Source organism: Bos indicus x Bos taurus, chromosome 12, assembly GCF_003369695.1.
Source record: "Bos indicus x Bos taurus breed Angus x Brahman F1 hybrid chromosome 12, Bos_hybrid_MaternalHap_v2.0, whole genome shotgun sequence".
Lineage (NCBI taxonomy): Eukaryota > Metazoa > Chordata > Mammalia > Artiodactyla > Bovidae > Bos > Bos indicus x Bos taurus.
This window is the reverse complement of record NC_040087.1, coordinates 47,967,717-49,121,149: the sequence shown is the minus strand read 5'-3', so window position 1 is coordinate 49,121,149 and position 1,153,433 is coordinate 47,967,717. Positions and strand designations below refer to the sequence as shown.

Genomic DNA, 1,153,433 nt, shown 5'->3' with positions numbered 1-1,153,433 from the left:
TTTGAAACAAGCAACTCGAGTTGAACAGGTTTGGTAATCCCACATAATGAGCTAACAATAGCCACAGAACTAAAGAGATTTTTCTCTTCAAAAGCAAATCTTGATTTGAGGAATTTTCTCAGAATATTCCTCAATATTCTGTGGAACATAAAATTTGTGCATTTCTTTTCACTGTATATTTTTCATACTTAAGCAGTATAAATGCTGCTTTTCTGTCCTTCACTGAGGAGGTACACAACTTGAAAAATGAGATTGAGTGCCTGAGACAGCAAGAAGGGAAAGAACCACACCTCAAAATACTGTTCTTCCACTGTTTTTTAAAAGAAGTTTCCATCTAACCAAATTTCACAGTCATTTTTTTGTCTTCACTTTTTTCAAAGTATGACTTGGCTACTGACATCTGAATTTCAGCAGATCTTACTCATTAAAGATTGGCTGTATAAAGCAGATAGAATAAACTGGAGATGATTATTGTTCTATTGCTGGTCACTCAGTCATGCCTGACTCTTTGAGACCCCATGGACCAGGGGTCCCCCAGGCATCTCTGTCCATGGAATTCTCCAGGCAAGAATATTGGAGTGGGTAGCCATTCCCTTCTCCAGAGGATCTTCCTGACCCAAGAATCAAACCTGAATCTCCTTCATTGAAGGCAGATTCTTTACCATCTGAGCTACTAGGGGAGCTGTTCTTACTTATCAATATAATTATCAGATAATCCAAATAAATCAATAAAATAAGTCAATTGGAAATTTTGGCTAATTCACAGGTTGGCGGGGATATTTAGTTTGGTTTTCGTTCAAGGATTTTCTAAAATTTCTCCCTTTATAATGACCTCTGGACATTAGCATAGAAAAAAGAAAAGGTAGAACTCTTGAAATCTATTAGAATAATGAAAATACTCTCATTGCAAAGTCTTTGATGACATGTACAGAATAAACATGTAACCTTACTCCTGAGCAACTATTTTACAGAACCTCTCAACTCATTGGAATTTCTCAGGTGGCCTGAAGACCTACTAAGGAGCTCATTGTTGCCTCAGATCCTTCAAATATGATTTTTACAGGGATAGAATTAAGAGAGAATTTCAAAGCTCTCAGTTCAGTTCAGTCACTCAGTCATGTCCGACTCTTTAGGACCCCATGAATCGCAGCACCCCAGGCCTCCCTGTCTATCACCAACTCCTGGAGTTTACGCAAACTCATGTGCATCAAGTCGGTGATGCCATCCAGCCATCTCATCCTCTGTCGTCCCCTTCTCCTCCTGCCCCCAATCCCTCCCAGCATCAGGGTCTTTTCCAGTGAGTCAACCCTCTGCATGAGGTGGCCAAAGTACTGGAGTTTCAGCTGTAGCATCATTCCTTCCAAAGAAATCCCAGGGCTGATCTCCTTTAGAATGGACTGGTTGGATCTCCTTGCAGTCCAAGGGACTCTCAAGAGTCTTCTCCAACACCACAGTTCAAAAGCATCAATTCTTCAGCACTCAGCTTTCTTCACAGTCCAACTCTCACATCCATACATGACCACTGGAAAAACCATAGCCTTGACTAGACGGACCTTTGTTGGCAAATCAATGTCTCTGCTTTTTAATATGCTATCTAGGTTGGTCATAACTTTCCTTCCAAGGAGTAAGCGTCTTTTAATTTCATGGCTGCAGTCACCATCTGCAGTGATTTTGGAGCCCAGAAAAATAAAGTCTGACACTGTTTCCACTGTTTCCCCATCTATTTGCCATGAAGTGATGGGACCAGATGCCATGATCTTCGTTTTCTGAATGTTGAGCTTTAAGTCAACTTTTTCACTCTCCTCTTTCACTTTCATCAAGAGGCTTTTTGGTTCCTCTTCACTTTCTGCCATAAGGGTGGTATCATCTGCAAATCTGAGGTTATTGATATTTCTCCCAAAATCTTGATTCCAGCTTGTGCTTCTTCCAGCCCAGCATTTCTCATATGCAGGTGCTTCTTTTAGATCCTCCCAAGAGAGACTCGATTTCTGTTTTGAGAATAGATCTCATAAAAGTCCATGATGCAAACTGTCTTAGAGTATATCATACAAGTTATAGTGGAGTCTACATTTTGTAACCCTAATTTTACTATACAGTTAACATGTCAGGTCACTCAGAAGAGCTATAATTTGTTGTTGAATAAGGTGATGCTATTTGCATTTTGTGATCATTTCTTTCTAGGTTTCTGTTGAAGCCATGGCAGTTGTAATAATTGATCTGTATTTGGGATTGCAAAATATTTCTTTCAATTCCACATATACATGTCTACTTGAGCAGGCACAGGGGAAAAAAAGGATGAAAAATTAGTAGACTGGAAAAAGTCATTAGTAGACTACTAAAAAATTAGTAGACTGGAAGGACAAATTTTATCCTTGCATAGGAGATCAATGGCTACATAAGTGTTATGAAATCATGGTCTTTTTCTTTCTTCTTCACAAACTTTCACTTGATAGGGAGATCTTTTTAAACTTTGTTATTGTCTGGTCATTGAAAATGCTTCAGAATTTCCTATAGCCTGTTTTATCTCCTTGGAATCTTTCATTATAAGTTTTCATTTGCATAAATCACATTTTTTATAAAACTAAAAGATATATGCATTTTAAAAATATAACATTGCATGTCTTTTCCTAACACTGTAGCCAAACTAAATCAAAATTGAAGAAAAGGCTTATCTTTGCAATTCTTTTATTCCTGTTTGCTTTTCTTTAGATTTAGCCTCCTCATTTAATTGTGGCATATTATTTTTGTAATTCTTTCTTCTATGTCCCTTGAATCATATTACAGCATGAATTTCATTTTCCTTATTTGAACTTATGAAGTTCCTTAAGAGCTAAAATTGCACCCTGTAATTATTTTGTATGATATGTAACCATAATATAATTGATGTTTTTAATTGTATTGAAGTATAACTTAAATGTAGAAGTATACAAAAATCCTAAGTGCACAGTTCACTGAATTATAAAAATTAAATATGTCCATGTAACCAGCTATCAAATCAAGAAACAGAACATTGTCAATATCCCCAGAAGTTCTCTTCATATTTCTCTTCATCACTTGACCTCAACTAAGGGTAAACACTGTCCTGACTTCCTAACATCACAGATTATTTTTGCCTGATTTTCAACACTAAAAAATAAAATCATCTATGCACTCTTTGTGTCTGGCCTTTTTTGTGTTTCTTACCATGTTTGTGAGATCCATCCACCTTGTCACAAATAGTGTCTGTTCACTAATTCTCATCTCTGTATACGATTCTATTGACAGAATATACCACAGTTAATTAACTCATCTTTCTACTCTTGACATTCTGGCATTTGACAAAGTCCAGCTCTTGACTAGTATAAGTATTGCTGCCAAGAGAATCTTTATACATGTCTTTTGGTGAAAATATGTACCCTTTTCAGTAGAATATATATTTAGGAGTAGAACTTTTGAGTCATGGGTTATGTATATTTTCAGCTTAATAGATACTGTAATTGTTGTTCGGTCACTAAGTCATCTCCGACTATTTTTGACCTCATGAAATACACCATGTCAGGCTCCCCGTCCTTCACCGTCTTCCAAAGTTTGCTCAAATTCATGTCCACTCAGTTGGTAATCTTTCTAACCATCTCATCCTCTGTTGTCCCCTTCTCCTCTGCCCTCAGTCTTTCCCAGCATCAAGGTCTTTTCCAATGAGGCATCTTTTCACATCAGGTGGCCAAAGTATTGGAGCTTCAGCTTCAACATCAGTCCTTCCAATGAAGATTCATGGTTGATTTCCTTTAGGATTGACTGGTTTGATCTCCTTGAGTCCAGGGGAGTCTCGAGAGTCTTCTTCAGCACCACAATTCAAAAGCATCAATTCTTCAGTGCTGAGCCTTCTTTATGGTCTCTCTCATATCTGTGCATGACTGCTAGAAAAACTGTAGATGCTACTAAGGAATTTCCAAATGGTTTTACCAATTTCTACCCCCACATCAGTACTGGAAAGTTCAGATTATTTCAAATCCTTTTCAACACTTGAATTTGTCTGACTTTTCCTTCTTAATCACTCATATGAGTATGGATTATAATAATACGTAATGCTATAGCATTATGCTTTTAATTTACATTTCCCTTATGAGTTTCCCTCAAAGTTTGGTACTTTTTCATATGTTTGTTGCTACTTCATGTGTGCTACTTCATTAGTATTTTGTATGTTTATTGGCCATTTTGATATGTTCTTTGTGATATGCCCTCAAGGCTTTTGTCCAGTTTTCTTTTGAGGTGATTAGCTCTTACTGGTTAGTAGGCATTCTTTGTGAATTCTAGATACAGTCTTTTTTAGATATGTGGAAATATTATATCCCCAGATGAGGCTTTTCTTCTCAGTTCAGTAAAGTGTCTTTTTAAAAAATGAAGTTCATAATGTAAATATAGTTCAATTTATCCACTTTTTTCTTTTCTGTAAAGTTCTTTGCCAATTTCAAGGTAACATACTCAAGGTAACAAAGATACTCTCCCATATTTCTTTCTAAAAATCATTTTATCTTTTACCTTTTGAATTTAGATCTGCCATATACCTGGATTTAGTTTTTGTGTATAGTGTGAGATCAAGCTTACATTTTTCCAAGTGAATGTTAGTTAAACCAGCATCACTTAATGAAAAGACATTCCACTGTACTACAGTATCACCTTTGACATCAATCTGGCATCTGTGTGTGTGGTTAATTTCTTGGAAGAAGATGGTAATTTTTCTCTTTATTACTTGGTCTGTCTAGTTATCTATCCTTGAACTAATACCAACTGTCATTTTTAGTTTTCAATAAGTCTTGAAATCTGGTAGAGTAAATCCTCTTGCTTTCTTTTACTAATTGAAATTGACTTAACTCTTCTTGGTCTTCCCATATCAATATAAATGTTATTAAAGAATGTCATTCCCATGAACAACTTCCAGCTTTTAATTGACATTGTGATAAGTCTATAGAATAGTTCGAAGAGGTTTGACATTTGACATTTTGTCTTCCAATCAATGAGCAAGCTGCATTTATTTCAATACTTCTTAAAAACTTTAATAATGTTATTTTCAGTGTGGAAGTGCTAAATATTTTTCATAGATTTCTTGCTGGATACTTCATGTTTTTTGAATATATTGTAAGTGCTATCTTTTAAAATTTTACTTTCATTTTGTTACTGGTATATAAAAATAAAATTGATTTTATATTCCCATTTTATTCAGCAATTCAGCTGCTAAGTGCTAGTAGTTTCCTTATAAACTTTTTTTGCATTTTCTTGCCTGATTGTGTTGGCAACAGCCTACAATATATTGTAATAGTAATTATCTTTGGCTGTTCTCAAGCTGAGGGAAAACTTTGGATGTTTCACCATTAAGCGTTATATTTGTAATCAGTTCAGTTCAGTCACTCGGTTGTCTCCAAATCTTTGTGACTCCATGGACTGAAGCACACCAAGCTTCCCTGTCCATCACCAAGTCCCAGAGATTGCTCAACTCATGTCTATCCAGTCAGTGATGCCATACAACCATCTCATCCTCTATAGGCCCCTGATCTTTTCCAGCATCAGGGTCCTTTCTAATGAGTCATTATTAGAGTTTCAGGTAGCCAAAGGAGTTTGAACTTCAGAATCAATCTTTCCAATAAATGTTCAGGACTGATTTTCTTTAGGATTGACTGGCTTGAACTCCCTGCATTCCAAGGGACTCTCAAGAGTCTTCTCTAACACTAAGGTTTAAAAGCATCAGTTCTTCAACACTCAGCTTTCTTTATGGTCCAACTCTCACATCCATACATGACTACTGGAGAAACCATAGCCTTGACTAAATAAGTGAACCTTTGTCCACAAAGTAATGTCTCTGCTTTTCAATGCTGTCTAAGTTGGTCATAGCCTTTCTTCCAAGGAGCAAGTGTCTTTTAATTTCATGGCTGCAGTCACCATCTGCAGTGATTTTGGAGCCCCCCAAAATAAAGTCTGTCACTGTTACCACTATTTCCCCATCTATTTGCCATGAAGTGATGGGACTGGATGCCATGATCTTCATTTTCTGAATGTTGAGTTTTAAGCCAGCTTTTACACTCTTCTCTTTCATTTTCATCAAGAGGCTCTTTAGTTCATCTTCACTCTCTGACATAAGGGTGGTGTCATCTGCATATCTGAGGTTATTGGTATTTCTCCCGGCAATCTTGATTCCAGCTGTGCTTCATCCAGCCCAGCATTTCACATGATATACTCTGCATATAAGTTAAATAAGCAGGGTGACAATATACAGTCTTGACATACTCCTTTCCCCATTTAGAACCAGTTCATTGTTCCTTGTCCAGTTCTAACTGTTGCTTCTTGACCTCCATACAGGTTTCTCAGAAGACAGGTAAGGTGGTCTGATATTCCCATTTCTTGAAGAATTTTACATAGTTTGTTGTGATCCACACAGTCAAAACCTTTAGTGTAATCAATGAAGCAGAAATAGATGCTTTTCTGGAATTCTTTTGCCAACAGATGTTGGCAATTTGATTTCTGGTTCTTCTGACTTTTCTAGGTCCAACTTGAACGTCTGGGAGTTCTTGGTTCAAGTACTGTTGAAGCCTGGCTTGGAGAATTTTGAGCATTACTTTGCTAGCATGTGAGATGAGTGCAATTGTGCAGTACTCAGAACATTCTTTAACATTGCCCTTCTTTGGGATTGGAATGAAAACTGACCTTTTCCAGTCCGGTGATCACTGCTGAGTTTTCAAAATTTGCTGGCATATTGAGTGCGGCACTTTCAGAGCTTCATCTTTTAGTATTTGAAATAGCTCAACTGGAATTCTATCTCCTCCACTAGTTTTGTTCATAGTGATGCTTCCTAAGGCCCACTTGACTTCAGATTCCAGGACGTCTGGCTCTAGGTGAGTGATCACACCATCGTGGTTATCTGGGTCATGAAGATCTTTTTTGTATAGATCTTCAGTGTATTCTTGCCACCTCTTCTTAATACCTTCTGCTTCTGTTAGGTCTGTACCATTTCTGTCCTTTATTGAGCCCATCTTTGCATGAAATGTTCCCTTGGTGTCTCTAATTTTCTTGAAGAGATCTCTGGTATTTCCCATTGTTTTGTTTTCCTCTAGTTCTTTGCATTGATCACTTAGGAAGGCTTTTATCTCTCCTTGATATTCTTTGGAACTCTGAGTTCAGATGGATGTTATCTTCCTTTTCTCTTTTGCTTGTCTTCTTTTCTCAGCTATTTGTAAGACCTCCTCAGACAACCATTTTGCCTTTTTGCATTTCTTTCTTTTTGGGATGGTTCTCTTGGGGATCACTGCCTCCTGTACAATGTTACAAACCTCCATCCTTGGTTCTTCAGGCACTCTATCAGAGCTAATCCCTTGAATTTATTTGTCACTTCCACTGTATAATCATAAGGGATTTGATTTAAGTCATACCTGAATTGTCTAGTGGCTTTCCCTACTTTCTTCAATTCAAGTCTAAATTTGGCAATAAGGAATTCATAATCTGAACCACAGTCATCTCCTGGTCTTGTTTTTGTTGACTGTATGGAACTTCTCCATCTTCGACTGCAAAGAATATAATCAATCTATTACAGTATTGACCATCTGGTTATGTCCATGTTTAAATTTGTCTCTTATGTTGTTGGAAGAGGGTGTTTGCTATGACCAGTGTGTTCTCTTCACAAAACTCTGTTAGCCTTTGCCCTGCTTCATTTTGTACTCCAAGGTCAAACATGCTTGCTACTCCAGGTATCTCTCAACTTCCTACTTTTGCATTCCAACCTCCAATGTTGAAAAGGACATTTTTGTGTGTGTGTGCTAGTTCTGGTAGTTTTTCTTAAACTGTTTTTTAAGCAAATGTTAGATTATTTATATATCCAAATGAATGTCTATTTCAAAGTGGTTTAGGAGACAATATGTTAAGTTCATTACTCAGAATTTTCATCTTCTTCTTGGGTCTTGTTACTAGAACTTTATAAGATACATATAATACTATAGGATGTATACATATATATAAATATACATATCATATATATATATAAATAAACATATTATATATATATATAAATAAATCAACATTATTGTTAGAAATTTAATGCCTTGCTGTAAATCTCAAGATAAAGATGATTTCATTTGCTTTTTTCCTATCCTTTGTATTTCTCTATAACTTCTCACTAAAATTCTTTTGTTGCTTGTTTTTCAATAAATATGTGTTAATTGATTACAAATCAACTTTGATGACTCTTCTCCTTTAGTAAAGCCAAATTTATTACATTGCTTTACTGTAGTTTACTGTAGCTGCCTCTTTTTCACTTTTCTAGTGCTGATTCCAACATAAAGCTCCCTCTTTCACTATATGAAATCTAGTTACCAGCTATAGTCACTACATGCTTTCAAAATTAAAAAAAAAAAAAGAAAAAAACATTAATTAGGTCCTTGCCAAATGCTACACTTAGCTCCCCAATGTACACTTTCGACTGTTATGCTGTCTTTTGAAAGTGCTGGGGTTTATGAGAATTCCTGGGGTTTACCTTGGTTGCTATGCTAAGTCACGTCAGTCGTATCGGACTCTGTGCGACACCATAGACGGAAGCCCACCAGGCTCCTCCGTCCCTGGGATTCTCCAGGCAAGAACACTGGAGTGGGTTGCCGTTTCCTTCTCCAGTGCATGAAGGTGAAACGTGAAAGTGAAGTCGCTCAGTCGCGTCTGACTCCCAGCGGCCCATGGACTATAGCCCACCAGGCTCCCCCGTCCATGGGACTTCCCAGGCAAGAGTACTAGAGTGGGGCGGCATTGCCTTCTACGTCTAACAATTTCTTATTCTCAGTAAACTCCTGGTCTCACTCACGTTATTGTTATCCTTGGCAAAGATAGCTAACTGCCCACTCATCATTTGACTTAGAATTCCCCTCCTACCAGGCTTCAGGAAGGCACAGCATTGGTCAGATAGAGACTACATTTCCCAGTTTCTTTTGCACCCAGATGGGACTATCTGATCTTGTTTTGGCCAGTGATATTTAAGAGGAGACAATGTTTGCAACTTCTGCATCATTGCCTTCTAAAAAGGAGCTGTTTGCCTTTTGTTCTATTTTTCATTTTATGCTAGTTAGAAGTTCGTAAACAATAACTTAGTCAACTTGGACCTATAAATGCTCACTAACATGGGTCCCTTGATGATCTGGTGGAGAGTTGCCTGCCGGACTTGGACCGATGACTGACCCTTGGACTGTGAGATGAGAGAGAATAGAACTTCTGTTTTAGGTAAACCGCTATGTTTGTGCATTCTTTGTTACAGAAACTTAGCCTGTATTCTATATTACTCAGCACTCAATTCTTCTCTCTTCTGTCCCACACTATCTATTTCTTCTCTCTGTCCCATACTGGTTAAGGTTTGGAACAAAGATCTTTTACCTTGATTTTGTGAACATGCTACTCAATCAGGAAGTGATAGAAGTTTATTGAAGATTTGGGGATAACAGCACTAGTCACATTAGACAGAGAACAGCTCTGCTGATAACACAATACAGAATATTACATCTCACTCTCTGTAGAAAAGTATCTGAGTCCTACCTGCTGTTATGGGCTGAATTGTGTCCCCAAAGTAGTATTGAACTCTTAACCCTTGGTACCTGTGAACATGATCTTATTTGAAAATAAGATCTTTGCTGATTAATCAATTTGAGTTGAGGTCTTTGGAGTGGGCCCTAATTCAACATGACTGGTGTTTATGTAGAAGAGGAGAGAGCCATGTGGAGCTCCAGACACACAAGGAGAACATCACGTAACCATCAAGACTGAGTTTACAGTGATACAGCAAAAAGCCAAGAAACACCAAGGATGGCCAAGGATCCCAGAAGTTGGAAAGAGGCAAAGAAAGATTCTTCCCTACAGGTTTCAGAGCAAGCATAACCTTACTAATGCCTTCATTTTGGATTTCTAGCAATGCTTTTGAACTGTGGTGCTGGAGAAGATTCTTGAGAGTCCCTTGTATGGTGAGGAGATCAAACCAATCAATCCCAAAGGAAATCAACCCCGATTAGTCACTGGAAGAACTGATGCTGAAACTGAAGCTCCAATACTTTGGCCACCTGATGCGAAGAGCTGACTCTCTGAAAAAGACCCTGATGCTGGCAAAGACTGAAGGCAGGAAAAGAGGGCAACAGAGGATGAGATGGCTGGATGGCATCACTGATTCAATGGACATGAATTTGGACAAACTCCAAGAGATGGTGAGGGACAGGATGGCCTGACATTCTGCAGTCCATGGGGTAGCAAAGAATTGGATGTGACTTCACGACTAAACAGCAACAACAGGCCTCCAGAACTGTAAGACGACAAACCTGTTGTTTTAAGTCACTCAGTTTGTGATACTTAGCTACGGCAAGCCTGGAAAAGTGATACACAGCCATGAGGTGTTTCCCCTAGACCACCAGTTTCTTCCTAATGTCCTTAAGCCTCTAGTTAAGGTACCAATCCTATCTTTCCCCAAAGTATTCTGTCATCCCAACTCCCCAGTGTTCTTCTAGAGCAACAGAGAAAGCAGAGATTCCAGAATGCCATTTCAACTTGCATAGTTTCAAAACAAAATTTCTAAAGTTTCATCTATATGAAGTTGCCAACAACAATAAAAGGTATCAATTATATGGTATCTGTAATTAAGAAAAATATCAATTTCTCCAGAATATCCCCAAACATACATCTGGCACATGTTTTTCTTTTTACTGGTGCCATTCCTATAATGAGATCTCCTGCTAAAATTACCAAGTTCCAAGAATATGTTTTCATACCCTGGTAATGTACCCTCAGTTCAGTTCAGTCGCTCAGTCGTGTCCGACTCTTTGCAACCCCATGAACCACAGCACACCAGGCCTCCCTGTCCATCACCAACTCCTGGGGTTTACCCAAACTCATGTCCATTGAGTCGGTGATGCCATCTAACCAGCTCATCCTCTGTCATCCCTTTCTCCTCCTGTCCCCAATCTTTCCCAGCATCAGGGTCTTTTCAAATAAGTCAGCACTTTGCATAAAGTGGCCAAAGTATTGGAGTTTCAGCTTCAACATCAGACCTTCCAATGAACACCCAGGACTGGTCTCCTTTAGTACAGACTGATTGAATCTCCTTGCAGTCCAAGAGTCTTCTCCAACACCACAGTTCAAAAGCATCAATTCTTCAGCACTCAGCTTTATTTATAGTCCAACCTCACATCCATACATGACTACTAGAAAAACCATAGCCTTGACTACATGGACCTTTGTTTGCAAAGTAATGTCTCTGCTTTTTAATATGCTATCTAGGTTGGTCATAACTTTCCTTCCAAGGAATAAGTGTCTTTTAATTTCATGGCTGCAATCACCATCTGCAGTGATTTTGGAGCCCCCAAAAATAAAGTCAGCCACTGTTTCCACTGTTTCCCCATCTATTTGCCATGAAGTGATGGGACCGGATGCCATGATCTTCCTTTTCTGAATGTTGAACTTTAAGCCAACTTTTTCACTCTCTTCTTTCACCTTCATCAGGAGGCTCTTTAGTTCATCTTCACTCTGACATAAGGGTGGTGTCATCTGCATATCTGAGGTTATTGATATTTCTCCTGGCAATCTTGATTCCAACTTGTGCTTCTTCTAGCCCAGCATTTCTCATGATGTACTCTGCATATAAGTTAAATAAGCAGGGTGACAATATACAGCCTTGATGTACTCCTTTTCCTATTTGGAACCGATATGTTGTTCCATGTCCAGTTCTAACTGTTGCTTCCTGACCTGCATACAGGTTTCTCCAGAGGCAGGTCAGGTGGTCTGGTATTCCCATCTCTTTCAGAATTTTCCACAGTTTATTGTGATCCACACAGTCAAAGGCTTTGGCATAGTCAATAAAGCAGAAGTAGATGTTTTTCTGGAACTCTCTTGCTTTTTTGATGATCCAGCGAATGCTGGCAATTTGATCTCTGGTTCCTCTGCCTTTTCTAAAACGAGCTTGAACATCTGGAGGTTCACAGTTCATGTATTACTAAAGCCTGGCTTGGAGAATTTTTTTTTTTTTTGGCTTGGAGAATTTTGAGCATTATACACGTGTGTGTATATATATATATGTACAATATTTTATATATGCTATGTACAGCATTGTGCTCAGTCGCTAATTTATGTCTGACTCTTTGTAACCCCATGGACTCTAGCCCAGCAAGCTCCTCTGTCCACAGAATTTTCCAGGCAAGAATACTGGATTGGACTGCCATTTCTCCTTCTTTGATATATAACATTATATTTATATAATCTTTTTATATAATTGTGAAAGTTTTATTATTTTTTATTTTATTTTACTATTATTTATATTATTGCATATATAGATTATACATTATGTAATATTATGATGTAATAATATTAGTATTAATATTATATTATATAATTATGTAATAATTTATATTATTACATGATATAGTATTTATATTATACATTTAATATAATAATATATTAAATAAATATATTTAATATATTATTAAATATCATAAATAAATTTAATAAAATAAATTTAAATAAAGAAATGTAATAATATATTTAATAAACATAATATGATATATTATATCCTTAATATATTATTAAATATCATAAATAAATTTAATAAAATAAATTTAAATAAAATAAATAAATGTAATAATATATTTAATAACATAATATAGTATATTATATCCTTGGAAGGAAAGCTATGACCAACCTAGACAGCATATTAAAAAGCAGAGTCATTACTTTGCCAACAAAGGTCCATCTAGTGAAACTATGGTTTTTCCAGTATTCATGTATGGATGTGAGAGTTGGACTGTGATGAAACCTGAGCACCGAAGAATTGATGCTTTTGAACTGTGGTGTTGGAGAAGACTCTTGAGAGTCCCTTGGACTGCAAAGAGATCCAACCAGTCCATTCTGAAGGAGATCAGCCCTGGGATTTCTTTGGAAGGAATGATGCTAAAGCTGAAACTCTAGTACTTTGGCCACCTCATGTGAAGAGTTGACTCATTGGAAAAGACCCTGATGCTGGGAGAGATTGGGGTCAGGAGGAGAAGGGGATGACAGAGAATGAGATGGCTGCATAGCATCACTGACTCGATGGAGATGAGTTTGAGTAAACTCCAGGAGTTGGTGATGGACAGGAAGGCTTGGCATGCTGTGGTCTATGGGGTCATGAAGAGTCGGACACAATGAGTGACTGAACTGAACTGAACTGAAAATAAATAATGTGTTATTTATATTATTATTTTATTATTTATAAGTGTGAGAAAATCAATTATTTTAAAGATCCAAGATTTGGTATGACTTTGGCTTCCTAGATAAATGTATATTTTTGAGTTGACTAGGAGCTAAATTGGATTGAATTGAATCAAATTAAGTTGTGTGACTTGGATACGACATAGTGACTGAACAACAACATTTCACTTCTTTAGCTGTAGAATAGAATAAAAATGTAAGTTTTAATAAATATTCCGCTTTTATCATAGACACACTTATTATTAAATGATTTGTTCACTGCTGTCCTATTACTTCAATATTAGAATCATTGCAGCTAAAGATAAATTTATTTTATTCCCTGATGATTCCACTTTTTGAGGTACAGACATCAGAGTGATGCATATTATACAGTCTGCTTGTCAGAATGAAAGTCAATGTCTTTCCTGAATATTTTCTGATTCCATTTTTGTGTAATTGAGCTAAAGTTACATAGCATTCCTGTGCTGTAAAGTACTGATTTTGTCAATGTCTTATAATTGTTAACAAGTAAGACCAGAACATCATTGAGAATCGTGGTACTAGAAATGGAATGCTCAGTTATGCAAAGAACAAGCGAATGATATTGTTTTCACCTCATTCTATATTCTGACAAAGCTGGAGACCCACTTATATTTTCAGCATTTCAGTTCCACTTCAATAGGCTTTTAACAGTGAATCTCTCTACCGTGTAAATAAATATATGTAAACACGTGTATATATAAATTTAAATGTTGCTACAATTCTCATCTCCTTCTTTCTCTCTCTGATCACTCAAAATAATGTTTTCTTATTTATGAGACTATGACTTTCTTAGAGGAAAAATTGCCACCAGGCTCATTTATAGGCATAATTATTTAGTAGAAAAATTTGCTGCTAGCCCTCTTGATTTTTATTTTCTATTTCTCCCTTCGTTTTCATGTGTCTACTCTTTTGATCAGGACCGTCTATTACCGGTAGCCATACATCGCCCTCAACCTGAGTCTGTAAGTCTGCATATACATGCCTTGACAACCATTTCCTTCATCAGTTCCACTTTTCCATGAAGGCATTTATATTTTTGGTCTGTTTCTTTAGGTCTCTAATTTTCTTATCTTTCACAAAATACTCAAGTGAGTTTTCTATACATAATTTCTTTTTTCTGCATCTCCCACTAACTCTTTAATGTATTTGCAGGATAACATCTTTCTGATCACTTCATCCAAATTGTTCTCGTGGAGGCCGCTGATGACCTGCATTGCCAAAGTGGAGAGACATTTCTTCTGGGTCCTGACATCTCAGCCACACCCAAGATAATCAACTCTTCTCCTTTTCATTAAACAATCCCTTCCTTTGGCTTTTATGACTCAACACTGCGCTGGCTGATATGTCTTAGGATTCTTTTCTTCTTGTTCTGCACTCTTTATATGATCTTCCTACCCTTGTGCCTTCTGTTACACCTAAAATTATATATTCATATGATGAAATTGCTCATGATGGAGGGAATAAGGTATAACCAGAGACTGGTTAAGCAGAGGGAGTTAAGGTTATAACCAACAGCAGTAATGAGGCTCTAGCATCGTGACAAATAAGAATAAAATTTTTATGAAGTGATGACATAAAGGAATAGCATCCAAGGAAGATAAGAGTAAGGAGAGAAAGGGATAGATAGAGGAATGATTGGTAGAGTGGGCAGGAACAGGAGTAGTGAGGTAGAGGTTTCTGTTGCCTTTGCCCTCTCTCTTGCTGTCTCACACACCTGGCCATCAGTGAGCTCTAAAACAAGACGATAGAGACAAGGACCAGAACCAAGTAATGAGAACAATGAAGTGGTAAGGAGCTAAAAGAGGGTGATATGGTCTAGGATCTGTATTTTAAAAAAAAAAAAAAAAAAGGAGGGAAAGGAACCAAAATCAACTTGTGAAAGCAGCATCTGCAATAGTAAATGGGCATCTCTAGTGGAGTATCCAATTATATGTGAGAAATACATTGCATGTTAATTAAAGTAATGCCAGCAATTGGAACAGATGAATTCCAAAACGTGTAATGGCTCATGCACAAGAGAAAATTGTTTCTCATGTATGTAAAGACCAAAGCAAGTGTTCCTAACTAGAGTACAGCTTCCTTTGAATAGGGACCCAGACTTCTTTATATTTTGGCTTCTCCATCTTCAAAACATGCCTTCCAAATTCACTGTGCCAAACTGCCTCAAGATGTGAGAGCGTGGAAGCTCGTGCCTGGGAAGATGTCATGGGCCAAGTGTGGAGGTAGAACACATTTCAGTAACCAAAATTCAGCTACATGGCCAGACCTAACTTAAAGGAAGACTAGGAAATATAATCTGACTACTTGCCCAGGAGGGAAAGGAAGGAAGCTAATTGAACAGCTAGTAAGTTTCTGACGCACATTGTAAAATAAGAATGCATATGCTTCTAGAAAGAGTGCACTTAAGTATAATGTGTTCATCAGTGGCCAATGACTTATTGGCAACCCAAGCACAATTTAACTTGAAGGCCAATTGCCGGGGACCAGCCCCGGCTGATCCAGGGTACTCGAAGGAGAGACGGCGTCGGCGAGGGTCAGGATACGATAGTTTCAATTAGATATTAATTAGAGATATAAAGAGTAATAGAATAAGGATAGCTCAGTAGGAAAATTCAGTGGAGAAAAGAGGCTGAGTAGCTTGGTTTACGCGGGGGACCAATAAAACTTCAAGACAAGAAGCTTGCACCACTTACGTAGGCCGCAGGCGTCCTTCCGTTCTCCCGAAGGAGAGGAGACACTGAGGCCTCCCCGGTCGGATCTTAGAAGCCCAGGCAAAATTAGTAAGCTTGGTGGGTTCCGCGCTCCAGATGGAGACTCAGCCAGAGGGAGAGAGAGACATGGGGAGACCAGTATTTTGAGAAACTGATCCCAATTCTTTATTTTCCAGAGTCTGTTTTTATACACTAAGATGTTATACAAAAGTCACGTGGGGACAGCAGTCCTGACTTATTAAAGTCAGGTGCTTCACACAAATGTATACAGAGGTCTTAGGGGTGTTACATCATCTTCTGGCCAGGGGGGCCTGCTGACAATTTACGACCCTCTCCTTGTGACAGCGGTCAGTCAATCAGGACACTTATTTCTCCAGGGCTGATTATTCTCAAAACAGACGCCACCCAAATAAAGTTACATTCCTACAGGGTGAGGATGTAGTGGGTTTTAGTTAAGGAAAGAATTTACTTAGCCTAAGGTCTAACGTGATTAATATCAAAGGTTAATTCTATATATTCATTAATGTGTGTAAGGGCAGGGGATATGGAGACTTAGCAACAAACATTGGCTCAACAAATGAAAAACCCTTCACCAACACAATTTCTAATTAGCCCACTATACTTATACTTATAGTTTTCTAACTTCTCTAAAGAACCTGTTTTTAGAGGGTTTAAAGCATCTTGTGCCTCTCACGGTTGGGAGGCTGTGAGCAATCACATGTGGCCGGAGGAGCCTGTCAGGCAGGCTAGAGAACCTTCAGAGGAGTTTGTAGGTTAAAACACTCTTGTCACACCCAAGAGTTTTTATTGACTGGAGCTCTAGGTTAACTCCTTCTCCGAAAGAGGTGGTGGGGGACAGCCCCCCGTAAAGTCAGAGGTGTAGGTAAGAGCACAAAGTAGTAAAGTAGGCAGGCTCTGGTTATGGGGGTAGACGCTCGGGGATTTCCAGGGGGACTCCTGAGGCTCCATCCCGCCTTTGCGTATGTCGAGCCTCCTTCCTCATGACCTTTGCCATGGGCGGAGTACCTCACTCTGGCCCCCAACAGCCAATGGCATGTTGAGATGCTATGATGAAAATGTGTCCATTGAGCGCATTTATATATTCTTGAAATTGAGACATTCAGTGTAGTTCTGTCTTTAGTCTTGGTACAAAATAGCATGTCGGGTTTGATATGTTACTTATTATCCATCACACAATATCATTGTGCATGCAGGAATATTTAGTAGTGTGCCTTTCCTTGTGGGTTTTCCAATTTCAAGTCCTCTCAAGAATCCTTTAACTTCTGAAACTATGGCTCCATCCCCAAGATTTCAGACTTCTCTGCATCTCAGAGCCATGCCTGTCAGTGGATTAACTGAGAAACAAAGAAAGCACCAGGAATTCATTAGCTCTAGAAGGAAACTACTTTGCCACTTCTGCAATTGCAAATGTCATCATTCTCGCCTAGGCATAGACGATCATTTGAAATCAGTTTCTCACTAACTGAGATGACAATAAAAACAAGTTAGGCCTGCTGGCTAATTTTCTCTTTTATGTGGATTTTTTTGGCCATGAGGCATTAACCTTTCCCAGTAAACATGACATTTTGGAATTATATATAATGAAAGTAAACAGCTGTAGGTATGCATTTATTGCAAACAGTATTCATATATTTTTAGATGAGCAGTTGACCAGCATGCTCTACATAGAGAAAGTGTTATTACAGATATTAGTTGAGTGCATTAGAATTTAGAATAGCATGATATATCTTTCACTGGCTGGGAAACAGGTTTGGAGAATTTACTTGTGTGTATCTCTGAATGTAGTATAAAGTGAAAGTGTCAGTCTCTCAGTCATGTCCAATTCTTTGCAACCCCATGGACTGTAGCACACCAGACTCTTCTGTCGATGAAATTCTCCAGGCAAGAATACTGGAGTGGGTTGCCATTACTTCTCCAGGGCATCTTCCTAACCCAGGAATCAAATCTGAGTCTCCCGCATTATAGGTAATTCTTTACCATACGAGCCACCAGGGAAGCCTAAATGTAGCATAATTCATATGCAAAGGTCTTTGGTGTTTTTTTATATATAAGCTTCATTTACTAAAATGAAGTTGATCTTTCTCAATATTTAAACATAGAAATAATGAAAGTGATAAAGGTCCAGAAAGGAGGAGTAGAAGGACAAAAAGAGTCAATGCTTAAAAAATAGATATCCTTTCTGAAAGGATATATTCTAAAGGATACATTCTAAAATATATATATCTTTGTCTTTTAATTATTTATTTCTTTATTCAATAAATCTTTCAAGGGACTGTAGAACGTTGTTAATCAAAGCGCAGTTTTCAGAGCAGCAACAGGGGCAAAACTTAGAGCTTATTAAAAATGTACCACCTTAGGATCCAACTCAAATTTCCTGAATCTGACATCTAGTGGACAGAAGCCAAGGAAACTGTGAAGCAACCTACAAGGCACAGAACAGCCCCCCACAACAAAGAACTATTCTGCCCAAAATGTCCATGGAGCCTTGGTGGGAAGCCAGAACTTAAGCATGTGTTAGAATGACCTAGACGGCTTGTTAGAATGCAGGTTGCTGGGCTCATCCCCAATCTTTCTGATTAGGTCTAGGGTGAAGCCTGTGAATCTGTGTTTCTAGTAAGTCCCTAGATGATTCCAATCCTAAAATTCCAGAGACAAGCAGTTCAGTGACAAAGCAAATCAATGCTGAATTCCACTGCTGCCAGTCCTGAAGCCATACTCTAAGAAGCACTGGTAGAGAGTGACAGGAGAGGCTACTTGTCCCATGGGGGCCTTTTGCCTTAACCTCTTGAAGAATCTGGAAACTCCTGGCAAGTTAACTAGAGCCTGGGGTGCCTTGATAGTTATAGGTTGACAAGAGAAGCTGAGGATTGCTGGGGGTGGAGTGGGGGGGAGGTGGTGCAGACAGGGCTGAGTCAACAGAGAAGATACAGTGCCATTGTCATTTACAGATGACACCAGATGGCAGCTAAATTCAGAGTCCAGACTGCCTGAAGGGCTTGCTAATTACAAGAGACTTCAGCTGCAGGAAACACCCTAATCACCCCAATGGCAGCTGGGCAGCCCCAGGGAAGGCCGGATTGCCAGTAAAAATTTTTGTTTAGTATAAAGTAGGACTGGAAGGGTAAAAATGACAAGTTCAATTTGGACCATATTTAACAGAGACGAGAGGGAAAGAGAAATATATTTATGATGGAGGTGGTAGGGAGGGAACAAGGGGGATAGTTCTATTTGATAGGAATCAGCACAAAAGATGATGAGCAGCTGGAGCCCAGGGTGGGCCTCTGAGAGAGGCCCTGACCCCAGCCGACCCCAGCCCCCCACCTCACCCCCCTCACACACACAAATGTCCCAGGCATCCTTGCCCACCACACCCAAAAGGAAGGCCATGGCAAGTTCTACAACAAAGACTCAAAGGTGGACTTTCCGGTTCCAACTACCCCTGCTGTATGCCCTCCCCTTCTTGTTATTCCTTTCCAAAAAAAGGCTATTGGTGTTAACACCTTTAGGGAAGAAGGAAGACATCTTCTGCTTTGTTTTAATCAGCTAACTGCCTTTCTTTGGTTGGCACCAAGCACTGAGATAATTTTGTTCTACCCGCGGCATTTAGCAAAACCCCGGGACTGTGAATGAGGAAGAAGCAGCAGGGAAGGAACTACCCAAGCAGCTGCTTCTGGGCTGCACCCCAAGTCGTGGGGTTTGCGCCAACTTCACAGTAGTCTCCTCTCCTGAAAATTTTAACAAAAGGTCCTTAAAAGGGGGAGTAAATTGGAGAAATGCACCTAAAATAAAATTGCTTACAATTTAATATGGTGGGACATAAGATTTTTTACAAGACTTTTTTTTTAATTCGATGTTACACCAACCAAAAAAATTAAGAGGAATAGAATTTCAAGTGTGTTCATATTTGAACACCACTTAGGACTTTATTTTGGAGAAGGCAATGGCCCCCCACTCCAGTACTCTTGCCGGGAAAATCCCATGGATGGAGGAGCCTGGTAGGCTGCAGTCCATGGGGTCGCTAAGAGTCGGACACGACTGAGCGACTTCACTTTCACTTCAGTAGGACTTTATCTGGCCACCTGATGCAAAGAACTGACTCATTTGAAAAGACCCTGATGCTGTGAAAGATTGAAAGCAGGAGGAGAAGGGGATGACAGAGGGTGAGATGGTTGGATGGCATCACGACTCAATGGACATGTTTGAGTAAGCTCCGGGAGTTGGTGATGGACAGGGAAGGCTGGTGTGATGCAGTCCATGGGGTTGCAAAGAGTCAGACAGGACTGAGCAACTGAATTGAACTGAACTGAACCAGGACTTTATTTTGTGTCTCTCTGTTGTATCCTGTAATTTTGCAAAATGTGTAGAGAGAGGTACATTACATTTCTGGAGAGAAAATATTAATTAATAGTCCTTCCCAGTCTTCTTTTCCTTTATTTTTCCTCTCTGGGCCCCTTTTTGTGCACACACAATATCAGATCAGATCAGATGAGTCGCTCAGTTGTGTCCAACTCTTTGCGACCCCATGAATCGCAGCACGCCAGGCCTCCCTGTCCATCACCAACTCCCGGAGTTCACTCAGACTCACGTCCATCGAGTCAGTGTCAGTGATGCCATCCAGCCATCTCATCCTCTGTCGTCCCCTTCTACTCCTGCCCCCAATCCCTCCCAGCATCAGAGTCTTTTCCAATGAGTCAACTCTTCGCATGAGGTGGCCAAAGTACTGGAGTTTCAGCTTTAGCATCATTCCTTCCAAAGAAATCCCAGGGCTGATCTCCTTCAGAATGGACTGGTTGGATCTCCTTGCAGTCCAAGGGATTCTCAAGAGTCTTCTCCAACACCACAGTTCAAAAGCATCAATTCTTCGGCGCTCAGCCTTCTTCACAGTCCAACTCTCACATCCATACATGACTATTGGCAAAACCATAGCCTTGACTAGATGGACCTTTGTTGGCAATATAGCACAGCCCCAACAGTATAGCTGAGGGCCCCTTTCCTGTCTCTGCTCTATTTTTCCCTCTCTCTGCAATACTGCCAAGATTCTGGTCACACCCTTTAAACAACAGTGGGGCTAAGATTCCTATGCAGCCATCTTGCTCTCAGGCTACCATCTTTCAAATTCTTCATAAACGTGATTCTACCACCAAATTAAGCTTTCTCTTTTTATCATGGGGGCTTCACAGGTATCTCAGTGGTAAAGAATTCGCCTGCCAGTGCAGGAGACATAGGAGACACATGTTGGATCCCTGGGTTAGGAAGATACCCTGGTTCCAGTCTTCTTGCCTGGAGAATCCCATGGACAGAGGAGCCTGGCAGGCTACAGTCCATGGTGTAGCAAAGAGTCAGACAGTACTGAGTGACTAAGCACGCATGCACGCACTTGTTAATATGGCGTAGTGAACTCACAGCTCCTAGTTATGCTAGAACTCTCCTTTCCTATTAGTTGAAGAGCAGTTACTGGTCCAGAATGTGAAAGTTGCAACTTTGCCCTAATAAAAAGTAAAAAAGCTTTACAGACTGAAAAAATGAACTCCTCTTAGATCCATAAAAGAAGTGAGGTCACAGGGCAAACAGCTGGCCCCCAAATTGAAGAGACCAATAGGAGATGACAGAATCACAGTTACAGAAACACAAGCGCAGACACTTCCCTGGGAACCAAATCAGGGGTATCAGCATGAAGAGATGAGTAAAGGAGCAGGGAGAGATCCCCATCTACCAGCCTTTGTCTCAGCCACACACACCCTTTTCTTCTTCCTGCCCATTTCCTCACCCCTACTGCCGAACACTGAGTGTTTCACTTTGGTTACTAAAATTCTGCATTTATAATTTTTGGCCTGATATTAAAGGGCATTCTTTATATGAAAATAGTACTTTGACTAGTACCTTTTTTCCCCCTATGGAAGTCATTCCTAAAAATATAATCATTTCTTTTGTGGGAACAAACAAACTTAGAGGCAAAAACCTGGTTCTTGTTTTGTTTAGTCACTAAACTGTGTCTGACTCTTTTGCAACCCCCGGGACTAGAGCCCATCAGGCTCCTCTGTCCATGGGATTTTCCAGGCAAGAATACTGGAGTGGGTTGCCACTGCCTTCTCCCATCTGGTCCTTGACTGATGGACAAAACAAATTCTCCCATTAAGTCCTTACTGTAAAACTCCAGGAAAGGCTCTATTCAGTGCACAACCAAATCCTGTGTTCATACATTCTTTACCATGAAAATCACACCATAGGTTCAAAAACAGCTTCTGCCTCCTTTGTAGGCATGTGCTCATTGTGAGGATGTTCAGACAATTGGAAAAAGAGCAAGTATTGAATTGTAGCAGCTACCAAACTCAAGTTACCTTGCAGTTTTAGTATTTTGTTAAGGATAACATAGCGCTCAGAGTTATTCATAGGATTTTAATTATAAACACATCATACACATACCTGGAGAAGGCAATAGCAACCCACTCCAGTACTCTTGCCTGGAGAATTCCATGGGCGTTAGAGCCTGGTAGGCTGCAGTCCATGGGGTCTCGAAGAGTCGAACACGACTGAGCGACTTCACTTTCACTTTTCACTTTCATGCACTAGAGAAGGAAATGGCAACCCACTCCAGTGTTCTTGCCTGGAGAATCCCAGGGACAGGGGAGCCTGCTGGGCTGCCGTGCATGGGGTCGCACAGAGTCGGACATGACTGAATCGACTTAGCAGCAGCAGCAGCATACGCATATCAGTATAACAAACTTGAACCTAATTTTTAATAGACACACTACAATTTTTATGATAATTATAAAAAGAATGTGTTGTTGCATATCTACTGCCACTGAGCAAAAGTACTGGGCTAAGATGCAACCAGTAAAGCTTTAAATTTTAGGCTATGTTTATTTTTCAATTAACAGATATAGAAGTGAGATCTTGCTTTATCCAAAAGGTATGGATACACTTTAAATTCTCCATTCTCTTTATTTTTTTAAGATATTTTTAATGTGGACCATTTTTAAAGTCTATATTGAACTTGCTACAATATTGTTTCTGTTTTATGCTTTGGTTTTTTGGCCCCACGGGATGTAAGATCTTAGCTCTCTGACCAGGGATCAGACTCACACCCCCTGCATTGAAAGGCGAGTCTTCACCCCTGGACCACTGGGAAGTCCCTCCATTCTCATTATTAAAGATGTTCACTTACCTGCAGTAGGTTTAATGAGTCCTGGCTCTGGAACTTACATATTTAAATTTTGTGTTATTAATTTATTTCCTTTGTCTCCCTAACTAACTCCTTCGTACACTTTCCCTCTAGTTAGGGATGTAACTAAACACATAAAGTTATGCTTAGTTTGAGAAACACATGGAAGGCAGAATAGTGACTCAGAAGAAGCAAGGGTGGAGGGTAGCCATAGTTACGGAGTTTGGGATCGACATATAGTTTGAGATACTATATTTAAAACAGATAACCAACAAGGACCTGCTGTATAGCACAGGGAATCCTGCTCAATGTTGTGTGCCAGCCTGGATGGGAGGAGAGTTTGGGGGAGAATGGATGTATGTATGTGTATGACTGAGTCATACACTTGAGATTATCAGAACATTGTTAATCGGCTACACTCCATTACAAAATAAAATGTTTAAGCGAAAAAAGAAGAAAAAGCAAAAGGAAGTCATTCAGTTTAGTTCAGTCGCTCAGTCATGTCTGATTCTTTGCGACCCCATAAATTGCAGCACGCCAGGCCTCTCTGTCCATCACCAACTCCCGGAGTTCACACAGACTCACATCCATCGAGTCAGTGATGCCATCCAGCCATCTCATTCTCTGTCGTCCCCTTCTCCTCCTGCCCCCAATCCCTCCCAGCATCAGAGTCTTTTCCAGTGAGTCAACTCTTCGCATGAGGTGGCCAAAGTACTGGAGTTTCAGCTTTAGCATCATTTCTTCCAAAGAACACCCAAGACCCATCTCCTTCAGAATGGACTGGTTGGATCTCCTTGCAGTCCAAGGGACTCTCAAGAGTCTTCTCCAACACCACAGTTCAAAAGCATCAATTCTTCGGTGCTCAGCTTTCTTCACAGTCCAACTCTCACACCCATACATAACTATTGGAAAAACCATAGCTTTGACTAGACGGACCTTTGTTGGCAAAGTAATGTCTCTGCTTTTGAACATGCTATCTAGGTTGGTCATAACTTTCCTTCCAAGGAGTAAGCGTCTTTTAATTTCATGGCTGCAATCACCATCTGCAGTGATCTGGGAACCCCCCCAAAATAAAGTTTTTTAATGGTGCCCAACTGACTTTGGAGTTCTGAGAACTTACAGTATTTAAATAATGTTCAAGCACATGGGAACTTTTCTTTAGAATAAAATGCATAAATCATTTTGTAGTGGGTCAGAAAGTTTTCTTTTAGTCATCCTCTTGAAATAGAAAATTTTTACCAAAATAACATCACTAAGTATTTCTGTGAAGGGAAACTTGCTTTAGAAACAAAGAAGGAAGAAGGAGGCTTTACTGGAAGCCCCAGTGTCTCAATATTAACCACTAAGCATTTGAAAGTATTTAAGAATTCTTAACAGTAGGTTGGGACATAACAGAGATGAAAAATACTTTCACAAGGCAAAGCGGGATAAAGCAGAGGCTGGGTATGCTAATTTTCCCCAGAGGCTTAATTTTCTTACTCTTGTGAATCCAAAGCTTTGTTGTAGTCCATATCTCTGGGTGTATTGGATGTTTGAATCTTTATGGCCAAGGATAATTGACCTTAAAAAAATGGAATAATTTTGACCTCACACTGACATATGCACATGCACAATTTTGTAGCAAAAATGAGAACTTTTACCAGAGGTCCAAATAGTACCCATTAAAATGTTAAGGGGAAAAGTTAAGAAAAGAAAATTTGTTTTAAATTCAAATCATCCGATAGCGATTCTACTTGGTTTTTTCCTGATTTCCCTGTAGTCCTGCCAAGGTCTTCTCTGACCTTCCTCCCCTTCCACCAGGGAGGTGTGGCAGCTTCCTTCCTTCTTCTTTTGGTTTCTCTTAAACTACTTTTTCTCCCATTTAATGGCACTTTATTTTTCAATTGAATTATAGTTGCCGTACAATACTATGTAAATTATAGGTGTACAATATAGTGACTCACAATTTTTAAGGTTATATTCCATTTGTAGTTATAAAATAGCAGCTGTACTCTCCCAAGTTTTACAATGTATCTTTGTACCATATCTTATACCTAATAGCGCGTATCTTTTACTCCCCGACCCCTATCTTACCCCTCCTCCCTCCCTCACCCCACTGGTAAGCACTATTTTATTCTCTATATCTGTGAGTCTGCTTCATTTTTTACTATACTTACTAGTTTTCTGTGTCTTTTTTACAGTCCACATATAAGTGATAGCATACAGCATTTGTCTTTCTCTGACTTACTTCACTTTAGCATAATACCCTCCAAGTATGTCCATGCAGTAGAAAATGTCAAAAATTCATTATTTTTATGGCTGAGTAATATTCCTTTGTGTATATGTATGTGTGTGTGTGTGTGTGTGTGTGTGTGTGTCACATCTTCATCCATTCATCTGTTGATGCACACTTAGATTGTTCTCAGATCTTGACCATTGTAAATAATGCTGCTATGAATATCCGGATGTATGTATCTTTTCAAGTTAGTGGGTATTTTTTTCTGCTCTAAGCCCAGGAATGGAATTGCTGGGCCATATGGTAATTCTATTTGTAGTTTTTTGAAGGACCTCCATACTGTGTCTATACCAATTTACATTCCCACCAACAGTGTACAAGAGTTCCTTTTCTCCACATCCTCGCCAACATTTGTTATTTGAGCTCTTTTTGATGTCAGCCATTCTGACAGGTGTAAGGTAATACCTTACCATGGTTTGCATTTACATTTCTCTGATTATTAGCAATTCTTTCTTCTTTGATGTTTTGCTTCAAGCACTGGGTAATGTGTAATTTTCATTGACATAGGCAGGGAGCACCAAAATGGGAGAAGATAGAAAAGGAAGGACTGCTTAAGTACATTCCTGCCCCTGGTGCCTCTCTGAAGAGTTCTGACCTTGAAGGTCAAGCCAACACTGTCTGAGCACTCAGTATGTGCTAAACACTCTTTCAGGTGCTTTTTATTGATTCATTTAGCACTCATGAGCCTCAAGGAGGTGGATACTGCTGTTATTCCCATTTTACATATGAGCAAACTGAGGCACAGAGAGCGTAAATGATGCTTTTAACTAAGGTGATATGCCTAGGGATATCTAGAAGCCAGTGAGTCCTGAAGCTGAGAAGCACAGTTTCATTTTACATTTTTCTTTAACTGAGGGAAAAAAGAATGAGAATTCAATTATAGAAACAATTAAAAAATTTTAAAAGAGATATAACAAACAAACCTCACACCCCTAAACCTGGACAAGAGGGTTTCATGCACTGTAAGAAGCTCTACCAAATAAAAACAAAACTTGTGACTTTTTTTCAGCATTCATTTTTCTTCAGGATATAGTTCAAACAAACTAGTTACCTGGATCCTGAAGAGCTATGGAGTCAATTAAACTTGGTCTGTTTCCACATTTATAGAATTAGTATACTAATAAATAATTCCTGCCTGATCTACCTCTTGGAGTTGCTAGAATCACATGAGATACGGTGTGTAGAGCTCTGTGATCACCGACAATGTGGTGTAAGTTCCTCTTCCACATTATGAAACATTTTCCCATAGGAGGTGCCAGATTCTGTACTCAGTGCACTGCTTAGATAAGATTTCTTAAGTGTAATTATGACAGCAAACAGTTGTGGAGTAATTCCATGTGCCAGATCATATCAATGTACATTTAAGTTCCCCAGTAATACTATGATGGCGAAGGAAATAGCAACCCACTCCCGTACTCCTGACTAGAGTATTCGGTGGACAGAGGAGCCTGGTGGGCTGCTGTCCATGGGGTCACACAGCGTCGGACATGACTGAAGCAAGTTAGCATGCATGCATGCATTGGAGAAGGACATGGCAACCCACTCCAGTATTCTTGCCTGGAGAATCCCAGGGACAGAGGAGCCTGGTGGGCTGCCGTTTATGGGGTCGCACAGAGTCAGACATGATTGAAGCGACTTAGCAGCAGCAGCAGCAGCAATAATACTATGAGGAAGGTACTATTATCATCCCCACTTTACACATGGGAAAATGAAGGTATACCAAGGTTGCCTAAGGTCACATTGCAAAGGAGAGTAAGAACTGGTATTGAACACAGGAAGTTAAAAATATATATTATCTCTAAGGATATAATCAATTGAAGGCAAAAGGAGAAGGGGGTGGGAGAGGATGAGATGGTAAGATAGCATCAGCAACTCAATGAACATGAATTTGAGCAAAGTCTGGGAGATAGTGGAGGACAGAGGAGCCTGGGGGTTTCAGTCCACAGGATCACAAAGAGTCAGACACAGCTTAGTGACTGAACAACAAGGATATAATCATAAAAATATGATCAAAAATATGCACATCTCTTTTTCGCTAAGAAGGGATTTTATTACAAATAAATCATCTACATTCAAACTAATAGTCAAGATTTTGCCAGTGTGTTTAACTACCATGATTCTATTACTGGAGTGTTTCCATCAGCTTTGAAAATCCACAAATGTTGATTGAACACATTCTACATATCCTATGAGGAGATAGAGAAATAGGGCACAGTTCCTCCCCTAAGCATTTAGATTCTACCTAATAGAAAAGAAGTCTTTAGCACTTGGGAAATTTTTAAAATGTTAAAAACACTTATAACCTTGATTATATGTATGTGTGTGCTATGCTCAGTCATGTCTGATCTTCTGTGACTCTACAGAGTGTAATCCTATAGACTGTAGGCTCTTCTGTCCATGGAATTTTCCAGGCTAGAATACTGGAGTGGGTTGCCATATAAATGAAAATAAAATCGGAATCTAAGAAGGGAGTAACTAAGACTTTTAAGACTCTAGTGCCATATTATAGGCATTTGTTGTTAAGTGAAATTGTTATTCACTCAGTTACTATACCCGCCCAGGCCCCTCTCTCCATGGAATTCTCCAGGCAAGAATACTGAAGTGATAGCCATTCCCTTCTCCAGGGGATCTTAGTATGGATTAACTGTCAGGACTATAATAATGTGTCCCTGACCTTGAGAAGTTTGAAGTCTAGTGAGAATAATAGACTATTAAATAAATCATATTGATAATATGTGATAATATTGTATGTAAGTAAAAAGAACTATGGGCTTCCCTGGTGGCTCAGACCATAAAGAATCTGCTTGCAATATAGAAGACCCAGGTTCAATACCTGGGTCAGGAAGATTCCCTGGAGAAGGAAATGGCAACCCACTCCAGTATTCTTGCCTGGAGAATCCCATGGACAGAAGAGCCTGGTGGGCTACAGTCCATGGGCCGGACACTACTGAGTGATTAACACTTTCACCTAGAACTATACACAAGATGCTTATGGAACACATACAAAGTGAGAGCTTATAAATTCATTCTTAAAGGAATTAGGAATTGGTTTGATTAACTATGAAAAGGTTTTAGATCAAAGTCTGTAAATTCAATCAACTCCAGTATTCTTGCCTGGAGAATCCCATGGACAGACGAGCCTGGCAGGCTACAGTCCATAGGGTCACAAAGAATCAGACATAACTGAAGTGACCACATGTACACTATGTAAATTAATTTGCTGTATAGTTTTGAGTTTGATATATTGGAGGGAGAGAGGGGAAAGGAAGGGGGAGAGAGAGGAAAAAAAGGAGGAGTAGGAGGTGAAACAGGAGGAAATGAGAGGAGGAGGAGTCTTTCAACATTAAATATATTAACTGTTGAGTTTTTAGTAAATGCCTTTTATTGTGTTAGGTTTTGTTTCATTGCTAGTTTTTAAGTGCTTTTAGCATTACAATGGGAGAAGGCAATGGCACCCCGCTCCAGTACTCTTGCCTGGAAAATCCCATGGATGGAAGAGCCTGGTGGACTGCAGTCCATGGGATCACTAAGAGTCAGACATGACTGAGCGACTTCCCTTTCACTTTTCACTTTCATGCATTGGGGAAGAAAATGGCAACCCACTCCAGTGTTCTTGCCTGGAGAATCTCAGGGACAGGGTAGCCTGGTGGGCTGCCGTCTATGGGGTCTCACAGAGTTGGACATGACTGAAGCAACTTAGCAGTGGCGGCAGCAGCATTATAAGGTGATGGACCTTTTCACATGCATATTTGCAAATGTATACAGGTCTGGAGTTTACTCTTGATATAATTGTCTGGTCTGTGTATTAATTAATAGTATTATTTTCAGGCTAATGCTGACATTGCAAAGTGTTTAGGAAGTGTTATCTTCTTGTCCTTGGAAGAATTTTTATGTATGCAGCTATTTCTTCTTTGAACATTTTGTAGAATTCACTAGTGAAATCAGCTTTTCTTTCTTTGAGTATTAACTCAATCACTTGTTTTAAGTCTGCTCAGATTTTCTATTTCTTTTTGAATCAGTTTCAGCAGTTGTCTTTCTAAGAATTTGCCTATTTCACTGTGGTCACATAATTTGTGACATATAGCTGTTCACAGTATTCCCTTATAGTTCATTTTTTCTGTAGCATTAATAATAATGTCTCCCCTTTTATTCATGAAGTTAGTCATTTGAGTCATCTGTATTTTTTTCTTTTTTCTTGATTTGTCACATGTTATTAAATAGCTAAATTTTTGTTTTATTGATTTTTCTACTCTCTACTTCAATTATGTCCTTCCTTCTGCTTGTCTGAGTTCTGTTTTTTCTTATTTTTCTGGTTTCATAATATGGAAGGTCAGGTTATTAATTTATTATTACATAGTTCTTCTTTTCTAATACAGATACTTACATCTCTAGGCATTGTTTTTGCTACATTATATAAGTTCTTGGTGTGTTGCATTTTTGTTTTCATTCATGTTTTCTAATTTTCCCCATGATTTATTCACTGACCCATTGATTATTTAAGAGTGTGATGTTTAATTTCCACATATCAGTGATCTTCCAAGATTTATTTCTGTTATTGATTTCTAATTTTATTCCCTTCAGGTTGGATAACATACTTTATGTGATTTTAATAATATTTTTATTTATTGCATAAATGTTCCATGTGCATGAGGTATTTTCTTCGTGTTTGTGCTGAGAATTACAATTGACATTTTAATTTATAACAATCTTTTTTGGATTAAAAACAACTAATTCCAGTGATATATGAATAAGTTATAAAACCGGATGTTCATTGCTGGTATATAAGAAAGCCATTGATTTTTTTGGCTGCACTGGGTCTTTGTTGCTGCACACTGGCTTTCTCTAGTTGTGGCAAGCAGGGGTACTCTTTGTTAAGGTATTCAGGCTTCTCATGCAGTGGCTTCTCTTGTGGAGCGTGGGATCTAGGTGAGTGGGCAGCAGAAGCTGCAGAATAGGGGCTCAGCAGCTGTGGTGCCTGTGGCCTTAGATGCTCTGTTACATGTGGAATCTTCCCAGACCAGTGATCAAACCTGTGTCCCCTGTGATAGCAGGTGGATTCTTATAACTAGGCCACCAGGGGTTGATTTATATATATATTAACATTCTATCCTACAACCTTGCTGTAATTTATTAGTTCCAGGAAGTTTTTTTGTTAATCATGTGACATTTTCTATATAGACAATTATGTCATCTGCAAACAAAGACAGTTATATTTCTTCTTTCCCACTCTATATACCTTTCATTTCCTTTCTTGCCGGAACCGCCAGTACAATGTTGAATAGGACCAGTGAGAGGGGACATATAACCTTTTTCTCAGTCTTAGAGATAAAGCATTTACTTTGTCACCAATAAGTTTGGAGCTAGCTGTAAATTTTTTTTGTAGATGTTCTTTATCAAGCTGTTTATTTTTTCATTGTCCTTTTTTATTTCTATTTCTTAAACCAAGTAATCTCAATTGACCAGACAATCTTCAAGTTCACTGATTCCTTTTTATGCCAACTCAATTCTGCTGTTGAACCTCTTTAGTAAATTGTACTTTTCAACTCTAGAATTTCTTCTCTATAGTTTATATCTCTTTATTGATAGTCTCTACTTGGTTATAACATCCTGCTCATAATTTCTTTTAATTCCTTAGACATTGTTTTAATTCATTCTTTGAACATATTTATAATAGCTGATTTAAATTGTCTAGTGAGTTTGATTTCCAGTAATCATGTATGGATGTGAGATCTGGACCATAAAGAAAGCTGAGCACTGAAGAATTGATGCTTTTGAACTGTGGTGTTGGAGAAGACTCTTTGAGAGTCCCCTGGACTGCAAGGAGATCAAACCAGTCAATCCTAAAGGAAATCAGTCCTAAATATTCATTGGAAGGAATGATGCTGAAGCTGAAACTCCAATACTTTGGCCACCTGATGTGAAGAACTGACTCATTGGAAAAGACCCTGATGCTGGGAAAGACTGATGGCAGGAGGAGAAGGGGACGACAGAGGATGAGATGGTTGGATGGCATCACCAACTCGATGGACATGAATTTGAGCAAGCTCTAGGAATTGATGGACTGGGGAGACTGGCGTGCTGCAATCCATGGGGTGTCAAAGAGTTGGACACAACTGAGCAACTGAACTGAACTGAACTGAGTTTGAACATCCAGCCTTTTTTAGGATGGTTGGTTCATTTCTCTGTGTATGGCTCAGACCTTCCTGTTTCTTGAGATGTCTCATAATTTTCTCTTGAAAATTGGACATTTTAATTAATATAATGTGGCAACTCCAGAAACTGGAGAAACTCTTTTTTCCCAGGGTTTGTTGTTATTGTTGCTGCTGCTGATTGATTGTTTAGTGACTTTCCCAAGATAATTCTGTTAAATTTCTGTTCTTTGACATCTGTAGCCACTGGAAACTCTGGTCAGTTAGCTTAGTGGTCAGCAAATATTTAGACAAAGATTTTCTTAAATGCCTTGATCCATATGTTTCATAGCCTTTGTCAGTGTGTTATGAATGAGTATTAGAGCACATGTTCAACATGTATTAAACTTTCACCTCTATGTATGCTAAGCTTCAAGGTCAGCCTTTATTTGTAGATGATCTTCTAGCTTCCCAGGATTATATTAGAGCATTTCAAAGCTCTCTTTGGATAGTTCATGCCCAGATTCTCCTTTAAAGTGTTTTGGTCTGCCTCTTGTTCGCCCAAAATACCATTTCTGCCTCAGGCACTACACTAAATGATTGCCATTGACTGTTTTCATCAATTGCCTCACAGTGAGTGAGTTCTGAGTCAAATCCAATAAGGATGACCATTGCAGGTAGGAAATTCCAGGGAAATGCCAGACAAGTCAAATGACAATTATCTGCTGCTGCTGCTACTAAGTCGCTTCAGTCGTGTCCGACTCTGTGCGACCCCATAGACGGCAGCCAACCAGGCTCCCCCGTCCCTGGGATTCTCCAGGCAAGAACACTGGAGTGGGTTGCCATTTCCTTCTCCAATGCAAGAAAGTGAAAGTGAAAATGAAGTCACTCAGTCGTGTCCGACTCTTCGAGATCCCATGGACTGCAGCCTACCAGGCTCCTGCTTGGGATTTTCCAGGCAAGAGTACTGGAGTGGGGTGCCATCGCCTTCTCCGACAATTATCTAGGAATGAGGCTTTGAATGAAGCTCCAAACCTAGTCCATATCTTCCAGTGATTCCCAATCTGTTGTTTTTCACAGAGAGATTAGTTGTGAGGATGCTGGTTTTCACAAATACTGCAGAGCTGGGTAGAGGGTGTGGGAATATAACACATAAAATACCAAAAGCTTCACTGCTCTTACAGATACTTTGTCATTTTTCTTGAATAAATACTTCTCATTGTTGGAAATTTTTGGTTAATTTTCAGAGTTCTGAAAAAGCTGATTGTGACAATTTTTCCAGAGTCCTCATTGCTTTTACAGAGGAATGGTTTCCAAAGGTTCTCTGTCATCATTTTGAAAAGTGCTTTTGCTACCACTGATTCTAACAGTCCAGTAGCATAGCTTTATTTCCCCAGGAGTGTGAGATAAAAGAGTATGTCCCTGGGTAAGATGGGATAGAAGCTCCAGAAGTATAGAAAATGTATGGAATTGGGTGTAGGTATCCAGTGATCCAGAATTACTTAATCCATGAAAAAGCAACGTCTAGAAGCTACTTTTCACGTATTTTCTTATCTGTGTTTTGTTCATTTACTCTTAGTTTCTAATATAAGTTTATTGTTAAGTATTGGGTCTCTATTCCTGCCCTGCAAATAGGTTTATCTGTACCATTTTTCTAGATTCCACATATATGCATTAACATACAATATTTGTTTTTCTCTTTCAGACTTACTCCACTCTCTATGACAGACTCTAGGTTCATCCACATGACTACAAATGACTTAATTTTGTTCCTTTTAATGGCTGTGTGTACCACATCCTCTTTATCTATTCATCTGGATGGACATTTAGGTTGCTTCCATGTCCTGGGTATTGTAAATTGTGCTGTAATGAACATTGGGGTGCATGTGGTTTTTTTAATTATGAGATTGACATATGTCCACCATCAAGTATAAAACAGATAGCTAGTGGGAACCTGCTGTATAGCACAGGGAGCTCAGGTCGGTGCTCTGTGGTGACCTAGAGGGATGGGATGGGGGTTGGCGATTCAAAAGGGAGGGGATATATGTGTACATATAGCTAAGTCATTTCATTGTTCAGGAGAAACAAGCACAACATTGTGAAACAACTATACTCCTACTTTCTTAAGTGATCTTTTCTCTGCTGAATTAAGCAGAAAAGATATTTTCCCCTTTCCAGTTGGGTGATCATCAGCCCACAGTTGACTGCGGGGATAGAAAATTCCAGAAGCAAGGATGGACAGATGTGCTATGAACACCCAGGAAGGGCAGACAGACAGGGCAATTTTGGGAAGTTACTTCCTTCCTTTGCTGGCTAGTCCTTCATGGTCTAATGAGAGAAATAGTAGCATTCCTAGAAATAAACATTGAATCTTTTTTCACAGTGTATATAAATTTCTATTCTACAATAGTAATTTTTCTTTTTTCTTTTCTTTTTACAAATTTCAAATAAAAACACTATGAGAGAAGTTCTGCTTTCAAATTTCCTTTAGCATTACCTATTATATGTGAAATTTAAAATTTTCACAATGAACACAGAACTTTGAAGAATTTACACATGAGAAAATTAAAATAATGGTATAAGACAGTACAGAAAAGCAAGGGTAATATGAGACCAGAGGTCAGAAGGTTGTTTTTAATCTGTTTCTTAATCGTCTTGTATAGGAGCCAGTCTCAGCTAGGTGCTTTGGCTAGAATGTCAAAAATGCCGCAGTTTGTGTCTCAGGAATTCACAGCTTAGCAGGGAAGAAAAATGTATAAACAAACAGTCATAATACAACATGAACAGTGCTGATAACAGTGAAGTAAGTCTCTAGGGAATGCAGAGGAGGAGGTAGGTGGTGCTCAGCTTGTGGGTTTAAGGAAGAGAATATCTCACAGAGACAAGCTTCCTGTCTCTGTCTGGGGAGTAGCTTTTCCATGTGAATCTGCCCCTGGCACACAGGCAGGATTTCAGTCAACTTAAGCACAATGTCTTGTTGGACTGCGAAAGCCCTCCTCAAAGTCTCTATGGTACTTTTTGTTCAAGGAGGAAGTTGGTATTATATGAGTTCAAATAAAGGTAGGATGTCCATTTAGTATATTAACACCATCTTATTTGCCCTACTTCTGAGCAATCCTGGCTATAGCCACCCTAGAAATGTTTGGATAACTGGCCATACACATTCTTTTGAGAGGAAGAGCAGGCATCTCACTCCTGAAAGAAGGTATACAATGGAGCTTGCCTCCACCCCTTTCATTTCTCATCCTCTAGACCAGCTCTCAGAGTTTTCCAAAGTAATATTCATTTGGGAACATGAATATTACGGTAACTATTTCTTTACTTTGACCCCATCTTGACACGGTTTTCTCTCTTGGCCTTTGGAAAATATTTTGAAAATGATGTGAGCATAACATGTTTTTTCAATATTGAATCATAAGATTATTTCATTTATTTTGATATCTTTGTTTGGAGAACTCTAGTTTATGCATACTGCAGGAATCTGCAGAGTTCCAACCCACATATGCTTGCCTGTGTAAAGTTTGCCTTTTACTCTTGAACCTCATAATCCCCTCAAGATAATAACAAGACTTACACACTGTCTTTATCTCATGGTCATGCTACCACACTCTTGTTTGGTTTGCATGAGTAACATGTTATAAAGCATTGTAAATTAGCCTAAACTTACCTAAAAAAGAGGTCCATTCTAGCCCAGAGAGCGAGTGGCTCAGTGTCAGAAACGAGAACAGATGCTCAGTTTACAGCATAAACCTCTTTCTCAGGGACGCACAGACAATTACTAAAGGAATCATGATTTTCTCCTGTCACTGCAGCATTTGTTAGGGATATCCCCTTTCTTCCATAGGTAGTAAAGATGGGAGAAAGTACTAGACTGGAGACTTGTATTTTCCCTTCCATTCTCAGTGGAGAGTTTAAGGTTACACTTTGACGAACTGGGATAATTTGAAAGTGGTATGGAGTTCCCAGGTGGGGAACTGGATTGAGAGAAGCAGCAGAAAATGGCCTTAGCCAGAGCATGGGAGCTGAGAGGGGCAGAAGCAAGCCAAGCCCATAGGGCACACAGAAGGGTTGGGAGCAGTGTGAGCGAAACCAGAAAAGGAGACCCAGGAGCGATGCACGTAGATCTCTCGATGGCTGACGCATTGAAGCCTTCACTCGCTGTTTTCCCAAGTTTGCCACGTGTAATGGCCCAGGACAATCCTGCGAGGAAAGGTCAGCCTCCTGACCTTGCTGCCAACACAGTTTCCATCAACAGAACACCTAGTATTTTCTTCTCTTGAAGTCTTTAACACCAGAAAGGTAGTCATCTTTTCTCTATTTCTCTTAGAAAAAGAATTAGTGCGTTTTACCCTCAAACCTACAGAAAATGATTCTAGCTAAGGTATATGAAACGTATTTATTGAGAAAATCCATAAAACTCACAAAGTCAAAAGGAGCTTGGACAACAAGGCTTTAAAAATACCAGGAGAGATTCAGATGCCTTGTTAGCATGAATTAAGTGACAGTATCTTTAGGTCTCTACCATGGGGATCAACGTGTCCCAACTGCTTTTGTTCTCTGTCTCTGCTTCACCCTACTCAGAGTTTGGAGTCTTGGCAGAGAGAGTGTGGGCATCAGCAGTTGAATGATGATGCCCCATCCCTTAGGGAAGGCAGGTGACTTTTTCAGGGAACCCCACCTCACCAACAAACAGTAGGAAAAAGTCACCCCTAATTGAATTCATTACTAAAACAAGAAAGGATAGAAACCAACAGATAAAATATTCACACTGAGAGTCATGGCAACATACTCTCCAGTTTCCTAAATTAAATAAGATTACTTTTCTAATAGTAGGAGGACTTTTTTGGTAAAAGTCAGGCTTAAATAAGAACAATGGGTAGTCAAGAATGTAATGCTGAAAACCAGAACCAACACCAACAGAGTTAGTGAAAGTTAAGAACTCAGTGTCAGGTTAAGTGAATTAGCCTGAAACCCAAGGCAATTACTCATGTCAATCCGTGAAGACACTACCCATGACAAAATAAAGTGGGAGAATGGAGTAACAATCTATGTTCATGACCAACGCTAGAGACCCCAGTGAAGAAAAGATGACATTGTCTAATGAAAGTAATCATTTGGATGGGGAGAACTTCTGAGCTGAAATGAAAGAAAATTCATATGAATAAATAAATGAGAAAAAAGGATAGCTCTTCTCTACAATAGTATCCTAATTAATAAAAATAAATAAAAAATGGAGATAGAAAATCACAATTTGTCCAAAACCATGGACAAATCACTGTTGCAGGTAAGAATCATCTATCAGATCAGATCAGATCAGTCGCTCAGTCATATCCGACTCTTTGCGACCCCATGAATTGCAGCACGCCAGGCCTCCCTGTCCATGATAAAATTAGATGGCAAAAATACGATAATGTAACATCTCAAATGATCTTCCCATGAGATGCTTATCAATTACAAAGGGAAAATTGTAATTTACAATGGAGAACCCTGGCAGGTACCACTTTAACCAAGTGATTGAAATCAACATCACCAATAATAAGACATATAAAAATCATGTATCTTCTGGTGTGATATATTGGAAAGGGCACAGCATCTCTATTGTGACATTCTTGCCAATAATGCAAAACTTCTTTTTGGTAAAATTCTACAAAATAACTAGCTAGTACTCTTCAAATTTGTTGGGTTGATTAGACAGAAAGAAAGATCATTGAAGTCAACATGCTGAAGAGAAAGGAGATGTGCCCTCTAAATGCAACAATGAGATCCTAGGTTGGATGGTAAAACATAAAAAGATACATGAGACGGTTGGCAAATTTCAAAAAGTGTATGCAAATTAGCTAATAGTATTGGATCAATATTCCCCTTCATGGATCACAGCCTTGTCTTGGTAAAGGCTCTTGCACAACCCAGTGAAGCTATGCGCCATGTTGTACAGGGCCAGCTAAGATGGACGGGTCATAGTGAAGAAGTTCTGACAAAATGTCGTCTCTTGGAGGAGAGAATGGCAAACCACTCCAGTATTATTGCTACCAGAACCCCATGAACAGTATGAGAAGATAAAAATATATGATACCAGAAGATAAGCCCCCCAAGTTGGAAAGTATCCAATATGCTACTGTGGAAGAGTAGAGGGAAATTACTAATAGCTCCAGAAAGAATTGGAGAAGGAAATGGCAACCCACTCCAGTACTCTTGCCTGGAAAATCCCACGGATAAAGGAGCCTGGTAGGCTACAGTCCATGGGGTCAGAGAGTCGGACATGACTGAGTGACTTCACTTCCTTCCAGAAAGAATGAAGCAACTAGGCCAAAGCAGAAATGACACTCAGCTGTGATGTGTCTGGTGGTGAAAGTAAAGTCCAGTGCTGTTAAGAACAATATTGTAGAAGAACCTGGAATGTTAGGTCCATGAATCAAGGTAAACTGGACACTCAAGCAAGACATGGCAAGAGGGAACATTGATATTTTAGGAATGAGTGAACTAAAATGGATGGGAATGGAAAATTTAATCCAGATGACCAACTATATCTGCTATAGGAGGCAAGAATCCCTTAGAAGAAACGGAGTAGGGTTCACAGTCAACAAAAGAGTCCAAAATGCAGTACTTGGGTAAAACTTCAGCTCATTTTCAAGGCAAACCATTCATCATCACAGTAATCCAGGTGTATGCACCAACCACTGATGCCAAAGAAACTGGAGTTGTCTGGTTCTATGAAGACCTACAATACATCCTTTTCATCATAGGGGATCAGAATGCAGAATTAGGAAGTCAAGAGATAGTCAGAATAACAGGCAAGTTTGGATTTGGAGTGCAAAATGAATCAGCAGCTAACAGAGTTTTGTCAAGAGAACACACTAGTCACAGAAAACACCATTTTCCAACAACACAAGAGATAACTCTTCACATGGACATCGAAAGATGGTCAACACCAAAATCATATTGATTATACTCTCTGCAGCCAAAGAAGGAGAGGTTTTCACAGTCAGCAAAAAGAAGATCTGAAGCTGGCTGTGGCTCAGATCATGAGCTCCTTATTTCAGATTTCAGGCTTAAATTGAAGAAAATAGGGAAAATCACTAGCCCATTCAGGTATGACCTAAATCAAATTCCTTATGATTACACAGTAGAGGTGATGAATAGATTCAAGGGATTAGATCCAGTAGAGAGAGTGCCTGAAGAACTATGGATGAAAGTTCGTAACATTGTACAGGAAGCAGTGACCAAAACCATCCCCAAGGAAAAGGAATGCAAGAAAACAAAGTGGTTATCTGAGGAGACTTTATAAATAGCTGAGGAGAGAAGAGAAGAGAAAGACAGAGAGAAAGGGAAAGATACCACACTGAATGCAGAGTTCCTGAGAATACCAAGGAGAAATAAGAAACCATTATTAAATGAGCAGTGAAAAGTAATAGAGGAAAACAATAGAATGGAAAGACTAAAGATCTCTTCAAGAAAATTGGAGATATAAAAGGAACAATTCATGCAAGGATGGGCATAATAAAGGACAGAAACGGTATGGACCTAACAGAAGCAGAAGAGATTAAGAAGAGGTGGCAAGAACACACAGAAGAACTATACAAGAAAGTCTTAATGACCCAGATAACCATGATGGTTATCTAGGTCACTCACCTAGAGCCAGACATCTTGGAGTGTGAAGTTAAGTGGGCCTTAGGGAACAATACTATGAACAAAGCTGGTGGAGTTGACAGAATTCCAGCTGAGCTATTTAAAATCTTAAAAAATTATGCTGTTAAAGTGCTTCACTCAGTATGTCAGAAAATTTGAAAAATTCAGCAATGGCTACAGGACTGGAAAATGTCAGTTTTCACTCCAATCCCAAAGAAGGGCAATGCCAAGGAAGATTCAAACTACCATATTATTGCTCATTTCACATGTTAGCCAGGTAATGCTCAAAACTCTTCAAGCTATGCTTCAACAGTATGTGACCTGAGAACTTCCAAAGTACAAGCTAGATTTAGAAAAGACAGAGGAACCAGAGATCAAATTGTCAACATTCATTGGATCATAGAGAAAGCAAGAGATTCCAGAAAAACATCTACTTCTGCTTCACTTACTATACTAAATCTTTTGACTGGACCACAGCAAACTGTGGACAATTCTTAAACAAATGGGAATACCAAACCACTTTACCTGTCTCCTGAGAAACTTATATTCAGCTTAAGAAGCAACAGTTAGAACCAGACATTGAAAAGCTGGCAGCCTCCAAATTTGGAAATGAGTTTGTCCAGGCTGTCTATTGTCACCCTGCTTATTTAAGTTACATGCAGAGTACATTGTGTGAAATGCCGGGCTGGATGAAGCACAAGCTGAAATCAAGATTGCCTGGAGAAATATCAATAACCTCAGATATGCAGGTGACACCACCCTATGGCAGAAAGCAAAGAAAAAATAAAGAGCCTCTTGATGAAAGTGAAAGAGGAGAGTGAAAAGTTGGCTTAAAACTCAATGTTCAAAACACTAAGATCATGGCACTGGTCCCACCACTTCATGGCAAGTAGAAGGGGAAAAAGTGAAAGCAGTGACATAATTTATTTTCATGAGCTCCAAAATCACTGCAGATAGTGACTGCAGCCATGAAATTAAAAGATGCTTGCTCTTTGGAAGAAAAGCTATGGCAAACCTAGACAGCATATTTAAAAAGCAGAGACATCACTTTGCTGACAAAGGTCCATACAGTCAAAGCTCTGTTTTCTCCAATAGTCATGTATGGATGTGAGAATTGGATCATAAAGAAGGCCGAACACCGAAGAACTGATACTTCAAATTGTGGTGCTGAAGAAGACTCTTGAGAGTTCCTAGGACAGCAAGATCAAATCAGTCAACCCTAAAGGAAATAAACCCCGAATATTCATTGGAAGGACTGATGCTGACATTGAAGCCCCAATACTTCGGCCACCTGATGCCAAGATCTGGTTCACTGGAGAAGACCTGGATGCTGGGAAAGATTGAGGGCAAAAGAAGAGAGTGGCAGAGGATGAGATTGTTAGGTAGTTTCACTGACTCAATGGATATGAATTTCAGCAAACTACCAGAGATAATGAAGGACAGAGGAGCATAGTGTACTATAGTCCATGGAATTGCAAAAGTTGGACATGACTTAGTGACTGAACAACAATCATTATTAACTTACTGGTTTGGATAGCTGTGCTCTAATTATTGAAGATGTTGACATTTTGGAAAAATATATGAAAACTCCAAGTATTATTTTTACAACTCTTTGTGAAAGTCTAAAATATTTCAAAATAAAAAGTTTAAAAATATTCAGAATAGAAAAAAGGGAGAGAGAGAAGAGAGGGCTCTTGCTTCTCTAAGTGATACTGCCAACATAATTACTCTCCATTTCTAAGTACCTTCATTGACCCTACTGAGATGGACAGGGAGACCTGGTGTGCTGCGATTCATGGGGTTGCAAAGAGTCAGACACGACTGAGTGACTGAACTGAACTGAACTGAACTGAGCTCCATTCACAGCTAAGCTTGCTGTTATGGACTGAATGTTTATTTCTCCCAAAACTTACGAGCTGAAATTCTTTCCTCTATAGTGAGGGTATTAATAGGTGGGAGCTTTGGGGGTGCTTATGTTATGAGGGTGGAGCCCTCATGAATGAGATTAGTGCATTATAAAAAAGACCCCAGAGAACTCTCACCTCTTCCACATGTGAGTACACAGAAGATAGCTGTCTATGAACCAGGAGGCAGGTCCTCACAGACACCAATTCTGCAGGCACCTTAATCTTGGACTTCTCAGCCTCCAGAACTATGAGAAATGTATCATTGTTTAAGCCACTCCATCTATGGTATTTTTGACACAGTAGCACTGAACAAACTGAAATCTGCTAAGACAGACATTAATTCTATGCCTCAGTTTCTAGTTGAAACAGCAATTAGCCAAATAAATGATATTTTCAAATACATGACTATTTGTTAATTTTATATTTATCTTGTAAAAAGAAATTCGTTTCATTTTTTTTAAGTTAGGAAATTATTTTTCATTCTTTCTTCATCTTATGATTAAGAGTAATGTGATTTTCTTTCTACACTGTTCTCTTGTGTATCTCTATTCTTTCCTGAATAAATGCTCAATTCTAATCTTCCTACATATACAGAATCAAAGTATGTAAATATGTGCCGTGAAAAATGAATTTCTGCATATGAGATCATCTGTTTTAATTGATTTTCATTGTATATATTGTGTCTGTGTTCCTATAGAATAAAATTTAGCCTTCAAATGATATGCACAATTAGAGAAAGATTTGACCAACCATATGACCATGGATCAACACAATAACTTGATTTGGTTTCTGATACCTTTCCAGTGGAGAGATAGAATCATAATCAATAACCTACATAGCAATCTATATCTCAAAAACTTCTGCTTAGGGATTGTCCCCACACAGTTTGAATGTGTTCTGTATTTCCTTATGAAATCTTTCCAAATACCACCTTCAGAGCCTTTGTCAACATATTATTGGTTATATAATACTCCAAAGTCAAGAGAAATGGTTTCTAAGAGCCCAAGAATACAATGAGTCTTTACTTAATATTTGTGGCAGATGTGGATGGAATCTTTTCAATAATATTTTGAATTTATTTTAGGACTTTATGAATGTGTTGTTTCTCAGTGATTTAATGTAAAACCATTGACTTGCAGGCCAAATGGGAGTAGAGGCTAGTGACAACTGTAGACTGGTTAAACTTGATGATAATCTGAGATTTTAAAACTAATTCCCAAAGCAATAAAATATCTTTGTTAAGATAAGTAATGTTTGCACGTTAGGACCTTTCAAGCAGCAAGTGCAAAGCCACCTTCAGATACCTCACATAATAGTTTTATTTTAAAGGATGTACAAGGAAGTAAGACAGACAAGAAACAGCTGTATAGCCAGGTTTTCAAGAGACTAGGATAACTTTCAGAATCCTTCCACAATAACAGAGCTGGGGCTCATGGAGAAAAGAAATGCTGTTCAGAATACAACGTGGCTGGAAAGACCTTGCTGTCATTTTATGCCACTGGTAGCAGGCTCCCTTTATGCACTGCTCAGCGTGGTTATTCCGCTCCTCTCTGCCACTGCTTCCTGTGCTGCAACTGCTCCTGATGAAATATCCTCTGCTCTGCAATCTGCTGCACAATTCTTTCTTGTTCACAACATCTGCTACCTTGTAATTTCTACTGGATTATCACATCTTCTTACTACCTTCTCTCTCATCAAGCTCCATTTCTGCATCACTTATGTGTTTGTGTCCCTCTCTGTGCCTTTTATTCTAAAACCCCCTAAAAAAGAAGATTTTAGCAGTTTTATTACTTAATTTTGGGGTCTAGCTCTCATGGCAGGCCCCCTCATTAAGGCCACTGACTGGTCTACAAATGGTTGGGTTTTAGTTGACATTTGTTTCAAGTCTAGTTCAAGAATGCTAGTATTTCCAGGTCAAATGAACCAATGTATAGTTACTACATATACTTTGTGTAGAAATCGCTAGGAAGACAATGTGGGCATGAAAAGTTATATGCAGATTCTCAAAAACAGGCTATAAGCGCTTTGCCTGGCTTACCCATTCAACTTTTCGCACCTCTCTGAATCCAGAAAGAAAATACAGCTTTAAGTTTTTATCTATAAAGTTGGTTCTATTATTGGGATCATCAGCCGGATATGAGACTGCCATGTAGGATCTGAATCACCATCAATCATCACTAAACAAAGCAGAGTTAACTGTCTTATGGAGCTGTAGTGCTTTTTCCTGCTGTGCCCATTAGCACAGCTAACCAGCTCAGATAACCAGCCCACTGGTTATAACACATAAACACACCCTCACACCTAAACACAGCCATCACTAGCAAAGTGCCATCAGTGATGAATGAGATTCAATCAGCCTTCTGGCCTTCCAGGCTAAAGATAACATTCCTGCTATTGATAGTATCAATTTATAATTTAATTTCAGGTCCTAGCTCTTAAGAGATAAGACTGTTTGCAGAGCTAAAATCTAATCCAGTGGAGGATTTTGGACAGAGTTCCACAAATTCTGATGACCACAAGATAGCCTGATTTCCTTAAACCTCTGCTAGAATACATTTTATAAACTTAATTTCTAAACAAGGAATAATGAAAACGATGATGCCAAATGTAATCTTTGCTTATCCATTTACCCAAATGCATGAACTGGATGATCAGCCTCAATGTACTTTTATAAAGAAAAAGGAAAAAAAGGAAGAAGTCTGCTTGTGATCTTCACAAAAGTGCAGGCAAATTACAGCTTCCTCTGAGTAGTCAGTGACAATTGAGTCCATATTTTTATTAATTTACTATTGACTTTTCTTTAAGAAAACAACACTTGCTTATGGTGAAAGTCGCGAACCATACAGAATGATAAACAGAGGTCATTACTAATCATTCCATATCTGGCTTCTTCGCTGAGGGTCTGCCTTCTGTGTATTTATTTCAGGAGATCTGCCACTGTAAACCCTGCCACCTTCAACTCTCCTTGAGGGCGGATGCTCCTTTCTGCTCTGGGACTGATGTAGGCGTAGACTAAGTTATCAGGCAGCTCCTGACCCCATCCAAGGAGGATAATTTTATTGTGTATCTGTTTAGCCTCTGTCTTGTGCTCTCTTGAAGGCATCAATTCTCTCAGGTGAAGAACACAAATAAAATTTAGAACTGCTCCCTCAGGCTAAAGGTTAGGAATCATGCCAAGATTTCACTGAATGAAGTCACTGTCTGCATAATCTCGCCTGCTCTGGCCAGCTCTCTCTACCGCGTGCTGCCCTTTGATTAGAGAAGTATTAAAGGCAATGAAAAGTCACTCAGGGGTTTGATTGCCAGTCATTTTCTTCTTTTATCCAGTTTCTGTTTCATAGGATAATCCCAAGATGATCACTTGTTCTGCCCTCTATTTTGCCATTTTTCTTACACACACATATGTGTGGCAAGTGAGTGCCTGAAACCTATGAAATAACCAGCAACAATAAGCATCTCCTCTGTCATTTTCTTTGCCTGCACCACACCCTCCTCCTCTCCTAACAAAGAACTTTGGAGAAATCGCCTTTCTCCTAGTGTGGAGCAAAGTCATTAAATAAAAATTATAGGGTGGTTTAGCCAATTTCTCCACTCTACTGTGAATTCTTCAAAGCTGTTATCCCAGGATGCTGTCTGCATATTTCTCTCTATTCTAAGCATCTTCCACTAAAGTATAAACAATAATGAGTCAGTTCATCAAAACGGTCATAGACGTAGAGTTTAGCTCTTGATTATCAACCTCCATTCTTCCTCCTTGGGCCAAGTTTCATCTTTACTCATCCTAGGGCATTGGATTCTGAAATAATGCAAATGTAAGTTCCTTGTATAATAAACTTATTCTTTGAAAATCTGAATAAGGATGAAACACATTCTTCACACTTTATATGTAAATACTTTAAATCTAAATTGTGAAAAATATTCATTATTAACAACAGCAAAACAACCACCTGAGTAGTTGGGAAATTGAAAAAATCAAAAATTTCGCTAAGCCTGAATGTTGACTAATTTTTTAAAATGCAGACTCATTTTTTCCCCTGATTGACAAATGTGTTCTGGAATATCATTGTACTGACATCCATGGAAATTGGCATCTAATCCTAGTTTTATCTCTTCTTCATTGTGAGTTCTGGACAATTTATTCTCCCTGATTTTCTACATCATTAAATGGTTTCATAGAACTCTAGCATCATCCCTTGCTTTCTTATCCCTTGGACATCAGGTAGAACACTAAATTCCCCCCTCTCACCTATACATAGGGAAAGACTTCCAAAAATGATAATTCCAGGTCTCACCCTCACATCTCTCCTAATTAATGAATTTGGAAGTCCATTCCTGTGGAGGCATCAGCCTGACCCCACAAAGCATACTTCCCCCATTCTTCTAAGGCTCAAGTTTTCCAGTTCAGACCTCTGGTCGAAAAGCCTGGTGTTTTCTAACTCAGAATATGACTGGATGAGTAAATTTAATTCTGAGGTGAAGTGTAAGTGTATCTTCACATTCTGTAGAGAATAGGTAATAAAGCGGGTACCTTGATATTCATTTTTTGCCTGAGTCCTATGGTTATCTCTCCATTGGCTCTAAACTTGAGAGAATAGGAAAGAACTATTATGTATTAAGTTCTCTGTAAAATCTCAGTCAAAGAAACAAAGTCCTGGTGAGAAAAATGAGAATCAAGGGAGAGAGAGAGAAAGGAGGAAGCAAGGAAAGAAGGATTGAATAAATATTTGTTGGATGGGTAAACTGATAGGCAAATAAACAAATGCCTCTTATTACTTGTTAGCGGAACAATTTTACATAGATGCTTATTTAAATGAAGCCGTCTGACATTTGCTAGATTGTTGCAAATGAGTGTACATGTTTTATGTACATATGAGTATACATCTTTTGTCTGTGAGGTCCATCCTAAAGGAGATCAATCCTGGATGTTCATTGGAAAGACTGACGCTAAAGCTGTAACTTCAATACTTTGGCCACCTCATGCGAAGAGTTGACTCCTTGGAAAAGACCCTGATACTGGGAGGGATCGGGGGCAGGAAGAGAAGGGGACGACAGAGGGTGAGATGGCTGGATGGCATCATGGACTCGATGGACGTGAGTTTGAGTGAACTCCGGGGGTTGGTGATGGACAGGGAGGCCTGGCCTGCTGTGATTCAGGGGGTCGCAAAGAGTCGGACACGATTGAGCGACTGAACTGAACTGAAATGAACTGAACTGAAATGTACTTTATTCTGAGCAAATTCCATACTCCAAACTATATTGTCAGATTACGCAGTGTAGTACCACACCAAGGTTTATTTGAAGCTTCTTTGATGCCCAATAAACCCTAGATTGCAAGCTCTTATAGAGTAGGAAGGGCTTCCTCAGTGGCTCAGTGGTAAAAAAAAATGCGCTTGCAATGCAGAAAACACAGGTTCAGTCCTTGAGTTGGGAAAATCCTCTGGAGGAGGGCGTGGCAACCCACTCTAGTATTCTTGCCTGGAGAATCCCATGGACAGAGGAGCTTGGCCAGCTATAGTCCACAGGGTCAAAAAGAGTGGGACATGACTGAAGCAACTGAGCACGCATGCAAAGAGTAGGAAACCTATTCCTTTTGGTTTTCTTGTGCTTACGATCTAGCTTAGCATTTACATTTATTTGCTATAATAAACAGGATGATCATTTGGAGGTGCTTCCCAGCCCTCTCTTAACTGAGTGCTTGCTGGATGCAGATGCCAATAATCAATGATCCTGAATTCTGAACCATTGAAAGGGAACCTTGACAGGATGCTTTGAAAAGGAAGGAAGCTAGTATTCAATTCCCTTGTGACTCAGCTGTAAAGAATCCGCCTGCAATACAGGAGACCTGGGTTTGATCCCCAGGTTGGGAAGATTCCCTGGAGAAAGGAAATGCTACCCACTCCAGTATTCTGGTCTGGAGAATTCAGACACAGTCCATGGGGTCGCAAAGAGTCAGACACAATTGAGTGACTTTCACTTTCATGAATATGTATAATTTATTTAATGATGGAAATCACAACTACTACTTGAATATTAGTTTTAGTTTTCAAATTAAAATGTCTTCTTAAAAATAGAAATCCAAAAAAAAAAAATAGAAATCCCTTTATACACTGTTGGTGGGAGTGTAAATTGATACATACTTTTTGTAGAATAATTTGGCAAGATTTATCAAAAGCTTCAAAAATAACCACTAACTTTCACCCAGAAACATCTCTTTTGGAATTTACACTAGGAAAACCATTATGCCTGTGCACAAAATTTTTTCAGTAGATAATTCTTATAATAGTAAAACTTTAGAAACATTGAAAATGTCCCAAATTAGGAATCTTTTTTGAACAGTAAATCTATATTTAGGAACACAGCATCTTATAAAATTATTGAGCAAAAAGCACAAAATATTCTCAAGTTAAGTTTATGACATAGTATTACTGAAGGGTCTAACTTTTTAAAGTAAATATATGTTTGTTTATACATATCTGCCCTCCCCCCAAGATTCCATGTTGTTCTTTTTACTACATATTTTAGTTGTAATTCGTTTATATATTTGGGGATCTCTTTTTATGGGTCTCTTGCATTTCTGTTTATTTCACAAGTAGAGGTATTGACTACTCTTTTTTTAGACTGTCTTTCTAGGAATGCTTGTATTGTGAACAGCCTTGGAAGATACAGGTAGTACTATTCAGTTTAATACAGATAGTGTCTCCTCTGACACCAAGTCCTGACAGGCTATTGCCCATAAGAAATGATTCAGTTTCCCTAAGCTCAGTGTCCATCTTCTGTAGTACAGTCCACTGTGCATAGGGGTGTTCTTGGGCCCTCTTTGTATGACCCCGTGGCAACTAAGGCTCAGGAACTAGATCAGGACATGCTAAAACTCTATTGTTGTAATAAACTGTCCTTTATCTCTAACATAGAAGACTCATGTCTTCTACCAGCATCCATAAAACTATGACAGGCTAAGTTTGCAGTTTGCAGTTGTTAATAATGCAGGTTGTGAAATTTATGATTCTTTATATGCTGCAATCTTACTATAACAAATACAGATAGAACCAGATGTTTAATGCTGCTTTTTAAAAGAATCATAAAGCCAGGTGCAATGTCTCAATAATGCGCCATTAATAGCATCAGAGGATCTACACGGCAGGACTCGGGGTGAGGCAGCTAAAGAGACTTCGTCTGTTGATAAACTTGGATCTTCTGGTGATGATTTTCACATGTCAAAATCCTTGAGGGCTCTGTTTTCAACTTAGAGCCTATTGAAGTCTCAGGCAATCCACTGATTATTCTTTATGCAGTTCATAAGGCAAGGAACTGTCCCAACAAAATAATTTGGTCTCTTGGAAAAAATGTCAGCTGCAACATCTGACAGGGAACAGGTGTTTAGTGCATAGGATTCAGAGTCAAGAACCTTCTGCCTCTAAGTGTAACTGTCAAGTGATAAGTGTCCACCGGCAAATGGCACTGGGAACAGTGCCTTTCTTTACAGAACAGATGAGACTTTATAGTTGCTGGAGGTTATAAATGTTTGTGAATATGGCTGTGCATACATATGTTCTCTCATCAGCATCCTTTGGAACACAGAAGCAAAATGGTTATGAAAATGTCTTTATCCGGTGGTAGTTTCATTTCTATAATTTGAAGTAAGATGAAATGCATAGACTGTAATTATCTACAGATTTCTTTGGCATATATTTCCACTGTACCTTGGAACTCAGCAATGGTTGTTTGAGGCAGATAAAATAAAGAAAAGGAAGAGAGGTTCTTTACTTGCCTCTTAAGCCATTGTGTTATATTCTCAGGAACAGAAAGGGGAGGGCTGAGTCCATGTCTGATTGATTTCAGGGAATGCAGGCTTAGAATAATTAAATTGGGGCTTTCTTTCATTCCTAAAAGAATTTTAAAGTGTTAAAGTAACTATTGTTACATTAATCCAACCTATAAGAAGCCCCTTTAGGTGGAAGTTGACTCTCAACAATTAAAATTGTAATCCATTATAAATGAGTGGGAATAGACCTCATCCAGTTTCCCAGCACACAGTTGCCCCCCATTTACTCTTTGAGGTTTAACGTGGATTTCTGAATTGGGCTTTGATTCCCAGTCCCCTTTCTCATAGACCTCTAGAGTCACATCAGTTTCTTTACTCTGCAACACATTGCTATTTCTTTCACCAACATCTATCATCACTGTCCACCTTAGTAACAGAACTCAAGTTTTATTCAGGATGACAGTGTGCTCAGGTCAAAGACTACAGTTCCCAGGTTTTTTGTTTTGTATTGTTTTCTATGATTAGATGTAGCCAATGACTAATTTTTTGATCAAATACAAGTACGCTGCTGATTTTCTAGGAAGTTTCTTTAGAAGGGAAATAATGCTTTCTCCTCTTCTTTCTTATTTTTTAAATTATGAAAGTATGATAACACATGTACAGAGACTTGGAAAATGTGGAACAAAGTTATTAATACATATAGTTACACTTATGTATTACATACTTATTAGTATGTATACTAATAAATGTATTACAATTATTTTTTTGATAAAGTAAGATTTTTAGTTGAAGTTTCAATATCAAAATCTCAAAAATTAGCAGAATGAATATATAGAAAAGTAGAAAGATATAGCAGACCTGAGAGAAAGATAGCATTAAGTCATGTCCAACTCTTGTGATCCCATGAATTGTAGCCTGCCAGGCTCCTCTGTCCATGGGTTTCTCCAGGCGAGAATACTGGAGTGGCTTACCATTTCCTTCTCCAGGGAAACTTCCTGACCCAGGAATTGAACCCAGATCTCTCCCGCATTGCAGCAGATGCTTTACCAACGGAGCTACCAGAAGTGCCTTGGTATATCTGAAAAGCACCATAAACCAATTCAACATAATTAAGATTTATACAATTTTCAGACAACAGTAGGATACAAATTCTATTGAAGTTCCCATAGACTATAAGTTAGGAGACACTGGAACATATCCAGGGAATTTCTCCTCTTCTTCTTCCACTTCTCTCTCTCTCTCCTTTTCGCTATCTCAGTGTTGCAGATGAAATCGCTGCAATTATCTTGCTGATGCAAATCAAGGAGCACAGAAAGATGGCAGTATCTTGGGCTCTAGGAATTTTGTGCTTTCTCCAGACAGTCTCTTCTGAACTTTATTGTTATTGTGGTTGTTCACATAAAAGAATACACCCTGGGAGTATGGCTAATTCAATAATTCTAACTGAATCAAGTGATTCTTTCTTACACAGATTGGCAGCCCTCAGATTAGATATTTATCACAAACTCATTGGTCAATGTTTTAAATGGATTAGAAAATTTATCTCTCTTAAAAGAGATAAAGAAATGGTGTAAAGTAGAAGAAAAAAATCTAGGCACTGAATTGGCAGGGAGGATTATGTTGTTGGTGATAGAATTCCAGTGGAGCTATTTCAAATCCTAAAAGATGATGCTGTAAAAGTGCTGCAATCAAGATGCCAACAAATTTGGAAAACTCAGCAGTGGCCACAGAACTGGAAAAGGCATTTCGATCTGAAAGAAAGGCAATGCCAAAGAGTGCTCAAACTACCACACAATTGCACTCATCTCACATGCTAGTAAAGTAACGCTCAAAATTCTTCAAGGCAGGCTTCAGCAATACGTGAACCATGAACTTCCAGATGTTCAAGCTGGTTTTAGAAAAGGCAGAGGGACCAGAGATCAAATTGCCAACATCTGCTAGTTCATGGAAAAAGCAAGAGAGTTCCAGAAAAACATCTATTTCTGCTTTATTGACTATGCCAAAGCCTTTGACTGTGGATCACAATAAATTGTGGAAAATTCTGAAAGAGATGGGAATACCAGACCACCTGACCTGCCTCTTGAGAAACCTGTATGCAGGTCAGGAAGCAACAGTTAGAACTGGACATGGAACAACAGACTGGTTCCAAATAGGAAAAGGAGTACGTCAAGGCTGTATATTGTCACCCTGTTTATTTAATTTATATGCAGAGTACATCATGAGAAATGCTGGGCTGGATGAAGCACAAGCTAGAATGAAGATTGCTGGGAGAAATATCAATATCCTCAGATATGCAGATGACACCACCCTTATGGCAGAAAGTGAAGAACTAAAGAGCCTCTTGATGAAAGTGAAAGAGGAGAGTGAAAACATTGGCTTAAAGCTCCACATTCAGAAAACAAAGATCATGGCATCTGGTCCCATCACTTCATGGGAAATAGATGGGGAAACAGTGGAAACAGTGTCAGACTATTTTTCTGGGCTCCAAAATCACTGCAGATGGTGATTGCAGCTATGAAATTAAAAGACTTCTTGGAAGGAAAGTTATGACCAACCTAGACAGCATATTAAAAAGCAGAGACATTACTCTATCAACAAAGGTCCATCTAGTCAAGGCTATGGTTTTTCCTGTGGTCATGTATGGATGTGAGAGTTGGACTATAAAGAAAGCTGAGCACTGAAGAATTGATGTTTTTGAACTGTGGTTTTGGAGAAGGCTCTTGAGAGTCCCTTGGACTGCAAGGAGATCCAACCAGTCCATCCTAAAGGAGACCAGTCCTGGGTGTTCATTGGAAGGACTGATGTTAAAGCTGAAACTCCAGTACTTTGGCCAGCTCATGCAAAGAGCTGACTCATTTGAAAAGACCCTGATGCTGAGAAAGATTGAGAGCAGGAGGAGAAGGGAACGACAGAGGATGAGCTGGTTGGATGGCATCACCGACTCAATGGACATGAGTTTGGGTAAACTCTGGAAGTTGATGATGAACAGGGAGGTCTGGCATGCTGTGGTTCATGGGGTCACAAAGAGTCAGACACGAATGAGCAACAGCACTGACTGAACTACATTGTTCTGTATTTGAAACTGTTACTGAGTCAAAACTTGCTCTGCTCACCATATGACAGGCCAATGAATCCAAGAGACAAGATGTTTATTTATTTATTTTTTTTCCTTTGTACATGTGTTCCCCATCCTGAACCCCCCTCCCACCTCCATCCCCATCCCATCCCTCAGTGCACCAGCCCTGAGCACCCTGTCTCACTCATCGATCCTGGACTGGCGATCTGTTTCATATATGATAATACACATGTTTCAATGCTATTCTCTCAAATCATCCCACACTCGCCTTCTCCCACAGAGTCCAAAAGACTTCTATACATCTGTGTTTCTTTTGCTGTCTCGCATATAGTGTCATCGTTACCATCTTTCTGAATTCCATATATATGCATTAGTATACTGTAATGGGGAGAAGGCAATGGCACCCCACTCCAGTACTCTTGCCTGGAAAATCCCATGGATGGAGGAGCCTGGTAGGCTGCAGTCCATGGGGTCGCTAAGAGTCGGACACAACTGAGCGACTTCACTTTCCCTTTTCCCTTTCATGCATTGGAGAAGGCAATGGCAACCCACTCCAGTGTTCTGGCCTGGAGAATCCAGGGACGGGGGAGCCTGGTGGGCTGCCATCTATGGGGTCGCACAGAGTGGGACACAACTGAAGCGACTTAGCAGCAGCAGCAGCATACTGTATTGGTGTTTTTCTTTCTGATTTACTTCACTCTGTATAATAGGCTAAGTTTCATCCACCTCATTAGAACTGATTCAAATGTTTTGTTTTTAATGGCTGAGTAGTATTCCATTGTGTATATGTACCACAGCTTTCTTATCCAAACATCTAAACAAGATGTTTAGGCAAGGAATACGACCTTATTTGGAAAGCTAGCTGACCAAGAAGATGGCAGGCTAATGTCTCAGAGTAACCGTCTTGCTGGGGCCTGGACGCCAGGTTCTTTTATAGAGTCAGAGACAGACAATGAGGAACTAAAGTCAAAAGGAAGAATAAAGAGGGAGAGGCAGTGAGGAAGTAAAGTTAAAATGGCCTTCAGTCTTACAAAACCTCTCCAAGAAGGGTCAGCCTTTGGAGAGGGTGTGTTAATCTCTTCTATTCATAGGTGAGCAGGGTCAGATTATCTTTCTATTAGCTGAACAAAAGCACTTTAGTTTACAGTCAGGCAGAGGGGCATGGAGGAGAAGGCAAGGGCATCCCACTCCAGTACTCTTGCCTGGACAATCCCATGGATGGAGGAACCTGGTAGGCTGCAGTCCAAGGTGTCGCTGAGGGTCAGACACGACTGAGTGACTTCACTTTCACTTTTCACTTTCATGCATTGAAGAAGGAAATGGCAACCCACTCCAGTTCTTGCCTGGAGAATCCCAGGGACAGCGGAGCCTGGTGGGCTGCAGTCTATGGGGTCACACAGAGTTGGACACTACTGAAGCGACTTAGCAGCAGGAGAAGTAGCAGAGGGGCAGGGTCTTTTAAAAGGCAGGCAATTATGTTAAAAGCAACAGAAAGCAAGTCAAAGATACAGTTTCCAACATGGAGTCAGAAGTGGCTTCTTTTCTGAAACAAAAGTAATGGATAAATACATGTAAAAAGATTTTCAATAGTTCATTCTATTTTTACTCACATCAGAGAGGCATTATAGTGACATGATCGGAAATAAGATAGCTTGGATTTGTACCTGGTCCCATGTCGGGCCAGCATGTGATAGTAGAAGTTTCTCTCCCTTCTCTCTTTCTCTCTCTGTTACAAAATGAAAATGAAGTATATAACTTGTATGTGTTTATGGGTATTGGAGAAGGGTCAACATCAGAGGTGATCAGACTGTCAACAACATGGAAAACATGCTTCTCTCTTTCCCTCTGAACTCCTTCCCCATCCATCGCCAACAATGCCACAAAGTAAATGGTAAAGTTGTTTAAGTATGTAAGAAGTATGCTTCCTAAACAGACAACTAAATTTTATTTCTTATGTCTGCATTCCCAGCTCAAAATAATAGGATTTGAGGGTATGTGAAAAATTCAATCTCACTTATTTTCTGCTATCTTGCTTTGGTTTATGATCAATTCAAGGATTAAATCTGCAGCCTAAATCTTTGCATGTATATAAACAATTTACATCAATTTTTAAATTTTTATTTAGGGCAAGTCTTACTTATTGCTAGTCATCTGTAGTTACATCAATTGACACTCTTTTTAATGCATAATACGTTCATTATATTTTTGAATAACTGGCTGTGTACAGGGCATAAAATATTCTCCAATATCTCCCGGTGTTCACGTTGTCTTTATTGCTGACTTTATTCATTTCTATTGTACATGATGGGAGCATAAGACAGATCTGAGTGCCCTTATTTGCCTTTACTTAGATTTACTTATCCCTCCCTTTCTTCCCTTTATGATGCTGCATTTCTAATTCCTTTATTTTTTTTATTTATTTTTTTGGCTGCATCAGTTGTGGCTTGCAGGATCCTCACTGTGGCACACAGACGCTCTAGTTTCGGTATGTGGAATCTTAGTTCCCAGACTAGGGATTGAACTCACATCCCCTGCATTGCAAGGCAGATTCTTAACCACTGGATCATAAGAGAAGTTCCAAATTCTTTTCTGTTTTTATTCTCAATTACTTTGTGGTATTTCTTAATCATCTACATTAAGGTTGTCCATTGTTAAAATTTATTATTCTGTGAAATTCATCCATGGAAAGGAATTATCTGTTCATCACTGAATTATGCCCTTATAACCATGGACAGACATGACTGAGTGACTTTCACTTTCACCTGAGTACTACACAGTAATTCCCTTCTGGTTCTCATTCTTGCAATTGAAGATAATTTCAATTATTTACCTTTTTATTATTTCTTAACCTGCTGGAAAGATATTTTATGTACTATCTGTAGGAACAGTGAACCAGTCTAGTGTATTATTCAAAATCACATTTTAATAAAATAATTTCTTATAAACATGCTTTCTACCACCCCTGTCTAACCTTCCTGCAAGGCACTTCTTTTTTATTTCTGAATCCATACCTATCAACCATCTTTGCCTTATCATGTCACTGTTGGCCATTGGTCATATTATAGATATTTCCAAATATTCCACTCAAGATGCTTCATTTCAGTATATAATATTTTCTGAATGGAAAATGTTTTATGAGCTCTCAAACCAAGCTATTTAGAATCCAGCTTAGAATTCATTATGTCTCAAAGCAAAGAAACCAGAGTCACACTTGCAAAGTGAAGAATCTCTCAGAGAAGACGTTTCAAATGAGTTCAAAAAGTTGCCATCTCCCTGTTATCCTCAGTTAGGATGGACAAAAAATTTTGTCTGGCAACCCCTCCAGTACTCTTGCCTGGAGAATCCCATGGATGGAGGAGCCTGGTGGGCTGCAGTCCATGGGGTCGTTAAGGGTCGGACACGACTGAGCGACTTCACTTTCCCTTTTCCCTTTCATGCATTGGAGAAGGCAATGGCAACCCACTCCAGTGTTCTGGCCTGGAGAATCCAGGGACGGGGAAGTCTGGTGGGCTGCCGCCTATGGGGTCGCACAGAGTCAGACACGACTGAAGCGACTTAGCAGCAGCAGCAGCAGACTTCAAAAATGATCCTTAAGCCTTTGGTTTCACTTGTGTCCCCCTATAAACACTTTTAACAGCATTGCTTATTTACAGCAGATCTGACTGTACCAAGTTTTCTAAATTTTGTTTTCCTTTCCTCTCTAACATTCTAGTTCTGCTGACCTAATTCTTTTAATAATTTGCTATGATCACGTCTGTTCTCTCTCTAAGCTATGCTTATATCATGTAGACTGTAATAAAATTTCAGTAAATAGCTGTATGAGGTAAGGAAGGACTGGATGATATGGAAACTAATGAAAAGACCATTAAATCTTTAAGTAGGTAAGTAGAAGGAAGAAAAGGAGGGGTGATGATCATGGTCATGAACAACCATCTGCATATGTCAGGCTGTTATATAGACACCCAATGCATTCATTTAAAATTGAAATCAGGCACTGGCATTTGACTCCTGATAACTTTTATAAGCCACTCTACCATTCCCCATGTTGAGTTCTTCCCATCTCTCTCTTTTTTTTTTTTTTTGGATTAACATGTTAATTTTCCTTTCTGCCAAAGCAGTCATTTGAGATAGGAACATTAGTTCATTGGAGCAGAAGTATGTCAATAACACTCGAGAAGAAAAAGAAAAAAAAATAATAAGCTGTAGCCGATACAGAGCTGAAAAAACAGGCACAGTTTTCATCTTTTTTAAAACCTGTGTCACATGGAGCATTTATTAGAATAAGAGCAAGGCTGCCAGGTTTTTCTAGGACTGATAGAAGTTCAGGCCCATTTTTAATATATATTATTGTACTTAATCCTCACAATGGTTGGAACTGTGGAGAAAGGTTAAGAGTGACGTCAATGTGAGCACAACAGTATCTCTAATAGAAAATATGCTTAATTAGGAATAAGTAGATTTGAGCTCTGGTTCCAATTCTGCTACTAACTACCTTGAGGAATTAACTTGAGTTACTTGGTTCCTCTGGGATTTAATTTTCTCATCTATAAAATGAAGGGCTTAGACAGCAAGCTCTAGATCTAAAATTCAGTGTGCATTTTCAGCAAAGAAAATGCATTTCAGCCACTCATTTCAAAGCAAGAATTCTTATTACTAAAGATAGAAATAACACAGGTGGCTTAAGCATCATTGCAGAGGATAAACTACCTTCTTTTTATGCATCAGAAGGTCACTCCCTTTTGCCCAGAAAAGCCCATGGAGTTCTCTGATCATATTTTACATGGGAAATTGTTTCCTGCTACCTCCCTATCTTCTCTTTCCTGTTGCTAATGGTCAGTATTTGGCTTACAGATAAGACATTGCAAAGGTAATTTCATGGGACCAACCTACCAGATGTAAATTTCACAGGAAGGTGGTAGAAATGTACAATAGTACATAATACTAGGAAGAATGCTATCTGTATACCAGAAATTTTGAGGTGCTTGGAATGACTGGACAGAGTAATCATTAGCTAACTAACACACCTTGAAAGTTAACGGAGGAGACAAAGCAGAATATCCTTACATCCTCTAAACCCAAGGGAGAGAGGAGGCTGCTTCAGGTACAAATAATATAGAAGCAGTAGAACTCCTCTATGAGCTAGTGGCCAGGCATGCTGACACTGGGGAGAGGCCTACTCCAGAAAGGAGTGCTACCTAGTAGCAGGTACACAGAGCACATTTAAATCTTGGAGCAGAGCACTTTTTTACACCTTTTCTTCTATGCAATAAAATTATTTTCAGTAATAATCATGAAAAGAAGCAAATTACAATAATGACCAACAAAAAAGCCATGGGTATAGAAAATTCCTTTTCAGTAACTTTGTCATAATTATCCCCATAAAATAAACTTATTAATTAAAGAAAAATCAGTATTGGAGTAATAATGTAACTAGAAATAAAACATAAATCTACATACAGGTCTGTTGCAGTAAGTAATAAAAACAATAACAGGACTTAAACAGATTAGAAAATGATGTTTAAAAAACTATTTTTCCTTCACATATTCACATTCATAGACAGTGCAGCCTTATTGCTATACTTGTTCTTAATTGAGCAAAAACTATTTGTATTAATTTTCTTTTAAAAATATTTTTGAATAAAGTGATGATATACATACAAGAAAAGCTTCAAATATAAAGATAATTTTTGCAAATAGTTATAAAAATTTCATTTAACAATAAATTCCATAACCTGCAAACTGCCTGTGTCATTGCTTCTTCAAAATTGATTAAAGCAGACTTCAAATTTCTCTACAGTCAAAAAATTTCCACCAACATTCCTTCACCAGAAAATTCATTATGTCCTGTTTCTTCTCATTTAAAACCACTATGCTCTTTTGAGGGGCTTACCTGGTGGCTCAGAAGGTAAAGAATCTGCCTGCAATACAGGAGACCTGGCTTCAGTCCCTGGGTTGGAAAGATACCCTGGAGGGGGAAATGGTAACCCACTTCAGTATTCTTGCTTGGGAAGTCTCATGGAGAGAGGAGCCTGACGGGCTACAGCCCATGGGATCAGAAAGAGTTGGACACGATTGAGCAACTAACACACACACATGCTCCTTTGTTCATTTTGTATCTACTATTTAAATGCTGGAATATCCACTTCCTCAGGAGCTGGGAAACGACTCCCCAAGCAAGCTTAAATTATCATGAAGTTTTAAAATTTACTCTTCAAACAAGCATTTGTAGCTAATCTCTGTGTTAGGAGCTAACTATATAATTTGGAGTTCTCTGAATTACCTTCCATAGAGAATACGATGTTTATCCAGTGATAAGTAATTTTAAAATGTACTAATTTGTAGCCCAGTATATGTTATTAAATCTCAACCATAACTGTGTCAGTTGCTTAGAACTTAAATCAACAAAAGATTTTTTAGGAGAGGAGTATTTTATCACTGCAGTGGTTTAGTTGCAAAGTCATGCCTGACTCTTGCAACCCCATGGACTATAGCCCATCAGGCTCCTTTGTCCATGGGATTTCCCAGGCAAGATTAGTGGAGTGAGTTACCATTTCCTCCTCCAGGAAAGTTTCTTCCCAATCTAGAGATTAAACCCACTTCTCTTGCATTGCAAGCAGAGTCTTTACTGCTGAGCCACTAGGGAAGTCCTATTTTATCATTAACTTTGTTTAAATTTGCTGGTACATAGGAATAATAAAAAGCAGATTAACATTCGTCAGTTATTTTGTTGTTTGTGTGGATTCTCTGCAGTCAATGCACACCCTTATTGTCTACACGCAAGCTGACCACTCCCATTACCTCAACTTTGGTCCACCTCCAACTTCCAAAAGCTAAAAAGCAGCCAGTCCTAAGGCTGTCCTAGGAAAAAGGGCACACTAGAGAACTGAGTCTAAGTTACCACAGTACCGAAGACTAGTTTTTGACTATTTTTTGTATTTATAGACATAAATACTTGAACTACTTCTTCAAGTATTTATGTCTATACTAAGATATAAAAATAAAATACAAAATAGGAGACCTTGAAGATCACTCCATGGAATAGAATGCAAAACCCATCTCTAGTCAATTAAGAATTTGGTCTACGACAAAAATCGCATTTCAAGTTGGGAAAAGGAGAACTATGTGTTGGGGTAGCTGTATGCATAGGTGCATGTGAGTTCAGTCGCTTAGTAGTGTCCAAATCTTTTGGGGCCCACTGGACTGTAGCCAGCGAGGCTCCTCTGTCTATGGGATTATCCCAGAGAGAATACTAGAGGTTGGTGCCATTTTCTCCTCTAAGGGATGTTCCTGACCCAGGGATTGAACCAGCATCTCCTACATTGGCAGCTGGGTTCTTTACCATTGTACCACCTACAAAGCCCAGACAAATGTGTAAAACATGTAAAAGATATAAATGTGCTTCATTTCTCATTTCACACACACAAAATGATTTCCAGATAGTCCAAAGAATCAAATGTAGTAAAAAAAAAAAAAAAAGCAACAAAATCCACAAAACACAAAACAGGAATGAAATATATATGAGTTTTTATATGCTATTGGGTTGAGAAAGCAATCTCAAGGCATAAAATCAAAGATATACACCATAGGGAAAAGACTGATATCATCAGTGGCATAAAAATTAAATTTTTATACTTCAAAACAAACCATAAACATAATGAAATGGCAAGTGGCATCCTGGGGAAAAAATACACTGTGTCACGTATGACAGAAAAAGAGCTTTCACAAATCAGTTAAAAAAAAATTGTTAATAATCATGGCTATTATTATTATAGTAATAATAATCTTGAATGAAAAATGAACAAAGAATACTGAAAAGCAATTCACAAAATAGGTAATGTGGATAAAAGAAAAAAGTTCAACAGCATTATAAAAAGGAAAATACGCAAACAAAGCAACAATGATGTAAGCAAACTCAAGTTCAGCAACTTGCTGCTCGAAAGTCAATACTTCAGAGTTGGAAGTGATCAAACAGGAGATGGCAAGAGTGAACGTCGACATTCTAGGAATCAGTGAACTGAAATGGACTGGAATGGGTGAATTTAACTCAGATGACCATTATACCTACTATTGTGGGCAGGAATCCCTTAGAAGAAATGCAATAGCCATCATGGTCAACAAAAGAGTCTGAAATGCAGTACTTGGATGCAGTCTCAAAAATGACAGAATGATCTCTGTTTGTTTCCAAGGCAAACCATTGAATATCACAGTAATCCAAGCCTATGCCCCAACCAGTAATGCTGAAGAAGCTGAGTTGAATGGTTCTATGAAGCCTACAAGACCTTTTAGAACTAACACCCAAAAAAGATGTCTTTTTCATTATAGGGGACTGGAATGCAAAAGTAGGAAGTCAAGAAACACCTGGGGTAATAGGCAAATTTGGCCTTGGAATACAGAATGAAGCAGGGCAAAGTCTAATAGAGTTTTGCCAAGAGAAAGCACTGGTCATAGCAAACACCCTCTTTTAACAACACAAGAGAAGACTCTACACATGGACCGAAATCAGATTGATAATGTTCTTTGCAGCCAAAGATGGAGAAAGCTCTATACACTCAGCAAAAACAAGACCAGGAGTTGACTGTGGCTCAGATCATGAACCCCTTATTGCCAAATTCAGACTTAAATTGAAGAAAGTAGTGATAACCACTAGACCATTCAGGTATGACCTAAATCAAATCCCTTATGATTATGCAGTAGAAGTGAGAACTAGATTTAAGGGACTAGATCTGATAGAGTGCCTGATGAACTATGGATGGAGGTCTGTGACACTGTACAAGAGACAGGGATCAAGACCATCCCCATGGAAAAGAAAGGCAAAAAAGCAAAATGGCTGTCTGGGGAGGCTTTACAAATAGCTGTGAAAAGAAGAGAAGTGAAAAGCAAAGGAGAAAAGGAAAGATATAAGCATCTGAATGCAGAGTTCCAAAGAATAGCAAGGAGAGATAAGAAAGCCTTCCTCAGCCATCAATGCAAAGAAATAGAGGAAAACAACAGAATGGGAAAGACTAGAAATCTCTTCAAGAAAATTAGAACTACCAAGGGAACATTTCATGCAAAGATGGGCTCAATAAAGGACAGAAATGGTATGGACCTAACAGAAGCAGAAGATATTAAGAAGAGGTGGCAAGAATACACAGAAGAACTGTACAAGAAAGATCTTCACGACCCAGATAATCATGATGGTGTGATCACTGACCTAGAGCCAGACATCATGGAATGTGAAGTCCAGTGGTCCTTAGAGAGCATCACTATGAACAAAGCTAGTGGAGGTGATGGAATTCCAGTTGAGCTATTTCAAATCCTGAAAGATGATGCTGTGAAAGTGCTCCACTCAATATGCCAGCAAATTTGGAAAACTCAGCAGTGGCCACAGGACTGGAAAAGGTCAGTTTTCATCCCAATCCCAAAGAAAGGCAATGCCAAAGAATGCTCAAACTACCGCACAATTGCACTCATCTCACATGCTAGCAAAGTAATGCTCAAAATTCTCCAAGCCAGGCTTCAGCAATATGTGAATCGTGAACTTCCAGATGTTAAAACTGGTTTTAGAAAAGGCAGAGAAACCAGAGACCAAATTGCCAATATCCGCTGGATCATCGAAAAAGTAAGAGAGTTCCAGGAAAAATCTATTTCTTCTTTATTGACTATGCCAAAACCTTTGACTGTGTGGATCACAATAAACTGTGGAAAATTCTGAACGAGATGGGAATACCAGACCACCTGACCTGCCTCTGGAGAAACCTGTATGCAGGTCAAGAAGCAACAGTTAGAACTGGACATGGAACAACAGACTGGTTCCAAATAGGAAAAGGAGTACGTCAAGGCTGTATATTGTCACCCTGCTTATTTAATTTATTTGCAGAGTACATCATGAGAAACACTGGACTTGAAGAAGCACAAGCTGGAATCAAGATTGCCAGGAGAAATATCAATAACCTCAGATATGCAGATGACACCACCCTTATGGCAGAAAGTGAAGAGGAACTCAAAAGCCTCTTGATGAAGGTGAAAGTGGAGGGTGAAAAAGTTGGCTTAAAGCTCAACATTCAGAAAACGAAGATCATGGCATCTGGTCCCATCACTTCATGGCAAATAGATGCGGAAACAGTAGAAACAGTGTCAGACTTTATTTTGGGGGGCTCCAAAATCACTGCAGGTGGTGACTGCAGCCATGAAATCAAAAGACGCTTACTCCTTGGGAGGAAAGTTATGACCAACCTAGATAGTATATTGAAAAGCAGAGGTATTACTTTGTCAACAAAGGTCCGTAGAGTCAAGGCTATGGTTTTTCCAGTGGTCATGTATTGATGTGAGAGTCGGACTGTGAAGAAAGCTGAGTGCGGAAGAATTGATGCTTTTAAACTGTGGTGTTGGAGAAGACTCTTGAGAGTCCCTTGGACTGCAAGGAGATCCAACCAGTCCATTCTGAAGGAGATCAGCCCTGGGATTTCTTTGGAAGGAATGATGCTAAAGCTGAAACTCCAGTACTTTGGCCACCTCATGAGAAGAGTTGACTCATTGGAAAAGACTCTGATGCTGGGAGGGATTGGGGGCAGGAGGAAAATGGGACGACAGAGGATGAGATGGCTGGATGGACATGAGTCTGAGTGAACTTTGGGAGTTGGTGATGGACAGGGAGGCCTGGCGTGCTGCAATTCGTGGGGTCGCTAACAGTCGGACACGACTGAGCAACTGAACTGAACTGAACTGAAAAAGGAAATGTTGCTCCATTCAGGAGGCTGGGAACCTGGGGGAAGGAAGACTCATGTCCAAAATCCAACTGTGAAAATTGTGTTCAACCGTGAAAGTTTTTAAAGGGAGACACATTTGGAGGATCTTCACTATTTTCCAATGTTGGGAACATTCTTCTGATTGATTGGTGGTGAAGTACCAGGATGGTGTTCTGCAAAATCTGTGCTCAACCAGTAGTTATGATCCTCCACCTGGGGTAGTTCAGTCATTCAGTTGTGTCCTACTCTTTGCTACCCATGGACTGCTGCATGCCAGGCTTCTCTCTGTTGTTCACTATCTCCCAGAGTTGGCTTAAACTCGTGTCCACTGAGTTAATGATGTCATCCCACCATCTCATCCTCTGTCACCCTCTTAGCTCCTGCCTTCAGTCTTTCCCTGCATCAGGGTCTTTTCTATTGAGTCAACTCTTCTCATCAGGAGACCAAAGTTTTGGAGCTTCAGCATCAGTCCTTCCAATAAATATTCAGGGTAGATTTCCTTTAGAATTAACTGGTCTGATCTCCTTGCAGTCCAAGGGACTCTCAAAAGTCTTCTCCAGCACCACAGTCCAAAAGCATTGATTCTTCAGCACTTCTTTATGGTCCAACTTTTACACGACTATGGTCCATCTGCACATGGCTACAGGAAAGACGATAACTTTGTACGAACTTTTGTTGGAAAAGTGATGTCTCTGCTTTTCAATACGCTATCCAGTTTTGTCATAGCTTTTCTTCCGAGGAGCAAGTGTCTTTTAAGTTCATGATTGCAGTCACCATCAGCAGTGATTTTGAAGCCCAAGAAAATAAAGGCTGTCACGGTTTTCATTTTTTCCACATCTATTTGCCATTAAGTGATAGGACCCAATGTCATGATGTTAATTTTCTGAATGTTGAGTTTCAAACCAGCTTTTTCACTCTCCTCTTTCACCTTCATCAAGAGGCTCTTTATTTCCTCTTCACTTTCTGCCATTAGGGTGGTATCACCTGCATATCTGAGGTTATTGATATTTCTGCCTGCAATCTTGATTCCAGCTTGTGCTTCATCTAGCCCATATTTCACATGATGTACTCTGCATATAGTTAAACAAGTAGGGTGACAATATACAGCCTTAATGTACTCATTTCCCAACTTGGAAACAGTCCATTTTTCCATGTCTGTTGCTTCTTGTTGCATACAAGTTTCTCAGGAGGAAGGTAAGATGGCTTGGTATTCCTGTGTCTTTAAGAATTTCCCACAGCTTGTTGTGATCCATACTGTTAAAGGCTTTAGCATAGTCAATGAAATAGAATTAGATGTTTTTTCTGGAATTCCCTTTCTTTTTCTATGATCCAACAGATATTGGCAATTCAATCTCTGGTTCCTCTGTTTTTTCTAAGTCCAGCTTGAATATCTGTAATTTCTTGGTTCACGTACTCTTGAAGCCTAACTTGAAGGATTTTTAGTATTACATTGCTAGCATGTGAAATGAGCATAATTGTGTGTTAGTTTGAATATTTTTGCCATTGGGCTTCTTTGGGATTGGAATGAGAACTGACTCTTTTTCAGTACTGTAGCCACTGCTGAGTTTTCCAAATTTGCTGACATATTGAGTGCAGCACTTTAACAGTATCATCTTTTAGGATTTGAAATGGCTCAGCTAGAATTCCATTACCTCCACTAGCTTTGTTTGTAGTGATGTTTCCTAAGGCCCACTTGGCTTCACACTCCAGGATGTCTGGCTCTAGATGAGTGACCACACCATCATGGTTATCTGGGTCACTAAGTCTTTTGGTTTGTTTGTTTGTTTTGAGAAGGGAATGGCAATCCACTCCAGTATTCTTACCTGGAGAATCCCATGGAAAGAGGAGCCTGGCAGGCCACCGTCCATGTGGTTCTAAAGAGTCAGACACAATTGAGTGACTAACACTATCCTAAGTCCTGTTTTGTAAAGTTCTTCTGTGTATTCTTTCCATCTCTTCTTAATATCTCTGCTTCTGTTAGGTTCATACCATTTCTGTCCTTTATTGTGCCCATCTTCGCATGAAATGTTCCTATCTCTAATTTTCTTAAAGAGATCTCTAGTCTTTCCCGTTCTATTGTTTTCCTCTGTTTCTTTGCACTGTTCACTTAAGGCTTTCTTACCTCTCCTTGCTATCCTTTGGAAGTCTGCATTCAGATGGGTATATCTTACCTTTTCAAAGTTATTGTTATGCCTATTCCTTGAGAAGGAACCAGGACTTTGCTTTATCTCTTCACTACTATATCTTGACTGCTCCTCTTTTGTTTCTGCATTCCTTCCCTTTTCTGATTAGCAACTATTTGAATCTGCCCTTTTGGACTTCCCTGGCGGCTCAGCCGGGTCTGTCTACAATGCGGGAGACCTGGGTTCGATCCCTAGGTCGGGAAGATGCCCTGGAGAAGGAAATGGCAATCCACTCCAGTACTATTGCCTGGAAAATCCCTACTTCACTTTCACTTTCTTTTGTACTCAGGGAAGGCCAAGGAAGCTGAAGGAAGCCTATTTCCTACAAACAAGAAATGGGGAACATGGAAAGGTTTTGCACCCTGGCCCCAGAGGTTTTGCTCCATTTCTATGAGGTTATTTTACTTTTCAGTTTGGGATTTGTGTTACTCTTGTCCAATGTTGACAAAAGATCAGTAAAATAAGTATTATTTGATATAATGCAACATATAAATCACTCTTTGGGGTGTTATATCGCAGTGCAAAACAAAAGCTTTAAAAATGTGACCTGAGACTCCACTCCTAGGAATGTACACAGACAAATAATCAGAGATGCACCCAAGATTTATGTACAAAAATTTTTATGGCCCTGCTACATTTAATATGAATCCAGAAAACATCTAAATAACCAACTGGAGAAGAATGATTAAATAAATTACACTGTATCCAGTAACAAAATACCATGACTCATTTTATTTAAAGAATCATACTATTGAAGCATATTACTGTATTTTTCAATGTCCATGATATAATGTTAAGTGGAAAAGGCAGGATGTAGAACTGTTTATACAAGGCAATTTCAATTTTTAATAAACAAGATTCCATTTTTAAATAATGGCTATTGGAATTATTCATCTTGTATAATTATCTATTATTTTTCTTCTCTAAAATTACCTTTGGATTTCCCAGGTGGTGCTGTGGTAAATGCAGGAGACTCAGTTCATTACCTGGGTCAGGAAGATCCCCTGGAGAAGGAAATGGCAATACCCTCCAGTATTCTTGCCTGGAGAATCCCATGGACAGAGGAGCCTGGTGGGCTGCAGTCCATGGGGTCACAAAGAGTCAGACACAACTTAGCAATTAAACAAGAACAACAAAATCACCTATATTTTCTACATGTTCTACAATGATCATGAAACCAAACAGGATTCTGAAGAGCCCTCCCAGGTTCACAAGTTTTTCTGTATCCCCTATTTCTTGTTTGCAGGAAAAAGGTTTTATCCTCCATCCCTGGGTTCCAAAGAGCAGCTTCAAACTGCTACTAAATAGGGAAGTGAGAGAACTGTTATTGTTCAGTCACTAAGTTGTGTCTGGTTCTTTGCAATCTCATGAACTGCAGCAAGCCAGGCTTCCCTGTCCTTCATCATCTCCTGGAGTTCACTCAAGCTCATGTCATTGAGTCAATGATGCCATCCAACCATCTCATCCTCTGTCATCCCCTTCTCCTCCTGCCCTCAATCTTTCCCAGCATCAGGGTCTTTCCCAATGAGTCAGGTCTTCACATCAGGTGGCCAGAGTATTGGACCTTTAGCATCAGTGAGAGAATACCAAAAGGAAAAAAAAGTACAGCAATTGGGCAGGTCCTGGTTACCCTGCATAACAACCTGATAGAAATCTCTGAGCTCTTCTGTCGGAGCTGGGGCCCCCACCAAAGGGCTGATGATTGAGATTCCTAGAACACCACCCTGTTACCTCCCCACCAATCAATCAGAGGAAGGTCACACACCCTGTAGCCCTCCCCCACAAGCTTTGCCTATAAAAACTCCTCCTTAAAAACCGTCAGGGAGTTCATGTCTTTTTTTGAGCATGAGCCATCCTGTTCTCTTTGCTGAGTCCCGCAATAAACCTTTCTCCAGTCCAAACTCCAACGTTTCAGGTTATTTGGCCTCACGGTGCATCAGACACGTGAACTTGGGTTTGGTAACAGTCATATAATGCTTTCATAATCTAAAAGAAAACAATGAGATTATAAGAAGGGGAAAAATGAAATAAACTTGGTATAACTCCATTGACTCTGGTGGCCATCACAGTCTCTGTGCTCAAAGGATTCCTTGCTGATTTCTTTCATAGGAAGAGGAAGGCAGTTTTCTCCAGGGTTCCCCCTTTTCTCCAGGCCAAAGATTTGTTCAGCAAATCATTGTGTAAAGTGATGTGATTTGTAATATCTCCTCACCAAAGTCCTCCAAATAGTTCCTCACCAGATATAAGAATTTGTTATGAGTCGAGTCGTGTCCCCCCCAAAAAATTCTATTTTGAAGTCTTAACTCTAGTTAGTACCTCAGAATGTGACTTTGTTTGAAAATAGGACGGTCACAGATGTATTTGGCTAACTTGCATGAGGCTATACTGGATTAGGATAGTTGGAATGGGGTGCCTCTAACCCACTATGGGCTTCCCAGGTGGTTCAGTGGTTAAAAATCCACCTACCAATTCAGGAGCCTCAAGAGATGTGGGTTCAATCCCTGGGTCAAGAAGATCCCCTGAAATAGGAAATGGCAACCCATTTCAGTATTCTTGCCAGGATAATCCCATGGACAGGAGTCTGGCAGGGTTGCAAAGAGTCAGACACAACTGAGTGACTGAGCACATATATACACACACACACACACACACGCACACAATCCATTATGACTGGTATCCTTATAAAAAGAAAGATTTGGATGCAGAGATATGCAGAGAAGGAAGATGAATGGAAGACCTGGGAAGAACATCACATGAAGATGAAGGCAGAGACTGAGGTGATGCCTCTACCAGGCAAGGAAAGCCAGAGAAGGGAGGGCAGAGCATCTTGCTTACCACTTCACCAACACTTCAATGGTGGACTTCTAGAATTTTTATTTATTGTCTCAGAATTGTAAGCAATAATGTTGTGGTTTAAGCTACCCAATTTGTGGTACTTTGTTTTGGTAGCCCTAGGAATCTAATATAGACTCAAATATTTTTGGCACTTGATCAGGTGTCTATTTTTCTAAAGGTTGAATCCAAACTGAAGGGAAATTGTGATTTTTGTCCAGAGGGTAATCATTTTACAATTTTTCTGCCTTGGCAAATGTAAAACATAAATCTCACCCTGCAGTGGTGAGACCCAAAGTGGCACCAATGGTAAAGAACGCACCTGCAAATGCAGAAGATGTAACAGACACAGGTTCCATCCCTGTGGAAAGATTCCCTGGGAAAGATTCCCTGGAGGAGGGCGTGGCAACCCACTCCAGTATTCTTGCCTGTGGAATCCCATGGACAGAGGAGATGGGCGGGCTCTCTGGATCCATAGGGTCCCAAAGAGTTGGACACGACTTAAGTGACTTAGCATAACACAAGATTAACAGGTTTAACTGCTCTGCAAAATAACATTGAGATGCCCTTCACCGGGGGTGGAATTGTACACTTGCTGATACTTTTTACTGAGAAATATGCATTTCTGTCTGGTTGTGGTAGTCAAGGGGAGGGGATAGACCTACCGTGGGGGAGGAATAAGTGGAAGACAGTCACTTTGGAAGCAAGAAGTACCTGCAGGTACTCAGGCTACAGACTACAGGGTGGGGAGAAAAAAAAGGTCCTGCTGGGAGAGCCTGGGTTATGAACTGGGAAAGGTTATTTATAGTTTTCAGCTTTGTTCCCTCTGAATTGCAAATCTTGTCTGCTATCACCAAACCTTCAGAAAATCTTCTCAAGGATTATGGACTCACTTATCACTGTGGGGAATCAGAGGCCAGGGAATGCAACCCGTGGCGGGTAGATGGAAAAGGACTGATAGCCTGTTGAGAGAATCCAGCCTCAGGGCCACAGGTGGTGACTCATACAAAAGTCAGGCTGGGTCTAGAGACCCTTGGTTTGCTCAAGTGGCAGATGGCTGCCAGGACAGATTTGGGAAACAAGTTCATTTTCCCTGACGAATAAAACTGGTAAAAGACTAAACCTCCTGAACACTGCCAGGGTGGTACTTACACTACTGGTTTTTTAGGTACTTAGTTTTTGTGAGATCTCAAAACTGAGCAAATCTGGGACATCTTTTTATTTTTTTGTAATTAAAGTAGTAGTTGACTTACAAAATTATAGGATGACGCAAATCTCTATAACACTATGCCAGATACGCAGTTTTTCAAAAAGTTCAGGCATTCAGCATTTTCTTTTCAACTGCTCTCCATATATAGGACATCAGATCCACAAAGTTATAGGGACAATACTATCCCATTAATATTTCAGACTATAGATTTCATTCAAAAGTGTTGCTACATATTCAGTTCAGTCGCTCAGTCATGTCCGACTCTGCGACCCCATGAATCGCAGCACGCCAGACCTCCCTGTCCATCACCAACTCCCGGAGTTCACCCAAACTCATGTCCATCGAGTTGGTGATGCCACCCAGCCATCTCATCCTCTGTTGTCCCCTTCTCCTCCTGCCCCCAATCCCTCCCAGCATCAGGGTCTTTTCCAATGAGTCAACTCTTCGCATGAGGTGGCCAAACTATTGGAGTTTCAGCCTCAGCCTCAGTCCAGAAAAGATATAAGTTTAACCAAATTATAATAATCAGTATCACGCTTCCCCAGTGGCTCAGTGGTAATGAATCCACCTGCCTCTGCAGGAGATGCAGGAGACACAGGTTCAATCCCTGGGTCAGGAAGATCCCCTGGATGAGGGCATGGTTGCCCACTCCAGTGTTCTTGCCTGGAGAATTATATGAACAGAGGAGCCTGGCGGGCTGCAATCTATGGTGTCACAAAGAGTCAGACACGTCTGAGAGACTGAAGACACACACACACACATTTGTCCATGCAGTGCTCTCTTTTTTTCTTTTTTGATGAAATAGATAAATCACAAATAGGTTAATGTCTCTATCTTCCCATGACTCTAGTCCAACCCACCAAAACTTCTGATTTAGGCCTCCTGTATCTTCATTTTCCTTCAATCCATTTTCTCTCCAGGAGTTAAATTAACTAAAAATGCTAGTTTAACTCTGTAATCTTCAGTTTAAAAACCTACAATACTTCACCAAAGAAAAAGAATTAAATTTGTCAGGGACATGGAGCAGGCTTTATCTCCACCCTCATCCTCTGCTCTATCTGGAGATTCTTTCTCCTCACTTACCCTAATTCCTAATTTTCCATCAGGTTTTAAATTTAATAGCACTTTCTCAGGGGAGTCTTTACAATCTTGGATCTAAGTCACCTGCCTGAATCACCCTACTCTTTAAATGTCTTCAATTAAAACTATATCTTCTAATTAAGTATTTGTTAATGTATTTGTATACTATTCATCTTCCCCATTTTTAAATTCTTTTAAGGCATAGATTGTTTTCCCATTGAGTTGTGCTCCATCCCAAGATTCTAACAGAATTTCTCATCTATCACAGGTGTATTATAGATGCTTAATAAATACTTGATGAATAAGTAAGTATATACCCTTGAAATAGTACTTAAATTGTGTCTTAAAGAAAACACTCAAATATACTAAATTTTTTTTTTTCAAGGCCAAGATTTTTTTTGTTTTAAGCAAGGGGTGAAATCTTCACACATGCTTAAAGATGAAAATTTTCATCTTCTTGAGAAGATTCTTGAGTCTTGAATTTTTCAGTTTCTCAGAAGCAAATCTGGTAAACCTTCTCAGTCCATCCACCATTTTGATGAAGTAAGAGTATCTGGGAATCAATTTTAATGATATATTCGACTGAAGGTCCCTTAGAATAATTTTTCTCTTTCACCCCAAGACCTTGCTTGGACATGGTTTGGTATTTTGTTCTTCAGTTTTAAGCAAGCATTAGTCTGTCCCCTCAATTTCTTTTCTTTCTTTTTTTTAGTTTTTTTTTTTTTTTTTTTTTTACTTTGCAATATTGTATTGGTTTTGCCATATATTGACATGAATCTGCCATAGGTGTACATGTGTTCCCCATCCTGAACCCCTCTCCCACCTCCCCCACCATCCCATCCCTCTGGGTCATCCCAGTCCACCAGCCCCAAGCACCCTGTGCTGCTGCTGCTGCTAAGTCGCTTCAGTCGTGTCCGACTCTGTGCGACCCCACAGACAGCAGCACACCAGGCTCCCCCGTCCCTGGGATTCTCCAGGCAAGAACACTGGAGAGGGTTGCCATTTCCTTCTCCAGTGCATGAAAGTGAAAAGTGAAAGTGAAGTCGCTCAGTCGTGTCTGACTCTTAGCGACCCCATGGACTGCAGCCTACCAGGCTCCTCCATCCATGGGACTTGCTAGGCAAGAGTACTGGAGTGGGTTGCCAATGCAAGCACCCTGTATCATGCATCAAACCTGAACTGGCAATTCATTTCACGTGTGATAATTTAAGTGTTTCAATGCCATTCTCCCAAATCATCCCACCCTCTCCCTCTCCCACAGAGTCCAAAAGACTGTTCTATACATCTGTGTCTTTTTTGCTGTCTCGCATACAGGGTTATCATTACCATCTTTCTAAATTCCATATATATGCATTAGTATACTGTATTGGTGTTTTTCTTTCTGGCTTACTTCACTCTGTATAATAGGCTCCAGTTTCATGCACCTCATTAGAACTGATTCAAATGTATTCTTTTTAATGGCTGAGTAATATTCCATTGGCTGCTAAGTCACTTCAGTCGTGTCCGACTCTGTGCGACCCCAAAGACGGCAGCACACCAGGCTCCCCCGTCCCTGGGATTCTCCAGGCAAGAACACTGGAGTGGGTTGCCATTTCCTTCTCCAATGCAGCAAAGTGAAAAGTGAAAGTGAAGTCGCTCAGTCGTGTCTGACTCTTAGTAACTCCATGGACTGCAGCCTACCAGGCTCCTCCGTCCATGGGACTTTCCATTGTGTATATGTACCACAGCTTTCTTATCCATTCATCTGCTGATGGACATCTAGGTTGCTTCCATGTCCTGGCTATTATAAACAGTGTATAAAAGATACACATGTCTCTTTCAATTCTGGTTTCCTCAGTGTGTATGCCCAGCAGTGGGATTGCTGGGTCATAAGGCAGTTCTATTTCCAGTTTTTTAAGGAATCTCCACACTGTTCTCCATAGTGGAAGTACTAGTTTGCATTCCCACCAACAGTGTAAGAGGGTTCCCTTTTCTCCACACCCTCTCCAGCATTTACTGCTTGTAGACTTTTGGATCGCAGCCATTCTGACTGGTGTGAAATGGTACCTCATTGTGGTTTTGATTTGCATTTCTCTGATCAATTTCTTTTCTCCATGAAAGAAAATATAATCCCTTGCCTTAAGTATATAACTCTGACCTCAATTTTTTCATCTATCAAATGGGAACAACAACCAAGTCCTTAACTAACAGAGCTATTTTAAGGATCAAGTGATTAATGACTGACAATGTAAAATTCCTTATTTTTTAATAGCAAAGTATTATACACAGAACTGTTTCATAAGTACTATTGATGCTAGCATGCTAAATCACTTCAATTGTGTCAAACTCTTTGCAACCCTATGGACTGTAACCCACCAGGCTTCTCTGTTCATGGGATTTTCCAGGCAAGAATACTGGAGTGAGTTGCCATGCCCTCCTCCAGGGGATCTTCCAGACCTAGGGATCCAACCCACAACTCTTATGTCTCCTGCATTGGCGTCCAGGTTCTTTACCACTATCCCCATTGGGGAAGCCCAAATACTACTGATTTGCATAACTAATTGTTGCATTTCCAAAGAGTTTATCTAATGGGGTGTCACTGGTGTTTTTATTTGTAAGAATACACCTATCAGTAAGCTTCAACATATATATATATATATATATATATATATATATATATATATATATATATACACACACATATATATATCTAATCAAATAAAAAGTCTAGGAATATATGGAAAAAGAAAAGAAAAAAATACAAACCAAGTTTGATTAATAAAATAGAAGCAATGAATTTAAGGTAGAAATAAATTATCCACTCCAGTTTTATGCATTTTATTTCTAAAGTTTATGCAAGTTCCCTTATATATGGTCTTAGTTTTCAATTTTGACAATTTTATCAGCAATACTGAAAGATTTTAAACTGTCATTACATTTAATCTTCTTCCTAAAGCTCCTTGTTTCTTTGGCAGTAGAGACATAAATTGTCATTGCCTATTCCTATTCAACTTTAAAGTATAATATTCTTTTTGTTTAGGTAACCTAAATCAGCCATGTAATGTCACCCCTTTGGGTAATAATTATACCTGAAATATGCACCTGAGTAGAAGAAAGGAAAACATCTCAATTCCAGCTTCTTTTCATTTTGTTTTATGATTACTGATTTATGTATTTCTTGGGTCTCCTATTATTCAACAGAAATAAACCTCTCCACCTCCCAGGATATTTGCAAATATATGTCAATGAATTACGTAGTCCCCTCTCCCCGCCACCACCACCCCTACACACCAACACAGACACATAATTTTAAGTTTTTGTAAATTAGCATCAAGCACATGTTGCATGTCATTATTTGACACTAAATCATTTTAACAACTGTATTTTAAATCAACTTAAAAATAGCAAAATGAAATTTTAGTAAACTGCACTCAGTGGTGCCAAAAAAACTTATGTCCTCAAAATATTTCTATATTGTAATAATAAATTTTTCCCATTTCATCAACAACCTGTAAAATTAATGTTGATAAAGACATTATATGCTTCTTGGGAAAAAACGTTCCCTACTGAGTCACAAAAAAGAAACTCTAGGTCAGTTTCAAGGTTGTTCTCATTTTATAGTAAGGATATTAAAGGTATGAGTCTTCTGCAAAAATGCTAAAGCGAGATTTTGCTTTTGTTTATAATTGTTTTTGACACTAAAAAGACAAACAATGTGAAGATTGGTCAGGGCAATGTATTTGGCGTTTAAGGTATCCTCTGGTGACCGTAGCAGCAGCACTGAGCAGGGTGTCATTTACTATCAGGTTGATTGTCACTGAGTCACCCTCCCCTACCTGTCTCTCTCTGTCTCCCCCTACCTTCTCTCTCTCTTTCTCATTAACCAATTTGCATGACCAAATAAATAGTCATCACAAGGAACACCCTTTTATCATATCATCCCCATTCCTTCAGGTTGCCAGATTGCAAATTGTGCATACTTGCCCAATATTTGCCTTGATTGAAAGAGACCTTCATAAGTGTTCCTTCAGAGAATGAGAGGCTGAGTTCCTTTTCCAGATTATAGCCATTAGCTGAATCATGGTCTCTGTGAAGAGATAGTGAGAGAGTCAATTCCTAGCAAGTTGATAAGAAGTCTGGGTACCCAAGGAGGAGACAGGGGTCTGGAATTCTCAAGGAGGAGCAAAGGACAAACAACTTTTTTTCTTTACATTCCTTAGTCTTAGTCACATAAAAAAATTTTTTTTCTTTAAGTCTGAAACTGATGGTTACACAACAAATAACTCAGTTTAAACACTCTTGAGTTCAGTTCAGTTGCTCAGTCCTCTCCGACTCTGCAACCCCATGGACTGCAGCACCTCAGGCCTCCCTATCCATCACCAAGTCCCAGAGTTTACTCAAACTCATGTCCATTGAGTCGCTGATACCATCCAACCATCTCATCCTCTGTTGCCCTCTTCTCCTGCCTTCAATCTTTCCCAGTATCAGTGTCTTTTCTAGTGAGTCAATTCTTCACAATCAGGTGGCCAAAGTACTGGAGTTTCAGCTTCAGCATCAGTCCTTACAATGAATATTCAGGACTGATCTCCTTCAGGATGGACTGATTGGATGTCCTTGCAGTCCAAGGGACTCTCAAGAGTCTTCTCCAACATCACAGTTCAAAAGCATCAATTCTTCAGCACTCAGCTTTCTTTATAGTCCAACTCTCTCATCCATACATGACTCCTGGAAAAGCCATAGCCTTGACTAGACAGATCTTTCTTGGCAAAACAATAACTCTGCTTTTTAATATGCTGTCTAGGTTGGTCGTAACTTTTCTTCCAAGGAGTAAGTGTCTTTTAATTTCACGACTGCAGTCACCATCTGCAGTGACTTTGGAGCCCCCCAAAAAAAGTCTGCCACTGTTTCCCCATCTATTTGCCATGAAGTGATGGGACCAGATGCCATGATCTTAGTTTTCTGAATGTTGAGCTTTAAGCTAACTTTTTCACTCTCCTCTTTCACTTTCATCAAGAGGCTCTTTAGTTCTTCTTCACTTTCTGCCATAAGGGTGGTGTCATCTGCATATCTGAGGTTATTGATATTTCTCCTGGCAATCTTGATTCCAGCTTGTGCTTCATCCAGCCCAGCATTTCTCATGATATACTCTGCATATAAGTTAAATAAGCAGGGTGACAATATACAGCCTTGACATACTCCTTTCATCATTTGGGACCAGTCTGTTGTTCCATGTACACTTCTAACTGTTACTTCTTGACCTGTACACAGATTTCTCAAGAGGCAGTTCAGATGGCCTGGTATTCCCATCTCTTAAAGAATTTTCCACAGTGTGTGGTGATCCACACAGCCAAAGGCTTTGGCATAGTCACTAAAGCAGAAATAGATGTTTTTCTGGAACTCTCTTGCTTTTTAAATGATCCAGTGGATGTTGGCAATTTGATCTCTGGTTCTTCTGCCTTTTCTAAATCCAGCTTGAACATCTGGAAGTTCACAGTTCACGTATTGCTGAAGCCTGGCTTGGAGAATTTTGAACATTACTTAACTAGAGTGTGAGATGAGTGCAATTGTACAGTAGTTTGAGAATTCTTTGGCATTGCCTTTCTTTGGGGTTGGAATGAAATCTGACCTTTTCCAGTCCTGTGGCCACTGCTGAGTTTTCCAAATTTGCTGGCATATTGAGTGCAGCACTTTCACAGCATCATCTTTCAGGATTTGAAATAGCTCAACTGGAATTCCATCACCTCCACTAGCTTTGTTTGTAGTGATTCTTCCTAAGACCCACTTGACTTTGCATTGCAAAATGTCTGGCTCTAATGAGTGATCACACCATCATGATTATCTGGGTCGTAAAGATCTTTTTTGTATAGTTCTTCTGTGTATTCTTGCCACCTCTTCTTAATATCTTCTGCTCCTGTTAGGTTCATACCATTTCTGTCCTTTATTGAGCCCATCTTTTCATGAAATGTTCCCTTGGTATCTTTAATTTTCTTGAAGAGATCTCTAGTCTTTCCCATTCTGTTGTTTTCCTCTATTTCTTTGCACTGATCACTGAGGCTTTCTTATCTCCTCTCCTTGCTATTCTTTGGAACTCTGCATTCAAATGGGCATATCTTTCCTTTTCTCCTTTTCTTTTCACAGCTATTTGTAAGGCCTCCTCAGACAGCCATTTTGCTTTTTTGCATTTCTTTTTCTTGGGCATGGGCTTGCTCCTTGTCTCCTGTACAATGTCACAAACCTCCATCCATAGTTCATCAGGCACTCTATCTATCAGATCTAATCTCTTGAATCTATTTCTCACTTTCTCTGTGTAATCATAAGGGATTTTATTTAGGTCATACCTGAATGGTCTAGTGGTTTTCCCTACTTTCTTCAATTTAAGGCTGAATTTAAGTCTGAATTCTGCATTTTAAACTCTGTACTAAGGATTATACAAGGACAATGTATCCAGCTTAAGGACAGTTTCTCCCTCCTGAAAACCTTCTGTCTAGTCCTGATATTTTAGAATGGGAGTGGGTCTGGTAAAATCTTTCTATTGTTAAATTCTAATCCTGTTATCTTAAAATGTAAACTGGGAGTGGGTCTAGTAAGATCTTTACAACCTTGAAACATTCTTTTGATTTACTGTAATAACCAATTTAAAAAGTATATATCTCCCTTGCTAAGACTAGCGAGGGGGGCACTCTCCATCTCCCTTCTGATGTGTGTCAGAAGCTTTCTCTATCCCTTTTTCACTTCAATAAAACTCTGCTACAAACAAAAGCTCTTGAGTGATCAAGCCTGGTCCTTGGTCCCTAGTCACAATACTAAATCTTCTTCAGAGAACATGAATCCAACATCGTTCACCATAAGCTATCAATAGGACCAAAATTCTCTTTGTACAATCCCTGTACACTTGAAAAAAAAAAAAAAAAAAAACTTTAAAGCCAACACAGTATTTCTGGAACAGATCAGTGTTCATATTTACTAAAATAATACATACCCATGGTAAAATTTTAAGCACAATACAAAACATTCAAAATAGTCATAATCTTAAGCATATTACAAAACATGCCCCCAAAATGGTCATTATCTTACTTCCTAAAGGCAAACAATTTGGAAAATTCTGTTGATAAACCGTGAGTGCAAACATTCAGAATATAAAATCCCTACTATATGTTTTTAAAATAGTAGTTCTCACCTTCAGGTAAACACTCCATCTACTAGCCAAAACCTTATCTTATTTAATTTACTGTTAATTCATTCCCATCAGAGTTTGAGAAGTCAGTGAAGTATTTTCACAGAAAAAATAGAATTTTTTCAGTCAGGTTTTCCCGCTATTCTTATCTCTAGAATTGTATCCAGTATTTTATTTAGTTCGAAATACCACATAGGGGTGGAGGAGTAGAGGCTGATCCTCTCGCATGTCATCTGTTCACACATTTGTTTGTTCACATTTACTCTTGTTGGTGTTGAGATCTCCTACATACCGTCTAGTCTTCCTTCCCAAGGTCAAGCCTTCTTTATCCTCTTTCCACAACAAACCCTTTTGATTCTCAGTTCTCAGCTACATCCAGACCCTGTTTGAGGGATACAGAAGCAAGTATTAGTAATTGACTATGTTCCTCAAACTCTGGAGCTGCCTGAAACCCATCAGCCTGGGAACTTCTGCAGCCATTGCTACTGCATAGCTTAGGGATTATGCAGGACACAGGGCATGCCAACCTACAAGGTTTGCCCACTCTCCAGTCACCCTCTGAAATACAAGTCACAGGCACTCTCTGTATCCCATACCGCCCTGCCCCAAGCTCAGTAACAGGTGATAGAGCACTCTACCCACTAGCAGTTCACTTCTAGGTCATCTTAGGGAAGTCACAGTTCTCGATACAAGCTTCTAAAGCAGAGTGGTGGCTTCCTCTTCAGTTCTCCTCCCTCCCACAGTTTCGACAATATTTAACCTAAGGTCCAAGGATAGGCTTTTGTTATTTTTCCACACTATTAGAGAAGCAACAGTAGGTCTTCTGGCTTAGCCTTTTAGAAATATAATATGCTGACCCTTACAGGTCAAAAGCTCTAGCTTTCGAGACTATGTCTCTACTATGAGTCTCAAGAGTGTATTTTGGAACCCAGAAGCCAAGGTATTGACATTTTGTCCACTATATTCAATGTAATTTATCCCCTGAGACATTGTGTGTTAATGAATTGATAGGGGAAAGGTCACTGGAAAAAAAGGGAAATAGATCACATCACATAGAGAAGAATTTCAGTTAACATAATAGGATTCTATGCATCTGTCTAGCCAACTGCATATTCATATATTTATCTTTCTAGAGAACTATTTTTTTTTCTCTAGAGAATTCAGACATGTCCATTGCTTATTTCTCAGAGTTTTACCATTTTCCCATTTTGTCTGAAGCTGTGCCTTAGCAAAGCCACCATGCATTTCTTCTGCCTTCACTATCATTCCATTTTATTTATGATTGAGTTCATTGGTTACCTTGTTTATACCCCAAATCATAGGATTCCAGAGGAAAACAGGCATTGTTTCACAGGTAATACATTACTATTTTCTGACAAGCTAGAATATCAGAATAGATTCTTCTTTTTCTTTTTGTCCACTCTTTTCCTTTTTCCTTTTTTTTTTTTTTTTTTGTGGGGGGGTGTATTTTGGGGAGTGGGGAGTAAGTGAAGTGCCTATAATTCACACTGAGAAAACTACCCAAAAAGTTGAAATGTAATATCTGAAGTAGACTTTTTGCAAAAAAGCAAAATAGCTGTCTGGGGAGACCTTACAAATAACTGTGAAAAGAAGAGAAGCGAAAAGCAAAGGAGAAAAGGAAAGATATAAGCATCTGAATGCAGAGTTCCAAAGAATAGAAAGAAGAGATAAGAAAGCCTTCCTCAGCAATCAATGCAAAGAAATAGAGGAAAGCAACAGAATGGGAAAGACTAGAGATCTCTTCAAGAAAATCTGAGATACCAAGAGAACATTTCATGCAAAGATGGGCTCGATAAAGGACAGAAATGGTATGGACCTAACAGAAGCAGAAGATATTAAGAAGAGGTGGCAAGAATACACAGAAGAACTGTACAAAAAAGATCATCACGACCCAGATCATCACGATGGTGTGATCACTGACCTAGAGCCAGACATCCTGGAATGTGAAGTCAAGCCGGCCTTAGAAAGCATCACTACAAACAAAGCTAGTGGAGGTGATGGAATTCCAGTTGAGCTATTCCAAATCCTGAAAGATGATGCTTTGAAAGTGCTGCCCTCAATATGCCAGCAAATTTGGAAAACTCAGCAGTGACCACAGGACTGGAAAAGGTCACTTTTATTCCAATCCCAAAGAAAGGCAATGCCAAAGAATGCTCACACTACCGCACAATTGCACTCATCTCACATGCTAGTAAAGTAATGCTCACAATTCTCCAAGCCAGGCTTCAGCAATACGGGAACCATGAACTACCAGTTGTTTAAGCTGGTTTTAGAAAAGGCAGAGGAACCAGAGACCAAATTGCCAACATCTGCTGGATCATGGAAAAAGCAAGAGAGTTCCAGAAAAACACCTATTTCTGCTTTATTGACTATGCCAAAGCCTTTGACTGTGTGGATCACAATAAACTGTGGAAAATTCTGAAAGAGATGGGAATACCAGACCACCTGACCTGCCTCTTGAGAAATTTGCATGCAGGTCAGGAAGCAACAGTTAGAACTGGACATGGAACAACATATCGGTTCCAAATAGGAAAAGGAGTACATCAAGGCTGTATATTGTCACCCTGCTTATTTAACTTATATGAAGAGTACATCATGAGAAATGCTGGGCTGGATGAAGCACAAGCTGGAATCAAGATTGCCGGGAGAAATATCAATAACCTCAGATATGCAGATGACACCACCCTTATGGCAGAAAGTGAAGAGGAACTAAAAAGCCTCTTGATGAAGGTGAAAGAGGAGAGTGAAAAAGTTGGCTTAAAACTCAACATTCAGAAAATGAAGATCATGGCATCTGGTCCCATCACTTCATGGCAAATAGATGGGGAAACAGTGGAAACAGTGTCAGACTTTATTTTTTTGGGCTTGAAGATCACTGCAGATGGTGACAGCAGCCATGAAATTAAAAGACGCTTACTCCTTGGAAGAAAAGTTATGACCAACCTAGATAGCATATTCAAAAGCAGAAACATTACTTTGCCAACAAAGGTCCATCTAGTCAAGGCTACGGTTTTTCCTGTGGTCATGTATGGATGTGAGAGTTGGACTGTGAAGAAAGCTGAGCGCCAAAGAATTGATGCTTTTGAACTGTGGTGTTGGAGAAGACTCTTGAGAGTCCCTTGGACTTCAAGGAGATCCAACCAATCCATTCTGAAGATCAGCCCTGGGATTTCTTTGGAAGGACTGATGCTAAAGCTGAAACTCCAGTACTTTGGCCACCTCATGCGAAGAGTTGACTCATTGGAAAAGAGTCTGATGCTGGGAGGGATTGGGGGCAGTAGGCGAAGGGGACAACAGAGGATGAGATGGCTGGATGGCATCACTGACTCGATGGACATGAGTCTGAGTGAACTCCGGGAGTTGGTGATGGACAGGGAGGCCTGGCATGCTGTGATTCATGGGGTTGCAAAGAGTCAGACATGACTGAGTGACTGGACTGAACTGAACTGAACTGAAGTAGACTTAAATATAAAAAACTCTTAGGCATTTCAATAAAATTGCAATAAAAATTCTTCAATGTTCTTCATAACTATTTCTTTCATTCTTACTGCTAACCCTGTAATTAGTCTAGGTCTCCATGATTGTCATGTAGACCAAGAGTCTGAAAACTTTTTTCTGTTAATGACCAGATAGCAAATATTTTGGTCTTTGCATAGGTCTCTGTCACAACTACTCAACTCTTCTGCTGCTGCTAACTCGCTTCAGTCGTGTCCGACTCTTAGTGACCCCATGGACTGGAGCCTACCAGGCTCCTCAGTCCATGGGATTTTCCAGGCAAGAGTACTGGAGTGGGTTGCCATTGCCTTCTCCAACTCAACTCTTCTGGAGCAGAGCAAAAGCTACCATAGAAAATACACACGTGAATGCGTATGAAAGAAAGTGAAAATGAAGTCGCTCAGTCATGTCCAACTCTTTGCAACCCTGTGGACTGTAGCCCTCAAGGCTTCTCCTCTGTCCATGGGATTTTACAGGCAAAGATAAAGGAGTGGGTTGCCATTTTCTTCTCCAGGGAATCTTCCCGATCCAGGAATTGAACTCAGGTCTCCCACATTGCAGGAAGATCTTTACCCTCTGAGCCACCAGGGAATCCCAAATGAAGATGGCTGCATTCTATTAAACATTATTTACACACACACACACACACACACACACACACACACAGCAGATGTCAGACCCCTATTTAGGCTATCTAGATGCTATCTAAAAGTGTCCTCCCTTTTTAATCCATTCTTCATTTTCTGTCCTATGAGTCTGTGGAGGGTACAACTTCCCCTGATGAGATGACATGACTTATGTATGGATCTATTAATATCTCTCATACTGTTATTTAAGATCCTCTATAAGATGACCGTTAGTGAGGGAAAGAAAACTGGAACCAAGCAGAAGAAAGTGTTGGGAAAACTGATCTGCCCATAGGTTCTGGTTTTGGTAAGGACAGTTCAAGGAGACTTTTCAAAAGACATAGAAACTTCAGACATAAATCAGGTCACTATGCCTGCTCACCTCTCTTGGAATATTGGACACCAGAGGGGAGGATCCAGATGGTCATCAAACATTCAGTGGCCAAGAGGCATCATTTGCAGTTTTTTCTCTATATGAAAGGCCCTCAGCCAGGAATCCATAGAGACAGGGACGAGCTATAGCACAGTTCTTGAGCCAGGCACTCGGCAAGTTTATCATCAATTCACAGTCAAGCCAAATCTTTGTCTCTAGGCCTCTGGATACCATCCAAATGGCTAGAGTTCATGGCAAAGCCAGGGGCTGGATACATAATAAGCCAAAGAATTAGATTGACCAAAGAGTTGGGAGCAACGATAGACATGATCCTAACTTAGAGCAAACACTGTGAAAACCTATTCAGAAGGATAAAATTGGTTGTGGTACCATAAAGGGAAGGCTACATGGTTCTGGATGGGGTCTCCCTAGGAACTGCCTCAATAAGTTAAATCACTTAAGGGATCTGCCTTCTGCAATGAATGTACAACCTCCCCTTCTTGATGGTGGTCAGAAAAATAGGTGATAAGAGACTGAAAGATTGTAACTCAAATGCATCTAAGACTATAGAAGGCACATAAATCCTGACTTGCAAATACTCAATGAGAAATCTAACTGACACACTGAGCAGATTTCTGGCCTCAGCAAGTGTTCAGCTGCAGTCTGGTCTTAAGAGAAATCAAATAATATTCAAAGACAACTTTATTAAGTCATCTTGAAAAATCATTGTCATAGATAACAACGATATTTATCATCTGTATGAGCAATTAATGTTTGCCTGCAGAAAAAACTAATTGAAAAATCAAATCATAATTAGATAGTAACTGAGCAGGGGTGATATGATGTATAAATTGCTTAATGCCATTAGGCTAAGATAACATAAAACACATCTACTTTATTATAAAATTTTCTTGTTGTGAATGGATACAGAACCTGCTGCATCCATAACCTTCAGTTTCTTGCTTCTCTCTTCATAAGAGGGATGTCTTTCTTGGGAAGGAAGTTTTTGAGTCTCAAAGTGGGTATTTAGAAGGCAACCATTCTCTTGACTATTCTTGCATTAGTACTGCCAAGATCTACCTCCTGTAACTCTTCATATTCTATATATCTATGACTGGCAAAGCTTGATTTTATAAGATATAGTCTTTATTTAAATAAATCTATTTTGCTAACCACATCACAATCGGATCCTGTTAGCATGAAAACTGTCCTTTGCTTTTCCCATAACTTACCTGTGCTTTGGTGTCTTACCTAACATTTTAACTCTCAAGGGATATTCTTTTATTTAATTTGCAAGAGAGTAAAAGTCTTCACAGGCTGTCAAAGGAAATACCTTGAACTGGAAACTACAGAGGCACATAAAGCATAAACAAAACACATTGGATTCCTATCTGGTTGGCAGACATGGACACTTGGGGGCCCAGCTGTTGGAGTTTAGATCAATGGATCTTGTTAAAGTAATTTAATTCCAAGACTCACTACGCCAAGATCTACTTCCTGCCTCAATTAGCATTGGCTTAGGAACAGATGTGGAAATAAACCTGTAGGGGTTTTTGGTGGGGGGAGGGTACATGAGGGTATGGGGCTTATATACCAGAAGATTTAGATGCTGGGCAGCTGGTGAAATTAGAGACAGTGTGACACAGAAGGCCAGCCATAAAGCAGAGTAGGAGCTTGCAGTGGGGAAATGAGTAAATACTGGCCTGGGTGAATGCAAGGGGAAACAAAGTGATATTCTAGGGATCTGAGAACCAGGAATCTGTCCTGAACACAATTTGGAATATTAGCTACACAGGATAGAAAACAGAGAAAAGAGGGTGGGAAAATTTAGCAGTAAGTACCAATGAAGAGACTATTTAGTATTCTGAAGTCCTCAATGATGGGTTGCTTAACTACAAACAAGTCTCTGATACTCATCAGCTTATTTAAAAAATGGGGATGATAAAACTAACTCATTGGGTTACTGAAAGATAGTCCATATAAAGTGCTTATTATAATATAATTTATAGCTTATTATTACTATTAAAAAGTCAACATTCAGAAAACTAAGATCATGGCATCTGGTCCCATCACTTCATGGCAAATAGATGGGGAAACAATGGAAACAGTGACAGACTTTATTTTCTTGGGCTCCAAAATCACTGCAGACAGTTACTGCAGCCATGAAATTAGAAGACACTTGCTCCTTGGAAGGAAAGCTATGACAAACCTAGACAGCATATTACAAAGCAGAAACATCATTTTGCCAACAAAGGTCTGTATTGTTAAAGCTATGGTTTTTCCAGTAGTCATGTACAGATGTGAGAGTTGGACCATAAAGAAGACTGAGTGTAGAAGAATTGATGCTTTCGAACTGTGGTGTTGGAGTCCCTTGGATAGGAAGATCATACCAGGCAGTCTTAAAGGAAATCAACCTTGAGTATTCATTAGAAGGACTGATACTGAAGCTAGAGGTCCAATACTCTGGCCACCTGATGCAAAGAGCCAACTCATTGGAAAAGACCCTGATGCTGGGAAAGATTGAGGGCAGGAGGAGAAGGGGGTGACAGAGGATGAGATGGTTGGGTGGAATCACCAACTCTATGGATCTGAGTTTGAGCAAACTCCAGGAGATAGTGAAGGACAGAGAAGCCTGGCATGCTGTAGTCCATGGGGTTGCAAAGAGTCATACATAGCAAATGAACAACAACAAAAAATTATTATTATTATATCTGATACATGGAATACTGATAAAAACTACTTCCCTCGTCTCTAATATAGAAGATCCTTAACCTGAAATCTATAGCCCAAGGGAGAATCATAATTGGGTATTTGGAAACAAGTGAATCACTTCAAATTGTTTACAGAAATTTGTGCATGTGTGTGCACTTTTCTGAGAAGAGGGTTTATATCTTTTATCTGTTTTTATCTCAAGAATGCCCATGACCAGAACCAAGGTTAAGAAGCACTGAGCTGGTACACAGTAGTAAAGATTTTCATATCTCACTCACTAGTAGGTAAAAATGTGATCCTACTATATCAACAGGCCAGTTTCCCATGGATTCAGCCTGGATAGGACAATACATTAGGAAATAGTCCTTTCATTCTGACAGCTGGACGTGGCAACTGTGCTTGGGAGTGAAGAGTAATTGTACAGCAAACAACACTTTGGTTGGTGACTCAATTCCCCACTTAGATCTGTTCACACATTGGAACTTTTCTCTCCTTTCTGCTTTTTCTTCCATCATTAACTGAATCATCCTCATGATTGGTGCCTGACCTTCTATCGCTGCTAAGTCACTTCAGTCATGTCCGACTCTATGCAACCCCACAGACGGCAGCACACCAGGCTCCCCCGTCCCTGGGATTCTCCAGCCAAGAACACTGGAGTGGGTTGCCATTTCCTTCTCCAATGCAGGAAAGTGAAAAGTGAAAGTGAAGTCACTCAGTCGTGTCCGACTCTTAGCGACCCCATGGACTGCAGCCTACCAGGCTCCTCTGCCCATGGGATTTTCCAGGCAAAAATACTGGAGTGGGGTGCCATTGCCTTCTCCGTGACCTTCTATTGCAGGATGACAAATGCTTCCGTACTTCCTCTGGTTCTTCCTGGTCTGAAAGCAAAAAGATAGTCATTGTAACAGAAATAAAAAGATTTCAGAAGCATTCTCCTCCTTTTATTCAGATGATCTCTTTTGCCAATATTTATCAACTAGAACATATTTAGCACCAGAGTGTTGATAGAGGATTATGCTAATAAAATTGATGCTTTCATTTATAATGAAAACAATGATGACAGATAATATTCTGTATAAGGACAATTACAACATCTGGATCTACTTGACAAAGTAGAAGTAACATTTAGAAGTATTGAAGAGGAGATTTTGCATTAATATAAAATAAAGGTCAGGTCTGAATATAATCCATATACCATGTTTTGGAATGATAAAATCATTAATTATTCTGTATACACTGTGAAGATATTAAATTGAGACATAAAATACAGTTTTTCATAAATTAAAAATAAATCAAGTCAATATAAGTTCTTTGTCAAAGTTCACTTACTAGATAAATAGGAAAACATAGGATTAATAAATATGCAGAGTCATAACTCTAGCCCTTTAACATATTCATGAGCCAGTTAAGAAAATACAGGTGGCATTCCATTATTGGTGGTGGTAGCTTTGTTTCAAAGAATAACTGGCCTTCTAGTGCATGAGATCATATGCTGAATTCTTTCTTATATATAACCTGCAGAAAATTAAGGTTTTAAATTATTAAAAAATAATTTTGGTGACTATCAATAAAGCAACAACAAAATATTTCTAAGGACAAAATGATATTTTTTGCAGGTGATTCTCAATATATGAGTAAGTACTTAGTGAGTATTGTATTTACAGAGGCATCAGTTCCCTTCTAAAGGGGTTGCCCTATTACAGATTGAGGCATTTGCATTTACATTGCTTTACTTGTCAATCAGTTTTACTCACTGAGCTTTAATGAAGCAAGCTTAAGGAAATGGCAACCCACTCCAGTATTCTTGCCTGGAGAATCCCATGGACAGAGGAGCCTGGTAGGCCACAGTCCATGGGGTCACAAAGAGTCGGACACGACTGAACGACTTCACTTTCACTTTCACGTAGGAATGTGAACCAGAGGAGAGAAAATGGTAAAACTTTCAGTGAAGTGAAGTCGAACCGGGGTCTCCCGCATTCCAGGCAGACGCTTTAACCACTGAGCCACCAGGGAAGCCTTTCAGTACACCTGTTTTAACACCTCAGAATCATGCAGGTTTTAGCTGAAATGTTTTACAGGTAAATTATACCACTGCTAACTCAAATTTTCACCTTCAAAATGCCTTAAAAATCAGATTTCATGTAAAGATCAGTGTATAGATCAGTAAACAAAAGAAGGCCTAGTTAAGTTTTCAGATGAGAGGAGCAAAAGGTAGATATGATGAAAACTGATAACAAAAGATAGAAGCAGAGATATAAGATTTGACATAATGAAAAAACAGAAAAAAGTAGTCTATATATTCCACACAGACAGGGATTGTGTTTGCTTCAATGGACTGTTTGTGTCATATAGTAGGCACTCAAAAATCTGAGTGGATTTGTGACTGATACAACTTTAAAGCTCAGTCAGACAACATGTTGCTGGAACACTCCAGTAAAGACAGAATAACAAGGGGCTAGAGATGTTGAATGGAGGGCTCAAGTTTCACTAAACCGTTTAGACTTAAGAGCCATTATTTATGGTTCTACTTGATTATGAACTTCCATGTCTTAGCATAAGAGAAACATGGTGAGTACAGTGAGTCCTCTACATATGAACCTTCACGTTTTGAACTTTCAAAGATGTAAACATGGAGCTTACTGATGAAGTACTGTTGGAAATGAGTCCCAGAGAAAGAACCAAGACAGTCAAGAGAAAGTAGAAGAGACTGAAGAACCAAAGAGACTCATGATGCAGGAAACGGCAAGGGGGTTTTCTTCATCTGAGAGGCACTGTTCATTTTTGAGGCAAAGCACCCCAATATAGACTGGTACACAAAGGTTGCAGCAGCCACTCAGAATGCAGTCCAGTGTTATCCTGTCATCTGTGATGAGAAAAGCTTCCCTGGTAGCTCAGTTGGTAAAGAATCCACATGCAATGCAGAAGATCCCAATTTGATTCCTGGGTCGGAAAGATCCACTGGAGAAGGGATAGCATACCCACTCCAGTATTCTTGGGCTTCCCTTGTGGATCAGCTTGTAAAGAATTTGCATGCAATGCAGGAGATATGGGTTCAATCCCTGCGTTGGGAAGATCCCCTGGAGAAGGGAAAAGCTACCCACTTCAGTATTCTACGCTGGAGAATCCCACAGACTGTATAGTCCATGGAGTCACAAAGAGTTGGACACAACTGAGCGACTTTCATTTTCATAATAAAAAAAAGAGCTACTACCCAGACATCACTGGACCATTTTGTCAAGTGGGTTCAGTTCAGTTCAGTCGCTCAGTCGTGTCCGACTCTTTGCAACCCCATGAATCGCAGCACGCCAGGCCTCCCTGTCCATCACAAACTCCCGGAATTCACTCAGACTCAAGTCCATCGAGTCAGTGATGCCATCCAGCCGTCTCATCCTCTGTCGTCCTCTTCTCCTCCTGCCCTCAATCCCTCCCAGCATCAGAGTCTTTTCCAATGAGTCAGCTGTTCGCATGAGGTGGCTAAAGTACTGGAGTTTCAGCTTCAGCATCATTCCCTCCAAAGAAATCCCAGGGCTGATCTCCTTTAGAATGGACTGGTTGGATCTCCTTGCAGTCCAAGGGACTCTCAAGAGTCTTCTCCAACACCACAGTTCAAAAGCATCAATTCTTCCCCACTCCGCCTTCTTCACAGTCCAACTCTCACATTCATACATGACCACAGGAAAAACCATAGCCTTGACTAGACGGACCTTTGTTGGCAAAGTGATGTCTCTGCTTTTGAATATGCTATCCAGGTTGGTCATAACTTTCCTTCCAAGGAGTAAGTGTCTTTTAATTTCATGGCTGCAGTCACCATCTGCAGTGATTTTGGAGCCCAAAAAAATGAAGTCTGACACTGTTTCCACTGTTTCCCCATCTATTTGCCATGAAGTGATGGGACCAGATGCCATGATCTTAGTTTTCTGAATGTTGAGCTTTAAGCCAGCTTTTTCACTCTCCACTTTCACCTTCATCAAGAGGCTTTTGTGTTCCTCTTCACTTTCTGCCATAAGGGTGGTGTCATCTGCATATCTGAGGTTATTGATATTTCTCCCGGCAATCTTGATTCCAGCTTGTGTTTCTTCCAGCCCAGCGTTTCTCATGATATACTCTGCATATAAGTTAAATAAGCAGGGTGACAATATACAACCTTGACTTACTCCTTTTCCTATTTGGAACCAGTCTGTTTTTCCATGTCCAGTTCTAACTGTTGCTTCCTGACCTGCATACAGATTTCCCAAGAGGCAGGTCAGGTGGTCTGATATTCCCATCTCTTTCAGAATTTTCCACAGTTTGTTGTGATCCACACAGTCAAAGGCTTTGGCATAGTCAATAAAGCAGAAATAGATGTTTTTCTGGAATTCTCTTGCTGTTTCCACGATCCAGAGGATGTTGGCATTTGATCTCTGGTTCCTCTGCCCTTTCTAAAACCAGCTTGAATATCAGGAAGTTCACGGTTCACGTATTGCTGAAGCCTGGCTTGGAGAATTTTGAGCATTACTTTACTAGCATGTGAGATGAGCGCAATTGTGCAGTAGTGTGAACATTCTTTGGCATTGCCTTTCTTTGGGATTGGAATGAAAACTGACCTTTTCCAGTCCTGTGGCCACTGCTGAGTTTTCCAAATTTGCTGGCATATTGAGTGCAGCACTTTCACAGCATCATCTTTTAGGATTTGAAATAGCTCAACTGGAATTCCATCACCTCCACTAGCTTTGTTCATAGTGATGCTTTCTAAGGCCCACTGGACTTCACATTCCATGATGTCTGGCTCTAGGTCAGTGATCACACCATTGTGATTATCTGGGTCATGAAGATCTTTCTTGTACAGTTCTTCTGTGTATTCTTGCCACCTCTTCTTAATATCTTCTGCTTCTGTTAGGTCCATACCATTTCTGTCCTTTATCGAGCCCATCTTTGCATGAAGTGTTCCCTTGGTATCTCTAATTTTCTTGAAGAGATCCCTAGTCTTTCCCATTCTGTTGTTTTCCTCTATATCTTTGTATTGATCACTGAGGAAGGCTTTCCTATCTCTTCTTGCCATTCTTTGGAATTCTGCATTCAGATGCTTATATTTTTCCCTTTCTCCTTTGCTTTTCACTTCTCTTCTTTTCACAGCTATTTGTAAAGCCTCCCCAGACAGCCATTTTGCTTTTCTGCATTTCTTTTCCATGGGGATGGTCTTGATCCCTGTCTCCTGTACAATGTCACAAACCTCCATCCATAGTTCATCAGGCACTGTATCTATCAGATCTAGGCCCTTAAATCTATTTCTCACTTCCACTGTATAATCATAAGGGATTTGATTTAGGTCATACCTGAAAGGTCTAATGATTTTCCCTACTTTCTTCAATTTAAGTCTGAATTTGGTAATAAGGTTACCAAAGTGTCAAGTGGGTAGATAGAATTAAATCCAGCAAGGAGCCAGAACCTGTTCCATCAGTGTCAGGCATGAGTAAAATTTCAGCTTGCCCTCCATCTCCTATTGCTGATGATCTTTCAGCTCTGCAATCTCCCACCTCCTCTCCCTCCTGCAGTCAGTAACTCTTCTTGCCTGTTCACTTGATGCCAGCCCTGGTATGACAGCTGTGGTACTATACTATTGTACTTTTCAAGATACTGTAAGGTATGATTCAAAATATTTTATTTTTGTGTGTTTGCTTTTTATGTATTATTTGTGTGAAAAGTACCATAAACCTATTAAAGTACAGCACTATATAACTGATGCTGAAAAAGATTGAAGGCAGGAAGAGAAGAGGATGACAGAGGATGAGATGATTGGCTGGCTCATCAATTCGATGGACATGAGTTTGAGCGAGCTCTGGGAGTTGGTGATGGACAGGTAAGCCTAGCATGTTGCAGTCCATGAGGTCGCAAAGAGCTGAACACAACAAAGAGACTGAACTGAACTATGTAACCAAATGTGTTTGTTGGGTACTGAGGCTAACTTTGTTGGACTTATGAACAAATTGGGCTTATGAACAAATTAGACTTTACGAATATGCTCTCAGAATGGAACTTGTTCCTATATAGGAGACTTACTGTAATTGTGTGTGCATGCTAAGTCGCTTCAGTCGTTTCTGACTCTTTGCAACCCTATGGACTGCAGCCCACTAGGCTCCTCTGTCCATGGGATTCTCCAGGCAAGAACACTGGAGTGGGTACTGTAATTGTATCCCTCATCTAAAATAAAAAGGAAAAATGATGTGTTTGTCTGCAAAAAATAGATTCTCCAGTTTCTTTCTGAGCCCTTCTCTAAAGAGCCAGAATAAACTGGAAACACTTCCAAGACCAACAAATAAATAAGATGTTCATCAAACATTTTTTATATCAAATTTAATCACTAAAGTTAATTTGATTGAGCATTTAATTAGCAGAAACCAAATTGAGAGTAATTTTTTCAACTTTCAGGTAAATTGGAGTGTTTAGCACAATCTAAGGGATATCTGAGCTAGTTGTTATGGGTCACTTGTTACTACTAATCAGAAACTCTTGAATGTATTTGTAGACTTTTTCTACCTCAGTCTTGTATTGAATTTCTTTCCTTTCCATAAGATTAAAAATCTGAGTTTTTTTTTTTTAATTGGTTTGTCTGAAAAGCAAACTTTTAAACATCTTTCTAATGAAATTGCTTCTTTGGACAGGCAAATAATTTGTGACAAATTGTCAGTTTCAGTGATTGGCTTGAAACAAGACCATAAATATTCAGCTTGACATCACAAAACATCTGCTCTTTGATTGCGATATGCTACTTTTATGTTTTGGTTTCAAGAACCCTGAGTTTTATTTACATGTACCAGATTACATCCTATAAAACTTGAAGTGATGGTTAGCATTAAGACTTGCAAATAATAACAAGATATATGCAGACACATATAAGCAGACACATTGGCCTTCATATTCTTCCCTCATGGTACAGTACTTCATAGTCCGCCAGTAATTCTATGGAAGAGAGGCAAGGATCCAGAGATCTGGAGTTCATTTCATTCCTGACTAATTTCACACATATGTAAAAGACATTAATTATAGTAGAGTTCACTGCGAAGGCTAAAAAGCAAGATATATTGTGAGGGCGCAGAGGAGGGTGGGGGAGGGGTGGAAATCTACCTCTTATGAATATTGAGTTACTCAACTCAAGAAAAAAATCATATTCTGGACTGATTTGAGTCCTCTTTATAGAACGAGAATTCTCTTGCTTTCCATTTTCTGTCTCTTCCGGGAGCCGGCACATTGCATATTGAGTGCATATTGCATATTGCATATTGAGTGCAGCACTTTCCACAGCATCATCTTTCAGGATCTGGAATAGCTCAACTGGAATTCTATCACTACCGGGAGCCAGCGTGAGGAACTCTGCCCGTGGCAAAGGTCATGAGGAAGGAGGCTTGGCATACGCAAAGGGATTGAGCCTCAGGAGTCCCCCTGGAAATTCTCGAGCATCTACCCCCCAAACCAGAGTCTGCCTACTTTCTGCTTTGTGCTTTCACCTACACCTCTGACTTTATGGGGGGCTGTCCCCCACTACCTCGCTCTGAAAAAAGAGTTAGCTTACAGCTCCAGTTAGTAATTCCTGGGTGTGACAGTGTTTCAACCTACAAACTCCTGTGGAAATCCTCTAGCCTGCCTGAATAGGTTTTCCAGCCACATATGATTGTTCAGAGCCTCCCAACTGTGAGACGCAGGAGATGTTCTAAACTGTCTAAACACAGATTCCTTTGAGTAGTTAAAAGATTGATTAGAAATTGTATTGGTGAAGGGTTTTTCACTTATTGGGCCAATGTTTGCTGCTAAGTCTCCATACCCCTTACCTACTGTGTCCTTGGCAGTGTATTGATTGATATAATGGGTGTATAGGAATGTAAGTAGCAGCCTCAATGTTTGTAACCTTGGACCCTTGAGTTAATTCTTTTCTTGATTGAGCCCACCTCACCTTTGCCCTATAGGAATGCAGCTTTGTCCAATGCTTTTTTGGAGGCTGGCGCCTGACTTTAGAATAATCACCTTTAGAGAAAAATAAGTTACTTAAAATGTTAACAGGCCTCCTGGCCAGAAGATGATGTAAATCACCTAAATTTTTGCATTCGATAAGTTTGAAAGCCTTGCTTCAATTAGGACCAGGAACTGCTGTCCTTGCATGACTCCATCCCTTCCCCCATTATCCTCTATGCACAACTTAAGGTATAAAACTACTTTGGAAAATAAAGTACGCCCTTCTTTGTTCACCGAAATTTGGTCTCCCCATGTCGTTCTTTCTTTCACCTTCTGGCTGAATTTTTCCTCTGAGGTGGGGAAGCTCGTCAAGCCTACTAATTTTGCCTGGGCTTCTAAGATCTGACCGGGGAGGCCTTAGTGTCTCCTCTCCTTCGGGAGAACGGGAGGACGCCTGCGGCCTTCGTAGGTGACGTAAATTCCCTGCTTTGGAACTTTATTCAGCCTCTTTTCTTCACTGAATTTTCCTACTGAGCTATCCTTATTTCAGCCACTTTTCTCCACTGAATTTCCTCACTGAGCTATCCTCATTCTATTACTCTTTATATCTTTGATAAATATTTAAATAAATAGGTTGCCTGCACCGTCTCTCCTTCGAATACCCTGTATCAGCTGGGGCTGGACCCTGGCATGTCTCTTTACCAAAAAGCTTATAGTTCCCTCACTACAAACTGATTCTGAGGTTTGACTTCTAAAGTGCTCTTTTCAAAGCTCTCAATTACTTGAAAATCCCTGAATTTTCTAAAATCCTCCAGGTGCTGTATTTATTTTAAAGGAATTGTGTGCACATGCTTTGTTCATTAATCACAAATTGGGAGGTGTATTAGCAGTTGAAAAGATGTTTCAGGAACTTTACAACTGAGAATACTGAATAATTATTTGGAAATATTGGTCAAATAATGATAAGAGAAAAGCTTGGCTACCATTTTGCTTAATCCATCACTGAAATTGGCTGTTCTGTTTAGAAAATATTTCTTGGAAATCTTGTTTTTTATTTAGCCTGTTTGGTGACGTTTTCATTGGCAAGCATAGAAAACAGAACAGTGATGTTTGAAAGCCTTTGCTTGTGTGTATGTGCTCAGTCAGGTCTGACTCTTTGCAAACCCATGGACTGTGGCCCACCAGGGTTCTCTCTCCATGGAATTTTCCAGCCAAGAATACTGGAGTGGATTGCCATTTTCTACTCCAAGGGATCTTCCCTACCCAGGGATTGAACACATGTCTCTCAGTAGGAGTATTCTTTATCACTGTGTCACCTGGGAAGTCCACCTTTTATTGAGGGTTGGGCTAAAATCAGGAAGCGATGCCCAGCATCAGAGTCAAGATTCATTCAGTCACTGAGATGCACCAGCACTTTTCAAGAGGCTAACTGGACAGCTTAGCAGATTTACGTTCAGTTAGGAATATTTTTCCGAAGATCTTGAAGTTGGCTTTTGCAAGAGTTTTTCTTAATCTCTTTGAATACCTGAAAAATAGATTTGCATACAGGTCTATATAGGAACTGTTTAAATAATGCAGGGCTATTTCTCTAATTAAGGTCTTCAAAGCTGTACTCATGGCCAAGCTTAAACCTTTAGGAAGGATTTCCCCCAAATGATTTGATTCATATTAGGATATATATTACTTGTACCTTAACAAGAAAGAGACTCTCCTAGGAATTAATGAAACGTTCAAAACTTCTTTCATAATACGTAGTTTAAATGAGCAGAATTTTGAGTGGATATCCAGAAGCTAACCACTTTAACTGGCAAAACATCCCATTCTCCAGTTACTCAAGTATAGAATACCTTATTTGTTATTAATCTGTGTCTTATGTTTGTGATGCTAAAAATGAATTGAAGTGATTAGCTTCTCAATACCACTCAAAATTCTGCTCATTTAGACTACATATTATAAAAGAAGTTTTGAATGTTTCATTAATTGGTTTCATAATGTTAAAGAGAACGAAGACTAGCCCACTCATTTATATCACCTAACACTGTTTGCCTGGTAGCTCAGCTGGTAAAGAATCCACCTGCAATGCAGGACACCCGGGTTCTATTCCTACGTAGAGAATAGCCCCTGGAAAAGGGATATGCTACCCACTCCAGTATATGGGCTTCTCTGGTGGTTCAGAGGGTAAAGCATCTGCCTGCAATGCAGGAGACCCAGGTTCTATTCCTAGGTCGGGAAGATCCCCTGGAGGAGGAAATGGCAACCCACTCTGGTACTCTTGCCTGGAAAATCCCATGGATGGAGAAGCCTGTAGGCTACAGTTTATGGTAGGCTACAGTCTATGGGGTTGCAAAGAGTTGGACACGACTAAGGGACTTCACTTTTCACTGGTGGTTCAGACAGTAGAGAATCCACCTTCAATGTGGGAGACCTAGGTTCCATCCCTGGGTTGGGAAGATCCCCTGGAGGAGGGTATGGAGAATCCCCCTGGACAGAGAAGCCTGGTGGGGTCGCACATGGGGTCGTCCATGGGGTCACAGAGTCAGACATGACTGAGCGACTAAGCACAGCACAACACTGTTTCACCAAGTAAAAATTTTTTGCTTCAGTAGTGTGCGACCACATGCGACTATAGCCCACCAGGCTCCTCTATCAGGTTTCTCCAGGCAAGAATACTGGATTGGGTTACCATACCTTCTTTCCGGGGATCTTCCCAACCCAGGGATTGAACCTGCATTTCTTATGTCCCCTGCATTGGCAGGCAACGTCTTTACCTCTAGGGCAACCTGGAAAGCCCCTACTTAGAATCTAATAACTGCAAAATGTTTAAGGAATTAAACCTGCAATAATGCTGTAGTGATTGTCATAGTTTATCTGCTTTGAAAAAGAATGCCTAGAAATTTTTCTAGCAATCTTAGGTAATGTGTAACCCCTATGCTTATTGGATAACTTGGTTCAGAAGCTCTGGATGGATTATTCCTGTTTAATCATGACAAAGGCCCTGGGGGATAAGTAGAACTTCTGTTTACTGTTCTCCTTGTGATCAAATGAGTACACTGATATATGTTTATTTTCTAAATTGTCTCCAAAAATGCAGTTGTAGAAATAGCATTCCACATGATGTATTTCAACTTAAAGTTCTTAGGTGCTGAAAATATACCCGCACTATTATAATGGCACTGTGAGCTCTTCCATTTTTCACTCCTTTGATATAAATTTAAATTTTAAAAAAAGAATGTGGTTATTTTCCCATTCTTGATTCTCCTCTATTTTTAATGCACTGGTAATCAGTCCAAATTTATTCATTTCTTTGCCCATTCAATAAATTTCCATTAAGACCCACAATTTCCATGGGTTAAATCATTCACCAAAATATTTTTGCAAGTACTCTAGGCTTGTAAGAACTAAGGATGAAGAATATTCATTGATGAAGAATATTTAATACACACAATACATTAATTTTGTGTGGACACATGGGTATGAAATGTAACACCTCAAAAATCAAGGTTTGTTGTCAGATTTATTATGAGAGAAAATGAGTGACCTTGGAAATACCAAAATATTGAATAGTATAAGTTTCAAAATGGGGCATATTGAGAAAGAAATTAAAGATAGCATCTAACACAGTGATTTCAAAATAGTAAGCACTTGAGAAAAAGTCTTTGTTAAACATTACTTGAGTGTTCTATGCTGCTGCTGCTGCTGCTGCTAAGTCCCTTTAGTCGTGTTCGACTCTGTGCGACCCCATAGACGGCAGCCCACTAGGCCCCGCCATCCCCAGGATTCTCCAGGCAAGAACACTGGAGTGGGTTGCCATTTCCTCCTCCATGAGTGTTCTATAAAATAAGTCAAAACATAAGCATTACATAAACTTTTCCTTAAGGACAGTATATTACTAAAATGTTTCAGGAAAAAAATTAATGAAGTTCACTATGAACTAACTTATGAAAAAACAGCATTACAATATTTTTAGGCCAAAATTATGATCTTATGACTATTCCCCCAAGGCTTTAAAGTATCTGGGCCAGATTCAGCTTAACCAATGGCTTAATTTCTGGAGTCTTCCCACTGATCCAACAAAATCTTGGTTCTGAATCTTGGTTCCCATTTAAACTTGAGGAAGCCAACTGCAGCAAATGCTAGAAATACCCTCCTCAAAACCTACAAATAGGTTAAAATAAGCAGTAGCTTTCCCTGTAGTCAACATAAACAGTTAACCACTCTTCCTGACCTCCAGAAAACATTAAGCAAAGAGAGTCAATCAAAGACTGATATTTAAAATCTGAAGTTGTATAAACTTTTAGGATATTTAAAGTGAGATATATCTTTTGTTGTCTTGAAAGTGCTACTCAACCAAACTTGGATCCCCTGTCCCACATGCAGTAAAGTCAACATAATGACATGAGTTTGTGGTGAAGGAAAATACAGTGTTTATTGCAGGGAGTCAAACAGAGTCCAGAGCAGCTAGTACACAGGACACCTGAGCTCCCCAATGGGTTTCAGCGAGGCATTTGTTTAAAATTTTTATGAATCAGTTATATAGATACATATATCCCCTCTTTCTTTTTTAGATTTCCTTCCCATTTTGATTATCACAAAGCACTGAGTAGAGTTCCATGTGCTATCCAGTAGGCTCTCATTTGTTATCTGTTATACATAGCAGTGTATATATGTCAGTCTCAATCTCCCAATTCATTCCACCCCCCCACTTCACACCTTGGTGTCCATCAGTTTGTTCTCTGTATCTGTTCTCTACAGCTTATGGACACCAAGCTTTATAAATAAAGTTTACCTGTACCATTTTTTAGATTCCATATGTAAGCCATATTGTGCAATATTTGTTTTTCTGTTTATGATTTCACTCTACATGACAGTCTTTAGATCTATCCTCATTTCTGCAAATTGCACTGTTTTGTATCAACAGAGGAATGGATAAAGATGTGGTACATGTATACCATGGGATATCACTCAACCATAAAAAGGGATGAAATAGTGCCATTTTCAGCAGAGCATTTTTAGAGACAAGGTGAGGGAGGGTCATTTCAGGGTATGTAATATGTGATCATGGTCATCAAGTAGTTAATTTCTTGCATTTGATGGGGGTTTTAGCATCTGTAAAACAGCTCAGGGAATGTGCACCAGATACTATTACCTAGGTACTTCAGAGAGGAGCTGAAGCAGAGGAAATGAGTGGGTGTCTGCCCCACCAAGGCCCCATAAGGTCCTGCTTCCTTACGTAAGTAGAGACACTGCATTGGCTATAATCATGGGGACAAAGGCAGCTCACCTCATCAAGTGACAAGATAGATTAAATCAAACTCTAGCCACATGCCAAATTAAAATATCTTCAGTACCAGTTGAACTTCATGTTGGAAAACCCTCATTAGAGAATTTGAACGTGTCCTTGGCATCTCAAGTATGAATGCTTCACCACCCACTCAGTCCCTGGAAAGCCTTTCATACCATCTTCACTTCCTCTTCCCTTCAGACGAAATCATCCCCTAATGCCACTGCCAGGAACTGGATCACGAAAAGTCTTGAGCTGCTTTACTTCAGTTTTTATCTCAGTCACTTTCCAGTCTTCCTGTTCCTCCCTTCTGCTTGTGACCCATGAGATTCTTAGCTGGGCTCCTCTCTTCCACTCCCTCGAGAAAACACTTTTCCCTCTGACTTCCTGAGGGCATTTCCCCTTGTGTTCATTCAAGAGACTCAGGTTCCTTCTCTTGTTTCTTCTCCGTGCATTCAATGCCTTCAAATTCCAAGCTACCAGGCATTCACTCCACCCAAAGGTTTTTTTCCTTCTTGTTGTTTCATTTGTTTGTTTGAGAAGGAGGTGAAGGGGGGTTTGCTTTCCAGTTAGTTTTTGACAGGTTAGAAACCAGCCTTTTTAAAATTATTTGTATGTGAACAGGAGATTGGAAAGTAAAGGGACCACACTATAGTGTGGCAGTGTGCACAAAGGCACGCACCCCACCAGACTCCACAGTCCTAGACTGTCTGCAGGCAGCAGTTTGGAACTTGGTGTGACTGGAGCCTCCAAACAGGTCTCCTGAAATCCAGCTCTTCCAGTTAGCCTTCTGTCAACCAGAGCTACCCATGTCCTTCACTCCACTGGAGGTTGGAGAGGGCCACCGGTTTAGTTGAATGGGGAGGTTTTCTTTGATATTCACAGAAGTCTTTTAACAAAGAATTCAGTTCTTGCACAACCTCATGTCTTCCTGATGATTGTCTAAGCAGTTAGGAGGCAGTGGTCTACCGGAAACTGAGTTCTACCAGTCCTCCACTGAGTTTTGTCCCTCAAATCAGAAGCCTTTTCCTGGAACAGCCAAATTCACAGGGGAAAAAATCACATTTCAGGTCCATACTGGCTCATGCAACACATGAATGGATGGATGGGTGGACCACACACAGACATACACATTCACACACATACATTGATGCACACACACACATATACACACACCTCTGCCATGCAGATATGGGGAAAGGAGGTAGGGTCCCAGTAAGTAGGAACATGCTTTCCATGACACTCAATTAGATGCAGTGGTCTTCATGCCACCCCTCACACAGCAACAAGTCTACCATCCAGACCACCCCCAGAGCACAGGGATGATTCTTGAAGCCAGTGCTCCTCATGTTGCCAGAGCCTTCCAGTAGCCTCTGTATGTGGGACTCTTGGGAAAAAGTGTTGAGTTCTGCAGAGAGGACGATGGGCTGGACACAGGTGCTGGTGTGGGTCTTGTCTAGGAGGTTGCTTCAGAGTAGCAATGTCAGCATTGAGCAGGATGAGGTTGTAGTTGGGCTGTAGAATGACAGCAGAAATCTGCAGTTTCTGGAAAATTTTTTCATCCCAGTTGTCATCCTGGTCATATTTCCCCAAGAGGACTTTGAGGACTGCTGTCTTAATCACAGTGACCTTCCCCAGGTGGATTAGCACTAGCTAGTCACCACCACAGTGCTCTGGTTCACCCGTGCGCCACTGCAGACTTAAACCGCGCATCCTTGTGCAGGTTGCCACCATGCACTCCTCTGGCCCTCCAGCAGAGGGCCACCTGCAGCAGTCAGCACACTCCAGGGGTTTGGGGAACTACTGTCTCAATTTTCCTAGCCCATGGAAAAAGCCCCAGCTTAGTAAGATACACTCAGATCTCCCCTTCCAAAAGGTAATGTATCAATCCCTCAACCAGGAAAGTACAAATCTGGAAAGGCGGTCTCCACGATTGTGATGACCGCTAAGCCACCTGGCCTCTTTTTCTTTTCAATAGTAATCAACCACCTTGACATGGCTAGCAACATAGACCAAGGTTAAACTTAAAGGTTTTGAAAGCAAATGAAATCTGGGTTCCAGCCCCAGGCACTTAATGGCAATAAAGTGAAAGTTGCTCAGTACTGTCCAACTCTTTGCAACCCCATAGACTACACAGTTCATGAAGTTATCCAGGTCAGAATACTGGAGTGGGTAGCCCTTCCCTTCTCCAGGGGATCTTCCCAACCCAGGGATCGAACCCAGGTTTCCCACACTGCAGGCAGATTCTTTACCATCTGAGCCACCAGGGAAGCCCTAATGACAATAAAATCTTGGACAAATCACCAAATCTCTAAGAGTCTTCTCTTGCCTGTAAGATGAATATAGTAGTGCTGTGCTTAGTCACTCAGTCTGTCCTTTGCGAACCCATGGACTGAAGCCTGCCAGGCTCCTCTGTCCATGGGGATTCACCAGGCAAGAATACTGGAGTGGGTTGCAATGCCATTGTTTCATTCTTCAGGAGATGGGATGATATGATGCAGGTAAATAGACTCAAAATATCATTATAAACATGACCACCATGAACTAAGTCATACTATTCTCCTCTGACAAAAATAATGGAGAAGGCAGCTTTAGTGTGTGTAAGACTCCTCTCAAGGGTTTTTTAAGCTTTCTTCTTCTTACTATAAAGAGAAAAAAGGAAAACAAATATCATCTGAAGTTTGATTTGAAATATATAAAATGTATGAAGCAGAGGGGAAAACTGAAAGAAAATACTGGAAATGTCGATAGTTGCTCTGGTGGGCTTTTTTCCTACTTTCCTGCCTCCTTATATTTTCTATTAGTGGGCCTGTCTGATTTTCACAATGAAATATTACCATCATTTTAAGATATAAAGAATTTCTTTTAAAAGTTCCATCTTCTTGTTTTCTTTTTGATACATACATAATGTTTTTAAATTTAAAAAATCAAGCAGATGATTACAAAACATTGTATGATATATGACTTATTACATATTTTGGTTAAGATACAAATTGGAATCTACAATAAACCAAACAGCAAAAAAAGAGACTTATGATAGACATTTTTCTTTTAAAATCATAAGTTTAAATAGTATCATAAATCAATATACTTCCAAAGGAAAGCAAAAGTGTTCCTAATTCTTTTTTAAAAACATAGATCTAGAAACACAGATTATAATTCTGATATATACACATTTGTTACTTTGAGGAAAATGAACAATAAGATTGTATTTTCTACATGTATAGATGTGAGAGATAGACTATAAAGAAAGCTGAGTGCAGAAGAATTGATGCTTTTGAACTGTGGTGTTGGAGAAGACTCATGAGAGTCCCTTGGAAACAGCAAGGAGATCCAACCAGTCCGTCCTAAAGGAAATCAGTGAATATTCATTGGAAGGACTGATGCTGAAGCTGAAACCCCAATACTTCGGCCACCTGATTGAAAGAACTGACTCATTGGAAAGGACCCTGATGCTGGGAAAGATTGAAGGCCAGAGCAGAGGAGAGTGACGGAGGATGAGATGGTTGGATGACATCACCAACTCAATGGACATGAGTTTGAGTAAACTCCAGGAGTTGGTGATGGACAGGGAGGCCTGGCGTGCTGCAGTCCATGGGTCACAAAAAGTCAGACACAACTGTGCAACTGAACTGACTGACTGACTGACATATTCAGTTACCTTCCTAAAGTTTTATTTATCAAATTTTTTCTTTCTACTTTTAATATAAAATGCATATTGATTTGCTTCTTATTTAATAATGAGCATCCTCCATAAGCAATAGCTATGCAAAGAAACAGGATGTTCTGCTATTTTGGAAGAGTATTCATCAGTTCAGTCTATCTCAGCATGAATGTTATGTCTCTCTGTCCAAGAAAACAGGGCTCCAGAAATGCTTAAAAGGTGGAATTCAGTAAGCTTGCGAGTTTCTATACTTAAGCATATACTTGAACTTGTTATCTTTATCTAAGTATCCATTCTGTGAGTGCTTTGTATTCTGAGGTTGCATACAGAAGCAAATGTCATCCTAATCTGAAAGTTTCCTTAATAAACCGGCACCATTCCATAGGCAACTCTAGTGTCTGCTGGGAGCACAGGTCTCTCGATGACTTTGGGATATCTGATAATGCTATACATTTCCTTTGCAAATGGAAATTGAAGTTGAAAGATTACTTAAAACATACACAAAGTTACTGATAAATTAATGTCCAGCAAAATTAGACTGGTCAACAATCAGTCTAGAGAAAAAGGAAAGAATGATAGGAAGAGACAAGAATGATGACTAAAAAAGGATTAAAAGAGACATTTAAGACAACTGATCTTCAGGACAAATGACTCTTCATGATTATAATGCATAAGGGTGAAGTGAAGATTATCTGTTTTCATACTATTTTGTCTGAAAAATTATACCCATTAAAATCAAACCTTGAATTATTCTTGGTAATACAAATATAACATACATAACATTGTTTACTATATAATTTCATTTTAAGATGACATTATAATCAAACCTTTTTTTCTTTCTTGGCTATTTACCATGATATTTTGGTCTCTTTTAAGTGGTCTTTGTACTTAAAATGTCAATTTTTCTCATGTTAAGGAGACCATGAGTATATTATTTTACAACATAAATCTTAACAAAAATTAAATTTCTTTCAAGCAAGGGAGAGAGATGGTTGTTGTTCAGTCACTAAATCGTGTCCAAGTCTTTGAGACCCCATGGACTGCAGCAAGCTATGCTTCCCGATCCATCACCAACTCCAGGAGCTTGCTCAAATTCATGTCCATCAAATTGGTGATGCCATCCAACCATCTCATCCTCTGTCATCCACTTCTCCTTCCTTCAATCTTTCCCAGCATCAAGGTCTCCAATGAATGAGTCAGTTCTTCACATCAGGTGGCTAAAGTACTGGAGCTTCAGCTTCAGCATCAGTCCTTCAAAAGAATATTCAGGATAATTTCCTTTAGGAGGGACTGGAGATTGAGTTAAACATCAATGACCGATAATTTAATCAGTGTAACCTACATAATAAAACCTCCATAAAAATCCCAAATGAAAGTGTTCAGAATACATCTGAATCAGTGAACACACTGAGGAGCTGGAGAGAGTGGCTTACTCAGCGAGGGCATGGGAGCCCCGTATAATAAACTGTTCCTGAATTCTGTCAGGTCTTCTGGAAAATTATCCACCTGAGGAGAGGATCAGGGAATCCCCAATTTGTAGCTGTCTGTTGAATAAGTATGTGAGGCCTGGGGCTTGTGATAGTGTCTGAAGTGGAGGCAGTCTTGTGGCAATGAGCTCTTAACATGTGGGATCTCAGCCTAGGTAGTTAATGTCAGCATTGAACTGAATCACTGAACACCAATTGTTGTCCAGGGAGTCAGAGAATTAGTCATCAGCGTGGAAAAAAACCCATGTTTGGTGTCAGAAGTCTTGTGAATAGAGAATGCTGCTGCTACTGCTGCTAAGTCGCTTCAGTCGTGTTCGACTCTGCGCAACCCCACAGACAGCAGCCCACCAGGATTCCCCATCCCTGGGATTCTCCAGGCAAGAACACTGGAGTGGGTTGCCATTTCCTTCTCCAATGCATGAAAGTGAAAAGTGAAAGTGAAGACATTCAATAGTGTCTGACTGTAGCGACCCCATGGACTGCAGCCCACCAGGCTCCTCCATCCATGGGATTTTCCAGGCAAAAGTACTGGAGTGGGGTGCCATTGCCTTCTCCTGAATAGAGAATGTTTTCCTTTAATTATAAAAATAGTTTTGACTTTCTAGATTTCTAAATGGGTTCTAGGGACCCCCAGGCTTCCATGAACCACACTTTGAGAGCCTCCACTCTATCATAATAGCAAAATGTGTCATTCTACAAAATGTTGGGTTGGCCAAAGAGTTCTTGTAAGATCTTACGGAAAAACCCAAATTTTTTGGTCAACCCAATAATACTAGACAGTGTTTACACAGAGAAAGATATGGAATTTTTAAAATTTGTTTATTGAAATGCAGTTGATTTACAATGCTGTGTTAATTTTGACTGTATAGCAAAGTGATTCTGTTATATATATATGTATATATATACACATTCTTTTTCATAATGGTTTATCACAGGATATTGAATATAGTTCCATGTGCCATAAGTAAGTAGGTCCTTGTTTAGAATCTTTTCTAAGAGGATAAACAGTGTTTGTAGAAGTTCTCTGACTGAAAGTCATACTCTTTCTGGGTTTATAAAATAAGTAAATAGAACCATGTGCCTTTGCAAAGCCCGTTCAGAATGAATAGGCTCTAAAAGAGCATTTTCTAAAAGACCATTTACTCAAGAAAACAGAATTCTTAGGTTAAGCAGCAATGGGAAAGGACAATGGCAGAGGGAGGGAAAAATTAATTTTTTTTTTTACATTTGCATGTGATCATTATTTGTAATCAATAGAAGGACTATGTTCTCTGCTAAATTTTGTGTCCTGCTTACTATGCTGTTACACATACTTCTTGCATGCAGGAAATACTTATAAATTATTTTTTAATTCCTAGGCCAAATACAGTGGTTAGTATACAGTTGGGATTCAATAGATGCTGAATGACTGAATTTACAAACAACAAGGTAATTATATGTGTGACTTCAGGATATGGAAAACAAGAACTGATAGTAAAACTGCCAAACAGAGTTGAGATCTTAAAAGAGACCAAAGAAAAAGGTACAAGTAGAAAAATTAAAAGCACTTGGGAATTCTTTTCTCCCTTGATTTTTCTTTGTATTTCTTCTCAATCCATCCAATACAGCTTTTATTCTTCTTCTAAAACTCTCTGCTTTTAGTCATTTTGCTAATATACACACACACACATATATACATATGTATATATATATATGCATACATGTATACATATATGTACATATGTGTATACACACATGTATATATAAGAGCAGAATATATAGATGTCAGTACTAGGCTCCCCTAGAAGTTCAAACCTGCAGTTACCCAGGTAAGTGAATTGCTGGTTGCAAAGTGGAAAAGCAGCTGTATCTATTAATAATAGAAGAATCCAAAGTCTGCACCCTTGGTTTTACATGTGCTTGGTTTTACATTTGCACACTGTGTGAACTTGCTTAATAATCCTTTCAGCTCAGTTACCTCATAGGTAAAGTTGAACTAACAGTCTGGGTTCTGCTTACTTTATAAATTTATTAAGAGTAAATTGTAAAAATAATAAAATAAATGATAAAGTCCTAAGCAAACTGAAAGCATTTTTATCATCCACTCTACCTATTTGTCAATGGGAAGTTAAGTGCACTTCTAGAGCCACTCAACCTATGATGGTGATGGAAGATGGAAGTCACAGACTACATCTCCCTTTCCAGCTAGTCCAAGTAGAATAAAGCTTTAAAAACTCAAGGCTCAGGACAGATTTTGCTGGTTTAACCTTGTACCCTCTCTCTATTTCATTGGCTTCCATCCAGTAATTCTGTAATAGAAAGGGTGATAGAGAATGCAGGTAAATCCCCACACATGAGGGAAGGGTTCAGGAAAAGAAGAGAAAAGGAAGATAATTTCTCAGTCTGCATACCTCATCCTACCTCTGCCAACCACACCTTCCTCAAAGGCCAAAGTGTTGGTAGTTCTGACTATTCTTTCTATTGGCATAGGTAGGAATGGGGAAAGGAAGCAACTTTCTCCTTATGTACCTCATTCCACTTCATTTCAAGCAATGGGTAAGAAATAAACATGGGGAAAGTATGCCTTGGAAAGAAGACACGTCTCATACAAACACTGCCCAAACATAAAAATATTCAACATGATTTATAAACACCAGGAGAGTGGAATACTCAGATGCTTTTCTAAGTTAGTTATGAATGTGCTGAATTCCTCAGTCATGTCCAACTCTTTGCAACCCCTTGAACTGCAGCCCACCAGGCACTTCTGTCCATGGAATTTTCCAGGCAAGAATACTGAAGTGGGTTATAAATAGACTTATACTATCAAATAATTGATCCCTAAATAAAAACTAATAAATTTAGAGTATTCACCTTGGAAAGAATAATAAAAAGATATTAATTTCATAGCACACTAATATTTTTGGAAACAATAAAAATATGTAGTTATTCCAAAATCAGCTGTGATGCAATTAAATGTAAAGGCATTTCATCGCACCTCCTACTATCTGACATTTATTTGAATGAAAAGTAACATAACCCTCTTCAATTGCTACTCTTTCAGAAAGCAAAAGAAGTGTTAGAGACTTTGTTCACTCCTAGAAATGAAGTACTTAACCTATTTGTGCAAATAATTGCATCTAAATGTAATAACATAACATATACTATCTAATACAAGTTGAAAGTATGGCCTAAACTTTTCTTAGCCATTGAAATTTTTGTGGAGGTTACATAATCTCGGTGGTGAAACTGAGGAAACCTCATGCATATAATGTAAGAGAAAAGCGAAATTGAGACAAACTGGAAATCTGTACCTATTCCCCAAAATTCCACTTTCTAGTAGAGACCTGCATTTGAGTTTGCTAGACATCTGTGCAAGAGGAGTGTCAGCTCAACAGAAATGCAAAAGAAAAACAGAACTTTAAATCCTTTGAAGATACAAAGTTTTGAACACAAAAGTCAATCACTCTTCAGTTAACAGTGGAAGAATATATATTAATTATTTCCAGGTTTAATAATTATACTTTACATCATTTTGCTAAAATCCACATTTCCTATAATAAAAGATGATCACATCTCAACAGAATGCCTTAATGAAAAGTAAGCAAACATTATGCGCAAGTGAGCTAAATTGACTAACAGCAAACACTGCCATTGGAATCCATGAACTTCTGCTCTATTAGATCCAGATCACATGACCAAGACATTATTGCTCCCACACTAACAAGCTGGAGAAAGTACAAAGTCATAACCTCTTTTTTATTTTTTTAAACTCGTCACAAAGTTGAGTACACAAGGAGACTTCAATGAACAAAATCCCAGAAAGGGATAAACTTTTCCTATGAAAGACCTGAGTCTACTCTCCTCCTTAGAAAACTAGAATAAGGTAACCAGCCAAACCATTAATAGGTGTTTAATGGTAAAGTGTGAGCAAGCATGACAGATAAAAATTCTAAGGCAGTACAGACACAATAGAAGACTGAACAAACCTGAAGACTCTTTCCCAGAGATGCTCACTAAGTGCTCAGGGCTTGTGCACTACCGCCTAGAGGCAGGCAGGGCAACAAGAACAGAGGGCAGCAGACTTCTTGTCAGAGAAGGGGTCAGCCAAAAGACAACAGAACAACATAGAGGCCTGGAAGAAAATAGCTGGCAACCTAAATTTCTATATCTAGCAAAAATATCTGTCAAAACATGAAGGTAAAGAGAAGACCTTTTTTAGAAAAGCAAAAGATGAAAAAGTGTGTTACCAGCAGACCTATAATAAGAAACATGATAAGGATAGTTTTTCAAACTGATAGAAAATGCTGCCAAATGAAAACTTGGATCCATAGAAAGTAAATGGTGCTAGAAATGCTAAGTATGTAATAAATAGGAAAGGCATTTTTGTCATTCATTACCTCTTTAAAATTTAATTAAGGGATGAACAGAAAACTCACTAAAAAGACTTGAAAATGAAGATTTAAAAAATAGAGATTTAAAAACAAAGATTTAAAATTGAAATGTTTTCAACCTCACTCAAATTAGAGAAATTAAAATATAAATAATGTGTGTGTTTGTGTGTGTTGGTTACTCAGTCATGTCTGACTCTTTGCAACGCTGTAGACTATAGCCCTCTAGGCTCCTCTGTCCGTGAAATTCTCCAGGCAAGAATACTGATGTAGGTTGCCATTCCCTTCTCCAGAGGATCTTCCTGGGATGGAACCCAGGTCTACTGCATTGCAGGCAGATTCTTTACCATCTGAGCCACCAGGGAAGCCCAATATAAACAATACTAAAGTATTATTTTCATATATCAGACTGGAAAAAGTTTTAAAAAAACAAGAAAATGCATTCTTTTGGCAAGATATGGGGGAAATGGACACTCTCATATGTTGTCCTTGGGAAATTATTGTATCCCTTGTAAAGGAAAATGTGTCAATCTTCAACAAAACTACTTATGCACTTACCTTCTGACTCAGCAATCGCACTTCTAGGAATCTCCCCTGAAGATACTCTTCTAGCAATATAAAAATACATATGCATGAAGCTATTCATTGCAGTGTTGTTTGTACAGACAACCCTCAAACAGTATACAAGTACATATGTATGAGGTTATGTATTGCAGTATTGTTTGCACAGTTGGCCCTTGGATAAGGGTCCCAGGGGTCCTCTGTGCACTTGAAAATTTGAAGGACTTACAGTTAGCCCTCCACATCCACAGTTCTGCTTCTGTAGGTTCAGCCAATCACAGATTATGTAGTACTACAGTGTTTATACAAAAAAAAAAAAAAATCCACATAGAAGTAGACCCAGGCAATTCAAATCCATGTTGTTCAGGAGTCAACTGTATTTGAAAATTTTAGAAAGAAACCAGATATCCATAAATAGGATAATTATTGAATAAATTAGATACATTTATATAACACAATACTCTGCAGGTATAAAAGAATAAGGAAGATTCCTCTATACTGATTTGGGTATTTTCTAGGACATATTGTTAAATGAGGAAGTAAAATGCAAAGGAGTAGCTACAGTATTCTACACTTCATGTAAGAAAGAAGGGACTACTAACTTGACATTAATAAAAAGATGGATAATAACAAGTTGACAAATGTATAAAAGTTAGAACTCTCACAGCACTGCTAAGGAGAATATAAAATGCAGTGGTGCAGCCACTTTGGAAAAATAGTCTGGCAAGTCTCCAAAAGGGTAAACATAAAGTCACCAAATAACCCAGCAATTTCACTCCTAGTCATGTATTCAAGAGAAATGAAAACATATATCCATACAAAATGTTTATGCAAATGTTCAGAGCAACAAGATTTATGATAGCCCAAAAGTGGAAACAATCTAAATGTCCATCACCTGATGAATGGATAAATAAAATGGGGTATATCCATACAACAGAATATTATTCAACCATAAAAATTAAAGTACTGATCCAAGCATGGGTGAACTTTGAAAATATTAATATTATGCTAACTACAATTCTGAAAGAGATGGGAATACCAGACCACCTGACCTGCCTCTTGAGAAACCTGTATGCAGGTCAGGAAGCAACAGTTAGAACTGGACATGGAACAACAGACTGGTTCCAAATAGGAAAAGGAGTACGTCAAGGCTGTATATTGTCACCCTGCTTATTTAACTTATATGCAGAGTACATCATGAGAAACGCTGGGCTGGAAGAAGCACAAGCTGGAATCAAGATTGCCAGGAGAAATATCAATAACCTCAGATATGCAGATGACACCACCCTTATGGCAGAAAGTGAAGAGGAACTAAAAACCTCTTGATGAAAGTGAAAGAGGAGAGTGAAAAAGTTGACTTAAAGCTCAACATTCAGAAAACAAAGATCACGGCATCTGGTCCCATCACTTCATGGCAAACAGATGGGGAAACAGTGTCAGACTTTATTTTGGGAGGCTCCAAAATCACTGGAGATGGTGACTGCAGCCATGAAATTAAAAGATGCTTACTCCTTGGAAAGAACGTTATGACCAACCTAGATAGCATATTCAAAAGCAGAAACATTACTTTGCCAACAAAGGTTCGTCTAGTCAAGGCTATGGTTTTTCCTGTGGTCATGTATGGATGTGAGAGTTGGACTGTGAAGAAAGTTGAGTGCCGAAGAATTGATGCTTTTGAACTGTGGTGTTGGAGAAGACTCTTGAGAGTCCCTTGGACTGCAAGAAGATCCAACCAGTCCATCCTAAAGGAGATCAGTCCTGGGTGTTCTTTGGAAGGACTGATGCTAAAGCTGAAACTCCAGTACTTTGGCCACCTCATGTGTAGAGTTGACTCATTGGAAAAGACCCTGGGAGGTCTGATGCTGGGAGGGATTGGGGGCAGGAGGAGAAGGGGACAACAGAGGATGAGATGGCTGGATGGCATCACTGACTCAATGCACATGAGTTTGAGTAAACTCCGGGAGTTGGTGATGGACAGGGAGGCCTGGCATGCTGCAATTCATGGGTTCACACAGAGGTGGACACGACTGAGCAACTGAACTGAACTGAAGTACAAGAAATTGGTTATCAAAGATCACATAGATTAGTGGTTATCTAGGACTGGGAGTGGGAGAGAATGATGAATGGGTGCAGGATTTCTTTGGGAGATGAAAATGTTCTAAAATAAATGATTGAACAACCATGTGAATACACTAAAAACCAAGGGCATGTATACTTGAAATGAGTAAATTTTATGGCATGAGAACTATGTCAACAAAGTTGTTATATTAAAAGGGGATATTAGAAACTATGCATTACACTCATATGCAAAATAAATGCAGGAAGTATAAATCAGGAACTAAATAGATTTGCTATCTACAGAGGTGGTAAGTACAAAAGAGTAGAAAGAAGAGGGAAATGAGAACATAGTAATGACAATTAAGAAGGAGCAATATTTCCTAATGATTGATCGATTGATATTATCCTGGATACAAGCATGAGGTTTCTTGACCAAGGCAGCTTACTATTATTGACAGTAATACCATATCAATTCTAGAGCAACCGTGAACACACACTCACAGAGATGTAACTTTAGAAAAGCATTTCTTAAGAAAAAGTGAAATACGAAGAAGTGTGTAGTTCATTCAAAAGAAGGTAAGATGAGGGGAACTGAGACAAAGAACAAATGGGATATATAAAACCAAAAGCCAAGATGGGAGACTTAAATCCAATCATTTCAATGTTACATTAAATGTAAGTGAACTCAATTTCTAACAGACAGAAATTGAGTTAGAGGCAGATATTATCAATGGATACTTTTAATAAAAGCTACAAAATTACTGTCTTTAAAAACTCATTTTGTGTATACATACAGTGAGCATTGTTCAAACTGGGACTCTTGAGAGTGAAAGGGTGCTACTCATAATTATACCAGAAGAGTAGATAAAAAACCAGGACTGATGGTTACTCCACTTATCAACAGTTGGTGGTGTGGGTTTCTCCAGTCTACAGGGTTTAGATCATAAATACAGAAGGCCAGAATTTGCAAGTTTCTTGTCTGCTACCTCTGTTAACTTTTAAAATTTCCATATTTCTTATGTGGTTTCACTACTAGTGAAGGAGGCAGATGCGTAGCTGGATAAAACCATATATAAATGTGCTGATTCGGTGATATTAAAATGAACATGAACAGCACCAAGCTGAATTTTTCCAGGGAAGTGGTAGAATGTTTCTGAAATGAAGAGACAGTTGAGTCTGCATCTTAAAGAATAAATTAAAAATAAATAAAACAGAGTCAGAGAAGGCTATTCCAAAGGAGAGAATAGCAGTTAGAAGAACAGTTATAAGTGGGTCTGGTGTTTGGTTAATTGTAAAAATTTAAGCAAAGCATCTTAATGAATTGATTAATGTTTTCAATTCATTAAGACACATATCTTAATGAATTGAAGATTAGAGGAAGAATGGTGAGAGAGAAATCTGGACAGATGTGGGGAGGTGAGCAGATTGTTAAGGATATAACAGTATAATGAGTTGGAATTTGGTCCTATCGTTTGAGCAAAGAAAACTAACAGAGCTTTCTAAAGAAAGTGATGTGATCAGGTTAGTAAGAGTCCAGTGCCATGGACAGTATGAATTAGATCAAAAAAAAGACTAAAATAAGATAGTGAAGAGGAGAATAAGTTGCTTCAGTTGTTTGAACTCTTTGTGACCCTATGGCCTGTAGTCTCCCTAGACTACATAGACAGTCTCCAAACTGTCTATGGAGTTTTCCAGGCAACAATATTGGAGTAGGTTGCCGTTTCCTCCTCCAGGGGATCTTCCAACCCAGGGATCAAACCCGCGTCCTCTCCTGCATTGACAGGAGGGTTCTTTACCACTAAAGCCACCTGGGAAGCCATAATAAGGTAATGATAATGAGGAGGAAAATAAGAGCCAGATTTAATAGAGAGATTGAGGGATGAGGAGAATCATGGCAGTCAGGCGTATAGCATGGCATATAGCTTGAGTGAATTTTGTTACAATAAAATGGGTTCTAAAACCAAAGACAGAATTGATTTTGAAGAGAAAAATGATGAAATCCCTTCTATAAATGCTGGTAAACCTACAATAGCTGTTAATAAGGGTAATATTTTTAGAACAGGAGGTAACCTAATCTGAGATAAGTTTCTGAGTGTGTTCACTCAAAAACCCAGCCAGGAACTGGATGGGTCATATTCCATCGAAACTGCCCAAGAAAATAGGGCATATATGCATCATTCTGAATGAGCCTGAGAAGGTTCTCTTAATTTTCCCATAATTCTATTTCTCTTCATTTTCCTTCACATTTCTAATGTTTTTCTTGCTTCAAGTATTATAATGCTACACTATTTTTTATAATGATCACAACTCGAAGAGCTACAGGGAGAATTGCTCCATTTAACAATTTTAAACGTTGCCTTTTGTCTTATTTAATGTTTGCATCCTGAAACAAAGAATGTTATGCTTATCTTTTCTGTTTGCATTTGTGTAAAAATTCTTTCTGGCCATTTTATATTAAACTTTTCTATATCATGTAGATTTAAATGCATCCCTTGTAAAACAGCATACAGTTACATTTTAAATCTTTCTAAAAGTCTTTGCTTTTTAAGAACATATAAAGAGTAAAAACTGTATTTCTTGAAATAATGAATCCATGTCAGTTTATGAATACATAACAGCTTTTTCCATTTCCTAGCTATTTGCTTTATTTTTTACTTAGATTTTCCCCTTTTCCCAGTTTTATTTAGATTTAATTGACATGTAGCATTATATAAATTTAAGTTGTACATAATGATACATGTAAATATCGTGGAATGATTACCACAATAAATTCAGTTTAACACATCTATCACCTCACATTTACAATTTTTTTCTTATGATGAAATGTCTGATTTACTCTTTTAGCAACTTTCAAATACACAATAGAGTATTGTCACCACATGTAATTAGCATTTTTTTATGTTGAAAACTTTAAAACTTAGTCTCTTAGCAACTTTTAAACATGCAATAAAGTATTATTAACTAGTCACCATGCTGTGCAACACACCATCAGAGTTTATTTCTCCTGTAGTAACTGGAAGTTCGTTCCTCTTGACCACTTTTACCCATTTTCCTGATCGCCAGCCTCGGTCTCTGGCAACAACCTGTCTGTTCTGTTTCTATGAATTTGGATTTTTTTAGGTTCCACATGTAAGTGAGAACATATATTATTTATCTTTCTCTGTCTGACATTTCATGTAGCGTAATATCTTCCAGGTTCATCCATGTACTTGCAAGTGATGGGATTTCTTTCTTTTTTATGGCTGATTAATATTCTATTTGTGTATATTTACCATGTTTCTTTATCTGTGAATATATACTTAGGATATTTTCATGTCTTGGCTATTGTAAATAATGCTACCATAAACGCAGAAGTGCAGATACCTCTTTGAGACAGTAATTTTATTTCCCTCATATATATACACTCAGAAGTGGAATTGCTGGATCATATGGTAGCTCTATTTTTTAACTTTTTGAGGAAGCACCATAGTTTGCTTTTTTTAAATTTTACTTGTTTATTTATTTTTGGCTATGCTGTATCTTCATTGCTGTTTGGGATTTTCTCTAGTTGGGACAAACAGAGGCTACTCTATACTTCTGCTGCACAGACTTCTCATTGAGGTAGTTTCTGTTGTTGCAGAGCACAGGCTCTAGGGAGTGCAGGTTTCAATATTTGCAGCACATGAGCTCAGTAATTGTGGCTGTAAGGCAAAGTTCAGTTCAGTTCAGTCTCTCAGTCGTGTCCAACTCTTTGCAACCCCATGGACTGCAGCAAGCCAGGCTTCCCTGTCCATCACCAACTCCCAGAGCTTGCTCAAACTCATGTCCATCCAGTCGGTGGTGCCATCCAACCATCTCATCTGTCCTTCTCCTCCTCCTCCCAACTTCAATATTTCCCAGCATCAGGGTTTTTTCCAATGAGTCAGTTCTTCACATCAGGTGGCCAAAGTATTGGAGTTTCAGCTTCAGCATCAGTCCTTCCAATGAATATTCAGGACTGATTTCCTTTAGGATGGACTGGTTGGATCTCCTTGCTGTTTCCAAGGGACTTTCAAAAATCTTCTCCAACACCACAGTTCAAAAGCATCAATTCTTCAGCACTGAATGTTCTTTTAGTCCAACTCACATCCATACATGACTACTAGAAAAACTATAGCTTTGACTAGATGGACCTTTGTTGGCAAAGTAATGTCTCTGCTTTTTAATATGCTGTCTAGGTTGGTCATAACTTTCCATCCATGGAGTAAGCATCTTTTAATTTCATGGCTATATCACCATCTGCAGTGATTTTGGAGCCCCCAAAAATAAAGTCTGACACTGTTTCCATTGTTTCCCCATCTGTTTGCCATGAAGTGATGGGACCAGATGCCATGATCTTCGTTTTCTGAATGTTTGAGTTTTAAGCCTACATTTTCACTGTCCTCTTTCACTTAATCAAGAGGCTCTTAAGTTCTTCACTTTCTGCCATAAGGATGGTGTCATCTGCATATCTGAGGTTATTGATATTTCTCCTGGCAATCTTGATACCAGCTTGTGCTTCATCCAGCCCAGCATTTTGCATGATGTACTCTGCATATAAGTTAAATAAACAGGGTGACAATATACAGCCTTGATGTACTCCTTTCCCAATTTGGAACCAGTCTGTCCCATGTCCAGTTCTAACTTTTGTTTCTTGACCTGTATACAGATATCTCAGAAGGCAGGTCAGGTGGCCTGGTGTTCCCATCTCTTTAAGAATTTTCCAGAGTTTGTTGTGATCCATACAGTCAAAGGCTTTGGTGTAGTCAATAAAGTAGAAGTAGATATTTTTTTCTGGAACTCTCTTGCTTTTTCGATGATTCAATGGATATTGGCAATTTGATCTCTGGTGCCTCTGCCTTTTCTAAATACAGCTTGAACATTTGGCATTTCATAGTTTAAAAACCGATGAAGCCTGGCTTGGAGAATTTTGAGCATTACTTTGTTAGCATATGAGATGAGTACATTATGCAGTAGTTTGAACATTCTTTGGCATTGCCTTTCTTTGGGATTGGAATGAAGACTGACGTTTTCCAGCCCTGGGGTCACTGCTGAGTCATCCAAATTTGCTGGAATATGGAGTGCAGCACTTTCACAGCATCATCTTTCAGGATTTGAAATAGCTCAACTGGAATTCCATCACCTCCAATAGCTTTGTTCATAGTGATGCTTCCTAAGACCCATTTGACTTCACATGCCAGGATGTCTGGTTCTAGGTGAATGATCACACCATTATGGTTATCTGGGTCATGAAGTTCTTTTTTGTATAGTCCAACTCTCACATCCATACATGACTACTCTAGAGCACAGGCTCAATTGTTGTGGCACTCAGGCTTAGCTGCTCCATGGCATGTGGGATCTTCCCAGATCAAGGATCAAGCCCATGTCTTCTGCATTGGCAGGTGGATTCTTTACCACTGACCCACCACCAGGAAAGCCCCACAGAATTCCCCATGATATGGTGGTCATAATTTATATCTCCATCAATAGTGCACAAGGATTCCCTTTTCACAACATCCTCACTAGCACCTGTTATCTAATGTCTTTTTGATGATAGCCATTCTAACAAGTATGAAGTGATATCTCATTGTGGTTTTGATTTGCATTTCTTGATGATTAGTGACACTGAACTCCTTTTAATATATTTGCTTACCAATTGAATGTCTTTTGGGGAAAAATAACTATTCAAGTCCTTTGTCCATTTTTAAATTGGATTATTTGGAGTATTTTTTTTTTTTTTTACTGTTGGGTTGTATGAGTCCCTTATATAATTTTAATATTAACCTCTTATTAGATATATGATATGAAAAAAGATTTTCCCATTCTATAGGTTGCTTTTCATTTTGTAAATTATTTCTTTTACTGTGCAGAAGCTTTTTAGTTTGACGTGGTCCCACTTGTTTATTTACTTGTGCTTTAAGTGTCACATCCAGAAAAATCACTGCCAAGACCAATAAAAAGGAATTTTCCCAATGTTTTCTTCTAGGAATTTTATGGTCTTATATTTACATCTTTGGAGAAGGCAATGGCAACCCACTCCAGTACTCGTGTCTGGAAAATCCCATGGACTGAGGAGCATGGTAGGCTGCAGTCCATGGGGTCACTAAGAGTTGGACACGACTGAGAGATTTCGCTTTCCCTTTTCACTTTCATGCATTGGAGAAGGCAATGGCAACCCACTCCACTGTTCTTGCCTGGAGAATCCCAGGGACAAGGGAGCCTGGTGGGCTGCCGTCTATGGGGTTGCACAGAGTTGGACACAACCGAAGCAACTTAGCAGCAGCAGCAGTATTTACATCTTTAATCTTTATCAAGTTAATTTTGGAGCATGTAAAATAAGGGTCTGGCTTGATTCTTTTGCATGTGAATATCCTGTTTTCCCTGCACTATTTAGGAAGATCTAAACAGAAACTCCAGTACCTTGGCCACCTCATGCAAAGATTGACTCACTGGAAAAGACTATGATGCTGGGAGGGATTGGGGGCAGGAGGAAAAAGGGACGACAGAGGATGAGATGGCTGGATGGCATCACTGACTCTACGGACCTGAGTTTGAGTGAACTCCGGGAGTTGGTGATGGACAGGGAGGCCTGGCATGCTGCGATTCATGGGGTCGCAAAGAGTCAGACACGACTGAGCGACTGAACTGAACTGAACTGAAACAGTGAAGTTGCTCAGTCGTGTCCGACTCTTTGTGATCCCATGGACTATAGCTTACTAGGCTCCTCCATCCATGAAATTTTCCAGGCAAGAGTACTGGAGTGGGTTGCCATTTCCTTCTCCAGGGGATCTTCCCGACCCGGGGATCGAACCCAGGTTTCCCACAGATGCCTTATCGTCTGAGCTACCAGGGAAGCCCCATTTAGGAAAGAGACTATCTTTTCTTCAATGATTATTCTTGACCCCCTTGTCAAATGTTAGTTAAAGGTATATAAACAGGTTGATTCCCGGACTCTTGATTTGTTTTGTTGGTCTGTGTGTCTGTTTTGAATGCCAGTGCCATACTGTTTTGGTTACTATAGTTTTGTAATATAGTTTGAAATTGGGACATGTGAGCTTCCAGTTTTGTTCTTCTTTCTCAGTAATGCCTTGGCTCAGTCCATGCCTTGGCTATTTAGGGTCTTTTGTGGTGCTATGCACATTTTAGGATTGATTTTTCTATTTCTATGAAAAATGCCATTATAATCTTGTTAAAGGTTGCATTGAATCTATAGAGTGCATTGGGTAATACGGACATTTTAACAATATTAGTTCTTTCAACTCATAAAAATGGGATATCTTTCCATTTATTTGCATATTCTTCAATTTTGCTCATCAATATATTATAGCTTTAAGTATAAATACATATATATATATTTAACAGTTGAATTTATTCCAGTTTATTTTATTTTTTATACTATTGCAAGTGGGATTGCTTTCTTTATTTCATTTTTAGGTAATTTTCAATGCATAGAAATTCAACCAATTTTTGTATATTGCTTTTATACCCACCAAGTTTACTAAATTTGTTTACTGGTTCTAAAAGTCTTTTGGTGTTGCCTTTAGGATTGCCTATATATAATATTATGCAATCTAAAAATAATGATAGTTTTACTTCTTCCTTTATGATTTGAATGCCATTTAATTTTTCTTTTCTTGCCCGATTTCTCTAGCTAGGTCTTCCACTACTATTCTGAGTAGGAGTGGTAAGAGTAGACATTTTTGTCTTGTTCCTGATCTCAGAGGAAAAGCTTTCATGCTTTCCCAAGGAACATGGTGTTGACTGTGGGCTTTATATGTTCTTTATATGTCTTTATAAGACATATGTTTATATGTCTTATATGTTCTTTATTATGTTAAGTTATATTCCTTCCATCGGAGAAGGCAATGGCAACCCACTCCAGTACTCTTGCCTGGAAACTCCCATGGATGGAGGAGCCTGGTAGGCTGCGGTCCATGGGGTTGCAAAGAGTTGGACACAACTGAGCGACTTCACTTTCACTTTTCACTTTCATGCATTGGAGAAGGAAATGGCAACCCACTCCAGTGTTCTTGCCTGGAGAATCCCAGGGATGGGGGAGCCTGGTGGCCTGCCATCTATGGGTTGCACAGAGTCAGACACGACTGAAGCAACTTAGCAGCAGCAGCAGCAGCAGCATATTCCTTCCATACCCATTTTGTTGAGAGTTTTTATCATGAATAGGGTTGAATTTTAGCAATTTTTCCACATCTATTGAAATGACCATATGATTTTTTCAATTATTCTTTTATTTATTAATGTGATATATCACACTGATTGACTTGCTTGCACGAATCATCCTACTTGATCATAGTTTATGATCCTTTTAATGAGCACTGAAGTGACTTAGCAGCAGCAGCAGCAGCAAGGTTCAGTTTTCCAGTATTTTGTTGAGTATTTTTTGCATTTATATTAATGAGGGTTATAATTCTCTAGTTTTCTTGTGTTGTCCTTATTGACTTTGGTATCAGGATAATTCTGTCCTCATAAAATGAGTTTCAAAGTGTTCCCATCTCTTCAGTATTTTGGAAGAGTTTTAAATAACAGTCATTAATTCTTCTTTGAATGTTCAGTAAAATTCAACAGTGAAACTATCTAGTTCTGGACTTTAGTTTGTTGGGAGGTTTTTGAATACTGGCCCAATCTCCTTACTTGTTATTGGTCTGTCAAGATTTCCTATTTCTTCATAATTCAGTGTTTCCAGGAATTTAACTATTTTTCTAGATTGTCCTATTTATTAGCATATAGTTAATTCAGAGTAATCTCTTACAATCCTTTATACTCTGTAATATGACTTGTAATGTCTCCCTTTTCTTTCATAATTTTATGTATTTGGGTCCTCTCTATTCTTGGTTAGTATAGCTAAAGGTTTTGTGAATTTTGTTTATCTTTTTAAGGATCATAATCTTAGTTTTTATAACTTTTCTACTGTTTTCCTGTTCTGTATTTCATTTCCACTCTAATCTGTATTATTTCTGTTCTTCTGCTAACTTTGGACTTAGTTTGTTCCTTCTTTCTAGCTCCTTGAGGTGTAAAGTTAAGTTGTCTATTTGAGACATTTCTCCTTTTTTGACATGTGTATTTAATGCCATAAACATGGCTCTCAGAACTGCTTTTGCTACATCCCATATGCCGTCATTCCATTTTTGTTTGTCTCAAGAAATTTTTTATTTCCCTTTGATTTCTTCTTTGATCTATTGATTGAACAATGTGTTCTTTAATTTCCATGTACTTGTGAATTTTTCATTTTTCCTCCAACTATTGATTTTTAATTTTATACCAATATGGTTGGAAAAAACAATTGGTTTTATTTCAATCTTATTAAATTTGTTAGGACTTATTTTGTGGTGTAACATTTGATTAATCTTAGAAAAGGTCCTATATTCTAGGCTATATTGAGCTGTAGGCAGGCTTCACATTTGCTTCATAGCCCCACCAGGGCTGTGGAACAGGCTCTATGACTAGTGTGGCTTGTTGGCTGAATCAGACAATACTGTTCACTGAGCTCTCTGGCCAGCCTGGGCTACAAGCTTCACTCTGTTAATGGCCAGGGCTGATGGCTGAACTGTCTGCTCAAGGGCCACTGCAAGCAGGGATGTAAGGTGGGCCCCACAGCTTCCCAGATGCTCTGCTTAAACTTCATGGTCAGGTAAAAGTGATGGCTATATTCAACAGTAGGCACAGCCACAGACCTTCCTACTTGTGTGTGGTGGCAGAATAGGCTCAGCATGACTTGTGGTTGGGGACATGAATTAGCCAGAACTTTCCACCAAGTTCCATAGCTGGACAAGGCCACTGACTGGGATCTGAAACTGGACAGAGCCATTGGCTGGGTTCTCTGCTCAGATGCTGTTATAAGTGTCATTACAGGCTGAGCTACATAGCTTCTCAGATGCTCTATTTAAGCTTCCTGTTCAGATGGAGTTAGAAGCTACATTCAGTAGCAGATGTGGTTTCAAATTTGTTTTCCTGCCCTGACAGAGCTGTTGAACATTCTAAGGCAGAAAATTTCAACTGGGGACTCAAATCAGGCAGCTCCTGCCTACCACTGGCCAGACAGTGTCACCAGTTCAGCTCTGCAGATGAACAAAGCCACTGTCTGGGCTCTCTGCTAGGTATTTCCTGTGAGGTGTCATGTAAGTTGGTCTTCTGGTAGCATCCCACAAAGTTGGGGAAGCTGGCTGTCAATCTTGAGCTCTGTTTTCCACACTGGAGAAGCCACAGGCCTAGAGGAACCATCTCAGTGTATCCCTGTACCAGCCTGGAGGAGGGGCAATGTGGCTAGTGTGCAGCCGTTCTCTCACCCTTCTAATGAGGTCCTTCTTTGCCTCTGTGCTCCAGAGGTGTGCTTCAGCCTCAACTCCATGTTCTGGGGTTTTCCCAATGGTGTCTCATCTATGGTTGCTAGTTCGTTTCCTTGTGATGGGAATTGAAGCCAGAAATGACCTCCTATGTCACCACCTTGATGATGTCACTCCTCTTTTGATTTAGATGAATGGATATTGTATTTATTTTCTTCCGATGCAATGATTTGAAACAAATATGTTTTATTTTAATTACCCTAGTGATAACCTTTAAGTTTTTCTAAAACATTATTAATTTAAATTCCTCTAATTATCAGACTAACTAATGAATGAATCTTCCTAATATTTCCGTTCGTAAGATCAGAGCACATGCAGGTTACGTAAGCCAGGTTTTACTGTCTCTATTGGGTCAGCAGTGCTTTTATATCAGTACTTAGTAAAACTTAATGGATATATTATTACTCACTGGCAAATAAATTGGCATGAATACTGTAAATGTTAATTTGATGTAAGGGTAACATATGTTAAAGAAATGAAAACTTATTGCCTAAAATAAAATCCATTTAAGAGGTACTCAGTATTGGATTTTTGTTTGTTGTTGTTCCCTTTAACTAAGGGTATAGGGAAAGAGCACGTTAGTTTCATTCTAACCTAAATTGAGGGCACCAGCAGAGTGACTGCAATTCAATATCCAAATAGCTGGCTTTTTCTGGAGGAAAAAAAAAGACTCAAGTTGACTTAACAAATTCCATTTATTGAAGGCACATCCTAAGCTTCATTTTCAGCTCAGACTCCAGAAACTGACTTAGTTAATTGGGACAATTAAGAATCACCAAGGGTATAATTGCCCCTTTCATTTTGCTTTGGGAGGAAAGAGAGTGATTTATTTCAGAAAACAAGAGCCGAGGGGCCTGCAAAGAAAGAGAATGAGAACACTTTGGTTACAGAGAAATATCAGGAAAGCTCTTTTGCAATCAACTCAAGAGATGATAAGCCCTCGCTTTCTCTCTATGACAATAGAAATGAAGGAAAGTCTACAATTGATGTTCTAAAACTCCTACAGTCTATGATTTCTCAAAGGGAAAGAGCCTGTTAGCCATCTGTATCAGCTGCTACCCTTGGTCAATGCTTAACACACACACACAGACATGTTTACAAACACTCACCAGAATAAATGTAAAAACCAGTGCTGATTTTACTGGGATGATAAGAATATTAGTACTCAAATCAAAAGTATATTTTAAAAAAACTTTCAGATTCTAGAACTTGGGTAAATTTTAAGCCACTCTTACAACTAGTTAACTGAGTATCAAACATATGCATAGATTACATCAATAAAATTGCAGAGGTCTCATTTATTGTAAATATTAAAATTGGATACTGTTGAGTTTAATAATTTTAAGACTCATATATCACAGCAAAAACCCATGCAGATGTTTGAAAATATAAACTTTCAATCTTTTATTTATGATTCTACTATTTGAGCATATCATATTTTGGTTATTGTCATTTTTTGAATATAGTCCCTTAACTTCCTAAATGGGTTGACCCTAAGTGGGTTGACCATATGAATCTGGAAAAGATAAAGAACCCATTGTGAAATTAGCTGTCTTTTATATTTGTTGTGTCTACCCAAAACCGAAGTACAAAATTTAGTCAGATATTCCACTATTTTGTCTATACAAGGACACCCATCGGGCTGTGAAGTCTGCCTGTATCACATTGTTCTTCTCAAAAGGAATATTTTGCTTGATAAGAATAAAAGATTATCTTTATCTTCCATTTTGAAAACACTGGAATGCCATCTAGTCTTTTCTTTGGGCATTAATTTCAACTTTGTCCTGGAAAATTATGATAACATTTGATTCTCAGTTTATTAGACCAAATTAAAATAAGTAAGAAACAAAACGGTTTTTCCTTTGACCACTTTGAGTGCTCCATGCAACCTGTAAATCTGAAAAACTGGCATAAGTATTCTGCTGAGGCTTGCTCTGCCTTGATCTGCCTAGCTCTGCCCTTGATATGAGAAAAAATATGGAAGATGCCCTGTGTCAAGTTACAAAAATTGACATGAGAAAGGAGAGGAAATTAGATGTATGTTAGCTATGAAGACTGAGGAAAGCAAAGTGTGAAATTGGAAAAGGCAAATTTTCTACAGCCCATCTCTCTTGCCAAGTCATCTGTCTGAGTGAAAGAAGACCTTTAAGTGAACTCTTCGAAGGCCTACGGGCATATTTCTTAGTCTGTTCCTGAGAACTGCTCATCTCCAAAGAAAGCCAAGTGCATGCTCAGTCGCTTCAGTCATGTCCAACTCTTTGTGACCCTATGGACCATAGCCTGCCAGGCTCCTCTGTCCATGGGATTTTCCAGGCAAGAATACTGGAGTGGTTGTCATTTCCTACTCCAGGGGATCTTCCCAACCCAGGGATCAAAACTGCATCTCTTATATCTCTTGTACTAGCAGGTGGATTTTTTAAATTAATTTATTCATCTTAATTAGAAGATCATTAATTTACTATATTGTGATGGTTTCTGCCATACATCAACAAGAACAAGCACAGGTATACATGTGTCCCCCACACCCCGAATCCCTCTCCCACCTCCCTCCCCATCCTCTAGTTGTCCTAGAGCACCGACTTTGGGGTGCCTTGCTACATTCATTGAATTTGCACTGGTCAACTATTTTACATATGATAATGTACATATTTCAATGCTATTCTCTCAAATCATCCCACCCTCACTTTCTCGCACTGAGTCCAAAAGTCTGTTCTTTATGTGTGTGTCTCCTTTGCTGCCCTGCAGATAGGATCATTGGTACCGTATTTCTAAATTCCATATATATGCATTAATATACAGTATTTATCTTTCTCTTTCTGACTTACTTCTCTGTATAATAGGCTCCAGGTTCATCCATCCCATTAGAACTGATTCAAATGCATTCCTTTTTATGGCTGACTAATATTCCACTGTGTATATGTATCACAACTTCTTTATCCATTCATCTGCCAATGGACATCTAGGTGGCTTCCATGTCCTAGCTATTGTAAATAGTCCTGAAATGAACATTGATATACATGAGTCTTTTAATTTGAATTCTCCAGCACTGGGATTGCTGGGTCATATGGCAGTTCTATTTCCAGTTTTTGAAGGACTCTCCACAGTTCACCATTGTAACTGTACCAGTTTGCATTCCCACCAACAGTGTAAGAGGGTTCCCTTTCTCCACACCCTCTCCAGCATTTATTGTTTGTAGACTTTACAATGATGGCCATTCTGACCAGTGTGAGATGATATCTCATTGCAGTTTTGATTTGCATTTCTCTAAAAATGAATGATGTTGAGCATCTTTTCATGTGTTTGTTAGTCATCCGTATATCTTCTTTGGAGAAATATCTGTTAGTTCTTTTGCCCATTTTTTGGTGGATTCTTTACCATTGGGCCACCTGGAAGCCCAAAAATGTATGTCCTTGCTTTTAGGCAAATAGTGGGAGAGGTCTTATTAATATTTGTGTGTTCATTTGTTTTAAATCAGTTTCTTTGCAATTGCCTTAAGCACTTTATGCCAAAGTGATGTATTTTTGGCATTTTCTGCTACCCTTCACCATGAAGACTGCTTTTCTGCACTCACACAACATGTCTGAAATCTTTTGAACAATGAACTCACTGTGTTGCATCATCTATACAAAATTAGGACTGTGTAGAGAACTAAAATTTGTTGCATTGAATTATATTTTTCCTTTTATTTGAAGGAGAGTGACTTTTGCCAACACTTTGGCAGCTACAATTTCTGTACTCCAGGGATTTTAAATTATTTATTTCCAGTTGAAGCATTTTATTAATTAGAGTAAGTGAACAGTTGTCTGGAATAGCAATTAATGAAGTATATCCAACAGACGTTAAATACTCTAAGAGATGGGGATTGGCGTTATGAAGCATCTCTCGTGGGTCAACATTAAGCTTGGCATGTTAAGCCTTTGTCTTAATAAAGGGTTATCACAACCATCCTGTGAGATAGGTGTGCCTGCCTTTTATATGACAGGAAAAGAAAGGTTAAAGAGCTTACCCAGGGTTTTTGTTCTAGTAAACAGTAATCAGTATTGTGACTCAGGTCTTTCAAATCCTGAAGCCTATGCTCTTTATATGATAAAAAGCTGTTTAAATAAACTGGGTATAGGCACATGAGTTCTAATAAAAAAAATAATAATACAGAATGGAATTTTTGAAGACTGGAATCCAATAGGAAATGAAGTTTGCCCAACATGCTTTAATTGACTCTCTTTCAGGAGTCATTTAGTAAAGTAAGAATATCAGAATGTTCATGAGATAAAATATAATATTAATCTATAGTTTTATTTCTCTTTTTCTTATAGCTGTATTTCTCTTGGTCCAAAAAAGTTTAGCTTATTTCTATAATGATGTTAGTATTTTTTAAAATACTCTATTTTTGTCTGTGGAAATATCCTGACTGGCTGTTGGTGAACCATTTCTCCTTTCCTCTGAGTACTTAACAGGACTACAATTCGAAGCTCCCACTGTATTTAGATGTGGCCAAAAGACTGAGTCTCTGCCAATGGAATGTGGGCAAACACAATTGCATCATTTCCAGGCAAGGTCCATAAATCTTCCTGGATGGTAACACCCAGGGTACCCATAGAAGCCACATGTTGATGATAAAAATGTCTCTATGAACCTGGACCCACAAATAATTGTATAGGCTGAACTTCAAATTTCCACCACTGCACCAGCTCCTCTTTATTTAAGTGATAAATAGACATCTATTGTCTGAATTAAAGTGACTCTGTGTCCCACGATGCCCAGAACCATCCCAGTTTATACTTGTCATCCCAGTACATTTGATAAAAGTTCTCCCTTTCATTCTCAAAACAATCCAGTTTGAATAAAAAATGTAATCTTTGCAAAGTGTTAGCCACAGAGACTTACATGTAAAATATGTGTTAGTCGCTCAATCTTGTCTGACTTTTTGCAACCACATGAACTATAGCTTTCTAGGCTTCTCTGTCCATGGGGATTCTCCAGCCAAGAATATTGGAGTCGGTAGTCATTCCCTTCTCCATGAGATCTTCCCAACCCAGGGATCAAACCGGGTGTCCTGTATTGTAGGCAGATTCTTTACTGTCTGAGCCACCACAGAAGTTCCACAAATAACATTACTTTCATTTAAATCATTGGTTATATTTGTTTTATGCTGTTTATTTTCTTTAGCATATAATAGCTAAGCAGGCTGTTTTCATTTTAAAAGTTTAACAAAAGCAAACACAATAAATTGCATTTTGTTTGATTTATTATATACATTTAAGACTCTGGACCCATTTGGCTAGGTCCATTTCAGTGAGTATGCGTGTGGATGGAAAGGGAATAATATCTTCTTGGTAGATTTAAACCTAGGTTTAATGACTGGCATGTAGCAATAACCAATTAAATATTTATTGCTAATGCTATCATTTCTGTTCTTTTTCTATTTTTATTCTATTATTTCTAATGACATGATTAAAAAATATTAATTAATGCAATCTTTTTGAAAAGTAATCTGGTAAAATTATTAGTCAGTGTTACCTATGTCTAAATAATCTCATTTCTAAGAAACCGCCCCCTTAGGTTGAAAATGAGAGATCTACAATTCAAGATTATTTATGCATGAGGGGACATAATAGTCTGAGTAACTGAGAATTCAAGAATAAACTTGCTATTGACAATCCTGCATATGGAATCAATAAAGTTTGGAAGAGGTCCATCTTTTGCTGCATCTCAATCCTTCTTCACTCTGTATATTGACCTTATTCTATGAAAATGTTCTACCTACAGGCCAGAGACATGGCCACCAAGAATCCAGATCACATCTTCACAGTTCAACCAGCCTAACATAGCAAACCTACCCCCCTGATAGTTCTAGCAACAGAATCTGTGGGAGTACTCCCAACCCTGTGCCCATCTCTGAATTATCCCTGAGCCATGAGAACAGATCATTCTGATTGACCAGCTTGATCTGGTTCATTAAACCAGGGGGTATGTTGATTTCCATTATTGAAGTGGTGCTAGTTAGGGGAGAGGAGATGATAGGTTAAATAGCCCCACCAACATAATATGGTGGTGAGTACTTACTCAAATGAGACAAAGATGGATAGACAGACAAGTTAACAATATATCGCTACAAAATGATAGATACATAACCAAAGGCATTGTCCATTACATTATTATATTTTGTATTATAATGTTGTAATGATATGCCTATTGTATTATTACTTACATTTGCAAAAATTCATACCAATTTCACATCCAGCAAGGGGAATATTTAATAATAGTTACTGATATATCCCATAAGCTTTAAAATTATGTCATCATAAAATCATGGCTTTGATAAATAATGATATGAGAAATGTACATGATATACCATTCCTGATGGTTACTCTGATTGTCAACTTGACTGGGCCATAGGATATCCAGATATTTGATTAAATATTATTCTAGGTGTTTCTCCGAGGATCTTTCTGGTTGGAATTTGTAGACCAAGTAAAGAAAATTGCCCTCCCCATTGCGGGTAAGCCTCAACCATTTGGAAACCTGACTAGAACAAAGAGGTAGAGTAAAACAGAATTCATTCACTCTCTCTGCAGGACAGTCTTCAAGGGGGACAGCAATCCTTTCTTTTCTTCAAGACAGATTCAGACTTGGACTAGAACTCCTAGCCTCAGCTCACCTGGACCTCGAGCTTGCTGACTACATCAGTCAGTGCTCAGTCTGGTCCAACTCTTTGCCACCCCATGGACTGCAGCCCCCCAGGCTCCTCTGTCCATGGGATTTCCCAGGCAAGAATATTAGAGTGGGTTGCCTTTCTCTTTTCCAGGGGAATTTTCCCTACCCAGGGATCCTGTGTCTCCTACATAAGCAGACGAATTCTTTACCACTGAGCTAACTGGGAAGACTTAACGGCAGATCATGCCGTCTCTATAACTGTGTCAGTCAGTTCCTTACAATAAATCAAGCTCTGATTCTGTTTCTCTAATACAGACTAACACAACTACACTCATCTCACACTCTAGCAAAGTAATGTTCAGAATTCTCCAAGCCAGGCTTCAACAGTACATGAACCGTGAACTTCCAGATGTTCCAGCTGGATTTAGAAAAGGTAGAGGAACCAGAAATCAAATTGCCAACATCCGTTGGATCAGCAAAAAAGTAAGAGTTCCAGAAAAATATCTACTTCTACTTTATTGACTATGCCAAAGCCTTTGACTGTGTGGATCACAACAAACTGTGGAAAATTTTTAAAGAGATGGGAATATCAGACCAGCTGATCCGCATCCTGAGATATGTGTATGCATGTCAAGAAGGGACAGTTAGAACTGGACATGGAACAACAGACTGGTTCCAAATTGGAGTATGTCAAGGCTGTATATTGTCACCCTGCTTATTTAACTTATATGCATCATGAGAAATGCTGGGCTGGATGAAGCACAAGCTGGAATCAAGATTGCCAGGAGAAATATCAATAACCTCAGATATGCAAATGACACCACCCTTATGGCAAAAAGTGAAGAGGAACTAAAAGAGCCTCTTGATAAAAGTGAAGGAGAGTGAAAAAGTTGGCTTAAAGCTCAACATTCAGAAAACGAAGATGATGGCATCCAGTCCCATCACTTCATGGCAAATAGATAGAGAAGCAATGGAAACAATGGCTGACTTTATATTTTTGGGCTTCAAAATCACTGCAGATGGTGAGTGCAGCCATGAAACTAAAAGACGCTTGCCCCTTGGCAGAAAAGTTATGACCATCCTAGACACCATACTAAAAAGCAGAGACATTACTTTGCCAACAAAGGTCCATCTAGTCAAAGCTATAGTTTTTCCAGTAGTCATTTATGGATGTGATAATTGGGCTATAAAGAAAGCTGAGCACTAAAGAACTGATGCTTTAGAACTGTGGTGTTGGAGAAGACTCTTGAGAGTCCCTTGGACTGCAAGAAGATCCAACCAGTCCATCCTAAAGGAGATCAGTCCTTAATATTCATTGGAAGGACTGATGCTGAAGTTGAAGCTCCAATACTTTGGCCACCTGATGCGAAGGACTGACTCATTTGAAAAGACCCTGATGCTGGGAAAGATTGAAGGCAGAAGGAGAAGGGGATGACAGAGGATGAAATGGTTGGACGGCATCACCAACTCAATGGACATGAGTTTGAGTAAGTTCCAGCAATTGGCAATGGACAGGGAAGCCTGACATGCTGCAATCCGTGGGGTCACAAAGAGTCAGACATGAATGATTGACTGAGCTGATCTGAATACAAGTATTTTAGTGGGAAACTCAGGATTTAGTAGCAATCCTACAAAGTATTTCACAAACTTTTTACTTCCTTCATTGTTTTGATAAGGTTAACTCATTTTATATGAATAAAATGATTATATATTCCTCTTTATGGTGCAAAGGCAGATATGCACGCAATTTTGTTTAAGATCATTGTAAAAGGCAGAATATTAGATGGAGTTTGAAAATTAAATGATCAGATAGATGAAAAATTATCTATCTCTACCAAATAGGAAATTAGAGAGTTGCTGTCCTTCTTCTTTCTGCAAGAAAGTTGAGTACAAAAAATTTTTTTGAGCTGAAATGATTGAAATATAATGGAGCAATGCTCAGTTTCAGTTTGATAACATCTACTGTGTACCTATCTGTGGGCAGCACTGTGCTGGGCCATGAGTGTATAAGGTTGAAAATAGTTTTGAAGAACATACTATGTCGACATGGAAAATAAATACATTGTTGAAATGTATCATGGTAAAGCTAATCATAATGATGTTTAGGGATCCTAAGGAAGTAAAGAGGGACTCATGATGGTTAAAAAAAAGTTTGGATAATCCTTCCTGGAGGATGTAGTACCTGAAATAAGTCTTCATTACTTGACGAGGAAAGGGAAACAGGAATAGAGTATATTTCACATAATAGAAAGAGCATAAACAAGACCACTGGTTTATATACTAATGTATACTGTTTGAGGAGCTAATTTAGTGTTTTTGGACTTCTGATGTGAACATCAGTGAACAAAAAGAGGAAAGTAGGGACCAGCAAATTGCCGACTTTGTATAATTCATCAAAGAAATTGAATGCTATCTGATAAGTGATGGAGAATGACTGATACATTTTAGTGGAGTAAGGGGTTTAGTTTATATTCATTTTAGATGAATATTAGATAGGTCATGCTACTATTAGTGTGGCTGGTAAATTTGAGAAGGGCAAATTTGGAGATTGGAACATAGTTAGGATGCCATTATAACATTCTGGGGCTTTGGAATGGGCATCAAGAGTATATTACTAGGTAGTGACAGCAGGATTAGAGAAGAGGTGAGAGAATCAAAATACTGTTGGTATATCATTAACATTTAGGGCTTCACTTTTAATGGGGTGGGGGAGGAAAGCAGGAAGTGAGAGAATGGTGAGAAACAGGAAGTACTTTAAGGTGACTCCCAGGAGTCTCTATTGGTTGACTAGATATAAGGCGATGTTATAGACTGGCCAATGAAGAAGCAGGATTCCATCTGAGGATTCGAATGAGGGAAGAAGGTAAGTTTAGTTTCAGATGTAGCAAGTTTAAGGAGAGAATTGGTGTTTCAGTGTCCAGGATTTATTTACTATGTACTTGGAAGTTCAAAGGCAAGGTTGGGCAGAGATACATATTGTTAAACTTTCAGAATGTGGATTTTTAATTGAACCACTAAGTGTTCATGTGGAGAGGACAGTGTAGAGTGGAAACAGTGAGGAGCATTGCACACAGTGAAGAGAGAGGAGGAAATAAAAAGAGAGTGCCATAGAGGAAACCAGAAAAAGTTGTCAGAGATGTGGAAGAAGCAGGAAGAAGTACTAAGAAAATACATAAAAGAGCAGACAATTTTAAGAAATACGTACTGGCAAAAATCCCTGGGTCAAACAGGTGACTCTCCATTGAAATATGTGTGTTTCCCTTTCCTTAGTAGAAATTGAACTGGCCAACCATCCAGGACTCTACGTATCCTCCTCAACTTATCACAGGGTTTACATCATAAACCCATTGTGAATTGAAAATATCAAGTCCAAAATGTATTTAATACATCTAACCTGCCAAACATCACAGCTTAGCCTAACCCACTTTGAATGTGCTCAGAACACTTACATTAGCCTCCAGTTGGGCAAAATCATTTAACACAAGCCTGTTTGATAATGAAGTGTTGAATATCTTACACAATTTATGGAATACCGTGCAGCTGTGAGGCGTTGGAGAGGCAGTGAGGAGATACCCCACGTCCAAGGTTAGGAGCAGCAGCTGCACTTCGCTGGAGTGGCCATGAGGAGATACACCCTGTCCAAGGTCAGAGAAACCCCAGCAAGAAGGTAGGCACTGAAGAGGCGACTGCACAGTGCTGAAGCAGCTGTGAGGAGATACCCCACACCCAAGGGCAAAAGAGAAGCCCCAGAAAGACGGTATGAGGGGCAAATTCACCTTTAGAATCAAACCCCATTCCTGCCAGAGACACTCAGAGGGCTCAAACAAGTCTGTGTGCACCAGGACCCAGGAACCCCACAGAGACTGAGGCAGAACTGTGCTTGAGCGTCTCCTGTAGAGGTACAGGTCAGCAGGGGACTCCCACAGGGACAGCGGCTCTGGGTGCAGTAGACTTAGGTATGGCATAAGCCCTCTTGGAGGAGGTCGCCATTAACCCCACCATAGAGCTGCCAGAACTTACACAGGACTGGCAAATAGACTCTTGGAGGGCACAAACAGAAACTTGTGCACCAGGACCCAGGAAAAGGGAGCAGTGACCCCACAAAAGACTGACCCAGACTTGCCTGTCAGTGTCCAGGAGTCTCCAGCAGAGGCTTGGGTTGGTGGTGGCCTGCTGCAGGGTTGAGGGCAGTGAGTATAGCAGTACATGCATGGGATCTTTTGAAGGAGGTTGCCATTATCTTCATTACCTCCACCATAGTTTACATACGTACATACGTTCGTGAAGTCGCTCAGTCGTGTCCTACTCTTTGCGACCCCATGGACTATAGCCTACCAGGCTCCTCTGTCCATGGGATTTTTCAGGCAATAGTACTGGAGTGGATTTCCATTTCCTTCTCCAAAGGATCTTCCCAACCTAGGGATCGAACCCAAGGTCTCCAGTATTGTAGACAGACGCTTTACCCTCTGAGCCACCAGGGAAGTCCACCATAGTTTGGTCCCAGGTAAATAGCAGGGAGGGAACACAGCTCCACCCATCAACAGAAAGTTGGATTAAAGACTTACTGAGCATGGCCCCGCCCATCAGAACAAGACCCAGTTTCCCCTCTGTCAGTCTCTCCCATCAGGAAGCTTCCATAAGCCTCTTATCCTTCTCCATCAGAGGGCAGACAGACTGAAAACCACAGTCACAGAAAACTTACCAATATGACCACATGGACCACAGCCTTGTCTAACTCAATGAAACTATGAGCCATGCCATGTAAGGTCACCCAAGATGGATGGTCTTGGTAGAGAGTTCTGACAAAATGTGGTCCACTGGAGAAGGCAATGGCAAACCACTTCAGTATTCTTTCCTTGAGAATCCCATGAACAGAATGAAAAGGCAAAAAGATGAAAGATGAACTCCCCAGGTTGGTAGGTGCCCAATATGCTACTGGAGATTAGTGGAGAAATAACTCCAGAAAGAATGAAGAGACAGAGCCAAAGCAAAAACAAAACCCACTTGTGGATGTGACTGGTGATAGAAGCAAAGTCCAGTGCTATAAAGAATAATATTGCATAGGAACCTGGAATGTTAGGTGCATGAATCAAGGCAAATTGGAAGTGGTTAAACAAGAGATGACAATAGTAAACATTGACATTTTAGGAATCAGCAAACTAAAATGGACTGGAATGGGTGAATTTAACTCAGATGACCATTATATCTACTACTGTGGGCAAAAATCCCTTAGAAGAAATGGAGTAGCCATCATAGTCAACAAAAGAGTCTGAAATGCAGTACTTGGATGCAATCTCAAAAACGACAGAATGATCTCTGTTCATTTCCAAGGCAAACCATTCAATATCACAGTAATCCAAGTCTATGCCCCAACCAGTAATGCTGAAGAAGCTGAAGTTGAATGGTTCTTTAAAGGCCTACAAGACCTTCTAGAACTAACACCCAAAAAAGATGTCCTTTTCATTATAGGGGACTGGAATGCAAAAGTAGGAAGTCAAGAAACACCTGGAGTAATAGGCAAATTTGGCGTTGGAGTACAGAATAAAGCAGGGCAAAGGCTAACAGAGTTTTGTCAAGAGAACACACTGATAACACCCTCTTCTGACAACAAAAGAGAAGACTCTACACATGGACATCACCAGATGGCCAACACCAAAATCAGACTGATTATATTCTTTGCAGCCAAAGTTGGAGAAGCTCTATACAGTCAGCATAAACAAGACCAGGAGCTGATTGTGGCTCAGATCATGAACCCCTTATTGCCAAATTCAGACGTAAATTGAAGAAAGTAGGGAAAACCTATAGACCATTCAGGTATGATGTAAATAAAATCCCTTATGATTATACAGTGGAAGTGAGAAATAGATTTAAGGGACTAGATCTGATAGATAGAGTGCCTGATGAACTATGGACAGAGGTTCATGACATTGTATAGGAGACAGGGATCAAGACCATCCCCAAGAAAAAGAAACGCAAAAAAGCAAAATGGCCATCTGAGGAGGCCTTACAAATAGCTGTGAAAAGAAGAGAAGAGAAAGGCAAAGGAGAAAAGGAAAGATATAAACATCTGAATGCAGAGTTCCAAAGAATAGCAAGGAGAGATAAGAAAGCCTTCCTTGTTGATCAATGCAAAGAAATAGAGGAAAACAATAGAATGGGAAAGACTAGAGATCTCTTCAAGAAAATTAGAGATATCCAGGGAACATTTCATGCAAAAATGGGCTCGATAAAGGACAGAAATGATATGGACCTAACAGAAGCAGAAGATATTAAGAAGAGGTAGCAAGAATACACAGAAGAACTGTACAAAAAAGATTTTCATGATCTAGATAATCACGATAGTATGATCACTCACCTAGAGCCAGACATCCTGGAATGTGAAGTTAAATGGGTCTTAGGAAGCCTCACTATGAACAAAGCTGGTGGAGGTGATGGAATTACACTTGAGCTATTTCAAATCCTAAAAGATGATGCTGTGAAAGTGCTGCACTCAATATGCCAGCAAATGTGGAACACTCAGCAGTGGCCACAGGACTGGAACAGGTCAGTTTTCATTCCAATCCCAAAGAAAAGCAATGCCAAATAATGCTTAAACTTCTGCACAATTGTACTCATCTCACACATTAGTAAAGTAATGCTCAAAATTCTCCAAGCCAGGCTTCAACAGTATGGGAATCGTGAACTTCCAGATGTTCAAGCTGGATTTAGAAAAGGCAGAAGAACCAGAGATCAAATTGCCAACATCTGTTGGATCATCGAAAAAGCAAGAGAGTTTGACTGTGTGGATCACAACAAACTCTGGAAAATTCTTAAAAAGATGAAAATACCAGACCACGTGACCTGCCTCTTGAGAAATCTGTATGGAGGTCAGGAAGCAACAGTTAGAACTGAACGTGGAACAATAGACTGTTTCCAAATAGGGAAAGGAGTCTATCAAGGCTGTATATTGTCACTCTGCTTATTTAACTTATATGCAGAGTACATCATGAGAAACGCTGGGCTAGATGAAGGATGAGTTAGAATCAAGATTGCCAGGAGAAATATCAATAACCTCAGATATGCAGATGACACCACTCTTACAGCAGAAAGTGAAGACGAACTAGAAAGCCTGTTGATGAAAATGAAAGAGGAGAGTGAAAAAGTTGGCTTAAAGCTCAACATTCAGAAAACGAAGATCATGGCATCTGGTCCCATCACTTCATGGCAAATAGATGGAGAAACAGTGGAAATGGTGTCAGACTTTATTTTTCTGGGATCCTAAATCACTGCAGATGGTGACAGCAGCCATGAAATTAAAGGACGCTTACTCCTTGGAAGGAAAGTTATGACCAACCTAGATAGCATATTCAAAAGCAGAGACATTACTTTGCCAACAAAGGTCCATCTAGTCAAGGCTATGGTTTTCCCAGTGGTCATGTATGGATGTGAGAGTTGGACTGTGAAGAAAGCTGAGGGCCGAAGAATTGATGCTTTTGAACTGTGGTGTTGGAGAAGACTCTTGAGAGTCCCTTGGACTGGAAGGAGATCCAACCAGTCCATTCTAAAGGAGATCAGTCCTGGCTGTTCATTGGAAGGACTGATGCTAAAGCTGAAACTCCAGTACTTTGGCCACCTCATGCAAAGAATTGACTCATTGGAAAAGATCCTGTTGCTGGGAGGGATTGAGGGCAGGAGGAGAAGGGGACGACAGAGGATGAGATGGCTGGATGGCATCTCGACTCAGTGGACATGAGTTTGAGCAAACTCCAGGAGTTGGTGATGGACAGGAGGCTTGGCGTGCTGCAATTCATGGGGTCACAAAGAGTCGGACACGACTGAGCGACTAAACTGCAACTGGAACTGATTCTGGGAAAGTTGAAGGTGGGAGGAGAAGGGCCGAGAGTATGAGATGGTTGAATGGCATCACCGACCCGATGGACATGAGTTTTTGTAATCTCTGGGAGTTGGTGATGGACAGGGAGGCCTGGCATGCTGCAGTCCATGGGGTTGGAAAGAGTCGGACATGACTGAGCAACTGAACTGAACTGAACTGTCCCAAAAGTGTAAAATAGAAAGGCTGCATGAGCACAGAGTTGTCATTAGTTTATCAGCTGTTTACCCTCATGATGGGGTGGTTGGCTGGGAGCTGCGGCCCTCTGCCCTGTATGGCATCATGAGAGAGTACCCTACTACATATCACCAGCCCAGGAGATCAAAATTCAAAATGTGAAGTATGATTTCTTTTGAATGCGTATAGCTTTCACAGCATTGTGAATTCACAAAGTCATAAGTCATCTTAAGTCAGGGATAGTCTGTAGCATCATCATAAATACAATAAAAACTGAAAATTGTCCATTGAACTTAACCAGGGATTGGTTGAAAACACAGGAATAATTGAACAGTGGCTAAATAGACATGGAACATCAAAGAAGGTTTTTGTTCTGATATTAGGAGCAGAGGAGATTTAATCACATTTTACAGGCTGAGCAGGAGAAGCCATTATAGACAGAATGGGTCCAGAATAGAGTAGGAATCAGAATAGAGTAGGAATCAGTAGGAACAGAGGTCATGGAGGCGATCCTATGGTGGGGGCGGTGGGTAACCTTGATTACAAGGATCAACACCTCTTCCTATGACTGTAAGAGGATGAAGGGCTGTAAAATAATGAACATATATAGAAGTAGGTAAGTCTGAGGAACACCAAGATTTCAGTTAAATTACGGATATGCAGATGAAGTTGTACAGCTTTTGGCAATTAAATATTGATTGTAATACTTTAAAATGTGCAAAGATCCATATGAAAACCCCTAGTATCCTGTCATTTCCTATCTACCATTACTGAAAAGAAGACATTTTACATTTCCTTTTCTTCAACTTGCTCATTCTCATTTAATTCTATCAATGCTTTAAAGGTGATATATAAGATAAAGATCCCTTGTCACCAAACAACATCACCATAGATCTAACATCAAATTCTGTCCCTAGAAGAGAATTGCCGATTAAGAATGATTCTATCTTCAACACACTTCTTCCCAACTGAGAGCAACATGACTAGGCAATCTGATGATTCGCCTTGGTAGTTTGTAATGTTTCTGGCTTATGGATATATTTATACAGCCCCGTTGTGGGACTGAATCTGAAATAACAAACACTAAGCTAAAAATGTGCCTAAGTTCTGGAAATGATGGAAATGAATGAGGAGATGGAGGAGAGGAAGTGATGGGTGGAGGAAAGAGAAAGAAAAGCAGAGCTCACTGTCTGTTTTATTCAGTTTCTGAAAGAAACGGTCAGTGCCTCCCAGTCTAAACCCCCATTTTCATGTATTATTACATTTTCATGATAATACTATTCAGTAACTTCTTATAATCAGTATGTTTGTGTAATGTTAAACCTTTTTGTTAAATGTACCTGATTTATGATCATGAAGCAACTTTATTCTTTCTTAGATGGTCCCTTTAAACCCTCTCTCTGAATTTGTGGGGTTTTTTTTTCCCCTCACTTGAAGAAATCTCAGGCAGGTTCTAAAGCTTTTCAAGACACTCTGAGTCATTAGAAAAGTCCCATGTCAGCTAGGAAAATAAGCATATTGATGAAATGAGGACAAATTTTAACACCCGTACTCAAAGCTTTTTCTCTGCTGTTGAAGAAACTTTGCTCCATCTCTCCTAACTCCAGCTCCTCGATCCTCACCAGCCAACATCATACCAAGCAGGAGAGAGTCTCTGTGGAAATAACATGCTCTTGGGGTGCAGAGGTATTTGTACTTAACCATTGTTTCCTTCTAGACAGGGACCACTCTTCAGTCTCCCCTTACCCCCTCACTTTCATGGAGTGCCCTTGTGGGGTATATTTTAGCAGAGGGAAGGTAGGGTAATCCTGCATCATCTCTCTAGGGTAGATTATAACACTCCTCAACAGACTTTAGAATCCCTTCCCTTATCATACATGAAACGAATCACCAGTCCAGGTTTGACGCATGATACAGGATGCTCAGGGCTGGTACACTGGGATGACCCAGCCGGATGATACAGGGAGGGAGGTGAGGGGGGTTCAGGATAGGGAACAAGTGTACACCTGTGGTGGATTCATGTCAATGTATGGCAAAACCAATACAATATTGTAAAGTAATTAGCCTACAATTAAAATAAATAAATTTATATTAAACAAATAAAATAAAAAATAAAGACATTAAAAAAAAAAATCCCCTCCTTTAGCCCTCGGGGGCATTGGTTGATCCACCTCCCACCTTTCTTTTGGAGGTCAGTCTCTTCCTCCAGGCAGCGTGCTGGAGCTCTCCTGTGTAGCCACTGAGCCCACAAAGAGAACTTCTCGTCCTTACCCAGCACTTTGGTAGAAGAGAAGCTTCTCCCAGAGCAGTATTTTTCTCTTTGCTACCAGATAGGCACACCCATCTCTAGTCTCTTGGAAGGAGCAGCAGTGCCTTCCACATCTTCCGGGCACGTATGTCAATCAAGCCCTTGCAGGTCAATCAAGCCCTCTCTTAAAGCCCTAACAATGGTCTCTGAGGAATTCTCTCTCATTCTCTCTCTTTCTCTCTTGTTCTCACCCTCGTTCTTGATCTCAGTTTCTCCTCCACTGTTTTCTGGGTGGGAGGTGAGAGGCAGTGACAAAGACTCTTTGCTTAATCCAACTTCAGTCAAATTCCTGAGACCACTTTTAAGTCCACCTGTGCATTTCCTTGTAAAATCTAGTTGTAGAAAGATTTCTTGGTAACTGATCACCCTCAATATCTAAGCAGGTTCCTCTCCACCATCTCCCAGATGGTGTCTGATCACCCTGACCTAACTTCGCCAAGAATCTTGTTAGATTGATTTAACCATAACCCCCTTACCCCTGATGTTTCCTCTTAGTAACTTTTCATCCACTGACCCCCAACCCTGGTCTCTGGCTACAAATTCCTACTGCCTGTGCTGTATTTGGGGTTTACCCCAATCTCTCTCTCTTTCTCACCATAAAATTGCATTGCTGTGGTCCCTATAGCTATTGTGATGGTCTTCAATAAACTCTGTTTTAGCGTCTGTAACAAGTATCATGAAATATTTTTTTTTTAACCATAGTTGATACTTCCCCTGCAGAAAGGGTTTGACTACTGGCGTCTGCTACATGAGTAATCTCTCCCTTCCCTTAAGGATATTGAGTAGCTTGGAAGTCTTTGTGTCCTTCTCATTTTTGAGAGAGGATGCAAGAACAAAAAGAGCCCCTCGACTGCATCTTGTACATTATTTTTACCCCACCCCCACCCCCAACACCACCCTCCAGACTGAAAGCTCCATGAGGGCAGAGACAATTGTGCACTATTGCATTTCTCAGTACCCAACAGTGTCTGGAACATAGTATGTGCTCAACAAATACTTGTTGGATGAATTAATTATGTTCTATTTATTCATTTCTGAGGGGAAAAAAATCTCCTTTTTTAACATGACTTCCCAAAGCCCAAATTAGCAGCAGCAAAGTATGTCCCAACTTTAAGAATGGGAACATTTTGTTTCTTTTTGCCATACAATGATAAATCTGCATATAGGTTTGCAATAGTTAAAGAACGTCTCCATTATTAGCAGGTGTTTAAATGAGATGATCATGGCATCTGGTCCCATCACTTCATGGGAAATAGATGGGGAAAGAGTATCAGACTTTATTTTGGGGGGCTCCAAAATCACTGCAGATGGTGACTGCAGTCATGAAATTAAAAGACACTTACTCCTTGGAAGAAAAGTTATGACCAACCTAGATACCATATTCAAAAGCAGAGACATTACTTTGCCAACAAAGGTCCATCTAGTCAAGGCTATGGTTTTTCCTGTGGTCCTGTATGGATGTGAGAGTTGAACTGTGAAGAAAGTTGAGCACCGAAGAATTGATGCTTTTGAACTGTGGTGTTGGAGAAGACTCTTGAGAGTCCCTTGGACTGCAAGGAGATCCAACCAGTCCATTCTGAAGGAGATCAGCCCTGGGATTTCTTTGGAAGGAATGATGCTAAAGCTGAAACTCCAGTACTTTGGCCACCTCATGCGAAGAGTTGACTCATTGGAAAAGACTCTGATGCTGGGAGGGATTGGGGGCAGGAGGAGAAGGGGACGACAGAGGATGAGATGGCTGGATGGCATCACTGACTCAATGGACGTGAGTCTGAGTGAACTCCGGGAGTTGGTGATGGACAGGGAGGCCTGGCGTGCTACGATTCATGGGGTCGAAAAGAGTCAGACATGACTGAGTGACTGAAGTGAACTGAAATGAGATGATATCAACTCACATAATGTAACTGACAGAGGAGATGTTAGAAATAACTTAACTACTCAGTTTAAATAACAGAGATTGAGTGACTTGTGCAAAATCTCAAGATCAGCTAGTTCTTGGCAAGACATAAGGCAGAACCAGACAGCTTTCAGTCTGCCGTGATGGCATGTTCCTTTCATTAAACATGAGGCAGTCTCCATGCTACATCATGGAATGCCTGCCAACGTGATCAGGCTAAAGTTTGTACTTTGAATACAACTGACAGACTCCGTCATTTGTAATTTTTTTGGAATAGTGGAGATATTTTTTAAATGTGTGACTTTCTTATACAATTCTAACCAAACTGGACATATTGATTACTTAACTAACTGAGCCTGAAATACTTAAAAGGGACTTTTTTTTTTTTTTTTGGCGAGTCCTTTAAAGTAATTATTTAAGATAGAAATCTGATCATAGGAAAATTGTTTCTATTTTTTTAACTTTGCCATAAACTGTTTTCTTCAGCAAAAAACCCATTTTCTATACTTCTAATGGTGTGGAGGGTTTTCTCTCCTTCCATAGAATTCCCATAGAAGTTATGGCTGGAATGGAAACCCTGCTGTAGCAGTGGTGGGTTATTGCTAACTCTTGTCCATGGCCAAGCACATTTCTTATTTTCTCTGTTATATTATAAGTAACTTGTCAACAATTGTCAACTTGTATACAGTTTTGTGCCTTCTCACAGCACCTAGCACAGTATAAATATTCTTTAATGTATATGCAGAGTACATCATGAGAAATGCTGGGCTGGAAGAAGCACAAGCTAGAATCAAGATTGTCAGGAGAAATATCAATAACCTCAGATATGCAGATGACACCACCCTTATGGCAGAAAGTGAAGAGGAACTAAAAAGCCTCTTGATGGAAGTGAAAGAGGAGAGTGAAAAAGTTGACTTAAAGCTCAACATTCAGAAAACGAAGATCATGGCATCTGGTCCCACCACTTCATGGCAGATAGATGGGGAAACAGTGGAAACAGTGTCTGACTTTATTTTTGGGGGCTCCAAAATCACTGCAGATGGTGATTGCAGCCATGAAATTAAAAGACACTCCTTGGAAGGAAAGTTATGACCAACCTAGATAGTATATTGAAAAGAAGAGATATTACTTTGCCAACAAAGGTCCTATGTTGTTGAATTGTTGTTATTGCTCAGTTCCTAAGTCTTGTCTGACTCTTTGTGACCCCATTAACTGAAGCACGCCAGGCTTCCCTGTCCTTCACTATCTCCCTGAGTTGCTCAAACCCAAGTCCACTGAGTCAGTGATGCCATCCAACCATCTCATCCTCTGTTGCCCAATTCTCTTCCTGCCCTCAATCTTTCTGAGCATCAGGGTGTTTTCCAGTGAGTTGACTCCCTTCTCATCAGGTGGCCAAACTATTGAAGCTTCAGTTTCAGCCTCAGTCCTTCCAATGAAATTCAGGGTTGATTTCATTTAGGATTGACTGGCTTGATCTCCTTGCTGCATAAGGGACCCTCAAGAGTCTTCTCCAGTACCACAATTTGAAACCATAGAATATATGCATCAAAATTTAAAGTTTGTATAGTTTCTCTCTTGGAACTACTGCTACATCTTCTTTAAGTGGTATATTGAAAATATCTTAGCAAATATAAATTTTAAAAGTGATGAAAAATTACTAATAAATTCAGAATATTTTCTTATAAGTAAATTATCTTTTTTTCCCAAATTTTACTACTTTACCATTTTATTCTGATAAGTCTGGTGTTCCCAGACTTATCACTAATGTGCTTATGATAGCAATTATTGTCCTTAGTAAGACTGCAAATGCACACAATTTTATTTTGAACTTACAGAGCTCATACCAAGTTATTGTCAGGTAACAACTTTCTGAGCTCACACCTCACACCAGTTCATTCAACAGTCTTGGAGGAGCAAAGCATCTAAATGATGTTAAAGACAAAGACTTTTTTCAGAAATAGCGGGATGTAAATCTTTCTTTTACTGCTTTACGCTGTTGACAATTTAAGTAATTTCTTATATCTTAGTTTCCTCTTTGCTAAATGGAGATAATAGCAAAACTTATCTCATAGGGTTCTTATGATAATAAGTAAGGGAAGGGCTGTAAAACATTGGGCATATTGCCTGATGCTTAGGTACTCAGTACATTTTGTTAAAATGTTTAGCCAATATTATTAGAATTTAACTATATTTCATTATACTAACTACATTCTTGATACAAAGGCAACAAATCACAAGAGATCATGTCCAAATAATTCCATGACGGTAGTCTGAACATTACAGAATATAAGTGGTGGTGACAGGGGTATGCAGGTTACACAAATGAAGCTTCGTAAGAATACATGATCTCTTAAGTAAGATTCGCATGTGCGACCAGGTACAGGAAGGACAGTTACAGCAATATTTTTCAAAATCAAGGTTCTTAGAAATACTATGGCAGTTCAGAGGAGAAAGTGATCACTATATGTTGAGAGGTGAGAGGAGACTGGTGGAAATTGGTCTTCTCTGGAGAAGTGGCATAGGAGTGGGTCTTAAAGGATCAGTAGGATTTAGAGAGAAAAAATATAGGGAGAATGGCACAGCCATCTGAGGGAATTATGCAGGGAACCTGAAGGAAAACACAGGAAGTGTTTGTTGAGCTCCCTTGTGTTCTCAGGATCTTCCCAGGCGGCGCAGTGGTAAAGAACCTCCATGCTAATGCAGGAGACGTTAGAGATGCTGGTTTGATCCCTGGGTCAGGAAGATCCCCTGCCCACTCCAGTATTCTTGCCTGGAGAATCCTATGGACAGAGGAGCCTGATGGGCTACAGTCCATGGGGTCTCAAATAATCGGACATGACCGAAGCAACTGAGCACACACGTACCACGTGTTCTCAGAATGTGGTGACTGTTGAAAGTGGAAAGGTAGGGGGATCTCCCTGGTGGTTCAGTGGTTAAACATCCGCCTAACAGTGCAAGACATGTGAGTTCAATCCCCTGGTCAGGGAGTTAAAATCCCACATGCCATGGGACAAGTAAGCCTCCAGACCACAACTAAGACTCAGTGCAGCCAAATAAATAAATATTTTTTAGAAAAAGAAAGGGCTTCCCTGATAGCTCAGTTGGTAAAGAATCCACCTGCAATGCAGGAGACCATGGTTCAGTTCCTGAGTTGGGAAGGTCTACTAGAGAAGGGATAGGCTACCCACTCCAGTATTCTTGGGCTTCCCTTGTGGCTCAACTGGTAAAGAAACCTGCTGCAATGTGAGAGACCTGGCTTCAGTCCTTGGGTTGGGAAGATCCCCTGGAGAAGGGAAAGGCTACCCCACTCTAGTATTCTGGCCTGGGTCACAAAGAGTCGGACACGACTGTGCAACTTTCACTTCAGTACACAAAAAGAAAGAAAGTAGAAAGGCAGGTCCATGAGCAATCATTGGAGTTCCAAAAGTCTTAGCAAAGGACTGTGATCTTTCTTCTGAACATAAGGTTCAGGCTTCTTTTGAATCTATTGCAAATTTTAGAAGCACCATTTGGGTAGTTTAAAAAAAAAATGGAGAGTGAAAGAACAATTTAGAGAAAGAAACTCCTATTGACGTTATGGCAATAGTGCAACTGGGCTTTGTCAATGGAACTGGAGGGAAAAGTTAAGACTAACAGTGGATTTAGCAGCACTTGTTACTATTCAGAAAACTAGCAATTAGGTGATAAAGAAATAGTTATTTGTCTTGTTTTTCTGCATAAACTGTATTTCAGGGTAACCAAATAGTCCTAAATGATGTGAGAAAGTTATTTTTCAAGTTGAACTACAGCTAAAATATATGGTAAGAAGATATTAATAGAAACTACATTTTGCAACCCTTAAGAAAATAATTGATCCAAGCAACAATTATCAGTGGATGAAACCATTAGATGAAACTTCAATTGGAAATTTCCAGTGGAGGGTTCTGGCTACCCAATTGAAAACAGAAAACGAGAAACATTAGTCCTTCTGATAAGATATAACACATAGCCCACAGTTTCCCTAAGTACTTCAGCCAAAACACTGTGTACCTAAATCTATTCAAGTTTCCAGAGCTAATCTCCATTTATAAAAATTATGGAAGATAGAGGGGCAAATAAAATGATACCACAACAAAGCAAACAGACAAATCCAAAATATGAGAAATTCTGCAAGGCAACAATAAATTCAATATTACTCAATTCAGTTTCAGTATTAAATCAACTGCAGTGGATAAAAGGAGGCAGGGGTAGGAAGATGGGGACTGAGATATTTAAAGAGCTAAAACAACCAAATATGATTTGTGGGCATTGTTTGTTTTCTTATTCAAACTAATCAATTGCAAAAAACATTTCTGAGAAAGTTTGAGAAATTTTGTATGGATTGGTTACTAAAGGAGTCCAAGAAATATTATTTTTAAGCTAATTACATGCAATATAATGGCATCATGGTTACATAAGAAAAGGTTCATATTTTGTAGAGGTATAGATGTGAAATGGCATGATACTCCAAATTGGCTTTTAAAAAGAAGAGAAGGGGAGGTATGTAGGAAAGAAGGAAAGGACAGAAGGACAGAGAAAGCCCAAATGAGAAAATCTTGATAATGTTAGAATGTGGATAATTGTTATATTGAGGTTCTTCTTATTTCCTTAATTTGTGTATACTTGAAATTGTGCATATAAAAAATCACTTTTTTGTTTGTTATATAACTTGATGCTTTAAGTTTCATATCTAAAAAAGCAGATGCTGATACTTTTGTGGATCTTATTTTTCAGAATTTTTTTTTATCATTTCAGTAGTATATGACATTCTGTACCAAAATAATCTTTTGTTAAAATTTATTTTATTGAAATATACTTGATTTACAATATTGTCTTAATTTCTATACAGCAAAGTGATTCATTTACATATATTCTTTTAATATCCCTTTCCATTATGGTTTATCACACGATATCAAATACAGTTAGCTGTGCTATACAGCAGGACCTTGTTGTTTATCCATTCTGTATATACTAGCTTCATCTGCTAACCCCAAACTCCATCCATCCTTCACCCACCCCCCTCCCCCTTGGCATTTGTGAGTCTGTTTTTGTTTTGTAGATAGGTTTATTTGTGTCATATTTTAAATTCCACATATAGGTGATATCACATGGTATTTGTCTTTTTCTGACTTACTTCACTTAGTATGCTAATCTTTAGGTCCATCTGTATTGCTGCAAGTGGCATTATCTTCTTCCTTTTTATGTCTGAGTAGTAGTCCATCGTGGAGAAGGCAATGGCAACCCACTCCAGTACTCTTGCCTGGAGAATCCCAGGGACAGAGGGGCCCGGTGGGCTGCCTTCTATGGGGTCGCACAGAGTCGGACACGACTGAAACGACTTAGCAGCAGCAGCAGCAGCATTCCATCGTATGTATGTACCACCTCTTCTGTATCCATTCATCCATTCGTCAAAGGACGTGAAATACCATTTGAAGAAATCTTGTTCTCAGCATGTATTGATCTTAACTAAGGACAGAGAACTATAGTAGAAATTATTAAAGTTAAGACAAAGGATGCAAAAATATGTGGACCTTAAAAATGTATCAACATAATTACTCCTACACTCACTAAGTCAACATTGTCCTGATTCTCATTTTGTTATAGCAAAGGATTTAGTCATTACATTAGTAATGGACTTAGATAGAAGGAAAAATGATTACTTTTACTACCTACATGATGATTTTTAAAAACTATAGATTGCAAGATATTTAATTACTTCTGATTCCTCTACTGCTGTTGCTCAGTCTATGATAACAGTCTAGCATCTTTGAAGTAATTAATTATATGCTTAAAGCAAAAGTGCTCCTACATTTATCTTTGTTGATCTTGGCTATTTTGTGTTCTTGATACAGGAACAAAATGCATTTTTTGTATATTTTAACCATCTGAGAAGTAAATATGTTCTTACAATTCTCAAGTATGAGATATAGCTAAATTACACACTAGTCATTTTTCCTTAATATTACTATGAAATAAGCAGAAATTCCAAAGATAATGAATAACCAAAACTAAAATCTAAGTATGAGACTTAACATAAGAGAATATAAGATATCTTTGAAATAGTTTTCCCAAGTTAATCATTTTTTCATGCCTATAGCTCATGGAATTGTGAAAAATACTGCAAAAATATAACTTACAAAATGCCTTAAGCAATAATAAAATTATTCACTCTGGAATCGGTCAATAAATCATGGTTGATTTATTAGTCTTGTATTTCCTGTAGTCATGTACAGATGTGAGAGTTGGATCATAAAGAAGGCTGAGAGCCAAAGAATTGATGCTTTCAAACTGTGGTGCTGGAGAAGACTTTTGAGAATCCCTTGGACTGCAAGGAAAACAAACCAGTCAATCCTAAAGGAAATCAACCCCAAATATTCATTGGAAGGACTGATGCTGAAGCTCCAATACTTTGACCTCCTTATGCAAAGAGCTGACACATTAGAAAAGACCCTGATACTAGGAAGATTGAGCGCAGGAGGAGAAAGGGATGATAGAGGATGAGATGGTTGGATGACATCACCGACTCAATGGACATGAGTTTGAGCAAACTCGGGGAGATAATGAAGGACAGGCAAGCCTGGCATGCTGCAGCTCATGGGGTCAAGAAGTCAGACATGACTTAGTGACTAAACAACAACAAGCCATTTTCTCACAATAGGCCTTTGAAAGCACTGAGATGATTATGTTCATTTTATAGAAGGAAGTGGCTTTATAGACAGCTTAGGGATTTATCTGTGGGTCTACTGCTGGGTGGGTGTGGGCACTGAGACCCAGATTCAGAACCTGCAGCCTAAAGTTCACTCATTCACACTTGACAGCACCGGAATGCCCAGTATTAGGAACAGTCTCTGACACAGATGAAACTCTAACATGATCAGAGACACAGTCTTCCCACAAACTCCTAACCTAATTTGTGGATTACAGGCCAGACAAGAGCAATTCTTCATAATAACACAAGACAAGAATTCAGGAGTAATCCCAAAATAGACCATGATGCATTTCCAAATGAATGAAGGAGAAATACTTACTGACAGAAGCTGTTTTATTGTCAGTGTTCCTAACTCCACAAGATAGAGGAGGAAGGACGTGGTATGTTATATGTTAAGGTTGTTAAATTTCTTTCCTTCTTATAAGATATAACTGTGGATTCCTGAGTGATTATAATCAGTTATAATTGGCAAAATAAGATGCAAATAAAATATCAATACTATGATTCTGGCACTACATTGCCTCATTTAGTCAGCAAGACAATCCTGAGAGGTATGTTAGTGTTACACATTTTACTGAGAGAGAAGCAAAGTCTAAGTAATTTTTCCATGAAAACATAGTTAGTAAGTGAGACCGAAGCCCAACACTGTTCAATTCTCAAGCCTACATTCCTCACCACAAAACTATGCCTCCCTTGTCCATTCCTCCCTGCAAATAGCAATTACAGCAACATTCCAAAGGTTATGCAGAGAGAAAACATTTTCAAATAAAATGATTTATTTATTATTCCAATATATTTGTACTGAGCCTCATCTTTACACATAAACATGTGTTACACGGTTCTGCTATACAGGAGTTACTCCCTATGTGAGAAAGTAACACACACCACACACACACACACCATGGCACACCACTACTAACACTAGTACTAATTGCTTCTTATCACCAAGATGTTACTATGTCCAGTTGTTTGAATGCATTCCGTGTGGTAGTACAGTTAATTCTCAGAGTCCTGTGATAGAGCATTCCATTTATCTGATTGCATGTTATGTTGGCTGATGTTTCAGATTATGACTTTCTTATTTCCAAAGTGAAACAATTATAGTTCATTTTATAATAATCTGCACCCAAAGTGTCATTTTAAGAAAGTCATTTTACGGATGTTCTTCCTTCAAATAACTGTCAACTATGTAGCTCTGTAATTTTAACTTCAAATCATTCATTCATTCAATAAGTGTTATTGAGTACTATATATGTACTGCCTTTAGCCAGTTGCTATTAAGAATACTTAAGTATGAATAAGTATCTCCGAGGAGCTTATTATGTCGGAACATAATGATCAAACCAACTTGTGTACCATCAGAAAGGATGTAGCATGTCCTTGCCTTGTTTCTCCTGCATCTGTCTATGACAGCTACTATTGGTGTGCCCACTAACAACCCCACAGACCAGACTCAGCCCTATTAAGTTTCCTAAAGCACATAAGATAATGGATACCATGGCCCCACCATTTGGTTGGTCTTGGTAATCACTGACATCCTACATCTAAATTTTAACGGTCAGGTACATATTTATCTGGTATTTATTGAGCATCTACTATGTGCCAAGCACAGTAGTAGGCCCTGAGAACACAGCAATAGACAAAGCCTTGGCCTCACAGAGTTTGCATTCTGGTGTTGGGAAACAGAAAATCAACAAAGAAATACATAGTATTAAAACAGCTGTGGAGAAAAGCAAAGAGAACTGGGGAAAGAGAGTGTAATCTTCGCCAATAAGATGAAACGTGAGCAGAGTCTTGAACTAAGTAAAAGAATAAACCGTGTGGGCATTTGCAGAAAGAACCTTCCAGGCAAGGATCGTTGTGTGTGCAAAGGTCTTGATGACAACATATCCAGCCTGTTTGAGACTGCAGTTGGATGAGCAAGAAGGAAAGTGTTCAGAGATGAGGATGCAGCTGAGCAGAAGCAAGAAAATGCATGTTCACTTCACATTGCCCTCAAGAGCCCTCTAAAAACCAAATAGAGCCTGAAATACATACTCCAGGAAGGAAAATTTGATGTGCACAGAGTCCCCAAATAACATGGTCAGGATTCAGCTTTGCCTTAATATTAATTCTGTAGTCTGTCTGCTTCCCCCATTCAGAATCTAGTCTCAAAATAGTGAAGTGGGCCTGAGAAAGTAGATAGGTGCATTCTAAATACAAGCAAATCACCATTATCATCTATTATTGTTCTTTAAAGTCAGGAACCCATCCTTCAAGTCTGCAGAGTTTGGATGGATTCTGTATACACTGCCTAGCTCTTATCATTTCCTTTTTCCTGTATCAAAATGTACAGCATATTGTCTATTAACACATATATTCAGAATCTGGAAAAAAAAAATGGTAGAGATGAAAAACCTATTTGCAAAGAAGAAATAGAGACACAGATGTAAAGAGCAAATGTAAATGCAAATACCAAGAGGGTAAAGGGTTCAGGGATGAAGTGGGAGATTGGGATTGACATATATACACCACTATATATATAATAGACAACTAATGAGAACCTACTGTATAGCACAGGGAACTCTACTCAGTGCTCTGTGGTGACCTAATTGGGAAGGAAATCCAAAAAAGAGAGGATATATATATATATACATATAACTGATTCACTCTGCTTTACAGTGAAACTAAAACACATTGTAAAGCAACTATCAGATCAGATCAGATCAGATCAGTCGCTCAGTTGTGTCTGACTCTTTGCGACCCCATGAATCACAGCACGCCAGGCCTCCCTGTCCATCACCAACTCCCGGAGTTCACTAAGACTCACGTTCATCGAGTCAGTGATGCCATCCAGCCATCTCATCCTCTGTCTTCCCCTTCTCCTCCTGCCCCCAATCCCTCCCAGCATCAGAGTCTTTTCCAATGAGTCAACTCTTCACATGAGGTGGCCAAAGTACTGTAGTTTCAGCTTTAGCAACATTCCTTCCAGAGAAATCCCAGGGCTGATCTCCTTCAGAATGGACTCGTTGGATCTCCTTGCAGTTCAAGGGACTCTCAAGAGTCTTCTCCAACACCACAATTCAAAAGCATCAATTCTTCGGCGCTCAGCCTTCTTCACAGTCCAACTCTCACATCTATACATGACCACAGGAAAAACCATAGCCTTGACTAGATGAACCTTTCTTGGCAAAGTAATGTCTCTGCTTTTGAATATGGTATCTAGGTTGGTCATAACTTTTCTTCCAAGAAGTAAGCATCTTTAAATTTCATGGCTGCAGTCACCATCTGTAGTGATTTTGGAGCCCAGAAAAATAAAGTCTGACACTGTTTCCGCTGTTTCCCTATCTATTTCCCATGAAGTGGTGGGACCGGATGCCATGATCTTCGTTTTCTGAATTTTTTTTTTTTAATATCCAACTAAGGGCTCTGCCATGATGAATAAATCTCCTAGGAAAGTAAAGCCACCACCTTGCCTAGCACCTGATACACACCTTCCATCCTTTACTTTTTTAGAGAACTCATATCAGCAACAGCTGAATTCAACTGTGAAACTTTTGTTTCCCTTGAGAGCTGAGCCCAGACTACCTGATACTCTCCAGGTAGTATCAGGACTAACATTTTAAGTTCATTGTGTTTCCCCTAAACCCTTCTGGCCTGAGAACCAGGCAGTCCTGAGTCTTCCCAGGTCATAGTAGGATAAGGCAAGTAGCAAATGGATGGAAACAGTGTAATAAGCCATCACGCCAGTCCAGGTGATGATAAGGGCTTTATGGAGGAAGTGACAGCAGAACGGTCCTTGTCTCACTGATACTCTAGCTCCCTCACAGTTGAGACCACTTGTACTCACACTTACCACCGACTTGTTTGATAGTCCTATTCACTTCTTGACCCACAATCAATCAAGGCAGGACATGTGTCGAAAGCCTTCTACAGATGACTTTGGTTGATGAAATTAAGGGTCATTCTCAGAGCTGGAATTGGATGACTTCCATTTTAATCCCTTCATCCCTCCCCTTCATCTCCAACCATTCAAATGATGTTGACAAACCATCCCTTTGATTCAACATGGATGTCACACAGAAAAATTACCAAGACAAGTGACTCAGTGCCAGCTGCTCTCCATTAGGGAACTGTAACTCAGTAGGCTGAAACCAGGCAGATGTGGTTTCTCTGTTGTTGTCATTGTTGTTACTGTTGTTCATTCACTAAGTTGTGTCCAACTTTTTGCAACCTCATGGACTGCAGCATGCCAGGCTCTTCTGTCACCCACTATCTCCCAGAGATTGCTCAGATTCACATCCATATTTCTGTGTGACATCCATGTTGAATCAAAGGATGGTTTGTCAAAATCATTTGAATGGTTGGAGATGAAGGGGAGGGATGAAGGGGTTAAAATAGAAGTCATCCAATTCCAGTTCTGAGAATGACATTTAATTTCATCAACCAACGTCATTTGTAGAAGGCTTCTGACACTTGTCCTGCCTTGATGCTATCTAATCATCTCATCCTCTGCAGTCCCCTTCTCCTTTTGCCTTCAATATTTCCCAGCATCAGGGTCTTTCCCAATGAGTTAGCTCTTCACATCAAGTGGCCAAAATATTGGAGCTTCAGCTTCCTCATCAGTCCTTCCAGTGAATATTCAGGGTTGATTAGGATTGACTGGTTTGACCTCCTTGCTGTCCAAGGGACTGTCAAGGGTCTTCTGCAACATCATGATTTGAAAGCATCAATTCTTTGACATTCAGCCTTCTTTATGGTCCAACTCTCACATTTGTATGGTTTCTTTGGTTCTTCATAAAGCCTTAGTGCACGTGATGTGAGTCAATGACAGATGGAACCACCAGTAATGTCTATTCAATGTCCATTCATTGAACAATATTATTCAACTTAAACCCATAATATTTCTCTTTCTTCCCCACTCTAAGGAACTATGCTTTATTCATTTTAGTCTTAGTTCTTGATACATGAATGATACTTAATAAATACCTTGTGGATTACTGACATAATTATTTAGTTAATTAATAATTCACTGCAAGCCAGATACAAGCAATGAGGTGCAGAGTTGGAGTGATCTCTCAGCTATACCACTCCCTAATCATCTCTTTCTCATCCCTGTGCCTGGGAATAGATTTCAACCTTGTTTATTCACTGTATCATGAGCCTACTTACCCTACCTGGTAGTTCAGTTCCTATATAGGACTTTAATTTTACCCTGAAGCCCAGCTGATGACTAGGATTTGAAGGCAAATCAATTTTCAGCAACCATTATTTCAGAGAGTTAAGTCATATTCTTTGTATTCCCATCCCTGTAGCAAGCAGACTTGCTCTGTTTCAAATATTAATACCTTCCAAATCCACTGCAATCCCACAAAACTTCAAAGTTAGAAGTCTCCTGAAATTTGGGCAGGACTTCCTGTACTTTTGTCTAAGCCATATTTTGTTTTTCTGTGCCTTTTAGACACTAGGCTTTAGATAATTTCTGCTGCCTCTTTGGTCAGTATCTCTTTGCATCCTAGGCTCTACAAAGTGGATCACAATTAAAACCCAGCATCTTTTCCTCCCCACACTTAGTGCAGAGGAATGAGCACATTCTAGTTAATCCTTAAAAGATGGACAGTATTTTATTACACATATATTTAAAGGTGTTTCAGGAAAAGAGGTGAGCAAGTGTATAGAGTTTAAAATATCCATTTGATTTCTTTGGGGAATGGAAAGTAATCTTGTTTGGAACATAAGGTTTATTTCAGAGATTATATTGAAATGATTAATGTGATATGAGTATAGATGACTGTATATAATCTAAATCTTCTGATATATGGAAATCTTGCATATTAATTCAAATAGCTGTCAAGCTGGAACATTGGAACCTAAATATATTAACAATGGTTTTAGTTTAGTCACTACATCATGTCTGACTCTTTGCAACCCCATGAACTATAGCCCACCAAGCTCCCCTGTCCATGGGGTTCTCCAGGCAAGAATACTGGACTGGGTTGCCATTTCCTTCTCCAGGGGATCTTCCTGGATCAGGAGTTGAACCCATATCTCCTGCATTGGCAGGCGGATTCTTTACCCCTGAGCCACCAGGGATACATTTCATAAAAATAAAGCTTCAATCTTCTGAGAGTAGGAATAGAGCATCTTCAGATATGGGAGACATTCACGGGCCCAGATTTAGGGATGACAGTGGAATACAGCATGGTGGCTGGTGTGAACATGTGTGAGTGTATGAAGTTGCTTCAGTCGTGTCTGACTCTTTGCAACACTATGGACTATAGCCCACCAGGTTCCTCTGTCCATGGGATTCCCCAGGCAAAAAATACTGGAGTGGGTTGCCAAGCCCTTCTCCAGGTGATCTTCTCAACCCAGGGACTGAACCCAGGTCTCTCAGGTTCTTTACCACTAGCGCCACCTGGGAAGCCCTGCTATGAACATGAGAAGGTGCTAAAACATTCAAAGCATGCAAAGCAGAATAGATGAGTTAGGCAAGACCTTCCCCACAGCAGGTGCTTCCTCTCGGATATGTTAAGATGCACAGGTGTTACTGCATCATTGTAATTCTTGCAAATAAATTTAGTTCGGGTTACAAGTCACCAGAATTTGTTAGGCTAGATCTGCATTCAAATTTTGGCTCATTTATTTGCCAACTGTGAGTCCTTGGGCTATAACTATAACCTTTCTAATATTGTTTTCTTCTTTGTGAAATATAATACCTACTTCACAGATTGCTAGAAGGATTACATGAAATAATCTAAGTACAAGTGTACAACACAGTGCCTGGAATATAATAAATGCTTAGCAAATGTCAGTTTTTCATACTCTGTTAAAATAATTTATTCTTTCATATATCCATGTTCATACTTGGAGAGAGATAACATCTACTTTTACTATTGAATAAAAAACTAAAGAGGAGAATTATAATTGTGATTATATTCTAAATGATTCTATTAATATTAATAAAGTATTAATAACCATATCACAGTTTTAAAACCTTAAACACCAACATGGTAGAATGAGAAATAAATGAGAGTAAGGGTAAAAATAAGTGAGAAATAAAAAGAGCCTCAGGCAACAAACTCTAAACAAGTAAGTTCAAAAAAGTTATCAAAAGAAAGACAAAAGACAAAGGGAAAAGCCCATAAAAAAGGAACAAAAGAAAAATCCACAGACATGAGTGAGAACCTCAGGTGAAACAAACATGCCCCCTTCCTGGCTAGCCCTAATTTGCATAGGGCAGGCTCAGCGGGGAGGAGACAAAATGTATAAAAAGAGAGATCCAAGCCGAGCTGAGATCTCTCCTCTGGGGTTGGCCTACCCTCGTGCCTTGACAGTATACTAGTGTTTGTTTAATGAATAAAATTCTGAGCTGCAACCTGTTAAAAACAAAAAAGTTATCAAATCAAGAGTTTGGGATTAATAGCTACACACTATTATTAATACACATAAAATAGATAAAAAGTAAGGTCCTACTGTATAGCACAGGGAACTATATTCAATATCTTATAATATCCTGTATTGGGAAAGAATCTGAAAAAGAATGTGTGTGTGTGTGTGTGTAACTGAATCATTTTTGCTGTATATATGAAACTAATACAACATTGTAAATCAGCTCTAATTCAATTTTTTAAAGACTAATATTATCCAGTAGGTCCTTTCTTCTTCTTTACACACATATCTTTCTATTTTCACCATTTTCTGGCACTTTTCAAGTCCAGTTTCCTTCATGTGTTGAGAATCCGCTCCATACCAGATTCTATACCAGGGATTCAGGATACCAAAGGCAGACAGGGTGAAATCCCTTTCAGGGGTGAAGGAGAGCTGTAAAATACCACCATGTATATGTAGGAGGGTTATTTACAGGGTGCCATGAGAGCAGATGGAGAAGGCAATGGCAGCCCACTTCAGTACTCTTGCCTGGAAAATCCCATGGACAGAGGAGCCTGGTGGGCTGCAGTCCATGGGGTCGCTAAGAGTCAGACACGACTGAGTGACTTCACTTTTACTTTTTCACTTTCATGCATTGGAGAAGGAAATGGCAACCCACTCCAGTGTTCTTGCCTGGAGAATCCCAGGGACGGGGGAGCCTGGTGGGCTGCCATCTATGGGGTCGCACAGAGTCAGACACGACTGAAGTGACTTAGCAGCAGCAGCAGCAGCATGAGAGCAGAGATAAAGCGGAGCCTAGTTTTGCCCAAGGAATCAAAGATACCTCATAGAGGAGGTGATAACTAAACTGAGCCTTGAAGATTGAGCACAAGTTAGACAGCTAGGCAAGGAGATTTCAGTTACAGTGTGTAACTATTTTTTCTTCCATTATCACCCACCCAACCATCAATGCTTATATAAACACACACCTCACTCACACACACACACACACACACACACTCTTGTATAATCCTCTCTTCCCATTCCCTTACTTCTGCTATTTCTAGAAATTTAAATTTGTTGATGGAGGAAAAGATCTACAAATCAATGACATAATTTATATCAATTATTGAAATTTCTTGAAACTTGAAGCAACAAATTTCATTTTAAAGATGGTGACAGGTAAGTGGTTCTACTGATGTGATTACAGTATCATCAGCAGAAGCTGAGTAAATGAGTGGAACTCAAATGTAGGAGTGTATCAGTGTCTTCAGGGAGCCGTAATAAATACTCAGACACACAAGCATTCCTCTTCCTCCCTCCCCATTTCTGACACCATGTCTTTGGCCAGACCTATTGAGTCAGAATTTCTGGTGATAGAAATTTAGAAACTAAGAAGTAAAGTTCTCCATATAAGTTAAGAGTTTTCTTGTTAAGAAATTTGCACCCATGTATATTTCCATTTGCATTTTCTGATGCTATGTAGATGTGCCCTGCATAATAGAGAAATTTTTTATTCTTTTCTTAGAGAATATTTTTTGAGATTTTTACTAAGAGAAACAATTTTTTCTCAATATTAATAAATTAATAATGTTCTAAATCATCTGAACCACAAGTTGTTAATTTAATGGAATATTGTTTAAAAAAAAACCTACCTGATTTTAAAAAATAAAATCCACTTAACACAAAAATAAACCAGGTAGGTTTCCCTTCCTCAAGTACCTTCTCTCCTACAAACTGCTAAGTTTTAGAGCTAGTTGGTGCTTCCCTGGTGGCTCAGACATAAAGAATCTGCCTACAATGCAGGATACCCAGGTTCAATCCCTGGCTTGGGAAGATCCCCTGGAGAAGGAAATGACAACGAACTCCAGTATTCTTGTCTGGAGAATCCCATGGACAGAGGAGCCTGACAGACTACAGACCATAGGGTTGAAAAGAGTCAACTAAGCGCACACACACACAATAATTAGGATAAAAGCTAAGATGTAGCAAAGAAGCCAATAATACAACAAGTACGGAAGGCAGAAGTTCATTTCTCACACAGCAGATCGGCCAGTATAAACTGTCGGGGTATCTCAGCTCCACAAAGTTGTTCATGGATCAAGGTTCTTTCTGTCTTCCAACTATGTCATCCCTCCAGTATTATCCTTATCTCCTTGGAACAAAAAAGGCCAGGGACATGTTTATTTTCCAGAAAACAGGAAGGAGGAGAGAGTCAAAGTCCAGGGCAAATAACTTTTGATCATATCCCATTGGCTCAAACACAGTCACAAGACAACATAGCAGGAAGAAATCGACGAAGTCTAAACTCTAGCTTTAAAGCCATAAGCTCAGGACAAAGGGAGAAACAGATTATAGGGAACAAATAGTGACCATTAATAATAGTAGAACAGTTATAGAGTTGCTCATTAAGACAACAGATCAACTTCAAATTACAACAGCTCTCTGATAACCTCGATTATTGCATCACACCCAGAATGAAAGAGGGAGTCGCCTCTGAAATGCATGTATTTACAACAACAACAACTCATCTACAAAATAGAACTAATATAAGTTTTCCAGTGTTTACTTTGCAAGTTGTGATGAATAATCAGAGACTTGTGTGTTTCAATATTTCTCTCTTGAGTTTAATATGCTGCATCTAATAATTGCACAAGGTCATTATACAAGTATCACAATTTTCCTTTTTGACCAATACAAGATTCTTTTTCTCTAGAAAGTAAAATTAAAATGTTAACACTGTATTTATATAAAAGTACAAGAAACTCTCTTTTTTAATATTCATGGCTTTTAATTTTCAAATTCTTAATTTCCCAAATCGTACCTAATTGTGATTTACTAGAGTCGGACACTACTGAGCGACTGAACTGAACTGAACTGAACTGAAACTATTATACTCTGGGTTTTACAAGTCCCATTTGGCTTGTTTTAGACAGTACAAGCAGAATTATTTTTCTATATGCAAAATGTCATGTTGAACAAATTGTCCCTTTATAACACAAGTTTCTGGAAGAACTAAGCAGAGGTATTTTTTTCCCCTGACACAGCAAGTTATTATTTTTTTTTCAAGCTGAATATTAAACCTCCCTAAGTCATCTCTACATGTCTTAAGTGATAATTGTAACTGCAAAATATTGTCTTCTTGCGAAGTGACTATATACTCTAAAGAGTCCTGATCCCACAGAAAGAGTATGTACAAGAAAGTGCAAAGACACCATTTATCTATGTAAATGAAACTTAGTACCTATATGTCACTGTAACTTTACATTAGCCACAAGAAAAAAGAGCAAGGGAGATTTAAAAAAAACTAGGCATCCAGGCATATAACACTTAAAAATCTAAAAGTATTATCTAATCCCAACACTCCCCACTCACCAAACACACACACACACAAACATATCATGCTATTTGCATTTTCACCTGGTTCTTTGCTCAAACTAGCTTCCATATGGCTTTATCTTTATATTTTATTTTCCTCAACGGTAGCTCATTGGTTCAGTTCAGTCCTTCAGTCACATCCGACTCCTTGCGACCCCATGGACTATAGCACACCAGGCTTCCCTGTCTATCACCAACTCCCGGAGCCCACTCAAACTCATATCCATCATGTCAGTGATGCCATCCAACCATCTAATCCTCTGTCATCCCCTTCTACTCCTGCCTTTAATCCTTCCCAGCATCAGAGTCTTTTTCAATGAGTCAGTTCTTCACATCAGGTGGCCAAAGTATTGGAGTTTCAGCTTCAGCGTGAGCCCTTTCAATGAATATTCAGGACTGATTTCCTTTAGGAAGGACTAGTTGGATCTTCTTGCAGTCCAAGGGACTCTCAAGACTCTTCTCCAACACCATAGTTCAAAAGCACCAATTCTTCCACGTTCAGCTTTCTTTATAGACCAGTTCTTACATCCATACATGACTACTGGAAAACCATAGCTTTGATTAGTCGGACCTTTGTTAGTAAAGTAATGTCTCTGGTTTTTAACATGCTGTCTAGGTTGCTCATAGCTTTTCTTCCAAGGAGCAAGTGTCTTTTAATTTCATGGCTGTACTCACCATCTGCAGTGATTTTGGAGCCCCCCAAAATTAAGTCTCTCAGTGTTTCCATTGTTTCCCCATCTATTTGCCATGAAGTGATGGGACTGGATGCCATGATCTTCGTTTTCTGAATGTTGAGTTTTAAGCCAACTTTTTCTATCTCCTCTTTCACTTTCATCAAGAGGCTCTTTAGTTTCTCTGCGCTTTCTGCCATAAAGGTGGTATCATCTGCATATCTAAGGTTATTGGTATTTCTCCTGGCAATCTTGATTCCAGCTTGTGCTTCATCCAGCCCAGCATTTCTCATGATGTACTCTGCATATAAGTTAAATAAGCAGGGTGACTATATACAGCCTTGATGTACTCCTTTCCCGATTTGGAACTAGGCTGTTGTTCCATGTCCTTTTAACTGTTGCTTCTTGACCTGTATACAGATTTCTCAGGAGGCAGGTCAGGTGGTCCGACATTCCCATCTCTTTCAGAATTTTCCGGAGTTTGTTGTGATCCACACAGTCAAAGGCTTTGGCATAGTCAATAAAGCAGAAATAGATGTTTTTCTGGAACTCTCTTGCTTTTTCGATGATCCAGCAGATGTTGGCAATTTGATCTCTGGTTCTTCTGTGTTTTCTAAATCCAGCTTGAACATCTGGAAGTTCACAGTTCACATACTGTTGAAGCCTGGCTTGGAGAATTTTGAGTATTACTTTACTAGTGTGTGAGATGAGGGCAATTGTGCCGTAGTTTGAGCATTCTTTGGCATTGCCTTTCTTTGGGATTGGAATGAAAACTGACCTTTTCCAGTCCTGTGGCCACTTCTGAGTTCTCCAAATTTGCTGGCATATTGAGTGCAGCACTTAAACAGCCTCATCTTTTAGGATTTGAAATAGCTCAACTGGAATTCCATCACCTCCACTAGCTTTGTTTGTAGTGATGCTTCCTAAGGCCCACTTGACTTCATATTCCAGGATGTCTGGCTCTAGGTGAGTGAGCACACCATCACGGTTATCTGGGTCATGAAGATCTTTTTTGTATAGTTCGTCTGTGTATTCCTGCCACTTAATATCTTCTGCTTCTGTTAGGTCCATACCATTTCTGTCCTTTATTGTGCTCATCCTTGCATGAAATGTTTCCTTGGTATCTCTAATTTTCTTGAAGAGATCTCCAGTCTTTCCTATTCTATTGTTCTCCTCTATTTCTTTGCATTGATGGCTGAGGAACTCTCATTTTTAAAAATTTTTATTGCAATATAGTTGATTTACAATGTTGTGTTAGTTTCTGCTGTACTGCTAAATCAATCAATCAGTTACATATGTCCCCTCTTTTTAAGATTCTTTTCCCATATAGGTCACAAAAGCATACTAACTAGAGTTCCTTGTGCTATATGCTGCTAAATCGCTTCAGTTGTGTCCGACTCTGGGAGACCCCATAGATGGCAGCCCACCAGGCTCCCCCGTCCCTGGGATTCTCCAGGCAAGAACACTGGAGTGGGTTGCCATTTCCTTCTCCAATGCATGAAAGTGAAAAGTGAAAGTGAAGTCGCTCAGTCGTGTCCGACTCTTCGTGACCCCATGGCCTGCAGCCTATCAGGCTCCTCCACCCTAGTAGGTTGTTATTAATTAACTATTTTATGACTGAGTGGCTTCCCTTTCACTTTTCACTTTCATGCATTGGAGAAGGAAATGGCAACCCATTCCAGTGTTCTTGCCTGGAGAATCCCAGGGATGGGGGAGCCTGGTGGGCTTCTGTCTGTGGGGTTGCACAGAGTCAGACTCGACTGAAGCAACTTAGCAGCAGCAGCAGCAGCAGTGTGTATGTACTAATCCCAATCTCCCAATTTATCCCTCCATTCTTTCCCCTCCATGGTAACAATAAGTTTGTTTTCTGTATCTGTGACTCAATTCTGTTTTGTAAATAAGTTTATTTGTACCATTTTTTTTAGATTCCACATATAAGCAATATCATATGATATGTCTTTCTCAGCCTGACTTACTTCACTCAGTATGACAATCTCTGCTGCTGCCGCTAGGTCGCTTCAGTTGTGTCCGACTCTGGGAGACCCCATAGATGGCAGCCCACCAGGCTCCCCCGTCTCTGGGATTCTCCAGGCAAGAACACTGGAGTGGGTTGCCATTTCCTTCTCCAATGCATGAAAGTGAAAAGTGAAAGTGAAGTCGCTCAGTCATGTCTGACTCTTCTCGACTCCATGGACTGCAGCCCACCAGGCTCCTCCGCCCATGGGATTTTCCAGGCAAGAGTACTGGAGTGGGGTGCCATTGCCTTCTCTGATGACAATCTCTAGGTCCATCCATTTTGCTGAAAATGGCATTTTCCATTCTTTTTTATGACTGAGTAATATTGCATCGTATATACATACCAAATCTTCTTTATTTCCTCTTTTAATGGAAATTTAGGTTCTTTCCATGTCTTGGCTATTGTAAATAACACTTCGATGAACATTGGGAGTTCATGTATCTCTTTAAGTTATGGTTTTCCACAGATACATGCACAGAAATGGGATTGGCGAATTATATGGTAATTCTATTGTTAGTTTCTGAGGAAATTTATACTTTTTTCCATAGTGGTTGTGCCAATTTACATTCCCACCAGTGGCGCAGGAGGCCTGTCTCTTCTCCACATCCTCTCCAGCATTTATTGTTTGTAGATTTTTTGATGATGGCCTCACTCAGGCCAGGTCTTATCTGCACTAGGAGCTCTTTCTGAGCCTTCAAGATGGGTTGAGTGCTCCTTCTCTGTTTATTTCTCTGATTACATTTACTATAATGTGATGATCTCTTTTTATATCTGCTTCCTCACTTGGCTGGAAACTCCTGTGCGTGCATGCATGCTAAGTCGCTTCAGTTGTGTCTGACTCCTTGTGACACTATGGACTGTAAGCCACCAGGTTCCTCGGTCCAGGGGATTCTCCAGGCAAGAATACTGGAGTGGGTTGCCATGTCCTTCTCCAGGGGAATCTTCCCAACCCAGGGATTGAACCCGCATCTCTTATATCTCCTGCATTGTCAGGTGGGTTCTTTACCACTAGCACCACCTGGGAATCCATAGCAATGCATTTCATTCTTCTGTGTATATAAATGCCTAACTGAATACCTGATACATGATGTGTACTCAATATTTGTGTTGAAATCAGCTAATGAACTCAAAATATCGTAATATCTGTAACAATATATAACGCCACATCATTGAATTGCAAGGATTTTAGCTTAGAGACATGACTTAACCAAAATTATTGTCAACATTAATTAAAATAATTATTTTAATGTACTTTTTTTAAAAAGAGAAATGAGTAAGTTACTTTTGGTTTAGCATCTATTATAAACAGAACTTTTTGGCACAAATATATTGTCTCATCTATTCATTCATTTAACAAATATGTATAAGTTGCATACTGTGTGCCAGTCACTATTTTAGGCAATAGAGATGCACAATAAAGAAAGGAATGGAGGGAGAGAAAGAAAGAAAGAAGGAGGGATGGAGGAAGGAAGAGAAAGGAAGAAAACCTCTGCCTGCCTGGGGCCATGTGGGGAAAGGGCCGGATGATGAAGGGCAAGCAGGGAGGGGATGAAACAAAATAAATGAGAAAATTACCTGAAATACATTAAACAGCACTAACTTCTAAGAAGACTGGCAGGAAATATGAGATAGACAGCAATTTTCACAAGAATGGTATGTTATACAGGTACAGTAGGAGAATGTTTTGAAATTTTTTATTGTTCACAATAAAAACATAAAATCTACATAGAATTCTATAACAAAGGCTATGTGCCCACCATTGAGCATCAGCAGTTACCAACTCACGGCCAATTTTGTCCCATCTCTGTCCTCGCCTACTTTCCTCTCCCACAGTCAAATTATTTGGAAGTAAATAAGCATCATATCATTTTGAAAGTGAAGTCACTCAGTCGTGTCTGACTCTTTGTGACCCTATGGACTGTAGCCTACTAGGATCCTCCATCCATGGGATTTCCCAGGCAAGAACACTGGAGTGGGTTGCCATTTCCTTCTCCAGAGGATCTTCCCAACCCAGGGATCGAACTCATGTCTCCCACGTTGTAGGCAGATGCTTTACAATCTGAGCCACCAGGGAAGTCCTTCATATCATTTTATCAGTATATATTTCAGTTCAAGGGAAAGAGTTAAAAATAAGTAATTTTCATGGCTCACTTATGTAAGAACAAAGGTGGAAAAACCATTCAATTTCATCATCTTTGGCAGTACCCAAGTTCAAGTTCTATAGGAAAAGTTGTATTTTAGATGGCCATATGGGCTTGGAACACGCCTTGCCTCTTAACTGCTTTTCAACTTGCACATCAACGTCCTCAATATTCTGGTCCCACCTTTTTTTTTTTTCAGCTCTTAAACTCTTTTTCACACATTTTATATATTTTAAATAATTTTTTAATTGGAGTATAATTGATTTACAATGTTTTTAGTTTCTGCTCTACAGCAAAGTGAGTCAATTATACCCACATATATATCCATTCTTTTTAGATTCTGTTCCCACGTAGATCATTTCCAAGTATTGAGTAGACTTCCCTGTGCTATTCAGCAGTTCTTATTAGTTATCTATTTTATATACAGTAGTGTATATATGTCAATTCTATCTTACAAATGCAAACTGTTTCCTACTGTGTCCTCTGCTGTTGTCATCCTCATTCATTGATGCCACGTTCAAACCCCTGCTTGCCTCTCTCAGTTTTGGAATACCGCTTCTCCTCATTCAAACGCAAAACTTCTTTTGCAGCTTAAGTGCAACCTCCTTGAAGCTGCCCGCCTGAAGTAGTATGAGTCACAGTGGCCTCTCATTTCTAAACCCTATTGCTCTTAGAGTTGGACCTCCACTGTGCAAAATTTTGTTACATATACTCTTCTGTGTTTATTTCCCAACTTGATTAAAAGTTCCTGTACAGCAGTCACTATAATTTATAACTGACTTATATCTTAACTTCATAGCATCTGTCACAGAACTGGTTACATAGCCAGTGCTCAGTAAATATGTATTGGACTTCCCTGGTAGTCCAGTGGTTGGGAGTCCACCTGCCAATGAAGGGGACACAGGTTCGATCCCAGATCAGGGAGAACTCCACATGCCGAGAAGCAGCTAAGCCTATGTGCCACAATTACTGAATCAGTGCTCCAGAGCCTGTGCTCTGCAAAACAAGAAGCCACCACAATGAGAAGCCTGTGCATCTCAACTAGAGAGTAGCCTCTGATGACTGCAAGTAGAGAAAGCCCAGAAGCAGCAACAAAGACCCAGCACAGCCAAAAATAAATAAATAACTAAATAAAATGTATTTAAAAATAAATATGCATTCATTTAGGGCTTCTCCGGTGGCTCAGCAGTAAAGAATCCACTGGCAATGCAGGAGTCACAGGAGATGCATGTTCGATGCCTGGGTCAGGAAGATCCCCTGGAGGAGGGCATGGCAACCTACTCCATTACTCTCACCTGGAGAATCCCATGGATGGAGGAGCCTGACAGGCTACAGTTCATAGGGTCGCAAACATTCGGACACACTGAAGCAACTTAGCACGCAGGCGTGTTTTGATTTACAAATTGATTTCAGTTCAGTTCAGTCGCTCAGTCGTGTCCGACTCTTTGCAACCCCATGAATTGCAGCACGCCTGGCCTCCCTGTCCATCACCAACTCTCAGAGTTCACCCAAACTTATGTCCATTGAGTCAGTGATGCCATCCAGCCATCTTATCCTCTGTCATCCCCTTCTCCTCCTGCCCCCAATCCCTCCTAGCATCAGGGTCTTTTCCAATGAGTCAACTCTTCGCATGAGGTGGCCAAAGTATTGGAGTTTCAGCTTTAACATCAGTCCTTTCAAAGAACATCTAGGACTGATCTTTAGAATGGACTGGTTGGATCTCCTTGCAGTCCAAGGGACTCTCAAGAGTCTTCTCCAACACCACAGTTCAAAAGCATCAATTCTTCGGTGCTCAGTTTTCTTCAGAGTCCAACTCTCACATCCATACATGACCACTGGAAAAACCATAGCCTTGACTAGATGGACCTTTGTTGGCAAAGTAATGTCTCTGCTTTTGAATATGCTATCTAGGTTGGTCATAACTTTTCTTCCAAGGAGTAAGTGTCTTTTAATTTCATGGCTGTAGTCACCATCTGCAATGATTTTGGAGCCCCCCAAAATAAAGTCTGACACTGTTTCCACTGTTTCCCCATCTATTTCCCATGAAGTGATGGGACCAGATGCCATGGTTTTAGAAAAGGCAGAGGAACCAGAGATCAAATTGCCCACAAATGGATTTAGAGGGGCCCAATAACTACATGGGACTGGATATGCCAGATTGATTTTCTTAGCATGAAGGATATGTATTTAAATGTTCAAATTGCTGAACTTCTCCCAAAGGGAAATTTACTAACTGCCTACAGCCTGTTAGCACATTTTAAAAAATCAAGACTCTAATTTAAACTTCTCAAGATTTGATATTTACTTAATCATGATAATAGTCCTGACATAGATTTCCAGGGTATTTATTTCTTATAAAGTCACTGAAAGTCATATCCTTAAGAAGTACCAGGAACACTTCAGTGGAGACTGAATGTTCTTTCTTATTTCAAGAGATTTCATCATAAATGCTGAGTAGGGGACAGCCTTGAAAATAGCACTACTCAATCTATTTCATTTATATCGCAAAGCATTTGAAAATGGAATATTTTTATGTGCTGAGCCAATTTGATTTCTCTGTATGATTTGCCATTCATATTTTTTCTTTTTCGTCTCAAACCTATGATTTCAGTAGTGATTATGTACAGTGACAAATGTGTGAATGAAAGTGATATGGAATTTATTATTCTTGATAGAAACAGTATTCTACTATATGGAAATTTGATATTATAATGCATTCCATGATAATCTTAGAAAGAAAATAACCTAGCTATCTTGATAATATTCATTAAAATATCGGGAGTAGCTATTGACAATCTTTAGGGGCTTTTATTTCTTATATTAATTATCTCTAAACTGCAAACTCTATTATGTCAACTTTTGTTTACCGTTTCTGCTGTCACCAGTGCCTGATATGTACCCACATGCATGCTAAGTCACTTCAGCAGGTCCGACTCTTTGTGACTGTATGAGCTGTAGCCTACCAGGACTCCTCTTCCGTGGGATTCTCCAGGCAAGAATACTGGAGTGGGTTGCCATCCCTTCTCCAGGGGATCTTCTCGACGCAGGGATGGAACTCACATCTCTTATATCTCCTGCATTGGCAGGCAGGTTCTTTACTATGAGTGCCACCTGGGAAGCCCACCTGATATGTATGTGCCCCATAAGTACTTGATGGGAGGAGTTATTTGAGTTACGATGTTAATGTTCTAAAGAAGCAAGAAAGAAGATGCCTCTCACTGATAATATTTGGAAGAAAATACTTTCCAGGTAAACTGATAATTTGTTGTTTGTTGTTTAGTCACTCAATCATGTCCAACTCTTTGTGACCCCATGAACTATATCCTGCCAGGCTCCTCTGTCCATGGGATACTCCAGGCAAGAATACTGGAGTTGGTTTCCTCCTCCAGGGCATTGTCCCAATCTAGGGATGGAACCTGCATCTCCTGCATTGGCAGGCAGATACTTTTCCACTGAGTCATCAGGGAAGCCCATGAACTGATAATATTCCATCTTAAATTTTAATCCCCAATAGGAGAAAGTCAATGGGAAGGAAAGGATTGTAAACTCTTTTCCATATTCCCCCCTTATGCTGGAAGGTCTAACTACCAACAGTCAGAAATCCCAGGTCTCGGCCCCTAGAGGAAGTAGAGAAATAGCTCTGTGGCTTCAACACCAAGATAAATGATAAAAACTTAAAATGAATTGAGTGCTTACCCTGTGTCAGTCACTGCACTAAGTGCTCTGCAGGCATTATCTCCTTTTAACTTCATCACAAAACTTTAAGGTGGATATTATTTTATGTCCGTATTGCAGCCAAGGAACTGAGAGCTCTGAGGTCTTGGGCCATTGACCTAGAGCCCTCACACTTAGCTCCCGTTCATACAGCCTCTTCCCCAAGAAAATTCCTCTCCACTGGCCCTTAGCACTTATTCCTCAACATATGTCACAGTCTGTATCCCAACCCCCAGTGGTAAATTTCCAAAACCTGCTACTGTGACTAGTTAGCGTAACCTCCTTCATTTGCCCACAATCTTAACGTAACCTGTAGTCTTTTGTGTTACACTTGCTCACCATCTTCCCTTGTGAGAGGTTTATCTTCTGATAATATAAGAACTACTATCAAACATGACCCCAATCTTAGACATTTAACTCAGCCTTCTCTTCCTTAATTGAATGAAACTCCAATGTCTGATTTAAGTTTGTCCTTTGTTACGATACAAGCAACCTGCCTGCCCAGCTTCAGAACTGAGCTCCAGGTCTTAAAGCAATCTCCAGGACCCACATCCTCATCTTAGTCTTCCATAATGAACTCTTGAGGCATCGCCTGGTTCCTAGTGAACTCTCTCCCTGGAACCCAGGCAGCTTGCTTCTGCTCCTCTGCTCACTCAGCTTCCATCCTCACAAAGAGAGAAGTCATTGCCTCCATCTAGCAGGGTTTCCTTCTCCACCAAGAAGTAAACCTTCAGAAATCTGTCTGGCTCTAAACCCTATGTGGATGACACATTCAAACTCAATATTCACTTATAGTAGAAGTAATATTCTTGAATGGAAATATGAGTTTGTGCCCAAAATTGTAACTTATGTTACAATTTTAATTATTTAAATAATTTTAAGTTTAAAAATTTAAAATTATTTTTCAGCATTCTTTGATATCCCCGAATAGATGATGCCTAAAAGGCCATCCCTAGATACACAGAGCCATGGGGAGACATGAACTCAAATTCCTCTGGTGTTCTCATTTGTACTTTTTTCCTCAATTATGTACCCTCTGCACAAAAAAGGGGGGCTCAAGTGCAGCCAACTTTGGCACCTGAACTGGATCTGTTCTCCTTGGAAGATGTACTATCACTTAACACTATTTTCACTTTGTTATTTCACTCAAAGCAAATTTTGAAAAATGACCCCAACTTTTTTCTCAAACAGACTCCTTTGACAAACAAATTCATATCACAGTGGCAATTACTTATAACAGCTCATGCTCCATCTTTCTTGATAACGGCTATATATTTAACGAGCACGCTTGGAAAGCAACCCACATAAACCAAAATAATATGTTTCTAGTTACAAAGTTTCAGGAAACGTGATAGAAGATAAATTAGAGTTAGAGAGATTTTCTTTATGTTTCTAAATTGACACCAACTAAAAACAGCTCTGTTGTTTGACCTTGTAGTTATGTTTCCAAATGTATTTAAAGATGTACTATCTTTAGAGAAGAGAAATGATATTTCTTGAGCACTCACTCTCTTCCTAAGTATTGTGAGTTTTGCATATGCAATGTCATTTAATTCCTAATTATTATCCCCCATTTCACAGTTGCAGAAATTGGGGCCTGATCAGATTGGGTAAGATTCCAAATTGTTCTCAGTTAAGTAATAAGTCTAGATTTTGAACCCAGGTGTGCCTGTCTCTCAACCATATCTTTTACTCATACTGTTCAATGTGACCCTGTCCATTGATGGTATGTTACCTAAATGACTGCCCTGCAAACCTCACTGATGGATCATTTTGTACTGTGGTAACTTACATGATGAAACAGACTTTCCAGATGTGACTAGGTGTATGGACACTGAGATGAGGAGAGCATTCTGGATTATCCAGGTGGACCCAATGTAATCACATGAATCTTAAGAGTGAAGAAAATTTCCAGGAGGTGGCCAGGGAAACAGATGTGAAAACAAAACAAAACAAAAAAAGGGTTTAAAGGAGATGCCTCTTTGATTCTGAAGGAAGGAAAGGGTCAAAAGCCAAGGAATAGAATAGCCTGGAATATCTGGAAAAAGCTGGAGTCTGCAGAAAGGAACATATTCTTGCTGACCCCTTGCTTTTAGCTCAGAATGACCAGTGTCAGACTTCAGTGTTATTGAGCTGCAAGATCACATATTTGTGTTGTTTTAAGCCTCTACATTTCTGGCAACTTCTTGCAGCAGCAGTTCATGAAGTTAAGTCACCCAGTCATATCCAATTCTTTGCAACCCCATGGACTGCAGCACACCAGGCTTCCCTGGCCATTGCCACCTCCCGGAGCTTGCTCAAACTCATGTCCAGCAAGTCGGTGATGCCATCCAACCATCTCATCCTCTGTCATCCCCTTCTCCTCCTGTTTTCAATCTTTCCCAGCATCAGGGTCTTTTCTAGTGAGTCAGTTCTTCACATCAGGTGGGCAAAGTATTGGAGTTTCAGCTTCAGCATCAGTCCTTCCAATGAATATTCAGGATTGATTTCCATTAAGATGGGCTGGTTGGAGCTTCTTGCAGTCAAAGGGATCCTCAAGAGTCTTCTCCAACACCACAGTTCAAAAGCATCAATTCTCTGGTGCTCAGCTTTCTTTATAGTCCAACTCTCACATTCATACATGACTACTGGAAAAACCATAGCTTTGACTAGATGGATTTTTGTTGGTAAAGTAATGTCTCTGCTTTTTAATATGCTATCTAGGTTGGTCATAGCTTTTCTTTCAAAGATAAAATGTCTTTTAATTTTATGGTTGCACTCACCATCTGCAGTGATTTTGAAGCCCCCCAAAAAATAAAGTCTCTCACTGTTTCCATTGTTTCCCCATCTATTTGCCATGAAGTGATGGGACCGAATGCCATGATCTTAGTTTTCTGAATGTTAACGTCTTAAGCCAACTTTTTCTCTCTCCTCTTTCACTTTCATCAAGAGGCTTTTTAGTTCCTCTTCACTTTCTGCCATAAGGGTGGTGTCATCTGCATATCTGAGGTCATTGATATTTTTCCAGGCAATCTTAATTCCAGCTTGTGCTTCATTCAGCCCGGCATTATGCATATACTCTGCATGTAAGTTAAATAAGCAGGGTGACAATACACAGCCTTGACGTACTCTTTTGGAACCAGTCTGTTGTTCCATGTCCAGTTCTAACTGTTGCTTCTTGACATGTATACAGATTTCTCAGGAGGCAGGTCAGGTGGTCTGGTATTCCCATCTCTTTAAGAATTTTCCAGAGTTTGTTGTGATCTGCACAGTCAAAGGCTTTGGCATAGTCAATTGAGCAGAAGTAGATGTTTTTCTGGAACTCTCTTGCTTTTTTGCTGATCCAACAGATGTTGGCAATTTGACCTCTAGTTCCTCTGCCTTTTCTAAAACCAGCTTGAACATCTGGAAGTTCACAGTTCACATACTGCTAAAGCCTGGCTTGGAGAATTTTGAGCATTACTTTACTAGCAGGTGAGATGAGGGCAATTGTGTGGTAGTTTGAACATTCTTTGGCATTGCCTTTCTTTGGGATTGGAATGAAAACTGACCTTTTCCAGTCTTGTGACCACTGCTGAGTTTTCCAAATTTGTTGGCATGTTTAATGCAGCACTTTCACAGCATCATCTTTTAGGATTTGAAATAGCTCAACTGGAATTCCATTACCTCCACTAGCTTTGTTTGTAGTGATGCTTCCTAAGGCCCACCTGACTTCACATTCCAGGATGTCTGGCTCTAGGTGAGTGATCACACCATTGTGGTTATCTGGGTCATGAATATTTTTTTGTATAGTTCTTCTGTGTATTCAGATGACCATTATATCTACTACTGCAACAGCAATACAAAACTAATATAGTGGCTTAATATTTGTAGAACAGATAAATGAATTAATCCACACATTGACCTTGTTTTTATAAACTGGACACACATATCAAGGATAAAAATTGCAAAGATTTAATACTTCCCAGGTGGCACTAAATTTAAAGCACCTGCCTGCCAATGCAGTAAATGTAAGAGATGCAGGTTTGATCCTTGGGTTGGGAAGATCCACTGGAGAAGGAAATGGCAAGCCACTCCAGTATTCTTGCCTGGAGAATCCAATGGACAGAGAAGCCTGGTAGACTATACAGTCCGTAGGATCACATAGAGTCAGACATGACTGAATCGACTTAGCACTGAACTCTCAGGTGATCTTCTGTGAGGAGCCAGTTTTCCATGGAGTTTGCTAAATCAGGAGGTTATGACTCAATGAGATTTACATCTATTTAATTCAGTTCTACATTGTATATTTCAACAAAATATGTTTACCTTTGGATCGATCTAATCAAAGAATCACAAAGACCCATGTACTGAGAGCTATGAGCTTTATTACACTTGATGACCATGAGATCTACTTGATGGTCATGTAAAATCAAGCTTCAGATCAGCTTGATTGCCTTTGTCCTAAAAGAGGAAACATGTTTGTTCTTTAATGATGTCTAAATGAGTCTAAACACAAAAATAAGCTAGAAAGATGGGAGTACTGAAGATTCTCAACAACATACTCCAGTGGACACAGTAATCCTCAGATACAATAGGCTAGTATCTTACATGCTGGAGAAATGAGAGCACTTTCCTTGCTGTAAAAAAATAATCTTTGCTACAGTTGAAAGAGTGTGTTGTTTCTTTATATATATATTTCTTTCTATTTAGCCAGAACTTTTTAAGTAAAATAACTATTAAAATATATTCTGGAGTTTCTAAATATCATTTTAAAAAGTTTTAAAATGCACCATTTTTTAAAATCAAAGAAACATTTATCTGGCAAGTGCAAAACGGCTAAAAATGTAAGAGATCATTAATGAATTCTCAAAATCAAAGATCAACAGAGAATAAGAAGGACTAGAACAGAAGCATTTAAAGGAAAAAGTAAAAATTATCAAAGAAACAAAGGAGTATTTTAAAATATTGTACGAGCTTTTTTTTTTTTTTTTTTAATTCCAAGAAAGTTTATCTCCTGAAATTCCAGTGTCAGAAGTTTAGAATGAAAGGAAGAAAACAAGGAAGGTACAGAGAAAGAAGGAAGAAAAGGAAAAGGAGGGGCATTGGGGGAGAATGAAGGCAGTTGTATCAAGTAAAGTAAGAGGTGTTTTACATACTACTTTTTAAAATATGCCTGGGATGATTTTCTTCACAAAAATTGTTACAAAGACTTTTCAAGCTACTGCATTTTAGTGACTAGAACAAAAGCTTAGTTCAATTCTTAACACCCAAATTTTTTAATACTTTGAAAGTTACTCTGTATCTATATCACCTATTATCAAGCTGTCTGGATAATATCAGCCCCATTTAGAGAAAATTTCCATCTTTAGTATCCAAAGTATCAATACCATGCATACATTTCCCCAAATCGACTGAACAGAATGATTGAGGTCATTGAGAGTTATCCTGTGGGTATTAGAAGTTTACGCTGAATGAAAATAAAGCTGATGTCTTTAAGTACAAAGTGGGTATGTAGGGAATGATTCAGATGGAAAGGTGACTCTGCTTTTCTGTAACTAGGAAAATAATAAGATCCAGTGGGTTGCTGAGAGAATACAAATGAATCAGTTGAAGACAGTGAGCGTAGTAGTACCTTGTAAGGAGGTTTGCTGAAGAAGGGAGCTGAAAAAACTTTGGATGAAACTGTTTGTCCCCCTGTATAGCTTTCCCTAATGTGCTGATTTACATACTGGATTTGCTTTATCAGTTTTTACTATTTCAAGGGACTGAGATTATGGTGATCATTAGTGCAATTCACTAAATATTTCTGGTTCTCCTTCAGAGCGCATGGTAGGATTGAGCTTGCTCTCTCCCCACGTGACCTGCTGTGGGAGTGATGTGTGTCACCTTCAGGTGGAAGCTTGAAGAATTAGTGCAGAATTTTCCCTCCTGCACTAGCAAACAACCACCTTCAAAACAGGGTCTGCCCCATCAGCCTGGGTCCCGGCGTGAGGATGCATGAACCAGGGTCTTCAGTCAAGTCCTGATCACGTACCTGAGAAATAAATCTCTGTGGCTAAAAGCCAATAGGTCTCAGGATTTTGTGTTACCACAGCATAATCTAGTCTAACTCAGCTGACACAAAAACATATCAAATTTACTTATACTTTTAACAATATATCACACACAAAAAATGTAAAGTCCCAATATATATTCAAGTTATCTAAATGTCACCTAAAATGAAGCTAACACCATATTTATCCTACCCATTGTAATAAATTACAAGAATTACATTCAAAAGTCATCTCCTGAAGCTATTAATAGGAGAAGTCTTATAGATGTTGAATTTCATTAACCTGATTGAATCTAACCCCCATTTAAGTGACAGTTTTAGGGGAAAAAAAAATCTATCAGTTTGAAAGTAAGGATATTCTTAAGTAAGGATAATAATAAAATATCATAGTTGGGAATTCCCTGGACGTCCAGTAGTTAGGATTCTACACTGTCACTGCTGTGGCCCAGGTTTAATCTTTGGTAAGGGAACTAAGATTCCACAAGTGGTGTGACCTGGCCAAAAATATATACACATCAGAGACTCTGTGTGTTTTTTTAGCTCCTTTAGGAACACTTGAAGGCCTCTTCTACCTAAAAAAGGAAAAGTAATGTGTCATGTTTATAAACAGTCACTGAATCTATTACACCAGGGTAATTTTGGATTCTTCATATTTCAATCAGAACAAATTCAGATTAGGACAATATAAAACTTCCCTAAACCCAGGTTAAAAAAAGAAAGAAAAAAAAGTATTGAACATTTTAGGTTATCTTTTAAACAGATATAACCATAATCATTCACACTAACTATGAGAAAAATTTTGTCTCTCATCATGTTATACATGGACTAGTCCTTAATTGGAGAAGGAAATGGCAACCCACTCCAGTGTTCTTGCCTGGAGAATCCCAGGGACGGCAGAGCCTGGTGGGCTGCCTTCTATGGGAGTCGGACACGACTGAAGCGACTTAGCAGCAGTCCTTAATTATGTCAAAGATATAGACACAGAGACACACATATTCTTACTAAGTTTCAATGGATTTTTCATTCTCAGCAATGAGATGACGCTGTTCACTTTATGTGGTGCCCTTTGAAGTGGCATCGAGCTTTTCAAAATCATTCCTTGGCTGGTTTGGAATCATTTCCTTTTACCATTTTTATATGAAGGATAAAGACAAACAGTATTGGTGCTCAGTCATCACAACTCCTTTAGGTTCTAAAAACAATTTCCATTTATGGTATGAAGCTAGCAGTTTCACACCACAGGGGTCTGCTGCTTTGTATAATCTGAGGGCCTTAGACACGGAATGGTGTCCATTTGCAAATTGTCCCCTTTGTGCTAACTTTCTCTCTGCTTAGTCCGTAAAATTTTCCACTAGAAGAACCAAAAGGCCACAAAGCCCTCATATTCTCTATGGGCGGGCAGCAATGTGGAGAGCAGACAGAGTAGGGAGCTGAGTGTGTTTTGGCAGAGAGCCACGTGAAGAGACAATTCTTGGCTACATCGAGCTGCTCTGTATTTATCTGTGATTGAAAGATGTGTAAATCATAGGTCCAGCAGAAGTGCTTATACACCAGTAGTCACCTTGTAAAAATGAGTGATTCTATAGTTTTATTTGACATTGTTCTTATATAGACATATGAACAACTGTAGTGAAAATACCAATTTAAAACACAGCTGTGACACTTGCTTTATGCTCCTGGAAAAATCATTTCATTGCTTATCTGACAACTAACTTCCAACACAGGTCTCTTTATTTTTCTTTCAAATTCTTTCTTTCTTTATTTTTATCTTCCACCTTTAAAACCGAAGACCTGGTGGTGCTGGTTTAGTCACTAAGTTATGTCGGACTCTTGGGGCATCACGGACTGTAGCCACCAGGCTCCTCTGTCCAAGGGATTCTCCAGGCAAGAATACTGGAGTGGGTTGCCATTTCCTTCTCCAGGGGATCTTCCTGACCCAGAGATAAAACCCAAGTCTCCTATATTGCAGGCCGTTTCTTTTTCGCTGAATCACCAGGGAAGCCCAAAACTGGAGATCTAGTAGAGAGTCATAATCTTCATTTCTCCCAGGCAAGAGATTGTGTTTCTAAGTGTCTGAATGGTGTCTCTTGTTATTCAGTTCAGTTCAGTCGCTCAGTCATGTCCGACTCTTTGCAATCCCATGAATCGAAGCACGCCAGGCCTCCCTGTCCATCACCAACTCCCGGAGTTTACCCAAACTCATGTCCGTCGAGACGGTGATGCCATCCAGCCATCTCATCCTCTGTCATCCCCTTCTCCTCCTGCCCCCAATCCCTCCCAACATCAGGGTATTTTCCAGTGAGTCAACTCTTCACATGAGGTGGCCAAAGTATTGGAGTTTCAGCTTCAACATCAGTCCTTCCAATGAACACCCAGGACTGATCTCCTTTAGGATGGACTGGTTGGATCTCCTTGCAGTCCAAGGGACTCTCAAAAGTTTTCTCCAACACCACAGTTCAAAAGCATCAATTCTTTGGTGCTCAGCTTTCTTCACAGTTAAACTCTCACATCCATACATGACCACTGGAAAAACCATAGCCTTGACTAGATGGACCTTTGTTGGCAAAGTAATGTCTCTGCTTTTGAATATGGTATCTAGGTTGGTCATAACTTTCCTTCCATGGAGTAAGCGTCTTTTAATTTCATGGCTGCAATCACCATCTGCAGTGATTTTGGAGCCCAAAAAAATAAAGTCTGACACTGTTTCCACTGAAGTGATGGGACCAGATGCCATGATCTTAGTTTTCTTAATGTTGAGCCTTAAGCCAATTTTTTCACTCTCCTCTTTCACTTTCATCAAGAGGCTTTTTAGTTCCTCTTCACTTTCTGCCATAAGGGTGGTGTCATCTGCATATCTGAGGTGATTGATATTTCTCCCGGCAGTCTTGATTCCAGCTTGTGCTTCTTCCAGTCCAGCATTTTTCATGATGTACTCTGCATATAAGTCAAATAACCAGGGTGACAATATACAGCCTTGACGTACTCCTTTTCCTATTTGGAACCAGTCTGTTGTTCCATGCCCAGTTCTAACTGTTGCTACCTGGCCTGCGTATAGGTTTCTCAAGAGGCAGGTCAGGTTAGGATTATGCTATTATAATAGAACAGATAGAGCTTGGACTCTATATCAAGACTGTCTGGGATCTCCTATTCTCTGTAACTCTCTGGTTGTGCAATTTTATCACTTATCTTTATCTCATCTCCTTATATGTTCCTATGAAGATAAAACTGTTTAATAAATGTAAAGATTTTAGAAAAGATTCTGGCACATAGTAACTGTTATTTATATGTTCTCCATTGTTACTCACGGAAAAAAGAACAACTCACTGCAGACCATTGGTTCCAAGAAAAAGTAATTATAGTGGTAAGTTTATACTGCTGGAGAAGGGCATGGCAACCCACTCCAATATTCTTTCCTGGAGAATCCCGTGGACAGAGGACCCTGGAAGGCTGCAGTCTTCAGGGTTGCACAGAGTCAGACATGACTGAATCAACTCAGCACGCACACAATCAAGGTTATTCTGAAGATTCTCAAATTTCCCAGAACAAAAGATTCAATTACAAACCAATTGAGAGAGCCACTACTTGAACAGGGAAGTTAAATAGCATTCTATCCTTATAAACCTTTCTTTATCTACCTAATAAAAACTCTAATGGTTAATGTCCTGATTACCTTTCACCACAGTCCTCTGGACTTGAGGCCATGGAAACTCACTGAAATAAAGCCTTTATCTGCATGCTGCTAAGTCGCTTCAGTGGTATCCAATTCTGTGCGACCCCATAGACGGCAGCCCACCAGGTCCCTCCGTCCCTGGGATTCTCCAGGCAAGAACACTGCCATTTATCTGCATAGCCCATCTAATCACAATTCTCACAAGATATGTGAAAGAAGCACCATCAGTTCAGTTCAGTTCAGTTGCTCAATTGTGTCAGACTCCTTGTGACCCCATGGACTACAGCATGCCAGGCCTCCCTGTCCATCACCAACTCCCGGAGTTTACTCACACTCATGTCCATTGAGTCGACGATGCCATCCAACCATCTCAACTGTCATCCATCTCCTTCTCCTCCTGCCTTCAATCTTTCCCATCATTTCTTTTTGGATTGACTGGTTTGATCATCTTGCAGCCCAAGGAACTCTCAAGAGTCTTCTCCAACACCACAGTTCAAAAGCATCAATTCTTCGGCACTCAGCTTTCTTCACAGTCCAACTCTCACATCCATACATGAATACTGGAAAAACCATAGCTTTGACTAGACAGACCTTTGTTGGCAAAGTAACATCTCTGCTTTTTAATATGCTGTCTAGGTTGGTCATAACTTTTCTTCCAAGAAGCAAGTGTCTTTTAAGGAGCACCACAGCCACCTTTAAAGACCTATACATACTTGGCAATGCAACAACTCACAGAGCAGAATCAGCAATTTCCATGAAGTAAAAATGACATATCAAGTTATTATTGCTGAACCCTTCAGAAGCCACAGTTAGAAGCAGAATACAGCTAATTCTGTTTAGCAATATTGCTTAGCAGAATATTGGTAATTAAGATTGTTAATGTTATAAGCATTAACTGATTTTATTCATTCAGTTACTCAACTTAAAAATGAACTCATCAAAGACAAATGTTGAGACCTCATTTTAAACAGGGAAGAACTCAGTAATTAGTATCATCTCTCTCAATGAGGAAACCAATGGTTCTTTAATTTATTCAAAACAACAAAAAACTAACAAGAGAGTGAACAATTTTCTGATAAAAACCTAGGGAATTGAGAAACAGAAAGATCAGCCGGGCACTCCAAGTTTCTTTATCCTGAGGTCATTTGTTAATTGCTGAGCATGGGGGAGATCATCATAATAGAACAGCATTTCTGCAGACTATTCGAGCTGTCAAAGCCCAGAACCCAAAATTTGAAACTCTGATAAACCAGGCCCCAATTTCAACCCCCTCCAAAAATTGAACTTAACTGATTGAATAGGTTTTGCATAAGATTAGACATAGCTAAAGAGAGAATTCATGACAATAAATAGACAATAAAAAATTACCAAGAAAGTAAGGAAACAGACAAAGAAATGAAAGTGCAGCATCGAGAGACAGAAAATATAGTGAACAGAAGGATAGGTCAGAGAAAATGAAATAAAGGCATTAATAAAAGGTATACTTAATCCCTAGAACTAAGGAGAAACATCAATTCATAGAACCAAGAATCCCAAGAAATCATCTACAGTATAAATGAAAAGATATCCGTATCTATACACATCATAGTAAAACTGCAGAAAAACAGATAATTAACATATTCTCATCCCACAAGGCACTTACAACCTAAGAAGTTAGGCATCAAGGTAGGGCATGTATCAGCTATGTGCCAGCCTTATTTTAAGGTTTGGTCTTGTTCTTGATGTTGCACCATTAAACTTTACACACAAACCACTTTTCCCCGTTTTACTTAGATGCAAAAGAACAGTTTCACTTTTACTTAGTCCAGGATACAATAGTGAATCCACAGGAAAGGTCCAGCTCCCCTGGCCTCCCTCAGTTCCACAGGGACACTCGGAGCAGAGAATGGGACTCTGAGAAATCTAAGAGCCCTCATCAGTTCTCAACAATGTAAAAGTATCTCACAGCCTATTTTCATGTGAACAGTCTGAAGGGGGAGTTTACAAACAGACACTCCCACACACATATAATCATTTCTGAGGGAAACACGTGAGCTTCCTCGGTGTCTCAGTGGTAAAGAATCTGCCTGCCATACAGGAGACACATGAGACGCTGATTTGATCCCTGGGTTGAGAATATCCCCTGAAGAGGGCATGGCAACCCATTCCAGTATTCTTGCCTGGAGAATCCCCATAAACAGAAAAGCCTGGAAGGCTACAGTCCACAGGTTCGTGAAGAGTGGGATGTGACTGAAGCAACTGAGCACATACAAGGGAGACATACAGATGGGATTTCTACTTAACAAGTAATAACACTCTCTGACATACATCACAGCAGGATCCTTTATGACCCACCTCCCAGAATATTGGAAATAAAAGCAAAAATAAACAAATGGGATCTAATTAAAATTAAAAGCTTCTGCACAACAAAAGAAACTATAAGCAAGGTGAAAAGACAGCCTTCAGAATGGGAGAAAATAATAGCAAGTGAAGCAACTGACAAACAACTAATTTCAAAAATCTTACAAGCAACTCCTGCAGCTCAATTCCAGAAAAGTAAACGACCCAATCAAAAAATGGGCCAAAGAACTAAATAGATATTTCTCCAAAGAAGACATACAGATGGATAACAAACACATGAAAAGATGCTCAACATCACTCATTATCAGAGAAATGCAAATCAAAACCACAATGAGGTACCATTTCACACCAGTCAGAATGGCTGCAATCCCAAAGTCTACAAACAATAAATGCTGGAGAGGATGTGGAGAAAAGGGAACCCTCTTACACTGTTGGTGGGAATGCAAACTAGTACAGCCACTATGGAGAACAGTGTGGAGATTCCTTAAAAAACTGGAAATAGAACTGCCATATGATTCAGCAATCCCACTGCTGGGCATACACACCGAGGAAACCAGAATTGAAAGAGACACGTGTACCCCAATGTTCATCACAGCACTGTTTATAATAGCCAGGACATGGAAGCAACCTAGATGTCCATCAGCAGACGAATGGATAAGAAAGCTGTGGTACATATACACAATGGAGTATTACTCAGCCATTAAAAAGAATACATTTGAATCAGTTCTAATGAGGTGGATGAAACTGGAGATGATTATACAGAGTGAAGTAAGCCAGAAAAAAAAACACCAATACGGTATGCTGCTGCTGCTGCTAAGTTGCTTCAGTCGTGTCCAACTCTGTGCAACCCCATGGACTGCAGCCTACTAGGCTCCTCCGTCCCTGGAATTCTCCAGGCAAGAACACTGGAGTGGGTTGCCATTTCCTTCTCCAGTGCATGAAAGTGAAAAGTGAAAGTGAAGTCACTCAGTCATGTCTGACTCTTAGCGACCCCATGGACCGCAGCCTACCAGGCTCCTTCGCCCTTGGGATTTTCCAGGCAGGAGTACTGGAGTGGGGTGCCATTGCCTTCTCCACCAATACAGTATACTAATGCATATATATGGAATTTAGAAAGATGGTAACGACAACCTTGTATGCGAGACAGCAAAAGAGACACAGATGTATAGAACAGTCTTTTGGACTCTGACGGGGGTGGGGATGATTTGGGAGAATGGCATTAAAACATGTATAATATCATATAAGAAACGAATCGCCAGTCCAGGTTCGATGCAGGATACAGGAAGCTTGGGGCTGGTGCACTGGGAGGACCCAGAGGGATGGTATGGGGACGGAGGTGGGAGGGGGGTTCAGGATGGGGAACATGTGTACACCCGTGGCGGATGCATGTTGATGTATAGAAAAACCAATACAATATTGTAAAATAAACATAATAATAATAATAAAAATTTTTTAATAAAATAAAATAAGGAAAAAAAAAGCAAGTAATATCCAGTGTATTTCTCTAAACAGAATGCTTAACAGTGTATACATTCAAAATGCATATAATATTTTTACTTCCAAATAGAAAACAAAAACCAAGTCTTGTAATTCCATAGTTATTAGTACCTAGAAGAATGCTCTACACACAAGAAGTGGTATTTATTGTAGTATAATATGAACTTTATCATTCTTCCCCAAACCAATTGATTTAATAGGGAGCATGATGTAATGGACAAAGACGAAGTTGAGTTCCAGTCTCAGTCCTGTCGTTTACTGGCTGTGTGGTCATATATGGGTTTCTTATCCTCCTCTCTGGGCCTCCATTTCCTTGCCAACATATTGAAGCAGTAACAACAGTGGGACTGAGTGTGTGGCATATACTCCTGACCTACCACTTCAAGTATCTTTCCCCCAATTGTCTATAATGCTCTCCATTACTATATGTTGTAATAGACCCTGGAGGAATACTTGGATCAAAATCCTGGTACTTACACTTATTATATGATCATGGGCAAGTTAGTTAAATTCCTCATGCTTTACTTTCCTAAACTATAAAATGATGATTATAGCATTTAATTTTTAAGGCTGTTACAAATGTAAATGAGTAAACATCTGTAAAGTGCTTAGAACAATGCTTGGCACATAGTAGGCACTCAATTACATTATTATTACTATTAGCTATAATTATTAGATTGAATGATGAAATTGCTATTCTTAAGAAGATAGTGCTGATTTCATATAGTTCACATAATACTGTATGTTTCTGCCATATGTCACCTGTGAGTACCTGGACAAAACTGAGCTAATGAATCTCTTCCCAGGCATTTTTTCCTTTTTTTTTTTTTTGAGTAACAGCAGTTAGGCTGAAAGATATAAAGCTCAGGAGTCATTAGCAACAGTGTTTCCATTATGGAGAGAAAACCAGAAATAAATAGGAGAAAGAAACAGAGGGGGAGGAAAACTAAGTCCACAAACAGAACAGTGATGATAGACAGTATCCTGATGGCCTTGAGATCTAAGTCTATCCAGCTGTCTGCAAAGCCCAGCTGCAGTCTCACAGATGGTTTATTCTGAGATAACCTAGCATAGGTGTGTGCATGCATGCTGTCACTTCAGTGATGTCCAGCTCTTGGTGACCCCATGGACTGTAGCCTGCCAGGCTCCTCTGTCCTCCGTGGGATTCTCCAGGCAAGAATACTGCAGTAGGTTGCCATGCCCTTCTCCAACCTGGCATACTTCTCCCTACAAATTAAGCTTTCTGCTTAAACTTTTTCAAACAAGTTTTCTCTTTCTTAGAACAAGAGAGCTCCAACAAATATACTATGTTTATAAGCTTAAAATAATCACATCTATCATGGAGGATTTTGAGCTTATTAAAGGAATGGATATAATGTATGTGATGATTCATTCAAAGTATCTGGCATGAGAGAAAACATGGTGGCTTATATTAATTGTTTCACTGTAATCTAAATTATCTGGTATGCATGTTGTGAAAGACAGACAAATACAGAGGCTTAGATTATACAAGATGAGATGCAGATGTGATTCAAGACAATTGGAATAAAACCTTTTGCCTGGCCATTTGTTAATAAAACTTCCAAGAAAGCACATCTCCAAGTTCTAGCTCTGTTAAAGTTTTCCAACTTCAAGCTTTCCCAAATAGATTAATCAGGTCTTTATTATGAAATGAAATTCATCCAACTCCAAATTGTGCTTATGTTAAGGCTTTGTTCCAATTCATCTAATTTCTTTCCTTCTTTAAAAGCCTTCCTAAGACTCCTTGGCTTCCCTGGTGGCTCAGTGGTAAAGAATCCTCCTGCCAATGCAAGAAACGTGAGTTCGATCCCTAGGCCAAGAAGATCCCCTGGAGAAGGAAATGGCAACCCACTGTATTATTCTTGCCTGGGAAATCCCATGGACAGAGAAGCCTGGTAGGCTACAGTCCATGGGGTCGCAAAAGAGTAGGACAGGACTTAGTGACTAAACCACAACAACAAACAAAACTGCTTACCTGTTACTTACTTCAGTCTTTGCCTTTGTGTTCCACGTTTTTTATCCCAAGAACCTTCAGAAAAACTCATCCTGATATGTATTTTGCCTTCTTCATTGGCCTGACTCCTAATCAGGAGTTTAGGAGTTAATGCAGTTAACATGGCATTCCTTTGGAATTAATAATTGCATTTAGCAAAGTCACTAGATACAAGGCCAGTGTTATATTTCAAAGCAACTTTATGTGTATATAATAGCAACAAATTTATATAAAATAAATTTAAGAAGTCACATTTACAATGACAATGTTAAACATGAAACATCTAACAATAAATGTAATTTCAAAAACTAGCACAAACTCTATACAAAGATGATATAATATTTTAAGGAAAAATTAATCGAGACTTTTTCATAATTTGAAACACTGAATTCTCTTCAACTTGATCACCGCAACCCCCTTCAATAAAAGGTCCTCAGATTATATTTTATGGAAATGTGTACACTTAATCTAAATGACCAAGAATAACTGAGATAATTTTAAATAAGAATAAAAGTGGAAGATTTTTAGTTCTATAATGTTGCTATTGTAGTTGCTAAGTCTTGTCCAACTCTTTGGGACCCAATGGACTACCCTTCTAGGCTCCTTGGTCCATGGAATTTTCAAGACAAGAATACTGTAGTGGGTTGCCATTTCCTTCTGCAGGGGATCGTCCTGATCCAGGGATCAAACTTGAGTCTCCTGCACTCCTGCTTTGCAGGCAGATCCTTTACTCCTGAACCACCAGGGAAGCCCCAAAGTTTTATAATAAAGCTATGATAATTAAGACAATGTAGTGTTCTTGCCTGGAGAATCCCAAGGACGGGGGAGCCTGGTGGGCTCCCAGAGTCGGACATGACTGAAGTGACTTAGCAGCAGCAGCAGCAGTATTAGCAAAAGGGTAGAGAAGGTCCAGAACAGAAATTGCAGAACTAGAGCAAGAGAGAAAATCCAGAAAAACACCCAGGCATTTAAGGACACTTGCTTACTCCTTGGAAGGAAAGTTATGACCAACCTAGATAGCATATTCAAAAGCAGAGACATTACTTTGCCAACAAAGGTCCATCTAGTCAAGGCTATGGTTTTTCCAGTGGTCATGTATGGCTGTGAGAGTTGGACTGTGAAGAAAGCTGAATGCCGAAGAATTGATGCTTTTGAACTGTGGTGTTGGAGAAGACTTTTGAGAGTCCCTTGTACTGCAAGGAGATCCAACCAGTCCATCCTAAAGGAGATCAGTCCTGGGTGTTCATTGAAAGGACTGATGTTGAAGCTGAAACTCCAGTACTTTGGCCACCTCATGTGAAGAGTTAACTCAATGGAAAAGACCCTAATGCCGGGAAGGATTGGGGGCAGGAGGAGAAGGGGACGACAAAGGATGAGATGGCTGGATGGCATCACAGACTCAGTGAACATGGGTTTGGGTAGACTCCGGGAGTTGGTGATGGACAGTGAGGCCTGGCATGCTGTGATTCATGGGGTCTCAAAGAGGTGGACACGACTGAGCGACTGAACTGAACTGAAATGACATTACAAAAATGATACTGCAAAAAGTGATTCTGGGAAAGGATGGACTTTTCAGTAGATGATCCTGAGTTAATTGGATGAGTACATGGAATCAACTGAATGTTGACTCCTAACTAAGACCATATACAAAAATCAATTCCAGGTGGATTATTAATCTAAATGTTAATGGTGCCAGAGTAAGGCTTCTAGAAAATAATGCAAGAAGTTGTCTTCAAATCTTTGCAATAGGCAAAGATTTTCTAAACAGAACTAAAATATCATTAATCATAAATTAAAACTAAGAAATTCTGTATCTCAGAAGAAACCTTCAAGAGAGTATAAGAGGTTAGCCACAGATAGGAGAAAATAGTGTCTGAAACATTTATAAACAAGTAACACTTATGCCAAGTATATGAAGAACTTAATAGAAAAATGAGCAAAAGTCTAAGGTATTTTATAAAAGAGGATATACCAATGGCCAGTAAACACAGGAAAACATGCTAGTCTCGTTAGTTATCAGGAATTGTAAAATAAAACATAACATTACACACCCCTTGAAAAACTTAGAATAGCCAAAGTTAAATATTTTGACAAAACTAAGGGGTACTGAAGAAATGGAAGAACTGAGAATTTGGCATACTGATGAAGGGAATGCAAATTGGAAAAAAAAAATATTTTGGAAAATCTATGACAATAGAGGGAAGTAGAAGGGAACTTTTGAAGCACTGGGAATATTCTGTTTCTTGATCTGTATGGTGGTTATTCATCAAGCTATATTCTTAGGATTTGTGCAAATATCACAATATGCAGTATGTATGTTATACTGCATTGAATATATGTTTTGTTTTGTTTTGTTTTTCTAGCCAAGCTCTTTTCACATATTGATTGGTATTTTATGATAAGTTGATGGTAAACTGAATTTTATTTCTTATTTTCAATGACAATACAATCTCAGTGGTGAAAATTTGATCTTAAAAAGATACTACAGCCAAATTAGAAAAAAAAATACAGATACAAACTGTTATAATAGATAAATATTACTGCATTTTAGCCTTAGCAACATAAGCATCCTCAAAGACTCCTACAGGGAACCTCTCAGCAAAGGTAAAAATAGTCAACCAAACAGGCTCTCTGACCTCTGAGATAGATCAATCACCAAATATTTACTGGCTCTGTATCATATATAACATGAGATACTGCAGAGAAATAAATATAGACTTGATCTCTTTCTAGGAGGTTTGAATTGCAGTTAAGTACTTGGGGCTGCTGCTGCTAAGTCGCTTCAGTCGTGTCCAACTCTGTGTGACCCCATACATGGCAGCCCACCAGGCTCCCCCATCCCTGGGATTCTCCAGGCAAGAACACTGGAGTGGGTTGCCATTTCCTTCTCCAATCCATAAAAGTGAAAAGTGAAAAGTGAAAGTGAACTCGTTCAGTCGTGTCTGACTCTGTGCGACCCCATAGCCAGCAGCCCACCAGGCTTCTCCGTCCATGGGATTTTCCAGGCAAGAGTACTGGAGTGGGGTGCCATTGTCTTCTCCAGTACTTGGCGGGGGGGGGGGGAAGCATTTATTAATCCAATGTATTAAATGATTATATTAAATTGCACAGGTTGCCAAAAGAAAGAAAGCATTTTAGATGGGCCTGGTCAAGGAACAGTTTCTGGAGGAGGTAGTTTTATCAGGATTATAATGAATGTATTAAGGGTGTATTGAGTACTGGAGGCTAGTGGTTAGATAAGGTTGGAATGGTTAAAATTAAGTCATCATTGAATAAATGAATGTTGGATACAGACTGTGTAAGCCTAAGCATAGTGGAGAAACACTAAAGGTTTTGAGCCAAGAAATGATATGATTTGTTCCCCTAAGAAAAAGTTAATCACTTGTTTCTCCCATTACATGTATCTTAATCAAATTCTGGTATGAATTATAGTTTGTTCTTCCTATGCTTGTCTTGCTCATTAGATAGCAACTAACCCTCTTGAAGTCAAGCATCAATTAACAGTCATCTTATTTCATCCTAGGACATCCAGATTAGAGTCTTACATGTGGTTCACTCTCAATACTGTGTGTTAAGTTAATCAATCAATAAATCAGTCAATAATACAGGTAAAATAAAGACACCCATCAACAACCACATAACAAATCTAAAGTTGTGACTTTAATAAATTAATTGTGAGACTATGGAAATGTAAATGGATGGTTAAAAACATTAGGAAAAAACAAAATGGGTTCTTAGTGAATCTAGGAGAAAAGAAGACCCTGAATTGTCTGGCAAATCTGCGAGAGAGCTTAGAAGCAGTCAAGAGAGTCAGTGCTTGAAGACTTCTTGGCTCCTGAATTGGTAATGACTATGAAGTGCTTCATAGATTGGAGACCAGCTCCTTTAGCACCAAGTAGGTTGGTATTTATGGACTCTCACCATAACAGTATTTACTTTCTTTTTGAAATTAATAGATAAATCTAGTATCGTAATTAGTTTGGGAGTCATGAAATGAAACATGCTCTGTAAGAAGCAAATTATATATGTTCAACCATTTAGCTGTTTTCAGCTTCTAATCATTACTACTGAAAATATTCAAAAATAAGCAATAAAAAGAGAAGCATTCATTTTTCTTATAGCTTTTAACAAAGTTAATGATCTTTACAGTGGCTTTTGGTGTATTTAAATGAGGAAACATTACTGTGTAGCTTTAGTAAAACAGCCCTGAGTAAACCTGTCTCCTTGACCATGATCAAGTTACATTTCCTCTTTACTGCTGCTGCTGCTGCTGCTAAGTCGCTTCAGTCGTGTCTGACTCTGTGCGACCCCATAGACGGCAGCCCACCACGCTCCCCCGTCCCTGGGATTCTCCAGGCAAGAACACTGGAGTGAGTTGCCATTTCCTTCTCCAATGCATGAAAGTGAAAAGTCAAAGTGAAGTCACTCAGTTGTGTCTGACTCCTAGCGACCCCATGGACTACAGCCTACCAGGCTCCTCCTCTTTATTAGCTAGTATCAAAGAGAGCATTAAGTGCACTAAAGCATATACAGCACCCAGTATAATAGTTAGATCATAGTAGGTATTCAATAAATGTTCATTTTCCTTCAAGTACGCTAAACGAGGTAAAACACAAGTTAACACATTATGAATCAGGTAAAGATTTTTTCCATACAGACATTTTGCTTTCCAATAACTCTGATCATACTAAGTAAACATTATTATGTATGCTGCTGCTGCTATTCAGTCGCTAAGTCATGTCCAACTCTTTGCAACCACATGGACTGCAGCCTGTCAGGCTCCTCTGTCCGTGGGGTTTTCCAGGCAAGAATACTGGAGTGGGATGCCATTTCCCTCTCCAGAGATCTTCCTGACCCAGAGATTGAACCTGTGTCTCCTGCTTTGCAGGTGGATTCTTTACTGCTGAGGCACCTGGGAAGCCCCTATTACTGTGTATACATGTCATTAAACTTATTAATAATTACATTATGTTTGTTCATTAAGTTATAATAATTCAGTTCAATTTTTGACAAATTATCTTTCATAACTTGACATCCAGTCCTTCTAATCTTTATCATCTTTAACTTCTTAAAATCTCATATTAAATACATTCCAAATAGAGGTTATCTTTTTAGGAAGTCAAAGGCATCATCTTACATCATTATCAAAGCAGGACATCATCTTACAGAACTCTAGTCAGTCTTATAGATAGAACTAAATTAGCGAGGAGAAACCATAACTTGTACCAGGGTTAAAGCTATACCAGATATAATAGGAATGTGATGCAGTTCTAATATCTGTATTACCACATACATAGAATACTGAATCAAAGATAAAATTTGTCTTAGCATAATAAAGTCCAGTATGATCAGTTGACTGTTGCAGTCAAGGTCTAACTGAAATTACCAAAAAGGGAATCAAAATATATACTTCCAGCAGGAAAGCAAAGTGTTTCTAGGTTATTGCTTTGGCTCTCATGGGACTCAGTGTATTTGCTATAGGCAGTAATTATAAAATCATAATTGTACTGGCTTCTAAATGTCATCAATATGTACCTCATGTAATTAGCCATCCTGTTAGACTATTTTGTTCATTAGAGTTGTGGTAAACAAACAAACAAATGAATTATTAGGACAATAAGCTAACAAAACTCCTGGTAAATTCTGAGCTGAAGTATATGCCAGGTTTTCTTCCAGGTCAAGCATTTCTTTAATATATTTATTTATAATATGTATAGCAGGAGCTGCATTTACTATGTTCACTAAACAAAATGGTAATCCAAGTCTATGCCCCAACCAGTAACGCTGAAGAAGCTGAAGTTGAACGGTTCTATGAAGACCTATGAGACCTTTTAGAACTAACACCCAAAAAAGATGTCCTTTTCATTATAGGGGACTGGAATGCAAAAGTAGGAAGTCAAGAAACACCTGGAGTAACAGGCAAATTTGGCCTTGGAATATGGAATGAAGCAGGGCAAAGACTAATAGAGTTTTGCCAAGAAAATGCACTGATCATAACAAACACCCTCTTCCAACAACACAAGAGAAGACTCTACACATGGACATCACCAGATGGTCAACACCGAAATCAGATTAATTATATTCTTTGTAGCCAAAGTTGGAGAAGCTCTATACAGTCATCATAAACAAGACCAGGAGCTGACTGTGGCTCAGATCATGAACTCCTTATTGCCAAATTCAGACTGAAATTGAAGAAAGTAGGGAAAACCACTAGACCATTCAGGTATGACCTAAATCAAATCCCTTATGATTATACAGTGGAAGTGAGAAATAGATTTAAGGGCCTAGATCTGATAGAGTGCCTGATGAACTATGGAATGAGGTTCATGACATTGTACAGGAGACAGGGATCAAGACCATCCCCATGGAAAAGAAATGCAAAAAAGCAAAATGGCTGTTTGGGGAGGCCTTACAAATAGCTGTGAAAAGAAGAGAAGTGAAAAGCAAAGGAGAAAAGGAAAGATATAAGCAACTGAATACAGAGTTCCAAAGAATAGCAAGAAGAGATAAGAAAGCCTTCCTCAGCGATCAATGCAAAGAAATAGAGGAAAACAACAGAATGGGAAAGACTAGAGATCTCTTCAAGAAAATTAGAGATACCAAGGGAACACTTCATGCAAAGATGGGCTCGATAAAGGACAGAAATGGTATGGACCTAACAGAAGCAGAAGATATTAAGAAGAGGTGGCAAGAATACACAGAAGAACTGTACAAAAAAGATCTTCATGACCCAGATAATCACGATGGTGTGATCACTGACCTAGAGCCAAACATCCTGGAATGTGAAGTCCAGTGGGCCTTAGAAAGCATCACTACGAACAAGGCTAGTGGAGGTGATGGAATTCCAGTTGAGCTATTTCAAATCCCAAAAGATGATGCTGTGAAAGTGCTGCACTTAATATGCCATGGAATTTGGAAAACTCAGCAGTGGCCACAGGACTGGAAAAGGTCAGTTTTCATTCCAGTCCCAAAGAAAGGCAATGCCAAAGAATGCTCAAACTACCGCACAATTGCACTCATCTCACACGCTAGCAAAGTAATGCTCAAAATTCTCCAAGCCAGGCTTCAGCAATACGTGAACCTTGAACTTCCAGTTGTTCAAGCTGGTTTTAGAAAAGGCAGAGGAACCAGAGACCAAATTGCCAACATCTGCTGGATCATCGGAAAAGAAAGAGAGTTCCAGAAAAACATCAATTTCTGCTTTATTGACTATGCCAAAGCCTTTGACTCTGTGGATCACAAGAAACTGTGGAAAATTCTGAAAGAGATGGGAATACCAGACCACCTGACCTGCCTCTTGAGAAATCTGTATGCAGGTTAGGAAGCAACAGTTAGAACTGGACATGGAACAACAGACTGGTTCCAAATAGGAAAAGGAGTACATCAAGGCTGTATATTCTCACCCTGCTTATTTAACTTATATGAAGAGTACATCATGAGAAACGCTGGGCTGGAAGAAGCACAAGCTGGAATCAAGATTCCAAACGCTGGGCTGGAAACAAGCTGGGAGAAACATCAATAACCTCAGATATGCAGATGACACCACCCTTATGGCAGAAAGTGAAGAGGAACTAAAAAGCCTCTTGATGAAAGTGAAAGAGGAGAGTGAAAAAGTTGGCTTAAAGCTCAACATTCAGAAAACGAAGATCATGGCATCTGGTCCCATCATTTCATGGGAAATAGATGGGGAAACAGTGGAAACAGTGTCAGACTTTATTTTTGGGGGCTCCAAAATCACTGAAAATGGTGACTTTAGCCATGAAATTAAAAGACACTTACTCCTTGGAAGAAAAGTTATGACCAACCTAGATACCATATTCAAAAGCAGAGACATTACTTTGCCAACAAAGGCCCATCTAGTCAAGGCTATGGTTTTTCCTGTGGTAATTATGGATGTGAGAGTTGGACTGTGAAGAAAGCTGAGCACTGAAGAATTGATGCTTTTGAACTGTGGTGTTGGAGAAGACTCTTGAGAGTCCCTTGGACTGCAAGGAGATCCAACCAGTCCATTCTGAAGGAGATCAGCCCTGGGATTTCTTTGGAAGGAATGATGCTAAAGCTGAAACTCCAGTACTTTGGCCACCTCATGCGAAGAGTTGACTCATTGGAAAATATTCTGATGCTGGGAGGGACTGGGGGCAGGAGGAGAAGGGACAACAGATGATGAGATGGCTGGATGTCATCACTGACTCAATGGACGTGAGTCTGAGTGAAGTCCGGGAGTTGGTGATGGACAGGGAGGCCTGGCATGCTGCGATTCATGGGATCGCAAAGAGTCGGACGTGACTGAGCGACTGAAATGAACTGAACTGAACTGAAACAAAATGGGCCATATTCTATTAATATATAGCTTTAAATTACAGATTATTTTTAGTTATTAATACAGGGAAAGAGTGTTAGCACTACCCTTCCTGCCTGTGTTTATATAGCGCCTTCTAATATGACTGTCTGATGATGCTGCATGAGCTTTGTCTGAAAAGATGCCCAGTTACGTGGGAAGATTCTTTTTTCCCCTACTCTCTTTCCTTGATGACTGTCGTTTGATGGATGCTGTGTGAGGGAGAATGCAGTGCTTGGTTGATGTGTGGGGGGCAAGAAAAGTACTGCCTTCTCAAATAAATGACAGAAATTCCTTCCAGAAAAAAAGAAGTGAAATCTTTTAGAAATGAACTCACTGAATACAACTGCAGTAGATAAATAGGCCACAACCATGTAAGTAATACCTTTAATACTCTATGACAAAAAGTGTCCATTAGTCACCAGTGAGAGAGAATCCTAAGGTAAAGCAAAGCTCAATTTTATGCACATTCCTGTTGCTACTAAAACTCAACCCTCAAAGGTTGCTTGTTTATCTCACGCACGTTGAGTCTACAACTGAAAATGAAATGCATGTTTAGTTAGCCAGATCTGAAAGGTACAACTGTACATTTTGTGGCATGGTTTGGGAGGCAGGCCAACTCTTCTGAAAAACCTGTGGACTTAGTCCATGAAGAATGTCTGCTTTAAAATTGTTGTTGTTCAGTCGCTAAGTCCTGTCTGACTCTTTGCAAGCCCATGAACCGCAGGATGCCAGGCTTTCCTGTCCTCCACTATATTCTGTAGTTTGCTCAAACCCATGTCCATTTAGTTCACGGGTGCCACCCAACCGTCTCGTCCTGTCACCCCCTTCCCCTGCCTTCAGTCTTTCCCAGAATCAGGGTCTTTTCCAATGAGTTGCCGCTTCACATCAGGTGGCCAAAATATTAAAGCTTCAGCTTCAGCATCAGTCCTTCCAATGAATATTCAGGGTTGATTTCTTATAGAATTCACTGGTTTGATCTCCTTGTTATCCAAAGGACTCTCAAGGGTCTTCTGTAGCACCACATTTCAGTAATACGAGTTCTTCAGCGCTCAGCCTTCTTTATGGTCAGACTCTCACATCCATACATGATTACTAGAAAAACCATAGCTTTGATTATACAGACCTTTGTCAACAAAGTGATGTCTCTGCTTTTTAATATGCTATCTAGGTTTGCCATAGCTTTTCTTTCAAGAAGCAAGTGACTTTTAATTTTGTGGCTGCACTCATAATCCACAGTAATTTTGAAGTCCAAGAAAATAAAATGTGTCACTGTTTCCATTGTTTCCTCATCTATTTGCCATGAAGTGATGAGACTGGATACCATGATCTTCATTTTTTAATGTTGAGTTTTAAGCCAGCTTTTTCACTCTCCTCTTTCAGTTTCATCAAGAGCCTCTTTAGTTCTTCACTTTCTGCCATAAAGGTGGTATCATCTGCATATCTGAGGTTATTGATATTTCTCTCAGCAATCTTCATTCCAGTTGTGCTTCATCCAGTCTGGCATTTTGCATGATGTACTCTGCATGTAAGTTAAATAAGCAGGGTGACAATATACATGCTTGACATACTCCTTTCCCAATTTTGAACCAGTCCATTGTTCCATGTCCAGTTCTAACTGTTGCTTCTTGACCTGCATATAGGTTTCTCAGGAAGCAAGTAAGATGGTCTGTTATTCCCATCCCTTGAAGAATTTTCCATAGTTTGTTGTGATAAACACAATGAAAGGCTTTAGCATAGTCAATGAAGCAGAAGTAGATGTTTTTCTGGAATTCTGTTGCTTTTTCTATGATCCAGTGGATGTTGGCAGTTTGATCTCTGGTTCTTCCTCTGCCTTTTCTAAATCAAGCTTGTAAATCTGGAAGTTCTCAGTTCACATACTGTTGAAGCCTAGCTTGAAGGATTTTGAGCATTACCTTGGTAGCATGTGAAATGAGTACAACTGTGCTGTAGTTTTAACATTTTTGACATTGCCCTTCTTTGATATTGGAATGAAAATTGACTTTTTCCAGTCCTGTGGCCACTGCTGAGTTTTCCAAATTTGTTGGCATATTGAGTGCAGCACTTTAACAGCATCATATCTTAGAATTTGAAATAGCGTAGCTCGAATTCCATCACCTCCACTAGCTTTGTTTGTAGTGATGCTTCCCAAGGCCCACTTGACATCACATTCCAGAATGTCTGCCTAGGTGAATGACCACACTATTGTGGATCCTGTGTCATTAAGACTTTTTTTTTGTATAGTTCTTCTGTGTATTCTTGCCACCTCTTCTTAGTCTCTTCTGTTTCTGTTAGGTCCTTACTATTTCTTCCCTTTATCATGCCCATTGTTACATGAAATGTTTCCTTGGTAACTCTAATTTTCTTGAAGAGATCTTTAGTCTTTCCTATTCTTCTATTTTCCTCTATTTCTTTGCATTCTTCATTTAACAAGGCTTTCCTATCTCTCCTTGCTATTCTCTGGAACGCTGAATTCAGTTGGACATATTTTTCCCTTTCTCTCTTGCCTTTTAGAACTCTTCTTTCCTCAGCTATTCGTAAAGTCTCCTCAGACAACCACTTTGCCTTCTTGCATTTGTTTGTTTTTAAGATGGTTTTGGTCACTGCGTCCTAGTTAGTACAATGCTACTAACCTCCATCCATAGTTCTTCAGGCACTATATCTACCAGATCTAATCCCTTGAATCTATTCATCACCTTCACTGCATAATCATAAGGCATTTTATTTAAGCCATACCTGAATGGGCTAGAGTTTTCCCTACTTTCTTCAATTTAAGCCTGAATTGTGCAATAAGGAACTGATGATCTGAGCCACAGTCAGCTCCAGGTCTTGTTTATGCCAAATGTATAGAGCTTCTCCATCTTCAGCTGCAAAGGATATAATTAATCTGATTTCAGCATTGACCATCTGGTGATGTCCCTGTGTAGAGTCCTCTCTTGTGTTGTTGGAAAAGGGTGTATGCTATGACCAGCATGTTCTCTTGACAAAACTCTGTTAGCCTTTGCCCTGCTTCATTTTGTACTCCAAGGCCAAACTTGCCTGTTACTCCAGGGGTCTCTTGACTTTCTACTTCTGCACTCCAATCTCCTATGATGAAAAGGACACCCTTTTTTGGTGTTAGTTCTGGAAAGTGTTGTAGATCTTCATAGAACTGGTCAACTTAAGCTTCTTCAAAATCAGTGGTTGGGGCATAGACTTGGATTACTGATCTTAAATGATTTGCCTTGAAAACAAACAGAGGTCAGTCTATTGTTTTTGAGATTGCACCCAAGTACTGCATTTCAGACTGTTTTATTGACTATGAGGGCTACTCCATTTCTTCTAAGGGATTCTTGCCCACAGTAGTAGATACAATAGATATCTGAATTAAATTCACCCATTCCTGTACCTTTTAGTTCACTGATTTCTAAAATGTCAATGTTCACTCCTGCCATCTCCTGCTTAACCATGTCCAATTTACCTTGATTCATGGACCTAATAATATTCCAGGTTCCTATGCAATAGTGGTTTTACAGCATCGGACTTTACTTTCACCACCAGACATATCCACAGCTGGGCGTCATTTCTGCCTTGGCCCAGACTCTTCATTCTCTCTGGAGCTATTTCTCAGCTCTTCCCCAGTAGCACATTGGACACCTACTGATCTGTGAGGTTCATCTTCTGGTATCATTTCTTCTTACCTTTTCATACTGTTCATGGGATTCTCGAGGCAAGAATACTGAAGTGGTTTGCCATTCCCTTCTCCATAGGACCATGTTTTGTCAAAAACTCTCCACCATGACCCATCCTGCATGCCATGACTCATAGCTTCATTAAAAAACTGGCTGTGGGGAAAACTGGGTCTTGCTATGGTGGACAGGGCCATGTTCAGTAAATCTTTAATCCAATTGTCTGCTAAAGAGTGGGGCTGTGCTCCCTCCCTGTTAGCTGTTTGGCCTGAGGCTCTATAGGCTCTATAGTAGGGCTAAAACTATTGACTTAGGCCAATAGGCGCCTCCCAAGACTGCAGCTGACAGTGTCTTTGTCCCTGAGGCAGGCCACCGCAAATGCACACCTCCATAGGAGACCCTCAAACACTCACAGGCAGGTCTGGTTCAGTTTCTTCTGCTTTAAAATATTGATCCTAAAATTTTAAGACTCATAAGACTTCCTCTACAGAGCCTGAATGCCAAGCCAGACTCAAAGAGGAAATTTAAATTGCCATGTTTTAGCATCTAAAACATCTTGAGTAATATTGAATGATACCTAGTGTGGCACCTATAACTTTATGAATTACATGATCCTAGAAAGTTGAAATCATCATGCATCTGATTCCAAGGTGAGAGGAGACTGTTGGAGAAATTGCAGAAGTTGCTATTCAGGAATTAACTGTGAAGGGTCTCAAGATTCCACCTTCCTCAAATTCAAAAAGAAACTTCCTTCCTCCCTCCCCCAAGTTCTTTTTCAGTACATTCCAAAGCACCTGGAGCCTTCTAAGATTAAATTTTAGCTAATTTAGTAAAATGCAATAACAATATTTTTTAACTTTCAAAAACCACATTTGCCATAGGATAGGGGTGATGACAGTGAAAGTGAAAGTTGCTCAGTTGTGTCAGACTCTTCGCGACCCCATGGACTATACAGTCCATGGAATTCTCCAGGCCAGAATACTGAAGTGAGTAGCCTTTTCCTTCTCCAGGGGATCTTCCCAACCCAGGGGTAGAACCTAGGACTCTCATATTGCAGGCGAATTCTTTACCAGCTGACCTACAAAAGAATAGATTAGATGACTCTATAGATACACAGATGAATCCCACATTCATTCTTGGGTATGAGAACACTGGAGGTGGCTGGACAACGGGTATCATGGATGTTTACTAGCCTGGAATTGTCATTTAGAAGACAGAATGGAAAGCAAGATTGGTATATTCTATAACCAGAAAAAATTAAATTCATGATGTTTAGAAAATCATTTTCCTTTTCAATAAAAAAGGTGTTTTGCAGCAATGGAGAAAAAATACTTAAGCTGGATTTTTAATAAACTAACTTTTTAATCCTAAGATTGCTTTTCCACTTTTGTTCCAGATTCAGAATTTTAACTGAAATGTCATAGAGCTCCTAATTCTCTCTCATCAGTTTTAAAATCTACCTTCTTTTGTTTTTCTATTAGATAGAACCTTGGTATTCCAGACATCTCCTTGAGTTGATACTACTCTATTTCATTCTTTTTTCTGATTTCTTTCCTTTGGAGCTCTTAAAGCATGTACATTCTTGGCCTAATAACAAAGTTTGTACTTAGAAATTGCCGTAAATAGTATGTAGCAAAAATTACTTTGAACTGCTCAATATATGTTATAGCTAGGGCCCAAAACTGCTGGTTACTAATGTCTTGTTAGTGCTTCAGGATTTTCCTAACTATGTTAGGTTACCTAGAATCTAGCTCAAGAATTATTCAATTCAGTTCAGTTCAGTTGTTCAGTCATGTTTGACTCTTTTTGACCCCATGTATTGTAGCACATCAGGCTTCGCCGTCCACCACCAACTCCTGGAGTTCACTCAAACTCATGTCCATTGAGTCGGTGATGCCATACAACCATCTCATCCTCTGTCATCCCTTTCACCTCTCACCTTCAATCTTTCCCAGCATACGGGTCTTTTCCAATGAGTCATTTCTTTGCATCAGGTGACCAAAGTATTGGAGTTTCAGCTTCAGCATCAGTCCTTCCAATGAATATTCAGGACTGATTTCCTTTAGGATGGACTGGCTGGATCTCCTTGCAGGCCAGGGGACCCTCAAGAGTCTTCTCCAACACCACAGTTCAAAAGCATCAATTCTTCCAGGCTCAGCTTTCTTCACAGTCCAACTCTCACATCCATACATGACTACTGGAAAAACCATAGCTTTGACTAGATGGACCTTTGTTGGCAAAGTAATGTCTCTGCTTTTTAATATGGTGTCTAGGTTGGTCATAACTTTTCTTCCAAGGAGTAAGCCTCTTTTAATTTCATGGCTACATCACCATCTGTAGTGATTTTGGAGCCCAAAAAGATAAAGTCTGCCACTGTTTCCCCCTCTATTGCCATGAAGTGATGGGACCAGATGCCATGATCTTAGTTTTCTGATGCTGAGTTTCAAGCCAACTTTTTCACTCTCCTCTTTCAGTTTCATCAAGAGGCTCTTTAGTTCTTCTTCACCTTCTGCAATAAGGGTGGTGTCGTCTGCATATCTGAGGTTACTGATATCTCTCCAGCAATCTTGATTCCAGCTTGTGCTTCATCCAGCCCAGCATTTCTCATGATGTACTCTGCATATAAGATAAATAAGCAGGGTGACAATATACAGCCTTGATGGACTCCTTTCCCTATTTGGAACCAGTCTGTTGTTCCATGCCCAGTTCTAACTGTTGCTTCTTGACGTGCATAGAGATATCTCAGGAGGCAGGTCAGGTGGCCTGGTAGTCCCATCTCTCTAAGAATTTTCCACAGTTTGTGGTGATCCACACAAAGGCTTTGGTGTAGTCAATAAAGCAGAAGTAGATATTTTCCTGGAACTCTCCTGCTTTTTCGGTGATCCAATGGAAGCTGGCAATTTGATATCTGGTTCCCCTGCCTTTTCTAAATCCAGTTGAAACACCTGAAGTTCAAGGTTCACATACTGTTGAAGCCTAGCTTGGAGAATTTTGAGCATTACTTTACTAGAGTGTGAGATGAGTGCAATTGTGGGGTAGTTTTAGCATTCTTTGACATTGCTTGTCTTTGGGATTGGAATGAAAACTGACCATTTCCAGTCCTCTGGCCACTGCCAAGAATTATTGGAGAACCTTTATTTTTACATCACATTACCCTCAGATCAGATCAGATTAGTAGCTTAGTCGTGTCTGACCCCTTACGACCCCATGAATCACAGCACACCAGGCCTCCCTGTCCATCACCAACTCCTGGAGTTCACTCAGACTCATGCCCATCGAGTCAGTGATGCCATCCAGCCATCTCATCCTCTGTTGTCCCCTTCTCCTCCTGCCCCCAGTCCCTCCCAGCATCAGAGTCTTTTCCAATGAGTCAACTCTTCGCATGAGGTGGCCAAAGTACTGGAGTTTCAGCTTTAGCATCATTCCTTCCAAAGAAATCCCAGGGCTGATCTTCAGAATGGACTGGTTGGATCTCCTTGCAGTCCAGGGGACTCTCAAGAGTCTTCTCCAACACCACAGTTCAAAAGCATCAATTCTTCGCCACTCAGCCTTCTTCACAGTCCAACTTTCACATCCATACATGACCACAGGAAAAACCATAGCCTTGACTAGACGGACCTTTGTTGGCAAAGTAATGTCTCTGCTTTTGAATATGGTATCTAGGTTGGTCATAACTTTCCTTCCAAGGAGTAAGCGTCTTTTAATTTCATGGCTGCAATCACCATCTGCAGTGATTTTGGAGCCCCCCAAAATAAAGTCTGACACTGTTTCCACTGTTTCCCACTTATTTCCCATGAAGTGATGGAACCAGATGCCATGATCTTTGTTTTCTGAATGTTGAGCTTTAAGCCAACTTTTTCACTCTTCTCTTTCACTTTCATCAAGACGCTCTTTAGTTCCTCTTCACTTTCTGCCATAAGGGTGGTGTCATCTGCATATCTGAGGTTATTGGTATTTCTCCCAGAAATCTTGATTCCAGCTTGTGTTTCTTCCAGTCCAGCGTTTCTCATGATGTACTCTGCATATAACTTAAATAAACTCGGTGACAATATACAGCCTTGATGTACTCCTTTTCCTATTTGGAACCAGTCAGTTGTTCCATGTCCAGTTCTAACTGTTGCTTCCTGACCTGCATACAAATTTCTCAAGAGGCAGGTCAGGTGCTCTGGTATTCCTATCTCTTTCAGAATTTTCCACAGTTTCTTGTGATCCACACAGTCAAAGTCTTTTGCATAGTCAATAAAGCAGAAATAGATGTTTTTCTGGAACTCTCTTGCTGTTTCCATGATCCAGAGGATGTTGGCAATTTGATCTCTGGTTCCTCTGCCCTTTCTAAAACCAGCTTGAACAACTGGAAGTTCAAGGTTCACGTATTGCTGAAGCCTGGCTTGGAGAATTTTGAGCATTATTTTACTAGCATGTGAGATGAGTGCAATTGTGCGGTAGTTTGAGCATTCTTTGGCATTGCCTTTCTTTGGGATTGGAATGAAAACTGACCTTTTCCACTCTTGTGACCACTGCTGAGTTTTCCAAATTTGCTGGCATATTGAGTGGAGCACTTTCACAGCATCATCTTTCAGGATTTGAAATAGCTCAACTGGAATTCTATCACCTCCACTAGCTTTGTTCATAGTGATGCTTTCAAAGGCCCACTTGACTTCACATTCCAGGATGTCTGGCTCTAGGTCAGTGATCACACCATCGTGATGATCTGGGTCGTGAAGATCTTTTTTGTACAGTTCTTCTGTGTATTCTTGCCACCTCTTCTTAATATCTTCTGCTTCTGTTAGGTCCATACCATTTCTGTCCTTTATCGAGCCCATCTTTGCATGAAGTGTTCCCTTGGTATCTCTGATTTTCTTGAAGAGATCTCTAGTCTTCCCTATTCTGTTGTTTTCCTCTATTTCTTTGCATTGATCGCTGAGGAAGGCTTTCTTATCTCTTCTTGCTATTCTTTGGAACTCTGCATTCAGATGCTTATATCTTTCCTTTTCTCCTTTGCTTTTGGCTTCTCTTCTTTTCACAGCTATTTGTAAAGCCTCCCCAGACAGCCATTTTGCTTTTTTGCATTTCTTTTCCATGGGGATGGTCTTGATCCCTGTCTCCTGTACAATGTCATGAACTTCAGTCCATAGTTCATCAGGCACTCTATCTATCAGATCTAGGCCCTTAAATCTATTTCTCACTTCCACTGTATAATCATAAGGGATTTGATTTAGGTCATACCTGAATGGTCTAGTGGTTTTCCCTACTTTCTTCAATTTAAGTCTGAATTTGGCAATAAGGAGTTCATGGTCTGAGCCACAGTCAGCTCCTGGTCTTGTTTTTGCCAACTGTATAGAGCTTCTCCATCTTCGGCTGCAAAGAATACAATCAATCTAATTTCGGTGTTGACCATCTGGTGATGTCCATGTGTAGAGTCTTCTCTTGTGTTGTTGGAAGAGGGTGTTTGTTATGACCAGTGCATTTTCTTGGCAAAACTCTATTAGTCTTTGCCCTGCTTCATTCCATATTCCAAGGCCAAATTTGCCTGTTACTCCAGGTGTTTCTTGACTTCCTACTTTTGCATTCCAGTCCCCTATAATGAAAAGGACATCTTTTTTGGGTGTTAGTTCTAAAAGGTCTCGTAGGTCTTCATAGAACTTTTCAACTTCAGCTTCTTCAGCATTACTGGTTGGGGCATAGACTTGGATTACTGTGATACTGAATGGTTTGCCTTGGAAACGAACAGAGATCATTCTGTCATATTTGAGATTGCATCCAAGTACTGCATTTCGGACTCTTTTGTTGACCATGATGGCTACTTCATTTCTTCTGAGGGATTCCTGCCCACAGTAGTAGATATAATGGTCATCTGAGTTAAATTGACCCTTCCAGTCCATTTCAGTTCGCTGATTCCTAGAATGTCGACATTCACTCTTGTCATGTCTTATTTGACCACTTTCAATTTGCCTTGATTCATGGACCTGACATTCCAGGTTCCTATGCAATATTGCTCTTTACAGCATCGGACCTTGCTTCTATCACCAGTCACATCCACAGCCGGGTATTGTTTTTGCTTTGGCTCCATCCCTTCATTCTTTCTGGAGTTATTTCTCCACTGATCTCCAGTAGCATATTGGGCACCTACTGACCTGGGGAGTTTCTCTTTCAGTATCCTATCATTTTGCCTTTTCATACTGTTCATGGGGTTCTCAAGGCAAGAATACTGAAGTGGTTTGCCATTCCCTTCTCCAGTGGACCACATTCTGTCAGATCTCTCCACCATGACCTGCCCATCTTGGGTTGCCCCACCTTGAAATATAATCTAGTGATGTGACCTTCAATTTTATTTCCTTTTTTAAAGGTCCTTTGGCATTTATTAAGTTTCAAATGTCTTTTTACTTTGTATAACAAAATTTATTCCTTCTATTTTACACAATCAATGCTTCTATAACCTTGATTTTTCCTCACTTTAAAAAAATAGACTTTTCTGGTCTGTGTGTGATAACTTATTCCAATGGTTTCTAATATACTTGAGTTCTGGCAATGATCATATTTGATTAATCAATTCATTCCATTGCTTTCTCACCTATGATATGTTTCAATTAAGTAGAATACAGTTAATCTCGTTTTGAGACTTTTCACAGTACCTTTTGACAAACTGAGACACCGTTGTATGCCAAAGCCGTCTGCATAATTTACTATTTCCAGTGCCAGCCGTGCTGTAGCCTTGGTATTTTAGCTTCTAGGGTCGAGAATTATATCTGAATCAGAGTTGACTCCTGTGTATCCCTAGAAGGGCTTCCCAGGTTGTGCTATTGGTAAAGAACCCACCTGCCAATGTAAGATACATAAGGGATGCAGGTTCATTCTCTGGGTCAGGAAGATCCCCTGGAGAAGGAAATGGCAACCTACTCCAGTATTCTTGCCTGGAGAGTCCCATGGACAGAGGAGCCTGGTGGGCTATACTCCTTGGGGTCACAAAGAGTCAGATCCAACTGAAGACTCTTAGCAAGCAAGCAAGCAAAAAATTCCTAGAAATCTTGGAAAGCAAAAGTTATGGGAACATAGGAGTTTAGAGTGAGAAGAGATTATACCAAATGCCTCATCTTTCAGAAGAGCAAACTGAACCTTGGACAGTAAAGAGACTTCCAGGGTCCAGGTTCCAGTTTTTAGGGCCAGGAGCCAGGGATTTGGGTAGCATTCCTTTCCCTGTTTCTGAGTTAAAGACTAAAAAGCTAGCTAACTAGATGGTACAGTAGCCTCTAAAGTTTAAAATAACATGCTGATGCTTCTTGAGGAATGTGTGTTTAATGAGTAAACTTTAAAACAGCTTAATTTACTTAAAGAAATTACTGAATTTGTGCTAATGTAGAGTGTAGGGGGGGAAATGGCAGCTAAACTCTTTCTTGCATATGTTTTGCTAATCTTTTGCTAATTAGTTCGTGAGCCTCAGTTCCATCTCTAGAGAACTGACACTAACAAGTAATACCTGATTGGTTTTGGTTTTTGTTCTTTTCCAGGCATGTCCAGCTGTGAAAATAAGTGCACTGTAAATACACACAAGCACAGCTAAGCATGTGTCGAGGACCATTTTTGTTGTCGGTGCTGTTCAGTTGTCAGATTCTTTGCGACTCCATGGACTACAACATGTCAGGCTCCTCTGTCCTCCACTGTCTCCCAGAATTTGCTCAAATTCATGTCTATCTAGTAAAAGCTATGGTTTTTCATCATGTTTGGATGTGAGAGTTGGACTGTAAAGAAAGCTGAGTGCAGAAGAATTGATGCTTTTGAACTGTGGTGTTGGAGAAGACTCTTGAGAGTCCCTTGGACTACAACGAGATCCAACCAGTCCATCCTAAAGGAGTTCAGTCCTGGGTGTTCATTGGAAGGACTGATGTTGAAGCTGAAATTCCAATACTTTGGCTACCTGATGCGAACAGCTGACTCATTGGAAAAGACCCTGATGCTGGGAAAGACTGAAGACAGAGGAGAAGGGGACGACAGAGGATGAGATGGTTGGATAGCATCACCGACTCAATGGACATGAGTTTGAGTAAACTCTGGGGAGTTGGTGATGGACAGGGAGGTTGGCATGCTGCAGTCCATGGGGTCACAAAGAGTTGGACACGACTGAGCAACTGAACTGAATGATTAATCATTATGTGATCATTTAATTCATTAAGTGACCACATATAAAACTACTTCATATTTCATAATTCTATGTGAAAAAGTAGACTATCCCATGTGAATTTTGTGGAACTTTCATTCTAAACTATTCCACATGAATTTCCATATCAACTATATTCACCTTCTAACACATTTCTCCAGAGGCAAAAATATACATGTATGTGAGTATGGTAGATATAGATAGATAGATATATACAAACATATACAAAGAGAGACTCTTCAACTTGACTTACAAAAGTGTCCTACAAAAAATTATGAAATGTTTAACTGATCAAGTTTTCTTGATAAATGTCTCACATGTTTTATAGATAAGCATAATAATTATACTACTACTGATGGCTATGCTTTTCTTCCTAGCTTCATTTTGCAAATTCAATAAAAACTCCACTGGAAGATAATGATTCAAAAAAGTTCAATCACAAAATGCAGGGTTGCATTATTGGGAGAGTACAAGTTGTTGAGTTGTCTCCATTTGGATGATCTTCACTCACTCTTCACTACAGTAGCTCACTCTCCTAACCCACACTCTATTATGGACTGAATTGTGTCTCTGTAAAATTCACATCTGAAGCTTTAACCCCCAATGTAACTGTATCTTGGGACAGGGCTTAAAGAATGCTCAAAGTGAAAGTGAAAGTGAAAGTGAAGTCGTGTCCGACTCTTTGCGACCCCGTGGACTGTAGCCCATCAGGCTCCTCTGTCCATGGGATTCTCCAGGCAAGAATACTGGAGTGGGTTGCCATTTCCTTCTCTAGGGGATCTTCCCAACCCAGGGATCAAACCCAGGTCTCCTGCATTGCAAGCAGACCCTTTACCCTCTGAGCCACCAGGGAAGCCCAAAGAATGCTCAAACTACCACACAATTGCACTCATCTCACACGCTAGTAAAGTAATGCTTAAAATTCTCCAAGCCAGGCTTCAGCAATATGTGAACCGTGAACTTCCTGATGTTCAAGCTGGTTTTAGAAAAGGCAGAGGAACCAGAGATCAAATTGCCAACATCCGCTGGATCATGGAAAAAGCAAGAGAGTTCCAGAAAAACATCAATTTCTGCTTTATTGACTATGACAAAGCCTTTGACTGTGTGGATCACAATAAATTGTGGAAAATTCTGCAAGAGATGGGAATACCAGAGCACCTGACCTACCTCTTGAGAAACCTATATGCAGGTTAGGAAGAAACAGTTAGAACTGGACATGGAACAACAGACTGGTTCCAAATAGGAAAAGGAGTACATCAAGGCTGTATATTGTCACCCTGCATATTTAACTTATATGCAGAGTACATCATGAGAAATGCTGGGCTGGAAGAAGCACAGGCTGGAATCAAGATTGCTGGGAGAAATATTAATAACCTTAGATATGCAGATGACACCACCCTTATGGCAGAAAGTAAAGAGGAACTAAAGAGCATCTTGATGAAAGTGAAAGAGAAGAGTGAAAAAGTTGGCTTAAAGCTCAACATTCAGAAAACGAAGATCATGGCATCTGGTCCCATCACTTCATGGCAAATATATGGGGAAACAGTGGAAACAGTGTCAGACTTTATTTTTGGGGGCTCCAAAATCACTGCAGATGGTGATTGCAGCCATGAAATTAAAAGACGCTTACTCCTTGGAAGGAAAGTTATGACCAACCTAGATAGCATATTCAAAAGCAGAGACATTACTTTGCCAACAAAGGTCCATCTAGTCAAGGCTCTGGTTTTTCCAGTGGTCATGGTTGTGAGAGTTGGACTATAAAGAAAGCTGAGCATGAAAGAATTGATGCTTTTGAACTGTGGTGTTGGAGAAGACTCTTGAGAGTCCCTTGAACTGCAGGGAGATCCAACCAGGCCATCCTAAAGGAGATCAGTCCTGGGTGTTCATTGGAAGGACTGATGCTGAAGCTGAAACTCCAATACTTTGGCCACCTGATGCAAAGAGCTGACTCATTTGAAAAGACCCTGATGCTGGGAAAGATTGAGGGCCGGAAGAGATGGGGACAACAGAGGATGAGATGGTTGGATGGCATCACCAACTCGACGGACATGGGTTTGGGTGGACTCTGGGAGTTTGTAACCGACAGGGAAGCCTGGCGTGCTGCAGTTCATGGGGTCGCAAAGAGTCAGACACAAGTGAGCAACTGAACTGAACTGAAGGTTAAATGAGGTCATGAGGGTGGATCCTAATCCAATAAGACTGGTGTCTTTGTAAGAAAAGGAAGATACCAAATATGCCCGCCTACAAAGGAAAGGCCATGGGAGGACACAGAGGGAAGGTGGAATCTCTAAGCCATGGAGATAGGTCTTGAAAGAAATCAACACTGCCTGGATCTTAGCACCTTTTCTTGCGCTTGATCTTGGGCTTCCAGATTGTGAGAAATAAATTAAACAAATTTCTGTTGTTTAAGCCATCCAGTGTGGGTATTTTGATATACCATCCCTTGCTGACTAATACACTTGGCATGACTTTTACAACCATAAAGCACAAACTGTTCTTTTTACCACAAAAGCCCAGCCTTTCAACTTACCACTTTTCACCCCCAAATACTCTTCTCTCTAAGCTCATTGAGAACTCCGGTCCCCAAATGCTGGCTTTCATCTCACATTTATCGCTAAAGAGCTGTTCATAAGATAGGTCCAATCAGTAGGTAGAGCATCTGCCAGATGACAGTTCACAACACATGTTGGCATGTGAACTCCTGTACTAAACCTATTCTTTCCAAGGTTACTAATGATCTCCATGCTATACTCAAACCAATGGGAATTTATATGATTTTTACCTCGCTTGACTTCTCTCCAGAATTATTCTCTTGATCACTCCTTCTTCTGGAAGCTCTTTTCTTCCCCATTATTGTGAAACAGTGTTTTTCTCTCTGTTTTATTTTTCTTCTGTCTGAACATTTTCTTTCTTTGTTTTCCTTTCTGGACCCCCCTACTCCAGCTGCCCCTTTGGATGTGAGCCCCAGGCTCACAGTCAGCTCTCTTCTCTTCACATCATTATATGCACTTTCTCATTGGATGATCTCATCCACATCCATGGCTTTGAAAATGATGCATATACCCACATCTCCTGAGTGTGCAGCCCCATCTTTGATCCTGATTTCTCATCTGACCTCTAAATGGAGATATAATTGTCTTTTCTGTCTAGACATTCCAGGAGCCTCCAAATGTAACTTTTGCTAGACTGAACACAGCATATATCTGTGAAATCTTTTTTATCAATGAAAAAACAGTTCATCCATTTGTCAGGAATAGAAAACACAAATTGTCCTACCTAGAGGTTTCCATTTCCCTTTGCTCTCTCTCTCGCTCTCTCACACACACACACACAAACACACCACTAGCCAATACCATTGAGTCTATCTCCTTAAAATTTCTCATATCTATTTACTTTTCCAGAGCCCCACTACCTGACTTCAGGTCTTGCTTGTTTCTGTCCTTGATGACAATGCTAGGCAACCATGCTGGATATTTTTATTTCCCATCATACTTCCACCTCAAGACACTTTCTCTCTAGATAAACTTATTTGCAAAGCAGAAATAGAGACAGAGACGTAGAGAACAAATGTATGGATACTAAGGGGGAGTGGGGATGGGGTGGATTGGCAGATTGGGATTCGTATCAATACACGACTATTTATAAAATAGACAATTAATGAGATCCTACTGTATAGAACAGGGAGCTCTACTCAGTGCTCTGCAGTGCCCTAAATGGGAAAGAAATCCAAGGAAGAAGGGAAATACATAAATGTGTGGCTGATTCATGTTGCTGTACAGCAGAAACTAACACAACATTGTAAAGCATCTATACTCCAATTCTTTTTATAAAAGGATACTTTCTCTTCACTTCTGTATAAAACTGTCTTCTATACTTCAAGAGGTAATCTCTACTTACTGCAGTGTCTAGCTTTTCTTCTCTGCAGCCTCCCATTGGTTTCAGCTTCTGGTGATAGACATAAAGCACGAAGAGCTTCCTACCATTATGGTTCCCTGGATGCTTCACCATCCTTTGCTAATTCCCTTAACCTTGCTCACACCCCTATAAATAGTCCCTCAGTAATCCATCTACAGTTAGCCCCTGGAAAGTGCCATCTCTTTCCTGCCAAGACTGCAACTGAACCTCAGGCTAACTTGTACCCCCAGTTCCAGTCCATTCCCATCCTTCTTATGCTACCACTAGACTAATAGCGTTCAGTCAAAATCTAATGATCGTTCTTGGGCAACCTACAGTGGTATTCAAAAAGTCCATATCCCGTGGCTTAGCCCACAAAGCTCCATGATTTGATCATATCTATCATCTAGTCTCCTCTTCCACACTGCTCTTTCCTTCTGTAAATGGAAAACTATATGCTGTTCCTCAAACAAACTGTGCTAGTCATTCCTCCTTTCCTTTCCATTCTGTTTTCTTTAACAGAATTCTTTACTCTCCCTTAAGTTAGCTAACTTCTATTTCATAAAAATTCATTTCAAATATACCCTATTTTGGGATCTTGCAATCTCACTGAGATGCCCACCATTGTATATATACCCGTCGTATTTCTATCAGATTTCAATAGTAATTGTGAATTAATGTCAACTCTGCCTTCCCTCATATAAAAAACCTTGAGGGCAGGGAAAGTGATTTCTTTTACCTTGTAGATCCTAGAAAGATTTGATCTAGAAACTTACCTATATCTCAGGCATGCATTTGGTGACCACACACTCAGTGTTGAAACTCTTGACCAGTAGGTATGTCCCTCCACTTAGCAGAGACAAAATAAGAAAGGGTTCTCTCTCCTTTCTGATCAGTGTTTAAAAAATATTCTTAAATCTCTCAAAACTCTTATCTAGGGCCTTGAATCCTCATTATCAGTCTTTATAATGGGAAAACAATCACTAGCTATTCTTTCCAGACCAGATTCTAGGAAATAATAATTAAGGGATCTCTCTAGAGATTACATTCTCAGTAGCCACTCCTTCTCTTGCCATAGATCAGTTGAGCCCCTTCCAAGGCACGTGGCTGAGAACGGGAGTCTGGGAGGTCTCCTAGTTGAGCAGGTTTGCACTAGACATGGGTTTCCCAGTTTCTCCTTGTGAGAATGTACAGAGAATGTGTGTGTGTGTGTGTGTGTGTGTGTTTACTTGTCTTTAAGGGACCAGAGAGTCAAGTTCTTAGGAGAGTGGGCATGAGACTCTAAAAGAGACACTGATTCAGTCACACCTGTCATCTCCTGGTCCTTGTCTGTAGTCCTAAATTTTAAGAGAAGGGGATAGAGACAGACAAACTGACAAAGAAAGGCAGACAGACAAACAGGTTGACACTCATTAGTAATGCGGTATTATTGTCATCTCCTGAATGAGCTCTAATCATGAAAATGTTTCTCTTTTTATGAAAACATCACCTTCCCCTACATCAAAATCTTCTGCCTCAGGTGGTAGAAATGGATGCAGAGCGGGTGCAGGAACCCTAACCATCACTTTCACTCAGTCGCTGAAAGCTCCTCATCACCCTCAAATCACACACATGGTTTTGGTTTATAAATCACCATGGTAATAAGCACGACACAAATAACTCATAGACTTCAATCAGAAAAAAAGCTAATGATGAAAATGAATGAGGAAGTAGGGGCTTGGTGCACTAGTTTCAACTACACTGCTCAAAATAAATAAAGCACGTGTGCTTTCTTAAATCTGTGGGTGCTGGCCCTTTTTGCCTACAGAGAATAAAAACAGAAGTAATAGAGAGAAAAATAGATTTACTGAGTCAAACATAGTTTAAAAATGAGAAAAATAGCCTGAAGAGTAACAAGAGAAATAAGAGCAGCTTCAATAAAAATAAGCTTAAAAAATTTTTTTTTAATGTTTAAAAGAAAAAACTCTCCCAACAGGTTAGAGTTAAATATAAAATTTGTGACTACAGTGGAGCCAAATAAGCCTAGGAAATGGTTAATAATGTTTTGTAAGTTCAGTCATGATAGCATGAACTAGAAAAAGTCTGTCTTTCAATATTTTGGCAAAAGTCTGATAAAGAACCAACAGGGGTTTTCACTCAGCACCTTAAAAGCCTGTCTTATCCTTGGGGTTTCTGCAGCCAATGAAAGTTTGTCATGATGATGTAATGCTCCTGAGTTGTGTTTCAGTACCGGGTGTGTGGTCACCGGATACCATGCCTGAGATATAGGTAAGTTTCTGGATCAAATCTTTCTTTCCAGCCTGTTCCCCTGCTTAAACTAATTTCAGCAGAGATCATTTGCTTCTGGTCTATTTTACTATCTGAACAATTTTTTTTTTTTTTGTAATGTGGCTAGGGTGATTATAGGATTGTAAAGACAGCTGGTAAACAAAATGATGGAATCTTAGAGTCAATTTTCCTCTGTTATTAGTATGAAGGCTTTTACTCCTCAGCAATTTATCATCACCTCAGAGGGAAAGAGCAGCAAACAGGGTTATGTTTTATTTGTTAAAGGATTCCTAGTCATTTAACAAACACATTTTACTAGAAAGATGTTTTCAGGGAGATGCGAAAGATTCTTTTTAAGGATTCACACTGAATTTGACTTATTAAGTGAGCCCCATTGAACTGTAAGCAAGGAAGAAAGTTTCATATTTATTATAAGGAGAGAATATATAGGTCCTGCCCTCACAAAGTTTAAATCCTAGAGAGACAGAAAGAGAAAGGAAAAGACAGCACGATGTTTTTTCTGATTTTAAGGTAAAAACAATTGAGAAAGAAAAAAAAAGCTGAAGATTTAGTAATATTTAATAGCCTTAATAGTTACACAAAGTTAAATGAAGAAAAGTTAAATGTAAATAACTAAGTCAATTCTAATACATGACTGTGCAAATACTTTTATCTATGAGCACCATTTTAAAAGTTGGAGTATTTCAAAAATTTGAACTAGGTAACCAGCATAGCCAATGAAAATGTAGCTCTTTATTTCCTCTCTATGATACCCCCTGCAGATGTGGAGATTTTAAAAGAATTCTTACTAATACCAGTCAAGCTACATATATTCAAGTAATGTGAACTGTAGAAAATATTTATCCAGATAATTCAAGGTTTCTAAAAAATTCAAGAGTGCTACTGGAGAAAATAAGAATGAGACATGGGGAAAGGGCCACAGGGAGGGGAAGAATTTAATAGTGTGTTCCCAGAGACACTGATTGAATTACCCAGATTATTAGTCATGTTTCACCTTAATTCTGACCATATAGACATAGACTCTGAGAAAAGCATCTAAAATAAAACTGTGGATATTGCTTTAATTAGTTCTCTTATAATTACATGGAGATTAATTTTCACTCTGAGTATCAAATCACAGAAATCAAATAAAATTTATTGAGTGTTTAAAAAATAAAATAAAAGTATAAAAAAGATTTATCATCAGTCAAGAGGAATGGCAGAAAATGTGAAATGTTGTGGAATTTCTAACAGGAAAAGTACTTTTTCTTATTTTGTAAAACATCATGTCTGATGGGAACTGCTTCATGTTTTCTTATATTAAAAACTTCTCAGCTCTCTACTCTGAGAGCTACTTCTCTCTACCTTCAGCCTGATTTTATCAATTACACATTATTTTCCACTGCATTTTCATTCACCTTACTTCCAAAGAACTTGGTCATCTCTCTACCATACTTCCTCAATGGTTATGAGATATTCACCCCTTACATGAAATTAGCCTCTTCTCTTCTGCTCCATAGTTAGTTGTTTTTTCCTCAACTTAATAGCTGAAATCCCAAATACTTGGTATCATAAAGTAAGCCCTATATAAATTTTAAACTATATTAGTCAGCATAATGTTAAATGACTCATTTTAATTGTATTTTTAAAAAATATATTATTGCTCTGGTGCAGTAATTGGTACTGACACTTGGGACTTAACAGCTGAAATTCCATATGTTAGTAGCATCTTATCCTTTGTCTTCTGCACCATCCACTCTAAACAGAGAGCCAATATGGTGACAAGAAAGGGTACAGTGTCCTACTCTAGAATTGGAAGAATAAGAATGACTGATAGAAGGAGAAAACATTTCCAAGAGAGGGAAACAGACTGGATAAGGTGGAGAATAATGAGAACAAGAGGAAATGCCCTGGCTTCTGATACAGAATTTATTTGGTTTGGGGCTTTGGTCTATGCTGAAAGCTGAGGTCTCCATCACAGAGCTGTGGTGGAATAGGATTTGCTCATATGACTTGGGCTCCCAATCGCTCCAGCACCCAACTGGAAAGCTGGCTCATTAGTTGTCCACTGGGCCTTCAAAGAGACCCAGAAGGAATCTGCTTGATGTTCTGCTTGACGTAGTGAATCTCTTTGATCCTCATTCTGAGATGCAAAGATGCAGGAAAAAAATCAAGACTTTTTAAATCTCTGTCTCATCAGAAAGATATTGTTTCAAGAAAGTCCTTAGGATGTAATCTGAATAAGAACCAGGGACCAGGAACATGCCCTTGTGATTCATTTTGAGGGTAGAGTTCACCTCGGAAAAGACAATCCAGAGTAGATCTGGTGCTCATAAGATCAGAAGAGTTCAGTCTGATTTCAGTATTCCCCTGATCAGAGAGTCATTTCTATTCAAAAGACAACCTAGAGGATTTTTAAGTAAGTCCAGTAACTCTGAAAGGAAGTTTGGTTGGGAAAAACTAGGATAGTGTTCCACTGTATGTAATAAAGTAGGTGCCATCTGATTTTAAGAATTAACTTTTAAAATACCTTGCTTTCCATGTCATCCCCAAAGCATTTTTTCATTAAGTAATTAGCATCTTCCATAAGTGGAAATGGTCTAGGCTCCTTTAGTTTTTACCTACACTCTTTAGTGGGCAGGAAGCCACATTAGTGCCACTGTCAGAAGAAAAGAGTGATGATGAGCAAGGGGAAAAGGAGTTAGCCATACCTCCCAATGTGGATATTGGGAGCTAGTGCACTCTAAATGCATGGGAAATTTAAACGTGGGAGTATGTGTGAGGAGGAAGGATAAAGACTTCATGGTGCTGCTACTGCTGCTAAGTCACTTCAGTCGTGTCCGACTTTGTGTGACCCCATAGACGGTAGCCCACCAGGCTCCCCCGTCTCTGAGATTCTCCAGGCAAGAACACTGGAGTGGGTTGCCATTTCCTTCTCCAATGGATGAAAGTGAAAGTGAAAGTGAAGTCGCTCAGTGGTATCTGACTCTTTGTGACCCCATGGACTGCAGCCTACCAGGCTCCTCCGTCCATGGGATTTTCCAGGCAAGAGTACTGGAGTGGGGTGCCATTGCCTTCTCCAAAAGACTTCATGCTGCTGCTGCTGCTAAGTCGCTTCAGTCATGTCCAATTCTGTGTGACCCCATAGATGGCAGTCCACCAGGGTCAATTATAATTCCACAGTGAAGGTCCACGGGGCACCTACCATGTGCCAAGCATGAAATGAGATGCTGGGTACACAAAGGAGAAGCAACCTTTTCTATCTTGCAAGAGCTTTCAGTTTCTCTTGAATTGCTATGTATGGAGTAGGTTTTCATCAAGCACAGAAAAGTAGAAGCGTGTGATAACATGAGGATGGCTGTACATCCCAGTTTGCCAAAGACAGTCCAAGCGTATGCCTCCTGCCCTGGGGTAATTATCAATTGCACTTCTGTGCATTCTGCAATGTTCCCTTATCTTGTCATGGAGAAGGCAATGGCAACCCACTCCAGTACTCTTGCCTGGAAAATCCCATGGGTGGAGGAGCCTGGTGGGCTGCAGTCCATGGGGTCGCTAAGAGTTGGACATGACTGACTGACTTCACTTTCACTTTTCACTTCCATGCACTGGAGAGGGAAATGGCAACCCACTCCAGTGTTCTTGCCTGGAGAGTCCCAGGGACGGGGGAACCTGGTGGGCTGCCGTCTATGGGGTCGCACAGAGTCGGACACGACTGAAGTGACTTAGCAGCAGCAACAAATGAGGAACCTTGCAGAGATTTAAAATATGAGTTAAAGGAGGGGGACCACTAACCTGGGCAAGATATTCAGAGACCTTGACCCAGGGCTGGGGTCATGATGATAGAGGGGAGCAAACAGCAGCCGTTTCTCCATCTTTTTGAAACAGCCTCCCCACCTCCTTTGGGAGAATGTCTCCTTCCTGGCCCTTTATGTAAATTAAGGGCACTCTGTTTTCTTGAAGCCAAGGGGTGGCATGAGATCAATGAGCCAATGGGACATTCTCTCCTGGAACTCTGCCCCTGGAGCAGAATGAGAAGATGAGAGAGGACGGGGCAGGGGTTAGGGGATGGGAAGCTTGGAGAAAGAAATCTCGCAGCAGTGTCCTGACTCCGTTTCACCATGTGGTTCCTGCTGCAGAGACCCCCAGAAGGGCCTCGGTCCTGTGGTCTGGGAGTCGGTTTCTTCAGTCTTTCTTTCATTCTGTGAGTTTCCTCATAGCCTTCCAATAAATATCTTTTTGGTTGACAGTAGCCAGAGTTCGGTTTCCTCCAGTCACAATAAATGAACCCACATTGATCCCGATGTTTAGTCAAGAGGCCATACTTACAGATGAAGGGGATAAAGGAAGGAGGAATGACACACTCACTAGCCAGCACTTTCCTTTTTCGCTCTGTATCTTAACCATTATTTTTGTATGTAAACACCATGCCATAATCTCCCTCCCTCACCGCATCACTGTAAAATGCTTTATCTGCTTCATTGCTTATTTTTCAACCATCACGTATGTATACTCACAAAGGGAGGTGTGCTCTGTAAAAAGATAATTGTGAGTAGTGACTTTAAAGGTCTTGCCTCTGCCTCTGAGAGTCCCCTAACCCTCCTGTGTTGGTTCCAATGCTGCTGCAGGGGCTGCAAAAACAAAGGGCTAAGATTTGACACAAACAACACATACTTCTCAAACAGACCTTTTCTTGGAGCTTATTTGTCAATGAAATGAATGCGTGTGGGTGACCTGAAAGAAGTTTTTATTGGGGCACTGTTCTCCTTTAAACCATTTGAGGCACGGAGTGATGGCTCTGCCGTTCTAAGGGCTAGAGGGTGCTGAGCAGCGATCTAAGGCGGGCAGCACATGCTTGCTTCAGGTGGGCAGGCAAAGGAAAATTGGGGAGGGCAAGCCTGCACACCCCGCGATTGGCTGGATTTTGATGCAGCAAACACTCTAACGTCCTGAAATATGGGATGCAGGAAGTCTCCACAGATGCACTCTGCTGCAGTTCTTGAAAGGCAGGAACAAATTTAAACTGGGTTTTGTAAAAACAAATGACATCATTCCTGCACGCTCTTCTGAAAAGCTGCAGCCCCAGTGGAACATTTTCCCCCTTTGCTCTCTTCTGGGTCCCACTGCAGGGCTTCGGGTTTTTGATGAGCACGTTTCACTGGCTAAATCTTGCAGGGAATAGCCTTTCATCACTTGCCTCTAAAAATAATAAAATCCGAGAAGAAAATATAGAGGCACACGTAAAAGTTCGTTTAAACTCACATTTCATCTCCCTGCACAGTTATCTAGAGACATGACAGCACATGGGAAGAATTCTAGGGATGTGAAGGGAACAATAACAAAATGCTGTTTGGGGGACTGTCATCATGGAAATTACAGCACTGATTTATTCTGAGTGGCCCTCACTCTACAGTGGGTGGTGTGGGTGACTGGGAGACTAGGATTTCCATGTAGGGATTTTTCAGAGTTTGCATTGTTAGCTGCAAAAGTAATCAGGGATCTGGAATAGTAACAGTAGTCAGTTAAGAGTTATACTGAAATACCGTTCCCCATTGTAGAATTCTATATTAAAAAATGCAAGTTTAAAAGATTTTTGAAGACACGGCAGAGTTAGCTGAATTTAAGAATGTGGTTTTTTCATCTTCAGAAGCTAGATGCCTAGAAATGCAATAGTGAATCATCAACATATCAGAGTGTGAGGGAAATTTTCTCACCAAAAAAATATTTGTTTAAGCACTGTCTTTAGGTAAAGGACATCCCAGGAAGTTCCCTATTTGTCAATGTCAGTCTCATAGGAGCAAGTCCACGAGCAAGAACGGTGAGAACCCACCCAGGTAGGAAGCCGACCTGGTTTTCTCAATCCCATCCCAAAACGCAGACCCAATTATTCACTTTCCTAAAACCAGCTCCCACAGCTAATTCTGGAAACAGCTTTTCTTTTTTGAGCAGACTATTAAAAATCTTTTTAGTTCAATTTTATTCAATATTGTGATGAGATGGCAAACAAGAAATGAATTTTATCTTAAAAATGACATTCAGTGACGTCTAAGCTGAAGTTTGACACAACCACCTCTCAAACTTATGGCAAAAATTTTTTTTAGGAAGGCAATATGATGATTTTCTCTCTGAAATGAAGCTAGCCTAGGGAGACTCTTAAGGAGAAATGGAGAAACAAGTCCAGACATACACTCCTACCCTACCCCTTAATATTAATATTATATCTTTGTTCTTGATTCTTGGTTCTCCATACACTCCCTTTGACCGTCACAGCCTAGAGGTCATCTTTGAGAACCATGCTCTTATTTATGCTGTCATGAATCAAATGATGGCTACTATGCCGACCCAAATAAAGTCACATGTGAGCAATCAGAACAATCTCTAACTAGAGCTACATTTAGTAGTCAGGAAACGCAAAAGACTATTTTCTTATTGTTAAGGATACCATTTATTTATTTTCATTGTCCTCTTGGCTCAGACAGTAAAGAATACACCTGCAACATAGGAGACTTGGGTTTCATCCTTGAGTCAGGAAGATCCCCTGGAGAAGGGAATGGCAACCCACTCCAGTGTTCTTGCCTGGAGAATTCCACAGACAGAGGAACCTGGCGGGCTACAGTCCACAGGGTCAAAAAGTGTCAGACATGACTGAACGACTAACACTTTCATTGTCCTCTTCTTCAAAATTTCCCTCTCATTCTGAAAGAAATTTTTAAAAAATATTTTTCTGCATCATTTTCTCCATTCAACTGAAATGGTTTCCACTCAAAAAGGAAACCCAGCTAGGTCTTCACATGTAATTAAAGAATTTCTTCTTAGTGTAATCAGATACTATGATACTTCTTATACATAGATGAAATCTGCTTTATTCTATCCAGTCTAGGAAAAGAAGAAGAGAGAACTTTCTAGCATTTCTCTCTCTTTCTGACTTTCTAGTAGACTCTCTTCCTCTTTCTTATTTTGTCGTCTTTTACCTCCCCTGGACTGCTGGAGCTGAAAAATCAGAACTAGAAGCTTGAGGCCATTGTTGCTGCTCTTGCCCTGCTTTGGGCCAAAGTCACCTGAGATTTAAAAAACAACAACAACAAAAAAAAAAGTGTGTGTTTTTTTTTAATATTTTTAAAGAAGAAGTAAAAACTAGGAAGGCCACTTGACAATTTCTAAGGTCTACTCTCTGTGCTTTGAAATCCCTCCCTGGAATGCACATGCTGTTGGAATTTCCCTTCAAAATGTATCTTACTGGCACTTAAAACTGAGAGTTTATAAAAAGAGATGTTTTAGGAGTTATGAAGAAACTTTAATGTGCTTTTGCTGATAGTTGCTGCGTAACCTAAAACAAGTTAATGGCATTTAGAATCAAATAGACATTCTACCATTAATTAAATTTGCCAAAATTTTTATAGGAAAGAACTCCATGATACTGATGTAATCATGGATATGTTCTACTCCAATTTATAAGGAAAGCAAATAAAAAGGTATTTTGAGAGGTATATATGGGGTGTAAGAACAGAAGAGGGTGCAATCACCAGAAGAGGGTAAGTCAGATCCCATGGCTCTTTTGTTCAGAACTTTCCATGGCTTCCCATCTCTTGACAAAAAAAAGCCCAGTACCCTTGCAAAGGGCCTTGATTTCCATCTGCTCTCTGCCCCTCCTTCCTTTCTCACCTCAACTTCTTCCCTCTCCTTCTCATTCCCTCAATTCCAGCCACACTAAACCTCTTGTTGTTTATTGGACAGCCCAAACATATGTCAGCCTCAGGACCTTTGCATAAACTGCCTCCTGTACTTGGAACAGTGTTCATCCACCTCCACAAAACTCCTGCATTTCATTCAGATCTCTGCTCAAATGCTGTCCTTTCCATTAGATTTTCTCTGACCACGTTTTATAAACCAGCAGCCTCCACTATCAGTCAGTGGTCCTTGCTACTTCCAGTATCATGATCCCCTGTAGCCTTTTTTATTTTTTCCAGAGCACATATAAACATCTGACACTGAATGAATTTGTTGATTTGCTTATGGTCTGCCCTCCCCCACTGAAAGGCAAGCTCCGTTACAGCATGGACTTGGCTTTGCTCCCCAAGTGTTGACAACAACACCCTGCACAGAGAAGGGCCTCCACAAATATTTGTTGAATAAATGAATGAAGAATGACTGCACTTCCAGCTTTGAAATCCTGAGGTAATTTCATATTTCTAAGTCCTCTTTATTTTTGTGTCTCTGCAGCAAAATCATACAAACCTTTGTTCCTAAATCTTAAATCAGTGACATTGGAATTCGACATGTTTAACATTAAAATAAAAACTCAGAGGTTTTTTCATATTTAAAATTGTACATAGATGTTAGTGACATATTTCTTTCAAATACAGTCTTCTTTGGGGCTTGCGGTATTATACATATTGCCTTTTCTGTACTTTTCTTGCTTAAAAATTAAAATAGTAGCATTCCATGGTCTTTACAGTGAATTTTCACACAGTAATTTCCTTGATTGGTTTCAATCTGTGTTTCATTTGGCTTCAGCTCAGGAAGCTCGGAGAAGGCAATGGCACCCCACTCCAATACTTTTGCCTGGAAAATCCCATGGACAGAGGAGCCTGGTAGGCTGCAGTCCATGGGGTTGCTAGAGTCAGACAAGACTGAGCGACTTCACTTTCACTTTTCACTTTCATGCATTGGAGAACGAAATGGCAACCCACTCCAGTGTTCTTGCTTGGAGAATCCCAGGGACAGGGGAGCCTGGTGGGCTGCCGTCTATGGGGTCGCACAGAGTCGGACACGGCTAATGCAACTTAGCAGCAGCAGCAGGAAGCTCTCCTCCCGCTTCTCTTCATTCCTAATGTTTTCCCCATTCCTGTCCATGTCTCTGAAGCCTATTCCAAGTATCTAAAAGCTGACCTTGCACATGACGAACACTCCATAAATGATGTTCATACTAGTTATTATTAAAGACAAATGGGTTTAAAATATACACACTGTTGTTGTTCACTCACTAAGTCATGTCTGACTTTTTGCTACCCCATGGACTGTAGCCCGCCAGGCTCTTTTGTCCATGGGATTTCCCAGGCAAGAATACTGAAGTGGGTTGCCAAGTTCTCCTCCAGGGGATCTTCCCAACTCAGTGATCAAACCAAGTTCTCCCACTTTGCTAGGTGGATTCTTTACCAGTTGAGCTACCAGGGAAGCCCCAACACAAAGTACTACTTACTGATAAAATCCTGGCATTTTAGCCACTCTTCTTTTTCCCTACTCCTAACTCTCACATGGATCTGATTCTGTATATAAATATTGTTGTTCAATAGAACTTTCTGCAGTGATGGAAATGTTCTGTATCTGTACTGTTCAATACAGTAACCACTAGTCACGTGATTCTAGAGCATTTGAAACATGGCTGAATTCTTAATTTCCAGAGGCATCTTTAATGAAGATATATTTCACTACCAAACAGGGAAATAGAGGTTGGCGGTCGGTTTACAATCTGCTTCTATATCCTCCTGCAAACCCCATATCCTTATCTTCTCTCGGTCACACTTTATTACTGCCAATGGTTTTCAGGCAAGTTTCTTAGAAAAAATAAATAAAATTACTTTGAAAGTTATCCCTCAGGTATCTGTAATGAGAAAGTACATGTTTATCAATAATAAAATGATGTCAGGACTTCACAATAAGTTTAGGTTTAAAATCTTGTACATTGACTCTGCTACTGCAATTGTATAATAAACTTAATTTTATTCCTGTTGACCACATTGTACAGGCCATGATTTCCAGATGACAAAATTTAGAATAGAAAGAGAAAGTGACATCAAGATCTTGAATTCAGACTTCTGAAATATCACAGATATTTGTATAAAATTTAAATTCTCCCATTTTTTGTCAGTTCACTATTATTACCTATGATAATTGAAAATTAGTTGAAAATCAACAATATTCTTAGCAATACTGTGGTTTTAAAACATAGAATTTCAGGCTTATCCAAATGAAGTCTTTCCAAATGTATTTATAATACTATAGAAGATTCGGTTGATTCTTAAATTTTCGATCTTTATAATTACAGAATCCTTCTTTGTATTTTTACAAAGGATTTCTTTTTTATTACTCTGTAGACATCAAGTCTGCACTGAGTTGCTACAATGACGCCATACCAGTGAGTAGGACGCTAGCCCACAGCCAGACAAAATACTTTGAAAGTATGAGGGGAAAACACCCTTGTCCAGAGCATAATAGTGTCTACTCTGCCCAGGAGTACTTTTGAAATACTCCCTGAACAAAACAAACTGAAGAGACAGCAACTATACTCTCCCTGGAGAGCAATAATACACATTGACATAGAGAGTCTGGAAACTTCAGTAGCAAAGAAACCTGTTGACTTTTTTCAAACTCTGTTTTTCTCTGTGATTATGACCTTAGAACACTTTACATTCTCACTTAACATCTCTTAATAGCCTAAGGAACTAATGCTCCAGGGAATACACTAGGCATTAAGTATTTTAAGTATCAATTTCCTGTTCCCAAATATTCTGGCTTATTCTAGATGTATATAGATACATTGAACCAATTCTGAAAACCCTATCAATTCAACAGAATGTCAGCTATGTCTAGGTTAAGAGGTTTCCAAAAGATCAAAGAGACCCTTAGATAAATAAATAAACTAATAAATAACTTCCACTGTGTATTCCTAGAGTCCCCACTGAGAACTTTTCTAACAGTTTTTCATTGCTTTGCCAAGAGGCTTCAAACACATTTGGGGTCACATTTGCTCTTCAAGCTACAAATTTGTCACTAATTGTAGATGTAATTAACTATATGATTATTGTCTATAAGTTGTTGGGCTTATAACCTATTGTCTATAGGTTCCTGGGCTTCCCAGGTGGCACCAGTGGTAAAGAACCTGCCTGCCAATGCAGGAGATCTAAGAGACGAGGGCAATCCACTCCAGTATTCTTGTTTGGAGTGTCCCATGGACAGAGAAGCCTGGCGGGCTACAGTCCTTGGGGTATCAAATAGCCGGACATGACTGAAGTGACTTAGCACACAGCACAGGCTCTTGTAGACAAGATTTCCTCTCCTGAAAATATCTAGAGTCTGTTACAAATAGCAGTTCCCAAGACCAGATAACATACAGTAGTTTTCATGACCAGCCTTATTTCAGCTTGTTTTCTTTGAGACTACAGGAAAGAACTCTCCTACATAATTTAGTTAAGAAAATTATCTGTGTAAGGACTGCCTATGAAACTAATGTGTGACAAAAATGAAAAGTATCTTTGAAAGTCAAAAAGGCATCATTAAAACGGTTTTCCCTCAGAAAGAAGACTGCTTAATGGCTTCTTCAAAACAAATAATAAGTGAAAAGAAAAGGATTTACAAGGTGTCCAGATTTTAGAATGTTCCAGTTCTGAGTTATGTTTTATCCACCTAATAATTACTCTCTCCAAACCATTTAAATATGTGACTGTCACAGACAGTGGCTTTATCTGTGTCACAAATTCTTCTCTAGCAGAGATCTCTACCCATGATTTTAACCTATATTTAAGAGGAAGCTGAAACCACGTTATGACAACAGATTGCACGAGATAATACTGGGTAGAAGACAAATTGATGTCAGAAAGACATAAGTTCAAATCCCTACTCTAACAATCTTAAACTGCGTGACTATAGAGGATATTTAATTTTTCTGAATGTCAGTTTCTGTAGCTGTGAATTGGGTAGTATATCACCTACAACAAAACAGTCAAATGTATCTGATGAAACCCTGTGTAAATCATTTAAAATCAGACCTGAAAAACAGTAAAATATGTTAAATACACGTGAAAATGGGGATTGTTACTCTAAACAATTATTTTGGTCTAAAAGAAATTTCAGAATTATTTTTTCTATATAGTTTCTGGAATATAATACTCAAGCATCCATCTCTCTAAACTACATACCACACTGACTCCCTTCCTTTATTAAACAAACACTCAAGTTACTAAGAATCAGGAAATAAGAGAAACTCCTGCCCACTGAGAGGTCACCATTGAGGCCCAGATCATGTTAGCACATTACTGCAAGTGCATTATGGGAGAGGTGTGGTCCCAGTGCTGTGGGAAGACAGGAAGACAATGGTAAGTTCTACCCGAGTATGCAGGTCCTGTCTTCTCAGGAAAGAAAGAGGAGAAGCTGTGCCTTGAAAGATGAAGGGGATTTGCCAAGTGAAGGACTATGGGATGGGTCTTTTGGCAGATGTATCAGGAAAAGCGATGTTCAGTGAAGCTAAAGAGTGCATGTATGTGGCCTGTAGGGAGTGGAGGGAGGACAAGAAGACAGGAGTTCAAAAGTGTTCACATCAGAGGTTTAAAGGCCAAAAGTGGTCAGACTGGAAAGAAACAGGGGGGAAAGGTAATTAAGTTCTGAACAGGGCCTCCCTGGTGGTTTAGCAGTAGAGAATCTGCCTGCAATGCAGGAGATGCAGGTTTGATCCCTGGGTTGAGAAGATCCCCTGGAGCAGGAAACGACAACCCACTCCAGTATTCTTGCCTGGAGAATCCCACGGACAGAGTAGCCTGGTGGGCTACAGTCCATGGGGTCACAAAGAGTCAGACATGACTTGTGACTAAACCACCACCACCAAGTTACTGAACACCTACTGTGGCTGGTATCATACCAGGCACTCCACTACAATTGTGCATCTAAATCATAGGACAACACTCAGAGATAAGCAGTATCATCTCCATTGTGCAGATGAGGAAAGTGTGGTTTTCTGAAGTTAAGCAAATTGTTCAAAGTTACATAAAAAGAAATTAAAGAAATTTGGATTCCAGCCCAGGTTTGTTAAAAGAGTCTACACCAACCTCTATTTTAAGCAAGGGAACCAGCAGGGGGTCTTTAATCAAGGAAGTGACCTCATCAAAAAAAAATGTGTTTTGGAAGGAAAGTATGTGACAGAATATAAAATGTTGGCTTGGAAGAGGACATGGCTGAGGATTAGGAGATTAGGTAGAGGTTATAGCAGCTTTGCAGGGGAGAGATGAGGAAGGCTTCAGTGAGCAAGCTCCTGTGCAGATGGAGAGAAAAGAAACACTTCTTAGAGAGACTCCAAAAAATTGGATGTGAATATACTTCAGAATGAAGTCTTTGAACACAGATATCTTAAAATGTATGCGAGGGAGTAAACTACTTTATTTTAAAATGTTACATTAACTGGGAAGGGCAGACTCAAACTGATGGCATTGTGTCATCTAAACCTGTCTATCCCAAGTATGGTCCACATGCCACCGTGTCATTTTCACCTAGAAGTTTGTTGGAAATGCCACATTTCATGCTTGAGCATTTTAACAAGATCACCATGTAAAAGAAGCACTAATCTACAAGATCTAAAATTGAAGGTAATAGAGGAGGTAGGTGTCAGAGAAGAGAGGAAATTGTCTTTAAAAATAGGCTCCAAAGCTTGAAATCTATAATCTTTCAAACGGTTTCTGCTTAGCAATGATCTTATTTCCTATTACTTTTATTATGCTAAGAAGTTTCTAGAAGAAGCAGCCACAGGTGCTGACATAGCCAAGTGTAGAAAGCAGATGCTCCTTCAATTCAGTATTTTATAAAGACTGCCAAATCCAAGCTGTAACCGAATGATTAGGTGGCATTTGATCTGCTCATTTGGAATGTCAGCAAGGATAATGCTTACATAAGCACTATGCTGTCTTATATTGTCCTTCAGCGAGGTACCAGGAAAACAGAAATCCAAATGCAAGTCTATTTTATCATCATGACTGACTGAAAGGGGGACAGAACAGAAAGATCTTAAAATATTTTCTGAACTTTCAGTCCATTCATTCAATCAATACATGTGTATATTAATGTGTGTGTGTGTGTAATGTTGAGAAAGTCTTAAACCCTGTCCTGAATTTTCTTTTCTCTCCAGTTGTTATAAATCCAAAGTCTCTAGATTGTACATAATTAATTAGAACCCAAAGCAAGACAGATGGGTTCAGTAGAGCCCAGAAGGGGAAAGATATGAAAGAAAGGTACACGAGCTAAAATTCTTCACCCAGTTTTTCACCCTGGAATCTCTTCTAAACCAGTGGCCCAGTGATTTGTACCAGCTTTCTCCCATTCCATCTACCCTGATGACCACTGGTACCTTTTGTAAAGAATATTGGGACCATATATTTCCCTTGTCTTATAATTTGATTCTTTAGATGTGTTGGGCAAATTTAAATATTTCATCTTGGCTCAATAAAAAAAGTTTGTATACATTTTTAACATTGGCAAGAGGCCACTGTGATGTTTCCTCCTTGGCCATGCATTCATATCCCTGTAGTGGCAATATCCAGGAGAGCGTAGGGTTTCACTGCTGTCTTCACCATCATGTTGTTTGTTATCAAGCTTTTTTGAGAACTTGCTATGATCAGGCAATTGTCTAGGCTCTGGGGCACAGAGGTGACCAAAACCACTGCTCACACAGACTTGACATCCAGGTGAGTAAAACTGATGTTGAACAAATGGAAAATAAACCATAAAATAATGTGTCTACGAGTGATAAGTGATCATAAAAAAGCATAAATGTGGCGCTATGAGAAACAGCAATAGGGATGCTGTTTTAGACAGGGTGTTAAGTCAGATTTCTCCAAGGAGTAGATATTTAAGCTGAGGCCTGAATAAAATAAAGAGGTTAGACTTCTGAGGAGAAGCATTCCAGGCAAAAGAAGCTGCAAAGTTCTTTGGACAGAAGTGCATTAGGCATGTTTGGGAAATTCCTAGGTCAACATCCTGGAGCAAAGGGAGAGGGAAGAGGAGAGGAAATGATCAACCAGGTGTCATCATGTAGGTCCTTGACAAACCCTGAAGGTCATAATAGAGTTAAAAACAAAGAAATCTTTCATACACTGAGACAATGCTTGAATCTTTCATTCACTACATTTACTACACTGACAAAACTTACCTACATTGCTCAGGCTAATCCTCACAGTAATCCTATATATGGGCATCTCATTATCCTTCAAGAAAAATCACACTTAGATTAATGAACATGACCAAGGTCAGATAGCTACTAAGTGTTAGAGCTGGAATTTGAACTCAGGTCTGTCTGAGACCAGAGGCCATGATACCTTCCACAATGCAGTTATGACAGCTGGATCTCTGGAATCAAAATTTATATACAGTTAATTACTAGAAATACTGTGATATTTACGTGAAACAGACATGACTGTGGTTCCTTCCACATTTAATGACAGTGTAGAACTATATTCTCTAGTCTTTACCACAATTAAATTTTATTTTTGGTCACATTTTCATGCACTCAACACAGGATTCCCACTGAATGATCAAAGTCCACAATGATTTTGTACAAGCATTTACTTAAATTATTAGATAATCAAATCTTTATAACATCTGTTAACCTCTCATCAAAATCAGCAGACAACAAGCCATCATACACAGCTGTGAAGACAATCTTATTTCAGAAATATTTGATAATGGGTACTGAATTTAAGCGATGGATGTTCAAAATGTTTGGTAGTTCCTACTTCCTAATTTACAACATCATTGTTAATTTGTGCACCTGTTTTTCTAAATTTAATCTCACAATAGGTTTTCAAACCTATTTGCAGGGGTTTCCTCAGAAAAGCCCTAGAATCTGAGTGACCTGGACACACATTTTAATGACACAAAAACCTACCTGATTTTAAAAAATAAAATCTACTTTAACACAAAAATAAACCAGGTAGGTCTCCCTTCCTCAAGTACCTTCTCTCCTACAAACTGCCAAGTTTTAGAGCTAGTTGGGGCTTTCCTTGTGGCTCAGATGATGAAGAATCTGCCTGCAATGCAGGAGACCCGGGATTGATCCCTAGGTTGGGAAGATCCCCTGGAGAAAGGAATGGCTACCTACTCCAGTATTCTTGCCTGGAAAATTCTATGAACAGAGGAGCCCGGCGGGCTACAGTTTATGGGCTGCAAAGACTCAGACGTGACCGAGAAACTATCACTTCTTTTTAGGAAGCTCTGTTCCATGGACCAATAAGTTTTTGTAAGACAAATGGAAAAATTTGTTTTCCATTAGGTCAATGCCGATAATATTAAACTTAGCAAGACCTTTCTATGAACACTTCAATGAAAGCTCTGTTCACGTAGTTGTTTTTTCTTTTAAGCAAAAGGTAGACTTTTCTTATTCTGCTGTTATACTGCAAATGGACATGACATCAGAGGCCATGTAAATCAGGCATAAATTATAAAAGGTTTTTATTTATTTTCAGGACGATAGTGTTAAAATACTCTATAGTCTCCAACAATTTGTTGAAGTGCAGAAGCTGAAAAAATTCTGGGCTTGTAAAGAAACTGCAGTGTCTAAAACTCTCCAGGAGCACTCAGAATGACAGGGCTCTTAACCAATAAAATGTGAGATACAAGGAACACATTGTCACAACTCAGCAAATAATAAGGAGCAGGTATAAGTATGACATCACTGCAAAACCCTCTCATTGGCGGTTCCTCTGTGTGCTGGTTACTGTTCTATTTGTGGAAGCAGCAGCCTTATTCAAATTAACCTTTTCACGCAGAGGGGAGGAGGGAGGTGGTGAGTAATACGCTGCAGTCTTTTCCCTGAAGGTGATGTGCTCTCAAATTCACTTTACATTGCCTGTGAGCAGGCAAAATAAAAATAAATTCAGCTGTGGCAGTGTTTCACAGGAATAATAGCTGCTGGAATTAGATCAGGTCAGTGCAAAGGAATGGAATAGAAGCTGTTGTCAAGTTCAAACAAATTTCTGAATTTTCCCTTCGTTTTTATTCCTCCCCACCCCCCCTTATTATTTCTCCGTGTCTCCTCCTGGACTCAACTGCTGTACAGACTAAACTTGGTATCTCTCCAATCAGCCATTTGGGGGAGGGATTTCTTTAAATACTAATACCTCCAGCCAGTGCTGTCTAGCCAACAGGTCAGGTTAATGAATGGTTCTGTGCCATGGTAGAAATACTCTGGAGTATGAAGCTGATGAGATAATTTAATCACATTTACTGTAGTCTGTGAGGAACTGTCATTTTCCATCCTGTTACTGTTATATAACATAGGGCCTCCAGCTACATCCATGACACACAGGAGGGTCCATGCTGTTTTTAACTCTTAGTTCTTTGCTTTAACTTGGGAAGCTCCGATGTAGGGGGCAGTCCCTATGCCTGGTCCCCATCTAGACCAGCTTGTAGTGGTCTGCACAGGTTTGCTCAAATAAAATGCTGTGGATCTTTGGCTTTATTTCCTTTACATCCTCAAACTTCTCTCTTGTCATCTGTGAAGACCACCTACAATACAAACCATGTAAAATTTTGAATCCTGCTGTAGAGTAAATTGGCTTTGGCAAATTTTTTTTCCCAAATTTTATATTTTCTTTCCTTCTATTGTCACCTCTTCCTTCCTACCTCAAAATGCGTCTACTTGTCAAAGACAAATTTTAAAACTGCTAGTGAGAAAGGTCTTCAGAAGGTTGACAAACTATTATATGGGCCACATCTGGAGTGTCTTAGTCCATTTGGGCTCCTAAGGCTTCCCAGGTGGTGCTGCTGCTGCTGCTGCTACTGCTAAGTCACGTCAGTTGTGTCCGACTCTGTGTGACCCCATAGATGGCAGTCCACCAGGTTCCCCCATCCCTGGGATTCTCCAGGCAAGAACACTGGAGTGGGTTGCCATTTCCTTCTCCAATGCATGAAAGTGAAAAGTGAAAGTGAAGTCGCTCAGTCGTGTCTGACTCCTAGGGACCCCATGGACTGCAGCCTACCAGGCTCCTCCGTCCATGGGATTCTCCAGGCAAAAGTACTGGAGTGGGGTGCCATTGCCTTCTCCGCAGGTGGTGTTAGTGGTAAAGAACTTGCCTGCCAATGCAGGAGACATAAGAGATGTGGGTTGAATCCCTGGGTCGGGACGATCCCCTGGAGTAGGAAATGGCAACCCACTCCAATATTCCTGCCCGGAGAATCCCATGGACAGAGGAGCGTGGCAGGCTATAGTCCATAGAATCACAAAGAGTTGGACATGACTGAAACGACTTAGCACACAAATTGCCTCTGACTGAGTGGCTTATAAACAGCAGAGACGTATTTCTCACAGTTTTGGAGGCTAGAAGCCTGAGATCAGGGTGAGGTGAGGGACCTCTCCATGTACAGATTTCTCCTTGTCTCCTCCTTGGGTCCTCACATGGTGGAAGGGGACAGGGACCTCTGTGGGTCTCTTTTACAAGAGCACTAATCCCATTCAGGGCCCCACCCTCATGACTTAAACCCACCTGAGAATACCATCATCTCTGGGGGTTAGAATTTTATCATATGAATTTGGGGGTGGGGGAGACACAAATGTTCAGACTAAAACTTAGGCCAAAATGGCTGTATTTCAGGTCAGAAACAAGTTGTTATATAAACTGGCTCTTTTTACTTCAAACATGCTCCATGTCCTTAAAGAGGTGTTGACTCTGAGATCCTAGTGAAAGTGTGAAAGTGTTCGTCACTTAGTTGTGTCTGACTCTTTTCGATCCCATGGACTATAGCCCACCAGGCTCCTCTGTCCATGGAGCTCTCCAGGCAAGAATACTAGAGTGGGTTGCCATGCCCTTAATATCAATAATCTTGTCATCAAACATTAACGACAATGGCACCAGCATGACCCTACATGTAACCAAGCCATTTAGACTCTGCATTTGTTTTGCCTCTGTAACTTACAATTCCTTTAAATTATCTGGGTCTTGTAGCTGTTACCGGGTTCTGAACAAACCTATACAGAAAATAGTAGCTTGTCTGTGGACGGCTAAAGCACTACAATTTCATCACCGCGGAATAAATAATGCAAGAGAAGGTGAACCAGAGCAACGCTGAGAAGCTGGTTGGCCGGTGGGGAGCAGGTGTGCGCTGGGGATGGGCGGAACGGAGACAGGAAGGATGGGGTATAGACTGTCCAACTCACTGCCACCCTCCTGAACTGGCCCTGCCCAAGCCCCGGCAGCTTTTTTCCAGGGACCACCGAAAACTGTGGGCTATTTCACGAGGAGTTGCTGAGACCCCAGGAACCAGGTGTCTGGAGCAGTTTTCAGCACAGCTGTCTGTCTGTCGCTGAAATCCAGCAATCCTGTGAGCCCAGCTTTCCCTTTTTTGACTTTTTACACCTTTCCCTGGCTAATCCCACCCCTTTCTTTGAAAGGAGACTGTTCTGAGGCCAACCTTGGCAAGCCACTCGGGGAGAGAAGAGCTCAGGGGTCACCGGCTTGACCTGGCGCACCACGCGTCCTTCGCTCATGCTGCTTGAATGCGGCATTGTTCCCGTGCTGAATGAAGTTTTACAAAATGACTTTCAGATGTTACATTCCCATTCTGGGGCTGTTTTACCCCCTTGCTGTTTATAATCTAATACAACCCATTATCTTTGTTTGGCTCTGGACAAAAATGAAAAGACTCATAAAACTGCATCCTGGATGAGATGCACTGATATCTGCTGGCAATGCTTCCGCCTAAGATCACTTCCAAATACCTGGACGATTGTCCTTCCACTGGACTTACCTTTTGGATTTGTCTATTTGCTTCTTTTCTGTCACTGTCAAATCCGCGGGGTTATTTTAGGCGGCGCCCGCAAATGACTGTGACCCTCTTTATCTGAACTATGATCAGAAAGCTGCCTAGTTCTCCTCGGGTTTTTTTCCTCACCCCCGCCCCCCCACCTTCAAACCAGAAAAGTAGCTGCTGAAAGCAGAACAGTTGCCATGGCAACCTCTTGGCAGCTTCCTCAGTGAGTAACAGTGTTGATTTCCCGAGGAGGCCTGGTGGGAGGGGGTGGAGCTCTGAGGAGGGAAAGGAAGGTTACTGTGCACTTAGTTAATATGCAAAACCACTTACGCAGTGCTGGTTGCGCTGTGAATAAGCGCAAACAAAGCCACGCTTGATCAGCTAACACCGACTTTGCACACTAGTTGATCTGTCCAAGGAGGCAGATGTTGGCTCTGCAAGAAATTTTGCAATTGGACAGTAAAGGACACCAGAGGTAGTCCGACAAGAGGTTAAACACTATTTTTGTAATGGCTGGTGAATCCAGAAGAAAGGAACAGACCTAAGGTGTAATTGCCTGGCTCCTCTTTGCTTTGTTCAGAGAAAAACACAGCAATCTAAATCCACAGGCATGGTGTTTTCTCAGAAAATCTAACATACTGAAGTTCAAGTTTGCATCAATTAAACTCTATGTAAGATAAACCAATATGTTCAGATATAAGCAAGTATAGCATAATTGGGTTTGTGCTGGAACAAAACATACGGCTCAAGTAGCATCTTTCACCTCGGAGTTTTCAGACAAAGAAGCAACCGTATAGTAACTTGGGGCTGGAAGTGGGGGCGGATACTGTCTGCTCCTCTCTCTGCTCCTTCTCTCTCTCTAACTTTGATGAATCCCAGCTTTTTCCTGGGGGCGGGACAGGTTGAAAACCAAGCCCCTGAGAAAGTACTGGGAAGACTCCAGGGCAGTACAGTCCTGGCAAAGGTCACTTACAGGAGAAATGAGCAGACTGGCTGTGAGCTGAGGAGGCTGCCTGCCAGCCCCCTTACCTCTCGGCCTGCAGCTTTGCATGTTAAAGAAGAGGAAGGCGGGTGGAGCCTGCAGCAGTGAGCTGAGGTCTGCCCAGCAGGTGTCACTAGGGATTTAAAGCTTACCAGACCTTTGGGACAAGGCCTAGGAAACAGCCTAATAATGATTAATGAAGCTTACTTTAAAATATTTTTGAGAGGTTAGATGGGAAGTAATTTCAAGGTGTTCTCCTTCCAAGGGGCGTTAAAACAATAGCTGCAACTTGGTTTAAATGATTCCTGGACAATGGTCTCCAAGGCTCTCTCTCCATGTCTGAGCCCCTGTTCCAAAAACCGCCATGGCCTTGAAAACACTGAATCCAACCCAGTGGGGAAGTTACACATACAAAGCCAAAGCAAGTGCAGAAAACGATGACTGTGGTAGAGTGTCCCATTTACAAAGTCAGCTTCCTGGTCCTAACACCACAGGAGTTGATTTTGTGAGTCATCTCAGGGCTAAGATCAGAGTTCACTGTAAAAATGCAAATGCCCCCAGGAGTCACTGTGGATGTGAGGTCAGCTTGTGTTTTATCAACGTGAATATTTGTTAACAAAGTCTGAAGAAGACTTTCTCTACTTTTATGAAGACTATCTCTACTTTTGAAAAATTGCATATAAGATGTTATCTCCTGAATACTTTTTTTTTTTTTTTTACTGTTTCCCTTTTTGTCTTTGTCTGCCTGGAAGCTCAGTGTTACATTTCATCATGAATTTCAGTAGCTTCCCAGACTTAGAGTTTCTTTTTTTTTTTTTTAGAGTTTTTTGCATAATTTTTCCTCCATTCATTTCACATTCCAGTAATGGCTTCCTACCTTGTTTTAATCAGTTTATAGCTTTAATATATTTGTACTTTTCAACTGTGCACATCCCCTCACATCTATTTTGGCATGATATACCCGTTTAGAAGGGAGAGAAGGAGGAAAGAAGATAGAGAAGAGAGAGGAAAAGGAAGAAATAATACAACTCTGTTGTTAACACTCAACATCTTATGATAATCTCATTAATTGCATTTATCCTGTTACCCTTTGCAAGGCAGAGAAGGGGAGCTAGAGTAGTGATCTTGGGGGAACTCGGCTTTAATGTGCACAAGAGGCCTCCTTGTGCCTGAGAAAATGACTTACACACTCTGGGCATCTGAATTGGGAGCAGAGGTATGAACGGACAAAAGAAGTACACCTGTTTCTGGGGCTGGCTAAAAATTATTGGAGAGCGTTTATCATTCTTTTAAATTACTTTACAAAGCATCATTCTGTGCAGTTTTTTAAAGAAGCTCATCAAACTTTATTAAACATTTGAATACAGATTTAATGTATCCAATTCTCTCAAACACTTCAAATTCTCAACATCAGATCTACATTAGTCAGTGTTCATTGCATTAAAACTCTAGGTGTTTTAAAATTCTCCAGGCAAGAATACTGGAGTGGGTTGCCATTGCCTTCTCTAGGGGATCTTCCCGACCCAAGGATCGAACCTGCATCTCCTGCATTGGCAGGTGGATTCTTTACCACTGAGCCAAATGGGAAGTCCATACAGGAGATTAGGTGCTGACAAAATTGTTGGAAGAAATGGAGGCGTGGGCTCAAGGTGTACCTGTAGGTATAACTCATGTGTAATTTTACTTGCAGACCAAAGGGAATTTCTGCCAAATAGACATAATTCCTCCCATCTCACAGATGAGAGAAACTGAGGTTCAGGGGATGATGTCCTATAACAGAGTCAGGAAGAGGAACTAGCCCTTTGCTCACATTTCTGCTACTAATGCTAACTCCAGCCTGGAGAGAATGAAAGAAAGCCACAGGACGCACAGGGACATCATGGAGAAAAATGCTTTGTGTTCTCTTCTTCCTCCTGGGGATGCCCCATCACACAATACCACCAAGGAAACTCTCCCACAGATAAAAAATGCCAGTTTGCAGTGATGCCATTGTGGCGGAATTTCATTACCATCTTAGTCGGTCATTGTATTTATTTCTGTTTCATGAGGGAAGGAATAAATGACTTCAGCAGTATTGATGTCTACAGGCCCATTTTCTAACCACAACTCTAACCATTCTCTAATCACTTAACTGAAGTTTTAATGAGAGCTATTGTTATTATACATTATTAATAAAGGACCACCATTGCTATTAATATCACTTAGGGAAGATTCTATAAAGAGCTTTGAGACTGCAGATGCAATTAACAAGAGGCCAAATTCTCCGTGGTGTGAAAAATATCAGATAGGGCTGGTGACACATTTGATCTTATAAAAGTGTTAAGGGGGTCATAAGTGGATTTCACATGCCCATAAGAAAACCATGAACTCCACGAAGATTGATGTATGTGATAACTTCTCCTCCATTGAGGAGAAAGTTGATGAGTTGAAAGGGACTTTCATAAACCTCTGATCTCATGACCAGGACAATGGAATGAATAAATCTAGTACATCATATTTCAGGGAGTTTGTGCTTACCTGAAAGGTCAAACTTATGATTGGTAAAAACAAATATTTATACTTTAAAATAGGGATGTTGGATAATTCTATGACATAGTCTAAATAAACTATGAAGCCCATCATTCTCATAGGCTTCATAGTATATCCAAGAGCTGAGAATTCTGGTGTGGGGCAAAGACCCCTTACCCATGTCTTCCTTTCAATCATATTTCCTCTGAAAGCCCTCCCCAGACCCCCAAAGCTTCCATTGCTTACCAGGCTCAGAGATGTAGGATCACTCTGTCTCTCTGTTGGGAAGGGCTGAATTAGAAGCAACTTGAGCACAGAAGGAACAGAGCCTCAGCCTCTGAGTCTCCTATCCCATAAATGGAAAAGGAAGACTGGGCTGTGGTCTCATCACTGTCAAGGTAAGCACGGAGTTCTGCATGCTAACCGAGATCACCTTAGCAGAGTAGGCCAGTTGACTCATCATCCAGGGAGCCCTGTGTTTCACTAAAAGAATGTGTTCTCTGAGTTGCTGTCATTGTTCAGTCATGTCCAACTCTTTGTGACTTTATGGTCAGCTGGGTGACCTGAGGGCAAGAAGGGTGAGTCCATTCACAGCTAGATCATAGGCAGACCTGGACATTTTTAAGGGCTCTGAGAAGCTAATGAGACTTTCAGGCATATTCAAAGATTATATTTTTTATTATTATATTATATTTAAAAACCTCAGTCTTACTGAAATAGCAAGAATCATTGTATCATTAACTAGGAATGCATAGTCTTTAGCACATTTAATTATAGATTTTCAAATTCTATAATTTAATCTCACATTGATCAGGTGAATATCATTATCCCCATTTTAACAGATATGGAAAGAGAGGCATGAGGTTTAAGAGTGGAGAAAGTCAAAGAGTAAAAAATGAAAGAATTTAAAATAAAATCCAAATTCCCCTGACTTCTAGCCTAATGCCTGGCCTACTTATTAACATATGCTCTCTTATTAATTAATGAAAACTCAGAACACCTGTGAAGGAGTGTCTACATGGAAATGTGTGAATCTTGAGTTTATGCCTTGTCTGGAAGAATTGATTTTTCTGATTTATTCTTGCAAGGCTCTTCGGTTATTCCATTGGACTTATTTGCATTTTTATTTGTTTTGTTCTTTTTCGAATTATGGCTCAGCAGGTAATAGCTACGAAGCTTTCACAAAAGCTTTGGATTATGCCAATAATATCTTCTTAGTGGTTTTATTAATCAAGAGAAAACATCTTGTTAATGTTAGAATACCCATGAAGTAACCATTGGAAAGGCTTCCCAGGTGGCTCAGTTGTAAAGAATCCACCTGCCAACATAGGAGACATAGGAGCTGTGGGTTCCATCCCCAGTTTTGGAAGATCCCCTGGAGGAGGAAATGGCAACCCACTCCAGTGTTCCTGCCTGGAGAATTCCATAACAGAGGAGGCTGGCAGGCCACACACAGTACATGGGGCCTCAAAGAGCTGGACATGACTGAGTGACTAAACAACAACAATAATTGAAACAATATTGTCTTGAGTTTTGGGAAGATACTTTCTAGCTGGTTTATTTGATTTACACAGGTAGAATTTTTCTGTGCAGTTTTGTAGTATATTTCCTCTGGAATCTCCAGTAGGTTCAGTTCAGTTCAATTTAGTCGCTCAGTCATGTCCAACTCTTTGTGACCCCATGGGCTGCTGCAGGCCAGGCCTCCTTGTCCATCACCAGCTCCCAGAGTCTACTCAAACTCATGTTCACTGGGTCAGTGATGCCCTCCAACCATCTCATCTTCTGTCATCCCCTTCTCCTTCCACCTTCAATCAGGTTGGGAACTAATGTGCATATCATTATTTTTTAAGGTTGAAGTTTTTTTTTTAATTTTAAGTCTTCTTTTGGCTACTTTTAAACTAATATTCTTGCTAAATCATTGTAATATGTCATCAACAATCAATACACTTGTGCTTTGCTGTAATAAGCTGTACGAACATATTGAAAGTCAAAATATAAGCGTAAAGATAATAGAATACTTAGGATGTTAGAATTATAAAATACCACATGAGTTATATGGTCAAAATATACCCAAGAGAGAAACTATGACCCAGAGAAATTAAGCACCTCACCCTCGGTCACACAACACTCAGGAACAGAACTCAAACCGTCATGAAGGTCCTCAACCTCTGGACTCATCCTTGTGGCATTACCCTTCCTAGTCATTTTTAGTTTTTTAGTTCATTTTTGTTCCTTGGTTCACGTTTTCTCCTCCCCCATGACGTTATTACTCTCATATTTCTTTTTCCACACACACTGTTGTGCAGTCACTCAGATTTAGCATCACACAGCCTCTCAGCAGAGGCACCTCCTCACTGAGGTGCAAAATCTTCACATCATCACCCCTTAGCCCTGGGGATACTCAGACCATCAGCATTCTTCGTGCCTGAAGGACGACTCCACAGGAAACAATGACAATAATGTGTACTGTTCACATGGAGGGAATACAGAGTTCTGATTGCCCAGATTCATAAGCCACCCAAGTAGCCCTAGTGGTAGAGAACTCCCCTGCCAATTCAGAAGACCTAAGAGACTCGGGTTTTATCCCTGGGTTGGGAAGATTCCCTGGAGAAGGAAATGGCAAGCCACTCTAGTATTCCTGTCTGGAGAATCCCATGGACAGGAGGAGGAGACTGGTGGGCTACAGCCCATGGGATCCCAAAGAATCGGACACGACTGAAGCAATTTAGCATATAAACCACATATGCGGTAAACAAAGGCACTGAGTTTCAAAGTCTTGCCACCAAAGCAGTATCTTAATCACATACTACCTGCTTAAGTGTGCCGAATCTTAAGGCTGACTTTTTTACTAAGCTGTGAGCTCTGAGCTGAATATTAAACTAGGATTTGGAAAGGAGAGTGTGCTCCTTCACAGAAAAGCATTTCGATTTTAACGTTTAATTATGAAGCTGCCCCACAGAGAAGCTTTGAGCTTGTTGCCATTAGAAACTGAGTCATACTTGCCAGGGCTGCGGTCGGATTGCAAGTCCCTCCCCCACCTTCTGCCAGCGGTCTCCAATAATTGCTGCCCTTCCTAAGGTTGATTGGGCTGAACTTTGAGACCATCCCAGGTGTTCAGTGACTGCACTGTGCTTCTCAAGGTACATGGAAATGACGCTGTGATGGCAGAAGAAAGCCCTTGCTGACAAGAATTTCCAAGGAAAGCTTTCAGTTGCGGAAGCTAGCAGTGTTTAGCAGAAACAATTTTACATCTTCCTGAAGAAAATATCAACAAAGATTTCATTTATCTCAGACTTTAGTGAGAGATATTGAATTATTTGTGCAGGAAAAAAAATATTTTCCATACCTACCAAGAAGATTGCAACAATCTTCCAAAATGGAGAATGTCTTGTAACCAAGCACATACATCAAAAAGTGATTTATGTGAGCCATTGAGTTTGTACATATTTTGATACTATTCATTTTTATAGCCTTATTCTGTTACCTTGACAGAAGAAAATTCTCTACTGCTTCTAAACTTAGATTCTAGCTTATTTTGTAGGTACATTTATAGTTTTTAGATAGTTAACAGCAGTTTATTGTATTTTGCGACAAAATATATAACCTAGGACTTATTTTATTCACAGTTATCTAGCACAAGAACTGATTTTTGACAAATAACTGGGATTACAATAACTTTTTCACCTTTTCCTCTGATGACAGTCATTGCAAAACTACTCCAGCATCTCAGTGTGGAGAGCAAAGACCCTCTCCATCAAGTGCTATTTCTACCTGAACAACTCATGTAGTGTCGTGAGAAATTGTGTGTGGGTTTCTCCCGATGAGACTTGGTTTAAAAATAATAATAATAAAGAAGAAAGTTGTTAAACATCATCCTTTAAAAAACTGGCAGAAAAATAAAATACAGTAAAGTATGGACAGATAAGAACACGGGAGGTAGAAGTGTAGGAGAAATATGACCAATTAGTAATAGATTGCAGATAGATTTTACTCACGGCTAATTAGTCAGGGAGAGAATCCCCGACAGATGAAAAGCAGTGAGTATCTTCAGAGAAAGTGTGTCCTTGAATTTGTTTTCTTCCTTTTTATGGGACAGTCTTTTATTAGAAAGTGAGTGTGATTTCTATATCCTGCTAGACATTTTTTCAAAAGTAAGTTAGGGAAAAGAGTAGATAGAAGTGTTCACAAGACAGCATTTCCTGTGATTCTCTGTTACTTCAGACTGTTAGGTCTGATCCTGCCCACTAGGCCACTGTCTACCGTCAATGTGGAGAAACCGAGGGAATGTGGCCAGGGATGGGTTTTGACCTGAGATCCATTTTCTCACCGTGTCTCCTTCTTAGTCTCTCCCACCACACTCACAACCATGCAGTCTTCACTACTACAGGATACAATCTCTACAGCTTGTAAATTTACAGTGTGCATTTTTATCTTATTAGAGAGGAGAAACAGGCTTAACTTGACTTTGTTCCTTAGAATGCTAACAAAGGTGAGGTTGGGGAAGTGGGCTTGCACGATTACCTGATTACCCTCTGTCGTTGTTCAGTCACCCAGTGAGTTATGACTGGGCAACTGAACACCACCACCAAAGAGTAATCAGGTAATCGTGCAAGCCCACCTCCCCAACCTCACCTTTGTTAGCATTCTAAGGAACGAAGTCAAGTTAAGCTGTTTCTGATTGTTTCAGTGACTTTAAAATTGAGGGGAACAGGGAGGAAGCTATTCATCAGACTCTCCACCCATGAAGAACATTAGATCAAACCAGGTTGCAGTCATGGTTCTGGAAACTTGGACTACTTGCTTAACTGCTCTGAGTACCTGTTTCCTCATCTAGAAAGTAAACACGAGAATGACTTGCAGCTCTGTGAGGACTGATACTTGTTTTTATGACCCAGGGTAGGAATTTAATAAATGATTTCCCTGGTAGTTCAGTGGTAAAGAATCCACCTGCCAATGCAGGAGACGCAGGTTTGATCCGTGGGTAGGAAAGATCCTCTGGATAAAGAAATAGCAACCCAGTCCAATAATATTCCCTGGGAAATTCCATGGACAGACCAGACTGTCAGACATGACTTAGCAACTAAACAACAACAAAACAATTACTAATCTGCTCACCACCATGCAGGATGAATTTCAAAAAGATTTGCATGCCTATTTTCAACCCTAGGGGTATCCTGCAGTGGATGGTAGCAAGAAACCTTACCTCTTAGACCTGTTACTTGTTCCATGGTCCGCACTGATGGCATTCAACCCTTCCAGTGTTCTGCGATTAAGATAACATCCTTGTACACATCATTCTTTTCAGAGACTTTCATTTGTTTCCATATATTTGCCCAAGTCTTAGATTCTCTTTACCCATGAGAATTAGTTCAAGCTTCTTAATGTGGAATTTAAGGGTCCTTAAAATCCCAGCCCAAACAAGCTTAACAACACTTGACAATGCCCATTATGTACTCTGCGCTCTTTCTCTATTGAGCCCACTATGAAACAGCCCCCTGATGTATTTCCCTGTGCGATGTGTTTTTGTTCCAGCTACACTCTCAGACAGTAATGTCACCCACCCTTTTGTTCACTGGTTACGGACCTGATGTTCCCCACTCTGTGCTTGTTCAGCACTTTGATTCTACTCCTCAAAGGGCATTATGACTAAAGAAAATGTCAATAGAATTTCTAATTATTTCAAACTATTGTGAGGGATACTGAATTATTGTGCAGAAAAAAGACATTTCTCGTACCCACCAAAAGTGATGCCACAGTCTACTAACGTGAAGAGTTTGCTTCGGGATGTTAGTTAACATTCCTTCCATCCTAGAGTCCTAGCCAAGAACCAAAGTGAAAATGCATTCCCTTTAGAGAAAGCCATCTAGTAGCAGCTGAATTAAAGAGTACAGTCCATCCATCCTAACTCACTGCAGTCCTGTCCAACTCTCTGCCACCCCATGGACTTTATGCAGCACGCCAGGCCCCTCTGTCCATGGGACTCTCCAGGCTAGAATTCTGGAGGGGGTTACCATTTCCTTCTCCAGGGAATCTTCCCAACCCAGAGATCAAAGCCACATCTCTTACATCTCCTGCACTGGCAGGTGGGTTTTTTTTTTTACCACTAGTGCCACCTGGGAAGCCCTAAAAAAGCACAGTAGGCTTCCTATCTCAGGACTTCCTATCTCCTATTATGTTTTAATAACCCAACATGGTAATGGAAGAAACTCTCCCCGGGATTTTAAGGACATATATGTCCAAGAGGCAAAGAGTTAAGTCTAGGAATTGTTTAGGGAGAGAACCCTGACCCATTAATACCTGGGAAGTGGTACAAAGGATATGAGCTACCTTCAGTTTCACCAGTGTTGATACCACCATAGCTCCTTGGGTAGTAGTGAGAAAAGATGCTCTGCCCCTTTCTGCAGAAAGCAGCTAAAGTCATTTCCCTACTTCAGAAGTAAAATGATCCATAGAATAAGCATTCCTACTTAACCATTATTATAATACAGAGATGTAACTGGATATTAAAATGGAATTCTCTATTTCTATTTTGGCTGAAGCATGAATATAACAGATGTTACAAAGTGAGATTTGAAAAATCTAAAATCCATAGATTAATTTGGTAGCACCTGAGATAGCAACATGCCTTTAAAAAGTCAGGAAGAGTTGAGAAAAGTGAGGAGAATTTTTGGAGAGGAAAGGTGTGATACTTATCCTCTGCTCCAAGTTAGAGTTTTAAGTGGACAACTGGAAGGATTCAATACATGTTCTTATCTAGTTGGGAGATACAAAGGACTGATGCCTGATTCTTGCTTGGAAATCTAAAGCATAAGAGGTGGGCTGACAGGTTCCTCTGTGGGAGGGTGAAATAGTTGCTGCTGAACTAAGATCAGAGTGTAGACCCAGAATTTATTGCAGCAGAGTATCAGAGATGAGAGGGAGCAGAGGGCAATGAGAGCGTGCAAGTTTCTATTGGACCAGATACAGTCAGATAAGTAAAAGAGCAATCATCTGAAATGTTGACCTAGAAAGCCACCCAAAGTTGAAACAGACTCACCAGAAAAACTGGTTGTATCACCAGAGTCCTCAGGCTAAGGGAGCTGGAAATAGGAAGCCCAAAGGAAAATAGAAATCCTCAGCTACTAGTAGAGGCAAGGGAAATGATGCTGGGAGAGTAAGGAAGCTGGAGGAGGGAAAGGGTCCAAAGAACCCATGAGTTAGGTTTAGGTTTAGGTTTAGGGTTAGGGTTAGGGCTAACTGTAGTGGAAAGCACCAGCATTTAGTATCCACCAAGACCACAGCACAGCACTACATGACCCTTGAAAGTAACATAACAGACACTAAAGATTATTTTGCCCCAACCTCTCTCTTCTTTCTCCCCCACCAGCTCTGATTATGAAGGGAGAAAAAGAAAATCCTAATATTAATAATAGGAGGAGACAGAGAAGTTGATGTACAGGCAGGAAGGGAGAAACCATCTGTTCTCTCTCCCTTGGTTTCAGATGGTCAGAGATGCCTCAACTTGACCACAAGACTGAGGTTGTGTGTGACATTCTGTAGGACATGTCATTATAACTACCAAATTGAGAAGGGGTTTTGTGCCCTAAGAGGAGACTTTAAAGTCCTAGCTCCTGCCTGATTTTCATCCAGGAGACAGGGAGGGACACCCTACAAAGCTCATTTTAAGGGGCTTCAGGTCCATCCCCCCTGAGCCATGTTTGTTTTAATGTATTATTTTCATATGCCTCTCTGCCCACTTTGGCATCTCTGATGGCAGCTACTCTGTCTTTTTTTTTTTTTTTTTCTACTCTGTCTTGTACTTGTCATTTTTGTACTCTCAGTATCTAGTCTAGTAACTGGCATCGTTACATAGCACAGAGTATTTGCAGAGTCATACAGGGAAGAGATAAAGAGAATTATTGGGTTGCTCAACAAGTTTGTTTGGGTTTTTCATAACATCTAACAAAATAACCCAAATGAAATTTTTGGCCAACTCAGTGCATGGGTGTGAATGAGAGAGGAACCACATTCCTAGTTGGATAGCTATTTAGAAGACATCATGGACATGGTCATATATGACATGTAAGATTAATATTCCACCAGGTATTCATTTAGAGTGACAGAAATTCAAAAAAAAATGTAGCAGCAGGAGAAAAAGAATAGAGGTGAAGAGATGCAGCTAGCCTCTAGAAATTAAAGTGGCCCTGTTATAGATGGCAATGTGAAGGTATGCATAATCACTTTCTAGTAAATGAGAACAGAGAGTAAGAGGTGAACCACAATGAGAGTGGAGAGGCTGAGGCCATCAGGCTGCTGGCAGATCCCCAAATAGAATCAGGTAAAGCTTATTCTAGGAGAGTAGACTGGGAAACTCATCAGAGGTCCATCAAGGGCACTGCTATGTCCATCATTCAGAAGATGCTGCCAAATGAAGGGTCAAGTTCAATGAGGAGGGCTGTGTTGACCTAAAGTTTATTAAGCAGATTCATTTTCCAGACGTTAAGGGACTTGGCTTTTCCAGTCATCAGCTTTACAAACAAGGAAGTATTAGCTCACTCTAACTGCAGGTAAAACCACAAGAACAAAAGATTCAGCACAAGTATAAGGAAGAGCTTCATGACCCAGATAACCACAGTGGTGTGATCACTCACCTAGAGCCAGACATCCTGGAATGCAAAGTCAAGTGGGCCTTAGGAAGCATCACTACGAACAAAGCTAGTGGAGGTGATGGAATTTCAGTTGAGCTATTTCAAATCCTGAAAGATGATGCTGTGAAAGTGCTGCACTCAATATGCCAGCAAATTTGGAAAACTCAGCAGTGGCCACAGGATTGGAAAAGGTCAGTTTTCATTCCAATCCCAAAGAAAGGCAATGGCAAAGAATGCTCAAACTACCACACAATTGCCCTCATCTCACATGCTAACAAAGTAATGCTCAAAATTCTCCAAGCCAGGCTTCAACAATACATGAACTGTGAACTTCCTGATGTTCAAGCTGGTTTTAGAAAAGGCAGAGGAACCAGAGATCAAATTGCCAACATCTGCTGGATCATTGAAAAAGCAAGAGAGTTCCAGAAAAATGTCTATTTCTGCTTTATTGACTATGCCAAAGCCTTTGACTATGTGGATCACAACAAAACTCTGGAAAATTCTTCAAGAGTTGGGAATACCAGACCACCTGACCTGTCTCTTGAGAAATCTGTATGCAGGTCAGGAAGCAACAGTTAGAACTGGACATGGAACAACAGACTGGTTCCAAACAGGAAAAGGAGTACGTCAAGGCTGTATATTGTCACCCTGCTGTTTAACATATGCAGAGTACATCATGAGAAACGCTGGGCTGGAAGAAGAACAAGCTGGAATCAAGATTGCTGGGAGAAATATCAAAACCTCAGATATGCAGATGACACCATCCTTATTGTAGAAAGTGAAGAAGAACTAAAGAGCTTCTTGATGAAAGTGAAAGAGGAGAGTGAAAAAGTTGGTTTAAAGCTCAACATTCAGAAAACGAAGACCATGGCATCCAGTCCCATCACTTCATGACAGATAGATGGGGAAACAGTGGAAACGGTGACAGACTTTATTTTTTTGGGCTCCAAAATCACTGCAGATGGTGACTGCAGCCATGAAATTAAAAGACACGTACTCCTTGGAAGAAAAGCTATGACCAACCCAGACAGAATATCAAAAAGCAGAGACATTACTTTGCCAACAAAGGTCCATCTAATCAAAGCTATGGTTTTTCCAGTAGTCATGTGTACATGTGAGAGTTGGACTATAAAGAAAGCTGAGCACTGAAGAATTGATGCTTTTGAACTGTGGTGTTGGAGAAGACTCTTGAGAGTCCCTTGGACTGCAAGGAGATCCAACCAGTCCATCCTAAAGGAGATCAGTCCTGGGTGTTCTTTGGAAGGACTGATATTGAAGCTGAAACTCCAATACTTTGGCCACCTGATGCAAAAAGCTGACTCATTGGAATAAACCCTGATGCTGGGAAAGATTGAAGGTGGGAGGAGAAGACGAAGACAGAGGATGAGATGGTTGGATGGCATCACTGACTCAATGGAGATGAGCTTGAGTAAACTCCAGGAGTTGGTGATAGACAGGGAGGCCTGGAGTATTGCGGTCCATGGGGTTGTAAAGAGTCAGACACGACTTGGCGACTGAACTGAACTGATAGGGAAGAAGCCAATGGGAAGAGAATGAAATGAAAAGGTGGGTTTGGCTGTGTCAAACTAGCTGGTTTAAATAAGATGGCTGTTTATCTCTTCTGTATATAGTTTTTGTTATTACCCCCGAATTCCCTCCCTCTGTTATAAACTTTTTGTTTCTGTTCATTCAGATGACTCATGTCTTACTGATACCGATAGTGCTTCAGATAAATCTAGAAGGGCAAGGCCATTTTTCACAGTGGTGAAATATTTTGAGGTGGAATCAATTTTCCCAGTTCATGGAAAGAGAAAGTTATTTCAGTGAAATGACATGATAAAGGTCATTGGAATCCCTTTTTTAGAAGCTATCTTTGTCACAGAAGATAATTTCTCAGGATATTATTTATTAACATTTTAGAATGATTTAAAGAGAACCAGTTTATATAAGACTGCGAAAATGGAGGAAAAATATAAAGTGTGAAGGCTTTGGGATACCAAAAAGCCTTAGATATTAGGAAGAAGCATCATCTACTTTTTGTCTTAAATCTTCCTTGGGAAGATGAAACATAGACTGCAAAGCAAAGAGGAAAATATAAATCACTAGAAAAGTCAAGAAATAAAAATGTACTGAGTGACTATTTTGTGCTTTCTTCTACATGACTTACCTTGTTTAATCTCCATAAAAGCCCTCTAAGGGGTGATTATTATCATCACATCATTGAGGAAACCAAGATTCAAACAAGTTAAGTAAATTTTAAGGCAATATAAATGGCAGAACCGAGATTCAAATCAAGAATCACTAAAAATCAAGACCTTTCTTTTTCTGAAATACCAAAATGTCTTACAGTACAAAGTGTAAGCAGCAAAGAAATTAGAACACTGGTCCTCCACACAATGATTAATTAGGGAAAAAATATTTTTTATAATACTGAAATCAAGTTTAAGACAATTATCAAGGGATCTTAAGACTAAAATCAACTTAAGAGAACTATATAAGTACTAGATGTGGCAAATGGAAAGTTTTACTAGAGGACTTAAATGAGGCTTAAATTACTGAAAGACAGTATTGTACTGATTTAAATTCTTGCTCAAAATAATCTGGGTGTGTAATTCAAATATCCAAAGCCAATGGAATTTTTTAACTTGATCATAACCTTCAAGTTTATATAGAGAAAAAATACCTGAAAAGAAGCAAGAACAATTTGAGAAAAGATTAATAAACAGGAATCTTCCCAAGATTTCAAATCTATTTTAAGGCACAAAATTACAGCAGTATTACATTCATGCAAGAAAAAGTCAGGAGACTAAAGCAAACAAAATGGAAGTTCCAAGTATATATTAACTCTAAGTATACATAAGAATTTAATAATTTATACAAGTTACATAAAAAAAAAACCCACAAGCTTCTCTCTCTAGAGAAAAGTTATTCAGTAAACAGTTTGAAGTCAACTGATTAAACTAGAGCATAATAAAGAATAATTCCATTAAAATGAAAGGTAAGTCACATGACTTTTGTGCTTAAATTCCCCTAATTGTTTTCCATTTCTCCCAGAGTAAAAGATTCAGAGTGACCCTGACAGCCCAATGCCACATGGCCCATAATTTCTCCCTAACAAAATGTTATTTTTCTCCTCCTTTATTCATTCTGCCCCAGACATAGTTTTGTTTTTTTTTTTGTTTGTTTGTTTGTTTACTTTTGCTGCTCCTCCAACAACACAGAAAGGTTCCAGTTACAAGGTTTTTGCATTTGTGGTTCTCTTTGCCTGGAATGCTTCTCCCCAAAATATGCATGTGGCTTCTTCTTCATCTGCTTCAGTGTTTGTGCTCAGTCACTCAGTTGTGTCTGACTCTTTGTGACCCATGGACTGTAGCCCACCAGCTCCTTTGTCCATGGAATTTTTTAAGCAGGAATACTGGAATGGGTTGCCATTTCCTACTCCAGGGGATCTTCCAGACCCCAGGATCAAACCCAGGTGTCTTGCATCTCCTGTACCGGCAGGCTGCACGCTTGGCCTCTGCGCCACCTGGAAGGAAGCTCCTTCATCTGCTTCAGATCTTTGCTCAAACGTCACCTTCTCCATGATACCTTCCCTATTTCTCTGAAATTAGACAAATTCTAAGAAAGAAAATATATATGAATATTTACATAATCTGAAGTTGTTACTAGGCCCCTTATCAATTCACAAATTACTGATAATTTTACTATATAATAAATAAATTTTACTATATAAAAATTTTAAACTTCTGCCTGTTCCAAATATGAGAAAATAAAATAGCAAGCAACAAGTTGAAGAAATATACTGGTAAGATGTGCCAAGTAAAGGTTAATTTCTTTCCTCTGAAAAAAACCCATCACATGCAAGAGAAATACCAACCAAAAATGGTCAAAGGAATGAAAAAGAAAATTCCTACACACATGTGGTAATAAATTACCAGCATACATAAAAATTATTCCTCATCATTGATGAGAAAACAAGTGAAAATTAAAATAAAGCAACACCAAAATATCAAAGATGAAAGAAGGGTAATTGGCAAGGATAAGATGACAATTTTGCTTCTATGCAGCCAATAGATGTATAAACAAACAGTCTATCTCAAGAGCGAGTTGGCAGTATGAATTTGAAAAAAATAGTTTAAATGTGCTTACCTTTTTTTATTTTTTTTTTTATTGAAGGATAATTGCTTTACAGAATTTTGGTTTTTTTCTGTCAAAGCTCAACATGAATCAGCCATACATATATCCCCTCCTTTTTGAACTTCCCTCCCATCTCCCTCCCCATCCCACCCCTCTAGGTTGATGCACAGGGTTGATACTCAAACCCTGTTTGAGTTTCCTGAGCCAACAGCAAATTCCTGTCGGCTATCTATTTTACATATGGTAATATAAGTTTTCATGTTACTCTTTCCATACATCTCACCCCTGACCCAGGACTTTCACTTGTGGAAACTGGTCATACGGAAATGATTAGGGACAGGTGGAAAGATTTAACTACAAAGATGAAATAAAACAGTAATGGTACAACCTTCTTAGAAGGAGTGAGGAAACTAAGAGGAGACAATGCAGTTTTGTTGTTGTTGATGAGGACCTAGAAAGGGGATCTCTGAGATGATTATATGTAAATAAGCTTCAGGTCTTTTTTTTTTTTTTTTTTTATCTTTAAGGACCATCTGGAAGTGGCAGCTGTATTGTATCTTAAAGCTAGAAGAGGAAGTAGTGGGCTTAAGCTTCCACACAGGGATTCAGGTTAAATATAAGAAAGTATTTCCTTACCAGATGATTTGTAAACATTGATATTGGGTAAAGTAGGATGTATAATCACATTCCCTGGAGGACTTTATACTACAGAAGAGATTTTTGTCAAATTAAGATGATTTTGGTGCACACCTACAAGAAGCAGGTTTGATGCTTAAATTCACATTCAGTCTATTTTTAATTATGCTTCAATGTTTGATCAGTCTATTGTTCATTGTATAGTATGGGTTCATGTTAGAGTGACTGTCACCTCATCTCATTAAAATAATACTTAAAATTACTCTTTATTATCCAAATAGGTTTCTCAGTAAGAATTAAGGTGGGGCCCTCTGGCTTCAAACTACCAGCTGCCATGCATTATATAATCTCAGTAATATCTGAAATCCTTCGGCTGATCTTGGCTTTTCTCAGAAAACTGTAAGTCTGAAATCAATTTATCAACCGTCTGAAAGGCCAAAGATATTCCAAGTCCAGTTTTTAGTTATAGTGGGAGTAAGTTTCCTGGTTCACATAACATTTAAATTTATTATTAGTGTTCTTATAGTGATTTTACTGAGTGTTCATCACTAAGATGATAACAAATATTAAACACAATTCTATTAAAATATAACATATTAAAAAGCAGAGACATTGCCAGCAAAGGTCTGTATAGTCAAAGCTATGGATTTTCCAGTAGTCATGTATGGATATAAGAGTTGGACCATAAGGAAGGCTGAGTGCCAAAGAATTGATGCTTTTGAATTGTGGTGTTGGAGAAGACTCTTGAGAGTCCCTTGGACTGCAATTCTAATGGAATTCTAAAGGAACAGTACCAGTCAATTCTAAAGGAAATCAATCCTGTCATTGGAAAGACTGATGCTGAAGCTGAAACTCCAATACTTTGGACACCTGATGAGAAGAGCTGACTCATTGAAAAAGACCCTGATGCTGGGAAAGATTGAAGGCAGGAGGAGAAGGGGGCAGCAGAGGATGAGATGATTAAATGGCATCACCAACTTGATGGACATGAGTTTGAGCAAGCTCCGGGAGATGGTGAAGGACAGGGAAGCCTGGTGTGGTGCAGTCCATGGGGTCACAAGGAGTTGGACACGACTGAGTGATTGAACAACAACAACAGTTGGGAAGATCTGATATAAAGCAAAAATGTCACAAATATGAGAAACAGATTTGTACATACTCAACAGAAAAGCTGCATATCAAAACTGTTACAGGAGTAGATTGACATTAAGTCAAATCAAATCATGTTTTAAGCAGTACAGATACATTCACCAAGGGGGAAAAAATGAGCCTAAGAAGAAAAGAATATAAATTGCTTATATGGAAAATAGAGGGGATATCACTGTATTATTTATAACTTAAAGAATCATGTGTTCATATTTAATAAACTCCAAATAGTCTCATTTTTCAAACAAACAAATCCTGACATCATTTCACCAGTTGTGCCACAAAATCAGGAATTCTGTAATGACCACATAGTGATTATTTCTATCTTTAGATTTTTCTAGGAAGGAAAGAAAAAACTAAAATGAGCACTATTTGAAATTATACTAGTAGAACACACCTCTTCCAAAAGGAAAAAGAATACTGTGTGGCTTCCCAAGCTCATTTAAACCACATTGCTTCATTTATTTTAAAGCAATATATCTTCATTCCCTACATCCTAACCTTTACAGAAAGAAGTGGCTACCCACTCCAGTATTCTTGCCTGTAGAATTCCATGGACAGAGGAGCCTGGTGGGCTGCAGTCAGTGGGATCGCAAAGGGTCTGACACGATTGAGCAACTAACACTTCACACACTATCCTTTTTAAAACTCATTTTACCTTTATTCCTTGGCCACACCTGGTTTATCGTGCCCAGAAATCCAGGTACCTGACATATCAAATTTTTTCTGTCAACAAATCAGACCCCTCTCTTGCCATCAGAAAAATTTTGCTCCTCAGATTGCTTGAATTCAACCTGACAAGATTCCGGAATCATTCACTCTCCCTTCTGGATAAACACCTTCATTCTAAGTATTTATTACTGAATTTTTCAAAATATCCTTTATTCCACTTCCCAATTGGATAAAATTTCATTGATATTTCTTCCAATTCTCTATTCCAACATTCTCTAAATGCTCTGCCTATATTCCTTCCCAGGGCAATGTTAACCCCTGAACCTGATCTTCCTTTCCAGAGCTTCATACCTAAACTTCTGCAATCTTACCTTCAGGCCATCCTTTGAAGAGATATTTCCTTCTCAAATACTTTAATATGAAAACTACCTTACTTGCAACTTACAATACTTCAGTTTGACAGACTAGCACTACAAGTTCTCAATCCATACAATTGTTTTTAAGATTTCCTACACTGCCCTCCGAATTTGCTCTTCAGTGGCAATTTGTAAGAGTGACTAATGGTTAGTTCCATCAAAGGAATATAGAGGAAGTCTTAATATTATCCAACATGAAGATTAGCCATTAAATAAATTCTGAATTGAGTATCCATCCATTAACCAGCTATTAAGTTGGTGGATATATAAAATAAATCCCAGGTTAGAAGGAATTTATTAGATGCAAATAATTATCAACAGCCCATAGAAGGTAAAGAAAAGAATACTTCAATTTTCTTTATGACCCTGATTTTTATTTGTGATGACAATATATGCGGCAGAAAAATAAACCACAATCCCAGACTCTCTTTCAGCTAGGCTTGTCAAGGGACACAGTTCTGGCCTATAAGAAGTAAATGGAACTCATCAGAGGGCATTCCAGAAAAGCTTTTTTAAAGGAGCTGCCTACACTGGCATGAATTCTTTGCCCCTTGCCTTTTACCATTCTTCTGTCCGAAAGGCTGGTTGCCATGCCCATGGGGGCAAGAGTTATCTTATAATAATGAGAAAAAGAGCATATATTCTGGGGGAAAGTTAGGAGACTAGATCTTTGAATGACATTGTGTATACCATGCTTAGCCTGCCAACTACAAGACTTCTTTCACATAAGAGAAAAATTAACCTCTCTGTTTTATGCCACTGTCTTTTAGTTTCCTATAGCCAACAATCTAACACATCCTTAACTGATACAGTTGGTTAAAATTTGATATAAAATTTTAAACTAACAAAGAGAGATATTTCATGAAACAATGTTCATCATTGAGAAATTGACTCTTCCTTGGAGCAAAAATCAAATAATTATTATAAATGTGTTGCAGGAAGGGGGACCCCTTCCAGGGCCCAAAACTGGGTTCTTGTCTAACACTTGGAAATGAATTATCCGAGGAGACACATGTGTTGACAAAGCAAGAGATTTTATTGGGAAAGGGCACCCAGGTGGAGAGCAGTAGGGTAAAGGAACCCAGGAGAATTGCTCTGCCACGTGGCTCTCAGTCTCAGGTTTCATGGTGATGGGATTTGTTTCCGGGTTGTCTTTGGCCAATCATTCTAATTCAGAGTCTTTCCTGGTGGTGCACGCATCACTCAGCCAAGATGGATGCTGGTGAGAGGGATTCTGGGAAGTAGACGGACACATGGTGTCTCCTTTTGACTTTTCCCGAACTCTTCCGGTTGGTGGTGGCTTATTGGTTCCGTATTCCTTACCAGAATCTCCTGTCATAAAACAACTCATGCGAATGGGCCTGACCTAAAGGGCCTGACCAAGGTGGGTGGTTTCAGTCAGTGTGCTTCCCCTAACAAATGTAGTTCATTATTTTTTCTTAAGAGGTGTTTCTGCTTCACAGTGTCTATTTTCTGTGATGTGAAAATACAAAATATGCCTACTATTTTTGGCTTTTTTACTGTCTATTGTTTATAAGTTTGCTCAAAGAAAAGAAAATGGACTGCTTAGAGTCTTCAGATCAAGGTCTAAAGCATACCCTCAGTTCCTATGAAAGCCTTAGTAGTTTTCCTCTATTACTACTTCAACCTTTCAAGGTACTTGATTGCAAACAATGGAAAGGTGCTCTAACTTAGGTAAGAAAAATAGGAATTTATTGGAATTATAGCATGTGTGCAATAGTGTGATTTATATGAAATACATATTTAGTCATCAGATGACCAGTATATATTATCCATATATATTTGGTCTTCATTCAAGGTTCCTGGCTCACAGCTCCCAAAACCTTTGGAATTTCCGAAGTGATGAGAGTCATAAAGATGTCTTATGTCGTGCTAATGAGGTGATTTTGGGACCATACCTAAGGATGGGTGCTGTTTGCCATGAGGATTAAAGGATGCAAACTCTCATCCCCACCCCCCAGCCTCTGGAGAATGAGTCAATCCCTGATGTCAGAGGATTCAAACACTCATGCCTGTGCAGTGTGTGTGTGTTAGTGGTAGTCGCTCAGTCATGTCCTACTCTTTATGACCCGGTGGACCGTAGCCCACCAGGTTCCTTCGTCCATGGAGTTCTCCGGGAAAGAATTCTGGAGTGGGTAGCCATTCCCTTCTCCAGGGGATCTTCCCAACCCAGGGACTGAAATCCAGATCTCCTGCATTGCAGGCAGATTTTTTACCATGTAAGTCACCAGGCAAGCCCCACCTACGTAATGAAAATTCCATAAAAAGCAAAAAGTACTAGGGTTGGGGGTTGGAGAGAGTGGTACACCCAGAGGTTATGGAAGTTCCGAGCCCTTTCCTCATACCTTGCCCTGTGCTTCTTGTTCATTTCACTCTTTCTAAGTTAAATCCTTTCAGAATAAACCAGTAAGACAGTAAGTCTCTGAGTTCTGTGACAGGCCACTGTAGCAAATGAATCTTACTAACCTAAAGAGAAAGTTAAGGGAACATCTGACTTATAGCCAGTTGGTTACAAGCACAGGTAACAACTGGACTCGCAACTGGCATGTGAAGTGGGGTGGGGGATAGGCACAGAGAGCATGGAGGACTGAACCCTTCATCTGTACTATCTGATGCCATCTCAGGGTAGCTATTGATAGAATCAGAATCAAGTTGAGTTCTAGATACTCTGCTGTTATCTAAGAATTGTTTTCACTGTGGGGAAGCCCCCTCCTAACATGCCCTGGAAACTGGTCTCAGAACCACCTCAAAGAGGGCTGCTCACAGAATTGACAAGAAAGCTGAATGCAATGCAATTCTGATCTTGAGAACCTGGACTGAAGCCAAATTTCTTGTTTAAGAGCATAGTCCTCTACAAGAATCCCCTCGCTTCACAAGCTCCAAGGTTCTCAGGCCTCTTCTCCCCAACTAGCTACAAATTCAGAGGTTTACCCTATTCCCTCAGGCTAGATAATTCACTGGAATAATGAACAGAACTCAGGAAAATGTTATGCGTGCATGCATGATAAGTAACTTCTGGTGTATCTGACTCTTTGCACCTCCATGGACTGTAGCCTGCCAGGCTCTGTCCATGGGATTCTCCAGGCAAGAATACTGGAGTGGGTAGCCATGCCCTCCTCCAGGGAATCTTCCCAACCCAGGGATCAAATCTGTGCCTCCTGCAGCTTCTGCATTGCAGGTGGAATCTTTACCACTGAGCCACTGAGGAAGCCCCAATAAAGTGTCCTCCTACTTACAAATACAATTTTATTTTAATTTAGATACAAATAAATACCAGCTGAATGCACAGATGTTTAATATATGGAATCTGGGAAGATCCAAAACACAAAGCTTTCATGTCCTCAGGATATTTCACACTCCTAGCACATAGCTATATGATTATCAACCAGGGAAGTTTACTAGAATGTGGGTGTCCAGGGTTTTTATTGAGGCTTCCTTCCATCAATGTGATTAGTTGAATCATTGCCCATGTGATTGAACTAAATCTCTAGCTCCCCAGCCTCTGTGAAGTTCAGGTGGATACCACATAGCTCAAAGCACTAAACCGCTAATCTCATGGTTGGTCTTTGTCGTCTGAGAGCCTGGTCTATCTCATTAGAGAAACTATCCACGAGTCTGCCATCACTTTCCTTGTTAGTATAAACTACCAGGTGTGATCTGAAAGACCAACCATGAATAACAAAGACACTCCATCACTCAGGTAGTCCAAGGATTTAGAAGTTCCCTCCTAGTAGCCGGGACAAAGCCCAGCTAAATTCTGTGTTGTACAACACTGAAGAAAATCAGGAAATTTTCTTCAGTGAATCAGCAGGAACCAGGATCACAGTCAAGACCTTTCCACAGGAATGATTGTCTTAGAGCACAACTGCCAACTCCACAGACTTGCCTGGAATTCACCAACATTGCCACAAACAGTGTCATTCACACTAGACCCCATAGCACCAATGACATTCTCAAAATGAACGGATATTGTAGCTCCTTTGCGTCACTTCTAGTTTCAAAGCTCCTCGACATGAGTCTTTCACTATCCAGGTTTAGGTTGTGTGCACACACCCTAGCTTGCAGAGAAAAGGAATATTTATCCCATGTGAGCTTCTAACGTGGACATATATAAACCTTATTTTGAATCTTCAAATAGTGGAGAATTTCCCCAACTGAGGAGCTTGGGACCTTGGGCAGCAAACATATGAAAGTTACCCCTATATTCCACCTTTTCCACTACTTAGCATCCATATACATCCTTCTTCTCCCCAAAATCTACTTCTGTAAAATACTATCTCCTGTATAATTGAAACACACTCTTCTACTCTTAAAACATGGAGAACATTCAAAGTCCTATTATATACAAACCCAACAACATGTCTCAAATCTTTAGGTAGTATCCCTTCATTCTCTAGTTTTGCCTCCATCCCACAGAAATATCCCATATAAATATTGTTGAGTTTCTGGATTAGGTATGCCTTATATATAATAGTGAGCACAAATGAGCAGGAAATGAGATACATTAATCATATACATATGTAATACACATAAAATGTATATAAAATATATAGTCATCAGTTCAGTTCAATTCAGTTCAGTCGCTCAGTCGTGTCCGACTCTTTGTGACCCCATGAATTGCAGCACACCAGGCCTCGCTGTCCATCACCAACTCCCGGAGTTCACCCAAACTCACATCCATCAAGTCAGTGATGCCATCCAGCCATCTCATCCTCTGTAGTCCCCTTCTCCTCCTGCCCCCAATCCCTCCCAGCATCAGAGTCTTTTCCAATGAGTCAACTCTTCTCATGAGGTGGCCAAAGTACTGGAGTTTCAGCTTTAGCATCATTCCTTCCAAAGAAATCCCAAGGCTGATCTCCTTCAGAGAGAGCAAGTAAGAGCATATACAAGGGATTGCAGTCCCTGTTTATTCAAAATCATGAAGACAAATAGATGGCCTGTTCTCTTTGCCATCAGCCAGTGCAAAAGCTGGTTGAGTAACTTTGCCCCAGGATACTTCAAACCTTTATTTCTAAGAGCCCTGGGTCTTGGATGGTCCTACTATATAAGATTGAACTTGCCTTTATTTTCTTTTACTTCTAGAAATGACTACAGAGATCTCCAGCCCTGCTCTCAGCTTGGCTGGCTCTGTCCACATGGTTTTCTGCCTCCATTGTGAAGTAATAGCCCCATTTTTCCTTCGGTGTCAGGATTAATCACCCAGACAGCCCCATAATCCCTCTTTTCCATACATTCAAATCACAGTGAAGACCAGTGATAGTCTCCGGTTCCAACTCAAAAGAACCCTTATTATGATGCCTTGTAAGTACATTCATCCCTTGTTTACCAAATCCTTGAAGCCAGAAGCCTTGGAAGTTAGCACAGTTTTCTGGAGTACATTATAAGGTGTAATCTTAAGTAACACCAAACACCATCCACTCTTACCTAGACTCATCTATTCCATCTATGAGTTAAAAGGGTCCCCACAGTTCTTTTCAGGTCCCCAAGGTTCTCCTGAAAAGGCACTCCAGTCTCACACACAAGATCACTCACTCATCTGGGACTCAAAGGGAGTCTTCCATAGGCCATGCAACCATTCTACAAGTAAGCTGCTTTCGGATGACAGCTATACAATAAAACCAATAATCCCATGAGCAGCAGCACACTGCCTGATTTTACTCACTGAAAACCAATTGTGTGGCCAGAGAAATGTTGAACATAATCTTCTGATGAGGTAAAAAGATTATATGTTAAGTCCATAATCAATGGTGCTTTCAGGAGTATAACAGGCAGGAAAAGCAAATCCATATACTGAATGTTTGTTGGAAATTGTCCAAAGTAGCAGCCTGTCAGGACTTTCACCCAGGTCCTCAGCCCTTTGTTCAGGGTGAACAAATTCTACTGGAAAATTGAGCCCTCAGCAATGATGACAATCAAACAAGCGTTATATAGAGAAGTCCCAATTTTGGGTACATTCATTTCTGTAAATGCCATACTAAATTACCACAAACTTAGTGGTTCATCTCTCATGGTTCAGAGGCCAGAAGTTAGAAAGCAGGGTATCAGTTGGTCCTATTCCTTCCCTCACATCTTGTAACTTCAGGTGTTCCCTGGTTTATGACTACATAACCCCCATCTCTGCCTCTGTATTCGCCTGGCCTTCTCTCTGTCTGTGTTCTCTCCTCTCCTTCATAAGGACGCTTGTCATTGGATTTAGAATCCACTCAGATAATTCAGGGTGATCTCGTCTCAAGATCCTTAACTTAATAGCATCTGCAAAGACCCTTTCTCAAAACAATCACATTCACAGGTTCTGGAGTTAGGACAAGGATATATTTGAGGAGGGCAACGTTGAACCCACTATAATAAATTACATCACTATCACCATTGCTACATCACTCATGAGACCACTAAGTCAGCACTAGTCAGAAGGAGAGGAGCTGACTGACATTTAGAGAGTAGACCATCTTATCTGTTCTGACCTTTTAGAGACTCTTGATAACCATTTAAATGGCATGCTAATATTTTCCCACCTGGAGCCATCCCAAAAGGTTTATCTACATATCTCTACCAAAACAGTCTTATTACTCTCAAACTCCTAACTGCCTGCTCACACTACTAACCGCTATTAGTTTGTGTTATTTCTTAACTCAATCCATGACTATTTCTAGGCAAGTTAGAGGATGTCATGTCTGACTCTTTGCAACCCCACAGATTGCAGCGTGCCAGGCTTCCCTGTCCTTCACTATCTCCTGGAGTTTGCTCAAACTCATATCCATTGAGTTGGTAATGCCATCCAATCATCTCATCCTCTGTCACCCCCTTCTCCTTCTGCCCTCAATCTTTTCCAACATCGGTGTCCTCTCCAATGAGTCAGCTCTTTGCATCAGGTGGCCAAAGTATTGGAGCTTCAGCATCAGTCCTTCCAATGAATATTCAGGGTTGATTTCCTTTAGGATTGACTGGTTAGATTTCCTTGCTGTCCAAGGGACTCTCAAGAGTCTTCCCCAGCACCACAGTTCAAAAGCATGTATCCCTCCTCTTTAGAAAAACAACTGTAATAAGTGATGCAGTATGGTAGAATTAGATCCACCTAATATTGGTTCCAGAACACCAGGAAGAAATGTGTATATGGCTTCTCAAGCTACTAATTAGTCATGGGAATACCTCCATGAGGTCATTCCCATGTTATATAGAGAGAGAAGCAGTAGAACAGGAAGATGTCTATGGGGACGAGAAACACCCTCCTTGTACAATTTAGCTTATCCATTCAACATTGAGGTGAGTCCATTCCTTATATAGATGTGAGCCTGAATGTGTATTCCATTTGATGGACTACTGCTGGGTATGTCTCACTTCATGATTTGGTGGATAAGCTAATGACCAGTTCATAATGGGAAGCTCAGTTCACAGAAATGGGCTTTGAGGTTCTGCTGAGGTCCAGTAGCAATTCAAGAGGTATTTCTCAAAATAGGAACAGTTACTTGCTGAAGAGGCCATAGTTTATATTTCAAGAATGATATTATGAGTCTTACCCCTGAGTTGACTACTGGGGCTCCATAAAGCACCCCAATCTGCCACAGACAGCTCAGGCTTCATGGATCTGCTAGATCCCATGGGCTGCCTGATAGAGCTGGTTGCACTTCAGCCTGGAATGATTGCCAGGGGCAGGACTGATCTGAGTTAGTAAGGAAAAAACATCTGGAACAGCAGCTGCACTTGGAAGCTTCCCCTAATTAAGTTTATGATAATCCTCTCTCATTCTCCAAGACCCACCTGTCTTCCCCATCAGCCTAATTGGAGTGTTAAATGGGGCTGTGATGGAAATGACCACTCCCTATGTTTCTGGTCATGGGTGGTAGCACTAATCTCTGGGTTTCCACAGGGATGTGCTTTTTGCTCTTGGTTTACTCTTTTAGTGAGGAAGGTGAGGTCTAGGACTTCCCTCATCGTTGGTCCTTCCTCTCATAATAACCCATTTTGAGTCAGGATGCCAATGTCAATATCAGGCCGTTGCCTGGTATTTTTCCCCAGTAGACACTCAGGAAATGGAGGGAAAATAAGAGGATGTGCCTTCAGGTCCCACTGTGCCCACTGTGTGGTGTACTTGGCTCAAGACTCTCTTCATCACCTGACCACCAAAAGCTTCCACTCTGATCACTGAACCACAGTGCCAATTTTCCTTGCCAGGAATGTGCTATTTTGGATCCATTATCCAAAAACAGGGTGAAAGGTCTACTTATATTCCTTTCCTCAGAGTGTACTTACACCATAAAATGACCACAGGTCTAGAAATAGAGATAATGACTGTCTCCCTTTTGGTGAGCTCTATGAAGAGACATGGATTTTTTAAATGCAAATTTGTTAGGAAGTTTGTGAGTCGCCTATACATTTCCATAGACTCAATGATCAATAAACCAATGTCAAATCCCTTGTGTCTCTATTAGAAAAAGTACAACCATCTAGTCTCTGGACGTTAAGTGCCTGACTTGGCTTCTGCACCTGCCCACCTCCACGATAGGATCTTCCCATCTCCATTGTAATTGGGCAGATCAGTTCAATATTAGTGTCCCCCAATAATATCCTTGATCTACACGAAAAATCACAATCACATTTTTTTAATTTAATTTTTATTTTATACTGGCATAGAGTTCATTTCTTTTTTCCATTTTTTAATTTAAATATTTTTAAAAATCTTGGGCTTCCCTGGTGGCTCAGAGGGTAAAGTGTCTGCCTACAAAGTGGGAGACCTGGATTCGATCCCTGGGTCAGGAAGATCCCCTGGAGAAGGAAATAGCAACCCACTCCAGTACTCTTGCCTGGAAAATCCCATGGATTGTGAAGTCTGGTAGGCTACAGTCCATGAGGTCGCAGAGTCAGACACGACTGACCGACTTCACTTTTAAAATCTTTACCATGTTGAGTTTCTGCCCTAAAACAGTGCAAATCAGCCATAATTATACATACATCCTCTCCCTCCATAACCTCCCTCCCTTCCCTGCATCCCATCCCTCCAGATCATCAGGGAACATCAAGCTGGGCTCCCTGTGCTATACAGCAACTTCTCATCAGCTATCTATCTTATACCTGATATATATATACACAGTTGCACTTTTAAATGATGCCAGTGGTTCCCTCTTCAAAGCATTTCTCAAGGCTTTTTCTGTGCCTATTTAGGAAGCACAGAAAGTACATAAGATTCATATCATAAATCTAGTTTGTTGATTCCTATCTATATATTATGGCAAATCATGTATGGCATCTTAATCCTCTTTAGCGTAATCACCATTCAGTACAACTTTCTGTCAGTCAAACTACCTAGGAATTAAAATTAATTTGCCTTCACAATGAATTCAGATAATTGCACATATGTTTTTATAAAAATCAGGTTAATGTAAAACTATAGTTTTTCACTCTTTAGCATCTTTAGCATGTTTGGGATTTAGTCCCACGTATCTCTCCTTTGTATGTTATAATATAAATTGCTAAATATACTTATTTTATTGTATAAATATATGACTATGGTAAACAACATAATTGAGTATTCAGATAACAACTCTAGTTATCAATTTGAGATAAACATTATGGAAAAGAGGCTGAGGACCTGAAGAGAACAGACTCAATCAAGAAAGGGAGAACTAGCTCATTAAGACCAAGAAAAGAATCTCCATGAACTACTTGGGTTGTATCCACCAGCAGGAGAAGCTGAAAATATTGGGGGTTTGTGGATAATCCAGGTCCTTCAAACTCTCCCATAATTCTTATTTCAATGTTCTGGGGCTTACTCTGCTTTGTTAAATACTTTAACCTTTCCCAGAAGGCACCTGGAGAGAGGGCATAGTAAATAATGTGTTAACTTGACAATCCATGGCCAGCCTATTCCTTTGTTTGTTGGGTACCTTAGCTTTGCAGCTGTAAGAGTCAAAAGATTCTGCCAGCATCCTCAGGTAGAGTCTCCTGGGTTTAAGTTGGTGACTTGAGTTTCATATTTAACCTTGTAATTCTCTTTTTTATAAAAAAGAGAAAGCAGGCATTCCCACTCCCACTTGAATTCCTTCATGCTGTTATGTAATAGCAACAGGTTGACACCCAAAGCCGTATTTTCAATGTGCACGTGATTCCAAGTGATTGCAGGAAAAGAAGCTGTTTCACCACTGTTCACCATGATCTGCCACCTTTCCATCACTGACAAAGCCTGCACTTTCACTAATTTTAGCCTGATTCTGACAGGTAAAAGTCCCAGATTTCCTTTTTTTCAGAGGCCTAATGCAATAATCTACTCTTGGAAACAGATTCCATATCAGTCAAGGCTTTTGATTGCCCAAAAATACAAATATATGTATTTGTTAATATATAATATTTACGTGTTATTTAAAGATGAAGACTTATATACAGCCTCCTACATGATATTTTGCCTGTTTATAACTTCCTTTGTTATCTTTTTTTTATTCGGATAATATTCCAAAAAAGCTAGCAGGTTTCTACCCAATCTAGTAGGGGCAAATGAACTCTTCTATCATACTGTATTGAATGCTTAAGCCAAAGTACTTTTATTTATTTTTTTTTAATTTATGCTCTGCTGAGTAAATATCTACATATATATTTATTAAAGAAATTGAGTCTATAAGCAGATAAAATAATATAGATATAAAGATAATGTTCTTCTGTTCTACTCTCTAATTGTATGATCTTACCAGGAAAACAACACATTTAAGAGTAATTTTCTTTGATAGTGATTACTGAGATTATTCTGTTAAACACTAGATCTTTTCAAAAGTGTCTCTGTTATTTTAATGTATATTGATTTAAACTGATCAACATGTTTTGCATTTTCAAAAATTTAGTTTGCTTTGCTCCCATCCTCTATTTTTTTTCCCCAAAATTAATGACTGCAAATCTTGTGCTTGCTTGTGCTCCTTAGACTAATTTATTTTTCTTAGTGTGTCTTATTAAGACCAATTGGCACACATATCCCAATATTTTTATCTTCCCAAGCATTCCCTGCACATTCAGAATCAGTGTCTATTTTCAGTAACTTCATTATCCTTCCTAATCACAGGATATATTTCTTCACTGTTTTTCTATTTGAAACCCTATTTTATTACTCAGACTCTCTCCTGCAATTAATTTACTCTAGTTGAATTGTTGCTGTACTTCACCTGGGGAGAGCAGCATGCCCTTGGTGGGCCAAGTTAGCTCGTACCGAAGCATGCAGTGTGGGGCCTTGGAGTCATCAAGTTAATTTATTTACAAACACATTAGCTCCTACTGTATGAAGTGCATTGCATAGAGCACTCCAGAGGGAATACAAGAGAAATAATCTCCACTTTAGACTTATAACAGATTTATACATTCATGAGGAAAACACCCAGAAGAAGTCAAATCAATTCTTCTTTAACATGTGAATCAGCCCCAAGTGGCATAGTTTCTTCATACAGTGATTTAGCAAATTTTAATCTATGCCTACTATGTGCCAGTCACTAGGTCTGATTCTAGGAATGCAGTAAAACTGTGGTACCTGGTCTCATGGCCTTTGAAGCAAACCCTGGAATGCCGATGGTGAACAGAAATAATTGATTACAAAGAACAAGCATGGAATGATCTGGGAGCAGGCAATATGAAAATCTAATCTAATCACAGGGCACCAGAAAGTCTTCCTTGAATTAATGATGGGCTTCCCTGGTGGCTCAGTCAGTAAAGAATTTAAAAATTTAAAATTTTAAACTGCAATGAAAGAGACCTGGGTTCTATTCCTGGGTCGGGAAGATCCCCTGGAGAAGGAAATGGCAATCCATTCCAGTATTCTTTCTGGGAGAATCCCATGAACAGAGGAGCCTGGCAGGCTACAGTCCATGGGGTTGCAAGAGCTGGACATAACTTAGTGACTAAACCATCACCACCACACTAAAAAGATGAATAATGTTAGCTAGGTAAAAGGGAAGGAGTAGAATACAAGGGCTGAGAGGGTATTGACTAAAGCATTTATTGCAGAGGCCTTTGGAAAGAGAGAACCCCTGAGATGGTATGTAAATCAATCTGAAAATAATTATAAAGCATTAGCTACATTCTTTACAAAAAACTTTCTGTGTACTGGAAAGGACACAGATTCATGTGAACCACTGATGAACACATTCCAAGTGGAAAGAACAGCTTAACAAAGAATGAAAGGCAAAATCACGTGTGTGGACTGGCTTGATCACAGAAGGAAAGCTGAGGAGTAACGTGACATGAGGTTGCATAGAGATGAGGAAAGTCAACAGCACATTCAATATCTAAGGAGCTGTTCTAGACTATACATATAAACTAAATGAGAGTAAGAAGAATTAGAGGCTAGAAGGGGTATCTTTGGAGCAAGAGGAGTCTTCTTGTCTGGATGAGGGGAGCACAGCAGATGCCATTGGTGCCCTGCCCAAATCACGTTGGCATCATCAGGCCTGTCTCCACACTCACCACCTGCCACCTACATAAGCATCTGTGACTCTCCACCCTCAGGCTTTCTCTGGCCAAGGGAGACGCCCTGGCCTATCCAGGGAGCAGGCAGGACTTCTGGAGGAGTTCTGGCTTGTAAGCAGGACAGGATAGAAATATAGTACATCAATACCCTGGTTCTTTAGTCCCAGCAGAGAGGGCAACTCTGATGCAGGTTCTCCATCTTCCAAACGTCCCAGCAGGACTGCACATCGAATGTCTTTCTTCTCTTCTCCATGTTACTCCTCTACTTTCCTATCAATCTTCCTGGGATCACCTCCAAGTAAACTGCTTCCATGAAATCCTCATCTCATGGCCCACTTATGGGGGAACTCAAAGTGAGCAATTAGTTCCTGGGGAAGGTGAGGAAGAAGGATTGTTTGGACATGGTGATAAAGAGATGATCCCTTATTGGGTATCTAACCCATGAATTGGGCTTCCCTGGTGGCTCAGTGGTAAGGAATCCACCTTTGATGCAGGAGATGTGGGCTCAATCCCTGGGTCAGGAAGATCCCTTGGAGAAGGATTTGGCAACCCATTCCAGTATTCTTGCCTGGAGAATCTCCATGGACAGAGGAGCCTGGTGGGCTACAGTCTATGGGGTCGCAATGGAGTTGAACGGGACTTAGGGATTGAACAACCACCACTTATGAATTACTTGCCCATCCCTATAACCTGTAGCCAACTCTATATTCTCCTAGTAACAAAGTTAGATCTTCTAAACTGCACTGTTCATCCAGATCCAGAGTTATAGATCACCAGTGCTAACAGGGACAAAAAGACAAGGTCTTTCGCTTACACATATTTACCAAAGTATTGTAATAAATGCAATATAATATTTAATGCTTTACCTAATTGTGTCCCAGCTACTGATCTCAGTTTGTTTTGGTTACCATCCCACAGAGAACAAGTACCCATGGAACCAGGACATCTCTCTATTAATAAGGAACTAAAAGACACCTAGCTGGAGTCCTCCTTCTACAGGTAAGGCAGATGATGTCCAAAGAAGAGAAATGACTTTGACAAAGTCAAATGGTCGGTGAGTGGAGGCCTGCAAAAAAGATCTAGTTTCTCTGTCTTTCTCTGTCTTTCAGGTGAGTGCATGCAACCCCACAGTGTCTGCCAGTTGGGGGAGTGAAGGGGAAACCTTCAAAAATAAGAGGAAACTGTTGTTTTAGCATATATACAGTAACACACTAGACGAACAGAAGGCAGTTGCTCTTATATTGCTCATAAAAGAGCAGACTTTAGACAAAAAAATGATAACTCATAAAATTCTAAAACTTCTCCTTTTGCCACATATGTTTTTATTTCCCCCTGAACTGAAAGATAATACAAGTTAATGTGTAAAAACAGCAGTTCAGTACCCTCAGGTAATGATAAGGTATGTATCTAAGTGACCTTGGTTATTTAATACAAACCAGACTATTCAACTGAAACAGAGAGTAGCTGTTAGTTACTTATCAGAACACCACCCACCAGCGCTCAGAAATGAAAATCCAAAAGGGAAAAATGGGATCGAGCTGAACACATCTAGAAAAAGGCAACCAAGGAACCCAGTGCTGCCCTGGAGTTTCAGTGGCTGTCAATACAGACACTTTGTGGAAGCTAACTCGGGTCCACAAAACAAGACTTCTAAGTGCATCATCTTTATTAATCTGTAACCAGAATTGATTTCCATAACAAACTCACAGTCTCCCAGGTGACAAAACTTAACTTCCATCCAATTATGACCTTCTGCCAGGGTTACATCTAAGTTTCTAGAGGCCATTGTGGAGGTGGGGGCGGGGGGATCTGACTAAGTACCAGAGCATCACTGAAAGTGGGGGCGCTGGTAAGATTTGTTTTTGCTGCTTAGTCACTCAGTCGTGTCTGACTCTTTGTGACCCATGGGCTGCAGCACACCGGGTTCCCTGTCCATCACCAACTCCTGGAGCTTGCTCAAAGTCTTGAGTCAGTGATGCCATCCAACCATCTCATCGTCTGCCATCCCCTTCTCCTCCTGCCTCCAACCTTTCCCAGCATCAGGATCTTTTCCAATGAGTCAGTTCTTTGCATTGGGTGGCCAAAGTATTGGAGCTTCAACTTCAGTGTCAGTCCTCAATGAATATTCAGGGTTGATTTCCTTTAGGATGGACTGATTTGATCTCCTTGCAGCCCAAGGAACTCTAATTTGGATCGGAGTTATTGGTCCACACATTTTCCTACATCTGCCTCATACTCACATGAGACCTGCTGGCATCCTGTTCACATTTGCATCACTCTGGGCAGCAAGGGAAAGTGGTCTGCCTTCCTCACACCACGATTTATTTAAGTCATATGTTTGGAATTGTTTTGCTTTATTTTGTTTATTTTTCTTGTTTTTAGCCACTGGGCCATATTGATTCCAGTGTTAGTCATTATCAGAGACTTGAGCCAAGTGTATCTTAAACTTCAAGTTCTTCATTCTTGATTTCTTGACATGAACTGGGTAACTTCTCAGTCAATGATGGCATTAGATTGGAACCTAAGAAAACTTTATTTGAAATGTATGGAAATATACGGAGAGTGTGGGACCCTGGGGAGTTGACGCAGGTCCACCCCTCCTGAACACTGCCTGTGAGGTTTCTTGGGCTCCAGAGCCACGCTGCTTTCCCCACCCCTCCTCAGGGAAGGTGGCACAGGCTCTGCTCTGTCTCAGGTTTCCAGCCTTTTCCAGGTCCCGGGCCTCTGGCCAAGGAGGACAGAAGCGGGAGGATTTCCAGGGAACAAGCCAAGCTCTATGCTTTTACCTCCCCTGGGCCACACGCCTTCCCCTGTCTAGACTTTCTAATTGGGAAACTAACCCTGACTGATTAAAACTTCTTTCAAATTTTGCCTTATATCTTGACCTTACCTTTTGAAGATCCCCAAATCCAAACTTTTCACTCTTTTTTTTCTCTATTGTTCGGTGCCTCATGGACTAGTGGCTTGAATAGAGAAAGGATCAAGAAATAACAAATGCAATGCCCCAAAAAGTACAGATTGATCACTAATTATTATATATAAAAATATGTGTCACCCTCCTCCCTCCTCCCTCCCCATACCATCCCTCTGGGTCATCCCAGTGCACTAGCCCCAAGCTAGTATCGTGCATTGAACCTAGACTGGCATCTCGTTTCATACATGATATTTTACATGTTTCAATGCCATTCTCCCAAATCTTCCCACCCTCTCCCTCTCCCACAGAGTCCATAAGACTGATCTATACATCAGTGTCTCTTTTGCTGTCTCGTACACAGGGTTGTTGTTATCATCTTTCTAAATTCCATATATATGCGTTAGTATACTGTATTGGTGTTTTTCCTTCTGGCTTACTTCACTCTGTATAATAGGCTCCAGTTTCATCCACCTCATTAGAACTGATTCAAATGAATTCTTTTTAATGGCTGAGTAATACTCCATTGTGTATATGTACCACAGCTTTCTTATCCATTCATCTGCTGATGGACATCTAGGTTGCTTCCATGTCCTGGCTATTATAAACAGTGCTGCGATGAACATTGGGGTACACGTGTCTCTTTCCCTTCTGGTTTCCTCAGTGTGTATGCCCAGCAGTGGGATTGCTGGATCATAAGGCAGTTCTATTTCCAGTTTTTTAAGGAATCTCCACACTGTTCTCCATAGTGCCTGTACTAGTTTGCATTCCCACCAACAGTGTAAGAGTGTTCCCTTTTCTCCACACCCTCTCCAACATTTATTATTTGTAGACTTTTGGATCGCAGCCATTCTGACTGGTGTGAAATGGTACCTCATAGTGGTCTTGATTTGCATTTCTCTGATAATGAGTGATGTTGAGCATCTTTTCATGTGTCTGTTAGCCATCTGTATGTCTTCTTTGGAGAAATGTCTATTTAGTTCTTTGGCCCATTTTTTGATTGGGTCATTTATTTTTCTGGAGTTGAGCTGTAGGAGTTGCCTGTATGGGGAGCACATGTATACCTGTGATGGATTCATTTTGATATTTGGCAAAACTAATACAATTATGTAAAGTTTAAAAATAAAATTAAATTAAAAAAATAAATAAATGGTAAACATAAAAAAAAATATGTGTCCAGTGACACCAATAGCAGTTTTAATCCTCATTCTTCCTTTTCACAAGTAATATAAAATTTAAAGGGCTTCCCCAGTGGCTCAGCTGTAAAGAATCCACCTGCATGCAGGAGATGCTGGTTTGATACCTGGGTGGGGATGATCTCCTGGAGGAGGGCAAGGCAACCCACTCCAATATTCTTGCCTGAAGAATCCCATGGACAGGGGAACCTGGAGGGCTATGGTCCACTGGGTCACAAAGAATCAGACATGACTGTAGCGACTGAACATGCACACATAAAATTTAAAATGTGATGAAAATTGAGACTGCTGAATGACAGTGAGTCTCTTTGTAATTCCCAGACCATTTCCAAAACAGTATGGCAACAGTTAGGAATATCTTAGACAAAAGCACTACTCAGAATTTTCCACTGATGAAAGAGAAGCTTCAGGCTGATAAACCTACCTCTCTGTCCCCCACCCCACCCCCACCAATGAGCAGACACACAGGTTCTCCTCCATTTCAACCAGCAGCTAAAGGCCTTCTGATCCCACCCACTGTGATTTACCCATTGGGTTGAGTGGTCCTTGTTGGTTATTTCAGTAAGATTGTTTTACTGCAGTGATCTTTAATAGAGTCTCACCCAAATCCACATTGGTCTTCATCTCTTCGTCATCACAAAAAGATGAGAAGGGCAAGTTTCAGCCTCTTCCTTTGTGATGTACAGGACCCAAAACCATGAAGCAAGGCATTGACAAATCTTGGACTAGAGTCCAGACATCTTTATTTAAGTCATATGTTCAGAGGGGTTATTTTTGCTTTGTTTTGTTTATTTTTCTTCTTGTTTTTAGCCACTGTTTTAATGCTGATTCCAGTGTTAGTCATTATCAGAAACTTGACCCAAGTGTACCTTAAATTGAAACTGTATTTCTTGGCATGAACTTGGTAATTTCTCAGTTCAGTTCAGTTCAGTCACTCAGTCATGTTTGACTCTTTGCAACCCCATGGACTGCAGCATGCCAGGCTTCCTTGTCCATCACCAACTCCTGGAGCTTACTCAAACTCATGTCCATCCTGTCAGTGATGCCATCCAACCATCTCATCCTCTGTCTTCCCCTTCTCCTCCCACCTTGAATCTTTCCCAGCATCAGGGCCTTTTCTATGAGTCAGTTCTTCACATCTGGTGGCCAAAGTATTGGAGATTCAGTTTCAGCATCAATCCTTCTAATCAATATTCAGGACTGATTTCCTTTATGATGGACTGATTGGATCTCCTTGCAGTCTAAGGGACTCTCAAGAGTCTTCTCCAATACCTCAGTTCAAAAGCATCAATTCCTTGGCGTTCAGCTTTCTTATAGTCCAACTCTCACATTCATACAAGACTACTGGAAAAACCATAGCCATGACTAGACAGACGTAGTCAAAGCTAGATGGTCTCTGCTTTTGAATATGCTGTCTAGGTTGGTCATAGCTTTTCTTCCAAGGAGCAAGCATCTTTTAATTTCATGACTGCAGCCACCATCTGCAGTGATTTTGGAGTCCAAAAAAATAAAGTCTGTCACTGTTTCCATTGTTTCCCCATCTATTTGCCAGGAAGTGATTGGACCGGATGCCATGATCTTAGTTTTCTGAATGTTGAGTTTTAAGCCAGCTTTTTCACTCTCCTCTTTTACTTTCATCAAGAGGCTCTTTAGTTCTTCTTTGCTTTCTGCCATAACTTCTCAGTAGATGGTGACATTAGATTGGAACCTAAGAAAACTTTATTTGAAATTTATGGAAATGCATGTTTCTCCTCAATATGCAGCAGCAGTCACTGGATAGTTACTTTTCCTGAATATACATATATATATAATAGTCTTTCTTAGCAAAAAAAGCATTTCTTTTTCTTTAGTTTTTTTTGCATTATACTTTTGTGTTTTTTTAACTTTATTAAAGTATAATTATTTTACAATGCTGCATTTATTTCTGCTGAGCAAAGTGATTCAATTATACATATACATGTATATATGTGCTCTTTTTCATGTTCTTTTCCATTATGGTTTATCACAGGGCATTGAATGTAGTTCCCTGTGCTATACACTAGGACGTTGTTGCTTTTCAGTTCTATATATACTAGTTTCCATCTGCTAACCCCAAGCTCCCAATCCGTCCTTCCCCTACCATGCCTCCCCCTTGGCAACCATAAGTCTATTCTCTTTGTGAGTCTGTATCTGCTTCATAGAGAGGTTCATTTGTGGCATATTTTAGATTCTACATATAAGTTATACCATGTGGTATTTGTCTTTCTCTTTCTGATTTACTTCACTTAGTCTGATAATCCCTGTGCATCCATGTTGTTACAAATGGAATGAATGAAAGTGTTTCTTAGAAAATATTTTCTAGACTAGGGACACAATTTTAATTAAACAGAAGCCATTAGATAAAATAGAAGCTACAGACAACTGCTCTGTGGATGTTCTTCTGAGGTCAGAAATAATTTGATCAAACACCTTCCTGAAATTATATCTGTTTGGAATCTCACTATATCATGCAATTGAAAGTCAAAGGAAACTCTGATGAGTAGCCTGCCACTAAATGATACAATGTAAAATTTAGATGCCAAAAAATTGATAAGCAATTAGAAACTCAGCTAGTCTTCATACCTTAAGCAAATGAATATATTTCAAAAATTGTGATAATTCTCATTATTAATCTCAAACTTACACTTTAGAACACTCAATGCACCAAGTGAAGGTTTTTTTTTTTCCTTTGTGCCCAAACACCATTCCATTTAACTCAGAAAAAGTTTCATTCTCTCTTATTAACCTGTATTTATGGAGCACCTACTTGGAACACGCTACCATAAGCATTATGGACACTTTAAAGGGATAATAAAAAGTGTCCCTTCCTTAAAATAGTAGATATTTGTTACAGAAGATGTGCTTTTAAAGAATACTGTGTTTCTAAAAATAAGTTCTAGATATTAACGAAATCATCTTGATAGATGCAAAAGCAGCCAGCTCTTGCAGGTACTAATCTCTCCTGGTGTTCCTCTCCTCTGGCAAACAATCCAGTTCTTGCATTTTGAATGGGGAAACTGTTTTCCATTTAGCTTGATGGCCTAGTCTTGGCCATCTTACCTTTTGCTTGATTACTCATAGAATACCTGAAGTAAAGCCTGTATATTGATTTATTTTTTAAATATATATTTACTTATTTGCCTGTGCCAGGTCTTAATGGGGGCAGGCAGGCTCTCCGATCTTTATGGCGGCACTCAGGGTCTTCTTTGGCATGTGGGATGTAGTTCCCTGGCCAGGGAGCAAACCTGGGCTCCCTGCATTGGGAGCTCAGAGTCTTAGCCACTGGACTGCCAGGAAAGTCCCAAGCCTGTATATTTAAATGTCGTTAATTAGCAGTTAAAGGAAAACAAAAAACAAAATAAACAGACACACCATGGCATAAGATCGTGGGCCCTAGGATGTGTATGTATTTATCTTCAGCTTGGGGGTCTCCTCTTGGCTGCTCTTACTCTCCTTTCATCTGGAAGAGGCTGCCTTCAAACTTCACCACCTTGGGATCACCCTCAAGCACTTCTAGATTTAGCAGACTATGAACAGAATGATCGTGATCATGGGCTTTGAAGTCTCACAGATTGAGTTCAAAGCTCGATTTGGCTACACACCTTCATAGATTGAAACCAGTAGCTATGTACTATCTTTTGGACGATAGCATTAATAACGCCTTCTTCGTCGAATTGTTTTTGGAATCAGAAGAAATAGCAAGTACTCAGCACACTGCCCAGCTTAAGTGCACAATACCTGACAAGGATTATCATGATCAGAATAGTAACGATCATTTAAAACCCATAAAAGATAGCAAGACCCAGAGTAAATGGAGTTCCCTCTCTATTTAACTAAAGCCTGCATCTCAGTTTCATTTTCTGTCTCAGAACCTGCCTCATCCTATCTAACAGCACCAGCAAAGTCCACTCCCATGAAGAAAGCTTTGCTTGCTGTACCAATACACGTAAACAGGACAATTCACTCAATAAAATACACCAAACACACAATCATGCATGACACATACATACATTGATCAGAGATACTTTAGTTACAAATGCATAAAAAGATGGACAATAATTATAAGAGATAATTCAAGGCTCCAAATGAATTAATTTGCAAACATAAAGCATATAAATGACAAAGAGAAAAATGTAGATAAATGTTATGCTTTTGAAAAAGACTTTTTGTTCAAGTAAGATTCAGAAACCCTGATTTTTAAAAAGTGAAGAAGTATATTAATGCAAGGCTAAGCATAATCTATAACAAGTCATGGAGCTTAAATAGTGAATATATAATTGGTACTATTTTCCTAATTTATTAATCTGAATTTTCAGAAACATGTCAATCTTTTTCTACAGTGGTGGGGATAGTTTAAGAACCAGTTTTCTATGGAACATTGGGAATTACTGGTAAATTTGAAACAGCTTTGTTATTCTAGAAGACAGATAGCTCTATGGGCTCTAAGAGGCTGGCAAGTTTTAATGGGAAAGAGATTTAATCTCTTTGAAGAATGGATAGGATAAAGCATTCAATTCCTATTAAGAGGAAAAATAAACTGATGAGTAGCTACTTAAAGATATTTTTACATGTTCACTTATTTACATCTGTCCATTTTTGCTCATTCATAACTTTAATATCCACAAAGGATTTGACGTGGCTCCCAGACACATGTTTACACCTCCCATCCACTAATCTGACTTCAAAATAGTCCTTTCTCTGGTTCAGTGCTCTGTGGTTTACGAATTCTTCATCTGCAGAGTTCAGGAAATATAATGTGCCTAAGAATGATGGGGTTGGGGTAGCAGTCTCGTCAGTAATACGGATTCTCAGCCCAAACACAGATTCCTGCACTTTATCGAGCATCTCAGGTGACTCCGGGAAGGTGGTGTAAAACTATAGTTTTTGAATGTGGTTTTAGATTAATGTTATTTAGAAAAAATGTCTAATCACAAAGGTTGATCTCTAATCACAAAGGTTGATCTCTAATCACACTCTAAAAACACAGATATTTCTCTGGATAGATGATGATGATACGCAGATGACAGATGGATCCCAAGAGTCTTTTAAATTGAAATATGGTTGATGTAACCATTATATGTTATAGGTATACAATATAGTGATACATAATTTATAGGTTACACTCCATTTATAGTTATTGAGTCATGTTGAGGTTTGACAGAAAACAACAAAATTCTGTAAAGCAATTATCCTTCAATTAAAAAATAAACGTATAAAAAGTATTAGCTATATTCCCTGTGTTGTATATCTTTGTAGCTTATCTTGTAATTAATAATTTGTGTCTCTTAATCCCCCAACTCTAAATTGTCCTTCCCCTTTTCCCTCTTCCACTGTAACTACTGGTTTGTTCTCTGTATTTGTGAATCTGCTTCTTTTTTTATCTTTGTTAGTTTTTTGCATTTTTTAGATTTGACATATAAGTGACATAATAAAGGCTATGGATGCAAAGAGTGTTAAAAATGAAAATTATGAATAGGAATAATTGAGATTAGAGATTTCTAATTCTATGCTGGAATAAATCTATTCCAGCAGGAATATGACTCATACTTTTAACTTATGTAGAACTCTGGGCCAGGAAAAATAATTCTACCCAGCCCTTGAGTTCAAGTTTGTAGTTTGTGGTTTTTCTTGAGAGTATCTTCCTCGAGGTGGGAAATCAGGAACCTGATTCTGAACACCAGCCAGAAAGTCAGGAGCTGGACCTTTCTTACCTGGCAGGGGAGAGTAGGAAGATAGGAGAGGTCGGAAGACTTTTAATCTCCAAGGAGTAGGAGGCAGGAAGTGGGGAGCAATGCATTGGGAACTTAGCCAAGCAGACTGTGGTTTCAGGCAGGGACGCAGTCACAATGAAGTTCCGGAAAGTAAAAACCCACACCACAAAAAGCAAACATTAGACTATCAAAGGTGAAGATTGCAAGGAAAGCCTCAGTTTAGTGAACCCCTGGATACTTAGGTAATTTATCTAGAGAGAGCAGATGCCAGGCTGAGGTCTATAGTGAAGAAGCATTCCTCAAACTTGAACCTAAGCCATTATCAGTGTAGAAAGCAGGTATGGCTGTATCCAGGAGACAGAGATTTCTAGGTACTGTTGAGAAGAACTGGGTAAGGCTGGGATCAGCTTTCACTGGTGGTATTAAAACAGCAACACTTTTCATTAATTATTCTTTGAATGTTGACATGTTTTCTCTATCATTTTTGGCACATCTTCTCACTGCTCTTTCAGTGTAGTGACTAATGCACATAATGGTGAGAAGAAAAACATAAAACCCAGCAATGCTGGGCTCACTTTTATTGCAGTCTTGATATTTTCTGAAGTTTGATGTAATCAGATCATCAGTCCCTGGCGTGTTAGGCATGAGAGCCTGACAGATGTAGCACAGTAATTGAGTCACCAGAGTTCCTGCTCTCAGAAAAGGGCTTGAGCTCCTTCTCTGGGAAGCCAGCTCTGGCCTACTTTGCCCTCATCTCTTCTTCTCTAAGGCATTCTTCAGCACTTCTTTTAGTGGTCTCTGATGGTTCTAACCTTTCTCTTTTTCAATACTCCCACCCCCAGCTTCCCATCCCTCCTAAGTCCTGCCCAGTTCCCTTCTGGTACCTCCTGCTTCTCACTTGATGGTTCTTTTTTATTTTTTTTCACCTGCTGGTTTTTGTCTGCATCCCATCTACTCGTGACCTTGCAGACATCCCTGTGCATGATTTTCAGATCTCTCTGGAATAGTTTGACATTTCTGTCATCGAAATTTCTTACTATCTAAAGCACGAAGAAAACAGATCTCCTCCTTTCTCCAGGCACAGAGCTCTGTGTTTTTAAAACTCCTTGTCTTCGTCAGACTCATTTTTTGACAGGCTAATCCTGCCCTGAGTTAGTCAACATTCTCTCTCAAAGCATGGTTCCTCCATGAATGCATTTGTTTATTTATCTATTTTCTTGAGAGATGAGTGATCTATAACAATGTATTAGTTTCAGGTATATAACATAATGGGCTTCCTAGGTGGTTCAGTGGGTAAGCAATGTGGGAGATGTATGCAGACGTGCCTTCTATCCCTGGGTCAGGAACATCCCCTGGAGGAGGGCATGGCAACACACTCAGTATTCTTGCCTAGAGAATCCCATGGACAGAGGAGCCTGGCAGGCTACAGTCCGTAGGGTCACCAAAGAGCTGACACACCTGGAGTGACCGAGCACACATGCAACATGATTCATACTTCTATATGTTGCAAAATGATCACCACAACAACATCCATCATCACACACAGTTGCAATTTTTTTCTCTTCTTGTGATGAGGACTTTAAAGTTCTACTCTCTTAGCAATTTTCAAGTATACAATACAGTATTCTTCATTAGTACCATCATGCTGCCCATTATGTTTCCAAGACTTACTTATTTTATAACTGGAAGTTTGGGGTATCTATTTGCCTTTTTGGTTTTATATTCACTTGGGTCTCACTATCTTTTGCATTACCTCTCACTCTTTTTCTCCAAACTTACCTCAGTAGCTCAGACCTATGTCATTAATATCTCTCATTACTGAGCCCCAGATAAAGTAGTTTCAGCAAAGCTATTATGGTTACGAAGTTGGAGACCATTAACTGACATGATTACCAAAGAGAGAGCTTGACCTCACTGGGTGGAACAACCACCCTGCCCCTTCTCCAGCCTCAGAGAGCCTCTCCCAGTGATGCTTCAAGAATGACGAACTTCCAGAAAGTATCTACTGACTCCGCCAAAACAATCAGGGAATAATTGCAGAATCTCCTCTTTATGATATTCATATCCAAAAAAATTCTCCAAGGAATCCATAAAGCATTTCCCAATCAAGTACTCCTCAAAAAGATAGCAACAAATAAATCTAAGTATTTTTCTGTGTAATATTAAAGTAAAAAATTTATCAGAACTTTCAGGTTCCATATGTTTCCCAAATATAATTATGGTTGATGAAAACCTAATCTTAAAAGTAAGAAAGCTTCTTGTTTTTTCCAGCTCTCACCTACTGTGTTCAAACTCCTCCTTCTCTATCCCAACCCCCACCTAAACCCACCCCAGGCCTAAGTTATGGGGAGAAATCCCTGAGAAACTTCATGGTCCAGACTCATTTGTTAACAATGCATCAGGGCTCAGCTCTGTGATCACTTTTCAGCAAACACTTTTTGTATTAGGATGTGTGTGTGTGTGTGTGTGTGTAAGAGAGACACACACACATAGAGAGAGACGTCCAGCCTTTTAAAGCACTTACTATGTAGTAGAAATGCAAGAGTTGACATTTCTGAAGTATCAAATATTTGCTATCCATGGTGCAAAGTTATTTATATCCATTACATCATAAGCTTTGTAGCTTTTTCATATTATTATTCCGACTTAAGAATTTAAAAATATAAAAGCCTGAGACTGAGAAAAACTAAATAACTTGCACCATCATACAGCAAATTTCAGGGAGTGGTTTTCTTTCAGACCGTTGTTTGCCTAGATTTTCTCCAACAGCACACTTGTCCACCACAATTCCCCATCTTTTGAATTCATCCTCTAGGATAACTATTCCATAATCTCCAGCCTCCCTGAAACTGACAGTCCATTGATCCTATTTTTTTCACACACTGCCCCCCGACACACGCACACACATCCTTTCCTTCCCTCTTTACCCAGTTTAAAATCTATGGTCCATCATGAACACTCCTTAGCACACACCTTCAATGCCAGTGTGGCTTGTCCACTTTGCAGCTCACTTTGCAAAACCCCAACCCTCCATCACCTCTGTGTCTGCTGCCCCCCAGTTGCTCATGGCAAAGAGAAAAAAAAGAGCCAGGAGGACCAGTCTCTTATGAGACAAAAGCTATGTCAGCCCTTATGGCAGGCACTTTTACAGTTGCTGCAACATGTGTCTAAATGACTGGCCAGAACATCAAACTGAAGAAGTCCCACAACTTCTAAATGCTTTCCAAGACAAAGCTTGGCTTAGACATAGATTACTAATCATTGGCTGAAATTGTATTCATTGGTGAGGGCTATTTCTCCTACTTTCCTTAAGCTCTCTTTTTCTTCCTAGTAACATATGAAACCTACTTTAGAACCAATGTTGCCACCTTCACTAAATTAATTTTTTTAAAAAGATACTCAGATAGCTACTAAAGGAGCATGAATAGTTTTTTCTGATCAACAGTGTTGCACACAAATGTCATCAGAAGAAAATGGCTGGTTGCCTCCAAGTGGACTCACAGCAACAGCATGCTTGCCCTCAGTCTCTCAGGCTCAAAAGCCGAATGCATTCAGGTCACCAAGAGCAAATACAAGTGCTCAGTGTGAACTCACAGTAACCAAACTGTTGACAGGTGTATAAAACCAGACTCCAACTACAGATAGGCCTATTACAAGGTCTGTAACACTGAAATTAACATCACCACTGTTCCTCTGCTATATAGGAAGCCAAATCAAAATGCGAAGTTTATCTGATGAGCTTATAACCAAAGAAGATAATTTGACCTAATTAAGTACATGTTGTCATTAGTTTAAGGTATCCAGTGCCACAATACTGACACCTTGCCAATGGAACTGGAAGTTCATCATCAGTTGGCTTCATTTCCCCTCCTTGACATAGCTGTTTGGAAGAATGCTTGTTGACAGTGGCCTCTGTCGTCTTCCTTTTGTAATAGAGAAAATATCTTTCTATAATAATTGCAATTCATTCAACTGGTTGCTGTTCAGTAACAGACCTACAAACCAATCTGTCTACGGTAACTTGACATAATTCTGACTTTTCATTCCTTGTTTTCATAGGTAAATTCTTAGAATTCAGTTGTATACCACAGACTTACAAATTCTTGGAGAATCCCTTTCTGCAGCCTCTTCATGACATCAATGGGGATTCCAGAATAAGTAGGGGGAAAGTACAACTTGGGGATTCTCAAGCAGTGCTAGTGGTAAGGAACCCACCTGCCAATGCAGGAGACATAAGAGGCACAGGTTCGATCCGAGTCAGGAAGATCCTGTGGAAGAAGGCATGGTAATCCACTCCAGTATTCTTGCCTAGAGAATCCCATGGACAAAGGAGCCCAGTGGGCTACAGTCCATGGGGTCACAAAGAGTCAGACACTACTGAAGTGACTTAGTCCCTTAGCCCCTCACAACTTGAGGTCAATTTGGGCGGATAAGAAAAAATCAGGTAGGATGCTTATGGCATTTCATGGCCCTGTTTCACCTACGCGTACAGCTGGTACATCTTGATATGTACCAGAAAACGGATCACAGAGAAAAATTCAATTAATGATTTCAAAGATTCCTCCACATTGTGTCTCCAATATTTTTTTCAAAGTGTTATCATCACAGTCAAACGCTCCTATTTAATCTGTGTCATCGTTGTGTACCAGAAAATCTCTAGCAACAAGAAAACTCTTTTCCATTATATGGTCTTTTTAATGCAGAGCAATCTAAGCCATCTTTATCACCAAGCGTATTTGTGATATCCATTCTACTGCACTGTAATAAGCAAGATATCAAAGATATTGTTTTCTCCGCTTTGTCTTTTCTGCACTCTCAATTTATTTTCTTTGAAATCTGGTCAAAAGAACATAGCTTCCTGTCGCCAAACTCATTATCAGTACAATAAGATAATTTTCACAGAAAGCAATAACCACGGATGGCATTCAAACTACTGATGTCTATATTAAGACCATATTTTTCAACCAAAAGAGTCTTTTCTTAAATTAATTACGAAATACCAGTTAACTCCTCTGAGCATTTAGATTTTTTTTACCTTAAGTAATTAGCTCCTCTGACCCTCCCTCATCTTTTGAACACTGCGAATGGCTGTTGTTAGCAGCCTGTCAGATGTGCCTCTCAGACTCTCCGCACACAGTTGCAGATCTCAGCCACATCACCCTGACTCCTAACTGGGGACTGCACACCTCAGCCTGAGACCCCCTTTCATTGGAGGCTTCCTGCACACAGACTCCGATTTCTGCAGAAAATGCCACCAAGGTGATCTTCACCATCTGCCCGGCGTTGCTGGGGAGCCATCATGGGCACGTGTTGGAAGAAGAATCTATGTTTCCCTCACGTTGGTCTGTGCTATTTTTTCCACCCACCAAGCCAGGAAGCTGCAGAAATCTCTGGCAAGCGGCCACTTTCAGTTTTCTCAGAAGCCAAGAGAGTGGTTCCCCTGTATTTTAGAAAAGGCAAATGCTGCCTTGTTCAACCTAATCATTACTTGGAGAACAATCGCAAAGAATCAAGCCCACTGCTTTTTATGCCTAGAGAATCAGCCTGGGCAACATTTTGAATGCTTCCACTTCTCTTCGCCCAAGGACAGAAAAGCCCTATAGAAAATGGGCTCTGTTCCAGGGGAGCCACCCACCTGCTGACACTCTGAGTGTAGGAACATGCTATTCTATTCCATCCTGGAACTCCCAACCAGAATGGGACCAAACCCTGGTACTGAGTGACCCTCCTAGGAAAGTACACAGTCGTCATCCACTTCTAGCAGGATGTAGCCACGTATAACAGAAGCCGACCTGAGATCGCTGGCTGACTCTTTCCTCTGCCATCTGTGACTGGGGTTTCAGGCTCATGTAGAAGTGTGGGCACTTGGGGAAAGCAGGGCTGGGTGTGGTGTCGAAGCAGGAGGATTAGGGCACTGACGTGGAAGAGGATTTGAGAAAGAGAACTCTGAAAGCAAAGAAAGAAGTTCTCAGGGAAGCTGAACAAGGGCCAAAAATAACCCTTCTGCAGAGAAGTGTCTGGGGAAAAGTTATGAAAATTCCCTTTGCAATGGGTCTTAGGTGGTTATTTTTCCACTGCTACTTTAAGATACATGGCTGTGATTTTTTTTATATATTACTAGGCTTACATTTTGATTTGATCTGCCCCAAATAAAGTTATTATTTACTCTTATTCCCACAAGGTATTTTTTTAATTAATTAATTTGTTTTAAAAAACTGTATTGAGTAACTGCTCGTTGTGAAACACTTAGCTATTTGCCATAGTGGATGGGAAACTCATAAAGCACTATAAATTTTATTGATAAATTGAGATCAATTAAAATATGGTAAGAACATGCAACCAGGAATTGAAAATAAAAATGTTTTTAGGGTAATCCTTCATTATTTGTAAACCTTGACTTCTTAATTTATAAAATAACACTTTATGTTAGAAGGTCTCTAAATGTGTTTACAGTGTTACCATTCCATCATAGACCTTTCTTTCTTCTCCCTTATTAGCTTTATTTTCTTTAGGGCCCTCTTTTTTTTTTTCCTTCTGTGAAACACTTTCTCCTTCTGAACCTATATTAATTTGGGGGCAATTTCATCAATTCTCATGGCTTTGATTTCCACTTAAAGACAATTTCCAACTATAAATAGATAAATAATAGATAAAGGGCAGTTTGGTAGGTAGATGGGCTTCCTTGATAGCTTGGATGGTAAAGAATCTGCCTGCAATGCAGTAGACCTGGGTATGATCCCTGGGTTGGGAAGATCCCTTGGAGGAGGGCATGATAACTCACTCCAGTATTCTTGCGGGGAGAATCCCGTGGACAGAGGAACTTTGCAGGCTATGATCCATGGGGTCGCAGAGTCAGACACAACGGAAGCGACTGAGCACACAGGTAGGTAGGTGGATAGACAGATAGATGAGTAATTGATTAGGTACATAGGTAAATGAACGATTGATTAGAGAGATAGATGTAAATGAGCAACTTATCTCCTGATTTCCAAATCTGATATTTATTATTCTACCAAATGTCTCCACCTGTACATTCCAAAATCATCTCAACTTTCATGTGCAAAGTTGAAAATCTTCTGTTTTTGTATTTATTGTGATAAATAATTATACTATCTATTCAAATACCAAAACCAAGAGCTGAGAATTTTCTTCAGGCATTTGTATTGCCATCCAGTTGGTACCTATAACAATCAATCGATCATTCCTCTTACATCCCCATGTCTTCAATTCACCTTCTGAGCCACCATCAGAATGACCACATTTCAGTGACACTGATGCACTCCTTTTCTCTCAGTTGAAGACATTTAACCACAAGTCTGTTGCTGGCACCACCTTTTTCAGTCCTACCATTGGTTCCCCGCCCCCAGGTTGTGCTTCTGAGTCTGAAATACACATTCCTCAGGAGTCCTGGCAGTGTGCCAGTGGAATTGAACACCTCAGGATAACATCTTCTTGGGAACTCAATTTTACTTGATGGCAAGGAATGTAACATATGCCTTTAGTATTGAAACAAGTAGAATACACAACAGAAAGCAAAAATATGAAAGGAGACATCAAATAAATTTTTCGCTTGTGATGCCTCTCCAGCCAAAGCCTATGGTGGCAGACAGGATAGTCTTCTCACTCCTTTGGGATACTTTGGAACAGACAAAATGTTTGAGAAGTACTGTAAATAAAGAATGGGCTTCCCAGGTGGTGCCATTGGTAAAGAGTCTACCTGCCGCAGGAGATACAAGAGACTCAGATTTGAACTCTGGGTGGGGAAGATCCCCTGGAGTAGGAAATGGCAACCCATTTCAGCTTTCTTGACAGGGAAATCCCATGGACAGAGGAGCCTGGTGGGCTACGGTCCACGGGGTCACAAAGAGGCGGACATGACTGAGCACAAATGTAGTAAAGGAAGAATAGAACCAAAACTTCTTGCAATTCATCTAGTCCACATCTATTATCTCAACAGCCTCGTGTTCTTCTCCTGCTCCCCTTCTACCCAGGGCTCCAACAGGGTAGCAAGTTACCTTTATCTCAACATGTGAAATTGTTTCATGCACAAAGCCATGAGTTAGACAAAGGTGCAGAGTATGGGAGAACAATGAGTCATTCATGGCAGTGTAAGTTTAGGGACTGGGAATAGAGCTTGGGAAAAAGTTGGGAAGAATTCTTGGGGTCAAGTTTGTGAAGAACATTGTCTCCCACAGGTAAGACTTAATCATGTAGGTAATGGGGAGTCCTTGATGTTTTGAGACAATGTAGGATCACCTGTCTTTCAGAAATGAAAGCTCTAAGCAAAACAGTACCCCTGGTAGTAACATGTTGTATGGGTCAAAGACTGGAGTGGAAGCTTCAAGAGTCCAGGTGAAAGATAAAAGTTACCAATCACTGAAGAGTTGACCCGTGGGAATAGAAGTGACACTTTTCACTCTAGAGTTTTGAGGTTAAAAACAAAAAATTCAACCACAACAGGAACCGCGATAATGACTCACTTGGTAAACATCCTGTAGTAGATGTTTCTGGTATCTTTATTAGTGAAAGCACTTCAGTTTTTCCAACTCTTAACATATATAAATTAAAAGCAATGAGACAGATCACAAGGCACACCAGTTTGAGGCCTCTTTGGCATTGCATATACATTCTGGTCCCGTTGATAAGGATGCCCTTATTATCTGAGATTTTATTCCACCTGCAGAACCCTTAGCTCTATTTCAAAACCCAGGCCAAAAGACACCTCCTTAGAGAATGCTTTGTCACTGCCACTCACCTCAGCAGCATCAGGAACCTCCATCTTTATGTGCCTAGAAGTTTTGTGTCCACATGGTCCAGATGGCCTCACCTCACTGTAATACAGGTATGTCTCTGTATGTTCATCTCCTCTTTAGCCTGTGAGCTTCTTGAGAGTAAGGCCACACCTGCTTCCCTTTGAATCACCAGCATCCTGCTTTAGGACTGGTGCATGTTAGACACAGTTTATTGCAAGTTTATTAAAGAATCAAAAGTCATAAAGAAACTTTATTACCCCTCATATTTGCTTAGTGACTCATTCGTGTCTGACTCTTTGCAACCCCATGGACTGTAGGCCCCAGGATTCTCTGCTCATGGAATTTCCCAGGCAAGAATACTGGAGTGGGTTGCCATTCCCTTCTTCAGGGGATCATTCCAACCCAGGAATCAAACCTGGGTCTCCTGCATTGCAGGCAGATTCTTTTTTTTTTTTTAATTGGAGGCTAATTACTTTAAAATATTGTATTGGTTTTGCCATATATCAACATGAATCCACCACAGGTGTACACGTGTTCTCAGTCCTGAACCCCCCTCCCACCTTCCTCCCCATACCATCCCTCTGGGTCATCCCAGTGCACCAGCCCCAAGCATCCTGTATCCTGCATTGGACCTGGACTGGCTATTCGTTTCACATATATTATACACGTTTCAATGCCATTCTCCCAAATCATACCCCCCTCCCTCTCCCACAGAGTCCAAAAGACTGTTCTATACAACTGTGTCTCTTTTGCTGTCTCGCATACAGGGTTGTTGTTACCATCTTTCTAAATTCCATATATATGCATTAGTATACTGTATTGGTGTTTTTCTTCCTGGCTTACTTCACTCTGTATAATCGGCTCCAGTTTCATCCACCTCGTTAGAACGGATTCAAATGTATTCTTTTTAATGGCTGAGTAATACTCCATTGTGTATATGTACCACAGCTTTCTTATCCATTCGTCTGCTGATGGACATCTAGGTTGCTTCCATGTCCTGGCTATTATAAACAGTGCTGCGATGAACATTGGGGTACACGTGTCTCTTTCAATTCTGGTTTCCTCGGTGTCTATTCCCAGCAGTGGGATTGCTGGGTCGAATAGCAGTTCTATTTCCAGTTTTTTAAGGAATCTCCACACTGTTCTCCATAGTGCCTGTACTAGTTTGCATTCCCACCAACAGTGTAAGAGGGTTCCGTTTTTCTCCACATCCTCTCCAGCATTTATTGCTTGTAGACTTTTGGATCGCAGCCATTCTGACTGGTGTGAAATGGTACCTCATAGTGGTTTTGATTTGCATTTCTCTGATAATGAGTGATGTTGAGCATCTTTTCATGTGTCTGTTAGCCATCTGTATGTCTTCTTTGGAGAAATGTCTATTTAGTTCTTTGGCCCATTTTTTGATTGGGCTGTTTATTTTTCTGGAATTGAGCTGCAAGAGTTGCTTGTATATTTTTGAGATTAGTTGTTTGTCAGTTGCTTCACTTGCTATTATTTTCTCCCATTCTGAAGGCTGTCTTTTTACCTTGCTTATAGTTTCTTTTGTTGTGCAGAAGCTTTTAATTTTAATTAGATCCCATTTGTTTATTTTTGCTTTTATTTCCAATATTCTGGGAGGTGTGTCATAGAGGATCCTGCTGTGATTTATGTTGGAGAGTGTTTTGCCTATGTTCTCCTCTAAGAGTTTTAAAGTTTCTGGTCTTACGTTTAGATCATTAATCCATTTTGAGTTGCAGGCAGATTCTTTACCCTCTGAGCCACTAGGGAAGCTCTACACCTCATATATATACATGTATGTCAAAGAAAATGCAAGGACGTGTAAGCTCATTTCAAAATCAATGCCTATCTTAAAAGACTAAATGTACATTCTATGAAATCTGACTGTTCAATGGATAAGTATTTTCTATAAATGGCACAGCCATTAACAAACATTTTTTTATTTGAGGGAAAACTGAGTCAGTCATGCAAACATGTGATTCTAAGTTGTCTCTCTTAATTCTCAAATATTCTGAGAAGCATGCAGAAGAGTTTTCATAGATTCAGTAACTGAGAATCAGAGTCAATGTGTATATCTGAATCTTGCTGTTGACCCTCTATTGCATATATGCTATTAAGAAACTTGTATTTAAAATAAAATGCCAAGATAATAATATGTAAAGGGATGAAGATAAATTTGTCTGATTTTTTTTGTTGTCTCTGCTTTCATCGATGTGCCTTTCCTACTCCAAAGGACAGAAATACTTCCCATAAAAGGATTTTTAATTATAAAAAGCAAATAGAAATATTTGTTGTTAATAGATCAAGATCTTATCTCATCTGTACTACTTCACAAATACCTATAAAGAGGGAGCAAGATCAATTATAACAGATGTATGTGTTTTGGTCAAGTGTTAGTTGCTCAGTCATGTCCAACTCTTTGTAGCCCCATGGACTATAGCCCACCAGGCTCCTCTGCCCATGGAATTCTCCAAGCAAGAATACTGGAGTGGGTTGCCATTCCCTCTCCAGGGGATTGCCCCAATCCAGGGATTGAACCCAAGTCTTCTTCATTGCAGGTGGATTCTTAACCATCTGAGTCACCAGAGAAGTAGAGTAGTCAAAGATGGTTTCTAACTATTTTCCTCTTTATTTCTCCTCTGTCTTTTGTAATTGCAGCCATGAAATATTACATCACTTCAAGTAATGAAGCTAAATTATAACTGCTAAACTTTTTAAGTGAACATAGGGAAAGGCAGTTTCTATATAAATACTTGTGCAGAATAACTGAGATAAACTCTTTACTCATGTTATCTCATTTCATATAAACAATATTCTGCTTCTCCTTACCAGCACCTGCTGCAAATAGCTGCATGTGCTCTGTAAGATGAATGTAGTATCTTGGTGATTTATACCAAGTACCAAAACACGAGGAACGAAAGTCTGATTTTTGTTTTAATCAACAGGGTTAAAATAGCCTGTATGGTCCTCAAAGCTGAGATGCATCTCCCTTCATGAGTTTGGTGGTTAACACCCCAGGAACTGTCTCTTTAAAAGTCAGGGAAGAAATGCTTGTTTAATCAGTTTTGGTTTCTTGCATCTGAACTATATTATGTGACATTTGAAGATTTTTAAGATGTATATATGTATATTTAAATACATATGCACATACTCTATAATATTCAAGAGAAGACTAGAGAACTACCCTAGTCTCCAGCCATGCATGCCATAAATGTAAACATTTTCATAAACTCTAAATAAAAGAGAAAAATATTTCAGCTAAAGTCCAAAAGAGACATATGTGTATATTAATATATATATGTAAAATCCAAACATCCATCTATATATGTGTGATATATATATGTGTCCATATATATATTTGCATTTTATATTTATATATATATAATGGTCTTGAGCTATGAAAAGAAATTTTAGGCAGATATCTTTGATGCATTTTTCAAAATTCCAAATAAGAGTGACAAAACCTACAAAGCTTAAGTAAGTAAACCTACTGAATGGTTTTAAAATGTATGTATAGCCAAATAAATTAATGACTTTTCCTTTTTTGCATAATGACTTCTCCTTTCCTCCACTAACCTTTCTGGACAGCTTTTAAATGTAGAATCAGGCGGCCGGCGCCGGCTGCCCGCCCGGGCGCCGCGACCCCTTTGTGAGACCGCCGCTCGCGGCGAGATCGAGTCCCCGCCCCGGCCGCGGGCCGCTCGGCGCCGGGCGAGGAGAGCTGTGTTTTCTCTGAACACTGCTCAGAGAGGAACCAGAAGGAGGAGGGCAAGAAAAATTTAAAAAAAAAAAAAAATGTAGAATCATACATTAAGAATTGGATAGTATTAGTTACTGGACATTTACAGAGTGACATGCAGTGTTTTATGTGATTTGCCAAAAAATCTCATTTTAATGAGGTAATTCTTCTTATACATGCTTTACAGATGATGCAAACAAAGTTCAGGAAAAATAAATCCACTTGCTCAGATTCACACGGCTTTTATAATTTGCTTAGTTCAGATAGGAACTCAGATCTTTCCAATTCTAAAATTTCAATTGTTTTATTCTCTGTCTTCACAGAGATAATGTAGCCCACTGAAGGATCTCAGTATATATTTTCAAGTCATTTTTAATTGACTATGATCATGCTTTTTCTAACTATAGTGTATAGTTAGAAACAAAGGCATTACACTTAATTATTACACATGTCGAATCTTCATGGACCAAGTATGCTTCCAGAAGAACTGCTGACCATGATGCTTTCTTCCTTTGCTTACATAACACTCTCCTCCAGATGCTCAGACTTTATTCTGGCTGTGGACAAGTGAAATAGGCCCTGTGGGACCTATTGCCCCCTGTAGGAATGTTTCTTAGGATGTTAGTGAGTGGAGCATGTCAGGGTTGCCAGACCATGGCATCAGAATGAACCAAAGGAGCCTTTAACAGGTTGCAGAATCTTGTACAAAAAAAGTCTTGTCTCAGTGACAGCTGTAGCTATTCATGTATTCGTGTGAATGCCCAAGTGTGAGCCTGTGATTTCTTTGTTTGTTTAGTGAGTGATCCTTTGTCTTTAAGCAAAGTTCACAGTGGTCCCGTCAAGAACCAGGGAATCCAAGCTCTCTAACTTTAAGTAGAGGAACCCTCTTGTCTCTGACAGTGACCTTGGTGAGACTGTGTGCTCTGTCCTTTAGATCCGCCTCTGGAAAGCGAAAATGTGATTCTATTGCAATTGTTGTCAACCTACAGGGAGTGCCATAAATAAAGATTCTGACATCAGATGGTAGAGGCCTATCACTTTTAAAAGTTTTTGAGACATTGTATAAAAATGCTTTTGTTTATGTGTATTCAACTCTCAGAGGTTAAAAGCCCTCAAATATGAATAGGATACTCTTGGACTGGAAAGTAAATTTCTCAAAAGATTTTACTGGGCATCTTTTAGAGCCACAGAATTATGTAGAGATGTGAGAGCTTGAATGAGTGTGAAGACATACCAGGAACGAGTTTCTTATCACAATCTAGTTCAGGCCATGGGACAAACTTACATGAGAAAATAAACTACAACAGTCAATTTTATGTGGCAGAAACTGAAACTGCCAACTAGGATCCTTAAGAGAGTCCCTTGTAAAGAATCATGAAAATCTATTTGACCACCGTTATCAAGTTGGAAAGAGTAAAACTGTTCAGAGGGTTTCCCTCATAGCTCAGTTGGTAAAGAATCAACTTGCAATGCAGGAGACTCCAGTTTGATTCCTGGGTTGGGCAGATCCACTGGAGAAGAGATAGGCTACCCACTCCAGCATTCTTGGGCTTCCCTTATGACTCAGCTGGTAAAGAATCCACCTATAATGTGGGAGACCTGGGTTCAATCCCTGGGTTGGGAAGATGCCGTGGAGAAGAGAAAGGCTACCCACTCCAAATCTGTTCAGAAATGTATTTCCATATCATCCTAATCTTCTGCACTTTGGAAAAGTAAAGTTTTATTGTTGCTCTTGTCACTGTAGTTTTGTTGCTTAATAAGCCATTCTCTACAAAGCCCATAATGAAATCAACCCTGCCTCCCTCCTCTTTTTCACTCTGCCCCACAACCTCTTCCAGTGGTAGCATTGGTCTGAAGGAAGATGATTACTTACAAGGTAAAGTACTTTATGTTAGTCCCAGATCTTGTCACACTATGAATTCATCTCGAACACAGCTTCTAGAATTTTAGCATCAATACTTTCTATTATCAATTCAGACCAAAAAATTAAATTTCTTTGGGATATTTAATAAGTTAGATGCTTTCTGCCAATTTTTTCTCCAGAGTATACCAACGTAACGTAATAATGAGTATACAGACAATAGCCAAATCAGGTTTCCTATTCAATAAACCATTTTTATCAACAGATTTTAAAGCTTGCTTGAGATGATTTGCAAGCATATAATAATACTCTCTGTTTCTGAGGTTCTGTATTGAATGATGTGCATTCTCAAGATGGGATACAGAAAAGAGGCTTTTTGTTAGGAGGGTTCAAGCTGGCTGTCAAGGGCCCATGTCCACCTTATGGTTTCCCATAATTTCAAATTTTGATCTTTACAGGAGATATTTCCAAAGACGATACATATTGTAGAATCACACCTTGGGACAGACAAGCCTGGAGACCCCACAAAACCTTATGTAAAACTTTGCATAATAGGAAAAGCATGCTTTTTAGGGAACAAGGCTCAGTTCAAGGCCAAGCTCCCAGTGCCACTGTCCTTATTACCTTAGGCACATCGCTTAACCTCTCTGGGTCTCAGTTTATAAGTTTGCCCTACCTCTGTTAATGATGGTTTTGTTTGCAAACAAAATGATGTGAAGTTAAGAGCAAAATAAGGCATTGTTACAGATGTTGAAGAGGTTAAGAGAGGATGTGGCAAGTGATTCAATTATTTCTTCCTCCTCTTTCTTCTCTTAGTTTTTGAGGCTTGGCAAAATATTTTTTGAGTGTTTGCTAAATTCCAATGACTAACACCAGAGATTCACAGATAAAGTGGCTTGGTCCTTGCTCTGAAGTAGTAACAGAGTGATCTGACTTTCATTTATAAGGATCACTCTGGATGCAGTGTTGAGAATGCATGATAGGGAGGTAAAGGCAGAAGCAGAGATCCTTGGCTTCTAGACCTATGTATCGTTTTGGGCAAAAAATGATGGTGCCTTGGACAACGGTAGTAGCAGTGGAAGTAGTGAGAATGCAACTAAGATGAGGTTTGATAACTGCATTTTGGATTTAGCATGGCAAAAAAAGAACTGGTATCTTTGTGGCAGAAACAAAGTTCAATCAAAGCAAAATGACAATGAGAGGGTTACTTAAAAGAGAATGAAAGTTCATAAGCATACTGGAAATATTTGGGATAGAAGCCAACAGGAGAGGCAAGACTAAGAGGGAAAAGCCATCAGGTTCAGAGAGGCTAGCTTTGGAGGCGATGAATAAAGGTCTGATAAGCATGAATACGTGTAATGTCCATAAGGTTAGATCAACAAGAGTATGGTTTCTCTGAGCAGAACTCATCTCAGGTATAAAAGGGAGAAAATCTGTCTTACCCATTGTTCATTTCCATCCAAAACCAGCTGCTGTCCATTTGGTTAGGGGGCTAAGATAAACATCGTGGAATTGAAGATGTCTGAAGCGGAACTAAAGAATCTTAACCCTTGACTAGGGTTTTTGCCACATAGTTAAGGAGGTGGAGCTTATATAATTATGCTTTCTATGTTCCGAGTACTTTTTCTGCCATATTTAACCCTCACAAGAGAAACCTAAAAGACAGATGCTATCAGATTATACTAAAGATGGGAAAATTGTGACTCAGAAAAATTAAATAAGGTACTCATCTACCCATCTTCCCAAAGTCCGTGAGTGACAAAACTAACATTCTACCTGCTCTAGCTATCTTTCCATTATGCTTTGAAGGACCATGGACACGTACCTTTCAGAAGGTGAAAAGGTGGGATTAGTTGGAAACACAACATGGGGAACACTGGGAAGAGAGAACTAAAAGAGTCTGTATAAGAAAGAAAAGCAGAGTTCCATACAATCCTGCAACCCCACTCCGGGCACATATCCAGAGAAAACAATAGTTTGAAAGAATACATGCACCCCCATGTCCACTGCAGCATTATTCACAACAGCCAAGACATGGGAGCAACCTAAATGTATACCAGCAGATGAATGGACAAAGAAGATGTGGTATATGTATACAGTTGAATACTACTCAGCTAAAAAATAGGATGAAAGAATGGATTTGCAGCAATATGGATAGACCAAGATACTATCATACTAACTGAAGTAAGTCAGACAGAGAAAGACAAATACAATGTAACTTATAGGTGGGATCTAAAAAAAAAGATACAAATGAACTTATTTACAATACAGAAATAGACCCACAGACATAGAAAGGAAATTTATGGTTACCAAAGCGGGAAGGGACAGGAAGGGAATAAATTAGGAATTTGGGATTAATATATATACACTAATATATATTAAATAGATGAACAATAAGGTCCTATTCTTAGTCGTATAGGTAAATACACTCAATATTTTGTAATAACATATAAGAGAAAAGAATCTGAAAAATTGTGTGTGTGTATACCAACCTAGATAGCATATTCAAAAGCAGAGACATTACTTTGCCAACAAAGGTCCGTCTAGTCAAGGCTATGGTTTTTCTAGTGGTCATGTATGGATGTGAGAGTTGGACTGTGAAGAAGGCTGAGTGCCGAAGAATTGATGGTTTTGAACTGTGGTGTTGGAGAAGACTCTTGAGAGTCCCTTGGACTGCAAGGAGATTCAACCAGTTCATTCTAAAAGAGATCAGTCCTAGGTGTTCTTTGGGAGGAATGATGCTAAAGCTGAAACTCCAGTACTTTGGCCACCTCATGTGAAGAGTTGACTCACTGGAAAAGACCCTGATGCTGGGAGGGATTGGGGGCAGGAGGAAAAGGGGACGACAGAGGATGAGATGGCTGGATGGCATCACTGACTTGATGGACATGAGTTTGAGTGAATTCCAGGAGTTGGTGATGGACAGGGAGGCCTGGCGTGCTGCAACTCATGGGGTCGCAAAGAGTCGGACACGACTGAGTGACTGAACTGAACTGAACTGATATATATATATATAACTCTATTAGACTATAAATATCACCTGAACTGTCTCCTGAGAAACCTGTATGCAGGACAAGAAAAAACAGAACCAAATGTGAAACAACAGACTGATTCAAGATTGGGAAAGGAGTAAAACAAGGCTGTATATCGTCACCCTGCTTATTTAACTTCTATGCAGAGTACACCATGTGAAATGCTGGCTGGATGACTCACAAACTGGAATCGAGATTGCTGGGAGAAATATCAACAACCTCAATTATGCAGATGATACCACACTAATGGCAGAAAGCAAAGAGGAACTAAAGAGCCTCTTGATGAGAGTGAAAGAGGACAGTGGAAAAGCTGGCTTAAAACTCAACATTCAAAAAACTAAGATCATGGCATCTGGTCCCATCACTTCATGGCAAATAGATAGTGAAAAAATAGAAACAGTGGCAGATTTTATTTTCCTGGGCTCCAAAATCACTGCAGACAGTGACTGCAGCCATGAAATGAAAATGCACTTGCTCCTTGGAAGAAAAGCTATGACAAACCTAGACAACATATTAAAAAGCAGAGGCATCACTTTGGCCAACAAACGTCTATATAGTCAAAGCTATGGCTTTTCTAGTACTCATGTACAGATTCAAGAGTTGGACCATAAAGAAGCATTGAAGAACTGATGCTTTTGAATTGTGGTGTTGGAGAAGACTCTTGAGAGTTCCTTGAACACCAAGGAGATCAAACCAGTCAATTCTAAAGGAAATCAGTCCTGAATATTCACTGGAAGGACTGATGCTATAGCTGAAGCGCCAATACTTTAGCCACCTGATTCAAAGACCCAGCTTACTGGAAAAGACCCAGATGCTGGGGAAGATTGAGGTCAAGAGGAGAAGGGGACAAGAGAGGATGAAATGTTAGATAGATAGCATCACCAACTCAATGGACATGAGTCTGAGCAAACTCCAGGAGATAGTGAAGGACAGGGAAGCCTGGCGTGCTGCAGTTTATGCAGTCGCCAAGAGTCAGACACAACTAAGCAACTGAACAAGTAACTAAATTGCTATGCTGTACACCCAAAACTAACACAACATTGTAAATCAACTATAATTTTTAAAAGAAATGAAACTGAATTGGGGTCAGCTGTGGTTTTCAGCTTTCCAAACTGATTCTCTGAGCTTCTTTAGGTTCAGCTACTTGTTATTAGTGGCTCCTAGGCTGCTCGCAAGAACCTGTGAAAAAATTGCCAAGTACTAGTTATGTTTCAGTTTAGAATCTGAAAGAAGTTACTATTTTAGATGACTTTCCAGGAGTTAGTAGGAGTGAATTTTTTTTTTAATTAAGACTCTCAACATAGGCTCTTACCTCTTCCAAATTCTCACCCTTTCAAGTCTGAAAAGGAATTAAAAATGTTGTTACCATGCATCACCTTCTCCAGCACTTCCTTAATTTTACAAGCAGCTGTGCACATCACAGGGCTCAGGAAAACAGAGAATCATTGCCAAGCACAGGCTGGACCTGTGAACCCTGAATATTCAAAACCATGAATAATGAGTCCAGACTCAGAGGACATCTTTTTGCCTAAGATTTTATTCTTCAAGAATGTATTCTTCAGACTGTTAGGAACATGTTGCTTATTCTGTATTTTTACCTTGGTTAAAAGCCTTTGTTACTAAAGGCTATTCCCCTCCATAGTTTCACACGGGATAATGTACCTTTGATGGTGAGATCCAAGAATTCAGGAAGCTAGGAATATGGAAACTTTCTTTTTGCTTAATACATACTGCCATCCCAGCTAGCAACTCTAAAGAAGCTTATTTGCTTCCTTGTTTTTTTTTTTATTTAAGATGTTATGCATTATTGCATTATTTAGCATATAAAGTTCAGATCATAAGGATTTATTATATTTAACTTTAAATGATATGTGTACTGAGGATTCTTAATATTTGATAATGGAGATTTAAAAGGTATTCAAATTATTCACTAAGTGTGGAATACTGGTGTTTTGTTTTCTTCATTTTTCTGCTTAGCCATTTAAAGAAGATAATGAAAATGGTAAAGCAAAAAATATACCATTTACATTGAAAAACAAACTAAAGGGTACAAGAAAAATGAAGACACAAATAAATTTTGTGTTAATTATCAAGTATCAACAGTTTTGATTTCAAATACTCTGTTTCATTGTTTCCATTTGAGTCAAATTAGACTGTCATAATATACACCCTAGTTTTAAATTCAGACAATATAGACAGCAAATGAGAAGTAAAAAGAGACATATATCCTAGAATCATTCAAGTTAAATTCTCATTTATGCTCTGCTACTAATTTCTGCATGACCTTGGAAAGGGGACTTAATGCTTCTAAGTTTAATATTTCCTTATCCTTAAAGTGGTACAATTGGTCTAGATGACCTCCAAAATCTCACCTCATTTTAAAATCTTATCTATAGATAATACTTTGTGGGAAAATAATAACTAAATACTATTTCAAAGATTAAAGAAATGTAACCTACTATTTTAGAATATAACATGTCCAGCTTTCACTGGTTTGCTTTTCCAAAATATATTATTTTCATTCCAGTCCAATTTGTGACTCTTCTTCAAGTTAAGTCTTGAATTGTTTCTACTATATAATATAGTTTCAAATTTTTCAACATACAGTGCCCAAAATGCTCTATAGCAAAATGTATAAGAAAAAGATAATATTTCTCAGACATGGATAGTTATGAATTTCATCCAAGTAGACAGGTAAAATAAACTTAAGGAGAATAAAACTGACATTTAAAATTGGTAGAGATACAACTATTTTTGCAGAAATAACATCTTATACTTCTAGAGCAATCTGTCTTCTTTTCTTTCTTCCAAACACATGAAAAAAGGCATTTCGAGTTACTGATTAACTTCAACATGCTGATCTTTGATTCTGTCTAAGGTCCATGAAAATTGACTAGATTCTCTTCTACAAGAGAGGAAAAACTAAAAATTGAATACGTTTTTTTAAAAGATTAGATTCTCTGTTATTCTGATAAATCAGCCTAAATCTCATTTGGTTGGACTATATTTTTCTTTGTTCCTTTCCCCCAAAGAAATTGGCAATATCTAAGAATTATTTTCTAACTATGAAACTATATTTTATTATTAGAATAAACTATAAATTTTTATGGGCTACCCTCTTTGCCTTGGTAGCTTCCACTTTAGAATGAGAAGGCTAGGATTTGGGGGAGTTGATTTTATAACCACTGGGATTCTCAACTATTGTTAGCCTTGGCTATACATGAAAATAAAGAGGGGAAAACTTAAGCAGGGAGTTACTTTGACTAGAAATGTAAAATCTTTGATCAGAGAATCACAATGAATATACCAATTAAAAATGAGTTATCATATATGGCTTTATGGGCTTCCCAGGTGGCACTAGTGGTAAAGAACCTGCCAATCTAGGAGACATAAGAGAAGTGGGTTCAGTCCCTGGGTTGGGAAGATACCCTGGAGGAGGCCATGGCAACCCACTCCAGTATTCTTGCCTGGAGAATCCCATGGACAGAGGATCCTCGTAGGCTCTAGTCCATGGAGTCATAAAGAGTCAGACATCACTGAAGTGTCTGAGCATATGACTTTATAATGTTAAAAAGACAAAAATATGAGGGGGTATAGACAATGTCAACCATTACTATTCAACCACTCTGTAAGAGGCTGTTCCTATTCGCTCAGTCATGTTCAACTCTTTGTGACCCCATGAACAGTAACCTGCCAGACTCCTCTGTCCATGGAGATTCTCTAGGCAAGAATACTGGAGTAGATTGCCATGTCCTCCTCCAGGGGATCTTTCCAACCCAGGGATCAAACCCAGGTCTCCCTCATTGCAGTTGGATTCTTTACTGTCTGAGCCACTAAGGAAACCCAAGAATACTGGAGTGGGTAGCCTATCCCTTCTCCAGAGGAACTTCCCAACTCAGGAATCGAACTGGAGTCTCCTGCATTGCAGGCAGATTCTTTACCAGCTGAGCTACCCGGGAGCATGGTTCAATTTGGAGTAATACAAAAATGAACAAGATAGCTTTTTTTTTTTTTCTCACAGTTTATGTAAGATAATTGAAGCCCCTGGCTTTTAATGTGATCAATTGCTAGTGATCTTGTAAAATTCCATCCTTCAGCTTTCTGCCCAGTACAAACTCATATTTCTCATTGCTGAATGGACACGTCCACATAGATGTTCCACAAACCTGGTAAATGAGCATATCATTTCAGTTCAGTTCAGTTTAGTTGCTCAGTCATGTCCGACTCTTTGCAATCCCATGAAGCACAGCACGCCAGGCCTCCCTGTCCATCACCAACTCCCGGAGTTCACCCAGACTCACGTCCATCGAGTCAGTGATGCCATCCAGCCATCTCATCCTCTGTCGTCCCCTTCTCCTCTTGCCCCCAATCCCTCCCAGCATCAGAGTCTTTTCCAATGAGTCAACTCTTTGCATGAGGTGGCCAAAGTACTGGAGTTTCAGCTTTAGCATCATTCCTCCCAAAGAAATCCCAGGGCTGATCTCCTTCAGAATGGACTGGTTGGATCTCCTTGCAGTCCAAGGGACTCTCAAGAGTCTTCTCCAACACCACAATTCAAAAGCATCAATTCTTCGGCGCTCAGCCTTCTTCACAGTCCAACTCTCACATCCATACATGACCACAGGAAAAACCATAGCCTTGACTAGACGAACCTTTGTTGGCAAAGTAATGTCTCTGCTTTTCAATATGCTATCTAGGTTGGTCATAACTTTCCTTCCAAGGAGTAAGCATCTTTTCGTTTCATGGCTGCAGTCACCATCTGCAGTGATTTTGGAGCCCCCAAAAATAAAGTCTGACACTGTTTCCACTGTTTCCCCATCTATTTCCCATGAAGTGATGGGACCAGTTGCCATGATCTTCGTTTTCTGAATATTGAGCTTTAAGCCAACTTTTTCACTCTCCACTTTCACTTTCATCAAAAGGCTTTTTAGTTCCTCTTCACTTTCTGCCATAAGGGTGGTGTCATCTGCATATCTAAGGTTATTGATATTTCTCCCGGAAATCTTGATTCCAGCTTGTGTTTCTTCCAGTCCAGCATTTCTCATGATGTACTCTGCATATCAGTTAAATAAGCAGGGTGACAATATACAGCCTTGACATACTCCTTTTCCTATTTGGAACCAGCCTGTTGTTCCATGTCCAGTTCTAACTGTTGTATCTAAGATCAAATTCATCTCCCTCTCTGCTAACCTACTTATATTACTGTCTTTCATTATCCACTCAGTCTCCCAAGCCAAAAATTCCAAAGATATCTATCCAAATCATTAACAAGTCCTGCCAATCCTTGCTCAGAAACTTCTCTGAAGATTTTCCCTCCTTTGTTCCCCAAGATACTGCGTTTCCTTGCTTCATATCTCTATCCATTCTCACCCGAATTATTACATTGGTTTTCTTTCTGATTTTATTGCAGTTTCCTCCTCAAAACCATCCTCTACACAACTCCCAAAGGTATCTTGCTTTTAAATAAAAAATGCATTCCCATCATTCACCTGCTTAAAACTCCAGATATTTACATGTGCCTGGAAAACAAAACACAAACTCTTGAGTGTGGCAGGCAAAGACACTTTAAATGTGACTGCAATACAACTTTCCAATAGTTAGTTCACATACTCAAGTTGTAGCCCCATTTATCACCGTTTTGGTGAACTGCCACAGTAGGAGATTGTCCTTCCATGGCCACTGCACATGCTACTTGGTCTGCCTCAAATGTTCCCTTTCTCTTTTTCTAAGCCTGGACATCTTTTCATCCTTTAATAACCATACCAAAGCTTAGTTTTTCTTCCCTAATACTGCCTGACAAAATGAGTGTCTGCCTATATCCATAGAGTACACTGTTTCTACCTTTATTCCTATTCTATTGGACTTCACCTGTTTATATATCAGAGCATTTCCAATAGACAAGAAAATTCTCAGGGTATGGGGTACATTTCATTACCTTTTATCTCTAGGTCTCAAATTAGCCTGATAAATGAAATGTGTTCTATAAGTATTTGTTGAATGAATAACTTATTATCACTATCACTGTTGAATATAGTACAGAAAAGTAATTACCCATTAGGAATAATTACACTGTAGACCACTACTACCTACAATACTTTATGGAAAAGAGATAAGGAATTAATGGTGATTTAGAGATTCATCTGCAAGGAATGTTTTGAAAACATGTAACTGTATCTTTGTTAACAACATAGATTTGGTAGCAAAGAATCAAATAACACCTTTACAAGAAGGGTGAAACCAAGACTCTGGTTATGGAGAACTTAGGGATATTCATTCTAGTCCTGGGTATCTTCTTTGTAAGGTAGAAATTGAAACTTTAATAGGATGAGGATATCAAGGGATCAAGTGTAGGGAGAGAAAAGTACATACATAATCCATGATGACATTCAAATTCTTGCTGAAGATGCCACAGTCAAAACATTTATATTTCTAAAAATGATCATAGCATTATGTTTTCAGTTCAGTTCAGTCACTCGGTCACATCTGACTCTTTGCGACCCCATGGACTGCAGCACGCCAGGCTTCCCCATCCATCACCAACTCTCAAAGCTTACTCATGCCTTATGTTTTAGTTTCTGCTTAATTCTGTTATGTCATTTATATTTTCTAAGTTGTATGCAATCAAAGAGAAAGTCATTTAGGAGTAAGAATGCTTAGTAAAATTACAATATGCATCTTAAATTCAACATGTTCTTCATAATATTTATCTACTGTACTAGTTATTAAGAACTGGTTACATGATAGTTTAGAGGAAAAAAATACCAGAATCTTAAAAAACTATAAAGTGCTCCCACTCTAGTGTAGATTTTCATGCACTGTGTTCCCATTTACCTAATGGAGATTTAAAATAGTTTTAAGCAGCTACCTGCTGCAAAGTACTACTGGATCTACACATAATGAAAATTGGGAAGAGTTCAAACACAAGGGAAATGGAGAAAAGATCATTTCCTCTCTTTTGATCTCTATGGCTATCCACTCCAGTATTCTTGCCTCAAGAATTTCATGGACAGAGGAGCCTGGCAAGCTACAATCCATGGGGTCACAAAGAGTCAGACATAACTGAGTGACTAACATTTTCACTTTCACTTTTCAATCACATTGTATGGTAGGATAGGTTGGTTGGTTGGCTTCACAGTGTGATGATTTTTCCTATACAGAAAGTTAGAAGATCCTGGATTTTATAGACCTCACTAGCCTGGGTGTCAGAAATCCTGGGATCAGGAATTCTCAGATCTAGGAAACATATTTATATTGTTCATTCCTTTATTCCCAGTAGGTAACCCAAGGCCTGCAATAAATTCATTTTTGATTGTATAAGTGGTCAAACCTCTTTTGTGTTTCTGCAGATTGTCAACAGAAATATTGATTATGTTGTCTTATTTATCAGGTTATCAATGCACATACATTCTAAATTTGGGGGAACTGCATGAGTTAGGATGAGAATATTTATGGGGACATGATACCACACCTTTGATGGATTCTCTTTCTGGAGTGAAAGATCAACATTACTGGGGAAGATTTTGCTTCTTAGGGGAAATACACAACAGGAGAGCAGATAGGAGGGGTAGCCAATTTCTCAGTTCTTCATTACATAAGGTCCTCTTCTCATAAATGAATGGTGACCTACATTCACCTACAGATGGCAGATGAATCCACATTCATCTATAGATGGTAAACATAGCAGAGTTAAACCAAGAGAAATGTGCACGTGTGCATAATACAGAATTGGTGACTGTTCATCAAACTCACATGGTTATAAGGCCCACAGAATAGCCACACTCAAATGGATCCTTAGTAATATGGTTAGCAATATAGAGGCAAAACTCCAATTTTGAAAGGTAACAGATAAAATTGACTGAGACTGAGTCCATCCTAAAGGAGATCAGTCCTGGGTGTTCATTGGAAAGACTGATGTTGAAGCTGAAACGCCAATACTTTGGCCACCTGATGCGAAAAGCTGACTCATTTGAAAAGACCCTGATGCTGGGAAAGATTGAGGGCAGGAGGAAAAGGGGACAACAGAGGATGAGATAGTTGGATGGCATCACTGACTCAATGGACATGAGTTTGGGTGAACTCCAGGAGTTGGTGATGGACAGGGAGGCCTGGCGTGCTGCAGTTCATAGGGTCGCAAAGAGAGCGACTGAACTGAACTCAACTGATCTGTTTTGGGGATGTCTTGACATTGAGGCAGCTCAACATTGACCGCCCAATGTAAAAGTGGTGGCATATGACTGCTCTTAGCTTTTTGGACCATAAGAAAGTCCATCTTTTCTGTTCCCACTCCATTCAGGTCATATATATAAGAAGCACACACTGGATTCTAGCGATAGTTCACAATCTTTAGCCCTTAATGTAAGAAAATGTCCCTCATCATCATTTGGAAACTGTTTCATTGTGCTGGAAAACAGCTAGAGAGTAGTAGTAGGAATTCAGAATAAATGAATACTAAAACCCATTAACTATTGTGGGATGCATCAACTGTGATAAGTGCCTAAAAAATTAGGCTAAGGTTCTCAGTAGATTTTGATAGCTCTACTCACAAACTCCCAGATATGACTCTCAGCACCTATGGTTCCAACAACTCCACACAAAGTCACGGTTCTCTAATAGAAGAACTCAAATGTGTTTGTTTTAAACAGAAATGTAAAGGAACTGAACTATTTACAATACTGTTGTTCACTCATAAAATAAGTTACTCTTCCTCCCACTTTCCACCAAGAACATTTGAGCCAATTAAATTAAGCCACTTTAAAATTTGCAGAGCACCACAAAAAAGATCCAGATGTTTACAAAAAGCAAAAGGGTGGGGTATTATGTGCTTGTGGGCTTCATTTCTTGGACTGTTTGCTTCAAAGCAATTTTTGCTTGTTAAATCAAAGTTTTTTTTGCTTGTGAAACCAACTAGGGTTAGCAGTTACTTTTCTAAGTTTTACAAACCAAGAATGCTATTTCTAAAACAACAGGAATTCATTTTTATTAAATTCAATGGTTGATTCAGTCTACATTGTTGAGTTCCTAGTCCGCACCATGCATTGTGCTGGGTTCTGGCAATATTTTCATGAACAAGACCAACATTATCACTGACTCATAAAATAATGTATTTTTCTTTTTAGTTATTTACAAGTAAATGTTATCTCATGCAGATTTTACACACTGTATTTTATTTGGGCTATCAGATTTTCTGTTTGAGTTAATGTCAAATCTCTCCATGTTTATCTGAAAATTTAATGCAATTATATTCAAAATTCCCATACAACTGTTTCAGAATTGTCCATTGATTATAAAATTCTTTTGGAAAATAAGTGCTGGAAACTAACTAAGCTATTTTGAAAACGTAGAATAATGAGACTAGGCTTGCCCTAAGATATCAATACAATACAAAATTCCAATAATTAAAGGAGTGTAGTAGTGGTGCAGGCCCTGATGACTAGAAATGTCTAGGAATAAAGATTCCAGAAACAAATTTGTGTCCATTTTATAAAAGATAACGGGATTCAGATATATACCCTGCTCTTTCCCATGAAAATTACCAAAACATCAGAAAATCAAAACCATGAATTACTATAAAAAAAAAAGATTCTAAAAATACAGAGAAATTTTATCAAAACCCAAAGAAAATGCCAAAAGTTAACTTACTGCCCTCCAAATCTTGGTTGAAGTATATATTTCTCCAAAAAGAAAATTAGAGAGCTCCAGAGCAGGTAATCAACATTTTTTTTTTAATGTAACTACAAGAATTGGGATTGTAGGTGGGGGAGGAAGTGAGTGAGAGTCAAATTGTACACTGTCAAATGGTGGGAGTCATGAAAGGATAAAATCTATGTAGAAATATATACAAAATACCACGTCAATATCCATATTTATTATCTCTATCCTCTCACCCAACTAACTCTAACACTGGAAAAAGAGCTTTCAGGTCGGGAGAGGTAAAGGGGAGAAGAGAACCAGCAGGCAGAATTAATTAAGCAGAGGTAAATCACCACAGAAACGACCTGTGAGCTCTAAGGCTTCACGGTGGAGCTTGGTGACCTCCAACCTCTGTGACCTGCCCATCCGGAAGTGTGAACTCCTGAAGTGAAGGAGTGAGGAGGCCCTAGATAGAGTAGACTCGGCCAGAAAATTGTTCTGAACAACAAACCCAAACTGAAGCTGTTTCCCAGTTTCCTCAAACCATGCTCCCCTGAGTTCATAGTATCAGCTGATAAAACTGCCTCTTGTGAGTGCCCAGCATCACTAAACATCAGGGAAATGCAAATCAAAACCTCAATGAGATATCATCTCACACCTGTTAGAATGGCCATATTCAAGAACTCAAAAAGAGCAACACGTGTTGGTGAGGACGTGGGAAAAGGGTACTTTTAGCAACAGAGAGTAGAAAAGTAGGCTGAGGGATGAGGAAAATAGAAAGAGGTTGTAAAAGGATACAAACTTTCAGTTATATGAGGGTTAATATCTGAGGATCTAATGTATAACATGGTGACTAGAGTTGATAACATTTGTGAAACTGAAATTTTCTAAGAAGGTAGCACTTAAATGTTCTCGCAAAAAAATATAAATGTGTGAGGTGATGGATGTATTAATTAACTAGATGGGAATATTCTTTAATAATGTATCAAAGTGTGTTAGTCGCTCAGTCATTTTCGACTCTTTGCGAATCAATGGACTGTAGACCGTCAAGCTCCTCTGTCCATGGCGATTCAGCGGACAAGAATACTGGACTGGGTTGCCAGGCCCTCTTCCAGACCTTCTGAACCCAGGGATCGAACCCATGTCTCCTGCATTGCAGGCAGATGCTTTACCAATTTTATACATATATATACAAACATATATGGAGAAGGCAATGGCAACCCACGCCAGTACTCTTGCCTGGAAAATCCCATGGACGGAAGAGCCTAGTAGGCTGCAGTCCATGGGGTCCCTAAGAGTCAGACACGACTGAGCAACTTCACTTTCACTTTCCACTTTCATGCATTGGAGAAGGAAATGGCAACCCACTCCAGTGTTCTTGCCTGGAGAATCCCATGGACGAAGAAGCCTGGTAGGCTGCAGTCCATGGGTTCACACAGAGTCAGACACAACTGAAGTGACGCAGCAAAACAAACATATATACATAAATATAATATAACTAATATTATATTACATTATTATATAATTAATATGTTATATATATAAATTGTTGCAATTTACATCTTAAATATCTTACAAATTTATTTATCAATTATACCTTGATAAAGCTGAGAACAAAACTGCCTCTTTTCAAATCTAACATTGACTCCATTTAAATATAGAACAAACTCATACAAATGAGACACAATAACCTGTCACAATATCGAATGTAAGTATTACAAACCATGAGAACTAAAAATAATAAAAGAAAAATGGAGGACTAGGAATTTGCAAAGAAGAAAATTGTGTTATGTCAATTTCTTCATTTTTATGTTAGAGAATAAATGATGCCCTATAAGGTTTATATAACAAGGAAATTAGGTTTAAGTAAATTAGTGTTATCAGTTCAATTCAGTCACTCAGTCGTCTCTGACTCTTTGTGACCCCATGAATTGCAGCACACCCGGCCCCCCTGTCCATCACCAACTCCCGGAGTTCACTCAGACTCATGTCCATCGAGTCAGTGATGCCATCCAGCCATCTCATCCTCTGTCGTCCCCTTCTCCTCCTGCCCCCAATCCCTCCCAACATCAGGGTCTTTTCCAATGAATCAAATCTTCAGATAAGGTGGCCAAAGTATTGGAGTTTCAGCTTCAGCATCAGTCCTTCCAATGAACACCCAGGACTGATCTCCTTTAGGATGGACTGGTTGGATCTCCTTGCAGTCCAAGGGACTCTCAAGAGTCTTCTCCAACACCATAGTTCAAAAGCATCAATTCTTTGGCGCTCAGCTTCTTTCACAGTCCAACTCTCACATCCATACATGACCACAGGAAAAACCATAGCCTTGACTAGATGGGCCTTTGTTGGCAAAGTAATGTCTCTGCTTTTCAATATGCTATCTAGGTTGGTCATAACTTTCCTTCCAAGGAGTAAGCGTCTTTTAATTTCATGGCTGCAGTCACCATCTGCAGTGACTTTGGAGCCCCCCAAAATAAAGTCTGACACTGTTTCCACTGTTTCCCCATCTATCTGTCATGAAGTGATGGGACCAGATGCCATGATCTTTGTTTTCTGAATGTTGAGCTTTAAGCCAACTTTTTCACTCTCCCCTTTCACCTTCATCAACAGACTTTTTAGTTCCTTTTCACTTTCTGCCATAAGGGTGGTGTCATCTGCATATCTGAGGTTATTGCTATTTCTCCCAGCAATCTTGATTCCAGTTTGTGCTTCTTCCAGCCCAGTGTTTCTCATGATATACTCTGCATATAAGTTAAATAAGCAGGGTGACAATATACAGCCTTGACGTACTCCTTTTCCTATTTGGAACCAGTCTGTTGTTCCATGTCCAGTTCTAACTGTTGCTTCCTGACCTGCATACAGGTTTCTCAAGAGACAGGTCAGGTGGTCTGGTATTCCCAACTCTTGAAGAATTTTCCACAGTTTATTGTGACCCACAGAGTCAAGGCTTTAGCATAGTCAATAAAGCAGAAATAGATGTTTTTCTGGAACGCTCTTGCTTTTTCAATGATCCAGCGGATGTCGGCAATTTGATCTCTGGTTCCTCTGCCTTTTCTAAAACCAGCTTGAACATCTGGAAGTTCACAGTTCACATACTGCTAAAGCCTGGCTTGGAGAATTTTGAGCATTACTTTACTAGCATGTGAGATGCGTGCAATTGTGCAGTAGTTTGAGTATTCTTTGGCATTGCCTTAATGGCAACCCACTCCAGTACTCTTGCCTGGAAAATCCCATGGACGGAAGAGTCTGGTAGGCTACAGTCCATGGGGTCGCTAAGAGTCAGACATGACTGAGTGACTTCACTTTCACTTTTCACTTTCATGCACTGGAGAAGGAAATGGCAACCCACTCCAGTGTTCTTGCATGGAGAATCCCAGGGGCGGCGGAGCCTGGTGGACTGCCGTCTATGGGATCGCACAGAGTCAGACACAACTGAAGCAACTTAGCAGCAGCAGCAGCAGCAGAGATTGGAATGAAAACTGACCTTTTCCAGTCCTGTGGCCACTGCTGAGTTTTCCAAATTTGCTGGCATATTGAGTGCAGCACTTTCACAGCATTATCTTTCAGGATTTGAAATAGCTCCACTGGAATTCCATCACCTCCATTAGCTTTGTTTGTAGTGATGCTTTCTAAGGCCCACTTGACTTCACATTCCAGGATGTCTGGCTCTAGGTCAGTGATCATACCATCATGATTATCTGGGTCGTGAAGATCTTTTTTGTACAGTTCTTCTGTGTATTCTTGCCACTTCTTAATATCTTCTGCTTCTGTTATGTCCATACCATTTCTGACCTTTATTGAGCCCATCTTTGCATGAAATGTTCCCTTGGTATCTCTAATTTTCTTGACGATATGTCTAGTCTTTCCCATTTTGTTGTTTTCCTCTATTTCTTTGCATTGATCGCTGAGGAAAGCTTTCTTATCTCTCCTTGCTATTCTTTGGAACTCTGCATTCAGATGCTTATATTTTCCTTTTCTCCATTGCTTTTTGCTTCTCTTCTTTTCACAGCTATGTGTAAGGCCTCCTCATACAGCCATTTTGCTTTTTTGCATTTCTTTTCCATGGAGATGGTCTTGATCCCTGCCTCCTGTACAATGTCACGAACCTCCATCCATAGTTCATCAGGCACTCTGCCTATCAGATCTAGTCCCTTAAATCTATTTCTCACTTCCACTGTATAATCATAGAAGTAACATTAAAGACTGTATTACAGGCTACAGAGTTTCCAAGTGACCCAAAATGTGGACAAAAACTAAAAAGGAAAAAAAAAAAAAACCACATAGACCAAATAAGAAAAAAATAAAATCAAAGAAAGCATTAAAAGTGGAAAATATAGCCTTATTTTTTTTAAGACTATATGTGCTGTATAAGCTTCCAGTGATAGCAGGCTATACAAATCAAAAAAATCTGAGATGAAATATTTTAAGGATCTTTTCACAGTGTTGGAAAGATAACAGGATGACTTGCTTTCTAGACAAATCTAGAATAAGAAAATCTCGAGAACTAAGGAAAGTACTAAAATCCATTTTTCTAAACTACAACCAAAATTAATAACAAACCATGAGTGTATCAGCAGCTGAGACATAACTAAAGAAAGACTCACTAGCCTGGAAGCTTCATCAAAAGGAATTACCAGAACGATACACCAGGAGACAAAAAAGTTAGAAAATACAGAAGAAAAAGATATAAAGATATAGTGAGAAAGTTCCACAAGAGGAAGAAGTTGAAGTAAATGTAATATTTAAGAGATACTGACTAAGAAATTTCCAGAACTGATGAAATACATTAGATATTACTAGAAGTATCGAGGTAAACAAAAAGAAAGAAATCCACATTTTGAACACATTTGAGTTGTAACTGTGCAAAACCAGACAAAGAATTCTTGAAAACAGCCAAGGAAAATAGATTACCTTCAAAGAACAAGTTACACTGAGAACTGATTTCATAACAACAACCTTACTCAGAAGGCTGTGGAGTATTTCCTTCAAAGGACTAGTCTGAATTCTATCTGCTGCAGAAATATCATTCAAGAATAAGTTGAACTAAAGATAATCTCAGAGAGAACGTTAGTAAACACACATTAAAGAAAAATTTTTAACATAAAATGTACTCACCCATAGTTCTCCAATCCTAGGAATTTATCTTAATAATAAAACAAACATTAAAAGATATATTTATAAGATGTATATGCATTATTACAGGTTTCCTTGTTTTATCAAAAATTTGGAAACAAGTAAAATCTGTATCAAAATGGAACAATTACATAAAATAAGATTCATTCAGAACTTGCATTAAGATTTCACAGATACTTGTGTATTTACATGAAAATATTATCTCAGTATTACAATACACAGAAAAAAAAAGAAAGAAGCATATTATGGAGAAGTATGGTTCAGTATTGGGTAAAAATTATAAATTTCTGTTCATTATAAGTTTACATTTCCAGAAAAGTCAAGACGGATATAGTTATTTTTCATGGGGTGTGAAATAAGAGGGAACTTTTTCACATTTTGTTTTATTTGCTTTCTTTACCACCATCATTTTCATTTAGAAAAACAAAAAGCAAAAGCTTTTCAGGAGTATTTCATAATTATTAAGACTTCTACTAGAAACATTACATTAATTCATCTATCAGCATGGTGTTTAGAGCTGGCCTTGTTCTCTTGTTTGAGTGGGTCACGATGGTAATGAAGCTTAGTCTGAAGTTTTGCTCCCTGTGTAGGTCAATTAGCTCTGCACACAGAACAAAACGTCCCTTTTGTACATTATCTAGCAGCCAAGGAGCCAGGCTTTCAAGTCTTTACCTGCGTCTCATGGTAAGAGAACTTGAGTGGATGCTGCAAACCGTAGAAAATGGAAAACCAACTCAAACCATGTGAACACAGAGGGTGGGGGCACTTAGTATCACTTTCACCTACAAAGAAGGACTCTTATCTTCTCCTCTTTGAAATATCTTCCTTTGATATTCCCAGACCACGGCATTTCCCGGTCACACGTCCAATCAAAACAAAACTGCTTTAAGCAAGAAACTCCCTTTTCTTAGAGCTCTCCCTTTTCATTTGCCTTATTTCTTTCTCCCACTGTCTCTGAACTTCCCCTGTAGCTCAGTTGGCAAAGAATCTGCCTGCACTGCAGGAGACCCAGGTTTGATTCCTGGGTCTGGAGGGAAATGGCAACCCACTCCAGTATTCTTGTCTAGAGAATTCCATGGACAGAGGAGCATGATGGGCTACATACAGTCCACAGGGTCACAAGAGTTGGACACGACTCAGTGACTAAACCACCACCACCACCACTTCCTGTGCTCAAGAGGATTTCCCCATTTTTCCCCATATTCATTCTCATAATAAATGACCTCAAGAAATAGAAGCTGATCAAACCACTCTCCATGGCCTCGAAAAGGAGTTCTCATTTTTTTCATCATGGTGAGGAACACCAGCGGTTGGGGGATTCTAATCTCACCATTTTCAGGCCTGCAGTTTTACCCCTCAACTTTATAGCAAGTAAAGCTTGGTAATATTTTTTGGAGGCTTATGTCTTATGAAACCTGCCTTATTAACCTAGAGCTTCATTCCAATCCAAATGTATCCTTGTCAGCTTATAACTCAAATCATGGAAGGAATTTGAGCAACTTGGATTGTTTATACTGAATATTAACATTCTGATAACCAAGAAGAAAAATAAATAAGTTCCAGAAAACTTAGGACTTGGGGTTTTCTTTTAGAAATCCCTGGATATTTTCTAAATACTTTCTTCTAGGGGATGTGGAAGAAATAAATGTAGTAAACAAGATCAATGTCAAGGTATTTTTTTGGATATGCTGATTGCTAGCTAGATAATTAATATAAAGCCATAAATTTTTATAGAAAACTATTTCACTATTTTGAAATGGAAGTGCTGAGTGGAATTCATTGTCAGTCAATCATATTTATTTTTGAAACTCTTCTTCCTGTTAAGGTTGGTTAAGACTTCTTGCCACAGAGGATTTTAATTAGGGTGAACATAGATTCTGGTTTCTGAAACAGTCCTGATTGGCTTGAGTCCATTGTCCCTGTGTATTTACTGATAGCGTCCCTTCTCATTTTCAGAAGTTGGAAACAAGAATTACATGATCACTCCATTTTAATGGGCTTTTCTGGTAGCTCAGATGGTAAAGAATTGGCCTGCAATGCAGGCGACCCCAGTTCAATTTCTGGGTCAGGAAGATCCACTGAAGAAGGGATAGGCTACCCACTCCAGTATTCTTGGGCTTCCCTGGTGGCTCAGCTGTTAAAGAATCTGCCTGCAATGTGGGAGACCTGAGTTCGATCCCTAGATTAGGAAGATCCCTTGGAGAAGGGAACAGCTACCCACACCAATATTCTGGCCTGGAGAATTCCATGGACTGTATAGTCCATGAGGTCACATAGAGTTGGACATGACTGAGCAACTTTCAATTTCTATTTTAATAGTTTGATCACCCATTTTCACACCTTTCCCTTCACTATGTCTCTTGATGTACACTCCTCTGAGAAAGTCAGGATAAATGAAAAAGGCAGAAGCATTGTCCCTACCCACCCTGGTCATTCACCCAGGACACCTGCTGGGCCTCAGTCAGGTCCACCATGTTGCTCAATTCTCAAGAGTGACCTTCACAGCATGATCTCCAGGGACAGTGGCCCCACTCTTTTTTCTGTACTCATCCTGTTAGGGAAAACTTATTTACATAGATTAAGCTGAATGAAATAACTCTTAATGCTATATCTCTTTCTTCTTTCTCTTATGTGCAATCGTGTCCAAACCTCAACTTGATCACATGTGAACAGAGTTTATCTTCTCTTTTCAATTACTCTCATTTCACAAATGAAAAAGCTTTGGCAAATGTCATGTTACTGGTAGAATCATGTGTCACATGAAAATGTCTGGTGTTCATGTTTGGCTCTATTTTATTCTAATTTTCAGTGCCAACTGACACTATTTTGTGTATGTAAATTATGTCCCTCCATTCTGCTGATGTTTAGCAATCACTTAGTTACAACATTTCCTGAAATACATGACTGAATTTCTCTGTATGAGAAAATCTGAATAACATACTTCTATATACATAGTACAACACGCAAGGTTTAACCATGGTATACCCTTTCTAGCACACTGTATATGGATAAAATAGTGTTAAAATGTCTGTATAATGTGATACACAATGTTCTTAATAAAAACTGTCATGAATGTTTCTAAATTTATAATTTAAAATAAATGGGCGTGTAACTTGTGACCAGTGAAAGCAGGTAGGGGACATATTATGTCGTGCTCTGTAGGCATTTCAAAGGACGTTTGATTCTAGGTGCCAAGCAAAAGCACTGAAGAGTTTTAAGAAGGTTAAGAAAAAAATAGCTTGATTCACACTATTGGATTCACATCAGCCAAATATATAGTAAGGAGTTCAATTAGGATGTAGCAGTAATTCTGGCAAAAGAAGGTGATAGCTTAGACCAAGATACAAAGAGGGAAAGCTTTGGAAGAACTGGGATCTATTTTGGAGTGAAAACTGGCAAGACTTGCTAATGGACTGGCTGAGAGTGGGAAACTGGGGAAGAAAGTTATCTGGCTGTTCCTGAGTTATGTGCGTTTAGTCACTCAGTTGTGTCTGACTCTTTGTGACCCCATGGACTGCCGCCCACCAGGCTCCTCTGTCCATGGGGATTCTCCAGGCAAGAACTGAAATGGGTTGCCATCCCTCCTCCAGGGGATCTTCCCAACCCAGGGGTCGAACCGAGGTCTCCTGCATTGCAGGTGGATTCTTTACCGTCTGAGCCACCAGTTATATTCTTTCATAATAAACTGATAATCTAGTAAAAATAAAATGAAATGAAATAAATGAACATCTAAACATCACACACACACACACACACACACACAGACATACACACATCAAAGGTAGACACCAAAAAGGAAAAGGGAAAGGTTTATACATTTGACTAAATTGATTTACTTTTCATTTCCAGTTAGACATGGTCAATGAAACAAATGCATTTTTAAGCACCCAACCCCACTCAAAGAAGATTAGATTTTTTTTTTAAGTATAAATCTATACATACATAAAAGAGAGTAAAAGAGACCATAGAGAGAAGGGGAAGTCCTGCAACAAAATCCAGGAACTGGCCCATCAAATGGCAGGTTCTGACCACATACATGTGTTCAGGATCTTCCTCTTAAATATTAAGGTTTGAGGCTTATCAGAAATTTGAGGAAACCACCTAATTTCATAAAATGCAGAGACATAAACAAATAAAAAGGAATTCAAAGGAAGCAAAGATATGATCGATTTTTTAAAGTTAAAAATCCTAGCATTATTCTCCTCAGAGGTTTAAGGAAAGATATGGCATCATGAAACAGTTACAAAAGAGGAATAATCAGAGACAATTTTGTTTTTATTGCAATGTAAAAATAAGGTTGCTAAAATTAAAAAGTCAACAGAAATGTAGGACATAGGGCTCAGAAAGCATAATAAAAAAGGCAAATATATGAAATATTGGAGCAGAAAAATAAGGAAGTGGTTCAGGAGAAAAAGTTGCCAATAAATCAAAGTTTAGGAAAGAGAATTTAACTTGGAGGAGGGGGGAATAAGATGGGAAGATATTATAAAAAATTATTTCAAGAAAATGTTTCCAGAATTTTAGAATATAAGTTAGCAAAAGGGATCTCAACAAAATAAAATTTAAAATACCCTTTTTAATGCACATCTCCTTGAAATTTCATCCAGAGCACTAGAAAGAAGTAAAGTACTGTAAAAGCTATCAGATCAGATCAGATCAGTTGCTCAGTCGCTCAGTCGACTCTTTGCAACCCCATGAATCGCAGCACACCGGGCCTCCCTCTCCATCACCATCTCCCGGAGTTCACCCAGACTCACATCCATCGAGTCAGCAATGCCATCCAGCCATCTCATCCTCTGTCGTCCCCTTCTCCTCCTGTCCCCAATCCCTCCCAGCAGCAGAGTCTTTTCCAATGAGTCAGCTCTTCGCATGAGGTGGCCAAAGTACTGGAGTTTCAGCTTTAACATCATTCCTTCCAAAGAAATCCCAGGGCTGATCTCCTTCAGAATGGACTGGTTGGATTTCCTTGCAGTCCAAGGGACTCTCAAGAGTCTTCTCCAACACCACAGTTCAAAACCATCAATTCTTTGATGCTCAGCCTTCTTCACAGTCCAACTCTCACATCCATACATGACCACAGGAAAAACCATAGCCTTGACTGGACAAACCTTTGTTGGCAAAGTAATGTCTCTGCTTTTGAATAAAAGCTATCAGAAGGAAGTAAATTTTGTAAAAGGTTCTGCAATCAGAATATTATCAGACAATTCTACAACTACATTTGAAGCTAGAAGATGATAAAACATTGCCTTCAAATTTCTAAGAGAAACTTTTTATTTAACCTAAAATTCTGTTCTCAAACTATCAATCTCTATCAAACTATCAATCGAGTATAACAGCCTATTAGAACATTTTTCAGACATGCAGATGAATGTGAAAGTCGATCAGTTGTGTCTGACTCTTTTCGACCCCATGGGCTATACAGTCCATGGAATTCTCCAGGCCAGAATACTGGAGTGAGTAGCCTTTGCCTTCGCCAGGGGAACTTCCCAATCAGGGATTGAACCCAAGTCTCCCACATTGCAGGTGAATTCTTTACCAGTGCAAGCCCTAAACAAATTATCTCCCATGCACACTCTCTTAAGATCCTGGACAATGGGAACATAAACTAAAATAGAGGAAGAAACCAAATTTTCAAAATAAGGGACTCAAACTGGGAGAAAGGAGAAATTCCAGGTTAACAGCTATGCATTAGCACTAAACAGAAATTAGTCCATATTGGAGTAGAAGGATGGAGACCTCCAGCATGGATGCTTCCAAGGGCAGGGAGGGGGGTGTTTGTAGGGGGTGTGGGTAATTGATAAAGCACCAAATGTTTTTGACCATATGGAAATTAGAATCTAAAAGGATTTTATTGATCAGTTGGAATAATGACTGTGATAAATACATAAACCTAGACAAACAAAAATAAAACCAAACGTATTATTAACTCTTTGGATTTCCCTAGTGACTCAGCTGTAAAGAAGCCACCTGCCAATGCAGGAGCTGCTGATTCGATCCTGGGTCAAGAAGATCCCCTCGAGAAGGAAGTGGCAACCCACTCCAGTATTCCTGCCTGGGAAATCCCATGGACAGAGGAGCCTGGTGGGCTACAGTCTATGGGGTCACAAAAGAGTCAGACACGACTTAGCGGCTAAACAACAACAACAAATCATTAACTCTAAGTAAAACAAAAATTTCACAAGATAGAAAATATAATTATAATATTTGGCTCAGTTCTGACCAATACTAATAAAGTCATAGTAAGATGAATACTGATCATGAATTCAACAAAACTTACTGATAAGACTGCATATTGAGACAGTAGAAAAATATGACATGATATAATAACTATAAATCCTCATTTCATAAGAAAAATATAAAATAACTAAAATTGACAAGTTAAGAAATAGCACTATAAAATATAAGAAATTAAATGCCAAAAGAAACAGCCAGAAAACTTGGGAAAAAAAGAACATAGAAATAGGAAATTTGGGGCTTGGGGAAGTGCTTTTCAGTATCAGTAGAGGTATTTTACTGTTTGAACTACATATATTTATTACTTAGAAAAAATAAAACAGTATTTCACATAGAACAGAAAGTTATTTAAACTTAGAAGGAAGGAAGAAAAAAGAAAAGAAAGAAGGTAGAAAGGAAGGGAGGGAAGGTGGTTCCATCCATGTATTTATTATATCTACCAGTTAAAGGAGATAATATACATTGGTCCATTCTATAGACGCTGACAAAAAATTTGATAAAATTCTGTACCCATTGCTGAAATAAATAAAAGAAGTCTCATAATAAAATAGCTTCCAGAAGTCTGCAGCAACCACTATGATATTAAAATGACAAATGAGAATAAAGAATAGTTGTTCTCAACATTAAAATTCGGCAATGTACTCACAATCTAGCCAATGCCACAAAGAAATTTTTCATGTTGTCATGAAAAATGGCCACAATATATTGTTAAATTGGAAAAAAAAAAGAAGTCTTAGTATGCTCCTATGTGTGTGTGTGTGTGTGTGTGTGTGTACATAATATTCAAAAGGAGATATGAAACAAAATTTAACATAGGCTTTCTCTGGATATAGGGCTTCCTCGGTGACTCAGTGGTAAAGAATTCTCATACCGATGCAAGAGATGTAGATTTGATCCCTAGGTTGGGAAGATCCCCTAGAGAAGGAAATGGTAATCCCTTCTAATATTCTTGCCTGGGAAATCCTATGGACAGAGGAGACTTGTAGGCTACAGTTCATGGGGTCACAAAAGAATCAGATACAACTTAGCGACTGAACAACAGATCTCTGGGTAAAAGAATTGTAGGTGACTATTAGCGTTTATTTGCTGATATGTATGCACCTTTTTGTACTATTGCAGAGTTTTCTAGATTTTCTACTATGTGCTACACTCAAAAATTGTATTTTACCCATACAGTTTTTATTAGTACCATCCTCATTTTAATTATAAAATTTTATTTTATTACCATCCTGAAAAACATGTTGTTATAACCAACCTCCTTGTCTCTATTATTCCATTAACAAATAACTTAGAACTGTTACCAAAACATTGAATTAAAATAGTTATTTTTACATCACCTCCTTGTACTGCTCTGTACTTTTAAGAAAGATTGATCCTGGGAATAACTGTGGTATTAAAGAAATTTGTTTTCAATGGCTCCCAATTCCCTCCCAAAAAAGGTTAGAAAAAAACCTCTCCTACTCCATCTCAGTTTTCCAAGTTTCTCTTGTACTCCCCCTTGTTTTCTCTCCCATCCTAACTATGCAAGACCAATTCTACTAAAGCTAATATAATTTTATTTTTCATTAAGTTTGTTGTTTACACTTAAGATAGTTAGGCTTCCCTGGTGGCTCAGCAGTAAAGAATCCACCTGCAATGCAGGAGTGCTGTGCTCTGCTTAGTCGTTCAGCTGTGTCCGACTCTTTACAACCCCATGGACTGTAGCTTTCCAAGCTCCTCTGTCCATGGGGATTCTCCAGGCAAGAATACTGGAGTAGGTTGCCATGCCCTCCTCCAGGGGACCTTCCCAACCCAGGGATTGAACCCAGGTCTCCCACATTGCAGACGGAGGAGACACGGGTTCAACCCCTGGATCAGGAAGATCTCTGGAGGAGGGCATGGCAACCACTCCAGTATTTTGCCTGGGAAATCCCATGGACAGAGGAGCCTGGCAGACTAAAGTCCATGGGGTTGCCAAAGAGTCACACTCGACTAAACAACAGCTTAAGATAGTTAAGTCTCTCATCCCAAAGTTGATGCTGCCCAAGGTTCTGACCTAAGCCCTACATAATCTAATATCAATTGTTCTGAGATAACATAATACCTCATGCATGCCTTGGCTTTTAGTTCTGAGCAGTTTTCTCAATGAAACTCCAATTATTATACCTACAACCAAGTGATTGATATCGTGTATTCCTTTGTTAAATATAATGGCTGATGTCCAAAGCATGCTAAAAATCTCCCAGCTTTCAGCTGTTCTCCAGTATAACCATGAACTTCTGTTCCTGCCAGCTGAGTTGCACATTTCCAAAAAGTTGGTAACATTTCTTCCAAACCAGTTGTCTCTGCTATTTTAATTACATAATTAAATTTTATGTTGAAACTAATGAAATGCTATAAGAAAAGAGAGATGTTTCTATGATAACATATGTGAATACATGTAAAACACTGGATAAAATTGTTATTAAAAAATAATTCTGTTAAATAAAGTATTGACAAGATAACTCAGATACTTGTTTACAAAACTACTACAACTCCAGGAGAATCTGTGCTCAGTACTTTGCATGTTTCTTTAGTTTTTCATTTCATTTTTTAAAAATACAAACATTAAACCTCATACCCTGAATTTTATATGCTTTATGTAAGAAAAATCATGCAAAGAAAAGGCTTTTGCATATCAAAAAATCAGTAAATATACAATTTTATGTTTAAATTAAAATATTAAAGGGCATTTTAAAATTCCCTCCTATAACCACATTTTTATTTGGTTAATACATCAACTTCTAAACCAAATTGCATTAGATAAAAGAGCTTCAACTGAATATAAATAATCACTTATTTGTTTATCTGCCTCCCCTACTGGAATGTTAGCCCCTTGAGAGAAAATATCACATATTGGTCTTATTAATCTTTGTTCTCTAGGACTAATGAAATGCCTGGGCACTTAATAATTGTTTGCCTCAATTTTTTTCAATGTATCTTCCTCAAATGAATACTGTCAAATTTTTTATTTGTTCATTCAAAGTTTCCAGTGAATTTTTTTTAATTCATAATACAAATTGAAGCCAGAAGGCAAACAGTTTTGTTTGACTTGCTTCAAAAATTAAAAATTAACAACAATGTATCTGCCTCTCCTCATGTGGTTCTTCTACTTGGAGAGCCCTCTCACCAACTTCAGTATTCTATTCAACCAAAACCGTTGAGACAATTGCTCAATATGAATGTTTCCTCCTCTGAAATCACTTCCCTGACTCCTTCCAGCTAACATGATGGTTGGCTATTTTCATATTTTAGTATTGAAGCACAAGTCATGGTAAGTCAGCACCTGTGGAAAATTTGGGGACTGGTTGATAACCCAAACACTGGACTGAGAGAACTGACTAGGCTCAAAGCTAAAGGCAGGACATGGAACCAACCGAGATGTCTGTCGACAGGTGAATGGAAAAAGAAGTCATGGTACATATACACAATGGAATATTGCTCAGTCATAGAAAGGAAAGGATCTGAGTCAGTTCTAGTGAGGTAGATTAGCCTAGAGCCTGCTATGCAGGGTGAAGTAAGTCAGAAAAGGAAAAACAAATATTGTATATTAACACATGTATATGGAACCTAGAAAAATGATACTGATGAACTTATGTGCAGGGCAGGAAGAGAGACTCAGACAAAGAGAACAGACTTATGGACACAATGGGGGAAGGAGAGAGTAGGATTGAAATATATACATTACCATGTGTGAAATAGATAGGTAATAGGAAGTTGCTGTGTAGTGAGGGAGCTTAGGCTGGTTGCTCTGTGACAGCCTAGAGGGGTGGGATGGAGTAGGAGGTAGAAAGGAGATTCAAGAGGGAGGGAACACGTGTATACCTATAGGTGGCGCTAGTGGTGAATAATCTGCCTGCCAATGCCGGAGACACAAGAGACTCTGGTTCGATATCTGGGTCAGGAAGATCCCCTGGAGTACAAAATGGCAACCCACTCCAGTATTCTTGCCTGGGAAATACCATGGATGGAGGAGCCTGGTGGGCTACAGTCCATGGAGCTGCAGAAAGTCAGACACAAGTGAGCAACTAAGCAGATACATATATGGCTGATTCATGTTGATGTGTGGCAGAAACCAACACAACATTCTAAAGCAATTACCCTCCAACTAAAAAAAAAAAAAAAGTAAATGCAAAAATTCAGAGATGCCATTGAGCAGCTAAGATACAGCACCTGTCAGCCTTGAAAGTTAAATCTCATTTCAGACAAGAACAGGACCAAGAGTTCCAAAAATCCCAGAGCACAGCAAAGATGTTTGTAGGCTGAGGAACATCGTAACGAACACAGCCGTCTGGAAGGAAGGCTACAGTCATCCCTCGGTTGCCTTATGAGCTCACAGATGTCAGCAGGAACTAAGAACTTGTGCAGGCTATAGGACCATGAAATAAGTATGACCTCTCTTTTCCCAGCCTTTGCTGGGCAAGTTTACCAGCCCAGCTTTGGTCCTCACAGAGGAGTGCAAAAGCCAGATCAACGTAAGCTCCACATGCCTATGAGCTGGCAGACAGCTAGGACCTGGAGGTAAAATAATCACCTAGCGGTTTCCTAAGGGAATACTGGATCTCAAGTTTGGAGCCCAACAGAAATAGCAATTTACCATGAGAGCTCAAAAAACTAACTGGATTGTCAAGTCCCATGTCGTGAAAGAAAAATGAAAGTGAAAGTTGCTCAGTCATGTCCAGCTCTTTGCGATCCCATAGACTGTAGCTTGCCAGGCTCCTCTGTCCACGGAATTCTCCAGGCAAGAATACTGGAGTGGGTGGCCATTCCCTTCTCTGGGGGATCTGCCCAACCCAGGGATTGAACCCAAATATCCCACATTGCAGGTGGATTTTTTACCATCTGTGAGTAGTGACTAAAGCACAAAGCAGAAAGAATGGGAAACTTTAAAAGAGGCACTAAAGCTACAGATACTGCTCTCTGTATTAGAAAATGTGTAGGAAATGGTTGGATCATAACTTGCATAGAGAGTATCTGTCCTAACACATTTTATGACCTTGGAAGAGACATAGATGGGGAAAATAGCATAGCCTCACAGTTAAAACACTTTAACCCAGAAATGGCTGATGTTAATTTGTAACATAGCTAACTCAGAGATTAATGGGTAAGTCTCCTAAAATTGATTTGAAATACAGAAGATTTTAGAATCTTTGAACAGTTTTTGGTGGTAAGCAGTTGGGTGGCATGCGTCGTACTCAGTACCTAAGTTGTGCCTGACTCTTTGCAACCCCAGGGACTGTAGCCTGCCAGGCTCCTCTGTTCATGGGATTTCCAGGCAAGAACACTGGAGTGGGTTGCCATTTCCTTCTTGAGGGGATCTTTCCTACCCAAGGATCAAACATATTTCTCCTGCACTGGCAGGCAGATTCTTTACCACTGAGCCACTAGGGAAGCCCCACTTGGGTTGCTCTTGTTGCTGTTGTTGTTGTTCAGTCGCTAAGATGTGTCTAACACTTTGTAACACCATGGTGTGCAATGTGCCAGGCTTCCCTGTCCTTCACTATTTCACAGAGTTTGCTCAAACCCATGTCCGTTGAGCCGGTGATACCATCTAACCATCTCATCCTCTGTCACCCCCTTCTCCTCCTGCCCTCAATCTTTCCCATCATCAGGGTCTTTTCCAATGAGTCGGCTCTTCCCATCAAGTGGCCAAAGTATTGGAGCTTCAGCTTCAATATCAGTCTTTTCAATGAATATTCAGGATCAATTTCCTTTAGGGTTGACTTATTTGATCTCCTTGCAGTCCAAGGTACTCTCAAGAGTCTTCTCCAGCATCACAATTTAAAAGCATCAATTCTTCAATGCTCAGCCTTCTTTATGGTCTAACTCTCACATCTGTACTTGACTACTGGAAAAACCATAGCTTTGACTATATGGACCTTTATCGGCAAAGTGATGTCTATGCTTTTTAATACACTCTCTAGATTTGTCATAGCTTTCTTTTCAAGGAGCAGGCATCTTTTAATTTCACGGTTGCAGTTGGATGGAGGGAAGTTTAATTCTATTGAGCTGAGCACCTCTCAAGAAGTTTCTTGATTCACCAAAATGATTTTTACAACTTAGTCAGTCAGTTATCAAACCAACATGCTCTAGAACTATGTGTCTGGATTCCTAGAGAATGTAGTTTCCTGCAACTTGATAAAAACTTGTCTACCACTTTCAGATTCTTTAGCTATTAATTAAGGATGGAAAGGCAGTCTTTCTAAAATTTTTGCACTAGTGTTTTGAGTTTATTCATTCTCAATTTTAGAATATTGAAACCCCAAATAATTTTGTAAAGAATAAATTTTAACACAAGCTTTAAATATGCAGCAAATACCTACCTTCCTCCGAAGAATACTATCTGGTTTGGGAAACTTTCTTAAGTGCTACAAATCAGTTTCACTTATTTGATCGAAGAATTGGAAGAAAATATATCAATACTATAGTTTGACACATTTATCTTTTTATCTTTGTTTTATTATATCTGTTACTTAGTGTTAGTTGCCTCAAATCTTTTTAAACATAGACAGGTGGCAAACAATAATGTAGTTCTAATTATCGAGCACTTACGTACAAGAACTTAGGCTGGACACTTTATTTACATTATTACATCTAATCTATACAAAATTTTATTAGACATGCACTCGCATATCTGCCATTTTGCAAATGAAGAAACTAAGGTCCATTTAGCTTAAGTAACTTGTCCAGGATCACACAGGTAGTGAGAGGTAGAGCTGGGATTTTTAAGCCAGGTCTCAAATTTTAGGTTTTATGTTTAACCACCACAGTGAATGTGTGTAGAGAGGTGTGTGACAGGTACTAAAATGTTCTCTCTTTTCTTCATTTCTTTAAGAAAAATTTATTTTCTCTTTCAGAAGTTTCATTGAGTATTTTGCACATTAACCAATATAAACGGAGTTCAATGGGCTTCCCTAAGCACAGCAAGCACAGCGTATTCAATAGGAGTCAGAAAAGGTTTAAAAATCAGTCTCAGTGCTCAGAAGCTTATGTTGTGTGTGTGTGCGTGTGCGTGTGCGTGTGCATGCACGCACTTGCTTTGTCGCTCAGTCGTCATGTCCCGCTCTTTGCAACCCCATGGACTGTAGCCCACCTAGAGTGGGTTGCTATTTCCTACTGCAGGGAATCTTCCCAATCCAGGCCCTGAACCCAAGTCTCTTATGTCTCATGCATTGACAGGCAGATTCTTTCCCACTGTACCACAAGCAGATACTAAATATTTTCCAATTAAAATGACAGCTTTTTAGCTGGAAAAAATAAAGAGGACTGAATGTTTGGCCCTCTGAGTTAGCCTAGGAAATTCAGATATCACAGGAAGGAAATTAAGTGGCTCTCACTGCACTTCACAGAGAGTTACATGAACATTGTGAAGAACAGAATCCAGTATCTATTGAATACAAATGGGGTTTGTGTCATTATCCTTGGCTGTGGAACATATTTTTAATATGTTTGTCTGTGTGATAAGATTGTAAGTTCCTTAAGTGTTGAGCCTTTTTTTATACTTCCACACTGCCACGAAGCCTGGTGCGCTGTTGTGTCACTCAAGATTGTGGTTAATTGAATTGAGATAGGATCTCTTATCAGTATTTAGTGCATTTTCATGAAATGCTTGGGAAATTTCTCATCTTTCTTCCATAGCACTTAGGCCACTGCAAAGATAATAAAGCTAGAGTTTGCCCACAATTCTCCTTCCCAAGGCAAAATTAAACTCTGCCCCTTCTCTCTTTCTTAAGGAAGTGCTTCACACTCGTTTTTAATTACATTTTTTAATGTTTTATTTATTTATTTAGTATTGTTTTGGTCTTTGTTGCTGCACTCAGGTTTTCTCTAGTTGCAGAGAGAGTGGGGACGACTCTCTGGTTGTAGTGTGTGAGCTCATTGTGGTGGCTTCTCTTGTTAGGCAGCATGGTCTCTAGAGCACTCAGGCTTCAGTAGCTGTGGCACATGGGCTCAGTAGTTGTGTCTCACTGGCTCTAGAACACAGGCTCGGTAGTCAGGGCACATGGGTTTAGTTGCTCCATGGCATGTAGAATTTTCCCGAGCCAGGGATTGAACCCATGTCTCCTACACTGCCAGACAGCCTCCCCACCATGGAGTCACCATGGAAGCCTCATACTCTTTTTAAAATTTATATATTTTTAATTGAACAATACTTGCTTTACAATATTGCATGGGTTTCTGCCATACAACAACATGAATCGATCACAGGTATGCACATGTCCCCTCCCTCTTGAATTCCCCCCCACCCCTTCCTACCCTCTCTAGGTTCCCATACACTTTTTTATATGACTTTTTTCCTAGATTCTAACAGAACCATTGAGAATTATGAATCCAAAAGATTTGCTGTCGACCCATTTTGATAAGAAAGTAGAAGTTTGAAAGATTAGTATTTGACTTTGAGGACTCTGCCTTTCAAGAAAATTATATAAAATCTCTTTACTGTTAAAATATCACTACCAAAAATATTAACATTAGAAATATTCTCAGACAAAATATGCATCTGTCTTTTAAAGTAGACATTTAGTTTTCTAATACTTTATCTTTCTTTCCTTGCTAATTACATGACTGATGATAGATTGGCCTCCAAGAGTTCAAATTCTGATGCACCATGCTGCAGCATTCTCAGTTATCTGTGTTTGCAAGACTATATTACAAAGTTTTAGAGTCAGTTTCCTCTTGAGATTTCAAAGATATACTTTGGGCAGATTTTACAGAAAAGGAGCAATCTCTTAATGTATTTCGCTCTAAGAATGCAAGACTGTAGGGTCACATTATTGTGAAAATATACTTTTTTTCATTGTGTCATACCTATTGACCTAAAAAATAAGAGTCTTGAATGTTTATAATATCAAAATGGACATTTTTGATATTATAATGGATTTATAATATCAAAAGGGAATTAACTTATTTGAACTTAAATAATAACTACATTTTTTCTTTTTATTTATTCTATAAATTCTCTTGTGATTTTTGTTCATTTAAATTAAGATTTAAAAAAAAAAAAAAGTGTAACTCAGGGGCTGGGGATGGTGAAAGTGGGTCAAAAGACTTCAACTTCCAGTTATGATATACATAGATTGCTGCTGCTGCTGCTGTTGCTAAGTCGCTTCGGTCGTGTCTGACTCTGTGCGACCCCATAGATGGCAGCCCACCAGGCTCCGCCATCCCTGGGATTCTCCAGGCAAGAACATTGGAGTGGGTTGCCATTTCCTTCTCCAATTACATAGGTTAGGGGGGTGTAATGTACAGCATAATGACTACAGTTCATGATACTGTTAGGGGAAGCACACTGACTGAAACCAGCCATACTGATCAGGCACCATAGTAACCATTTACATGAGTTGTTTTATGACAGGAGGTCCCGGTAAGGAGCATGGAACTAATAAGCCACCACCAACCAGAAGAGTTCAGGAAAGGTCAAAAGGAGACACCACATGTCCAATCACCTCCCAGAATCCTTCTCTCTGGCATCCATCTTGGTTGAACAAGGCATGAACAACCAGGAAAGACTCTGAGTCAGAATGATTGGCTAAAGACAACCTGGAAACTAATCCCATCACCAAGACTTCAAGCCACATGGCAGAGTTGTTCTCCTGGGTTCCCTTACCCTACTGCTCCACACCCAGGTGCCCTTTCCCAATAAAACCTCTTGCTTTGTCAGCACATGTGTCTCCTCGGACAATTCATTTTTGAGTGTTAGACAAGAGCCCAGTTTCGGGCCCTGGAAGGGGTCCACCTTCCTCAGTTCAGTTCAGTTGCTGAGTCGTGTCTGACTCTTTGTGACCTCATGGACCAGAGCACGCCAGGCCTCCCTGTCCATTACCAACTCCTTTAGCTTACTCAAACTCATGTCCATTGAGTCAGTGATGCCATTTAACCATCTTATCCTCTGTCATCCCCTTCTCCTCCTGCCCTCAATCTTTCCCAGCATCAGGGTCTTTTCAAGTGAGTCAGATCTTTGCATCAGGTGCCCAAAGTATTGGAGTTTCAGCTTCAACATAAGTCCTTCCAATGAACACTCAGGACTGATCTCCTTTAGGATGGACTGGTTGGATCTCCTAGCAGTCCAAGGCATTCTCAAGAGTCTTTTCCAACACCACAGTTCAAAAGAATCAATTCTTTGGTGCTCGGTTTTCTTTATAGTCCAACTCTCACATCCATACATGACTACTGAAAAAAACCATAGCCTTTACTAGATGGACCTTTGTTGACAAGTAATATCTCTGCTTTTTAATGTGCTGTCTAGGTTGGTCATAACTTTCCTTCCAAGGAGTAAGCATCTTTTAATTTCATGGATGCAGTCACCATCTGCAGTGATTTTGGAGCCCAAAAATATTAAGTCTGCCACTGTTTCCACTGTTTCCCCATCTATTTACTGTGAAGTGATGAGACCAGATGCCATGATCTGTTTTGTGAATGTTGAGCTTTAAGCCAACTTTTTCACTCTTCTCTTTCAATTTCATTGAGAAGCTCTTTAGTTCTTTTTCACTTTCTGCCATAAGGGTGGTGTCATCTGCATATCTGAGGTTGTTGATATTTCTCCTGGCAATCTGGATACCAGCTTGTGCTTCTTCCAGCCCAGCATTTCTCATGATGTACTCTGCATATAAGTTAAATAAGCAAGATGACAATATATAGCCTTGACATACTCCTTTCCCTATTTGGAACCAGTCTGTTGTTCCATGTCCAGTCTTAACTGTTGCTTCCTGACCTGCATAATTGACCTCAGACAATTCATTTCTGAGTGTTAGACAAGAGCCCAGTTTCAGGCCCTGGAAGGGGTCCCCCTTCCTACAACAATACTGTATTGAATATTGGAAAGTTGCTAAGAGAGAAAATCTTGAAAGTTCTCATCACAAGAAAAAAAAGTGTAACTATATGAGGTAATGAATGTTAACTAAACTTATTGTAGTAATCATTTTGTAATATATACATATATAAAGTCGTCATGTTGTATGCATGTTCATGCATGCATGCTCAGTTGCTTCAGTCATGTCCAACTCTTTGTGACCTTATGGAATATAATCCGCAAGGCTCCTCTATCCATAGGATTTTCCAGGCAAGAATTCTGGAGTGGGTTGCCATGCTCTCCTCCTGGGGACCTTCCCGACCCAGAAATCAAACTGCATCTCTGGCGTCTCCTGCATTGCAGGCAGATTCTTTGACCACTGAGCTACTTGTATGCCTTAGATTAATGTAGTTACATGTCACTAATATCTCAATAAAGTGAGAAAAAAAGAATGTCTAATTCAGTGGGGAGTCATGATCTGTAAAATACCTCCAACAAACATATTTATAACTCACTTGGAGGACAACAGAGCTGCATAACAAAAATTTTATTTTCTATTTTTCACCATAGGCTCAGATGATAAAGTGGTTTACTTTGAATGAAGAGATCCTTATAAGCAAGGAATAGTTAAACAAGCATATGCCCCAGTGGTTTGAAAAGTGAACAGGCTGTCAGTAGATTTGAGGATGGATGGAAACCTCTTTCTAGCACTTCCTGTGTGAGCTGTCCTGTGGAACGAGGACTATTGCACTTCCCTGTCCCATTCTATGTGCTGTGTATGAATTATAAAAGCGTTGGTTGCAAGAAGAACAAAAGCGTTTGTTAGGTCATTACATTATTATTGGCAGATACCAAGTGTTTAGAAAACTCTTGAAGATAGGCTTTAGATTCTTAACTGTTCTGGATTTTGTTCTAATGCAGAAGGTTAAATGAATTACCAATGTGCTGTGTTGTAATTTGTTTCATTTTCCATAATTCTATGCATAGTGAGCCTGCTGCCTCCCAAGAAAAACAAAGTATAGTTTAAACCACCCCTTTTCACCAGTCTCTTTCATTCTCACTCTAGAATCAACACTTTACATTTTCCTTGTTAGAAAATTAGCAATATACCTCCTATCTCTTAGATCAGTGCAAGAAGGGAAGAAATCATTTGTGTAGAGTACTCCGTTTCCTGGGGGTGAACGGAAACAAAGAGAATGGAAGAATAGAGAAGGAAAACACCAGAGTAGCCAGAAACAAATGGGCCACTCAAAAGAGGTTGCCTGGAACTTGGGGAATGAAAGCCTGTGGTCATTGTTTGAAATTGAATAACTCAATTGTTTGATACTATTTAAAAATATTTTAAAGTCCATAACCTCTAAGTAAAGTCAATGTTTTTATAACCAAGATAACCAGAGTAGTACAAAGCCAACTCTCCTTCTAAAAACACTTAAAATATAATTATTATAGTTAGTTTATAAAGTATCTTGTGTAAAGTACCCATTGTAAAAATTTTAATGTATTCTAAAATAGGAAGTGGCCTCTAATGGGGAATAAAAGCAGGTGAGACATACTTTCTTGAGAACTAGATTCTTAGATTGTATCACAGTTGGGTACCATTGTATAAACTTGAAGTAATGGTTAATGAAATGGATCATAACCAAGAATAGGAAGAAAAGAAAGACAAAATGGTATCTTCAATATGACTGTTTAATTCAGATGTTCTATGAATAAACGTGTATCTCGTGGCATCTCATATCAGGTATTACTTCTGAGACACGTAGAGGACTGGTCTACCACATTTGGAAGCTGTTAATTTCTGGGGACAGAGTTAATATTTGACAGTTCTTTCCCACAACTGTAATATTATAACCTCTACAGTCTGGAGAAAAGACTCATACTTCGCAACCACCGTGGCCCTTCATCCTTAGGGTAAGCTTCAAACTCAGCTAAGCATGTCCTCATTTTCTGAGACTAAAGAGTTCCAGTCTCTAGAATTGTTTCAATTCTGTTAATTTTTGCTATAAATGGTAAGTAGAGAGAACCAATGCCTTTCTCTCTGTCCACATGAAGGTCAGAAAAGTTACATGGGCAGGTCAAGGGAGGTTAATCCTTAATTATACATGATTAACAAAGCTTTGTGTGTTTTGCACAGGTCCAAGAATGTGACTCAGTGGTAAAAAATCCACCTGCTATTGAAGGAGACACAGGTTTGATCACTGGGTCAGAAAGATCCTCCAGAGGAGGAAATGGCAACCCACTCCAGTATTTTTGCCTGGAAAAATCCCATGGACAGAGGAGCCTGGTAGGCTCCATGGGGTCCGTGGGTTGCAGAGTGTCGGACACAACTGAGCAACTGAGGACATACATAAGAATGTATTTGCTGAGTCAGAGCCACTCACCATCATTTTTTAGGTAATTTTTTTCTTCACTCCGTACACTTGGGTAGGAAGAAGGTCTCACACCTTAGTGCCTGCATGACAGGATGAATCTCTTCAAAAGCTCAGACTACATGTTAGCTTCTCCAAAAGCCTAGTAAATCTCAGAAATAAAAATTCCCGTTGTCTTGAATGAGTTTTCATTTCACACTGGATTTGTTCACAAGGAACTTCATCTAACAACATGTCACACGAGTGTATGTTCCTCGGTTCTTTGTCTCGTCACAACAAAGATTTGGAGTGACGGACATTAAAGCCCCCTCGGCGGGTCACAGCTCTCAGGTCTTAGATAGACTGTGTTATAGCTCTCAGGTCTTGAATGGACCATGTTATAGCTCTTAGACAAATCAGTGTTACAGCTCAGTGTTACAGCTCTATTTTATTTAGAAGATAGCAGGAAAATCCATCTTCGAGGTGTGAGGGCACGTCGATCCAAAGACACAAAAAGAAGAGCACCCCAGCGCACAGGAGAGAGAGAGAGCTGGCTTTGGCTCCTCTATTTATATGTTTATCTCTCCCTGGGCCTGCCCTATGTAAACTGGGCCAGTCAGGAGTGTTCTTTGTTTTACCTGAGGTCCTCACTCCGGTCCTCGGACCTTCTTTTGTTCTATTTTCATGGGCTTTTCCCTTCCTTGTCTTTTAGCCACCACCATTTTAGACTCCTTTTCCCTATTCTAACCTACCTAACAAACATATTCTGATGCAGTAAAAGTCTGCTGGTTGTCTAAATTATGAATTTATGACACTGGCCTAATCTGACAAAGTATGTTTAGTGATTTCTCTTCTCTCCACTCTGGGTGAATGTACTGTCAGTCTATACCCCTCAGGAATGTACCCTCTAGTTAGTGTACTTGACCACTAGGGAAATAACTTTTTAGAATATTTGCATAGCAAAATATAACCAAAGATCAAAAAGATATAGGGTGGCTATGTCAAAAGTTGAGGGAAGTTCGTTTTCTAAATATAACAATAAAGGGTGTATGAGAAGACAACGCGACGGTCATTTTCTGTCATCTGTATGTGCCCAGTGATTTATTTTAGGTTGGTTTTGGTTTTGTAAAGAGCCCAAAGGTCAAAGGGCTGGGGAGACCTCCTGAAGATTGCTTTAGTGGTAATAAGCTTGAAAGAAGTTGCTAGCAAGATGCTACATAGACCAAAGCAGCCCAAATATCCAAAACACGTAGTGATGGTGGAGCAATCATCCACCCAACCGCAAATTCCTGAAGTCCCTCCAGATGCCACACAGAAACCTGGGTTTCTGAATCATCCAAGAAATAGCCAGTCTCATACACAAAATAGGATCTTCAACATGTTTTTAAATCTGAAAATTGCTTAAGATTTAGAGAAAAATGGAAGCCATTCCATTTATTCCTTCAAAACTACAGTGAATTCACCCTAATTGTAGGGTGATATTTCTAAAAATCTAAATAATTTTAGTGGGAAGGATTTTGTGGTTGACAGGCTTTCAAACTTAAGGTAATAGAGAAGTATGATTTTATAATCACTCATAAGAGAACCAAAAAGAGTTCTTACAGGTATTTTTGTATTTACTAACAAAGTGATTTAAAAGTAATAGCTATCATTTCAATACTTCTCATGTGCTAGGCACTTGGCATATATTTTCTCAATTTTTATAATGTTGCTAAGCATGTGTTACTTACTAAGTCGTGTCCCACTCTGGGAATTCATGGACTGTAGCCTTCCAGGCTCCTCTGTCCATGGGATATTTCAGGCAAGAATACTTGAGTGGATAGCCATTCTGTTCTCCAAGGGATCTTCCTGATTCATGGACTGAATCCAGGTTTCCTGCATTGCAGGCAGATTCCTTATGGTCTGAGCCACCAAGGAAGCTCAGTGATGCTAAGCAACACCCCATTCTCTGGATGAAGTTAGGGTTTAAAACCAGAGTTCTATTGCTTCAAAGCCCATTCAATAACTGAGACAGTGGGAGCACTGCAAACTTCATTTACTTCCTGTAATATCTCCATGCCCTTCTGGTGTTACTCCCTTAAATTTTTTTTTAATTAATTAATTTATTTATTTTAACTGGATGCTAATTATTGTACAATATTGTAGTGGTTTTTGCCGTGCATTGACATGAATCAGCCATGGGTGTACATGTGTCCCCCATCCTGAACCTCCCTCCCACCTTCCTCCCCATCCCATCCCTCAGGGTCATCCCAGTGCACTGGCCCTGAGTGCCCTGTCTCATGTATCGAACTCCCTTAAACTTTTAAGAAGCAATGTCCACGTCATCTCCATGGCTTCTTTTGAAGGTCTCTTTGTATCCAATCATTCAAGCTTTGCTCTTTGCTTCTTCTGAACTGCCACCAATGTAATATTCGAAGTAGAGTCTTTGAGGACTGAATATTGATAAAGCTGTTTTAAAATTGGCAACTGCCTCCTATATATTCTTCAGTAGGTATGTCTGAAGGCAGGAGGAGAAGGGGACGACAGAGGATGAGATTGTTGGATGGCATCACTGACTCAATGGACATGAGTTTGAGCAAGCTCTGGGAGTTGGTCATGGACAGGGAGGCCTGGCATGCTGCAGTCCATGAGGTCACAAAGAGCTGGACGTGACTGAGCAACTGAGCTGAACTGAGGAATGTCTGGGCGATACTGTAGCTCCCTATCTGAGTAGCCTGAGTGCTGGGTCCACCCTCTCCTTGGCAGCTGCCTTTCTCTGCCATAATTAATGTCCTGTGTTTTGTGGATAGAAGGATATTTTAAATCTTCTTTGCCAAGAAGAGTCACTTCCTGCTTTTACTCCACCAAGCTGAAAACAGATTTTCACATTACTTATAATCATAACACTTCCTGTTTTTCACTATTATACATCTCAATGGCAGCTGCAATTCATCAACATTACCTTTAATTACTTTCTTCTAATAACCAGGTTGCCTTAACTCCTATCAGGAACTACACAATGGCCTTATTAAAAATCTTTTTGTTGGGGAAATTGTGGCTTGATTTTTTTTTTTACTATTGATACTATTAATTTATAAGTCTGATGAGGGAAAATATCTCTAAAAAGAAGTAGTGTTCCATTCAAAATTCATTGTGCCACCATCTTTTTTTAGTGTTAATCACTTTAATGTTCCAAAGTATGGAACATTTAATCATTGTAATGTTCCAAAGAATAGCAAGGAGAGATAAGAAAGCCTTCCTAAGTGATCAATGCAAAGAAATAAAGAAAAACAATAGAATGTTAACCGCATAATTGTTTAAAATAGCACATTATAGTATTTCAGTGATTCCTAATAAATTAGAGGATCTGAGTCTAACAATAACTAAGTACTTTTTTAATTGAAGCATATTTGCTGTACAATATTATATAAGTTACAGGTGTACCATGTAGTGATTCACAACTTTTAAAAGTTATTCCTCATTTATAGTTTCTATAAAATATTGGCTGTATTCCCCATGTTGTACAATATATCCTTGTAGCTTATTTTATACCTAATAGTTTGTACCTCTGACTCCTCTACCCCTTTATTGCCCCTCACTCCTTCCCTCTCCCCACTGGTAACCACTTTGTTCTCTATATCTGTGAGTCTGCTCCTTTTACATGTTCACTAGTTGTTTTTTTTTAGATACCAAATATAAGTAACATCACATAGTACTTATCTTCCTCTGTCTGAGTTATTTCCCTTAGTATACAGCCCTCCAAGTCAATCCATGTTGCAGCAAATGGCAAATTTTCATTCTTTCTCATGGCTGAGTAGCATTTCATTGTATATTTACATCACACCTTGCTTATCCATTCATCTGTTGATGGATATTTAAGTTGCTTCCATATCTTACTTCGCCACCATCTTTTTGCTTGTGGTCTTATTCCAGGATAGAGAGAACAGAAGTTCTCAAGAACTTCTGCAACCTGGGAACAATGACTCCCAAGTCAGTTATCTCCAGCCAGATATTACCCTCACCTCTAGATCTGCATTAGTTTATTTGCAAAGATACATCATCTCCCAGATACCACCACACATTCTTCAAACTAAATATACCTAGAAATAAATGCCAAAGCCAACTATCTCTTGCTCTCTTAATAGAACCTCTTCTAACCTATTCATGTAAACCAGAAATCTAAGCATGTGATGATCAGTCACTAAGCTCTGTTCTGTCATTCTCACCTCCTAAATAGCTTTCGATTAAATCCCTTCCTACCTTCTCCTGCCACTTCTTTTGTTGGCAACATCATGTCTAGTCTTGCTGCCCGCAACACCCACATAGAGTTTTCCCATCTTACCTCTTTTTTTTTTTTTTTTGTGGCTGTGCTAGATCTTTGCTGCTGTGCACAGGCTTTCTCTAGCTGCAAGGAGCTGGGGCTATGATTCCTTGTGGTGCCCAGGCTTCTCACTGAGGTGAGTTCTCTTGTGGAACACAGGCTGTTGGGCATTTGGGCTTCAGTTGGAGAAGGAAATGGCACCCCACTCCAGTACTCTTGCCTGGAAAATCCCATGGACGGAGGAGCCTGGGGGACTGCAGTCCATGGGGTTGCTAAGAGTCGGACACGACTGAGCGACTTCACTTTGACTTTTCACTTTCATGCATTGGAGAAGGAAATGGCAACCCACTCCAGTGTTCTTGCCTGGAGAATCCCAGAGACAGGGGAGCCTGGTGAGCTGCCGTCTATGGGGTCGCACAGAGTCGGACACGACTGAAGCGACTTAGCCGCAGCAGCAGCAGTTGTGGCATGTGGACTGAATAGCTGTGTCTCCCGGGCTCTAGAGCACAGGCTCAATAGTTGTGGCACAATGGCTTATTTGCCATGAGGCATGGGGGAATCTGCCCAGACCAGGGTTCGAACCCTGTCTCCTGTATTGGCAGGTGGATTCTTTACCACTGAGCCACCAGGGAAGCCCCCTATTTTGCCTCCTTTATGGAAGAAGCGTTCGTTCTTTTTTTTGAACAAGGACTCAAATTTGAACAAAGGCTGCCAATAAATGGACCAGAGCAGACTCACCTGTGCCAAGACCCTAGCCAGTGATTAATGAGGTCACTTAACTCAGAACATTCTGTTCAAAAGAGGCAGCAGCATCTACCAGATTAGCTCCTCTGGAATTCGGATGTGGAATATGCAAGGAACCAGCCTATCCATAGAAAGAGGAGGGCAGAGCAGGCAAGCCGAGTGAAGCCAAGAATTTTGTGTCAGAGAAACAGAGGGAGACATTAGTTCTTGGAGACGCTGAGTCATAAGCGGATTGACGATTGCAAATCTGGCACACCAGTACTTGTCAATGAGCACTCACTTGCAGCAGGGTAACTGTCACTTTTATTAAGGAAACAGTCTCTCTGCCTTACCATCCGAAGGAAGTAGCTAACACAAAGAGAGGGGTCAGAAGAAGCCTTTTAGTCACAGTGCCTTAGATGGGGTGTGAATCTGTTTGTAGGGTTAAGGAAGACTAGACAACCCGCTCCAGGATAGAGGGGCAAGACATCTGTGTGCAGCAGAGATAAAGTGGATACCATCCTGGCCAAAGCAAGGCTTTGGTGCTTTCGCTTTGGAGCAATTCCAGAAAATAGGGAATGCAAGTGAAATTCTCCCTCCCTCTGTGTCTTTCTCCTTGTCCTGCCCCTTCTAGGATAGGTACCATTTTTAAGTGGTTACTTTGGATGAAAAAGCAGTTACTGTTGGATGATGGAAATCCAAGAGGCTTTTAAGATCTTTCAAATTACTTGTATTTTTCCCCCAACCATGTACATGTTCTGATTAGAGGATAAAGAAATAAAAAAGCAAAAATGAAAAAAAAAGATAAAATTAAATTCAGGGACCCCAGAGCAGGATGACTGCTTCTCTATCTCTCATGCAATTAGACATTGGCACTGGGAAGTACATGCTCTGGTCCCCGGTCGCCTGGTCGAAAGCAGATAAGGAAACACAGGGCCACCATATGACTTGGCTTCAGGAAACCCTTTCTATTTGTAACTGGTATTCTGAGACCACTTAAAATCAGATCCAAAACTAATAGTTCCCACTGCTGAATTGCAATGTCAAGCTGAATTGTCTGACTTGCCAGGTTTCTATGGTTAAAATTAATGCCCTGCTTGGCAAAGACTGTCATACTGGCAATTGGAACCATGTGAGAGGAGCCAGTGCAGTCTGGATTTCCAGAATCCTGGGTCCCTTTGAATTATATCTCTGCATTCATCTGCTTCCCCCAAGAGTGAAATGAAGTGCAGGCCAGTCATAAGGATTCAAGCAGAGCATTAGATCCAGTGATGTACAAAATCCAAATATGGGAAAAAATACTATTAAAAAAATCACAGGAGTCATTCCAGGATTGTGGGGTAGAGTTTCATGAGAATTTGTAGAGGTGAATTTGACATTTGCTTAACCAGAGTACAGAACATTGTCTGAGAAAATCTAGCCAAATTCATTCCAAACTTAGGATGAGAGGAAGCCCCTCTCTTGATCATTAAAAACAATATAATAAGAGAAATCACCTTGGTAATGAAAACTACCTTCTTGACTAGGCTTCACAGATAGTAAAAGGAGACAGCTATTAAAAAGCCAAGTAGATCTTGTGAGTGTATCTACACTAAATGAAATAGTAGCACCCAAGTAGGCATGAGATTCTAGTGCTTTAGGATGAAGCTTGAAACTCATTTGTCTATCTATGCTTTGGAGCACAAAACTAGAAGGAAACCAAATTAAAAGGCAATTCAGTGAAGATCATCTTCGTAGGGGAAAGACTGATATGCAAAACGTATTCTAGGAACTGGAAAAAAGAAAATGGGAAGAATAGGCTATTCCACAGAGAAGAAGAGTGTATAACCCCAGAAACTCTCAATGAGATTGAACTCACGTCACAGACATGAGATTAGCCAGTCTTCACTGTTTCTGCATTCAGTTTGCATGTTAAGACATCCCCCCTCCTTTTTTTAAAATCTCAGTTTTCTTTGGGCAAACCAAAGATGCAGGCTAGCATCTCTCATTCAGTCTTATCTTGCCTGGAAAATCCCACAGATGGAGGAGCCTGGTAGGCTGCAGTCCATGGGGTCGCGAAGAGTCGGACATGACTGAGCGACTTCACTTTCACATTTCACTTTCATGCATTGGAGAAGGAAATAGCAACCCACTCCAGTGTTCTTGCCTGGGGAATCCCAGGGACGGGGAGCCTGGTGGGCTGCCGTCTATGGGGTTACACAGAGTCGGACACGACTGAAGCGACTTAGCAGCAGCAAGGTAGTCATATTCTCTTATCTTCAGTTATTTCCCATTCCACTCTACCTGCCATTTATAATATTTGTTTAAAAAAAAATCCGGTCAGGTTATTTTGCCTTCAAACCTGTCTATGACAGTAGGATCCTGCAAACTTTCCCCATCCTTGCCCTTCACACATCATCACAGATGCTCATGGCTCTAGTCACAGAACCATCTCAAGTGTATCAACTCTATTGCCTCTAGTTTTTCTCCTCTCCCTGCTTCAGTTCCTGCCTGATTCTCCCAGGCATGCTTGGTGCATTCCAGATGATGCAAGCCTTAGCCCAGAAGATCACTATCTCCTTAGTGAACTTTTCACTGATTAGGCATAGAAATAGATGTTTCCCTTCTTCCATTCTTCTAAAGCTCCATTCCTTCTTGTTAATGTGATTCAATTGTGTCTTTGTTTACCTTCTTGTTTCTTCCACTAGAATACAATCTCTTTAAGACTAGGAAGAATCTCTTTGAATCTGTAGCTCAGTTCTGTTCCATCGCTCAGTCATGTCCAACTCTTTGTGAACCCATGGACTGCAGCATGCCAGGCTTCCCTGTCTATCATCAACTCCTGGAGCTTGCTCAAACTCATGTCCATTGAGTTGGGGATGCCATCCAGCCTTCTCATCCTCTGTTGTCCCCTTCTCCTCCTGCCCTCAATCTTTCCCAGCATCAGGGTAGACTATAGCCTGCCAGGCTCCTCTGTTCAAAGAATTCTCCAGGCAAGAGTACTGGAGTGGGTTGCCATTTCCTTCTCCGGGGATCTTCCCAACCCAAGGACTGAATCCAGGTCTCCTGCATTATAGGCAGATTCTTTACCATTTGAGCCACTAGTGAAGCCATTTTGAATCTGAAAATTATCTTTAAATATCTTGAAATGCCCAGTGCTTTGCACAGTTACTAAGATGCTATAATGTTTATGGATGGAATGACTTGTGATCATTACTTACCAGATGTTCCCAAAGGTCACAGACAGTGCCCTAGACAGAGCTTGGGACTGTTAAGATGCAGTCTCTGTGTGGTGTTCAGAGGCACTTTATCCCCCATCTCTTGTATCCTATCCTTTTGAGAAGCTCAGTGACTCCTTAAAAATGGATTAAATTTGTCTCCCCTTTCCCAGGACAGATTCCCATGATATGGAAAGCTTCCTATCCGATGACTTACTCAGAGCTTTATTGTCAATTCACATGTCATGACTCTTTTACCTAATTCATTTATTTTGTCTAAAATATTGGGCAATGGAACTGAAGAGTCTGAGCCACCAAGTGGAGAATAGCTCTGCAAGTCCTATGTCATCCTTATTCTGCTATGTGTCTATTTCTGAAATGTGACATTTTTTAAAGCTCCCTTCAATATTTCAGCCAGCCTTTATTAAGACTGTATTACATGCCAGGCATGATTTTTACTGTTAAAATTTATTGGGTGTATGACAGGGTCAATAATTTATGCACTACCAGTCAGGTGTGAAAGAAATAGAGTTTCTTTATTTTCTACATCTGACTTAGTTTTGCTCCCAAGGTATCGTACTGCTGGATAATGGGGGGAAATATGACTGTTGAATAACAGTATATAATCTCTTTGGGGCAATCACTTTAAAGTAAATCTTCGGTCCTTCTGTTCTCCACCCTCATTCCTAAGATGGCTCTTGAATGTGCAGGGAACTTTAAAGGCCAGGAGTTACTGGAAGAGAGGACACTTTGGGGCCACTCCTAGAGACCTCAGAAATGGATGATTTGTGATCCACATTGACTTTTACAGTAATGCCCACCAGTCACGGGATGTTCCATGGGCCCATGGTGCTGACATCTGGTGGAACCCATAGTGCAATCATGGATTGCTCTGATACTGGCTCCATGAGAACATTTTGGCTCTCTGACTGGCCTTGTAGACTGGCCTGAGTATCAGTCTAGTCCTTCCTCTAGCTCTGATTTAAGCCATCTGTTTGGCGTCTGCCCTTGTTCCCACTGTTGGCTCATAGATTCTCACTTGAGGAACATTCTATGTCTTCTCCTGACTGGTGGACATTACTGCAGAAGTCAGTGAGGACCATAGGTCATCCATTCCAGGGATCTCTAGGGGTGGCCCCAGCATGTCTGTCTTCTATCCCAGTAACTCATGGCCTTACTTTCTCCTGGATTTCTACCATTGCCCAGAGAATCAAGCAAGTGGAAGGAGTTTGGAGGAAAGAGAGGAGTCTGACCTCCAGCCCTCTCTTTGACCCCTCAGCCACTTGTAGCATTTCCTTCAGGACCACACTCCTCAAACTATAGTGGATTCCCACCCCTGCCCCCAATCCACTGCATTGTATTTTTTTGTAAAATACAATAAAAATAAATTACTAGAAAAATAAAATAGCAAAGAGGCACACAAAACAAGCCTCATTTAAAAAAAAATTATGATTTGATTCAACAGGTTTAGAATCAGTTGTCTTTGTCTGGGCTCCTAACAGAAAAATATTATAGAATATATGGCTTAAACATAACAAATAGTTATTTCTCATAGTTCTGGAGACTGGAGGTCCAAGATGAGGGTGCCAACAGGATCAGTTTTACTGAAAACTTCCTTCCAAGTGGCAGATGATCAATGTCTTGTGTTATCTTCACACAGAGGAAAGTAGAGTGGAAGTAAGCTCTATCCTGACCCTTCCAAGGGCACTAACCCCACACATGAGCTCTCCACCCACATGTCCTCTAGGAGAGTGAAAAAGATGGCTTAAAACTCAATAGTCAAAAAACTAAGATCATGGCATCCAGTCCCATCACTTCATAGCAAATAAATGAGAAAAAAAGTGGAAGCAGTGACAGATTTTATTTTCTTGGGCTCAAAAATCACTGTGGATGGTGACTGTAGCCATGAAATTAGAAGATACTTGCTCCCTGGAAAGAAAGCTAGAACAAACTTAGACAGCACAATAAAAAGCAGAGACATCACCTTACCAACAAAGGTCCATAGAGTCAAAGCAATGGTTTTTCCAGCAGTCATGTATGGATGTGAGAGTTAGATCATAAAGAAGACTGAGCTCCATAGAACAGATGACTTTGCATTGTGGTGCTGGAGAAGACTCTTGAGAATCCCTTGGACAGCAAGGAGCTCAAACCAGTCAATCCTAAAGGAAATCAACCCTGAATATTCATTGTGAAGCTCTAATACTTTGGCCACCTGATGGGAAGACCTGACTCATTGGAAAAGACCCTGATGCTGGGAAAGATTGAAAGTGGGAGGAGTAAGGGGCAACAGTGGATGAGATGTTTAGATAGCATCACTGACTCAGTGGACATGAATTTGAGCAAAAGCCTGGAGACAGTGAAGGAGAGGGAAGCCTAGTGTGCTAAGAGTCAGACACAACTTAGTAACTGAACAACATCAACCCTCATGACCTCATCTCGACCTAATCACCCCCCAAAGGCCCCACCTCCTAATGCTATGACATTGGTGGATGGAGTTTCAGCCTATGAATTTGAAGGAACACAAACATTCAGTCCATAACAGTAGTCTATCAAATTGCCATAAAAGTTTCTAAACGCTCAATCCCCATTTCAGAACTGACCTCACTGTGGATTATAGGCCAGCACTTTCTTAGGACCACACTCTGAGTAGCACAGCCCTAAAATGTGCCCATGTATTACTAAGAACTTGTCTAAGATGATCTTTAGTCTTAGGCAGTGCCCTAGGAAGGGAAGAGCAAGTTCCACTACGCCAGAATTCTGCAGTTTCTCTGTTTTATTTTTTCTAAGAGCCTTCAAGCACCACTCCCAGCTGTACTTCTGGTCAACACGCCCCAGGGTTTAGCCTCAAAGGTTAGAGAGACACCTTCCCTCCTGGCCCTGGTCCCTCTCAGCATCTGTCTCACAAACCAGGAGTCTCTCCATTTCCTCTCCTTCTTGGGGTTTCCAGACAAAACTATTTGTCTTTTCTTTTGATATGTGACCAGTAGGGATTTTTTTCCTTTCATATGTTATTCTTTCTTTCTCTCTCTCTTTTTCTTTTTGGCATTTTAGAAAACTCTTTTCAGACTCTAAAAGGCTCAACCCTCTTGCTGGAATTTTTTTTCAGGTTGGCTTTGGAACTCAAAGCTGATCAATGCCCTCTTTGTTCCAGCTGGTACCCGCCTTCCTTCTGAGAGGACAACTGCCATTGACAAAATGGGTGGGGAGCCTTGGAGGCCAAAAAAAATGTATAGGGTATGAAAGTATTTCATAAAATGCCTATTAAACTCATATCCTACAAATAAGAGTCATTATAAAGGATTTTAAAACACTTCATCACTATTACATAACACTTGCTTAATAACTGCATGAAAATGATAATTTGAGGCAAACATTTATACATTCCTTTATTCATCTTTACTCATATTTCTTCATCTCATAATGAGACAGGAGTTTCAGGATGTGTATCTTTATATATATGAAACCAAAAATAATGCTGCTAATATAAAATACAGGTAAGTTGGAAGAGTTATTCTGTGTATGTGTGTATGTGGACAACAGGCAAGAGAATTCATTTCTTACTGTGGGATCCTTATGCACTCCTGGGGTTTAACTGTACAAACATGTTAACGTCTGCTTTAATCTCAGGAAAACTGAGTTGCTCCAAGAAAATTGGATGGTTCCTTCTGGATAGTCTTATATTTCAAAAACTATAATTTTGTAAAGATGCCTGAAAACTTACTTTATAGAATTTAAAACAGCCATCAAAAGAAACTAGACAATCTAGACAGTGTGCGTATGTTTTTTCCTTCTTGTTATCAATTATTTATTATGACCACATAAATAATTCTAGCCATTATTTCTATTTCAATAGCTATTACATACTTGAAAGTATTGTAAAAAAATAAATTCCAGTTTTCTGAGATCTTATCTCTTTAAGACTTAGAGATGAACACAGATTGCATTCATTATACTATTTAAATTGTTTTTTCCTCAGAGCCTGGCATAGCAAAGAAACCAAATAAATCTTCACCAAGTTAATTATTCAGAATGAAAAGTTCTCCTTCCCCAAACTTATACTGGAAATATGGTCCTTCAATGTATGCACATTTTAAATTAAATTAACTTATTCTAAAAGCTGTAGGAAACACAATTTTTTAAAAACTCTAAACAAATGTTGCTATATGTATCTACAGTATCTTTCAACAATGCACTCTCAGGGTATTAGCAGGGTCCAGGTAGGAACGAGATGGCACAATCAGATTGTATATTTAGGGAGAATTTAATTAAGGGATTACTTTCAAGGATGTGGTCTCAGTGTAGAGAAACTACAAAACAAAATACGTTACCACAAGCCTGGTTAAGTCAAGGAACCACACGGAAGATGAACCACAAGATGGCAAACAAGCTAAAGAACATACACATACATTTCTGTTACAGATATAAGAAGCATTTAAGCAATATCAACATTTAGGTTGCTTAGCCTAAAAGTCCATCAACAAATGAATGGAATATTACTCAGCCATAAAGTAAATGAAATCATGCCATTTGCATCAACATGGTCGAACCTAAAGATTATCATATAAGTCAGACAGAGAAAGACAAATATTATATGATATCACTCATATGTGGCATTTAATTTTAAAATGATCAAATGAACTGATTTACAAAACAGAAATCGATTTACAGATATCGAAAACAAACTTAACAGTTACCAAAGCAGAAACATGGCAAACACGGATAAGCCAGGAGATTTTGACTAACCTACATATACTGTTGTATAAAATAGGTAACCAACAAGGACCTGCTATATAGCACGGGGAACTCTACTCAATATTCTGTGATAACCTGTATGATAAAAGAATCTGAAAAGGAATAACTATATGAATATGTGTGTGTGTGTGTGTGTGTGTGTGTGTGTGTGCATCGTTGCTCAGTCACATCTGACTCTTTGCAACCCCATGGACTATAGCCTGCCAGGCTCCTCTGCCCATGGAATTCTCCAGGCATACTGGAGTGGGTTGCCATCCCCTTCTCCAGAGGATCTTCCCTACCCAGGGATCAAACCCAGCTCTTCTGCATTGCAGATGGATTCTTTACTGTCTGAACTACCAGGGAAGCCCAAGTATATGAATAACTAAATAAATCACTTCACTGTAACCTGAAACAACACAATATTGTAAATCAACTATACTCCAATCAAATTATTAAACAAGCAAACAAACATGGAGTTTATTCTTCTTTCCCACTACTTACTATCACTTATTGACAATGTTGTAAACTTATGGGCCTTTGGCGGAGAAGGCAATGGCACCCCACTCTAGTACTCTTGCCTGGAAAATCTCATGGACGGAGGAGCCTGGTAGGCTGCAGTCCATGGGGTCGCTAGGAGTCGGACATGACTGTATAACTTTCAAGTAGACAACCTGAGTGACTTCACTTTCACTTTTCACTTTCATGCATTGGAGAAGGAAATGGCAACCCACTCCAGTGTTCTTGCCTGGAGAATCCCAGAGATGGGGGAGCCTGGTGGGCTGCCGTCTATGGGATCGCACAGAGTCGAACACGACTAAAGCGACTTAGCAGCAGCAGCAGCAGCAGCAGCATGGGCCTTTGGGTCGAGGCATGCAACTAGCCCAAAGTGCACTCTGCAAGAAAAGAGCCTGGGAAGATATAATGTCTTCAGTCCTGCTGATGCTCCTCATTGGAAAACTCAACCAGAAGTCAGGAGGCTACCACCAATCAGAGTCCTAAGTCCAGAGAAGGATGAAGGAGAACAGAAACAAAGATTGAGTGAAAAACACAAGACATCTAACAGACTCAGTGTGCTGTCTTGCAATGTACACATGGTTGCATGTGTGCCCTTTAAAATACTTTGTACCAGACAGAATGTCTATATATGTATAACTGAGTCCTTTTGCTATACAGCAGAGATTGGCAAAACCTTGAAAATTAACTATTTCTCAATAGAAAATAGAATGTTTTGTGCCTGATGCGTGCTTTAAAATATGAAAGAGCTAACAAAAGATATATCCATACATATCAAGAGTAACCTAATTTATCTCATTTTCATAATACCTGTGGTAACAATAGTAAGTGCATTTTCTTGAGCTTTCATTAGGTCCCAGGTACCATGCGTTCTTGGGCTTCCCAGGTGGCACAAGTGGTAAAGAATCTGCTTGCCAATACAGGAGATGTAAGAGACATGGGTTCAGTCCCTGGGTTGGGAAGATCCCCTGGAGGAGGACATGGCAACCCACTCCAGTATTCTTGCCTGGAGAATCCCAGTATTCTTGCCCTAGAGAATAGACAGAGGAACACGGCAGGCTGTTGCCCATAGGGTTGAACAGAGTCAGACACAACTGAAGCAACTTAGCACCATATATTCTTGGGTTGTAGTAGGTTTGTCGTGCTCTCTGGCCACCAGCTATTAAAAATCTCATGCTATTTTTGGACTTTCCCTCTTTGTGAGTCTTGCATCCCATCGTCAAAACCAGGATGGACTTTCCCAGCCTCAGACATGGAGGCTAGGTTAGGCTCATCAGACTCCTCCAAACAAGACTGAGTTTGGGAAGAGGAAAGGAGACTGCTCATACCTCCTTCATACTGGCACAGGTTGGTGTAGCATGGCAGATTGGAGTGGGATGGGGTTTATAGCTATAAGTGTCCTCTGCTCAGCCCTGCTCAAGGACTGAAGGCCCTCACCCAGCAAAGGTGTGAATTCAATATTTTTCTTGGCCGTGAGGCCTCCATGTCTGATTTCCTGGCCTCTCCAAAGATTCTGTAAACCATCTTTAAAAACTTTCTTCTCTACTGAAACTAGCTACATTAAGTTCTGGGTTTTTCTAAGGGTTTTTTTTTTTTTTTAATCTGGGTAGATACATATTTCCAAGAGCATTTTAATACAATCTTATGAAATGTAGTTGCCAATAAAGAAACTGGAGCTTGGAAAATTAAGATCACACAATTCATAAGCAGCCAAAGGACCAACTGCAGAAATCCACTCCCCACAGTGGCCTCTTTGCCCCATATGCCAGCTGGCGCACCTGTGAAGTCAACAACAAACTCTGACAAGGAAGGGAGTCCTGAAGAAAATGCCTTTGAGAGAGCTGAGGCAAGCAGACAATTATCAGTTGAGGGGCTTTTATAGATCAAACTTGTCAATGAAAAAGAAATAAACAAATTAGATTATTTTTCAATGTGAGTAGGAAAAGGATGTCATCTGGCAGTTACAGCTACTTCAAGCTGAAAACATTAGAGCTTCCTTTTGCTTGTTAGTTCTCCCTTCTCTTTGAGCATCTTCATTGTCATCCAGACCTCTTTTGACCCTTGGAGGATCAGGTATATGTGGTGTCATCTCCATTCATTTAAACTGCCAAAATTGTCCATAGAACTCTGCTCTATTCACTCTGTTCTGGTGTCTGAATTCCTGAATGCGCTGCTTAAAAGATATTACCTTTACCTGTCCTGTTTTGTAAAAAATACACAAGACTTTATTGGAGATTTATCGGCGCAATAAGGAGTTACATTGTATTTCATGCCTCTTTCTCACACATACCTTATTTCCTTTTCTCTTTTCTTGTCCTCCCTTCGCTCATACTTCCTTCCCAGATTGCCCCCAGTTCTCCAAATTATACTTCATTCAGGAAAAAAGAGAAGTGAAGTCATTCCCTTACAACAAACATATATATCCAAACCCATTAAAATGTTCAGCAGAACAAAAAATCACCATCCACTTAATGAGACCCACGTTCTCAGAAAGCTATAACAAAAGTCAAGGAAACCAAGGCTGAAGAACATAAACATACATTTCTGTTACAAATACTAGTAGCCTTTTCAATTATTTAAGAAGGCTGCATTAGCAAACCCTGGGATTTTCCCTCAGACAGAAATGACCAGAAGAAAGGCAGAGAATAGAAATCCTAAGGGCATGTGGGTCAACAGAGGAAGTGGCCAGGGCTGGAGGCAGTGGGTAAGTTTAAAATTCTGCATTCATCCACATCTTACTAGCTCTTTAAGAAGAAAAGTTCCTTAAGAGTTTTCAATCTGATTCTAACCTAAAAGCACATCTATGTTGTATGTGAGTCTATGGTAACAAAATTTGAGAGGTGACAGCAAGGAGTGAGAAATAAGAATAAACTTCTATGTCAACAAAACTGGTTTTGTTTGGAAATCTATGTATTTTAAGAATTTTTTTAAATTCTAGAGTTTTTTCACCAGCTACACAAAATGTCCAAGGCATGAAAATAATCTCAACATTCCATCTTTTTTTAACAAAAGGCATCCAATTGCAGATAATAGTTTGCCATTGACTTGGCAACTTGGACCCATTTTATAAGTGTGTCAAACTACAGGAATACAAAGCTATGAAACCTGTCTCATGACACATACAAAAACCCATTTCATTACCTTGTAATCAGATCTCACACTAGGTGAAGCCAAAACATAATAAACATTCATAAATCACATTACAGAGTCTTGACACCTAATATATTCATAATATCTTTTTAACAGAGCCAATGGGTGTTTTTATATTTCCAGAAAATAATATTTGAAAAAGTAAAACTAGGGGCTGCATTAATACTAGAAAGGAAAGATCAGGTTACCTAGACTAGTTTAAACTGTCACTTCTGTTCCTGGGAGTTTAACATATTATGGTTTTTTAAATATATAACGTATTTGTAAAAGGCATTGAGCTGGAATGACCAGTGAAAAGCAGTATTTTGGGAGGAGAGGGGATATTAATTAACAGATTATTTGGTTCAGGTTTACTGTAGGTCCACTGTGGGTAATCTATTATGGTGTCCCTTTAAAAAAAAAAGTATTAAAATGTAGTCATTATCCAAGGTTCTCCCCTTGACTTGCCCTTCTGCCCTCTGGGGAAGGACATAGTCCTCAAGTGTTCATTAGTTTTCTGCCTGTTGTTCACAAGGCTTATGATCAGAAGTTCGAGTGTGTTTTCTGAGGTTTTAAAATGGACAATGACCTGAAAACAATGATGCCCAATCCACATAGATGATTTGAAGTGAAAGGACATAATCTCAAACCTTAACAATTTCTTTTAAAAATTGGAATTACAAAAATTCAAAAACGGGGATTTAAACCATTTCTGTTTTTCAAGTGGAACTGGTGAAAATAAAAATAATTACGACAGGAGTGAGCGTGATCTTGGGTGGCTTCAGTCTGCAGTGGCTTGTAGCTGGATTTCAGTTCCTGACCAGAGATTGAGGTAGGGCCGAGGCTGTCAGAGTGTTAATCCTAACCACTAGACTGGTGGTCAGTGACAAGGCCCTGGCCCTTTGGCTTTGCAGAAAAAGAATTCCCACAAAGAGGGCAAGTAGTGAAACAAGTAGTGTTTACTAGGAGAAAAAGAGTACAGTAAGTGAGGATAGACACACAGGTGGGCTCAGAGAGATAGTTGTGCCTTCATGGCGGCTTGAATCACTTTTACGGGGCATTACTTCTGGGTTTCCTTTGGCTGGTCACTTTGACTTGCCTGGTTCTGAGTCCATATATGGTACATGTCAGGATTCTCCCGTGCGTGTGCCCATTTCTCAGCCAAGATGGATTCCAACGAGGACGCCTATGGGTAGCTGTGGGAGCCCAGCCTCCTCTCTCCTTTGTCCTGCTACTGACATTTTGTAGTTTCTGCCCATAGGGAATGAACTCCATCTGCTTACCCCAGTGGGGGTCCATCTACCTCCTTCCTCAAGTACATAACATTTTGCGGCTTATTTATATATATATATATACCAAATGCATATGTGTGTGTGTGAGTGTGTGTGTGTGTGTGTTCAGTTGCTCAGTCAGGTCCAGTTCTTTGCGGCCCCACAGACTAGCCCACCAGGTTCCTCTGTCCATGGGATTCTCCAGGCGAGAATACTGAAGTGGGTTGTCAATTCCTTCTCCAGGGGATCTTCCTGACCTAGGGATCGAACCTGCATCTCTTGCATCTCCTGCATTGGCAAGAGGATTCATTACCACCCACACCACCTAGGAAGCCCTAGGTATACCAAACATCTGCCCCTTAATTTGTCAGTCTGACACTCCAGAAGTTCTCTCAAGGGTATTAAGACATGAGAGCCCCTGGTGTGAGTCAGGGGCTCTGCACTTCCTATCCTGTCCTCTAAAGAGGCCGGTGGACAGAGCTGGACAGGGCTGGGCAGCCCCTTCCCAATTCTTCCCTGAGTGAGAATTTCTTCAAGGTGATCCCAGGAAAACTCCAAGAATACTTATTTCCTTGTGGCAAGAGACCTTCTGGATCCCAGATACAGAGACATGAGGCTCCACTTAACCTGAGAAGAACTGATTTTACGTGAGGTGAGCATCAGCAGACTGAGAAGCAAGAGCAGAAATGAGCCCCTCTCAGGACTGCATTGGGAGGCTCAGGAGCTAGGTTGTTAACCTCAAGTGGAAAGAAAACTAATTTAACCTGAGAAAAGACAAAGGTTTTCAGAGCTCTGGGTGTTTCTGTTATTGTTGTTGTTTAGTCGCTAAATATTTCTACTCTGGGTCTGTCTACTCTACGGCATTATGAGTGGACAAGAAAAAGGAAAATTCCATTTCGTGATAAAGCAACAATAAAGGAACTTCAGACGTGGTTGAGGCAGATAGGAAATGATAAATCAGCCACCTGTATGCCCAGATGCCAAGCTCTTTGAATCCCCTTACTAATTCCCAAACAGAATATACTGCTTGTCACATGCTTCACATAAAATCCTTTGAAAGGGGAATTCATTAGAGAGACAGAGTTCACAAGATAATGAAGCAGACATTTATTGCTAAAATGATTGCTGACCTGGCTTTTTAGTTATTTTGGTTCACATTAAGATACTCCTGGCTTCTAGTTTCAAAAGCATCTGGAAAGTAAAGTAATGGGCAGCGGTGCCCTGTGCTTCCACAGGTCACATGCAGAGCAACCCCAGACCCTGTGAACACATCTGGGAACCCAAACATAAGTGGAGAAAGGGGTCTTTGAGCAGGGAGGAAAACAATCATCAAAAAGCTCATACCCTTTCTTCTGGAGGGAGGAGAGAGTTAATAAGCCCATTGGAATACCAAATCCCAGCTCTGCCATATATGTAGCCTGACTATTAGTAACATTGAACAATAAGACGCAAATAATAGTATCTACCAGATAAGTGAAAGTCACTCAGTCGTATCTGACTCTTTGCGACCCCATACAGTCCATGGAATTCTCCAGGCCAGAATACTGGAGTGGGTAGCCTTTCCCTTCTCCAGGGGATCTTCCCAACCCAGAGATCGAACCCAGGTCTCCCGCAGTGCAGGCAGATTCTTTACCAGCTGAGCCACAAGGAAAGCCCAAGAATACTGGAGTGGGTAGCCTATCCCTTCTCCAGTGGATCTGGAGCAGATCCAGCAACCCAGGAATCGAAGTGGGGTCTCCTGCATTACAGGTGGATTCTTTAACAACTGAACTATCAGGGAAGCCCATCTACCAGATAAAGTCTCTCTAAAGAATTAATCAGATTTAGCATACAAACATCTATCTGAACCACAAAAGATATTTAATAAATGGTAGCTATTAGATGCCTGGAGAATCCCAGGGATGGGGGAGCCTGGTGGGCTGCCGTCTATGGGGTCGCACAGAGTCGGACACGACTGAAGCAACTTAGCAGCAGCAGCAGCTATTAGAAGTTAGTATTTTGAAGTCTAGGAACCTCTTTCACGCCTTTTTTCAGATGATAAAATATTAATTAAGGGAACAGATTAGAAACCAAGAGGATATTCACATAGACAAAAAGCCACAGCTGAAAGAAATTAAGTAGCCAGAAAAAACAATAGAAGCACAGCATTCAGAATCCAGTCCCATTCCTGGCAAAAAGCCTCTAGTCCTCTCTACCTTTTAATGTATCACTGCATTAGAGCACAGAATTCATGTCCATAATGATGACAGCTAAACATCAAAGAACCATTAGAAGGATTAACTTGAAAATAAGTTGTGTAAGAGGGCAAGAGAAATAGGCAATATATTCTTAAATGATTTCTATTAAAGTTTTTTCAATTAAAAAAATCCATTGCTTCTTCAAGGGATAAATTCCAAATTTAAAAGGTACTAAGATATCTTTTTCACCTATAAGATTTGCGAAGATCAAAAAGTTCGATACTTTTTGATGTGCTATCATGGGTATAGGTGAAAGAAACACTTTTAAATATTATTGATGGGAGTGCATATTGGTATAAGTCCTGTGGAAGATAAACTGACAATATCTATGAAATTACTGATGCATATACTCTGACTCAAAAATGCTTCAAAAATGCACGTGACCAACATACTCTCAAGAATGTGAGTTGATTAATGTGACCAGGTCATTCTTTGCAACAATATTTACATGCATACAAGAGCAAAATTTGGAAATAATGGTGTTAATCAATAGCATATTAATTAAATAACATGGCACAAAGTGTTTGGTGGAATATTTTGCACTCAGTAAGCAAAAAAGAATATGTAAACTAACTCCTCAAGTACTGGTCAAAAATAATCTCTGATATAGCTTGTTAAGAAAAAAAAGAGTTGTGAAAAGTATTATAATAGACATTAGTAGTGGAGCTAATATGCTTGCATATGTTTGTTGCCTGTATATGAATAAAATATTGCTGGAAGGATATACCAGAAATTAGCAGCATTAATTATACCAAGGGTTTGAAGAACTGAAGTGGAAGAAACATTTTTCACTCTTCTGTACATCTTGAATTTTGAGCCATGTAAATGCACTACCTATTCCAAAACAAAAACAACTTTTTGTTTCAATAGTCTGTGTGAACAAAGCCTGGAGAAAGAGGGTAACAGACATAGAGGATGTTGCAGGAGGGTTGTGTTGAGCAGGGGTGCTTCCACATACAAGGTCAGGTCCATGGAGGTGCAGATTTGTCCATTGCCATCAATAGAGAGGCATCTGCTGTGAAGAAGAACATGTGCCAAATATAGACATTGTTTAGGAGGGAAAGCTATTGATCTTGGTGCATTTTTATTGTCTTGTTGTTCGTCTTACAAAACAGGATGAAAAATTGGTTCTTCGATTTTTTTCTCTTATGAGCCTACCATTGTCTATAATTCCTCTATGCTCTGAAAATAAATTACAGAGGTGGCTTAGTGAATATTTTTTTCCAAAATTTGTTCAATAAAACAATTGTCCAACAAAAGAATCCACTAGAAGAGGGTTCCGTGATCAAATAGGTTTGGGAAATAGTCTTTGTGCTTGGATATTCATGAAGCACAGATGTATTTCCAATGTTATTTATGCAGGAAAGTGATTTATTGCTTTTAAGATGAATACCTATTAACAGTTCATGGAAAATAATATTCAAAATTCTGATTTAGAGACATTGGCCCATGTTAACTTTCCCAGATTCTACCATCATGTTTGTGCGAGGCATAATATCTGAGCCACAATTTCATAGACACATTTTAAAGAAACCATAACATTTTTCAATTGCATTTACAATTTAGTAAAGATTATACAATTTAGAACCATAGAACATTCCATTATTGAATTCATCAACTTTATGTTATTTTCAGAAAAGTATTGACATTGAAGCAACGTAATTCTAATATAAATTTTCTATTGTACAGTCTGCTTGATAGAATTTTGATTTGTTTTGTTCACTGATAAGTCTGCAACTCCTAGGACAGTGCCTAGCATATGGTAGACAGTTAACAAGTATTTGTTGAATAAGTAACAGCATGACTAGAATACACTAATTAATATTCTTGAAAGTGAAAGTGTTAGTTTCTCAGTCGTGTCTGTTTGCAGGACTATAGCCTGCCAGGCTCCTCTGTCCATGGGATTCTCCAGGCAAGAATACTGGAGTGGGTTGCCATTCCCTTCTCCAGGGGAATCTTCCTGACTTAGAGATCGAACCTGGGTCTCCTGCATTACTGGTGGATTCTTTACCTTCTGAGCCACCAGGGAAGCCATCATAATGCACTAATTATCTAAGAATTCAGTACACAAAACAACAGAATTATGTTAAACCATTCTTTCTCTTCTTATTATTTCAAAAATACACCCAGACCTTATACTACGTCAAAGGGACAGCATGGTAAACATCATGTTTGTTATATAGACTTTTTTTTTTAAGGAATAACTGTCATTTTAGTGAGCTCATTAAAAATTCACAAGTATTACATTTCATGAGCAATGTTAAGTAATTGAATTTTCTTCCGGCTACGCCCCAGCCTTCAGCAATTCTCAGCACCTTAGGACTGACCTGGCTTGGGTCTGTCAGAGTCTAAAACCATAAACTGTGTCAGAGTTGGGATCATGTCAAAGTCAGATGGTGCCCAAGCAGCTTAGCATATCACTGTCAGATGCCAGAAGGAGGGTTTGCTGAGTCATCCTGGCACCTCCAGGGAGCAGGGAAATATTATACAACCTCTCTGGCCCCCAGTCATCCCTGGGGCAAATCAAACTTGGGCAAATTAATTAAGTTTTATGTCCATTCAGTCATTCATTAAATATTTACTTACTGTCTACTATATTCCCAATGGAAGGCTAAGTATTAAGGCTTTCTGTATAAGCTCCCTACTAACAACCAAAGTTCATCAGTGGTTACTATGTACTTAGACTTCTGCAAGAATTTTACATGATACCTCATTTAACCTCACAGCAACCCTCCAAGATGCTACTCTGTTGACCCATTTTACAGATAATGACAGGAAGGCATATGAGGTTATATAGTTTGCCCATGGCCACAGTAAGAGATGGCAGGCTTTTATCCACATTGACTAACTGCTGAGCCTACAGTCTTAATCTCAGCAGTAATGGACTCTGCCCTCCCTAGATATAAACACATACATCGACATTTTTATTTTATATTGGAGTATAGTTGATTAACAATGTTGTGTTAGTTTCAGGTGTACACCATCATTTTAACAGAAGGGGAAGTAAAATTTTTGAGGGCCTCCTATGCACAGTCCTGCATTTTATATTTTTTGTGTGGTATCTCATTTAATGGACTTTCCTGGTGGCTCAGTGGTAAAGAACTCTCCTGCCAATGCAGGAGATGGGGGATCGATCCCTGGGTTGGGAAGATCCCCTGGAGAAGGAAATAACAACCCACCTCAGTATGCTTGCCTTGGTAATCCCATGGATAGAGGAGGTTGGCGGGCTATAGTCTATAGAGTCGCAAAAGAATTGGCCACGACTTAGGAACTAAACAACAACAACAACCTCATTTAATAGACTTACACGCTGAAACAGTAGAGCAGGACTTCCTTGGTAGAACAGTGGTTAAGAATTTACCTTCCAATACAGGGAACATGGGTTCAATCCCTGGTCCAGGAACTAAGCTCCCACATACCAGGGAACAACTAAGCCTATGCTGCAACCACTGAGCCCATGAAATACAGTTAGAGAGAAACCCACACATCACAAAAAGATCCCATGCTGCAACTAAGACCTGAAGCAGCCAAATAAATAAATAACTATTTTTAAAAAGAAAGAAATAGTAAAGAGCAGAAATTAAAAGCACAATATCGGTTAGCTAAACCCCTGGGTTCAAATCTCAGCTCTTTCACTTACTGGTTTTGTCCTTGAACAAACTTCTTTCATCATTCAGTGCCTCAGTTTCTTCATCTGTAAAAGAGGAAAGTACATACCTTATAGAGTGAATACTATTAAAAGAGTTAATATATGGGGGGGAAAAAACACTTAGAACAGGGCTGGCTCATAGTAAGCACTATACATTTTAACTAAATTTTTTTAATTTAGGTTTTTTTTTTTAATTTAAATAAACAACTAAAGTCATTTAAAAAAATTCATGTCAGGAAACGTGTGGGTTGGTGGAAAACCAAAAGATAACTTCTTTGCTCTACATGCCGCCATGGGATGCTATGCAGTCAATATCCTCAGCTCTGACATGAGCGAGATGATGTCTCTGAACCTCCATCTCTTGGTCTCCATCAAATGCAGCCTCCACCATTGTCTTCTGAGAATTCCCAGCCACTTTGCCCCACGCTGTCTCAGGATCCAAGGACACTGCTTGCTTCGTCAGGGAGACATTAGCACAGAACCCACCTATGCATTCTATCACATCTGAAAATAGAGCTTGGCTTAGGTCTTCATGGTCTCGTATCAATATCTGGGGAGAGAAAGATGGCAAAGTAGGAAAAGTTAAAACTTCTAAGCTTGCAGTGAAATATTTTACAATTTCCAGAATGAACATCTGCCAACAAAAGAAACTGTTTACAGATCTTAAAACATTGTAGTTTTTCTTATATGTATCTTACGGGGAAAAAAATTTTTAAAATATGGTCATTAGGGTTGTGTTTCCAAGTTATTTGTTGCATTCATTTTTTGAAGAGTCTGGTGATTTCTGTATGACTGCACTCTTAAAAAATACAGTATCAATTAGTGTGTATAAAAAGCTCAGTGTTTTAAAGACCTTCATTAATCATTAGTCATAGCAACAATCTTAGCTCATCACTTTTCTGGTTACAGAACTCCAGGTGACCTACAGCAAAGTTAAGAGGTCTTATGAGTCCAAGTCACTAGTCTGGCCACTGTTAGCACCATTCCACACTGAAAACTCCAAGGCTGTCACTTAACTTCTGCTGCCTCTTCCCACTGTTCTCCACAACAGCTCAAACTTCTTTGGCCCTAAACTAAGCCTGTCAACTTACATTGCATAATAACCTGCCAAATGAAGTTGATATTGTTGCCTGACTGATATGTTTACTGAGGAGCTAGTTACTATATTTGCCAGCTTCACTCTCTCCTTGGTCTTGGTCATTATTTTTGAGTCCTCTCTGATTTAAGTTTATTGCTCTAAATTAAGACTATTTAGGAACACTTGGGAATGAGAGAGAAGGATCTCAATAAGGAATTTCTTAATGTATAATTGACTGTATGGGAACAAATATTTCTTTTGTTATATGTAGTTTATTTCTCAATGTAGCTTAAAGAAAATATTGGCACATGTGTAGACTCTATTGGGAAACTTGACTCCATCTTGCTTGCTCTAGACAAGAACAGTAAAGATAAACATTAGAGAGTCAATAAGTTCCTAAGTGGGTAGGACCGTATTTATCTACATCACTAGTACCTGATTAAAGAGGCACTTCAGACATACTTATTTATGATGGTGAAGTGTTTACAATAAATCACTATGTAAAATTTGCACCCTCTTTGTACTTTAATAGTAAAATGTATAATCTTAACCACATTTATTTAAGTAAAAAATTACTATGTATTTTCAGACAAGTAGTTTGTGTAGTTTTTTCTACACAAAAACTAATTGTAAAGTTAACTGTTGTTTAAAAACAGAACCAATGAAAATATTTTTATTTCTGTCTGCCCTACTGGTCAATAGTGTTCTATTGGTTATTGTGCTACTAAGTACCGTATCTCCCAGCTCCAGAGACTTGGTGCAGGCTTCTGTGAATGCAACCCTTAGTCTACTGTGGCTTGCACTAAGCTTGCATGCCAATTACAAAGTCTCCAGTAATTATGGTTTTTCTCTGAATACTTTTGAACATTTTATAATGGAGAAAATATTTGCTGGAGGAAGTTCTCATCCAAACATTATTTGCAAGAATGCTGCTTACACAGTTCTTTCTCAATGCATATTACTGTGTTCCATAAATAACAGTGTTAAATATTACAGGATTCTTGAAAGATAGTCAAGTGGGAATAATATATTCATATTTTTACAATTTGGGAAAACTAAAACCTTTTTTGATTTACCATATTGAGTTACACACCCATTCTGGGGCTTTCATAACAGCTTGTCATCCTTACAAGAAATAATTATTATTGAAGTACAAAATTTTCATGTAGAAGCTTTTTTAATAAGATTACTTTTGAACGAATATGCTTTGTCTTTGAATGAATAAAAGAAAGGTACTACATAAGTCCATTTTACCGCTTAGCCTATTATATATGTCTGTGATATGTTTGAACAAAATGGAAGAATTATTGTATCAGTTAGAATTGTATAGATTATTTAAATATCAGTGTAAGAACCAGAAATAAACTGGCTTACTCTCATTTATATTTAACAAGTTCTATTATGTATCTACTACATACCTGATAAGGCTTTGAGAAAATAGAGATGGGAAATTATGGTCTCTGTCTCTATAACCTAGTAAGGGAAGAGCTTTAGAAAAAAATGAAAGCAACAACATATTATAATATCTGTGATTATACAGTGGGTGCACAAGAGAGGAAGTGATCATTCCTTCTAGGGAGGAATCAAGGGTGAGGCCAAGATGGTGTGACAGCTGAGAAGTAAAATGTGGATGACTAGTAGGATTCTGCTATATGGTAGGCGCTGTGCTAAGAAATGCCAGAAGTGGGACAGTACAATGGAAAAGTTTAATATTTACTCAGCAAATGTCTACACTTTATTCACTGTAATATAATAAGTTATAATCTCTATTTTCAAAAACTTGACAGTCTAATTTAGGAGATAAGGCGTATACGTGAGTGAGTGTGTGTGCACAGGTGTATTAATAAGGAAGTATTTGAGTGCTAAATGAACATAATGGAAACAAGTGGTAAAGGAAGGAGGAAGCACTGTGAACTCAGCTGATCCAGGAAGGATGCAGGGTGATGGCAGAACTTGAGTAGGACCTAGCTCAGTGGAAAAGTGGCTATTTTCATTGGAGAGAATGCCAAGGTAAAGATCTGGGCACGGGGCTTCCCTGGTAGCTCAGTGGTGAAGAATCTACCTGCCAATGTGAAAGATACAGGTTCAATGCCTGGGTCCTGGAAGATCCCACATTAGGTGGAGCAACTCAGCCTGTGTGCCACAGCTACTGAGCTCGCATGCTGCTACTACTGAATCACCTAGAGTCTGTGCTGTGTGACAAGAGAAGCCACCACAATGAGGAGCCTGCACATTGCAACTAGAGAGTAGCCCTCACTCACCGCAACTAGAGAAAAAGCCCACACAGCAATGAAGACTCAACACAACCAAAAACATAAATAAAATTATATATTATATATACATATATATCTATGTATATATAAAAGTTCTGGGCATTATAAGGATTAAATGACTTAGGATATTTCAAGTGAAAGAAACAGAAACTCAAGACAAATTGGCTTGAGCAGTAAAGGAAATTTGTCCTCAGGGAACTGTAGAGTAGAAGGGGAGGTGAGGGTTTAATACACACGGTTCCAGGTCTTTGGCTCATTTCCTGTGATTCTCTCGGCTCTTCCTCCTCTATCCCCTACTTTGTGCTAGGCTGGGTTTTCTCCTTCTCAGAGTGTTAGGAATGGTTGCAATATATCACAAGGCAAAAATTCAGAATCATAACATTCCAGGCATAATTCATGAGATCCATCCTAATTGAACTGGCTCAGGGCGTTTGCTACTCCCGAACTTGTCTCTGATGCTGGGAGGGATTGGGGGCAGGAGGAGAAGGGGACAACAGAGGATGAGATGGCTGGATGGCATCACTGACTCGATGGACATGAGTCTGAGTGAACTCCGGGAGTTGATGATGGACAGGGAGGCCTGGCATGCTGTGATTCATGGGGTCGCAAAGAGTCGGACACAACTGAGCGACTGAACCGAACTGAAATGAACTGAACTGAAATGTACTTTATTCTGAGCAAATTCCATACTCAAAACTATATTGTCAGATTACGCAGTGTAGTACCACACCAAGGTTTATTTGAAGCTTCTTTGATGCCCAATAAACCCTAGATCGCAAGCTCTTACAGAGTAGGAAGGGCTTCCTCAATGGCTCAGTGGTAAAAAATGCGCTTGCAATGCAGAAAACACAGGTACAGTCCTTGAGTTGGGAAGATCCTCTGGAGGAGGGCATGGCAACCCACTCTAGTATTCTTGCCTGGAGAATCCCATGGACAGAGGAGACTGGTGGGCCTGAGTCTGAGTGAACTCCGGGAGTTGATGATGGACAGGGAAGCCTGGCGTGCTGCTATTCATGCGGTCGCAAAGAGTCGGACACAACTGAGCGACTGAACTGAACTGAACTGAACTTGTCTTTGTTGAGAAGGATAGAAGGTGCTGACTAGATTAGCACTGGTAGAGCCGCTTCCCAGGAAACATAAGAATTTTACAAGCAGAAATAAGGGGACAGTTGGGAAGTCACTGCCCTATAAAACATTGTAACTCTTCCCTATGCCATCATTGCCAAGTGCCATGTTCATATGGCTTATGAACACTTAACCTGATCACTTGCCTTGCATCTGGTTCCTCTGGTAGAGTAAGAGGCTTTTGAAGGCAATCATATGTCTTATTCATCTCTACATCTCCAGCAGCAAGCAGAGCATACCCACATAGTAAGCACACAATAAATGAGTGCTATTGTGTGAATTAATGTAAAAAGCAACTTTGTTATGGCTATAGTATGCACAAAGGGAAAGAGAGACCCAAGTTAAGAGCCCATTGTACACTTGAGACTTGAGTTGAAAATGGTTTGGTCAAGGGCAGCATTTTCCAGAGTGTGTTCCAAGAAATACTAGTCTCACATGATGCTCCTGGAAAAAGAATCAGTGGTCAAAACAGTTTGGGAATTATTGCATTCTGCCTCCTGCACATACACTTGGACACTTGTCATATGTATTAAGGTATTACACACATGTTACATTTTTGTGGGAAAAAAATGCTTAACGCCTCTAACCAAGCAGCTCTCAGACTTATCTGACATATTCCCATTCCTCATTCTTCTCCATGTAACATCTTTTCAATGTTTGTGGAAGCAGCATCTTGGTTTCTATAAGGAAATGTATCACTTGTTCCTTTACAGAAAGGCCAAGAACATTTTTTCCCTGTGTCTTCTTACCTGTCAGCATAAAGGAGGTTGTTCATCCCTTCTTAGATGAACTGTCCAGCTCAGTTAGAGGGGATTCCTGGCTTCCCTCACTGGCTGGTGAAGGCAGGAAGGGGCTCCTCCCTCTCATCTTCCCCACGAAAAAGCTAACACAAAAGCTTTCCTCCTCTTATATCCTCACCAAGTTAACAGCAAGTGGAATAAACCCTAGCCCTTGTCTCAGAATCACTGTAGCCTGGGGCAGACTGTAATATATGGTAGGTTGCTTGAATGGATTCAAACCTAGTCACACAAAAGGCTGTAATTAGCTCATCCTCTCTCATTCTCTGCTAACTGTGGACAAAGAAAATAGAATCACCCGTGGACAAAAGTGACTCTAGCTTTATGTGTGGAGTTTAAAGCAATCCCTTGTTAAGAAAGCCTAACCTGAACAGCTAATACAAGAAAAGAAAGTTTCCAATTCATCTATTTGCTCATTTCTGAGGCAATGAATTGAGATCATAATTTTTATTGTGGAAAATTTGTAATCAAATACAAGCAGAAGGACATTCTAAAAATATCTTCATACTCATTAATCAGCTTGAATAAATATGACGTTTGTCATTTTTTTTTACTCTTCCACCCTTTTTGTTGTTTCCTAAACTATCTTAGACCAAACTCCAAAGGTTATGCCATTTCTGCTATAGATTCTTTGTTCTTCATCTCTGATTATATATATATATAATATATATATATATAATTTATATAATGGCATGATGTATCATGCCATAATTAAATCTAACAGAATTAACAGTAATTTCTTAGTATTATCTGATAGCAAGTTCATATTCGTGATCCCCAAATTATTTCAAAGATGCGGTGTGTGTGGTCAAATCGAATCAAGACCCAAACAAGGCCCATATGCATTCAGTTGTTATTTCTCATCTCATCAATCTTAAGTCCCCCTTTCCTTTTTTTCACTTTTGTCATTATTTTCTACACTCTTTTCGTTTATGCTCGATACATTTTTAAGATACATTCATGACTTACTGTTCTAATCAAAGGACATGAAAAAATAAAAAAGGTAGGTCATCTTTTAAATTTGGGCAGAGAACATATAAAATTAAATGGGCTTTATATTTTATCCTTTGTGTTGTGAATGTCCCTTATTTAGCCTCAGATATTTCTGAGTAGGGAGGGGAAAGCAATAAGCTCAGGATTCAGAGTTTCTGAGACATAGTTATATTCTATGATTTTATGTTTGTATTTTATAATTAATCACTCCTAGAGGTGAGAGATGACAAATCTACCTAAATCTACTGATTTCATGGATAACAACATCCATTCCTGATGAAATAAGATAAAACCTTAAGTGTTCTTCTCAAAAGGTTTGTCTATATGCATCTTGATTTCTCAATTTATTTTAAATTATTAGAGTTGTTTGACTCATGCATGTTTCAACTTTCCTACAACATGATTGGGAAGAAATTTAAAAAGCAACATCTCATGATGATTTTCAGAAATAAAGTCCAAGATAATTAAGAGTTTTGCCAGTTAGCCACCCATGTTTCAGAAAACCTACATGCTAAATGGGTAACTTCATTGGCAAAGGCAGTCATTTCTGAGGCTTTATTTAGAAGAGATGAGGAAAGAAAGATAAATTGTGAAGAGAATTAGTAACACAATCTTTCAATTGCAAGTATTTCAATTGATTAACTGTCAGACCAAGCATTTCCCTAAATTCAGCAAACCAACTCAATCTGTCTTTTGACATATTCTTTGCAATTTGTTAAGGCTTTTGGCCCACTTGAGAATGCCAACCACCGACTATTAGTTTAGGTTTGATTTTTCCATAGAGAAATCTATACATTGCATGATAATTCCAAAACTCTTATAACAGCCAAGGAGTGTGCCAGAAAGTCTTAAATAAGTATACTAGTGATTTGTAAAGCTATCTATTTATTATTTTCTTCCTAATTTGTTGCAACTATGATACTCTTTCATGCTCTGAACTTAAATAGAATAGCTGTAAGTCATTTCTTTCCAACATGGGTAAGAAACTTTCTCCTCATTTAAGTACAAGTTAATTATGTAATCATTCATCATTACCAGATGCCAATTTAGGGGATTGTTTGGAAAAAGAGAGATTGTATACCTGCAGTCTCATTTCTAAGGACATACTAAAGTAATTATGAGTTAAAAGCTCTGTGTATTCACTGAAATAAACAAGAGGGATAAAGCTGTCCATTTTCGAGCCACATGGAATATGCTGTTCTCCAGTGTTGATCTTGATAAAGCAACCTCAATTTCAGAAACCACTGAAAAACTAGAATTTAACCAGCTGGCAAAAGAACCATGGCATCAATATGTCTTTAAATGGAGGTCAGGGAGAAGTTAAATTACTGAACAAAATGGGTAAAAATCTTTCTTCTGACATATAGCCTTATTTTTCAGTACATCTCCAAACAAGATTGTGTGGCTCCATTCATTTAAATCATTTTGCTTCATCGTAAAAGGAGGATGGGTAAGATGTGACACTGGTGCTCAAAAAGGGTAGTTACAGATAGCTAAGAGCACCTTCCTTGACACAATACCATTTTCAGAGAAGCGACCATTTCTGCTAAAGTATGGATACAAGCAGTCAAGTTGAATGTCTACATGAGTCATTTTATGGCTTTATTCATCTCTACTAATGAGCATATCTCAGCCTCTGCAGCTGTAAACGGCACCTGCCCAAATGAGCTCTCACTGCACACATAAGGCTTTCTTGGCTCTCTCTTCCTCATAACCAGAAGCTTGTGGGTCATGGACTCTAAAGTCTTTGGCAGGAGGGACCTGACGGGCAGCCTAGGTGTGGGGAAGGGAGGCAAATGATTAGAGGAAGCTGTAGTGCATGAAGCATAGCAGATACTCAGTAAGTACTATTGATCAGCAACTGACTATACATTGTATCTATAATCTAATTTTTAAGCAAAAGGCCCAGGTTGTACTTTTCATTTTTATTTATTTATTTATGGCTGCACTTGGGTCTTCATTGCTGCTCGAAGGCTTTTAGTTGTGGCAAGCAGGAGCTACTCTCTAGTTGAAATGTGAGAGCTTGTCACTGCGGTGGCTTCTCTTGTTGCTGAGCATGGGCTCTAGAGCTTGTGGGCTCAGTAGTGTTTGCTCACCGCTCTTGAGAGTGGGCTCAGTAGTTACGGCGCACAGGTTTAGTTGCCCCGCGGCATGTGGAATCTTCCCAACCCACGGATCAAACTGGTGTCCCCTGCTTTGGCAGGCTGATTCTTAAACACTGGACCACCAGGGAAGTCCCACAGGTTATAATTTTTAAAGTAAAAAGAAACACTAAAGAGTAACAGATGATGTTAGCAACACTGGGGATGGAGCAAACATGAGACACCAGTAGTTCCAGAGGTTTCCTAGTGAATGAGATTTTGCAGGAAGATACTGGGACCAAAGAGAGTCCAGTGGAAGAACTCACCCTCACAGAGGGGTTGTCCTGGGCTCAGTTTCAGCCTATAGATTGGGGTACATATAGGAATAAGAAAATTGTCTTAAAACCAAGGAGATGAACCAGCCTCTATTGGTAAATACAAGAAACCCTTTACAGGGAGATGATCTTTCTTCTGTGACCATCCTCATTCAATTTTCTAAAGTTTAGTATCAACTTGAACCCTCTTGAGTACCATGAAGAAGCACAAGGAAAATCTCTAATCTTTCTAAATCAGAGATGGTCAAAACAGTCAAGGTATAATGATATCACCTCCTCCTATTGTGTGTGTGTGTCTGTGTATGTGTGTGTCTGAGTGTGTATGTGTGTGTGTGTGTGTGTGTGTGCGTGCGTGCACAGAAGAGTGGGTTCAGTGTGCTTGTACAGTGGCAGCACTTACTCCTGTACTGGGAGCTATTCAGTCAGAGCTTGCTCTCATCTTCTGTGGGTATCACATTCTTCTGAGGAGTCTGTTAAAGTTTAAAACATCTTTCTGAGAAACTTCTCTCCCCTGACATGTACATAAACTCTTAGGGGTATCCTGGAGCTTTCAAGCCCATACATGGCCTTGAGTTAAGAAGCTTTGGATGGGGTAGGTGGTGCCAAAGGACTGCCCAGTTCTGCCCTTAGTGGACAGGCAGTGTGGAGCAGTGATGAGAGTTTGGCTCTTGAACCTGTGGCTTTGGTTCCAACCCCTCCTCAAACCACCTCCCCTCTCTAGATGCTATGAAAGACACTGCTCATTTTTTGGCTCTTTTTTCCTTTCAACTGAACACTGACTTCTTCCTGTCTTGCCACGTGGGTAATGAAAACACTTCTTTTCCAGTCCTTCTTGCACTAGGGGACAAAGTGATGAAGCTATGGTCCACGTGGTAGAACTTTTGGGGAACACTGCACATAAGGGGCAAATCAGCCAGAGAATATCCTTTGCCCTTTGATCCTCCCCTTTGGCCTTTATGGAATATGCACCCAACCCTGGTTGATGGCTATGAGGTGAAAACCATCCTGTCTTAGTCCATCCAGGCTGCTATAACAAAATATCACAGACTGGGTGGCTTATAAAGAGCAGAAATGTATTGCTTACAGTTCTGGAGCTAGTTGTCCAAGATTGGGGTGCCAGCATGGTGGGGTTCTGCTGAGAGCCCTCTTCCAAATTGCAGACTGGAAACTTGTTGTATTCTCTCAGGGTGGAAGAGGGGAGGAAGATTTCTAGGACCTCTTTTATAAAAAGCGCTAAACCTATTCTTTAGTGCTCTGCCCTCATGACATAGTCACCTTAAAAAGTCTTCACCCCCTAATAACATCACCTTGGACATTGGGTTTCAATATATGAATTTTTTGGACACAAAAAAAACATTTATCTTATAGCACATACATTTAGAAAAATTGCAGAACTGAAAGCCAGAGGAACTGACAATCTGGTGGCATTATAGAAGGCTCTATCAGTCCTGATATAGCACCTGACTCTAGTTTTCTTATGTTAGAAAATAAAAGTCCTAATATATTTAAACCTAGGTTATAGAAATTTCTTTTGCTCACAGTCAAACACAATCCCCAAGTGTATTTCATTCATTAATATAATGTATTGCATACATTAGTTCATTAACATTTGATGATTTAAAATCCTCTGGGGTAGGAATTATTATTACAAAACCAAAGTGAACTACCTGGTATCAAATCTTTTTTCTTCTCTCTCTCTTAAATCATGAATCCAATTTCCCCCAAGTCTTTCTGGCCTCTCTCCTCCACTTGTACCATTATGACCTTAGATCAGACTTTCCTCATCTGAACTGTTGCAAAAACCTCCCAATTATCCTCTCTACTTCCAGTCTCATTCATTCATTTATATCTGCAGTGACTCTTTATTAAGCATCAAATGCAGTAGTAGATTGGAGAAGGCGATGGCACCCCACTCCAGTACTCTTGCATGGAAAATCCCATGGACGGAGGAGCCTGGTAGGCTGCAGTCCGTGAGGTCACGAAGAGTCGGACACTACTGAGTGACTTCACTTTCACTTTTCACTTTCATGCATTGGAGAAGGAAATGGTAACCCACTCCAGTGTTCTTGCCTGGAGAATCCCAGGGACGGGGGAGCCTGGTGGGCCACCATCTATGGGGTCGCACAGAGTCGGACACAACTGAAGTGACTTAGTAGCAGCAGCAGCAGCAGTAGTAGATGAGGCTTCCCAGGTGACTCAGTGGTAAAGAATCTGCCTGCCAATGCAGGAGATGTGGGTTTGATCCCTGGGACAGGAATATCCCTTGGAGGAGGGCATGGCAACCCACTCCAGTATTCTTGCCTGGGAAATCCCATGAACAGAGGAGTCTGGCGAGTTACAGTCCATGGGGTTGCAAAGAATCAGATACGACTTAGCGCCTAAATGATAACAACAGCAGTAGTAGATGCTGGGGGAAGAGCAGTGAACCAGGAGTGGCTCATGTCATTGAACATCCTGAGTTCTTCCTTCTTACAGTCATCAGTGATCCTCCAAAATGTCTATATGATTACATCATTCCCTATTTAAAGTGCAAAAATGACTTCTTATAACCTTTAAGTAAAAATAAAACATTATACTTCATGTAGGATCTTTCAGACCCCTGCAATATGCTAACTTTCCAACCTCATCTGACCACCTTCCATCACTTCTTTCTCCCAGGTTCCCTATTTTCAAGTTCACTGAACTGCTTGCTAGGTAATGTATTTAAAGTGCCTTACACAAGGCTGGCAAAAATAGGCACTTAGAAAATATAGCTTGCTTTCCTCAGCCCTTCCTCGAAAACACTATACACTTTGACACCTTTTGAATTTGCCTATAATTTTGCCTGAAATTTCTTGTTCACTTTCCTTCACAGATGAGTTTCTATTCAGAGTTCAAAATTCAGCTTCAATACGGTGAACTCTAGTTGTCCCTGATGATATGGAGAATCAATTTTTATGCTTAGTATCTTCCTTCCACATCCTAGAACAGGAAAGTTACTAAAAATGTTGAAAAGAATTACTGATAAGTGCACTTACTTTACTTCAAATAAATTTGGTATTGATCATTGGTAGTAAAGCACTGTTAGATCAAGGAAGATTAGAGCTGGCTATCGTAGGAAGCTGATTGTAAGAGATTCCTAATAACCCGAAGGTGGCTAAAATTCTCCACTCTACTATGGTCTGATGCAATGATAACATCCAATGCAAGAAGTGCAACTAATTAATTCAGTGTTTATTAAGTACCTAATGTGTGGACCTCAATGGAGTTGCTGACAGAGTGGACAGATTGATATAAAGCAAGTGTTTTCCTAGAAAAGTTTGGAAGGAGGGAAAAGTATAAGTGTAATGAGGCAAGAGAATGGAAAATAAGGTAAGAGAATAAATTATCAGGCCCCTGAGTTTAGATCAGGTACAGAAAGAAATGAACCTTCAAAGAGACTGACAAAAAGAGATTAAGCACCTGAATGTCTGAATACGGTCAAAGGATCTGGTTAGTGTGTGTAATAGGTAAAAATCCTAGAAGAGGAGATGGTGATTAGAAAATAGGACACAAACTTATGGTTGCCAGCGGGTATGGGAGAGGGAGAGACAAATCAGGAGATTGGGATTGACAGGAACACACTACTATATAAAATAGACAACTAATAAGGACTTGTTGTATAGCACAGGGAGCTCTATTCAATACTCTGTAATGATCTATATGGGAAAAGAATCTTTAAAAGAGTTAATATATGTACATGTATAACTGACTTACTTTGCTGTACAGTAGAAATGAATACAACATTGTAAATCAACTCTACTCCAATTAAAAAAAAAAAAGGTGGGGGGGGGTGTGAAAGAAAACAGGAAATCCAAGTTCAAGGTTTCAGTGTCAAACAGTCCCTGGGGATGAACATTCAAGTGTATAGGGTGGAAAGAGATTGCCAGACATGGAGGTGAGGGGGACAAGACACCGTGAGGTTAGAACAATGGCCTTGTGTGTATGGACAGACAAGTCATTTACAATAATGGCTAAATAAGAGTTTAAGGTGAAGAACGTAAGTCAGATGAAAGCTTCTAGATATTTGTAGAAGGTCATCTATGAGGATGCCTACTGAGTACATAAGCTGAACGGTTTAAGCTCCACAGGACAAGGGCTATTTACACAATGACGGGAGAACAATGCTTTCCAGCCAGTCCTGGGGATTCTGTCCCCCTCCAGTTACCCACACACATACCAAATCCTAATGCTGAAAGTTAAAGTGAAATTTTTTCAGTTGTATCCGACTCTTTGTAACTCCACAGACTATACAGTCAGTAAAATTCTCCAGGCCAGAATACTGGAGTGGATAGCCGTTCCCTTCTCCAGGGGATCTTTCCAACCCAAGGATCGAACCTAGGTCTCCCTAATGCTGAAAAGGAGGAATGATTGATTTTAGTGAAGAGGGCTAAAGGAAATTGTATTCTTAGGAGAAAATTAGATTTAAATCAAATCAAGAAGGTTTAATGAGTCTTCTGTTAAAGATGATTAAAATGATGGAATTTTTCTTCTTTGTGAAATGAGATTTCTTGAAAATGTAAAATATTGTGACAGTTAGATAGTAGGGGGCTGGCTAGAGGGGAGGAAACACATAAAATCATCAGTATAAAAAATATGAAGAGACTCGATGAGACTCCTTTTTTTAGGAGGTTGATGGGTGACGAGGCATAGTGAATTAACTGGCATCAAAACTTTAAGGAAAGAAGGAGACAGGTGGTTTGAGGGCTTGCTCAGGCTGAGGTTCAGGTATATCTTAGTATAGTTGGGGTAAGCTGTCCGTGATCTCTGGTGTTCTGGGTTCGTATGTGAACCTTCTTGAGAAGTTATGGTGGTGTCTCTAAGGAAATTCTTACCCACATGGTTTAGAACTAAAATTACATACTGTCCATATACTGACCTCCTGGTGGGAACGTTCCAATGAGGGATGACTAAAGTTTCTGAAGGCATATGCTGTGGCCTGGATTGGATCTTCTCTCAGGGATGCCCCTGGCAGAGGTGAAATCCCAGAAAAGGAGATCCTTTGTCTCAGAGACATAAAAAGGTCAGGAAATCAACTAATGGTGTGGCTGACACAAGAGAAGGACAAGCAAGAATTGTTGGGTAAATGGATATAAATGAATTTAACAGTCAGTTTTAATGCTCTGCTAGAAAATAGAAGCTTTGATTGCACATTTTCAAATTGCTTACAAGGACAGTAGGAAATCTTTCTGGCTGCTTTGTATCTGAGCCACTTCTCTACTTGGGGGAGTTCCCATTTTATGAGGCAGAGGGAGAAACTAATGCCAGCTCCTCATTTATCCAGCCTCCGTTGCGAGTCAAGAGCATGTATGAGACCTGTGTGTGTGCTAAGCTGCTTCAGTCATGTCCGACTGTAATCCTACGGACTGTAGCCCGCCAAGCTCCTCTGTCCAGGGGATTCTCTAGGCAAGAGTACTGGAGTGCATTGCCATGCCCTCCTCCAGGGGATCTTCCTGACCCAGGGATTGCCTGTGGTTCCTGCATTGTAGGCAGATTCTTCACTGCTGAGCCACAGAGGAAGCCAAAGTATGAGACCTAGGCTCAGCCAAAGAGATGCAGCTTCCCAGGCTTTACCCTGGGATCTGGAATGGAGAATAGCAAAGAAGTATTTCTTGCGGCAGAGAACATGGCAACAAGGTTAGTCCCCTAGAATAGTATTAGTAACAGTGGCAGTGACAGCACCCCAATGGTGGTAGCAGCAGTGTGAGCTGCAGGTTGTTGGACTCAGTGGCAGTGGAAGTTATTCTCAACCAGCCAGCTCTGCAGGTGCTTCGTGCCATTGTTCTTGACACTTCCTCTACTCCTGGTCTAGCATGCCACATGATTCCTATCCAATATCCTTTCTGTAAATTCAGTTGCTCTTTAAATCAAAGATATGGTTTATTATTTTTTTATGTATTTATTTTTGTCTGCGCTGGGTCTTCATTGCTGCAAGTGGGCTTTCTCCAGTTGCAGTGAGCAGGGGCTACTCTCTAGTTGAGGTGTGCAGGCTTCTCATTGCGGTGGCTTCTCTTGTTGCAGAGCACAGTCTCTAGGTCTGCAGGCTCAGTAGTTGTGGCATGTGGGATCATCCCAGACCAGGGATTGGACCCATGTCTCCTGCATTAACAAGTGGATTCTTAGATATGATTCATTTTTCTGACAACTATTAATTCTGTTGATACAAATGTTATTCCAGAAGTGGAGTGCTGAAAGCAATGGAAACTAAAATGAGGAATTGAGTAAATGGTAGTGAGGAAGCTGACTGGTAAGTTAGTGGTTCTTTTTCTGAGTCTGGAAAGCAATAGTTTAAACTATCTCTTGCTCTTGAACACAGATCCTGGGCCTGGAAGATTTTGGTATTAGGGGAAATAGTAGGAAGATCTGAGGATGCCTTTCAGTTCCAATGGGAAAGAAAGAAGTTAAAACTAACGATAGACTATCTTAAAGAGGAAAGCAGGAGATTTAGCAACAGCAGATAAATTTCAGCCAAAAGACAACCTTAAGCTTCCAGATCCGTCTTAAACAATTTTTATAAAGCTGTTTCTGCCTGATGAAGAGAAAAACCCAGATGGCCAAGATTGGATTATGAGTATTGCATTTCTACCCAAGGTTATTGTTTTAAATTGCCTCGGGGCAGAGGTCATTAATCTGAGGTCCAGGAGGACCGGCATCATGTAGAAGTCCCTGGCGTGGAGTCAGGAATTCTCAGGCTCACAGTCTATTTCGAGAAAAGATCTCTGGCTGTGTTATTAGCCCATGGAGTTGACTGGAAGCACCTGAAGCCTACTGGGTTCTTACAGGAATTGTATTACCAAAGAAAGTCCAAGGTTAGTAAACAATGGCTAGTGACTGCTCGGTTTCTAGGGCAAATCCCTGAGCACCTAAACTCCCACCAACAGGATGTAGAATACTAAAGCTAAATACTAAGTACTAAAGTAAACACTAAAGCAGCCCCCAGTAATAACATATGGCCTCAATGTTCATCTCTACTGTTGCCATAAAGAATTATGTTGGTATGGGTAGGCTGACTGCCATAATAAATAAACCCACTATTTAAACGCTTCAAACACATTGGAAATTTTATTTCTTATCCACATACTAGAACTGAGCAACTGAAGAAGTGAGTGTACAGCTTTTACCTGTGCAGTAATTTGGGGGTTCAGGTTGAAAGAGGAGTTTCTACCATATTCAACATCATCTTTTAATTGTCAATCTCCACTTGAGATACTTGATGGTGAGTTGGAAGGAGGGGGAAAATGACATGTAAGCACACATCCTAGTGATTTTACGGGCCCAGCCTGGAAGTGAGGTGCGGCACTTCCACTGGTATTCTATGGGCTAGAATGCAGTCTACATGTCTACAACTAAGTGCAAGAAAGGCTGGAAAAGGTGTCCTAGTTGTGTGTCCAGTGAGAAGAATAGGTGTTGGAGAGCAATTAACCATCTCTGCCACAAGAGAGGAAAGAAAGACCCATCCTGAGAGTAGTACTGGGGCTGTCCAATTAAATGACCAAGTACTTCTCCCTACTGCCTGGATAAGAAGCCCTGCCACTCTCATCTAGCAGAATATAAGTGCCATGGACCAGTGACTATTGTCAGGTGTTTCTACATTTCCTTTTCAGAATTGGAATTGATTTGGTGAGGGGTTAGGAGAATAAATTATATTTTATAGTAAATATGCTAGCGATGAACATCTTTTTTTAGCCATATGTGCACAGACTATGATAGAAGAATAAATGTCCAGGGATCCCAGATGCAGTCAATAATACACCAGATTGGGTGTTTTGACTGATGAGATTTGGGATTGTCTTTTGTTCAGAAGGTGGTGGTATATTTTATGTAGATCAGAGCATTTTTAAGCAAATGTGAAAGGGACAAGGTGATGGTTGGGCAAGGGGTAAACCTGAGGAGGCATTTTTAAATTGCTAGCCACCATTAATTCTCCTGTTTCCCAGATTTCAACAGAACTAACATATTTTTCAGGTACCCCATTCGCTTCTTGACTTTAATGAGTCAACAATGGTCATCTCATCCCAGGTACCTGCAGTACAGGGACTGATACATCATACAAGTCTAGTCAATGAAACATTAAGGGAAATCTGCTGATGGCTTCAGAAAGAAATTTTTCACTACATATAAAAGGAGACTTATGGGGGAAAAGGAATCTCTTTTTCCATTTGACCTTGTACAATACCTGGAACGATGCCAGCACTGTGTGACCATGAAGGGAGCTGGAGTGAGGCTGAGGCCACAGGAGCATAATAACAAGAAGATGGAAGGAGCGTCAATTGCAATCCCAGTATCTTTAAGTCACTAAACTACCTGGCCTTGGAACCACACAATGAGAGGCTATAACCTTCTTATTACATAAAACAATACATTTTTATTAGTGTTTAAGACATTTTGAGTCAGGGTTTTCTGTTACTTTTAGTTTAAAGTCTCCCAGCCAATAAAGATTCTTTGCGTTATCCAGTCCAGACATCTCTTATAATAATGGGGAAACTTAAGGTTTAGTGCCTTGTCATGGAAAATACACCGTCTATATCTGGTAAGTATGTGCTGTCCTTTGTAGATAAATATAGTCCTGGGAGTACATGTCAGTAAAGAAAGTGTGTGTGTGTTTCATGAGGATGATACATTGGGATGGGTCCATCTACATTTTATCAACCAGTTCTCTTTGTAACTGAGAACATATATTTGACATCCAGTTGAGTAGAGTCAATGGTATAGTGCCTTATTATGAAATGGGTTGAAGTTATGTCAGCATAGAACACATTGTCTTGGAGCCATTAGGATGTCGGGCCAAACATCAGAAGGTATGCTTACTCTGAGAGTAAAAAGAACTGCTTTACATGTCTTGGAACATGGAAGGAATTGAGAATTATCCTTCAGATTCTATTTTATCCTAACTCTATTGCTTTGGACCAATACATAGCAAAAAATAAAGCTTTGCAGATGTGGGTGGCTTAAATGGTATTTTAAGATCCAGTGTTTGTGTTGGGATTTTTTTTTAGCAGCTGAACATTTCCTATGAATGTTTCTGAAGTTCCTGCAAATCATTTTCTTCCCACTCCATTATATTATACTCCACTTCCACCTTTCAATTATTGTGAATACGTAATGATGAAAATAACTACTATAAATAATGCATTGACTTTTTATATCTTCTTTCCAACAAAAAGAAAAATTCATGCCGAGCTGCAGGGGGAACAGAGCAGCAGCTGGGCCAGTTTCTCAGAAGACTGGAAGGAAGCAGTTTGTCCTCTTCTTTGGAATGAGATGAGAGGGGCTGTGGATAGTAGCCATATCGATGTTCTGCAACCACACCCTCACCCCCCCCCCCATTTTTAACATGGATAATCTCCTTAGTGAACATGTAAAAAGCTGGGAATGACAAGAGCAGTGTTCTTTTGTTTATCCTTCTTTCTCAGGAATTAAGGATCTTTAGTTTTTTATTTTTAACTTTTTTGCTTGCGCTGGTTCTTCATTGCTTTGAAAGGATTTTCTCTAGTTGTGGCAAGTGAGGGCTATTCTTTACTGAAGTATGTGGGCTTCTTGTTGAAGTGGTTTCTCTTGTTGTGGAGCATGGGCTCTAGGAGCAGGATCTTCAGTAGCTGCAGCATATGGACTGAGTACCTGCAGCTTCCGGGCTTTCTAGCATGGGCTCAGTAGTTGTGGTGCCCATGCTTAAGTGTTCACAGCATGTGGAATCTTCCCCAACCAAGGATTGAAACTGTATCCCAAAGTCCAGGCTTTAAGGATCTTTAAGAAGATGGTATCAGCAATCATATGGATTTGCACAACCATGGGTAGAAAATGTAACTGTTTTATTCTTTGGGACAGGGCATTTGGTACAATCCTGCTGCTGCTGCTGCTGCTAAGTCACTTCAGTCGTGTCCAACTCTGTGCGACCCCATAGACGGCAGCCCACCAGGCTAATCCTGCTGCTGCTGCTGCTGCTAAGTCACTTCAGTCGTGTCTGACTGTGTGCGACCCCATAGATGGCAGCCCACCAGGCTCTCCATCCCTGGGATTCTCCAGGCAAGAACACTGGAGTAGGTTGCCATTTCCTTCTCCAATGCATGAAAGTGAAAAGTGAAAGTGAAGTCGCTCAGTTGCGTCCAACTCTTAGCGACCCCATGGACTGCAGCCCACCAGGCTCCTCCATCCATGGGATTTTCCAGGCAAGAGTACTGGAGTGGGGTGCCATTGCCTTCTCCAGGCTAATCCTAGCTCACCTTAATCTCAAGGGATGGGTCATTCTAGAAACAACGTGGAATTTGGAATCAGCAGACCTGAGATGAAGCTCCAGCTCTGCCACTTACAAGCTTTATAACTTTACTAAAGTAGCTTCACCTATCTCTGAGATTAAGACAGTAATAGCCAAATTATTCCTTCATTTTTACTTTATTTTCTCATATGGATCCTCTTTCAGAACATTTGAAGCAGATTATGAAAAATTATATGTATAATAATCACCTGAGGCTGATGAAACAGAAATAGAAAAGCAGAACAAAGAAAATGGAGAAAGCATTTCTAACTCTAAAGGTTGATATAATAGCCATAAATATACATTACATTAGAATCTGAGGTTCCTAGAAGCCAGGGCATGAAGGGAAAAATGAGGTTACATATACTTGGTTTTCATTAAGGAAAGTGAACATCAGTTCCTCTGAGGACACATAGCATTTTCCTGGCACAGCATTCTCCAAGAAATTGAAACCATATAAGGGTAACAATACCTAATTCCCAGGATTGGTAAGTGAATTAAGTATATATAAAGGCCTTTATAAATTACAACCTATTATTGAACATTAATGAATACATAAATATTGATTAAACATATTTAATATAAGTTGAAAGCAGAGAACAGAGTTTTAACATCTTACTTTTTTTCAGTGGAAAGAATTTGTATATCATATCTATACTTTCCTATCTTCCTCTCTTCTAGAGCAGAACACACAGGACACAGAACCACTTGTAGAAGGGGTTTGAGAGTTCATGACTATAAAAATCAATGATAGAAGTTGCAGTACATACAGCTATAAATATAGATGTGAGATAACTATGTGGCATATAGGGATGAATGGAAAGACCCAGCAATGGGTCTGACACTTGCTTTCTAGGGAAAAAAAATCACCAATCTTTGTTCGCTTTTAAACAATCTGACTCTTGTAAAGGTGGAGTGAAAAATGTACAGCTGTTGACCCCTTGCGCAGGGTAACACAGCTGCCTTTCTGTAAAACTAATTAGTGAACTAAACTTGAAGCAAACAGCCTTCTCCCCAGTGATTATCACAGTCCCCAGGTTACCTACACAGTCACTGTGTCTCTTCCTCCTCAACAGCATTCAAAGCATCATTCCTAGTTTCTTGATCACAACCCAGTAGGCCAGGGTCATCATCTTTTCAGCTTATAATTCCTTTTACACCTCATTTAACCAGTTTGAGGATGCAGTGTGTAGAAGGAGCATATCTTAGTACTTGAAGAAGTTATCCAAGGCCAAAGAGTATGGTCTAGTCCAAAAACTGTCAACAATATTAACAATACCCAACAGTAGTTTATCAGTTTAAATGTCTTCTTTCAGTACCAGGAAGAGATGGAGGATTCTAAATACAAGAAACTATCATCAATGGAGAGAACCCCAGATTTACATTTGCATAATCACCTTACGCTCAATTACCCTGCTTTTCTCATTTAACTTGCCTCCCATTTCCAATGTCTCTTTTGCCTTAAGCTGTAAATGGTATTCAGGTGGTGTCTTGAGCCATTTTGGAGAGTTATTGTTTTCCAATGTATCTCTCATGTATACTGGAGGTATTTGTTGTTGTTGTTCAATCACTATGTCATATCTGACTCTTTTGCAACCCCATGGATTCTAGCCTGCCAGGCTCCTCTGTCCATGGGATTTTCTAGGCAAAAATGCTGGAGTGGGTTGCCATTTCCTCCTCCAGGGGATCTTCCCAACCCAGGGATCAAACCCATGTCTCCTGAATTGGCAGGCAGATTCTTTACCACTGAGCTACCACCAAGGAAGCCCATATGAGAGGTACACATGTTCTTAAACTCTGTTTTTCTCCTGTTAATTTTTCTTTTATTACAGGGTGGTTTCAGGCAAGTACCTAGAAGGGTGGGGGAAATTTCCTCTCCTATATTAGGTGGTAATACCTGTATTATCTCAATACGTTCTTTAAAAAACATCTTGCACTCAGGTGATGGTGAGGTAACACCCAGTGTTTGTTGGACAGTGTCACAAGGGTTAATATTATTGCTCCTTAGGCACTAGTAGGCTTGGGGGCTATGTAGTCATGATCATCAGGGAGTTAATTTCTTCCACTTGGTGGTGGTTTTAGCATCTGTAAAATAACTCAGGAAATGTGCATTAGTTGCTTTTATCTAAGGATACTTCAGAAAGGAGTTAAAGCAACAGTAACACAATAATAATGGGGGACTTTAATATCCCACTCACACCTATGGTTAGATCAACCAAACAGAAAATTAACAAGGAAACACAAACTTTAATTGTGACAATGGACCTGTTAGACCTAATTCATATCTACAGGGCATTTCATCCAAAAACAACAGATTTCACCTTTGTCTCAAGGGCACACAGAACATTCTCCAAGATAGATCACATCCTGGGCCACATATCTAGTCTTGGTAAACTTAAAAAAGTTGAAATCATTTCAAGAATCTTTTCTGATCACAATGCAGTAAGATTAGATATCAATACAGGAAAAATAAACTATAAAAAACACAAAACATACAGAGGCTAGACAACATGCTTCTGAATAACTAACAGAAGAAATAAAAAAGGAAATCAAAACATGCATGGAAAAAAATGATAATGAAAACATGACAATCCAAAACCTATGGGATTAAGTAAAGCAGTGCGAAAAGAGAGGTTTATACCAATACAAGCCTACCTCAAGAAACAAGAGAAGCATCAAATAAACATCCTAACTTTACACCTAAAGCAACTAGAAAAAGAACAAAAAAAAGAACACCTGAAGTTAGTAGAAGGAAAGAAATCATAAAAATCAGAGCAAAAATAAATAAATGAAAAAGAAATGAAGGCGACTGTAGCAAAGATCAACAAAACTAAAAGCTGGTTCTTTGAGAAGATAAACAAAGTAAACAAACCATTAGTCAAGACTCATTAAGAATAAAAAGGGAGAATTAGACAATTAAATTAGAAATGAAAATGGAGAAATCAAAATAGACAACACAGAAATATAAAAAATTATAAGAGACTACTATAAGCAACTATATGCCAATAAAATGGACAACTAGTAAGAATTGGACAAATTCTTAGAAAAGTACAACCTTCCAAAACTAAACCAGGAATAAACAGAAAATTGGAACAGACCAATCACAAGCATGAAAACCTAAACTGTAATCACAAATCTTCCAACAAACAAAAGCCCAGGACGAGATGACTTCACAGGTGAATTTTACCAAAAATTCAGAGAAGAGCTAATATCTATCCTATGCAAACTCTTCAGAAAGTTGCAGAAGGCAAATTCCCAAACTCATTCTATGAGGCCACCATTACCCTGATACAAAAACCAGACAAAAACACCACACAAAAAGAAAACTACAGGCCAATATCACTGAGGAATATAGATGCAAAAGTCCTCAAAAATTTTTTGGAAACAGAATCCAACAACATATTAAAAAGATCATACATCATGACCAAATGGGCTTTATTCTAGGGATGCAAGGATTCTTCAATATTCACAGATAAATCAATGTGATGCAGCATATTAACAAATTGGAAGATAAAAACCATATGATTATCTCAATAAATGAAGAGAAAGCCTTTGACAAAATTCAATAGCCATTTATGATTAAAAACTCCAGAAAGCAGGCACGGAAGGAACATACCTCAACATAATAAAAACAATATTTGACAAATCCACAGCAAACATTATTCTCAATGGTGAAAAATTAAAAACATTTCCTCTAAAATCAGGAACAAAGCAAGGGTGCCTACTCTCACCACTACTATTCAACATAGTTTTAGAAGTCCCAGCCACAGCAATCAGAGAAGAAAAAGAAATAAGAGGAATCCAGATTTGAAAAAAAGAAGTAAAAATCTCAGTTTGCAAATGACATGATCCTCTACACAAAAACCCTAAAGATACCACCAGAAAATTACTGTAGCTAACCAATGAATATAGTAAAGTTGCAGAATATAAAATTAATACACAAAAAATCCCTTGCATTTTTATACACTAACAATGAAAAAACAGAAAAAGAAATTAAGGAAACAATCCCATTCATTGCAACAAAAAGAATAAAATACTTATGAATCAGTTCAGTTCAGTCTCTCAGTAGTGTCCAACTTCTTGTGACCCCATGGACTGCAGCACGCCAGGCCTCCCTGTCCATCACCAACTCCCAGAGTTTATTTAAACTTGTGTCCATTGAGTTGGTGATGCCATCCAACCATCTCATCCTCTGTCATTCCCTTCTCTTGCCTTCAATCTTTCCCAGCATCAGGGTCTTTTCAAATGAGTCAGTTCTTCACATCAGGTGGCCAAAGTATTGGAGTTTCAGCTTCAATATCAGTCCTTCCAATGAATATTCAGGATTGATTTCCTTTAGCATGGACTGATTGAATCTCTTTGTAGTCCAAGGGACTCTCAAGAGTCTTCTCCAACATCACAGTTCTAAAGCATCAATTCTTCAGTGCTCAGCTTTCTTTACAGTCCAACTCTCACATCCATACATGACTACTGGAAAAACCATAGCTTTGACTAGATGGGCCTTTGTTGTGCCTGACTCTTTGTGACCTCATGGACTATATAGTCCATGGAATTCTCCAGGCCAGAATACTGGAGTGAGTAGCCTTTTCCTTCTCTAGGGGATCTTCCCAACCCAGGGATCAAACCCAGGTCTTTCACATTGCAGGCAGATTCTTTATCTGCTGAGCCACAAGGGAAACCCAAGAATACTGGAGTGGGGTAGCCTATCCCTTCACCAGCAGATCTTCCCAATCCAGGAACTGAACTGGGGTCTTCTACATTGCAGGCAGATTCTTTACAAACTGAACTATGAGGGAAGCCCATATACTTATGAATAAATTTACCTCAAGAAACAAAAGACATATATATATATAGAAAACTATAAAACACTGATGAAAGAAATCAAAGATGACACTAATAGATGTAGAAATATACCATGTTCGTGGATTGGAAGAATCAGTATAGTGAAAATGAGTATACTACCCAAAGCACTATAGATTCAACTCAATCCCTGTCAAGCTGCCAATGGTATTCTTCATAGAACTAGAATGAATAATTTCACAATTTGTATGGAAACACACACAAAAAATCCTCAAATAGCCAGAACAATCTTTAGAAAGAAGAATGGAATGGGAGGAATCAACCTTCCTAACTTCAGACTATACTACAAAGCTACAGTCATCAAGACAGATGGTACTGGCACAAAGACAGAAATACAGATAAATGGAACAAAATAGAAAGCCCAGAGATAAATCCACACACTTACAGACAACTTATCTTTGACAAACGAAGCAAAAATATACAATAGAGAAAACACTGTCTTTTTAACAAGTGGTGCTGGGAAAACTGGTCAACTGCATGTAAAAGAATGAAATTAGAAACTTCCTAACACCATACAGAAAGGTAAACTGAAAATGGATTAAAGATCTAAATGTAAAACCAGAAATAATTAGGGGAAAACATGGAGGAATACATATGTTTTCTAACATACCTATGTTTTTCTAAGAGGAAAACATAGAACACTCTCTAGCATAAATCACAGCAAGATCCTCTATGACCCACCTCCCAGAATAATGGAAATAAAAACAAAAATAAACAAATGGGACCTAATTAGGTTTAAAAGCTTTTGCACAAGGAAGGAAACTATAAGCAAGGTGAAAAGGCAGCCTTCAGAATGGGAGAAAATAATAGCAAATGAAACAACTGACAAAGAACTAATCTTCAAAATATACAAGCAGTTCAATACCAGAAAAATGAACAACCCAATCAAAAAGTGGGCAAAAGAACTAAACAGACATTTCTCCAAAGAAGACATGCAGATGGCTAATAAACACATGAAGAGATGCTCAACATCACTCATTATTAGAGGAATGCAAATCAAAACCACAATGAAGATTCATCTCATGCTGGTCAGCATGGCCACCATCAAAAAGTCTACAAACAGTAAATGCTGGAGAGGGAGGGTGTGGAGAAAAGGGAACACTCTTATACTGTTGATGGGAATGCAAACTGGTACAGACACTATAGAGAACAATGTGGAGATTCCTTAAAAAACTGAGAATAGAACTGCCATTGACCCAGCAATCCCACTGCTGGGCATACACACCAAGGAAACCAGAATTGAAAGAGACACATGTACCCCAGTGTTCACTGCAGCACTATTTACAATAGCTAGGACATGGAAGCAACATATAGGTCCATTGACAGGCAAAGGATAAGGAAGTTGTGGTATATATACATAATAGAACTACTCAGCTATAAAAAAGAAAACATTTGAGTCAGTTCTAACGAAGTGGATAAAACTGGAGCCTGTTATACAGAGCGAAGTAAATCAGAAAAAGAAACACAAATACTGTATATTATCACATATATACAGAATTTAGAAAGACAGTAATGATGATCTTTTATGCAAGACAGCAAAAGAGACAGATATGAAGAACAGACTTTTGGACTCGGAGAAGGTGAGGGTGGGATGATTTGAGAGAATAACATTGAAACATGTATATTACCATATGTATAACAGATGACCGGTGCAAGTTCCATGCATGAAGCAGGGCACTCAAAGCCGGTGCTCTGGGACAACCCAGAGGTATGGGGTGGGGAGGAGGGTTCAGGATAGGGGGAACACATGTGCACCATGGCAAAGACCATCACAATATTGTAAAGTAAGTATCCTCCAATTAAATAAATACAACATTATTGTTTAAAGAAAGGAGTTAAAGCAAAGAGGGAGGGGGGTGTCTATCCCAGAAAAGGCCCCATAGGGTCCTGCTCATTACACTTCCTTATAAATACCTTCATTTAATCCTCACAATTCCTTTGTGGGTTAGTTACTATTTACTCTAGTTTTCAGATAGAGTCAGACATATATGAATTTGAAGCTTGTTTCTGCTCCTTATTAACTATAGGAGCTCAGGCAAGCTATTAATATTATGAATCAATGTCCTTACCTATAAAACAGGAATAAAGACTGAATAAGATAATATCTATGAAGCATCTTTAGAGGGTCAGACATAGAGTAAGAACATAATAATGGTGATTATTATTATTGTATTTCCTGAACAGAACTCTTGTAGCCACAAAAAATTATAAATTACCTATTAAAATATTTCAATATTCTTGAAAGTCACAGTCATGTTCTATTAGAATATTTCCTCAGGTAATATAATTTTCTTAGTAATACTTTGATCTATACTTTGAATTTGTGGATAACATTTATTTAAAAAAAGAGTCCCCAAACATAAACTTATTTCTTCAGAATAAACCATAAAATCTTCTAGGACTCTTCTCATGAAGCTACCAGGTGATTAAATCAACAAGAAGAATTTCTGTCTGAAGCCTGTGTTAGTTTGTGCTCTGAACTCAATAAATGCAAAACAGCTGCCATGCTGTAGGACTATGAATTTTAATCCTTAATATTTTCACGTTATAGGAACCTCAACAATTGGTGCACAGAAATCTTTTCTTATTTGATTCATTCTAGAGACATCAGATTATTGTTTATGTGTCTTCTACATTAGATTTACCCAAACAGCCCAACTTCTTCAGGTTGGTAAATTGTTTAAAGGTGATTTATCTGAAAACAAGTCATAAATATTTTTCAGCAGCAGCCTCCTAATGTGCTGAGTCTTTGTCACAAGTGTCTTCCATTTCTTATAGCACACTTCATTCTAAATGGCCAACTCTGGCCTTGAGAAAGTGTACTGTGGCCACTGTTTCTGCTGATATAGCCCAGCTTTTCAGCCAGCACTGGGTCAAACTTGGAAAGTGCTTTGATCTTTTCACTGAGAGGCACATGGTCTCTGTGTCAAATATCACCAGTGGCACTATTTCACAAGTTGTACCCAAGTTGGCATGAGGACTGGGCAGGAGTTAAAACTCAGAGTCAGGGATAGGTGTACACAAGTAAACACTCGAGCCAAACACACCAGGGCCAAAAGAAAGTTGTAATACAGGGAGCAAAATAAGGTACAGGGCCAGAGTCCAGTCTGGGGTCAGAGGGCAGAAAACAGGCTGCATAGCATCTAAAACTGCCATCCCTTTGCTAAAGTTGTTCATACTGGACCACCTGCAAGGAAAGCGACTAGCACTTAGGGGCCAGAGCTGTCTCACAAATGCCACTTACAGCAGAGATGAGTCAGGATGCAAAGAATTTGAACTACCATTTCACATCCTTGCTATGTTATCAGGTAAATACACCTAAAACTCTTTGACTTAAGGCCAGCTCCATGCTGTGCCGTGCCAAGTCGCTTTAGTCATGTCCAACTCTTTACCACCCTATGGACTGTAGGCTGCCAGGCTCTGTCCATGGGATTCTTCAGGCAAGAATACTGGAGTGGGTTGCCATTTCCTACAGGGGATCTTCCTAACGCAGGGATTGAATCCAAGTCTCAAATTGCAGGCAGATTCTTTACTATCTAAGCCACCAGCCAATGATAAAGTCACTCATTTGTATAAAAAGTGAAATATGCATTTCATTTTTGATATAACCATTCCAACCCTTTTTGGGAATTTTTGAATTCTGATAGGTTTTCTTTTAAAAATTACTGGTTTTGACTCATTTAAGGTTGCTTATCCAGTTTGTCTAACCATTCTTTCACAAATTTCATATTTTCAAAACATACTCATGGTAACTGTATAGATGATTCATTAAATGCATCCTTTGTGAGTATATTGCATTCTTTAGTGAATACTTTCACAAATGGTATAAATTAAGTAAATTAATACATAACTTGCATTTGCTCCCTTCTAATGAAGGATTGCTGTTTTGGTGATAATAAAGAGAAGATCTGTTATGACTATATTATGTAGATGTCAGGAACAATGAAGTGCAATGGAGGATTAAATTAAACAAGAGATAAAGTATAAAATCACAGTACCTGGCATATGTTAGCTACTTTGTTAATACTAGTTCCTTTTATAGAAGTGAGAAATTAATTCTTGTTACCAAGTTGACTTGCTTGATATTTCATATATCTGACTCACCAGATTTTTGCTTACTTTTCATTTCACATGGAATCTTACCAGTCTCATTTTATATGATATGAAGAAATGTGAAAGTAGATAAAGAAATACTTTTAGAATCTCTGTGGTTCCAGTTTGCTGTATTTATTTCCCTAACTCCAATTAGAGACAGCCTCTGGGAAAAGGAGTTATTTCCACTTTCCCTATAGTGGCTCCAGTGTTCCTAATACTAAACCTCTAGCCTTCTGTCTTCTCCCTTCTGGCCTCAGTGAGCAAAGGAGGGAGGTATACCAGATGTTGCAAGCCTTGCCTCTCCCCACAGGACATGCTGTGGGCAAAGAAGCCAACTTAGTTATGCTCAAATGCATTCTTTGCTTGAGCACCTTGATATAGTAGCTGGTGAGATGAAAAGGCAGAGAATAAAAAGGAAAGAGTTAACAAGATACGATCAGAGTGTGTGAATGTGGAAAAAGAGACTGGAATGTATTAGAATGAAAGCATTCAAGGTGAGCAGAGAGAAGGATCGATACATAGTTCTAGTTTGGTGAAAGAAAAAAATATGGCTTTGTTTGCCTTATGTTTGCTTCCACATAATGGCAAAGGCACGATATATAACCTGCAAATATCTATGCAGAGAAAGAAGGGAGAGAATCAAAGTGTATGTTGGGCACCTGGATGATATAAATCAATTAGATAACCTGGCTTCAGTGGGAGAAGAGCCAACTGTTGAAGCACCCATCTGAAAAAGGTTAAGTGTGTGGAGGAATCCTAATGAACTATTGTATCAAATGTGCAGTGCTGTGTATTTAACATTAGAACAAAGTAGATGGTGAGTCAGAGTCTAAAGAACAGAACAAAGTGAAAAGGTAATGGGTAGACAAAAAAGAATGGAGGTAGGAGTCAGTGCAGAAAAGAATTAAAGATAAAATAAATAAATATCAAGAGGGAGAAATATGTAAAAAGTGGCATAAGGAGGACTTAAGTATTATATTGTTTTCTAACAGGGATGAGATTTTAGTTGTTAAGAAGAAAACATGTGTGCACTAGTTCAAAATCCTACTGAATCAATACATCCTGAACTACCAATCACGAATTAAATACATTCTCTAGAATTTGCCCCTTTAAGTCTCTTAGATATCCCAAGTTTGTCTTTTGGGGGCTCACCCAGTTTGTTGTCATTATGCTTTTCCTACCTGCTAAGTGAAACATCCTTTTGCAGTGGGCAAAGATCTGATTTCAAGCAAGATAGGATGCTGACTTAGCTCCAAGGAATGAGTCATGACTGGTCCAAGTCATTTATAATAATCTCATTCCCTTCTATTAATGGATTTGGTCCCAAATTAGCATGTGAATCAGTTCTGGTTAATGATACATCAAGGGAAACCTGGTATTTTCCTTCTAGCCTCAAAAGTAGTGTACAGGGACTTATCCATTCCTGCTTGTGATACTGAAGTAAAGACATAATGTCTGGAGATGTGGCAGCTGTCTTGCAACCATGAAGCAACAAGCACAGAAGGATGGTGAAGTTGAAGGGTGAAAAGGGTCAAGGGCTCTGGTTGAGCCCATTTAATAGCTAAGGCTGTTTCTGCGGCTGCCAGTTACCAGATGTGCTACAAGGGTAAGCTACTGTTTAGCTGGATTTTCCGTTATTTAAACTGAAAGCATTTAGTCATTCAATCATATCTGGACTTGGACAATCAACTTATAACCTTCATCATGTCTTTTAGGCTTTTAAAGAATGCATTTGTTTGGTACTTCAGGAAACTATTTAAATGAGTCATCTCAAACTAACATATTTAAAAGTAATTTAGCACATTCTTTTGTTGTCACAGATCCAGAGAACTTAAGCATGACAAGTTCTTCTACCTATTTTCATGTGTTATCACCTTCTACTTGGAATATTAAAAGAAATTACAAGAAAATTAAAATATAAATAAATTACAGTAAAAGTATAAATATTCAATATATGAATGTAGATAATAAAAATAGCATTCCCATATTGCCTCCTGATTAATCTATTTAACTTAAATTTATTTAAGAATACACAAAGTCTTTATTTATTTATTTAGCCATGCTACGTGGCATGTAGAATCTTGGTTCTCTGATCAGGAATCAAACCCAGACCCCCTGCAGTGTAAGCTCAGAGTGTTAACCATTGGACCGCCAGTGAAGTCCCAAGAATACATAAAGTCTTAAAAGAGCAAGAAGCCCATATGTATACTTTTATTTTACCTTGGAAATAAACTAGAGGGGTTAAAAGATGTGATTGCTTAACTAAGACAGCAGCAAGTAGAACAAGAGTACAATCCTTCTTTCAGGCAGAAGACTTCCTCCTCCATCATCTTGGTTTCCAAAGGAGACACAGAAGCACTGTCATAAATTATTGAAATCTGTTCATTAGAAGGCAATGACCAGATGTGGCCGCTCCTGAAATACACCTTTTTGTTATCTTCAGTTCCTCCATTATTATCTCTATCCATTTTCTTACGCATCATGCTGGTGTTTCTTCTTTTATTCTTTCTCATTTTCCTCTATTTTATTTGTCTCCTCTATACTGATGACCTCAGCTCTCCCTTCCCATCTTCTCCTGATTACCCTCTCTCATTTTATTTAATACTTCTTTTCAATCTTCCACCCATTCTTCCACTAAATCCAATACCCTGTCCCCATCCACTCATCCATCCACTTTCTCTTCTAAACATAAACATCTAGGACTTTAGCAGCTCACTTATTTTCCTTGGTTCTTTTTACTTATTTTTGCCTGTCTAGTCTTTGGTATAGTCTGTTTTCATTTTCAAGTCCATCTTTTACACATGCTTTTTAAAATACATACTCTCACTTCAGAATTATTATTTTATTCAGTATAATTTGCCATTTTCCTCTGTTAACAGAGCAGTAATAGTCGTAAGGACCTTGGCCTGGCACTCAAAGCAATGCCACTGCTGACCTGTAATTCCACGGTTGACCTGCAGACCTCTGCCAGGGGTGGAAAATAAAGACTGAAAATGCTGACAAGGGAGGTGAGGAGAAGCAAGCAGAATCCGGAGAAGCAAGAGAGCACTGAGGAAGCAAAATGAAAGAGAAGAACAAATAAACAGCCTTATATCCTACGATCATAGAGCCATTATTATTTCTTACACACACACGCACATACAGGCAAGCTTTCGGATTGTTAGAATGGACTGCTGGAGGAAGACTCAGGAACCCCCAAAACTAGCATCTGGCTTTATTTATGAACCAGACCTGAAGAGGTCAGTGCTAGGACTGGGTTAAGGTTAAAGATAAAGGAGACATTGGTCAAGGTCTCTTCAGTGTTGATCAACCTGTGTTGCCAAACTAGAGGGTTCTTTGGTGTTTGAGGAGGAGGAGGACATTGGACAGAGAGCAGGAGAAAGACAATGTTATTTCATGGGATTCACAGCTGACTTGAACACATAACATAGTATACTTTGCAAGAGAAGTCCAGTGGTCCTAACTGTGTTGTGATGACAGGTTTTAGTGGTTTAAGATTCTGTAGCAGAAAACTCTCTCTTGTGCAAATGGAAGTCTTGTCTCTGGCTGCCACTTTCCCCATGTTCACTTCGCCATGGAATCTGTGTACTTCATTAAAAAGAATTCTCCATGATAGGAAAAATATTTTCTTAAAGACAAGTTGCCAATATGATAGAAATAAAAACGTATTCATTTAAAGTAGAATAATTTAGGGACTTCCCTGGTGGTCCAGTGATTAAGAATCCACCTACCAATGCAGGGGACGTGGGTTCAATCCCTGGTCCAGGAAGATTCCACATGCTCCAGGACAACTGAGCCTGTGTAGCACAACTACTGAACCTATGGATCCTAGAGCCCTTTGATCTGCAAGAAGAAAAGCCACCGCAGTGAGAAGCCTGTGCACCACAACTGGAGAAATCCTGCATGCAGCAACCAAAACCCAAGGCAGCAAAAACGAAAACAAATGAAGTAGAATAACTTAAAATCTTGTCTCTAACTTGATCAGGGAATGAAAAGAGTATTTTGAATATTTCTTATGACTCCTTCTGACCCTTGAGTCTTTATCTGTGAGTCCTTTTGGGTGCGTTGTTTGCTCATATCTAAGAAGTGCATGAGGAAGGCAGAGGTGAGGAAAATTAAAATTAATCTCTATTCAGTTGCTAAGCAAACAACTATGCCACGCACATTTCCATGGGCCACACTTCCCAGGATCTAAAATTGAGCAAGATGGGTTGTGTGTTACTTTCCTAGGAAGGCTATAACAAATTGCCAGAAATTTGGTGACTTAAAACTATAGAAGTTTATTTTCTCACAGTCTGGAGGCCAGAGGAGCTTCCCCAGTGGCTCAGTTATAAAGAATCCACCTGTAATGCAAGAGACACAGGCTTGATCCCTGGGTCAGATAGATCCCCTGGAGGAAGGCATGGTGACCCACTCCAGTACTCTTGACTGGAGAATCCCATGGATGGAGGAGACTGGTGGCCTATGGTCTTATAGAGTCACAAAGCATTGGACATGACTGAAGCAACTTAGCATGCACGCATGGAGACCAGAAGTCTGAGATTAAGACATTGCATGGTGGTCCCTTCTGGAGTTTCTGAGGGAGAGTCTGTTCCATACCTCTTTACCAGCTTCCAGTGACTCTGGCAACACTTGGCATCCCTTGATTTGTAGCTTGTAGCTCCATTACTCCAATCTCTTTCTTTTTTTAGTGGAGTATAATTGCTTTACAATGTTATGTTAGTTTGTGCTGTTCAACGAAGTGAACTAGCCATAAGTATACATATATCCTTTCCCTCTTGGACCTGCTTCCCCCTACCCCCAACTCCCCCACCACTCATCTAGGTCATCACAGAGCAGCAAGCTGAGACTATTTCCAAGATAGGAACAGAGACACAGATGTAGAGAATAGCAGAGCTAGGGAAGGGGAGGGTGGGATGAATAGGGAGATTATTTGTGATTGATGATAAATACACTCCCGTGTGTAAAATAGCTAGTGGGAACTCACTATAAAGCACAGGAAGTTCAGTTCACTATTCCAATCTCTTTCTCTGCTGCTAAGTAGCTTCAGTCGTGTCCGACTCTGTGTGACCCCGTAGACGGCAGCCCACCAGGCTCCCCCGTCCCTTGGCTTCTCCAGGCAAGAACACTGGAGTGGGTTGCCATTTCCTTCTCCAATGCATGAAAGTGAAAAGTGAAAGTGAAGTCCCTCAGTCATGTCTGACTCTTCACGACCCCATGGACTGCAGCCTACCAGGCTCCTCTGTCCATGGGAGTTTCCAAGCAAGAGTACTGGAGTGGGGTGCCATTGCCTTCTCCACTCTTTATCTTCATATGAATTTTTCTCCCTGTGTCTCTGTATGTGTCTAAGTCTCCCTCTCCTTTCTCCTATAAAGTCATCAATTACTGGATTTAGGGTCCATCCTAAATCCATGTTTTGGCTGCCTCTTGATGTGCACAAAAGAAGAGAGTGAAAAAGTTGGCTTAAAACTCAACATTCCAAAAAATTAAGATCATAGCATCCAGTCCCATCACTTCATGGCACATAGACTGGGAAAAATGGAAACAGTGACATGTTTTATTTTCTTGGGCTCCAAAATCACTGCGGATGGTGACTGTAGCCATGAAATTAAGACATTTGCTCCTTGGAAGAAAAGTTATGACAAACCTCGACAGCATATTAAAAAGCAGAGACATGACTTTGCCAACAAAGGTTTGTATACTCCAAGCTATGGTTTTTCCAGTAGTCATGTACAGATGTGAGAGTTGGCCCATAAAAAAGGCCGAGTGCAGAAGAATTGATGCTTTTGAACTGTGGTGCTGGAGAAGACTCTTGACAGTCTCTTGGACACCAAGGAGATCAAGCCAGTCAATCCTAAAGGAAATCAATACTGAATATTCATTGGAAGGACTGATGCTGAAGCTGAAGCTCCAATACTTTGGTCACCTAGTGCAGAGAGCTGACTTATTGGAAGAGACCCTAATGCTGGGAAAGATTGAGGGCAGGAGGAGAAGGGGGCAGCCAAAGATGAGATGGTTGGATGGCATCATCAACTCAATGGACATGAGTTTGTGTAAACTCTGGGAGATAGTGAAGGACAGGGAAGCCTGGCATGCTGCAGTCCATGGGGTTGCAAAGGGGTGGACGTGACTTAGCAACTGAAAATCAACAACTAAATTCAGAATGATTTCATCTTAGAACCTTAACTAATTCCATCTTCAAATACTCTATTTTCAAAAAAGACTACATTCTGAGATTTTGAGGGTGCACGAATTGGGGTGGACACTATACAGCCTGCTACAGGCTCTAACAGCAATTTTTAAAGTGTGGCTCAGCACAGACTAACACATTTGCAATTGCTCCAATTCAACCACCTTCCCCAAATCCTGCTAGTCCGGTTTAATGACGCCTCACCAGAACGGCTCCAAAACACCCCGGAATGTCCCAGATTGACACCCTTGCTCCATGACACAGACATCTTCCACACGACGACATGACTTCCTCTTTATCCCACCTGCTGTGCTTCCACCGCAGCTGCTCCCCTGCTCTGTTCTAATGGATGCCCTGGTGAAAAGGGTAAGAAGGACCTATTCTTCCTCATGCTTATCAGAACTTTAAAAGTTTCCACAAGCAGTGAACTTGGTGTATTAGCACTTTTGGTTAATTAGAGCAGACCAAAACCTGACTGAACTTCAAAGTTTCTCGGTCAGAAGTTCTCTTGAGTCAACTACTCAAAATGATTCCTCCCGCTGTCCTTTTCCATCCCCCACTCTCCATCAACCCTGACCTTCCTGCGCTTTTTCCCTTTCCAGTTTGTATGCTTCTAAGACTAAGGAGGGAACTTGGTAACCTGATTTCTCAAGGTGGGGCTGCAGGGAAGGAACACAAGGCCTATGTGTTTTTTATCTCCCTCATTTTTTATCTCCCTCAGGCTCATTTGACATTGACATAAAGACGTTTCATTTTTGTTCTATGCTGTCTGCCTTTTGGAAAGGTCTGAGTATGTACACAGATTTAGGCTGAGACCTTCCATAGAAAACAGAAAACAGAATCACTGTCAACAGATTCCCTAGTTCTCTTCTATTTGCAACAAAATATTTACAAGAATATATCCCACATGGGCAATTCCCTGGTGGTCCAGTGTTTAGGGCTCAGCACTTTCACTGATGGGCCTGGGTTTGATCCCTGGTTGAGGACCTAAAATTCTGCAAGCAACCCAGCCAAAACTTTAATTAATTAAGACTTAATAAAAGAATACATCCCACTTCTTTGTATTTACGGAGCATTTAGTTACAATATGGAGTAAATAACATGGGTATGAGAGACAGTTGGAGACTTACCTACTTTATTTTTTTTCAGTTAATTAATTTATTTTAATTGGAGGATAATTACTTTACAATATTGTGATGACTTTTGCCATACATCAAGGTGAATCAACCATGGGTATACATGTGTCCCCCCATCCTGAACCCCGCTCCGCCACTTCCCTCCCTACCTTATCCTTCTGGGTTGTCCCAGAGCACTGGCTTTGGGTGCCCTGCTTCATGCATTGAACTTGCACTGGTGATCTATTTCACACATGGTAATACACATGTTTCAGTGCTATTCTGTCACATCATCCCACCCTTGCCTTCTCCCACAGAGTCCAAAAGTCTTTTCTTTACATCTATGTCTTTATTGCTGCCCTGCATGTGAAGTGAAGTGAAGTGAAGTCGCTCAGTCGTGTCTGACTCTTTGTGACCCCATGGACTGGAGCCTACCAGGCTCCTCTGTCCATGGGATTCTCCAGGCAAGAATACTGGAGTGGGCTGCCATTTCCTTCTCCAGGGGATCTTCCCAACTCAGGGATCGAACCCAGGTCTCCCACATTGCAGGCAGATGCTTTAACCTCTGAGTCACCAGAGAAGCCATGTAGGATTATCATTACCATCTTTCTAAATTCCATACATATGCATTAGTATGCAGTATTTGTGTTTTTCTTTCTGACTTACTTCACTCAATATAATAGGCTCCAGTTTCATCCACCTCATTAGATCTGACTCAAATGTTTTCCTTTTCATAACAGAGTAATATTCCATTGTGTATATGTACCACAACTTCCTTATCCATTTGTCTGCTGATGAATGGACATCTAGGTTGCCTCAAGTCCTAGCTATTGTAAACAGTGCTGCAGTGAACACTGGGGTACATGTGTCTCTTTCAATTCTGATTTTCATGGTGTGTATGCCCAGCAGTGGGATTGCTGGGTCATATGGCAGTTCTATTCTCAGGTTTTTAAGGAATCTCCACACTGTTCTCCATAGTGTCTGTACCAGTTTGCATTTCCACCGACAGTGTAAGGGGTTCCCTTTCCCCCACATCCTCTCCAGCATTTAATGTTTGTAGACTTTTTGATAGTGGCCATTCTAACTGGCATGAGATGAATCTTCATTATGGTTTTGATTTACATTCCTCTAATAATGAGTCATGTTGAGCATCTTTTCATGTGTTTACTAGCCATCTGTATGTCTTCTTTGGAGAAATGTCTGTTTAGTTCTTTTGCCCACGTTTTGATTGGGTTGTTCATTTTTCTGGTATTGAACTGCTTGTATATTTTGAAGATTAGTTCTTTGTCAGTTGTTTCATTTGCTATTATTTTCTCCCATTCTGAAGGCTGCCTTTTCACCTTGTTTATAGTTACCTTCCTTACGCAAAAGCTTTTAAGTTTAATTAGATCCCATTTGTTTACTTTTGTTTTTATTTCCATTATTCTGGGAGGTGGGTCATAGAGGATCTTGTTGTGATCTATGTTGGAGAGTATTCTGCCTATGTTTTCCTCTAAGGCTTTATGGTTTCTGGGGAGACCTACCTACTTTAGACTGAGTTTCACTGAGTGTTGACGTCCCAATGAGTACAGAATTTCGCCTTCAGTGTTCCGATGAAAAATACGCATACAAAGAGTACAGACGCATGCATCATCATGCCATGGCCCTATGCTAAAGAAGATACTATGTTCCTACATTTTTAAGTTCTGCAATTGGACTTTTCTACCATTATAAGTTTATTTATTAATTTTATGGAAGTATAGTTGCTTTACAACATTGTATTAATTTCTGCTGTACAGCAAGCTGATTCACTTATACACACACACATATGTATTTTTTCATAATGTTTTCCATGATAGTTTATTATAGGATATGATATTATCACTTACATGTGGAATAGAAAATGTGAAAGAAATGAACTTTCCATGAGACAGACTCACACACGTAAACAACAGACGTGTGGTTACCAAGGATGTGGTGGTAGGGGAGAGGTGGATTGGGAGTTTGGGTTTAGCAGATGCAAACTATTATGTATAGAACGGATAAACAAGTAGCAAGGTCCTACTATATATAATGGGGAGCTATATTTAATACCCTGCAATTGGGCTTCTAATTCTCTCTGCTGAGCTAATTAATTCACATTAACCACATTGCAAAGCATTGATAAACCAAAATGCCAATTTATTAATTTACACCGAAAACTATTACAGCCAGGTGGATTGTAATGCTCACTTCAACTAGTTGGAGTAATACCTTCTCAATAGAAAGGTGTCCTTCAGAAATAAAATCAAAATTAGAGGATATATTGGATTATTGAATGAAAATAAAAGAAGTGATTAACCTTAAGACATACAGCAACTACTCTACCTTGAGGTTACAGGTGCCATGCATCAAAATTTCTCAGTTGCTCCAGAGTACACTCAAGTAATAATGGAATATGTGCCTTCACCAGCTCTCAAGTTTCAGTATTCTTTATTATTGTGCAAAGGTTTCTGTGACTAACATTGCACTTGGTGTCAGAATTTTTGGCATTATTACATCCATATCTCCCTCCATGATTTTCAGAATGTTGCTAGATTTGGGTTTCCTTGATGGGAATTCAGGAAGGTATTGTTATCTTACCTGTGACATTCTCATATGATTCATCTTAATGTGATAGTACGTTTTTGAAAAAATATCCTTTCCAAAAGGCTACACTGATTCTTTCATGTCAGCGCTTGCTATTTTGGTCAGACTGAAGGGTGCACCCTGTTTTGGATCTGCTGTCCCCCGTGTGTACTGCACAAGGTTTCAGGAACACAGGTAGACAAAGCTTCCTCCAGGGCACTTAATTCCTAGAAAGAACGTGAACTAATGGAATGTGAAAAGAACTAAGATTCAGGATCTCTGGGTTCTGGTCTCAGCTTTGCCTTGAAGTATCGGAGGGGTAGGAAACACATCTGTTTCCACCTATTTAGGCAAAGAAGTGGGGTATCCTGTATTCCAATCCCTTTTACTAACACATAGTAGGTATCCACTATGTGCTAATCAACCAACCACCTCCAACAGCTCTTTTAACTCTAAAAATTTTACAAAATCTCAGTGAATTACAATCCAGATTAGTGGATGACTTTTTATCAATTTGTTTTATCTCTTGTAGCAGAGCTTCATTTATTCATCTGGTGAGCATTCATTGCAAACTACCTATGTGTCAGGCAAAATTCCACAAAGCTCGTTAAGAGTAACACTTTCAAGCTTTTTCTTCTCGTGTTCTACATCCTTCTTCCCCCACTGAATGCTTGATTTCCACATGGGATCTTTTTATTCAAGTAATCTAATCATCTCTTGACAATCAACTTGGTCCCTCCATTGTTTCCCTTTCCCATGATTGCCCAAGATTTACTTTTCTTTGGGACTCAATTTGTTTTGAACCCTTTTTTTTTTTCCCTCAAGAAGCTTGATGATAGCTTTGTAATCCAAGTTCAGAAGTTCAGAAAAAGCAGATTCTCACCAAGAAGCGGGAGTCTGAGTACTGGATTCCAGGGGCCTTCCACCTACCTAATCCTGGAACTTGAATTGCTCACATCTGCAACACTGGAAGGTCACTGCCGGCTTCTTCATCCTACTGGAAGATTGCTCCAAGAACTCAGAGCACCTTCCAGATCGCCTCTATCTTACACTCCCCCTAGTTCCCCCTCCCCGCTCCACAAATCCCCACCGGATGGCTGGGAAGGAATCCAGCCCAACATCCTGCAGCCACACACATGTCTTCACTCAGCCTCCAGCCCCCGCAGCCTCTGCAGGTCCTGCCCTCCCGAGGACCTCCCAGACCACCCACAGGGCCCTCCCCTGCTCTCTCATCTCAGCCATGCCAGAACCTGCACTATCTGGGTTCCACTTATTTCCACCAGTCATTATGAAAATTTTACAGAAAAGCGTGATTTTAAATGTCATAACATTTTAAAGTTGAATAAGAACAAACCAACAAAGTGCAGCAGAAGCAACTGGCAACTTGTTGTTCAATCGCTCAGTTGTGCCCAACTCTCTGCGACCCCATGGCCTGCAGCACCCCAGGCTTCCCAGTCCTTCACTGTCTCCCAGGCTTTGCGCAAACTCAGCAACTTACACAGCAATGTATATAGGAATGAACCAACAACGACCTACTTTATAGCACAGGAACTATACTCAGTAATAATCTATAAAGGGAAAGAGTCTGAAAAAGAAGATATATATACATATATATATATACACACACATACACATATATAAAACTGAATCACTGTGCTGAACACCTGAAACTAACAAGACATTGTAAATAAAAATTAACTTAAATTTTCAATAAAAATAAAGAAAATAAATTTTCAATACAAATTTAAATAATTCTTAAAAAATGAAGAGGAGTGAGGCACAAGAAACTGAAAGCAGGCCGTCCCTAGGGCAGGGAGGATATTGGTTGGGAGTCTCCCTGGTGAGTGCCGTCTGAGACAGAGAACGTCTCAGATGCCAGCGGCCATCTTCCCCAGTGGCAATTAACCAAGACAACTGGAATCCCAGATCACTAATTTCCCCTGCCTAATGGTTTTCTCTGATCCAAACAATTGGCCTATCCAAGCATGTTGACATTTCTGGTCCAGTTTTTCAGGGCATGATGAAGATTAATGACAGGTCTGGGGTAAAGTTCAGGATTTTGTAATGGATCCACAGGAAGCTGAAGGGATCAGGCAGAACATGGCTTAAGCTGACGGTCTCCAGTGACCGCTCTGAGCTCCTTGTTCGTGCTATACTAGTGTTTGGGTCCACCTTGTCATGGGCTACCGCTCTACCTCAGAGTGAGTGAGCACAAGCAACTTCCATCTCCTTCCCCACAAAAGTTAAATCACGGCTATAGCAAAACATCTTTTAAAAATTACAATTATTTCTCTAAGCAATCATTTCCTGGTCTTATTTATACCTTGAATAATGTGGTTTTACAAATACCTTCTGCCCTGCTTTAGGGATCTTGGCTGTAAAATCAGGTAAACTGGTGTTTGATCAGATGAGTTCTACAAGTTCTCTGCAAGTTCTGCATATTTTAATATTTGAGACAAGAAATGTCTCATAAAAAGAAAACTGTGGAAAAAAGATATATGTATAAGAGTATTTATTACAGCATTTTATATATTTGCAAAATATTGATTAATAAATTGTCATGCTTATATATATAATGGACACTAGGAAGTCATTAAAAGTGTATCTCTTTATACACTGATAAAGAAATCCCCTGTGATTCATTGTTAAATGCAGAAAGGAAGTCAAAAAACATTTATGACCTCATTTATGGTAAGTTTATATTAACATACATGGCCCACACAGATACAAAAAGATATTAACCAAAATATTGAACCCTTACTGTCAAATCTCCAAAGTAGAATTTCACATGATCTTCAATTTTTTTATTTCTATTTTTCTGTATTCGGTGATTTTCTACAGTAAAATAAATAGTTTTTTTTTTTTTAAGGATTGGAAAAAATAAGTTAATTATCTGTATTTGGACAGATATATGGGCTTACAGCACACATATATAGGACACTATATGGGCTTTAAAATCAGGCTGAGGTGGTTTCAACTTGTGACTACTTTTTATATGACCCTGGGCAAGTCATTTAACTCCACTGAGCCTCAGGCACTTGACTTCCACAGTTACTCCCTACGTACCATAAGGGCTGCTTCAGGACAGTATGAGAGAATAGTGACAATGTTTTGAAATACTACTCAGTGTATCTTTCTTTTAACTCTTTTTCAATGCTAGAGCCCTTCCACCACTCAAACTGGAATGACGAAAGCAGAGACTCAGGAATAAGAGGACGTAGAAGAAAATAGTGAGGAAAATCATAGTGGAATCAGAAGTCATGTTTTTGTCTTTAAATTCTAAAATTATTGAAAATTTTAGAATAGACAAAGACTTGAAAAGCAAAGGGCCATTGTACCCATTCCTTTCATGCTTTTTTAATGTTCTCCTACTGCAAGTGTTACTTCTGAATTAAAGTACTTTTAATTTTAAAAGAAAATAGTTAAACCTCAAACTTACAAATAAATCTCCAATAAGCCAAGCTCAGTTACTTGTCACAGGACACAAAGCTACATTCATTCAACAAATTTTTGTTTTCCAAACATTTTTCTAAGCACTGAGAATGTAGCAGAGAGAAAAACAAACAAAAATTCTGAATTTTTAAAATATACCTTGTAAAGTAGCCAATACACTCTTATGATACACATATACATAAAGGGAAAGGAAAAGAGTGGAGGGAAGGTACAGAGTGGAAGAAACTGGAGCTGATGACCGATTCTAAATGGATTCAACTCGCGTGGAAGAAAATGTAATATTATGCTGCAAAGTGAAATATCTGGTACTCTATGACACATCATTCCTGTGCCTAGGTTTATTCCCAAGAGCTGTAACTTGCACACCTGTTACCAGGAGACTTATACAAGCATGTCTCCAGCAGAGATGTTCACAAGAGCAAAACATTGAAAACCATTTAAATGTCTACCAACAGAAGAATGGATTAATAAAATGAAGTGTTCTCAGACAGATTTGATGCTTTTGAACTGTGGTGTTGGAGAAGATTCTTGAGAGTTCCTTGGACTGCAAGGAGATCCAACCTGTCAATCCTAAAGGAAATCAGTCCTGAATTTTCATTGGAAGGACTGATGCTGAAGCTGAAGCTCCAATACTTGGGCCACCTGATGTGAAGTGCTGACTCATTGGAAAAGACCCTGATGCTGTGAAAGATTGATGGTGGGAGGAGAAGGGGACAACAGAGGATAAGATGGTTGGATGGCATCACCAACGTGATGGACATGGGTTTGCGTAGGCTCCAGGAGTTGGTGATGGACAGGGAAGCCTGGCGTGCTGCAGTCCATGGGGTCGCAAAGAGTTGGACATGACTGAGCGACTGAACTGAACTGAACTGTGCTCAATGATGAAAACAAAAAACCATGACTTATCTTTGAAAGATAATTATGGCGGAGGATATTTTCCCAAAACAGCCACAGTATTATTTCTGGTCCTGAATGTTCTTCCAGAACCTTCTCCACCCTCTCCACCACCACCTCCCACATCAAGAAGTGGAGTCTGTGTTTTCTCCCTTTGAATTTGCTGTGTCTTTGTGACTGCTTCAACTCATACAGGACAGAGGCTATGTGGTTTCTGAGTGCTCATGATAAAAGGCAATGTACTTCCCTCTTGGCCTTTGGAGTGCTAAGCTGCTTTGTAAGTAGTCTGATGACCCTATAGTCACCAAGTTGAAAAGACTCCGTGGAAAGAATACCTAGAAATAGAGGTAGACCGAGAAGCTATGCTTGTGTTACCAGCTCAGACAGCAGAAATATGAGTGAAGATGTTTCAGAGATGACTCTGGCTCTAGAAATCATTGGATTTCAAACACATAAGAGGCTCTGAGCCACAACCATGCTTTTCTTAAACTCCTGAATCTAGAGACAGCATGAAATGTCCACTTAGGTCCATCAGTTACAAATGATGTTTGTCGTTCTAAGCCACTGAGTTTTGCAGTGATGACAAAGGGATAGACAAGGATAGATGACTGGGACGATGACATTGAGTGAAAATGAAAGAAAAGTCCCAGAAAAGTCCTTACTGTATAATGTCAGTTTCTTAGTGCTCAAAAATAAGTCAAACAAAACAATGAAATTATTTCTTAAATAATTGAAAAGATAAATGCAATATTTTTTAGATTTTCATATGTTTCTTATTTCATTGCATAAGAATCAGAACATTTGTATTATTTGTAATTTGCAAAATTCATTAAGGTTTTCTATGTAGCATAATAGGTGATCAATTTTTGTAAATGTGACTTGAACACTTGGACATGTAGTTGCTGTGTTCAACGTTGGTTATATACATCTGTATGTATTATCAGATCTACCCTGCTAATTATAATAGTTAAGTCTTTTAGTCACTTAATTTTGGTCTGTGAGAAAAGTAAGTTAAGGGCTTGTATTGCTAGTATGTTTCTCCCTATTTATTTATAATTTTTTTAATTTCTGCTTTATTACTACTATTTCACTCTTGTTTTGGGCAGAGCATGAATATCCATACCTGTATCTCCACTGTGAATTATAACCTTATGAGTTTTATTTAATGCATATGGGCCTGAAACCCCATATCTCATACTAAGATCATGACTCTAGCTTTCTTTAATTTTTGTTTGTTGAAAGGTTGCCCAGCTTTTAATCTACAATATTTTTAAGTCAGAATGTTTTAGCTCTGGCTTACAGGAGAAGGCGATGGCACCCCACTCCAGTGCTCTTGCCTGGAAAATCCCATGGATGGAGGAGCATAGTGGGCTGCAGTCCATGGGGTCGCGAAGAGTCGGACACGACTGAGCGACTTCACTTTCACTTTTCACTTCCATGCATTGGAGAAGGAAATGGCAACCCACTCCAGTGTTCTTGCCTGGAGAATCCCAGGGACGGGGGAGCCTGGTGGGCTGCTGTCTATGGGGTCGCACAAAGTCGGACACGACTGAAGCGACTTAGCTGCATAGGTAGCACAGCTTTGGCTTTTCATTGAGATCGGTCTGAAACTTCTTTCATAAAGAGTGAAACCTACTTACATTTATTAATGAGAGATATCTTAGTTCTATCATTTATTGAGTGTCTTCTACTCCAGGTATCATAGGAGCTGGAAATACAAAAGTGATAGATAGATAAATAGATAGATAATAAAGGCACCATTCCAGGCATCAGGAATGTTGATTGAAAGAAGTGACTCTCCCTCTTTCTCTCTGTATTTACCATCATTTTTCTTTCATCTATCTATCATCTATGATCACTTCTGTATTTTCATTTTCATGTAGCTTGCAATCTAACAGGAAGAAAAGACTAAACACAATATTATGTTTTCAGTTTTATAGGCTATTTAAGCCTTTAACTCTATGGCCTATATTCTTTGTGTCTATGTGTTTGTACAGTTCTTCTATTATTTAGAAATTTGGTATTCTTACACCAGCGGAACTCTTATAACTATAACAATATAATATCCTTAGTTTTTCATTTCTTTAGACAATATCTATTAACTTTCTATTATGAGCAATGATAAAATTAGCATGTTTCCTGTGTCCTCTCTCCTCCCTCTCTCCAACTCTAACATTTTTTTCAGTGCTTAATAGTATGGTTACATGTGTTAGTATTTCTATTACTCCATCTGTCAACTTGAAATGATATCTCCTGACTCTCAAATATTTTAGACGAAGCAATCAGCAAGTTTACTCTGACCCACTTTTCCTTATCTCCTCCAAATTTTTGTGAGCTAAATACATTCTAAGTTGTTAGGGCATATAACACACATATATCTGTTCTATCACCACCTTCTGTCACATTTGGTTTATATTTGGACCATATGCCCTGTGTTCCTCATGTTCAAAACAGCCTGGACAGACTTCAGTCTTTATATTCAAATGCTAGTTTGGCTGGATATTTAATCTTTGGCTTATACTTCCCTCTGGGAATACGGTTAGAGGTACTCAAAATATTGAGTTTGATGCCTGCTCTTTATCTGTAGGGAAAAGTTGCTGTTCTTTTACATATTTTTCTTTCTTAGAAATCTTTTCATGATGCTGTAGCACCTAGGCTTTTTGCTGGAGGTCAGGAATCTGGAAGACTTGCCTGGGGGTCTTCCCAGCAGGAACAATTCTCCCCCTGCTCTAGCACAGAGGGAGGCTAATTTCTGCAGTTATGGCTCATCTGTGTGCCTTTGTTCAACTTTTCCTTTTCTGTTTATCTGAAGCAAAAGGCTCTAAAAGGCCTCAGCTGAAGCCCTGCTCACCCCTGTTCCTGACTCCTTCTTCTAAATAAGTAAAGTAGTGTTTGCACTTTAGGGAGAGCTCCTTGTCTTCAGGAGGTGGCTCAATCTGAGCTCTGGAATTTTCTGGGCTTCTCTCCACCTTCTCCCATGACTTTTAGTTATTCTTACATGATTTTGAAGTTAGCTGATTTTGGTGGATTATATGTGTAATTTCATAAAAAATTAAGTTTGCAAGGTCCATTTTTAAAGCCTTAGGCTTTTGGCTTTTTCCTAGGAGAAGGGGTAAAAAGCTGACCTATGCAACCTTTTTTGTGTCAGATATTTCAAATCACTTTAGGTTTGCCAGAACTAGACTTAATGAGAAAGAAAAGGATTTGCGGGGTTCAAAGATTCAGAGCTTGGTTCACTCAGACTGTAGATTTTATACCATAAACTACACTTTTATGGAAGTAGAACTAGAAAGTTCTTCCCTGATCGCTCAGATGGTAAAGAATCCACCTGCAATTCAGGAGACCTGGGTTTGATCCCTGGGTCAGAAAGATGCCCTGAAGAAGGGAATGACAACACACTCCAGTATTCTTGCCTGCAGAATCCCATGGACAGAGGAACTTGGTGGACTACAGTCTATGGATTTCCAAGAGTCAGACATGACTGAGCGACTAACACTGACATCTTGCAGAAAATCCATATGATGTTTACAGAGCAGGTTCCCTCATCCCAAATGTGCTAAGAGAAAAATCAGATGGCTAGAATGAATTGAGTTGGAGGAAACATGACTAGATCATACAGAATCCTCTAAGAAGTTCCCAGGACTCTGTCTCAAATTAAAATCTCAATTATAAATAGAGATAGCAACATAAATTCTATATTTGGGGGAGATTCTCAGAGCATCAGGACTAGGGCTTAGCTGCCCAAGATATAACTTGGAAAGGTGTTTTTTTGTTTGTTTTTCCCTGATTGCCCCACTATGAGATTTTGTGTATACACAGATATACTGTGTATGTATTTTTTAATTTGTTTATTTAGTTTTGGCTGCACTGGGTCTCTGTTGCTGCATGTGGCTTTCTCTAGTTGCAGCAAGTGGGGGACCAGTGTGTGGGCTTCTCATTGCAGTGGCTGCTCTTGTGCTGGAGCACGGGCTCTAGAGTGCATGGGCTCTGTAGTTGCGGTACTCGGGCTTAGTTGCTCTGTGGGACTTGGGATCTTCCCAGACCAGGGATCCAATTGGTGTTCCCTGGCATTGCCAGACAGATTTTTAACCACTGGACCATCAAGGAAGTTTGGGAAGCCGTGTTTTGAAGAAAGTCTCCAACCTAGCACCTGAAGAATGGCAGTAGGGGTGTGGGGGTGCTGAGGAAGTCATCTCTGCAAGAAGTTCCCATGGGCATGGAAGTGGTACAACCAAGAGAGAAACAAGAATGTGTAGACTCCGAGACTAGAGGCCATGGAGGAACCACAGATATCAGGAACAGATGCCAGGATACTGGCAGAGATCACTCAAGGGAGCTTCACCTCCCTGGAGGCCAGCAAGTTCAGAAGACATCACTTGGACCAAACACTGCTCCCCAATGCCAGGATGATGCAAAAGCAACAGCATTTCTCCCAATGCAGCTTATCCCAGAAAAGAAGAACGAAGAGGAAGAGAATAGTCAAGTGATTGAGTATGTTACTTGATTTGGCCACACAAAAGTCGCAAATGACTGAGCCATCTTGAATTGCTCAGATTATCTTTGTATAATCTTTAGAAGGGGAACTTCAGAACTGAATTAAATTCACTTGTAGAAAAATAAATACTATTAAAGTTCTGCACTCATAGGTTAGTGAGTGTAAAACTTTAAGTCTGCTGCATGTAGGAGCTTGCTGACATTCCAAGGAACATTCATCTAAGGCATACTTGCACCATGAACTAATTTAAACCTTAGACAAGAACTGAAGCAAGTCCCAACCATGATGTTGTGAGAGAACCGTATGCAGAAAGCCAAAGTTTGGAACCCCAAACTGTAAAATTCACTGTGACTCTGAAATGCCAAAAATTAAACCTCCTACTCATAGAAGGAAGGCTGATTTTAGGGGGTACCAGCTTAGGCCATAAACATGGTGATGGCAGTTGGAGAGTTTGATTTTGGAAGAAAAAACAAGATCTGTTCAAGCTGTGAGGACTACTCATAGCTAGTGATATAGAAGCTCAATAAACTAGGAAGGGATCCTTGAGACCCTGGAGAATGGACACATCATGATCTTGCAAGAGCCAAGGACTGATTAGTCAGGGTCTGTCCTCCCTTTGGGCTTCTGGGTGGCCAGTGGTAAAGAACCCACCTGCCAATGCAGGAGATGCAGATCTGATCTCTGGGTTGGGCAGATCTCCCGGAGAAGGGAATGGCAACCCACTTCAATATTCTTGCCTGAAAAAATTCCATGGACAGAGGAGCCTGGTGGGCTACAGTCCATGGGGTCACAAAGAGTTGGACAAGACTTAGTGATTAAACAAAAAATCCTCCCTTTAGCCAGATTGCCTTTACACAGTGATGGGAGAGTTGCTACTCCTGGGAGTCAGTGGACATCCCAGGAGGTTTGGACTGGGGTCATATATATCATTTCCTATAACCCTCAGAAAAGCTCCCTTAGTTATCCCAGCATCACAATAGCCCCTTCTGTAGTGCAGACTACCTTGGAGGGGAAAGTGAGCAAAGAGAAATTCTTGGGAAAGCAGCAATGATCCTATAGTGCAAGCAAGTGACATCTTCACCCATGCTGCTGCTGCTGCTGCTGCTACTAAGTCACTTCAGTCGTGTCCGACTCCATGCGACCCCATAGACAGCAGCCTACCAGGCTCCCCCGTCCCTGGGATTCTCCAGCCAAGAACATTGGAGTGGGTTGCCATTTCCTCCTCCGATGCATGAAAGTGAAAAGTGAAAGTGAAGTCCTTCAGTTGTGTCCGACTCTTAGCGACCCCATGGACCGCAGCCCACCAGGCTCCTCTGTCCATGGGATTTTCCAGGCAAGAGTACTGGAGTGGGGTGCCATTGCCTTCTTCGATGAGCCACATGTAACTCCTTAATATCAGAGACTGAGGGGAGTAGATTATGGGTAAACAAAATTTAAACTATGATAATCTTGGCAAAGTATTCCCCTCCCTAGGGATGCAAATATTTATTAAGGAGATAAAACTCAGAAGATAATATTTTAAAAAATTTAATTAATGCAATTTATGTTTGTAGTCATTCTTAAGTTCTCAGTAGTCTCAAGATTCTATTAACTGAACAAATAGTATTCATTGCTTAAGGAGGGGGCCAGATCCAATTTAGAACACAAAAGTCAGCATTCCATTTGGTGGTAGAAGTTTAAAAAATCCCAATTAACAAGCAAGAGGGTCAATTCAAGAGGGTCAGTGATGTCTAGAAACCCAAGATGGGGCAGTCAAGAGGTTCAGGGGGGATCCTGGGAGGGAAGGGCAATAACATGGCTTCCCTAGGTAAAGCCCACAGCACTGAATGTTTCCTAGAGGTTTAAAACCAGTATCAAACCAAATGCTGTTACCTAACAATGGTTGAATCAGGTCTCTGAGTTCCTAGGCCTTTGCAGTCACTGACCCGGGTGTGATGTGGAGAAAGCCCTTGGTCCTTGCACTGAGAGAACAAGTGGACCAAAGGAGACCTCACGTTTGGAACAAGGAAGATGAAAGAAGCACGGTCTGACAACGGGGAGGGATATGGATTAACAGTGGATGTACCGATACTCAAGTCCAGAAAGGACCAGCCGTAACTTACTGGACCAAAAAGCACAGAGGATAACACCCAAATCAGATCCCTAGGCCAACGTAGTGTCTTTACCAGTATCTCCCTCAATTCCTTTCTGACCCGGGTCTTAGTTCAACCTCTGTCTTCACAGAGCATCAAGGAGAATCACTGGCTGACTGAAAACTTTAAATTGACTACAATGAGTTCAGAAAATTATTGAGAAACTTGCAATGCAAACATTTTCATCATGAGAGAGATCAAGAGTTCTTAAGTGGTTTCTATTACAATGGGGGAAAGAAAAGCATTTTCATATTTAACACCCAGATTTTGTGACTATGTAAAAATTATACCCCATGTGTGTGTTAAAAGTGACAGATATGTAGCAAACACTTAATAAATGATAGCTACTAATTGTTTTTAGAGCATTACATCTTTCTATTGTTTTCTGGACTTTATGTTTTGCTTCTGTCAGCTTGTAGGTCTTAAGATCTCCATAAAAGCAAACATCTTTAAAATGTCCTGTTAGTTTATCAGGTGGCACAAAAGTACTGGCAAATAAAATATTTGATTCTTAGAAAGGTAATACAATTATGGAAATGGGGTGGAGGGAGCATTCTAGAAATTTTTATCAGTTCGGAATTTTGCCTGGAAAGGAAAACAAGCTCATCTGGCCCCCAAGTGACACATGAATTATTTGTACCAGGATGACATTTAAATAATTAATAATGAGAAACTTAGCTTAATATTCCTGCCAACCAGCCTGTATTGAGAAATCAAAATTTTTTTAACATCTTGGTAAATCTGGGATCAGAGTACACGTGCTGGGTGGTCTTGCAGGCTATTTTCACCACATTGTAGGAGCCCAGTGACCTGCTTTTCTCTCCATTCAAAGACTGTACCAGGGCATCTATTTATATTCCAAAGTCAAGCCACCCACCCGCTGTCTTGGAAAATACTGCCACAAATGAAACACTGCCATTACCAACTGCTCTTCTTATTCTTTAAGAGTCCCACCACTTTTTACTTTGTATTTGTTCACCTCATCTTTTTCTTTTCAACATGCACTTTTAAAACACTGTAAATTACTTACAGATTTTTTTGGTCGTATTAATTTTGGTTGACTGCATTGATCAGTTTATATAAAGAGCCATCTTTATTCTTCATGTTGTGACTGCAGCAACTCCAAATCACACTGAAGATAGGTTCCTTCTGTCAAGTCTACTTCCTAAATCACATACATGTAAGTTTCAATCATTTCCTGGTCAGAATTTCTTACTGTTCCTTTGACTTTCTCTTAAGTGTAGGAATTCTTTGCCCTTTGGGGGCTTGTATAATTTTGTCTATTGACTGTAAATGCCTGATCACATTTTATATAGTTGAAATTACAATTTTAACTGTAAATGATGATATGAAAATGCCCCTCAAGTGCTATTTTTTCCTGCTCTCAGGACTTATTCTTCAGAACTATTACTCTTTAGTCTTCTCTAAGACCCTAAAAGCAGTTCACTATACATATCTGTAATCACCTAGGTAAGTTTATATTCATAGAACTAATTGTGGGAAAAAAAAAACCCCTCAAAACTCACCACTTATTATGAGTCCTAAAATTAGTCATCATGGATGAAGCATTGTATTTTATTATATTAAAACTGAATAATGATGATAACAGAAATTTTGTCTTTAAATTCACAGAAACAAAGTCCTCTTATTTAAACTACTAATGCTCTGTTTATGAGTGCTACTGTTTTCATGTATGGTAATATTTCGGTAGGAAGAATTACTTCAACATGTATTAGAGGGGTATTCATTAGTTTATTCCATAATGAATTCAATAGACGGTTCTTGCGTGCACACTAAGTTGCTTCAGTCGTGTGCGACTCTTTGCGACCCCATGGACTGTAGCCCACCAGACTCCTCTGTCCATGGGATTCTCCAGGCAAGAATACTGGAGTGGGTTGCCATTCCCTTCTCCAGGGGATCTTCCTGACCCAGGGATTGAACCCAGGTCTCTTATGTCTTCTGCTCTGGCAGGCAAGTTCCTTACCACTAGCACCACCTGGGAAGATGGTTCTTTAGTGCCAACAAATTTGAGGCACTTTTCTAGGCAATGCGAATACATTATTGAACAAAACAGGCAAAAATGTCTGTCCTTCCTGAGATTACAACCTACTGGGAAGGTTGTAATTTTTAAAAAAAATTATTTTTACTATTGATTTGATATATGGAGAGAAATAAATCAGAGAAGGGAGGTGGGACAGGGTGGGGAAGAAGTTGCTGTTTTTCAAAAGGTGATCCAGGAAGGCCTCCTTGACTGGGTGAGCAGACATTAGAGGTGAGAATATTCACCAGGCACAGAGCTCAGGGCAGAGGCAGCAGCAAGTGTGGCCTGGTGTGTACAGGAACTACCAGGAGGCCAGAGTGGGTGGAAAAGTATGAAGGAGAAAAATAGGAGATGGGATTTGGAGAGGTAAAGCCCTGACATGGCCACTTTGGAAGGCTGTGTGAGGCTTTTGCTAATAAATAGTGAGATGGGGACTTCCCTGGCAGTCCAGTGGTTAAGACTCCACACTTCCAGTTCAGGTGGCATGGGTCTGATCCCTGGTTGAGGAAGATCCCACATGCTTTGTGGGGTGTTGGAAAAAAAAAAAAAAAGGGTGAATGCGTATACCATTGTGAGGCATTGAGCCATGGAGTAACAAGATATGACTCATGTTTTAGGCGGTTCCCTCTAGATAGTGCCCTGAGAAGTGTCTGTAGACAGGGGAGGATGAAAGCAGAGCATCTATTTAAGAAACTTCTGTAATGATCCGGGTGAGGTGAAGGTTAGTGAAAATAGAGGTGTTGAGAGAATACCAGATTCTAGATAGAACTTGAAAGAAGAATCAATAGGACTTGCTGGCTTATCATACATGAACATATAGGAGTCAAGAATGTAACTAAGATTTTTCACTCTAACAATGAGGGAAGAGAAGTAATTGCTGTCTACCGGGATGAAGAAAATGACTAGGAATGGTGAAGAATAGGGGGAAGGTAAGATCTGCAGTTCAGTTTTAGGTAAGTTAACTTTAGGTGTCCATCCTACACATCAGTGTAGCTATAGAATAAAGAGAGGAATATATAAATCTGGAGTGAAGGGCACCTTGAGATACGCATTTGAGAATGATCAGCATAGAGATGGCATTCACAGCCATCAAGACTGGATGAGATCACCAAGGGAGTGGGCAGAGACAGTTAAGAGATCTAATGTAGGCAGTCTGACATAGGAATAGTTAGGAAAACAAAAAAAAAGAATAAGATAATGGGATATTCTGGAAGGCAGGGGAAGAAAATGTTTCAAGGAGGAGAGGGTGTTTTACTGTCTCTTTAACCATTAGTTGGTGTTTGTGTTAGACTTCTTCTTCCTGACCTCTCTGTGCCGTGTACTGCTGATAGATCAAGATAATGCTAACTGAGCATTTATTACCAGATCAAAACACCAGATTTCATTTTTGCTGACTTTAACAAATGCTGTTTTAGTAGGGCAGTGGGGATGAAAGTCTGATGGAATTGTTTTCAGGAGAGAGATGGGAAAAGAGAGATTGAGTACAGAGAAAAAATGCAGCACTTCTTGACAGACTTTTGTTACAACAAATAATAGAGAAATGAAGTAGGAGCTGGAAGAGACTGTGTGGTCAGGTTTTCAAATGCTTTTCCTAAGATTTGGTAAATTATAGGGTGTTGTGTGCTAAAGAAATTGATTCGGTGGAGAAGGAAAAACTGGTGATGCAGAAGTGAGGAAACAGTTATGGAATAGTATACATGAGTAGGTGAGAAGATAAGGAGTTTCACGCTAAAGGTAGAGGAGTTAGATACAAGCACCATGATTTATCCACAGTACCAGGAAGGAAGGTGGTGCTGTAAGAAGATGGGTAGCTGGGGTGTGAAAGCGTATAAATGGAAAGTTTACTCCTGAGGGCTTCTGTTTTCTATGGGAAATAGGAAACAAGACTATCAGCTGAGAATGAGGATGGAAGATGAATGTTGAAAGAGATGAGACAAGAAGTGTAAACTGTTAATGGGCCAGAAAATGCCCTAGGATCATTCAGTTCAGTCGCTCAGTCGTGTCTGACTCTTTGGGACCCCATGAACCGCATCACGCCAGGCCTTCCTGTCCATCACCAACTCCCGGAATCAACCCAAACTCATGTCCATTGAGTCAGTGATGCTATCCAACCATCTCATCCTCTGTCATCCCCTTCTCCTCCTGCCCTCAATCTTTCCCAGCATCAGGGTCTTTTCAAATGAGTCAGCTCTTCACATCAGATGGCCAAAATATTGGAGTTTCAGCTTCAACATCATTGGGCAGTACTTATATCCCAGAAGAGCCTTTTGGAATTCAGGTTCCTTGGGAAACGATTCCCAGAACATTCAAAACACATTTGAAAACCAAGTGAATAAATATTTTGGAGAACTGCTGTATGCTCGATTGGCCCTGTCTTCAAAGGCATGATGTTAATTACAGGGCTAACAGCAACTACAGCATGATCTTTAAAGATGTTTAACACTGTATCATTAAAATTTTCCCAAATGTTAGAGAATGCAGAACTCATTGTGTTGCATTACCTGTTAGCATCCTCCAGAACAATGCTCCACGGACTCCAGTTTGGAAAATCACTGCCACAAGTACAGCATCACCAAAGTCATGCCTTAGCTCCCTGAGAGAGGCTCTTGCATTCTGCACTGTCTTGGGCTGTTCTTAGTGGCCCAGTTGTGTCTGACTCTTTGCGACCCCATATACTATAGCCTGCCAGGCTCCTCTGTCCACGGGGATGCTTCAAGCAAGAATACTGGAGTGGGTTGCCATGCCCTCCTCCAGGGGATCTTTGCAATCTATGGATAGAATCTTCTCAACCCAGGGATTGAACCCAGATCTCCCCCATTGCAGGCAGATTCTTTACAGTCTGAACCACCAGGGAGCCTAAGAATACTGGTGCAGGTAGCCTACACCTTTTCCAGGGCATCTTCCTGACCCAGGAATCGAACCTGGGTCTCCTGCATTGTAGGTGGATTCTTTACCAACTGAGCTACCAGGGAAGCCCTGCATTCAGCACTATGCCACCTATGAAAGGCAACATCTGAACTAGAATCAAAACTGAAGAGACTCTAGGTAAATAATTAGAGACTATCAAATTAATTTTTTTTCTGAGGTTTCTCATTCATGAACCCTAACGAAGGTATAGAAAGCCTTCAATGACAATTCAGTCTAATAAGAGCAACATTGTGCTAGGATCCATGAACTCAAACCTCATGTACACAGGCTGGGCAACCTTGGCGAGTATTCAGCACTTAAGCATCTCAATGTTCACTAGTAGGTTTCTTCCACCAGTTTTGGGAACAGACTACACAGTGATTAAAGGGACTCATCTGACATCCGTCAGCCCAGGGACAAATCTTATTTCCATCTCCTACTAACCGTGTCACCTTGGAAACAAGTTAATATCCATGGATCTTGGTTTTCTTCTTTGCAAAACAGAGAAGACGATATCATCTACCTTGCCAGCTATTATGAGCATTAAATGAGAAAAAACACATTAAATACTTAGCATATTGATTTTTATTTTAACATGTATATTGTAACAAGCAATAACTAATAAGGAGTGCTTTTCTAAATGAAAAGTCCTATGAAATTGCAAAGCAGCATTAGTTCTGTATTGACAGTGTGGCAAAGGAAATTAAATTAAAAAAACATATAACAGATTGATTTGGTTTTTAAAAGTAGGAAACCTACTCTATTTTCTCTTCAGTATTTTGACAAAGTCTACACCAGAGGTTTATTGAACTTGTAATTGCGTTATTGCAGAAAGGAATGGTTTTTCTGTTGGGGATAATAATAGTAATAATATTATTTTAGATATGTGGTCTAGCATTTCCTTTACAAGCGGATATTGTTCCTAATGGGAAAATAAAGAATACAAAGGGTTAACCAACTTAGCCAAGGTCACTCATAGAGCAGTAGTAAAGTCTGAATTTCTGACATATTTATAACTCTATGGTTAAGATGATGGTTTAATGTTCTCTTTTATTCAAAGGTCTCTGACCATTTAAACCTTCCCCACTTTATCTTAGGTGTGCTTTGTTAGTTATTAGTGTCCTTTAAGTACCTGCTTTAAGCTCACTTTAAGATCTGGACCTACCAATTTTCAAGACTTCTACTTCGACCAAATTCCAAGATAATTACAGTAGTTTTAAAAAACATGTTCCAGTGAAAAATCAGCCTTCCTTTAGATTTGAAATGTCAGAGAATTAAGTTTGCTTGCTTGTTGTAAGAAGATAATTCTTAGAAAACTTTATGATCCTAAGACTAAAAAAGACATTGCGCACATAGGTTTAAAATGTGTTGGAGTGTGTTTGCTGTTAACTGTGGAACCTGATCCAAGACCAGGCTCAGAAGCAGGAGCTGAAAACCTGAAGTCTAGGTTTTGGTGCCAAATCCATGGAGGACTGCATATCTCCTTTCTAACTTTGATGCTGCTAGATGAAATGGCAAAATATTTCTTTGCTGCTTGATTACATGTTACTAAATAAAGGTGGTATTTATAAGTATTGTTGGGGTGGAATGATATAAATATTTTTATTAGCACACGATTGTAAGAGATACAGATCCTAAATGTAGACGTGCATGAATGGACACAAGTCAACACACACACAAAGAGATAGAATTACGAATGGTGTGTGTCTCGATTTTCGCAGCCGACTTGGCCATATGTTTCTTGTCTAGGCGGCTGCCCAGCGAACTCATGCATGTGGATAGCAGTTCTAGCAGGCAAGAAGCCATATAAACAATGAACATAACTCAAAATGAAATGAAGAAGGATGCTAATAGCAAATTGTATCTTTGTACAATAGTACTCAACCAAACTTTTTTGATGAGTAATTTGGATAAACAGATAGATGATATATAATCACCCCAAATTAAAAATTGTCAAGTGTCTGATGAAGGACCACATAGCATTTTCCACTGTAAGATGTGACTGTCCCATTCTCTCCCTGACTTTTGTCTATACTTGTCTTCACTGTAACCACCCAGGAGTCATCCAGGACAGTTCCACACATGATGCCTGATACACAGTGGCTCAGTTCTAGAAAATATCTTGTTTATTTTGTCATTGCAGTAGGAAAGAACTGCTTTCAGCCTCAAAGAAATAATGAAATTTAAATTCTTTTTCCTTTTATGTAGCAAATAGAATGTATACTTTCTGTTAGTGTGGGGGTGGGCTGAGAAGTGTAATAGAGCTATAGAATTTCATTCATATGGGAACATTTTAATATGTTAAGAGTAAGCCTTGTGTCTTACCTGATGTTTTTCCTGAGAAAATACAGTCAACTTGCTTAATTCAATGAGAAAAATATTTAATAATTGATGAGGATTTGTGGAGTTGAAAATTGTAAACAAGACAGTATTTCAATATAACAGCTCTAAAATAACTAAACAGACTTCCTATGTTGTATTTATTTGCCCTTTCTATAGCACCTATCATCTTAATACGCAGACATAAAAGTACGAGGCATAATGTGAGAATGAAAATATTATGATTCTGTCTAATTTTTCTCTCTCAGTGAGTTAAAATACAATATTCAACCATATATTTATTCCCCTATATTATACTACTTAGTTCCTGAGACTAAAGAATTCCTTATATACTACAAATATACAGCGATTGATGCAAAATACAAAGGTGTGACACTGTCTATTAACTCAAAAATCAAAGTACAAATAATATGCAAATATACAGATACAGTTGCTGCTGCTAAGTCACTTCAGTCGTATCCGACTCTGTGCGACCCCGTAGGCTGCAGCCCACCAGGCTCCCTTGTCCCTGGGATTCTCCAGGCAAGAACACTGGAGTGGGTTGCCATTGCCTCCTCCAGTGCATGAAAGTGAAAAGTGAAAGCGAAGTCGCTCAGTCATGTCCGACTCTTAGCGACCCCATGGACTACAGCCTACCAGGCTCCTCTGTCCATGGGATTTTCCAGGCAAGAGTACTGGAGTGGGGCGCCATCGCCTTCTCCTGACGAATTGTACAGTATCCTTAAAATTGTAGCGTTAAAGATAAAGTGATACAAAAGCATCAGATGCCAAAGAGTCCTCATCTATGTAATGGGAACGGTGCTGATTCTCGAATATTCCTTGAGTGCCTACTACATGCCAGGCATGTTTCTAACACAATGGGCTGCAGCAGTGAACATGCAAGAAAAATCCTCTGCTCTTCCGGAATCTCTCTCTATTGGAGGAGTCCTGCAGAAGGGGAGATAGACAGTAAGCAACAAAAATAAAGCAAAATACGTAGTATCCTAGACTGTGAGAAGTGCTGTATAGAGAAAGGTAAAAGGAAGGAAGATCAAGAGTGCTTGTGGGGCATGCAACTTGGTTGCAATAGTTGGTGGTGACTGCCCTGAGGAGGTGACAACAGTCGTAGAGGCTCATAGGATTCTCAGTGAGATTGCATGAATTATGAACAAAACAAAATGCTTTGAGCAGTGTGTAGCACATATGCCGTGCTGTGCTTAGTCACTCCGTCCACGTCCAACTCTTTGCAACCCCATGGGCTGTAGCCCACCTGGCTCCTCTGTCCATGGGCATTCTCTAGGCAAGAGTACTGGAGTGGGCTCCCATGCCCTCCTCCAGGGGATCTTCCCAACCCAGGGATTGAACCCAGGTCTCCTGCATTGCAGATGGATTCTTTACCAGGTGAGCTACCAGGGAAGCAGGGTTAATAAATGTCAGGTTGGAAAGAGGGTGTAACAGGATTGTTTTGAGGAAAGTTTTTGTTTGTTCTGCAGACTTTCCTCTATTGGCCATGGCTACTTTTATCTGAGTTTAGAATGGAATTGTATTTGAATTTTGCACAAAAGTTTCAAAAAACTAATTTGTAAACTGGATAAAAATAAAGAACCGGAAGACCTAGGTCCTTGTGGATTCATGGATCGATTATCCACAGTTTGTCCCTGTCTTGAAAAAGGAAGGGGTAGGGGCAGGGAGAAGGAGAGAGGGAGGAGAAGAAAAAATATATATATATAAAATAATAAAAGTTTAAATTATTTTAACTTTTAACTTCCAATTAATTTGGAAGATGGCTCAATTAAAACATCTAAATTCAAACCTAGCAAAATACCAATCTTCAGACTGAATTAAGTGGGTCCAAACATTTTATTGAACTAACATAGAAATCTCATATATTCCTTTAGACAATTTTTCTTGACAAAGTTTATTACTCTAGTAGGTGACTATATTTAGGTGTACTTTAATAGTAAACAAAGAATGAGTTATTTGTATTAAAGAAATTAATCGTTCTGGCTAATACAAAAGGAAAATAAATAATCCTAGGGCACCCACAATATGCCAGACAATTTGGAAGTTACTTTCCATAAAAAAGTTTTAGGGACTTGTGTACTGAGTGCTGAATAAGGCATTGGTGGGATAATTAAGAAGTGAAAAAAAAAAGCGAAAGTCGCTCAGTCATGTCCAACTCTTTGCGACTCCATGGATTATACAGTCCATGGAATTCTTCAGGCCAGAATATTGGAGTGGGTAGTCTTTCCCTTCTCCAGAGGATCTTCCCAATCCAGGTATCTAACCCAGGTCTCCCACATTGCAGGCAAGTTCTTTACCAGGGAAGCCAGGTGATCATGCACAATTCTTGAGAATTCTCAAAGAGCTTGGTACTCAGAAGGTACATAAGCCGTCATTCATTCTCCACATCTTAATAAAGAAGGTGCCATCCTAGGTGTACAGGGAGGAAAACCGAAACCAAGAAAAACAAAGCAAGCTGTCAAAGGTCATTCAAGTGATGAAAACCCATAATCAGTTAGGGACTTTTTGGTTAACAGATAGAAGCGCTTACACTGCTGATTCACTAATATTTGAGTATGAAATACGAATGTAGTTTATATTTATCTTTCTGATTGTGACTTGCTTTTAAAAATTAATGTTCATGTCTCAAAGACATGTAAATTGATAAAATAGAAAGATAAGCCACAACCAGACTATGTGACTGGGTGAAGCTACACTGGGATTCACATTTGCCTTAGATAAATTGCACAAGGATTAATCTTAAATCGACTACATTATGATTTGTGTACTTTAATGATTTTTAAAAATCACATTGTGTGGAAAAGTACGTGTTAAGAAATATCACGAAGTCTTTTTTTTTTTCCTGTCATTTATGAAATTGTGTCCTTACAACGGCTGTGTCAATAACTTGTCAGCCTACCAAGTGTTTTTCTTTTTTTAGTTGTCAGCCAGAATTCAATAGAGTCTCAGGAATATAATGGCTTGCAATTTAAGACTAAAACATTACACAAAATTATATAGTAAAAAAGTAGAGACTGTTAGTGGGCTGTCTCAGATTCCATCTAAGTTGTCCTCTTTCCTGTGACTGAACTCTAGGAAGCCACGTGACCTCGTTTTGGCCCATGAGATATAGGCAGATGACATGGGTGAGGCTTTGAGGAAAATCTCTAAAAGGAATGGGTTTGGCTTTTAGCTTTTCGCCCTCTTCCTTCTGTGGAGGGAAAAAAGTTACACATTAAGAAGGCCAGCAGAAAAAGAAAATGAACTTGGGAGCCCTTGGGCACCAGAGAACAGCTGCACAGCCTTGAGCTCTAGCCGTGTGCCTTTGGACTTGTTTCACTGCAAGGGTGTGAGGGGGGCAGGTATGTATCTTAAGCAGACATTAGCTAGGTTTTCTGTTGTTGCAGATGAAGGCAAAGCAATACTTCATCGATCTAGTGATGTTTTTCCCTCCCTTTCCTCTTTCTTCTCTCATTCTGCCCCTATTTTCATTTCATGTTATTTTATTCCCATGTTTCTGGAGAGATTTTAATTTTTTCTGTCTCTCTCTTCTTCTCTATCAGTTATCTAATTTGTTATTTTTAGCTTCCAGTGCCATAGAATTAAATATCGATTTAGATGTCTTACACCTTTATCGAAAGTAAAAACAAGGATGAATTCCATAGTTTTAAGACCCTCTTTTTCCCTCTTATTACCAGGACTGAAAATTGAGGCAAAATTTCCTATTTTCCTTCCTTTCTATCCCTTCCCCTAAATACTTAACAAGATGTTGAATTTCAGAGTTTGGATGTGTAATGTCTTTCACAGCTGTTCCAACACCCATTTCCTATTGTAGCCAGATTCGCATCCTCTTAGCCAGGCTGTGGCAATAGCAGTTTGACAGCCCAAACATCCTGCCCACCAATGTCGCATTTATATTTCTAGATTAGAGTTCAATCGTTACTAATCAAATGATTAAGTTTCAAATCATTCTTGCTTACTATCTTGTGTTTTTTTTTTTCAAATTTCAAAACACTACCCAACCTGAGCAAGAACACTGGGAAAATAGCACTCTCATAAATGATGGTGTCATGTTAACCTGGTAAAATATTATGAAAATAATCTGGCAATGTGTTTCTAAAATAATAAAAACAAATTCATAATCTTCATTTCAATTACACTATTGAAACTGGTGGAAACTATCTAAAAGATACTTTTTTAAAAAAGAAGGTGTTTAATATAAGTACAATTGCAAACATTTGGAAAAACTTAAATGTGGAGGTCAGTAATTTAAATAGATAACAACAATTCATTATTAGGAATAATAATGATATGGAGACTATATGTCAAGATCAAAAATATTAATAATGAAAATTGCAATGAAGTGATAAATCCCAAGGTGGAAAGCAGTTACCCATGTAGGGGGGCTTCCCAGGTGAGACTAGTGGTAAAGAACTCACCTGCCAATACAGGAGACATCAGAGACTTGGATGGCTTCTATCCCTGGGTTGAGAACATTCCCAAGAGGAGGGCATGGCTACCCTCTCCAGTATTCTCGCCTGGAGAATCCCATGGACAAAGGAGCCTGGTGGGCTACAGTCCACAGAGTCGCAAATAGTTGGACATGACTGAAGCGACTTAGCATGCATGCAGGTACCCTGGGAGGGACAGGAGAGGGATACAACTGGGATGACCACATCGGGTGGCTTAGAAAGTACTTATTTCTTAAGTGAGGGAGAGGCCACATGTGCATGATGTATACTATTTCATATACATGACACACTTCATGTTGTTAAGAAAAAAAATATCCTACTCATCTTTTAAGTGCAACCTTCTCTCCAGTATTTCCAAACAGATAGAACTTCATCCAGAGCATTTTAATTGTACATTGTGTTATTGTTATTCATTAGTTTTATCTAAGCCCATCTTCATATGCTTAAAATACTGAGGCTAGTCCTTTGCATTCAGCATGAAATTAAAGTGGTACATTAGCTGAAGTAAATTGATTCATGGGGGTACAGTTTTCATTTGTAAAATTTTAAAAGCCAAGGACAGCTATATTTATTTATTTTTATTTACTTTTACTTTTTGGGCTGTGCTGGGTTGTCACTTCTGCAGGTGTGCTTTCTCTAGTTGCAGTGAATCAGGACGACTCTCTAAGTGTGGTGCATGGCTTCTCACTGCCGTGGGTTGTTTTGTTGTGGTCCACAAACTCTAGGGTGCCCAGGCTTAAGTGCAGTATACGCGCTCAGTAGTTGTGGGGCAGGGGCTTAGTTGTTTTGCCGCATGTGGGATCTTCCCAGACCAGGGATCACATTGTGTCCCCTGCTAGTGTTGGAGGGTCTCCCATGGAGGCAAGGATTGGTAGTGGCTTGCCGCCGGGATGGGGGCCCTGGCAGCAGCAGTCCTAGAAGCTGGCCCCTGGTGCAAGCCCTCCCAGAGGTTGCCATCAACCCCACCATCAACTTGCTATATTTAAAACTGTATACTATGTCTATCACAAAATTATAACTCCAATGTTTGCAACCGAAAAACTTGTGAAGTGCCATTTTAAAAAACAAATTTGCTGTGAATTTCCTCTCTCGTATTGAAAAATTGAGTTTTCATTCAATACAGTATAATTCTAATAAAACAAAAATTAGAGTTGATTAGATAATTTTGAAATGATTAAATATGATAGGGACAGTAAAATTAGGTTAAAATTCTTCAAAGCTAATATATGCCTTTATGTATAAACTTTTAGAAGAAAGTTGCTACAATTAATGATCAAAAGGTATTTATCAACACATGCCAGAATTTATTTTTAATATATGCACACAAATGGAAACTCAGGTTTTCTGCTATGATGTCATTCTAATTTTAGTAATTGTTTAATAGATTCAACTAGCACTCATTAATTACCTGTGCATGTGTGCATGCTAGGTCGTTTCAGTGTGTCTGACTCCTTGCCACCCTATGGACCATAGTCCACCAGGCTCTTCTTTCCATGGGCTTCTCCAGGCAAGAATACTGGAGTGGGTTGCGATTTCCTCCTCCAGGAGATGTTCCCAGTCCAGGGATCGAATCCATATCGTTTGCATCTCCTGAATTAGTAGGCTGGTTCTTTACCACTAGAATCAGCTGAAGTGAAGTGAAGTGAAGTCGCTCAGGTGTGTCCGACTCTTTGGGACCCCATGGACTGGAGCCTACCAGGCTTCTCAGTCTATGGGGTTTTCCAGGCAAGAGTACTGGAGTGGGGTGCCATCAGCTGAAAAGCCCTGTTAATTATCTACTACATGCAAACTAGTGTGAAAAGAGGCTAAATAAATGGTTTAGATGTAGCTCTTGTCCTCAAAGGAGAAGGCAATGGCACCCCACTCCAGTACTCTTGCCTGGAAAATCCCATAGACTGAGAAGCCTGGTAGGCTGCAGTCCGTGGGGTCACTAAGAGTCGGACATGACTGAGCAACTTCCCTTTCACTTTTCACTTTCATGCATTGGTGAAGGAAATGGCAACCCACTCCAGTGTTCTTGCCTGGAGATTCCCAGGGACGGGGGAGCCTGGCTGGCTGCTGTCTATGGGGTCGCACAGAGTCGGACATGACTGAAGTGACTTAACAGCAGCAGCAGCTTGTCCTCAAAGGGTTACCTGTGATAGGGGAGCCAACAAAATTTAATGGAAGCAGAAAGATGTAAGTGCCTTAAGAATAAGTGAGGGAACTGACATTTGCTGGATGCCTGCTCAGGCATACCTCACATTGGTTCAAGTAAGCATGTTAATTGGTCCAGTAATAAATGTTAATCCTTCAGTGTGAGGGAAATATTACTTAAATAGGTAGAAAAATTGAAAATCAGAAAAAGGATAAAAAACCATCTGGTCAGTGGCTGAGGCATTCTTTCCATTATACCAAAAAAAAAAAAAAGCTCAGGGGCTTCCCTTGTGGTCCAGTGGTTAAGAATCTGCCTTGCAATGCAAGTTTCTTAAGTTTGATCCCTGGTCTGGTAAGATCCCACATGCCTGGGAGAAACTAAGCCCACAACTAGAGAAAGTCTGAGTGCAGCAATGAAGACCCAGTGCAGCCAAAAATATATAAATGAATCATTTTTTTTTTTTTAGAAGCTGAAAGAAGGGAGAGATGATTTTTTTGATGATGGAGATGCACATATGTGTATGGGGCGTCAAGGCATCATTTTGGGAGTATTCCACAGGAGGAAAAAGAGGGGGCTATTGAGTAAAGGGCTTCCCTGGTGGCCCAGCCAGTAAAAAATATGTCTGCAGTGCAGGAGACCTGGATTTGATCCCTGGGTCTGGAATATACCCTGGAGAAGGCAAGGGCTACCCACTCCAGTATTCTGGCCTGGAGAATTCCATGGACAGAGGAGCCTGGCAGGCTACAGTCCATGGGGCTGCAAAAGAGTCAGACAGGACTGAGCCACTAACACCTTCACCTTCACTGAGAGTGAAAGCATCCAGGAAGGATGGGGCGTTATAAGATGTCCACATGGGCTAGAACGGAAGTATGAGATCAAAAGCCAAGTGGGGCTTTTGAGTATCACTGTATTGAATTGAAACTAATTTTTGCCACTTTAGGATTTTTAAATATAGGTATGCAATAATTAAGGTTTTGCTGTATAAGAGGAGAAATGGACCAGAAATTCAGAGTTGAGGGAGGACATGTGGGAATGTGGGCAGGGGGAGATGTGAATGAAAGTGACTCTGAAGGAACGGTGGAAAAGAAGAGACACATGTAAGGATGCGAGGAAGATTTTAAAGCTAAAATGACCAAAACTATATTGAGTACAACAAAACAAAGTTTTGAACGTCATGTCCCCCCTATTTCTAAATAGCCTCTCACTCAAATTGAAACATGTTGTTTACCATATTACCAGCTTTTTGTTTTTGTAGTAAGGCTTTCACAACCCTTTCTCATACTTAAACAGGAAAATTTCCCTTTGCTGTGCATTATTGGCAAAATTGACCTAAGAAAAACAGAAACCAGGCACTGAAAACTCAATAGCACATATTCACTTAAGGCTTTAGGAAAAAATCACGATTATATTCTTTAACTTATTTAAAGCTCTGAGAATCACTTTTATTTTCATTTCAAGTCAGTTCTCATCCTTCAACACAACTTTTACTTCTGAAAATGGACTTCATGCCCACCAACCCCTGGCCTAAAATTATATTAGTGTTAAATCACCCACACAGTCTTTGACAACACTGAGCCAACGGCTTAAGAACTTTACATGTACACAGATACTGAGTATAGTCATCACCTTAGACAAGTCAGGCTATGGGACAGGTGATACTCTGAATATGATACAAGATTTTCCATCACTGATACTAATCTTTCAAAGAGTAGCACAACTGGGGAAGTATAGGATCTGGCAAAAAGTTTCTGCGTAGGTAGCATTTGCGGTAACAATTTAAAATCTCTAGTTGTAAATTTAGCCACGTATTTACATTGAATTAGGTATATTTGCTTTGAGGATGCATGTGAATGGTTTTTTGTTATGGTTGTTTTTGTTCTTGTTCTTTTCCTGACCAATATGTTAGGGAAAAGAAATCCAATATTTGTATAGGATATGTGCATAAAAAAGTCAGAATTTCAACCTTCATCCTCTTTCAAACAGTTTTAAAAATATTTATTTGGTTGCATGGGTCTTAGTTTCAGCACGCAGGATCTTGGTTGTGATGCACCCACTCTCGGGAGCGCCTGGGTTCAGTGCCCGCCTGGCTGCTCCAGAGCTTGTGGGATCTTAGTTCGTTGGCCAGGGATCGAACCCTTGTTCCCTGCATGGCAAGGTGGAGTCTTAACCACTGGGTTACCACAAAAGTTCCCTTTCATCATCTTTAAATCATTCTTCTGGTATTTGCAATGCTGCTGCTGCTGCTAAGTCGCTTCAGTCGTGTCCGACTCTGTGTGACCCCACAGACGGCAGCCCACCAGGCTCCTCTGTCCCTGGGATTCTCCAGGCAAGAACACTGGAGTGGGTTGCCATTGCCTTCGCCAATGCATGAAAGTGAAAAGTCAAAGTGAAGTCGCTCAGCTGTGCCTGACTCTTAGCGACCCCATGGACTGGAGCCTACCAGGCTCCTCCGTCCATGGGATTTTCCAGGCAAGAGTGGGGTGCCATTGCCTTCTCCAGGTATTTGCAATACTAAAGACTAAATAAATGAAGTATAAAAAGTTAGGGAAACATGTTTGATCCAAGTCATCTGGGTTTTAAACAGAATTAAGTATCATAAAGAATTGGCATTTTACATATACTTTCAACACTGAAATTTGATTCTATAATTTCAACACATTCTTTCATGCAGACAGAATTATACATTGACAAAATAATTTTGTCATCTTTACATTTTCTGACTTTTCACATCCCCAAATACACATGGAAATAAAGAAGGGACTAAAGACAAAGATGTGCACACATTTTTGCCAGGGTATGTGGACCTGTTTCTTACCTTCCCTCTGTTATTTACACCTTAGTTTGGCTTCCCTGGTAGCTCAGACAGTAAAGAATCCGCCTGCAATGCAGGAGACCTGGTTTAAATCCCTGGATTAGGAAGATCCCTTGGAGAAGGGAATGGCAACCCACTCTGGTATTCTTGCCTGGATAATTCCATGGGCAAAGGAGGCTGGTGGGCTAGTCTGGGGAGTTGAAGATTCGGACATGACTTAGCGACTAACGGTTTCACTTTGTTTAAATCCAAGTTCTGTAGGAGATGGAATGACATGAAATGAATTGGAAATGTATGCCTATACACAGACACACTCACATATAATTGTCTCCAGCACTCTAACTCCCAAAATATCCTGCTTCTTTATTCTCTCATTGCTTTCATTCTTCCACTCCCAGCCCACAATGAAGTGATCCTCCCTCTTAAACTGTTTCCTTTTTATATCTGGGGAGTTGCCTTAATTTAACATTTGTATTCTTTCTTACTTCAATTTAACAAAATCTGCTATTTTTCTTCCCCCTAATACTTGGTATACTTCCCTCTTTTAACCACATTACATATATTCTAAATATTAACCTTGACCTATCTGTATTTTTCTTATCTCTCTGGTGTGGATCCTTCTATGTTATTTTCTATCTTCCATCATTCTATTAGCATGTCCACAGCTGGAGCCGTAGGTAGGAAATGCAGTTATGGAATGTGTTTCCAAGTGCAGAAGCACTTGCTCGAGAATATATTTATGGTCAGTGCAGCCCTCACAGAGCAAGAACTGCTAGTACAAGGAGTGCCACGATGACATAATTTCTTATAGCATCCTTCCACTCTTAAACTCACCTCCTCTCCCTGCCCCACCTAGAGGAAAACTTTACACTATTTCTAGTAGAGCCAAATTTTCCGTTTAAATACTGTGTGTCTGTTGATGTTCTATTGGTTTTCAAACTTGTCTTTTGACGATGTCTTTATCCAGATGCAGAGGAATGTAAAGGGCTGTTTACCCAGAGTTCAGGATCAAGCTAGGGTGTGGGGTCCTGGCCTGCTTTCCCCGGAAGAGACCCCGCCCCAAGGAGCGCCCCTCAGCTCCCAGGTTCCATTTTCCTTTGGGGGGTTCCTGATTCCCTGGCCGCATCCACGTCTAAGAATGTGGTCTTCCATCACCTTCCTGCTCCCGATGCTTTCCTAGTCTAAGGATACTTCGCTCAAGGACTCGGGCACAATTATTCGGCCACTTTCACTTATTGGCTCTTGGAAATCCTAAGACCGGGACAGACCCCCTCCTCTCATGTGTCTCAGACGCAGGCCCACTGGAGAATCAGAAGGGGGCTGTGGAATCATCGTCCGGGCCGGACCACCTTGCCTAATCCTCACATACAGGAGGAGGCAGGAGGCATGAAACACAACCAGGCAGTGCGCTGCCTTTGTTTTCATGAATAACGCACACAGGGCCTCTAGAAGTGTTTGGAAAACCGCCACACGAAATGTAGAACTGGGCTTTTTCCTGGCTAGAATGCGTCCTTTCGCTCTCATTTCCTGTTTCTCGGCCTCTGTCTCGTTTCTCTTCCCACCCCTACTTCGTGCCACATTTGCAAATCTTTCTTTCCTTAATATAAACTTCCCCTTCGAGGCCTTCCCACTGCCGAAGTGGTTTCCCACGCAGGGCGGGCTCAGGGGCGCCGTGCCGGGGTGTCCGGCCACCCGGGCGCCCCAGCGCGCTTACCCAGCTTTGCAAGAAAGTGGCGCACGCGATCGCCGCCGCGCCCGCTCTGCTCCCAGCGCGCCCGCTTCCGTCCGCTCGCCGCCCTGCCCCCGCCGACCCTTCTCCGCCGCGCTGACCCCGCGCCCTCCCAGCCGCCGCGGGAGCACCGGGCCGCGCTGCCCGCCTCCTCTCTCTCCCGCCCCAGAATCGCGTCGATCCGCTCCCCGGGGCGCGGAAGCGGGGAGGGAGGGACCCTCGGGAAGGGCGTCGAGGACTCAGCTCCGGGCCGCTCGCTTCTCGGGGCTCCCTTCTGGGGCGCGGGGCGGGGAGGGCCGGACTCCGCTCTCCCGCAGCCCCTTGGCCGGTATTTACAGCTCCCGCTTCCTGCCCAAATTCCGAGCGAGGGCGGGTATCCCATCTCCCGGGGGTCCGGAACTGGGCGTGCGGCTCCGCCTCGCCCCCATTCATCCCGCCAAGGTGAAGCGCTGGGCGGGAGGACGCCCCCGCCTCGCCCGCAACGTGCGTCGCTCGAGAACCCAAACAATGATTTCCCCACCGTCTTCCGCAACTGGCCCTGCACGCGCCCCACCTTCGCGTGCGCCCCCGCGCCCAGGGCACCGCCCGCCCGGGCTGCCCCGGCCGGGACCCCATTGTTGCCCGGCGCGGGCGATGCCCGGAGCCACGGGGGCGGTCCCCGCGAGCGGTCCCGAGCCGCCGCCGGCCGCTGGAGCCGGCTCCGCCCACACCTTTCCAAGTTAGCTGGTGGGTGAGACGCGGGGACGGCTCGGGCACCCGGCCCCCTCCCCGCACGTTTCCACCCGGGCGGGAGGGGACCGGCGAGGGCGGAGGAGGGGTGGGCCGAGCGGGTTCCGCGCTTTATTTGTCTCCAAATTCCCTTCCTAAGGCAGCCTAGCGGGATCTGGCACAAAAGAGGGGACTTTCTGGCGGCTCCGCGCGAGTCCGCTCCCGAGGAGTTGAAATCGGGGGTTCCTCCCGCGGGCCCCCCGCGCCCCGCGGCTCCCAAGGCGGTGTTGGCCATGTGTGGGTTATTTTGGGTGCCGCAGCAAGGTGGTGCAGGTGATCGCGAAGCGCGGCCGAGGCCGGGGGGCGGGGGCAGGGGTGGGGCGGGGTGGGGCGGGGTGGAGGCTCCGCGGACCCACCCCCCAAGCCGGCGGCCCGGGCGGCCAGGCGAGGGCCGGGCAGTGGGTGTTGCCTTCTACCTCTGCGAGCGGGGAGGGGTTAGTTTCCCACAGGAGATTTCAACCATCACACTCAGAGCCCGCCTCCTAATCCTCGGGCGGAGCGGCTCGGGGGGCCCCATTTTATGGCAATAAAGCGACTTAGCGCCTGCTGAGCGAGCCCCTCCCCGCCGCCGCCCCCGCCCTCGGCCCCACCCCGGGGCTCGCCCGCAGCGGCGGGGCTTTGTTTCTGGGGAGGAGGACCCGGAGCTCTTTTGTTTGGGGGTTTGGTGTTTTCACCACCCGCCCCCCCAACTCACCCCACCCTACCCCGCCCCACCCCACCCCACCCCACCCCACCCCCCGCGCCTCTCCGGTTTCCTGAGCTGCGGGCTACAAGGGAGGAGAAGCGGCGTCTTGCAACCCCCTCGGCTGGGCCCCGGGGTAATTCGATGCGGGCCTGGCGAGGCTCCCCACGCTAGACCCGGGCTCGCGTCTCGGCAGCCTCCACCCACCGGCCCACCCTACATTTAGCGCATCATGTGATCCGGGTAAGTCATTTGCAAGTACAACAGTTCCCTGGGTTGCCCCCCATTCATTTCCTGAGAACTGCAGAGAGCAGCTGAGAGGCTCTACCCGTGCGTGTGCGAGTGTGCGTGTGAGTGTGCGCGGGTGACGCCGTGTGTGTGTGTGTGAGCGTGAGTGTGTGCGCGCGCGCGTGTGAGAGCGAGAGAAAGGGAGAGAGAGGGGGACTCTGGGTGAGGGAAAGAAAACAATTTCTCCTGCTCTGCAGCTTCTGTTCAGGTCTGTGCCGATTCTGTTTCTTATCAAAATAAACAACCCCCTCCTCTTTTTTTTTTTTTCCTGGTGCCATCCCAGATCAGACCGTAGTCTCTTAACGTGTTTTATTTTTCTTCTGTCATCTGCTCAAGTTAAATCATTTTGGTTGGTCTGTGTTCTTAAAGGGGGAAAGTGTTGGGAAGCGGGGCGGCGTGGGGGCGAGAGGGAGGGCGACGCTTTTGCAAAGCAAGTATCGTCGGTTGGATACGTGAAGAAAGGAGGTTTCTCTCCCCCCCACCCCATTTTTTTTTTTTAAAGAACTTACCAAGTAGCGTGAATTAAGCAATATTTTTCTATCCCTAGTGGAATTGTTGTTTGCAGTGTTTGCCTGACAGTTGCCAAGGATGGGAAATAAAACACCAGGGCTGAATTGGGGGTGCGGGGGAGCTTGTGGAAGTAGTTTGCCCCCAGGAATAGAGCGAGTTGGGTGACGAGCTGCCCCACCGGGCCGTGTGGGCTGTGGGTGTGCATTGGAGAGAGCGGAGGGGAAGGGGTTAAAGCGGAGATGACACTGCTGGCATGAATAGTGGTCCTGGTGCCACATTCATTATTGTCTCTGGTCGTAATGATGTGTAACTGTCACTTGCTACAGTGCCTGGTCCGCGGAAGTAGCCGGGGGGCTGACCCGAGGCTGTTATTTTCAATTACGGGGGACCTGGCCGGAGTTGACAAGGGGCAACTTTGCAGGGCCACCCGGGCGGGAAGCCCGCGGAGCCGGCCTGGGAGCCACTTCTTGCCTTTAGAGGAGGACTCGTACTTGACCTCCGCGACATTAGTTGGTGTTCGCGTTAGATGCTCCCCTACGGGGCGAGTCAGTCCTGCTTTTCTTGGGCAGAGAACTGCCTATTAGAACTTTGAAAACTTTCATCTTTGGGGAAAAGGGTGGGGTGCACTCAACAGTTCAGTTTCGAAGTGCATTTGGGGCAAAAGCTTGGAAAAAGTACCAATTCCTTTGTTACATGCCCTGCAGCTTCCCAGCCCCCTTCACCCTGCGCTTCGAGTTTTGCATACTTTAATAGTAATAGCCTTAATTCAGCTGGTAAAAGCTGACTGTGTTGAGTTAGAGAGTATTAGTACAACGGAATGTGTAATCTGGATAAACAGTTTGCGTGGTTAATATTGTCAGCTCTCTAATTTAACTGTACAGATGGTTTAAGTGTCGCGCTGTATGGATTGTTTTAGGCAATTCCACTGGCTAATAGGATCCTCAGCCGAGCCCTCGGATGTTTTGTTTTAAATCAGCTTTAATATTCTCTCAGTTTCCCTGAAACACCAGGGAGAGGAGCCGCTCTATTTACATTTAGTGCATGTGCATCTAGTGGCTTCGGTAGACATCTGCCAATCAACGGACGTCATTCTGCAAATCCACCTAGACGCCTGCATGCCCTCTTCCTACTGGAGGATAGAGTTGTTCAGCTAAGTAAATGTCTTGAAATGAATTTGGTGATTTTTAACGGGCAGCAGCTTGTGATGGGGGAATAGGAGTGGTTGCTTCGAAGGCTGGGTGTATTCCTTCTTCTAAGAAAGGCTTTTTGAAATTGGCATTGAGCAAAAACAGTGACCCCTCACCTAAAAAATAAAATAGGCTGGTAGTGCTATTTGTAAACCTCATTCAGATGTTGTTTACATTTTTAAAAACCACATAGAAATGGGTTATGATAAAGGGGTATACTTTTAGGCTAGAAAATGTTTAACTTTAGCAGCTTGGAAATGAGATGTTGAAGGACAAACATTCGGTTGCATAAGTTGTATCTTTATGGCTGCAGCCTGGTCAATTGGAGTAGCTTAAACTGAACTGAACTGAACTGAAACTCCTTTGAGTTGGGGGGAAAGAGTTTTGAGCATACCAGAATTGACAGGAATCTGTAATGTAAATAGGAAAGGGGTTTATTATTTTACCTTCTATGAAATATACTGAAGCTGGTAAAAGTTGGGATGGTTTCACAGAACATTGTAATAATTTATGCCCTAAAATTGTATTATCGCTGTGGGAAATAAAGAAACATCCTTGAGGGGTTTCTTTGTATTTTTGAAAGATTTCAGTTATTCAGTAGTTTCACTACTAACTGAAACATTAGTATTTAAACATATTTAAAAGAAACTTCTGTCAGTTAAAACTTTATTTTGGAATGCTTTGAATGACTATTTACTGAATGAAAATGGTTGCACTAATGGCCCTTTAATATATATATTTTTCTTCTGAAAATTCCTTTGCCACAGCTGAATGTCCTTTGGTAGAAAATTGGTCCTGGTATAGCATTTGAGACCTTGACCTTAGCAACTCTTGGCTGGTGCTTGTTTACTACAGCTGCAGCCTATGTGTGTACAGAAAGGGAGGGACTGCAAACACTGAAGCACTCTTTCCCCAGGCTGAGGGAAAAACAAATCAGGATGCTTGACAGTCTTTCCAAAGAGCACCCATCAGGCATGTAATAGTGTTAGTGTTCTGGTCATTTAAAAAAAATATATGTTCCTGGGGAATTACTTCCCAGCCTCCTGGGAAAGGTAAACATTCTCTTCGGCAGACTCAGAGTGGGTCTTAGAAGTCATATCCTGAAGCAGGCTGCTATCAACGTAATGAAATAATTTAGTCTTAAATGCAGGTGTGTTTTCTAAGATGACATAAGGGGTTAGGCCTTTAGGCCTGTATGGCAGCATTTTGAACTCAGGCCCGTGTTGGTTAATCTGGAGTGTTGAGTATCTTGAACAGTGAAGTGATACTGCTAGCTAGATGAGCGTGTAAACGTCTTGGACATTTTCATGGTGGTACAACATGGAATGTGTGGAATTTCATGTTTATGCAAATTAACATGAGGTTAATCACATTAAATTGGGGGGTGTCAAATGGTTTCTTTATATCATGAGAGTAACAGTTATCTTCGTGTCAACTTCATAAATCTAGCGGTAGATGATTTAATCATGTATTAATGCAAAATAGTTTGTAATCCACTAGAAATGGCACAAACTTATTTGAAAAGTTATTCTTTCTTTGAATAACTTTTCTTACTTGTGCTTCCATGTTGATTAATGAACACGAGCTAAATATTCCAGAAGAGTTTTGTTCAGAATTTACACCATGATTATCTTTTTTTTTTAAGAACACAACTTTCATTTTTGTAAATAATTCCTAAAATAGGTTGCTGTGGCTTACCTTTATCATTTATTTACATTTTGAAAATCCCATAGGGTACTATAGTGGAAATTTCTGTATTTTTGCCCAGTGTTCATTTATTTTCCATTTTAAAATTTATGTTTGTTTTTTCAGCCGACAAATTACGTGCGCCTTTCCATCCTAAGTATGGACAAAATGTAAGAGTAAAAATATTAAGATTAAATCACTGACAGCACCCTATAACCACAGCCTTAACTCATCTACCACAACCAGGGCTCTCAAAATCAAAACGCAAGTAAACAGATGGGCCTTCCCCTGTGCCCAGAAGGGCAGTAGTCTTAGGCTCTGTGAGACCTGCTTGGTTTCTAGGTCCCAAGCCCTTCCAGAGATCTGTCTGACTTCAGCTGGCCAGAATTCATTGTCAGGGCCTAGACCGGCCACACCCCATCTGATGTCAGCTTTTGAGTTTTTGCGGTAGGGAACACATGCTGTGGATTAAATGGTTACTTTCTCTATATATTCTCAGTAATTATGTTACAAAAGGATTTTTCGGTTTAGGGTGTTTATTGTCATAAAAGTGGCTACTTGAGTAGTCCTGTTGCCCCATAAAAATTTGTTTTGGTCTGTCAGTAGATTACAGGATACTCAGAATTCTCAGAGATGGTCTTTCTTCTGTCTTTTTTTTTTTTTTTAACTCAAAGTCATACTTTTCTTCTGTGGCTCATTTGATGGTGTATATTTTTGAATATTTATTAAAAGCAGTTTTGGGGCTGGTCCAAACAGCATTGCTGTTTAGGTACAGATGGAGCAGTAGAAAGCCCTTGCTGCTTTATTGCTGTGTAGAAGATGAAAAAATTATAGAGCTTTGAGAAAGTTTTCCCACCCCCATCAGAGGCAATAGAAGCTGCCACTGTTACAATTTGCTGCCCTTCACATCCAGGAATTGTGTTTTATATGCTCCATTCACTGTATATATATATGGCTTTTCACAATAATTGCTGGCATGATGTGTATATATGTAGTATATATAACTGTAGTCTATTTTAGGTACGTACATATGTATATATATGTGTATATATGGTATTCATATTTATGAATGTGAGTTTTTATAGTCTCTAGTTATATTGGTATATACCCCATATATAAACTGTATATATTATGACCACAAATTATGGTAAAAAGCCCTCTTCCCACTTATATATAAAAAAAAGAAAAACAGGCGAACTTTGTTTTGTTTTTTCAAATTCTATATTGGGGGATACTACTTTTGCTTAAGTTTAACAAGCCAACTTATAACAAAACATGAAAACAACCCTGCCCCAAAGAAAACAAAGCAACTGACTTAAATGACAAGGAAGGTAAATGATTATAAAGCACCAGATAAATAACTGTAAAGGAAACCTTCATTCATTTCAGAATTGGGTGTCTGCTCAGATTATACATCCTGGAATCAGGACTGATTTAAGTGGCAGAGATACTGCAGCTTGAGTGTTGCTCTCTCAGTTACTAACTCCTGATGACCTTGATTACATTTTTTAACTCTTTCAAGCCTGTAAAATGGGAAAGACAGCATGCAAGTTTACAGGGTGGTGGTGAGGGTAAGACGAAATAGTGTAGGTAAAAATCACTGTATAAACCTCAGGAACTGTGTGACAAGTGATTTGACAGAAAAATCTCTCCCTCCCCAGCCCCCATCCCCTGCCCTAAAAGGGACGAACTTTCCAGTCCCTCAAAGTGAGCATATAAATTACACTTATGGAGAAGGAATTTCCGAGTGTGGGTAGAAAACTTCTGGCAGTCAAAGGTCATGAATTCCATTCCTGTCTCACCAGAGATTTGCTCTATGACCTTGAGAAAGTCACTCTTAAAAAGTTTCTATGTAGCTGATATAAAAGTTACTGACTGTTAATATTTATATAATGCAGGTGAAGCATCTGAGCTTTTTCAAAGGAAGATACATGAAAATAGTTTCTGTGATCATTTATAAAAAGTAGAAAATAAAGATCAACAAGGATTATTTAGAGATTATAAACCTCCGGGCTACTTCTTCAGTGAGTGAACTGAAACCTCTATCAGCTGGTCATTAGAAATGCCCTTAGTTTTTTTTTTTTTTAATGGAATCATTAAATTTGTGCTGTTGTACTATAATTTAGAACCATCTATTGAACTGCAGATCCCCAGTTAAGCCAGGATTCTGTTGATTAAGCTATGTCTGATTTATGGTTGAGTCTCTTGGTTAGACTCAAACATTGTTGCAATACAGCATATGCACAATAAAGAAAGGTAGTGATGGGGATCTTAAATGGGTATTTGAAAATATACTGCCACACATTTTCTTTTATCTGTGCACATTTTTCTGCCGTGTGTACTTTTTTTAAACACACACATTTTGGAGAAAATTAAGAGCAATAATAATTTACATAGTTTTTCACCGGCTACATTTTCTCTAATTAAGAAACAAGTTTTTTCACACTCTTTGCTCTTAGACTCAAAAGTAGCTCATCAATATAACTCCTTCTGTGTCACACATACACCTTGCCCACCCCCTGTTCATGTTACAACTATCACTGTAAACATCACTTTCTGTGATAAACATCATTTATCATCCCTTGCTTGTAGAATACACTGGGTTCTAGGCTGTAATCTCTGGCTCCATAGCATACGATATTCCTTCTGATGTAATTGCTCCTTGATTTGTCTTGTCGCTTCCCAGTAATAAGCCCCTTGAGAGCAGGAAATGAATCTTCTTCATAGTTCCTTTCTTGGCTTCGAACATAGTGACTGATCATATAGTGCTAAAAAAGTACTTACTAAAGAAACTAATTGAGAACTGTCCATATGACTGTCCTTTTAGTAACCAAGTGCCAAATATCATGGTCATTTCCTATCTATATCTTTTCATTTCCAGTAAATGTATTCACCTCTGTTAGCCATTCCACAGTTCACTGCATTTTTCTGAACTTTTTCCTCCTTGTGGTGGAGTTAACTAATGCTGAATTTAAAACCTTAAGCAACCCAGTTTCTAGCCATCTATGTGGGCAGGTTGGTTCTTCACGTCTTAGTTCACTCATTGATAAAAACAAAAACAAGAATATGCAATGTCAACATTGCGGGATGTTTTTGAGGGTCAAAATTATTGGTAATGCCTGCAAAACCTCCAATATGTAGAACCTTGTACGTATTTTGTTGTAGTTGTCACTAAATCACGTCTGACTCTTTGCAACCCTGTGGACTACAGCATGCCAGGCTTCCCTGTCCTTCACTATCTCCTGGAGTTTACTCAAGACTCATGTCCACTGAGTCACTGATGCCATCCGTCCCTCTCATGCTCTGTCTCCCCTTCTCCTGCCCTCAGTCTTTCCTTACATCAGGATCTTTTTTTTTTTTTTTCAATGAGTCGGCTCTTCTCATCAGGTTGCCAAAGTATAGGAGCTTCAGCATCAGTCCTTCCAGTGAATATTCAGTGTTGATTTCTTTGAGGATTGACTGGTTTGATCTCCTTGCTGTCCAAGGATGTCAGGAGTCTTCTCTAGCTCTGCAGTTCGAAAGCATCAGTTCTTTGGCATATTTAGTGCTCAGTAAATATTAGTCTGCTCAAAAGGTACCAACTTCCAATTATAAGATTAGTAGTTCTAGGGATGTAACATGCAACATATTAAATACAATCAACACTGATGTATGTTATATACAAAAGTTGTTAAGAGTAAATCCTAAGTTCCTACCACATCACAGAATTTTCTTATAGTTTTGTATTTATATGAAATGTGGGATGTTTACTAAATTTACTGTGGTAATCATTTTATGATATATGTTACACTTTAAATTTCTACAGTGTTATATATCAATTATATCTCAATAAAACTGGAAGAAAAAAACTTTAATCTCTTCCAGTATATTGATTCCTCTCTTAAAGGCAGCTGTTGACAAAATAACTGCTCTGTAGTGTGCGACTGCTACAATGCAGAAATTAGGCACTGTGCTTTTCCAGTCTTAGGTTACTTAATATGTACTTTTTAGTAACCAGGCATGTATAGTTGACTTTCAAATAATTGCCACTTGGAATACTACATGTGGAGACCCCTAAACTGCCTTTTGTACAGTGGATTTTGACTTAGGAACATCAGTTCATGGAGGCATCTTTTAGCTCTTGTAAGACGGGGCTGTCTGCCAAGTAGTAGTCTGCCCCCTCCTGCCAGCCATGATTTTGCTGTTTGTGATAATAATTTCAAATTTGAGAATGTTGCTGCTCTTTGCCTTTCATTAACAAACTGAGTAGAAAAAAGGGAAAATGAAATTCCTGCTTCAGGTTGTGAGAAGACCGAACCAAGTGTCAGTCGCTGTGACTGTCCTTTCAGTAGCTAAGTGTCAGATATCATGGTCATTTCTTATTTGTGCCTTTTCATCTCTAATAAATATATTCACTTCTTTTAACCATTTCCCAAGTCACTATATTTTCCTGAATTTTTTTTTTTCTGCTTATGAAGAGAAGCCCAGTTGAGACAAAGAAATCATTAGGTGTGCTGAAAATTGGTGAATCTTTATTGAAAATGTTTAATGGAGGTAAGCTAATAAATTGTAAAAAAAAAAAAAATAAGATGCTAGAACATACAAAATGCTATGCATCTGTTTTTAATAACGCCATTTAAAAGATTGTGTATAATTACAGATTTTGTAATATTCCTTTGGGAAAGGGTGTCCTTTAAAATGTCAGTCTAAACCCTTAACTTATACATATTTGAGTTTTGTACAAGTTTGTCGGAGTACATTTATATTAGAAACATGAGCTTCCTTCCTTTATTTATTAAATATTCATTGAGTATGTATGCATGATATTATGGTTTCTGTTTTATAGATGTGGAAACTGATTTTCTGAGTCATGTCTTCATTGGCAATAGCCAGTTAGCTTTAAGCAGAGATTTGAAGACTGAAAAACCTTTGAACTATCTTCTGTGTTATCCCTATCTCCCTTCAGTATTACATATGCTATTCCAGTTAGTCTTACTGTAGAGAATTAGAGCACAAAAATGGGAGTCTTAGACAAATAGATGTTGTCTTTAGAGGCTGTTTTATTTTACTTGTAGATTAAGTTGATATACTTTTACTAGAATACATTTACTAGAATATCTACTTCAGTGTAGAAGCCAATTCTGTGTTTGCTGATGTATGTACTAAAACAAATGGAGACAATCCAAAGAAATTATTTTAGAAGGCAACTCTATAGAATGTTCCATAATGTTAATAGTAGACCAAGAAATTCTGGCCAGTATGCATTTCGTATTTGATAAAAGCTGAAAGCAGGAGGAGACGGGGACGACAGAGGATGAGATGGTTGGATGGCATCATCGACTCAATGGACGTGAGTTTGGGTGGACTCCGGGAGTTGGTGATGGACAGGGAGGCTTAGTGTGCTGTGGTTCGTGGGTCACAAGGAGTTGGACACGACTGAGCGACTGAACTGAACTGAAAGCTATTAAAGTCAGAGACATAATAAAAGTACTAAAAATGTATTATCCATGTTAAAAATGCCTTACTTATTCATGTGACTTATGCTTATTTAGCTCCTACCATGTGTCTGGATTTATGTATGAAAGTGGGTAGGACATCATCAATTGCTTGAAAATCAAGTGAGGTAAGGCTTATGCAGATAATTATAATTCAGGGTAATTTGTGATACATGGATCAAGTGCTCTAAGATGTTTCAACAAAATGTAGGGGAGAAAAATTGCTCCAATTTGGGAAATCAAAGGCTTCAAGTTTTTAGTGGATATGTGGCAAAAGTCCTTCATGGAAAATGTTTACTTTATAGAAAAGAAAAAGCAAACCTGCCAGAGGAGAGCTGTTTTGGCATCTATGGTGATTTCACACCTCCTTTTCTGTTATCTTTTAGAGCTGATGGCTTTTGGTGTTTTGGCGAACCTCTATTTGCTGTATTACCAGAAAATTTTCTTTTCCAAAAAATATATCCTGGGATATGCTTGGCTAGTATGCACACAGTGTTAACAATGAATTTTTTTTTGATTCATTATTTATTATTATTTCTTGAAATTAAAAAAAGTTATTTATTTTAATTGGTGGCTAATATTGTGGTGTTTTTTGTCGTACATCGATGTCAATCAGCCATGGGTGTACATGTGTCCCCCCATCCTGAACCCCCCTTCTACCTCCCTCCCCACCCATGTTACAATGAATTTAGAGAAGGTTTATTTGGATAATAAAAATAATAATAATGATGGTTGATTAATAAAGTTAAAAAAATACAGTTTATATGAAGCTGTCTAATGAAATTTTTTTTCATATTGCTGAAGAGGTTTGATATATATTTTATTTATAAACGATGGGAATTTTAGCCTTGACTAAAAGCTTTAACATATAAGTATAAAATCTTTTTTTCTACCTAAGATCAATGAAAGGGAAAGCTTTAAAACTGATCAGTTTTACAGAAGATCAGAGCCAGTTGAAGGGATATTTAGAAAGGAACTTTGTTAGAGAGGTTGAATATCTGAAGAGGGCTCTTCTGTGGAATGTGCATTAGCTTTTCTGCTGTAGGTATAAATACAGGACACTTAAGCAAACACATGAAATACTTCATTTTGAGAGATCATATAATAAGAAACAAATGAACTCTTAATGAGTCTATAAAGAGCATTGATGGAATTTTTATTGTACACTGAGCTGTCTATTGAGTACATTGGGACTATACCAAGGCTCTAGGCAGAAGCAGTTGTGTTATATGTATAAGTAGCTTTGTAATTAAGACAGTTTAGTAGAATACCTGAGAAGTAGGGGCCAGCAAAAAATTTGCTTAGTGCTTTGGGGTTCATAAAGTGGTTTTAGTTTCATCCTTACAATCCTGTAAAATAAGATTATGAATGTAAAATAGCTTGAAGACAGCCAAGTAAAAACTAGAACCTTGATTTCCAGTACCAGTAAGATAATTTGTTTCCATTTCATTCCATTGCTGTCTTCCTACTTGATTTTAGTTTTAACCAGTGGACATTTGGGTAGTCTACATTGTATACAGAGATGCTGCTGCTAATGTTTAGCTTAGATGGGCTATTCACTGAGTGTAATTGGGTATAATTGGTTGAATTTTTATCTCCTTCTGAAGCATTTTTAAGGAGTATATCAAACTCCATATATAACAGCTTGGATAGATCAGCCCAGTTAATCTTAGACGAGACTAGGAATGCATTCATATTCTGAAGAAAGTTAGGGAGGTGGTTCATATCAGGGGTGATACTAGGTGCTGAGAATAGTTAGATAAATAAAACACGGGCTTTGTCCTAATGTATAGGTGGATTGGGGAAAATAGAAAGCACAGCTGAATCCAAAGGAAGGGCCATGCTAGTGTATCCTGCTTCAGTTTATTTTCTTCGCGTAGATCTTTTATGTGCCTAAAAATAATACCCTGGAGAATCTTAGGTTTCTGTTTTAGTCTCTTTTAAGTACTTTTAATCTTAGCAGAAAACCTTTTTTTCCATTTAAACGTGATTTTCTAAGTTTTTTCTTTTTTCAAAAACTGTATATTGCACATTTATTATACGTAAAATGTTTATATACATTTTAAAGATATTCTTTAATGTTTACAACCAACTCAAAGCTAGATATTTATGGTATCTAAGTGTGAATTCTTTCTTTTTGACTAGTTTTTTGAAGGATTACCACTTCAGCTCTATAGGAAATAAGCTTTGTAGAAATTCACTTGTTGAACAGTGTTTACAAATATATCTCTTTGTTAAAAGTAGGTACATGAGTGTGGAGACTTTAAACTTCATTTTATTTTGTGTATTTTGAAAGCATGTAGTATTTTTATCAATAGCATTTTTGTCTTAGTTATTACACAGTAATGGTACATCTTATAATCAGTGGATACAATGAAATACGGTAAATGTCCACTTGTTCATTTTTTTCTCCTGTTACACCATCAGCATGCTCTGTTAGGAATGAGGACATTCTCTTATAAAATTGTGATACTATTATTACATCTCAGAAAACAGTAACTCCATAATGTCACCTAATATCCAGTCTATATTCAACTTCTCCAATTGTCCAAAAATGTCTTTTACAGTTTTTTTTAATCCAGCATTTAATCACATTTCATTCATTGCAATTGACTAAAATTTTTATTACTATTGTGTACCATCTACTCAGTAGGGACAAATTTATTTTGTTTTAAACCTGCCCCTCCCTCCTTATCTTTTAAGGCATTGCTGTTCATTTTGTTTCATCCACTTTTTTTGTTTTTATTTTATTTTTGGAGTATAATTACTTTACAGTGTTGTGTTGGTTTCTGCTGTATAACAGAGTGAACCAGCTATATGTATACATACGCCCTCTTCCTCTTGAGCCTCCCTCCCACCGCCCCCTTTCCACCCTTCTAAGTCGCCACAGGAAACCTAGCTGGCCTCCCTGGGCTATACAGTCGCTTCCCTCTAGCTATCTATTTTAAACCTGGTGGTGTATATATGTCAACCCTGTTCTTCCAGTTTCTCCCACCCTCTCCTTCCCCGACTGTGTCCACACTTCTGTCTATGTCTGTGTGTCTATTCCTGTCTTGCAAATAGGTTCATCGGTACCATTTTTCTAGATTTCATATATATACATTAGTAGACAATATTTGTTTTTCTTGTTCTGACTTCACTGTGTATGAGAGACTCTAGGCCCATCTGCATCACTACAAATCGCCCAATTGTGTTCCTTTTTATGACTGAGTAGTATTTCATTGTGTATATGTACCACATCTTCATTATCCATTCATCTATTGATGGACATTTAGGTTGCTTCCACTGAAAAAACAGTAAAAACCACAAACACACGGAGGCTAAACAATATGCTACCAAAAGAACCAAGAGATCACTAAATTTCATTTTTACAGTGAACTCCTTTCTCTCTTTTTTTCTTAGCTTCCCTTCTTCCTGTAGCCAACAGTAGGATTATATTCCCCCGTAACTCTTGTCATTAGAACTATTATGTGTCTTCATATTTATCTCCATATCCGTGTTACAAACACATATGTACACATGGTATTTTGGTCACACTTAGAAAAAAGGTTTTTTTTTGGAGACCTTTTTTTCATGTAGTACTGCCTAAGGGAAATCCTCCCACTTAGCTGCAACAACTCTAACCTGTTAAAAGCAAAACAAAACTGTTGCCTATATTCTAAGGGATGGTTGTATAGTCTTTTTAACTGATAATTTACTAATGGGCAATACTTTGTTTCCAGTTTTTGCCATTAAAACCAATATTGTAATAAATGTATTACAGACCTATGGTATTGATTACCAGGGTGAGATTATTAATTCAAAATGTTGCCACATTACTTTGAGGAAAGGTTTTTTACCAGCAAAGCAGGGAAATACCCATTTCCTAAAACTCCATCAGCCAAAGTTGACACTTTCCTTCATTTATTATTTCCTGGTTTCTAGTGATCTGGAACAATTTTTCCTATGTGTGTAGGTAATTGGAATTCTTATTCTAAGAGTCGCCCTTTATTCCTTGTTCATTTTTCTATTTGGTTATTGTCCTTTTGTGGGAGTTACTTATATATTATGCTGATTAACCTTTTGTCTGATACCTGCATTGCAGATAATATTTTTCCAAAAACTCATCTTTTGTCTCTTGTCTGTTTAAGAAGTAGCTTTTGGTATGTAACATTTTAAATTTTAATATCTTTTTTTCTGTGTTTCTCTGGTTTCCTGTTTTTGTCTCATGTTTTTAAAAGACTTTATCCACTGATAAAGTAGACCTATAATCTATACTTAGGTTTAATTTTTCATTCGACTTTCATCTTTAGTCCATTGGGAAGGTTTAGTTGTATGTATGGTATAAAAGAGGGGATGATGGGGGGGTCCAGTTTTAATTGTTTTCAGATGCATATTCAGTCCATTGTATCAGAACCATATTTAAGGTAATATATCTCTTTTCTCAGTCAATATAAATTCCACAGGGTTTGTTTTTTTTTTTAAGAGATATCTTTCTGATATTGGTTTCTAGTTTAATTCCATGTTTTTCAGAGTATGTATGATTTTGAGTCTTTAGAAATTTGTTGAGATTTGTTTTATGGCTCAGAATGTGGTCTGTATTAGTGAAGGTGACGTGTAGTAAATAGTGGATCCTGTGTTGTTGGGTTGTGGAGTCTATGAATGTCTATTAGGTCTGTGTCAGTTTGGAAAGTTGGTGAACGTCCTTTCAGTCTTCTATATTGTTAACTGATCTTTCTATCTCCTTGTTCTGAAGAGTTTTAATTGTATTCTAACTCTTTGCAGTTCTGTAAGCTTTTGTTTATGTATTTTGAAGATCTGTTTTCAGGTGCAAACACTTTTAGGATTGTTACGTTTTCTCTGTGAATTGACCCCTACATTGTCATGTAATATCCCGTTTTTCTTTTGTAGAGAACATCTGATTAAGTGTTACTGCTTTCAACTTTTATTTGGAATAATTTGCTCATTTGCATTAAACATTTTGATGTGATTGGGTTTCTCTACTACCTTACTGTTTGTTTTCTATTTGTCCCTCCTGTTCTTTGTTCTTATCCCTGTTTTGCCTTCTTTAGACTTGATAATTTTTTTAATATTCTGTTTTATCTCCTTTGTTGGCTTATTAGTTGCAGCTCTTTGTTTTATATTTTTTATGTGTGGTTACTTTAGGGTTTACAGTATGCATCATTAAGTTTTCACATTTCCTGTATGATGTCAGAATCTCAGTGTTATACCACCATTTTTTCCTCTCTCATTGTTTATTTTCTTAATATTTTTACTTAAACATGTTATAAAACTATTTTAAAAATAGTTTAATTATAAAACCTCTTTGATAGTTTCAACATCTCTGCCATCTTAGGGTCTGATTATGGTGATAGCTTTATCCCTTGACATTATCTTTCCTTGCTTTGTTTTGGTGTCTTGTAATTTTTGATTGGTTGCATGACATTATGTAAAACAAGAGTACAGAGTGAGGTAAATATTATGCTCAGACATGGATATGCCTCTTGTTCTGCGAGGTGTTACTGTCTGTTGATAGGGAGTGAGTTACTTTGTTCAGTTGATGTGTTGATTCACTGCTTTGTTGTTGCTAGTGAACAGTCATATGACCAGAGACTTCAAGGTCCTGCTGGAATGCATTGCTTTACCTGGTGACTTCTGTGAGACATGGAGTGGGTTTTTCTTCTCAGTGTTCTGGTATACCCTCAACTTTCCACCAGTTCTGAACTCCGGTGACACAAGGGATCATTTTCTGGGCTTTTTGCCTCTGTCTTGCCAGTAGTCTAGGGCATCCCTCATAGCTCAGTTGGTAAAGAATCCACCTGTAATGCAGGAGACCCTGGTTCAATTCCTGGGTCGGGAAGATCCGCTGGAGAAGGGATAGGCTACCCACTCCAGTATTCTTGGGCTTCCCTTGTGGCTCAGCTGGTAAAGAATCCACCTGTAATGTGGTAGACCTAGCTTCCATCCCTGGATTGGGAAGATCCCCTGGAGAAGGGAAAGGCTACCCACTCCAGTATTCTGGCTTGGAGAATTCCATGGACTGCAGTTGCATGGGTTGCAGAGTTGGACACAACTGAGTGATTTTCACTTTCACTTTGGCAGCAGTCTGGGTGAAGTTGTGAATGGATAAGTATGTGGGGGTCTCAGTTTCCCCATACCAGCTACAGTTTTGGTCTGGCCTGGATGACTGAATCTGAGCTGAGATTTTGTTTGCATGTGTATCCCTTTCTCTTTGTGGTAGGTTTTTGTGCCTACGAGTTCTGTATCAATTATGGCTGATATGTTATTTAAATCACTGTAGAATTCTGAGCTTGTGTGGGGTTTCTTCCCTTATTTCAGAACCAGTTGAGTTTTAATCTAGTGTTCAGTGCAGAGCAGTTGTGTTCATGACTTCTGTCTCTCGCCCAACAGCTGCTATTCTTTGAACCTGGAAAGAGTTTCCCAGTGGCAGGGAACTTCCTCCTCTAGCAGTAGCCCACTTTTTCCTGGAGGGAGCAGGAGTATTTACTGTCGTCTTTTCTGTGGCAGATGGCTTTTGCTTAATTTGATATCAGAGACTGGAATGAGGCCAGTTTTTATGATTGTGCCCCAGTGGGATTAGCTGATCTCTACCTGTATGTCATCACTTCCAAGGGTGGCTTTCTTAGGTCTCCTGTTCTTTTTCTAGTCTTTTGTGTTAGCACCTGGTGGAGGATTCTGCAGAAGAGTAGGTGAGTGGTTGTGGAGTATCCTTGCATCTGGGTCTTTCTGATACTAAGTGACTTTGTTAGCCCACATTCAGCTGTTAAACATTTATTATGTTTCTGGTGGTTTCCTACTGCTTAAAAATTAAAAGACAATTTGCAATTGAAGTTAAAAAAAAGTAACAAGATTTATCATTTTAACTATTTTTAAACGCACAGTTCAGTAATGTCAACTGTATTCACATTGTTATGCTGCATGCTTAGTCGCTCAGTCGTGTCTGGCTCTTATGACCCCATGGCCTGTAGCCTGCCAGGCTCCTCTGCCCATGGGGATTTTCCAGGCAAGGATACTGGAGTGGGTTTCCATTTCCTCCTCCAGTTATGCTGCACATCTCAAACATTTTCATCTTGCAAAACTGAAGCTCTGTACCCATCTAACAGAAACTCTCTATTACCCTCTCTTATGGGACCCTGGTAACCATCCTTCTGTTTTCTGTTTCTTATCGGCTTTTATGACTGTTCACTCTTTTTCCGTTATCATGGCCGAAGGCAATTCCTACTGTTTCTCTATGAAGAGGCAGTCCTATGAACTGAACCCAGTTCACCTAGTTACCTTGTGACTTAAATTTTTGGTGTCAAAATAATGAATTTGGAGAGGATTCATCTCACATAAGCATTTTCTTTCTTTACCTGTGTAGCTTCAGTTTGCTTGGATGTCATTCTTTGTTTTCTTTTACTTTGGTAATACCCACTAAACTGTGTGTGTATGTATAAAATATAGTAGTGGAAAATTTTTTCTTCTTTAGTTGACTGTTACAATGCATTGGAGGATTTAGGATTTACAGAGTCGGACACGACTGAAGTGACTTAGCAGCAGCAGCAGCAGCAGCAGTATTGACCTATTCTTGCATTAGGGAGCAAACGCTTTTAAAAAATAATTTTTTACTTTTGTGCAACTTGATTCTATTTGATATCTAGGAAAGATATTTAGAATGTATACAACTATATTCACACTGTGGTATACATCTATAGTATTTTTCTTGGTTCTGAATCAGAGTTTTGTATAATAATTTATGTACCCACAAAAATTAACTTAGAAAATATTCATGTTTTTCCATGAACTGTAATTGGAACGCTTTTAAAGGGTGATACTCCAGTGTGAACCATAGCCTTTCCCTCACCACCCCTCAGTGGTAGATACGTGATCTTTTTTTTCCAGTTTCTTCTGTTTATTTGTCCATTAATAAGTTTGCAGCTTCTTTTTGTATCAAAGTTTTGGCTATGAAAATTTCCATTTGCTCTTTAAAGCTATTTAATATTGAAATGCAATTGACATATATTACATTTATTAGTTTCAAGTGATTTGATGTGTGTGTGTGTGTGTCTGTATGTACGTAAGTGATTATCACAGTAAGCTTAGTTTGCATCTGTCACCATACATGGTTACAATTATTTTTTCTTGTGAAGGGAACCTTTAAGATTTACTCGCTTCAGTTCAGTTCGGTCGCTCAGTCATGTCCAACTCTTTGCGACCCCATGGACTGCACATACCAGGCCTCCCTGTCCATCACCAACTCGCGGAGTTTACTGAAACTCATCTCCATTGAGTTGGTGATGCCATCCAACCATCTCATCCTTTGTCGGCCCCTTTTCCTCCCACCTTCAATCTTTTCCAACATCAGGGTTTTTACCAATGAGTCATTTCTTCACATCAGGTGGCCAGAGTATTGGAATTTGAGCTTCAGCATCAATCCTTCCAATGAATTTTCAGGACTGATTTGCTTTAGGGTGGACTGGATTGATCTCCCTGCTGTCCAAGGGACTCTCAAGAGTCTTCTCCAATACCACAGTTTAAAAGCATCAGTTCTTTGGCTCTCAGCTCTGTTTATAGTCCAGCTCTCAGATCCATACATGACTACTGGAAAAACCATAGTTTTGACTAGACAGACCTTTGTTGGCAAAGTAATGTCTCTGCTTTTTAATATGCTGTCTAGGTTGGTCATAGCTTTTCTACTGGGGAGCAATTGTCTTTTAATTTCATGGCTGCAGTCACCATCTGCAGTGATTTTGGAGCCCAAAAAGTAGTCTGTTGCTGTTTCCTCTGTTTACCCATCTATTTGCCATGAAGTGATGGGGTTAGACGCCCATGATCTTAGTTTTCTGAATGTTGAGTTTTAAGCCAACTTTTTCACTCTCCTCTTTCACTTTCATCAAGAGGCTCTTTAATTCTTCTTCACTTTCTGCCATAAGAGTGGTGTCATTGGCATATCTGAGGTTATTGATATTTCTCCCTGCAATCTTGATTCCAGCTTGTGCTTCAGCCCAGCGTTTCTCATGATGTACTCTGCATATAAGTTAAATAAGCAGGATGACAATACACAGCCTTGACGAACTCCTTTCCCGATTTGGAACCAGTCTGTTTTTCCATGTCCAGTTCTAATTATTGCTTCCTGACCTGCATACATGTTTCTCAAGAGGCAGGTTAGGTGGTCTGGTATTTCCATCTGTTTCAGAATTTTCCACAGTTTATTGTGATCCACACAGTCAAAGGCTTGGGCATAGTCAATAAAGCAGAAATAGATATCTTTCTGGAACTTTCTTGCCTTTTCAATGATCCAGCAGATTTGGCAATTTGATCTCTGGTTCCTTTACCTTTTCTAAAACCAGCTTGAACATCTGGAAGTTCACAGTTTGTGTATTCCTGAAGCCTGGCTTGGAGAATTTTGAGCATTACTATTAACTATTAGCATGTGAGATGAGTGCAGTTGTGCAGTAGTTTGAGCATTCTTTGGCATTGCCTTTCTTTGGGATTGGAATGAAAACTGACTTTTTCCAGTCCTGTGGCCACTGCTGAGTTTTCCAAGTTTGCTTGCATGTTGAGTGCGGCACTTTCACAGCATCATCTTTTAGGATTTGAAATAGCTCAACTGGAATTCCGTCACCTCCACTAGCTTTGTTTGTAGTGATGCTTCCTAAGGCCCACATGACTTCACATTCCAGGATGTCTGGTTCTAGGTGAGTGATCACACCATCGTGATTATCTGGGTCATGAAGATCTTTTTTGTACAGTTCTTCTGTGTATTCTTGCCACCTCTTCTTAAATATCTTCTGCTTCTGTTAGGTCCATACCATTTCTATCCTTTATTGAGCCCATCTTTCCATGAAATGTTCCCCTGGTACTCTAATTTTCTTGAAGAGATCTCTAGTCTTTCCCATTCTGTTGTTTTCCTCTTTCGTTGCACTGATGACTGAGGAAGGGTTTCTTATTTCTCTCTGCTGTTCTTTGGAACATTACATCCTCAGGACTTATATATTCTATAACTGGAGTTTGTACTTTCTGACCACCTTACCCCGTTTGCCCACCCCCACACTCAGCCTCTAGTAACCACCAGTCTGTTCTCTGTATCTGTAATCTTTGGATCTTGACATGTACACATTTCCTTGGGAGCTTTTAAATTTGTTACTTTGGGATAAAATGTAATATTCCCTAATACTACATAATTACATTTCTTTAGTATCACATGTGTAACTTTTTTTGTATTCCCAATGTTATCTGTTTTTTTTCTTTTTTACATTCTTTCATTAAATAGTCCACAAGATGCTTTGCTGTTTTATTATTTTTCTTTCATAATTCTTTTGGATTTTTAATCATTTCTACTGTTTTTTTGTTTTCTTTTAGTGACTTTTTGCTTATATTTCTTCAATTCTCCTGTTCTACTTTTGTTTTTGCTTCTTTTTTTTTTTAAGCATTTACTTACGAAGACATTGAAGTTATTAGTGTTCTGAGTATATCCTTTGCTATATATTCTATATATTTTTTTCTTATTTTTTAATATATTCTATGTATTTTTTATGAAGGAATTATTTTCAATATATCTGGATTGTAATTCTGTTATTTCTTCTTTAAGTCAAGAATTTCTAGGAATATGTTTTTAAATTTTTGATCATTTTTAGGTCTTCAATTTTGGGTTTGCATCTAAATTTTGATTTACATTCAGAGATTGTAATTTTTAAAATATTCTCATTTTTAAATCACTGATTTTTTTAATGTCTAAGTATATGGTTTACTTTTATAAGTATTGTCTAGAGATTTGAATAAAGCTATCTTCTCTTGAGGAATGTGATGTTCTATATTTTTTCTGCTAAATTGAATTTATTGATTTGTTTTAAATTAAATTCCTTTATCTTATATTTGTTCTGTTCAATTGGATTAATTCAGAAATTGTGTATTGAGTTTTACATTCTAATATTTTAAAATCTTAGTTAAACTTTTAAAATCTATTTTTTGTTATTTTAAATTGTTGTAAAATAAACGTGACGAAAACTTAACTGCCCTTCTCCATAGCCCTTGGCAAGCACCATCGTACTTTCTGGGTTTTTGCGTCTGACTGTTTTACATACCACATATAGCTACAGTCATATATTATTTGTCATCTTGTCTCTGGCTTATTTCAATTTGCACGTTGTCCTCAAAGGTCAAGTTTATTCTATCATGTGTTAAGTTTTCTTTCGATTTTTGAGATTGAATAACATTGCATTGTATGTTTACTGCATGAACATGGATGGTTGAAAGTCTTTTGAGTCTTGCTTTAAATTCTTTTGGGTATATAACTTCAAGTGGAATTGCTGTATACTGTTGTAATCCTTTAATTTTTTGAGAACTTGGTATACCACTTACCACAGGAGCTGTACCACTGCATTTTCATCGGCTACAAGGGGTCCAGTTTCTCTACATCTTGGCTAATACTTATTGTTTTCTGGGCTTTTAAAAATATCTTTCTGGTGGGTTTGAAGTAGCATCTTGTGGTTTTCATTTACATTTCTATAGAGATAAATGATGTTGATCATCTTTTCACGTTCTTTCTGGCCATTTGTATATCTTCTTTGGAGGAATGTCTAAGTCCTTTGCCCATTTTTAATTTGTTTTTTTAATTGCTATTTTTGAATTATAGGAGTTCCTTGTATATTCTGGATACTAATAACCTCTTATCAGATACATGATTTGCAAATATTTTTCTCCTATTCCATGGGTTCCCTTTTCAATCTGTTGATATTATCATTGATGCACAAAAGCTCTCAGTTTTCCTTTTTAGTGCAGTTTATCTTTTTTTTTTTCTCTTGTCACCTATGCATTTGGTGTCGTATCCAAGAAGTCATTGGCAAATCCATTATCATGAAGCTTTTCTCCTGTGTTCTGTTTTAAAAGCTTTATAATTTTATGTCCTCATTAAATTTTGGTAGCTTTGCTTGTATATTTGCCTGTGTATTGTTAGGTATCTATAACTCCATGACTTTTCTTAAAATTCTTCATTTTTTTTTTGGTATTGAATACCTTTAAAATGAAATTCATACTAGATTGCTATTAATACTGCCATTCCTGTTTTTTCTTTTCGAGAGAGACTTTGAATGCTTCTGATTTTACTGTACCAGTTGATTTAGTTTGTCATTAACTTTTTCTTGTTAATTTGTATTGTTTTATAACATATAGTAGTTTTTTTCATCATTTTCTTTTTGTTTCCACCCATTTTATTACTTCTTTTTAATGGTCACATTAACATAATAATAACGATCCCTATGTTTTCCTTGATTAGGATGTTTTTAGTCACTTCATCATACTTTTGTGAATTTAATCAAAATGATATTTATATTTTTAAATTTCCTATGTGACCCCCATCAATTTGGAAGATACGCTGTACTGTGCTGTTTGACTAACAGTAAGTATTTCAACCCCAGCTTCATGTTTATCGCTCATATAGTGCTGATTTGTGACAAAGAAAATGCATCGTTTCTTTAAGACAACTCTGTTCTGCAATTTTTTTTTTTTTTGGGTGATATACTGCCATTGCTATAACATTTTAGTAACAGATAGACACATCTTCAGTGTCTGCAGTGCGAAGGGCCCCCTCTTAGGTGTGATTATGTGTGATGCCGTTGGTTAGCTAATTGCTTGCTTTGAAAAGAATCAGGAAATGACTTTCCACTACATCTTACAGTAAGGTGACTGTTTTTCTTACATTCTCTCCTTTGTGAGTTTTCTTTCATTGGTGCCCAGATATAGTGGAGTACCAGTTTAGTTTAGTCAGTTAGTCGTGTCTGACTCTTTGTAACCCTATTGACTGCAGCACACCAGGCTTCCCTGTCCATCATCAACTCCCGGAGCCTGCTCAAACTTAGGTCCATTGGGTTGGTCATGCCATCCAACCATCTCATCCTCGGTCGTCCCCTTTTCCTCCCACCTTCAGTCTTTCCCAGCATCAGTCTTTTCCAGTGAGTCAGTTCTTCGCATCAGGTGGCCAAAGTATTGGAGCTTCAGCCTTAGCACCAGTCCTTTCAGTGAGTTTTCAGGACTGATTTCCTTTAGGATTGACTGATTTGATCTCCTTGTAGTCCAAGAGACTCTCAAAAGTCTTCTCCAATACCACAGTTCAAAAGCATCAATTCTTTGGCACTCAGCTGTCTTTTTAGTCCAACTCTCATATCCATACATGACTACTGGAAAAACCATAGCTTTGACTACATGGACCTTTGTTGACAAAGTAATGTCTCTGCTTTTTAATGTGCTGTCTAGGTGTGTCATAGATTTTCTTCCAAGGAGCAAGTGTCTTTTAAAAAATTTCATGGCTGCAGTCATCGTCTGCAGTGATTTTGGAGCCCAGGGCCTTTTATTCAGGATATGAGTCTATGGACACCTTGTACTGCTAGTGCTCTTGTGTAATTTGTTAGAGATTTATGCTTTAAGAGTAGTTCATTTGTCTCTTCAAACCCTGGATGGAAAAATTGCTTTAGGTGTATTACTTTTAAAAAGTCTGGGGATTGTTATCCCAGTTTTTACCCTTATCTTAAAAATCATAAGAATCTTTGATCTCCAAATAGTTAAAATATCTTCTGAAAAGTCTTACTGTGAAATCATAAACTGTGTGGTGGAAACAGTCATAGTCATGAAAATCAACTAATTCTGAATTCATATTTATGATGTGTGTGAGATTGCATTGAGATCTTGCCTTAGTTTGGTTGTGCTGCCTTAGTAAAATGCTTCAGACTCAGTAGCTTAAGCAGCACAAATTTATTTTCTCATGGTTCTGGGTACTATATGTCCCAGACCAGGGTTGGTCTGTAGTGAGGATTTTCTTCCTGGTTTGCAGATTGCCATCCTTTCCCTGTGTCCTTACCTGATAGAGTACTCTGGGGTCTCTTAGTATAAGGACACCAGCCTGGTTTGATTAGAGCCCTCCCTGATGACCTCATTTAATCTTATCACCTCCGCCTGGACCTTATCTCTGAATACAGTCACATTGGGGGTTAGTTAGGCCTTCAACATAAACATTTTGCGCAGATACACACATTCTGTCCATAATAGATCCAAAGCATAAATTCTGAAAATAGAAGGTTTTAACTCTCGGTTTATGTTTCCTATCAGAGTGAGTTCTTGATAGTTTGATTTTCAACTACTCAAGTTGTTAAACATTCATGTCCATGTATAATTTAAAGAGATTATTACCTCACCCAGTGAAGGTCTTTATAAATTACCATGTAAATATGTGTGTTGGTTTGTGAGAACAAGAATATGTAACTGGACTTTTTTCACACCTTAGAATAAACACATGGCCTTCCAAGATAAAACGGTGTTGAAACTAGGTAGAGTAATTCTTCAGTTCAGTTCAGTCGCTCAGTCATGTCTGACTCTTTGCGACCCCGTGAATTGCAGCACGCTAGGCCTCCCTGTCCATCACTAACTCCTGGAGTTCACCCAAACCCACGCCCATCGAGTCGGTGATGCCATCCAGCCATCTCATCCTCTGTCGTCCCCTTCTCCTACTGCCCCAGTCCCCCTCCCAGCATCAGAGTCTTTTCCAAAGAGTCAGCTCTTCCCATGAGGTGGCCAAAGTACTGGAGTTTCAGCTTCAGCATCAGTCCTTCCAAAGAACACCCAGGACTGATCTCCTTTAGAATGGACTGGTTGGATCTCCGTGCAGTCCGTGGGACTCTCGAGAGTCTTCTGCAACACCACAGTTCAAAAGCATCAATTCTTCGGCGCTCAGCTTTCTTCACAGTCCAACTCTCACATCTGTACATGACCACAGGAAAAACCATAGCCTTGACTAGACGGACCTTTGTTGGCAAAGTAATGTCTCTGCTTTTGAATATGCTATCTAGGTTGGTCATAACTTTCCTTCCAAGGAGTAAGCGTCTTTTAATTTCATGGCTACAGTCACCACCTGCAGTGATTTTGGAGCCCCAAGAAATAAAGTCTGACACTGAGTAATTCTTAGGGGTGAGCAAAAAAATGCTGCCTAGGCTTCTGGCTGTACTGCAGCGTTGCTTTTCAAGCAGGGCATTAGCAAAAAAGGGTATGAAATAAAGGCTTTTCTTTTTCCATTTTTCCTTTTTGAGGTTTATCTAGAAGACGTATATTTCATTTGGATCTAAGGCAAAAAAATAAATACATATTTACTGAATGCCCACTGCAGTGGGTTGAATAGTGGCTTTTAGAAAGGTTTTTCCATTTCTGAATTTGTCATGCAAATGTGATGTGAATGTTGCCTAATTTGGAAAAGACTCTTAAGTTAAGGTCCTTGAGATGAGGTCATTCTGGAGTAGCTGTGTGAGCCCTAAGTCCCATACGTGTCCTTATAAGAGTCAAAGGAGAATAGGTGATATAAGACAGAGGTAGGAATTGGAGAGGTGTAGCCGTAAGCCACGACCACCATGTGATGCCAGCAGCCAAAAAAGCTGGAAGAGGCAAGGAATGGATTCTCTTCTAGAGGCTTCTGAGTACTGTGTCCCTGTTACCACCTTGATTTTGGGCTTCTGGCCTCCAGACTGTGAGAGAGGAATTTCTGTTAGGGCAGCCTCAGGGTACTAATCCTCCACGCCAGCTCCCTGCCATGGGGAAGTTGTTGTTGTTCAGTCCCCAAGTTGTGTCTGACTCTTTGTGACCCCATGGCCTGCAGCACACCAGGCTTCCCTATCTGTCACTATCTTCTGGAATTTGCCCAAGTTCATTTCTGTTGAATCGGTGATGCTATCCAACCATCTCATCCTCTCTCACCCTCTTCTCCTCCTGCCTTCAATCTTTCCCAGCATCAGGGTGTTTTCCAGTGAGTCACCTCTCACATCAAGTGGCCAAAGTATTGGAGCTTCAGCATCAGTCCTTTCAGTGAGTATTCAGGGTTGATTTCCTTTAAGATTAACTGATTTGATCTCCTTGCTATACAAGGGACTCTCAAGAATCTTCTCCAACACCACAATTCAAAAGCGTCAGTTCTCTGATGCTCTGCTTTGTCACTAGGAAATCAGAATTTTTTGAAATGTAAACCAAAACATAGTAAAATATTACAATAAATTTTATATTACAGTAAATATTGTAATAAAATCTTGCAATGAGTTACGGTAAATTTGTACAGAGTATATTGGGAACACTGAAGGGTACAGCTAACGTTGTAAATTTGGAGAGTTTGGAGGATTCATCGAGGGTGAAACTTTTGATCTCAGTTTGAATGAGGAATAATAAAAGTGTGCCTGGAAGAATGGGGATCGGGGAGAAACATGTGAAACAGCTGGTCCTGCTCTTTTAACCCCTGTCTGGGAGATGAGCACCCATCTGAGGGCTCAGTCTGTTCAAGTGTTACTGGGTGCAGAGCTGTTTCTTGAAGTGACATTGTCAACTTGAAGCTGCCAGGCTCTAATAGTCTGTCCCTGTGATACATAAAAGGTATCTAAAAAAATCATCCTCCAGCCATGCTTCGTCATTTAGTCTTCTGGCTCAGTACCTTTGGCAGTTCAGAGAGGAGAATGAAGACAGTACTTAACGTGTTGCGAGTTATAGTCTCTGTATTTTCTGTGGTTGGGGCTCTGCAAACTTTTGCATCAAGGGCCAGAAAGTAAATGTTTTAGACTTTGTTGGCTGAGGAAGGCTTTCTTATCTCTCCTTGCTGTTTTTTGGAACTCTGCATTCAGATACTTGTGTCTTTTGTGTCACATAAAGTGTCTGGGGGTGTGTGTATGTGTGTGTAAGTATATATATATTTTTCTAAACCCACACATATATATATATTTACAACTTTTAAATATATATATGTATGTGTGTGTTAGAGTGTGTGTATAGATGTGAAATAACCCTTTAAAAATGTAAAAACTTTTAAGAGAACAGCCCTTACAAGAACAGGTCATAGGCTCTGTTCGGTCTGCTGACTCTTGTTCTATGATGTGTTAATAATGTCTTAAATTAGGGGTCCTTTTTCTTTTGAAAGGAGAATCAAATATTTCTGCTCTAAAGAATAGATACTGAATATGAACAGCTTAAAATCTGAGCCAGAGTATGATTATTGGACTTTATAGCTTTCTAACCTCAAACAGAGATTGAACAAGTATAGACATGACCAGGTAAATGCTTCCTTTGTTCAATATTCTTGCCTTTAAAAAAAAATAAATTGAACTTGTATGTGTGTGTGTGTGTGTGTGTGTGTGTGTGTGTGTGTGTATATATAAAAGTGAAGTCACTCAGTCGTGTCCGACCCTTAGCCACCCCATGGACTGCAGCCCACCAGGCTCCTCCGTCCATGGGATTTTCCAGACAAAGACCCCCACAAAAGAGGAAGTATGCCATCTTGATGATTTCTCTGATTATACCACTTTGAAAGACTACATTTCTGTCTAGTAACTGATAGCACTTTTAAAAGGTCCTCTCTTTTTCCTCAGTGCAGATACTTTCCTATGTGAGATGTTGTACTTTTAAAGGTGCCTCACAAGGTTGTGTTCTTTAGCATGAATGATTGAACGGACATTTCAGATCATCTTGTGAGAGAACTTATTAAATTGTCTTCTCTTTTTTTCACTCACAGCTTCCAAAACATCCCAAAGAGCTTGTAGCTTTAGAATCTGTCAGCAAATTATGTTAGGATTATTTTAAATTCTTTCAAGGTAAGCATGTATAGCTTACCTCAAAGATGACTTTATTTTTAGTTCCAACCGTACTGTTGCAAATTAGGTGTTAGAAAAACATTATACTGAGGTTAAAATGAAAAGAATATTAAGGATATTTCAGAAGCTGTGTTACCACTCAGACTTCCTTTCAAAGTGTAGTACAGTTTCCATTTGTTCTTTTCTCCCCTCACTGAGTACACAGAGTTCAGGTGAATCAATGAAATTTTCTGAGGCAAAAGGTAATTTTGGGTTCAAATTGTACTACAGAGATCAATCTCAAATATAGAATTAGAATATGTAGTAGTCTCTTGTGCTGCATGTGGTGCTTATATCCTGTTTCTGGAATATAAACCCCTCCTCGCCGACCAACACCACCAAACCTTAACCTCAGACTTCTTTTAGCCCCATCTCTCATCTCTGTCTTCTTTCAGAGGAGAATATCAAGTCAATTGAATTCAGACCATCTGTGATGGCGTTGGTGAAATCTGGCAAAAAAAAAAAGGCGGGGGGGAGTCCAGGGCCTGTTTAGTTATTGAAACCCACTCATCTGTAAAATGGGAGTGATATTTATTCTGTGTTTGTTGGGAGGATTACAGAAGCTGTGTGCAGTGCTTCATCATAGTGCATGGCAGGGATATGGGCAGTGGATAGTAGTAGATGTTATTACTGGATATTGTTCTCCTCTTCAGTGTAGAGGAAGAGAGAGAAAGTAAATAGCCTATAATGTTAAAGCTGTGCTAAGACCAGTAGTAGAGGGAAAGTAATGGTAGTTCCTCGTAGAGGTTCTAAGAAACTCTGTAGAGGGATGGCTTATGAGCCCCACCTTGATGGGTGGGTTGCTTTGAATGGGTGGAGAGAGAGGAAAGGGCTGTCCACACACAGGAAGCAGCTTGAGCTCAGGGTGAGGCAGGAAGTCTTGGGTGTGTGTAGGGCTGAGGTCCACTGTGGCTGATTTAGCCCACAGCAATGCTTTCTTTGGAAATATACAATGCTTTCAAAAACTTGAGCCCACAGAGTAACATGAAAGATTTCACTTAAATCTAGATTTCCAATTTTTCTTAAAAAGTTTGTTTACAACTGTTGGTTGAAACTTACCACCATTCCTTAGTCTCATATTGTTTTAATTAATGTATTTTAGCATCTTAATATAGCTCAAATCTTTAAAATGCCGTGGTTATTGTCGCTACTTTATTCAGTGTGTTCTTGTAGGCAGTTTCTGTTGGCTTGGATTAATATTTTTCTTTCAGGTTAAGGAAGCATCATTTTTTCACCAAGAATTATTGTCAAGAAAAGACTTTGAATTTTATCAAATGTTTTGGCGCATATTATGATTTTTCTTTTTGACATACTGATGCTTTGCTTTATAGTATGTTTCTTTTCATTGGTAAATTAGTAAGTTTCCCATGTTTTTCTGTGCTCTAGAGCATCAGAATAATCTTTTCTTTTAAAAATTATTATAAAATGTATTATCTATTCCATAAATGTTGGGAAACTTGATGTTTGTATCTATCTTTTTGAAATAATTGTTTTTTCCCCCTCCAGCACCTCACCGAATCTGTCCTATAGTGATTGATTCAGTCAGATTTCTTACCTCTTTTAAATCAATATTGGTTGATATCCATGGTTACACCAAAATAATTTTGTGGTTATTTTCAAATTCAGTAGCATGATTTTGAACATAATATATTTTAAAAATATTTTATTTGGTAATTAAAAGCAATTCTGAATTTCATGATTTTTGTATCATATCTTTAAAATGAATTAGTTTATGATTTCTTTTACTTTTTTTCCTTTCTGTTTTATTGAGGTATAATTGACATGCAACACAGTATAAGTTTAATAATTTGACTTATATACATTATGACATTACTACAATGGTAGGTGAACATTGTGGTTGTTCACTAAACATTTCACATAGATACACAATGTTTTCTTGTAATGAGAACTCTTAGGATGTATTCTCTTAGCAACGTTCATCTATAACATGCAGCAGTGTTAATCATGTATATTGCACACCTAGTATTTATCTTATAACTGGAAATTTGTACCTTTTGATCACTTTCATCCAAATCCCCCTCCCTCCTCCATGTGCATTACAAAGTGATCACCATGAAACGTCTGGTTTCCGTCTGTCATCATACAAAGACATTACAGTATCATTGACTGTATTCCCTATGTTGTACATTTCATCTCTGTAACTCATTTAGTTTATAACTGGAAGTTTTTACCTTTTAGGGCGCCATCTGTTTGTTTTGTCTATAACTGTGTCTGGTTTGTTAGCTTTGTTCATTTGTTTTTAGGTTCCACGTGTAAAGTCATATGGTGTTTTTCCTTCTCTGACTTATTTCACTTAAAATAATACCTTCTAGATGCATGTTGTTGCAAATGGCAAAGTTTCATTCCTTTTTATGGCTGAGTAATATTCCATTTGATATAGACTTTACATTTTGTTATTTTTTAGTTAGGAAAGTCTGATTTACAATTCCTGCATGTATGTATGTATGTATGTGTGTGTGTGTGTGTGTGTGTATATATATATCTTCTTCATCTGTCCATCAGGGAGCACTGAGGTTGTTTCTGTGTCTTGGCTATTGTAAATAATGCTGCTGTGAACATAGGGATACATGTATCATTTTGAATTAGTCTTTTTGTTTTCTTTGGAAAAATATCCAGAAGCAGAATTGCTAGATCATATGGAAGTTCTGTTTTTATTTTTTAAAGGAAACTACACTGTTTTCCATAGTGGCTGTGCCAATTTGCATTCCCACCAGCAGTGCACAAGGGTTCAGTTTTCTCCACATCCTGTTATTTGTTGTCTTTTTGATAATAGCCATTTTGACATGTGTGGGGTGATAGCCCATTATAGACTGGTTTTGCATTTCCCTGATGATTAGTGATGTTGAGCATCTTTTCATGTGTCTGTTGCCTATCTGTATGTCTTCCTTGGAAAAATATCCATTAAATTTCTCTACTTATTTTTAATTGGGTTATTTGTTCATTTATGTTGAGTAGTATAAATTCTTTGTATATGTTGGATATTAATCCCTCATCAATTTCCAAATGTCTCCTCCCATTCAGTAGGTGGCCTTTGGCCTTTTCATTTTGTTGATAGTTTCCTTCACTGTGCAAATGCTTTTTAGTTTGATAGCTCATTTTATCACTTAAAAAAATTCAAGTTCAGTACATTTTTTCTGTTGCATTTTATAATTGATTATTTCAAAGTGGTTAGATTTTACGTTTAGTTATTTTTTAATTAAAAAATCTGATTTACAGTTTCTGGATTTCGGCATTTATTTAGAATTCTTCATCATGGAAGTATGATTAATTTAGATGGAATTTCTGGGTATATTTAAAAATAAAGTATATTTAACTTTTAGAAAATTTGATGTAAATATGCTCAGCTTTTGTCTTTTGCTCTTGAAGTGTTCTACTTTGCTTCTTGAAGAAAGACCATATGTAAATGAACATTAGAATTTCGAGACCCATTGGAATCAGTAGGACTTTAGTGAAACAGTTGACCCCAGGAAATTCAAAGCAAGTGCGAAATACCTAGATATGGATAAATTATTATTGCTATTACAGAGAACTTAAGTATATATTGGAGAAGGAAATGGCAACCCAGTCCAGTACTCTTGCCTGGAGAATCCCATGGATGGAGGAGCCTGGTAGGCTACAGTCCACGGGGTTGCAAAGAGTTGGACACGACTGAGCGACTTAACTTTCTAACTTTCTAAGTATATATATACATACTCATGGAGATGAAGGACATACTTTAAAATGAAAGAGGCTTTTTCTGATCTCTATAGAGTACTGAGCATCTATAATACAGTTAATTTCTTAAGTGAATCACGCCATATGTGGGCATTTTCACTTTGGTTCCCATACTCTGACTAAGCATAGGTGTACCGTCCTTCAAGTACAGGCTTAGCTTTCCTCAATTTCTTGTTTCTGTTGTGTGATTTATTTCTCTAATCTAATTCTTATTCTTTAAATTGAGATATACATATACACATGTACATACACATATATACAACGTACCTATACCGAGAGACCGCATACTTAAGTAGAATGTAAAATGATCTAAAAAGTGATGTGTTAACGTTTCTTTATACTATTTCTGTAGCGATATGATTATCTTGAAATTCAGCTTATTTATTTTAGCTTAGTATGATTATACTGTGATTTCAGATTTTGATTGAAAGTTTGTAGAAAAATTGCATTCTCTACCCAGGATATTTGCTCTTAGAAATTGGATCCTCAGTACACGTGTGTCCCATAGAGGTGGCTTTATTCCTTTTTTCTTTGAGCTCTTTTGAAGTGGAACTAACTCCCTTACCCAGACTTTACCATCATCATACAGAACAAGAAAGACCTTCTTGAATTGTTTCGCTTAGCTGTATTTTGTTGTTAGTGGGAGATAGATTTGAGTTGCTAAGTTTACCTTGTTGTCTTTATAGACAGTGAAAAATACCTAACAATACTTGGGTCGGAGCAGGTGTCTAAAATCATCTGTTTAGCATAACACAATTTTTGTTATTTAGGCAGTTACATTTTTTGAATATAATGTAATGTATGGTCTTGATAATGATAAAAAAGCGGATTTTCTACCAACGGTTTTGTAAGTATGTATTGATTTTGTTTCTCCAGAAAATGTCACTATTTCTTATCAATAAAATGAAGGTTTTGAAAATTTTTGAGTATTCGATAGTTAAAAATACATGTCTTGAAATGTAGTGTTGAGTAGAGGAAATGAAATTTCAATTTTAAAGTGCACTAAATTAGTCTGTTTTGTTATGTTAGAAACCATTAATTTCCCTTTGTAGTGAACTATAATCGCAATTTCGCCTATATTTAAAATAATAAATGAACTTTTCAGATAATTATATGAAAACTTTATGTTAGGTATTTGAGCTCAGTTTTAATGTCTAAGATGTCCATTTTCAAAAGGAAATTGGTGCAGACATCTGTTGAAATACCTGTATTGTCAAAACAGTCCCAAATAACCAGTTTGCCTGTTTATGAGTCCACAAGCATTTCCTGTCTACAGGTAAAGCCCAGATGAAGCCTTTAATAACTGGGAAGCAGCAAATGTGATTATGAAATATAATTGACTGTGAGTGCCTTGAGGACAGGGACAAAGCTTTATAAATAGCCTTGAATTCCCAGTAACTGTGGTACAGGCTACAGAGTAGGGGCTCAATCAAGTGTGTAAAATTCAATTACACCATTTCTTTTTAAAGCTGACAAGAAATTGCTATCTCATAACTACCTTAATTTTATTATAATAAGAGATGAGGCCAAGTAGCAGTGTCTAGGCTTGAGTCTCTCTTTTTTTCCTCTCCTCTCCTTATACGTGGCAGCAAAGTCATTTGCCCTGCCTTTCTTTCTCTTTACAAAAAGCCTTCTTCCTCTTTTCCTTTGGACTCCATTAGACACTGTGTATTATTATTATTATTTTTTCCTTTTATTGTCAGTGCTTGAATATTGCATTACTTGAACAAACACTTCATCCTTTCGTGGAAAAAGTCATTCAGAAGCTCTGTTCCTGTTAACACCTTCAGGTTGGAAACCAAGAAGTGCTGTCTTCTCCACTTGTACAATGGTGAGAGAAGCCAAGAATTCTGCCACCCTCCCCCCCAGCCCCCCGTGTTCCGTTCCATATGAATTTACTCTTTTACCAAAGATCCTTTTCTTCTTTTTTCAAACTTCTCTTCCCCTTGCTTGCCTTCTCAGTAATTTTTCTTTTTTGCTTTGTGGATGAATCTTCAATAAGGTCAAATCATTCTCTGTGTTGTCTTCCCAGTTGGCTCAGGTAAAGAATCTGCCTGCCACTGCAGGAGATGCAGGTTTGATCCCTGGGTCAGAAAGATCTCCTGGAGAAGGGAATGGCAACCCTAAGAGTCTTAAAGAGTCAGACATGACTGAGCACGTATGCACACATGCATTCTCTATGTATTATTTGATGCTTCTAATTAAACTATTTCAAATGTAATAATGACGTGACTTTGTTTCTAGCTTTGCTTCCCATTTTCCCTTTATCGATCAGATTATATTTTAAAAATTTTAAATAAAGAGCCTGTGATGAAGTTAAACATGATTAGGGATAAAACTCAATTCTGTTGGGGATACAAGGCCTAGGTAGTTGTAGTTCCAGAAAAGACTTGCTTTTGAAAATTCTGGAGTGGCTAAATAAGACACTGTTTCCTTTTGACAGTTACCTCCTCACCTTCCTTACTGTCAGAACTTGGTGCTGCACTTGACTCAGGTGACATACCACAATTCATGGTCACCCAACGTCCTGTGAAGTGTTTATGGTCTTAAAAAAAGACAAATAATTTCAGAAATTAATGAAATTAGTAAAAGTGGCTAAAGAGCAATAGAGGAAAAGTATTGAGAGCTCCTGTGGAACCTGTATGGAGCGTAAAGGGCGACCTGGTCTACTTTAGTTAATGTTTACTCATCAAGTTTAAAATATATGAGAACCTATCTATTCCATATTTTTCTCCCAGTCACCATGGTTTCTTACGGCTATTCTGTTTCGTGTGCAGGCATGTGCAGTCACTTCCGTCATGTCCGACTCTGTGATCCTATGGACTGTAGCCTGCTAGGCTCCTCTGTCCATGGGATCCTCCAGGCAGGAAAACTGAAGTGGGTTGCCATATTCTCCTCCAGGGGAATCTTTCATACCCAGGGATTGAACTCGGTTCTGCCAGGATTTCCTGCATTGCAGGCAGATTCTTTACCTACTGAATCACCTGTTTCATATTGCTAGTCTGTTGCTTCCTAAACTAAATCTAATGAATTTAGAAGTTAATAGATTTAATTAGTAACAGTATATATGTTTAAGGATTTATATCCTACACTAGGAGAATGTTTTCTTGATAGAACATTCTGATTCCTGGAATTGTATACCAGCTCTACTATAGTATATTTTCACTCTATGAGACTGGGAAAATGGTAGTACCATAAAGTGAAATAAGGAGAAGCTGAGAGAGATGTAGGGGAACTGGAGATAAACAGTAAAGACCATGTGACTTGACCAAGGGGTTCTGTTCATTCCAAACATTGGGTACATGGATTCACTGAAACCGTATGATATTAACCACACATTTAATCTTGAATGGTTTGGAGGTCATGCAAGTCAGGAAAGTTTGGTGTCTTACTCATCTTCATGAATTTCACTTTATGTGAATGTGCAGAAGTGTCAGTCTGAAAAGTTGCAGTTGAATGAATGTGGGATGACACAGCATGAGTTTAATCACCCACTGAATATCTCTACCTGTCCACAGAGAAATAGTGATGCAATACTCAACACTATGTAGAAACAAAGTGTGCAAATCATTGAAATAATGAGCTAAAAATACATTCAACTGTGACTTGCAAGCCCCCAAATCATCTTATCTGGGAAATTTCCTTATCTGTATATGCCTCTTTATTGTTGTATGCGATGTGTGTGTATTATAATAATAACAGGATAAAATCAATATGTAACCCAGTTTTAGAAAGGTAATTTTTCCACTGGGAAAATTGTTCTCACCTTTTTTGTATTAAATTAACTTTTTAGGATCTATTACAGGGTCATATTTTAACTAATACCTTCACCTACTTCTAATGTAATTTCTGTCGTCTGTAAATCACTATGTAAACTGGGATGCTGTAATAAAGTAGGTCTCATGTTGATGAGTTACTTGTGTAATCATTGTACTTTATTCGATAGTATCGTAAGTGATGAAGCCTTTTGAAATTAGGCAGAATTGAATTTTGGCTCATTGTTATGTATTCATGGTGGTTTTGAAGTTGTCTTTTTCCTTTGTGGATCAGTTCAGTGCTGGGAAGCATTTCTTTAATGGTGAATGTTTGTTTTTCACTCAATATCTGTAAAGTCAAATACAAATAGCACATTATATCTTACTCAGATACCTCTAATTAAAAGTTGGACTTTATTCTTCAAAATTCTCTGTGGGGTGACTTTGGGCCACTTAGGAGATTGTTTTCTTGTTAGTGACCACTAGTAGCCAGTGTGTATGTGCTCATCCTGGTACACGCTGCTGTTTTAGATTGAGAGTACCTCCAAATGGCATTTTCCATGCTTCATTGTGGATATTTCTTAGCATCTAGACGAATGCCTTGGCATACACAAACTTCAAAAATTTTAAAAAAATTTTGTTTTACTTTTGGAATATGGTTATTTTACAGTGTTGCCTTAGTTTCTGCTGTACAACAAAGTGAATCAGCTATATGTATACACATACCCCCTCCCTCTTAAGCCTCTTTCCCATTCCTACCCCCTTTAGGTCATTACAGAGCACAGAGCTGAGCTCTCTGTGCTACACAGCACACAACCTTTTAAAATCACATTGTTGTTTTAATTTGATACCACAAAGAAAGCCTTAAATGACCAGCTAAAAGGATACTCCTGTTTAGTAATGTTAAAAATTTAACTTAACGTTTTTTCAACAGCTAGGAAAAAATTCTGCAATGTCCTAGAATTTGTTTTCTGATGGAATTTTTGGAAAAAAAAATAGAAAATTATTTACTTAATTTAAAATTTACAGCGCTTTGCGTGAGTGGTACAGTTGTTAGCATTTCAGTATGTTTCCTCTATGATATAACTCACTCTCCTGTTATCTCTGGTCTCTTAAAACAAGTAAGAGTAAGCTTTAGACATGGTACACCATCATCCCGAAATACCTCAGTGAAAGTTTCCCCAGGAAAGAACACTCGTACACAACTGCCATAGTAACACAGCCAGCCCTCTGATCCACAGACCTCATTCTGATTTTACCAGCTGTCCCATTGCTTGCTTGTTTTCCCGTCTGGTCAGAAATCCATCCCAGAATATACATCGCAGTCAGTGGACATACCTCTTCCCACTCCTTGAATCAGGACCATTTCCTCGGTCATTCCCTGTCTCTCAAATGTAGGGTACAGACCTACATACTAGAGGAAGATCCTGAGCCATTTGGTGATGTTAGTTTTGATCATCATGTGTGTGTCTGCAGGATTTCCCTTCCAAAGGCACCATCTTTCCCTTTGTAACGGGGAGGTAATCTGAGATTACACCAGGATCCTGCCTTCACCAAAGCACCATCCACCAGGCTTATTCTCCATTGACTGCTCTGCCTGAATCAGTCGACACAGGGATAGTTACCAAGTGGTGATTTTCATTTCCTGTCTTTTCCTTCTAGTGGTAATCTACTTTATGGAAGTGGTTTCCCTTCTTCCTCATTTGTTTATTTTTTCATGTATCACAGATTCATGTATTTAGGGGGTTCTGATTCATCATTATCCTTATTTATTTTGATGTTCATTTGTCCCAAATTTAGCAAATGAGGATCTTTTTCAAAGTAGCTTGTGTGTCTTTTGACACCTTCTCATCAGTCTTGGGCTTCGCTGGTGGCAGCTGGTAAAGAATCTGCCTGCAATGCGGGAGACCTGGGTTTGATCCCTGGGTGGGAAGATCCCCTGGAGAACGGAAAGGCTACCCACTCCAGTATTCTTGCCTGGAGAATTCCATGGACTGTATAGTCCATGGGGTCACAAAGAGTCGGACATGACTGAGTGACTTTCACTTTCACTTTTCTTTCATCAGTCTTGGAGCACTTTCTTACTTTGTGACTATCCCAGGCTTGTTTTTGCAACTTTCCTTGCCCCATCCTTGCAATAAGCTGTATTTTTCAGGTAGCCCTTGTTCCTTTCGGTGAACAGTGGTATTCAGAAACTTAAAATCTGGGCTCTCCCAGTAGACCTGAGGAAATACGTCCATGTCTGCACACATATAAGTATTTTTACCCACATAAACACACCTGGAGCCTCAGTGGTAAAAAATCAATCTGCAGTGCAGGAGATGCGAGTACCATCCCTGGGTCAGGAAGATCCCTTGGAGGAGAGCATGACAACCCACTCCAGCATTTTTGCCAGAAAAATTCTGTGGCCCGAGGAACCTGGTAGGCTGTGGTCCATGGAGTCGCAAAGAGTTGGACACGACTGAAGCCAGTGAGCAGCCAGTGAGCACGTACACACTCATAAACACTTCGTCTATATTTATGCCTATTTCTGTTGTGAAATGAAATGAAAGTTGCTCAGTCGTGTCCAACTCTTTGTGACCCCATGGACTGTATAGTCCATGGAATTAGTGGGTAGCCTTTCCCTTCTCCAGGGGATCTTTCTACTCAGGGATAGAACCCAGGTCTCCTGCATTGCAGGCGGATTCTTCACCAGCTGAACCACAGGGCATTTCGTATACTGCTGCTGCTAAGTCGCTTGAGTCGTGTCCGACTCTGTACGACCCCATAGACGGCAGCCTACCAGGCTCCTCCGTCCCTGGGATTCTCCAGGCAAAAACACTGGAGTGGGTTGCCATTTCCTCCTCCGATGTATAAAAGTGAAAGTGAAGTCCTTCATTCGTGTTCGACTCTTCTCGACCCCATGGACTGCAGCCTACCAGGCTCCTCCACCCATGGAATTTTCCAGGCAAGAGTACTGGAGTGGGCTGCCATTGCCTTCTCGGGGGATTATGTATATATATTAAAAAAAACTAAATTCAAAAAACAAAAACAAAAACAAAATTCATAATTATACTTTCAATTCTAACCCAACGTGTCTTTCCAGCTTTTGCCCTTTCTATGTTTGTAAATACCTGCTCAAGCAGTGAGAAGCCTGATCCTGGTTAGTGTCTGTATACACCCTTATTTGCTCAGTCATTTTACTTGTTTTCCCTATCTGTTCTCTGTCTTATTGTCTGCTGTCTCCTTACCATCCACCCCTTCACTGCCCTGTGTCTTCAGTGTCTTCAGCTATCACTGATGGATAGCTGCTAACATGCGTCAGTACTTTCCCTCTCTAAACCACTGTCACCCCGCCCCCACCCCTACTTTCCAGGTGCTTGGGGCCAGTGGGTGTGCTTATCTGCGTGTGCTATCTCCGCCCACCCCCACCCCCAGCTCCGCCTTCTTCCCCATCCCATCAGCTCTCCATGTTCTCAGGTGCTGCTGGCCAAATAATGCAATAATATTTTTATGGTAGAATTCCGTGGACAGAGGAGCCTGGCAGGCTACAGTCCACGGGGTTGTAAAGAGTCAGATATGACTGAGTGACTTTGACTTGTACCATTTTAACACCTTTAGTGCTGTTGTTAGGATGTGTTATTAAAATTTTTTCAGTTTAAAACAATTTTTTTTTAAAATGAGGCATTACTCTATGAGGGGTATCACACTGGGTGTATTACAAAAATGAAGATAGACACAGTCCTGTGATGTGGGAGACCCGGGTTTGATTCCCTGGGTCAGGAAGATTCCCTGGAGAAGGGAATGGCTACCCACTCCAGTATTCTTGCCTGGAGAATTCCATGGACAGAAGAGCCTGGCGGGCTACAATCCATGGGGTTGGCAAGGAATCAGACACAACTGAGACTAATGCTTTCACTTTTTCACTCATTATGGGACCATGACTAGAAGGTGAAACTGGTGAATTTTACAAAAAAGGAAGATGTTGAGGATGTACACTGGAAGTGCCTCCCTAGTAATCCTGTATTAGTGTCTTCTTTCTCCTACAAGATTCACCAAGTGAATTATTTGGTATTTGTGGTGTGAATACGGTATGTGGCCAGCCTAGAGGAATGACTTGGAGAGTAGCAGTCTCTGAGTACAAGACCAGTGCATTGATCTGATGATCTTTGTATAGTGTTGGTCAGAAGCATGTTTTTATTATTCATTTTTGCTTGGTTGGAAGGGACTAGCTGATGTTTCTGAGCAAGGTTGTTGAGTATTCATATGCTTATGGGGCTTGACCCAAGGCAAAGAGATTTCTCTAACGTCATTTATAGAATAATAGTTAGGAATTTGGAATTCCCTGGTGGCTTAGTGGTAAAGAATCCACCTGCCAAGCTCGAGACATGGACTCAGTCCTCATATGGGAAGATGCCCTGGAGAAGGAAATGGCAACTCAGTCCAGTATTCTTGCCTGGAGAATCCCATGGACAGAGGAGAATGGTGGGCTACAGTCCATGGGGTCGCAGAGAGTCAGACACAACTTAGTGACTAAACAACAACAATTCGGAATATAAATCCAACAGGAGGAAAAGAAGTCATAAAAATAGCCTTTGCTAACTTCAGAAGGTAAACACACGTTAATGAAACGCCACTCACTTGTGTTATAAAACAGGGCCTGTGGCATATAGCATATTCTCACGTTAAGGATTTAAAATAACCAGTGTCCCACGTGAGCTTGTTTACTTGTTTGCTAATGAAACATAATTGCTTAATAATAGTTCAGTGCTGCATGAACTAGCTAGCAGAATATTTTCTAAAAATTGTTAAGCTGATGATGATGACTCCTTGCATAAAAATTCGAAAACAAAGGTTACCAAGGTCTGATTTATATAACGGCTCTTTCCTGTGGTATTGACTAACTCTCTGGGAAGTGTGCATTCCTTTCTCCTGGCACAATCCATGTATGAGGTTTTATACGGCCATTCATTATTCAGTATACAGGTCTCCAGGGCATGAGCCCTGGAGAGTAATGGGAGCTTAAAGGAGCTTTGGAAAGCATCTGTCTCCTGTAGATAAAGGTAAAGTGACTTGCACTCGGTTATGGAGTTTGAGTGCAGCAGAGCCAGGGGCCCAGACGGAAACTCAGCTCTCCTGGCTCTAAGTCAAAGATCTATGCCCGAGGTCTTCGTGCTTCTGGATTTGGGGGTGATGGTAGTGGTCATAATAATAACCATAATGAATTGCACAATCATAGCAATTTAAAATTTAGTTTATATGGTTATAGAAATAATGTAAATGCATTATAAAAATAAACTATATGATTACATATTATATAAATAGTAGTTATATAATAATTATAATGATTATTATTTGATTAGCATAACAGTTTGTAACACCAAGCTTTAGCCAGGAGGTAAGCAATGCCAATGGTTAGTAATTACCTGGACCATTTTTAACACTTAATTAAAATGGGCAATGTTCTCTTGTCAGTGTTTAATTTCAAGAATCTGAGCAGTGAGTTCAGCTGTATCTGTGAGTGATAAGCTGAAAAGCAGAATTTCCTTTGGTGTAATGGCTAAAACTGTTCCAGTCCTGGGATCAGGATTTCTGATCCTGAAATGAAGAAGTGAGTGGGACAGAGGGAAATTTACAGGGCCTTAACCATCATTTGGTAGCAGATGCTAAATGGGCCTGTAAAAGTTAGTTTAGCTGGATGTTTCCATTTCTTAGTTTCGTTCTTGGATTTTTATGTATGTGAAAAGGGAGAGAATGGAAAATTGAATTCAGACTCACTGTGTGGTGGGCCAGTAGATGCACCTGTAAATCAAAAGGAATATTTCAAAAAAGTATTTGGAGGAGCATTTCATAGAGTTGGAGTTGTATTATGTGGAGGAGCATTTCATAGAGTTGGAGTTGTATTATGGAGAAATACTAAGTGCTGCTTTAGAGAAAAGTCGCTTTGCAATTGCAGACATTTAAATCATCAAAGCACATGAATATATGTATAACATTTTAAAGTATGCTGTGTGGTTAAATGTTTGGAAAAATACTTAAGAATGTGTTAAAAATGTTGGGTATAGTGTCTGAATCTTGTTAAGCAGCAAGTTTCAACAGCATATGTAGCGTTTGGATCTTCGGGCCAGGGTTGTGATGCTTTACACGTTACTGTGATTTAATAATGGCTCTTTGAAATTTAAAACTGTTTAAGCTCTCTGGAGAAGGAAATGGCAACCCACTTCAGTATTCTTGCCTGGGAAAGCCCATGGACACAGGAGCCTCGAGGGCTACAGTCCATGGCTTCACAAAAGAGTTGGACGTGACTTAGTGACTAAACAACAGCAACAACAATTAAGTTCTACAGTTGTGTTTAAAACTCATCCATGTTATGATTTCTGTCTCCGTTTTCCTCCTGTATTTGGTTGTCGATGAAAGAAAAAAGTCCAGGTACTGTGGACCTGGGAGAGACGTATAATCCATATTACCCATTTTCTCCTTGTTAAAAAGTTCACTCGCAGATGTTTGTAGAAGTGATAGACTCCATCGTGCTTTCTGAAAGTGCCCTGTCTCCTATAAATCCTTTGAGAGGAAGAAAAAAAAAAGCCTGCCCCCCCTAAAAGCACACCCTTATTTTATTATAGTATAAAGTCCTTGGCAAACTCCCAGGTTTGAATTGTAGTGCTTAGAGAGTCTTCAGAGACAAAATTATTTCTGAACTTGGTATTTGTATTCATTTTTCACTGAATTTGTATGACCATAATATGAGCAATGTACTTTTCCGGTTTGAAGAGTTAGAAGTAAAATAAGTAAAGTAAACTCATGCAGAAGAAGAGATTTGGAATTTGAACTCAGAGATGTCTGACCCAAGGTTTCTAATAAATCCAGATTTTAGACATTTTTTGTTTCCCCTTTCACATAGTGAGTTAAGGTAAATGGCCCAAACCATGTTGGGCGCTTACTGAACTGGATCACAAACTGCTTTCTAGCTTTTTGGGGCTCTCTGGACAGACTTTTCTTCTGTTTGTTCTTCCATCCACCCCAGGTAAAGGAGGAGGCTGGGAAAGTGATATTCCAGTTACCTTCTCATTTCTCTGATACTAGAAGGTAATTTTTTTTTCTTTCTAATAGGCCGCAGCCACATATGTGAACCAAGGATAAAAGGGAAATGACACAGGTAGAGTTTCCTTGTCCCAGGTAAAACCTGCTGAGTTTCCTAGGGTACAGACTTGATTCACAAATACTGATTTGAAAAAGCTTTAAGGAGATCCTAGGTCATGGTTTCTGCCTTTCAAACAGTTTTTTTTAGAGAGCAAGTTAAATAACTGAATCTTTAATGATCGCGTTTTATGGAGAATAAAATACATCTTCCATAGTAGGTGATCTGTGAAACTTGGATTGAGCTTCTTTGCGATTGTAAGCGTTGGTGCCTGTGTGGTTTCTTTGTTGGAGAAATGGGGGATTTCTTTTTTTTTTTCTGTAGTTGAGTACGGTCTGATCAGCATCTTTTGATTTTCTGAGCTCTGTGACGAGTGCCAGTGTGAAAAGGGGCAGCAGGTACAGAGGAAGGTGAACATAATATATGATGCAGCTTAGAGTTTAATTATTGATAGACTACAAGAGTTCATCATTCTATCTAATGGACAAACCTTTGAAGTAGTTTGAACTCGATACCTTTCTGTACCCCCAATTCATATAAAAGCTTTTTGAGTTTTATAATTAAAAGGAGGAGAAGAAGAAAGCTTCCAGAAACAGCTTCCAAGCCCTTGTCAGCACGTTAATGTAACTGAAAGAGACTAACTGATCAGGATGTGTGTGTTAAAGTTGAGCCTCTTCAGACCAGAAGCTCTAGCTCGTGATACGATGGAAGGTGGTAGGGATCTGGGAGGGGAAGCCACTACCTTCACTAGAAAGCTTCATGAAAGTGTAAGAGATACAGCTTGTGTGTGTGTGTGTGTGTGTGTTGTGTTTGTGTGTGTGTGTAGAACTGTGTGTCCTTGATGGTGTCACAGTACCATGCTGAAGGCAACCCAACGCACCCAGTGCAGTTCTAGAATTCGATATGGGAATGGCACAGGTCACTCCTCTCGGTAACTGATGTTCAAGATGGTAACCCCAAGTCTTTGTAAGGAATGAGTAATACATAATGCAGCTTTTATAAACATGTCTTTTAAAAATTACGATAGAAAACAGTGGCACTGAAAATGTTCCCTGTAACAGAAATTCAGTTATCTCTGAGGACTTACTCCTTAAGGATTCTAGATAATTGAGATTTCACTGAATGCAGTTTTATTGTCATAACCTCCTGACGTTTCTAATCTGAAATCCCATGTGGGGTTTTCAGTCACATTTCAAGAAAGATATGAATCTGAAAAAAGGGAAATGAACTGATTTTTGTTCTACCTGGGGATTTGAAAAATGTGCACTTTGCAGGCTGGAGGTTATACGATCAGAGCCTGGTGAAATGCAGACTTTATTGATCACATTTCAGAAATCTAAAATAGAATTGAAGTTTCCTATGAAATCTGAAAGGTATTTCAGTATAAAGCAAATGAAAGGAGACAGTACTGCATACAATGAGTAGAATAATTGTAGAATAGTTTACTTATATGAGGTGTTTAATTTTCTACAGCCAAATCCGTAGAACAGTAGATCTTAAAGTCTTTCTGGTTATGGAAATAAACATTTTTACTGAATGCTCCCTCTATAGCCAGCCCTGTGCTTGCTTGTGGGGACTCCTGGCCTAGTCCTTTCCCTTCAGAAGTGCACATCTGGGCAAGGAGGTGACCATGTGATCTCAGGAGAAAGTGTATTTGCTAGGGAAGTCTGTGGTGCTTGGATCATTTCTTCCCATCACAAAGGCATGTACACGTGCTTTTTAAAGCCAGAAGCTGTAGTTTTCTAAATATGTCTGTTTTATAGTTATTTATAATAAAACCACGGCCCTTTGCTTTCCTATCTGTTGGTCAAGGGATTAAAGTATAGATACTTTGAATAAATGGGATTTAAAATTTTTTCTGCTGTGTATATATTTATTTGTGTATGGCAGTTAATAGTATAGCATGTCTGTATAAAAGATGTGTTTAAAATATATAAAATTATATATATCAGAATCCATAAACATACTGATTTAGGTTTTTGAATACATGTTTATGTAACTTAAATATGGGCTATCCCCAGGCTTTTTAAAAAATTTTTTCACTAATACACCTAAGTATACTTTGACACAGAGAAGGCAATGGCACCCCACTCCAGTACTTTTGCCTGGAAAATCCCATGGATGGAGGAGCCTGGTAGGCTGCAGTCCATGGGGTCGCTAAGAGTCGGATACGACTTCACTTTCACTTTTCACTTTCATGCATTGGAGAAGGAAATGGCAACCCACTCCAGTGTTCTTGCCTGGAGAATCCCAGGGATGGGGGAGCCTTTTGGGCTGCCATCTATGGGGTCTCACAGAGTCGGACACGCCTGAAGTGACTTAGTAGTAGTAGTAGTAGTATACTTTGACAAATTTGGAAAAACTAGTGCTTCTCTAAGGAAGAAATGACTTTCATGTTCTTACTTGGTAGGTTATGTTGAAGCAGAGTGGTTTAAATAGTAAATTGGTGTTAAACCAAAGTAATGCTCCTTTATGCTAGTTTGTAATTTTGATTTTACCTATCTAGAGGAATGGGCCTGAGGTATAATGTACTGAATTATAGTCCCTTTCATTGTATATATTTTTACAGTCATTTCTTAACTTTCTCTGGAGAAGGAAATGATGACCCACTCCAGTTTTCTTGCCTGGGAAATCCCATGGACAGAGGAGACCAGCGTGCTACAGTCCATGGAGTTGTAAAGAGTCGGATACAACTGAGTGACTTAACAGCAGCAGCTTGACTTTCTCTCTCTCTCTTTCTTTCTGTGTATGTGTGTGTATGTGTGTGTGTACTTATATATACACATGTGTGTTAAAAAAGTAAATGTGTTAGTTGCTCAGTCATGTCCGACCCTTTGTGATCCCATGGACTGTAGCATACCAGCCTCCTCTGTCCATGGAATTCTCCAGGCAAGAATACTAGAGTGGGTAGCCATTCCCTTCTCCAGGGGATCTTCCCAACCAAGGGATTGAACCCAGGCCTCCTGCATTGCAGGCAGATTCTTTGCCATCCGAGCCACCGGGGAAGCCCCAATATGTATGTGTGTGTATGTGTGTATTTATATGTGTAAATATATGTATAGCATTGTTGTTGTTCAGTTGCTAAGTCATGTCTGACTCTGCGACTCCATGGACTGCAGCATACCAGCCTCCTCTGTCCATGTTTTTGAAAACTTTTAAAGTACAACTTTAGTTCTTTGAAAAGAATTCTTTGAAAATTAATTTAGTCTAATTCTTTAAAGTTATTTGCAAACACATGATAATGATTATATTATGGAGATTTATGGTTTACAAAGTTCTTTTTCGCTAAATGGGACTCCAGCTTTGCCCACATCTATTGCCTCTGTATTTGAATTTCTTTATTCTTTCTGTCATGTTATTTTGGACATTAATGTCAGCAAAGGTGAATGAAAAGGAAACAGTGGAATCTCTGTGAAAAGCAGGAGAGTTTTTCAATTTGTGTGTCCATGTCAAACATGAGTTCAGTCGCTCAGTCTTGTCCGACTCTTTGCGACCCCATGGACTACAGCATGCCAGGCCTCCCTGTCCATCACCAACTCCCAGAGCTTACTCAAACTCATGTCCATCGTGTCTGTGGTGCCATCCAACCATCTCATCCTCTGTCATCCTCTTCTCTCCCACCTTCAATCTTTCCCAGCATCAGTCTTGTCCAGTGAGTCAGTTCTTCGCATCAGGTGGGCAAAGTATTGGAGTTTGAGCTTCAGCATTAGTCCTTCCAATGAATATTCAGGACTGATCTTTAGAATGGACTGGTTGGATCTCCTTGCAGTCCAAGGGACTCTCAAGAGTCTTCTCCAGCACCACAGTTCAAAAGCATCAATTCTTCCGTGCTCAGCTTTCTTTATAGTCCACCTCTCACATCCATACATGACTATTGGGAAAACTGTAGCCTTGACTAGACAGACCTTTGTTGGCAAAGTAATGTCTCTGCTTTTGAATATGCTGTCTAGGTTGGTCATAACTTTTCTTCCAAGGAGTAAGTGTCTTTTAACTTCATGGCTGCAGTCATGTCAAACATATTGATTAATAAATGGGAAGTAATTGTAAGGATTAAGGGACACTGGCTATTATTTCTTCATATACGTGGTAGAAAGAAGAAAGACCTGTTTTTGATAAGAAAAGAGCAAAAGCTTGGGAAAAGTGAAAAAAATAACTGAATGGTTTCTTAAAAAGTAGGAGACAAGTGATCAAAAGTAACATTTCTGTGTCATGTTTTGGGTGTATTGCTCCCATTCTGTGCCCAGAAGATGATTTAGCCTCCTGATGATGTCCATTGTGACTTTTTTGTACCTTAATGAAGCAAAGGAAGCAAACACTCCCATTACTTCCCTGAGTTTAATCTTTAGGAGGTGCAGTCCATGGAGTCGCGAAGAGTCGGAGACGACTGAGTGACTTCACTTTCACTGGGGTTGGTGGTAGGTTATGAGGCAGTACATGGCAGTCAGTGAGGGAACTTTTCAAGGAAGGCAGCAGCATGGTGGAAATGTTAATTTGGAAAGCTTCATCTGAGCAGCATGCAGATTGAGTTTAATGGGGAGAAATTAGAGTCGAGGAGGCTAGGTAAAATGTCAAAATTCTGGTCTAGAGTGAAATCAGGGCATTTTAGAATGCAAGAAATAGGTAGAATTAAGAACATTTCATGAAGGTTGTTTTGACTTCTGAGAGTGCAAACAGCAAGGGAGAGAGGAAACAGGATTCTGCAATTCCAGGGTTGGGTGGTTGGGAGATGCCGTTCATAGGGGGACACTGGGAAAGCTGATAACAGTGTTCGACTCTGAGTTTAGTAACGGTCAATTATGTAGGAACTGATACTAGGGCATTTCTGAAACTGGGATTTAGGTAACATCTTTGAGGTGGAAAAAGTTTTGAGCATAGAATTCTGAGTGAACTTGGAGATGTGATTCAATACACCAGGGGGAAACATACTTTGCTGTTCTTCTAAAATAGCTGTTTCAACACTTGCCTCCAAGATTATATTTCTGCCTCACTTATCCACTAGCATTTCTTAACTCTTTAATTTAGTCAGTTAAGATGTGTTTGATTAGGAGTAAAGAAAATGAACTCAGACTAGCTTTGATAATAAAGGGGACTTTGATCTGATCCTATAAAGTCCACAGGGAGGTAGGTCTTCAGGATGTTTGGTTTAATGTCTCAACAGTATCAGGGATGTATCTATCTTTCTGTGTTGGCTTTAACATCAGTTTGACTCCTCCTCAGCTGTGTAGAAGTGAGATGGAAGGCATCTGGTTTTTACTTGTAGAATGAAAAGAAGTTGGCTCCTGGCAGCCTCTCAGCTGAGGAAGCTTCTTTCTAAGACGCCCATTATGACTAATGCTGTAAGATACCGTGACCATGGGATTTTTTTTTTCTTTGTTCATTCAGATATTCTTTAATTTCTTTCAGCAGTATTTTATGGTTTTCATACTGTAGGTTTTGTACCTCTTTTGTTAACTGTATTCTTAAGTATTTTATTATTTTTGATGCAGTCATAAATAGAATTGTGTTCTTTTTTAATTGAGGTGTAATTGATATAACATTATATTAGTTTCACATTTACAGCATGATTTGATACTTGTGTGTATTGTGAGATGATCACCACAATAAGTTTAAACGTTCATCACCGTACATAGTTACAAAAATTAATTTCTTGCAATGAGAACTCTGAAGAATTATTCTCCTAGGAACTCTCAAATATGTAATACCATATTATTAACTACCAGTAGACATGTTTTTTAAAATTCATTTTTGGATTGTTCATGCAGGTATATAGAAAATCTATATGGTAGGTTTTTGTATAATGATTTTGTATCCTGCAACCTTGTATTCTAATTTTAAAATGAATTCTTTAGGAATTTTTATATTCAGGAACAAGTCATCTGTGGAGAGAGTTGGTTTTACTGCTTCCTTTCCAAGCTGAATGGCTTTTATTTCTTTTTCTTGCCTAATTACTCTGGCTAGAACTTTGAGTACAATACTGAAGAGCAGGATTTCTAGTCTTCCTGATTCAGGGGAAAGCTTCTTGCCTTTCACCATTAAGTATGATGTAATTTGTGTGTGTGTGTGTCTGTGTTTTGTGGCTGCCCATTACCATGTTGAAGTTTTATTTCTAGTTAGTTGAGTTTTTATCATGAAAGGGGATTGAATTTTGTCAGATGCTTTTACTGTATTTATTGATATGATCATGTATTTTGTGTTTCTTTTTATTTTTTTAATATTTTGATAAAATTGATTTTCATATATCAAACCAACTGTGCATTCCTGGCATTAATCCCACTTGTCATAATATGTAATTCTTCATATATGTTGCCAGATTTTGTTTGCTTATGTTTTGTTGATGATTTTGTGTTAATATTCACAAAACATTACAAGTCTATAGCTTTCTTAAGATGTCTTTGTTGGAAATAATGAGTGAACAAGTGCTTAGTCCTGTCTGACTCTTTGTGACCCCATGAACTATAACTTTCCTGGCTCCTTTCTCCATGAAGTGTTCCAGGCAGGAATGCTGGAGCAGGTTGCCATTTCCTACTCCTGGGGATCTTCCAGACCCAGGGATTGAACCTACGTCTTTTGTGTCCCTTGTATTGGCAGGCAGGCGAATTGTTTACTACTGTTCCACTTGGGAAGCTTCCTTGTTGGAAATAGTTTATTTTTATTTTATTTTTATTTATTTTTTTGGAAATAGTTTATTTTTAAATGGCTAGTTTCAGTTCAGTTCAGTCGCTCAGTCGTGTCTGACTCTTTATGAGCCCATGAACCACAGCACCCCAGGCCTCCCTGTTCACCACCAACTCCCGGAGTTTACCCAAACCCATGTCCATTGAGTCGGTGATGCCATCCAACCATCTCATCCTCTAATGTCCGCTTCTCCTCCTGCCCTCAATCTTTCCTAGCATCAGGGTCTTTTCAAATGCATCAGCTCTTTGCATCAGGTGGCCAAAGTATTGGAGTTTCAGCTTCAACATCAGTCCTTCCAATGAACACTCAGGACTGATGTCCCTTAGGATGGACTGGTTGGATCTCCTTGCAGTCCAAGGGACTCTCAAGAGTCTTCTCTAACACCACAGTTCAAAAGCATCAATTCTTTGGCACTCAGCTTCCTTTATAGTCCAACTCTCACATCCATACATGACCACTGGAAAAACCATAGCCTTGACTAGACGGACCTTTGTTGACAAAGTAAATGGCTAGTTTAGATTAGCTATAACTTTTAACATGTTATTGATGCTAATTCTTCTTTATGGGCTTATTTAAGTGCACACATTAAATAAAATGGGATATGAATTAGTCTCTATCATATTTTGAAGTTTTTTTTTTTAAGGATTGGAAAGAGAGCACAGTAACACCTATGTTTACAGTGTAATGGCAGAATCTGTTTTGTTCATGAACCTAGTGTGTTTTCTCTTAACTTTTTAAAAAATTTTTTTGTTTGGAAGTGTTTTTTAATTCTTTGTGTGTATGTGTGTTTATAGGACTCATTTACTCCATCATTTACCTGAAAAGCAATGAATATATTACAGTATGAATAAGATAAAGTATATTATATGGAGATTAAGCTTAGACTTGTATTTAAGGTCTTATTGCTTTTTTTTGATGATTAGAACAATGAGAATTTTACAAGTGATAATTGCACAGTTTGACTACAGGTAGCACAATAATTTATTGCACAGGTTTCTTTTTTCTTAGCTTGGAACACAATACAGTTTTTCACAGTACAGTTCAAAACATTAAAGCCTATTGTCTTCAGACATACCCATATGCATAAAGATTGTTTCTTTAAACATAATTCCTTGTGAGTGATTTTAACACTTTATAATGCTTTCACATTTGTCGTCCTATCTGGTCATCATCACGATCTTGTAACAAATGGGAGAATTAATATTTTAACCTGAACTTACTAGAAAGACACATGCAGTCATTGAGAGACCTTAAAGCTGCAGGTCTTTGTAGTGGCGTTAGAAACACAGCAAGCTAGATGTTCAGAATCCCAGCCATATGCTCTGTCTTATAAATCAAATTATCCGCATAACAGTACCACCTAATGACCATCTCTGATTGCTGAATGGCCTTCATCATTTTCTTTTTGTCCTTGGTGAACTAGAGCAGACAGCAAGTTGCAGTCAGCATTGTCACTAGTCCAGTAGTTTTTATGGTAGATTAAATTCCTCTGAAGGATTGTATTTATCCTCGGTCGAATTTCTGAGCAGAAGATCTGCTAAGCAGTAAGAGTTGCTTGGCCTTTGGGCCTGATCTCACCATCTTTCGTGGAGTTGTTAGCAGATTCCTGTTTCTTAGGGTCCCCTGGTGTTAATGGAGCCTGGGACCATACTTTTGTCTCCAGTCTATAGGATACCCGGAGAAGGCAGTGGTACCCCACTCCAGTACTCTTGCCTGGAGAATCCCATGGACTGAGGAGCCTGGTGGGCTGCAGTCCATGGGGTCGCTAGGAGTCGGACACGACTGAGCGACTTCACTTTCACTTTTCACTTTCATGCATTGGAGAAGGCAGTGGCAACCCACTCCAGTGTTCTTGCCTGGAGAATCCCAGGGACGGGGGAGCCTGGTGGGCTGCAGTCTATGGGGTCGCACAGAGTCGGACACGACTGAAGCGACTTCGCAGCAGCTATAGGATACCACCCCCTCCTTCAGTCACTCATCCCTGTGAAGTTCCAAACATGTGCTTCTGATGGCAGAGTTCAATGAGAATTTCTATTCCCTACTCAACAAGCTGTGAGGTCAGCATTAACTCCAAGTGCAGTTATTGCCAAACAATGACATACGACTTCTTCAGCATTCTCAGGGCCAAATAAATAGAATGTTACATGTTTGGAGAATGCAGGAGAGACATATAATGGGTTTATGTTTTTAAAGCAGAAATGCTAATAGTTGATCATGAACTTTTCCCTGTGCTTAAAATGTCAGTGATTTATTTAGCTTATGAATTTTTTTTTTTAGCAAAAACTTGATTTTAAAATTTAAACCACTTTTGTGTTTATATAAAATATTAAAAGCTCGGTATACCTTTCATAATATTAATGCATAAAAAATAGAAAGTAAGCTGAAAGTAAAATTTAGCCTAAAATGTACTTCAGGTTTTCCTCATTGAGGCTAATCATTTGCTTCAAGTAGGTTTTTAGCAGGCACTGACCCTATTCCAGCACAGATAACGTGGCCTTTTGCTTGGAAAATGCATGGGATTGCAGTGTTTCTCACCAGACTTAACAGAAGTGTGTGTTAAAGTGCAGAGTCCTGGGCCTAACCCCACATGACTAAATCAGAACCTTTTGTAGTCAGGACCCAGGAATGGGCATTTTTGCCAGCTCCTTATTGATTGAAGTAGGCTCTGAAGTTAGAAGCCTGCTGGGTAGAAAATTGGAGCCATGGATCAGAGTCAAAAAATCTTGCACTTAATCGTTGTGCTGTTTAAGCCTGCTGTGATATTTGTATTCGGTTGGCCAAAAAGTTTGTTGAGTTTTCTGTAACATCTTCGGGAAAACCTGAATGACCCATTGGCTAACCCAGTATCTGGAAATAGGGATGATGTAGTTAGGTCAGGGAGGATCCTGTGAACTCTGTGTTGCATTAGTGCTGTGTCTGGCCTACAGTGATGCAGTGGTCAAGAATCCACTTGCCAATACAGGAGATGCAAGAGACACAGGTTCGATTCCTGGGTTGGGAAGATGGCCCAGAGGAGGAAATGGCAACCCAACCCAGTATCCATGGGCAGAGGAGCATGGTGGGCTACAGTCCACAGGGTCACAAAGAGTTGGACACGACTGAGCGACTGAGCACAGCACACAATGCGCAGTGGTCTATAGCAGGTGCCAGGCTCAGCAGTGCTTGTTACTATTACATCTCACCCAGAGGATGTAATAGCTGCAGGGACTCGTCGTCTCCCTCAAATAAGACCGTTGAGAATGTTACCAGAAAAATAACTTTGGAGAGACATGAAGTTGTTGCCAGACCCACAACGTGTTTTTGCAAATACAGTGTTAATTGCTCCACAGCTGCCCGTTGTTCTAAGTATTATCTGTGGCTGCCGTGGACTCTGGCCCACAGAGGAGGTGATATTTACTCTGGTGCTTGATGGGAAAAGTTCGCTGAGTCCAGCTCTATACAGATGTGGTGTTTCAGTGGAAGCTTCCAGAGGCAGTCAGGCCTTGCTGATGAGAGAGTGCTGGTGGCAGTTGCCAGGGTTCCTGTCTGGGCTCCAGTGCTCCCGCCACACCTGCTGCTTCATGTCTCTACGTGGCCCCAGGCCTTCTTCGGACCCCTCTACCACCTCCTTCACAGCCTCAAAAGCAGTGACAGGAGCCTGGACCATTTCAGCATCCGCGAAGCCTGAAAGCTTCCAAGACCCCCAGGACTCAGGTGTTAAAGTCCCACAGGCGGTAACACGGGAACGGGACTCAGTTTCTAGAGAACATGCAGCCTTCTCACTGCCAAGTTTGAGTTTACATCTAATTCTGGAAACACCCTGTTGTTCATCTCCTACCCCTTCTATGTTGGAAACGGCAACCAAACCTGACTGTCAGATGAGAAAGAAAATGCAAAGCTGATATCAAACTGTGGAAGAATATTATTATGGAAACAGTCACAATCTCCTTCTCTAAACCTAAAGTCTTAAGTGGAGCTACAACTATTGAAATTTGTGGTTATATTTCACAAATTAAGCTCACCTCCTAGAACTTCTGTTCAGCAAGTGTTTTTTCAGGCTGAAGTGTTTGTCCAACAATCGGTTCATAACATTTTGATGTTTTCCCAGTGGTTTTAATAATAGAAATAATTCACTTCTTTCCAAGAGTCCTAGTTCCATCCTTCTTGTTGGAGGCTCTAATGTTGTCATGGGCTTTAGTTGGAAAGGTGCCTTTGTACTGTGGATTTTTCTATTCCACCCTTAGCATAATTTCCCATGCCCCCCTGGGGCAGATGATGGGGTATATCCATTTTTGCGTGTGTTCATGGTAGGAAAACAGGCATCTGTTATTCCTTAGAAAAAATGTTGGAGATAGAGACATCAGAATGCTGCTGTTCTGTGTTCACCGTGATTTGATTGTAGGTGCTTTTCTCTCGTATTTCTGCTGCTTTGGTGTTTTGTATCTTTCTCCCTGTGTGTCTCATTTCTCCTTTACTTGGTCCCCTAACTCCATTCTTCCTCATCTTTTAACTGGTAATGATATGTAATGTACCCCTTGGGTCCTGCTTCTTTAACTAGTCATAATATGTAGTATACCCCCTGTGTCCAGCGTTTATACAGTATAACTTGTATGGCATTAAATGTTTCTCTTAAAAAAAACAGCTAAACTATAATTAAAAGCCTTTTTCTGTGTCCTTTGATTTAATATTCTTATTAGCTCACAGACTTTCTAATAAGGAGAGAAAAAAATTCTGCCCCTTGTTTTCTTGGCATCTTTTTGTTGCTGTCTCCAACAACAAATTTTTTTTGATTACATTTGATTGTTTGATCAAGTAGATAAAATTCCCCTGATGTTTCCTACTCACTCTAAATTTGAAATACACCTACGGTATTCTTTCAGACTTTATTGTTTCCTAAACCATCTATTTAAATACAGTCCTAAAGCTTAAATGGCACAATGTTATTGTGGCTAAGAATAATATGTGTAATGGAGCAGTAGATTAGATTTCATTATCATCCTCATAACCATGCAAAAGCCAGTATTCCCACAAAGCACTCAGTAAGTTCTTGTGATTATTAAATTTTGCCAGTACCGTGGTAAATTTATAATGGTTACTTGCAGTGATTTGTAAGTGGAGTGAGGAAAAGAACTTGGTCTTTAAATTCAGTGGGACTTCTCTAGAGCCCTGATATTTGAAGCAGAAGCATCCATAAGGACACTAGTCAAGGGGATATCTGTTGCCCATCACTGAACAGATCAGCATTATCTTAATGCATGGTTTTGCTGCATCTGAAGCAAAGCAAGGGGCTTGTAGTGTATTGTGTTATATTGAGACTTCTATGAACTTGAGAGAGTGTGCAGCCCTTTTATAGGGAATGATTGACTTGATGCCTTCATTTCAGTTCCTTTTATTGCTTATCAGAAAACCTTTATATGTGTTTCATAATCCCAAATTTTAATTGGATTATGAGACATAACATCAAATTCATGAAGTGAATTGAATGTAAATTTTTAATAGTGAACCTTCCATACTTGTTCTCTGACATTAAAAAATAGATGATTCTGCCATTTGAATTATTCTGTTATACTTTCTGATCCTGCGCTTATGTTCTTGGTTTTCCTCAGCTTAAAATTCCCATCTGCTACTTCCTCCCCGCTATATTCCCTCTTCTAACTATTCCAGCTCTCAAAACCTGATTCCTAGTTCATATGCCATCTGCTCTGAGAAGCTGTCCTGCTTTCCAAAGTCAAAAGGGAATGAGTTCTCTTCTTTTGCATTTGAATTTTTGTAATGTTTGCGATATTTTGCCTAGACTTCTGTTTCACAGGTATTTTGTTAGTTTTCAATGATAGGTCTCATATCAGGCTGAACCATATAAATTACCATTATTCAACTCTTTTTGATCCACAGAACATATCAAGTTAATAAAGTCAAACTTCATACTTATTTCATCATGAACTGCACAAACTTTTGAAAATAAATGGTCTGAGTTACTTAAAACACAACTTGGACTTGAATTTACATCAATTTACATATCTTGGTGAGTTTCATACATGACAAATGTTTTCAAGAAATGTTCGTTGAAATGAGATCAGTTGGACTGTCTAAATTATTGTTGCTTTTTATAAACAGCTAATAATTGATTTGGAAAGAAAGCCTGTTCTGTGAGCCACACCCTTTGAAAGCCAGCATACACTGGGGTCCAGTGTGTACTCTGTCGGTTATCCAGACCGTTTCCATATTGTCAGATACCTAAAGTTAAACTTTTTGTCTCCATCACTACTGCTTATGTTTTAGTTTTATCTTGTTATCTTTGTTGAAATATTTTTCTTTTCTTTGCCTGTACTTGTTTTATTTTGCTTTACTTAATGCAGAAATAATAATTATTTTATAATGTCCCTTTCTCAAAATTTTGTAAACTCTTGGCTGGAATTCTGTCAGTGTCCTCCTGCCTCAGAAAATCCTCTCTGGCTTTCTTTATTTAGTCATGGAAAAAAAAAAATCCTTTCCTTCCTTTGAAATATTTTGTACTTGCTAAAGGTCCAGTTAAATCACAGGACATAAAAGTTGTACTGACAACCTTGGGCATTCTCTGTCCTTTGCCAGAAATAGCAAACTAGATACTCATCTTGCACAAAAATATGTGCATGTTCATCCCTGCTAAAAACATCGTGTATTTGGTAGAGGGGTAGACGTCTAAGGCAGCTTGTAGTGGGGAATCTTGGGCTGGGGTGATGAGTTGGGGTTGGCGGGGAAGAAAGGATGGTCCTGAACAAATGGACAAAATTGTGCATTTTTCTTTATTGATCAACTTTTTAGTTTAATAGCATGCAAGCTGTTTCTCAGTTACATACAGTACACTATGATTTCAAGACATTTCTTTTTTTAGCTCACTTACACTTTTTTCCTAACTATAAGAAATTTTACATGAAAAAAGGTGATTCTAGAATTGAAAAGAAAGCACCATCCATGAATATGTTGAAATGTTTTACAGCATTATGTATAAATATGGTTTTATGAATTTCTTTTGTTCTTGTACAAAAATTTTACTATAAAATACTCTTAATTAGGGTAAAAATTCTCATTGACTGTTTTATAAGCTCTGAGGCATGTATAGACATTTTTCATTTGTAGACAGATCCCAGTGGTTGAGATTGCTGGAATATGAGATTCTATAAACTATACAGTTGATTTAGTATAATAATTAAATAAGGTAACTTATTCTCTGATAGTGGGATAAGGGAACAGATTACTGTAAATCCATGGAAGGAGGCTTTCCATGCCTGTATATAATGATATGTATGTGTTTCTGCTGTTCTGGTGAATAATTCAATAGAATGAACTAGATCTTACTGAGCCTAAACTGTAAACTCCGAGGTGGAGATCAGTGCGCTGTGCACTGATGGTGCCTTGCACATGGCAAATCCATAATTACTACCTGTCCAGTGAAGGTTGAGTTGATCAACTAACTACTTGTTGTTTAACACTATGTGATGAACTCTAAGGACATAGAAAAAACCGTAATATTAGACTTGATCCTTGAGGTTGTATGTTAGAAGTAGAAATAGGAACCAGTGCATTTATAGAGTGACTGGTGCTGAACTCTGTAGTACTTAAAGTGATTTTTTAATAAAAAAGGTGTTGGTGGTGATACTGTCATCCAATTACTGAATACTTTGTACTGTTTATTGTGCTAATTGGCGTACACATATTATTCCAGTGTATCTTCGTAGTAAACCTGTGACTTTTATTCCTGTTATTTTGAATGGATATTTCAATGTATTTCAAATATATTTCATGGATATTTCATATCCATGAAATAAATCAAGGTTCAGTGTATCTCTCAAGATTGCCTAGCAGTTAAGTGTCAGAGCTAGGTTGTGAGGCTTATTGTGTTGGCCTCTTTTACTCCAAGATTGGTCTATGATGGTAGTTGGGTATCAGAGGTTTTCTGGATTCCACAGACCCAGCAGAAAACTTTAGGCTCTTCTCAACAAAAGCTGTAAGGCAGATACTGTCGTCAGTGGACTTGGACTCTACCCATTGTTATTAGTGCCGTGATGGGAACAGAGAATGTTATGCAGGGACTTTTAAGTTGCTTCCTTTGTGTCTTTCAGTATCAGTATTAAAATTTACCCATTTTTAATGATAGTTTCAAGATGATCAGTTTCCATTATAAAACATATTTTATATACACCTATAAAAAGTTGTTAAAAACAAACTGAAGTGCTAGCATGGCCGCCATTGCGTTTGAGTTACTTTGAGTTAGGAAACAGACAAAATTGATCTCCATTTGCTGGTTTCGGTTCCTTGCTTTACACATGTTCATATTTTAACCCAGTCTCTAGGAAACCTATCAGTAGGTTCATGATAGTGATCGGGAAATCTATTGATTGATTGCTTTCTAAAAACCATGTAAGCAGTTTTGAACATACAGTTCAGTAGTGTGTGTTCATATTGTTTGTACAACAGATATCCAGAATTTTGTCGTGCGAAACTGAAACTATATCCATTAAAACAACTTTGCGTTTTTTTCCATTTCTCAGGCTGTGGTAACCAGCAGTCTGTTTCTGTTTGTCGTTGACTTGTTTCATTTCGCATATGCCTTGAAGGTTCACCTGCATTGTTGCGTGTGACAGGGTTTCCTTTTCAAGGCTGAATAATACTCCATCGATGTGTATACCACATTTTGTGTGTCTGTTTGTCACTGGACATTTGGGTTGCTTTGACTTCTTGACTGTTGTGGATAGTGCTTCAGTGATGTGTACAACTATCTTCTCTCAACTGTTTTCAGTTCTTTTAGATGTATGCCCAGCAGTAGGATTGCTGGATCAAATGGTAGTTGTTTTTTAATTTTTTGAGGAAATGTCATACTTTTTTCCATATCAGCTGTACCATTTTACAGACAGTGCAGGGTTTCAATTTTTCCACATCCTTGCCAAAACTTTATTATTTTATTATTATTATTTGGATAGTAGCTATCCCAATGGGTGTGAGGTGTCAGGAAGTCTTTTAAAAGCCAGCTGGTGATTCTGATGGTAGAGTAAATGTGTAAACCACTATTTCAGCAAATCTTTGTGTTTCAGATACTACAACCATGCCAGCTTTAGGAATCAATTAGAGTATAGAAAATTTTCTCATTTAATTCCTTGAGAAAAGACTCTTGTGATTTTTCAAAAATATAAGTTTCTAAGAAGAAGTTAGTTACTTTATCAGGTTAACTAATTGGTTAGGTTGCATTTAGGTACTTTCTAGTTTAAGATTTCGGAGAAGGCAATGGCACCCCACTCCAGTACTCTTGCCTGGAGAATCCCATGGATGGAGGAGCCTGGTAGGCTGCAGTCCATGGGGTCGAGAAGAGTCGGACATGACTGAGCAACTTCACTTTCACTTTCCAGTTTCATGCACTGGAGAAGGAAATGGCAACCCACTCCAGTGTTCTTGCCTGGAGAATCCCAGGGACGGGGAAGCCTGGTGGCTGCCGTCTATGGGGTCACACAGAGTCGGACATGACTGAAGTGACTTAGCAGCAGCAGCAGCAGTTTAAGATTTTCATTATTTTGTGATTTTGTTTTACATACTGTTTTTTTTTTTCTTATGAAGATATATTTATTGTTATTTTTAGTTGTGATACAATGCACATAAAGCTTACCATCTTACCAGCTTTTGTTTAGTTCAGGGCATCAAGGATATTCAGATTTTGTGCAGTTGTCACCACTATCTTCAGAACTTTTTTCAAAACTACAGCTTTGTACCCATAAACAATAATTCTCTTCTCCTAGTCCCTAGCAACTACCATTCTACTTTCTGTTTTTGAATTTGACTACTCTAGGTATCTCCTATAAGCAAAATCATAGTTTATTTTTTGTGTGTGTGGCTGGCCTGTTTCAAATTTAAAAAATTTGAAAATATTTTGTTGCAGCATTTAAAATATATCTATTTAATAAACATTTACTGAGTACTTTGGGAATAGAATGTATGTATCTAGACACTCTCTTCCCTGAGGTGTCCCTTACACACTTTAAACATCTCTCAAGGAAAGTTAGTATTGTATACCAGTTTAATTGACAGTTTTTTTCTTACACATAAAATAGCCGTATATTTTACAGTCGATTAGAACTTGTATCCAGTGATGGTGCCTGCATGCTAAGTTGCTTCAGTGGTGTCTGACTCTCTGAGATCCTGTGAACTGTAGCCCACCAGGCTTCTCTGCACATGGGATTCTCCAGGCAGGAATACTGGAGTGGGTTGCCATGCCCTCCTCCAGGGAATTTTTCAGACCCAGGAATCAAACCCACACCTCTTATGTCTCCTGCATTGGCAGGCGGGTTAGGATAGATCATTTCCATAAGGAAAAATAATTACCTAGAAAACATTAATTTAGGGATGCCCTTACCATTCCGAGTAAATGTTTTAATTTAACTAAAGAACAGAAAAGCTGTTTGGTATCATTAATCAGTACATGCGAATCATTACTCTGAATGATTATGCTTCATTTATTTTGTGTCAGAATGTTTTCCATACAATAATAGAGAATAAAAGTGCATCATTAATTACAGGAGAACAGCTCACACATGTGTGGGTATGTGTATTTCCGTATCATCACACAGTGAGGGAAATTTAATACAAGAAATAATTTATCCTTACAGAACAGTTGATGATTCAGTTAAATAATAGTATTACATTTATGACCATTTATAATTATGCCTTATAATGGTTTTCAGTAATGCTTGCAAAAGTTTTTAGAAACATTTCCATATATTTGTGTTTTCTAATTCTAAATGAAAAAGCCTTTTTAACAATATGGCTTTTATCTTTGGGGGATACCAATTAACATGTGTTAGAGATAAGTTTAACTTTTTTTTTTTTGCGGAATGGGAGCAGTTGATTTGCAGAGCTTCACTGTGGTGGGATTTCTGAAAGAGAAGACTAATTCTTGTAAAGAGTTACAGTTCTGTGCGTGGAATTTTGGGCTTATTCCTTTACCGTAAAGATGGACCCTTCCTGATGAGAACTACTGTGACAGTCTGCCCTTCTGGTTATCATAACTCCTCTGTCCTTCAGTAACGTTCCTTTTAGCTCTTCCCCTTTCCCCTAGCTGTCTGGACTCTTGTCAAAAAACCACAGAACAAACAAACAGAACCCACTTGCAGTATATGGTTGCAGTCTTATAAAAGCACACAGTATTGTCCTGGGTCCAGAAGGCCGCTGAAGGAAGCGAGCCCCCAGTTTGTTTCATCAGCTGCATTTATTTTCAGAGTAGAGGACTTTATAGTTCAATAACTGCTTAAAAGATGTATGTCTCTCTTTCAGAGATGAGAAGTTACATAGACAAGAAAAACTTAGGCAGTTTAAATGATGCTACAGGAAAAAGTGGGTGGAGAACAGAATTGGAGAGATTCTTGGAGAAAGTCATAGTCTTTCTCTGAACTCTGTCCTCTCTCTTTTTTTGTAAGAAGGCCAAAATCATTTCAACACTGTTTTTTCAAGCACCAAACAATTTTCAGATGGTTTCTTAAATATTGCTTTTTAGCTTATGCTTACAAGGAGTTTCTGACTTACAATTTTAAGGAAACTGAGTAATTTGTCTTAGAAAACTCATCCTAGTCAGAGTTAGGATTTGAGTCTTCTGATGCTTAGGCCTATTTCATTTGCAAACATCACACTTAGTGATTCCCTAATAACTTTATTACATTTCACTCCTTGCCCCCCAGTTATGATATCATTAATTTCGGTATTGCAGTGTTAACTTAGAGTTAAAATTTTTTTGCTCTAGGCTCTGATTTTTAAAAGCTGTTGAAGCCAAAATTCTTTCAGTATGGAATGTTCCTTTGATTTTAGGAGAATATGAAAAAAGAAAATAAGATTTATACTAATATTTTGTATAGCACCCATAATCTATATAAAACTATGAAAAAACTCATTTTTAATATAACTGAGAAAATAAACCTACTTATTTCTCTTTTTTTAAAGCAGATTTATTGAGATAGAATTCACATACCGTATAATTCACCTATTTAAAGTATACAACTCAGTGGTATTTAGCATATTCAGAGTTGTGCAACAATAACCACAATTAATTTTAGAACATAGAAAACCTACTTTTAAAAGTAGAAGTGTTCAGGGACATACGGGTGGTTTTCAGTATTTGGCTGTTATGAATAGAGCTGCTTTTAAAAGTATACGTAAAAAATAATCTTTAAATTAATGTCAGAATCGTATGTTTGAAATCCTTTAATTATATGGTAATTATTTCTCAGCTATTTAGAGAGATTTTTTTTTGCCGGTGTGCTGAGCTGAAAAACTTTACTATATGCCCAGCCTTTAAAAAAAGGTTTTTTTTTTTTTTTTCATTATTTCACTGACTTAAGGTTCTCTATTCCTGTTTTTATAAGGTTTTGGTCAGGAAGGTGAAATGAACAATGTTTGCTTAAACAAATGCCTTTCATATTTTACTGTAGGAGCTATAAACATACACATGGTTAGATTTCTGTTTTAATTTATCATTCCTAGTGGGTCCCAAGCACAAAACCTTATGTAGCATTATTTATTAGGCAGTAGTTCTCAATAATGAACACAGCTTAGAATCACATGAGTGTAAAAAATACTAGTATGTTTATTCCTCAGATATTGTAATTTAATTGATAATTTTGGCATGGTACCCAGGTTCCAGTAGCTGGCAAGTTTTAAGTTTCCTATGAGATTTTCATGTGTGGCCAGGAAAAACCTATTTTAGACTTATGCTGTCAAAAACATTTTTAAAAAACAATTTCCCTTTTGTCTGTCTTGTCTGAAGCTTAAGAAAAAGAACTGATTTAATCAAGGCTAGATTAAAATGTTGGAGGGGGACCCTGATTAATTCACTAGGTAACACCTTTGAAGCTCATATCCTCCGTACTTAGCAGATGTCTGCTGTGTGGAAGTTCCTTCCTTCTTTCCTTCGACATTTATTAAGTGCCTACTGTCTGTTCCAGCACTCTTTTTATACCCTGAGGATATAAATACAATTTGGAGTCCTTCTTACATTTGAGTTGGCAAAAGATGCATAATAAATATTTGTTGAATTGAATAGAATCACAGCTGAGTCCTCTTGGCCTACTGCTATGCAGTGCCTCAGATCCTTTGTAGAAATTATGCCTTTTTGATATCCAGGAACATTCCAAGCATTGTTTGTGATTTCCTCATTTCTCTGCTCAGGGACACCCTAAAATCTAGCCAGGCTTGAGTCATCAGGATAGAGTTGGTTAGGAATGGTGATTGAGGTCTCACTTCTCTATATATCCCAAAACCTGGGTCCTACCGGCAACGGAGTTTTAGGTTTTCTCAACGTCAAGTCAGATGACAGAGATGAGGAAGATGGGGTTGTAAATGAGAGGTGGGTGTCTCTGAAGGACTTGGTCTTAGAAGCCAGCCTTGCACTCAGTCCCATGGTGCATTTCCTTCCTGAGAGCAGGAAAAGGGGAAGCATGGTATGTTTCTGTAGTGGTTAATACATGCTTACTGTGTTGATCATCTCTCCTGTGATTCCCTACAGTTGCTAGGCTATTTTAGAGTTGACTTTACTTATGGAATAAAGAGTGCTTAGAACAAAATAATAAAATGTCCCTGTGTGTGCATGTGAGCCCAGGCTGTGTTGCATGTATGCATGCACACTCACACATACCCTTAAATATATATTTAAGAGTGAGAAAACAGTAGCAGAGTGCTTCCCAGGTGGCCCAGGTGAAGAACCTGCCTGTACTGTGGGAGATGTGGGTCCAGCCCCTAGGTCGGGAAGACCTCCTGTAGAAGGAAATGGCAACCCTGCAGAAGGAAATGGCAACCCACTCCAGTATTCTTGCTTGGAGAATCCCATGGACAGAGGAGCCTGACGGGCTACAGCCCATGGGTCTTAACGAGTCGGACATGACTTAGTGACTAACCAACAACAATCACTGCTGTAAAACAAACAAACAAACAAAATAACAACAACAATACAAAAACTCAGTTAATTTTAGCGTTTCCAGCCTTTCAGTATATAGAAAATACCTCGTGAATAAGAGTAAGTGGGTGTGTGTTGCTGGCTTTTGTATCTTGCAGTGGTGCTTATGATGGGTTTGTCACATGAGGCAAGAAAGAACAATTTCAAAGTTTAACAAGGCATTCCTCCTGGTTGAATCTTTGCTGCCACTCTTGGCATTATTAAATTTATGTATGCAATAGTGAATAATGGTATCTGGAGTTGTAGCCTGCCACATGTTTTTAGGAAAATATTTGAAGAAATGCATTCTGCTTTACTTTATAAATGAAATGATGTTTTGTTGTCAAGATTTTCCCTCACACTGTGTTTCCCCCTCAACTTTTATACTTTTTTATTTGGGCTGTTTGGCTTATTTATTTTGTTTTGTTAAGAGTTTATTCTCTGGACAGGTGTGGATTGGCATGTGCCTTTTAAAGACTTTTGTTTGGTGGGGAGCTAGACATATACCAAAGGAGCTTCTGTGTGGCCGCCTTTCAAACAAAGCTTCCTAATTTCAGTGTCATTGAGTCAGCAGCTGGTGCAGCTGAATTCAGAGGAACAAACATACTTATTGAGTGTTTTCTCTAAAAAACAGCCTGAACAAAGCATTTCCTTAAGCAATGCTGAGCAGGATCTGGAACTTCCTATTCCTCAAAAAAGTCTCAGAAAGGTTTGCGGAAGTGCAGAGGTCAACATGACTGCCTATAATACGTCTCCTCTACACCCAATCTGTGGTAATTGACTCCTTTTAAAAATCTCGTCTTTTAAAGTCGTAAGATCAGTATCTGTAAATAAAAAGCAAACAGAAAAACAAGGAAACCTACTTTACCAAAAAAAAAAAAAAATAGGAATAATCAGTTATTGGTAATAATCAGTAAATACCATGGTCATATCAGCTAGATCATTGTTAGTAATGCCAGAGAAGTGCATGACACATATGCTGGTTAATTTAAGGAGAATATTTAAAACATTGTAGCTTATACTATGGTGTGATATTTTCACATATGATTGATTTATTTTCTTGCAGATAGTTAAGGTGATTAATTGTCTACATAATTTATATTTCTTCTATAAAGATCTTTGAAATGGTAGAAATTAGGAGTTAGGCAAGAATCCATTCATGCATTTAAAAAAAATAAGCATTCTTTCATTTTATATAAAAATCATACTTTCAGTCTTTTTTTTTTTTTTTTTTTTTAGGGAGTACTCTCATATACCAGACACTCTATTAGTACTTACAGGTAGAAAATGTATTATAATATGCAAAGAGTTAAGTAATAATAAAGGTAAAATAATAAATGTAAAATATAATTTGGGGGACAAGGTAAGTGGCGTAGATATGCTTTCATCCATTTTATTTCCAGATAAACTTCTATTTCAAGGTAAAAGTTTTTTTTAGCAAGAACTTAAGAGTTCATAAGGAGGAGCCAGACATCCTGGAGTGTGAAGTCAAGTGGGCCTTAGGAAATATTACTACTAACAAAGCTAGTAGACGTGATGGAATTTCAGCTGAGCTCTTTCAAGTTGTAAAAGATGATATTGTTAAAGTGCTTTAGTCAATAGCAAATTTGGAAAACTCAGCAGTGGCCACAGGACTGGAAAAGATCAGTTTTCATTCAATCCCGAAGAAAGGCAATGCCAAAGAATGTTCAAACTGCCGTACAATTGTGCTCTTTTCACATTCTAGCAAGGTAATGCTCAAAAGCTTTTAAGGCAGGCTTCAACAATACCTGAACCAAGAACTTCCAGATGTACAAGCTGGATTTAGAAAAGGCAGAGAAACCAGAGATCAAATTACCAACATCTGTTGGATCATAGAAAAAGCAAGGAATTCCAGAAAAACATCTATTTCTGCTTCATTGACTACAGTAAAGCCTTTGTGGATCACAAAAACCTGTGGGAAATTCTTATAGAGATGAGAATACCAGACTACCTCACCTGTCTCCTGAACAACCTGTATGCAGGAGAAGAAGCAACAGTTAGCACTGGACATGAAACAACAGACTGGTTCAAAATGGGGAAAGAAGTACGTCAAGGCAGTATATCGTCACCCTACATATTTAACTTATATGCAGAGTACATCATGAGAAATGCCAGACAGTGAATCGCAAGGTCGAATGAAGATTGCCAGAAGAAATACCCAGCAACTTCAGATATGCAGATGATACTACCCGAATGGCAGAAAACAAGAAGAAACTACAGAACCTGTTGATGAGGGTGAAAGGAGCCAGTGAAAAAAAAGCTGTCTTAAAACTCAGCATTCCAAAAACTAAGATCATGGCATCCAGTCCCATCACTTCATGGCAAATAGATGGGGAAAAAGTGGAAACGATGGCAGATTTTATTTTCTTTGGCTCCAAAATTACTGCAGACTGTGACTGCAGCCATGAAATTAAAAGATGCTTGCTCCTTGGAAGGAAAGCTATGACAAACCTAGAGAGCGTATTAAAAAGCAGAGATAACACTTTGCCAGCAAAGGTCCATAGAGTCAATGCTATGGTTTTTTCAGTAGTCATGTGTGGATGTGAAGAGCTGGACCATAAAGAAGGCTGAGTGCCGAAAAATTGATGCTTTCAGAAACTTTGGAGTGGGTAACCTTTCCCTTCTCCAGGAGATCTTCCCAACCCAGGGACAGAACCCAGGTCTCCCACATTGAAGGCGGGTTGTTGACCAGCTAAGCCACAAGGGAAGCCCAAGAATACTGGAGTGGGTAGCCTATCCCTTCTCCAGGGGATCTTCTCAACCCAGGAATTGAACTGGGGTCTCCTGCATTGCAGGCTGATTCTTTACCAATTGAGCTACTAGAGAAGCCCCCTTTGGATAGCAAGGAGCTCAAACCAGTCAATCCTAAAGGAAATTAACCTGAATATTCATTAGAAGGACTGATGCTGAAGCTCCAATACTTTGGCCACCTGATACGAAGAGCTGGACTCATTGGAAGAGACCCTGATGCTGGGAAAGATTGAGGGCAGGAGAAGGGACAACGGGATAATGGCACCACTGACTCAATGGACATGAGTGAGCAAACTCTGGGAAATAGTGAATGACAGGGAAGCCTGGCATGCTTCAATCTATGGGGGTTGAAAAGAGTTGGACATAATTTAGCTACTGAAAAACAACAATGAGGTTTGAATACTGCCCCTATTTTCTGTACTTTTGTAATCTAAGTGTCAATGAGACACTGCTTTCTTGTTCCAGGGGAAAAAAAAGATTTAAGAAATGTTATTAGATTATATTGTGTTTTACATTTTTCTGTTTATACATGTAGAATTTCTCATACTTTTCCATCAGCATTTATTTAAAATAAGAAAAATCACTGTATAGGGTTAAATTTTTGGCCAGTCAAGAAAGCTGTTGTTTTCTTGTAATGCCATAATGTACTTGTCCCATAAAATAATCCACTGACAACTTAGTTTCTTTATGTTACTACTTATTTCTGTTGAATTAATTTTAGTTTTCTATTAATTTTTGTAACCTAAAAATAACTTTGTCTCACAGATTAAGGAATTATTTTATGTAGGTTTACTACCTGACTTTTCATAGTGACTTTTCATTTCCTAAATCTTATGCGTATTTCTCTCAGGTTTTAATGAGATATTCCTGAGTATACTGAGGTCAGGATTAGGTAGACAGGTCGTATTAGAGCATCCATGACAGGTACGATTCTATAGATTATTTGGCTTCTGTTTCTAGGCCAAGACACCATAGTATTTTTATGTGGCTCTCTCACATTCTCATGAGCATTCACTTGTAAGTAGATATTATCTTTAACATGCATTATTTAGTAAGGTATGGTGGTTAATACTGTGAAGAGCATCACAGCTCTGCAAAGGTAATATCTGCTTTATTTTTAGTTCTATTTGGTAATGTTTAAATTTTAAAAATGTGTTTATGTGAGTGAAGAGTGTCCCTAGAGAGAGATCTTCTATGAGTTGTTCATTGTGCCTTTGCACAGATTTCCTATGTTTACTTATAACTTACCACCCTTGATTCCATAAACACCTAAAACTGATTTTTTGTTGTCACAAAATGATTTATCAGGGAAATTTTACAAACCCACTTCCAGTGTCTCAGTAGGCCCTAGCATTGCACATAAAGGGGTGTTTAAAACTACATTGCCTTCCTTTCTCATTCCTTTTCCCCAAACAGATGCCATTCTCGCCCTCATGGACTAATGTTTGTGTTACCAAGACAGTGGGTCTCTGTGTCAAGAACTTCTCAGCTTCTCACTTGACCGATTTTTGGTCTCATCAGAGCCTGATTCTCTCCCCAATCCTTCTCTCCCCTCTGAGACAGGTGGCTTATATGAACTGGGGCTGCCCTGGCGTTGGCCGTCTTAGAATCTGGGTCCTTCCGGCTTTTCTCAGTTGGTGCCGCCTCTGTGTCTCCCATGACTCTCTTCATCACCTCCTCTGTCTATGAAAATCTTTAAGGTTATATCATCTGAAGAATGCCAACTTCTTCCATTATGTTTTTCCATTCTCTAAGAAGAGCCTTCACTTTCTTTTTCACTTCATTTGAAGGAATGTTTCTTAAAGAGCTCTTTTCCACTTCTTGATCTTACAACTCCAACTCAAGGTCCTGAGCTGATGCACCTGCTGCTGAGCTCAAATATTTCTTTTTGATTGTATAGTGGCATTTCAGACTTACCATGTGTCCATAGTTGAATTCTTTTTTAATACTGCATTTCCTGTTTTTGTTTTTTAACTTATTTTTAAAAATTAACTTTGTATTGGAGTATAGTTATCTTAGAATATTCTGTTAGTTGCTACCGTACAGCAGGTGAATCAGCTGTATGTATACACATATCCCATCTTTTTTGGATTTCCTTCCCATTTAGGTAACCACAGAGCACTGAGTTCCCTGTGCTATGCAATAGGTTCTTGTTAGTTACCGGTTTTATGTATAGTATCAAGAGTGTATATATGTCAATCCCAACCTCCTAAATCATCCCTCCTCTTTCTCCCCCGCCCCCCTGCCCCCACTCACTGTATTCATATGTTCGATCTCTATGTCTGTGTCTAGTTTTGCTTGGCAAATTCCTGTTTTAATTAAGGAATCTTTGACCACCAGGTGCTACATCCCTAGACCTGGGAACTATCCTTTACTCACCACTGTTGTCTCTCATCAGTCACCATGTCAGGCTGATTTTACCTCCTCAATATTGTTCTTCTGTTATTTTATGATTTTTAGTAGACTGTTTTTATAACCTCATGTCATCACTGGTCTCTTTCCTTTCTGTATTATCTCCATCCATTCGCTTAACTGGAAGTATGCTTTGCTAAAATATGCGTGTAATGGTGTCATTCTTTTGTTTTACATTTAATGATTCCCCACAATTTATGGTCTGAAACTTAAATAATGTAGTTCCTGGTGATAATGCCTCCTGCTCTCCCTTTCCAGTCATGCACAGTTTGGGAAGTTTTGGTGTCTGGTCCTCTGGTGCTTCCTAGTGTGGCTCTGGTTTGTCACATGGGCTGTGTCATAATGTGCCTTTCTAACCAGCACCCAACACCTGAAATCGCGCTTTAGGCTTCAGCTGTAGCCTTACTGACCCTATCAACTCAGTCTGCTGTTCTCTAGACTGAGTTAGTTATTTTCATTTTGACACTTCATGTTTATTTACAACACTCAGTATAACGCCTGCAGTGCAGGAAACCCCGGTTCGATTGCTAGGTTGGGAAGATCCCCTGGAGGAGGGCATGGCAATCCACTCCAGTATTCTTGCCTGGAGAATCCCCATGGACAGAGGAGCCTGGCAGGCCACAGTCCATGGGGTCTCAGAGAGTCAGACACAACTGAGCGACTAAGCACAGTGTAACAGGTAGCTGCTTCTGTTAGCACATCCATCTACCCCATTAAACTGTGACTTCCTAGAGGGCTAAAACCTTCTTTGTATTCAGGCTCTATTTTACTGCCTGGTACATAGTAGACTTTCTTCACAAAAGAAGTAAGAATAGTAAAACTTTTCTTCACAAAAGAAGTAGGAATCAATAGTTGATCAGTAAGTCAGAAAAATTATTAAAACACAGAGACATAAACATGATGTATACATATCTAGAATATTTTAGACATAGAACTTATACATGTTTTTTTCTCTGTTACAAACCTTTTGTAAGACCAAGATGTTTTCTTTCAGTGTGAACCCAAAAATGGGATTCAGTATTATCTTTCTTACCAAAACCAATAGTGGATTTTATGTTATTTCCAATTCGTTTCTTTTAAAAGTGAAATTAAAGTCCTTTGAAAGATATTTTCCCATTGTACAGTTATGATGTCCATGCCTTATTCACTGGGAGCTTTAGAAATTATTACTTTATTATGGACGAAGCTTTGAAAATTTTGAAAGCATGCAACGTATTTCTCATAGAAAATGAACATTTTCTTTTCATGCTCCTATTTCACTTCTTTGCTACATCACTGAATAAAAATCACATTATTAAAATATAACTGCATAAACAGGTTTAGGGTCAAAACTACTCTTACTACAAATATGCTCAGCTGATGGCAGCAGAGACACTCGCTGTGCTCCAGAAGGAGACTGCTGGTGGGGAAGATCCCTGGTGCATCAGTCAGCATGATTTATCATGCAAGGAGAGTGGAGCTCATTGGTCCATCTGGACAGTTGGTTAAGTGGAAGTTGGTTCAAAGCCTTCTACCATGTTTGTCTGATTGATGCTGAAAACATGGTTATCTCGGTTACTTGGCATTTTGGTATTAAAAGAGCTGACTAGAAATGTGCCTGCTTCCCTGTGTACTCTGTCCTCAACATCATTTTTAAAAATGTTAAATAAGACCACTTGGAAGCACCTGTCTTCTGGACATCCTTGCGTTTGTACATCTGTTTGTCTGTCATTTGTCTCCTGCTTTAATCACAGTAAAATGTAATTTTTAAAACTGATCCTGGGTTTGCTCCAGTCTGTTGATAGCTCTCCAGTAGAATGAGTGCTCAGCAATACTCTGCCATCAATTCCTGTTTGTTTTTGTCTCTCAACATGTTGTTTTCTCTACTACTTGAAACTCCTTCATTTTGAAAATTTCTGCTTGGGCATCCTTGTTAGCAACTGCATCCTCTGCACAGGGGCTGGTTGTAATGAGACTTTTTTTAACTTAATTTTTTAACTCGAATATAGTTGGGTTATCATGTTGTGTTAGTTTCTGGTAAAGTGAATCACTTATACATATATCCTCTCTTTTTTTGCATTTTATTCCCCTAGAGGGCATTCAGTTCAGTTCACTGTTAGTCACTCAGTCGTGTCTGACTCTTTGCGATGCCATGGGCTGTAGCCCACCAGGCTTCTCTGTCCATGGAATTCTCCAAGCAGGAATATTGGAGTGGGTAGCCATTCCCTTCTCCGGGGGATCTTCCCGACCCAGGGATCAAACCCAGGTCTCCTGCACTGGAGGCAGGTTCTTTACCATCTAAGCCATCAGGGAACGCCCGTAATTAGAATTTTATATTTGAGCCAACAGTTCTCAAAATCTGCCTTGAATCCTTAACTGTGTGATAATGCCAGTTGAATTTTTGTTGCATCTTATTTAGCAGTTAGATTTAGACCCGCCTTTAAACGACTCTGTCAGTCTTTGATTTAGGTCCTGCAGTTTCTCTGTTTCAGAATTGGTATTTGCAGTACTCTTAATACTTTCACTGATAAAGACCAAGGAAACAGTTATTCGGTTTCTTTCTGCCTTTCATGCTAAAGTACATTGCTTTTTGCTTTGCAGAAAATCTTACTTTGCTTCCCGAAGTTTTATCTTTTTAAGCAACATTTTTTCTTTTTTTATTGGCTTTGGAGGACTTTGTAAGGTTACTGTCAAATTTTTTCTTGGCAGGCCTGATGAGTAGCTTGTCCTTGACCTACTAATCTTTGAGGGTTTCCTTGTATCCTTGATAGGACTCGCATTCCGGTTTTTGAAAAGCGTTAGCTATGTGTGTCCCCTCTGACCCTGGTTCCTCTAAACCTCTACCCAGGACCTAATCGTTTGAATCCCTGGCAAATGTTTATCTTGAGCTATGGATAAGGTCTTTAAAATGGTCTTCAAAGTACCTAGGTTTATTTTCTTTAAGCTGTGTGTTTCCTTTTTAGGGATAATGCCCCATTTTTTTAAGAGTTGGCTAGTGACATGTTATTGCTGTATTCCATGTTTGGAGTGATGGTGCTGTCTTTTTAAAAACATTTTATTGAAGTACAGATGATTTCCGATACTGTGTTAACTTCTGTGTTACTGTGAAAGTTACATGTTTTACACATATATGCACATTGTTTGCAGTTATGGTTTATCTCAGGGCATTGTCCTGTCCAGTAGAACTTTGTTCCATTTATCCATCCTATATATACTGTTTTGCCTCTGTTAACTCCAGACTCCTAATCCTGCCCTCCCGCACGCATGTCCCCCTTGACAACCACAAATCATTTTCTGTGTCTATGCGTCTGTTTCTCTTTTGTAGATAAGTTCATCTGTGTCACATTTTTGCATTTCACATGTAAGTGATATCATACACTATTTGTCTTTCTCTTTCTGACCGACTTTGCTTAGTATGATAATCTCTTGTTAGTTTTGGCAGCGCTTTCCCAGTCTTTGATTTTTCAGTGTTAGGTGAAAACTCTTCGATCTGACACTCAGAGAAATATACTCATATTACATTACCATTATTCTTGGTGTTTCTTTTCACTATCTTATTTAAAACTCTGAGGCTGCTATGGAAAGGATCATAAAAGCAGTGCCTCCTAGTTGACTATTCAGGCTTTTTCAGTATACAGTGTATATGAGTTGAAGTGGCTATATTTCATAATAAAAGACAATTATTTATGGATAAAGAAAAGCATGCTAGACTATTAGAGCAAGTAGCTTAAGAAAGCAAGTGTTCCAAATATTCACCATCTGCTTCAGTAGACGTCTTAAGAATAATAGAGGACACCCTGAAACCCACAAACACAGGCGTCTCCATTTCCACTTCTCTCTCACCTTCTCAGTATCATCTCTGCATCTGTTGGTCTTGCTAGTCCGTAGATAGGAAGGGACACTATCATCCACAGAATTCACATTTCCTGTGATGCCCCTACCTGCTCCTGCAGGACTTTCAGCCTCTTTTTTTAAAATTAGTTTTCATACTGGAGTATAGTTGCTTTACAGTGTTGCGTTTGTTTCTGCCGTGCAGCAGAGTGAATCAGCTAAATGTACACATGTATCTCCTCTTTTTTGGGTTTCCTTCCCATTCAGGTCACCACTGAACGATGACTAGTGTTCCCTGTGCTATACAGTGGATTCTCATTAGTTTTCTGTTTTATACATAATAGTGTATAATAGTGTATAATCCCATTCCCCCAATTCATCCTACCCTTTCTTCTCTCTTCTTGGTGTCTGTAAATTTGTTCTCTGCTTCTGTGTCCGTAGTTCTGTTTGGCAAGTGAGATCATCTATATAATTTTCTAGGTTCCACATATATGCATTAATAAACAATACTTGTTTCTCTCTTTCTGACTCACTTCGTTCTGTATGGTAGTCTCTAGGTCTGTCTGTGTCTCTACAGCTGACCCCCAACCTCCTTTAAAGGCTACCTTAATCCTTCTGTGTCTGGGTGCCCAGGGACATCTTATATGTGCTGATGAGTTATTCCATCTGCTGGTTACCATGAAGAGTCTTCTTTATTTTTGTCTCTTGCTTGGTCACATCCTCTTTTCCTAAAGTCCCTGAGAAGGCCTCATCATTGCTGGTTATAACCCCTGTAAGAAAGAGCTCTCCAGGCTGTCAGCCCTTGAGTAGAAGAGAGACTGTTCCTTCAGGTCACACTCTGTAGCTGGGGTCCTAAGCCATGTTGCTCATATACTTTCTCCACATCACTTCTAACACTGCTTTATTGCTTAGAAACTGGGGACTCGTCTTGAAGCAGGGGCATATAGTACTATTCTCTGTTGCTGGTTGCTCTGCATCCATTCTTTACCAAGTATGATGGAAAACAGCACAACAGAAACAATGCTAATATCCTCATTCTCGAGCCAAGGAGCAAAATGGATTTGAATGGATGTAAGTGGATATGTATGGGCTCAGGGAATTTCCACATCATCGTATTTACCTACGTATGTCTCTTGCTTTCAAGTTAGGAACTTCTGTGAGGTACACGTGCTTCCCTGGTGGCTCAGATGGTAAAGAATCTGCTGGTAGTGTTGGATCCCTGGGTCAGGAGGCTCCCCTGGAGAAGGGAATGGCAACCCACTCCAGTACTTTTGCCTAGAGAATTCCATGGACCGAGGAACCTGGTGGGCTACAGTCCATGGGGTTGCAAAGAGTTGGATACAACCGAGCAACTGACACACACAACTTTGAAGTAGTTACATGAGTGTCTATTTAACATTTGAATTTCTCACACTGAAAAATAGTATTTTGAATATGAAGGTGATTTTACAGTTTTAAATTTTATTAGTAAGTATCTGTGCCAGTATGAAGTGTGTGACTATAAATCACATACACAGTAGTAGTAATATAAGGGGTGTGTGTGTGTGTTTATGGCACAAAGTAGTATGATACATATATGAGTAAGTTGTAGGAACTGAACAGTGGTGTGATTGATGCACATATGTATATATGTGTGTGTACGCAAAGAAATGTGTGTCAGAGTAGTGTAATGTATGTGTGTATGTATATGTGAATTCCACACAGTGGTGTGTCTGAATCAGAGTAATATAGTGTGTGTAGAAGAACTGGGGGCAAGCAAGCATGTGTGCATCTGTGTGTTTGTATATGTTTCAGACACGTAGTATAAGGTGAGTGTGTGTGTTTGTGTGTGTGTGAGAGAGAGAAACAGTATAATTGGGAAAATACAGGATAAATAAAGCATCTTGATTCCAAAATGATAACACTGCCATGACTTTGTATAAATCACATGACTTTTCTAGGCATCACTAGTAAAATACAAGATTTTTACTACATCTAACTACCGTCCTTTATGATTCTAAAATTTGATGGTTAGTGCAGTCGCCATCTGAAACTACTTAGCCTGTTCCATCACTGTGTGAATTATTCTGTCTGTAATGACATTTATAACTGACTGTTCTTCATTTAGAATCTCTTGTTATATCTTTGTTTATTAGCTTCTGTGGGAGAGAGACATGTCTTTAATTTTCATGGTTATTTTCCTGAACTATGCCCCAAATGACCCCCAATTTTTTTTTTTTAAAGGAATTCAACACTTCTTTGGATGTACTATAAAAAAAAAAGACCAAGTTTTCTAAACCTTTGCATTAACATAAGGAAAACCTTGCAGCAGGCTGTCTCATCTTGTTAAGGCCACCTGGCTCTATAATACCTAACTAAAGTGATTGAGAGAGTGAAAGCCTTGAAGGCAGTGTTCATGTTTGTAGGCAGTACATAGATAATACTTGCCACACGCTACATAGTCGGCATATATTTATAGAATGAACTTTATAGAATGAACAAATGATCCTACAATAGAGCGCGTTTTACTAATTCACAGTCACCTGTGTGCCCATGTGTTTTCTGATGATTCCTTTGTGATGTTTTGGTTGGAGCTGGTGGAGAGGTGTCACGTCGTCATGGCTGCGAGACGGCAGTGCTGTTTGGATGTTGCTGGTGACTGTGACAGAGGGGAGAGGAATTGAGGGGCAATGGGAGCAGAGTGTTAGTGCTTTTCTGTCTTTTTGGAGCAAGTTCCTGCACCCCTTTTAGTGGAACCATCTTAAATCAGTGAACTGCATTATTTCATTAGCCCGGTATCCAGAGAGTCATACGGGAGCTCTTCCTCTGGGCATAAATCTTGTGTCCATAGGGCACTGAAGCAGTTAATCTAAATGCTCTGTTTTAGAATCAAAGTGAGTGCAGACCTAGCACTGAGTTATGATACTGGGATGTCAGAGGCTCCTACTTTCCTTCTAGAATAGTCTCTTAACTAGCATGTATTCAATGAAAAGGGAAGTAAAAAAGCTCTATAAGGGAACATGATAAACATTAAAAGAAAATTTGGTAATCTCATACAAAAGATCACCTTTTCCACTGCATGAAATACCTTGTGCTTCTTTTTTTAATTTTGAAATCTGTTTGAGCATTCATCACTAAAGCTTGCCGTGGTTGCAGAACATGCTTTGTAGAGGCCCTTAGTCAGCTTTGGTTGATTAGGTGTAGTGGTGATTAATTCTTACTTAGATACCTTGTCAGCCTTCTTACTTGTAGAAAACGAGTAAAGATGAGAAATAGGGCTTTAAAAGTGTGTGTGATTATTAGTTATTGCACATGTTCTTCAGGAAGCTACCTGGCCCTAAAAATGAATGAAATGAGAACGTGTTATGGAATATAAGGTTGGTTTCCCAAGCAGCTTTGATGGCCTTAAAGTTGAGCCTGAAAAATACTAATCTAGCCTCAAGGTTGTTTCGTCTTGGCTGTCAGTTTTTAGTAGCTCTTTTCTTTCAGGCCTTCCCACAGCATTTGGACATTTTGGTGTTAAGGTTTGACTCTAACCTCAAAAAAGAGACTTCTTCCAGAGTCACAATGAAACTGAATATTCATATTAGGGGGTGCTGGGGAAAGGAACACTGCCTTCGCTTCAGAAGCAGACTGCAGGCGAGTTCCGCCAACTGGCCGGTTTGTGAGAACTAGTGAAGTCATCAGGCTGGAGCTATTTTCATGCTCTGACACGGTGCTCCAAGGCAGCTGGAAGTGCTGCACAGAGGAAGCTCCGAGAGAGAGCGGGTTTTCAGAAGCAGAAAATTTGCCTGCTGACTGACAGCATCACCATTTCACACCGGCTGGGACTCTGACATCTCCAGGAAGCACGAGGGCTTGTGTAACAGCCCAGGCAGGAGGACAACGGGGAGTGTTTCTAGCCTTCCCGTGTGATCTAAAGCGATGCTCAATATCAAGGCACCAGGGCTGTCCGACAGAGCAGGGGGCCCTGGGTAAGGAAGATGGTGTTGGTGGAAAGCTGGAAATGCAGTCTTTTTTGTTTTTAGAGCAGCAAGACATTTCTTTTTTTATATACTTATAAATATTTAATTTTAAAATTTATTTTAATTGGAGGATAATTACTTTACAATATTGTGATGGTTTTTGCCATACATCAACATGAATCACCCACAGGTATACATGTATTCCCCCCGCCCAATTCCTGAACCCTTCTCCCACCTCCCTCCCCACCCTATCCTTTTGGGTTGTCCCAGAGTGCTTGCTTTGGGTGCCCTGCTTCATGCATTGAACTCACATTGGTCATCTGTTTTACACATGATAATGTACATGTTTCAATGCTATTTTATCAAATCATTCCACCGTCGCCTTCTCCCACTGAGTCCAAGTCTGTTCTTTACAGCAAGACAGATTTCTATTTTCTTTTTCCTTTTTTTTAAAAACTCACATCAGAAATGCAAAGCCTGCCCTTTCTGCTGGCATAGTCCTGTAGGGGTTTATGAGCAAAGTAAAGGAAGTGGGATGTGGACCATGTATAATTTATTAGCATATTGAAAACAAATTGAATACTGTGCTGGACAGTAAAGGACCACAGAACAGCCCCAACATGGGAGAAAGTACTGTTCCATTGTATCTCTGAAACCCTTAAGAAAAAGATCTATCACTTGTAAACAATTTTTTTTTTTTTGTATAACATAAACTGCATTTAAATTTTCTGATTCTGAACTCAGCCTTGTGGGCCCCCACACTGAAGATCCTTCAGAAAAGCATAAGTGAATATTTGATTTGAAAATCACCTACCGGATGCTGTTTTAACCACTTTTGAAATGGTCTAAAAATGTACACAGAGCTCAGGCCCTTCGGAGACTTAGAAAAAGTCCAGGGACCTCAACCAAATGGAGATAAATTTAGAGATAATGAGATACTAAGTTTGAGCATGAGAAATTCGCTCCTTTTCAGCTTCACTGATGCAAGTATTTTCAATTCAAAAAGCAAGAGGTGTCCTCTGATAAGTAGTTTCCTACAATAGGAGTGAATCAAAGCAGACACTCTTTAGCATGAGTGCACTTAGGGGTCATGGCTGTGCACGCTGCCATGATTCAACCCTGTTGAGCAATGAGACGTCAGAGACAGGAAGCCGCCTTGTTTATTAGAAGTAGGGTAACCACAGTCTCAGCCAACTGAGGAAGGTTCTGCTGGCACTTTCATTCTGAATAGCAAACCCTAGTGCAAGGAAAAAAAAAAGCCAAAGTGTTTGGTATAGGTGTTTATATACGACTAAAGAGCTCTTGTTTACTTCTTAATTTTTTATTTAATTAAAAGAGCACAATCCTTACATTTCTTATTCAGTAACAGTTAACAGTTTAGCAGGGCTCTGACGGAAGTCAAGGATGAGAGGGCATGGCCTGGATTTCTGCATATTTGAAGGTAATGAAACCTTTGTTTAGGTGGGTGCTTCCTTAAAGCTGTTCTAGAAGACATGTATTGAGAGAGTCCACCATGTTTCAACAGGAAAAAGATCGTTATTGCCTTAGGATTTCTGGGATGGTGTGGGAGGAGTTGCAGAATAATTTTATATTATTCAGTAGAATTGGGGGCATCATTTGGAACATTCTCAATTACAGATGAAGAAGCTAAGACCCTGAAGTGTCACTTTCATAAAATCTCACTATCTAAGAAGTATTAGTGGAAATTGGATGAATGAATCGAATTGTGAGTTACTTTATATTCAATATTAGACTTGCTGTTTGGGGGAAAACTAAGAAAAAACTGTAATATGCTTGTAGTAAAGCTTTCCTGGCTTTAATTGATTCTTTCTCTGATACTTACAGATCATGAAATTTAGTATAGGTTTTTAAAAGCCAGGCTTGAAATCTGACTTCCCCTTTGTTGCTGGGACCCCAGGAAAGTGACTTATGTTTGGGTCCTCAGTTTTCTCCTGTGTAAAATGAACTTAATAAAAGAACCTACGTAAAAGGATCGTTATGACGTTTTGAAAGAACAGATCTGAAATGCTTTAGTGTGGTGTCTGCTATGTAGAAAGAGCAAAGTAAACGTGGCGTATTCAGATGATGACTTATAATGACTTATAATGTTATTTTGTTCTATTATACCTCAAGGCCCTCGTTTAAAAGATTCATCTTCATTTCCATCCGAGTACTAGGCCCCACAAGGGACCAAGGTTTACATTTCCCCTTATCCCTGTATATTGGAAAAATAATTTTCTTTCTGCTGAGCTGAAATGAATACTTCATCAGGAATAAAGTTCAAGAAGTTAACACCTGTAAAGAGAGGTCAGTGAACATTTCAGAGTAGATTATAGGAATACCCCCAAGTTCACAATGACAGTTTCATTCAAGGTCATCTTATATATTAAGGTCTCCTCTTTATTGCTTGCACTTCTTACTCTTGACTATATATGGTATGCATTTTTATATGTGGTTTTTGCATTTATTAATATTATTTAAATGATGAAGTTATGAGTTTTTCTTTGGACCTGTTTTATGGATGAGAAAACTGAAGCTTTGAGAAACTTGTTAAAAAGTGGTTGCATTAACTTTGTTTTACTTTTTGCTTTTTTTCCTGTGTCTCCATCTCTCTTTTCATCCGGTTCTTTTCCTCACTGTACTTCTTAACTCCTTCCTTTTTACCTTTCATCTTATTCTCCCTGTGTTTGTTATTTTAGTCTTTTTCATTTTATTTTTCCCTTATTCTTCCTCATTCCTCATAGGTATAACAAAAATTAACTTTTAAGAGTTGTTGAATCTAATGAGTTTTGAATTTCATACCCACTTTGAAAGGAGAGAATATATAGATTTTTTTAATAAAGCTGTTGAATTAAGTTATACTTTGTGGCCAGCTGTTTAACTCATCTCCCTTGCATGTCCATGACAAGCTGACAGGAAAAATAGTTTGTTACTCAAGTTTAAGAGATGGAGGCGACTCATGGATATATATCTTGAAAATCTTGTCACTGATAGATAATTTGGCTTGTACTCTGGTTTTAAAAGACATCATATAGTAGCTACTATTTCAGTTGCTTTAAATCTGTCTTCTCAGAGGACAAAACCTGTAACCTATTCTTTGAGAGTCTAGTGAGTTTAGTTGGACCCTTTTCGGAAATAGTGGGCGGAGGTCAGAGCCCCGTCCTGAGCCTGGGGCTGGGCATAGGCTGGGGACACTTGGCCTGCTGGCCTGCTCTGTCTCTCCATCTCGAACTGACTGTCCCATCGCACTTGGTACCTCCCCAGTTACACTCTGAACCCCTTGCCCTTCCTTTTTGTTAGAAGCCCCTCTAGAGTTAGCTTTGTGGAAGATAAGGGAAACTGAAAGGCGTCCAGAAGCAAACAAAAGCTTGAAATGGAATACTAGACCATATTTTAAAAAAAATTCCTTGTCAGGTTCCAACAGCTGTGCCTGGCAGCCCATAGTTGACCTTAACCCTTCTCCTCTCATCCCTTAATGGCTCCCAGTAACTTAAAAAAAAAACAAAAAACCAAACTTCTGGGCTCTCAAGTTATGCAGAGCACTACAACTTTCTCTGACGCTGGAGTCCTGAACCTCCTTTTCCTTATCTGAAGAGTCATGAATGTTCTCTAACTCCAGGTCTTGCACTTTCCCCTTTAAGAGGTTTCACAATGGAAGGAGGAGTAAGCAGATTTTTTTCCCACCAAGTTGAATTTCACCCCCTTTCCCTCCCAAACAAGGCAGACATGGCTTTTCAATATTTTTCCACTCTTCTTTTACATGTAGAATTAAAGCAAAACAAATTATGGTAATCTTGGCTTTTTGGTTGAGTAGATTTTGGATGAGTTGAAGTTTACTGTAACTTTGAAATAACATTTTTCAGTTTGACAGTAGAGTCGGGTAACACAATTTTCATTTTCACAGATTACTTTTCTGAGCCTATTTGCAGACCAGAGCATGACAAATACATGAATAAGTTTCACTTCTTTTCTCTGCTTAGGAAACTCTTCATGTTAAATAGGATTCGTACATACTCAAAGGGATAAACTGCATAATTTTACACCTAGTGCCATATAAGTTGGATTTCTTATTCATCACACACCATATGCAGTGTTATTAATCTTTACTGTAAGTAGAATGACAAGTGAGCAATAAAAACAGGCCTTAAAAACTACCAGCAAACATACAGGGAAAAAAAAATCTCCTAACAGATGCTTCAGAAGTGACAGTCAGTGAAATTTGGGTTACATGTGTGTTGCACAACTGATGCCTTGGGGTGTGCCCTCAATATGGTTCATGGTTTTCACCTCAAATTCTAGCAGGGGCTGCATGGTGTTCTCCTTGTTTTCCTCCATACCCCTCGTTTCCTTCTTCCCCTGTACTTCCCACACCTCTTACATCCTATGACAAGCATCTTCTCTGGGTGGGAGCTGCTTGACCTTTTTCTCTTCCCTTTCACTCTTCAGGCAGGTGTTGCGTTTGTCTGTATCCGTGGTCCCAAGCGTGTCCATCTTCCCTGAACGGGGTTGAGAATTGCTTTTAAAGTGGACGGCCTCACTTAACACTTGATGCTTCCCATCACTGTGTCCTCTGCTGTCCTTACCCATTTGTACAACCCACTGTTGCTTGTTGGGCCCATTCCTGAGTCTTGCTGTGCCACCCTTTATCCTGGTCCCGGGCTTGGTGCATGATAGCCCTTGCTTCCTGGCTGTCTGTTGCTGGGAACAGCTGTGTTTGGGGTAGATGAGCGCTGGTGTTTCTTCTGTCGTCATTGCTTACCCACACCCTACTCTGTTAAATGTAAATCCCTCTTTGGATGTGTCTTGGTTGTTTCATGTGCTGAGCCACAGAGCACTCTGCCTGCAGAGAAGTTAAGACCAGCTCGAAGGCTGAAAGGCCTATTATTCTGCCCTGGGGAGTAGGTTAAAGAATCTTGATTGTGCCTGCAATTTGTGTGCAAACTCCAGAGATAAGCATCATCTGTGCACATTGATACAGAAACCCTACCTACTGGGGTATAAACCTTGTTGCTTTCTGTGACATCTTGTAAAGAACCAGGAAAAAAAACAATTTACAAGTATCCTCAGATACTTTGATGACAAAGTAAATGCCTTGCATTGATTTGTTCTTGTGGTCCATTAACAAAAGCGCCATGTATTTTTTCTTCTTCTAATAAGTTGCTTTTTAGCCAGTGTTTTGCTTTTTTTAAGTGACTAGAATGGATTTGAGAAGCAGAAGTCTTAAATTTCCAACTTACTTGTTGTTAAGACTACAAGGCATTTTGGGGAGAATGTAAAGGGCAGATTTTGACTTCCTGAAACTTCCAATTAACTTTCCTTTGATTGTTTCTCTTGATATGATTTTTGTCATGTTTTTTAAATATATAATAATGTCGTCAGTGATGTCAAGGTTTCCTGGGACATAAAGAGTTTCAGTCACTCTTATCCATCCTGGTAGATGCCCTTGAACAAAAAATTTAACTTCTCTTTCCCTGCCCATAAGATGTTAATTATAACAATTAGTCCGCACTTTGTTCATAGCAATGTCATGATGCTTTGGAATAGATGTCATGCGTAAATATGAAGTACAGTGTAACAATGGGATTTTTATCTTCTTTAACATCAAATCTTTGCTCATTAATTTTTAATTAGGATAGCTGGACTTTGAAGATGTTTAAGTTTGTGAGTCAGTCTTCTTAGTAAGATCACAGGGGTATTCCTTTTGCTTTTGTTTTTTTATTTTTACAATTTTTATATGATTTTGGCAGGTAGTTGATTTACAGTGTTGTTAGTTTCAGCGGTACAGCAGGGTAACTCAGTTATGCGTATGCATAGATCCATTCTTTACAGTGTTGTGTTAGTTTCAGCGGTACAGCAGGGTAACTCAGTTATGCGTATGCATAGATACATTCTTTTCCAGATTCTTTTCCTGTATAGGTTATTACAGAGAATGGAGTCAAGTGTCCTGGGCTGTACAGTAGGTCCTTGTGTACTCCTTTCGTTTTCACTTGGGGAAATGAGGAATGAGCAGTTCTGTCAAGAATGGAAATTAACTCAGGGCTTTTCATTTTCTGGAGAGTCTAATGTAGTCAGTAAAGTATGTACTATGTTCAGAACACCAAAAAAGTTGCATGAACGGGGAGGCGGCAGTACAGCTGCCCTGGGCTCTGATCTTGAAGCTGTCTCTCATTAGTAGCGTGCTCCTGGGTAAGTCATGAGGTGTTTTCTCATTTGTAGAATGAGTCATCTGAGCCTGCCAATCCCAAAGTTTGCTTGTGTTCTGTCCTCTTGAAACCACGTTTCCACGTCCCCACCCTTCCTTGCTTGCCCCTTCTGTCCCTGTCAGGTTTTGGACGTGGCCTCTGCGAGGGAGCTGATGTGGACCTCAGTGAGCTGCTTCTCTGTGGTGCTGAAGTTGCTGATGAGAAGACGCCAGCTCCTAACAACAGGGCCCTGAACTTTTTTTTTATGTTCTGTATTGTGCATAAATTATTTCTGGCTAAAGCATCTAGAAGTTTAAATGATCACTCTTAGTTGCTTTGACTTTCCTTTGTGAATCATCCTTGCTGTTTTGCCTAACTGGGTGGTTGTTAGTCTTTAGAGTTAGAGCTGGACTTTCTGTGTTTTGTTTTTAACCCCTTTGGGTCTAAGACTTTTGATGCTGTGAGTTGTCTGAAATACCTGTTGGAGACAGGAGCAGTTTCAAATTTAACATACCTTAATCCTAGCTATGGGCTTCCCTGGCGGCTCAGTGGTATAAAGAATCTGCCTGCCAGTGCAGGAGACGCAGGTTCCATTCCTGGGTCTGGAAGATCCTCTGGAGGGGAGGGCATGGCCCCCCACTCCAGTATTCTTGCCTGGGGACAGAGGAGCCTGGTGGGCTACAGTCCATGGGGTCACGAAGAGTTGGGCATGACTAAACAACAGCAACAATCCTATCTTATTGATGGTACACAGAAAAATTTACCGGGATTTGGAATTTTGTACAAAAAATTGTAACTTAAATTACTTTTCTTATAACTAATAAACAAGGCTTTAAATGCCCGTAACGATATTCTGTAGTCACTTGTCCCACAAAATGAGTTTGTCTCCAGTTGTTCAATGAATGAGTCTCTAGTCCCCTTTACCCTTCATTCTTTGTCTTCCTTCAGACACGCCAAAAGGCTTTCTGATTTTCCTCCACCTCCCTTTCCTTCTCATCCGTCTACTCATACACTTTTCAGCAGTATTTTTAGCACATTTTCTCATCCAGAGAGGTCAGTGCAGTAATTTAAAATTTCAGGCATTCATTTTATACTTAACATCTGCTGTGTGTGAAGCCCGGTACCCAGGTAGGGAAGTGCCACTGTTCACGAAGCATCTGTCTGGCCTTAGGAAGCCAGTGGGGGCAGTGTGTTGATGGTAAACAGCTCTAGCCTCTCACTGCTTGTCTTTGCATACGGTCTCGTGGCTTATTGAGTATGTGACTTTGGCCAGTCTTTACGTTCTCTCTACGCTGATTCCTTTTCTGTGAAATAGGGATGTTAAGCCTGCCTCCTGGGGTTGCTTGATGTTAAATGAATTAATACATTGAAAAGACTTAGTATGATCCCTAACACATCATAGTCCTTATTGTTTATTATTATATTACTGTCATTCATTGGTAGTGGTACTACTGTTGATAGTGGTAGGTGGTATTTCTTGCCATCATGATTTTTACAGTTTTATGGAAAGTTGAGAGTTCTATTATATGGAATATGTATTAAGTATAAATTATGTTTGGAGTATAGTTTTTCACCACAAATGGCAAATAAAAAAACTTTTGTCTATGAATGTTATATTTAATAAAATTCAGTTAGATTCTATATTAACCTACTGTGATACATAGTCCGTCTTTAATTATTTTAGGTGTTTCAGTTTATGATAACAAGTATCTGAAGAGTTGACTCATTGGAAAATACCCTGATGCTGTGAAAGATTGAAGGCAAAGGGAGAAGAGGGCGGCAGAGGATGAGATTGTTAGATAGCATCACATACTCAATGGACATGAATTTGAGCAAGCTCTGGGAGACAGTGAAGGACAGGGAAGCCTGGTATGCTGCAGTCCATGAGTGGCAAAGAGTTGGGCATGACTCAGCAACTGAACAACAGCAAAACAACATCAGAAGATGCTTAGTATAAGCACAGACCAAGAAAATCTCGATATAGAGTTTCCTGATAATACGGCTGTTTCCTGATTCGGTATAAGTTAATGTGCATAAGTTTAAGTGAATGCTGGTGTGGCCGTGATAGATGGAGAGCACAGGGAAGACTCCAGAGGTTTTGGAGGAAAAGCCAGGTGTTGATTGGCAGAGATGAAGAGGAGAGGCCTAGCAGCTGAAGGGTGGAGTACCTTGGAATTTTTGGAGACAGAAATAAGCAGGTTATATGCAAGGGAGAGAAAGCCAATGCCCTCCAGCTTTCCCCCTCAGCTGTGATAGTGGGACAATAGAGCAGAAAAGGAGGGATGACATTATCTAGTAGGGATTATGTTTGATTCTTCTTGATTCCTGACTCATGGCTATGAGTGGCCTGATCATGTCCAAGGGACATTGCCTTTAAAATTTAGGGAACTGAAATAGAAACTTGCTTCTGGGAAAGAATTCTCCCATTTGAATTGTATATGCTGTGTTTCAGGCCAAGACGATGGGGTGTGACGTTGGGTGGGTAAGGTAGCCTGCTTCCTGGGGTATTAACTGATTCTCAGTGTTGATAAATGGACCAATTGTGATTTCCTTTCCATGGAGTGTCAGAAAGCTTCTTTTAAGTAGAATTAGCCTTCTCAAGAGTGGGACTAGTAGAAAACGTACCAAAAAAACAGAAGAAACCTTTTTTATTTGATTCAGAATTAATTCTCAGGATTGTCTGCTGGGCAGCAGGTGAGCACCACGAGCCTGCATGCCTGTGGCATGATGTGAGAGGCTAACACACTGTGTACCATGTTTGTGATGCCACATGAGGGCTACTTTAAATTTAGACTGTCTTCCAGCGTCTGGGCTTAAAAGCAACCTGACATTGATGGGAAGTTTTCTAGTTTAATTCTCACAGTTATTGTAAGAAGTTACAGTGTCTTCCTTTTTTTATGCATAAGGAAAATGAGGCAGAGAAGATACATAATGTAGAAAATACATAATTTGTTTTAGACGATATACCTAGAAAGGTTTGGGAGCCAGACTTGGAGTATGTGTTTTCTGATTCCAAACCCTTTTTTCTCTTTTTTAATTTGACACATCCTATATTTCTTCAGTTGTGTCCAACTCTGTGCAACCCTATGGACTGTAGCCTGCCAGGCTCCTCTGTCCATGGGATTCTCCAGGCAACGATACTGGAGTGTGTTGCCGTGCTCTCCTCCAGGACATCTTCTCGTCCCAGGGACTGAACCCGCCTGCGTCTCTCATATCTCTTGAATTGGCAGGCAGGTTCTTTACCACTGGCGCCACCTGGGAAGCCCCTATTTCCTTCTACTTCATCTCAGTTCTGGTCTTTGTCTTTTGTCTTTGAGGGGGGGTTTAGGGGTGAATGGTGATGGTGTTTTGATCCTCGGCTATAGATAATTGAGTCCATCATGCTTTACCTTCCTTTGTGGAGAGGAAGGCTCCTCTCCTGCTTTATTCACGTTACTTCCTTGCTCTTTTGGTGTGCTCTTGCACTCCTCTTCCCTCGGTCATGCCCTGCTCCTCACCACCATCCAAGCATGCATTCTGACGTGGAGTATGTACGCAGGAGTCCTTGCAGAGTAGTCAGTGGTGTTGTGTATGTGTGCGCACATGTGTGTGTTGTAATGTTCATAACTGGTTCTATGCTATAAAACTCATTTTTCTTTCTTACAGTGCTCACCCAACACTGTATTTTTAAGTTCCAATTTTAAGATCCAATTTGCTGTCAGTTTTCACTTTGGCATAGTATTTCATAACATTCCCTTACTATTTTACTTTTCCATTCCCTAATGTCAGCCTAGTGCCTTCAGCTCCCATCAGTACAGTGTTGCCTTAAAGATTTCAAAACAGGTGTCTTTATGATGAATGATGAGATAGGGCTTAAACATACTTAATTTCACTAATTAACACCATATTTTTATTTTTTCCTATACTGACTCTACTAGTTTAAACATCTACCAGCTGTGTGTAAAATTTTCCTTTTTCCCAAATCACTGCAAAGACTTAACACTGTTCTCCTTTCTAATTTTACACCATTCTAATAGATAAAAAGGAATAGATTACTTTGATATGTATCCCCTTGATTTCTAGTGAGTATTACTCTCTCTCCTATTCTCCCTGCCTTATTATATTATCCTTTACCTTTATGGATATTCAGTTCAGTTCAGCTGCTCAGTTGTGTCCGATTCTTTGTGACCCCATGGACTGCAGCACGGCAGGCTTCCCTGTCCGTCACCAACTCCCGAAGCTTGCTCAAACATATCCATCAAGTTGGTGATGCCATCCAACCATCTCATCCTCTGTCGTCCCCTTCTTCTCTTGCCTTCAGTCTTTCCCAGCATCCGGGTCTTTTCCAGTGAGTCAGTTCTTCACATCAGGTGGCCAAATAATTGGAATTTCAGCTTCAGCGTCAGTCCTTTCAATGAATATTCAGGACTGATTTCCTTTAGGATTGACTGGTTTGCAGTTCAAGGAACTCTCAAGAGTCTTTTCCAACACCACAGTTCAAAAGCATCAATTCTTCGGCACTCAGCTTTCCTTATAGTCCAACTCTCACATCCACACATGACTACTGGAAAAGCCATGGCTTTGACTAGATGGACATTTGTTGGCAAAGTAATGTCTCTGCTTTTTAGCGTGCTGTCTAGGTTGGTCATAGCTTTTCTTCTAAGGAGCAAGCATCTTTTAATTTCATGGCTGCAGTCACCATCTGCAGTGATTTTGGAGCCCAAGAAAATAAAGTCTTTCACCATTTCCTTTGTTTCCCTATCTATTTGCCATGAAGTGATGGGACTGGACGACATGACTTTAGTTTTCTGAATGTTGGGTTTTAAGCCAATCTTTTCACTCTCCTCTTTCACTTTCATCAAGAGACTCTTTAGTCCTACTCACTGTCTGCCATAAGGGTGGTGTCATCTGCATATCTGAGATTATTGATATTTCTCCTGGCAATCTTGTGCTTCATCCAGTCTGGCATTTCACATGATATACTCTGTATATGTTAAATATGTATATAATATAATATACTCTGTATATGTTAAATAAGCAGGGTGACAAAATACAGCCTTGACATACTCCTTTCCCAATTTGAAACCAGTCTGTTGTTCTATGTCCAGTTCTAACTGTTGCTTCTTGACCTGCATACAGATTTCTCAGGAGGCAGGTCAGGTGGTCTGGTATTCCCATCTTTTTCAGAATTTCCACAGTTTGTTGTGATCCACATAGTCAAAGGCTTTATTGTGGTTAATGAAGCAGAAGTGGATATTTTTCTGGAACTCTCTTGCTTTTTTGATGATTCAACAGATGTTGGCAATTTGATCTCTGGGTCCTCTACCTTTTCTAAATCCAGCTTGAACATCTGGAAATTCACAGTTCATGTACTGTTGAAGCCTGGCTTGGAGAATTTTGAGCATTGCTTTGCTAGCGTGTGAGATGAGTGCAGTTGTGCAGTAGTTTGAATATTATTTGGCATTGCCTTTCTTTGGGATTGGAATGAAAACTGACCTTTTCCAGTCCTGTGGCCACTGCTGTTTTCCAAATTTGCTGGCATATTGAATGCAGCACTTTCATAGCATCATTTAGGATTTGAAATAGCTCAGTTTGAATCCCATCACCTCTGCTAACTTTGTTCATAGTGATGTTTCTAAGGCCCACTTGACTTCACATTCCAGAATGTCTGGCTCTAGGTGAGTCTTCACACCATCGTGGTTCTGGGTCATGAAGATCTTTTTTTTTTGGTATAGTTCTCCTCTGTATTCTTGCCAGCTCTTCTTATCTTCTGCTTCTGATATTCAGACCCTAAATAACTCTTACTTGGACTGGTGAAATATTCTAACTAGAGTCTCTGTGTCATTCTCCAGAGCCGCTTGCTCAGTGCTGTCAGATTTATCGTCCTAAACTTGTCACCTGGATCCTCTGCCCCAGATCTCTTAAAGGCTTTGCATCTTCTCTCTATGAAGTCAGCTCCTCTGGTGTGAACTGCTTGCCCCCATCCAGCTCCACCACTGTGATATGGTTGGTCCACAGTGTATTTTTAGTCTTGGCTTCTACACATCCTTATGGCCCTAGACATGTTTCACGTCTCTTCACTGTGCATGACTCCACATGGTGTGCCCTCCTAATTCTGTCAGAAATCCTTACTTTGTTCTTTTGCTTTTATCAAAACTTGGTTTGCACGTAGTTTAAACAGACTGACCACCACAGCCAGCTAATAAACAGCGGCAAGTCTTTTCTTGTTTTTCCATCTTCTGAGGAAATACTCTCAATTGTCTAACAAACTGATGGTTACCAAAGGGGAAATGTGTTGAGGGGATAAATCAAGAGCTTGGGATGAACATATACATACTACTGTTAAATATATATGAGATAACCAACAAGGACCTCCTGTTACAGCACAGGGAATTCTACTCAATATTCTGTGGTGACCTATATGAGAAAAGAGTCTAAAAAAGAGTAGATACATGTATATGTTTATCTGAATCACTTTGCTGTACAACTGAAACTTAACACTGTAAATCAACTGTACTCCAATTAAAAAAAAAACCCTTTGTATCTCTAACTCGTATGCATTACTTAGCTTGTCTTTTGTTTCCTTTAGTGTTTGCCCTTATCTGTGGATTTCCAGTGTGTGAACAGGATTGAACCCTTTCCCACACGCTCTGTGTACCAAACCCACGGCTTTGCTGTCACACTGTAATTGTGTCAGCTCTGGTTCAATCCATATTAAGTGTTCACATAATTACAGCTATGGAGACACTACTCAAAGGTCAACTCTTCCTTTCTTGTAGATTGTATTGTCAGGATTTTTGTTTGCTGAGTTTTTTGAAAATTCTTATCCCTCCTCTAGTCCTGAGTTGTCTGATTCTCTTCTCTTTGCCTTCGTGTTGCGTCAGGGCCTTCTTCTTGGCGTCTTGGCACTGCCCTGCCTCGCACACAGCTGTGGCCCTGCGGCCCCATACTTGTCAGTCCTTTTCCTCTCTTGAGCCATCTGTCTCCTTATCTCCTGGTTCCTCCTCCTTTGTTTACCTCCTTTGCTTTTCGTCTCCTCCTTCCTGAGAAGAGTCTTGTAGGAGAGGTACGTGTTTGACATCTAGCATATCTTTACTCTTGTATTTGATTGATGGCGTGGTTGGGTCTGCAGCACATAGGGTGGCACGTTATTTTGCTTTGGGATTTTGAAGGTATTCTCCATTCCAGCTTCCATTTGGATGCCATTATGATTCTCCATACTTCTGTTGATGACCTTTCATTTCCCCTCCCCTCTTGCCTTTTCTCTCTCTTTGGAATCTTGTAGAAGGCTCTTCCTGTTGCAGGAGTCCTGAATTTCTCAAGGATATGCAGTTGATCAGTTTTCATCAAATTTTGCAGGTTCTATCATTTGCAGCTGGTTCAGCATTCTGTCCACTTTTAAATCCTTATTTTATGGAAATTCTTTTTTTTTTTCAAACACACAAATCTCTTGTTATCCAAATTGATTCATTTACTGAGTTCAGATAGCAAGCGACCAGATAGGGATATGTCAGAGGATCCAGGAATACTGTTTCCTCCAAAGCTGGCTCCTTCAAAATTTCTTATCAACTGTTCAGTTCAGGGAGTTTGGGAAGCATGGCAGGGTCGTGCCTGGTTCATGCTGTGCTCATCTCCCCGTTCTGTTTCCTCTTTAACGCCCGTATTCCCAGGTTGAAATCCTGGACTTCAATGCCACTTTTCTTCAATTCCAATTATTATTTTGCTTCTGTTCTGTCTTTGCTTCTACTTTCTGAATGGTCATGTCATCATCATCTTCCCATCCTTTTATTTATATCATTTTGTTCTACTGTCACATTTTTAATTTCCAAAAGCACTTGTTGTTCTTACAGTAATCCTTTGTTCATGATGTCCTCTTTTTGTTTTTGAATGCATTTACAATCGCCATAATCTCTGATGGGAGCAGCAAACAGCTTCCTATAAGCTCTGCGTTAGAATGTGGGCTTCTCAGCAGAGTCACCTGGCTGGACTATGGCTTGTTGAGCCCCTGGTGGCAGGAGGTATCTGTAGGCTTGATTCTAGGACCAGTTAGCTTCTCATAGACGGATCTTCCAGACTCCTGCCTACAGGTATGGGCCAGGCAGCCATGTGAAACGTGAATGGGAAGAAAACTGGGCATCTCAGCACTCTGCTTGCCCCCAACTCTGTTCTCTGTATGATTTCCCCACCCTCACAGAGTCCCAGGACTCCTAAGTAGAGGCCCTATGCTTTGCTCTATCCAGAGACCAAAGCATTCCTCTTCCAGGATTGGAGAGGGCGGTCATGTGTATTCAGTGAAGTATTGGAAGATCTAACTAATTCTCAGAGACATTGTCAACCAGTCTCCCTGTTATAGCTTAACTTTACCCCCATTTCTAGAGTCACATGGAACTGACAGCCTCTGAGATTCTGGAAGGTTTTGTTGGTTAAGTGAGTTGCTTCTCAGTTTTCCTCCCAATTGGCTGAGCTTCATTCAGCTTTCTAGGGTCTGCTAAATCATTTACCTTACCTCCATCTGCTTTTTGCCTTTCCATATATATATATGTATTTGCTATTATTGACTCATCTCACATCCTGTGCCAGAAGAAAAATCTATTACCTCTCATTTTATTTGAATTGGAGAGAGAGTAAAAGTCAGTGTGTATCATCAATCTGTTCTTTCTTAATGCGAAAGTCATATTCTTGTTGGCTCTTTGTGTTTCCCTTTCTGTCAATCATTTATCCATATGTTTTAGCAGATTTTCTATTGAGTTTCTTGTCTTTTTCTTTGTAGAATTTCCTTATATATTGTAGTTTTAGTTCCTTATTGAGTTTCTATCCTTATGTTAACAAACTTGGGCCATGTGATAAAGCTCTGCTCTCAAAATTTTAATTTTCCAAAATGTGAAGTTAGATGTTAACACTACTGGATTCTGAGGGTGTGTACTGTTGTGTGAGACTCACACAGCGGAAGTACCACAGTGATTTAATGCCTTAAAAGTTTCTCTCTTTGTTTTAAATTACAGTCATTGAAAGAACACCTATTATGTAGCATATGATTTGTATAAGTTGTCTTGGTTGGAAATTGTAGAAACCCAGACTGGCAGAGGCTGATTGTCCCAAAATATCTGTTCTTTCCTCCTTCTGTGATAATAGAATTTTTTTCTGGAGTGTATGGCTTCCCAGAATAAAGATGACTGACATTTTCTAGCTTCTAGAGGTGACATTTTCTAGCTTCTAGAGGTGACTGAGGAAGTTCTAGCCAGTGAGATGTAAGTGGCTGCTAGGAACCCACCCGTGAAGTCACCTCATGGCTTCCTCCCTTCTTTCTTTCTGTGCATGGCATGCTGATGCAATGGCAGGACGTCTAGCTGTCATCTTAAACCCATGAGAGGGGGTCAGATTCTTGGAATGGCTGTCCTGGTGAGCTGCATTTCACGTGGTCCTGTAAGACTTGGGGGGAGGAGAACTTCCCGTACCAGCTCTGCATTCTGAATGCTAGAGATACAGGCTGCAGTTGTGTGTGTTTAAGCCACCGTCCTTTGAAATCTGCTTGTTTGCTGACACTTGCAGCTAAACCCAATCTTAACTAATATAGCAATGCATACTTGCTTAATCAAAAACAGGTTTAAGGCTTTTTGGCTTATGGGAATGGGTTCATCCAAGAGGTGAAGCGGTCTTAAGTCCTGCTCCATGAAGCAGTTTAAATTATGTCATTAGTACTCTCCTTCTCTATTCGCTTTTCAGGTTTGTTACTTTTGCTTGCTTTATTCTCAGACTGTTCAGATGTGGCAACAGTATGACTTCTGGTTTCCTCTGTCATGAAGACATTTATATTCTCAGAGAAAGAGCAAGCACTTTTTCTGATGATTTAACAGTTGTCCCTATTGCCTGTTCCCTAAACCAGTCAAAGGGGACCAGGGGAAGGATGCTCAGTTAGACCAGGGTCACATGCCCATTCCTGAGCTCCAGGCAGAGGGACATCCATTCCCAGACACAGGGACTACATGGAATTTCTCTGGAATGAAGGAGGGGCTGGTTCTCAGAAGATGCTGGGAAAATAAATATATGTTTGGTTGAATTATATATAATTACTCATCATGTTGCTGTGATTTTAAAATATATATATGTTACTACTTTCTTCCTTTTTCTGTGTTTTTCAGTAGTTCTTTCCAAACAATGTAATGAATGTTAAAATGAATGATGTTATTCATTTTGTTCATGAGGCAAATCACTGACAGTTAAGAGAGAAAAATAAAATTAATAGTGCAGGAAGAATGTACAAAGTATTCTTTGCCTGTACAGAATAGTAGATGGTAAGATGATCAGATAAAAATACCTGTGGTTAAAAAAAAAAATCGCAGTATAATTTTAATAGAGATCATTTCTTAGTGATAATTAAGCATTCCTTATTAGAGTGGTTACAGTGTATCTTAGCAGACTGTCTCAACTATAGTCAAGAAACAACCTAATGGAACTCATTTGCAATTTGTAATTTTTGCCGGTAACTCTTCTTCTTCTCCAATGAGCCTCCTGAAAAGCCCCACCCAATATCACAGTTGACTCAAGGTTCTTATAATCGGGTGGAAAAGCAAATCTCAAGAGTCCCTCAAAATGAAATGAAATATATTGTTTCTTTTGGAAAACAAATGGAAAAATATAATTTTTAAAATACATTTTAAGAATACAGGTGTTGTAGCCTGTGAACAAACTACTTCTATAAATGTTCTTTACAGCTTTATTGAAGTATGATACACAAAAACTGCACATATTTAATGTATGTAATTTGATGAGTTTGAACATCTGTGTACACCCATTATATCATCACCATAATCAAGGTAATAAACATATCCATTGCTTCCCAAGAGTTTGTGTCTTCTTGCTTTTTTTTTATGGTTCAGTTCAGTTGCTCAAGAACACTGAAAATGAGACATACTGTCTTAACAAATTTTTAAGTGGACAACATAATGTTGTTCGTTATATTTACTGTGTTGTAGAGCAGATCTCTAGAACTTGCTCTTCTTGTATTACTGTAACTTTATATCCATTGAACAGTAAGTAACTCCTCTTCCATAAACTTAAAAAATAAAGCCTTGCATAGAGGTGAGTCAGGCATTTTTAAAGATAAACTTTATATATATATATATATATTTTTTTTTTTTTTTTAAACTTTAGATTTATAGAAGAAAATGTGACAAGAGCACAGAACGTTTTCCTATACCCTACACCCTTGTTAGAAAAGCTTTGTTCCTATGGTATGTTGATTGCAGTTTTTTAACCAATACAGACACATTATTATAATAAGTTCATACCTGCTTCCCATCTTTTCAGTTTTTACCCACTGTCCTTTTCCTGTTCCAGGATTTCATCCAGCACCCACACTACATTTTGGGGTCATACCTGTTTGCCCTCTCGTGGCTATGGTACGTTTCCTGTATTTGATGACCTTGACAGTTTGTGGAATACCGGACTAATGTTTTGTAGGGTGAATCTCAACTGGTGTGTGTCCTTCTCATGATTAATCTGGGCTTAAAGGATTTTGAGAGGAGGGTCACAGAGCTGAAGTGCCATTGTTGTGACGTCAGATCAACAGAATATTCGGTCAGAATGATTTATCACTGTTGATGCTGACCTGGGTTACCTGGCTGAGATAGGGTTGGTCAGGTTTCTCCACTGTAGTGTTATCCTCTTTCTTTCTTTCCTCACTGTTACTACCCTTTGGAAGGAAGTCACTGGGTGTCTCATATTTGAAGAGTGCGGTGTAATGGTTTCTCCTTGAGGGCGAAGTGTATACAAAAATTATTTGGACTTCTTCAGCTCATGAGGTTTGTCCATTGTACCTTATTATCTGTCTGTCTCTTTTTATCTAAACCTTTGTATTAGTATAGACTTTGCTGTTTGTTGTTTAGTCAGTAAGTCAGGTCTCTTTGTGGCCCCATGGACTGTAGCCCTCTGGGCTCCTCTCTGTTCATGGGATTTTCCAGGCAAGAACACTGGAGTGGGTTGCTATTTCCTAAGCTTATGGCTGTTTATTTTATGCTTTCAGTTATAATCTAATACTACTTAATTTTGTTACTCAAATTGTACTAGGTTGGCACTGGGAACTCTTTTCTTTGGTCCTTGTATCCTTTGACAAACTCCCTTGTGTTTTTGTGTGTTTTTTGTTTTTCTCTTGTCGTTCTTTCCCTTTCCCTTTGTCTTCCCCTTCCCCTCCTCTCCCTTCCTCGTCTCTACTTTCTGGCTCTATAAGATGCTTCATGCTCATCTTGTGTATCTCCTGCCTCAGTCCTACAATCAGCCGTTTCTTTATAAGACATGGTTTCTTTTATTAGAGAATGGTATTAGAAACCAAGAACTGGGTACATGGTGTGCTTATTGCGGCTGGGGTGTTCTTATTATCTCATTTATAGGTGTAGAATTGGAGATCCCAAAGAAAAATGTTGGTAATGGAAGAGGGTAGAAATAGTTGTGGTCAGATTGTGGACTAAGAGGCCTGTCTGGGTAGTGTCTCTTCCATTCCTCTGCATTTTGGGAATGTTTTTCTCTCTGAGAATTTTTTGTGAGGTGGTTTATTTTCCTGGCCTTTCTCATGAGTCATTTATCTAAGGGCAAAGTATAAGAGAATTTTTATTAATGTTCTGACTGGCAGAGTTATTCATTGATTGATCACATCATTTTTTCTTTTTTTTTGCAGTTTGCCAAAAAGGCATACAATGAAATATGATCTGCTAAAGACTGTTGTATATTGTTTCTGACAATAAGAATAGATGCAAAATTCCTTACAAGATTATTGGTAAGCATGAAGCCCTTTAGGACTATTTAATAGATATAATGCTCCTCACTCTCTTCTCTCAACTTAAACAGCAGTTGCTCTGAGGACTTGCCTAATGTATTATAACTAGATCTACAGCCCGATTTTCACATTTTTTGGTTTTTTTTTTCGGTTTTCACATTTTAGTCTTTATTGAAAACATAAATATTATCTTGAGTAGAGAAAATCTTGAGAAACCTTCCTCAAGAAACTCTTCCTTAGAGAAAATTTTAAACCCTGTCTAATGGTATAGCACATACTGCTTTTGTCCCTTTGGATTAATTACTCAGTGCTCTTAGAATGGGCTTCCCTGGTGGCTCAGTGGTGAAGAACTGAGCCTGCCAGTACTAGAAAGGTGGGTTTGATCCCTGGATCGGTAAGATCCCCTGGAGGAGGAAATCGCAATCCATTCCGGTTTTCTTGCCTGGAAATCCCATCGACAGCGAGGAGCCTGGTAGGCTACAGTCCATGGAGTTGCAAGAGAGTCAGACACAGCTTAGTGACTGAACAACAACCAAGTTCTTTAGAAATGGGAGATTGGTAGCTTTTACTGGTTTTCCTGGTCAGGGATCAAGATACTTCTATAATCTGGATTTACTGTATTTCAGGAAAACATCAAAAAACACTGCAGCCATTATGGAAACAGAGAGTGTACACACACTCATGCACACACAGAGGTTAATTTCCGATGAGGTCTGCTATGTGTCAGGAAATTGAAGTGAGTTGTTTCATTTTCACTGCTACTGTATTAACGTGGACAGAATGGTTCTCCATTAGGCTACCATGAATTATGTTATCCTTGTCCTCCTTCTCCACACCTATATTTAGCCATCTCTAAGTAGATTCTATTCTTTTGAAGCATTTGAGCACATTATTTTTTGATGGTTGAAATGGTTTAATTTGTCAAGGGATGAGGGTCTTAATTTTATTTTTTTTCTGGCTGTTAGCAGACTAATTAGGAAAGCTTGAGCAGTGCTAGTCCTGTACTTCATCTAAACTTTCAAGTTTACAGACTTAATGAAAAAATAATATTTCACAAAGGGAATCTTCAGTTTAACCTTGTGGAGAGTGTTTTAGTCAATCAGTCAATTAGTCAGACATTGCTTATCATGCATGGGGTTTTAATACCTTTCTTCTAATTTTTTTTTTTTTTTTAACTGATGAGCCTTTGCTGTTTTCTTGAATCTCTGATTCCTATTTTACTCTTATTTCTCCATACTTTGCTGTGTCTCCTGGGATATGTGGTAAAGTTCCTGCCCATAGAGATCATTGTGCTATCTCAGTTTTAATTTGTGCCTCAGTTAATGCTTTTCTCATGTTCATTTAAATGCTTTATGAGTTTCTGTTCTCTGAAGCATGGATCTTATCTGTTTGATTGAATGACACATTGCAAATATTTAATGTTTCATATTTATGAGGGCTTTCTGAATTACTTTATTACCCTTTTGGACATACTTATCAGGTCTTACTTAAATGATGTTAAGACTCAGCAATCCATTAAGCCTTTTTCAATCAATTCAAACTGAGGCTGTAACGAGGATTCCTGTAGTCCTAACTCCCACATGTTCACCCATAGCTGAGTCAAAAGAGAGATTCTTTTCTGGGTTAGCTTCTAGGAATCTTTAGGACCTTTGACCTCTTGATATCATTGTTACAGTAAAAGCATGGACTATTGGCTGGTCAGGAGAGATGCTCCCAGGTCAGATTGATTTTCAGGATTGGGTCCTCACACTGTAAATTGCATTTGAGATCTTATCTATTAAGAATTAGCCAGTAGATAACCTCATTCTAAATATTTAAGTAAGTTATTAATAAATCAAATACATTAACAGAAAATAATAGTAGCAAACACTTACATAGCCCTTTTAAGCATATACCTATTTTCTGTGAAGCAAGTACTGTGTCATAATATTTGTTTTGCAGGTGATGAAATTATGGTGCTGATAATTTATATACTCTGATTGTATTCACACAATAGCAAGGCAAGATTGGACCATTCTGACTTGAGAGGCTGCTGTAAAAACGATACTATCCTGCCCTGAGATCTGTCCCTTCCTTTGGAGAGAGTGAGGAAGGGTGTTGGGGGAGAGAGGGAGGGAGAGAGGGAAGGAAAGTGTGTGTATAAGTCAGAGATCTGGGGGAACTTTATTGCCATATATTTTTTACTCTTTGACCATGCCCTGTGGCATGTGGGATCTTCGTTCCCCAACCAGGGTTTGAACCTGCGGCCCCTGCATTGGACACATGAAGTCTTAACCACTGGACCAGCAGGAAAGTTCCTTATTGCCGTATCTTTGATGTTGGATTTCTTTTTCATGAAGTTGAGCTGCGGGTGTTGGTGATTTTGAAGGGTTTTAGGAAATCACAGTTGTGCTGTCACTTGAAGTACTACAGTTCCTGTCTCCCCACTCATCCAAATGTTAGCCCCATTTACCCACTGCTTGCATTTGAGAATAAGTCAGCACTTTAACGTGAATACTCAAGGTCAGTTCTGTTTGATAAATATTTATCAGTCATCTCCTGTGCACAGCATTCACAAGGATACATTCTTGACCTGGGTGGGACAAAGCCTTATCCTTAAGTAAAATACATCCATATTAAATACTCAGGTGAGTAACTACACTGCAAGGCATATGAATGGTAGAAGATATTGTGGGAGTTCAGAAGTGGTAGAGAATTAGGACATAATTTGTTTGAGGAAGTGGCTTTCAAGAGAAGTTATGAACATGGGATTTCTATTAGAGATATTTGAGATAGAAGGAACCAGAGGTGCTTGGGAGGAAAGGTGTGCGTAAGTGGTTGAGTATGGTTGTTGGTTCAGATCTGTACCTGGTGGGGAATAATTTTTGAGATGTGGTTTGGGGTTGTAGTGTGAATTTTATTCATTGCCAGCACTGTGGAAATTGTTGTGACAGTGAGAATGGAAAAGAAAGGAATCAATTTAAGATCCCTTTTCTCAGGATGCATAGGGCTTGATGACTAATAGAATGGGAAAGATATGGGTGGAGGAGGAGGGTTAAGGTTGATGTCAAGCTTCTAAGGTCAAAGAGACTTGGGAGGATGAATGGAGATCAGAAGAGATGGTTCTCGCAGACGGTATAGAGTCTGCCTGCAATGCTGGAGATCCTTGGGTTCAATCCCTGGGTTGGGAAGATCCCCTGGAGAAGGGAATGGCAACCCACTCCAATATTCTTGCCTGGAGAATTCCATGGATAGAGGAGTCTGGCCAGGCTACAGTCTATGGAGTCGCGAAGAGTCAGATGCTGACTGGGTGACGAACACTTGAAATTTTCACTTTCACTAGCCTGCTTTGCTGAGCAAGGATTATTTCTATATTCACTAGAAACATTTTTTGACCACCTCAGCTGTGGAAAACCTGAATCAAACAACTGACTGTTTAAAGGGTGTGTGTTTAAGGAGTGGGGACAGCTCCATAACGGAATTGTGGAGAAAATACCTCTTCATAACAACAGCTTTGTTATGTAGCACATTCAGTGTGTCTGGATGAGGTATTCTAAGAGCCTCTTGTTCAGTCTTAAGTGGTTTGAAAATAAAGGAGAGAAGTTGTAGGCATACTTATGTTGGCACTGAGTTTGTAGGACTGGACTCCACTTCATTTCTGAAACTGTTTTTGGCTTGATGGTGGCTCCCAAGGTCTCTGCCATCCAGTGTCCCAGTCTGGGACTGCAGATGTTCAGTGCAGACACTTGGAGCATCAGATCTCAGGAGCGGTGGGTGGTCTGAGTGTGCAGTCCTGTATTTTATGCACAGGTGGCATCGCGCATACCTTTCTTCCTTGGCAATGCTCTCCATGATGGCACAAATCCTGTCTGCTTTAGATGACTATTGAATTTTAGTACTTGGCAGCATGCCTGATACATGGTAGACTCATAAAAACAGAAGTGAAGTGGTGATGAGTTGTTCCCATATCCTGTGGCAGATTAAGTTTGCAAATATGATATTCTGATGGCTGGCTGTTAGGGAACGTGTGAACTAAGGAACCTGTAGGTCTGATTTGCCCTTTATCGATTTCAGTATGTGATACCTGTAGTTGGATTGTTTCAACCTGAATATCTGTTTAACACTATACTTGATTTTTGACATTCATGGGTTCCCCCCACCCCACAATTGTAATTAGGTTTTTATTGGTCCTATATGCTTATGAATATATTTTTGGTCAGCTTACAAGTTTGCAAAAGACAAAGATGACCCTTCCTGGATTCTTATTGGGCTTGCATTGAATTTATACAACATAGTTTTGGAGAGAAAATACATTAAAAAAAAATACTTTCAGTCTCATAACTTGGTCTCTTCAGTCATTTGTTTAGGTCTGTTTAGTGTTTTTTGATAATTTTTTAGATAAAATATATTTTACTTAACAGGGAAAGGGTAAAAATTCTGTAACACAGTAAGTCTTATTAATTTTGCCTGCATATCTTCTTTTTCTAATTTTATTGAGATATAATTATACAGTTCTGTATAAGTCTGTGTAGAGCATAATGGTTTGACTTTGCATACATTATGAAATGATTGTTATAAGTTTAGTTACTATCCATCATCACACGGATACAATAAGAAATAGCTCCCCACACCCAAAAAAAAAGTTGTTTTTTTTTTTTTTCCTTGTAATGATAGCTCTTAGGATTTGCTCTACTGAGTTTGTTTTTGAACAAGCCATCCTGTGTACTTTATAAATTGACTGTAAGGTACTGTTTTGTGTTGATTTATGGACGATACGTCACATGCGAAAGGTTTCAGTTCAGTCGCTCAGTTGTGTCCGACTCTTTGTGACCCTGTGAATCGCAGCATGCCAGGCCTCCCTGTCCATCACCATCTCCCGGAGTTCACTCAAACTCACGTCCATCGAGTTGGTGATGCCATCCCGCCCTTCTCCTGCCCCCAATTCCTCCCAGCATCAGAATCTTTTCCAATGAGTCAACTCTTCGCATGAGGTGGCCAAAGTACTGGAGTTTCAGCTTCAGCATCATTCCTTCCAAAGAAATCCCAGGGCTGATCTCCTTCAGAATGGACTGGTTGGATCTCCTTGCAGTCCAAGGGACTCTCAAGAGTCTTCTCCAACACCACAGTTCAAAAGCATCAGTTCTTGGGCACTCAGCCTTCTTCACAGTCCAACTCTTGCATCCATACGTGACTACTGGAAAAACCATAGCCTTGACTAGACGGACCTTTGTTGGCAAAGTAACGTCTCTGCTTTTCAATATGCTATCTAGGTTGGAAATAACTTTCTTTCCAAGGAGTAAGCGTCTTTTAATTTCATGGCTGCAGTCACCATCTGCAGTGATTTTGGGGCCCCCAAAAATAAAGTCTGACACTGTTTCCACTGTTTCCCCATCTATTTCCCGTGAAGTGATGGGACCAGATGCCATGATCTTCGTTTTCTGAATGTTGAGCTTGAAGCCAACTTTTTCAATGTCCTCTTTCACTTTCATCAAGAAAGGTTTGGGACAATACGCATGGTCGTGTGTGCAAGTCAAGTTCTGTGTGGTCAGCATGGCCATCTTTGCTTCCACTCTTAGTCCAGTGATCTTTCAAGCTGAGGCTAGAGATATTTGTAACATTTCCATTTTTCTCTTAATTGCATTAAGTTTTTGAAAGTTAATATTACTAAATATTACTAAAGCTAATATTTCTAAATAATAGTCCTTTATTTTTTTGTTTTGTCCTTTTTCCAAAAGGAATATTTTTTTTTGTAGTAAATCTTTAATAAGATGAAAGCACAGGAATGGCATTATTTCTTTATTTTAAAATGTCTTACAAAATTATGTTTTCTTGTGTAACATGTTCCAGGTATGATATTAGAAGTATGAGGGAACCCAAAGATTTTACCAGGCCAACTTGTCAGAGGGACTCATAAATTAAAATTATGACATTGACATATTGTTAATTGATAATCAGATTCAGGGAGACAGTACTTCTTAAAGAGCTTATTTCTTTAAAGCGAAATTGTTTGCTTTCACGAAACTTTTCCAGGAAGGCATGTAACATGAAAAGTGAATTCATAGCTATTTTGAAAATAGTAATCTGCATTTTAATAATGTGAAGCATTTTTTTCCTGGGAGGTTATCACCCCTCAGTTTTACATGTTTTACATTATGCTGTAAATCTTATTTGAATAATTTTAACATTTCCAAAACATAGTTCAGAAAGCCATTTAAAAGAAACAGAGTGTTTGAAGTTAGACACAACCTTCTTTCTTAGTTAAGCAGTCAGCTTATTTTACCTGAATATTTATTTGCTCTTAAGTCAGAAATACCTTGAGCAAAAACTATTCTCTGGGTTAAGATTTTTAATGATGTGAACCTTAGGTTAATAGGGCTCTTTTATTCTGGTCATCTGTTTTGTGAATGGAGTGGTGATTGGCAAGTGCATTTACTTTCATATAAAGCTTGAATGATGTGGACCGACTGGAGACCCTTACATGACCTCTCCATGTGGAGTTGCGTTGTACCTTCTCTTCCTTCTTACATTGCTTTCCTGGGAGATGACCAGCTGTGAGTTTCTCAAGATCAAAGGTGATATCATTTCTGTGTCTATAGCCCCGGTATGTCCAGCAGGGCCAAGCAATAGTATGTGCTTAATAAATGTGGGTTGAATGAGTACAACTAATTGTATGTATTAATATGTATAGCAGACATTGTTTGCTACTGACAAATTTTCTTTCTGAAACATTTTATTTTTAAATAATTAGAGGTTATTTAAGTGGGCACAGGAATTTTGCCCACTATGCTCCTGAGATACAAGGGAGATCTGGAACTCCTTTATCCTGTTACCCCTGATGGTAATATTTTGTGTGACTGTTGTGCAAAATCAAAGCCAAAAGATTGATCCAATCTTCTAGGCTTATTCAAATTTTGCTAGTTTCACATGTACTTAATGTGTGTGCTTGTATGTACAGTTCTGCATGGTTTTGTCACATGTGCAGATTTATTTAACCACTGTCACAGGCAGAAGGCTTCCCTGTGCTGCCCTTTTATTGCTCACCCCTCCCCCTCCACACAGTAGGCTTTTAATAGTGCTGACTCTGCTTGGCTGTTGCTTCTACATTATTTATGACATATAACAGAATGATGTTTCTGTTCTCTATGTCTGCCTCTCCATTGCTGCCCTGCAAATAGGTTTATCAGTACCATTGTTCTGGATTCTATATATGTGGGTTAATATATGTTATTTGTTTTTCTCTTTCTGACTTCACTTTGTATAATAGGCTCTAGGTTCATCCACCTCGTTAGAACTGACTCAAATGCATTTCTTTTTATAGCTGAGTAATGTAGAAAGTGCTTCCCTGGTAGTTCAGCTGCAAAAGAATGCAATTCCTACATTGCAGTTTGCCTGTAATGCAGGAGACCCTGGTTCCATTCCTGGTTTGGAAGATCCCCTGGAGAAGAGATAGGCTACCCACTTCAGTATTCATGGCCTTCCCTAGTGGCTCAGGTGGTAAAGAATCCACCTGCAATCCAGGAGACTTGGGTTTGATCCCTGCTTGGGAAGATCCCCTGGAGGCGGGCATGGCAACCCATTCCAGTATTCTTGCCTGGAGAATCCCCATGGATAGAGGAGCCTGACGGGCTACAGTCCATGGGGTCACAAAGAATAGGATACGACTGAGTGACTAAGCACAGCACAATCAAGAAAAGGGCTTCCCTGGTGGCTCAGATGGAACATCAGTGATAGGATTCGTGGCTGTTCCCCACTCTAAAGGTCATTTCTCACCCACAAACAGTTTGTGTATTTCCTGTTTTAAAGAAACATTATCTTAAAGTTGGCTTCTGCAAAGTAGGGAATTGTCAACACGGATAATGAGAGTCCACTCCTGTTAGTTGGAATTTAGAGACCACGTAGTATAGGCATTATCCAGAAAATGCATGAGGTTGCAAAACATAAATTTAACGCTAAAAATGGGGATCCGGTGTTAATGAGTTAGATGTTGACAAATGAATCTTAGGAAATTATCTTAAGCGTAATAAATTGATTCAGTCTTGCATGCCCTGAATGGGTGTGTCTAGCGGGTTTTAATTGGTGTGACCACGGATGCTTTGCACATGGTGGAGGCTGTAAGGATGGATGTATACAGTAGGCTTAGTGTGTCTCAGTGTGTGACTTTACATGTTAAAAGGGAATTCATCCCTTGGAGTGAATATAGCAGCCTGAGTTGCACATACAACCACCCATATTTAGATAAGTACAGAGGAAGCTTTTTGTATGGAAGGGGCAAAACTGTTGCTTGTGGAAATTTTTGCTTTAGGAAGTAGTTTGGAGTTTTGAAAATGAATCTCTTTTACTCTCAAGTTCTACAGATCCTATTTGTATCTCTTGTTTGGGTATGAGAGAGAAGGTGGTATGTCTCTCCCTTCTCTCATCTGCTTATTCTTTTACTTTCATTATGCTGGAAGGTGGGCTTGCGTGGTGGCTCAGCAGTAAAGAATCTGCCTACCGGTGCAGGATATGCAGGTTCCATCCCTGGATTCGGAAGATCCCCTGGAGAAGGGTATGGTTACCCACTCCGGTATTCTTGCCTGGAGAGTTCCATGGACACAGGAGCCTGGCGGGCTTACAGTCCATGGTGTCACAAAGAGTTGGACACAATTGAGCAACTTAGAGAGATGCTGGAAAGCACGGTGGTGAAAGTGATTTGGGAATTTCATCATTGGAAGTGAAGGAACTTCCCCTGCTGACTCTGCTTCTTGCCTTTCTTCCTTTCCTGCATCCTCCAGCCTCTCTCAGACTGCCTGCTGGGCCAGAAGCTATTGTGAAAAAAACTTTTGTAAAGAAAGCATCCAGGTGACACTCCCTAAACCTTGAGAAAAGCACCGCCACCTCCTCGAGTTGAGAAACCTCAGCCTGTCTTGGGAACATCGGGTCCCTGTTGGGCGTGGAATGCAGGTTTGTGTGTACACTCTGAGCGGGTGTGGGAGCCTGCCGGTGGGCGTGGGGACACCATGTCTGGGTTAGTGTCAGGCTAAGCCTTTAAAAATAGCTTGTTTTTCATTTCTGGAATATAGCCTTCCTGTTCCAGTTTATTAACTCTCAATTTTTAAACTCTTATACCAGGTGCTGTGGGAAGTTAACAAAAAAGTCTTTATCTTGAGGAACTCACAATCTCTTCAGAGGAGTTATTTACTAGTGGGAGACAAAAGTGATTTACCAGGAGTGCAAAGTAACAGGCCATGGACTTATTTTAAGTGCTGAGAGGATACATTGTTAGCCTGATAGAAGTGGTCTGGGTGCAGTCTGTGAAGAGTAGAGTGTGTGGGTATCCAGACGGTTCACAAGGAGTGAAGGACTGCTGGGTAGTGAAGAAGAGGGTACTTGAGAGGCAGGTTTTGAATGTGACTCATGTGTGCACTGGGGTGGGGGTGGGTTGGAGTTCTGAGTTCAAGTCCTTCCACTGACTAGTTTTGTTAATGCAAGTTGAGTTCCTTCCCTGACTATATAATCCCTGTTGTTGATTTAAAAAAATTGCACAACCTAAATGTCAAGAATTACATTTTATTTGGTGGATGAAACTGAGGACTTAAGCCCAGGATGCAGCACCTCAGATGGCTCTGAGGGACTGCTCTGAACAGGCAGGGAGGGGAGCTGGGCTGTATAGGAGTTTCAGCCACAAAGACCAGGTGGTCGGAACATCAAAAGATTGTCGTTGTTCAGTTGCTAAGTCGTGTCCGACTCTTTGTGACCCCATGGACTGTAGCATGCCGACCCTCCCTGTCTTCTATTATCTCTTGGCGTCTGCTCAAGTTCATGTCCATTGAGTTGGTGATGCTTTCTAACCATCTCATCCTCTGCTGCCCTCATCTCCTTTTACCCTCAGTCTTTCCCAGCATCAGGGTCTTCTCCAATGAGTTGGCTCTTCACAACAAAGATTAGGTAGTCAGAACATCAAAAGATGACTGTTCCTTAAAACCTGACATCTTTTCGTTGTATGGGAAAATGCCAGGGGTCTGGGCTCACTGAAGTCATTCCTTTGGTGGGCACCTCAGCTCTCTGGGGGCCAGTATCCTGTACTTTCTCATCCTGTGTCCCCTCAGGATGTACCATCGGGGTGGCTACAACAGTTGTACTGATGGATAGCGGGCATCCCATTTCAATCCTGAGTTCCCTCAAGGCTCACCTCTGGGGACACTGTAGTGTGATGGCTTGATGGCTGCAGCAGCCTTTGTTTATTGATATGGCAGGAAGTATTTTTCATTCATACAGTAAAACTATGAATACTAAATAATGTTTATAAAAAAGCTCTATAAGCTGCAAAACTGTACAGAGATTTGAATCCTTATCCTTTGAATACCAGTCTTAGAAATACATTTTTAAACTTCTTTTTTATACACTTTAAAAAATGCAGAGTGTAGAAAGGACACTGTTTACCTATGTATAAGAGCATGAAATGGAACTGAAATAACCCAGTTCAGCAGATCGTTTTAGGATGAAACATATATCCCCCTTTCAACTCGTAAGGGATGAATTTTTCGAATGATTGTGATTCTCTTCAGCTTTTCTAAAAACGTGTGAGGGAAAGATGGATTACTTCCAAAGAAGGACTGTGGCCCAGCTTTTTGTTTGGCTTCAATCTGACTTTATATTTTTCTTTGAAAAACAAACAAGTGCCAACAAACAAGACGAAAAGCTGTATTGGAAACTTCCGTTCCTTCCTGGAGGACCTGTTTATATGTCAGCTGCTGCAGTGGGGATCAAAAATACTCACCATCTCTGCCATGATTCAAGTAATCAAATTAATAAAAATAAATGTATTCTTCCAGCTGAGATCCACTGTAGAATCAAGGGGGAAAGTCTGCCTGCTTTATACGCAGCACCTGTGAGCCTGTTTTCCCTGAGGAAGTAATTTGAGTACAGATTTGAAGTAAGCTGTGGGATAAACAGGCCTGGAGAGCAGAACAGAAGTCTACGGATTGAGATAAAAATTAATTGCTAAAACTATGAAGCCGCTGTATATGATTTGCTTTTTTATAATATTCTTCCATGGAAGCTTAGATAAAGCTGCTTCTGTATCTTCCTTAATACAGTGGTTTGGCTAAGCATTATGCTTTGTTCGACCTGAGATATTTTCAGAAATAATTCTCTAAGATTTCAAATACATCTTTCTCATACTTTGCTTCATAAAACTGAATCAGAGTAATGTATAATGTATAATAAAAGTACTAAAGTAAGATTCAGGTGAATACTTTTATAAATCTGCATGAAGGAAGAATTTCTAAGGGGTAAGGCTAAATCCAGAAATCATAGATTGAAAATAGATGGATATATTTGACTAAAAAAATTAAGCATATCTTTATGATAAAAATTCGATAAGTTGAAATGACAGATTGTAATGTGGAAAAAACTATCTGAAATATATATGGCAGTGAAAATTTGTATTTTTAAGGAAAGAACTCTCTTAACCAGAATAAGGGCAACTGCACCAGTATAAAGATGGGAATAGATTTGACCAGGAATTTCACAAAAGAAGACTGACACATGACCAGTTAACCGATCAATTCATGTTTAATCTGGCTGAATTCATGTTTAATCTCGCTGATAGTCCCAGAAGTACAAGTTTAGAACTTTTTTTTTTACTGTCAATTTGCATAAGATTAAAAATATGACCAGACCACATGTTGGGGATGGTGTGGTAAATACTCATGTATATGCATTGATGAAGCATGTGTAAACTTATACTTTTCTGTGGAAATATATATAAACATTTAATACAGGAGTACCCTTTGGACCATAAATTTTACTTTTAGGAAGTTATTTCAGAAATGTGATAATGAATATGTTCAAAGGTCTGGCTACAGTTATGTTCACCAGAGTATGTAAATGAAAGTGAAGTCGCTCAGCGGTGTCCGACTCTTTGCGACCCCATGGACCAGAGCCCACCAGGCTCCTCCGTCCCTGGGATTTTCCAGGCAAGAGTACTGGAGTGGGTTGCCATTTCCTTCTCCTCACCAGAGTATGGTTATCCCTAAAAATGAAGGAGTCAAAACATGTAATAGAGAGATAGTTAAATCAATATGGTACATTGATAGAAAACACTAAGCTGCTGCTAAAAAGACAACAGATTTTTGAATTTATTGATAGGGAAATTTGTCAGTGAAGTGTTGTCAGCTGAAGGAAGCATATTACAAAGTGGCGTTTGTATCAGGGATATATGGTAATGTTGAAAATGTGCTATGTGTTAGAACCTTTGCTAAGTGCTTTACACTGATTATCTCTTTTAATGACCATGGCATTCCTCCTACTAGATATTATTGGCCCCATTATACAGATTAACAAACAGAAATATCAGGATGATAAGTAGCTCAAGGTTGCACCAAGAGGAGGTGTGGAGCCAGGATTTAATGAGTACTTTCTAGAATTTATACTTTTGTGTAAGTGTATGCTTGTGTGAAAGGGCACAGCAAATATGGTTAACAGTTCTTTCTGTTTGTTACTAGTTTGTCAACTAACAAATGATTTAAGTTTTCCTATTTATACCTTTAGGTATTCTCTGAGGATTTTAGAATATGGGCATTGTACTTCCCTAATCAGAAAAAGCAAAGATATTTCTATTTTTTACTGTTTGTGCTATACAGTTAGTAGTTGTTAGATTTTTAGAGGGGCAGGCACTCTCATTCTACTTTGTATACAATGTGTGTCAACTTTTACTACTAGGAAAAGTTGAAGAAAACTGTGAATGATCAGCATTATAATTGGCATTTTTCATAACACCCATTAGGACATTGCATATTAGGAAATCCATAAGTGATGTTTTCTGTGGTACTTTTTAGGGTAGGTACAACAAAATTGAGTTTTAAAGAAAAGCAATTAATATTGAACATATTTATTTGGCTTAGAAGTTTATACTTTTTAAAAATTAATAAAATCCATATAAAAGTAATTTTATTTTTATCAGCAGGCTTTAAAGTATTTACTGAATATCGAGAACTTACAGGAAAAAAGAAGTGTAAGGTGCATAATTAACAATCTAGTTGTACAAACAAAACCTCAGAAACTGATAATCTGTTTGTATTGGGTTGGTCAACAAGTTCATTTGGGTTTTTCTGTAGGATGATATGGAAAAACCTGAATGAACTTTTGGGTCAACTCAGTATTTAAAATAGTAAGTTATCAGGTGTTATATTATAAACTTCGGATGAAAATATAGAAATAAAACTAAATCATGAGGGTAGGGTTATATGTAAGTATGTATTAGATGTACTACACAAGGGATCTTATAAAGTATAAGATGGATAGGGTTGAGTAATACTCAATATTACAACAACTCAATAGGTTGTGTAGTAGGGAAAGTACATGGAGAAATAAGGATTGGTTTGACCCTGAACACTGGCCACAGGTAGCTGAAGGTGGCAGGTAGCCTGAACCAAGTGGTCCAAGCCAGAGTGAGCAGGATGGGAGCAGGCCTTTAGTTCAGTGATGGTTGGCAGGTGATGGGAAGTAAAGTAGGAGAGGTCCGGTTATAGAGAACTTCCACTGTGAAGACAGTTGGACAAATTAAACAGAAAAATTTATGTAGAAAGTAGGACAAATTAAAAAAAAAACTTCAAGGCCATTTACAGGGCTTAATAATAATAGATTTATTTATTAAGGAAAGTCCTTTAATCAAAAAGAGTCCTTGCCTAACAGATTTGGAAGTTCCTGTTATCCACCCCAAGGTTTTATTGTTAGTTTTCAACCTGTGCTTTTATGAAATATTAACAGTATCCCAAGAAATTACATGAGAAATAGTGAAGCTGATCAGTCTGATTGGAATTTTGTGAGTAGTGTTCTTAGTTAAGAAACTCTGGTTGGATGGTGTTTTGAATATCATTTAGTTTGATTTCTCACCTCAATAAAGGTATTTCTTCTGTCATAATCTTCTAAAGAATCACGTCTATTTGTCTAAAATGATGACTAGAGAGAAGAGGATGAAGACTGGAGTTTGTTGCTTAGCCCCACATTGGAAGTAGCCTGTTTTAGCTGTTGATGCGTTTGTTTATAGCTGAAGGAAAATTTAAAAGCACACATGGCATGTGTTCTTTTAGAAGATTTGTATTTATTGGGAAAGGATCATGTAGAATACTAAATTACCAGTTAAGTAAATTTAATCTTTGAAATGCTTTTTTTAAAAAGCCATTTAATCTTTAATCACAACTAGAAAAAACATCTTTAAATCTCTAAATCTGGCAAATTGAATACTATTTTTTGTCAGTGACATCATAAATATTTTAGTTAACTTTGTCAAGTAACAACATGCCACTTGATCTTTTGGCATGACTGTAAAAATAATGTATCGGATATTAAGTATATCATGTTTGTATTCTAGGATACTAACTTTTTTATTTGATTGTCTCACAGTGTACTGTTTATAATGCTCAACATGACAAATAGCAATTAAAGGTGTACACAAAAAGTATTCAATTCTGGTTTGACAAAAGATCAATTTCTTTGTTAGTAATAATTTAAAATGTTGATTATTAATAAGTAACAAATGCTTGTGTAACTGACACAAATATGGATCATTACCAGTAAGATATGGATCCCGTAAGTAACATAAGAGACCTTTGGTGATAGTTTTTCATAAACAGAGAATTAACGATAATCCACTTCTCTGCACCTGAGATGCCCCTGTCAAACTAAATTGTATACTCTCCTTGGTATTCCATATGCAGTGTACTGTTTGTGTAGCTGGTCATTTAGAACAAAGTAAATTGTTGAATGTAAATTTAATGTACCACATCTTCAAACAAAAGAAATTATAGAACTGATTTTAAATCACACACAATATCATATACAGTAGCATCGCTAGACTGATTGAATAAGGGGACTTAGTTAAGAAAGGCATTATGGGTAAAGTGAGCAAGAGTTTCGAAAGAGCATAAAGATAGTAACTAGTGTACTGAGGCAGGTTTTCCCATAGGAGGAACGGTGAGTTGTTGGGAGTCTGTGCACTCATCAAGACTTGGAGTGTTTACCTAATCTGTGGATGTGGTGTAGAGCCTTGCACGTATTGGTACTCAGTTTTTTTCTTGCTCCTCTTCTCCTTCATCTCGTCCTCCTACGGTTTCTGCTGCTTTTAAATATAGTGCCTTTCAGATATTAAAAATGGTAGAAAGTAGATTTTTAACAACTTACAGTGTAATTGAGTGTTTCAGAACTCACTTTGGAGTTGGAGAGATGGAAGTTGATTCCTGCCTTCATCACTTGCTCCATCTCTGTGATATTGAGCAAGCTCTTTACCTTCAAGTTACAGATTCCTCATCTGTACTGTGGCAGAGCAAGAATACCTAACCACAGGGTCCTAATTTGTGATTTTAATGAGATAAATCTTGCAAAGCCTTTAGCACTGTGTTAGCTTAAATGTTACCCTTAAATAAAAGGGACGTGGGGTATGGCAGAATGCTACTTTTGTGGCCTGCATAAACATAAATGTATTCTTCATGGCCCACCGCGAACTTCTAAGAGGTGATACTAAGTTCCTTACCTATTGTCTACCTATTGTAGAATATGATTATTTTCTCTTTAAATCATATTGATTGGAAGTGGGCTAGAATTAGGAAGGGTGTTGACTCTGAGTATGTAATGGACAAAATGGCCATTTTGTTCTGGAATGGTAGAGCTGTTAAAATTTTTGTCCCTTCTAAATGTAGGTATTTATACAGTTTTTGTTAAAGTGGAAGTGTTGGTCACTCAATCATGTCCAACTCTTTGCAACCCCAGGGACTATAGCCCTCCAGGCTCCTCTGTCCATGGAATTTACCAGGTAAAAATACTGGGAGTGGGTTGACATTCTGTTCTTCAGGGGATCTTCCTGACCGAGGGATTGAACCCAGGTCTTCAGCATTGCAGGCAGATTCTTTACCATATGAGCCACCAAGGAAGCTGTTTTTGTTAATGCCCATTTATAGTAGAGTGTGAGATCCCTGTGCTAATACAGTGAAAGTGAAAGTCTCTCAGTCATGTCTGACTGTTTGTGACCCCATGGACTATACAGTCCTTGGGATTCTCCAGACCAGAATACTGGAGTGGGTAGCCGTTCCCTTCTCAGGGATCGAACCCAGGTCTCCCTCATTGCAGTAGGATTCTTACCAGCTGAGCCACCAGGGAAGCCCAGAATACTGGTGTGGGTAGCCGTTCCCTTCTCCAGGGGATCTTCCCAACCCAGGGATCAAACCCAGGTCTCCCTCATTGCAGGTGGATTCTTTACTAGCTGAGCCACCAGGGAAGCCCAAGAATACTGCAGTGGGTAGCCTATCCCTTCTCCAGCAGATCTTCCTGACCCAGGAATCAAACCGGGGTCTCCTGCATTGCAGGCGGATTCTTTACCAACTGAGCTATCAGGGAAGCCTAAGGAATTGGTATTTCCCTGGACCAGAGGTTGACTTGAGTCAAGATACAGAGTCTGAAGCAGGAAGAGGAAGAGAGGCAGTGACTTAGGGGAGAAGTGGCCCAGTGCTGAGCTGAGCCCTGCCCACTGCTCCCCAGATTTTCCCCAGTGGCTGCTTTTCTGGCCTCTTAATGCTTTCTCCTGAGAGATGGCCCTTCTGTCTCCAGTGGGTTCTGTTGTTGGCCATCTTCTTTTGTTTCCTGTTTTCCAGTAAGCCCTCTACCATTTTGGATAAAGCACAGGGTGCCCTCCCCTCCCCCACCTCACAGCCCGGGTTCTGGGATGTCCACGTCTCCCAGGGCATCCTGACTTTTATGTTTACCTATCAGTTTATTCGGGTAATTCAAGATAAGGTGAGGACTTAGAACATTTTCAATGTAATCTGAAAAATTCTGTTGTGTAATTTTATGAAGAAAATTCATGTCTCCTCATAAGAAAATACAGAATTTTGGGTACCTTAGACCCATCTGTGAGTGAATCAGGTTCTACCAGCAACAAGAACTCTCTCTTCCTTTCCAGGCTTCTTTTCACTAGGCCTTGGTTCTGCACTTAGCCATAGCCTAGAGGTAAGAGTTAATAAAGCAGTGCCTTTAGGAGGTTAAGTTACACACCTTAACTTAGAAGGAACTGATTATGTTGTTTAGGAAGGAAGTAACTCTTCAAGAGAGGACCCAAGGTGCTATTAATACTAGAATGCAAGGTTCGTTCCTTCTAGAAGCTGAAACTTACCTGGTGTTTAGCGTTAAGACCTGCATAGAAAAATACACGAGAACGAATTGGAATACTGATGCTGCGTGCCCTCAAGGCCCAAACCTGACCACAGGTCTTCCTAAATACTTACTTTAGAAATCATGAGAGACTTAGGAACCAAAAAAAAAAAAAGGTTAAAAGCATATCTGATCCAGCATATTCTGGCAGATTGTTCTTGGTGTAGCTAAATCTGACCTAAAGCATATTATGATCTGGAAATATGCTTGTAATGGGCCTTTCCTGGTGGTCCAGTGGCTAAGACTCCGCATTCCCCATGCGGGGGTGCCTGGGTCTGATCCCTTGTCAGGGAACTAGATCCCACATGCCACAGCTGAAAGTTCACGAGCTGCAAGTAACGATCCCACATCTGCAACTAAGACTCAATGCAGCCAAATGAATAAGTAAATATTAAAAAATAATAAAAGTTAAAACCACTGTTAAAAAAAAAGTGGCTGTATTAATTTTATGATCTTAAAGATACAGTTTGTATTTAGTTGGAAACATTTAATAGGAAACCTGTTGACTTTAATGCAATGACTAACCATGATGAAGTTTTCTTGTCATAGAGTTGAAAAGTTCTTCTGTTTCAAGAAGAACAGATAAAAATAGCTGCGGAAAAGCAAATCTAGTGGGGTTATATAAAGAAATGTAAAAGTGCTGGTTTTATGTGGTTTATCCATGTTTTCTTTTAAAGTTTTTGGAGAAAGGATGCAATAAAAGATCAAAACTTGGTTCAAGTCCTAGTTCCACTCTTTATTATTGGTTGGATCTCTTTCATGTAACCCTGGACACATTACAGTGAAAGTGAAAGTCGCTCAGTCGTGTCTGACCCTTGTGACCTTGTGGGCTGTAGTCCATGGAATTCTGCAGCCCAGAAAACTGGCGTGGGTGGCCTTTCCCTTCTCCAGGGGATCTTCCCAACCCAGGGATCGAACCCAGGTCTCCTGCATTGCAGGCGGATTCTTTACCAACTGAGCCATCGGGGAATCCCAAGAATACTGGAGTGGGTAACCTATCCCTTCTCCAGCGGATCTTCCAGACCCAGGTATCAAATCAGGGTCTCCTGCATTGTAGGTGGATTCTTTACCTCCTGAGCTATGAGGGAAACCCCATGAGCTATGAGGGACAAATGATATTCCTTATTTAAGCTTCAGTTTCCTCATCTGTGAAATGCAGTTGCTAAAATTTAGGTGGTAGTGTTGTACTGAGTGTGAAATGATAACTATGTAGAACATCTGGCAAGGTGTCTGGAAATTAGTACTCAATGAATGATAACTATTAAAAATGAAAATAATAAGCAATATTGGCAGACGCCTTTCTTTGCATTGTACATTATTGCTGGTTATTTCTCAGGAGTGCTGTAATTGGTCATATCATGTATGACCTTTCTAAAATTGAAAAGTCTCTTTTTATTTCCTCTTGTAGTGTAAGCTTTCCGTAATGATATGATTCTCTTCCCTTCTGTCTCTTACGCACTGTAATTCTCTGCAGCATCTAGCAGGTGCTTTTTGAAAGTCCTGTTAAAACATGAAGACTAATTGAACATTTTGAATCTTGAAGCGTTTTCCACTTAAGAGCCATATTTATTTTATTATCTCATATTAAGACAAATTCTAGGAGTGACTTGATTAATCTTGACAGTTTTTCTGTAAACATTGCTGTTTGAAATCGGTTTATTAATATTTAAAAGTAATATTAAGAAAATATTAGGAAATATACTTATAAAAGTATATCTAGTTTTTAAGAAAAATATTATGGAGGTATATCAGTAATGCTAATTAAGTTAGGGAAAATCCTTAGTCAAACCACCATACCATGCTTATTCAACAAATGTTTTTGTGTATTTTACTGATTCTTCATATGCAAGGTATTTTTACTTAATATTGCTCTTTCCCCCATCTTTCTTAAGTATAGTTTGTGATGGCAGCATAATAGTCCATTACATTGTTTTACCATAGTTAAACTGGCTGCTTCCTTGGGATGAACTGGAACTGTTTTTAGGTTATAAATGGTGTTAACAGTGAGCCTTTTATATTTGTAGGCTTCCTTCCTTCTTTCCTTCTTTTTCCTCTGCCTCTACCCCTTTCTGTCTCCCTCCCTCCTTCACTCTTTCCCCCCCCTCTGCCTCTCTCCCCTTCCCTTTTTTTTTTTTTAGGGAGAATGATTAGTTCAGGAATATTATTACTGGGTCACAGGTTATTAACTGTTTTGACTTTAGAAACATGAATGCCTTTCAGAGGATTCTGGTAGTTTTTATTGCCAGAGGCAATGTATGGGTAAGACGATTCTACCATTTTCTAACAATGAACAGAGTAGTTATTCATGTAAAATTGGCTAATCTAACTGATGCCGAGTGTATCTCACAGTTTTTTATTTCTTTACAAGAGCCACAAGTGATCCTGTTGACATATATTTAGTTTCTGATCGCAAGCAGGACATCTGGTCATGTCTTGTAATTTTCTGGAATTCGTTGTACAGTTGTAATAAAGTACATCTTGTTAGAACTCATTTAAAGAAAAACTGTAATGCAACTTGTCGACTTTTTATATGATGAACTTGTATGCTCACAGTTAAAACTACTTACAGGAAAAGTCTTTGAAGTTAAAAAGATTTTTTTTAAAGGTATTTCTGGCTTATAGATCTAATTACTGATTATTTGGCTTAATGTATTAACATATGCTTTAAACTCTGTGTGCAGCTCCAGTCACCAAATATAGGATTGGAAACCATTGTTTTGGTTTTATGGACATTTTAAAATGGCCTCAAGGGATCTGGATCTTTATCTTGAGTTTTACTCTTAAGGCCAACTACTCTATTCTCCTTGGCTTACTCTTTCTTTTAATCTAATTTGTGGGAGGTTGGATCTTAGTATTTACTCAGGGTGCTCCTTACCCCCTCATCCTCCCCACCCCAGGCAAAACATAGGTTGGATGAATTGAACCTAAAGGGGCAAGGAAATTTCTTTGAGATGTATAATTAGATAGGAAAAAAAGGAGGAAAGGGTGAGAACAACAACAAAAAAATTTAGAAGGAGATTAGGGAGAAAGACATGCACTTACAGAAGAGAATAGATTTGAATTTTCATTGCCTTCCAATTTCTTCACCAACTCCTCTGTAAGCCTTCAGATAGGCTATCCTTTAGATGTATTGAGGAGTAGTTGATTTGTATTTTTAATCAAATTAATTCTGTATCCCCCCCCCCTTTTTTTTTTCGTTTTCAATTATTTTATCTTTATGAAATGCACAGTGCGACTTTCTGGTTCCTTCTGCTCTGCTGCCAGTGCACCTTAAGCCCAGCAGCTCCCCCTCCGTGTGAATTTGCACTTCAGGGGCACCATTTCCTGTCAGAAACCCAAGGCAGGCCCCTGACATTTCTAGGTGGCTATTCACACAGGAAAGGACCTGAGAAGTTTCACAGGGCACCTGCTTGACTGTGGGAGGAGCTGATCATCAGGGTGCACAAATGGGTCCCTCTGTTCCCATACCTTTTGGCCTCCCAGGGGTCTAAAATTAGAGTGGTTAGAAAATTGAAAAGCTCATGTAACCGTATGCCAGAATATAAATTATCGAAGATTAGATTTGATGTTCACATTCACCTGGATTGAACTCAAGGTGACTGTTACTGATATTTGATTCCAAGTAAAGTGATTGTTTTTATGGTAGTAGAATTTGCATAGCATAAACTTTACCTTTTTGACAATTTAAAAAAAGGTTAGTTACTTGACAAAGGTATAACTTTTCACACTATACAAAGAACTTTTCTAAATCTAGGACATTCAAAGATGAACAGATCCTGATTCTTCAAACAGCAGAAGTAGAGTTACAGCTATGTGAAAATATATGGATTTATCTAACTGAAAATACGTGTCTGCATATGAAAACCATTCTGTCCTTATTTTAATGAATAGAAAAACCTCTAAATAGCACTTCATTTTTATTTTTAATTGTGCTGAAATATATATGACAATAAAATTGACCTTTTAGACATTTTTAAGTTTATATTTCAAGGTGATTTTTATTCACTGTGTAAGCATCGGGGGAATTATATATAGTTTTATAACGGAAGCATAATGCTAAAAAAGAATTTGATTTGCAAATCTTTCACTTTTTTTTGGAATTAAAATAACCGATTTTCTTTCCTCTTCCGCCTTTCTTCATTTTTTACACATATATTTTGGTAGCTGAACTATTGCCAGGTTATTTTAGACCTGTTTTTCCTCTAACATAGAGCCTTTTTTTTTTCCCCCTCAAGGTCTAAAAGAAAAAATACTTTTTTCATGGCATGTGTTTGGAATCTGTGTGCTGTTATTTATAATTATTTTATAATAAAAAGAAATTGGTCATTGTTAATGTGTTTCACTGGGCATGAATTATGTTTATTAATAAAGTTAAGTTTTGAGTGAGGGTACCTAAATTCAGCTGTTTTGCTGGGTAAACATCAGCAAGTCTATTTAAGGAAGTAACCTTTGCATTCTCTAAATAATATTTTCTTTCTGTCATAAGGACTCTTGAGAAGTGATTATTTATGGCAATAATCAAGTTAGATTCCTGATGTATCTACTTGATCTCTTCATTTAGCTGTATCTGCAGTCATTTGGTTATCTCATCAGCTCAGTCTAATGCATTTCATTTTGCTTTATTGATTGATGATGTATTCTGTATTATTTAGTATTTACAACAGTGCCTGTAGTGGTGAAAGTCACTGTTAGTTGCTCAGTCATGTCCGACTGTTTGCCCTCCCATGGACTGTAGCCCCGTAGGCTCTTCTGTCCAGGAAGGGATACTGGAATGGGTTGTCATTCCCTTCTCCAGGGATCATCCCGACCCAGGAATTGAACCCAGGTCTTGCATTGCAGGCAGATTCTTTACCATCTGAGTACTGTCTGAGCCACTAGGGAATGCTCTAGGAAGCTATCATAAGTCGGAGCATAAACCTGTATGATTCTGTCAAAACGCAGAGCATAAACTTCTATGATTCTGAATTCCCCTTTGTATCTTTCATGCTCAGTGTATGTCGTTAATTATTATTATGGGCGAGATAGACCTTTGTCCCTGAAGCACCAGAGCCTTTGCATCTACTTAGACTGTTGATTTTCTAAAACTGCAAAAAGAATGAAATGTCCCCCATGTGTAATTTACTAATGTCAGTAGCTAGATTAGTAGCACAATTAAGAAACTTCAAATCCACTTTGAAGATACACAGGGGTAGTTGGGACATCACATATATTTGGACACTTCATCTGAGTGGATTAGCAACTCTTGGTAGTTGGGAAGGAATGACATTTGCATAAAGGCACTTCCTTTTGCCACCTTTGAAATATTTTTTTCTTTGATTTCTTTCACCAGTGTTTTTATAGTTTTCTATATATAGGTCTTTAGTTTCTTTAGGTAGATATATTCCTAAGTATTTTATTCTTTCCGTTGCAATGGTGAATGGAATTGTTTCCTTAATTTCTCTTTCTGTTTTCTCATTATTAGTGTATAGGAATGCAAGGGATTTCTGTGTGTTGATTTTATATCCTGCAACTTTACTATAGTCATTGATTAGTTCTAGTAATTTTCTGGTGGAGTCTTTCGGGTTTTCTATGTAGAGGATCATGTCATCTGCAAACAGTGAGAGTTTTACTTCTTCTTTTCCAATTTGGATTCCTTTTATTTCTTTTTCCGCTCTGATTGCTGTGGCCAAAACTTCCAAAACTATGTTGAATAGTAATGGTGAAAGTGGGCACCCTTGTCTTGTTCCTGACTTTAGAGGAAATGCTTTCAATTTTTCACCATTGAGGATAATGTTTGCTGTGGGTTTGTCATATATAGCTTTTATTATGTTGAGGTATGTTCCTTCTATTCCTGCTTTCTGGAGAGTTTTTATCATAAATGGATGTTGAATTTTGTCAAAGGCTTTCTCTGCATATATTGAGATAATTTTTTTTAAGAAGTGTGGTTTAATCTTACTCCGTTATTAAACTGCTTTAAGCTTCTTTTTAAGTTATCAGAGCCAAATTGAAGGATTTATTTCCTTGCCTCTTCTTGAAAATAGTGCTGTCAAACAGAGTAAGAAAAAGCAAGCAATGGAGATACAGCCCCCTGTGTTTTCAGTTTATTTGCATTTGTTCGTACTTCTAAGGTATTATAAATTCCCAAAGGAGTTTTCTTGCTCTGTTATATAAATTGTTACCTAAAAGGGTCTATAAGAGATCAAAGTAAATGTCAGCCTAGTAAATAGAAGAGTCGTCCCCACCCCACCCCCCGCCCCCACCTCTGAGCTACATTATAAAGGGACATTTCTTTTGCCTTATTTATCTTTAGAATTTAATGTAGTTAGGAAACAGTGAGTTATTAAAGTTTGAAAAGCGTCAAGAGTCCCATATTTGAAATCTGTTGAAAGCAAAAAAATCGATTAAAAACTTTTTGATTACCTTCGAGTTTCTCCTCGGAGAAGGCAATGGCACCCCACTCTAGTACTCTTGCCTGGAAAATCCCATGGATGGAGGAGCCTGGTGGGCTGCAGTCCATGGGTTCGCTAAGAGTCGGACACGACTGAGCGACTTCACTTTCACTTTTCGCTTTCATGCACTGGAGAAGGAAATGGCAACCCACTCCAGTGTTCTTGCCTGGAGAATCCCAGGGATGGGGGAGATGGTGGGCTGCCGTCTGTGGGGTCGCTCAGAGTCAGACACGACTGAAGTGACTTAGCAGCAGAGTTTCTCCTAATTTCTCATACGTTAGAGAGGCTTTGCTTTTCTCTTCTTAATGCAGACAGAGCTTGGCTAAACCATGTCATTCTGTCCATTTCCGTTAGAATAGTATTTAAATGAACAAGATGAACTTATTTATATTGCTGGTTAATTTATAGGATATTTAAGGCCAAAGAAGTTAACCAAGGGATCAAACTAATTTGTGTCCATGGAATAATGATTTTTGTCAAAAAGGTTTTGTAGTTCATATATTTATTATACATTTTCCCTCTCCTTTTCTCTCTCTTGGTAGTAGTTCAGCTGATGGCTGTAAACATTATGGGGTCTCTTCGTGTATCACAGAGTTTTTGAGCATGACAAAATAATTAACATCCTCTTTGATTTCTTTGGTTGTTGGAAACAAAACGTCTGTGCTAACTATTGCTGTGTTTGTATATGCTCAGTTGCTCAGTGATGTCCAACTTTTTGCAATCTCATGGACTTAGCTTGCCAGGCTCCTCTGTCCCTGGGATTTTTCAGGTAAGAATACTGGAGTGGATTGCCATTTCCTCCTCTAGGGGATCTTCCTGACCCTGGAATTGAAACTGCGGTTCCTGCATTGGCAGGATTCTTTACCACTGAGCCATCAAACTATCACTGCTGCTAAGTCACTTCAGTCGTGTCCGACTCTGTGCGACCCCATAGACTGCAGCCCACCAGGCTCCCCCGTCCCTGGGATTCTCCAGGCAATAACACTGGAGTGGGTTGCCATTGCCTTCTCCAATGCATGAAAGTGAAAAGTGAAAGGGAAGTCGCTCAGTCGTGTCCGATTCTTAGTGACCCCATGGACTGCAGCCTACCAGGCTCCTCCGCCCATGGGATTTTCCAGGCAAGAGTACTGGAGTGGGGTGCCATTGCCTTCTCCCAAACTATCACTAGTGAGGACAATTAATATACAAACCATTTGATTGATACCCAGAGTGCTAAATCATGGAAAGTTTGTTAGTTTGCTGGGTATTTGTTAAGAGTATGAAGTTGGAATTCAGAATATATTTTCCCTGAAATATGGTTGAGTATGTGATAATTAGACGTAGTTAATTCTACAAAGCACATTTCCTCTGTAATGCTTGCCTTAGTAAGAATGGGGTAGTTCATCGTAACTCTAAATATGACAGTGTATCTCTTGGAATTGTTTGAATTCTCATATGAATTTTCAGGGACAGTGCTTTAACTCTTGACAACAGAAGTACAGATTTGAACGTTCTAAGGCGTAGGCAACATGATATTTCGGAGGCTGGAATTTGGAAGTGGTTCCATTGCACCGGGAGTGATAAACTGTTAGGGCTTGGAATCTCTTTCAGGTTATCTTTTAGGGACACTCTCAAGTCTAGCTCTGTTTCACGTACTCCTTTATTTTCTTTAAGGTCCCCAGAGACTAGGTTACTCTACTACTTGTTTGTAAGCAACACTTAGAATTCTGACCAGAGTTGCTATTTTCTCCCCCTTCTTGTCTGCTGTACAGGGTTGATTGGTGTCCCCCGAAAATTCATATTCTACTTGCAACTTCAAAATGGGACATTATTTGGAAATAGAGTTGTTGCGGGTGTAATTAAGTAGGTGGAGGTCATATTGTAGTAGGGTGGGCACTTAATCCAACCTGTGATTGGCATCCTTACTAGAGACGGGATATGGGAACATGCGGCTCAAGGTGAGAGTCATGAGTGTCGAGTGTGGAGTAAGGACTTTTCCGCTAGAGCAGCGGTTGTCAGCCTGACTGTATCCTGGAGTCACCTGGCCATCTTTGAAGATCTGCTGATGCCTGAGCACGTATCGCAGAGATGTTCTGGTCATTAGTCAGGGATTCTGATGGCTCAAAGGGAGTTTTATAGCTCCTAATGAATTCTGTTGTGCAATCAAAAATCAGAAATACTGGTCTAAAGGTCTTTATATCCCAGAGAATAACTGGGATACTTATTTTAAAATTTTGCAGGTTATGATGGTGGTGATGATGATTTTGGGTTGCAGTGGATAGATTTAGGGGCTGATCTGCCTCTTGAGAAACCTATATGCAGGTCAGGAAGCAACAGTTAGAACTGGACATGGAACAACAGACTGGTTCCAAATAGGAAAAGGAGTACATCAAGGCTGTATATTGTCACCCTGCTTATTTAACTTATATGCAGAGTACATCATGAGAAACGCTGGACTGGAAGAAACACAAGCTGGAATCAAGATTGCTGGGAGAAATCTCAATAACCTCAGATATGCAGATGACACCACCCTTATGGCAGAAAGTGAAGAGGAACTCAAAAGCCTCTTGATGAAAGTGAAAGTGGAGAGTGAACAAGTTGGCTTAAAGCTCAACATTCAGAAAACTAAGATCATGGCATCTGGTCCCATCACTTCATGGGAAATAGATGGGGAAACAGTGGAAACAGTGTCAGACTTTATTTTTGGGGGCTCCAAAATCACTGCAGATGGTGATTGCAGCCATGAAATTAAAAGATGCTTACTCCTTGGAAGGAAAGTTATGACCAACCTAGATAGCATATTCAAAAGCAGAGATATTACTTTGCCAACAAAGGTCCATCTAGTCAAGGCTATGGTTTTTCCTGTGGTCATGTATGGATGTGAGAGTTGGACTGTGAAGAAGGCTGAGCACTGAAGAATTGATGCTTTTGAACTGTGGTGTTGGAGAAGACTCTTGAGAGTCCCTTGGACTGCAAGGAGATCCAACCAGTCCATTCTGAAGGAGATCAGCCCTGGGATTTCTTTGGAAGGAATGACGTGAAAGCTGAAACTCCAGTACTTTGGCCACCTCATGCGAAGAGTTGACTCATTGGAAAAGACTCTGATGCTGGGAGGGATTGGGGGCAGGAGGAGAAGGGGATGACAGAGGATGAGATGGCTGGATGGCATCACTGACTCGATGGATGTGAGTCTGGGTGAACTCCGGGAGTTGGTGATGGACAGGGAGGCCTGGCGTGCTGTGATTCATGGGGTTGCAAAGAGTCGGATAATACTGAGCGACTGAACTGAACTGGTGGTTTCAGATGGTAAAGAATCTGCCTGCAATTCAGGAGACCTGGATTTGATCTATGGGTTGGGAAGATCCCTGGAAAAGGAAATGGCTTAACCACTCCACTCTTCTTGCCTGGAGAATTCCATGGATGGATTTAGAGTAATGTTACTTTCAACAAGACAGAAACCAATTTATTACCTGACTCCTCCTCACAATGCAAGGTTTCCCAGACATCTCTGAGATAGGAGATCATTGAGTCATGCGTTCCTTGGGTGTGTTGGGAGAATTGGAATGGTCCCTGGTGGCTGCATCTCGGTTGGGGTGTGGGTTGGTATTTTTCTCGCTAACCTTTTCTGTCTACCATTGCTTTTGTGCTATTTGAAAACCTGTTTTTGGCCCCATGAAGAGAGATGAGGATGAGTTGAAAAAGTGTGGAAGATACTTTTATCTAGTATCTAGTACTGCTATCACTGCTGTTTAATTGCTAAGTAGTGTCTGACTCTTTTGCGACCCTGTGGACTGTAGGCCCCCAGGCTCCTCTGTCCATGAGATTTCCCAGGCAAGAATACTGGAGTGAGTTGCCATTTCTTCTCCAGGGGAACTTACTGACCCAAGGGATCGGACCTGTATCTCTCACTTGGCAGGCAGATTCTTCACCACTGAGCCACTGGGTGGATACCACTGGGAAGTCCCTAGTATCTAGTACTGATAATTAGTCTAGCTAGGAAATGGTTGTCTTTTGTGACACAGAAATGTACACATATAACGAATCACAGTTTTTTTTTCTGAAATTCTGTTTGCAGTGACTGTTACCATTGTAACATGTGTTAGTTTCAGGAGAGCACATTCCTCCTGGTCTTCATCCACCTTTTACTGCGTGGACTCGACAAGTGGGTTGTGCCTTTAGTGTTATGGACTGAGGGCTAGTTAATGCTTGTGATGCTTCCTAGTGGTTTATTTCTAGTATTTCATTTTGCCATTTCTTGCACAGTGATGGTATATTTAAAATATCTAGGAAGACATTAAGAACAACAGATGTAACGTGGGTCTGCTTCACATAGAAGGCTCGGAATGAATGCCTCTGTGTTGATTCTCATTTTGTGCTGGTTTCCTTGTCAAGCTTGCATGCTTTGATAGCTTCCCAGTGACCTTAACTGTTTTCCCTTTTGTGTATTTGTTTGTAAACTCCACTGCGACTTTCATGCTGCTGTCCAGCCACTTGAGCCTGTGGTCTAAGTGCGACCATGAAGGAGACCTCATTATTGGTGAAATTCTTTGCGGTTTTCTGTGATGTACACTTGATGGGTAATTCTTGAACGTAATAATAGTCATAGCCATCTGAAATTCTTGTATGTCTACTAAGTACTCTTGCATTATTGTGTGTAATTTTCATTTGGAGTTTTTGAGGTAGATGGTAGCACTTCTCTCTTATTGATAAAGAGATGCTCTCACTGAGCATGGTAGTTTGGATCTATCCAGGGTTATATGGGAAAATAGCTATCTGAATAAAAGGTCTGATTTGCTGTATTTGGGATTTAGTCACTAAGTCGTGTCCAACTCTTGCGACCCCATGACTGTAGCCTGCCAGGCTCTTCTGTCCATGGGGTTCTCCAGGCAAGAATACTGAAATGGGTTGACATTTCATTTTCCAGGGGATCTTCCCTACCCAGGAATCGAACCCGGGTCTCCTGCATTGCAGGCAGATTCTTCACCAGCTGAACTATGAGGAAAGCCTTGTTGCATTTGCTGATATAAATATACCAACCACGATGGATTCCAAGTTATAAAAGTGTAGTTACAGGGTTGTGTAGCGAGGCACACGGTCCTTTCATGTGTCCATCTGAACGAACTCCACCTCCTCTCTGGCTGTTTCACCAAAGCTAGTGTTGTGTTTTCCTTCCTCCCTTCCTTTCTTCCTTCTCTCCTTCCCTTTCTTTCTCCCTCCCTGCTCCCCCCAGGCAGTTATTTTACAGAATCTTCTGTATCACTATCTCAAGGACATCATGTCCTGTTTGTAGCTTCTTCTATTAGGAATTTCTTAAGAAACATGGAATTATAGTCAAATGTTAACATCTAGCACCCTTCTTGCCTTAAACTGAAGTTGAATTAATAGGATTTATTATATTGTCTTTTTTTTTTAACTCTTGATAAGGACAGTGTTTGAGTATGCTGTCAAGTCAAATGCCCGATCATTCTAGGTGTGAGCGGTAACTTTGTGAAACTGTAACAAGTCAAACTGATTTTATTCACAGCACCAACTGTTCTTAGTTTAACTCAGAATGCTTTTTTCTTTTCCATGCCTTCTTTGCCCGTGCATAGCCTGTACCTTAAACCCCTTTTTCTTCAGAATAGGATTTGGGTGATGTAGCTATGTAGTAGCCGAGTTGGGAGGATGCTGGATCTCAGGGATAATGAAAACCGTGAGAATCATCAGTCATCTTTATTCATAATTGCAAAGGAAATGGCCAGTGTTGCAATCTCCTTCTGGTTGCATATTTTGATGGAAAGTCTAAACACTTGTCTAATCTTCTTCCCCTTGTCAATTTATACCTGATGATAAATCTCAGAAAGCACGTGTCTTAGAGTTTTCATTTATCCTGTTTCTGGCTGTAACACTGACTTCCTTGAAAACTGGAGTGCATTAGAAATCATTGCATTTTGTCAAATGCCCTACTTTTGCTGAGACCTCCAGCAGGATGTCATGGACAGCTTGCTGCTGCCATCTCTGAAGGATTTGCCCCGGTGTGATTAGGGTACCCATCTTCTTTTTTTAGCAGAGCCCTGATAGGTGAATGGAAGTAGGGAGTGCTTGAATCCATCAGTGGGCCGGAATTGCTTGCTTTTTCTTCGTATTTGACTGTACAGAAATTGTGTTGGTCCACAAGTTCTGTGTAATTTGAAAAAAAAAAAATTGTTCAACCGAATTTCTAAAATTGCTTCTAGAAGTTTATCTATGCATGGAAAAATATTTTAGCCAATATAAATATGAGGTTTGTAAAGTCTTCCTTACAACCAAATTCCGTGTAAGAATGACCTCGTTGTAAAGGCAGGCCATGTTTTTCTTTTCCATCATGTCAGACCTCTAGAAGACGTGGCTGCAGACCCTGGGGTTTCCCACTCAGAATGCCATCATATGTTTGACCCCAAAAGATTTGGAAATTGTTGAGATTTTATGGCTGGCTGACACTTAAACATTTAATGCTCAGGCCACAATACTGAGTGATGAGAGCAGATGTCCATGGGGGCCAGGGGCTGAATTGTTGTTACTGTTACAGAAGGCACGGAAAGAAAAGCCTGGAGGGTTCTAGTGCAGTTTGCATCTTGGGCAGTTTATTTGGCTTTTCTTGAGGAACATGTTAAAGGAGTAGATTTTATCATCTTAGATATTAAAGTTGGAAGCATTTTCCACAAGACAAATTTCCCAGGAAAAAAGAAATGTTATTTCTCAGTCTAATTGTAAGAAGAGATGCAAAGTGAAATGGATCTGTTACCTGCTTTTATTTCAACATATAGATCTTTGATTGCAAGGGACTCAAGTTAAAAAGACCTATTGTGAATAAGCTTCTTGACAGTTAAAACTGATTTTCTATGTGAGCAGTACAAGGAAACTACTTTCTGTGATCATTCTAAAATAATTATACTGATTTATGATGGATATATTTGTTATCCAAAGAGATTTACATTGAAATGGAATTAAAATACTTTAGAGCCAAAGAAGTCTTTCAGTCTGAAGTCTTCATATGGGGAGTCAGTATATATAGGAATGGAGATATATATGTTTTTGGTAACTTCTCTCAGATAATTGGGACTTCCTGGTGGTTCAGCGATAAAAGAATCTGCCCGCAATGCAGAAAACCACCTGCCAAACAGTAGACATGGGTTTGATCTCTGGGTTGGGAAGATCCTCTGGAGAAGGAAATGGCAACACACTCCTGTATTCTTACCTGGAAAATTCCATGGACAGAGTAACCTGTCAGCCTACAGTCCATGGAATCACAAGAGGTGGACAAAATTTAGCAACTAAATCACCACCATTAGATAAATAAAGCATGCCTGATGTTCATTGTTTGTTTACATCAGTAAAGGGCTTCCCTAGTGGTTCAGCTGGTAAATTATCTGCCTGCAATGCAGGATACCTGGGTTCGATTCCTGGGTTGGGAAGATTCCCCTGGAGAAGGGAACAGCTACCCACTCCAGTATTCTGGCCTGGAGAATTCCATGGACTGTATGTATACTCCATGGGGTCACAAAGAGTTGGACACGGCTGAGCGACTTTCACTTTCACTTTACATCAGTAAAAAGTAAGAATACAATGCAGTTTTTCAAAGTAATAAGTCATCTCTGATAAGACTAGGATGTTGCCTAAATATTTGAATGTTAGAGACTGAGATATAATTTTTAATGAAACAGAAATGAAATGTCTGGTAAAACCTACATTTGTGAACGTTTTCAACAGTGACCCATTCCCAGAGGTGAATTTGCCTTGTTGAAGTATGTGTGGATCTATTTTGTATACCTCTTCAACAGTGGCTGCCCTCTTAGGGCATGTCTGCATCTTAAGTTGCATCTGCAAGAGATGATTAGCCGCGTGTTATATATAAGAAAGTGCGATACTTGAAGAGAGGTGGAGAGATCCTGGAAAATTTTTAGTGAGCAAAGGTTTGAAAATGAAGAAGTCATTTTGTAGAAACCTAATTACTAATTTAAAATTGCACTGAAGTTATTTCCTTTTTGGGGATGTTGCCTTTTTAGCTTAAAAAAAAAAATGTAGTAAAGGCAATATTTATAAGGAGTTTCAACGGTTTTCACAAGGCTTTGGTTGTTCCAACCCTGATTTCTCACCTTCTTTTGTAGCTGGTGTTCTTGAAGTTAGCATGAAGCTGGCAGGCACCTCTGAGTAATCTGACGCCCCGTGCCCCCTCCCAGTCTGTATGGAGTCTGGAGTCAGCAGTGCCCCTTGGCCTCAACTCTGGTCCTGTCTGTTGTGATTCTTTCTTACCCCCTCTGGCTTCACCCCTGCAGGTAGACAGTGGTTGATATGCCTGGACTTCTGCTTCTCTGTGTCTTTTCACTGCCCTGTGCCAATTATTTTCATCTCAGACCATTTGAGAGCTTTGTCTGATTATATAAACATAAATACATGGAATGTGTGTATCATTTCTATCTCTTTTGACAGTTGCCAGCTTATCTCAGGAAAACCGCTTTCCTTCTTTTTCTTCCACATGTAATAAAAAGATCATGACCCCATTTCGGCTATTCTGTCCCTTTTTATGGCAGTGTTAAACCTGTGTATATGTAGTTTATATTTAGCAAATAGATTAAAATAGAATTTCCCAATAAAGAGAAGAGATAGAAATAAGACGAAGATGTGATCTCAAATAGAATCAAGTGACTGGTCAGATTCAGAGGATTTCAGACTTCCTGGAGTTGTGTGAATCATCTGTGTTGACTTTTTCGTGTGCGTGAATTGAATGCATTTATGTATTCATGTATTTGTAGCTCACATTTTCACCCAAGTGCAGGTCACCTGCAGAAAAGTGCCCATGCACCAAGTGTACAAGTGGAGGAACTCCACAAAGTGAACATACACACTCCACGATCACTCAGATCCATTCTTAACAAATGACCAGCAGCCACACACACACCGGTCAGCTGCTGTTTCACCTCCATCACTGTAGACAGCTGTCTGTTCCTGATGCTGCACAAGGACATGTGCTCTTTCGTGTCTGTATTATTTCATGTAACATTATGTTTAAAAAAAATTTAATTGATGTATAATTACTGTATTACATATTACAGGGCTTCCCTCATAGCTTAGTTGGTAAAGAATCTGCCTGCAATGTAGACCCTGGGTCGGGCAGATCCACTGGAGAAGGGGTAGGCTACCCGCTCCAGTATTCTTGGGCTTCCCTGGTGCCTCAACTTGTAAAGAATCAGCCTGCAATGTGGGACACCTGGGTTCGATCCTTGGCTAGAAAAGATCCCCTGGATCTGGATACCCACTCTAGTATTCTGGCCTGGAGAATTCCATGGACTGTACAATCCACGGGGTCCCAAAGAGTCAGACTCGACTGAGCGACTGTCACTTCACTTCCCTTCATTATGTATTACAGGTACATGTGTGCATGTGCTCAGGTGTGACTGTTTCTTTGTGACCTCACCAACTGTAGCCCACCAAGCTCCTCCGTCTAGGGGACTTTTCCTGGTAAGAATACTGGAGTGGGTTGCCATTTCCTACTCTGGGGGATCTTCCCAACCCAGCGATCAAACCCGTGTCTCCTGCATTGGCAGGTGGATTCTGAGGCATTTGGGAATCCCTGCCTATATTTATAGTAGGAAATGGCAATCCACTCCAGTACTATTGCCTGGAAAATCCCATGGACAGAGGATCCTGGTAGGCTACAGTCCATGGAGTCACAAAGAGTCGGACACGACTGAGCCACTTCACTTTCTTTCAACTTTCAACTTTAGTTACTATAAAATATTGGCTATATTCCCCATTTGCACAGTATATCCTTATAGCTTATTTTATTCCTAATAGTTTGTACGTCTTACCCCCTACTCCTCTATTGCTCCTCCCCTTTCTTCACTTCCCACTGGTAACCACTAGTTTCTTCTCTATATCTGTGAGTTTGCTTCTTTATTATCATCACTAGTTTATTGTATTTTTTAAGATTCCATATATAAGTGACATCTACAGTATTTGTCTCAACATTATATTTTAAGATTCATTCTTACTGTTTTTTCATTGCTACATAATATTCTATCATAGGAATTTATCCAGAAGCTTCCACAGGTTTATTTATCCATTTTACTGTTGATGACCATCTTGGTTGTTTCTACTTTGCAGCTGTAAGGAATACATTGCTGTGAATATTCTTGTGAATGCCTTTTGGCATGTTTAAGTACATATTTCTTCATAGCATATTAGATAGAAGTGGAATTGCTGAGTTCAGGAATGTATTTTCATTTTTGTAGATACTGCCAGTTTTCCTTACTGATTCTACCAATTTAGACATTCATCAGCAGTGTATAAAAGATATAGGTGCCCCATATTTCACTGTTCTCTGTATTTTCTCACTCTCTTTTTGCCATTCTGATAGATATGTATTGATGTCTTAGTGGTGGCTTTAATTGGCATTTTCCTAGTGATTAATGGGAGTTGCATACCTTTCGTATGTTTAGGTCATTTGGCCATCTTTGGGGAGAAACTTGTCCAGGTTTTTTTGGTCAATTAAAAATAAAACTGGGTGATCTGTCTTTTTTCCTTCTTGTTCATGTCTAAAATTCAACCATATCCTAAATCCAGGATGACGTTTGGTAGGAAGGATGAGAATCATGGAAAAGTTATTCAGGTGGAAATATGTGTGTGTTCATTCATTTAACAAAGAATTACTGAACATTCCTTTTGTTCTATACCTTTGAATGGTAAAAAGGTAGTGTCTGCCTCTGCAGTGTAATGGGGTGTTAAGGCAAGTCAAAGACATCAAGATACTGAGGGTTGAGTGCTTTGCTAATTAGCAACAAGGAGAAAGCCCAATGAAAATGTGCAAGCAGGATGCATAATAGGCTCAGAGTTTTTAAGAAAAGGAACCAAAACTTAAATGGAAAAGCGCAATTAGCCAGATGAAAGTTTAGGATGGGGAACAGTTTCAGGTGGAAGAAACAAAATCATAAGAGATGGGAGTGCCTAAGGAAAGGAGGGGTGTGTTTTTGTGTTTATGGGGGTTGTTGAATTCTGTATTCATTAGCTTCTTTTAATGAGTATTTTCTGAACACCTCTCATGGGCCAAACCCTGTATAAATTGCAAGGACACAAGGGTAGATAAAATGATTTACCATAGCAGTGATAATATATAATATTTCCTGAATGCTTCTTGTGCTTGGCACTGTGCTTAAGCACTATGCTTGCACTGTTGCACTGAATTCATGTAGCCAGTCTATGACATAGGCACGGCTGTTACTCCTGTTTTATAGTTGAGAAAATTGGGTGCTCCAGAGGTTAAATAACTTCAGTAGGCCTAGAGGGCAATGGCACCCCACTCCAGTATTCTTGCCTGGAAAATCCCATGGACAGAGGAGCCTGGTAGGCTGCAGTCCATGAGGTCGCTAAGAGTCGGACACGACTGAGCGACTTCACTTTGACTTTTCACTTTCATGTATTGGAGAAGGAAATGGCAACCCACTCCAGTGTTCTTACCTGGAGAATCCCAGGGACGGGGGAGCCTGGTGGGCTGCTGTCTCTGGGGTCGCACAGAGTCGGACACAACTGAATCGACTTAGCAGCAGCAGCAGCAGCAGCAGCAGGCCTAGAAAACCTCTGGGCTTTCTAGAAAATAGATTTGTTGGGGACTTAAGAAATTGCACAGAGAATTACATGTATGGATTGTAATTGCGTTGAGGTAGCAATGTTAGATACGGGGATGTATGTAGTAACTGGATAGATAAGAATAAACATTCTCTAGCATTGTTTTAAAATTGTCAGGGAATTGTCTAGCATTGTTTTAAAATTTCCTTGATTCTGTCTTACTGCAGCAAAAATTTGAAGTGTTGCACGGACCAGTGTTACAGCTCTGTGTTACAGCTCAGTTTTATTTGCAAGCAAGGGAGAATACATCCTCGAGGTGTGAGGGTGGGCCAACCCAAAAGACACGAAGAGAAGAGAAGCCCCAAGCTAAATTTTCGCTCCTCTTTTTAATTGTTTTTTTTTTTTTTTTCCTCCTCCCCCTGAGCCTGCCCTCTGTAAATTGGGCTACCCAGGAGGCTTTTTGCTTCACCTGAGGTCCTCAATCTGGTCCCGAGACCCTCCTTGGTTCTATTTTGAAGGGTTTTACTCTTCTCTGTCTTTTAACCACCACAGTTCTGGACTCCTTTTTCCTATTCTAACTACATAACATTCCCACCTCAAGAAATGGGAGGCCCTTCTTTTGGAATAGGGCCATTGTGCTCTCTCTGGCTACTTCCTGCTGAACTGAGACAGTGAGGGCCTTTGAGTCTCCCCTTCTTGTTAGTCTCAAACGTCAGAGTCCGTATAACGGTGTGCATCTGAGGGTGAGTGATATCTTCTGTGGTCAGGAGTAGTTTTATATGTCCTTGTTGACCTGGCACTGCATGTTGTAGCTTGTTGACAGGTGTTCTGAGTGTCCTCTTTTGTTTTCTTCCACGGCTTGACTTGTGAGTAGTGAATGCAGGAGTTGTGTCCTGGAACCTTAATTGTTGTGGGGGTAGAAAGTATTACAGGGTATAGGCCCATCCATGTGGGCTGGAGTTGAGCCTTTGGGGACCCATCTTTCCACACTTTAATTAGGACTTAAGTCCCTGGAGCATATAGTTCGGTTCAGTCCAGTCACTCAGTTGTGTCCGATTCTTTGTGACCCCATGAACCGCAGCCTGCCAAACCTCCATGTCCATCACCAACTCCCAGAGTCCACCCAAACCCACGTCTGTTGAGTCGGTGATGCCATCCAACCATGTCATCCTCTGTCTTCCCTTTCTCCTCCTGCCCTCAATCTTTCCCAGCATCAGGGTCTTTTCAAATGAGTCAGCATTCGCATCAGGTGGGCAAAGTATTGGAGTTTCAGCTTCAACATCAGTCCTTCCAATGAACACCCAGGACTGATCTCCTTTAGGATGGACTGGTTGGATCTCCTTGCAGTCCAAGGGACTCTCAAGAGTCTTCTCCAACACCACAGTTCAAAAGCATCAATTCTTCAGTGCTCAGCTTTCTTTATAGTCCAACTCTCACATCCATACGTGACCACTGGAAAAACCATAGCCTTGACTAGATGGACCTTTGTTGGCAAAGTAATGTCTCTGCTTTTGAATACGCTATCTAGGTTGGTCATAACTTTCCTTCCATGGAGTAAGCGTCTTTTAATTTCATGGCTGCAGTCACCATCTGCAGTGATTTTGGAGCCCCCAAAAATAAAGTCTGACCCTGTTTCCACTGTTTCCCCATCTATTTCCCATGAAGTGATAGGACCGGATGCCATGATCTTCGTTTTCTGAATGTTGAGCTTTAAGCCAACTTTTTCACTCTCCTCTTTCACTTTCATCAAGAGGCTCTTTAGTTTCTCTTCACTTTCTGCCATAAGGGTGGTGTCATCTGCATATCTGAGGTTATTGATATTTCTCCTGGCAGTCTGGATTCCAGCTTGTGCTTCTTCCAGCCCAGCGTTTCTCATGATGTACTCTTCACATAAGTTAAATAAGCAGGGTGACTATATACAGCCTTGACGTACTCCTTTTCCTATTTGGAACCAGTCTGTTTTTCCATGTCCAGTTCTAACTGTTGCTTCCTGACCTTCATACAGGTTTCTCAAGAGGCAGGTCAGGTGGTCTAGTATTCTCATCTCTTTTAAGAATTTTTCCACAGTTTATTGTCATATAGTGGTGGCTCTTTAGAATCATTTGGGTCCTGGTTGACTCCCCACAAGCATATATCTTGTTGGAATTGCCCAGTGACCATGGTATAAGACAAGAGGGTCTGAGCCTCTGGATCTAGGAAGAGGTCATTGACATAACAAAAGGTCTCCTATATAGCATCTCATAAGGACTAAGACTAGCCTGTTCCTTAGGGGCAGTAGGGTGTGGAGGAGAGCTATTGGTAAAGCTTCCTTCCATCGCAGAGAGGTCTCCTGGGTTATCTTTTTTCTTGCTGATTTTAAGAATTGGTTGGCTCTTTCTACTTTTCCTGAAGACTGAGGCCTCCAGGCACAATGAAGATAATAAGTAATGCCCAATGCTTTAGAGATCCCTTGGGTGACCTTAGAAGTAAACGGTGTCCCATTGTCACTTTGTAATGATCTGGGTGGACCAAATCTTGGAATGATTTCATGGAACAGTTTTTTTTTTTACCACCTCCTCAGCCTTCTCAGTCCGGGTGGGTGAGCCTTCAATCCATCCTGTGAATGTATCTATCATGATTAATAGGTATTTATACCCTTGAGAAACTGGCATCTGGGTGAAGTCCATCTGCCAGTCCTCTCCTGGGTAGGTCCCAGGTCATTGGATGGGCTGGTCCAGCTGGGGTCTTTGAGCTCCTTGAGGGTTGTTTATTTGGCAAGTGGTCCAAGAGGGACCATATAGAGGCCTGTTCCATGGTCCCTGGTGGCTCAGATGGTAAAGCATCTGCCTACAATGTGGGAGACCCGGGTTTGATCCCTGGGTTGGGAAGGTCCTCTGGAGAAGGAAATGGTGGTCCACTCCAGTTCTCTTGCCTAGAAAATCCCATGGACGGAGGAGCGTGGTAGGCTATAGTCCATGGGGTCACAAAGAGTCGGACACGACTGACCAACTTCACTTTCACTTTCTTTTCCTTCCTCTGAAGGACCTTTCCAGTAATCCTTGGAGGGCCTTATCCCCTAAATGAGTGGTGACATGTAAGGAGTTAACCAACTTCTCTTGGAGGTTCCCAGGCAGGAAAAGGAGTCCCTCCTTTTGAAACCACCTCATATGATCTTCTTGAAAGCCCTCACTCTGAGCTTTAAGAGTCTCACCTTTAGTATATGAAGGAGTTTATAGCAAATTAGTCTGTGGAACTAAGGTGGCCACCCCTGTTAGGTCATTGTTCTGTAATGCTGCTCTCTTAGCTGCCTGGTCGGCTGCTTGGTTCCCTCGTGCCACTTCTGTGCTCCCTTTTTGTTGTCCTTTACAATGGGAGACAGAAACCTCAGCAGGCAAATGGACTGCCTCCAAGAGCCTAAGAATTTGATCACCATATTTGACTGGGGACCCTCGGGTGGTCAGGTGGCCTCTTTCTTTCCAAATAGCAGCCTGTGCATGTAGCACCAGAAAGGCATACTTGGAGTCAGTGTAAATGGCTACTCTTTTTCCTTTTCTCAGCTCTAAAGCTCAAGTCAGGGCTATGAGTTCAGCTAATTGGGCTGAAGTACCTGGTGGCAGAGGTTTAGCCTCTGTGGTCACAAAATTGGAGACTACTGCATATCTGCATATACTGCATATCTGGCTCTTCTTTTTCCATCCAAGACAAAGCTGCTTCTATCAGTGTACCAGATTTCCTCAGGATTGGTCAGAGGATCTCCTGAAAATCCCTCTCGAGGTTTTGTCTAATGGTCCCAAGTTCCTAGCCAAGAGTGAAAGGGGACAGAGCCCTCGGGAGTAGGCAGGAGGGTAGCAGGGTTAAGAAACTCACAAGGGAATACAGTTAGACCTGAATTTTCCATCAGCACTACCAGGATTCTTTGATCAGACCTCCATAGATGGCCTCTCCCATTTAGAAGTTGTTTCACTTGGTGGCTGGTAATAATAGTTTGCCCTCAAGAGAGAGTTTTAAAGCATCTTATATCAGGACTGCAATAGCTACAAGATTTCAGAGGTAGGGAAAGATCTCTTCCCAGTAAGGGAGTAGGACACTCAGCAACCACCAGCAACTGGTGGGAAAATACTTGTCCATTCCCCAACAAAGAAGTGCTCATTTGAGTTCAGTTCAGTTGCTCAGTCGTGTCTGACTCTTTGCAACCCCATGGACATCAGCATGCCAGACCTCCCTGTCCATCACCAACTCCTGGAGTTTATTCAAACTCATGTCCCTTGAGTCAGTGATGCCATCCAACCATCTCATCCTCTGTTGTCCCCTTCTCCTCCCACCTTTAATCTTTCCCAGCATCAGAGTCTTTCCCAGGGAGTCAGTTCTTTGCATCAGGTGGCCAAAGTACTGGAGTTTCAGCTTCAGCATCAGTCCTTCCAATGAATATTCAGGACTGATTTCCTTTAAGATGGACTGGTTTGATCTCCTTGCCATCCAAGGGACTCTCAAGAGTCTTCTCCAACACAACAGTTCAAAAGCATCAATTCTTTGGTGCTCAGCTTTCTTTATACTCCAGCTCTCCCATCCATACATGACTACTGGAGAAAACATAGCTTTGACTAGAGGGACCTTTGTTGGCAAAGTAATGTCTCTGATTTTTAATATACTGTCTAGGTTTTCTTCCAAGGAGCAAGTGTCTTTTAATTTCATGGCTGCAGTCACCATCAGCAGTGATTTTGGAGCCCAAGAAAATGAAGTCTGTCATTGTTTGCATTGTTTCCCCATCTATTTGCCATGAAGTGATGGGACCAGATGCCATGATCTTCGTTTTCTGAATGTTGAATTTTAAGCCAACTTTTTCACTCCCCTCTTTCACTTTCATCAAGAGGCTTTTTAGTTCTTCTTTGCTTTCTGCCATAAGGGTGGTATCATCTGTATATCTGAAGTATTGATTGACATTTCTCCTGGTAATCTTGATTCCAGCTTGTGCTTCATCTAGCCCAGCATTTCTCATGATGTACTCTGCATATAAGTTAAAGAAGCAGGGTGACAATATACAGCCTTGACGTACTTCTTTCCTGATTAGGAACCAGTCTGTTGTTCCATGTTCAGTTCTAACTTGCTTCCTGACCTGCATACAGATATTTCTAGAGATAGATCAGGTGTCCTGGTATTCCCATCTCTTTCAGAATTTTCCACAGTTTGTTGTGATCCACACAGTCAAAGACTTTGGCATAGTCAATGAAGCAGAAAAAGATATGTTTTACTGGAACTGTCTTGCTTTTTTGATGATCCAACGGATGTTGACGATTTGATCTCCGGTTCCTCTGCCTTTTCCAAATCCAGCTTGAATATCTGGAAGTTGACAGTTCACATATTGCTGAAGCCTGGCTTGGAGAATTTCGAGCATTACTTTACTAGCGTGTGAGATGAGTGCAATTGTGTGGCAGTTTGAGCATTCCTTGGCATTGCTTTTCTTTGGGATTAGAATGAAAAATGACCTTTTCCAGTCCTGTGGCCACTGCTGAGTTTTCCAAATTTGCTGGCATCTTGAGTGCAGCACTTTCACAGCCTCATCTTTTAGGGTTTGAAATAGCTCAACTGGAATTCCATCACCTCCACTAGCTTTGTTTGTAGTGATGCTTCCTAAGGCCCACTTGACTTCACATTCTAGGATGTCTGGCTCTAGGTGAGTGATCACACCATCATGATTATCTGGGTCTTAAGGATTTTTTTTGTACAGTTCTATGTGTTCTTGCCACCTCTTCTTAATATCCTCTGCTTCTGTTAGTTCCCTACCATTTCTGTTCTTTGTTATGCCCATCTGTGGATTAAATGTTATTCCCTTGGTATCTCTAATTTTCTTGAAGAGATCCATAGTCTTTCCCATTCTATTGTTTTCCTCTATTTCTTTGCATTTATCACTGAGGAAGGCTTTATCTCTTGTTGCTATTCTTTGGAACTCTGCATTCAAATGGGTATATCTTTCCTTTTCTCCTTTGCCTTTGGCTTTTCTTCTTTTCATACCTGTTTGTAAGGCCTCCTCAGACAACCATTTTGTGTTTTTGCATTTCTTTTTCTTGGGGTTGGTCTCGATCTCTGCCTCCTATACAGTGTCAGAAATCTCTGTCCATATTTCTTCAGGCACTGTGTCTATCATATCTAATCCCTTGAATCCATTTGTCACTTCCACTGTATAATTGTAAGGGATTTGATTTAGGTCATACCTGAATGGTCTAGTGGTTTTCCCTACTTTCTTCAATTTAAGTCTGAATTTGGCAATAAGGAGTTCATGGTCTGAGCCTCAGTCAGCTCCCTGTCTTATTTTTGCTGACTGTATAGAGCTTCTCCATCTTTGGCTGCAAAGAATATAATCAGTCTGATTTTGGTGTTGACCATCTGGTGATGTCCATGTGTAGAGGACTCCCTTTTGTTGATGGAAGAGGGTGTTTGCTATGACCAGTGTGTTCTCTTCTCAAAACTTGGTTAACTTTTGCCCTGCTTCATTCTCTATTCCAAGGCCAAATTTGCCTGTTACTCCAGGTATCTTGACTTACTACTTTTGCATTTCAGTCCCCTATAATGAAAAGAAGATGTTTTTGGGTATTAGTTCTAGAAAGTCTTGTATGTCTTTTTAGAACCGTTCAGCTTCAGGTTCTTCAGTATTATTGGTTGGGGTTTAGACTTGGATTACTGTGATATTGAATTGTTTGCCTTGGAAACGACTGGAGATCATTCTGTCATCTTTGATATTGCATCCAAGTTCTGCATTTTGGACTCTTTTGTTGACTATGATGGCTATGTTGACTATGATGGCTACTCCATTTCTTCTAAGGGATTCCTGCCCACAGTATTAAATATAATGTTCATCTGAGTTTAAATTCAACCATTCCAGCCCATTTTAGTTCGCTGACTCCTAAAATGTTGATGTTCACTCTTGCCATCTCCTGTTTGACTACTTCCAATTTGCCTTGATTCATGGACCTGACATTCCAGGTTCCTATGCAATGTTGCTCTTTACAGCATCGGACTTTGCTTCTGTCACCAGTCACATCCACAACTGGGTGTTGTTTTTACTTTGGCTCCTTCTCTTCATTCTTTCTGGAGTTATTTCTCCACTGATATCCAGGAGCATATTGGGCACCTACCAACCTGGGAAATTCATCTTTCAGAGTCCTATCATTTTGCCTTTTCATACTGTTCATGGGGTTCTCAAGGCAAGAATACTGAAGTGGTTTGCCATTCCCTTCTCCAGTGGACCACATTTTGTCAGAAGTCTCCACCATGACCTGTTTGTCTTGGGAGGCCCTACACAGCATGGCTCATGGCTTGAGTTATACAAGGCTGTGTTCCATGTGAACAGATTGGGTAGTTTTCTGTGATTTTGGTTTTACTTCTGTCTGCTCTCTGACGGAGAAGTTTAAGAGGCTTGTGGAAGCTTCCTGATGGGAGAACGTTCCTGTAGCACCCCAAATGGTCCAGGTTTGGGAGGAGTAGGCTCTGGAGTAGGAGACCAGGACATAGTAGGCAGCCCCTGTGTCAACCGAGAAATTCTCGGACCTACCTGCCTCATCCAGTTGCACCCTGGGCTCCCGCCCGTGATGTTTATGTGTGACAGGTGGGCTGGCTGGATCAGTTGCTTCTGTCCTATTGAACCATCATGAGGTAAGGCTTGGTGCTTGACCTTGAGGCTCTTTGGTCCCGAGGACAGAGTGCTGCCCAGTGTCCCAACTGATGGCATTTGTAGCAAGCCATTTTAGGAAACTTTCATGGTTTGGACACTTTTTGGCCCGTTTTCCCGCCTGTCTACAGATTAGGCATTTTTCCTTGTGCCTTGTCCTTCAAGGACTTGGGGTTTGTCATAGGGCTTCTCTGCAGGGCGGCCAGCATCTGGGCCTGCCTCGTCTCTTTCCTTTTCTCCCTTTCCTGGGCCTTGGCCTCCCTCTCCTGTTCTCTGTTATAAAAGGTATTGTTGACTATCTGGACCATCTCAGCTAAAAAGGCAGCAGGGTCCTGCTGCTGTATCTGTTGTAACTTTTTCCTGATGTCTGATGCACACAGGGACAAGAATTTGTGCTTTAAAAATCACCTGTTCCTCCTAAGAGTCTGAGTCCACATTGGTAAACTTTTGGAGGGCCTCCTTTAGCTTTTCCAGAAAGGCAGTGGGGTTCTCATTGGGCTCCTGAGTTATTGGTGAGACTGGGCACAGCGCCACAACTAATAGCCCTCTTTTATTTTTATGGGTGGACTCCCTTAAGGGTGAGTCTTTCTGAAGCTTATCCTACCCAATACTGTTGCAGCCTGAGAGCTGGGCATCCCTGGCTCTGGGTGCAGATCCTCAGGAAGGTTGAGGCATGACAGCCTCCTGAAGATCAATTCCCCGGGCAGATCGAGGCATGTTGGCCTTCTGAGAATTGGGTCCCTGGGTAGACTGAGGCTTGTCGACCTTCTGGGACCCTTGGACTGGTGGATCCCCAAGCAGGTGGAGGCATGACAACCTCCTGAGGACCAGATTCCCTAGGCAGTTCGAGACAGGTTGACCTCCTGGGACCCCCGGACTGGTGGATCCCTGAGCAGGTTGAGGTGTGATAACCTCTCAGGGACCAGATCCCTAGGCCGATCAAGGCAGGTTGACCTCCTGGGATCCTAGTCTGGTGGATCTCCAAGCAGGCTGAGGCATGACAGTCTCCTGGGGGACCAGATCCCTAGGCAGGTCGAGGCAGGTCAACCTCCTGGGACGCCCCCAGGCTGGAGTTGGGTGGCCTCAAGGTCTCCAGCATGACCACTGTTGGGTACAGTTAAGGGGTTGTAGTCTGAACTCATTGCTCGTTTGTCTACCATGGATGGGAATAGATACTATGATGTAAAGCAGTCCAAGCCTGTGCCCTGAACTGGGAACCTGGTGAAATAGCCATAAGCCTTATCCTCTTATTCCTCTGAAGGAATGTAAGTCACTGATTTCTTCCCCTAGTCCTCCATAAGAACAGCTTATTGTGTTTCCAGTGGTAAACAGTTCATAGACCCACTTTAGATAATAACAGAAGTAATGACAAAAGAATGGGTTATCTGTTATCTGGTCCTAACAAGGGGCATTAAGAGTATTTTAATAATAAGTGGGGTGGAGTGATGTTGCCTACAGAGGGGCAGGGTCCTGGTTGTAGGAGTTAGTAAGCGGCTTAAGAACAAACTGCTAAGAGGCAATAGACCAGATGTTCCATAAAAGTGGAGTGGAGATTTGATCCTGGGCTATATTTGTAACTTTAGGAGAAGGGTGGCAAGAGTTTGGGCCCAAACAGCCTGCAGGGCTAACTCCCAAAGTGGCAAACATTATCCCTGGAAGCCCAGTTGCCCTTGAAGGGATGCTGCCCACAGATGGACTTCTAGTGGGCATTGTATGCCTGTCGCCCGCCCCAGAGGATTCACTGAGAAAGGCTGTTGTTGTACATGTTCTAGGAAACGTGGAACATGAAGGTCTGAATATCTAGAGAGATTGGATATTATACAGTATTTCTCTCCCAAGGGCCAGCTATTTTCTGGTTGTCCCTCCAGAAGATCGTAGAGGCAACATTGTGGGTCCAGACAGGGCTCAGGAAAAGCAGGCTCATGAAAACAGGAGAGAAGAGGGCAGGGCACAACTTTTGAAAGTATCACATAGCCCAAGGGCATAACATAAACCGATTAAAATCAAATGGGTCCAAGATGACAACTAAACTAGTCAGACTCAACTAAACCTTGATCCTCAGTCTGCAAGCTAAACGACACACCCAGAGGTGCCAGGACAGTTCGAAGGCACTGTCAAAAGACTGAGGAGGGGGTACTTCCCCAATTGTTGGAATGACCCTCCCACTCATTAGCATATGAAAACACCCAGCTAACTAACCACACCACCTTCCAGGGCCATAGCACTTGCCCTCTGCAATGGCCCACACCCTGTGCACTGTGCTTCTTTCTGAATCCGAACAAATCTACCTCTTACCTATTGCTGTGTCTCTCTCTCAATTTTTTCAATGAGACATCAAGAACCTGAGCTTCATTAGGTCCTGAAGCCAGGCACCGTGGGTTTTGGCGGGCTCAAGTCCCAGTTGGCTATGACTGAGTGACTAAGCATTGCACAGAGTCCCTGCCACATGGGTTTGAGTCCCTGTCTTAGGTAAACGGTTTCAAGCACAACTTTTAGAAATGGAAAAATGATCTGCCCAATAATTTGTAAACAGTGGCATAGATGGAGAGAGGAGCTGAAGGATGGGAGGAAAAAGCAGTGGGAAAAATGTGCCGAGGAATCACTTTCATTACCTGCCAGAAAATCTGCTAAATACCTGACCTGTGCTCAGGGTTTTCATTGACCTGATCCTTGGCACAAAGAAGATTAAGGTCAGAAGAACCCCTACCCACTTGGGCAATAGCTACTAAGGCACAGCAGATAGTAGAGCGTTCAGGACACCCTGGGGCACCCAGTGCTGCTCGCCTGTTCACGGGGGTTTTGAGGAAACAAGGAATGAGAGATTGTAAAGGAATTAAGATTATGTTAGCCATATATCCTTCCAGCCATAGGAGCGAAGACTTCCTACCCCAACCAGAGGTCTTAGGGAATCTGAGACTGAGCTGCGTGTGCTTTCTGCTGGGTTTCCTTTTGCTGTCCCAGTTTCCAGCACACTGGGCTTCTTGTCACTTCCCTTGCACTGGGTTTTCTTCATGTTCAGCTTCCTCGGCAGGAGCTTTCACCTAGTTGGGCTTCTGCTGTGTTTTTCCTTCGCCTTGCAGGGGCCAAGCCGAGGTTATATCAGCCAGGTTAAATCCAAGTCACAGCATCATATATGTCCGGGAAGTTTGTAATTTCCTCGTTTCTGTCTCACTGCAGCAAAAATTTGAAGCGTTGGACGGACCAGTATTACAGCTGCATGTTACAGCTGCGTGTTACAGCTTAGTTGTATTTGCAAGGAGAAAGGAAAGTACATCCTCGAGGCATGTGAGGTTGGGCGGACCCAAAAGACACAAGAGAAGAAAAGCCCCAAGCTCAATTTTGGCCCCTCTTTTTGTATGTTTTTTATCTTCTCCCTCTGAGCCTGCCCTGTGTAAATTGGGCTAGCCAGAAAGCTGTTTACTTCACCTGAGGTCCTCACTCTGGTCCTTGGACCTTCCTTTGTTCTATTTTCACGGGCTTTACCCTTCTTTGTCTTTTAGCCACCACCATTCTGGACTCCTTTTTCCTATTCTAACTACCTAACAAAATCAGATCAGATCAGATCAGATCAGATCAGTCGCTCAGTCGTGTCTGACTCTTTGCAACCCCATGAATCGCAGCATGCCAGGCCTCCCAAATGATACAGGAATGTAATAGGTATATAATATAAGTATATAACACATTTATATTATATATATACTAATATGTGTTATTGAATATAAAAATACTTCTATCTACTTAAGATGATGAACAGGCAAATTATACTAGCTAACACAGACTCTGGAGTGGAAATCCTTGACTTTGATTCCCAGCTCTACCATTTATTATTAAACTAACCATGGCAAACTCTTAACTTGTTTGCTTCATTTTATAAAACTTTGTCTTAAATCCCTACTATTCATTTCAAAATTTGCTGGGCCTATGAGGGAAAATACTCAAATTGGCCTTTGGTCTTTTTCATGATAGTTTCAATATGTTGAACACTACCAAAAAATCATTTGTCAGTAGAGGCCTCGTAAAGTACAGTAGATTGGGTTCTGCAGACAATTTTTGGATTGAACTGAAGGCACTGAAAATGGAGGGTTATAATTGAGATGTCAGCAAATACGACCTTAACAATTCTAGTTGATGCTCTTGGAGTATTAAATATCCCTGTTAAGTATATTTTTCCTTTTCAGTATATGAGTTTTAATATGCATCCTCTATCGCTCCAGCCATATTTCCTACATCAACAGTCCCCTGTGGCAACTTTATCTTTGAATACAGACCATTCTTGTTCAATATTTGCATAGTGATAATGAATTTTATTCTGTAAATAACAGCCTTAGTACCCTAAACTATGGCCCAGCATAACTTTACCATTTGTAAGAACTACATTGTTTTATATTCTAAATAGCAATTTTAATGTTTTATTCATTACACTGAACAAATGCGGAATACAGTGAGAAAACTGTTGATTAATGTAGAATGAGCAGATTTGTTGTGTGAGGTGGGTACCCTCTCTCCACTGTGCTGAAAACCTGAACTTCTGAAATGCAGTATTCCAGGAGCCTTCTTGAACGTTTGGACAGTGTGAATTGTATTTGAATTAGCCACCTAAGAAGCCCAGAACTTCCCCCAAACTCCAAACTATGAAAGAATTCTTGAAAATCTTGCTGTGCTCAGAGCCCATTTAAGGGGTTCTTGTCCTCTCTGAGGGTTGCCCAATCACTTACTCTTCAGACTTTTTCTTAGAAAAGGACAGTCATTCCAGGTATGTGGTGCAGTGTAGCCTGCTGCAAGCAGTGGATTTATTCTGACTCTCTTCTTTTATGTTAAATCATGTGATTTTTGAACTGTGTGCATAATATACTCAAGTTGGATTTAATACAGTTTCTCCAAAAACAAAAACTCAAAGTGAAATCGATGCTTCTCTTAAAAATACTGTGTTTTATTATGAGAATTTATGTTCTTCCTGGAACAGTGTTGCAAAGGCCCAGAGAAATCTAGGGCCTCTGTAGTTTGTAATTTCCTTGGCTTCCTACATGTTTTGAATCTGAAGGTCAGAAGAGTACAGAACATACCATGAACTGACTGATGAGTAAATGGTGTTTGTTTGTTTGTTTTTCAGTTTGGCAGTACTGTTTTTATAGGAGATCTCATAAGCGGGCATCAGAGAAGGCAATGGCACCCCACTCCAGTACTCTTGCCTGGAAAATCCCATGGACGGAGGAGCCTGGTAGGCTGCAGTCCATGGGGTCGTGAAGAGTCAGACATGACTGAGCGACTTCACTTTTCACTTTCATGCATTGGAGAAGGAAATGGCAACCCACTCCAGTGTTCTTGCCTGGAGAATCCCAGGGACGGCGGAGCCTGGTAGGCTGCCGTCTATGGCGTCGCAGAGAGTCGGACACGACTGAAGTGATTTAGCAGCAGCAGCAGCAGCATAAGCGGGCATAGAGTCTTCCTTTCATTTCATATAATTACAGGGGGAACCATTGTCAGAAGCTGAGTAGTAGCAGCCCTGTCCAGAGAGGACATCCTTCCTGCCTCCTTTTCCAGCCTTCTTTTGGGTGGCTCCACTGTTCCAGCCTCCTGGCTCCTGGGAGTCAAAGGTTCATAGTTCCCTCAGTACATTAGCCCAGAGCTCCCCATTTGGCATCCTGGGAGTTGGTTCCAGGCGTGTTGAGATACTGATGTCCTTAGACAGTTGAGGATGCTGTGAATGGGTTGGGAAACACTGAGTCAGTCTTTTGATAACTTCATGTGTGGCCTGGCATCCCCACCCCCAGGATGCCCCATGGTTGTGAGTTGGGGCATTTTTTCACCTGAGAGACTCTCTGTGTTTATACCACCCTGTGGAGAATGGTTGGCTCCTACAGACCTTCCGCAGAATTAGAAGTAATAAATCCATGGGCTCTTTACCAAGTGGATCCTCTCTCTGAAGTCAAAGGCTTTATCAGCAGTAAACTGGTAGCTCAGATGGTAAAGAATCTGCCTGCAATACAGGAGACCTGGATTCAATCCCTGGGTCAGGAAGATCCCCTGGAGAAGGGCATGGCTACCCACTCCCATATTCTTACCTGGAGAATCCCTTGGACAGAGGAACCGGGTGGACTACAGTCCATGGGATTGCAAAGAGTTGGACATGACTGAACTCAAAGGACAAGGAAACCCAGTTGAGCCTTGCTTATCTTGCCTGGTATCACAGTCATTGCATCTGACAGGAACTGAGCCAGCAGGGATATTTGGTAGAAATCATATGATTAGAAACATGAGTTTGCATGTAACTCCATGAAAAAAAAAATGAGGGCTGATAAGAGTTATAATATGTGGTTGTTTTTTTTTAGGTATTGCTGCTTGTCAGTGAAAGAGCTGGAAAAAAATTCCTTAAATAAATATACAGTGTAAATATACAGTGAATTATTTTCCCAGTTTTACACATTATGAAAATGAGAGACCCTTAATCAAATCTATTAACTCAGAAGAATACCTAAGGAGAAACATAAAAAAACAACAGTGAGACACAGAATGGATGAAAATGTTACTGTCAGTAAGTTTGACATTCAGAAATTTTGGAGGATTATTTGGCTTGAGTTACAAATGCTGCTGTAACATAACACACTTGGCTGTGCTCAGTTTAATGATGTATATTTTGTCCAGTGCATTTTCCGTAAGCAGTTGAGTGGAAGTGTGGTACAGAATACGTTACGTTGTATTTATTGATTTAAATACAGCTATGCTTCAGAACATAAACTGGATGTTGGGTTATATTTCTGGTCCTCTGGGAATCTTTTAGTTTTAATAGGCTGTGAGGATTAGGGAAAACCCTTGACACGAGTTCAGCCATGGCTGTGTGTGCTTTACAAAAGATACACACAAGACTTTTGAGATCACTTTGCAGAGTTTTCAAAGATCTGAAGATTGATAATCTGGTAAAATAAAAATCTGGTAGCAGCAAGCATCAAATACATTCTGCACAATTATACTCTCCAAGGGTCTGAAAACTGCTCAAATAACAGGACCTGTTGTGATATATTCATATCCAGATACATTAAATGCTAGATTAAACAAGAAAACATATCTTTAGGGAATTTAGTGGTAGCAAGTCATTAAGGTCTCTATAAAATACAACTCGAGGCCAGGAAAATTCCCAGTGTATTGAACAAGGCTTTGAAGTTGTAGGACCTTGACTGGTGCTGTTTGATAGAAATATAATTTGAGCTGCTTCAGTAATTTTAGGGTTCCTTTTTATGTTAGAACATAAAAAGAAATAGGCAAAATTAATTTTAATAATATATTTTTATAATAAAGTCTTGCCATTTCAACACATAATCAATATAAAATGATAAATGAAATATTTTAAATTATGCTTTTGTGGTAAAAGGACTTCAAAGTCTGCTGTGTATTTCACATTTGCAGAGCAACTTGATTTGGACAAGATACATTTCAGATGTTCAGATATGGCTGGGGGTTCCTGGAGTAACCAGTGGAAGTCCTTGACTTTTAGTTTCATTAACAGTGTGGGTAGAGATTTTATGCTTTTCTAGTGTATACTTCAGTTCAGTTCAGTCTCTCAGTAGTGTCCGACTCTTTGCGACCCCATGAATCGCAGCATGCCAGGCTTCGCTGTCCATCACCAACTCCCGGAGTTCACTCAGACTCATGTGCATCGAGTTGGTGATGCCACATAGCCATCTCATCCTCTGTCGTCCCCTTCTCCTCCTGCCCCCAACCCCTCCCAGCATCAGGATCTTTTCCAATGAGTCAGCTCTTTGCATGAAGTGGCCAAAGTGTTGGAGTGTCAGCCTCAGCATCAGTCCTTCCAGTGAACACCCAGGACTGGTCACCTTTAGGATGGGCTGGTTGGATCTCCTTGCAGTCCAAGGGACTCACAAGAGTCTTCTCCAACACCACAGTTCAAAAGCATCAATTCTTCGGCACTCAGCTTTCTTCACAGTCCAACTCTCACATCCATACATGACCACTGGAAAAACCATAGCCTTGGCTAGACGGACCTTTGTTGGCAAAGTAATATCTCTGCTTTTTAATATACTGTCTAGGTTGGTCATAACTTTCCTTCCAAGGAGTAAGCGTCTTTTAATTTCATGGCTGCAGTCACCATCTGCAGTGATTTTGGAGCCCCCCAAAATAAAGTCTGACACTGTTTCCACTGTTTCCCCATCTATTTCCCATGAAGTGATAGGACCAGATGCCATGATCTTCGTTTTCTGAATGTTGAGCTTTAAGCCAACTTTTTCATTCTCTTCTTTCACTTTCATCAAGAGGCTTTTGAGTTCCTCTTCACTTTCTGCCATAAGGGTGGTGTCATCTGCATATCTGAGGTTATTGATGTTTCTCCCGGCAATCTTGATTCCAGCTTGTGCTTCTTCCAGCCCAGCGTTTCTCATGATGTACTCTGCATATAAGTTAAATAAGCAGGGTGACAATATACAGCCTTGATGTACTCCTTTTCCTATTTGGAACTAGTCTGGTCCATGTCCAGTTCTAACTGTTGCTTCCTGACCTGCATACAGGTTTCTCAAGAGGCAGGTCAGGTGGTCTGGTATACCCATCTCTTTCAGAATTTTCCACAGTTTATTGTGATCCACATAGTCAAAGGCTTTGGCAGAGTCAATAAAGCAGAAATAGATGTTTTTCTGGAACTCTCTTGCTTTTTTGATGATCCAGTAGATGTTGGCAATTTGATCTCTGGTTCCTCTGCCTTTTCTAAAACCAGCTTGAACATGTGGAAGTTCATGGTTCACGTATTGCTGAAGCCTGGCTTGGAGAATTTTGAGCATTACTTTACTAGCGTGTGAGATGAGTGCAATTGTGTGGTAGTTTGAGCATTCTTTGGCATTGCCTTTCTTTGGGATTGGAATGAAAAGTGACCTTTTCCAGTCCTGTGGCCACTGCTGAGTTTTCTAAATTTGCTGGCATATGGAGTGCAGCACTTTCACAGCATCATCTTTCAGGATGTGAAATAGCTCAACTGGAATTCCATCACCTCCCCTAGGTTTGTTTGTAGTGATGCTTTCTAAGGCCCACTTGACTTCACATTCCAGGATGTCTGGCTCTAGGTAAGTGATACTTACATGATAAAAAATTCTGAAATCCGTGCATTCTGAAACCTAGTTGTTGTTCAGTTGCTGAGTCATGTCGCACTCTTTGTGCCTTGTGGACTATAGCCTGTCAGGCTTCTCTGTCCATGAGATTTCCCTGGGAAGAGTACTGGTGTCATTTCCTCCTCCAGGGGATTTTCCCAGACCAGCGATCAAACCCGCATCTCCTGCATTGGCAGGTGGATTCTGTACCACTGAGCCACCAGGGAAGTCCTTGTATTGGTGTATGTTGTTGTTGTTACTCAGTTGCCAAGTCATGTCCAGAGCTTTGCGACCCCATGGGCAGCAGCATGCCAGGCTTCCCTGTCCTTCACTAGCTCGAACTCTTGTCCATTGAGTTGGTGACGCCATCCTACCATCTCATCATCTGTTGCCCCCTTCTCCTCTTGCCCTCAGTCTTTGCCAGTATCAAGTTCTTTTCCAATGAGTTGGCTCTTTGTATCAGGTTATTTTTTTAAAATATTTTTGTAAAAATTATTTGTTTTTTAATTGAAGGATAATTGCTCTACAGAATTGTGTTGGTTTCTGCCAGACATCAACATGATCTGCCAAAACATAACATCAGGTTATTTTTAACTACACCAGGGAATTAGTTGGAAAAAGGAGGAAGGGAGAGAAGTACTTACTGATTCCATGAATGAGTACAGTTTGTAGAAAAGAGATCAAGGTGTGGATTTCTGGATAATTACAGGAATAAGATGGATGGCAATAAGGAGGCAGTGAATGAGAGGATATAGAAGTTATTGAAAACAAACAGTTGACTGTGAAATAGATATAATATTAACATATTAAGTTTTAGAAAATACAGCCAGATAATCTCCATAAACAGGAGTTCTGGATGATGGATTTTCAGCATGATCTTTATTTCTGTGGGTTTTACTTTATTTGGATCATACTGCTATGAAAAATTGTAGACCCATCTCCCGTTGCCTCATTCCCTGTAAAAGAGGAGTATGATGTATTAATATATGCTTTATAGAAATCTGGCTGTCTTTAGTAACTATTTTTCTTTCCTTAAATTAGTATAATTTAATAATACAGGATACCCAGAGAAGTACATGTGGCTTTTCTTCTGATCTCTTTCTGACTCCAGCAGATTCTGTGGCCTGTTGCTTAGCTCTGTGTTTTTACAACCAAAGTAGTACTTATCATTAAGAAAAAAGATAAAAATAATAGCTGCCACTTTTATCAAGTGCCTTCTGCATATTACATACCTGGACATAACAAACGTACTACCAGGTAGGCATTATTTTAACATTTATTAGCCAATTAATTTCTCTGGAATTCAGACCTGTATTCTAAAAATTGTTACTGGAAATACAAAAGCTGAGTTTTGAATTCAAGTCTCTAGGATGTTAAATGTCATCAGGAGGTGACATCTACTTCCTAGCATCAGGAGGTGGATAAAGTATTTCACCATCACAGGGCTTCCCTAATAGCTCTGTTGGTAAAGAATCCATCTGCAATGCAGGAGACCCTGGCCTGGTTCGATTCCTGGGTCGGGATGATCGGCTGGAGAAAGGAATAGGCTACCTATTCCAGTTTTCTTGGGCTTCCCTTGTGGCTGAGCTGGTAAAGAAGCTACCTGCAATGTGGGAGACTTAGGTTCGATCCCTGAGTTTGGAAGATTCCTGAAGAAGGGAAAGGATACCTGCTGCAGTATTCTGGCCTGGAGAAGTCCATGGACTGTCTAGTCCGTTGGGTCACAAAGAGTTGGACATGACTGAGAGGCTTTCACTTTCTTTCTTCATCACAGAAAACTAACCAAAATGATCATATGGATCCAGCCTTGTGTAACCCAATGATGCTATGAACCAGGCCATGCAGGGCCACCCAAAATAGATGGGTCATGGTGGAGAGTTCTGACGAAACATGGTCCACTGGAGACGGGACTGGCAAACCACTCCAGTATTCTTGCCTCGAGAAGCCCATGCATGAATGGTATGAATAGGCAGAGTAATAGGAGGAGGCATGATTGCTTCTGAAGAACTCTGCAGGTATTGTTCATGGTCTTATAAAAATGGGAGGGTTAGCTTTCCAGTAACTTCTGAGGCTATTGGGATCTCTGGGGGTGTGTGTGGGCAAGTTCTTGCATAATACCTCTGGGAAGGCTACATGAAAAAAAAATGCATTGGCAAAAGGAACTCTGATATCTTTTGTTTAATATGGACCCCACTTGAAGAATTCCCTGGCTGTCTGGAGTTAAGATGCCATACATCCAATGCAGAGTGGTGCAGGTTCAATCCCTGGTCAGGAAACTGAGATCCTCCATGCTAAGTGGCACAGCCCAAGCAAACAAACAAACCTGTTAATATAAACCCCATTCCATCCACAGAGCATCCATGGAGAAATGCTGCCCAACTCTAACAGTAACAAGATTCGGCTGGTTGTTAACAGTGGAAACAGTGTCAGACTTTATTTTTTTGGGCTCCAAAATCACTGCAGATGGTGACTGCAGCCATGAAATTAAAAGACGCTTACTCCTTGGAAGGAAAATTATGACCAACCTAGATAGCATATTCAAAAGCAGAGATACTACTTTGCCAACAAAGGTCCGTCTAGTCAAGGCTATGGTTTTTCCTGTGGTCATGTATAGATGTGAGAGTTGGACTGTGAAGAAGGCTGAGCACCAAAGAATTGATGCTTCTGAACTGTGGTGTTGGAGAAGACTCTTGCGAGTCCCTTGGACTGCAAGGAGATCCAACCAGTCCATTCTGAAGGAGATCAGCCCTGGGATTTCTTTGGAAGGAATGATGCTAAAGCTGAAACTCCAGTACTTTGGCCACCTGATGTGAAGAGGTGACTCATTGGAAAAGACTCTGATGCTGGGAGGGATTGGGGGCAGGAGGAGAAGGGGACGGCAGAGGATGAGATGGCTGGATGGCATCACTGACTCGATGGACGTGAGTCTGAATGAACTCTGAGAGTTGGTGATAGACAGGGAGGCCTGGCGTGCTGCGATTCATGGGGTCGCAAAGAGTCGGACACGACTGAGCGACTGAACTGAAGTGACCGTCTGGATCCACAAAGCGAATGCTGCAGTGGTTTGTCCATTTTAGTGCATGGTAGCACTCCTGACAGCTGGCCCCTCTGTAACTGGATAAATTTGTCCTGGAATAGTGCTTCCATCATGCTCACACCTTAGGAGCTTGTAGTGAGAGGCATTGTGGTGGGAGGAGAAGAGTTTGGGATCAGACAGACGTGTTCAGATCCCTACTGTGTAGTTCAGTAGCCATGAACCTTGCTTTGCTTGTAATATGGAGGTTCACATCCCTCCTTCATGGTGGGGACTGCCTTATGTAACGGTAAAAAGTACCTGTCACATTGCCTGGTGTGTACCTGGTATATGGATTATATTTTTGGTGCTGAGATACTATTGGGAATAATATATCTATGTAATCTACACTAAACAAAGTGACAGATATGTTTCTGAGCATTCCAAGTGGCCATGGTCAAACCCTAAGGGGAATAAATTACTCCCAGTCACAGATGAACACATTATTATAACAGTGCTTCATGGAACTGTGCTTAGACAAGGAATTCTCCCTGCTCACCTTCAGAATTATCCAAGGCCACCTCCAGAGGAATCGTTCAGCTACTGGTGTGTCTCATGGGCTCAGCTTTGGAATAGTGAAAATCTTTCACTTCATTGTCCCCTGTTTATCAGTTGAGAATTTCTCTTCGAACTGCCATGTAGTCAAGAGATGTGGTGTCCTCAGGTAACACTGGTCATTAGTCATCCATTGTATTCTGCCCAGAACCTCCCAGGTGGCGCTAGTGGTAAAGAATCCAGCTGCCAACGCAGGAGACCCACGAGACGTGGGTTCGATCCCTGGGTCAGACATGACTGAGGGACTGAGTGCAATGCAAAATGTATTTTGCCCAAAGCAGGTTAGAAGCCACTGGGAAGGAGAAGTTTCGATAAATTTCACTGCATTCACCAATTCAGAGATAGAACTCAAATGCCATTAACTAATATTTATTTATCCTAGTTCATAGCATATGCTGTGCAGGCTTGTGCATTGTTTTCAACAACAGCTATTTATTCCACTTCGAAAGAATTTCAGAGATAGAACTCTCTGAATAATTTCTGTGTTATAAATACCATTTTTTACAGTATGAACCTAATAAATTGCAGTCCATAAATTATTTTCAGTGACTTAGTATGATTCTTTTTTTGTGTGCGCATTTTTTACATAGAGGTTTCTTAGACTCCACAGCCTTATAAGGGAAGAGAAACTGAAAGATGTATCAGTGCCTTAATTTCACTGATGCAGGAGTTGTGGTCCAGATTGGTTCGCTAATTTACTACTGGAACCCAGTATCATAGGTAATGGTAGTATCTTACTCTCCCTTATTTAATACGAATTTCATTAATCAAATAATGTTTAGTGGTAAGCTACAAGAATTCAGCATATTGCTAAGAAAATAGACACTCCAAACAAAACGCAAGGATTATTCAAGAGAGTTGGAGCACTGGATATTTTTCAAGTTGCTTTCCCTCCTGTGATTGCGAATGCCTTGTGTAGTCTCCTCTTCATTCCATAGGACTTCCACAGTGGTGGTAAAGAATCTGTCTGCAGTGCAGGAGACCCGTGTTTGATCCTTGGGTTGGAAAGATCCCCTGGAGAAGGGAATGGCAACCCACTCCAATATTTTTGCCTGGAGAATTCCATGGGCGGAGCAGCCTGGCGGGCTACAGTAAATGGAGTCACAAAGGGTTGGACACAACTGAGTGGCTTTCACTTTATGGGTGATAGCTAACTTTGGAATGACTCGTGTATATATACACTGGACATCATTCTGTAATATCTGTGTGGGAAAAAAAAGGTAGAGCAAGATTTTAGCAAAAGTTTAGGCTTAGAGAAGTTCATTTGGGAGTTAATAGTCAAATCTCTGGTAGGGGAACTTCCTAAGGGAGAAAGGGCTGTTGTAAAATTAAGGGGAATTTTTGTAAGATATCTCTCTGTAGGGAGGTAGACTGTTCAAAAGACAGCCAATGGTAGCACAGAAATTGGAGAGAAGAATCCGAGACCTCATTGAAATGGGGGAGGGAGATTGTATTTCCAAGTGGAGTTGCTGAATAAACATCAGAGAGACCATTTCAAGACAGGGGGAGGTGGATCACAGTAGAGTGAATAAGTTGTGATCCTATGTCTGAGGAAGGATAGAAACTGCTTTCTAGTTATCGGGAGTTGTAGTAGAACTGCCTGAATGTTAGAACTGAGATGGAGATTATCTGAATATTTTTAAGGAGAGGGAGAAGACGCAAGCATATGGTAGAAAAGAGTGGAAAATTAGAACCCGGATGTGGTGAGGGAAGGTTAAAGCCCCTCAGTGAAATAAAAACCTTTAAAAGGCTAGCTGGGGTGGGCGTGTATGCATCAAGCATTTGAACCTGAGGGTTGAAGTATATTGAAGTTTGAAGCTTGTGAGTGAAAATTAAATAAATGTTGATTATGTAAGTTATCAACCAGCAGCTGTCACAGTGAAGGAAGTTTTGGACAAAGTCTCCAAATAGGAATAGAGAAATAGACTTTCTATATTTTGCAGAAAGATCTTCAAATATTAACAGTAGAAAGACCTTCAAAATATTAATGGTATATGGCTTGCTCTTGTGTGACAGTTGTGTTCACTAAATGTTCTTTTCAAATTCAAGTTGACTGGTAGAGTCATGTGCATACTTCATAGCCCTGCTCTGGATTAATAGTTGTTATCTATTTGGTTGAGTTGTCATCTATTTAGTTCTCATGAATTGAAATGCAGTTATTTTCATCCCTCACACCATGGCTTTCTGCAGAGATGAAGTATGTGTAAAACCACAACACCTGGTTTTACCATTCCTTTTTTGCAGGCTCAGTACTTACCCAGATAGCAGTGTGCCATCTCCAGCCATTGTTAATCTTAATATATATGATTGTTGCGTTCAGTTGCTCAGTCATTTCCAACTCTTAGTGACCCTAGGGACTGCAGCACACCAGGCTTCCCTGTCCTTTACTGTCTGCCTGAGTTTGCTCAAGCTCATATCCATTGAGTCAGTAATGCCATCCAACCATCACATCCTCTGTCACACCCTTCTCCTCTTGCCCTCAGTCTTTCCCAGCATCAGGGTCTTTTCCAAGGAGTCGGCTCTTCGCGTCTAGTGGCCAAAGTATTGGAGCTTCAGCACCAATCTTTCCAATGAATATTCAGAACTGATTTCCTTTAGGATTGACTGGCTTGATCTCCTCGCTGTCCAAGGGACTCTCAAGAGTCTTCTCCAGCATGACAGTTCGAAAGCACAATTCTTCAGCACTCAGCCTTTTCTGTGGTCCAACACTCACATCTGTACATGACTACTGGAAAAACCATACCTTTGGTTATATGGACCTTTGTTGGGGAAGTGATGTCTCTGCTTTGTAATACACTGTCTAGATTTGTTATAGCTTTTCTTCCCAGGAGCAAGCGTCTTTTAATTTTGTGGCTGCAGTCACCATCCACAGTGATGTTGGAGTCCAAGAAAATGAACTCTGATAGTTTCCACTTTTTCCCCATCTGTATGCCATGAAGTGATGGGACTTTATGCTGTGATCTTAATTTTTTGAATGTTGAGTTTTAACATTGAGTTTTTGTTGAGTTTTTTGCTCTCCTGTTTCACCTTCATCAAGAGACTCTTTACTTCGTTTTTACTTTCTCCCCTTAAATTGTTATCTTCTGCATATCTGAGTTTGTTGATATTTCTCCAGGCAGTCTTTATTCCAGCTTGTGAGTCCTCCAGCCCAGCATTTCCCATGATGTACTCTGCATATAAGTTAAATAAGCAGGGTGCCGATATATAGCTTTGACGTATTCCTTTACAGTTTTGAACCAGTCTGTTATTCCATGTCCAGTTCTAACTGTTGCTTCTTGAACTGCATATGGGTTTCTCAGGCAGGTAAGGTGGTCTGGTATTCCCATCTCTAAGAATTTTCCACCGTTTGTTGTGATCAGCACAGTCAAAAGCTTTTGAAGCATAGGCAATGAAGCAAAAGTAGATTTTTTTTTTTATTATTTCCTTGGTTTTTCTATGATCCTGCTGGTGTTGGCAGTTTGACCTCTGGTTCCCTTGCATTTTCTAAATTCAGTTTTTACGTCTGGAAATTCTCAGATCACATAATGCTGAAGCCTAGCTTGAAGGATTTTGAACATAATCTTGCTAATATGTGAAATGAGTGCAATTGTATGGTAACTTGAACATTTTTTGGCATTGCCTTTCTTTGGGATTGGAAAGAAAACTGACCTTTCTCAGTACTGTGGCCAGTGCTGAGTTTTCCACACTTACTGGCATATTGAATGCAGCACTTTGACAGCATTATCTTTTAGGATTTGAAGTGGCTCAGCTTGAATTCTATCACCGTCACTAGCTTTGTTCATAGTAATCCTTAAGGCCCACTTGACTTCACACTCCAGGATCTCTGGTTCTAGGTGATGATCACACCATCATGGTTATCTGGGTCATGAAGGTCTTTTTTATATTCAGTTCAGTCGTTCAGTCGTGTCCAACTCTTTGCAACCCCATGAACCACAGCATTCCAGGCCTCCCTGTCCATCACCAACTCCCAGAGTCCACCCATAGCCATGTCTATTGAGTCGGTGATGCCATCCAACCATCTCATCCTTTGTCATCCCCTTCTCCTGCCCACAATCTTTTTTTTTTTTTAATGTTTTAATCTTTTTTTCTCATAATTTTATTTTATTTTTAAACTTTACAATATTGTATTAGTTTTGCCAAATATCGAAATGAATCTGCCACAGGTATACCTGTGTTCCCCATCCTGAACCCTCCTCCCTCCTCCCTCCCCATTCCCTCCCTCTGGGTCATTCCAGTGCACCAGCCCCAAGCATCCAGTATCGTGCATCGAACCTGGACTGGCGATTCATTTCATACATGATATTATACATGTTTCAATGCCATTCTCCCAAATCTCCCCACCCTCTCCCTCTCCCACAGAGTCCATAAGACTGTTCTATGCATCAGTGTCTCTTTTGCTGTCTCATACATAGGGTTATTGTTACCATCTTTCTAAATTCCATATATATGTGTTAGTATACTGTATTGGTGTTTTTCTTTCTGGCTTACTTCACTCTGTGTAATAGGCTCCAGTTTCATCCACCTCATTAGAACTAATTCAAATGTATTCTTTTTAATGGCTGAGTAATACTCCATTGTGTATATGTACCACAGCTTTCTTATCCATTCATCTGCTGATGGGCATCTAGGTTGCTTCCATGTCCTGGCTATTATAAACAGTGCTGCGATGAACATTGGGGTACATGTGTCTCTTTCCCTTCTGGTTTCCTCAGTGTGTATGCCCAGCAGTGGGATTGCTGGATCATAAGGCAGTTCTATTTCCAGTTTTTTAAGGAATCTCCACACTGTTCTCCATAGTGGCTATACTAGTTTGCATTCCCACCAACAGTGTAAGAGCATTCCCTTTTCTCCACATCCTCTCCAGCGTTTATTATTTGTAGACTTTTGGATCGCAGCCGTTCTGACTGGCATGAAATGGTACCTCATCGTGGTTTTGATTTGCATTTCTCTGATAATGAGTGATGTTGAGCATCTTTTCATGTGTTTGTTAGCCATCTGTATGTCTTCTTTGGAGAAATGTCTATTTAGTTCTTTGGCCCATTTTTTGATTGGGTCATTTATTTTTCTGGAGTTGAGCTGTAGGAGTTGCTTGTATATTTTTGAGATTAGTTGTTTGTCAGTTGCTTCATTTGCTATTATTTTCTCCCATTGTGAAGGCTGTCTTTTCACCTTGCTAATAGTTTCCTTTGTTGTGCAGAAGCTTTCCAGCATCAGGGTCTTTTCAAATGAGTCAGTTCTTCGCATCAGGTGGCCAAAGTATTGGAGTTTCAGCTTCAACATCAGTCCTTCCTATGAACATCCAGGACTGATCTCCTTTAGGATGGACTGGTTGGATCTCCTTGCAGTCCAAGGGACTCTCAAGAGTCTTCTCCAACACCACAGTTCAGAAGCATCAATTCTTTGGCACTCAGCTTACTTTATAGTCCAACTCTCACATCCATACGTGACCACTGGAATAACCATAGCTTTGACTAGACAGACCTTTGTTGACAAAGTAATGTCTCTGCTTTTCAGTATGCTGCCTAGGTTGGTTATAACCTTCCTTCCAAGGAGTAAGCGTCTTTTAATTTCTTGGCTGCAATCACCATCTGCTGTGATTTTGGAGCTCAGAAAAATAAAGTCAGCCACTGTTTCTACTGTTTCCCCATCTATTTACCATGAAGTGATGGTACCGGATTCCATGATCTTAGTTTTCTGAATGTTGAGCTTTAAGCCAACTTTTTCACTCTCATTTTTCACTTTTATCAAGAGGCTCTTTAGTTCTTCTTCACTTTCTGCCATAAGGGTGGTGTCATCTGCATATCTGAGGTTATTGATATTTCTCCCGGCAATCTTGATTCCAACTTGTGCTTCCTCCAGCTCAGCATTTCTCATGATGTACTCTGCATATAAGTTAAGTAAGCAGGGTGACAATATACAGCCTTGATGTACTCCTTTTCCTATTTGGAACCAGTCTGTTGTTCCATGTCCAGTTCTAACTGTTGCTTCCTGACCTGCATACTGGTTTCTCAAGAGGCAGGTCAGGTGGCCTGGTATTGCCATCTCTTTCAGAATTTTTCACAGTTTATATAGTTCTTCTGTATATTCATGCCACATCTTCTTAAACACTTTTGCTTCTGTTAGATCCTTGCTAATCCTTTATTGTGCTTGTCTGTGCATGAAATGTTCCCTTGGGATCTCCAGTTTTCTTGAAGATCTCTCAGGTCTTTCCCATTCTGTTGTGTTCCTCTGTTCTTTTGTATTATTCACTTAAAAAGACTTTATCTCTCCTTGCTATTCTCAGGAACTCTGCATTAAGTTGGTTATATCCTTCCCTTTCTCCTTTGCCTTTTGCTTCTCTTCTTTTCTCAGCTATTTGTCAGGCCTCCTCAAACAACCACTTTGCCTTCTTGCATTTTTTTCCCCCTCTGGGGGATGGTTTTGGTCATCACTTTCTGTGCAGTGTTACGAACCTACGTCCATAGTTGTTCAGGCACTCTGTCTACCAGATCTAGTCACTTGAATCTGCTTGTCAGCTCCACTGTATAATCGTAAGGGATTTGATGTATGTCATACCTGAATCAGACCAGATCAGATCAGTCGCTCAGTCGTGTCGGACTCTTTGCAACCCCATGAATCGCAGCACGCCAGGCCTCCCTGTCCATCACCAACTCCTGGAGTTCACTGAGACTCACGTCCATTGAGTCAGTGATGCGATCCAGCCATCTCATCCTCTGTCGTCCCCTTCTCCTCCTGCCCCCAATCCCTCCCAGCATCAGAGTCTTTTCCAGTGAGTCAACTCTTAGCATGAGGTGGCCAGAGTACTGGAGTTTCAGCTTCAGCTTCATTCCCTCCAAAGAAATCCCAGGGCTGATCTCCTTCAGAATGGACTGGTTGGATCTCCTTGCAGTCCAAGGGACTCGCAAGAGTCTTCTCCAACACCACAGTTCAAAAGCATCGATTCTTCGGCACTCAGCCTTCTTCACAGTCCAACTCTCACATCCATACATGACCACAGGAAAACCATTGCCTTGACAGCTTAGTGGTTTCCCTACTTTCTTCAATTTGAGCCTGAATTTTGCAATAAGGAGCTAATGGTTTGAATCACAGTCAGCTCCAGGTCTTGTTTTTGCTCAGTATAGAGGTTCTCCCATCTTCACTGCAAAGAATAAAATTGCTGTGATTTTGGTATTGACCATCTGATGATGTCCATGTGTAGAATTGTCTCTTGTGTGTTGGAAGAGGATGTGTGCTATGACCAGTGTGTTCTCTTGTCTAAATTCTGATAGTCTTTGCCCTGCTTCATTTTATACTCTGAGACCAAACTTGCCTGTTATTCCAGGCATCTCTTGACTTCCTACTTTTGCATTCCATTCATCTATCATGCAAAGAACATCTTTTTTGGTATTAGATCTAGGAGGTCTTGAAGGTCTTCATAAAAGCTTTCAACTTAGGTTTCTTCAGTATTAGTGGTGGGGCAAAGACTTGGATTACGGTGATACTGAATGATTTGCCTTGGAAACGAACTGAGTTCATTCTGTCATTTTTGAGACTGCAACCATGTACTACCTTTCAGACTCATGCTGACTATGAGGGGTACTCCATTCCTTCTAAGGAATCTTACCTGCGGTAGTAGATACAATGGTCATTTGAATTAAATTTGCCCATTCCCGTCTATTTCAGTTCATTGATTCCTAATATGTTGATATTCACTCTTGCCATCTCATGTTTAACCACATCCAGTTAACCTTGACTCATGAACCTAACATTCCAGGTTCCTATGCAGTATTGCTCTTTACAGCATTGGACTTTATTTTCACACCAGACACATCCACAACTGAGTGTCCTTTCTGGTTTTGCTCAGCCTATTCATTCTTTCTGTAGCTATTTCTCAGCTCTTCCACATTAGCATCTTGGACACCTATCCACCTGGGGGACTCATCTTTCAGTGTTATATCTTTTTTCCTTTTCATACTGTTCATGGGGTTGTCATGGCAAGAATACTGAAGTGGTTTGCTATCATCAAAAATATATGATAAATGAAGTAGTATTTTGACATCCTTTTGGGAATAAAGTCAGAGAATTTAAGAACTATCCTTGTAAAGTCTGATGGTTTTTTGATAGTGTTGTTGAATTAAAGTATAAGAATAGATTTTCCATACATATTGGGGAAATACCTGTGAGCAGTTTGTTGTTTACTCCCAATAGTTATTTGATAAAGTTATTTTACTTGCGAACATTTCTTAGCAATTATAAATGATTAATCCATGTATTATATATATATCAGACTAATTCTGATGTTTATATGTAAATAGTTTTATGTTTGTATTCAAGTAGGCCTTCAGGTCTGCAGGTGGCCAATTTTTGTTTTGAGATTATTTTCGAAAATGCCTTTGTTATTCTCGGCTATACTGTTATTTTTCAAAATCATTTAAAATAATTTTCTGGAATATTTTTAGAAAAGAAAAACTTACTCATATAACTTATGCTTGTGTCAGGAATTTCTCTCTAATCAGGTTTTCACTGGTGCTTGACTGTGTGCGTGTGCACACATGCGCCCTATTGGCATATTTTCACTGCTTCGTATTTGAATAGTAAATATTTTGAAATATCCATAAAGGTCAGTGATGTCAGAAATATCTTCAGTTGTGGAACATAGCACATGAAAAAGGCCTTTTACAGTTATTTTCCGCCATGTAATTAGCTACTTTACAACATATTTTTAATACTGTTGGTTTAGAATACATAATATAAATCCTTTTATATTATAAGACATATGTGCATCTAAGACACTAGAAATTATGCTCTCAGGATTGGTTTGGTTATTCTTTTGAAATGGTCCTTCTCTCCACTGTAGAGGCTTCTCTACTGTATCAGAGCTCCTTGTTGGGTGACATGGGCTAGCTGGTGTAGGTATGTCAGCTGGGATGCTCAGTCATATATATGTGTGTGTAAGTTATATGTGTCTGTACATACATGTGTGTGTTCTCAGAGTCAGGTTTAAACGTGCTCATTCCTCATATACCTCTTTAACTTCAAGACTCAGCTTCGTTTCACCTCGCTGTGGGTTCCCTCAGTTTCGTGCTATGCTTTATTATTTTCATTAGAGCCCCTATGATGATATTAGGATTTCAACTTGATACATGTTAGCGGATATGGACTTTAATCACACTTACTTTCAATTCAAAATGGAGGTATTCATACCGGGTCATTGGAATAGCTATGCCTTGTACATGAATTTATTAACTAATATTATAATAATGCCTTTGTTGTCGTTGTTCAGTTACCAAGTTGTGTCCAAGCCTTAGTTCATGTTAAACATGTGGTGAACATCCACTAGATGGTATCCATTATTGTTATAATTATTTTACTTGTTTATATTCTCCCTTTTGTTGTCCATGAGCCTCTTTAAATCAGGTATTGTGATATATGATTTGTAATGTCCTCAATTTTTGGCATATACTAATATGAATTGGATAAGGCAATGGCACCCCATCCCACTTTGTTGCCCGGAAAAATCCCATGGATGGAGGAGCCTGGTGGGCTGCAGTCCATGGGGTCGCTAAGAGTCGGACACGACTGAGCGACTTCACTTTCACTTTCCACTTTCATGCATTGGAGAAGGAAATGGCAACCCGCTCCAGTGTTCTTGCCTGGAGAATCCCATGGACAGAGAAGCCTGGTAGGCTGCACTCCATGGGGTTGCACAGAGTTGGACACGACTGAAGCGACTTAGCAGCAATATGAATTAATAACAGAATATAGGTACCATGTAATAAATGTCAGTAGACCCTCAATTAAGACCTGCTAGCTATTGCTTGCGTTATATTTGAGTTGACTTCCAATTTCAGTAATTTTTAGTTTTTCAAATGGTGGTTTTGATCCATCTAGAGAGGAATCCACCTAATATATCACTTGTTATTCTCAATAAATAGTATTTTGATTTTTTGGTATTAATTATGAGGGAAGCAGAGAGAAGCATATGGTTATGTAATACATTGACAGTCTACTAATTTGCTCATCATTGAGAAATACTTATTGATTATATATTTGCTTTGACAGCCAGCTATCTGTTATGAACCAGATTATGAACTGCATGGGGCAGTGATTATGATATCTGAATGTACACGCTAGATTAATGAGTTTTGCTGGTCAAAACTCTTGTTCAGTAAGACAAGATATTCATTACAGATATCACATTAATTCTCTTGTGTCTGTATCAATATGTCACAAATGCCAGTAAAACAAATCTGTTTACTTCTTTGATCTATCTTTCAGTTGTATTGTAAAATCTGCCTCTGTTAAAACTTCTTTGGGTTCAGGTGTGTGAAAAGACTGAATGTGAACGTGTCCTAAAAATACCTCCAGTCGGATATTTTTCTAATTCTTGTTAAATATTTGGAAATTGCAAATTTCATTGAAATGTCAGCTGTAATTAAGTGTGTGCCATTTGTTTTCCTACTCAGGGTTTACAGTTTGATGGAATGTTTTCCTCACTATTTAATAAATATTTGTTTTATTTCACATTAGTTAATTCAAAACTGGGTAAGAGCAACATATTTTAATCAACTATTGTTGTGATGGACTAGAAAACAAATTTACTCCCTAAGCACACAGTTTACTGTGCATTGAATGGGGTTTCTCTTTCTTAGCATGGGGAAACTAAACATAGAAGGCAGAAATTAATAGGAAAGCCAAGTATGTTGACTGCATACTGAATGAGGCAACTTATTTGTCTTGACGATGTCATTGCTCTTTAGTGTATAAAATTTGTAATTACCCCATAATATGTACACCCAGCTATGTTCAGACAACACCCATTGAAGTAAAGTAGTGTGGAAATTTCTAGACTTTGTGAATTATGCATGTATAAATAGTACCAAATGTGTGTTTATCATGATTTTATTTTCATTTGTTTTCAACACTTGATGTTTGCTTTTCTCTGTATAAATCAACACAACCACATTTATATTTATAAAAAGTGCTGGGAAGTGAAGTGGAGATTAATAAGTAGCTGGGACCCTGTTATTCTCTCCTGCCAGCCTCTTAAGATCCCCAGAAGTTTTTCATATCTTAAGGATAATGGTTTAAAACACACCCTGATACAGTTAGGGGAAGACTGTTAGTGACTCCCCTCCTCCCACCGTTTCCCATGTGAGAATGGAAACTCCGGTGTGGCCAAGTTACTTTTGGCAGAGTGTAGGGTTATATGCAGTAGCTTTCCATGCAACTACAAATTGCACACGCTCATATTTGTGCTGCAGTCTAAATCACATAAATTAGACATATGAAGACAAGATTTAATCATCTTGTCATTCCTTTGCAATACAAATCAGATTTTTGACTATGCAGTACCAGTAAAATGGCAATTACACTTGAATATGAGCATAGCATACAGTACTTTTCAAACCATTATATTGAGCACAATATATGTACAAGAAAGGCTTACTTCGTTTGCTGTGGTTACTTTCTTTTAAAGGTTTATTTGTTCCCTGTCTGTATAGAATGATTGGGTGTAATGCAAGCCGAAAACAGATGGAAAGCGTCATTGCTCTGTCAGTGTGCTCTATCTCTGCCTTCTCCCTCAGAAAATGGGCTGTTTATTCAGTGCACTCTGTGCTTAAATGATTGTGCAAAGCTTCAGGGTATACCATACTCCATGTGGGACCTTCCTTAGTTCTGAGAAAGTTTGCTTTTTCTGTATTGTCTGTTTTTCTTCCTGGTAGGCTACAGTCCATGGGGTCCCAAAGAGTCGGACACCACTGAGCGACTTTCCTTCCTTTCCTTTCCTGGGTGGAAGCATAATTTCAGAGAAACATAGAGCTGGAAATGGGAAAGGACAATTTTATAATGGAGAATTTTCAAACGATTTATATGTAACTAACTTGAGAGTCCCTTGGACTGCAAGGAGATCTAACCAGTCCATTCTAAAGGAGATCAGTCCTGGGTGTTCTTTTGGAAGGACTGATGCTAAAGGTGAAACTCCAGTACTTTGGCCACCTCGTGTGAAGAGTTGACTCATTGGAAAAGACTCTGATGCTGGGAGGGATTGGGGGCAGGAGGAGAAGGGGACGACAGAGGATGAGATGGCTGGATGGCACCACCGACTCAATGGACGTAAGTTTGAGTGAACTCCGGGAGATGGTGATGGACATGGAGGCCTGGCGTGCTGCGATTTATGGGGTCACAAAGATTTGGAAACGACTTAGCAACTGAACTGAACTGAACAAGTCCAAGGGGGTTATTGTCGGGTAGGAGTTATTGATGACCTTACAACAGTGAACTCTCTTAATGGGTTTTTTATAGACACTATTCTGTGATGCCCTAGAGGGGCTTCCCGGTTGGCTCAGATGGTAAAGAATCTGCCTGCAATCCAGGAGGCCTGGGTTCGATCCCTAGGTCAGAAAGATCCCTGGGAGAAGGGAATGGCTACTCCAGTATTCTTCCCTGGAGAATTCCATGGACAGAGAAACTTGACAGGCTATAGTCCATGGGGTTGCAAAGAGTCAGACACAGCTGAGCAGCTAACACTTTCACTTTCACTGTGACGCCCTAGAGTGGAGCTCCTGTTGTCTGTATTCTTAGGACTTTTCCTGTAAGAAACATACAGTCATGGTTGAAGGTGGTGTGGAGTAAGTGCAACTTGGGCTAGAGTAAGTCATTGCTTTTTCCTAGTTCTGGGGGAGGTTTAAGTGGAAGTAGGAGACTGGGCACTTGATTATAAGCATAGGGAGTATGGATGGGACTGACATTTGTCGAGTAACTAGTATGTGCCACGTAGTGAACTGCGGTCCATATATTGTCTACATTCTCATTTCCGGTGCCCCTTGCCAAAGGTTTTATTTTACCAGCTTAATAAATTATGAAAAGGGAGTACATGAAAGTGAAGCAACCTGCCCCAAGTCACGTGACCTCTAAGTGTTCCTTCTCTCTGGCATTTGTGCCTGCATCTTTTCCATGACCATCAGCACAGCCTGTCTCACAGGAGTAGACATGCCATTCATTCATGTGAGATCCCAGAATTCTGGGCATAGAAGAATCCCTGAAATTTCTATGTCATCCTCTGTATTACCCAGTGAGCAAAGGATAGGGGGTGGAACTTTGTCCCTTGGTTTCTTCCTGGAGAAAGGAAGGTAATGCTTGAACATAGGTATGTAATTATAGAATGTATCTAGGAAGTAATCTCCATTGAAGCATTGTGTGCTTTTCTTTTTTAATTCATCAGATCTTTGATATGATAATCTGGTATTAATAAATTGAATAGAAATTGGGTTATTTTTTATAAGGCATTGCTTTCTCTATGGACTCTACCTAACACTTGTTGAAGTGACTTCAGTTAAAAGTTTGAAAATTTCTCAGTGGAATACAAAGAATTATCACTGTTTAATCTTTATTCATAAATCATGAAAATTATGTGTATTTCATATGTAGATGTTAGATTATGGAATCGCATATACTCAAAATGGACAATAAGCAACTTCCCTTTTCTGTTTATTGTGAGAAGCATCTTTACAATAAGATATTCATATAGATGTGATTTCCTGACTGCCTGTGGCCTATGTTTAAAAATATCTGAACCTCAGTTTGCTTCTCTGCAGAGAGTAATGTGTATGCCATGGAAATCCGTGTGTCTTTTCTCAGCAGTAAGATGTCTCATGCCGTACAGGTTCAGAGAAGATACTGCAGGTGTCACCTGTCACCTAGCAACAAGCTTACTGCTTTGTGTCTTTAGTGTCTTATCATTTTAAGTCAAAATAGCTCTGAAAGTGTAGCACTTAGATTTGCATTTGTCTCCAGAAATATTTAGATTAACCTTCAAATATTTTTAGTTCCCAAGATAACTCACCACAACAGATGAAACAGAAATAACTTTAAATGAAAAAAGGCAATTTACAGATCAGAAACCTTGATACAGAGTAAGGCCAAGCTGGATCCTCTTATATAATATCTCAGACTGAAATGCACAGGCCTGCCTATGGGTTCGCTAATCAGTTCTAAAAGTTATAGTAACTGAGTTGAATGGTATATCCATCTTTATAACTTGACTTTTTTTGTATCAGTGCTTGAACACACAAGATCCCAACTAATGAAGTAGTGATTTTGTAAAGCTGAATCTGGAATTCCAAATGGGATTACTATTCCAGCACTAGGATTCAATTATTTGAAACAGAGCAAACTAAATTCCCTCTGGGCAAAAAGGAGTAATACCCTGACTAGTCAGATGTCTATAAATACTTATAAAATGTGTTTTTCTGTCTCTCCTTAAAGATACATAAAGGGATTCTCGGAGGGACTAGCAACAAGTGTACTTGTGGATCCTGAAGTATTAAGAATGTATTAACAGTAGCCTTTAAATATTGAGAACATAATAGATCGTTTAAGTTGTGATGAAGAGCTAGCAGCCTGTTACCGGAGAGAGTAATATGATGCCTGTACTCTGAGGTAATCATTCTGAAGTAACTCCTTATTCATTAAGAAGGAGAGCATGCACTTTCATTCTGGCCAAGGTCATCTCTGTTATCTAGGATGCGTGGTTTGTGCTCAGTCGCTTAGTCATGTCTGACTCTTTGGGACCCCATGAACTGTAGTGCACCAGGCTCCTCTTCCCATGGAATTTTCCAGGCAAGAATACTCTAGTGGGTTGCCATTTCCTACTCCAGAGTATCTTGCCGACCCAGAGATCGAACCCATGTCTCCTGCATTGGCAGGCGGATTCTTTACCACTGAGCTGATATTCTCTTTGAATTTTTATCGAAGCTGGCTGGCCATGTGTGAAAACCTTAGGGAAGAAACCAAGAGTTAGAAAGTGAAGAATGTGGACAGTCATTCTTTATTGCTTATAGCTACTGAAGAGAAACATGTATAAGAAGAATTTCACTAAAAGAAATAAAACTAATACAATATTGTAAAGTTTAAAAAAAAAAGGAAAGAAAAAAAGTAATAAAATAGATAATAAGGACCTACCGTATATGACAAGGGCCTCAATATTCTTTAATAACCTATATGGAAAAGAAATCTCGAAAAGAATGAATATATGTATATGTATAACTGAATCACTTTGCTGTATACCTGAAACTAACACAACATTGTAAATCAATTATACCCCAATAAAAATTTTTTTAATAAAAAAATAAAAAGCTAAAAAAAAAAAAAAGAAAAATAAACAAGTATTTATGAGTGGTTCCAGGAAACAACATTTTTGTTTAAAAGTAAATCTAAAATTCTTTCTAAAATATGTTATGCCTTTTGTTACTTCTTGTGTTTTTCATATTGGAATAAGATGACTGCCCTTGGTTTTTCCTCACCTGAATCACTTTTGGAGCCAGGGAAACGAAGCCCAAAAGCAAGCGTGATGAGTTTCTTGATGAGGACAGTGGACGTTAAAACTTCCGGACTTAGGAAAGATTTACTGGATAATTTCACAAACCTGTTCGGCAGAGTTTAGTCATCTTTTAATTAGAAAATTGATGAGATAGTAACTGTTATTGGAAATATGCCAATTTTCTATTTTATATCATGGTTTGGGTTTTGATGGGGATTTGGGGAACAACCCAAAGGTCCCTTGGCAGGAATAAAATTGGAGCTCCTTCTATTATATCTGGTGGTCTTAATTTGGGGCCATTCTGTTGTTTTCTTGTTTAATATTTGGGCCATTGATGGAGTGATAATTCTTACGAGTACTTACATATATAATAGTGCAGATTGTTGTATTACAGAAATTGCTTCAGTGAGGGTGTATAGGATACATAAGGTAAATCACGCATTATCTTTGCTTCTGTAGAGAATGAAGTTGAGCCTCAAGTTGATTGAGTTGTTCACTGTCACATGCTAACAGATGATAGAGGAGAAACAAGGGACAGGTTTTCTCAAGCTTAAACTGTGTCTTTGTTTTCTGTCATTTGTGCCACTTAAAGTGTGGGATGGGCACCACAGAGCAAAGGACAGTCGTGAGTGCTCGTTGAAGAGCTTGAGTTGAATGGAAAACAGAAGTTAGCATTGTACCAAGCTGTCCCCAGGTTTAAAATATACTGTTGTTGTTGTTGAGTTGCTGAGTTGTGTCTGTGTGTGACCTCATGAACTGCAGCATACCAGGCTTCCCTGTTCCTCACTGTCTCCTGGAGTTTGCTCAAACTCATGTTCATTGAGTCGATGATCCCATCCAGCCATCTCATCCTCTGTATCCTCCTTCTCCTCTTGCCGGCAATCTTTCCCCACATCAGGGTCTTTTCCAATGAGTTGGCTCTTCACATCAGGTGGCCAAAATATGTACTGAAGTCTACTTTTAAATTGTAGGTGGTTACAATGATAAGCTGCAAACAGCCATGCCACAATATTTGAGTCTAATTCAGGGGTTTTATAAGGACCCTACCATTATCTGACTTGTTACTTTGCATATGAAATTAACCTCTGCTCATCATTGTCAAATGGATCTTAAAATTGTTGATGTGCTCAACTTGCAGAACTGGTTTCAGAACAAATACTATCATTAGGATACTTAGCAAACCCCCGAATGCTGTGAAAAACTATAATATTATGTATAACTCACAAAATTCAATGTTTATTGTAGTCTTAGCTTAATTGCATATAAAAAGTACAAATTATGTAGTTAAGGCCTTAGTTCCTTGGTTAGACTTCCCCAGTGGCTCAGCAATAAAGAATCTGCTTGCAGAACAGGAGACATAGTAGATATAGCTTCCATCCCTGGATTGGGAAGATCCCATGGAGAAGGAAATGGCAACCCACTCCAGTTATTCTTACCTGGAAAATCCCATGGACAGAGGAGGCCAGCAATCCGTGGGGTCACAAAGAGTCGGACATGACTGAGCACACATGCATGCAAATTCCTTGGTTAGGAAATATCCACACACTTGATATAAAAGGGAGTTTCCTTTTCTTTCCTCTTCCTTAGCTTCTCTTACTCATTTGACAAACCTTTATTAATCTCCTAAAGTTTGCAGGGCAATGGGCTATGTCCTGGGAAGTAGATGGTAATAGAACTAGGTTAGCATGTGCTGCTTCTGCTGGTGGGAATAGAAATTAGTGTGAAAGTGATGTTTCTCGATTGTGTCCAACTCTTTGCTACCCCATGGACTGTAGCCTACCAGGCTCCTCTGTCCATGGGATTTTCCAGGCAAGGGTACTGGAGTGGGTTGCCATTTGCTTCTCCAGGGGATCTGCCCAACACGGGGATTGAACCCGGGCCTCCTGCATTGCAGGCAGACGCTTTACCATTGGAGCCACCAGGGAAGCTAGCGTGTATATAAAAAGCAAGTTGAGTAATATATTTTGAAAGGCTGAAAAAAGCTTATATTACTCTGATCCAGGAATGATACTTCTGTAACTGGATTCTAAGACAGTAATTAAAAGTGCACACCAGGCCAGCGGGGTACAGTGGTGTAGGATATGGATTCCTGGCTGAGGGGTGAGTGGTAGAAATCTGTACTAGGCTTCCCTGGCCAGGCCCCACCTCCTGATGAGTCTGTCTGTGTCTTCCCAGAGACGGCATCCTTTCTAGTTTCCCAAAGGCATCTTTCAGGCTAGCAGAGGTCCTGATGTACATGATATACACAGAAGGGTGTGTATTATCAGTAATAGTAAAAACTGTAAACTACTAGACAAAAATGAGAGAGTAAATAATCCTGTATCTTTATAATGGAGTACTATGAATTTGGAGGTAAGCATTAATGAGTTGAATGTCATGTCAAAATGTTCTTAGTTTATTAAAGTGTGAAAAACATTATAGAACTAGAATGTAAGCTAGCAGTGAGTTTTGAAGTACCTGATACATTCTGCTGAGAAGTTGCAGTTGATGGATTGAAATACGTTTTGAAGACTAGAAAGGACAAGATGTATTTGATAGAAACATGGTGTTCTAGATAACTTCTAGAGCAAGGGATATCTTTCAAGAGATAGACTATTATGATTTCATAATATAAAACAGAAGAATTATCCTTTGAATTTCAAGAGAATATTTCTGTTTGTCCTTGTCATATTAAAATATTGCATTTATGTTCTGTTGCTTCTTAGTGGCACTTGTAGGGGTGAAAACTGTACAGTGTATTACGGGATGCGTTTTTGAGTCAGAAGAGGCATATCTTTATAATATGGAGGGAGAGATGAAAGGAGACAGGGAAGGAGGAAGAAAGAGTCATTGCTTGATCAATTGATTGATTTAAAATTGGAATGAAATTAAAGGCCACTTCATCTTACAGACCAAGCCCATGAAACATGTACATTCTGGTATATTTCTTTTAAGGCTTTATGAGTTTCCACACATTTTCTGCTCAGATGTGTGGAAACACATGCAGAGGAAACATGGCTGGATACTGCCTGTGTAGGCATTGGCACAGAATGGGAGCTGCTTAAGAACTCTAAGGCGTGTCCCCTCTTGAGTGTAATTCCAAGTGAAAAAAAAAAAAAAAGAACTCTGCCTAATAAGCTGGCTTAACTGAATGCCAAAAAAATTTTTGCCTCGTGAAATGGAAATTCTGAAGCAAGTTACATAATACTGAGAGGGCATAAATAGGAGGACTTTTAAGATGTATCCAAATGAGGCAAATGGTCTACTGTAATTGAAACTCTCCAGTCCAGCAATATTTAATTTTGTTTGCTGAGATCCACATGGTCTTGGGGATTTGGAAGCTTTTAGAGACAACATAAATATCTACTTTATGTTTGTTTAATTTTTAAGTAGTGACATATTTTAACTCAGATCAATTGTTAAAAAGTTACTTGGGTATTGGCCAAGATGGAATCACCAAAAAGTATTCATATTAATTATTCTGCATATATGTATCAGCTATAAAGAGGCGAAAGGAGACAATTTCCTCTGGAAAACAGTGTTTCTTTAACAATCTCTTAGTTGCTAAGAATAATGGAGCCAACCATTTCAGCTAAAACATTTGTGACTTCTCTTTCAGATATTAAATTTTCTTTTAAACCAGTTTCTGCCATTTTACCCCCACCCTCTCTCCCTGTTTCGTCCCTCTTTTTCTTTTTCCCTCCCTTATCTTTATACGGATTTCCATATCTTGTGCCCAGGGTCTGTCAGTAGTGTCAAAGCTGGAATTCTCTGTTTCTTCAGTTCTCCATTTCCCCCTTTACATGGCTGCTAAAGAGGAGGCAAAAACCAAAACCGTTCTTCAGCTATCACTTTTATTATGTCACTCCACTAATCAAGAGCTTAAAAAAATTGCAGACTCAAGATTTTCTTTTCTTTCCTCCAGTGGCAGAATGTTATCAACATGTGCAACTTTTTATCATTTTAAAATTGAAGTACAGCTGAAGTGCAATATTACACAAGTTACCAGTGTACAGTATAGTGAGTCACAACTTTTAAAGGTTACACTCCATTTATAGTTATATAGTTATAAAGTTTTGTCTATATTCCCTGTGTCATACAACATAACCTTGTAGTTTATTTTATAATAATAGTTTATACTTAATCCGGCTTCCCTCTCCATACTGATAACCACTCGTTTGTTCTCTTTATCTGTGAGTCTGCTTCTTTTTTATCTTCAGTAGGTTGTTGTATTATTTAGATTCCACATGTAAGTGATATCACCCAGCCTTTCTCTGTCTGACGTATTTCACTTAGCATAATACCCTCCAAGTTCATCTATGTTGTTACAAATGGGAAAATTCCATTCTTTATGGCTCAGTCGTTTTTCATTGCATATGTATGCCACATCTTCTTTATCCATTCATCTGTTGATGGTCATTCAGATTGCTTCCTTATCTTTGCGATTATTTGCATTATTATAAATAATGCTGCCATGAACTTTGGGGTTCATGTATCTTTCTGAGTTAGTGTTTTGTTTTGTTTTTGGATATATCCTGGAGTGCATTTACTGGGTCATATGGTAGATTGAATTTTAGTTTTTTGAGGAACCTTCATACTATTTTCTCCAGTGTCTGTACCAATGTACATTCCCACCAACAGTATACAAGGGTTCCCTTTTATCCTCACCCTTGCCAACGTTTGTTATTTGTGTTCTTTTTGATGATAGTCATGCTAACAGGTATGAGGTGATATTTTATTGTGGTTTTTAATTTACATTTCCCTGCTGGTTACATTTTCATGAGCCTGTTTTTATCTGCATGTCCTCTTTGTAAAATGTCTACTCAGATCTTCTGCCCATTTTTAATTGGGTTACTTGTGTTTTTGATGTTGAATTGTATGAACTACTTATATATTTTAGATTAACCCCTTAGCAGTTCTCATTAATTTTTTCATGTGCTTTTCTTTCAGGATCAATGTGACTCTAGAAACAAATGGATGAATGAATATCCATATGAAGAGGAAAACAATAAAGGTTGGTCAAATTGTATAATTGCAGTGGCAGTCCTATTTTGAACATTAATTTGGGGCAATTATTTTCATTAGTGCACTGCTTTGACTATGAAGCAAAAGGTCAATGCTTAGACACATTCATCTGTCTATAAAGTGTAATTTTTTTAAAACCCCTAAGTATAAAAAAATTATAAAGAAGCTAGATTTTTTTGTGCAAGTCTAGCTATCATCAGTTTCCAGAACCAAAACTGTTTTAAGAATCAACTTTAAAATGATAATTAGAAAATTGAAACTGATCACTGGGACAAAAAAAAAAAACAAGCCAGATTTTCCTACCACAGGCATAATATTCATCTCAGCTCTGTATGGCATATGATTGCTGTCAAATGCTGTCCTCTTTGCAGCTGCAATCTTGGCTTTCTTCAAGGATAGGATAGGATGTCTATGAGAGGCTTTTACCTTTGGCTATTTCATAGGAAAGTTCAGGTATAAATTGGAGGATAAAAAAAATCCCATGGATTTCAGCAGTTATCAAATGCTAGCTATCACTTTGTGGTATTTATTTAAACTTACCTTGTACTGCATGCTGGTTGTAATACAAAAATCACACATTAATACTAAGAAAATGACAATATGTTGAACCATTTCCATTTCATAAAGTCTGGTACAGAGGCATGTGACTCATAACCTTATATAGCTGCACAGCACGTACAATTTCTTGCTTTCCTTCTTCCATTGCTCCTGCTACTTTCACATAAATGTACATTATGTCTTTCTGCCCGCTCACCTTCACGTGTGTGCATGTTAAGTTGCTTCAGTTGTGTCCGACTCTGTGACCCCATGGACTCTAGCCCACCATACTCCTCTGTTCATGGGCTTCTCCAGGCAAGAATACTGGAGTGAGTTGCCATTCCCTTCTCCAGGGGATCCTCCCAACCCAGGGATCAAACTCAGGTGTCTTATGTCTTCTGCATTGGCAGGCAGGTTCTTTATCACTAGCGTCACTTGGGAAAATGGTGCTACTTACAAATGATTTTTCATATTATATCTTTCACTTGAAGTTGCCTTCTTCCAACTCAGCATCCATTCATGATAAGAAATGTTAACAAATTAGGCCTAGAAGGAACATACCTCAATAAAAATGTGACAGGCCCACAGCTAACATCATACTTAAAGTTCAAAAGCTTTTCCTCTAAGATCAACAAGAGTGCCCACTCTTACCACTTATATTCACTATAGTACTAGAAGTCCTAGCTAGAGCAATCATGTAAGATAAAGAAATAAGTTACCCCAGTTGGAAAGGAAGATGTAAAATTGTCTTTATTTGCAGATGCCTTGATTTTATATAGAGAAAATTTTAAAGACTCAAACAAAAGACTGATAGATGATCAGTGAATTCAGTAAAGTTGCAAGATACAATATCAACATATACAAAATTCAGTAGCATTTCTGTAAGCAACAACATTTCTGAAAAAGAAATAGATTCCACTTACAGTAGCATCAAGGGCTTCCCTGGTGGCTCAGATGGTAAAGCGTCTGCTTGCAATGCAGGAGACCTGGGTTTGATTCCTGGGTCGGGAAGATCCCCTGGAGAAGGAAATGGCAACCCACTCCAGTATTTTTGCCTGGAAAATTCCATTGACAGAGGAGCCTGGTGGGCTACAGTCCATGGGGTTGCAAAGAGTCAGACACAACTGAACGACTTAAATTTCTTTTCACAGTAACATCAAACACAATAAAATACTTAGGTATAAATTTAACTTAGGATGTGAAAGATCTCTATGCTGCAAACCACATGACATGGATGAAAGAAATTGAAGAAGTCAAATAAATGGAGAAGTACCTCATTATTTATGGATTGGAAGAATTAATACTGTTAAAATGTTAATATTACTGAAAGCCATCTATAGATTCAGCGCATTCCATATCAAGATTCCAATTACATATTTTATAAAACTAGGAAAAGTTTCTGAAATTCATATGGAACCACAGAAGCCCTTGAATAGCCAAGGAAATATGGGGAACGAAAAAGCAGGCGTGTCTCACGTTATTCTTTCTGATTCCAAGGTATGCTGTAAAGTTATAGTCATCAAAACAGCATGACACTCAGAAAAGAAACCAGCAAATAGACCAGTGGAACAGAATTGAGAGCCCAGAAATAAACCCAAGCATATATGATCAACTAATATTTGACAGGGGAACCAGGAATACTCAATGGAGAAGACGGTCTCTTCAATAAATGGTGTTATGATAATTGGATTTTCATGTGTGAAAGAGTGAAATTGGACCCATATCTTAACACCTCTCACAAAAGTTGAACCAATCAATTACAGACTTAAACGTAAGACTTGAAACTAAGAAACTCCTATAAGAAAATATAGGAACAAAATTTCTTGACATAGATCTTGCTAATGTTTTGGATATGACACCTAAAGTACAAGCAACAAAATAAACAAATGGGATTATATCAGACTAAAAAGTTTCTTCACCATAGGAAACCATCCAAAAAGTGTAAAGACAACCTATAGAATGGGAAAAAAAAATATTTGCAAACTATATATCGGATGAGGAAGGGTTTGCTATCCAAAAATGTAAATGTACTCTTGTTACTCAATAGAAAAAAAAAACAAACCCAAATAACCAAATAAATGGTCAAAAGTCTGAATATGACATTTCTCCAAAGATGATATATCAACAGCCGGGTTCGTAAAAACATGCTGAATATCATTTAGGCATTTAGGGAAATGCAAGCTAAAACTACAGTGATATAACACCACACACCTTTAGAATGACCATAATTAGAGACGAGAGAATGCTGCTGTGGATGCAGAGAAAAGGGATGTGTGCACTACTTGGTAGGATTGTTAATTGGTACAGTCACTATGGAAATTTTATGGAAGATCCTCAAGAAATTAAGACCAACTACCATGTAATCCAGCAGTTCCACTTCTAGGAAATGTCTAAAGGTAATACAAACACTCAACAAAAGATATATGCACCCCCATGATCATTGCAGCATGATTTATAGTAACCAAGACATTGAAAAACCTCTGTGTGTGTCAACAGATGAATGGGTAAATAGGATGTGGGGTGTGTGTGTATGTATATATGTGTGTATATATATATAAAAACATATAATGGAGTATTAGTCATTAAAAGTGAAGAAATCCTACTATTTATGACAATACGGATGGACCTTGAAGGCATTATACTAATTGAAATAAAGACAGATACAAATGCTGTATGATCTCACTTGTATATGGAATCTTTAAAAAAAAATGCCTCTTTCCTTCCTTGCTGAAATTTCTACTTTATAATATTTGTTTCTGGAAAATACTCTAGAAGGGAGTATCAGTTCAGAGATGATACAAGGCAGATTTCTGGGTGTATGGTAATGTTCTTTTTGAATGAGCTTATTATTATCTATATAGATGAATTAACTTTGTAAGAACTGAGTGCACTGTGTACTTACTTGCATGTGGATTAGTGGTGTGTTTGTAAACTGACTCGAGGGCTTTGGATGTGAAGGCCTGATCTGTAGCGTTTGTCAGTTCCCATGGTGTAAATATTCCCACCGGTTTCAGTGGTTTAAAAAAGAACTTGCAAGATTCTTAAAATTTAACAATTGGCTCTTAGGAGCTGGTGATGAGCTAACTCCAGCAGCTACTGATAGCTGCATTTATAATGTAAAGATAAACAGTTTTCTGTACTCCTAACCAGAGATCAAATTGCCAGCATCCGCTGGATCATGGAAAAAGCAAGAGAGTTCCAGAAAACATCTATTTCTGCTTTATTGACTATTCCAAAACCTTTGACTGTGTGGATCACAAGAAACTGTGGAAAATTCTGAAAGAGATAGGAATACCAGACCACCTGATCTGCCTCTTGAGAAATCTGTATGCAAGTCAGGAAGCAACAGTTAGAACTGGACATGGAACAACAGGCTGGTTCCAAATAGAAAAGGAGTATGTCAAGGCTGTATGTTATCACCCTGTTTATTTAACTTATATGCAGAGTACATTATGAGAAATGCTGGACTAGAGAAACACAAGCTGGAATCAAGATTGCCGGGAGAAATATCAATAACCTCAGATATGCAGATGACACCACCCTTATGGCAGAAAGTGAAGAGGAACTAAAAAGCCTCTTGATGAAAGTGAAAGTGAAGAGTGAGAAAACTGGCTTAAAGCTCAACATTCAGAAAATGAAGATCATGGCATCCGGTCCCATAACTTCATGGGAACTAGATGGGGAAACAGTGGAAACAGTGTCAGACTTTATTTTGGGGGGCTCCAAAATCACTGCAGATGGTGACTGCAGCCATGAAATTAAAAGACGCTTACTCCTTGGAAGGAAAGTTATGACCAACCTAGATAGCATATACAAAAGCAGAGACATTACTTTGCCAACAAAGGTCTGTCTAGTCAAGGCTATGGTTTTTCCAGTGGTCATGTATGGATGTGAGAGTTGGACTGTGAAGAAGGCTGAGTGCCAAAAAATTGATGCTTTTGAACTGTGGTGTTGGAGAAGATTCTTGAAAGTCCCCTGGACTGCAAGGAGATCCAACCAGTCCATTCTGAAGGAGATCAGCCCTGGGATTTCTTTGGGAGGAATGATGCTAAAGCTGAAACTCCAGTACTTTGGCCACCTCATGCGAAGAGTTGACTCATTGGAAAAGACTCTGATGCTGGGAGGGATTGGGGGCAGGAGGAGAAGGGGACGGCAGAGGATGAGATGGCTGGATGGCATTGCTGACTCGATGGACGTGAGTCTCAGTGAACTCCAGGAATTGGTGATGGACAGGGAGGCCTGGCGTGCTGCGATTCATGGGGTCGCAAAGAGTCGGACACGACTGAGCGACTGAACTGAACTGAACTGAAGACAAATAGGGCAAATGTAGTAAATTCAAATAGTCGCAGCTCATTCCTCTGTCACCATGGAAATCTTCACTCATTATCATACAAAAAGTTCTCACTTTCCCTATATATGAGTTTAATACTGTATTTATGTTTTTGCTCAGTTGTTACGAAAATTTTATGTTTGAATAGATCAGTGTTAAGTTTTGTATGTTTATACATTTTGACAATGTCCTTGTTCTATAACTATGACATAGATATAACTATATAACTATAGATATAACTGTCTATGACATAGATATAATTATGACAACTGAGGATGATGGCAAAGAGAATCATTGTGTTAATACTTACCCTGAGTATAAACTGAAGATGCTATCTGGATTAGCTATAATATATTATGTGTGATTCATTCTAAATGATCATGCCTCATAACTTACAATTCATGAGTTCAGAAGTCTTTGAACTCATTTCAACATTTTTCACTCATTTCAATGCCTCCCTTTGAACAGAGGGAGGCATAGTGAGTGTTTCACTTAATGTGTTTGTCCCGATGAATTACATTATTCATCATGCTGTTTTTTATATTTTTAAATCTGTGTTTTCAGGTATAGAGGCTTTAGAACAAATTCACTGATACTTGTTTTTAAACCTGCTTGGATCAGGTGGTGTTAGTTTTCATAAGGTCTGATTCAGAGAGAAAATTGCAGTTTGGACATTTATCTTTTCTATACTTCACATATATTCCCAAGGTCAGTTTTAGGATGATGTTTTTAAAATGTCAGCAGTGGATGCAACATTGCCACTGTCTACATAATTGAAAAGGGATTTGAATATGGCTCTTAAAACTATTTTGTACGTTTCCAATTTGCCAGTGGTGATAAAATCTTGTCAGAGCCACAGAATATGATGCGGTGCCTTTCTGTGTAGGTTCTAACATTTAAAGAGCCTGAATAGCATTTGTAAAATTTCTTTTGTAGCCATATCAAGAGTCTTCTAGAAGCAGTCTTCCTCTCCCTTTCCAATCAATCAATAATGTATAAATATATATAGTGTATAAATATATATTTATATAAAAATATACCTATATAAATTCACATTAAATTCTTTACTTAGTTTTTAAATTCTTTCTTTTTTGCCCCTATACCATCTGCCATTGCTGCTGCTGCTGCTGCTAAGTCGCTTCAGTTGTGTCCGACTCTGTGCGACCCCATAGACGGCAGCCCACCAGGCTCCCCCGTCCCTGGGATTCTCCAGGCAAGAACACTGGAGTGGGTTGCCATTTCCTTCTCCAATGCATGAAAGTGAAAAGTGAAAGTGAAGTCGCTCAGTCGTGTCTGACTCTCAGCGACCCCATGGACTGCAGCCTACCAGGTTCCTCCGTCCGTGGGATTTTCCAGGCAAGAGTAGTGGAGTGGGGTGCCATTGCCTTCTCCCCATCTGCCATTAGATAATATTAAATAAATTGTAAAAAGATTCCAGTTACCATTAATTTCTACTCACATATATCAGCATAAAACCTGGTCTATAAACATATTTTAGCTCTTTAGCATATTTTAGCAGTTTCTCTCATTGTGAATGTTTGTGGACCTGACTCCAACAGACCTGACTTTGCTCCACTGTTTTCCAGCCTTTTCAATATGTTACCCAGTACTCTGAGCAGCTGGTTCAGAGCAGGTGTCCAGAACATATGCATGCATATACATTAGTCCAGCTTATCAGAATTCATGTTCAAACTTTTGCTCCAGTGTTGGCAGTGGGTAAGTTTGGAAAGCAAGAGGACAATAGCTTACCTTTCTGAGAAAGTTTTAATTCCCTACCAAAATTTTGTTTCATAGCAATGGACAGGTATAATGTGGTTACTTTAAATTTCTTTTCCATAAAGTTTCAAGACGTTCTTCACACAAAGTAGAAAACTGTACCAGCAACAAGCCAGTCTTTTTTTCCATTTTGAGCTAAGTTGGCATAATTGTTGAGAAAGCCTGGGTTGATATAAGTGAAATTTATCATCAGCACTGGGCTACTCTGCATTTAGGTAGTCACCTGGATCATAAACATGGAATCAGAGAAAATGAGATCTTGCTCTGCAGTTCTTTGTAGTATCTTGGGCCAGTGACTTCTTTCTGAATTTTAATTATCTGAACTGCAGTGTGGAAAAATAACACCTGTCCTGCCTATTTCAAGAGTTGTAATGGGGTGAAAGGAAATATGACATATTTGTGAAAATAATTCAGAGCTATAGAGTCCTAAAAGTGAGGGTGGTGCTTGATACTCTTATTTATATAGCATAAGCCAGAGATTCATGACTTTCTTGTATGATGTCACTTCAAAGTCAAGTGTTTTAAGAACTGAAAGTGGCCACGAAGGTCACTGACTCTAATATGTGCTTGGTATGGCTTTCTTCCGTAAGCGTTGGTTGATTACTTTAGCACTGTATCTTGAGTACTCTGTGCAATTTCTTACTGCATGTGGCAGTTCATCCTGTTTCCAGGCATATCTAGTTATAATAAAAGTTATTTTCTTGAGTATAATCAGTAGATTTGATAATGGTCCAAACTAATAGGTGTATCTCATATTTATTAAAATATCATCCTTTGTGAGGTCATTCTTCTATCAAGTCCCTTAACTCTTCACTGTCTAGTTTCTTAGACCTGGGATATAAGAACAAAATGATATACAGGGATTTGAGAAAGATTGTGCCATTATTGAAGTAGGATAAAAGCTTTATTAGTTGAAAAGATGATGCATTGCTCATTTTAAAAACATTAAAGCATACAAAGCCCTATCACTTCCCTGCCTCATACTTGTTGGCATTTGGTGAGCATTATTTACAGCATCTGTGTGTGCATATATACAAGTAAATAGAGATGGTTTTGCAAAAGTAGGACCATATTTATATTTTGCTTCTAATATAGAGTTATTTTTTGTTTGCTTCTGATGTAATGGAAGATTTAGAAGCTGGGTTTAAACCAAAGGAATTTACTATTTTTAAGTTAATATCCTTTCACCAAAGTGACTGTATTACTTGAGAATTAAGAGAAAGACCAGAAAACAAAGACACAAACAAAAAACCCCTCTTTGTATTCTTTTATTTCTGTCTTTTTTAATGACTGAATTTAACTCTAAACAACATCTTTTGACTTTTTGCTTTGAAAGGTGGGTAGATTAATGACATTTCTTTTTAACTTGCTTTTCTTCTCTTCTAAAATTTAGATTATTAATATTTATTTTCTGATTGCTAACTGTGATTATCAAAACGATTCAGTCTGAGTTCTTTTTCTCCGAAGTGTGGGATCACTCTCTTGTCACCGGGCATTTGGTGTCACTGTGCACATTTGGTGTCACTGTGCAGCCTGAAGCAGACTGATCTTTGCACTTGTTCTTCTTTTGCTTTTTGTTCAGATGTCCGTGGGCTATTTTTAGTAAGCTAGAAAGAAGTTCAGTAACTTCATCAGTTTTTCTTTCTGTTTTTTTCTCATTCTGTATCAGTTTTTCTTGGATCTTGCCATTTAACTCTGAGAAGCAGACTCTCATTTTATGCCTTCATATTTACAAATTGGGCTTCCCTTGTGGCTCAGCTGGTAAAGAATTCGCCTGCAATGTGGGAGACCTGGGTTTGATTCCTGGGTTGGGAAGATCCCCTGGAGAAGGGAAAGACTACCCACTCCAGTATTCTGGCCTGGAGAATTCCATGAACTGACGGTATCTTTTTGTTTTCTTCTTTATTAACTCTGAAGGTAGGTATAACATTTCTCCTTGTTTTTTTTGTATTATCTTTAACTTTTTAATTTCACTGAAGTGTTCTTTCCCATTCAGTATTTTTTCCTGCTATATTTTTAGTCAAATTCTTTGTTATTTTTTAGTTCCTAAAGTGACTTCTCATCTCTGTAGTATTTTATAACCCTGTCCATTTATTTTCATCTGATTCAAATATCTTGTATTTTATCATTTGGGCCCTTGTATTTCTTTCCTGAACATTATTTTCTTTTAAAGCAAGAGCCATTTGTTTAAATTATTACTATTATTATTGGGTCTGTGAAGTGTTATTTAAATTCTTCATCTGTTTCCTTGGGTAGTTCTTCTTATGATGATTGTTCTTCATTGGCCTCTTTGCTCCGTTTCTGTCTTGCTTTTGGTATTTGCTACATTTATGCTCAGTTTCCTTGTGGCCTGGCTCGGTTTTTACCCATCTTTGAATGGGGCCAGTAGTTTCCAATGTGGCAGGTGGTATTGTGGGTAGGGGCACCAACCATTTTGGACAGGAGCTAGCTGTGATGGTTAATTTTGTATGTCAACTTGACTAGGCCACAGGGTGCCCACATACAACATTATTTCTGGGTATATCTGGGAGAGTATTTCTAGGTGAGGTTGGCATTTGAATCAGTGGACTCAAAAAGCAGATGGCCCTGCCCAGTGGTGGGCATCATCCAACCTGTTGAGAGGCCTGAATAAAGCAAAAGTGGAGGAAGGGCGAGATCAGTCCCTTAGCTGCTTAAGCTGGGACATTAGCCTTCTCCTGGCCTTGGACTTGGTTTCCCAGGCCTTTGGACTTGGACAGGAATTCCACCACTAGATTTCCTGGTCTCCAGCTTGTAAATGCAGATCACGGGACTTCTCAGTCTCCATAATTACATGAGCCAATTTTTGCAGTAGATCACATATCTCATATATAGATGTTTTGTGTTCAGGTGCTCAGTCATGTCCAACTCTTTCTGGCCCCTCGGACTGTAACCTGCCAGGCTCCTCTGCCCATGGAATTTTTCAGGTGAGAATACTGGAGTGAGGTGCCATTTCCTACTCCAGGGGATCTTCACCACCCAGGAATCGAACTTCTGTTTCTTGTGTCTTCTGCATTGGCAGGTGGATTCTTTACCACCTGCCGTATACCATATATATACACCATATTGCTGCTGCTGCTGCTAAGTCGCTTCAGTCATGTCCAACTCTGTGCGACCCCATAGACGGCAGCCCATGAGGCTCCCCCGTCCCTGGGATTCTCCAGGCAAGAACACTGGAGTGGGTTTCCATTTCCTTCTCCAATGCATGAAAGTGAAAAGTGAAAGTGAAGCTGCTCAGTTGTGTCCGACTCTTAATGACCCGGTGGACTACAGCCTACCGGGCTCCTCTGTCCATGGGATTTTCCAGGCAAGAGTACTGGAGTGGGGTGCCCTTGCCTTCTCCATTACACCATATACCACATACCATATATATATACACACGTATACATGCATACGCACACACACACACACACATATATATGTCTCCTATTCCATTTCTTTGGAGAATTCTCACTAATATAAAATAAGCTGTCAGCATTCTGTGAGTGAAACAAACAATGACGAACCAAGTAACTGCAGCATACCCAGTGAGCTCAGGATTTTATTTCCTCCAGAAGAAAGCCATATGTATCTGTTTTTTATCAACATAGAGTAACAATTTGGAAATCCCTAGTTAGACCCTGAAGCCAGAGGCTGAAATACAAAGTAGGTACCCCCAGGTATGTGAGTACATCCCAGCATTTCTTCAGTAAAAGGAAATAATGCATACACAGTTACTGACCTGAAAAGCAGATTTTCTTAAAGTCAAACAGACCCAATTAACATGACTTAAAATGATACAAATGACTATTTTAATGAGAATATAGTAGCTAGCAGACAGTATGCAAATCCTTTAGCATTTTTTTCTCACTTGACTTTCACAGTAACTGTATGGATGTATAAAATTAACCATCACGTCTATGCGGTAGTGTGAATGGGTTTAGCAATCATATACTTAGAATCTGTTATTTGTTAGTTATTGGGCTACAAAGACAAATTATATTTAGACCCTGATTTCAAGGTTACATCATCTCAGGAAAAGGCAAATAAGTAACTACAATCTTGATTTGGAGTTGGTGTGGGCCATAGATGGCTTCACTTGTGAAGTGACCTTTGACCTGGGCCTTGAATGATGATGTCACATTGACTGGAAGAAATAGGAGAAAAAGTCATAATATTCTGTTTAAAAAAAAAAAATCTAAGTAAATACAAAAGTATATTGTCTTTCCTTTGGACACAAAAGTGCCCTGCATAAATGTAATATTCAGTGATGCTATTCAATATTTCACCCAAAATCTACTGAGGCTCATTTATGTGTCTAAATGATTTTTTATTTCCCTCCTCCTCTGGCTCTCTCCTTTTATGTCTGTCTCTCTCACATTTTCATTCTCTGGCCTTTTGATTATAGTGGCTCTTCAGCTAAGCTTTATGTCATCCTATTTAGAGTACATTATGAAAGTAGTTTATATAATGTATTTTGCCAGAAATTTTCAGGAGTGATCATAAAAATGATATGAGCATCTTTTAAACATAACCATTTCAGTTGAACAGTTTTGATTTAATGAGAACATCAGAATATTAAAGCAACAGGGTGATTGTTGAAAACATTTGTTGAAATATAACATCTATCTGGTTAATTTTGTTATTATCAACATCTGTGCATTTTTTTTTTTTAAAGCGTAGCCTCCTTCAGTTTTCTCCTGTTGATGTTAGCTGAGAATTTATTACTGTTCTCGAAAGAGATATTTGTTTAGTAAAATCACGAATAATTATTGACTCAACATTGAGAGTGATTCTTTACCTTATGCATAATTTGGTCCTTCAGTATAACTTATGGCCTCATAGAAGTAAAACTCACAAATATTACAATTTAAGAGTCAACTTATATTCACCATACTTTGTTTTCCTGGAATTTTAGATCTGGTTCCAAGTTCTGTATCAGGTAAGGTTTACTCAGAGAAACAGAGCTATGGGAGTGGTAGAGAATATGGGATTTATTATGAGCATTTGACCATATTTATTTGTAGAAATTAGTTGAGCAAGTTAGGCAGATTGTTGCTTCTGTATTTTGGATATTAGGCCTAAATCCACAGGGCAAGCAGTTGGCAAATAAGGTGCTGGAGAATGGGGGTGAACTAAAAGCCCTGAGGATAATCTGAATCCACACAGACTCCTTACTGCTCACTAGGCTCTCACCTCCAGGATGCTCTGGACCGCAGGGGAAGCGGGCGCCTTCACTGAGTCAGACATATCAGGGTCGAGAATCAGATAAGCTGATGGAGAGCCTGTAGGCCGGCCCCACCTCTAGAGCCCTGCAACCATCTTCCTCGTGTGATGGGAACGGGAGGGCTGCTGCACTTCTGCCTTCTTGAGTCCCACCAAATGCTCCTTGTCACCCAGGACCAGTGCTGGCAGTGCAGGTGGAGCTCAGCCAAGCTGTGACAGTTCATGACGGTTCATGGACTCCTGAGTCCACGTTGCCCATTCTGTCCATTTTCCTGCAGGGGTCTCCTTCCCAACCGTTCCCGCTTTCTGAGTACTGGACGCCATCTATCTTTTCTGATTCCTGCCTTCTAGGTTGTTACTTCCGTTCCTGTCCAAGGACTGGAAGCACTGTACTTGGGAGCCAGGCTTGTAGTGGAGATAAGCTTCCACACAGAGAAGTCTCACCAGCTCTGGACAGCCACCTCCCTGGATTCACTGTTTTAGAGCTCTGCCCATCTTTTGAGAAACAGTAGGATCTCTGCTACTGTTTGTAGTAGCAGCACAGCACAGTAGCATAGTAGCACAGCAGCAGTAGCACAATTTGTGTGCTCCTGGTCTTTAAGGAATGTGAATTTCACTTACAGTTCAGTTTAAAAGTAATGCAGTGATTAAAAAGTAACTAAAACTCAGAGCAATCTAGTAACCATTAACCCATAAACTAGAATCAATCAACCTCTCCCCTGCCCCCCACCCCACACACCTTATAAACGTAAAAATATAAACTGGTATGTTCTACCAATATCTGAACTTTTTTTTTTTAAGCAACCTAATTGCTCTTAGGCTCCAAAATCACTGCAGATGGTTAACGTCAGCCATGAAATCAAAAGACATTTGTTCCTTGGAAGAAAAGCTATGACCAACCTAGACAGCATATTAAAAAGCAGAGACATTACTTTGCCAAGAAAGGTCTGTCTAGTCAAAGCTATGGTTTTTCCAGTAGTCATGTATGGAGTGAGAGTTCGACCATAAAGAAGGCTGAGCGCTGAAGAATTGATGCTTTTGAACTGTGGTGTTGGAGAAAACTCTTGAGTCCCTTGGACTGCAAGGAGATCCAACCACTCAGTCCTAAAGTAAATCAGTCCTGAATATTCATTGGAAGGACTGATGCTGAAGCTAAAACTCCAATACTTTGCCCACCATATGTGAAGTACTGACTCATGGGAAAAGACCCTGATGCTGGAAAAGATTAAAGGTGGGAAGAGAAGGGGATGACAGAGGATGAGATTGTTGGATGGCTTCCCTGACTCGATGGACATGAGTTTGAATAAACTCCAGGAGTTGGTGATGGACAGGGAAGCCTGGCGTGCTGAAGTCCATGAAGTCGAAAAGAGTCGGACATGACTGAGTGACTGAACTGAACTGAACGTATAGATACAAAGGACAGACTGTCTTACTCATGTTTATAAACAACTCTCTGCTCCATGGTGTACTCATTCTGCAGAGGAGAAAACGATGGACGTTGGTGGGAGTCTAGCTTCTTCCCAGATTTTTACTTCCATCAGTGATGACCTTTATCATTCTCTGAAATTGTGAGAGACTTGCCTAAGGTTGCACTGCAGTTAGTAGAATGTCATGTATTTAATTTTTGTTGCATAACATTTATTTGTATATCATTTCTAAAAGTGCCATTTAGAAAGGCCCCAGTAGAGGAATAATTGTGGAGGTGGTACTTGTGAAGGTATTTGTTTGGGAGGAGGAGAGGTTGAGTGATTAGAGGTAGAGGATAGTAAGTGAAAGTCGTTTTAAGCAATTAAATGATTTCCACTTATAATGTCTTCTGGTTCTGTTATGGATCTGAAATGCTTGCTCATCTAACTAGGTAATTATTGCATCACCATCTCACCTCTTAATTCTCTCCATAGAATTTGAAGAAAACAGAAATCAGATTTTCAGAGGTGACCCTGACATGCAGTTTCACAGCTCCTCAGCCCACTGCTGGCTAGCTTGGTGCAAATAATCAAGGGGAGATAAAAAGAGAAAAGGCCAAGAGATTTCTGTGTTGCAACTCAGAGTGTGAATTAACTCCCCTTCCCTGTTTCTAATCAATTATGCAAGAGCGCTTATTTTTTATTTTGCTGGAAACAATATATGTTGTTCTAATGCAAGAATTTAATTATAGTGCAGTCTCTAGTGTTTTTTGAATGAGAAATTAAATCTCCATGTTACTTTGCCTCTAACTGTGAAACTGAGATACTGCAAAAGCCCCAGCAGAAACTGCTGGTAACGTTAGCTGCTCTTTCATTATTGAAATACGTTGAGCAGTTGAGAGGGGAGACTGAAGAGACCAGTGGGCTAGTGAATTGTCATTCTTTTTATGCTGGCTCCGTCTTGTTCAGTAGTTCACCATGCAGGGTCTATGCTTTAAGGAAATGATGTTGTTGCCCTCAAGAGCAGCTTCATTCTAGATCTTTCTTCTCAAGTAATGTTGAAAATTTCAAACATTTATATTAGAAACATAGAAATTTAAAGTTGGATGGTAGTATAAGAAATACCTCATTCAAGTGGATTCGTGTAAGTAAGATAAAAAAAATCAATTAAAATGAACAATTAAAAAAGAAGTTTGCTCAAGGTGACAGCCAATTATAGAGTGGAAGATTAGGGAGAAAGGAAGGCATAAAGGCAACATGATTGCTTGTAGTTCACAGATTTTTGAAACCTAATTTAAGCAAGTAGGTTTACCTTTTGCCTGTTTTTAACATTAAAGTGAAAAGTACCTGTTGATATCTTTTCAATGAATGTTTGAATAAATGATGGGTGGAGGATGAATGAGGACGAAGGAAAGAGCATGAGAGAGAAAATGAGTCTAATCTCTCTTACATTTCCCTTCTTTGAAAAAAGTGTTAAAGAGTGACCACATGCGAAGGAAGAGAGAGAAAGATGAGATCCTGAAACGTTGGCAAGTGGATCACAAAACGTGAAACACTGAAAATTTATTAAGGTTGACTTTTCCAGTAGGTGGTAATTGAGGGAAACAATGGTTTCCTGGTTTACAGGAGCTAACCATGTGGAAAATGGCAAGAGAGGATTTTCCTAAACACTATGCTGATGACATAAAAATATTCTGAATACTGCTCAGACTATGGTTAAATACAATAACAAATATGAAGAAGGTATTATACTAAGTGTTTATGATTTTTTAGTAGTAGACCAGCAATTTTATATTAAGGCATCTAGCAACATGACTTTGTTTTAATGGAAAATATGGTGTTGGGGTAATTTGGTAAGTTAAATGTTCTGAAAATTTCCTCTCTATTCTGTTTTTCTTAAACTTTGGAAATTAAATTTTGATTATCTTAATTGCTTGTGTTATGAGATGACTATATAGTCTTAATAAAGCAAATTTCTAGCCATTAGTCATTTTATTTCAAAATTAGTAACTTTGAAAATTCTTAATTTAAACAATTCTAGTTAAAAGAGTAGGAGAAGGCAATGGCACCTGACTCCAGTACTCTTGCCTGGAAAATCCCATGGACGGAGGAGCCTGGTGGGCTGCAGTCCATGGGGTCACTAAGAGTTGGACACGACTGAACGACTTCACCTTCACTTTTCACTTTCATGCGTTGGAGAAGGAAATGGCAGCCCACTCCAGTGTTCTTGCCTGGAGGATCCAGAGACGGGGGAGCCTGGTGGGCTGCCATCTGTGGGGTCGCACAGAGTCAGACACGACTGAAGTGACTTAGCAGCAGCAGTTAAGAGTAGGAGTAGATGCTTTCTTGAAGATGCTAACTTGTGCTCAGTCATGTCCACCTCTTTATGACCCCATGGACTGTAGCCTGTCAGTATCCCCTGTCCATGGAATTTTCCAGACAAGAATACTGGAGTAGGTTGTCATTTCCTTCTCCAGGGGATCTTTCTGACTCAGGGAATGAACTCTTTGCCTTTTGTGTCTCCTGAATTGGCAGACAGAGTTTTTGACCACTGTGCCTCCTGGGAAACCCTATTAAGTATTTGGTGGGTATAAAAGAACCTGTGTGCTGTATATGTAACTTATAAGTGCAAGGATATAGCGAAACTCACCTTAAAAAGTAGAATATTTCCAGTATTTGTAAAGATCCCTTTTAGTCTCCTTGGAGAAGGAAATGGCAACCTGCTCCAGAATTCTTGCCTGGGAAATCTCATGGACAGAGGAGCCTGGCAGGCTACAGTCCATGGGCTCACAAAGAGTCAGACATGACTTAGCAACTTAACAACTTTTAGTCTCAGACATGAGCTTTATCCTTGTATTATATTTAACTTACTTTTTATGAGACCTCTCATCATATATAAGGACATATTCAGGAACTATATATGGTTTACTTCATCTTGTTGGGGGATATCAGATGAGTAGGGTTTCCCTGATAGCTCAGTTGGTAAAGAATCCACCTGCAATGCAGGAGACCCAGGTTCAATAAGATTTGTTGGAGAAGGGATAGGCTACCCACTCCAGTATTCTTGGGCTTCCATTGTGGCTCAGCTGATAAAGAATCTGCCTGCAATACAAAAGACCTGGGTTCCATTCCTGGGTTGGGGAGATGCCCTGGAGAAGGGAAAGGCTACCCACTGCAGCATTCTGACCTGGAGAATTCCATGGACTGTATAGTCCATGGGGTCACAAAGAGTTGGGCATGACTGAGTGACTTTCACTTAGGGAATTCCCAGGTGGTGCTAGTGGTAAGGAACCTGCCTGCCAGTGCAGGAGACAGAAGAGCTGCAGGTTCGATTCCTGGTGGTCCCCTGGAGGAGGCAATCTACTCCAGTATCCTTGCCTGGTGAATCCCCATGGACAGAGGAACTTTGAGGGCTATGGTCCATAGGGTCCGCAAAGAGTCAGACACGACTGAAGTGACTTAGCACATCAGATGAGTAGGGTTATGCTTTTTTCTTTTGTGACTTGCCTTTCTTACTTATATTTTGTTTTTGATATTCATCCACATTGGCTTATGTAGGTAAAATTATTTACTTCCACAACTGAATGGAACTGTATTTTATTATGACCGTACTGTAATTTATCCATTCTTCAGCAGTAGATGTTTCTGTTTCTTGTAGTTTTTTTTTTTTTTTTTTCTATTTTACATAATACTGCTGTGTACAGTCATTTACATGTGTCTTGGTGCCCAGGTAGAAGGTTTCTCTGGAACATATGCCTAGGAGTAGAATTGCTGGATTGTAGAGAATGAACATTTTCAGCAGTGCTACATAGTGCCCAGATGATTTTCCATATTGTTGCAACACTTAAATAGTGCTGTTTAGTAGTTCCGTTTCTCCATATCCTTACCAACTCTTGGCTTCTGCTGATGTTTAGAGTTTTGTCAGTCTGGTGTTGTGTTAAACAGGGTTTCCTTCCGGTCTTAATGGTGATTTGCTGTTACTAAAGGTTTATATGTTTATTGGTTATTTGGGTTTCATCTGTGGAATTCCTTTTCACATGTTTTGCCTATTTTTCTATTGAATGGTAGTCAATATTTTTTCTCCCTTTCAGAGTAGATAAACAAGGCTGATTAAATGCATTGAAAATATTTTCTCCAAGATTGTGGACCTTCTTTTTACTTTTTAAATAATGTTTTTTTTTGTTTTTTTAATTTGGCTGAATATGTATCTATTCTATAGACTTCTCTTGCCTGGAAAATCCCATGGGCGGAGGAGCCTGGTGGGCTGCAGTCCATGGGGTCGCAAAGAGTCGGACACGACTGAAGCAACTTAGCAGTGACTGTGCGACTTCACTTTCACTTTTCACTTTCATGCACTGGAGAAGGAAATGGCAACCCACTCCAGTGTTCTTGCCTGGAGAATCCCAAGGATAGGGCAGCCTGGTGGGCTGCCGTCTATGGGGTCGCACGGAGTCGGACACGACTGAATCGACTTAGCAGCAGCAGTGGTAAACAGCCCACCTGCCAAGGCAGGAGATGTAAGAGACACAGGTTCAATCCCTGGGTTGGGAAGATCCCTTGGAGAAGGGATTGGCAACCCGCTCCAGTATTCGTGCCTGAAGAATTCTGTGGACAAAGGAGCCTGGTGGGCTACAGTCCATGGGTCGCACAGAGTAGAACATGACTGAAGCGACTGAGCATGCATTGTATACCTATTCTGTGGTTAGTGTTTTCTAAGCATTTTGTCATGATAATTTTATATAGGATATTTATATTTACTAAGTGAATTTGACCTGTAATTTTCTTTTCTTACACTGTTTGGAATGGAATTTGCTATCAATGTTAGAATCTTCCTGTTTCTGTTCTTTGAGAGCATGTGAATAACTTGAATAATCTTATCTTTACATATATGGTAGAAGTCACTTGTAAAGCTATTTGGGAGTAGAATTTTCTTTGTGGCTAAAATTTGAACTTGAAGTTCATTTCCTTTAGAGGTAAAAAGACTAGGTTTTCAGTTTCTTCTTCAGACAATTTTTAAGTTGTGTGTTTCTGTGGCACTGTGTTTCTATAAAGTTGTTCATTTATTTTAAGATTTTAAATGTATTGGCATGAAAATTTTATTGATTTGCCTGAACTATCATAACAAAATATCATAGACTTAGTGGCTTCAGTTCAGTTCAGTTGCTCAGTCGTATCCGACTCTTTGTGATCCCCTGAATCTCAGCACGCCAGGCCTCCCTGTCCACCACCAACTCCCTAGTTTACCCAAACTCATGTCCATTGAGCTGGTGATGCCATCCAACCATCGCATCCTCTGTTGTCCCCTTCTCCTCCTGCCCTCAATCTTTCCCAGCATCAGGGTCTTTTCAAATGAGTCAGTTCTTCACATCGGGTGACCAGACTGTTGAAGTTACAGCTTCAGCATCAGTCCTTCCAATGAATATTCAGGACTGATTTCCTTTAGGATGGACTGGTTGGATCTCCTTGCTGTCCAAGTGACTCTCAAGAGTCTTCTCCAACACCACAGTTCAAAAGCATCAATTCTGCGGCACTCAGCTTTCCTTACAGTCCAACTCTCACATCCATACATGACTACTGGAAAAACCATAGCCTTGACTAGATGGACCTTTGTTGGCAAAGTAATGTCTCTGCTTTTTAATATACTGTCTAGGTTGGTCATAACTTTTCTTCCAAGGAGTAAGCATCTTTTTATTTCATGGCTGCAGTCACCATTTGCTGTGACTTTGGAGCCCCCTAAAAATAAAGTCTGCCACTGTTTCCACTGTTTCCCCTCTATTTCCCATGAAGTGATGGGACCGGATGCCATGACCTTTGTTTTCTGAATGTTGAGCTTTAAGCCAACTTTTTCACTCTCCTCTCTCACTTTCATCAAGAGGCTTTTTAGTTCCTCTTCACTTTCTGCCATAAGAGTGGTGTCATCTGCATATCTGAGGTTATTAATGTTTCTCCCAGCAATCTTGATTCCAGCTTGTGCATCATCCAGTCCAGCGTTTCTCATGATGTACTCTGCATATAAGTTAAATAAGCAGGGTGACAGTATACAGCCTTGACGTACTCCTTTTCCTATTTGGAACCAGTCTGTTGTCCTATGTCCAATTCTAACAGTTGCTGCCTGACCTGTATACAGATTTCTCAAGAGGCAGGTCAGGTGGTCTGGTATTCCCATCTCTTTCAGAATTTTCCACAGTTTATTGTGATCCACACAGTCAAAGGCTTTGGCATAGTCAATAAAGCAGAAATAGATGTTTTTCTGAAACTCTCTTGCTTTTTTGATGATCCAACGGATGTTAGAAGTTTGATCTCGAGTTCTTGGTGACATTAAATAACATCAATTTATTTTCTTAACATTTCTGGAGGCTAGAAACCCCAGATAAGGTGTTGATGGAATAGATTTATCCTGAGGACTTTTTCTTTTTCTTATATCTATAAGGGTTAGGGTTAGGGTTAGGCTTTTTTCTCCCTGTGCCTTCGCCTAGTCTTTCCTTTGTATACCAATCATATTAGATTAAAACCTACCAATTTGACCTCATTTTACCTTAATTACTTGTGTAAAGGCTCTGTTTCCAAATACAGTCACATTCTGAGTTACTATGACTTTAACATAAAAAATTTATGGGAGACTCATTTCAGGCCACAGCAAGGATGTTCACGGTTGTCCATTAATTACATCTTTAATCTTGCTGTATTTATGGTATGTCTCCCTTTTCAGTTAATTTAATTTATTTCAAAATGATTATTTTTTGCATTTTTCATTTCTCTTTTATTTCCTGTGGTAAGTCTTGCCAGAGATTTGTCCATTTTATATCTTTTCAAAAACCTCCTATGTTTGTTATTGTTGTTTCTTTCTGTTATTTTTGTTTTATATATATTCCTAGTTTTTGTCTTTAATTTTCTCTTGAGTTTATTCTTATATTCTTTGTCTAATAAATTTAGTCACTGAACTAATTATTTTTTTATACTTTAGGATTTCAGTGTATAATTAGCACAGCAATAACTCTCTTACGAGTTTTGATATGAAGTTTTGAACTATTTATTTTCTGTATTCCACTATAAATTTTCTCTGAGAATCTTGACTTATTTATAGATCCTTGACTCATATTAAAGTTGGGTCCCAATAAACCCATCATTAGTTGAAAATATCTTAAGTTGAAAATGCATGATATACCTAACTAACCAAGCATCATAGCTTAGCCTAGCCTACCTTAAGTGTGCCCAGAACAGTTAACTTTAGCCTACAGTTGGGTAGAATCATCTAACACAACGTCTGTTTTATAGTAAGTGTTGAACGTCTCATGTAATTTATTGAAAACTGTTACAGAGAGTTGAAAAGCAGAATGGTTGTCTGGGTACAGAAGGTTGCATGTTGGTTGTTTACTCTTGTCCTTATGTGGTTGACTGGGAGCTCATCCTCTGTCTTCCCCTTCTCCTCCTGCCCTCAATCTTTCCCAGCATCAGTGTCTTTTCAAATGAGTCTTCAGTTCAGTTGTCAGTTGTGTCCGACTCTTTGAGACCCCATGAATTGCAGCATGCCAGGCCTCCCTGTCTATCACCAACTCCCGGAGTTCACTCAAACTCAGGTCCATCGAGTCGGTGTTGTGTTTAAATGATCAAATTAGCTGCATTGTGTTGTACTTACAGTGTATTGTCTACTTGATATTAATTATTTATAGTATTACTGTATGGCCTACTCCCTGAGCAATTTTTAAATGCTGTGTGTTTGGAAATAGTATATGATTGCTTATTGTTATTGTATCACTTTGTTCAGTTGATAAAGCTTTTAAATTATTTTGCTCAAAATCTTTATAGCCTTACTGGTTTTTGCTTAGCTAATCTATCCATGACTGCAAGAATGGCTTAAAAATCTCCATTTCTGGTCATGGTTCTTTTAGCTTTTCATTGTTTCTATATATTTTGGTTATATATATTTTGAACTATGCTAACAGATGCCTGGAAAATCCCATGGATGGAGGAGCCTGGTAGGCTGCAGTCCATGTGGTCGCTAAGAGTTGGACACGACTGAAGCAACTTAGCAGCAGCAACAGATGCATATTCATTTATAATTTTTAATATTTTTAAGAGATATACCTTGCATCTCATTATTTAGTCATTTTCCTTTTTTTCATAATGCATTTTTTCAGAATTTACATACTCCATCTACTTAATTATTACTGTGTTTCAGCATTGTGAGGACACTATTCCATTTCACTTTACATGCAGTCATAGGGTGAAAGACTGCAAGCAGGAGGTTCATATAGTCAGGACATCTGAGAAAATGGCATGGACTTCTGTATAGAAAATGATTGGACGGTTGCAAAAAAAAAACTGGAGTTGGGTCTATTATAGGGCAGCATGATATGATGGTGACTTGGTTTGGAATGTTAGCACCTAGAATGGAGATAAAGAATTCTGCTAATTAGAACAGAAAAAGGGGCCCAAGATTGGGGAACCAAGCAGAGGGTTAAAAAAGAAAAAACAAAGCCCATGACAGGGGTAGCTCCAGGGCTAGAGTGAGAACCCCTGGCCGGAAAAACCCACAACAAACACACCCCCTCCCCTGATTGGTCCTGGGCATAACTGATCAGGCGAGTGCTGGTGCCGTTTCCCCTATTTTGCGTAAGACATAGCCAGTCAGGCTCCAGTTGGAAGAGACAAAGTATAAAAAGGGAAGCCAAGCCTGCTTGAGCTGTAACTGAGCTATTACTGAGGTGTACTGCTGCTGCTACTGCTGCTAAGTCACTTCAGTCGTGTCCGACTCTGTGCGACCCCATAGACGGCAGCCCACTAGGCTCCTCTGTCCCTGGGATTCTCCAGGCAAGAACACTGGAGTGGGTTGCCGTTTCCTTCCCCAATGCATGAAAGTGAAGAGTGAAAGTGATGCTGCTCAGTCGTTTCCGACTCTTAGCGACTCCGTGGACTGCAGCCTACCAGGCTCCTCTGTCCATGGGATTTTCCAGGCAAGAATACTGGAGTGGGGTGCCATTGCCTTCTCCGTTACAAACTAGTTACACTGAGGTGTAACTAGTTACACGGAGGAGCCTGATGGGCTGCTGTCCATAGGGTCACACAGAGTCGGACACGACTGAAGCTACTTAGCATGCATGCATGCATTGGCGAAGGAAATGGCAACCCATTCCAGTATTCTTGCCTTGAGAATTCCAGGGACAGAGGAGCCTGGTGGGCTGCCATCTATGGGGTCACACAGAGTCGGACAAGACTGAAGTGACTTATCGGCAGCAGCAACTAGTTTGTTATTAGGAATACTGACTGCTTAATGAAGTCACTGGGTGGATGGTGCTACTGGGAGGATCAGGTTTGCAAAACATGATGCAGTGTTTTGAAGTTGTGAAATTGGAATTTCCTGGAAGAAATCCAAAGGGATTTTCCTGGGCATATATTTGGGTCTATTACTTAGGAAGTCAGTGATATTGATGGCACTAGAAGCTGTCAGAGTAAATGAGATGAGCCAAGTAATGTTTTTGGAAAGAGAAGAGAAAAGTGGACGAGTCAAGCATGGAGAGAATTGATATAAAACAAGTATAAAAGACTTGGATGCAGAAATACGACGACATCCAGTGAGATAATATAAACCATTGATGGGATTTTTAAAGGCAATAGTCGCCACCTGTTAAAAAAACAAGAGAGTCTTCAAGTGAGATGATCATTGAAGAATGATGGCTAATGTTGAATAATTGTGAAAGATTCAACCAGGAGTTATACAAATAGTCACACAGAGAAAAGAAGAGCATAACTTTAGAAACCAATGAATAGCTATAGTTTAGGACAGAACAGAAAGGTCAGTTGGGGCCATTTTATAAAATATCTAATGCATTGTAATGTTAGAGTACAAGTTTAAGGTATTTGAATGAGCTCTACCAGTGTAACCTGTAAAAGAGGCTGTCTCTATTTTATTAACCCATGAGGTCACAGTTAACAGTTTGTAGGTATATTTTATTCTTAATTGTTTCCCTTTGATGTGATTAACTGACATTCTTTTGAGGTGCTTTTTGAAAATATGTTTCTTTTTTAAAAGAAATATTCAGGTTGTATTTCAGGAAATTTATTAACACTGAATTCACTCATCTGATTTCACTTGTAAGTTATTTAAGTAAGTGTGCATTAATTATTAAACTGTAGTGTTTAGAGGGAAAAAAAGTGGTTGAAATGATGCAGGGTAATTTTAGACAAACTACTTTAGCAGGCCTCCAATAGTAACAAAAAATTGACAGTGAATAAATGGGATAAGCTTTTGTCTTTCCATACTTTCTCTGTAATTTTTTATTAGGATTTTTAGAGTTACATGGTTACTTTCGAATTACATACTTGATACATAGGTGATTAGAATTTAAGATTTCTAAATGGAAGTGCTTGCTTTATTTATGAAATAATTTAATGAATATATAATGATTGTTTTTGAATTAAAAGTTCAGTTAAGTGTCAAGGTTGCCTTTCATTAAATCAGTTGAGCAATTAGCAAATTTTGTTGACTGTGTAGAGCTAGCTATTTACTGGGCCTCTGAAAAAGTAGAACATCTGTATTGTGTTCTTAAAAGTTCATTGGTTATATAGCAAAATATTTAAATCAGTTTGCTGTTTATCAGTTACATTAGTGTGATGTTCATCCTGGTCCTTTCCCATGGCTTTTCTGTTCTGAGTTGTTTCTTTTAATTTATCTCTTGGTCAAGTAGATTTCATTGTCAAGTAATTTTAAGAAAATATCTTAACACCCTGCAGTCCCTAAGATATTTTTATGTTCGGGCACATTAAACAGATGTGTTTATACCCTAATGTCAGATTGATTTAATAAAAGAATTGGATTATACTTTCCCTCAGAGCTTTATAAAACTTGAGTGTTCAAGTAGTCTTTTTGCCATACTTCCGTGTTTATAACTTGGTTTGTTGTGCTTAGTCACTCAGTCGTGTCCCACTCTTTGCAACCCCATAGTATGTAGCCCTCCAGGCTCCTCTGTCCTTGGGGATTCTCCAGGCAAGAATACTGGAGTGGGTTACCATGCCCTTCTCCAGGGGATCTTTCTGACCCAGGAATCGAACCTAGGTCTCCTGCACTGCAGGTGGATTTGTTACTGTCTGAGCCACCAGTTGAAGCCCAATAACTTGTTTGGCTGGATCCTATTATTGAATAGTTTATTTTATAAAGGACTCATGGATGCTGTATTCCCTGACTTCTTGCATATTTTACTATGTTTCTTTTCTATTCAAAGGATATTTTGCTTTGTTGTAAAATTTGGGGATCCCGCTAAGAAATCTGTAGACATTGCTATTTTATCTTCTGGCAGGGAATGTTCCCCATAAAACAGTGAGTCTAGTTTGACCTCCTCACCCCCACCCACAACCCCACCTGCCATGTGCGGGAATTGCTCTTTTCTTCCTGAACACCTGTAGAATGTTTTTTCTGTATCTTGAAGTTCAGTGACTGAAGGATATAATTCTTTTGGATCATTCTGTATCAATTTTTAACTGTCATTGCAATCTCTTTCCTGCTTGGTATGGGAAATTTGTAGTATCATTACTTGAAATATTTTTATAGTCAGTTTTGGGGCTCTTTTCTAGAAAATAAGCAGTTTTCAAGTTCTTCTTCATGCCCCCTGTCTTTTCTCCATTAAAAAGTGTATTTGTCTTTCTCTATATATTCACTGGAATTAAATTAAGTCTTTTTTAAAAAAACACTAGTAATTCATTTTGTAGCCTTATCTTCTCATTTCTAGCCATATCTTCTCGTTCCCTTGGTGTTTTTATTTGGTTTATCAGTACTGATTTGATACGTTTTCGGTCTTCAGTGTGTTTTGATGGCTCTGCAGCATCTTTTTAACTTTTCTTATTTCATCATTTCATCTCTGAGCCCCTGTTCATGATAATAATTTTTAAAAATCCTGCTATTATACAATGGGAAGCTTTTTGTTTTCAGGTTGTCTTTTCTTTAGAAATGAACACTTTTCCCTTCCTTCCCTTCCCTTTGTCTCTCTCTCCCATTCTTCCTTAATCCTGAGATATGTTTACATATTTCCTGTTTTGCTTCATTTTGTCATGTGAACAGATATTCTGTGACTGAGATGCAGTGCTGATGAATCTTTCTTCTTTCCTTCTGTGGTTGAGACCTATTTTTCTTGGTTGCTGCACATTGAGAATCAGTTACTGTCTCTCACTTTGTAGTAATTCCAGATGAGGAATGGGTTAGCCTTATTCTGGGGAAGTGGGGGAGGAAAGGGCGTGGCTGTGTGAGCTGTGTCTGAATATTCTGGGCGTTCTCCCTGCATTTTAGCCAGGTGTGGACAGTGATAATCCTTTCAAAGGAGCACACAGGTATAACTTCCTTATAAAGGCATGCATGCTGTTTCTGCACTTTTCAGCTAAGTGGCACAAAGCTAGTCTTTAGGGAGCTCAGTGGTGTTTTGTTTCATCCTGTGGCTTTCTTCTTGACACGTAGGAGCCCTGTTTCATAGATTTTTATTTATTAATGAACTGAAAATTTCTCCACAGAGTACTTATTTGAAGTATTTAAGATTACTTTGGGGGCCAGTAAGAGCCTCTGCAGTGTTAAATAACAAGATCATGTTATGCATTTTCGAGAGCGGAACATCTTCAGAGATTCTGAAAGGGCTTCCCCATGTCTCCTTTATATGTCCCCTTGCACCGTTTCCAGTTGCCCACATAGAAACAGCTTACTCTAAAGTGCATATCACTTTAAATCAGTCACTCATTCGGCATCCTGGTTTTCTGTCATTCTTGGTGTTTCAACATACAAGGAAGTATTCATAAAATAAGGACATAAGCTGCATTGAATCATTATGTCCCGTACTTCATAGTCTTTATTTCTGTGTATGTATCTCCTGGAAAGAGAATGATCTTTTTTTTTTTTGGTGCTGACATAAATCCAGTTCTTACATGGGCAAAACCAGACAATCTCCAGTGTTCTCCTGGTGATTCATTAAGTCTTTGGAGTGCAGAAGGCCAGTGCTGGGTCACACTAGGGCAAGGTTTTAGCTGAGAGTCTGTCCCCTTGTATCGATCTACTAGTTATTTGTTTCATTTATGTGTGAAGATGTTCCACTGTAGCTGTGATTACTGTGAATTCAATCTGAGATGTACAAGGTGAGAAAAACAAACTGAGATTTACACAGTTTACCCCCCAAAAAAGAAGAATCAGGCCTTGTGTGCAGTTTTTTATGGTTATATTTAAATGCAGCTGATATTTTCCCTCCTTTTGGGATGGCCCAGAAGGAAGTTGTTTGTCATGTATCACAAGGATTGACTCTCTGTGACTGATGAACGCCATGCTGTTCTAAATGATTATTATTAATCATACTGATAATGTTATTGATTGGAATAATTGTAGGGAATTAAACTTTGAAGACTATTTTAAAGACTGTCTATAATTCCTTAAAGACACATTAACAATGAAAGTGCATCAGAATAATGGGGGATGTTTCATGTATTGGCAGTGTTTCTTCATCCTGATCATTCAAAACTCAGTATTAGAACAGTCATAAATTCTCAAGCTATAATTATATTTAACAGGTTTTTGTGATTTTTACATACTCATGCATATTAAATTTTTTCTCTTTTTTTTTGTCAGAATAAAGTATTTAAAAATTTTACAGTTTCCTTTTTCATCATTCTTTTCCTGAAAGTATTTTTGTGCCCTTAACTTTATTTAATAAACATTTGTTGATTGCATAATACCAAGAATATGACTGATTTGGTCAGTGTAGTTGTGCAACCAGTTAATGTGTAAGTGGGAAGCAAACTAGCAAACATGCAAAAAGACTTCTAAAACTCCTTTCAGTTCAGGAGGAAAACATTTATTAGCTGTCTTTATTCATAGATCACATTGCCAACATAAATGTAGTATTTTCATTGTCATCAGTAGTTATACACAAAGTCTCAAAAATTGATGGTGATGGAACCTATTTAGCCATCATTTCTCTGTTTTCAGTCTCAGGAGAAATATTCATCATGCATTTATTTTTTTTAAATTTTGGCCCACAAAATGTTTTATTATTATTTTTTTTTACTGGAATATAACTGCTTTACAATGTTGTGTTAGTTTCTGCTGTGCAACATGTGAATCAGCCATGCTGCTGCTAAGTCTCTTCAGTCGTGTCCGACTCTGTGTGACCCCATAGATGGCAGCCCACCAGGCTCCCCCGCCCCTGGGATTCTCCAGGCAAGAACACTGGAGTGGGATGCCATTTCCTTCTCCAATGCGTGAAAGTGAAAAGTGAAAGTGAAGTCACTCAGTCTTGTCTGACTTAGCGACCCCACGGACTGCAGCCTACCAGGCTCCCCTGTCCATGGGATTTTCCAGGCAAGAGTACTTGAGTGGGGTGCCATTGCCTTCTCCATATGTATACATATATTCCTCTCCCTCCTGAGCCTTGCCTCCACCCCTGAAGCCACCTGTCTAGATCATCACAGAGCCCTAAGCTGAGCTCCCTATGCTATGCAGCAGCTTAATCTGGGGCCTAAAAGGAATCAACTTCATGGTTCAGACTTTAGTAACTTTTTCTGTCTTGGAGCACAGCACCATGCAGGTGGAAGTCAACTGAAAAAGGGTGATGTAGCCCAGATGAATTATATATGCATTACAGTATTGCCCAATAATAGGGGTCAATAGTTCTCCAGGCTTTTGTAGTATATTATTGTGTCTTTATAGAGTCTGGCAGCTTATCAGAGGCTCTGTCTGGCTTTTGGTCCCAGAGTTTATTTTGCTAAGGAAGTCTATGTATTTGGATTGCATTATGTCTCTCCCCCAAATTATTAACTTCCTGTATAAGAACCCTTAAATGTCTTTGTGATTGATGGCTTATTAAAAAGATCTGACAAGTGAAGGGTTTAATTTATAATGTTTAACTTCTTGACTCCCTGCTTGATTTTATCTTTTTTGCCATCTACTTTTATTGATATATTACATATTTTTGAAAATAGCACAATCTTTTAAATCTCTTGCCAAGTTCTGATAACTTTTTCATTTTGTAATTATGTTTATAAATTTTTACTATTTGCAATTGGTATAAACTTTGAAAACCACTAGCAGTGCTTTTGTTTTTCAAGGATGCCCTCCCACAGTTGACATTAATATTTTTTTGCAGCTTATGTAATTTTGTTTAAAAAACATGCCATGCCTTTCTGCTACTTCCAGTCCTGGATTTAACCCACAAAAAATGGGTACTTTTGACAGCAGCTGTACTGGGAAATGCTTTCCAAATAAAACATTTGTTAGAACACACAAACGATTTATTTGGGTACATCTTAGAGCCTAAATATTTGATTCAGCTGCCAGTATGTGCTTTATTGGCTAATGTGTCTACTGTGTTTCCCCATTTTTATATGCAGGCAGCCAAGTTGCCCAGCAGTCTGGTACCTCTCAGGGAGTGGAAGTGGGTGTGTCTGTGGGCAGTTGGTGGCACTAGAACGCTCCTCTTTGTAGCCAGTTGCTATATGTTAGAACTGGCAGAAGATGGCCAGAAGGAACCTGGAACCATCTGTCTATAACACAGAAGCATACAAATACTAACAGACTTCCTCAACCTGTCCAGAGTGGCTTGAGGAAGCCCACACAGATCCCCTGTGACATTGATCCAAGGAAATTAGAACTCTTAGAGCACCTTGTTCAATCATACTGGATCTAAAGTAAAGGCATTTAATACAGCTGAGATCTAATAAGTTTTTGTTGTACAAAGGTACGCTGCTGCTGCTGCTGCTGCTAAGTCGCTTCAATCGTGTCCAACTCTGTGCAACCCCATAGATGGCAGCCCATCAGGCTCCCCCATCCCTGGGATTCTCCAGGCAAGAACACTGGAGTGGGTTGCCATTTCCTTCTCCAATGCATGAAAGTGAAAAGTGAAAGTGAAGTCGCTCAGTCGTGTCCGACTCTTATCGACCCCACGAACAGCAGCCCACGGGGCTCCTCCGTCCATGGGATTTTCCAGGCAAGAGTACTGGAGTGGGGTGCCATTGCCTTCTCCGGTTCAAAGGTATATTATGGTAAAAAAAATACTTATGGTAAAAAAAATACTTTGGTAGTGCTCTCTGGTTTATAAAGTACACTGTTGTGTTTCCTCATTTGATCAGTCAAAAGAAACTTGTGAAGTAGATGGTGTTATACCCCTTTTACAGATAAAAAGTAAGACACACAAGCTGGCAATGTTGATATTGTTCTTTAGTTGCCAAGTCATGTCTGACTCTGCCACCCCATGGATTGTAGCTCGCCAGGCTTCTCTGTTCATGGGGTTCTCCAGGCAAAAGTACTGGAGTGGGTATGCCATTTCCTTCTCTAGGGGATCTTCCCAGATCAGGAATCAAACCTGAGTCTCCTGCGTTGGCAGGTGGATTCTTTACTGCCGAGCCACCAAGGGAGACCGGCAATGTACTGTGACTTTAAATCCTCATCACTGGATTCCGTCTTGTTTATTCTCTCACTGAGCTACACAGGAGATAAGGCATGACCAATGGAGGATGGACTGACCCAGTATAATATAAATTGCATCAAATAGACATCACATTGAGGACCCAGAACTCAATGATTCAGAACATCAACATCAGGTGATCAATTGGCAACAAGTTATTTGTTGATTGTAACTAAGCAGTATGGAATTTTTAAAGCCTTGATTAGATGTGATCTAAAACTATAAGTAGGTCTCTATGATTAGAAGAAAAAATGAACAAGTGGAGATGCACATGTGTACCTAGCTAGTGTGTGTGATCAGTTGTGAGTGTGTTTGCTTTGTTGTGTCCAACTCTTCGCAAGCCACTGGACTGGCCCGCCAGGTTCCTCTATCCATTGGTATTTTTCAGGCAAGAATACTGGAATGGGTTGCCCGTTCCTTTTTCAGGGGATCTTCCCAACCCAGGTATCAAATTCTCGGCTCTGTGTCTCCTGTGTTGCAGGCAGATTCTGTACCCACTGAGCCATGGGGGAAGCCCCTTAGTCTTGTCCGACTCTTTATGACCCCATGGATTGTAACTCTCCAGGCTCTTCTGTCCATGCAATTTTCCAGGCAAGACTACTGGAGCAGGTTGCCATTCCCTTTTCCAGGGGATCTTCCTTTAGAGAAGGGATCAAACCCACCTCTCTTGCACTGGCAGACAGATTCTTTACCACTGTGCCATATATTCTCTATCTGTGTATGTCTTTACTGCAGTAAAAGGAAGATTTGATGATAATCCTATGAGGAAGCTTTTTAGAATGGTGTACTGTTAACTGGGATCTGTGGAAGGTGGACTGAATGCTTTCCATAGATGTGCTTAGTCTCAAGCAGTATGCCGGGGATTGGGGTATGATCATAAAGATGATTAATATGTATGGTTCAGCCCTGAGGAGGAACTAACAGCCCAGTGGGGAACTGGAGAGGAAATGACTTCAGTTTCGTAGATTCTGTGGACTAAAATGTCTCCTCCAAGTCCATGTGTTGAAGACCTAACCCCAGTGCGATGGCATTTGCAGGTGGAGCCTTTAGGGGATAAGTAGATCATGAGGGTGGAACCCTTGTGATGAATTAATGCTATTAGAAAAAGAGATGTGAGACATGAGAGATCTCTCTTCCTATGTGAGGACACAGACAGGAGATGGCCAGCTGCAGCAGACAAGAGATACCTCATAAGGAACCAAGTAGACCAGCCCATTGATCTTGACTTCTCAGCTCCTCAAACTGGAAGAAATTAATTTCCGTTGTTTAACCCACCAGTGTATGATGTTTCGTTAATAGCAGCCTGTGATGACTATTATAGAAGAGTCAGAAGACTCTTTACAGACCAATATTTGAATAAGGACTTTAAGGATGAGTAAAAGGTATGTTACCAATGAGGAGGAAACGGTATTCCTTCTAAGATAAACCAAGACGGGAATGTAAAAAGATACATATTGCATGTTTAAGTATCTATATTACTTTCTAGCTAAGTTTATCTGACTTATTTTTTTTAAAGAATATACACATAAAATTTGCATAATTTGCAAATTCTGCAGAGAGAAGAAAATGTGCATAAACATTGTGTGCTAAGTTGCTCCCATTACCTCTGACTCTTTTTGACCCTGTGGACCATAGCCTGCCAGGCTCCTCTGTCCATAGGATTCTCCAGGCAAGAATACTGGAGTGGGTTGCTGTGCCCTCCTACAGGGGATCTTCCTGAGCCAGGGATTGAACCCAAGTCTCTTATGTCTCCTGCATTGACAAGTGGGTTCTTTTCCACTAGTGCTACCTGGGAAGCCCCTTACTTAGGCCCAAAGATGTTTAGGGTCATATCCAAGGTCTCTTACCTAGAACAATAATGTAAATCAGCTTGATTCTTAGTCTGATGTTCCTTCTATTTCACCCCAGGGCAGAGGGATCTTTCATTTTTAGTTAAAAAAAAGTAATAATAATGTTGAGAAGTAAAAACCTGTCAGAGTATAAAATGCAGATACAAGAACTCAGGAAGCACCGGAGTTTCAGGTCATTTAGTGTAGACACACTTCAGTGGGCCCCGAAGTTATCTCTGTGCAGCATTGCATAGTCATTGAGGTTCATAATTATTGGTCTGAGGCGTCAAAAAATTATGTCCCTTACCTTCTATGTAAAATACGTTAGGAATATTTCCATCCTAAGAATAATAGTTAGACTTTTCTCTTTTAAAATTGCACTTAATAGAGATATACCCTTGCCCTGTCCAGAAAATGAAACTCTCCAGAGCACAATATCCAGGCAGTTTCTTTTACTGCTGAAGCCACTGAGGAAGCCCAAGAATACTGTGTATAGGAGACTTATTGTAAAGGGATAGGTCTCTCTTATGTCCTGTTCACTCTTTCATTAAAATGAAAAAATGTGTGGATGTGGGATAGTGGGGGAAGGGTTAGGATACATTGGGATTGACAGATATACACTACCATGTGTAAAACAGATAGCTGCTGCTGCTGCTGCTAAGTTGCTTCAGTCGTGTCCGACTCTGTGCTATCTTGTAGACGGCAGCCCACCAGGCTCCCCCGTCCCTGGGATTCTCCAGGCAAGAACACTGGAGTGGGTTGTCATTTCCTTCTCTAATGCATGAAAGTGAAAAATGAAAGTGAAGTCGCTCAGTCGTGTCCGACTCTTAGCGACCCCATGGACTGCAGCCCACTAGGCTCCTCCGTCCATGGGATTTTCCTGGCAAGAGTACTGGAGTGGGGTGCCATTGCCTTCTCCGAAAACAGATAGCTAGTAGGAACCTATTGTGTATCACAGGGAAGCTCAGCTTGGTGCTCTGTGATGACCTAGAGGAGTGGGATGGGGGTGGGGGCAAGAGGGAGGTCCAAGTGGGAGGGAGACATGTATACATATGGCTGATTCACTTCGTTGTGCAGCAGAGACTAATATAACATTGTAAAGCAATGATACCCCAATTAGAAAAAAATGATAAGACTTAATCATTGGATGCAGAGAATAATATACCTTAAAGATGCATGACCTTATTTAGTACTGCAGCCTTCAGATATTTAGAGAAACGAAAGATCTCTTAGATGCCTTGTTGACAAAGCTCATGGTTTAAGGGTCATCCTGTGCAGAAAGCATGAGAGCCTCAGGAGAAGGATTTTTCCCTCTACCAGATTTTGTCTTACAAACTGGTCCCTAAGTTTCCTTTCACATATTACTTACTTCATTCTTCTGTCCTTGAACACCACCTTGCTTGAGTTGTGTTACGGGATTGTGTATTTCAGTCTTGGCTGAATCCCTCATCCTGGCTTTTCTGTGTCTGTCTTCACTGACTCAGTCTTCTCCATTTGGTGACTAGCCGAACCCTATTTTAACTGGGCATTCTTGGTTCAACACGCTTGGCTGTCAACCTCTCCACCTTCTACCCTTTTCACTGGGCTGGAAGACTGATCCCTAAGTCAAAGTTATGTTTAATTATGGACTTGGAAAGTGTCCCATTTGTCTTCATAGGAAATTATCAGAAAACAAAATTAGGGGCTTTTCTATAGCAAAGGAACTTGTCAGAATTGATCTTGTTCATTTGTCTCCAGCTATATCCTAGCATTTATTTTGACCATTATTTATTCTGTTTTTCTCTATAAAACTTAGAGGTAAACACAGATAAGATTTGAAATAAAGGCTATCATTTTTTTTTTTTTTTTTGTCTCAGTTTGGCAATGTAAGTGGCTGAAGTTAGAATTAAATTAACATGGAAAAGTCAGAATTCATTTGTATGCTGCAGAATGTTAACTAACATTCTACTGGGTTTTCTGAGTAAAGTTCTGGCAAGTGGCTGGGCCTATAAATTCAAGGTCATTGGGTTTCCGTGCTGGGTGTAAGATCTTGGGGGTTGCCTTCCTTTGAATGGGGGAAAAGCTTGTGGAGGATCAGAGGCAGTGTGTGAAATGGACCACTTTGTGTGGCAGCAAGTGAAAATCGTATTTTGGCTCAATCCTTTTGCACATGGAGCCGCAAGAGGCCACAGAGGTTAGGCTTGCATTCGAGCTGTCCTCACATGAAAGTTGGCCCCCCTTTTCTTACAAATCCCCAAGGAAAAGAGATTCTGTGACCTCTGTTGACCGCACATTGCAGAGCTTCACAGTCACCCTTGTCGGGAGTTCGCCCTAAAGCCCGTTCCTAACCCTTCCTCTTTTAGTTCATTTCTTTTCTCTGGAATACTGCAAAAAAAAAAACCCCAAAACCAACTCCTGCACTGTTTTCCCTCTTTACGTTTGCCTTTATCAAAACACAGCATACTCTTTATATACTCAGAGAAATAGTAGAAAACAGAAAAATAAGTCAGGGAAGAAAGGTAAACCTACATACTATCCATTACACTTGGCATGAAGTAATGTCTTAGATGCTATTTGTATTTTGATTTTTATGTTTAAGAATATGTAGTACCAACCTGTGTACGTCAGTGGGCTATTTCTGCATCTCTTTAAATGACCCTTTATGGTATTTTATTTTACAGCCTTATGATAATTTATTTAACCACCATCCTATTTTTGGACATTTAGTTTGCTTCCAAGATTTAGTAATTCCAAGCAGCAGATAAATAAATGTTCTTTTGTGCATCCTTAATTATTACCTTAGGATGACTTCCAAGAGTTAGAATTGCTAGAGCGAAAGGCATGTGCATTTTATGGCTTTTAATATTTTCTGCCAAATTGCCCTGCAGTGTACAGCCCCACCCACTAGATAATGAGAGTAGCCTTCTCTTAATTAATTTACATTGCAACTACATCCCAATAACTTGGAAAATAGAGTTTGCTGGCATGAGACGGTCATTTTCTAGTTTGAAGAGCAGACTATAATAGGGGCTTAATTACTATCATTCTTTTCCTCTACTGAAATTCCTGTCACCTCATGGCTTTTGGTTAGAGTGGGAAATTTTAATATATTCAGTCTGTTTTGAAAAGGAAATATGAGTGATGAAAGGGCAACAGGAGTTTTGGGGTAATGTGCAATTGTGTGCATGTACAGTCTCTGCATCTCCTATCCTGGGGATGTCGACTCAGCTTCCAGAATGTTCCTCTGTAGACTGTGGGCAGTGGGATCATAAACAGCCCTGTAGATGTGAGTGCAGGGTCTCTGAATGGCTGACAGCTAGGATTCCCATCTCTCCCATCAAATTCTGTAGACCCAACCAATCTCTGTATATGACTGAAACAGAGGTCACTAGAGACAGAAAGCACTGTATATATTAGAGTAATGAGGCTAATATACCATTTCTGAATTTTGTGGAAGAACAAAGAAATGGGCCATCAAAAATAAACTCTTTTAAAACACAGTATTTCTTATGGAGACCTTATTAAAATAGTGTCCCTTGGGGAGTCTTTCATCTGAGGTAAATATGTAAGAATTAATTTTCATAGGAAAATGTGCTTTTAATGGTGACAATAGATATTTATCTGTTCAAGTGTATGGATACTGATGGTGCTTTGATTCATAGCACTACTTTCTTCAAATTAAAAAATTTTCTTTTATTGGAGTATAGTTGCTGTACAATATTATGTAACTCACAGGTGTACTGTATAGTGATTCACAGTTTTAAAAGGTTATAGTCCCATTTATAGTTATTATAAAATAGTGGCTGTATTCCCCATATAGTACAGTATATGCTTGTCACTTAGGTTACACTTAACAGTTTGTACCTCTTACTTCTCCGCTCCTTTATTGCCCCTGCTGCTTCCCTCTCCTTACTGGTAACCACTAGTTTGTTCTCTTATATCTGTGAGTCTTGTAGCACTGTCCTTTATTGTTGTTTTGACTATAACCTAACTATGCTGAGGGTATTTGATCCTAGGGCAGAGCCTTTCAACTAGTACAGTATCAAGTCACACTGGTGCAACACAGATGGGTTACACGTATTCATCTCTTGAGCGTTTGAGACTGTCTGCCAAGGCCGGCCTTGTCTGATTACCTCTCTGTGCAGTAGAGCCATTAATTGTTCTTTATATTCCATAATGTAAAAAACCATTGGGAGGCACTGCTTTATAGATCTGTTGTGGTTTTTGGCTCCCTTGGAGACCTAGACTCTAGGTTCTCATCAGCACAAATGTGTCTCAGCATCCTTATTCAGCCTCCTGTAGTTATTCTGATAACATTTGGGGAGAGTTGAGGGATCCAAAACCTTTTGAGGTATACACTAGACCTAGAATGAATGAGAGTTATCTAAGATTCTGAAATTCAAGGGGTAGTTTTGGTATCTTCAGTGCCCTTTGCCCTAAAAAAAGAAGACCTCTTGGGAGGTCAGGAGGGATTCAGGGGGGAGGGGGTCACATGTTTACCTATGGCTGATTCATGTTGATGTATGGTAGAGGCCATCAAAATATTGTAATTAGCCTCCAGTTAAATAAAATAAAAAGACCTTGCTAGACTTGATTTTGCAGCCCTGTGTTCTATGAACTGTACCACAAACAGTGAGAGGTGCAGAGATAATCAGTCATGGTTAAGAGCTGTGGAGGAGCTTACCATTGCATGGACCTGCTTCTTACTATTTGTATTTCCTTGCAAAGTATGTATTTCTGCATCCTTGACTGTAATTTATATAGGTGTGAAAAAGTCCCAGATACTTGGATTTCCTCTTAAAAGTTTTAACCATAGAACAGATCGTGTTCTCATTGACTTAAGTTTTGAATGGAAGATACTGAATGGTATAAAATTAGACATTGCTGCTGCTGCTGCTGCTAAGTGGCTTCAGTCGTGTCCGACCCTCAGCGACCCCATGGACTGCAGCCCACCAGGCTCCTCCGTCCATGGGGTTTTCCAGGCAAGAGTACTGGAGTGGGGTGCCATCGCCTTCTCCGAAATTAGACATTAGGCATTTGTAATAATACTGTAGGAAGGACCTGTCACCTCTGTCACATTACCAGCTCTGTTGGCATCATTGATAATAAATGATAAAAGTTGGCCCATGAGTTGAACCTCAGATTCTGTGGCTACTTAGGTTTCCATCCTGATCACAGAGTGTGATGTTTTCCTCTCATTTCTCTTTGAGGGCCAGAATCTTTTTGCCAATTCTCCTGATTGTTAGCACTTACCAACCAGGGAACCAGCTTTTAGCAGCTGAGTGGTACATAGGTTCTTACTTAAAAATTAATAGCTTGAAGAAATATAAGCATGCTGCTGCTGCTGCTGCTAAGTCGCTTCAGCCGTGTCTGACTCTGTGCGACCCCATAGACAGAAGCCCACCAGGCTCCTCTGTCCCTGGGATTCTCCAGGCAAGAACACTGGAGTTGGTTGCCATTTCCTTCTCCAGTGCATGAAAGTGAAAAGTGAAAGTGAAGTCGCTCAGTGGTGTCCGACTCTCAGTGACCCCACGGACTGCAGCCAACTAGACTCCTCCGTCCATGGGATTTTCCAGGCAAGAGTACTGGAGTGGGGTGCCATTGCCTTCTCCAATATAAGCATAGGATGCTGTATTAAGTGATTATGTTAACTCTTTTACCATTTTCCTATTGTTTTTCCTTTGACAGCTTATTCTCTGCCAAAATATTAAAGTTGGTTCAGTCAGGTACTTTAAAATGAAATATTTATCTCTTGGTAGTTATTGTATCATACCAAGTACTAAATCATGGCTCAGGAGTAAAGAATCCACCTGCAATGAAGAGCCACAGGAGATGCGGGTTTGATCCCTGGGTCGGAAAGATCCCCTGGAGGAGGGTTTGGCAACATACTCCAGTATTCTTGCAGGGAGAATCGCATGGACAGAGGAGCCTGGCAGGCTAAAGTTCAGAGAGTTGCAAAGAGTTGGACATGAATGAAGTGACCTAAAATGCAAGCAGCAAGTACTGAGTTGTCACAAGACTTTTCCATATAGAGAAACAGAATTGTTTTGTTAAATCCCTTTTAAATTAATGCATAATTAGTAGAAAGAAACATTTTGAAAACATTGCTGAGTGACCTGTCCTCTATGTTAGAGTAGTAAGACTTCCACCGAAAACTGTTTTGTTTTTTTTTTTTCATGATTATATAATATGTTCAAAACTGGAAACGATGGAAAAGGTTAGTGAAGACAGTGTGCTGTCTTCAGTGTCTCCCAGTTTCTCCCCCTCTCCATTTGTTGGTCTTCAGTTGCTCAGTTTAACCCCATGGACTGCAGCACACCAGGCTTCCCTGTCTTTCACCATCTCCCAGAGCTTGCTCAAACTCATGTCTTTAATTTAGTCAGTGACGCCATCCAACCATCTCATCCTCTCTTGCCCCCTTCTCTTGCCTTTTATCTTTCCCAGCATCAGGGTCTTTTCTAATGAGTCAGTTCTTCGCATCAGGTGGACAAAGTATTAGAGTTTCAGCTTCAGCATCAGTCCTAATGAATATTCAGGATTGATTTCCTCTAGGATGGACTCGTTGGATCTCCTTTCAGTCCAAGGGATTCTGAAGAGTCTTTTCCAACACCACAGTTCAAAAGCATCAATTCTTTGGCACTCAGCCTTCTTTATGGTCCAACTCTCACATCCATACATGACTACTGGAAAAACCAAAGCTTTGACTATATAGACCTTTGGCCGCAAAGTAATTTCTCTGCTTTTTAATATGCTGTCTAGGTTTGTCGGAGCTTTGCTTCCAAGGAGCAAGCGTCTTTTAATTTCATGGCTGCAGTCACCATCTGCAATGATTTTGGAGGCCAAGAAAATAAAGTTTGTCACTGTTTCCATCATTTCCCCATCTATTTGCCATGAAGTGATGGGACCAGATGCCATGATCTTCGCTTTCTGAATGTTGAGTTTTAAGCCTCTTTTTCATTCTCTTCTTTCACTTTCATCAAGAGGCTCTTCAGTTCCTCTTCACTTTCTGCCATAAGGATCGTGTCATCGGCATATCTAAGGTTATTGATACTTCTCCCTGCTGTCTTGGTTCCAGCTTGTGCTTCATCCAGTCTGGCATTTTTCATGATGTACTTGGCATAGAAGTTAAATAAGCAGGGTGACAGTATACAGCCTTGACGTACTCGTTTCCCAGTTTGGAACCAGTTCATTGTTCCATGTCCAGTTGTAACTGTTGCTTCTTGACCTGCATACAGAATTCTCAGGAGGCAGGTAAGGTGGTATGATATTCCCATCTTTTGAAGAATTTTCCACAGTTTGTTGTGATCCACATAGTCAAAAGCTTTAGTGTAGTCAATGAAGCAGAAGTAGATGTTTTTCTGGAATTCTCTTGCTTTTTTTTGTGATCCAGCAGATATTGGCAATTTGATCTCTGGTTCCTCTGCCTTTTTTAAATTGGCTTGAAGATATCGAAGTTCATGGTTCATGTACTGTTGAAGCCTGACTTTCAGAATTTTGAGCATTAACTTTGATAGCATGTGAGATGAGTGCAATTGTGCAATAATTTGAACATTCTTCACCATTGCCCTTCTTTGGATTGGAAACTGATCTTTTCTAGTCCTGTGGCCTGCTGAGTTTTCTGTATTTGCTACTGTATTGAATGCAGCATTTTCACAGCAGCATCTTTTAGGATTTAAAATAGCTTAGCTGGAATTCCATCACCTCCATTAGCTTTGTTGGTAGTTATGCTTTCTAAGGCCCACTTGACTTCACAGTCCATGATGTCTGACTCTAGGTGAGTGATTACACCATCATGGTTATCTGGGTTATTAAGATATCCCAGATATATTTTAGAGACATACAAATGAAGTCATATGTGTATATATATATATATATATATATATATATATATATATGACATATATTAATAATATATAAGAATATATATACATATGTATCCTTTTATCTTCTGGTGTAAGAATGACTGTTTTGTTGCTGTCTTCAATTGTGTTTTTGTCTTATATATTACAAATACACTGGGTAGCAAACTTTTTTACTGCAAAGAGAATAATGATTAAGTGCAGAATGATATATTTGCCCACTTTATTTCATGTATCAGATTATAAACCAATTCCTTCTTTTGGTCTTGAGGAAATGTGTTTATAACTAATATAAAGGAATATATAACATTTGAATCACTGTTGTATAAGTATGTTTAATTTGTTTGGGATACTGGGATACTATTGTGACAGCACCTTGTTCCTTTTTGTAATTTTTTAGATTTGGCAGTAATGATTGCCTTTAGGAGTCATTATTTTATATGTCTAAATATTATTTCGGATGTCCTCTGAATGAGGAAAGAAAGGCATTGTTGAATTGCCCATTTATTTTTAACAGCTTTTTGAGACTACTTTAAAGGATATATTCTTTATTTTAATTGAAAAATGGAATTTGTGATTAAAGTTACAGTAGAGAAATTTTTAATTAATAAAGTTTACTTTTAGAGCAGTTTTACATTCATGGCAATACTAAGCAGAAGGTGTATAGAGTTCCTGTGTACCTGCTGTCCTTATTCAGGCACACCCTGCACAGTTGTCCACATCTCACACCATTTGTTCAATAGATGAACCTACATGGACACATCATCATAATGCAGAGTTCAGAGTTTACATTTGCCTTTGCTTTTGATGCTGTAAGTTACGTGGGTTTGGACAAATGTATAACTCCATGTGCTCACCATTGTAGTAGTATATAGAATAGTTTCACTGCCCTAAAAATCCTTTCTGTTCGGCTTGTTCGTTCCTCCCTCCTCCTTAACTCCTGGCAGCCAGTTCTCTTTTTGCTGTCTCAGTAGTTTTACCTTTCAGTAATATCATATAGTAGGAGTCATGCAGCACATAGCCTTTTCAGATAGCTTCCTTTCACTCAGTGATAGGCATTTAAGTTTCCTCTGTGTCTTTTGATGGCTTGATAGTGCACATCTTTTTAGTGCTCTTTAGTACTCTATAGTCTAGATGTATCACAGTTTATTCATTCACCTACTGAAGGACATCTTGATTGCTTTTATGTTTTTTCAGTTATGAATACTACTACTATAAACATCCATGTGTACAGGCTACCATGAGGCCGTAAAGAATCGAACACGACTGACTAAAAACAACTGCATCTTTTATTTTCAAGGACATGAATTTTCAGTTCATTTGAGTAAATTCCAAGTAGTGTGATTGTGGACACTATAGTAAGTTTTCTTTTTTAAAAAAAATCCCAAACTATCTTCTAAAGTGGCTAAACCACTTTGCATTCCAACCAGTAATGTGTGAGAGTTTGTTTTGCTCTGCATTCTTGCCAGCATCTGGTAGTGTCAGTGTTTTGAATTTTGGTCATTCTGATTGCTGTATGGTGGTATTTCATCGTTTCAGTTTGCATCTTTTCATATACATTCTTGCCATCTGTATATTTTCTTTGCCGAGGTGGCTGTTAAGGTGTTTGACCCATTTTTTAATCAAATTGTTTGCTTTCTTATTGTGGTGTTGAAAGAATTCTTTCAACTCAACAGTAAGAATTTTTGAGTAATAGTTTTATATCAGACATGTTTTTTGTAAGTACTTTCTCCCAGTCTGTGTGGCGACTTTTCTTGTTCCCTTGAATGAAACTAAGTAAAGCCCAGCTGATGAATTATTTCTTTAATGAGTCGTGCCTTTAGTGTTACATCTGTGGTGTTATCTTCATACCCAAGGTCATCTAGGTTTTCTCCTGTCTTATTTTCTTGGATTTGTATAGTTAGGGGTTTCATATTTATGTCGCTGATATTTTTTGAGTTAATTTTTGTGAAAGGTGTCGGGTCTGTGTTGAGAGGCATTAGTTTTTTTGTTTGCGTGTGGATGTCCACATGTTTTCTTCTGTTTGCTGACAGTGTTATCTCTGCTCTATTGTACTGCCTTTGCTCCTCTTCCAGGTATCAGTTAACTATATGTGGGTCTGTTTCTAGGCTTTCTAGTCTGTTCATGGATCTATTTGTTTTTTTTGCCAATACCACACTTCTTGATTACTGAAGCTTTTTAGTAGGTCTTTAAGGTCTTGAAGTTGATTATATCAGTCCTCTGGCTTTGTTCCTCTCCTTCAATTTGAATTGGCTAATCTAGATTTTTTTGCCTATCCATATAAATGTAATCGGTTTATTGATAGCCACAAAGTGATTTGCTAGAAGTTTGATAGAGACTGTGTTGAATCTAAAAGACTGAGTGGGAAAAACTGATATCTTGACAGTATTAAGTCTTCCTATCCATGAACATGGGACATCTCATCATTTATTTAGTTCTTTAGTTTCTTTCATCAGAATTTTGTAGTTTTCTTCATATAGACCTTGTAAATATTTTCTTAGATTTATATCTAAGAGTTTAATTTTGGGAAGCACAAAAATGGTAATATGTTTTAAAATTCAAATTGACTTGTTCACTGTTAGTATTTGAGAAAGTGATTGACTTTTGCACATTAATTAACCTTCTATCTTAAAACCTTATAATAATTGTTCATTATTTTCAGGAGTATTGGGCTGATTCTTGGGAATGTCTACATATCTTTTGTCAACAAAAATAGTTTTATTTATTCCTTTTCAATCTGTATACCTTTTATTTCCTTTTCCTGTCTTTCCTAGGGCATGTGATATGATTTCCTGTATGATGTTGAAAAGCAGTGGTGAGAGTTGACATCCTTGCCTAGATCCTGATATTGGTGGGAAGCTTCTGGTTTCTTGTCATTACATATGATGTTAGGTGTAGGTCACTTGTAGATACTTACGTACATCAGTGTTGTCTAGAAAAGAGAATTGTAGGATACATAAATATAAATAAATAAGGAGATTTGTAATGAGAATTGGCTCAGGCAATTATGGAAGCTGAGATGTGCCATAGTAAGCCACCTAACAGTTGGAGAACCAGGAAAACTGTTGGTATAATTCAGTCCAAGTCTGAAGGCTAAGAACCAGGCGGGGGGTGGGGGTGGGGGACACGGGAGCTGAAGGTATAAGTCCTGTAGTCCAAAGGTCAGATAGATAGGACATTTGTTGCCCCAGAGCAGAGTAAGATGCATGTCCCAAGTCAAGAAGAGAGAGAGGATTCGACCTTCCTCTGCCTTTTCTATTTGGACCCGCAGGGGTTTGGTTGATGGCTGCTGAAGACATAGGTGAGAGTCAATCTTATTAACTCAATCTACTAATCCAGAAATAATGTTTTACCAGCTATCTGGGCACGCTTTTTACCTAAGTCAAGTTGACGTATAAAATTAACTACCACAGTGTTTTGAGTCAAGTTGAGGAACTTTCCCTGTAATCCTAGGTAACAGAGATTTAAAAAAAAAAAATCATTGATGCGTGTCAGATTTATGCTTCTTTTGCATGCACTGATGAGATATTTTTCTACTTTAATCTGTTGATGTGAGGGATTATACTAATTGATTTTCTAGTGTTGAACCAGCCTTACATACTTCGGATAAATCTCACTTGTCTGTGGTGTAAAATTCTTTTTATATATTTTTGCATTCATTTTGCTAATATTGAAAACTTTACAGCTCTGTTTATTAGAGATTTCAATCTGTACTTTTCTTGAAGTGTCTTTGCTTGGTTTTAGTAATATGGTGATACTGGTTTCAGTGAGTTGCGAAGCCTTCCCTCTGATTGTGTCTTCTGTAAGAGATGGTAGAGAATTGGTATAATTTTTTCTCCAAATATTTGGTAGAAATCATTTCTATACTTATCTGGACTTGGCCCCTTTTTAATGGAAGAATATTAATTATTGACTCGGTTTCTTTAATGGGTACAGGCCTATTCATATTGTCTGAATATTTCTATATGGGTTGTGGCAGCTCATATCTTTCATGTAGGTTAAGAAGTTTGTGATATTAAATGGTTTGCCTTGGAAACAGAGATCATCCTGTCATTTTTGAGATTGCATCCAAATACTATATTTCAGACTCTTTTGTTGACCATGAAGGGTACTCCATTTCCTCTAAGGGATTCCTGCCCACAGTAGTAGATATAATGATCATCTGAGTTAAATTCACCCATTCTGGTCCATTTTAGTCAAGGCTATGGTTTTTCCAGTGGTCATGTATGGATGTGAGAGTTGGACTGTGAAGAAAGCTGAGTGCTGAAGAATTGATGCTTTTGAACTGTGGTGTTGGAGAAGACTCTTGAGAATCCCTTGGACTGCAAGGAGATCCAACCAGTCCATCCTAAAGGAGACCAGTCCTGGGTGTTCATTGGAAAGACTGATGCTAAAGCTGAAACTCCAATACTTTGGCCACGTCATGCGAAGAGTTGACTCATTGGAAAAGACTCTGATGCTGGGAGGGATTGGGGGCAGGAGGAGAAGGGGACGGCAGAAGATGAGATGGCTGGATGGCATCACCGACTCGATGCACATGAGTTTGGGTGAACTCCGGGAGTTAGTGATAGACAGACAGGGGGCATGCTGCGATTCATGGGTTGCAAAGAGTCAGACACGACTGAGTGACTGAAGTGAACTGAAGAAGTTTGTGGGTGTTGAATTATTCATAATAATATTATCTTTTTATTGTCCATAAGGTCTCTAAAGATGTCCCCTCTTTTGTTTCTCATATTATTAATCTGAGTTTTCTCTCTTTTTCTTTTTCCTTAGTCTGACTAAAGACAATCAGTTTCATTGATCTTTTCAAAAGGTCAGCTTTTGGATGTGTTAATTTTCTCCATTGATTTCCTGTTTTCAGTTTCATTCATTTCTGCTCTAGTTTTTATTACCTCTTTTCTTCTACTTTGGGTTTAATTTGCTCGTTTTAAAGTTTCCCATTGTGAATGTTAGATTGTTGACTTTTTGTATTTCTTTTTTTTTTTTATGGTATATACATTCAGTGCTATAAATTTCCCTCTAAATACTTCTTTTGCAGCACCTTAGAAATTTTAATAAAGTTGTATTTTCATTGTCATTTAGTTCAAAATATTTTAAAATTTCTCTTGAAATTTCTTTTTTGACCCATTTGTCGTTTAGAAGTATGTTGTTTATATTTTGGAATTTTCCAGCCATCTTTCGTTACTGATTTCCAGTTCAGTTCAAATGTGGTCTGAGGGCAGATACTGTACAATTTCTTTTTAAAAAACTATTTAAGTTATATTATGGGCCAGAATTTGGTCTCTCTTGGTGAATAATCTGTGTGATCTTGAAAAGAATGTGTAACCTACTGTCATTGAATAACGTAGGCCACACTGTGAAGTGTATCCCATTTATTGATGGTGCTGTTGAGTTCGGCCATGTCCTTACTGATTTTCTGTTTGCTAGGTCTGTTCATTTCCAACAGAGGGATATAAACTCTCCAACAATAATGGTGTGTTCATTTCTTTCTGTTTGAACTTCTATGTTTTTGTCTTATGTATTTCGGCATACTTTTGTTAGATGCATTCAGATTAAGATTAAGCATTGTTGCATCTTCTTGGAGTATTTGACCCCTTTATCATTATATAATGTCCTTCTTTACCCCTGAGAAACTTTCTTTACTTAGAAGTCTGATCTGCTTGAAATAATATAACTACTTATGTTTTCTTCCTTTTAGTGTTGGTGTGGTATATCTTTCTCCATACTTTGATTCTAACCTACATATGTCTTTATACTTAAACTAAGTTTCCTGTAGATCGAAAATAGTTGAGTCTTGCTTTTTAGTCCACTGTAACAAATCTCTGTCTTTTCATTGGTGTATTTATACCATTAGTGTGTAAAATAATTTTAGTTGGATTAATAGCTGCTATATTTATTATTTTCTATTTGTTGCCTTTGGTTTTTGTTCTTATTGTTTTTGTCTTTCACAGTTTTTTCTTTACCTTTTGTGGTTTTAATTTAACATGTTATATAATTATTTATCTTTTCTTAGTATATTGGTTATATTTCTTTTTTTAGTAATTGTCCTAGAGTTTGCAATACACATTTATAACTAATCCTAGTTCACTTTTAAATAACACTATCAGAGAAGGTAATGGCACCCCACTCCAGTACTCTTGCCTGGAAAATCCCATGGACGGAAGAGCCTGGTAGGCTGCAGTCCATGGGGTCGCTAGGAATTGGACATAACTGACCGACTTCACTTTCACTTTCTATTTTCATGCATTGGAGAAGGAAATGGCAGCCCACTCCAGTGTTCTTGCCTGGAGAATCCAGGGCAGGGGAGCCTGGAGGGCTGTCATCTCTGGGGTTGCCCAGAGTCAGACATGACTGAATCGACTTAGCAGTAGCAGCAGCATCCTGTTTCATGGATGGTACAAGTACCTTATAATAATAATAAAAATCATTTTTTCCCTTACTGCTGCTACTGCTAAGTCACTTCAGTCGTTCCTCATTTCCCTTACAATGTTTTGGATCACTTGTATTTCTTTTTGCAGAGAAGGCAATGGCAACCCACTCCAGTACTGTTGCCTGGAAAATCCCATGGGCGGAGGAGCCTGGTAGGCTACAGTCCATGTGTTTGCTAAGAGTCGGACACGACTGAGCAGTCTGTCTTAGCATTTTCATATCTCTGCTTACATTACTCATCTGTTCTTGCATGTTGCCTACTTTTTAAATTAAAGTTCTTAGCATGTTAATCATAGTTTTAAAATTTTCTGGAGCTGAACAAGATGGCGGAGGAGTAGGTGGACGTGGAGTACCTCTCCACAAATACATCAGGATTACACCTTTAGACACAGAAGTGCATGCATAGCACCAGCTGAGAGCAGACAGGAGTACCTGACCAGTGGAAAAGAATATATAGAGCCATGCAAAACTTGGTAGGACGAAGGAACTGGGGGAAAAATAGGAGTGTTAGTAGGACTGGACCTGCCCTCAGCTGGTGCGGGAACTGAAACAGGGGTCCAATCCCCACATTGGGCCAGTTGTCTGAGTCAGAGGAGAAACATTTAAGGCTGAGCATGAACCAGCTGATCTGTGGCAGCCTAAATGGAATGAGAATCAGATTGTTCTTGCCGCAGCCATACATACCCCAGACAGGGATGCAGGTCCCCTGAAAGGTGCAACAGTTGGGAGGTGGAGTTTAGGGATTGTGGAGCAACCCCAGGGTGAGGGCTGCTGTTTACTGCAGAGAAACGGATTGAGGGGAGGTGAGGGAGGAGATTGTGGTGGGAAATGCCTGTGGAGGAAAGCTGAGCAGCCACAGAAGCAAGGCGATACTGCTGAGTCACCTGTAGGGGGTGGAGCCATCACCACAGCCTCTCTCACCCCATATGCCAGCATTGGCAGCTGAACAATGGATAGGTTGGCCCATCAAACGCCTGACACATTGAATTACAGAGTAGGACCCCACCCAGGGTGCCCCTTTAAGAGCCTGATGCACCAATCTACAGAGTAGGACCCCAGCCAGGGGGGACCCTTTATGTGCCTGATGCGCCTGAACAACAGAGAAGGATCCTGGGCAAGGGAGCCGTCTAAGTGCCTGAACAGGCAGAGCTATGGAGAAGGACTGGCCAAAGAGGCCTTCTAATTGCCAGCTACAAGAGGCTCAAAAAAAGACTCTGATAGAGTCATAACTCCTTTGGTGGAGGCAGTCCTTGTCCCTGCACACTTGGCAAACCAATCAGCTACACCATCTTCATGCTCAGCTCCCACTGGGGCAGAGATGCTACAGGCAAAAAAAATTTTGCCTCTATGTGCTCAGGGTCACTTCGGTAGTGTCCGACTCTTTGCTACCCTGTAGATTGTAGCCTGCTGGAGTTCTCTATTAGGGAGAGGAGTTCTCCAGGCAAGAATACTGGAGCGTATTGGCCAATACTGATTGCCATGTCCCTCTAGAGCGCTATACTTCTGCTGCCCTAGCCACCAACTCCCCCTGAGTACCTGGTGCTGCCAGTACCCCTGCAATCCAGGCAGCTGCACCACCTCCACACCTGGCCCTCACAAGGGCAAACCCAAGCCCTCCAGGGCAGCCTGAGAAGCTAAACCCCAGTGGGCCACCACATGTAGAGGTGGAAATAAAACCACAGTTGAAACCCAGGGGCAGTGTGGCTAAGGAAGAAGACCCAAAACCTTTGCACCATCTGTACAAGCTACAGGTTAAATCCACATGATCAACTAAGCAGACTTGTATCTATGGAATATATAAAAGGCCATTGAGAGCTCCCACAAAAGAAAACACACTAGCTCTGATAGCTGTGGACATTGGAGGCAAGAACACACAGGAGTAGAGCCAGATTAGAATCTGAGCTGCCCCCACAACAGGTCCAGGGATCAGTGTAGTGTTGGAGGGAATGCTAGGGAGGTGAGGTGGACTGTGACTCCCAGCGAAGGAAAGGACTCTTGACAGCAGTGACGCAAGGAAAACATTTATTATTCTTACTTTTTGACTTGTTCTGTAGATTCTTTTGGATTTCTTCTTCTTTTTTCCCCTTTTTTTCTCCCTGTTGCAGTTGTCAGTTTTATTGGCACTAAGAAATCCAGTTAAGGTTTTTTTCCTCAGTCACATTTTATATTATTGTCGTAAACCTCTACCTCTAAATTGGGCTTTTGCAGTTCTGTGGAGTTTTCCTTATTTCTTTTTCTAATTTTAATTTTTTAAACCTATTATTATTTTTTCTACATTTATTCCTTTGCTTGCTTTTCCTACTGTTCTTTTCCCCTTGCAGTTAATATTTAATGTATATAAATCTTCTTTATCTACCTCTGCTTAACCTTGCATATCTGTTCTTTCTGTCTTTCCTTTCCCCCCAAATATATGTTAGTTTTATTTTCAATGCTTCATTCCCCAATTGGCACCTTGCTTTAGTTTTTTTCCCACTTTGTGCTTTAGTTGGTTTTGTTCTGGTAGATATGATTTTTGGTTTCCTTTTTTCGTCGGATCAATCTATTGTACTTTATTCTTGTTGGACTGTTTTGATTCTGCATATGGTTATATATGTATATATTCAATCATACTTTTTATTGTTGTTATAAACCTCTGCCTCTATGTTGGGCTTTTACAGTTCTGTGGAGTTTTCCTTTTTTTCCCTTTCTTCTTTTTTTCCATATTTTTCATTTCTCTTTTTTATAACTTTAATTAATTTATTTATTTTTTCTTTTCATATTCTTTTTTTTTAATTTTATTTTATTTTTAAACTTTACAAATTGTATTAGTTTTGCCAAATATCAAAATGAATCCACCACAGGTATACATACATGTGTTCCCCATCCTGAACCCTCCTCCCTCCTCCCTCCCCATACCCTCCCTCTGGGTCGTCCCAGTGCACTAGCCCCAAGCATCCAGTATCGTGCATCGAACCTGGACTGGCAACTCGTTTCATACATGATATTATACATGTTTCAATGCCATTCTCCCAAATCTTCCCACCCTCTCCCTCTGCAACAGAGTCCATAAGACTGTTCTATACATCAGTGTCTGTTTTGCTGTCTCGTACACAGGGTTATTGTTACCATCTTTCTAAATTCCATATATATGCGTTAGTATACTGTATTGGTGTTTTTCTTTCTGGCTTACTTCACTCTGTATAATAGGCTCCAGTTTCATCCATCTCATTAGAAGTGATTCAAATGTATTCTTTTTAATGGCTGAGTAATACTCCATTGTGTCCATTATATTTTTCTACATTTATTCCTTTGATTGCCTTTCTTACTGTTCTTTTCTCCTTGCAGTTAATTTTTAATGTATATAAATCTTCTTCATCTACCTCTATTTAACTGTGTATATTTATTCTTTCTTTCCTTTCCTCTCAACATATTTGTTAGTTTTGTTTTCATTGCTTTATTCTCTACTTGGCACCTTGCTTTAGTTTTGTTTTCCAGTTTGTGCTTTAGTTAGTTTTGTTCTTAATTCGTTAATATAATTTTTGATTTCCTTTGTTCACTGGGTCAACCTACTGTACTTTATTTTTCTTGGACTGTTTTCACTTTGCTCATGGGTATGTATAAATATGTGTGTTTATTCCATTATTTTAATTATTATTTGCCTGATTTTGTAACTGCCATTTGTCTGGGGTTCATCTTTGGTTTCTTGTTTTTGGATATTTGTTTTAATCTTACTTAATGCTATAATAAACCACTTGTGAAATCTTTGTTCCTGACCAGAGATCAAGCCCTGAGCCTTTGGAGTGGGAACACTGACTCCAAGACCCTAGACGACCAGAGAACTAACCGTAGGGAGTATCAAAGAGTGAGAACTCACACAAAGGAAGCTGCTTGAATACAAGACCAGGAGTTACTCAACCACCAGTAGCACCCTGTGCAAGATACCTGTAAACAATAAGTAAAACAAAAATACAAACCCCATCATCAGCAGACAGGATTACCACCTCACTCAGCCTTGCTCATCAGAGGAAAAATAAACAAGCAAAAACTCAGCACAGATCTCACCCTATACAAAGCTTACACAAATCTCTGGACCAACTTAGGGGGGCAGAAACCAAAAGGAAGAAAGATCAATCTTGAAGCCTAGGAAAATGAGATCTCAAACAAAATCAGTTAAAAAAAAATAATGAAAAGGCAGAGAAATACTACACACATGAAGGAACAAACTAGAAACACAAAAGTCCAAATAAATGAAGAGGAGATAGGCAAACCACCTGAAAAGTATTCAGAATAGTGATAGTTCCCGAAGATCAGGAGCAACACAAAGTCCCACTTTCACCTCCATTATTCAACATAGTTCTCAAAGCCCTAGCTACAGCAATCAGAGAAGGAAAGAAAAGGAATCCAGATCCAAAATGAAGAAGTAAAGCTCTCACTGTTTGCAGATGACACGATACTGTACATCAGTTCAGTTCAGTCACTCAGTCGTTTCCGACTCTTTGCAACCCCGTGAATCTCAGCATGCCAGGCTTCCATGTCTATCACCAACTCCTGGAGTTTATTCAAACTCGTGTCCAACGAGTCGGTGATGCCATCCAGCCGTCTCATCCTCTGTCGTCCTCGTCTCCTCCTGCCCCCAGTCCCTCCCAGCATCAGGGTCTTTTCCAATGAGTTAACTCTTTGCATGAGGTGGCCAAAGTATTGGAGTGTCAGCTTTAGCATCATTCCTTCCAAAGAAAACCCAGGACTGATGTCCTTTAGGATGGACTGGTTGGATCTCCTTGCAGTCCAAGGCACTCTCAAGAGTCTTCTCCAACACCACAGTTCAAAAGCATCAATTCTTTGGCGCTCAGCCTTCTTCACAGTCCAACTCTCACATCCATACATGACCACAGGAAAAACCATAGCTTTGACTAGATGGACCTTTGTTAGCAAAGTAATGTCTCTACTTTTTAATATGCTGTCTAGGTTGGTCATAACTTTCCTTCCAAGGAGTAAGCGTCTTTTAATTTCATGGCTATAGTCACCATCTGCAGTGATTTTGGAGCCCAGAAAAATAAAGTCTGGCACTGTTTCCCATGTATTTGCCATGAAGTGATGGGACCAGATGCCATGATCTTCGTTTTCTGAAAGTTGAGCTTTAGGCCAACTTTTTCACTCTCCTCTTTCACTTTCATCAAGAGGCCCTTTAGTTCCTCTTCACTTTCTGTCATAAGGGTGGTTTCATCTGTGTGTGTGTCATCTGCATATCTGAGGTTCTTGATTCCAGCTTGTGCTTCCTCCAGGCCAGTGTTTCTCATGATGTACCCTTCATATAAGTTAAATAAGCAGGATGACAATATATAGCCTTGATGTACTCCCTTTCCTATGTGGAACCAGTCTGTTGTTCCATGTCCAGTTCTAACTGTTGCTTCCTGACCTGCATACAGATTTCTCAAGAGGCAGGTCAGCTGGTCTGGTATTCCCATCTCTTTCAGAATTTTCCACAGTTTATTTTGATCCACATAGTCAAAGGCTTTGGCATAGTCAATAAAGTCAAGAAATAGATATTTTTCTGGAACTCTCTTGCTTTTTTGATGATCCAGAGGATGTTGGCAGTTTGATCTTTGATTTGTCTGCCTTTTCTAAAACCAGCTTGAACATCTGGAAGTTCACGGTTCACATATTGCTAAAGCCTGGCTTGGAGAATTTTGAGCATTACTTTACTAGCGTATGAAATGAGTGCAATTATGCAGTAGTTTGAGCACTCTTTGGCATTGCCTTTCTTTGGGATTGGAATGAAAACTGACCTTTTCCAGTCCTGTGCCCACTGCTGAGTTTTCCAAATTTGCTGGCATATTGAGTGCAGCACTTTGACAGCATCATCTTTCAGGATTTGGAATAGCTCCACTGGAATTCATCACCTCCACTAGCTTTGTTCATAGTGATGCTTTATAAGGCCCACTTGACTTCACATTCCAGGATGTCTGGCTCTAGGTCAGTGATCACACCCTCGTGATTATCTGAGTCGTGAAGATCTTTTTTGTACAGTTCTTCTGTGTATTCTTGCCACCTCTTCTTAATATCTTCTGCTTCTGTTAGGTCTATACCATTTCTGTCCTTTATCGAGCCCATCTTTGCATGAAATGGTCCTTTTATATCTCTGATTTTCTTGAAGAGATCTTTAGTCTTTCCCATTCTGTTGTTTTCCTCTATTTCTTTGCATTGATTGCTGAGGAAGGCTTTCTTATCTCTCCTTGCTATTCTTTGGAACTCTGCATTCAGATGCTTATATCTTTCCTTTTCTCCTTTGCTTTTCGCTTCTCTTTCACAGCTATTTGTAAGGCCTCCTCAGACAGCCATTTTGCTTTTTTGCATTTCTTTTCCATGGGGATGGTCTTGATCCCTGTCTCCTGTACAATGTCATGAACCTCCGTCCATAGTTCATCAGGCACTCTGTCTATCAGATCTAGTCCCTTAAATCTACTTCTCACTTACACTGTATAATCATAAGGGATTTGATTTAGGTCATACCTGAATGGTCTAGTGGTTTTCCCTAATTTCTTCAATTTAAGTCTAAATTTGGCAGTAAGGAGTTCATGATCTGAGCCGCAGTCAGCTCCCGGTCTTGTTTTTGTTGACTGTATAGAGCTTCTCCATCTTTGGTTGCAAAGAATATAATCAGTCTGTTTTCGGTGTTTACCATCTGGTGATGTCCATGTGTAGAGTCTTCTTTTCTGTTGTTGGAAGAGAGTGTTTGTTATGACCAGTGCGTTCTCTTGGCAAAACTCTGTTAGCCTTTGCCCTCCTTCATTCCATACTCCAAGGCCAAATTTGCCTGTTACTCCAGGTATCTCTTGACTTCCTACTTTTGCATTCCAGTCCCCTATAATGAAAAGGACATCTTTTTTGGGTGTTAGTTCTAAAAGGTCTTATAGGCCTTCATAGAACTGTTTAACTTCACCTTCTTGAGCATTACTGGTTGGGACATAGGCTTGGATTACCATGATATTGAATGGTTTGCCTTGGAAATGAACAGAGATCATTCTGTCGTTTTTGAGATTGCATCCAAGTACTGCATTTAGGACTCTTTTGTTGACCATGACTTGATGGCTACTCCATTTCTTCTAAGGGATTCCTGCCCACAGTAGTAGATATAATGGTCATCTGAGTTAAATTCACCCATTCCAGTCCATTTTAGTTCACTGATTCCTAGAATGTCGACGTTCACTCTTGCCATCTCTTGTTTGACCACTTCCAATTTGCCTTGATTCATGGACCTAACATTCCAGGTTCCTATGCAATATTGCTCTTTACAGCAACTTCTATCACCAGTCACATCCACAACTGGGTATTATTTTTACTTTGATACTGTACATAGAAAACCCTAAAGATTGTATCAGAAAATTACTAGAGCTAATCAGTGAATTTAGCAAAGTTGGAGGATACAAAATCAATACACAGAAATCACTTGCATTTCCATAACAATGAAAATTCAGAAAGAGAAATTATAAATTAATCCCATTCACCAATGCAACAAAACAAATTAAATATCTAGGAATAAAATTAACTAAGGAGACAAAAGCACTGTACACAGAAAATTACAAGACACTAAAGAAAGAAATCAAAGATGACATAAATAGATGGCAAGACATTCCATGTTCCTGGGTAGGAAGAATCAATATTGTGAAAATGATATAAACTACAGATTCAGTGGGATCCCTATGAAATTGCCAATGGCATTTTTCACAGAACGAGAACAGAAGATTTCACAGTTCACATGGAAACACAAAAGACCCCAAATAGCCAAAGCAGTCTTAAGAAAGAAGAATGGAGCTGGAGGAATCAACATTCTTGACTTCAGATTATACTAAAAAACTACAGTCATCAAGACAGTTTGGTACTGGCACAAAAACAGAAATATAGACCAATGGAACAAGATAGAAAGCCCAGAAATAAACCCATGTGCCTATGGCTACCTTATTTTTGACAAGGGAGGCAAGAATATACAATGGGGCAAAGACAGTCACTTCAATAAATGGTGCTGGGAAAATTGGACAGCTACATGCAAAAGAATGAAACTAGAACTCTTCCTAGCACCATACACAAAGATAAACTCAAGATGTGTTAAAGACCTAAATGTAACACCAGAAACTATAAAACTCTTAGAGGAAAACATAGGCAGAACACTCGATGACATAAATCAAAGCAAGATCCTTTATGACCCACCTCATAGAGCAATGGTAATAAAAACAAAAGTAAACAATAGGACCTGATTAAACTTAAAAGCTTTAGCACAGCAAAGGAAACTATAAGCAAGGTGCAAAAACAACCCTCAGAATGAGAGAAAATAATAGCAAATGAAACAACTGACAAAGGATAATTTCCAAAATATACAAGCAACTGATAGAACTCAGTGCCAGAAAAACAAACAACCCAATCAAAAAGTGGGAAAAAGACCTAATCAGACAGTTCTCCAAAGAAAACATACAGATGGCTACAAACACATGAAAAGATGCACAACATTGCTCATTATTAGAGAAATGCAATTGGACACTATAATGAGATATCACCTCAAACTGGTCAGAATGGCCATCATCAAAAATGTCTAGAACATTAAATTCTGGAGAGAGTGTGGAGAAAAGGGAATGCCCTTGCACTGTTGGTGGGAATGTAAATTGATACAGCCACTATGGAAGATGGTATGGAGATTCCTTAAAAAACTAGAAATAAAATCACCATATGACCCAGCAGTCCCACTCTTAGGCATATACCCTGAGGAAACTGAAAAAGACAGTTTTGAAAAGACAAAATTGAGAAAAGACACATATATCCCATTGTTCATTGCAGCACTATTTACTGTAGCTAGAACAGAGAAGCAACCCAGATGTTGATCAACAGATGAATAGATAAAGAAGTTGTGGAACATACACATAATGGAATATTACTCAGCCATAAAAGGGAACACATTTGAGTCAGTTCTGATCAGGTGGATAAACCTAGAACCTATTATACAAAGTGATGTGAGTCAGAAAGGGAAAGATAAATATCGTATTCTATCAAATATATATGGGGTCTAGAAGAATGGTACTGAAGAACTTGTTTGAATGAAGTCACTCAGTCCTGTCCAACTCTTTGTGACCCCGTGGAATGTAACCTACCAGGCTCCTCTGTCAATGAGATTTTCCAGGAGGAGTACTGGAATGGATTGCCATTTCCTTCCTCAGGGGATCCTCCTGACCCAGGGATCAAACCCGTGTCTCCCGCTTTGTTGGCAGATACTTTACCGTCTGAGCTACCAGGGAAGAACTTATTTACAGGGCAGCAATGGAGAAACAGAGGGTGAGATGTATGGAAAGAGGAACATGGAAACTTACATTACCATATGTAAAATAGATAGCCAACGGGAATTTGCTGTATGGCTCAGGAAACTCAAACACTGGGTCTGTATCAACCTAGAGGAGTGGGATGCGGAGGGAGATGGGAGGGAGGTTCACAAGGGAGGGTATATATGTATACCTATAGTGCTTCCCTGGTGGCTCAGGTGTTAATGCGTCTGTCTGCAGTGCGGGAGACCTGGTTCGATCCCTGGGTCGGGAAGATCCCCTGGAGAAGTCAATGGCAACCCAGTCCAGTGCGCCTGGAAAATCCCATGGACGGAGGAGCCTGGTAGGCTACAGCCCATGGGGTCGCAAAGAGTCGGACACAACTGAGCAACTTCACTTTCTTTCTTTCTTTCTTTCTATGGCTGATTCATGTTGAGGTTTGACAGAAAACAACAAAATTCTGTAAAGCAATTATCCTTTAATAGAAAAAAAAAAGAAAAAAGAAATTATGGTTTGATTATTACAGTGATCTCGCCACATCTGACCCTGGTTCTGATGTTCAGTCTTTTCAAACTGTTTTTTTTTTTTTTTTCTTGCCTGCCAGTATGGCTCATAAGTATTTGTTGAAAGATGGACATGAGATAGTAGATAAAATGAGCTACAGTTAATAGGCTCTTGGTTATCGGTACGGTGTAGTCCTGTGGTCAGGTCGGAATCTTTTTAGCAAGCATGTACCTCTCAGCTGTGTATCTCACCAGTGCTTTTGCATCTTTCCCATCCCCTTTCATGGGACAGGATGGCTGAAACTGTGTATTTTTCTCCTTGCAAGTATTTTAGATGTTTATAAGAGTCAGTGGGTTAGACTTTGGTGAGAGTTTCTCCTAAGGGAAGGTCTTGTTAAGAACTTAGTGTTGTGACAGCTTTCAGATAGAAATCCTCCTCGTGATGGAAGTAGTAGAGGATTTTCGTCCAATATTCACTGTAAAGACATGGTACAGTTCCTGGAAAATTAAATTCAACAAGTCTGGGGACGTTCTATAATATTCTATAATTCTTGAATTTGTCCATCCTGAGCCTCCAGGAATTCTTCAGTGACAGTTCAGCTTTGTCTACCTGAGCACTGGTTCCCAAAGAGGTTTTGGTTCAGGGGATTTTGCTCTGGCCATTTGCATCCTCTTGTCTTTTTTTGCAGTTTTTGGAATAGCACTTTGCCTTATGACCTCACTTCTCTGATGGATCTAACAACAGTTGTCATGTCTGTTTATTCAGCTTTTTACTTGTTGTCATGATGGATTGATGACTTTAAGCTTCTTATATGGTGGACTAGAAACTGAAAGTCCCCAAGGTTATTTTTAGTTCTTCCAAAAATGCATCTGGAGAACCTGGGTTGTATTTCTTTTCCTCATTACTCTCTAGGAATTTTCTCAGGTAACAATTCCCAAATTGCTATGTAATCAGAGAATGTGGCCTTAACATTTCAAAGCCCAGTGAAGTGGGAGATCTACACAGAGGACAGAGAGTATAGTATTTTGTGGTTATTTTAAGAATGTTTTGTTTAAAAGCTTCACAAGTATACATCTTTTTACTTCAGTGCTTTTTCAGACAAGAACAGAAAAGGCTGATTTTTTTTTTTCCCATAAGACTGAAATCTTTTAAAATATACTCACCAACTGCTCAATGTAGTGGAAAAAACAAAAGTATTTGTCCCATGGTTTCCTTTTTCAGAATTCTAAATTCTTAGCTCAAGATACTAGTACAGTGTACCCATTGTGTGTGTGTGTGTGTGTGTGTAATTGACTGGAACTTATAAAAGATTATAGCACTTTCAAATTAGATACCAGTTTATCGTAGATCTCTACATAATAAAAATATTTGTAAATATCAGCTAATACCCCATGTGAAGCAGTGTAACTATTCCATGAATCAATTACAAATATAACTTAGACAATCAGTTCATTTAAGTTTTACTCTTTTAGATTTGTAGTAGTTAAATTTTAACTGCAGCATGAATATACATGCAACTCTGTGTGCCTGTCCACTTTTCTTGTTAGAGAATTGATGTCACCTTTTCATACTATATGAAAGTTAATCTGGATAAAAGCAAATTTATTTTGTCTTATTCTTTTAAGTGTTTGGCTCTTCTTTACAACTCAAAATTTGAACACCTAATTATTTCTTTTAATTATACAGATAATATATGAAATTCATAAATGTGAGAGCATTTGTCAAAACGTGAAAAAAATCAGTCTATGTTCTATCAAGTCCAATTTTTATTGTATATCCTTTTAGCTCTTTCCTTCCTCTCCTCCCTCCCTTCCTTCCTTTTCTTTTTTTCCTCCTCTTCTCCACCATTCTCTTTGTCTCTGTTAAAGCATTGTTTTTAAAGGTTCAGGAACATATTCTTCTATCATTTCTCTTTTTTGCTTAGTTATGATCAATCTACTTTTAAGACGAAAACTACATATCATAAATTTAGTGAATAAATATTACTCAGTGACTTGCATGTCCCATAAGCCATTTAATCAGTCCCCTATTGTTTGGCATTTAGATTGATTTTGGTTTTGTTAAACCTTAAGTGGGCTTCCCGGGTGGCTCAGTGGTAGAGAATCGACCTGCCAGTGCAGGAGACACAGGATATGCAGGTTTGATCCCTGGGTTGGTAACATCCTCTAGAGAAGGTATGGCAACCCACTCCAGTATTCTTGCCTGGAAAATCCCATAGACAGAGGAGCCTGACGGGCTATTGTCCATGGGGTTGCAAAAAGTTGGACACGACTGAGTGCACACGCCAAATCACCCGAGCAGGACATTCTTACACATGCTTAAGTATATGTTTGTTCAGTCTTTTTCTTAGAATAGCATTTTCTGTTAAGTTCATTATTTTTACCAGGATGCAGTAGGTCTTGATGTTTCTCATCCATTTGTGTATCTCCAGCTTTTTTCAGTTTAGTAGGCTTTCAAATTAATGTTGAAAGGAAAAAAAACCCTGCATTTTGCAATATTTGCGACTGTTGTTCCAGTAATTTTATGCATTCAAAAGGTGGTTGTGGGTCATCATCGTCTGATCTTTAGGAATAAACCATGTACTTATGAGCAAGATAACCTTTACCACACTTTATCCTTTGAAAATCTAGCAGAAATGTTTTTGTTTTTAAAGGTAGCACTTATCTGATATTGTGCTGAAATCAATGCACCTAAAATCTCTTTATATTTAAATGATGATACATGCTAACTATATACTATATATACTATGTAAATTTATTATTTGTATTTTACATACAGCACATAATCATATACATGTTTTATATATAGCCACATATAGAAAATGTAACCATATGTAATATATAACCAAATATAATAATTAAATTTTTTTAAGTCATCAATATACTTTATTATTTTTCCTTACTTGATTCTTTTTACTTAAAATGAAGTCAAATTTTCTAAGGTATCCTTGTGACCTTAGATTTTATCTACCATCAAAGATCAGAGAGGCTTACCTTCTGAACTGGTTAAGTTTGTTAGTTGAGCCTTAGACATAGAATATTTCCCCTCTGTCCCAAGATGTCTCTGGCAGCAGAGTAGAAGAAGGGGGCAGGAAGGCTGTCACTTATGGGACAAAGACTAATGGTAACTGAGAGTAGAGGCTGACTGTGATGGCTAAAGGTTCGTATAAATTAGGTTCATATAAATTAGGAAGAGAAAGGTTTCTAGTCTGAGAAACAGTGTTGATGATGAGGTCATTCCTTGCGGGACAGTTCATTAAGCAGAGTGAGATTTTCCCGTTTCTTCCCTTCCTTCCTTTCTCCCTTCCATCTGTCTTTCCTTCCCTCCCCACTTCCATCCATCTTTTCTTCCCTCTCCCTTCCCTTCTTCCCCTCCCCCTCCCTCCCCCCTTCCATCCTTCTTCCCTCCTTCCTTCCCTCCCTTTCTCTTCCATCCTTCCTGTCTTCCTTTCTTTTTTGGGGAAGGGGTGTATGGAGATCCGAGATACTGTACTTGGTGTGGATTAGTAAATCGTGGCCTGACCATGGAGTTGAAGATGTTGACCAGTCAGTTGGAGTAGAGTCTTAAGTAAAAAAGGTCAGAGCTGAAAATTCAAGATTGAGTCCAGCAATTAGCAATTGCTGCCATTTGGCTGGCTGATTGTATTCCCTGTCCCCTTGTCACTGGAGACACAACTGTAGATAGGAGAATCCTTCATTTCATGGGGCTGATTCTCTGAGGAATTTTAGTACTCTGGCATTAAAGGCCAATGACACTCTGCCAATTTTGTAACATTCAAAACTTCTCGCTTCTCTACCCCACCCTGCCCCCACCCCAGTTTCCAAGGACTGGGGAAGCAGGAGGGAAGGTATCATCTCAGTAGAGGTTGAGGTCTACTGAAGTGATGGCATGTAATGGTTTTGTCCAGTAGGCATGGAATGAAATCCATCCCATGTGTAGTTCTAAATTTTCTAGTACATACATTAAAACATAAAAAATTAATAATATACTTTATTTATTCCAGTATAACCAAAATGTCATTTCAACATGTTTAATCAATTAAATGGAGGAGGAAATGGCAACCCAGTCCAGTGTTCTTGCTAGGAGAATCCCGTGGACAGAGGAGCCTGGTGGGGTACAGTCCATGCGATCGCAGAGTTGATCCTGAAGCGACTGAGCAATCAGTTAGAAATTAATGAAATATTCTGCATTCTTCTTTTCATATTTAGTCTTCCACATCTAGTGTGTGTTTTATATATAAAGCACCTCTAAATTTGGGCTCAACACTTCAGCTGTTCTATAGCTGCATGTAGCTAGTGATTCCCCAGGCACCATAGATGTAGATTGTGTATGTCCTAATGGAAGTGAATTTGTAGTTTGCCTTTCCAGCATGTTCTCCTGTCTTCTAAAAAAGGTCCTTTTATTCCTATGAGTCTGAATCAGTAGTAAGATGCTCTAAGAACCTACTAGCCACTACAGCTTTTCATATTTCCTAAGAAGGCTCCTTTCTTCCTCTTTTTTATTAAGGACATTGTTTCTCTTTAATTTACATAGCTTTTGGTGATTTAAATTTGTTCCTTTGATCCAGTACCTCTAGATGAAACTAATTCTGGAATATTTGCCCTAATTTTCTGGGAAAATTTGGATATGAAGAAAGAAGAGAAGAAATGAGAACAAAATTATAAAACCATCTTATAAAATGTTTCTAATTTCCCAACAACTAGATGAAACTAAATCCTTCCAGGATGTATTGAATTCAACCAGGATGAATTGACTTCTGTGTTATCTAAAAGGTAACATTCCTAATGAAATTGAGAAAATACAGACAGGTTTATATTTCAGTGCATATTGTGAAATACTTTGTTCTTCATAGAAGGGTTAGTTCTGGTTTCAGTGAAAAAAAAAAAAAGCCAAGTGTCTGTCATCCAGCAAATTAGAATGAAAACTCTATCTTCTAGTTTCTTATTGAAAGTTCAGTCAGCATATTCATCTGGGTAATTACAGTTTCTTACATTGAAGGGTTTTGAGACTAATTTGGTAGGTTCTCACTGGCCGTATCTAAGATTGAGGCCAGAAAGCTCCCTTGGCTTGTTATATTAATATTGATATCCTTACAGGTTTCTTTCAGTTTCCGTAGCTTGAACTAATGAGCAAATTCTTGAAACTCCTTCCTGGAATCTTTGCCCTTGTTTCGTGGGAAAATTTGGATTTGCAGAAAGAAGAGAAGGAATTAGAACAAAATTATAAAACCATCTTGTAAAATGTTTCTAATTTCTCATCAGGTATATTTTAAAGTCAACTATAGATAGTCTTTATAATCAAGTAGTAGTTTCTGTTACTACTGGGATTGTATTTATGCTACTGGGTAATATAATCCAACATAAAATTAAGATTCTTTTGTAATGAGTTCATAATATCATTAATTGTAAAATAGTGCTTTTTAGATGGGGCAGCTGCCTTCACCTGCCCTTCCCTTTTGCCTCTCCCTTGACATTTGGCCATTTCTGACAGCATTTTTTATTTAACAACTGTTGGGGTGAAGGGATGTTCTGAGATCTAGTGGTAGAAGGCAGGGGTGCTACTGAATATCTTATAATGCAAAGGACAACTGCTACAACAGTTGGTCTAAATGTCGGTACAGATGTTGGAAAGACCTGGTCTCAAAGAATACCTGAGTTACAACCATGGACCTCCTTAACAAAACACATTTCTTCTCGCTATGAGCAGCATTTAATTTAGACTTAATTACAATGAAATAGCAAGAAAGGTAATAGAAACTTCCTGGATACAACGTGTTATGTATGTTGGTCAGTCATTGAGTTGTGTCCAACTCTTTGTGACCCCATGGACTGCAGCATGTCAGGCCCCTCTGTCCTCCACTATCTCCCAAATTTGCTCAGATTCATGCCTTTTGAATTGGTGATGCAATCTACTCATCTCATCCCCTGCTGCCCTGTTCTCCTTTTGCCTTCAGTCTTTCCCAGCATCAGAGTCTTTTCCAATGAGTCGAATCTTTGAATCAGGTGGTATTGGAGCTTCAGCATCAGTTCTTCAGTGAATATTCAGGGTTGATTTCCTTTACGATTGACTGGTTTGATCTCCTTGCTGTCCAAGGGACTCTCAAGAGTCCTCTCTAGCACCATAATTTGAAAGCATCCCTTCTTCGGTGCTCAGCCTTCCTTATGATGCAACTCTCATATCCATATGTGACTACTGGAAAAACCATGGCTTTGACTATAGAGACCTTTGTTGGAGAAGTGATGTCTCTACTTTTTAAAACACCATCAGGGTTTTCATAGCTTTTCTTCCAAGGAGCAAGCATCTTTTAATTTCTTGGCTGTAGTCACCATCTGCAGTGATTTTGGAGCCCAAGGAAATAAAATCTGTCACAACATCTACTTTTTCCCCATTTAAAATGAAGGGACCGGATGCCGTAATCTTGGTTTTTTGAATGTTGAATTTCAAGGCAGCTTTTTCATTCTCCTCTTTTACTTTTATCAAGAGGCTCTTTAGTTCCTCTTTACTTTCTACCCTTAGAGTGGTACCATCTGCATATCTGAGGTTGTTGATCTTTCTCCCAACAATCTTTATCCCAGCTTGTGTTTCCTCCCATAATTTTGCATGATGTACTCTGAAAAAAAATCAAGTAATCAGGGTGACAATATACAGCCTTGACATACTCCTTTCCCTGTTTTGAACCAGTCCATTGTTCCATGGCCACTTCTGTTACTTCTTGATCTGCTTACAGGTTTCTTAGGAGGCAGGTAAGGTGGTCTGGTACTCCCATCTATTGAAGAATTTTCCACAGTTTGTTGTGATCTACACAGTCAGAGGCTTTAACATAATCAATGTGGCAGAAATAGATTTTTTTTCTGTATCTCACTTGCTTTCTCCATGATCCAACAGATGTTGGCAATTTGATCTCTGGTTCCTCTGACTTTTCTAAATCCAGTTTGTACATCAGAGTTCTCAGTTCTTGTACTGTTGAAGCCTAGCTTGAAGGATTTTGAGCTTAAACGTGCTAGCATGTGAAATAAGCACTGTTGTGCGGTAGTTTGAACATTCTTTGGCATTGCCTTCTTTGATACTGGAATGGAAACTGACCTTTTCCAGTCCTGTGGCCACAGCTGAGTTTTCCAAATTTACCAGCATGTTGAGTGCAATACTTTAACTGCATCATCTTTTAGGATTTGAAATAGCTCAGCTGGAATTGGGTCACCTCCACTAGCTTTTTCCATATTAATGATTTTTAAGGACCACTGGACTTCACACTCCAAAATGTCTGGCTCTAGATAAGTAACCACAGCATCATGGTTATCTGAGTTGTTTAGACTTCTTTGTATAGTTCTTCTGTGTATTCTTGCCGCCTCTTCTTAATCTCTTAGGTCCTTACTGTTTCTGTCCTTTACTATGTCCATTTTTGCATGAAGTGTTCTCTTGATATCCAGTTTTCTTGAAGAGATTTCTAGTCTTCCGTATTCTATTCTTCCTTTATTTCTTTGCATTGTTCATTTCAGAGGACCTTTTTAATCTCTCCTTGATATTCTATGGAACTCTGCATTCATTCATTTGGCTATATCTTTCCCTTTCTCTATTGCTTTTTGCTTTACTTTTTCCTCAGCTATTTGTAAAGCCTCTTCAGACAACCACTTTTGCATGTTGCATTTTTTTCTTTGGGATGGTTTTGGTCACTGCCTCCTGTGCAGTGTTACGAATCTGTGTGCTTAGTTCTTCAGGCATTCTGATCCCTTGTGTCTAATCCCTTGAATCTATTCATCATCTCCACTGTATAAACATAAGGGATTTGATTTAGGTTGTACCTGTATGGCCTAGTAAATTTCCCTACTTTCTTCAATTTATGGTCTGAATTTTGCAGTAAGGAGCCCATGATCTGAGTCACAGCTCCAGGTCTTATTTTTACTGTCTGTATGGAGATTCTCCATCGTTGGCAGCAAAGAACATAATCTGATTTCGGTTCTGACCATCTGGTGATGTCCATGTGTAGAGTCATCTCTTGGGTTGTTGGAAAAGGGTGTTTGCTATGACCAGCTTGTTTTCTTGACTAACTCTGTTAGCCTTTACCCTGTTTCATTTCGTATTCTATGGCCAAACTTGCCTATTATTGCCGGTATCTTGTGACATCCTACTTTTGCATTCCAATCCCCTGTGATGAAAAGGACATTTTTGTTGTTGTTTGCTCTGGAAGGTGGTGTAGTTCTTCATAGAAACTGATCAACTTCAGCTTCTTTGGCATCAGTGGTTGGGGCATAGACTTGTGATGTTGAATGATTTGCTTTGGAAATAAAGCAAGCTCATGCTTTTGGACACTTTTGTTGGCTATCAGAGCTGCTCTATTTCTTCTAAAGGATTCTTGCCCTTAGAAGTAGATACAGTGGTCACAGTAGTAGATGTAATGGTCACTGAATTCAGTTTGCCCATTCCTGTCCATTTTAATTCACTGATTCCTAAGATGACCATGTTCAATCTTGTCATCTACTGCCTGACTACATCCAATTTACCTTGATTCCTGGACCTAACATTCCAGGTTCCTATGCAATATTATTTTTTACAGCATCGGACTTTACTTTCACCACCAGGCACATGACTGAGCCTTGGCCCAGCCACTTTATTCTTGTTGGAGCTGTTAGTAATTGCAGTTCACTCTTCCCCAGTTGGATATTGGACGCCTTTTGACCTGGGGAGCTCATCTTCCAGTTTCATTTCTTTTTACCTTTTCGTACTGTACATGGGGTTTTTTAGGCAAGAATACTAAAGTGGGTTGCCATTTGCTCCTCCAGTGGACCACATTTTGTCAGAACCTGTCCGTCTTGGATGGTCCTGCGTGGCATGGCTCATAGCTTCACTGAATTATGCAAGCCCCTTCGCCTTGACAAGGCTGTGATCCATGAAGGGGACAGTGTGTTATACAGGTTCAAAATTGTACTGCTTCTGTTTTTGTGGGGCTGGTTATTAAGAGGCTGGAGGAAGTAAGAAGGCCTAAATAAATGCCATGCAGTTACATAATTCCTTAATAAGAAGTATATTTCAGAGTTCTGTTAAGTAAACTTTGTCTCTTTTCTGATTTTCCTTGTGTTGCATTTTAGAACTTTAAAAGTACTGTTTTATGGGGACAGTAACTATAAATTTTATTTATCTACACACACACACACACACACACACACACACACACACTCTCTCTCTCATAGCCTTTATAGAAATTCTAATGTGGCATAAAGATGAGTGATAAAATCACATGCAGAGGTGGGGGAGGGGCATTCAAGATGACAGCAGCCTGGGTAATGGCTCGGAGGTGTTAATATCATTGGCTTCATATTGCCTTGAAACACAGATTTTAAACTTGTAGCCGCTTGGATTTGTGTTTCCGGTGTAGTTCTGGTTGCCTCAAATAACTTAGTAAGTTTTCCACAGCTCAAATTACAGGGTACTCTGTAGGTTTGTTCTCGTACAGAGAATATGTTGTAGTTGTAAATATCTTTCTTTAAAATAATGTGTTTCTGGGTAATGATGTGAAGGAAAACCATAAGAAAAGGCTTTGAGCACTGCATCAAATAACACTCGATTGTTAGGAAGGGCTCAGACACTACGTGGTTGCACCCAGCAGTTGGAGAATACTAAACGTCTTCATTGAGATGCCTGTGGCGAGGTGAGCTGTGTGTCTGTTATCGGTGTTCATCCTCATAGTTTAAAACTGATAAAATAGTTCACTGTTGCTGTTCATCCTGAGAAATATATATATATATTGTGTCAATCAATCTTTCATGAACTCCTATTAATTGTATTTTTATCAAATCTGCCATTTTCATTCTAGTTATATAGTAGTTCATATAGAGAAATCGCACACAGAAAACTATGAGGGCTCTGCAAAGTTTAGTAGAATGGTTGAAATAGTATAACTACTACTACTAATAAAATTCCTTAATATTAACTGTTAAAATGCTTTGTGCTGAAGTATCTGATACGCATGATCTCAGTGAATCCTTAAAATCTGTGAAGTAGACTGTTATCTGTATTTTACAGGTAAGAAAACTGAAAGCATGAGAATGTCATAACCCAGGAAATGTGCTCCTGGGCCCATGTTCTGGGCAGTCTGCTGTTCTAACTTACACTTCTGTATAATTGTTTAAAGTGTACAGGAAAAAAGCACAGACCTGAAAGATGGAATGCTTTTTAAAAAAGTGAAAGGTGCAGTAGTCAGAATTCTTGGAGATGGAATTAAATAAAGTGAAAGTAGATGTGTAAGAGCATTACCAGTAAAAATGGCAAATTAGTACAGAATTTGATATCATCATTAATTATTACAATTAAAAACATTGTTTGAAGAATCCAGAGAGATGATGGCTAGAGGTGGATGTACCTGGAAGCTGACAGATTAAATTTGGGGTTGAGCCTATGCATTTTGCCTTTGGCAGCTAACTAGTGATGTCTTTCTCCATTGCATTCCCTGGACCTAGAGTTTTGAGGAAGAGAGGAAAGACCTTTCCAGTGATGTGTCTTATATGATTGTCCAGGCGATGCTATGGTTGCACCGTTGTATTTTTGATATAATCCTTTAAAAGCAATTACTTTTGTTTCACCTTTTAATAACATGACAAACACTACATAGAGCTTTTATATGCTTTGACAATCGTTCTTAGATAAAATAAACAGTAAAGGTCATTTGTTTTAGCTTTACTTTTTTCAAACATAGTTAAGAAACAACATCTTGCCTAGGGTTTTCAAGGAATGTGAGATATTTGTTACAAAATCTTAACCCAATAATATGTTTAACATAAAATAAGGCAGTGAATATAAGACCTGGTTTATAAGTTTGTGTAGTTTTCTGGCCACTGTGGAGACCCTTGTGGTTGATTGTTTCGTTTTGATGTCATTAGAATAGTTCTAACAAAAAAAAAAGTTAACTTGTATTTTTGTTTTTCCTCAGATTTTTTTTTTTCATATTCCCAATTCTTCAGTGCTGTTTCTTCAGGCTATACCAGAGACAAGCACTCAACAGTTCATGTTTTAATAAGATAATCCATTTTGGGTTTGATAAGGACCCATTTGACATCACTGTAGGTCAGGAAAGGTGGAGATACAGGTTAATAGTCATTTCCTTTGCTTTCTGCAGAAAATAAATGACTTAATTTTTGATAGTAATCTTCATTGTCCCTAGGCACAGAGGACCAGTGATGTTATTTCATTACATATTCTGTTCAATGTTCTGCATTTTTTTCATTACTGTCCAAATGACTTTTCATAAAGGAAAGTGGCAATGAATACGTTAATATATAGTACTCTTAAATTCATACTTTGGCAAATACCTATTTTGTTCTAAGTTTTGATAACCATGAAAGTCTGTAAAACACTAAATCCCAGGAAAAAAATGAAAGTAAAGACATAGTTAATTCTTGTCTTGAATATATAAGCATATGAGATGACTTCTTTATATAGTTTTTTCCCCTTACTTTAACCAAAGCTGTGTTTCCAAGTTTGAATAAATTTGACTCTATTGGTATCTATTATAATATTCAAACATACTCAGCTTGTGAGACATTTTCTTCAATGCATAACAGATCCCTGAGTAAGCAAAAATGTATTAAACAGTATACCCAAATATTCATGTATCCCAGAGTGTAGTAGGTCCTTTATGGGATGTTGGAGGACTCTATGGCATGTTTGGCTTTTCCACCTGGACATCCTGCCTCAGGCTTCATGTACAATGTAGAAAACCAGTGCCATTCTTAACATTTCTGCTGATTCTCACCCCATACTGCCTCTTCCTTGTCAGTCATCCAAACCTGTTCCTTCTTCCTGTAAACTCTCTCTCTCAAAGAATCTTCCTCCTTATTCCCCCTGCCACTGCCTTGGGTCAAAACCTCACCAGCTCTCCCCTGAGTTATTGCAGTAGCCTGTGGCTACTTCCTTTGCATCAAATTCTATATGTATATAAGCCATCTTCCAAAGCAAGTCCAGTGCTAGCTTTCCAAACACAAACGTTAAACATACTATGCTTTTGTTTCATGATGCCCCACCACCTGTTGTGTGTTGCCCAAACACATTTCTTCCTCACTTACCTTCAGTTTTCTCAAGGCCAGGAGTCTTTCTCTCTTACTCACTTGGGCCTCTTTCAACTTGCATATTGCAGTCACTAAAAAACACTTTTCAATGAATTATCATACCATCTAAGACCATTTGCCAGTTAACACCACGTTACTTATCTGCTCTTATCTCTCGTTTCTTTTCCAGTGAACCACATGATGTTCCAGCCACATAATATCCTTTACTATTCTTCACAAATAAGAGAATTTCATTGCCCTTCGTTGCTTATGCTCTTCTTCCCATCTGGAGAAAGAAATGGCAACCCACTCCAGTTTTCTTGCCTGGAAAATTCGATGGACAGAGGAGCCTGGCAGGCTGCAGCCCATGAGGTTGCAAAGAGTCGGACATGACTGATCACACATATACCTCTTCCCATCTGTTTCTCAACAACCAGTTATCACCTGGGTCAGATGAACTCTGGGCATGAAATGATTTTAGATTTATTTACATTTATTCTTTTCAACAAACATTTATTTACTGAGCACATACTATGTATTGAATGTGTGTGTGCTCAGTCACTCAGCCGTGTCCGACTCTTTGCTGCCCGATGGACTCTAGGCCACCAGCCTCCTCTGTCCATGAAATTTCCCAGGAGGGAACACTGGAGTTGGTTGCCATTTCTTACTCCAGAGGATCTTCCTTACACAGGGATTGAACCCCACGTCTCTTGTATCTCCTGCATTGGCAACCAGGTTTTTACCATCGAGCTACCTGTTAGACACACATATAAACCTGGGGATAGGCATACTCTTATGAACAAAAAGACAAAGTCATGGTCATCCTGGAATTTACATTCTGGTGTAATAGCAGATAAAGAATTTGTCCGCTAGTGATGGAGCACAAAGATGGAATAGAATATACAGAGGCTTGGAGGACCAGCATATTTGACTTGGTTGAGGTGTAACATGAGCAGAATGGTGGAAAACAGGGTTGGGTAGCTTTTTAGAGGCACATTGATGAATGGTTTGAGGTGCTTCTTCTAGAACAAGGTAAATCTTCAGACACGCTGAGTGACTGAACACACACACACACACACACACACACACACACACACACACACACACGTAAGGACTTGAGAATGACCTTAACATCATCTCCCTTAGTGTGTCCATGATCAGCCCGCCTTTGCCTTGCCCCTCCCACTGTAGTCCTGGTTCTCAGCCTTTTGATCTAACAGCCCGAAGGTCATTAGCCAGAGTGGCTGAGATACTGCTGGGCTCATGCAGCTTTGAAGCCAATGTCAAAGTACCCAGTAGTGAAGAATCTCTATCCAGGCCAGCAATAGGAAATAGATATGAGTCTCAGATATAGACTAGTAACCTTGGACAGATTGCTTAATCTCTCTGAACCTGAATTTTCTTGTCTAATATGCACATAGTGTAAAAAAAAATTGCTGGGATACTAAATGACTAGAATGGAACTCTATAAAACTTCCTCTTTTGTTCACTGAAGTTTCCTAAATACCTTGACAGTGCCTAGTACTCAGTGTTTTTTGAATGAATGAATGATATAACAAATATAAAGCACCTGAAATAACACTTGGTACATGAATGCTCAGTAGATTATACTTTTTCTTGTTATTATAGTTGTTTCTATGTATGTGTTTTAAGTATTGTAATTGTTACATAATTATTGTTTGAAATTACGAGACCCTGGAGTCCTATTGTGGTTGTGTTGCACTAGTTCTCCTAGTGTTAACATTGTTTCTATACTCGAGTCCCTGACTTTGCCCTATTATCTTTTGTAGTGCCTCATGGTTCACAGACATGGCTTGGATAGGATGAAATAACTTGGCTGTAGAAGTGTTCATGCCTGCAGAATCCCAGGGACGGGGGAGCCTGGTGGGCTGCCGTCTATGGGGTCACACAGAGTCGGACACGACTGAAGTGACTTAGCAGCAGCAGCAGCAGAGACCCTCCCTGCATGTTTAAGGAGAGATTTCGTCAACTCGTGACCAAATAATTCAGAATATGAATGACAAAATAAGTTTTATTACAGTTTGTATTAATGCTGGGGTGGAAGTTTAAGTGCTCAGATGACGTTTCTAAAAATTTTAGTGTAAACTATTATTTTAATAATTTAGCACTTTGTGCTGTGTACTAAGTCGCTTCATCTGTGCCCAGCTCTTTGCGACCCTGTGGACTATAGCCAGGCTCCTCTGTCCATGGGATTCTCCAGGCAATAATACTGAAGGGGTTTCCATCCCCTCCTCCTGGGGATCTTCCCGACCCTTTCCCAACATAGAAAACACTGATTCTTGCTATCAGGAAAATACAAGTTACTGCATTGCATGTGTGGTTTTACCAGTTCTTAAGAAAGACACAATTCCATGTTTCAGTGTGAGGGGATTATGGAAGGGTTTTGTTTTTGACTGAAGACAGATATTTCAGAAGAATGTATATATGGATCATTGAAACCACTGAAGGGGATTTAAGCTGTGAGTCCCAGCGTGTCTGTAGTTTGACTTCTAGTGGTCCCAGTTAAATATGGTCATTAATGTGACATCCACTCTGCCATGCTGCAAAGCCATGAAACCTGAAAGTCTGGGTCAGAGTGGCAGTCCAAGTTTGAACTAGTGTTTATTTTGTACCATTGGAGGTACTCTGATTATGTGTATGCCCACTACAAAATTGATTTACCAGTGTTGAGGCTATGTGAGCTTAGAAAGATAAGCTTTTATACTTAAGTGATTATAAATTATATGTGAGGCCCAAATGTATGTCTCTGGAATGTAAAAGGTAGAAGACGGAGTTCCTATATCATCTTAAGTACATGAAACTATTGTGAAAACATTGAATGATCCATCGAGGATAGGACTATTTTCAAAACAGGTAGCAGATGAGATTACCATAGATTTTTCTGGATGTTACATTCAGGATGGGACTGACTGAATTAATTATGAGATGTTTCTAGGATAGGAATGTATAATTGTAATAAGCCAAGTAAATATGTTGAAAGATTGATTTAAAGAAGAAAATCTGAAATAGCTTTGATACCAGTGATGTATTTGAATTCTTATTGTTATTCCCCAAAATGTTGATACTTCGCTGGTGATTGGAAGCTGCACGTCCCATTTGTTCAGGGACTGAATCAGCTCAGCCCTGAGAGGAACCATTGATGGAGAGTCAAGAGTTCCTCTCTTGGGGCCTTCAGTAAGGTGCTGTGTCTTTTCCCATGTTGATGAGGGTTGACTGTGAGCATATGCACACAGAGAAAGACGGAATAAGGAGAGGGAGAGAGGAGTGTAGTGGATGGGAGCTTAGCTAGGACTCAGGCTCATTTGATTTGGAATCAAGCTGCACCAATTACTAGTTGAGTGGCCTTGGACAGTTTAACCTCATTGTATCTCAAATGCCTCATCTTCTGATAACAGAGTCTTTACTGCTTGATTTACTATAAGGACTGAAAGTGAAAGCGAAGTCGCTCAGTCCTGTCCGACTCTTTGCGACCACGGACTATAGCTTGCCAGGCTCCTCCGTCCATGGAGTTCTCCAGGCAAGAGTACTGGAGTGGGTTGCCATTGTCTTTTCCAGAGGATCTTCCTGACCCAGGGATCGAACCCAGGTCTCCCACATTGTAGGCAGAGGCTATATAAGGACTAAATGAGTACAAATCCCTTAGCGCAGCGTCTAATCCACAGTAGATATACAAATAGTAGGTGTTATTATTTGTTTGTTTGTTGTTGTTTAGTTGCTTAGTTGTGTCTCTTTGTGACCCCATGGACTGCAGCCCACCAGGCTCTTCTGTCCATGGGATTCTCCAGGCAAGATTTCTGGATTGGGCTGCCATGGCCTCCTCCAGGGGATCTTCCCAACCCAGGGATTGAACCTGTGTCCCTGAGTCTCAGCAGGCAGATTCTTAATGGCTGAGCCACCAGGAAAGCCCATTGTGTGTGTTACCAAGATATTAATAATAGTAAAATGATAGTTGTTTTATACTACCTGTTGTTGCATAACAGCAGATAATGGAAGCCTTGACTAGACACTATTCTAATCTCTGAGATGTGTTGATCCTTAGAAAGAGCAAAATTCACTCATTCTCTTGCATTTCAGCCAAAATTTGGGAGTTGGATAAAACAGTTAATGTCTTCTTTGAAGAAATGACCTATTGGTTGAATGGCATAAAGGCTTGAAAAAAGTTGTTACCATTGTTGATTTTGTTGTTATGTTAGAATTGAATCAAAAAGGGTGGTGATTGACTTTTCTATGAAGTGGTTTTTTAGCAAATCCTAATTTCCTTATAATCTGATACTTTTGCTTTTCCTATTTATAGAAAGTGAAAGTGAAAGTCACTCAGTCATGTCTGGCTCTTTGCAACCCCATGGACTTGTACCCCCAAGGCTCCTTTCTCCATGGAATTCTCCAGGCCAGAATACTGGAGTGGGTAGCTCTTCCCTTCTCTAGGGGATCTTTTCAACCCAGGGATTGAACCCAGGTTTCTTGCATTGCAGGCAGATTCTTTACTCTCTGAGCCACCTGGGAAGCCCAGAAAAGCAGTCAAAGGGTGATGCTTTTCACCAGTTGGTATATTTGCAGTAGGGCTTCCAAGGTGGCGCTAGTGGTCGAGAACCTGCCTGCCAATGCAGGAGACCTAAGAGTCACGGATTCCATCCCTTAGTTGCAAAGATCTGCTGGAGGAGAGCATGGCAGCCCACTCCAGTGTTCTTACCTGGAGAATCTCATGGACAGATAAGCTTGGCCGGCTACAATCTAGGATCTCAAAGAGTCGTACACAACTGAAGCGACTTAGCACACACGCACGCATGTTTGCATTATAAACTCCTCAGAATCTTTTCTGAACGTACCTCAACCCATTTGGTGCATGCATCCTGAATTGCTACTATGTCCCTTTGATCACCGTTGAATATAACTTGGGCGTGGGTGGGGGTAATTCATATTTCTCAGTACCTCTAGCCAAACACTGGAGATTCATGATGTTAAATGAATATGTCCTGCATCTTGAGAAATCACAACAAATCTCAGTAGATATTTTTGGCTTATGAAGGGAAACTTGGCTTAAAAATTAGATTTATTGAATGTTGACTAGCTTGTTCTTTATTACTTAAATTGTGCAAACTGGATAACCCATATTCTGGAGGAGGGAGAGGAGGAGATCTGCGTTCTGCGATTTGGAGGATTCCAATCTACCACTCCAGTTTGTAGTATTGACTTGGAAAGTCATCCTTGTTCTCTGTTTTTCATGGGAGATTATCAGTGAGCATCATTTTTTTTTTTTTTTCCTTCCTCCATGTTCCATTCAGAATACTATGAGATGCCAGGATTGAGCACAGTTGTTTTATACCGCCTTTGACTGGGAGAACTAGTATCAGCTGGATTGCTAAGCCCCATATCTTATTTGGCAAGTACGAATGTCCAGAGTACCATTCTGATCCAGTGCACATGTAACTGATCAACAGCCAGCTAATCTGATGGTAAATTTGGCTTTAATTGATACATTTTACTCATATGAAGTAAGTAGCATAGGTATATAGATGCGTGCATGAATATAAACACATGCACATAAATTATATAGGGTTGTACAATATCACAAAGTTTGTCACAACATAAAGAGTACCATGTTACTAAAATTGACTGTAATTTTATTTTCCTCAATCAGGCAATTGGATTCTCCTGTAAATGCATTTTGATCAAGATCATGGCAAGATTTGTTTGACAGCAATTTCAAATTATTACAGTTTGTTATATATTTAAAGTCTGCAGTCAGTTGAGACTGTATGTATCTGATTTTAGTTTAGAGAGAGAAATCTATTGTGTTTTGTTCCAAGGACTATACTCTTTAATACTGTAAAATTATCACGTGCTTTATAAAAACCATACACCTTGTTGGATGGTCTGGAATATGGTGTGATGCACCGAATATGTGTGTTTCTCTTTATGCTAAACAAGGTTAGAATCATGAATGCAGAGATTAATATCCCTCACGTGTGTATAGTATAACTTTCAGGCATATGTATGCATTGAATCTGTACTAGTTGCAAGAGTTTCTTAAAGATTGGTTCCTTAGCTGTGAACAGTGTTATTTATGATGTTTATTATGGCTGTGCTTTGGCTGATCCTGGAAAAACCAGGGGAAGAGAAATATTTGCAGGGCAAACTTTATTTAAAAAGAAATTTTTTTTGGAAAACATATTGGATTTTTGTTGACTTTTACATGAAACTGACATGTAATCGTGTCTTTAACACATCTAGAATTATTTGAGTACAACAACAGCAACACAAATGATATTGCAGATGCAGTGATATTTAAATGTACTCAATGGAATATGAACCCAGTCCGCTTTTTATGATTTATCTGTTTTTAACTTCAAAGGCTCTGGTTAGCTTGCCTTTAAAAAAAAAAAAAAAAAAAGAATGAGTTGATCACAGCCAGCCAGGAAAACAGCTGAAGTATATCAGCTGTAAATTGGTATAAAGCACTAAAAGGGACATTAGTCTCTAATCAGTTTCTAACAGTTCATTAAACCTGCCTTTCCAGAATCGTTCTTTGTCTTTCCCCTTTCTTTGCAAGGCATCTTCTTCTCTTTCCACCTGGGCAAGACCTCCTCCAGGGTAGGAAACTATATCAACTCATCCTTCATTGTCTACCAACCAAACAGCCTCCCAGAGGCTTTGTTAGGGCGAATTCCTGGCTGCTGTGAAGGACTGGGCACTTGAGGGTTTGGGTACCTCCTTCCTAGGCTTCCCTGAGGCTGAGATGGGGCAAGCCCAGCTGGCCGCTTCCAACCATGGAAGCAAGTGCCCCATTGGGATTTGAGATCCATGCCTGATGTGTAAGCAATCCATCAGTCTCCCTGAAAGGATTTTAAGCTTGGAACAAATGCACTGAGCTCACCAGTTAACACCAGATTTCCTCCTATTCTAAGCCATGAGGGTGTGAAAATCCCTCCAAGATACGGACAAATCAAAAGCAAACATTAAAAAAAGTATCCTATCAGTGTTAATAATATTGTACTTTTCTAAGAGAGGAACATGACAGTAATTTTCTTTTTATTCCCTAACAAACTAGGTAGCATGGAATTTCTGAATGCTCATTAGTTAGCTTTAGTGTAAATTTGCTTTTTCTTGCTGTTGGTTTCTCTGAGCAAATATTTGTCATGAGTGGCCCCATACATTTTATTTCTTAGAGTATTTTTGTTAAACAAAAAAGAGAGTCAAGAAATGGGAGAAATAATTAGAGCTTCACCATGCTGCACTCTGTTGGTATTATTTGGTAATAAAAGCATTTAATTTATGATGTGTTGAAGTGGGAGTTTTTATTCAACTGTCTGCTGGGGAGAAAAGCAACTCTATGAATGGGGAAAACTTGATGGTTTAGAAGTGATTTTAACCTTTGTCACCATGTAGGCAAACATTTAGAAAATGTCTTTTTTCTTTTAGTGAGACCACTTAAGTGTCATGATTACATTCTATAACCGAGCAAAGAAGCTATCCTAAAAATTCAGTCAAACTTAGTGATTTTAATTTCTGGATTTAGTCAGTATTTGAGAGTAAAGTTGGCATTCTCAACATATTTTAAAACCTGAGCCTGATTTTCGCCTGAAGCAAACACTGATGTGTGGCTTTATGACTCCCTTCCTAGGTTATTGACTTCAGAAAATCCCCAAAGTCGTGGAAATTAGTCAAAGATAACCTTGATTTAATCTTTTTATAAATGTTGTTGGAAATTCTATTGAACCACATAGAAGTAAAGTTTTCCTTTCAAGAGGTGGCAAATGGAGCCAAACATATACCAGAACAAAAAACAAATTGTTGTTTATTCTTTGATTATGATTTCAGCTTAAGAATTCATTCTTAATCCAAGACTTACATTAGTTGTTTTCGAAGAAGGTGTTTGAGGTTGATAGGTAGAAATTTTCATTGAGTCAGGTATGCCACAATACCAGAATTAACTGTCTAGTATTATAGTTTCTTGCTTTTAAAATTATTTAGACTTTGACAGGAATATGAGAGTATATAAATTATTGTGATCTGTTTTCTTCTTTATGGATTTCTGTATGCAGTACAACCTCCAAAGCTAAAGGAATAAAGAAACTTGCCTTGCATTTCCTTCCACTATTTGCAAAAGCTTGATGAATTATTCCAGCCCCATATAAATTAATGTAAGGTTTCCTTACTCCAGTTTATTATCATCTGACCTGCAACCCAGAGGTCAGAGAATCAGACTGATTAATTCAAGTTCTTGGTCATTATTTCTAATGAAAGTTCAGAATGGGGGGATAATTGGTGGTGCGGGTATTCTCATTTAATTATACTATATTGTTAAAAAATTAGGTTAGCAGTACTAAATGTGCTACAATGATGGCAGATTCTACCAGATGTCTTCCGTTGAAGGCTTTATAGCTGAATTTCCCTGTCTCCCTTTTTTTATTCTCAGAATATCAATACCTTCGAGAACAGAATGTTAATGCTTGATGGGATGCCGGCAGTCAGAGTCAAAACAGAGCTTTTGGAATCTGAGCAAGGGGTAAGTGAGTTTCCGACGACGCCCCACCCCCTTTTCTCTCAGACCCTGGCAGGCATTCATGTCCAGAGTGTTCTGAGATTTGCAGAACACTTCTGATTTTTCACTTGCTTCAGCTTTTGTCTCTTGAGTAACAATCCTCTGAGATAAGTGGGTGATTCTTACCCATTTGCAACCTCAAAACATTACTAACTTAGGAAAGATAGCTTCCTAAATTTAGGAAGACATAGTGACCATATGGCTTTATTTAAATGGATTCATGTTTTGGAAAGCTGTAACAATCCAGAGCACAGGGGAAATGTTAAAAAAAAAAAGATGAGACTATAACCTCAATGTCAATATAGATGGGTTCTGACCAAGTTGGGAAATTGCAGAGTACAAGTAGGGGAAGGTTTACCGTTTGTTCGATGGACTTCTCTTTTGACATTTGTGTTTACCCTTTCTTAGAGTTGATGAAATTTAGGTCAGTGAGTTTGAAAAGCACATAAAAGCAAAAGAAAGCTTGTTGAACAATAACATAGCCAAATGACAGTTTATGGCTACTGAGTATATGAAGACTCTTTAAGAGCAGAGCTAGCTTTTTTTTCTTTTTAATAAGGATGTGGGTGATTTTATAATTGTTAACATTTATATTAATAGATTCGCTTGTAAAAACCATCCTCAGGACAATGTGTGGCTGACCACCTTTTATGTTTTTAAGGGAGAAAGCACCATCTACCTGTGTTATTAAGCCAGCATTACAGAGCAAGTACTTATGACCAAAAAATAAAGGACAGTTAAATATTTAATCTTAATCTTATTTATGTATCCTTTATTCAAATCAAGATCAAAGCAAAAGCTTAGGTACGTTTTAGAATTGAACAATCAAAAGATATTTTAAGTGTGAGTAATATCTCACAGTTAAAAAAAAATCAGTGTGCATCAGTTCTTCTGGGACCCCGTTCAGAAGGTTAGGATATTGATGTAGCAAAAGGATTTCATAATGAGGACAGTCAAGGGCAAGGATCTTGATGGTTGTGTTTGAGGGTCCTCCAGTAACACCCCATTCTTGACCACTGTGTGCCAGGCTGTGTGGCATTTCATAACATATTTCTCTTCTGTATAAGCCAGTGTCTGAAACAGACTCCCATCATGTAGAGGATTTCATTTCATCTTTATGTTCAGTGTAGCCTGGGGAGCTCTGAAATGAGCATTGTGGAGTATATCAACCGGAAATACAACCCCACAGTTCTCTATGTGACGTAATGACTGATGCCCAGAGATTCAAGCAGAAGGCCATGGCGAAAGAAAAGACTATATGTCAGTTATTAATAATTGTTTTCTAATTTTAAACCTTCAGGAAAAGTCCTGTGTTCACCTGGATTTTCTAGCCTGCCACTCAGCAAATTAAATCCTCCGAACAGTTTTTTACCTTTATTGTTTTAGCTTAACCACGTTAGAATGTGTTTGATCTTTTCCCAGTTCTGTTTTCTTAATCTAAATGCATTAGCATCAGTTTAATAAAATATATTTCCACACGCCCTACGTTTAACAAAACATACAAACCATAACATCTCATTTGGAGAAGACAGCCTGATGGAAAAGTGAAAAGAGTATATTTCACAATGTTGGTTTTATTTCACAATATGTTCCTCAACTTGAATAGCAGCAAATCTGCTCCAGTCGTACATGTTGAAGGAAGGCAGAAAACCCCAACATATGCTGTATATACAGAAAACCAGTTAGAATATTACCAGGGCTACTGGTCAAAGCCAGGACAGTGCACTGTTGTCACGGTCCTGGGAATCCAAAGAACATCTGGGTACTTGTGTCTCCTTGACTATCATTTTTCAATTTTAAAGTAAGGCTTGCATGAAAGATTTAGGTACATAAAAAACAAAAGCCAGTATTCCCAGGGGTTTTACAGCATGCATAAGCAACTCGTGTCACATTATTTATAGAAAGTATTTTTTGGTTCTCAAATAGGGACAGGAAAAGTTCTAAGTTCTAGGTTTTACTTAATTCATTAAAATAAATTTTCCTCCTTGTGAATGGAACTGATGTTGATATTTTAGCCCTAATTTAGATTTTGTATGTTGGAGGGGAATAGAAGCTGAATTTATTCTTTTTCTTAGCAATATATTTACTTTTCTTAAATACATGGCAGATATAACTGCATTCCCTTTGACAGTAAAACTTTAAGAGAAGCACACCACGCTATTTAATGAATTTCAGTATTATGATTGATTATTTTTAGAATATAATTAATTGTATTTAGTTATTTATAATACTTTTAAATGGCAACCCACTCCAGTGTTCTTGCCTGGAGAATCCCAGGGAAGGGGGAGCCTGGTGGGCTGCCGTTTCTGGGGTCACACAGAGTCGGACACCACTGAAGTAACTTAGCAATAGCAGCAGCAAGTCAACTCTTCTTTAAAGAGATCAAATCAGCAATTTTAGTGAACTTTAATTTTGGTTCCTTTACTGAAGTATCTCATTGAGGATGATAGGATGGGTGATAATAATGTGGAATTTCAGAATCTCAGAACTATTTTAAGATAAGGAGTGCTAGATTCTAAACATGATTTCCATGTTACAGAACTCTTTCCTTATTGAGTATTAAAGTCTGGTTGAAGTTTGATTCTTCGTAAGAAAATGTAAATATATTAGTGAAATTAAAATCATCACATATATGATTATGGGCTTTTGAAAATGAGATGTTACAGTGAACAAAATTATAGAAATGTGCCTGTGCATCACAGCAGTGAATGGAAAGGCTGAAGCTGGTGTGTTGGTGGGTTTCTGTAATCACTCAGGAAACCTAGTTTTAAGACTTTTCCATCAGTGTTTAGGACAAGGAAAGTGAACCTGCCTTTCAGATTGTAGGCAGCATGGTAAGATCTGCTACTGTACATGGACCTCCTGTCTCAGGGCACTATGGAAGCATCTGTTCCTTCTCTCTTTCTTGCTATAAATAGTCCCTTAGGTCTCCAGCTGTCAGCTGGTCTCTGTATGTGCCCCCACCCCTTCAAGGAATTCAGGGCCGGATGAGCTCATTTTAGAGCTTAAAGAAAGATTGTGGAACAGGCCACGGTTGGCCACTCAGTTTACTCTGGGAAAAGTTCTGGCTGCCTTGCCTCATCTCCTTAATAGTTTTATGATGCGTGTATGTGGTCCCATCTCTTCAATTAGATTGTAAGCCCTTAAAGAGCAAGAACTATTTTCTGCCTTTTTCTTGTAGTTCCTGGTACTTGGTAAATACATGTTCTATGCAGCTCGTCCAGGCATTTTAATTGGCATATGAAAAATATGAAATCAGTCAACAGCTAGTTACGAACCTGCTCCGTCTACCTCGTAAGGTTGTTGTGAGCATAAAGATAAGCACTGAAAAGAAGAGATTGCCATTGGTGACAGTCTCCATCTTGCAGCCATGTTAACCGGATAGATAAGGGCGGCTCATTGAAACCACTTCTGCGTGTCCCCTTCTGTTTGGAACCCTCTTGATAGTGAAAGTAGTAGTTGCTCAGTCTGTCTGACTCTTCGTGACCCTCTGGTCTTTAGCCCGCCAGGCTCCTCTGTCCATGGGGATTCTCCAGGCAAGAATACTGGAGTGGGTAGCCAGGCCCTTCTCCAGCGGATCTTCCCGACCCAGGGGTTGAACCCGGGTCTCCTCCATTGCAGACAGATTCTTTGCCATCTGAGCCACCAGGACAGTGGTTAGTTGTATTGAGGTTGCTCATTTTTCCAGTCTCCTGAAATGGGACTTCAGCTTTCTCCAGGCTCATCGGTAGTACAGCGCATGCTGCTGTGTGGTCCGTGGCAAGGTCACGTGCTCCTGTGATACACTCCAGGGGCCCAACGTGGAATGTGGGGTGACTTTGTCTGTGACGTTTGGTGCTTGTGTTCCTCTGGGACAAGAGCTTCCCAAATGCTGTCAGCCTTTGAATATTCTAACATGTTACTGAGCCCAGGACTAAAGCAGAAAGAGGAATTCTGGAACTATTACACCCAGAGATAAGCCTGTGTACAGAGAACGGGCACCACCTCAAAGACATCAAACGTGATTTTATTCGTGGCCCTGCAGCTCCCCAGCTGGAATGGCATTGGCAAGGAACTGCCCACCTCCAGGCCTCTGTGTCTTCATCTGTGCAGTGGGGGTGTTGAGATGAGGCCTTCCAAATTCAGCCGGACTGTCTTTAATTTTGGTAACAGGCATGGAGTGAAAGAAAGTGAAACTTAGTTGCTCAGTGGTATCCAATTCTTTGCAACCCCATGGACTGTAGTCCGACAGGCTCCTCTGTCCATGGGATTCTCCGGGCAAGAATACTGGTGTGGGTTGCCATTTCCTTCTCCAGAGGATTTTCCTTACCCAGGGATCGAACCCTGGTCTCCTGCATTTCAGGCAGGAATGAGAGAAAGCATTTTCAATTATGAGTCTAAAAGTGATACTGAGATGAAAATGCCTGTATATGAAAACAGAAATGTGCTGACTTTACGGTGAGACAGGCCTGAGTTCAGATGCTTCCTTAGCCAGGGGCCTGCTCTGTGGGCCCTTTTGGTCTCCCGTCTCTGTCCACCCAGTCCCCCTCACCTGGGAAGTGAAGCAGACCATCTAGCCTCACAGGAAGGAGCCTGCCCACATGCGGTGGCTGCTCACGGAATGTTCTCCTTTTGTGTAAAAACAGAATTAGAAAGGGCCCCATTGCTTCACTTTCCATTTCTGCAGTTCTCATCGTTATTGAGTAGAGAGTTCAACATCTGCCTTAGTTTATAATCCTTAGAGAGGATTTAAGGTAAATCTCAAATCAGAAGCATTCTTTTTTATTTTAATTTCTATTCAAGTATGTTTGGAAAAATGTTTCAAATTCTTATCAGATTTTATCTTGTAGAAATACAGAATGAATGCAGAAATCAATTATTATTTTAAGATAAAAATGATATCACCATTTGGTGTGATAATGGTATTTGACCATAATTTTTAAAAAAGGAACTCTTGGGTTCGCATACTTTAAAGATAGTTGTTGAAGTTTTTACAGATGAAATGATTCAACAGCTGGGAATTGCTGCAAAACAAAAATGGGAGAGTGGATGAGTGGAGACAGAGATGTAATAAGAGTGGTCATGATTTCATCATTAGTGAAGCTGGGCAGTGGGTACGAGGGGGATTGTTTAACTCTTCTTCTGATTGTATATAGGTTTGAAATTCTTTAAAGTATAATTTTTTAAAAAGCTCTCAATGAAAATATGATAGATACATAGTAGGTGCATAGGTGTCAGAGGGGGACAGGCAGGAATCACTTCTCATTCAGACACCTTCATTCTTCTTGTTCTAAGACCTGAAGAGTCTTCCACGGGAGTGGAGCAGAGTCCCTGTTCCAGTCACAAGCATGTTGGAGCCCTTGATTTCTCCTCCTCTCTCTCCTCTTTTCCAGGCAGGTGCAGTTCTGACCAGGGGGCTGGTAGGCAGAGGGTAGTGGTAAGAGTGTGGCTGAGAGAGAGGAGGAGATTGAATGTTCTGCCCATTAACAAAAAAAAAAAAAAAAAATGTATATTTGCTTTACGGTGCTGTGTTCATTTCTACTATACAGCAAAGTGATTCAGCTATACGTACACATATATACCCCCTCTATTTTGGATTTCCTTCCCATTTAGGTCACTGCAGAGCACCGAGTTCCCTGTGCTAACAGTAGGCTTTCATATCTGTTTTATACGTACCACAGACCGGGAGCCGGGAAGGGGACAGGTATGGCAGCAGAGGAGAGATACATTCCATTGTATCCTCCATGGTTTCCTACCAGAGAACATCAGCCCTGGTTGGACCAGAGATCCCTGAGTGCCCTAAGTTTAGAGTTAAGACAAAAGAGAACGATGGTCTTTTCTCTGGAGTAGCTTTTGTAAACCCTTCTTCAGGACATCCATAACAAGGTGTTGAAGGAAGTTCTGTGTCACAGAGGACCGACTGGTGCCATTAAGGTGACTGAGTTGCCGCTTCCTTCAGAGCAGAGCTCATGCTTCATGTCTCCTGTTAGTCTTCATTCTCCCAGCACAAGGAGTTGATTGGCAGGGCTCAGCCAAGAGTGATCAATGCAGATGCTGTTCGTTGTAAGTGGGAACCAGTGTCATACTTTAGAATTGAGAGGATTTGGAGACAGGTGCCTTTCTGGAAAAGCCCCCAGTCCTTAGGTTTAATAAATGAAAACAGGTGCAAGTGTTGTTGTTGCTGTTTAGTTGCTAAGTCGTGTCCAACTCTTTGTGATCCCACGGACTGCAGCGTGCCAGCTTCCCTGTCCTTCAGTATGTCCCGGAGTTTGCTCAAACTCGTGTCCGTTGATGTCATCAAAGATGCCATCCAGCCATCTCATCCTCTTGTCTCCCCCCTCTCCTCTTGCCCTCAGTCGTTCCCAGCATCAGGGTCTTTTCTGAGGAATCGGCTCTTTGCATAACGTGACCAAAGCTTCAGCATCAGTCCTTCCAATGAATATTCAGGGTTGATTTCCTTTAGGATTGACTGGTGTGATCTCCCTGCAGTCCAAGGGACCCTCACTGTAGTTGAACCTAGATTAGAGATTGGCAGTTAAATTAGAATTCAGTGGCTTTAGAGGAAAAGAACACACACTCAACATCACATCTAGCTTCTTTTTCCTCAGTAAACCACGATGTTTAATTTAACATAAAAGATTTAATATACATTTGTGTGTCAAGGCTTAGTAAGACAGTGTTACTTTAATGACTTCATCAGAAGAGACGAGGAAGCATTATAAAAATGCCACTTGTATTACCCTTCAACAGCACCTCATTATTACCTCCCCTACTGTGGGAACAGGCGCCAGCATAGTAAATTGGTAGAATTATCTTAGACATATGAATTTGCTTATCATTTAATATTCTCTGATGACCCACTGCTTGAGATCTTTTGATCTCTAGTCAAATCTTTGCATGTCACTACCTGGCTTCAAAGGAAAACATAGGCAGAAGCTGTGCTATTGCTAATATGAGAAGACTGTTTTTTTTTAAAAAGCAGGAAAAAAATATCTATACTTACAAAACTCACATTTTAGGGAAGAGCTGTCTTCCACTATAGAAGCAGAGTTGGACTGATTTTTAATAATGTCAGAATGGCCAATAAATGTATTAATAGAAAGAATTGAAAATCAATGAGCTGTGATGGTAATTACAGATAGCACCCAAGGGAAATATAGCTGGCAGCCTAATCCCTTCCCTCGGGGCCTGCCCTGGGCAGCACTATGCAGTTGATAATTCTGCCCTCCTCTTTCCCATTAGCAATGTACTTTTTCCTTCAGCTTCGTTCCTTTTCGCCCGCCATCCAGACACCCTGACCCTCTGTGCCGCGATGGTTCTCTGTATCCACAGATGACTGGTTCTAACTGCAGTCTCATTAGAGGAGGAGAATGTGAAGTGCTGTTCTTTTCAAGCGTTATTTGCATCTGCATAGGGTCAGTGCTTTGTAAAAAGGAACACATTTTTAAAGCAAACTCATGCTCTGAATCTTTTGGGAATTTTGATTGGGGGAAAATTAACCTTTCCGAAATATTTCAGCTTCTGAATGATGATGTTCTCCTTCATGTACTAGTCATTGTGGGAGAGTAAGGAAAAAAAAATCTGGAGCATAAGTTGTGTATTTCTCTACATCTGGGTGTGTTTTCTTGTACTAATACGTACAAACTGACGCATAGTCTCTAAGTGTCTCACAAAAATACCTCATTTAGCCCTTGGAGGACTTTTTTTCTTGGCTGTGAAGGATTAACTGCTGGGGGTGTCAGTCTCTTACTGTAAACATTAGAAAACCATGCAAAACATAGGAAATGCTTTCTTACCTAGTGGACAACAGGAAGTTACAGTCTGTAACCTTTGGCAGTGGAAGGACAAAGGATGTGATTTGACTCTTGGAGGCAAACAGGGAGGACCCAATAGTCACACTGAGGTAAGCAGGCAGGGTTTTGAATTTGGAGAAGTCAAGGCAGCTAATTTTAAAGTGAACAATAACAGAAAGGAAGTAGCTGTACAGAGAGAGGGCTCTGGGGATCTTTAAACTGGTCCCCTTAAGGGTTTGGCTAAGTGGTGATCTGCCTGTGTGGAGGGGATGGCAAGGAAAGAACCAGGATGGCAGTTCAGTTCAGTTCAGGTGCTTATTCGTGTCCAACTATTGCAACCCTGTGGGCTGCAGCACACCAGGCTTCCCTGTCCATCACCAACTCCTGGAGCTTGTACAAACTCATGTCCATCGAGTCAGTGATGCCATCCAACCATCTCATCCTCTATTGTCTTCTTCTTCTGCCTTCAATCTTTCCCAGCATCAGGGTCTTTTCCAATGAGTCAGTTCTTCACATCAGGTGGCCAGAGTATCAGAGCACAGCATCAGTCCTTCCAATGATTATTCAGGACTGATTTCCTTTAAGATTGACTGTTTTGATCTCCTCACTGTCCAAGGGACTCTCAAGAGTCTTCTCCAACACCACAGTTCAAAAGCATCAAATCTTTAGTGCTCAGCTTTCTCTGTGTTCCAACTCTCACATCCATACATATCTACTGGAAAAACCATAGCTTTGATTAGATGGACCTTTGTCGACAAAGTAATGTCTCTGCTTTTTAATATGTTGTCTAGGTTTGTCATAGCTTTTCTTCCAAGTAGCAAGCATCTTTTAATTTCATGGCTGCAGTCACCATCTGCAGTGATTTTGGAGCCCAAGAAAATAAAGTCTGTCACTGTTTCATTTGTTTCTCCATCTATTTGCTGTGAAGTGATGGGACTGATGCCATGGTCTTAGTTTTTTGAATGTTGAGTTTTAAACCAGCTTTTTCACTCTCCTCTTTCACTTTCATCAAGAGGCTCTATATCTTTACTTTCTGCCATAAGGGTGGTGTCATCTGCATATCTGAGGTTATTGATACTTGGAAGTTTTGATTTCAACTTGTGATTCATCCAGGATGGCCACAAGTGGAACAGTTCTTGGAAGAGCTAGTATGGATTAAGAAACTCAATGGCTAAAGAAGAAATTAAGCAGAAATTGCTTTAGGTACTTCAAATGGAAAGTTGAGTTTTTCAAAGTTACTATGTGTTAATAAATGGTCCTATATTTATTTACAATGGCTACTTCTTAAGCGAATGTTGGCTTTGACAAAACTCTTCTTCTGACTAGAGAACTAAGTTGTATATGAAAAATGAGGTTCCAATTGAGAAACATGTAAAGGTTAGGAGTATCAACCCTCTGTGCTAGTTGGATATATTAGTATAGTTTATATTCAGCTCTCCATTTTCAAGGTTCCTCCATATTTGTGTTCCACATCCACAGATTTAACCAAGCTGGTGGTGGTTTAGTCACTAAGTCATGTCTGACTCTTACAACCCCTTGGACTGTAGCCTGCCAGGTTCCTCTGTCTATGGGATTTTCCAGGCACAAATACTGGAGTGGGTTGCTATTTCCTTCTCCACAGGATCTTCCGGACCTAGGAATCGAACCTGGGTCTCCTACATTGCAGGCAGATTCTTTACTGACTGAGCTATAAAGGAAGCCTCAACCAATGTGGACCGTGTAGTATCTACTGTTGAAACAATTCGTGCATAAGAGGACATATATTGTTCAAGGGTCAGTTTTATTAGTTCAGTCATCTCAGTCCTGTGGATCACAGATCAGAAATGGAACTCTTACATCTGAAAACATTTTCATCATTGAAAACTGTGTATACAAAACCAAGAATAAAATAAAAGGCATGATCACATTGCCTTGAAATAAAACCTGTTATACTTCAGAGTGTTTTCTTTTCAGTTCAGTTCAGTTGCTCAGTTGTATCCGACTCTTTGTAACCCCTTGGATCACAGCACAACAGGCCTCCCTGTCTATCACCAACTCCCGCAGTCTATCACCAACTCCCCCCAAACTTATGTCCATTGAGTCAGTGATGCCATCCAACCATCTCATCCTCTGTCATCCCCTTCTCCTCTCGCCTTGAATCTTTCCCAGCATCAGGGTCTTTTCAAATGAGTCAGCTGTTCACATCAGGTGGCCAAAGTACTGGAGTTTCAGCTTCAACATCAGTCCTTCCAATGAACACCCAGGACTGATCTCCTTTAGGATGGACTGGTTGGATCTCCTTGCAGTCCAAGGGACTCTCAAGAGTCTTCTCGAACACAACAGTTCAAAAGCATCAATTCTTTGGTGCTCAGCTTTCTTTATAGTCCAACTCTCACATCCATACATGACCACAGGAAAAACCATAGCCTTGACTAGACGGACCTTTGTTGGCAAAGTAATGTCTTTGCTTTTTAATATGCTGTCTAGGTTGGTCATAACTTTCCTTCCAAGGAGTAGGTTACGTCTTTTAATTTCATGGCTGTAGTCACCATCTGCAGTGGTTTTGGAGCCCAGAAAAATAAAGTCTGACACTGTTTCCACTGTTTCCCATTTGTTTGCCATCAAGTGATGGGACCAGATGCCATGATCTTAGTTTTCTGAATGTTGAGCTTTAAGCCAACTTTTTCACTCTCCTCTTTCACTTTCATCAAGAGGCGCTTTAGTTCCTCTTCACTTTCTGCCATAAGGGTGGTGTCATCTGCATATCTGAAGTTACTGATATTTCTCCCGGCAATCTTGATTCCAGTTTGTGCTTCATCCAGTCCAGCGTTTCTCATCATATACTCTGCATATAAGTTAAATAAGCAGGGTGACAGTATACAACCTTGACATACTCCTTTTCCTATTTGGAACTAGTCTGTTGTTCCATGTCCAGTTCTAACTGTTGCTTCCTGACCTAAATAAAGATTTCTCAGGAGGCAGGTCAGGTGGTCTGGTATTCCCATCTGTTTCAGAATTTTCCACAGTTTATTCTGATCCACACAGTCAAAGGCTTTGGCCTAATCAATAAAGCAGAAATAGATGTTTTTCTGGAACTTCCTTGCTTTTTCAATGATCCAGGGATATTGCCAATTTGATCTCTGGTTCCTCTGCCTTTTCTAAATCCAGCTTGAACATCTGGAAGTTTTGGTTCACATATTGCTGAAACCTGACTTGGAGAATTTTGAGCATTATTTTACTAGCATGTGAGATGTTTTCTTTTAGGAGTTAATAATTTTGTAATAGACCTTCTTTTAAACAAGAAGTAAAAGGATAGGAAAAGATGTATCATGTATATATACACCAAATCACAAAACAGACATGGTGCTCATATTAATATTAGATAAAATAGACTTAGAAACCAGAGGTAAAATAGAATATTTCATAATGGTAAGAAAGTCAGTTTTTAGAGGGCCTGACAGTCAAAATTGTTTTTTACCATAGTAAACCCTTGAGTTGATATAGCATTATCCCTATTAGTAAATAAAATTGCAGACATAGCTTGCGTCAGAGATACCACCAGTGAGTAAAAGGGATGTACTTGGAGTTTATGTATTTTGAATCTGAATCTTTTCACTATTGCAAGCTGTCTTAGTTTTATAACTAGTAATCATATTTCATATTATCTGAGTTCAAATAATTTCTAGTACAATATTAATGTTTAAGAAAAATTTTAGCAGATCTTATGAAAAGTTTTAATTCAGTACCCCAATAAATGTACATTCACCAGTAGAAGTTCTGTGACCATTGTACACAGTAGCCTGAAATAAATATAAACTCTTGGAATCTCTCTCTAGCCTTAGCTCAGCTGATAAAGAATCTGCCTGCAATGCAGGCAACCCCCATTCAATTCCTGGGTCGGGAAGATCCACTGGAGAAGGAATGTGCTCCCCACTCCAGTATTTTTGGGCTTCCCTGGTGCCTCAATTGGTAAAGAATCTGCCTGCAATGTGGGAGATTTGGGTTTGATCTCTGGGTTGGGAATATCCCCTGGAGAAGGAAAAGGCTACCCGTTCCAGTATTCTGGCCTGGAGAATTCCATGGACTGTATAGTCCATGGGGTTGCAAAGAGTCAGAGAGGTATCAGTGACTTTCACTTTCACTTTGGTGAGGTTGTAGTAGAGGAGAGGATTAAAAATATTTTACTGCATAATGTATGTTTTAATATAATGGTTTCAACAGTTTTATCATTGGTAAAACGTGCAAAAATATCCCCTGCTCATCACAGTGGAAAAATTTTGTTTCACTGTGTGTATCAATTTCAGAAATCAAGATATTGAGCAGAGCTGACAGCACGTATTAGATTCACCTTCTTGAAAACTCTGTCTCTTAGTCCTGGTATTTTGAGAACGCAGAATTTCATAAATAAGTAACAACATAGGGATGTCAGCAATTGCCTTTTTTTTTTTTATTATTGCTTTACAAATTATGTCAGTGTCATCACTGAGGAAAATCTATGCTTTGCTACCAAGGCACATTCAACCTGGTGGCAGGTTTGATCAGTTTCACATGCTGCTGAATGGTCGTGTCTGTGGCTTGTGGGAAAATATGTCTCTATGATCTGCTGGTCAGTCCATTTTCTTGTCTTAAGGGCATTTTGTCAGAAAATTTTCTTAATTAAGAAATACGTACTTCTTATCAATCATAAATGAGCTGTTATGTTCAAGTGACTCATAGTCTCCATGACCAATTCTGTTTCCAACTTTGCAGTTTCATTGTTAAACTCTAACTAAGTATGTCTTTTCAATAAAGGCATGCAGATGATGATTGATATAGTCTTAACGCCTATGTCTACTAAACGAGACATTCTTATTGTTCTTTAAAATTAAGATAATATACTGTTCTTAAATTTTTTTTTTGACCTAGGTTATATATTTTTTACTTTCAACTTGAAAGAAATTAATGCAGCTGTGGGTTTAAAACCTCAAACCTCCCTTGGCTAAGTCAGTTATAACAGGGTAGTAGAATAAATCTCCTGGGACACTTCAAGTTTTTCACATCATATAAAGATTCACGTCATACAAAGTATTGAAGCCCTTTAAAAATGATTCATCAGGGACTTCCCTGGTGGGACAGTAGTTGAATCTCTGTGCTTCCAGTGCAGGGGATGCAGGTTGCATTCCTTGTCAAGGAGCTGAAATCTCACATACCACATGGCACAGTCAAAAGATAAAAAACTTTTTAAAAACATTAAAAGAAAATCAATGTATTGTGATATTTGCTGAAGAAAAGAAAGAGGTAAATTGTTTGGAGTAAAGCATTTTCTATGAATAGTGCAAAGCCAGTTGGTACATTTTAGGGAGCTGACTGTCTGGAATTCACTTTTAGGCCCATGTGTATAACCTATTCATGTACAAGATCATAAATTTTTCCCTCAGTCAATCTTGTACTCACTAAAAGCTTTTGTCTTACTGAAAATGTCTTGATTCTTCTTCTGGCAACTATTTTGCAAAGGAACATGATTTTCCTACACATAATTATTAATATGGTAAATAAATATCAATTACATGGTAAAACCCTTAATGCCTATTATATCAAGTCATAAAATATATAGAGAGACATTATTGCTTTCCATTCACCTTGCTCTCATTTCCCTCCCACCAAATTTTATTTGCCATGGTGACTTCTGATTTCCACATCAACGTTCCGTAAATACATAAAAGTGGAAATTTTGTCTTTGTCCTCTTTGGGTTGTTGTCCTTGGGGTATATTCACATTTCTGTGCAGTGCTTTTGATTGACGGGAATGTTTCTGAGAAGGATGGGGAACATTTTCCTATATATTTAAATTCAGGGATAGTAAAGGGTGTAGAATTCAGCTAGGATAATGAAACTATATATATCATCCTTAACATAGTACCTTATGTATTAAGTAATTAATGTAAGAAGCAACTGCTCTTGGGATTGTTGTTCATTTGACTTTCTCCTTAATTTTATCATGTAAAATAATTTGTATATGTATAAAATAGATGTTCATTTATTCACATGGATTTTGGAAAAACTGAACATTGATGATGCTCTAGAGTTACTTTGTTTCATGTGACTCCATTATCAATTAAAAGTGGTACTGTGAATTTATATTTATACAATAGAAGTAATACATATTGATTTTGTGTTATTAATATCTGCCTTTATGCATAATTTGCATTTAAAAATAAGTCTTTAGTTCTGTATTCTTGAACTTCACTCAGAAATACTGTATCTCATTGTCTGTAGTTAACTTTCCTTAAAAATACAGAACTAGAAACAATCATTACTGTGGAAAGCAATTGAAATGTTATTCAGACATATATATGGCCATGATAGTTAAAGGAATAATGATTTAAAAATTACTTTCTGTTTTGATAACCAAAACTAACTTTTTTCTAGCTAATACTTATATAAAGCATTTTATTTCAAACTCTTATGTTCCACAGATATAAAATTATGTTGCCACCATTCAAAATTTCAGGTGTCTTAGAAAGTGATTCTTCTACAGAAGTACAGGAGAACTAAGTATGCTGCTGCTAAGTCGCTTCAGTCGTGTCCGACTCTGTGCGATCCCATAGACAGCAGCCCACCAGGCTCCCCCGTCCCTGGGATTCTCCAGGCAAGAACACTGGAGGGGGTTTTCATTTCCTTTTCCAATGCATGAAAGTGAAAAGTGAACGTGAAGTTGCTCAGTCGTGTCCGACTCCTAGCGACCCCATGGACTGCAGTCTACCAGGCTCCTCCGTTCATGGGATTTTCCAGGCAAGAGTACTGGAGTGGGGTGCCATTGCCTTCTCCAGAACTAAGTATAAGAGACAAAAATAGTACATGGTACATAATGTGGCCTGTTTTGTTAATATCTTTTGCTTTTTCTTATAGGAAAAATGATACATATCATTATACTATATAGCAGTCTGAAATTGTTGGGGAAAAAGTCACCAAGTAATTGATATTATTAGTTTTTTAATTACCTGAATTATCATCTTTATGCCTTGCACAACACCTTGCCATTATAAGAGACCTAGGGCCTTTGTTAGAAAAGAGTAAATTGTTCCCACATGCAATGAAGTTGCACCTACATGATGTGACCTTCCTTTATGTAGCTGGCATTATTTGCGAATGATCATTGTGTGTAGTGGCCCTTTGCTATCGCCTGACATCTTGTGTTTATCATCTTGACTTTCTGTTAACTTCCCATATCATGATTTCAGTTCCCCTTATAGAATCTTTTACAACGAGGAAAAAGGAAACCATAACACCTTGCAATTCCTGGACTCTCTTGCAGTTAATAGGACTTTGGCCAGTGAGCTGCACCAACCTGTAGAGAGATATAGAATGGACAGTGCAGGCCAGGCTGTCTTTTGGGTGAATGCAGTGGCAAGAACTTCCTGGCTTTTGGGGTTGATGTGACAGACTTTCTGGCATTGGATGCTAGAGGATGGTAGTTGTCAAATTTTCACTGGGAGAGACCTGGGATGTGGTTTATTTTTCCTCTTAACTATGTATGTTCCTTTAGAATGTAAGCCTAGTTCATTGACCTGCCAGATTTTCTGAACTAACAAGGACCTACTGTGTAGCACAGAGAATTCTGCTCAATGCTGTGTGGTAGCCTGGATGGGAGGGGAATTTGGGGGAGAATGGATACATGTATACATGTGGCTGAGTCCCTTCGCTGTTCATTTCAGACTGTCACAACATCATTAATAGCCTATCAGTTCAGTTCAGTTCAGTTGCTCAGTTGTGTCCGACTCTTCGTGACCCCAGAATCGCAGCACGCCAGGCCTCCCTGTCCATTACCAACTCCCGGAGTTCACTCAGACTCACGTCCATCGAATCAGTGATGCCAACCCAATACAAACTTTTTAGTTTTTTAAAAAATGAACTTACATTTAAAAAAAATATATAGTTCTGGTAGCTCAGCTGGTAAAGAATCTGCCTACAATGCAGGAGACCCCAGTTGGATTCTTGGGTTGGGAAGATCTCCTGGAGAAGGGATAGGCTACCCACTCCAGTATTCTTGCCTGGAGAATTCCATGGACAGAGGAACCAGGCAGGTTACAGTCCATGGGGTCGCAAAGAGTTGGGCTTATCTGATAGTTGAGTTGGTAAAGAATCCACCTGCAATGTGGGATACCTGGGTTCGATCCCTGAGTTGGGGAGATCCTCTGGAGAAGGGAAAGACTACCCACTGCAGTATTTGACCTGGAGAATTCCATGGACTGTATCGCAAAGAGTCGGACATGACAGAGACTTTCACTTCACTTTACCAGTAGCTTTCACTACTGAAACTACTCAGAGTAGATGCTGTTTATAGCTGATACAGTGAGCTTTACTCATTTTCCAGCTTAAATGTATTAGGACTTGCCTCAGTGAGTCTCTGTGGTGAAGTGTGTGGACTCTGGAGCCAGACTGGGTATGCTTATGTCCTGTCTCCAGCATTTTTTTCTGTGACCAAAGCAAACTACTCAATCTCTGTCTTATTTTCTTCATCTGTAAAATGAGGATTATAATTGTTGTTGTTCAGTTGCTCAGTCTTATTGGACTCTTTGCAACCCCATGGACTGCAGCATGCCAGCTTCCCTGTCCTTTACTGTCTCCTGGAGCTTGCTCAAACTCATGTCCATTGAGTCAGTGATGCCATCCAACCATCTCGTCCTCTGTCGTCCCCTCTCATCCTGGCTCCAGTCTTTCCCAGCATCAGGGCCTTTTCCAGTGAGTCGGCTCTTTGTATCAGGTTGACGAAAGGACTGAAGCTTCAGCTTCAGCATCAGTCCTTCCAGTGAATATTCAGGGTTGATATCCTTTAAGATTGACTGGTTTGATCTCCTTGCTGTCCAAGGGACTCCCAAGAGTCTTTTCCAGCACCACAGTTCAAAAGCATCAATGAAGCTCAGCCTTTTTATTGTCCAACTCTCACACCTGACTACTGGAAAAACCATACCTTTGACTATACAGACCTTTGTAGGCAAAGTAATGTCTCTGCTTTTTAACATGCTGTCTAGGTTTGTCATAGCTTTTCTTCCAAGGAGGAAGCATCTTTAACTTCATGGCTGCAGTTACCGTCTGCAGTGATTTTGGATCCCAAGAAAATAAAGTCTGTCACTGTTTCCTTTGTTTCAGGGAAGATAAAGGAGTTGATGCCCATTTGCTGCTAGCTGATGCTTCAACCTAATACCCTCTCTGTCCCCATAATTTGTTGAAATCATGGTTATCTTCCAAGTTCCAAGACAAAACTCTTGCATTTAGCATTCCCATTGATCTCTCTTCTCTGCACTTTGATCAACTCTGTCTGTAGTCACAACCTACCCAATTTAGCACTTAATTGAGCTCAAATGGCATCATGCATATTAACTCTCAGCTTGATTTCCAGCACACTCACTCGTTAGTTCAGTCTCAGAACAATCGTTTATGGTGCTGGTTGTTAGGAAACAAGGTATAGTCTGGCTTGAAGGAGGCCCATGGTTTATCTGAAGAAGGAAATGGCAACCCACTCCAGTATTCTTGCCTTAGAGAATCCTGTGGACACAGGAGCCTGGTGGGCTGCTGTCCATAAGGTTGCACAAAGTCGGACACTACTGAAGCGACTTAGCCTGCATGCATGCATTGAAGAAGGACATGGCAACCCACTCCAGTATTCTTGCCTGGAGAATCCCAGGGACAGAGGAGCCTGGTGGGCTGCCATCTGTGGGGTCACACAGACTCAGACATGACTGAAGTGACTTAGCAGCAGCAGCAGCATGGTTTATCAGGAAGATGATACTAATATTAATATTCCCAAAAAGAATAGTTTATGGAGAGTGCTGTTCATGGGCACTTCTGGTCCCTGGTGCCATCTCATCTAACATTTCTGATAATCCTGCAGTGATGATCATCTCTACTTTACCAATGAGAATGGCTGTGTTAAGAATCATTGTGTAATTTCTCTGAGATCACGTTACTTCTCAGTGTCAGAACCAGCTATGTTTGAAATCAAGACAATGATGTTTTTTTGTGCTACTAAGCTGCTATTTAGCAAATGCTAGATTTCTAGCATTCTAGGTGAAACTTTCATGAAAAATGATTGATTTTTACAGATCTTGAAGAATTAATTCTCATTATTTTATTATCATGTCTCATGAAACATATTTATTAGAATGTTGGGCAGGAGGAGAAGGGGATGACAGAGGATGAGATGACTGGATGGCATCACCGACTCTATGGAAGTGGGTTTGAGTGACCTCCGGGAGTTGGTGATGGACAGGGAGGCCTGGCGTGCTGCAGTTCATGGGGTCTCAAAGAGTCGGACACAACTGAGCGACTGAACGGAACTGAGCTATCTGTTGATTAGTTGAATGAATTTGACTTGGCTAATCTAACTTTGCATTTCTTTGGCATTGGGAATATACCTCCTCTGGCTTCTTTAGAGTTTTGTCTTCTGAAGGAAAAATGATGACAGCACTACTGCTTTGTATCTGTATGTATCCTTTGTGTAACTCTGAGCACTTTATTGTTTGTTATTGTTTGATGTTGGCATAAATGTAGTGAGAAGATAGAATACTGTGATCACTATTTTTCACATGAAAAATTGGGAACATAAGAATGCAATCATTTGCCAAAAGCCCAGAGATAATCAGTGGCAATCGTGAGATTTTTAACCCGGGGCTTCTAACCGTTTAGTTAAAGAGTTTAAAAGTGAAAGTGAAGCCGCTCAGTTATGTCTGACTCTCTGTGGCACCATGGCCTGTAGCCTACAGGGCTCCTCCGTCCATGGCATTTTTCCAGGCAAGAGTACTGCTGCCTGGAAATTTTAAATGCTGATGGATTTTCAGTAGAGTTGTGGACAGACAAGCACCCTAGAAGTCCTCTTGGCCTTAAGTGGTGCTGGTTAATGTTGGTATAGGGAGTGCCAGCTTGGTGATACCAATGGAAATGGATTTGGTCTCGATGTCATGGTTTGGAGAGGAAGTACAGAGAAGATGAAAAGATATTCTTGAGTAGATGGGGATAGTGTGCAAACACATTGGTGGGAATGGGGCTTATCTTTCTATAATACGCCATCTCAGAGCAGATTTTTCAGAGTTAAAGAAAGTTTAATCCATCCCTTTGTTTGGACAATGGAAGTTTGTCACTTGTATATGAAGGAAGGATGCTGGTGTAGTAGTAACTTTTGGGGAGTGATCCATGCTCTCGCGGACTCTCCCTCTCATAGCCCGTGTACTGGTTTCTCTCCTTCTCTTCCTCACCTCCTCATTTGGGTTTTCCCCCACTTTTGCTGTGGTGTTGAATTTTTAAGCCTGTGCGGGTGTGCCAGAATTCATTTAGATGAATTTGGAATTATCGATATTTGTTCACATAAAAGCTGTGTTATAGTTAAGTGGCTAGACGTTTGAGTTTCATGCTTCACACCCTTTTAAATTCTTTATGCCATTTCATTTATCCAATATGATTTCATTATAATTCTGTGTAACACTCTGGGAACCATTCATGGGATTGCTTTGGGCCCATTATTTTTATGGACTCCGAGTGCTGCTTCTGTCCTGTTCTCAGTTAGAGTCTTAAAGTGGTGCGAGTGTGATTCTAGAGATTCTACGTTTTACTGAAATCATGCAGTACTATACATGTGCAGTGCGTTTAGCTTGATTCTGCATAGCTACAATTACTAGGGTAATTCAAGCAGAGAAACCACATGCGCTTAAAGTGAACCACTTATTATGTCTTTCACGGATTAGAGTGATTTTAGTTTGAGCAGTTTTGCAAAATAACTCTCAGTTATTTATTTATTTATTCACTCTAAAAAAGATCTGGGGCGAGGGGCATTAAGCAGATACACCTGGGAGAACCCTGAAAATACAGTTAGGTGAGCAGGCCGGGTTTTAGGATATTATACTTTGTTGTGTACTGATGTACTGTGTTGCTTATGGAGCTGGTCATGCTGACCCGGAGTGCCACTTTGCATCTGCGAATATCCTTTTCCTGTATCAGAGCAGTTTTCTCTGCCTTGCACCTTGATGTTTGAATCAATTCAATGAGAAGGTGGAATTAGTCCTTTTAAAAGTCAGTGAGGACTGTGAGGACATTGCAGAAAGAGTAGACTGAGGGGGATTCTGGTAGTTCTGGGCCCTCTTTCTCCCTCAGCTTTTGAGCTCCTGTGGAGCCCAGCAAAGTCCCACTGTCAGGCTCCAGCACTGTATTTTCAGTGCCAATTACCATGGAATTGTGAGATATGTACTTAACTCTGCCTTTGAAGAAGCAGTTCACGTTTTCATCAGTGACATTTTATTTTACGTCTTCTCTACTAAGAGATTGAATGACTCATTTGGGTGTTAAAAAATACTTGAACTGTTTAAAATATTGATGTTATAAGTGCCATAACTTGGAAGCTGAGACATGAAAATTGGCATTTGAATGATGTCTCCAAAGATTCCACCTCTTTTGTACAGAATGAGACTCGCTATCGGAGTGAAGCTGCGGTGTCAGGTTCTGAATTCGGTTCTGAGAGCTTGGCAGTGGGGCCGCAGTGGCTGGCAAGCTCCACATAAAGCCACCCTGCAGAGGGGCCACGGGGTTAATACCTACTCTCTGCTCTCAGGGCCAAGCAGGAGCCCAAGGCATGATGTTTCCAGGGTAGTTTTTTCCTAATTGCTCATCTGAATTGGTGTCTTTTTCTTTTTTTTTCTTTTTAGTTTGAACAAGGCTTTGAGGTTAGCCAAAGTCTCACACAGTACCTATGGCAGTTCATACAGTAGGTTCTTGACAAATATTTGTTTCCTTTTATTTTATCGAGCTTCACTAGAAATCTGAGATCCTGTGTTGGCATTCACGTGACACAGTTTTTGAGGTTTTGCTGCCTAGATTCCTGATTCTGTCTCTTCTGACGTGGATGGTGTCACCTCTGACACGGATGGTCCAAGGGAGTCTGCCTTTCTGCTGGAGGAGATGGATCATGTCTGAACAGAACAAAATATACGAACAAAGTGTGTACAATCTTAAAAGACCCATGTCACACTATTCCCCTCTCTCACTTTCCCTTTCATTTTCCAGCATCCTGTCTTTCCTGCCCCTTTGGTGGTGCAGTTTTCTGCCTTTGTTATCCCTTATCAGTTGGATATGAGTGTAGGTGAAAGTTGAATGTTAACGTGAGAGTCAACGCAAATACCCCTGTGTATATTTTTTTAAGTCAACATTTTATTGTTTTAAGATGGAAAATAGTTATCTCATAAATATTGTGTTTGTGTGTGTGTGAGAGAGAGATTGAAAGTCCAGGACACTTTGCCTATAGGAAAGGAGAATAATGGCTTTTATTTAAATAATCATGGTCTTAGAAAAATTTGCCAGAACTATGAGAAAATGCTAGTTTTAACTTTTCTGAATAGATAAAAATAATATTAAATATAAACTCTCTATTTTCCTTTTCCTTTTAATACCTAATTCTTTTACTTTCCTTTTTTTTGAAAATAACTTTTCGTTTGGCCTGTAGAACAATCCTGACTTGAGATGAGAACGCTCTTTGTAGATGAGTAATAACTGGTGAACTATTTCTCTTGTTGGCAAAATAGCAGCTATCACTTGTACTTTCTATCACTGTTATTAAGTCTGGCTGAAATCATCTTGAGGTGAGAACAGTACCGCTGTTGTCTGGAGTTTTTCAGAAAATTAGAATCATTGAAGAAAAACCTGGCAAAGCCTTTGTTAGTAAAATATTTCAAAAATTTTTATACAGTGGGCTAGCTTCTTGATTTTGCTGGTCTTCTCCATGGGCAAAGAGGTGTTAATCTCATCTTCTGTTCTCTGTTCTGTAGTGTACTTGAAATACACAAATGATCTATTTATCACACAAGGAGCGTATCTGTAGAATTTCCTACGTAGGCCATTGAAGGGGCCAGAAGAGGAAGAGGCAAACACAGGTTTGACCCTCAATTCATTCATAAAATCTCTAAGGCAAAGACAGGATCAAGTAACTTTCAGTATATATGCTGCTGCTGCCGCTAAGTCACTTCAGTCGTGTCCAACTCTGTACAACCCCATAGACGCAGCCCAACAGACTCCCCCGTCTCTGGTATTCTCCAGGCAAGAATACTGGAGTGGGTTGCCATTTCCTTCTCCAATGCGTGAAAGTGAAAAGTGAAAGTGAAGTCGCTCAGTCGTGTCCGACTCTTAGCGACCACATGGACTGCAGCCTACCAGGCTCCTCCATCCATGGGATTTTCCAGGCAAGAGTACTGGAGTGGGGTGCCATTGCCTTCTCTGTCAGTATATATAGAATATGGATATTTTGCTTTTTGGTGTGAGCATGCGTGCTTAGCTGTGTCTGACTCTTTGCAGCCACATGGACTGTAGCCTGCCAAGCTTGTCTGTCTGGAAATTTCCAGGCAAGAATACTGGAGTGGATTGCCATTTCCTCCTCCAGGGCATCTTCCTGACCCAGGGATCCAACCTGCAGCTACGTCTCTTGTATTGACAGGCCGATTCTTTACCCCTGTGCTACCTGGGAAGCCCTTGGTGGTAATGTCAGTATAATTGGGAAATAGTTCAGTTGAAACTAGGCAATAAATTCATTCAGTTAAATGGAATTTAGGTGCCAGAAAGCATCATCCAGTAGTATAAATCAGATTCTTTGCACTGCTCAAAGCATATGACTTCCCTATGGAAAAACAACAGCAATGAAGATTTTGTGGAGTGTTGTTTATTGATCCTGCAAGAATGTAATAGGAAGTCCACAGATTCTGAAGCTTTTTTTTTTCTTTATAACTTGTGGGTGTGATAACAGAGTTTTAATATTTCTTTTGATCCTTATCCTATGAAGAGGTTATTTCCTTCTACCTGATGGTATGGAGAACACCTGAAATAACTTCAGAAGACATGGTATCCAGAAATCTTACCACATGGGTTTTCAGTGTGTGTGCTGTTTACTCCCTAGAGGAGGTACTTTAAAATACTTGAGTTAACTCTAACACTAACCAAGCCCCTGCCCCCCCAAAAATTGAATTTATCTCTAGATATTAAATTGACAAGGCAGGTGAGACCAGTGTTTATTAACAGATATTTGTTTCAGTCTTTTTTTTTTTTTTCCCTTTCAATTTTTGGCTGCACCAGGTCTCTGTGTGCAAGGTGTTTTCTGGGTGCAGTATACAGGCTTCTCATTGAGGTCTCTTCGACTGGCATAGAGCACAGGCTGTAGAGCCGATGGGCTTTAGTAGTTGTACATGGGCTTAGATGTCCCACGGCATTTGGGACCTTCTCAGACCAGGAATCCAACACGTATCCCCTGCATTGGAAGGTGGATTCTTAACCACTGGACCAGCAAAGAAATCTCTGTCTTTTAACGTATGTGATTACATTTGATTCTTATAATGATGTCTTCATTGGAGGAAATAAAGTCTCAGAAGTGTTAAGTGTCCATCTGACATCAAATCTTAGGAGTGTTCTTTCAACCATACACAGAAACTGAAAAAGTGCTCTCTTAAGGGTATTCTCTGATAAACATGTAAGATAGGGAAACCTAATATGTAAGCATTTATCACTTCTGCTTTTGCAGCTTCTTTTTTGTTATGGGTCTTTGTTACACAATATCTGGAGAATTAGAGAAAGGGGACTTTTGAGGGTGGGGGAGTAGAAGAGATAGAACAGGGAAAAGAGCATGCTCTCATTTATTCTGGAAAGGGCAGAAACCTGTTGCTGAGGGAGAGAGTAATTGATTTTGAAAGAGTGTGCAGGGATGGGATAGGGAGATTGAGCATAAGAGCCAAAGTAAAGCTTTCCCAACTTTGAATAGAGAGTTTAAAAATTTGGTGGGTGGGGCAGGATAGGTCTACCAAGTGTTTCAGCTTTTGAAAATGGAAGTAAGGGCATTTTGCTACTTTGTGTATTATGGTTACATTTTAACTTTTCATTTTTTGAGAGACTTGACTACACTATCTAGATGGTTTACTGAAGATCCGGTTGGAATTTCTTTCAGGGGCACACGGCTGTGCCTGGCCCATGCAGTAGCTCACCTCCACATGGGTTACATTTGGAGTTGGGTCATTTGTAGTGGTGTGGATGGACCTAGAGCCTGTCATACAGAGCGAAGTCAGTCAGAAAGAGAAAAACAAATATTGTATATTAATGCTTACATATGGGGTCTAGAAAAATGGTACTGATGAACCTATTTCCAGGACAGCAACAGAGACTCAGACATAGAGAATCGAGTTATGGATACAGTGGGGGAAGTAGAGAGTGGGACAAATTGAGGGAGTAGCACTGACATATACACACTCCCATGTGTGAAATAGACAGCTGGCGGGAAGCTGCTGTGCAGCACAGGGAGCTCAGCTCAGTGCTCTGTGATTACCCTAGAGGGCAGGGGATGGCGGAGTGGGAGGGAAGCACAAGAGAGAGGGGATGTATATATATGTGTACTTACGGCCGATCCACATTGTTGTAGAGAAGAGACTAACACAACATTTTAAAGGAATTATACTCCATTTAATATTTTAAAGGGATTATACTCCAATTAAAAAATAAATTAAAAAAGTAAATGCACATACATGCACACACTCATATATACTGCATATATACACATATATAAATATAGTTTAGTTCAGTTCAGTCACTCAGTCGTGTCCGACTCTTTGCGACCCCATGAATCGCAGCACGCCAGGCCTCCCTGTCCATCACCAACTCCTGGAGTTCACTCAAACTCTCGTCCATCGAGTCAGTGATGGCATCCAGCCATCTCATCCTCTGTTGTCCCCTTTTCCTCCTGCCCCCAATCCCTCCCAACATCAGAGTCTTTTCCAGTGAGTCAACTCTTCACATGAGGTGGCCAAAGTACTGGAGTTTCAGCTTTAGCATCATGCCTTCCAAAGAACACCCAGGACTGATCTCCTTTAGAATGGACTGGTTGGATCTCCTTGCAGGCCAAGAGACTCTCAAGAGTCTTCTCCAACACCACAGTTCAAAAGCATCAATTCTTCGGCGCTCAGCTTTCTTCACAGTCCAACTCTGACATCCATACATGACCACTGGAAAAACCATAGCCTTGACTAGATGGACCTTTTTTGGCAAAGTAATGTCTCTGCTTTTGAATATGCTGTCTAGGTTGGTCATAACTTTCCTTCCAAGGAGTAAGCGTTATACATATGTAAATTGATGTTATATATTTATAATACAGAAAATACAAATATATATGTACATAATTATACAATATGTATATTTATATAACTAACAGTTATTTTACACATAAATAAATTTGTATGCACGAATACCAAATGCTTCTCATAGTATTGGCAGATTGTTACAGTGTTTAGAACAGGTTTTTCAAACTACTTTATATTTCTCCGAATTTGAATGGGAAAAGACATCAACACTGGAGCTGCTGACAGGAGATGGGAATATCCTGACAGTGTAATCCCTCCATGGAATCTGGGGTAACTGCTGCTGCTGGCTGGACTTCCTTCCTTGCCATATGTTGAGAAAATTTAGGAGAGAAAGATTTGTAAGAGATAAAGCATTGATAGTAGCAGTCAACTTAGATGTCTCTCAGATGCAGGTCGAGAATCTAAGGATACATCAGAGTCTGTGGAAGGACCACCCCGATGTACTAGAACATGCCTTGCATGAGGATTGAAAACATTTGCTCTTCAACATTGTGAATCCTTGAGGAGTTATTGTGCTCTTCATGGTGTGTTGATTACAATACCCAGAATTCTGGATGCATTCAAATGGTATGCTAAAGATTCCTTCATGACAGCATGATGTATTATGTTGATAATGTAGTTAGAAACTGAAGATTAATAATAAAATGTAGCATAAAAGAAGGCAATGGCACCCCACTCCAGTACTCTTGCCTGGAAGATCCATGGAGGGAGGAGCCTGGTAGGCTGCATTCCATGGGGTCGCAAAGGGTCAGACACGACTGAGTGACTTCACTTTCACTTTTCATTTTCATGCATTGGAGAAGGAAATGGCAACCCACTCCAGTATTCTTGCCTGGAGAATCCCAGGGACAGCGGAGCCTGGTGGGCTGCCATCTGTGGGGTTGCACAGAGTCAGACACGACTGAAGCAACTCAGCAGCAGCATAAAATAAGCAGCATCATTTGACCCATTAGGACAAACTGCAGAGTAATGTAGTCAGTTTTTATAAGTTGAGAGAATTTTAAATGTAGATGCAAGGTAGTCATTTGATTCATTTGATTTTCTAACTATACAGTTCTAGATTTAGGATTTAGAGGAAGATAGCTTTCTTCCCTATATCAAGACAAGCAAAGTCAAGAGAGAAAGTGCGCGTTGCCTCTGAGCAGAGCAGCCTAGAGAGATCGTATCCTCGAGTGCTCATGGTGTAGTGAGTGCTAGATCTTGCTATAGCCGTCAAAATTCTGTTGAGGGGAGGGGAGGTTAGCAGATTTTCTGGATTTGCTAACCCATTTGTGGATAACCCTTCTAGAAATTTTCATGGTAGTTCTTGAGTGGCTCAAGCTCTAATTAGTAGCTCTCTGTATTAGAATTCTTCAAGGAACACCAGAACTTATTCTCTGAGTCCTCTATCAATTTTGAGGGTTTTTAAAGTGACCGTTTGGCATCTGGGTGCCTCCTTCAGCGTAGGCTGCACTCCTGGGGTGCTTACAAGGACTTCCATTGGCTCTTGAAGCCCAGGGTAGGACCTGCTCAGTGAGTTAGTATCCTTTGTTTGACTGCAGGACAGCAATTTTGCTTGTGGCATTTGGCGGTGTTCTCCAGAGTCTGACTGGTGTTCAGAAGAGTCAAATTGACCATCTATTCAGAGGTACTGGTGTGTTTCAGACCTTCAGGACTTTGGCAGCACGATTCAAAACAGAAGAATTAAGAGTAAATGAAGCAACGTTAAAGGGCCTAATAGGACTAGGGTTGAGAGCACATCGGCGGAAAAGCTCAATGGCAAATTAGGGTTCTCTTAACAGTCCTGAGGTTCTGGCAGGAGAAGTCCAGTGTCTAGCCAAAGGCAGGATCAGGTGGTAGGAAATAAGTCCTTGTTGAATAACTCTTTTACTGGCAATCTTTCTTTTCCTCTGGTTTTGATTGTTAAGTAGCTCTCTAAATGTTCTCTTTGTGTTCTGTAAAGGTCTTGAATTTGAACAAGCTTAGGTCCTGTATGGTTCACATCATAGGAGCTGGGTTTATTTACTTTGTTATCAAGTATTAAAATGTATCAAATGTTAGAAGTATTAATATAGTCCTGTGTAAGAACCCCTGTACAGTACAAGGGAGTGAGATGAAACATGTGCCCGGTAGACATTTATGCAATTCATCTAAACTGTGGAGGGGAGAACTGAGGTTTTCTAGGAGCAATTTAAGAGCAAGAGCAGTAGAAATACTTGTAGACTGAATGTAGACATTCCAGTGATGGAATTTCAAGGTAGAAACATATTGCCATGGAAACAAATTTGAGTAGGAGTAAGGAGAGGTAAGAATTGTGGAGGGAAGTATATTTGGAAAAAATGGAGGCGAGAAAAATGAGTTTTTCAGTTTAACTCACTCGCAAGTGTGTTTGCCAAGTCAGCACTCACTTTGGTACTGTCCTCCTGGTTCTTTTCACTCACAGTCTTATATGTGAAATATCGGTATACATGTATATTTTTAACTAGACTAAACACTTAAAGATTAACTGCTCTTTTACTAGATCCAGCTTTTAGAATAGAATAAGCCCTTAAAGATGTAAATAAAGGTCAGGAGTGATGTCTTTTTCATTTCTTGCTGTGCCTTCCCAATGGAAAAAGCTCAACACGTGTTTAATTTGTATCCTTCATTTATTTTCATTGTAAAAGTGCCTTCTGAACACTGATTGTGTGCAGGGCATTGTTCTGGATGCTGTAGGCAACACACCAAGCGCATAAGACATAATCTCTGATATAAAGAGAGTTTATACTCAGGACGCAGAATGAGCTTGTTGCAGGGAGAATAATATTAGGTAATTGTGTTTATAACTGATTTGCTAGATTTAACACTTTACATTATTTCATTCAATTCTTCTGGCACACCTAGGGCTTAGGTATTATTCTCCTCCTACTCAAAGAAACTGAGTCTCAGGAAAGATATGCCAGTCACTGTGGCAACTCCAAGTAGGTGGCAGGGTCCGTCTTGGCGCCTGGTGTAAACCAAAGCCAGGCTCTTAAAATATACCTCTGTGCTGCCATCGTGTATGTATATGGTGAGCAGTATGGGCAAGTACAAAAGTTTAGGTTCTAAAAACTATTAAGAAATTTCTGAGCATGAAATGATTATATTATAGTTCAGCAGATCTGGAAAAACTCCAAAGTGGTGACATCTGATACAGACCAGGAAAAGGTTATTATGAGCCTGTGAGGAATCAGTCTCAGCAGAGGGAACAATATCAAGAATGGTGTTGAAATGTATAAGTTTCTGTATGAATGATATGTATTGACTGTTTAGTAGCACTTATAAAAAATAATCACCTTTCTAGCATATAAAGTGGATACAAAGAAAATGGAGTGTTTTCTCAAGTCAGCGCTTAGCAGACACTCGGTATGCAGCACACGCTAGACCTCAGATGGTATATGTTTACTGATGTTTATTCAAATTTGGACAGTAGTTAGTTAGAGTTTTATTTAAAGTCATGACTGTTGGGACTTCCCTTGTGGCCCAGCGGTTGATCGCACACTTCTAGTGCAGGGAGCACAGGTTCCATCCCTGGTCTTTGAATAAGGATCCCACATGCTGGGTGGTGCAGCCACATAAATAAATAAAGACATGACTGACATTTGACTTAGTTGGATGCAATAGTGGCCCAGGGAGTACCAGTGTACATGTTTCTACCTTCAGAATCATTGTTTACAGTGTTTTATTGCTTTGAAAGTGTATTTTATACCCATTAATTGGGGGCAGATGAAGTTAACAATTAAATAAAATTATGCCATCGGAAGGGCAGTCCTAGAATACAGATAGCAAGATGCAGACATCCTACTTCCTTATCTCCCATTTCTTTGTTAAATATTAATACAGTAATATATATGGCCAGAGTCAGCCACTGACATTTCTGCTTTATCTCCCCATACATCAGAGTTACATTACAGTACTTAAGCCTTCATTTACAAAATAACTTGCACATTCTGGCTAATTCATCATAACTACTTCCTAAGGGTCCTTATGTAAATCCTAGGATTGCTATTCTATAGGCAGAGAATAGAGGCAGAGACATTGACGGTCTTTACTTGCATTGACTATAAAGTATTATACTAAAATGCCATGTTCAATATCATGATATTAATTTTGCTCTGGATTTTTCAAATTTTGGGTTCTGGGATAGTTGATGGGTAGATTCTTGCATGGGAGACAGACAGTCTTCTACCATAGGCAACTAGAGATCTTTATTAGATTTGACAGCTCTGGTCTTTGTGGTGTTTGTCAGTTCTGGAATTCAACAAGTCTATAGTTTAATGAGGTGTTATTTCTCTGAGTAACTATACAAAATGGTAGCCATTATGTTACATTATTAACTTTTTAAAACCTTTTTTGTGTAAGTAACAGGTTTTCACCAAATTAGAATACTGTTTATTGCCCTGTTTCACAAAGGACTTATACTTCTTTTTTTAAAAAAGTGTTTATTGAGTTTGTTACAGCGCTGCTTCTGTTGTTTATATTCTCATTTTTTGGCCACAAGGAATGTGGGGTCTTAGCTCCCCAACCAGAAATCGAACCCACAGCCTCTTGCATTAGAAGATGAAGTCTGAACCACTGGACTGCCAGGGAAGTCCCAGGTTTAAGACTTAATGCAGTCAGATCACTCCAGATACCATTCTAAAAATCTGTGCAGATCAGCAAGCATGGTTAAAACTCTAAAACCCCAAGCTTTAGATGTAGCAGTAAGATAGAACACTGAACTTCAAATTATCCATAGTAGGAAGGTAAACACAAATGTCTAGAAAACATATTTCTTATTTCCTTGCTCAAGCCTTTGTGGAGAACTGGGTTTTTTCATAAAAATATATAGAAAAGTGAAGATGGAATTGAGCTAAAATCAACCCTCAAGAGAGAAAATCAATCCTAAATTCAAAAGCACTAAAAAAGAGGTCAGGAAAGCTCAGAGCACTGACTGCAGGAAAAGGATTTGAAATGTGTTTGACCCATGCAGTGGCAATAGTGGTAAAGAACCCTCCTGCCAAGGCAAGAGACGTAAGAGATGTGGGTTTGATCCCTGGGTCAGGAAGATCCCTTGGAGGAGGGCATGGCAACCCACTTCAGTATTCTTGCCTGGAGAATCCCATGGACAGAAGAGCTCGGTGGGCTACAGTCTATGTGGTCACAAAGAGTTGGACACTACTGAGGTGACTTAGCACTCGCGGATGATCCAGGCCAGCAGTCTTTGAAAGGCAGCGCATCTAGGGAGAAGGAATGAGAGGCTAAATAAATGGCCTCTAAAGATGTTTATGTTAGAATCCTTGGAATCTTTGAATTTCATCTTGTTCTCTGAAAAAGGGACTGTGTACATGTGATTACATTAAGGATTATGCGTTGGGAAGGCGATCCTGGGTTATCTGGGTGGACCCGAAGTGACAGCACGAGTGTGCTTATTAGAAGGAGGCCGGATGGGATGTGCATACAGAAGGGAAGACAATGTGAGGACAGGAACCCGAGGTGGAGTGATGCGGCCACAGGCCCAGGAACACCAGAATCCACTGGAAGCTGGAAGACTAAGAATAAATTCTCACTGGGAACTTTCCTGACACATTCATTTTAGCTATATATGACTTATTTTAAGCTTCTGGATTCCAGAACTATAAAAAAACTGTAAATTTCTGCTATTTTAAGCCATTAAATTTCTGGTAATTTGTTACAGCATCCAAAGGAAACTGGTACAGAGATGAAATGAGAAATTTACCGTTAGGAAGTCTCGGATGAAAGCATGAGGAAGCGGAGGGGAATTTAAGATTCTGAAAGACACAACACACTGAAAAATAGGTGGAAAGCATACAACTTCCCCAGCTCATCATCCCCACAAACGATTCGTTGAAGAAATGTTTATGTGTTTTACAGTGTGTACAAATTTTGTACAATTCATGCAAATTAAAGTACATTTTTGCTACACTAACAGAAGAGGGCAGTCTAAAATTGTATTAATCACACCAAACCTCTGCCATTTTTTTCGTGAAATTATAAACATTCTTCAGAACTATTCTAAGATAAAAACAAAAGGAGAATCAAAATCTCCTTAGTTGATGAATATTCCCTTCATAGAAAACTAACACAGCACTGCAAACTGAATTAAATATTCCTAAACAGTTATTCGGAGCTGTAGGGGAGAAGGGCTTCCCAGGTGGCGCCTGGTGGTAAGAACCTGCTTGCCAGCGCAGGAGATATGAGAGATGTGGGTTCAGTCCCTGGGTCGGAAAGATCCCCCGGAGGAGGGCGTGGCAACCCACTCCCGTGTTCTTGACTGGAGAATCTCCATGGACAGAGGAGCCTGGCGGGCTACAGTCCATGGGATTGCAAAGAGTTGGACATGACTGAAGTGATTTAGTGTGTGTAGGGGAGAAAACCTTTCTGTCAAAACTTTAAGAACAGAGATGGACTAAAAATGGGAAGAAGTGAAATGCAATTTAGTTGAACATAGGAAAGAAATGGAAAAGTAGGTAAAATAATAAGTTATAAAGTCTGTAAGTTGTCAGGGGCTCAAGGTGGGAAGTGGATTAAAGTAGGAAAACGTACTGAGGGGCATTGAAAACATAGGCATGCAACTAAGAGAAGGAAAATAAAATGAAGTTAAAATTAGTTTCACAGAAAATTGTGGAAGTAGAAGACAGAGAAGATCTAGCCTGTGGGTAATTGGAATCCCTGGAAAAGAAAAATGAAACAGGACTAACATTTAACATCAGTTATCTACTAGCATTTTATAAACCCCCAAAACTTGCTTGAATTAAAAGAAGACCTGAAAGTACATATTGAAAGGTATTTCCAGGTTCCTAGGAAAATTGTAAAAAAAAAATGAACAACTATATATTTCCTAGTAGAAAAGTAGTGAACTTTGAAGAAAATAATCTTATCATCTATAGCAGGTGTTGTCAAACTACATATAACAGCCAGTTGTGTAGAATTCAAGCTACAAACCGCTTCTACATATATTTTTTAAAGAGTTACAAAACAAAAATATGTAACAGAGAACATATGTGGCCCACAATGCCTAAAATAACTTAACTGCTTAGCTCCTCACAGAAAATGTTTGCTGACTGCTGGCCTACAGGCAAAAGCAAACAAAGAATCAATCAAGTAATAGAAGTATTTAGGATGGCATCAGACATCTCCAAAGAATATACAAAGAAACGCAGCAATTCAAGACATTCAAGTGTGAATTCCAAGTGTGAGCCGTGAATTTCATATCCAGCCAAGCTCTTCATTAAGTATCAATCTGTAGAAAAACTGTTCTAAACACGCAAGAGCTCTGGGACTTCAGCATCCACTGAGCTCTTCTTTAAACATCAAGAGGATGAGCTTTGGCAACTAAGACACGGCTGGGAAAATACTGGCCAAGTGTTGTGATGGTGAACATTTAATGGGTTTACTTGTTGTTTTAAGCCTGAAAAAAAAATGTTGATTCATAAATGGGAGAATAATACATCATTGTTCTAACAACGCTGAAAGAATGCACTCATTCGGTTTTAACATGGTTTGTGGGTTAGTTGCAACTATTGACTTTGATAATTAGAAAATGGTTATATAAGAGTGTATACAACTCATTCTTAGTATATACATGCTGATGAACTAAGGATAAAAGGGCTCTGTATCTGAAACTTATCCTGAAATATTCAGGAAAAAAATAGATATGTTTGTACACAGGTGTGTAATTGTGTATGTGCATACCTGTAAACACATTTTTGTATGTGTGTATCTGTAAATGTTTTTAGATAGATGTAGATGTATCGACAGACGGTTAAGTGAATGGGTACGCTGCTGCTGCTGCTAAGTCCACTTCAGTCGTGTCCGACTCTGTGCGACCCCAGAGACAGCAGCCCACCAGGCTCCTCCATCCCTGGGATTCTCCAGGCAAGAACACTGGAGTGGGTTGCCATTTCCTTCTCCAATGCATGAAAGTGAAAAGTGAAAGAGAAGTCGCTCAGTCATGTTTGACTCTTTGCGACCCCATGGACTGCAGCCCACCAGGCTCCTCCGTCCATGGGATTTTCTAGGCAAGAGTACTGGAGTGGGGTGTTATTGCCTTTTCCAAAGTGAATGGGTACAGTCATGTTCAAATGCATATAAAAAGAGTGCCATTTTAAAACCCAGGTTGAAGGGTATATGGGATTTTTATTGTACCTTGTTATAATTTTCATGTACGTTTATAATTATGTCAAAGTAAAATGTAGCCAAAAAATGACACAAAAGGGATCATGAGAGAGAGTGTTGTAATAGCCCTGATTGTAGTCTCCTGCATTTTTGTTTTTTGAAGAAAGAACGTGAAGGTAGGGGCACTTCTGTGTGGTGTCCATCAACTTTATTCTGGTTTTTCAGACTCAGGCATATAGTCAAAAGCCTGGCAGAGAATTTAGCTCTTTGGATATTTATAACTTTGTAGATACGCATTGAAGGGGAAAGTTCATTTGCTCATTCAGCGTATATTGGGTGCATGATTCTAAGTGCACTGGAGATTGAGAGGTAGTGAAAATGTCTCATTTCAGTGAAACTCTTGGGCCTGAAACCTGCTGCACGACTTCCCAGAAGTGAGGGTATGCTCCACTAGGCCAGGGTCCCAGAGCGTGAGTAGATGTGTCTTCTCGAGGCTGCCAGGACTCACAGCAGAATGATCCGTGCAGGGAGAGTGGGCCTGTGAGAGGTGGACAAGAAGGACGAAGTCAGGGCTTTGTGCTGGTAGACTGAAGAATATCATCAGGGCTGGATTGCAAGAACAAGACTTTCAATGGGAACTTCGAGGGACAGGATCAGATGTCAGACATAAGACAAAAATGAAATTTCAATTTGGTCGAAGTAAAGTGGTTTGGAATATACACTGGAAAAGTCTAGGTTCATGGGCTTTTTGTTGATGTTGGCAAGAAACAGCCAGTTGGCTTACAGACCCAGGACTGGGCTGGCCAGGGACCAGCAAAGATGAAAAATCAATTCATTTAATTCATAGAGATACAGCGCAAATCGTTTCTTACAAAACACTTGACTGAGCTCATCCTTTTCTACTGACGTTTTCTTTCTACAAGAAAAATACTTCTAAAACTATTTAAGATGCAATCATAGTGTGTATTGCTGTGTTTAGAAGTTTGGCATATACCGCTTTTACTGTAGTCTTTAAAGTGCTGTAGTTAAAACAAGGCTTCCCTGGTGGCTCAGTGGTAAAGAATCCATCTGCAGTGTAGGAGATGCGGGTTCAGTTCCTGGGTCAGGAAGAGCCCCTGGAGAAGGAAATGACAACCCACTCCAAGTATTCTTGCCTGGGAAATCCCATGGACAGAAGAGCCTGCTGGGCTACAGTCCATGGGGTCACAAAAAGTCAGACATGACCAGGTGGCTGAGAGCGAGCATGAGTTAACAAGAACAGTTGAAAATATATTGAAGGTAATATTAATTTATACTAAAGTGCTTTAAAAAATAAGAAATTATAGTAACAACTGTGTTTTATTTGAAAGGTATGAAAAGCTTATTTTGTTTTTGTGTGTGCTAAGTTCAAATCTTAGCACCAAAGAATTGATGCTTTTGAACTGTGCTATTGGAGAAGACTGTTGAGAGTCCCTTGAACTGCAAGGAAGTGAAAGCAGTCAATCCTAAAGGAAATCAATCCTGAATATTGATTGGAAGGACTGATGCTGAAGCCGAAACTCCAATACTTTGGCCACCTGAGACAAAGAACTGACTCACTGGAAAAGTCTCTGATGCTGGGAAAGATTGAAGGCAAGAGGAGAAGGGGACGACAGAGGGTTGGATGGCATCACCGACTTGCAGGACTTGAGTTAGAGCACGCTCCGGGAGTTGGTGATGGACAAGGAAGCCTGGCGTGCTTCAGTCCATGGGGTTATAAAGAGTTGGACACGACTGAGCGACTGAACTGAAGTTCAAATCTGCCCTTTTGGTCCTCACTGGCATCAATGCTTGCTTTCATTTGCTGAACTATCCAGTTCCATCCCCTCTATTTTTCTCTGTGAGAGTCAAGGGGGTGAAAATCCACTCCTGGGGACTTACATCAAGGGAAGGGGAGAACAGTCATGTGGATACTTAGCCTCTCACATTGCTGCTTCTGCTCACCTGCCTGCTGATTAACAGGACAGACAACCAGGCTGAATGGAATGCAGGCCATGACTTACAGGTGATGGTGAAAATTATGGCAAAGCTGACCAATCACCCAGGTCCCTGTCGCTGGGCTATGGGTCCCAAGTGCTGTATCAGCTGGGTTTTTTCCTCCAGGTATATCTAAGGATTTTCGCAAAGGAAACCCTAAAATCACCTACTAAATTCTAAATTGAGGATTATGTGATGACGGAAAGGGGATGTGAAGAGAAGAAAGCACGTGATAATGGAAGGTAGGAGTAGTGCAACCAGGCCACTCATACTCTGAGCCTAGTTCTGAGTTTGGCTCTGGTGGTGCAGTGGTGAGAAATGGTGTCATGTCAGAGCTGACAGCGGACTGGATAAGACAGATGTGTGTTGCAGATTTGTATGCTGTGCTTGGGGGGAAAGAAGCCCCACACAGAACCCAGCCTGGGGGGAGATTAGGTGAGGTAACATGGAGAAGGTAACTTGGAGATGAGCTCGAAAGATACATTGATGACAGGAGGAGATGAGGAGAAGGATGGTCAAGAGAGAGGGAAAGTTTCAGGCCAAGGGGTGGAAGCATGAGGCTGCATGCTGTATGTGGGTAGTGGAAGCACCTTGTGTTATAGGAGGAAGAAAGAAACAAAGGAGGAGTTGAGAACGACTCACAGACTTAGAACACAAACTTACGGTTGTTGCGGGGGTAGGGACAGGGAGTTTGGTATGGTCATGTACACACTGCTGTATTCAACATGGATAACCAATAAGGACCTACTGTATAGCACATGAAACTCTGCTCAATGTTATGTGGCAGCCTGGATGGGAGGGCGTTTTGAAGGAGAATGGATACACGCATATGTATGCCCGAGTCCCTTTTCACCTGAAACGGTCACAATTTTGTTAATAACCCTAACCCCATGGGTCGCTAGGAGTCAGACATGATTGAGCGACTTCACTGTATTTTTTCACTTTCATGCATTGGAGAAGGCAATGGCAGCCCACTCCAGTGTTCTTGCCTGGAGAATCCCAGGGACAGGGGAGCCTGGTGGGCTGCCGCCTATGGGGTAGCACAGAGTCGGACACGACTGAGGCAACTTAGCAGCAGCAGCAGCAGCAGCAATACAAAAAAGAAAGTTGAAAAAGACGTGGTTATGTCAGATTACTGCAAACCTTGTGTCTTCAAACAACAGAAATAGATTGTCTCCCACCTTTGGAGAAGTCCAAAATTAAGTGTTGGGAGGGCCACACTCACTATGAAACCTGTATAGGAGGATCCTTTCTTACTTCTTTTAGCTTTTGGTGTTTGCCAAGGTACTTGACTGTTAGATGTGTTACCCCAGCCCCTGTCTCCGTTTGTATTTCTGTCTCAGTGTCTCTTCTTTAACACCATCACAGTGGACTAAGAGCCCACCCTACTCCAATCTTAACTAATTATATCTGGAACAACTCTATTTCCAAATAAGGTCACAGTCTGAGGCTCTGGAGATTAGGGATTCAGTGTATCATTTTGCAGGACACAGTTCACCTAGTACAGTGTCCACAAAGGAGTGTTCATGTTTCTGTTTGCTCTTCGGAGTTGCTTAAAGGAAGGCCAGGCTTCCCTGGTGGCTCAACGGTAAAGAATCCGCCTGCAATGCAGGAGACCCCGGTTTGATCCCTGGGTCAGGAGGATCTGCTAGAGGAGGGCACGGGAACCCACTCCAGTGTTCTTGCTTGGAGAGTCCTACGAACAGAGGAGCCTGGTGGGCTATGATCAGTGGAGTCACAAAGAGTCAGACACGACTGAAGTGACAAAGGCAGGCCACTCAGTGGGAAGCTTCACTTGTGGTCTTATAAACTGGTGATTTTTTTAAACAACGTATGGAGGACAAATGAGCAGACTTTGCCATAGTGAACTTAGAAACCATTAAATTAGCTCAAGTAGCTCTGTTTACAAGTAAACAATCGGTAGCGTTTTTCTAAGAAGCTAATTTAGAACCTACCTTCTTCTGGGAGTTTTTGTGAAGGAGCAGTAAATAGTTGGGCTCTTTAGCATAGCCTTACTTGGGGCAAAACAAAACAGAAAACAACAGCAGAAAAACCCCAAACCATTCATCTCTGGACATATCCTACCTTAAGTCATTGTACCTTATGGAAGCATAAAAGGAGCAGAAACATTGGAGAAACTATAGGCCTCTGGCCTACAAAACAGTTTTATTTAAAAGGTTAGGTTTACTTTGAAATAATCAGTCATAGAGTGAATGCACAAAGACACAGTGTGCCTTGCTGTGGTTCAAAATTTAGGGAATACAAGTTTTGGTCTAGTGTTTATACTCTTCTCATCTGAATATTTTTCTTATTTCTGTAACTCCTGATACCTTTATTCTACATACATTAAAATAATTAATTCTCCAATTAGAACAAGTTTATTTGTATCTCCTCCACTTTATAGAAATGTATGCATTTTTGGACTTCCCAGATAGCTCAGCTGGTAGAGAATCTGCCTGCCAGTGCAGGAGATGCAAGAGATGTGGGTTTGATCCATGGGTCGGGAAGATCCCCTGGAGAAGGGAATGGCAACCCACTCCCGTCTTGCCTGGAGAATTCCATAGACAGAGGAGCCTGGCGGGCTACAGCCCTACGGGTTGCAAAGAACAGAATATGACTGAGCACACTCGCATACACATGCATCTTCTCTGTGAACTTAAAAACCATTCTTCTGTGTTTCTCTATTGCTGACTTTAGGAGTGTGCTTGACTATTAATCTCCTGGATGAATGGGCAGTACTGAGACATTCTGTTGCATCTTCAAAGATTACCCCTTAATTCCTCTAAATTTATATTATTAGAGGGGCCATTGCTATATCTCATCTTATATTGACCTGATGAACAAAAACTAAAGAAATATAACATTTCATTTTAATAAGCCAAGAGATTAAAAAAACTCATTTGTTCATATACTACCATACCTTATCCTCTGTCTCTTATAATTATTTTAAGTTTATTTTTTAAGAGTCACAAGGTTGAATTCATTACTTTATTGTTCAATATTCCCATTAGCTGAATATTTTGTGACTAGAATTCAAGTTGCCTTAATACAAGCAGCAGAATAATCTGTAGCTTTAGCTTATAGTGTTACATTTATGTTTTGATGACAAACTTTTGTCCAATATTGACGTATTTGTCTTTTAGAACACATGAGAACTAAAAATGCAGGATTAAAGCTGCTTTTATCTTTATCAAGTCTTCAACCTTTACCTATAGAGCAAACACATAAATGCCAAAAGCTGTAGTGTTAGAGTAGTTGTAACCCCTCCCCCCATTTTTTTTTTTAAGAGAATATCAAATATGTTGTTTGAACTAATGTGGAGTGAACATGGGTGTTTCCTAGAAGCAAAGCCTGATCAGAAGCAAGGCAGGTTGGAGGAAACCTGGTACAAATGAGGAATCAAACCTTGGTGTTTAATACCAGCCCTGCACCTAACATTCTGTAACTGCTGTGAGCCCCTGATTATATCTTTATAGCAAGGGCTAATAATTGCTCTTCTCTTCATACTGCTGAGCCATTGGATACATCCAAAAATTATGGCTGGAAATTTTAAATTTAAAAATTGATAAATTTTAAGGAACTGTACCACTATAGGGTGATGATATACAAAATAACCTAAAAGAAAAGCTTCTTGAAATAATAGATCAAGGAAAAACCGACACTTTGTTGATTTTAGCAATTCAAGAAAATGGTGAAGCTTCCTTTAAGTTATTTAGATAATACAGAAAAATGTGGACTGAATGAGACGAACACAGAGTAGATTCATAGTGAAACATCTATTCAGAGGTGTTTTTTTTTTTTTTTTTTTTCTTTTTTAAACACAGTAAGTCATGTCTAGGTCATAATGGATGTTCACTTACATGTAGATTGATAGTGAATGGCTGACTGGATATCATAGCTCTTAAAATTTCTTTGACTTTGTACTGGAAATGCTACAAAGGTCCTATGAAGACAACAGACTTTGAGAAAATGGTATCACTTTAGATGCAAGTGGTCAGGATGGTGAAGGGTTTGAAGTCATCTCACATTAACATAACTGTGTAACAGATTCAGCCTCCAGAACAACAGACATAGGAGGAGACGCAATAGATGTTCAGATTTTTGAAAGTTTATCATATATATATATGTAATTAAATGTAGTTTAAAAGATGATATTATTACAAACCAAAAGTTATAGGAAGTCAGGATTGATATATATGAGGAAGCAAGAGCTTACTAACAAGTTGAATTGTTTGAAAAAGAAGATCCTCTTTCTGATGAGTGCTCTGTGCTCTATTACTGATAGGTTGGAAACAGAATTTAGTTGAATACTTTGCACAGATTTTACTTGGCATTTCTTGCCCTGACAGTGTTGGAGGTGATCTTTTAAATTCATCAGCCAAAGATTTTGTAAATCGTCAAAGATCTCATGTGTAAGTCTTGGGTCTGTGAGCAAGTGTAAGGAGTTGAGATGAAATAATTGATGTGGGAAAGAGATGTTTGATTTTAGCTAAGTTAATTAATTTTGAGGGGATGATACCATTTTGAAGTGAAATTTCATGAAGAGGACCCATCCTTACGAACATGAACATTTTTTCTTATGTTTACTCTGAAGAAAAATGTATTTGTTTTACTATATATTCAGTGTTAAAAATATAAGGATCCCTTTTAGTGCTGTATTTCAAGATGATCACTGCTTTTATGCGGAGAAGGCGATGGCACCCCACTCCAGTACTCTTCCTGGAAAATCCCATGGATGGAGGAGCCTGGTGGGCTGCAGTCCATGGGGTTGCTAAGAGTTGGACTCGACTGAGTGACTTCTCTTTCACTTTTCACTTTCATGCATTGGAGAAGGAAATGGCAACCCACTCCAGTGTTCTTGCCTGGAGAATCCCAGGGATGGGAGAGCCTGGTGGGCTCCCATCTATGGGGTCGCACAGAGTCAGACACGACTGAAGCGACTTCACAGCAGCAGCAGCAGCTGCTGCTTTTATGTATGTATTATAAGGATATCAAGGGATTTCCCAGTTGGCACCATGGTAAAGAATCTGCCTGCCATTGCAGGAGACCACCTGTGATGCAGGAGACATGGGTTTTATCCCTGGGTTGGGACAGTCCCTGGAGGAGGAAATGGCAACCCACCCCAGTATTCTTAACTGGTAATCCCATAGTACAGTCCATGGGGTCACAAAGAGTGGGACACGACTGAGCACACATGTGTGAACATAATGCTATAATGAAAAGGGGAAAATGCAATGTAAGTGTACCTAATTAATTGGGAATTAACTCTCTGAAATTGGAATTTTCTAAGTAACATAAATTAACAATGGCAAGAATATAGGAACTAATGCTTGCCGAAATTCTTGAACTTGGGCACAAAAGTCAGAGGTGACTGAAGAACAAGAGTAGTGGTCAACTTCAGGTAAACTATGAGTAATGAGAGTATTCTTTCTTAAAAAGGAAAAAAAAATTAAGACCTCTAAAATAGTATAGGATTCTCTTTGTTTATAATACTGCATGGTGTGTGAGCGCATGCTCGGTTGTGTCCAACTCTTTGTGTTGCCATGGACTAAACCCCACCCAGCTGCTCTGTCCATAGCATTCCCCCAGGCAAAAATACTGGAGTGGGTTGCCCTGCCTTCCTCCAGGGGATCTTCCTGACCCAGGGATCAAACTCACATTGCATGTGCCTTCTATATTACAGTTAGATTCTTTACCCTGAGCCACCCGGGAAGCCTATACTATTGCATTAAGTAGATATGTATTAACACAGGCTTAAAACACTTAGGACTTCCCTGGTGGCTCAGATGGTAAAGCGTCTGTCTACAATCCGGGAGACCTGGGTTCGATCCCTGGGTCGGGAAGATTCCCTGGAGAAGGAAATGGCAACCCACTCCAGTACTCTTGCCTAGAAAATCCCATGGATGGAGGAGCCTGGTGCAGGCTACTGCCCATGGGGTCGCAAAGAGTCGGACATGACTGAGTGACTTCACTTTCACTTCACTTCACTTTAAAACACTAATGTAGTTGGTCTCATGTAGCCATACAAACAAAACAGACATGCACGTTAAATTGAATCAACATTTCAGGAATCTGTAAAATTTAAATAAATATCACACCTGTGATGGGTGATGATTTTTTTTGCTGAGTGTAAATTGCTGTCAAAATGAATGGCTTCTGACTTCTAAAGCACAGGCCTTTTGAGTCTGATAATCCTGTCTGCTGAGTTCTGTGTCTTCCTGCCATGTCTTCCAGTTTGAATTACTGGAAAACATCATCAGGCTCCCAGCATTGTCATTTGGCCCATGCTTGGGTCATGGGCATCACTGCCAAGCCCTCCTCCGTTCCTTTTGCACTGCATTAGCCCTCGCTGTTGAAGTTGTATCTTAGAATGTTGCTACTACAATAAGAAACGTATGTACAAGTGCAGACACTGAAATTACATGGCAGTCCTATAATAAAATGATCGAGAATATAGTTATACTGTTCTTTAAGATCATTGCTGAAATGAAATGACAAAATTTCTTAGGGATAGCTGGGATTACTGACATTACTGTGTCCTTTGGCTTGTTTGGACCCGAATTTCACAGTGAGCTAGTGGAATCAAAATTAAATAAATTGAGTTTATAATTTAAAAAATACACATGAGACACTACCTTTCCATCTCTTAGTGAAGTTGATAAATGGTGCATTATTCTGTTCTCAAATGCAAATTGCATTTGCTATATATTGAATGACCCAAGCAAACAGAGAATTCAGAGGTTTAGGGGAAGTGTTGTTACTTAAGTCAGCCTGTACATCCCAGAAAACAAATGTGTTGCAGCAGAATTAGGAGGAACTGTAGAGTAGTGGGTTTTTTAATGACCCTTGATAGCTATAATTGACATGTACAACCTTTGAACCTGATTGGCATTTTTCCCCTGAAGTCTGTGGTTGAGATTATTTTGTTTGCTTCAATCTCATCTATTGAATATGCATTCATAGCCATATCTTTGCCTATAACTGTTATCCTGAAATTTACTTTGTAGGTTGTTGATTCCCAGTGTTGTAATTGTCATTAACAAGAATTGATCATGATCCTCCTTGATGTGAACCATTTTCTTATATTCACGTGTGTATCTTTAACTTGACTTTGTTATAGCCTGAGCCAAGAGCAGGGGAAAGTTTTGAAGCTTCTGGGGCAATAACTTTCTCACATGTCCTTTTGTTAAAATTCAGTTGATCTACCTATTTGATGAAAATGGTAACTTTCAAATGTTATATTTGTGGGTAGTGAAACTGTCAGAAAAAAATTACACAGTCCCATTCTTGAATTTGGTTTTAGAGTCAAACCCTATTATCCTTCATAATAATATGAATACCTTAGAAAGATGGCCAGATTTTTATTCCTTTGCTATATTTTTAAATATCCTGTCAAATACATCAATCTGTATTATTTTCCTTGTACAGCTGAACTTACAGTTTTATGATGTATTTGAGGGATGTCATAATTAATAAGATTTCAGACATTCTGGTTGATTTTGGTGTTTATTGTCCATCTCCTGAAGTGACGATCACTTCATCACTATGTCAGTATGTTTTGGCACACACAAATGCCACACACAGATAGCATCTTTATTAAGAAAAATGGTACTGCTTTAAAAATTAAGCTATCTACTAGACATAGGCCAAGTGACATATCTTCTTTTAGATCACGTTACCTAAATCTTTTTTTAGCATAGATGAAAAAGTATAATGTCTTGATTTTGTGGGCTTTCATGTTTAAAAACGATAAAGAAAAATTTTAAGTGGCATACGCAGAGGAAACGATCTGAATAAATCAGTTGTGTCCTATTCAGGCAAACTAACAAAGACTGTTTAGACGGATCCCTTTGCGATTCTCCAAAAGAAATATCATTTTAAAAAAAAGTGAACTGAACCAAACTCAGGGTCATATTGCTGGACAGCACTTATTTTTAGGTTTCTCCTTGTGTGAGACTTTCGCTAATCTTAGTTGCATCACCATCTCATTGAAATTTAACAGAGGACTATTGATGTATTGGGTCTTTAGTAGTTTGAGAATAAAAGGATAGAAGAAATCTTTGATAGTCTTGATTTAACAGTGAATCATTACTATGTGCTGGGGAAATTTCTTCATTGTTAATGGTAAAGAGCATTTTAAGAATGCAGCGTGTGGCTATTAATGCTGAATAAAGTGAGACCCAAAGTAATACCATAATGTAGTCTTACAAAACTTCTGGCTATTGAGTTATTTTTGCTTCCCGGCAGCTTAGTGAGCAAGTCTGCAGACTTGGGCAAATCATTTAATCTTCCTGAGCTTTGGTATCCACTTCAGTAATGATGGCAAAACACTGCTTCCACCTCTTCCCTTGATAATGTTTTAGAATTAATTGAGAGAACATATGTTAAAGGGCTTCATCTAATGCCAGTAATTCTTGAATTAAACAAATTGCATATGTAAAGGGACCAAGAAATAGAAAACCTACTTCAGAGTAGTTGAGCATTAAAACTTTCTGTACCCTTCTCTGCTGTTTCTGACCTCTTAACCCTTCTAACACCCTTCTTGTACCTTCCCTCCTTACCTGCTCCCTGGCAGCCTCCATAAGTATTTTGTTGTTGTTGTTCATTTGTGTCCAACTCTTTCTGACCCTCTGGACTGCAGCATACCAGACTTATTTTCTCTGTCCATAAGCATTTGGAGATAATAAAAGTCTAAGTAATTACATGTTTTGTATGTTTACTTTTAAAATATCTTTCATATTTAAGATTTCGTGTTTAAGTGGCCCCCAAAAGAAGCTCATTAAAATATAAGCCCTGTAGATGGCTCAGTTCTGTCTCATTCCTCTGGTCCCAAAGGGTATATACTAAGGATATGTGAAAGGAACATGTATGTTTCAGCTGTTAATATGCCTCAGGGAAGTTCATTTGACTCTTTTCAAAACAACTTTTAAAATAGTTTATTAAACAGAATTTCAACCTCTGCCCCCTGAATTCATGGTTCCTAAAATGTTTTTCATGTTTGGGTTGACATGATGAAGTCTCTTTCTTCATTTTGTGGCAGCTGCTGCTACCTTTTTTTTAGGAAGCCACTGACCCCAGAGGTTAGAATGAGGAAAAGGGGTATGGAGGATTCTTTGCTGAGCTTTATTGCTTTGCTGCAGTATGAAAGTTTGCAATTGAACCAAGGGACCAAGAACCCATTAATCAGGGGCTGCTGTCACTGAGAAGATTTGTGTTCTCCATTTGGGGGAATGTTTTAGAGCTACGGACCACATATTATTTATAACCATCAGGACAGGGTAAATTATCCTATAATTTGGGCTAATATATGCCCCCAAACCACCCCAACATGCACATGTGTGCACGCGTACTCCTCACTCTCAAACACACACACACACATACATGCATTTGCACACATACGGTTAATAGCAGGTTAATGTGAAGGAAATGTTTCATGCTGAGGACAAGGTGGCCTGAAGATATTTCTATGGCAACAGAAAGGTCCCTCCAGATATCTGTCTTCTGAAGTTGATGCTGTTTATTAGAGGCTGCCTGTTCCATAGACTGTAATTATCATTAGGTGAAGAAAGGTTGTTAAACGTGGGTGGACTCCTTGGCTAAGGCTTTCTGACTGATTTGTTTAGCACAGCTTTGAAATAAATTTCAAAGGAATGTTAAGAACCTGAGATCATGGTGCTCCTTGTCACTGTAGGTGAAGCCACAGCTAATTATAGAATGTCTGCTGAATGCAGGTTCAAGTTTTTGAAACGACAACATAAGCAGCAACACAAAAAACACCATTGAGAGTGATGGGTCTGTTTTAAACGATTTTAGTGTGTGTGTAGTTACACTGTTTAGAGAAGTCTGTTATTTCTTTACTTCAATCAGAATGGCCATTGAATTAATCAAGTTGTCATTGGCATTTTCTTCCAGGGCTAACAGTCTGTGATTCAGAGTTTATCTTCTGTTTTTACAACCATGACTTAGAACTTCCAAGATTTTTCTTGATTGTTGGCATGCAGTTTAAAGCTGATGGGCCAACAAAAATCTCACTCTGATTAGGATATGTGTGAAGTGTTAGGTATGCCTGCATTTATAGTCATGAGCAGTATATCTAGTAAGCCGATAGAATGTTTTTACAAAAGGGGAGACGTGTAGAAATTTGGTAATTTTGGCTGCACAATTGAATATTTTCACTTTTTTTTTCCAAGAATGAGATTTCAGTTGAAATGTTACAAAAGGCAATTTTTTTTTACCATGTATGATTAGTTTTTTAGAAGTTAAAAACTATAGTTTTCAATTATAGTTTCAGAATCATGAGTCTATGTACTTAAGTGAGATTTTTCATGAGCTCTAATGTAGTTGCTTAAGACTTTATAGTATTTGAAAACCATGTAATCATCCCAGTAAGACATAAAACTCTGAAAGAATTTCACTGATGTTTACATCATTCTATAATACATTAAATTGAAAAAAATTTTTGAATGTTTAAGCCATGTTCTCATATTTGGTGAACATCTATTTCAATAGTTATTGTGACTAGCATTTAATAAAACTTGCTGAAGATAGAGGTGGTTGGCAACAGAATGATTCATCTATTGAGTATTATGCGTGCATGCTAAGTCGCTTCAGTCATGTCCGGCTCTTTGTGATCTTGTGGACTCTAGCCCACAGTCTCCTCTGTGCATGAGATTCTCCAGGCAAGAATACTGGAGTGGGTTGCCATTTCCTTCTGCAATTGAATATTATGGAATAGCTTAAATAAATGTTGTCATTAATATGTGGTCTTATTAGGTGTCAATTCCACTCTAGCCAGTTATTATCTTAGATGGTTTTACTTTTTGATGACTGAGATTTCCTGTCAGTTTACTGAACAATCTGAATTTGGTATATATAAACCTGATATTTTATTTTACATTTTTTCCTGAGTCTGTTGATTTCCCCTTTGTATCCTTTAATTGACATCTCATCTCCAATGTTTTCTATAACTTACTATAGTTATAATATAATATATAGTTATAATATAACTATAATAAGTTATAACTTAGTATAGTCACTACTTTTGGTTACTCAAAGAGTAAAAATTTACAGTCCAGTTCATACTTCAACCTCATATCCAACTGTAAGTGCTTCTCTTGGAGGGAAGTGAATCGTTAAAAAAAAGATTTTTTTTTTTTTTTTTAACTTCATCTTATTCCTCTCCTTGGAATGTGTCTCAAGAAATGAGGAGGAGGGCAGTGTTGGTTTCTGCACCCTTCCCTCCACCTAATAGGTGGGAATGAGGGGTGAGAGGGGAGAGAAGATGGTCATGAGAGGCACTCGACAGTTTGATCTGACTCGGGCTAGCTCCTACTGCTCATGCCCTCAGTCACGTGGAGTTCTCCATATGGATGGTGTCCACTTTTGTTTCACCTTCTCACAGGACCTGCCAAGGCAGGGCAGCCATGTGTTCTTTCGGTCCGCCAGTGGTCCATGCCTCCAGCCCCGTCTCTGGGCAGGGTGCCTGGTGGCCTCCAGGGCAGCTCCACTGTATCATTCCCTAATATGAGACATGTGATGCTAGCATGATATTTTTCACCCTATCTTGGTCAACTGTTGTCAACAGACGATGGTTGTTTTTTGCTGCAATTGCCTTGCACGGCTGCAGATTCTCTTGAGGTGTAGCTTCATGGAACTCTTCACATATTGTATGCCAAAAGGTGAGGGTGTAGGCTGCTCATGCTTCACCCTTTGCTACCTGTTGGTCTATCTCTCTCTCTCTCTTTTTTTTTTTTTTTTTTTGCCATTTTTAGATAGATAGGAGGATAATAAATTTATTCCTAAGTACATTTCCAGCCATTTTTTACGATATAAAATTTCCCCTTCTTATAAGAATTATATTTATGATAGAATTGGTTGCTCTCCACCCTGTTTACGTTTGGTTGAAGCAAGCACTTAATCCCCTTCCTCTCCCAGCGCCCAAACCAGGCAGAAAACACCTGACTCCACAGTTGTCTCATTTTCTTCTCTAGTCTCTTTCTTAAGGACTTCGGAAATGGGTCAGAGTTGGATGGATGATAGTCATGAGTAGCAGAGCTTTTTCAGCTGCTTTTAAAAAGTCCCAAAGGAATTGTCTGGCACTAGATATTTATGACTTTCTTTAAATATTAAGTGATTTCTCTCTCTGTCTTCAGCTTTGTGTTAGTCAACAAATTGAGTACCAGTGAGTAGAGCCTAGAAGTATTATGGAATAAGGTTTTCTTTGAGAAAGAGAGAAAAAGGGAGGGGAGGAAAATATGTATTGCTGCTATTTGTATCTGAAAATCAACTTGAAGATCACTTTCTAACATAGGTTAGTTTACCCTTTGAACATTTTTTAGGAGTTTATGATCCATCAGGCAGAGATCATACAAAAGGGGAGAAAGATTTTAGAGAAAGAGAAATTCTTTCAAAGAAAGTTTACATGAGGGCTTCCCTGATAGCTCAGTTGGTAAAAAATCCGCCTGCAATGCAGGAGACCCCAGTTCGATTCCTGGGTCAGGAAGATCCTCTGAAGAAAGGGTAGGCTACCCACTCCAGTATTCTGGCCTGGAGAATTCCATGGACTGTGTAGTCCACGGGGTCGCAAAGAGTTGGACAGACACAACTGAGTAACTTTCACTTTCACTTTACATGAAGGGGGGCTCTTGACACAGATTTTGAAGGATGCTGTCTTTCCTGGAGGAAGTGAAATCAGAGTAAATGATTAAAGGAGATGAGGGAATTAGGCAGGTTACAGGAGCAAGGGAAAAGAGTGTTCTCTGACAGGCATAACTATCAGAATGAAGAGCGAACATGGAACCTTTAAGTCCTGAAGGTCTAGAATATCCAGAACTTACAGGGTAACAAGGCACTGGTTAGAGTGATCTTACCTGATTGGAGAAGGAAATGGCAACCCACTTCAGTATTCTTGCCTGGAAAATCCCATGGACGGAGGAACCTGGTAGACTACAGTCCATGGGGTAGCAAAGAGTTGGACACGACTGAGTGACTTCACTCACTCACTCACCTGATTGTAGGGAAATAAACAGAAACCAGATCATGAGAATAATTTGAAAAGTGTCCTAAGAGAATTGGAGAGCTAGTGAAACATTTTATGAAGGGGTATGGCATCGTGAAATTTGCATTTTAGAATAACCACTAGTATCCTGGGTTCAACAGATTGATTAAGGCCTGAAGAATGCAGGGAGATGAGTTAAAAGCTGTTGCAGTGTTCTATGTAGTATATGATGGATGGTAGCCTAGAGTAGAGTGGGATAGCTGGTGTAGAGAGAAATAGACAAATGAGAGAGCAGTTCGGCCTGTGAAGTTGTCAGCCTTTGAAGATGGATGGAATTTACGGGTTGGTGAAGAGGGAGGAGTCAAGAATGAGGCACCATTGCCTGTCCTGGGATGCCAGGTAATTTGAAATTGGTATGTCCTGGGAGAGAGGACACTGAAAGGGGAAAGACCTCATCCAGATGACGAAGATGATGGGTTGAGTTCTTTACATGAACAGGGTCTGAATTGCCCTAAGGCCAAAAACTTGGATATGTCAAGTAGGCATTTGAGGTATCAAAAAGTATTTGGCTTGGAAAGGCAGGTTGCATTTGGAAAGATGAACTTCTCACCCAGGCTGTTAGCTCATTCCGAATAAGAATAAGCCGATGCTTATTCTGCTTTATTGACAAGAATAAGAAGACTCGTATTCTGCTTTATTGACATGTTGCAGTACTTAGGTGAACACACTCAACGTTTTCATTTGTGACAGTGTTTTCCCCCATGGAAATGATTTAGTAAATGTTTTCAACATGTTGTCAATTTTACGTGCCCTCCTTCCACCATAATTTTGGAAATTTTAAGGTGCTATTTGCCATGGGAACCAAATTTAGAGCATGAGTGTGGGTGTACACAATGTGGCTACCATGACCAACACACATGTGCTGGACTTGAAAACAGCCGTTAGTTTTGCAGGCCTGTTGAGAATATATGTGAAACAGGAGAAAAACCTTTGCCCAGGAAAATAACTTTTTGTATTATGAGTTTAGACTTTTTAATGTGCTAAAACAAAGAAATAATAAAGTGGAAGTCTTCAGTATTCAATAGTCCAGTCTCTTATTGTCTTGGAGGGGACGAACTGTTAGCAGTTGTATTTCATCAGAAAACCTGAGCCCGGCATTTAGGGCCCATACATACAGACATAGGCTTTCCAGGTGGTGCTAGTGATAAAGAACACGACTGCCAAGGCAGGAGACATAAGAGGCGTGGGTTTGATCCCTGCATCCAGAAGATTCCCCTGGAGGAGGGCATGGCAACCCACTCCAGTATTCTTGCCTGAAGAATTCCATGGACAGAGGTGGCTGCAGTCTATAGGGTCACACAGAGTCACACACGACCAAAGCGACTTGGCACACGTGCATGCACGCACATATGGATATAATGCATCTCCATGAAAAAAAAAGAATTTTTAAGTTTTAGGGTAAAGAACAAAATGTGAAGAGAATTGCCCGTTCTAAAACCGAAAGCCTAGATTTAGAGAAGAGTCATTAAAAACACTTCAAGGAAGAAGTGAATTAGGTGGAGATGAAAACTCAGTTCTAGTTTATGGTTTTCTGATGATTTTTAGTTTTGTATGAGCTAATCCTTCAGAGATGAAGCTAAATATGCCACACTGTTACTGTCAGCTTGTTATAATGTCCTGGGGGAAAGACTGGGAGGCTCCCCGACCCTGTAGCTGGCGGCAGCAGTCACCTTAAGCATATTGCTGACACATAGTGGACATTCAGAAAGTATTAGTCCCACTGCTACATTTAGAATGGATAACCAACAAGAACCTACTGTATAGCACAGGGAACTCTGTTCAGTGTTATGTGGAAGCCTGGATGGGAGGGGAGTTTAGAGGAGAATGGATACATGTATATGTATGGCAGAGGCCCTTTGCTGTTCACCTAAAAATATCACATTGTTCCTGAACCAGCTTTACTCCAATACAAAATAACTACTTTTAAAAAAGTATTAGTTTCCTTCCCTCATGTTCGCATTGCTTTTGGAAAAAACATAGTTTTCAGTGTGAGTTTGATTTCATCAGAAACTTTTTTATTCAAAGATTTCAAATCAGTAAATTTGGGAACACTTTGTTCAAAATCACTTACTGATTTATAATGGACTAAGGGGGACAGTGTGTCTGCCTTAAAGCAGATAGTTTTCATATAAACTTTTTTTGAGTGTGAACCATGGTTGGGACATGATTCCTCAAAAACTCATCTTCTATTGTAGCCACTTCTTTTCTTCCCACCTGTAGAACCCATGATAGTTTCTCTTCAATCTGTTTTATTACAATCAGGCTTCTGATATACGGCAGCAAAACTTAAACCTGACATCAAACTGCCTTACTGTCCATCCCCTCCATTGCAGGGAGGTCAGTCCTTTGTCGTCCCCATCATTCATTCCTCCCTGGTGGATGTCCCACACTCCTCCCTGCCCAGGGTCATGCCATCCACTCCTTGACATGTGACCTCTTAATTCATTCTGTAAACTTTCTCTTCAGTGTCAGCATTACTTGACCACCCACTGTGAAGATATCAGAATGACTGGCATAGATCAGAGCCCTTCATTTGCTTTTCTAATGTTTCAGGTCCTAAGTATAATTCAAATGGGAAAAGTTCCATTACTCAAACCAAATGGACAAGAGGAAAATTATGGTATGTTAAAAATATTACCTGGTTGGCAGACTGAGATCTTGGCTTCAGAGTACTGGACACTTCTGAGTACTACTGGAAAAAAAATTACTTAACTTACTGGGCTTTAGCTGATTGGCTTTTTGTTTTCACTTTCTAAGTTCTTTAGCACTTCTAAGATCTATAAAAATAAATTCCTTTGTTACAAAGAAGTTAGGCCTTAAGTAAGCTCATGCTTAGTCCCTCAGTCATGTCCAACTCTTTGCGACTCCATGGACTGCAGTCCACCAGGCTTCTCTGTCCATGGCATTTTCCATGTAAGAATACTGGAGTGGGTGGTCACTTCATCCTCCATGGGATCTTGTCGAGCCAGGGATGGAACCTGCATCTCCTGCATGGCCAGGCGGATTCTTTACTGAGCCACCTGGGACGCCCTAAGTCAGCGCAGCCTTCTAGGGTCTGGGAATTGAATTAAAAAAATAAATAAAAGGATTTGGCAGAAAAGAACCAGCTTCTTGTTTCTTGCCGATGATAAAATTAGTGAAGAAATTTAGAACCACAGATGTAGCTCAGACTGTGATTGTGTGGTTCCTGAACAGAGGAACAACCACAAAGAAAGAAATACTTTTGTTGTCTGCCTTTATTATAATGCCAAGACATTTTGGGTATAAGCCAAGAAATAGGATTAAGAGGAAAAGGAGATAGAAGGAATAAAAAGGAAATCTGTTGTTAAATAAGAGGAACTATTACTCTATAATCCTCTCAGTAAATTCTGACATTTCATAGAATTCAACAACCATTCCTTCAAAAATACTGAAAAATAAAACTTATTTAATGTTGGAATAGGTGTTTCTTCTAACCAGTAGTCAGCAAAGTACTTAATGGAAAAAAAAAAGAGCATTTTCTTTAGAGTCAAAAAGGAAGCAACCTGCTAATGCAATCATTATTTTGTTTTAGAAAATCTACTCAGTTGTACCTGAAACACAGTACTACATTAACTTAGATAAAAATGTTATTATTTTGAGAGAATGTGATTGAATACATCACATTAGAGAAAAAGTGGTTAAATTAGAAGTAAATAGCTTGAGTTTAGTACAGGTAACAAAGTAAATAGAATATCTATGCTTTGTTAATAACTAAATTAAAAAATTTAATGGCATTGATGGTGGGAATCCCATTATGAACTTCCTAGAGATAATGGAAATATACACATTGCCATTCATTAAATAGATAGCCAATGGGAATTCGCTGTATGACCCCAGGAACTCAAACTGGGGCTTTGTAACAGCCTAGAGGAGTGGGAAGAGGTGGGACGTGGGAGGGAGGTTCAGGAGGGAGGGCACATACATATACCTGTGGCTGATTCATGTTGATGATGTAAGGCATCCCCAGGCTGTACTCTGTATGCTCATTATAGAGTGCTGTTTCATTGTCATTGTGACTGAACACAGATTTTATACATAGTACATGTGTGCACTGGCATGCATGCATATATATGTCTGTGGCTTGTAGACATCTGGCAAGTGTAAAGTTTTACAGACTTATTAATCGTTACTTCATCATTAGTCAAGTCTCGATGTCTCTTTGCATTTTCCCTTGTCTCCCTGCAAATGGTGTTTCCCAAATTCGCTTGCCCGCTGGCTTGTCAAGAAGTTTCGCCAGCGGCAAGCATTGGCAGACAGCTAGGAAGCTTAAAGGGATGGGGAAAACTGTGGTTAGAGCTTTCTTCCTTGGGTAGCATTTTCCAGGGGCTGTGCCTCTTGTGCCTAGTTCCTCAGGCATCTCTCACTATGGATCTAGTTCCCTTTGGATAGAGCTAGCCTAGGTTTCGGAGAAGGCAATGGCACCCCACTCCAGTACTCTTGCCTGGAAAATCCCATGGATGGAGGAGCCTGGTGGGCTGCAGTCCATGGGGTCGCAAAGAGTCAGACACAACTGAGCGACTTCCCTTTCACTTTTCACTTTCGTGCCTTGGAGAAGGAAATGGCAACCCACTCCAGTGTCCTTGCCTGGAGAATCCCAGGGACAGGGGAGCCTGGTGGGCTGCCATCTATGGGGTCGTACAGAGTCGGACATGACTGAAGCGACTTAGCAGCAGCAGCAGCCTAGGTTTTAAAACATCCTCTCTGGCCTTTGTCTTTCCAGTCCTAGGGACAAGGGGGAGTTTTTGAGTTTTTGCTGTTGCTATTACTTCATTATTTGCCTTTTGGCAATTCAGCTCTGTTGTTATACCTGTAGTAAGTTTCCTTTGAATAGCCAGTAGAGCACCTGTTTCTTGACTGGATCCTGATTTAGAGAAGCACACGGTTTTTCTCCCTTCCTCCCTTCTTCCCTCTCCCTCCGTTCTTTCATTCCTTTCTTCCTTTCACAAAACCTATCTCTGGCACATATTAAACCCTCAGTATTGTTGATTGAATGCATTCTTAAACAATGAGGCTGAGGGAAAATGATCAAATTATTTTCAGATATTCAGTTAACTAAAGCTAATGAAAAGATCTGCCTGCACCCTTCCTGTAATTAAATTAGATCATATGGATTGTGTTTATTCAGTCATTAGAAGAGCTATTGGAAGATGCCCCTATCTCTGACCCTATGCTAATTGGAAGACTAATGCAGAGGTGTGGGTCATGGATCAATTGAAAGGAATCTTTTCAAAATGTTAAGCAATCAGGTTTGGGGCTGATAAGCAGTCCGAAAAACAGGGAACAGCTAGGGATTTTTGGTTTTGTTTTTATTTCTAAAGCTCTCTTTCTGAACACAGTATCTGAACACATTTACACTGCCAGCAAAGAGGTTGGTTTTAATTATGCCTTTATTTTTATTTTAACAAAAGTGATATGTTCTTGTGATTAGAAATTTCACAGAAGTTTGTGGCTAAAAAGTAATAGCTTCATCCCACTTACCTCCATCCCTCCAGAGGAAGCCAAGGAGAATGGTGCATTGTAACCATCACACATTGGTCTCTGAGTATATTCGTTCTAAGTCACTTCAGTCGTGCCCCACTCTTTACGACTCTGTGGACTGTAGCCTGCCTGGCTCTTCTGTACATGGGATTCTCCAGCCAGTGATACTGGGGTGGATTGCCATGTCCTCCTCCAGATCTTCCTGACCCAGGAATTGAACCCGTGTCTCTTATGCCTCCTGCACTGGCGGGCGGGTTCTTTACCACTAGCACTATCTGGGAAGTCCTTGTATGTGGGATCTAGTTCCCTGACCATGGATTGAACCCAGGCCCCGTGCATTGGGAGCATCTAGTTTTAGCTTCTGGACCACCAGGGAAGTCCCTCTGTATATATTCAGAATATGCCTATTGTATTTGCAAGGCATAATGTTTTGCCAAGCTTTGCTTTACTGTGTTTTTTTTTCGCTATACTTTCTTTGCTAAAGAGAATAACTTACTATACTTTTTTTTGCCAAACTTTTCGTTACTAAGGATAGTAACTGAGACATCTCAAGCAATCCAAAACTCTTTTTCTTTCATTTTAGCAGCTTCATAGCGCTCTGTTGTATGGTTGTAACCTAGTTTAATTGTCAGAGTCCTTGTTAGTTGGCAATTCCTTACATTTGGTAGTGGCTTCTACCCTTGCAGATAGGCAACTTTAAATAAAAGATGAAGACTTTTTTTTTTTTTCCAGTTGTCCCATAATGTTCCTGTTTTATATAAACATCTGAGAGAGTAGATTAAAAACCGTAATAATTATGAAATGTCTGCAGCTTTCCAATACATCTGAATATACCTGTGGACATTTGATTTTGGCATCTTGTGAAATCTTCACTGAAATTTTATTACTTGAAAGCAGGTGTACTGTTCCATTGTGTGAGGAGTCAGAGTTCATCATGAAGAAGTGAGGTCACTGTTTCTTAATAGTTTCCTCTCTTTGCTTCCATTTTTGTCCTGTTATTTTCATGGGTTATTACAGAGTCATGTTTAGATTACAAAATATTTCAGAACAGATTCCTATTTTAGTATATGTGCTGCCGAAGCGAGCACCAGAACAGATTCCTGATGAAGAACTTTTAGATTTAAAATAAGGCTTTTGTGAAATATTTAAATCCAAAGTCTTTGAATTTAAAAGTAAATATCATTAAAGTAACATTCTGGGCCATAAAATAAATTCTTGCCACAGAGTTGCTTCTTGTATTAACATAGCAATAACTTCGTGGATGAATGCTGTTGACGTATCAGCCATATGCAGCAGTAGTGAGGAAGCCACGTTCTCAATGGTTGGTGACTACTTGGGAAATTATATTACGTTGGCTTGTGAGTCAGTATTTTTATTCAGTAATTCAATATTTGAAGGTTATATTGGAGGATAATAATTTTATATTGATGAGGAGTTTGTACGCAACTACTCTTCCTTATTAATAAGAGAGAAATGATCCACAAATGCAAACTTAATCAACAGAAACTTCTTTAGAAATAAACTACGTCTTCAGAAGAAGACAAAAACTGATGTAGACCTACCCAGAAAAAGACTGTAATATCTCCATTTTGGTTAAAAAGGCAAGGGGATTCATAATTATTTTAGAAACTTTTTTTTCCTCCAGAACCAACTTTGATTAGAACTATTTTCAAAGTATACTCTCCAGACTCATAATTTCCCATGGTTCTTGAAAACTGCATTTCTGGACCCTCCTTTATTTGCAAGTTTCACTTTTAGGGCAGAAGTAATTGGGTTACTGAATGTATTAATATTAAAAATATTATTGAAGAACTGACCTTTATTTGTCCCAACTTTAATGTATTCAGCTGTTCAGAGGAGAGGAGAGAGTTCTTACTCTAGGTCATTCTAGACAAGTGGGATTTTTATCCTTATATAGCAAAAGTGTGAGAGGCAATCTATGTTTTTGAAATACATGACAATTTATTTTACATGACATTTGATTTTTAATATAAAAATGTAAATTTTTCCTAAAGTTTATTCTTGTGGTCTTTCCTAATTTAGCTATACTCATGAAAATGTATTTGTACATACATGTGTATCTCCTGAAAAAGTAGAATGCCCTAGCACAATATTTTCTGCTTTCACCTTCCTATTATAAATACATCAGTTTTTTTTTTTATACTTTCAGTTTTTCCCCCCTTATTCATATGAAAAGCAGTGTTGAAACAGCCTAGGAAAATGCATTCTATATTTTGAAGTTTCAGTTAAAAAGTTGGAATTCAGATTCTTTGAGATGTTTACACATGTTTCAAGCCCTTTCCAAAAGATGTATATTTTTGTTTCCATCTACAATATTTGCATTGCCTTTAAAATGCGTGTTTTTTGACATTTTAAAGCTTTCACTAGAAAATTAAAATATGGATCCCCTTTAGTCATCATTGTCTCAAATTATACCAAAACAATTCCACTTACAAGTATATAAAGCATGTTTTTTAAAAATAGCATTGAATGGGATAAAAAGAATTATTTTACTTTATGGGAAAATCCTGACATTGGATGAATTAATTTTTGCTATTTTTTTATGGTAGGAATATTTGGGATTTCTGGTCAGAAAGTTTAAGCAAACACAAAGAACCTTTATAAGGTTAACTTCTCATTCCTTGGTAGAAGGAGGCATTTTGGGTGATAATTTTTTTAATTACTTGCCAAAGGCTTTGTAAAATTCATGACCCTTGAAACTTAAATGATGTAGAAGATAAAGAATATAGATTAGTGGGTGTGAATGAATTAAAGGAAAATTTATAATTATTTATATTATAATGAATTGCAAATAATGCTAGATATTATTCTGCTATGGACATGTTTAAAGACATTTTCTCTGCTTCATATATATTTAAGGTCAATATGCATGGATAAATTATATTTAAGAATATTCTTAAGTCTCATAAATCATTACTTAGAGGAAATCTTGTAAAAAAATAGGCCCAGAAACTTACTCTTTTAATTAATTCTTTACTCTTTTTATTTAAAATAAAATTACAAAACCTATCTTGTACTAGAAAGTTATTCTCACAACCTACTATTTGAAAATATGATTATATTTAGTTCTTTTTAGCTTGCAGTATTCTGAACAAAAGTAGAAGCACAGCAATATTTTGTTTAAATATTTTAAAAGATTATTTACCCAGCTTTTCTAGATTTCTTTTAACTGTATTAACTCCTTATTTTACATTATCCTTTTAAATAAATTTAAATGTATAAAATGGTTCAGAAAGTTAGTGATACTCTTCGGTTCTCTTAAAAGAAAAATAGTTTTTCAAGACTTGATTTCTAAAGGCATCTATATGTATTTTTTTATCAGAGGAAAACAGTAGGTATACTTTAAGTATATATGGATGATACCAAGGGAAAATGGGTGCATTCCTTTATTTTTAGATTTAAAACACATATTTGTCATTGGGTTTTCTATAGGTATGCTTTAGTAATCAAGCATTAAAATCATGGCACTTGGACTTTAAGTTTTTTCTATATCATATCTGCACATAGTGACAGCTCTACTTCTTCCTTTCTAATCTGTATTTTTAAAATTTCTTTTTCTTATCTAATTGCTGTAGCTAGGATTTATAATACTATGTTGAATAAGAGTGGTGAGAGTGGACATCGTGTCTTATTCTTAATCTTAGAGAAATATTTTTCAGCTTTTCAGCATGGAGTATGATATTGGCTGTTGGCTTGTCATACATGGCCTATATTTTGTTGAGGTCTGTTTCTTCTGTACCGACTTTGTTGAGACTTTTTGTCATAATGGATGTTGGATTTTGTGAAAAGCTTTTGCCGAATCAATGAGATAATTGTACAATTTCTGTTCTTCCATTTGTCAGTATGTTATATCACATTCGTTGACTTCTAGATACCCTTACATCCCTAGGATAAATCCCACTTGATGAGAGTTTATGGTCTTTTATGTGCATTTTAAAAATTGGATTTGCTAGGATTCTAGGGAGGATTTTTACGTCTATGCTCATCAGGGATATTGACCTGTAATTTTCTTTTTTGTAGTGTCCTTATCTGGTTTTGGTATCACTGCGATGTTAAAGACCTCATAAAATGAGTTTAGAAATATTTTTTACTCTTCAGTTTTTTGGTAATAGTTTGATAAGAGGAGATATTGGCTGTTTTTTACACATTTGGTAGAGTTTACCTGTGAAACTGTTTGGTCTTAAGATTTTTCTTACTGTGAATATTTTGTTTACTGATTCTATTTAATTACTAATGACCAATCTGTTCAGATGTTTGATCCTTGATTTACTCTTGGAAGATTTTAGGTTTCTAGGAACTAGTCCATTTCTTCTAGGTAGAAAGAGGCATTTTTGTTGATAATTTTTGAATTTCAGCCCAAAGGGAATGTAAGTGTGTATAGCAACTATGCAAAACAGTATAGAGAGTCCTCAAAAAATTAGAAATAGAACTGGCATACAATTCAGCAATTGTACTTATGTGTATTTTTCCAATAAAAATAAAAATTTAATTTTAAAAGGTATATGTACCTCTTGTGTTCATTGCAGCATTTGTCATTGTTCAGCCACTCAGTCATGTCTGATTCTTTGCAACCCCATGGACTGCAGCAAGCCAGACTTCCCCGTCCTTCAGCATATCCTGGAGCTTGCTCAAACTCATATCTGTTGAGTCAGTGATGCCATCCAATCATCTCTTCCTCTGGTATCCCCTACGCCTCCTGCCTTCAGTCTTGCCCAGCATCAGGGTCTTTTCTAATGAGTCAGCTCTTTGCATAAGATGACCAAAGTATTTGAGCTTCAGCTTCAGCATCAGTCCTCCCAGTGAATATTCAGGATTGATTTCGTTTAGGATTGACTGGTTTGCTCTACTTGCAGTCCATGGGACTCTCAAGAGTCTTCTTCAACACCACATTTCAAAAGCATCATTTCAGTTGGTCCAACTCTCACATCCATACATGACTATTGGAAAAACCATAGCTTTGCCCATATGGACCTTCGTTGGCAAAGTAATGTCTCTGCTTTTTTTTTTAGTTTATTTTTTATTGAAGGATAATTGCTTTACAAAATTTTGTTGCTTTCTGTCAAACCTCAACATGAATTAGCCATAGGTGCACATATATCCCCTCCCTTTTAAACCTCCCTCCCATCTTCCTACCCATCCCACCCCTCCAGGCTGACACCAGAGCCCCTGTTTCAGTTTCCTGAGCCATACAGCAAATTCCCGTTGGCTACCTATTTTACATATGGTAATGTAAGTTTCCATGTTACTCTTTCCATACATCTCACCCTCTCCTCTCCTCTCCCCATGTCTTCAAGTCTATTCTCTATGTCTGTTTCTCCATTGCTGCCCTGTAAATAAATTCTTCAGCCCCTTTTTTTAGATCCCGTATATGTGTGTTAAAATACAATATTTCTCTTTCTGACTCACTTCACTCTGTATAACAGGTTCTAGGTTCATCCACCTCATCAGACCTGACTCAAATGTAATCCTTTTTATGACTGAGTAATATTCCATTGTGTAAATGTACCAGAACTTCCTTATCCATTCATCTGTTGATGGACATCTAGGTTGCTTCCATATTCCAGCTATTGTAAATAGTGCTGCAATGAACAATGGGATACATGTGTGTTTTTCAGTTTTGGTTTCCTCAGGGGATATGCCTAGGAGTGGGACTGCTGGGTCGTATGGTGGTTTTCTTCCTAGTTTTTTAAGGAATCTCCATACTGTCTTCCATAGTGGCTGTATCAATTTACATTCCCACTAACACTGCAAGAGTGTTCCCTTTTCTCCACACCCTCTACAGCGTTTATTGTTTGTAGACATTTTGATGATGGCCATTCTAGCCGGTGTGACATGATATCTCATTGTGGTTTTGAAAAAGCAAGAGAGTTCCAGAAAAACATCTATTCTGCTTTATTGACTATCCCAAAGCCTTTGACTGTGTGGATCACAATAAACTGTCGAAAATTCTGAAAAAGATGGGCATACCAGACCACCTGACCTGCCTCTTGAGAAACCTATATGCAGGTCAGGAAGCAACAGTTCGAACTGGACATGGAACAACAGACTGGTTCCAAATAGGGGAAAGAGTACGTCAAGGCTGTATATTGTCACCCTGCTTATTTAACTTTTATGCAGAGTACATTATGAGAAATGCTGGGCTGGAAGAAGCACAAGTTGGAATCAAGATTGCCGGGAGAAATATCAATCACCTCAGATATGCAGATGACACCACCCTTATGGCAGAAGGTGAAGAGGAACTAAAAAGCCTCTTGATGAAAGTGAAAGTGGAGAGTGAAAAAGTTGGCTTAAAGCTCAACATTCAGAAGACGAAGATCATGGCATCTGGTCCCATCACTACATGGGAAACAGATGGGGAAACAGTGTCAGACTTTATTATTTTGGGCTCCAAAATCACTGCAGATGGTGACTGCAGCCATGAAATTAAAAGACGCTTACTCCTTGGAAGAAAGATTATGACCAACCTAGATAGCATATTGAAAAGCAGAGACGTTACTTTGCCAACAAAGGTCCGTCTAGTCAAGGCTATGGTTTTTCCTGTGGTCATGTATGGATGTGAAAGTTGGACTGTGAAGAAAGCTGAGCAACGAAGAATTGATGCTTTTGAACTGTGGTGTTGGAGAAGACTCTTGAGAGTCCCTTGAACTGCAAGGACATCCAACCAGTCCATCCTAAAGGAGATCAGTCCTGGGTGTTGTTTGGAAGGAAATTAATCCTTTGTCAGTTGTTTCATTTGCTGTTATTTTCTCCCATTCTGAGGGCTTTTTCGCCTTGCTTATAGTTTCCTTTGCTGTGCCAAAGGTTTTAAGTTTAATCAGGTCCCACTTGTTTACTTTTGTTTTTATTTCTGTTGCTCTATGAGGTGGGTCTTAAAGGATCTTGCTTTGATTTATGTCATTGAGTGTTCTGCGTGTGTTTTCCTCAAGAGTTTTATAGTTTCTGGTCTTATATTTAGGTCTTTAATCTATTTTGAGTTTGTCTTTCTGTATGGTGTTAGAAATTGTTCTAATTTCATCTTTTACGTGTAGCAGTCCAGTTTTCTCAGCACCATTTATTGAAGCGACCGTTTTTGTCCCATTGTATATTCTTGCCTCCTTTGTCAAAAATAAGGTAGGCATAGGCACATGGGTTTATTTCTGGGCTTTCTATCTTGTTCCGTTGGTCTATTTTTCTGTTTTTGTGGCAGTACCAAAATGTCTTGATGACTGTAGCTTTGTAGTATAATCTGAAATCAGGAAGGTTGATTACTCCAGCTCCATTCTTCTTTCTGAAGACTGCTTTGGCTATTCAGGGTCTTTTGTGTTTCCATATTAATTGTGAAAATTTTGCTCTAGTTCTGTGAAGAATGCCATTGGTAATTTGATAGGGATCACTTTGAGTCTGTAGATTGCATTTGGTGCTATAGTCATTTTCACAGTATTGATTCTTCCTACCCAGGAACATGGACTATCTCTCCATCTGTCTGTGTCACCTTTGATTTTTTTCATCAGTGTCTTATAATTTTCTGTGTACAGTTCTTTTGTCTCCTTAGGTAAGTTTATTCCTAGATATTTAATTCTCTGTGTTGCAATGGTGAATGGGATTGATTGCTTAATTTTCTTTCTGATTTTTCACTGTTAGTGTATGAAACTGCAAGTGATTTCTGTCTATTGATTTTGTATCCTGCAACTTTAAATTCACTGATTAGGTCTAGTAATTTTCTGATACTATCTTTAGGGTTTTCTATGTACAGTATCATGTCATCTGCAAACAGTGAGAGCTTTGCTTCTTCTTTTCTGATCTGGATACTTTTTATTTCTTTTTCTTCTCTGATTGCTGTAGCTAGGACTTCCAGAACTATGTTGAATAATAGTGGTGAAAGTGGTCACCCTTGTCTTGTTCCTGATCTTAGAGGGGGAATGCTTTCAGGTTTTCACCATTGAGAATAATGTTTGCTCTAGGCTTATCATGCGTCGTCTTTTCTATGTTGAGGTAGCTTCCTTCTGTGCCCATTTTTTGAAGAGTTTTAATCATAAATGGGTGCTGAATTTTGTCAAAGGCTTTTTCTGCATCTACTGGGATTATCATGTGGTTTTTATTTTTCAATTTGTTAATATGGTGTATCACATTGATGGATTTGCATATATTAAAGAATCCTTCCATTTCTGGAATAAACCCAAGTTGATCATGGTGTATGAGCTTTTTGTTGTGTTGCTGAATTCTGTTTGCTAAAATTTTGTTGAGGATTTTTGCATCTATGTTTATCAGTGACATTGGCCTGTGGTTTTCTTTTTTTATGTTGTCTTTGTCTGGTTTTCTTATTAGGTGATAGTGGCCTCATAGAATGAGTTTGGAAGTGTTTCTTCATCTGCAATTTTTTGAAAGAATTTTAGAAGGATAGGCATTAACTCATTTCTAAATGTTTGATAGATTTCTCCTGTGAAGCCATCTGGTCCTGGGCTTTTGTTTTTTGGGAGATGTTTGGTCACAGCTTTAATTTTAGTGCTTGTAATTGGGTTGTTCATAATTTCTCTTTCTTCCTGGTTCAGTCTTGGGAGATTGGACTTATTTAAGAATCTGTCCATTTCTTCCAGGTTATCATTTTATTACCATGTAATTGTTCATAATAGTCTCTTATAATCCTTTGTATTTCTGCATTGTCTGTTATAATGTCTCTGCTTTTTAATACACTGTCTAGGTTTGTCATAGCTTGTCTTCCAAGGAGAAAATGTCTTTTAATTTCACTGCTGCAGTCACCATATGCAGTGATTATGGAGCCCAAGAAAATAAAGTCTGTCACTTGATTCTACTTTTTCCCCATCTATTTGCCATGAAGTGATGGAACTGGATGCCATGATGTTAGTTTTTTTGAATGTTGAATTTTAAGGCAGCCTTTTCACTCTCCTCTTTCCCCTTCATCAAGAGGCTCTTCAGTTCCTGTTTGCTTTCTGCTATAATGGTGATGTTATCTGCTATCTGACGTTATTGATATTTCTCCTGGCAATCTGGATTCCAGCTTGTGCTTCATCTAGCCCAGCATTTCACAGGATTTACTCTGCGTATAAGTTAAATAAGCAGAGTAACAATATGCAACCTTGATGCATTCCTTTCCCAATGTGGAACCAATTGTTCCATGTCCGGTTCTAATGGTTGCTTCTTGACTTGCATACAGGTTTCACCAGAGGTAGGTAGTGTGGTCTGGTATTCCCATCTCTTTATGAATTTTCCAAAGTTTGTGTGATCCACACAATCAGAGGCCTTATTATAGTCAATGAAGCAGAAGTAGGTGTTCTTCTGGAATTCTCTTGCTTTTTCTGTAGTCCAATGTTTATTGGCAATTGGATCTCTGGTTCCTCTGCCTTTTCTAAATCCAGCTTGAACATCTGGAAGTTCTTGGTTCATGTACTGTTGAAGACTAGCTTGGAGAATTTTGAGCATTACTTTGGTAGCATGTGAAATGAGTGCAATTGGGTGGTAGTCTGAACAATCTTTGTCATTGCCCTTCTTTGGGATTGAAATGAAAAGTGACCTTTTTCAGTCCCATGGCCACTTCTGAGTTTTCCAAATTTGCTGGCATTTTGAGTGCACACTTTAACAGGATCATCATTTAAGGTTTGAAATAGCTGGATTTCCATCTGATTTAGATTTAATGTTTGATCTAAACATTTATAAAATAATCTAAAATAGCTTGTTTGTAGTGATGCTTCCTAAGGCCCACTTGACTTCACAGTCCAAGATGTCTGGCTCTAGGTGAGTGATCACACCATTATGATTATCTTGGTCTTTTAGATCTTTTTTTGTATACTTCTTCTGTGTATTCTTGCCACCTCTTTTAAACCTTCTGTTTCTGTTTTCTGTCCTTTATTTTGCCTGTCTTTGCATGGCATGTTCCTGTGTTATCTCTGATTTTCTTGAAGAGATCTTTAGTCTTTCCCATTCTGTTGTTTTCCTCTATTTCTTTGCATTGTTCACTTAGGAAGGCTTTCTTATCTCTCCTTGCTGCTCTTTGGAACTCTGCATTGAGATGGGTGTATCTTTCCTTTTCTCCTTTGCCTTTAGCTTCTCTTCTTTTCTCAGCTGTTTGTAAGGCCTCCTCAGACAGCCATTTTGCCCTTTTGCATTTCTTTTTCTTGGGGATGGTCTTGATCACTGCCTCCTGTACAGCGTCATGAACTGTACTCTGTCTATCAGGCACTCTGTCTATCAGATCTCATCCCTTGAATCTATTTGTTACTTCCACTGTGTAATCATAAGGGATTGGATTAAGTCATACCTGACTAGCCTAGTGGTTTTCCCTACTTTCTTCAATTTAAGTCTGAATTTTGCAATGATCTGGGCCTCAGTCAGCTTCCAGTCTTGTTTTTGCTGACTGTATGGGGCTTCTCCATCTTTGGCTGCAGAAAGTGTAATGAATCTGATTTTGAAATTATTCACAGTAGCCAAGAAATGGAAACAACGTTCCCACTGACAGACGGATGGGTAAAGATATATATGTATGTGTATGGACACACACAGTGGAGTATTAGCCATGAAAAGGGATGAAATCTTGCCGTTTGTGACAGCATGAACACAGCTAAAGCGTATTATGCTGAGTGAAATAAGTTAGAGATAGCAAAACACCATATGACTTTACTTTTAGTTGAAATCTAACGTAGCAAAACAAATGAATACATACAACAAAAGAGAAACATAGCGTTCGATAAAGAGAACACACAGGTGATTGCCAGAGAGGATGTTGTGTGAGGCGTGAAGGGTTGTGCGAAATAGGTAATGAAAATTAAAAGGCACTAACTTCTTGCTACAAAATAAATAAGTCATGGGTATGAAATGTACAGTTTGGGGAATATATTCAGTAATTATGTAGTATCTTTGCATAGTGACAGATGGTAACTAGATTTATCATGGGGTCATTTTTAATATATATAAATATGAAATCATTGTGTTGTGAACTGGGAACTATTATAGTATTGTATGTCAGTTGTACTTCAAACAAACAAAAAAAAAACAAACTCAGTGAAAAAGAAATCAGATTTGTGGTTACCAAAGATAGGGGTCAGGGGAGAGGAAATAGGATGAAGGTAGTCAAAAGGTACAAACTTCCACTTACAAGATAAATGACTACTAGATACGCAGTGCTTTACATGATTAATACATTTAACACTACTCTTATGTTGTATGTAAAAGTTAAGAGAATAAACCCTGAATTATCACAAGGAACCATTTTTTTCTGTTTCTTTCATTTTGTATCTATATGTAATGATGAATGTTCATTCAACTTACGATGATAATCATTTCATGAGGTATGTAAGTCAACTATACCTTAAGCAATAGTACCTTAGTTATATTTCAATGAAACTCGAAGAAAAAACATCATACTACTTGGTCACTGAGAAAAACGAAGGGTAATCGGCTGGATTCTAAATTCATATGGTGGGAAATTAAAGATTGCCTCTCATATTTCCAGTTTCTTAGTGTGTTTCATGAACATTATAATTCTCATGTTGTAGATCTTGAGCTAGTATACTACCTCTCTATCTACCCAGGTGTTCAAAGACACTGTTACCATTGCTTCTTAGTGTAATTTGATCTTTAGACTCATAATACCATACGTCACTATATGGTACATCACTATATTTAGGAAATATAGATAGAATTAAATTTTCATTCCATCTAACACATGTCATGCATGCATATGCATGTAATTTATATGCATACATATTTTATACATATCATCGTAGCTTATGCTCATCTTATGGCATATTGTGCCATTACCCAACCCTCCAACTCCCTTCTGAAAATAGGGGAGAGGTGCGCGTATTTGGATTTCCCTAGACACTAGAGTGAAAGAAGGTTCATGATATGAAAAGATTCTGGCTATTCTAAGTAAGTCAGTCTGGATCTAAAATAATCTTTGAAGGCATGTTAGTTTACATGATCAATGTGGTTATTGTCCTACAAGAGATTTATAGGAACACAATTATGGAATTTTTAGTGGTTTTTTGATCATTTCTTAGTGGCTCTTCCAAGTATAGCACAGCCTTCATAGTTAAACTCTTTACAGATAAAGGAAGAGTACAAAGCATGACAGACAGTGGCAAAGAATCAACTTTGAGTCTCACAAATCCCCTAAAATCTGAAGAGATTTCTTAGTTTTCAAATTACATTTTATTGTTGTAAGAAAGGTTCATAAAGCATAAAAAGTGATTTTTTGTAGAATGGTTATTTCTTTCATTACACTTTCAATATGTGCTCATCTCTTTTCCATTCTCTATTTTTTTCTTTTTTGGACGGTTACTTACCATATTGTTTTTAAGACGTTGAAGCACAATAACCTTCTCTTTTTAACTAATGGAGATGAAAGACAAAGAAAATCTATTCTTCTACTGATAAAAGTTTTAATGGAATAACGAAGGATAGAATTATGTATGCTGAGATTTGTCTTGAGTCCTCTGAATAGCAGTAAGATCTAATTTACCCACCAAAAGCCTTCATAATTAAAAGACAGTCTTAATGATTTAACACACCTTTTATAGTAAAAATATTGAAAGAGGTAACCTATATTCATCTTAGTCTAAATTATTTTCATCTAAAAATTACAAGGTTTTTTCCATCAGAAATTTAAATGTCATGATCAATAATCAGTGTTTCTCTTATAAATAAAGCAAATTTAGAAGGGGTCATAATGTTCTCATGTATTCAGTCACTTTTTGTTATGCAATCCTATATTTTGGTTTGTTTGAGAAAGCTGTTTCAGGAATTTTTTTTTTTTTTTAACTCATGGAGATAAAATTTGGCCGATTTCAGATAAATGTTTATTTGGAGTTTGCAACGATTTTGAAGCTTATTTTGATGAATTGATGATTAGGAAGGTTTTATTTTAAGAAAACAGTTGGAACTTTTTTGAACTTTAAAGAATGGTACCTTTATTAACTTTGCTGACTTCAATTTTTTACATTTGTTATATTTGTGGATGGCTTGAGCACTATATGTAGATTAAAATTGGGCAGTTGCTACTCAGTAGCACATATGTCACTTGTTTCTATTTTTTAAGATATTTGACTTTTCTGATGATGATTAAACTGTAAGAGCGTTTGTAATCAGAGCTTTCTGATCTGACTGTACACACTGAAAACAATTTTGATTATTTTAAGCATTTTCATCGTTTGACATACCAATGGATTTTTCTCTGTCTTGTGAGATGACTATGCCCTTTTACAGAAAGAGCCCTTCCTGTATGCGACAGTGCTACTTACTAGTTCAGTTTGTTATTTGCCTGCTCCTAAAGTAGCATATATTTTTTGTGACCGAGCACAGATTTCATGCAGAATTAAAGAATGTCCCAAACAGTAACCGGAGAGAATCAGATTCTGTGTGTTCCTTGCTCATGGATAAAACTTCTGGCTTCTCTATTTAACTAAGCACAGATTTCGTGCAGAATTAAAGAATGTCCCGAACAGTAACTGGAGAGAATCAGATTCTGTGTGTTCCTTGCTCATGGATAAAACTTCTGGTTTCTCCTATTTAACTAGTAGGAATGGCCAACTTCCAGGATCCAAAAGATCAGTGGGCATATTGTGGGTAAATGGCATCTGGAGGCTGGAACGTCACAGTTCCAACTTTGTAGCATTCTAGAATGGTGCCTGGTGCCCTTAGTCCCTTTTTGGAGCCCGCTTATGTGATATCCTTACAGAACCGTCACCACCAGCATTCACCTAAATGGTGAATTCCATAGTCTCCTTCCTTATCTCAGTTGGGAGCACCAATCTTCATCAACTATCTGAAGCGAAAGCCATAGGAATTATCCTTGATACCCTTCATTCCTTCATCATCTGCATCTACTTCATAACTTCTAAATATGAGTTTTATCTGAATTCATCCCTGCCTCCCCAAGTGCTCAGCGGAACTTAATAGCCTCTTTAAGTAGGTTTCTTTAACTTCTGTTTTCACCCTCCCCTCAGCCCGTTCTTCATATAGCAGATTTCTCTTTCAAACTTAAAACCTTTTAATGTCATTGCATTCTCCTAAGAGTAAGACCTATTTTTCATTCATAGCTTAAGGTGCTTGCTCGTCTGCCCTTCTAGACTTCTCTTTCTCTAGCGATTTGCATGCTTGTTCCAACTCTTGGTTCAGATCTTGATTCAGATGACCACTATCACTAAACCCTTCCATTACCACCTTTTTGCAAGTGCACCGGCTTCATTGGGTGAAGATTGTAGGAGTGATGGTAATGAAAGCAAATGTGGATGCAAGAAGACAAGTGGGCAGCCTTCTGTAACAGTCAAGACTAGATGCTGGTGACTTGAACCAGGTTTGTGGTATTAGAGATAAAGTAGCATAAACCAAGTTGCAGTGTATTTGAAAGTTTAGTAAATATCTGAGTATTGTGTAATTAGCACTGGGAGGGGATAGAGGGCAAGATGAACTGCGATGTTTATCTATATCCATAGACACAAAAGCTATTAATATTTGAATCTTGTTTTATAAACTTGAAAAAAATGAACTTTTGAATTTGAAAGTACCTTGTAATGTTTTTAAAACACTGTATTTTGATGTATAATTTGGAAATAATTGATCTTTATTGTTGCTATAATTTAAGATATAAACTTGAATAAGGGCCATTATATTGTGCAAACTGAGGTTAGTTGAATAAGAGTAGTTGACCAGCCACCAGAGCATGAATATCCCCAGTTCTGCTCTGCTATTTGTGAGTTGCAAGAACCTGGGCACCCAACTTTTCATATTTGTGCCTCAGTTAAAACTTTTGAGGTCTCTAAGCTATACATTTAAAATTGAAAGATAAAGTTTTATGGTTAGGACTTTAGGAATTGGGAATGGGTCCACTCCAGTGTTCTTGCCTGGAGAATCCCAGGGAAGGCAGAGCCTGGTGGGCTGCCGTCTATGGGGTCGCACAGAGTTGGACACGACTGAAGTGACTTAGCAGCAGCAGCAACTGATATTTTACTCAATACTCTTAATTTTTTCTTGAGGACAGTGCATTTTGTTATGCTAATGAAATAAAGCCTTTAGTTCCCATGTGGGGAAAAGAAAAAGATCGCCCTTATGAATTGGATTTGGGGCTGATGAAAGACAGGGGGAACTTCCTGGGTGGGTGTGGTGCTCATGGTAAAGAACCTGCTTGCCAGTGCAGGAGACATAAAAGACAAGGGTTCGATCCCTGGGTTAGGAAGATCCTCTGGAGGAAGCCATGACAATCCATTCTAGTATTCTTGCCTGGGAAATTTCACAGACAGAGGAGCCTGGCAGACTACAGTCCATGTGGTCACAAAGAGATGAACATACTGAAGCAACCTAACATGCACACACACAGGAAAGACAGGGAATTGGATAACCCCTTAGTTTTTTAACTTGAGTTACTAAGTAGATATTGATGCTATACAATGACATAGGGAAGACTAGATTAGGAGAGGGCTTTTTACAGATGAGAGAATTGAGTGTTCTTCTGGATTTGTTACATTTAGATACTAAGTAAAGACTTCAAAAGCATCCTTCTGTGCTGCTGCTGCTGCTAAGTCACCTCACTTGTGTCTGATTCTGTATGACACTATAGACTACCACCAGGCTCCCCTGTGCCTGGGATTCTGCAGGCAAGAACACTGAAGTGGGTTTCCATTTCCATCTCCAATGCATGAAAGTGAAAAGGGAAAGTGAAGTCATTCAGTCGTGTCTGACTCCTAGTCACCCCATGGACTGCAGCCTACCAGGCTCCTCCGTCCATGGGATTTTCCAGGCAAGAGTACTGGAGTGGGGTGCCATTGCCTCCTCCCGTCATTCTGTGAGAATCTATATTTGGGAGTGGAGGTTTTATAGATTGACATGCTGATGTAAGGGATTACCTTAAAGATCGTAAACAGAGCAGAAGGTACAGGACTGGGCGCCAAGGAGATTCCGTTCTGAAAGTTCTGAGAGCACAATAAGTGCAGGCAGCAAAGAGGCCTAAGAAGGCTTTCCAGCGATGCAAGCAGAAGACCAGGATAGGGTGTCGCAGAGGTCAAAAGAAGCAGGTACTTAATGAAGAGGTGATTGTTCCGCAGTGTTGAATGTTGCTGGAACATCAAAGTTGAAAATAAATAACAGATCGACAGCAAGGTCATGGGTGGTCTCGATGAGAGAATTCTCAGCTGCCAATATTGTGGCCACAAGTCCCATGTGGCTTTTTAAGTTTAAATGTACTTTAATTCAAATAAAATAAAGTTAAAAATTCCTCCATCACACTAATCATATTTCATATGTATAATAGCCACAGGGGCCTGGTGGCTACCATACAGGATCTTGTCACTACCTAGCGTTTCCATCATTGCAAAAAGTTCTTTTGGATAGAAGGCAAGTGCAACTCTGAGTGGGCATGTCTTTTCTTGGCCTAACAGAGTCTTCTCTCTAGGGTAAGAATGTCACCAGAGAAAGACTAGAGCAGAGAGTCCTAGAGGCACTGGATCCGGTATACCTGTTCTTAAGGAGACAGTGCCCAGTAGAGTGGCTCAGTGGTAAAGAATCTGCCTGCCAGTGCAGGAGATATGGGTTCATTTCCTGGGCTAAGAAGACCCCTCGAGTGGGAAATGACAACCTGCTCCAGTATTCCAGAAAATTCCATGGACAGAGGATCCTGGCGGGAGCTATAGTCTGTGGGGGTCACAGAGAGTTGAACATGACTGAGCAATCACTGTCTGGCCCAGTAGAGTCATGAAGATGAAGGCATGATTGGAATGATCCAGAAGAGGTGAAGAAGTGCAGACCAGCTGTAGATCTCTCTGGTTTAGAAGACAGTGAAGCTAATCATCACAGTTCTTTTATTGACTGTAATTGTTAAATAGTTTTATCCAGGGACACTTCAGCTGGGAGGTCAAGAACACCCAAGGTGATTTCGAGTGCTTGTGTAGTATGGGAAAATTTAATTCCGTAGACAGTACTTCAGGTTAGCCTCAAGATGACTAAAACTCAGATCCGCAAAGGAGTATTGATAGGTCTTCAACTGAGGGAAGAGAAAAATACAAGTACAGTTGTGTTTTAAACATACTGACATATTAAATTCTCAGAAGAACTTCAGGAGGTAGGTATTATTAAATCCTTGTTATCCAGATGAGAAATGAGTTCCATTTTATTCCAAGAAATGAGACTGACTGATAGTAACTCAACTGAGGCCTATTCTGTAGACTTCTGAAAACCAAGTAGGAGACTTAAATTTTAACATGATGTCCAAAAAAGGCCTGTGTTTTCAAATACTTCTTTTTTTCAACTGTATTAAATTTGGGGTAAGTGCCCCAGAAAGGCTGATCCTTTCTCTCATAACTTCTACCTGTAAGTTGGCTGTCACTCCATTTTTTTTCAGTTTGTCCTTCATAGTAAAATAGCCAATCACTGTGGTATTGGTTTATCTCACACACTGTCATATAACACATGCCCAAATTGAAACTTTCCTAACAAAAAACACTTTGTTAAAATATAGGAGTTAATTATCAACTGTTTCAGAGGCAAATGTCCTGTCTTTTGTCACATCGTGTCTTATAATGGAATTTGCTAAGATTAATACCTGCCTATTTTTCACACTGGGTTGTAAGTTCCTTGAGGTTAAAAAAAAAATGGATGTATATGTGTTTTACTCTGGAGTGCCCTGCTCAAAGCTCTGCAGATAGTTAGCTATTGAATGGATGAAGGTTGGGTTGAATTAACACACTGTGTTAATGCCACTGAATCAGCTTCCAACCAGAACTATTTCCTTTCCGCTTTCCTTTTGAGCTTGACCTTATGTTGCCCTTCCCTGTCACTTCACTCCAAAGTGCAAAAAGAGAAAACCCCCTAACTGTACCTTCTTGTCTTCCCCACTGCATGCCATCCTGTTTATGTAAGGCAAGTTATCAACATGACAAAGGCAGATAAATGTGTGTGTCTTCTAGAGGACTCTGCCACATATTCTTAAGGCTTATACAGTAAGAATTGCTACTTTGTCTTTTTCAACAGAGAAACTTCAAAATTTGATAGAATCACTTGGTTTTCTCTTATGCAAGTAGCTTAGTTTTTAATGACTTTACTGCTTTTCTCATTAAAGTTGCTTATTAACTTAAAATATGTATGGGAAGGGAGGGTGAAATGTATTAGGATATTGGGATTGACATATGTACATGACTGTGTATAAAATATGGGCTTCCCAGGTGGCACAGGGGTGGAGAATCCACCTGCCCATATAGGAGATATGGGTTTGATCCTTGGGTCAGGAAGATCTCCTGGAGGAGGAAATGGCAACTCACTGCAGTATTCTTACCTGGAAAATTCCATGGAAAGAGGAGCCTGGGGGACTACAGTCTGTGGGATCACAAAGCATAGGACATGACTGAGCAAATAATTGCATTGACTGTATATTAATTTGTATTGCTTATGGTTTTAAACATTTGCAGTTGTTTTAAAATGCTTATAAGACAAAATATTTGACATAGAAGCATTTATTTTGGGTTTTAGCATTGGCTCTCGTGGTTTAAATACTATAATTTTTATTTGAGTCCTTTCTTAGCAATAAATTATGGGTTAATGGAATATGATTACCTAAGTATCCTGTCAGTAAAGCCAAAATTCAAAGCTTATAAAATTAAGTTTTGCACTTGATATCCCTCATAGAGATTGTACTTTGAAAACTAAAGTTTTATTTATTAGTGATTTACAAATATCTTCATGACTGCTCAGGAAATTCATGTACTTGTTTTAAATTCAGAATTATTTAAATCCCCATACATTTGGTATAATAAAATCTAAGCACAGATTTGTTTCTCTCTCTCTCTCTCTCTTTTTTTTTTTTTAGTATATTTTGTATGTCAGTATATTCCTTGTGACCATAGTTTGGACAAAATAAAAAAATGACCGCATTAAAAATGACTTTGGAAGATACAGTTTTGAGAAAATGTACTATGTTTACATAAGAATATTGTTCAGACATAAAAAGAAATCCTGCTATTTGTGACAAACTGGATGGAGCTTGAGGGTAATTATGTTAAATGAAATAAGTCAGAGAAAGACAAATACTGTATAATCTCACTTATATGTAGAATTGAAGAAACAAACTCATAGAAAAAGAGAATAGATTGGTGCTTGCCAGAGATGGTGTGTGTGTGTGTGTGTGTGTGTGTAGTAGTGAAGGTGGTTAAAAAGGTACGAACTTCCTGTTAGAAGATAAATTAGCTGTGGGGATTTAATATACAGCATGGTGACTATAGTTAACATGCTATATTGTATATCAGAATGTTCCTAAGAGAGTAGATCTTAAACACTCTTGTCAAAAGTAAAAAAATTGTAGCTACGTAAGGTGATATTTGTTTACTGAGCTTATTGTGGTGGTCTTTTTGCAGTATATACATATATAAAATCATTACCTTGTATACATAAAACTAATATAGTGTGTCATTTATGTCTCAATAAAACTGGGAAAAAGAGTTATAGAAAACTACCCAAAGAGTAGCTCCTTCAGACATTAAAGAACAGGAGCTTTTATACTTCAAGGTTTGTCTGCAGTGGTCAGAATTTCTAATGCCTAGGATGGATGTGTGTAGGCAGCAGGAATCAGAAAAGCTGACCAAGTGAACAACAAGGAGAGCTAAGCTGCTGCTGTCCTAGTTGAGCATAACATGCCCCCACTTTTCTTTCAAATGCAGTGAACTCAAGATTAAATGAGCCAACAAAACATTTCATTAGTCCTTAGTCTTTTCATTTTTATTCTCTTTTTAGACAAACCCATAAATCATGTTGTTTATTTCAAGTTATACTGATGAATAAGACCTGGTTACATGACTTAATTTTATAATGAATTTTATTAATGTCCTATAAACAACATAATGCCACATCACTCGAGTTAAGATTCCATTTTACCCCTCTATTAGCACTATCAGTAAAAAATGGAAGTAGAAAATTAATGATCTTGTGTCACTAAACAGCAGTTTGCTTTTTAAAAAAATTCATGGTGAGCAAAAAACAAACAAAACCCCACCTATCTGATGTCTGCTAAGGAGGAAAAGTTTATGACAGTGAATATGTTTAAAAAAACTTTTCAAATGGGAAGGTAGTTCTGTGCAGAAGCTTAGAAAATGAAATTCTCTTGACCTTTCTAAACTATAATTATACCTGTATTGTCCCATTTTGTGTTAAATACTTCATTTCCTTAGATTTAAAAATGAGAACATTGACTAGATTCTATTTTGTGTATGTGAACATGTTGGTTGGAATTGTTATCCCTCGTATTAAATATAAGAAAAATTATTATTTGCTAAATAAATGAAAGCAGTTATTTTACAGCTTTAAGATTTTAGGAAAGTTTAAAGAAAAAATGTTACTCTAAGTTTCTTTTATCTTCTTTTCTTTAAAAAAAAAAAAAAATCCCATTTAATGACTCTATCCTGGTGCCAAATACAGACATCAAAATGAAATCTATGAGTTTGTAAATAATGATTTATAAATCTGAGTCATAAAAATGGAATTGTTCCCACTAATTTGGCTTTCATTTCCAGAACTGTGTTCCTTTAATTTCTGGTTAGTTGTGCTTGGCAGTGACTCCTGAAATGTGATTTTAGTTTTGTTATCTTTAGAGAGCATGTGTAGGGATTAATGACTGTAAATAGGTACATAAAAAGTTCTAATCTATTTTAAGCATTAACATTTTTAGATGTCAGACTTGCTTAGAACTGGGTACATGCTTTGGTTCTAGCATAGTAATAATGCAACATCTGTTTGCTAATAGGTTTTTTTCTCTAAGTAGGTCAAGGTGTAGTTTTCCATTCCAGAATGGTTCAAGTAATTGTAATAGGTTTCTGGTTCAAGAAAAACATCCATTTGAACAGAGCCGAGAATCTGGAATTTAGAAAAATTATCTTTGGAAGAGCAGCCCTGTTCATACACCTGTAGAAAAAAAAAATCCCATATATCCTTAAAAACCTGTTTATTCTTATTTTAGATGCCAGTTTTACCACATGTTTGTTTTATTTTCCAACTCTGAAAGTAGTTTTGAGGCAGCAGCGTAGGAAAGGCATGGGTGGGTCATGGTTAGAGGCATCTGGAAGCTGCTGGGTGTGACAGAGGACCTTCATCATAGGTTGGAAGCAGTTCCTCATAAGGACCAAAGACCCTGCGGGTACATTTTATAGGAACCATCCTTTATAAACATTTTTCCTAAACTTAGGATATGTGACCAATTTACCATGCTGACTTGTAAGATGCAGGCAGTAAAGCAAATTTGAATTTCTTTCTGACCCATTTAACTCTCTTGGTCTGGGTCTAATGCCAACCACATAAGTGAAAAGTTGAATATGTGTTCATTTGGAGGAGAAATGCATAGTCCACAGAATATTTCCTGGTCTCAGCATCTGATATTTAATTGGGGTGTGTGTGTGTGCGTTCTGTGCTTAATCGTATCTGTTTTTTTGGGACCCCATGGATTCTAGCCCGCCAGGCTCCTCTGTCCATGGGAATTCTCTAGTCAAGAATACTGGAGTGGGTTGCCACAACCTCCTCCAGGGGATCTTCCCAACCCTGGGATCGAACCCACATCTCCTGTGTTTACCGTTGAGCCATCCAGGAAGCCCCTCTAGTTGGGGTGGCAGGGTTATAAACATTGAAAATGAAGAAAGTTGTATGTTCAATTCCAGGTATGCATGAGTCAGTGGGGATCTGACAGGATTCCTTGCACACTGGATGGTGAGGAGGAGCCTTTTGTTAAAGAGATGGCTAAAAGGAGAAATGAACTTAGCCAGGCAGGGGTAGAGAACCCTGCTCCAGGCAGAGTTGGGATTGACAGTCATTGTGAACCAAAGGAACAGGATTTGTTTGAGTAGTCCTCCAAGAATAGAGGAGCTTCTGGTGAAGTATGATAGAACAGAGATCAGCTAATTCTTTCTGTAAAGGGCCAAATAGTAAATATTTTAGGCTCTGTAAGTATTATAGACCATATGCTCTGTTGAAGTGACTCCATAGACAATATATAAATTAGTGCGCATGGCCATGTTCCCTGATTATAATTTATAAAAATTGTCATGTTGAATTTGGTCCTAAGGCTCCTGGTGTAGATGCTGTGTTAGCACCAAAACTCTGCAGCTCTGAGTAATTTTCTTGTTGCCTTTGGTAATATCTTCGTAGGATTGGTCTGAATGGTATAGTATAGATCGAATTAAGAAAAACCTTTCTGTATTTCCTCCTTAAAAATTTTTTTCCCCTGTGTTTTAAGTTTTGTAGTTTTATTATGTATTTTAGTATTTGCTATTTGCTTTCTATTCTGGAGATTCTAACATTTATTTATCATAGTTACAGATAATTGTTGCTTACAGTGTGTCTAATTATCTTCATATCTTTTGTTCTGTTTCCTTTTTGTTTCTCAAGTTTGTGTTACATTGAAAATATCACAGTAGCAGAAAAAACATTGAATATCTAGAGGTCATGGACGCAGGCTTTATGGAGCAGTAACATTGGAGCTTGCCCTTGTGGGCTAAGTATAATTTTGCCAAGCAGTGGAAAAAAAAAAAAGAAAGAAAGAAATGATACTTTAGGCATGAGAAACAGCATCAGCAGAAATAAAAAGATGTGAAAGGCAGTGCGATACTCACTGGACATCAGGTAGTCCAGAACATCAGAAAACCTGGAGGATATAGATCTAGCCTCTGTTTTAAAGTATCCTTAGTTGTTGGGTTTTTCTTGCAGCCTATGGAAAGTTCTTGCTCTTCTGCAGAGTCTGTTATCCCTGTCACAGCCAAAATGATTCTTTTAAGTGTCAATCAGACCTTCTCACAACTCTGGTTAAAACTTTCCTTCTCAAAAAATAACACCTAGACTTTATCATATAAAGTGAAGTAAGTCAGAAAGAGAAAAACACATATGGTATATTAACACATATATGTGGAATCTGAAAACAAATGGTATGGACCATCTTATGTACAAAGCAGAAATAGAGACACAGATGTAAAAACAAGCATATGGATACCAAGGGGAAAGAGAGGGATGGCATGAATTGGGAGATATGGTTTGGCACATATACACTATTGATACTATGTGCAAAATAGATGACTAATGAGAACCTACTGTGTTGCACAGGAAACTCCGTGCTCTGTGGTGACCTGAATGGGAAGGAAATCCAGAAAAGAAGGGATATATGGATACACACAGCTGATACACTATGCAAACAGCTGAAACTAAGACAACACTGTAAAGCAACTATATTTCAGTAAAAATTAAAAAAGAAAAAGGGGCTCCTAGCCATCTCCTAAAAGATCCTACGTAACCTGCTTCACTCCCCCGGCTGAACTCATTTTCTCTCATGTCTCTTGCTCCACTTCCACTGGCCTTCTTGAAAAAAGGGTTCCCAGCACACTGCATGCCCCTGGCACTCATGGATCCTCTGGAGCCCTCTTCTCAACAGTGTCTCCCTTGTTGATGCAGGTTTCAGTTCAGTCTCACTCTATCAGACAAGCCTTCTATGAACACCCCATCTAAGTAGAGACGCCTTTTACTCTCTGGAACCTCTCTGGCCTCTTATCTTTTCTTTTCCTGATAGAAAATCTCAACTTCACTCCATAGAAAATCTCGACTTCAATCCAGTGTCACTGTGAGAGTAAGTCTGCAAAATAGTTGAAGACCTTGGCTGAGGAATTATGAGAAGAATGTAACAGAGCAAATTCTGGATATTCCGGGCCAGAAATATTTTTGAATAATTAATAAAAGTTTTGCACCTCTGTGACCTTTTTATCATTCATTCCTCCTTAATTTTGCCTTCTTAGAACCTCTCCCAAAGCATGTGGAAATGAGAAAGTCTGTTTTTATGTGAGAAACATCAAATTTTGAAGGTTAAATTTTATGCCTATTTGGCCTCTATAGGAAAATGTAAAAAGGACTCTCCCTTTTTTTATTAGCCTCTGTATAATTTTATGTCATTATTCATATATAGAATGTGATTTTCTATTGTGAATAGAGGTTGTGGAGTACATAATTTAATTAAATTTACTTTGAGTTTATGCTTTTCCAAAACCAGATATAAAGTCAGTGTTACTCTTAAAACTCCTGAGGAGTCTTAAGATTCATGGGAGAGATCCATTAACACCTTTTCAAATTTGAAGGTCAAGAGAAAATGCCAGTCGAGTTATTATTGTATTATTGAGAAGTTCTTTATGACAGCTAAAATATCTAAGAAAAGTAGCAACTAAATGATATATAGCAAGGATTTATTAACTAGATACACATCTGTTTGTGGAAAAAAAATACCCAGAACAGGCAAGGATATATATCAAACAATGATTTTGTATCAACTAAGCTGCTGTATGTTTTATCCTAGGCCACCTGACTTTTTCTGGGACACAGGATAAGGTGTAAGAGTACTTCAGGGAGAAGTGAATTAACACAGGACTATTGGTAGTTATTCCTGGTTAACAGCTTAGCAAACTTTTTCTTTGCTTTTGGCCGTGTGGAATCTCAAGTTACCCAACCAAGGGTTAAACCGAGGGCACTCAGCAATGAGAGTGCAGAGTCCTAGCCACTGAACTGCCAGGGAATTCCCAAACTTTTTCCTTTTTTAATCTTTGCCTCTATCCACGTATCACACAGTAAACTGTGATAGGGAAATGTTTGGGGGAGAATATGTCAGCAGCATATCACTGAGTATGAAGTAGTCATTTTTTTCCCAACTTTATTACCTATGTTACATAATCATGCCTAAAGAAATGTACTCTGGTCATTTTAATTGTGTGTGTTACTCTGATGGCCTTTCTAATTCTCTCAGGTGAGACTTAGTGTGCTGGTTTTTATATTTGGCATGTACTTTATTCACAATATGAGACATAACTTAGCATTATAGGAAATTGTATTAATTGTAATGGAACAGGTGGCTGTAATAAAACTAATCTCTAAGAGCAATGAAGAAAACAATTTAAAAAAAGCATGATTAATGAAAATGATTTGATGTGTTGTTGTCTATAGACAATATTTTTAGCAATCTGGAGGAATAACTACTCTGAAAAGTCATCCTACTGTAAAACAGAGATGAGAACAAATAGAGGAGATTTTTCAGATCCTTCCATCATTCCTAGTTGTTTTCTTCCCAGTCAAAACAATGACAAATACACACACACACACACACACAAGTATCATGAGGTTATAAATTGGAATTACCCTGCAAACAATGTCAGCATTAGACTAGAGCTGACTGAAATCAAGAAGCAAATATAATTGTTAAAAATAAAATGTGTGGGGCTTCCCTGGTGGCTCAGTGGTAAAGAATCTGCCTGCTAATGCAGGAGACTTAGGTTCTATCCTTGATCCAGGAAGATCCCAAATAGCACAGAGCAACTAAATCTGTACGCCACAACCATTTTTTAATTTTATTTTTTGTTTAATTGGAGGATAATTGCTTTACACTGTACTGGTTTCTTCCATACAACAGTATAAATGAGTCGTAATTATATGTTTTTATCAGAACTATTGAGCCTGTGCTCTAGAGCCCAGGAGTCGCGACTTCTGCTGGGGCCCTAGAGCCCTTGCTATGCAGTGAGAGAAGCCACTGCAATGAGAAGCCCGTGCCCTGCAACTAGGGAGTAGGCCCTTCTCTCCACAACTAGAGAAAAGCCCGTGCAGCAACAAAGAACCAGCACAGCCAAAAATAAACAAGTAAATAAAAAGTATAATTGACTCAATGGATAAACTGTCAAACTGAAAAAAAAAGAAGTATTTCATAAAAATAGCAAGAAAAAAGATATCACAAAGAAAATAGCATTAGAGACATCTAACTTCTCAGTACTAACAATGGCGGCTAGAAGACTCTGGGATGATATTTTCAAAATGTCAGTTACACATGTCAAGGTAAAGTTGTGTGATCACTCACTATGAGTCTGTGGAATATCTTCTATAAATATGAGCAAAAATTAGGACATTTTTGAGTGAACAGAAAGCAAGAACCTAAAGTAAAGAACATCCTAAAGTATTCAGCTAGAGGATTCTGACATATTAATAGTTGAGGAAGTAAGAGAACTATTCCCAGAATTTGGTCTTAAATATAAAAAAGGAATGATAACTAAAGAAATTGGTAAACATTACATAAATTTACACATTTCTTCTGGGGATAGTACTACTAATATTTGTAGGATTTTTATATAATAACAACTGAAAATTTGAATTATAATATTTAAATTTAGAGAGGAAATTGGGAATTGGTTTCTCTGAGGTTCTTACATGTCTATGACATTGTTAATTATGCTTGGTAAAAATTCAAGAGTAACTCCTAAAAGAGATAAAATATATAATGTCCACAGCTAGTAGAATAGGGGAAAATGTGTAAAACAGGAAAAAAAGCAAAGAATAGGCATCTTTCTTTTTCTGTTTTTTAACATCAGTGCGTGTGTGCTAAGTTGCTTCAGTAGGGTCTGACTCTTTTCAACCCTTTAGACCTTAGCCCGCCAGGCTCCTCTGTTCATGGGATTCTCCAGGCAAGAATATTGACATGGGTTGCCATGCCCTCCTCCAGGGGATTTTCCCGACCCAGGGATTGAACCTGAGTCTTTTACTTTTCCTTAACTGATGCCTCTTGGGAAGCCATTTAACGTCAGAAATGGTAACAAATAGATAATAAAGGCAGAGCAATGTAAAGCCAGAAGTAAGATGATAAATATAATGCCAGATGTCACTAATTGTAATAAATATAAATGAATGTGATAAACTGAGTTCTGAGTGGCCTCCAAAGTTTCTGGTCTGCCCCAGCCATGGGTGCATGGTAATCCAGTGCCCAGAAGAGGACTCTGGGTCAGCTGAAACCTTGATTTTAGCTTGTGAGACCCTGTGCATAGCAACCAGCTAAAATATACTAGATTCCTGATCCACAAAAGCTGTGAGATAATAAATTTGTGTTGTTCTGAGCCACAAAATTTGCAGTAACTTATTATTCAACAATAGAAAACTAATAAAATGGACTAAACACTAAAGCCAAAAGACAGAGATTATTGTGTTTGCTAAGTTGCTTCAGTCGTGTCTCTTTGTGACCCCATGGACTGTAGCCCACCAGGCTCCTCTGTTCATGGGATTCTCCAAGCAGGAATACTGGGAGTAGGTTACCATGCCCTTTTCCAGGGGAACTTCCTGAACCAGGGATCGAACCCATGCCTCTTATGTTTCTTGCACTGGGAGGCAGGTTTTTTTTTTTTTTTTTAACCAGCAGTGCCATTTGATTTATTTAAAAGTGTAATTATATATGGTTTACAAGAGAAATATCTAAATATAAAAACACATAAAGATTAAAAGTAAAGGAATGATAAGTTTACCATGGAAATATATTCATTTTATTTTAGGTCATTCAGACTTTTAGTACCGAAAATATAATTAGGTAGTGATCGAGTGTTACTACATGTATTCCATGTGATCAGCATGCTACAGCAATTACAAACCTGTGAGCAGCTAAAGTAGCATGAAAATATATAAAGCAAAATTGATTTAAACATAAAAAATGGAAAATTCTCATATACAGAGATTTTAAGGGAAGATAAATTTTATACCTTTGTCAGTTATTTTCATTCCGTTCAGAAGAAAGTAGTAAAGATAATGATGAATTCTGAAACATAAGTTATAAGGTATAAGTTGAATAGAATATATAGATCCTTTCATTAATAATAGAGAAAATAAGCATTCTTTCAAAGTTTTCAAAATTGTAAGAATGTATAAAAAATATGCCATAAAAGCAGGCCTCACAGAATTTCTGAAAATTCCTATCACATAGCATTTAATTTTATTTTCTGACCACTGCATTTAATTAGGAGTCAATAATATAAAAAACATTGAACTGTAACGTCTTTATAAATAACTCATGAATCAGACAAATATAAATTTTAAAAGTAGAATTGTATTATAATGAAAATACTATATATCAAAATTCGTAGGATACTGTAAAACTCGTATTTATTACCTTAAAACTTTATAAAGGTGCATATTGCTGCTGCTAAGTCGCTTCAGTCGTGTCCAACTCTGTGCAACCCGAGACGGCAGCCCACCAGGCTCCCCCGTCCCTGGGATTCTCCAGGCAAGAACACTGGAAAGGTACATATTAGACAAAATCTAATCTTGGATATTCATTTTCTTATATTTCATATAAATATATTAATATTTATTATTTCTAAATATATTAATTGCATTATTTTCATGTTTCAAGTATTATAAAAATTACTAAATTATTTTTTAATATTGAGTGGTCTTTGTAACTTTACAATAATTACTGTGTTCTCTCCAAATAAGTCGGAGAAGGCAATGGCAACCCACTCCAGTACCCTTGCCTGGAAAATCCCATGGGTGGAGGAGCCTGGTAGGCTGCAGTCCATGTGGTCGCAAAGAGTCAGACACGATTGAGCGACTTCACTTTCACTTTTCACTTTCATGCATTGGAGAAGGAAATGGCAACCCACTCCAGTGTTCTTGCCTGGAGAATCCCAGGGACAGGGGAGTCTGGTGGGCTGCCGTCTGTGGGGTCACGCAGAGTAGGACATGACTGAAGCGACTTAAAGGGACAAAGAGCCTTAAAAAATGGGCTTCCCTGATAGCTCGGTTGATAAAGAAGCCGCCTACAATGCAGGAGATCCCAGTTTGATTCCTGGGTCAGGAAAATCCCATAGAGAAGGGATAGGCTGCCAACTCCAGTATTCTGGCCTGGAGAATCCAATAGACTGTGTAGTCCATGGGGTCGCAAAAAGTCGGACCCGACTGAGCGACTTTCACTTTCAAGGACAAAGAGCTATGGTTCTTAAAATTTCTCTTTAGAGGAGAGTTTTTAAGTTCTTCCTTAAAAGAGAGCTTACACTGAAAATTAAGCTTTATTATCACTTGATAATAAAGTAGATACTTATTAAGTCATGACAGTCGTCGATCCCATGTTACTTAGTTGTGATGACTTGAACTGGTAATGGTTTCCCCAATAGGAGGTCCTTGTCAGCTTCCCAAGCCTGTACAAGTAGTTGCTTAACTTTGGTTTAAAGTCAGCACCCTGTGCTAAAGAAAATACAAGTTCTTTATTGGGCGTATTATTCACAATAGACTACTGACATTGCTGCAGTCACATTTTCCTAAATAACTGAATTTGTCACTATTGAATTTTATTGTAAAAAGGGCATCATGTCATTTATTTTACATGACATTATGGCTTCTGGTAAGATTGACTAATTGATTTATAATCTATTCTAATTTACTGTAGTGCATAATTGCTTAAACTTATTGAACAGGCATGAAATGTTTCACAAGGGATGTTTCCCCTCTTTTGTCTTTCAATAATCTGAATGATTTACCTGCACAGAACTGCCTGTTTTCCCTATAAAAAGCATTATATCTAGTGTCCATAAAAGTCCAAGGTCAGATACTCAATGAATTCATAAATACCTCATCTGAAATCATCACACTGTGAGCAAAGCTCAGTAATAAAAATTCAGAACTGCTACTTCCTTAATAAGTAGTCTGCAGCTCCGGAGGCTGTACTTGACCTCGTCAGAATTTTCCATCGTGAACAGTCCTCAACCTTGTCTTTTCTACTGCTATAGTAGCCTTTGGTTCCCTGGCTTGCTTTTTCTAACCAAGTTCACTTGTATTCATTTACATTTTTAATGAATTATTTGCTTCAGTGCCTTCTTTTGAGTGGTGCCATCTGTTTACTATTTTCCTCATAAATTACGAATGCCTTCTTAATTTAAGTGCTATAGTAGAGCTTTTGAAAACATCATCACTGTGAATTACTTCAAATACTTTGAAACATATTAATACATGTTACTGTCATGTCATAACCCTACATTTTCTTTCTTCTGAGAGTAGTTTAAGTCTTTTCATTTTGCATATTTTTACTTGGAGCAGAAATAAAACACAGTTCTCATGTATTATAATTTTTTAAAATAAAATAGTTCACTTTTAAGAATTGAGACTGAACTAGAAAGTTTGTGTAGTTCTCAGAAAAATCCACAGAAGCAAATTTGGACTTAGGAAAAAACAATAAAGTAGGGATTTAATAGTTCATTTCCCACTGCTTTGATTATAAGATTTAATTTTGTTCAGGACTGTACTATATAAATTGATGTTTAGCTGTGTTATATATGTAAGATGTATACTGTTTGTAAAAGTAAAAACACAACAGTCATACCAAAGTAAAGCAAAAGAAAATTTGACCAACGGCATTTTGAGCATTGCCATCTATTTAAAACTAGGCTAATGATAAAATGAGAGAAATTTCAGACCGCTTTTCAATAAAGCTCTCTTACGAAGCCTCTCTTCTCAGTGTCTGACAAATGATTCTCTTGGCTCATTTCATGTTTAGGCTTATCCTCCCTCTTATTTATTTTTAGAGGTTAGATCTACTACAGTGATTTCTCTATTTATTGAAGTTCTTACTTAATAGGAAAGCAGAGATGAGAGCAAACCAGGTCAAATTGATCATTGATTAGGTTGTTTTAGCAGGCTATTATCAAATGGCTACGGCTAATAAAATCACTCATTTAGATCAGTTGCTGAATTCATTATAATGTTCCATGGTAAAATTAAGTGATTAGTTTTCACCTTTGATTTTAATGCCACTCAACTTATATTTATTATTACCCGTGTGCAGAAACACACAAACTTGATGGAAAGAAAGTCTTGCTTTAGGCCTACAACTGTGAAAATGTAATAGGTGCAGTGGCCAATTCAGTGACCAAAGCAGATAACCAAGGGGGAAATAAGTCAATGTGATAAAGAAAAGTGCATAATAGCACCAGCCTCATTCCACTCATTTATTCAGCAAATGTTCCAGTATTGGGGATGTAGCAGTGAAGGAAGTAAAAATCTCTGTTGTCATGCAGGTTCATTTATTTCTTCTGGCTGGGATTATTATTTTTAAGCTGAGCTTTGAGCTTTCTACCCCTAAAAGCTTGACTCTGTTTTCCTGATTATTTCAAAAATTTATCAGACAATAATACGTCTCTCTTTTCCTTATTCCATTGACCTCTTCCATACACTTATGAGGATGTCTTAGTTAAATGAGATACCCAAACTATATAAGACCAGGTAGAACCATGATTGATCAGTGGCTCAGGGAGCCACTTTGGCAGGCAGGCACGTTCTTTACAAAAAAGGATTCTGGCCTTAAGAACCAAATACTGTGCTAATCAAGAGTTCTGCAAGATCCAACAATGGCTGGCATCTTCTTTGGTGCTCCTAAACTTATCCCCTTTCTTCTAATCAGTGAAGTGTGACCCCCATTGTTTTGGACATGTTTCTGGCAGAGTCTGATCTCATCATCTCCACCTTCCCCAGTTCTAGCATGCCTATTTGTCTGTCTTACACCTGTCCTCAGGTAAGGCATGGAGGAGTATTGGTAATCCATAAACCATCTGCAAACACTTGAGTTCAAAATGCTGAACAAATCTCATAGTTTTTCATTCCTGTTTTTGTGTTTATGGGTACATGCGCAGTGCTAAGCTGCTTTAGTCATGTCCACTCTTTGTGACTCGATGAACTCTAGCCTGCCAGGCTTCTCTGTTCCTGGGATTCTCCAGGCAAGAATACTGGAGTGGGTTGCCATGCCTTCCTTCAGTGGATCTTTCCAACCCAGGATTGAACCAGCATATCTTAGATTCCTGCATTGGCAAACAGGTTCTTTACCTCACCAGCTTCACCTGGAGAGCCCTTTCGTATTTATATATGTCATTATATTGAAAGGGATTTGAAGACCTAAATGAGAAACTTCGGCAACTAAATTAGTTTATACAGGGTTAAGGAAAGTAATAACCAACCTAGATAGCATATTAAAAAGCAGAGACATTACTTTGCCAACAAAGGTCCATCTAGTCAAGGCTATGGTTTTTCTAGTAGTCATGTATGGATATGAGAGTTGGACTGTGAAGAAAGCTGAGCGCCAAAGAATTGATGCTTTTGAACTGTGGTGTTGCAGAAGACTCTTGAGAGTCCCTTGGACTGCAAGGAGATCCAACCAGTCCATTCTGAAGGAGATCAGCCCTGGGATTTCTTTGGAAGGAATGATGCTAAAGTTGAAACTCCAGTACTTTGGCCACCTCGTGCGAAGAGTTGACTTATTGGAAAAGACTCTGATGCTGGGAGGGATTGGGGGCAGGAAGAAAAGGGGATGACAGAGGTTGAGATGGCTGGATGGCATCACCGACTCGATGGAAGTGGGTTTGGGTGAACTCCAGGAGTTGGTGATGGACAGGGAGGCCTGGCGTGCTGTGATGCATGATGTCACAGAGTCGGACACGACTGAGCAACTGAACTGAACTGAACTGAAGGCATGAGGTGCTGACATAAGATGTGTAGATTAAGTTTTGAAACATGCTTGCAGTGTGAATGACCAGACATGAAATCCAGACCCAAAAAAAGTAATTATTCACTGCATATATGGCCTTGGGCTTCCCAGGTGGCTAGCTCTGTGGTGAAGAATCGCCCTGCTCATGCAGGAGATGCAGGTTCAGTCCTTGGATCCTGAAGATCCCCTGGAGAAGGAAATGGCAATCCGCTCCAGTATTCTTGCCTAAGAAATCCTATGGACAGAAGAGCTTCTGTGGGGTCACAAGAGAGTCGGACACGACTTGGTGACTAAATAGTAACAGCAACAATAGGATGTGTTATAATTAGTTCCCTTTTAAAAAAAATTTAGTTTTAATTGAAGGATAATTGCTTTACAATATTGTGTTGGTTTCTGCCATACATCAACATGAATTAGCCACAGTAATACATATGCCCCCTCCCTCTTGAACCTCCCACCCCATCCCACCCCTCTAGGTTTAAGCCCCTGTTTAAGTTCCGTGAGTCATAGAGCAAGTTCCCACTGGATGTCTGTTTTACATATGGTAGTATTTATGTTTCCATGCTACTTTCTCCATTGATCCATCTTACCTTCTCCTCCCCCCACCCCATGTTCATAAGTCTGTTCTCTATGTCTGAGTCCCCACTGTGAAAATGAAGTGAAAGTGAAAGTCACTCAGTAGCGTTCAACTCTTTGGGACCCCATGGACTGTACAGTCCAACGTATTCTCCAGGTCAGAATACTGGAGTGGGTAGCCATTCCCTTCTCCAGGGGATCTTTCCCAACCAGGGATCGAACCCAGGTTTCCCACCTTGCAGGTGGATTCTTTACCAACTGAGCCACTAGGGAAGCCCAGGAATACTGGAGTGAGTACCCTATCCCTTCTCCAGCCAATCTTCCCGACCTGGGAATAGAACTAGGGTGTCCTGCATTGCAGGTGGATTCTTTACCAGCTGAGCCACCAGGGAAGCCCTCCACTGCTGTCCTGCAAATAGGTTCAGTTACTTCCCTTTTTATAGGGAGCAGTACCTAAGTACATAGTCTTCTACGTTAGTGAAATAGTTTACCAGGAGACTCAGAAGTTTCTCTGGGAAATCTTGCTTTGACTCAAGCCCTAATGTAATCCATTCCATCGATTTTTTTCATTCCCTTTAAAAACTGAACCCTGTAAAAATGTAAACTTCCACTCTACCAAATGGATTTCGTCAAACTGATACAGTTAGCCTCTTCAGGCTGTTAGAGCAATGAAAAATGTAGAATTGTTCTTTTATTCATCTGACAAATATTTATTGAATGTAGTCTCACACTGAAAGGACCTCACAATATTCTAAGAAGGACACATACATGGGCGCTGCTGCTGCTAAGTCTCTTCAGTCGTGTCCGACTCTGTTCGTCCCCATAGATGGCAGCCCACCAGGCTCCCCCGTCCCTGGGGTTCTCCAGGCAAGAACACTGGAGTGGGTTGCCATTTCCTTCTCCAATGCATGAAAGTGAAAAGTGAAAGTGAAGTAGCTCAGTCGTGTCCGACTCTTAGCGACCCCATGGACTGCAGCCTACCAGGCTCCTCTGTCCATGGGGTTTTCCAGGCAAGAGTACTGGAGTGGGGTGCCATTGCCTTCTCTGACATACATGGGCAGGTAGTACAGCAAAGTAAGTGGAAAAAATGGATGGACAGAAAAAGAAAGCTGCCAATTAGACTAGACTGAGTGTCAGAGAAAACTTCCTGGATGAGGGGACACCTGAATTTCATTTTAGAGGTATCTAGAAGTTAGAAAAAGTGGAGGGTAGAGAAAAAGTGTTTGGGAGAGAATTGTGTACTTCTGTTCAGAGGTAACTGAATGTGTGAAGGGTCCCAGAATTTTTGACAGTGTAGGGAAACTACATGCAATTTGAGACAGAAAAGTGGAGGGATATGAGAGGTGGGTGTGGGACTGTCAAAGATTATCAAAGGTTATCATTTGTGCTGTATTAAAGAATATAGAATTCATATGTTTGATGATGGGTAACTGCATTTTAACCCCCCTTATCCATATGCATACCTTTTTTCCAACCACCTAACAGTTATAAATGATACTTATAAATCAGTTAGATTTTAACACAGTAATGCTCTAGGAATTGAGTGGAATTTCAAGCAGCCAGCAATTTAACATAGAGAATTAGATGTTTATGTAATTCATTGAAGAGAAGGAGGGGTTGAAGGTGGGTTTGCCTCTCTACCATTGATTTCAGGACACACTGTTCATAGCTGAAAAGCAGAGACAGGTAAGCCACCATTGTTGCCATTACTTCTAAGACACAAACGGTTTTCAGACAAGTAATTCAACCCTACAGTGTTGAACATTGCTCCAGCTCACTTCCAGTTTCCAATACTTGATAAGGGTGTCTTCCTGGCAGAATCTAGAACCTTATTCTTTAAGAAAGTTCATTGCTCTAGCCCCTGTGTTTCAGGGAGATGTAAGGAAACAGTAGTAATGGATGATAAGCAAAAACTAAGCACATCTAGTACAGTATTCTGTTTTATATTTGTTTATATAGTGTATAAAATGCTGAATATGGTTTTTCCCTAATTCCCTAAAGAGTCTGTCTTTAGGATGAAGGTGATTGGAGAGGGTAAAAAAAGATTATCAACAAGGGAGTGAAAAGTCTGGAGAAGAACAGACTGGCTGGCATAGGGGGAGAAAGTACATTTGAAGGGTAAAAGTGATGGTGGGATTTAGAGGAAAGTCCTCATTGTATTAATAGCTAATTTTGGATTATTGTCAGAGATCATCCCTTTACACTAATTTCTACTTTAACATTCTGTTTTTCTCTACATAAATGTCCTCAGAGCTCTGAAAGCAAATGTTCTGGCATTATGCGTTTCATAAAGCTGAATGACCATATAGGCATGAGAATAAAGGGTCACTTTAAGAATGTGTTTAAGACCACTAATCTACACACACACACATCCATACACATACACACTTTTAGCAGTTACCTCTGAGTGCATTTGAGAATATCTTTCCTCTGTACCAGAATAAAAAGCAAGCTGTGGATTCAGAATAGGGAACATTTGAAAAGTGATGGCTATAGAATGGAACCAAATTTGTGTTGACATGTTCTTCACAATGTTATTATAAAACTGATATAATGTGTAAGTTGTTTAACTCATGTAAGTACAATATTATTAGACTGTATGGTTAGGGCCTCTGGTAAATCTCTGACTTGTACAGTTATTAATTAATTTTTTCTTGAAAGATGAAAAAGGAGGCAATGAGATGAAACTGATGATGCTCTAATTAGGTTGTGAGTAAGAATGGAGAATCACTTGGTGATGGCAAAATGATTGCAACCTGGGGAGAAAGGAGACTTTCATTGAAGTTTGTAAACTTTAGAAAAGAAGGAGTAGTGGAGGGGTGAACTTAAGAAAGCTGAAATTTTAAAGTGCTGCAAACAGAAACAATGTACTTGATATGTCCTCAGTTTTAACAGGACTTCCCAAGTACTCATGAACCTTTATTATCTTTAATAGCTTTTTCAGAGATTACAGTGCATTTTTTACATACTAATGTCCACCATAGAGTAATACTTGTATCTAGACATAGTGAATATTTTGGGATATTTTAACTCTATATGTCCATCTCCTTCTGTATATCCTGGATATGGATATCCACATCCATTGGGCTTCTCTGGGGGCTCAGCTGGTAGAGAATCCGCCTACAGTGCCAGAGAACTGGGTTCCATTCCTGGGTTGAGATGATCACCTGCAAAAGGGATAGACTACCCACTCCAGTGTTCTTGGGCTTCCCTGGTGGCTCAGCTGGTGGTAAAGAATCCGCCTGCAATGCAGGAGACCTAGGCTCAATCCCTGGGTTGGAAAGATCTGCTGGAGAAGGGAACAGCTACCCACTTCAGTATTCTTGCTTGGAGAATTCCATGGACTAGTCCATGGGGTTGCAAAGAGTTGGACACTACTGAGAGACTTTCATTTTCATCCATCTCCTTATTTTGTGCTATATTTAAACCTCAATGAAGTACTATTGTTATTATTGATATATGGTCATTATTCAGTTAGATTTACTTGTATTTACCTTTTTCTTTTTCTCCATGCTCTTTTTTTGAGTATTTCCATGTTTTTATACAATTATCTTCCTTGGGCCTGAGGAATTTTCTTTTGTATTTATTTTTGTATGGTTCTGCTGGCTAAGAATTCCCTGTTTTTATTGAAAATGCCTTTATTTTGTCTTGATTTTTGATAGAAAAATAGGGTTGCAAGTTGTTTTTTTTTTTCCCATTCAACAATTTAAAATAACTTTCATAGTTTTCTGACTTCCATCATTTTTGTTGAAAAGTAATTCTCCAGTCAAATATTGTCTTCCTTTCTTCAAGAATTTATAATTTTGATGTGTGTGTGTGTGTGTGTGTGTGTGCGTGCGCGCGTGCATGCACATTAGATCCCAGTTTTGGAGTAAACTTTCCTTTCATCTGTTTCCTTAAATATGTTATTACTGTTTTTTGAAAGTCTGTATTTGCTTATTCAGAAAATTCTGAATCACCAGTGCATCTTTATTGTGTATTTGTCTTCTTTTAGTTTTAAGAAATGTGGAATACTCTCCTTCAATATTTTGTAGTATTTAAGGGAATATTAAGCATGTGATTATGTCTCAGAAGAGAAGTAAAGGAGTTAGAATGATAGCACCTCTTATTGTTTTCTTTCTTGGATCTTAGACCTTTATATCTTAGTTACTTTAGCTGCTCAGTGTCTTAAAATTTCACTTTTTGAAGTTTAATGCATGTTCTTTTATTGTTCCTGCTGCTGCTGCTTCAGTCATGTCACTGCAGTCATGTCCGACTCTGTGCGACCCCATAGACGGCAGCCCACCAGGCTCCGCCGTCCCTGGGATTCTCCAGGCAAGAACATTGGAGTGGGTTACCATTTCCTTTTCCAATGCGTGAAAGTGAAGTCGCTCAGTCGTGTCCAACTCTTAGCGACCCCATGGACTGCAGCCCACCAGGCTCCTCTGTCCATGGGATTTTCCAGGCAAGAGTACTGGAGTGGGGTGCCATTGCCTTCTCCATTATTGTTCCTAGCAGTCTAGTTTGTCTTACACAATGCCTTTGCTGAAATGAAATTTAGCCCTTTACCCACATTTTATCTGTTATAAATTACCTTGATTATTTCACATTATTTTCTGTCTCATCACTTCATCACCATGAAGCTCCTCATGAAAAAGTTTTGCACTTTAATATATACTTTGAAACAATGTTGAGTAATGTATGCAGTCCACTTTTGAGAGAATATGATCTATAGAGCTACTTCAGCATTACTTTTTTATCCTAATAAGATGCACAAAGTCATGTTTAAAATTCACCTATCAAATTGACCTTAACATTTGCTTTTATTTATAGATTCTATTTTCCCATAACTATTTTTAATTATTTTATTATGTAATGTGTTTTTCATCATATATTTTCTATGATGATTCTCCCTATACATATACTATACTATACTTGGAAACTGAAGCTTTTAAAGCTGTTCATTCTTAATTATGGGGTTTCCTGGTGGCTCAATCAGTAAAGAATCTGCCTGCAATGAAGGAGACCCAAGGTTCGATCCCTGAGTTGGGAAGAACTGATGGTGAAGGAAATGGCATCCCACTCTAGTATTCTAGCCTGGGAAATCCCATGGATAAAGGAATTTGGAGGGCTACAGTCCATGAAATTGCAAAAGAGTCAGACATGACAGTGACTAAACCACCATCATTTATATTGAATTGAAAACTATCGCTCTCTACCAACCTATGCAGAGTTGTCAACATTAAATCTTCTTCGTAATCCTTATTCTTATGGTCTTCCTTTATATAACCCTGTTATTGCACTTTTATTCCATCATTTCTCTGTGAACTTTTCATGTCAGGTATTCCAGAAAATTTAGCACAAGTTGAATGGTGAACTTTGTGTTGATTTATCTTCCAGTTGAATAGAATTTTCAGCAAGTTCTGCCTTTCCACACTAATTTCTGAACTCCTTGGTAACTTAAAATCCTTCTGGTTAGACTTATAGCCAGTAATGTGTTCCTTTACTCATAGTAAGAATATTCTTGTGTCAGTAAGTAGTATAAATAAACCCTTTCCTTCGATCTTATACAAATATACATCAAAATGTTATCCTTACTCTTCATTTGGGGAGTTTGTAGTGTGCTATAGTTTGTGAATACTTGTCGGAAGATAAAATGTAAATCAATGATTTCCCTTCAGACTCCAGCCCCTTTTCATATGGTATTGCTTATGTTCTATATCATCTACTGACTAAGGAAGGTATCAAAAAATGTAACAGCTTATTAAAACTCAAATCTAGTAATTTTCCAGCTAACCAGTAAAGTATAGCTATGAAAGAAATCAGTTGATAATTGAAATAAAGGGAAAATGGATAATGCCACATGTAACTTTTTAGGAATCAGGATATCTGCCATATTCTTTATAAAATTAAGGAATAATGATTCAAATTTGAATTACAGTTTAGAGTTACATTTGCAAGAAATTATCCAGAACCAATTTATTCAAACCAAGAGAAGGATTTTTTCATTCCTTAACTATCTTACCCTTTAACTCTGTGATACATAGCACAACTTTAATGAAAAAATTGTAGAAATGATGTTTTGGTATCATTTAATCCAGTTTCATAATATCGGTTAAAAGTTCTGAAAATTTAACAGTGAAAAGCTCATTTACATTTAAAATCTGGACTAAACCAATGTGCGAATATTTATAGTTTTTATTTCTAACACTCAGTGCAAATGCTCCTTTGCTTTACTGCAGAAATATTACTGTGAGAAGGCAGTTCCACTCCAAATCCTCTTGGCGGTGTACTATTTGCCTTCCTAGAATCCTAAAAGTTTTGACATATGTGGTCTCAAAAGTTTAAAACTTTTTAAATTGTGCATTTCTAGTATATTCCAAGTGTTTTTGATAGTTAGATCTTAAATATGTCCAACTGTCTTCTGAAGAAAGATTATGAAGAAATTTTAACACTTGACCCTACAGTGTGCTAATATATATTGAATAATCATGGCAGTGACATTTTATGGAAGCTTAACCAATAGAGACTATCAGTTAATAGTTATCTCTGATATTAGCTTTAGAATAAAATAGATCAAATAATAGCTATAACCAAAAAATACAAACACAACTTTAGTTGAGCGCTTTTGTGTCAGGCAGTGTACGTTCGATAATGTAATCTTCATAACTCCTTTCAAATGTAGGTAAAAATATAAATACCATTTGTTAGTGAGGAAATGAAGTTTAGAAGATAAGCAACTTGCTTGTAGTCACATACCTAGGGCAGAGCTGGGGTATGAACCTAAGTCTATTAATGTTCATAGTCCATGACCTTTATACCCCTGCTATGGTGTTAAAATATATCCTTTTTAATTAATCATATAAGATATTTAATATGAAACGCAGTTTCACAAAAAACTCTTGATTGTCTTCATGTCAATTATCTTCAGGAAGAAAATGCTACCAGTGGATCAACTTCCTTTTGTCATCTAGCATGTATCTGGGATCCTCCCTTCTGCTGTCAGTTGGCTTGTGCTCAAGAAATACAAGTGAATTTTAATATGAGCTTGAGAAAAAGAATATAATTATGGCAGTAAATCTGCTGGAATCATATAATGAATTTAAAACCCAACATAAATGCATTTTGGATTATCTGTCATTTGGGATTACTTAGATAGCGATCCCTTATAAGACTGTAGATAATTGAACATTGGTTATTTTACTGCAGCTGAAAGTACTGATGGTAAGGAGAAAATGAACTATGTAAATATGAGTTTGCTTATTTGTTTAATAATGAATTTGAGATTTCATCACAGGCATTATTTAAAGCCAAAACACGGAGTAACTTTATCTCAGGGGAATTAAAATTCTATTATTTCAATCGAAAAGGTGATTAATGTGCCTGATTCTTTTCTTTTACTTATTTATTCAGTAATACATAATTGAATAATGTGCAGTTGTTGTTTTCTTAGAGCCATTATGAGAAAACTAATGAAGGAAAAATAATTCTATTAATAATAGATGTTTGTGAAGTCCATGAAAACTTTTACTTAACCTTTTTGTCCCCGTCTTCTTTATGAAACACAATCATCTTTAAACTGCATGAAATAAAAGGAGAATGTCCTATGGCAGTGATTACAGTGACTTCAGTCTTTCCTGGTCCCCTGGAGGCATATGGTATAGAATCAGTTGTAGAGATCAGTGTTTTATTACAGGTGAGGTTTGTTGTCAGAGACCACGTGGAACGGTGTCTTGACATTGCCACTTACCACTGAAGAGCCACTGGCACATTTTTTAACCTCTTCGAGTGTTTTATATCTGTAATGTGTAACTAATAATAGTTCCCTGTATTGGGATGTGAGGATTAAATGTGTATGTCACAATGAATATTCACATGTCTGTAAGTATTGTTATCATTCAGTCACTAAGTCATGTCTGACTCTTTGTGACCCCGCCCTTTATACATGGTGCAAGTGATTCAAGTTTGAAGTCTAGACAGAGCTGGTAGTAGCCATCATTCTGTTGTTGTTGTTTAGTCACTAAGTCAAGTCTGACTCTTGTTCGACCCCATGGAGACCCCATGACCCCTGCTAAGCTCCTCTGTCCATGGGATTTCTTAGGCAAGAGTACTGGAGTGGGTTGCCATTTTCTTCTCCAGAGGATCTTCCTGCCCCAGGGATCGAACCTGAATCTCTTGCATTGGCAAGTGGATTCTTTATTGCTGAGCTACTAGGGCTTCCTAGCCATCGTTTGGGTGATACCAGAAGCCCCCCTAGAAAGACACATGCTTAATGCAGCTCAGATCATCAACTGTACGTATTACTTAGGCTCTTTGAGTCAACCCCAGCTCCACTTGACTTTTACAAAAAGCAAATATATCTGTATTCTTCTATTTATACACCTAAGCACGAGAGGTAAACAATAAATGCATGTCAAATCAAGGCCTATAAACACACATACATATACACACGTCCACATATATAGATCATAAACTCCTCAAGTTAATTTTTGTGCATATGCTCACTATATACACTACACACACAGTGCGCACATGCACGCATACACACACACACACACACCCCCTCCTTTAATTTTTAAATGTGCTGTATGGTAAAAGTCAGAGGAGTGTATACATGCTGACATTCTTATTAATATAGAAACCAAAAGACGGTTCTATACATCTGTGTCTCTTTGTTCTCTTTGAACAGTCTTTTGGACTCTGTGGGAGAGGGAGGGCGGATGATATGGGAGAATGGCATTGAAACATGTAAAATATCATATGTGAAACGAATCTCCAGTCCAGGCTTGATGTATGATACAGGGTGCTCAGGGCTGGTGCACTGGGATGACCCAGAGGGAGGGGATAGGGAAGGAGGTGGGAGGGGGGTTCAGGATGGGGAACACATGTACACTCATGGCGGATTCAAGTCAATGTATGGCAAAACCAATACAATATTATAAAGTAAAATAAATTAATTAAATTAATACAAAAAGAAAAAAAAAATAGAAACCATACCCACTTGCCCACGAGATGAACATACTAATATTTTAACTGTATAGATGGATTTACGTGATTAATGCATATGGATAAAGTTGAGGAAAACAAAGGAATCAAAAATTTTTTTTAATATGAAAAATAGGACAGTAGAGGGAAAATGATGGAAGGAGAGCGAAGGTAGCTTAATATGTCATTTCTCAACCTCAGCCATATTGAACTTGAGTCTTTGTTGCAGAGACTGGCCTGTGACCCTTGCCCCTCAGTTGTGATAATCAAAAATGTCTTCAGACACTCAGTGCTCTGTATCCTGTGGGAAAAACCACCCTACAGTGAACTACTTCCTTAGTTGTAAGAAAGAATGTCAGATACATTGGTGAAATTGTTCGGTAGTGAGAGAAATTAATAAAATGGCAATCAGTTAGTTTTTTAAATGAAGGAATGGACAGATGAAAACTTGAAACACTAATTTTTATATGTTGTAATTAAGTTAATAAGTATATTTACTGTTTGTCAAGTTTCTAAGTTGGGGCAATTTTATAGATTTATTCAATGATAGAGTTAGTGAGGGCTTTAGAGAGCAAATGGGACTTGTACCAGGGACGCTGATGCATGCTGGGTGATGAAAGAAATATATAAAAGTGGTGTTTTGAATGGACTCAGTGCCTGGTTAGAGGAAAGACAGAAACCTCAGAGTGCTTTGGAAGCACAGAAGAGTGGTGTCTCATCACGGCAGGTGGAATCTGGTAAAGGTCAAGGTGGTTACAGAAAAGTGACTGAGCAAAGGCATAATCAGAGTCATTTTTGATTAGAAATAAAGGAAGAGAGTAAACTGGCTACATAAAATAGAACTTTAACTAGAACTCAGGTAAGTACTCTTTTTACAAAACCACATTCCCTCTCACTTAGTTTTCCCTTTACTGAATTTCAACTGCTTTTATTGGGGAACATACATCTTTGGTCAAACATAAAGCTTTTTTTTTTTTTCTTTTTCATTTCTGAGTGTTTGGTTTACAAGAAAAGGAACAAAAGAAGTTACATAGATGGTGAGCTGACTTTTTTCACTTGTATTTCTAATGTCTTGCTTACAAATCTAATTAGACTTTTGTTTTTTATCCCCCCATCTTTCCTCCTTTCTTTCAAACTTACATCACATACAGTGTGGCCAGAGCACCAAATACAGGATGCTGTTCCTAAGTTACACATGATTTTTCCAGTTGTGGTTATCAAGAATACCAGAGGGGATTGCCATTCCTTCTCCAGGGGATCTTCCTGACTCAGGAATCGAACCCCTGCCTCCTGCATTGTAGGCAGATTCTTTACTGTCTGAGCCGCCATGGAAGCCCAAAACTTGATATGGAAACAAATAGGAAATAAACATGAAATAGACATTATAATAACTGCCTCGTGCCGTTAAATTTGTTGTGTGTTGGATATATTGGGAAAGTGAGCTGCTGCCTACCATACAGCTCTCTAGGCAGTGCTCATTTTTATAATTTTTATATTTGCCAAATATTAATTTCACATGAACTGCAGGAAAAAATTTCTCAAAGACATAAATCCTCACTGAGTTTCCCTTCTCAAGGCTCCCAAGGACAGCATGGGAGGTAAATTCAGTCTTAGGAGTCACTCTTAGGTTTAGATCACAGATCCCCATTGCATTGTTCTTTCAACTTCTGGGAGGATGTGTTTTTTTATAAAACTGGAGAAAATTTTACCAGGTAGCATGTAGGAAATTTTAAGTATATTTATTTTTCCTGCATTTAAAAAAGCAATCATTAATATTGCTTTTACAATTAATTAGTATTGAATTAACTATTTTATGATCTCAAGATCTCTATAATACTTATTTGAATGTTTACTTGACAATTCAAAGAGCACAATTTTGTTTTCTCCAATTCCTTTTTAATACTTTCCATTCTTTATAGCTCAAGGCTGAAACATTCCCCCATTGCTTATACATTTCATATTTTCTGAATGTAGTTCACAAAAAAGTGATAAGACTCTCGTTAAATCTCTGGGTTGGATAACAGGGTTACCCTAATTAGGGTTAGGGTTGCTTCTATAGTGGCAAAGAAGAAAATCCTTTTGTAGTATCCTCAGATTTTTGACAGTGCTGTACTGATTATATAGTGAACGTGAAGTCGCTCAGTCGTGTCTGACTCTTTGCGACCCCATGGACTGTAGCCTACCAGGCTCCTCTGTCCATGGGATTTTCCAGGCAATAGTACTGGAGTGGATTGCCATTTCCTTCTCCAAGGGATCTTCCCAACCCAGGGATCGAACCCAGGTCTCCCACATCGTAGACAGACGCTTTACCCTCTGAGCCACCAGGGAAGTCCAATTTTATAGTGGTAGTCACTAAATACTGATTGAGTGAAAGCTTTTCATCAAAAACATATGAAACTTTGTAGTATCCAAACATTGATATGTAATTGTTGACATTAGTTTCTCAAGTTTGAAAATGTTTTCCAGATAAACTATGATGCTGCAGCTTGAGATTTCCAGAAAAATTCATAGTTTTAACCCACTTGGGTTACTGCAAATACAGACTTTTATTAATAGATACCAGTTTATATTTAATTCTTTTCTTAGTTTTATTGCAGGTTATATAGGTAGCTATCAGGACTTCCCTGATAGCTCAGTTGGTAAAGAATCTGCCTGCAATACAGGAGACCCCAGTTTGATTCCTTGGTCGGGAAGATACGCTGGAGAAGGGATAGGCTACCCACTCCAGTATTCTTGGGCTTCCCTGGTGGCTCAGCTGGGAAAGAACCCACCTGCAATGCAGGAGACCTGGATTTGATCCCTGAGTTGGGAAGATCCCCTGGAGAAGGGAAAGGCTACCCTACCCATTCTGGCCTAGAAAATTCCATGGACTGTATAGTCCGTGGGGTCACAAAGAGTTGGACACGACTGAATGACTTTTACTTTCATATAGGTATCATATGGGCTTCCCTGGTGGCTCTGTGATAAAGATTCCACCTGCCAACACAGGAGATTTGGGTTTGTTTCCTGGGATGAGAAGATCCCCTGGAGAAGGAACTGGCAACCGACTCCAGTATTCTTGCGTGGAGAATCCCATGGACAGAGGGAGGCTGGTAGACTACAGTCCATGGGGTTGCAAAGAGTTGGGCGCACCTCAGCATGGTTGATTTACACTCTTGTGTTAGTTTCAGGGGTACAGCATAGTGGTTCAGTTATAAGCATCTTCATTCCTTCTCGGATTCTTTTCCCATATAGATTATTATGCAGTGTTGAGTAGAGTTCCTTGTGCTATGCAGTAGATCCTTGTGGGTAATCCATTTATATATATACTGTATGTACGTTAATCCCAAGCTCTGTATTTATCCTTTCTTCTACATTTCCCCTTTGGTAACCATAAGTTTATTTATTTTATTTTTTTTGAAGTCTGTGAGCCTGTTTCTGTTTTGTAAATAACTTCATTTATATAATTCTTGAAAATGTTATTACTTGTTTTAAGGTATTTAACGACTCAAGACTTCACTCACTAGCATTCCTGAAAGTGTGTATCTGACACTTACACTGCTGTCCTGCAACAGAATAGAATGTCCCTTTACTACCTCCATGTCAGCATTTCTAGTATCATTTTAAAAATCTTTGTTTTTTTTTAAAGCTCTGTCCCAGCCAGGAGGAGTGCTGAGCTTAGATTTCCCCAGTCGCTGTCAATCACACTGGTTAGCAGGAGTCTCGTCTGCTGGCAAGTTTTCTTTTTCAGTCAGATCGGTCTTTCTCCATTCTGTCTTCCTGTTCTGCCTTTGTCTTCCCTGAAGCGCTAGTCTGCCCCTTCTCCCCTTTTGCTCAGATGCTCATTTGATGGATGAAATCAACAGGGGCTTGATGTGTATAGTTAATTCTCCACATAAACCTATTAATTATGTACGCTTCTGTGTGCCTCGTGGCAGTCACAGCTTAATGAGGGACCACTTCAGAAAACCTCTGGACAGTCTCACCCCGTTATAGTCTTAGAAAGACCTGCGTGTATCTATATTCCATTTACCAGGAAGCCAAAATACGAAGCTAGAAAAGTTCGTCCGCACAAGGGCCTTCTGCTGATTTGTAGGGGAGCATTTAAACACTATTGCTTCTGCCACTTGCCTGGTGTTGCTGCCTCTGACCTCAGGGTTGGGTGGGAAAAAATGGATTTCTCTCAGCTTTGCCGTTAGTCTTGTTTGGCTTGTTTGTGGGTCTCTCTTTAAAGGCATTTTCTATGAGCAGGGAAGCATGTCAGGCTTCTCTTGACTGCTTGCTTGCTTTAAATATCCAAAAAATAAAGCCTACATTTTTGCAAATATACCACCCTTTACATAAAAAGTGTGTTATTGCTGTATGGATTTGTAATGTGTTGTGGTTTCCAGTTGTAGCATTAGGTGTATCTGCCTCTCTCAGGTCATTTTCTAGTCTGAAATTTGATGTTTTCCAGTACTATGAAATAGCCTTACAAAAATAACTCTTGTGGCGAATGTTTTGTGAAATCAAAAGCAAGGTCCATCTGGTAGCAGACAAGATTAATCTGTTTGAGAATGGTAAACATTTTGCATATTTTAAAATATGTAACTAGCACAGAACATTTGCCTCAGGCACTTGAATAAGTCTGTGGTTTAGAGTGAAGATTCAAATGAACGTTTTATTCCTAAAAGTCTATAAGGTATGCTTTCTTGTCTTGTATGGTAAAACTTCAATATATTAAATCAGTCACTGAATAATAATGCTCTTTTAAAAACAAAAGAACAAAAAAAGTAACCGTGATATAGTAAAGATAAGCCTATAACAGTTAACCCTTTTTTAAAACATTGCAAATAGTATAATAATTTTGGTTTATTAATTTTACAAAGAATTATAAATAAAATAATAGATAAAATTGAATCTTATATTGAATTCAAATTAATTTTAAAGAAGTAGTGGGCTTTACTTTTTTAGTAGAGATTAGTTACTTTCAGAATAATTTGGCAGAATGTACTTGAGAATTCCATATACTCACCCCACTCTTTAACAGTTTCCCCTACATAGAGTCTTGCATTAGTGTAATATATTTGTTGGATGTAATGATTTAATGAACCTATATTGATTCATTATTAAGTATAGTCCATGCTTTACATCAGAGAAGGCAATGGCAAGCCACTCCAGTACTCTTGCCTAGAAAATCCCATGGATGGAGGAGCCTGGTAGGCTGCAGTCCATGGGGTCGCTACAAGTCGGACACAACTGAGCGACTTCATGGGTTAATTCTTTGTGTTGTACACTTCTGTGGGTTTTGATAAATGTGTGGTGACATGTAACCACCATGGCAGTAACATACAGAAGAGTTTCATTGCCCTAAAAATTCCCTGTGGTTCTTTTTCATCCCTTGCATCCTGTCCCCCAAGCCCCTGGCAACCACTGATCTTTTTACTGTCTCTGTAGTTTGCCTTTTCCAAAATGTCATAGAGTTGGACTCATAATTTATTTTAACATGTATTTGTATGGTTTTCTGAAGTTCAGTTTAACAAATTGCAGGAAAATAGGAGCAAAACTAACTTCTTATACTTCCTTTTTTGACACTTCTTATAGTGGCACTATTTCTTTACCTCATTTGACCAGTTAAATGGGATTTAAGTGGTTTAATATTTTGAGCATAAATATTCTCATCCAGCAAATGTGGTTGAGTGTTCACTGATTATGTGGTAGTACAAAATACTATTAATTTACATGTTGCGCATTATGTTCATGTCCAAACATGTTTGTCAGTCTTTTCATTGCTTAGGAACATCTGCTATTAATTTTTTTAAAAATGCACAGATAGAATAGAATTGCTTCTGTCTTCTACCACCCTTTAGGAGAAGCCTCCTCACCTCAGGTTTGATCCCAGCTTTACAACACATAAGTCCTAAACTAGAATTTCAGATGTGCAGTCAACTGTTAACATAAATTCTGATTGCTTTGGGTAAATGATAAGATTCAGGAAAGTTCTGGGAAATAAATAACTCATGGAAAAATGTAGTAACTAGGAAATAAGGAAAATTTAGAGTAAATTTAAATGTGTGTATTGAATCCTTTAAAAAGGCCAGCATGTTTACAATTTGAATATGAAAGCATAAAAACATAAATGTAAAATCACAGAGAGTCCATTATGTTATGCATATGTTCTGAATTTTCTTAGGGAATCAATCATTTCTTAAATTGACACTTGAGAGATTGAGATAAAGTAGTTGAATTAAATATTCATTGAAATATCTTCCCCTTTAACTCATTCAATACTTTGGAAACCAACTTCCAGATTGTAAATGTAAAAGATTTCTATACTTGTTTCCTTTTATTCTCATCTATACTTTTTGAAAAAATATAATTTGTCTTTCCTTTTTTGAGTATATACTCTGATTTTAGTTTTTCTTGGTCAGTTTTCTAAAATCACACTTTTATAGCAGTTGTGTGTAAGAGTTTGCCCTTGAACATGCAGAGAGAGTAAAGAAGAAAAATCACTGGGCTTGAAAGCAGTGTGAATGATGATTGTCAGGGCAGGGCGTTTGCAAGACAAATCTTGAAAGACAGGCTTTCCTTTTTAGTAAAATAACACAGTAGAGAGGAAAGTGAAGTTGATGCTTTTTCACAAATTGATGTTTGGTGCCTTTCACACTGAGGGCAATGATGGCCAGAGTTGAGCAGGTTGCTTGCTTTAAGCATGGTGCTCATATTTTTAAAATTTCATATACTAATGAGGAAAACTAAAATGTGTACCTATTGTGCATTTCATATAAAAAGAGGAATTCACTTTAATTGAAGTGTATTTGCATTGAAAATAATGCAATATAACTTAAAAACTCAATGAAATGGTATATGAAGTCATAGATTTCGTTTATTCCCTTTTTATGTGAAATGCACAGGAAGCTTTTTTCTAAATTAATTTATTTTTTATTGAAGGATAATTGCTTTACAGAATTTTTACAGCTGTTTTCTGTCAAGCCTCAACATGAATCAGCCATAGGTATACATATATATATATCCCCACCCTTTTGAAACTCCCTCCCATCTTCCTCCCCATCCCACCTCTCTAGGTTGATGCAGAGCCCCTGTTTGAGTTTCCTGATCTATACAGCAAAAGCACCTCCCGTGAAAAGTGCATATTCAACTACTCGCTAAGTCAGACAGTGAACCTTACATAAACTGACTGTCTACTGCGACACAAGAAACAGATGAAGCTCAGCAGTTTCATCTCATGATGAGACTGTTAAACAATGGCTGACATCCCTAAACAGTTATTTTAATGTATTTATGTATTACTGTCATAATGGATTCAAACTGATTTATGGATTGATAGATGATATTTATATTGTGAAACTAAGAGATAAAGCCAGTCAATTAAAATGAATTCATCAACTGTTAACATGATCATCCTACGAGCCAATCTAATGAAGCTAAAAAAAAAAAAAGAGAGAAAAAAAATTAAACAGTGTCCAATGACTATCCAAGAAAGCCTTCCTCAGCAATCAATGTAAAGAAATAGAGGAAAACAACAGAATGGGAAAGACTAGAGATCTCTTCAAGAAAATTAGAGATACCAAGGGAACATTTCATGCAAAGATGGGCTTGATAAAGGACAGAAATGGTATGGACCTAACAGAAGCAGAAGATATCAAGAAGAGGTGGCAAGAATACACAGAAGAACTGTACAAAAAGATCTTCACGTCCCAGATAATCACGATGGTGTGATCACTGACCTAGAGCCAGACATCCTGGAATGTGAAGTCAAGTGGGCCTTAGAAAGCATCACTACGAACAAAGCTAGTGTAGGTGATGGAATTCCAGTTGAGCTATTTCAAATCCTGAAAGATGGATGATGCTGTGAAAGTGCTGCACTCAATATGCCAGCAAATTTGGAAAACTCAGCAGTGGCCACAGAACTGGAAAAGGTCAGTTTTCATTCCGATCCCAAAGAAAGACAATGCCAAAGAATGCTCAAACTACCACACAGTTGCACTCATCTCACAAGGCAATGGTACCCCACTACAGTACTCTTGCCTGGAAAATCTCGTGGATGGAGGAGCCTGGTAGGCTGTAGTCCATGGAGTCTCTAAGAGTCGGACACAAGTGAGCAACTTCACTTTCACTTTTCACTTTCACGCATTGGAGAAGGAAATGGCGACCCACTTCAGTATTCTTGCCTGGAGAATCCCACGGACGGGGGAGCCTGGTGTGCTGCCATCTGTGGGGTCGCACAGAGTCAGACACGACTGAAGCAACTTAGCAGCAGTAGCAGCACATGCTAGTAAAGTAATGCTCAAAATTCTCCAAGCCAGGCTTCAGCAATATGTGAACCATGAACTTCCTGATGTTCAAGCTGGTTTTAGAAAAGGCAGAGGAACCACAGATCAAATTGCCAACATCCGCTGGATCATGGAAAAAGCAAGAGAGTTCCAGAAAAACATCTGTTTCTGCATTATTGACTATGCCAAAGCCTTTGACTGTGTGGATCACAAGAAACTGTGGAAAATTCTGAAAGAGATGGGAATACCAGACCACCTGACCTGCCTCTTGAGAAATTTGTATGCAGGTGAGGAAGCAACAGTTAGGACTAGGCATGGAACGCCAGACTGGTTCCAAATAGGAAAAGGAGTACATCAAGGCTGTATATTGTCACCCTGCTTATTTAACTTCTATGCAGAGTACATCATGAGAAACGTTGGACTGGAAGAAACACAAGCTGGAATCAAGATTGCTGGGAGAAATATCAATAACCTCAGATATGCAGATGACACCACCCTTATGGCAGAAGGTGAAGAGGAACTACAAAGCCTCTTGATGAAAGTGAAAGTGGAGAGTGAAAAAGTTGGCTTAAAGCTCAACATTCAGAAAACTAAGATCATGGCATCCGGTCCCATCACTTCATGGGAAATAGATGGGAAACAGTGGAAACAGTGTCAGACTTTATTTTTAGGGGGCTCCAAAATCACTGCAGATGGTGACTGCAGCCATGAAATTAAAAGATGCTTACTCCTTGGAAGGAAAGTTATGACCAACCTAGATAGCATATTCAAAAGCAGAGACATTACTTTGCCAACAAAGGTCCATCTAGTCAAGGCTATGGTTTTTCCAGTGGTCATATATGGATGTGAGAGTTGGACTGTGAAGAAGGTTGAGTGCCAAAGAATTGATGCTTTTGAACTGTGGTGTTGGAGAAGACTCTTGAAGAGTCCCTTGGACTGCAAGGAGATCCAACCAGTCCATTCTGAAGGAGATCAGCCCTGGGATTTCTTTGGAAGGAATGATGCTAGAGCTGAAACTCCAGTACTTTGGCCACCTCATGCAAAGAGTTGACTCATTGGAAAAGACTGATGCTGGGAGGGATTGGGGGCAGGAGGAGAAGGGGACGACAGAGAATGAGATGGCTGGATGGCATCACTGACTTGATAGACGTGAGTCTGAGTGAACTCCAGGAGTTGGTGATGGACAGGGTGGCCTGGCATGCTGCAATTCATAGGGTCGCAAAGAGTCGGATACGACTGAGCGACTGAACTGAACTGAACTGATATGTTAAGATAGAATGTGTATTTAAAATCTTACGTGGAACCTAAAAATGCTTACAATATCTCGACATGGTTTATCAAACAGAGGACCCCTGCAGTGGCTGTATTATGCAACCCTGCATCAGAGTATCTCTTATGCTGAGTTCTGTAAATCAAGTCACTCTGAGAGCTACAATAATAGATTTAGGTTCTGTTTGGAATTTTTAGTTCTAAAAAAGGAGGCACATTTGTTTCTGTCCCATAGTCTTAGTATTACTTAAAAGCACTTAATGCCTTTCATTCAGTCTTTACAACGATTTTATGAGTTTGGATTTAATATTACTCTTGGATAAACTCAGGCCTGGAGAATTTTTAATGATGATACCAAGATTGTATAGCTAATAATTAACAGGGCAGGTCATGAATTCAAGTCTTTTATGTCCAAATCAAATTTTCTTTCTATGATGACCACGTAGCTCTATAACCATGAAGTCATGAACTGTATGTATAGGCAAGTCACTCTACAGTCTTTTCTGAACACTCCCATGAAGTGATTTCTCAAAAAGTTATAAAGGTAAACTTAAACATAATATTTAAATTCTTGCTAGCTGACTGGTGGGCTGGATGAATAGATGAATGGAGTGGTGGATGGACAGATAGATAGTTTGACACATCTTTTTCGTTTATGTGCCTGTGTGGGTCTTCCCTGGTGGCTCAGTTGGTAAAGAATCCACCTCAAAGGAGGAGACCTCAGTTTGATCCCTGGGTTGGAAAGATCCCCTAGAGAAGGAAATGGTAATGCACTCTGGTATTTTTACCTGGGAAATCCCATGGACAGAGAAGTCTGGAAGGCTACAGACCATAGTGTGGCAAAGAGTTGGACATGACTGAGTCACTAAATTACTGTGTGTGTGTGCACGTGTGTATGTGTACAGATACCACTTCTCTAGATATAAATCCCTGGTGCCATTAAAGATGGAGTTAGCTTGTAAATCTTGGAGGACATATACCAGAATATTATTACCCAAGTGTTCCTCAACCATGACCACACATAGGAGTCTCTGGAGGGCTTTCCAAAGATGAGGTGTTGTCCAGGTTTTTTTTTTTTTTCTTTCTTTTTAAAATTACCAGGTAATCAAAATATCAATACAAGGTCAGCTTTAAAAAGAACTCACTTAAGGACTGTAATAAGATTCATCTGATGCTAATGGAGGACTTTAGAAAACACAGCAGCTACTGTGAGTACTCACATATAGGAAGTTTTAGATGCATTTTTACATTCACTCAACAAAATACCTAAAGCTGAAGTTAGAGTTTAAAACATTTATTTAGGAAAAGGGTGATCTGATTAGAACAGCTCACAGATGAGTGTAAGCCTCATCTCACTGAAAGGAATATGTTCACGGAATATTGTGCATTGTAGTTTATTGAGTGAATTATTTTGAATCAAACTGGCTTTCGCACTCTTGAAGAAACAATATGACGCAGCAGTATAATCCTATGTATGTTATCTTTCAGTTTTCACACCTTTTTATGAAGTAGATGGTTACATTTACCAGACTTTTGTGTGTATTTATGCATTTATTTCTAAAAGTATGAGAGGCGAAAAAATGATTGTGGACCCCCCTTCCAAAATATTATATCATTTTTTGGGAAATGAAAGTAATTCTCATTCTCTTTGTCATAAAATGCAGGGTGCCCTTTTATCTTCATGTCTTTAGAAGGAATTCTGTTTCTGTTGATAATATTAAATGTAGTTTATGTGTTTGATCATGTTTTCCACACCAGGATCATCAGCAGCAAAAACTTAGCTAGATGTTTCCCCCAAACACAGATCTTAATGGGCTTTTATTTAAAACAAACAAGCAGCAAAACAGCAGCAGCACTTAGCGGATGTTGCTGCAAGAGTTGCCCATCAGTGTTGTATCTAGAATTGAGTAGTTACAGACCAAGGGCAAAATTTTAGTATGAAATCCTTTCATTGTTCTTTTTTTTTTTTAACAAAATTTTCTTTTCCTAATTGTGCATAAAACTTTTCTTAGTAATTTCTGTTTTTTTCTCAGTGTCTTTGCCTCTTAGATGCTGTTTCCTGGTAACATAGCCATCCATATCTCTCTTTCTCAAATCTGGTAGGATTTCTCCAATCCTTTCATTTCTAACTGCTCTCAGTACTTCTCAGTTTTCTCCAGCTTTCTTTCTTTCTCTTGGCTACTCTCCCATGGCTTCCCTACAGTTATGTGTTTATGAATTCGTATCTCTTGGTCAATGCATTTCCGGCACTTTCTAAAATCCAAGAAATGAATTTCTAATAACAGTTTCAGGATCAAACCTTCCAGGTCTTTTCTCTTTCCTAAAAGGAGGAGTACGCATACACTGTTTGGGAAACTGATTTATATAGTATTGCTGGTCTTATTGGAGAAGGCAATGGCACCCCACTCCAGTACTCTTGCCTGGAAAATCCCATGGACAGAGGAGCCTGGTGGGCTACAGTCTGTGGGGTCGCTGAGAGTTGGACACGACTGAGCGACTTCACTTTCACTTTTCACTTTCATGCATTGGAGACGGAAATGGCAACCCACTCCAGTATTCTTGCCTGGAGAATCCCGGGGACCAGGGAGCCTGGTGGGCTGCCATCTATGGGGTCACGCAGAGTCAGACATGACTAAAGGGACTTAGCAGCAGCAGCAGCAGCTGATCTTATGTGTGTGTATGTGCAGCTTGAAGCTGGAATTATGGATGGTATACCGGCCACATTATCACAGGAGAAGTGATTGGTAGGGGCTATGAGAATATGATTTATGTCAACACTGTAAATAGTTGAATGGTATGATGAGGGTTTTGTCCTCTTTATACTGATAAAGCATTGTTTTCGGACGTGCTGGCTGTGTTTCATCTGCTACATGTGAAATAGGAACGAGTATGTGCCTCTGTGATGATTAAATTCGTGCATAATGTGTCTAACATTCCCAAATAAGATATGTTTGTCATCCAAAGGTTTGGTTGATCCTTCCTAATTTTTTGGATCATTTTCTATATTGTGGTTTGAGCTTATGTAAAAGCTATGTAGTTATCAAGGATTTGAATGCACCTGGGGTTCTTAGTAGGAGAAGGCAATGGCAACCCACTTCAGTGTTCTTGCCTGGAGAATCTCAGGGACGGGGGAGCCTAGTGGGCTGCCGTCTGTGGGGTCACACAGAGTCGGACACGACTGAAGTGACTTAGCAGCAGCAGCAGCAGCAGGGTTCTTAGTGGGCTTCCCTGGTGACTCAGATGGTAAAGAATTCACCTGCACTGCAGGCGACCTTGGCTCCATCCCTGGGTCAGGACGATCCTCTGGAGGAGGGCATGGCAACCCAGTATTCTTGCCTGGAGAATTCCATGGACAGAGGAGCCTGGCGGGCTACAGTCCATGGGTTCGCAAAACAGTCAGACACAACTGATGTACATACTCTAACAATACGGGCCTCTTCGTATTGGATCTTTATAGCTTTCTGGTGTATACAACAGAATTACCAGAGGAACATTCTCCTTCTATTTTTAAAAAACAGTAAGGAGTAAATTTTTATACTGAGAGATTAAGCTATATTACCTACAAAGTATAGACGTGTTCATAATATACAGAAGTCTAAGCAGTTTGCAAAGCTCATTGAAGCCTGATGCCTCAGAAACCATCTATTTGCACTGTAAGCTCCAAACCTACCAACTGTATTGTCATAGTCTGCTAAAGTACTCTTTCATTTACTTTACAAAGAGTTTTCTGCAATGATGAATTATATGTCAGACTTGGGTTTTTAAACATATGTTGGAACTTTGTGTCCAAGTATAGTTAGAAAGAGGTTTGTGATGGAAATTAATCACTATCTCCAAAATTAGAATTTTGGAGCTCTCTAAATATAGTAAAAGAGAGAGGTTAATCTCAAGACTATATTAGAAAGCAAACCATGTTTGATAGTATGTACTCAATGACATATTTTACAATTTTAATGACAAACCAATTGGGATATTTTATGAAAGTAGCTTCAACAAAGAATTCCTGTATGGGTATAACCCACTAATAAGAAATATCCTACCTTTTTTATAAAGAAATTAAATGCTAATACTGGGTACAAATTGAAATACTCTTCTTATTGGAAGAATAGATAATGCTAATAGCTCTTTATAAAAGTTGCTCTGTTTATGGCGTTTGTTTTTGTTTTCCTTTGTTTCTTAATATCTGAGAATATTTAAGTTCTTATTTCTCAATTTCAGCACATGACATCTTGTCATTTAAAATTTTATGCAGTATATATTTTGGATGGTTCATTTTGATATTTTCTAATTATCTTTTTGCGGGTAAGTAACCATGTTGACTTAGAAAAAAAAATAAAACTTCAGCTCATTTTCCTTTTTAGTTGTTCTGGTACTATTGTTTAGCTTATCTCCTTTCTTTTCTCGTTGCTAAATAAAATGCCCACACAGTATTGTATTTTCTGAATGGAGCTATAATTTATATTCTACAAAGAAAGATTTGAAGAAGCATGTTTTGTTCCTTTAAGTGTACGCTCAACTTTGAGAGAAATAGTGAACCAAATCTATTATCAAAGAATGAAATGAGCCAATTTAATATAATTTTAGGCATTGTTGTTCTCATACCGTAATGAAGCTGAAAAAAGAGTTTTTGATCTTCATGTAATAGAACAACAATGTCCTTGTTAGCCTGGTCAGATTATATATACCCAAAAATAATCTATTATAGTGTAACTCTCTGTTAAGGCAAGACAGACACATACTAGTTTGGAGGCCATTTTAGGCCTTGGAAATAGGCATTTAATAAACATTTCTTGAATTTATGAGTGAATAACTATAAAAGTAAATTATATCTATGCTCAGTAATAACACACTGAGCCCATTAGTTTGTGTGGAATATTGGATTCTTTAGTATTATTGATTGTTGTTCCTAGTATTATTATTAAATTTTGCTCATTAAAATTTGAAAGAAATGAAAACAAACTTGGACAAAATTGTTATCATTGTCTTAAACAACGTAAGCGTAGGCAACTTAAGATTTATAGAATAAGTTTTTCCTAAAATTATTATTTCCTAAAAATGTCTGTTGTGGAATTTCTTTATATTATTTTGAGAAAATCTTTTTCATTGTTAAGAGCTAAGTTATAATCCCATTGTTAGAAATGATTTGTACTGAATACTTTCCTAATTGAGCGTGGGAAGTTGGAGAATTTTATGCCCTGTTTTAATGCTCAAAACGAGAATGGTATGGTGGATATTTTTCCAAATATGAAAGCTGAAATGTCGTAGTGAGTTTCCCCCATGTTGTTGCCAGGCCTCCTATAATAGTATTGAGTAAGGGTTAAAATCATGAAATCTTAGAATTTTAGAGCTGGAAAAGATATTTAAGGTTATCTAATCAAAGTTTCCATTAGTTTATAACTAATGGAAACTGAAACTCCTTAGTGGTGGGTCAGACCAACAAAATGAATGTTTTTAACTTTAGTTGTATATGTAATGTCTTAAGAAGACAGTATAACTACAACTGAAGACCCCATGCTGTAGTCCGTGGGGTCACAAAGAGTTGGACACAACTGGGCAACTGAACAATAGCCAAATACTTGGTACTCTGAACTTGTCTTTTAGAAGGTTTTATGTAAGATTGCTGTTCATTTTTAGGTTTCTGTGGCCTTTTTTCTTCTCCATAGTGTACTTATTTCCCTGGATTTTAACGACTATGTTGATTGCTCTTCCAGTTGTCTTGTACTTTTGAACTCTCATCTTTAATTATGATGACTGTCACAGAGCAGTATCTCAGATACTTGGAGAGTGAATTAATGTCCCACAGCAATAAGAGAAAAATTAATAAACATTGAAGTCATAAATCGTACATCTAGTGGAGGATGTGATTAACAGAGATAAACATGTTCCATTTTTCTCCCCACAGTCTCCAAACGTCCACAAGTACCCCGATATGGAAGCTGTTCCCCTGTTGCTAAATAATGTGAAAGGGGAACCCCCGGAGGACTCATTATCTGTAGATCACTTCCAGACACAAACTGAGCCAGTGGACTTGTCCATCAACAAAGCCAGGACATCCCCTACAGCCGTTTCATCCTCCCCAGTTTCCATGACAGCGTCCGCCTCCTCACCTTCCTCAACTTCAACCTCCTCATCGTCTTCTAGCCGTCCAGCCTCATCCCCGACTGTTATAACATCAGTATCTTCAGCATCATCTTCGTCAACAGTATTAACTCCAGGGCCCCTCGTTGCCTCTGCCTCTGGTGTGGGAGGCCAGCAGTTTTTGCACATTATCCATCCTGTTCCGCCTTCAAGTCCCATGAATTTACAGTCTAACAAACTGAGTCACGTTCACCGCATCCCCGTGGTGGTCCAGTCGGTGCCTGTTGTCTACACAGCTGTGCGGTCACCTGGCAATGTGAACAACACTATCGTAGTACCACTTTTGGAGGATGGGAGAAGCCATGGCAAAGGTAAGAGACACAAGCGAGCCTTGCTTTATTTTACCACTAGAAGTAACTTATGCAAGGAAGTTACAACTAAGAAGTTCTGTGCACAGTGACACAGAGGAACAACTGATCTGCTCCTGTGAGTAGAGCACAGTTTAGTAGAAACTAACCTCGTTTTCATATAGGTATATGTTTCAGAATTACTCAGTCCGTATGTTTATGTATCAAGTCATATGATGTCAGAATTCTAATATGTAAATTTGCTAGATGATGTTTACCTTCATAGGAAGGACAGTCTATATAGTCAGCATCACTGCTTGCAGTTGTGAATCCCTCATAGAGATTAACAGTTATGAAAAATTTAAAAAGTATATCAAGATGTTTCTTCCTTCAGTTGTTCAGACTGGAACTTATTTATCTGGCAATAATATAAAATGGCATGAAGTTCCAATGCTTGTTATCTGTTCGTTGACTTTTGAGTAATTTGTAAATTAAGTTGCCATTAAAGTAACTCTAAAGTTAGGTGTTTGGCTAGAAATGCATCATGTAGTTAGAGTTCTTATCTTCATATAAGTCTAAGTTATTATTTTAAATAGGAGGAAGCTTCTATGAAAGAAATAATTCAAAATGCAGTATTAGTATTTCCTTCTGGGGATTAGAAGCAGAAAGATGTTTTGTTACATGCTGCTGCTAAGTTGCTTCAGTTGTGTCCAACTCTGTGTGACCCCATAGACAGCAGCCTACCAGGCTCCCCCGTCCCTGGGATTCTCCAGGCAAGAGCACTGGAGTGGGCTGCCATTTCCTTCTCCAGTGCATGAAAGTGAAAAGTGAAAGTGAAGTCTCTCAGTCGTGTCCAGCTCTTCGCTACCCCATGGACTGCAGCCTACCAGGCTCCTCCGTCCATGGGATTTTCCAGGCAAAAGTACTGGAGTGGGTGCCATTGCCTTCTCCTTTGTTACATGAGTTTATATAATAATATCAAGTTAATTATATATGATAGCTGCTCATGAAGTTATTTTTCTTCTTCTAAGTTATTTTTTTTCTATTTTTAAGTCAAAGGAATTGTAATAACATAATGTTGTTGATTTTTCCCTTTCTGTAGATCTAAAAAAAAAAACCCCACCATTCTATAGAAATGTAAAATGTCTATAATCATCAACTCATATGCATGTGTTTCATCTTCAGAGTCTAGAAATAATGATGGATTAAGACTTAGGCTGTAGTACATTTTGCTTTGAATACCATGTTACTGCCAAGCTCATAATTAAAATATGATGGATGAACACATAAAACACTGCCTTTGTGTAAAATGCTAGTAAACATAGTGGTTTTGGTTCTTGTAACAGGTAGGATTCAGTGCATAGGAATAATATTTGATCATGAACTTGGAGAATTTTTGCAAACATACAAAATTGTGCATGCATCTTTTGCAAGTTACTGTTTTATCTCCAATGAGTTTCTTCATAGCACATGACAAATTGCACCTTTTCAATTTTACCAAGTGAAAAATCTCATGGCTTACAACAGTCAAAGATTTAGACTGCAAACTTGAGATCCAGGTACTATGCTTACCTAACAACCATTTTTTATTTTTGGTGCTATTATGGACAATGGCCAGTAACTAGTCTCACCACTCTCTTTGTAAACTAGAAAAAAAAAGAAGGGAGTATCTACATGGATTTTACTTGAGTCAAACTTTCTTTGATATTACTAATATTTCTAATCCAAATGAGCTAATCGATTTGAATAAGAGTAACATAATTAAAGATCACATTAGATATTTATTTTCATTTATAATTTGCAGATGTGCTTTAAATACTTTAAGAATAAGCAATTAGAAAAAATATAACTTTGTATATTACATTATTTTATATATGTGTATACCATGAAATCCAATCTTTGTGCAGTATCACTTATGAAAGCTATTGCTTTTATTGTGGACGTGATTGATAAGGATTTTAACACTGTTCGTGACCTTTTTTTAAAAAACAATTTTGGTGCATTAATGAAGGAAACAGATGTCTCTTTTATTTGCCATTATCATTTTATGAGAGAGATTACTTTTATTTAAAGTTTACTGCCAAAATTTAATTTTCTGGAAAATTTACCTTGTAGAAGAACTGTATTAAGACTCATGCTGTAATTTGTTCTCTACATGAGTATTTTTGTTAGTCTCATGCAGTGTTTGTATTCAGCAGTTTTTGCATGTCAAGAATAAACACATAACTATCAGCACACTAAATATGAAATGGATGTTAACAGCATGAAATTTGGGATCAAGGATGCATGAGTTTAGAATCCTAGTTCCCTCACTTCCAGCTTTGGACTGGGCAAAGTTATTTAATCTCACTAATCTTCATTTTCTTCAGTGATAAAATGCAAATAAAATATGATATATCTTTGAAGATTATTGGAAATATAAAGAGTTTATGTGTACATGTCTAGCACTGGTAATAATTTATCATTATTAGATCCCCCCAAATACCTGAAGCAATAATGTTCAGAAATTTTTTCTCTGTGTTGTAAAAACAGAAAGTTGGGGGAAAAAAGACTTACTGAATTTAAAAGTGATAAACTGCTCTCAAGAAGTGCTTCTCAAAGTTGTTACAACAAATTATAAGGAATAAGGGTTTAGGATGAGAAATCATAAGGAAAATCCCATACTTTTATGTTTATTAATTTATATTATTTTTATAATCCCCATAGTCTACAGTATTGCTATAGCATTTTATAAGTTTTTTTTTTTATTGTTTGATTAATTAGATGATAATAAAAGTGTGTAGTGGAGGAGGCCTGTCTACCTCACAGAAGGGATAAAGGAAGGGGCATTTCAGTAATTCCTCACATCTTTATGCTGCAGATATGCGCTTGGGCACTGGGCCAGCGATGCAATGGCTGAGTGATAAAAGGAGATCTATTTCTACTCTCACGTAGGACTTATATTTCTGGTATGGATGAGCAAGAGAAAATATAATAGGGGAGGTGGATTTTCAAATGCTACTAATAAAAACTAACTCATAAATGTGGGTGATTGTACTGGTTAATTAGTTTTAAAGTTGGTAACACATCTGGTCTATAGTAAAGAAATAGATTACCTTATGTCACATTACATAAGGGACTAAGAATGTATACGTCTGTATCTAAAATAGCATGAATTGAGTCGTTTGTCCATTCAAGTATTGATTGAGCATCTCTCATGTATTAGGCATTTTACTGGCACCAGAGATAGTGTTGAGCAAAACAGATGCTGTTTTTATCTAAGTGCTTACAGTCTACTAGGAGATCTTGCCATCAAACAAAAAAATTGTATAATTAACTGATAGCTGTGGACAGAGTTAAAACATAGACTAGCCATGGATGTGCCTATGGGAGAGAGGTTAATTATAGCCGTAGATGGAGAGAGCTGTGTTTGACCTAAGTATTTTCATGTAGAGTGTTACATGTGGTTGGAACAAATGTTTTTGTTGTGATGCTCAGAAGGGGGTGTTTGGGGTTTTGGAGTTGTGGTAGGATGGAACTTTGCATGGGTATGTTTGGCTAACAACAGAAGAGTGTGTAGAAATATTCTAATGAGAAGAGAACTCCAGCCCAATCCAAATATGGTCTTAAAGGAATGGCAAGTCGTTAGCTAACCCAGGGCACTGACAGAACTCAGCTGGGTTTTGATAAGATGTAATATGAAGAAAATTGCATGATGTTCTCAAAGGTGCAGTTAATACAGTGTAGACTAGAGCTATGAGAGGGATGCTGTAAGAGAAGGTCTCCAGAGGGACGCATTTTTCTGCTTGATACCAAAAGGACAGAGTAGCATTGAGCCCCCCAAGTGACAGTGCTGAGAGCTAGAAGGTTCTCCACGGGACCTGAGACATGCTGTTTATAAACAAGACCCTAAAGGGGTTATTTGACCTTGTAACAGAATTTCAGTTGAGCCTGGGAAAGTTTTTTGGTAGATTTCTCAGGAGATTTTCATTAGTTTTCACAGATAATTAGCAGCAGAAATCATAGAAGGTTAAAAAAAAAAAATCACAAGCAAAATTGTTATTGGTTTATTGCTCCAATAGGCATGTTTAGGATTCTCCTTTCCTTCCTTTTGATCCGCTATTAAGGTGAAAGAAAGGGTATTTAAGAGAATATAAGTGAAGAAGGAGTTCTCAGATAATCAAAAGCTTCTAAGGGGCCAAATAAAATAAGGACTAAGGGAGCATTTGGGGAAGGATGGGTTCATTGGTGACACCATGTCAGTGGAGGACTGGGGACAAGGGACAGACCAAAGTGAGTTCATGTTCTACTGGGAGGTGAGGCAGGGTAGCCCAGGAGTCTAGAAGGCTCTTTGGCCAAGTTTTGCTGAAAGAGTTTTGGAGAAATGGCATGATAGCTGAAGAGAAATTTATGCTCTCAAGGGAGCAATTTAAAAGAGACAGAAAGTATAGCATATTTGTATTCTGTCAAGAATAATCCAGTAGATAGTTGAAAATGGGTAATTCTAGAGAAGGAAGAATTACAGAAGCAAAGTAGTTCATTACACATTAGTTGCTTATATTATTTTGCAGAAGTAACCTGCACCTTGCAGTAATTAACCTGAATTCTGAAGTCAATTTATTAGATTGACACAGGTTTTGGGGCAAAAGATGTATAATGGTAAAGGAAAGAAAATGCAGAAAACAGCAGATAATGGTCTAAGATTGACAATGAAAAGCAAACAGATTAAAAGTTCAGTAAAATGTAGGTTCCACTGAGAATTGTAAAAATGATACCAGCATTAATATGAATATAAGTTCAAACATTTCTCATTCATCACATACTGGAACATACAGAATAATTTAAAATCCCTAAACAATTTGTAACTGTTGTTTAAATACATTTTTATAATTGAATATGTATAGATGTGTACATTTTAGAAATGCAGAATACTTAAAAGGACAAGGCCGTAACCAACTAAAGAGCTAAAAAAGACAGTGGATTTATTTTCTTCCTCCTGTACCTGAGCTGGCCCTTTCCCCTTGTAGCCAGAGGAACATAATATAACCTTGATGCCAAGGAATGAGGCTTGAACAAAGGTGTGATTGATGTTGGCTTTGGAACAGCCACAAGTGAAAAGCCAGCTGCGTAACACTGTTGTCTGGTTTTCTTCCTTGACCGCTATCCAGTCCTTCTTCATTGCTTTATATAGATGGTCTTTTGGATGTCTTCTCCTCTGTTCCCCATGTTGTCTTGTTCTTAGTCACCCAGGCTCACCAGATGTCCCCATGACTATAAAAGTGGAAAAATGCCTAGTAGACAGAACTCAGCCTGTTGCCTATGCAGCCCCGTTCTCTCTCTTGAAAACGCAGTCCCAAGAGCCCAGCCTACCAGAATTTTTACAGAACGTATTTATTGCATCAAGACTTTTATTATAATAGTGTCATACTTGACTAATAACTTATCATTGGTCATAAGTGCATTATTCCTGACTTCAGACATTTATAGGATGAGATCTTTGAGTTTAAAGTACTTTTCCCCGAAATATCTGACTACAGCCTGTTGTAACTGCTGTTAAGAAACTAGCAGCCCCATATGGGCATGTCATTTCTTTGATCATCTCCATTAATTTAAAAAAAAGTGTTATTTTTCTATTATTTTTAGATGAAATGGCAAATCCTTCAAAACCATACCTATTCCCATAGCACTGGTTCAGGAATTTCAGAGGGCTGTGGCTGTGGGCACGTCTGAAATTGTCACACCCCATTTCTTCCTACAGGCTGCTGCTTTTCTCATCAGCCCACAGGAAGAAGCCACAGTGTATTTTTAGTTCCGGGCCGTTTATACTTGTGAAAGGGAATCTGGTCATCTTAGCAGTTGCTGCAGAGCTGGTTGGAGGTTATGACTGTAGCTCCCGACCATTGAGTACAACTGGGGTTTTACTCCCATGAAACTCCCCATTTCAGATCTTTCTGTTTCACCAGTGTTCTGCTCTCGACTTTCCCACTTGTTGATGTTCATGATGTCTTATTTCAGGTCCTGGTTCCTTTTGTCACAGACTCGCGTCTCCTGGCTGCCTCACATATGACTGTCCTCTTTTAGTTCACCATTCAGTGGAATCCCAGTGGCATCTGCCCATATAACCAGAATAGTCCTGGGCAGCTGACATGCACTCCTGTATATGGTTGTCTTGGCTTCTTGATTGAACTACCCCAGCTTTCTTTGGTAAATGTATTCTTCTTCTTATGTTTAATTATGATAACTACTAGATATAGGCTCCTATTTTTAATCTGATTTTGATTAACAAACCTTCTAATTACTTAATCTTTTACTGTTAATTTTCAACGTTGCTTATTGGGAAGCATGACTGGATGGTTGCTCACTTTGGCTTATTTTTCTTAATTGTAGACTTTGAAAGGATGTGAGTGTTTCACTGCTGTCATTATAAACCAGACAGTAACTTGTTAAATAGTAAGAAAAGCAGCTAATATTTATGAAAAACTGAATTTTAAATTAGAGGACAGAATATTCATTTGTTTTTACCTGATTTTAACAAGGAGTAGAAATCTTTTTTTTTTTTTTTTTCACTTCTGGGCACACATAGGAAGTTGAATGGATTCCATCCAAAAAAATGGCTTCTTATGCCCTTGTTTATCCGAAATATCTACAGTTTATTGACTTCTCTGTTTCATCTAGTATAGATTGGTAGTTGCTCAGTCATGTGACCCCATGGACTGTAGCCCACCAGACTCCTCTGTCTATGGGATTTTCCCAGCAAGAATACTGGAGTGGGTTGCCGTCTCTCTCTCTAAGGGATCTTCCCAGCCCAGGGATTGAACCTGGGTCTCCTGTACTGCAGACAGATTCTTTTATTGTCTGAGCCACCAGGGCAGAGATTGGGTTAAGTCTAAAATTTGACAATTGGCTGAAGAGAGGTGACAGAAACTGTATGTATTATTCTAAGAGATTATTAGCAGAAAAGAAAAAACTCTGTGTAGGGTCCTTGTAAACTGTAAAATGTCAAGGTGTGAGTTTGGCTTTGCCCACACACATTTAAACAGTAAATCAAAGTACAAACTGGAAAAGAAGAGAAAAAAATATGACCAGCAGAGGGGAGAGGTGATACTCCATTCAGAGATAGATACTGTATAAGGAAGGAAAGATAGAGCAGGAGAAAATCCATTCAAAAGATGAAGTAGCTAAAGCAAGGGGTTACCAGAGTGGACTTTGTGTTCATTCTGTTATAATTTGTTAGGTCAAGTTCCTTCTAAGATAAAACGGTCTAATTTATGTTTGAGTAGATAGATGCTTAAATGTGATGTATTACTAGTATTTAGTCTAAGAAAGTCTCTATATTCATTTTTTACCACACTTGAAATATTTTCTCTGATTATATTTAACGTGTTGAATCTGGAAATAAATCCTTCCTTTCCTCTGTAGTTTCATTTTGAAGAACAAATTTTTTCTCTCCTGAAGTAATGTTCTACTTAAATGTGAAACTTCTAATTTCACATAGTACAGGTGCTGTTATGCTACAAGGAAATTCTTATTTTACATATTAGATTGCAGATATTTATAGGATTATTTTGATGATGCCTGGATATATATACTCATTGCAAGAAGCATTTGAGTATTGGACGGATATATCTATATGTATAAAGATAACTATAGAGCTGTATGCTGCTGCTGCTAAGTCGCTTCAGTCGTGTCCGACTCTGTGCGAACCCACAGATGGCAGCCCACCAGACTTCCCCGTCCCTGGGATTCTCCAGGCAAGAACACCGGAGTGGGTTGCCGTTTCCTTCTCCAGTGCATGAAAGTGAAAAGTGAAAGTGAGGTCCCTCAGTCGTGTCCGACTCCTAGCGACCCCATGGACTGCAGCCCACCAGACTCCTCTGTCCATGGGATTTTCTAAGGCAAGAGTACTGGAGTGGGGTGCCATTGCCTTCTCCGATAGAGCTGTATAGGTATCTTTGTATATCTAGATATATCTAAATAGATATAGATACTTTTTTGCAATTGGAAATTTTACCCAGTGACTCTTAAGACCAGGAAGGAACAAATGAAAGAAGAAAGAATGTAAGATCCTAAAGGGAAACTTGGTCTTAGAATCTTTGCCAGCACTGTTTTAAATTGGCTTTTTAATTATTTACAACTCTCTAGCGGTTTTTTTTTTTTTTCCAATTTTTTTTACTCCATCAACAATAATTTTTTCTCTACTCCAAGCTCTGTTACTATTTTCTCAGCCCCTTCTCTCTGCCTGTTTTCCGTTGTTAACGCAGAGTTTGATTAACGGTTGTTCTTCCACTTTGGGTTCTTTAGAAAAGAACAGATTGATATTTGTCTATCTAATAAATAAAAGAAGAGCTACCAATTTACAGAGTGGTAATCACATACTCGATCTTCCCTCCAGTCCCTTTTACGTGGGGGAAATGCAACTTTGATCATTAGCCAATTGTATATGTGTTTTTTATGACCAGGCGGCTTCACCTACGTTTTTCTTCTGTAATTAGTTAATTTTTTCAACAAATGTTTTATGGACCAATTATATGGCCAGGAATTTCAGTGTGGTGATTTTTAGAACAACTTCTCTTAAAAGTCAGCTGTAGTTTACAATACACTAAAATAATATTGTTCATACTGTGAGTCATTTTCCTGTTGGTGAATCTTGGTATCAGTATACTAGCTCAACATCAACATTTTAAAGGAATTAAATAGGATAGATTTGATTAAGAAATATGAGAGTATCACCCACAGAAGCGTTACATCATGTAACTTTTGTTTAGTAACCGACTTAACGTGCCTCAAATGCAGTACGGTGTGTGTCTATATAGTATCTGTGTACTGAGTCATATTGAAATATGTATTTCTTCCTATAGTTTCTATTTAGAAAGTTTGAATGAGACTACATGGAGTTCTTCTCCATCTCCTGCCCAAATACCCATCTTGATTCCAGTTTGTTGTCTCTGCCTTCTCACTCTTCCAATTCCCTTCCCTTTTTATCTTTTTTTTTCTCCTAGATATATTTCTCTCTCTCCCTCCATGCTTCACTATTCTACCTCTTCTTGAATCTTGATTCTTCTTTATCTTCTATATCTAACCAAATCATCTATCCCATCAGTTCAGTTCAGTTCTGTCGCTCAGGCGTGTCCGACTCTTTGCCACCCCATGAATCGCAGCACGCCAGGCCTCCCTGTCCATCACCAAGTCCTGGAGTTCACCCAGACTCACGCCCATCGAGTAGGTGATGCCATCCAGCCATCTCATCCTCTGTCGTCCCCTTTTCCTCCTGCCCCCAATCCCTCCCAGCATCAGAGTCTTTTCCAATGAGTCAGCTCTTTGCATGAGGTGGCCAAAGTACTGGAGCTTCAGCTTTAGCATCATTCCCTCCAAAGAAATCCCAGGGCAGATCTCCTTCAGAATGGACTGGTTGGATCTCCTTGCAGTCCAGGGGACTCTCAAGAGTCTTCTCCAACACCACAGTTCAAAAGTATCAATTGTTCAGCACTCAGCTTTCTTCACAGTCCAACTCTCACATGCATACATGACCACTGGAAAAACCATAGCCTTGACTAGACAAACCTTTGTTGGCAAAGTAATGTCTCTGCTTTTCAGTATGCTATCTAGGTTGGTCATAACTTTCCTTCCAAGGAGTAAGCGTCTTTTAATATCCTGGCTGCAGTCACCATCTGTAGTGATTTTGGAGCCCCTGAAAATAAAGTCTGACACTGTTTCCACTGTTTCCCCATCTATTTCCCATGAAGTGATGGGACCAGATGCCATGGTCTTTGTTTTCTGAATGTTGAGCTTTAAGCCAACTTTTTCACTCTCCTCTTTCACTTTCTGGAACTAAGAAACCTATATTGAAAATGATAGCCTTTGTATTGCCATCTAGTGGTGGAATTTTAACATAATGTGAACTGAAAGAGTTGGAGGAACTCATGGGTAGTCTACTAATTTATTCTATCATTGCTCTCAGATTTAACAAACTAGTTGAGGGCTGTCAGGGAGTGCAGTGAATATGCCCTTTTAAAGTAAAACTTGGACATGAATTTGAAACCTAACTTATCTACTTGGTTTTAAGAAGCATCACTTCTACCCCGTTGTCCTGCTTTCCATCCTGCACATTTGTATATGTCTTCTGTTTAGTAGAAATAAAATGCTACTTTCTACATATCTATGATTAGTTTCTTTGTAACTATGGGTAATGTTTGTTGAGTTAGTGGAAGCAGGTATATGGCAACTTGTGAACTCTTAAGTTTTATTGAATGTCAGAGAAAAAATAAAAAGTGAAACAGCAGGACTATAGGAAGACAGAAAATAGGAGAATTTGGTAAAACTGATAAGTGGGAGTAGCCCTTAGAGAATTCATCAGAGAACTGCCTTATTGATAGCTAGGGACTTAGGAAAAGCTCAATAGCAACAGTAAAATTGAAAGATATTCCCATAGTGTATGGATTTCTCACTTTCTCAGTGAGAGAAAGACCTAGTGAGACTTGGGTGACCTATGATAAGAATAAACGTCTCTGTTGACAAAAACTGTAGCTTCTTCTATAATGTGACATGTGCATGCGTGCTGCATCACTTCAGTCTGGTCCAACTCTGCGATGCCATGGACTGTAGCCCGCTAGGCTTCTCTGTCCATGGGATTTTCCAGGCAAGAACTGGAGTGGGTTGCCATGCTGTCCTCCAGGGGATCTTCCCAGATGAGGAATCCAACCCATGGCTCCTGCCTGGCAGGCGGATTCTTTACTGCTAAACCACCAGGGAAGCATAATGTGGCATGTATTATTGTAAATACTTACTCATAGAATAAAATAGGCTGGCAACTCCGCAAATCTACCTGGATCTCATTAGCTATGATTTTCTCAACACATTGCATTGTGCCTGACACTAGTACATGTTCAATAAATACTTACTGAATGAAGAGATGAATGAACTAGTGAATTCATTAATATAGGTGCAGTGTTCTATGAGATGCTCCATTAGAATGCTATGGCCAGTGCTGGTCTCCAGTCCTAAACCCTAATCATAAAAGCAACCTCCCTTTGTAGGTTGAAGTAGAAGAAGCAACAACATGGGTTCCTCGTATCCCCAGAGCCTGACTCCCACCACCCCACCCCTGCCACCCCTCCCCACCAGGCTGTTGCCATTCCACTGAATATGTGTCATGTCTCAGCCATCTTTTCTACCTCGCTGTGATGACAACTCTCCCTCCTTTTCCTGGATGGCCATTTCTTTCTCTGTTATAAGACCTGGTTCAGATGCTTTCTTTTCTAGAAAGGCACATACCAAATTGTAATACAATGTATGCCATATATATACATACACATAGATATACACCCATGTGCATACTTCAGTTGCTTCAGTTGTATCCAACTTTTTGCAACCCCTTATGGACTGTAGCCCGCCAGGCTCCTCTGTCCATGGGATTCTCCAGGCAAGAATACTGGAGTGGGTTGCCATGCCCTTCTCCAGGGGATCTGCCCAAACCAGGGATCGAACCTGAGTCTCCCAACTCCTCTGTGTGTCCTGCAATGGCAGTCAGATTCCTTCCCACTAGCACCACCTGGAAAGCCCATAGATATACATATATATACAAAATATATTCTCTTTACTCAATATATTTGGCTCAAGTATATTATATATATAATATAAAATTACAGTGATATCTATGTCATGGCCTTCCGCCTGATCCAGTGTCTGGCACACAGGAAACAATAAATGTTTTCAGAATGAATGAGTGTCTTTCCCAGAGCTGCTCTTTTGTGTCAGTGGGCCATCTGTAATTCCCTGGTGCTTCTGAGTATATTGTTTCTGCTATTTCCCAAGTTTTTGTTTTTTTTCACTGTACTTAATACTGAAGAATAATATTTGGTGGTACATTACAGATGCTTGATGTGATTTAGATTTTAATAGTTTCTGGAGCTGAACTCCCTGTGGGTGAGAAATATTCTTATGGCTTCTGAACAGTCTTAATGAAAAGATAGCGTTGCATGAGAGTTACAGCCAGTTCTTATTATTCTTTTATGCCCAGGTAAAATATTTTACCTGTGAAACTGGGAGAAGTAATGGCTTTGATTGGATCTGGGCAATTAATAGCGTCTGTGAGGTTTCTTATATAATAGTAATGCCAATTTCACTTCCCAGGCAGGGTGAAACAAATTATACCTCCTGTCCCACTGCAGTTGACTGTGTCAGCATCACAGTACCATAAAATCTCAATAAAATCTGAAACTGTGGAGTATGGATAATCCCACTATAAATTCTAATAAAAATTACCCCTCCAGACTCTATATTCTCTCCATTAAGTTCATAGACACTGTCTCTTTGTACATAAAGTTTTATGAAATAAATCGACCAGTTCTCCTGTCCTTACCAGATAGCAAGCTGTTTTGATTTAAAAGCTGATAAGAGTACAATCAGTTTTTGGTGTTTGCAGTGCATTTTAAAAACATAAATTTCACCTAACAAACCTTAAGTAGAAGGAAAAATGCTGCTTTTATTTGCACTATGCCGCAAAGGTCTCTTTGTGAGAAAGAATAAATGACATTTTTACTGTGGTGGGCCCATTTGTTGTAGCCATAAAACAAAGATTTCGTTTCCTTCCACCAATCTCTAATCTTAAAGGTATATTAAGCAAACCCACGCACAAATCTAAAACAGGTCTGCTGAACTGCTTCAAATCTGCGTTTAGAAGGAGTTGTCAGTTTCATGATTTCATTTTTGTCTCATCTGTGCTAAAGCCCAGGACTCCCTAATCATCTGTGGTGTGACCTTTGTCACCTGACCTTTGTCAGGTATGGATGTTTTCAATTAGTCCTCTGTAAATACAGAGCCCATTAAAACAGAGGAAACCTTCTAGAGACTGAAGGTGGAACCCCCCCCCCCCCACCAAAGAACATGAATTTGACCCTGGAGGAAGTTGTACGTTACGATGAAAGTAGAGTGTGTCGCATTTGAGGTGCAAACATAAGGCTTTGCTTCTCGGAGGAGGCAGAAGCATTCCAGATAAGGAAAAAGGTGAACAGTGGTGGAGCTTGACTGAATCATAGGCTATGAGGTGCACACACACGCCCGCATGCACAAACAGCATAGCGTGTAAAACATGCATTGCATGCATGAAATATACTATGAATTACTTATAAGAGAGGAGCTGACTTCTCCTTTTCTGAAAGAGAAAGCCTTTTAACTCTTACTTTAGATGTACTTCTTACATCCTTTGTGAATATCCTGCTGTGCCTCCAGAGGAAGTAGTGAATGAAAATGGCAAAAAGAAAAATATAGGAGAGGGATATTTCTCAATTTTTATAACTCATGCCCCCTGAAATGTTATCTCAATAGATTTTTATGTGTTCCTAATAGCCATAAAAATTGTGTAGCATTTCACTTCCTGTAGTTTTCCTTAGGAAAAGAAATTCCTAATGTTGCAGTACCTGTTTACAAATGCTTGAAACCCTCTGAGATTCTCACCCCCCAAACCTCGCCCCCCGCCCAAATTAGGAATTTCCCTTTCTCTGTAGGTAGACTAAGGGCAAAAGAGTGGAGGCTAAGAAAGGAGGTGTCAAAATTATTATTAAAATAGGAACTTGAAAAATCACAGCGAGGTCTGTTGGGAATGGAGTAAATAGGCTTACACAGCTCTTTAGTCCTTGGAGGTAATACTTTATTACAGCATAATAATTGCTTTTGAAATAATGACCATTAGTAATGAAGGAAAGGCTAAATTATGGTCTGTCTGAAGTAGGTGGCAAAGTAGGTAATAAATCTTATAAATATATTTATTAAAAATCATTTCGATAATTAACCTTTATTGAATGCTTATATGTTCTTTGCACTTTACATACATCATCTTTACGTCTTACAGTATAACCAGTGTATAGATATTATTGCCTGTCTTTTATAGATAAGAAAACTGAGACTCATACCTTTCTCTGTTTCTTAATAAGGTCACAGCTTACTAGTGACAAAGCCTTGAACAAAATCAAAACTTTTTAAACTTTTGCCATACTTGGGTTTTGATCATTTAAAAAGTATGCCTTAGTTATGTAGAGAGTTTGTCAATATTGAAAAACCCAGTTTCATATTTTTTCAAATCAGGTACATTGAAAATTTAAATCATTTTTTTTGTCAAGGTCGTGATCTGAAAATGTTACATAGGAAATCATCTATATTTAAATTCATATATAAGTGTGTGTGTATATATGAATTGCATGAGGTAATTCCATGTGGCTAAGTATTGATATTATGGTACCATATTATGTATTTCCATTTTCTCCAGCATCTTGCAATATTTTTAAACAACAGCTTCAAGCTATAGGTTAACATTTCTTAGGTGTAGGGAAATTTTGTCAAAGTGTGGTTGACTGAGTTTCAGAGATCGACATCTGTGTCCTTTTCCCACATATCTGGTCCCTGCCTGGAGCTCTCTCGAGCAGGGAATTGGTTAGACAGGCATACACAGCACAGACGTGCCTGTTTGTCTTGCCTCATCCTGGTAGTGGTTATTTTCTGAAAAACACAAGGGAAAAACCACCAAATAAAAATATAGCCAGCATTTATTAGTACCGTTATAATTGTATTTATTTTTCTTAGATTAATGAGTTCAATAAAATTCTGAGCACTAGCCAATAGCTAATAATCATTACAACATTACAGCTTTAAAATTATCCTAGCTTATATCGCAGATGTTCAGAAATGCCTTCTTCAGAGTTGGAAAATAAATTCCAGAAAATGTGTGTCTGGTTACAGAGAATAGGTTTATAGTAAGATCAGACGTTTTCCAGTTTTTATGTAAGTTTCTCTTGAGTCTCATCCACTACTTTTCCATGTTTTTATAGTTTTCTTCCTATTTTATCAAGTTTATCAGAGAGTAAAATATGTTGTATGGTTTCCAAAATGGATTGGTATCATGATATGTGGTGGTAGGTGTTTTCCAACCTACTCTCAAAGTGATGGTTGTCATGAAACATGACCTGCCTTTCCATCTAACAAATGAGCACTAACTGGCAACCCCTGCCTCCTGGCATCCTTGTACCCATTGATTAGTATGATCTACTATAATCAAGGTGCCATTAACCTCCAATTATTTTCATTATACCTTGCAAGTAGGGCAACATATTAATAGGCCCTTTTATTTCCTTCCTTGGCCAATTGTGATCATTTTTTTGTGGTAATCACCACGATAAGCCCCTCACACTTAACAAGTAAACCCCTTTCAACTATAACTTAAACAACTTTTAACTGTGTAATTTGGCATGGTCTAAGTGGAAAGTTAAAACATTTGCAGTTTACAAGCCGCTGAATGGGTTATAACTGTCTTTCAGTGTTGTGCTCTGTATTTTTAATTATGGTAAACACAGAATAGAATTATGCTTAATCAGTAGGAGTAAGCCGGCACATTCAGACTCTTCTTGTTAACACCATTTCATACCTCATTCCAGAGACCATATAAGGAATATTGGCCATAATATTACTATTCAGCCAGTAGGTGGTTTATTTAGAGACGCTTATGTGTTTGTAAGGTACAGAATGCAGTGGCCACCTCGTATCTGGGCATGTTAGAATACACTCAAAGAAGAGGTTGATGCTGTTCCTTATTGAAGCATGTATTGTGGTTGGAAAGACTGATGTTAAAGCTGAAACTCCAATACTTTGGCCACCTGATGTGAAGAGCTGACTCATTTGAAAAGACCCTGATGCTGGGAAAGATTGAGGGCAGGAGGAGAAGGGGACGACAGAGGATAAGATGGTTGGATGGCAGCACTGATTCAATGGACATGGGTTTGGGTGGACTCCGGGAGTTGGTGATGGACAGGGAGGCCTGGCGTGCTGCGGTTCATGGGGTCGCAAAGAGTCAGACACGACTGAGCAACTGAACTGAACTGAAATGTGCTGATGCTTGATTGTGTCTGACTCTTTGCGACCATGTGGACTGTAGCCTGCCAGGCTCTTCTGTCCATGGGATTTTCCAGGCGAAAACACTGGAGTGGGTTGCCATTTCCTACTCTAGGGGATCTTCCTGACCTAGGAATGAAACCTGCATCTCCTGCATTGCAGGCAGATTCTTTGCTCACTGAGCCATTTAAGCATGTATATATAAATATAAATATATGAGACATACATATATATACATATATATATTCATACTTTAAAATTTTGCCACCTAGAAACTGTTGCACTTTATAAACTAGATGAAACTAGTTGACTTGTTATATAAACTTCTTGAATTTTATTCCCTATGGTGCAACATTTCAATGGGGGAAAATGTCTTCACACTTATCATTAAATGAATATGAGGAGATTTTAACACTGTTTATTTTCTTCCTTGTGTTCTTATTCCTTTACCAAAATTAAATAAAATTTGAACTGCCAGGTTAATTAAAAATTTTTTTTCTTATTTTTTAACCTTTTACGTCACCCAGAATTATTCAATGTATTCCTTTCCATTTACTTACTCATTTGATTAATGCACATCTATGATTCAGCCACATGTTCGATGCACTGACAATACCCACAAGAAGCTCATAGTTGAGTGGATAAAGGAGACAAGACAACTATAGTGAGGTGAATGCTGCAATACAAATAAGTGTAGACCCCCAGAGATAGATTATAAAGGAATGCAAAGCTTAGAGGTTGAAAGGGAGTGATTGTAACTTCAGGAGAAGGGTGTTTCTCAGAGGAAAGTGTTACTTATATCATCCACATAAATGAGGAAGCAAAGGCAATTAAAAAACAAAAGATGCAACGTCCTAGAAATATGAAAGACCATAGTAGATCCTAGTAGATAGGGACATTATCCAAGTAGATCGGAGAAGGCAATGGCAACGCACCCCAGTACTCTTGCCTGGAAAATCCCATGGACGGAGGAACCTGGTAGGCTGTAGTCCATGCGGTCGCTAGGAGTCGGACATGACTGAGTGACTTCACTTTGACTTTTCACTTTCCTGCATTGGAGAAGGAAATGGCAACCCACTCCAGTGTTCTTGCCTGGAGAATCCCAGGGACAAGGGAGCCTAGTGGGCTCTGTTTATGGGGTTGCACAGAGTCGGATATGACTGAAGTGACTTAGCAGCAGCAGCATCCAAGTAGATAGGTTGGTATGGTTCACTTGTAGGGTATTTATCAGAAATGAAATGGGGTTCTAGGGTTATCTATGGATCTGGTTATCCCAGGCCTTGTAGGCCAAACTGAGAAGTCTGTATTATTGAACACTCTAGGGAGACAAGCATGTAAATAGATGGGAGTAACATAGTAATATTTAAGTCTATGGATGAAGGACTGAATAAAAGGAGAAAAGTTGGAAAGCTATTTTAGGAAGCCAATGTGAATGGATATCTGATGGATAGAACTCATTGCCCTGATGGTTGTCAAGGAAGAAGGAAAAAATATATCTAGGATAATTCCCAGATTCTTATTTTGGCTATGTTGAGAAAGTTCTTTAGTGGAAGAATATATGAACTGAGAGATCTTACTGAGAATTTTACCCCCCAAACAAGGCAATGTTAAAAAAAATTTTTTTTTGACCCAAAGCATGATGGAAAAGTTAAGGACATAAATCGAAGTGTTCCAACATCTATCTAAAAGGACTTTTATAAAATAGGTCTAAATAGATATATTCAGAGAAGCGATATTCAGAGGAATGTCTTGAGAATTTTGAAGAATTAAGGGATAACATGAATCTTGGGCTATAGACAAGTCAGTAAAAATAAGTCTACCTCCAGACACAGAGCAGTGAAATTGTCAAGCATGAGTCATAAAGAAAATCTCGAAAGCTTTTTTCTACAAAGGAATTAAAGAATGACGGAGGCTGTCAACAGCAACAAATACCAGAAAGAAATGCTGTAGTGTCTTCAAAGGACAGTGAGGGATCCTAGAATTCTGTTCCCAACAAGTCATTTCAACTGACAGTAAAATTTTAAAAAAAAATCATACATATACTGACTAAGTTTACCACCCACACAAATTTGCTGAAAGAACTAAAGGATGAAAGAAAAGAACCTGAAATGGAAGCTGAGCTTAGAAATGATTTTTAAAAATATAAATATCTGCATGAAGAGATAAGCTGTAACTCTTAACAGTAAAACATGAAGCAGATTACGGGGCTACAATGAAAAAGAATTGGGCTTCCCTGGTGACTCAATGGTAAAGAATCCACCTGCAGTGCAGGAGATGCAGAAGACTTGGGCTGAATTCTTGGGTTGTGAAGATTCCCTGGAGAGGGAAATGCAAACAGACTCCAGGATTCTTGCCTGGGAAATCCCAAGGATATAGGAGCCTAGTTGGCTACAGTCTTGTAGGGTCACAAAGAGTGAGATATGGGTGAAGGGACTGAGCATGCAGAGCACATGAAGACCTACAACACCTTCTAGAACTAACACCAAAAGAAAAAAGATGTCCTGTGATGAAAAACAAGCTGGGGAAGGTGGGAATGACCCCTGGGGTAGTTGCAGCATGCTGCGTCCTTCTTGTATTTGGGAGAAGAGATACCTAGAGTGACTTTAGAAAAATTAAGAATATAAATAAATAGCAAATGTAATGTTGAGTAAAAATAAACTGTAAAATTTTATATATACACACTTTAAAGAGCAAAACCACATTGGTGGTCACTCATTGATACATACCAAGTAAAAGTGTTAAAACTTATATACACTAGGACATATGGAAGAGGGAAACAAAATAGGGGGAAAATGCAGAGTAACTCCCTTTGTGATATTTTACTTTCTTTAAGGATCTGAAAGAAGTACTGCAAATGTTAAGTTTTTTCATCTTTTGGGAGAATCAAATAAGTGATCAGTCTGTGTGTGTGTGTGTGATTTCTTAAATAAAAATAGCATCAGGGAAAAGCTGTAAATAATGTAACTCAATTTGGAAGCAAGAGTATGAGAGAGCAACTGTTGGTTCGTAAGTGTGATGTCTCTTCGTATTTCATGTTTATGTCTTCAACGGTTGGATGTGAGAGGCCGTGGGAGGGAATGGTTTTCAGGATTTGGAGAAAAATGAATGATGATACTGAAGAGTCACTTTGATCCTTGACATCTTATTTAATTGATAGTGTGAATGGGGTGGACATGGAGGAAGAGCTCTATTTTTAGCATATGAACTTGGATGGATTATAATGAGCCATCCGGGCCTCACTGATCTCTGCTTGGCCTCAGGGCCAGCTGATGCTTAATGCTAAGGAGGTGACGTAGCAGCTTTGGTTGAGGAAGTCTGGGTAGATGATGTTCAGAATGCATACTGTCAGAGCAGCAGTCCCCACAGTCTTTTTGGCACCAGGGACCAGTTTCGTGGAAGACAGTTTTTCCATGGACTGGGGACAGAGAAGGAATGTTCTCAGGATAATTCAGGGCATTACATTTATTGTACTACCACTAATCTGGCAGGAGGCAGAGCTCAGGCATAATGCAAGTGATGGGGAGCAGCTGTAAATACAGATGAAGCTTTGCTGTCTTGCACACTACTCACCTCCTGCTGTATGGCCTGGTACCACTTCATGGCCAGGAGGTTGGGGACCCCTGTGTTAGAGCATTATGAGTTTTAGAAGTCATCCAAACATCAGTGTCACAAGTTTCTACCAATTAAAAATCTTTTTCCTTATTATTATATTCAAATAAAATATTATCAAACATTTGTGCGTTTCATGCCTAAACAGCCCATGAGGACATACGCACACATGAGGTCAACAGCGACTTTGATGATAAACATGCTGTGATACTCTCATGTGCCAAGTTTTTTTTTTTTTTTTTTTTTTGTCTTTGTTGTTTTTACTTTTGGGCCATGCCATGCAGCGTGTGGGATCTTAGTTCTTCAACCAGAGATTGAAATTGTGCCCCCTGCAGTGGAAACACACAGCCTTAACCACTGGACCGCCAGGGGAGTCCCATGTGCCAACTTCTTTAATCTTCTGACTTTGAAACTAGCAAAAAATAACTGCTTTCTTTGTAAATGTAAGTCATTTCCATGTCAACTATGCAGAACTTCGTTGACATAAAAACAGAACTATTAAGTTCAAAGTAGATTTTCTTCCATTTCTGAAGTGTTTATTAGATCTGAACACTTTATATTAAGTTGAGGATCATGATTCAGTGGTTTTTAAAATCATTATAGCAGGTCTCTTATCTGTTTCTTGCAAGATTCAATTCTACCCAGTTGGCAAACCAGAAAACACAGAGCAGAAAGACCAACTAAGTGAAATAAGAAAAGTGAATTAAAATGCCATGGATTAATGTCTAAAGTCATCTTCTTTGTGCCTTCCAGATGCAAATGAGTTTGATGATCTCATTACTCACCATATGTGCCCACCACCAATTCACTTTATTATTAAGTGTTTTAAATCATCTCTTCCTAAAGTAGATTCAATTTTGAATAAATCAATTGGAGCTGGTTAGCTTGGGTATTGAGCAGTTGTAATGAATTGACAAAATGGAAATGTAGAAGAAAACAGTGGTCTGTGAAATCTCAGAAGACTCCTGGAGTTCAGAAATCTTGGCCAACTCTGGAGAGTTACATAACGTTAATGGAGGCTCAGTGTAAAATCCTACTTACTAATAGAAAATTTTATGAATTCTTTAATCACAAAAGCCTTGTGTTCTCTGAGGCATATGTCCTGTGAACACAAGACAATTGTAAATCTCTATTCTTGTTCTTTTTATAAATAAGGAAAGTAGTTTTAGTCATGATTCTTTAGAAAGGTGAAACCCTGGTTAATATTGTGATAATCTCAACAAACATTTATTTTAAATGGTATTTTAAATGAGTGAATTCCTCCTCTGCAGTTTCCAAGCAGAAACTCATATTGTAGAAGTGACATGTATGTTGTTGTATTTAAAATATTTTACTGAAAGAAAAGAAAATCCTATTAAATGTAATTTAGCTTAAAAAGTAACCAGAAAATTAAGAACATTTTCCTTCCATGTTATTCTATGGCCTTATACAAACCCCAAAATAATATATAATTAACTAATATTATATAGAGTAACAGAAATTTAATGATCATGACTTTTGTCCCATGAATGTTAATATTAGAATATAACCCAGAATGTAATTTTTAAAATAAAATGTGAAATAGACTTTTATCATTGAATCTTTTGCAAGCTGGGAACCACTGTAATCATTGCAAGCAGAGATCTGCACTTATTACCATCATCTTCATCAGTAAATATTACTTTTTACTGTGTACAAGGGTATATAGTCAATATGATTTCTCAAGGAGTAGACAGAATAAAAAGGGATGTAAAATAAGTATCAGTTCAGTTCAGTCACTCAGTTGTGTCCGACTCTTTTTGACCCCATGGACTGCAGCACACCAGGCTTCCTTGTCCATCACCAACTCCCGGAGCTTGCGCAATCTCATGTCCATTGAGTTAGTGATGCCATCCAACCGTCTCATCCTCTGTTGTCCCCTTCTCCTCCTGCCTTCAATCTTTCCCAGCATCAGGGTCTTTTCCAGTGAGTCAGTTATTCGCATCAGGTAGCCAAAGTACTGGAGTTTCAGCTTCAGCATCAGTCCTTCCAAGGAACATTCAGGACTGATTTCCTTTAGGATTGAATGGTTTGATCTCCTTGCAGTCCAAGGGATTCTCAAGAGTCATCTCCAACACCATAGTTCAAAAGCATCAGTTCTTTGGTGCTCAGCTTTCTTTATAGTCCAACTCTGACATCCATACATGAGCACTGGAAAATAAGTGTAGGCTTAAGTATAATTCAAAATGGAAAGTGCGAGAATGCCATAAAAATACATAAGTACAAAAATAAGAGCATTTTTTTTTAAAGGAAAGTTTACATTTTGTTAGAAAATGAACCAAAAGTTCATAAAGGAAAGTATTATTCTTTAGGAAGGGTGTAGAATTTTTTTGACTAAATTGTGCATAGACGGGAATAACCGTATGTATTAATAACTGGATTAAGGGACTTCAGAGATAGGACACATAAGAGTGCCAAATGAAAAATGAAATTGTAGCATGATTAGTGGGGGCTGCTGAACCTTTTTTGTTGAGGTGATGGGAAAAATTCAGTGCTTTCAAATAAGGACTGATTGAGAAATCTGTATTTCTCTAGACATCCTTCATTCACTTAATTACTAGAGAAATACCATAGAAGACAAATGTAATATGTAGCAGTACTTTGAGGAAGCTTATTGAGTTTATTAAAGAAAGAAAGGGACCTCCAAAGAACTGTGGGCTGAATGCAATAGCAATTAGTATCTGGTTGAATGAAGGGCACACCCATGAAATGATGAGAGCTCTCAGCCTGGTGACCAGGAGAATGATGGGTCTCCACTGAGGCTTGAAAGAAGAATAGGACTGGACTTTGAAATTACTTTTGGACATTGAGGGGGAGTAGAATGCTAGAAATATGAATAAAATGGGATTGAAGGCAGAGGAGCTAAATCTTTAGCTCTTTTAGAGCTGAGAACACAAGTTTAGTGTCCATCTCCACTGAGACAGTAACTGAAATTGTAGAAATTGTGGAATTACTGAGAAATAAAGATAGAAATGAGAGGGTGGATAATGAGATTTGAAGGGGTATCTAAAATTTAGGTATATGCAGAGAGAAGAGTTGAAGAAAGTAAGAGGGAGAGAGACTCAAAAGAATTAAACCGTCTACAGCAGAGTCAGCAAATGCTTTCTCCAAAAGGCCAGATGGTATTTTATGGCAAGCCATATGGTTTCCGTGACAACTACTCAAGTCTGTCATTGTAGCCCTAAAACAGCCAGAGATAAAATCATGAGTATGGTGGAATAAAACTTTATAAAATCAGGTGGCAAGACCCACAAACCTTAGTGTGCCTATCCCTGAAGTCAAGGGAGGGAGAGAGATTTAGCACATTATTGACCAGGGACATATTAATATATTTTTAAAGAGTGATACAGTTAACAATCACTGTGGAGAGTTGTTAAAGCTTCTGGTAGGGCATATCACTGGAGCTTAAAATTGATCAAGGGTTCATTATACAACTTATGATTGTCATTATCATTCACATTTTGCTCCGTTATGTTCTTGTCCCAACCTTGTATATATTAGAAACATCAAATTTTCAGAAATGATGCATCACAGAATTTTGAATGAAGAATTTTTGGGTGAATTTTATGTAGGTTACTTTCTGTTCTTGTCCAGGCGACATGTGTGCTAGTGTCTCAGAACATGATAGTTCTTCATACTATCGTTCTGATTCAGACAGTGTGAATATTAGACCAGCAAAGAGACAGAAACCTTAGTGTTTGATTCTGATACAGAAAGTGAAGTGAAACTCACGGTGCAGTGCTGGGGAATGCTTCTTTCACTTCTGCAGAAGAGTTGGACTGAAGGTAACATGTCAAGAAAGTTAGAAGACTTTACAGGTGTATCAGGTGTGACCATTGAATGTAATAGCCCTCAAAGTGTTAGTGAAATAAAAGAATTAATTTTTGGCTGGCCAAAAGAAAAATCACCAGCCACAGGTACTGCTTTCCCCCAAAATCCTTCAGTCAATATTAATTAAGAGGCTGGGAGTGAAAATGAGAAGATATAACCAATAATCTTGAAAGCTGCAGAGAGTTCCAGTGGTGCTATCACTTAGAAGAGGACCTTGCACTAGGGAATTATAATAACATTGTGAAGTTATTATTTAATATAATGGGGGAAAAAGACATTATTTTGTCAGATGTGCAGATAGCAATTTGGGGAAAATGAATAAATTGCATGTATATCAACACAGTACCCACATCACAGGATTTACATAATTGATTGGATTTTTAAATCTTCATTGGGGTTATATAGACAATGACACCTGCTCTATGTAGAGAAGTAGTCTCATTAGCAGTAACAAAAATTTAAAAAGTAAGACAACAGAGCATTGTGGAAACATCAGTAAGTAGAGTTAGACCCAGAAGAGCCAGATCTGATCCTGGAGTCCACTGACCTCTGAGTCAAGCTTTATTTACTTATGAATTTTTCTCTCATCATCTGTCTTGATATGCTAGAAAAATCAAGCCTATATTTGAGCAGCTGACATTCTGAACCAAATGACGTCAGCATATCAGTTGTACAAATGTACTATGAAGAGTGTGCGCCATAGCCCACATGTAATAAAGTCCTAAGTTTTGATTGACTACATGCAGCCATATCCAAAGGTCCATATAGTAAAAGCTGTGGTATTTCCAGGAGTCATGTATGGATGTGAGAGTTGTTCCATAAACAAGGCTGAGAGCCAGAGAATTGATACTTTACAACTGTGGTGCTGGAGAAGACTCTTGAGAGTCCCTTGGACTGCAGGGACATCAAACCAGTCAATCCTAAAGGAAATCAACCCTGAATATTCATTGGAAGGACTGATGCTGAAGCTCCAATACTTTGGCCACCTGATGTGAAGACCTGACTCATTGGGAAAGACTGATGCTGGCAAAGATTGAAGGCAGGAGAAGGGGGTGACAGAGGATGAGATGGTTGGATGATATCATTGACCTGATGGACATGAGTTTGAGCAAACTCCAGGAGACGGTGAAGGACAGGGAAGCCTGGCGTGCTGTGACAAATCAGCCCCCAATTGAGTAGACTGGCATGTGAAAGTGAAAGTCGCTCAGTTGTGTCCACCTCTTTGCAGCCCCATGGACTATACAGTCCATGAAGTTCTCCAGTCCGAGACTGGATAGCACTCTTTTATTTACTCACAGTTCCGTAAGACGAACATTTGAAATGGGTTTAGCTGGGCAGTTTTCATGCTAGTCACTCCTGTGAATGCCATCATCTAGTGGCTGGAATGTGTCCACACACTCTAGAACGACTTCAGGTCATCTAGCCAAGTCCACAGGTGCTGGGGGGAGCAGTCACACAAGGGCATGAATTCAAGGAGACAAGATTCATTGAAGTGATCTTCATGGCGACAGTGATCCTAGGTGGTGTTTGAAGGACTAAATAGGTTGAAAGAGTAAATAGGTTCAAGTTCAGGTGTTGGATTTCTGCAGTTGTCTTCCCAGGATTTCATGACATGGAGTAAATTTCACACCGTGTTCTCAGTACCTCTCTCTCAGGGATGACACTTTGTCCAGCAATAAGTTAGACCACCTACTGCTGTCTGATCCCTTTTTCATGTAAGAAGAATAAAATCTGAAATGTAGGTTCTTTTCAGATGCTTCTAGCATTCTTTTCAACGCTTTCAGTTGGTGCTATCTTACTCAGAGAGAGAGGTGTTTTGGGGTCTAATGCCCTGGTAACTTTTCCATTTTCTCTCCCATGGACACCTCAAAGAATTAGTGTTCCCTAAATGAGCTGAGAAACTCAAAGACTATTGGAGGTTAGGGAGGGTAGATACCCCTACCCCACATTTAATAAAAATAGAGTGGAATTATGCAACTATGTAGATTAGCTAATCATCTGACCTAATCAGCAATGCAGATTTTAAGAAGCTTTTCTAATTACTTCCTCAACTTGGCTGAAGGTATGGGTAAGAAGAGTTTCCCAGCATGATGGCAGCAGATGTATTTCATAATATTTATTGAAAATATTGGAAAGAGATCCTCAATTATAATGTTCCTGAAAAGTACATCAGAAAAGGCATTATATTTAACATATTTTAAGCTTTCATTAAGATATAAACATAGCATAATTTAGATGATCAACTCTCACACCAGTTATTTGGAATCTGTCACGCCGTGAGACTAACTTTCCGAGCCAAATTGGTTGCTGGTTAAGTGCCTGTCTCTTGCTTGAGTGATATGACTTCCCAAGTGATCTCTATTTGTCTTGATGAAAATGGGACCACCCAAAATATCCTCTTTTCTTTGGCTATTTGTTCATTTGATATCTTGGTCAAGGAGTCTTAGTGCATGGTGCTTCAAGAACTTTAAATGTTAAATTATTGATGTTTACAGGTATATGTAGGACCACACAATGAGTCTGATACTAAATTTCTTGACTAAATTTAGCAGTATGAGCAAGTGTTAAAGGAATCATTTTGTAGTGGGATTGCACAACAGGAGACTTATCTGTGAATTTCTGGTTGATCTGTCTGTATCATCCCTGTGTCTTGGGCTACTTGAGTGCTGGCTGGTCATCTTTACCTTCCTTTCTGTGAGCTGCTGAGTGGGGCTTCCCACTTGCCAATGTGGGAGACTTAAGAGATGGAGCTTCAATCCCTGGGTCAGAAAGATTCCCATGGAGAAGGGCATGGCAACTCACTCTAGTATTCTTGCCTGGGAAAAACCCCATGGACAGAGGAGCCTGGTGGGCTGCAGTTCATAGGTTCTCAAAGAATTGGACACGACTGAAGGGACTTAGCGTGCATGCACATTCATTTAATATAAAGCAGCCTGAGCCAGTTTCTATTGCCTGGAGCCAAAATAAATCTTAAATGATCTAATGCCTTCAGTGCCTTTGGAATGACCAAATGCCTAAGTAGCTGTGTGTTATTACGAGGTTGTGAAATTGGTTACTTTCCTCTACAAAGAGTTTCTCCAAGCCCCTCTGCTAGGGACTCTTCTCTAGAGATCAAATGGAAAAGAAACAGTCTTTGTCTTACCATGTGGTATAAAGACAGCATTCAAGAACTTAATGTGCATCATTGCATAATTTCTGGTGTTCGAGAAAGTGAGGGCTGTATTGGTGGAAGTGACCAGTGATGAGTCACATGACAATAATTGTTTTATTTGAGGCTAGACCCGGAAAAGATGGATAATCCTATGTGTGATTTGATTTCTTTGCTAGAGACTTTGAAACTAGGACATAGTTATGCATTTGAAAGTTATCAGATGTGATACCTTTCTGTCCAAACTCTTAAATATCTAGATCAAAGTTTCTCAGCCTGGTGCTGTTGATATTTTAGACTGGCTGTTTGTCTTGGGGCCATGGCTGTCCTGCATACTGTATTAGATCTAACAGTATCCTTTGCATCTGCCTACTGGGTACCAGTAGCGTCTCCCTTCCTTCAAGTTGGATGAATCACTGTGTCTCTAGACATTGTCAGATGTCACTTGGGGGGCAGATAAGTCCTCAGCAAAGGACTACTACTTTAGATTAGTTTTATTATTTTCTCTTTCATATAGCCAACATTTACTAAACTCTTCCATTATTCAAAGTATATTTTGATATGTTTATACTTGCAGAATGTATGTCAAGTATACTCCACCTTAGATTTCAACAGATATTAGCACCTTCATAACCAAGTTTAGTTAGAAATCTATCAAAACTCTCTATAGTTTTTCTAGTCATATAGTCAGTATTAGGTAAAATCGTAAGAAATTATCTTTTGTGGGTTAATAAAATGGGAAAAATCAGCATTTCCCTGCGACTCTACCTGATGTATGATGCACAGTAACAAAAACCAAAGAAGAAAAAAAGGAAACTGTAAATGTACCCAAATGTCATTGTAACCATGATTTTAAGTTCATTTTGCTTTTTCTTGCAAGCAGTAGTGGGTTTAGAAGTCTTATGTAGGCATGTTTGAAGAGCAGGATTCTTGTTGAAGCTGGCTGAGCATTGAAATCATACATTTTAGCAATGCAATTATGTAGCTAGCACAGTGCTTTCAATTTAGAAGGTGTGCTTCTTTGGTGCTTGAAGTGAGGGCTGATGGACTTCCTAGTTGGTGGTTGCTAAAGCTGTTCGTAAAGAGGAGGTGGAAGTGAAACCAGTTTTGAAAAATATGCATTAATATATTAAAGGTTGATGGTAACCTTCTCATTTGAAAGGATCTGGTGGTCCCTGTCAACAAGGGTCAGAACATTGGGCTATTTCTTGCCTCAGCAAGCATGCAGTGAAGGAGAATCTTACCTAGAAACGCTGTTTTGGAAAATGAGATCAGGATAATGATGAGGGGCACTGGCTAACACATGTAAATACAGTTAAAATGACAGGCTGCTAGTTCTGTTATTTTCCTGCTCTCAGATCTCCACTTAGAGCAACAGTGAACTATGAGACAAGGATTCACTGTGATATGAAAAATACCTACACCTTGATATTTCTCTTGTAAACCTTGTTCTTCTCTAAGCTTCTGATGAGAGCTATAAGCAAACAAATCCTCTCCCTCCTGCTCGCCACCTTCCAGGCAATGTTAGTATGCAACAAAATGGCAAGAACTCTGGCAGCAGAAGCAAGAAGAAGCCAGAAGGTAGAACAGTAACTCACAAGCTACCTAATCATCTTCTGACCACTCAGAAGTTGGTAATATTGTGGATTTTATACGTTCTATTTTGTAATCATCCCCTGAAACTACCGAGAGCTGATGGCGGTTTTATAAAACAAATGAACAAGGGAAAAGAGTCAGTGAGTGCTCAGTCCATAAAAATACATTGCTTTCACTAATTCCTGGGATTTCTAGAGGATGCCATGTGTGTGATATACACAGAAGAGACATTCCATGCTTGATGTTGGTCCAGGACAAGGTTAACTTTCTGCACACTAATTTTAATTCATTATATATGCCTTTTTTTCCCAGCACAAATGGACCCCCGAGGCCTATCTCCCAGACAAAGTAAAAGTGACAGTGATGATGATGACCTGCCAAATGTGACCTTAGATAGCGTTAATGAAACTGGATCTACGGCCCTTTCCATAGCCAGAGCAGTACAAGAGTAAGTATCACATTCTCAGGATGAAATAAGAATTGCCAAGGTGTTCAATGGATAATGGAAACAGCAGCATCTCCTTCCCCAGACCTGTCATTCTAGCTCTGACTGGGTACCTGTGTCAGCATCTTTCCATCCACCCTATGTTCTTTGGGAGGAGATCAGGGGAATCATAGAGTGTTTGACGTAGTTAAATATTTGCGTTTGAATAGAAATGAGACTTCTTTTTTAATACGTCCCACACCTTCCCAACCCTGAAAAGAAATATACAATATTTTTCATTCTTTTTGAATGTCACTATCTAATTATCATCTTTATCATTTTCATATAGAACAGTCAAGAGAAATAAAACCCAACAAGCATTATTATTTTGTGTTGGTAGGAAAAAATATAGGATAGATTTTTTGAAATTTAAAATTTTGAAGATAATATGTTACCTCTTTGAAAAACTCAAATCATATGTAATTTTTGAAGGGCTCTTTCTTGCTCCTTTAACTGCAACACAGGGTTAGATTTTAGCCCTCATTTATTGAATATAGCTGCTTTTCATCATTGTCAATTCTGTGTCTAGAATTGCACCCACGACTAGTCCATGTGTATTTTGTCTCTAGCATAATTTTTAATAACATAGTCTTAAAGAAGAGGAGGATCTAAATTAAGCCACTATTACTGCTGACATAAAAGTTCATTAACACTTTACTTAAAATAATCTTGGTTACCTCCCATGTATTAATTCTTTTTTCCCAAGTATTGACTAAATAGCTACTCTATTTCATGAATTAGGTCTTGAAATTAAAAAAAAAAAAAATTAGTGGCACATTTTAGAATTTAGAGCCTATATGTGGGTATTTGTGTGTGGTATAAAATAATATACCTAATAATAATAATATATAGGCACTAGGTGGTATATATTTACATTATATATGTATGCATATACACACAAATATATATAGTTGAGGAACCAGTATACTGCAAATCTAATGAAATTTGCAGTTAGATTTGGATTCAAATTTACGTTCAAGCTCTTAGTAGCCATGTGACGTCTGGCAAGTTGGCCACTCTGAGATGTTTCTTCATCTGTAATGAGAAAGACTGCTTACCTTACAGGACGACTGTGAGGGTGTGATATGGTTACATGGCGTGAAAATTGAATTGAAAAAATTTTGACAGATAAAAGCTTCAAGGGAGGGTAAAATGATTGTTAACAATAATAGTAATAGTGTATAGTATAGTGCCAACTAGGAAATATAAATATTGCAAATGTCATTATGCTGATATCACTAATGAAGACATTGAGGATCAGAGAAGTTCAGTGACTGGTCCAAGGTCATATTATAAGTGGTGATAAGACAAGGTTTAGAAGTTCTAATTCACAGAACAGGTCTTTTTCTATGAGTGCCCTGTAATGTCTGTTAACAATCATATTCTTCCACTTGAACATGTATAAAAACACTTTCTTCTCCTATTGTTTAAATAACTGGTTGTAGTAACCTAGTTTCTCTGTGTGGTGATCAGCACGGCAATTGTGGTTTTGTGGGAGCGAAATCTTAAGGTCAGGGATTCCATTTTCTCACCTGTAAAATTAGACAGACTGTTGAAAAGGTTCAATTCTGAGATGAATCATAAATTTCACAGACATTTTAATCACACTTGTTTTTCTGTGCCATATAATATATACATAATTTGTGTATACATATGTTATGGATATGCGTGTTTCTTTTATTTCAGATGTTAGGGTTTGGCAGTGTGATTACTAAAATCTAAGTTATGCTTATTCCATTTGGAGCTGATAGAGAAAATAATGGTACTAGCTTCTCAAATATAATCACTTTTTATGCTTCTAGTATTATGTGCTGATAATATAATAGTATATTTTAATGTGAAACTTTTAACAGCAGCCTCAGGAATTGGAGCTTCATTTTCAGCGTAACTTCTCTGATCTGCTTTGTGAAAACGTTTGGAAGCCACGATACTTTGTTCCTGCTGTGCATACGCCTGACTTTATTACTGTTACAAAAGTTGCATGTGTATCTAGGGAAATGCCAGATTCATTATTCATGTAAGTGTTTTCATTAAACGATTAGTAAAGAATACTGAGCTGTCACTTGGGAAGCCCTAGAATGCCAGGACCCATCAATAGTTAATTAAGCATCATTCAAGAAGGAATATGTTGTATGTAAAAACTGAGAAGTGGTAAGATACTGTGAGGTGAAGTGAAAAGAATCTTCTACAGAGACCTCTTAAATGTAGGTACATTTCAAAACTTATAACAATATGTTAAGGAAAATTTTAGGCTCAGACAAATAAGTATATAGTCCTTGTTAGAGAATTAAAAAAAAAAAAAAAACTGTCCTTAGGTTTACCCAGAGTTAACTTTCAGGGGACATGTGTTTCTGTTCTTCTCTTAATTTCTCTTTCATTTTTCATGTGTATCTGTTTCACTATTAATTTCTCTTTCCTCTTTTTGTGTTTGCCTTTGGATCATGATGCCATCTATTAACACAAAAGCTGGACAATGAACAAACAAGCAAAATTCCAGTATACTATGCTCGATACAATAATGTGTCCCTTCATAAGGGGACAGAACAGTGTTTCAGCATGGACCAGATGAGAGGATTTCAAAAGATATCTGTGCATAAGGAAAGTATCTTTCAGAACTTTCCTTAGAGTTAGGTGAGAAGGATATCTGTAGGTAGAGAGGGGATAAAATCAAGGGTTTATGTGCACTAGGGGCAGCACATTTTACAAGCCCTGGGCCACCAAAACACATTTGTCTCTCTAATTAAAGGCATGGTTTAGGAAGCGTTCTTACCTCACTGGCCACCAGGGTAGTGTCAAGAAAGAAAGGGGGAAGATGAGGTAGGAAGATATTAGGAGAGACTGATAAGCAGAGAGGGGTTAAACTTGTCTTGTCCTTCAAACAAGATGCTAACCCAAGAGATGACTCTCTCCAGCCTTATCTCTTCTTCGTCTCCTTTCACATTCAGGTTCATAGCCTTGCCTCTGTAGTCATCACCATAGTTGGATTTGGTGGCTCACTTTTTGACACTATATTCACATAGCATAAACCTTAATATGCTATTAAGTGCTGTTTTAAAATATTTGGTGTTATACATGTTACTGGTTTTTTAAATGAACACGCTAAGTCTTCAGTTTGATATTTTTCCTTTGATTTGAAATGCAGGAGTTGTTGGCCAAAGTTGCATCTCTCCTCACCCCAATATGTTTAGCTAATCTTGTCTTTAAAAAAGAACACTGGTTGGTGGCTTGAACAGCAACCTGAGTTCACTTCCATCAAATCGATTTTTATGGAGAGGCTCCTGAACTGTGCTTGAACTGTTCATTTCAACTATTTTCATTGGTTTGTTTGCTTCTCCTTTATCAGCTCAGCATCAGTGAATTCAGATAAGTGGGAAGAGCTGGCCATAGAGAGGCCCTTCTTGTATTTCAATTGTGGAGGCACTGTCTAAGCCAGACAGGTATCCAGTAATTGTGACAAAGCCAGCTTCCAGAAATTCATAGAACATCTGTTTTGCTTTGGGTTTTGTTTTTTTTTTTCTTCCTCTGATGCTGTAATAGGGTCATTACCCTTAGCTACTTGACAAACATAATTATGAAATAAATGTTTGGAAAAAGAGAAGTACAGGCGCATGATTAGAGCAAATTATTATAATTAACTCTAACCCTCAGCAAAACTATTTTTTAAATAGGTAAAATTTGGCCCTCTTACCCAGAGCCTCTAATTTCTGTACCCCTTTTTCTTCTTTCTAGTTTTAAACCTTCATACTCCTCACTTGGGGATGCTAGTAGAATAATCAACTTCCTTCAAACTAAAGTGTAAATGAATACGAATATCTGAAAGAGGGCCTTTCTCAGAGACTTTCTATTCAACCAGGAACAAGCCTTAAACTGAAAGAAAAAGATCTAGTCATGATACTTTCAGTAAGAGTGAAGTGGGAAAGGGTAGAACAGAGGGTGAGGAAAGCAAATGAAGATATTAAAGAGCTGGACTTGTTTTTTTCAGGGTCCGTTTTTGCAGAGTTGGTAAATGCATGTTATTTTTTTAACTCACAGGGTATCTGAATTCTCTACCCTGTTTGATCTTGATAATAACTCTCAAAGGTGGGGTGGGGGGGAGGGAAGCAACATAAATTAGTAGCAGTAGCAGCTTTTTGCTTTAGTTAGCATCCCTAAAATCTGCACCTGGTAAAAGGATATTCTTTTAAATGGCTCCTTGTCGATTACATTTAAGCTAATTAAAATATTTCTTTCTTCCCCCTGTTTTTATTATTGCTTGTGTCAAGTGCCCTTCTTCTTAAAGCAAAACAATTTGTAAATTCTGGAAATGAGTCATATATCTTTGTTACATTTTCACTTAGATGCTCTTTGAAAGAACAGATGTGGCGGCAAGTTACTTTCTTCAGATTCTGTTACTGGTTCAAACATCATGGTTCTTAATTTAGAAAGTTGCATCTGATGATCAAAGAAAAGTCAGAAATCTTGTAGGTTTTTGATGGGGATTGTGTGTTTCTCATTGTCCTTATTTTAAAATTCTTGATCTTTATTTCTCAATTTCCTTGTATCTAACTGGGTTAATGTATTTTAAATGATTGTAGAGAACAATCCTAGAGATAAGAGAAAGAAAAAGCTATTACTGAATGCCTCTGAGTGTGTGTGTGCTCAGTCATGTCTGATTCTTTGCGATCCCATGGACTGTAGTCCCCCAGGCTCCTCTGTCCATGGAATTTTCCAGGCGAGAATATTGGAGTGGGTTGCCATTTCCTTCTCTAGGGGATCTTTCCTACCCAGGGATGGAACCCGCATCTCTAACATCTCCTGCATTGGCAGGCAGATTCTTTACCACTAAGCCTCCTGGGAAGCCACTGGCTGCCTAGTTTTAGGCAGATTCTATGAAAACTCATACGGTTTCATTTAATTTGCCCTATGCTCCCTTTTTTAATGCACAAATAAAGAAAAGGAAGCCCAGAGAGGTTTAGTTTGTCTCCAGAGGTCCTGCAGCTGGTAATTTGCAGAGCTCATTTTGAAATCAAAGTTTATCTGACTATAAACCCAGATTACTTTATGAAGACAGCTCCTGTTTTTATGCTGTGGCTTTAAAATCTAAACCGTAGCTATCTAAAATTAACACAGTTTTTTTGAGCCTTGAATCCCAATAAGAATACAACTTTTATGAAATAATTTCTGATTTTTATTTCATTTTTAAACTCACTGTTACTTTAAATGTAATCTGATGTAAGGGGAGGTGGGAAATCCCTGGTGGCTCAGACGGTAAAGAATCTTCCTACAGTGTAGGAGACTCAGGTTCAATCTCTGGATAAGGAACATCCCCGGGAGAAGGGAATGGTTACCAACTCCAGTATTCTTGTCTGGAGAATTCGATGGACAGAGGAGTCTGGAGGGCTATAGTCCATGGGGTTCACAGAGAATCAGGCATGACTGAGCAACTAGCACTTAAGGGGGAGATAATTCAATCAAATGCCTTCTCAGAAATGATTCTTAAAAAGGTATTCCACTTTGTGAATCACACATAACATTATGTAAAGAAATAAATATATTAGAGTGTTATTTATATAACACTGTTGCTATTATTTTAATAAATTATTTCAGTATAAACACATGTGCTGACATTTCCAAAATGAACATCCTTTTTAGAATTGCTTTCTGTCAGTCTATAAAAGGAGAAGTTTGTTCAAGGGCTGAGATGGTACTGTGTCATCCAGTTTTGCTTCTTCAACTGAAGAATTTGAAGTCATTGGGCCATGCCTTTTCTGTTATCTGCTGATTAGAACGAACCCAACTGAGCTGACTGTGCCCAGAGACTAGCCACAGAGCTCAGTATGTCAAATAATTTCAGTTCTTTTGTTTTAAATATTTCCCAAATTCTTGTCTCATTATACAAATCTATATTTTTATTTAATAAGCCTATTGTGTTTGTGTGTGTGCATGATAAGTTGCTTCCGTCACGTCTGACTCTGCAGCTCTGTGGACTATAGCCCGCCCAGGAATTCAACCCGCGTCTCCGGCATTGGCAGGGTGTTTCTTCACCACTAGTGCCACCTGGGAAGCCCATAATGTGTTTGGAACACTTTCAAAGTCCCACATCATGTCTTAGCAGAGAAATAGCTTTGGTTCAGTTCTGTAGGTGAAAGCTAGCTCTCTAACAGACTAATGATAGACATCACGGCTGATGAGGCTGCTGCTGATGGGTAAATCTGAGAGGCATTCACTGTCTTGCCAAGGAAATAAACACTTTTATGTTGCTCTTCTTCTAAGGTAGGTCAAAAAAGCTCCTGATTTTTTTGTGAATGAATATAGATAAACTCTAAAGTGTGCACTTAGCCTTCATCAACCCAACATTCTCGCAAGAAATTTTTTAAAAAATTTAAAAAAAAAATTTTTTTTTAAATTTTTAAAAAAAATTTTTAATTTTTAAAATTTAAAAAAAAAAAAAAAAATAATGATCATTGAGTAACTCAATCCCTGGTTGTTTAATAGCAAAATGAAACCTGTACTCTTATACCAACACTTTTATCTGCTTTGATGAGATCCTGTTGGTCCCTCTTTCATAAAAAAAAAAGTGTGATGAGTTTTTATAATAATTTGGTGATAAGTTTTTATAATAATTTGATATTTGAGCTCTTTTGTGAATTAACAAATTAAGTCATGTCTTCATTTGGTGAATAATTAATTCATTTATTCAACCCTGAGTTACCTGTTGGAGATACAGGATGACTGATTCACAGTACCTTATCATGAGGAGCTCAGAATAAACCTACATGAGGCAAATTAAAGCCCAAAGGGATGAAAGCAAGAAGGAGGAAAGGAAAGGACACGTAGCTCATCCAGAGTAGAGCAGAGACATGTGATAGGGTTGCACAAGTTCAGTGACTGTCGTGGAGCTGAGTGTGATGAAGAGCTGGGACGTGAAGCTGCTTTGGGAGGTCTGTAGGGACCTGATCAGGAATGATGACTTTATTCTGTAAACAGTGGAGAGACATCAATAGATTTTAAATGGGAATGGCATCATCAACTTTGTGTCTTACACATTTCAGTCTCAAGAAAGCTCAGTATGGTGGTCAAGGTTGAACACTGTGTATCCCAAAGGGTGCCATTTCTATGAATGGTGCTGCCTCGCTGCCCAGCTGCCCACAGCTTCCACAGTTAGACACAGGAGCTTGTGGTGTAAAGATACATATAAACAGCTTTATATATCTGCATGTATGTACATATGTGTATATGTATAGACACCCCTGTGTCCATTCACATGAAACTCTCCTAAATATTGAGCTGTTCAGAGGATGGATAACATGTCCTCCTTGTATCTCCAGGGCTGGTAGCACAGTGCCTGCCTGGCAAGGGACTTTTTTATACACTAGAACAGCATTGAATAAAACAGACAAATCACTGATTTTGTGGTGCTTATATTCTAGTGGAGGAAGTGAGAGAACACAAAGAGAAAGTGAATAACACCTCTGAAGAGAGCTTCACTGGTGGCTCAGTGGTAAAGCATCCGCCTGCCAATGCAGGAGATGTGGGTTAAATCCCTGGGTTGGAAAGATCCTTTAGAGAAGGAAATGGCACCCACTCCAGTAATCTTGCCTTGGAAATCATGTGGACAGAGGAGTGTGGCAGGTTACCATCCATGAGATCATGAAGAGTTGGATATGGCTGAGCAGGTGCACACAAGTGCACACAACATGCACACGCCTCTGAAGAAGGGAAGTGCTATGGAAGTAAGGGAAACAGGTATGGTACTGGGTAAGGTGGAGGTGGTACACAGCATTTATAATTTCATAGAAGGCATTTGCAGAATTCTGATCAGGTTATGTGTTCAGTTCAGTCGCTCAGTTGTGTCCAACTCTTTGTGACCCCATGAATCGCAGCACGCCAGGCCACCCTGTCCATCACCAACTCCTGGAGTTCACTCAGACTCACATCCATCGAGTCAGTGATGCCATCCAGCCATCTCATCCTCTGTTGTCCCCTTCTCCTCCTGCCCCCAGTCCCTCCCAGCATCAGAGTCTTTTCCAATGAGTCAGCTCTTCGAATGAGGTGGCCAAAGTACTGGAGTTTCAGCTTCAGCATCATTCCCTCCAAAGAAATCCCAGGGCTGATCTCCTTCAGAATGGACTGGTTGGATCTCCTTGCAGTCCAAGGGACTCTCAAGAGTCTTCTCCAATACCACACTTCAAAAGCATCGATTCTTCGGCGCTCAGCCTTCTTCACAGTCCAACTCTCGAATCCATACATGACCACAGGAAAAACCATAGCCTTGACTAGATTGACCTTTGTTGGCAAAGTAATGTCTCTGCTTTTGAATATGCTATCTAGGTTGGTCATAACTTTGCTTCCAAGGAGTAAGCGTCTTTTAATTTCATGGCTGCAGTCACCATCTGTAGTGATTCTGGAGCCCCAAAAAATAAAGTCTGACACTGTTTCCCCATCTATTTCCCATGAAGTGATGGGATCGGATGCCATTATCTTCGTTTTCTGAATGTTGAGCTTTAAGCCAACTTTTTCACTCTCCACTTTCACTTTCATCAAGAGGCTTTTTAGTTCCTCTTCACTTTCTGCCATAAGGATGGTGTCATCTGCGTATCTGAGGTTATTGATATTTCTCCTGGCAATCTTGATTCCAGCTTGTGTTTCTTCCAGTCCAGCATTTCTCATGATGTACTCTGCATAGAAGTTAAATAAGCAGGGTGACAATATACAACCTTGACGTACTCCTTTTCCTATTTGGAACCAGTCTGTTGTTCCATGTCCAGTTCTAACTGTTGCTTCCTGACCTGCATACAGATTTCTCAATAGGCAGATCAGGTGGTCTGGTATTTCCATCTCTTTCAGAATTTTCCACAGTTTCTTGTGATCCACACAGTCAAAGGCTTTGGCATAGTCAATAAAGCAGAAATTGATGTTTTTCTGGAACTCTCTTGCTTTTTCCATGATCCAGCGGATGTTGGCAATTTGATCTCTGGTTCCTCTGCCTTTTCTAAAACCAGCTTGAACCTTAGGAGAGCCCTAAAGAGATATGAGGTCAATTCACTAGGTTATCTGAAGGAACAGCCCTCCAGGCAGAGGAAATAAGTGAACAGATTCTAAGGCAGGAGTATTCTGGAGTACAGTAAACAGATTCACTGACCAACTAGAGAACATGAGTTAAATTCCTTAATTTTGCAGAAGAAACTGAGCTCTGTAGATGCTAACTGTTCTAGCATCACTTCCCTAGGATGAGGGAGCCAGGACTGAATCTCTAGTATCTACTCATACTTGCCCTCTGTGCTGTGATTAAAGTTCTTTTTTTTTTCCAAAGGAATCTACAGTTATTTAACCAAAACGGGAGTCCATAAACAAAAATACAAAACAATTTTTATTTCAAAAAACTTCATTACTTTCAAGTTACTTCTTTTTGGCTGGGTTCTTCCAATCTAATTTTGTATCCCTGATGAGTCAAAAATATTTATTATCCTAGAGAGTTTTTAAAAGATATATTGTTACTATATCATCTAGGAACCATTAGCACTTTTTCCCTAGAAGTTATGCAGCTGTTGTTTCAAGTGAGAACTTACCCTAAGAATTTTTATGTATGAATCTTTTTGATCACTCAAAAGTAAGATAAAGTACAAGGCACCAGAATCCCCTGGCAGCCCAGTGGTTAGGACTCTCTGGTTTTTTCATGGAAGAGGCCCAGGTTCAATCCCTGGTCAAGGAACTGAGATCCTATAAGCCGTGTGATGCGGTCAAAAAAAAAGAGAGAGAAAGAGAATGCAGGTAATGCAGTTTCTTCTAGAAATGCCAGAAAGTACAAAAACCAATGAGCAAAACAACAAGAAAAATAGCAAAGAAAATAAAAGGCATCATATATGGAAGCTTCTACACAGATGTTGCTGTTACGAGACTGATGTATATCCTATATCTGTGGCAGGCATTTGATACTCCATGTGTAAATGCTAAGCAATGAGTTTAACCTTCCCCCATCCCAACTGAACTGAACATCATCTTTTGGTATATACTACAGATACAAACAGATTATTTGTTTAGCTTTTGTAACCACTTGGAATTATTGTTAACTGTTGATTAGTTTTTTAAACTCTCATGCCGCATTCTAATGTGAATTTATTACTTCTAGGTAATCAACTTTAAAATATATAGAAATCAAGCTTTTTAAAGCCAAACCTTTTGTTTTTATAATTTTTGAAGTTAGAGATTCCAAAGTTATATCATAGATAGAATGAGTCAGCCACTTTTATTTGAGAGTGGCTGTTTATTTTGGCTAGTAATTGCTGAAATGACTCATAATTTAAAATAAAACGGTATTTCATGTGGTCACGCAGTATACTCCAAACTGACGGCAAGCATTAATTTGCTGTTAGTTGTTTGACCTGCTTCTCTGTGTGAGATCTTTTTGTAGCTTTTTACTTTCTATATGTTCTACCTATAATTGCTTTGCAAATTTGTGTATGCCATTTATATTTCTCAACCATATATTCCTAATGAGTGTAACTAGTAAGTATAGGTAGTCATTTCTCATGCATTTTTGATGTATGTTGACATAGATACTCAATGATTATGTTGAAATATTAATACATTTCTCTGGAAGTTCCCAGAACTATGCATCACTCTTTCATTTATTAATATAGTCAGAGAGAGTACACATGATAGAAAACCATACTGTAATATATTTGAAATTAACTCCATTCACCAGGCTATAATCTCTTCCGTTTTCAGTCAAATGCTCTAGATACTCTCTCTTCTTATTACTCTTCATGAGTTATTGCCATCATACCATAATTTTCCTTCATGTTATAGCACTTTCCCACACGTGAATCTCATTGAATACATTTACTTACACGCATCAAATGAAAGTAGAAAATTAATGGGTACGTTTTTATGGAGAACCTGCTGCTATAGAGAAAAATCTGACATAGATAGAAAAAGATAGCTTGGATCAGATAGAATCTTATCAGGATGACATTTGACCACAATATTGTACCGTCTTCTTTGACAGTCACAAACTTAAGAGTTGCCACTAGATTGTAATCTAGCACATTATGCATCATGGCTTATCCTAACAATTAAATCCCAAACCATGTGCAGTTAGTATATAATAATGCCAGCAAATTTTGAGGAAATTTCTGATTAATCTTTAGAAAAATTATTTTCATGGGAGAAGGAACTCCAATGTAAAATAAGATTAATTCTGTCAAAGTGTAGTTTCACAATTCGCTGACATTTTATTAGTGTTATTTTACCTCTACTTCTGGAAAAGCCAATTAATATATTAAAAAAACCTGAAATTTTGACTTAATTTAAAGCTAATTATGTATTCTGACTAAAGTGATCATTTTATCAACTTAATTTCTAATATTAGACTGAGTCAAATAATATTTCTGGAAACAAGTTAGAATCTTTTTTGATACTGTGAATAAAATTATGATTACCTACCTATTCGTATATCCTTTCAAGTATTGGTTAATGTTACTTTTGGTTGCAAGTAACAATACATGTTACAAGAAAGCTTAAACATGGAATTATTTTTCTAGTATAACAAGAAGTCTGGAGTAATAAGCAGGACAGGCTGCATGGAGTATCCTAAGGTTTGCTTAAGGTTTCTTCTCCCTGTTTTGTTGTCCTTCAGTTGGCTTCCCAATTCCTGCAATGCAGGAGACCTGGGTCTAATCCCTGGGTCAGGAAGATCCCCTGGAGAAAGGAATGGCTACCCACTCCAGTATTCTTGCCTGAAGAATTCCATGGACAGAGGAGCCTGGTGGGCCCTGGTCCATGGAGTCACAAAGAGTCAGCAATGACCGAGCAGCTAACTCTTTCACTTTTCACTAAGGGTTATATGAAGTCAGCTGCATCTCCAGGTTTCCTGCCCTTACAAGAGACAGAAGGGAAGGGGTAAAAGCAGAAAGACAAACTAACCAGAAGACCATACCAGGCAACTGTGTTACTTTCAAAAAGTTTTTCCAGGAGACCCACCATGTGACTTGTGATTATATCTCATTGACCAAAACTGGTTTATGTGTTCCCAGTTATTTGAAGTGTGGCTATAGAAAAGAAAAGCATGTACTGACACAGTTAACCATCAATGTTTACCACCAAATTTCAGTTTAATACCTCAGAAAAATACGGCACCACCCCAAATTCAATATCAAGGCGTTTTTTTCCCCTACTCAGTTGTATAATGCCAATATAATGCTGTGTAGGCAGTCATTCCAAATCTCAGTAGCATACCATCATAAAACATTTCTCTCCCATGTATCAGTTGGTCATTTGTAGCAGGTCTTATAGTTGTTGGAGCAGGACTGTTCACTCATTTTTCTAAACCCAAAGGACAGCCCAGGGGCAAATATATCTCAAAGCAACACTAGAGCACAAGTGGGCAAGCCCTGCTGTACAAACAAAATATAAGCCCTTGCTCATGTCCCTTATCTGACAGCATCCCATTGGCCAAAAAAAGTCACATGTCTAAATCCCACACCAGTATTGAGGAAATCCATTCCTCCCATGGAGATGTGAACTTTTAGGAGAGTGATGACTAGTGTACTGGTATTTCAGGGGAAAAAAATGGCTGTTGTTTACAGAAAGAGTTGAAATTATTTTTGAAATCTTAAGTTTTAGCAAATTTTAACCATATTCTCATGAAATTTCTAGATGGCTCTGGTGGATCTTCTTTCTAGATTTGCCTTCTAGATCTTCTTAGTAATGTATGTTTTAGAATCATTAATAGCAGGTACCTTTACTGAATCTTGATATTTGGATTTCATAGTGTGAATTTATCTCCAGGCCTTATATTCTCAGAGGTACTTTATTTTGTTACAAAACAGGTGTAACAGAGCTGTATTGCAAAATGTAGCACTAAGCAAGAAGCTGATTCTAGCTGAAGAAGCAAAATCTGTGAAATGTTATCAGTCTCTAAACTCAAATTAACTTTGATTAACCTATTATGGTGCACAAAATCACACAAAAAAATTCAGCTAATGTGCCTTTTCCCCTGATTTCTGGAATTAAATAGACTCTATAGTGACAAAATACAAAAGTTATTATACAGATAGGAGAAAATAAAATCTCTGAGCTAAAATTTCATGCCCTTGTAGTAAAAGTTGTTTTCGTCTTCATGCCTGCATCCATTCTCCATTTTGTTCTGCAAATGTAATGATTGATTATTACAAGTGAGAGAAAACAAGTTATTGATTCATGTAGTTTCTTTTTTCTAATGCAGATATAAAACTCATTTTAAATTTTTTGTACATTTAGAGAAACCTTTTCTGGTATGTGATAGTAAAGTGCAATCAAGGAAATCTATTAGAAAAAATAAGTGACTTCTTAAAATCAAGAGATTAGTGTATCTTCTTGTCAACTTGTATTGGGTAGATTAAATTGTGGGGTTAAGATATTAATTTTTCACTGTAGCTTTTTTTATGAGGCTTATTATGTAAGTAAAGTCAGTAGATCAGTAAAGCTTTTATGATATGAGAATATCCAGCAAAATTATTAATTGTCAAGAAAACAAAATAGTTGTTGAATTAAAAGCATGTGATCTCTTTACATACTGAAATCAACCTGGTTTTTTAAAATATATTTACAGTCTTCACTTTTTACTCCTACATTTTTACCTAAGCTTCCAGATTGACTGTTAAAATAAGTTTCATAAATCTTGCCATGTATATCTTTAAAACATCAAGATCATTCTAGTGTTTTGAAAGGGATTGCATAATAAATTATTAGTCATGAAAATGAGTAACAAGTTGGTCACATGCCCAAAAAAATCAGGAAGACTATATCGGAAGTTATTGAAGTAGTTCACACACGAGCACCTCTGGGCCTGGGCCAGGGCTCCAGTGGTGGCTTTTGAATCAGTAACAATATCCCTAAGTGTTATATTAAATATGTCCTGCTTTGTGAGTCTCAATTTATTTTTATCATGTATCTCACCATGTTCCTTAATATAGCAGCAGGTGAATTATCTCATTTTACTGAGAATAATAAGACTCAGAAAAGTTAAGTACGTAGCAGGTATCATAGAATAAGGAGTGATGCTCATAATGTCCAATCAGATATAATTTTATAGTACATGTTAAAAGTGCTCCTTCCTGCATTCTGTCTTGAAGGGAAAGGATTTATAATTTATGTCTTAAAGAAATAAGTAATAGTTTTAGTGATAACTAGACTCTAAAGAATAAGATAATGGCAGGAAAATTGGCCATACCTTTGAACTGAATAATGTAATTAAGTGGAGTGGGTGGAGTTTGATAAATTGGTGAAATTTACAAATGGAACTATCCTGTTGGAATTTTGAAATCTAGAACTGAAACTGATTAGAGAAGGCTGGAAATGTAGAAAGCTGTCATTGGCATAAGAATGATTATTAAGATTTATTTTTTTCTTTTTGAGGTGTTATTTGCATGCAATAAAACATACTTTAAAAGTATAGTTCAAAGATTTAACAATTGCATATATAGTTGTCCTTTGATATCCTTGGAGATTGGTTCTAGGACCCATGTAGCCCCACAATCCCTGGATGCTCAAGTCTCTTTTAAAAATGGCTTAGCATTTGCACATAACCTATAAAACATCTTCCCTTATACTCACTTTAGATCATCTCAAGATTATTTACAGCACCAGTATAATGTAAATGTTATGTAAATAGTTAATAAATACAATATGAATATTATGTAAATAGTTACCAGTTCCTGGCAAGTTCAAGTTTTGCTTTTTGGAACTTTATGGGTATATTTTTTTAGTATTTTTAGTCCATGGTTGATTGAATCCATAAATGCAGAACCCTCAGATGGGGTGGGCATGGCTAGGGGCCAACTGCACCCATACACCCCTAACCAAACCCAAGAAACAGAACCCTTCCATCGCCCAAAAATTTACCTTCACCCTTTGCCCCCCTGCAGTAAATCCAGTGGCTCCTCCCAACCTGCAGCCAACCATTTTCTGATGTCTGTCACCATGGGTTAATTCTAGAGCATCATTTGTGGAACTGTATACTGTGTATTCTTTGGCTTCAGTCTTCTCTCACCCAACATGATGTTTTTGAGGTTCTTGCATGTTGTTACTTTGCTAAGTACTATTCTGTTACCTGGATGCAAATATAATTCGTTTATTGTTTTACTTATTGATGAACACTTGGGTTGTTTCCAGTTTGGATTTATTATATTAGGGACTTTTGAACATCCTGGGAAACTCTTCTCTGGACATACCTTTTCATCTCTCTTAAGTAGCTACCTAGGAGTGAGTTGCTGGGTCAAGGGAAGATATATGTTCATCTTTATAAGAAACTACCAATTTGCATGCTGAGTGAAGGTGAAGTCTCTCAGTTGTATCCGACTCTTTGCAACCCCGTGGACTGTAGCCTACCAGGCTTCTCCATCCATGGGATTCTCCAGGCAAGAATACTGGAGTGGGTTACCATTTCCTTCTCCAGGGGATCTTCCTGACCCAGGGATCGAACCCAGGTCTCCCTCATTGGAGGCAGATGCTTTAACCTCTGAGCCACCAGGGAAGCATGCTGAGTAGCTCAGTTGTGTCTGACTCTTTTGTGACTCCATGGACTGCAGCCCAGCAGGCTCCTCTGTCCATGGGATTGTCCAGGCAAGAGTACTGGAGTGGGTTGCCGTTTCTTCCTCCAGGAGATCTTCATGACCAAGGGATTGAACCAGTGTCTCCTGCATTGCAGGCGGATTCTCTATCACTGCACCGCCAGGGACTACAAAAAACCGGTGTCCAAAGTACTTGTATCCCTTTACATTCCCACCAGCAGTATGGAGGAGTTCCAGTCACTCTACATCTTCAACTAACTAGTCATAGTCTTTTTGTTGTTGTTGTTTAAAGGCATTCTACTGATTATTTAGTCTTTAAAATCAGATCTATTTTCAGTTCTTCATAGTAAAAACCGGATGCCAAGCACCCGGTTTCGGAGGAAGACAGTGAGGAGACAGATGAAGAAATTAAAGTTGGCAAATTGAGCTAGTTATAATCATGCCTCATAAGGACCATATAATAAATGGATATCCTATAAAGTCTTAATCAAAGGGTGAGAAGGATAAGAGAAACATCAGGAAAGTAGGGAGGAGTGGTTTTCAGCCAGATCCTGTCCATCTGAGGTTTTAGGACAATGAAAAATGAGAGCTCTAATCAATTTAGCAAAACATGAACTAGAGACAGTACAGATCTTGTTGAGTTGGGAAAAGAACACATAAGCTTGGATACTTCAGGTTAATAGGAAGGAATCATGAGCACTGAAGTGGTAGGAGACTGAAGTTTCAAGGAAGCAAATGTAGATTCGTGACTCTGAAAGAGATGAGAATAAGAGGACAGCCAGAGGAGTGATGCTCGTTTCTGTAAACTAGAGATCGACCCAGAGTGAAAAGAAAGATTGAGACAGTTACTCAAATAACTGTGCTTGGGGCGGGGGGGAAGCCTTTAGTTACTATGTGTTTGTTTGTTTGTTTGTTTCCTGAATATATGAATTTGATTATCTGGTAATTATCTGGATAAGTCAATGTAAGTAGCAATTATGAATTTTTATCCATTCAAAATGTACTTATTAAAGGCCCAGTATATGCCAGAGTCACTTGTATCCCCTCCATTCCATTTTCATTCTAGGTACATCTTTGTCTTCTTATCCACATGAACTTTGAAATTCTCCTGCCTTTGATCTCTTAACTTCAAACATGAATACATATTTGTAAGCTTTAAACCTAAAATGTAGGTTGGGTCTTGGTTCATTCCAATGAGAAAATAAGGACTTTTTCTTTTAGTAATAGCTCTTCCATTTGCTAACTGCATAATATTTTATAATGCTCTAACCTTCCCATTTCTTAATCAGTTAAAGGTAGAGCTTCTTAAGAATTTTCCAGAATTCTGTGGTTTTATAGTGCTCAGGATGGAGAAGGAAATGGCAACCCACTCCAGTACTCTTGCCTGGAGAATCCCATGGATGGAGGAGCCTGGTTGGCTACAGTCCATGGGGTCGCAAAGAGTCGGACACAACTGAGCGACTTCCCTTCTCTATAGTGCTCAGGAAAAAAATAAAATCAAAATCGCAAATAAATATTACTGAGTGTTTATTGTTCTATATAATGACACTATAAACAGTAGAAAGGAATAACTTCCTTCTTATACTTCATTCATTCAGTGCTTATCAAATGCCTGCCGTGTGTAAAAAGACTATGCTTAGCTTCATGAGGAGACAAGTAGAAAATGTCATCCCTAACATGCCAAGAATGGCTTCATTTTCTCTCTACCACGATATCTAGGATATTTATATTCAAAGAAAATTTCCAGTGAATTTAAGTTTTCCCATGCATTGCAGTAATTTCTGTTCTCTATCATGGAAGCTCACATTTCTTAAGCTTCAAATATACACCAGCAATCACCAGTCACTGTGGAAGGTCTGCATAGGTCAGGCAAACCCATCTTTATCACAGAGAGAAAGAAAAATTCAAGATTGTTTCACACATATTCCCAACTCAGGAGGGAAAACGTGTAGTATTTCCTTTTTACCAAATCGGATTGTTTTTAAAAACCCGGTTGTTCCTTTTGAAATTAGTTTAAAGAGATAGAGCTGCTGCTGCTGCTGAGTCACTTCAGTCGTGTCCGACTCTGTGCGACCCCATCCCTGGGATTCTCCAGGCAAGAACACTGGAATGGGTTGCCATTTCCTTCTCCAATGCATGAAAGTGAAAAGTGAAAGTGAAGTCGCTCAGTCATGTCGGACCCTCAGCGACCCCATGGACTGCAGCCTACCAGGCTCCTCTGTCCATGGGATTTTCCAGGCAGCAGTACTGCAGTGGGGTGCCATTGCAGAGTAGTAATAACTTGGCTCTGGGTGGAAGGCAGAAAGTCCAAAGATGCATATTATGCAGTTGAGGGCACAGAGTAAGTTAATAATCTAATAAACTTGCTGGTCTAGTGGTTTCTTAATTTTGTGAGCTGGTTAAAAAGAAAGTAAAGCCTGCCTGGGACAGGTTAATCTAAGGATTCCTTCATGATCCTTGCACTCTGCTTACAACATCCTTTAAAGAAAGCTATGGGGAATTGAAGATAGTGCAAAGGTCAGAGTGATACTCTGACAGCTTTTGAGAGCTAAAGCTTTTGGAATTGCTTCATCAGGACAAAGGGGAATTGGAAGGTATTTTTGAAGTTACATTTAAATACATTGAACATTATCAGACAACAAACAGGGTGGGCCGGTGTTTCAACTGGGATATATATAGAACGAGGACTCCATATACACAGTTTCCTTACTATAATATATTCCTACGTGTGTGTATAACTATGTGCTTGCATTTTTTTTAAATGCTATTGCAGTGTGTTGCAGACAATCACATCTTTAAAGGTGGTTTGAGAAGCTGGTTCAGCTCCGCAAATGTCAAAAAGTGAATCCAGACCCTAACCTAACCCAACCTAACCTCTGTGGGGTTTTCTTTTTTTTTCTAATCAGAAAACAAGGGGTTTGAACTAAATTATCTCTCAATTCCTATTCAGGTCTCTTAAGTACTGAGTCAATGATTATTAACATTGTTGAAAAATTTGAGCCCTCCCTGGTAAATATAACCCCTGGTAACCACTTAATTACGGGGTTCCAAGTTTACGTTTGTACTCAACTGCTACGATGTATGATAACTGTGTCAGGAATCATAACTTCACCCTAAGTTGTAGAGCGTGTGGTTTAGCACAGTTTGATTCCCATTTATATATTTTTTCATTAATAATCAATTAACTTGAATTTAATGAAGAGTTTGGAATTTAGAGTTTTAGAATTGAAACTTAAATAAGATTTGATGTAATGATAATAGATGATTTATATGAGAACAATAAAAAGTATCAAGAACCTGCTTTACATATGAAAAATATTAATCATGAAGACAGTAGTTGTTTAGGAAAGGAATGAGCCAGGAAATTCATTCACATCATGTCTTCAAACTTTTTCATTGCTTCTGTGGGATAAGGAAAGGAGTTTGTGAGCTATAAACTCTTAGAATGAGAAGATCAGCATTTGGTGTCAGAAAAGTTCCTTTGATGATGCCTTTCAAGATGTATCTATAGAATGCTAGATTTTAAATGTCTTAGGTTCATTTTAATGAAATTCAGTTATTTTTGAAATTGCAATTATAATCACACGTAAGAGAGAGTTGCTAACCAGCTTTCTTTTCTACAAATTTGAAGCTTATAATTGCATTAATTTGTATGACTATTATTTTAAGGGCTGATTGCAAAACAGATCTTCTGCCATCTCTGTTCCTATGTTTAAAAACTCCTGAAAATGCAGTTCTTGAGGTGGTGAAGGCAGAAAGTTGGCACAGTGCTTATAATGTAATAAAGCCTTAATAAATGTTAGTTGTTGCTGCTTCTTGTTATGACTCTTTTTATTATATATCATTGGTTATAAAGGTTGTCACTTTGCACAAATTCTTTTCAAATTCATCTCTACAGATGTCCACTCACATAAAATTGCACAGCTGAGTACATTACTAAAGCACACATGTGCCAGACTCGATTAAATGTCAGGCAGAGTCAGGCACATGTGTTGAACATGTGACCTCACCATGGCTTAGCGGTCACTCGTATCAAGTGAATCTTTATAGCATGTGTGGCAAAGATAATATATTATAAATCATTTTGGTTCTTATTTCTTAACTCTAGTAATAATGATAAGCAGTGTACACTTACATTAGTCATTTTTATTAACTAATTTAAAAAAATATTTCCATTACTGTCTTTTAAGTTTCTAGGTCATGTTTTATTATTGAGATGTGACATGTACATTGTTAAGGGTACAGATCTAAATGTACAGCTTAGTGATGAACACATTCATGTGATCTTTGTGTAAATCAAAATATAGAATAGTTCGAATACCTCAGAAGGTGCTTGTATCCTTCCACTCAATACAAATTTAAATTATTTAAGTACTTTTCCACTTAGTGAAACCGACATTATTCTGATGGAAGAGGATTCTTAGATTGCAAAATGGCAAATTAAACAGCTTGACTTTTTTTTTTGGCTATACTGCATGGCTTGTGGGATCTTCGTTCTCTGACCAGGGATTGAACCCATGTTCCCTATGGCAGAAGTACAAAAAGCCTTAATCACTGGCTCTTCAGGGAAGTCCCTGTCTGATCATTTTTTAACTTTAAATTGTAGTGGTTCCAGATCCTGCTGTACTCTCTCATTGGAGAAAAAAAAAAAAAAAAAATACAGGATCATTTGGATGCTGCCATTGATCTTAGAAAAACCCTCACTTTTTAGTATTTATCAAAGCACACCATTGTTCTTTTCATGTTCATTTTGTAATATTAGTAAAATTTCCACTCATGGTATCTTTATTATAGCTGCATATTGCTCTTATCTCTTTTATGCTTTGAAATTCTGTGTTAAATTTCATTGTAAAAAGGCTCTTGCCAAACAGTTTTCATCTAAGATGTAGATACAAATCGGTGGGCTCGGACTTACTGGTACATTGTAATCAGTTAAAAGAGTGGAGTTGCAGCTAACTATCCAGAAATACCATTTAACCTGCTGTCTGTCCCATAGCCACAGTGAGTGACCTTCAAAATCTGAGTTTATTGTGTCTGTTTTCTCATGAGAAGGGGACGGCAGAAGATGAGATGGCTGGATAGCATCACTGACTCAATCTGGGCAAACTCCGGGAGATAGTGAAGGACAGGACAACCTGGGTGCCGCAGTCCATGGGGTTGCAGAGAGTTGGACATGAGTTAGCGACTCAGTAACAAACAACAAATAAACCTGAAAATTCTATGTCTGTGAACATTGGGAGAAAAGCAGTTAAAAACAGCTGATTTGGGTCAGTGGCTTGCCACAGTTAGTGCATTCTACCATCCAAGATAGCATATTGTGGGGAATAATTTTTGAGACTACTCCAGCACAATGGGTAAGGATAAGAGGCTTATGGAAGCTTTCTGATGGGAGGGACTGACTGAGGGAGGAGGGAGAAACTGGGTCTTGTTCTGATAGGTGGGGCCATGCTTTGTAAAGCTTTAATCTAATTTTCTGTTGATGGGCGGGGTGTGTGTTCCCTGCCTGTTACTTGACCTGAAGCCAAACTGTGGTGGAGGTAATGAAGATAATGGTGACCTCCTTCAAAAGGTCCCATGCAACTACCCCACAATTGCACTCATCTCACACACTAGCAAAGTAACGCTGAAAATTCTCCAAGTCAGGCTTCAACAATACGTGAACCGAGAATTTCCAGAAGTTCAAGCTGGATTTAGAAAAGGCAGAGGAACCAGAGATCAAATTGTCAACATTCATTGGATCATCGAAAAAGCAAGAGAGTTCCAGAAAAATGTCTATTTCTGCTTTATTGACTACGCCAAAGCCTTTGACTGTGGATCACAAAAAAACTGTGAAAAATTCTTAAAAAGATGGAAATACCAGACCACCTTACCTGCCTCCTGAGAAATCTGTATGCAGGTCAGGAAGCAACAGTTATAACTGGACATGGAACATTGTACTGGTTGCAAATTGGGAAAGGCATACGTCAAGGCTGTTTATTGTCACCCTGCTTATTTAACTTATATGCAGAGTACATCATGAGAAATGCCAGGCTGGATGAAGCACAAGCTGGAATCAAGATTGCTGGGAGAAATACACAGATGACACCACCCTTATGGCCGAAAGTGAAGTAGAACCAAAGAGCCTCTTGATGAAAGTGAAAGAGGAGAGTGAAAAAGCTGGTTTAAACTCAACATTCAGAAAACTAAGATCATGGCATCTGGTCCCATCACTTCATGGCAAATAGATGGAGAAACAATGGAAATAGTGACAGACTTTATTTTTTGGGCTCCAAAATCACTGCAGATGGTGACTGAAACCATGGAATTAAAAGATGATTGCTCCTTGGAAGAAAAGCTATGCCCAACCTTGACAGCATATTAAAAAGCAGAGACATTACTTTGCCAACAAAGGTCAGTCTAGTCAAAGCTATGGTTTTTCCAGTAGTCCTGTATGGATGTGAGAGCTGGACTATAAAGAGAGCTGAGTGCCGAAGAATTGATGCTTTTGAACTGTGGTGTTGGGGGAGACTCTTGAGAGTCCCTTGGACTGCAAGGAGATCCAACCAGTCCATTCTAAAGAAAATCAGTCCTGAATATTCATTAGAAGGACTGATGATGAAGCTACAACTCCAATACCTTGGCTACCTGATACGAAAAACTGACTCATTTTAAAAGACCCTGATGCTGGGAAAGATTGAAGATGGGAGGAGAAGGGAATGACAGAGGATGAGATGGTTGGATGGCATCACCAACTCAATGAACATGAGTTTAAGTAGGCTCCAGGAGTTGGTGATGGACGTGGAAGCCTGGCATGCTGCAGTTCATGGGGTCGCAAAGAGTTGAACACAACTGAGGGACTGCACTGAACTGAACTAGCATTTTGCCAGTGACCTAGATTCCTGTTTTGATGATTGTGGTTTTTTTGGTTCACAGGGATCAAAATCTCTGAACAGTAGCCATGACATTTGATCTGAAAACAAGACTGAAGACGATATTTCTTTACTTATTCCCTTTCCCATTTCAAAAGACATTTGGCCATAATTTATATAAATGTAGTATAGTATAAAAGTGAAAGTCACTCAGTCATGTTCGACTCTTTGCAACCCTGTGGACTATACGGTCCATGGAATTCTCCAGGCCAGAATACTAGAGTGGGTAGCCTTTCCCTTCTCCAGGGGATCTTCCCAACCCAGGAATCAAACCCAGGTCTCCCACATTGCAGCAGATTCTTTACCAGCTGAGCCACAAGGGAAGCCCGTAATAGAGTATAATTGAAGAATTAAGAACTGGGCAAACAAATCAATGTACAGGAAAAATAATGTGACAACAGATAAAGCTAAGAAACTTAATAGCTATATATGCCGAGCATGCAGTGCTGCATAAAATACCCAGGCAGGATGCTGGTGTCATCCATGTATACTTAAAGGTCACTTCATTAATAAGGCTTTATTCCCAGAGAAGAGCCACAAACTATTGCCCTTAAAGAAGACAATAATTTTTTTTGACCTGACAGCTTATATGGAATGACAAACAGGTAATGTGGCAGGAAAAAAAATGTCAATTCAATGAGGAAGTATGACAGATTGCATTGAAATTCTGCTACAATGTTATTTATAGAAAAATACTCTTTTGGCTGAATCAGTAGATAATAGTATAATAATGATTTGTTGCTTTTGCTACATCTAAGTAGACACATGAACATATACTTGTATTATTTGAGTCCAGTAAATATTTATACTCTCTGTCTTTATAAAAATGTAAATTGCGTATACCTACTCAAATTATCCTATTTTGAGTCCATTTAATTTTCATATAACTTTAAGGAAACAGGAGTTCTAGGAAGCTATTTGGGGATCTTGAGAGGAATGCATTTGGGGATCTTGAGAGGAATGCAGAAGAATTATTTTACAATTTGTTTCTAGTGAATTTGAAACATGTTTTCCAAGGGGTAGTTCCAAGTTTTCATCAGCAACATAGACCTAGAAATTGTCATGCCCAGTAAAGTAAGTCAGAAGGAGAAATATCCTATGACATCCCTTACATGTAGAATCTAAAAAGAAATGATACAGATAAACTTATTTACAAGACAGAAACAGGCTCATAGGATTATAGAGAATGAACTTACGGTTGCTGGGGGGAAGGATGGGGGAAGGGGTAGATAGGTTGGGATGGACATGTACACACTGCTCTATTTAAAATGGATAACCAACAAGGACCTGCCATATAGCACAGGGAACTCGGCTCAGTGTTATGTGGCAGCCTGGATGGGAGGGGAGTTTGGGGGAGAATTGATACATGTGTGTTTATGGCTGAGTTCCTTTGTTGTCCACTTGAAGCTGTCATAACAGTGTTAATCAGCTATACTCCAATATAAACTAAAAATTAAAAACATATATAAAGTGAAAAGAAATTCAGAATTAGAACAGAAAAACGTTCTGGTCACTCAAGTGTTTTGCTTTTATTTCCTGGAAGGACATGAGGGACTTTCGTGGGAGATGGAGTAAGATTCGAGAAAGCCCAGGGCTGTGAGTCTGTGGTTCTGAATTTCAGTTCCCCTTCTCCTGGCACCGTTTGCAGGTTGCCCAGCCTTTTCACTCATGAATCTGCAGAGTGGAGATGAGGAGAGCCACTCCTTCCTCTGCTCTTAGACCAGAGAAGGGAAGCATCAGGATTAGCCTGGAGAGTTCCTACAACTTCTTTGTAAACTTGGTTCTCAATGCATGGTGGTATCCCCTGAAAATTCTCTAAGATGCTCTCTAAGCAATATTTGACCCCATGACAATGCCCAGCACTGCATGCAGTAGATCCGATGCAATATAAAATTCTCTATTCATTGGTTTCAAGTGCCACCCTAGAGAGTCTTGGCTTTTATTGCCACCAAGTAGTGTCAGCTTCGGAGAAGGCAATGGCAACCTACTCCAGTGTTCTTGCCTGGAAAATCTCAGGGATGGGGGAGCTTGGTGGGCTGCTGTCTATGGGGTCGCACAGAGTCAGACACGACTGAAGCGACTTAGCAGCAGCAGCAGTGTCAGCATGGGTCACTTCACAGAATACTTGATCAAGGGAAGGGTTAACTTTCATTCTAAGCACCAAACAGTGCAATTTTAAAAAGGAATTAGCAAAAAGAACTGTATGACAAATGTATTGACCAGAGGAGACTGATGTGGGTTTTGACTTACATTGTGAAACCTTAAATGATGATAAGAATTGTATGTTTACTGTTGGTCTAGCATTTTAATGAAAAGGACTGTATATAATAAACATTGAAGAATTAAAAGAAACATAAGGATTGCCTGGCAAAGTTAGAAACAAATATATTTAAAACCTACTTTTGTAAGCTACTGAGGATTGCTGAAGTGTTTATGAAATAAAATGTGAAAGGTGGGTACCATTATGTAAACAGGGAGTTGGGAAGAGAGCAAGAAAAGCATGTGTCCTGAGCAGTGGCTGTGAGCCAGGCACATCACATCCCTTATCTCTCTTCATCCCCACATCTACAGGAGTGAAGGGAAGTGTTAGTCGTGCCCGACTCTTCGCAACCCCATGGACCACAGCCCACCAGGCTCCTCTCTCCATGGGATTTTCCAGGCAAGGATACTGGAGTGGGTTGCCATTTCCTTCTCCACATCTACAGAAAATAAGTGTTAATTTTCCCACTTAGGGCTTCTCTGGTGCTTCAGTGGTAAAGAATCCACCTGCCAGTACAAGAGATATGTGTTTGATCCGTGGGTTGGAAAGTTCCCCTGGAGAAGAAAATGACAACCCACTCTGGTATTCTTGCCTGGAGAATCCCATGGACAGAGGAGCCTGGCAGTCTATAGTCCATGAGGTCACAAAAATTGGACATGATTAGTGACTAAACAACAACATTCCCACTTAAGGGATGAAGAACTGAAAGTCGAATGTAGGTAACTTGCACAATATCACAAGGAGTGTGTTTTGAAACTAGGATCCAATCTAGCTAGTCTGACTCTGAAACCTTTCTTTCTATTACATTTGGGAAGGAGGAGGGCATCTTTAGTCCCTGGATGGCCAGGATCCCACTCTGTGACCTGGACAAATTATATAGCCTCACCACTGGGCTGCTTAGGTGTCTCTGTGGTAAAGAATCCACCTGTCAGTGCAGGAGATGTGGATTTGATCCCTGGGTTGGGAAGTTCTGAAGAAATGAAAACCCACTCCAATATTCTTGTCTGTGAAATCCCATAGACAGAGGAGCCTAATGGGCTACAGTCCATCAGGGTTGCAGAGTCAGAAACAACTTAGCAACTAAACAACAATTACCCTCCTCCCCATTGGGGTGAAGGGGAGCTCCAGAATGCTCTCTGGCTCCAAATTCTGTCAAGGTAGTAGAATAAAAAACAGGTTTAGAATTGATGCTCATTTATGACTGACTGGTACCATGGCAACCATGGTGATAACCCAGCAGGTCCCTAACACCATAGTGTGCTCATTCATAGAATGCAGGTACAGTAGCCTGTGTTCCTGCTGCACGCTTTTGTGACCATGGGATGAAACAGTGATGTGGAGGTGTTCTGTCCTCTTAAGGCACTTCTCAGATGGAGAGTATCACTGATCCAGCACTCACAGCCCCACTTAAAGATACGATGAGTGAAAATATTTGTAGAAACACAAAGATGTGCAAACCTTACCTTTATAGGGTGCAGTTTATGAAACCATTTTGTGTCCCCCAGAGTGTTTATACTCTTCACTCACCAGAGTAAAACAAAACTTGACTCTCAGTGGTTTTGAGTATTATTAATGATTCAAACTGTTATAATTCAGAAAAAAATAGAGTCCTAATAGCTTTCAGAAGTAGCAATAAGCTATTTTGAAGTATACACAAAGTGTGAAATTTTCTTTAAAAGGAGCTGAGAAGTTTGCTGAAACGACAGGTTAGAGGACCCGGCAGGAAAACAAGTCAGTTTTCACTAGATGATGACTTTTATTCATATCCTAATTAGCAGAATGTGTAGGTGTAAGTTTCACACTTTAGAAGAAAGTGACTTGTAGAGAATCCCATTTGCCCAGCTGTTTACTTAATTTTGAAAGTTAATATGTAAAGTTGAAATGTTCTGAAACAAAAACGCAAAAGGAGATGAAAGCAATTTCACTTGAAACAAAACTGAAAAGCAGGTATGCAGGCAAAGGGAACATGACACGTGTTTGATACAAGAGTGAGGAAATGGTTTCTACTTGTCCAGTGCAGAGCCGTCCTTCATAGACTCGCTGTTAACAGTCACTGGGGATCCTGCAGTATTACTACACTGAAGGTTTGCTCTAAAATGAATCTGCTTTCAAATGCATTTAAAATCTGGGTGTATTTGTAATTTACCATAGGCCATCATTTTGTCTCTTCATTGATTTCCTGAGTGACAAAAAAAAATATGGAGAAAGGAACAAAAAGACCCTCATAAAATGATAACAAATTTAAGTTGGACTAGAATTACCTGCTCAAATTTAGTTACTTTGAAACCCAAGTTTTGAAATAAGTTATGTTTGTGTTTTCTAAGAAAATAAGATAATCTTCATTTGCCAAATTTAATATGGTGATGATTTTACAAGGGGAAGGTATTAAAAATAAACCAGTAGATAAATGACAAACTGCAAATTTGCATATTAAGAGTAATTTAAATAAAGAAAGAATTAGTCAGAGAAGAGAGTCTTATTCAGCAAGGAGACTTAACAAAAGAACCCCTAGAGATTTAGTCAATAATTATTATTTTTTTTTAGTAAAATATAGGCAAGCTAATACGGGAAGGATTTGCACATTAGGTGACATCCTCTCAAACTTTAGATTATTTTTCTCCAGGTTCTTCTTGCTATGACTGTCCTTCTCTTTTCTTTGACTTTTTTTTTTTTTTTTAATTTTCAAATGTTAGGCTACCTCCACGTCTTGCAGGCTAGATTTGTCCCAGTAATCATGAAGACTCTTGTAACAAAGAAAATTACTGTGATGCACTTCATTTTTATTACTTATTGCTTAAAAACAAAACATTTCATTGAGTGGCCTTCTGGTCAAATCATTGTTCCCTTAGAACAGAAACGTTGCTTCTCGTGTGTAGTGCACGCATTCTGGAGCCAAACGCTTGGGTTCCAGTCCTAGAAGTGTGTTGGCACTAAGATCTTGGCAAGTTACTTAATTTCTCTAGGTGGCAGTGTATTTTTTTCATCTTTAAAACATGTACAGTAACAAATCTTGTAGTGGTTGAGTGGATTAAATAAAACATTGCTTGTAACATGCTCAGCAGAGAGCCTGGCAAATAGTGAGTGCTCAAGAAATGTTCTTTTGAAAAAATAATCTCCTTATTATTCAGTCGGTAGTTGGATAAACTATCTATTAAGCACCGTCTTTTCCCTAACTCCATGACCCTGGACAAGCTATATAATACTTGTTTCTGTTTCATAATCCAGTAAATGAACCATGACAGTCACCTGCTTGTCCAGGAATGAGACATAAAAAGTACCTACAACAGGACCTGGCAATAGCAGGTGCTCAATAAATTAGTTTTTATGGATGATGTAATGCAAGTTCCTCCCAACAGAATATTTTGAATCTTTTGAATATGTGTAAGAAAATTATTAAGAAGATACACAAGCATAAGTAAAAAAAAAAAAAAACATAGTTTGACAATATAATATATCCTGTCTGTCTAGAGGAGGCAAGACAGAAGAATCACTCCTGCCTGAGGTGATCAAGGAGGGCTTCAAGAAAGAGGTGGAGCTTATTCTGTGCTTTGAAAGGTAGCTAGAGTTTAAATGTCAGAGGAAAAGACAAAGATATTTCCAATAAGTGAGATAGGTTAACCCTCATAACAACAACAACAAAATAGAAGCCTAAATTGGAAAGTTCTTATAGAAAGTCATGTGAAATAGTACTGGTGGATGAGGGCCAGAATGTCAGGGTCTTTAATGTGATGGTAAGGAGTTAGGGCTTTATACTATAGACATCAGGAACCTCTTTGATGGTTATGGGACTGAGGGTTTAGAAAAGTTGCCTTTTTAGTTGCTGATAATAGAATCCACCCTAACAATTTTGGTGAAAGGCAGTTATTAAATAATATGCCAATAAAACAACCAGAGGGCACTTCTAGCAAAATACCTCTGATAACCCCCTACCCACCCTTTGCACCCCTGAACAGACCTGGATGCCAGGATCTCCTCTCAGCTCCCCCAGAAGAACGTCTGTCTCTGCTGTCAGCCTTGTTGGGAGACCCCCTTTCTACCCATGGCTGCTTTCCTCAGTTGCTCACATCTACCTTGTTAGGGCTTTGTAGAAGCAGCTCACACGTGGAAATGCGTGACAAAGGACTCTTGGAAATGTAGTGTTTCAGTTTCTCTTCCTTATAAAATCAGAAACAAAGAGGCTGGAATGATGCTGAGGGAGCAAACTTCCATATCTGCCCAAATCGCTTATCTCTTAGGATGTCAACGTGGATTGGCAGGGACGGAGATTGATACGTGACATTCAGTGGGTATGAGTATGCCAAGTGTAGGGTTATAACTGCCTCATTAAAGGGGTTTCAAGAGCATAGAAAATAAAGATGAGTTCAATTCAGTCGCTCAGTCATGTCGGACTATTTGTGATCCCATGAACCACAGGACACCAGGCCTCCCTGTCCATCACCAACTCCCGGAGTCCACCCAAACCCATGTCCATTGAGTCAGTGATGCCATCCAACCATCTCATCCTCTGTCATCCCCTTCTCCTCCTGCCTCAATTTTCCCAGCATCAGGGTCTTTTCAAATGAGTCTGCTCTTCGTATCAGGTGGCCAAAGTATTGGAGTTTCCAGCTTCAACATCAGTCCTTTCAGTGAACGCTCAGGACTGATCTCCTTTAGGATGGACTGGTTGGATCTCCTTGCAGTACAAGGCACTCTCAAGAGTCTTCTCCACACCACAGTTCAAAAGCATCAATTCTTCAGCTCTCAGCTTTCTTTATAGTCCAACTCTCACATCCATACACGACTACTGGAAAAACCATAGCCTTGACTAGACAGACCTTTGTTGACAAAGTGCTGTCTATGCTTTTGAATATGCTGTCTAGGTTGGTCATAACTTTCCTTCCAAGGAGCAAGCATCTTTTAATTTCATGGCTGCAGTCACCATCTGCAGTGATTTTGGAGCCCCCAAAAATAAAGTCTGCCATTGTTTGCACTGTTTCCCCATCTATTTCCCATCAAGTGATGGGACCAGAAGCCATGATCTTCGTTTTCTGAATGTTGAGCTTTAAGCCAACTTTTTCACTCTCCACTTTCACTTTCATCAAGAGGCTCTTTGGTTCTTCTTCACTTTCTGCCATAAGGGTAGTGTTATCTGCATATCTGCGGTTATTGATATTTCTCCCAGCAATCAGCAGAGATAGATGTTTTTCTGAAACTATCTTGCTTTTTCGATGAGACCGTTTAATCAACAAAGGTCATTGCCGTAATGTGTACGAAAGAGATCAAAAATACTTACACAGCTATGAACTCTGTTAACTTGAAAAATACTCATTTTACTAATAAAAACATGGGTGGAAAATTGGTAATGGAGAGATGATAAATGCTGAATTTCTACTAATAGTGAGATATCCAAGTAGACAGGTCTAGTGAAGAGTTGGAAATGAAAAATTAGAATTTGGGCAGGATTTGAGCTAGGAATGTAACTGTGGGAGACACCAGGACAATATATCTTTGGAAACTAATGGGAGAGGAGGGAGAAGAGGAGTAAAGAAAGGTGATGAGGGCATGTCAAAGGTTGCAGGTTACGAGGGTCACAGAGAAGTGCAAATTTCTGTTGTAGAACTGTAAATTGGTGGAGTCATTGTGTAAAACAGCATGGAGGTTTCTTAAAAAAGCAAAAATATAGCTACCATGTGATGGAGCGATGCCATCCCTGACTATATATCCATAAAAACAAAAATGGTAATTCAAAAATATACACGTACCCCAGTGTTCATAGCAGCATTATTTACAGTTACCAAGATATGGAAGCAACTTAAGTGTCCATTACAGATGAATGGATAAAGTAGATGTGATGTATATACATACACATACACGGTAATACTACTCAGCCATAAAAAAATAAGTTTTGCCATTTATAGCAAGATGGATAGACTTGGATGGCATTATGTTGAGTGAAATATATCAGAGAAGGACAAATGCTGTATTATATCACTTATATGTGAAATCTAAAAAATACAACAAACTTGTGAATGTAGCAAAAAAGCTGACTCACAGATATAGAGAACAAATGAGTGGTTATTAATAACAGGGGAAGGAGCACTAAAGGGTAGGGCGTTAGTAGGTACAAACTATTGGGTATAAAATAACCTACAAAAATACATTGTACACCATGGGGAATATAGCCAATATTTTATAATAACTATAAATGGAGTATCAGTTCAGTTCAGTCGTTCAGTCATGTCCGACTCTTTGCGACCACGTGAATCACAGCACTCCAGGCCTCCCTGTCCATCACCAACTCCCGGAGTTCACTCAAACTCATGTCCATCGAGTCAGTGATGCCATCCAGCCATCTCATCCTCTGTCGTCCCCTTCTCCTCCTGCCCCCAATCCCTCCCAGCATCAGAGTCTTTTCCAACGAGTCAACTCTTCGCATGAGGTAGCCAAAGTATTGGAGTTTCAGCCTCAGCATCAGTCCTTCCAATGAACACCCAGGACTGATCTCCTTTAGGATGGACTGGTTGGATCTCCTTAGAGTCCAAGAGACTCTCAAGGGTCTTCTCCAACACCACAGTTCAAAAGCATCAATTCTTTGGCACTTAGCTTTCTTCACAGTCCAACTCTCACATCCATACATGACCACTGGAAAAACCATAGCTTTGACTAGACGGACCTTTGTTGGCAAAGTAATGTCTCTGCTTTTGAATATGCTGTCTAGGTTGGTCATAACTTTCCTTCCAAGGAGTAAGCGTCTTTTAATTTCATGGCTGCAGTCACCATCTGCCATGATTTTGGAGCCCCCAAAAATAATGTCTGACATTGTTTCCACTGTTTCCCCATCTATTTCCCATCAAGTGATGGGACCAGATGCCATGATCTTAGTTTTCTGAAGGCTGAGCTTTAAGCCAACTTTTTCACTCTCCTCTTTCACTTTCCTCAAGAGGCTTTTTAGTTCCTCTTCACTTTCTGCCATAAGGGTGGTGTCATCTGCATATCTGAGTTTATTTATATTTCTCCCTGCAGTCTTGATTCCAGCTTGTGCTTCCTCCAGCCCTAAATGGAGTATAGTGTTTAGCAAAAAGAGAAAGAGAAGTGCAGGTTTCAGGTGTAGTGTGAGGCAAGTGGGGCCCAGCCAGGCTAGAGTGAATTTATACTGAATTAAAACCAGTTCCAAAGTAGCGGAGGTAGGAGCCAGATCACAAAAGGTAAAAAATAAGGAAGTGATGCCCAATAACTAGGTCAAGTGTTGACCACTTGTTGCAGAGGGTAAGTTGTGAAAGAAGCAGTAGAAATGGTGATTTTTTTTTTACTCTTTTTTTATATAATAGCAAACCTGTTCTGAATATTCTTAGGGTTCAGGAGGAAAGAGGTAACATAGGAATCTTTCTTTCCATTGCACCTCACTTTATTGTGCTTCATAGTTATTCATTTTTACAGACTGAAGGTATGTGAGAACCTGCCATTTTTCAAATGGCATTTGCTTGCTTTTGCCTGTATTGCATTTTGTTAAATCACACCATATTTCAAACTTTTTCATTATTGTTATGGTCACCTGTGATCAATGATCTTTAATGTTACTATTGCAAATTGATTATGACTCAAGACTTAGATGACTGCATTTTTTAGCAATAAAGTATTTTTTAATCAAGGTATGTATGTTGTGTTTTAGACATAATGCTATTACACACTTAATAGTCTATAATATAATGTAAACATAACTTTTATATACACTGGCAAACCAAAAAATTTGTGACTTGGTTTATTGCAACACAAAGAACAGGATGGCATAGTTGAATTTAATAATGTGCAAACATATTTCCAAGTTGCGTGTTTGTGGATTAATTCATGGTCAGGGTTCAAAAAGGTAGGCTGTTCCCTGCTCTTAGGAGACTATGCTGGCATTCTGCAGTAATTCACATTGGCAACATAGAAATATTCTCTTTTTGAAGCCCTTGAACTGTTATGTTGATAATGCTGTTACCTAAAAAAAACATAATGTAATCTGTCTGTGATTTGCTTCCTGTGATGTGAATGAGTCAAACCAGGGAGCAGGTCTGTGTTTAACATAATGATCCATGTGTGCACTGGAGACAATCTCAAGGTGCCTGCTCATCAGCACTACTCAGCATACTGAAGGCACTAAATCAGTCCGACTGACTGTCCTGTTTTGCCCTGCCCAGACTGATGCTGCTTTTATAAACACAGCCACAATTAGGAGATGTCTTGGCAAATTAGAGCCCCTGATACCAGAACTGTAAACTGCCTCAACTCATGCCAGCCTCTTCTCTGATATGCAGTCAACACCACATTTGAATATGGATAAATTCAAAACTGAAAAGTAACTAGAGTCACCCAACCACTGCTGGGTCATGCTTCCTTATCAGCAGATAACTTGTCTAGTGAGTTTAACATCCAGTTTCCAAAATATCAGTTACTCTGAAATTCTAACAGAACGCAGTCTACTACAGCTGTAATGAGTTGAATTTGTTTTGCTGTTTAACAGGATGTTGCAATACTCTGGTGACTTTTTATTTAAAAAATAAGCTTTTACATTTCTTCATGATGGATTTCGCTAGTTATGGACAAATTGGGAGCTGGCTGTTTTGAAATAGCCTTTATTGTTGTCTCTTAGCATTTACCGGCTTCCCTGATAGCTCAGTCTGTAAAGAATCCACCTGCAATGCAGCAGACCCTGGTTTGATTCCTGGGTCGGGAAGATCTGTTGGAAAAGGGACAGGCTACCCACTCTAGTATTCTTGGGCTTCCCTTGTGGCTCAGCTGGTAAAGAATCCGCCTGCAATGCAGGAGTCCTGGGTTCGATTCCTGGGTTGGGAAGATCCCCTGGAGAAGGGAAGGCCACCCACTCCAGTATTCTGGCCTAGAGAATTCCAAAGGTCGCAGGGTCGGACATGACTGAGCGACTTTCACTTAGCATTTAGCCTGTACCCAGTACCTAGAGACATAGCACTCTCTTAGTAGTTATTCCTGGTTTCAGGGGAAAGTGAAACACAGAATCACAAGAAAGCCCTGAGCAGACATTTCCACTGCAGTGTAGGACACCCAGGGAAGAGCGAGATCGTCCTGGTGGCCAAAACTTGTCCAGCCCACCACAAGCTGCACTCCAAGCATTGTTCTGAGTGAGCGGATGTACGTACTTTCATTATGAAGATGGGAAAACTGAGATGTAGATTAGATATCTCATCCATAGACCAAACAACCAGTAAATGCTAGAAACTCATAGTGGTTGAACCCAGGCAACCTGGACCAGAATCCGTACTCAACACTGTGCCACGTAATCCTGCAGTGAAATTCCTGTAATGTTCAAACGTTTTAGCCTGAAAGGTTTTCAGGGCAGGATCCATAGTTTATGCATTTGTACATCAGCAGCGTTTAGCACACGGTCTGGCAAACTATAGAAACTAAGACATTCTTTTAATTTGTTAATTATTATTTTCAAATGTGGAATTGTCATTTTATCCCTTGTAAAACTAGTTGAATCATATGGCTTTCTTTCTAAAATCTCCAGGGCAGGAACTCAAGACTGGAAACATCAACTGTTTGTATTTCAATTTTATCAATTCTTTTTTAAGAAAATAATAGTTGTATTTTACTGTTTGGTAATGTGCATTTCGTAGGCCTATATTTTGTGTGGTACTGTTTAGTACATGTATGGAGTTTTTTTTCCTAGGTTGATTCTTCTCATTTCTGTAGTTTTTGCAAGAACTCAATGAAAACTCTTGCTTGCTTTTATTCAAAGCAAAAATAATTCTAAATAATAAGGATGCATTTGCAAGCAGTTTCCAGACCCTGCCTGTTTTGCCTAACACCTGTATTTAATCAGAGAATACAAATTTAAGCAAACCCCTCTAATCATATTTTGTAAATTCAGTTTGTCTTGATTAGTTAAAAGAGAGTATGAGGATTGGTAGATTTAAGTATGAGTTCATTCTATTTAATGGCTGTTCATCCTTCCATGGAGAAGGAAATGGCAACCCACTCCAGTGTTCTTGCCTGGAGAATCCCAGGGACAGAGGAGCCTAGTGGGCTGCCGTCTATGGGGTTGCACAGAGTCAGACACAACTGAAGTGACTTAGCAGCAGCAGCAGCAGCCTCATCCTTCCATATTTTCTAATAATTAGATTGAGGGAAAATGGTCCCTAGATTTTTTTGCCAAATTTTTAAAAGATAGTTTAACTTGTGTATATGTTCTGTCACTCAGCTGTGTCTGACTCTTTGTGACTCTGTGGACTATAACCCATCGGGTTCCTCTGTCCATGGGATTCTCCAGGCAAGAATACTGGAGTGGGTTCCTTCCCCCAGGAATCTTCCCAACCCAGAGATTGAACCCAGCATCTCCTTGCATTAGCAGGCAGATTTTTTTTTTTTTTTTTTTTTTACCACTGTGCCACCTAATTTAACTTACAGACTTCAAAAATCATGATTTCACTTTTTGACAGTGGTGCGTTACTCTCATGTTTGACCTGACCACGTGGTAATTTACATATTATGAAAATTCAATATAAAAATGTTTTAAATATATTTATAAAATATTTTGTTTTCTGAAACAAGAACCAATTCTCCAATCCTCTGATAACAACAGAATGTCCAGCAATTCAGTTCAGTTCTGATGCTGATCACCCAGAGCCTTCAAAAACCCACTGGTCAAGAGCTCTGGCTTGTGGGACTGCCCCACTTTAAATGCCTGCCACATATGGGGTCCCAAGGCTGCCTGGTCAACTACAAAGTTGAGGGTTCTCAAGATCCCCTCTAGGTTCAATAATTTATTAGAATGATTCACAGAACTTGGAAAAGTGCTTTATTATATTAATATATTATAATAATAGATACAATTTAGGAACAGCGAAAGGAAAGAGATGCAAAGGGTAGGGTGCGGGGGAGTGGGATGCAAAGCTGCCACGCCCCCTCCAGGCACACCACCCTCCTTACCTGTTATTGTGTTCACCAGCCCCGTAGCTCTCAGAATCCCATCATTTAGGGGGTACATGGTGATTCATTATGTTGGCATCATTGCTGAAATTGTTGGCCATTGCTGATTGAACTCAGTCACCAGTCCCTCTCCCCTCCAATTCTGAAAGTTCTAACTGTCTGACCACCTGCTTGGTCTTTCAAGCTAACTGGGAGCCTGACCCTGAGTTACCTTACCACCTTAAACTCACTGTAGTCAAAAGTGGCTTATGAGGAATAACAAAAGACACGCTGTCTCTTAGGAAGTTACAAGGGTTTTAGGAGCTCTGTGCCAAGCTTCTGGGGCAAAGACCAAATATTTATCTTTTCTTATACCATGTATATGTGAGCTACTATGCCTGACGAGATGTGGGTTCGATCCCTGGGTCGGGAAGATCCCCTGGAGAAGGAAGTGGCAACCCACTCCAGTATTCCTGCTTTTGAAATTCCATGGACAGAGGAACCCAGTGGACAACAGTCCATAGGATCGCAAAGAGTCAGACATGACTGAGCATATATTAAGAAATACGTATGACAAGCAATATTTTGAAATTCAATGATCATTTGAGAGTTCAGACTATTTCAGGACTACTTATAAACAGAATTTTCCATTGCAAGCAGCATTGTTTGGTAAATATGAAACTGTAAGCAACTGAATTTTGCATTATGTTCTACTCTTGTAGCTGTTATCCAATTGACTTTTTTTTTTAAATAGAGTTATTTCTTCACTCATAAAATAACAAAGTGGGACATTGTTTAAGAGTACGGCATGGAGTCTGTGAGGCCCGGACTGGAGTTTCAGCTCTGGTGTGTGCCCCTAGGCTAGGTTTAGCAGAGCTCTCTAAGATTGGTTTTTCCTTACCAGCAAGTGGGAATGATGACACCACCCAGCCCCATGGGCTGCTGTGTGGAGAAGTGAGACTCTCCAATAAAACTTGAACCATGTACCAAATTCATAGTAAGTTCTCACTTTGAAGAAAATATTTGTGTATGTGTCACTGCTGTGTGTCAGAGACACTTCTTTTCCATTGTACGTTCCTCCTAGCTTACAGAATGATAACTTCACTTTTCTTTGGTTTAGTTGCTAAGTCGTGTCCAACTCTTGCAACCCCAAGGACTGTAGCCCACCAGATTCCCCTGTCCATGGGATTTTCCAGGCAAGAATACTGGAGTGGATTGCCATTTCCTTCTCCAGGGGATCTTCCCAACCCAGCAATCGAACCTGGGTCTTCTGCATTGTAGGCAGATTCTTTACTGACTGAGCTATGATGGAAAACACGAATGCCTTTTTTGGTCTCATCTGGCTATTCTAGCCATTGCTCTTCCTTCATGAGAGAGCTTCTCCAACAGAAGTTGTTTTCCAGTATTCTTTTATCCTCGCTTTTTAACTTTTTAAATGACTTTGTTTTTTACAGGAAGGTTTATGTTCTTGACAAAACTGAATGCAAAGAATGGTATTCCCTTTTATTGCCTGTACCCGCCACCTCCTCCACTCTTCACATCCCACACCAGAGGGATGTCTGTGTATGTTCAGTTGTGTCAGACTCTTTGTGACTCCATGGATTGTAGTCTGCCAGGCTTCTCTGTCTATGGAATTTTGCAGGCAAGAATACTGGAGTGGGTTGCCATTTCCTACTCCAGGGGATCTTCCCCACTCAGGGATTGCAAACTCAAATCTATTTTGTCTCTTGCATCTCCTGCATTGGCAGGCAGATTCTTTAACACTGAGCCACCTGGGAAACCCCACACCAGAGGGATACATTGTTGCAATAGATGAACCTACTCCCATAGATCATCATCACCAAAAGTCCATAGTTTACATTTGTTCTTGCCCTTATACATTCTATGGATGTATTGACAGGTGTATAATGATACATATCTCTCACTGTAGCATCATGGAGAATAGCTTTACTGCCCTAAAATCTGTGCTCTGCCTCTTCATCCATTCCACCCTCCCCCTTGGCAACCGCTGGTCATTTTCTGTCTCCACAGTTCTGCTTCTTCTAGAATGTAGTAAAGTTGGAATCATATGCTTTGTAGCCTTTTTAGATTGGTTTCTTCCTCTTAGTAAGAGGCACGTAAAGTTCATCCATGTGTTTTCACTACTTGATTCAGTTCAGTTCAGTTCAGTCGCTTAGTCGTGTCCGAATCTTTGTGACACCATGAATCGCAGCATGCCAAGCCTCCCTGTCCATCATCAACTCCCAGAGTTCACTCAAACTCACATCCATCAAGTCAGTGATGCCATCCAGCCATCTCATCCTCTGTCGTCCCCTTTCCCTCCTGTCCCCAATCCCTCCCAGCATCAGAGTCTTTTCCAACAAGTCAACTCTTCGCATGAGGTGGCCAAAGTACTGGAGTTTCAGCTTTAGCATCATTCCCTCCAAAGAAATCCCAGGGTTGATCTCTTTCAGAATGGACTGGTTGGATCTCTCAAGAGTCTTCTCCAACACCACAGTTCAAAAGCATCAATTGTTCAGCACTCAGCTTTCTTCACAGTCCAACTCTCACATCCATACATGACCACAGGAAAAACCATAGCCTTGACTAGACGGACCTTTGTTGGCAAAATAATGTCTCTGCTTTTGAATATGCTATCTAGGTTGGTCATAACTTTCCTTCCAAGGAGTAAGCGTCTTTTAATTTCATGGCTGCAGTCACCATCTGCGGTGATTTTGGAGCCCGAGAAAATAAAGTCTGACACTGTTTCCACTTTTTCCCCATCTATTTCCCATGAAGTAATGGAACCAGATGCTATGATCTTCGTTTTCTGAATGTTGAGCTTTAAGCCAACCTTTTCAGTCTCCTCTTTCACTTTCATCAAGAGTTCATTCTTATTAGCATTGAGTAATATTTCACAGTCTGGATGTACCACAGTTTACTTTATCCACTCATCTACCAAAAAGGCATCTTGTTTACTTCCAGGTTTTGGTAATTGTCAATAAAGTTGTTATAAACAACAGTGTTCAGGTTTTGTTTGGATATATGCTTTGGTTTTTTTTTTTTTTTAATTGAAGTATAATTGATTTACAGTGTTGTGTTAGTTTCTGCTCTATAGCAAAATGAATCAGTTATACATATACATAGATCTGCTCTTCTTTTAGATTCTTTTCCCATATAGCTCATTACAGAGTATTGAGTAGAATTCCCTGTGCTGTACAGTAGGTTCTTATTAGTTACCTATTTTATGTATAGTAGTGTGTATATGTGGAGAAGGCAATGGCACCCCACTCCAGTACTCTTGCCTGGAAAATCCCATGGACAGAGGAGCCTGGTGGGCTGCAGTCCATGGGGTCTCTAAGAGTCGGACACAACTGAGCGACTTCACTTTCCCTTTTCACTTTCATGCATTAGAGAAGGAAATGGCAACCCACTCCAGTGTTCTTGCCTGGAGAATCCCAGGGACGGGGGGCCTGGTGGGCTGCCATCTTTGGGGTCGCACAGAGTTAACCACGACTGAAACGACTTAGCAGCAGTAGCAGCAGTGTGTATATGTCAATCCCAATCTCCCAATTTATTCTTCCCCCCTTCCTCCTGGTAACCATACGTTTGTTTTCTACATCTGTGACTCTATTTCCTTTTTTTAAATAAATTCATGTGTTCCATTTTTTAGATTCCATTTATTAGAGATACCATATGATAATCACCTTTCTCTGCCTGACTGACTTTACTCATTATGACAGTTTCTGAGTCCGTCCGTGTTGCCGCAGATTGGACCTAATTAAACTAAAAACTTTTGAACAGCAAAGGAAACCATAAACAAAACAAAAAGACAACCCTCAGAATGGGAGAGATTATTTACAAATGAAGCAAATGACAAGGGATTAATCTCCAAAGTTTACAGAGTTCCTATAGCTGAATAAAAAAAAAAAAAAAAACCCGATCAATAAAAGTCTCTAAAGAAGACACACAGATGGCCAAAAAGCACATGAAAAGATGCTCAGCACCACTAATTATTAAAGAAATGCAAATCAAAGCTACAATGAGGTATCACCTCACATAGGTCAGAATGGCCATCCTTAAAAATTCTACAGACATTAAATGCTGGAAAAGGTGTAGAGAAAAGGCAACCCTGCTCTACTGTTAGTGGCAATGTAAATTGGTACAGCCACTATGGAGAACAGTATAGTGGTTCCTTAAAAAAACAGAATAGAGCCTACATATGATCCAGAAATGCCACTGCTGGGGATATACCCAGAGAAAAATCATAATTCAAAAAGATACATGCACCCGAATATTCACCACAGCACTATTTGCAATAGCCAGGACATGGGAGCACCCTAAATATCCATCAACAGATGAATGGATAAAGAAGATGTCATATATATATATATGACATATTTATATGATGGAATATTACTCAGCCATAAAAAAGAATGAAATAATGCCATTTACCACAAAGTAGATGAACCTAGAGATTGTTATCCCCATTTTGAAGCTTTTAACACTCTAGAGCCTGACACTCATCACTGCTATAACTTTACCAAGAAACTTTTCTTAGGACGGTTCCCCATTGACCATGTAATGGGCCTTCTCCAGTTCCCACCCTCATTGCTTTTAGGCAAAGTAGCTCTGTTTACTTCTCATAGGATCTTCTTTTATATTAGTTTTCCTCTTATCTCACTGGCTTCTCCTTCTAATTCCTTGATTGTTCCTTTGCGTCTCGCCCTCAACCATAAAGTATCTCAGAGTCAGCGCCTCTTAACTCCTCTGCATTGGTAGTTTTCCTTTAGAAATCTCACCTACTTTCTCAGCTAGTTTTCTGCTCTGTTTATGAAAATCAAGTCCAATGCCTGCAAGTCTGCCTTCCAGCTGCCTAAAATTAGAGCCATGTTTTCTACCGTTCTTTTAGTCATCTTGAGTCTTCCCTTTACCTTCCTTTATTCACTGTCAACAGATCATGCAGATACTTCTTATCTCATCAATTTCTTTCTCCCTATTCTCTCTGGACCTCTTTGGATTTGACTTTTTCTCCCTTTGTATCCATACTGATGCAGTATCATCAAGATTGTCTGAGTGTTAGTCATCTGCACACCACTGGCAGATAAATTCTTAATGTGATACCATTTCTCCTGTGGAATGAAATCATCCATCAGCTTTGCACTTTCTAAGGAGAATTCCCAAACATCTATCACCAGTCATCAAAGACATTGCACCTTCTGAGCTGCATCCCGTTGCATGAACTACTTCTGACCAAGGTAACTGCATGCCCTGCTCATCTTTCCCACCTCTTTCTCCTTGCTCCTTTTTTATCCTCACCTGCATGCCTGAGGGCTTCATCGTGCTGCTCAGAAGACGTAGCCTGGGCAACCCAGTACCATCCCATATCCTTTCCTTGAAGTAGTATTTCCTCTCTTCTACCCTCTTAAAGTAATCAATATTTCCACTATTTCATCATCTACTGTCTTGCGACAGCTCTCCTATTTGGAGAACTGACCTTCTGTATTTTATACTATTATTTCTGAGGTTCTTGGATGCTTACCCAGTTGCACTATAGTCTGTTTTCAAGGTCAGAGGCCGTATCTTGGATTACTGTATTATCACGTAAATCGGTTGGCAAGTGCATAGCACCTAATACACTTGAATCAGTTCTTTCCTCTTTATCTTTTTCAATCACAGTCATGGTCTGGCACTTCATAAACAACCGGAACAACAGTATCAAATTCAGAAGTCACCAAAATAACAAAACTAGCTGCACTTGAGCTGCCTATTTTGTTAATGTAATAGTAGCCCATAGGTGGAAAAACTCTGTAGTCTCCTGGGCCAGTGCTACATGAAGCAGTGGAAAGAAAGTAGCAATACCAGTGGCTGATGGTGGGAGAGGAGGTAATGGGGAATGTGAGTGCAGTTAGTGTAAATGATGGTGTTCAGCTGTAGAAGGCCTGGTTCATTTTGGCAGGGCTTATATGGTGGGTGCATTGCTCTCTGTCCAGTGTTGTTGGTGAGTGAGTGTGTGATACTTCATATATATCTTGACAGTCTCCACAAGTACCTTTCACGCTGTGGGTACTGATGGATGTGTTTGGCACCTCTTGGGCTCCAGTGCCACGTTCTAAAATAAAAGTGTCTCTGGATAAGCCAGTAAGTCATTTCCTGATTCCTTTCCCTTAAAGTCCTCCAAGTTTGTTGGCCGTCAGCTTCGGCAGTGAAAGAATGGCCTCTGCAGCTGTCTGCCGATCAGCCTGCTCTCCAATTCAATGCTGAGTCCATCTTTTGGGTACCATTCCTTTTGATTTATTTAGTGTCTACTTAAAGAAAAGCAAATCGGGCTTTATACACACACATACAAATCCATAAATCCATTTCTTTTAAACGCATTATTACAATAGAGATAGCAGTTATATTTAATTACCAAGTTGAAGTTTTTCTAGCATTTGAAATTTTATTGTAAGTGAAATGTAAAGCTACATTTTCTCTTCGTGATGGCTTATCATCTTTAGGGTCTACTTGATGCCATTTTCATTATGCCCGTGAACCAAACGATGTAAAATTTTGTCTTACTCAAAGGAAAAACAGTTCAGCCTAGTGAGCTATAACACCTTCTGGAGAGAGTGCTGAGTTGTAATAGATCCAATTTGGGGTGACAAAATGCCCACATTACATACTTTAACTTTGCCTCTTTTTTTCAGCCTAAATGAGGCATCTAAGAATTAACGCAGCCAGAGGCAGTAAAAGCGTTTGAAGTAATTCTTCAACTACTTACTCCTCTTTCTTGACAGAGCACACCAAATAAAAGGCATCGGCAGTGTGACTAATAGAATAACTACCAATCAGAATGCCTGTCAATTCATGAAATTCCTCTAGTGCCATCCACACCGATGCCTGAGTCAAAGCATTTCAGTTCACGTATTAAAAAGATGGGGACCTTAATGCAGCGTACACTGAGTGCTGAAAAATAATATGTCAGACTTATAAACATGGAAAATGAAGTGAAAAATTGAACCAATTATCAGGGTAGCTCAGGTCGGAGCCGCAATGTGGAATCTCTATTACCTGGATGAGTGTCAGTGCTACAGTATAGGTTGTTGATCTGTAGCCATGGCCTAAATTTCCTCCCCCAATCTCATCACAGCTGTATTTTTATTAACCTTTTAAAAATGACTTCATTTTGTTTTCTTCTACTCCTTTCTTTCTACTGCTTTTCAACCTAGCTGTTACTAGTAATTCTCTACCCAGGGCATGAAAACTGTGATGGTGAAAGCAGTAGAATTGTTGATTGATGAGTTTAATTACCCCCCAAAAAACCATGTGAGAGTGTACACACAGAGATATATACTCTATATAAATTCATAAAATAAAGTGACTGCTATAGATAATAACAAACTGTTGAAAAGCATGAGATGAAACAGGGAAAAAGGAGTTCTTAGAAGACTTGTATTGCTTCTATTCTTATCCCAGTAAAGGAATAGCATTTTAGAAATGGCTTATTTTAAGATAATTTTAATTTTTTAAAAATTTAATATCTAAAAGTTGCAAAAATACTGTAGAGAATCCATTCAACTTCTCTATGGTTTCTGTCTTACTTAAACCGTAGTGCAGTGGTCCAAACCAAAAAATTATTATTGGTTCAACAATATTAACTGAACTGTGGGCTTCATTTGAAATTCAGAAGTCTCTCCACAAGGTCCAGTGATTTTCTGCGAATTTCTCCAGCGATGAGGAAGTGATAGAAACATCTGCTTTGGCTTCTTGGCCCTGGATGGGTCTTGGGCTCACACTGTGCTGGGCACAGGCTCACATAGGCTCCACAGAGCCCATCTCATGTGGGGCCAAAGGAGACAAGACCCAGAGCATATTTATTTTCTTTCACTGTCTCTTCTGCTTTGCTTTTGGTCATGTATATGCACGCCTGCTAAGTCACTTCAGTCATGTCTGACTCTTTGCAACCCTATGGATTGTAACCTTCCAAGCTCCTCTGTCCTTGGCGATTCTCCATGCAAGAATACTGGGGTGGGTTGCCATTTCCTCCTCCAGGAGAATCTTCTTGACTCAGGGATTGAAACCACATCTTTTATGTCTCCTGCATTGACAGATAGGTTCTTTACCACTAGCACCACTTGGAAAGCCCCTATCATATATATTAAGTATACAGACAGGAACCCACATGTGTCTCACACCACCTCTGACCCTATTGGCACAGGTGATTCATAGAAAAGGCTGGAGCTGTTTGCCACAGAACAGTACATGTGCCTGTCCAGGATTCTGAAAGGCTGTTGATGTTCAGTCGCTAAATTGCATCCAACTCTTTGGAATCCCATGGACTTCAGCACACCGTGTTTCCCTGCCCTTCACTATCTCCCGGAGTTGGCTCAAACTCATGTCCATTGAGTCAGTGATGCCTTCCAACCACCTCAATCCTCTGTTGCCTCTTCTCTTCTCACCCTCAATCTTTCCCAGCATGAGGGTCTTTTCCAATGAATTGGCTCTTCGCATTATGTGGCCAAAGTATTGGAGCTTCAGCTTTAGGATCAGTCCTTCCAATGAATATTCAGGACTGATTTCCTTTAGGATTGACTGGTTTGGTCTCCTTGCTGTCCAAGGGATTCTCAAAAGTCTTCTCCAGCATCTTCACCTTCATATATAAATATTAGTGAAGTGAAGTGAAGTCACTCAGTCGTGTCCGACTCTTTGCGACCCAGTGGACTGTAGCCCACCATGCTCTTCTGTCCTTGGGATTTTCCAGGCAAGTGTACTGGAGTGGGTTGCCATTTCCTTCTCCAGAGGATCTTCCTGACCCAGGGGTCAAACCCAGGTCTCCCGCATTGTAAGCAAGACGCTTTACCGTCTGAGCCTAATGCATATTAAATATGAAAATAGATGCATATTAATCTAAATATGTGTAAGATTATTATGTTCATTTTCTTATTTATCTTTCCAGATTATTGAAAGAACAAAACTCATGGAAAATAAAAAAGCTACTATTACTACTTCTCATCATCTCCTTCTATTTGTAGAGCAACATTTAATTGTACCAGATGGAGGGTCTGATACAGGGCATATAGTGGAGCGCTAAGGAGAAAATAATTCCTGCTTCTCATTGAGTAATTGCGTGCATGTATAAACACAAGCCTGAGAAGAAGGACAGATGCAGAGTGGTGAGTCTATAGTGTGGATATACTGCAGGTTGGTGAGTCATGGAAAGTGATGAGCTCTCTGAGCTGAGAAGGAGTCAGAGTTCTAGATGAAGAAGCGGAGGGCCTGTCGGGATCCTATAGAAAAGGAGCAACATGACCAAAGGCACCAAAACTGCGAAAGGGGACAAGGGTGGCAGGATCACAGAAAGCAGTGGTCTGCGGGATATTGTTGGAAAGTGAAGCCAGAGAGGTAGGCAGGAACCTAATTGTAGGCATTTAGGCCATGTTGAAATTTGGGTCTGTTTCAAGACCAATGAAAAGCCTCTAAAGGGATAATGGAGCAGGAGAAAACAGGTTTGCCTTTACAAAATATCACCATGGCGCTAGTGCAAAAACATGGCTTGAGGAGGAGGTGGTTTAGAGAGTAGTGATGGCAGGAGAGAAGAGTGGGTTACAACAGGTTGGTGGCTGTGAGAATGCCAAGTGGACAGGATGGAGCAGACGGGCTGCATTTGGGAAGACAGATTCAGTCCAGGATGGTTACTCAGCTGTAGTGTGGTTTACACTATTGGTGTTGGTTCCATTTGCTGCCCAAGGTAGTACTGAAGGAAAAACAGATTATTTGGGTTTTTTTTTTTTTTTTTTTTGACATGCAAGAAAGGGTAGAGATGACTAAGCCTCTTAATCTTGGTCGTGAGATCCCATGAGCCTAGATCATGAAAGTTCAGCTTTCTATCCATACACGGGGAATCTCCACGGATCCCTGTTATTAGATAATTTCTTACCCTCCAGGCCTGCCAACCCTCGACTCCCTGCACAATTTGTAGTTTTGCTGTAACTGTAACTGCACCCTTCCGAGCCTCTTCATATCTTTAGATGCCCCTTTCCTCTTCCGTAGCTGAGAAACTTCTCCTTAAAAATGTACCTTATATATAATCCAAGGAAAACATCTGTGTCTGCTCCAAAGCTTAATTCCAGTGGCCTTGCTATCTGCTCCCATGGGCAGTTACACTGCATCCTGGTGGCCAGTCATTTGTCTAAACTCGTGACCTGCTGTAGGCTTCCTGACGTCAGGAATCATGTCTTAGTGGTGGTGGTGGTGTTGTTCAGTTGGCCAGTTATGTCCGACTCGTTGCAACCCCGTGAACCGCAGCATGCCACGCTTTCCTGTCCTTCACCATCCCCTGAGTTTGCTCAAACTCATGTCCATTGAGTCAGTGATGCCATCCAGCTGTCTTATCAGACTCTGTCACCCACTTCTCCTCCTGCCCTCTATCTTTCCCAGCATCACGGTGTTTTCCAGTGAGTTGGTACTTCACATGAGATGGCCAAAGTATTGGAGCTTCAGCTTCAGCATCAGTCCTTCCAATGAATATTCAAGGTTGATTTCCTTCAGGATTGACTGGTTTGATCTCCTTGCTGTTCAAGGAACTCTCAAGAGTCTTCTCCAACACCACAATTTAAAAGTGTCAGTTCTTCGGTGCTCAGTCTCATACATGACTCCTGGAAAAAAAAAAAAACAAAAACAAAAACGTAGCTTTGACTAGATGGACCTTTGTTGGCAAAATGATGTATCTGCTTTTTAATACACTGTCTAGTTTCATCATTGCTTAATAGATGTATATTGTCTTAATAGATGTGTAATGACAGCCTCTATCATAGCACAGCTCACTGTATGTAAGAGCCTAGAACAGTGGCATAATAGATGTTCAAATAATATTTGAATTCATGAGTAAATAATAGGTATGCAATAAATATTGCTTGAATTAAACATAAACGTGATGTATACAAGGCTTTGCCCAGTAGAGGAAACATTGATACTGTTCTACAACTGACTATCCCAATTACTAATTCCTTATCCAGACATTTATTTATTGATCTGTGTTCTACACCTGTCTTAATAATCTAGCTCATCTCTCCCTAATTTTTCTAAGAAATTCTCTCCCCCAGACATATCTTTTCATTCACTTCACAACTTCAATTCATACTCCTCTTCTTGGAGTATCTTCCTACCATCACTCCCTTTAAACATATATATATATATACACATTTATATATATACATATGTATATATGTATACGTATACATATACATATATATGCCACAACTACTGATATGTACATATACATATATATGTGTGTATATATGTACATATATATGTGTATGCACACACATGTATGTACATGTGTACATATATGTATATGTACATATATACATATGTATATACATATACACATATACACACATATATACATATATACATATACATTTGTGTATACACACACATGTGTATTTATTTTTGGATGCACTGCATCTTCATTGCTGCACTCAGGTTTTTTCTGGAGTTGCGGCTAGTGGGAGCTACTCTCTAGTTGAGGTGCATGGCACGTCCTTGTAGTGGCTTGTCCAACTGCCAAGCACGGGCTCTAGGTTCAAGGGCTTCGGTAGTCGCAGCCGGATCAGTGGTTGTGGCTCAAGGACTCTAGGGCCATGGCTCAGTAGTTGTGGCACATAGGCTTAGTTGCCATGCTGCATGTGGGATCTTCCCAAAGCAGAGATTGAACCCCTGTCCCCTGCATTGGCACATGGATCCTTAACCTTTGTACCACCAGGGAAGTCCTCATTCACTTTTTTTTTTTTTGAAGATTTTTTTTTTTTTAATGTGGACCATTTTTAAAGCCTTTATTGAATTTGCTACAGTATTGCTTCTGTTTTGTGTTTTGGTTTTCTGGCCATGAGGCACATGGGATCTTAGCTCCCTGACCAAGGATTGAACCCCTACCCCCTGCATTGGAAGGCAAAGTCTTAACCATAGGACCACCAGGGATGTCCCTGCAATCATCCGCTTCTAGTGATTAAATTTTTGCTTTTCCTTCATGCCCAGCCTAAAGGTCTTCTCCTCAAAAATCTTCTCTGTTATTTTATAGTTGGAATTAATTTTAACCTCTTCTTCACTCCGGTAAAACTTAAAATCCCTTTTAATTTTCCTACACTAATTTATGATAGTTGCTACCTATTTATTTCAACTAGAGTGCAAACAGCCTGAGGGCAAAGATTCCCTCTTCTCCACAACACTTCAGTAGATAGTAGCTGTTAAGGAAACTGTATTGAATTTAGTTAATAATTAATTATTGAAACTCTTGGAGAAGGAAATGACAGCCCACTCCAGTACTCTTGCCTGGAGCATTCCATGGACAGAGGAACCTGGTGGGTTATAGTCCACAGGGTCACAAAGAGTTGGCCATGACTGAGCGACTGAGCACATTGGAGCTCTAGGTGCTCTGGAGAGGTTCAGCAAAATGTCTGAATCTAAAATATTTTATCCTTTTCCCACATCTCACTGCTTAACAAGTTTTTATTATATGCCTACTGTGTGCAGTATACGTTGCGCTAAGCTCTGCACATGCAGTGGCGACTTAGGCAGACATAGCCATTGCCATGGGGCTTCTTTGGTGTCTCAGTGGTAAATAACCCTCCTGCCAGTGCAGGAGACATGGGTTCGATCCCTGGGTTGGGAAGATCCCCTGGAGGAGGAAATAGCAACTCACTCCAGTATTCTTGCCTGGGAAATCCCGTAGTCAGAGGAGACTGCAGTCCATAGGGTTGCAAAGAGTTGGACACAACTGAGCACACACACAGCCATTGGCATCTGTCCTAATAGATCTGGTCCAGTAGGGAAATGGGGCTAACACTCCAGCAGTTATTTATCGGACACGTACTTCATGGCAGGTAAAGGAGTTATGACAATGAGTAAAAAGAGAAAAGCTCCCTTGTCCTCTTAGAGCACATCATCCACTTGGAGAGACAGACAACATAAATTAAACATATAAACAAATGGAATCTTTAGTCAATGTGTGCTAAGTACCCTCGGGCTATCAGAACTTCCAGCAAGTTGACCTAGACCTAAAGGTTGGGGCCAGCTTCTTAGAGTTGAGCATTCACTATCCAGGGCAAAAGGGAAGGAGGAGAATCTTCAGTGTCACTATTAAAGTTTTGGGGTTTTTTATATGGACCATTTTAAAAATCTTTATTGTATTTGTTACAATATTGTTTCTGTTTTATGTTATTGTTTTTATGGCCTGAGGCATGTGGGATCTTAGCTTCCTGACCAGGGATCAAATCTACACTCCCTGTGTTGGAAGGCGAAGTCTTAACCACTGGACTGTCAGGGAAGTCCTAAAACACTGTATTTTTAAGAAAATTTTTACTATTAAAATTATCAGTGAAGAAATGATTATGTTAATTCTGTATGATATTTAAATTCAGCCTACTCTTCCCTTGTGGCTTAGCTGATAAAGACTCCGCCTGCAATACAGGAGACCTGGGTTCAATCCCTGGATTGGGAAGATGTCCTGGAGAAGGGACCGGCTACCCACTCCAGTATTCTGGCCTGGAGAATCCCATGGACTGTATAGTCCGTGGGGTCACAAAGAGTCAGACACAACTGAGCGACTTTCACTTTCACTTCTAAAAATAACATCAGTAGCTCTGCATAGAGAGAGAGTTAAGTATAACGAGGGGAAAAAGAACTTTTAGACAATATATGACATTCCTAATGATCATCTTATCATTGACTTGATGAAAACTAAGAACAGAAAGGGCCTACGTATTTTAAATACTGGAGTCATGCTCATGCTTTTATTTGGTCAAAAGTAGTGTGTGTGTGTGTGTGTGTGTGTGTGTAATATATTATGATGAAATCATCCAGAGTAACCTGAACAATCATGAGAACTTGTATTCATTATAACTTTGTGTAAATAAACAGAATATCAAGAATTACTTTTAAAATGATCTTTCCTGTGATTCTACATAGGAAAATTCTGTACTTACAAATAATTGTAGAGTTATTTCTAAATTAATCTTTTATTCCACAGATGTAGCAAACTGAGTTGTTAAAGTGTGTATTTTTTCAAATAATTGCATCAATTTATGGAAAAAAGTACAGGCTCTGAATTACATAACAGGAGAAAAGTGCTGTGCAGCTGAAACTGTGGCAACATTGTTAATCATCTATAGTCTAATATAAAATTTAAAAGTTTAAAAAAGGACAAAAGTGAATTTAAGAAGAGAAAATATGTGTCTATAACACTTTCTCTGGATCTTGTAATGAAAATCTCTAATCTTACTAGATAAGCAGTTCCCACAATAAATATTTTTTGGGTCTCTGAAATAATTTCTTCTGATTTTTCTCAGGATTAAGTAGCCTCTCTAACATATAGGGCATGAGAGCATGAATGACTCAAGTACTATTTCAGGACTGCAACTGGGTTAATGAAGCTGCTATTTTCGAGCCTGGGAAGATATGGAAAGGAATATATTTTTTTAAAGGGTGAAGTTGGTTGGGATTCAAAATCCTGCCTGGCACTGCTTGGGGACAGTACTAGAGATCGAAATCCTGGAGATATTGTTGTATGGATGGTAACTACGGCCTAAAGATGGATGAGATGATTAAGGGTATGAGGGGGCTATTTTGGAGACTCCTTCATCTAGGGAGTGAGTTGAAACAGTGTGTAGAAAAATCATGAGAAAATGATCCCCAGACAATGCTGACATTTAGAGTTCAGAAGAATGGGAGGAAGAGGCTCAGGCAAAGGGAAAAAAAAAGAAGAGGAGGAAGAAGACTGGAAAAATGTCACTGATGCTGAGTAGGGTCAAGGATGGAGTAATCAGGTGAGTCACTATGGAGAGTTTGAGAACACAAGAACTGAGACTGACCCATTAGATCTGAAAACATGGAGGCCATTGATGACCATACAAAGATGGTTTCATCAGACACCTGTGGTCACAAGCTGAATGGGATTGGATTCTCAGGACAATGGGAAGTGAGGAAGTGGATTCCTTTTACCATCTCCAGCTGACACATTGTGGGGATGTGATCAAGAAGGCACCAGTCAAGCTCTCTCACCCCATGTTCTGTAGACAGTGACTTTGCAGGGTTGTGTAACAGCTGAGATCACTTACACCACTGTGCATGCACATCACGAGATACTCGCTTGGTCACGGACTGTTTTGTGCGGTGTGCTGGTATAAGCTTCATCATGAAAGCCCTGGCTGCTGCTGCATAGGGGCTCCACTGAAGCAACATCATGGTTATGTTATATGAAGCTATGTTATGGCTCCGTTATGGTTGTGTTACGGCAACTGCGTCAGCCAGGAGAGAATAGATGTATCTTCAGTTCGTTATGGCTGCTCGTGTCTGCTTCCAGCCTCTTAGCTCACAAATTGCCTACCCTGGGTTCAGGGAACAGTGCAGACAGTGTGAATAGCGAGACAGTTGATGCTGTGAGTAAGATCAGCTGAACTCATGTGTTGTTCATTATATATTTAAATGGCAACACTAATAAGAAATTTTCACAAAGAGTTAAAGGGAGAACAAAGTATATGACTGTGATGCTATTTCTGATGAGTCCCTGAAAGCTTAATATTTAGCTCGGTGCCAGGAAGACCATCTACTTATACTGTAGAATGTTCAGTTGGGCTTAAATAAATGCTGAGGTTCATTAAGGCCCCTGGTGCTAATTCACTTTATTGCAACCTCGGGGGTAGAGGGGAGGGAATATCTGTGCGCTCACAAGAATTGAATGATAATCTGGAGGAAGACAGGTCATTCACACCTGTGTCCAAGATCTGATTTTGTTTTTTTTCCCCTGCAACTCTGGCAAGTTACTAACTCTTCTAAACCTTTTTATTTTCTCAAAGGTGAAATGTGGATATTAATGATGAGGAGAAAGTAAGATAATGTGACTGAAGTAAATACTTAGCATGGTCTGCACCTCGTAAGGGCTTAGTAAGTGAGAGTGACTTTGTATGCTATGATTACTGACTTAAAACTACAGAAGATTTGTCTTCTAAAAGGACTTCCCAGTTAGTGGTAAAGAACCCGCCTGCCAGTGTAGGAGATGTGAGAGAGATATGGGTTTGATCCCTGAGTCAGGAAGATCCCCTGGAGGAGGGCATGGCAACCCACTTCAGTATTCTTGCCTGGAGAATCCCATGGACAGAGGAGCCTAGTGGGCTACTGTCCATAAAGAACAGACAAAATAAGATACCAAAGAGGAAGCCGTACCTTAGAAACCACAATATTTGGTTCATGTTACTCTATAGGTGTTTATTTCTCTTTATTTCCTTGCCTTGAGGGAAGTGGTATAAACGTTGTAATCAAGACTGTGGGCTTGTAGAGCACATTTAACTCAGTCCTGTGGAATTAACTGGATATTCCAGTTTTATCTTCATATCTTTTCCAATTCAGTCTCAGCACTACTAGTGATAATAGCTAACATGTATGGACTGCTTCCTGGGTAGTTAGCACTGTTCTGAACACTTTAACATTATTAACGACTTAAATCTCACAAAGCTAGAAGGTGGCCAGTATTACTGCTTCCACTGGTGCAGATGAGAAGACAGAAAGGCAGACAGGTTAAGTACCTTACCCTAAGATAACGCCTTTGGTGAATGGTGGAGTTGGAATTCAATCCCAGGCACTTACATAGTTTGCTGTCTCTAGCACTTCATTTCAATTCCACTGGGGGCCTTAAGAGTGGATTTAAGTTGTCACAGCTTTTCTGCCTTGGGGATCAGGGTTTCACACCCTGCTGCCAGCCACCAGCCATTCAGGTAGGTTCAGCAAAATATTGCAAAACAGGAGCGATCACATTGTCTTGATTAACTATAAATGTTAGTCATTACAATACAAGATTGGAGGGTCAGGTCTTTCAGTGCTTATACCCAAAGAAGGAAGACGGATTTGTGTAAGAAGGTATCTAAGAAGTTCTCACATGCTTAGCAAGAAAGCTAAATTAAGCCTTGTGTTGGGTAAAATTATAAACATGCTGTCTGCCTCAGATGAGTAAGTGTATATAAATACAACAGTTGGTGTACATGGCCTTAATGTTACAGCTTCCTTTTTTGTGTAATGTAAATCACCAAATAGGAGCATTTCCATCTGACATAAACTGTCAGTCTTAGAAGAGCACGTCGTAGGATTAAATGCATGTTATACAACAACGAACCTTGCCCTTTCCTGCAGCCTGGTGATTTTTTTTTTTTTTCTTTCCCTATCCAGTGGTTAGTACTAAGGCCTGAAACCCTCACTTAGAGAACAAAGTGGCTTAGCAGTAATGGAGCCTGTGTGAGGCTAAGAGAAGAGTAATGAACATGCCCTGCAAGCTTCCTGCCTAGATGCAGGTGCAGGAATCAGGAGGTCATGAATAATGCATGACATGCAGATTAGACAGTGGTTTCTCCTACTGGGATTTTGACTTTGCTACCTGCCTGGCTGCTATATGTGGAAAGAAGGTAGGCGATGGTAAGAAGTGTCACCACTTAAAGACAGAGCACACAGAAATACAGCGTATTTCTTTGAAGAAATGAAATTTGGCAAGTAGCTGAAATGCAAATTTATGGTCTACTTTCCTCAAATAAAGTAAGCTCCGAGTTATCAGTTTACTCACTTTGGGAAGGGAAAAAAACCTTTCTTATTTTACCATTTTGATGTAAAAAGCTTTATAATGATTTGATCACACAAAATCAGGAATTATTTGAAGAGGTTAAACAGTTATAAAAATTAACTGCTTATAGTGTTGATCTGTGGGTCAATAGAGTTTTGCTAAAAGATACAGTTACCTAGAGAATATTGTACTGTAAGTTGAGTTTGTGTGCTCGGTTGCTCAGTCATGTCTGACTCTTTGCAACCCCATGGACTGTAGCCCACCAGGCTTCTCTGTCCATGGGATTCTCCAGGCAGGAATACTGGAACAGGTTGCCATTTCCTACTGCAGGGAATCTTCCCAACCCAGGGATCAAACCACAGTCCCCTGTGTCTCCTGTATTGGCAAGCAGATTCTTTACCACTGCCTCAACTGGGAAGCCCAGCTATAGGTTAAACAGACCCATTTTTTTTCCCACTGATACATGCAATGAGACGCATTAGTGAGAGAATATTTCTATACTATCAAACTTCACCTCGTAGAATTATCATGATGACTAAAAGTAAGGTTAAGGAGTAATCAATATGCAGTAAACATTTAAAGGATGCAGAGTGAATTAAAGAACGTGTGTGTATTTGGGCTGCTGCTGCTAAGTCACATCAGTCGTGTCCGACTCTGTGCGACCCCATAGACTGCAGCCCACCAGGCTCCCCCGTCCCTGGGAGTCTCTCCAGGCAAGAGTACTGGAGTGGGTTGCCAGTGCCTTCTCCGGTATTTGGGCTATTACTTGTTAAAACTGTATTCAGGCAGTAGGATTCTGACACCCCAGGGGGAATGTAGGCAAGGCTCAAGAGGATTTCCTTCATTTTCCCCTAGGTCAGGGGACTTTAACTGGACAGACATTTTTTGGCTCACAGCTCTTGCATTTTCATGATTGTATTTCAAGCAGACAGACTGAAAGAAAAAAGAGAGCAGGGGAAAAAAGAGCCTTGTTACCTTGTGTGTAACTCTTGTGCATTTTTATTGCATGTTTGTTCACTGTGTCCCCAATTTGGGGTGTTGGAATATGAGCTGGCTTTCATTTCTAGCTGAGTCTGTCATTTCCGCTAGGCCCCAGGTTGGCCGAATGCCAAGACCAACAGGTGATCCTTGTAGCTGCAAAACAGCAGGAAGTGGTCCGTACTTGAATGAGACAGTTCACCAGAGGGGCTGTCTGGCCGCTCTCCATCTTTCTGCATAATTAACATCCCCTCCCCCACATGGAGCAGGAAATCTGCGCTGAGCAGCTCAGCTGCAGCAGCCATTGAGAAGGGCTGTGAGGAAAAGAATGTTAATAAGGGATGTTGGAAGAAATAAGCCTTCTGAGTGCAAAGTGCAGTCTGGCTCTAGATTTACAGAAAGACTGGATTTGGCCCTTCAGAGGGGCTAGAACTGTTTTGTCTGTTTTGAAATGATTCTCACTTACTGAGCCACTGTGGAGAACGGGGATTCTAATGAACCTTGGGGCTCTTGATTCTAACTGGACTTTAAGACCTATTTAAAATCCCGGTTTACTTTCTTGTCTTGTGAATAAGAGTAATGACTGAGATCTAAAGGGTAAAGATAGCACAAGCCTAAGCACTGCCTAGATCTCACAAGTACCTGGTAAAGAGAGAAGAAAGCAGGAAGTTGGCCACAGGGACAGGAAGTGGAGCAAATTGTGCTGCCAGTAGGTGACCCACAAAGAGGTGGAGGTTCATGGAGGTTCAGTAGCTAACTCCTGCTTGGAAGACATCAGCAGTACCTAGAAATTTCAAGCATTTCCAGTGGATGACTCCAACCCAAGGAGCTTGTACAACAATATGGTCTTTACTGTCTTTTCCCCATTATTTAGCTAAAGATTTGAATTGACATGGCCTCCTTCAAAGCCTGGCTAGAGAGCATCACATATAGAAGACCTTTCACCTAAAGATAACTACTCACCCATCCTTCTTCCCACAGATTCTGTGCCGGGGCATTTGGATGAAGTTACTATAAGGGGCCAGCACCCCACTCCAGTATTTTTACCTGGAAAATTCCATGGACAGAGGAGGAATGTTGGAAGAAATAAACCTTCTGAGTGCAAAGTGCAATCTGGCAGGCTGCAGTCTTTTGGGTTGCGAAGAGTCAGACCTGACTTGAAATGACTTAGTACAGCACAGTAGTATAAGGGATGGGGGTTAATCTTTTCCTCTGACCTCTCAAGTTTAGTGTCTGAAGGTGTGCAGATTAAACTGACAATAGGTAGGTTAGCTAGAGGCAAGAACAGCTTATTTACACATAAAACATGCATTCATGTTTGCAGGAATACTCAGTGATGAGTAATTCAAAGGGGTGGTTAGAATTTGGGGCTTACGTACCACTTTAACAAAGGCAAAAAAATTGTGGAGTATTGCTTTGTCAAAAGACAAGGGCGTCTAGGGGGCTGCATTTTAGGGAGGTAGCAAGGAAGTGTATGGGGGGCGGTGGAAACTCACGGTAAATAAGGGTTGTTTATGCCAGCTCATCTCAATACCATTTCTAGGGATGAGTTGTATGTTGTACTCCTTGTCCTGATGTGGGGATTGTTAAATGGAAGACCTTTTCAAATTAAAATTTCCTTATAGAGGAAAGGTAGAGAGCTCTTCCCGTGTTTGTGTTTGTGGCTGCCTTCAATCAAAATAATCATTATGCCAAAGTAACATATCTGGGGAGGGTGTATGCGGATCTCCTTTGCTGTGTTACTTTAGGGCTTTAAATCTAGAAGTTGACTGAGGGAATGTGCACTTTTAGACTGTCTCTTTGTGTCCTTCTTGTGGGAACAGGTAGCAGAAAGGGCTTGTTGAGGGTCAGCCTTAGACCTTACGTTATTTTTATGCACTCCTAAACCTGGCAGGGATTAGGTTGGCAACAGTAACTTTTTGTTGGACTGAATGAATGAATCAACTTATTAAAACTGGTCCTGCTTTGCAGGAGCTTCACAGGGAACATTGTGACAAATGCTTGTTATGTTAAAAGTGGTGTAAAAGGAAAGAGACTGCAGGTCTGTAGGCATAGGAATTGAACTGCATTCATTTACTAAGAGGTGCTTAGTTGTGGGCCATTCTACATTAAGCTAATCTGAAAGAGATCATTTATAAGCCAGATCACTTTTTGTTCACTTGTAATCAGGAAAATGCTTTTTTAATGACTGGATTATTCTCATCTACCTACTACAGGGTACATCCGTCCCCAGTATCAAGGGTCCGAGGAAATCGAATGAATAATCAGAAGTTTGCTTGGTGAGTATACAGTCAAAGTGATGAGAATTTATAAGTTCTATGGGAATTTTTAATAGGACTGTGTCAATTATTCATGGTTCTCTGTAGAGAATGTATTTCTACTGCCTGAGCTACATTATTTCCCTTTCCTTTGGAAAATTCTAAACAAACATGAATAGAGTTCCTTTCCAGCCAAAAGTCTTCCTTCACCAAATACTGAGTGCAACATTTTTTTCCAAATAGATATGGCATATTTCCCAGGATTATCAACTGTTACATTTTTAAAGAATGTGTCCCATTTTTTGAAGACACTATGTTTTTTAGTAAGATTTAGACAACTCAGATTTTTCTCAGGTACCAACTTCTATTTCTCATGAAAATTTTCATAATAAATTAATCTGTTACATTAAATTTGATGATTACTATTTAGATGCCCTTTTTCTAGCCTTAGCCTTAAATATCCAGGCATCTGTTTTTTAATTTGGGGAATATGAAGATCTTTCACTTGAACAAAAATAGAGATGAAACTTAACAGAAATAACCTGAAAAGTTATTTTAACCACAGAATATTGATTACTAATTTTTTTTTTTTTTTTTTGCCATGTGGGCCTTTGTCCCCTCTGGTGAAAGCGCAGAGTGTTAACCACTGGATCGCCAAATAAGTCCTGACTACTGATTCTTTAAAGAGGAAACTTAAACTGTTTCACAAATATTTCATATAAAACAAACAAAACTCAATATATTTTTATTAATAAAATCCATATTTGTTTACATTACTTCATTCTCCAAAATTAACCTTTCCCCACATAGTATATCTTCAAAAAAAGAAGAAGTGAAGGAAGGAAGGGAGGGAGGGAAAAGAAAAGAAAAAGAATTGAATCGTGTACTGTCTTACTACAAAGGTGAATGGAAATTCACAGGTCTCCATTTTTTACTTGATTGAATTGTGGTTAGAGTGGGATTTTGATTAAAAACCATGGCTTTTTTTTAAGTATGGGAAAATGATTACCAAAGATTGAGCTTCCAAATTAATTTTACTCCTAAATGAGGATTATTTTTAGACACAAAATAATGATTCTTTGAATTTGAATAGTGCCTAATCAGCTCCCCTCCCTTCCCCCATTAAATCTAATTAACCCTCACAATAGCTTGATCTTGTTGTTAAATATTATGCTTTGGTTTTTCACAGAGGGGGAGATGGAATACAGAGGAAGCAGCCATTTGCTTACACACTGTGTAAAAGCTGGGGCATCCCTCACAATCACTATTTTTCACAATCACTAAAGCGTATTGTTCCCTGTCAAACCTGGAAAGCTGAGAGGATAATAACGCTGATGGCCATTACATAAAAGGAACGGGATAAACCAGGTTCTTTGTTGACTGCATGGAATTGCTCTTACTTTTTAGTCCAAAGTACATCATACTGAAGAAACTTCACTACAGATAGAGATTGTGAGACACTCAAAGTGAGTGACGTAAGCTAATGGGTAGAGTGCCATGTTGTCAGGAGAGAGGCCCAGTTTCTGCAACTTACATTTCAGTGGCTAAATGTGGATCACTGAGTCCATAACACATTTTCTTTTCTTTGCTTATCCTGGAGTATTTGAGTAACAATAACTTGTTCTTACCTAATTCATAGCACATAATTTGCTTAGTAAGTTTAAACCAGTTTTATCTGCAGAGAAGTAATCCATGAAAAACAAAAAGGATCTTTAATACTAGCCTTGAGAAAATTCAACTTGTATTTATTCAACAACATTTATTTATACTCCCAAGCACTAGGTTAGAAAGATAAATAAAACATGGTTTCTGTCTTTATGGGGCTTACTGTCTTGAAGGATGTGTGTGTGTGAGTGTGTGTGAGTGTGATGTCACATATATATAATGTACAATATTATATAATACAAATAACATAATAAAATGTGGATAATGCTCTAAGATATACGTTCATAGTACAACATCCAGAGGAGAATAATTATCAACTTTATTTAAGACTAGTTTGGGAATGGACAGTATGGAAGGGGAAAAAATATAAAGACGGAAAAGGATTATCAGAAAACTGATTGCCAAGAAGGTTTTCAAGTAAAGGCTCAAAATTAGTAGAAAAAACAGAGTCCTGACAAAGTGCTTTATTTATTGATTGAAACACAGATACAAAGACCTGGAGACATTTCTAACTTATTTGGTTGTGAGTTTAGTTACAAATCCTGTTGCAAAAACTACCTTGAATTTTTCTTATGTAAATATCATGAAACTGTTATATGGAAATAAATCATATAGGAAAGCTAGGAAGAAGCTCAATGAATCATATAACATCTACATCTACTTAAGTGATGAACTGTTGCTATTTCTTTGTGAAATATTCTCTCTGAAGATCTAAAAGTTTTAAATACTCTTGCTAGCCATGGATATGAAAGCGATAGTTGCTCTTTCCAAAACAGAAGTTTCGGGATAATTTACAGAGTTAGATACCAAATTCAACACTAACTTGGTTCTGGCTTGAGTTATATCCACAAGTACTATATATAAGTGGTGTTGGGTGAAGTCAGCAAGTGCTCCAATCAGTTAAAAAATATTGTTCATCATATAAACAATTAAATCTCAGTAAAAGATGAAAAAACTTGAACCTGTAAGTTATGCCTAGGGAATGCATGACAATTGGTAGATTGTAAATGTCAGTGGCTGTGGTTGAGGTCTCAAACCAATGCTTATTATTGACTAAAGATGGCTTAACATTATAAGTAGTGTTTTTCTACGTGTATGTTAATATGAGAGGCAGTGTCCATCCCCTGGCCTCATTCCTGTGGCAGGAATTCCTCTGGAGCTGAAGAAATGTGTGGAAAAAAATGTCTGTTCAAGACAAACAGACCTGCTGGATGGAAAGAAAATATAGCTAAAAAATGTACGTAACCAGGAAGGAGCTGAAAGCACGAGGATGTAAAGGGGTCTGGTGGCAGATGTCTGTTAGAGGTATCTGCTCACTTTCAGGGATTAAGGAATGGCAGTAAGAACTTCTTGCAAGATATATTAGCACCCTAATAAAAAACATGAGGTCATCGGACAACTCATTTAATATTCAAATAATCAGCGGTAGCAATCCAGACCAGACATAAACTCTGCCCATCAGAATGACTCTCCCCTCTCTGCCATTCCACTGTAGTAATATTTGTTGATCTGAGGATTGATGAAGTGTTTGAGGTTCAGCATATGAATTTCATTCACTGTGTCATGTGTCACAGCTCTTGTTTCATGCCTTCCTTTGTCCGACAACTAAGAGCATTTGCTATTTTTTTCTTGCAATGCTATTTTTTTCTTGCATATGATAATGACAGGGGCAAAAATAGTTTGCTCCTTGTGGGGCAAATGAGGGGAAACGGGGTAAATCTTCTTAGAGGGTTGAATCTATAGGTAGACTTTTCTTCTTCACAGGTCTTTTTGCTTGAAACTATCGTATTCTGATACCAAACTCACAAAGAGTGGCTGTTTCCAAGTCATCTTTCAGCGCTTTTATCCCCAGAGCTATTCTAGAGTCTGAAATGTACAAACGTGTTTGGTGTGAATGTGTAGGTTGGACCAGGACAGGGCGGGGCTTGTTGGGGAATATCTCTGAAATGAACATTGAAGTTGATTTAAGGCTCCAAACTTGCCAGTCTCAGTGGGAGGATTCCAAAATCCTCATTTTTTGCTTTTTATTTTTTCTTCTCTTTATGTATTTTTCCTTCCATCCGGCCCCAATCCAAAAGTTTTCAAAGACTTGGGTGTATATGGTTGTTTGATGACGGCGTAGTCATGGTTATGCTCTGTACCCAAAACATTTGCGTGGGGCTGTTTTGTGCAGAGTTATGTGTCACATAGTAGAGACTCTAGACTATTTATATTATGATGGCAAAATCAGGCATTGTTAATAGGAATTGCCATTAGTAAAATAGGATTAATTTTCTCTAACGATCCGGATACTGTCACCACCAGTCTCAATTATGATTCCTTTCTTACCAACATGCCTGAGATGTTATGTAGCTGTCTGCAAAAGAAGCTCTAGTTTTGATAGCATATCCATGCCAATTATGACACATTCTGGGTGTGGATCACATTTCACATTTGGAAGTGAAGAAGTTCTGTGTCACCAATTTAGGGAAGGGCAGGAAGAGCCTTTTCACACTTTGATGTTTTATGGTTGGATATGCTGTGCTACAGTGAACTTAAATGTTTATATGCATATAGTTGCAAATGTTAGACATGACTTCATTGAATCTTTCTGAACAGTGTAACTAATATGGATTTTGGTCATAAAAATAAGAACATTGCTTCTTGTTTAAACTTTTTGCCTTAATAGAGGAAGGCACTCAAGTGGTTGCTACTGGAAACCTTTGAGAAAGCTGAGATAGAACTAGCTCTTCAAAGGGTGTTGGGGGGACAGGACATTTCTGAATGCAGTAGTTATCAGTTGTGGGGCTGAAAAGGAACTGTCGTTTTTGTTGTTGTTTTTGGCACTCAGTCATGTTCGACTCTTTGGGACCCCATGGACTGTAGCCCTGCAGGCTCCTCTGTCCATTGGATTTCCCATTAAAGAATACTGGAGTGGGTTGCCATTTCCTTCTCCAGGGGATCTTCTTGACCCAGGGATTGAACCCACATCTCCTGCATTGGCAGACAGATTCTTTACCTTGGAGCCACCAGGGAAGCCGCTTGAACTGTAAACGTCATCAAGTTCAATTCAACTTCTCACTTTTTCAGACACAGAGATGGAGATCCAAGGACAGAAATGTGTTCCTTGTCAGATGCAGGCATAAGCCCAGTTCTCTACACTCCTGTCCAGCCATCTTTCTGCTCGGTGGCAGTTAGTTACCTGTGGGCAGAGCAAGAGAAATGCTAAAGATTAAGTCAGATGGATGTTTAATTCATTACAAGCTAAGCAGAAGGCTTTTGTCTGGGAAATTCCCATGAGCTTGATGTGATGGGGGAGAGAAAGAAGAAAGGCCTGATAAAGACATGGCTTTCCCTTCCAATCTGTGGCAGTTGATCCCTGCCAAAATGTTTACTCATCATCTTGCAGATCTTTGCATGCTCATTATTTATAGATAATATTGACTATGTTACTTTAATTACCAGAGCATTTCACTGCTTCTTGACTTACAGGGCAAAAATTATGATACTGTGTCTCAATTTTAATATGTGAAGATTCCAGTTCCCAGAATGCCTGCCTGGTCTTCATTTTTTTTTTTTTAATCCATACGTGTTGGCAAATAAGTAACAGCAGGTTGCCTTTAGATTTAGTTTGGAAGCATGTTCTTTCCAGTGTTTGATAACAGATTCAGAAAATGCGCGGCAGTTTATATAACCATAAAGCAGTTTGCAAGTTCTCTGTTCACTGAATTACAATGCAAAGAAGCTTCCACAGTGATGCTACATTGAAAATCCCTTCAAATTCCTTTCTTTTCTTATGTTATAATCCAGTGTCAGCTAGTAAATTCCTCCATGACTTCCACCAGCTCCTCAAATTTAGCTTGGTGACCATTATGTATACTTTAAACTTGTGTGCTGTGTTTGAGATTTCCCTTAATGATCATTGGTCTAATTTTCTTTAATTCTCTGTTACCCAGAACTGCAGCAAGAACAGTCATGATAAAAATGTTTCACATACCTGTTAATATCAGCTGATTTTTGTATCTAGTATTCCTTCAACCACAATAAAGATGATTTGGGAAAAAAATTAAAGCAGGTCATTTTTTAATTATGGGAGAATTAAGGCTATAAGATTCTGCTGAGCTAAAAGGTCACCACTTTTGAGTTGTTTCTCTATTAAAAGTCCATTCATAATTTGTTTTTACCAACCAGCTGCTCAGAACCATATTACTCGGCCTGTCAGTATACCCTCTGTTCTTCCTGGCATCTTAGCCCTGGAGCTATGTGTGGTACTATTGTGTCTTAAAGCATCTCTACTGTATTAACTAGTTTTATTTTATCTTATATATATTGTAAAAATTTATTTGTCTGCACCGGGCCTTAGTTGCTGCCTGTAGGATCTCGTTTCCTAACCAGGGATCACACCCAGGCCGTCTGCGTTGGGAAGGCGGAGTCTTAGCCACTGGATCACCATGGAAGTCCTTGTATTAACTCATTTTAATATGGTCCCATATTCGTTCAGTATTCAAAAGGACTTTAGAAAAATCTAAAAATACACAGAGACATTACAACATACTTCTATATAATGCACAGGTCAAAGAAATTTCAAGAGAAATTTAAAAATACTTTTAACTACAGTTGACCCTTGAACAAGTGGGGTTATTGGCACTGACAGACCTCGTGTAGTTGAAAGTCTATGGATAACTTTATAGTTGGGCCTGCATTTCCATGGTTCCCTACATATGGTTCCAGTCAACCTCAGGTTTTGTAGTACTATAGTACATACTTATAGAAAAAAATCCCCATATAAGTTGACCCACACATTTCAAACCCATGTTGTTTGATTAAAGGTCAGATGTAAATGAAAGTGAAAACACAGGTTATCAAATTTTGTAGGAAGCATATAAAGTAGAGCTTAGGAGGAAATCTATTGCATTGAATGCATATTTTATAAAAGAGGAAGGATCTAGAATCAGTTACATTAAGCTTTTACCTTAGGACACCAGAAAGAGGAGAGCAAATTAAATCCATAGTAAGCAGAAGAAAAGAAGCAAGAAAATGACTTGTTTGTAATTCTGGGACTTGTAGCATAGTTTTCATATAGTTGTTGTTTCTTAGCTTAAAGGTATAATCAGGAATCGTGATTGAATCTGGGAAAGCTACTAAAACTACAGCTTTGTACAGTTTTCAGGCGTACAGTGGGCATTATTCTCTATCACAGTCTCGTCCCTGTTAAACTTTTCAGATGTAGACCTTTAAAATAACGGTCATGTTGTAATGAAACAGGCAGGATAAGAGGGTTGGGGAGTCATTAATGAATAAGACTTCCCTGGTGGCTCAGATGGTAAAGAATCTGCCTGCAATGCAGGATACCCAAGTTCGATCCCTGGGTCAGGAAGATCCCCTGGAGAAGGAAATGGCAATCCACTCCAGTATTCTTGCCTGGCAAATCCCATGGACAGAGGAGCCTGGCGGGCTACAGTTCCTGGGGTTGCAAAGAGTCAGACACGACTTAGCGACTAAGCAACAAATGAATAATGCAGGTAAAAAAACTGTCCCAATATGAAAAAAAGATACATCTTTGATAGTAGAATTACAAGTTCTCTGATAATTAATGTAAGACATTAAAACGATGAGAGTGTTACATTTGTTAGTAGCTCAGTCATGTCCTACTCTTTGCAATCCCATGGACTGTAGCCCTCCAGGCTTCTCTGTGCACGGAATTCTCCAGGCAAGAATACTGGAGTGGGTTGCCATTTCCTTCTCCAGGGGATCTTCCCAACCCCTGGGATTGAACCCAAATCTCCTGCATTGCAGGCAGATTCCTTACCGTCTGAGCCACAAGGGAAGTCCAAAATGATGGAAGGTCTTATTTTATATCTATCCACAGGAGCCACAGTCTTTCTTAGTTTTCCACAAATTTTTCAGTGGATACATTTGGGCTAAAGGATTAGCTAGTCAAACCTGACTTCTAAATATATATTTGAAAGAATAACAACTTAATGTTAGGACCCAATCAGAAATCCTAATGTGTTCTTGAATATGCTGGGAATATTGCTCAAATCATAAATCTTAAGGGGGTTCCCCTGTGGGAATGCTTGGGGTACCAAGTGGGTTTGTTTTGATTTTCCTCTGCCAGTCATATTTTCAGTATCATCTTTCTAGCCATGGAGATTTCTCTATAGACACATGGACAGTGAACTAGCCATTTAAAAATCAAATAAGATATCATCTTACTATAACTTTTATCAGTTGACTGCTAGATTTTCATTAAGTTTCTTAGTGCTTTCCTTCAAATTGGCCATTTATTACATTTCTAAGTAGAGTACCAGATTACCTAAGGAACGACCAGTGTTTTAAGATAGCAATAGATAGTGTGTGACCTATTTGCCCACCAATTACAGCCAACCAATATCACACGTAGGCTCCCCAAGTGGCACTAGTGGTAAAGAATCCAGCTGCCAATGCAGAAGAAGCAAGTTCCACCCCTGGGTGGGGAAGATCCCCTGGAGAAGGAAATGGCAGCCGGCTCCAGCATTCTTGCCTGGGAAATCCCATGGACAGAGGAGCTGGGCGGGGGACAGTCCATGGGGTCACAAAGAGTCAAACACTACTGAGCATCTGAGCGCAACAGCATCACACAGGTTTTAGTCACAGCTGCTTCACATAAGCCCTCAGTTGGTAGCTGAAGAGCTGAGGACCTTGCTGGAATCCGTGGTCTGTAGCCATTACCTCTGTCTCAGTTTTCATTCAGTTCAGTCTCCTTTAGCGGGTGAGGTTCTTTGGTTGGAAGTAACGGAAACCAACTGAGTCTGTCTAATGTACTTGAAAGGTAATTTCGTTGAAGGACGTGAGGTGCGTTATGGAGTCAAAGGAAAAAGTGAGGAGTTGGTCCTTGGGAAACCCAGGGAGCAGAGCAGGACCTGGAAGCAGGTTGATTAAGAAGGTGCAATCTTGGAACGAGACAGCCCCAGCTCCTGGATCACAGTTGAGGACGCCAGAGTCCGATCAACCCAGCCCAACCTGACGCAGGTGCCCAGCCTTTGACCGAGATGAGGGTAGGGTATCTTGGTTATCAATCCCATTAAAACCACGCACGATGAGGGATTTCCCAAAGGAAGAGGAGGTGCTGGTACCACACAGTGATGGGGAACATGCTACCTCTTAAACCAGCACCATCCACTTGCCATGTTACCAGTGAGCTAGAAGCTACCACTAAAGGCAGTTGATGAAAAGTGAAAGTCACTCAATTGTGTCCAATTCTTTGCCATCCCATGGACTATACACTTAATGGAATTCTCCAGGCCAGAAAACTTCAACATTATTCCTTGGAGTCAGTCTTTTCCTATATTTTGGATGACGAAGGCAGTCCTACGATTAGTAAGTAAAATTTAGTAATAAAAATAAGTGGGTTCTCCTAGGCCTTACTCTTACATGTTCAAAGCATAAGAAGTGTTTAGCCAAAATATTAATAGAGTTCATTCTGAAAACTCACCTGCTTTATCCTAATCTCCTCAAGCCATCCATTTTTCTAGAAATCCTACTTTTTTTTTTTTTTCAATTTTTACACTTATTTATTGTTGCTGTTCAGTAGCTCAGTCCCTCATGTATTTGCCATGAAGTGATGGGACAGGATGCCATGATCTTCATTTTTTGAATGTTGAGTTTTTTGGTTTTTTATTTTTAAACTTTACATAAATTCTACTTTGAATGGTATATTTCAAAAATTTTAAAACCAAGCACACTTAGCTATTGTGAAAAGATAAAGGCGCTTTCTGCTGCTGCTGCTGCTGCTGCTGAGTCGCGTCAGTCGTGTCCGACTGTGTGACCCCATAGACGGCAGCCCACCGGGCTCCCCCGTCCCTGGGATTCTCCAGGCAAGGACACTGGAGTGGGTTGCCATTGCCTTCTCCAGAGGAGCTTCCTAGGAAATGAATAAAGCTTGAAGTCTGCAGGCTTAGGTTCTAGTATAAATTTGTCACTTACACTAAATCAGACTTTCTGCTTCCTTCACCTCAGTGTTTCTATTGAATGAATGAATGATTTCTGACCTAAACTATTCAAATTTGGTCTTGGGAAGAGTGCAACAGAGATAATCCTCATCATAGTATCACCTTGAAAGTGCTTTATAAACCCTAGGTATTAACCCATAGCTAAAGGCCAGCTGTACATAAAAGGAATCTTTTTCCACTGCCTGCATGATTTTTTTGATACACCTAGCAGTTATTATAACCCCAAACGAAGTGATAAGGTATTGGGTTGGCCAGAAAGACTGTAACATCTTTTGGAAAAAACTCAAACATTTTTGCCAACCCAGTACTTTGACTGTCCTGGGTCCTTCCTAACTTTAATAATTTAGAACCCTGAGCAGGTGAGTGTGCTTAGGTGGGACTGTGGTTAGATACATTAGATAAATACATACTCCAAGAAGGGCAGGTGTTACATCCAAGCAGAAATGATAGCTTTCCTGGTTACAGATGTAGCCAATTTACTTCTGTTTCTACCAAGGCCAAATTAACAGAAGGGTAACACCCCTGGGCTTTCTAGGTGGCTCAGTGGTAAAGAATCTACCTGCCAATGCAGGAAACGTGGGTTTGAGCCCTGGATCAGGAAGATTCCCTGGAGAAGAAAATGGCAACCCACTCTAGTACTCTTGCCTGGGAAATTCCATGGACAGAGGAGGTTGGCAGGCTACAGGCTGTGGGGTTGCAAAGGATCAGACACGACTTAGCAGCTGACAACCACCACCACCTCCACATTATGTATGTTACCAACTCTGTGAGTAGTAAATATTCCCTTCCAGCCTCCTACATGGACATGTTGGGTTAGATCTTTTAGAAAGCAATGATTTAAATTACCCATAGGAGTAAATTAATGTTCTTATAAAATAGAAATCTCTCCAGTTCCATCTGTTTTCCCACTCTTCTACTCTTTGCCTTTTTCCTTAGAGGACTGTAAAGAAAAAGAAACATTGCTTTCCTTAGAGCATATAGTTGATAGTTCTGGAGAAAGAAAGAAAATAACTTTCTATTATCTTTCACTTTAGACCTGAATTATTTCAGACTCTTTGAAGAACCCTGTCGCTTAACGGAAAGAATAGACTGGTTTCTTACAGTGCAAGTGGCTTACAGTAATCTTCCCCAAACTTTACAGGCTGTGAAGTGTTTATTTGAGAAAGAGAAGGGAGGATGGAATTATAGTGACTAGGAAACAAAAGGCCAAAGGCGAGGGTGTTGAGAACAGAAGGAAGTTGCTGCCACCTAGAGGTAGACGTTGGTAAATGGTGGGTGTGCTGGGCTCCTGGGGTGATCCGGAAAGGAGTCGTGGAGGTGGAATCATCATAAAACTAAAAATGCTTCTGGTTGACTCACTCTCTCCTCTAAGAGGGACTAGACTCATTCTCTCCTCTTCCCTGTTGGTAGTGAGCCAGTATGTCCTATGAGATTTTGCTGACTCTGGTAGGCTTTTGTGAACAAGAGCCTTGTAATTGATCATGAAAATGTCTGTTAAGTCTTAGAAAGTCATTGGAAGTCCTCTGTAATGCCCATGCGGTCTCAATTATTTGGAGGATTCCTTATTAGCCTGGCTAATAGAGAATGTCTTTTTCATAGTCCATGCCACGTATTTCAAATGACCTCAGGAGCTCCTCAAAGGTTGCATGCTCAGTGAATCATGCGGCTGACGGTCTCCTGAGTCTCAAGAAGACGCAGATAGGAGGGAGAACTTTTGCTGGCAGCAGAGAATCCTGGGAATACCATTGAGAGTGAGGGGTCCTGAGACTCCCTTGGGTTGCACCAAACCTAGAACCCAGTACAGCCCAGCCTCAAGAATCTGCCATGTAGCCGGTTTTTGCTTTTGTTTTCAGGAACTGGCTGTCGATAGCACTGACATTTTTTTGTCTTGTTGGGACATTTTTAACGGAAAATCCTCCCTCCTAAGGAAGTCCAGACAGCCATGACTGGTGCCATTTTTTCTGCCACTTTTGCCTGGTGATTCTCTTTCTGGGATGGCCGTGTTGCACAACCCCAAGGGGCGCTCTTCACATAAGAGCCTATGTGGAGGGTGCCTCCCAGAGCACTAGAGCAGATCTCACTGGCATGGAAAGGGGAGAAAATATGAAGACAATATTTGTGTGAATTTACACTTTGGCCCCTCTTTCTTCTGCTGAATGGGAGACTTGACTGAATGCTGTAGATGATTATGACGCTGGTTTTCACAGAAAGGAAGTGGGGGGAGACTTAAAAAAAAATACCAGAAGACATCACCAAGGCCTTTTAGAAAGTGGGGCTCACAGTCAGTGTCCCTCTGTTTCTCTTGTTTTCTAAATCCTACTGCTGCCCTAGGATGCTTTTGCTGAAGCTCTTTTCTGTCTACCTGTTTTGTGGGCCTGGCTTGCCATTTCTGTTTTTTCGGGCTTCCCTGCTGGCTCAGTTGGTAATAAATCCACCTGCAATGCAGAAGACTGCCTGCGACACAGGGGATGCATGTCCAATCCCTGGGCTAGGAAGATCCCCTGGAGAGGGAAATGGCAGCCCACTCCAGTACTCTTGCTGGGAGGAATGGACAGAGGAGCCTAGTGGGCTACAGCCAGACATGACTGAGCAACTAAACCACTATCTTAAGTGTTTACCTTCTATGTCACTTGCACACCTGGTCACTTTTGATATTCCGGAAGTTTTGTGGGCTTTTGTTATTTTTTACTCGATAGGATAATCACTTTTCTAGAATACTCATTTTCATTCATTTGTTCCCTCGTTCGGTGAAGTTATGGCACATGCAATGATCTGGCCACTTTGCTGCACTCTGGGGACACTATTTAATAAGACAAACGGGCCTCTGCCCTCCTGGAGTAGAGGAGGACAGATAACTAGCAAGTGTCTGGAGGTGAGAAGTGCTCAGATGAAAGTGTAGCCAGGGGTAATGTTGGGGATGCCTGGAAAGGGTATCCTGACTCCAGGGGCTTGGTCAGAAAAAACACCTCTTGAAAGAAGGAGACACATAAGCTAGGAGATGCATGAAAAGGAGTCAACTGTGTGAGTGTATGGGAGAAATCGTCCAGGTGCTCGAGACAACTCACACCAGGGCCCTGGGATGAGGACACATTTGGAAAATTCAGGGAACTTAAAAAAGTGTGTGAGGGGTGGTTGAAACAAGACAAGGGTAGAGAGAGGTTATGTCTATTGATATGCACATTGTGAGTGAGTGGGTGATTGAGTGAAAGTCGCTCAGTCATGTCCGAGTGAGTGAGTGAAAGTCACTCAGTTGTGTCTGACTCTTTGCGAACCCATGGCCTATACAGTCCATGGAATTCTCTAGGCCAGAATATTGGAGTGGGTAGCCTTGCCCTTCTCCAGGGAATCTTTCCAACCCAGGGATCAAACCCAGGTCTCCTGCATTGCAGGCAGCATCATCAAAATATAATTGATACTTCAGATCAGATCAGATCAGATCAGTCGCTCAGTCGTGTCCGACTCTTTGTGACCCCATAAATCGCAGCACGCCAGGCCTCCCTGTCCATCACCAACTCCCGGAGTTCACTCAGACTCACGCCCATCGAGTCAGTGATGCCATCCAGCCATCTCATCCTCTGTTGTCCCCTTCTCCTCCTGCCCCCAGTCCCTCCCAGCATCAGAGTCTTTTCCAGTGAGTCAACTCTTCGCATGAGGTGGCCAAAGTACTGGAGTTTCAGCTTTCGCATCATTCCTTCCAAAGAAATCCCAGGGCTGATCTCCTTCAGAATGGACTGGTTGCATCTCCTTGCAGTCCAGGGGACTCTCAAGAGTCTTCTCCAACACCACAGTTTAAAAGCATCAATTCTTCAGCGCTCAGCCTTCTTCACAGTCCAACTCTCACATCCATCCATGACCACAGGAAAAACCATAGCCTTGACTAGACAAACCTTTGTTGGCAAAGTAATGTCTCTGCTTTTCAATATGCTATCTAGGTTGGTCATAACTTTCCTTCCAAGGAGTAAGTGTCTTTTAATTTCATGGCTGCAGTCAACATCTGCAGTGATTTGGAGCCCAGAAAAATAAAGTCTGACACTGTTTCCACTGTTTCTCCATCTATTTCCCATGAAGTGGTGGGACTGGATGCCATGATCTTCTTTTTCTGAATGTTGAGCTTTAAGCCAACTTTTTCACTCTCCACTTTCACTTTCATCAAGAGGCTTTTGAGTTCCTCTTCACTTTCTGCCATAAGGGTGGTGCCATCTGCATATCTGAGGTTATTGATATTTCTCCCGGCAATCTTGATTCCAGTTTGTGTTTCTTCCAGTCCAGCATTTCTCATGATGTACTCTGCATATAAGTTAAATAAACAGGGTGACAGGGGTGGGTGTGTCTATATCTGATGATGAGAGAGAAGTTTTTGAGACCAAGAAAATCTGAAGATAAGTTTTTCAGACTCTCCACTGGCGGCTCTAATGTACAGTGGTGGGACCACAGATACCCACAGGTAAATCAGACAGAAACTATTCATATCACAGTGCACTTCACACAGCCAGCACATATCCTCAGGGCGCATGGAAACTGAAGTGTGAATTTCAGTCACTTTCTTTGCCCCACATATGCATCTGTAGCATGCACCACCATAAAATGATGCTGCCTGCCCCAGTATGTGTCCAGCCCAGAGCTGCTTGGTGAGACACCAACCTCAACCAAATAAATTGATCTTAACACACAAAGGCATCTTTTCCCCAAAACTCCAAGCACCCTGATGTCTTTCTTCCCATGAAAAGGTACTGGAAAAGAATCCATTTGTTCAGATCCTCCAAGCCCACTTTTCTTCCTGTTCTCCACCTACACAAGCCAGAAACCTCACAATAACATCAACTCTGTGAACCAATCCATTTGATCACCCAGTCTAGTGTTCTTCCTCCTAAATATTTCTTGATGATGTTAGCTCTTCTTTATCCCATCTCTTGCTTAAAGATTTAACGTAAGCTCCTAAGGGTCTCTTTGGATTCTGATTCTTTCTCCTCACCCTGCAGATCCATTCTCCACCTTGCCTGCAGTGATGTTTGTCAAATACAAATGGGATTTCTCCTCTGTGTCTTGACATTCAAAGCCCTTAATGCAGTTCATGAGATCCTTTGCTAAAAGACTGTTTTCCTGCGTTTCCACCTTGCTTTCCCTAAATGTTTCACATCCTCCATGGATCCTGCATTCCAGCTACACAGAATTCATGTTTTCCAGAACACGTTGGTCACCACAGAAGCTAATTCTGAAGGGCTCAGATTAAGAATTCTCTTCTTTGGGAAGTCTTTCCTCCAGTACCCCCATCCCATCTGCTGCTTCTTCCTGATCCAATGCCACTATATGAACGGCGTTACTGTCCTCATCACGATTTAGTGTCCTCGTTGGTTTGCCTGTGAGTGATGGTCTTCCCACCTTTCCATCTGTAGATGGCAAACCAGTCATTTCCTGACTTCTCATATAGCACATGGGACAACAGACCCAGGGAGTATTCATCAATGAAATGAATAATCTCAACACCCTTGTCTTACATTGTAGGAAAACTGAGATGCCAAGTGTTTAAAGGCTATTGTTCAAGTTTGCACAGTGAATTTGAGCTGGGATCAGAACTTCATCTCCTGACTTTGATGGTTTCTCCTCCACTTTTTCATGGCTGTTTTCCATTCTTATTCAGTATTTTCCACAAAGTAAAAAAGCACAGATTCAGAGGGCAACAAGAATTTTTTATATTAGAAAAATCTTTAGACGTGAGTTTTATCATCTCTACCCTTTCTGTGCTTATAATTATTATACTCAACAAAATGTTTGCAGGATAATCATAGAATACTGACCTAAGTTTTAGAGATTGGGGACCTCTTCTGTCATTCTCTTAATTATCTGATCTGAGACAAGATTGTGTAGCCTGCACTTGCCTGTGTTTTCACAGAGATTATATGAAAATAAATGGAAGAGATTTTATAGGAAAGGACTTCATGCTCTGGGAGAAAAGATACTACAAAATGCCTCAGTGGTATTTTTGGTCACTGTTCACTTCTAAATGTAACCTCCCTTATTGTTGCTTTATTTGATAGCTTTTCATTTCTCTTTTTGTTTCTACAACCATGTAGTTTTATAAAGGATTAAGATTCCAGTTCTTACCTCCATCTGACTTTTCCATTTATGCCCTTCCCTCTGATCCACTTGATTCTGAATTTAATTATCAGGCTTACATTAACACCCTGTCTCTTTGCTTTCTTCCTGCCTAGCAGTTCTTCATGGCTGAGTGAAAAGAGCTTGATTAATAAAAAGCTTGCCCTTTTATATTTCCTTGTAATTAGTCCAATGAAAAAGGGTCACCTCCTGGATAGGCTTTGTGTGGGTGATTTTTTTTTTTAATTCTTTGTCCTTTGGGTGTGCTAATTCCATGGCTTTTTTGTTTCTGGCATATATTGATGGATTTGGAAATCAAACTTCTGGTTGATTATTGCCACACCTTCAAAGACAGACATCCACAGACATCACAACTCTGGAAATAGGATTTGGAATGAGATTTTAAATGCTGGCTGTGTAGTTTTATAGGATTAAGGCATGGGACATTGTCAGATGAACAAAGACTAAATATCTTTTTCCTTTTAATTGATTAGCTAATCCAACAGGTCCTGAATTTTAAGTGGCCCTGTGTAAAATATCAAATCCACGTTGGTATGAAGAGTTAAATCATTTATCCTCCCAAGGGCTGAGAAGCGAGACCACCCCAGGATCATAGCAGCTGTGGGCCCATTATCAGAGCATACACCAAAAAGGGCCTCCTGATGATAATAAGGAAGGATTGTTTACTTTGTGGGAAATGTCCATCAAAGCAAATCCAGAGCTGTAATTGGCCACAGAGGGAGATGTGGCCTCGGAAGTACTGGATGTAGATTTCCATTCTCCAGTAATTTTTTTAAGGCCTTTAAAACTGACCTGGGGTGAATAAATACAAAATCAGAAGTCCAAGCAACTCAGTGGAGAAAGCACAGGCTGTGAGATCAGGGGATGCTAGTTCAAATCCTGTTCCCTGCATTTATTGGCTGTTTGGCCTTAAGTGAGTTAGCACATCTTCACTGCTCTTTTCCTTGGAATAAAAGTCCAACAAAAATATCTCTTTCCTCGAGCTCAGCAGATTAAAATTTAAATGTGTAGATTCAGGTTAAAGATCCGGCTAGAGCAGGATCATGTATGTCAGTTATTATTTTTATCAAACTGCCAGCTCCTGATTATCTGCTCCCTCAAAGGCAATCATCTAAGCATCGTCTGTGTCTGACTCTGCCTTCTCTGTGGGTTATGCGCTACCTCCTGACGAAGGGAACCTGATACGGAGTGAAAAGTGGGCTCTGAAATCAGTAGTTTGCTCCCGGGCATGCCTGGTTATATTACTGGTAAATAATTCATCCTCTGGTGGTGGACGGTAGGTCTCCAAAGTGATTCTCCACAAACTCCTCATTTTTAACACTTCTCTCCAAAGGGAAATAATGAGGTCTGGTTTTCTCAGAAATTGGACAGCATACTTGGTTAGAATGGCCTGTCAATGATATTTTACCTACCTTTTTATGGTTTTTTTTTAAAACCTATGCTTTTTATGGTTTTATGCAGCTTCATACATATCATTCCATGTATTCTTTATAATGATTCTGGGAGATGTCGTAAAAGATACCATTATCTTAATCTTTAAAATGAGGAGAGGCAGAAGAGAATGGGGATTAAAACATCATTCTACTTATTTTCGTATTGCAGTTACCACATATTAACTCTGCAACCTTAGGTAAACGTTTTACTATCTGTATGCCTCAGTTTATATAAAGCTTTATAAATTGGAACTTCCTATCAATCCTTGTGCTGTGGTTTTTGTGAGGATTAAATGTACTAATACCTGGAAAACTCTCAGGACAGGGTTTAGCAGACTCAATAAATGTTGACTATTAGTATTTTAAGGCAGAGAAGGCAGTGGTACCCTACTCCAGTACTCTTGCCTGGAAAATCTCATGGACGGAGGAGCCTGGTAGGCTGCAGTCCATGGGGTCGCGAAGAGTTGGACACAACTGAGCAATTTCACTTTTCACTTTTCGCTTTCATGCATTGGAGAAGGAAATGGCAACCCACTCCAGCATTCTTGCCTGGAGAATCCCGGGGACGGGGGAGCCTGGCGGACTTCCGTCTATGGGGTCGCACAGAGTCGGACACAACTGAAGTAACTTAGCAGCAGCAGTATTTTAAGGGAAAGCAAAGTTAACTTACATAAAATGTTAGTCACCCAGTCATATCCGACTCTTTTCAACCCCATGGACTATAGACCGCCAGGCTCTCTGCCCATGGGATTCTCCAGGGAAGAATACTGGAGTGGGCTGCCATTTCCTCCTTCAGGGAGTCTTCCCTACCCAGCTATTGAACCCAGGTCTCCTGCATTGCAGGCAGATTCTTTACCATTTGAGCCACCAGGGAAGCCCAGTTTACGTAGATCAGATCAGATCAGATCAGTTGCTCAAGTCATGTCCAACTCTTTGCGACCCCCATGAATTGCAGCACACCAGGCCTCCCTGTCCATCACCAACTCCCGAAGTTCACTCAGACTCACGTCCATCGAGTCAGTGATGCCATCCAGCCATCTCATCCTCTGTCGTCCCCTTCTCCTCCTGCCCCCAGTCCCTCCCAGCATCAGAGTCTTTTCCAATGAGTCAACTCTTCGCATGAGGTGGCCAAAGTACTGGAGTTTCAGCTTTCGCATCATTCCTTCCAAAGAAATCCCAGGGCTGATCTCCTTCAGAATGGACTGGTTGGATCTCCTTGCAGTCCAGGGGACTCTCAAGAGTCTTCTCCAACACCACAGGTCAAAAGCATCAATTCTTCAGCGCTCAGCCTTCTTCACAGTCCAACTCTCACATCCATCCATGACCACAGGAAAAACCATAGCCTTGACTAGATGAACCTTTGTTGGCAAAGTAATGTCTCTGCTGTTGAATATGCTATCTAGGTTGGTCATAACTTTCCTTCCAAGGAGTAAGCGTCTTTTAATTTCATGGCTGCAGTCAACATCTGCAGTGATTTGGAGCCCAGAAAAATAAAGTCTGACGCTGTTTCCACTGTTTCTCCATCTATTTCCCATGAAGTGGTGGGACTGGATGTCATGATCTTCGTTTTCTGAATGTTTATAGCTAATATATGGCTGACATTAGTTCTTTAGGTCTAGAAAGCATTTTGACCCTTCTACAGATAACAAAATGGAGACCTAGGTTAACAGAATTCCCAATAAGGTGTATTCAGCTGGCCTTGATATTTCCACTACATTCCTCCTGTTAACTTCTGTCTCTTTAGAAGTGAAAGAAAGTAAGTCACTCAGTCGTGTCTGACTCTTGGCGAGCCCATGGACTGTAGCCCACCCACAATTCCTCCATCCACAGGATTTTCCAGGCAAGAGTACTGGAGTGGGTTGCCATTTCCTTCTCCAGGGATCTTGCCGACCCAGGGATCAAACCCAGGTCTCCTGCATTGCAGGCAGACACTTTACCGTCTGAGCCACCTACCTTTAAATGCTCATGTTTCCTATGTGATTGTGCATAATCTTTGTTAAGGATAACAGCCTTCTCTACAATTTCAGTCCACATCCTTTCGCCATTGACAGCTTGGATTGGCCTCTTCCTCTCCTGAGTCCCCACCAAGCCTTTCTCTCACAACCCTTGAGTGTGTGTGTGTGTGTGCATATGTATGCATGTGTGTATATGTGCCTCTCTTTTAGACGCTAAGTCCCCAGGATCTTACAGAAGGTCTGACCCAGGAGTAGCAGGCACTCTAGAAATATTTGAAGAAGGAAGAAAAAGAGTGATGGGACATGGCTTTAAACTGAAGTATTCTAATCCTTCTAGAATGTTTTCCCAATATTCTGAAATATTTAATGAATTTTTCCAAAATTTGCTCAATGAAAGAAATCTGTTTATTGGAAGTCTGACATATCTTGAGCCCCCGCTCTGTGCCTGGCACTATGTGAACACAGGAACTAAAGGTGTCTACACGGAATGTCTGTCTTTCGGGAAGAGCTTAAACTCTCAAGAATGGGTTAGCAAAGTTATGTTGCTGCTGTGTATTGATGGTCTTTTATAAAAATCATGTCACCTCTTTGTCACAGGCAGGGCTTTCTATGCCTCACTGCTTTAACATATTTAAATATTGCATCATGTGTTGGCCCTGGGCATTAGCAGTGTTCAAGATAATGGAATTCACGCATAGAAAATTATTTGCATTTTTTAATTTTCACTTAAAATTTGTTTTGAAAGTGTCTCCATTGCCTTTGCTCCTTCTAATGCTTCTCCTAGTGTGATTTACCATGTCTGTAAACTGAAAAATAATTGAACTAATAACAGTTCCATCACTGTTTGCCCACATGCACATATACACACTCCTAATTGTGGTAACACAGTTATTTTTGTTTGTGAGTTTTATCTGTAGATATTTGTCAGCTTGATACTACTCTACCGTATTGACGTTGAAATGTCATTAGAATGCTGGTTTCTCTCTGGGTTTAGAGACCTATTTTTGAAGGCAGCAGACATCCAGTAAGACTTTTGCCTAGTGGAGATAGTATGCGTTACCTTTGTAGTCAGACGTTGCTGCTGCTAAGCCGCTTCAGTCGTGTCCGACTCTGTGCGACCCCATAGACGGAAGCCCACCAGGCTCCCCCGCCCCTAGGATTCTCCAGGCAAGAACACTGGAGTGGGTTGCCATTTCCTTCTCCAATGCATGAAAGTGAAAAGTGAAAAGGAAGTCGCTCAGTCGTGTCCGACTCTTAGCGACCCCATGGACTACAGCCTACCAGGCTCCTCCATCCATGGGATTTTCCAGGCAAGAGTTCTGGAGTGGGGTGCCATTGCCTTCTCCGAGTCAGACATTACTATCCTTGAAATGTAAAAATGATGCATCATTTATCTCATGACCACTGATATTCTTGCACTGTTATTGATTCAGTTGTGTAGTGGCATGCCTTTGACTTGCATGCTTTCAAACTGTTGAGTATCTTGAAAATAGCATTAAATAAAAGCAGAATCATGGCTGTTATTGCCTGGTGTTGTCTGAAGCAGTGTTTGCTTTTATAAGTTGCTGCTTATCAGTAAATTGGGAGGCCTCTGACTCTAGAGATTGTAGATGTAATTGTTGACAAAGGAGCATTTCCTTTTCTTCTTGTAGTTGGTACTTTGATTTAATGTGGGAAATACAGTAGTTCTTGCATGTGATACTTTCACAAAATACAGAACTGCTCATTGTCAAAAACTGTGTATACCATGACCTTTGTTAAATACACTGGGAATAATAGTAATAATCATAGGCTTCCCTGGGGCTCAGACAGTAAAGAATCTGCCTGCAGTGCAGGCGACTTGGGTTCAATCCCTGGGTTGGGAAGAGCTTCTGGAGAAGGAAATGGCAACCCACTCCAGTAGCCTTGCCTGGAGAATCCCATAGCCAGAGGAGCCTGGCAGGCTACAGTCCATGGGGTCCCAAAGAGTCGGACACAACTGAGCGACTAACAGTTTCAATAATCATCACCATTAATAATAACTACAGTTAATATGGATTAGACTGGTTACAGTATGTCCTTCAGGTCTCACTCCAGTTGGCCTAAATGTCGCACGATTTAGTCACTGGAAGAGAAAAATCAGAGCCTGTTCCCTGGTTCCTGACACAACCCCCTTCACAGTGAGCTCCTTCACAGGTTCATGACTGGAGTCACAGTGAGGTAAGAGCAGTGCCCCCCTCCCCTACATGAAACAGATCCTTTAAATGAACTCGCATTTGCGATATGCATTCTCCTATGTCCCCAAAGGCTCAGAGCTTGTGTCCAGCCTTTGGGACATGAACATGAGGTATCATTGACCCCATTTTGTCAGTGATGAAATTAAGGGCCCAAAATAGAGATTCAGTGATTCGTTCTCTGTAACCAGCCACTGTGGAACGGAGCGGGCACTCTGAGATCTTCTCAGTCCAAATTTAGCAATGGATCTCCTGCCTGTGCTGCTGACTCCTAACGGGAGTCAGCTGGAATTCTTATTTGTGGAAGGAGAATTTCAAAGCACACACACCAGCTCTATTTTATTTTAGTACAAAGATTCCACAGATCTTGGCATTTGGTTTTGTTTGACGTATGGAAAAATATTTGTTGAAAGGGAAAGAAGAGTTTCCAGATAAATATGAGAGGTCATTGAGGTTCTTGAAACTGCTTTTCAAAACCATTTTAAAGATATAGATTAGTTTTCCCTCTGGAATGCTTGAAATATTGTAAGCACTCTCAATGTACCCTCTAGTCATATGATTTTTCTCTTTTTTCTGGACGCCACACTTTCTCTAAACCACCATCATGGTTTTTCTCATTTAACACAGTGGGACTTTAAGGTGATTATTCTGAAATTGTCAGTGGTTCTGAAGCAGATTGTTACCAAAACGATTTTTAAGATGCTCTTCTTAAATCAACATTTTTCTGAATATAAATACACATAAGCTTGTGCATATAACAGTATATATATTTACTGTTTATACATATTTCTTGGTGGTTTTTTTAGAAGCCACTTCAAAAGAAGTTTCCATGTAACTTTAGTGGAATGAGAAAACATTCCTTTTCTTACTCCCCTCTTAATTTATAAATGCATTCAACCTGTTAAATACTCATATAGTAAGTCTTCAGGCAAAGCTAAATCCTCTGGTGCTTTCTGGAACTTAAAGCAGAGGTCTATTTTAAGGAACTTGGCACTGATCAGATAACAGATTTTTAAGACCGTCTACATAAGAAGAGTCAGTCCTGAAGGAAGGCAGGTTACAACTCCTTCCGCCAACATTCTCTGAGAGGAGGCAGTAGGAACAGCCCCCAGCACATGCAGTACTTAAGTAATTCATAGATGAATATGCCATCCTCCAAATGTGTTCAGATTCTAAGCTCAGATTGTAGAAATGGAGTGTAGCCAGGGATGAAGGGAGAAAGCCGGTCTCAAATAAAAGGCTGATGTCCTCAGCCCATCTGAAATGTAACAGGCTACTTCTGGCAACTTTTCTTCTAAGTGGAGAAACTAATGGAAAGATGGGGGATCTTCTTATGTAAGAGAAGGAAAGACCAGAAGAGGGTTAGGACTCAAGAGTAACTGTTTTTTCTTTATGCTCAAAAAGAACATGACTATACTGTGATTCTCCCCAACTTAAGAAAATGATGAGAAGAGCTGACGAACAATCACTCCTTGGGGCAGGGGGGACTGAGCCATTTCAGCCCCTCACAGGGAGCACTGACTACTGCTTGTTCTGGATAAGCTGTTTTTTAAAAAGGAAAATTAGATTGGAATACTTAGCTCCCATTGAAAGTGTGCACTCTGCTGTTTCATATCTTTAGTGCTAAGAGGGTTGATGTTACTCACTTTCTACTGTTTAATCTGCCTAAGCTTCATTTTACTCATCTGTAGAATGGGAATGATAATACTATCATCTTAGAGTATTTGAAGAAAGAAAGTGATTCATGTAAAAGACTTAGCAAAGCATCCAGCAAACCTCAATTTGCTCTGTAATTATTAGCTATTATGATTTAAGCACCCAAAGGCTAAGCAAAAGGAAAATCCCTATTTGTAATAACCTTAAGTAGAGACTGCGTGCATGCGTGCTAAGTCGTTTCAGTCATGTCTGACTCTTTGCGATCCCATGAACTGTAGCGCACCAGGCTTCTCTGTCCATGGAATTCTCCAGGCAAGAATACTGGAGTGGGTTGCCATGCCCTCCTCCAGGGGATCTTCTTGACCCAGGGATCAAACTGGTTTTTTACCACTAGAGCCACCTGGGAAGCCCCAAGTAGAGACTAAAATCCATATAACTCCCTGTCTTTTGAGCTCAGGTTGGACCGGAGTAAAGCTAGCAAGTAATTTTAGAGGTTTGATTCTGTTCTTAAAATTTTCTGCTTTTCCAAGTGAAAAATCGTGCATGTTCCACAGAGTACCTTAAATATTCAGGAATCCTCCCCGAGTCTAACAACTGTAGCAAGAATCTGAAATAATAAGCACCGCCCTTGGCTTCTGTCACTTTTTTTTTTCTTGACTTCATTTATATCTCTAAATACCCAGCATTTTATTAAATTGACCCTGTTGGCTCTGCTCAAAAGCCACACAACGGGAGACCCTGCAGCAGGTTGGGCTCGAAACTCACCACGTCAGTAGGCTTCCCAGCCTCTCTTCAGAGGTCAGTGTGCGTGGCGGCAGGAATGTGAAGGCTCTCGTCCTGCGGCAGCCTGGGGTAGGTGTTCAGCAGATGACGGCAGGGGACTGTCACCGCCACACTCACTGCTGAACCCCCAGAGCTCAGATCTGTGCTCACACATGGTAGCTCTCAGGAAATGTTTGTGAAATACTGAAGAAGTAACCAGTCTCACAAGTAACAAATCTCAAAAAAATCTTGAGATTTTTTTCCAAAGCAACTAAACCTTATATTTTTACAACAAAATTTCACATGAAATATTTAGAAAGAGCAGAGTGGTGACTTGCTAGTATATGCTTATTTTCTGTAAATTTCAATTTCTTTTTTTTTTTTTTAGTTGAAGTATAGTTGATTTACAATGTTGTGGTAATTTCTGGTGTACAGCAAAGTGAGTCAGTTTCATTTGTATACATATATGTTCCTTTTCATATTCTTTTCCATTACAGTCTATTATAGGATATCGAATGTAGTCCCCTGTGCTATACAGTAGAGCCTTATTGTTAATCTGTTTTACAGATAGTAGTTTGGATATGCTAACCCTAAACTTCTAATTCATCCCTTCCTCACTTTCCCCTTGAGTAACCGTGTGTTCTATGTCTGTGAGTATGTTTCTGTCTTATAAATAAGTTCATTTGTAGCATATTCTAGATTCCACATATGTGATATCATATGATATTTGTCTTTGTAGGACTTACTTTGCTTACTATGACAATCTCTAGGTCCATCCATATTGCTGAAAATGGCAGTCTGCATTCTTTTTTATGGCTAAGTGACATTGCATTGCATTTATATACTACATCTTCTCTATTCATCTGTGGATGGACATTTAGGTTGCTTCCATGTCTTGGCCGCAGTGCTACTATGAACATTGGTATGCATGTTTCTTTTCAGATTAGAGTTTTTTCCAGATGTATGCCTAAGAATGGGGTTGCTAGATGATACAGCAGCTTTGTTTTTAGTTTCTTAAAGGAAATGGCAACCCACTCCAGTACTCTTGCCTGGAGAATCTAATGGATGGAGGAGCCCAGTGGGCTGCAGTCCATGGGGTCGCTAAGATCAGACACAACTGAGCGACTTCACTTTTACTTTTCACTTTCGTGCATTGGAGAAGGAAATGGCAACCCACTCCAGTCAGCGTTCTTGACTGGAGAATCCCAGGGACAGTGGAACCTGGTGGGCTGCTGTCTGTAGGGTCACACAGAGTCGGACATGACTGAAGCGACTTAGCATTAGCAGTAGCAAGGAACCTCTACACTGTTTTTTCATAGAGAAGTGAAGTGCAAGTCAGTCAGTCATGTTTGACTCTTTTCGACCTCGTGGACTATACAGTCCATAGAATTCTCTAGGCCAGAATACTGGAGTGGGTAGCTTTTCACTTCTCCAGGGGATCTTCCCAACCCAGGGATCAAACCCAAGCCTCCTGCAATGTAAGATGGTTGCTTGTTCTCCACACCCTCTCCAGTATTTGATATTTGTAGACAACTTAGTGATGATCATTTTGACTGGTGTGAAGTGTTACTTCACTGTAGATTTGATTTGTATTTCTCTAATCATTAGTGATGTTGAGCATCTTTTCATGGGCCTGTTGACCATCTGTATGCCTTCTTTGGAGAAATGTCTAATTTATTAAAGTCAACTGCTGAGAACAATGAAGCTGTTGAAATTCATCATTATAGGGTCAAAGGTGAGAGTTTCAGTCTTAGATTAGCCTCACGTACTTGAAATTAAAATAATTCAAAATAGTGACCCTGAAGCTCTGCAGGTTCCAGTGACATCAGACAGATGTCATGGAGCTAAGACAGACTATGGTGTTAGCCTAAGGATTTTAAGAACTGCGATCCAGGGGATCGCATTGGAAGTCTTTGCTGTTATTCTTTGTAAAGCTGAAGGCAAGATTCTTATCCCACAAGGAAACCAGAACTTACAGCTTTGAAACACCAGCTGTACCTGACCAACCCAGAGCTTTTGTGGGTCTTGCGAGCATTGTTGGTGCAGCCCGCTCCTGGGGCAGGGACCAGCCCTGCAGGCTTCCCTTTGTGGGGGAGGAGGCGTCGCTGGGCCGTGCAGAGCACACCTGTCCCTTTCCTTCTGCGCTCGCCCACTTGGGCTTTGGTTTTTCTCTCCTCTAAGATGCAGGAAAGCTTCTGTTCCATGGAAACACTGTCAAGATGAATTGGAACTTTAAAATATGAGTAAAACATTTTTAGAGGAAGTTTAACCTCCCTGACAAAAAGTGCTATAGGAATGGAAGGAGTTATTATAAACTTTTTAAAGATGAGGTATGTAAAAATGCTCTTAGCACTTTGAGGAGAATGTGTCCCATTTTGCGCCTGCTATTTTTGCCTTCACTCCTGGAATCTTTAAGCCCGTCTTATGGATGTGGAGATCGCATTAGCAGTGGGGAGAGCTTTTCATGAGCTGCACTGTCTGTCAGAACAGACGCTCTGCTGTTTCTCCTGATTCTGCTAAAAGTCTCACTGCACACTGGTAGGCTCACACTTGGACATATACCAGAGCACAAAATGCTTTCCCCTGAGGACGCGCAGAGGGTGGATCAAGAACGCAATCCCTGCTTCCTGCTTCTGGAGATAAAAGAACATCTGGCTAAGAGAGTCTTGACTAATCTCTTTGAAAGGATAAATCAAGAAATGAACTCATTTAATCAAACTAAAGGATGCATGACATGGCTAGTTCTAAATTGTCTTCGTGATGAGGCTTAAGCGGGTTTACCCAGCAACACTTACCTATGATCTAGTACCTTCTGTGACTGTTTCTGGGACGGCTTCTTGTTACTCGGACAGCGTGTGGCCAGGTCTCGGCTCCTGCTCACAAAGTCCACAAAATTGAATCATTCTGCAAGTGCTGTGCCCTTGCAGCTCGACAGATCAGCTCTCAACAAATAGCTGAGCATATCTTCCTGCGTATCTTATCAGTGTTTAATTGTCACACCTCAGAATGTAGTTTTGTTTCTGCTAAAAGAAAAAAATGATTATTTGGATTTGAAAATTAGACAGCTTGTTTGAAAACTACAACTATCCAAGAACGTGCTAACGCCAGATAAATTGACAAATGTTTTCATCATTGTCAAAGAGAGTGTAATATGTTTTCTGATGATTTATCATTATCTCTATGTAAATGTAAGAATGATTCAGATATTATTAATAGTCTGTGGTGGTGCAAAAGAGTCTCTAGAAAATATCAGATAACACTTGTGAAAAGGGGGATAAATGACATATTCATTCTCCCCCCCAACCTTTGCTCCCCCAAGCACCTTGAGCTATTTTTTAGAGACATAAAACTCCTTACATTTTTTATTAACTTTATGCCTTCATTTCTACATCCTATATGGGACATTACTTTTTTAATTGATATAATTGACAAACATTACACATTCATGCCTTTATGTATCGCAGCATGCTTACCATGCTAATGCTAACACCTCCATCACATCCTATGACTGGGGCTTCCCTGGTGGCTCAGAAGGTAAAGAATCCTCCTGCAATGAAGGAGACCCGGGTTCCATCCCTGGGTCAGGAATATCCCCTGGAGAAGGTAATAGCAACCCACTCCAGTATTCTTGCCTGGAGAATCCCATGGGCAGAGGAGCCTGGTGGACTACAGTCCATGGGGTCACAAAGAGTCGGACAGTTCTTCTTTTGTGGTGGCAACTATTCAGATCTAGTCTCTTAGCACATTTGAAGTTTGTAGTATGGTATTGTTGACTGTTTGTTGCTCTTCAAGTTGCTAAGTTGTGTCCAATGTTTTGTGACTCCATGCATGGACTGTAGCCTGCCTGATTCATCTGTCCATGGAATTTCCCAGGCAAGAATACTGGAGCAGCTTGCTCTTTCCTTCTCCAGAATCGTTGACTATTTTAACATGCATTTTTCTAACTGAATTTTGTTTGCACACTTTTTGACATTTTCTTTGAGTTTAGCAACAATCCTTTATATGTTCTCAGACCAAAATTGGAGAACAGAGCGAGGTAAGATCTATTGAGGCTGACCAAGTAGTAAGCATGGTCATAAATGCCTTACATGTACGAATTCACTTATCCTTATAATGACCCTGTAAATTTGCTTATCTGTTCCATTTTACAGAAAAGAAACTGAGGCATTGAGGCCTTCAGTTATTTGCCCAGAGCAATACAGTTAGATGAATGAGGGCAGGTGATCTGACTCCATGCAGCCCTAAGCATGTAACCACAAGCCTCTTCCCATAAGAGATGCCCAACAGACCAGAGTTTAAAAATAATAAGTGAAAGCTTCATACCATCAAATTGGTTATATTTATCATGATCTTTGCCTTTTACAACTTTTCAGCTGTGTAGTCCTTTAAGGGAAATCTTCAGTTCAGTTGAGTTGTTCAGCCATGTCTGACTCTTTGCGACCCCATGGACTGCAGCACACCAGGCCTCCCTGTCCATCACCAGCTCCCGGAGTTTACTCAAACTCATGTCCATTGAGTCAGTGTTGCCATCCAACCATCTGACCATGTATTGTCCCCTTCTTCTCCCACATTCAGTCTTTCTCAGCATCAGGGTCTTTTCAAATGAGTCAGTTCTTCCCATCAGGTGGTCAAAGTATTGGAGTTTCAGATGTAGCATCAGTCCTTCCAGTGAATATTCATGACTGATTTCCTTTAGAATGGACTAGTTGGATCTCCTTACAGTCCAAGGAACTCTCAAGAGTCTTCTCCAACACCACAGTTCAAAACCATCAATTCTTCGGCATTTAGCATTTTATAGTCCAACTCTCACATCCATACATGACCACTGGAAAAACCATAGCCTTGACTAGACGGACCTTTGTTGGCACAGTAATGTCTCTGCTTTTGAATATGCTATCTAGGTTGGTCATAACTTTTCTTCCAAGGAATAAGCATCTTTTAATTTTATGGCTGCAGTCACCATCTGCAGTGATTTTGGAGCCCCCAAAAAGAAAGTCTCTCACTGTTTCCTCATCTATTTGCTATGAAGTGATGGGACCAGATGACATGATCTTTGTTTTCTGAATGTTGAGTTTTAAGCCAACTTTTTCACTCTCCTCTTTCACTTTGATCAAGAGGCTCTTTAGTTCTTCTTCGCTTTCTGCCATAAGGGTGCTGCATATCTGAGGTTATTGATATTTCTCCCGGCAATCTTGATTCCAGTTTGTGCTTCATCCAGTTCAGCATTTCTCATGATGTGCTCTGCATATAAGTTAAATAAGTGGGATGACAATATACAGCCTTGATGTACTCCTTTCCTGATTTGGAACCAGTCTGTTGTTCCATGTCTAGTTCTAACTGTTGCTTCCTGACCTGCCTAAAGATTTCTCAAGAGGGTCTGGTATTCCCATCTCTTTCAGAATTTTCCAGAGTTTTGTTGTGATCCACACAGTCAAAGGCTTTGGCATAGTCAATAAAGCAGCTAATGCTAAGTCACTTTAGTCGTGTCCAACTCTGCTCGACCCCGTAGACATCAGCCCACTAGGCTCCCTCATCCCTGGGATTCTCCAGGCAAGAACACTGGAGTGGGTTGCCATTTCCTTCTCCAGTGCATGAAAGTGAAAAGGGAAAGTGAAGTCGCTCAGTTGTATCCGATTCTTAGCGACCCCATGGACTGCAGCCTACCAGGCTCCTCCATCTATGGGATTTTCCAGGCAAGAGTACTGGAGTGGGGTGCCATTGCCTTCTCCATAAATAAAGCAGAAATAGATGTTTTTCTGGAACTCTCTTGCTTTTTCAATAATCCAACAGATGTTGGCAATTTGATCTCTGGTTCCTTTTCTAAATCCAGCTTGAACATCTGGAAGTTCACGGTTCACATACTGTTGAAGCCTGGCTTGGAGAATTTTCAGCATTACTTTACTATCGTGTGAGATGAGTCCAATTATGCAGTAGTTTGAACATTCTTTGGCATTGCTTTTCTGTGGGATTGGAATAAAAACTGACCTTTTCCAGTCCTGTGACCACTGCTGAGTTTTCCAAGTTTGCTGGCATATTGAGTGCAGCACTTTCACAGCATCATCTTTCAGGATTTGAAATAGCTCAACTGGAATTCCATCACCTGCACTAGCTTTGTTCATAGTGATACTTCCTAAGACCCATTTGATTTCACATTCCAGGATGTCTGGCTCTAGGTGAGTGATCATACCATTGTGATTATCTGGGTCATGAGGATCTTTTTTGTACAGTTCTTCTGTGTATTCTTGCCACCTCTTCTTAATATCGTCTGCTTCTGTTAGGTCCATACCATTTCTGTCTTTTATTGAGCCCATCTTTGCATGAAATGTTCCCTTGGTATCTCTAGTTTTCTTGAAGCGATCTCTAGTCTTTACCATTCTATTATTTTCCTCTATTTATTTGCTCTGATCACTGGGGAAGGCTTTCTTATCTCTCCTTGCTATTCTTTGGAACTCTGCATTCAAATGGGTATATCTTTCCTTTTCTCCTTTGCTTTTTGCTTCTTCTGTTCACAGTTATTTGTAAGGCCTCCTCAGACAGCCATTTTGCTTTTTTGCACTTTTTTTTCTTGGGGATGGTCGTGATCACTGTCTCCTCTACAGTGTCATGAACCTCCGTGCATAGTTCATCAGGCACTCTGTCTATCAGATCTAATCCCTTGAATGTTTGTCACTTACTGTATAATCGTAAGGGATTTGATTTAGGTCACAGATGTCAGGGAAGTCTTACACCCTTGTTAATTCTCTTGGCACTCATAGATTCTATCTGAATCACTCCATAGTTTCTTACATTTGGTTTTTATTGTTGTTGTTTCTTAGATATAATCATATTGACTTACCCATATTTTAAGTTCTAAAGATCAGAGAAAATGTCGTTTACTACTTGTCTATTTTCCACAAAGAAAAGACATGAAAAAGCAGGTATAGAGTAACCTCTTAAAAATGTATACCATATGAGGTGGATTTAGGAAACATAAATAATCTTGATTTTTGTTAAGCTGTTTCTTACATCTGCTAAAAGATTATCCTGAGATATTTTGGTGTCATTGGTTTCCAGTCACATATTAGCCAATGTGCATTTGGCTAATTTGATCATCTTCTGAGAGACTCACACAGACCTTTATCCAAAGAATATGCTTAAATAGTTCTCACTGATAATGTACATGTTATGTAAATAATTTTCTTGCTGACCACACACACACACCAGATTCTGGATGAAGGTAAATGAGACCATTTCAGATATTTCCACAAATGCCTGATTTGTGCACAGAATTAGAAGACTCAAAGCCTTCCTGTTCTACATTGAAGTACATTTTTAATTCCGCAATAAACAAGGAAAATTAAGCTGGTAATTAGTATGAACTTTGTACCTGATTCTCAGATGTTGTCCGATAAGTTAGTCCTGCCGTGTCACTACCAGTAAAACACTGAATACTTACTAGGTTTCTAGGCATATCCACTTTTTGAAGGGTCTCAAAAGTTGCCTTCAGGTAGTCTGTTTAGGAGACAGAAGGAAAAAAGAGGGCAAGAAATCTTAGAAATCTGTGATAAGTAATCCTTTTTGTTAGAGCATGAATTTAATTTTAGAAGTTAGTATGTAATGAAGACCTTTTGTAAAAAAAAATCAAACAAAATGCTTCTTGGGTTGTTCTACAACTTTTTTTTTTTTTCAGAATTGAAACCTAGGAGCTCTAGATGTTGTATATTGGTTTTCCCCAGGGAAGCCCTTCTGTTTTGCTCACTCTCTTCATAATAAGCATCAGTACTTTATTTCTCTGCTTTACTTTCTCTTTGAATGAACCCAGACTTGCACCAATGATGTCAAACATGTCTGAGCAGTGAATCACCGCCTACTCTCTTAATCCTGCATGGCAGCACCTATCTGATAACCAGCCCCCATATTGTTCTTCAGAAGCCAAAACACACATGTGGAGATTTACAGCAATACTTGTAACATGAGCTTCACCACTGCTTAGTAATATATATGTAGGTTTCTGTTTGACAGTGTGATCTTTAACTTACCAGCACGTACACACCACCTGCCTGTTTGCTGTTGCTTCAGTTTTGTCCGACTCCTCGTGACTCTTCGGACTGTAGCCTGCCAGGCTCTGTCCACAGGATTCTCCAGGCAAGAATACTGGAGTGGGTTGCCATGACCTCCCTGAGGGGATCTTCCCCACACAGGGGTTGAACCCGCCTCTCTGACCCTTTCCTGCATTGGCAGATGGATTCTTTACTGCCCGAGCCACCAGGGAATGGTACTGTGGAAACCTGTGGAAACTATGAGATAATGGGAGAAGTCTTAAAATGGTGAATTTTCTAGTGTTTGAATTATTTTACTGACTCTTGGACTCAGACAGATAGTCTCAAAGTGCTGTAGTTTATATTGACAGCTGGAGAATCAAATATTTATTATATTGAGAATTAACTCTCTGAGTTAGGAGGAATAAATTGTAATTCACAGAAACTCCAGGCTTTCTTGAGACATTACCCTTAATTAATGTCTCTAGACTATGAAACAGTCTCAAACTTCACATCCATTTTCACTGTAAATGAGTTGCATTATATAGGTTTTGATGGCTGAAAGGTAAGCCCTTGAATGGAGGAGCCAGAGGGCATGTTAGGTGCAACTAAGGAATTTCATTTAGTAGGGCTTAAGTAGACTAGCCGACTAGTAGGCTTGCCTTGATGTATGCATGCTTGGAAGCATGTGTGATGTTCAGGATAGCTTTGGGAAAAGAGGAGGTGAGTTTTAACCACAGGTGGTTATTAAGATGGAATAAATTTCTGGGCAGGGAGAGGAACCCTAAAAATTCTGTGCATAAGGAACAATGACAAGTAATTTGTCTCAGTGTTCAAAATCTTCACCAAGACTGGCTATGTATCCTTATCTCTTACTATGCATCTCTATCTCACCCTTACTCTCAGTTTGCACATCTGTTAAATGGGGAGAGTAGTGTTAATCTCATAGGGTTGTTGTGAAAATCAGACCATCCAGGTGTAGCACAGTGCTTGTCATCATGTATTAAGTACTCAGTAAATATCAGCTGACATTCTTCCTACTCTTCTACTTTGCCAGAAGTGAACTCTGAATTTCTAGGGTATTTGATCAAATACCCCTCTTTCCTTTTTATCTCCAGTCAGTACTCAGGTGATTCATCCTTCCTGGAGTGTGACCCTCTCCACCTTACTCTATGCCTCCCTTCTCAAATTCCCACTCAAAGTCAGGGTCCTGCTCAAAGACGATTTTTCTCAGGATGACATCCTAACCACCACAGCCTCCAGGGGTGGCTCTCTTCTCTGAATGTCTCTAATGGTCATGAACAGTCAATGGAACACCAGATTGTTGTCTCTTCTGTTGTTGGGTTTCTTTTAAATTATGTGTGTAGATACAGGGGCTTCCCAGGTGAATCAGTGGTAAAACAAACCTGCCTCCCAATGCAAGAGATGCTAGAGAAACAGGTTTGATCCCTGGGTGGGGAAGATTCCTTGGAGGAGGAAATGGCAGCTCACTCTAGTATTCTGGCCTGGAGAATCCCATGGACAGGGGAGCCTGGCAGGCTACAGTCCATGGGGTCACAAAGAGTCGGACACGACTGAGTGACTGAGCACAGCACATGTAGCTATATGCTTTGTTATACCACTCATTAAGCAGTATGCGCCTTAAAGGAGAGACTGAGAGGTGTAATTCTCTGGGTGTCTTGCAGAGTGGCCCGGAGGAATAAGTAACAAGCTTTATAGCCAGACAGCACCTGTCTGGGATTCCTGACCTGTACTTCTTTGCTGTGTGGTCTTGGGCAGTTTACCTCTCCTGAGCCTTACTTTTCTCATCATAAACTGTAGACAACGCTATAGAGTTTTTAAAAAATTAGTGGTAAAATGTATCAAACACCTAGTGTAGTTCTGGGCACAAGTAAATGCTTAACAGTGTTATTGTTATTATACAGAATATATGTTATAATCAATAGACACTTTATAGCTGATCATTTCAGTTCAGTCTTTCAGTCTTGTCTGACTCTTTGTGACCACATGGACTGCAGGAGGCCAGGCCTCCCTGAGAGTAGGTGATACCATCCAACAATCTCGTCCTCTGTCATTCCCTTCTCCTCTTGCCCTCAATCTTTCCCAGCATCAAGGTCTTTTCAAATGAGTCAGTTCTTTGCATCAGATGGCCAAAATATTGGAGTTTCAGCTTCAGCATCTGTCCTTCCAATGAATATTCACTGATTTCCTTTAGGATGGACTGGTTGGATCTCCTTACAGTCCAAGGGACTCTCAAGAGTCTACTCCAACACCACAGTTCAAAAGCGTCAATTCTTCCACACTCAACTTTCTTTATAGTCCAGCTCTCACATCCATACATGACTACTGGAAAAACCATAGCTTTGACTAGACAGACCTTTATGGTGTCTAGGTTGGTCATAACTTTCCTTCCAAGGAGTAAGCGTCTTTTAATTTCATAGCTGCAGTCACCATCTGCAGTGATTTTTGGAGCCCCCCAAAATACAGTCTCTCACTGTTTCCACTCTTTCCTCATCTATTTCCCATGAAATGATGGGACCGGATGCCATGATCTTCGTTTTCTGAATGTTGAGCTTTAAGCCAACTTTTTCACTCTCCTCTTTCACTTTCATCAAGAGGCTCTTTAGTTCTTCTTCACTTTTTGCCGTAAGGGTGGTATCATCTACATATCTAAGGTTACTGATATTTCTCCCAGCAATCTTGATTCCAGCTTGTGCTTCTTCCAGCCCAGCATTTCTCATGATGTACCCTGCATATAAGTTAAATAAGCAGGGTGACAATATACAGCCTTGACGTACTCCTTTTCCTATTTGAAACCAGTCTGTTGTTCCATGTCCAGTTCTAACTGTTGCTTCTTGACCTGCATACAGATTTCTCAAGAGGCAGGACAGGTGGTCTGGTATTCCCATCTCTTTCAGAATTTTCCAGAGTTTTGATGTGATCCACACAGTCAAAGGATTTGGCATAGTCAATAAAGCAGAAATTGATGTTTTTCTGGAACTCTCTTGCTTTTTCCATGATCCAGCAGATGTTGGCAGTTTGATCTCTGGTTCCTCTGCCTTTTCTAAATCCAGCTTGAACATCTGGAAGTTCATGGTTCATGTACTGTTGAGGCCTGGCTTGGAGAATTTTGAGCATTACTTTACTAGTGTGTGTGATGACTGCAGTTGTGCGGTAGTTTGAGCATTCTTTGGCATTGCCTTTCTTTGGAATTGGAATGAAAACTAACCTTTCCATTCCTGTGGCCACTGCTGAGTTTTCCAAATTTGCTGACATATTGAGTGCAGCACTTTCACAGCATCATCTTTTAGGATTTGAAATAGCTCAACTGGAATTCCATCACCTCCACTAGCTTTGTTCATAGTGATGCTTCCTAAGGCCCACTTGACTTCATATTCCAGGATGTCTGGCTCTAAACTGGTGATCACACTATCATGATTATCTGGGTCATGAAGATCTTTTTTGTATAGTTCTTCTGTGACTGATCCAACTAGTCCATCCTAAAGGAGATCAGTCCTGAGTGCTCATGGAAGGACTGATGTTGAAGCTGAAACTCCAATACTTTGACCACCTGATGTGAAGAGCTGACTCATTTGAAAAGACCCTGATGCTGGGAAAGAGTGAAGGCAGGAGGAGAAGGGGACAACAGAGGATAAGATGGCTGCATGGCATCACCGACTCAGTGGACATGAGTTTGGGTAAAATCCGGGAGTTGGTGATGGACAGGGATTCTTGGTGTGCTACAGTCCATGGGGTCACAGTGAGTCTGACGTGACTGAGTGACTGAATTGAACTGAATTTCTGTGTATTCTTGCCACGTCTTCTTAATGTCTTCTGCTTCTGTGAGGTCCATACCATTTCTGTCCTTTATTGTGCCCATCTTTGTATGAAGTGTTCCCTTGGTATCTCTAATTTTCTTGAAGAGATCAAGAATATTTGCTGATCAAGAGAATAGCAAATTGCCACCCCCTCTCCCTAAAAGGCGAAGACATATATGTTTGAAATTGTAAAGAATATTTTGTCATTTCTAATGAAACCAAGTAAGTAGATTAAGATTCCTTATCTTAAATATGCCAAACTATTAATCCTCTGTGAACATTCCTTCAGGAATTAGTGCCTGCCATTTGTATAGCACTGTTCTAGGTACTTTGAATAGAAAAGTAAATAAGATAAATCTGAGCAGCACCAAAAACTAGTGAATATAACAAAACCAAAACAGATTCACAGATACAGAGAACACACTAATGGTTGCCAGAGGGAAGAGGGAATGGGGAGGGGCAAGATAAGGGTAGGTGAGTAAGAGGCACAAACTGTTAGGTATAAAATAAGGTACGAGGATATACTGTACAGCATGGGGGGTATAGCTAATACTTTATAGTAACTATAAGTGGAGTGTGACCTTTAATAATTGTGAATCACTACAGAGTACACCTGTAATTCTATAATATTATTATTGTTTAGTTGCTCAGTGGTGTCCAACTCTTTTGCAACCCCATGGACTGTAGCTCGCCAGGCTCCTCTGTCCATGGGATTTTCTAGGCAAGAATACTGAGTGAGTTGACATTTCCTTCTCCAGGGGAATCTTCCGAACCCAGGGATCAAACCCAGGTCTCCCTCATTGCAGGCATATATTCTTCACCACTGAGCCATTAGGGAAGCCCATGCTGTACACCAACTTTAAAAAAAAGATAAAAAACCCCATCCACATCTCTGGTGAGAGAGATGCATGATGAACAATTAATATACTATGTAATGTTAGAATTGATCAGTAGTTTGAAGAAAAATAAAGCAATAGACAGTGAGAGGGTAGGGGAAGGCATATGGAAGAGACTGTGTGTGTCCTCTCTGAAGAAGTGACATTTGATTAGAGACATCAGTTAAGTGAAGCCAGAAACCATGTGGTGAGTAATAGTTCTAGGCAGAGGAATAGAAAGCCTGAAGGCCCTGAGTTGAAATGAATTAGACATTCCAGAAGCAGTTAGAAAGTATTGTGACTAGGGCACAGTGAGCTATAGAAGGAATAATAAGGTCTGAGCGCTCCCAGAATGACTTGTATGTGATAATACAGACTTTGAGCTTTGTTCTTAGTGAGATAAGAAACCACTAGTATTTTGATAGGACATTATTTCTTTTATTAGGAAAATTCTAGAATTCTGCCTGCGATAAGGGAGACATGGGTTCGATCTGTAGGTTGGGAAGATCCGCTGGAGAAGGGAATGGCTATCCATTCCAGTATTCTTGCCTAGAGAATTCCATGGACAGGGAGCCTGGCAGGCTATAGTCCACAGTGTCGAAAAGAGTCAGATATGACTGAGCAACTTTCACTTTCAGTTTTTCATAGGATAATACTTCACAACCATTAGGATGGCTGTTATTAAAAAAAAAAAATCTAGTGTTCGTGAAGATGGCGATAAATTAGAACCTTTGTGTATTGCTGGTAGGAAAGTAAAATGATGCAGACACTATGGAAAGCAGTTTGATGTTTCTTCAAAAGTTAAACAGAATTACCTTGTTGTTGTTCAGTTGTTAAGTCATGTCCGACTCTTTGCGACCCCATGGACTGCAGCCTGCCAGGCTTCCCTGTCCTTCACTATCTCCCAGAGTTTGCTCAAACTCATGTCCGTTGAGTCAGTGATGCCATCCAACTATCTCATCCTCTCTTGCCCCCTTCTCCTCTTGGCCTCAGTCTTTCCCAGCATCAAGGTCTTTTCCCAAGGAGTTAGTTGTTCATGTCAAGTGAACAAAGTATTGGAGCTTCAGTGTCAGTCCTTCCAATGAATATTCAGGGTTGATTTCCTTTAGGATTGACTGGTTTGATCTCCTTGCAGTCCACGGGACTCTCAAGAGTCTTGTCCAGCACCACAATTTGAAAGCATTAATTCTTTGCTCTCAGACTTCTTTATGGTCCAGCTGTCAAATGACTACTGGAAAAACCATAGCTTTGAGTATTCGGACCTTTGACCCAGCAGCTCCGTTTCTGAGTATATACCCAACAAATTGAAGACAAAGATACATGTACACCGGTGTTCACGGCAGCAACACTAACAATAGCCAAAAGATGGAAACAACCCACATGCCCATCAGTGGGTAAAAGGATAAACAAAATCTAGTTACCACTACATGCCACGAAATATTATTTGCCCTTAAAAAGTGAACCGCTGGTACATACTACAAAGTAAATGAATCTTGAAAACATTATGTTAAGTAAAATAAGCCAGACACAAAAGGACAAATACTGTGAAAATGAAAGTGAGGTCGCTCAGTCATATCCAACTGTTTGCGACCCCATGGACTGTAGCCTGCCAGGCTTTCCTATCCTTCACTGTCTCCCAGAGTTTGCTCAAACTCATGTCCATTGAGTCAGTGATGCCATCCAACTATCTCATCCTCTCTTGTCCCCTTCTCCTCTTGGCCTCAGTCTTTCCCAGCATCAAGGTCTTTTCCAAGGAGTTAGGTATTGCATCAGGTGGCCAAAGTATTGGAGCTTCAGCTCCTCCATCCATGGAATTTTACAGGCAAGGATACTGGAGTGGATTGCCATTTCCTTCTCCAGGGGATCTTCCTGACCCAGGGATTGAACCCAGGTCTCCTGCACTGCAGGCAGACTCTCTATTGTCTGAGCCACCAGGGAAGCCCAAATACTGTATGATTCCACTTACATGAGGTACCTGCTGCTGCTGCTGCTGCTGCTAAGTCACTTTAGTCGTGTCTGACTCTGTGCAACCCCATAGACGGCAGCCCACCAGGCTCCCCTGTCCCTGGAATTCTCCAGGCAAGAACACTGGAGAGGGTTGCCATTTCCTTCTCCAATGCATGAAAGTGAAAAGTGAAAGAGAAGTCACTCAGTCGTGTCCGACTCTTCACGACCCCATGGACTGCAGCCTACCAGGCTTCTCCGTCCATGGGATTTTCCAGGCAAGAGTACTGGAGTGGGGACATGAGGTACCTAATTTAGTCAAATTCCTAGAGACAGAAAGTACAGTAGAAGTTGCCAGGGGCTGAGGGATGAGAAGGATAAGTTATTACTGTATTATTGTTATTACTCTATAATGGGAACAGAGTTTCTGTGTTAGGATGCTGAAAAAGTTCTGGAAATAAATAATGGTGATGGTACATTCACAACAATGTGAATGTACTTAGTGCCACTGAATTGTACACTTAAAAATAGTTAAAGGGTCAATTTTATGCCACGTATGTTTACCATAATAAAATAAATTGGAGGTGTGCGGGGCAGGGAAAGGTGTGGAAGCAGGGATTCCAGTTAGATACTGTGGCAGGAAATCAGGTGAGAAATGCATGACTGAGGAGATGGTGGAAAGTGTTCAAATTCAGGATCCATGTTGCAAGTAGAGCTAATAGGTTCTATTGACCGATTGTGAATGGAAGATGATCACAAAAGATTCCTGTTTTTGTTCTGAGCCACCAGGAAAATAGGGATCATTTCCTGAGATAGAAAATACTGGGGAAGGAGCAAGTTTGCGGGGGGGGGGGGAGGGGGGGGGGCGGATATCTCATACTCAACTTTCAACATGTTAAATTAGATGTCTGATTGGCCCTTGAGTAAAAGGTCAAGAAAATGTCTGAGCCTGTAAGGATAAGAACAGGTGGTGTCATGCAGAAAGGTGGTATATGCAGCACCTGTATGAAGTGTGGGAGTGAATGAGTTCACCCAAGGACTTGAAAGAGGAGTGGCCAGAGACCTGAGCACAGGGGCCCTCTGGCATTCAGAGGGACATAAATGTATGGGATGTTTTTCATAAATACTAGCACGTTTCTGCTGAGCACCTCCTCTCCCAGGACTGTTGCAGGTGCCTGGGACAGCAGGGACTAAAAAAAGTCAACCCCCCCCCACTCCATATTATTTTTTGCTCTTGGGCAAGTTACTTAGCTTGACTGAACCCCACATTCCTCATCTGTAAAACGGGGGTTACATGGAGGTCTGTACAAAACAGAGCAACAGTAATTTAAAAAATTTCCTGATTATATACCTGTTTATACAAGGTTGTTTTATTTTCATAACTCTATTTCCCCTTATAGCTCTGCAAGGTAGATATTTTTTTTCCTAGAAAAAAATCCATAGTTTGGGGAGGCTGATACATTTTTCTAAGACACAGCTAAAAATTAATTTTCATTGGCAAGATTCTTACTCTGGTAGTTCTGAAGTCACATCTTTTGGTTCATCCAATATTTCAAGCCATTCTAATATGCAAAACACTCAGCAGGCTGCCTAAGGCAATAGTTATTGCTTCAAAACGTGTTTTCTTTTGTCCCTGCATTGTCTTCCCCTCCACTTAAGTGAGTGTCTTTGAGGTCCTGAAAAACGAACTTCTATAATTAAAACCAATCAGAAAAGCAATCACCTAGGTCATCAAGTATGTAAACTGCCAACTATAAACTTAATAATATCCCTAAATGACTGTAATGAATGTTAATTGACTGAATAAACAAAAACTGTGCATTTTCAGTCTAATTTTCTCTACAAAGTACCTGGCTTTTAAAATTTATAGATTGGACAGCACTTCCTGAAATTCTATTACCATTAACCTATATTTATTTTATAAGCTTTCTTCTATAAAAATGCATTCAAGATATCCCTGATAATAACTTCTTTATGAACCTAGTTTATACTGCCCTTTTAAATTATTGCTTGTCTGGCAAATGAAAGTGCTACTCTGCTGTCTTTTTTTTTTAGACATTTTTGTTTATGTTTTTGGCCAGATTGCTTGACGTGTAGAATCTTAGTTCCCATACCAGGGATTGAACCTGGGCCCTCAGCAATGAAAGTGTGAAGCCCTAGCTACTGGACTGCCAGTGAATACCCTCTGCTGTGTTTTAGACAGAAATCTATTGTTTATACATAGATGAATGTAATCATTAGTGTCTTCTGGAAACTCCAGGATGTTTAACGACATTATTATAATATTATCCGAGTCACTTAGACGAAGCTGCTGGGGTTATTCCTCCCTCTTCCTTATCTGCCATCCTCCACTCAATTACCAGGAACTGACGGACCTACATCTGAAATGCCCTGGAATTGGGCCCCTCTGAATCAGATTTAAAGACACTACTTTGGTTCAGCTTAGAATCCACTGCTTAGATGATGACCATAAATAGCTCTCTAACTGATAAAAGCTGTGACTTTCATCACCTCCTCACCAATGAATCCTATTTTTATAAGCCATGATTTTCCTCCCAAAACTAAAAGAAAAGAACAAAAATCCTGACATTTCCAGGACATACAAAATAACAATTCACTATAAGGGAACACTCAAAGTCCATGGTTTCTGGCCCAGCTCATCCTATTCACGTCTCCTATTTTCTCTTCGCCTCTCACATGTTCTTTTAAGACCCACTTGTTGGTGTCCTACATTAAGCTTGCTGTGATCTTTCCAGACAGAATTAGACCCTCTCTCCCTTTACTCCGATAGCACTTTATTATTCCTCTTTTTATCACATAACATTTTTTATGACTTTTATAATTATGATTCTCATACATAATAAATTGGAGAAATTCTTATTATCCTAACAGCTGGCACCAGGCTCCTCCAGAAGAATCCCCCTTGGTGTGGAAAATATGCCTTTAGGAATGCTTGGAGGGAGCGTGACAGCTGAATCCCACTCCCACTTCCCTGGCCAAGGACTTAATGTAACCTTAGCCCCAGGGTTTTTACTGGGGGAAATCTGCCCTGCATGTGCCAAGGGGAGGGATTTGTTGTTTTTTTCTTGAATAAAGATGATATGGGGGTGGGAGGAGAAAGCAGAGAAGAGGCGAAGGAGAGAACAATGCCTGGTAAAGAACCTGCCTGCCAGTGCAGGAGATGTAAGAGACCCAGGTTTGATCCCTATATTGGGAACAACCCCAGGAGAAGAACATGGCAACCTCCTCCAGTATTCTTGTCTGGAGAATCCCATGGACAGAGGAGCCTGGAGGGCTACAGTCCATGGGGTTGCAAAGAGTCAGACACGACTGAGGCGACAGCACGCACACTCGGGGGTGGGGAAGAAACTAGAGAAGAAGTGGAGGAAGGAGAGAATGCCAGCAGATGAACAGTTGCCTGAGGCTGGAGGGGACCAGTGAGCAGCACAGAAGTAGGCAAAAGCATTTTATAAATACAGAAACACTAGGCAAAGAGAGCCAGAGCTCCGAGTACCTCAAGTCTATGGTAAAAGGGCTACTGAGCTAAGATGAGTGTATGTGGTGGTTCTTGGTGTGAAGACTGAAGAAGGTGCTGATTTTTACATCAGGATTAATGATAGAGGGCAAGAGAGCCCTGAGAATATAGACCTCCCAGAAATTTACATACATCTTTTGAGAGTTAAGATTAGACTTCCACATGTCATATAATTGGTGTATTTGAGTCTTTTGTCACCTGTTTGAGGTGGATAAATATCCAAATCCTATACCTCACCATACTATAAACTCTTTGAGGAGACTTTTGTATATGCTCATTTGCTTTTCTATGGTGAACCCACAGAAAATATTTGTTGTTTTATTTGACTGAATAAGTAGTGTTAAGTTGAAAAATACCTATATATTTGACTGCCACTTATTTAAACCCTTATACAGATAATGACTGCAGCTATGAAATTAAAAGACACTTACTCCTTGGAAGGAAAGTTATGTCCAGCCTAGATAGCATATTCAAAAGCAGAGACATTACTTTGCCAACAAAGGTCCATCTAGTCAAGGCTATGGTTTTTCCAGTGGTCATGTATGGATGTGAGAGTTGGACTGTGAAGAAGACTGAGCGCCGAAGAATTGATGCTTTTGAACTGTGGTGTTGGAGAAGACTCTTGAGAGTCCCCTGGACTGCAAGGAGATCCAACCAGTCCATTCTGAAGGAGATCAGCCCTGGGATTTCTTTGGAAGGAATGATGCTAAAGCTGAAACTCCAGTACTTTGGCCACCTCATGCAAAGAGTTGACTCATTGGAAAAGACCCTGATGCTGGGAGGGATTGGGGGCAGGAGGAGAAGGGGACGACAGAGGAGGAGCTGGCTGGATGGCATCACTGACTCGATGGACGTGAGTCTGAGTGAACTCTGAGAGTTGGTGATGGACAGGGAGGCCTGGCGTGCTGCGATTCATGGGGTCACAGAGTTGGACACGACTGAGCAACTGAACTGAACTCATAAAGATTCTCTCAGCAGGAAAAAGCCAAGTTAAAAAAAAAAATGCCAATAGTGCAAATTTTATTTAGTTCCATTCAGTTCAGTTGCTCAGTCGTGTCCAACTCTTTGTGACCCCATGAATTGCAGCACGCCAGGCCTCCCTGTCCATCACCAACTCCCGGAGTTTACCCAGACTCATGTCCATTGAGTCAGTGATGCATCCAGCCATCTCATCCTCTGTTGTCCCCTTCTCTTCCTGCCCCAAGTCCCTCCCAGCATCAGAGTCTTTTCCAGTGAGTCAACTCTTTGCATGAGGTGGCCAAAGTACTGGAGTTTCAGCTTTAGCATCATTCCTTCCCAAGAACAACCAGGGCTGATCTCCTTTAGAATGGACTGGTTGGATCTCCTTGCAGTCCAAGGGACTCTCAAGAGTCTTCTCCAACACCACAGCTCAAAAGCATCCATTCTTTGGTGCTCAGCTTTCTTGACAGTCCAACTCTGACATCCATACATGACCACTGGAAAAACCATAGCCTTGACTAGACAGACCTTTTTTGGCAAAGTAATGTCTCTGCTTTTGAATATGCTATCTAGGTTGGTCATAACTTTCCTTCCAAGGAGTAAGCGTCTTTTAATTTCATGGCTGCAGTCACCATCTGCAGCGATTATGGAACCCCAAAAAATAAAGTCTGACACTGTTTCTACTGCAAATTATATTTAATCATTAATAAATGTGGTTCAAGAGACTTAGAATTGTTATCTTGATGTTTTATAGATTTTTCATCTTATATTAGGAATGATGTGAAGTAAGAGGAAGTGTGGACTGGAGGTCTTAAGTCTCTCTTTTCTCAGGCACTTACCCATTCTAATTGTCTATTTTCTCAGCTATTTCTCAGCTGTTAGACTGCCATTAACAATATTGACCCTGCCAATCTTCCTGTAATTTTTGTGATTTCTAAGTTTATGTATGTTGATATAAGAGCCCTTATTATGCCACCTGCAGTATTTGATAGTATACAGTAAGTTTACTATAAACAGCATAGTATACACTGAAAGGCTACCACTCAGAACTGTGGACAGGGTTTTACCAGTAATGAAGAAGAATGAAGTTAGAAACGTTAAATGGTATTTACCTGATGCACGAAAGCTTACATCTTCTTAGGTGAAGAAAGATGGGCCACGGCTGTGCATTTGGTGGACAGTGTGGCTCTGAGATTTTAGTGATCTATGAAGCTCTGAGTGAGCAGTTCAAGGCCAATAGCATAGAAATGTCAGAAACATTGGCTCCATAGAAGCAGGCTAAGAATAAAACTGAGGTGGAAAGAGTCAGTATCAGCAAATAGGAATGTAGTAAGGAATGGCTCTTGGTGTAAACATGGTTTTGTGGAACCCGAGGTAAAGAAGGAACCCAAAACACTTCTGTCTCTTCTATAGGAATATCATTCCCCTGATACTAAAACCAGATACAGATGATAGAAAATACACAAAATCCTTATACAGACTCAAGAACCCTCAACATAAAACAAGCAAACCGAATCTAGCAACATATACAAAAGAGCATATACCATGACTATGTGGGATGTAACTCAGACATGAGGCTGGTTTGACATATGAAAATCAATCAGTATAATATATTAGTAGACTTAAACACAAGACCACATGGTTATCTCACTAGGTCATAAAAGGCATTCAACATTTTTTTCATGATAAAAACACTCAGCAGACTAGAAATAAAAAGGGATTTCTTTAGCCTGATAAAGAACTATGAAAAACCCATATCTAACATCTTTAATGGGCAAACTGAATAGTTTTTCTAAGATGAGGAACAAGACAAGGATGTTTATACTCACTGTTTGTTTTTAATTTTTTAATTGGAAGAAGATTGGTTTACAGTGTTGTGCTGGTTTCTGCAGTACAACAGTGCAGATCAGCCATAATTATACATATATCCTCTCGCTCTTGATCCTCCTTTTCCTAAATCTATCTATCATATGACCCAGAACCCCCACTACTGGGCATATACCCTGAGAAAACCACAGTTCTAAAAGACACATGTTCCTTAATATTTATTGCAGCACTATTTAGAGTAGCCACAGAAGCAACCTAGATGTCCCATTGACAGATGAATGGATAAAGATGTGATACATATATACAATGAAATACTGCTGCTAAGTCGCTTCAGTCGTGTCCGACTCTGTGCGATCCCATGGACTGCAGCCTACCAGGCTTCTCCGTCCATGGGATTCTCCAGGCAAGAACACTGGAGTGGGTTGCCATTTCCTTTTCCAATGCATGAAAGTAGAAAGTGAAAGTGAAGTCACTCAGTCATGTCTGACTCTTAGCAACCCCATGGACGCAGCCTACCAGGCTCCTCCATCCATGGGATTTTCCGGGCAACAGTACTGGAGTGGGGTGCCATTGCCTTCTCCAATAAAATGCTACTCAGCCATAAAAAAGAATGACTTTGAGTCAGTTCTGGTGAGGTGACTGAACCTGGAGCCTGTTATACAGAGTGAAATAAGTCAGAAAGAGAGAAACACATATCACGTATTAACATATATGTAAGAAATCTGGGGCTTTCCAGGTGGCTCTGATAAAGAATCTACCTGCCAGTGCAGGAGACACAAGAGACGCAAATTTGATCCCAGGGTCAGGAAGATTTCTGGAGGACGAAATGGCAACCCACTCTAGTATTCTTACCTGGGAAATTCCATGGACAGAGAAGCCTGGCAGACTGAAGTCCGTGGAGTTGCAGAGAGTCGAACATGAATGGAATCCAGAAAAATGGTATTGATGAGCCAATATGTGGGGAAGGTGGAGATACAGATTAGAGAATGGACTTGTGTACTCACCACCTTCATTCAGTCCTCTAGCCATGGCAATTAAGGAAAAGAAATAAGAGAATCCAGATAGGAAAGGAAGAAGTAAAGTTAGCTCTATGTATAGTTGACATGAAAGGAAGGAGTGAAATTATCTCTGTTTATAGTTGACATGATCTTGTATATAGAAAACCCAAATGAATCCCTTCAAAAAACTATCAGAACTAGTAAAGGAGTTCAGCATGATTGCTGGACATAATATCAATATACAAAAATTGACTTTATTTCTATCCAGTAACAATGAACTATCTGAAAATGAAAATTAAGAAAATAATTTCAACACAACCTTTTAAATCAACTGTACTTCTTCAGTGAAAAAGAAAATAATTCCATTTACAATAACATGAAAAAAAATACCTAGGACAAAAGGTAGCTCAGACGGTAAAGACTCTGCCTGCAATGCAGGAAACCCGGGTTCGATCCCCGGGTTGGGAAGATCCCTGGGAGAAGCAAATGGCAATCCACTCCAGTATTCTTGCCTGGAAAATCCCATGGACAGAGGGTTACAGTCCATGGGGTCGCAAAGAGTCGGACACGACTGAGCAGCTAACACTGTCACTTCACGTTCAAATTTAACTGAATAAGTACAAGATTTGCACACTGAAAACTTTGAAGCATTATTTAAAAAAAACTAAAGAACTCGTAAAAGGAAAGACTTGCATGTTTGTAGATTGAAAGACTTAACATTGAGTAAATGGTAGCATTCTACCAAATGGTAAATAAATTCAGTGCAATTTCTATCTAAATTCCAACTGCATTTTCTTTTGCATAAATTGACAAACTGATCCTAAAATTCATATGGAAATAGTCTTGAAAAAGATGAATTTGAAGGACTAAAACTTTTCAATTTTAACATTTACCTCAAAGCTGTGAAGTTAAGGCAGTGTGGTACTAGACTAAATATGCACATGTAAATCATTGGAATAAAGGTGAGATCTTAGAAGTAAACCATTGCATTTATGATCAATTGATTTTCATGAGATTTCCTAGACAATTTAATGAAGAAAGAAGAATCTTTTTAGCAAATAACATGGGGACAACTGTGTATCCACATGTGAAAGAATGAAATTAGACTCCTTCCTTTCACAAAGATTAACTAAAAACGGGTCATAAATCTAAATATAAGAGCTAAATCTATAAGAAAAAAGCATAGGAGTAAATTTTCGAGACCTAGGTAAAGCTTTCTTAGATATAACCACACACATACATACAACTAGAGAAATGTTAAATTGGACTTAATATTTAAAACTTTTGTGCTTTAAGGACTACAAGAAAATGAAAAGACACAGATTAGGAGAAAATATTGGCAAATTATATATCTGATAAGTGACTTGTATCCAGAATATATGGAAATTTCACAACTCTACAGTTAAATGACAACACAATTTATAAATAAGCAAAGCATCTGAATAGACATTTCTCTGAAGGAGATATACAAATGGCCTATGAGTATATGAAAAGACTCAACTCCATTAGTTGTTAGGGGTATTACGAATGAAAACCACAACGAGATACTGCTTTACATGCACTAAAATGGCAAAAATTCAAATGACAATCATAATGCATTGGTCACAATGTCAAGAAATTACCAGCTTCTTACAGTGCTGGTGAAATTATAAAATGGTGTAGTCACTTCGAAAAACAGTTTGAAAACTCACAATATTAAACATAGAATTACTATATAATCTAGTAATTCCATTTCTAGGTGTATGGCTAAGAGCATTTAAAACACATGTTCACTATAATCATTGATTAGTTCTAGTAATTTTCTGGTGGAGTCTTTAGGGTTTTCTATGTAGAGGATCATGTCATCTGCAAATAGTGAGAGTTTTACTTCTTCTTTTCCAATTTGGATTCCTTTTATTTCTTTTTCTGCTCTGATTGCTGTGGCCAAAACTTCCAAAACTATGTTGAATAGTAATGGTGAAAGTGGGCACCCTTGTCTTGTTCCTGACTTTAGAGGAAATGCTTTCAATTTTTCCCCATTGAGGATAATGTTTGCTGTGGGTTTGTCATATATAGCTTTTATTATGTTGAGGTATGTTCCTTCTATTCCTGCTTTCTGGAGAGTTTTTATCATAAATGGGTGTTGAATTTTGTCAAGCTACCGACAGAATTCTTCACAGAGCTAGAACAAATAATTTCACAATTTGTATGGAAATACAAAAAACCTCGAATAGCCAAAGCGATCTTGAGAAAGAAAAATGGAACTGGAGGAATCAACCTACCTGACTTCAGGCTCTACTACAAAGCCACAGTTATCAAGACAGTATGGTACTGGCACAAAGACAGAAATATAGATCAATGGAACAAAGTAGAAAGCCCAGAGATAAATCCACGCACATATGGACACCTTATCTTTGACAAAAGAGGCAAGAATATACAATGGATTAAAGACAATCTCTTTAACAAGTGGTGCTGGGAAATCTGGTCAACCACTTGTAAAAGAATGAAAGTAGAACACTTTCTAACACCATATACAAAAATAAACTCAAAATGGATTAAAGATCTTAACGTAAGACCAGAAACTATAAAACTCCTAGAGGAGAACATAGGCAAAACACTCTGACATACATCACAGCAGGATCCTCTATGACCCACCTCCCAGAATATTGGAAATAAAAGCAAAAATAAACAAATGGGACCTAATTAAACTTAAAAGCTTCTGCACATCAAAGGAAACTATTAGCAAGGTGAAAAGACAGCCTTCACAATGGGAGAAAATAATAGCAAATGAAGCAACTGACAAACAACTAATCTCAAAAATATACAAGCAACTCCTACAGCTCAACTCCAGAAAAATAAACAACCCAATCAAAAAATGGGCCAAAGATCTAAATAGACATTTCTCCAAAGAAGACATACAGATGGCTAACAAACACATGAAAAGATGCTCAATATCACTCATTATCAGAGAAATGCAAATCAAAACCACTATGAGATATCATTTCACACCAGTCAGAATGGCTGCGATCCAAAAGTCTACAAATAATAAATGCTGGAGAGGGTGTGGAGAAAAGGGAACCCTCTTACACTGTTGGTGGGAATGCAAACTAGTACAGCCACTATGGAGAACAGTGTGGAGATTCCTTAAAAAACTGGAAATACATCTGCCTTATGATCCAGCAATCCCACTGCTGGGCATACACACTGAGGAAACCAGAAGGGAAAGAGGCACGTGTACCCCAATGTTCATCGCAGCACTGTTTATAATAGCCAGGACATGGAAGCAACCTAGATGTCCATCAGCAGATGAATGGATAAGAAAGCAGTGGTACATATACACAATGGAGTATTACTCAGCCATTAAAAAGAATACATTTGAATCAGTTCTAATGAGGTGGATGAAACTGGAGCCTATTATACAGAGTGAAGTAAGCCAGAAGGAAAAACATCAATACAGTATACTAACGCATATATATGGAATTTAGAAATATGGTAATGATAACCCTGTATACGAGACAGCAAAAGAGACACTGATGTATAGAACAGGCTTATGGACTCTGTGGGAGAGGGAGAGGGTGGGAAGATTTGGGAGAATGGCATTGAAACATGTGAAATGTCGTGTATGAAACGAGATGCCAGTCCAGGTTCAATGCATGATGCTGGATGCTTGGGGCTGGTGCACTGGGACGACCCAGAGGGATGGTATGGGGAGGGAGGAGGGAGGAGGGTTCAGGATGGGGAACACATGTATACCTGTGGTGGAAAAAAAAAAATTTAAAAAGTAAAGATAGAAAATGCTTAATACACATAATTATTTTATGTAGGGATGTTTTGATATAATTTAACCTCTCACATTTAAGTAAAGTTGCATGTATTATGTGTTCTTAAAAATTTTTTTAAATTAAAAAAAAAAAAAAAAACACATGTTCATACAAAAGCTTGAACAGATATTCATAGCAGCATTATTCCTAATACTCAAAAAGTAAAATCAACCCAAATGTCCATCAACTAATGAGTAAAAATATGGTGTGTCTGTATAATGAAATACTATTCAGCTTTTAAAAGGAATGAAGTATTAATCATTTCATGATATATGTAAATTAATTCATTATACTGTATACCTCAAATTTATACAGGGCTGAATATGAATTATGTTTCAATAAAACTTGAAGAAAAAATAGGAATAAACTATTGATGCATGCCACAACATGGATAAACCTTAATGACTTTATGCTTATGGGAACAAAGCTAGCCACAAAAAGCCACAAATTTTATGATTCTGTTTCTATTAAATACTCAGAATAGCCAAATCCATAAATAGGCAGAAAATTAGAGTAGTAGTTGCAAGACCTAGGAAGAGAGGGTGTGTGGAATGCATTAATGAACATGGGGTTTCCTTTTGGGGGTGATGAAAATATTTTGAAATTAGATAGAGGTGATGGTTCCACAACATTGTGAATATAATGAATGCCACTGAATCGTGCACTTTATGGGATGATTTTATGGTATGTGAATTAGATCTTTTACATCTTAATACAGATATTAACCAAAAAAAAAAAAAAACAGGAAGAAGAAACCCAACTTTAAGATATATTGGACATTGTATCAGGTTTACATTATTCTAGGTTAATCTTCCTGTGTGTGTACTAAGTCGCTTCAGTTGTGTCTGACTCTTTGCAATGCTGTGAACTGTAGCCTGCTGCTGCTGCTGCTAAGTCGCTTCAGTCATGCGACCCCATAGACAGAAGCTCACCAGGCTCCCCCGTCCCTGGGATTCTCCAGGCAAGAACACTGGAGTGGGTTGCCGTTTCCTTCTCCAGTGCATGAAAGTGAAAAGTGAAAGGGAAGTCGCTCAGTCATGTCCGACTCTTAGCGACCCCATGGACTGTAGCCTACCAGGCTCCTCCATCCATGGGATTTTCCAGGCAAGAGTACTGGAGTGGGGTGCCATGCCATTCAGAGGATCTTCCCGACCCAGGGATTGAACCTAGGTCTCCCACATTGCAGGCAGATTCTTCACTGTCTGAGCTACTAGGGGAGCATAATAAATTATAATAAGCTATAATTCATATGTAAATTTTCAGATCACAGCCTATGCTTTTTTCTAGGAGTCGCAACAAAAAATAGGATTCTTGTTTTCTTTTTTTCCTTAAAGATAATAATGAGAGCTTATTGATCACAAAACTTTAATTTAGAAGTCTGCATATAAAAATGAAGATTCAAATTTCACATTGTTTCCTCTTTTAAGATCAGCATGTTCTGTTTTTGTTTTCTTTTGCTTGTTTATCATTAATACTTGACCTAGTTCAGAAATAACTTTATGGGACAAACACTTAAGAATTACTTTGTATCATTAGAATGTGGAATAAACACAGGAGGCCCTAGGCTAATGTGGCTGAGTTTCCTGGCAGCCATAACAAAAACGTAAATAGGGTGGGGATTTTTAGTTCTAACTATCTGATGAAAAAAAAATTTGTGTATATGTATATATTCCAGTTTTGCCAAGCAGGCTTTCCTTCATACCAAATAAAGATTATAACATAGCTCTTTCTCTCTTTCTCCAGTTTTATTGAAGAGTGAGAGAAGCCTAGCTTGAAGAGTCAGGAAATAGACTAGTACCAGCTCTACTACGGTTTAGCTGTGTGGGTTTGGCATAGGTTAGTTTAATTAACTTTTTGAGCCCTGGTTTGCTCATCTTCTAATGTCTTTCAGGTATAAATTTGGGTCACATTACTATACCTTCTAACTTTTATAACATCAGTTTGGCAGAGTACTCAAAGATTAAGTTGAGTTTCAAGAAGGAAAATAAAAACAAGTAAAATATTTCCTCCATTAGATGGGAAGATTTTTGGTATTCTCCAAAATTCAAATACATACACATTTTATGGTCGGACAAATGCCTATTTGTGGCACCAGATAGCCAAAAAAAATTCAAGTGAGATATTACTAATGAGTTCTACTTAGCCATGTTATTTATGTATCCCTGTATGACTAATTAAAAACTGTTTCAATAATTTATGTAAGCATAAATACCAGATATTAACTGGTATAATTTTGGTGCTCTTTAATAAAACAAATCTCTAGTGGAACATAGACCTTGCTAATGATGAGCATAAAATAGATGGAGGCTGTGTTGATGGTTACTTAAAAAGTTTATTTATGATTGCATTACAATAACTCATAAGAACTGCATATTTCAAACATTTTATATATGTCTTAATATTTAAAACACCAAGTCTTATTATATATTGTCCTCACCTAGTGCACATCCGTACAACTTCTTTATGATCGGATCTGTCGTATAAGAAGATCCTTCTGATATGGAAAAGTTAGCGTGTTTATATCAAACATCAGTGTTCACCCTTGAGAATGTCCTCATGGGATGGACTGTGTTCCCCCAGCTCTTTCCTCTCTTTCTTTCTCCTCAGCCTTCCCAGCACCTGCTGATATACCAGCTTCTAGAGAGGCATGCATATAACCACATCTTCATTCTTGAGTTTAAAGTTTATCTTTAATAAAATAAAGAGAACAGTCCTAGAGGGTCTCAAATCCAGATGGGCTCAAAGACCACACCTGTAAGACAAATGCATGCTGCTGCTGCTGCTAAGTCACTTTAGTCGTGTCCGACTCTGTGCGACCCCATAGACGGCAGCCCACCAGGCTCCCCCATCCCTGGGATTCTCCAGGCAAGAACACTGGAGTGGGTTGCCATTTCTTTTTCCACTGCATGAAAGTGAAAAGTGAAAGTGAAGTCGCTCTTTCGTGCCCGACTCTTAGCAACCCCATGGACTGCAGCCTTCCACGCTCCTCTGTCCATGGGATTTTCCAGGCAAATGCATAGCGCTGTCTTTATAAGGCAACAGTGGTAAGGCCTGTGCCAACCTCGGGAAGACAGCACCCGCCTTAAAGGCATTCTGATTGTTTAATCCTGTTCAGACATAGAAAGTTTTTTTTAAGGCTTAAATGATCCATTGAGCTACAACTCCTAGCGTGAAACATAATTTAAACCCCAACGTTTCTTGAAGAAATTTTGTGGAAATGTTCTTCTGAATATTTTGACAAGTTTTATGTCTTCTGTTCCATGTCCAGTATAATTCAGAAATCTATACTTGTTTCAGGGCTCTTGTTCCATCCTACATTATGAATTGATTTTATGGGAAAAAATCTTTACAATGAATACAGTGTTGCCCCCAAAGAAACTATTTTGAATAGATAACTGTATATCTGAGATGGGTCTCTTTTTTTTTTTAACAAAAAATCCTCTTTCAGCCTGTAATCTGAATTCATCATACAAGTTTAACTATATAACAAATCACAGCAGATGCCATTAATAATTTATTTTTTCTATTTATCCATGTATCTATTTTATCTTTTGCTTAAACAGCTTATGATCTTACTTACTTGCTAAAATATGATGAATCAAAACAACAGCAGAGTCTGTAACAGTTTTGAGTATTTTAATGGTCCTAGATAGTGATTAAAATTACTGAGTAGCAGCTGTTATTTTTAAGGAAAATCATGATATACTATAAATCTATCTACAGACTCACCTACAAAAAGTTCATTGGTAAACCAGTGAACCAGTCTTTTAATTAGTAGGGTATTTCATTTATTAGAATAATTCAAAATAAATTCTGCACATATTCTGTTTGTATGAAAAAATGTCAGCTTTTGAACATCTTTTATCTAAGTATTACTCTTGATTTATACATTTCGTGAAAATGGATTTATTTTTATTGAATTCAAATTTGAATGTAAAGTGGTGTAATGTTTTTGTCACAGCTTCTGGAAAGATTGGCAACTTCTAATCTTACAGTTTCAGTGTGCTCAAAATTAGTTTTCTGTAGGAAGCTGTGGGCAGGAATGAAAAGTGAAAATGTTAGTCACTCGGTTGCTTCTGACTCTTCGCAACCCCCTGGACTGTAGCCCAGCAGACTCCTCTGTATATGGAATTCTCCAGGCAAGAATACCAGAGTGGGTTGCCGTTTCCTTGTCCAGGAGATGTTTCTGACCCAAGGATGGAACCAGATTTTTCTGCATTGCAGACAGATTCTTTACCACCTGAACTACCAGGGAAATCCATGGGCAGGAACAAAAATGGTGAATCAGTGGATTTGTGCTATCTTAGAATGACGCTTCTGGGGACTGGATAATGAATGTATCTAAATAACCCCCTTTCTCTAATTAATATCCCATTGAAGACCTTGACATGGTTTGATAGAAGCTAGAGAGTCTGTGATAGTATGGAAGAGAAATAGGAAGATTCCTGCTTCTGAGAGCCATCTGCTGGCTAAGAAAAAGCCTGCAAAAACCTACATGTGTCTGGCTTGTCCACATGAATAGAATCTCAAGTACTAAGATTTATGTAACTCCTGGTTAACTGAAATTCTCATCAACTCTATTTTTTGGCTTGTGGCCTCTATATTTCATTCCCAATGTGGTGTTTGATTTACTAACGAGGAAGTGGTTCTCACTTCCGTCTATTCTGCAGCAGCAGCTGATTCAGAATTCCCGTAGGTGATATTTACATTCTACTGAAAATCATTTTAAAACAAGCTTTGGAAAACAGTACAAAATATACTTTTAAAACTGAATGTGCCCTCTTCCCTTAAGGTAACTCTGTTGTGCAACTAATTCGAAACACTTTCTGGTACCATTGTAAATAAACAAAGATGGCAGGAAAGGAACAAGTTCTCTGGTCTTGATGGTTGAGGAAGACTTAATCGCATATCACTGCCAAACTCAATCTTCAAAAACATTTCCCTGGAAAGATACATATTTTACAAAGTTAAGAAAGTATTTTTAAGGTAGATTAATAGTAAGTAATTACACTGTGTATCTCCACTGGCAGTATTTATAAAATAGTTTAAAATTCTCAGGAGTAAAGTGTATGCTTTATCATAGCAGACTACATTTAAGAATGCTTTTATGTACTGTTGTTTCTATAATAGGATTAGACGGGAAATTTAAATGATTCAGGTTATTTTGTTGCTTTTTTATCTTTTATGGGGCTTCCCAGGTGGTACTAGTGGTAAAGAACGTGCCAGCCAGTGCTAGAGACCTAAGAGATGCAGCTTCAATCTCTGGGTCAGGAAGATTTTCCTGGAGGAAGGAATGGCACCATTCCAGTATCCTTGCCTGGAGAATCCCATGGACAGAGGAGCCTGGCGGTCTCCAGTCCCTGGCTTCGCACAGAGTCAGACGTGACTAAAGTGACTTAGCATGCATTCATGCTTGCATCTTTTATTAGATGTGGTTTATATTCCTAAATACCCAAGTGAGTAGAGCATAATAACTCAGGTGGATTCTGATGTCCTTGGGTTCAGATCCTGGTGTGGTCACCCACTCTGTTTTGGCCTTGATCTTAACCTCCCTTTGCCTCGGTTTCCTCATCTGTAAACTAAGGGTACTAATAATATTGACCTCCAAGAGCTACTTTGAAGCTTAAAGCATTTAGAGCAGTGCCTGGCCCATGGCAGGCATTCTGGCAGTGTCGGCTCTCATTGTTATCCTCAATCCTCCTCCTTGATGTTCTGTTGAGATGATGTGTGTGAATTTGCTGAAGGACCTTCCATCCCTCTGTTTTCTGCTCGTTTTAAAATTTCCAATACAATATAGTAAAGTTAAAAAAGAAAAAAAAAAAGAAAAAGCAACAAATGGGAAAAAAAAAGAAAGAAAATAAAATTTAGGATGTGTGTGTCCTCTTCCCAGTCTTAAAAGATTGTCCTGGCTTTTTCCTTTTAACTCCTGTAGAAACTCCAATTTCAGTGAAGGGCGTCTCACTGCTCTCGGGTCACACGTGACAAATGGCCTTTATTACCTGCTGATTACAGTTAACCTTCATTCCTTTCATGGCAGCTGTGTGGTGCCTTCTATTTAAATAGAGCTGTTCTTGGATGTGACTTTTCGAGCCTCTCTGGGTTTCGTTCTAATTTAACTTACCATTCCAAGTGGGACTATTGTGTCACTGAAGGTGTGATTCACTCATTTGTTCTCTCTCCATCTAATTATTACGACGCAGTGCCTGTGAGGCCCTCTCGGGCGTTCATTCACTTCTCTAAATGGTCTAACTTTCTGGGGAAGGGAGTGGGCCTTTAGTTATTCTTTATGAACTGTGTGGATGTGTTTAGTGCAATGTCTGGGAACACACTAGCGACTGTGTTCAGTGGCTGAATGGTCCCGACCGTTTTCATCATACCAAGCTTATTACTAAGGATTATTGGAAGAATCCTCTGCTGGCATAGGCAGTAGTTTTTTGCACATTTCCATTCTTCAGAACAAGGCCAACTTTTGAAGCACACAAGTCAGTGTGAGTGCATGTGGGGATACCTTAAAAGCTGTGGAAACAAAGGGCGCATGGCTCAGAAAGCATAGAAAGGGCAGAATATTTTAATTTCACTGAAAATTTTAATTGTAAGCCGTGCTTTAGAATGCCGTTCTCTTCAAGTTAGAGCAAAGAACCAAGACACTCATGGGAACATATGATTTTAATGGTTACCCAGAATCCCTGGTATTCAGTCACCACTTTGTATATTACAGCATTTAAAATATGAAACAAAAAAAATAGATATGCAACAAGCAACAAAGTTTTACTGTATAGCACAGGGAACTATAGTCAATATTTTGTAATAACCTATAATGGAAAATAATCTGAAAAACAATATATGTATAATTGAATCACCTTGCCATGCACCTGAAGCATTTAAATCAACTGTACCTCAATAAAATATATGTATTATGAAAAAAATAAAATTTGAAACAGGGAAATGAAAGTAAGAGGAATTCAGTAAGCACTATCAGAAGACTTGAAGTCCAAGGATCCTGGTGAGGATTAATTAACCAATTAAAGGTTAATTAATTGGTTGATTATATTGAATTAAGAATACCTGACTTAATACATTAATCCATTCATCCATCCAACTATTCAGTCATTCTATTTAGCAAACATTTCTTGAATGCCCACAATGTTCTTGGCTCCAGAGACCCAAAAGTACTTGGTACCAGCATCTTAACTATCAGATTTCCTGCCGTGGACTTGGCGTGGCCAAACACCCAGTCCAGTTATCTCCCAGCTGCCATGTCTCCCAACCCCAGGGTCGTGCTGTGGGCCCAGTACAGCAGCAGTCCTCCGTGGAGTTGGGTTTTTCTCTCCTCTTCCTGTGTTCTTGAAGCTCGTCTGCATTTCTGATTCTTTTTTTTTACTTCAGCCCCATTTACCTGCCTTTCTACAAAGAGATCAAATAAGTAGTTCTTGTTTGAAAGGTACAGGCTAGCGTAAGGTTGTGTGACATCTGAGGGTATCTCTGCCATTTAAAAAGGGGAACCAGGGGAAGTCTTACCCATTGAATGCCATTTTAAGGTTAGCTTGGTTGGGTCCATTTATTCAATGCACATACCTCTTATTTTTATCATCATCATGCAGATATCTTTAGATAGTTGTTCTTTATAATGTCCTAAAACATTTCACTTTAAAATGAGGAAAACCGCGGTATGAAGTTTGTAGAGCATTAAGGCCATCCACCGAACATGTGTTCAATTTTGATGTAAATTCAGAAATCTGAGTGAAGTGGTTTCCCGCCATTCTGTAGCCCTGCTTTTCTTCCCTGCCCGCCATATAGTCCAGTGACTGACTGAATAGCAGCATTACCTTCCTGGTCCCTTATAGACTTGCTTAGTAGTTACTGAGTATTGATTTTAGGTTTTTTTTTTTTACTTTTCTCTGCATATATGAACACATAGCAGAATAAATAGCTAAAATCAACAGGCCAAGCAATATGTGTGTGTGTGATTATACTTTGTTACATTTAGACTTCTGTATAGATGCATAGAAAGCATTGTACAAAACAAAATGTTCTTACTATAGGCTTTATGTTATAACTTGAGGGACATAAATACTATGTCATATTCTCGATTTGAAAGGTGTAAAACATACCACAACACGAAAGTTTCTATTTGTGAGGCCCCCAGTGACAAGATCCATATTTGTTTTTATGACTAAATAGTCAAGAAGTGAATTACTGTTGCCTTATTATCACATATAGAGTCAATTTGTTCACAAGAATCACACACTATGCCAGAACATACCTTGTTGGGAGTGACTAAAGCCCTTCTCTCATGGGAAAGACCAGTCACACTGTTTTGACTCTCTTCACAACCAAGCTCCAGTCCCTGAGTCAATGATGTGGAAAACCACCAAGCCTCATTGAGTGGTAAGAAGGCTGAAAAAGTGGCTTAGCCATCCTGTATGTTCTTTCCTTCAACTTCATAGAAATCTTGCACAAAACTGTTTAAGATACAGGCAGATAAATGTCATTTATATTTGATCTTAGCTAACAATATAAAGCATTGGCTACTGAATCTGTTACTTGTACAAGTGAAAAGATGCTTTGAAAACTTGGGTGGCTCAGTCAGTAAAGAGTCCGCCTGCAATGCAGGAGACCCGAGTTCAATCCCTGGGTCGGGAAGATCCCCTGGCAAAGGGAAGGGCAACCCACTCCACTGTTCTTGCCAGGGAAATCCCATGGACAGAGGAGCCTGGTGGGCTACAGTCCAAAATGTTGCAAGAATTGGACATGACTTAGCAACTAAGCCACCACCACCATATGGAAGGAGACATTTTAAAGTTTACTGGAGCAATGTTGCAGTAAAATATTAGAAATAAATCTATATGTCCATCACTTAGGAAATGGATTTTTAAACTCTGGAATGAATGTTCATTGGACTACTCCCATATTTCATCTGAGTCAAGTATTAACCAGTTATAGCCCATGGATCAAATACTGTCCACTATTTTTTTTGTAAATAAAGTTTTATTAGAACATAGACACACTCATTTGTTTTATTTATACTCATTTATCTATAGCTGCTTTCATGCTACAGTTGCAGGGTTGATTTGTCACAACATAGACTGTATGACTCTCGGTCAAAATACTCACTATCTAGCTTTTTATAGAAACAGTTTACCAACTCCTGATCTAGGTAGATTAAAACACCATCTGTTATAAAATACACCGCTGAGAAAGATAAAATAAATCAATTAAACCATGACCAGCCATCAAATGTCAGAGGCATCCTGAGTTAGAGACATTGAAATATGAAAAGATTCATCTTAGGATCCATGCACTATGGCATATAGCACTTCAAATGAACAAACCACTGTGTCTGTATCAGTATAAACAGAGCTCAGATCCTCAGTGTCGAGTGAGCAAAAGTCAAGTGTGGAACAATTTGCAGAATGATGTGAACAGCCTTTTATCTATATGTCTCTTTAAAAACACGGTATAATGAGTTTCCATGAATGCAGATACCAGTAAGCATAATTTAAAAGAATTGAAAGGATTTGTAGAAAACTGATGATAGAGATTTTGCCTGGGAGGACAAGGGATCAGGACAATGATGGAAGAAAAAGGGGGAAAGTTATCTTTATCTGTAGTGTTCAGTTTTTTTGAGGACTGATTTATTCATAAAAAGTAATTTTAAAAAACTTTGAAACCGGGAAAAGCTGAAAGAAAATAATGTCAAAGTATTAATAGTGGTAAATCTTTTATAGTAGGAGTATGAGTGATTGCTTTTTTATTGTATTTCACTGTAACTTTAAAGAACTTCATGAATAACTTAAAAAAATGAGTCATATTCTTCATTTCTATCTCAATCAAAAGAGATTAATGTTGGAAGAAGTACATGTTAATCTGTTACCTGACATTACAAACTGATCCTGTTTTTCTACTGTGGCATTAAGATTAAACAATGTACAAGTCAGGGCCAAATTTCATAGTTAAAACTTTTTTTCATAATGTGGTACAGCTAATCTTTAAATACAATGCACTTGATTCTTCACCGTGAAAAACTACCAACGGGAAGAGTTAAATGTCAGGTGCATTTTGCAGAACGAAAATAGCTTGTCATGAGTCATGTTATTGATGTACTGATGTCATTTCTTTCAGCCCAACCTCACTTGTTTTGAAACGTACATTGTGATTTTACATGATTTTATGTGTTGTCACATGCAATTCAGACCCTCATGTTACTTATTAAATGCATTCATTTTGTCATTTGTCTGTAGCAGGTCTCCCTAAAATATTCTCTGTAAGTGTCTTTGCAAGTTCAGAACTTTAGGCGATAATTCTACCACCACCGGATAATTTCTTTTGATGATGGAGATCTACTCATTCACCACTGCTTTCGTGTACTTTTTTGCTTTTTTCATTCTGTTGTTATTTTAAGCATGTCTTCCTCTCCCGAGGAGTGTTTCATCAAAAATAGGTCAAGCTGCCTGCCTTCGAGATTAAGCAATGAAACGTGTCCCAGAAAGTGACAGCAGTAACGTGGACCTGGGACCTCGAGTCTGTATGAAGCTGCAGGCTGCGAGCCTCAGGGCTCACGGCACTGGAACCAAACAGGGTGCTGTGTTTGCTCACCATTTAAATCTACTTTCTCTTTTTCCAGTTCAATCTCACCATTTAGTATTGAGAGCACAAGACGCCAGAGAAGGTCTGAATCCCCAGACTCGAGAAAACGGCGTATCCACAGATGCGATTTCGAGGGCTGCAACAAAGTGTATACAAAAAGTTCTCACCTGAAGGCTCATCGAAGGACACATACAGGTAACAGCTCTGCAGGGCTTCTCACCTGAGGGTCACTGAGAGTCCAGACAGGGCCGGCTGCTTGACTTCGGACCCCTGGGTGTGCTGGAGTGTTCTGTGCTCACCCATCATGTCTGAGCAGGGTGCATTCCCTCTCTTAGTCAAAAAAGGCTTAAGTCTTAGTGAAATTTAGAAACAAGTATTTCTTCTGTGTCTTAAGGACTTATGTTAGTGTGAACCCAGTGGTCTAGACTTTTTCATAGTCAGAGTTGCCACTTAATGCTTGTCTAGGTTTTAAAATGTCCACGTAACATACAAAACAAACTGAATAAAATCATTTTCTTCTCTTAAAGTTAGCATTTTCACCACCACTTAGATCATGTTTTTCTCCCCTTGATCTCATCCCCCAAATAACCAAACGGATAAACAGCAACAACAACATGAGATAAGATTGACATATACATAACACTGCCAGGAGTTGAAAACTTTATTTCTCCATGATTCCATTTGATTCTCACTGGTATTTTTTTGTATATGGAGAGGATTTTTAATATTCATAGTTTGCAAAGAAGGAAATTGAGATCACAAGTGACTCGCTGACTTTGTCACCATCCATTCACCCAACACATCTACGCTCCCACCGATTCACCCTCCCAAGAAAGAAGCTGGTGGTTCTTCACTTAGCTCTCTGTTCACCCCATCCATCCTCTACCATGTATGTCTCTCACTTGGCATCCCCTGCCTGCCTTGCTTTCTGGATCCCTTTGGGTACCACTGATAGGAGGCTCTGGGAAGAGACCAAAGACCAAATTCCTCCCCAATTACGGAACCTTTTCAAGGAAAAGTGACTGGTGACTGGAACATGTGAACCTCAGAGAAGAGGGAGATTCATTCATAGGCATTCCTGGTAGCAACATACCAGAGATCAAGACAGCCCAGTCCAGTAACTACCCTGGACAGGAATCTGGCTCCAGCACCCACCTCTGGGAGCTTCATGTGTAACAGATCCCATGGGGCCATGTAAATAGTGCTCCCATCTCAGATACATTAAGGTAACCACACTGTGTGAACTGTTTCCCAGCTGAGGTAGCAAATTTATTTAAATTGGCATTCTTTGCCATATATTGAGTCATGTTAGTATAGCAGATTGTTTGAAGCTTTCTTTACAGAGACTTTCATGATTTTGATCATTGAGGTGGGGCATCTTTGTGTGTGTGATGATGTTATAGCACAAGATGCTGCTTGAATTCAGAAAAGCTTTATAGAGTCTGCAGTTTAGTCTTGCTCATCTACCACGTTAATACGTTTGCTATTTCTAAGGTAATTCAGCGCAGTGTGCAAACTGCCCCTTCCCATCTTTCTTCCCTGTTCCCAGCCCTTCTTCCTTTTCTTCTTAATTCCAGCTCTTTCCCTCTTCACTGATCCTGAGCTCTCCCAGGAGAAGTTTTCATCTATTTCTTAGACGCTCATTTTGTTGTTGTTTTGTTTTCTTGGCCACACTACACGGTATGTGAGATACTTAGTTCCCTGACCAGGTATCAAACCCGTGGCTCCTGCAGTGAAAGCACAGTCTCAACCCCTGAACCACCAGGGAAGTTATCAGGCACTATTTTTTAATCAATTTTCTTTCTTGTTTTTGGATCTGAAAAATTAAGCCATTTAATATTTAAGTTAGTTTTTTATTGGAGTACAGTTGATTTACAAAGTGTTAGTTTCAGGTGGACAGCAAAGTGATTCACTTATACATACACACATATCTATTTTTTCCAGATTCTTTTCCCTTATAGGTTATTATAAAATATTTAGTAGAATTCCCTTGCTACACAGTAGGTTCTTGTTGGTTATCTGTTTTATATATGGTAGTGTGTATTCAATTTTCTTATGAAGGCCAAGAATGAGTATAGACATAAAAGTTGAATAAGCATATTTCATCCTATCAGTAGATAATGAACACAAATCATAGGAGTAAGTATGATCAGGTTGTATTACTGACATTTTATGGGAGCATTTCAGTTATAAGAGAAAAAAAAAAAGGATGACCTTTCATCAGTGAATCCTCATGTATTTTGAGTTATTCCTATTTTCCTTGAACTTTCTGAGATAACTATTAGCTCCATTTTCACCAGACATCCTCTATTTCAATTATCCAAGTGGTGAACAGTGAAAGAGAAGAAAGGGTTTAATGAGATGCTATGAAAGGATTTTAATGTGATAGCATTGTAGGATTGAATCTTGAAGGTTTTAATATATATTGTAAAAGTGGGGGAAATGTGACGTATGCATTGTAATTCAAAGCAATATAAACCTCTAATGCTGAAGCAGAATTAATCAGCGTGGCTTATTAATAAGATGAAATCATTGACTCCTAGGGTCCAAATGGACCTTTGATGTCATGGAGTTTAGTTCATTTCCACATTAGAGGAATCCCTTGGGTGTCATCTCTCACGGAGAACCAGTCCCTACTATGCAGTTTTCTGCACACTTAACAGACCTTTTCTTTCATTTGATCCACACAACGCCTGGTCTCATTGTCTCCTTGGTAACGAGAGTGGCTCCCGGTCGAGTATTATTTCCTACCTCTCCTTAAATTCATCGAGTAACAGAAAGCTTTTGCTTCTGCAAGACAAGTTGGATGATGTTTCCGAGGGCAGAGTCCTTGTCTCTGACAGCCCTGAACTGTCTGCTATGCTTTGTTTGGCTACTTTATAGCTCCAGCCGTCACACTAATTTTCACTTCTGGGCGCTGGTGCTCCTCTCAACACTGCCATGAACCACTGGCATCTTCATTTCTCCAAATCAGACACCCTCAATTCTCTCAGCCACTTTTTTCTAAGTATACTCTGACATATCATTGTGTTTTCTAAAGTTTTCACCCCCCTAGTTGATGTAAGAGCTCTTGTTAATGGACATCTCTTAATAGATGCGAAGATAGAGTTAAGGCTTTCAGTTGTCTTTCTCTGTTAGGTCATCTATGTCAAAAACTGCTGAAATCCTGATCTTTCCCTCCCTTGTAACAATAACATTTCTTTTAAACCAAAGCATGCGGTGGTGTATTTGTCGTTGAACCTGTCAAATGATGGCTGCCTTGAGAGGGGCGGGTTTTCCCTCACTGAGGTGTTTGCCCCAGGCTGGATAATCTCTTGTGGGAGATACAGGACAATTATTGCTGTGGGAGCTGCACATACCCTTTCAAACCTTAGAAAAACTTATACTGTATATACTACATCCATTTGATTGATGCGAGCTCATTATTCTAATAAATCGAAAAGACTTTAGAACCCCTTCCTGCCCACCTTGCTTTTAGTATTTTAGGTTTCTTCTTCAGCTTCTCCATTTTTATCAAGTACTGAATGGAACAGGTTCAGGAAAAAGGACTCAGATGTGGTCCTGGAGACTTCCATCCAAGTGGGTCTCAATTCATAAACTTACAGCTAAGAATCCACCTACTTGTCCTACCTCCGATCCATGTTTCTTGATCTCAAAGCTCCACCCAAAAGTCCTTGGGAAATTTCTGCCCCAAACCCAGATATGACATATTCATCCATCCACTTAGCAGAGAAATACTTATACTGGGCAAGACAGAAGCTCCTAAACCACCAGTCAAATAACAGTACTTTTAAAAAGAAAGAATGAAACTTGGTTGCTTTGCTGCCACCAGTTCAAAGTGAGCCCATACTGGTTTCTGATTTATAATTACGTGCAAGATTTCATAACTTTGTGCTCAAAATGAAATGAACACTAGTTCTGTAGGGATTCAGGTTGGCTTGCTTTGCTTTTAGCAAATATCCTCTTAGCCTTACCTTTGCTTCAGGCATATTGAGTAAGGTATTTGTGTGTGACCAGTAATAATGAATGTGAAGTATGGGATTATAACAGATGACTTATGAGAACTACACACGCAATGGGAGGTGAGCAAGGGGCAACAAGACACTACCTTTGAGAAAGTCACGTTAATTCTGCCTGTAACTTGATCTTTTGTGCTTTCTTAGTAAATGATCAGTCATCTGTTTAGGACATAGATATAAAGTAAATTAAACATATCTATAGGAGTGTGAAAGAGGTTCATTTTCTACATACTCATAAAGAATTTAGAATAAAGCAAGAAATGCTGGAGTACCTTCTTAAACTGAAAAATAACTTAGTCTAATGAATGTGCATTTTAGATAATAGCATAGAAGTTTGGCCAAATATTTTAAATGCCTACTAACATTTCCCTGTGGCAAATTGTTTAAGGCATATTCAGTAGAAGGAAAAAATATATTTTGACCATCACATTTACCCTACCGTCAGCAAGTATAATAATTATTCCTATTCACTAGTCTGAATTGTATGTCTCCTCTGCATGAAGCCATGTACAGTGTATTTAAATGAATCGCACTGTGTTGAAATTAAAGGTCGTTTAAATCTGTATGATACGTAACTATTATGTACAATGAATTTCTCTGATTTTAAGAATTTTACTGCTTATCAAATGATCTAAATATGAATTTTAGGAGATAATGGTTTTACAAATTTGATATTACATATATATATAACTGTCTTTATTTTCCAAAAATGTGTGCCATCGTGTTTTCTGTAAATAAAATGCAGTACAAGGAAGTAACACTCAGGCACCACTGATTCGTACAGCCACTAGATGGCGCACAGCAACCAGATGTTGGGTCTGGCTTAAGAGGGTCCAGAAATCAGCTGGAACCCTCTAGTGGTACATTTGAAAGGATATGATTGTCCCTGTTCTGCTAAATACTATTATTTAATGATGAAAGGAAATGGCAAGATAAAGATTTAAAACTAGGGTTTTTTTTTAAATAAGTATTAATCATTTCAACATGTAAGAATATTTAGTTTCAAATGAATCATAATTTGAAATTTTCAACTTGGTATCCTGTTCTCTAATAAATTTTTGAGGCTTGTTTAGCCAGTCTTGCCTCATAGTTATTTGAATTCATATGAACACTCTACACCTAAATGTTAAAAAGTAGTGAACACAAGGCAGTCACATTTCTTATCTATCTGACTGTAGCAAAAGTAATTTGTATCTAAATTTTACACATCAAGGAAGGTAACTCATATGAATACTTTAAAAATACTAACCAATTTTTACTTAAAAGTCCCTCATTATTTATTTCATTATGTCCTTCCTTACCTTTACAAATGAAGGAAATGTTGTATTATTTAGCTCTTCCCTTGAGGAATAAAGCCTTTGTAAGTAATATCATGTGCTGTAATTTCATGTCATGGGGTTGCAAAGAGTCAGACACGACTAAGCGACTTGCACTTACTTTCACTTTCACTTTTTTTCAATGACCGGTGCATTGGCTCCCCAGATGGCGCCAGTAGTAAAGAACCCACCTGCTAATGCAGGAGACATAAGAGACACAGGTTCAGTCCCTGGGTCTGGAAGATCCCCTGGAGGAGGGCATGGCAACCCACTCCAGTATGCTTGCCTGGAGAATCCCCATGGACAGAGGAGCCTGGTGGGCTACAGTCCATAGGGTTGCAAAGAGTGGGACACTTAGCAACTTAGCACAGCACAATGCCTGTGCATGTAGTATACTGCAGATGGATGGTGCATGTAGATAGTGAAGGACAGGGAAGCCTGGTGTGTTGCAGTCAGTGGGGTCGCCAAGAGTCAAATACGACTTAGCGACTGAACAACAGCAACAAAAATGGCTGCACACACATGCATACACTGTGATCTGAAATGCTCGTAGATTCCTTGCTTTTTCACTTTTTATCTGCCTCGCCCCTTCTCATTGCTATTCCTCTGTTTCTTGCTTCCAATTCGGCATCTCATTTTACTGGATGAGATTTTGAAATGACTTGATAAAATCCTACACAGAAAATCACGAGCCGTGTGCCAGCAGTGCATCTTGCTGGCCTTTGTTCACTAGTCTTGGGGTTGCTAGGTCTTACCTTCAGGCGGTGGGGTGCTGCTTCTATGCTCACATCCATCTTCATTATTTAAATAACTCATTCCATGTAAAGCTCCACTTCAGACCCTCTGTCTAGATTCATTGTTAGATAAAGCATAAGGCTTAATGATGCCAAGATAATGAATCACTTAAGGACAGACTGACATTTTTCAAGAAAAAAATCCTCTGCGAATAAGTTGTTTGCACATCTTAGCCAAAGAGCTTGCAAGTATGCACCGTATTGGTAACTGCAAAGAAATAGGAAACTATCATAGAAATAGCACTAAATTTGAAGTCAATAAACAGAAGTTTATCTCTGGCCCCTAACTGGTTGGTGAGCTTAGACAAGCTACTTAACTCAGTGAATCGCAGGTTTTCTATTTTTTTAACTGTGAACATAAATATAGCAAGTTGTGGCCTAATTACCCTGTGTGTGCATGGTAAGTCACTTCAGTCGTGTCTGACTCTTTGTGACCCCGTGGACTGTAGCCTATCAGGCTTCTCTGTCTGTAGTCTTTCCCAGGCAAGAATACTGGAGTGGGTTGCTATGCCCTCCTCCAGGGGATCTTCCTGACCCAGGAATTGAACCTGCATCTGTTTCGTTTTCTGCAGTGGCAGGTGGGTTCTTTACCACCAATGCCACTGCATGCCCAGTCAGTGCAGTGAAGGTGAAAGTCACAAAGTCATGTCTGACTCTTTGTGACCCCATGGACTGTGGCCTTCCAGGCTCTTCTGTCCGTGGAATTCTCCAGGCCAGAATACTGGAGTAGGTAGCCGTTCCCTTCTCCAGGGGCTCTTTCCAACCCAGGGACCGAACCCAAGTCTTTCATGTTGCAGGCAGCTTCTTTACCATCTGAGCCACCAGGGAAGCCCCGGTAAATGCAGGGACTAACACATTATAGGGACCCAGTCATTATTTGTTGAATTGAAATTATGTGTCTTATACTGATACGGATATATGTTATTAATGTGAGCAATAGGTTCAAGGCAAAAAATGTTTGGATAATTTAGTGTATTCTTATCGCAATCAACTGTTTGCTCCAGACTCTACTAATTTAAAATGTATATAATGCAGAAAAAATGGGGGTAAAACTAACAAACGAACCAGTCTCCGAACATGCTCGACTGTACAGAGCTCACTGCACATTCTAGCCCTCTTCCTGAAATGGCCTGCCTGGGTGCCTCCATTTTTTTCTTCTCGAGTTGGTAAACCTCTGTTTATTTTTGGAAACTGCCTCAGTGTCTCCTTGTCTGTTAAACTCTCTGACCACCCTCCTTCGCTCGGCACTTCACTCATAGAATTCCATCGTCTCTAATCCTGGAGCACTTGGATGTGTCCCTGTCACAGCAGCGCAGTGGGCAGAGAGGGGCCATGTGGGAAAAAGTGGAGCAGTCGAGAGAGCAGGGCGTGGCATCTGCTTGGACATGAGGGCAGGGTTCAGGGAGACTTTGAGGACATCTGGGGTGCATGGTTAGCAGGAAGGAATGCTGAAAGCAGACACGGAGACCAGTGGTGAGAGAGAGCCAATATCTCCTAAGGACCTGCTGGGTCAGGCTCAGAGCTCTGCTATTTCTTTCCATAATTTAATCGCATCTGTAAGGCCTTGGAAAGGTCAGAGCAGCAGTCCCAAACCTTTGGGACACTGGGGACCGGTTTTGTGGAAGACAATTTTTCCACGGACAGGGGAAGGGGGGGTTGGTTTCGGGATGATTCAAGCCCATTGCATTTATTATGCACTTTATTTCTGTTGATGTTACATCAGCTTCACTTCAGATCATCAGGCACAAGATCCTAGAAGTTGGGGAATCCTGGGTTAAGGTGCTCTTTGCTGTCATGGAGTAGACAAGGAGGTGAGCTGAAAGGCAGACTTTGGTTTCTCTAAAACCTGTTATTCTAGTTTTATAGAACCAGTTTTTTCTAGTTCGTTGTGTTTTCATTATACCTGTCTGCAACAGGTTTGCTAATAACCTACCAGTCTCCCAGCGGGGCCACACTCCATGCAGGTCTAGCCAGTGGCCCCTACCTGTTTAGAGTTGGTCATTAAGGTACTTGGAAGTATTAAGATAGCTGCTGCTGCTGCTACTGCTAAGTCGCTTCAGTTGTGTCTGACTCTGTGCGACCCCATAGAGGGTAGCCTACCAGGCTCCCCGGTCCCTGGGATTCTCCAGGCAAGAACAATGGAGTGGGTTGCCATTTCCTTCTCCAATGCATGAAAGCGAAAAGTGAAAGTGAAGTCACTCAGTCGTGTCCGACTCCTAGCGACCCGATGGACTGCAGCCCACCAGGCTCCTCCGTCAGTGGGATTTTCCAGGCAAGAGTACTGGAGTGGGGTGCCATTGCCTTCTCCGATTAAGGGGATGTTAAATGGCCAGTTTTTAAAATTTCTATTTATTTATTTACGGCCACACTGTGTCTGCGTTGCTAACATGTGCTTCTCTAGTTGCAGTCCTCAGGCTTCTCATCATGGTAGCTTCTCTTGTTGCGGAGCATGGGCTCTAGAGCACCCCGGCTCCATAGTTGTGGGGCGCGGGCTTAGTTGCCCCACAGCGTGCAGAATCCTCCTGTATCAGGGATCGAACCTATGTCCTTTGCATTGGCACATGGATTCTTAACTACTGTACCACTGGGGAAGTCCTGAAATGGTCTATTTTTAAAGTTTTTCATCATTAATGTGAACTGGTCTTGTTTTTTTGCCAAGCTTCACAGCTTGCAGGATCTTAGTTCCCTGACAAAGGATTGAAACCCAAGCCCCCTACAGTGGAAGCATGTTCTAACCGCTGGACTACCAGGGAATTTCCAGTCTGTCTTTAGCATCAACTAAAATTTCTGAAGTTGTTAGAAAGCCTATGAGAAGACAAGGACCAACAGCATTAATAATTAAATGAAAAGAGCAATTCTTGAGTGATTGCTCTGCACATAGCTCTCTGAATAGTAATGGGTACCCCTTAAAGATGAAGACAGCAAGGGGTTTGAAATCTTGTAATGGAGCCATATCTGCAGAGATCTGGATCAGTAACATAAATATTATAAAAATATTTGCTTGTTTTCACGTATGAAGGAGTTATTTTAATCTGTTCTAGAGAGTTACTACTTATAAACACATTGAAAATAGAATCTGTTACTGCTTCCACTTTTTCCCCATCTGTTTGCCATGAGGTGATGGGATCGGATACCATGATCTTGCTGTTTAGTCACTCAGTGGTGTCCAACTCCTGCAACCCCATGGACTGTAGCCCGCCAGGCTCCTCGGTCCATAGGATTTCCCGGGCAACAATGCTGGAGTGGGTTGCCATTTTCTCTTCCCAGGGTATCTTCCCAACCCAGGGATCGAAACCATGTCTCCTGCATTGCAAGCAGATTCTTTACCACTGAGCCACCTTGCCATGATTTTAGTTTTTTAATGTTGAGTTTTAAACCAGCTTTTTCACTCTCCTCGTCCACCCTCATCAAGAGGCTCTTCAGTTCCTCTTCACTTTCTGAAGTTAGAGTGGTGTCAGGGAACACTTGATGGGAAAGCCCTGAGCGAGCTTATGCAGGTTGCTGTAGCAGCACTGAAGGAGTCTTTGGTCCCAACTGCAAGGCTGCGACAACCATCACCTACCCATTGGAACCTGCAGGAAAGGGCCAGCTCTAAAAAGGAAGCTGAAAAATCAGATCAGTAACAAAAGGTTTTGAAAGTATTTACTTACTTTTATTTATGAAGGAGTTATTTTAATCTGTTCGAAAGCTACTACCTAGAAACACAGTGAACCTAAGATTTACAGTTGTCTGAATATAAGTATGAATGCTGTTCACATTTGATTCAATTTTGATTTTAAACTGTTACCTTATTTAAAAACTAAAGTCATCTCTTTCATATATTTAGAAAAGTAAAGACTTCTAAGACAGTCTATCAATTATTACCTCAGTTGAATAAACTGCTTGCTAAGTGAGTTGATTTTTTGTTTTTGTTAGCACACAGATCATCAGTGACAATGAAAAGTTAAAAATACTGTGGGATCTTATCACCATGCTCCTCATTTTCCTTCCTCTGCTTTTGGGTTTATTTTGTCCATTCAGCTATCAAAACTGTGTTATACGGAGTAGGGTAATAATATCCCCAGTCCTTGTTCTTTCTCATGTCCTGCTGAGTAACTAGATTATGCCTCCTGGCTTAATTTTGCTGAATGATAAAATTAACTACTACTAATAGAACATGTGTGGCTTTAGTGGAACTATTAAGGAACTGTATTTTTGTAGAAAATATAGTTACCATTAAAGAGTTTATTAAAATATTATTTATGTATAAGGCTTACGATAAATTCAATAAAAGCCCTTCATCACTAAGAATAAAAAGAATTATAAAGTAAATACATTGCTTAAAGATTAAAATAATTGATGCTCATTTGAAAAAAAAATAGATTCAATCACAGATCATGTTACTAATTTTAACACCACATACCATGTTACTAAATTTTAAAAATGAGATATTTATTTGTAGACTCAACCTTTAAATGACACTTACTGCAAATAAAGTCTGTTACTTTCCCTTTCAAAAACATATAGTCTAGGGACTTCCCTGGTGGTCCAGTGACTAGGAATCCACCTTGCAACACAGTGGACACAGATTCAGTCCCTGGTCAGGGAACTAAGATCTCACAGGCTGAGGGGCAATCAAGCCTGCTTGCTACAAACTACAGAGCCTGTGCATTACAACTCAGATCTGTCACAGCCACATAAATAAGTAAATATTTAAAAAGCAAACAAAATATATATTCTACTTAATTGGAATGGGAAAGGGTTGTAGAAGGGGTAGAGTGCAATCAGTAAGCTCTTTGTTTCACAAAGTGGATTGCTCTTCTATTGACTCTTGTATGTTAAACTTCAAGAGAACAGGAGGCATTTGAGTTCAAGCTGTTTCATTCATTTGATCAACAAGCATCTGTTTGCACAGAGCAGAATAGTATAGAAAAGGCACCCTCAGCACTGCACTACTGAGCATGATGGACAAGTGGGAAAGCTGTTGTTACTATGGGATGGGGTGTGAGGAGGGTTTAATTACAGGCGTGCCCAGGGTGCCAAGGAGTGGAGTGATCACACTGTTTCGGAAAGTTTTCCTTACAATACAGACAATAAACTGGAGGGAGCAAGACACAAGACAGGGAAACAGCCGGTAGAAGTTAGTACTCATGAAAAGTTGTGCATGCATGTTCAGTCATGTCTAACTCTTTGCAACCCCTTGGACCACGAGGCTCCTCTGTCCGTGGGATTCTCCAGGCAAGAATACTGGAGTAAGTTGCCATGCCCTCCTCCAGAGGATCTTCCTGATCCAGGGATTGAACCCATGGCCGCTGAGGCTACTGCATTGGCAGGCAGATTCTTTACTACTGAGCCATCTGGGAAGCTCACTGAAAGGTGGGGAGACTCTAAAAAGAGGCAGACCATCTTCGTGGAGATAAACTGGAGAGAGTGTTTTGAAGGCAGAACTGGCAGATATAATGATAATCAGGTTGGGGCAGGTAGAGAATAACAGATAGGAAAGAGTCCAGGAAATCTCTCCAGCTGGAGAGATGTATGACCTGATACCTGAGGAGGTAGGGTTGTCTTGTTTCCAGATACTAAAACAGAAGGAGGAACAGACCTTGTCTAAGTGGTAGATGCTGAATAACACCTTGGTCACATGGAAGTTGCTTTCTGGCTGCCAAGTGAAAATGTGGTCTCCCCTGCCATGGTGCATGGGAGAGAGACTGAGATGTCACACTTGGGAATCTTTGCCTTAGAAGTTGTGGGAGCAGCCATGGGTACCAAGGAGAGCCTCTGCAGGTGAGGAGTCAAAGCCTGAATCTCAATGAACATTTATGTGACAGGTAAAGGAAGGTGTCTGAGAAGAAGCTGAGGAAAAGACTACCAGGAACAGGAAGATCAGTACTCTAACTACCTGGAAATATGGGCTTCCCAGGTGACGCTAGTGGTAATGAACCCGCTTATCAATGCAGGAGACTTAAGAGACATGGGTTCGATCCCTGGGTTGGGAAGATCCCCTGGAGGAGGTCCTGGCATACTCACTCACTATTCTTGCCTGGAGAATCCCATGGATAGAGGAGCTTGACTGGCTGTGGTCCAAATGATCGCAAAGGGTCGGACAGACATAGCACCTGGAAATATAAACTCAGAACAGCCAAATAAAGAATCACCCTTAGACCTTGAACTGTTGCTTTCACTGAAGTACATGTTTATTATAGGATATTTTTCACTTCCCTTGTATTTTATTTCTAGGTGCAGGGGGCTAGGCTCCTGTGGGTTAACGTATTGTCTCTCCTATCAGTAGAAATTCATATTCTCTCAGTCTGCTTGGCCAGGTCTGACTGGATATTCTGGTTTATGAAAGCAGCGATTTAAGATTGAGAAGCATTATAGGAAAATGGTTAAGACTGTGACCTTGGGTGTCAGATCCTGGGTTCCAGTCCCACCTCCACCTGCTACATACTAACTCTGGGTGAAGTGGGTTGCTTATAGCAACTTCATGAGGAAGTTAAGAGTCAACATTAAATGAATTCAGATCCATACAGCTCTTAGGACCAAGTGGGATATGTGGAAAATGCTATCTACTGTAGCAAAGATTATACTTATCAAAGAAATTCATTATAGAATTGTATGGAAAAGAAAGAAGAGGCCCACTTGTTTACACATAATGAAACAGAAAGTCAATTAATTCAGTCCAGACAGTTCTTGGGGAGGATGCTAAAATACTAATCACTTGTCTGAATTGACAAGACCAAATGAATCAAAAAAATTATAGAATAATTTGGTCTGCGTGGCCTATAAAGAAGTTTTATACTTACTAGGAAAAATCAGTATCAGGATTGGCATCCATTTACCTGCAGATCTTAATTCCTTCCTGAAAAATAACAAATGACATTTATTTTTAGCTTCATGTTATTTTTATTTCTTGGCAGAAACAGAAAAACCTTGAATTTCATAGCTGTAGAATTCAGGATCCTTTACTGAGCACCTCTCATTTGCTGGGCACATGGCACGTATATTTCTAAGTTTCACAACTGGACGAGTATTCCCATTTTATAGACCAGCAAGCTGGGATTGGGTCCGGATGGAGTTTCAGAAAGCTTTACTCTCTAGCCTGAGATCCAGTCACAGATTGGCGACTGAGCCTTACTGGACCATGCATTCCGCTTGACCATGCATTCCAAGTGTTAGTCACTCAGTCATGTCCAACTCTTTGTGACCCCGTGGACTGTTGCCCGCCAGGTTCCTCTGTCCATGGAATTCTCCGGCAAGAATACTGGAATGGGTAGACATTCCCTTCTCCGGAGTATCTTCCTGACCCAGGGCTTGAACCCCGGTCTCCTGCATTGCAGGCAGATTCTCTACCATCTGAGCCACTAGGGAAGCCCATGCATTTAAAGCCCGTGCTATTTTCTGCCTCTTTAACACCAGCAAGAAGGCAGGTGCCTCGTCTACCCCTGGACAAGCCAAGGGCCTGTAACCTCAGCTCTAGGTTTCTGTTTCCTCATTTTCAAAGTCCCTGATTTCCTTCCAGATCTAAGATTCTGTGAACTCTTATGAACTAATGTGACAGAAACCAGAAGACAAGATAGGAATCTTGATTCTGGTGTTTTTTCCCCTCATATGCAAATACCATTCCTCAAGTGAAACCGATTGTCACAGCAAGTATGTTGAGTCTTGAGTGTGATGAAGCTCATTTGTCAGTGTCTGGGGCCCCCCTGACTTTACACAAGTTAAAGAGGGACACATTTCAGAAGTACACTTCGGCACTGAAGAACATGCCTGTGTTTCCTGTTGGAGAAGGTGGTTTGTTTTGTTTTGTTTTTTTGGTTGCTTGAGAAAATAATAGAGAAAAGCTGATGTGAGGACATGGGCGTTTTGTTTCACCGGGAGCTTGGGCAAACTGCACATTCCTTTTCTGGTGTTGCTCACACGTCATTTTAATATGAAAAGGCACCTGTCTTTTGTCTCAGGACACATTTACCTTTCAGCATTTCAGATGGTGAAACGGGAGGTACCCGAAAAAGTTATTTTTGTTTCATGGGTTTTGGGAATCCATTCAATACCTGGTGTTTTCTTTAGACTTTATTATGCCTTCTGCTGGGTAAATGTCATGGAAATGCATTGAGTGACTCTTAAGCCTTTTTTTAACCAAAATTGAAAGAGACAGCAGTTCTCATAATAAGTCAGTTTGTTGACTGTTCCAAGAAAAAAAAACCCTGATGAGAGTTCTCATTTTCCCAGGATACTTAATTAGAATATTATTTAAATAATGCTTGTGAATATATACGTGTATAAACACACACACACACACACACACAGAGGCCATTGTGGATATAAAAATTGTATTAACTTGAACCCCCAATGTGGAATTAAGAGTGTTTTCAAACAGAAATTAACAGACCCTCTTTTTGGGTATGTTCTCTTTTTAATCTTTTCAGGACCCTTTAAAGAAATTGGAGGGCTTGTTATTAGTTTTGGTTAACATTTTCCTTTTTCAGAGATTTTCATAGTTTAGATCAGTTTTTATAAAGAACTGAAAGAGGACAGGTTATGCTGAAAAATGGTCAAAAGGTAGAAATGGCTTATGAATTGGTCATGGGACTTAGAGACCTTCACTTCAGAATCGAAAGCCTAAAATAACTGCACCCCAGGGTAAGCGTAGTGTTACCCATCTTCTTTCTTTGATTTTTCTTAGACATTAGCAACTTGATGTCTGGACTTAAAAAAAAAATCAGTAAGACTTATTGATGAAGACATATAATACACCATTTCCTATCATTTTATTACTCCATAGGATTAATACAAGCAATAAAAATCAAAGGTGATCTGACGGTGGAAGCAAAACTTCTGATTATTTTGAAAAAATACTTAAATACATTTTCAAAGACTTTGCTCCTGAGAATTTTAAGTATATTTGTGAGTTAGACAAAAAAAAAAAAAAGATGGGCATGCTATTTTATTTTTAGCCTATTTCTAGGAAAAACAGTTTTGAATAACACATTTGCAGAATTCTGATTCAGATGAGTTTAAGGACAATTCACCATTCTTGAAGAAACTGCTAGAAATTCTGTTTACTGTCACCACCATTCAGACTGCTGCAGAGCAGCTGTGCATCAGAGAAGCACAGATCCTGGGAGATAGATGTCCAACTCCTATTATTGTCCAAATCAACCCTTTCCATAGGAAACTATACATGGAAAATTCATCTCCTCTTCTGTCCCCACCACATTAGAGTGAGTGTTCTATTTTCTGGTAAGATTTAAAAGAAAGAAGGGCAGATGGATGAAGGATTCTCTCCATTATATCTTTTCAGGACTCATTTATACATATTACAGTATATCTTACAAACTTATTATCATCTTAATTAGTTTACTCACATTGTGAAGTTAGTTTCTCTTATTGTAATTTATTTATAAGATTGTACTGCTTAAATTGCTTCAACGCACAAGCGTACACTATAACATCCAGTTTCGATACAAGGTCGTAGTCCCTATGCATTGTTTTTGTATCCATTTTTAAAACTTAACTAGTCCTGAGAGAGCATTGATTGATCTTTATTTTTTAATGAAATGCTGGGCACTCAGCAGATACAACAGAAACCTAGGTCAGTCTTGAGCAAGGAGCAGAAGCCTGCTCTCTACCTGGTCTGAGCAGCCGTCTTGTTCCCTTCTCCCCCAGACCTCAGCCTCTAGTTGTGAAGAAAGATGTGAAGATCTTATTTTCTTTTTCTCCCCTCTTCTTTTTTCTAAGTATGGAGATAGAATACCCAAACTCTTGTTTTATTAATGAGGAAATGGGTATAAGAAATACTGTACAAGAAATATTTCTGAATACTAAAAAGAAAATATACATTTTTGTAAGGAAAGTTTCAAGGAAAACTCATCTATTGCTCACATAATTGTTTACTATTTTCTGATACAGGTTCTCTCTGACCCTCCCCACCCCAGATGAGGATATTTACATTATTTTTTTTTATGCATTCATTCACCACTTTATATTCTTCTCAGTGGTAAAGAATCCACCTGCCAATGTAGGAGATGCAGGTTTGATCCCTGGGTCAGGAAGATCCCCTGGAGGAAATGGCAGCCCACTCCAGTATTCTTGTTTGAAAATTCCATGGACAGAGGAGCCTGCCGGGCTGTAGTCTATGGGGTTACAAAGAGTGGGACATGACCCATCTGAGCATGTGTGCATTAACCACTTATCCCCTAATAACTTATAAGCTTACATATTATTTTCATTGGTTTTATTCATGAAGTAGGGTTATATCTGCCTCTTAAATATTTTGGTGAGCTTGTCTTTCATGACCATTATTGTACCTGATTCCACCTCACAGAATACTTCCCAGATTTTGCACTAAGTCTCCTGCTCCATATTTGTGGGCCCACAGAAATCCTTGCGATAGTTGTTTTCTCTGCTTATCCTTTAAAATGTCCACCTGAGAAATGATGCCAAACATCTGAGCTCCTGTTTTCTGATCCTTCCTCACGTGTGTCCTCCTTTCCAGACTCAGTAGAATTATAGTTGGTCATCTTGCATGGTGGTCATGGTGGCACAGCTGTATTGAAAGGTGATGGAGTTGGGTGAGGCTCCATCACTGTAGAATCAGTGCTGTTTGGTTACCAGGTAAAACATACAGAGATGTTCCTGACCCCACTCATCCTCATAAGGAAGATTTACTCATTAGTGTGCTTTTATAATGAGCAGACGAGATCCTGAAGACTTTTAAAACTCTGATGGAATTGGGTGAGGCTTTTTAGAGAATCACTCATTTCGTGAACCAGAACCTTCAGTTTAAAGCAATGGACATGACATGTCACGTGTGTTCATTACTGAGAGGACTGTTAGAATTTTAGTCAAGGATCCTGAGTTAAGAGTAAGTGATTATTTTATCACCAAAATATTCCCTCACTTACCCATCCCAGACTAGCAATGTATGTTATATAACCTGATAAAGTTAACATAATCAGAAAGCCTGCCCCAAGCTGAGGTACCCTTCACTTACATTAAGGGTCAGCAAACTTCCTGTAGTAAACCTTTTAGATATTGCAGGTCATACCTTCTTATTGCAATACTCAATTTCACTGTCACTGAAAAACAGCCATAAACAATATGCAAACAAATGAGTGAGATGGTGTTCCAATAAAAACTTATTCATGGATGCTAAAACTTGAGTCTCATATGATTTTCACATGCCATGAAATAGCCCTTTGGTGGTGTTTTTTTTTTTTTTTTTCCAATGATGTAAAAGTGTGAAAATTGTTCTTAGCTTGCAAGTTGCACGAAACAGGCCGCCAACTGGATTTGGCCTGGGGTCCACATTTTCCCACACCTCCTATAGATTTTCAAGTGGAAAGGGCACAAGTACCATTATTAAACAGTCAAATTAAAAGTAAGAGTATGTCTGTTATAATCTGGGGAAGAAACTGGAGAAAATAGGTGCCTAAATTTGGTGTTCAAGGAAATATAGAGAGTCCCCAAGACAACAGACTGTCCCCATGATGGCCATGCCAGCCTCTAGCATCCTTCTTGCTCTGAAACAGAAACCTGTCTCCTTCTATTACCTCTCCTTACTTCCAGGCCCATCCCAGGTCTGGGGCCCCTTCCTCTCACTTTAACTGCAATGGCAAGATGAGAGTATGGCAGCTTTTCTAACCCTGGTCATATTCATACTGCACTTTCCCAGCAAGATAGAAACACATGTCCTCTCAGCACACAACTGAGCAGTGCTTTTCCTCAATTAAAATCTTTTATTCTTTTTTTCTTAGACCTGTACTCATTGTAGCTGGTTCCATACACAACAAGAGATATCTAGGAGATGCCTGTTGGTGACAATGTCTTAGTGCCCCAAAAATGAATGTGCTTTTGAAGATACAATTTTTATCAAGCTCAGCTTAGTAGAACCTATGTTCATGATGTAAACTTCAAAAGCATGTAGTGATGACACGTCAGTAAAAGTATTTTAGCAGTTACCATGGATATACTGTATGTGCGTGCATGCTTAGTCATATCCAACTCTTTCCGACCCTATGGACTGTAGCCCACCAGGCTTCTCTGTCCCTGGGATTTCCTAGGCAGGAGCCCTGGAGTGGGTTGCCATTGTCTCCTCCAGGGGATCTTCCTGATCCAGGGATCAAACCCACATCTCCTGCATCACAGATGGATTCTGTATCACTGAGCCACTTGGGAAGCCTGGATATACTGTATAGTGGACTGCCGATCTTCTTAAATTATGGGTTTTGCTGACTCTTTTTTAAAAAAATTTCTGTTAAATTCTGATCAGTCAATACCTGTCTGTGCAGATTTTTGTCTCTAGAGAACATCCAGAATGAGTCAGAAGTGAGGTTTTGGATTAAGCTGGTCATTAGGCATCTACTTGACAGGAGCCCTTCCAGAGTAACCTGGAGCTTTCTGTGGGTCACAGTTAGTGCACCAGTATTTCTAGAGTTAACTGAGCTGTACTATTCATGCGGTTCTGTGAAAGTGCCACTTGATCCCAAAAGGACCTATATAGTTAACATTCATTTAACAGTTGAACAAAAACTGCTGAGTCTGGTTCAGTCCAGTTTTCCCACGTAGGCATGACTTGTACATCTCATTTACAGAGCTTAGTGGTTGCCTGTGTACACACCTCTGTGTGAGCATGTCTGTGTTTGTATTGCAGTTTTATTAATTTATTCAAACACTATTTAACACATACTCTAAGCTCTGAGGATACAGAAATAGATGTGTGATTCTTAATCTCTATGTTCAGAAACTGGTAAAGGGGAAAAGCATCTAGACAAAATCTGTATGATATATTGTGATAGGTGACAATAGAAATACGAGTTGAATAATTGGAAAGTAGAATCAGCATTGTCTGAGGATGTGACAAAGTTTCGATGGGAAAAAGAATTTGGAGCATAGTGAAAAACACTGAGTTTGGAACCAAACACATCTATTTACTGGCTTCAGGCAAGTTATTTCACTACATTCATCCTCAGTTTTATCACCTGTAAAATGGATTTAACAAAACTCACTTTGCAACTCTGTATGTTTGTGTGCTTAGTCACTAAAGTCATGTTGGACTCTTTTGTGATCCTGTGGACTGTAGCCTGCCAGGCTCCTCTGTCCCTGGGATTCTCCAGAAAAGGAGACTGGAGTGGGTTGCCATTCCCTCTTTCAGGAGATTGCAGCTCTGTATCTTGGGGTCTAAAAGTCGTGTGGCTGTTGTATAAAGAATCTGCCTACCAAAGCAGGAGACGCCAGAGACATGGGGTTCAATCCCTGGGTCAGGAAGATCCTCTGAAGAAGGAAATGGCAGCCCAGTCCAGTATTCTTGCCTGGGAAATCCCATGGACAGAGGAACCTTGTGGGCTATAGTCCATGGGATTGCAAAGAACTGGACGCGACTGAGCACACACACATGTTGGGGTCAGCCAATAGCTCTGCTCCCTGCCTGAGGCCTTTTCACCAGACTCCACGTGGGGCCAAGCAGTGTGTGGTTAACTATTGGATGGAGGGGGCAGAAGAGAGATCAGTTCTTGTGGGGTTACCTGAGGACAGGGCTTCCATTCTGAATGAGAGCCAGGAAAAAGCACACCTGGGTCAGCTATTGTCTCTCTCCCCCGGGAACCCATTTGGACAGCGGATAGCGTATCTCTTCCCAACAAAGCCTTTGCATATTTTACTGTCTTTACAAGTTGACTGAGGGATGTGGTCAAATTACATACTTCTTCGGACTGTTTTTTGCTGTGGGTTTCAACACTCAGACCAACCTGATGATTCCTCAGGACTTGGCCTAATTCTTAAGTCCCTGAAGAAGATATTTAAACTTCACACTACTAAGATTATCTAGGATTCTTTCCCAGGAGACAAACAGTTGTTTATTTGTTATTTAACCTCTAAGTCATGCCCAACTCTTTGTGACCCCATGGACAACAGTAGTTTATACATAATATAAATAATAACTTTATAAATAATAAGTACCTAATTTCTGGGGGTGGTAGAGTGCTTTACCTTTTGATGAAATTTTGTGTGGCTGATAAAAGGACAGTGTACCCTAAAATAGCCTTTAAGTATCTAAGTGATGCACGTTTGAGAGCAGTATTGCAACAAAGCATACAAATCATTACCCTTTATAATTCTTTGTGAGTTTCAATCCTTTGGCCACATCAGCCTAGGTAGAGCTCTCTCACATGCCTTTCTGGTCTACCCATGGTGATTATACACCAGAGTTACCAGTTTATGCCTCCTGATAGTTTGACTGCAAAGTAACTTACCCATAATTGAAGATGCAAGTGTTAAGTAACCTCCCCACTGTCACCGCAAAGAGAGATTAGATCGAAACCCCCATCTGTGCGCCCCAAGACCTGCTGGCAATGGTGGCTAGGTTTCTTGACAAAGGACCACCAAACGGAAAATCCACTGAGAACAGTCGTGTCCCCAGATAATCACATTGGCTAGATTGTTCAGGGGAAATGATGGAGCACGGCGTTATGTCCCTTTGTCTCTTCCAGGAGAGAAACCCTACAAGTGTACCTGGGAAGGCTGCACCTGGAAGTTCGCGCGCTCGGATGAACTGACGAGGCATTACCGCAAACACACGGGAGTGAAGCCATTCAAGTGCGCAGACTGTGACCGCAGCTTCTCCCGGTCAGACCACTTGGCACTGCACCGCCGGAGGCATATGCTGGTGTGAGGAAGGCTGCTTGTCCAGCTGAGCGTAAGAGCTGGATCTCTTAGCGGCACCCCATTCAGCAGGGCTGGATCCCCTTCACAGTGTTAACACAAAAGGGCATCACCATCCCACGATGTCTGAAAGCAGAGCAGGAAAAAGAAGTGGTAACACTTCTCCTTTCGGTCTGAAGGTAACCCCCCCGTCACGACTACACAAGAAACGACTTCACGCTGGCCTGGGAGATCGGTGACACAGATGCTGAAGAGACAGGCATTGTTTTCCGTGCTGTGTCCTCTGCCATTTCAAGATGTTTGTAGTTTGTACATTTTCTGAGCTGTCAGACGTTTTGTTATTGATACTTTTAAAGGTCGTCTACCACAAATTGATGGCTAGAGCAAGACCTTGTAAATTTGGATTATTCTCCCATCATCCCACCCCTGATCCCCTTTTTACAAGTAAGATATTAATAGAACCCACATCCAATCTGTTACCAGCAAGCAGCCTGAAAGTAGAAAAGAAGAAACTGTTGGAGAGGTTCCATTACCTGAAAAGAAAGGAGCGCTCAGGCAGCCCTTTTGCAATAGTGATGGTGACCACTAGATATCACTGCGACTTGTCATCATGCCATGCCCTGGAGAAAACCAACATTGATTCTTTTCATCTGTTTGTTGTTGATTGTTTTTGTTTTGTTCTGCTTCTGTTTTGTTCATCTGTTTGAGCAGAGGGGCAGCGACATTTCAGTTGGAGTCTAGTCCTGGTGTCTGCCCTGGCGTGGACGGGCACAGAGTCGTTCTGTAGTTGAATAGGAAGAGCCTGTCTAAAAAAACTACTGCCCCACTTCAAATTGCAGTGTTCTGTCAGCTAGGCATCATCTCTTCCTGCCCCTAGTATTTGATTACAAGGAATCGGGGGAAAAAAAACTCTCTTAGACACACTGGCACCAAGGTAAGAGGTGGGGCGGCCCGGGCAAAGTCAGTGAACATGAAAAAATCAGACAAAGCAGAGGTGGAAATAATGCGCCTCTTGAGGAGAAAAGCAATAACGAATAAAAGGACTTTCCTACAATCACTTCACTGAGGACTCACGTTACCAATTTTCATACTTACTAAAGGGATTGTAAAAACACCCCAGCATTTTAGAGGTCTTGGCTACATTTACAGCACTGAGGTAATCTTTCTGCTGTTTGTTGTCCTGCTTGGTTGAGTACCACAATTAAAGATTATGCTCCCCCTTTTCTTGTTTGAAAACAGTCATTTGGTGACTCGAGAGGCCACGGAGGCATAGCTGGGAATTAACTGTTGGGTGAATGGGTCAGTTCTCCTTGGAACTGAGTCAGTGGGAAGGGAATGCTCCCCAAGGAAAGCCTGACATGGTGCTCGTTTCCGCCCTTGGAGAGCCAAGGATAAATGACTCTCCAATAGGTTCTTCTCTCTAGATTTCATTTTCTAAACTATATTAGGACCCAATACAACGGCATCTGCAGGGATGAACTCACTCATCCTGTGCTGAGGGTGAGAGGAAATTATAGTCCCGTAAACCCCTTGAGTTATGAGCCTTTTTTGCAACTAGCGAAGTCTATAGTAAACAAAGCAATACATCACCAATGAGCATTCTTTCAGAAAAATTACCATATTTTTTCCCCCACTAAAAGCTGAATTTTTTCAGCTTTCTGTAGCCAAGGGGCTTGGTAAGGTTTTATTGTCATTGCTGTTATTGTTAAGATTTTTTTTATAGCTTAGATATAAGAAGTTGCCAGCATAGACCTTTGCATTATATTTTAATTACAAACACTTGATTTGGGAAATTGCACAAATTATCCTCACAATATTACTAGCTCATTTTTAAAGATTTGAACATTCTGAAATAATTTCTGGTTCTAGAAATACCCTCTTTAGGATTATCTTCTAATTCAGATAATCTTAATTCTGATGAAGCAAAAAACTAGAAACATTGGAACAAGGATAACTTGTGTTGGATGGCATTAAAAGGAATGTTTTTAATGTTCAAGCAAGAGCATAATGATTTTCAGGTCAAATTCTGTCTTCAAAAATACATGCTCTATATTTTCTGCCAGGTCTGAAAAATTCATCAGGCAATTTCCCTCCAACAAGGGCTGCAGTTCTATGGATAAATAGCTTCTGTAGCTACACAGTGTACTGCCCACGAAGCACTGGGTTTATGGCTTTTTGTTTTTTTTCTTTTACACCAACTGGAAAGTTTTACCTGTACTGTAAGCAACTCATGCATTTCATTGCCTGTGACCATTTTAAATAGAAAGGCCAGTGTTGGTTACTGGTCAGTGGCAAAGAACACAGAGCATGGTGAACACAGCTGTGAAGCCCTCTACTAGTCCTAGAATTTAGTTGACAGGTAATAGGTGAATCACTTAGGTGAACGGCAGACGATTTAATTCTGCTTTCTCTCATAAGAAGGGCCAGTCCTTTTCTCTGCTGAGAGATCCTGAGAGTGTTACAGGTAGAAATGGTTTTTAGAATTCATAGAACTGACAGGCAGTAGGAGCTTCCTCAGTGACAGCTTGATTTAAATTTAGCACAGAATGAGATGAGCTGCTCCCCTCTAATAGCATAGGAAAAATTAAGGGACGTGAGCTTGTCTGCTTGCCTTCTGAAGGTGGGAACCCAACTGAGACAATAAGTTTACTGATAAAACCTGTCAGCATTATGCCATTTCCCCCTTTTGGTGTATTGATACTTCTAAGGAGGGAATCCAAGCACAAGTAGTGAATGAGTTGCTGATCTGGTCCCAGACTGAAACTTACCTGAGGCTTGTCTTGAAGCATAGCAAATAATCCTTGGTGAATTTTCTACAAGTGTTTCCCCATAGAAAGGAAGGTGGTTTGGAAGAGAAGGAATTACATTTTTAAGGAAGAATATCTTCAGGCACGGAAAAGCCTCCTGCGTCTCATCTGATGTCTGTTCTAGCCTGTTTTAAAAAGCACAGTAGATGATTAACAGCAAAAAAGGAGTAAAATCCAAAGAATTTCTCAGTTGTACCCTAACGGGATGCATTCTTTGGTGTTAAATTTGAAGTCATTCAGTTTGCAGCTGGGCATATGTGTATGTTTGGGAATTTAGACACAGGTAGCTATAATGGCTTTGGAAGCTACAGTTGACCTGACTGTCTCTTTGCATTGTAGAGATGGAGTTCAAGGAAGTTAATGTTATTTGAAAAGTTAAGAAGTTCAGACATTGAAGTTTTAATAGATCCCCTCCTCATATTCTGATCTTAGATTGTTTGTGTAAAGATTCACACTTCCCCATCTTAGTTTCAGCCCCATCCCATCAACTGCATGTGGACTTTGAGAAGCCTGCTTGATAACTTGTCTTAAGTTTTATTAAGGCATTTAGAGTAAAATTTCTAATGGCTTTACCATAAAATTACACTGTTGCCTGAAATTACTTTTATGGAACACTATGGGACATTTATTTTCAAAGGCAGTTGAATAACAGTAACACAAACCACATTTTTTATTGCAAAAAAAAAAAAAAAAGAGCACTTTTTGTTCACTTTAAAGTTTAAGTGGAAAATAGAGGAACTTCAGGTGAAAAAAACTTGCAAAATACTACAGTGTTTACAGATGCCAGTTCTAGATGATTAAAAAGGCCATTCTCATTATGGTTGAAATTTGGATCAGCTTCTACAAAGATTTGTATTCATTTTTATGCAATTGTTTTAACTTCAAATTGCTATTTGTGTTTTCAACATAAATACAATTCTGCACTTTGAAATCAGTTCATTAAAGTGATAACATATATATGGATAAAGATGCAGTATTCCTTACTCTGTACTTTATTTATTATACTTACCAAAGTTGCAATTGAGTAAATCTGGTGAGGTGAGGCCTTCAAATGTATTAATACGCCTTTGTTATATTGTTATGACTGCTTAGAAGTGTAGCCATGATGTTGTTAATAAAGGTGTCTTAATGTTTATAGTGAGGAATGACAGAATTTCAGCAGTGTTAAGAATACCAGCGTTCGTGATATGTTGAGTTACAGTCTTTGTAAAGGATTGAGCGTGAGATAACTCATGTGAATCTTAGTAGGCCCAGGAAGCCTTAATATTCATAGTCCATAATCCAATCTCAGATTTTACTCCTTACTGTTTAAGCGTGTAAATTTAGGAGGTAAATGTATTCTACAATTTCATTGATCATATCTCTTCCTTCAACTTTTCTGAGGTAGTGCATTTCACACACACACAAGATGTTTCCATTTGATTTGGTTTGGTTTAGAAAAGGGGTTTGGTAAGCCATGTCTTCCATATCACATTTCTCCATATCCCCACAATGCCTTCCACTTACGTGTACTGGCAGCCCCAACACATGCACACCTGTATACACACTTGGATATGCAGCAGCCAGTGGACTAATAAATATCAGCAAAGAACTTTTTTAAAAAGAATGAATTTGTAATAATCCATGCTGTCTAGAAATGTAAGTTATTTACCTTATTAGGGAATCAGCTTATAATGCTATATATGACTTTGCCTGCATTTTATAGTTAAGAAGTGTACATAAAAATTTTAAATGCTATATTTTCACAGTTTCATTATAGAATAATATCTGTTTAGCAATCCATGTCCATTGGTACTTTAAATATGCTAAATACTGTGCAATTGCAATAGAAATTCAGATTTTCATAAGAAAATGAAATAGGATACTGCATCTTAAAAAAATAGAGTGAAGATATTTTACTGTATTAGTAACATATGTGATAGTGGAAAAAAGTATTTTCAAACTCACAAATTTTACAGAGGTTGTAAATAGTTTGATGAAGTATGTTGGGAAAAAGAGCTTCTAGTTTTCATCACAATAAAAAAGAAAAAAAACTTGTTCAGATATGCCTTGTGTATCTTACACACAATTAGTGATATTGCCGTGGGGACTCTGTTCTGCCTTGTCAGGGCATAGCCCTTGTGCTCCCTAACAAAATGGAGTGGCCACTTGTCTCAGTTTAGCCAGGATGGTTTAGAATGCAGTGAAGTCATTTTAAGTTGCAGCACAGTGATTCCAGATGCATGCTCTTTGCCTGTAAAGAGGAAAACAGCAGCACAGGATTTCCTTGTGTTAAAAAAGCATCTAGCAGTTGTTTTTTTTTCTCAGTTACCTTCCTCCTCGATGCAGTAATTCTTGATCAAAACAAATGCACACCCTCTGCAGGTGTTTCTGTTTGTTAAATCCCAGAGAGAGTACTTTTAGCAGTAGCTACCTGTTGACAAGATGAATTCTATGAATATGGCCACATGTGAAATGATTCTATACTGGCAATAGGAATAAACTAATGCCCATTTTCAGAAATGAATTAAAAGCTGAAAGTGCCTGTCAATAAATTTTATGACCAATGAGATATTCCTGTACTTTTACACAGCAATAATTCTTTTTCAACCTGGGTTTTTCCCCCACCTTTGGGAAACACGCACACAGAGAAAATATATGCACACAATAAATTGAATCTGTTCATATACGCCCTCAAAAATTGTTTGGTGTGTTCTAAATATATTTCATCTTGCTTATGTTAGCATTTCTTAATTTAATCTTTCTTACAGAGTATACGAACACCTGTCTAAACTTATTATCTACAGTATACATCCTGGCACGTGACATTTATAATTTTGAGATGAAAACTTCACTGTGATTTGTCCGAAACTTAAGAAGCACTTCTTTGTAGTCCAAAAAGTTTTGCTCAGTTAACAAAAGCCAGTTTATTAAGAGCAAAACACTATAGACATTTGTTCCTTTTCCTTTATTTTATCCACTAATACCAAATGCACAAACCTATACCTTTCTTCATTTCCCTTCCCCCTAATATTTCCTGTTGTCATCTAAGAACCATTTTGGAGTGAATATTAACACAGTTGTTTCTCCCCAAATGTCCACTGAAGTAAAACTGACATGTAGTAAGCCTAGCCTTGACCGAGGTTTACAGTTAGTCCTGGAAATGACCAGATTTACATTCAGAACATCACAATGTGTTCCTACCATTATTTTACTGCTAAATGTAAAGTCGTGAATAGGACTGTACAGCATATTATATGAAGAGACAAGAGCCCTGGAAATTCTCCAGTCCCATCATTTCAGAGCACAAATCCATCCAAACAAGCTATCAAGGGGTATCAGTAAAATTATACTCTTTCAGAGCCAAACATTTGGTAAGAGCAATTTTTAAAGTATAACTGTGATTAAACACTCAGGCTTTAGACAGTGAAGACTACCATGATGGACAGTGTTCTCCGGAACCAGACCACAGGATTATTAAACCATCTCCTGTTTCCCCCTCTACGTTTCAGAACAAAAAACAAAGAAGTATGCTAGATGAGGGTATAAAGTAATGATCAAAGTGTCAGAGTAACACTGCTGCGTTCCTTAATCGTACTGAAGGCAAGTTTTTTGACTGGGCTGTTTTCTGCAAGTTGTCTGAAAGTACTAAAAGAACTTGAAAGGTCAGAAGTTCAGCAAACCATGAAAATACTAGCTGTTCTTTAGTAAATCCTTACTATATGCCAAGCAGTATACTGGGTAATTTTTAGACATAGCACCTCTCCTGTACAACAGTTCTAGATTTCATGGATGGGAAACCAAGGCACAGAGAGGGTGGCTGAGTTGTCTGCAAACAGAAATCAGAGTAGGAGTGGAAGTTTACCTCTCTCAGGCTCCAAAGCCTGTATTCTCCCTGAGGCACTGCTGCACCTGTGTTCCCAAGAACCAGCTTTCCATATCTAACCCTTAAGTAGTTTTATTAGGGATGTGTAGTCATCAGATTTTCCAAATAGGATATAAGGACATGATTTGACAGTGGTACATAACATTTAAAATCAGTCTTCTGAAAATTCACACATGGAGAATCATTATAAACAAACACCAACTGGCTATCTCCCTGGACTTCTCACCTGCCTCTGAAATGTTCAACCTGGAGATCCAGAATCATTTAAACACTTGGTGGCTCAGACGGTAAGGCGTCTGCCTACAATGCAGGAGACCTGGGTTCGATCCCTGGGTCGGGAAGATTCCCTGGAGAAGGAAACGGCAACCCACTCCAGTACTCTTGCCTAGAAAATCCCATGGATGGAGGAGCTTGGTGCAGGCTACTGTCCATGGGGTCGCAAAGAGTCGGGTATGACTGAGCGACTTCACTTCACTTCACTACCTGATGGCATTTTAGAGCAGATTTTCTTGATTCTACGTATTTCTTTATAGGTGGAATAAAGGGTTTTCCACTTGTGTAGACCTTCCAGAGTGTGTTTAATTTGCAGTTGAAAGTTACCTCCATGGGACTAGTTGTTGATAACAAGAGTTGACTTTTGGCGGTTGTAAATGGGCTGGCATCATCATTCAGATGATGAGCGAGAAGGGAGGACGGAAAATTCCTTTTCATATTTCTCACCTAACAGTACCACCTTGTAATGTTTTCAGTAGTCTTACAAATAATTTGCCTGTAGTATTATTGTTAGTTTAATTGAATTTTATCTAGGAAGCTGTCCAACATCAGAGAAATGACCCCCCACCCTCCTTTTCTGTGTAGAGCACATTCTCTTGACAGTATTGATTCATGGAAGTACTAATGGGCTTAGAAAACATTTGGAGAATGTCATTTCTCATGATGTTTCTTTTTCTGAAAATGAATCTCCTGAATTACAATCTTTCTCCCTGTTATTTGGCTGAGGGAAGAGATAAAACTTGTGTAAACAAATTTCCTCCCATGCTGAAAGCAAGTGTTTCGTGTACACACAACCCATTGCAGAAAAGGGCTCTTTCAGTTAATTGGGTTTCAAAACAAGCAATAATTTCTCCACAGCAAAACCACAACATTAAGCGAGTTGAAAAGAGATGAATAGTGGAAATAGTCACATCGGTACTTTATCTTTCTGGATTATATCTCTAGAAATTTTAAATGTTTGAGGCAACAAAGTCTGCCCTTTGTGCAAAGCAAGAACCAATGACTCCTGTGTGAATTAGTATATCTTGCTTTTTCCAAATGCAGGTTGAAGACGAAGGTAGAATTTGGATCAAATTCTAGTCAAAGTGCTCAAGTAATCAAAAAGTAGGATATTGTAGGGACATACCAACATCTTCCCTTTTTGCTAATGTCATGCTCCTAAAATATAGCATAAAACATTTTAGAAAATGATGTTGCCCTACTTGTGTTTCTGGTTATCCCGTAGCAGAATTTTGTATTTACATCCAGACTACAGGATGTATTTTGTCCCTCAGAACTTGAGTATATTGGACGGGTATAGTTGAACTGGGGCACTGGTGCCTATATTCAAGGCTCTTTCCTATCAACTTGTCTGTCTACACTTTGTTGTGTTTAAAAATTCATTAAAAAAACAAAAAACCACCATCCCAACCCCGCCCTATGGAATGGTGGCCGTATTGTTTTGTTCATGTCTGTGTGGGACACGTTGCATCACATGGCAAACCAACTCCCCGTGGATGTGAGATAACTACTTACAAAACCAGCTTGAAAACATCGTCTTCTGTATTATGTCATCCTGTATCATAATGCAATTATGTGTATCATAACGTGCTCATTTTAAAAAAGAGAAACCAGCAAATTCATGTTTGTCCATAGAAGAATGTATTCAGAACTTTCTGTGTTGTGAAATGATGAGAACAGACCACGTTTAAGATATACCCACCTGCCACTTAAAATGACTTAGTTATAATTAGTAGTAGTCTAGACGTTGCTCTCAGTGTGTGGGGGTCAGTTCAAACGTCATCCTCTTTTGAATAAATCTCTCGGTGGTATTTGAAAAAATACATGGGAATAAAGAAAAATATCATCTTTGGCCAAATCAAGCAGGCATCTTTTTCCTTTCCTTGACACTTAGCTCATTCTACTTGCTGATTGGATTACAAGAGCTGTGTAAAAAATACAAAAACATCCTTTCGTTTACAAAACAGTTATTCTAGGCTTGAAGCCTCTGAACAGCAAATCAAATAGATGTGCTGCGTCTGATTCACTTATGTAATTTTACAAAAGGCTCCTGGGTCTCTGACCCCAGAGAGTTAGAATACCCAGAGGAGGTCCTCTGCATTAAAGGATTAAAACCCCCAAGGATGCTGGCAAGCAAATGTATTAATTTCTTAAATCTTCATTTGGTTTTCTGTTCAGAGTTTTAATTGCAAATGAATTTATTTCTCCAGCTTATCTAAAGATCTAATTTCCCAATAGTTTCCTCTGCATTTATATACTCTGTAGTGTTTAGGCAACCCCTGTTATAAGTTTATTAATATTATGTAAGTGTTGTTCTTGTATTTATGTATAGTGTATGTATTGTAAATATACTCAGAGCTTTTTTCCTTTTACTGTAAAATGGTGATCTTTTTTTTTTTTCTTGCCCTACAATAATGTAAAGGGAGACCCTCCTAATGAGATTCTCTCAGAGGATGATTATTCCAGTCTATTCTCAGAGATTTAAATGAACAAGTGTTATCGTTTTTAATGGTGTCTCAGACATATTCTGTTGGTGCATTGCTTTTCTGTATTCAACTTTCCTATGAATTGAGCTGTGAACCGAAATAGAGTTTAAACCTTTAACTGTATGCATTTGTATAATTATCTGAATGAAGGCATGAAGGTTAAATAAAGCATTTTGTATGGAACGAAACTCCCTAATTATTACTAAGGCTGATTCAGACACTTTGGAAATCATAGTTATTACCATACTAATTAAACCTTTGTTATGAAAAGTTTTACCATTTGTGTATAGTAATTTAAAACAGAACAAGATAGACTGTATACTAAAAGGTGAATAGAGGACGTTTTATTTCGTAACAACCAGGACCTAAAGTGGGATTCCTGAAAGTATTTTAATGAGTGTAAAACTAAAAAGTGGTCTAGAAATATGAAGTGATATGAAAACAAGATATTTTTCAGAGCCTAAAATCAAATCTCTGTGAATGAATGAATTACATTATTTTTTGGACTTTGTGTGTCGTTTAAGTGTAGAATGATCTATCTAGCACGTGACAAAGCTGGTTCATTTCTATAAAATCTTAAAACAATTATAAGGTTTGGAAAAATAAGACCATTAATGAATGGAAAAGTGAAAGTATTAGTCACTCAGTTGTGTCCCAACTCTTTGTGACTTCATGGACTGCAGCCCACCATGCTCCTCTGTCCATGGAATACTCCAAGCAAGAATACTAGAGTGTGGTAGCCACTCCCTTCTCCAGGGAATCTTTCCGACCCAGGGATCAAACCCTGGTCTCCTGGATTGCAGGCAGATTCTTTACCTTCTGAGCCACCAGGAAGCCCTTTAATTTAAATAATGCTTAAAAAGCACTTGAAAAATCTAAGTATCCTGCAGTTGTGTTCAGTCACCAGGCTGTGTCTGACTCTTCATGACCCCACGGACTGCAGCATGCCAGGCTTCCCTGTCCCTCACCATCTGGGAGTTTGCCCAAGTTCATGTCCATCGAATCAGTGATGCCATCCAGCCATCTCCTATTAGTATCCTTCACTTGAAGACCTACTAGAAAAATCCATTCAACAATAAGAATGGTAGGAAATCCTACTAACAATTATATTAAATGGTGATAGATGATAATAAAAATAATATTTGAGTACTTCCTAGATGCCCAGCAGTGTTCTAAGTATTATATTTGTTCTCTTTATTCTTACCAAAATCCTGAGTTAGGTTCTGTTATTATCCTAATTTTACAGAGGTAAAAGTAAGGTACTGTGTTAGGCAACTTTTCCAGTCAGCCTGGTTCTAACACTAGAGAGTCCTTAGCTACTAAAGGGTTACAGGTTAGGAAGATGGAGAAAAAATAGAAGGTGGGGAGAGAGAATGAGCTGTGATGAATATCATAGAAATATTCAAGAAATATATTTGATTATGTACAAATAAATATTAATAAACCCAATGAATACAATTCTTTATTTCATACTTGGCAAACCATAATGTGGTTTAATAACTCATAAAAATCAGAGACTGAAGTAGATTTTGGCTTACTTTATTACTGCTTCAAATCCTTTTGTAAATGAACTTTAAGTTCGGTGAAATCACTGGGTTCCACTCAGAGACACTGTGCGAGGAGAGCAGTGGGTTACAATTTCCTCCTCCAGGGTATCTTCCTGTCCCAGGGATTGAACCTGTCTCCTACATTGGCAGACGGATTCTGTACCACTGAGCCACCAGGGAAGCCCATGGATTACAATATATAAATATTGTAAATGCTTAGGGCACCATCTTTGACCCTCCCAAGCCTGGTTGCATCAAGCACCTACCTGAAGGAAGCCTAGAGGAGTGACTCTTCAACCAATGCCAGCCTCCTTGGTAATTTCACAGTGATCACAAGGCCAGTTCTACAGAAGAAATCACTCACTCATTAATTATAAGACTCTTGGACAGTTGAAGCAATAAACTGTAAGTACATTTTTTTTACTGAACTGCTCATGAAGATTTTAGTTGCACCATTTTGGAAATATTCCATTTAGGCAGAAGTCAACAAATTAGGATACTCTATTCTTGTTCTACACTCTGGTGAAGTGTGGCAGTCACTTGCAAGACTGAGGCTAATTCATTCAGGGTCTTCATTTTTGGATATGACTTTGTAACAAAGTGGTAAGTTGGTCGTTCGATTTATGTGTCTTGGGCCTGATTTTTCTGACTGTTCTCTTTAGGCCGTACCAAGCAAGTAGGCCAGCTCTCCAGCTTTGTTCTTGTTTTCCAGTTCATCTCAAAAGACTTTGTCATAAGTGTAGATCAAGGAGGCCAATCTTACGGAATAGATCACCCGATACTGTTATACCCTCAAGGTAATGTATTTGTCAGTGTTTCTTCTACCAAGGGATTCCCCGATCCTTCAACAATAGGTGAATTCTATGGGTACTAGGGATTCTGAAACTTCCTCAGTTCTTACCTTTATTCTTGATGTTTTGCCATAGCTGAGATTTCTCATCTGAATATTGATGGTTTCACTGTTCCTGATTCTGTCCAAGTGAATGACTGCAAAGCCACAGCATGAAAGAATTAAAAGTACAGAAGCAGCTACGTGATTAAGAGTAGAAAACCATGGAGCTTTATCAAAAAAGAAAAATACTTCAGTGCTTGAACAAAGTCATACGCTCTAAAAAATTATTTCAGTCCCAAACAGCCACTGATGGTTTTCATACCATATAGTACATTGTCTTCCCACCAAAGTTGCATGATTTCCTTCAACACAATGAGTTCCTTGTGCTTTGTCCAAGTGTTGTCTGGATTTAATATATTTCTCTCCCAGCAGTGTAATAAGTATAATCTGCATCACTTCCTGTTTAGTCTAAATTCATCAATCAACACCTACACAGCCATACACTTGAATGATTGTCTTATTTCTGAAATAAATTACTTTTTCTTTATATAGGAACAATTTGTACATGGTCTTTTTCTCTCATATTTTCACTGTGGTAAATTCATGTGTGTATCCACATGTAACTCAGTTTTATGAGGCCATGATGACATCAGCAACATCAAACTGAAGCAGGTATGCTAAAAAGAAGTTTACTCAGGGAATGTTCCAGAATTACTTAAAAATATGTATAGCCATCACAGTGCCCTCCTTTTTTGAGAGCTACCATTTATATAATGTAATATATATTTATATATTGTAATCCATGGGCTTCCCTGGTGGCTCAGTGGTACAGAATCCGCCTGCCAATGTAGGAGACAGGTTCGATCCCTGGGACAGGAAGATACCCTGGAGGAGGAAATTGTAACCCACTCCAGTATTCTTGTAGGGTAATCCCATGGACAGAGGAGCTTGGTAGGCTACAGTCCATGGGGATACAAACAGCTGGACATGACTGAAGCGACTGCACACACGCAAGCATTGTAATCCATTACCTTCAAGAGGATGGCAGGGCATTTGTCTGTGACATAGCTACTGTGATGTCCACGTTCCTTAGAGCTTTCAGACCATACTGAATACTCAGGTCAGTTCAGGCATCTCAAGGGCAGCCCTGCTGTGCCCCACACTCCTCTGAGCTCCTCAGCTTGACCAGAGAGCAACTCATGAGGTAGGTGTGGTTGGGAAAGGTTAGCATAATTGATCAGCCTCAGGGCCCTTAAAACTTACATTAGTGCGGGCTATATATTCCATTGCTGAACTGAAGTCTGTGGACCCTACTTCACTTTTCCTGGCTAATTTGGAGCCACTGTTTTGTAATATGCGCAGCATGAATCCACACAGCCACTTGGATATTGATGTTGATTCTTTTGATATGTGCTGTGCTGTGCTGTGCTAAGTTGCTTCAGTCTTACCTGACTCTTTGCAACCTCATGGACTGTAGTCCGCCAGGCTCCTCTATCTGTGGGATTCTCCAGGCAAGAATACAAAGTGGGTTGCCGTACCTTCCTCCAGGGGATCTTCCCAACCCAGGGATCGAATCCAGGTCTCTTAAGTCTTCTGCGTGGGCAGGCAGGTTCTTTACCACTAGTGCCACCTGGGAAGCCCTGTTTATATTTGGTGTGTCTAAAACATAGGACACAATTACACAATTGCATTAATCTCAAACACTAGCAAAGTAATGTTCAATATGCCAGCAAATTTGGAAAACTCAGCAGTGGCCACAGGACTGGAAAAGATCAGTTTTCATCCCAATCCCAAAGAAAGGCAATGCCAAAGAATGTTCAAACTACTGCACATTGCATTCATCTTACATGCTAACAAAGTAATGCTCAAAATTCTCCAAGCGAGGCTTCAACAGTATGTCAACTGAGAACTTCCAGGTCTTCAAGCTGGATTTAGAAAAGGCAGAGGAACCAGAGAAAAATTGCCAGATCACTGAAAAAGTAAAGGAGTTCCAGAAAAAAATCTACTACTGCTTCATTGACTATGCCAAAGCCTTTGACTGTGTGGATCACAACAAACTGGAAAATTCTGAAAGAGATGGGAATACCAGACCACCTGACCTGCCTCTTGAGAAATCTGTATGCAGGACAAGAGGGAACAGTTAGAACTGGACATGGAACAACTGTTCCAAATTGGGAAAGGAATATGCCAAGGCTGTATATTGTCACCGTGCTTATTTAACTTACATTCAGAGTATATCATGTGAAATGCCAGGATGGGTGAAGCACAAGCTGGAATCAAGATTGCTGGGAGAAATGTCAATAACATCAGATATGCAGATGACACCACCCTTATGGCAGAAAGTGAAGAAGAGCTAAAGAGCCTCTTGATGAAAATGAAAGAAGTGAAAAAGTTGTCTTAAAACTCAACATTCAGAAAACTAAGATCATGGCATCTGGTCCCATCACTTCATGGCAAATAGGTGGGGAAACAATGGAAACAGTGGGAGACTTTATTTTGGGGGGCTCCAAAATTACTGTAGATGGTGACTGCAGCCATGAAATTAAAAGACTCTTGCTCCTTGGAAGAAAAGTTATGACCAACCTAGATAGCATATTAAAAAGCAGAGACATTACTTTGCCAACAAAGGTCCGTCTAGTCAAAGCTTTGGTTTTTCCATTAGTCATGTATGGATGTGAGAGTTGAACTATAAAGAAAGCTGAGCACCAAAGAATTAATGCTTTTAAACTGTGGTTTTGGAGACGACTCTTGAGAGCCCCTTGGACTGCAAGGAGATCCAACCAGTCCTAAAGGAAATCAGTCCTGAATATTCAAACTGACTCATTTGAAAATACCCTGATGCTGGGAAAGATTAAAGGCAGGAGGAGAAGGGGACGACAGAGGATAAGATGCTTGGATGGCATCCCCAAGTCAGTGGATATGAGTTTGAGTAAGCTCCAGAAGTTGGTGATGGACAGGGAAGCCTGGCGTGCTGCAGTCCATGGAGTCGCAAAGAGTCGGACATGACTGAGCTACTGAACTGAACTGAAAACATCAGTGAATGGTTAGGGGATTTCATATACTTTATTCAGCCCCTCATAACAATGTTTTTATGGTTGCTAGTAAGAAGTTTTACATACATAAAGCACACATTTGAGTTACTACTCCATGAAGTATTATAATTGATATGGGATATAAAATTTGTACCTCAGATGTAATCCCTGACCAAAACTTGGTTACAGCCTTTTGGAGCAGATAGATAACAGTTTTTATAGTATCAGATATAAATGGATAAGCACCACCAGAACTGACTGAGGTGTTGTGAAAGTTTAGAAGTAGAACAGCTTCTGTAACACAGGTAATCAGCTGGATCTCCACATCCTGGGAGATCTCTATTGCATGGAGATGCTCAGATTCCTAATTCCATGCCCAGCAAAAGACCAGAGCCCTCCCTAGGATTCCTGTGCATGCTGAGGGCATGCGCAGCCCTGGGGGTAAAGAAGTAAAGCTGCTCACTTTATCACCATCGCCTCATTCTCTTGGTTTATCATTTCAAGGACTGAAGTATGTTGTCTCTGTTTTCTGACTGGTCAGCCTCTTCTTTGATTTACTACACACACACACACACTGTGTATGTGTGTAAATGGTCCATTCATTGTTTGCTAACTGAAGTTTTGTGATCCAAGAGTGGCAAGGAAATCCATTTAGTGGATGAAGATGAAATTTTTCAAAAATTAAATAAAGAATGGAAAGGGATGGTAAAGGACAGGATGGTATGGAGTAAAATGAAATGCAAGAAAAGGAAGAAAAGAAAGAGCCAAGGAGATGAAGAGTAGCTTATGTCTCAGCTGTGTACATGAGAGCATGCATGTGACAAGGCACGGTGCTAAATATAAAGTTTAAAAGCCTCTGGTTGACTGGTCTCTCTCTCTCCTTTTCTCCTGTCCCACATCTCCCATGGCATATCCAAGTGTGCTATTCTCACACTGAGCAATTTATCCACTGTGGTGGTGACTTTTATGTGTCAACTTGGCTGGGCCATGGGACTCAGATATTTGGTCAAACATTATTCAGGATGTTTCTGTAAGGTGTTTTTGGATGAGATTAACATTTAAATGGGCTTCCCTGGTGTCTCATGTGGTAAAGAATCTACCTGCAATGCGGGAGACCTGTTTGATCCTTGCGTTGGGAAGATCCCCTGAAGGTGGGCATGGCAACCCACTCCAGTATTCTGACGGGGGAAATCCCATGGACAGAGGAGCCTGGCAGAATACAGTCCACGGGGGTCACAAAGCCTTGACAGAACTGAGCAACTAAGCCCAATATTTAAATAAGTGGGCTTTGAAATAAAGCAGATTACCCTCCACAGTGTAGGTGGGCCTCAGTCAATCAGCTAAAGTGAAGTCACTCAGTCGTGTCCGACTCTTTGTGACCCCATGGACTGGAGCCTACCAGGCTCCTCCATCCATGGGATTTTCCAGGCAAGAATACTGGAGTGGATCGCCATTTCCTTCTCCAGGAAATCTTCCCAACCCAGGGATTGAACCCAGGTCTCCCACATTGTAGGCAGATGCTTTACCATCTGAGCCACCAGGGAAGTCAATCAGCTAAAGGCCTTGATAAAACAAAGACTGACTGCCCCTAAGAAAGCAGGAACTCTGCCAGCAGACGCCTTTGGATTTGAACTGCAATGTTTCCCTGACTCTTAACTTGCTGGTGCACCTCATCAGATTTTGGACTCACAAAGCTTCTACAATCCTTTCATCAAGTCTTTTCCAGCTATAGGTCTTTTACCTCCTTGGTTAGATTTATTCCTAGACATTTTACTTTTTCTGGTGCTCCTGTAAGTGAGGCTGTTTTCTTGATGTCTCTTTCTGACAGTTCATTGTTGGTGAATAACAACACAAGAGATTCCTGTGTATTAATTTTGTATAGTGCAACTTTGCTGAATTAATTTACTAGTTCTCATGGTTTTTTGATGCTACCTTTCTGTATACAGTATCATGTCATTTGCAAATAGTGACAGTTTTATTTCTTATTTTCTAATTTGTATTCCTTTTATTTCTTTTTCTCACCTGATTGCTGCAGCTAGGACTTCCAATACTATAATTGAGTAGAAGTTGTGAGAGTGGGCATCTTTGTCTTATTACTACTCCTAGAGGAAATGTTTTTCACCATCAAGTATGATGTTGGCTGTAAATGTGTCATAATTGGCCTTTATTATGTTGAGGTGTGTTCCCTCTATACCCAATTTGTTGAGAGTTTTTAATCATAAATGGATGTTGAATTTTATCAAAAGCTTTTTCTCCATCTATTGAGATGATCATATGATTTTTATCCTTCAGTTTGTCAATGTGGTGTAGCACATTTACTGATTTGCACTTATTGAACCATCCTTACATCCCTGGGATAAATCCCCCTTGATCCTGGTGTGTAATCCTTTTAATGTACTTTTGGATTAGACCTGCTAATGTATTTTTTAAATATTTATTTATTTCTTTGGGTGTGTTGGGTCTTAGTTGTGGCATGTTGCAGCATGTGGGATATTTAGTTACAGCATACAGGACCTAGTTCCCTGCTCTGGTATCAGACTCAGGCCCCCCACATTAGGAACATGGAGTCCTAGCCACTGGACCATCAAGGAAGTCCCAGTTTGCTAAAATTTTAGTTTGTTGAGGATTTTGCATCTATATTCATCAGTGATATTTGTCTATAATTTTCTCTTTTTGTTATATCTTTGCCTGATTTTGGGATCAGGGTTATGATATCTCATAAAATGAGTTCAAAAGCAGTACTTCCTTTGCAATTTTTTAGAGTAGTTTGAGAAAGATAGGTGTTCATGTTTTTGTAAATATTTGATTGAATTCATCTGTCAAGCCACCTGGTCCTCGACTGTGAGAAAGTTATTTTTTTTAATTAATGATCAAATTTCATTACTCATAATTAGTCTGTTCATATTTTCTCTTTCATCCTTGTTCAAACTTGGAAGATTATACATTTCTAGGAATTTGTCTATTTCTTCCAGGCTGTCTGTCTTATTGGCATATATTTGTTCATAGCGATCTCTTTTGAACCTTTGTATTTCTGTGATGTTGCTTGTACCTGTTCTGTTTTCATTTCTGATTTTGTTGATTTGGGCCCTCTATTTCTTGATGAGTCTAGCTATCAATTTGGTTATCAATTTTGTTTAATCTTTTAAAATAAAGTGCTCTTAGTTTCATTGATGTTTTCTATACCTTTTTAAGTCTCTATTTCATTTACTTCTTTTCTGATCTTAATGATTTCTTTCCTTTTACTAACTTTGGGTTTTATTTGTTCTTCTCTTCCTTGTTCCTTTAGGTATAAAGTTAGGTTGTTTACAGCCCTAAATTCTTTTGAATGTGATGATTTTTTTCCCTCATAATCATTCCTATCTAGTAGGGTTATAATCCTTACCAATATTGAAGTGAGTATGTAGATACATAGATCTAAGACAGTGATTCTCAACTGAGGAAAGCTTTTCCCCCACATGACATTTGGCAATGATTTGAGACACTTCTGATCATTACAACTGGGAGAGAGAATGCTACTGCAACTAATGGATAGAATCCCAGAATGCTACTACTAAGCATCCTACAGTATTCAGGATAGTCCCCCATAACAGAGATTTCTGTCCAAACTCTCAACAGTACCAAGGTTGGACAACTCTGGTCCATGATCATGTCAGAGTTATTAGGTTCCCATAAGCAACCAACATCATCTACTTTAATCTGCCGAAATGGTAGGATGAGCCTTAAACAAGGGATTTAATGGATAAATGGCGTTTGGAAAATGGTGAACCCCTACGCTCTTTGTCCTAGAAAATAGTCAAACATCTGTACTTGAACAGATCTATGTTCCTGTCTCAAACTTGTGTGCCTGTCTAAAGAACATCATTTTCTATGTATCAATTTGGTGAATTCTAATTTATTCATTACTCCCCCTTTATAATCTTCTTTAAATCTATTCTCTATCCAGCCAGGAAGTGACTGGCATTTCCTTTTGTGCCTTTGACACACATCAAATATTGCACTTTTGATACTGTGAGTAGCTGATTACATATCTTCTTCTTTGCTAGACTTGAACTGCTTCAAAGTAGAAATTGTGTCTTATTGATCTTTGAATTGCAGAGCCTGGAATGTGGTAAATACTCAATAAGTATTTGATGGCTACATAAATGATCCAATTTATAGATAGGATTTTAATGAGGGAATAGAAACAATAAAATTGAAAGAGTATTTCTGAACTAGATCACAGAAGGCCGTAAAGGCTAAATTCTGGAATTTGACTTTTATGATTTAGGCAATAGGGAGTAATATTTTTATTCCTAAAAATGAATGTTCTGATAAATTTTTTGAAAATTAGGTCATATTTTAAATGCACTTCCCTATACATACTTCCATACACAAAAAATATATATTAGGTATTTCATTAAAGAAAGCATAATAAATAACTGATAATTTAAAATTTATTCCTATGTCAAAATTAACATCAGTGGAGGCTTATCAAATTGTATTCCATAATCTTTAATGGGAACTTGTATGTGTATATATATACATACATACACACATACATATATGGTCGTGGTGGTTTAGTTACTCATCATGTCCAACTCCTGCAACCCCATGGGCTGTAGCCCACCAGGCTCCATGGAATTTCCCAGGCAAGAATACTAGAGTGGGTTGTCATTTCCTTCTCTAGATGTGTGTGTGTGTGTGTATATGTGTGTGTGTATATACACACACACACTTAAGTATGAAATTTCTTTTTTTCAAAAATTAGAAAATAGAATTCTATCAATTTACCAAGCACTTTATAGGGAGACATTGTTGTGAAAATTTCAAATATTATGAAAATTATGAGGTGCCAATTTACCTAAAAGTTTCTGTTCAGACTCTCTGTCAGTGCCCAGCATCTGATTACCTTTTCATTTTTCAATCCACAGAGTCTTTGACAGTTTTTTTTAAAAAGTGTTTTGATTATGTGACTTTAATATTTTTCATCTTCCAAAGAAATTCTTTGAGAAAATGAACATTTGAAAAGCCCTAAATTGATACCATACCTCATACATGAGTCACTGTTTAGAAATAGCTTTCTCTTGATCATTCGGTTATGGTTGGGTTTTGAAAACATTATATAATACAGAATTTTGAAACTCAGAATGACAGCTGGTATACAAAATTCACTGCAATCAAAAAATAAATTGTTTTGTTCAAGTGGGGAAAAAATATGTTGATGATAATGATGCTTTTGCTGAGCAGGTAGGATTGTGGCTGAGAAACTTAATTTTCTAGTCAGAAATGTTGTTTTCCCTCAAGTCACAGCAAACAGGTGGCTTGGTAGCTCGCCACTGTGACAGCAGGTAACTCAGGAACGTGAAGACCCGAGTTTCCACAATACTTCCTCATAGCCAGGGCAAGTGGGAACAGGCTATGTCTTCACACTGTTAATTGATGTTTTCTTTCTTCCTTCAATTTTAATGTATTTAGTTGCTAACATTGTCATTTCCTGTCATTTGTGAAAGATCTGTAACAGAATCATTCATCCCAGCTGGGGCCTAAAAAAGTTTGCATTTCCTTTTTTAAAATTTCATCTTCTGTGCTGATGTGTCTGTCTTTATTCACATAAAACCAAAATCATATTCCCCTTTTTAACGATATATAAGTATATTTGTTTAGCAATATGCTGATTGTATCATATAAAGTAATATTTCATTTGATTTTGTGTCTATGCTGCTAAGTCACTTCAGTCATATCCGACTCTGTGCGACCCCATAGATGACAGCCCACCAGGCTTCCCCGTCCCTGGGATTCTCCAGGCAAGAACACTGGAGTGGGTTGCCATTTCCTTCTCCAATGCATGAAAGTGAAAAGTGAAAGTGAAGTCGATCAGTCATGTCAGACTCTAGTGACCCCATGGACTGCAGCCTACCAGGCTCCTCCATCCATGGGATTTTCCAGGCAAAAGTACTGGAGTGGGGTGCCATTGCCTTCTCTGTTGTGTCTATGAGTGAATTGCTAATCAGGGACTACTTATTTTCCACAGAGGACAAAGGAGCCTTGTGGGCTACAGTCCATAGGGTTGCACAGAGTTGGACACGACTAAAGCGACTTAGCACTATTTTCCACCATGATCCTAGAAAGCTACTGTAATGCTCTAATGTTTTCTTTGCCTTTATTTATGATGACTGTGCTTTGTGAAAATCTTGTCACCCATGTGAGAGATATGGGTGGCATTTTCTGTGACTCTCTAACTTGTAGAAGGTGCACCTCTCTATAAGACCTTTACAACATCAAAGATGACAAAGGAAACCTTTTACTTCTTTTCACTGCTTAATCTCTTGGCATTCTGTGTATATAGAGACTATCATTGGGCAGAAAGCAGTAATAAAACCCAGAAGTAGATAAAAGTACAAACAATGAAACCAAGGTATTTGTAAGCTCTATAAATCTGCTAACCAGAAGTTGCCGTTTAATCTTTACATACAGTGAAGTCTCAAGGTTAACTGCTCCATAAAGCTTTACATAGATCCTGGTGTTTGGCGTCTCTTCACTTCCTTATTAACTAAAGGACCCTCCCGTCATATTTCTTAAAATTCAGTTTATTTTGACTGTATTATCACTGAGAAATTTCTCTACATTAGATGGAAGATAGTGCCATTGGCTATTGGCATCGATTTGCAATTAGGACGTGTTTGATATAAATGCAAAGAAGATTGAGGTTGGCCTCAGTCCATTGTTGATAAATGGTGTAATGATGGCATTTTTGATTCCATGATGAGGAAAAAAAGGATCTCCTCCTACCAAAATAGGAAATGAATTCTTCTCCATTTGTGCTAAAGGAGCTAGGTACAAGATTGGAACTGTGAGGACAGGTTAAGAAAGAAATGTTTGATGAAATATACTGGTAGAATTATGACCTTTGTCTTTGTTACAAAAGGTTGAAGATTTTTAAAAATTTCATTCTATGAAAGTGTAGTTGATTTATAATTTTGAGCTAATTTCTGCTGTACAGAAAAGTGATACATATATATGTGTATATATATATACTCTTTTGCATATTCTTTTCCATTATAGTTTATCACAGGATATTGAATACAGTTCCCTCTCCTGTACAGTGAGACCTCATTTTTTATCCATTTTCTATATAATAGTTTGTGTCTGCTAATCCCAAAATTAAAAGACGCTTACTCCTTGGAAGAAAAGTTATGACCAACCTAGATAGCATATTCAAAAACAGAGACATTACTTTGCCAACAAAAGTCTGTCTAGTCAAGGCTATGGTTTTTCCAGTGGTCATGTATGGATGTGAGAGTTGAACTGTGAAGAAAGCTGAGCACCTAAGAATTGATGCTTTTGAACTGTGGTGTTGGAGAAGACTCCTGAAGAGTCCCTTGGACTGCAAGGAGATCCAACCAGTCCATTCTGAAGGAGATCAGCCCTGGGATTTCTTTGGAAGGAATGATGCTAAAGCTGAAACTCCAGTACTTTGGCCACCTCATGTGAAGAGTTGACTCATTGGAAAAGACTCTGATGCTGGGAGGGGTTGGGGGCAGGAGGAGAAGGGGACACCAGAGGATGAGATGGGCTGGATGGCATCACTGACTCGATGGACGTGAGTCTGAGTGAACTCTGGGAGATGGTGATGGACAGGGAGGCCTGGCATGCTGCAATTCATGGGGTCTCAGAGTCAGACACGACTGAGCGACTGAACTGAACTGAACTGAACTGAATCCCAAACTCCCAGTCCATCCCTCCCCCAAACCCCCACCCGCAAAAGTCTGTTCTCTATATCTGTCAGTCTGTTTCTGTTTTATAGATAAATTCACTTCTGTCATAGAAAGTTGAAGGTATTTAAAACATTGGCACAGTGGAAATAGTATTCACTTTAAGGTCAGATGGAAGTATTTTTAGGTATCAGTTATTCCGTTTATTGGCAGAGTGATGCCTGCAAGTTCCTTGCCTGAGGAAACACATCTTAAACTGGGGGTAAAAAACACTGCCTTCCAGGGTGTTTCAGGGTACACACAGGATCATATATACAAAATTACAACACAGAGCCTGCCCCAAAGTTAGCCTTTGTTGTCATTCCCTGTTGCTCAAGTTCATAAAGGGAAGAGATTTCCATTTTACTCCACAGGAAGGAAAGTTCCAGAAGATCAACTCCAGCCATTCTCCTCCCCTCTGTGTTTCCTCCTTAAAGGAGTAGGAGTAACTTGTCTGTTTGGTGAACTTGAGTAAAAGAGGCAGCACATGGTGGCTCAGCCCGTCACCCTCTCCCAGGACACACTGCACTTAGAATGCCCAGGTTCTCAACCAGACTTACAGCACAGATCCCTTTATTATTATCATTGCCTCCTGCAAAGTCTGGGGCTTTCTGCCAGTGATCTCCAGGAAGGGTAAAAGCGATATTTTATTTTGTGAATGTGGTCTTTAAGTGTTGGAACAAAGGAGATCACAGCAACTTAAGTAAGAAAGAGTACCTGCCTTAAGTATACACAGATTGTGTGTGCTAAGTGTGTGCTGAATCACTTCAGTCTCTTTGCGACCCTATGGACTGGACCATAGCCCATGAGGCTCCTCTGTCCATGAGATTCTCCAGGCAAGAATACTGGAGTGGGTTGCCATGCCCTCTTCCAGGGGATCTTCTTGACACAGTGATCGAACCCACTTCTTTTATGTCTCCTGCGTTGGCAGGAAGGTTCTTTACCATTAGTTCCACCTGAGACGCCCATACACAGATTACTAGCTACTTTATTTGAGGTTCAGCTAAAAATATTCCTTCTAGCCCTCCTCCTCAGTAAATACATTCCCTACATATGCACTTGGTGTTTGAAATTACCTGTTAGACTTCATTTATTTGCCTAAAGTGAATCACTCACTAAATAAGCCTGAAGAGCAGAAGTGGTAACCCAAACAACAGTCACACCTTAGTATGAGTGAGTCTAGATGTATTTAGAAGAGCAGGTTTAGGTTAAGAGGGACAATGAAGTTAGTATAAACACTCTCCTCATGTGATTGTGTGGTTTTTTGTTGGTTGTGGTTGCTAGTAGTGGCTGGGAGTTACAGAAGTGGCAAGGGGTAAAGAGAGAGGTGTACAGAGGTTCGTGAAAGAGAGACAAGAGCCCTGGGAAGAAATCTTTTCCTGGCTTATTGTTTTGCTCAGGGAGATTCTGCCTAAGAAGTAAAGGATGTGTCACAACTCATCCGTGTAGTCCCTGTTGAGTAGGAGGATTTGTCAAAATATACTTTCATGCAGTGGAGTCCATACCATCTAATACCCAGGTGGATTATTCCATCTAGTAAATAGATGGAAGATGTTTAGAAAAAAAAAAAGTTTTCTACAAAATATTTTGCTGAAAATATGTCTCTTATTTGAAAGTTCTGGGCACATCAAATCTGATTTGATAGTTTTCACTACTCAGTCTGCTATTTGATTGCAAATGGCTATCAAATACCATTTTTAAACAAAAGAACAAATGGAAGAAGAAGAAGAAATGCAAAAGCGTGGGTTGGGAGAATTGTACTTTTTTCCTGTATATTTCTGTGCTTTTTTCTCAGAGAATTGAATGTCCTTCAGGGAGCGGTTGAGAACTGGTCAAAGTAGCAAAAGGATTATTTTAAAATTTTACTGATCTCTTGCAATATTTACATTAGAAATGTTGTATCACCTTACACTGGTCAGAATGGCCATCATCAAAAATTCTACAAACAATCAATGCTGGACAGAGTGTGGAGAAAAGGGAACCCTCCTACACTGTTGGTGGGAATGCAAATTTGTACAGCCAGTATGGAGATCAGTATGGAGGTTCCTTAAGAAACTAAAAATAGAGCTACTATATGGCTCCGTAATCCCACTGCTAGGCATATATCCAGAGAAAACCGTAATTTGAAAGAATGCATGCACCTCTATGTTCATTGCAGCACTACTTACACTGGCCAGGACACGGAAGCAACCTAAATGTCCACTGACAGAGGAATGGATAAAGAAGATGTGGTACATATATCCATTGGAATAATACTCAGCCATAAAAAGGAACAAAATAGTGCCATTTGCAGAGATGTGTATAGACCTGTCATAGACCTTCACTGTCATAGAGTGAAGTTAAGTCAGAAAAACATACATTGTACAATATTGTTTATATGTGGAATCTAGAAAAATGATAGAAATAAACTTATTTACAAAACAGAAATAGAGTCACAGATGCAGAGAACAAACTTATGGTTACCAAGGGGAGGCAGGGTGGAATGGATTGGGAGATTGGGATTGACATATATACACTGCTGCTGCTGCTGCTAAGTCACTTCAGTCGTGTCTGACTCTGTGTGACCCCATAGACGGCAGCCCACCAGGCTCCCCCGTCCCTGGGATTCTCCAGGCAAGAACACTGGAGTGGGTTGCCATTTCCTTCTCCAATGCAGGAAAGTGAAAAGTCAAAGAGAAGTCGCTCAGTCGTGTCTGACTCCTAGCGACCCCATGGACTGCAGCCTACCAGGCTCCTCCATCCATGGGATTTTCCAGACAAGAGCACTGGAGTGGGGTGCCATTGCCTTCTCTGCATATATACACTACTGGGGCTCAAATGGTAAAAAAAATCTGCCTGCAATGCGGGAGACCCAGGTTGAATCCCTGGATTGGGAAGATCCCCTGAAGAAGAAAATGGCAACCCACACCAGAATTCTTGACTGGAGAATCCCATAGGAGCCTGGTAGGCTACAGTCCATGGGGTCGCAAAAAGTTGGACACAACTAAGCAACTAACACTAAGCACTGTGTGTAGCAAAGTGAACTCTTCTCAGTGCTCTCCGGTGACCTAAAGGGGAAGGAAATCAAAGAGTGGATGCATGAATACGTATGACTGATTCACTTTGCTGTACAGCAAGAAATTAATACAGTGTTGTAAGCCAACTATGTGCTCAGTCACTCAGTTGTGTCCAACTCTTTGTGACCCCGTGGACAGTAGCCCACCAGACTCCTCTGTCTGTGGAATTTTTCAGGTGAGCATACTGGTTGTGGGTTGCTATTTCCTTCTTTAGAGGATCTTGCTGACCTGGGGATTGAACCTGTGTCTCTTGCATTGGCAGGAGGATTCTTTACCACTGTGTTATCTGGGAAGCCCCAAGCAAGTATATTCCAATAAAAAGTAATTGTAAAAAGAAATGTTGCATCACAAAACAGATTTCAGATTATATATATATTCTTATATTTAAGGATAAAGTCATATTTATGAATTTATGGATAAATTCATTCACTGTCTTTTTAACTTCCTTAATCATTCAGTGTCTATCATTTGGGAAACACAGTTTTACTATCTGTCATTTCACAGAATGTTTAGTGTGATCATCTAAATAAGCTGAAATTCAGTGGAGCAAATTTTCATGCTCTAGAGCTGTAGAAAATTTTTTCAAATATGTCAACACACCTTTATTCACTTTACAAAATCTAATACCCTTAAAGATCTCTTCTCTGTATTTAAAAAGAAAAAAAAGTATTGAGTTGTACAGTGAAGAAAGAAAACACACACACATACGTACCCATAACATTTTTTTCTGAAGAAACAAAATGTAAAGAATCATGTTAGAGAGGAAAGCTCAAGATTTGACTAGGCTGAATAAGTCAGCCTTGGGGACCAGCCCTGTGGCTTACCAGTCATGAGTGTCTTAGGCAGATACATCAGGCCTGCTGATCTTCAGAATCTTTATCTGTAAAATGGGTATAACACACGGTCACAACTTCTCAGGATGCTAGATCACGTAAATAAAATACAACATCTGAAGTGTGGAGCTCTGCTGATTTTTCACGTGACTGTACTTATTCTCTTTTACCCACCACATCCACATAAAAATATATCTTTGTGGCTCTGATGGAAACAGAGGGCATCGTTTGAGGTTTTGTTTTTGTCCGTGTTGTTGCTTGCCTTCACTGAAATGTTTGACTTTTCATTTGCAATATGAGAAGCCATGCCTTGTTTCAGGACAATGGATTTTTAAGAAAATATTGAAATAAGTTGATATGTACACACTTGGCAAAACTCGCCATCCCGCTCTTGTTTTAGATTGGTTCCTGATTTTTGCCAGTGACCTTTTATTCAACATTAGAGTGAATAAGCCCTGGACTTTCCCAGATTAAAGATACACATAAACCTGGAAGCAGGTCCCACAAAATATCACTGTGTAAACATGATAAAATGCAGAAGTAGATCATTTACATTCAATGAGTAACAAGGTATTTGCAGGAATTAGCTGCCCTTGACCAGCCCAATTCTGTCCATAGAGCCTATGCTTTCACTTTATTGACACCTGTACATAAACATTTCTTGTCTCAGTGTGCCCTGGTTCACCGTTCAGCACACAAAGAGCTGTATTTCACAGCTGTGGGCTCTGCAGCTCACCTTCCAGGGACATTGTGATCCCACCCTCCTACGTAGGCTGGTGTCTGCTGTGAAGGTCTGCATCTCTGGGACTTTGAGTTAGAATCATAATCTGTTGCTTGTGGGCCAGTCACCCACAAGTAAGCCTTCCCATCCTTCTGTTCCTTCAGGCCGTGTTTGGGAAGTTTTCATTACTTCGCGATGCAGCTATTGTTCTGGAGAAAGAAGTGAAACTAATATCCATGAGAGCAAAGGTTTGTGAGGACGGCAGGGTGGATGTGGAAACAGTTTCTGTTTTTGCTCCTGGATAATCAGTAGTTCAATATAAAATGCAAAGATTCGGAGGAGACCAGGCTTATATTTGAAAAATAGTTTTGTCAGCCAAGATGGCACCACACTCTACCCACAAGTCTATATGGACTTTGGAAATTCCCGCTTTGCTCTTAGCTTGCACTCGTTGAGAACTTACTATGTACCAAGTATTGTGCTACGTGTCTGAAAGGTGTGATCTCGTTTAAGCCTTCCGTATTCCTGTGAGGCAAACATTACCCATCTTAGAGGTGAGGACTGTAAAACTTAAAGAAGTCGAGCAGCTGCCAGAGACACATCATGAGTAAGTGGCCAAGCTGGAATTTTCTGCCCCCAACCCAGCTCTTAATCACATTATTGCTATGTATAATCACCTTGATAATCCGGTCTTTGTCAGAATCCACATCCCAGCCCTAGTGAAAAAAATTTAAGCAATGTCTAATCCTTATTCAGCAGTAAATTGATGACATTAACCAAGTCTTCCTAATTTTATTTTCCCCTAATTTTTCTACATCTAGAGCATTTTCGTATTGACTATGAGGCCTGGCGTGCTGCAATTCATGGGGTCGCAAAGAGTCGGACACGACTGAGCGACTGAACTGAACTGAGAGCATTTTCTAGTTTTATTTGGGAACTTGTAAATGGAAAGAGTTCCTTTAAGAAGTAATTATAAAACTTCTATAAAAATTTGAGGAGCTATGGCCATCATCAAGGGAAGTAGTACAGAAGACACAATTCCTGCCTTAATAATTCGTATGATTTAACAAATGCTTATTGAGCACCCATTTTTGTGTGATGTCGTATTAGACACAGGAGTAAAACAGTGTCTGCAGCTAACACTGCACTCAAAATGGTTGTTAATTCCATGAGGAAGATTAGGTCAGAAGAGAAAAGTAGACTACAGTTTGAGAATTGCTCTGGCTGTCACTTGATAGATAGAGATAGCTCTGGCTGTCGTCTGAGCACTTAATCCAAATTTGCCCATCAGGGAGAACTTCTGGCAAGAGGTAATACCTGCTTGTGTGCGTGCTAAGCAACTTCATTTGTGTCCCACTCTTTGCAGCCTTATGGACTGTATGCCACCAGGCTCCTCTGTCCATGGGATTCTCCAGGTAAAAATACTGGAGTGGGTTGCTATGTCCTTCTTCAGGGGATCCTCCCAACCCAGGGGACTGAACCTGGGTCTTTTATGTCTCCTGCATTGGCTGGCAGGTTCTTGACCACGAGTGCCACCTGGGAAGCCCCTTAGAAAACAGTTGTGTAGACCAGTAGTTCCAAAGAGTGGTCTAGAGACAAATAGTATCAACATCATCTAAAAATACAAATCCTATGCATAATATTGAAGGGAGGTGACCGAGTCATTAAAACATATATTTCCGGGAATACCACCCCTAAAGTCTGATTCAGTAGGTCTGGGGGCCTGAGCATTGATATTACTAATAGGTTCCTGGGCTTCCCTGGTGGCTTATGGTAAACAATCCGCCTGCAATGTGGGAGACCTGGGTTCGATCCCAGGGTTGGGAAGATCCCCTGGAGGAGGGCATGGCAACCCACTCCAGTATTCTTGCCTGGAGAATCCCCATGGACAGAGGAGCCTGGTGGGCTACAGTCCATAGGGTTGCAAAGATTCGGACACAACTGAGTGACTAAGCACAGCACAGCGCTGTAGGTTCCCAGGGGATACTGATCCTGATGCTGCTGGTCTGGGAGCCATAGTTTGAGAACCACTGGTCAAAGGCAGTGCTTCTCAAACTCTAATGTGCATATAGTCGCTTAGCAAAATTATTAAATTGCAAATTCCGATTCAGTAGGTCTAGGGTAGGGCCTGAAGTTCCCTATTTTGAGCCAGTTCTCTGGTTTTACCAGTACTTCTGGTCCTCAGATGACATATTGAGTGTAAGAAAACAGATAAGATGAAGGTGAAGCTGGAAAGACAATTAAGGACTAGATCATGAAGAGCCTTAACTGTTTAAGGTGATTTCAACACAGTTGGTTGGTTTCTTCCATCATTTTCCATTGCCTTCCAGGACATCATCTTTATTTCGTTTAGATAGCAACCAAGAGGAATCAAGGCTACAGTCTTTTATTGTTTACCTCAACATGGGAAAAGAGAGAATGCTTCTCTTGGTAGAATAAAACTTCTTCACTTCAGTCTTAGTTTGGTCAGTCTAGTCATCATACCCACAGCTCCATCAATAAATATCATCAGTGGAATGTCCAGCATCAGTTGTCTCAGTCCTTGCTTCCAAAATCAATCATTGGCTAGGGGTGTGGGATCATCATGATTGGCTAGAATAAGTGAGTTCTGCCTCTGAAGTGTGAAGTGAAGTGAAGTTTCTCAGTCATGTCTGACTCTTTGCAACCCCATAGATAGTAGTCTACCAGGCTCCGGGTCCATGGGATTTTCCAGGCAAGAATACTGGAGTGGGCTGCCATTTCCTTCTCCAAGGGATCTTCCCAACCCAGGGATCGAACCCAGGTCTCCTGCATTGCAGACAGACACTTTACCGTCTGAGCCACTAGGGAAGCCCAAGAAAGTATCAATTCCTAAAATTATTTTGCTGCATAGGAGGATAGGATTGAGAATGGAGGGAATCAATACATACTATGAATGTCTTAATCTTTGTTTTTTCTGAGGACTTTCAGGAATCACTAAAACTTTTTAAAGAGAAAAGCTATAACATCAGATGTGCCATTGAACAAGAACACTAGATTTGGGGGGTAAATAACTTGTGGTGGTCCAAGAAAGTCCATGCAGAAGATGTTGCATTCATCAAAAGTTAATGGTGGCTCCATCTTAGGTCATGGTATGGCAAACGGAAAGGTCTAGGAAACTAGGTAAGCAATTTGATATAGATTAGGGAAGGAGAGGACTCAGAAGCCACTTACATGTTTCTGGTTTTTACAAGGAACATATAAAGAGGAGAAGGTTTTGGCTAGAAATGGTGGAAGAGGGAGAAGGTTGGAGCAATTGGCAAGATGGGTGGAAAGTGATAGGTTTAATTTAAAGCCTATCATTTGAAATGGCAAGGAAACTTCCAGGTAAAAATTGTCCCAGAGTAGTTTGAACTACTTGTATAAGTGTGGATCTCAGTGGAAAGGGAAGAGCTAAAGATGTAGAATCAAGAATATCTATTTTACAGATAGTGGTGAAGCGTATGAAAAGAGGCCAAGATAGAGCCATAGGGGAATAGATGAATCCTGGCATTCGAGGGGAGGACAGAAAAAAGAATGTTTATAAATGAGACTGAGAAAGATCAGGTTGATTATCAGACAGACCATGGAAGAATGTGGTGCTGCAGACACTAATGTTCATGGTAGACACTAAAGTTCATGGTAGAACAATGCTCCAGAAATACAGAAAAGTGTTAAGGGAATTAAGCTGCCACAGCCTAATTAAATAGTATATATTGGAATGGATAGACTTGGAGCAGAGAGAGGAACGAATGATTTAAGGTGGTGGAATTAGTAGGTATAGATAGCCCTTCTGTGACAATCATCTGTCAAGGGCTGTTAACTAAAAGGGAATTTGGAATTTTTTTCTTTGTTACTGTAAAGGAGAAATTGAACTTATGGCAATCATTAAACTTATTGTGAGTGCCAAAGAACTGATGCTTTTGAATTGTGGTGCTGGAAAAGACTCTTGAGAGTCCCTTGGATAGCAAGGAGATCAAACTAGTCAATCCTGAAGGAAATCAACCCCGAATATTCATTGGAAGGACTGATGCTGGAGCTGAAGTGCCAATATTTTGGCCACCTGATGTGAAGAGCAGACTCATTGGAAAAGACTCTGATGCTGGGAAAGATTGAGGGCAAGAGGAGAAGGGGGCAACAGAGGATGAGAGAGTTGGGTGGCATTACCGACTTAATGAACATGAGTGAGCAAACTCTGGGAGAGAGTGAAGGACAGGGAACCTTGGGGTACTGAAGTTCATGGGGTCGCAGAGTTGCACATGACTTAGTAACTGAACAGCAACACTTATTGCAGGTGTGTTTAGGAGTAGGCTTACACCAACTCTTGAGAGAGGTTTATTATTATTATTATTAGAGAAATGCAAATCAAAACCTCATTGTGGTTTCGATTTGCATTTCTCTAATAATGAGTGATGTTGAGCGTCTTTTTTGTGTGTTTATTAGACACCTGTATGATGTCTTCTTTGGAGAAATGTCTGTTTCGTTCTTTGGCCCACTTTTTGATTAGGTTATTCGTGGTTTTTGTTTTGAGCCACATGAGCTACTTGTATGTTTTGGAGATTAATTGTCAGTTGTTTTGTTTTGTTTGCTATTATTTTCTCCCATTCTGAAGGCTGCCTTTTCACCTCGCTTTTTGTTTCCTCTGTTGTGCAAAAGCTTTTAAGTTTAATTAGGTCCCATTTGTTACTTTTGTTTTTATTTCCATTACTCTGGGAGGTGGGTCATAGAGGATCTTACCGTGATTTTTGTCAGAGAGTGTTCTATGTTTTCCTCTAAGAATTTTATGGTTTCTGGTCTTACATTTAGATCTTTATTTTATTATTTTTTTCTTAATTTAATTTTATTTTCTTAAAATATAAATTTATTTATTTTAATTGGAGCCTAATTACTTTACAATATTGTATTGGTTTTGCCATACATCAACATGAATCCACCACGGGTGTACTCATGTTCCCCATCCTGAACCCCCTTCCCACCTCCCTCCCTGTACCATCCTTCTGGGTCATCCCAGTGCACTAGCCCCAAGCATCCTGTATCCTGCATTGAACCTGGACTGGTGATTCGTTTCATATATGATATTATACATGTTTCAATGCCATTCTCCCAAATCATCCCACCCTCTCCCTCCCCCATAGAGTCCAAAAGAATGTTCTATATATCTGTGTCTATACACCAAGGAAACCAGAATTGAAAGAGACACGTGTACCCCAGTGTTCATTGCAGCACTGTTTATAATAGCCAGGACATGGAAGCAACCTAGATGTCCATCAGCAGATGAATGGATAAGAAAGCTTTGGTACATATACACAATGGAGTATTACTCAGCCATTAAAAAGAATACATTTGAATCAGTTCTAATGAGGTGGGTGAAACTGGAGCCTATTATACAGAGTGAAGTAAGCCAGAAAGAAAACACCAATACAGTATACTAATGCATATATATGGAATATAGAAAGATGGTAATGATAACCCTGTATGCAATAGAGCAAAAGAGACACATTTAGATCTTTAATCCATTTTGAGTTTATTTTTGTGTATGGTGTGAGAAAGTTTCATTCTTTTACACGTGGATGACAAGTTTTCCTAGCAACACTTGTTAAATAGATTGTCTTTTCTCCCACTCCAGTATTCTTGCCTTTAGAATTCCATGGACAGAGGAGTCTGGTAGGCCACAGTGCAGGTAATCATGAAGAATCAGACATGACTGAGTGACTAACATACAGCTATAGCATGAAACTGTCTTTAGTAAAATTTTAGAAGCTAGAAGGACTTCCCTGGTGGCTCAGACGGTTAAGCGTCTGTCTACAATGCGGGAGACCCAAGTTCGATCCCTGGGTCGGGAAGATCCCCTGGAGAAGGAAATGGCAATCCACTCCAGTACTATTGCCTGGAAAATCCCATGGACAGAGGAGCCTGGTAGACTACAGTCCATGGGGTCGCAAAGAGTTGGACATGACTGAGCGACTTCACTTTCAAGAAGCTAGAAGGGAATTTTCATGTTTTTGAACTGCTCAGCATCTAAACTCCCCTTGCTGTTTTTGGAGTTCCTGATTTCAAAAGTCCTGGTGAGGAATGGAGTTCATCTTCCACTTAAAAAGCTGAGAAGATCCATGCCCTTGGCAGCTAGGATTAGAACACATGCACTCCTTTCTGGACTTCAATTCTGAAGAAAGTGATAATGGACTTTAAAAAAGGACAGTCAAACCTCTATGAAAAAATGAAAAGCCTAAGAATAGTCAACTCCAGTTATATAAAAGAAGAACAACTTAACAATTGTAAAGCTGGAAATTGAACTTAGGCAGTATCAACACAAGAAACCACAAATTTAAAAAACTGGCATGTATACGCGTGGCGGATTCATGTTGATGTATGGCAAAACCACTACAATATTGTAAAGTAATTAACCTCCAATTAAAATAAATAAATTTATATTTAAAAAAATAAAAAACTGGCAATGCACTTGGAGGAGATAGTTTGCATACATAGAAAAAAGATGATCACACGGAGCATATAAATCAATAAGAAAAAGGCAAATCACCAACAGAAAAATAGACAAGAGATATGAACAGGTAATTGACAGAAAAAAATAACCAGAATGGAAAAATTTGCAAAAAGATGATCTAGTATGCTAGCAATTAAAAATTAAATCAAAAGAAAAATAATTTGAAATACAATTCATACTTGGATTGGGAAAAATGAAAAAGTCTGACAATATCTTACGGTAGCAAGCAAGCAGAAAAAACATCTTACAATACTGATAGGCTAGAAAATAGGTATAGTTGCACTGGGGAATAATTGTGTACCCAGATTTTCTACTTCTCTTTCTAGAGCTGTAGTTCTCAACTAAAAGCAGCTCGTTAGGATTACCTGCAAGGCTTTTAAGAAATAGCCTTGGAAATTTTATCTTAATAAGTCTGGGATATGACCCCAGAGGACCATTGCCCCAGAGAAATGGTTACAGCTGTGTGCAAGGAGACAGGGAAATGTATATAAGAGCAAAAATGTGGTAACAAATGGCTATCAACAAGGGAATGTCTAAATAATGACATATGTGTTTGTAAATGTAATAAATGTGTATATATGTTTACAGAGGCACACATCAGAAAAAAAGAGATCTGAAACATGTTTACTTGTTAATGGGAAAATGGAAATATAACAGAGAGCAAAACTGACTCCATATTGATTCTATTCCTTTAGCTCTAATCCTTGTGCTCTGTTGTCTGTGCTTAGTCATGCTGGCTCTCCTTCTTTTGTATAAGGATGTTGCCTCTAGCCTGAAATATACACAATAGCCCATTCTTGAGGCTCTGATCTTAAAAAGTATAACACTTCTCCACTCATAGAGATAAAAAGTTGCAGAACAGAGAATAACATATGTTCTGTTGGAGGTTTACAGGAATATGATAACCAGGCCTATGTGGACTGCTGCAAGAACGAAGGATTCCTGCACCAAGAAGCTTACAACAACCAGCAACACCTTCTTCCCTTTTAGTATAAAAGAAGCCTAAATTCTACCTCGGGTAAGGTGATTCTTTGGGACACTAGCCTACCTTCTTCTTGGTCTGCTGGCTTTCTGAATAAAGTCACTAATGCTTGCCTCAACAACTTGTATCTTGATTTATTGGCCTGTCATATGGCAAGCAGTATGGACTTGCACTCCGTAATTGAAAGAGCTTGGAGAGATAGAAGGACTAACTGATTCAGCCAGGTAGGTTCTTGATGAGGAAGGATCCAAGAACTTCTTTGAAGGGTGGAGCCAATACACAGGTAAATGACTTGGTCTTCAGAAGGCTTAGTTCAGCAACAGGAGAGAGTCTCTTCTACTTGACAAAAGTAAAGGTGTCAAGAATGAATATCTGCACTCATCCATCCATTCCTCTCCAAACAACCATTTATGAAGCGCCTGCAGGTAAGTGTGCAGTGACTCCTTGGAAAGTAAACTTGAAGGAATTTTCTGTTCAGGATAGTCTAGCTCCTCAATGAAGTAATGTAAATCATCTGCAGAGTGGTGGAAAGTTAGGCAGCAAGGCAGTTAGTTACTGTATTTCTAAAACTCAAAAGTGCTTTAAATACTTTTTATTGTTTTTCTATTTACTTGTTTAATACAATAGAAGTGTTTTCATTTTTAGAGTTAACCTTCTGTTTCTAATTTTTTCTAAGTCCAGAGCCAAGTTGTTTTTTTTTTTTAACTTGAGCATTTAAAGTTGGCATTTTGTAAACTGTCACCAGGACAATCATTTACAGAGGAATCCATTTCTGCATGTGGCTCATGACATCAGAGACAGATCTTTGAATGATGCTGTTCAACTAGACTTCATAATTCCTAATACAAGGACTTCACGATTATTTGTGGATGAAAATAAATTTATTTGTGGATCACTAGTGATATTTCCAGTTTTATTGGCATCTAAAAATTGAACCAAATCAATTGACTGTAAGTCAGAGGCAGACTCAAGTTGAGAAACTGTGCTTCCTGATTAGAAATTGAGGCCACACATTTTTTTCCCAAGGGCATACACAAAGGTTTGAGCTCTCTGAATAGGCGAGCCAGCAGCATATGGATAGAATGTATTAAACAAAAGAACCAATAATGTGACTGCAGTTTTTGAAGGCTTCCAAAAAGAGCAATTGAACTAATTTTGGCATTAGTTATTTTACAAGAAAAGAAACTATGAGAAAATGGAGATCTAAAAATGTTCTTTCACTGGAGACCGATCATCAGTTGCACATACAGCTATTGAAGTTGCTCTTACAATCTACACCTGCAGCATTGTGTGAGATAATTATTTTATTCTTTGCTCATTAAAACAAACAGACCTCCCAGAAAGTAATGTGCATTCTTATTTTTTTAATGGATTTATGGACTCAAAGTATTGAATACCAAATTTTCTGTGGGTTACTAAAAAGGCACAGAGGGATTCTAGAACAGACTGGTTGTCAGAGTCCAGCCGCCTTGTATCCAAGGAAATGGACTTAATTTAATCCAGGTGACTGGCTATTCAACACAATCTTTTCTTAATTAATGGTACCTTGACCTCTTCTTGTGGAGTCTCTTTCAGGATCTACACTTCTTGCAACTAACTAGTCTTATATTCCCACATGACTTCCCACGGTTTAACTGTCATAGAAAATCTATTTTTTAAAAATTCCTTCAGTTTGAAGTATATCCAAGTAGCTGAAAAGAGGCAACTGTTCTTTGCACAAGTTTTGTGAAGGTAATTTTTTCCCCACATAATGAAAATTGTGGAAGACAGTTCTTGGATCCTCAAGAATCTCAGCAGCAACACTAGTAACAGCAGATATTTAAATAGGGAAATGTTTTCTATTTCAAGTGTGGAAGGCAGGATTCTAAGATAACCCCCAAGATTCCTGACTCTAAGTATGTACATATTATTCCAGTTATTCAGCCAAAAGGTGATCTAGGTACTGCTGTGAAGGAATTTTGTAGATATAATTATAGTCCTTAATCAGCTGACTTTAAATTGGGGAGGTTATCCTGGGTCTGACTTCACCAGATGAGCCCTTAAAAGAAGCCACAGAGATTTTCCTATTGGTCTTGAAGAAACAAAATGGCATGATGTGGAGAAGGCTGTGTGACAGGGAACTGTGTGTGTGGAGTCGGGGCAGGGGCTCTGAATGCCTCAGTCTCAGACCCACAAGGAAGCTAATTCTGCCGGCAACCAGTGAGCTTGAAAGAGGACCCTAGGCCTCAGATAGGACCAGAGCCCCAGCTGATAACCTTGACTTCAGTCAGGGGAGACCCTGAGAAAGGACCCAGCTAAGCCATGCCCTGACTCTTGACTTTCCAATACTGTGAGGTAAAAATTGTGTCTTGTTTTAACCACTGTTTTTAGGGTTTCCATAGAAAAGTAATACACCAAGGGAGTGCCAATCGAACTTCTTGACTTGAAGGTAGAATATTAACTTTTCACTGGTCTTCTAGTTTCCAGAGCATTGGGGTCCAGCCTCTGTATGAAATACAGGTTTTTAGAGAGTCAATTGACAACTTTCAATTGTCATCTGCATAGTCCTGTCAAATGTCCAAGTGAGAGAAATGGTAGAGAAGATAATCTAAAACAGAATTCTCTAGACTTTTTTGATCTTCATGCACTTGATGAATGAAGCTTGCCTTAATGATACTCTCCCATGACTGTATCCAGTTCAGTTCTCACGCCTAGGCTGTAACCACATCCCTTTCTCTTCATGGTTAAAAAAGCAAATGATTAAAAAAGAAATATCATAATAGTGATACTCTTGAATCCACTCTGATTTATTTTAAAAAACAATTTACTTTCAATATTTAGAATTTTAGGTACTAATACACTTGTGACAGGCCTCGCAACTGAAGTTTCTTCATCAAAGATGAAAGTGTCTTCCTTTTCTCCCCCTCCCTCTTCCCCTCCCCTCCTCCTTCTTCAGATTCAGTGAAGACTGGTTGAGAATGTATTGTGTAAAAGACTGTAGTAACTACTACAAAAGTGGCTTCCTATGTTTGCTATCCCTAAAAATTCCTATTAGTTGAATCCAGGAGATCTGTGATTACCAAGTTATTTTCCACCTATCAACCCCTGACCACACCTTTAACTTTCTAGTCATTTTTTGTCTTATCAAACTCAGATTGGAGCAACATCAGACTGTAAACAGCTCCTTAAGGCTTCTCTTATTTGTCACTGGAACACTCACAGCATTTGATAAACACAATTTTGAATAAATGAGCAACTGATTGGCTGCTGGAAGATGCTCTTTCCCCAGGAAGGTATGTCCAAAGATTTCTTTTTTTTTTTTTTTTTTACATAGTTTGTATTAAGATTTAAATAAATATATACATATATGTAGGGCACTTCCCTCATAGCTCAGTTGGTAAAGAATCTGCCTGCAATGCAGGAGACCTGGGTTCAATTCCTGGGTCAGGAAGATCCCTTGGAGAAGGAAATGGCAACCCACTCCAGTGGCTGGAGAATTCTACAGAGGAGCCTGGCAGGCTACAGTCCATGGGGTCGTAAGAGTCAGACATGACTTAGTGACTAAACCAAAACCATACATTTATATGCACTATATACTCTTTTGTCTACATGATTCATACAAGAAAGCAAAACAAGTATAGTCACTAAACTACAATAGAGGACTGTTTTCTGAAACCCTAAGAAGGCATAAGAGTGTTTAAAATTGAGGGTACAGAGAATGTCAGGGAGTGAGGTTGCAATGCCATTAAAAGTTTGAATTGTATACAGGTATTGATATTATGTGATTGAACTGGGCCAAGATAATGTTTGCCTTTTGGAATGTTTTGTTAGCTGTTTAACAATATTTTCCTTAAAAAAGTACTATCCAGGAAAGCAACATTAAACATAATACTATTTGATCACATCCAAAGCAACAGTTTTCTCATTCTACTCACTTTTGTGTTCTATTTCTCTCTTATGAAACCAAAGGAAAAAGGTGAGGAAAGAAGTTTGACGGCAAGAATCAAACTTATTTTACTACAAAATTCTGAGAAAATACTCTTCTCAATGACAATTATGACCCTTGGTGAAGCTCTTTTTTTTCCTTTAAACCATTTTATTGAGATATGATTGACATATGAAAAGCTGAACATATTTAATGTATACAGCTTGATGAATTTGGAGAGAAGTATATGCTCATGATCTTGCGGTGCTCAATTGAAATGCCGAACACTAGTTATGCTTGGAAAGACCTAAAAGAGCAGCTGGGTGGGGATACTGATTCCAAAGTGAAGGGAATGGTCTTTCTCAAAGGAAAGCAGGGTGTTTGCTTTGATATCCCTACTGCATCAGTAACAGAAGTACAGGAAAAGTCGCATGATTCACAGCGCTGGCAGCTTTCTGTGGAGTAACCAGAGCTAGAAGGTCCAAGGGAAGGATATCGCAACTTCCGAGGCCAGCGGGAAGGCAATCAAGGCTTCAGGGGACAGCGCGAGGGCAACCGAGGTGTCGGGGGACAGTGGGAAAGAAGTAGAAGCTTCAGAGGACTGTGATCAGGAGGTGGCAACAAAAGTAACAGATTCCAAAACAAAGGCCAGAAGCAGTTTTAATAAAGTATTTGGACAGTAATTTGAAGTAGAGGATTTATTTGGCAAAAACAGAACTATGTTCATCAACATGGAGCTGAACATTATCTTTCATACAAAGCTAAAAGCACATTGTATTTCCTTCCTGACCACTTGCCCAGTCCCCATCTCTTCGAGAGAGAAAAGCTTCATCTAAATTATTTCATGTAATTGGTGACTGTCATTTATAACTCTATTGCTACTTCTGTCTTGGATATTCCTTTGGAAAAAGTGTATGGATTCATTACATTTTCTAATGTATTGTCTATAGATTATAAGATAAAGTCAAGCATGTATCTGCTGATACTTTTTAAGTTGACCTGTCTTTAAACTTAGAAATGTCTCTTAATAGTAGGCTTCCCTGGTGGCTCAGATGGTAAAGACTCTCCTGCAATGCAGGATCCCTGGGTCGGGAAGATCCCCTGGAGAAGAAAATGGCAGCCCACTCCAATAATCTTGCCTGGAAAATTCCATGGACAGAGGAGCCTGGCAGGCTACAGTCCATGGGGTTGCAAAGAGTCAGGTAAGACTGAGCAACTATCACTCACATATGCTCATGAAAATATCACCACAGTTAATGCCGTATACGTATCCATTATCTCCAAAAGTATCCTCCCACCCTATTTATCTGTTTATGTAATAACACTTAAGATCTACTCTCTTAGCAAAAGGTTTAGGTATATAATACAATATTGTTAACTATACTCATTGTGCTATAGAATAATTTCTAGGACTTATTAATCTTGCATAACTGAAATGTTTTATCCTTTTCTCATTTCTCTCTCCCTCTAGTCCCTAGCGATAATCATGCGACTCTTTGCTTTTATGTTTGACTATTTTAGATTTCTCAAATGAGTGGGATCATGTAGTGTTTGTTCTGTGTCTGGCTAACTTTATTTATCATAATGTCCTTCATATTCATTCACGTTGACACAAGTGACAAAATTTCTTTCTTTTTAAAGGCTGAATAACATTCCATTGTATGTATATATCCATTCTTCAGGAGATGGACCTTTAGGTTGCCTCCATGTCTTGGTTATTGTGATTAATGCTGCAATGAACATGGAAATGCAGATATCTTTTTGAGATTCTGATTTCAATTCATTTGGATATATACCCAGATGTGGGATTGCTAGATCATATGATAGTTCTGTTTTTAACTTTTTGAGGAATTTTCTTACTGTATTCCATAATGGTTGAACCAATTTATGTTCCACCAATAGTGTACAGGGTTCCCTTTTCTTCACGTCTTCACCCACCCTGTTTATCTTTTTGAAAAAAACAAAAAGCTATCTTAGCATATGTTGCAGTGATATCTTATTGTGGTTTTGATTTTAATTTTTCTGATAATTAGTGATGTCTAACACATTTTCATATATCTGTTGGCCACTTGTATGTCTTCTTTTGAGGAGTGTCTATTCAGGTCCTTGGCCCATTTTTTAATTGGGTTATTTGAAGAGTTTTTTTGTTTTTGTTTGTTTGTTTGTTTGTTTGCTATTTAGCAGGAATTTCTTATATTTTTGGATATTAACCTTTTACCAGATACATGGTTTGCAAATATTTTCTCCCATTCTTGGATTTGTCTTTTCAGTTTTTTGATTGGTTTCTTTGCTATCCAGAAGTATTTTGGTTTAATGTAATCCCATTTGTCCATTTTTGCTTTTGCTGTCTGTGCTTCTGGTGTCATATTCAAGAAACACTGCCAACACCAATGTTGAGAAAAGATTTTCCCTATGTTTTCTTCTAGGAGTTTTACAGTTAATTCTTACATTTAAACCTTTAATCCATTTCAAGTTAATTATTGTATATGCTGTAAGATCAAGGTCCAATTTCATTCTTTTGCGTGTGAGCATGTAGTTTTTCCAACAGCTGTTATTGAAGAGATTATTCTTTCCTCATTGTATTCTTGGCATCTTTGTGAAAGATAAGTTAACCATAAATAACTGGGTTTATTCTCAGGCTCTCTATTCTGTTCCCTTGGTTTATATGTCTGTTTTTATCCCAGCACCATACTGTCTTGATTCCTGTAGCTTTGTAACATATTTTGAAATCAGGAAATGTGAGGTTGCCAACTTTGTTCTTCTTGCTCAAAATTTCCTTGCTATTCAGCACTTTTTTTGCAGTTCATACGAATTTTGGATTTTTTTTTCTATTTTTGTAAAGAAGGTGTGGTTAAACATTTGATAACAATGGCATACAATCTGTAAAATACTTTGGATAGTATGGACATTTTAACTATATTAATTTTTCCAATATGGGATATTTTTCCAATTTTGTGTCATTTTAAATTTCTTTCATCAATATTTTATAGTTTTCATCTATAATATTCACCTATATAGTTTTCTCCTTCTGAAAGACACAGATTTTCTCACCTTCTTGGTAAAGTTTATTCTTAAGTATTTTTCAGAGATTTTAGAACAGGAAAGAAAGCTAGTTATAACCTCTTCATAGTTTTCTTGTAAAGCCAGAGTTGAAAATGAAAGGAGCAAGAATATCAGAGTATCCTCAGAGCTCAGTCTGCAACCAGATTAATTTTAAGTGTGTATTATCTTGACAGGTCCTAGACAACAACAGGGCACTAAATGCCTAGGAAAGGTCATCTGGAGGAGACTCAGGAGAGGAGAATGCTTACTCCATACATCTGCCTAGCATTTAAGGCCCACTGTGCTGTGCTTAGTAGCTCAGGCATGTCTGACTCTTTGTGACTCCAAGGACTGGGTCCTGCCAACTCCTCTGTCCATGGGGATTCTCCAGGCAAGAATACTGGAGTGGGTTGCCATGCCCTCCTCCAGGGGACCTTCCCAAGCTAGGGATGGAACCCAGGTCTCCTGCATTGCTGGTGGCTTCTTTACCATCTAAGTTACCAGGGAAGCCCAAGAATACTGCAGTGAGTAGCCTATCCCTTCCTCAGGGGATCTTCCCAACCCAGGAATTGAATCCAGGGTCTCCTGCATTGCAGGCAGATTCTTTACCAGCTGAGCTACCAGGGAAGCCCTTAAGGTCTGCTACAGAGCTGGAATAAAAACAGACTGGGTTAGGGAACATGAAACTTGTCTGTAAGGAACCTGATTTTCATGGATATGAAATATCGCTGACTAAAACACAGCCCATAACTCATCCACCATTGTCCCCACTGACTGATAAATCACTGATCAAGTGGCAGTATTTGGAGCTGGGAGAAATCTGAAGAAAATCATCTTTTAGGCAAGAATCATGGGTCCACAAGCCTCAACTAACTCTATGAATGCCACTGGACCTAAGTTCTGATTTGAGTGGGTTTCTAAAGAGACCTGGAGGCTCCTCTACCTACAGGAGGAGTTTGGTAGAGACTAGGGAAGGGACATGCTGATTGAGAGGAGCACTACCAAGCTGAGTGAACATAGTACTGTTGTGGGGGAGGAGAGACCATGGACTAACACAGGGGCTGACAAGGAGAGTGGCCTTGGAAGGAAAGGAATGGTGGGTGAGGGAGGAGACAAGATTAGAACAGAGTAGGCCCAATAAGCAGAGGTGTGGCCTTGTGGAATGGTTGTGGTGGGTCAGAGGGAGCATGATTACAATGGAGCACAAAGAGTTAAGGCCCAAGGGGTCTGGGTATGGCCACAGTTGAATTCAGAGGACACAGCCTGGCCACAACAAGAGGACAAGGAGGTAGGGAGCATCCTGGAAGGAACAAGAACAACTTTGGGAGGTTGTAGTAGGATCAAGGTAGAGTACAGTAGATTGACCTGGAAAGGAGAAGCATGGTATATAGGGGAGAAGGAATGCGTCCCACCAGAAAACACATTGCCCTGTGGAGACAAGGGGCATGGCCTCAGGAAGTTGGACATAGCCATGAATAAATATCCGGGGCATGACTGGCAGTAGCCAGAGGAGTGGATTTAAGAGCAGGAGGAAGCATGATCCAGAGGGAATGTAGGGATGGGCATAGCCATAATTGAGGGGACATGGCTCCTACCATACAGACCAAGTGAAGCATTAAAGTTCACTTATCTATATCTAGCACGATTCCTTGTCTCTCCTCAAACCTTCCCTTCTTCCATAATTCTTTGTTCTTATCCACAATTCTTTATTCTCTCCCACAAATCTCTGTTCTCTCCCAAAATTCTCTCTCTCCTTAAAGCCTCTATTTTTTCCCATAATTTGATGTCTCAGCTATAACTGTGTGTGGTCCTAGCAGGAGGGGGCCAGGATGGGGAGGGTCAGGAAGGAGCAAAGGTGGTGAGGTTTTGGTTGAGGAGCTTGACTCAGACAGACTTGAGAGAGTGGCCAGAAGTGTCTGTGTGGTGGACCCTGTGGGAAAGGCTGGTAGATAAGCAGCTGTGAATTATCTCTCCTCACATATCTTCTTTTCAGTAATTCCCTCTCTCCCAATTTTCTGTTCTCATCCACATTTCTTTCTCCCACAATGCTTTGTGTGCACCCACATTCCTCTGTGTTCCCCCACAATCTTCTATGCTCTACCACAGCCCTCCCTGGCCTCCCATATTTCTCTTTTCTCTCCCAGAATTCTCCATTCTCCCTCAAAATGTTCTGTTCTCTCCCGCAGTGCTCCATTCTCTCCCCAAATTATCTGTCTGTCCCAGGGTTCTCTGTTTCTCTCCCACAATTCTCTGTGGTGCCTCAGTAGAGGGAGTGGCTTATGATGCTGCACTAGTGGCCTTGAATGGGAAGTGTGACCTTGGAAACTCTGAGGGAATGGCATTAGCTGGAGAGGTAGGTTTGCAGCATTTGAGGGCATGATGGTCATGAAGGAGTTAAGGTGGTGTGATGGGTTCAGGAGAAGCAGGTCAAAGTGCCCAAAGCTGAATGATTCTAATTCAATAATCCTTTCTTCTTCCCTCCCCTCCTTCCTTCAAAACTATATCTTTTTTGTATTTGCTCTTGAAAGGCTACATAGTTGAAGCAATAATGTCACTTTCATATTTAATGTAATTCGGCTCAGAGTTTACAGAGGAATTGAGGTTATTCTTCAAATCAGCTATGCAAAATAGCTTCTGTATTTTGGGGAATACTGTTGTTGAAGGCAATTATTCTTTTTCTCAACAAATATTTACTGAATGAATCTATGTGCCAGACACTGGGCTAAGTGTGAGGGATAACCTGATAAATAAGAAAATATGACATGGTATATGAAAGTGATGTTAGTCACTCAGTAGTGTCCGACTCTTTGAGAGCCCAGTCTATAGCTTGCAAAGCTCCTCTGTCCATGGAATTCTCCAGGCAGGAATACTGGAGTGGATTTCCATTTCCTCTTCCAGGGGATCTTCCCAACTCGGGGATCAAACCCAGGTCTCCTACATTGCAGGCAAATTCTTTACCAACTGAGCCAATAGTATGAGTTTTAATAAAGGCACAAATTCAGTTTAGGAATCTCAGAGATGTTTGCACTATCTTGAAGAAGCAGTATTAACTGGAAAGACTTGAGTGGGAAGTGAGCAGTGAGAAGTTAAAAAAGGAATTGGGAGTGCAGAGCATGAATAAATAGACTGGTGACTGCTTCAGGATTGGTAAGTGAATTGAGAAAGTAGCATTTACATATATACAATACCATGTGTAAAACAGACAACTAGTGCAACTGCTATTTAACATAAGGAATCCAGCCTAGCCCTCTGTGACTACCAGGAGGGGTGGGAAGGAGGAAGGAGGCTCAAGAGAGAGGGGATGTTGTTGTTCAGTCACTAAGTGGTGTCTGACTCTGTGACTCCATGAACTGCAGTTTTCCCTGTCCTTCACTGTCTTCTGGAGTTTGCTCAGACTCATGTCCATTGAGTCAGTGATGCCATCCAACCATCTTATCCTCTATTGCCCCCTTCTCCTCTTGCCCTCAATCTTTCCCAGCATCAGGGTCTTTTCCAGTGAGTCAGCTGTTTGCATCAGGTGGCCAAAATGTTGGAGCTTCAGTATTATTCCTTCCAATGAATATTCAGGGTTGATTTCCTTTAGGATTGACTGGTTTGATCTCCTTGCAGTCCAAGGGACTCTCAAGAGTCTCATGTATATAATTAGAACTGATTCATGTTGATGTGCAGCAGAGACCACCACAACACTGTAAAGCAATTATCCTCCAATTAAGAAAAGAAAGAAAATGGAAGAAGCCTAGGGGTGATGGTGGCAAATGAGACTCCATATGGGGATAGAGGACTGTGATCTTTAAGATAATGAAGAGCCACTCAGGAGGTTTATTTAGGATCCTGGCACAATCATACCTGAGTTTTAGAAAAGTCGTTCCTACAAAACTGTAGAAGACAGGTAGGAGGGGGTAAGACTAGGTTGAGAAAAACTGGTTACAAAGTGAGCCTGACAGTATATGTAGGAAATGATGAGATCTTGAACTAAGACCGTACTGAATATTATGAAGAGAGATACTTAAGAGATTTAGAGTATCTTCCACAGACAATAAAGAATCTACCTGCAATGCAGGAGATCTGGGTTTGATCCCTGGGTCAGGAAGATCTCTCAGAGAGGGAATGGCCTATCCACTCCAGTATTCTTGCCTGGAAAATTCCACGTACAGAGGAGCCTGGTGGGATACAGTCCATGGGGTCACAAAGAGTCGGACACAACTTAGCGACTAACACTTTCACTTTCCATTGTCCCCTATACAAAGTGTTAGAAAGTGTCTTGTGTCTTGAGTTGGAAAGGGCGTGTATTTTAGAATCAGGTAGTCCTCAGTTTAAATCTTAGCTCTCTACATATTAGCTGAATAGAGAAATATCTCAAATCTTTAAGTTCCTTATCCATAAAATGGGAACAGCAACATCTAACTCACAAAGCCAGAAACATTAGGAAACATATAAAGTGCTTATCATATAACTGGAACTTTGTGGCTGACCTTTATTTATGTTACTCACATATTTTAATTTTTTGTTTAGATTACAGGAAGTTTAGAGTTCAATGTAACAATAAGCAACAGAAATCCTGTTAGACTTTATGATCAACATATATGCTTTTACTATCTTCTAATATTTCTATCATATTAATGTTATTGAATATTTAGTCCTTTTCTGTAAATGATCATGTTTCTTTTGGGGAAAAGGTGAATAAGAAATAAGTAGATGGATGGACCGATAAGTGGATGAATGAATGGATGGATCTGTGAATGTCAATCAGTATAACCTCGACCTTGACTATAAACCAACACCAAATTTGGTTTAAAACAACCCTTTTTTATATCACAACTCAATGTGTCAGCTAGAATGACTTCAGTTGGGACAGCTCATTTTTGCTCCATTTGATATTCAGTTCAATTCAGTTCTGTTCAGTTCAGTCGCTCAGTCGTGTCCGACTCTGAGACCCCATGATATTAGCTAGAGTCAATCACACTTTGTGGTCAGTTGGAAGCCAGTAACGTCACTCACACTTTCAGTTGCCTGTTGGCCATTGGCAGGGACAAAGAAGGTAACTGAGCTAGCAGAGGCTGTAAGAGTCTCAGGAGAAGTGTAACAGGGCTACTTGAACTGAAAACAATTTTTGGTTCCCTTCATCATGTTTGCTGATGTGACAGTGGCCAAAGTTAAGTACCATGGCCGATTTTGACTTGAACAGAGAAACTAAACTCCACCTTTGTATGTATTTATTTTTGGCTGTTCTGGGTCTTCATTGCTTTGTTTGGGCTTTTTATCTAGGTACAACAAGAAGGGGTTACTCTCCAGTTGCAATGCAAGGACTTTTCACTGTGGCACAGGCTCTAGAGCATGTGGGCTTCAGCAGTTGCTTGGCTGTAGAGCACAGGGTCAATAATTGTGGTGTACCGGCTCAGTTGCTCCATGGCATGTTGGATCTTCCTGGGCCAGGGATCAAACCAGTGTCTTCTGCAATGGCAGGTAGATTCTTTACCACTGAGCCACCAGGGAAGCCCTAAACTCACCTTTCATGGGAGGAGCTTCAGAGTCCTATTGCAAATGAATGGAAAGAATTTATAGCCATTTTTTGCAATCTACAACCACCTGGGCTAGCTTAGGCTCTTTCATATTGTAGTTGTTTCAGAGTTCCTTAGACTAAGTTTCCATGGCTATAACACAATAATCCTTCACCATTCATGTCCCTGATATTTGAGGATCTCCAACTCCCTGTAAAGTCCTGAGAGTGCATCCTAGGAGTCCCCCAGAGAGTGTCTCACTGTTCTTAGTTTCTTCCTATGTAAGATGTGTTCCCTTTTATACCAGTCTCATTTCCCCTCATTGAGTATCCTAGACCTACCAGGGAGAAGGCAATGGCACCCCCCTCCAGTACTCTTGCCTGGAAAATCCCATGGACGGAGGAGCCTGGTAGGCTGCAGTCCATGGGGTCGCTAAGAGTCGGGCACGACTGAGCGACTTCACTTTCACGCGTTGGAGAAGGAAATGGCAGCCCACTTCAGTGTTCTTGCCTGGAGAATCCCAGGGATGGGGAGCCTGGTGGGCTGCTGTCTATGGGGTCACACAGAGTCAGACACGACTGAAGCGACTTAGCAGCAGCAGCAGCAGCAGCAGACCTACCAGATGCTGCTCTCCTCAAGGGCATTTAATTTACTTGCTTCGTCTTTTGGGCATAAAGCTATAAAGTATCCTGTGACACTGCTGAAGGAAGACCATTCTTCCTTTTCACAATTCTACTCTTGGTTAATAGAATTTCTGAACACTGCTTGTGCCTCAGTGTCTCATAGTGATTTGAGAACACACTTATAGATTTTTCACACAGCCTGCCTTCCCTTCCCAGCAATCACAGCTCGATTGGCTCTGGGGGGGGGGTTGTGAGAACATTGAATCAGAAGATGAATCCTAGTTTATAACTAATTCATTTTCAGGATGCCCCAGTCAGTGACTAAATCTTGTCCACCTGACTCCTTCCTTTATTGTGAGGGAGTATTGTGGACTGTTTTTTGTGGTTTTTTTTTGTTTTGTTTTTTTCCTATAGATGCCTTGGAACAATAATATCAGTTCAAGAAGCATAGTCAGGCATGTCTGAATCTCAGATAAGCACGGTTATTGACCCTAATTTGTAGATGGGGAAACCGAGACTTAGAAGAAATTCAGGAAATTGCTCTTGGTCTTGTAGCAGGTTTATTGCATAGCTGGAATTTGAACCCAGGCACTCTGACTTCAAAGCTCATTCACTTAGCCTCATTATAGCTTGTCCCCTAAATGCAAATTATGCCACGGGGATATACATTTCAGCATTTCTGCTTTAAAATTTAGGTGTTATGAATTTAATGCAGAATAGCTGTTATTTCTTTCTGCTAAAAGAGGACAACTGAAGGCAACCCACTGAAGCCAATCCCAGTAAAGACAAGAAAGTTTCTCCTTTTAGGATAAATTCCAGTGTAACTGTGTGTGTAATAAAATAGTAGCTGTCTGGTTTGTGGCTCTATACTTTGTAATATAATATAGTATTGTACTATTAAGTATGCTACTCTGGAGCCCTGGAGATGATGGCTTTGCCAGAGAAGAAAGGGAAGAAAAAGGAACTATGGTAGAAACAGAAAAAGAATCTACTTGGGACATGCCTCCAAATTTCAAGGGTGTCATGTGGTGTGATAAAAAGATCATGAAACATGCATTTAGATTTTATGGGTCCAAAAACTAGTTTTCCCATTATTAGCTGTTATGTTGAGCAAATAATTTAAACCTCATTTTATCACCTTCTATATAATGTTGAGAGTGTTAAGTAAGTTAATGCAAAACACCTTAGCCTAGTAGCTGGCCCAGAATATGTTCCATTTAAGACACTCCATGTATTATTAAAAATTTAAGCCTTTTGAAAGAAGGTGGAAAAACAAGTAATTATTATAATCCCAAATAAAACTAAAAATTTTACAGCCAACAAACATTCATTTGCCATTAGTACTCTTATAGCCAACATGTTCTTAGCCTGTTTCCTATTTTTTTTCCATGTTTTTTCCCCCAGTCCTGGCTCCATAGATGGGTTAGTTCTCATTTGTCCTAAGATCAGTAGACTTCTTTGTAGTTTCCCTTTTGTTTTATTTTCTTCAAATACTGTCCCATAAAAGCCCTTTGAGGAGTGACTTTGCACCAAAGAATTCAATGGGTAAAGAATACAACAAATCTGATCATGTATATTTGCAAAGACTAGTGAGCCGTTTGATGTGTCTGGAACAGGATATTACTGGGGGAATTTTTTGTTAAGGGAATTAGAGGCAAAGTGATGATAAAGGACTGTGAACCCCAAAGTAAGAAATACAATTTGACTACGGGCAGTGGAGGCTTTTGAAGTTCTCTGATGAGGCAAGTGACACTTCAGATGTGTATAACAGGAAGATAACTGTGGTATCAGTATAAAATTAGATAAAAGTGAAAAATGGATTCAAGCAGAGACTGGAAGTGGGAAGACCACTTAAGATCATTTAGAGTCATGGCAAGAGCCCTGAAAAGCTATGGAGATGAGCTGACCCAGGCAGAACAGTGGGAATGAGAAGACAGGATGGATCCAAGAGGCATTTGCTACACTGAATTCACATTTGTTCAATATCAAGTGTCCACTCCATGGCCATAAACAGTCTAGGTACCAAAGACACAAAGTGGACACAGTTGCCAAAAGTCCTGCCTCATTGGAGACTTTAAGTGGTGATGAATGTGCTGTAGAGTAATATAGTTGGGGAGGAAAAGGGGAGCCCTGGCTGACAGCTGAGACTTAGAGAACTTAGTGTGCTGCTACTGCTGCTAAGTTGCTTCAGTCGTGTCCGACTCTGTGTGACCCCATAAATGGCAGCCCACCAGGCTCCCCCGTCCCTGGGATTCTCCAGGTAAGAACACTGGAGTAGGTGACCATTTCCTTCTCCAAGGCATGAAACTGAAAAGTGAAAGTGAAGTCGCTCAGTCGTGTCTGACTCTTCGCGACCCCCTGGACTGCAGCCTATCAGGCTCCTCTGTCCATGGGATTTTCCAGGCAAGAGTACTGGAGGGGGGTGCCATTGCCTTCTCCACTTAGTGTGGGGGTCTTTAATTCAGTGACAGAGAGTCCATGATAGAGTAAGCTTGGGGATCCAGCAGGGAGATAACTCCTGGAAGAGTAGCCAGCAGGTGCCAAACTACGGGCTTCAGTGTGAATTCTTAGACAAACAAAATGGTTAGACTCTAGAACAGGGAGCAGGAGGGTGAGAGCACTAGGAGACAAGTAAGCAGGGGTGTCTAGAGGCTACTTCTTGGGGGTCTTTGAAAAGATATTTTGGCTTTTACTCTGAGTGCAGTAAAAGCTGTTTTGCATGTTTTGTGATTCATTCATTTCTTTTTGGGGGGCACACCTTATGGTATGTGGGATTCAATGATGAGGGATCGAACCTGCGCCCCTTGCAATGGGGTGTAAGGGAACTGGAAATCCTAGATGGGGGCTATTATTTCACATAGGTTAGTCAAGACAGGGCTTTCTGATATGATGATATCTGAGCCATAGAGATGGATGAGTACTCAGAAGTAAGTATAGGTCTGCAAATAGAAAGGGAAGAGAAGGTAAGGCTGAGCCCTGGGCTTTCCAGAGAGAATAGGAAAGGATTTTCAGTAAAGAAGACTAAGAGGAGGTTAGAGGTGCTTCCCAGGTGGCTCAGCAGTAAAGAATCTGCCTGCGATGCTAGAAACACAGGAGACATGAGTTCAATCCCTGGGTGAGAAAGATCCACTAGAGGAGGGCATGGAAACCCTCTTCAGTATTCTTGCCATGAAAATTCCATAGATACAGGAGCCTGGTGAGCTATATAGTCCATGGGGGTCCCAAAGGGTTGAACTCGGCTGAAGCAATTGAGCATGCATACATGCAGCAAGAAAGGAGAAGAACCAGGAGATGTGGAAAATGAGAAGCCTAGTGAAGAAAGAGCCTCAAGAAGAAGGGGCTGAGAAGCTGTAATCAGTGCTGCTGGTAGTGTGTGTGAGTGAGATGACTGAGCACTGACCGTCTGTGGAAGGCTGTCCTCTCTGAGATGGCATTTGTGCCTCTGGTCCCCTACTTCCCATCTACACAGGTCCCTCTCCATTGGGTTTGACTTCTTCCACTTGCTCTGTGAGCACATTTGTGCAGCTCCAGGAGCCAACCTACTTCATTGAAACCATTTTCAGGTGTAGGGTCCAATGAAGCTAAGACTCTAACTACTGCCAGGGATGAAAAAATTTCCCTCTATTCTAGGTTCTTCTGCTGGTCTGAGAATTAAATTGATATGAGATAGATTAACAGAAGAAAAAAAAAGATTCATAACACATGTACTTGGGGAAGACCCAGAAAAATGAGTAACTCACCAAAATGACCAAAGCTCTCAAATCCAACTCTCAGCTAAAGACCAAAGATGATGTTGGGGGTAGTGATTTGGGACTTCACAGGGAGGAAAGAAATTCATGTGGATATGGAAAAGCAAAGGTCTGATGTGTGTGCATGCTCAGCCGCTAAGTCATATCTGGCTTTTTTCATCCTTGTGGACTATATAGCCCGCCAGGCTCCTCTGTCCATGGGATTCTCCAGGCAAGAATACTGGAGTGGGTTGCCATTTTCTCCTCCAGGGGATCTTCTTGACCCTGGGATCAAACCCTTGTCTTCTGCATCTCCTGAATTGGCAGGCCAACTCTTTACCACTGAGCCACCTGGGAAGATAGAAAGGTTTGATAAACAAATATTTAATGGGCCATGCAGGGACAGTGGGATGCAGAATGGGCTGTGATCTATAGGCCCACGCTCACCATACCTACCCTATATTCCTTACAGATATCTCTGCTGAGAGCTCTACTCAGGGAATAGGCCCTCCATCTAAATTCTTGTAGGCAGTTAGGGAGGAAGGGTGAAGGTTCTCCTTGAGTCTTGGGTCTTAACAACCCAAAGAAACAAAATTTTGCTCCCCTACACTAGTTAGACGTAGGAGAAAGCTATTTCTTCAGGAGAGGCCTAGGACTTCTTTCGACGTAAGTGTATGCAATGGAAAACAGGTTTCTTCTCTAGGTTTTCAAAATCCATTCGGAAGAGTCTGCTACCACCACCTTAATATTTCTCAAAATGGGAAGGAGTGGAGCTTAGGGTCCTTTTCAGAGACCAACCAGCACCTAATTTCTCCTTTGACCTCCACTTCTACATTTTCTTCCAATGCAGGAAGATTTTATTTAGTGGAGGAATCATGGGTGGAGATTTGTTATATATTTTCTCTTCTACGTTGTTTAAACTGAATTCTCTCAGGTTCCCTTAGGATCTACACTTTTGCTAAAAACACGAAACTTTCTTGGATTGCTCAGACACCCTTCCCATATATGAGGAGGCCAGTGTGGCAGCCGCTTGAATTCTGGAAAAGATTAGAAGATAAGAGAAAATACTGAGGTGAGTCTTGTTTGTGTCTCAGTTTCTTTACCTCTTTTCTTTTCTTTTTTTACTGTCAGTTGTTTCACTTTACCTACAGTTACAATATGCATTTTGACACCGGCGGAAGGGGAGTGATCTCTACCATCTTCCTTTAATCCTCCTCTGTGTGTTAAGTTGTCTCAGTGGTGTGCAGCTCTTTGCAACCCTATGGACTTTAGCCCAGCAGGCTCCTCTGCCCAAGGGATTTCCCAGGTGAGAAGTGGATTGCCATTTCCTTCTCCAGGGAATCTTCCCAACCCAGGAATTGAACCTGTGTCTCTTACATCTCCCACATTGGCAGGTGAGTTCTTTACCACTAGCACCACCAAGGAAGCCCAATCTTCCCCTTGTTGCTGTTCAATCGCTCAGTCATGTCTGACTGTGACCCCACCTGCAGCATGCCAGACTTCTCTGTCCTTCACCATCTCCCAGAGCATGCTCAAATTCATGTCCATTGAATTGATAATGCCATCCAATCATCTTGTCCTCTGTCATCTCCTTCTTTTCCTACCTTTAATCTTTCTTAGCATCAGGGTCTTTTCCAATGAGTTGTCTCTTCGCATCAGGTGGCCAAAGTATTGGAGCTTCAACTTCAGCATCAGTCCTTTCAGTGAATATTCAGGGTTGATTTCCTTTATGATTGATTGGTTTGATCTCCTTGAAGTCCAAGGAACTCTCAAGGGTCTTCTCCAACACCACATTTCTCCCCTAAGGAAGAACAATTATGTTTTGGGTCTATCTGCTCCCAAGGTGCTGAGTGGAAGATATCTTCCAGGGGACAAGCATTGCAGGAAACACCCTCATCTTCTCTTTGTTTCTTGCTGCCTCAGGCCAGGCTGCTTCCTTGTGGGAGGATGCAGAATCTTAGGCTCTTGCTTTGGCTCTCTCTCTCCTTTCATGTTTCCTCTTCTTCCAACTTGGTAGCCAAAGACTTCTGCTCCTGCCTGTCTCAGGCCAACTTGTTTGTGAACACTAGAAGTAAAAAAGCTCTTTTTTAAATTTCACTTGTTAAAAAATATTTATTTATTTAGCTGCACTGGGTCTTAGTTGCAACATTCGGTGTCTTCAGTCTTAGTCCATGGGATCTAGTTCCCTGACAAGGGATCGAACTCCCTACATTGAGCATCTTAGCCACTGTACCACCAGGGAAGTCTTTCCAGTTTCTTTTCATTGTTGGTGTTTATTTTCTTTCTGATTTCAGTTTTCTCTGTTACTGGCAGAAAAACATGATTCTAGCCTTTCCTTCCACTATAGCAGTAGAGCTGAGTTTGGCTTCAGAATGGGGGACAGAGTAAAGAGAACCAAATAGACTTTGTGGCCTGTTTTAACACAAAACTTTTTATTTTTAAATTTTATTCAGAATAATTCACATAACATAAAATTCATCATTTGAAAGTGTACAATGCAGTGTTTTTAGCATATTTACTATGTTAAAGAACCATCACCACCATCTAATTCCAAAACATTTCCATCACCCCCATAATGAAACCTCTTGTCTGCTAGCAGTCACTTTCTAATTTTCCTTCCCTCAGCCCATGGTAATGACTCATCTAGTTTATGTACCTTTGAATTTGCCTATTCTGGACATTTCATATAAATGGAATTACACATATGTGGCCTTTTGTATCTGGCTTCTTTTACTTAGCATAATGTTTATATTTTATTAGTCTAGGGAAATGGAGTCTTCTATATGGTTCTGTCCAGCTCATCAGAAGTCAGCAATGGCATTCACAACCCAAGACTCAGTGTACCAATGTGGAATACTGAACCTTTCATGGTTTATTTGTCATTGAAATCATAAATATTAGGGAGCCTGTAGTCAAGGTAGGCTCGGCCTACTGGGTATTTGGGTATTCTAGGACACTTTGATCAGAGAAGGCAATGGCACCCAACTCCAGTACTCTTGCCTGGAAAATCCCATCGACAGAGGAGCCTGGTAGGCTGCAGTCCATGGGGTTGCTAAGAGTCGGACACGACTGAGCAACTTCATTTTCACTTTTCACTTTCATGCATTGGAGAAGGAAATGGCAACCCACTCCAGTGTTCTTGCCTGGAGAATCCCAGGGACAGGGGAGCCTGGTGGGCTGCTGTCTATGGAGTCACACAGAGTCGGACATGACTGAAGCAACTTAGCAGCAGCAGCAGCAGGACACTTTGATCATAATATCTAATAACAGTAAGCAGAGGATATGGGTATCCCATTTTTATAGAAACAACATGTTTCATTCCCATTGTGGGAGGAGGAGTCAAAGTACATATCCTTTGAACATTTTCTTTCTATGCATTTTATTTGTCTTATTCCAGTAGTATTTCTTCATTGTCCTAAATCATGGCCAAGTCTCTCAGTGTTGAGGATGTTAGTATAATCATGTGATTGGAAAATACAGTTGTACTACCTCATATTTTATATCACCTTGATTTTTTCTTAAAGCTTTCCAACAATACTGGACCACTTATACATGGAATGTGGTGTGTGTATGTGTGCGTGTGTGCAGGTGTGTTCCAGTCTGAATTTACTCAGTATACTTTATTGATCTTAGACATGTCTGGTCAGATGCGGCAAGCTGGTGGAAAAATCCATGCAGAATAATGTCTCCTTAGATGGAAGTATGAGGTTCTCCTGAGACAAATGTTAGCCGTGGTCTTCTAAAAATGCTCCTGGTAGCCAAACACAGGCGTGTCCAGGATTCCTGTACTTGTGCTAAGTCACTTCATGTGTGCGTGTTAAATCACTTCAGTCATGTCCAATTCTTTTCGACTATGACCACCAGGCTCCTCTGTCCATGAGACTCTCCAGGCAAGAATACTGGAGTGGGTTGCCATTTCCTCCTCCACAGGATCTTCCCAACCCAGGGATCAAACCTGCGGCTCCTGCATTGCGGGTGGATTCTTTACTTCTGAGCCTCTGGGGAAGCCTATCCAGGCTTCCTGGCATTGGTCAACCCGATCTATGGCACTGGAATGGTTGCCAGCAGCACTGCAGTTCTGAGAGCACCACATGGGGCACAGGTAGCCATGAGAATTGTGAACCCAACTCAAGCAAGTCTGCTTGTAGTGCTGAGAGGAACTGTAGCTGACATCATGTAGCAGAAAAGAGGAAACACTGGATACCATATGGCAGATAAAAAGACTTAATAGTGAGCCCACATGAGGCACCCTTGAAGATTCTTTATAGTAACTGAAGCTAGTCTTCAGGGGACCTGTGATGGTATCAATATGTGACTAGGAAAGGTAAAGAAAAAATTTTAGCATGATCTCATTTTCACCCCTGAACTGATGCCCTTATCAGTTTTATAAATAAGTGAAAAAATATATGTGATACTCATACATATTTAAACGTAAAATTATGTTATATATAGTGATTGTTTAAATTTATAGGCTAATTTTTTTTTAGGCCATGCTGCACATTATGTGGGATCTTAGTACCCTGACCAGTGATCAAACTCATGCCCCCTACATTAGAAGCATGGAGTCTTAACCACTGAACCTCCAGGGATGTCCCCATAGGCTACTTTTGGATTATTTCCAACCATACACTTAATCAAGTTCTGAGAAGATCACTTAAAAGAGCAATAACTCAAATAACTGGAGAGGTCTAATCTCAAGGAAAAGTTTCCTAAATAGGAAAATAGCCTGAATACTAATTTTTTAGTATTTCCTAAAAAATACTTCCTGTTTCCCACACTCTTCTCTCTCTCCCATCATTTTAAGAGACACTGTCCCTAAAGCAACTAGAAAAAGAAGAAATGAAGCACCCCAGGGTTAGTAGAAGGAAAGAAATCATAAAAATTAGGGCAGAAATAAATGCAAAGAAACAAAGGAGACTGTAGCCAAAATCAAGAAAGCTAAAGGCTGGTTCTTTGAGAAGATAAATAAAATAGACAAACCATTAGCCAGACTCATCAAGAAAAAAAGGGAGAAGAAGCAAATTTACAAAATTAGACATGAAAATGGAGAAATCACAACAGACAACACAGAAATACAAAGGATCATATGAGACTACTATCAGCAACTATATAACAATAAAATGGGCAGCTTGGAAGAAATAGACAAATTCTTAGAAAAATATAACTTTCCAAAATTGAACCAGGAAGAAATAGAAAATATTAACAGACCCTTCACAAGCACAGAAATCAAAACTCTAATCAGAAATCTTCCAACAAACAAAAGCCCAGGACCAGATGGCTTCACAGCTGAATTCTACCAAAAATTTAGAGAAGAGCTAACACCTATCCTACTCAAACTCTTCCAGAAAATCGCAGAGGAAGGTAAACTTCCAAACTCAATCTATGAGGCCACTATCACCCTAATAGCAAAACCAGACAAAGATGCCACAAAAAAAGAAAACTACAGGCCGATATCACTGATGACATAGATGCAAAAATCCTTAACAAAATCCTAGCAAACAGAATCCAACAACATATTAAAAAGATCATACATCATGACCAAGTGGGCTTTATCCCAGGGATGCAAGGATTCTTCAGTATTCATGAATTAATCAATGTGATACACCATGTTAATAAATCAAAAATGAAAACCATGTGATTATCTCAATAGATGCAGAGAAAGCCTTTGACAAAATTCAACATCCATTTATGATAAAAAAAAAAAACCCTCCAGAAAGCAGGCATAAAAAGAACATACCTCAACATAATAAAAGCCATATATGATAAACCCACAGCAAACATTATCCTCAATGGTGAAAAATTGAAAGCATTTTCCATAAAGTCAAGAACAAGACAAGGATACACACTCTCACCACTACTATTCAACATAGTTTTGGAAGTTTTAGCCACAGCAATCAGAGAAGAAAAAGAAATAAAAGGGATCCAGATTGGAAAAGAAGTAAAACACTCACTGTTTGCAGATGACATGATCCTCTACATAGAAAACCCTAAAGACCACCAGAAAATTACTAGAGCTAATCAATGAAGATAGTAAAGTTGCAGGATATAAAATTAACACAGAGAAATCCCTTGCATTCCTATACACTAACAATGAGAAAACAGAGAAATTAAGGAAACAATTTCATTCACCATTGCAATGAAAAGAATAAAATACTTAGGAATAAATCTACCTAAAGAAACAAAAGGCCTATATATATAAAACTATAAAACACTGATGAAAGAACTCAAAAATGACACAAATAGATGGAGAAATATACCATGTTCATGGATCAGAAGAATCAATATAGTGAAAATGAGCATACTACCCAAACAATCTACAGATTCAATGCAATCCCTATCAACTACCAATGGTATTTTTCAGAGAACTAGAACAAATAATTTCAAAATTTGTATGGAAATACAAAAAACCTCAAATAGCCAAAGCAATCTTGAGAAAGAAGAATGGAACTGGAGGAATCAACCTGCCTGACTTCAGACTATACTACAAGCTACAGTCATCAAGACAGTATGGTACTGGCACAAAGACAGAAACATAGATCAATGGAACAAGATAGAAAGCCCAGATATAAATCCATGCACCTATGGACACCTTATCTTTGACAAAGGAGGCAAAAATATACAATGGAGAAAAGACAATCTCTTTAACAAGTGGTGCTGGGAAACTGGTCAACCACTTGTAAAAGAATGAAACTAGAACACTTTCTAACACAATACACAAAAATAAACTCAAAATGGATTAAAGATCTAAATGTAAAACCAGAAACTATAAAACTCCTAGAGGAAAACACAGGCAAAACACTCTGATGTAAATCATAGCAGGATTCTCTATGACCCACCTCCCAGAATAATGAGAATAAAAGCAAAAATAAACAAATGGGACCTAATTAAACTTAAAAGCTTTTGCACAATGAAGGAAACTATAAGCAAGGTGAAAAGACAGCCTTCAGAATGGGAGAAAATAATAGCAAATGAAGCAACTGACAAAGAATTAATCTCAAAGAGATACAATCAACACCTGCAGCTCAATTCCAGAAAAATAAGTGACTCAATCAAAAAATGGGCCAAAGAACTAAACAGACATTTCTCCAAAGAAGACATACAGATGGCTAACAAACACATGAAAAGATGCTCAACATCACTCATTATCAGAGAAATGCAAATCAAAACCACAATGAGGTACCATCTCACACCAGTCAGAACGGCTGCTATCAAACAGTCTACAAACAATAAATGCTGGAGAGAGTATGGAGAAAAAGGAACCCTCTTACCCTGTTGGTGGAAAACTCGTATAGCCACTATGGAGAACAGTGTGGAGATTCCTTTAAAAACTGGAAATAGAACTGTCATATGACCCAGCAATCCCACTGCTGGGCATACACACCGAGGAAACCAGAATTGAAAGAGACACATGTACCCCAATGTTCATTGCAGCACTGTTTACAATAGCCAGGACATGGAAGCAACCTAGATGTCCACTGGCAGATGAATGGATAAGAAAGCTGTGGTACATATACACAATGGAATATTACTCAGCTATTAAAAAGAATGCCTTTGAATCAGTTCTAATGAGGTGGATGAAACTGGAGCCTATTATACAGAGCAAAGTAAGTCAGAAAGAAAAATACCAATACAGTATATTAACGCATATATAGGAAATTTATAAAGATGGAAGACAGGAATATGACTGATGATCCTATATGTGGGACAGTGAAAGAGACACAGATGTAAAGAACAGACTGTTGGATTCTGGGGGAGAAGGCGAGGGTGGGATGATTTGAAAGAATAGCACTGAAACATGTATATTGTCATATGGGAAATAGATTGCCAGTCCATGTTCAATGCATGAGACAGGGTGCTCAGGGCTGGTGCACTGGGATGACCCTGAGGGATGGGATGGGGAGGGAGGTGGGAGGGAGATTCAGGATGGGGAACACATGTACATCCATGGCTGATTCATGTGAATGTATGGCAAAAAACCACCACAATATTGTAAAATAATTAGCTTCCAATTAAAAATTTTTTTTAAATCTTAAAAAAAAAAAGAGAGAGAGAGAGAGACAATGTCCCATAGGTTGAGTTTCCTATTTAGCCTGAGGGAAATAGTAGTATTTCCTAAAAAACACTTCCTGTTTCGCACTCTCTTCTCTCTCTCCCCTCATTTTGAGAGACAATGTCCCCTAGGAAAAAAACAGAGAAAGCTGAGGGGTTCTATACTTACCAGCTGGTTATTTTAGACAAGTTAACTAATATCTCTGAACTTCAGTGTCCTTGTATGTAGAAAGGAGGGTAAAATACCACCTACCTGTTGATATCTGGGGAGGCTCAACTGGATTTGGATCTGTCAAGGGAGTAGCAAAATGCCTTGCATGGTGAGCTCTCAGTCAATGGTAGTTCTCTACACTTTCTCACTGCTGTGGGTAGGAACCCTACAGGAGACCACCCTGGATGGTGTTGAAAAGGCAGGTCCCAGAGGAGAGCTCTCTGAGGAAGTCCATGGCAGCTGCTCCACGAACATACTTCTCTCAGGGAATGCCATCAGCTGCTGCCTCTGAGCATTCTCCAGTGGCTCCTTCCTTGCCTGTTCTTCAGATGCCATTTAGCATTGGACTTGTAGCCGGTAGAATGGGCAAGGTCTCTGCAGGCTCACACAGAACTGGGCAGCCAATGGCATCTCTGCATCACTCTCTCTGCCCCGATGCTCTGACCAGGCAGGGTCAGTCCGTCTCACCACTCCTGAACATCCAGGGTTCCACTTCTTACACCAAGGATAAAGCATCATCATCAGACCTCCCTTCTCAATTTACATATTCTTCCCTCCCTCTCCTTTCCCACATCCCACCTCAATTTTATTCCTCTCTTCCATTTTCTTGGGTCTCTTTTGAAGATGATGAGGGAAAAAATAAAGCTCAATAAGCAAAGGATACCATGTCTCAGTATTTCTAGAAATGACTAATTAGTATTAACTCTGCCAAACTGAAAATCATCATAGTTTTTGGCACTCACTGAAGCTTTTATGTTGTTGTTCAGTCACTCAGTTGCATCTGACTCTATGTGACCCCATGGACTGCAGCATGCCACGCTTTACCATCTCCTGGACCCTGCTCAAACTCATGTCCATTGTTGATGCCATCCAACCATCTTGTCTTCTGTCATCCCTTTCTCCTCCTACCTTCAATCTTTCCCACCATGAGGGTCTTTTCTAATGAGTGGGCTCTTTGCATCAGGTGGCCAAAATATTGGAGCTTCAATTTCAGTATCAGTCCTTCCAATGAATATTCAGGGTAGACAACAGGAAACAATTTTACCCTTGCATGAGGTAAGATCCCAAGATCATCCCTAAGGAAAAATCTGACCTCCACGTAGGACATCCTATGACCATCCCCTGGGAAGGTGCTTCACTCTTTATCTGAATGTGGAGTCAAGTCAGTTGTATGGACTTGCTCATAAGCGTCCCTCATTATTTGTCTGAGATCCAACCAATAAAGGTCTCCTTTCAGCTGGGAAATTGGCACTGATTCTGTGTCATATAGAGCCCAGCTCTGGCACTAGGCTCCTGAGATTTGAAACTATTGATGACAGGAAAATCTAATAAAATCTTAGCTTTCTAATATATATATATATATATATATAATATGTGTGTTTTATATATATAATAGAATAGCAATTGTTATTATATATATAATATATATATATAATAGAATAGCAATTGTTACCTCATAAATTTGTATGAGATGTGCTACAGTCAAGACTTGGAACATATTAAGTGTTCAAGAACATAAGCTATTATCATTGTTGTTGATATAATTATTAATATTTTCTAAGATAAGGCTGGGTAACAACTTTGGGCTGTTTTAAGAAAAACTGAGGGAAATAAATATATGCACATAATACGAAAAAAGATACATAAAGATGATTGGCTATCCCCAAACTTTCATATGCATTAGAATTAGTAGAAGTCTTGTGAGGATACAGGTTTCTGGCCTCCATTCCAGAATTTCTGTCAGTAGGTCTGGGGCCAGGAAAGAAGATTTGCATTTCTAACTAGGTGATGCTGGTATGACTAGTCTACAGGCTATACTTTTAGCAGCACAAACTTAGGGTATTTATCATCTAGAAAAGTAATTTGGGTTTCATCAATGGTTGATAGAAAACTTGGCTACATGTTTCTATAAATTTTCTTCTGAGAAAGCAGAGTGGAGGTGTGGCTCACTTGTTGTCAATACCCTGTATAAACACCCATGTAAGGCTGAGGCTTCACTCAATAGTCTTATGAAGTGAGCATCTGTGATACACCAGGGAACACCCCTGGAAATACATCAGTGGGTAAGACAGACACTCTCCTTCACATCACAAAGCTAATCGTCTTCTGGGGTGGTAGGCATTCAGCAAATAATTACATGGACACAAAACTACATTCACTATTGAGTGAAAAAAAAAAAAAAACTTGCATTTTCATATCAACTCTGTGAAGCAGTACAAATATTATGGCTCCTATTTTAGAGCTAAGAAAAAAAAAGTACAGAACCAAGGAATTTTTAAGGCTGGCACTGCCCTTAGAAATCACTTTTTAAAACTCTTAATGCAAATGGAGTTAAAGAACTTCCTCAAAATGACAGGAGTAATTGGCATCGATGCTAAAATTAGATTTTTATTTGAATTTTCTTTTCATACTGCCTGAAAACAGAAAACATGGCCTTGGTATTTTATAACACGTGTACTATGTGTAACATACCAACTGTGGTAGTGAGAATGAAATAAAAACAAGGGAGCTAGCAGGCAACATAAAGAGACTTTCTGCTGCATTGATTTAGAGCTTTATGTGGTTTTTAATATAATTTCACTCCTACTTCTCTTGGTGGCCTAGAAGCCACCCATTATTCCTCCGTTATTTACATGGTGGGTGTTTTTTCTCTCTGAATTTTGAAATACATTCTCAAATGGACACTTGGCCATGACTGATGGATTACTAGAGGTCATTTTTTTTTTTAATTAGAAAGTTGGTTTAAAACAGTTGATAATTTCTAAAAACAAGTCACTTTTTAGATATTCATAAAAATGGAATTATAATTCTTTTGTAAAACACCTCTCAGCCAGATACTCATTGAGGTTGTTAAATTTTTTCCCAGTTAAAACTAAAAAGTTTATAGAAAGTAAATAAGAAATATTGCTACTAATTAGACTACATTAAAAAGAGTGATGAGAAGCTTATATATATATAAGCTTCTCATGTATATATATATAAGCTTCTCATATATATATATATATGTATAAGGTCACACATTTTAGGAAATTAAACTTTTAAGTTGAAAGTGAAAGTGGCTCAGTCATGTCCAACTCTTTGCGACCCCATGGACTATGGGATTCTCCAGGCCAGAATACTGGAATGGCCTTTCCCTTCTCCAGTGGATCTTCCCAACCCAGAGATGAAAACCTCCCTCGTGGCAGGAGGATTCTTTACCAGCTGAGCTACCAGGGAAGCCCTCTAAAGGTTTGACACACTTTAATTTAAGGTTCCAGTTCTCACATAGTCCAGTGAATACGTCCCATTTAAGTTACATCAGACAAATCCACTGCATACATTTTGTTAGCTATGGTGAGATATTAGGCTCTACTGAATAGTTGCTGAACCTGATTACAAGGGATCCTACTTCTACATGCTGCAAAGGGGTGGGGGTGGGGTGTGAATCATGGTGCCCTTCCTTACTTACCAGGAATGGGTGATCACAGAATTTTAAAGGCACAGAACTAGATAAAAAGTTTTTAAAAATAAAGTTAGAATTTCTGGAGTCAGAAGGAAACACGGAAAATTGTCTTCTCTCACCTCTCATTATGTGGATGAAGAAACCAAATCTCAAAGGGGAAATGGCCTTTCTGTGATCACGTGGTAAACTCCCAATCTTCTGATTCCGGGTCTGGGACTTTTCTATAAACAATGGCAGCAGTATAGTGCCCCTCCCCCACACCATGGCTGTTTCTTTAGCCCAGGCAAGTTGGAAATTTCTTTTTTTAAATATGTGTTACTCAAAAAAATTTTTTTATTCAAATATAGTTAATTTGTAATATGATATTAGTTTCAGTTTTAGGTGTATAACATAATGATTCAATATTTTTATAAATTATATTCCATTTAAAGTTATAAAAGATTGGAAACATTCCCTTTCTGTACAATATACCCTTATAGCTTATTTTTCTATAAACAGATTTTCTTAATCCTCGACCTCTATAATGTCCCTCCCCCCTGCAACGATAACTGCTAACTTGATTTCTACATCTGTGAGTCTGTTTCTATTTTGTTACATACGGTCATTTGTTTTATTTTTTAGATTTCACATATAAATGAAAACATTGTTTATTTTTCTCTATCTGATTTCTTTAAACCTAATATCCTCCAGGTCCTTCCATGTTGTTGCAAAAGGCAAAATTTCATTCTATTTTATGGCTGAGTAGTATTCCATTGGGTATATGTGCATCTCATCTTTATCCATTCAGCTGTTGATAAATGCTTAAACTGCTTCTATATCTTGACTGTTGTATATAATGCTGCTCTGAACATTGGGGTGCGTGTATCTTTTCAAATTAGTCTTTTTGTTTTCTTTGGATATAAGGTATAACCACTATGAAAAACAGTATGAGGTTCTTATAAAAAAAAAAAAAAGTATAGAACTACCATGTGACTCAACAATTCCACTTCTGGACATATATCCAGAGAGATCTTTTTATTTAATTTAAAAAAAATTTTTAATTGAATTGTTATTGCAGTGTAGTTGCTCTGATGTTGTGTTAGTTTCTGCTGTACAGCAAAGTGAAGCAGCTATATGTATACATATATCCCCTCTTTTTTCCCATTTAGATCACCACAGAGCATTGAGTAGAGTTCCCTGTGCTATACAGTAGGTTCTTGGTATATATTTTATACATAGTAGTGTATTATATGTCAATCCCTATCTCCAAGTTCTTCCCATCCCTTCTTCCCCCACTATATGTCCATTCTCTATGTCTGTCTCTATTTCTGCTTTGCAAATAAGTTCATCAGTATCACTTTTATAGATTTCACATATAAATGATAATATATGATATGTTCTTTCAGTCTTGCTGACTTAGTGTCCACAGAGAGAAGAAATCAGTGTCAAAAAAGTCTGTTCCTGTTTTGGGGGTTTCATAAACCTAGATCCTAGAACAATGTATAATGATTTGAAGAGCAGGACTTCTTGCTCCAGGCTAGATACAAAAAATCTGGGATAAGCAAGGAAAAGTTCAAAAAGCAGACGCAGAGAACTTGTGTTTGTGCTGTCAGTTGTGTCCAACTCTTTGTGACCTTAAGGACTGTAGCCTGCCAGGCCCCTCTATCCATGGGATTTCCCAGGCAGGAATACTGGAGTGGGTTACCATTTCTTCCTCCAGGGGATCTTCCTGACCCAAGGATCAAAACTGCAAGAGATCTCTTGTGTCTCCTGCCTTGACAGGCAGATTCTTTACCACTGAGCCAGATGGCTTAGACATGGTTGATTTCTGAGAAGGCAACACATAATCGACTTTTCTCTAGCCAAACACCTAGGGGAAGAGGGTGCATGGAAACCCAGGATGCAGTTGGAAGGCCCAAGGATTCCCAAGCAGATCTGAGTCCTCAGCCACTGGAGAGGGAATGAGTTTCCAGCAGCTCCGGTTTTCATGGTGGGGCTGCAGGAGCAGTGTTGGGCAGATAGGCCCCAAGCAGCCTCGTTGAGCTCTTCATCCTATTCTTTGTCATAGCGCCAATGAAATGAACCTTTTCACCCAAGAGGGATGGACATGACCCAAGGGTAGAAGAATCATGTTACTGAAAGCTCAGCCTCTCTGTACACTGGTGATGAATCAAATCCCAGAAACAGAGTTTTGGATGAAGGAGAAAAGAATAGCTTTATTGTTTTGCTAGAAAAAGGGAGAAACATTGGGCTTCTGCCTCAAAAAACTGTGTGTCTCAACTCCAGAGAACTTGATGAGGGCTTTTATAACAGTGGGTCAAAGGTGGGGGTCTCTGACAAGATTAAGGTGTGAGCACTCCCTTTAGTCTCCTCACAGGTGGTCTGTCTCCTAATCTTCTTTGGTCTCCTTAATCTTACTACAGATGATCTCTTGACTGCTCCAGCCTTGATTAACAGCTTATTCTGGAATTCAGGGAAGGTCATAATGACTGGAGTGTTGCCTACAAGAGATAGGGAAGAGAAAGGCCTCCATGCCTGGGAGCCCCACAGGCCTCCAATCTGGTTTCAGTCATACGGCTCTGAGGCTGTGAATGAGGAAGAATGCAACAGTGACCTACAAGGACAGTTGATGACTGGAAGCAAGATCGAGACCAGGACGGCTCATGAATGCCAGTGTGGGTGTTGTCTCCTCTCCAGCCATCCCTATACCTCAACACCCTGTGGTGGTGGTGATGGTTTAGTCACTAAGTTGTGTCTGACACTTTGCAATCCCATGGACCAGGATCCTCTGTCCATGGGATTTTCCAAGTAAGAATACTGGAGTGAGTTGCTACTTCCTTTCCCAAACGATCTTCCTGACCCAAAGGATCAAACCTGGGTCTCCTGCACTGCAGGTAGTTTCCTGCATTGTAGGCAGATTCTTTAATGACTGAGCCACCAGGGAAGCCCCTGCTGCTGCTAAGTCACTTCTGTCGTGTCCGACTCTGTGCGACCCCATAGACGGCAGCCCACCGGGCTCCCCCGTCCCTGGGATTCTCCAGGCAAGAACACTGGAGTGGGTTGTCATTTCCTTCTCCAATGCATGAAAGTGAAAAGTGAAAGTGAAGTCGCTCAGTCATGTCCGACTCTTCGCGACCCCATGGACTGCAACCTACCAGGCTCCTCTGCCCATGGGATTTTCCAGGCAAAAGTACTGCAGTAGGGTGCCATTTTCTTCCCCGAGGGAAGCCCCTAGTCACCCTATATTTAAGCCTCATCCTGGGGAAGCAGAGAGTAAGTGAAAGTAGAGGGAGGAGACCACACTGTGTAGACTGAGATCTAATGTCAAACCATTTAGCCTAATGGGAGACAGAAATGAACATTAAGTTCAGTGACAGCAAAATAGAGAAATTTCTTGTTACAAAAGAGTCTGTGGGTTTTTTTGCATGCTATAAACATCACTGCTTACTTGGCATGAGTATAGTTTCCCTAAATGGCAAAGAGTTGCTTTTCTGAATTCAGCTTAAAAAATAATTTAATCCAATTAGTCAACATGTAAAAATGGCCTTAAATAACATTGTAGGAAACATAACAACTCTTTTAAATGGAAAACTGTTGTGAAGAACAATTTGTGTCTTAAAACATTTTAATGTAAAACTTGTGTTGGTATTTCATTTTGGACTTGAACACCAACTCAGCCCCCATACATTCCCTCTTAACATCCTGTCTAAGGAAGCTTCCAGAAACTCCACTGCTCTGAGGGCCTCTCAACAAGACCTCCCAGCTTCCTTTGGGAAACACCCCCAGATCCCTTTCCGCAGAGTACATTATCATTTTCTTATTTAATCCCAGTTCCTTTGCAGTGTTATTGTTATTTACACATTTCAGCTGTTTCCATATTTGTTCCTGAAGTGCATGCAATTAATGCTCAGCTAACATTTGCACATGCCCTTGAGGGTTACCATTGGTTTCTTATCTTTTTCAGAAAGGCAGTGTGGGTCTACTTCCCCTTTCTTGAGTGGGTGGGTCAGGAAGGGGCAGGCTCTCAAGGTCAAAGTTCAAGCTTTAGAGCCCCTCCAGGCTCTGTCACCTACAGGCTTTGGACCTTTAAGCAAACCTCTCTATGCCTTAGTTTCTTCATTTATAAAATGAAGATAGTGATGTTTCTACCTTGAACAGTTGCAGTTAGTGTAATTGGTGCAATTTCTGGCAAATACTGTTCCAAAAAATCTCAGCTATTACTATTATACGACCTGGAACCAGAAATTTGCCACATCTGCTCTCTACACCACCACCACCACCACCACCCCCCTCCACCAATTTTCTTCCTCTTTTTGTGCTATTTTACTCCCTAATAAATGCTTGGTGAAAGTATTCTGAATGAACCATTTGCTTTCACTTTTCAGTTCTGCAAACTTTAATTAAACCAATGTGCCAGACCATTGCAGTGTCTCACCATGGTACAGAGACAAGAAAAAGAATAAAATGCTGTGTTCTTCATCTTACAGTGTAAGAGAGACTTAATAACTTCACATTTCCATGTGTTGACTGCAAAGGAGCATGAGAATGTTACTGAAGACTTCCTGGAGGCAGAAACCACTGACCTGAATCCTGAACCATGTGTGAGAGTCAGCTAGGGGAAAAATGATGGGCAGGTCCTTCTAGACAGTGGGAAGAATCTGGAACACAGCAAGAAACAACGTGAAGACGTGGTGTGTGTGTGGGGGAAACACCCTTGACATCTGCAGGTATCAGGGCAAGTGTGCAAATGGCAGTGACATACCTTATGTGTATTTAGAAGTTATAAATCAAGCTGGCAAAGTGCTATACGAAATAAATTTTACCCTCTTATCTTGACAAATAGCATCCTAGGAGGCCAGGTTGTAAGTTGGAATATTCGAATTTATTGGAATTCCAGGCTAGAAATGTGATGCTGGGAAGAGATCCAGCCTTTAGCCCACAAACTACCTTCTTCTTGACTCATCCCTGGCTCCATTGCCCACCTCCCTTTCTTTAGCAATAATGTTAATATTTTCCCCTTGACCAGCCCACCTCAGACCTGCTCAAGGTCATGGTCTATCCTTCAGAGCATAAATTCAGGGAGGAGACCCATGCAGGTGCTGGAAGGGCTCTGGGCTATTTGTTTAGAGATTTCGGGAGACCAAACCTCAATAGCACATTCCATGAAGAGGAAGCATGGCATCTGAGTGAGTGCCTCCCTTAGCATGTGGACAGCTGTGAAGGGGACCAGGAAGCACAAGAACAGTGACCTCTAAAGAGCAGAGGTCTTGGAACTGATACCCTATGTGCTGGGATGTAAGGGTGATACCAAAGAGAAAGCACACTTCTCCATCATGAGTGCATAAAGACTAAGGCAAACAGTGGGGTAAGAGACTGGAGGGAGCAGATAAGAGCCATGCCACGGATGCTTTATACTCTACTGAGGTTAAACTTGAAACCGTTGGTTTGTGGGCGTGCATGCTAAGTCACTTCAGTCATGTCTGACTCTCTATGACCCTATGCACTGTAGCCCACCAGGCTCCACTATCCATGGGGTTTTCCAGGCAAGAGTACTGGAGTGGGTTGCCATGCCCTCCACCAGGGGATCTTCCCAACCCAGGGATCAAACCCACATCTCTTATGTTTCCTGCATTGGCTGGTGGGATCTTTACCACTAGCAGCACCTGGTTTAGTAGGAATATTGAAAGACTTCATGAAAAGAAAGTCATGGTCATAGTTTTTGAATTATTGGCTACAAATTGGAGGACAGATTGAGTTTTAAGAGAAAATAACATTGAAGTGGTGGGGCCAGGTTGGACATGGTTAGTTGAAACATTCAAGCTGCATTTTGTGGAGATGGGAAGATGGGTCAATACATGGTTTGGAGGTAAAATTGGTAGTGATTATTGTTCAGAGATGGGGCTGGGAGAGTGTGAGGGAGGGATGGAAGACTGGGAGAACTGGGGGATGACTCCCGTATGAACTAGTCGCTGTGTGTTGGTTTTTTATTGTTGTCACAACAAATCACCACAAATTTAACAGTTTAAAATATGCCCATGTATTATCTCAAAGTGTATCTCAGCTGGATCCCTTGCTTAGAGTCTGGTAAGATTGGATTCCATTCTCTTCTGAAAGATTCAAGGGTGAATCTGCTTTCAAGCTCTTTCGGGTTGTGGGTTAAATTCAATGTTTTGAGGTTGTAGTACTGAGGCCCCTATTTCCTTGGTGGCTGTCAGCCAAGGGCTGGTCTTTGCTCCTAGAGGGGGCCTGAATTCCTTTTCCTGCTTTCCAAACAGACCCAGCAGAAACAGGCAACAGCAGAAATGGATGGAGTTCCTTCTGTTTCATCTCTCTGCTGCATTTCTCTCTTATTTTCCTCTTCTTTAACCAGAAGAAATGATTCTCTACTTTTAAGGACTCATGGAATTGGATTGAGCCCACCCTCGTAATCTAGAGTCATCTCAAGGTCCTTAAACTTAACCAGATTTTCAAAGTCCCTTTTGACATGTTACTCAATATATTCACAAGTTCCAGGGGTCCTAAAGATGGGGATTGGGGGGTGATTTTTAAGGGAACCATTCTCTCTAGACTATTAAAATACTCCTGAGATTATTTATACTAACCAACCTGTTCATTCCACGTGTGTGCATGTGTGCTAATTTGCTTCAGTCGTGTCCAACTCTTTGTGACCCTATGGACTGTAGTCCACCAGGCTCCTCTGTCCATGGGATTCTCCAGGCAAGAATACTGGAGTGGGTTGCCATGCCCTCCTCCAGGAGATCTTCCCAACCCAGGGACTGAAACCACATCTCTTATGTCTTCTGCATTGGCAGGAGGGTTCTTTACCACCAGTGCCACCTCGGAAGCCCAAGGTGCTCATTCCACAGATGTCCTTTGTTTAAGGCCAGGCAACTGGTTGGTGGCAGAAGCTGGGTGAAAAATCCATCCTTCCTGATTTCTAGCCCAGGAAATCCATGACCACGCTATCTAGCAGCTCCTGACTCTGTCTCCTTCCACCTCACCCAACTGCTCTCCATCAAATCACCCTGTTTATTTCCTTCATTGAATCCATGAGACCCTCAAATAATGTCACTAGCTTATTATTTATTGGCTGTCTTCTCTCACAAGTATTTCAGCTCCAAATTGAACTACAAATCTAAAATAGGGATTTTTGCCTGGCTTGTTCACCGTTGAAGTTCCAGTGCTGCAAATAGTGTTTGGTTCACAGTAAGCATCAATAAATGCTTATTGAATGAATAAATAAATAAGTGAATGATATTGGTAACTGGCCTGAGTAGATGAGCCTTGAGAAAAAGATACACTGTAGCAGGCCAGAATTTTTTTAATCTTCACATTGTTATTAAAATCAAAGCATATTCAGTCATCCTCTATTTCTTTTGGCAAACCCTCTTGATTTCAAATATACATTTGCAGCATACCCACTCAAATGATAGCATCAACATCCAAATCAGTTGAGATTGACTGTGGTTGGATTTTCCCTAGGTTATTAAGTATGCATGCCAAGCAGACCATTTAAGCCTTCTACAGTAATACACCTTCCATAAGTAGTCCTATTAAAATAAATTAGCAATATTAAGGCATAATTTTGCTTTGTATTAATGAGTTTATGAGGGCCAGCTGGACATTTGCATGTGTTTGTATTTCCTCTGGTATTTTATAATAAATTTAAACTTTACTTGTCATATGGGTTGGAAATAACTCAAGAGATCATATTGTCCACCAACTCTCCTAAATTACAAGTATATGAAAACCACCCATAACGTCAGCTGAGTAGCTTTTTCTTAAACAGCCTCTGAAGAATAAGTTTCTTTATTAAAAGCCCCAAATTTCACAAGTATTAATCAAGTATATTCTCTCTAAGGCATAGCCTTTCTTTTCTTGCATTATTTTTTAAACTGCATTGACTTAATTATCTTTCAGTGAACAGAGCAACATCAAAATAATTTATATCCTCCATTTTTTTTCAGGCTCCCATGGTAGTTGAGAACTATAAAGTTGGTTTTAATTCACCAGGATTTTTTTTTTAATTGACTACACTATCTTCCAAGTTACATCTCATTGATGAGACCTTCAAGTGAACACAGTATTTTAATGAAGTCCTGATTAATGGTGTGTGTGGTGAGTACATGACTTCTCCCTGTACAGGACATTCCTCAATATACACAGCGTTTCCTTTCCAATCTCTTACTCTTTGGGGATCTCCTGTGGCTTGTATAAAAAGAGTGCCACCTGAAGTGAATTCCAAGTGCTTTAGGTAGGAATTAAGTTAAAATAAGCTCCAGAAGCATTAAAACAAGTGGTTGATGAGTATCTCCTTAGATATCTGATCTTGGTGGTCCATGTTTTTCTAGTGTACAAGCCAATTTAAAAATCTCCAGTTTTTAAATACAATTTTCCTACCTTTGTCACACACATTTCTGATTTCTTTTAGTGGGTGTGCACTCAGACATGCAAACTCATTTTATCACAGAAATGTACACAGCTTCGCTTAGGGCAGGATCCTGTTACTGAGGACCTGCTGGGGAACACCAAGCCTGGGGCAGTGACACAGGAGTCTTGTTGATGGTGTCCCTGGAACCTCCGTGGCCTTAATGAACTTTTCCAAAGAGTGTTTCACAAGCCAAATTTAGATTCCATTTGGTTTCTTTGGTTTTTTAACTTTTTTTTTAAACTGAATTATAGTTGATTTACAATGTTGTGTTAGCTTTGGGTGAACAGCAAAGTGATTCATATACACATATATAAGTTATACATTTATATATATACACACACAACCACAGGCTTCCCTGGTGACTCAGACAGTAAAGAATCTGCCTTCAATGCAGGAGATCTGAATTCAATCCCTGGGTCGGGACGATCCCTTGAAGAAGGTAATGGCTACTCATTCCAGAATTCTTGCCTGGAGAATTCCATGGCAGGGGAGCCTGGTGGACTACTTACTGTCCTTGAGGTCACAAATAGTCAGACACAACTGAGTGACTAAAAAAAAAGTACACACACATACACACATATATACACATTCTTTTTCAGATTCTTTTCTCATACTGTTTACTATAAAATATTGAGTAGAGTTCCCTTCACTGTATAGTATGTCCTTATGGTTATCAATTTTATATAGGAGTAGTATATGTATGGGGCTTCCCTGGCAGCTCAGTGGTAAAGAATCTGCCTGCAGTGTAGAAGACCCGGGTTCGATCCCTGGGTTGGGAAGATCCCCTGGAGGAGGGCATGGCAACCCACTCCAGCACTCTTGCCTGGAGAATTCCATGGACAGAGGAGCCTGGTGGGCTCCAGTCCATGGGGTTACACACAGTCGGACACGACTGAGTGACTAAGCCGCAGCAGCAGCGCATATGCGTGCGTGTGGTAGGTGCATATGTTAATTCCCCAACTCCTACCTTATCCCACCAACTCTCTCCCCTTTGGCAACCATAAGTTTGTTTTATTTATGGGCCTTTTTCTGTTTTGTTTATAAGTTCATTTGTATCTTTTTTTTTTTTTTTAGATTGCACATGTAAGCAATATCACATGATGTTTGTCTTTCTCTATCTGGCTTACTTCACTGAGTACAATAATCTCTGGGTCCATCCATGTTGTTGCAAATGGCATTGTTTCATTCTTTTTTATGGCTGGGTAATAGCCATTATATATATATATACACACATACATTGGAATATTTATATATATAATATATACATGTGTGTATATATAATATACACACATATATATGTGTGTATATTCAATGGGACATATATAATATATATAATGGAATATATATATATATCTCACACCTTCTTTATCCATTCATCTGTCAATGGACATTTAGGTTTCTTCCATGTCTTCGTTGTTGTAAATAGTGCTGCAATGAAATTTCAGGCTTATCTGGGGGTCTCATTCTTGGATACAGATCTTTTCTTGTTTATCTAACTCCAAATTTCTTTCTTACAGTTTCATGTTCTATAGAGGTGCCTTGCTCCTATGTACTGTTAAAGGCAATGCCTAAAAAGTAAGCAATGTCAGTCTCACCATTAGTAAACTATGGAGCTAGTTCACTGATTATTTGATGGTGAATCTGTTTAGAAATAAAGTATAGAAGAAAGGGAGGTGGGTATCATGGTAACATCCACAATGCTAAGTTCCTATTCCACTGCTGTCTCTGCTGGCCCTTTAGATGTTCCCTTAGTGTGGATTGCCACCATGATATAAACAGATGTAAATGTTGATTCATTGTCACTTTTCACATGGCATTAATTTAAAACTTTATTAAGTTTTACAATTTTTAAAATATAAACTTGTTATAATTTCTTTAACCCTTGTGTTGATCCTTTGAGAGATAAAATGCCCTGGTTATAATAAGGATTATGGGTCATTATTTGACCCAAAATATAAAGAAATCTGTGCCTACAATATAAATATTCTGAATTCTCCATACTCTATTTCTATAGAAGATTCTGACTCAAAAGACGTTCAAAAGAATATGTTAATTCTTTTCCCAAATCCTTATATTTTCATCTGGGAAGTTAGTGAAAATTTTCCTACATTTTGTATTTTGTTGGACAGTTATTACTTGTAAGTTTTGCTTTTGTTCAATACTTATAGCTCACCATAACTTATGCCAAGACTGACTTTCTTTTTATGCATCTTCAGGGCTGTGTGCCCAGATCTAGAGTAGTGCTTGTTATCAAAAATACTCCTTAGGAAAATCTAATACATGATTGCTTTGTAAATAATATCATTCCATTCAAAACCAGGTTCTTTTCTATTGGCTAGATAAAATATACACATGAAAATTCATGTACATTGTTTTTGTACCAACAATGGGTTAGTTTCCTTAATGTATAATAAATCACAGCCCCAACCCTCCTGAGAATGTGTATATGGAGACAAGATCGATAAACAAATAAGACACAGAAACACATCATAGAAACCCCATGAACCACAGTTTAGCATATTACCAGTTATGTCACTATTTCTTATTTCTGTATGTTGAACACCTCACGGCTTTCTCATATGCTCTTGCCTTATCAGAGAGTCCGAACGTGTGAAAGTGTTATTGCTCACTCATGTCTGACTCTTTGTGACCCCATGGACTGTAGCCCACCAGGCTCCTCTGTCCATGGGATTCTCCAGGGAAGAATACTGGAATGGGTTGTCATTCCTTTTTCTAGGGGATATTCCTGACCCAGGGGTCGAACTTGGGTCTCCTGCACTGCAGGTAGATTCTTTATAGTCTGAGCCACCAGGAATCCTATGAATCAGATTAAAAGCTATTGAGATATGGAGAACTGGGTAAACAGAGCAAAATATTTTTACTCTATTGATAAAAAAGTTGAGACAATGTTTCTCTTTCTGAATCAATTCATTAGTGTTTTCAAAACTGTTAAAACATAAGTTAATCATTAGAAAGGAAAAAAATACCCTGTACAGATATAGCAATCATCTTTTAAGGAGGATAAATATGTGTTTATATGCACTGTATAAAAAAGAGAAATAGTTATTTTAAATAAATGCATTAAAACAAATGACAGAAAGAGTAAACCCTCATGAGATTCTGAAAACTTACACATGAACATGAGCTGATTTTCATGTGGAAAGACCTGAAGAGAAAAGATTTGGGGCTGCCTGCAAAAGAATCTATCTGCAATGCAGGAGACCTGGGTTCAGTCCCTGGGTAGGGAAGATCCCCTGGAGCAGGGTGTGGCAACCCACTCCAGTATTCTTGCCTGGAGAATCTCTTGGACATAGGAGCCTGGTGGTCTACAGTCCCTGGGGTTGCAAAGAGTCGGACACAACTGAAGAGACTTAGCAGCAGGCATAACAAATTGTACTCTCTCTTTTGGTCATCACTGCTAGCTGTGAAAGGTCAAGAGACAGGAGAATGAGAGTGATAATGGGAGAATGAGAGTGATATGGTGTTGACTAAAAAAAAAAACGCACAATTTTAAAAGTTGAGAATTGTGTTCTATTCAGCAGATTTTCTGAGGACGTAAGCCTGGAAGACAGCCTCTCAGATAGTTCTGAGGGACTGCTCCAAAGAAGTAAGGGAGGAAAGAGGATATACAGAGGTTTTACAAGAAAAAACAAGTGGCCAGAACATCAGAAGACCTGTTAGTTAAAGAAGATCAGACATCTCAAACTAATTAATTTAGTGTGTTTCTACTCATGGGAAGATGCAAGAGTCTAGGCTTATTGAAATCATTCCTTTGACACGTTCCTTAACTATGTAGGATGAGTATCCTGTGTTTTTTTCCCATCCTGAATCCCCTCAGGGTGCACAGTCAGGGGCAGCTGCAGTGGCTGCTGGTTTGATGTCTGAGAAACTTCCTTTGTTTATGGATATGACAGGTAATATTTTTCATCCACAATAGATTCTAACACCTGGTAGATTGAGTCCTGTGGGCTTCAGCACCTGGCCTGTGAGCCCTTCCCATCTAAATCTGAACATATTTCTATCCCTTCTAAGGCATGTAGCAGGCCTTATATCCCAAGGTTTAAAAAGCCAACAACCAAAGAGGCACAATCCACACCAGCAGGAACACTGAGAATGAATCAAAAAGGACATTGAGATTGTGAGATAGCAGTCCGATCGTGACTGCTGTTGGACATCGCTCATGTGAATGTTGAGGTTATCAGGTTGTGCTCTGACATGGTTTTTCATTTGGGATGCACAAGGGTCAGTCCTTACCCATTAGAGTCAGGAATGAATATCGTATGAAAGATAAAGTTTATTCTTTCCATCCGTCACCAGGGGCAAGTGGGTCTCCAGATAGGAAGGACACCATATCTAGAACGGGATTATCAGGTAGGTGAGAGAAGTCAGAGTTTGGGGGGTTTGGGAATCTTTGACTGGGTTCCCACTAAGGGGAAATCCTTAACTTTTAATAACTATGGCTTCTTGGGTCTAGGAATAAAACAGACCATGATTTTCTGGTGTTAAAGATTCTCAGGAGGTTTTGTTGACTTAATTTCACCTTTGTGCATTCTATTAATAGGAGCAGGCCATGGGTGTGTCAAAAATACTTCTAAAAGGTTCCTCTTATCTCTCTCACTCCCCTGCTCTCTCTTGTGCACATGTGGGCACTCATGTGTGCAAAAAAAAAAAAAAAAGAAAGAAAGAAACCCTTTAATCATTTTAGCATTTTCCAATTTTCTCTCAGTTCCTCACTCAGCCAGTCACCATTTTAGCACACATCTCATAATAAGCAGCATGTGTGTTATCAGCAGAGGTAACAATGTGATATTTCCACCAATTTGACCTCAGAAATCTTTCTTATCTTTTTTTCTTGTGAGCTCTCAGAATATTATTACAGAGAACACAGTCCTTGACCAGTGAAAATATTTCCAGATAAATCACCTGAATATCTTTGTACTAAAGGTGTCTCCTGGATCCTGCCTGGTGTCCCACATCAGTAGATCAGATGGAGATCAAAATTACATTTATCTCACATGCTGATGAGGCGGAAAGTGAAGGCCAAAGTTCTAAGGGGAGAAGGGGCATAGCTTATCGCTATTCCAAAGATAAGCACGGTGCAGAAACCAGCGGCTACAGGGCTGGATCTGAAGAACGGAAGAGGGAGAAACCAGTTCACATCTTCCAACTCAAGCAGCAGACCAGCAGGGACCCTCTGAGTTCAGTAGAAACCCACCTCAGTGCTGCTGCAGGGTGTGGAAGCTTGTCGACCACTGCGGCAATGGGACACGAAACTCGGGAGGAGGGAACCCTAGCAAGATGTCCTTTTCCTTCCTGGGGTCTCCTGAACTGGGGAGATGTACCTCTCAGCTAAGAGAGCAATTCAGTATCATATGCTATGGTGTTTGGAGCCAGGCACTCTCTCTACGTCTATTTCTCTTGTTTTCATTCCTTCAAGTCGCTTCAGTTGTGTCCAAATCTTTGCGTCCCTATGGACTTTAGCCTGCCAGGCTCCTTTGTCCATGGGATTCTCCAGGCAAGAATACTGGAATGGGTTGCCATGCCCTCCTCCAGGGGATCTTCCAAACCCAGGGATCAAACTCACGTCTCTATGTCTCCTGCATTGGCAGGCGAATTCTTTACCACTAGTGCCACCTGGGAAGCCCCTTATGTCCTTATAAAAGGAGAAAATTGGGACACAGAAGCAGACATGTGTAAAGGAAGGACAATTTAGAGAGATACAAGGAGAAGATGGCCATGGGCAAACTGAGAAGAGAGGCCTTGTAGAGTCTTTTCCTCCATAGCCTCAGAAGAAACCAACCCTGCAGACACCTTGACTTTGGTTTCCTAGCCTCCAGAATTGTGAGACCATACATTTCTGTTGTTTAAGCCTCTCCTCACCCTCCATTTATGGTATATTATTACAGCAGCCATAGGAAATGAGTACAAATTCCAGGTATGCTTCATCTCCATTTCTGGCTTAGTTCTAAGCAGAGGAAAAATTTATGATCACAAGCAGTCTATTTCCCTAGCAATCAGGAACAACTCCCAGAAGCCCACAGCCATCACCCAGGGCCTTTTTCCTTCCTATGTAGGTGGAATTGCATACCAGGCACTGGGGTGCCGCTCACTGGATCCCTTATTTGTCTTAAATAGGCAGATTCTGAGGGGTCCTGGAGGAGAAGGCAATGGCACCCCACTCCAGTACTTTTGCCTGGAAAATCCCATGGACAGAGGAGCCTGGTAGGCTGCAGTCCATGGGGTCGCAAAGAGTCAGACATGACTGAGCGACTTCACCTTCACTTTTCACTTTCACACATTGGAGAAGGAAATGGCAACCCACTCCAGTGTTCTTGCCTGGAGAATCCCAGGGACGGGGAGGGCCTGGTGGGTTGCCATCTATGGGGTCGCACAGAGTCAGACCTGACTGAAGCGACTTAGCAGCAGCAGCAGCAGAGGGGTCCTGGATTTCTCTTGTTAACTTTCATTTTCTAGCTAAGTATATTCAGAAAATGGTTTGATTCCCCAGAACCTTGGTCTTTCTTCCTGCCTAAAAGAGGGTTAAATTTCCTTCCTCTAGGTATTCATTTGGTTTCAATCAAGCAGTGAGTATAATATGCCTTCCATATACCAGTAACTCAAAGCACCTTACTTCCATTTGCCTTCGTTTTCACTTTCTCCATTGACCAAATTTACTGAGCGCTTAAAACATAAACCCCTCACTGTGACTCAAATGACTCTTCTACAAAAGAGGATAACAAAAGGACTTCGACTTTTGTGAAAACGAAGATCATGGCATCTGGTCCCATCACTTCATGGGAAATAGATGGGGAAACAGTGGAAACAGCGTCAGACTTTATTTTTTGGGGCTCCAAAATCACTGCAGATGGTGACTGCAGCCATGAAATTAAAAGACTCTTACTCCTTGGAAGGAAAGTTATGTCCAACCTAGATAGCATATTCAAAAGCAGAGACATTACTTTGCCAACAAAGGTCCGTCTAGTCAAGGCTATGGTTTCTCCTGTGGTCATGTATGGATGTGAGAGTTGGACTGTGAAGAAGGCTGAGTGCTGAAGAATTGATGCTTTTGAACTGTGGTGTTGGGAAAGACTCTTGAGAGTCCCTTGAACTGCAAGGAGATCCAACCAGTCCCTTCTGAAGGAGATCAGCCCTGGGATTTCTTTGGAAGGAATGATGCTAAAGCTGAAACTCCAGTACTTTGGCCGCCTCACGCGAAAAGTTGACTCGTTGGAAAAGACTCTGATGCTGGGAGGGATTGGGGGCAGGAGGAGAAGGGGACGACAGAGGATGAGATGGCTGGATGGCATCACTGACTCGATGGACGTGAGTCTGAGTGTACTCCAGGAGTTGGTGATGGACAGGGAGGCCTGGAGTGCTGTGATTCATGGGGTCACAAAGAGTCGGACACGACTGAGCGACTGAACTGAACTGAACTGAAAGCATGTAGAACTGAGCCAGGTGCCCTGGAGGGCCTAGTGGCTGTTAACTGGTGCTATTCCTCACATGGCTGTAACCCTTAGCTCTTAGTAGGGATGACAGCTTCCAATCAATGACATAACCATTTATCTGAGGATAAAAATGCCAACAGGCAAAATCTAACACGTGAAAAAAATTAGCATTTAAATAAATGAATGATTGTTTCATTTGATGGTTTTGTTTTTGTTGTTCATTTGCTCAGTCATGCACGACTGCTTGCAATCCCATGAACTGCAGCATGCCAGGCTTCCCTGTTCTTCACTATTATATCCATTGAGCCAGTGATGCAATCTAACCATCTCATCCTCGGTCACCCCCTTTTCCTCTTGCCTTCAACCTTTCCCAGTATTAGGGTTTTTTCCAATGAGCTGGCTCTTCGCATCAGGTGGCCAAAGTATTGGAGCTTCAGCATCAGACCTTCCAATGAATATTCAGGGTTGATTTCCTTTAAGATTGACTGGTTTGATCTCCTTGAAGTCCAAGGGACTCTAAAGAGTCTTCTCTAGCACCACAATTCATTCATTCAGCTAACCTTTATTTTTCCATGTAGGGGACTGAACCCAGTACACGGTGCTTATTCAAGACACATGAAGGATCCAATATTTCACCTTATTTCACCTTTCAGCCCTCCTTAGTCCTGTCAATGCAATTTCACCTCATACTGCGGAAAAGGAAAAAGTCCCTTATGTGATGCATGTGGGGATCCAGGAGGCAGATTGTGCTTATGATCATAAATTTCTCCTCAGTTTGGAACGAAGTGGGCCCCAGAGGTGAAGCACCAGTACCTAAAGCAAGACCTTCAAAATTAGGTCTCAATTTAGGTCTCAGGTATTTCTCTTAGAAAGTAAATAAAATGTAAACATCATCTGAGAAGTTCAATGCTTCCAAGTAAAATATTTTTCTTGATTCAATACTATTAAATGGTGTGGTTCAGAAGTGTTTTCATGATTATACTGATTTTCACAATAAAATTTAAATGAGGAAGATTAAAAAATAATCTTTAGTAAAGAAGATACAGGGGCGAAAAGCTTCAACAGCTATATCTGAAGATACAGCTACATATGTAAAGTTACATGGCTTTGAAGAAATACTCTGGAAAAAGTAAAGGAAAACTCACTTTTGCTTCAAATAATCTAAATACTAATCAGAAAAACTAGATAATTAACTCATTTCTCCATTTTATGTTTCTGTTTAGCTTAGCTTTAGGCAGGCATCAATATAGTAGGAAACATTTTCCTAAGTAAAGCAAAAAAAAAAAAAAAAATGCTGCCCACACAATCATGAATGAGTATCATTGCCAGTGGATGAAAATCCCTCATGGGCAGTGTTATTTAGGTAGTTCTATCACCATGGGGATGTTAGAATGGAGAACAGTGGGCGTCTTGTAAGATACTCACGTGAGGGAAGGAACCTCGCCAACGCCTCTGCAAAGGAAAACATTTCGCATTTTGCTTACACAGGTCAATCGTGGACACAACAGAGTTTTATTCCTTTTGGCAGTTTAAAGGCAGCTTCTGTGCTTGAGCTCTTCCATACATCACCCGGTAACCTCAACATAGACTTTGCTTCCTCATGGAAACTTCTCCTCAGGTTACAAAGTACATGAAAACAAGAGGGAGGGTACAGGGGGGGAAATTCCACTCTCTAGCTGGTTCACTTGTATAATTTCAACAACAGTGACATTGATCAGTTTTACTCCTATGGGAAAGTTAACAGGAGCTGAAGTTATTGCCCAGTGGTAAAGGTGTACTTCCGCATCTCTATTTCGGGAATAAATACTCTTTAAGAAACCCTTGAAGTGAATGACTAACACACGGATTGCCAAACAACAAGACAGAGGATTTGCAGACGTGGGCAGTGGGACTTCCCATTTCCTGGTTCAGCTTAAAGGAGGCAGCAGTCCCCTCCATGTCCCACAATGCATAATGTCCCCAACGGGACTCCAGAGTGAGGCATTTCTGGTTGACCTGAGGTTTCTGCTTGTAGTCTAAAGAGAAATGATGCATTACAATTTGCCTGGATTTGTCTCTGCTTTTCTTTTTTCAAAGAGCCATTTTGTTCCAGCTAAGAGAACATTTTTCCAGCATATTTAAACAAAATGGGGGCAAGTTGGATATAAAACCCTGGGAAGAATACATCTTATGTAATTTTGCCATATGAACCTCCTTATGCAATATTTTCTTTAACAAAATTTTGTTCTGCCTAAGACCATAAGTTGAGAAACAATGTGAGAATGACTAAGCTGAGCCTAGTCTAAGAAGTGTAATTAGACACAATGATGCCAATTTTAAAACAACATTTAAAATAAAATTAAATCAATCTTGAGGATCATACAGACTTCATGTGTAACTGTGATATGAATCCTTCTAGTGGCCTGAGAGAGGGTGGAACTTCACATTGCAGGCTGTAAAGGCAGACAACTGGAGATGGAAATTCAGCTTTGTCACTCCTGGTCTGTGATCATGAGGTATTTAACCTCTTGGGACACCAGTTCTTTCATCTGTAAATCTGACCAAAAAAGCACCTCCTACGTGGGGTTGAGAGTATTAAATGATATGATGCCTTTTATATAGGACATGTGAAATAAATATTATTTTATAATATTCAAAAATATAGGAAGCAAGTCTATTGAGAATGTTGAAAAGTTAGCTGCTCAGTCATGTCCAACTCCTTGAGACCCCATGGACTGTAACCTGTGAGGCACCTCTGTCCATGAAATTCTTGAGGCAAGAATATTGGAGTGGGATGCCATTCCCTTCCCCAAGAGATCTTCCCGACCCAGGGATTGAATCCAGGTCTCCAGATTCCTTACCGTTTGAGCCATCAGGGAAGCCCATTACTGACTTCCTAATAGAAATGTGAAGTGAAACTAACCTTGGGAATATATATGTATATATCTAGCTTCCCTGGTGGCTCAGACGGTAAAGAATCTGTCTGCAACATGGGAGACCTGGGTTTGATCCCTGGGTTGACAAGATCCTCTGGAGAAGGAAATGGCAACCCACTCCAGTATTCTTGCCTGGGAAATCTCATGAACAGAGGAGTCTGGTGGGCTACAGTCCATGTGGTTGCAAAGAGTCGGACACAACTGAGCAACTAACACACAACACATATCTATCCAGTCATGCTGTGTGTACTTAGGACTCAGCAAATCTGGACAGATCTGCAGGATAGCAGAGGAGAGCCCTTTAAGATTGAGATGGATACTATGAAAAGTCTCATCTTGGGACTTCCTCGGTGGTTCAGGGGTTAAGATTCGGTGCTCCCAACCAAAGGGCATGAGTTTGATACCTGGTAGGGGAACTAAGACCCCACATGCACCATGGCACAGCTGGAAAAAAAAAAAAAGACAAACTAGCAACTTGAATAAAAAATGAAGGCTCATCCTAAGTAATAGAGAATGAGTCAAGGACACAGGACTGATGTTGGAGTTGGAGAAGGGACTTTGAGAACTACCCACACCTGCTACTCAGATATATGACCTTGTTTCTAAAGAATACTTGACCAAAAGGCATGGTGTGGCAATAAAAAGGACAAAAAATCAATGAAAACAAAAGAAATAGAAAGGGATTTACTAAAATTTGCTTGGAATGTTAAGAGTGCAAAGTGGCAACCCAGGACTAGCAGCGTGGGCAATGATGAAAGATGTTGCTGGGAACTCTGGGAGACAAGCCAGCCTTACCAAGAAATCGATGTCATGGACATGAGAAGCTTCAGGACAGACACTGCAGACAGCTCTAGTGTGAGCATCTGGTGAGGGATTATTCAGTAGCATCTCTACATCAAAGGATCCTTCTACAGGGACCCTGAGCAGGAAAGAAGGAAATGATGGCCATCACATAGCAAAGAAAAGGAACAACTGGCTGAGCACCGGGGAAATAACCCTGGTGATTCAGAATTGTCAGGGCCAATAGCTACAATGACTCCTAGGAAGGGCACTCTCTCACCCAGGCAAATTCCTCTGGTCCAACTTCTGATGCTCGTCCAGCAGAATTTTGGGGTGTCTGTTCCCACCAGGACCACCTACCTTAAAAAACTTAAGGAGTCTTAGTTGGAAACATTTACAACAAGCAAGTAGTTTTAATTTTAAATATTCTCATAATGCTATAGTTGCAATTTTCTCTTAGAGCTAAAAGTTTGCAGCCCTTACCTAAATTAGCTCCTTTGTCTCAAACCCAGGAGTCTCATACCTTTGGTCAGCATTCATGAAACTCTGGTAGGCTAATGTGCAAATATGATAACATCTCAAACCCTTTATAGTCCTTGATAATGCTCAAGATAATTACTGTTAGGGGGACATAAATAAAAAGACAATGAGTTAACCACTACATATCTATTACAATACTGAAGTTTAAAAAAAAAAAGCAAGCACTGGCAAGGATGTAGAGCAACTGGAAGTGGTGGAAATACAAAAATGGAATGGCCATTTTCAATTTCTTATAGAATTAAATACATTTGTGTCCTATTATAGCAATCCCACCCGTAGGCATGGATTAATATCTAAAGACATCAAATTTTATGGTTACACAAAAACCTGCACACAACTGTTAATAACTGTCCTATTTATAACTGCCCCAAATTTTAAACAATCCAAATGTCCTTCGGTGGTTTTGATAGATGAAGGATGGTGCATATCCATGCAGTGGAATACTACGTGGCAATACAAAAGGAATGAACAAAAGAAACACAGAACAAATTGAATGAATTTCAGAAGCATTGCATTGAATGAAAAAATCAAGTCTCAAGAAATTACATACTGTATGATTACATTTCGGAGAAGGCAATGGCAACCCACTCTGGTACTCTTGCCTGGAAAATCCCATGGACGGAGGAGCCTGGTAGGCTGCAGTCCATGGGGTCGCGAAGAGTCGGACACGACTGAAATGACTTAGCAGCAGTAGCAGCAGCGTGATTACATTTATATGACATCCCTAAGTCAAAACTATAGGAAGAGAGAATAGATCAGTGATTGACAAGGGTTAAGGATGTGGGAAATTCTGACTACAAATGGGTAAAATGAAGCAGTATTGGGGGGGATGATGAAACTGCTCTGTATCCTGATTGTAGTAGTGATCCCATGAATCTATCCATGTGTTAAGATTCATATGATGGCATAAAACAGTTTTATTGTACATTATTTTAAAAAATAAAATTAAAAATTTCACTAAAATTCTTATCAGTGTAATCCTACCCACTGTCTCCTAAGTTTCAAAACAATGCATAATTGTTTGAGAAATAATTAATGTATAGTGAAATGCATGGATCTTAACTGTACAGGCCAGGAAGTTTTGACAAACAAAACAGGTGCATAACTTTAGGCATTCAATTTAGATCTTTCTTTTGAGAAACATACCTTTAAAAAAATTTTTATTGAAATATAGTTGAATTAAAATGTTAATTACCACTGTATAGCCAAGTGACTCATATATCTTTTTTCATATCCTTTTCCATTTTGGTTTATCACAGGATATTAAGTATGGTTCCTTGTGCTTTACAGTATGGTAAATCAGTGGTAAAGAATCTGCCTGCCAAGCAGGAGATATGGGTTTGATCCCTGAGTCAGGAAGATCCCCTGGAGGATGAAATGGCTACCCACTTCAATATTCTTGTCTGGGAAATCCCACAGACAGAAGAGCCTGGTGGGTTACAGTCCATGAGGTCAAAAAGAGTCGGACTCGACTTAGTAACTGAACAGCAGCAGCAGCAGCTCCACAGTAGGGATTAGTTTTTTCACCATTCTATATATACCTGTTTAGAGAAATATGCCTTTTTAATGTCCTTTTCTTATCATGAATGCTATTATAGCACATCTCAGTGATGTTATGAAATTATATTTTCTTATCTGTTCTATGTACTCCATCATGTACTCAAGAGTAAAAGGCAATAATAAGTTTCAGTTAATTCATATCGTTGGAATGAATATTTTAAGGTAATATTTTACTTTTTCTATTTCATCTATAATAAGACTCTACATTTTAATTATTTTAATACTGTACATATAAGTACATTATAATAGCTTATAGAAAGTTTCAGCTGTTGCACTAAAGCTTTAAAAATTCAGTGTTCAGCATAGATATTGTTCAACCTGCTGGCATAAAGTATAATAAAAAATAGTAAAAAGACACTTTTATATAAATACATGGCAAAAGAAAATTTTGAAGCATTTATGTTTTTATATATCTCTGACTTTCAAATATACTGATAAAAATTAAGCTTTCTAACCAACTCAATTATGAAAATGTATAGAAGTTTTACAATCAAACTTGCAGTATGATAATTCCTAAATCATGACCAAAAAGGAAAAACATACAAAAACCAACTAAATGACCAAGAGAGTCATAAGTAAACATTGGAGCTTATTTTAGCTAGACTCAAATGAATTTGTAGTCGGAGAAAAAGGTAATCAAATAGCTTTAAAAGAACACAAATAGCTATAATAAATTTTATTTAAAGACAATGAGAGCTAAATAAGAGCCCATTCAAAAAGCACAACTGTTCTACAATTTTCACATTTTAACCGTGAAGAAATCTAGTGACAAGACCAAACCTGTTCTTTAACCAGTCAAGCAAGTAAAAAAAAATATGATCGATACTGCGAAAAGAAACACCCAGCAATTCTGGTGTTGAGAATGAGGTAATCCTTGGGTAACAAACAGGGAATCTCTTTGATCAATGGTTTAACACTTCCCAGCATCTAATTTAGCACTTTTTGAGATCTCGCGTTAACCTGAGCAGGTAACCTGTCTCTTTCCAGATTCAGAATGGAATGAAAAATAATGAATGTCCCAGGAAAAACTCCCGGCAGGCATTCCCAAAGGTTCAGCCTCCTCTTAGTCTACTAAGAGAATAATATAATTCAGGCCCACTTCTGGCTTCCTGTTTTAATTTAATGCCTCCCTTCAAAATCAGTTATAAGATGGAGCCCTTCTATACCTGAATGAGCCCGATTCAATCTGATTCTGTGAGAGGCTTTCCTAGTCGTCCCCCTCCTTCCCTAGAGCCCTGGTAGTGTTAGATGTGGCACATCTTACCTGTTCAGGCTTCCACTTTAATAATACTGAAGAAGTTCCTTTATTTCAGGAATTTATAAATAGAACAAAAGTGGGTAGTTTGAGTGAAAACTCTCACACAGGATCAACTATACGGCACACTAAGCAGTTAACCTCAGTATTTAGTACCTTTAAAACAAATTATGAATCACGTATCAGGCTGTTCTTGTTTAACCCTATCCCATGCCTCTTTACACAGGAACTGGTGCATAGGTGCTGAAGGAAGGATGACTAAGAGAAAAGCCTTTGTTCTGTTCCTATCCTGACCCTCTTCATTTGCAGCCATCCTGTTTTTATGACACGCATTAATCATCTTCTGGGGACTATATTGTTTAATTTACCATACTGATATTTTATCAGGACTTCCCTTGAATGGCAGAGCAGTATCAGGCTCTTTCACTACAAATAACCAAAGTTCAAAGTTCATATTCTCTGCTTGCCAGCTGTGTGAAATATACAAAATAAATCTCTCAGTGCCTCAGTTTACTTGTCTGTAAAATGGAGATGATAATATGACTTATGGCTTTGTTGTGGGGATGAAAGGGATTGGTATGTATAAGAGGTTATAACAGTCCTTTTCAGCATGGGTACTATATAAAATTTAGCTGTTTATTTACTAAATTGTGAACCACATAGAGCCTATTGATAACCAGGGGTCTGCATGGCATGGGCCCACAGAGGAAAACATGTAAAGGGAAAAAGGAAAAGGGGTATGAAACAAAACTCTATGGCTCAAAGTGTTAACTCCTGTGGGATTTCTTTTCTGTGAGGAAATATTTTGTGGGTATAAAGAGGTTTCTGAGCTCTCTTACCTCCACACACACAAGAGTGTGTGTCCAAAATAAGGCTGAGTATACCCTGGTGGCTCAGACAGGAAAGAGTCCGTCTGCAGTGGAGGAGACCTGGGTTCGATCTCTAGGTTGGGAAGATACCCTGGAGAAAGGAATGACTATCCACTCCAGTATTCTTGCCTGGAGAATTCCACGGACAGAGGAGCCTGGCAGGTTATAGTCCATGGGGGTCACAAAGAGTTGGATATGACTGAATGACTGACACATACATACATACTTGAAATAGGCATTTAGTACATGTTTCTGGAACAAAGGTAGAGAAGGAAATGGCAACCCACTCCAAGCTACTGACAGTATGAGTGGGATATGGACCATGGGAACAATTCTCCTGTCCTTAGGCCAGGCTCTCCTTTCTCTCTATAATCTGGGGAATGTGAAACTCAATAGTGGAGATCAAACTAAAAGTTTGGAGAACACTTTTTGAAGTCATGGAGGGTCAGGGACCTGCAGGCAGAGGTGTAATTCCAACAAGTTGACCAAATGCGAATGTCATAAGCAGCAATCAACACAGGGCCCAGCTTGAGAGGCTGTTGACATTCTGTGTAATTACTGCAAGAGCACGCTGTGCAGCCCACATTATTGTAAACGGCATTTCCAACGCTGTATGGTATTAAATTTAAAAAAAAAAAAAAAGCAGTGAAGTTATAGCCATTAGCGAAGCTGAATTGGAACTCCTAGAAAAATGTCAAGGAGATCTTAATTGTACTTTATATAATGGTCTCCTAGGCTAATAAGATATGATCTAAAACCATTAGGTATGAGAAGGTAAACATTTTAAGAGCACTTTTTTTGCCAAAAGGCTCTTCATTTCTATTTGACAACTCTCGCTCGGCCTTGAGGTAAAGCACTGCAGTGTTCTGAAAGAACAGATATTGTTTGTGACAGAGGCCGTGGGGCCCTGTGGTGTGGGAGAGTACCCCAAGATAATGTAGACAGAGCAACGCAGTCTATAAATCTGGTTCTTAAGTTGCCAGTCTCTGTTCCCCACCTCCCACCCTGGCAGAGGGGGTAGGGAGGTATGCTGTAAAAGTTATTCCCCTGTCACGTAGCATGCAATTCCCAAATGCTGGGAAACACCCATTATTCTGACAAGCTTCAGAACACATAAATCTATTTAGCCTTATAAATGACTGAGATTCATTCTTTCAAGGTCGGAATCGTGCCAACAAAGAGCCATATATTTATGTCTATTTTTTTTTTTTTTCCCAATGAGCTTCTGAGCTAAGACAGTGGATGCTTGAATCTCTGTAGCAGCTGGGGATTTTATAGAGTCTCTGCTCTCAATTACTGATAGAAGTCACCAGCAATCAAGTACATGGGTCATTGTAACTCTGTCCCTTGAACTCCAAAGGCTGGTCTTCTATTCCTGGTTAAAGAGCACACTTTTTGCCTTAGTTCAGCCTTTTCATTGATTTCATGTTAAAATAGCTTGAAGAAATATTATCTACTCCTCATAAGATGTATGTGTAAGTGAGAGGTACAGTCCCTTCTATCTAATTTAATGCTCTGTTAACAAAAGGGACTAGTTCCTGACTATCCCTAAAGAGGGATATATGTGGGAAAAAAGCCAAGAATTAATCTATGTTTGCATTTTACAAATGTGTCCAGTTAAAATTTATTACCTGAAAATCCAATTACCAAGGCAGAATTTAACATAAATAGTTACTCTGGTTAGAAACGGTGAGTGGTTACAATTTGCAATTCAGTTCTGTTTGTAAACACAGCTTAGAAATCGTTGTTCAGACATGGATTTTGGTTCCAGCTTGTCTCAATTTTGTGTGTGTTCTGGCAAACCACCTAATGCTTCTTTTTACCTTTGTTTCTCTATTGTCCAGGGGAGAACATACCGCTAAGTGAAATTTGTATAGTGCTTTGGGACACCTGCACAAATTGTGCCATTTCAAATAGATATTAAGATGGCATTTGTTTAATCTAGTGCAAAAACAGAATAATACTTTCCTTAATGCTGGTTGGGTCATGTTTACTAAAGTGTGTTTGTTTCATTAAACATCAGCCATTCAGGATTAGATGTTACATGAAACGGTCTACTTTTGTCAAATATATTTATGAAACCCTAAGGTAAACAAAGTTAAACAAGGCCTTGTTACGGGACTTCTCAGAGCCCTTAATATGCTAAAGAGTATTAAGACTCTCCTAGATGGATATAGTACGGGGTATTTCCCAAACTTATTTAGCAATAGCATTTGGGGGAGAGAACTTTTGTTTTGGGGTCAGAGGGAAGCTTTTGTGACATGTTTGGCAGAAGAAACAGCACCATTAATAAGTGGAATTCAAAGATTTTTTTTCAAAGATTTTAAAGAGGAAGCAGTGTTGAAAAGCATGCCTGTTCTTTCAACGTTAGAATAGAAGCTGCCTTGGTGGACATGCATTTAATTTAGAACAGCTTTTCATGACTGTATAAAATATACTAGTTGAATTGTTGATTTTGTGGGTCAAAAATGATGAACATCAGCATTTTCATGAATGTCTACCTAATATCAGTGACCCTGGTAGACTGAAACATTGGCCTAGTGGGTTAAATTCTAGTATGGCTGCAAACTTCTTATCCAACAAGTTGAATTTTATATTGACCAGAATCAACTTTGTTTGTTCCTAAACATTTTATGACAGTTATGCTTATTCTTGTAATTGCATAATTTAATTATATTATGTAAAACATAGAGGACTTCCCTGGTGGCTCAGAGGTAAAGCACTGGCTGCCAATGCAGGAGATGTGGGTTCGATTTCTAGGTCAGGAAGATCCCCTGGAGGAGGAAATGGCAACCCATCAGTATCCTTGCCTGAAATCCCATGAACAGGGGAGCCTTTCGGGCTACAGTCCATGGGGTTGCAAGAGAGTCGGACACGACTTAACGACTAAACAACAGCACAACACACCAATAGAGTATAAATATTACAGTATGAAAGAAAGTTGATGGATTCTATACAAACGAGATGGAATGCTTTATCAATACTCGGTTTAAAAATTGCTTTTAACTGAGGCATTGATGGGATATTCTAAAAGATTGGGGATGGAAATCTTAAAATTGTAGACATCTGCACTCTGTATTTTTAAGTGATTTTTAATTCTCACTATACATCAAAGAAGCTAAACTGGAAATTTAGTTTGATATGTTATGGGTGTGGTTTAAAAGAATCAGAATTCCGAACAAAAGACCTATACTCAAAGCAGTGACTTTGATCCTATGTCAAAAGATCAATGAATATAGAGGGATTATATCCAAATATTTTAAAAACTGGTGTGGTTTTGACACTGACCAATCAAAATTGATGCCTGTCACATTGGAAAGGAATCTCAAACTTAAACAAATACATATGCTAGCTGAATGTCAGCTGTGCCTACAAATGTTTTAGGTTAAAATATAACATTTTGATAGCTTACATCATTTTAAAACAATTCCTTGTTTTAGACAAATATTTTGATTATAGAGCCAAATGCTACTCCTGGTCAGCTCAGAGTTCTCTTGAACTACTACCAGTATTGACACAAAGAGGAACTAGTCTGATACAAGGTACTTTCCTCATTCCTTAATTTCTTTTAATGATCAGGAACTGAAGAAAAGCAGGTTGGCTCCTATAAGCAAATGTCCTGGAAGAAGCAGGTGGATGATTTAAGAAACCAGAATTTAATGACAGAAATAGTTTCCTTGTTAATCATTGCATGAAAGGAAAAGGTTAGAAAAGGGGAGAAAAAGAAAAATAGTCAGAACCAGGATTCCAGGTTTGGGTGGAACAATGAGAATATTTGCTGCTAGAGGGAGTTCCTGTCAGACATGACGTACTCAGTTGGAGGAAACTGGGGAAACACTGTACTGAGTAAGTGACTGACCCAGTGTCCCTCGCATTCTAATCATTGTTAATTCCCAGGTGTGGGTAGAGGCTGTCCAGCCACATCTCACAACCATGGTAAAGAATCTGCCTGCAATGCAGGAGCTTCAGGAGGCACAGGTTCGATCCCTAGGTCAGGAAGATCCCTGGAGAAGGAAATGGCAACCCACTCCAGTATTCTTGCCTAGAGAATTCCATGGACAGAGGAGACTGGTGGGCTACCGTCCATGGGGTCATAAAGGGTCAGATACCACTGGGCGAATAACACACACAACCAGTAAAAAATAAGGCTCAGAAATCAGGATTAAATCCAGACACAAAGAAGAAAAATACCACAACAAACTCTATCAATTGGCAAAAATGTAAGAAGGTCTATCCACAACTGTCAGCTTTTAATTAGTTGGGAATAATATAATTCTAGTGTTCTTTGAGGCTGTAAAACAAGTGTAAAATAATGATTTTGTTAAATTAAAAAAATGGTTATGCCAAGGTTTTATTTTTCTTAAATTTCACTCCTTTGAAATCCACCATCTCTTCTTTTGAAATATCAGTTACTGTATATCTATGTTTGGAGGAAGTCTGTGAGTTAGAAGCTGGTCTTGATATCTGCAAGCTCCTACTGGCATTGCTGCTTAGTTCCTACCTGTGTGTTGGGATCATCTGGGGACTTTAGACAAGTTCTGATTCCAGTGGGCCACTCCCAGAGATTCTGGATCAAGTGATCTGTGATTCTGCTGAGGCACCAGATTTTAAAAGCTTCCTGCCTCAAGTGTTGTCCATGCACCAGCTGTGTTCACATCACCTGGGAACCTTTTAGAAATACTGGGTGGCTTTCCCTGGTGGTCCAGTGGTTAAGACTCAGTGCTCCCAATGAAGGGACCCTGGATTTAATCCCTGTTCAGGGAACTAGTTTCTGAAAGCCACAACTAAAGATCCTGCATGCTGCAACAAGGATCTTGTATGCCACAACTAAGACCCAACAGTCAAATAAATAAATTTTTTTTTACAGAAATACTGGAAATCACATCCCATTTCTAGACTGATAGAGAGTCAGAATCTGCATTGTCACAAGACTCCACATGAATTGGTGGCATATGAAAACTGGAAAATCTAGAAAACTCTTTCTAAAAGTATTCTCAGAGAACCTACATTAGAATCACCTGAGGTACTTATTTCTTTTGTTTAATAAAATGCAAACTTTGGGGGCTTAATTTAGCTCTTGATTAAAGGTCTCTGGAGAAGAAGGGAGATTTTCATGGGGGAAAGGAGAGGCGGGGTGGGACATGAACCTGAGGAATCAAAGCTTGATAATTACCTGGTGACTTCTGTGTGTTGATTTTATATCCTGCAACTTTACTATAATCATTGATTAGTTCTAGTAATTTTCTGGTGGAGTCTTAGGGTTTTCTATGTAAAGGATCATGTCATCTGCAAACAGTGAGAGTTTTACTTCTTCTTTTCCAATTTGGATTCCTTTTATTTCTTTTTCTGCTCTGATTGCTGTGGCCAAAACTTCCAAAACTATGTTGAATAGTAATGGTGAAAGTGGGCACCCTTGTCTTGTTCCTGACTTTAGAGGAAATGCTTTCAATTTTTCCCCATTGAGGATAATGTTTGCTGTGGGTTTGTCATATATAGCTTTTATTATGTTGAGGTATGTTCCTTCTATTCCTATACACTAATAATGAGAAAACTGAAAGAGAAATTAAGGAAACAATTCCATTCACCATTGCAACGGAAAGAATAAAATACTTAGGAATATATCTATCTAAAGAAACTAAAGACCTATATATAGAAAACTATAAAACACTGGTGAAAGAAATCAAAGAGGACACTAATACATGGAAAAATATACCATGTTCATGGATTGGAAGAATCAATATAGTGAAAATGAGTATACTACCCAAAGCAATTTATAGATTCAATGCAATCCCTATCAAGCTACCAACAGTATTCTTCACAGAGCTAGAACAAATAATTTCACAATTTGTATGGAAATACAAAAAACCTCGAATAGCCAAAGCCATCTTGAGAAAGAAGAATGGAACTGGAGGAATCAACCTACCTGACTTCAGGCTGTATTACAAAGCCACAGTTATCAAGACAGCATGGTACTGGCACAAAGACAGAAATATTGATCAATGGAACAAAATAGAAAGCCCAGAGATAAATCCACGCACATATGGACACCTTATCTTTGACAAAGGAGGCAAGAATATACAATGGATTAAAGACAATCTCTTTAACAAGTGGTGCTGGGAAAACTGGTCCACCACTTGTAAAAGAATGAAACTAGAACACTTTCTAACACCTTACACAAAAATAAACTCAAAATGGATTAAAGATCTAAATGTAAGACCAGAAACTATAAAACTCCTAGAGGAGAACATAGGCAAAACACTATCTGACATACATCACAGCAGGATCCTGTATGACCCACCTCCCAGAATATTGGAAATAAAAGCAAAAATAAACAAATGGGACCTAATTAAACTTAAAAGCTTCTGCACAACAAAGGAAACTATTAGCAAGGTGAAAAGGCAGCCTTCAGAATGGGAGAAAATAATAGCAAATGAAGCAACGGACAAACAACTAATCTCAAAAATATACAAGCAACTCCTACAGCTCAACTCCAGAAAAATAAACGACCCAATCAAAAAATGGGCCAAAGAACTAAATAGACATTTCTCCAAAGAAGACATACAGATGGCTAACAAACACATGAAAAGATGCTCAACATCACTCATTATCAGAGAAATGCAAATCAAAACCACTATGAGGTACCATTTCACACCAGTCAGAATGGCTGCGATCCAAAAGTCTACAAGCAATAAATGCTGGAGAGGGTGTGGAGAAAAGGGAACTCTCTTACACTGTTGGTGGGAATGCAAACTAGTACAGCCACTATGGAGAACAGTGTGGAGATTCCTTAAAAAACTGGAAATAGAACTGCCTTATGATCCAGCAATCCCACTGCTTGGCATACACACTGAGGAAACCAGAAGGGAAAGAGACACTTGTACCCCAATGTTCATTGCAGCACTGTTTATAATAGCCAGGACATGGAAGCAACCTAGATGCCCATCAGCAGATGAATGGATAAGAAAGCTATGGTACATATACACAATGGAGTATTACTCAGCCATTAAAAAGAATACATTTGAATCAGTTCTAATGAGATGGATGAAACTGGAACCTATTATACAGAGTGAAGTAAGCCAGAAGAAAAACACCAATACAGCATACTAACGCATATATATGGAATTTAGAAAGATGGTAACAATAACCCTGTGTACGAGACAGCAAAAGAGACACTGATGTATAGATCAGTCTTATGGACTCTGTGGGAGAGGGAGAGGGTGGGGATATAAAAAAAAAAAAATTACCCGGTGACTCTTCAGTCAGTTCAGTTTCTCAGTCGTGTCCGACTCTTTGTGACCCCATCGACTGCAGCACACCAGACTTCCCTGTCCATCACCAACTCCCAGAGTTTGCTCAAAGTCATATTCATCGAATCAGTGATGCCATCCCACCATCTCATCCTCTGTCATCCCCTTTTCCTCCTGCCCTCAATCTTTCCCAGAATCAGGATCTTTTCCAATGGGTCAGTTCTTCACATCAGGTGGCCAAATTATTGGAGCTTCAGCTTCAGCATCAGTCCTTCAAATGAATATTCAGGACTGATTTCCTTTAGGATGGACTGGTTGGATCTCCTTGCAGTCCAAGGGACTCTCAAAAATCTCCAACACCACAATTCAAAAGCATCAATTCTTCAGTGCTCAGCTTTCTTTATGGTACAACTCTCACATCCATACTTGACTACTGGAAGAACCATAACTTTGACTAGATAGACAGTGACTCTTATGAGTGTCTAAATTGAGAGCCATCGGGTGGGGGAAATAGGGAGGGTCTTTTAAATTTTTATTTTATTTATATTTAAGTTTTTATTTATTTTTGGCTGCACTGGGCCTTTGTTCTTGCTTTTGCTCTTTCTCTAGGTGTGGTGTGCCACCTTCTCATTGTGGTGGCTTCTCTTCTTGTGGCACACGGGCTTAGTTGTTCCCAGGAATGTGGGAGCTTCCTGGACCAAAGATCAAGTCCATGTTCCCTGTGTTAACAGGTGGATTCTTAACCACTGGACCACCAGGGAAGTCTGGGAGAGGTTTGTAAATGGTACATACTTTCAGGTATAAAATGAATAAAGTCAGAGGATTGTAAAACATGGTAACTACAGTTGATAACACTGGATTGTATAATTGAAATTTGCTACGAGAGTAGAACTTACATGCCTTCACCAAAGAAAAAGGATAAAGATGAGGTGTTGTTGTTGTTCAGATGCCAAGTCGTGTCCAACTCTTCTCGACCCCATAGACTGCAACTCAGCAGGCTGTCCTCACCATCTTCTGGAGTTTGAGGTGATGGTTGTGTTAATTAACTTGACGAGGGAAGTTCTTTCATAATGTTTATTTATATCAAATCATCACACTGTACACATCACAGTGGACACTGTATACATATATCTTACAACTTTGTGAATTTTATCTCAAAAATGCTAAAAAAAGTAATACAAAAACTGAGAACCAACATTTTAGAGAATATGTGTTGGAGACTTTTTGATAATGCTAAGGTCTGGATCTGAAAGGCAGTGGGAGGGGTTGGAAGCAGGACAGAGAATGCCAGCTGTATTAACAAGTACACGTTCTCAGTCTCTCTGTTTCCAAAGTCAAAGGAATACTAACTTTAAAGGAGGAGAAGATGCTTACAGTATCAATTTCTGGGGGAATTTATACCCACTCTTTTTAAGAACAAGTCAGATTTCAGGGAATAATCTAAGATGACCACTTACCTTTCTTTAGGCACCAACTGAGGTTTGGGATCCATTCCAGTGTTTTTGTTCCTCATCAGAATTTAAAGTAGCCATTCTCAGAAATAAAGTTCATGGTTAGGGACCAAGAATCTCTTGTAGAAATGACTGACACAAACTTGTCTAAACATTTATTTCTACTCATACCCCGATTAAGTAGGTTCTGGCTGTGTTTCTAAATACAGAGCAAGGAGCACCCTTATATGATAGCTACTCTCACACAACCATGCGTGCTGCTAAGTTGCTTCAGTCACATCTGACTCTGTGTGCAACCCTATGGACTACAGCTTGCCAGGCGCCTCTGTCCATGGGATTCTCCAGGCAAGAATATTGAAGTGGGTTGCCTTGTTCCTCCTCCAGGGGATCTTCCTGACCTAGGGGTTGAACCCGTGTCCCTTATGTCTCTTGCATTGACAGGTGGGTTCCTTACAACTGGTGCCACCTACACAACCACGGAGAGGGCATAAATCAAACCACAGTCCAGGCAAAGAACAATTCAGTGCAGCACAAGTCTTAGACAGCACGGTGTTGGCTTCTTCTCACCTGGGTGTTAATATTGTCCCCTAATTCTAGAATAAAAAAGAATTCTACTGTAGCCTTTATTTATTCTAGTAATTCAGGTGCATATGCATCAGTTCATGGCCATCAATATGGGTCTAGGAAGGAATTTATTTTGTTTTTGTATTAGTTTGCTAGGACTACCATAACTAAATACCACAAGGGTGGTGACAACAGAACTTTATCGTTTCACAATTCTGGAGACCAGAAATCTGAAAACAAGGTGTTAGCCGGGCCATGTTCTTTCTGAAGGCTGTTGATGAAGACCCTCCTGTCCCTTCTTAGCTTCTGGTGGTGGCTAGTGGCTGGCAATCCTTAGCCTTTCTGGTCTTAGGGGCATTGTTCCAGTCTCTCTGCTGTGTCTTCACGCTGCCTTCCCTCTGTGCCTCTCTGTGTCCCTTCTTTTAAGAACATCAGTCATATTGAATTAAGGGCCCAGTATATTTCAGTATGACCTCATCTTAACTACTTACATCAGCAATGATCTTATTTCCAAATAAACTCACATACTGAGGTGCTGGGAAAGACATGAATTTGGAGAGGTACTATTCAACCCAGTTTAGTTTGGTGTTACTTTTATTTTTTTGGTGTTCCCCATGGCAAGTGAGATTTTAGTTCCCCAACCAGGGATTGAACTTGCACCCCTTATACTGGAAGTGCAGAATCTTAACCACCAGACCACCAGGGAAGTCCCTCTTTTTTTTTTTTTTTTGGTTGTTTTAAGGTTTCATCATTTGTTATTGTTTTTCTCCTTTATCCTTCCTTGCATTCTCTTCCATTCCTATTGATAGCAATATTTAATTATGTTTTATATATGTCCTCCTCCCCTTCTACTTTCCTTCTTTAGATCGACATGCATCCTGGAAAATGCAGTGTTGTTAAATAATACCAATAGAACTTGAAAATGGAAATAATGGAATTTTGCTGTAAACTTTGTTCTGTTTCATATTTATTTACTCATTATTTTATTTTTGTGATCTTCCATGTTGTTATATCCATTTAGCTAATTTCTCCTCATTGCTCCATATTCTAAAGCATCATCAAATACCATGACAAGCATACTGACCTTTATGTTAGACAGCTAGGTGATATACAGCTACTTCCAACTCTTTGCTGCCACAAACCACTGAAGATTGAATCATAAGTCACTTAATTATCCACAGCTCCTGTGAACTTAAGCAGAACTTTCTGAGAAGTATACCAGAAGTAGGATTCCCCTGGTCTATTAGCATTGGTAGCAGCGTATTTAACTTCCCAGGGTTCTAACAAGAGTGATGGACAAAATGGCAGCACCATCCTACAGTCTATAAAATAGACAGTTAGTAGGAACCTGTTGTATAGCACAGGGATCTTAGTTCAGTGCTCTGTGGTGACTTAGAAGGGTGGGATGGGGAGGTGGGAGGGAGGTCCAAGAAGGAAGGGACGCACGCGCACACACACACACACACACACACACGCTGATTCACTTCGTTGTACAGCAGAAACTAACATAACATTGTAAAGCAATTACATCTCAATTAAAAAAAAAAAAAAAGGTTTTCCCTGGTGGCTCAGATGGTAAAGAATCTGCCTGCAATGCAGGAGACCCGGGTTCGATCCCTGGGTCAGGAAGATTCCCTGGAGAAAGGAATGGCTACCCACTCCAGTATTCTTGCCTGGAGAATTCCATAGACAGAGGAACCTGGCAGGCAGGCTACAGTCTATAGGGTTGCAAAGAGTCAGACACCACTGAGCAACTAACACTTAAAAAAGAGAGGGAATTTTTATTCTCTTCCTTATTTGTCCATCTGATTTTGAAGATGGGTATCTCACAATTGTTTTAACATACAATCCTTCAGTTGCTAGTGAGGTTATGCCACTCTACATTCCTTTCTCCTAGTTGCTGATTTTTATTTTCTGCCCATTTTTCTATGGGATACTTTGCATTTCTCTTGCTAATTTTCAGGAGCTTCTTATATACTCTACATATCATCCCCTCTTCCATTTTAGATATCTCTGGTTCCCCATTTTCTATGCCTATAGGCTCCCTCCTTGAGCATAAATCTTTAATTTTGATGTAACCGAATCCACCAGTTTTCCTTTTGGTTTGGTCTTTGAGATCTTGTTTTCAAAATATCCTCCTCATCTCTCCCACCCACTGTCATAAAATATTCTCATACATTTAGTTTTTTCAGGTTTGAGCTTTCCAATCACATTTATATATTTATAATTGCATATGATTTAAACTATTTAAAACTCTTCAGTGGTTTTCATATTGTTCAAAATCCTTCTTATGGTATATGAGGTTCTTTTAAAAATTCCCAGAATTTTTTAGCTCATCTCTCAGTGCTTTCCATCTCTTCATATCTTAATTTGCTGAATTGCTCACAAGCCTCGAAGCTTGCTACACATTCTCTAATCCTCTGGACTTTGCATATGTTTTTCCCTTGACCTGGTGTACTCTTGCCACAGTTTTACTGAACTGATTCCCACTAGTCCCTAAGGACTGGACTCAGACATCCCCTCCTTCAGGAAGTCTTCCTAGACTTCAGGACTGGATTAACCAGCTCCCTGTGTGCCTGTCATCTCTGGTCATATTGTAGTTCTTATTGCTCATATTATATCACCCTAGCAGATAACTGGATACCTGTCTGTTATAAGTGATTTGGGAGAATAGATGGAGTCTTAGTTATCTGCAGGCTTACTTGGGCTTATATCCGCAATGCCTAGCCTATTGCTTGGCATGTAGAAGGAATTAATAAATAATTACAGAAGGAAAGAATGAATAATTTTCTGAGTCAGAAAATTTGACTCCTATTTCACCTATGGATAGAACCACATTCTTACTTTAGAGTATATTCAAGAGCAGATGTACATTTTCTTTACTGGTATAAGAAGTATATTACCTTAAGTCTCTTAAATAATTCTCCATTTTTCTCCCTCAACACTCCTTGGTGCCTAGTGTGTTGCCTTTCTACCAAGAACCATACAACAGGTACATTCTTCTAGTTATAAAATACAAAATCCAGGGATGTAATCTACAGCATGGTGACTATAGTTAATTATACTGTTTTGAATATTTGCTAAGAGAGAGTAGATCTTAAAAGCTCTCACCACAAGAAAAAAAATTGTAACTATCTGTGGTGATGGATGCTTTCTAAGGCCCACTTGACTTCACATTCCAGGATGTCTGGCTCTAGGTGAGTGATCACACCATCGTGATTATCTGGGACATGAAGATCTTTTTTGTACAGTTCTTCTGTGTATTCTTGCCATGTCTTCTTAATATCTTCTGCTTCTGTTAGGTCCATACCACTTCTGTCTTTTATCGAGCCCATCTTTGCATGAAATGTTCCCTTGGTATCTCTAATTTTCTTGAAGAGATCTCTAGTCTTTCCCATTCTGTTGTTTTCCTCTATTTCTTTGCATTGATCACTGAGGAAGGCTTTCTTATCTCTTCTTGCTATTCTTTGGAACTCTGCATTCAGATGCTTATATCTTTCCTTTTCTCCTTTGCTTTTCACTTCTCTTCTTTTCACAGCTATTTGTAAGGCCTCCCCAGACAGCCATTTTGGTTTTTAGCATTTCTTTTCCATGGGGATGGTCTTGATCCCTGTCTCCTGGACAATGTCATGAACCTCATTCCATAGTTCATCAGGCACTCTATCTATCAGACCTAGGCCCTTAAATCTATTTCTCACTTCTACTGTATAATCATAAGGGATTTGATTTAGGTCATACCTGAATGGCCTAGTGGTTTTCCCTACTTTCTTCAATTTAAGTCTGAATTTGGTAGTAAGGAGTTCATGATCTGAGCCGCAGTCAGCTCCCGGTCTTGTTTTTATTGACTGTATAGAGCTTCTCCATCTTTGGCTGCAAAGAATATAATCAATCTGATTTCAGTGTTGACCATCTGGTGATGTCCATGTGTAGAGTCTTCTCTTGTGTTGTTGGAAGAGGGTGTTTGCTATGACCAGTGCATTTTCTTGGCAAAACTAACCAGTCCATTCTGAAGGAGATCAGCCCTGGGATTTCTTTGGAAGGAATGATGCTAAAGCTGAAACTCCAGTACTTTGGCCACCTCATGGGAAGAGTTGACTCATTGAAGAAGACTCTGATGCTGGGAGGGATTGGGGGCAGGAGGAGAAGGGGATGACAGAGGATGAGATGGCTGGATGGCATCACTGACTCGATGGACGTGAGTCTGAGTGAACTCCGGGAATTGGTGATGGACAGGGAGGCCTGGCGTGCTGCAATTCATGGGGTCACAAAGAGTCGGACACGACTAAGTGACTGAACTGAACTGAACTGTGGTGATGGATATGAATAGAGCTTCCTGTAGTGATCATTTGGTAATGTATACAAATATTGAATCATTATTATGTACACCTGAAACTATTATTAATATAATGTTATATGTCAATTATATCTCAATTAAAAACATAACTATTCAGTTTCTGCCATAATGTAGGGAAGCTTTTCTTTCTAACTGTGGTACCTTGATCTGGGGGCTCACAAGCCTTAAGAAAAAACAAGTACTGACAATAAGAGTAGTTCTGAGCACTCAGAAAGAGGAGGTGGAAATCCCATTTTTCAAGAGGGAGTGCAAAAAGGGGGGCAGAGGTAGAAGAAATAAGTAGTCAACTGCCAATGCTTCCTCCTTGGGGCCAAAATTTTGCAGAGTTTTTTTTTATAGAGTTGTAGAGTTTATAGCTATGTAACAAATTGGCCCCAAACTTGGTGACTGAAAACAACAAACTTTTTTCTTATTAATATATATTTTAATTAATTGATATTTAATAGAAGGATAATTGCTTTACAATACTGTGTTGGTTTCTGCCATGCATCAGCATGAATCAGCCATAGGTATATATATGTCAGACTGTATCTGAGTTGGCATCACTGCTGGGCAGGTTAACCTTGAGTTAGGTCTCGAATGGAAATCATTCTAACCAGATATCAGGAGGTAGTTTTCAGTAATAAAAGTGTTTCTTTGGCTTTATTTTGTTGTTTAACTTTCTAGATTTCTTCCATCCTTCTTCCTCTAATTCTAATGAAGTCTTCTGGTCATTGATGGCTTCTTTTCTCTCCTCTCAAAGTACTGAGCACATGATCCACAATTAACAGTACACAAACTTATTGAATTAAGGGACAAAAATCTTTAAACTCAATCAATTCTGATACTTGTTGGTTTTATTAAAGATTTAATGAGGAAAGAGAAGAATAAAGGAGTAGAAAGTTCCACTAATAACTATCAGCTTAATTTATCCATCTTTCATCCTCCTTCAAAGTAGCCCATAATTAAGGGTTGACGATGTCATCATCTATAATAATACCTCGATGTGTATCTCCCTTTCAACTTGGCAGAGTGTACTACATCTGTTATCTCACTGTATCCTCACACCTGTGAAGATAGTAAAGCAGGCATTATCCCCATTTTGCAGACAGATTAGGAAAATTAAAATGCAGCAGTGTTAAGTGAGCTGCCTAATATCCAAGATGGGTCCTGATGTTGTTACTGAAACCCACATCACCTCCTTTCCCGTGCCATGCTTTCCCTCACTAGAACATAGATGTGTCTACAAATGGTGATCCATAGAGGCAAGAAAGAGTCTCCTTTTAAACCTTCAACATGGAGAATTCCAAGTTGCCATAATAATGTAATAAAAGCATGATTTTCCAGTAGTCATGTACAGTTGTGAAAGTTGGACCATAAAGAAGGCTGAGCGCTAAAGAATTGATGCCTTCAAACTGTGGCATCAGTTTGTCATGCTGGAGAAGACTCTTGAGAGTCCCTCGGACTGCAAGGAGATCAAACCAGTCAATCCTAGGGGAAATCAACCCTGGATATTCATAGGAAGGACTGATGCAGAAACTGAAGCTCCAATACTTTGGCTACCTGGTGGAAAGAGCCAAGTCATTTGGAAAAGACCCTGATGATGGGAAAGATTGAGGGCAGGAGGAGAAGAGGGTGACAGAGGATGAGATGGTTGGATGGCATTATTGACTCAATGGACATGAGTTTGAGCAAACTCCGGGAGACAGTGAAGGAGAGGAAAGCACGGTGTGCTGTAGTGCATGGAGTTGGACGCACTTAACAACTGAATAACAAGAGCATGACTTTCAAAAACCTCATTCCTGTGATGCCATCCCATAAACTACTCTGGATATGAGTAGAATATAAGCTTTAGGAAAGTTTTCCTGTGAAGGACTAGTTGCATATTCTTCTTAGTTATGTTTTTCACTCTAGTTTTATTCATTTTTCTTAAAAATATTTATTTATTTGGCTGCTCTGAGACTTAGTTGCAGCATGCAGGATCTTCAGTTGAGGCACATGAACTCAATGTGGCATGTGGGACCTAGTGCCCTGACCAGGATTTAAACCTGCCCCCCTTCTCCTCTTCCACACTGGGAGCACAGAGTCTTAGCCACTGGACCATCAGGGAAGTTTCATTTACTCTTCTAGTTTTAAGATAAAAAAATTCTTTTAGCTCACAGACTGTTCACAAATAGGCCATGGGATTTGTCCCATGGGTCCTGACTTAGGACGCTATTTGTCCTCAGGTTAACGGTGACCGCTTAACTGAAAGCTGTAGTATAAACTTGCTGTTGTTGCCTGGGGTGACTTGCTGGGCAGTTTTCTTTAAACCCACAAATCACCCACTTTTATGTGTGTCTTTTTTCTCTGAATTTCTTGCTCTGCCAGGTGATATACAGTATGTCCCTTCTGGGGCATTGCTGGATCTATGACTTAGTTTTGTGAACTGGGTTTTGCACTCCACTTGCAGTTGGGGATCATGGACTGTGATGCTCCCTTTCCCTTCTAGTGTATTGAACTTCTCCCTGGAGAAGGAAATGACAACACACTCCAGTATTCTTGCCTGGGAAATCCCGTGGACAGAGGAGCCTGGTGAACTACAGTTCATGAGGTCACAAAGAGGCAGACACGATTGAGTGACTGAATACATTGAACCTCTGCTGCCTTTTTGCTTCTGTTTTGCATCTTCAAAGCACCTCTCCCATCTCACTTTATAAGTGTGTCAGTTGCTCATTCATGTCCAACTCTTTGCGACCCCATGGACTATACCCAGCCAGGCTTTTTAGTCCATAGAATTCTCCAGGCAAGAACACTGGAGTGGGTTCCCATTTCCTTCTCCAGGGGATCTTCTCAACCCAGGGATCAAACCTGGATCTCCTGCATCACAGGCAGATTCTCTACCATCTGAGCCACCAGGGAAGCCCCTAAACTTAGCCTTATTTATCCTCTTCATTGTCTTTTGTTAAAGCAAAAGAGGCTGAAGGTTGGGGTACCTAAGAGGTTAGTCAAGGGCATTGATAGATCCCAGTTGATCATTAGAAGCCAGGGAGCGTCCCCAAGTTTCATTTGCTTTTTTCTTCCTGGTGTCCTGGCAGGAGCAGTGGGAAAGAGCAGTGCTAGAACTTTTGGAAATCACCAGTCTCAGGTGATCCGTGTGCTAGTGGAAAGTTTGTTCATCCTGAAGGCAATGGTGAGCCATCGTGGCAAAGCAGGGGCACCAAAAGGTGTGTGGTTTTGAAAGCCCTCTTAGGCTGTGATGTGGCGGTTAGGCTGATGAAATCGAAGTCTGAAGTGGGCGGTAATGCCAGTGGTCCAGCAAAAGATGCTCCGTATCAGAGTTATGGAACGAGTTCAAGAGATGATTAGGAAACAGCAGCGCTTGGTGCCTGGTCATGAGCGTGAAATAGGGAAAGACCCTGAACAGTCTCCAGGTTAATGGCTTGTAAACTGGGAAACGATGCTGTAATCTGAGCACTGGAAACACTGAGAGGACCAAGGAAGAAATTAGGAAGCTGGATGATTCATTTTCTCTTAGACATGCCAGATCTGAAAATCCTTTGGGAGGTGCAAGTGAAGATGCGCAGTACACAGCAGGAAAAACTGGTGTGAGGGTCAGGGAGAGTGACTGAGCTGGAGTATTTGGGAAACATCTAGCTGTTGGCTGAGGTCATGGGTTTAGATGTGATTGTCCAGGGAGAATTTGGAACTTGAGAAACAGAAGCAAAGACAAACCACCCCCTGCAAGGAACCTCAAGTTTTTAAGATGCAAGAAGAGCCTGCAATAGCATTAAGAGATCAAGAACGATTGGTTAGAGAGAGAGGAATGTAACTGGAACTGTGTGCCTTCATGGAAGGCAGGATTGGAGGGAGGTTGAATCTAGTGAGATAAGAATGAAAAAGTTGATTTTTTTGTATAAAACAAGAAGTCACTTATTGAAATCATTTCACTAGAGTGGTGGGAAGCTAGATTGAAGTGATGTGACTAGTAAATAAAGGAGATAATATTGGATGTAAAGTCTGTAAAAACACCTTATTGTAAAAAGTTATGCAAGTATACAGGAGACTTTGCATGAGTGCTAAGTTGCTTCAGTCATGGCCCACTCTGTACGGCCCTATGAATTGTAGACTGCCAGGCTCCTCTGTCCATGGGGTTCTCCAGGCAAGAATACTGGAGTGAGTTGCCATTCTTTCCTCCAGGGAATCTTCCTGACTCAAGGATTGAACCCAAATCTCTGATGTCTCCTGCATTGGCAGGCGGGTTCTTTACAACTAGCACCTCCTGGGAAGACCACAGGAGACTATTAATATATAATGAATAAATTAATGAATGGACTTGAACCTTTTTTTGAAATAATTAATCCCTGTATATTTATTTACATGCCTCAGAGATAATAGAATCATAGAAAAGAGAATCAGTGGATTCGCAAAAGAAGCTACAGGAACTCCTTATCCTCAATAAAAATCCCTTCTACAACTCTACCCATCCTCTGCGGGAAACTCACTATCTTAAAAACACTCCTGTCCTTTTACTGAATAACTCTAATTATTAGAACCCCTATCAAGATTTTCTGTTTTTATCCCAGGGCCCCTTGCAGCCCTGGACAGTTCATAGACCTTCCTTTCTTACATGAGGGCAGAGCTCACACATGACTGCTGTCACCAGCCACTCCTTTCTCTGGGATCTTCCTATCAGTCTTGAGCTGGAGTTTGAGGAGCAAGAAGCCATATCCTTGGCTCTCCTTTACTTGCCCTTTTCAAAGGTTATCACATAGGCCCTTTGTGATTTCAAGGGTTTGGGAATCTTTCTGCTAGTGACAAAGAAAAAAGACTGAGGGAAGCAACAATAACAACAAATATGGGAAATTTTCAGAGCTTCAGAGGTCTTAGAATTAAGATCTTGAGTTCATGAGTGAGATAGGAAGTGGACCTCATTTTTCTATGCCTGTTTTGAGGCTCATAAGTCACTTCTTTAGTAACTCTTCCTCCAGATCCCATGTTCTCATATTCTTCTTGACCTTTCTACCAGAAGGACTTAAAGGTAGCATCAAGATAGATCTAGCTACTGCTAAGTCACTTCAGTTGTGTCTGACTCTGTGAGACCCCATAGACAGCAGCCCAGCAGGCTCCACCATCCCTGGGATTCTCCAGGCAAGAACACTGGAGTGGGTTGCCATTTCCTTCTCCAATGCATGAAAGTGAAAAGTGAAAGTGAAGTTGCTCAGTCGTGTCCGACTCTTCGCGACCCCATGGACTGAAGCCTACCAGGCTCCTCTGTCCATGGGATTTTCCAAGCAAGAGTACTGGAGTGGGTTGCCATTGCCTTCTCCAAGATAGATCTAGAGACCTCCCTTTATAACGCATCTAAGAACACACAGGCTAAGTGACCCCCATTCCATTGACCTTAGCGCTCAAAGGAACTGTCATCTTTGTATATTCAGATCAGATCAGATCAATCACTCAGTCGTGTCCAACTCTTTGCGACCCCATGAATCACAGCACTCCAGGCCTCCCTGTCCATCACCAACTCCAGGAGTTCACTCAGACTCACGTCCATCGAGTCAGTGATGCCATCCAGCCATCTCATCCTCTGTCATCCCCTTCTCCTTTGCCCCCAATCCCTCCCAGCATCAGAGTCTTCTCCAATGAGTCAACTCTTCGCATGAGGTGGCCCAAGTACTGGAGTTTCAGCTTTAGCATCATTCCTTCCAAAGAAATCCCAGGGCTGATCTCCTTCAGAATGGACTGGTTGGATCTCCTTGCAGTCCAAGGGACTCTCAAGAGTCTTCCCCAACACCACAGTTCAAAAGCATCAATTCTTCAGCACTCAGCCTTCTTCACAGTCCAACTCTCACATCCATACGTGACCACAGGAAAAACCATAGCCTTGACTAGACGAAACTTTGTTGGCAAAGTAATGTCTCTGCTTTTGAATATGCTATCTAGGTTGGTCATAACTTTCCTTCCAAGGAATAAATGTCTTTTAATTTCATGGCTGTATACCTCACAGCTATTTTCCATGTAGAGCTGAAACACAGATCCTAATTCTAAAATACAAGTATTTTCTGCCCTTAGTTTAATCTCATTAGTTAATGTAACCATCTTTTTTCTTCTTTAAGTCTATAGACAAGAGCAGGACCAAGGAAAGTGGCCTGTGGTGTGAAAGGAGACCATGTTTCCATGTTGTGTTCAATCCACTAATTTTTTTTAAGGAAAAGTCATTCAAAAGTATAGGCTTGCTTCATTATTTCATGATTCAGTTTGTACTTTATCCTTGTGTTCATGAAATATTGCGAGAAATACTTTGCTGAAATTCAGGTATATTATGAGGCTGGTGTGATGGTTACAGGTATGGAATTTGAAGGCAAACATCCTGGTTTTGAATCTTGGCTCTTGGATTTACTAGCTTTAAGACCTTGTGCTAGTAAACTCTCTGGGCCTCAGCTTTCTTATTTATAAAGTGAAGATAGTTTTAATTTCTCATGGGATTTTCTTGTAGAGCTTTCATGAGGCTTCCCTGGTGGTTCAGTGGTAGAGAATCTGCCTGCCAACGCAGGAGACACAGGTTCGATCCCTGATCTGGGAAGATCCCACATGTTGCAAAGCAACCAAGCCTGTTCACGGCAAACTCTGACCCTCTGCTCTAGTGCCGGGAGCCTCAACTGCTGAAGCTTGTGTGCCCTAGAGCCTGTGCTCTGCAACAAGAGAAGCCACCACAGTGAGAAGCCCGTGCTCCACAACTAGAGACTAGACCCTGCTCTCTGCAACTAGAGAAAAGCCTGCACAGCATCAAAGACCTAGCATAGCCAAAAATAATACATAAATAATTCTAAAATATTTTTAGAAACCTATCCTTTAATAGTCTGTAGTGTACATATAATTTAGGATAGTATGGTGACATATTTCTTTCCCCTCTATCTTTCCTTGGGATAAGAAAAGAAATTGCCATCTTTCATAGCAAGAAACACCTTCTGGTTCTTGCAGACCAAATGTAAAATCTGGTTTTGTCCAGAGATTGTGTGTTTTTTCCCCTACACTTTCTTCCTTTTATTTTTTTTAAATTTTGTATTTTGTATTGGAGTATAGCTGATTAATAACTTTGTGTGTTTTACTGGTCTCATTAGAGGCAATATAGCTCAATGGAAGAGGTCATGCTTTGGAGTCAGTCAGACCTAAGATCTGGCTCCGCAGCTCTTAAACTGACTGTGAGCTAGTTCCTGACCTCACCTCACTGAGTCTTTACTTCCACATTGAAAAACAAAGCTAATAAATAACTACCTCATAAAGTACTTAGAATGCCTGGTATATTATACTTGCTTCACAAATATTGATCCTTTTTATTCTAGTGCTATTTTGCATGCATTACATTTATATTTCCTCACTCTTCTTTTTTATAATATTCACTGAGCAAATTCCAAATCATTATCAATAAACATGTCTTGTTTATCTATTGTTTAGGGGCCTGAGCTAGATGGTAAGGGTATAAGGAGGAAAAGACATGCCTCCTTTGCTACAAGGGTTGTGTGCATGCGTGTGTGTGTGTGTGTGTGTGTGTTGTCACTTCAGTTGTGTCCGAATCTTTGTGATCCTATGGACTGTAGCCCGCAGGCTCTTCTGTCCATGGGCTTCTCCAGGTAACAGTACTGGAGTGGGTTGTTATGCCCTCCCCAAGGGGATCTTCTTGACCCAGGGATCTAACCCTAGTCTCTTATGTCCTCTGCATTGGCAGACAGATTCTTTACCACTAGTGCCACCTGGGAAGCCCTGCTACAAGGGTTATTAAAACCTAATTGAGAAGGCAAAATATATCCAAAGAACAGTCAGTGGCAGAACCTGAAATCTGTACCTAGACTAGGAATGAAATAATTTATTGATAAAAATTTAAAAAAAAAACTTTTTCATGAAGGAATAAGAGGTAAAATCATACTAAATACAAATTGCTGCGTTACAATATCTAGTACAGTAATCCCAAATGATGAGTAATTTAATATTTAGAGAAGGCAATAAATAGGAAATCAATGCAGCAAAACAGTAATTCCTACTTGCGTTTATTATATTTTTCTTAAATGAGTATACTCTAAAGACTTGTTATACTGGAACAAAATTAATTTCCTTTCAATAGGAACTTAAGCTTCTCCATTTTATTCTACTGTGTAGTTACTATAGATACAACTTAAATTTGGGGATCTGTTCCCTCTCACTTGAATTCAAAGTAGTAAATATGAGATATAATTAGGCTAACAGTTAATGTAAACTCATTTCTTATTGACACTGCTACATTTCTGTAAAATCTTTCTCATTATTGAAGTTATTTGTCTAGGGTCTTAAAAAAATATGAAACAGCTGATGACTAAGACAGTTCTTACTAAAGCAAGAACCAAAATAAACCTGCCTTGATCACATTCATGAGGTCATTCAATTGAATGAAACTGCATGAAGCCTGGAACACAATAGCCCAAATCTCTGAATGTAGCGGGATAATCAGGGTAGAGAATTTATTGTGGGGGTGATTAAAAAGTTGCATCAGAAACATAATGATCCACCCTTTAATTACTTTGCTTTGTAGTAAGCTTAGATCAATATCAACTGTTTGTTTTATTCAAGCTGCTTTATTTTGCCTCCTTAAAGAAAGCATTACGTGACTATGCAAGTACAAGAATTAAGAGAAACTTAAACATTTGGCAGGAATGGTAGAAAGTGTGATGAAAGTGACATACATTTGGTCTTTGCAAAGAAAAGCTTGTGCCATTGCAAAAATTTAACAGGTCATCCAGAGTAAGAGTCATAATGAGATCATCATCCTTAGCTCAGTTTTCATTGAAGTCCTGTAAAATCATGATGAACATATGAAAATGGAAACACTTGAGATCATGTATGAATTGGTGTTTTTAATTGAATTTTGGAGTGTCAGTTGAATGCAGTTATCCAGTAGAGTAGCTTAATTAGTTGCCACTTCTCATCTTTCTCTGGCTTCTCATTGTGAAATTGATACTAGCTTTTTAAAAACAAAGGATGCTCCAGAAGCAAACCTGAGTTCTCATCCCATGCCAAATTGGAAAGAACATATGGATGTGAAAGAAAACATCCTTTGAGGGTGGCCTGTGTTGAGGGCACATTGTAATCTGCTAGGGACGTTGCACCTGGTTCCCAATACTGATGCCACAGACAAATAAAACCACATACTTCACTCGGGTGTGGTACCAGACCAAGACAAGGCCTCCTCTCAATCAGATTCCTCTGAAAGGGAAAATTGTACACAACTTGAAAGGCAATCCAGAAACAGCCTTGTTGTTCAGTCACTAAGTCATGTCCAACTCTTTGCGACCCCATGGATTGCAGCACACCAGGCTCCCTTGTCCTTTACTACGTCCTGGACTTTGTTCAAACTCATGCCCATTGAGTCAATGATGCCATCGAAACATCTCACCCTCTGTTGCCCCTTTGTCTTCCTGCCCTCAATCTTTCCCAGCATCAGGGTATTTTCCAATGACTCAGCTGTTTGCATCAGGTGGACAAAATATTGGAGCTTCAGCTTCAGCATTAGTCCCTTCCAATGAATATTCAGGATTGATTTTCTTTAGTATTGATTGATGTGATCTCCTTGTTATCCAAGGGACTCTCAAGAGTCTTCTGCAGCAGCACAGTTCAAAAGCATCTGTTCATATTGATGAGCTCATGGGCATAATTCCTCCTTGGGAGGGGAGGAAAAGTGTCATAGGCCTTTTTTGCCACTTTTTATTTTTTTTTAATTGAAGGATAATTGCTTTACAGAATTTTGTGTATTTCTGTCAGACATCAACATGAATCAGCCATAGATACACCCAGGTCTCCTCCCTCCTGAACCTTCTTCCCCATCCCACTCTTCTAGATTGCCACAGAGCCCCTGTTTGAGTTCCCTGAGTCACACAGGAAATTCCCATTGGCTATCTATTTTACATACGGTATTTTAAGTTTCCATGTTACTCTCTCCATGCATCTTACCCTCTCCGTCCTCTCCTCCCTCTGTGTCCATAGGTCTGTTCTCTATGTCTGTTTCTCCATTGCTGCCCTGAAAATAAATTCATCAGTATCATCTTTCTAGATTCCATATATATGCATCAGTATATGATGTTTATATTTCTCGAACTTACTTCATTCTGTATAATAGGCTCTAGATTCATTCATCTCATTAGAATTGATTCAAATGCATTCTTTTTTATGGCTGAGTAGTATTCTATTGTATATATGTGCCACCACTTCTTTATCCATTCATCTGTCAATGGACATCTAGGTTGTTTCCATGTTCTAGCTATTGCAAATAGTGCTACAATGAACATTGGTGTACACGTGTCTTTTTCAGTTTTGGTTTCCTCAGGGTATATGTCTAGGACTGGGATTGCTGGGTCATATGGTGGTTTTATTCCTAGTTTTTTATCGAATCTCAATACTGTCTTCTATAGTGGCTGTATTAATTTACATTTCCACCAGCAATGCCAGAGGGCTCCCTTTCTCTACACCCTTTCCAGCATTTATTGTTTGTAGACTTTTTGATGATGGCCATTCTGACTGTTGTGAGGTGGTATCTCATTGTAGTTTTAATTTGCATTTCTCTAATAATGAGCAACATTGAGCATCTTTTCATGTGTTTGTTAGCCACCTATATGTCTTCTTTGGAGAAATGTCTGTTTAGGTCTTTTTCCCACTTTTTGATTGGGTTATTTATTTTTCTGGTATTGAGCTGTATGAGCTGCTTGTATATTTTTGAAATTAATCTTTTGTCAATTGTTTCCTTTGCTATTATTTTCTCCCATGCTGAGGCTTGTCTTTTCACTTTGTAGTGTGCTTTGCTCTGTAAAAGCTTTTAAGTCTAATAGGTCCCATTTATTTATTTTTGTTTTTATTTCCATTATTCTAGGAGGTGGACCATAGAAGATCTTACTTTATGTCATCGAGTGTTCCGCCTATGTTTTCCTCAGAGAGTTTTATAGTTTCTGGTCTTACAATTAGGTCTTTAATCCATTTTGAGTCTGTCTTTGTGTATGGCAGGGAAGGGACAGGGAAGCATGGCATGCTGCAGTCTATGGGATCACAAAGAACAGACACGACTGAGTGACTGAACTGAATGGCATTAGGAAGTGTCCTAATTTCATTCTTTTGCACATAGCTGTCCGGTTTTTCCAATACCACTTATTGAAGAGGCTATCTTTGCCTCATTGTATATTCTTTCCTCCTTTGTCAAAAATAAGGTACCCATAGGTGCGTAGGTTTACCTCTGGACTGTCTACCTTGTTCCATTGGTCTATATTTCAGTTTTTGTGCCAGTACCATACTGTCTTGATGACTGTTGCTTTGTAGTATAGTCTGAAGTCAGGAAGGTTGATTCCTCCAGCTCAATTCTTCTTTCTCAAGATGGCTTTTGCTAGTTGGGGTCTTTTGTGTTTCCATATGATTTGGGAATTTTTTTTGTTCTAGTTCTGTGAAAAATGCAATCAGTAATTTGATAGGGATCGTGTTGAATCTGTAGATTGCAATTGGTGGTATAGACATTTTCACAATATTGATTCTTCCTACCCAGAACATGGAATATCTCTCCATCTGTTTATGTCATCTTTGATTTCTTTCATCAGTGTCATAATTATCCATACACAGTTCTTTTGTCTACTTAGGTAGGTTTGTTCCTAGATACTTCACTCTTTTTGTTGCAAGTGGTGAATGGGATTGATTTCTTAATTTCTCTTTCTGATTTCTTGTTGTTAGTATATAGAAATGCAAATGCTTTCTGTGTATTGACCTTGTATCCCATGACTTTGCTGAGTTCACTGATTAGCTCTAGTAATTTACTGATAGTTTATTTTGGATTTTCTATTGTATGGTCATGTCATCTGCAAACAGTGAGATTTTTACTTCTTTTCCATTCTGGGTTCCTTTTATTTTTTTTTTCTTCTCTAATTGCTGTAGCTAGGACTTCCAAAACTATGTTGAATAATAGTGGTGAGAGTGGACACCCTTGTCTTGCTCCTGATCTTAGAGGGAATACTTTTAGTTTTTCCCATTGAGAATAATGTTTGCTGTGGGCTTACCATATATGGCCTTTACTCTGTTGAGGTAGGTTCCTTCTGTGCCTAGTTTCTGAAGCCTGTTTTTCATAAATGAGCACTGAATTTTGTCACTTTTTCTGCATCTATTGTGATGATCATATGGTTTTTATCTTTCAATTTGTTAATATGGTGTATCACACAGATTGATGTGCATATACTGAAGAATCCTTGCATCCCTGGAACAAACCCAACTTGATCATGGGGTATGAGCTTTTTAGTGTGTTCTTGAATTCTGTTTGCTAGAATTTTGTTGAGGATTTTTGAATCTATGTTCATTGGTGATATTGGCATATAATTTTCTTTTTTTGTTGTTGTCTTTGCCTAGTTGTATTATTAGGGTTATTGTGGCCTCATAGAATGAGTTTGGAAGTGTTCCTGCTTCTGCAGTTTTTTGGAAGAGTTTCAGAAAAATAGGCCTTAGCTCTTCTCTAAATGTTTGATAGAATTCCCCTGTGAAGCCATCTGGCCCTGGGCTTTTGTGTTTGGGGGAGATTTTTGATCATAGTTTCGATTTCAGTGTTTGGCTTGTTCATAATTTCTATTTCTTCCTGGTTCATTCTTGGGAAGTTGAACTTTTCTAAGAATCTGTCCATTTCCTCAAGGTTGTCCATTTTATTAGCATATAGTTTCTCATAATATTCTCAAGATCTTTTGTATTTCTGTGTTGTCTGTTCTAACCTCTCCTTTTTCATTTCTAATTTTGTGGATTTGATTTTTCTCCCCTTGTTTTCTTGATGAGTCTAGCTAGTGGTTTGTCAATTTTGTTTATCTTCTCAAAGAACCAGCTTTTAGTTTTATTAATCTTTGCTATTGTTTCCTTCATTTCTCTTTCATTTATTTCTGCTCTGATCTTTATGATCTTTCCTTCTGCTGACTTTGTTTTTTTTGTTTGTTTGTTTGTTTTTTTGCTTGTTCGTCATTTTCCAGTTGCTTTAGGTGTAGAGTTAGGTTGTCTGTTTGATTCTTTTATTGTTTCTTGAGGTAGGATTGTATTGCCATAAACTTCCCTTTTAGAATTGCTTTTGCTGCATCCCATAGGTTTTAGGTTGTTGTGTTACATTGTCATTTGTTTCTAGGAATCTTTTGATTTCCCTTCTTATTTCCTCAGTAACCTCTTCATTATTTAGTAATGTATTATTTAATCTCCATGAGTTTGTGTTTTTTGCGGTTTTTTTTCCTTTAGCTGATGTGCAGTCTCATAGTCTTGTGGTCACAGAAGATACTTGATACGATTTCAATTTTCTTAAATTTACTGAGGCTTGATTTTTGTTCCAAGATGTGGTCAGTCCTGGAGAATGTTCCACATGCAGTTGATAACAAAGTGTATTCTTCTGCATTTAGATGCAAAGTCCTGAAGATATCAATTAGATCCACTTGGTCTAATGTTTCACTTAAGGCTTGTGTTTCCTTATTGAGTTTCTCTTCTGATGTTCAGTCCATTGGTGTAAATACGGTGTTAAAGTCCCCTACTATTATTCTGTTACTGTCGATTTCCCCTGTTATGCCTGTCAGTATTTGCCATATATATTGAGGTGTCCCTATGTTGAGTGCATGAATATTTACAATTGTTATGTCTTCTTCTTGGATTGATCCCATCATCATTATGTAGTGTCCTTCTTTGTCTCTTATAATATTATTTATTTTAAAGTCTATTTTGTCTGAAATAAGGATTGCCACTCTGGATTTCTTTTGGTTTCCATCTGCATGGAATATCTTTTTCCATCCTTTAATTTTCAGTCTGCATGTGTCTCTAGGTCACAGACCTTTTTAAAATGAATTGTGTCTCTGTGCTGGAGTAGGAGGTTGGGGGCAGGCACTCTATTATCCCCATGGTGAAGTTGCTTTGAAAAGAATTATGCTTCCATATTTCTAGGTAGCTTATCCTGTCTCATCCCCACTGATGGTAAATTTAAACAGGGAATTTCTCTTGTGATGTTGTGGCCTTACATTTTTCAACCCATTGGTAGGTAGTGTAGAAAATAATCAAGAACGTGGGGGTTGGAGGGGAGGCAGTTTGAGTCCTGGATTTCATGCCTTTTGGTCCTCTTCCTTAGTTGCCTCACCACTGCTTTTTTCTTTATGTTGTTATGAAGACTAATAAGATAATTCTACCAAAAACGGTAGAATGCTAGCTGGCATATAGTAAGTGCTCAGTAAATATAGGCATTATTTTGTTATTATGTTGTTGTTGAGTCACTAAGTCATGTTATTATCATCGTTATTGTTTTTCACTGCTATACAACAACTGTTGAGTCATGCCCCAAGGCCACAGGTGTGAGGCCTTGCACCAACGCCACAGAAGTGGAGCCCAGAACCAAGGTCATCTCTGAAGCTGACTGGGCCCCTTTGTAACCATTGGCAAAGCCCCCTGATAATCACCAGCAGGCTTCCTGACCCCAAATTAGGCAAAAATGCCTACCCTAGTAGTCACCCTGTAGACCCTAACCAATATCTAATGCCAAACTTCCAGCACAAATTTTCTTTGTCCTAAGGCTATAAAAATTGGCTACTAACCCACAAAAACTGTCGACTCACCCTGGCCTGTCAGGAGGTATTGGCCCACTGTGATCGCAGTGCCAGCATTATCTTTGCTCTTTGTTCCTAATAAACTTACTCCTTTCTGCAATACTTTGTGTCTGGAAATTCTTTTCCAACCCACGCTCAGACTACCTCAACAATAATGACTCTAAAATCATGCTTCACTTAAATGTTCAGAAAATGAAATATTTGTGAATGGTCAAGAATTACACAGGAAGTTCTTTATATCAGAATCCTTGTAAATATTACTCAGATCCTTATAAAAATGTACTCATGGTATTTCTTAAGACTTCTATAGTAGAAATAATGTAGTCTCTGATGATAATTTTGCAATGCCCCAAGGTATTCTGAACATGATTGTTTATTATAAAGAACTAAAAAAATATATATGAGAATTTAGAATCAATCATGCATTGATATAACTAATCCCCTGAAGATTTTTTAAAAATCTTAGTATTATCTTTTTTGAGGTTCCCCCCGCCCCATACAATTTGCCTTCAAAAGCAGAAAACAAGATACAAATCAAATTGGATGGTTCCAGTTAGCTGGTTATAACTAATTGAAATTTCACTGAACCTCTCAAATGATTCATACTTTCTTACAGCCTTCACATCCTTTTAATAAGGCTTTTAAGTACATTTCTCAAAAACTGACATTTGAAGTTGTTCTTATTTGTGTAAAAACTTCTGTATAAAAGATGGAGGCTTATAAAGCATAGCCAAGATATATATATATTCAGAAATTTAGATACTTCATTTGATGAACAAGAAAGAATAAAATCAAATAAATTAAAATTTTAGTCTAAGAAGCTAGAAATGTAGCAATAAAATAAATCCAAAGAAAGCAGAGGAAAAGAACTCATAAATGTAAAAACAGAAATAATAAGTTAGAAATAAATAAAAATTGTGAAAAATAAGATCAATTTCACTGAAACATGTAAACAGTCTTTCTGTTTTAATAAAAAAAAGCTTTGGAAAACTCACAAATACACAGCATTGTGAGAAAGATGATATAACCATAGACCCGCAGGAAATTAAAAATTATAAAATGATAGTATTCATAATTCTTTGCTAAGCTATTTGAAAAACTTGATGAAATATTCAATTATTCCAGGAAATATATAAAATTTTCTTTCTTTTTTAAAAATTTTAATGGGAGGCTAATTACTTTACAATATTGTGGTAGTTTTTGCCATACATTCACGTGAATCAGCCATGGGTGTACATGTGTTCCCCATCCTGAAACTCCCTCCCACCTCCCTCCCCATCCCATCCCTCAAGGTCATCCCAGTGCACCAGCCCTGAGCACCCTGCCTCATGCATCAAACCTGGACTGGCAATCTATTTCACATATGATAATATACATGTTTCAATGCTATTCTCTCAAATCATCCCACCCTCCCCTTCTCCCACAGAGTCCAAAAGTTTGTTCTTTACATCTGTGTCTCTTTCACTGTCTCTCATATAGGGTCATCGTTATCATGTTTCTAATTCCATATATATGCATTAATATGCTGCATTGGTGTTCTTCTTTCTGACTTACTTTGCTCTGTATAATAGGTGCCAGTTTCATCCACCTCATTAAAACTGATTCAAATGCATTCTTTTTAATAGCTGAGTAATATTCCATCGTGTATATGTACCACAGCTTTCTTATCCATTCATCTGCAGATGGACATGTATGTTGCTTCCATGTCCTGGCTGTTGTAAACAGTGCTGTGATGAATATTGGGGTACACGTGTCTCTTTCAATTCTGGTTTCCTCAGTGTGTATGCCCAGCAGTGGGATTGCTGGATCGTATGGCAGTTCTATTTCCAGTTTTTTTAAGGAATCTCCACACTGTTCTCCATAGTGGCTGTACTAGTTTGCATTCCCACCAGCAGTGTAAGAGGGTTCCTTTTTCTCTGCACCCTCTCCAGAATTTGTTTGTAGACTTTTTGATAGCAGCCGTTCTGACTGGCATGAGATGGTACCTCATTGTGGTTTTTATTTGCATTTCTCTGATAATGAGTGATGTTGAGCATCTTTTCATGTGTTTGTTAGCCATCAGTATGTCTTCTTTGGAGAAATGTCTGTTTAGTTCTTTGGCCCATTTTTTGATTGGGTCTCTTATTTTTTTGGAATTGAGCTGCAGGAGTTGCTTGTATCTTTTTGAGATTAATTCTTTGTCTGTTGCTTCATTTGCTGTTATTTTCTCCCATTCTGAAGGCCATCTTTTCACCTTGCTTATGGTTTTCTTCGTTGTGCAAAAGCTTTTAAGTTTAATTAGGTCCCATTTGTTTATTTTTGCTTTTATTTCCATTACTCTGGGAGGTGGGTCATAGAGGATCCTGCTATGATTTATGTCAGAGAGTGTTTTGCCTATGTTTTCCTCTAGGAGTTTTCTAGTTTCTGATCTTATATTTAGATCTTTAATCCATTTTGAGTTTACTTTTGTGTATGATGTTAGAAAGTGTTCTAGTTTCATTCTTTTACAAGTGGTTGACCAGTTTCCCAGCACCACTTGTTAAAGAGATTGTCTTTTCTCCATTGTATATTTTTGCCTCCTTTGTCAAAGATAAGGTGTCCATAGGTGCATGGATTTATATCTGGGCTTTCTATCTTGTTCCATTGATCTATGTTTCTGTCTTTGTGCCAGTACCATACTGTCTTGATGACTGTAGCTTTGTAGTATAGTCTGAAGTCAGGCAGGTTGATTCCTCCAGTTCCATTCTTCTTTCTCAAGATTGCTTTGGCTATTTGAGGTTTTTTGTATTTCCATACAAATTTTGAAATTATTTGTTCTAGTTCTCTGAAAAATACCATTAGTAGCTTGATAGGGATTGCATTGAATCTATAGATTGCTTTGGGTAGTATACTCATTTTCACTATATTGATTCTTCCAATCCATGAACATGGTATATTTTTCCATGTATTAGTGTCCTCTTTGATTTCTTTCACCAGTGTTTTATAGTTTTCTATATAAGCTTTTTGTTTCTTTAGGTAGATATATTCCTAAGTATTTTATTCTTTTCATTGCAATGGTGAATGGAATTGTTTCCTTAATCTCTCTTTCTGTTTTCTCATTGTTAGTGTATAGGAATGCAAGGGATTTCTGTGTGTTAATTTTATATTCTGCAACGTTACTATATTCATTGATTAGCTCTAGTAATTTTCTGGTGGAGTCTTTAGGGTTTTCTCCATAGAGGATCATGTCATCTGCAAACAGTTAGAGTTTTACTTCTTCTTTTCCAATCTGGATTCCTTTTATTTCTTTTTCTTCTCTGATTGTTGTGGCCAAAACTTCTAAAACTATGTTGAATAGTAGTGGTGAGAGTGGGCATCCTTGTCTTGCTCCTGACTTTAGGGAAAATGCTTTCAGTTTTTCACCACTGAGGATAATGTTTGCTGTGGGATTATCATATATGGCTTTTATTATGTTGAGGTATGTTCCTTCTATGTCTGCTTTCTGGAGGGCAGAATAAATGGATGAGGGCATCATTTATTTATTTATTTATAAATGATGCCCTCATCATTTATGAGGGCATCATAAATGGATGTTGAATTTTGTCAAAGGCTTTCTCTGCATATATTGAGATAATCATATGGTTTTTATCTTTTAATTTGTTAATGTGGTGTATCACATTGATTGATTTGTGACTATTGAAGAATCCTTGCATCCCTGGAATAAAGCCCACTTGGTCACGATGTATGACCTTTGTAATATGTTGTTGGATTCTGTTTGCTAGAATTTTGTTAAGGATTTTTGCATCTATGGTCATCAGTGATATTGGCCTGTAGTTTTCTTTTTCTGTGGCATCTTTGTCTGGTTTTGGTATTAGGGTGATGGTGGCCTCATAGAATGAGTTTGGAAGTTTACCTTCCTCTGCAATTTTCTGGAAGAGTTTGAGTAGGACAGGTGTTAGCTCTTCTCTAAATTTTTGGTAGAATTCAGCTGTGAAGCCATCTGGACCTGGGCTTTTGTTTGTTGGAAGATTTCTGATTATGGTTTCAATTTCTGTGCTTGTGAAGGGTCTGTTAAGATTTTCTACTTCTTCCTGGTTCAGTTTTGGAAAGTTAAAAATGGAAATAGGGAGAAATTAAAACAGCAACAAAGGAACAAGTAACCACACACACACACACACACACACACACACACACACATACACACACACACACATATCAACAGGACTTCTCTGATGATACAGGGGATAAGAATCCACCTGCCAGTGCAGGGGACACATGTTTGATCCCTGGTATGAGAAGATTCCACATACTGCCAAGAAACTAAGCCCGAGCACCACAACTACTGAGCCCATGCATGTAGAGCCTGTGCTCCCTAACAGGAGAGGTCACAGCAATGAGAAGCCCATGCACCACAACTAGAGAGTAGCACACACTCTCTGCAACTAGAGAAAGTCTGGGCAGCAAAGATCCAATGCGACCAATTGACAAAGTTGCAAAGAATTGTTCCTTTTGCTGTACTGCTGCTGCTGCTGCTGCTAAGTCGCTTCAGTCGTATCCAACTCTGTGCGACCCCATAGACGGCAGCCCACCAGGCTCCGCCATCCCTGGGATTTGCCAGGCAATAACACTGGAGTGGGTTGCCATTTCCTTCTCCAATGCATGAAAGTGAAAAGTGAAAGTGAAGTCGCTCAGTCATGTCCGACTCTTAGCGACCCCATGGTCTGCAGCCCACTAGGCTCCTCCATCCATGGGATTTGCCAGGCAAGAGTACTGGAGTGGGGCTTCCCCATAAATGATATGGTAAAATTTTGGAAACTCTTTTTAGCATAAATTATGGCTTATCTTAATGAAGCTATTACAAAGCACATAAAACTATGGAGATATAATCATTCATTAAGTGTGGCTAGCATAATCTGAAAAAGATAGCAAGCAGAAATAAGATTATAGAATACAAAGTCACTTTTTCCCCTCCATGTCCCAAATGTATGGAATGTATGTAATAGGGAATTAAAAAGTTTTTAATTAAAAAAATATGTATTTATTGCATTCGGGATCTTTTAGTTGTAGCATGTGGAATCTCGTTCCCTGATCAGGGATTGAACCCTGGTCCCCTTGTATGGGACATAAGGAATCTTAGCCACTGGACCACTAGGGAAGTCCTGGGAATCAAACATTTTTGAAAAAATACATGAACTTATTTTTAACTTTGCTTTGTTGAATATTTCAGTTATTCCTCTCTTTTTGATACACATATGCTCATTAAAGTTGTAGGTCACATCTCAATACTGAAGATTCCTGAGAAATCTTATTCTGCAAAATGCATTCACCATTCAAAGGTGTTTTATATTTCTCAAGCATGCATATGACCTTAGGATATATTTTCTTCTTTGTTCAGTCTGCCAGTTCCTCAAGACCAAACTACACCCACTATGTCTTAAGAGTGGCCAGAGATCTTCTCTAGCTCTCCTCTGTCAACTTCTTTTCACTGGTATGCCCTTTTCCCATCCCTGTCTGTGGAGTTCTGTGGTGGCTTCATTTCCTGTTTCTGGAAGGTATAGACTGCACAGTGGCTGTTGCCTGTACAGTTTTGTTGTTGTTGTTGTTCAATTGCTAAGTCATGTCTGACTCTTTTCGAACCTATAAACTGCAGCACACCAGGCTTCTTTGCCCATCTCTAGCTCCCTGAGTTTGCTCAAACTCACGTCCATTGAGTCAGTGATGCCATCCTCTGTCCTCTGTAGCTCCTGCTCCTCTTGCCCTCAATTTTCCCCAGCATCAGGGTTTTTCCCAATGAGTCAACTCTTCATATAAGGTGACCAAAAAATATTGGAGCTTCAGCTTCAGCATCAGTCCTCCCAACGAATACTCAAGAGTTTATTTCCTTTAGGATTGACTGGTTTTATCTCCTTGCAGTCCAAGGGACTCTCAAGAGTCTTCTCCAGCACCACAGTTTGAAAGCATCAGTTCTTTGGCACTCAGCCTTCTTTAAGGCCCAACTCTCACATCCATACATGATAACTGGAAAAACCTAGCTTTGACTAGACAGACCTTTGTTGGCAAGATGATGTCTCTGCTTTTTAAAACACTGTCTAGTTTTGACATAGCTATTCTTCCAAGAAGCAAGCATCTTAATTTCAAGGCTGCAATCACCATTTTCATTGATTTTGGAGCCCAAGAAAGAAATCTGAAACTGTTTCCACATTTTCCCAGTCTATTTGCCATGAAGTGATAGGACCAATGTCGTTATCTTAGTTTTTTTTAATGTTGAATTTCAAACCAGTTTTTTCACTCTCCTCTTTCACATTCATCAAGAAGCTCTTTAGTTTCTCTTCACTTTCTGCTATTAAAGAGGTATCATCTGCTTATCTGAGGTCATTGATATTTCTCCAAGCAATCTTGATTCCAGCTTATGATTCATCTAGCCTGACATTTCACATGATGTACTCTGCATATAAGTTAAATATGCAGGGTGACAATATACAACCTTGGCATACTCCTTTCCCAATTTGGGGCTTCCCTGGTGGCTCAGATGGTAAAGCGTCTGCCTGCAATGCGGGAGACCTGGGTTTGATTCCTGGGTTGGGAAGATCCCCTGGAGAAGGAAATGGCAATCCACTCCAGCACTCTTGCTTGGAAAATCCCATGGACAGAGGAGCCTGATAAGCTACAGTCCATGGGACTGAGCGACTTCACTTTCACTTTTCCCAATTTGGAACCAGTCCATTGTTCCATGTCTAGTTCTAACTTTTGCTTCTTGTCCTGCATACAGGCTTCTCAGGGAGCAGATAAGATGGTCTGGTATTCCCATCTCTTTAATAATTTTCCACAGTTTGTTATGATCCACACAGTCAAAGGCTTTAGTATAGTCAATGAAGCAGATTTTTTTTTTTTTTAAGGATTTCCTTTGTTTTTCTATGATCCAGTGTGTGTTGGCAATTTGATCTCTGGTTTCTCTGCCTTTTCTAAAACCAGCTTGTACATCTGGAAATTCTGGGTTCATGTACTGCTGAAGCCTAACTTGGAGGATTTTGAGCAAAATCTTGTTGGCATGTGAAATGAGTACAACTGTATGGTAACTTAAACATTCTTTGGCATTAATTTTCTTTGGGATTGGAATGAAAACTGACTTTTTCCAGTCCTGTGGCCACTGTTGAGTTTTCCAAATTTGCTGGCACAATGAGTGCAGCACTTCAACAGTACCATCTTTTAAGATTTGAATTAGTTAGATTGAAGTTAGCTCAGCTGGAATTCCATCACCTCCACTAGCTTTGTTCATAGTTTGTCCATGTTGGATAGTGACTCCTGGGCAGCTGATGGGCTTCAGGGCAGCCAATGACAGTGGTGAGATGGGAGTGCCCTCTGCTCCTGGGCATGATACAACATCAGCTCCAGCCTTCCCCAGACCCTCTTCCCAACCACTCCAGCAGGGCCTTTTCCTCAACTCCTGGCTGCATGTTGACCAACTCCCAATGGCCAGCAAAGGTTTAAACACTCAACGAGGACCAGTAGTGGGACAGCCAGGGCACCAGGCATGTCATCCGGTGCAGTTTACTTTTCATCAGAGACTCAAGCATCTCAAGTTGCCAGAGTGCAGGAAAACTTAAATCCTTTCTCCATTTTCTTCTATGTTCTCTCCCACTATTTTCCCATCTACCTCAACTATCTGGGTCATAGTGTCCCCTGTTTCCAAAGCACCCTAGAAATGATTTTCTGTTTAGTTAGTTCTAAAACGTGTCCTTATCTCCCTTACAACTGTATTTCATATTCTTGTTACCATGTGTAATTGGAATAGATGAGCAGTACTCTTAATTTCTCTCTTGAATATTGAGAAGTCAAAAGTCAATAGGAGTCATTTGACTGGATCAAATACATATCTATTCTACATGAAATTCATTACCACAGATGGAAAGGTAAACTGGAACTTGCATGAAAAATGGCTGAATTTTCTTTTTCATTTAAAAAAAAGATCTTGCTAGAAAATATTTGCCTTATGCAACAGGCTATGAGAGGTTACTATCCCTGGATAGTAACATTACCAACTCCAATCATTCAGCAAATCCAAGCACCATAGTCCAAAGGGCTGCTGTTTTTAGTGTCTTTATTTTTCATAAAAAATATGGTCAGAGATCTACTTTACCAAAGAGTCTCTGAAATAGAAATAAAGAAATCTTCCAAATTTGATTCTGATTCTTTGTTTACTCTGCTATTGTGTGCATGCTCAGTAGTGTCCAACTGTTTGCCACTGGATGAACTATAGCCCACCAGGCTCCTCTGTCCATGGGATTCTCCAGGCAAGAATACTGGATTGGGTTGCCATTTCCTCCTCCAGGGCATCTTCCTGACACAGGGATCGAACCCACATCTCCTGTGTACTCTGTGATTAAAGTACTCCAAAAGGGGATTTGCTCTTATTTCCAGATTTCTTCTTAAGACATGTTTTCATTATAAAACAAATCTATTGGGCCAAAAGATAGTAAATTAGAAAAACAAAGAGAGACTGTGGGAGACTTGATGAGAGCTTAGACTTGTGAGTGGTTAGTGAAAGTACCACTGTACTTAGCATGAACGTGCCAGTTTCTTAGAAGTTTGAAAAATATGTATCTGAAAAATGAGTCTAGGGATATGACTAATTTAACAAAAAATGTGTGTCTGTTAGAGAATAGAGATTCAATGTAATTGAAGAGTTTGGTTACAGCTAAGAACAAAGATTAGAGGCACAGATGAATTTCATACCTATTTAAACTTTAGAAATCAAATAAGACCCAACATAATAACTGAACACTCTGCTCTTATATACTGTTTTTTTTTTTTTTTTTTTGGTAACTCTGGGGGCTTAGAAATGGGGGAGATTGCTGTTCTTTGGCTGTGTTTCAGGAGTGCTACTGCTAAAAAATTCTTTCTCAGGCGCCAGTCATGTTGAAAATAAGCCCTTCAGACTCAACGGTTTTCTAGTTTGTTCTCAAATGAAGAAGAAAAGGCCTGTTAACTGAAGTTCTGTTGATTTTAATATAAGGTTACAAAAGCAGCCATTTCCCACTCACCACCTTATATTTATGCCACACTCTTCCCCCAGGGCTACTCTCAAGGCTGAGAAGCTGCATGCAGAGTCTCTGTGTTGACATAAGCTCTCACTCGGAGCTTCTGAGGTTCCAGCTCCACCATGAGAAAATTCACTCTTTATCCCTATATGATGATAAGTAGAAAATGAGGGCTGACTTCCTTCTCTCTGAGATAAAACCCACTGAAAGAGCGCTACAGGGAAGAAGTCCTTTCTAGCAGCCCCTCTCTGTGGTTCTCCTAAGTCACTCCCATTGGCTCCACTTACAGTTCCTTGGCGTCTGTTCCCCTCTGTTGGGGCTCCTCTGAGTAGTGGTTGGTACAGCTCTTTCCTTTAGCCAGTCTTCGGTAGGGTTGCCACTGTTTCTCACTTCCTTTTACAGCCAAGACTTGCTGGAACCCTTTGTGAGAATTATCCCACCACATGAAGAGAATCATCCTTAATCTATTGAACCCATGAGGACCATACAAATCTTAGAAAGAATGTCCACAGTTTATACAGTTTCTCAGAGAAGAAAACCTACATGGTATTGCAAGCTATCACACTTTCAACAGCTATTTTTATTCATTTGTGATTCTCAGAGGCAGGTCATAGCTTCCCTACCTCTCTTTTGTCTTGGGTGAACTTTTGCACTCCCTAAGGACATCCCTCTAAGGGCAAGGCAGTGGAGAACCCTTCACTTCCTCCTAGATGTGGTGGACCTCGGGTGACTAGAGTATTTGGCAAACAAAGCACATTCCTCTTCAGACATTCTTCCATAGGGCACAGGGACAACAAGTACTCGAAGGCTAATAAAACAGTTGCACAGAATAGGTATGCAAAATAAATTCTTTACGTGCTATTACACCATTTTGTACACATACATGCATGAACCTTGGGATGTTTGCCTATGTTTGCATGTGTAAATAGAAAATATTTACTGTTCAAATCTATGTGAGTTTGTGTCTATGTGTGTGTCTATGTGTTGTGGTAAATACCTCAGAACACCATTTACTTGTTCTCTCTCTCCCCCATTTCAGTTCTGCTGCTGCTGCTAAGTCACTTCAGTCGTGTCTGACTCTGTGCGACCCCATAGACAGCAGCCCACCAGGCTCTGCCATCCCTGGGATTCTCCAGGCAAGAACACTGGAGTGGGTTGCCATTTCCTTCTCCATTTCAGTTCTAACTGGATCTAAAATTGAGTCCAAGTTTACATCTGAGGTCTAAGGCACAAGCACAGAAATAAATATAGAATATCGGTACAAGAGGCCTTGGAGTCTACAGAAAAAGCACTGGGCTGAGCTTTAAAAAGATGTTTAATGTCTGCTGTTTCATGGATATAATTTTGACTTTGATGATTTGGTTTGCTTATCTAGAAATTAGAAATGATGACAAATATCCAGTGGGGTCATACGTATACTCAAAATTCACTCCTATGTGTAGATAAAATGCCCTGTCTTTATTTTTCCTATCAGTTCAGTTTAGTTCAGTCGCTCAGTTGTGTCTGACTCTTTGCAACCCCTGAATCGCAGCACGCCAGGCCTCTCTGTCCATCACCAACTCCCAGAGTTCACTCAGACTCACGTCCAGCCATCTCACCCTCTGTCGTCCCTTTCTCCTCCTGCCCCCCATCCCTCCCAGCATCAGAGTCTTTTCCAATGAGTCAACTCTTCCCATGAGGTGGCCAAAGTACTGGAGTTTCAGCTTTAGCATCATTCCTTCCAAAGAAATCCCAGGGCTGATCTCCTTCAGAATGGACTGGTTGGATCTCCTTGCAGTCCAAGGGACTCGCAAGAGTCTTCTCCAACACCACAGTTCAAAAGCATCAATTCTTCGGCGCTCAGCCTTCTTCACAGTCCAACTCTCACATCCATACCTGTCCACAGGAAAAACCATAGCCTTGACTAGACGGACCTTTGTGGGCAAAGCAATGTCTCTGCTTTTGCTTATGCTATCTAGGTTGGTCATAACTTTCCTTCCAAGGAGTAAGCGTCTGTTAATTTCATGGCTGCCGTCACCATCTCCAGTGATTTTGGAGCCCAAAAAAATAAAATCTGACACTGTTTCCCCATCCATTTCCCATGAAGTGATGGGACCGGATTCCATGATCTTCATTTTCTGAATGTTGAACTTTAACCCAACTTTTTCATTCTCCACTTTCACTTTCATCAAGAGGCTTTTGAGTTCCTCTTCACTTTCTGCCATAAGGGTGGTGTCATCTGCATATCTGAGGTTATTGATATTTTTCCCGGCAATCTTGATTCCAGCTTGTGTTTCTTCCAGTCCAGTGTTTCTCATGATGTACTCTGCATAGAAGTTAAATAAGCAGGGTGACAATATACAGCCTTGACGTACTCCTTTTCCTATTTGGAACCAGTCTGTTGTTCCATGTGCAGTTCTAACTGTTGCTTCCTGACCTGCATACAGATTTCTCAAGAGGCAGGTCAGGTGGTCTGGTATTCCCATCTCTTTCAGAATTTTCCACAGTTTATTGTGATCCACACAGTCAAAGGCTTTGGCATAGTCAATAAAGCAGAAATAGATGTTTTTCTGGAACTCTCTTGCTTTTTCCATGATGCAGCAGATGTTGGCAATTTGATCTCTGGTTCCTCTGCCTTTTCTAAAACTAGCTTGAACATCAGGAAGTTCACGGTTCACGTGTTGCTGAAGCCTGGCTTGGAGAATTTTGAGCATTACTTTACTAGCATGTGCCTTCAAAAGTCCCCACAGTGTTAGGTTGCTGTTTTTCAGTCACTGAGTTGTGTCTGACTCTTTGCGACACCACGGACAGCAGCATGCCAGTCTTCCCTCTCCTTCTCTCCTGGAGTTTGTTCAAACTCGTGTCCATTGAATTGGTGATGCCATCTAACCATCTCATCCTCTTTGGCTCCTTCTGCTCCTGCCCTCAATCTTTCCCAGCATCAGACTCATTTTAATGAGTCAGTTCTTCACATTAGGTGGCCAAAGTATTGGAACTTCAGCTACAGCGTCAGTCCTTCCAATGAATACTCAGGGTTGATTTCTTTAGGATTGACTGGTTTGATCTCCTTGCTGTCCAAGGGGATTATAATACTACAGTTCAAAAGCATCAATTCTATGGCACTCAGCCTTCTTTATGGTCAACTCTCACATCCATACATGACTAGTGGACAAAACCCTAGCTTTGACTAGATGAACCTCTTTTGTCAAAGTGATGTGTCTGCTTTTCAATATGCTGTCTAGTTTGTCATAGTTTTTCTTCCAAGAAGCAAGTATCTTTTAATTTCATGGTTGCAGTCACCATCCACAGTGATTTTGGAGCCCAAGAAAATAATAAAATCTGTCACTGTTTCCATTTTTTCCTTATCTATTTACCATGAAGCAATGGGACTGGATGCCATAATCTTAGTTTTTTGAATGTTGAGTTTTAAGTCAGCTTTTTCACTCTCACCTTTCACTTTCATCAAGAAGTACTTTAGTTTCTCTTCCCTTTCTGCCAATTAGGGTAGAATCATCTGCATATACAGAGAAGGCAATGGCGCCCCACTGCAGTACTCTTGCCTGAAGAATCCCAGGGATGGGGGAGCCTGGTGGGCTGCCATCTGTGGGGTCGCACAGAGTCAGATACAACTGAAGTGACTTAGCAGCAGCAGCAGCAGCAGCAGCAGCATCTGCATATTTGATGTCGTTGATATTTTTCCTGGTAATCTTGATTCCAGATTGTGATTCATCCAGCCCAGCATTTGGCCTGATGTACCCTGCATATAGGGACTTCCCTAGTGGTTCAGCAGTAAAGAATCTGCCTGCAATGCAGGAGATCTGAGTTCAATTCCTGGGTTGGGAAGATCCCCTGAGGAGGGCATGGCAACCTACTCGAGTATTCATGCCTGGAGAATTCCATGGACAGAGGAGTCTGGCTGGCTAGAGTCCATTGGGTCACAACAAATCAGATGTGACTAAAGCGACTGAGCATGTATGCATTCACTCTGCATATAAATTAAATAAGCAGGTGTCAATATACAGTATTAATGTACTCTTTTCCATTTTTGAACCTTAGGTAGTGATGTGATATTATATACCAATTCAGTATGTGTTTTCTGATTCAATAAATTAAAATTATATTGAATTTTTAAAATAGAAAACTTAAAATAGAAAAATTCTGTCTCATTCAGACAAAATGCATAGAGTCTCTTTTTCTGAACTTTCCTTGGTGGTTTGGACACATAGGAAAAGTTTGTTCGAGTGACCTCCTCATGGTAAAGGGGAGATGAGGATCTCAGTTGTTCTGGGCTGTACCTGGACTGGAGACAGATGCCTAACTGGTCCTGCCTGTGTGTCCAAGCATAGTTTGTTGGTGTCTACTGGTTACTATTTTTCTTACTTTATATTTTTATATTAATATATAAATTTTGTTTATATGTTCATTTATAATGTTGGGTTAACTTTTCCTGTGTAGCAAAGGGACTCAGTTATACATATATGTCAAACAAGCAGGGTGGCAATATATAGCCTTGACATACTCCTTGCCCAATTTTGAACCAGTCCATTGTGCCATGTCCAGTCCTAACTGTTGCCTCCTGACCTGCATATATGTTTCTCAAGAGGCAGGTAAGGTAATCTGGTATTCCTATCTCCTGAAGAATTTTCCACAGTTTGTTGTGATCCACACAGTCAAAGGCTTTAGCATAGTCAATGAGGCAGAAGTAGACATTTTCCTAGAGTTCTCTTGCTTTTTTTATGATCCAGTTGAAGTGAACACATTCTAAAAATAAATATTTGCAAATTTTTTATTTAAAAAGGGTAAAACTTGGCCTTCAAAGCTATTTTGGTAGTTTATAAAATTTCCAGGTAAAGAATTAACAGCTTTATGTAATTAATTGCATTTTTGGTTGTAACTGCTTTCATTATCAACCAATTATTTCAAAACCATGGGAATACCAGTCAAGTTAATGAACAACAATAATAGAGTCAGCGTGTAACTCTTTATAGAGCATAGCACTTTTAACTCTATTCCATGCATTAATTTGCATGGGTGCATGTTAAGTCACTTCAGATGTGTCTGACTCTTTGTGACCCTATGGACTATATATAGCCCACCACGCTACTCTGCCCATGGGATTCTCCAGGCAAGAATACTGGAGTGGGTTGCCATGACCTCCTCCAGGGGATCTTCCCTACCCAAGGATCAAACCTGTGGCTTCTGCATTGCAGGTGGATTCTTTACTGTGGAGCCAGAAGTGAAGCCCATACATTCATATGCATCTTCTCATTTTATTTAGCCATTTATTGATTTTTAAGAAACATAAGCAGTGGTTCATCGATAAAGAATCAACCAGCTAATGCAGGAGGTGTGGGTTTGATCCCTGGGTTGGGAAGATCTGGAGAAGGAAATGGCAACCCACTCTAGTATTCTTCCCTGGGTAGTCCCATGAACAGAGGAGCCTCCTGGACTACAGTCCATGAGGTCACAAAGAATCGGACATGACTTAGCAGCTAAACAATAACAAGGCAACTGTAAACAAACTTGAAATGAGAAAATATTAAGAGGTTTTCTGATTGAATTATGGAAAACAAACAATTAGAAATGAGCATTGGGAACAGTCAGTATTATTCCATTGCTGAATTACCATGTCACCTTAAGCAGGTTCTTTAACTGTCTTCTCCTTAATCATTTACCCTATGTTAGATGGGAAAACTTCCTCCATGGTTTTGTAAATATTAGATAATAACTATAAAGTATTATCTGGAAAAAAAGCTCTTGGCAGAGGTGTAGCAGGAATAGATAATAGTTTATCATTAACGAGCCAGATGGAGTCAAAATACCCAAGCCATGGGAAGCAGTAATAACTAAGAGGTGCAGAGAATTAAACTGAATGTAATAGATTAGTATCCATAAATATTAGGATGAATAAAGAGAATGTGATGTATAACACTGGCCCAAACTTCTTCATGCCACAGAAACATCTATTTAAACCTGCCACATGAGTCCTGACACAGTCACAGGGTAAGAAGGGATTTGTAAATATGCTTTACAAACATGAGCATTTAAACTTCTTTGGGAAACAGATTAATTAAATGCAGTGATAGGAAAATGGAAGGTTTATTAAAGAGCTACTCCTCCTACTTCTAGCCAGTATTTCCAAGACAATCCAATAGATGGGAAGGAGGCATTGAGAACAATGCACAGTGGAGATACTGTCCTTCAGATCTGGAAAATTTGTCTCTGTAGACTTACTGGTAGGTAAGTCTCCAGTGTGATTTTCCAATAGCATCTTTTGAAGGAAGAGTAGTTCCCTTGAAGGCAATGAGATCATTGAATCAGAAACAAACTGGAGTATCTGACCTGAACATGAACTTAGATTAGGGAGTAAGACTATAGATTAGATCACCTCTCTATGAGCCAACCAGGAAGTCTCCATTGGAAAAATGAAGGCATGGTATTATTACAGAGCCAATATATTAATTGGCCTTTTTATTTATTCCAAGAGAATTCCAACAAAAACATGATATTATCCCAAGAAGTCAGAATCCAGGGATGGTTGGTGAATACAGGTGTGTGTTGTAGGCGTGTTTTTTGAAAGTCCCATAACTGTGTTTTTATTTAAAGATATTGGCTCATTTTCCAATTAAAGGAAACCTGATGTGAATTGTTTTGTAAAGAGTAGAAACTTTTGGCAAGGAAAGAATTACCAACCAACTGCCTATTTTAAGTGTAATACTTGTCTAAGATATGATACACATTAATGAGTAGTAAGGTGCTCTCTATGTAGGCAAATGTAATCAGTAAATATCTATATGAACACATACTACATGTAAGGCATTGTGTTTAGTTTACAAAATACAAAAGAATGACTCAGACATCACCTCTCATTGAGCTCACAGTGAGAAGTGGAGAACATAGTCTCTGTGCAGTTAATTGTATGAGTTGGAACATAATACTGTGTATGTATATTTTTTGGAAAAAAATTGTAGAATACAGAACAGAATAGAATACACAACTGGGTAGATACGAGAAATACTTCATGGAGTAGGTAAAATTTGACATGGAGTCTAAAAAATGAGTAAGACTTTTAATAAGAAGAAGAAGGAAGACAGGGTATTCAAGATAAAACCAAAAACGGTACCAGCCAAGCCAAGTGGTCTGAAAGTCTACTGTATCTTCTAAACTCAAGGAGTGGTGCAGTGTGGCTAGATTAGAAAGCTGTGCTGGGGAGTATGAAGTCAGGGGTGTGCCCACCATGATGAGAATGTTACTTCTCTTTCATACTTGGATCGTGAAGTCGCTCAGTCGTGTCCGACTCTTTGCAACCCCATGGACTATAGCCTACCAGGCTTCTGCCTCCATGGGATTCTCCAGGCAAGAGTACTGGAGTGGGTTGCGATTTCCTTCTCCAATTTCCTTCTTCTTCATACTTGGATAATGGAGATTATTAAATGTTCTTGCCCATAGGAATGGACTCATTAGATTAAATGGCAGTGTGGTGAATGAATTGCGAAGTAGAAAGTTTATGAACATACCAAATTACATATTTATTAGGTTAATTGGATAATGTATATAAAACATCAAGTAAATTTATAAAGAGTCAACTAAATGTTAAAATTACTCTTATTATTTTTTAAATTTAAATTTAATTTTGAACTATAGTTGATCTTCAGTGTTGTCTTATTTCAGGCGTACAGCAAAGTGATTCAGTTATATGTGTACACATACCTATTCTTCAGATTCTTTTTGCATATATGTTATTACAGAATATCAAGTACAGCTCCTTGTGCTATGTAGTAGGTCTTTGTTGATCATCTGTTTAATGTGTAGTACCATGTATATGCTCAACTCAAACTCCTAATTTATCTCTCACCCTTACTTTTCCCCTTTGGTAAGCATAAGTTTGTTTTAAAAGTCTGTGAGTCTGTTTCGTAAATAAGTTCTTTTCTTTTTAAGATTCCACAAATAAGTGATATCATATGATGTTTATCTTTCTCAAATTTCTCTTATTATTATTATGGTCTAGAAAATCAGTGATGAGTACCTACACCATGGAAATGTCAAAGGCAATGGGAAACAGCAAATATTGAGAAATATTTTAAAGATGACAGTAATAGTATTAAAAATGTACATTTATTGAGCAGATACTATGTTTCAAGCTCTGTTTTAAGTGCATTGTATGCATTACTTTATTCACTCCTTACAATCTTTTAAGAGGAGTCAGCCATTTTGAAGATCTGGCAATGAACAAAGAAAGATTAAGTATTAATAATTTCCCAGATCTCACAGTTGTTATGTGGTAGAATTAGGAAGTAAACTCAGGCAGTCTCACTTTAGATATACTCTTAGGTGTAACCGTAGAAGGAAGTGATAAATTTTTTGCAGAGATTAAGGGATAGGATGAGTCAAAAATGATTCATAGTGGCTGTTTTCAAGGTATCTTTTGTAAATACTAGTTTTTTCCCCCAAATGTTAATAGATGTTGGATATGGAAGGGGTTCAACATCAAATAAAATACTAATATAAACAAGATAATCATGTTTTTCACTCAGGAGATCTAAGGAACTTAAGAAGTTTAATTTTCACTGTGAATCTCCAGGAAAGTGTGATATATTATATAGAATTTCCCAGACTTAATTGACCATAAATCTCTTTTTTAACCTAACCTTTTGGGAGATTAGTATTCCTGGAACACAATTTGGAAAATGCTGATGCAGAGGTCCTACCTGATGCCAGATGTAGGAGCAACAGTGTTGTGGATAAAATGGTAAATTTGGTTTGGACATCTTGAGTATCAGGTACCTGATGGGGAGATGCATAATAGAAGGTTAAAGATTTGGGTCTTGAGAGATAGGTCAGAACTGGAGACGTAGACATGCGAATCCCTCACGTGAGTGGCAGTGAGGACTCCAGCTTAGTGGCAATGGCTGAGTTCATGAAAGGGAAGAGTGAAAGAGAAGACCAAGGAATATATTTTGGGTACTGCCTATGTACAGTAACAGTTTGTGTGGGACTCAGCTGATGTTTAGCTGCTATTTAAATTTGATCATATTTTGTTAAATTACTGTCAATTGTGAATGGTCTGTTAAATTTCAGCATACTCATATGTATAATTTAAACCATAGGTGTTTTTTAAATAAAAAATAAAAGTTCATTAGTACAGTAAGTCCTCTACATAGGAATGAGTTCCATTTAGATAGCACATTCCTAAGCCCAAGTTGTTCAGAAGTCCAACAAAATTAACACTAGGTATCCAACTAACACAGTAGGCTATATAGCACTGTACTAACTTATGTGACCGGACATGTGAGTGCACATTAACGTCTTTGAAGGTTCACAACTTGAGAGTTTGTATGTAGAAGACTTCCTGTACAATTGACCAATAGGGAACATTGAATTTCTTAATTTATAAAAACATTAACCCGATTGATCTGTCTGTCCTTGGGAGAGATGGTCTTTAATTTGAACAAAGTATAACTCAACTGTAAGTGCAACAATGTGGACCTATGGTTAGCATTCCATTTATCACTTGTCCCCATGACTACCTTATATAAAGTTAAGGAAGGACTATTATTTCTTAAATTTGAGTACAGTCTTAAATTTTAAAATGAGCTCTCATATTAATTTAATCCATGGCAACAAAGATTGCCTCAAACCAAATAGTTCCAGGAGGATCTATTTTAGAAGAAACATCTGTGAACCATTCTAAAGGCTTGCAATAAAAAAAAAAAAAAAAAAATCATATAATATCTGACCAGAAACAACAAAAGCCAAATTGGATCCCTCCCTGGAAAATGAACTTCAAATTATGTTTTAAACCTACAGACTTTTAAGGGAAAACTTAAAAAAATTATATTTAATTTATTTAAAAGCTAGTGGTTTCAGGCAAATACACTACTGAATCCCTGATTTCAACATGTTGAGGACGTGTTTTAAGTGTCAAGACCAGTGTTAATCTAAAAAGGGAAAGAATTAAGAAGAGAGAAGTTAAGCTAGTTTTTTCATTCATTCCACTGACCCTTCCGCAGTTTGCCTCATACACTTCTTTGCTAAATAAAAATAGGTCTTGATCCTGTAGCTTCTCTGTTTGAAAAATGGCAATGGTTGACCATCAGGTAGACAGTGAAGTTCAAATCCCTTAGTCAGACATCCAGGTCCTGAAGGCCCAGATCTTTGTGTGGCTTCCAGGTCTGATCTCTTACTGCTCTATTTCTTACCTGGAAGATTCCAGCCAACTCTATTGTTTATTTATTACATACAAACGCTGCACTCCTCCTTCTACTGCCTTAAATATGTTGTCTCCCCCTTTTAGGTTACTTCTTCATCTCACCAACTCCAGCTAAAGGTAAACCTCTTCTTCTCTAGTTTCCTACATTAGTTCACGTACAATCTTAGTGCACTTAACCACTTTCCAACTTGTATTATATCAGTACGGCGATCCATGCACCCTTGGGAATCAGCCAGACATGGGTTTCAAATATGTCGCTTTGTCTTATTAGCTAAATGGCCTTTGGCAGGTCTCTGAACCTGGCAGATCCTCAATTTCCTTATCTGTAAAATGGAAATAAAACATTATGTGTAAGTTTCATTAGAACTCTGCTTGGCACATAGACGTTAATACATAGTCATTCCATTTCAATAGTTCTTCATTCTATCTTTACTTTGAGTGAACACATATCAGCTCCACTTATTAAAAACTAGAGGATCAGTGAAAAATTACTTATTTCATTAGTTTGTTAGAGAATAAAAGATATAATGTATTAAAAGATATAGTATAGTTTCTGGCACAGTGAAACCATAAAAATGGAAGCTGTACTATCGTTAATATAGTTTAGGTGTGTAAACTTCAGTGAGCAGAGGCTTGTGTGCAATTCATCCTTGAATTTCTGTCAGTGCTTAGCAAATAATTGGTGTTCAATGATTATTCCTGGAATGTATAATTCTGTATTGTGGGGATCAATCTGAAAGTAAGAATTGGTTTGAGCAAACCCCAAGATAGGTCCACTTGGCAGATTCTATTTTCAAAAGAATTCAGATGAATAGGCATTTGATTAAATTTAGTACCCAATTCAACACCCAAAATCATAAAGGGCAAAACTCAGGAGAAAAAAATAAACTTCTAATTTCCTTCTAAAATAATTTGTGATAACCAACAAGGACCTACTGTATAGCATGGGGAACTATACTCAATATTTTGTAATAGCTTATAAGGGACAATGGGGCTTCCCAGGTAACTCTAGTGGCAAAGAACCTGCCTGCCTGTGCAGGAGACTTAAGAGATGAAGATTTGATCTCTGGGTTGGGAAGATCCCTTGGAGGAGGGCATGGTAACCCACACCAGTATTCTTGCCTGGAGAATCACATGGACAGAGGAGTCTGGTGGGCTACAGTCCCCAGGGTTGCAGAGTTGGATATGACTGAAGTGACTCAGCATGTATGCACGCATAAGGGACAAGAATGTTAAAAATATATAGAAATATATGTATATATAACTGAATCACTTTGCTATTTACCTGAATCTAATACAACTTCATAAATCAACTATGTTTTAATTAAAAAATAAAAATATATTGTGATTGAAAGAAAGCATACCAAACATAAAATTTACCATCCTATCCATTTAAAAAGTGTATGGTGCAGTAGTGCTAAATATAATATATTCATATTTCTATGAATAGAAAAAAAAACTTTCTCCTCTGATTAGTCTGAAACTCTATACTTGGTAAACAACAACTCTCCTTTTCCTCTTCTCCCTAATCCCTAATAATCACCATCCTTCATGTTTGTTCACCATCACAAATTTCATGTTTCTAAGGAGAAAACATTTTTTTAAGGAAAGATAAGAGAAGAATTCTATCATGAGTACCTCACCCATTGATTATCAGAGAAAGTGGAAAAATGAGGAAAATAATAAGACAGAGTGGTCCCTTGTGTGGCAAGTCTGTCACATGCTAAGTTAATGAGACTGAAACTTGGAGCAGGTTGGTCCTTTGCTGGGAAGCCACGGAGAAATACCAAGTCCTGTCTGGGAAGCAAGGTGGAGTAGTCTAGCAAGGCCAGAATCAGTTTTCTGTATGTTAGAGCAGAGAAAGGCTGAGGGCCGAATTAGGGCAGGTACCCGAAATACACTCACAGGGCAAACATGAGACACTCGCAAGGAGACCGGGAGGAAATGAGACAGAGAAGGGAAAAGCAATAAACTGAATTCCTGTGGGTGTGTCTGACTGTTTTGGCCACCCTTCAAAGGGCCAACCATGGGCCTCTTGGACAATGTTGAGAAGAGCCTCATAGCACCTGCCCCAGTTTGATGAAAGAGGCGACCCTTTTCACCTCTCTGTGTGAGTGCTATGTCACTTCAGTTGTGTTGGGCTCTTTGCGACCCTGTGGACTATAGCCCACCAGGCTCCTCTGTCCATGGGATTCTCCAGGCAAGAATACTGGAGTGGGTTGCCATGCCTTCTTCCGGGGATCTTCCTGATCCAGGGATTGAACCTGTGTCTCCTGTGACTCCTGGGTTGCAGGAGGATTTTTTACCACCAAGCCACTAGGGGAAGCCTCCCACCTCTCTGGCCAATTAGTGCTTTTAAGAACTGAGGCTTATAAATATATTACTGAATTTCACTGATATAAACATATTTTTAAGAGTAGTGTTGAAAAACAAAAAAAATGGCCAGAATTTGTCTGGGTTCCACCCACTTTCAGATAGGCCTGCTGGGGAAAGATGGTGTTTAAGGAAAAGAAGAAAAACAACCCGTAATTTCTGAGCTGAACATTATGAGTCCGAGATTTTTTTTCTAGCTCCACCTAGTCTTTTTATATATGACCTTTGGCTGGTTCAATCTACTAGCCTTTGGCTCCCCTTAGGATCAATTTCCTTGTAATTTTCAAGGACTTTGAATGTCCTGGTGAGTCATTGAATGAAACCAAGTATTTTCTTGCCTTTGTATGGTGACCATTTTAGTGTTGATTCTCAAAATTGTTCATATTAAAAATTAACAGCCACTGGTTCACATATTTGAAAATTGAGGTTAACCCAAAAGAACAATATGAAATGAACTTTAATAAATGATTTAGTTGCTGTAAAATCAATTTCTTGACCATGAAATACTGAAGGACAAACTTCCTCCTTTGTTCATGTCTATCTTCCTTAAAATTCTGTGGTAGACCGCGTTGGCTTAGAGGTCAATAGAAGCCTGGAGAGGATGACTGGCTGAGAAGAGAGATTAAATATTCCCATTTATTCTACAGTGCAAACACAATGGTGAGTAGATACACAGAATCCTTTAGTTCTTGGACCTTGCACGCTGATGGGAAAGAGGGAGCTTGTATTCTAATGTGAAAAAAGTATTGAACAAGTAATCCAGAAAAGAAACAAAATGATGACACCACATGAGAAGTTCTAGGGAGGTAATGACATCAACAGTAGTATACAGTAAGGACAGAGATCTTTAGAGAAGAAATGCCCCGGAATGGAACCAAGGTTTTTTAAAGTGAATGAACATGTAAACATATCAAGGCCCACCTCATGTCATTGTCCATAATCAGTCAGCGTGGTGCTCATTCTGTGTAGTCTCTGGGGAGGGAGGGGATTGATTCAGACCGTTTTCCCACTACTGTCTTGAACCCCCTTCTTCCCCCCTCTTTGCCTAGAGTCCCCACTTCCTTGTCCCTTGTGCCTTAATTTTCTATTGCTGCTGTAACAAATTGCAACAAGTTTATTGACTTAACACAAGTTTATTACTTTACAGTTCTGCAGAACAGAATGCCAACACACGTCTCACAAAGGTCAAAGCAAGGTTTCAGAATAGCTACATCCTTCCAGAAGTTCTAGGAGAGAATCCATTTGCCTTTTCCAGGTCCTAAAGGATCCAGATCTTGCTTGCCTCATGGCCCCCCTTCCTTCTCCTTCAAGGCCAACCATATAGCATCTCACTGATCCTGCTTCCATTGTCATGTGTTTTTCTCTGATCACATCTGAGAAAGTCCACTTTTTAAAAAGACTCTTGTGATTAGATGGGGCCCACCTGCATAATCCAGGACAGTCTGCCCATCTCAAGATCTTTGACTTGAGCACATCTGCAAAAATCACTTTTTCTATGTAAGTTTACACCTTCACAGCTTCTGAGGATTAGGACAATCTTTGGGGGGTTACTATTATTCTGTCTCCTGCATCAAGGTATCCAGAGCTCTCAGGTTTCATATGGCAGATAAAGGTTGTCATTCCAGCAAAACTCTCATTCCCTGAGCTGTTGGCCAAGGGGATTATGGAGAAAGTAGTGAGATAAATTCAGACTCAGTTTGTAATGGCTGACAGTCTATACTTTCTTGTGGCACTGGATCATAAGTCTTAAAAAAAAAAAAAATTCTAACAGGTTGAATTTCTGGCTGTATCCATGGTAGATATACACTTCTTAATTTCAACTAGATTATTTTCTTTGAAGTAGAGCTATGTACTCCACAGCCTAGGGGAAGAAGGCTTCCCACACAGAGGGAAGAAACTTCATAGGCTTTTCTCTGTAGTAGGGAATGGGCAGGAATTACTTTGCTTTCTCTTCTCAATTTTATTTGGAGCTGAGATCCAAGCAGTCTTAGTATGTGCCTGGCTTTAGTATCTAAATGATGAGCTAACTCACTCATGAGAGGAATGAAATTTTATTTCCTTAAAAGAAGGAAACCATGCATGAAATGGAAATACCTGTTTTACCAATACCCAGTGTTGAGTCCATCAACTTTGAAAATCCTCTGATTCTTGATAATTTGTTTTGTAGAAGCAAAGATAGCTCACTCTCTCTGTCAAGAGTCCAAGAGAAAATTTCTATTATATCACACAAATAAAATAGCGTGTGCTCAGTTGAGTCTGACTCTTTGCGACCCGTGAACTGTAGCCTGCTACAGGGAATTAAGTAGCCCGCTGTCTTCATCCCTCTGTCCTTGGCTTTGGGGTACATAGCTCTACTTCAAAGAAAACAATCTAGTTGAAATTAAGAAGTGTGTATCTACCATGGACACAGCTGGAAATTCAACCTGTTAGAATTTTTTTAAGACTTATGATCCAGTACCATAAGATAGTATAGACTGTCAGCCATTACCAACTGAGTCTGCATTTATCTCACTACTTTCTCCATAATTCCCTTAGGAAGCGGGACAGGCTTCTCAGTCCATGGGATATTCCAGGCAAGAACACTGAACCGGGTTGCCCTTTCCTTCTCTGGGGTATGTTTCTGACCCAGGGATGGAACATGTGTCTCTTGTGTCTCCTGCATTGGCAGACAGATTCTTTACCACCAGCACCACCTGGGAAGCCCCTTATATCACACATCTTTGCCTCAATTCCAGTTTTCATACAGCTACTCATTCTACTAGATCAGCTTTCATATATTTTCTAGGTCTCCATGTATTTTATGTCTTCCATCTTTCCAACAATGTTATGAGGTGGTCCTATTGTCTCTAAAAAGTCAGGAACTTTGAGAAATTTGCCCAGGACTACACAGCTAGTTTATAAGTGAAATAGCCAGGACTGAAAGTAAGGTCTGACCCCCTAAGTCCATTGTTCTTTAGGACTTTATACTGCTGTCCTCCTCAGACCATCCTGGTACAGTGAGAAGCCCAGGATCAGCCTAGTTAACAGATCTCCAGTCTCAGCCTCACAATGGTGGGATGGGGAGGAGAAAATTAAGTGTCAGAAATGGTTCTGGGCAAAACTGTGAGCAAGACTGGTTTTAGAGTCCAACAACCCTCTCACACCATCTTTGTTTAATATTTCTAATAGTGCAATAATAATTGTGTACAATATTCAATATGGGTCAGATCAATTTTTTTGGCAGTTTTGTTTACTCTTTTATGTGTACCTGGCCCTTCCATTTTTGCTCATGTGTGAGATTGTCTGCTCAAAGCACAAACATTTTAGCAAAAAATTTAGAGGGGAAGCAATGGTCAGTTTGTAATTGGCTCCTGACTGGATTGGCCTTTTAAATGCCCTACACTATTACTCATGCAGCTCCCCTACCCTCCTGAGCTGTATAGAATTTAGAATGTTTTTAAAAATCCATATGCTACTACCCCAAAGATCTTCAAAAGAAACAGTTCTGATTCTTGGACTATCTATTTTGAAACTCTTTTTGAAATATCATTGTAAAATACAGTTTTGCTTTGCTGGTGCTACCAGCATGTACTAACAGTGTCTACTAGCCAATCCAGCCCTACGCTTTGCTGTGTGTTTTTTTTTTTTTTTTTCTTTTAAGATTTTTTTTTTTATGTGGACCATTTTTAAAGTCTTTATTGAATTTGTACACAATATTGCTTATGATATTTATGTTCTGGGTTTTTTTTTTTTTTTCTTTAATTTTTGGCTGCAAAACATGTGGGATCTTAGCTTCCTGACAAGGGATTGAACCTGCACCCTCTGCATTGGAAAGTGAAGTCTTAACCACTAGACCACCAGGGGATCCCACTATGCTGGGCTTTGTTAGTTGTTTTTGTTTGTATTTTGTTATCCAGAGGGAAACTGAGGGAAAGCCGAGTGTCAAGTGACCTGGGAAAATCTGGAGACTTCTTGAAATTACTTGAGGTTGCTTTAATATTTTTTTCCTGTTCATATCATTTGTTCATGTTCTTTATTTGCTCAGAAAAGCTGGGTTTGTACAATATGTTAGAGTAGAGTAGATTTACCTTTATGTACTTAGTATTAATATGTTTTAAGCTAAGAGGGAAACTATCCCTAGTGAGGATCTCTATGAATTTTTCTTCCTTGGATTTTCCATCAGTAGATTTGTAAAAATCCCTTTTCCATAGAGTTTTCATGATGAATAGCCAGTTTTAAAAACTACCAAGTGACTTGTGATTGTAAATCACTATTCAAATGCCAAGAAACAATTCAGTCATGCTAATCTTTTACATGAAAATTTTGTTATTTGTTGTAGGAGTGGAAATACATATTCATATGGGACTCTTTCAGTTATGTATTTAGGGATCCTAGGAGAAAACATTGGATGGAAACCAATATTTGTTTCAACAGCACTTTCTGAAATCCTCTTAGACACCAAGAACTGTTGGTTACTGAGGATACGAAATGAAATGATTCTCCAAATTAATCAGCAGTTAATTTGTTTTCCTCCAAAATACAGGTGAATCATTGGCCTTTAATTTCTTGAGATACATGTAAATAATTACAACTTTCATAAGCACACATGAGAATCCAATTATTTGTGTAATTGCCTTTGGTAAAAAAAAAAACACAAAAACCCTTTAGGTATACAGGCCTGGTGAAAGTTTCTAGATTCTTAGCTAAGACAATATTAGCTATAAAATAATAAAAAGCATAGCCATAAAAATTACATTGGGCTAACTCATGGTAGTTAATCTCTGGGGTGTTATCTGAAACATTATCTGCCTACATAAAAAAGAAAGAAATATGTCCTGTACGAGTGGAGGAAGCTTGGATGTTCATGGAGCATAGACTCTCACCTGGATGATGTTGTTGTTCTATTATGCATATCTGCTGTGCTTCTTGTTAGAATGGTGGCCTAAATACTGCCATGAAATGATAAGTAGGGAAGTTTTAGAAGAGTGGTGCTAAGTCACTTCAGTCGTGTCTGACTCTGTGCGACCCCATAGACGGCAGCCCACCAGGCTCCCCTGTCCCTGGGATTCTCCAGGCAAGAATACTGGAGTGGGTTGCCATTTCCTTCTCCAATACATGAAAGTGAAAAGTGAAAGTGAAGTCGCTCAGTCGTGTCCGACTCTGTGTGACCCCATAGATGGCAGCCTACCAGACTCCTCCATCCATGGGACTTTCCAGGCAAGAGTACTGGAGTGGAGTGCCATTGCCTTCTCCAGATGCTAGAAGGGCTTGAGAATAGGGGTTGAGGAGGAAGAGAACCTAGGGAAATTGGTGGAAGCACATCACATACCCAGAAACTGGAGAACATGGGGGTAGAGAGAGAGGTAGGAGGGGGTAGAGAGAGAGGTAGGAGAGGATAGAAAATAGGCATGAGAAGGAGATAGAAATATGAGGAAAAAAGAGAATAATGAAATAGAGTGAAAATGACAGGAAAGATTTGTACAGAGGAGAATGAGAGGAGAAAATCAGTTGTAAATAGAGGAGAAAAAGGAGAAAGAAAAGACATTTAATAGTAGAAGACAGAAGCTTCAAGAGAGACAGAGTGAAATGCTTACAACGCTCGTCCTCAGTGTTTGATTCTGGGATCAAATGTCTGTTGCTGCCACAACCCATAGACAGGACTAGTCATGGCCTGTTACAGGGATAGACGCAGTCCTGAGAACAGAACTGTCTCTAAGCCATATCTGAGACCCAAGCAGAGAAGTTAGATTCCACCAGCTCTCTGGGAAGCCCTGCTGCCACCTTAGCCTTGACATACAGCTTCAGTTGGGAAGCAGAAAGAACGGTTATGCTATGGGACAGTGTTCTCTAGGCTAGTGCGGTTGAGGCTAAGGTGGACCAGGCGAAGTTGGACCACGCCTGGCTAGATGCTCCTGTGCTCCTCACCAGGTAGAAAGCCAGCCCCATGCAAAGGAGTTGATCATCTTCAGCTTCTGTGACTACCCAGTGTAACCAAACAAAGCAAGGCTCCTTCTCTTTCTTTCCAAGGAGTAAAGAGATTACTTGCAGATCCTAGCAGGAGAGTGAGCAGAAGCAACTTTATAATTCAACTGGTCACTAAGACATTTCCCTGACTAATGAAAATCTCTCGCTGAAAATTTTGCCTGTAGAGTGTTTTACGTTATCTTATCCTTAGTTTACGAAGAGTATTCATCGAATCAGAAGTTGCTAAACATTATACTTTTTTTTTCTATATGCATTAAGATTTGTTGTTCAGCTGCTCTGCTGTGTCTGACGCTTTGTGACCCAATGGATTGTAGCACACCAGACTTCCCTGTCCTTCACCATCTCCCAGTGTTTGCTCAAACTCATGTCCACTCTTGGTGAGGGCATTCCAACCATCTCGTCCTCTGTCATCCCCTTCTCCTCCTGCCTTCAATCTTCCCTAGCATCAGGGTCTTTTCCAATACAGCAGCTCTTCACATCACGTGGCCAAAGTATTGGAGCTTCAGCTTCAGCATCAGTCCTTCCAATGAATATTCAGGGCTGATTTCCTTTAGGACTGACTGGTTTGATCTCCTTGCAGTCCAAAGAACTCTCAGGAATCTTCTATTCAAAAGTATTAATTCTTTAGCACTCAGCCTTCTTCATGGTCCAACTGTCACATCCATACATGACTGCTGGCAAAACCATAGTTTTGACTAAATGGACATTTGTTGGCAAAGTAACATCTCTCCTTTTTAATATGCCATCTAGGTTAGTCGTTTTCTTCCAAGGAGCAAGCATCTTTAATTTCATGGCTGCAGTCACTGTCAGCAATGATTTTGGAGCCTAAGAAAATGAAGTCTGTCACTGTTTCCATTGTTTCCCCATGTATTTGTCATGAAGTGTTGGGACCGGATGCCATGATCTTAGTTTTTCCATATTGTTTGAAGCCAGTTTTTTCACTCCCCTCTTTCACCTTCATCAAGAGGCTCTTTAGTCCCTCTTCACTTTCTGCAATAAAGATGGTATCATCTGCATAGCTAAGGTTATTGATATTTCTCCTGGCAAGATTGATTCCAGCTTATGCTTCATGCTGCTGCTGCTGCCAAGTCACTTCTGTCCGACTCTGTGTGACCCCATAGACAGCAGCCCACCATGTTCCCCCGTTCCTGGGATTCTCCAGGCAAGAACACTGGAGTGGCTTGCCATTTCCTTCTCCAACGCGTGAAAGTGAAAAATGAAAGTCAAGTCGCCCAGTCATCTCCGATGCTTAGTGACCCCATGGACTGCAGGCTACCTGGCTCCTCCATCCATGGGATTTTCCAGGCAAGAGTACTGGAGTAGGGTGCCATTGCCTTCTCCTATGCTTCATAGAGCCCGGCATTTTGCATGACGTACTCTGCATGTAAGTCAAACAAGCAGAGTGACAATATACAACCTTAACTTACTCCTTTCCCAATTTTGAACCAATCCATTAAGATAGCCATATAATTTTTATTCTTTTAATCTGTGAACATAGTGGAATGTGTTTAAATAAATGTATTGCTAGATTTTGCCTTTTTTTTTAAAGAAGTTTACATTTATGAGGACAGAAGAGATGAATGTATAATTTTTTCTAATATTATCCTTTTCTGATTAAAGGAACAAGTTTTACATGAGACCATACAAGCGATCAGGGAGCTTTTGCTCTTATAGTGTTCCCTGGATATGATATGGATGATCTGATTCATGAATATTTGGTGTAACTCATAAAATGGTCAGTCAAGAGAGTTCTTGGTGTGTTCGTGTGTGTGTGTGTGTGGTGAGGTGTGTGTTATTCGAGTGTATTACTTATTCTTGAGTCAGTTTTGACAAGTTATGCTTTTTCCAGGAAACTATTTTTCACACTTAGAGATTCATTAACAGAATTGATAGTATTTTTTATTTTCTATCAAGCTTGCATTTGTAAATATACTTCACCTTTTTTTTTAACTTCCAACATTGTTTGTTATTTCTTTTCTCCTCTTTATTCTTGAGAAGTCTCACCAAAGATTTGTTTATTTTTATTAGTATTCAAAGAATAAGCTATTAATTTGGTTGTTTTTCTCTAAGGCATTCAAGTAATCTCTGACTTTTTCGTTTCTTCTTCTTTTTCTTTTGGGTTTTTACCCAGTTGTGTTTTTTTCTGACTTCTTGAGTTAGCTATTTAACTCATTAATTTTCATCCTACTATATATTTAAAATTAAAAATTTCTTTCGTTATTGTTTTGGTTTCTTCCCACAGATTTTGATGTGTAAATTTTTATATTTCTGTTCTAGATATTTTTTCATTTTTGATTCCTTATACTTATTTATATGTATTGATTTCCAAATGTATGAGTTTTTTTCAGATATGTATTTGTTAGTGATTCATAATTAAATGAGGCTTCCCTGGTGGTTCAGCTGGTAAAGAATCTGTCTGCAATGCAGGAGACCTGGGTTTGATCCCTGGGTTAGGAAGATCCCCTGGAAAAGGAAACAGCTACCCACTCCCATATTCTGGCTTGGAGAATTCCATGGACTGTATAGTCCATGGAGTTGCAAAGAGTCAAACATGACTAAGAAACTTTCTTCTCCTTCTTATAATTAAATTATGTTGTAATTGTATTTCTGGGTGACAGAAAACATAATTACCCAGAACATGTAATGATTTTCAGTTTGGATGAGGCTGAAATGTTGGCTGTGGTCTCTGTTTGGTTTTAGTTCAATCACTATACATTTCTGAAAGGGAAAAGGTAAATCCTGTGTTCTACTAGGGAAAGTTTTGATGAATGGAGGATGTTAAGGTGACATAGTAAAATCTCTATAGAAAATGCACTCCTTTTGGTCACCTCCCTCCTTTCACTTCTCATGCTTATTGGGGTCAGACACACTAACCTGATTATTAATGCAATTTTTTAACATTCATCTCTTCATGCTAAATTGAAGGTTGTAAAAGCCCTAGAATGTTTCTTATCCAGATGAAAAGCTGATTTTCCTTTTTAAGCAAGCAAAAAAAAAAAAGTCCCCTCAGGCTGTACATTACACTGTCAGTGTTTGTGAAAGGGTGTTAATCACAGGGTCAGTTGGTGAGGGAAAAAAAAAATGCCCTCAATTTTTCAGCAACTACTTAAAAATGGACATAACTTGATTTGTAGGCAATGAAAGGCTGAAGGCTCTAAAGAAGGACCACTTAGTTTGGAAAAATGCAAAACCTATTTATATTTTCCTTCCCCACAAAGGAAACATTCTGTAGTCACCTAGTTGGGCAGGAATTTGCAAGAAATTTGGCAAAGTTTTTGTTTTGTTTTGTTTCAGTGCTGGAAGGAATTTTAGAGTTCAGCCAAGGCTCTTGGTTAACAAATGAGGAAACTGAGTCCTAGAAGGTCTAGGAGTTTGTCCATGATCACACCCCTTGTTCCTGGAAGAACTGGAAATGGAATCTAGTGTTTCCCCTCCCTCACCACACGGCTCTATTTGAATGCTCTTTGTAAAGCTTTTAACGAAAGATGTGAAGATGTCTTTTTTTCCACAGCTCAACATTTAGCTTGTAAATATCCCGATGAGCTACAAAACTTGGCAGAGTTGTGAATCCTGCAAAAGAGTAGGAGGTGGGAATTTTCCATACTTCTCGGATTATCAAAGACTGAAATTAATCACATGTGCTCTTGCTAGAGATCCTCAGAGCCTGGCAATGTGATGTGAAATGCTTCCATATTTGTTAGAACATGAAGAAGTCTTTACTCAGTGGGAGCAAATACCAGATATGGTGTAGGGTCAACACGTAAGCCCTCAACAGCCAGTATAGATAAGATGAAAGCCTATGGAAAGAATATGCAATTATGACAAAATTCAACAAAATTTATAAATCAGACAGTATGCTGATGGGGCATAGGAAATATCAAGACTACTTATTCTTAGTCATTTAAGAGCATCTTTTAGACATGATAAAAGCCTGTAGGATCTTCTGCTCCAGCTGTTCGGTTCATGACCTTTTTTTCTGGGTTATGGCTGGACCATTGCCTGTGACAGAGGGAAGAAAAGAGGCTGCAGGTCAGGCAGAGGGCACGCCGCTTCAGGTCTTATACATCATGTTGAGAGCATTCGAGGATCCCTAAGCAATAAGAAGCTGCTAAAGGGTTGTAAGTTAGGAAGAAATTGAGTTAGATTTGAATTTTAAAGCAGTCACTCTGGATGAAGTGTGGATAATCAATTAATAAACAATATGCAAGAAAAGAGACAGGAAAATCAGTTAAGAAAATTTTAAATTCTCCATAATAATATGATAAGGGTCTAAATTGAAGCCTAGGAATGAGATAGAATAGAAAAGACAGATTTAGGAAATGTTAAGGAGGTGAAGGTTTGAACATGAGAGATGAGAGGAAGAGATGAGTCTCAGAGACCCAAGTGTGGCCTGGGCTGCTTGGTGGATGAACACATGGTTCACTAAGCTAAGAAAGATGGTAGAAGCATGTTTGGGAGGACAATCAAAGTTGATTTTCAGACACGTTGAGCTTTAGTTACTTTTGTCTGCAGTGGTGGAGAAGAAATGTCCAGGGATCTTCACTTGAGAGTGCTGAGTACATCATTCGGTTCCATGGAGGAAAGATGAGCTTCCAGGTGAGAACACACCAGGACAGAGCTCTAGCAAATAGTCACACTGAAGGGATGATTGGCAATGAAATCCATTATAGGACCATATGGATGGAGGCCTTATATGCTGGAATAAAAAGTTATATGAGGTAACCCCAAACAGAAAGGATGGGGTAGTTCAAGGGCAGAGGTTATTGTTTAGTCACTCAGTTGTGTCTGACTCTTTGGAACCCCAAGGACTGCAACACGCCAAGTTTCCCTGTCCTTCACTGTTGCTGTCAGAGGTAGTAAGAGTAATAAACTCAGTGAAGCAGGTGAGAGTGACAAGGGATGAGAGAACACTGAGCTGATGTTAAAGACCAGGAATTTGTAATGACAGGAAGAAATTGAACACAGTTGATATGAGAGATGTGTGTGAGAGAGAAAGGACGGATGAATGAATGAATGAATCCTTGTCCCAAGTGCCAAATTCACGCTTATAGTGGTAGAAATAATTGTTTTTCAGATATAGTACCTCTTTCTCAGCACTGGGCTAAATTGTCACCAACCAACTCGTTTTTTAAAAACATTGGGGGTATATTTGCTTTAAATCATTGTGTTAGTTTCTGCTAACTAACACAATGATTTAAGAAATTTTAAATTATTCACATCTAAAGTGAATCAACTATATGTTTACATATATGCTCTCCCTCTTGGACCTCCCTCCCACCCCCTACTCCCATCCCACCCATCTAGGTCATCAGGGAGCACTGAGTTCCCTGTGTTATACAGCAGGGTCCCACTAGCTATCTATTTCACATATAATGTATCTATGTCAATCCCAATCTCCCAATTCATCTTACCCCTCTCTTCCCTGCCCATGTCCACATATCCGTTCTCTATGTCTCTGTCTCTATTTCCTGTCCTGCATATAGGTTCATCTGTACTGTTTTTCTAGATTCCATATATGTGTGTTAATTTAATCAATTCTTAACTTTGCAGTTACTATTTTATTTGTTACCCAAATCACTATGATCTCATGCTGAGCATGTCATAATATCATGAAACATTCTGTTGACTGAACTGAGAACCATGCTGACCCCAGCAATTCAGTTACACACCACTTCCCACTCCGGGTTATTCCACAGACAGCACAGTGATCCAGTAAATCTTGCTGCTCATCTAGAGTCAGTTTCATCTAGAGTCAGTTTCATAGAGGGATCGTTCCCTAATCTTGACATCAAATCTTGGGGCTCTGTCCGATCTAGAACTTCTGACCATTCTGTCTCTGCATGAACCACTCTTGAGGGTGAAGGATGGAAGCCGAAGGGCGGCTTACACTACGAGCACCAGTGTATCACACCTGGTAAGATATATGGAGGATGGGCAGGGAGAGGCTCTTTCTGTCCTTCCAAGGGTGTCTACTTTTCTGTTTTCTCTTGGTTTTAATCTCTGTTTTCTGTCTGATTCTCTTCCTCTCCAGTATAATTTCCCCCTCATTCTTCTCTTTCAATTATATCTTTGCCTACCTGTTACATTTTGTGTTGCAAAAAGACACGGGACTTGCAAGCTACATCATCTCCTGGAATCACAATTCTTCTTTGATGATGGCTTTTCTTCCCAAGGTCTCATGGTGGTGGACCTCACAGTGAGAAATAAACATCTCTCAGTTTCATGTGTAATTTGGGAGCATACAGCCTTCCTTTTACGCCTCTGCCCAGACAGGACTGAAGAACATAACCTCTCATGATGACTCATCCTTTCATCCAGTGAGCCACCACTACTTTAAACACAAAGATAACAGTGTGTGCGCACAGACTGGCTATACACCAATCTGTTTTGAGTTGGGAAGGGTATCTCTCAATGCTCATCACATCAGAAAGTAGAAGCCTTTTTATGAAGGGGAAACAATTAAGTCATCAAAAATGTTAACCATAAATTAGAATCTTGGCTCATGTATAGTTCTGGCATATAGTAGACAGTCGATAGATATTTTTGAGAGATTGAATAAATGATGATTTAGGTCATTACTATTGTTAAACAGAAACACATTAAATTAGATTCATATTAAATGTGTATTAAAATCATTTTATAGAACATGCCAGGACCCCAAATGATTAATTTTATCTTTTCATGCACTCTTAAGGAAATCTGGGTGCTCTGTGTGATTATTTATTTCCTGAGTCCACAGTAATTCTTTTTAGAAATGTTGAAGACATTAATTCAGTGCCTTAAAACCATGTATAGTTCATAGACTTCTGAAGTCTTTTACCCAAATAGGGGTGTAGCTTGGAATTTCAGTAAACTGAAATTACACTGAGTTCTTAGCTGTGGCTCCTCTCTTACCTTTAACATGCAACCCCAAAGTCACATAAACTCATCATTTATCCCCAGGACACAACTTAGCGGTGTGTTTGTTTATGAATTGATCTGTAATAAGCCCACAGGAGCCCAGCAGTAAAAAAAAAAAAAAAAATTGAAATAAATAATACCCAGGGCCAAGAGTTGTCCACAAAATGAACTTCACCCCACTATTTTCATAAACCTCCAACCCCCACCTGCCGACTGCAGATCTCTTTCAGTTTCAGGACAGCCAGATGTTCTTTACCCTGTGTACTCATAACCATCACTCTGCGTCCCGGGAAAGTGAAAAGGGAACATCAGGATCCACTGCCAAGGGCACTCCACCAGGACCCAGAAGCCTGGGAATTCTACCCTGGGGAAAGAAAGCAGGAGTTGGCCAGCCAGATTCACCTCCCACCACGGGAGGCTGTTTTTAATTGTTCTTTGAAGAGTCTTTCCAAGTTGTTTAAAGTCCTGTCCGCCCACTCGGGCAGGTTCTGCTGGGCTCCCAGAGCAGCCGTGGTTTCTTCCCTGCTCTCCATCACAGGCGCTGCAACTTTGGGCAGAGTTCCCATTTTCCACTCTGTCTTCCAGGGATGGTACCCCACCGACGGCTGACATGACTCTGCCATGGTGACAGCAGAGATCTTTTCCGTGACAAGTTTTGAGCAATTCACTTAGCATTTTCAACGTATCACTGGTGAATTTGTGTAAATTACTTCTTTCCCCCCCTTTTTTTTAAATCAGTAATAAGCATGTTTTTAACAGCTTTTGAGGAAGTGTGTCAATTTACATTGGTGAAATTTCAACCCAAGAAGCCATTCTGACACAAAATGATGACTGGCCAGTGAAGCTATTGTTTCTCACCCAAATCAATCAAAAGCTAGAACTGGCATCTAGCACTGTGGTATGGACTCATCATCCATTGGTTCATTCAATCCCACATCCCACAGCAGTCAGTCCTGTGATACCTTTGCTTATTCCCATTTTTCAGATGGAGAAACTGAGGTTCACATACATAGAAATTGATAGGGCTGGGATATGTCTCTCCAAATCCAACTCCTATAGTCTTTTACCATTATGCTCTGTGTTTACCCAGAATTCTACAGTAGAACATAGGATCATCACCCATGGATTTGAATAATAAAAAAATAATAATTCAAAGTATTCACTTGAATAATGAATAAACCATTTTTTAGATTACCAGTTGAGTTTTGAAGTTTATGTATATTTTTATTGAAGATAAAAATTGATGGAACTCTACTTAAAGTTCTGTAATAACCTATATGAGAAAAGAATCTGAAAAAGAATGAATATATGTGTATGTATAACTGAATCACTTTGTGTACATATGAAACTAACACAACATTATAAATCAACCATACTCCCATAGGAAAAAATTTGGTTTGGCTGTAGGAGAAAACCTATTTATTTCCCTACTTTAACTTTGATTTTGAAACAAGTTCAGAGTTTTTTTTAAAGTGGCAAAAACAGTACACAAAATTCCTATATGCACTTTTCACAGCATTTCAAAATGTTAACATCTTACCTAACCAGGGTACAATTAGGAAAATCAAAATGATACTACTGACTAATCAACAGATCTTATCCAGTTTCACTAGCTGTCTCCCTGATTTCCTTTTCCAGACCCAATATCCAAGTTCTCAGGTTGCATTTAGTGGTCATGGTTTCTCAGTCTCCTATAATTGGAACAGTCCTTAGTTTTTCTTTGTCTTTTATGATCTTGACACTTTTGAATAGTGTCATATACCACTGGCCAGTGTGGTAGAATGAGTCTCAGTTTGAGTGTGTCTGATATTTTTTCATAATTTCGGTTATTATTTTTGGCAGCCATCCTACAGAAGTGATGCTGTGCCCTTCTCAGTGCAAAGTATCAGGAGGCACTTGATACTGATAGGTCTCATCATGGGTCATGTTAACCTTAATCACTTGGTGATATGGTGTCTGCCATATATGTTTACACTAAAGTCACTAGTTTTCTCTTTGCAATTAGCAAATATCTATTCTCTAAATTTAAGCTTTCTTGCACTCATTTTTGGCTATATCATTTACTCTCTTCTTGCCTCTTTGCCCTCTTGCATTAAGTGAAATTAGTAGTCACTTCTCCACATATCCATCAGTGGGGCCATGAGGCACAGACAACATAATGTTTGCAAAAGAGCATAGAGAGTTATGAAGATGTATATGAATACAGCAAACTAAAATACTGAATCAATTATAGAATGAGAAGCCACAAGTTGACAGTTGCTCAGCTTTCATATTACATTCTTTCAGACTTCCAATGAAATTAATTAAAAGGAAGATTTAAGAATTAGTCCGCAGTGATCCATGCAAGGGAATTTCTTAGCTGGGTGACTTACTCTCCTAGACCTTTCAGGAGAGACCAAATCTTCTTTGAGATTTCTGGGATTTCAGTTGATCTAAGATTCCCTGAACCTTGCATTTAAATTAATAAACATAAAGAAAAAAATCACAGTATGTATTGTGATTTGGGATTACCCTACACAATATGCCATTGTGACTTCTCTTTAATTTTACAAATGTAACAATCATATTCATTAACACTGGGCGTAGAAAGCAGTCATATTCTTTTATTTTCCCAGTCAGCATCCATGTGACTTGTTAGTGGGAAGTCTAGCATCTCACTCTTGAGACTTTGCCTGGAAAGTCTTCCCCTCCGACACACATTCAGACCCTTTTTAAGTTGAAGAGCTCAAACCTTACTCAGTGTCATGGGGGAAGGAGCTTAATCCTGCATTACTGCTCTGCTTTTTTGCTACCACTGAATGTCATTGTTCAAAACCAACACTCTATAATGCCAAGAAAAATGTGTCCATTTGTAATGATATACCTAAACCAAAAAGCATCCCATGTTCAAATGCTCAGCCTTTGCTCCAAAACCACAACAATGTGCCAGCATAGCTAGATCTTAAAAGCATGCCAATCTCAGATACATGTTTTTATTTTCCCTAAAAAATGGCTTTTTCTGGTATATGCCAAGGGTAAGCACCCATACCCTATTTTTTGGTATGCTTATCTTTGGAGAATCCTGACATGCTTCTTACAAACTTTGGTACACTCATTCTGGTATGCTCGAAGAGGTGAAGACAGTTGGGGTCCATTTTTCTCAAAAAACCCCTACATTCCTTCTACAATTTAGCAGACTTTTCTCTAGCAATTAAATACAGTGATTAAAAGGTGAGAGGTGTGGTGATGCATTAGCCTTGGTCAATCCGCAAAGAATTACCATTATACCCGTCACTCAGGTGAAGACTGATCAGTAGTCATCCTATGGCAATTTAACTAAAGAAACCATTCAAGAAATTCTAATGGCCTGCTTGTTTGCTTGAGTGCTCAATCATGTCTGACTTTTTGTGGCCCCATGGACTGTAGTCCACCAGGATCCTCTGTCCATGGAATTCTCCAGGGAAGAATACTGGAGTCAGTTTCCATTTTCTCCTCCAGGGGATCTTCCTGACCCAGGGATGGAATCTGAGTCTCTTGTGTCTCCTGCATTGGCAGGCAGTTTCTTTACCAACTCCCCCACCTAGGAAGCCCATTTTTAATTAAAGAAACCATTAAAGAAATTCTGGAAAATGGTTCATTGCATAATGATTTACCACAATCACCAGGAAAGAAGAAGGAAGCCATCTCTGGTATTTAGTACACAAATACATATAATAAAATGTTCAAGTCTCAGATACATATGAATAAAAATAAGGTCATATTTCCACTTAAAGTTTTGAAAATGATATCTTGAATCCTACCTTTTTTGTTTACCATAAATTAGTCAACTTCAAAGTGTCTTTGAGCTCTAGGAGGGGTCACTGCCCTTTTCTTCCAGCAAAGAGGAGACCAGGTGGTAACTTCTAATCAGTCTTCATTGAAAGTTTATGGAAAACAGAAGGGGACTGTTCACATACAGAATAAATGACATTACACAGAAGTGTGTTCAGAGCCCTCAACCTCAAAGCCAGGATGACATTCTTCAGAGTTCCTAAATGATGATCTTCCACCTTCATTCCAGTCAACTGCCATATGGAAAAGGAAAGCCAGCCACCCCTCAACAGCAGTGCTCTTTACCATGTCTGCTTCACTTGAATTCCATGAGGTTTCAGAGAGAGGAGAAAAGACCCTAGTACCTCCTCCAAACCTAACAGTCCAAAGCCCTCACAATCTTGAGCTCTTATTCACTGCCTCAAGACTGGCCCCTTCCCAGGGTGATAAATTGCAGGTCATCTGCTACTTTGGGGGGAAATTACAACTCCCATTAGGAGTGTAGTCTGGTCCTAGGAACTCAACCTGACCTATATATGGGACTGCAACTTTAATATGTTTCCCCAAATCTAGCTTATTCAATCTTCGTGCTTGTGTTCAGTCACTCAATCATGTCAGACTCTTTGCTACCCCATGGGCTGTAGCCTGCCAGACTCCTCTGTCCATGGGATGCTCCAGGCAAGAATACTGGAGTGGGTTGCCATGCCCTACCAGGGGATCTTCCTGATCCGGTGATTGAACCTTCATCTCCTGTGGCTCCTGAATTGCAGGCAGCTTCTTTACCACTGAGCCACCTGGGCTTCCCTCAGTCTTCACTAGACAGCAGTCTTTTCATCTGGGTCACATACCACCAAACGCTGTGAACTTCTTGAATCCTTCAAGGTAAGGTATTTCTTTATTTGAAGCCATTCCTCACTGAAATGACTCCAACTTTCCTTGGGGAGGATGTAGGGAAAAGGGAACTTCAGATAAGAGATCATTCTTCGGGGCTGCTCAATAATAAATATGCTGGAAGAGTCTAATTCAGCACAGAGAAAAACAAACATTGGCCTTTAGGTAGTAATTGCTAAAACGTACTTTAACCAAATTTACATCAAGCAGAGAATTTAAAACTCAGATTGAAACATCTAAATTTAAATTATTTCACTATATTCAAATTTCCCTTTAAAGAGTAGGATAAAGTTTTGCTTTATCATTTACATAACAGAAAATGCTTATTACGGGGTTTCTCCTAGTTTGCTGGGCTTCCCTGAAGGCTCAGTGGTAAAGAATCCACCTGCTATGCAGGAGTCACAGGAGACAAGGGTTTGATATGTGGATCAGGAAGATCCCCTGGAGAAGGAAATGGCAACCCACTCCAGTATTATTGCCTGGAGAATCCCATGGACAGAGGAGCCTGGTGGGCTACAGTCCATGGAGTCGCAAAGAGTCAGACATGACTGAAGCAACTTAGCACACATGCACGCATGCCCAGTTTGCTATATAAATTTGAGCCTCTACTCTAAAGGTAGAATATAGCCTGGAAGTTTTAAATGATAGTCTTTCTCCACATCTATATTTGTTAATATTTGTTTTCTAAATTTTTCTTCACAGGACTGAATTTCACATGGAAAGAGTAAAGCAGGACCTTTTACTGGCCTCTGCCGTCTATGGGGTTGTGCATTCAGACACGACTGAAGTGACTTAGCAGCAGCAGCAGCAGCAGCAGCAACTCACCATAGTCACCGGCACTCATTCACTGGTTTAAGCTGCTCCCTCTGCTGTTGACTACCTGGGAGCGCTGTGGTCTCCACTCTCTACCTAGGGCCCCTGGGGTCCAGAGAAGCCTCCCTGTCCCCCCAGATCTACAGATAAAGAGGTTCAGCATGGTCAGAGTCTACATCAAAGCAGAGATGAGATGAGACTTCTTTTTTTCTTGATCTTTTAAACCAACATCTTTTTTTTTTTCCTTCCTTTATTTATATATTATTTATTTATTTTTGGCTGCCCTGGGTCTTTGTTGCTGTGCATGGGCTTTCTCTAGTCCAGCAAGTGGCAGTTACTCTTCAGTGCAGTACTCGGGCTTCTCATTGCAGTGGCTCCTCTTGTTGTCAAGCATGGACCCTAGACGGCATGTGGGCTCAGTACTTGCAGCGTGTGAAATCTTTTCAGAGCAGGGATCGAACCCATGTCCCCTGCATTGGCAGACAAACTCTTAACTGCTGGACCACCAGGGAAGTCCCAAGATGAGACTTCTAGTAGAGCCTAACTTTCTTCATTGTGATCTGAAAGAGTGGCTAATGATCTCTATGGCATCTTTCTCTTTTTTTGGCCAGGCCAGGAGGCATGTGGGAATCTTAGTTCCTAGATCAGGGATTGAACCATTGCCCCCTGCACTGGAAGCAGAGTCTTAGCTGGACCACCAGGAAAGTCCTCTATGATGTCTTTAAGCTCTAAAACTATAATATCCTTAGTGAAACAACTGCAATCCCAATTCCCTTTTGCAACTGGGAAAAAAATATGGGGACGCCACACTTTTCACGTTTTGGGGTCACAGCTCTTATACAAAAAAACTGGCCATAGGAAGGTTGCCATGGCTCTACCAAATCTAGGACATGCTAACTCATCAACATAGTATATGTATGTAGGACTCTACGGGGTAACCTAGATTTGAACAACATCACAATCATCTTTCTGCATCTTTAGATCCTTGGAAAGCTTAGAGTACTTTTAAAGGCAGTTTACTTTGATATAATTAGTAAGAAATTGTTTGCTTTTTCATCATGGAATTTATTTTGTAAATTAATTTTTATTGGAGTACAGGTGATTTGCAATGTGTTAGTTTCTGCTGTACAGTCAAGTGAATCAACTTATATATATACATATATATGTATGTATGTATGTATGTATATCCATTCTTTTAAAGATTCTTTTCACCATTTAGGTCATTGCAGAGTATTAAGTAGAGTTCCCTGTACTATGCAGCAGGTTCATCATGGAATTTAAAACTTGCAGTAAGTTACCAAGTGCTGTGCTCTGTTAAGATCACGTCTCCAAAATCATACTCTACATTATGGAAGAAAGTTGAGCATATTTAAAATACCATTTTCCTGCCTTAAAGTAAAAAAACTGCACTTACATTCCAGAGAAGATGAGGAAAAGATTCTTCCTTTTTCAGATAGCCATTTAATATCTGGAATAACTTACTGCATTGGAAGAAAAGTACATCGTTAGGATGACAATTATGACTGGGAAAAAAGTATGACTTGTCTTTCATAGTTATCAATATATAATAAATATAAAATAAATGTCATCCATGTTCTCCAGTTTTATGATCTTCATTCCATTTGGGGAAATTTGCTGAAAGGCTGTTGTCCCCTTCTGGAAGGCTGTCTTTCAGCCACTCTGCCTAAGACCATACATCCATAAACAGCTCCAGTGTTACTTTTTTCATTGAACCTTTCCCAATTTAGCTCTCACACATTGGTTCATTATTCTGTGAACTTCTATTATGCTAAACTCAGTCCCAGGTTATTTAGCAGTACACTGCTTTTTTAACTTCCATTAGTTCATCTTATAAACTCAGTTATAAATCTGAAATTCAGGATTGACTCTTCTGTTTCTTTGTATAACCCATAGCACCTCACACAGGGCTTAGCAATGGAAGGAATGCAATAAGAATATTTGACTGATTCAGGCAGAAGGCTATATTGACACAGACAGGCTAAGACATCTATGTGTTTTGCCATAATATGGCTAAACTAATATTAGACCTATTTAGCATGAGGAAGAAGAGGAAGAGATGGAAACTTAAAATTCCTCATCAGCTAAATAGCTGGCAAATAGTGTATTTTTCTTTTGTTTCCAATAGCTCTTATACTGCTTCTTAAGCTAGCCAAGACCTGCTCAGAAATCATAGGTTCATTTTGGAAGCTTTAAGTTTGTTTGTAGGTCTGCAGGTCACTGTTGAAATGTGTTTTTTAGCCTAGATCTAAATACTGAGTTCCTCTTCTAGTCCCAGTTAATGATAGGGACAGAGGGCAGGAGAAGTAACAAACATTCAGAATTTCTTAAAAATGTTTTAGGCTAAGAGGACCTGTTGGTACTACTGTGGGCTTTCTGGCTTGACCCAATCCTAAAGCTTTAATTTTTTTTTTTTAATTGGAGCATAATTGCTTTACAAAGCTGTGCTGGTTTCTGCTGTACAACAATGTGAATCAGCTATATATGTGTATATATATATATATATATATCCATATATATGTATGTGTGTGTGTGTGTGTGTATGGGCTTCTCTGGTGGCTCAGACAGAAAAGAATCTACCTGCAATGTTGGAGATCTGGGTTCGATCCCTGGGTGGGGAAGATCTCCTGGAGGAGGGCATGGTAACCCACTCCAGCATTCTTGCCTGGAGAATCCCATGGACAGGGGAGCCTGGTGGGCTATGGTCCATAGGGTCACAAAGAGTCAGACATGACTGAAGCAACTTAGCATGCACGTGAGCAGTGCATATATGTCAAACTTTAAAGGAGTAATTGTGGAAACGAGAGACCAGGCTGTAGCCAGTGAGACAAATTCAGGAACATCTGAAAAAATAAAGGGGTTTGGTAGCCTTTTAGAATCTAGGCTGAGGCTAGAGTGCTCTGATAAGCTAGATTCCCTCCTCAAATGGACCTTCCATGTAAAAAAGGCTATATATTAAGACACTGCTGAGGTACCAAGACAGTCTAGGAAATGGTATATGCCTGTAACTGTAAATGGGGCTTCTCTGGTGGCTCAGACGGTAAAGCGTCTGCCTGCAATGCGGGAGACCTGGGTTCGACTCCTGGGTAGGGAAGATCCCTTGGAGAAGGAAGTCATGCAGATAAGACATTGCATTTTTCTATGATGAGTTGTCTAGTATTTACTAATATTTGAAAAATACTGCATTGGGAGATGCTATGAAAAAAACTGTTGTCATTATTGTATTGTAAACCCATTCCTAAAATTATTACCATGTGTCTATTTCAATTTACTTCATGTGTCATCACTTCATGGCAAATAGAAAGGGAAAAAGTGGAAGCAGTGACAGACTTTATTTTCTTGGTCGCTGCTGACAGTGACTGCAGCCATAAATTAAAAGGTGCTTTCTCCTTGGAAGGAAAGCTATGACAAACCTAGACAGTGTATTAAAAAACAAAAACATCACTTTGTCGACAAAGGTTCACATAGTCCATATGGCTGTGGTTTTTCCAATAGTCATATACCGATGTGCATGGACCATAAAGAAGGCTGAGCACTGAAGAATTGATGCTTTAGAATTGTGGTGTTGGAGAAGACTTTTGAGAATCCCTTGGACTGAAAGGAAATCAAACTAGTTAATCCTACAGGAAATCAATCCTGAATATTCATTGGAAGGACTGGTGCTAAAGATGAAGCTCCAATACTTTGGCCACCCTATGCAGAGAGTTGACTCATTGGAAAAGACCCTGATGCTGGGAAAGATGGAAGGCAGAAGGAGAAGGGGGCGACAGAGGATGAAATAGTTGGATAACATCACTGACTCAATGGACATGAGTTTGAGTGAACTCCAGGAGATACTGAAGGACAGGGAAGCTTGGCATGTTGCAGTCCATGGGATCACCAAGAGTTGGATGTGACTTAGCGACTGGGCAGCAAACAGAAATTTCAATTTATTACCATATTATCTGGTCTTTATAAACATGAAACATGAAAATTATTTCATCCATTCACTTCATACAGCACTGCTTTCAGTAAGATCATCTTGTGTTTTCAATGTAAATGATTCAAACCAGAAAAGATCTTTCTTTCAGAAGATTTCCATATAGTACTAATAGTTTGTTCCTTTTCATGTTTTATACATGAGGCTGCTGCATAAAATTTTTTTCTGTCAACTGAACAAGTTCAATAGGAAATTAAAGACTTATTTTTCTTTTGAGAGAAAACTGTATGACAGTTTTTATAAATAAATACGCAAATGCACTTCCCATTGCCAAGATTTTCCAAAGAAAGCTTCAGTTTGCTCAAACAATAGGCTAACTCCTGAATCTTCCAGCTACAGGAACTTGTGGTCTTTGGTAAATATTAGCAGAACAAGCCTATTCACAAAGGCTGCACACCTGACCATCTGATCTCAGACACAATGTACCCTCAACACTTCTGGGAAAGACCAATCTGAATTTTTTTATGGGTTGGACACAATGAAAATGAACAGAGGTTCTATTTGTATGTTGACATTTCTACCAGAAACTAGTTTAGTAAACTATTCATTAGCAATGCACAGTGGAAAACAACTAAGAGGGAAAGAAATGGAAATTTTTCATATGCATTCGTACTATAAGTAAATAATTACTACTGTAATCATTAATTGCATCTACTTTGCCAGAATGTTTCCCTAAAAGGCTAATTGTATATGACTCTTTGGCCATGTATTTATCAATGAAGGCTAATTAATTTTCTCTTGAATACTGAAAAACACACTGTATCTCTTGTAATATTTTCTTTTTTTAAATTTTATTTTATTTTTAAACTTTACATAATTGTATTAGTTTTGCCAAATATCAAAATTTGTTTCTCATATTTATGTGTGAGTGATTGGCTAATGTATTTGTCTAATGTATACAAAAATCTTTGATATTCATCATCAGAAAGGAGCAAGAATATGTACTGAATGAATTCCAAAGGACAAATTATGGTGATTGCAAAGATTTGACCAATCTTTTTCTGTTCTATGTTTTGAAATGCAACTGAGAGCTATTACCAATCCTTTTATGCCAGCTATAGTGAAGATAAGGGACAGTATTTCTTAAGGATCTATCCAGCAGAATGAGAGCAGATTGCTTTATAGAGTATACATAAATTTTTGTCCTTGCTGTCCAGTAGGTTTCAGATGAATATCTTTATATTTTATTATTTCTCTTAGCCATATATACTTTCCACCATTCACATTTATCATTTATGAGCATATCTCTCTTTATTTGTAAAATGAAGATATCATCCAGGAGTGACTCTTTGGCAAAGAAATAAACCTGATGGAAGTTTGACTGGCAGGCTTGTTCAGATACACTCTCAGTATGTTACAAATTCAAATGACATTTTCTGCATATGTCCAACATTTGCAAAAACCATAACATCCAGACTTGCTCATGATTTTTCTTTGGGCTATCCACAGCAAGTGTAACTTCCAGACAGTAAGGCTGAAAGCACTGTAAGGAAATGTGATTCAGGTCAATGAAGTAATTGAGGAAATGTCATGACAACCAAAATTAAAATGAGCAGTCTCACATTTGCATGTGCCAGCTGCTCCTCAGGAAATCTTTCTGACTTCTTTTCATTCCTTTTAGACAGGATAATGTGGCTGCAAATTACATCCAACTGAAAGGGAATTGACTCACCCTCGGTAGATATCCTTGGAGTAGACAAACCCTGGAAGGATGACTTTCAAAGGAATAAACTCAGAACCAAGCAAAATACCCACAGGCAAACAAACATATACTCATCTAATTTTATTAATTTTTCTCTCCTGTTTCTGCTCTGATGATGCCGGAAGATTGTTTTAAAACTTTCAAAATAAAAATTTCCTTTCAATCTTATACCATTTGAAGTTGCCTCATGACTTGCTTGTACACAATCCTGTGCAAGATGGTTCTTAGGACCTTGGCTTCTTCCTAGTGAGACCGAAGTTTCCCCAGGAGGACAGTTGTGCAACTGGAAGGAACCTTTCTCTCCATTGAGTCATGGGCTTTACAGACTTGAAAAGTGGGTACTTAATACCACCATGAGCCCTTCTGCTGAGTCTTCTATAAAAATAATACATAGAAACAGACATGGTATCCTTTGTCTGTATGTCTGTGCTCCTGTGCTTAACAGATATGGAAGGCAACCACAGTGAGCTCTCTGTTCCCCGTGTTTCAGGAAACTGAGCAATGGGCATTATCCTCTAGAAGATGTTTATACACGTGACTTTCTAGGTGAACCCCTAGGACTCACAGTGACGTGGGAATTGCTTTATTCCATCAATCGTTGGCATCTCCTGTGGTCATTCATCAGTTCAAAACGAATTAAGTTGCCACACAGCTGACACAGTTTCCTACTTGACTGCAGTAATTGCTGAGCCAAGCATAGTGGATTGGCCTCTTTACTCTCTTGGTAACACAAAGCCTTACAAAAGCGTTAACAACTTTTCACCAGTGTAAAAAATGTTTCAAAAGATACTTTCTCTGTTCAGGACACTTAGGCATTCATTCTAGAATGTAAAAGCATATAAAAATAAATGATTCCTCTAAAGATGATCTTCCATTTTTAAAAATGTAAGACAGTGATTTCAAGTCAGAAATGGAAAATTGTCCTGAAAGTGCTAAGGAAAATTACTGTTAGTTACCAGTGTAATAAAACTATTTGTCAAGTTACCAGCATAATAAATTCTCACTCTATGAAGGTGGCACAGTGGTAAAGAATCTGCTGGCCAAAGAAAGAGTTGCAGGAGATGCACGTTTGATCCCTAGGTTGGGAATATCCTTGGAGGAGGAAATGGCAATCCACTCCAGTATTCTTGCCTGGAAAATCCTTGAACAGAGAAGCCAGTCAGGCTACTGTGCCTGGGGTCGCAAAGAGTCGGACACGACTTAGTGACTGGGCACTATGAAGGTACCTTTCTCAACAGGTCAGAACTTGCAATTCTCTGTTGTAAACTTCTAAATACAGAGGAAAGCGTAAGTTTATTTATTGGAGTTCAGACTTTAGAGATCTGCTAGTGCTGAGGACTCTAAAAAATACTGAATCAATTGCTATAAAAGAAAACACTCTTGACAATTTAATTCATATAGTATTACAACTGAAGAGACTCTTTGGTGATTTATGAAGGGCATGTTTATGTGTTGAGTTTGGGGATTTTTGCGTGAAAGGTGAATTTGTGCTCAGAATGTTTGCATCTTCAAAGACCTGTGAGTTTGACTGTGGGTACATGTAGCCTTTGATTTGGAACCATATGAAAGAAACATATTCCTTAAGAATTTGGCTTAACTTTCAATTTACTTTGATACACATTTACTGTTTTAAGTTACTTTATAATGTGCTATGTATACATGTCTCCTTTGGACTCATCTACCTCCATGCTTTAGAAGTTCCTGGAGAGTTGAGATTATCTTCAGGTAACTGTCACAATGAGTAGACACCAAAGGCAACCAGGCTTTTAACTTTTTCCAGTGCTGAATTGTTCCACTCAATGATGTCTCCTTAATTCCATTTGATCTCAAATGTACTGTGAACTGAATAAAGGAAAGACTGAATAAATCAAGACAAACTTACCAAAGGTGATGCTTCTGAAATAGCTACTCAGTTCATCCTCTTTACAGGAAAAAAAAAAAAAAAATCAAAACAAGAGAGAAAACATGATCCTTAACATCAAGAAGCACAATCTAGTTGGAGAAGATAAATATATACATCTGATTCATCTAGAAACTAATTACAAAGCAGTCTATGAGCTAACATGAGATTGTTTAGTATACACTGAGTGTGCAGTTGTTAAAGATCTGGTGAGCAGATATCCATGAGCCCTGGGCAAATGGTGAGTTTTTTAGTCTTCTCCAGGCCCCTCCCTTCCATTTCAACACTCTTCTTACCTGGCGACTTGCTTTCCAAGAGTCCCGTGACTCTGAACCAATACAAAGAAGACTTATGGGATCTAAGACTTTTCTCTGTATCAGCTTTGGAACCTGGAACCAAAATGTGTTTTGTCTCTTCTAGGACCAAAGTATCAACTGTGACATAGTAACATAAAACAAAAGGAGAATATGAGTTTGACAGATCAGATACTTTTCAATGCCTCTCAAATCACTGCATGTAACCAACTTTCTTTCCTGCCTATAGGGTCTATCTGTAGTCAGCAGAGTTCTGAGAACAGAGAAAGGCAAGAGGCATCTTTCTCAAGGACTGTGTTTGTCTATCAGATGTAAGAAAAACCTTGACCTTCAGAGAATTGGTGAGGCAAGAGAGCAAAAATTTACATGGGTACCAAAAAACTCAGCAACCCAGATAGAAAAGATTTTATTGCAGTACTTTTTAAAAGAGAAATTTATGTAGAGAAATCGATAATGAACAAAATAGCAGAATTTTAAATAAAGCCAGGATCAGTAGAGTATTATTGATATTTCCTTTTGTTTCAAGCTAATATGGCTTGATATGACAAGGTCCTGATCCTGTCTTTAAATAATTTTTCATTTTGTTCATCATGGCTTTTCTTGCATTAATTTTCATTTTGCCAAAAAAAAGTATCTCATTAAAATATTTATTTTAATCATTGAGATTTTTTTGGTGCCTCCTTAAATTTTTTATTGAAGTTTCATTGCAGTAAAATGTTTTAGAAGTTACAGGTGTATGATAGTGATTCACAATTTTGAAATATTTTACTCCATTTATAGTATTATAAAATAATGTCTATATTCCCCATGTTGTACAATATATCCTTGTAGTTTATTTTATACATAATAGTTTGTTCCTCTTAATCCCCTACCTCTATACTTCCCTTCTACCCTTCCCTCTCCCCACTGGTAACCATTGTTTGTTCTCAATATCCGTGAGTCTGCTTCTTTTTTTGTTATATTTACTAGTTCGTTATATTCCTTAGATTACACATATAACTAATGTCATACAGTATTCGTCTTCCTCTATCTGGTTTATTTCGCTTTAGCACAATGCCCTCCAAGTTCATCCATGTTGTTGCAAATGGCAAAATTTCATTATTTTATTTAACTAACTAGTATTCTGTTATATATTTACACCACATCTTCTTTATCCATTCATCTGTTGATGGACACTTATGTTGCTTCCATATCTTGGCAATTGTACACAATGTTGCTATGAATATTGGGGTGCATGTATCCTTTCAAGTTAGCTTTTATATTTTGGGGCTATATATTTTTTATACCCACTCCAATATTCTTGCCTGGAGAATTCATGGAAAGAGGAAGCTGGCAGGCTACAATCCATGGGATCATAGGATATGACTGAGCGACTAACACTTTTCATGGTAACTCTATTTTTAGTTTTTTGAGAAACCTTACTGTTTTCCACAGTGGCTGTACCGATTTACATTGCCACCAACAGTGCAGGAGTCTTCTCTTTTCTCCTCATCCTCACCAACATTTGTTATTTGTGTTCTTTTTGATGATAGCAATTTTGACAGATGTGAGGTGACATCTAACTGTGGTTTTGACTTCCATTCTCTGATGATTAGCAATATTGAGCATCTTTTCATGTGCTTGTTGGCCATCTGCATGTCCTCTTCAGAAAAATGTCCATTCAGGTCTTCAGTCCATTTTGTAATCCAGTTGTTTGTTCTTTTGATGTTGAGTTGTTTGAGCTGTTTATATATTTTGGGTACTAACCCCTTATAGGTCATATCATTTGCAAATATTTTCTCCCATTCAGTAGGCTGTCTTTTCATTTTGTCAATGGTTTCCTTTGCTGTGCAAAAGCTTTTAAGTTTAAGTATGTACCATTTGTTTATTTTTGCTTTTATCTCCTTTGCTTTAGAAGACTGATCCAAAAAAATATTGCTATGATTTATGTCAAAGATTATTCTACCTATATTTCCCTCTAGAAGTGTCATGGTTTCTGGTCTTACATTTAGGTCTTTAACCCGTTTTGAGTTTATTTTTGTATACAGTGTTAAAGAATGTTGTAATTTCTTTCTTTTGCAAGTAGCTGTCCAGTTTCCCAGCATGGCTTATGGAAGAGACCGTCTTTTTCTCTATTGTACATTCTTACCTCCTTTGTCATAGATTAATTGATCATAAGTGTGTGAATTTATTTCTGGGATGTCCCCTTAAATTTTTGCATCTGAGATCAGTGATTCAGTCAACTTAGCCTATCTGGGTCCAGTCCCGCTACAGGGTCATTAACAATTGAGGGGAAAACAAGGCAGGGGAATTTGTGTGGGAGGCCTACATGAAGAATACAGTTTCCAATTATGTCAGAACATTATAATTAAGCTTTCCTGAAATGAAACAATAATAAAAAGCCAGAAGAAAGATAATAGGTCAGTTATGCACTTGGGAATTCTCATAGCCACAAGAGGGCATCAATTAAAATTTTGAGAGCATATGCACTCCAAGAGAGTATGGAATGAAAAGGAGAGAGGACTAAGAACTAGTCAGAGGATTACTGTTAGTTCTAAATGACAGATTCTTTCTCTAGTGGATTATTACTCCCACAGTTCAGTTCAGTTGCTCAGTCGTGTCTGACTCTTTGCAACCCCAGGGATTGCAGCACACCAGGCTTCCCTGTCCATGTCCTTCCACAGTGTAACATATTCTAAAGCAGTACTTCTGAAACTTAGTGCATTGCATTTGATCACCTGGAAGCTTTGTTGAAATGCAGATTACTGGGCTCCCAGGGCCTACATTAGTAGGTTTGGAGTAGGGTTTGAGAATTTACCTATCTAGCAAGTTCCCAGGAGATGCCAATACTTCTAGCCCAAGGCCCATACCTTTAAAAGCACTAAGGTGGGCTAGAATAAACAGAGCTTTATAAAAGAGTGGTTTGTTTTAAAATTTATGTAGTAAAATCCCATATGGAGAAAGCAAATTGTATTATTTCCTAACTGTAAGCTCTTCAGGAAGAATCAAGTGGAATTATTCTACCACTCCTCCAAGTCAAGACAGGTAGCAACAAATAAGGCTAGTTGGAGCAAGATAATAGAGAATGGTAGGGCTTGTAAACTGGAGATTACATGTCCATTGAAGCTCAATGAAAACAAAGTAAATCACTATGAAAGCCAAACAATTTGTACCTCTGACAATCTGGATCCAATAGGAATATTAAACTGATCTGAGAAAGAATGGTGTTCAGAGTCTCAGTGACTTAAAATTTGAAAAGGGGAGCAACCAAGTTCCCTTGAAATTGGTTTGATTCTTGCTGAGGGGGTAAGAGCATCAGTTTGCCCAAGTGACATAGATCCGAGCCCACTAAAAAGAAGCACCTTTAAGTTGGAAGGACTAAGAACGAAGCCCAATGATCTTGGGAGCTTTGATGAAAGCCCTCAAGTCACTCATGGGTGGAGCAATTGGGGTTGGGTGAAAGCTGCCCATATTTGAATAAACTGCTAAAACATGGGCTATAGCAGCCATAAGCACACAACTTGAGGAGTAGTGTTGTCCTCTTTTCCTGCACTCCCCAAATCTTGGGGTCCAAGATAAGAGAAAGGAGCACTGAATGTCACTGCGTTTGGACTTCTCAGAAATCATGGAAAATAAAAGGCTCAATCAAGTTGCTTTTAATATGATTTAACAAAATGGGGAAATGCGGGATTTCTTGGATGCCAACTATCAGACGGAAAGTCATAGTTTTTTCAGTCAGAGGAGACAATTTGACAGGAGATCAGCCCAATCTGGGGTACTAGCTTGACAACTGTTAGTTCACAGAGTGATATATGGTGCCTATGTGTCTCTCCCTATCCCAAGAATTTGCTGAGAAGCCATCAGCTCCATTCTTGCTTCCTCCAGCATGAACGATGTGGTACAACCTGTTTTCCACATCCAAATCAGTGAGTCAGCTGAAAATTATATAACAGTTTGAAGCATGCCAAGCAAGTTACCAACAAGAAACATAGTTAGACATGGGTGTCTGATTGGGTATCAGTGTAAATTAGCTTCCACTCAGGCTGCTTGTACTCTGTCTTTAGTCTTACAAATTGTGGAATAGGGAGAGATGCATGGGATGATAAAATGACCAATAAACTGAACTAATTCAGGAGAAGCAGAAACTCAGAACTAGAGGGTAAACAGTAAGCCATCTCCACCTTCTAGAACAGGTGTATGCAAACTATGCCCTTGGGCCAAATCTGGATGCCACCTGTTTCTTTAAATAAAGCTTTACTGGAACAGCCCCACTCATTGGTTTACACTGTGTCTATAGAGGCTTCCCAGCTGGTTCCGTGATAAAGAATCTGCCTAATAATGCAGGAGGCTCGGGGTCAGTAAGATACCCTGGAGTAGAAAATGGCAACCCACCCAGTATTCTTGCCTGGGAAATCCCATGAACAGAGGAGCTTAATGTGTCCATGGGATCGCAAAGAATTGGACACAACTGAGCAACTAGGCAGATGGCTGCTTCAAATGGCAGAGTTGAGTAATGTAACAGAGACTATATGGCCTACAAAGCTGAAAATATTTACTATCTGGCCCTTTACAGAAAAAAAAATTTGCTGACTCCGGTTCTAGGAAGAAAACTCAGAGGCTTTCAATTTACCTGGAATATGGTCCAACTGAATTTTATTTACATCTCAAAGGACAAAGTACTTCAGTGATATCTGGCCACAGTAATATATGTGAACAAATTTGACAGAACACATCAATATCCCTAATCTGGTGAAATGTAATATATGGCCCACCTCCGATGGTGAATTTCAGTCTGCTTTTTAGGCTCCAACCTTAATAATTGATCCTAAGTTTCAGATCTTCCTATTCCTTTAGCTGGATTTCAAGGTGTAAGAATTGTTGCCGTGATATGCGCATGTTTGTCCTATAAAGTAACAAGTTACTGTATGGCCGTGGCTGACATTACTCTGTGTAGATAAAATGAAGAAGTTGGCAAGTTTGTCCTTCCAGTTGCATGCCCTTTCCTTGCTCTGAAAGATTTAAAATGCAATGATCTAGAGTCTTCAGATTCTCTTTCTAACCAAATCTTCCCTCACAAGAAACCATAATAAACTCACCCACAGTAAAATACAAGTAACATATAACAATACAAGGTCGTCTCTCCAGGGGGATCAAAATTCCTAGATACACCAGCAATTTAAGTGGTAAATTTTTCTTTCATTCTTTTTTTTTTTTTTTTTTGAGGTCAGGGTAAAGGAAAGAAAATAATATGAAGTAAGCTAGTGGCTTCTTCCATGGTTCCTCTGTGTTTAATCTGTAACCCAGCAACTCCTACATCAAGATCACCTAAGATATTTAATAAGGATGCATATCTTGAAGTCAAATTCTGGACCAACTGAATCAAAATATCTGAAGAAAGTCACAAGAATCTTTATTTCAACAAGCACAATTTCCTCTTCATGATTCCAAAGCTAAGTAAGGTTTGAAAACTACTGCACCATACTGTGCGGAATTATTCTGCTCATTGGACCTGTATCTTGATGAGCAATAATGGTAGGTTGGAGATGCTCCAGGACCTGACTTTGCTATCTGATTGGCCATTTAATAGTCCCTTGACTTACCTTATGCAGGTCAGGAAGCAACAGTTAGAACTGGACATGGAACAACAGACTGGTTCCAGATAGGAAAAGGAGTACGTCAAGGCTGTATATTGTCACCCTGCTTATTTAACTTATATGCAGAGTACATCAATGGCACCCCACTCCAGTACTTTTGCCTGGAAAATTCCATGGATGGCAGAGTCTGGTAGGCTGCAGTCCATGGGGTCTCGAAGAGTTGGACACGACTGAGCGACTTCCCTTTCACTTCCCACTTTCACGCATTGGAGAAGGAAATGGCAACCCACTCAGTGTTCTTGCCTGGAGAATCCCAGGGACGGGGGAGCCTGGTGGGCTTCCGTCTATGGGGTCACACAGAGTCAGACATGACTGAAGCGACTTAGCAGCAGCAGCAGCAGCAGAATACATCATGAGAAATGCTGGACTGGAAGAAACACAAACTGGAATCAAGATTGCCAGGAGAAATATCAATAACCTCAGATATGCAGATGACACCACCCTTATGGCAGAAAGTGAAGAGGAACTAAAAAGCCTCTTGATGAAAGTGAAAGTGGAGAGTGAAAAAGTTGGCTTAAAGCTCAACATTCAGAAAACGAAGATCATGGCATCCAGTCCCATCACTTCATGGGAAATAGATAGGGAAACAGTGGAAACAGTGTCAGACTTTATTTTTTGGGGGCTCCAAAATCACTGCAGATGGTGACTGCAGCCATGAAATTAAAAGACGCTTACTCCTTGGAAGGAAAGTTATGACCAACCTAGATAGCATATTCAAAAGCAGAGACATTACTTTGCCAACAAAGTTTCGTCTAGTCAAGGCTATGGTTTTTCCTGTGGTCATGTATGGATGTGAAAGTTGGACTGTGAAGAAGGCTGAGCGCCAAAGAATTGATGCTTTTGAACTGTGGTGTTGGAGAAGACTCTTGAGAGTCCCTTGGACTGCAAGGAGATCCAACCAGTCCATTCTGAAGGAGATCAGCCCTAATTTCTTTGGAAGGAATGATGCTAAAGCTGAAACTCCAGTACTTTGGCCACCTCATGCGAAGAGTTGACTCATTGGAAAAGACTCTGATGGTGGGAGGGATTGGGGGCAGGAGGAGAAGGGGACGACAGAGGATGAGATGGCTGGGTGGCATCACTGACTCGATGGACGTGAGTCTCAATGAACTCCGGGAGTTGGTGATGGACAGGGAGGCCTGGCATGCTGCAATTCATGGGGTCGTAAAGAGTAGGACACGACTGAGTGACTGAACTGAACTGACTTACCTGAATTCTGATGAATGAGCAGATGCATTTCTCACACTTACAAGGGCTTTCTCTGATGGAGACTGGTGTAAAGCTGCAGAGTGTACAAGGCACATTGATTATCTATTTTCACATTAAACTGCACAGAACAACATGATGTGAGGTGATCATTCATGTGTTTCAGGAAAGAGACCCAGTTTCCTTCACTGTAAAATGGGGATTTTAATAAAGCCTGTTTCAAAAGGCTGTGAGAATCGAGATAATACACTTAAAGCAGAAGGCATTCAGGGAGTGGTTAATAATGTCAACAATTATTGGTGCTAATTTTTTTCCACATGAGAAAATTAAAGCTCAGAAGTTTTATTCAACAGATTGGTTACACCACTCATAAGATGCTGAGAGGAAGATTTGGAACTCAATATTTTTCAAACTTCATTTTTTTATTTTTAGCTTTTTATTTTATATTAGAGTTAATACATTTTTAAAGTCAGTCTTCTTTCATTTAAAAAAATTATTTATTTTTAATTGGAAGATAATTGCTTTACAATATTGTGTTGGTTTCTGCCATACATCAACCTGAATCAGCCATAGGTATCACATATGTTCCCTCCCTCTTGAACCTCCCTCCCAGCTCATCTGTCTAGGTTGTCACCAGTTTGAGCTCCCTGTGTCATATAGCAAATTCCCACTGGCTATCTGATGGTGGGACGAATTGAGAGCATAGCATGGAAACATATACATTATCGTATGTAAAAGAGGGAATCAGTCTTTTAACCAGAGTTTGATTTACCTTTTATCATGAAACTCATACTAAGTTTTATATTTCCTCCTTGTACCAGGGCTTCCCTGGTGGCTCAGACGGTAAAGAATTTGTCTGCAGTGCAGGAGACCTGGGTTCAATACCTGGGTTGGGAAGACCCACTGGAGAAGGACATGGCAACCCACTCCAGTATTCTTGCCTGGGAAATCTCATGGACAGAGGAGCCTGGTGGTCTATAGTCCATGGAGTCACAATGAGTCGGACACAACTGAGTGACTTTTATTTTCACTTTCATTTGCATGGACCACTTCCAAGACTCTAAGATGGACTCAGCAATGCAATATGTTCACAGAGCCAAAAATACTATAGTACTCACAAAAGTTAGATAATTTAATAATTGGTGTAGAAAACTGTTTCTTTCCAGTCCTATTCCATCACGCTTTCTCTCTTTCTGTTGGCATTGAAAGTGGCTATTTGCATTTTAGGGTTCTAGCTAAAAAAGGATACTTTCAGCTTGGGTTTAGTGGGATGTGTTTTATGTGGTCTGTAATCACTTCTGTGTATAGTTATATTGTCATTCAGGCTTAGTGTAGAATTGTCTTCAACATATAATCCTAATAACCATTTTTCCCAATTCATGGTATCGTGATACAACAATATCTAGGCCAGAGATCATATTTTATGAAGGTGCATCTGAGTACCCAGCACTGGAGGCATATGTATAGTGGAAGTGAAATTAGTTATGAATTATAAATAGCACCAGAAGCTAGTCTGTGGCAAAATCTGATACAGCAGAAAAGTAAAATTATAAACAGAGGTTCTCATTCCACATATATATTAGTGTTAGTAGCTTGGTCATGTCATGTCCACCTCTTTGTGACCCCATGGACTGTAGCCTGCCAAGATCCTCTGTCCATGGAATTCTTCAGGCATGAATAGTCGAGTGGATAGTCATTCCCTTCTTCAGGGGAGCTTCCCAACCTAGGGATAGAACACAGTCTCCTGCATTACAAGTGGATTATTTACCATCTAAGCCCACCAGGAAAGCCTATATGCATACATATATATACATATACACACACACACACAATTGAATATTACTCCAGTACTCTTGCCTAGAAAATCCCATGGATGGAGGAGGCTGGTAGGCTGCAGTCCATGGGGTCGCTAAGAGTCGGGCACGACTGAGCGACTTCACTTTCACTTTTCACTTTCTTTTTTTTTTAAATTATTTATCTTTTCTTTTTTTAATTTTATTTTATTTTTAAACTTTACATAATTGTATTAGTTTTGCCAAATATCAAAATGAATCCGCCACAGGTATACATGTGTTCCCCATCCTGAACCCTCCTCCCTCCTCCCTCCCTATATTCATTGGAGAAGGAAATGGCAACCCACTCCAGTGTTCTTGCCTGGAGAATCCCAGGGACGGTGGAGCCTGGTGGGCTGCCGTCTATGGGGTCACATAGAGTCTGACACGACTGAAGTGACTTAGCAGTAGCAGCAGCAGCCATAAAAAAGAGTGAAATAATGTCATTTGGAGTAACATGAGTAGACCTAGAAATTATCGTATTAAGTGAACTAAGTCATACAAAGAAAGGCAAATATCATATCACTTATATGTGGAATCTAAAAAATGATGCAAATGGACTCATTTACAAGACAGAAATAGATTCACAGACATAGAAAACAAACCTTTGGTTACCAAGGGGAAAGGTAAGAGAAAGGATAATTTGGAATTGGGATTAACAGAGAGACTATTATGTGTAAAATAATCAGCAAATACCTAGAGTATAGCACAGTGGAATACATTCAATATTCTATAATGACCTATAGTGGAAAAGTATCTGAAAAAGAAGATATATATATATATATGTGTGTGTGTGTGTGTGTGTATACTTTTATGTGCATATGTATATATAACTGAATCACTGTGCTGTATACGTGTAACATTATAAATCGAGTATAAAAAAAAGAACAAGAAAAATTATCACTAGCATCATACTTAGTGGTGGAAGTCTGAGTGTTCTCTCCCTAACAAAAGGAGTAAATAAGAATCTTCACTCTCAAAACTTCTATTCAACATTTTACTGGAGCTTCTAGTCAGTTCAATAATGTAGAAGTAAAAAATTAAGGGCATGCAAACTGGGAAAAAGAAAGTAAATTGACTTTAGTGGCAGAAAATACAGTACTATATGTAGATTATAAATATAACTTTTAAAACCCACTATAACTTATAAGCAAATTTAAGAAGCTTGCAAGAAAAAAGATCAATTAAAAAATCCACTGTATAAAGTGCAAGCAACATACAACTAGAAAATAAAGAAAGCAATTCCAATGATAATAACGTCTAAACAATAAATTTAACTAAACAAGGGCAAAGGGGCATGAGAGAATTTTCTGGGTTGATGGAAATTTTTAAGAACATGGTGCGTGTGTGTGTGTGTTCAGTCACTCTGTCGTGTCCAATTCTTTGAGACCCATGGGTTGTAGCCCATCAGGCTCCTCTGTCTATAGGATTCTCCAGGCAAGAATACTGGAGTGGGTTGCCATTTCCTCCTCCAGGGAATCTTCCCCACCCAGGGATCGAACCTGCATCCCCTGCACTGACAGGTGGATTCGTTATCACTAGTGAGTGCCACCTGGGAAGCTATATAAATTTATTAAAAATTATCAAACTCTGTACTCAAAATGATAAATCCTATGGTATGTTAACTATAGCTCAACAGCACTGATTTTTCTATTCTCATAAGAATCAGAAATATCTTCCTTTTCTCATAGAAATTATAAAATTATCACATGAGGTAAAGATTATGCAGCAAAAATGTAGGGGAAAGTATTTAAACGTTTGTTAGTCAATGAATATACATATTATGTTATTTTATTTTTTATGAACTTTGTAATATTATCAGCATTAAAAAATTTTTTTTAAAATTATTCTGATTTTTTAAATTTATAATTTTTGTTGCTTTTCTTAAAGGGGCCCCTAAATTTGTGCAAGTTTTCATTTTAAAAAATCCACTTCTGCTCCTATTTATGTTCCTTAGTTCCTTTCTCTAGAGGGAACCACTTTTACTTGTTTATTATATAGGTGTACCTCAGAGACATTGTGGGTTCAGCTTCAGACCACCACATAAAGTGAATATTGCAGTAAAGAAAGTCACATGAAAATTTTGGTTTCCCAGTGCATTTAAAAGTTATATTTACACTATACCGCTGCTGCTGCTGCTAAGTCGATTCAGTCGTGTCCGACTCTGTGAGACCCCATAGATGGCAGCCCACCAGGCTCCTCTGTCCACAGGATTCTCCAGGCAAGAACACTGGAGTGGGTTGCCATTTCTTTCTCCAATGCATGAAAGTGAAAAGTGAAAGTGAAGTTGCTCAGTCGTATCAGACTCTTCTCGACTGCATGGACCACAGCCTACCAGGCTCCTCCATCCATGGGATGCTCCAGGCAAGAGTACTGGAGTGGGTTGCCATTGCCTTCTCCTTACACTATACTAGAATCTATTAAGTGTGCAATAGCATTGTGTATTAAAAAAATGTATATTATTGTTGCTGTTCAGTTGCTCAGTCATGTCTGACTCTTTCTGACCCCATGGACTGCAGCACGCCAGGCTTCCCTGTCCATCACCGACTCCCAGAGTTTACTCAAACTCATGTCCATTGAGTCAGTGATGCTATGCAACCATTTCATCCTCTCTTGTCCCCTTCTCCTCCTGCCCTCAATCTTTTCCAGCATCAGGGTCTTTTCTAATGAGCCAGCTCTTCCCGCAGGTGACCTAAGTATTGGAGTTTCAGCTACAGCATCAGTCCTTCCAATGAACATTCAGGACTGATTTCCTTTAGGATTGACTGGTTTGATCTCCTTGCAGTTCAAGGGACCCTTAAGAGTCTTCTCCAACACCACAGTTCCAAAGCATCAATTCTTCAGTGCTTAGCTTTCTTTACAGTCCAACTCTCACATTCATACATGACTACTGAAAAGACCCTAGCTTTGACTAGGTGAACCTTTTGGCAAAGCAGTGTCTCTGCTTTTTAATATGCTGTCTAGGTTTGTTATAGTTTTTCTTAATAGGAACAAGCATCTTTTAATTTCATGGCTGCAGTCACAATCTGTAGTGATTTTGGAGCCCAAGAAAAAGAGTCTCTCACTGTTTCTATGGGTCCCCATCTTTTTGCCATGAAGTGTTGGGACAAGATTCACTCATTGGCTGGAACACCTCACAGAACTCAGGGATCAGGGTCTTGTGTTCATCAGAGCGCATAATAGAGCATGCAGATGAGGACGCACAGGGCCAGGTCCGGAGGGTCCTGCAGAATCCGAGGAGATGGTAGGGACCCTCCCATGTGCAGCCTGGCTGGACAGGCATCATGGGTCATCTGGGGACCTGTTGTTCCCACTGGCATTTGAGGGACATTTTCAGGCTCTGGCTGTGTTGCCGTATGGCTGCCAACCCTGAGTCACTGGTGGAGGCGTGGGTTGGCGGTGGCCTGCTGCAGGGTCAGGGACACTGAGTGTGGCAGTGCATGCACGGGACCTTTTGAAGTTGGTCACCACTCTCTTCATTACCTTCACCATAGTTTGGTCTCAGGTCAAAAAACAGGGAGGGGACACAGCCCTGCCCATCAACAGAAAACTGGATTAAAAATTTACTGAGCGTTGCCCTGCCCATCAAAACAAGACCCAATTTCCCCCACAGTCAGTCTCTCCCAACAAGACAGAATGAAAACCACAATCATAGAAAACTAATCAAACAGAGTACATGGATCACAGCCTTGTCTAACTCAATGAAACTATGAGCCATGCCATGTAGGGCCACCCAAGATGGATGGGTCATGGTGGTGAGTTCTGACAAAACGTGGTCCACTGGAGAAAGGAATGGCAAACCACTTCAATATTCTTGCCTTGAGAACCTCATGAACAGTGTGAAAAGGCAAAAAGATATGACACTGAAATTTGAACTCCCTAGGTTGGTAGGTGCCCAATATGTTACTGGAGAAGAGTGGAGAAATAATTCCAGAAAGAATGAAAAGACTGAGCCAAAGTGCAAACGCAGCCCTGTTGTGGATGTGACTGGTGATGGAAGTCAAGTCTGATGCTGTAAAGAACAATATTGCATAGGAAACTGAAATGTGGAGTCCGTGAATAAAGGTAAATTAGAAGTGATCAAATGGGAGATGGTAAAAGTGAACATTGACATTTTAGGAATCACTGAACTAAAATGGACTGGAATGGGTGAATGTAATTCATATGACAATTATATCTACTACTATGGACAAGAGTCTCTTAGAAGAAATTGAGTAGCCATCATAGTCAACAAAAGAGTCCAAAATGCAATACTTGCTGCAATCTCAAAAATGACAGAATGATCTCTGTTCGTTTCCAAGGCAAGCCATTCAATATCACAGTAATCCAAGTCTATGCCCCAATCAGTAATTCTGAAGAAGCTGAAGTTGAACAGTTCTATGAAGACCTACAAGACCTTCTAGAACTAGCATCCAAAAAAGGTGTCCTTTTCATCACAGGGGACTGGAATGCAAAAGTAGGAAGTCAAGAGATACCTGGAGTGACTGGCAAATTTGGCCTTGGAGTATAAAATGAAACAGGGCAAAGGTTAACAGAGTTTTCCCAAGAGAACGCACTAATCATAGCATACACCCTCTCCCAACAACACAAGAGAAGACTCTACACATGGATATCACCAGGTGATCAATACCGAAATCAGATTGATTATCTTCTTTGCAGCCAAAGATGGAGAAGCTCTATAGAGTCAGCAAAAACAAGACCAGGAACTGACTGTGGCTCAGATCATGAACTTTTTATTGCCAAATTCAGACTTAAATTGAAGAAAGAAGGGAAAACCACTAGACCATTCAGATATGACCTAAATCAAACCCCTTACAATTATACAGTGGAAGTAACAAATAGATTGAGGAATTAGATCTGATAGAGTGCCTGAAGAACTATGGATGGAGGTTCATGACATTGTACAGGAGGCAGTGATCAAGACCATCCCTAAGAAAAAGAAATGCAAAAGGCAAAATGATTGTCTGAGGAGGCCTTACAAATAGCTGAGAAAAGAAGAGAAGCTAAAGGCAAAGGAGAAAAGGAAAGATATATCCATTTGAATGCAAAGTTCCAAAGAATAGCAAGGAGAGATAAGAAAGCCTTCCTCAGTGATCAATGCAAAGAAATAGAGGAAAACAATAGAATGGGAAAGACTACCGATCTCTTCAAGAAATTTAGAGATACCAAGGGAACATTTCATGCAGACAGGCATAATAAAGGGCATAAATGGTATGGACCTAACAGAAGCAGAAGATATTAAGAAGAGCTGGAAAGAATACATGGAAGAACTATACAAAAAAGATCAAAAAGATCTTCATAATCCAGATAACCGCGATGGTATGATCACTTACCTAGAGCCAGACATCCAGGAACGAGAAGTCAAATGGGCCTTAGGAAGCATCACTGGAACAAAGATAGTGAAGGTGATGGAATTCCAGTTGAGCTATTTCAAATCCTAAAAGATGATGCTGTGAAAGTCAAAAAAGTAACAGAATTTCAGAAAACCATCTACTTTTGCTTTACTGATTACACCAAAGCTTTTGATTGTGTAGATCACAACAAACTGTGGAAATTTCTTAAAGAGATGGGAATACCAGACCACCTTACCTGCCTCCTGAGAAATCTGTATGCAGGTCAAGAAGCAACAGTTAGAACTGGACATGGAACAATGGACTGGTTCCAAATTGGGAAAGGAGTACGTTAAGGCTGTATATCATCAACCTACTTATTTAACTTATATGCAGAGTACATCTTGCAAAATACCAGGCTGGATGAAGAACAAGCTGGAATCGAGATTACAGGGAGAGATATCAATAACCTCAGATATACAGATGACACCACCCTTATGGCAGAAAGTGAAAAGAACTGAAGAACCTCTTGATGACAGTGAAAAAGGAGAGAAAAAAAAGTTGGCTTAAAATGCAACATTCAAAAAGCTAAGAATATGGCATCTGGTCCCATCACTTCATGGCAAATAGATCGGGAACGTGGAAACAGTGAAAGACTTTATTTTTGGGGGCTCCATAATCACTTCCAATGGTGACTACAGTCATGAAATTAAAAGATGCATGAAATTAAAGATTGGAAGAAAGGTTATGACCAACCTAGACAGCCTATTAAAAAGCAGAGACATTACTTTGCAAACAAAGGTCTGTCAGTCAAAGCTGGGGTTTTTCCAGTAGTCATGTATGAATGTGAGAGTTGGACTGTAAAGAAAGCTGAGCACTGAAGAATTGATGCTTTGGAATTGTGGTGTTGGAGAAGACTCTTGAAGGTCCTTTGAACTGCAAGGAGATGAAACTAGTCGATCCTAAAGGTAATCAGTCCTGAATGTTCATTGGAAGGACTGATGCTGTAGCTGAAACTCCAATACTTCGGTCACCTGTGCAAAGAACAGACTCATTAGAAAAGACCCTGATGCTGGAAAAGATTGAGGGCAGGAGGAGAAGGGGACAAGAGAGGATGAGATGGTTGGATAGCATCACTGACTCAATGGACATGAGTTTGAGTAAGCTCCGGGAGTTGGCGATGGACAGGGAAGCCTGGCGTGCTGCGGTCCATGGGGTCACAAAGAGTCAGACACGACTGATGTCTGAACTGACTGAACTGATGGGACTGGATGCCATGAATTTCAGTTTTCTGAATGTTGAGTTTTATCACTTTCATCAAGAGGCTCTTTTGTTCTTCACTTTCTGCCAAAAGGGTGGTGTCATCTGCATATCTGAGATTATTGATATCTCTCCCAGCAATCTTGATTCCAGCTTGTTCTTTATTCAGTCCCATATTTTGTAAGATGTACTCTGCATATAAGTTAAATAAGCAGGATGACAATATACAGCCTTGATGTATTCCTTTCCCAGTTGAACCAGTCTTTTGTTTCATGTCCAGTTCTAAATGTTGCCTCCTGACCTGCATACTAATTTCTCAGGAGGCAGAGAAGGTGTTCTGATAGTCTCATCTCTTTAAGAATTTTCTACAGTTTGTAGCGATCCACAGAGTCAAAGACTTTAGCATAGTCAGTGAAGCAAAAGTCGATGTTTTCTTGGAACTCTCTTGCTTTTTCTATGATCCAACAGATGTTGGCAATTTGATCTCTGGTTCCTCTGCCTTTCCTAAATCCAGCTTGATCATCTTGGAGTTGTCGGTTCATGTACTGTTGGAGACTAGCTTGGAGAATTTTTAGTATTACTTTGCTAGCATGTGAAAAGAGTACAATTGTATGGTAGTTTGAACATTCTTTGGCACTGCCTTTCTTTGAGGTTGGAATGAAAACTGACCTTTTCTAGTCCTGTGGCTACTGCTGAGTTTTCCAAATTTGCTGGCATATTGAGTGGCAGCATTTTAACAGCATCATCTTTTAGGATTTGAAATAGCTCATCTGGAATTCCATTACCTCCACTTGCTTTGTTCATAGTGATGCTTCCTAAAACCAACTTGACTTCACACTCCAAGATGTCTGGCTGTAGGTGAGTGATCACACCATTGTGATTATCTGGGTCATTAAGATCTTTTTGTATAATTCTTCTGTGTATTCTTGCCTCTTCTTCATATTTTTTGCTTCTGTTGGGTCCATACTGTTTCTGTCCTTTTTTTGTGTCCATATTTGCATGAAATATTCCCTTGGTGTCTCTAATTTTCTTGAAAAGATCTCTAGTCTTTCCCATTCTATTGTTTTCCTCTATTTCTTTGCACTGTTCACCTAGGAGAGCTTTCTTATCTCTCTTTGCTATTCCTTGGAACTCTCAACTATTATCAGGATGGTGGAGTAGGACACACACTCATCTTCTCCTGTGCGAACACCAAAATCTCAGCTAGCTGCTGATAAACCATTGACAGGAGAATGTTGGATCTCACCAAAAAACATACCCCATGTCCAAGGGCCAAGAGAAAGCCCCAACAAGATGGTAGGAAGGGCTGAATCCATTTAGAATCAAACCTCATACCTCCCAGAGATGCTTGGAGGGTGCAAACAAAACATTGTGTGCACCAGGACCCAGGGAAAGGAGCAGTGACCACCAGAGGAGACTGAGGCAGACCTGCCTTTCAGTGTTTGAGTGTCTCCTGCAGAGGCACAGGTCAACAGTGGCCTGCCGTTGGGACAGGGGCTCTGGCTGCAGCAGACCTGGAGGCACGGCGTGTGGCATTAGCCATCTTGGAGGAGATTGCCATTAATGCCACCACAGAGCCACCAAGCAGATGACCCACAAACTAGAGAACAATTATACCAATGAAGTTCTCACACTGCTACAAAAGTTTTAGGGCCCACAACAGATTTCCCAATCTGGGGTTCTGGCAAAGGCTGAGAACCCTCAGGGAATTTGACTTTGAAGGTCAGTGAGATTTGATTACAGAACTTCTACAGGACTAGGAAAACAGACTCTTGGAGGCCATAGACAAACCTTGTGCACATCAGGACCCAGGAAAAAGGAGCAGTGACCCCACAAGTGACTGAGCCAGACTTGCCTGTGAGTGTCTGGGAGTCTCTGGCAGAGGTGTGGTTGACAGTGGCCTGCCACGTGGTCAGGGCCATTGACTACCACAGGACTGGGAGCCACAGAGTGCTGGCATAAGTCCTTTTGAAGGAGGTCATCATTATCCCTACAATAGTTTGGCCTCAGGCCAAATTACAGGGCTGGAACTCAGCCCCACCCATCAGCAAAAGTTTGGATTAAAGACTTAGCCTGGGTTCACCCACCAGAGCAAGACCCAGTTTTCCCCACAGCCAGTCACTCCCATCAGGAAGTTTCCACAAGCCTCTTATCCTCATCTATCAGAGGGCAGACAGAATGAAAAAAAATGTATATACCTTAATTTTAAAATACTTCATTGGTAAAAATTGCTAGCCATCACTCCTGAGCCTTCAGCGTGTTATAATCTTTTTGCTGGTGGAGGTTCTTGCCTCAGTGCTGATGGCGGCTGACTAATCAGGGAGGTGGTTGCTGAAGGTTAGGGAGGCTGTGTAAATTTCTTAAATAGAACAATGAACTTTGCCTCATTGATTGACCCTTCCTTTTCTTAAGCAATTTCTCGGTAGCATGAAATGTTGTTTGACACCATTTTACTACAGTAGAGCTTCAAGATTGGAGACAACCCTCTCAAACCCTGCCACTGTATTATCAACTAAGTTTATGTAATATTCAAAATTCTTTGCTGTCATTTCAATAATTTTCATAGCATCTTAACCAGAAGTAGTTTCCATTTCAAGAAATCACTATCTTTGCTCATCCATAGGAAGCAATTCCTCATCCATTAAAGTTTGATCATGTGATTGTAGCAATGCAGTCACATCTCGAGAGTTCACTTCTAGTTCTCTTGCTATTTCCACCATATCTGTAGTTACTTCCTCCATGGAAGTCTTGAATCCCCCCAAAGTCAACCATGAGGGCTGGAATCAACTTCTTCCAAACTTCTCTTAATGTTGATACTTTGACATTTTCCCATTAATTGTGAATGTTCTTAATGGCATCTAGAATGGTGAAAGGGCTTCCCTGGTGGCTCAGACAGTACAGAATCTGCCTGCAATGCGGGAGGTCTGGGTTCAATCCCTGGGTTGAGAAGATCCTGGAGGAGGGCATGGCAACCCACTCCAGTATTCTTGCCTGGAGAATCCCCATGGATAGAGGAGCCTGGTGGGCTACAGTCCATGTGGTTGCAAAGAGTCAGACACATCTGAGTAACTAAGCACAACATAGTACAGAATGGTGAAAACTTTCCAGAAAGTTTTCAGTTTATTCTGCCTACATCCATTAGAAGAATCACTAGGTATTGCAGTTTTAGCCTTGTGAAATGTATTTCTTAAATAATAAGACTTGAAATTCAAATTTAATTCTTAATCCATGGGCTGCAGGACAGATGTCATGTTAGCAGGTATAAAAACAACATTAATCTCATACATCTCCATCAGAACTCTGGAGTGCCCAGGAGCATTGTCAATGAGCAGTAATATTTTGAAAGAAATATTTTCTTTGGAGCATTAGGTCTCAATTGTGGGATTAATATATTCAGTAAACCATGGTGCAAACAGATATGCTGTCATTCAGGCTTTGATGTTCCAATTTTAGAGCACAGGCAGAGTAGATTTAGCATAATTCTGAAGGGTCCTAGGATTTTCAGGATGATAAATGAGCATTGGGTTCAACTTCAAGTTACCAGCTTCATTAGCTCCTAACAAGAGACTCAGACTGTCCTCTGAATGAGGCATTGACTTCTCTCTAGTTATGAAAGTTCTGGGTGGCATCCTCTTCCAATAAAAAGCTGTTTCATTTGGACTGAAAATCTGTTGTTTAGTGTAGCCAACATCGTTAATTAACCTGGATAACTTGCTACTATATCAGTACAGGCTGCTTCACCTTGCAGTTTTATGTTATGGAGATGGTTTCTTTCCTTAAACCTCATGAATCAACCTCTGCTAGCTTCATGTTTTTCTTCTGCAGCTTCCAGACTTCTCAGCCTCCAGAGAATTGAACAGAGTTAGGGCTTTGCTCCAGATTAGGCTTTGGTTTAAGGGATTATGGCTGGTTTGATCTATAAAAAATGAAGAAAAAATGAAAGTGTTAGTCATTTAGCTGTGTCCGACTCTGTGACCCCATGGGCTGTATAATTTGCCAGGCTTCTCTGTCCATGGAGTTCTCCAGGCAAGAATACTGGAGTAGGTAGCCATTCCCTTCTCCAGGGGATCTTCTCGAATCTGGGTCTCTGCATTGCAGGTGAATTCTTTACCATCTGAGCCATCAGGATCTATACCAACCATTTAATCTTTCTCCATATTAGCGGTAAGGTTACTTTGCTTTCTTGTGTGTACATTGGAGTAGCACTTTTAATTTACTACAAGAACTTTTCCTTTGCCTCTATAACTTGGCTAGTTGTTCAGCAGGATAGGAGTAACGTTTGGCCTGTTTCAGCTTTTACATGCTCTCCTCACTCAGATCAGATCAGATCAGATCAGTCACTCAGTTATGTCCGACTCTTTTCGACCCCAAGAATCGCAGCACTCGAGGCCTCCCTGTCCATCACCAATTCCCGGAGTTCACTCAGACTCACGTCCATCAAGTCAGTGATGCCATCCAGCCATCTCATCCTCTGTCGTCCCCTTCTCCTCCTGCCCCCAATCTCTTCCAGCATCAGAGTCTTTTCCAATGAGTCAACTCTTCCCATGAGGTGGCCCAAGTACTGGAGTTTCAGCTTTAACATCATTCCTTCCAAAGAAATCCCAGGGCTGATCTCCTTCAGAATGGACTGGTTGGATCTCCTTACAGTCCAAGGGACTCTCAAGAGTCTTCTCCAACACCACAGTTCAAAAGCACCAATTCTTCAGCGCTCAGCCTTCTTCACAGTCAAACTCTCACATCCATACATGACCACAGGAAAAACCATAGCCTTGACTAGACGAACCCTTGTTGGCAAAGTAATGTCTCTGCTTTTGAATATGCTATCTAGGTTGGTCATAACTTTCCTTCCAAGGAGTAAGCGTCTTTTAATTTCATAGCTGTAGTCACCATCTGCAGTGATTTTGGAGCCCCAGAAAATAAAGTCTGACACTGTTTCCACTGTTTCCCCATCTATTTCCCATGAAGTGATGGGACCAGGTGCTATGATCTTAGTTTTTTGAATGTTGAGCTTTAAGCCAACTTTTTCACTCTCCACTTTCACTTTCATCAAGAGGCTTTTGAGTTCCTCTTCACTTTCTGCCATAAGGGTGGTGTCATCTGCATATCTGAGGTTATTGATATTTCTCCCGGCAATCTTGATTCCAGCTTGTGTTTCTTCCAGTCCAGCGTTTCTCATGATGTACTCTGCATATAAGTTAAATAAACAGAGTGACAATATACAGCCTTGACATACTCCTTTTCCTATTTGGAACCAGTCTGTTGTTCCATGTCCAGTTCTAACTGTTGCTTCCTGACCTGCATACAGGTTTCTCAAGAGACAGGTCAGGTGGTCTGGTATTCCATCTCTTTCAGAATTTTCCACGGTTTATTGTGATCCACACAGTCGAAGGCTTTGGCATAGTCAAGAAAGCAGAAATAGATGTTTTTCTGGAACTCTCTTGCTTTTTCCATGATCCAGCGGATGTTGGCAATTTGATCTCTGGTTCCTCTGCCTTTTCTAAAACCAGCTTGAACATCAGGAAGTTCACGGTTCACATATTGCTGAAGCCTGGTTTGGAGAATTTTGAGTATTACTTTACTAGCGTGTGAGATGAGTGCAATTGTGCAGTAGTTTGAGCATTCTTTGGCATTGCCTTTTTTGGGGTTGGAATGAAAACTGACCTTTTCCAGTCGTGTGGCCACTGCTGAGGTTTCCAAATTTGCTGGCATATTAAGTGAAGCACTTTCACAGCATCATCTTTCAGGATTTGGAATAGCTCCACTGGAATTCCATCACCTCCACTAGCTTTGTTCGTAGTGATGGTTTCTAAGGCCCACTTGACTTCACATTCCAGGATGTCTGGCTCTAGGTCAGTGATCACACCACTGTGATTATCTGGGTCGTGAAGATCTTTTTTGTACAGTTCTTCTGTGTATTCTCGCCATCTCTTCTTAATATCTTCTGCTTCTGTTAGGTCCATACCATTTCTGTCCTTTATCGAGCCCATCTTTGCATGAAATGTTCCTTTGGTATCTCTGATTTTCTTGAAGAGATCTCTAGTCTTTCCCATTCTGTTGTTTTCCTCTATTTCTTTGCATTGATCGCTGAAGAAGGCTTTCTTATCTCTTCTTGCTATTCTTTGGAACTCTGCATTCAGATGTTTATATCTTTCCTTTTCTGCTTTGCTTTTCGCTTCTCTTCTTTTCACAGCTATTTGTAAGGCCTCCCCAGACAGCCATTTTGCTTTTTTGCATTTCTTTTCCATGGGGATGGTCTTGATTCCTGTCTCCTGTACAATGTCACGAACCTCATTCCATAGTTCATCAGGCACTCTATCTATCAGATCTAGGCCCTTAAATCTATTTCTCACTTCCACTATATAATCATAAGGGATTTGATTTAGGTCATACCTGAATGGTCTAGTGGTTTTCCCTACTTTATTCAATAAGAAAGTATTGAAGAAAGCTCTCCTTACTAAGGTTTAACATTTCTAACTTTTGATTTAAAGTGAGAGACATGTGACTCTTCCTTTCACTTGAACACTTGAGAGGCCACCATAGGGTTATTAATTGGCCTAATTTCAATGTTATTGTGTCTCAGGGAATACGAAGACCTGAGCAGGGGGAGAAAGATGGAGAATGGCTGGAGGATAGAGCATCTGAACATGCACAACATTTGTCAGCTGAGTTTACTGTTACATGAGCATGGTCATGGTGTCTCAAAACAATTCCAAGACTAACATTAAAAATCAGTTATATAATAAATATAACAACAAGGAAAAAGATTAAAATATTGTGAAAATTACCAAAATGTGACACAGGGACACAAAGTGAGCAAATGTTGCTGGGAAGATGGTACTGATAGACTTGCTCAGTGCAGGGTTACTGCATATCTTCAATTCGGAAAAAACACAAAATCTGTGAAGCACAAGAGAGCAAGGTGCAACAAAATGAGATCTGCTGATATGGCCTTCCAGAGATAATTTAACTAAATAACAACATAACCTAATTTAATAATAATAACATAATAGATAGTTTGGTGTGACTAAGGGCCAGACTGTGCTCTAAGGACTTTCCATTTATTAAACCACTTGATCCTTATGGCGATTTTATTTTATTATTTTATGGATAGGTGCTATTCTCACTTTGTTTTACAGATGAAAATGCTGAGGCAACAGAAAGTATTGCAATTTTCCCATGGTAAGTTTCAAACCCAGGCAATCTGGCTGCAATTTTTACTCTTAACCACCCCTCAAAATTGTCTCTCAATACATACCTAAGTGTTTTTTTGGGGCGTGGGAGGGAGGTGAGAGGGCAGTGGCAACAGTGTGCTGCTCTTTTATGTTTCAATGACATGTCTTGAGTACAAGACTGGCTACATAATTCTCTGGGTCCAGTTCAAAATGGAAATGCAAGTTCCTTGCCTCAAAAATCATCAAGAATTTCAAGAAGGCAGCAGCAGCGTATTAAACCAAGACTGGGGCTTCCCTGATGGTCAGTGGTAAAGAATCCACCTGCAATGCAGGAGACATGGGAGACATGGGTTCATTCCCTGGGCTAGGAAGATCCCCTGGAGAAGGAAACGGCAACCCACTCCCGTATTCTTGCCTGGAAATCCCATGGACTGTGGGGCCTGGCAGGCTACAGTTCATGGGGTTGCAGAAGAGTTGGACACGACTTAGCAATTAAACAACAGCAACCTAGGGTGCCTTTAAGCCCATGCCCGTGAAATGAGGCCTCCATGAACCCAGTATTATTTTTTAAGATTTTTTTTTAATGTGGATGATTTTTAAAGTCTTTATTGAATTTGTTACAGTATCGCTTCTGTTTTGTTTTGGTTTTCTGACCCTGAGGCATGTGGGATCTTAGCTTCCTGATCAGGGATTGAACCCACACCCCTTGCACTGGAAGTGAAGTCCTAACCACTGGACTGCCATGGAAGTCCCATTCCAGTACTTCTGTCTCTAGTTCTTGTTGCCACCATAACTGCTTCCCAATGACTGATCAGAAGCTGGTCATAGAACAAGGAGGTGCCGCCTTTATGCCACAACCTAGGGACATGCCAACTCTCCTGTTGTGGTTGTCAACTTATGAAGGGAGAGGTATCAAATCTGCCCATGCAGCTTGTGCTATTGACTAGAAGAAAAAAGAAGAGTTTTTCTGTATAAATACATGGATAGCCATCTAGAGATTAGAAAACTGTAGTCTGGAGTTATCTTGCCTCTTACCTTTTGCTTTATTAGCAAGGTAATTTGGGTCACTAATATTGATGAAATCAATATGGCTAGCACTAAGTTCTTCTTCTCTGCCTGTTTCTCCCCATACCTAAACCAAAATTATTCCCAGCCTGTACTTACAAGTAAAACTTATCAAACCATTTGACCCAAATGACACTGAAAAATTGCATTGCTAGACTCTTTGCAGCATTTCACATCATCTGAATTTTTCCTTTCCTTGGCAGGGAAAAGTAAGAATCACCCAAAGAGCTTCAGCTCAGCTGACTGCCACTGATAAGATCAGGAAAGTTCGCCGAGTGAAAACCTTCCAGACACTTTTCTGACATGTTGATGGAAGGTTTGTTTTGCCCATGTTTCTTCTTCCTTTCCCAGCTGACATGTATGGTGGCCTAAGGAACTAAAGGTATAGGGGAAGAACATCCAGTTCAGAGTCATCCAGAAAGGTACAAGCAAGTGAAAAGAGCTGAGAGGAAAATTTCCAGAACATTTCCACTTAGAAGCATGATGAAACTTGTTGACTAAGGTATCCACGTTATCTAGGGCATTCACTTGACAATCTGGCACAGGTGACGAAACTGACAACACACACGAGAAACTAGCACAACATTATCTGTAAATTGGTCGTGATTGAATACTTCATGTCATCAAGGGAATAGAGGCAATGAAAGAGAAGCCTTATTTCTCGCCAAAGAAAGGAATTTCTGTCAGAAAGAGACTAAGATATAAAAGAGAAAAATGTCTTAAGAGAGATCACTATGCATTCTGTAAAGTACATGTTGTAAAAGGCAAAGGGAAGAGCAGATTGATTCTGAAACTCTATTCAGTGTAATTTTGTGTAAGCTGTTCTCTAAAGAGAGACTGAACCCCAATCAAGCAGCATCTTCTTCCAGATGGCTCTAAGTGTGTCTTCATCTGGTTTTAAAGAGAGGGTGGGAATGATTCCTTACTATAACGAAAGGCGCATATTGAGACTTGATCAAAGAATTTTTCTGATACATATTTATAGCTTAGCATGCTCAGAATGGTTTGTAAGGATTTTCCCTTTCCCCATCTTTTGCTGGTATTTGTTGGCTCAAGACACGCTTCAGTGGAATTCTAATTCTTAAGTGGCTGTCAAGTCCATGGGTCCCCCCGCTCCAAGACCCTTAATCAATATTTGTTGAATGAATAAAAAGAAAGAGACTATATCCTCACATCCAATGGCATACCAGTTGACAAAGTAGGAACTGCAGGAGCAAGACCAGGTTGGTATCTTCAGCTGAAAGAAAGGAGCCTGAGCTCCATTCTCACCCACACAGAATTGAATGATGTGAACTCAGTTTCAGAATTTTGATCCTATGATACTTCCAGCTTCATATGCAATTTCAGCAGGTTTTTTAAAAATATAAATTCAGTAACAGAGTTTTCCCTAAAACAATGTCACCATACCAACAATGAAGTCATAATTGCCAAAAGATTCTGAGTGAAAGAATTCTTGAGAAAGGATTCCTGGTCATTGCACTTATTCATTCAGTCATTTGCTTATTCATCTACATATTTATTGAGCACCTGTTGTGCCTCGGTTGTTGGGCTAAGTTCCTGAGGATATGCGGGCAAATAAAGTGACATATCTGCCTGCCTTCAAGTTAGCATCTAGTGGGGATATTTCAATTACAATAGTTCAATGAGGGTTAAAATGCCACAATGCATTATGGGAGAAAAATACAAAGGATACTTAATCAGAGTTGTAAAGTATTTCCAGAGAAGAGACACAAAAACATAGACCTGAAAAATAAGCATATCTCAGCCAGGCAAAGGGAAGGGGGTGGGGATCTTCCAATAGAAGGGAATAGCATTTGCCAAAGGTCAAAGGCAAGCCTAGGGAAAGGCATGCTGGGAACTAAAGAAAGCTCATGATGACTGGCTGTTGAGTTGGGGCTGAGGATGACAGAGGGGAGATCAAACTGAAAAGATGGAGAGGGCAGGAAGAAGGTATGTGTCCTTTTTAATACTTGAATAGGGAGCTACATTTAATTGAATTAAAATCTACAAACTCAGACTATGCTAAATGGTGCCAGAAACACAAGGCTCAGTGAGGAAACTGTCTCTACCCTCAAGGAGCTTGAGTCAGTAGCAAATTCTCAGAGTCCAGAAACTATGTCAAATCCAGAACAAATAATCCATGAGATGGGAGATGTCCCACAATGATATTGAGCACTGATTCAGAAGTGTTGCTTTGTAAAGGAAGAATAATCTCATTCTTTCATGTGTGGATTTTAGATGTAATCTGAGGGTGTGTATGTGTAGACGTTTCAAACATCCTAAGAGATATTCTTCAATCCCCTGCATTCAACCAATATTAAGAAATAAAGGTGATCTAAACTGTAATGTATATAGATGTCAAATGACTATACTTGTACACCAGAGACTCATACAATACTCTACATCAACTATACATCAATTATAAAAAAGAGGGCTTCCCTGGTGGTGCAGTGGTTAAGAATCCCTGACAATGCAGGGAATATGGGTTCGATCCCTGGTCCAGAGGATCTCACATTCAGTAGAATAACTAAGCTCTGGGCCACGACTACTGACCCTGCATTCTAGAACCCATGCTTCACAGCAAGAGAAGACTAGCGATGAGAAGCTAGTGGACCACAGCTAGCAAATAGGCTCTGCTCTCTGCAATTAGAGAAAGCCCATGCACAGCAACCAAAACCCATCACAGCCAAAAATAGGTAAATGAATCTTTGAAAAAAATTGTAAAATTTCTAAAAAAGAAAAAGAATCCTTGATAGCATTGGAGATAAGTGAAGATGATCTGACTATGAATCAAAATCATCTATTTTGAACTCTAGAAATATTGAGACAGAACTTCTGTCATGGAAGAAAATTACAACAGGTGCTTTCTTATAGCATCAGGTAGAACGTAGAGAAAGAATTGACCTCAAAGTTCTCCTTTCCATAAAAGTTTGAAAAATCTGAATTCCATCTGATAGTTATAGAGAACCATTTTCTTCTCAAAGTTCATCAGCTTTGCCTAACATTTATTATTATTAATAATTATTATTAATTATTATTATTTGCCTAATAATTTAAAGACTCTTCTAGGACTTTTGGAAGGTTCTCAGAAGACATTTGCAATTTTGGAGAGGTAGAAATACAGGCAGTGCCTATTTTAATGTCAGGTATATCTAAGCAAATATGCTGAAACTAACATTAGATGCCAGGCTAATCACCATGCAGAAACATTGGTGATATTTAATAATAGTGTCTCTTCAGTGTAATTTTCATAGAACAATCAGTTTTTTATAAGGGTCTTTCTGAACCCCAATCAGATAGACTCCAACTCCTGTCTTAGAGCTGGGATTTGTTGATCTCCAGAATATAAGTTCTTTGAACAAAGAGCTACATAGCCAATTATAACTAAACAAACAAGCTAATTACATTAATAACTTGGAAAACCACTAATCTAGTTAGTGGTTCCCAATCTCTGACCAGGAGACTCCTGGAGATGCTGCAAAAAAACATTTCAAATCTGTGTGTTCCCCATGCAACATCTCTACATTATACACCCGATCTGATGCAAAAATTCATGCCATTTCGGAACAATGTATTCAAATAGTATTATGTTTTAATATTATACACAGAAAACGTTCATAGGTTATTAATTTCATGGCAGTCTTTTGTCTTATGTTCTCAAGAAACATATTCTAAAAGTACAACTCTGAGATAGCTTCAAGTGTTTTCAACCTTAAAAAAGAATTCCCATTCTGCAGGCCTGTTGAATTTTTTCTTCAAGTGAGTCATTTTTTGTCATTCTAATTCACAGGCCACTCATAAGCATATTACATACAGCATTTCAAATAAACAGTTGAAGGATATAATTAAGTCCAGCTGAATTTTAGCTGGTCTGAGTAACGTGCTTATGCTTCGTCCTCTACTACACTGAGTCCCACAAAAATTGTAGGACTGTTCAGAAAAAGAGAATGTGCACTTATCTGCTAAGAAGTGCAAAGTTATATCTTAATCTCAATGGCAGCAATTTTCCTTGGTCTAACTTATCAGGTAATGTTATCACCTTTTTCCATCGCATGATGCTTTCATGATGTTTTTAAAGATGTAATTATTCATGTGACTCACTGCAAGCTATCTCAAATTCTTTTTGGAAGTAAGTGAGACATGAATAATCAAAAACTAGCTTGTAACATTGTCCTAGAAATAGATTTCATTATAAAGCAAGAGTTCTTAAAAACTTAAATTTTCTCTGAATAATGTATCCCACTGGGCTGAAATCTTTGTCAGAATGAGGTGCCTTCTAATACCAGGCAAGAAAAGTTAATTCAACACTTGTTGACCATTTCATATGTACTTCTTGCTCCTAGGATCAGATCAGATCAGATCAGTCGTCCGACTCTTTGCGACCCCATGAATCGCAGCACTCGAGGCCTCCCTGTCCATCACCAACTCCTGGAGGTCACTGAGACGTCCATCGAGTCAACGATGCCATCCAGCCATCTCATCCTCTGTCGTCCCCTTCTCCTCCTGCCCCCAATCCCTTCCAGCATCAGAGTCTTTTCCAATGAGTCAACTCTTCCCATGAGGTGGCCAAAGTACTGGAGTTTCAGCTTTAGCATCATTTCTTCCAAAGAAATCCCAGGGCTGATCTCCTTCAGAATAGACTGGTTGGATCTCCTTGCAGTCCAAGGGACTCTCAAGAGTCTTCTCCAACACCACAGTTCAAAAGCACCAATTCTTCAGCGCTCAGCCTTCTTCACAGTCAAACTCTCACATCCATACATGACCACAGGAAAAACCATAGCCTTGACTAGACAAACCTTTGTTGGCAAAGTAATGTCTCTGCTTTTGAATATGCTATCTAGGTTGGTCATAACTTTCCTTCCAAGGAGTAAGCGTCTTTTAATTTCATAGCTGAAGTCACCATCTGCAGTGATTTTGGAGCCAAGAAAAATAAAGTCTGACACTATTTCCACTGCTTCCCCATCTATTTCCCATGAAGTGGTGGGACCAGATGCCATGATCTTCATTTTCTGAATGTTGAGCTTTAACCCAACTTTTTCACTCTCCACTTTCACTTTCATCAAGAGGCTTTTGAGTTCCTCTTCACTTTCTGCCATAAGGGTAGTGTCATCTGCATATCTGAGGTTATTGATATTTCTCCTGGCAATCTTGATTCCAGCTTGTGCTTCTTCCAGCCCAGCGTTTCTCATGATGTACTCTGCATAGAAGTTAAATAAGCAGGGTGACAATATACAGCCTTGGTGTACTCCTTTTCCTATTTGCAACCAGTCTGTTGTTCCATGTCCAGTTCTAACTGTTGCTTCCTGACCTGCATACAGGTTTCTCAAGAGGCAGGTCAGGTGGTCTGGTATTCCATCTCTTTCAGAATTTTCCACAGTTTATTGTGATCCACACAGTCAAAGGCTTTGGCATAGTCAATAAAGCCGAAATAGATGTTTTTCTGGAACTCTCTTGCTTTTTCGATGATCCATTGGATGTTGGCAATTTGATCTCTGGTTCCTATGCCTTTTCTAAAACCAGCTTGAACATCAGGAAGTTCACGGTTCGCATATTGCTGAAGCCTGGCTTGGAGAATTTTGAGTACTACTTTACTATCGTGTGAGATGAGTGCAATTGTGCGGTAGTTTGAGCATTCTTTGGCATTGCCTTTCTTTGGGATTGGAATGAAAACTGACCTTTTCCAGTCCTGTGGCCACTGCTGAGTTTTCCAAATTTGCTGGCATATTTTAGCTCCTAGATAGCTAAGATAAATTAGAAGCACCTATCATATTCTTACTTTATATTCGCTCAGAAAGTGTTGGAGGTAGGGTGGGAGGTGTCTTTGGTGGCTACATCATGGTTTGACTTTTGTCTGAAGAGCTATAGAAGCAGAGAAAAGAGAGACCTTCTTATGGTGTTTGCGGAAGTAAAGAGTGAATCAAGAAAGTTTTGCTTCATCAAAGTGACATCTGAGATGTATTAGAGTGTGAGCCGAATTTTACCACACAAAGAAGAGCAGGAGGTCACGCCAGGGAAAGGGTGAATATGAACAAGGCACACTCTCAGTTTCCCTTCTCCCCTTCTCGCTGTTTTATTAGCTCTTCCTCCTGACCCATCCCTAAATAATGGGGGTTACTCAGGGCTCTAGCCTGGGCCACTTATCATCTCACACTACAAGCAAATATTAAGCAATCTCATCCACACCCAGGGTTGGCTTGATTCCCATCTTTATGTTGATGACAACTAAATACGTATCTACAGCCCAGATCTGTCTGCTTACCTCCAGATGAATATAGGCAAAGCCTTCACGACATCACTTCTTTGGCTTCTCACAGATCCCTCAAACTCAACATGTTCAGAACTGAATTCATTTCCTCATACTTGTTCCCCTGCAATTTCCCCATATCAGTTCCTGACATTACGATCCCTCAGGTGCTCGCACCAAAAACCTGGGTGCCATCCATGACTCCTCCCTGTTCCTCACCCACAGCCTCTATCCAAGCCCTGTCAAGGCAATGTCTGAAGTAGTTCATGAAGTATTTCTTGCTCTGTCCCTATAACTTCTACCTTACTCTTCTATCCCTAATTATGTCCTTAATCTCTATGTCCTATATTACTGGGTAGAAACTATACAGCAGAAAGGGATGGGGTAGCAGACATTTGGAGTACAGCAAAAATGGTGCAGAAGGGAACTGGCTAAGGAATGGTACCAGGTGCGACTGGATGTCTGTTGTGGGTTGAGATCTCAGAAGACTGCAAGGTCGGCACAGTACACAATGCTCCTCTGCCATGGATGGCTATCGGCCGTGCTCATAGCAAGCTCGTTTGTCTGAAGTTGAAATGGTGCTGTCTGTAGTCACAAGACCAGGAGTATCCCTGGAGGCTCCAGTGTGTCGGGCGGTGAAACCCTCTCCTCCTGGTTTTGGAACTCTAGTCTTGCTGGAAACTTATGACAAATAAGTGAAACTCCTGTGTCAAGGACTCAACCAAAACAGTGCTAAGTCAATGAATAACCATGTTTCCTCATTTGAGAACTGATAGTTTACCGTTTTGGTCCATCTGTCCTTGTGTTGAATGAACTTATAAAAACATATCTTATAATAAAAAGGGTAATCCTATTTTTGTTACCCTTGCTGCAAAATATTTTTTCCTAGATGTGTGTGTTTGTGTGTATTTGTGTCAGCAAACTTGTCTGTATGTTCCTTTTCTTTCACTCCCAGACATAGAACTCTTTGCTGCTTTGGCCTGAGTGCTTGGAAATCTCTAAATGGACCAGGGCAAGGGAGAGCCAGCCCAGAAGGAGACTCCTGATCCGAGGAAGACGTGTTTCAAAATATTGTAATGTTGTAATGTAGGCAGGGATTTTCACTTGAAAGTGAAACAATTCCACATTTTAGTACCTGTTTTTCAAACACAACATGCACTCAGTTAACTATTTGGAATCAGTTTCAATATAACTCATTTCATTTGAGTATGGCTATTTTCAGAATGGCCATTGTGCCAAGGACAAGTTGATCAAGTGACTTCCCCTAAGTGTTTTGGCAATCCACCCTGATGACCCACTGCCAGTTATCAAAAGCACAATCAAGTTCAGGAGAACTGAAGCCTAAACACACAGGACTGACACCCCTGGACTTTGAAAATGGGCCCCAGTACACTAAATGAACCCTGTCTAATATTGGCCTGGGTTCTCTCCGTCAGTTAAATAGATATTTATTATTATTATTAATCATAGTAAAGAATTAACAGTACAAAAGTTTAGGGAAAAACTGATTTCCTACTCTAGTTCCCCAACACCCCTCATTCCAATATACATATTTTTCTGCTCGCTGTTTTTTTTTTTTTTCCTTTAATTATATATGCTTTATATGGGGCTTCTCTGATGCTCAGACAGTAAAGAATCTGCCTGCAATGCAAGAGATCTGGGTTCAATCCCTAGGTCAGGAAGATCCCCTGGAGGACGGTATGGCAACCCACTTCAGGGCATGGCAACCTACTTCAATATTCTTGCCTGGAGAATCCCATGGACAGAGGAGCCTAGCAGGCTATAGTCCATGGGGTCCCAAAGAGTTAGACATGACTAAACAACTAACACTTTCATTTTTTTCATGTGCTTTGCACATTTATGACATATAACAATAATCTATGCTGCCGCTACTGCTGCTAAGTCACTTCAGTCGTGTCCGACTCTATGCGACCCCATAGACGGCAGCCCAGCAGGCTCCCTCGTCCCTGGGATTCTCCAGCCAAGAACACTGGAGTGGGTTGCCATTTCCTTCTCCAATGCATGAAAGTGAAAAGTGAAAGTGAAGTCGCTCAGTCATGTCCGACTCTTAGTGACCCCATGGACTGCAGCCTACTAGGCTCCTCCATCCATGGGATTTTCCAGGCAAGAGTACTGGAGTGGAGTGCCATTGCCTTCTCCACAATAATCTATACATATAGCTAATTTTTATATTGCTAAATACTACAGTATACTGGCAAGCTCTAGCAAATATAAGAAGAGAGCACAAAAGCAAGGAAATATATCAGTGAGGGACAAGGAAGCCTGGCATGCTGCAGTCCGTGGGGTCATGAAGAGTCAGACACATGACTGAATAAAAACTCTAAACAGAAAGAATATGCAAATAATTTTAAGTTTGTGGCACTCAACTCCATAAAACTAAATAAAGTTGAAAGATGAAATAAATGGATGATTTCCTAAAAAACTTGTAAATAATTTTGTAAGGTTGCCATGGGACCATGGACTCAGACATCATTTTAAGTTCAGGGTACACTAAGCCCAAGCAGGTCCAGCTGACCTACTTCACAGAGTCACCCACACTTATCTATTATACCTCCGATAAACTCACTGTGCTGTGTCAAATAAGTGCCAAGCACTCAGTTATACTTGTGGAATGAAGGAATCCACTATGCAGAGTGAACCAGTAATTAGTCTAGTGGATTTGCTTTCTGAAGCAGTCTCCTCTGTAGGAATGTCACCCATATTTCCTACAACAGCCACCGTCTACAAGTTAGATGCTAAATTTTTTTCTTTAGCTCTACTGACATTAGGGTTAGAGGCAGGTTCTGATTTAGTAGGAGCTTATTTTCACAACTATTCTTATGCTGTCCTGCCCAAACTGATTGCAGGTCATTAAATCCATCCTGGTGACACCAGAACTCCATGGGTTATAAATTTTCTCCTTGACAATTGATATTAATATCCCTTTGGAAGGGCAGGTAGTATAAGGACAGGGAAACTCTTTGACTTTGATTTAGGATCAGATAATTAAATGTATCCCCTCCTCATGCAGATACCTAAGTCAGAAAAACTTGTTTTTGCATTAAACTTTAATTTTGATCTTAAAGTGGCTCCTAGTTATTTAACAGTGACAGAGCAAATATTGCTTTATGGCCTTAAAATACTTAAAATGACTTATAACTCAGTTTGAGGCTTTTTTCACCAAAAAAGAGAGAGGGAGTCATGATCTCTAGCAAAAGGACCCTCAGTTAATTTAGGGTGTGAATAAAAAAGAATGATGGTAGAAACTGGATTTCACTGGGTGAGAAAGAGTATCATCTGATAAGGCAAAAAAAAAGGGGGGAGGGAGATGGAGGGGGATCATTATGCTGGTCAGAGATCCATGTCAGTAAAAACAAAAGAGAAAAAACATGGACATCTCACTATTTCAAGGAGAGAAATAGCCCTTTCTGAGTTTTATTATGTGGTTTAATTGATAGCAAGAACTGGAAATCAAGACATCTTGGTTCTGTTCCCATAATTTGAATGCTTTCACATTGCTCTTTCTGACTTGATCAAAATATCCTCCATGTGCAGGGGTTTAAGAGCACAGCTCTGTAACCACCATTAGAGAATGAGCAATTCAAGTAAGTCATTACATTTTAAGTACTTCTTAATTCAGAAATGAACTAAATGCAGGCAGGAGATTTAAAAGTCCATAATGATATCAGCTTAAATGAGGCTTCTGGAGTTATGTTGTAAAAAATCTGCAGTGTTCTCGTATTCAACAGTTACTTGGAAAATTGGAACCCACAAGCAGATCAGAAAATGGTGCTATCATTGCCCAAGACACATTCCTGTGCTAAGTCGCTTCAGTCATGTCTGACTCTGTGATCCTATGGACTGTAGCCTGCCAGCCTCCTCTGTCCATGGCATTCTCCAGGCAAGAATACTGGAGCACATTGCCATTTCCTTCTCCAGGGTATCTTCCCAATCCATGAATCAAACCTGCCTCTCTTATGTCTCCTGCATTGACAGCGGGTTCTTTATCACTAGCGCCACCTGGAAAGCTCCCGAAGACATGCTCCAGAAACTGCTAATTTTACCCCACTTCCTTCTGTATTGCCCTTGTCTCCATGAGTAAAGCATCTGAGAAAGGGAGGGCTCTCCAGTATCAGCTCATCAGAGATCTCCAGCCCCCTCCTTGACCTCTAACATCTTCAGGTCACTTAGATCTGCAGTATTTAGAGAAGTGGTCCTCAACACTGGCTGTATATCAAGATCCCTTGAGTTAGTTAAAAAATTGCTGATGCTCGGGCCCTTATCCAGACCAGTTCAATCAGAATCTCTGGGATTAGAGTCTTGTTATTAGTATTTTTTAAATTTCCAAATGAAATTCTAATGTGTAGGTCCTGCCAAGAGGGATCAAGAGACATCCCCAAGCTCTTGACCTCAGACTTTGCTTTTGAGACAGCAAATGTCCAGCAGGGTGGAACCAGCCCTGCAGGGATTTCTGGCTTTCTGGGGAAGCCTGGCTTGATATTACAAATCTGGGGCCAGACTGAATATAGAGACAAGTCCTACTTTCTCCTAAGGCTAGGATGGAAAGAAACACCCCTACAACAAAATCCAAAACCAAGTGGCAGGGTGGAAGTCTGAGAAATGTCTTAGAGAAACAACAGTTCAGCATCAGCCATTTAATTTCAGACAAGTTCTTATAGATGGGATTCTCTGTACTTGGCAACTTTTACATCTCATTTCATTGGTACATCAACCTCTTTGAGCTGGGGTTAATAGTCCATTTTACAGATGAGGAAACAGACAATTCAAAGTGCTTCAGTAATCAGAATAAAATCACCCTTCTATGAAGTGGCCAAATCAAGATTTAAGCTCCAGTCTTTCAGATTCCGAGTCCCATTTCTCCTATAAGCCTGCACAGTGGCCCTTCCCACCCTGCTATGCTGCCAGTGTGCCATTAGTGTGAGTAGGAGGCAACCTGCTTTGTCTCCATCACATTGTGATCACTGTCTCCATTTTTGAGTACAGAGCTGAACTTTCAGATATTCTGATGTTTTTAGCCCCAACGTAAACCTCTTAAGACAATTTGGGAAGGTATGCATTGGAGAATGAAATGGCAATCCGCTCCAGTGTTCTTGCCTGGAGAATCCCAGGGACAGGGGAGCCTGGTGGGCTGCTGTCTCTGGGGTTGCACAGAGTTGGACACGACTGAAGTGACTCAGCAGCAGCAGCAGCAAAGGAAACACATCTCACCCAAATCAGACTAAGGTTTGTGAAATTCAGCTCCCTGTACCAATATATAGGCTCTCAAATTGGTGATTCTTTTCTCCCTGAACCTGGGAAGAAAGGAAGGGATTCCAGAAAGAAAGGAGAGGGCAGCTCATGAGATTCTCTGACACAGAAAAATTGCTTCCCTGGATTCTACTCCCTGAAAAGTGAAATAAACAAAGAAAGACAGTCCTGGAGAGTTTGTGAGGGAATTATGAATACCTGCTGTTTCACTGTGTCTTCCAATAATTAAAGATTTATAATCACAAACTCTTAAATGGATGGAGTTAAGCTTTATTCTCATCTTAATCTGAGTTACTTTAATTATCAGAGAATGGAAGTTTTAACTGGGGCCAATAAAGGATAGTTTTCTGAATGGTGGCAAGCCTAGGTAAGATGTTCAGGACAGCAAGATGTGAAGTAATTGGAGGTAGAGATGAAAAATAATAGATGTTTCTCTTTGAAACACTTTTAAGATAAATAAGCATAATTCCAGATATGCAGCTGTCAGTTCATGCCCTGAAAAGCTCTGATCGTTATATGGTGGTGGTGGCGTTAGTCGCTCAGTCGTGTTCGACTCTTTGTGACCTCATGGATTATAGCCCACCAGGCTTCTCTGTCCATGGAATTCTCCAGACAAGAATACTGGAATGGGTCGCCATTCCTTCCTCCAGGGGATATTCCTGACCCAGGGATCGAACCTGGGTCTCTAACATTCAGGCAGATTCTTTACCGTCTGAGCCATGAGGGAAGACCCAATGATTACATCGTGGACATTTAAAAGCCCAGCGACAACATCTGTTAGAATTTTATTCCATATTTATAGTATTGAATAAAATTGATTCAGTACTTATAGTATTGAATAAAAGTGATCAAGGTGGGAGAAGAGGCAAATCCTGTCTGCTTTGTAACTTGCCTGGTTGGGGCTGCTGAACTGCGGTTCAGATCCCTGCTGGTGTGCTACAAAATTAGGATGCTTAGTCCTCGGGCTTCCCGGGTGGCACTAGTGGTAAAGAACACACCAGCCAATGCAGGGGACATAAGAGACGTAGGTTCGATCTCTGGGTCGGGAAGAGCCCCTGGAGGAGGGTAGGGCAACCCACTCCAGTACCATTGCCTGGAGAATCCACATGGACAGAGGAGCCTGATGGGCTATAGTCAGTCCATAGGGTTGCCAAGAGTCACATATGACTGAACCAACTTAGCATGCACAGTCCTTGGGCAGCCATGTAGGGTCAGAGGTGGCCCAAGTCTTTGAGTAAGTCACTTGTAGCATGGAGGACCCTCAACTATGTTCAAATACTCTTAATAAGTTTGGGATACAAAATGCTTTTATTTTCTATGAGTAGCATCATGTGAAAAATATGTGGAAGCCCTCTAGGCAGGAACCAAAAGTGAATGTAAAATTGAATGTTTCTATGGTACATGGCTCAACCCAAAGTTAAAGTATCTAGATTTGTTAGGGCAGCTTAGATCCCATCCTCCCCATTGTTCAGCTTACCCTCCCAGCCCCAAAGTGGAGAAATCATGCTCCCCGGGAGGAGAAATATGCATATGTAAGTCCCAACCTTCCCCAGTATTTCTACAGGCAGGCAAGAAAGGGCTGCTGTACAATTGAACATAGGAATTCCACGGATTTTGTATGGCAGCTCTTTTTTGCCTGCCTGTAGAAATACTGGGAAAGGTTGGGACTTACACAACGCACATTTCAAATGGGTCTTCCCAAGTGCTGCAAGTGGTAAAGTACCCGCCTGCCAATGCGGGAGACCTAAGAGACACGGATTCAATCCCTGAATCAGGAAGATCCCCGGGAAGGGGAAATGGCAATCCGCTCCAGTATTCTTGCTTGGAGAATCCCATGGACAGAGAAGCCTGGCGTGCTACAGTACATGGGGTTGCAAAGAGCTGGACATGACTGAGGCGACTTAGCACAGCACAGCATATCTATGGAATATTCAATATTCATGAAGTCTCTATATTCAATGGGTGAATAACAAATGCTACAACTTTGTGAAAAACAAATGGCAAGATTTGATTTAAAAGAAAACAGAGGAAAATCAAACATTTTTTTAAAGTAGAGTGTGCTGCAGAGGCTAATCAAATATATTTCAAATATATTTGGCAATAAATATATATATATATAATTTCTAATTACCTATAGATATCTTCAAATTAAGATAAGTACAAATATTTGAGATTTTTCAAACACTTGAAGATATAAAACGTCTTAGAATGTCCACCCTGTTACATACCCTGGCAAATAAACATAAAGGCAACTATTTAAGCATGAGCATCAGGGAATCGTGGCAAGTAGAAAGCACAGCATTCTAGGATTACAATGATAATTCTACTTTTACAGAATTGAACCGTACAGCATTGTTAGCCCGAAAGTGCCTTTCCTTTGGAGGTTATATAAAAGAATGATGGTATATTGAATGACCTTTAATTATTCAGCTTCCTTCTAAGGATACTGATCTGTATTCTAGATCCAACTGTGGGTCAGAGACAAAGTAAGGGAAACTTAAAGAGAAGAGCGACGGAGGAACAAATACTTTGAAACACACAAGCACCTCCTCTGTTTCCTTTGGATAATTCCTTGCAGTCTTTTAGGCATATACATATATATATATATATATATATATATATATATATATATATATTCATCTTCCTTCCTGTCCCTTCTGACATTAACAAGTCCAAAAACGTCAGATGTCAATGACAAATTGGAATTTTAAATTTTCAAGGGTTCTGAAGGCTGCCGCCAAGAAGCAGGTAGCAACCAGAGAGCAGAGTATCATTTTCTGAAAACATAACCCACCTCCTGCACGCAGACTTTAGACTTCGCAACAGGAGGTTAGCGACATGGCAGTCTGGGACTTGCATCTGCTCCTGCTGTCTACACGGCGTGGAAATGGATGTGAGAGTAACTCAGCATTTCTGAAACTAGCAACCTGGCACAATGAACAGTGCCCTGGGGTCTCACATAAATGCCAGAGGAGTTCTCCATTCTCTCCAGGTCCTAGAAAGTATGAACTTTTGTCTCAGTGAAGTACAAAGAGGGGGCTACCCAGGTGGCTCAGTGGTAAAGAATCAGCCTACCAATGCAGGAGATGTGGGTTCAGTCTCTGGGTCAGGAAGATCCCTTTGAGAAGGAAATGGCTACCCACTCCTTTGAAATCCCATAGACAAAGGAACCTAGTGGGTTACAGTCCATGGCGTCACAAAAGAATCGAACATGGCTTAGTGACTAAACAACAGCAAAATACAAAAAGCATCTTGATTTAACAGGGAACTGCTAAGGCAGACTGTCTTACTCAACATTCAGAACCATAGCCTGATCATCCAGCAAGAACCTTCCCTACTTCCACCAGAGGTCTGTTGTGAGGCTGGAACATTCTTGTTGCAGAAGTCCAACTTCACACACTGGCATTTACACCAGAGGGGATTATACCCCACCCTCCACAAAACAAAAATTCTTAAATGTGGGAGGTACTGCAGGAGATGATCTTTCTAAGGCCAGGGGCAGATGGTAAAGAAAGGCAAGTTTGGCTTTTATAGACAGGCTGCGCTAGAACAATGTTTTCAAGTTCAACCTAAGGTCAATAGAGTTTGCTAGATATGAGAAACATGGAAATAAATGTTCTTTCTCTTTTCCAAGTGATTTGAGGAAAATATTCACTCTGAGAAAGCACTTCCTTATGCTTCTCGAGATGAAAAGAAGGTTTCTATTTATGTAGTATCCAAATGTCCTGGTGAGAAGCAAAACTTATTTGTCAAACACAGTGAACCTACCCACCCAAATTGACTCATCCACCTCTCAGATGTACTATGCAGTCCAGAGTCTTTAAAAAAGGAAAATCACATATTTTGTTGCTGTTTCTTCCCAGATAGTACTTATTCTGACTTTTTTTTTCTGATTCACTATGTTACTTTTAAAAGCTTTTTGGTTTATTGCTAATTTCCCCTTTTTTCAGGCTCAGTTGTACAATATGGTATGTGTGTTGGCTTGTAATTTTGGAGCTGAATTTATAGGCCTGCTATAGTTCAAGTGATATTCTATTTTTACTTATTTTATTTTTGCCTGGGCTTGATACATTTTATGAGGCTCTTTCCTATAGTACTGGCATTCATATCTGGTATAACCAAAATTCTATCTCTTATTTAATATTTCTTCAAAGTTTCAAACTGAAGTCTTTTCTTTTGTGTGATGCTGGAACTTGTGATTTTTTTTTTAATTCTGGAAACATTTTCTTCCACATCAGAAACTCAAGTTTGCAAGAAATCCCTTTGGGAGTCTTTAAATGTGTATTTGGAGGGCAGAGAGGAGAGGCGGCCAACATTGGGCCTCCTGTCCACTGAGTCCCAGAGTCCCTCTGAACAGCTATGGGGGATGGGATGAGGTTAGCCTGGGGAGACAGAGGGTCTGATTCTCTACCTCTGTGCCACACTTACCTACCTGATTTCCTCTTTTTGCTCAAGTGAGGCACTGCTTCACTGCTCCCATTAGGGAACAGACTGCTCTTTCTATGCTTCTCACTTTCACAGTTAAAAAAAAAAAAAAAACAAAAAACAAGCCAGGCTGCTCTTACTAGGATATCTTGTACAGGCTGACTTGATCCGCCAAAGAAAATTTGAAAACAGGACAAAATTGTAAAGAGGTTTGGAGAAACATGGGACAGCTCAGAGAGATGGGCGCCTGCATTAGCCCACGGAATAAACATCCTCACAAACCACTCCACCCAGAGGAAGCTATAAAAATCTTAATGATTCCTCAGGAGACCTTAGATCTAGCCTGGCTCTGCCTCTCACTAGCTCTAAGACTGCACAAGTGACTTCTCCAGGACTGCGTTTCAGATAAGACAGAGGTAAAAGGAACTCTGAAAGCATCAAGGCCAACTTTTACTCCTTCCAGTTTGGAAATGGAAGGTTGGAGTAGTCAAGTGACCTGCTAAGTTTGTGGTTACTGAGACACAGGTCTCCTGACTGTCAATTAAAATTTTTATTTTCATTGCATCATACTGTTTCTCTCACTTGCAAAACTTGAGTGGTAGCAGTGGAGGTGGGGGTTGTTGGGGGGCATTGGGTGAAACTGCTAATGTTTCTGGATTTCATGCTCCACAAGTCCATGACTGTAGGAAGCTGGATTCAGGGCCTGTAGGAATCATGTTCAGAGAGATCATTTCTCATTCTTCTGTCTTCTCTTTCCTCATCTCCTCCCTCTCCGACCTCATTTCTCCACCACCACCCCTCCATCCCTAATTTCTTTTCTATTCGTGTGTTCCTCTGTTCATGATTCTAAGTTTGGAATCAGGAATTAGAGTTTATTTTGCATAGTTTTATTTCCTTTGGAGGAAAAGTACTAGGAATAACCAATTGGTAAATAAAAATTTTGTCTCTTCAAAAAGAAAGTAGTTCCAACAATTTTTTTTAGAGAGATGGAATTGGAGGGGAAAAAACAGATTTTGGTGTATATTTTGGGTTTCAGAGGCTTAACCATTTCTATAAAAGAGCTCCAAAAGGAGAAATTAGGATGCTAGCTTCTGGAAAAACGCAGCATTCTAATTCAAGTGTTGTCTGAGCAAAAGAGAAAGGAGGCAGTACTCATTGTTCTAATGTGAAAAAGATGAATGACACCTAAATGGGTTTTCTTTGCATCACAGACCATGGTTAAGTGTTTTACATGCATTTGTCACTGCTATTAATGTAATCACAGAAAACTTTCTCTTGTTCTCAAGTGCTTTTAAAGTGAGCTATTTGAGCTTTTGATTCTGCAAGGTTTTCCTTCTCTTTCAAAATTAGCAAAGGTAATATGTAAGCCCTGGAACTTTTTTTTTTTAATGTAAGAGCAGAGATAAAGAAAAAACTATGGTAGTTGCTTGGGTAAATTGGGAAGTGCGGGCGTTACCTTTCAAGAGCTGTTACCCATAATTGTAATAAAAATATCCTGAGAGAATCATAAAGGATGTTGCAAGTGTTTTCTGTATTATATAATATTAATGCTAGATCATCTACACAGGCCTTCTGCATAAGTATTCTTCCCTTCTTGTGTTTTCCCTCTGACTCAGGAGCTCACAGCTTCCTTGAGAAGGCACCCCAAATCTGGCTGCACCCTGCCCAGCAGGGGGCCCTTGGGGTAGGGACAGGGCAGTCACAAGTCTCAGATGAGGTACTGATTTCTGAGGCCCACAGGGTGGGGTTTTTGCAAGATAGTCAAAAGCTCTTCCATGGCCCTTGCTTGCATCCCTGCCCTAATACTCAAGAGTGGAAAGGGGACCTGCCTCCTTTTTTCTTTCAACAAGAAAGACCTAGATTTGAAATTTGTCTCTGCCATTTCCTGTCATGGTGGTCTTGGGAAAATGTTTTAGTTTCTCTAAGCCTCAAGGCCTTACATAACACTACAGGGCTCCATGAGATAATGTGTGGAAAGCCCCTAGCAAAGGGTGGCACCTGAGATCACTCACTGATTCATGTTTTTGTTGTCCACCATGCTAATAAAGGGCCATTAGGTTACCAAAAGTGCCCTTGTAAGTCCTTTAGACTTTCTCACCCAGTCATAATCCAGAAGAAGCAAGCTCATTTTTGTCCTGTTTTGTTTAAATTGATAAAAAATTTTAAAGTATAAATGAATAATAGAATTTATTTTTTAAAGCAGTTTTAGGTTCACAGAAAAGCTGAGAACAAAGTACAGAGAGATCCCATTTATTCACCCCTCCACCTCCACTCCCCAAAGTTTCTCCTACTACTGACAGCTTGCATTACTGTGGTATGTTGGTTACAATTGATGAGCCAATATTGATATATTATTCTTAACTAAAGTGCACAGTTTACATTGGGGTTCATTCTTCTTCTTGTACATTCTGCGGGTTTGGACAAGTGTATGATGATATGCTTCCACCATTGCAGAATATGTAGCAATAATTCCACGTTCCTAAAAATCCTCTGTCCCCACTTTTTCATTCCTCCTTCCCTTCCTCTGAATTCCTAGAAAAATTTTACTGTCTTCATTTTTTCCAGAATTTCATAGTCATATAGCAGTTAGTCTTTTCAGGCTGGGTTCTTACACTTAGTAATATACATTTAAGTTTCTTCCATGTCTTTTTGTGACTTGATGGCTCACTTCTTCTCATTGCTGAATAATTTTCCATTGTGTGGTAAAACCACAGACTGTTTACAGAGTCCGCTGTTGAAGAACATCTTAGTTGCTTCCCAATTTTAGCAATAATGAACAGTGCTATCAACATTTGTGTGTGGGTTTTTGTAGGGCATCAGGTTTCAATTTATTTGGGTAAATATCAAAGAAGACAGTTGCTAGATGGTAGATAAGAGTATGTCTAGTTTTGTAAGAAACTTCCAAACTCTCTTCCAAAGTGGCTGTACCATTCTGCATTCTCATCGGCATTTTTTAAATGCCGAAAAATTCTTTGGTTGAAAGAGCACATTTCTATTACGAGTCACAAACATATTCAAATCTCTGTATTTTGTTTGCACCCAAAAGCTGGAGTTATTTGAGTTTCTAAAAGACTCAAACTTTCATTCCAAAGGTTCCCTACATCTGAAAGTTATTTCTTCCTATTATAAAGAGTATAATGACCCACAGGGGGAAAAATATTACTACAGGCATGGTTGTGCAAAACTTTATCAAAAGAGCAAGTTAGATAACTTTACTTTTTAAAAAATTTGAAATCCAACATATACTAAAAAATGGCAGATAAGTTGCAAAATATGAGGATGATAAAACCAAGAGAAAAAATAACTCAACTGAAACGAGGTTGCGATATGGGTCAATCTAAGGAGATTATCAAAGAAGAAAAAAGAAAGGAGATGTTTATGGAGACAAAGTAATCTTTTATTTATTTAGATTATTTTAAGATCTTATGTGTACATGTTCATTGTTATAGCTTACTGTAAGCTTAAGCAAAGTATTGAATACATCACTAAAAATGTCTAAATTTTTATAACCTTTACATGAGATAGATTAAGATAAGAAGAGTCAGAGAAGGGCGAAAGGAATTGAACACTGAGTGTTTGGGGGCTTTATTCTTGAAAGAAGGGCAAATATTTTTGAGAGATTTTTCCACATTAAGAATTGTTAGCCTACAGTGAAATGGTTTTGCCTAAAAACTCCATGGTTCCTTGTGTGAAACCTTGCCTGGAGACATCTTAATTTATGTTGGTCAAGTAAGAACTAGGCAAGCCTTTTGATGGATGTCCAGTTAGTGAATAAGTCTGTAATTTAAGAGTAATCAATTGCTGTTGTAAAATAGTAAAGTACCCTCTGAGTCAGACAGCAAGGGTGACTATGTTCCTGATTGTGAAATCAAACAATACTTTTGAGGTAAAGCTAGAAGAAGGAACAGTTGACACACCAGTGGGTACAGTGCCCACTGAGCAAACTTGATGAAAGAAGAAGGGACTTGAGAATCTCAGAGCAACAACGATAAAAAAGGAGATGTGGCCGTTACCTGGCCAGAGAAGAATTCCATGTTACCAAGTCTAAGCTTGTGCTGCTTGCTGCACAACAGGCCAATTATTGATAGACCTTGATTGATAGAGTTGTTGGGGCAAGGAATAATGACTTTATTTGAAAAATTACCTAACTGAGAAGATGGTGGGCTTGTGCCCCCAAAGAACCATCTTCTCCGAGTTGGAATTCAGGCTCCTTTTACACTAAAAAAGGAGGGAATAACATCAAACACTACCTGATTGTCATCAGCTTTTGGAGGGAATAGGTTAATTTCTTCCTTTCTGTAGTCATTCACAGACGGGCCTGGTCAGGATATCTCTGCTGAGCTAAATAGGTATTTTAGCTTAATGTTCATTACCTGGGAAGCAGGGGTCCCAGAGATGGTCCGTTATGCTCATAGGTCCATTTAAGCTCATAGGCAACACCCGTTTAGTGATTAACTTGTAATAGAACACAAGGGTTCTTCCCTAGGACACCTTTGCCAGCATGGCGTTTTCACTGATCTTCTATTAATCCTTACTCATGTGACACCCTTGCCTGCTTCCTACTGGCTTTTCCTAACCAGACAAGTCTTCCAAAGGCCCTTTGATCTGAGAGAGGACAAGACATGCCATTCAGTCAGGGCCACAGCTGGGGGGAAACTAGTGGACTTCAAGTTTAAGCAGAAGAAGATTTGATAAAGCAAAATATGCTGAGGCAAAGGCAAACACAAGATAAAAATAAAAATCCAAGGAGTAATAGATTTGAGAAGGCAGAGATGGAGAACTAGGAAGAAAAAGCCAGAAGATCAGTTATATGCAATCTGTTCACACCTACCAGATGATTAAAACAGAATAACTTGTCACCCTTACTGTATGCGCAGGTTCCAAAGTACCACAAATATTGATTGGTAGAAGTGGAATTGTAAATTTTTAACACCTATCTGCTTGAGATAATGTTTCTAGGTAGTTAGAGAAAGAGAATAAAGATCCAAAGCTGGGTCTGTTCCCAGCTTTGGAACTTGGCAGCTTTTTCTGAGTTTCACTCAAGTTCTCAGGTCAAAGGAATCAAGTAGAAGAGGTATTCATGTAAACACACTGTGTTTTTCTGTGAGTAACAGACCTACTCCAGTTATTTATGTTAGATTTGCAGAAATGTTCTCATCCCAGTGTCTTCAGGGCATGTGACAATATAAAAATTGAGACTTACTAGAGAAAATTTCTGTATTTTAGCCTTAAATGATAGCTTCTTCCTCATCAATTGAAACGATTTTAAGAACTCTTTATAGTTTACATCACTCCCTAATTACTGATGAATTTTTTAATGTCTTTGGACAAAAATTAAAGAATAGTCTCATCAGTAAGGGATAATATCTTTTTTTAGATTATAAAGTCAAATCTAAAAAAATTTCCCCTACACATTTTTCCAATGCTATTATGATGTCTTATCTTCTTCATAGCTTTGATGTGTGCTCTTTCCACAGAGTTTACCATCATGGACTGCAGCTACTGATGAGCGAGACCTGGGAAAGCTAATTCAGTCCACAGGAGAGCTGCTCTTTGCTTTGCTTCATTTAGAAGGAAGGACCTCTGTGGTTAGTCATTCAAATATATTATGCATAAAAGAATTTACATTAGGACTCTGCACTGCTTGTCTTTTAGAAATGGAAATCTAGGAATGAAGTGATGCATCATAGTAAACTTTAGAAGGTAACATTTTGGCTTTTCCAGATGTCATCACTATCTTCTTTCCTTTAAGTCAATAGTTTTCAAATACTTGCTTCCAGTATTATAAAATTGAGATTTTTGATGACTCATTGAGGATGTGACAGAGACAGTTCATACATCCTTATGGGCACCTGTGATATGCAATTCATTGAAACGAAGTTATTTAAAGTTAAATAGTAAAATAAGGAGTAAAATATTTTATCTCTTGTGTCAAATAATTTATCACTTTGGAGAAAAAAAATTTTAGCACAAAAAATCATTTAAGAATGATTTCAAGGCAGCACTTATACATATATAATAATATAGTGCAGTCTCCAGACTTTGGAGAGATGTTAGAAATAGAATATAAAAAAAAAAAAGATTGATAGAGTTAAGTCATGATGACTTTCTGGAATACCTCAAGTTTGACCCAGATTTTAATGGTTAGGTGAAAAAGGAGAGGCCTTACAAGCAGAAGGAAGGGCATGTCAAGGCAAGAAGAACTTAGCAAGTCTAGGACATGAAATTCCCAAGCTAATTAGACAGAGGGAATGTGCATGACATGAATAGGAAAAAAAAAATGGACATAGCTAATGAACTTCTTTAAATGATTTGAAATTGTGTTTTAGGATTAACTTTTCTTCTTGTATTAGGACTTTTAGGTTCAAATCATATAAATCGACTTGACATAAAGTAAAAAAATAATAGGCTTTGTTATATAAATACTGGGCAACAGACTTTATGGGCATTCACAGTATACCAGAAAAGGGATAGTCATAGGAAACCTCGGTAAACCCCAAACTCCCGGATGTTTTCTTCTCATCTTTCTGCTACTCTTTCTCTCCCTCTGTCTTTCCAAATTGTTTTTTGCTCTCAGATCTATGTGGCAAAAAACATGACCCACTCTTTACATCTTCTTTCTCCAGCCTAGGTTGAGGTTGGATTCTCTTGGGCTCCATTCAAAAATGTCAAGAAAGGGAATTTGGTAGACTCATATGATTTAAGGTGCCTGTCCCTGGATCTGTCAAACTAAAGTCTGTCGGACATTTTCACAGTGTGTGAACATGACTGTCAGCAACCTGCTGCTCATGGACTGTATGAAAGTAAAGGATGAATTCCAGAGAAGGGAAGTCAGATAACCTAATATGTGTTCACTATATGTATACATCTAACTCCCTCTTCTTAATTCCACTGGATTCCTACTTGTGATAGCTATGAAATATTTTGTGAACTAGGCTGCTCACGTGAAAGACATGCTATCCTGCAAAAGTAGACTATATTTCCAGGATTCCTGCATCCCACTCATGCCACTAAGACAGGATTGAGGTAGCTTGAAATCTGAAATTGGAGAATAAGGGTTTGCAGGTTCTAGGAGCTTTTCATAATAAAGGATCCTCAGCCATCTCTATTACCTTCACTGAATAAAAAATTTACCTTTTGGTCAAGTTAAGTAGACTTAAATCAAGCTATATTTTTAACTTTATTGAGAGAGAATTGATATACAAAGAATTGCATGTATATTGCCAAATTCAGACTTAAATTGAAGAAAGTAGGGAAAACCATTAGACCATTCAGGTATAACCTAAATCAAATCCCTTATGATTATACAGTGGAAATGAGAAATAGATTTAAGGGTCTAGATCTGACAGATAGAGTGCCTGATGAACTATGGACAGAGGTTCATGACATTGTACAGGAAACAGGGATCAAGACCATCCTCATGGAAAGAAATGCAAAAAAGCAAAATGGTTGTCTGGGGAGACCTTACAAATAGCTGTGGAAAGAAGAGAAGCAAAAGGCAAAGGAGAAAAGGAAAGATATAAGCATCTGAATGCAGAGTTCCAAAGAATAGCAAGGAGAGATAAGAAAGCCTTCCTCAGTGATCAATGCAAAGAAATAGAGGAAAACAACAGAATGGGAAAGACTAGAGATCTTTTCAAGAAAATTAAAGATACCAAGGGAATATTTCATGCAAAGATGGGCTCGATAAAGGACAGAAATGGTATGGATCTAAGAGAAGCACAAGATATTAAGAAGAGGTGGCAAGAATACACAGAAGAACTGTACAAAAAAGAGCTTCATGACCCAGATAATCATGATGGTGTGATCACTCACATAGAGCCAGACATACTGGAACATGAAGTCAAGTGGGCCTTAGAAAGCATCACTATGAACAAAGCTAATGGAGGTGATGGAATTCCAGTGGAGCTATTTTAAATCCTGGAAGATAATGCTGTGAAAGTGCTGCACTCAATATGCCAGCAAATTTGGAAAACTCAGCAGTGGCCACACGACTGGAAAAGGTCAGTTTTCATTCCAATCCCAAAGAAAGGCAATGCCAAAGAATGCTCAAACTAACACACAATTGCACTCATCTCACAGGCTAGTAAAGTAATGCTCAAAATTCTCCAAGCCAGGCTTCAGCAATACATGAACCATGAACTTCCAGATGTTCAAGCTGGTTTTAGAAAAGGCGGAGGAACCAGAGATCAAATTGCCAACATCCGCTGGATCATGGAAAAAGCAAGAGAGTTCCAGAAAAACATCTATTTCGGCTTTATTGACTATGCCAAAACCTTTGACTGTGTGGATCACAATAAACTGTGGAAAATTCTGAGAGAGATGGGAATACCAGACCACCTGACCTGCCTCTTGAGAAATCTGTATGCAGGTCAGGAAGCAACAGTTAGAACTGGACATGGAACAACAGACTGGTTGCAAATAGGAAAAGGAGTACACCAAGGCTGTATATTGTCACCCTGCTTATTTAACTTCTATGGAGAGTACATCATGAGAAATGCTGGGCTGGAAGAAGCACAAGCTGGGATCAAGATTGCCAGGAGAAATATCAATAACCTCAGATATGCAGATGACACTACCCTTATGGCAGAAAGTGAAGAAGAACTAAAAAGCCTCTTGATGAAAGTGAAAGTGGAGAGTGAAAAAGTTGGGTTAAAGTTCAACATTCAGAAAACTAAGATCATGGCATCTGGTTCCATCATTTCATGGCAAATAGATGGGGAAACAGTGGAAACAGTGTCAGACTTTATTTTTTGGGGCTCCAAAATCACTGTAGATGGTGATTGCAGCCGTGAAATCAAAAGATGCTTACTCCTTGGAAGGAAAGTTATGACCAACCTAGATAGCATATTCCAAAGCAGAGACATTACTTTGCCAACAAAGGTTCGTCTAGTCAAGGCTATGGTTTTTCCTGTGGTCATGTATGGATGTGAGAGTTGGACTGTGAAGAAAGCTGAGTGCTGAAGAATTGATGCTTTTGAACTGTGGTGTTGGAGAAGACTCTTGAGAGTCCCTTGTACTGCAAGGAGATCCAACCAGTCCATTCTGAAGATCAGCCCTGGGATTTCTTTGGAAGGAATGATGCTAAAGCTGAAACTCCAGTACTTTGGCCACCTCATGCGAAGAGTTGACTCATTGGAAAAGACTCTGATGGTGGGAGGGATTGGGGGCAGGAGGAGAAGGGGACGCCAGAGGATGAGATGGCTGGATGGCATCACCGAGTCGGTGTACATGAGTTTGAGTGAACTCTGGGAGTTCACAGGGAGGCCTGGCATGCTGTGATTCATGGGGTCGCAAAGAGTCAGACATGACTAAGCTACTGAACTGAACTGAACTGAATGTATACGTGATCTTCCCCAGTGGCTCAGCAGTAAAGAATCTATGTGCAATGAAGGAACCGCAGGTAGATGTGATTTTGATCCATGGGTCCAAAATATCCCCTCAAGGAGGGCATGACAACCCACTCCAGTATTTAACTGCCTGGAGAATCCCAAGGACAGACGAGCCTGATGGGCTATAGTCCACAGCGACTCAAAGAGTCAGACAAGACTGAAGTGACTTAACAGAGACGCATGCACACAAGCTCTCTGACATCGGTCTAGAATTTTTTTTTTATATGTCCTCTCAGTAAAGGAAACAAAAGCAAAAATAAACAAGTGGGACTACATCGAACTAAAATGTTTTTGCATAATGAAGGAAACTCAACAAAATGAAAAGGCAGCCTACTGAGTTGGAGAAGATATTTGAAAACAATTTACTTGATAAGGAATTAATATCCAAAATATACAATGAACACTTATAACTCAACATCAAACAAACAACTTGATTACAAAATGGACAGAGGGGCCTAAATAGATGTTTTGCCAAAGAAGACATATATATCATCAGCAGACTCTTGAAAAGATGCTCAATATCACTAATCATCAGGGTACTGAAAACCACAATAAGAGGTCACCTCGCACCTGTCAGATTGGCTATTTTAAAAAGGATAGCAAATAACTGTTGGTAAGGATATTAAAAAAGAAAACCCTCCTGTACTGTTAGTACAGTTATAACTTGGTGCAGCCTTTATGAAAAAGAATATCGAAGTTCCTCGAAAATTTTAAAGTAGAACTACCATATGATCCAGCAATTTCTTGTCTGGGTATTTATCAAAAGAAAACAAAAAACACTAATTTGAAAAGGTGGCTCAGCAGTAAAGACTCTGCCTGCAATACAGGAGACTCTGGAGATGCAGGTTTGATTCCTGGGTCAGGAAGTTCCCCTAGTAGGAAGTGACAACCTACTTCAATATTCTTGCTGGGAAAATCCCATGGACAGAGAAGCCTGGCGGGGTACAGTCTGTGGGGTCTCAAATAGTCAGACATGACTAGCTGAGCATACATGCACTCCAGTATTCATTGCAGAATTATTTATAATAGCTAATATATGGAAGAAATCTTAGTGTCTATAAATAGATGAATGGATAAAGATGTGTTATACACACACACATACACACACACTAGACCATTACTTAGCCATTAAAAATGAACTCTTGCTTTTATGATAATGTGGGTGGATCTAGTGGATATGGTGCTAAGTGAAATAAATCAGAGAAAAGCAAATACCACATGCTCTCACGTATGGAATCCAAAAAACCAAACAAACAGAACAAAATGAAAAAGAAACATAAATACCGAAAACAACAGGGTAGTTACCAAAGGAAGGAGGTTAGAGGTAGGGAAATAGACAAAGGGAATTAAGAAGGACAGAGCTCCAGTTTTGTAATAAATAATTCAGGGGCATATAATATACAGAATAAGGAATATAAGCAATAATATTGTAGCTACTTTGTGCTAAGACAGTGGTTGCTAGACTTATTGTGGTCATTTCATAATATATGCAAATGTCAAATCATTAGGTAGCACACCTGAAACTAACATAATATTGTACATCAACTATATTCCAATAAAAATAACATACACAAAATATTATTGTTAACTATAGATCTTGGATATAAAGAAGAAAATAAGGCCCACTGTGAAAAAGAAACTGAAAAGGCATAGTATTACTCTTTGCAACCCCATGGACTGTAGCCTGCCAGGCTTCTCTGTCCATGGAATTTTCCAGGCAAGAATACCAGAGTGGGTTGCCATTTCCTCCTCCAGGGGATCTGCCCAACCCAGTGACTGAATATCCCTTTCTTTCACTTCCTGTGTTGGTAGACAGATTCTTTACCACCGTGCCACCTTTCTTTGTTAGCTAAGATTCGGAAGATGCTAATTGTTCCACTCAGATATTTTACTCTGGAAAGTGTTCTTGATTTATAGAAGAAACTATCTCCTTTTTAAAAAAGAAAGTGAAATATAATTTCTTGTTCTCATAAATATTTTTCCTGGTATGTCCACTATTACTTGGAATATTTTTATGTAACTTGTTAAGATATTTCAGCTAAATTAACACGGTTGTATTCAAGTTTCCTTTTGCAATGAGAGCTTCTTTGCCACTAGTAGTAGAAAATCCACGGAATGGGCTGAATCCTGTCAATGAACACTATGTGAATTCATTATCTCATCATGCCTTGAAGTCTGTAGGCAAGGTAAGTCTACAGGCAAAGTACTGAAATATCTGACATTGTAGATACCAGTGCAGTCAGCCCACAGTAAAACTGATTTCTAAGAATCAAGCCAGCAAAGAATAGGACTCATAAGCCCTGAGCTACCTGCTCTGCTCTCAGCACTGCACTCTGGTTCGGAGCTTCTCTTGAAATGTACATGTAGGTCACTGATATACCAGAATACAAGAAGATAAAAGTGCAGTAAGACATTCTATCACTTTGGGATCTATCTTGACTTGGAGTTGTACAGTATTATATTAAAAATTTCAGCTTCAATAAATAATTTAATTCTGAGAACATTAGGATCCATTTCATCACTGTTTGTTCCTCCTATGAAAGAGCAATAAAATAATAAAATTGCATGATGGCTCTCTGGTTATTGCTTAATTTCAAAAAAGGAGATAACATCGAAGAGGAGGCACTAAGTTAATGGACTGAGGGAAAACTTTGTGGGGATTATACTACTTATGTCATAGAAAATCCTTACTATGTCTTAAAATAGAATCTGTTCATCAACATAATCACTGGTTTGTTTAAAATAAAGTAGGTTAATTCCCAGTGATTTTTTCCCCCAATCCTCAACAAGGTCTTGGGCTTGGGTCCAACTTAGGAGGCCCAGTGGCTCAAAAGGGAAAGAATCCGCCTGTAGTACAGGAGATCCGGGTTCAACCCCTGGGTCAGGAAGATGCCCTGGTGAAGGGAATGGCACTCCAGTATTCTTGCCTGGAGAATCCCAAGGACAAAGGAGCCTGGTGGGCTACAGTTCACAGGGCCACAAAGAGTCAGACACGACTGAGTGATTTTCACTAGGAGGCTGAGACCAACTTGAAACTGTTGCTCAGGAAGGCTAAGACGTAACAGGAGCACCTCTGAAAGTGTAGGTCTTACTCTGGAAGTTCTCCAATGTTACACAAAAGTGAAAAAGAAAGAGAAGAGAAGACAGAGAAGCTGAGGTTTCAAACTGAAACAGGCTGGATTGTGTGCCAGTCTGAAGGAACAAGAATGGGCAGCAAGCCAGTGTCCTCCAGGAGGCAGAGAGCAGAGTAAGAAGGAAGCACTAAAACGAAGGCTCTAAGAAGGACGAAACTCACCATCTACTTTGCCGTGTTCCTGGAATAATGCCTGGGTGTGGTAGATGCTGAATTCATATTGACTAAATAATAAATGGTTGTCTAAATAAAGGAATTCACAAAGGGTAAATTTGTACAATCCAGTACACAAAATACATGTCCCTTTCATGTCTCCTTCAGTGGGTACTGCTTAAAATGACTTTTTATCTGGGAGGGGAGTTTGGGGGAGATTGGATACATGTATATGTATGGCTGAGTCCCTTCACTGTTCACCTGAAGCTATCACAACATTGTTTATTAATTGGCTATGCGTGCATGCTAAGTCACTTCAGTCGTGTCTCAATCTATGTGACCCTATGGGCTGTAGCCTCCCAGGCTCCTCTGTCCACAGGATTCTCCAGGCAAAATAACAAGTTTTTTAAGAAAAGTACGTGACTCTCCCAGAGTAGAAATATGCTCCTAAAAGGAGTAAATGCAAGAAGTTATGCTGTGCTAAAGGTCTTACCTTTCATATTTTAGCAGAATAATTATCTCCACTATTATCATAATAATTAAGGTCCCATTAACTATAGAATCTTTCCCCCTGCTGCTTAAGTATACCATGCTTTTTTCTTTTTTATTAAGAAAAACTTCAGAAATAGTACCAAGTAAAATTGAATGTGTACTATTATGATAATAGGGGCTTTCCAGGTGGCGCTAGTGGTAAAGAACCTGCCTGCCAATGCAGAAGACATAAGAGACCAGGTTCAATCCCTGGGTCCGAAGATCCCTTGGAGGAGGGCATGGCCACCCACTCCAGTAATCTTCCCTTGAGGATCCCATGGACAGAGGAGCCTGGAGGGCTACAGTCCTTAGGGTCATAAAGAATTGTACATGACTGAAGAGACTTAGCAGACATGCATGCAGGCATTATGATAATAACAAACAATGTCTTCCCTTTGACTATGTGGATCACAACAAACTGTGGAAAATTCTGAAAGAGATGGGAATACCAGGCCACCTGACCTGCCTCTTGAGAAATCTGTATGCAGGTCAAGAAACAACAGTTAGAACTGAACATGGGACAACAGACTGTTTCCAAATCAGGAAAGAAGTATGCCTGCTTATTTAACTTACATGAAGAGTACATCATGAGAAACGCTGGGCTGGATGAAGCACAAACTGAAATCAAGATTGCCAGGAGAAATATCAATAACCTCAGATACACAGATGACACCACCCTTATGGCAGAAAGAGCCTCTTGATGAAAGTAAAAGAGGAGAGTGAAAAAGTTGGCTTAAAGCTCAACATTCAGAAAACTAAGATCATGGCATCTGGTCCTGTCACTTATGGCAAATAGATGGGGAACCAATGGAAACAGTGAGAGACTTTATTTTCTTGAGCTCCAAAATCACTGCAGATGGTGACTGCAGCCATGAAATTAAAAGATGCTTGTTCCCTCGAAGAAAAGCTATGACAAACCTAGACAGCATATTAAAAAGCAGAGACATTGCTTTGCCAACAAAGGTCCATATAGTCAAATCTAGGGTCTTTTCAGTAGTCTTGTATAGATGTAAGAGTTGGACTATAAAGAAAGCTGAGTGCCAAATAATTGATGCTTTTGAACTGTGGTATTGGAGAAGACTCTTGAGAGTCCCTTGGACTGCAAGGAGATCCAACCAGTCCATCCTAAAGGAGATCAGTCCTGAATGGTCACTGGAAGGACTGACGCTGAAGCTGAAACTCCAATACTTTGGCCACCTGATACAAAGAGCTGACTCACCTGAAAAGACTCTGATGCTGGGAAAGATTGAGGGCAGGAGGAGAAGGGAATGACAGAGGATGAGATGGTTGGATGGCATCACCGACTCAATGGATATGAGTTTAAGCAAGCTCAGGGAGTTGGTGATGGACAGGAAAGCCTGGTGTGTTGCAGTCCATGGGGTTGCAAATAGTCGGATACAATTGAGTAACTGAACTTCTCATTAAATGTATTTTAAGGATAATATTTTCCATTTACTATTTTCTATACTGGAAAAATATGCTATTGGCCAGGTCAAACTCCTTGGCCTAATATTTGACACTCTTAACCCTTATCTGACTCTGCTTAATGAACTTAATCTCCTGTCTTTTCCATTACCCCAATTAAGCTGATCTCTCTTGTTTCACGCCATTTTGCTTTCCAGATTTTGGTTATGTTTATTCCCATATATGGGTACTATCTTCCTTTGTTATGAGTTGCTCCCCTCATTTTTCAAGTTCTTATTCACATGGTAATGCTCCTCACATTTCTGTCTGTTTAGTCATTTTTCACAAGGTTTTGATTGCATTTATAATTTTTAGAACAAAGTCAGTGTTTTAGGTACTCTGCATAGTTTTTTCAGGGTTTTCTTATGGCTCAGCAGTAAAGAACCTGCCTGCCAATGCCGGAGACCTGGGTTCAATCCCTGCGTTGGGAAGATTTCCCTGGAGGAGGAAATGGCAATCCACTCCAGTATTCTTGCCTGGAGAATCCCATGGACAAAGGAGCCTGGTGGGCTACAGTCTATGGAATTGCAAAACACTGGACATGACTTAGTTACTAAACAACAACAACAATAGTTTTTTCATAGCATTTGGTAAATACTGGCTGATTTTTTTTCTGACTCTGGTTTTATGAGTATTAATTTCCACAGCTATATTTAAAAGTAATGATAGCTTAAAACACTATATAGAATGTCATAAGTAGGTGACATGCCACATCTTGAAATAAAGGTAACAAATTGGGTCAGATATATATTTTCCTGGCTTTTTTTTCTAGGCCAATCTCCAGTCCCTTTAGTATAAAGGTCTAGAACTCAGTCAGAGAGTAGAAATCCTTTCTGTACTGAGAAGTCAAATATCAGAATCAGAGTTGCCATAGCAGCTGGAAATGGAAGAAAACATTTCTCAAATGAAGCAATCATCTCAAATCTGTACATAAACTCCTTTCAGATTCTTCACTAATATCTGAATTGCACAAATGGGAAGCAAGAGTACGACATTTCCAGTGGAAATCAATGTAGGAAGGCTGAAAGACTGGAATAGAGGTTTCAGCATTTGCTTAATTCTGAGGGGGTGCAACTTGACATTAAAGTCCTACCAAGTTAGCAGGGATTGGCAAACAGCTTGAACTTTCTATTAAAACGCCAGCAGGGTCACACATTAGGAGTAAGAATCACATCTCAGAACTAACTGAAACAGACCCACTCCAAGAAAGCTCAAAATTAAAACCAAATATTGACAGAATCACAGTGATCTACTGATAATTTAGCATCCTGATAAAAAGAGACCCTTAATATTCTTCAGATGAAGCTGCAGAATACAGAATCTCTACAACGTGTCATCATACACAAGGCTCAATCTAAACTTTTAAATTGTTAAACATGCATTAAAATTAATTATTAATTATTAAAAATTATTAAACACAGGAAAATGTGACTCATATCAAGAAAAGTATCAATAGAAACAGGCCTATAGATCACTCTGATGCTGACACTGGTAGTCATGACTTTAAAATAATGATAAATATATTAAAGGGTCTTTAATATATTTAGACCCAGGAAATGGATGAAGAAATGGGTAATTTAGGAGAGATGTGGAAACTCTGGAAAAGAAACAAATACTATACCTAGAATTTTAAAATGTAATAGCAGTAGTAGTGTTAGTCACTCAGTCATGTCTGACTCTCTGTGACCCCATGTATTGTAGCCCACCAGACTGCTCTGTCCACAGAATTCTCCAGGCAAGAATACTGGAGTAGGTAGCCATTCCCACACCTGGAATTTAAAGTACATTGTTGGGATTAACAGCAATTGAACA

At 39.6% G+C, this 1,153,433-nt stretch overlaps 1 protein-coding gene and 1 long non-coding RNA gene across 10 annotated transcripts; both read left to right on the top strand.

Moving 5' to 3' along the window:
* The first annotated feature begins 372,262 nt into the window (after nt 1-372,262).
* LOC113902143 lies at nt 372,263-373,981 on the top strand. Its single transcript, XR_003513680.1, has 2 exons — nt 372,263-372,486; nt 373,760-373,981. It is a non-coding gene; the product is annotated as an uncharacterized LOC113902143 (long non-coding RNA).
* A 37,374-nt stretch (nt 373,982-411,355) lies between these two features.
* On the top strand, nt 411,356-944,190 carry KLF12 (Kruppel like factor 12). 9 transcript variants are annotated; one of them, XM_027557680.1, is made up of 10 exons: nt 411,726-411,858; nt 505,354-505,452; nt 514,203-514,371; nt 581,186-581,249; nt 657,310-657,399; nt 768,213-768,759; nt 797,105-797,240; nt 853,634-853,696; nt 913,843-914,000; nt 934,400-944,185. In XM_027557680.1, exons 4-10 carry the CDS (start codon nt 581,217-581,219, stop codon nt 934,579-934,581), a joined length of 1,209 nt encoding a protein of 402 aa, XP_027413481.1. In that variant the 5' UTR covers nt 411,726-411,858; nt 505,354-505,452; nt 514,203-514,371; nt 581,186-581,216; the 3' UTR covers nt 934,582-944,185. The 9 variants fall into 9 exon arrangements, with proteins under 9 accessions (XP_027413488.1, XP_027413487.1, XP_027413481.1 ...); XM_027557681.1 differs by lacking the exon at nt 411,726-411,858 and adding an exon at nt 411,880-412,111 and having other exon boundaries at nt 934,400-944,190; XM_027557679.1 differs by lacking the exon at nt 411,726-411,858 and adding an exon at nt 503,891-504,082 and having other exon boundaries at nt 934,400-944,190.
* Nucleotides 944,191-1,153,433: the final 209,243 nt, after the last annotated feature.

Excerpts from the sequence above, each read along its gene's own strand:
- KLF12 (XM_027557687.1), top strand. The coding sequence starts at position 581,217 with ATGAATATCCATATGAAGAGGAAAACAATAAAG. Across the intron at positions 768,760-797,104 it reads TGGGAGAAGCCATGGCAAAG|CACAAATGGACCCCCGAGGC; the intron begins GTAAGAGACACA and ends TTTTTTTCCCAG. Across the intron at positions 853,697-913,842 it reads AATAATCAGAAGTTTGCTTG|TTCAATCTCACCATTTAGTA; the intron begins GTGAGTATACAG and ends CTCTTTTTCCAG.